The 1,126,592-nt window shown below is 34.4% G+C and overlaps 17 protein-coding genes, 7 long non-coding RNA genes and 19 other non-coding genes across 53 annotated transcripts; 21 read left to right on the forward strand and 22 right to left on the reverse strand.

The window, feature by feature from the left end:
• The first annotated feature begins 112,216 nt into the window (after positions 1 to 112,216).
• On the forward strand, positions 112,217 to 112,961 carry LOC131806122 (uncharacterized). The gene is made up of 3 exons (XR_009343974.1): positions 112,217 to 112,411; positions 112,473 to 112,793; positions 112,873 to 112,961. It is a non-coding gene; the product is annotated as an uncharacterized LOC131806122 (long non-coding RNA).
• On the reverse strand, positions 112,668 to 113,332 carry LOC131806121 (uncharacterized). Of its 2 annotated transcripts, none has more exons than XR_009343972.1 (3): positions 113,160 to 113,332; positions 112,849 to 113,096; positions 112,668 to 112,787 (listed from the first exon to the last, which is right to left on the reverse strand). It is a non-coding gene; the product is annotated as an uncharacterized LOC131806121 (long non-coding RNA). The 2 variants fall into 2 exon arrangements; XR_009343973.1 differs by having other exon boundaries at positions 112,681 to 112,819; positions 112,904 to 113,096.
• A 3,426-nt stretch (positions 113,333 to 116,758) lies between these two features.
• LOC131806124 (uncharacterized) lies at positions 116,759 to 117,545 on the forward strand. The gene is made up of 3 exons (XR_009343977.1): positions 116,759 to 116,995; positions 117,057 to 117,377; positions 117,457 to 117,545. It is a non-coding gene; the product is annotated as an uncharacterized LOC131806124 (long non-coding RNA).
• Positions 117,252 to 117,916, reverse strand: LOC131806123 (uncharacterized). 2 transcript variants are annotated; one of them, XR_009343975.1, is made up of 3 exons: positions 117,744 to 117,916; positions 117,433 to 117,680; positions 117,252 to 117,371 (listed from the first exon to the last, which is right to left on the reverse strand). It is a non-coding gene; the product is annotated as an uncharacterized LOC131806123 (long non-coding RNA). The 2 variants fall into 2 exon arrangements; XR_009343976.1 differs by having other exon boundaries at positions 117,265 to 117,403; positions 117,488 to 117,680.
• A 20,455-nt stretch (positions 117,917 to 138,371) lies between these two features.
• On the reverse strand, positions 138,372 to 138,451 carry TRNAL-UAG (transfer RNA leucine (anticodon UAG)). Its single transcript has one exon. It is a non-coding gene; the product is annotated as a tRNA-Leu (tRNA).
• Positions 138,452 to 147,445: 8,994 nt separating this feature from the next.
• Positions 147,446 to 149,712, reverse strand: LOC101894599 (small ribosomal subunit protein eS8). The gene is made up of 4 exons (XM_005185606.4): positions 149,611 to 149,712; positions 149,200 to 149,306; positions 148,546 to 148,957; positions 147,446 to 147,622 (listed from the first exon to the last, which is right to left on the reverse strand). The coding sequence occupies exons 1-4, from the start codon at positions 149,612 to 149,614 to the stop codon at positions 147,519 to 147,521; spliced, it is 627 nt and encodes a 208-aa protein (XP_005185663.1). The 5' UTR covers positions 149,615 to 149,712; the 3' UTR covers positions 147,446 to 147,518.
• On the reverse strand, positions 147,702 to 147,770 carry LOC131806298 (small nucleolar RNA R442). Its single transcript, XR_009343996.1, has one exon. It is a non-coding gene; the product is annotated as a small nucleolar RNA R442 (small nucleolar RNA).
• A 3,486-nt stretch (positions 149,713 to 153,198) lies between the features above and the next one.
• LOC101894437 (nonsense-mediated mRNA decay factor SMG5) lies at positions 153,199 to 164,298 on the forward strand. The gene is made up of 7 exons (XM_005185605.4): positions 153,199 to 153,367; positions 154,675 to 154,872; positions 156,653 to 158,352; positions 158,634 to 159,937; positions 159,997 to 160,129; positions 160,436 to 160,594; positions 160,669 to 164,298. Exons 2-7 carry the CDS (start codon positions 154,703 to 154,705, stop codon positions 160,908 to 160,910), a joined length of 3,708 nt encoding a protein of 1,235 aa, XP_005185662.1. The 5' UTR covers positions 153,199 to 153,367; positions 154,675 to 154,702; the 3' UTR covers positions 160,911 to 164,298.
• A 10,321-nt stretch (positions 164,299 to 174,619) lies between these two features.
• On the reverse strand, positions 174,620 to 750,154 carry LOC101889035 (centaurin-gamma-1A). Its single transcript, XM_059130016.1, has 9 exons — positions 749,313 to 750,154; positions 195,756 to 195,988; positions 180,158 to 180,434; positions 178,050 to 179,048; positions 177,501 to 177,980; positions 177,258 to 177,375; positions 176,971 to 177,189; positions 176,041 to 176,185; positions 174,620 to 175,960 (listed from the first exon to the last, which is right to left on the reverse strand). The coding sequence occupies exons 1-9, from the start codon at positions 749,833 to 749,835 to the stop codon at positions 175,478 to 175,480; spliced, it is 3,477 nt and encodes a 1,158-aa protein (XP_058985999.1). The 5' UTR covers positions 749,836 to 750,154; the 3' UTR covers positions 174,620 to 175,477.
• Positions 206,470 to 207,524, forward strand: LOC131806104 (uncharacterized). The gene is made up of 3 exons (XR_009343965.1): positions 206,470 to 206,911; positions 206,976 to 207,123; positions 207,206 to 207,524. It is a non-coding gene; the product is annotated as an uncharacterized LOC131806104 (long non-coding RNA).
• On the reverse strand, positions 208,066 to 209,120 carry LOC131806103 (uncharacterized). Its single transcript, XR_009343964.1, has 3 exons — positions 208,679 to 209,120; positions 208,467 to 208,614; positions 208,066 to 208,384 (listed from the first exon to the last, which is right to left on the reverse strand). It is a non-coding gene; the product is annotated as an uncharacterized LOC131806103 (long non-coding RNA).
• LOC101895684 (uncharacterized) lies at positions 441,440 to 442,450 on the reverse strand. Its single transcript, XM_005189936.4, has 2 exons — positions 442,125 to 442,450; positions 441,440 to 442,065 (listed from the first exon to the last, which is right to left on the reverse strand). The coding sequence occupies exons 1-2, from the start codon at positions 442,373 to 442,375 to the stop codon at positions 441,510 to 441,512; spliced, it is 807 nt and encodes a 268-aa protein (XP_005189993.2). The 5' UTR covers positions 442,376 to 442,450; the 3' UTR covers positions 441,440 to 441,509.
• On the reverse strand, positions 446,116 to 447,958 carry LOC101896029 (uncharacterized). The gene is made up of 3 exons (XM_005189938.3): positions 447,708 to 447,958; positions 447,479 to 447,632; positions 446,116 to 446,821 (listed from the first exon to the last, which is right to left on the reverse strand). The coding sequence occupies exons 1-3, from the start codon at positions 447,877 to 447,879 to the stop codon at positions 446,227 to 446,229; spliced, it is 921 nt and encodes a 306-aa protein (XP_005189995.1). The 5' UTR covers positions 447,880 to 447,958; the 3' UTR covers positions 446,116 to 446,226.
• On the reverse strand, positions 449,365 to 454,845 carry LOC101896308 (uncharacterized). Its single transcript, XM_005189940.4, has 3 exons — positions 454,658 to 454,845; positions 450,069 to 450,234; positions 449,365 to 450,000 (listed from the first exon to the last, which is right to left on the reverse strand). Exons 1-3 carry the CDS (start codon positions 454,758 to 454,760, stop codon positions 449,430 to 449,432), a joined length of 840 nt encoding a protein of 279 aa, XP_005189997.2. The 5' UTR covers positions 454,761 to 454,845; the 3' UTR covers positions 449,365 to 449,429.
• LOC101896484 (uncharacterized) lies at positions 472,435 to 477,766 on the forward strand. The gene is made up of 2 exons (XM_005189941.4): positions 472,435 to 472,596; positions 476,968 to 477,766. The coding sequence occupies exons 1-2, from the start codon at positions 472,527 to 472,529 to the stop codon at positions 477,669 to 477,671; spliced, it is 774 nt and encodes a 257-aa protein (XP_005189998.1). The 5' UTR covers positions 472,435 to 472,526; the 3' UTR covers positions 477,672 to 477,766.
• On the forward strand, positions 485,397 to 487,718 carry LOC101896665 (uncharacterized). Its single transcript, XM_005189942.4, has 2 exons — positions 485,397 to 485,545; positions 486,927 to 487,718. The coding sequence occupies exons 1-2, from the start codon at positions 485,467 to 485,469 to the stop codon at positions 487,649 to 487,651; spliced, it is 804 nt and encodes a 267-aa protein (XP_005189999.1). The 5' UTR covers positions 485,397 to 485,466; the 3' UTR covers positions 487,652 to 487,718.
• TRNAL-CAA (transfer RNA leucine (anticodon CAA)) lies at positions 548,835 to 548,962 on the reverse strand. Its single transcript has 2 exons — positions 548,925 to 548,962; positions 548,835 to 548,879 (listed from the first exon to the last, which is right to left on the reverse strand). It is a non-coding gene; the product is annotated as a tRNA-Leu (tRNA).
• Positions 552,875 to 553,001, reverse strand: TRNAL-CAA (transfer RNA leucine (anticodon CAA)). The gene is made up of 2 exons: positions 552,964 to 553,001; positions 552,875 to 552,919 (listed from the first exon to the last, which is right to left on the reverse strand). It is a non-coding gene; the product is annotated as a tRNA-Leu (tRNA).
• TRNAL-CAA (transfer RNA leucine (anticodon CAA)) lies at positions 553,704 to 553,829 on the reverse strand. The gene is made up of 2 exons: positions 553,792 to 553,829; positions 553,704 to 553,748 (listed from the first exon to the last, which is right to left on the reverse strand). It is a non-coding gene; the product is annotated as a tRNA-Leu (tRNA).
• TRNAL-CAA (transfer RNA leucine (anticodon CAA)) lies at positions 554,987 to 555,112 on the reverse strand. Its single transcript has 2 exons — positions 555,075 to 555,112; positions 554,987 to 555,031 (listed from the first exon to the last, which is right to left on the reverse strand). It is a non-coding gene; the product is annotated as a tRNA-Leu (tRNA).
• TRNAL-CAA (transfer RNA leucine (anticodon CAA)) lies at positions 560,417 to 560,542 on the forward strand. The gene is made up of 2 exons: positions 560,417 to 560,454; positions 560,498 to 560,542. It is a non-coding gene; the product is annotated as a tRNA-Leu (tRNA).
• On the forward strand, positions 561,043 to 561,168 carry TRNAL-CAA (transfer RNA leucine (anticodon CAA)). The gene is made up of 2 exons: positions 561,043 to 561,080; positions 561,124 to 561,168. It is a non-coding gene; the product is annotated as a tRNA-Leu (tRNA).
• On the forward strand, positions 561,416 to 561,543 carry TRNAL-CAA (transfer RNA leucine (anticodon CAA)). Its single transcript has 2 exons — positions 561,416 to 561,453; positions 561,499 to 561,543. It is a non-coding gene; the product is annotated as a tRNA-Leu (tRNA).
• Positions 562,003 to 562,128, forward strand: TRNAL-CAA (transfer RNA leucine (anticodon CAA)). The gene is made up of 2 exons: positions 562,003 to 562,040; positions 562,084 to 562,128. It is a non-coding gene; the product is annotated as a tRNA-Leu (tRNA).
• Positions 564,947 to 565,073, forward strand: TRNAL-CAA (transfer RNA leucine (anticodon CAA)). The gene is made up of 2 exons: positions 564,947 to 564,984; positions 565,029 to 565,073. It is a non-coding gene; the product is annotated as a tRNA-Leu (tRNA).
• Positions 636,815 to 637,595, forward strand: LOC101896019 (uncharacterized). The gene is made up of 3 exons (XM_005184864.4): positions 636,815 to 636,967; positions 637,036 to 637,302; positions 637,365 to 637,595. The coding sequence occupies exons 1-3, from the start codon at positions 636,902 to 636,904 to the stop codon at positions 637,587 to 637,589; spliced, it is 558 nt and encodes a 185-aa protein (XP_005184921.1). The 5' UTR covers positions 636,815 to 636,901; the 3' UTR covers positions 637,590 to 637,595.
• TRNAL-CAA (transfer RNA leucine (anticodon CAA)) lies at positions 700,974 to 701,099 on the forward strand. The gene is made up of 2 exons: positions 700,974 to 701,011; positions 701,055 to 701,099. It is a non-coding gene; the product is annotated as a tRNA-Leu (tRNA).
• TRNAL-CAA (transfer RNA leucine (anticodon CAA)) lies at positions 702,144 to 702,269 on the forward strand. The gene is made up of 2 exons: positions 702,144 to 702,181; positions 702,225 to 702,269. It is a non-coding gene; the product is annotated as a tRNA-Leu (tRNA).
• TRNAL-CAA (transfer RNA leucine (anticodon CAA)) lies at positions 702,519 to 702,645 on the forward strand. Its single transcript has 2 exons — positions 702,519 to 702,556; positions 702,601 to 702,645. It is a non-coding gene; the product is annotated as a tRNA-Leu (tRNA).
• TRNAL-CAA (transfer RNA leucine (anticodon CAA)) lies at positions 702,910 to 703,036 on the forward strand. The gene is made up of 2 exons: positions 702,910 to 702,947; positions 702,992 to 703,036. It is a non-coding gene; the product is annotated as a tRNA-Leu (tRNA).
• On the forward strand, positions 703,214 to 703,340 carry TRNAL-CAA (transfer RNA leucine (anticodon CAA)). The gene is made up of 2 exons: positions 703,214 to 703,251; positions 703,296 to 703,340. It is a non-coding gene; the product is annotated as a tRNA-Leu (tRNA).
• Positions 704,198 to 704,324, reverse strand: TRNAL-CAA (transfer RNA leucine (anticodon CAA)). Its single transcript has 2 exons — positions 704,287 to 704,324; positions 704,198 to 704,242 (listed from the first exon to the last, which is right to left on the reverse strand). It is a non-coding gene; the product is annotated as a tRNA-Leu (tRNA).
• Positions 704,827 to 704,953, reverse strand: TRNAL-CAA (transfer RNA leucine (anticodon CAA)). The gene is made up of 2 exons: positions 704,916 to 704,953; positions 704,827 to 704,871 (listed from the first exon to the last, which is right to left on the reverse strand). It is a non-coding gene; the product is annotated as a tRNA-Leu (tRNA).
• On the reverse strand, positions 708,317 to 708,442 carry TRNAL-CAA (transfer RNA leucine (anticodon CAA)). The gene is made up of 2 exons: positions 708,405 to 708,442; positions 708,317 to 708,361 (listed from the first exon to the last, which is right to left on the reverse strand). It is a non-coding gene; the product is annotated as a tRNA-Leu (tRNA).
• Positions 750,155 to 755,627: 5,473 nt separating the features above from the next.
• Positions 755,628 to 778,026, reverse strand: LOC101895625 (transcription factor grauzone). Of its 7 annotated transcripts, none has more exons than XM_005189291.4 (5): positions 759,219 to 759,375; positions 758,540 to 758,772; positions 757,430 to 758,475; positions 756,115 to 756,496; positions 755,628 to 756,045 (listed from the first exon to the last, which is right to left on the reverse strand). In XM_005189291.4, the coding sequence occupies exons 2-5, from the start codon at positions 758,660 to 758,662 to the stop codon at positions 755,845 to 755,847; spliced, it is 1,752 nt and encodes a 583-aa protein (XP_005189348.2). In that variant the 5' UTR covers positions 758,663 to 758,772; positions 759,219 to 759,375; the 3' UTR covers positions 755,628 to 755,844. The 7 variants fall into 7 exon arrangements, with proteins under 7 accessions (XP_005189348.2, XP_058986081.1, XP_011294915.2 ...); XM_059130098.1 differs by having other exon boundaries at positions 758,540 to 758,906; positions 759,219 to 759,363; XM_011296613.3 differs by having other exon boundaries at positions 759,163 to 759,345.
• Positions 761,747 to 764,630, reverse strand: LOC101895799 (transcription factor grauzone). Of its 2 annotated transcripts, XM_059130097.1 has the most exons (6): positions 764,486 to 764,630; positions 764,390 to 764,427; positions 764,081 to 764,322; positions 762,969 to 764,017; positions 762,119 to 762,500; positions 761,747 to 762,053 (listed from the first exon to the last, which is right to left on the reverse strand). In XM_059130097.1, the coding sequence occupies exons 3-6, from the start codon at positions 764,201 to 764,203 to the stop codon at positions 761,805 to 761,807; spliced, it is 1,803 nt and encodes a 600-aa protein (XP_058986080.1). In that variant the 5' UTR covers positions 764,204 to 764,322; positions 764,390 to 764,427; positions 764,486 to 764,630; the 3' UTR covers positions 761,747 to 761,804. The 2 variants fall into 2 exon arrangements, with proteins under 2 accessions (XP_058986080.1, XP_005189353.2); XM_005189296.4 differs by having other exon boundaries at positions 764,081 to 764,427.
• LOC101895445 (uncharacterized) lies at positions 769,620 to 776,593 on the forward strand. Its single transcript, XM_005189294.4, has 6 exons — positions 769,620 to 769,830; positions 771,989 to 773,157; positions 775,331 to 775,426; positions 775,485 to 775,926; positions 776,002 to 776,146; positions 776,206 to 776,593. Exons 1-6 carry the CDS (start codon positions 769,702 to 769,704, stop codon positions 776,586 to 776,588), a joined length of 2,364 nt encoding a protein of 787 aa, XP_005189351.2. The 5' UTR covers positions 769,620 to 769,701; the 3' UTR covers positions 776,589 to 776,593.
• An 11,075-nt stretch (positions 778,027 to 789,101) lies between the features above and the next one.
• LOC101894775 (immunoglobulin-binding protein 1) lies at positions 789,102 to 791,139 on the reverse strand. The gene is made up of 3 exons (XM_005189290.4): positions 790,904 to 791,139; positions 790,618 to 790,826; positions 789,102 to 790,150 (listed from the first exon to the last, which is right to left on the reverse strand). Exons 1-3 carry the CDS (start codon positions 791,027 to 791,029, stop codon positions 789,316 to 789,318), a joined length of 1,170 nt encoding a protein of 389 aa, XP_005189347.2. The 5' UTR covers positions 791,030 to 791,139; the 3' UTR covers positions 789,102 to 789,315.
• Positions 791,140 to 791,983: 844 nt separating this feature from the next.
• LOC101894348 (ankyrin repeat domain-containing protein 49) lies at positions 791,984 to 793,080 on the forward strand. Its single transcript, XM_005189288.4, has 2 exons — positions 791,984 to 792,236; positions 792,480 to 793,080. Exons 1-2 carry the CDS (start codon positions 792,101 to 792,103, stop codon positions 792,989 to 792,991), a joined length of 648 nt encoding a protein of 215 aa, XP_005189345.1. The 5' UTR covers positions 791,984 to 792,100; the 3' UTR covers positions 792,992 to 793,080.
• A 26-nt stretch (positions 793,081 to 793,106) lies between these two features.
• Positions 793,107 to 793,962, reverse strand: LOC101894616 (dynactin subunit 5). Its single transcript, XM_005189289.4, has 3 exons — positions 793,787 to 793,962; positions 793,391 to 793,690; positions 793,107 to 793,326 (listed from the first exon to the last, which is right to left on the reverse strand). Exons 1-3 carry the CDS (start codon positions 793,832 to 793,834, stop codon positions 793,108 to 793,110), a joined length of 567 nt encoding a protein of 188 aa, XP_005189346.1. The 5' UTR covers positions 793,835 to 793,962; the 3' UTR covers position 793,107.
• A 33,279-nt stretch (positions 793,963 to 827,241) lies between these two features.
• LOC101895274 (uncharacterized) lies at positions 827,242 to 828,039 on the forward strand. The gene has a single exon (XM_005189293.2). The coding sequence runs from the start codon at positions 827,242 to 827,244 to the stop codon at positions 828,037 to 828,039; it is 798 nt and encodes a 265-aa protein (XP_005189350.2).
• A 123,281-nt stretch (positions 828,040 to 951,320) lies between these two features.
• LOC101890139 (dual oxidase maturation factor 1) lies at positions 951,321 to 1,096,059 on the forward strand. 2 transcript variants are annotated; one of them, XM_059129998.1, is made up of 8 exons: positions 951,321 to 951,715; positions 1,005,669 to 1,006,178; positions 1,029,763 to 1,029,947; positions 1,040,760 to 1,040,817; positions 1,045,766 to 1,045,900; positions 1,090,436 to 1,090,867; positions 1,093,778 to 1,094,354; positions 1,094,413 to 1,096,059. In XM_059129998.1, exons 3-8 carry the CDS (start codon positions 1,029,783 to 1,029,785, stop codon positions 1,094,453 to 1,094,455), a joined length of 1,410 nt encoding a protein of 469 aa, XP_058985981.1. In that variant the 5' UTR covers positions 951,321 to 951,715; positions 1,005,669 to 1,006,178; positions 1,029,763 to 1,029,782; the 3' UTR covers positions 1,094,456 to 1,096,059. The 2 variants fall into 2 exon arrangements, with proteins under 2 accessions (XP_058985981.1, XP_058985982.1); XM_059129999.1 differs by having other exon boundaries at positions 951,324 to 951,454.
• LOC131806090 (uncharacterized) lies at positions 993,287 to 994,183 on the reverse strand. The gene is made up of 4 exons (XR_009343955.1): positions 993,888 to 994,183; positions 993,646 to 993,777; positions 993,431 to 993,580; positions 993,287 to 993,364 (listed from the first exon to the last, which is right to left on the reverse strand). It is a non-coding gene; the product is annotated as an uncharacterized LOC131806090 (long non-coding RNA).
• Positions 1,096,060 to 1,126,592: the final 30,533 nt, after the last annotated feature.

Below are 1,126,592 nucleotides of genomic sequence, written 5' to 3' on the forward strand. Positions count from 1 at the left end.
TCAAGGACATTCAGAGCTATAATCGTGGATTTTTTTAACAATATTTGTCAAGACTATTAGAACTATAATCGTGGACTTTTAAAACAATATTTTTCAAGGACTATCGGAGCTGTAATTGTGGACTTTCCAAACAATATTTTCCAAGGTATATTATAGCTATAATCGTGGACTTTTTAAACAACATATTTCCTGGACTATCAGAGCTATTATCGTGGATTTATTAAACAATATTTTTCAAGGACTTTCAGAGCTGTAATCGTGGACTTTTTAAACAATATTTTTCAAGGACTACCAGAGCTATAATCGTGGACTTTTTAAACAATATTTTTCAAGGACTTCCAGAGCTATAATCGTGGACTTTTTAAACAATATTTTCAAGGACATTCAAAACTACAACCGTGGACTTTTTAACAATATTTTTCAAGACTATTAGAGATATAATCGGGGACTTTTTAACAACATTTTTCAAGACTATTAGAGTTATAGTAGTGGTCTTTTTTAACAACATTTTTCAAGACTATTAGAGTTATAGTAGTGGACTTTTTTAGAAATATTTTTCAAGACTATAATCTTGGATTTTTTAACAATATTTTTCAAGACTATTAGAGCTATAATCGTGGATTTTTTTAACAATATTTTCAGAAACATTCAGGGCTATAATCGTGGACTTTTTAAACCATACTTTCGAGGACATTCAGAGCTATAATAGTGGAATTTTTGAACAATATTTCAAACACATTCAGAGCTATAATCGTGGACCTTTTAAATAATATTTTCAAGGACATTCAGAGCAATAATCGTGGACTTTTGAAACAATATTTCCAAGGACATTCAGAGGTATATCCGTGGACTTTTTAAACAATATTTTCAAGGACATTCAGAGGTATAATCGTGGACTTTTTAAACAATATTTTTCAAGGACTATCATCGTGGAATATAATCGTGGACTGTGTGACCAATATTTCTTCAAGACTAGCAGAGCTATAATCGTGGACTTTTAGAATAACGTTTTTCAAAGGATACCAGAGCTACTGCAGAGGGCTTTTTATAATCTTTTAAACAATATTTTCTAAAGATTATCAAAGTTTTCATCGTGGACTTCTTTTAACCTGATTACGCAAAGTATTTTTGAGTGGGAGAAATACCCAGTTTCCCGGTTATTCGACAAGAAAGTTTGGGTATAAAATCAGGGTTTTATCTGGTTCTACAAAACTGATATGTTAATGTGGATAATTTGGGAGCTTATAGGAATACCTATCCAACAAGTCATCATGGGATTGTTTGAACAGATTCCGAAGCATTACAAGAAAATTGGTATTTTTGTACCGGAACTGTTTAAAAAATCCCTAAAAAGTTGAAATTATTGGGTATTATAACCTAACCCTAACAAAGCTGTAAGTTCGGCCGGGCCGAACTTTGAATACCCTCCACCATTTGGAACGAATTTGGAAATTTTCAAAAAATAAAGTCCTTAAAAAATTCTGTTAAAGTTTTAAAAATACCGAATATAGCCGTTATATTGGGGTCTATACGGCATGGACCTACATAGGCCTTGTTTCTCATAAGCCATTACCATATTGAAATTCGAAACTTGAAATAAATGTGGATAATAAAGCTAAAAACATTAAAAATGTCGTATATAGGGAGGTTCCGTTATATCGGAGCTGTGCGAAGACCTGGACCAGCATTTTCTGTCACAGGCTATAGCATCCATTACGAACGTCAAATACGAAATCTCAAAAAATTTCGGTGGGTATTGTACCTACCGAATATAGGGAGGTACTGATATATGGGGCCTATACGAAGACCTGTTCCTGCATATACGAAGACGTGGACCTGCACAGACAATTTTCTGTCATAGGCTGTAGTATCCATTACGAATCTCAAATACCAAATTTGAAACAAATCCGGTGAATAATGTCGCTTAAATCATCAAAATACCGAATTTTGGGAGGTACCGTTATGTGGGGGCTATACGAAGACGTGGACCTGCACAGACAATTTTCTGTCTTAGGTAGTAGTATCCATTTCGAACATCAAATACCAAATTTGATTCAATTCCGATGAATTATGTCGCTAAAATCATCAAAATACCGAATATCGGGAGGTACTTATATATGGGGCCATTTACGAACTTAACCTGCTTACTGGAAAAATAAACACATGTGCAAAATTTTAGCCTTCTATCTCAATTCGTTCGAAAGATAGCGTGATTACAACAGACAGACAGAGGGACAGACAGACGGACAGACGGACATGGCTAAATCGATTTAGAATTTTACCCTGATCAAGACATGAGTATTTCGAGGAGGTATAAAAACGACTAACTAACTATCGCATGTAGGCAGAAGTTTTCAAAGACCACAAGGGAGAAGCAGACCCACCATCTACACCGTTATAGTACATGATTACATACCATAATAATAGTAATACATAATAATAACAATAATAATAATAATAATAATAATAATAATAATAATAATAATAATAATAATAATAATAATAATAATAATAATAATAATAATAATAATAATAATAATAATAATAATAATAATAATAATAATAATAATAATAATAATAATAATAATAATAATAATAATAATAATAATAATAATAATAATAAAACAAGTACACAAGGCTATAGCCGTGCGGGACGACCATGTGATACCGTACAACACTACAATATGTTAGAAGTCCCCTTATGTCCAAATCCATTTTGGAAGATTTCGCTTTTGATAACCCTTACATTTTTGACCACTGACATTTGCCCAATATTTACGCAATCCGTTGGTTGCTGTTGGTTTTTATGGCCCATTTTACAGCTAAAAGTAATCCAATGGCCATCCAATTTGCAACACTTCTTCCCTGTCGTTAAGTCTCTTCTCATGCAAAATTCCGTATCGATTGGTTTCAATTTTGGTTCATTTGCATCATTCATTCATTCATTTGATCATCTCCAAAAACAAGATACCCCTCTGTATCTCCAAATTTAGAATCATCTATATGATTTGCTTGTCTACGATATTTGGCTATATTCGTCAACGCAATCAGCATAAACAGCCAGCGATTTACATTCTACTCTAAAAATGTAGAATGGAAATATTGGTATTTTACGCCAAGAGGATATAATTGATCAAAATGGGTCTAGCCATTCTTGAGATATAAGCATTCTAGCTAACACCTTTGTATATATACATTGTATATATTTCGCTATATATATCCGATATATTTACTATCGGCATCTACGTAACGGTCAGAATTGTTCCTCTATTTGTGATTTCGCTGGGACTAAAAATATTTGCCGTTTAATGGAAAATTTGACTTTTATTTAACACACTAAATATTACCCGATGACAATCCAAATTGGAAGGTTTCTGCCCAGGCCTAAGCTCTTGCCCATGCTAATTTCCGCGTCGATTGGGCAAAATCATGAAATTTTGCAGTTTTTAGTCCATTTTAACCCCTAAATATTTTGCGATAATTTCCAAAAGAAATAGGGTTCTATTCTGACCTTAACTCCAATTCCATTTACAATTTCGCGAGGATCGGTTCATAATTGCGATTTCTGTGACGAATTTTGCCCCAAGTATATCCCAGACAAGACTTCCGTAAGAAAGGTTGGCTAAACCGCAGCTCTATTGACGTGATACGAGTTGTGCACCAGTGACTAGTCAAGGTTCGTTCTTATATCCAGATCTATCAGTCTGGATATAAGAAGAGTTAGTATCAGCTCGCCTATAGAACTAAGCATCATCTCCTTCCTTCAGCTCCTATGTAGAGGAGACGACTCAATTCAGCTCGTCTACAGAGGAAACCCCCTTCTGCTAGCCTAAAGAATATAGGAGACTTCCTTCAGTTCGTCTATAAAATAGAGGAGAGTTCCTTCAACCTCCCCTGAGCTCGCCTGTAGAATAGCAGAGACACCGTTCAACTCGAATATAGAATAGAGAAGGAGACTCGATTTAGCGCGGCTATAGAATGGAGGAGAATTGATTCAGATCGCCTATAGTATAGAGGAGGAAACTCGATTCAGCTAGAATGGAGGAGGATACTCGCCTATAGAATAGAGGAGACCTTTCCTTTTGTATACGGAGACTCCTCTTAGATCTTCTAAAATGTATCCTTTATATTTTCAATTCGTTTTTTTTTTTCTTAAACGAACATTTCGCTCTCACTTAAGTTTTCAATACTTATTCATTGATCCATTACTTGCGAAAATAAACTTCCATCAATTTTCAAAATATCTGGGACATGTTCCAGAAAAAATAACATTTCCAGACAATTTGCTTGTTCGAAAGCAAGAGAAAAAGTTACGTACGTGTCCGTGCCCCTACGAAATGCTAAACTTTAATTTCAACACCAAATTAAATTCGCTTTAACTGGCAAAAATGTGCGAGAGCGACATTCATCACACGAACGAATAGAGGAGAGGAAGAGGACAGAAAATACGTTGAATGAATTGCGTCCTTGGTCACAATCATCGAATTGAAGAAATTCAGCTTCATTGCCAGAGCCATTTTAGATGACATTTCACACAAAAACCAAAACGAGTGCATCAAAGCAACGGCATCACGGCAAACATACATGTTTTGGGTTACAGGACAAGTAACTTCCGTTTCCGTTAGGAATGCATGGATCAATGGACGGACCACTGGCACTGCAGTGAGCACTTTGGCATGGGAGGGAGGGGGATGAGGGTAGCTGGCTGGGAGATTGGTCACATTTGCAATGCAATTTCGTGATGTTGTTTTTCTTTTTCATTTCTCGGGAAATTATATTGAAGCATTTCCCACACATACGCAATGCAATTCCCACACAAGAGTTATACATGACGTCCTTTGTGTGTGTGTGTGCCAGTGACGGTGACGCTGAAGCGTGCTCACATGTCCTGCTTTTTTGCACACATACACACCGAAGTCATACATGATTTTTCTCACGGAATTTCAAGCTGCAACCTTACTCATGCACTTGTTGGCCAACTCAGTCACCCACTCACCAGCTCACTCGCTCATTCATTCATTCAACAACAGTTGTAGTTTTTGTTTCCCTTTTTTCTTCTTGTTCCTTGTCCTTTCTTCTTGTCATCTCCCAAGAAAATGTCCAGAATTGTTACAAGCCAGCCAGCCAAATCCAAAATAACAACAAAGGAGGCACGGAAACAGAATGTTTGTCCTTTTGGCCCCTTATGGCTGGAATTCGTCGTGGCTGCTGGTGTGGGTTATTGAAAATTTCATGATGACATGCACGTGCTGGCATTAAACAACAAAAGTCATTTTTGCCAGGACTCACATGAGAAATCGAAGAAGAAGAAGAAGTAAAAATTCTCGATTCAAAAAAATGACGAAAAAAGTCACTGTGAACGAAAAACCCTGAATTCTGGCCATGAAGTCAGTCGTCGTCCATCGCTGAACGCTGCTATGCCACAGAAAGCGAATTACAATGAAATTTTCTTTAAAAAAAAGAAGCTACGGGGAAATAGTTGAAGGATAAGAGAATTGCATATTAAAGTCGCTGAAGGCAATGAAAGATACATGGAAAAATCTGCCAAATTAACCAGAGGGCCAAAAGATCCCGGAGGTAAGGAGACCTTGACAGGAACTCTACAATGAGAGGGACTATGTAGATTTATTTGTTGTACTATATGTATGTATTGCTGGTGTTCTGTAGATAGAAGGTCTTTAAAAACTTAGCAGACCTATTGAAGTTTAGTTTTCAAGAGAGAATAATGGACGTAAAAAAGCAGACTCTAACAAGCCTTAGCAGTCTCCTACTCACATTGGGATTATTCTGCTAAATGTAAAGTATAATCCCAATTCAACTAAATCCGGCCAGATATATAAAAGAATTGCAACAACAAAGAATTCCAAAATTTATTTTAATGAAAGCAAAAAATGTCGGCAATAACATCTAATTTTAGAATAAGTTTAGATTTGTTCGAATTGGTCACCTTTGGCACGATTTTTGGCCTTCAAACGGCCAATGAAATCGTCACACGCTACCCGAATGTTGCTCTGCGGTATTTCGGCCCATTCCCGGCGGAGCGCTGGCTTGAGGTGATCGACACTTTGGTATTTGTTAGTGCCAACCTTGATTTCCAAAATACTCCGGAGATTTTGGTAGCCACTGTGCACTGGAAATGAAGAGAGGAACCTCATTTTGTAACCATTCTTGGGTGTCGCGTGCTGAGTGTGATGGTGCTGAGTCCTATTGAAATGTCCAAGGTCTGCTGCCAAAATGTTTGCGTGCCCAAGGCTTAAATACACCCTCCAGAATATTTTCGCTATAATATTCGGCTTTTATTCTGATACCAAGATCGATTAATACCAGCAGAGAGCGACTATCGACTGTTATGGCGACCCACACCATCACCATAGCCGGCGCTTGAGTTCTGGAGGCCAACCGAAGGTTCACATTTTCAGCTGACCCCTTTGGCAAGAAAACACGAGCATTTTGTTTGTTTTCAAACGGCTGGACAACGAATGTTTTCTCATCGGAGAACACCAAATTCGGCAGTTTCAGCCAAGCGAAGCTACTCTTTAGTTCTTTTAAGTCTATTTTCTTTCTGTTGCGGTGTAAGTTCTTGCACTTTTCGGAATTTCAATGGCTTTACCCCGAGGTCATTTTTCAATATTTGCCGAATGGAATATTGCGATATGTTCAGCTCACGAGCCATTTTTGGGGCGGTGCCGCGGGTTTCGATCAAGTCGTTTCTTTACTTTTCGAACCATTTCTGCTGATGTTGCTGTTTTCTTCCGTCCACTTCCTTGACGCCGGGCTACACTACAAGTATCACGGTAACAAGCGATGGTACGAGACACACAAGATTTATTCAAAAGATTTATAGCCACTTGTTGTTTTCCAGCCAAATATAAAGATATCACACTATCACGCTTGAATTCCATCACGAATAACATTTTCTCTGAAAATTTTTCAATATTTCATCTTACAATATATATTGATCTTCCTATCTCTCTCTGAGTTGACCGTCCGTCTGTCCACGTTAATTTTTAAGCCTCCACTGGTTACATTATAACCCGATCCTCACGAAATTTTGCATTGGGTTAAGATTTGGATCCAAAAAAAGCCTATGGTTTTTAAAGAAATTCACAAATTATCTAAGGGTTGAAATGAACCTAAATCAGACTTTTTTCTTGATTTTGCAGTTCGGGCGAAATCAAACATGCAGAAAAACGACACTTAGCTGAGGAAAGCAAAAAATAACTATGGGGGAAAACCAGCAGTATATGAAAGTAGAGATAAGACACGTGTATCGGCGTAAAATATCCTAAATGGAGAGGACAATATCTCACCCACACTTTTCCACATTTTTCAAAATCTTCGTATTAAGTTTCTTGGGATTCCGTTAATTTTCCGAATAATGAAACCTTCAATCGAGTAGAACCAATGGGATCTTTTTTTCTCCCTTTTCAAAGTATGATTAAAAACTCCCTTTGAACGGGGTCGTAGTAAGACAAAATACTACAATGACTTATTTGTCATAGAATTCTAATATACAGGTCCTGGAGGAAGTCTAAAGTCTGAATCTTACCAAAAAACGCCAGGAATCTAACAAAGAGACTGACATCGCAAAATTGGATTTTTACACTCATCAAGAATACATATATTTTTTTTTGGGGGTCTGACAGGATTATTTCAAGGAGTTACAAACGGAAAAACAAAATTAGTATAATCTCAATAGAATGGTGGATTGTATAAAAACATATTTTAAGGCTAAAACCGTACTTCATGTAAGTCTGTGCAAAAACCTCCAAGACCTACGCAATATCTACAATCAAAGAGTATCTTTATATAAGGGCCATACCAAAAGGTATATTGATAATTTATTCAAAATATCGTTTCTGCACAATAACGACTGAAATTAAATTAAAATCAGTAAAGAAAGTCTTAAAGTCGGGCGGAGCCCTACACCACTTTGCTAATTTAGTAGAGCTCCACATGACAATTAATTGTGTGATATTTCTGATCTGTATTTGATATATGTCCCTGAATATCTTTGTTACGGAGCCCATATTACGGCTGTGGGGTTATATTTGTTCCCCACAGCCGTAATATGGGCTCCGTAACAAAGATATTCAGGGACATATATCAAATACAGATCAGAAATATCACACTATTAATTGTCATGTGAACAATATATATGGGAGCTATAGCTATATCTGAACCGATCATCACGAAATTTGACGTACTAGTTTCTAGACTAAATTCGGTCGTAAGTGCCAAATTCCATCCCATTTGGTCTAATATTACACGTTTGGTGCATAATAAAAGGCAAATCGGACGAAGTTATATATGGGAGCTATATCCAAATCTGTCCCGATCTGGATAAAATTTAACAAAGTTATTTTTGAGCTATAGCTATATCTGAACCGATTTCGAACAAATTTGGCAGACTTATTTTCAGGCCTAATTTGGTTGTATGTGCAGATTCCATACTATTCGGACTTATATTACACGTTTGGTGCACAAAAAAGGCAAATCGGACGAATATATATATGGGAGCCATATCTAAATTTTGACCGATTATCTCCAATTTCAATAGGCTTCGTCCTTGGGCCAAACAAATGATATTTGCAAAATTTCGTGTGGATCGGGCAATAAGTGCGAACTGTACTTTATTTACATAAATACATGAACAGACGGATGGACGGATATGTATAAATCGACTCAGAATGTGATTCTATGCAGATCATCAAAATGAACTATGGGTCTATCTCTCTGGTTTTCTTTTGCCTGTTACAAACAAATGCACAAAGAAATAATGCCCTGGCCACCTTGGAGTAGGGAGTAGGGTATAAAAAGTGTGTAAAAGTCGGTCCAGACCCGGTCCGGGCGGTATTTTATAGATTTTTAACAACTGATGGATTGATGCAAAATTGGGAAATATTTTTTGTGCAAATTTGCAAGTCCTAATTAAGGTGCGAAAATGAACAATATCGGCCCACTCCATCAAGTACCTTCCCCACAATGGGTCAAAATAGGAAATACTTCTAACTCTTACAAAATGTCGAAAAAGAGTTTGATTCTCATCAAATTCGCAAAACTCATTATTTTTATCAAAACAAGATCTGGTGCGAAGATGGGCCACTCCTTGTGGTACCTCCACAACGAGTAAAAAGTTTATTGGTTCTTTGGATTTTCTATACTCACCTTTCGCTTCAAAATCGTCCTGTCTTTTAGTTACCAAAATATTGGCTTTAAGAATTTTTTTTGTAGTTTTCCTTGGTCATCTACAAATTTTCTCTGTATTCTCTGACGTTGTAGGCTACGTCACTTGAGATCTAGTGTCCGAGAACTTTCCACTACCATACTTTGGTCGCAATTGATGCTAACGCAAATGTGATATCGATAAACGAATTTGCATCAGCAATTACAGACGTTGGTGTATTTCCCCTGTTGAGGATAACTAGCTTGACGATGCCTGCCAAGATTTACTTGAATGATTTTAAAATCCATTACACGAAATGTCTTTGACCATATTGTGGTAAATATTTTTTTCCAGCTTTCAGGCAGATTACACATCTGGGTTCAGGTGGTAGATTTGTGTCCGTCGATTTCACATTCTCTACACATTTGCCATATTATACTGTACTACACCACCGAGCTAACCAGAAATCCCTTTCAAACCCATTTCGGGGAATTTCCATTCGAAATTCCCTAAGTCGGTCTACTACACTATGCGATGATGTATGCATACTATTTCAAAAAGCGTCAATTTTATTTAAAACAATTTTGGAGCCCCTAAAAGTATGCTACAAATATGCTTTCGAGTAGTGACTCTCACATGACATGTAAACGGTTTTTTATCCATACTTGACCCCAAAAACATCTCAGTCTTCTTAAAGATTAATATAGGTCTTCGAACCAATCAACTTTTTTTATTTTATCCATTTAAAAAACATAACTCCATTTACCTTAAATTATGCTATATTTTTATTTAAAGTCAACAATTAACGTAAGTAATTAAAGTATTGTCTCCAAGGTCAAATGACATTCAATTATCATTAATTCGCTAAATTCATTATGATTCTAAGAACATTTGCTAATTTTCTCCCCTCGAATCTCTTCTTGTCTTACGCATTTTCCAAAAAAAAAAAAAAGACCAGCCATTAGGCAATGCAATATTTCCAAATGAATTTGCCTACATTTAGGCATGTCAAGTTAAATTGTTATTTTCAATTTGTCCAGCCATTTTTGGCCTCGTCGTCGCTTGTCTTCTCTTCTAATTACCTACACTTTTCATCATTAAGTGTGGCATATTTTGTCCAAGGTTTGTCCATTTCCTTTTAGCGTAGTTCTCCAAATTTGTAATGGCTGGGGATTTTTTACGTTTTGTTTTCCAATTTAACGACAATAAAAATTAATTTAATATAATTTTTTCGTATTATTTAAGTTGAAATGAGATGTACTTTTTTGTGTCTGAATGAGTTTTCTTCGTATTGCCAGCAGTTTTGTTGCTGTTGAGAAAATGTCTTCTCGCTGAGTGTGGTGGTAGCCACAGGCTGTTGTTGGCCTTTGATGTGTCAAAGTGTCATTAAAATGATTTATTTGTTTTTTTGTTGTTGTTGGAAATTTGTGAAGAGGAGAAAATAAAAGTTCACAAAAGTGACATAGATAACTGTAAGGAAAAGAGCGACAAGAAAATGAATGGGTTTTTTATGGCAAGTGAAGCGCCAGGAAAATAATTATTATGTATGCTCATTAATTTCAATGACAAGTTTATTAAATATGGTCATTTCATGTGGCGCCTTGTGGGTATGCAATGATTTTTTTCAATTATATTATTATTAACCTAAAAGTAAGCAATGTCGTATAATTTTTCAAGATATCAAGATATATAATACAGGGTGAAATAGCAACAAAGTCAAACGCCATAATTTTTCAATTTGTTTTCAAATTTTATTGAAAGAAAGCAAACAATGTCGGAAATATCATCAAATTTTAGAATAAGTTTCGATTTGTTCGAATTGGTCACTTTTGGCACGAATTATGGACTTCAAACGGCCAATGAAACCATCACAAGCTGCCCGAATGTTTCTCTGCAGTATTTTGGCCCATACCCGGCGAAGCGCTTGCGCTTGGACATAGACACTTTGGTATTTTTTAGTGCCAACCTTGCTTTCCAAAATACTCCAGACACAATAGTCCAACGGATTGAAATCCGGAGATTTTGGTGACCAATGCGCGCTGCAAATGAAGCGAGGAACCTCATTTTGTAACCATTCTTGGGTGGCGCGTCCTGCGTGCGATGTTGCTGAATCCTGTTGGTATGCCCAAAGTCTGCGGACAAAATGTTTGCATGCCCAAGGCTTTAATACACCCTCCAGAATATTTTTGCGATAATATTCGGCATTTATTCTGATTAATATGAACGGTGAGCTACCATCGGCTGTTATGGCGGCCCACACCATCACCATGGAATGCGCTTGAGTTATGGTGACCAACCGAAGGTGCACATTTTCAGCTGACCTCTTTGGCAAGTAAACACGATCCTTTTGTTTGTTTAGAGAGAAAACCAAATTCGACAGTTCACCACAGATTTATTCACATTTAAATCCTGGAGTGCTCTAACGATAGCCACATGTGGTTTTCCAGCCAAATATAAAGTATTGAATTCCATCGCAAATAACTTTTTTTCTTTTTCAATGGAATAATTTTAACAGCTATCGGACAAATGGCTTAGAAATGACAGCAGTCTGAAGTTGCTTGCAGTTTTTTCATCTCAGCCTGTATATGATTTGGCAAATATACTTACTTTGTTGAAATTGTCATTCCAATAAAGTTTTACCCAGATTTCTTTGATTTTCCGTTTCCCCTGCAATACTAATTGAATACGATTTGCAATCACTTGTACAAATATCATTAATATAATTTCTATCTAATAATTGTGTTTACAAAATTGCCATAAAATTTAAACACCTCTACATTCTCGACATCGACATCCTATTTAATTAATAAATATTTAATTTGCAAACATACCTTTAGGCGCTTTGGTCAGGCAATTAATATAATTTGTTAAGTTAACAAATTGCCCATTTTAGGCTACATCTGGCATCAGGCTTTTGCTCGGTCATATCTTTATTAATTGTATTAACATATTTTATAACATTTGCAATGCATAAAACATATGCTCGAATGGCATATTTGCACTGCATTCTTTTGGGGCATAGTGATGGTAATTTAATAGATTCTTTATGGGGAATGCGAGAGAAATTTATTGACAATGCCCATTGCATTTGACACATGTTCGGACGATAAAGAAAATTTAGTTCTAAATTTAAAATATGTTAAGAAACGTAAAGTAAATATATTTAGTAGCTGTATTTTAAGGTAAGAGCATAATATTCACACCAGCAGATTATTAAAGTAGCTCTAGAATCATAAGATACGAATATCGGAGTTTTGAAAGTTTGCATCGCAAAGTAACCTAAATACAAGGGGCACGTTTCATCCACTTCCACATCTTTGGAAAATTTCGAAATAAGACGGAGTCCTTGTATTTTAGGAATATAGTGTCTTCGGCAATATTGCAGATAAAAAACAAGGACTACACCGTACAACAAAATTCAAATTTCTTTCAATAATTACGAACTTATGAAAGTAGAGATAAAAAATAAGACACATCTATCGGCGTTTTGAAAGTTTACATCAAAAAACAAGTAAAAAAACATTAAGTTCGGCCGGGCCAAACTTTTAATACCCTCCCCCTTAGGGTAAAGAAAACATTAGAAGAAATGTAGCAAAAACCAGTAAAATGCCAAATATCGGGAGGTACCGTTATATGGGGGCTATACCAAATCGTGGACCTACACATGCAACGTTTCGCCAAAGGAGCTAGAACCGATTATGACCTACAAATACCAATTTTCAGACAAATCCGTGAAAAAATGTGGCAAAATCATCAAATTACCGAATATCGGGAGGTATTGTTATATGGGGACTATACAAGAACGTGGGCCGATATATCTCATTTTCAATACCAACCAGCCTAGACACAATACAAATTGCTCTGCTAAATTTTGGCGCTCTACATCAAATAATGTGGGCTGTATCGTGATTTCAACAGACAGACGGACATCGTTTAATCGACTTCGAATTTTATGCTGATTATGAATATATATATTTTATGGGGTCTACGACGAATATTTAAGGATGTTACAAACAGAATGACAATGTTAATATACCCTCCTTTCCAAGGTAGAAGGTATAATAACCTATATACAGGGGCAAGCCTTGGAAGCCATTGCTTTAAAGTATATAGGGTCTTCGGCAAAATTGCAATATTCGATGAATATTCCTCTGAATTTTCTGATAAAGATTCCTCTGAATCCGTGTATTTAAGGCATATAGTGTCCTGGATAATATTGCAAAAAAGAAAAACAGAAGAATTATTTTGGTTGTGAATTTTAACCCCCAAACGAGTCAAACACAAGTAAAAAAAAAAAAACAATAAGTTCGGCCGGGCCGAACTTTGAATACACTCCACCATTTGGAACGAATTAGAAAATTTTCAAAAAAATTAAATCCAATAAAAATTCTTTTAAAATCTTTAAAATATCTAATATAGGAAGGTGCCGATATATGGGGGGATATACGATATTGTGGACCTATAAAGACAAATCTATGTCTGCGTGTAAAGTACTCACACGGAACTCCTTGTATGGATTTTCAGATAATTCCATCGGAAAAAGTGGCTAAAATCATCAAAATACCGAATATAGGGGAGTACCGTTATATGGGGGCTATACGATATTGTGGACCTATATAGATGATTCTCTGCCGAGGTATAAAGAACCCACAAGGAACTCCTTGTGTGGATTTTCAGACAATTCCGTTGAAAAATGTGGGTAAAATCATCAAAATACCGAATATCGGGGGTACCGTTATATGGAGGCTATACGATATTGTGGACTTATACAGATAATTCTCTGCCGAGGTATAAAGTACCCACAAGGAACTCCCTGTGTGGATTTTTAGACAATTCCGTTGAAAAATGTGGGTAAAATCATCAAAATACCGAATATCGGGGGAGGTACCGTTGTATGGGGGATATACGATATCGTGGACCTATATAGACAATTCTTTTTGAGGAGGTAAAATGCCCACAAAGGGACTCCTTTTGTGGAATTTCAGACAATTCCATTGAAAAATGTGGCAAAAATCATCAAAATACCGAATACCGTGGGGGTACCGTTACATGGGGGCTAAACGATATCGTGGACCTGTATGGACAATTCTCTGCCGAGGTATAAAGTACCCACAAGGAACTCCTTGTGTGGATTTTCAGACAATTCTGTTGAAATCATCAAAATACCGAATATCGGGGGTACCGTTACATGGGGGCTATACGATATTGTGGACCTATATAGATAATTCTCTGCCTAGGTATAAAGTACCCACAAGGAACACCTTGTGTGGATTTTCAGACAATTCCGTTGAAAAATGTGGGTAAAATCATCAAAATACCGAATATCGGGGAGTACCGTTATATGGGGGCTATACGATATTGTGGACCTATATAGATAATTCTCTGCCGAGGTATAAAGTACCCACAAGGTACTCCTTGTGTGGATTTTCAGACAATTCCGTTGAAAAATGTGGGTAAAATCATCAAAATACCGAATATCGGGGGGTACCGTTATATGGGGGATGTACGATATCGTGGACCTGTATAGAAAATTCTCTCTCAGAGGGTAAATTACCCACAAGGAACTACTTGTGTGGATTTTCAGACAATTCCATTGAAAAATGTGGCTAACATCATCAAAATACCGAATATCGGGGGTACCGTTATATGGGGCCTATACGATATCGTGAACCGATATAGCCCATCTTCGAACTTGACCTGCCTGCAGACAAAAGAGAGATCTGTGCAAAATTTTAGCTTCCTATCTTAATTCGTTTAGACTGTAGCGTGATTACAACAGACGGACAGACGTACGGACAGGGCTAAATCGTCTTAGAATTTTACGCTGATCAAATATATATATACTTTATTGGGTCTAAAATGATTATTTCGATGAGTTACAAACGGAATGACGAACTTAATATACCCTCCATACCTTTTTTGGTGGAGGGTATAAAAAAGGGGGTCTTTTTGGTGTTTTTTATACCCTCCACCATAAAATGGAGGGTATATTAATTTTTATACCCTCCACCATACATAGTATGGAGGGTATATTAAGTTCGTCATTCCGTTTGCAACTCATCGAAATAATCATTTTAGACCCAATAAAGTATATATATTTTTGATCAGCGTAAAATTCTAAGACGATTTAGCCCTGTCCGTCCGTCTGTTGTAATCACGCTACAGTCTAAACGAATTAAGATAAGAAGCTAAAATTTTGCACAGATCTCTCTTTTGTCTTGAGGCGGGTCAGGTTCGAGGATGTGCTATATCGGTCCACGATATCGTATAGCCCCCATATAACGGTACCCTCCTATATTTGATATTTTGAAGATGTTAGCCACATTTTTCAATGGAATTGTCTGAAAATTCACACAAGTAGTTCCTTGTGAATACTTTACCCCCTGAGAGAGAATTGTCTATATAAGTCCACCATATCGTATATCCCTCATATAACGGTATCCACCGATATTCGGTATTTTGATGATTTTACCCCCATTTTTCAACGGAATTGTCTGAAAATCCACACAAGGTGTTCCTTGTGGGTACTTTATAACTCGGCAGAGAATTATTTATATAGGTCCACGATATCGTATAGCCCCCATATAACGGTACCCCCTATATTCGGTATTTTGATGATTTTAGCTACATTGTAAACAAATTTTTCTTCAAGTTTCGCATTTAAATTTTGTAATAACTTATGACAAAAGTTGCCTATGCAGGTCCATGACGTCGTATATGGATTCGGTATTATTAAGATTTTAACAGAATTTTTAACGGATTTTATTAATTTATTTATTTATTTATTTATTTATTTTTTTTTTTTGAAATTGTCAAATTTGTACCAAATGGTGGAGGGTATTAAAAGTTCGGCACGGCCGAACTTACAGCTTTTTTACTTTTTTTTTTATGAGGTTAAAGCCTTCCTTTAAACGACATCGTAGCGTAGTCAAAATATTCTACAAAATTATTTATCATGAAATTCTAATATAGGCCATATGGTTAGGTATATAGGGTGAGATAAAAGAACTGCAACAAAGTCAAACGCTATTATTTTTATTTATTTTTTTTTTTTTAATTTCATCGAATGAAAGCAGAAAATTCGGAAATAGTATCAAATTTTAGAATTGGTCACCTTTGACACGAATGGGGCGGAGAAAGCCATCGACTGTTATGGTGGCCAACCGAAGGTGCACATTTTCAGCTGACCTCTTTGGTAAGTAAACACGATCATTTTGTTTGTTAACTAGCTTTTGGTCATCGAATGTTTTCTCATCGGAGAAAACCGAATTCGACAGTTCACCACTCTCAGCCAAGCGAAGCAACTCTTTAGCCGTTTTGAATCTATTTTCTTTCGGTTGCGGTGTAAGTTCTTCAACTTTTTGGAATTTCAATAGCTTTACCCCGAGCTCATTTTTCAATATTTGCCGAATGGAGTATTGCGATATGTTCTGCTCACGAGCCATTTTTAGGCCACTGCGACGAAGGTTTCGATTAAGTCGCTTCTTTACTTTTCGAACCATTTCAGCTGACGTTGCTGTTTTCTTCCGTCCACTTCCTTGATGTCGGGCTAAGCTACCAGTATCACGGTTACGAGCGATGGTACGAGACACAACAGATTTATACACATTTAAATGCTGGAGTGCTCTAACGATAGCCACTTGTGGTTTTCCAGCCAAATATAAAGAAATCACACAATCACGCTTGAATTCCATCACGAATAACTTTTTTTCTGGAAAATGCCCATCAAAATGCTTTTGTATGTTTGTAAACAATATAATGAGCTGTCACTGGAATAATTTTAACAGTTGTCGGACGAGTGGCTTGGAAATGACAGCAGTCTGAAGTTGGTTGCAGTTTTTTCATCTCACCCATTTGATACGGCCAAAACATGCCTCATCCAACTAATCATCGGTCTCATCTATCGGTCCACTCCTTCTGGTACATCCCCACAAAAGTTCGAAATTTAAAAAAATATACATTTTACTGCACAGAAAGATAAAGGATTATCTAAATTTGCTCCAACGTTGGAAAGCCTAATATTTGCATCAGTGTTAGGTCAGGTGCGAAAATGGGAAATATCGGAAAATATCATCAAGTATCTCCCCCACAAAGGGTCAACATTTTGAATAATTATAACTCTATAAAATGTGATGTAAATGTCCGATTGTCTTCAAATTACACACATCGCAATAGTTTTGCTAGTCCAAAATCTAATGCAAAGATGGAATATATCGGTCCAAACTTTGTGATACTACCCCACAAAGGAACAAAATTTTGATTATCCATGAAGCTCATAAAATACGAAATTAACATCCGATTTCATTCAGACTTTGCTCATCTCATTATTACTATCAACACAAGATCTGTTATAAAGATGGTAGAGATCGAACCATTCGGTCTGGTACCTCACCCACAAAGGGTCAAAGTTTTGAATAACCAAAACAATTATGAAATCCAAAATAAGTATTCGGTTCTCTTCATATTTCACATATTCCATTATTTCTACTTACACAAGATTTGCTGTGGAGATGGGATACGTCGGTCCAATCCTTCTGGTACCTAATATCAGATACAGTCCAGAAATACATGTGCCAAATTTTATAAAGATCGTTTCAGATTTGTATATAGATGTCATACCAAATGTGTACCAAATGGTAAATATCAGCCCAAATGGAGTGATTTTCGGCAAATGCATCCGAATTCAGCCTAGAAACAAATACTTCAATTTTGGTTAAAATCGATGTGATATGGTTATAGCTCCTATATATGTATCTCATCCGATTTGGTGTTTAAGTCCCTCACATTCGTAACGTGCAGTCCACAACAATTATATTTTGTACCAGATATCAGATACATATGAACTTATCATGTAATCGGCGCCGCCCGACCTACAATCTTTCTTTACTGGTTCATGTTGTCTGCGTTCAAAATACAATTTTATACCAACACAGTTGAAATTGAGATTTTTAATTTATGTTTGGCCGGGCCAAACTTTGAATACCCTCCACCATTTGAAAAGACATTACAAATTAAAAAAAAAGCCTTGAAAAAAATTCTGCTGAATTCCTAAAAATGCCAAACATAACATGTTATATGATGACTAAAAAAATACCTGGACCTGCATATACAGCTTTCTGTCGTATGGGGGCTGTATGCTGAAGTTCCCACTACGAACTTAATATTCAAAATTTTAAACATTTCCGTTACCGAATATCTGAAGGTACATACAACACATGCAGCCAATTTAGCAGAACATTCGGGTTAAAATTGTGACTAAATAACCAAAAAAAACTAAAACCTGTCGGTACAGTTATATGTGGGCTATACCAAAATGTGACATGTATAGCCCATTCAAAAAATTAAAAAATACTTCCTGGGGTCTTCAATATAAATTTTGAGGTATTACAATCAGAATGGCAAACTTAATACACCCTGCATACTATGGGTAAAGAGGGTATAAAAACAACATCAATGTTTGTGTGTGTTTCACCTTTGGATGTTATCAAGGCGACTAATGCCAGAATTTCTTGTGTTTCCAATTGTTTTTTTATTAACAAAAAAAAATATATTGCGATAAGTGTTCTCACACGAGAGCTTGAGATAAGCCTGAATCTTGAAATTAAACGCAACATAAATGTTTTAAAAACCATGTTTATAGGAGGCATTAACCAAGAGCATGTGAAGATAAGAAACAAGAATAGATGCCAGCAGTTACGAGAAGAAATCATTAAATAACCAGTAAAGAAAGTCTTAAAGTCGGGCGGGGCCGACTTTATGATACCCTACACAACACTGATAATTTAGAGAGCTCCGCATAAAATTTCAAAGTGTTTATGGGAGAATTCAATCATTGTTACGTTACATTGTTACATTGTTACGGAGTGCATATTACGGCTGTGGGTAACAAATATAAAAAATCGGATGAACAATATATATGGGAACTATAGCTATATCTGAGCCGATCTTCACCAAATTTTACATACTAGCTTCTAGACTCAATTCGGTCGTAAGTGCCAAATTCCATCCCATTTGGGCAAATAATAGACGTTTGGTACACAATAAAAGGTAAATCGGACGAAGTTGTACATGAACCGATCTCGATAAAATTTAGCAAAGGTATTTCTGAGTTGTATTTGATATATTTCCCCAAATATTGTTGTTACAGAGTGCATATTACGGCTGCTTAGGACAAAAATAACAAAACGGATCAACAATATATATGGGAGCTATAGCTATATCAGAACCGATTTCGATCATATTTGGCATACTTATTTTCAGGCCTAATTTGGTTGTATGTGCAAAATTCCATACTATTCGGGCTTTTTGGTGCTCAATAAAAGGCAAATCGGACGAAGATATATATGGGAGCTATATCTAATTTTTTTACCGATTACCTCCAATTTCAATAGGGTTCGTCCTTCGTTGTTTGGAAAATTTCATCTCAATCTGATAATAAATGCGACCTGCATTTTGTTCACAAGAATACATGCACAGACGGACTGACATGCATAAATAAACTCAGAAAATGATTCTATGGAGATCCTCAAAAGTAACTATGGGTCTATCTCGCTTCCTTCTCCATGTTACAAACAAATGCACAAAGACATAATACCCTTACCACTATGTGGTGTAGGGTATAAATATATTGTGTTGATGGAAATACTGAGACGTATCATGTCTGAATGGAATGGGATTTTAATTTCGCGTTTTAGGAGCTTCAAAGATATTCAAAATTTTGACTCTTTGTGGGGAAGCCACCAGAAGTAGTACCGATATTTTCCATCTTCACACAAGACCTTGGTTTGAGAAAAATAATGTAAAGTATGTAATTTGAAGAGAACCGGATGCTTATTTCGGATTTTATGAACGTTTTAGTTATTCAAAACTTTGACCCTTTTCGGGGGAGGTACCAGAACGAATGGCCCGATTTCTCCCGTTTTTATAATAGATCCTGTGTTGATGAAAATATTCAGGTATGCCAAGTCTGAAAGTAACATAGGCTACATATATTTTAAAAATTCAACTTGGAACTGGAGATATAGCATCAGAATCGGAGGTACCTGCCAAAAATTTAGATTTTTCATGCCCATATATATTGATTGATTACAGTTACAGTCTCAAAATTGTAAATTCGTAACGGAATTTGGAACAAATATATTTGGATATTTGAAATTTGAAGAGAGTTGGATGCTTATTTCGCTTACTTTGAGCGTTTTGTTTTTCCAAATCTTGAACCCTGTGTGGGGGAAGTACCAGAAGAAATGGTCCGATCTCTACCATCCTTGTAACATATCTTGTGTTGATAGAAATATTGACACTTTGCCAAGTCTGGATGGAATCGGATTTTAACGAATATTCAAAATGTTGACTCTTTGTGGGGAAGCTACCAGAAGTAGTACCGATATTTTCCATCTTCACACAAGACCTTGATTTAATAAAAATATTGCGATGTGTTTAATTTGAAGAGAACCGGATGCTTATTTCGGATTTTATGATCGTTTTAGTTGTTCAAAACTTTGACCCTTTGAGAGGGGTGGTGCCAGAAGGAATGGTCCGATCTCTATCATCTTTATAAAATATATTGTGTTGATGAAAATATTCAGGTATGCCAAGTCTATATGGAATCGGATGTTAATTTCGCGTTTAATGAGCTTAGTGGATAATCAAAATTTTGACATATTGTGCGGGGGAGAGGGTCGGTTCCAGAAGGAGTGGACCGATATATACATCTTAACACCAGATCTTGGTCTTATAAAAATATTGCAATGTGTGATATTTGAAGACAATTGGGAAGGCACTTGATGGAGTTGACCGATATTATCCATTTTTGCACTTGACCTAGAACTGACGCAATTATTAGGATTTGTTAACTTGGAGCAAAATTGGATTATTGCTTCTCTTTCTGTGCAAAAAAAAATATATATATTTTTTTTTTTGAAAATTTCGACCTTTTGTGGGGGAGGTACCAAAGGGAGTAAACCGATATAGTTATTGGGATGTGTGAAATTTGAAGACAATAGGACTCCTACATCACATTTTATAAGAGTTGTAATTATTCAAAATTTTGACCCCCTGTGGGGGAGGTAATTGATGTAGTGAACCGATATTGTCCATTTTCGCACCTGACCTAGCACTCACGCAAATATTAGGATTCCCAAAATTGGAGCAAAATCGGATTATCGTTTCTCTTTCTGTGCGGAAAATATATTTTTTGAAAATTTCCAATATTACAATGTACCAAGTTTGGATCAAAACGGATACACCCTTTGAGAGTCAGACAGACAGACGGACGGACGGACATAGGTAAATCGTAATTAAATGTGCTGAAACGGATTTGGTTCAAAGAGACCTAGGGTCTAAAACCGTTATTTCGACTAGGCACGTTTTGACCTATCAAATGATATATACGCTCTCTAGCCATATGGCTGAGGGTATAGGGAATATTTTCGTTTTTTTTTTTTTTTTTTTTTTTTTTTGATATTGAAAATTATGTTACACTTTAAGATATCGTCTCATTAAGATGGAAACAAGGGTGTGATATATAGATTCCAATACCACTTCATATATATCACAATTTTTATGCCCTACACCACAAGGTGGTCAGGGTATTATGCCTTTGTGCATTTGTTTGTAACAGGCAAAAGGAAACGAGATAGACCCATAGTTCCTTTTGATGATCTGCATAGAATCACATTCTGAGTCGATTTATACATGTCCGTCCCTCCGTCTGTCTGTCTGTCCATGTATTTTAGTAAACAAAGTACAGGTCGCATTTATTGCCCGATCCAGATGAAATTTTGCACAGATTATTTGCTTGGTCCAAGGACGAACCCTATTGAAATTGGAGATAATCGGTCAAAATTTAGATATAGCTCCCATATATATCTTCGTCCGATTTGCCTATTATTGTGCACCAAACGTGTAATATCCGCCCGAATTGTATGAAATTTTGCATATACACCCAAATTAAGCCTGAAAATAAGTATGCCAAATTTGATCGAAATCGGTTCAGATATAGCTATAGCTCCCATATATATTGTTCATCCGATTTGTTATTTTTGTCCTTCGCAGACGTAATATGCACTCTGCAACAACAATATTTGGGGAAATATATCAAATACAGCTCAGAAATACATTTGCTAAATTTTATCGAGATCGGTTCAGATTTGGATTTACCTTTTATTGTGCACCAAACGTGTAATATCAGCCAGAATAGTATGGAATAGTATGGAATTTTGCACATACAACCAAGTTAGGCCTGAAAATAAGTATACCAAATTTGATCGAAATCGGTTCAGGTATACCTGTAGCTCCCACATATATTGTTCATCCGATTTGTTATTTTTGTCCTCCGCACCGGTAATATGCAATCCGTAACAACGATATTTAGGGAAATATATCAAATACAGCTCAGAAATATCTTTGCCAAATTTTATCGAGATCGGTTCCGATTTGGATATAGCTCCCATATATATCTATATCCGATTTCAAATTAATTGTGCACCAAATGGGAAATACAAGTCGGAATTTAAAAGATACAAATGCTTCGGCATATTTAGTCCGTTGAACTTTAAATTATAATTATAATCACGGCGTATATGATTGAATTCTCCCATAAAAACTTTTAATTGTTATGCGCAGCTCTACAAAATTAGCAAAGTGGTGTAAGGTATCATAAAGTCGGCCCCACCTGACTTTAAGACTTTCTTTATTGTTTTTTTTTAATTTTATTGAATGAAAGCAAAAACTGTCGGAAATAGAATCAAATTGTAGAATAAGTTTAGATTTATTCGAATTGGTCACCTTTGGCACAAATTATGGCCTTCAAACGGCTAATGAAAGCGTCACAAGCTGCCCGAATGTTGCTCTGTGGTATTTTAGCACATTCGCGGCGAAGCACTTTCTTGAGGTGATCGACTCTTTGGTATTTTTTAGTGCCAACCTTGCTTTCCAAAATAGTCCAGACACAATAGTCCAACGGATAGGTATCCAGAGATTTTGGTGGTCATTGTGCGCTGGAAATGAAGCGAGGAATCTCATTTTGTAACCATTCTTGGGTGGCGCGTGCTGAGTGCGATGGTGCTGAGTTCTGTTGGAATGTCCAAGGTCTGCGGCCAAAATGTTTGCATGCCCAAGGCTTTAATACACCCTCCACGGTCTATTATATGAGCGGAGAGCGACCATCGTCTATTATGGCGACCACACCATCACCACGGCCGCAGCTTGAGTTCTGGTGGCCAACCGAAGTTGCACATTTTCTGCTGACCTCTTTGGCAAGTAAACACGCCCATTTTGTTTACAAACTTCTGGACAACGAATGTTTTCTCCTCGGAGAAACCCAAATTCAACAGTTCACCACTTTCAGCCAAGCGAAGCAACTCTTTAGCTCTTTTGAGTCTATTTTCTTTCTGTTGTGGTGTAAGTTTTTGCACTTTTTGGAATTCCAATGGCTTCACCCCGAGATCGTTTTTCAATATTTGCCGAATGGAATATTGCGATAGATTCAGCTCACGAGCCATTTTTCGGCCATTGCGACGCGGGTTTCGATCAAGTCGCTTCTTTACTTTTCGAACCATTCCTGCTGATGCTGCTGTTTTCTTCCGTCCACTTAACGAGCGTCAGGTAACGAGCGATGGTACGAGACACAAAAGATTATTCACATTTAAATGCTGGAGTGCTCTAACGCTAACCACTTGTGGTTTTCCAGCAAAATATAAGGGAATCACACTATCACGCTTGAGTTCCATCGCTAATAACTTTTTCCTTGAAACCTCTCACCAAAATGCTTTTGTACGCTTGTAAACAATATAATGAGCTGTCACTGAAATAATTTTAACAGTTGTCGAACGAGTGTCTTAGAAATTACAGCAGTCTGAAATTGGTTGCAGTTTTTTCATATCACCCTGTATATGAGACATTTTCTTCATTGCATGGGGAAATTGAAAAATACAAATTGATATCAGCAGTTTTTTTTAATACATTGTATGGTTTTACTTTCAAAGGAAATGTGAGACTTTTTATACCCCACACCATTTGTTTGTAACATGGAGAAGGAAGCGAGATGGACCCATAGTTACTTTTGAGGATTTTCATAGAATCACTTTCCGAATCGATTTATGCATTTCAGTCCGTCCGCCGTCTGTCCATGTATTTTATGTGAACAGAATGCAGGTCGCATTTATCATCCGATTGAGATGACATTTTCTAAACAATATTTTTTTGGCCCAAGGACGAACCCTATTGAAATTGGTGAGAATCGGTTCAAATTTAGATATAGCTCCCATATATATCTTCAACCGATTTCGAGTTAATTGTGCTCCAAATGGCCATTATCAGTCTAAATGATCTGAATTTCGATAAATCTGACCGAATTTAGTCTAGAAGCAAGTAAATCAAATTTGGAGAAAATCGGTTCACATATAGCAATAGCTCTCATTTATATGTTTTATCGGATTTGGGGTTTTAAGTCCCTTACATGCGCAATATGCACTCCACAACATTGATTTTTAGTACCAGACATCAGATACTGCTCGAAAAAAACATCTGCCAAATTTTGTCGAGATCGGTTCAAATTTTTATATAGCTTCGATATTCATCTTCATTCGATTTTACGGTTATTGTCCACCCTACATGTAATATCAGGCCAAATTGGACATATTTTTTCATAATCAAGCGAAATTTTCACTTTTATACCTTCCACAATAGTATGGAGGGTATATTAAGTTAGTCATTCCGTTTGTAACACCTCGAAATATACTTTTTAGACCCCAGAAAGTATAAATATTCTTGATCAGCATAAAATTCTATGTCGATTTAGCAATGTCCGTCCGCCTGTCTGTCTATCCGTCTGTCCGTCTGTGGAAATCACTCTAGCTTCCGAACGAAATGAAGTACGTTGATAAAATTTTACTCAAATGTGTATTATGTCTGCAGGACTTTTGGTATTTAAAACGGGCCATGTAGGTCCACATCTACGCATAGCCCCCACATAACGGTACCACCCGATATTCGGTATTTTGATGATTTTAACGACATTATTTACCGGAATTGTTTCAAATTTGGTATTTGAAGTTCGTAATAGATACTACAGCATAAAACAGAAAATGGGCCATGTAGTTCCATGTCTTCGTATAGCCCCCATATAACGGCACCACCCGATATTAGGTATTTTGATAATTTAAACGACATTATTTACCGGAATTGTTTCAAATTTTGTGTTTAAAGTTCGTAATGGATACTACATCCCAAGACAAAGAATAAATCATGTAGGTCTACGTCTTCGTATAGCCACCATATAAGGGTACCTCCCGATATTGAGTATTTTGATGATTTTAGTGACATTATTTACCGGAACTATTTCAAATTTGGTATTTGAATTTCGTAAGGAATACTGCAGCCTATGACAGAAAATGGTTTGTGCAGGTTCACGTCTTCGTATAGCCCCCATATAACGGTACCCCCCGATATTCGGTATTTTGATGGTTTTAGCGAGGTTATTTACCGGAACTATTTCAAATTTGTTATTTGAATTTCGAAAGGAATACTACAGCTTATGGCAGAAAATTGTCTGTGCAGATCCACGTCTTCGTATAGCCCCCATATAAGGGTACCTCCCGATATTGGGTATTTTGATGATTTTAGCGACATTATTTACCGGAATTGTTTCAAATTCCCCATTTGAAGTTCGTAATGAATACTACAGCCTATGGCAGAAAATTGTCTGTGCAGGTCCACGTCTTCGTATAGCCCTCATATAACGGAATCCCTGATATTCGGTATTTTCATGATTTTGGCGACATTATTTACCTGAATTATTTCAAATTTTGTATTTGAAGTTCGTAATGGATACTACAACCTATGACAAAAATTGTCTGTGCAGGTCCACGTTTTATAACCCCCATGGTATCTCCCTCTAATCGGTATATTGATGATTTTAGTTACATTACAAACAGACTTTTTTTCAAGTTTCGCATTTGAATATTGTAATAGCTTGTGACAAAAGTTGCCTATGCAGGTCCACGTCTTCGTATAGACCCTAATATTCGGTTACATTTGGTATTTTTAAGATTTTAACAGAATTTTCAATGGATTTCATTTTTTGAAAATTGCCAAATTTATACCAAATGGTGGAAGGTATTCAAAGATCGGCCCGGCCGAAATTGAAGCTTTTTTACTTGTTTTTCTTCAAAACAAGTTGAAAAGTATCAGTCGGTTTGCCCACAGATGTATACCCTCAAAAAAAATATTTTAAATTTATATTCAAAGTAACGTAGATTGAAGGCGCAAGTTATTTTCTTCGATAATAGAAACCCTGAAATAGACCTAATTTCCCAGCAGAGGCAGCAGGACTAGCAAATGAGCGAGGTGAGGTTCGTCGTACTAACCCTAATAACTCCATTAAAGACTTGCTCTCTGTCCTCTCACCTCTCTCCCCCTCCCTCCCTCCCTCTCTCTCTCTCTCTCTCTCTCTCTCTCTCTCTTAAATCGCAGTTTAAATTTACTCCGAATTAAATTTATAACTCCTTTAAGTCCCAGTCGCAAGGTCATTTATCAACAAAAGTAGCTCTTTTCCCACTTTCATTTTCGTGGGATGTAGCATTTATTTGCCAGCAAATAAAAATACTTTACTCCGAACTGATGGTCGACCATCTACCCAAAACTCCTTGCCACTATGAACTCTGCTAATAGCTGGCAAAAATTCCATAAATCTAACCAAAACTCAACACAAAGAAACGCTGCTTCACCAGAACAATAACGAGAGATGGAGTAAAACAAGAAAACAAAACTTTGCTTTTCTTGTTGCGGTTTTACCCTTCCTTCGAGCTCTGTGAGATGTGCGTGGCCTTTGGAAAAGAAACGCAAGGACACAAGGAAGTTTGGTTACACTTAACCAAGGGGTTTCCTTTGAAAAATGTTGCACACAATTCATAGAATAAACTGTGAAAATCTATGTGGGAGCCAATGTGGTCATGTTTGTAACACCAGCTGCTGGATAGTCTCAATGAAAACGCCCTCTAGTCCAGCCAGTAGCACCAGTCGCATTGTGTGTTTGTCCCTTTATGTGTTTGCAATGGATGTGCGTTTTGTGTGTGTGTGTGACTCTGTCACTCCCGTCCATATATACCATTAATAGTCATTAATTAAGCACTAATTTATTTAGTAGCCACTTGGGAGTAATTTAATTTTTGACAACAACCAAAGCACCCCGGACACAAACCAAAAACCAATTGCAAAGCGGAAAACAAAATAATAAGACTGGCCACAGCTGAACGTAACAAAAATGTGGTTAAGGGAAATAGAACAAAAAAAAAATATTGCAGATAATTGGTGAAATATGTTTCCTGGCGCACTACTCCTTTTAAGGAGGTCAGCCTCGGAGAAATATGGAGAATGCTTTCCTCAGCAAAAGTGTTTTAGTGGGCAGCGTTAATGGGTTTCATTGGCCGAAATTTATTGGTTTCTAATGACAGCGAAAGTTAAATGATTTGATTTTAAGCATTGTTCCCAAAGGGACAAATTTTTTATTGACTGAAGGAATTTAAGAGGACTTCAATATGCTTAAATCTTTTCAAAGGTAAGACCGTTTAAAGGTATCATTTGGACTGAAGAGCTCTTAAATGTTGTACATGAAAGGAAAATCATCTAAGTGCCTCCAATAGAAATCGTCAGAATTCCCTTAGATGGAAGACCTTTTCAAGGTCTTCTAAACAGAGCACAGATTTGCTCATTTTCACTTGGGAGCGAAACATGCACGCGAGCCGGATTGCTCGAAGAATGGGAGATTTTAACGGAGTCTACTGTTTACGCTTTTGTTTTGTGCGGGATGAGATCTTATACGGAGTACTCATCCATTAAAATACAACAAGAGTATGACAAAAACCATAAGAGTGTTCGGCCCGAGTAGAATCTGCTCAATTTTGAACGAAGGTTGCTCCCACTAAAAACGAGTAAAATATGCTCACCCCTACTTGAGCGACATTTAAAAATTGAGTTTGCGTGATTTTTTTCGATCGAGCGCTCTCGCTCGAATTTGAGTGAGTTTCACTCTATGTACAAATTGGAACGAGTTTTTCGGATGTTCACTAAGGGTAGTGTAACTTCATTCGACCATTTATAGGGATTTCAAAGTTCCACTATGGACAGAAGGCCTACTTTAAAGTGAAGGCCTTTTGAAGGTATCTATGAATATAATCCATTTTGAGATCTCTCTGGACAGCAAATCATGAAAAGTACTTCTATGTACAGAAGATTTTTTGGCAGTGGACAGAGGATCTTTTTAATTCATTCGGTAAGCTTTTGCAAATATCTCATATGGACGGAAGACCTTGTCAAGGCCTTTTATGAGTAGGAGGTATTTCCAAATTATTTTGTGGAGAGAATAGTTTCCAAAGAAAGTTTAAGGGTTTTTGAAAACAGAAGACCTTTGGCAGAAGGTATTGAAGAAACAGATGGTATTTGAAGGTGTTCGTTTGAATGTCTATATTATATTAAATATCCAACGCAAATCTTTTAACCTCCTAGGTCTGCTGTTACGGAAATGTTTTTCTAGTGAGATTCCAGCTTCTTCCTCTGGCGGATTTCTTCTGATTTATGTCAAAGATCACCTGTTTGAACTTCCTTGTCCTCTATCTAGGTAGATTAAAGGCGTGCTAACGAGTACCTCTTTTCCTCCCGCATGGAAATTTTGGGCATTTTAGGTATGAAATCAGGTATTTTAAGAGGTTTCAGCCGGTTCGGAAGATAGATTTTTAATTGTCTCGTATAATATGAATTACTTGGGGTAGTATTTCAGAAGAGGTTCAGCTGTATTCATCACATGGACTGCATCCTGCCTAGGGCCAAACATATCTTCTTCGGATACACTGGAATCTAAAAGATGAAAGTGGTCTTTTACCTTTAAAAGGTTTTCTGGGACCGAAGGACAGACATTTTTTAACAGGTCCCTTGGGACTGAAATGTTAACAGGTCCTCTATGACCAATAGGCCTTTAGTAAGTTTACAGGGCTCAGAGTTTCTACTGTCCTTTCGTGATAACAAAACTTGCAATTGGTCTTCTGAGTCCAGAAGGTCGCAAACATCGCAGTTAACTACTGCAACCAGGTCCTATGGAGCCAAAATAAATTTAACTCGTCCTAGAATGCCTATAGACCTTAAGGGCCTAATATATATATGGATTAAAAGATCTTTGGCAGAACTTCTACCAGAATCTTTGACAAATCCATGCTCAAATAATGCCTTGGGGTTTTCAAAGAATTTTTGAAAAAACCACATTGAAAAAAAGACTCAATGGCTTAGGACGATTTTGGAAAAATCCATATTAAAATAATATCTTTGATTTTTCAATGGAAGTTTGACAAATTCACGTTACACGACGGTCTTGGGTGCTTGCAAGGATCTTTAATAAATCCACGTTACAAGATAGTCTTGGGCTCGTCAACAGGTATTTGATGAGACCACATTCAAATAATGTCTTTGGTACATTAAGAGATCCAAATTCAAATAATGCCTTGTGGCCTTAAAAGATAATAGAAAAATCCCCATTTAAATAATGCCTCGGTACTTTCTAAAGATATTTGAGAAATTCACACTATAATACCTTGGGTCCTTTCCAGGAAAATCATGACTTTAAAAGGACTTATACCCCTTTAAGGATCGACTTTAGTCCTTTATAAATCCACTTACGTTCCTTAAAGAATCTGCGTACAATCTTCATTAACAATAAAACCCCTATGTTAAACTATTGACGTAAATCCTTCAAAGGATGTTCGATAAATTCATTCTAAAATTATAACTTAGGTCCTGCAAACGATATTTGATACATACATGCAAGAACAATGCCGTGGATTCCTTAATTATTCCAAGTTAAAATAATGATTTGGATAGCTCAAAGGATCCTAAATCATTTTAATACCTTGGGTTCTCTAAACGGTCTTCGATAAAACCATGTTATTAAGTTATTATTAAATTGTCCCTTTAGTTCTTCCATTCTAAAGTTATGCCTGGTCCTTTAAAGAATACTTGATTTGTTCACATTCAAATATCTCCACATCAATCCACATTAAAAGTTTACCTTAAGTGCCTGAAAGTATCTTCGATATCGTTAAAATATTGAAGCGAATCCTTCAAGGAATATTTGTTAAATACATGCAAAAGTTATGCCTGGTTTCTTTAAAAGATCTCCAAAAAATCGAAACCTAATAATATATTAGGCCCTTTAAAGATTCTTTGACAAATCCACGTTTAAATTGTACCTTAAATCTTTCAAAAAATCGTTAAAGGAATTTTGAGTTGACTTTAGGTCTTCAAACGATGTTCCATAAATCCATTAAACAACAATGCCTTGGATTCTTCAAAGATCCTTAATTATTCCCTTTGAATAAATAATAGACCTAAATAACAGCTTGAGTCTCTTAAAAAATAAATCCATGTTTAGTTGTTGCCTTGGGTCCTTAGAAGGATCTTGGATATTGGTACGTTTAAATAATGCCTTGAATCAGAGGATTATTGCGAAAATCGAACATCAAATAATACCTTGAACCCTTCAAAGGATGCATAAAAAAATTCACGTTTCATCTTTAAAGAAAATCACCAAATCCACGTTTGGCTCTTGAAAATATATTCTTAACAAAGCAACATTTGATCCTTGAAAATATTCTTAAAAATCAATGTTTGGCCTTTAAAAAAATATTATTAAGATAAACTTAAAAATACACGTTTGGTGCTTGAAAAAAAATATCCTTAAAAATCCACCAAAATATCCTTTAAGAATCCACGTTTTTTCCTTAGAAACATATTCTTAAAATGTCCACGTTTGGTTTTTATACCCTACACCACAAGATGGTCAGGGTATTATGTCTTTGTGCATTTGTTTGTAACAGGCAAAAGGAAACGAGCTAGACCCATAGTTCCTTTTGATGATCTGCATAGAATCACTTTCTGAGTTGATTTATGCATGTCAGTCCGTCTGTCCGTCCGTCTGTCCGTCCGTCCATCTGTCCATGTATTCTTGTGAACAAAATGCAGGTCGCATTTATTACCCGTTTGAGATGGAAATTTGAAAACAACATTTGTTTGGCCCAAGGACGAACTCTATTGAAATTGGAGATAATCGGTAAAAATTTAGATATAGCTCCCATATATATCTTCGTCCGATTTGCCTTTTATTGTGCACCAAACGTGTAATATCAGCCCGAATAGTATGGAATTTTGCACATACAACCAAGTTAGTATGAAAATAAGTATGCCAAATTTTATCGAAATCGGTTCAGATATAGATATAGCTCCCACATATATTGTTCATCCGATTTGTTATTTTTGTCCTCCGCAGCCGCAATATGCACTCTGTAACAACGATATTCAGGGAAATATATCAAATACAGCTTAGAAATATCTTTGATAAATTTTATCGAGATCGGTTCAGATTTGGATATAGTTCCCATATATATTTTTATCCGATTTCAAATTAATTTCGCACCAAATGGGCAATACAAGTCCGAATTTAAAAGATACAAATGCTTCGGCATATTTAGTCCTTTGAATTTTAAATTATAATTATAATCATAGCTTGTATGATTGAATTCTCCCATAAAAAACTTTTAATTATTAAGTGGAGCTCAACTAAATTAGCAAAGTGGTGTAGGGTATCATAAAATCGGCCCCGCCCGACTTTAGGACTTTCTTTACTGGTTTGAAAATATTATCGAGGAGTTCAAGTTTGATTCTTTAAAAAATGTTCTCAAAAAATCCAGGTTGGTCCATGAAAAAGATATTCTCAAAAGACGTTTAGCAGATATTTTAGATATTTTTGACATAAAGACTCTTAGTAGATTTCCTGTTGCCAGAATATCTTTGGCAAATTTTCTGTGGGCGAACACCTTAAAGACACAAGGTGGAAGGCAATTCATAAGGATCTTTTGGGACAGACGTTTTGCAGAAAACCTGCAAAATATTTCCATTGACAACAGATCCTTTAAAGATATTCCACTTATAAGAAAGCTTTAAATGCTTTAGCAGCTTCATCGCCAACAACTTCCTCCTCACTTCCAGCACTCCAACCATTACAACAACGTGCAGCTTATTAATATTATGCTTCGAAAACCATTCCCATCCAATGTACCTCTCTTCTATTTCAATCTCCCAAAAACCCCTAAAAGCTTTAAACATTTTAAATAATTAAACACTTAAATAGTCGCGACCGCAGTGCGGTAAAGAAAATGTCTATCTATTTTTCAAACGTCGTGGCAAAGCGCAAAGCAGATTGTGCCAGGTTTAAATGTGGCAAAGAGAATGGATTTTTTTTTTGGCCAATTGGTTATATTTGCAGATGTAGCCTTTGTGTGTATGTATGTATACGTGTGTGTGTTGGTTGTTACTGTTTTTGTTGTTTTAGAACAAAATTCAACAGCCATTAACACTTGAATGCAATGGCATGTCGATAGTCAAACATGAGTGAACTGTTGCGGCTGTTGCATGTTTGGTTGATGCTGATAACATTTAGCTAAAACAACAGCAACAACAACAACCGGCGGAATAATGATTAAGACTGTGGCTGGCAGGCAGTGTTAGACATACAGTGTTGCCGTTTTCCGGAATTAAATTTTCTGATAAATGAAAAAAAAAGAATAAAATAAAAAAATTGAATTTACAGACAAAGAGGAGGGAGGATTTTTGGTTAAGTCAGTTTGAATAATGCCGTCTAGGGGCAGAAGATCTCTTGCAAGTCGTCAAAATAACTTTTGAGATCTTGTTCATGCCCTGACCATTGATCACGCTGGGCGCTTTGGTTATAAGTTTGGAACTTAAAGCATTTTATCCGCCGGGAGCTTTCCTATAGATAACATTTAGGTTAAAAATTGTAGCTGTCTATTAGCTGGAAGCTAGCCAAGAGCTTGGGTATTACTAAAAGAGATGAAATGATTGTAATTTGTATTTGGACTGCAGCTTGCAATACCGCTGAGAGTGCTCGGTCACGGTTAAAGCTAGAATCTTAAAATTTTGTGGGAGAACCCCTCTTGGTCCAACGGGGGAGGGCTGGGTCTATGGAAATTCGTATTAGCATGGAAGCAGTAGCGCTAGAACTCTTAAATTTGGAATAATGGTCACTGATGGAGTGTATGACGGACATTCAAAAGGAATATTTGGAAATTCGTACTATAAGTGTACGAAAAGTATAAAAAATTACTACATATACCATTTCGTATCATGTGAACGGCTAGAGCTAAAAACTTCCCATTTGGAATGGAAACGAAAAGTACTAAACCGTAGCAAATTTAGTACAATTTGTATTTGGAGGAACGGACGGAGCTGGAATCCTAAAATTAGAAAATAAATTTACTGGCGGAGTGTAGGATTGGAATATGAAAGGAGTTTTTCAAAATTGTAATTTTGTGTAGGAAAAGTAATAAATGGTACTAAATTTGGAACAACTTCGATTTGAGTAAACCGATAGAGCTGGAATTCTGAAATTTTGAAATTCTGGGACTAAGGTATGTAGGTAATTTTTGAAATTCGTACTTATGTGTACTCAAATCGGTACAATTTAAATTTCCAGCGAACCAGTAGGGTTGGAATCCTGAAATTTGCAAATAAGTTTTCTATTGGACTGTAAGATGCAGATACTAATGAAAAATTTTATAAAAGTGCACTTCGGTACAATTTGGATTTGGGTGAACCAATAAAGCTGGTATCCTGAAAATAGGAAATGAGATTACTGTCGCAGTGTAGGATTGGGATATATAGGTAGTTTTGGAAATTTGTATTTATATGTACTAAATTTGGAACAATTTAGATTTATGTTATGCGATAGAGCTGGAATCCTGAAATTTGGAATAAAGATTAATTTTGGAGTATAGGATTGGATGGTATAGGAAGTTTTGGAAATTCTTACTTATGTGTAAAATACGGTACTTAATTTGGTACAATTTGTATTTAGGCGAGCCGATAAGGATGGAATGCAAAAATTTAGAATTGTGATTACTGTAGCAGTGTAGGATTATGGAATGTAGGAAGCTTTTAAAATTCGTACTTATGTGTACTAAATAGTACTTAATTTGGAACATTAAGGATTTGGGTGAACCGATAGGGCTGGAATCCTGATATTGGGAAATACAATTTATCTTGGATTGTATGATGCAGGTTACTATGGAAATGTGTATTTATGTGTTCAAATTGTGCTAAAATTTGTACAAATGGAAATTGTAGTGAACCGATAGAGCTGGACTCCTGAATTTTGGAAATAACATTCCTATGGGATTGTATGATTAGGGTATGGAGGTAGTTTTGTAAATTTGAATTGAAGTATAAAGATATGTAGGAAGTTTTTGAAATACTTTCTTATGTGTACTGTACATTGGTAGAATTTGTCTTTGTGTGAACCAATAGAGCTGTAATCCTAAAAATTGGAATTAAGATTCCTATTGGAGCATAGGTTCGGGGTATATATACTTTTGGAAATTCGTACTTATGTGTACTAAACGGTGCTATATTTAGTATAATTTTATATTGGGTGAACAGATCGTGTTTGAAATCAGGAATTTTGTATTTCTGTGTACTAAAATTTTACGAAAAGCGATATAGATAAAATTCTGGAATTTAATATTTATATAACTCTTGGTATCTGCGGTTAAGATTTTAAGGTGGATAGGAAATACTTACTTTAATTGTTAAAAAAGTACTAATTTGAACTAAATTCGGTATTGGGGTGTGTTTGGATAACTTTTGGTGTCTAGGATTGATGTATCGAATGAGTACTAAAATTGTACGAAAAGCTCTAAATGGTACTAACTTTGTATAACTGTTGGAGTGTACGATGGGCAGATGTAGATGTTTTTTGGATATGCATAATAAATTAAATAAATTTGGTATTGGGCTTGGAAAAGCAAAAAATGTCGGAAATAACATCAAATTTTAGAATAAGCTTAGATTTGTTCGAATTGGTCACCTTTGGCACGAATTAACGGCCAATGAAACCATCACACGCTGCCAGAATATTGTTTTGCGGTATTTTGACTCATTCCCGGCCAAGCGCTTGCTTGAGGTGGTCGACACTTTGGTATTTTTTAGTGCCAACCTTGCTTTCCAAAATACTCCAGACACAATAGTCCAACGAATTGGTATCCGGAGATTTTGGTGGCCATTGTGCGCTGGAAATAAAGCGAGGAACCTCATTTTGTAACCATTCTTGGGTGGCGCGTGCTGAGTGCGATGGTGCTGAGTCCTGTCGGAATGTCCAAGGTCTGCGGCCAAAATGTTTGCGTGCCCAAGGTTTTAATACACCCTCCAGAATATTTTCGCGATAATATTCGGCATTTATTTTGATGCCAAGGTCGATTAATACAAGCGGAGAGCGACCACCGGATGTTATGGCGGCCCACGCCATCACCATGCCCGGCACTTGAGTTCTGGTGGCCAATTGTAGGTGCACATTTTCAGCTGACCTCTTTGGTAAGTAAACACGATCATTTTGTTTGTTTACAAACTGCTGGACGACGAATGTTTTATCATCGGAGAAAACCTAATTCGGCAGTTCACCGCTTTCCGCCAAGCGAAGCATCTTTTTAGGTCTCCTGAGTCTATTTTCTTTCAGTTACGGTGTAAGTTCTTGCACATTTTGGAATTTCAATGATTTTACCCCGAGCTCATTTTTCAATATTTGCCGAATGGAATATTGCGATATGTTCAGCTCACGAGCCATTTTTCGACCATTGCGACGGGTTTTGATCAAGTCGTTTCTTCACTTTTCCTTGACGTCGGGCTACACTACCAGTATCACGATAATGAGCGATGGTACGAGACACAGAAAATTTATTCACATTCAAATGCTGGAGTGCTCTAACGATGGTCACTTATGGTTTTCAGCCAAATATAAAGAAATCGCACTATCACGCTTGAATTCCATCACGAATAACTATTTCTGGAAAATTCTCACCAAAATGGTTTTGTACACTTGTAAACAATATAATGAGCGGTCACTGGAATAATTTTAACAGCTGTCGGACGAGTGGCTTAGAAATGACAGCAGTCTGGGGTTAGTCGCAGTTTCTTCATCTGTGTATGGGCCCGTAGCTATTTCTGAATCCGGATACCAATCCGTTGGACTATTGTGTCTGGAGTATTTTAGGAAGCAAGTTTGGCACCAAAAAATACGATCACCTCAAGTAAGCGCTCCGCCGGAAATGGGCCAAAGTACCGCAGAGCAACATTCGGGCAGCGTGTGACGGTTTCATTGGCCGTTTGAAGGCCATATTTCGTGCCAAAGGTGACCACTTCGAACAAATCTAAACGTCTAAAATTTGATGCTATTCCCGACATTTTTTGCTTTCATTCAATACAATTAAAACAAAAAACAAGTAAAAAAACCGTAAGTTCGGCTGGGGCGAACTTTTAGAACCCTCTACCAGTTGGAACGAATTTAGCAATTCTCAAAAACAGTAAAAACCGTTTAAAATTCTGTTAAAATCCTAAAAATACCGAATGTAGCTGTCATATTAGGGTCTATGCGACGACATGGACCTGTATAAGTAACTTTTGTCATAAGCCATTACAATATTCCTATGCGAAACTTATAAAGAATTCGGAGAATAATGTAGCTAAAAACATAAAAATACAGAATATCGCGAGGTGCCGTTATATGGGGGCTATACGAAGACGTGGACCTGCACAGACAATTGTATGTCTTAGGCTGTAGTATCCATTAAGAACTTCAAATACCAAATTTGAATCGATTCCGGTGAATAATTTCGATAACATTATAAAAATACAAAATACCGTTATATGGTGGCTATTCGAAGTCGTGGACCTGCATGGCTCATTTTCAATACCAAAATCACTGCAGACATAATATACATTTGAGTAAAATTGTATCAATCTACTTCAATTCGTTCGGAAGCTAGAGTGATTTTCACAGACGGACGGGCATCGCTAAATTGACATAGAATTTTATGTTGATCAAGAATATATATACTTTGTGGGTTCCAAAATGTATATTTCAAGGTGTAACAAACGGAATGACAAATTTAATATACCCTGAAGGTGATCGTGTTTACATGCCAAAGAGGTCAGCTGAAAATGTGCACCTACAATTGGCCACCAGAACTCAAGTGCCGGGCATGGTGATGGTGTGGGCCGCCATAACATCCGGTGGTCGCTCTCACCTTCAGTTGGCCACCAGATGTCAAGTGCAGACCATGGTGATGGGCACGCAAATATTTTGATCGCAGACTTTGGACATTCCAACAGGACTCAACACAATCGCACTTAGCACGCGCCACCCAAGAATTGTTACAAAATGAGGTTCCTCGCTTCATTTCCAGCGCACAATGCCCATCACAATCTCCGTATACCAATCCGTTGGACTATTGTGGCTGGAGTATTTTGGAAAGCAAGGTTGGCACTAAAAAATATCAAAGAGTCGACAACCACAAGCAAATGCTTCGCCGGATATGGGCCAAAATACCGCAGAGCAACATTCGAGCAGCGTGTGACAATTTCATTGACCGTTTAAAGGCCATAATTCGTGTCAAAGGTGGCCGATTCGAAAAAATCTAAACTTATTCTAAAATTTGATGAGATTTCCGACATTTTTGCTTTCATTCAAAAGAATTAAAAAAAATATATAAAAATTATGGATTTTGACTTTGTTGTAGAATCGGAGTTTTCATGGTACAGACAGTATTTTCAAGGGCCTATCACGGGAAATACAAAATGACGCAAAAATAATGTATTTTTTACTCCGACTCCAAAGGTTGTAAAATTGCCAGAAATATGCCCAATCGAGGGTTATTCGTTAAGGTTTTGGGCCCTCTCTTAGATTCCGACTTATGGCAACAATATGAAATACCAACAAAATACACTGCTAAAGCTAATCTATGATGTGTATATAACATTGCACTTTGCCACCAAAGCCAATCCCCTACCTTTGCTACCCTTCATCATTGCCTTCCTCATTTTCCATTCCAATCTTTTGGCTTTTCCTTCAGTTTACACATCGTCTGATACACATAAAAATTATGCAAGTTCTGAGTGTGTATGTGTGTGTTCAGGATACAGGATATGAATGAATTCCACACGAATGATGATGATGACGATGCCACTGCCGCTGCCGGCGTTGCTGATGGTAATGGTCGCTGTTCTCATGCTGTTGCATGCCGCATGGCTGTGTGTGCAGGGTGTGCGTGCCCTCACTCACTCACACGTTATTGTTTATGGAAATTCAAATGAAATTTTCCCAATACCACCGACATTCTAACCTTATGTGTGTTGGGTTGCCGTGGTGAATCTGGGTAATTGAAAATGTGGTGCACAAGTATTTGTTTTCAAAAATAAATTGGTTGGAAATTGAGGTAAAGAAATGAAATTTATAATGTGGATTTCCGATACTTCATTAAAAATCCAGACAGACACAAACGTTATGAGATAAATGTAATGGAGAGAGAAAAGAAAGAGAGAAGGGGAGAGGAGAGAAAATGAGTAAAAACAGTGCTTGGAGTTTGATTTCTTAAAATTTCCTTGGAAATTCCTGGAGTTGCTTTCGATTCAAATCCTTTTACTAAACTAAAACTAAACCGCCATCAGAATAGCCCCTATGACACCCCCTTTGTGGTTATGCTCATAATTAGTAGAATGACAGCAAAGGATAATTGCAAATAAATATAAAATGACATATTGTTATTATCCTTTGGGTAAACTCCATAAAGCATCGCTGCTTATAGATGTCGGCTTTATAAAAGAAGACTTAAGAGAAATCTGCAAAAAAACGAAACCTCAACACAGACTCCACACCATGGCCATGGCTTGCAAGGACCCAACTCACAAAACAAAGGCATGGAAAGGAATCAAGTGAGACCAACTTCAATTACTTTTTCCTCAGTTTTTTTTTATACCCTCCACCAAAGTATGGAGGGTATATTAAGTTTGTCATTCCGTTTGTAACACCTCGAAATATACATTTTAGACCCCACAAAGTATAAATATTCTTGATCAGCATAAAATTCTATGGCGATTTAGCAATGTTTGTCCGACTGTCTGTCTGTCCGTCTATCCGTCTGACCGTCTGTGGAAATCCCTTTAGCTTCCGAACGAAATGAAGTAGGTTGATAACATTTCACTGAAATGTGTATTATGTCTACAGGACTTTTGGTATTGAAAATGGGTCATGTAGGTCCACGTCTTCGTATAGCCCCCATATAACACTACCTCCCGATATGCGGTATTTAGATGATTTTAGCTACATTATTTACCGGAATTGTTTCGATATTGATATTTAAAGTTCGTAATAAATACTTCGGCTTAAGACAGAATATGGGCCATGTAGGTCCAAGTCTTCGTATAGCCCCCATATAACGGTACCTCCCGATATTGGGTATTTTGATGATTTTAGAGACACTATTTACCGGAACTATTTCAAAATAGGTATTTTATATTCGTAATGAATACTACAGCCTATGACAGAAAATTGTCTGTGCAGGTCGACGTCTTCGTACAGCCTCTATATAACGGTACCCCCCGATATTCGGTATTTTGATGACTTTAGCGACATTATTTACCGGAACTATTTCAAATTGTGTATTTGAAGTTCGTAATGGATACTACAGCCTATGCCAGAAAATTGTCTGTGCAGATTCACGCTTTATAACCCCCATGGTACCTCTCTATTCGGTATTTTGATTATTTTAGCTACGTTTTAAACAGTTTTTTGTTTTCATGTTTCGCATTTGAATATTGTAATAGCTTGTGGCGAAGGTTGCCTATGAAGGTCCAAGTCGTCGTATAGGCATTCGGTATTTTTAAGATTTTAACAGAATTTTTTACGGATTTTATTATTATTTACTTTTTTTGAAAATTGCCAAATTTGTACCAAATGCTGGAGAGTATTCAAAGTTCGGCTCGGCCGAACTCACAGCTTTTTTACTTGTTTTTCTTTTCTCATGTTGTTGTTGTTGTTGCTCTTTCAAACCATGGCGTTTCAACACGGCCAATACGGCTTAAGACAACAATAACGGACTTAAAGTCATTCGGCCACGTTGAACAGCTGTTGTGCAAACAACCAGCAACAGCATCACCAGTAGCAGCAGCAGCAACATCATCACCAACATTATGGATGAAACGGATGGATGAAAGCGACTAGCATGACTTGTAGAATGGCAAACAAACGAAAGATGAGCAGACAACAACAATAACAACTACAACAAAAACACACGAATCATAATAACAAATAAAATTCTAACATAATTTCAACAAATGCGAATCCGCAAAAGAAAGAAAAAGAACCGAACACAACTTTTAAACGTCATTGAACAGTAGGTGGCTGGCTGGTATAATCATATTATAAGTCTTAAAAGAGATTATAAATTCGCATTTGTAGAGTGCAGAGTGAAATGCGAAAGCGAAGTGAAGAAGAATTTCGTTTTTTTCGTTGCACAAAAGTATGCTTTACTTTAAAACGCACAAAAAATGTATTAAGCCTTAAAGTAGACTTTAAGAAATTACTTTTGCAACAGAGCAAATACAAGGGAAACAAACATAAAGGGAATGTAATCTTTAAAGAGTTTTAAAGCGGATCATGATGTTTTAGGGGGAAATGCATTTGCAGGAGCTGATAGAGTAGCAGATTTCAATGTGAAAAATCTAAGAAACCGAATAAATAGTCAGACTTTTATCTTTAAGAGCCTGACTTCAAATACTTAAAAGATAATTTTCCACTGTTAAAATGACCCGATTTAAAAATTTCCAGTACGCGAACAAAACAAACCAAATGCAGAGTACCGTTTGCTTCCACAAATGACAGAGAAAAGATATAAAAAAGATAGGCCGTGTCTCGGTTAAATCACCACTGTGCCACTTCCTACAGATTCACAGACATTACTCTGAGAAAATCCAACAAAAATGGCTGGACAAAGTGGGTTGCACCATCTCCAAAAACATATGCCCCACACTCTCGGAAAAGAGAACAAAGTCGCTACTGTCGTTGTCGAAAAGTGAGGGCAATGACCTCGAAATGGTAGGATCTGTCAATATGAAAAAGAAATTGAGACAGTCGAACACTTTCTCTGCCACTGCCCAGCACTCATTAACATAAGACACCGGTTGGGGGGGAACTAGTGTCACATGATCTGTCTTCTTTTTCTAACAGAAGATTCAAGTGGATAAGGACGACATGGCAAATTCTTTAGCCGCAGATCACACTCTATAACTCTCTCTTCTATCTTCACTCTCTTCCATCAACCATTCCTTCCTTTTTTACTATTCTTTCTAGGATGAACACAATGGAACAGTAGGTGTCCGAGTGGAGCGGTTACCAAACGGTAACCGCGCGTCCTCTAACCTAACCTAGACCGTGTCGAACTTTCCATCTGTCCTTCTCTCTGGCGCTCTCGAAGGAAGCGGTCCATTCCCTCTGGTACCTCCCCCACAAAGGGTCAACATTTTGAATTATTATATCTCTAATAAATCGCGATTTCCTTCAAATTTCACCCATTCCAATATTTCTACTGACGAAGTATCTGGCTGAAGATGGGATATATCGGTAAACTACTTCCACTCCCGGTACTTCCCCAACGCCGGGTCTTAATTTATATCTTTCACATCATTATTATATATTCGTAAAATGCGAAATAATCATTTAATTTCTTCTAAACTTCATACATTCTAATATTTTTGTAAACACAAGATATGTTGTGAAAATGGAATACATCAGTCCATTCCTTGCGGTACTTCCATCACAAAAGGTGCGAATCAAATCAGCGATTCCTGCTATTCCTTTCAAACATGATGTATTTAAATGTTTCTCTCAAGCAGAGATCTGATGTGAATATCAAATTTATCAGTCCAGTGTACCAAATACCAAATTATATAAATCCGTTGGAAAGTGTGATCAAACACATTAAACGACCTAAAATCGACCGGAACCATGATATGCGGGCTGTATCAAAATGTGGATCGACTTGTAATTTATATACATACCACCGTAAGGAGAAAGGTGTATTTAAAATTGATCATTCCATTTGTAACACGTCCAAATATTCATCAATCATACATTTTTAGCTAATTTAACCATGTTCGTATATATGTTCGTCTATCGGAATTGATGGAACTCTGAAATTAAATATAATCCCCTTGATAGAATAATTAGAAGGGAGAATCAAAATTACAACAAATGCAATTCAGATTTCAATAAAGGTCACAGATCTCACAGGAAATAAACTCTATCTGCAGAACATTTGAAATGAAGGAGTTCTACTTGAAAAATGCTCCCGATTTTCGATTTTTCGAAAAAGTCCGCTAAAATTCCAAATCGAATTGGCGATATCTTTAAACTGGCCACTGGAAACTTTTTCAACGAAAACATTTAACAGCCCTGTACAGTATTTTAACATTTTCTGTCTATTTAAACCCTACAGCACATAGTTGTAAGGGTATTATGGGTATAACTCCACAAGAATGAAGTTTTGTATCTGATAACTAGTGGAGGTCAAAAATACTTTAGTCAAATTTTATGGATATCGTTTCTTATTAGTATATAGCTTCCATATATATCTTTATCCGATATCAGTTTGTGCACCAAATGTCTAATATCATCCCAAAAGAACTGAATTTTGGCACTTCCGACGGAATTCAGCCTAAAAGCAAGTGCTTCATATTTTGGTGAAAATCGGTTCAGATATAGTTATAGCTCACATTTACCTGCCTCATACGATTTGGTGTTAAAGTCACCTCCACAACATTAATCTTTGGTACCAGATATCAGATATAGCTCAGAAATAAGTGCCTAAAATATTTTCAAGATCAGTTCAGATTGATATATAGCTCACATATATATCTTTATCCAATTTCAGGATATTTGGCACTTCCGACGGAATTCAGCCTAAAAGCAAGTGCTTCATATTTTGGTGAAAATCGGTTCAGATATAGTTATAGCTCACATTTACCTGCCTCATACGATTTGGTGTTAAAGTCACCTCCACAACATTAATCTTTGGTACCAGATATCAGATATAGCTCAGAAATAAGTGCCTAAAATATTTTCAAGATCAGTTCAGATTGATATATAGCTCACATATATATCTTTATCCAATTTCAGGTTTATTGTGCACGAAATAGCTAATATCAGCCCAAATAAACTGAATTTTGGCACTTCCAACGGAATTCAGCCCAGAAGCTAGTACTTCAAATGTTGGTGAAAATCGCTTCAGATAAAGCTATAGCTCCCTTATATATGTTTCATCCGATTGGGTATTAAAGTCCCTCATATGCGTAATATGCACTCCACAACAATGATATTTGATACCGGATATCAGATACAGAACGAAAATACTTCTGCCGAATTGTTTCGAAAACGTTTCAGGTGTTTATGCCTCTTCGACATGCTTCTGTATCCGATTGTACGGTAGTTAACCATTTACGATTTCAGGATTGTTCACAAAATACGTAATATCAGTCCAAATTTTATAGATTCTTATATTTAACCGAATTTTTCCATTTGGTGAAACTCGGTCCTGTACATCTATTGCTCCAATAAGTATTTATAAGTTTGGTATTATAAGTTTGATTGAGCCAACAACTATGTAACACCTCGAAATATTGTTCCTCGACATAGGAAACTATATATGGATCTTCCTAACTCGCCGTGCTGAGTCGATTTAGCTATATAAAAACAGAAACATTTCCTGATTTTGTAGTTGCTCTAAAGGTCGCAATTACAGAGTGAGATAAAAAACTGCAACAAAGTCAAACGCCATAATTTTAACATTTTTTTTTTTAATTTTATTGAACAAAAGCAAAAAATGTCGGAAATAGCATCAAATTTTAGAACAAGTTTAGAATTGTTAGTTGAAACCGTCACACACTGCCCGAATGTTGCTCTGTGGTATTTTGGCCCATTCCCAGCGAAGTGCTTGCTTGCGAAGTGCTTTTGTAATTTTTAATTGCTTTCCAAAATACTCCAGACACAATAGTCCAACGGATTGATATCCGGAGATTTTGGTGGCCATTGTGAGCTGGAAATTAAGCGAGGAACCTCATTTTGTAACCATTTTTTGGTGGCGCGTGCTGAGTGCGATGGTGCTAAGTCCTGTTGGAATGTCCAATGTCTGCGGCCAATATGTTTGCGTGCCCAAGGCTTTAATGCACCCTCCAGCATTTATTCTGATTAATACGAGCGAAGAGCGACCGTCGGCTGGCTCTTGAGTTCAGATGGCCAACTGAAGGTGCACATTTTCAGCTGACCTCTTTGGCAAGTAAACGCGATCATATTGTTTACAAAATGCTGGACAACGCATGTTTTCTCATCGGAGAAAACCAAATTCGGCAGTTTACCACTTTCGGCCAAGCGAAGTAACTCTTTAGCTCTTTTGAGTCTATTATCTTTCTGTTGCCATGTAGTTCTTACACATTTTGGAATTTCAATGGCTTTACCCCGAGCTCATTTTTCAGTATTTGCCGAACGCCATTTTTCGGTCAATGCGACGCGGGTTTCGATCAAGTCTCTTCTTTACTTTTCAAACCATTTCTGCTGATGTTGCTGTTTTCTTCCGTCCACTTCCTTGACGTCGGGCTCTGCTACCAGTATCACGGTAACGAGCGATGGTACACGACTCAAAAGATTCATTCACATTTAAATGCTGGAGTGCTCTAACGATAGCCACTTGTGTTTTTCCAGCCTAATGTAAAAAAATTACACTATCACGCTTGAATTCCATCACGAATAACTTTTTTTCTGGAAAATTCCCACCAAATACTTTTGTACGCTTGTAAACAATATAATGAGCTGTCACTGGAATAATTTTAACAGCTGTCGGACAAGTGGTTTAGAAATGGCAGCAGTCTGAAGTTGGCTGCAGTTTTCTTCTTCTCGCCCGGTATATCTCATTCCGTTTATCCTGTACAAAGTATTAAGTTTTTAGTACTTTTTAAGAATTTTTCGTATCCTTTTAGTACGAAACTCCAAAAATTCCAGATTCTAGCTTCAGCCTTTTCGTTTGGGCGTTGATTTTCAGTCAATCAGTTATTTCACTGATCTTTTATATTCTTGTATTATATCTTAGGTAATCCTACTATATTATCCAATATCCTAAAAAATCATTTTAATCTAGTCAAATGGGTTTCAGATCTACCGGAACTGTGTTGACCCTGATCCAAGCTTTTGAACTGAAAAATTAGCTATGAACTAGATCCCCGAACTATAAACGAAAACCTGAACTGGATAGTGATCTATGACCTAGATTCTTAAACTAGTTCAGGCAACAGAGCTGATCTACATGGAGTTACAAATGGCTCTGAACTAGATTTGATAACTCTGTAATATTTATAGTTACTTCCATCCCAATTGCTGGCCAAAGATCTTGAAAGACCGTGTTTTGAATAAGAAATGATCTCTCCGAGTTATGCAGTGCCAAGTACCTAAAATATTGCGATGAAAGTACGTCATTTTACCAACACTCATAACTCTGTGTTTCCCTATCTTAAAATAATTATTAGTGTTTTTCCGATTTTTTACATTTTCCCTTAACAAACTTTTTTTTTCCTTATTTAGTTTCCCATTACTTCTCAACTTTACTGCGCTGCAACAAAATCCTTTAATGGAACTTCAACAATGTTGACATTTAATGCCAATTTTAACCACAAATCTTCCACAGTAAAAAAATAGAATGCAAATAACCAAAAAAACATAAGCTCAAAACATTTATAACTCTCGCAAATATTAACTAATGAAATATTCTCGAGAATTGTATGAGTGTGTGTGTGTATGTGGTGTGGGTGTGCGAGAGTGTGAAATTGTATCTCTCCACCATTAACTGTGAAAGTTACATAAATTACAAATAATGATGATGGCATTGTTATGACTCGTGACAGACAATGTTACGGGTACACACACACACACAGAGTGAGCAAAGGTATTTCACTGGAATATTTGCCAAAAACTCTAAGTATTTTTGCATGCATATGTATGAGTGTGTAAATGCTAAGAGAGGGGGGAAAGCAACTAAATGAACTTAAGTGCTGGCAGGTAGTGAATATGCTTGCCATATTACATTTCGTTTTTGTGACAAGAGTTTCCAGGAAATCGAGAACAAATGGAAAGCCAAGAAGCACGAATTTTTAAAATCGTTGAATATAATTGAACGGGTTCAAGGGTTTGGGTTATTTAATATCGAGGAGGTTGTCTCATATCATTGAACATATTTTGAACTCTTGCCACGATGGAAAATAATTATCTGTTCCGCAAATGATTGATCAATGATTAAATTTAGTGCCCGCATATCCTCAGTGATTTCCATGGTAGAATCGTTGAATATAATTGAACGGATTCAAGGGTTTGTGTTGTTTAATATCGAGGAGGTGGTCTCATATCATTGTACCTATTTCGAACTCTTGCCAAGATAAAAAAAAATTATCGGCTCCGCAAATGATTGGTCAGTGATTGGATTTAGTGCTCGCCTATCCTCAGTGATTTCCTTAGTAGAACTTTGGGAAACTTTAAAGGGAACCTTTAATATAGAGAAAATGAAAAGCTTATCACAGCTAGCTTCAAGGCTGTCAATTACACTGCGCAACAAAATTTATTTTTAAATAATAACAGAAAAAAATCAGCAGATTATAAAAGTAGAGATAGAAATAGAAGAAGTCTGTATCTGCTTTGTAAAAGTTTACATCGCCATGTAACCTATATAGAAAGGGCAAGTTAGCCCCTCTTTAACATATTTTGACATTTTCGGGTTTGGATCTCTTGGAATCCGTTCATATCAGCAATACAATATATTTGGCATTATTATCAAAATATTAATGAAAGAGTAAAGTAATTGACTGACTGACTTAAAGATACATCAACGCCCTGTCGAAAAGGCTGAAGCTAGAATATTGAAATTTGGGTGAGGGTCACTCTTTGTTCGAAGGGGTCAGATAATGGGGTGGGTTTTTGGAAATTTGTACTACAACGGTACGAAAAGTATAAAAAAGTATGTAGAGCTAGAACCCTTAAATTTGAATAAGTGTCACTCATGGAGTGTATGATAGATGTATCAAAAGGGAAATTCGCACTATAGGTATACGAAAAGTACTAAAATGTATTACATTTCCTACGATTTCGTATCATGTAAACGGTTAGAGCCAAAATATTTGGAATGGGAATTAAGGTTGAGGAGTAGAGTCCATGTAAGGAGGTAGTTTCGGAAGTGTGTACTCATGTATACGAAAAGTACTAAACGGTACTAAATTTAATGCAATTTGAATTTGTAGGAACGGATGGAGCTGAAATTTGAAATGAACATTACTGGAGTGTAGGATTGGCATATAGAGGAATTTTTCGAAACATGTACACATGTGTACGAAAAGTTCTAAATGGTACTAAATTCGGTACAACTAAAATTTTGGAAGAACCAATATATCTGGAATCCTGAAATTTTGAAATGGGATTACTTTTGCGCAGTAGGATTAAGATATGTATACAGTTGTGGAAATTCGTACTTATGTGTACCAAAAGGTACTAAATTTGGTACAATTTAAATTTTGAATGAACTGGTAGAGTTGGAGTCCTGAAATTAGAAACTAAGATCTCTATTTGACTGTATGATTTCGATAGTTATGAATATGTATACTTAAGTGTACTAAATGGCACTGAATTTGGTACAATTTTAATTTGGATGAACCAATAGAGCTGGTATCCTGAAAATTGGAAATAAGATTACTGCCGGATTCGGAAATGTGGGTAGTTTTGGAAATTTGAACTTGTGTGTACTAAAACGCGCAAAATAAAGTACAATTTATTTACTATTTGGTATTATATAACCGGATAGAGATAAAAACTTAAACTTTGGAATGTGTATCAAGAATAATATCTGAATGAGGTATTGGAAATGTGTACTAAATGCGCAAACTGTACTAAATAGTAATAAATTTAGAACAGTTTTATTTAGGATGAACTTTTAAGGTTAGAATTGTGAAATTTTGTATTGGAGTCCCAGTTGGTGGTAGATTTGTGAAAAATAGAGATGGTTTTGGTAATGTGTACTACAATTGCAATTTGGTATTGGGAAATCTAAATTGTGGTATAAAGGTCGCTGTTAATGTGCAGCCTGAGCATATGCGTTCACAGTATGTAGGCAATATCTTACATAGAACTGCCCATATAAGTCCACATTTTCGTCCTCACATATTCCGTATTTTAATTAGTTTAGCGACAAGAAAAGTTCTTAAATGGTACTAAACTTCTAAAATGGTAGCATATGGTCTTTTGTGAACGAATAGAACTAAAAATTTAAAAAAAAAATTATGAAAGTCAAGGTTGGAAAGTGGCGAATAGTACCAAATTTGGGACAGTTTTGATTAGGGTGAACGGATAAAGCTGGAATATTACAATTTTGTATCTGTGTTGGTGCTTGGTTTGTGATAAAAAGTGGTTTTTGGAAATTTGTACAACAAGTGTACAGAATGTAATAAATAGTACTATATTTGGTACAATTTGGTATTGGGTGAACTTGAAATCTGAACTTTGTTATATGGGTCGCTGTTTATGTGTAGCCTGGACATATGAAGGTGGTTGCGGAAATGTGTACCATAATTGTACGAAAAGTACTGAATGATACTATATTTGGTATTGGGTGAAGAGATAGAGCTGTAATTCTCAAGTTTGATACTAAATTCTCTGTTGGTATCTTGAATACGATATGTGACGGTTTTGGAAATATGTACTATAATGATACGAAAAGTACTTAAACGTACCGAATTGTGGTACTACTAAATAGTAGTAAATTTGGTATTGGGTAAAGCGATAGTGCAGGAATCGCAAAATTTGATATTATGATTTCCATTGGTATCTGGCATTGATATATGGATGTGGTCTTGGAAATTTGTACTATAATTGTACGAAAATAAAAAAAAGTAATAGTAAATTTGGCATTGGGTGAAGGAATAGTGATAAAATTCTAAAATTTGGTATTTAGATTACTAATGGTATCTGCGTTTTAAGAATTGGCGGTGTTTGGAAATTCGTCCTCTATTCGTACGAAAAGTACCGAATTGTACTATATTTGGTATTGGGTGAAGAGATAGAACTGGAACCCCGAAATTTCGTATTAAGGTCTCTGTTGGTGTCTGTGGCTAATATATGGAGACAGTTTTGAAAAAGAGTACTATAATTGTACGAAAAGTACTAAAAAGTACTAAATAGTGCAATAATGTTGGGTTAAAGAATACAGTTTAAATCCTGAAATTTGATGTCGATATCACTGTTAGTGTCGGTGATTAAGAGAAGTAGCTGGTACTAAATAGGATAATGTGGGATTTTACAGAGTTGCAATTCTGAAATTTGATATTGAGCTCACGGTTGGTTTCTTAGGTAAACATATTGAATCGTTGAAATAGTGTTGGACAGAAAAATTAATTGTGGATTCACCGTGCAAGACTTTTTGGTCAAAAAGCTAAATGTTTTCCTATTATTCTCTCTGAAAAAGAAAAAAGTTTGAATAATATATAAAACCTATTTTAACTAAAAACTCTCATCAAACTGATAAAAATTATTTATTTTGAGTACCAAACAAGTAAAAAAGCTGTAAGTTCGGCCGGGCCGAACATTGAATACCATCCACCATTTTGAACGAATTTGGCAATTCTCAAAAACAAAAAAATCCGTTAAAATTTCTGTTCAAATCTTAAAAATACCGAATGTAGCTATTATATTACGATCTATGCGACGACATGAACCTGCGTAGGTAACATTTGTCATAAGCCATTACAATATTTAAATGCGAAACTTAAAAAAAATCGATAAAATCAAAATACCGAATATCGGGAGCTACCGTTATATGGGGGCTATACGAAGACGTAGACCTGCACAAACAATTTTCTTTCATAGGCTGTATATTCATTACGAACTTCAAATACCAAATTTGAAACAATTTCGGTAAATAATGTCGATAAAATCATCAAAATACCGAATATCGGGTGGTACCGTTTAATGGGGGCTATACAGATAAAACCACAAGGAATATTCAGGCCCAACATTAAACCTTAAGCGAGTCAAAAAAGAGGTAATTTTTCACAATTCTTTAAAATGTTGATAACAACTCTCTTTAAACCTAATCGTAGCAAGCTAAAATATTCCTCACAATTATTTGTGATAACATTCTACTATAGGTCCTAGAAGACACTGACAATCCAAATCTTACCTAATCGCCAGGTATTCATAGATATTAAAAACTTATTTTAGGGTTTAATGTACGTGCTGAATATGAGTTTATGCAAAAATCTCCTACAAAGCAACACTTTAGAAGAACGACCACAAAGACAAAAATAATCCTCATCAAATTTTACTATAAGTTAACAAAGAAAATAAATCTCTATTTTCGCCGGATGACAAATAAATATTTGCATTATTTTTTCCAAAAAAAGAAACCGATAATATTTCCTATTTTTTGATCAATTTTTCCTTGGTCCTTTTTCGAGTTGACACCTGAAAGTAACATAAAATTTAGTTGTAGGTAGAAAGTATCAAATGAGGAAATATTTTGCACTAGATTTCACTATAGATCTCAGAATAAACTATATATCTAGGTACAATAGTTTGTAAGAAAATTACATTCCAAATTTAAGTACTAGAAGTAAAAATTAAAATCAATTAATTCAATTAATTAAAATTAAAATTAATTAAATTGAAATTTACTGCTAATTTAACACGTTTCAAATCCAATTCAAATTCTACCTTTATATTTATTTATTTTTTGTGAGAAAAATGTTAAAAGATGTATTATTCTAGATCTCCAAATCCAACTGGATTTGATAGAATACGTCTGAAGGTCAGAACACCAAAAGAGTTTCGGATTATTAGGCCAAACGTTGATTAGGCATTCATATTGTTTTGACCATATACAAAGGGACTCCCATAGTTTGAGATATATTTGGCAACATTTAGGATAGAGCTTTAAAAATTTATAGTGATTTTTGGATTATATTCAGAATCATTAGTTCATTATTTTGAATTAGTTACTTTTTTAGAATAGCCCCCATGTAAGGATAATACAGATTTTTTCGTTTGATCTCCATTTAAATTCGCCAAAATTTTAGCATTTTGAGTTCTTACTATAAAATGCTATTTACGTCCTCCTTTTAGTGCATCCCTTATTTAAAGATACTCCCTGATTTACTTTTAATTCGGGGACAAAAAACTTATCAAAATACTCCACGCGCCACATAGTCACACTTCAAAATATATCGCTGGCAACTCTGTCTCATAACGCAATTGCATCCATCCATTTAGTGACAGCAGGAGTCTGCTGGTGCTGCTGTTCTACTAGAATTAAATGTGTCTCTATGTTTTCCTTCTCAAAGGTAACTAATTCAAAGATTTTATGCTGAAATGAGCAAAACAACATTGACAACTGCAAACTGCTGTCTGTCACTACATGGCTCCTGTAGGTATGTTTATTTTTTCTTTCCACATAAATGGCATCCTAAATGTATGCTATGAAAACATAAAAAAAACTTAACGAATATCTTTTGAAATATATGTCAACATAATACGGATGGCGGGGTATACAATATATTGAAGTGAGAGTCTGTAGGGCTCACTCAAACACACTCTCTCAAAAAATACAAAAAAAACAGTTGGAAAGCGAATAAAAACACTTTAAACACTACAGGCAGTCTCCTAAGTAATCTACTGAGGCGTAAGGCAATGCCCCATCCTACCGCCATTTTCATACCAACAACTTATTAAATATTTAATATTTTTTTTAAAAAGATGGCATAGGAGGAGAAGCAGCAGGAGAGGGAAAACACGAAAACTCATAAGTTCCATAATTTAATTTCTCCCCCCCAAAGCAGTTCAAGTGTTGCCACTCTTATGTGGCTAAGAAGTTACTCCTGCTTTGCTCGCAGCCATACCATTTCAAATGAGGTTGTAAATAAAAAAGGCGTATAACTTCAAACTCGGCATGATATCATTTTGTGTATGCATGTTTAAGATCACATTAAGTTCGCCAAAAAAAAAGAAAGAAAATAGAAAAAGATGAGGAGAGAGCAAAAAATGAAGTAGGAAGTCACAATATGGTCTAACAAAAGTGTAACGAAGTGTGGGAATCAGTGCAACTGAATGCGATAGCGAAAGTGAAAAGGTGGAGTATCAAATTAAAAACAAAAATAGCTGTAAATTATTTGAGAACAAGAAAAAATGAGCTTAGAAGATTGTGTTAAAATGTTTTCTCTTTGTTGTAGGAGAACAGCAGGTAGAAAAATTGCAAATAATGGGTTATAACGTCAGTCTTATGATTTTGATAAAAGCCAGACCATTCAAGCTCAGGCTCAACATCTAAAGCTGGAATCTTAAAACTTGACATATACAGGGTGAGATGAAAAAACTGCAACCAACTTAAGATAGCTGAGTGACAGCTCATTATATTGTTTACAAGCGTAAAAAGGCATTTTGGTGAGAATTTTTTCAGAAAAAAGTTATTCGTGATGGAATTCAAGCGTGATAATGTCATATCTTTATAATTGGCTGGAAAACCACAAGTGGCTATCCTTGGAGCTCTCCAGCATTTAAATTTGAATAATTGATTGTGTCTCGTACCATCGCTCGTTACCGTGATACTGGTAGCGTAGCCCGGCGTCAAGGAAGTGAACGGAATAAAACAGCAACATCAGCAGAAATGGTTCGAAAAGTAAAGAAACGTCTTGATCGAAACCCGCGTCGCAGTGGCCGAAAAATGGTTCGTGGGCTAAACATATCACAATATTCCATTCGGCAAATATTGAAAAATAAGCTCGGGGTAAAGCCATTGAAATTCCAAAAGGTGGAAGAAATGAGGTTCCTCGCTTAATTTCCAGCGCAAAATGGCCACCATGGATACCAATCCGTTGGACTATAGTGTGTGGAGTATTTTGGAAAGCAAGGTTGGCACTAAAAATGCCAAAGTGTCGATCACCTCAAGCAAGCGCTTCGCTGGGAATGGACCATTTCATTAACCGCTTGAAGACTATAATTCGTGCCAAAGGTGACCAATTCGAACAAATCTAAATTTATTCTAAAATTTGATGCTATTTCCGATATTTTTTGCTTTTGTTCAATAAAATTAAACAAAAATATGTAAAAATTATGGCGTTTGACTTTGTTGCAGTTTTTTTATCTTACCCTGTATATGGGAGCTATATCTTTATCTGATCCGATCTCGATAATATTTGACAGGGGTATTTTTGAGCTCCACAAGTTACCTGGTACCAAATATCATTCTTGTGGAATGCATATTACGCTTACGTGAGAGACTTAAAGACCAAAGCGGATGAAACACATATATGGGATCTATAGCTATATCTGAACCGATTTACTCCAAATTTGACGTACTTGCTTCTAGGCTGAATTCGGTTGCCAAAATTTAGGTCATTTGGACTTATATTGACCATTTGGTGCACAATTAACCCGATATCGGTTGAAGGGAGCTATACCCCGAACCATTCGTCCTTGGGCCAAACAAATATTGTTTGAAAAATTTCATCTCAATCGGATAACAAATGCGACCTGCATTTTGTTCACAAAAATGCATGGACGCACGAACGGACTGACATGCATAAATAGACTCAGAAAGCGATTCTATGAAGATCCTAAAAGTAAGTATGGACCTATCTCGCTTCCAAAGACAAAGACATAATAATCTTACCACTATGTGGAATAGGGTATAAGAAACAGGTAATTTCGGGCGAGCCGATCTTTTTATACTCCATACCATTTGAAAGGAACTTGAAAATTTCAAAAAAAAAAAAAAAAAAAAAAACAAAATCCGTCGAAAAATTCGCCTTAAATGAATGCCGTTATATAGGGGCTATACAAGGACGTGAACCTGTTTATGCGATTTCCCATACTTAAACTTATAGACTTATGTAGACAATTTCCTTCCAGGAGTTGAAGTGCTGAGACGGAAATCCTTGTTTGGAATTTCAGACATTTTCATCAAAAAATGTGGCTAAAATCATCAAAATACCCAATATCGAGGGTACCATACATGGGGGCTATACGATCTCGTGAACCGATATAGCCCATATTCGAACATGACCGGCCTGCAGACAAGAACTAATCTGTGCAAAATTTGATTTAAATATCTAATTTCGTTTTGACTCTATGTGATTACAACCGACGGACGGACGGCCACTGCTAAATCGTATTAGAATTTTACGCTGATCAAGAATGTACAAGGTGGCGCAAAAGTAAACTTCCGATGTTTTTTGGATGTAATTAAATAAATGAAAAACTTTTTCTTGTGGTATATTTTTATTTGGTCTTTTAGTTATTTCTACATCAATCGAGAATATGATGTCATGTAAGTGGCCACCGCCACAGTTTATTGTCATTTGAGCCCTTTTTATGGCACTTTGGCCAAAACTTCCGCCGATAGGTCCTCACATTCTTGACGGATATTGTATTTAAGAGCTGAAAGAGTCTGAGGCTTTTTTTTCATAAAACGAGACTTCAAAAAGCCTCAGAAAAAGAAGTCTGGAGCGGTCAGATCAGGCGATCTTTCTGGCCAGTGCAAATCGCTAAAACGGGAGATTAGGAGCCCGGTAAATGCATTCTTCAGCATACCAATTGTGGCACTTGCAGTATGTGCCTTACACCGTCCTGTTGGAACCACATGTTTTTCAATCTCTACTCAGCAAGATGCGGCAAAAAGAAGTCGTTAATAATTGCGCTCACCATTCACTGTAACCGTTTGGCTCGCCACGTCCGGAGGTCCGATGACACCTCCAGCCAAAAACAGCACACCATACAATGATTTTGAGCGGGTATAATAGCTCTTCGTGGTTTACACGCGGATATTCAGTGTCCCAAAAGATTAAATTTTTCTTATTTACGTACCCGCTAAGATGGAAATCTCCCTCATCACTCATGATTATTTGTTGATTAAAAATCATCTTCTTCTTGTTGGTGATTAAGGATGGCTTAAGCTTATGTTAGACGCGATTGACGGTGAACAGCTAACAGCTAATGCACCATCTGGACTTTGTACGGAAACGCCTTCAAATCTTGTATCCGGTATAAAGACCGTCTACTGATACCCATTTACGTGGCACATCGTCTGGTCGATGCCGCTTCCATGACATCCTCGGCTATAGGGGCAATATTCTCTGCAGAACGGATACTCCGGGGTCTGCAACGCCTGGCAGCATTTTTGTTATTGCCAATCTCTTTGAGGCGAGCGGCTAAACGTCGCAGTGTTTCACCAGTAGGCGTTGGACGGCCAAGAAGCTTGCGATGAAATTCACGTTGTACCAAAGACACCGACCTATTATTGACCATAGTCTCAATATTCCATAGCATAACACAGTATTTCGCATATGTTTAGTAGAAAACAAGTAAAAAAGCAGTAAGTTCGACCGGACCAAACTTTGACTACCCTCCAACATTTGGAACGAATTAGAAAATTTTCAAAAAATAAAATACATTAAAATTTTTTTTTAAATCTTTAAAATATCGGAAGTTGCCGATATATGGCAACCTATATAGACAATTGCCTTTCGGGGGTTAAAGTGCTCGCAAAGAACTCGTTGTGTGGATTTTCAGACAATACCATAGGAAAATATGGCTAAAATAATCAAAATACCGAATATCGGGAGTACCGTTATATGGGGGATATGCGATATTGTTAACCTATATAGAGAATTCTCTGTCAGGGGTAAACTGCTATAGATAATTCTGTTATATAGATATATATATATATATATATATAGATAATTCTGTTCCAAGGGATAAAGTACTCACAATGAACTCCTCGTGTGGAATTTCAGACAATTCCGTTGAAAAGTGTGGGTAAAATGATCAAAATACCGAATATCGGGGGTACCGTTACATGGGGGCTATACGATATCTTGGACCTATATAGATAATTCTCTTCCGAAATACCGAATATCGGGGGGTACCGTTATATGGGGGCTATACGATATCGTGGACCTATATAAACGATTCTCATTAAAGGGGTAAAGTACTCACGAGGAACTCCTTGTGTGGAATTTCAGACAATACCATTGGAAAATGTGGCTAAAACATCAAAATACCGAAAAAAGGGTACCGGGAGATATCGATATTGCCCATCTTCGAACTTGACCTGCCTGTAGACAAAAGACAGATCTGTGCAAGGCTAAATCGTCTTAGAATTTTAGGCTGATCAAGAATATATGCACTTTGTTGGGTCTCAAATTATTATTTTGATGAGTTACAAACGGAATGACGAACTTAATATACCTTCCATACTATGTTTGGTGGAGGGTATAAAAATGTCACAACAGAGCCGACATAAGGCCCCAAACGAAAAATTTATAGCATTTTCTGATATGTTGATTATTTTGCGTAGACCGATATAGCCTATCTTCGAACTTGACTTGCCTGCAGATAAAAGACTGATCTGTGCAAAATTTTAGCTTCCTATTTTAATTCGTTTTGACTCAAACGTAATTGTAACAGATGGAGAGATCGACCGACAGGGCTAAATCGACTTAGAATTTTACATTGATCAAGAATATATATACTTTGTTAGGCCTAAAATTATTATTTCGATGAGTTATAAACGGAAAGACGGACAAAAGAACTAGCCCCTGTGCTCCCTGCTAAAGTGCTATTTTCAGAACTGCACTTTAAGGTCCGCAAAGAAACATTGAGCTTAACCTTTTGTGGGAACAGCCAAACGAAACTCAGTTCTTCAGAATACTTATATTCGAAGTAATACCCCTTTAATTTAAAAACTAAAAGAAGTAAATTATTAAAACGAGCTTTGCAAGAAAAAAGAAGCAAATAAGAAAAGTATCACAATTTTGTTGGCTAGTTTCATTTCAAATTTGCTCACTTCTGGCTTCTCTGCTTTTTTTGTTGTTGTACAAAATGAAGTCATTATTTTGCACTTTTATTAAGTTGAGAGAACACACAGCTAACTGTTTCACTTCGTCATTTCTATTTTTGTGTGTGTGAGTGTGTCTTTTCGGCTTCACTCATTTCATATTCCTTTTTCTTCTTCCGGTTCACATTAATTTCTTCGTTTCGTTTTCTTTTTTGTGCCTGGAATTCGACGGAAAGTGACTCCGGAAAATGAAATTTGAGTATTATGCAGGAAAACAGATGAAATTATATGTGCTTTTGTTGGTGGTGTAGTTTTTCCTCAATTTCGACGAGTTAAAAGCTGTTGCTGTGTCACTGGTGTTTCATGGAAGAAGAGAGGGGAATGAAGAAGGAGTGGGAAAAGGGGGTTTAACACACCAGTCTATTTATACCCTACACCACATAGTGGTAAGGGTATTATGTCTTTGTGCATTTGTTTGTAACATGGAGAAGGAAACGAGATAGACCCATAGTTACTTTTGAGAACCTTCATAGAATCACTTTCTGAGTCGATTTATGCATGTCCGTCCGTCTGTCCGTCCGTCCGTCCGTCCGTCCGTCCGTCCGTCCGTCCGTCCGTCCGTCCGTCTGTCCATGTATTCTTGTGAACAAAATGCAGGTCGCATTTATTATCCGATTGAGATGAAATTTTCCAAACAATATTTTTTTGGCTCAAGGACGAACCCTATTGAAATTGGTGAGAATCGGATCAAATTTAGATATAGCTCCCATATATATCTTCATCCGATTTCGGGTTAAATGAGCACCAAATGTCCACTATCAGTCCAAATTACCTGAATTTTGGCACACCCAACTGAGTTCGGCCTAGAAGCAAGTATATCAAATTTGGAGAAAATCGGTTCAGATATAGCTATAGCTCCCATATATATCTTTCATCCGATTTGATCTTTAAGTCCCTCACATTCCTACTATGCACTCCACAACCGTGATATTTGGTACCAGGTATTAGATGGAGCACAGAAATAGCTGTTTTAAATTTTATCGAAATCGGTTCAGATTTGGATATAGCTCCCATATATATCTTCATCCGATTTCGGGTTAATTGACCACCAAATGGCCAATATCAGCCCAAATGGACTGCATTTTAGTACATCGGACCAAAATCAGCCTAGAAGCAAGTATATCAAATGTAGTGAAAATCGGTTCAGATATAGCTATAGCTCCCATATATATCTTTCATCCGATTTGATCTTTAAGTCCCTCACATTCCTACTATGCACTCCACAACCGTGATATTTGGTACCAGGTATTAGATGGAGCACAGAAATAGCTGTTTTAAATTTTATCGTAATCGGTTCAGATTTGGATATAGCTTCCATATATATCTTCATCCGATTTCGGGTTAATTGACCACCAAATGGCCAATATCAGCCCAAATGGCCCGAATTTTGGCACATGTGACCGAGATTAGCTTTAAGGCAAATACAACATTCGTAATATGCACTCCACACGAATGATATTTGGTGCTAGATATAAGATACAGCCCAGAAATAGCTGTTCGTAATTTGATCGAAATCGGTTCAGATTTGGATATAGCTCCCATATATATCTTCATCCGATTTCGGGTTAATTGTGCACCAAATGGCCGATATAAGTCCAAATGGACTGAATTTTAGTACATCGGACCAAATTCAGCCTAGAAGCAAGTATATCAAATTTAGTGAAAATCGGTTCAGATATAGATATAGCAACCATATATATGTTTCATCCGATTTAGTGTTTTAGTCCCTTACATTCGTAATATTCACTCCACAACCGTGATATTTGGTACCAGGTATTAGATGGAGCACAGGAATAGCTGTTTTAAATTTTATCGAAATCGGTTCAGATTTGGATATAGCTCCCATATATATCTTCATCCGATTTCTAGTGATTGACCACCAAATGGCCGTAATAGCATCAATTTTGGCAAATCCGACAGAAACCAGCTTAGAAGCAAGTACACCAATTTTAGTAAAAATCGGTTCAGATATAGCTATAGCTCCCATATATATCTTTCATCCGATTTGGTCTTTAAGTCCCTCACATTCGTAATATGCAATCCACAGGAATGATATTTGGTACCAGATATCAGATAAAGCCCAAAAATAGTTGATTTTAATTTTATTAAAATCTGTTCCGATTTGGATATGCCTCCCATATATATCTTCATCCGATTTCGTGTTAATTGTGCATCAAATGGCCAATATCAGCCCAAATGGCATGAATTTTCGTACATAAGACCGAATTCAGTCTAGAAGCTTATACGTCAAATTTGGAGAAACCCGGTTCAGAGATAGCTATAGTTCGTAAAATGGACGATAGAATTAGATAGATTTTGATTTTGTACCAAATATCTCATACAGCTCTGAAATGCCCTGTATAAACCTTTTTACGAGAGCTCTCCTAATTATGCATAGTGGTGTAGGGTATCATATAGTCGGCCCCGCCCGACTTTTGAGCTTTCCTTACTGGTTTTTTATTAGATTTGCAACTTTCAAAGAAAATATGTTTTCTGTAGTTTTTTGGTGGCTCTGTTGTTTTTTGTACATCTCAGTGTGGAAACAAAGTTATTACGCCAAGTTTGTTACATAAATGTGTAGCTAAAAAACACAATGTCGGATAATTGTTTTTAGTTGCCATAAATGTTAAATAATATTAATTTTAAAATAAATATTTTTTAAAGGACTATAAGTACAATAGTTGGGGATTTTAAAAAAATTTTGGAGATCCAAAATTTACCATGTGGAAAATTTAAAATAAATTTTTCTTGAAGGGCCATCAGGGATATAATTCTGGACTTTTACAAAAATATAGAGGATTATCAAAGTAAAAATCGTGGGTTTTTATAACCTACACCACATAGTGGTAGGGGTTTAAGTCTGTTTATAACAAGGAGAAGGAAGCGGGATAGTTACTATTGAGTATCTTCATAGAATCACTTTCTGAGTCAATTCGTGTATGTGTGTCAGTCCGTCAGTCTGTTCGTCCGTCCGTCCGTCTTTCCATCTCGCATTTATTATTCGATTAAGATGAAATTTTCCAAACAATAATTGTTTTGAAATTGTTCGATTCCGGGTTGATTGGGCGCCAAATGGCTAATATCAGCCCAAATGAATTGAATCATGGCAATTCCGACTAAATTCATCCTAGAAACAAGTACTTCAAATTTGTTGATAATCGACTCAGATATAGCTTAGCTCCCATATATACAGGGTGAGATAAAAAACAACAACAAAGTCAGACGCCAAATTTTTACATTTTTATACCCTCCACCATACTATGGAGGATATATTAACTTTGTCATTCCATTTGTAACTTCTCGAAATACTCATGTCAGACAAAACAAAGTATATATATTCTTGATCAGCGTAAAATTCTAGCGTTGCCCGTCTGTCTGTCCGTCTGTCTGTTGAAATCACGCTGTCTTTCGAACGAATTGAAATAGAAGACTAAAATTTTGCACACATGTTTATTTTTCCAGTAGGCAGGTTAAGTTCGTAAATGGTCCACGTCTTCGTATGGCTCCCATATAACGGCAACTCCCTATATTCGGTATTTTGACGATTTTAGGTACAATACCCACCGAAATTGTTTCAAATTTGGTATTTGAAGTTCGTAATGGGAACTACAGTCTGTGACAGAAAATTGTCTATGCAGGTCCAGGTCTTCGTATAGGCCCAAATATATCAGTACCTCCCTATATTCGGTATTTTGACGAGTTTAGGTACAAAATCCACCGAAATTGTTTAAGATGTCGTGTTTGAAGTTCGTAATGGATGCTACAGCCTGTGACAGAAAATTGTCTGTGCAGGTCCAGGTCTTCGCACAGCTCCGATATAACGGTACCTCCCTATATACGATATTTTGATGATTTGAGCTACATTATTCGCCGTTTATTTCAAGTTTCTAATTTGAATATGGTAATGGCTTATGACAAACAATACCTATGTAGGTCCACGTCGTATAGACTCCAATATAACGGTTAAATTTGGTATTTTTTAAATTTTTAAAGGATTTTATAACGATTTTACTTTTTGAAAATTTCCAAATTCGTTCCAATAGTCCAACGGATTAGTATTCGGAGATTTTGGTGGTCATTGTGTGCTGGAAATGAAGTGAGGAACCTCATTTTGTAACCATTGTTGGGTGAGCCAGGGCTTGAGTTCTGGTGGCCAACCGAAGGTGCATATTTTCCACTGACCTCTTTGGCAAGTAAACACAACCATTTTGTTTGTTTACAAACTGCTGGACAACGAATGTTTCCTCAACGGAGAAAATCAAATTCGGCAAACGAGAAAACTTTCGGCCATGCGAAGCAACTCTTTAGTTCTCTTGAGTCTATTTTCTTTCTGTTGCGGTGTAAGTTCTTGAATTTTTGGAATTTCATTGGCTTTACCCCGAGCTCATTTTTCAACATTTGCCGAATGGAATATTGCGATATGTTCAGTTCACGAGCCATTTTTCGGCCACTGCGACGCGGGTTTCGATCAAGTCGCTTCTTTACATTTCAAACCATTTCTGCTGATGTTGCTGTTTTCTTCCGTCCACTTTCTTGACGTCGGGCTACGCTACCAGTATCACGGTAACGAGCGATGGTACGAGACCTAAAGATTTATTCACATTTAAATGGTGGAGTTCTCAAACGATAGCCACTTGTGGTTTTCCAGCCAAATACAAAGAAATCACACTATCACGCTTGAATTCCATCACGAATAATTTTTTTTCTGGAAAATTCTCACCAACATGCTTTTGTAAGCTTGTAAACAAAATAATGATCTGTCACTGGAATAATTTTAAAAGCTGTCGGACGAGAGGCTTATAAATGACAGCAGTCTGAATTTGGTTTACAGTTTTTTTCATCCCACCATGTATATGTTTCATCCGAATTGGGGTTTTAAGTGACTCACATGCGTAATATGCACTCCACAGGAACATTATTTGGTAACAGATATCAGATAGAGCCCAAAAATATCTCTGTCAAATTTTATCGAGATCGGATTAGATTTGGATATAGCTTTGATATCAGGTTTATTGGGCGCCAAATAGCTAATATCAGCCCAAATGAATTGAATCATTACAATTCCGAATAAATTCATCCTGGAAACAAGTACTTCAAATTTGGTGCAAATTGATACATATATAACTATAGCTCCCATATATATAGTTCTTCGGATTTGGGGTTTTAAGACCCTCACATGCATAATATGAACTCCACATATCAGATACAGTTCAGAAATAAATTTTTAAAATTTCATCAAGATCGGATCCCATATATATATTTATCCGGGTTTTTTATGCGTCAAATGATTTGAATTTTGGCACTTCCAATGGAATTAAGCCTTAAAGAAAGTGCTTCAAATTCTTGGTGATAATCGGTCCGGATATAGCTATAGCTCCCATGTAAATATTTCATCCGATTTAGTATTACAGTCCATCATCGGGCATCAGATACTGCTCATAAAATACCTCTACCAAGTTTTCGATATATATCGTCATCCGATTTCACGGTTATTGCTCACCATATATTTAATATCAGCCCAAATTGAATAGATGTTTTCATTTTCAACCGAATCCTTACTGTAGTCATATCATGCACTATACAGCTATGTTATTTGGATCATAGTTGGTACAGTGGATCGTACACATGAATTCCCAATATAAACTTTTTTGTTACGGAAGCTCTACTAAATACCTATAATGGTGTAGGGTATCATATAGTCGGACCTGTCCAATTTTTGGCCTTTCCCTACTGGTTAAAATAAATATATATTCAGGATTATGAAAACTATAATATTGGATTGTCCATTACAGTTTTTTTAGGACTAATAGAGCAGAAGTAAAAGATTTATTTTGAAGGACACTCAGAGCTTCCATCTACCATAATTTTTTCTAAACCCTGAATTATATCACACCCTGAATCATTTTATCCTTTTCTTTTATTATTCTTGTTAATTTCCCTTTCGACTCCTTCCACTTATTCTACATAGCCTTCAACTCTTAGTGCAAATTAATTAAGCTAATTATGATGGTGTTAATGACTTATAACATAATTGAATGCTCTTGGCCTTAGGGCTCATTAATGAGCTATGAAATATTGAAAATAAGGACGCAAATGACTTGGTATGGACACGATACAATAAAGTAATGGCATGAAATATTAACACGCTACTACCGAAAAATCCAAATATATATGAAAGAAAGTCATGATGGTTAAACTTTTTTTAGCTCAGGAATGGTTTTATCGTTATGACTGAAGAATTAGTGAGGAGGTTGATTAGAGCCAGGTAATGGCTCCAACTTTAAATTACTAAAAAACTCTTTTTTGGTACCATTTGGGCTGTTCAAGATTGGTAGTAGGGCGATTGATGTAAAGTGTTATTTGTCGACAATTCGAAGGTGATCCTGGGTGACCGTCGAAAGTTGACAAGTGAAGAATACCTGAAATTACGCTGTTTGTATTCGGGCGACGCTGGCGTTCGAGATGCTGACTATTTGTAGTTATTCGGTAACTTGTCGATGGTCATTGATGCGAGAGACCAGAAATTACAATGATTGTGGCGCTGGCGTTCGATATTTTGACAATTAGAAGGTAATAGGTTGGGGACTCGTATATAATGGTTTGGGAAAGGGCCTTCACTCGCGAGAAGATATCCAGTTCGTCTCATATTGATCAAGTTCGGCTGTTCACAATAGGTATGTTTGGGAGCAGATCACTGTGGATATATTCGTGAACAGATTACCAGGCCTTCTATGATGGATCGGACTTCATTCGAATTCTGCAGCTCGATTCGGTTATATTCAGGAGCAGTTTTTCCAGGTCTTCAAAGATGGATCGCTACGCCTTCGCAGATGGATTGGTCACTGTTGATATGTTCGGGGTTAGCTCTTCGGGTAGTCTAAAATGGCTATCCTGGCTAGTACTAGTGTTTATGACTACCAATGTTCGAGACATGATACGGTAAAACGAGCCGAACCTCCTGTGGAACAATAATCCAAAACTCAAGAGGAATAGGGAGAAAAAACTCCTGCGCAAAAACTAGCAGATACTCCTGCGGATCAACGAACCGAATAACCCAACACACTACTTAATGAAAGCCACATCAAAAACAGGTATTTTCAGCTTACGGTTATCTTAGTCGGAGAACTGAAAATCACTAACTACCCTTTGGCAAGCTCCCTGCAGTAGTAAACCTGTCTCTCAAACCTGGCATAATCAAGGGAATGCAGCAAAGTCAAACGCCACAATTTTTACATTTTATTGAATGAAGGCAAAAAATGTCGGAAATAGCATCAAATTTTAGAATAAGTTTAGACTTGTTCGAATTGGTCACCCTTGCTGCGAATTATAGCCTTCAAACCGCCAATGAAACCGCCACACTCTGCCCGAATGTTACTCTGCGGTTTTTTGGCCCATTCCCGGTGAAGCAGTTGCTTGAGGTGATCGACACTTTAGTATTTTTTAGTGCCAACCTTGCTTTCCCAAATACTGCAGACACAATAGTGCAACGGATTGGTAACCGGAGATTTTGGTGGCCATGGTGCTGTGGAAATGAAGACAGGAACCTCATTTTGTAACCATTCTTGGGTGGCGCGTGCTGAGTCCTGTTGGAATGTCCAATGTATGCGGTCGGAATGTTACGCATTTATTTTGATATTTCGCATTTATTCGGCATTAATTCTGATGCCACCGTCGATTAATACGAGCGGAGAGGGACCAACGGCTATTATAGACGCTCACACCAACACCATGGCCGGCTCCTGAGTTCTGGTGGCCAACCGAAGGTGCACATTTTCAGCTGACCTCTTTGGCAAGTATATACGATCACTTTGTTTGTTTACAAACTGCTGGACAACGAATGTTTTCTCATCGGAGAAAACCAAATTCGGCAGTTCACCATATTCGGCCAAGCGAAGTCTATTTTTTGCTGCTGCGGTGTAAGTTCTGCACTTTTTGGAATTTCAATGGCTTTACCCCGAGCTCATGTTTCAATATTTGCCGAATGGAATATTGCGATATGTTCAGCTCACGAGATATGTTCAGCTCACAAGTCGCTTCTTCACTTTTCGAACCATTTCTGCTGATGTTGCTGTTTTCTTCTGTCCACTTCCTTGACGTCGGGCTACGCTATCAGTACCACGGTAACGAGCGATGGTACGAGACACAAAAGATTTATTCATATTTAAATGCTGGAGTGCTCTAACGATAGACATTTGTGGGTTTTCTGCCAAATATAAAGAAAGCACACTATCACGCTTGAATTCCATCACGAATAACTTTTTTTCTGGAAAATTCTCACCAAAATACTTTTGTACGCTTGTAAACTACATAATGAGCTGTCACTGGAAAATGTTTAACAGCTGTCGGACATGTGGCTTAGAAATGACAGCAGTCTGAAATTGATTGCAGTTTTTTATCTCACACTGTAATTGAAAAACATATTCAAATGATTGCCTCGTCTGGCCAAGCAGTAGCCTACACGATCGGTCCATTCTGTATTTCACCAATGGCTTCATGAGTATTGTCCTTTAAAGCTTCCATTGTATTTGGTTTTTTTAAGTAGCACTTATCACTCACCAAATAACAGTCAAACAGTGGTGAACAACCGACATCAGCTCTGCGGCTTTGGCAGGGTAGCACTTACCGCCGTCCTATTAAATCCAAATTCTTGTGAACAAAAATTCTTTCAATATGTTCCGATAGCCTAGGAGCCATTTGTTGGTCATTTTCGAAGAAACCTGGCCAAATTGTCGTTCTATTAGTCCTTGAATAAATATTAAAAAATCGATTTTAATATTGTACTTTGAAACAATATTTCTGTTTGGATTGTTTGGAATATTTGATTTTAAGGGCCAAAAATCATTTCCTTTGGCCCATAAATAAATATTCCACAATTACAGCTACTTTTCATTCTGTTTCTAAGTCTTCTTTGGTCTTGAAATGCATTGCAAATAACGCAATTTCTTAACATTTACAATTATCATTGAATTCATTAGCTTTTGTATTCTCATTAGCCAACCATTGACATAGTTACCATTTATCATGGTTAAATGAAACCGTTAATAGATTACACAGTGAAGCCACTAAAAGAATTATTACCGCCACATAACGCATAGTTTGGCACTCACACGCAAACCCACACACACCTTCACTCATAAGCTACTTCAATACTACCATGCCATTACAACTACATCCATAGAAGGACACATTAATTGAAATTTTGACATATCTTAGGGACGAACCATTCAACCAAACAACATTCGGCGCAAATTACACGAAACAATGAATATTAATTTCAAATTCAATTTTAATTAAGCCAATAAATTTCGTGGGAATTTCAATAATCACAACGATGAAAATTGTGTTCTCCGAAGGCGGACAGGATTGGGTAATGATATATTATGTGAGTGATATGAGAAATTCCTTTACATCTAAACGTGATTTTCTTTATTTTTATAAATAATGTAATTTTTGAACACAAATAGATAGTATTGTAAAATACAAATTGAAATTTTTTACCTTACGGGTCAGGCCGAACTTTGAATTCCCTCCACCATTTGGGAACGAATTTGGACATTTTCAAAAAATAAAATCCTTAAAAAATCTGTTAAAATTTTAAAAATACCGAATATAGTCTTTATATTGGGTCCATACGACGTGGACCTACATAGGCATTGTTTTTCATAAGCCCATTACCATATTCAAATTCGAAAATTGAAATAAATGGTGAAAAATGTAGCTAAAATCTTTAAAATTCCGTATATAGGGAGGTACCATTATGTGCCAAGCTGTGCGAAGACCTTGACCAGCATCGACTTAGAATTGTACGCTGATCAAGTATATATATACTTTGTTGGGTCTGACATGAGTATTTCGAGAATTTACAAACGGAATGAGAAAGTTAATATACCCTCCACAGTATGGTGGAGTCGGTCGGGCCGAACTTTGAATACGTGGAATTACAAAAAGGAATTAGAAAATTTGGAACGAATTTGAAAATTAAAAAAAAAAAATAAAATCCATTGCAAATTCTGTTATAATCTTTAAAATACCTAATATCGGAAGGTGCCGATATATGGGGGATATACGATATTGTGGACCTATATAGACAAATCTATGTCTGGGGGTAAAGTACTCACAAGGAACTCCTTGTGTGGATTTTCAGATAATTCCATTGGGAAATGTGGCTAAAATCATCAAAATACCGAATATCGGGGGATACCGTTATATGGGGGATATACGATATCGTGCACCTATATAGACAATTCTTTTTCAGGGTTAAAGTACCCACAAGAAACTCCTTGTGTGGATTATCAGACAATTCCGTTGAAAAATGTTTCTAAAATCATCAAAATACCGAATATCGGGGGATACCGTTCTATGGGGGCTATACGATATCGTGGACCGATGTAGCCCATCTTCGAACTTGACCTGCCTGCAGACAAAAGAGAGATCTGTGGAAAGTTTTAGCTTCATATCTTTATTTGTTCAGACTGTAGCGTGATTACAACAGACGGACGGACAGGGCTAAATCGTCTTAGAACTTTACGCTGATCAAGAATATATATACTTTGTTGGGTCTAAAATGATTATTTCGATGAGTTACAAACGGAATGACGAACTTAATATACCCTCCATACTATGTATGGTGGAGGTTATAAAAATGGGTATTAAAGTAAAGGTAGTATTGCATCTTTCATCATTGATAAAAAATCAAAAATATATCATATTCCTGCCAAATTTGGTTCAATTTAGTACTTTTCGTACACATTATAGGCATTTTGCAAACCGACCCACTTATATAAAAGCTAGACAGTCACTGTGTTCCTAATGCACACATTTATGTTTCTTGTTATGTTCTTACACTCCCTACCGAATTCAGTACTTTTAGTATACAACACATAGCACGTATTTTCAAAAACTGTCCATTGTCTAACCCATAACAGCAGAATTCATAAGATCAGCTCTATTCCCATACATATATTCAATATCCAATTAAGTAACATTTAGTACTTTTTGTACAGTGTTATATTACGCTACTCAGTCACAGCGATCCCTTTACCAATATCCACAATTCTATTTCTTTTAATACACTCTAAATCAAATTAAGTACCATTTAATATTCCACTTTACAATAGAAATTAAAAACTTAGACTCCCTATCTAATCCCAACGCATTCACAGTTATCATAATACCAAAATTCATAATGCCATTTCTATTCTCCTGCCATATGTAACAGCAAGACCGCAAGAACATTCAACGATAGCAATGAGAATAGCATCAATTGCCCATCCCAGTATTTGTTGGCTCGTAATGGAAAATTCCACTTTCGGCAATATGCCCTTTACCGCATAATGCAATTAATTCTCATTTACATGGTAATTCTGGCCACATATTGTAGAGAATAGTAGAGTTAGGTAGCGATGAGGCTTGATACATCGGGGGACTTGAAAAAAAGAGGCGAAAAGATCGACGCATGTCCTGTGGATATATAATTAAGCCGGTATAGTCCTATTAGGCACTCTAGACTTCAGCTATTGAAACAAGACGTTCCGTAAAAATTTAAATCCGAAATTTGCAAATGCTGGGCATTGACAGAGTAAATGCTCCAACATCTCATAATCTTCCCCTCATGTCTGTCTACCTCTAATCTCCCCATGGCCCGTAACCCATACAATGCGTACTGAGCTGTGTTGAGAATAGTTGTTGATTGAATTTATACATTCGAATACTGTTGTTGATTTTACTGTTTTGGATGTTCTAGCTTTGCCAAAGGATAGTAAGTGATTTCTGAATCATTTTCTGTCCTCCGACTAAAAGAATTGTTAGCTGGGAATACTTTTTTGAACTGACTCTCGCAGGAGGTTAGCTAGAGCTAAATCTCTTTGTTCTACTGACCTTTCGGGTAGTTATTCCACAGGAGTTTCAGCTCGTTGATCCAGAGGAGCTTCGATTCATTGTTCTACTGGGGCTTCGGCTAGTTGAACTGTATAATAGCTTATACATTGTTAATGAATTAGAGGTACTCATAAACCGTAAAGCTAGAACAGTTTTCTAACCATTGTGGGCGATCCAAACAAATAAACCCGAATATACCGACAGTGAACTGCCGAACCTAAACGAGTCCCGATCCATTTGAAAAGGTCTGGACGTCTTCTCCCGAACATATCCGGAGTGAGCAGCACCCGAATAACCAAAGACGACCTAGAAATTTTTTTCCAAGTGAACGGCCGTCCCCGAACGATTATACCAAGAGTCCTCAATCATTTTCCGAACACAAACATCGTAATTCTCGATAACATTTAACCTATCGACAACCAACAACCATAAGTTCCCGATTACCTTCAAATCGTTAACATCCAGAACGCCAGCGTCACCCGAACACAAATATCGTACTTTTTGACCTTTCTCACTTGTCAACATCCGATGGTCACCCTGTAGTACCCAATCACATTCCTCGACTAATCACACCTTACACTAATCACCCGGGTTCCAATCATGAACAACCTGACATCGCTACAGCATAGTCAACGATTGTCCGAGAATTCGTCACCCTCTAAACATCACCACAATTGCCTACGAGACATCGTAAATGTAGAATTCCCGATCATGAATTGAACAACTCTATTTTGAGTTCCCGAGCATCTCCGAAATTAATTCGCCATCCTATATTTTATATTCATCCTATCCAGGAGAAAACCCAACATCAACATTTGAAATCTTAAGTTCCATCCGTTCTTGCTCTACCCCGGTCCAAGTTTACTACATCTCTTACACTGAGAACCCATTTCAAAAATCACCTCATTATTCAGCCTTATCGATAAACTCATTTTAATACCCTCCACCATAGTATGGAGGGTACATTAAGTTTGTCATTGTCACCTCGAAATATACATTTTAGACCCCACAAAGTATATATATTCTTGATCAGCATAAAATTTTATGTCGATTTAGCGAAGTCCATCCGTCTGTGGAAATTACTCTATACTCCGAACGAATTGAAGTAGATTGATAAAATTTTACTCAAATGTATGTTATGTCTGCAGGACTTTTGGTATTGAAAATGGGTCATGTCGGTCCAACTTTTGGTATAACCCCCATATAACGGTACCTCCCGATATTCGGCATTTTGATGATTTTAGCTACATTATTAACCGGAATTGTTTCAAATTTGGTATTTGAAGTTCGTAATGGATATTACAGGCTAAGACAGAAAGTTGTCAATGCAGGTCCACGTCTTCGTATAGCTCCCATATAACGGCACCTCCCGATATTCGGTATTTTAATGATTATATTGACATTTTTCACCGGAATTGTTTCAAATCTGGTATTTGAAGCTCATAATGTATACTACAGCCTAAGAAAGAACATTCTGTGTGCAGGTCCACGTCTTCATATAGCCCCCATATAACGGTACCTCCCGATATTCGGTATTTTGATGATTTTAGCGACATTATTCACCTTTTACCTTCACCTTCATAATGCTTATGACAAACAATGCCTATGTAGGTCCACGTCGTATAGACCCCAATATAACAGCTATATTCCGTATTTTTAAAATTTTACTAGGAGGGTATTCAAAGTTCGGCCCGGCCGAACTTACTGCTTTTTAACTTGTTTTATTTTAGTATAATCCTTCTCGATGTAACACCCCACACTATATAGCAATGTTATTTGGTATAAAACATTAAAATGTCTCCGTCAAATTTTGTGAAAATCGATTCAGAATTGGATATGCTTCCCATATATTAGTTCCCTCTGGAACCAAACTGCTCTATAGTCAAACTTCGAGAGGTGATATGATCTACTTCAAAAAAATTATTTTGTTACGGGAGCTCTGCTAAATATGCATAGTGGTGTAGGGTATCATATAGTCGGACCCGCCCGACTCATGATTTTTCCTTACTGGTTCATATTGAAGACATTTTGTTGAACTATAGATGAATATTTATTTAAGATATGTTCTTAAAGCTGTCCTAAGAATTTCCTTTAAAATTCGTTAAACAGACCTTATATTTTGAAACATTTTATCACCCCCACAACCACAATGTCCACCTATAAAACAGACTTCTCTGTTCATAGAACAATTTGTCCAGACACAAGACAACCAGTATATGGCCAAAAACAACAATTATGTTAAACCCACACACACACAATTGCAGAAACACACATATCTACACATTTCCGAACAGAAAACTTAATTTGAACATAATTATAACAATACTGTCGGAGGAAATTGCATAAATTGTTCTTGGGCAAAAATCATTTTCAAATGAGATTCATTTGAAACTCATACGAAGATAAGCTAAACACATTGTCGGTGCATGGGGAAAAACGCCCAGCATACCGAAATCACACCTGAAAACTGCAGCAGCGGAGGAAAAAACTTGGGTTTATCTAACATTCGATTTGCAACTACATTTGCATTATCCAGGCAGTAATACTAACAATAACAGCAGCACGAACAACAACAGCAAACCTACAATTGAGTTAATGGCAAAATTTATGGCCAAAAATTGTAGAAACCAATGCAAGGCAAACATACACTCACGCATGCATATATGAAATGCCAAACATTCCAAAATTTGCAGAACCGGCCTACAAAGGTGCGCAAGCACACACATTTGCGGAATGGGTATTTTCACACATTTTCATTGCAGTGGGAAATTTGAAATTAAAATATTAGGGATTTCGGGAATCGTAAACTAGATTTCACAATGAAAAAAAATATTTTCTAAATCAAAAAAAAAAACAAGTAAGCAAATGCTACAGTCGAGCGGGCCGACCGTTGAATACCCTACAACACTATAATAAGCAATACAGTTTATATAGGCGAGATACTCGAAAGAACTCCACAAGATATTGTGACAAATAATAAAAGAAAACCATCATATTTCGTTCTCTAATTTTCGGATAATAGCAACTTAAACGAATTTGCTCATTTCCAATTTATTTGTAGATTTCGCTGGAATGGACATTTTCGTATTTAGTCTACAAAAGTTGGCAAACTATTTCACACATTGAATATTTTTGGATGGCCATCCGAAACTGCTTGGCTTTTGCAATGTGCGGAAACCCCCATTCAAATGTGCGTGAGGATCGGGCGATAATTACGACCTGCTGACAATTTGGCAGTTTTTTGGTCCATTTCAACCCCTAAATATATAGCGATCATCTCCAAAAAGAGTAGGCATCTATTCTGACCCTCATCTGATCCTCATGCAAAATTTCGTAAGGATCGGACCACAAATGCGATCTGTATATGATATTCTGATATCTCAACTACTTAGTTTTGTTAGCTGTAGAAATATTACCAAATGTTTAATTCAAAATGAAAATATGCCAAAAATATGACAAAATTGAAAAAATATGAGAAAATTTTAAAAAATCAATATTTTCATCTTTAGAAGGATATTTTTATGCGATTTTTTAGACGATTTTTCTTTCCTGCCAAGAGGCCATTCTGAATTAATGAGAACTGTCGAAATCAGTTCAGCCGTTCTCGACATATAAGAGATCTTTCAAGCATATCTTCTTTGATAGACATATATATCGCACATATTTTGCTATATATCAGATTTGTTGGATGTTAACATCAATGTAAAGGTCAGAAGTAACCTTGTCATGACTTTGTGATTTCGCCGGGATTTAAAAAATTCACGGTTTTATGAAAAATTTTGAATTTTTTCAACACAAAAGACATGGTATATTTTACCCGCTAAATATTGTCCGTTGACCACACAAATTGATAGGCTTCTTCCCAGCCCTAAACTCTAGCTACATGCGAAATTCTGCGTCGATTGGTCTATAATTGCGACCTGTATAGCTACTGCAAAATCCGACATTTTTTCAGTATTTGGTCCATTTCAACCCCTAAATATTATGCGATCATCTCCAAAAGAAATAGGGTTCTATTCTGACCCTATCCCCACCTCCATTCTAAATTTCGTGAAGATCGGGCCATAATTGCGACCTGTAGAGTGATTACAAATTAACATGGACAGACGGACAGACGGACGGACGGACATACATAGCTAGATCGACTCAGCTTGGCGAGCTAGGAAGATCCATATATACTTTCCTATGTGGGAAATCAATATTTCGTGGTGTTAAATAATTTTTGGCTCAATCAAACTTATAATACCCCAACACATAGTGTTGTAGGGTATAAAAACAAAATAAATAAAAAATAATTCCAATTCGGTTTCCAAAACCCTTAAATTTATTCAGGGGAAATTTGATTGATCCAATTCGAAAAACATTTAGCCATATTTAATATTTTCAATATTTTTCAGTAATGGAAAAATGTTTATTATATATAAATATATTTAAATTAAATTTATATTTAATTTCCAATACATTCATATCTTCGTGGCGCCCAAGTGGCCATCTCTACCCTTATTTATATACATTTGTAGAGATTCGTTAAAAACCCCCCATTCCAAAGATCTATGAATGTAATGCGAATAATTGAAACATAACAACATCATATAAATGTACAACAACCTAATTTATTTACACTTAAAGAAAATTCAACAAAGGAAACACTTTATGAAATTAAAAAAAAAATCCGAATTAAATTATTCTTCAGAGCTATAAGGAAAAATGCCTCCTCCCACTCAAAGTAACAACCTTTCTTTTACATTTCAGAAAAATAAAACAAATAATGTTTTCTCCTCTATGTACTCTTGGTATTTACATTATCGGTGTGTTTACATGTATGTGTGCATGTATATGCAACACAACAGCATAATTTATTGCACTCGACACCAATAAGGTTGTAAATCTTCCAACATTATTTGTCCTTCACTACATTGCCAGGATTCGGTACAAATACATGTACGCACACACACACACCAACAGATAGAAAGATACACCACTACGTGCATTTGTATGGTGATCCCATCAACATATTTACATAAATATAAATACAAAAGATTTTTAATAGAGTGCTATGAAGATTTTCAGATATGAGATAAGTTTTTTATGAGAAGTCCACTTCTTTATAAGCAAGGGCTTATGGCTAGTAAATGCCTCGTAGAAATACAAGGATTCAATTTTAAGCTAAATTTAAAGGTCCTATAATGTGGATTTTTATACCCTACACCACATAGTGGTAAGGGTATTATGTCTTTGTGCATTTGTTTGTAACATGGAGAAGGAAAGGAGATAGACCAATAGTTCTTTTTGGTGATCAGCATAAAATCACATTTTGAGTCGATTTATGCATGTCGGTCCGTCCGTCCGCCCGTCTGTAAATGTATTTTTTAAACAAAATGCAGATCGCATTTATTATTCGATTGAGATGAAATTTTGTAAATAACATTTGTTTGGCTCAAGGACGAACCCTATTGAATTTGGTGAGAATCGGTCTAAATTTATATATATATATATATATATATATATATATATATATATATATATATATATATATATATATATATATATATATATATATATATATATATATATATATATATATATATATATATATATATATATATATATATATATATATATATATATATATATATATATATATATATATATATATATATATATATATATTCATCCGATTTTAAGTTTCTTGTGCACAAAATGGCTAATATCAGTCCAAATGGTGTGAATTTTCAGCCTACTTACATGTGCTTCAAATTTGGTGAAAATCTGTTCAGATGTAGCTATAGCTCCCATATATATGTTTCATCCGATTTTGTGTTTAAGTACCTTACATTCGTTATATGCACCCCACAAGACTGATATTTAGCACCAGATATCAGATACAGCCTAGCAATTTATAGATCAAATTTTATCAAGTTCTGTTCAGATTTAGATATAGCTGCCATGTATATGTTCATCCGATTTTAGGTTTCTTGTGCACCAAATGGCTAATATCAGTCCAAATGCTGTGAATTTTGGTATTCCCGACAGAATTTAGTATAAACATAAGTTCTTTAAATTTGATGGAAATCGGTTCAGATATAGCTATAGCTCCCATATATATGTTTCATTATTTCATTCATAAGGCACTTAACCTCACATTCGTAATATACACCCCATAAAAATGATATTTAGTACCAGATATTAGATTCAGCCCAGCAACATATGATTCAAATTTTATAAAGATCGGTTCATATTTGGATATTGCTCCCCTATATATCTTCGTCCGATTTTAGGTTTCTTGTGCACCAAAGTGAGTGAAAAGTTGCACTTTCGAGCGAATTCATTCTAGAAGTTAACATTTAAATCTTGGTTCAGATATAGTTCTAGCTCATATATATGTTTCATCCGATTTGGTGTTTAAATCTCCAACAATGGGAATATGCACTCTACCATAATCATATTTTGTACCAGATATCTCATAGAGTTCAGAAATGCCCAATATAAACCATTCTTTTATGAGAGTTCTACTAAATATGTATAGTGGTGTAGGGTATCATATAGTCGGCCCGCCCGACTTTTGAGCTCTCCTTACTGGTTTAAGATAATTTCTGATTTTGATCTTCACAATAGATCTTGATCTTGAAAAATGATTGTATGTATAAAATTTGAAGAGAGTTGTATGCTTATTTCGCTTTCTTTAAGCATTCTTCTCAAAATCTTGAAATTTATATAGGGCAGGTAGCAAAAGAAATGGCCCGAACTCTACCATCTATATAACAAATCGTGTGTTGATAGAAATATTGAGATGCGCCAAGTCTAAATGGAATTGGATGTTAATTTTTCATGTTATGAGTTTAATGGATATTCAAAATTTTAACCTTTTGTTGGGGAAGTACCAGAAGGAATGGACCGACGTATTCCACATTTACACCAGGCTTTGTGTTAATAAAATTATTTACATGTGTGAAACTTGAAGACAATCGGACACGTACATTACATTTTATAAGAGTTGTAATTATTCAAAATTTTGACCCTTCATGTACCAGAAGGATGTACCAGAAGGAGTGGACCTATATTTTGCATTTTTGCACCTGACATAGCACTGATGCAAATATTAGGATTCGCAAAGTTGGAGCAAATTCGGATTATTGTTTCTTTTTTTGTGCAGATAATATATATATATATATTTTTTTTAAATTTCGACTATTTGTGGGGGAGGTACCAGAAGGAGTGGACCGATATTGTCCATTTTGGCACCTGACCGAAAACTGAGGTAAATATTAGAATTTGCAAAGTTGGAGCAAAATCTCTTTCTGAGCAGAATTTTTTTTTTGAAAATTTCGACTATTTCGTAGTGGATTGATATTGCCCATCTCCGATCTAAGTTTGACAAATATATTACAATGTACAAAGTTTGGACCAAATCGGATACTCCCTTCGAGAGTTATCGTGCGCACCAGCCAGACAGACGGACTGACGGACATCGCTAGATAAACTCCAAAAGTTCTGAAACGGATTTGATCCAATGAGACCTATGGTTCACGACTAGGCACGTGTGTTTGGCCCAAGGCCGAACCCTATTGAAATTAGTGAGAATCGATTCAAAATTATATATAGCTCCCATATATATCCTTAGCCTATTAAGGCACATCCAACCCAATTTATTCTAGAAGCAAGTACATCAAATCAGTTCAGATATAGCTATAACTAACTCCCACATACATGTTTCATCCAATTTGGGCTTATAAGTCATTCATATGCGTAATATGTATTCTACAAAAATAATATTTGGTACCATATAACATATAGAGCTTGAAAATGCCTCTGTCAAATCTAATGAATATCTGACCGGTATTATTCTGCACCAAATGGCTAATATCAGCCCAAATGGACTGAATTTTGACAATTCCGACTGAATTCATCCTTAAATTTAATTTGGTTAAAATATATAACTCCCATATATATGTTTCATCCAATTTGGTATTAAAGCCCTTCACAAGTGTTATATGCACTCCACAACAATGATCTGTGGTACCTGATATCAGATCAAGATCAGTTCAGATTTGGATATACCTCCCATACGTATTTTTATCCGATTTCAGGCTCATTCCTACGGAATTCAGCCTAGAACCAAGTACTTCAAATTTTGATTTGGCGATTTGGCGTTTAAGTGCCTATGCCTTTAATATGCACTCCACAACAATGCTATTTTATACCGCAGCTCAGATGCAGCTCGAAAATAAATCTGCCAAATTTGGTCGAGATCGATTCGGAGTTTTATATACCTTCGATATACATCTTCATCCGATTCTACGGCTATTGTTCTCCATATATGTAATATCGCCAAAAATTGAATTGATTTTTATACCCTACACCATGATCAAATAGTGATTTTGCAATAGTTACTTTTGAGGATCACCATAGAATCACTTTCTGAGTTGATTTATGTCTATGATTCATGTCAATCCATCTGTCCGTCCGTCCGTCTCTCCATGTATTCTTGTAAACAAAATACAGATCGCCTTTATTATCCGATTGAGATGAAATTTTCCAAACAACATTTGGCCCAAGGACAAACCCTATTGAAATTGGAGATAATCGGTAAAAATTTAGATATAGCTCCCATATATATCTTCGTCCGATTTGACTTTTATTGTGCACCAAACGTGTAATATCAGCCCGAATAGTATGGAATTTTGCACATACAACCAAATTAGGCCTAATTATGGCAAATTTTATCGAAATCGGTTCAGATATAGCTATAGCTCCCATTTACATTGTTCATCCGATTTTTTATTATTGTCCTCCGCAGCCGTAATATGCAGCTCAGAAATACCTTTGCTAAATTTTATCGAGATCGGTTTAGATTTGGATATAGCTCCCATATATAACTTCGTCCGATTTACCTTTTATTGTACACCAAACGTCTAATATTTGCCCAAATAGGATGGAATTTCGCACATGCGACCGAATTGAGTCTAGAAACTAGCATGCCAAATTTGGTTCAGTTGTAGGTATAGCTCCCATATATACTGTTCATCCGATTTGTTATATTTGTTACCCACAGCCGTAATATGCACTCCGTAACAACGATATTCAAAGAAATATATCAAATACAGATCAGAAACATCTTTGCCAAATTTATCGAGATCGGTTCCGACTTGGATATAGCTCCCATATATATCTTTATCCGATTTCAAATTAATTGTGAACCAAATGGGCAATGCAAGTCCGAATTTAAAAGATACAAATGCTTCGGCATATTTAGTCCTTTGAACTTTAAATTATAATTATAATCATAGCGTGTATGATAGAATTCTCCCATAAACATTTTTAATTTTTATGCGGAGCTCTACTAAATTAGCAAAGTGGTGTAGGGTATCAAGTCAAGTATCAAGTCGACCCCGCCCGACTTTAAGACTTTCTTTACTGGTTCATGGTATCTAACCCACGAGAGCACACCCTAGTACAAATGACAACACAAAAGAAAATATTAATGGGTTGGTTGGAATTTGTCGGTGGTAATAGCAACCGTCACATTATGCATTTATTCGAACGCACACACACATAATTCATAATTCAAGACTGAAATCTAAGTGTGTGAGGGTGTAAGTAAGTATACGCATACTACACACTTCACACACACATCCTTGTAAATATATCACACACAGTATGAGCATTTGCATGTGTAAGTGTGTGTACGAGTTTGCATTAGTGTATTCTTCTTGATACAATGCTACATGTGCATTGTTATGGTTGCTGTTTATTTATGGCAGGATTTTGCTAAATTCAGCTCTCCCGAATACCCCAACACCAAATACACACATACATATATAGAATTGTATATATGACTGTTATTATTATAATAATAATGTATTTAAACAATTGTAGCTGCGTGCTATTACACATGTATGAGTGTCTGTGTAGATATTTTTCCAAAATTATTTAATGAGCGGCTTGGCCTGTCAACAATAGCTCTGCTGTGATTTACGATGTACAATTTTATTATTTTCGCCTGGTTATTGTCCATGTATTGGTGGTTGTAATTCTTATCTGGGCTTTGGCAATAGTAGTTAGTATTACGCGTGTGCTTTTGTGTGCGTGAGGGTGTGCGTACAAATCCCTTTATTAAATCAATTAAAATTTTTGTTACAACAATAACACACATTACAACAACACGAGTTACAACATATTCATGTCCACCATCCATTGTTTTACAATTTGCCAAAAATTGAATTTCGGCTGGGGGCGAATAATAATAACAATAATGCCATTGATTATGTGGACAATTTGTTTTTATTGGTCAGATTTAGGTTTCAACTATTGCGGAATTATGCGGTTGAGGGCTGGACAGGCCATTTTGTAGTCATCGACTGATAGTAATTAATTTTAAATGTTGTGTGTAAAATCATTAGATATTTTGTGTGGCAGCACACAAATTTTGAAAATAGTTTTTTTTTTTGTTCACAAATCTAAATTGTAGCAGTGGTCTTTTTTTTGGGGATATATTATGCGGTATTATTTATTGATGTAAATTTTTGGTAAATTTATTACTGCGTTTGTGTTACAGAGAAATCAAGGTTATGTGGTAGGAAAAAATGTGAATAGTGAATTTTATTCGAAACTGGAAAATTAAAAATTTATTAAAGATTTTGAGGTAGTTTGAAATACAGGCTTCTAAAGGACTTTTTTAACAATTTTTGAGCTAGCCTCAAAGGCCTTCAGGCGTGGATTTTTAAACAATTTTTGAGCTAAACCCAAAGGCCTTTAGGCATGGATTTTTTACACAATTTTTGAGCTAAAAGGCCTTTAGGTGTGGATTTTTTAAACAATTTTTGAGCTAAACTCAAAGGCCTTTAGGCGTGGATTATTTTTTAAAAAAGCCCTTTAGGCGTAGATTTTTTAAAGAATTTTTCAGCTAAACTCAAAGACCTCTAGGCGTAGATTTTTTAAAGAATTTTTCAGCTAAACTCAAAGACCTCTAGGCGTAGATTTTTTAAAGAATTTTTCAGCTAAACTCAAAGACCTCTAGGCGTAGATTTTTTAAAGAATTTTTCAGCTAAACTCAAAGACCTCTAGGCGTAGATTTTTTAAAGAATTTTTCAGCTAAACTCAAAGACCTCTAGGCGTAGATTATTTAAAGAATTTTTCAGCTAAACTCAAAGACCTCTAGGCGTAGATTTTTTAAAAAATTTTTCAGCTAAACTCAAAGACCTCTAGGCGTAGATTTTTTAAAGAATTTTTCAGCTGAACTCAAAGGCCTTTAGGCGTGGAATTTTTAAACAATTTTTGAGCTAAACTCAAAGGCCTTTAGGCGTGGATTTTTTAAACAATTTTTGAGCTAAACTCAAAGGCCTTTAGGCGTGGATTTTTTAAACAATTTTTGAGCTAAACTCAAAGGCCTTTAGGCGTGGATTTTTTAAACAATTTTTGAGCTAAACTCAAAGGCCTTTAGGCGTGGATTTTTTAAACAATTTTTGAGCTAAACTCAAAGGCCTTTAGGCGTGGATTTTTTAAACAATTTTTGAGCTAAACTCAAAGGCCTTTAGGCGTGGATTTTTTAAACAATTTTTGAGCTAAACTCAAAGGCCTTTAGGCGTGGATTTTTTAAACAATTTTTGAGCTAAACCCAATGGCCTTTAGGCGTGGATTTTTTAAACAATTTTTGAGCTAAACTCAAAGGCCTTTAGGCGTGGATTTTTTAAACAATTTTTGAGCTAAACTCAAAGGCCTTTAGGCGTGGATTTTTTAAACAATTTTTGAGCTAAACTCAAAGGCCTTTAGGCGTGGATTTTTTAAACAATTTTTGAGCTAAACTCAAAGGCCTTTAGGCGTGGATTTTTTAAACAATTTTTGAGCTAAACTCAAAGGCCTTTAGGCGTGGATTTTTTAAACAATTTTTGAGCTAAACTCAAAGGCCTTTAGGCGTGGATTTTTTAAACAATTTTTGAGCTAAACTCAAAGGCCTTTAGGCGTGGATTTTTTAAACAATTTTTGAGCTAAACTCAAAGGCCTTTAGGCGTGGATTTTTTAAACAATTTTTGAGCTAAACTCAAAGGCCTTTAGGCGTGGATTTTTTAAACAATTTTTGAGCTAAACCCAATGGCCTTTAGGCGTGGATTTTTTAAACAATTTTTGAGCTAAACCCAATGGCCTTTAGGCGTGGATTTTTTAAAGAATTGTTCAGCTAAACTCAAAGGCCTTTAGGCGTGGATTTTTTAAACAATTTTTGAGCTAAACTCAAAGGCCTTTAGGCGTGGATTTTTTAAACAATTTTTGAGCTAAACCCAATGGCCTTTAGGCGTGGATTTTTTAAAGAATTGTTCAGCTAAACTCAAAGACCTCTAGGCGTAGATTTTTTAAATAATATTTCAGCTAAACTCAAAGACCTTTAGGCAGGGATTTTTGTAACATTTTTTATAAATTTTAGCCCAAAGGCCTTTATGCATGGATTTTTTTAACATTTTTAACAAATTTTAGCCCAAAGGCCTTTATGCATGGATTTTTTGTAACCTTTTTTAACAAATTTTAGCCCAAAGGCCTTTATGCATAGATTTTTTAACATTTTTGAACCCATTTTAACCCAAAGGCCTTTATGCATGGATTTTTTTAACATGTTTTAACAAATTTTAACCCAAAGGCCTTTAGGCATGACTTTTTTTAACATTTTTTAACTCATTTTAACCCAAAGGCTTTCAGAAGGGAATTTCCGCGCTTAACTAAAAAATAAACGTATAATTTTGGTCAACAAATGGGTATTTTTAAGCCTTTTTATACCCTCCACCACTAAGTGTTAGGAGTGTTATAAATTTAATTGGGCCAAAAAGTTGTAATATCGCGAAATATTAGTCCCAGACCTATCTACAGGTCGGATTTAAAGACCCATCGACACGGGGTTTAGGACATAATAATAATAATTAGCGGGTTAAGCGGACCACAATATTTGAATGATTTTTTGTTTCAATTCCTATCAGCTCAGCAGATGACCAGGGCAATTGCCGCTGATCAAAAATCAAAGGTAACATTTTTTCAGGAGTGTAGGGCATTATTTCGAAAAAATCGACTAAGCTGGTTATGGGCCTAAGGGATTTACCAATACAGGGTGAGATAATAAAAACTGCAACAAGGTCAAACGCCAAAATTTTTATTTTTTTCAGAGTCCAGAGTCCTGGACGTTCCAAATCTGCGGCCATAATGTTTGCGTGCCCAAGTCTTTAATACACCCTCCAAAATATTTTCGCGATAATATTCGGCATTTATTCTGATACCACGGCCGATTAATACGAGCGGAGAGCGACCATCGGCTGTTATGGCGGCCCACACCTTCGCTATGTCCGGCGCTTGAGTTCTCGTGGCCATCCGAAGGTGCACATTTTCAGCTGACCTCGTTGGCAAGTAAACACGATCATTTTGTTTGTTTCCCAACTGCTGGACAACAAATGTTTCGGCCAAGCGAAGCAACTCTTTAGCTCTTTTGAGTCTATTTTCTTCTGGCTGCGGTGTAAGTTCTTGCACTTTTTGGAATTTCAATGGCTTTACCCCGAGCTAATTTTTCAATATTTGCCGAATGGAATATTGCGATATATTCAGCACACGAGCCATTTTTCGGCCACTCCGACGCGGGTTTCGATCAACTCGCTTCTTTACTTTTAGAACCATTTCTGCTGATGTTGCTGTTTTCTTCATCGGGCTCGATACCAGTACCACGGTAACAAGCGATAATACGACACACAAAGCATTTATTCACATTTAAATGCTGGAGTGTTCTAACGATAGCCACTTGTGGTTTTCCAGCCAAATATAAAGAAATCACTATCTCGCTTGACTTCCATCTCGAGTAACTTTTTTTCTGGAAAATGCTTCTGTACGCTTGTAAACAATATAATAAGCTGTCACTGGAGTAATTTTAACAGCTTTCGAACGAGTGCTTTAGAACTAACAGCAGTCTGAAGTTGGTTGCATTCTGAAATGTTTGAGTTTTACCCTTATTACATATCCAGATATTATTGCAGAGAATAAATTTGAATACTGACTCTAACATTCTTAGCACTGCTTCCGCACTAAAAGTGATGGGGTTTTTGGTCACATCGTAGTAGGTTCTGGACTTCTTCGTGTGGTGGGAACGTGACTTCATATGACATGAAAATCGAGTAAGTTAGTAGTGGATTTTTTGTTGAAATCAAAAGTCTTGTCTCCATTTGTGGAGGCGAAAACCGTGAAATTCTTGCCAGTTAGCTCAGAAACCCAGATTATTAAAAGGATGGGGCTCCTAAACCAAGGCGATATCGATATTTGACACCTAGACGGTTAGCTGAAGTTTGGCAGCCGCGACCTTTCTGCTTCTTCGACTTCAATAGAAGGCCACAATTCCGCATGGAATCTCCAATATAGACACGCCGTCAACCTTGCTACCTACCCAAAGTGTTGCAATGCCATTAGTCGTATTTGCAGTTGACTGTGCCTTATCCACCTGTTGTAGCTCGACTGAGTCGGTTTCAATGCTTCCATTTTTTCTTCTCCACCGTACAATAGAGGGTATATAAAAATTGTCATTCAACACCTCGAAACATTCTTCATCATCGTAAATTTTTAAAAAAAATTTGGCGATATCCCTCTATCTGTTGAAATTACGATAGAGTTTACATTATTTAATCTAGAGCTTTGGAATTTGGCATCGAGTATAGCCCCCATATAACAGTACCTTCAGATTTTCGATATTATAAAGGTATATGCAAAAATCTCCAACAAAATAAGCTGAAACTTTACTTTTCGGATTTATGTTGCGAAACATGTTTGAATAAGGTCCACTGATTGATATAGCCCTTCATATAACGGTACCCTCCGATTTTTTGTAGTTTGATGGTTTCTACCACAATTTTTAACTAAATTAGATGAATCTTGACAATTGGGGTTGTCGGTAAGACTGTTCTCACCTTGCAGGTCCACTAATAGACATGGACCCCATATAACGACACCTCCAGATTTTCGGTAGTTTGAAGGTTTCTGCCACAATTTCCAACCATTTGGGTTATTTTTTTATACCCTCCACCATACATTGTATGGCGGGTATATTAAGATCGTCATTCCGTTTGTAACTCATCGAACTAATCATTATACCCTACACCACAAGGTGGTCAGGGTATTATGTCTTTGTGCATTTGTTTGTAACAGGCAGAAGGAAACGAGATAGACCCGTAGTTCATTTTGATCATCTGCATATAATCGCATTCTGAGTCGATTTATGCATGTCCGTCCGTCCGTCTGTCCGTCCGTCCGTCTGTCCATGTAATTTTGTAAACAAAGTACAGGTCGCATTTATTGCCCGATCCAGATGAAATTTTGCAAAGATCTTTTGTTTGGCCCAAGGACGAACCCTATTGAAACTGGAGATAATCGGTCAAAAATTAGATATAGCTCCCATATATATCTTCGGCCGATTTGCCTTTTATTGTGCACCAAACGTGTAATATCAGCCCGAATAGTATGGAATTTTGCATATACACCCAAATTAGGCCTGAAAATATGTACTCCAAATTTGATCGAAATCGGTTCAGATATAGCTATAGCTCCCATATATATTGTTCATCCGATTTGTTATTTTTGTCCACCGCCGCCGTAATATGCACTATGCAACAACAATATTTAGGGAAATATATCAAATACAGCTCAGAAATACATTTGCTAAATTTTATCGAGATCGGTTCAGATTTGGATATAGCTCCCATATATACCTTCGTCCGATTTATCTTTTATTGTGCACCAAACGTCTAATATTTGTCCAAATGGGATGGAATTTGGCACTTACGACCGAATTTAGTCTAGAATCTAGTATGTCAAATTTGGTGAAGATCGGTTAAGATATAGCTATAGCTTCCATATATATTATTCTCCCGATTTGTTATATTTGTTACCCACAGCCGTAATATGCACTCCGTAACAACGATATTCAGGGAAATATATCAAATACAGCTCAGAAATATCTTTGCACAAATTTTATCGAGATCGGTTCAGATTTGGATATAGCTCCCATATATATCTTTATCCGATTTCAAATTAATTGTGCACCAAATGGACAATACAATTCCGAATTTAAAAGATACAAATGCTTCGGCATATTTCGTCCTTTGAACTTTAAATTATAATTATAATCTAGCGTGTATGATTGAATTCTCCCATAAAATTTTTTTATTGTTTTGTGGAGCTCTACTTAATTAGCAAAGTGGTGTAGGGTATCATAAACTCGGCCCGCCCGACTTTAATACTTTCTTTACTGGTTTTAGACATAACAAAGTATATTTATTCTTGATTTAGACCTGTCCGTCCGTCCGTCTGTTGTAATCACGCTACAGTCAAAACGTATAAGATAGGATAGGTAGGAGACTAAATTTTTGCACAGATCAGTCTTTTGTCTGCAAGCAGGTCAAGTTCGAAGATGGGCTATATCGTTTCACGATACCGTATAGCCCCCATACAACGGTACCCCCGATATTTGGTATTTTCATGATTTTAGCCACATTTTCCAAAAGAATTGTCTGAAAATCTACACCAGGACTTCTTTCTGAGTACTGTACCCTCTAGAAGAGAATTGTTTATATAGGACCACGATATCGTATAGCCCCAATACAACGGTAAACCTCCGATATTCGGTATTTTAATGAAATTAGCCACACTTTTCAATGGAATTGTCTATCTACACCAGGACTTCTTTCTGAGTACTGTACCCTCTAGAAGAGAATTGTTTATATAGGTCCACGATATCGTATAGCCCCCTTACAACGGTACACCCGATATTCGGTATTTTGATGATGTTAGCCACATTTTCCAATAGAATTGTCTGAAAATAAACACAATAAGTTCCTTTTGAGTACTTTACCCCCTGGAAGAAAATTGTCTACATAAATCTCTTACAACGGTACACCAGATATTCGGTATTTTTTAATAAAATTGTCTGAAAATCCACATAAGGTTTTCCTTCTAAGTATTTCATCCCCTGGAAGATTATTGTCTATATAGTTCCGTCCATCTAGAAGTTCTTTCCAAGCACTTTACTCCCTGGAAGAGAGATATCTATATAGGTTCAAATATCGTATATAACGGCTATATTCGATATTTTTGAGATTTTAACAGAATTTTTGGTGGATTTTATTTTTTTTTTTTTTTGAAGATTTCCAAATTCGTTCCAAATGGTGGAGGGTATTTAAACGGACATTCTAAATTAACAAATTCTGCTCTTTTGATTATTTCCTTTTACTTTAATAAACATAGTGGTGGATGTTATAGAAAATTCAATCCGCCCGGACTTGAAGCCCTATTTAGTTACCTTGCCTGGGCTTCCCTCCGGTTTTTGAACCTCAGAAGACGTTGGTTTGGTTTCTAGATGGGCTAAGGTTTCCCGTAGTCATTTTTGTTTGGTCCTTGACTGTTCTCTATATATGGGGATCAGCTTATCGGGAGTATCCTTAGTGTTGCATTAAGGTATGTCCTCTTAAACTTCAGATTCGTCCTGATAAGTCGTAGCTCCATATCAGTGAGCTGTAATGGATCCTCATCGACATGTCGACTACATTAAATTACTGCTTTCCGATATGCCTTTTTATTCCTCAGAGACGCCTCCATTATTTTTTTAATGGAGAAGCCGCTTTGTCCTTCTTCTACCTCAATTACCTCCTGCTTTGAGAGCATGGACTTACCGAAGAATTGGTATTGGGACCGTCGGAGCTACTTAGATCCCACATCCAAAATTATCTGCCCGGTTGCTTGCTGCTGTCTTGTCTCTCTGTCGTTAACTAGGTGAAGAGTCGGAGCATTGTCTCCCCTCAAGCTTCTCGTCCACTAGTCCTACTACTAGTGGTAGCAGACGTCCTACTAGTGGTAGCAGACGATCCTAAATCGCTGTCCGATTTTAAGGACATTTTTGTTGAAGTGAAGATAAACTTTGCAATTGTAGCTTTGTTGACTGAGAGTGGCTGGGTCTTAAAAAATGAGTCTTATTGCTAACTTTGTAAAACTTATACCACCAACCCTTCTACTGCCAATAGAGTTCAGTCTCTTTTGGTCTTATGTTTTGAAATATCTCAAATTGAACACAGACCTTACATATTTTGTTGCTTCATCATGTAAAATAATTACAGCAGCAACATATTTGTCCATAATAATCTCCGGCAAATGACATCATTATTTTTCAATAAATCAATAACTGTCGGTTTACAGGCATGTAAACTATGAAAATATGAACATTTACACACAAAACTAGTCTGGGATAATATGATGCGTATATTAGGCCGGCTCCCAGGGGCAAGGAGTTTTGAATATAAAAATTTCAATTTTTTATTTTTAAACATATTAAGGTGGCTTTAAAAGTTAGTGAAATTTGAGCTAAACACAGAAGAAAATGTTTTTCATATCTCTTATAATTTTTTTATTGCAATATATATTTTTTTATGCTCCCCCGGAGGTGGTCTAATATGCCCAATCAATTATTTATTGTACGACAATCGGTAATAGGATTCTGAGAAGTATACAAATTTGTATATGTACGAGTATATATATATTTTCAAATCAATATTTACGGTTATGGCACGCAGTCAGTCTCTATTGGAATTTGAAAATTGTATTATTTTGTTGTGGGACAATTTAAAATGCTATGAATAATTTCTAATTGTGCACAAGTGATTCAATTGCGGAGTTGTTTTAAATTGCGTACAAGTTGAAAACAATCATTTCGAAAATTATGAAATATGTTCGGTTTGGAGCAGCATGTTGCTGCAATGCATTTTTGTGAAATTCAGTTGTCATTTGAATATTAAATATTATTTGTAAATTCCAATTGAAGTGATGGCAGTGAAATATGATACATATTGTAGGGAGTATATTGGTGTATATGAGATCGTATACTTTACGTATGACGTTACTTTTACGACTACATAACTAAGAATTTTTCAATATTTGTAATAGGGTAAGTGCGCCTAAGGTCGGCATGTCCCAGTAGTCTGCAGTTTCGAAATTTAAACTTAAATAACTAAGAATAGAATTTACCAAATAATGAAATAATTGCAAAAAACGTCAACAGTGTTTTCTGCTCCCTTTCTGTAAAAAAACAATGAGCTCCGATCATTTATGACGAGAGAATAACGGTTTTTGTCAGTGAGTGTCTTCCAATGCGTGCGATATTGCTTGCTTGTAAAGAAAAAAATAATGGTTACGTCAACCTTATAATGGATTTAAGTAAATTAAATTTAATACTTTTGGAATGAGAAATATTTTATAATGGTAAATAGCTGTCTAAAGATCATTTTATAACTTAAAAAATTTACAAATCAAACATTTTTCCGTTATATTATTTAATGCCGACATTAGGAACAGAAAAAAAGAGATTTCCCAGTAGTCGGCAGGGGGTGCCGATTACTAGAAAAATATAATTTTTGACCAATTTCACCAAAACTTGAGAAAACTATTAAAAAATTATCCAAAAACTACACAAATAAAAAAATATTTTTTGTCGGCAGTTGCTTTTATTTATTTTGACCAAATTTTCTAAATTAAGTAGGTTTTTTAAATCAGCTATTTGACCTTTCAGATAGCGGTGGCATTTTTGAAAAAAAAAAAATGTTGGCTATCTAAAGGAAAAAAGATCAATTCACAAATTCCAATTATAAGAAAGGTACTTTTTATACCCTCCACCATACTATGGAGGGTATATTAATTTTGTCATTCCGTTTGTAACTCCTCGAAATACTCATGTCAGACCCAACAAAGTATATATATTTTTGATCAGCGTAAAATTCTAAGACGATTTAGCCATGTTCGTCTATCTGTCTGTCTGTCTGTCTGTCTGTCCGTCTGTCTGTCTGTCCGTCTGTCTGTTGTAATCACGCTATCTTTCGAACAAATTGAGATAGAAGGCTAAAATTTTGCACACATGTATATTTGGCCAGTAGGCAGGTTAAGTTCGTAAATGGGCCATGTAGGTCCAAGTTATCATATAGCCCCCATATAACTGTACCTCCCGATATTCAGTATTTTTATGATTTTAGCGACATTATTCGCCGGAATTGTTTCACATTTGGCATTTGAAGTTCGTAATGAATACTACAGCCTAAGACAGAAAATTATCTGTGCAGGTCCATGTCTTCGTGTAGCCCCCATATAACGGTACCCCCCGATATTCGGTATTTTTATGATTTTTGCGACATTGTTTACCGGAATCGTTTCAAATTTGGTATTTGAACTTCGTAATGGATACTACATCCTAAGTCAAAAAATGAGCCAAAAAATGGCTTGTTAAATATCCCCACAAGAAGAAGTCAGGCGGCGTCAAATCGGGTGAACGCGGTGACCAGTCCAAATCACCACTTTTCGATATCAAACGGCCCGAAAACAATTTCTTCAGAAAATCGATTGTTATGCGATTTGTGTGCGAACTGCCTCATACGCTTTCGACGAATAATTGGCATCACAAAATTGGCCATCACGTCGCGATAACGCTCCTGATTGATGGTAACAGCATGGCCATTTTTATTTTGGAAGAAAAACGGCCAAATGACCGTTTTCCCACTAACGCCGCACCAAACTGTGACTTTTTCGTCATGAAGAGGCACTTCCGCACCAAACTGTGACTTTTTCGTCATGACGAGGCACATCTTGAATCTCCTGAGGATTTTCAGTGGCGTAAAAACGGCAATTTTGCTTATTTACGGTCCCATTCAATGTGAAATGGGCTTCATCGGACATGATAATTTTGTTCCAAAATTTCTCGTCATCTTCGGCCATTTCGATTACCCTTTGGGCCCATTCCAATCGACGAGGCTTGTCCGCAGGCAACATTCTTTGCGTCAATTGAATTTTGTACGGTAACAAATGCAAATCAATGCGAATAATCCGTTGTAAAGTGGACCGAGCCATGCCCAACTGTTGAGAACGGCGTTTTTGGGATGTTCTTGGGGACCTCTCAACACTGGCCTTGGTCGACTTTTATATGGCCTCTACGGATTAGAAAGAGCCTTACCAGTCGAAAAATTTTCGTATAAACGCTCAATGGTGTTCTTAGAAGGCGCACTTCTCACATTTTTTAATGTTTTAAAAGCACGTTGAGTTTTCACAATTGACTTCTTCTGTTCAATGTAAATTTCAACTATTTCGCGTGGCGTGTATTGGCTCATGGTAAAAATCTGCTTGGACTGACGCTTCAAACGCGGTATGTCATTAAGCGATGTGACATCTCTGTCAAAAGTTATGGCGTTGCCAGATGGGTCCGTCGAATATGGACAACCCTGTACATGTTTCATCCGATTTTTTGTTACAGTCCCTTATATGCGTAATATGCACTCCACAACAATGATACTTGATACCGGACCTCAGATACAACTCGAAAATACCTTTTCTAAATTTTATCGAGATCGGTTCAGATTTGTAAATACCTTCGATATACATCCTCATCCGATTTTACGATTATTGTTCACCATATATGTAATATCAGCCCAAATTGGATATATTTTTTTCATATTCAACCGAATTTTTCTATTTGAAGAAACCCGGTCCGGTCTATTGCTCCAATAAATATGTTCTAATATAATTCTTATCGAAGTCATATGATGCACTCTACAGCAATGTTATTTGGTACTAGAGGTACAAAAGCCTCCGTCAATTTTGTTGAAAATCGATACGGAGTTGAGTTACTACTCTAAAGTCATGATACGCATTCAAATAAGATTCAAAGTTGGTATGATCTACTCACATAAATTCCCAATATAAACTTTTTTGTTACGGGAGCTCTACTAAATACAAATAGTGGTGTAGGATATCATATAGTCCGACTTTTGACCTTTCCTTACTGGTTTTCCATATTTTTTTATGGATCAATATTTCATTTAATATTAAATTACTTTTTTATGAGGCTTATAGAAGCAAAACTTGGATTTTTATACCCTACAACACTATGTGTTGGGGGTATTATAAGTTTGATTGGGCCAAAAATTATGTAACACCACGAAATATTGATTTCCCATATAGGAAAGTATATATGGATCTTCCTATCTCGCCGAGCTGAGTCGATCTAGCTATGTATGTCCGTCCGTCCGTCTGTCCATGTTAATTTGTAATCACTCTACAGGTCGCAATTATGGCCCGATCTTCACGAAATTTAGAATGGAGGTGGGGCTAGGGTCAGAATAGAACCCTATTTCTTTGGGAGATGATCGCCAAATGTTTAGGGGTTGAAATGGACCAAATACTGAAAAAATGTCGGATTTTGCAGTAGCTATACAGGTCGCAATTATAGACCAATCAACGCGGAATTTCACATGTGGCTAGAGTTTAGGGCGGGGAAGAAGCCTACCAATTTGGGTGGTCATCGGATAATATTTAGCGGGTAAAATAGACCATATCTTTTGTGTTGAAAAAATTCAAATTTTTTCATTAAACCGCGAATATTTTAAATCCCGGCGAAATCACAAAGCCATGACAAGGTTACTTCTGATCTTTACATTGATGTTAAGATCCAAAAAATCGAATATATAGCAAATATATGCGATATATATGTCTTTCAAAGAAGATATGCTTGAAAGATCTCATATATGTCGAGAACGGCTGAACTGATTTCGACAGTTCTCATTAATTCAGAATGGTCTCTTGGCAGGAAAGAAAAAACGTCTAAAAAATTGCATAAAAATATCTCTCTAAAGATGAGAATATTGATTTTGTAAAATTTTCTCATATTTTTTCCATTTTGTCATATTTGTGGCATATTTTCATTTTGAATTAAATATTTGGTAATATTTCTACAGCTAACAAAACTAAGTAGTTAGGATATCCGGATATCATATACAGATCGCATTTATGGCCCAATCCTTACGAAATTTTGCATGGGGATAAGATGAGGGTCAGAATAGAAGCCTACTCTTTTTGGAGATGATCGCCATATATTTAGGGGTTGAAATGGACCAAAAAACTGCAAAATTGTCAGGAGGTCGTAATTATCGCCCGATCTTTACGCACATTTGAATGGGGGTTACCGGACATTGCAAAAGCCAAGCAGTTTTGGATGGCCATCCAAAAATGTTCAATGTGTGAAATAGTTTGCCAACTTTTGTAGACAACATACGAAAATGACCATTCCAGTGACTTTTTGAGAATTCACAAATACAGGAAAGACACACTTCTGACTATTTCGTTAACGCTGATTTCGTTGAAGAATATAGTCAAATGTCTGTATCTCATATAGATGCGTTTTAGTCAAAAACCAAGAATAAATGTTAATCTTTTGCCACTTCTGAGAGATTATAGGTCTTTGCGAAATATTGGTTCCAGATCTAGGAAGACCATTTACGTGCAACATCTACCAATAAATTGGAAATGAGCAAATTAGTTAAAGTTTGCTATTATTCGAAAATTAGAGAACGAAACCTGATGGTTTTCTTTTATTATTTGTCACAATATCTTGTGGAATTCTTTCGAGTATCTCGCCTATATAAACTGTATCGTTTATTATAGTGTTGTAGGGTATTCAACGGCCGGCCCCGCTCGACTGTAGCCTTTGCTTACTTGTTAAAAATATATATTTTCAATACTAGATTGTTTCCTCATACTTTCTTATTTGTTCCCACCCACAGTAGAACTAAATTCAGTAGATGTAAGTCCTTGGCTCTCATTTTCCCATATCCATCCACACAATCCTGTCGTTAGTTTTAATCTCGCCGTGATGATGGCCATTTCGTTTGCTTAGGCAAATAAATGGTGCTGGCGGCGATCACGTCACAAACAAGAAATAGAAAAAAACAAACGGCAAAAACCATGAAATTTTATCTTAATTTCCATGTTTGGTATACAAACATTAAGGCAAATGATGAAATATACGCAGATGTATTTAAGAACTGAATAGCAAAAACAACACGAACAACAATACAAACTTTGAAGAAATAAATTTTCCGTCATTATGGATTTTCCTAAGGCCTTATTTGTTGGAATTAATCACTTTAGCGAGTTAGGCTGCAAAGTGGTTGGAAAGGAAGAGGGGGAGAGCTAGTAAAAACAAGAAGACAATGAAAAGAACACAATTTAACTGATTGCCTCAATGGCTCGAGCTAAGCACTTTGTTACACCCTTCCGACCTTTCCTCCATATGTTTCAATTCAATTCCAGGTTGTTCCACCTGCCATGGCAAAGTTCCATTCGGGGTGTGTGTTTACCTTACGCGCTAGCTGGTCTAATGAAGCCTATTATGTTGCGGCAATGTTTGCTATCTTTAGTTGTTAACTCGTTTTACATATGTTTCGGATAATTACCACAGATTTGGGTTATGTGATTGTTTGTTAAATATCTATGGCCCAAAACGAGCACATGGGCATGGGCTTGAAACTTTAATCGTTATAAACGAATACAATCCGCATGTGGCAGGGAGTAGTTAGTAATGTCTCGGGGCAAAAAATGTGAAATCTACTGGAACATGTTCATGATTCTCCAGCAGAACCAGCAAATATTACATATTTTTAGTTGGCTTAGATTAAAAGGGATTTACCTGCTGATGTTTGTATGTATGATGATGATGTTATTGTTGTTAGATAAAAGTGAAAACTTTCATAAACTTAGTTAATTGTTGTGAATTTCATATTTTTTTTTAAATATTTTTATTTGAAAAGTTTTGGAATAACTTTTGATAGTGAAGAAATCGTGGGAATGAATTTAAGTGCCACAGGGGGCGTATACGTAGCGTTATTACTTATACACACTAGGGGTTCATCAAAGAGAATAAGTTTTTCAAAATTCTCAAATAATGTGATGTTAAATATATTGTTTTAATAGAAATTGCAATTTACAATTTTACAATTTTTTGGAAAGAATAATAGGAAAATATCACCCTTACATCAGAACATATTTAAAATATTTAATTTTGAAGCTTACCGTGGAGGATATTAGTAAAACCATTGCAAAATGGACCCACATGTAATTTTCTGTTCAAAATTTATTCAACATCTCCATATGTAAACTCTAGAAACAACAGTGACCTCAATATCAAAGTTAGTACTATTTAGTACTTTTGGTACAATTATGGTACACATTTCTAAAACCAACTCCATAACTTAATCACAGACACCATCACAGAAACCTTTATCAATTATCAATTATTCAGCTCTATTCCTTAGACCAATACCAAATTTGGTACTTTTCGTACAATTATGCGACATATTTCCGAAACAACCTCCATAACTCAATTCCAGAAACCAATAGAGACCTCAATCTCAAATTTCAGAAATTCATCTCTATCTCTCCGCCTAAGTTGTACAAAATATAGTACTATTTAGTACTTTTCGTTCACTTATAGTACACGTTTCCAAAACCACCTCATTATCACAAACCTAAAAAAAATTTCAAAATTCTAGCTTTATCCGTTCACCCTTAACCAAACTGTTCCAAATTTAGTACCATTTAGTACAGTTCGCACATTTAGTAAACATTTCAAAAACCAACTTCACATATCTAACTTACTTTCCAGCCTTGATTCTCATACCTAATTTTAAAGTTTTTAGCTTTATCCGCCCACATAATACAAAATGGTTCCATTTTAGAAGTTTAGTGCCATTTTAGAACTTTTCGCAGCCGTTAAGTTTGAATTTTCAAAAACGCTTTCGTATAACCATCCGACACTCCATCAGTGATTCTCAATCCAATTTTCAGAATTCTAGCCCATTTCATTTGACCAATAGAATTTATTCAATCTTTAGTATATTTTAGTACTTTTCTTGCCCTTTTAGTACGAATTTAAAAAAAACCCACACGAGCCTCTTTTTTACCCCTAACGGGGTATGAAGTAGATGTGGCATTTTTAAGAGAGTAGCTGTCCGCAACAACCGTAAAATGTAGGGTGGTTTAACCAAGAAGTCACTCTGTGGTAAAGAATCTGCCCTCAGCGGGCTCTGCTGTAGCATATACGTATCAGTATATTGGAAACAGCACTCTTAAGTCATATATCGTATGCAAGTGGCTCTAAGTGCTGACTCACTACCATAAAGACTGAGCTGAGGGCAACTCTCAACGGTAAAACGTCGATCAAGGCTGCTTCTTTACCGCAGAGTGATTTCTTAGTTAAACTACCCTAAATTAGAGGTCATTGAAGGCAGTTTCTTTCTTTAAGAAGCCGTAGTTACTTTATAGTTCTCTGCTTCTTCATAGCAGTTGGTCATATAAGCCAGAATGTTATGTTCCTAATAAAAGAAAAAAGTAGAAGAATTTACAGCATTTCTTTTTTCGGATATCTGACCTCAATATCCTCTATTGAAAATTAGCAGCATAAGAGGCCTTCTCTCATCTCATCTCAGTGTTCTCAACTGTAAATTAGATGGGCTTAGCGCCCTCCATTGAAAAGTAGTAGAAGGAGTCATCTGCTATAGAATTACTATGCTAAGAGGATTATTCTATAAAGTATTTTGGCTCAAAGCAATAAACTTAAAAGTAGAAGAAGAAGAAATATTAAAGCATTTACAACACAGATGCTAGTCAGAGGGGCCTCTATTATGAGCTGAGGATTCTCGGATAGATGGTTTCTGCGACCTCTATTAAAAATTGACAGCATCGGCGAATCTACTGTATATAAATAGCACTCAGTTATACCTAGAGTCCTCCACGGAACTACTGTGAAGTGGCTGGGTATAAGTGGCAACTACTTGAAGGTAGCCGGCTGAATATGCCTCTACTGCGGATTTTGAGAAGCCTTTTCAGGTACCTCTTTTGTAGATTAAGGTAGTAATAGTGTGGAGTAGTTATAGTGTAAATAAGAGTATAATCAGTGAGTTCTGCTTTACAACAGAGACATCTGAAGTCAATTTCGGTCTATATTGTGTCCATTGAGCTAATTTTTTTAATTAGTGGCACGAAAGTTCAGCCACCTTACTGTTGAGACTCCTCGAGACAGCTACTCAACAGTTGATGTCTCTTGGGCCATATACTTTACATTAGAGGCCTTAGAAGCGAATTACTTCAAAATAGAACCCTCTGCCGCAGTCTTCTTTGCGAGGAAAGTCTCTCCTTCTGATAAGAGAAATGGTCCTTGAAAATATATTCTTTAAAAAATCCACGTTTAATAGTCTTTTGGTCCTTGAAAAATATTCTTTAAAAAATCAACGTTTTAAGGTATTTTGGTCCTTGAAAAAATATTATTTAAAAAATCTACATTTATAGGTCTTTTGGTCCTTTAAAACTATTCTTTAAAAAACCCACGGTTAAAAGTCTTTTTGTCCTTGAATTTTTTTTTAATCCACGTTTAAAGGTCTTTTTGTTCTTGAAAAAATATTCTTTAAAAAATCCAAGTTTAAAGGTCTTTAGGTCCTTGAAAAAATATTTTCTTTAAAAAATCCACGTTTAAAGGTCTTTTGGTTCTTGAAAAATTATTCTTTAAAAAATCCACGTTTAAAGCTCTTTGGTCCTTGAAAAAATATTCTTTTAAGAATCTATTTTTTAAAACATCCAAGTTTAAAGCTCTTTGGTCCTTAAAAAAATACTCTTTTAAAAATTTATTTTTTTAAAAATCTACGTTTAAAGCTCTTTGGTCCTTGAAACAATTTTCTTTAAAAATCTATTCTTTAAAAAATCCACATTTAAAGCTCTTAGGTCCTTGAAAAATATTTTTTTTTTTTTAAATCTATTCTTTAAAAAATCCAACTTTTAAGGCCTTTTGGTCCTTGAAAAAATATTCTATAAAAAATCCACGTTTAAAGCTCTTATGATCTTTGAAAAAATATTCTTAAAAAATCCTGGTAAGGTTCTTGAAAAATATTCTTTAAAAAATCCAGGTTTCAAGGTTTTTTGGTCCTTGAAAAAATATTCTTAGAAATAAATTCTGTTTTAAAAATCTTTTGGTCCTTGGAAAACTATTCTTTAAAAAATCTCATTTTTTTGGAAGGTTGGTCTACGAAAAATAATACTTTTAACATTTCAAGCTCAATAGTATATGGTACTTGAAAAAATATCCTTTAAAAACTCATGATCCACGATTATTGGAAAGCATTTCAAAAAAATCGACGACTCCTCATTTCTGCCTTCTGTTATATTTTTTATAACATCATGTCCATCCTCCTGTCAGCCTTTTGATTTTTTGATTTAAAATAAGAAAGAAACAATAAAACAAAATATCCTCAAACATACAAAAAAAGGAACTAACACCATAACAAGCCATCACTTCATCCGTTGTAGGGTCTTCATTGATGTTCCAGAGTTGTTCCTTTTTTTCTGTCGTTTTTCTCATCCAAGAGTTAGACCTCTGTCTGGGCTGGAAACAAAGCTTATTGAGTCATAACAGAGAAGGAAATGCCAGGGGAAGGAAGGATTTAACGCCAAAGGCTATTGGCGGAAATTATTGTGTTATACGGTGAAATGGTGAAAGCCAAGCAAAGGCTGGAGCATCGACGTAGCTCCCAACATTAACGATCCAGAAAAACTTCATTTAGAGAGTGATTTTGTTGCTATTTTGTTTTAGAATCAGCTACTGTGTTTGATTTTTGTTTCTTTGTTTATTATATTTGTTGGCTAACATTTCCTTTTTCGCTGGTTTGTTTTCCGTTGGTCACTTCCTGGCCGATGTTGGTTTTTTGCGTCCATCCTGGCTGATTGAAATGAAACGCTTTTTTCTTTTTTTTCTCGTTTTTCTTATTGTTTTATTTCGTCTGAAGGTTTATTAAAAACAAAATTAATTGCATAGAATAAAACCTTAAATGCTCACACACAAACACCCACCGCCATGCCACCATGGCTTTCTTTGATCAGCGTCAGGTTGTGAAATCTTTGTGGTTGTTTCTTTTTTTGTTGCCACTGTTTCTTCTGCTATACTTCTCTCGTTTTCCTCTTGTTTTCTGGCATTTGCTTTCAGCACAAAGATAAACTCATTTGTAACGTTCATTCTCATTAAGACACATTTCCTCGCCGTTTTTCCAACCACACCTCCCCCCATTTTCCTGGAAAAACGGGCAGATAAACTATAAGAGATTAAATGTAACGCTATGTGAAGAATGTATTTGGATAGATGGAAACAAATATGGGGTAGAATATAAACGACATGAATGGATTTTAATCAGTTCACTTTTTCCCTTCACGCGCGCGCTTCCAACCGAAGCGTGTACAATAAACGCCTACGTTTTTTTAGGTTTGAAAAGGGAAAAAATTGGGACTCTACTATGGGTATTTTAAATTATTTTTTTTTTATTTTGTTTTTTCTTTTAGGAAATCGTCAATATTTAAGAAGTTGTGCTATATTAAAATGGCAAATTCTTCCACTTTAAAAATCTAATTGAAAAAATAAGCAAAAACTCCAAAAATATCAATATTAAGTGAGTTGTTGCCATTTTAAAATATTCTTTTTTCTTCGTTAAAAAGCTGAATGAAAAAATATGCCGAATGCGCCCAAATATCAATATTTAAGGAGTTATGGCCATTTTAAAATAGCCTAGTTTTGCTAATTTTTTTTTTTTTTTCAAAAATCGCCCGAAATTTCAATATTTAAGGAGTTATGGCCATTTTAAAGCAGCCTTTTTCATTAAATATCTAAATGAAGCAATTTGCTGAAAATCCTGAAATGTCAATATTAAAGGAGCTATGGTAATAAAAAGCCTGAAATGTGAATATTTAAGGAGTTATGGCTATTTTTAAATATCCGAATGGAAAACTTTGCTAAACACAACGAAATGTAAATATTTAAGGAGTTATGGCCATTTTGAACTAGCCTATTTTTCTTCGATAAATATCTGAATGAAAAAATGTGCTTATCGTCATTTTTAAGAGTTTGATGAGTTCCTTCTAACTTGGCACATGAAGATTGTAACGGGTGTTCCCTTCTATGACAGAAAATAGATTTTTCAGGTCCATATCAGCGTATAGCCCCAAAATAACACTACCTCCCAATATTCGGCTAAATTAGGTTTTACATATTTTTAAACAGATTTTTTCTACAATTTGCATGTTCTTAACAAATGGTGGAGGTTATTTAAAAAAAAAAAGGTAAAACCTGAACAATAAGCATTCCCATAATTTGTTTTAGTAGGCAGAAACGTCGGTGATCTATAGAAGAAGATGAACGAAGGTAGATGGTTTGTTTCTCGTCTGAGGCTCATGGTAATTATTTTGGTCGAACATTTTAATTTTCGATTGAGTCAACAGAAGGGTTTATGCATGGTACAATGAATTCAAGGTAGGGCTATGACAAAGACCTAAAATGGTAAAGACTAGACAAAATGCATTTTGAGCAAATGGTTTGTGTCTACAATACATAGGGTAACAGCTCATGGCAGAGACATGTTAATATAAAAACCACAGTTACAGAAACGAATAACAAATAAAATTTTGAAAAATTCAAAATTTTGGTTTCGAAATTTTATTCCATAGACCTTTCCAAAAATTTGCATATTTCTTTAGCGGTTTAAATCAGTTAACATTGGTAACTATGTTGTTATGATATCGTAACAACAGAGGTATTTTCACAGGGTTGCCATGTTTTGACTCTGTCTTGTCCTATCTTTACACTTCTATGTCTTTGGCTATGATACCATATGATTTCAATTTTTTTTATTTTCTAGGCTTAATATGTCATCTTTATTTGTTTATGTATGTGTTTTCTTTTCAATAACAAAAAAATTGTTCAGAAACATTCAAATTCGGATGTTTTCCAAATGTTTATTTCATCGTATGCATCGACAAAATCTAGAGTTTTTGTAGCGAAATAATCCTTTAAAGATATACAGAACCTGGTTTTGAAAAGAAGTGTTGACCTTTCATTCAGTTTTCGCGGTTTTCAATTATTTATTCAAAATAAATGCAACAAGTTGTTTGATTTTTTATTGTTTTGATACTAATTCTGACATTACAAGCCAAACAGGTAGACCTCTATACTTGCAATTTTTTCAAAGTTGACCTACCTTCTCTTCATTGTACCATGGGTTTATGATCGATTTTATAAATATAGTTAAAGGGATCGCAGCAAGTTAAATTATTCCAAAAATTACTTGTCATAATTGTCAAAATTCGGGCGGGCCCGACTACATGACACCCCACACCACAATGCGTATTTTACAGAGCTTAATGATGATGTACATCGAAGGTATATACAAATCTGAACCGATCTCGATACAAGTTGATAGAGGTATTTCTTACCACTATAATATATCTGGTACCAAATATCATTGTTGAGGAGTGCGTATTACGCATGTGAGGGACTTTAATACCAAATCGGATGAAACATATATATGGGTTCTATAGCTATATCTGAATCGATTATCACCAAAATTTGAAGTTCTTGCTTCTAGAATAAATTCCTTCAGAAGTGACAAAATTCAGCCCCTTGTGCTGATATTTGGTGCACAATAAACCTGAAATCGGATAAAGATATATATGGGAGCTAGATCCAAATCTGAACGGATCTTGAAAAAATTAAGCTGAGATATTTCTGGGCCGTATCTGATATCTGGTACGAAATATTATTGTTGTCGAATGCATATTACAAATGTGAGGGCCGTAAACACCAAATCGAATGAAACACAGACATCTGTACCGATTTTCAAATTTGATGTACTTGCTCCGAGACTGAATTCGGTCGGATGTACCAAAATGTCATTTGGACTCATACAAGCCTTTTGGTAAAAAATTAACCCGAAATCGGTTGAAGGTATAAATGGGAGCTATATCTAAATTTGAACCGATTCAAATCTTGTTTGGAAAATATCATCTCAATCGAATAATAAATGCGACCTGCATTTTGTTCCAAAAATACATAGACAGAAGGACGGACGGACGGACGGACTGACATGAGTAAATCGACTCAGAAAGTGATTCAATGAAGACCCTCAAAAGTAACTATGGGTCTATCCAATTTTATTTTATTTTTTTTTTTTTTTTTTTGTACATATTTCCAAAACCACCGATCTCGAATTTAGACACTAACAACGACCCCAAAATTACAAGTCCAATCTGTTCACCCAAAACCAAGTTGTACCAAATTTAGTATTATTTAAAGAGTCGTATCTTATGAATCAGCGATTTAAATTTTTCTATTCACCAATTTTTTTCCATTTAAACCTATGTTGCGATCTGGTAAGCATTTGAAAACAAAATGTTTCTAAATCGCTATAGCCGATCACATGCATTTATCACATTATGCATTTATCAGTGAAACACATGTGATTTTGTTGTTAAAATGATTTGAATCGGAAGCATTCCTACATATTTGCAAATATTTCATTCCTTCATTGTGAGGGATATCAAAAGATCGGACTTTTTTTACGTGTTTCAGATGTTGCGGAAACGTGGCTTATGGATTACTGGGCATTTTTACCTAAACCCCCAAAATAATTAAGCCTATCATCCTATTTAATAGGTTTCTTTTTATTTTTGTCATTTGAGCCCATAACATTAAGGACCACATGTAGGACATCGCTACACCTTAACAATACCATTGTATAGTTTTATATTTTTAACCTTCCGCCCATTCATTATTATTATCATTACTATTATTATTTTTGTGAATTCAGTTAGCAGTGTTGTAATCTCATTATCTCCATTATCTTCATTGTTATGCTTGTATGCAGTACTAACATAAACGCACACACACATACACCCATACAAATGCAAGGTATGGGCTTACACATACTTATAAGGATATCCCGCATTTTACCCGGCAACAAGACCAAAACTACCAGCTAAATTTCGCACACAGACAGACAACCAACCCAACCCAAGCCATTCTCTGAAACGCATACCAAACACAAATCCGAAAATGAAAAGCAGTGGGACGAAGAACAGCAACAACAGCACAACCAGAATCCAACAGAATGTAACGCTTAAGGCTAATTACCCAAAATTATTCAAGAGCAACACTAGCAGAAACTTTGTTTGTTTGCGTGTGGGTGTGTGCGAACCGAGAGAACGGGAGAAATGAGAACAGAAAAAAATTGGGAAATGTTATAAAGATAATAAAGAAAATCTTACCCCCAGCACCCCACTCCCAACCCCGCCAAAAACCGACACCAGCACCTAGTTACATCGAAACAAAGCAGAAAATGTGGTCCGTAAAATAACATCAACAACAAAGGCATTCATCCTATCCTCCTCCATTCCCCAAACCTCCACCAAAAACCAGCTCAAAGCACAAAAATGCCAAAGCGAACCGAAATTCTTCTTGTTGTTGTTGCTGCTGCTGAATTTTTTCGCTTCACAACTTATTTTGCGGGAGGTAATTACGCCAGGTTAATGTGCACGGAGGTTATGACAGGATATTAATTTACCACAGGATTTTTTCCCGTTCTGGGCTCGTATTTTTTTCCTTTTGTTGTTGTTTTTGTTTGGTGTTATTTGAAAGTGTGAGTAAATGGGCTATGGTGAAAATATCAGACATTCAGCTTCTGTTACCAGGACAACAATAACAACAACAGCAGCCGCAGCAGCCGAGCTGGTGGAAAAAAAAAACTGAAACTACTAAAGCTGGAATCTTTTGACATTCAACGCCAGCAACAATTAAGTAATTGTGGTTAGTTACCTCTAGTTAACTCATCGTCTGCCTCGTCCCCTCATCCTACCACCCCCCGTTCGGCAGCCACGCCGTTAACAACAAAATTGAAACATTTGAGATAAGGCCATCGTAAGAGAAAAAAAAAACAAGTTAATAAAACAATAAATGGGCCACCGAAAAAAAGTTCCTTTGTTCGGCAATTAAATATAGCAGAAAATGAACGAACGGACAAAAAGGGAGAAAAAAAAAACAGAGTGGTGTTTAATGTTGAAACCCACAATGTGATAGCTGTCTGGATGTTAGTTAAGGGTTCTTCATGAGCGTTGATAAATATAGGTGTTGTCCTATGAATCTGACAGGAATAATTCAAGGATATTTTGAATTTCAACCATGAAAGCTGTCTGGAAGCTATATAGGGTCTCTTTAGATACTCTGTTTTTTTATTTTTTATTTTTTTTTGAGGGAGCAGAGCTGATTACCATCGCTTGGCTCTACTGTGGAAGAAACATTTGATTTTTAGGTGTTACACGACCATGTGCCTATCGGTGTCTAAATTTCCAAGCAGGATACCGACAATATTCTAATAAAATCTCTTTGTCTAGAAAAGAAGCGAGGAACCTCTTTTTGTAACCATTCTTGGGTGGTGCGTGCTGAGTGCGATGGCGCTAATTCCTGTTGGAATGTCCAAGGTCTGCGGCAAAAATGTTTGCGTGCCCAAGGCTTTAATACACACTTCAGAATATTTTCGCGAGAATATTCGGCATTTATTCTGATGTCACGGTCGATTATTACGAGCAGAGAGCGACCATCGGCTGTTATGGCGACCCACACCATCACCATGGCCGGCGATTGAGTTCTGGTGGTCAACCGAAGGTGCACATTTTCAGCTGACCTCTTGGCATTTTTTTGTTTATAAACTGACGGACAACAAACGTTTTCTCATCGGAGAAAACCAAATTCGGTAGTTCACCACTTTTGACCAAGAGAAGCAACTCTTTAGGTCTTTTGGGTCTATTTTCTTTCTGTTGCGGTGTATGTTCTTGCACTTTTTAGAATTTCAATGGCTTTACCCTGAGCTCATTTTCAATTTTTTCCGAATGGAATATTTCGATTTGTTCTGCTCACTACCCATTTTTCGGCCACTGTGACGCGGGTTTCGATCAAGTCGCTTATTTACTTTTCGAACCATTTCTGCTGATGTTGTTGTTTTCTTCCGTCCACTTCCTTGGCGTCGGGCTGGAGTGCTGTAACGGTAGCCACTTGTGGTTTTCCATCCAGATATAAAGAAATCACACCATCACGCTTGAATTCCATCAAATGCTCCTGTACGCTTGTAAACAATATAATGATCTGTCACTGGAATAATTTTAACAGCTGTCGGACGAGTAGCTTAGAAATGACAGCAGTCTGAAGTTGGTTGCAGTTTTTTCATCTCATCCTGTATTTACCACTAATTCTTCTTAAAATACGCCATATTGCGCACCCACCCTAAACATCGTATACCCTCATCCTACCCCCTCGTCAATCCCGACGATTATTCATCAATGTTCCCAATTGCCGTTCAATTGTCAACAATCCCGGATCATACCTTCAAATAGACAACTTTCCGTACACCCACTTCAATGCGAACATCGTAATGTCTGCTTATATGTAATTCGTCGAAAGCAAACGACCATAAATCACGTCGAATCATTGGTAACCTAAACATTATCCCCGGCTAATAACACTTTATCAACCATTCGAGAACGAAATGTGAACAACCTGACATCGCTACATCTTTACTTTCGATTGTCCACAATTCGTTCTACAAAACGAGCACCTCCATTCGTCATTTCGCCATCCTCTATATTATATACATACTATCGATTTGGGCACTGGGATACAGCTGAGCTTACCTCAGCCGACGAGAAAACCACTTTAAACTACGCTGAAACTCCTCAATCTAAGAGTGTAGGAACACTCATACTGAGAAAGAGTCTTTAGACTCTACGGAGATCTTAACTCCAAATTTAAGCCATAGAGCGTTGTCTCAGTAGGCCATCAAGGAGATTGACCCGTTCAGCCCTGAAGGTGCCAACACGTCAAGACTAGCAAAATCATAAGGATTATGCTTTTTAGATAAGGGACTCTGATTGGAGAACGACTGAAGGGGTAATTTGGGCAAATTAATAAGAATTCCAATAGGGTTGGTTTTTGTGAAAATGTCGTCTCAATCGGACAATAAATGCGACCTGTACTTTGTTTCGAAAAATACATGGTCTAGTCCTCATTGGCAAGTAAATGGAAGCTAAGAAAGTGTTTTAGACAGCATCACAGTCAAAGTGTAATTATTTTGGGAGAAACAAACTAAAAAGTATGTATAAGTCAAATAAACAAGTGGTTTGACATATGTTTTATTTTTTGAAAATTTTTGAAAATATCGACTCTTTGTGTGGGTGTTCCGATATTGTCCATTTTTTACTTAATTATCTTTCTTAACCATAGTCGATAACAATTATTAGTCGAAAATACATTTGATTCGATTGGACCATCTATTTCCGCTTTCTCGATTTACAAACCATCATTGTCGGAAGGTATTTAGTTGTTGATTAGTTTCTCGTTCGGAATAATTTCGATTACTAGGAGGAAAATCTCTCAACTGTACCGTGCAAGTTTGCCAGTTTGCTTTTTGTTCCGCCCCTTTTAATTTTAAAAGTCCCTTTAAATTCCCTGGTCGCCAAATGAATAAAGAGAAGAGTGGTCATAACTAAATGTGCAAAAAAAATCTTGAGGTGGTAATTTTTTAATAGGGCTTTTTATATATGGTAACCCTCTGGCTCTACTTAAAAATCGCATTGCTCATATGCAGAAGATTACAATATATTTAAATCCTCTACTCATCGACATTCTTCTTCAATTATTAGTATCTCAAATTTTTGAATTTTCAATTTTGAAATTTAAAATGTGAATGTACTTTATTACTTTCTTTATTCCTGCTTCCTTGCAGATTGGCAACAAATTCCCTTAATTAAAATGTCACAAATAGAATTACAACATAATATGTACTCCCACTCTCTCTCTCTCTCCTGCTGTCTCTCTCTCTCCACTGTTACCATTAATTATTAAAATAAATCCAACAGGAGGGAAAAGGTAGAAAGTTTTTCCAAACATAAAATCACTTCAACAAACAACTGACATGCAACAAACAACAACAACGGCAGCAATAACAAAGTTAGCCATAGAAAACATCGGCGAAGCAAATGATACAGAATATAGCAGTAGCAGAAGTGCAATACATTACAAGGATATAAGGAAGCAACGGTATGTACGTTTAAAATTTAATTTTTTTTTTATAAATGTAGTACCCATTCAAACATGGATAACTACTTGAAACCAATCTAACATTATCATTATACTGCATTTGTAAGAAGTTAGAAAGGTTAGTAAAAACGCATTCACCAATAAAGGACAGGATTGATAAAAAGGAAACTTGAAAGTGGGTCAGGCGATTATTCCTTATTATCCTTTTTTTCTTTTACAAAAGATTATATTACAACATGTTTGGAGTTGCCAGTCTAACCACGGTCTCCCACATCAAACTTGACTGTTCATTAATGAAAAATCTTCAATTTACTACTTTCTGAAATTAAAGCGATTTAATCACATCTTGGGAAAAAGGATATCATAAGAATGATATATTTTCCTCAAAGGATGATAGTCAACCAAAAGGTCTTCTCATAGAATTGAAGAGCAGATGGTCTTCTCATAGAATTGAAGAGCAGATGGTCTTCTCCCATAGAAGAGCAGAAGGTATTCTTCTATAGAAGAGCAGAAGGTCTTCTCCTATAGAAGAGCAGAAGGTCTTCTTCTATAGAAGAGCAGATGGTCTTCTCCTATAGAAGAGCAGATGGTCTTCTCCTATAGAAGAGCAGAAGGTCTTCTTCTATAGAATAGCAGATGGTCTTCTCCTATAGAAGAGCAGATGGTCTTCTCCTATAGAAGTGCAGATGGTCTTCTCCTATAGAAGTGCAGATGGTCTTCTCCTATAGAAGAGCAGATGGTCTTCTCCTATAGAAGAGCAGATGGTCTTCTCCTATAGAAGAGCAGATGGTCTTCTCCTATAGAAGAGCAGATGGTCTTCTCCTATAGAAGAGCAGATGGTCTTCTCCTATAGAAGAGCAGATGGTCTTCTCCTATAGAAGAGCAGATGGTCTTCTCCTATAGAAGAGCAGATGGTCTTCTCCTATAGAAGAGCAGATGGTCTTCTCCTATAGAAGAGCAGATGGTCTTCTCCTATAGAAGAGCATATGGTCTTCTCCTATAGAAGAGCAGATGGTCTTCTCCTATAGAAGAGCAGATGGTCTTCTCCTATAGAAGAGCAGATGGTCTTCTCCTATAGAAGAGCAGATGGTCTTCTCCTATAGAAGAGCAGATGGTCTTCTCCTATAGAAGAGCAGATGGTCTTCTCCTATAGAAGAGCAGATGGTCTTCTCCTATAGAAGAGCAGATGGTCTTCTCCTATAGAAGAGCAGATGGTCTTCTCCTATAGAAGAGCAGATGGTCTTCTCCTATAGAAGAGTAGATGGTCTTCTCCTATAGAAGAGCAGATGGTCTTCTCCTATAGAAGAGCAGAAGGTATTCGTACAGAAGACCAGAAGATCTTCGTATAGAAGATCCGAAGGTCTTCGTATAGAAGACCAGAAGGTCTTCGTATAGAAGACCAGAAGGTCTTCGTATAGAAGACCAGAAGGTCTTCGTATAGAAGACCAGAAGGTCTTCGTATAGAAGACCAGAAGGTCTTCGTATAGAAGACCAGAAGGTCTTCGTATAGAAGACCAGAAGGTCTTCGTTTAGAAGACCAGAAGGTCTTCGTATAGAAGACCAGAAGGTCTTCGTTTAGAAGACCAGAAGGTCTTCGTATAGAAGACCAGAAGGTCTTCGTATAGAAAACCAGAAGGTCTTCGTATAGAAGACCAGAAGGTCTTCGTTTAGAAGACCAGAAGGTCTTCGTATAGAAGACCAGAAGGTCTTCGTATAGAAGACCAGAAGGTCTTCGTTTAGAAGACCAGAAGGTCTTCGTATAGAAGACCAGAAGGTCTTCGTTTAGAAGACCAGAAGGTCTTCGTATAGAAGACCAGAAGGTCTTCGTATAGAAGACCAGAAGGTCTTCGTATAGAAGACCAGAGGGTCTTCGTATAGAAGACCAGAGGGTCTTCGTATAGAAGACCAGAGGGTCTTCGTATAGAAGACCATTAGGTCTTCCTATAGAACACCCTAAGGTCTTCCTATAGAAGACCAGGAGGTCTTCGTCTAGAAGACCAGGAGGTCTTCGTCTAGAAGACCAGGAGGTCTTCGTCTAGAAGACCAGGAGGTCTTCGTCTAGAAGACCAGGAGGTCTTCGTATAGAAGACCAGGAGGTCTTCGTATAGAAGACCAGGAGGTCTTCGTATAGAAGACCAGAAGGTAACAACTCCTAAGGACTTGATATAAAAGTCAATTAAGGACTTTATATAGAAGTCTACCAAGGACTTCTTATGGAAGTCCCCTAAGGACTTCTTATAAAAGTCCTTTAAAGACTTCTTATAGAAGTCCTCAAAGGACTTCTTATAGAAGTCCTCAAAGGACTTCTTATAGAAGTCCTCAAAGGACTTCTTATAGAAGTCCGCTAAGGACTTCTTATAGAAGTCTCCTAAGGACTTCTTATAGAAGTCCACTAAGGAGTTCTTATAGAAGTCCACTAAGGAGTTCTTATAAAAATCCTCTAAAGACTTCTTACAGAAGTCCTTAAGTCCTTACGGACTTCTTATAGAAGTCACCTACGGATTTCTTATAGAAGTCGCCTTTAGACTTCTTACAGAAGTCCCTGTTGGACTTCTTATAGGAGTCGCATTTGGACTTCTTATATATTCTTATAAAAGTCCCCTTGGGACTTCTTATATAAGTCCTCTAAGAGTCCACGAAGGACTTTTTATGGAAGTCCCCTAAAGACCTTCTTATGGAAGTCCTTTAAAGATATTCTTATAGAATTACCCTAAAGGACTTCATATATAAGTTCCTTAAGGACTTCTTATAGAAGTCTGTTAAGGTCTTTTTATAGAATTCCGATAAAGACTTCTTATAGAAGTCCTCTAAGAACCTCTAATAGATTTCCTCTAGAGACTTCTTATAGAATTCCTCCAAGGGGTTTTTTTAGAAGTCCACTAAGGATTTCTTATAGAAGTTCCCTAAATGCTTCTTATAGACGTCCTCTAAGGACTTCTTATAGACGTCCTCCAACGACTTCTTATAGAAGTCCTCTAAAGACTTCTTATTGAATTCCCCTAAGGTCTTCTTATAGAAGTCCTTTAATGACTTCATAAAGAACTCCACTAAGTTAATTTTATAGTGTCCCCTAATGACTTCTTTTAGAAATCCCCTAAGGACTTCTTATAGAAGACCATTATGTCTTTCTTGTGAGACCATAAGGGTCTCGTTCGTTTGTATGCCTGCCATCCACATTTCATTCATTCGAGCAACACCCTCTATCATTAAAACTTCAAATAAGTGACATTTTAAAGTACTTCATCCACTGTTGTGACTGGATGACTGACTGCCACAGCATAATTAACGCACATGTTTCAGTTAATTTGAAATTATTTACACGTTTATGTAGGCAGCCATGTCACATCACTCCATTGGCCGGATCTCTTCAAGCCTATCTGCGTGGATGCAATGAATATGTCCCATAAACATTGCATAGCAATAGAGTTTGGCAGCTGAAGGTTTAGCAGTCACATCAATGTGCGTATACCCACAACTATTGATGTCTATATGTATGGATGATTGTTATATCCGACACACATACATTCCGATATATGTTGATATGCTCATACTCAAACTATGTATGCGAAGTATATATTTGCTTCTAATAAAGTGTACTTCAGTCAAAAGATCTGTGTACACTAACTGAGAGCATACAATTATATTAGCTAGTCATACATACAGATGTGGAAATACATATATATAGACGAATTATGAGGAATGTGAGTAAAATTGGGAATGTGTTTGAAATTCGCCCTCTTCCAAAAAAATGTCCACCTTACTATAAGTTTTTGTATATCCCTATAGAACTACCGATATTTTTGAAAATATGTTATGCCCCCCAAACTAGGGTATAAAATATTTTCAAAAACTTCCCGAATTCACCTCTCTCAATACTAAGCCTATATAAATATATATATGTAAATATGTTTAATGCTACTCCAACATTAGTAAAAGTTATTCAACCTTACCACTACTAAATGCATAAAAGTACTTACCAACTAAGGCACACACACACGTACGCTCAGCAGAAGCATCAGCAGTAGTAGCTACTAATATCCCGGATTCATGGGTATTTGTGTTGAGTCCGCATATTTATGTGTTAGTGTGTCTACATATAAGAGTAGATTATATTAAGTATGTATATATATGAAGGACTTAGTATGGATATTTGTCTTGGTATTTGTATCCACAGCATTTGTACATATTTGTATGAACACATAGATATGAGTGTTTCTATGTGTGAGTGCGAGTAAATTTGCCCAAGTATTTGTATGAGTGTTGATTTGGACATTTCCGAAATACGCCGCAACATATTTTGTAACAGCCACAATTTAGTTGAATTTATAGATATGCTGCTACAACCGGAAACGGATTTGTGGATGCGTATCCGTTTTTCGGTTGGTATTTGCGAAAAGTTTATCTAAGCATTCAATGTATACATGCATGCATACATACATAAATATTTCGCTGTGTGTATCTGTGTGTGCGAGAAGTCATTTGCCACATTAGCTACTTAGGAATAAATCCACAATTTCGCTCACCCCCCTCACGGCGTTTCTGGTCGTCATTTGTTTGGTAATTTGTCCATGTTTGTCGCCAAAATGTCCGCGTTTGTTAATTGGGAAATTTATATGACATTCAGATTTATAAATTACAGGAGAGTGGAATGTGTATACCGGTAATAAGCTAGGTGGTGGGTGGGAGTTTGAATTGTGCTCCATTTGGATGAAGATATTTGTAATTAAAACGAAAGAATGATATGGGATTTAAATATGCAACCTTTAAACTCTGTTGTGTTTCGACGTAATTCTTAGAATAGAATAAACATTATAATGTTAAATCTATTCTCTAAAAATATTTAATTTTATCAACAAAATAAACAAATGTGATGGCCTGATGCAAGTCGGGGATTCGCTTCGTAAACTATCATGGTGGAGAATAAACCACATTGACGGGCGAAAGCTGTCATTTGCTGAATTGATAGACAAAACATCTGGATATGTATTTTGCAAAATAGATGTGGCGCTTAATACCGAATACATTTTTGACAGTTTCAATTGATATATAACCTCTGGACCCATCAGACTGAGGAAATATTAAAAGGAGACTTTCACATTCTGAGCAAAAAGAAAAATATCAAAATTAAATCGACAGTCGAAGTGGTGATAATTTACTTTTCAATGACAAAATTAGATAGGATATCGTAATACATGAATTGAGAAATCTGAAATTTAGCTTTGAAGTGTGAATTTTTAAAACGGCTGATATAAAAAGATTATAAACTGTGGTCTATCGAAGAGTATAAAAATACCAAATGCTATCAAAAACGAATCCAATGAGATAACTTATATTCGTTATAAAAAACGGAACTCGCTAACCTTGGTCACGTCATGAGGAACAATTGCCTACCTCCATTATAGAGTATGTGAAATATCATAATGCAAAGAATCTTCTATTGTTTTAAGAATCTAGTACCATCCATTGAGCAGACTGATGATCCTGCTTCTGTTTTGGTTCCCAAGGTTTCTGCGAAGCATTACAGATAGGATCATCTTTCGTCTTTCCATTAGTGCACTTGCCACTATCCTTCTTTGTCGCCAGCGAAGCATAGGACGTCACCTTTTTAATACCCTCAGTCATATGGCTACAGAGGGTATATATCACTTGTTACGGTCTCTCATCGAAATTTGGTCTCTTTGGACCAAAACCGTTTCAGGACATTTGGAGTCGATCTTGGCGTGTCTGTCCGTCTGTGTGTTTGGCTGGTGCGCACGATAACTCTCGAAGGGAGTATCCGATCGTAATATTATTTTCAAACTCAGATCGAGTTCGGAAGTGGGTAACATGGGTCCACTCCTTCTGGTACTAACCCCACAATATCTTTCCAAAGAAAATCACTTATGTCATAGAATGAGAAAGGATCTTTCGATTTTTTGCAAACCTTGCAAATTGCAATACTTCTATCAGTGTTGGTTCGAAAAAGGACAATATCGGCCCACTCCATCAAGTACCTCCTCCATAAAGGGTGAACATTCGAAATAATTATAACTCTTATAAAATGGGAAATAAAAGTCCGATTATCTTCAAATTTCGCACATCCCAATGTTTCTACCAGCTCAAGATCTGGTGTGAAGGTCGGATATAATTATATCTTTTATAAAATGTGAAATAAGCATCTGATTCTCTTCAAATTTCTCATATCCCAATATCTCTATCATCACAAAACCAGGTATGAAGATGAAATATGCCGCACCACTACTTCTGGGTACCTCTCCCACAACGGGTCAAAAATTTGAATAATTATATCCAGCCACTGAGAGACTGTTTTCTTCGGCGAGATCTTAAGGTGATGATACGACGGCACGGTGGCTTCGACATCCCTTTGTTGTATGGCAATAAATATGCCGAGCCATGTAGTCAAGCTGGTTATGTATCATCATCTTCACACCTGGGGCCTAATGCTCGTACTCGATATAGAGTGAGATTTTGTTCGTAGTTAAATTACGTAGTTACTAATTGAATGATACGACTCGAATGGAATTATTCAAAAATTTATCGATTTTTGTCAAAAAATAATCGAAATACCGACAATCGAAACATATGTTTTTATCCAAAAAGTAAACAAAACAATTGTTTGCCGCTTCATTAAAAGTTGAAAAAAATTATGGATACGTGTTTTTTTGTATTATCCTCTTCGGAAGATGAGGACGGTAATAATATAAATATAATAAGAAGACAAATTCGAGAACGTAGTGACCCCTTATCATTGTCAGAAAATGCGTAAGTATAATATGAAAATGCATGCAAGTGTGGTGTTTATAATTTTTGCAATTCATTGCAGATTCCGTCAACGATTTAGACAGACAAAAGATGCTTTTCGATATGTGTATCTAGACTAGATTTCTCCGGACATATGTCATCGTCCATTCCGGCAGTTCTACAATTGGCATCAACTTTGTCACTCTTGGAAGAAGTGGAAGTTTTCAGCACACTGTGGGTAATGATTTTCTTATAGGAATGAGCCAAAGCGCAACCTGCAGGGTTGCCCAGCGAGTCGCAAAAGAAATGGAACTAAAACTTTGTCCAGAACACATCAACTTTTCACCAGACCAGTCGGCTTTGTGTATGGAACATTTCTGTACAAAGTTTCGGATTCCTGGAGGTAAGAATATATTGACTTTTTCGATTCTAAAATAAAATAATATATGCATTTTTACATTTTTTGGTAATTGGATGTGTAGATGGAACACATTTCGGATTGCAGAAACCCACCGAAAACGAACACATGTTCTTCAACCGAAAGGGATACCATAATTTGGTTGTCAACTGCTCCCACAAACGATTGGATGACGCTCTACCTTCTGGACAATTCGAAATTTTTCCTTTGGCAAGTCCCGGGTGGTCAGACATAAAATCTGCCATAATTGCCTTTTGCTTAAAATTTATTTTGTTGCAATTCGTGCTCCTGTGAAATAAAAGGCTCAATTATATCCATTTTATTTATATAATTACATTTTTTAATACTTACATTTCGTTTTTCTTCTGTTTTGTTTTGGTCTCGACAGGTAGAATGTGGCGGGCAAAAACTCGAATAGTTTTATTCGACATATCGATGAATTTTATTCGATCACGGATACGGTAATCCAAAAATTCAAATTATCTATCGAAACAACTCGATATCGAGTACGAGCATTAGGCCCCTGGTCATTGTAGCCTTATTTTCAGTTAATTCTACTCTTGTAGCGAGTTTGATTGCTAAATCAACTGATGGAGTCGGCTGAGCTGGTTTCAAGGGTTTAGCAGGCATCGATTTTTTATTCTTCCTCGCAGACTTCTTAGTAGTCTGCTGTTCCGTTGATTCAACCTCAGCCTTACTTTCCCTTGCTCTGGAGGTTGGTACATCCGTTTTTGGTACCTCATATGCCTTCTGTGAAGGTTCCTTTGGTTTGGTTTCCTTTGATACCACTTTTCCATAAGGGGACACAACAACAATTTTTTAATTAAGTTCCCTAAGTTTGCGTATACCCTTCCTCATGGCATTAAAACATCCAAATCTGACTCGATCTTGATACATTTGGAAGAGATACTTCTGGGCTGCATCTGATACCAACATAATTTTGTGGGGTGCATATAACGAATGTGGGGGACTTAGACTCCGAATCGGATGTAACCTATATATGGGAGCTATAGCTATATCTGAACCGATATTCTCCGAATTCGATGAACTTGCTTCTAGACTGAATTCGGTCGGATGTACCAAAATTCAGGACTTTGGACTGATATTGACATTTGGTGCACAATTAACCCGAAATCGGTTGAAGATATATATGGGAGCTACATCCAAATCAGAACCGATGTTGACAACATTTGACACACTTATTTCGGAGCTGTATCTGATATCTGGTACCAAATATAATTATTGTGGAGTGCATATTAACCATGTGAGAGACCTCAAACCCCAAATCGGATGAAACATATACATGTAACCTATTTTCTCCAAATTTGATGAACTCGATTCTAGACTAAAATTCGATGGGATGTACCAAAATTCAGGTCATTTGATGTATAGGAGCCATATCTAAACCTGACCCGATTATCACCAATTTCATAGGGTTCGTTCCTGGGCCAAAAAAAAAAATTGCAAAATTTAATCTCAATGGAAAAACTAGTAAAGAAAGTCCTAAAGTCGGGCGAGGCCGACTTTTTGATACCCTACACCACATTGCTAATTTAGTAGAGTTCCACATAACAATTAAAAGTGTTTATAGGAAAATTCAATCATATACGCTATGATTATAATTATAATTTAAAGTTCAAAGGACTAAATATGCCGAATCATTTGTATCTTTTAAATTCGGACTTGTATTGCCCATTTGGTGCTAAATTAATTTAAAATCGGATAAAGATATATAAATATATATATATAACCATATATATAGGAGCTATAGCTATATCTGAACCGGATGCGTATCCGTTTTTCGGTTGGTATTTGCGAAAAGTTTATCTAAGCATTCAATGTATACATGCATGCATACATACATAAATATTTCGCTGTGTGTATCTGTGTGTGCGAGAAGTGATTTGCCACATTAGCTACTTAGGAATAAATCCACAATTTCGCTCACCCCCCTCACGGCGTTTCTGGTCGTCATTTGTTTGGTAATTTGTCCATGTTTGTCGCCAAAATGTCCGCGTTTGTTAATTGGGAAATTTATATGACATTCAGATTTATAAATTACAGGAGAGTGGAATGTGTATACCGGTAATAAGCTAGGTGGTGGGTGGGAGTTTGAATTGTGCTCCATTTGGATGAAGATATTTGTAATTAAAACGAAAGAATGATATGGGATTTAAATATGCAACCTTTAAACTCTGTTGTGTTTCGACGTAATTCTTAGAATAGAATAAACATTATAATGTTAAATCTATTCTCTAAAAATATTTAATTTTATCAACAAAATAAACAAATGTGATGGCCTGATGCAAGTCGGGGATTCGCTTCGTAAACTATCATGGTGGAGAATAAACCACATTGACGGGCGAAAGCTGTCATTTGCTGAATTGATAGACAAAACATCTGGATATGTATTTTGCAAAATAGATGTGGCGCTTAATACCGAATACATTTTTGACAGTTTCAATTGATATATAACCTCTGGACCCATCAGACTGAGGAAATATTAAAAGGAGACTTTCACATTCTGAGCAAAAAGAAAAATATCAAAATTAAATCGACAGTCGAAGTGGTGATAATTTACTTTTCAATGACAAAATTAGATAGGATATCGTAATACATGAATTGAGAAATCTGAAATTTAGCTTTGAAGTGTGAATTTTTAAAACGGCTGATATAAAAAGATTATAAACTGTGGTCTATCGAAGAGTATAAAAATACCAAATGCTATCAAAAACGAATCCAATGAGATAACTTATATTCGTTATAAAAAACGGAACTCGCTAACCTTGGTCACGTCATGAGGAACAATTGCCTACCTCCATTATAGAGTATGTGAAATATCATAATGCAAAGAATCTTCTATTGTTTTAAGAATCTAGTACCATCCATTGAGCAGACTGATGATCCTGCTTCTGTTTTGGTTCCCAAGGTTTCTGCGAAGCATTACAGATAGGATCATCTTTCGTCTTTCCATTAGTGCACTTGCCACTATCCTTCTTTGTCGCCAGCGAAGCATAGGACGTCACCTTTTTAATACCCTCAGTCATATGGCTACAGAGGGTATATATCACTTGTTACGGTCTCTCATCGAAATTTGGTCTCTTTGGACCAAAACCGTTTCAGGACATTTGGAGTCGATCTTGGCGTGTCTGTCCGTCTGTGTGTTTGGCTGGTGCGCACGATAACTCTCGAAGGGAGTATCCGATCGTAATATTATTTTCAAACTCAGATCGAGTTCGGAAATGGGTAACATGGGTCCACTCCTTCTGGTACTAACCCCACAATATCTTTCCAAAGAAAATCACTTATGTCATAGAATGAGAAAGGATCTTTCGATTTTTTGCAAACCTTGCAAATTGCAATACTTCTATCAGTGTTGGTTCGAAAAAGGACAATATCGGCCCACTCCATCAAGTACCTCCTCCACAAAGGGTGAACATTCGAAATAATTATAACTCTTATAAAATGGGAAATAAAAGTCCGATTATCTTCAAATTTCGCACATCCCAATGTTTCTACCAGCTCAAGATCTGGTGTGAAGGTCGGATATAATTATATCTTTTATAAAATGTGAAATAAGCATCTGATTCTCTTCAAATTTCTCATATCCCAATATCTCTATCATCACAAAACCAGGTATGAAGATGAAATATGCCGCACCACTACTTCTGGGTACCTCTCCCACAACGGGTCAAAAATTTGAATAATTATATCCAGCCACTGAGAGACTGTTTTCTTCGGCGAGATCTTAAGGTGATGATACGACGGCACGGTGGCTTCGACATCCCTTTGTTGTATGGCAATAAATATGCCGAGCCATGTAGTCAAGCTGGTTATGTATCATCATCTTCACACCTGGGGCCTAATGCTCGTACTCGATATAGAGTGAGATTTTGTTCGTAGTTAAATTACGTAGTTACTAATTGAATGATACGACTCGAATGGAATTATTCAAAAATTTATCGATTTTTGTCAAAAAATAATCGAAATACCGACAATCGAAACATATGTTTTTATCCAAAAAGTAAACAAAACAATTGTTTGCCGCTTCATTAAAAGTTGAAAAAAATTATGGATACGTGTTTTTTTGTATTATCCTCTTCGGAAGATGAGGACGGTAATAATATAAATATAATAAGAAGACAAATTCGAGAACGTAGTGACCCCTTATCATTGTCAGAAAATGCGTAAGTATAATATGAAAATGCATGCAAGTGTGGTGTTTATAATTTTTGCAATTCATTGCAGATTCCGTCAACGATTTAGACAGACAAAAGATGCTTTTCGATATGTGTATCTAGACTAGATTTCTCCGGACATATGTCATCGTCCATTCCGGCAGTTCTACAATTGGCATCAACTTTGTCACTCTTGGAAGAAGTGGAAGTTTTCAGCACACTGTGGGTAATGATTTTCTTATAGGAATGAGCCAAAGCGCAACCTGCAGGGTTGCCCAGCGAGTCGCAAAAGAAATGGAACTAAAACTTTGTCCAGAACACATCAACTTTTCACCAGACCAGTCGGCTTTGTGTATGGAACATTTCTGTACAAAGTTTCGGATTCCTGGAGGTAAGAATATATTGACTTTTTCGATTCTAAAATAAAATAATATATGCATTTTTACATTTTTTGGTAATTGGATGTGTAGATGGAACACATTTCGGATTGCAGAAACCCACCGAAAACGAACACATGTTCTTCAACCGAAAGGGATACCATAATTTGGTTGTCAACTGCTCCCACAAACGATTGGATGACGCTCTACCTTCTGGACAATTCGAAATTTTTCCTTTGGCAAGTCCCGGGTGGTCAGACATAAAATCTGCCATAATTGCCTTTTGCTTAAAATTTATTTTGTTGCAATTCGTGCTCCTGTGAAATAAAAGGCTCAATTATATCCATTTTATTTATATAATTACATTTTTTAATACTTACATTTCGTTTTTCTTCTGTTTTGTTTTGGTCTCGACAGGTAGAATGTGGCGGGCAAAAACTCGAATAGTTTTATTCGACATATCGATGAATTTTATTCGATCACGGATACGGTAATCCAAAAATTCAAATTATCTATCGAAACAACTCGATATCGAGTACGAGCATTAGGCCCCTGGTCATTGTAGCCTTATTTTCAGTTAATTCTACTCTTGTAGCGAGTTTGATTGCTAAATCAACTGATGGAGTCGGCTGAGCTGGTTTCAAGGGTTTAGCAGGCATCGATTTTTTATTCTTCCTCGCAGACTTCTTAGTAGTCTGCTGTTCCGTTGATTCAACCTCAGCCTTACTTTCCCTTGCTCTGGAGGTTGGTACATCCGTTTTTGGTACCTCATATGCCTTCTGTGAAGGTTCCTTTGGTTTGGTTTCCTTTGATACCACTTTTCCATAAGGGGACACAACAACAATTTTTTAATTAAGTTCCCTAAGTTTGCGTATACCCTTCCTCATGGCATTAAAACATCCAAATCTGACTCGATCTTGATACATTTGGAAGAGATACTTCTGGGCTGCATCTGATACCAACATAATTTTGTGGGGTGCATATAACGAATGTGGGGGACTTAGACTCCGAATCGGATGTAACCTATATATGGGAGCTATAGCTATATCTGAACCGATATTCTCCGAATTCGATGAACTTGCTTCTAGACTGAATTCGGTCGGATGTACCAAAATTCAGGACTTTGGACTGATATTGACATTTGGTGCACAATTAACCCGAAATCGGTTGAAGATATATATGGGAGCTACATCCAAATCAGAACCGATGTTGACAACATTTGACACACTTATTTCGGAGCTGTATCTGATATCTGGTACCAAATATAATTATTGTGGAGTGCATATTAACCATGTGAGAGACCTCAAACCCCAAATCGGATGAAACATATACATGTAACCTATTTTCTCCAAATTTGATGAACTCGATTCTAGACTAAAATTCGATGGGATGTACCAAAATTCAGGTCATTTGATGTATAGGAGCCATATCTAAACCTGACCCGATTATCACCAATTTCATAGGGTTCGTTCCTGGGCCAAAAAAAAAAATGCAAAATTTAATCTCAATGGAAAAACTAGTAAAGAAAGTCCTAAAGTCGGGCGAGGCCGACTTTTTGATACCCTACACCACATTGCTAATTTAGTAGAGTTCCACATAACAATTAAAAGTGTTTATAGGAAAATTCAATCATATACGCTATGATTATAATTATAATTTAAAGTTCAAAGGACTAAATATGCCGAATCATTTGTATCTTTTAAATTCGGACTTGTATTGCCCATTTGGTGCTAAATTAATTTAAAATCGGATAAAGATATATAAATATATATATATAACCATATATATAGGAGCTATAGCTATATCTGAACCGATTTCGATCATATGTGGCATACTTATTTTCAGGCCTAATTTGATATATATCCCTGAATATCGTTGATACGGAGTGCATATTTCGGCTTGGGTAACAAATACTACAAATCGGATGAACAATATATATAGGAGCTATAGCTATATCTGAACCGACCTTCACCAAATTTGACATACTAGCTTCTAGACTCAATTCGGTCCATTCCATTTGGGCAAATATTAGACGTTTGGTGCACAATAAAAGGTAAATCGGACGAAGTTATATATGGGAGCTATATTCAAATCTGAACCGATCTCGATAAAATTTAGCAAAGGTATTTCTGAGCTGTATTTGATATATTTCCTCAAATATTATTGTTACAGAGTGCATATTACGGCTGCGGAGGACAAAAATAACTAATCGGATGAACAATATATATGGAAGCTATAGCTATATCTGAACCGATTTCGATCAAATTTGGCATACTTATTTTAGGCCTAATCTGGTTGTATGTGCAAAATTCTATACTATTCGGACACGTTTGCTGCATAATAAAAGGCAAATCGGACGAAGATGCATATGGGAGCTATATCTAAATTTTGACCGATTATCTCCAATTTCAATAGGGTTTGTCCTTGGGCCAAACAAATGATATGTGCAAAATTTCATCTCAATCGGATAATAAATGCGACCTGCATTTTGTTCACAAGAATACATGGACAGACGGGCAGACGGACTGACATGCATAAATCAACTCAGAAAGTGATTCTATGGAGATCCTCAAAAGTAACTATGGGTCTATCTCGCTTCCTTCTTCATGTTACAAACAAATGCACAAAGACATAATACCCTTACCACTATGTGGTGTAGGGTATAAAAATGCGATCTGCATATTGTTCACAAGACTACATGGACATATGCATAAATCGACTCAGAAAATGATTATCTGAAGTTCCTCGAAAGTGATGATGGTTCTATCTCACTTCCTTCTCCATGTTGCAAACAAATGCACAAATACGTAATACCCTTACCACTATGTGGTGTAGGGTATGAAAATAGCCTTTATTAAAAGATAACCCAAATTTCGAGTCGGAAAGTGGATATTGCAATAATTTAAGAATTTCATAGAAACATAGTTTCCGACTTCGTTACAGTTTTCAACCTCGACCTGGAAGAAGAAATAAACTCCGAAGTTCTGGTTATCGCTGTGCAAAAATATGTTATGATCTGAAATTTCAAGTGGGTGTAATAATATAAAAGTTTTTTGTCATCGAGTCAATCAGCCTTTGTAAGCGCCTAATAAGAAGAAGCTAGGCTGTCAATTTTTTGTTTACCTTTGTGACCATGAAGATACCTACTTGCAAGGTATCATTAATGTCTTCTCTTCTAAAATGTATTTCCTTTGCTGAGCTAATAAATCAAGTTATATACCATTTGACAGCCGTTGAAGAGTTTCTCGACAACATATTTTCGTCAAAATGCTTTTGCCAAGTATGCTTCCTGATTAATTGTATTCAAGTTCAAGGATTGATAAGATCTCTAATTTATATTCGTCATAGCAAAATTGTTGACAAAATACCTTTGATTTTTTCCAAGATTCATTTATTAACAATTTTTGAGGAGATATGGCATGAAGAAGTATAAAATATTGGTATGAAATCGAATAAATATGTATTAATATTAGCACCGAAAAAATTTTCATATTCGTATATTAGGAGTACTAAAATACCGTATTTTTAAAATACACCCCCACACAAAATTATATTTTCAAAAAATCATATTTGCCTCAAACGTTGGTATTTCAAATTCCAAACACAATCCCCAGGCATTTAATTAACCATTGATGTCCGCTACCATCGAATATATACCATGCCCATACCCATGCCCACATATTGTCCCAACAGTATTTACCATTATCGAATACCATTCATTATCATTTGAAGAAAAATTCTTTATCATCGAATTCCCAGAAATTGTATGTTTTTCCTGTTTATGGATGGTATCAATGGAGGATTTCCATTCGGTTCAGTTTGGTTTGGTTGGGATTCTCTTTGGGTTCATACGTTTGTTCGTTTGTTGTTTTGTTTGTGTTTTTTTGGTTTCCCAATATTCTACTTATGCCTCTAATTTATGGCACAAATTTGCCATTTGACAATTGCCAAACGTTTATCAATGACAATAGAATTGAAAAATAATAGAGAGCTGGAGAATCGAGCGTTGCGAATAACAGGAAGAACAGCAGCAACAAAATACCATGAGTGGCTAATGCCATAACGCACTAAACAAACAAACAACAGCGAGAGCAACAACAACATTTTGCTACCCCACAAAACGCATATTTTCTCTAATAGGCCTTTGGAGAACCAAACAAGCCAGGAGGACTTCAACAAATTTACGCACCACACTTTGAGTTTTGGGCGTTTGGGGAGCGAATGACATTCGGTAAAAGCCAGCAACTGGAAAACACACAAAACACTTAAATAGAAATTTATGTTAGAAGGCAGCATAAATATGCTAACCTCTTGGTGATGCTTGTACAAAGCAGTCGACATAAACTATGTTGCGATCCTAAAAGTATGCAGTGGATTTTTGTTAAACAATAATTGCAATTTAATAGAACAGAAATTGAACGAGAAATGTATTTAAAATTGGGAGGATAAAATTAGAAAATATTCAAAAATGTAAAGAAGAATACAAAAAAAATAGATAGGGCCCCTCGAAGGGTATTTTGTAGGCAGAAAACCCATCATAAGTCTTTAATAGGCAGTTAACCTTCAAGAGTTCTTTTATATACATTGGAACATATTTTCTGTAGACAAAAATCCTTCACGCAAAGAATGCCTCTCGAAATGATCCTTTCCTGAAGACTGGAGACAGGAAACCATTCCAAAGACTTTTAAAGGACTCTTCAAAGAGGTTCCTCAAAAATATATTTTATAGACAAATGTTTTAAGGTAAAAGGCATTTTTACGGAAAGGTTTCCATTTTAGATGACGTCTATAGACAGACAACTTTTCAAAAATTGTTTTACAGACAAAATCCTTCCAAAACGCCTTTTTCTGACAGAAGTGCTCTCAAAACAAGTCAACCAATGTTCGATTATTTAAATATATTTTGGCTTTTGTTATAATTATTCAAATTGTTGACCCTCTATGGAGTAGGTTCCGTAGGAATGGGCCAATATTGTCAATTTCGTATCGGACCTCAATAAATATGATATCATCATATCATATCAATATCTTATTGGATTATACTTTGAATACATTCACTTGTTAAATTTCATCCTTAGTAGGTTTTGAATTTTGTTTAATGTAATGAAAATTGTATTTCTGTTTTTCATATTTTATTTTGTTAATAAACTTTAAATCGAACAGAACGGTTTGTCGGCCTTTATAAATTCAATAGGTTATGGGCCTTCTTTTTGTGTAAAGGATAAAGGATCAAGGACATAAAGGATAATTTCAATAAATCTAAAGGATAATCAAAGGATTTCAAGTTGAATTTAAAGAAATCAGGAAATATTTGCACGGATTTCAGGAAGATTTAAAACGGATAACTAAAAGGATACGATGTCGGATTCAAAACCAAATTTCGCAATACTCAATAACGAAAACTATGCAAACTGGAAATTCAAGATGGAATTGTTGTTGCGAAAGAATAATTTATGGAAGCAGGTAATAGAAGGATCTCGTCCCGAACCCAAAAGAAACCAAGGTAATGAAGTTGTGAATCAATCAGAACTTGACGCATGGGATATGAAAGATGACGAGGCACGGGGAACAATTGGATTGCTCGTTATGGATGACCAGCTTGGGCACATCCGAAGTGCGAAAACGGCTAAAGCTACCTGGAGCGCTCTTAAAGACTACCATGAAAAGAACACACTCACCAATAAGGTATATTTGATGAGGTCAATATGTAGTCTAAAACTTCAAGAAGGAGGTAACACAATTAGTCACATAAATGCAATGAACGATTTATTTACTAAACTACGGGATGTCGGCGAAGAAGGTTTGTCAGATAAATGGAGTGCTGCCATGCACTTAAGCAGTCTTCCGGAAGGATATGATGCCTTAATTACATCGCTTGAATCTCGCAAGGAAGAAGAGATTACCTTCGCATTAGTGCAGCAACGTGTAATTGCAGAATTTGAAAGGAAACAACACTCAGTCAATGAGGGAAACGACTCAATTTTAAAAGTGGTGGCTGGGACAAATGGTGTATGTTATTTTTGTAAGAAGTCCGGACATCAAAAGAAGAATTGCACCAAGTACAAATATTGGAAAACAAAGCAAAATTCTGGAAAGAATCCCAATAAAATCAATTCAATCGAAGAAAAGGTAAATGAAGAAAACAAAAGTGAAGATTTTTTATTCAAGATTGGCAATACTAAGAAGTTTTGTTGGCTTGTGGATTCTGGAGCAACACGACATACAGTAAATGAAAGAAAGTTTTTCAAGAATCTCAATCACAATTACAAGAGTTCGATCGAATTAGCAAATGGTCAAACCATTGCTATTGAAGGTATTGGTGAGGGTGAGATTATTACGAATGATGAATTTGGTAACCAACATAAAATAATGTTAAGAGAGGTACTATATGCTCCTTGTTTAGTTGGTAACATTCTCTCGGTAAGGCAACTAACGAAATCTGGCTACAACGTTGCATTTAAAGATAATAATTGCTGCATAAATTCTGGAAATAATAATATCGGAATTGCGGATATTGACGGTGAAATGTATATTTTGCGACAACCAGATTTTGTTCATGCAGTATTGCAGCACAACGAGAATTGCATACATCAATGGCATCGGAGGCTTGGACACCGTGACCCAGAAGCAATTAGAAAAATGTGTAATGAGAAATTGGTTGAAGGTTTAAACATTGTGGGTTGTGGTATAAAGGAAATTTGCGAAAGTTGTGTTAAAGGCAAAATGACTCGCTTGTCATTTCCAAGGCAATCAATGACGAAATCTACAGCTCCCTTGGAATTAATCCATAGTGACGTATGCGGTCCAATGCAAACCACTACACCATCTGGAAAAAGGTTCATAGTGACATTTATAGATGATTTCTCTAGGTTCACTGTAATAAGATTAATATCACAAAAGTCGGAAGTTTTGCAGACATTCAAAGATTTTGTAATGTTGTGTCGTACTAAATTCGGTAAGATTCCTAAGAAAATTCGATCTGATAGAGGTGGAGAATACACAGGAAAAGCATTCGAAGATTATCTCAAGTGTGAGGGTATTGAAAACCAACTCACTGCTCCCTATTCCCCACAACAGAATGGAATGGCGGAACGAAAGAATAGGACTTTAATAGAAATGGCAAGGTGTATGTTATCAGAGGCAGATTTACCATACACATTTTGGGGAGAAGCAGTTGCAACAGCAAATTTTATACAAAACAGAGTTTTAACCAGAACAACCAATGCTACTCCATATGAACTATGGTACGGAATAAAACCAAGTGTAGATAAGTTTCACGTTTTTGGATCTAAATGTTTTGTACATATTCCGACTGAAAAAAGGCGTAAACTTGACAGCAAAGCAACCGAAATGATTTTCCTTGGTTATGATGAGAAGTCAAAGGCTTTTCGTTGTTATGATCAATATGCTAAGAAGGTTGTTATTAGTCGCGATGTGATATTCACAGATTTTATCAAGATAGATGCTGAAAATGTTTCCATTTCTTTAAATCCAAGGATTAAGGAATTATTGATTGAGGAGGAGATACCCGAAAATAATTCAGTAAAAGAAAATACAATCAATATTCCAATTGATGGCCGAAATAATTTACCGGATGAAAATAATATAGAGGAAAATTCAATAAATATTCCAAATGAAGAAAGCACTAACTCAACACAAGACAGCAATATTTGTGAGCAACATATTAGAACATCCAAAAGATGCAACAAAGGTTCTGCACCGAAAAGACTAATTGAAGAAATATGGTCAGCGAATGAAATTAGAGAACCGAAATCATACCACGATGCAATTAACAGTACCGAGCGTGCGCAGTGGTTGGAAGCTATGCAAGATGAACTAGAATCTCTACAGGCAAATCAAACATGGGAACTTGTCAGTTTACCCGAAGGTAGAACAGCAATCGGAAGTAAATGGGTATATAAAGTGAAACGTGATGTTGATGGACAAGTAAATAGATTTAAAGCCCGACTCGTTGCTCAAGGATTTTCTCAAAAATTCGGCGTAGATTACGATGAAGTTTTTGCACCTGTTGCAACACATACCTCGTTTCGAATTCTGCTGTCAATTGCTGGAAAAGAAAAAATGATGGTTAATCATTTTGATGTAAAGACTGCATTTTTAAATGGTAAGCTGTCTGAAACCATTTTTATGCAACAACCTCCAGGATTTCAAGATAACAATGAGCAGGTTTGTCTATTGAAGAAAAGTATATATGGCCTCAAGCAGGCTGCTAGATCATGGAATATGGTTTTACACGAAGCGCTTGAAAAAATGGGTTTCAAACAGTGTATAAATGATTTATGTTTCTACTATGGTAATATTTCTGGGAAATTGAGCTACATTCTTGTTTATGTTGATGACATAATTGTAGCATGCAATACATCGACGCAGATGAATTATATTGGTAATACTTTGTCAAAGAATTTCACTATAGTTAATTTAGGAAAAATTAAACATTATCTGGGAATCGAAATAACACAAGATTACAAAGGAAATTTTCAACTCTTTCAATCTTCGTATATTGGAAAAGTTGTAAACGAATATGGTATGCAGGACTCTAAAAATGTAAAAACGCCAATGGATGTTAGTTACGGAAAATCAGAAGATTCAACACTTCTTGAAACAAATATGAAGTATAGAAAATTAATTGGACAACTTTTATATATTTCTGTCAATTCTCGACCAGACATTTCAGCTGCAGTAAATATATTGGCTCAGAAGGTTGCCAACCCTACAATGGAGGATTGGTCTCAATGTAAAAGGGTTCTGAAATATCTTAAGTCTACTTCACAGTTAAAACTTAATTTGAGCAATGATGAAAATGAACAAAGTCTTGTTGGATATGCTGATGCAAATTGGGCAGAAGAAAGAACCGAAAGGAAATCTAATAGTGGTAGAATTTACTTTTATAATGGAGGTACGATAGGATGGTCTTGCCAGAAACAATCAATTGTGGCAACATCGACATGCGAGGCTGAATTTATTTCATTATCTGAAGCTTCTAAAGACGCAAAGTGGTTAAGGCAACTATTAGAAGAAATTCATTATCCTATTAATGAACCAACTCTTATTTATAATGACAACCAAAGCTGTTTGCGTCTAGTAAATGATGACAAATTTTCTTTTCGAACTAAACACATCGATACAAAATATAAATTAACAAAAGACCTAGTCAAGAAAGGAATAATTAGATGCACATATTGTCCAACGGAGGAGATGATTGCCGATATATTAACGAAACCACTAACAGCACCTAAACATGTAACTTTACGCGAGAAATGCAATTTAAAGTGAATGAGGAGGAGTATTGGATTATACTTTGAATACATTCACTTGTTAAATTTCATCCTTAGTAGGTTTTGAATTTTGTTTAATGTAATGAAAATTGTATTTCTGTTTTTCATATTTTATTCTGTTAATAAACTTTAAATCGAACAGAACGGTTTGTCGGCCTTTATAAATTCAATATATCTGGACACTTTATATGAGAAATGTGATAATTTTTAGAGAATGTTAAAAAGTGCGTGTGGTACCAGATATAGCCAACCGAAAAAATGTTGGTATTGGCAGAATTACAAGAAAATCGAAACCATAAATTCCATATTCATCTCAGGTTTCTAGTTGAGAGAAATATTTAGATATAGCAATTTGTAAAGAATCACTGAGTTCTTTTGCAAGTTATGACAGGTAAAAGTATTAAAAATTGTAACTCTTTGCGGGTGTGGTACCAGAAGAGGTTCGCAGATTTATAGGGTGAGATTTTTAAATTTTATTGAATGAAAGCAAAAAATGTCGGAAATATCATCAGATTTTATAATACCTTTAGATTTGTTCAAATTGATCACCTTTGGCACGAAATATGGCCTTCAAAGGCCAATAAAACCGTCACAGGCTGCCCGAATGTTTCTCTGCGGTATTTTGGCCCATTCCCGGCGAAGCGCTTGCTTAAGTTGATCGACAATTTGGTATTTTTAGTGCCAACCTTGAATTCCAAAATACTCCAGTCGCAATGGTATCCGGAGATTTTGGTGGCCATTGTGCGCTGGAAATGAGAGTGGAAACTCATTTTGCAACCATTCTCGGGTGTCGCGTGCTGAGTGCGATGGTGGTGAGTCCTGTTGGAATGTCTGCGGCCAAAGTGTTTAAATGCTGGAGTGCTCTAACGATAGTCACTTGTGTTTTTCCAAGCAAATATAAAGAAATCACACTATCAAGCTTTAATTCTATCACGAATAACTTTTTTTCTGGAAAATTTTCAGTACAATTCATCCAATACAAAAAAAAAAATATTGATACTGGCAAAATTACAAAACATTCGAACAGTTATATCCAAATTTATGCGAAATCATAAATTCCATATTCATCTCAGGTGCCTGGTTGAGAGAAATATTTCGATACAGCTAGTTGTAACAGATATAAGTGTTGAAAATTGTGACCCTTTGTGGCTGTGGTACCAGAAGGGGTTCGCAGATATATATCATCTTCACAACAGATCTTGCGTTAGCAAAAATGTTTGGATATGTGAAATTTTAAGAGAATTTGGTGCTTATTTCGTTTTCTTTGAGCGTTTTGTTTTTCAAAAACTTCCATCTTTATAACATATCTTGTGTTGATGGAAATATTGAGATGTAAAAATTCTGAATGGAATCGGATGTTAATTTTGCGTTTTATGAGATTCATGGTTATTCAAAATTTCCACCCTTTTGTGGGGGAGGTACCAGAAGGAGTGGACCGATATATTCCATCTTCACAGCAGAAATAATAGGATGTATGAAATAATGGGATTTATGAAATAATGGGTTGAATGAAATATGAAGAGAAACAGATGCTTATTTTTTAATCATTATACCCTACACCACAAGGTGGTCAGGGTATTATGTCTTTGTGAATTTGTTTGTAACAGGCAAAAGTTAGTTCCTTAGTTCCTTTTGATGATCTGCATAGAATCACATTCTGAGTCGATTTATATATGTCCGTCCGTCTGCCCATCTGTCTGTCCATGTATTTTTGTAAACAAAGTACAGTTCGCATTTATTGCACTATCCACATGAAATTTTGCACAAATCATTTGTTTGACTCAAGGACGAACTCTATTGAAATTCGAGATAATCGGTCAAAATTTACATATAGCTTCCATATGTATCTTCGTACGATTTGCCTTTTATTGTGCACCAAACGCGTAATATCATCCCGAATAGTATGGAATTTTGCACATTCAACCAAATTAGGCCTGAAAATAAGTATGCCAAATTTGATCGAAATTGGTTCAGATATAGCTATAGCTCCCATATATATTGTTCATTCGATTATTTATTTTTTTCCTCCGCAGCCGTAATATGCACTCTGAAACAACAATATTTGGGAAAATATATCAAATACAGCTCAGAAATACCTTTGCTAAATTTTATCGAGATCGGTTCAGATTTCGATATAGCTCCCATATATAACTTCGTCCGATTTACTTTTATTGTGCACCAAACGTCTAATATTTGTCCAAAAGGGATGGAATTTGGCACTTACGACCAAATTGAGTGTAGAAGCTAGTATGTCAATTTTGTGAAGATCGGTTCAGATATAGCTATAGCTCCCATATATACTGTTCATCCAATTTGTTATATATGTTACCCACAGCCGTAATATGCACTCCGTAACAACGATATTCAGGGAAATACATGAAATACAGCTTAGAAATGTTTTTGCCAAATTTTATCAAGATCGGTTCAGATTTGGATATAGCTCCCATATATATCAAATAGGCAATATAAGTCCGAACTTAAAAGATACAAATGCTTCGGCATATTTAGTCTTTTGAACTTTAAATTATAATTATAATCATAGCGTGTATGATTGAATTCTCCCATAAAAACTTTTAATTGTTATGCGGAGCTCTACTAAATTAGCAAAGTGGTGTAGGGTACCATAAAGTCGGCCCCGTCCGACTTTAAGACTTTCTTTACTGGTTTTGGTTATAATGGTCCGATCTCTACCATCTTTATACCAGATATTGTGTTGATAGAAATATTGAGGTGATTATCTGAATGGAATTGTTTGTTAATTTCGCGTTTTGTGAGCTTCATGGATATTCAAAATGTTGACCCTTTGTGGGGGGGGAAGGAGTGGACCGATTCTTATATCACATTTTATAAGAGTTATGATTATTCTGACCCTTTGTGGATAAGGTACTTGATGGAGTGGACCGATATTATCCAATTGTGGCCCTGACCTAGAACTGACGCCAATATTGGGATTTGCAAAGTTCGAGCAAAATCGGATTATTGCTTCTCTTTCTGTGCAGAAAAAATATTTTATTATTATTATTATTATTATTATTATTATTATTATTATTATTATTATTATTATTATTATTATTATTATTATTATTATTATTATTATTATTATTTATTTTTATTTTTTTTTTGAAAATTTTGACCTTTTGTCTGCGAGGTACCAGAAGGAGTGAACCTATGTATTCCATGCTAACAATAGATCTTGGGTTCATAAAAATATTAGAGTTGTAATTAGTCAAAATGTTGATCCTCTGTGGGGGTGGTACTTGATGGAGTGGACGGATATTGTCCATTTTCCCACCTGCTCTAGCACTGACACAAATATAAAGATTTGCAAAATTGGAGCAAAATCGAATTATTATTTCTCTCTCTCTCTCTCTCTCTGTGCAGTAATATATTTTCTTTGAAAATTTCGGGGGAGATACCATATGGAGTGCACCGATATTGCCCATATCCGAACTCGATCTAAGTTTGGTAATAATGTTACGATGTATGTTTGAACCAAATTCGATACTCTCTTCGAAAGTTTTCGTGCGCACCAGCTAGCCTAACAGACAGATAGACATCGCTAGATTGACTCCAAATCTAAATATCTAAATTCAGAATATGATCTCTACACGAAATTTTTAAAAAGTATTCTATTTAGGTTATTTTGGGGTGCAAACTTTCAAAACGCATATACAGATGTCTTCTTTTATTATATCTTATTATATCTTATTATTCTTGTATTTTTTTTTTTCGAAAAATATTAGGTCCAATGACCTCCTCGGACCACTATACTCATCAAACAGTTACACGTTGAAGATATGGATGCTTAGGAGTGCGACTGTGGTGCCCATGAGTCAAGTCGTGTTTTGATGGATTTTCGGATCATTTTCATGCATAACTGTAACCATTACGTAAAATTGCAGAACACTGGCTTCAGCTTATTGGATATATTTTTAAGAGCAATATTAATTATATTTTAGTACTTGTTGTACGTTTAGTACTAATCGTTCTGTATTTAGTACTTTTTAGTGTCTAAAAGGACATCCATATCTTACGTGTATAAGTCAACAAAAAAAATAAAATTTACAATTTTCTCTCTTCCCAAGGTATTCTTTGGACCAGAGAGCCTGCTGATAGAAATATCAGCAGAAAATCTTTCCAATTGTCCTTCAAATTTGCTTCCTTACACAGATGGTTCTTTACAAGCAGAAGATACGTTAAACACCTTTCCATATGTCTCATGTACTCCGCATTCCCCCATATCTATATGCAGCCGCCTTCAAATACAATTTCCTCTAAAAGGCAACTTAAAATGTATTCAAATATTGCATACTTTCAGGCGCCAAATAGTATAAGTGCCTTAACTTAAAGCACTTGAAATTTTCGTTACCAAAATAGAGTCTCCATGAAGTAAATAAAATGCATGGATGATATTATGTCCTCATAAATACCATTAACATTGAAAAGATTTTGCAAGGAAGCCATTTTGCATTAGACGTGCATACACAATTGCAGGATACAAAAAAAAGATGAAAATAGCTACTTATAAATTGCGCATAAATAAATATTACATGAAGACGACTACGATAATAACATAAGTGTTCGTACAGACATGCAATCAGACTATGAGGCGTCGAGACATGTCTCTTACTCTTACCTATAACACTTTCAGTGGCCGACCATATTGGAAAGTTAAATAAAACACACTGTTTGTGGTCAAAATACAAAGTACCGGAATGAGTGGTCCCCTTCATTATCATGATGCCAATAATCATGATGATCAATGTGAAATGATTCTATGGTATTCGTTTTGCTTGTCAATTTCTCTCCTTAAGGAATTGCCAAGCATAGTCATGGTTGTGTCATAACAAGAACATCGGCAACAACATTGAGACAAGCTAGATTACAAACATCCTGTCCCCAAATAACAAAGGCACCGCACCACACACCAACTAGCCAATGAAACGAAACTACTCGACATAGGGGTTTAAACGACTGCCATGATAGTACTGATGGTCGTTCGTCCTTTGGTCGCCACAAAGGATTGTTACTGTCACATAGAAGTAGCTTTGCATTTACACAAGTGCATATCTGTGTATGTGTGTGTGTTTGTATATCTTTAGTCATTGCCTATATTATTATCAATTGTAAATCAAACAATTTCTAAAAACTAGCATCAATTTTCTTAAACTCTTGAGACATTTTTTTTTTTCTTTTTGAACTAAAGATATTTTTGCTGGAATCTAGTATCGCAATCCTCTTTTGAAAGTTTAGGTTGATGTAACTGCACACAGACCACTAAATACACAATCGTTGTGGCCACAGGAAAAACTTGTCAATGTTGACATTTGTTTACACTCAAAGAATATATGGAGTAGATATTTATTGGAGCAAAAGATATACCGGGCCGAGTTTCACCAAATGAAAAAAATCGATTGAATAAGAAAAACTCTATCCAATTTGGGCTGATATTACATATGTGGTGGACAATAGCCGTAAAATGGGATGAAGATGTACAGGGTGAGATAAAAAAACTGTAACAAAGTCAAAGCCCATTGTTTAGATTTGTTCGAATTGGTCACCTTTGGCACGAATTATGGCCTTCAAACGGCCAATGAAACCGTCACACGCTGCCCGAATGTTGCTCTGCGGTATTTTGACCCATTCCCGGCGAAGCGCTTGCTTGAGGTGATCGACACTTTAGTATTTTTTAGTGCCAACCTTGCTTTCCAAAATACTCTAGATACAATAGTCCAGATACAATAGCGCTGGAAATTAAGCGAGGAACCTCATTTTGTAAGCATTCTTGGGTGGCGCGTGCTGAGTGCGGTGGTGCTGAGTCCAAGGTCTGCGGCCAAAATATTTGCGTGCCCAAGGCTTTAATACATCCTCCAGATTATTTTCGCGATAATATTCGGCATTTCGGCCGGCGCTTGTGCACATTTTCAGCTGACCTCTTTGGCAAGTAAACACGATCATTTTGTTTGTGTATGAACTGCTGGACAACGAATGTTTTCTCATCGGAGAAAACCAAATTCGGCAGTTCACTACTTTCGGACAAGCGAAGCAACTCTTTAGCTCTTTTGTGTCTATGCGGTGTAACTTTTTGCAGTTTTTGGAATTTCAATGGCTTTACCCCGAGCTCATTTTTAAATATTTGCCTTATGGAATATTGCGATATGTTCAGCTCACGAGCTATTTTTCGGCCACTGCGACGCGGGTTCCGATCAAGTCGCTTCTTTACTTTTCGCTTCTGCTGTTTTCTTCCGTCCGTACGAGACACAAAAGATTTATTTACATTTAGGTGCTGGAGTGCTCTAACGATAGCCACTTGTGGTTTTCCAGTCAAATATAAAGAAATCGCACTATCACGCTTGAATCCCATCACGAATAACTTTTTTTTTCTGGAAAATTCTCACCAAAATGCTTTTGTACGCTTGTAAACAATATAATGAATGTCACGGGAATAATTTTAACAGCTGTCGGACGAGTGGCTTGGAAATGACAGCAGCTGAAGTTGGTTGCAGTTTTTTATCTCACCCTGTATATCGAAGATATATAAAAATCTGAATTTTCAATGTCCGGTATCATTTATTTCTGATGCCCGGTATCAAATATCATTATTGAAGAGTGCATATTACGCATTTGAGGAATTTTAACACCAAATCGGATGAAACATATTTATGGGAGCTATAGCTTCATCAGATCCGATTTTCACCAAGATTTTAAGTACTTGCTTCTGGACTGAATTCGGTCGGATGAACCAAAATTCAGGTCATTTGGACTGATATTGGCCATTTGGTGAACACTTAACCCGAAATCGGTTGAGGATATACATGGGATCTATATCTAAATATGAACCGATTCTCAACAATTTCAATAGGGTTCGTCCTTCAGCTAAATAAATATTGTTTGCAAAATTTCATCTCAATCGGATCATAAATTCGACCTGCATTTTGTTCACAAAAAGACGAACGGACGTACGGAAGGACTGGTATGCATAAATCGACTCTATTAAGATTCTCAAAAGTAACTATGGGTCTAATACGAATTGGCAAAACCACCTGAAGATCTCAAGACCAGATACCAACAGAGACCCCAATATCAAATTTTCATGATTCCAGCTGTGTAAACTCCAGCTCTATACATTCACATTCAAAATGTCACGGTCTCAGCTCTATGCCTTCACCCAATACCAAACTTATTAAGTGTTTTTTTTTTCAATCTCTTCGGAATGATATACCTATCCCTTCACTAAATACTAAATATAGTACCATTCAGTACTTTTCGTACATTTGAAGTACACATTTCCGACACCACCTCCATATGTCCAGGCTACACGTAAACAGCGACCCTCATACGAAATTTCAGATTTCAAGCACTATCTGTTCATATAATACCATATTCTACCAAATATAGTACTATTTAGTACCAAATATATAGCTATTTAGTACTTTTTGTGCACTTGGGGTACTCATTCCAAATCCTCTTTATTACAAACTAGCATTTCAAATTACCAGCTTCTTCCGTTTACCGAAAACGAATTTGTACCAAATTTAGTATCACATTTCCAAAATATATTCCATATGTCAATCCCAGATACCAACAGAGACTTCTATATCAAATTTGAGGATTCTAGCCCTAATCCTCCACCCAATACCAATTTATTACTTTTCGTACAAATATAGCAAGCATTTCTAAACCACCGCCAAAAATCAAAACAGATGCCATCAGTAATCTAAATAGCAAAATTTCAGAATTGTGTCTCTATCCCTTCATGCAATACCAAATATAGTACAATTTAACACTTTTCTTACAATTATAGTACACATTCCCGCAACCACCTCCTTATGTCCACGCTACACAAGAGCAGAGACCCTAATATCATATTTCAGATTTCAAGCAGTATCTGCTCACCCAATACCAAATTGTACCAAATATAGAACTATTTAGTACTTTTCTGGCACTTGTAGTACACATTTCCAAAACCATCACAAAGCTTCCACCAACAGGGACCCTAATACAAAATTTCATAATTCCATCTTCATCCATTCACCCTGAAGCTAATTGCTTCAAATTTAGTACAGTTCACACACCTAGTACATATTTCCAAAGCCACTTTCATACAGGTTGAGATGAAAAACTTTAACTTCAGACTCATTATATTGTTTACAAGCCTACAAAAGCATTTTGGTGAGAATTTTGTAGAAAAAAAGTTATTCGTGATGGAAAACCACAAGTGGCTATCGTTAGAGCACTCCAGCATTTAATTGTGAATAATTTTTTTGTGTCTCGTACCATCGCTCGTTTCCGTGATACTAGTAGCGTAGCCCGGTGTCAAGGAAGGGGATGGAAGAAAACAGCAACATCAACAGAAATGGTTTGAAAAGTAAAGAAGCGATTTGATCGAAACCCGCGTAGCAGTGGCCGAAAAATGGCTCATGAACTGAACATATCGCAATATTCCATTCGGCAAATATTTAAAAATGATCTCGGGTAAAGCCGCAACAGAAAAAACAAGTAACAAGTAAAAAAGCAGTAAGTTCGGCCGGGCCGAACTTTGAATACCCTCCACCATTTGGAACGAATTAGAAAATTTTCAAAAAAAATAAAATCCATTAAAAATTCATTTAAAATCTTTAAAATATCTAATATAGGAAGGTGCCGATATATGGGGGGATATACGATGGGTAGCTACGAGGGGCTAGCCCACAAGGGACTCCTTTTGTGGAATTTCAGACAATTCCATTGAAAAATGTGGGTAACATCATCAAAATACCGAATATCGGGGGGTACCGTTATATGGGGGATATACGATATCGTGGCCTTTACAGACAGTTCTCTCTCAGGGTGTAAAGTACTCACAAGGAACTACATGTGTGGATTTTAAGACAATTCCATTGAAAATGTGGCTAACATCATCAAAATACCGAATATCGACGGACAGACGGACGGACGGACAGGGCTAAATCGTCTTTGAATTTTGCGCTGATCAAGAATGTATATACTTTGTTGGGTCTAAAATAATAATTTCGATGAGTTACAAACGGAATGACGAACTTAATATAACCTCCATACTATGTATGGTGGAGGGTATAAAAAAGACTGAAATGAGCGATAGAGTTGCTCCGCTTGGCCGAAAGTGGTGAACTGCCGAATTTGGTTTGTGGAAAATGTGCACCTTCGGTTGGCCGCCGATGGTGGCTCGTATTAATCGACCGTGGCATCAGAATAAATGCCGAATATTATCGCGAAAACTATTCTGGAGGGCCGCAGACCTTGGACATTCCAACAGGACTCAGCACCATCGCAATCAGCACGCTCCACCCAAGAATGGTTACAAAATGAGGTTTCTCGCTTCGTTTCCAGCGCACAATGGCCATCGGATACCAATTCGTTGGACTTTTGTAGGAGTATTTTGGAAAGCAAGGTTGGCACTAAAAAATACCAAAGTGTCGATCACCTCAAGCAAGCGCTTCGCCCGGAATGGGTCAAAATACCGCAGAGCAATATTCGGGCAGCGTGTGACGGTTTCATTTCTATGTCGATTTAGCGATGTCTATTTGTATATTATGTCTGCAGGACTTTTGGTATTTAAAATGGGTCATGTAAGTCCACGTTTTGGTATAGCGCCCATATAATGGTACCTTCCGATATTCGGTATTTTGATGATTTTAGCGACATTATTCACCGGAATGGTTTCAAATTTGGTATTTGAAGTTCGTAATGGATACTACAGCCTATGAGAGAAGATTGTCTGTGCAGGTTCACATCTTCTTATAGCCCCCATATAACGGTACCTCCCCATATTCAGTATGTTGATGATTTTAGCGACATTAATCACTGGAATTGCTTCAAATTTGGTATTTAAAGTTCGTAATGAATACTACAGCCTATGACTGTAAATTGTCTATGCAGGTCCAGGTCTTCGTATAGCCCCATATAAAGGTACCTCCCGATATTCGGTACTTTATTCACCGGAATGGTTTCAAATTTGCTATTTAAAGATCCTAATTGATACTACAGCCTATGACAGAAATTGTTCTATGCAAGTCCACGTCTTCGTATAGCCCCCAAATAACGGTACCTCTCGATATTCGGTATTTTGATGCTTTTGCCGACATTATTCACCGGAATTGTTTCAAATTTGGTATTTGAGATTCGTAATGGATACTACAGCCTATGACAGAAAATTGTCTGTGTATGTCCACGTCTTCGTATAGCCCCATATAAAGGTACCTCCCGATATTCGGTACTTTGATAAATTTAACGACATTATTCACCGGAATGGTTTCAAATTTGATATTTGGAGTTCGTAGTGGATACTACAGCCTATGATAGAAAATTGTCTATGCAGGTTTACGAATTGGTATAGCCCCCATATAATAGTACCTTACTATATTCGGTATTTTGATGATACAGGCTAATATAACGGCTACATTCGGTATTTTTAAAATTTTAACAGAACGGACGGATTTTATTTATTTGACAGTTGCAAAATTGAAGTTGGACATAATCGGTCAAAATTTAAATTTATATATTCGTCCGATTTGCCTTTTATTGTGCACCAAACGTGTAATATCAGCCCGAATTGTATGGAATTTTGCACAAATTAGGCCAGATATAGCTATAGCTCCCATATATATTGTTCATCCGAATTGTTATTTTTGTCCTCCGCAGCCGTAATGTGCACTCTGTAGTATATGTGCACTCTGTATAATATATCAAATACAGCTCAGAAAGACATTTGATAAATTTTATCGAGGTCGTTTCAGATTCGGATATAGCTCCCATATATAACTTCGCCCGTTTTACCTTTTATTATGCACCAAACGTCTAATATTTGTCCAAATGGGATGGAATTTGGCACTTACGACCGAATTGAGTCTAGAAGCTAGGTTGCCAATTTTGTTGAAGATCGGTTAAGATATAGCTATAGCTCCCATATATACTGTTCATCCGATTTGTTATATTTGTTACCTACAGCCATAAAATGCTTCGGCATATTTAGTCCAGTGAACTTTAAATTATAATTATAATCATAGCGTGTATGATTGAATTCTCCCATAAAAACTTTTAATTGTTATGCGGAGCTCTACTAAATTAGCAGAGTGGTGTAGGGTATCATAAAGTCGGCTCCGTCCGACTTTAAGACTTTCTTTATTGGTTTAATTATATATAATTTATTCTTTATAAATTTGTATATAAATTTGAATGCATATAAAAGCTAAGAGAGTAGCGAAGCGCGCCGGGTTCAGCAAGTTTATGTATAAAGGTTATTAATTATTTTTGCTGTGTTCTTTAAAATATTGTAGGCAATTATGCCTTGAATTCCAATGTTGCCTCTATGGCTTAATGCGTAGTGTATCGAAACTTAAAACGAAAGGTTCCAAGTTCGATTCATCACACTCGAAAGATTTTATTTCATGTAATAATTTACAAAAATGGTTCCGCTACAAAATTAGTAGATCTTTTTACACTGATTAACTAGGAAACATATTTACACTAAAAATTGAACTTCCGCCCTTATGTACGTCGTTCATTTTATCTTTACAATCTTCATAAATGTTTTCAATTTTATCCCCAATTTCGCATACCAATGTGTGCGACATCATAATGTTCTGCCGGTCCAAAATTAATTTCTGTTTTTTTTTTAATGTCAAATAATTAATGTCGTAAATTTATTATATCTAGTTTTAGAAACATTATATAAAAAAGAATGAAAAAAACATGTGACAGCGGTGGGATTCGAACCCACGCCCTTTCGGACTGGTGCCTAAAACCAGCGCCTTAGACCGCTCGGCCACGCTGCCGGTTATGTGTGGTCTGTTTTTAAAGCAAATGATAAATTTAACCAGACATTGCCAGACACACTTGTAATTCAAAGCACACATTTAACGTTTATTTTTTAGGTAGTGCAATCATAATTGAATGCTTTTTAGTTATGACAAAGTTCAGAGTAATTTAAGTTTTCAAAAGATTTCATTATCCATATTGGCGCTGTATTTTTTCTTTGAGTTTACTGGAAATCTTCGTAAGTATGTGTGTGCATAACCTCTATGCTAAAACTCAACTCAACTATTTGTATATTTTATACATTACTACGATTGAAATGTGTTTGCTTTTACAAAAAGATTCTGTCCCATTCCGCCATGCCACTCTCCATGGAATCGATTGAAGAAATTTTAAGTAAAAGTCACAACTTGTGAAAAAAAAACATATTTGTCTTTGTCATGGACAAAACATTTAAGAAGATAGAAAATAAATTCTTTAAACTATTAACACAACTTGAACATATTTTAAATACCTTTCTTCTTTTTTTGTTCGACATATCACTTGGTAGCCTCCGTAGAGTGCTACTACTTTGTGGAAACCCATAAACTTATACCTGTTGTCATTCTTGGAAAACGGAAGAAAAAACATGGAAATATTCTTTAGAGAATTATTTATCTCAACTTATTTTCTTGTACAATATACACCAGTTCTTTGCAACTGTTGGTAAAGGAATCAGAGGAAAAAATATTGAGATTTTTTCCATAAAAAAATACCATTAGAAGAGGTAAGTAAATTACTTTTATACACCAAGCCATGACCTGGTGTTATACAAGTATCATTATCTCTGGACATGGTCATCAATAAACCAATCTGAAATATGGCGTCTACATGACAACGACTAGGTGTGTGATAAGACTGGGTTTTTCGAAATTCGTACAAAAAGTATACGAAAAGCACTAAAATGTACTAAAAATGTAATACTTTGTATTGAGCAAATGGATTGACCTAGATTTCTGAAATTTGGAATGAGAGTCACTAACGGAGTGCAGGATAATTTGATCGGGGGTTATTGAAATTCGAACTTTTATGTTACGAAAAGTTCTAAAATGGGACAAAACTTCTAAAATGGTACCATTTTGTAGTATGTGACCGGGTGGTGCTAAAAACTCGTCATTTGGTATAAGAATCAAGGTTTGAGAGTCACTGATTTGAGAGTGCAGCGTAGATGTACCAATGGATATTTTGGCAAATAGAAATGCAAAGGATTTTTTGGAAATTCAAACTTTAAGTTTACGAAAAGTTCTAAAATAGTACAAAACTTCTAAAATGGTACCATTTGATATTATGTAACCGGATAGAGGTAAAAATTTGAAATTTGATTTGAGAATCAAGATTGGAAAATAAGTTATATATATGAAGATGGTAGTTTAGTAATATGTACTACAAGTGTCCAAAAAGTACTAAATGGTACTAAACTTGTACAATTTAATTTTGGGTAAACGGAAGAAGCTAGAATGTTTAAATTATGGTATTGGGTTTCTGTTGCCGGCAGGTTTGTTATAAAGAGGAGGTTTTGGAAATATGTACTACAAGTGCCAGAAAAGTACTAAATAGTTCTATATTTGGTACAATTGGGTATTGGCTGAACTGATAGGATTTGAAATGTGAAATATGATATTAGGCACGCTGTTCATGTGTAGCCCGGACATATGGAGGTGACATTTGATATTAGAATCGAGTTTGGAAAGTATGTTTGATATACGTATGTGGATTTTAAAGTGTGTACCACAAGTGTCCAAAAATTACTAAATGGTACTAAACTTGTACAATTTCGTTTTGGGTGAATGGAAGAAGCTGGCAATTTGAAATGATGGTATTGGGGTCCCTGTTGATGGTAGGTTTGTGATAAAGAGGTGGTTTTTGACATGTGTACTACAAGTACACGAATAGTACTAAATAGTACTCTGTTTGTCACAATTTGGCATTAGGTGAAATAATAGTGCTTGAAATTAGGGTCGCTGTTCACGTGTAGCCTGGACATAGGCATGTGGTTTCTGAAATGCGTTTCGTTTAACTGTATAAAAGGTGATAAATAGTACTTGGTGTCTAGGGTTAAGATATGGAGGTGGTTTTGGAAATTTGTACAATGATTGTTCGAAAAGTAATGACTGGTACTAAATTTTGATTGGGTGAAGGGATAGGGCTGGAATCCTCAAATTTCATATTCAGGTATCATATTCAGGTTGGTATCTGGAGTTGAGACATGGAGATAGTTTTGCAAATGCATACTATAATTTTTCGAAAAGTACTTAGTGGTACTAAATAAGGTCTTGGGTAAAGCGATTGAATTCGAATCCCGAAATTTGTTATTGAGAGGTCTTTTGGTATCTGAGGCTGAAATATGGAGAATGTCTTAAAAAAGCGTACTTTTACTGTATAAAAAGTTTTAAATAGTACTAAATTTGGACAGTGCTGAAATCTGATATAGATGTAACTATTAGTGTTTGTGGTTTAAGGTTGTGGAACTGTGTCCTATATTTGTACGAAAAGTACCAAATGGTACGAAATTTGGTATTGTGTGAAGGAATAGGGCTGGAATCCGAAATTTGATATAAATTTCTCTGCTGACGTCTGTGGTTAAGATATAGAGGTGGTTTCGCAAATACGAAGAGCACTAAACGGTACTAAATTTGGTATTGTGCGAAGGAATGGGACTGGAATCCACAAATTTGATATAGAGGTCTCTGTTGGTATCTAAATTTGAAATGTTAGTTTGTTGTTTTGTAATAAAGAAGTGGTTTTGGAAATATGTACCCCAAGTGCACGCAAAGTAATAAATATTACTAAATTAAATCAATCTTCGAATTTGACATTGAGGTATCTGTTGGTATCAGATTTGGCGGTGAGCTTGGAACTATATCTATATGAAAATTATTAAATGGTACTAAATTTTGTATTGGGTGATGGGACAGAGCTGAGACCGCGAAATTTGATGTTGCCATAACTGTTGGTGCTTAGAATTGAGATAGGGTACGGTTTTGCAAATAAGTGCTACAATGTAAATGTTACTAAACTTGATATTGAATGAATGTATAGAAATTGGTGGTGGTTTTGGAAATGCGTACAATAATTTTTCGAAAAATACTAAATGGTAATATGGTTGGATCACTGTTGGTGTCTAGGAGAGAGGGAGAAATGAAGATTGTTTTGGATATGTGTACTAATTTGGTGTTGGATAACGGGATAGAGCTGAAATTCGGAAATTTTATATTGAGATCACTGTTTTGGTAAGTAGTTAGTTATAGAATGTGGATCCATTGTGTAATGGTTTTACTAATATCCTCCTCGGTAAACTTCAAAATTAACTATTTTGAAGAGTTTTCTGCGTAAAAGGTACACATTTTCCTATTATTCTTTTCGAAAAAGGAAATACTTGAAAAATGTATAAAACTTTTAAAGTCTGAAAATTCCTTTTTTGTAGCGTTGATGCTAATATTTTCTTGCTATTTGATGGAAATAGAGATTTACTTTCTTTGGTGACTTTTACTGAAATTTGATGAGGAATATTTATATTATATTGTCTTTAAAATCATTCTTCTAAAACCATGTTTTGTAGGAATTTTTTACATAAACTCGAAATTATACGACAACCTAAAATGTGTTTTTCATTCATATATTGAAGTCCTGCCGTTTATGTAAGGTTTAGACTTTTATTGTATTCTGAGACACATAGTAGAATTCGATGAGAAATAATTATGTGGAATATTTTGACATGCTACGATCTTGTTTAAAGGGAGTTTTTTAACAATATTTTCAAAAAAAGAAAAGACCGAAAAGGGCGCTTTTTTGACTCGCTTGAGGGATAAAATGTTCGACCAAAGTAATCCTTTCGTTTTTATCTGCAATACAGCCGAAGACGTCATGTACCTAAAATGTTAGTACTCCAAGGAATCTTGATCCGAAAATTAAAAAAAAAAAGAAAAAATTTGGAAATTTCCAAAAAAAAAATCTTAATAAAAGATTGAATTCGTTATAAATTCTGTTAATATCTTAAAGTACTGTATACAGGGAGTTTCCGATAATTTGGGGTCTATAGGAAGGCGTGGGCCTGTAATTTTCTGTCACAGGCTGTAGTACCCATTACGAAGTGCAAATAAGAAACTTTAACAATTCCGGTGGATATTGTACCTAAAATCATCAAAATATCGAATATAGGGAGGTACCGATAATTAAGGGGCTATTCGAAGACCTGATTAGACAATATTCTGTCATAGACTGCAGTATCTATTAGGAAATTCAAACACAAAATATGAAACAATTCCGATGAATAATATCGCTAAAATGTGCAAAATACCGAGTATAAGGTGGTACCGTAATATGGAGGCTATACGAGGACGTGGACCTGCATAGCAAATTTTCTGTCATAGGCTGTAGTGCCCATTACGAACGAATTTGAAACTATTCCAAAAACATCAAAATACCGAATATAAGGAGGTACAGTTATATGGGGGCTATATCTAAACGTTTTTTTCAATACCAAACGTCCTGCAGACCAAACACACATTTGAGTAAAATTTTATCAACCTATTCAATTCGCTCGGAAGCTAGAGTTACGGACGGACGGCCATCTTTATCATCAAGAAATTTGTGGGGTCTAAAAAGTATATTTCGAGGTGTTACAAACGGAATGACAAACTTAATATACCCTCCATACTATGGTGGAGTCTATAAATGTGTGGATGAAGGTAACTTTGCAATGTAAACTTTCAAAACACGGATACACAGGTCTTCTATTTTTAGGTCTACTTTCAGAATGCAATTATTGAACTGCAATAATTTTGTTGCACAGTTTAAAAAATCTATAAACTCAAAATCGACTACGTGTGGTCAACTTTGCGATTTTAAAGAATCGACAGTTAATGATCAACTTAATTGAAAATGATCAATGATCAACTTTTTATTAAAAAGATTTCATTTTATTTATTATTCAAATTTTCCAAGATGCCCAGAAAAAATGTAAAAATTGTTTAAGCTCATAGTGAATCTATGACCACCAATTAAGTCAATAGAAGAAGCTTTTAATTCTTAATTCGACTTAATTACGTTTTTATTCCGTATTTAGTTCCGTAATGTATGTCACTAAACCCATCCCTGCCATCTCTGACAACATTCTGTGTAACCAATCATCTAGTTTGCCCTCTCAATATTCCAACAATGCATGCTGCTTCCTTTATCACAAAGAGTTGTTACATTTATGACAATATATATACAGTTAAAAGTACTTTTCAATGGATGACAGACAGTCAGCCAGCCAGGCAGGTTGAAATACTTATTTATCAGATGGGTGGGAGTGGAAACGTTGTAGGTTAAAATTTTATAGAAATAGTAGACTTAGTAAAGTATAACACTATAACAACAATATGATAACCAACATCAGTGCCGGCTTTTCAAAGATTCTGTCAGCTGGTATTATTCTCTAGAATGCACTTTGAATTCTATGCAATTTTATACAAAAGTGTCTTCGTTGTTGTTGTTGTCTTCGTTGCTAGTTGTTTCATAATCATAAAATTCCACAAAGGGAATTCCTTTTGAAATACGATTATCGATGATAGAGAATAAAAAACAAATATAAAGAAACCCAATATATTTGAAACAACAGTTGGAAGAGTTAAATGTTTATTGCATCGATATTTAATGTTATTGGAATTGATGTGAAACTGATATGGAGGCAGAGGTTAAATGGAAGTTCAAATTTGGAATCGGGTACGGTTCAATTACTCTGTATTTTATTACGAAGCTTAGCAGCCATAATTGATTTTTGAAAAACGAATCTAACAACTATAATACCGTTCCTCTTGATAATTTACTGCTTTGAAAACTTTGACAGCAAAGTTACTTAATTAGTAATTAAGACTTCGGTTACTTTCCTGCAAAACGTACATCTAAACTACAAAATGTAAACAATTCCTCCGTAGCAAATGCAACGCGTAATATGCAAATCTGTATTGACGTATTTCAACAACCGAACTTTAAATACCCTCCACCATTTGGAGGCAATTAGCAAAATTTTCAAAAAAAAAAATATCTGTTGATAAATACTGTTAAAATAAAAAAAAATGCCGAATATAAGGATGTACCGTTATATGGTGCTATACGAAGACCTGTTGTGGAATTATCTAATTCATTTTTTGAGTTACCGACAAAAGTCGATGCTCATAATTTCGGCAATTAACGAAATTTGTCGGAAAGTTAGCGATGAAATCAAAGTAGTCGCCAAGACCTGCCGATATCAATGTTGTTAACATTAACTTCTTTTTTGTGTCAAAATGTTGGGTTTTAAAGTTGCCGTTTCTTGTCGGTAACTCAAAAAAAAATGGGTTGGAGAATACCACTACTGGACATGCGGTAATTTATATCCAATTTTATGCGAAATAATAAATTCCATATTCATCTCAGGTTTCTGGTTGGAGAAATTTTTAGATATTCCAAGATGCAAGGAATCACTGGCTTCTTTCGCAAGTTATGACGGATAAAGGTATTAGCCCTTTGTGGGTGAGGTACCAGAAAGGGTTCGCAGATATGTTTCATCTTCACAACAGTTCTTGTGTTAGCAACAAGTGAAAAAGCTTTAAGTTCGGCCGGGCCGAACTTTGGTACGAATTTGGCAATTCTCAAAAATAATAAAATCGATTAAAATTTCCGTTAAATCTTAAAAATACCGAATGTAGCTATTATATTAGGGTCTATATGACGAAATGAACCTGTGTAGGTAACATTTGTCATAAGCCATTACAATATTCAAATGCGAAACATAAAAAAAATCGGTCATAATGTAGATAAAATCAAAATACCGAATATCGGGTGGTACAGTTATATGGGGGCCATACGAAGACGTGGACCTGCACACACAATTTTTTGCCTTAGGCTGTAGTATCCATTACGAACTTCAAATACCAAATTTGAAACTATTCCGTCGCTAAAATGTCCATTGGAAATGCTCATAGTTATCCTCTGAGGATCTCTGGCTCTAATGTATATGATTAATCACACTGTGCAACAAAAATAATGTTTTCCTATAATTGCAGGAAATCTCTAATGAATTATGAACGTAGAGCTACAGTTTACATCCCAAAGAACCGTAAATAGAGAAAATTTAGGATTAAATTTTTTTACATATCGGGTATTTATTGTCTTCGGCCATAAAGTGATAACAAAACGAAGATTATTTTGATCAAAACATTTAACACACAGGCGAATCACTAGAGGGATCTCCTTAGACCTTTTCAAATAACAATATTCCACAAAGTTATTTATCATAAACTCCAAATTTAAGATAAACTTCAGGACTTCATAAATAAAAAAATACAGTTTAGGGCTAAAGTCGTGATTTTTTGTTTTAGAAAGATAACCTCAATAAAAAATGTTCTTAATACGTTTTGCTATAAGCCATATGTCTTTATATCGCTATTTTTTATATATTTAGAAGTTATTTGTTTCAATTTTGAGAAAGACGCGAAAACCTTTCCTACTTTTTTCATGGATTTTTTTCCATTGTAAAATTTATCTAAAATCATCAAAGCAATTAATTTTAGGCAATACGCGCGTAAGACCAAAATTTTAGCCATCTAAGTCGATCTTATTAAAAGTCAGAGTGATTACTCCAGATCTTAGATTTTTAGCTGATCCGATTATATAAATTAAATGATTATTTCTATTATTAGTTACAAACGGAATGACAAACTTAATGCACCCTCCATACAATGAGTGGTCGGTATAAAAATTTTGGAGAACCTAAAAGTATGCTATGATAATGCTGAATGTACTTGCTACTTGTTTCGCCAGTTTAAAATATCTGTTTTTAATTGCAGTTTTATTTTTATTGCGGATATTTAATTTAAATATATATTAACATGTCGCCAAAATATTATTTCATTCATTCCCAGGACGCCTCTGTGTATCCAGCAACATTGTTTTTCTGTAAGAGAATACAAATATCGTTAATACCAAGCTTCAGTTCGATTCATAAAAATAGGCATAAAATTCTGTAACTGAACAACCAATTTAAAATACATATATGCATTGTTTGAATCAATCAGAGTAACTATGACAAGCAATATCACACCCTATCGTTTTGCTATAAAACCTAAAACAGGTTTATAACAAGAAAAAGTTGATAGGATCGCTTTGAGATTTTAACATCACTTTGAGTTGTTCAATCACAAACATAACTAAAACAAAAAGCGAATGATTTTACGTACCTTTGGCGAGAAGATTGCGTTGTAAATTGCCCTTAATCCAAGATGCTACTTCAGATGACGGTGAGATTATTTTCCTGAAATAACTATAATAAAAACTATGCCTAAAACAGCCTCATACTGTTTCCTGTATTTTCATCAAATCCAGTCATGTCATTTAGCCCTAAAATGTCTGAAAATATCTCGGCCTAGTCTAAATTCCATTCAAAACTTTCGTTTATAAATTGCTTTACAATTATATAAATATTGATTCAATAGAAACCCTATGCGCAGATTTAATATTTTTAATTTACCTCCTCGATAATAAAATTATATTGCGGCATTGTGGATCAGGAAAATTTGTCCATGTCAAGTAGTTGACTTTTCAAAAGCATTGTGTTTACCCAAATTGAAGCTGATAATGGATTAATGTTGGAATTTTAAATCACTGTTAGTTCAATAAGAGCCTAAATTCTATGTTTTAAATTATAATATGCTTAACATTCATGGACATCTATGGAATTTGGAAATGTTGACAGATACAAAACGTTGATGCTACAACTCCCACGTTTTCTTTAAGTTAAATTAATCCCTCGTCAGTTCCACCAAAAGTTCTCTGTCCTTAAACAAAACTTAGATTTAATAAAAAAAATATCGAAATTATTTTTATCTTTTGTTGTTACTTAAAAACGTAACCCATGTGAGTTTTTATTCCTTTGTCTTGTGCTCGTTTTTTTAACACGGCCAACTCCTCTCGGCATAATAGCGCGCTCTCTAATACAATACGTTTGTTTGTTAAAAAATAGAAGGAGTGTACAATTAAAAATTGTATTTAAAAAATATTGTTTTAATAATAAAACATATAAACGGTTTATTTCTTGGACTTGATTTTCTTAAGATAGAATTCCAATTCTTTGCCTTCCAAAATGTAACCATCGGCACGACCGCATTGGCCGGGACGAGATGAGACACAGGCTGTAAAGAAGAAAGAACAAAGTATTGATTAGTAAGGAATTTGATTAAATATAACTAAATACAGAGAAATGTTTTAACCAATCAGAGTAACTATGACAAGCAATATCACGCCCCATCGGCTTGTTACAAAACCTAAAACAGGCTTGTAACAATATAGGTGATGGGATCGCTTTGAGATGTTAACATCATTTTGGAAATTTGCGAATGTGGTTACAATTTCTGTTAAACAAATGTTTTAGGGATCAAATTATAGAACTGGGTTTTGAATAAGTTGAAGTAATTGAATATTGAATTAAAGTAACCCAGTCCATAGAACGGATTGCATTTCTAATAAATGGTCGTTGGAGGAAAAGTTATCTACTTAGGCAAGCTTAATTTAAACATTGCCTATATCTAGGCTGGAAGTGGAAAAAATGCTTGCATTGGATTTCAGGTATATCGAGGATCTGATACCAGTACTCTCATAAAAAACCTTGTTTATACCCTGTGGAAACCGGCAATTTCATTTAATCTATTTTATGTTTATGGTCATATGAATTCTTGGTATTGTATGCCACTTTCTAATAGACAATATATTTTCACTGCCAATATTTCGAAACGCCATTTTCTAAAAACCTATGCAAAATGTGGACACATGCTTTGATCACTGGCCTTAAACAATAATTGTTTCATTTTTCAAGACCGCCCTACACTTAATCTTCACTATGGACACATTCCATTTATCGCAAATATCCAAAAAATGGAGAATATAACCTAGTACTTGTTACTATTCATGACTCATTATTATAATCTCTCCTTGATGTGACCGTAGGGTTTGATCCATAACGGCGCTTTTCTAAATTAATTTTATAAAAATACATTTTAATTTGATCCCAAAACTCTCAACAAACATATATACACACACAATACAAAACACAACTCACCTAAGAGACGACCAGAAACGAATTGATCTTCCAAAGCTTGTTCAACCTTGGCGTACTTTTGACGTTCCAAGTACTTCTTCATGGTCTTTTCGCTGCGCTTCTTGGTGAGCACATCGTTGTCATCTTCCTTTTGTTGTTGCTTGGGGTTACGTTTACGGCCCAAAGGCAAAACGTAGTGGGATTCATACCATTGACGGAAGGGGGTAGCGTCAATGACAACAATGGTGTTCTTTACCAAAGTCTTGGTACGGACCAATTCGTTGTTGGAGGCATTGTAGACAACATCAGCGATACGGGTCTTGCGGGCAATACCCTCGGAGGCCCAGGCAAAGTTACCGTTTTCAAGACGGAGGGCACGGAGCTTGGTGTTGCCACCGCGGGTGCGTACGGGATGGATGCGGCATCCGCCCAACTAAAAAAGAAAAAACAAAAAAACATTAGCTTTGTTTAGCTTCCTAAACAAAGATCATTGGCACAAACAAAGCTTCCATCAACATAATCAGTAGTCCGAACATAATAACGCTATTCATCAATGGCTAAGTACAGTTCCAAGGAACTGAACTTTGGTTGCAGTTGACACGCGTTATCATCACAGAAGACAGAAGCCAAATTTAAGCCGGTTCACCTCATCTGGGAGAAGACAACAAAACATACCTTGGTGTTGGCAGCGGGACGACCCAACTCGAACTTGCGCTTCTTGCGGAGGGATTTGCGTTTGCCACCAGTGGCGCGGCGCTTGTGAGCACTATCGCGGCTGATACCTGGTCAAAGGATTGCAGGAAGAAATTAGTCAACCATTTTTGTAACAATAGTATTGTATAGCTTTTCCAAGTTTCATATCCATTCAAGAAAATCTCAGAACTCTGCACTGCACTAACCACTTGCGGTTTTTCATTTGTAGTTTTCATAATTTCCAATATAATTTTTCAAGTTTCCACAAATTACATTTTACACATTGTTGGCTTCACATTTGTTGCAGAATTTATTGGTTTTAATTTAATTTATCAATGGATGTTTTAAGATTTTCTTGAATATAATTCACTTTGTCGAAAAAACCGCACTCACCCATCTTGAGTAAAAACAGAGAAGGAAAGGAAGCAAAAAAGAAACGCGATAGCTCGTGTCACACAAACGTCACATGTTGATTGTAATAGATTATACAGTGTTGTATTTGTTTGTCATTTCCCCCATGAGCTGTGTTTAGTTGGTACTAGCAAGCCAGTTTGGTGTCGTTGAGATAGCGCAAAATTAAAATATATTTGTTCTTAAATAAAATAGTATGAAAACACTTTTAAATTAAATAAAAATTATGGTGAAATATAAAGGTATTGTATTTGTTTGCGTACGTCCAACCTCTGTCTGTAGTTTGTTTGTGTTAATTGATATTTAGAGAATATTTAACACAAAGACCGTCAAAAATTACAGTTTTTGCCATTATCATTTTCTTTATCATTATTTCATAAAGAAAGCTCTGAGACATAGATTTTATTTGTTGTGTTATTTGTTTATGTTAAACATGATGGGAAAAATAATAGAAACATTTTTGCAAGTCATTTTTAATAATTCCGTAAGCTGGCGTTTACACGAGATAAATTGCTTTTACGCAAATGACTCAGAGTTGTATTTTACTATCACACACATACTGCGCCGATTATTTTCATTGTCAAGCATTTTTTAAAGACACTAAGAGCAAACAAATTTAGAAGAAAAAAAAACTATGTTAAGAAACAAATCAAAAGAATAAAGTAATAATTAAAAATAAAAATTCATATTATTAATTTGAAATATTTCCTGACCATTTTATGATTGTTAATGCAACTGTCTGAGCAAATATGTCACACTGGTCATTTTTTACAAATAATTCATGTTGCTAAAGATAATAAATGGAAGATTACAAATGTAGATGTGAATAAGGGACAAATAATAAATTGCCGCCAATTATCCTTTATGATATCAAAAAATGCAGAACTTGTAGAATCATGCAGATTTTTGGAACAGAGCAATAGTAAAATGTTTCGTTCGTCTATATTACCATGGTACAATAAGGAGGTAGAACAGCTTCGTTAAACTACAGAAATACAGACCTAAGGCTATATCTGCTTCATACAAAATTGTCAGACTCATACAAAATTATATACAACAAGTTGTTTTCATTTTTTCCATAAATCTCCTCATTTTTAAATAAGTTAAATTGCGCGAAAAATTAATTATATATAATTAAAAAAATTATTTAAAAATTATTTTCTCCAAAAATACAGGCATTTAATTATGGCTAAACTGGTTAATAGCTTTAATGTGCGATCCGCAATATGCGTGTCTTCCAATAATTGGCTTTGAAAATATTTTGTTTTCATTTTTCATGTAATAATAAACAAATACACAAGTCAGGCACACTTAGAAAAAAATGTAACCAGCTGGTAGCTCTACCTTACATTTTTATTGTACCATGGAATGCCATTACCGATTTGGCAAATGAGATTGTTACGTAATCCTGATTGAGTGTTAAAAGTGACCATCCGGCTATTAGCGGTCTCGGGGTCTGGTTCTCAACCGTGAACTTTGTAACACCTCAGGACGAACATGAAATTAGAACTTCACACATTACAAATACTATACTCTACACAAACATAACACCAGCTCAGACAAGGGAGATTTGATGTTCCTACTCCCGAATTTGCCCTCCCTTCCAATGTCTTCGGGGTTCCCTTTTAAATTAATTTTCTGAAGACCCCACCCGACTCAACAATATTACGAGTATGGAAAAAATTACCCTTTTTGCTTTTAAATAAATCTTCAGAGATACACAGAACCATGGTACAATGAATACAAGGTAGGCTAACTTTGAAAAAATAGCAAGTATAGAGGTCTACCTGTTTGGCTTGTAATGTCAGAATTCCTATCAAAACAATAAAAAAGCAAACAACTTGTTGCATTGATTTTGAATAAATAATTTAAAACCGCGAAAACTGAATAAAAGGTCAACATTTCTTTTCAGAATCATGTTCTATATATCTCTTATGGTTAATTTCGCGACAAAAACTGTAGACTTTGTCGATGCATACGTTGCAATAAGCATTTTGAAAACACTCGAATTTGAATATTTTCTGAACAATTTTTTTTATTATTGAAAAGAAGACACACATATAAGCAAATGAAGTTGACATATTAAGCCAGAAAAATAAAAAAAAATTGAAATCATATGGTAGTTCTGCCCTACCTTGAATTCATTGTACCGTGCACAGAACCATGGTACAATGAATTCAAGGTAGGGCAGAACTACCATATGATTTAATTTTTTTTATTTTTCTGGGTTAATATGTCAACTTCATTTGCTTATGTGTGTGTCTTCTTTTCAATATTAAAAAATTGTTCAGAAAATATTCAAATTTGGGTGTTTTCAAAATGCTTATTGCAACGAATGCATCGACAAAATCTACAGTTTTTGTCGCGAAATAAACCATAAGAGATATATAGAACATGATATTGAGAAGAAATTTTGACCATTCATTCAGTTTTCGCGGTTTTAAATTATTTATTCAAAATCAATGCAACAAGTTGTTTGCTTTTTTATTGTTTTGATTGTAATTCTGACATTACAAGCCAAACAGGTAGACCTCTATACTTTTTTCAAAGTTGACCTACCTTCTCTTCATTGTACCATGCACAGAACCACGGTACAATGAATTCAAGGAAGGGCAGAACTACCATATGATTTCAATTTTTTTTTATTTTTCTGGCTTAATATGTCAACTTCATTTGCTTATATGTGTGTCTTCTTTTCAATAATAAAAAAAATTGTTCAGAAAATATTCAAATTCGAGTGTTTTCAAAATGCTTATTGCAACGTATGCATCGACAAAGTCTACAGTTTTTGTCGCGAAATTAACCATAAGAGATATATAGAACATGATTCTGAAAAGAAATGTTGACCTTTTATTCAGTTTTCGCGGTTTTAAATTATTTATTCAAAATCAATGCAACAAATTGTTTGCTTTTTTATTGTTTTGATAGGAATTCTGACATTACAAGCCAAACAGGTAGACCTCTATACTTGCAATTTTTTCAAAGTTAGCCTACCTTGTATTCATTGTACCATGCACAGAACTATGCTTACGGAAAATGCAGAGCTGGGAATGGCAATATGAAATGAGGTTACCTTTATTTAAATTCAATTCAATTATGATTTTTGCAATTGCTGGACGGGTTGCAATAAACATCGTTTGCTTTGTTCCAGAAACTACAAACATTTACCATTATTTGCTTTATAAATTTGAAAAATTTTGCAATTTTTTTCGAATGAGTTCGCGCACATTTTTTACAACTCCCCTAAACACAGCATAAATAATTTATGATTGGAATAGAACAGACTTCCGCCACAAAAAAATCAACTCTGTGTCGGGCGTACGTCGTAAAATAGTGTGTTTTGTTAAAGTCCTATTTTTGAAATGTTCACAATATTTAGCCCATTCAGACGAAGTTTGGATGAATAAAGATTAGTTTATTTATTTTTACTAAGCTTTAAATTTGGAAAAATATAGAAAATCTCGAAGTTTCTCAAATATCATGCGCTACGCTCTCTGTAGAGGAATTAATCGATTTCCACGCATCGATGGGTTTGCCAAACGCGATTAATCGGTTGGTCGAGTGTCGACCTACAAAGCCCTATTGCCAATCAAAACCTGAAAAATAGCAGACGCAATAAAGAAAAAACGCAGCTGGTTTTTTCCATTGAAAAACACCTTTGAAAACATCTAAAAATCGAAAGAAAATACCATAACGAACGAAAAAACATCGCAGCAAACGACGGCAATAAAAATTAAAGGTGTGTAGTGCAAAAATATTGAGTTTTAGCTCGAAATTCCTAACTTCATGATTGAGCAGGAGGGGAAGTCTGCATTTGTGAAATAACGAAAAAAGACGTGTTAACAAATTGTCTTCTTTATTGCAAAATATATACAGATATGAGTAATACAAAGATCGAAAAAGAAAACAGTTAAAATCTACTATATATGTGAAAACAACAACAAAAAACAATGCGAATGCTGTGGCATTATTGATTATTCAACTGAACAACAAAAAATATATACAACAAATCTGGCGATTGTCGCTGTGGAGGTGTTTTAAAAAAATCATCTGTGTCGAAGAAAAGACTTCAAAAATGTGTCAAATCGCTTTGGTTTTGTATTTTTCTTCTAGATGCGATAATTGTTTCGCGTACCCTTTGTCTTCTATGGCTTGCTCTATGCTGCCAATCCTAGTTTTTCGAGCAGCGATTTATCTCGAATGAATACAACCCTGTCTTGGTGTTAGTAAATATGGGACATTACAATCAGCTGAAATGCTTGTTTTTTAAGCCACTGTTTTAAAGTACTTCACATCAGTATGTCCATTTTGGTTTTTGTGTTTTGAGTGTTAAATGAGGAGTACTTCCAATTTCTTAGAATACAATTGTTCTTGCTAGTTAGAGATTGAGTTTCATAGAGTTATCCTATTACAGCAGTCTACATTTCTTAGCATCCTGTCGTAGGTTATTGCTGACTATCTGTAGTAAGATATGCATACCTATGATGCGTCCCTTTGCGCGCGTTATTATCTTACATTCTGTTTTACCCCTTTTTATAAACAAACAAAAGCATTTTATCTATTCAAAATCATTATTATGTGAAATACCCAATTCAAAATATTTTTGTATTCCGTGAGTCACTGCATCCAATTATAATCTAACACACAAATTACATATCACTTGTAAAGTTAGTAAATACTTATTATGTTGCACTAAATGCGTGGTTGTGGACTTTGGAACAGTTGTTGTACATTAACATAATCTGAAGCGTGAATCTTAGAGTACACTAACTTTTATTTAGTAACCGGACACCTCTAGCAGTTTACAGATTGACAAGGACATTTCTAAAATTAGATCAGAGTAAGATTCAACTGTTGCTTGCATTTTTTACTCAATTTGTCTTCGTACAGAATTTTGTATGTTTTACCTTTTTGGGTTCGGCCTTTAACGAAACCTCAAGTCCATATTTCGTGACTAACCCAATTTTCCTTTTCTCGACTTTGAAACTATTACTGCATCCAAACACTTTCTGATCAAAAAATAACTATTTACCTTGTTCTTTACAGGCACAATTATTTTACATCATCTTGAATAATGGACTCAGTTTTGAGTTCCGGAGGTTCTAATTCCTCCGGAGATAGTATTGGAGGCATAAGTAATGGTGGGCGCAATAATGGCAGAAATAACAATAAACTGCAACGTGTTGGTGATTCGACACAAGGATCACATAGTGAGGTTAATGCCGAAGTTAAGAAACTTTATCAGTAAGTATAAATTATTTATATACAGTGGTGGCCATATCATATGCAACTAAGATTCATATACGTTAAAAGGCGATATAAATTTGTAAATTTCACAACGAAGTATATAAAGATGGGTTAATTATAGTCAATACGTTCTTACGATTTCAAATTATTATCAAAATGTGCAGCTTTTGTTTACATCTCTATGTTCACAGGTGTTTTGTTGACAAATATGAAATTTGGTGTGGTCAAAACATATGCAACTTTATATATTTGGTTTAAATAACGGCATTTTTACAATTTCCTTTGTTCTATTGTTCTTCTTATTATTAGCTAGAGACACTGCGTGAAGAGATTTAAAGCTACCTTCACATTTTTATTGCGCTGTTTTTTTCACAAAGCTAAAATAGAGTTTGTTCAAAAATGGCACGCGATAAATTTGGATTTGAGCTCAGACAACGAATTGTGACTGCGTATACTTCTGGATTATCACAGAAATGTATTGCCGAGAAATATACCGTTCATAAAAGCTCCATATCGCGCATCATTAATAATTACAAAAAAAATTCACAAGTCTCTGTTATACACCGTGGTGGTCGAAGTCGAAAAACAAGCGATCGGACGGACAAATTAATAATCAGACACGTGAAAAAAGACCCATTTATATCTTCCTCTAAGATAGTGGAAAGATTTCAGTTGCCAGTTTCTGCTCGCACCATCCGTAGAAGACTTTTACAAGCCTCCCTCTGCGCAAGACGTCCTGCAAAAAAACCACTGATATCGAAGCGAAACCAGAAAAAGCGTTTGGAATTTGCTAAAGCTCATATAAATTGGACAGAGTGTAAATGGAGAACTATATTATTTAGTGATGAGTCCAAATTTAACATCATTGGTAGCGATGGCATGTGCTATGTAAGGCGACCAGAAGGAAAACGACTCGAAGCACGTTACTGTAAAAAAACGGTCAAGCATGGAGGGGGCAATATAATGGTGTGGGGTTGTTTTTCTGGTGCTGGAGTTGGCCCACTGCATAGAATTGTTGGTATTATGGATAGATTTATGTATAAAGACATATTGCAAAGGGTAATGCTCCCATTCGCAGAATATAATATGCCATTGCGGTGGGTCTTTCAACAGGACAATGACCCCAAACACGCTTCGAAGGTGGTCAAATCGTGGTTTGCCGATAATAGAGTTACGGTAATGGAATGGCCAATCCCCAGATTTAAACCCAATAGAGAATCTGTGGGAAATCGTAAACAAAAAAATTGATCGAGAAAATTGTACAAGTTTAGATGTTTTATTTTGCCGGCTGGAAGATGCCTGGAAATCAATCACAAAAAGCGTCATTGACAATCTTATAGCGTCAATGCCTCGAAGATGTCAGGCTGTAATCGACAACAACGGGTTTGCAACAAAATATTAACTTTATTTACACTTTACTGAGCTCGATTTAATTAGTTGCATATGTTTTGGCCACTTCATAATAAGACTGAATATCTTTTTCAATTTTTTTTTTATAAATGAATTCAATATCTATGGAGTATATGTTTTTTTCTTAAACTACAAGAAATAAAAAATAATATTTAAAAAAATAATTGCATAATTTTGTTTTCAGAAAAATTTTTCACGGTTTTTGGTAAAGGTTAGATTTCAGTTGCATATGATATGGCCACCACTGTATATTAACATAATATTTTAATAGATTCATACGTTAAGCCGCTTTTGGATCATACCAATAATATGTTCATCGGTTATAAATAATTAATGCGTCAAATTTTTTCTCTTCTCTTTTTTGCAGACAACTTTATGTTGTAGTAAAACAATTGGACGAGGAAAAGAAACAGATCTCTGGAATATCTGAACTTTTCCAAAATGATTTGGAACAAAAGCGGTCACAAATCGTGCAACTGTGTATACAGATTATCTTCAAGGATTATCAGTCGGTGGGCAAGAGGGCACGTGAAATTATGTGGCGTAAAGGATATTATGAATTTATAGCATATGTCAAGAAGAACTGGGCCAAAGAGCTAAAGGATCAATCACAGCCGGGCGCACAGGAGAACATACAAAAAATTGAACGATTTCTTTGTGCTGGCATTTTGAATTATAAACGTATTGCCGCAAAAATGGAGGAAATCTATGATTTGGATTTGAAATATTTAATTGATTTTACCATCATAAGTGATGCCTACTTGAAGGAGATAAAAGACAAAGATAAACAAGGTGGCGCCAAGGGTGATGGCTGCTGTTTGGATGTTGATGACATCAATAATTATGCGGTTGATAAAAGTTTGGATGCCATATCTTTTGCATTGGATAGCATTCATTCATCTTTGCTAAGTTTGGGTGACTTACATCGTTACTTCCTGGATTTCCGTATCGACACAAAATTGAAAATCACCAAACAATTGGCAGCCAAATACTATTTTGAAGCCTTTAAGCTAAATCCGGCCATTGGTATGGCACAAAACCAACTGGGCACTCTGTATTATGGCCAAAATTATGATTTAGATTCCATTTATCATTATCTGTATTCATTGGTAAGCTTGATACCATTTGAGCTAAGCGAAAACAATGTATGCAAACTATTTGCTGCCCATGCTGACTATCTGACAAAAATGGATCCGGATAAAATTGAATTCAGCTTGCAAGATTTCTATGCCCGTTTCTATTTAATTGTGGACATATTCTTTTTCGACAAGGAAGTTCCCGATTTCAATTCCTTGTGTCATTGTGTTTTGGTGGATTTACGCAAAATTTTGTGTTCGAAAACATTTAATGTCAACGATTCGAGTATATTTAAGATTGTATCAATTCTCTTCTTCTGTTTGTCCAAATTAAAGATGATTAATTCTCAAAAAGTTTATTCATTGAATGCCTTTTTGGTTGCTGTTTGCTCGGATCTAATGGACGCGTGTATTGTTAGTTTGGAACAAACCATATTGGCCAAAACAACGGAAAATGAACAATTCCATGTCATGTATGCCAAGAAATTTGAGGAATTCGATATGATGGTACGCAAATCACGTAATGAATATAAGAACTGGCTGTCTACCATAGGAGAAGCGGAACGCAAAGAAAAGAAACAAAATCAAACGCTATCACAAAAGGATTTCTCTTCGGATTCTAGAGAATCGCAAAGATCCCATGATGACTATATCTGCAAAACGCAAGATAGCAATAAAACTTCAAAGGATGATAATAAAAATGATGGCGAACCGAATTCTACCCGCTCATCGGATGAAGCCAAGGAAAGTGATTTGAAGACACCCCTATCGTGTAAGAGTAAGAAACGTGGCATGAAATTGAGACGACGTCGGCGTAAGATTGCTCAATCGGACGATAGTTCCTGTTATGATACTGAGTCCGATATGGATACGGATTTCTCCACGGACGAGGAGGATTACACTGATTTGAGCTCAAATTTCGACACGGACTTTAGCGATATCGAAGCTGCCGAGCCGGAACCAGAAGCAGAGCCTGAACGTGGTGTGGAAGGTATGTTAAATATTTCAAATATGCTATTACTATATTTAGGGTCTATTCCTGCATTATGGTACCAAAGTGATTGCGAACGAAAAACGCAATTACATAAGAGTTTTTCAATATTTTTTGAAGGAAAATAAAAAAAATTGGAATCATATTTGGAATGGTGTTTTTCGTTATCATTCAGATTTGTGAGGTCATATTGAAATCGGCCTTTAGTGATCTATATGTCATGCTAGACAAACTGAATTTAAGAATTTTAATTTATTTATTTTTGTTGTTTTTTTTTTTAGAAGAAGCAAACACCAAACACAAGCATAATAATTTGTGTCATAGCTCCCGTCATGGCTCCAAGGAAAGTGTCTACACCAATGGCAGCGCTGGTCCCAACTTTTCTGACAATGAAGACATTGTTATTGAGGAAGAAAATATAATCTACCCAGATCAGGAACAAGAAAAGTTAGCACACTTAACTGCTACATCGGCTGCTCGTACTAGCTCCCAAGACATTGATTCCGAAGAACTATTGAAAAGTTTTGAAATACTCCAATTGAATTCAAACAATGCTGTATTGAATTTTACAAATTGTGATCAACACGATGATACTCCCAAAAATTACTCAGGCAATCCGAAACCCAATGAAGAAACTAAAAACACCGAAGAGCCTCCCAAGAAAATGGTCTATCGTAATAAGTACACTAAAATTAATCCCAATATTGTGGTAGATTTTGCCCGCAATGAGCCAACCATACGCGCTTTGAAAATACTCTTCGATTGGTTGCGTATTAATCATGAAATTCTATTCGGTTGTTATCATTCGAATCCCGAGTTTATACATAAAATTATGAAATTGTTAAATTATTGTAATATTGATATATTCACACGTAAAGTGTTCTTTGAAAGAGAGTTCCTTACCACGCCCAATGTGCGTCAATCATTGTGTGATCTGTTTGATGTTAGAGCAAATGTGCCGTTATCTGAAGATTTCGTTTTTAAGAGTTTCGACATTTTCCAATCGACGCAAATAACGCTGGATTGGGAAACAACCATACGCGAAAAAGTCACAACCGAAGAGGAGTGTATATTGCGCATTTTTAAAATGGTCGATTTCGGTTTCTTTATATGCAAACAAAAGAAGTTCAATTATCGCTTCTGTGTAAAGGCTCGACGTTTTACCGAGAATACGAAAAAGAAACGTGAAGAGAAGAAGTCATCATCACGTCGCCGCGAAAGACGTACCGCCAAGAATGCTGCACGTAAACGTACCGAAGGTCGTACCCGACGTTATTCGGATCGTAAGAATGGTATTGTACGTAAAAGTTATACCAGCAATGAGGAGAAAGACACTGTGGAGGAGTGCAAACGTATGCCACGTAAGGGATATTTACGCAATCGTAATACTGAGAAATCGAACAGCAATAATGCTACGGCTGGTGGTGGAGGTACCTCGGCATCGACTACCACAAATAGTGCAATTTGTGAAAAGATTCAATCGAGCAGTGGCGCTGATGAGGAACGCTCCGAAGCCATGTCTAAAAAATGTGAAATTATGGGAAAGTTATGGCTTAAGAATGAAGTTGAAACTTTGGAAGAAGAGGTATGTTTTAGTGAAGATGGTTATTTTGGTTTTGTATAATAAATATTTTGTTTTTCTAGCTGCGCAAAAATCCCATTAACATGATAATGACTCCGTTTTTGGTGGTAGATGCAAAGGCCTTGACTGAATACAATGGCATCGTTAAGAATTTGGTTAAAAGCAAGAAATTTATTGTGCTTATTCCCAATGCTGGTAAGTATTATAGCTGCTATAAATTTCATTGGCCAACCCCTCTATGGGAGGAAAGGACTTTCTCTGTAATGTTTTCATGGGGTCTTCTTTGAAGGAGATCAAGTGATCTTCTATGAAGGGACTAACTGGTCTTCTTAATAAGATCAGCTGGTCTTTTATGAATCTTCTAAAACGCTAAAAATTTGGCAAGTTTAAATGGCAAAAATAATCCTTTTGCAGAATTTTTATATTATTACACATTCTGAGAAAATCTCTGTAGCATCTCCCTTAATATTAAAATTCTAAACAATTTAATTTCTCTTCTAGTTTTTAACGAATTGGATGACTTAAAGAAACGCAGTGAAAATGCTCGTAATGTCATACGCTGGTTGGAGCAAGAATTCAAACATGGCAATCGTCATATGCGTGCCCAGAGGGATAATGAAAACCTGACACTGTCTTTGATTAAAATACCAAGAAAATTGGGTAAGTTATTTTCTTCAAAACAATGATCCTTTGTCAACTGTATAATTTATATTTGTGTTCCCTCTTTTTTTTAGATCGCGATGGCTCTGTATTTTTACAAATTGCCCAATTCTGTAATCATTTGGTGGCCAATCACTCCGATCCCAATGCCACAGAATTCCAATCGAATGTGGTTACCTATCTATCGGGCGATTACTTGCATGAGAAGCAACGTAATCAAAACAATTTCAGTTTTACTGGAATTTTGGATTCGATACCAGTGCGTCATGATCAAATTGCAAATTTCTATGCGAAATTTAAGGCCAACAAAAAATGAATTCAATTAACGACGCAGGATTAACACCTGCATGGAAGAAATGCGCCGTTGTCGTCTTCGTCGTCGCCCTATAGCTGTCGTATCGAGTATAACATACAACACAACAACAAAAACAAATGTCAAATGAACGTTTATGAAAATGTGGGAATAACGTCTATCCCCAAATCAGCAAACAACAACAACAAAATTATCAATCCACAAAAACCTAAAAAAGTCGTCTAAAAACCAACAAACAACATCAAAAACAACAACAATACCACCATGCAAAACATAAATAGAATCGGTAATGGGCTTTAAACAGCAACAAACAACAACCAACAACAGCCATACATAACCCTTGTCGATTTTATAATACAATTATGTACCATGTAAGCTGCTGCTATAGCTTAGCTTGATTTCAAACAATGGAAAATTCTTAAGGATTTCACATCTGTTGAGGATTTTTAAGTTTGTACAGCCGAGGGAATGTAGCAGATGCCTAAAAAAGAAGAACTTGAATTTTGCGTCGTTCCAAAAAAAAAGCAAAAATATCCAAATTTTTGCCAAAAAGTTTTAAAATTTCCAGCTAAACAATTTTAATTTACTAAGCCAAGTTATGGGTATGTGTTTTTGGAGAAAAGAAAAAAAATCATTATCACAATTGAACCACCAGTAGACTTTTCTCATTGCAAAACAGAAATGGATGGATTATAATTGGTTTGTTTTAACTTGCTTAAAATTTTCCATTTTAAACAAGTTAAAAATGAAAACCTACCGGTTTCGTTCCATACATTATTAATACAACAAATAATAGAAACTCCTTAGACATATTCCATAACTTGAGTTTTGTTAAACGGGTAAATTTGAATAACAACAAAAAATGGATATGTTTTTAGACACCCAAGCTTAAGATACATGGAAGTTCTGCTAAAAACATAAAACTTGCCTGCTAAAACAAAATATCTGGTGAAGAAAGCATAAAACGTGTTCGAGTGAAGCGCAAAAAATCAACCAAATAATTTAGAGGGATTCCTTTGAATTTGAGAAGCAGAACTGTTTTAGGCTTTCACCAACACCACCAGTGTAAATCCAGTCAGGTTTAAAGCCGAACGTACAACATTGTTGACGTACGGCTTCTTTTGGAGTTTCATTGTTTATATTTTTTGTATATCAAATTAAAGGAAACTTACCGATATTTCTAACGCAAAGCAAGTAGTAGTTATTGTAAACCAGCAAAAAGGGGAAATAGAAGATATAAAAAATACATATATTCTTAGCAGAAAAAAATGATAACTTTTACTTCTCAACAACAATAGCAACGTTTATTTGTAAAAACAATCAATTTTCATTGAAATTCACTTCATAGTAGTACTAGCAGTAGTATGTTTAGCTTCAATAGTTTCTTTTAGCACACCATTATTTTGCTCTCTTTAAATGTCCTTCAACAATTTCGCAGTGCATTGTGCACCATATTCAAATGAAATTCAAGATGTTTCAATATAGTTTTTTGGATATTTTATCTTTTTTTTTTAATAAATAAATTTAAATTTCAAAATTATTACACTTTTCAAATCACCTAACTAATTTCCAACTACCATTCAATTAATATCAATTTTTGCTTTCAAAAAATATCTATTTTTTAAATTTTACATTTTTTAAATTTATCGTTTAGTTTCAAATTAATTTTTAATCAATTTTTTCTCTTAGTTTTTAATAAAAAATATCTTGAATTACATTTGAAAATGGTGCAGTGTTTATTTTTAACAAAATTTTCAAAATTTTATATTTAATGTCCTAGTTTTTCCATCAGCCACACTCAAAAAAAGTTTTCTATTTTCCCTTATTATTTTATCTTAAATTAATAAATAACACATTATTCTTTTTTTTTTTCAATTTGTAATAATTTTTATTAATAAATATATTCATATTTTAAATATTATTAATTATTAATCTATTATATTACAGAACAAATATTATTTAAAACCCATAACCCCAATCAGCAATATAACACGACAATATGTATTGACATAACAAAATATAATTTGAAAACAATTAATTTACAAGACTCTCCCCCAAACAATAATGAATAGTTTCATCATATTTATGTTTTATTAAACACTAATACGGACTTTGGGCAGAATTCATACTTAAAAGATAGAATATACATATATTGAATACTAATGGAGGAATGCCGGAGAACGCTTTAGAGTTTGAGAATTTTTTTAATCGGCCCAATTACGGTTGTCGTTTCTATAGTCGTCGTCGACGTTATGTGCAAGTCGCCCTCGCCGTCGCTTCGATTAAAAAATGGTTTTACGGTAAGACATAGAAGCGACATCGGCAGTTTAAAATAAAATTTGATAACAACTTAAAAAAAGTTGGCAACACTCCCTTGTTATTGACAAAAAATATAAAACGTTGTTTGTGGAATTATATTTATATTTTCCGGGAATCAAAATACCTACCTCTGGAAATTTTTTTGAAAAAATCGAAGAGTTTTTGCTAGCAAAAATGACTTCAATATTTCCAAGTTATTTTGCTGTTCTTATTTTTTTATGGTCAAATATCAAATACAAAATGTTAAACTATTAACGTCGATTAAAAAATAAAATGTCGTCACAATTTTTTATGGCGACAGATATTCTCTAAAAACGACTTCACGTCGACTGTTGTATCGACAATGATAATAGCAATCATTCATCGCTATCGACAAAAAAAGACAATCCTAATACCGTTATTGTCGCCTCGATTTCATTTTGCGACGACAACGGTCATAGGGCCGATTGTATCTTTATGCAGTTGGCTCTCAGCACCCTTGGGCATAGTCAACATGCTAAATGAGCCAGCCGTCCTACTCGATTTGCAAAACACATTTCATCATTTTAATGAATTGCACCGGATGGATGACATATTTTTCATTCTCAGCATGTCATGTACAACTACATTTTACTATGGAACAGTTTTCAACTGACAAATATGCTAACGTTTTTTTGATATTTTTAACATTTTATGTTTGAGTAACTTCAATATTTTTACTCACATACCTGAAACATCAGCTGAATCAAATTTTTTTGCTGATAAGCGGTAAGAGGTCTTTCCATAGCCCATCTATTCATTAGTCTATGCAATAACTTCAATTCAGTATAGTCTCTCATTAACCAAATTTGAAAATTCCATAAGCTATTAAGCACCTAATTGGCTTGATTTTAGATGTAATCCTTAAAATCGTCAAGCATTGTGTTCTCTCAATCTCCCTTTCTCATGACTAAGGAGCGTTTAAACATTCAATGTATTTTTTATCTTTTAAGTATGAAATCTGCCCAACTATTCAATATTAACATTTTTAATATTCATTTTAAAAATCTTAGTTTTATAAATACTCAAGATATTTAAATATTCATCAGTCAAGACACTAAATAAGAAATGACAATTTTTTAAATTTTTTGATGACAGAGACACAATTTTCTTGAAATGAAATTTGGAAACGAGTTGAAACTATTCATTCTCTCAGATTTCCTTTGAGAAAATTGTTAGAGTCTGACATCGAATATTTGGTTTCGAATTAGTTTGAGATTGACATGACACATAATAATTTTAAATACTATGATAATACATTTTTTTTGAATTGCAAAATATTGGCTTATATTACAAGTGATGGAAATCAAATGTTGGCCAAGTAACAATATGCATTTTAGAAATGAGAAAATAAATCTTTTCATAATATTCACGACATTTTCACAACGTTTTCTAAGGTGAGAATTTGAAATCTTTAAAATGTATGTCAAAATTAATGCCTTTTTAAATCGGATTTTATTTCCAAAAATAGGTTTGTAAAAGAAATAAGTCATCTATATATTATATATTTTGCTCTTGAAATAGATACTGATTTCAAAAAGTTGGGAATCCGATGATATAAATTTTAGTTCTAACTTAGAGTATAATCGAGTATTGTTTCCAATATCAACCATAATACCATGTTTGCACTTCGTCTATAACTAAATTTAATTTTCATTGCGTGCGAGAATGTCTTGATTATGTGCTTTTCAAAAAATTGGAAATGGAACTCATTTGCTAGATTGTGATCTCGCTATTCAATCTTAAAATTCCCCTAAGGCAAATTTTTTCCATGAAGCCAGTATAATTCATTTGCTGATTTATTGAAATGAGAAAAGCATCTCAAGGATTTTTGTTTTAGAGCGAGTTTATGATTTTGTTTTATTATGGTCAGTATTTAAAATCTTTGAAATCTGAGTTAAAATTAATGCCTTTTTTTTAAATAGGATTTAATTTCCATAAAAAGGTTTGTAAAAGAAAGAATAAATATGTTATCAAATTGAAAATCTTTCAAATTTTGGTTATATTCTTGAAATAGATACTGATTCAAAAAAAAAAAAAAAAAAATGGTATTTCAAGGGTATAAACTTAACATCTGACTTAGAACTTAATAGAATATTGTTTCCAATCTTAACTATGTTGACACTTCTTCTATAATCCAAATTTTATTTTCATGGCTTTCGAGAATGATTATGTGCTTTTAAAAGAATTGAATATGAAAATCATTTGCTAGATTGTGATGTTGCTATTCAATCTCAAAATTCCCCCAAGGCAATTTTTTTCCATAAAATTAGTAGCATATATTTGTTCTGGAAGCCATAATTCTATCCAACATTTGTTTAATTAATTACTTAATATGAGAAAAGCACTTGAAGGATTTTCGTTTTAGGGCCGGTTTCCCGAAAGGGAAGGAATGCGAAAGAGTTACACCAGTCATGTGTTTATTTTGCAATTTTTTTAATTAAACAAAAATTAAAAATTTTGAAAATAAATAAATTTGGTGAGTTTCTTTCGCATTCATATGCTGTTGATATGAATACATAAAAATTCCTAAATTTTAATGAATCGTGAACATTTATTCATTTCTAATTTGCTATATAGTCAAAAAATAATCTACACCACAATTATTTTGCCTTGCTTACAAATAATGAGTTGCTGTGGCATAATCAAATTTAGTTGCAAGGAACAGGGCTTATTACGAACAATACCATATCTATAAAACGCTAGATGAACACTATATAAAAGGTGGTAAAATTAATCTCGTGTTCGACCCTGTTCCACTAACCTATTTTTACTTTGCCATATCTCTATGTTCAGAAAAAAAGAGAAACATAAAATTAGAATTCCATCCAATTCAATATCAAAAGTAAAATTAAATGAAATCTGTCTACCGAAATCAAAACACAAAACCACACTATATACTAGACAACAACATTAACACACATACTAACCACAATATATACACAAACACACACACATAATACTAACAAAAAAGATAATTGGGTTTAATGAAAAAATACGTAAAAATGTCTATCGAGTAAGTTTTTATGGAGAGCTACAATGCCATCCTTAAGGAAATTTCCATTTAAGATATAAGAATTATTCCTTATAAATCAAATATCGACAGAAAAGTAACCATACATGTACAATTTATGAAAAAAGTTCCCAGAAAATATTTTGTTTTTTTGGTATTTTATGTATTTTTGGTATTTTTGGTATTTTATGGAAATTGAATCGAATTGATTTGGGGATATCGAAATTATGTATATATAGTTGCTTTTATTTTTAGAATATATACGGATTATTTTCGACTCTTTTTTAACTCAATTACAATTTAAATTAAATATTTTTGTCAAATAATCTAAAATTTATGAAAAAAGTTCCCCGAAATGACTTATTTTTAAAATTCTTCGTATGTTTTGGAAACTGATTCAAATCGATTTTTGAATATCGAAGTTACTTTTACTTTTAGAATTTATACGGATTCTTTGCAAAAATTTAAACTCAATTACAAGTCCAATCAAATGTCAAATAACGAACAAGTTCTTTGTTTTATTAGTTTTTTTTTATAATTGAAGTTATTCTATTTTGACAAATTGTAAATACATAATTTCGATACTTTGCAAATCGAAACGAAATAGTTTTGCTCACATGCCTGTATTTCTACAAATACTGACTAAACATTTAAAAGTTGATTTTAAAACAGTCAATTCCTTGAATTTTTTCCATTAAATATATTGGTTTCAGAATATATTTTAATTTTTAATATAATCCTTCCATTGGCGTTTAAGGTTTCTGCGGGAAACATATATTTAAGGTAAACCATTATATGCTGATAGTCAAAATTATATGAAAACAGCTTGACTTTCATGCCAAAAGACCACACCACTTATCGAATGGAGTTACTAAAATTTCAGATGGTTTTAAAGAAATTCTGTTTTTTTTTTTTGTATTTGATATAAATGTAATGTGTTAATTTTCATAAAAATAAAGCTCGATAGCACCAAAAAAAGTTAAATTGTTCAATCATTTCACTTGGTGGGTAAATGAGGTAAGTATTACACTATAGGTATGTTTGGTTACGTTTTCTTTAAAAATTTGTACAGCAATTTCTTTTTCAGAAAGTAAGGTAGTGGTATTCTCTTTTGTAAGAAAACTTTAAAATCGGAAACATACAGTGTCCTATTGAAAACTTGTATTTTATTATTTTTTTATTTAAATTTGATTTTACCAAGATTTTGTATTTTATTAAAATAGAAAAGAAAATCAAGAAATAAAGGAAGACTTTTCGAATTGGCGATTTACAAAATAAAAATGTTTTTAAATTGCCTACATAAATTAATTTTAAAAATAGCTCATTCAATCTCAAAGAAAGAAGAAAATCTGAAATTTATTGGCGTATACTATGAATATTTAGACAACGGAATGTAATTTTTGTTGTTTTATCCAGGTGGTTCCCAGCACGCTTTTGCATAGTCAACATGCGATTAAGCCAGCCGACCTACTCGTCAACGAAAACACATTTCATCGTTGCATTGTATGCGCATTTTTGGATGCCTTCATATTATACTCAATTGTATTTTATTATGGAAAAGTTTTCAACTGACAAATATCTTACAGTTGTTAATATTTTTACTTTTTAAAATTGAGTGACTTTAATATTTTCAGTCATACCCCTGAAACGACATCTACTGTTCCGATTTTTTTCGATGGGAAGGATTGGAGCATTCCTTGGTTATATATTCATTAGTCTATGTGATTGCAAGAAGAAATGTCGGATACACTGACTTTTTGGATGGCTAATTTGATTTATTTTGGAAAATTGTTAAATAGCTGTACTATTTGGTATAAAGGCAATCGAATTTTACCGGCTTATGCTTCAATGTTTCAGCCACTTTTCAAATAGAATTAAGTAAAGTGTTGAAGTGATAGGCGAAGGCGACTGACGTGTATTATTATTATCTCTTTTTATATTTTCAGCCATATGGCTAGAGAGCGTATATATCATTTGATAAGGACAAAACGTGCCTCATCGACATAACGGTTTTAGACCCTAGTTCTCTTTGGAGTCGATCTAGCGATGTCCGTCGGTCTGTCTGGCTGGTGCGCACGATAACTCTTAAAGGGAGTATCAGATTTGATCCAAACTGGGATTATTATTGTCAAATTTAGATCGAGCTCGGAGATGGGCAATATCGGTCCACACATTCTGGTAACTTCACACAAAAAGTCAACATTTTCCAAGAAAATAATTTAACGAACGAGCGTGGACAATATCGGCCCACTCCATTAAGTACCTCACCCACAAAGTGTCCGTTTGTCTTCAAATTGCACACATCAAAATATATCTGATCAGCCTAAGGTCTTCAGCAAAGATGGAATATATCGGCCCACTCCTTCTGGTACCCTCACCATAAAGGGTCAACATTTCGAATATCCATGAAGCTTATAAAAAACGATATTACCATCCGATTCCATTCAGACTTGGCACATTTCATGATCAACACAACATCTGTTTTGAAGATGGTAGAGATCGGACCCCTATATGGGGTTCAACAATGCTGAAATAATGCAAAATAAGCATCCAACTCTCACGTATTTCTGCTAACACGAGATCTGTTGTGAAGATGATATATATCTGCGAACTCCTTCTGTTATTCTACCCCCAAAGGTCTCAATTTTCAATACTTTTGTCTCTCATAACTTGCGAAACAAGTCAGCGATTCGTTACAACTTGTTATCTCTTAATATATCTCTCAACCAAAAACCTGAGATGAATATGGAATTTATGATTTCGCATAAAATTGGATATAAATGTTCGATTTTCTTGTAATTTTGCCAATACCAACATTTATACCCTACACCACTGGTGGTCAGGGCATTGTGTGTTTGTGCATTTGTTTGTAACACAGGCAAAAGGAAACGAGACAGACCCATAGTTCCTTTTGATGATCTGCATAGAATCACATTCTGAGTCGATTTATGCATGTCCGTCCGTCCGTCTGTCCATGCATTTTTGTAAACAAACACAGGTCGCATTTATTGCCCAATCCAGATGAAATTTTGAACAAGTCATTTGTTTGACCCAAGGGCGAACCCCATTGAACTTGGAAATAATCGGTCAACATTTAGATATAACTCCCATATATATCTTCGTCCGAATTGCCATTTATTGCCCAAATGGCTTGGAATTTTGCACATACGACTAAATTAGCTCTTAAAATAAGTATGCCGCATTTTATCGGGATCGATTCAGATTTGGATAAAGCTCCTATATAGATCTTCGTCAGATTTGCATTTAATTATTAGGCCAAATTGAATGGAATTTGGCACTAATACCAAAATGAGTCTAGAAATAGGGAAGTTCAAATCGGTTCAGATATAGCTATAGCTCCCATATATGTTGTTAATCTGATGTGTTGAATTTGTCTAGCACAGCCCTAATATGCACTTCGTAGTAACGATATTCGGGGAAATATATCAAATACAACTCAGAAATACCTTTGCCAAATTTTATCGAGATCGGTTAAGATTTGGATATAGCTCCCCAATTATCTTTATCAGATTTCAAGTTAATTGTGCACCAAATGGGTAATACAAGCCTGAATTGAAAAGGCATTCAGAGGAGGATATTCCTCTCATATATTAGTTCCTTTTGACTTTAAATTATAATTATAATCATAGTTGGTATGATTTAATTTTCACAAATTCCCCATTAAAACTTATATTTGTTATATGAAGCTCTACTAAATATGCAAAGTGGTGTAGAGTACATATCTCATATAAAGTGAAGGAAGTAACCAATATGATCCAAACTTGGCACGTCGCAGTATTTATATCACATTTAGTTGTTGCAAAATGTAATTCTTTTGGAAAATATTCTAAATTTTACAATGTTTTTTGTCATAGATGTTATTTTTAAATATCCCAGACAAAAAACAAGGGAACTGATGAGGATTGGTGTGGCTCTTTCCGAAACCTAGATATTCCCTGCCTTACTTCCTGGTAAACATTACCATCGTTCTCCACTAATAAACAAAAAAAGGGATTAAGCCTGGCCATTTTGCAACAACAAAATACTATGTCTATACTACTATCTAATATCATATTTATTTAGGTCTGATACGAAATGGACAATATAGGCCTATTTTTTCGGAACCTACTCCACAGAGGTCCAGAAATTTTAATAATTATAATAGAATTCAAAATATATTTAAATAATTAAACCATGGTAGAATTAAGTAGGCAAAGTCATGCGATCATATGTTTACAATTTTTCCAAAATTATTCATTTGACATCATCTCATTGTAAAAAAGTATATTTATGAATTCATTATACATACACAAATCTGGGATGGGAATCTGTTTTCTATGCGGAGAAAATCTGAAAATTACAGAAAATGCAGAGATGGGAATGCTTATTTGAAATGACTTTACTTTCTTATTTTACCATGAATCAAACATTGGCTGAGGGTATAAATCCGTCTCTTTTGTATAATAATAAGAACACAAATGGAATTGCCAAAAAATGTCCAGTACGAGCAATTTTATGTCATTTCCTTTCCCCTTACCACTCTTTCTTCTCTAGTGACTTGCCACAAGTAAACTCGGATATATAAAAATATATTTTTTGTAGGCTATTGACGTGTATTATCATTTTCACTTGTTTTGTAAAGCATTTTTGCTAGGAATTGTTCCATCCAAATCGATAGTCTCGAATAGAAACGTATTGAAATATCTTGATTCGGGTTCCGAATCGTGTACTCTACCAATACCGTTTGTTTGTCTTTCATATCATTGCCTGTCTTGAACATTGACCTCTCCAAAAATCATTGATATTTTTTAATCACGCCACATTGTTTAGTACATGATGAATGGAATCCTCAGCAGAGATGTTTCAAGGAGGTCCAACATTATATAGAAAGGGAGATCCAGTAACAGCATTTATTCGGAGAAGATATGTGGCTACAGCTTGTGAAAATAGATGTATTTCTATATTCGTGGTTGAAGCCAAATTAGTTGGAGCATGTCAATTTAACTACCGCAACAACATATTTACCCATCCATTGAAACAAGAAATAATACACAAAATTGTTCGTAATTTTAATTTTTTTATATATATTTTTTATTTTCAATTAAATTGTTTTTGTAATTTATTTTTATTTTTTTTTTTTGCATTTTTGGTTTTTTAGATTGATTTCATGTTATTTTTGTTTTGGTTTTTTATTCTACTAATAAATTATGCTGCAAATACATTTATACAGTTCATACCGAATTAAATATTGCATTTAAAGAAATTTGTTATTTTTTACGAAATTATACTACAAATTTGATGTTTTCAATTTGTTTGGATGTTTCCTGTTGAAAACAACAATTGCGAAAGGCAATTGCTTTTTGTTTTCCATTGTCATAACATAGCTTCCCTAGCTTTTTTACGTTATTTTAAATTTTGTATTATCTTAATTTTTGTTAATATATATTTATGTATTTATAAATATAATAATTTATATTTTTTGTTTGTTTGTTCTACAATATGCATTTGTAAAATCAAATATTTTTAATTTTTTTGTTGTTCTAAGCGCGCTTCAAGGTTTAAAGAGATTTTGTTGGTTTATGATTGTTTTTCTTCATTTAATTTATTTTTTCTTAATTTCGAGGAAAGCTTTTTTTTGTTAATTATATTTTTAGAAATCATATAAATAATTAATATTGTGTTTTGTATTTAGGTGTTACAGAGTTCTTGATTGAGTTATATTTCAGTTATATACCTGCATGAATCGAAAACATTTTCCTTTCAAATAAGGAACGACTCTCCATTGAAGTCAAAAATTTCCACAAGTGAGAAATACGATGACTCCAAAGAATCTCGATGCGTCGAGAAGGCTTGCATTTTTTCATGAACGAAAAGGTTAGAACTGCGGTCTTACAACACAATTCCTTCCGATGTTTGGATGTTTTGTTTCATTCAAAAATGCTGGATAAGTCTTAATATTTGGAACAATAAAAAACTCAAAACTTTTTTAATTGTATCCTAATTCTTCAATTACTGAATATTTGTAATCAAAAAAAAAAAAAAAATAAACGAAAAAGCAACCGGAAGAGAAGCCTGGTTTGGATTCAACCTTCTAGAAATATTTACATCTCTAAGGTAATAATATCTTGTTACAATGGGAAGTCTCATTTTTCCCCTGCTGATCCTTTACAAAATTAGAAGAACTAGGTTCTTTAATTTGCTTTTTCAAATCCACCACAGTACTTCCCGTGGGTTGTATGCAAATGGTCTGGGTCAGCTTTAATATTTGGAACCATAAGAAATTCAAAACGTTTAAAGTTGTATCCCAAATATTCAATTATGAAATCTTTTCAATTAAAAATAACCGCAAGAAGTGGGTTGTATTGAATCTCTACGAAAGATGGACTGCCAGAATCCAGGACCAAATCTACTTCAAATCCAACTAGAAGACCACAGTACCTCCCGACCTTTAGATAATTGGTTGCATGCAAATGGTCTCGGTAAGTCTTAGTCTTAAGGAACAGTAATCCTGAATCTATAGGATATTTTCAAACAAAAATAACCGCATGTCTGGTTTACATTGAATCCTAAGACGATTCGGCTATTTACACGAGCAGACATCGGGTGCGAAAAATTACCAAAAAAATAAATCTGTAAGTCCAGCGACAACTAAAGCACTCCTCACGCAGAAATTCTAGCAATCCCAAAAGTTGCTTGAGCCTTTAATGATCTCGATGCTAACAATACAGGACCATATAAATGCCGAACACATTCTTGAGAAATTTACAAAACTATGCAAGAAGACTTCGTATGAAAAGTCATATGGCCATACTAAGAAGTTAAAAAGGTTGTCTTTAAAAATTTCGCAAGGTATCAGAGAATAAAGATTCTTTTCATAAAATGGGCAAAAAACCTTCTTACAAAAAGTCAGAGGGTCTTCTTTAAGTGTGCCTTCAAATATGTTTATAAAGACCACAAGGACTTGTTATAGGAGACCGGAAATTTGTCGAACACTTTCTCGTAAGGAAAGTTGGAGTCATCACATTAGAGAACATCGGAGAACAAAGTGTCTTCTTATAAAAGGTCAAAAAATCTTTTCACGGAAAGTCAGAGGGTCCTCTTATAAAAGTACATACATATTTTTTTTATAAATACTAGAAGGTCTGGTCATAGGGGACCAAAAGGTTTGTTCATAGGAGATCAGAAGATCTCCTAATTCAATACTAGAAGGTATTCTTATACAAGGTCAGAAGGTCTCCTTTTGAAGGAATAGAAGATATTCTGTAAAATGGCAAGGAGCCTTTAATGTATTCCAGGTATGCATTTTCAATTCAAAACGACCCAGATTATATGCTGACGAACTGGATTGTGGAAATTGGATTTAGTTATAGGGCAGAGTCTCTTTATAGGAAACCAGAAGGGTATTTCATAAGAGAACGGAAAGTCTCCTAATAGAATACTGGAAGGTTTTCTTTTATAAGTTCAGAAGGCCTTCTTGTGAAAGAGTAGAAGGCATTATGTCAGGAGGCAAGCAGCCTTTAAAGTAATTAAAGCATGATAAATATACAAATATGTGATATGAAGGACATCATTAGAAGGCCTTAATATAAAAGTCTGTAATGTATTATCATCGGAAAACAAAGAGTCTTATTATAAAAGGTCAACAAATCTTGTCACGGAAAGTCAGAGGATCTACTTAAATCAGTCCCTGAAGTATTTTGATAAAACCAGAAGGTCTAGTTAAACGAAGGAAAGGTTTCTCTAAAGGAATCCAGAAGAATTCCAAAGTTCTCCTTGTGAAGAAGTAGAAAGCATTGTGTAAGGGGGCAAGGAGCTTTTAAAGTTATCCCGGTAGGCACTTTAAATTAAAAAAAAAACACGACTATAGAATAGCCCCAGATTGCATACGGACCCAGATGACGAACTGGCTCGTGGGAAATAGTATTCGATGAGCAAGATGGGCAGGCGGTTAAACATTCATTTTTGTGCATCCCTTGTGGAAAACAACAGACATGTTATTTTTGGAATTGCATAAGGCTACAAAGATCATCTGTAACACCTGTAACACCTACTACACAAAAAAGTCGTAGTTTTAAAATTTAAATCAAAAAATGAAAGCTAAGTGAAATGTAAATGTAATTATCGAAAACTATATGTGTTTCTCTTTTTAGATGTTACTATCTTTTTTTTCTTCTTTTAAGCTTATACTAATATAAATTCTATTCATATATTTTCCAAGTCTATCATTTTGTTTTCGGTAGCATCATCGTTTTCAATACTGATTGCACATTGCAATATATAGATAATAACTAAAACATGGCAAACGAAACGATGGAAATCATGTCAGAACAAAAAAAAAAGCAAATGAAATAAAAACACGAAATTTGTTTGTTTTGTTAATATTTTTTGGGGTGGTTTTTTAATTTCAAAAAAATAATAAAACTTAAACATAAAACCTTTTTTGTATAATAAAAAAATATGTCCAATTTTAATACATATATAGATGATATTTACATACACATACAAAAAAGTTGTTATACAGATTTTTTGTTTAATACATTCAATACATTTTTTGTTTTCAAAAAAACATACATATATATTTATAATATATTTTTTATATTATAAAATAAAATAAAAATATAATAAAATTGGTAGAGATTTGCTAAAAAAAACAAGCCTGGTGTAGAGGTGGTGGGGTGGGAGACAAATAATTGTGGAATACATGAGGTAGCAGGTAGGGTTCAGGGAAGGCTAAACAATTAACATGGGACCATAAAAAACGCTGTGCTTAAAAAAGACAACACCTTACTTATTCAAAAAAACTGCAACTAAAAACATTTCTTTTATACAAATAATGAAATTCAAACTTTAACAAAACCCATCTACAGAAGACATAAAACACTTTACAAAATTCCTTAATTACCAAATAAAAACTAAAATGAAAAAAAAACTTTACAAAAATAAAAGAATCAAGAAAACATAAAATGGTTTTGTTTTTTAGATTTCAACTAAAACAGAGATTTTGTTACAAAGAAAAGGAACGAAAATTCTAAACGAAAAAAAAGAAACAAGATTCAAAATAAACTTAAAATATAAAAAACTTAATTTCCGGTTTGTTTGTTTTATAGCATTTTTAAGCTAAGCGTGTTGTTTGTTAAAAACTACCTTCATATTAATGTTCCTATATAAAACCTAAAGACTAATAATATTTTTTTTAATTCTATATATATTTTTGTTATGTTTATATAACACCTGATACAGTTTTCTCATAGGGTGTACCCAAGGTGTCTCTTCGTCGTGGCAATGTACCACTTGCGGTCAAGGGTGCCGATTCGGGGCAACCCAAACCGGTGAGAAGTTCAACCAAGGCGGTGGTTTCCTCGACACTGTAATGCGGTGCCGGAATGCCACCATTTGCTGCTGTTGCAGATGATTGCTGAGATTGTTGTGATGTAGTGGTGTTGTTGCTAGCCGTATTATTTACGGAAGAGGCCATCGATGTGGAATTGGTATTGTTCGAGGTGCTCTGGGATATCGATGAGGACGATGACGAGGTGTTGCTGGCCAAACTTGAAGAATTATTGCTTGCCGAGTTTGCAGCCGCAGCGGCGGCAGCAGCAGCTGCTGCCTTCAATGATTTGGCTGTGGCCAATGATTGGGCTGCCCTGGCATATGCCAAACAGGTTCTACCCTCATGATCGGTGTGTTTGATGTTGGCACCGTTCTGTAATTGGAAAATGAAAGAAAAAATAATTTAGTAAAAATGTAATTGTAACACAGTTGTGGCGTTTTATTTGAACTTACCCATATCAAAAGTTGAGCAATTGCCAAATTTCCAATGGCACAAGCCAATAGTAATGGTGTCCTAACGTCTCTAGGACTAACATTGGCATTGGTTACCTCGGGTGTAGAATTGGCCAATATTAAAACAATCGATTTCATATCAGATCTGAAATAATGAAATTAAAATAAAAATGTTAATAAATATATATATATATAATAAATATTTAAATGTAAAACTAAAATGTGAAGTTATATTCTTTTTTTAAAAATGAGATTCAAAATGTTTTGTGATTCTATTCAAAAATTCTGAATGTACTTCTTGGCTAAGAGATATGCTCCTAAATTTGTTAAAGGAGTTTAGGTGAAAAATTTTTTAAGGGAAAAATAAAAAAAATAATTTTTGCCTTTTTTAAAATTAATTATTTAAATTTTTATTTAAGTTAATAAAATGTATTGTGAGGTACACTAAAGAGAAAGTTTTATGAATTTTTAAAGAACTATAGGAGAACCAAAATAATTTTTTAAAGGAAAAATAAATAGATTAACTTCAGTCTTTTTCAAAATTTAAATAACTAATTTGTTTTCAAAATTTTAATAACTAAATTTAAATTTTTTATTATAATTTTTTAATAATTATAAGGTTTATTCATATTCAAATATGTTTTAATAGATTTTTTTTCTTTAGTTTCTAAGCCATATTTTTTACAGGCTTTTGAGATTTATTGTGGATCACTTGAAAGATTGTTCAAAATTTTTTTTTAAATAATTTTTTCAACATTTTTTGCTGAAGTTATAAAAATGAGCCTTTGAAAAGTTTATACATAACTATAAGATTTAAATCGAATATTTGTTGAGGAGCATTTTTCAAAGAAAGTTTTTTTTTTTAAATTTTCTATTCCAAACTCTTGACCCTAATTTTTGTTATATTTTATTAAAGTCATGTCTTCTTACCTAATCACAGCTTCAATTAATTGCTGACCCGGTGTTGCATTGGTATTTGTATTTGGTGAAGGTAGAAATTCTTTTGCCTCATATTTACTTCTGATCCAGGCCTCTTTCTCTTCGCGTGATGTATTTGGTTTTGGTTTGGTTCTTTGGCGTGTATTTGCTTCCCAAACGGAATTAGCCAAGCTATTGCCGATGGCCAGCATGACACTTAAGTGGCCAGCACTGTGTGAAAAAAACAATATTTATTAATAATCAAATAAAAAAACAAAATTTCTATTCAAAATACTTACGGCCAATCATCCAAACCCAATGAACGAACTTTGGAAATATGTGAACCCAAATTACGATGGACACCCGAGCATTCGATGCACATGAGGACACCCAAATTTAAGCTGGCCCATTCAGGATCTGCAAGGAAAGAAAGGATGTGGGATTAAAAAACTACTCTCCAGCTACTTCCATTTCCACACAACAACTCATGGAACTCAAAGGCAAATAAATAAATAAAAAAAGTAACCGAACATTAAACTCACTTGGTGCATCACAGTCAACGCAATAACCATTACCCGGTACCCTGGTACGTATCGTCACCATCGATGCCAATTCACTGGTTGTGGCCGGTTTCAATTTGGTACTCTCTATGCTCTGTAGACTCTTGAATATCTCCTGCTCAATGGCGGCCACCCATTCGTCGCGTTCCTCGGAATTGGCTGCCTCGAAATGCCATTGCTTCGAGTCCAATGAAACAATATAGAATTCATAGCCATCAGAGTCATCAATTTCATTGGACTTGACGCTACTGCTCTTCATACGTCTATGACGTTTCTTAACATTTGGTGTTTGGGCTTCCAATTTATTGGAGGCATTTACAGCTAATAGTTCACGTTGTGAATTCTCACCGGGTACGGCCAGGAAAGTTTGAGAATTTGAATTGGACATGGCTATGCCCTCATCGCCACTGGTCTGTTGGGATGAGTTTGATTTGACTGCTGACTCCTTAAGGGGTTCGAAAACTGGAGAAAGAAGAGGAACGGATATTAATTAGGAACCCATTACAAAATCTTGTTATTTACTCAACTTACCATTATTTGTGGAGAGCATAGATGTGGTCAAAGCACTATTTGTTATGATGGACTTGGATCCTCTTGGTTTCTGGCCCGGCACCTTAACGGTAACATATTGCAATGGTATCTCCTTGCCGTGCACATCATCCATGTAATCATGCAGCGATGGGTGATAGGTCAAGCGACCATCATCACACAATGTTACATATTTCTTTTTCCATTCCTTGTTCAAGGACTTGCTCGATCGCTTATACAAATAACCCTGTTTAATGGGTATGGAACGGCCACTACCCAGCTCACCATTTTTCATATCCTTCTCACCCTTTTTCGATGAGGAGGGTATGAAGAGATTTGATCTTCTGCGCGACTTACGACTGGCCGTAGGCGTTGAGGTGGGTGTGGGTAAATCTTTGCCGCCTACACCCATATTAGAGTCTTTTTCTCTTAAAGGCACCAATGAGAGGGGAGCCAATTGCTCAGCGGCTGAGGCCGAATCCCGCATACCAATGCCGCCACCTTGGGGATTGTATTTGGTAATATTGTTATTCTCATTAGTTAAAGCATATTCCCTATCACGATTATGATGAGATCTCAATTGGACATGTTGTGAATCCTGCTGCTGGGCATTGTGTTGTTGCCACAATTTTTGTGCCGTCTGGCCGCTGGGTGGTAAACTATGTTGTTGCTGTTCGCTATGTACAAAATCGGCACTCATACGCATGGGTATGTGATGTGTCGAACTGGACAGGACATGATGGCGATGTGGTAATGTCAAATTGCCAGCGGTATTTGATGCAGAAGCGGCCGCAGCAGCACCACCACCACCACTTGTACTTTGCATAGAACTAGCCGAAGAATTTGAATTGGATGAAAAACCATTGGCATTCGTGCTACCATTACTGCTGGCATTGTGATGATAGGATGCAATGCCTAGGCGGGTGCCTTGAGGTGTGGTTGGTCTTGAGGTAACAACTGAAGCGGGTAGGGGTAGACGTTGTGAGAGGATTTTTTGACAAGCTGGAAGAGATGAATGAAATATTATAATCAGAAATTAAAAAAACTACCAAAAAATATACAAATAGCTAATTGGCGCCCAACGTAGGGCAATTGATTTATATGACATAATAGCAGTATTTTTCCAAATTGTGGAGATTCTATAATTTTTATGAATAAAAAAACTACCAAAATTACTATAAAGAAAAAAATGGCGCCCAATGTGGGGCAGAACTCTAATTTTGATGTATTTTAAAAATTTCCAAGATACATTATTTGATGTATTTGACATGTAGAGCAATCCTTCAGCTATTATTAGGAAAAACAAAAAATATTAAAAATGGCGCCCAACGTGGGGCATGTGATTTATATGAAATAATTGCAGTAGATTGATCTATACTTTGAAGCTATTGAGATTCTTTGATTTTTAATAAATAAAAAAAAACTACCAAAAATTATGGAAAGAAAAATGGCGCCCAATGTGGGGCAACTATAGACTATAGAGCAATTTTTCAGCGATTAAAAATAATAAACTTAGGAAGATAATATGTCAGACCTAATTTCTAGAAATTGGCGCCCAATATGGGACTTGAGAACGAAATAATTTTATTTAATTTCTTGATTTAATATATATTAGACATATATTGAAGACATAAGCTAATTCAAAGGATTGAAAAGGGAAAAATACAAAAAAATCAAACATGGATTTGATACTTATGCATTATTTTATTATTTTTAGAACTATTCTAGAAATGAGCAGTCAAGAATTTACTTGAATTAATATTAAAAAATAATCAATCAAATAATCAAAAAAGTGAGTTGGCGCCCAATGTGAGGATGAAGTTTAAACTATTTTTTTAATATTTAGAAGATAACGAGTGAAGAACTCATATACTGGTGCAATTTAGAATAAAAATATAGCTTTAGATGTATATTTGAAAAAAAAAAAACGCAAATATGGCGCCCAACCAGGGTTCGTGGTTTAATTTTTAGTTATTTTATTAAAACAATTTAAAAGTTAAGATTCAATACCACAAGATAAGTTTGAAATAAAATATCTTACTTCTAATTGAAATTAATATAAAGGTAGCGCCCAACGTGGGGGCATTTTTAATTTGGATTTTTTAACTCACCATCTTGAAACACTCTCTCCACATTTAGACCATACGTGGCACATGTCTCATAATATGAACAACGTTTCAAATCATTGGCCAGCTTGCGGGCTCGCGAATCATCTATGACACGGGGATTACGTTCGCTAATTGCATCCTGAGTGCCCACCAAAATCATGGGAATCTCCTGGCCATTGCGGAAATGTGCCATTTTGGTATAATAATTGTAGACTGTATTAAAACTCGATTCGTTTTCTAAACTAAAAACGAAGATGACAGCATCAACCCAGGCAGCAAACTGTGGAAGAAAAAAAAAATAAAACAAATGAATAAAACTTCAAACACACACACACATATATGAATATAACTGAAGCCCTAAGAAATGTGTACATACAACCGGGATAATGAGTTATTTATTTAAAAAAAATGAAAGAATAAGAATAAAAAAGAATGTTGGCTTTTGTCTGGCAAATCCTTGACTTTGTATAATTGCTGTGCTTTAAACTTGACTTAAGGTTAAGGTTTCACGACGATGATGTGAAGAAGAAGAACAAGGACTTTGTTTTGGAACAAAAGGTAAACGGCTATACAATGAGGAAACCAAGGTGTTTGCCATTGAGGGGCGTTTGTTTGTTCTGCTTTTTGATGAAAAGGATATGAATTTAAAGGCAGGGACTAAATTTGGATTAAAAAGGAAATTTAATGGAAGTTTTTTTTTATCTGAAACTTTAAAGAGAACCCAAAAATCAATTGATTTTGTTTTCTGCCAGAGTGAATAGCAGCGGCAGCAAAGAGTTTTTCAATTAACAACAATATACCGGAAGTTCAATGGCTGTGACCGGTAGCCCTGACACCCCATTGAAACTTTCTCAAAGCATACTTTAGGGGGGAATTGTTGGATATTTTGTTAGGGGTTAGCTGATGGCTGCTTGACCATTGGTGCTTATTTAAGCATAAAATTGCAAAAAAGGATAATGAACTTTAGTTTGTTTTAAGAAATATTTACCAATACCAATATGATGTGATGACATAAAAAGAATTGCTTCTACTCAATTTGTTGTTGTTACTGAGAGCAATTTAAGCATAACTCCCCATTTGATTTATTATTTGGTTATCCTGTAAATTGTTGCACACTGCGCAGGTTTGTCAATGGGTAAAGGTAAAAAGGGATGGTTGAAATGCAATGCAGCAATGGCATGGAGAGAATGGAGGGGGTAGGGGGCAAATTATTTTAGAATTTTACCTTTCTCTTTTTTTGGTTATTGCTTTTAAATTTTAATTTTTATATTTAAAAAAAAAATACAACCGTTTTTTTTGTTTTAGAATCTATTAAGGCCTTTGGAATATTTTGTAACACAATTTAAGTTAGCTTTCTTTTATGGACTCTCTTCCTTTTTTGGGGAAAGAAATAACACACAAAACTTCCGCGTGAAAACACAACTCACTCGATTGATGGCTCTCGTTAAACTGTATGGGTAATCGGCCAAGAGACCCCCATGAAGTTAGCACAGCCGGGTTTTCCTACAGGATAACCAAAAACCGAGCGAAATGAATGTTGGGAGCATAACACAGTGGGTGGTTGGTTGGATGGCGGGCCATCCATAGAGAATCCAAACAAGAGAGAGAGAGCCAGCCATGACATACACACACAAAGTGTTAGTCTGTGAAAAATCCACAATTATGTTTGTTTGTATTCCATGGCGGCACATAAGTAATAAAAAAATCACATATTCCAATGGCAAGGAGTCGTCCTATGCTCTCACATTGAAACAGGACTATCAATAGAACATGTAAACACTGTTCTACACATACGCACACACACAACCACATGTATGCATGGAGTTGGAATCGAGCAGGAAGACTGACTGTTTTTGTATTTAATAAAGTTTGGTTGGATGGATGTATGAATGTTTATTGTGGCCATGTCTGAAAATTGTTTGATATTGTCGCCAGAGTGGCGTCCTGGCTGTCTTACAAATCGTCAACAGAATATACCGCAATTTATTCGTTGTGTATGTGTGTGTGTGTATCTCTGTTTGGCTTTATTATGCCATAACTTTGCTTGCCTTGCTCTTGGCTCATAGGAAAAAAGTTATTCAATGTTACAATGTTTTCGTTTTTTTTCCCCCCTCGCACAAAGCCTAAATGTATGCTTTTATTTTATCACAACAATTTGTTGGATATAAAATAATAGAAGAGTTTTATTTTATTTTTTTATTTTTAATTAATTTCAAGTTTCCAATGATTTGAAGGGGAGTTTTAGAGAGAAGATACAAGCGATAGGGAACTTTTGAAACAAAATTAAACAAGAACAGATTTTAGAGCCGATCTCTGGTGGTAAATTGGGTCTGTATAGAAATTTTAAAAGAAGATGAATAAAACTGAAAAAATGCAAAAAGTAACATTTCTGTGACAGATGGGATCTCTAAAAATGCCACAAAATAAGATAAATATTCAGATTTTGAAAATTATAGAAACGACTGTATTCATCTATGGCTACGTCAGTGCCCCGAGCTATGGAGATTTCTAATTTTATACTGACTCTCTAAAATGCCACAAAATGGGATCAAAATTCCGATTTTTTGGAAATTGTTTGAAAATCATAGAAGGAAAAGTTAATATATTCTGAGCTATGGTGATTTCTAAATTCATATTGACTACAGATTTACTTCGAATTATTTAAAATTGGCTGGGGCCTCTATGGATTCAGAACCAGTGACATGAAGCTGAAATCAAGCCGATGCAAAGAATTCGTTCTTTTTAATTTTAAAAAATTCGATTAAGTGAAATACTACCAATCGTACTTAGGAATTTTTTTTATCTGAATCTCTAAAAAACAATTAATTGATTTTTTTTTAAATAAAATTTATATTTTTCAAGGAACGTATTTCATTACTTAACCTGAAAATAGCCTTCAATAAAATATATAAATATTTTTCATGTTTTTTTTTTCTAACCCAGTACGAACATGATTATAATGATTTTCCGCTCAATTCTTTTAATTTTATTCTTTCACAAAAAACTTCAAACGTTTCACAAAAACCCACCTATTATAACTTAGCCTAGAAGTATGCTATTATTCCCAGTCTGCCATGTATAAAATATACAATTATTTCTTGTATTTGTGCAAGCATGTGATAGAGAGGGGGATGGAGTGGCAAGTAGAGGAAGCATAGAGAACTATGGAAGAGCATAAATATTCTTTTCTTTTTGTTGACTTTGAAGAAATACAAAATTGAGAGTTTTTTATCTTCCATAAGAATAATTCTCTTTTTAAGAGAAACTAAGACAGAGAAAGAGATTTACCGGTTGTTAAGTTTGGGAAAAACCTTCAACTTACCCCCTTTTTAAACTGTTGTTACTGTCATTGCTTTACTAATAGGCAATTTGTGAGGGGGAGAGGGGTTTTAGAAAGAAATACACTTTAGAAAATAAGCCTAAAATAACATTTTTAATAAGAATTTTAAAGCATACTTTTAGGCATTTGATAGAGAATAGATTTAATTAAATGTCTCTTTTTTCACAAAAAACCCACCTATTATTAATTATATTTTTTAACATATTTTTTATAATAAAGCGAACTTTGTAGCATACTTTTAGTATTTGTTATAAAAGGTCTTTGAAAAATTCACGGAATTTCTAGATCAATTGTATTTTGAGATACATTAATTTAAGTTGTTATTCTTTGGATATAAAAAGTAAAGCACACTTTTAGGCGTTTTTGAATTTCCAATTTGAACAACTACTTCAGATTCCTCATTTCCATAAAATATTACTATGAACCCATTTATAAATCCCATTTAAATTTAATAGCGTATTTCTAGGAATTGCATATTAGTGTAATAAGTAGCATACTTTTAGGAATTTTTAAATAAATTATTTTTACATAGAATATTTCTTAAAGTTAAAATTTAATGAGCCTTGAAATTTTTCCAAACGAAAAAGTTTTTTTTTCAGAAATTATTTAAAATTTTAGAGCATACTTTTAGGCTTTCAAAAAAAATGGAATTTCTTAGTATTTTTCCCAGTGTAACACTTGAATTTCCCTCAATTATTTCCCACATAAATCAAAATGCATTATAAAAATGATTGTAAACGTAATTGCTGGAAGGACGGCACAACTGTACTGGCACAACCTGGAGCATATTCCTCCTTCATATTCCCAGGCTCATAGAATATTCGACGACTTCAGGCTTAACTGGGAAATACAATGTAAATTGCCATGAAAATATGAAATATTTAATTTGATTTAATGACATAGTTCAAGTGTGTGTGTATGTATTTGTGGCGCGAGAGTAAAAACGGAAACCAACGTCAACGCCAATGTGGAAGGATATGGGAAGTTATGCCCTTTTTTTCTTTGTGCATTTTGTTTGGCAGCTGTATTTGAAGGAAAATAATTGTTCACAAAACGCGAAAATAATGACACGCGTGTCCCATGTTTTCGCCTGTGATTTTTTGGGGGAGTCATTGCCGGAGTTTGTGTTGAGCGCGTTAAGTAAAATGCAATATTACGCTAAGAATGCTGCCTCATCATGTTTGAATGTGAGCGTTGTTTTGCTTTGCATTCAAGTGCCAAAGTCTCAAGAGCACGTGACGTTGTTAACAACCACCATTACAGCTAGACGTTTTCTTATCCTCTTTTTGTATCCTCAAGATGGAATAGAAGCCAGAAATGCAGTAGTTAAATGCGCTTAAGTAAATGTGGCATAACGCCAAGCAAGGGGGATGGTTGCTGGACCTGAGGGGTGGATGGGTGGGTGGCGGTGGTGCGAAGGTAAACATCTTTGTAACACACACAGATGCAGATGACATCCCCTCACAAACCTTCAGAAAAACAAACCATCTCTGGAACTTTTGTAACAAATCAAGGTTGTGCCACAGCCACATCTTAAGGGGCGGGTTAAACACAAATATATAGAAAACCAAAAGCCTTGCATAGAAAATCCTTGAGGACGCGTGCCATGGTGTGTGCTATTTATAGAAGAATGCCAAAAAAAATAACAACAAGGATTATTTCATTTTTTTTCACCCTGGCAAACCCTTTGCCCAACATCCCTGGGACCATGACGATGTTTGTCGATTTTCTATCCCAACTACTCCAATGTTGGGATGTTGTTGTTGCACAACGTATAGATGTTATCATTAGAAATTGTTAGCCAAGTTATGCCTGAAGGTCCTTTGGCTGATGATGTTTCTCTTGTTGGTGCAGCTAGCAAATATGTGTGTATGCATGATGCAATGAAAATTGGAGCCAGAGAGTTGCAAAAAAGAAAAACAAAAAACCAACAACAAACGTGTGTCTCTTTTGTCAACTTAAATATAAAGTGACACAATCGTTTATGGGTTTATCAGGGTTAGTTACTAAGCTCCTGCACACATTCATGTATGAATACGTCATACGTTGGAATAAAGGGAGCTAGACAATTTTGAAAAAAGGGGAGATTTTTTTCTATACTCCTGGAGAAAAAAAAAATAGAGAAATTTAACCTTTGGGAGCTTTATTAATGCTTTAAACGATGTACTTTAAAAAAATCGAGAAATTTTGAGATGCTCAATGGAATGGGATTTTGAACGGGGTTTTGAGGAAATAATTCAATTTCAAATTTGAATTATAATTCCAGGGGCTAGTTGACACATAATATAAGATTTTGAGATATTATAGGGAAATATTGAAATTTCGTATTCAAATAACTTTTCTTGAGTCCTGTGATTGAATTCATGTTCTATGAAAATATGAAATGAAAAATATTTCCTTTTTAAAATTTTTCATTTGACATATTTTTCTTCATAAAGGTTTTCATAGAAAAAAGAATTGCTTTCGACTTTTTATATCATACTTTTAGGCTATACCCACAATTTTTCAACTAAAAAAGAAACGATTTATAGAATTGTTAACCTAAAAATGAAAAAGAAATAATTTTTGCATTTTTGTAGCATACTTTTAGGCGCTCAACTCGAATTTTAACTATAATTTTTAAACACTTCTAGGCGATGACCACAATTCTTAGACTTAAAAGAAACGTTCTACATAATTTTTAAACTAAACGAAGAAAAATGCTATTTTTTAAAATTTTATAGCATACTTTTAGAGCGCATTTTTTATTTTAATTATATTAACTTTAATCAAGTTTAAAAAAATTGATTGAGTGGGATGTTAAAATTTTTATTGAAGAAAATAATCCAATTTCAAATTTAAATAAAAAATCCTGAGCTTAGTTTACACATAACGTAGGACTTTGAAATTTCATGTGGAGATATTAAAATTTAGTGTTGATTTTGTTATTCTTAAGTAAAGTGACTCTTCACATTTATCTTTAGAATTTTTATGGCATACTTTCGGGCGATACCCACAATTTATAATTCAAAACTAAAACGATTTGTAGAATTCTTAACTAAACTACAGACATTTTCGTGTTAAAAAAACAAAGACTCAATAAATTTGAATTTAATTTTAGCATATTTTTAGGCGCTAAACACAATTTTTAACTAAGTTTTTCTGATATTAATGTAAATGTACGTAGACTGCGAACCAAAGAAAATATCACAGCTGTGTCGGGCAGTGTTAATAATGACCATCAATTATCGATTCGTCGTTGTACGCTGTGATTGGGCCTTTGGTACTCAAAACCGTGGGAAATTTTGCAGATGGATTTTGGTGTGGAGCCTTTCAAAAAACAGAATTCAATACAGCCAAGGTCGGGCATTTTTAACCGTTTGAGATTATTATTGCGGGGCTATTTTCAAGCTCATGACCATAAAGACAAGTCCGCTTCAATGGTCGCATTGGAAGACAAACTGAAGTATTTATTTGTGAGATACCGGCCGAAACTCAAAACATTTTTTCCTCTAAAAGAAATATTTGGACCACTTAAATGCCGAATTTTTTGACATTTTGGACGGAAGGAAAAGTTCATATTTTCCTCCCCGAAAACATGAGAACCCTGAGCTATGGACATTTTTGAAATTATATTGTCTACAGATTTACTTCGAAATATTTGAAGTATTTATATGTGAGACACCGGCCGAAACCTTTTTTCCTCTTAAAATATAAGAAATTTTTTCCTTTATCTATTTAAAATTGAAGAGAATACTTTTCATCTTTCAAAAGTGTTTTAAATCCAATATTCATAAAACACCCCTTTTGACAACAAATTGCTCATGCTTGAACACAAAATTGAATAACCTGCAGACAATTATCCTTTTGACTTTATTTGGGATAACTTCTAAAGGGGTCACCCCCTCCCTTTCTTTTGTGCATGACAATGACAACTTTGGATTGGGGTCAAGTATTCATCACCCCCCACATTAAATTCAAAGGGGACAATAACTAACCTACAACATTTTTTTGCAAACGGATTCCACCCCCACCAATTTCGAAGGGGTAAAAAGTTAACCCACAAAAATTCTTAGAATCCATAGGAGTTGTCAACACAAAAGTGAAAACTTAAACTGTTTTGAACTCTTAAAGTCAAAAAATGAAAATAAAGCGGATGGGGTTTGCAAGTCCTCAAAGACGGGACGGGTGGGGGAGGGGTATTGTGTTTTACGCAAAATCGTATTTCGTTTAAATACTGCCTTCCATGGAAGGTTTTGAGCTGCAACTCATATGCCCGGCAATCCGCTTAGGCCATATTTGCATTGTTGTGAAACATTTTACACAGCATAAAGTAGAGAAGAAGAGGAATATAACTCCTAAGGCTTTTGTTCAAAAATCCCGTTTTTGTTTGGGCGGAGAAAGAATGCAGCAACCCTTATAAAACGAAATTTTGCAAAGCCCCATGCCAGGATATGATTTCTATTTTGTTTTCTCTTAGGACTTGCAATACCATAATCGTTAAAGTAAATTTTGAGCAACATATGCACACATACACACGCATACATGCAAGCAGTTAAGAATTTATGCAATTTTGCGTATGAAGGGTATTGTTAGCCCTTCTATCCCCATAGTGCAGCAAAGGTAAGCCCACAATTAAAATGCAAATATGTATATTGGATTTTTTGCAAAACAGCAATTAAAGATGAAAACAAAAACAATTGAAAGAGTATTGATTGCGATATGCGTTTAAAAATAGTTTTCCCCGGTAAAAAAGGAAAACTCCATGCAACATTAGATGTTAGGGGTTAAATGGAAAAACTGCAATGGGTTGGCCTGCTGTCAATCTATGCCATTGTCTGGTTGGTTTGCCAAAAATAATCGACAATGCCCCCGGTTGGATTGTGTTGTAATGTGGTGTTTGCCAACCAACAAACCGTAAAAAGTGTTTAGTTTGAATTAGTTGACGGCACGTGTTTAAAATTCTGATAATGGGCAAAATTTATTTTCCATCAGGCTATCAAAAATTAATAAGTAATCCGTAAGGGATTATTTTTTTTTTTTGATTTGTGAAATGTTTACATTACAGAACATAAATTTTGGCAAAATAGAAGAGATGAGTAAATCAGCTTAAAGGATTACAAGGAATTATAAAATTAGAGAGAAATGTCAAAAAACAGAAAAAAATAAAATAAAATAAAAATAAATAACTACAATAATCACAACATCGATATTTTAAAATAAATTTTAGAGTTGAAATGTATTACACAGTGCTACAAAATTCAATTTTTAAGAATAACGGACAAATGCGGAAGATTGTGAAAATAAAGCTATAAAAGAGGAAACACGTGCATCGGCGTTTTGAAAGTTTACCTCAAAAAAATACCTAAATAAAGGGCGTTAACTCCCCTCCTCTTTCACACTTTTGGAAATTTTCGGATTAAGATAGTTCGGAATCCGTGTATTTTACGTATATCGTGTATTCGGTAATATTGCAAATAAAAATTCGAGGAATATTTTTGTCGAAAAATTTAAGTGAGTCAACAAAGAGGTCTTTTTTGGTCCTATTTTTATAATATGGTTCAAAACTGCCCTTAAGCGAGATCGTAGCAAGTCAAAATATTCTACAAAATTGTTTGTTACAATATTCTACTACAGTTTCTTGAAGACGCCAAAACCCTAAATCTCACCTATACACCAGGAATTAATATATAAAAACACATTTTGGGGTTAAGGCCGTACTTTGTGTGAATTTGTGCCTAAATCTCCAGCAAAGCATAATTTTAGAAGAATGACTTCAAAAGCAAAAATGTTCCTTATAGAATTTCACTATAAGTCACCAAAGAAAGAAAATTTCTATTTCCACTGTAAATTAAAAAAATATTTACATCAATGTTTCCAAAAAACCCCAAAATATTTCCAAAATTTTTTGATCTATTTTTCCCCTGCCTTTTTGAGTTGACGCCTAAAAGTAACATAAAATTGGGTTTAAGGGAGAAGGTGTCAAAACAAGAAATATTCTACACAAAATTTCACTATAAATCTCGAAATAATGCAAATATATAGGAACAATAGTTTTTATGAAAATTACACTCGAAATTTATGTAAAACAAGTGAAAATTATTTCTTCACTTTTTAGTGTTTATTTAATACATATCCAATTCGAGTCAAAATCTCCCTTTATTCTTCATTTTTTGGGAAAAGTGTCAAAGGAAGAATTATTCTACATCAAATTTCACTATAAGTCACCACAGATAGCAAGTCTCTATTTCTACTGCATATCAAAAAAAATATTTGAATAAATATTCCCAAAAAACCGAAAATATTTCTTAATTTTTTTTTAACAAAATTTTCCTCGGACTTTTTTCGAGTTGACGGCTGAAAATGACATAATATTTCGTTTTAGGCAGAATGTATCAAAAGAAGAAATATTCTACACAAAATTTCACAATAAATCTCAGAATAAACCAAATCTCTAGGAACAATAGCTTTTGAGAAAATTGCACTCGAAATTTAGGAATAACAAATGAAAATTATGTGTATACATGTTTTACTTTTAATTTAACACATATCCAATCCAAGTCAATAACTCCCTTTATACGTGATTTTTTGGGGAAAGTATTAAAGGAAGAATTGTTCTACATACAATTTGATTATGAGTCTCTGAACAAAAGAAATTTGTATATGCAATATATACCATAAAAAAATCCATAAAAAAAAAAAAAAAATTTTTTTGATTATTTCTGAAAAAATTAGCATTTTTGTTTTCAAATAAATTTTGCGTTTGAAATAAATAAATTTAAAAAAAAAAATATAAAAAAATTAAGTTTGAAAAACCTTTCCCCTGACATTCTTGATTTTTTCCTGCAATTTTGCACGGAAATAAATTTTTGTTCTATACATTTAGTATTTACAATTCATACCAGCCACTTTATCTTTTGTGTAATAAATATTTGTGTATGTCATCAAACGTGCCAAGAAAATCAGAAAACAAAATAGCAACAGAACAGCAAAAATACGAAAAAAACAATAGCCCATAATGAAAGCTAAACAGCAGAAAGAAAACGTTGGTCGTTCAAAAACAGACCCCAAACAAAAACAACAGAAACAGAAAGACAACAAAACTGTAACAAAAACGTGACATTTAAGCTATGGAATACTCTTGGCAAAAGGGGGGAGGGAGAGGACGAGGGGAGGAGTGTATAGACCCAGAATAAAGCCGCCTATGTGAAACTATGGAATTTTGTAGAATTTTCTCTTTGGAAGGGCAGAGAGAAGCAAAGAAAATTGGCCGGCACTGAAACTGAAGGAGTGGGCTAATTTGGCCTCAAATAGTTTTTAGTTTGGAGATAAGGATTTCTCGACTAAGAGAAAAAAAGTGGTTGGTTTTTTGGCTGCCGGTGGTCTTACGAGCTCTTAATGAAGGTATTTAAATGTTATTTATTTCAAGGAGGTTAATAAATTAACCCAAACTTGTTGCAAGGATCCACAGCTGGCCTCAATTTCGAAAAATGTTGTTGGCCTTTTTAAAGTGCCTTTTTACACATTTACCTTCCTCCCTTCTTGGGGGAAAACTGTAACAATATAGAAACACAAGAAAAGGTAAATACAACTAAAGTGGCCAACATTCTTGGGAATTAGGTCAAATAACCAAGACCGACAGGCATGGCTAAGTTTGGCCCCCAAAACAAGCCAACTACCTTTGGCCACAAGCACACAAACTAATGTCGTCATCCATGACGACTTTATGGCTAAGCTACATTAACAAATCGTGATTTTTTGTGTGGGAGCTTGCGGGGTGGACACACAAAGGGGAGGAAGCATAACAAATCCTGTGTCAGGCAATAAAAGTAACATCTTTCTCCTTGCATTGAGCCACAGGTAGAAAGAGAATAAAAATCCTTGGAAAACTTTTTAATAAGCTTTCCTTGAAGAAAAACTTGTGGATCCTGTAACAACATAATACATAAAATGGACTTCTTAAGTAGTTGCCAGGCAAATAACCAAGGATTTTTACCATATTATGCCATGGGCAACAAGAGAAGGTAAGAGAATCCTTAATGTTTACTTTGCGAGGTTGGTTCGCTCTCTTTTGCCACAAGCTAATAATCTTGTATAAATATTTGAAGGATTTATTTTTATCATTGCGGCTTTTATCTCCTACCTTCTCTCCCCTTTCCCCCATGAAGGTAGCGTATATTATTTCCCATTTTAAGTGGCCTCTTATGTGGCAAATTTTCAAACAGATGAAGTCATAAAATATGTAATAAGCCAATGTAAAAGTACTTTGTCTGTTAATTGTCTGATGGCATTCTGTAATGCTTTTAAACATTTTTCTTCAATTTCCAATGCCAGCTTAATTGGATACCCCCACCTCCCCGCCCCATCACACTCAATACAAGGGTTATGTGCAAAAGAAAGGTTTTAAACACTTTCAAAAGAAATTTATTTTTAATTGGATTTACAAAAGAACAAGCAAGCAAAGCAAGTGGAAGATGGAAGGGGGGGGGACATAAAAGAAAGTGGGGCTAGACGAAATTTTAAGCAATTTGTTTGAGCTATTGAAATTTAATTAAATTCGCTTACAGGCCAATTTCTATAAATAAAAGTGGGAGCGAAAGCTTTTCAAAAAAAAAGCTCACAATTAAATATCGATTTAAATTGTTTGTAGCCAGAGAAATTAAGTATTTAATTTAATTAAGGCATTACAAAATTACGGAATGGTTAGAACGTTACAAAATACATTGATAAAAAATCTTAAGTTTAAATCTTGAGACACATGGTTGAATAAGAAAAAAACAAATATATGATTGTAATGTTCAAGCACATGCTTGAGGGTAATGAAATTTCGAAAATGAGTAATTTTTCCAATAAATTATAATTGCAAATTAAAGCATTTTTTAAATTTTTGGCCACTTTTTCTGATAAGACCATATTTTGAAGGCAATCAAGCATATGCTTGATTAACGAAAACGCTGTAATTTCATTAAAAACACAACATTTTATGTATCGCTTATGTATTTTAGTGTTAAACAATCAAATAATTGCTAGAATTTTTTTCAGATTTAAAATTTTTAAAAATTTCAAGCATATGCTTGAGTCGTATAAATTTGAGAAAATGTAAAAACAAATAACGAAAATATTAAATTTCAAATAACTGATGACTTTTAAGTAAAAACTTGTGAACAAATTTTGAAATGAAGACATTTGTAAGACTTTCAAGCACATGCTTGACCAATGAAAATAGTGCAACTTCATTGCAAACTAGAAATTCTACTTTTTGATTGTGGATATTATGGTTAATCACTAAAAAATTGGTTAAAAATTGCTTCAAACTTTAATTTTTAGTTCACTCAAGCATATGCTTGAATCTGGAATGCAAAAGCAATTTCATAAACGAATAATTTTAATATGTAAATTATTAATGATATATCGGCTAAAATGAATGAGTAAATTTAAAAATGAAGGCATTTGCATGACCATCAAGCACAAGCTTGACCGACGAAAAGACTGACATTTGAGTTGAAACCCAAATATTCATTAGCAATTATTGGCCATAAGTACAATTTAATCAACAATTTTTTTTGAATTGGGTAAAATTCCAATTTTTCAGTTATTCAAGCATATGCATGAATCGAAAAAAATCACGAAAATATAAAAGTTTTTGATGCTCTATAGGCTATTATTACTATTTAATCAACATTATATTCTTAATTAGGTAAAATTTCAATTTTTTAATTACTCAAGCATATGCTTGAATCGAAAAACTTTTAAAATATTAAAAATAAGAACACGAACATATAAAAGTTTCTGATTACACATAATTGTAATAATTAATATCAAGAATTAAATAGTTCTATAGGTTTCAAGCACATGCTTGATAGTGAGAAAATGTTTAGAAAAACTAATTTTAAAAGGGTACTTGGTATGCAGGTGTATTCAACATTCCCTTGAAATTGTGCATTTCTTATTTCAAGTCTTTCAAGCATATGCTTGCAGTGTCAAACATTTGTTTTAAAATAAATGCAAAAATAAAATTCTCAAAAATTTGCCTGTACATTTTCAAAAATTCTAAATTTTCTTAACATTTGATAGTTTATATTTACTCAAGCAAATGCTTGCGTAGCGGAAATTTCGGAAAATTTTAAGAAATTGTGAGAATATTAAGATTTGGAATAACGAATGATGCATGAATTGTAATATTATTATTTTTTAAAAATAAATATACAATTTTTTCACACAAGCATATGCTTGAACAAATAAAAATGCATTAAAAATTTTGAAACAAGTCCAAATTGTCAAAAATGGTTTTATGGGAAAATATTGATTTTATAATTTGCAAGTATCAGCCAATATATATTTTCAAGCATATGCTTGCACATGCAATTTTCTTCGCAATATCAATATTTAAATATAAAAAAATATTTTTTAATTTAAATATATTTTAAAATACCTACAATATTTATTTTCCACCCCTAACCAAAAAAAACTCCCGAATCGTCCACACAATTGATTTATGCACATCCTTCAATTTATGCCCAAACACACAAATCAAGTGTATCGGGACGCCGCGATGACATTCAATTCAGGTGAAAAGCATAACGAATTCTATTCCAATAAACAGTAATAAATCTTTGAATGGTTGAAATTCAATAAAAATTATGGTCGATCGGTTTCAAATCAAATTCTAATTAATGGCCGTGTATTAACAGGCAATTTACCACTGCGAACGTGGTGCCTCGTTAGAGGGTGTGTGCGCACATGCATGGAAAACTGCACGCGCTAACCAGGAAAAAAAACAATATGTGCATGCATTGCATATTCTCCCCCTACCAAGCACCCCTTTTTTCCATGTTGACATAGAACAGGCAATAAAAACCCCGACATAAACCCATTGGTTACACATCATAAATATTGTTTTTGCATAAAACAAACGATTTGCATAATTCAAACGATAAGCAGTGGAGACAAATTATTTGCTGCAACAACAACAACAGCTATACGAAATGACATTGTTAACACCCTTCGAAAAAAAAGAAATATGCAAATTATGTAGATATTTTACAGTTGCAGAATCTAAAACATTTGAATAAAGGAAAAAAATAATATTTGCATGTTTGCAGGCGCCGAAAAAGAAATTTTGAAACAAGTAATTTGCATACTAAATATGCACGGCAGTGGAGGAAAGAAGAATGAAACCCATCACCCATAAAATATTTATTTAAATAACAAAGAATAAGCTTGAGCGCCTAAAAGTATACATTACTTTTTTCCGACATACAACAACTTGAAGGACTACGAAAGCTATGAACAAAGTAGGTGGAGTAAGAAAAGCAATAATCATAAATTGTTTAAATATTCATTAAGCCTTTCAGAGGCAACTTTTTGTAGTTTCATGACTATATAACACCTTAAAGTATGCCTTACATTTGAAAAGAAAATGTTGAAAAATTTATTAGCACAAAAAAAAAGAGAAAAATAAGAACCTTACATTTCTAACTTGAGCCAGCTGTTTCTTAGTTTAATGGAAAATAGCGCCTTAAAGTATGCCTCATATTTGAAAAGAAAAATTTATAAGTATAGCTATCGCTCAAAAGTAAAGAAAAAAACCCCTTAATTTTTTTCTACTCCTGCAATGTTAATGGCCAATATTTTGCCAAGTTATTAATACCTGACTTGCTAGCTGGCTGGCTGGTTGCTTGCCTCCAATATAACCTAGCATTTTTCATTTGCCAACCTATCCCCGCCTCTCTCTCTATCTCTCTTTCATTCTATTAAAAGTTCATTTACCCAGAGTGAGGCCATCTGTGACCAAAACAAAACAAAAACCAAAAACGTTAACATTTTGTGTTAATTTTTATGGGGCTAGGGGTACCATTAACAATAAATTACATATAGTGCAGTATACTTTTAGGGAAAGAGAGTGAGAAAAAAGCAAGACTAGAAAAACATTGCGTGTTTTTAGGTTACCTTGGCTGATAAAGTGTCATTAAAAGAAAATTGTTATAATAATAAAACGAAAGGCAATATTCGAATTATTTAAGAAATACATTAAGAATTTTCTAGAAATGTGGGGAGGAAGAAGTGGGGCAAGGTAGAAAATGGGATGATAAAATTGGCATTAAGAAAATATATTTCCCCCCTTTTTGATGGCAAAGATCTTGAATATTTTTATTCGAAAACAAAAAAAAAAAAAAAAACAATGTCAAGGGCTTGTGTGCTCTTCTTTCTCCTTTTTTTCTCTTATTCTTCACAAAGTCGTTGGTAAAAAAAAATTATATGAATTGCTTTTATAGCACTTACCTGCATTTCTGGTGCACCACCCTCATCTCGTATCAATAACAAATAACTTTGACCATCAATGAACACCTCCTTCTTGAAACGTCCACCCTCCGGGGATTCTTCTTGCATATAGGAACCGGTTAAATAACGATGCACCAAAGCGGATTTGCCGGAATTTAGAGAACCGACAATGCCGAGGCGTAGATCTGGCACCGAGCGTGATATCGTCCATTCTTGACTATTTACAAAGGAATCTGAAAATGAAAACAAAAAAAAGAAGGAGAATTAAAGATTTTGAAAATTGAATTGATTTCGGTTCTAAAAAAATGCAAAAGAAATTATTTTCATGTGTGAAGGGAATATAATGGCGCAAAAGCAGGACATTTATGTGTGGAGCATTATTAAGACGTAAATTCATTATGGTGTCCAATGAAGGGCTTAAAATATACACCTTTTATTATTTTTAATCTTACATAAGGTAAATTACATGAATCGGGCCATGAATTGAGGACTTAAAAAATGGCGCCCAAGTTGGATGGACGAAAAATGTAAAATAGGTGTAAAATAGGATCTAAAAAGGTTAAAACACTTTTGAACTTATTTCCTTGATTTTATTTTCTAACGAAAAAAACAAAACCTAAAAATTTAATGAAGCCAAGGTTTCAATTGAAGTGGCGCCCAAGCTGGGTTAAGCTATTTGTGCGGTGGGGTCAATTAAAGTGTTATTTTACGAATTTTAAGATTGTTTCCATACTTTTAGCTGGGATTTGGAACCTATTCTTGTATGTTGGCATAGTGGCGACCAATCGGAGGTAGCAGGAAGGGGACGGAAGAAGCAAAGAAGTTAGATCAGCAGGGTCAATTAAAGTTTCATAATATGAAAATTTGTTGAATTTTTTTCAATTTAAGTTCCTAAATGAAGACTTTTACTGCATTTCGGCAAAGTGGCGCCCAACGAGGGGCAGCCGGAAAAAGTAAAAAATGAATTAAAAGGAAATCAATACAATAAAATGCTTAATATTCAGCATGATATACAATTTTTGTGTGTTGTGTAAAGTGGCGCCCAAGCTAGGTCAGCAGAAAAAGGAAAGAAATGAAAAATTCCAGTATTTTAACGGACTTTTTTTAAATAGATAAATTTTTTATTATACATAATTTTGTTTTTATTATACATAATATGGCGCGGAAGAAAACAATTCTAACATAAAATGACTCATTCAAGCATTAATACGGCTTTCATTTATGCCAAATTCCGAATTTAAATGTGATCATTATTCAGAATCATGCCTGAAACTTGTCAAAATATTTTCAACAATTTCCCAAAACGGATCTTAAGTCGATATCTGTGTACTATTTACCATGTTGAAATCAAAACATTTGTCAATACTTCTTACCTATGAACATAATTTGCTACCAACAATTTCGTAAATAAAGCGGATTAATTTTGCTACAAATGCTACCAATTTTGGTTTTATGGGCAAAAACAAAAAACTCATTTTTGGAAATTGAAAACCTATCATTAGACAAAATTAAATACTCTCCAACCAAAAAACACAAGCAATACCTCATACTTAACCCACATAAATTGTATTTCAAGAGTCTCCATACGTATTTCGTTTGTTAACAATTATCTTTTAAGCCACAATTAACCAGATTGCGTTGTGTGTGTTAAGCAAAATAACCAAATAAATTTTAAAAACCCAAACCAAACTGATTCATCATTGAGATTAGCGGCGTTGAGCGGTGGTTTATCGGCTCCACTGGCTGTTAATAGCCAAGTTGGCTTGACATTGAATTCGGCATGAACTGCAAAAATAATTATACTACCAGAAAAAAAGCCAAGAAACACTCGCAACTGGTTGTTGTACGAGAGTCCCTTATATGGTCAAAGCCTCTCTAGCTTAAAACAACATAAGCTGGCACGCTTATTCACCGCTTCCATTCATTTCATATTCATATGGCGGTGGGAGTTTGTTTGAAAACTTTAAGTTGTAATTAATAACCATATGTTGTGGGAGGTGAAGAGTGCGCAAAGAAGGGAGCATAAATTGTGTGTTTGGAAAAATTTATTACATGAGATCTAAGATAAGTTAAAAATAAAGATGATGTTATTTGAAGAGAATCAGAAAAAATATTTGTGCCGTTGCCATTTTCATTCATTTGATTGAAAAGATAACGAATTACTCATTGTTTTATAAGTTCCATTAAATATTCATCAGATTTTTAATTTTTGAGTGGCGCCCAAGCTGAAGCTAAGTTTACAACAATCGAATTTATACCTCGGACAACATATTCACAACAATTGCAGTAATATACGCTTCAAATCCCTAAAAATAATTTGATTTGAATGGAAAAATGGCAGATATTAAAAGAATTTCCAATAATGGCGCCCAAGCTGAAATTGACTCTACATAAATTCAAAAATTCCTGGACAAGATATATTTAAGTGAATAATAGTTATTTCTTTTTTTTTAACAAATGATTTAAAAAAATCAAAAACAGAAATTTGCAATATTGGCGCCCAAGCAGGGGTAGACCTAAGTAATAGACAACAGTATATATAATTTTAGATACGATGGTAGTTCACCTTCGTATCATATTTTATATAATTGATGGCACAATTTCGTATAAGACGGTTTGAACATGCCTATTTTTCCACATTGGCGCCCAAATTGGGTTGGGGTAAAATTACCCACCATAGGTCAAATATTTAAAATTTGGAGAACATTTTCTATCTTTTACACCATAGTCAACAAAATTCTCGAAATTTATTTAGAAACAGCAAAGCCGAAAAGCCTTGTTTAATTTGGCGACCAAGCAGGGGTTTTGTATTCAAAAAATAGATTTAACTAAAAAGGAAACCAAGAACATATAAATTCTTAAAGTTTTCTACTCTCCCCAATTGTAAAATATTTTAGAAAAAAATCAGAAATTTTTAATTGCCCCAGTTTGGGCGCCAATCATGAGAAGAGGCGAATTACAGCAGTTGTAATTGAATAATCAATATAGTTGTGACTAAATTAGTTTCTATTGGTATTTTAAGCTACAGGGAAAACATTTTGCCGGTGGTCCAGTTTGGGCGCCATTTTAAAAATTTACTAAGAAAGTAATTTTTAAATCGAAAGGCAAAATATTAGGTGCTGAGGATTTGAAAACTCAAATTAAGGACCCATGTATTGGGCTCCAATTTGAAGAGAACCCACATTAGTATAAAGGGCAACATTTTTAACCACTTTGGGCGCCATTCTTGATAAAAAGTGATTTAATACTTGGTTTTAAACTTAAATTAAATATTGAGGCACTTAGCGCCTGGTCACGATAGGGCGCCACTTTGAAAAATACATAAAAAGCTGTGCTTGCTTGGGCGCCACTTTCAAATTATTAATTAAAAACTATAAAAAAAGGTTGTTGCCCTTGGTTGGGCGCCTCTTTTGCAAAGAAACTAAAAAAAACGTTTGAAATGTTGTTGTCATACTTCCACGTTTTATCTAATAGCTATCTTTTTTGCAATAAAAAAATCGCCAACCAGTCGCTTCCACAATTGTTTTTTGTTGTTGCTATTGCTATTTTTTTTCTTTCTTGTTTTGCGACTGGCTGTCACATGTCATGCACTATAAACTGTCAACTATGTCAAAAAGGCATAATGCCAGCATAAGTTACATGTTACGACACTGACTGCTATCAGCAATGTAAGAGAAGAAAAAAAAAACAAAAACAACTACTAGCCAAACGATGGGGCTGACAAAGAGACAAATGGACGGGCAGGCAATCAGACAAATAAAATGCTTACATATGTTGTGTGTTTTTTCTTGTTGTACCTTGAGATTCATAATAGCCCAGGCAAAAACAACACCAGTAGCGGTAAAAAAACAAGAAAACGGAATGAACAAAGATATGGGCCCCATATTGGGTGGCCATCAAAAATGAGAGAATTTTTTTTGTATAATGGTGTCGTCGACGCCGCCTCTGAGGTACTGGAGTCTGACGTAATAGCAATCCGGCTAAAAAAGGACAAGAAACAAAAAAAAAAAAAATGCACCAGGAAGAGCCAACAGAGAATTATGCCAGAAACTAGTTGCAATTGTTTTGAGTTGCTTTGGCTGAATTAAGGTTGTAGCCCCACCTTGGCGGAAAAAGTTTACATGGGCAACAACATACCAAATAAGGATTTCCCGAAATCAGAAACACAACTAAAATTTGTTGCCAGGTCCTAACGAAAAAAATGCCATGGCATAGGAAATTAGCTATGACAAAGAGCCATTGTATGCCGCAATACCTTGAAGGCAAATAGCCAAGCAGCTCATCAAGTAAAAACAAAAAAGAAGAACAAATAACCCAGCAAACCAACCAACCAGCCAGTTGGGTTAAGGTTAAATGTAACCGGTTTGTTGGAACAAGGACATTTTAATAAAGAAACTTTCAAAAAACAATTAACAATTGTAGATCCTTTTTCTTCCTTGGTGAGTAAGAGAGTTCCTGCTACACTTCCCTGGCACTATGATCTGATTAATAGCCAGATATATTTCTTCAAAGATTTCTTTCAACATTTTGATTGACAGTTGTACCCCGTATGTCCATCACCACAGCAAGTTGTCATGTCAAGCCAGAAGCAGCAGCAACCTTCATGGCAATGACGATGACATACATACATGAACTAGAGTAGTCACAGACAATGGAATTGCAGACCGACCACCTTTTTTTGAATAGAATTCTTAATGAGTTTTTAAAGATATTTGTAGACGTCATATGTTAACATTTTCGTTTTTTGGTGTGCATGAAGTAAACGCTTGAACACTTTGCCGATTTTTGTTTATTTTAAATTTGTTTCACAAAAAAGAAACAAGAATCAATAGGATTCTACATGAAATGAAATCAAGAAGATGAAAGCTTGTGAATCTTCCAGCCAGGCAATGTGTTAATTTTATAAATATTTGACAGGCTGCATGGCTGGCAGACATATGTTTTACAGAAAAATCGCTTTGCAAAAACAAAACAAAAAAGCGAAAAAAAAACTTAGGACCTTGAATGACTGACTATGTGACTGGGATTACGATTTGTGCTACTTCACACATGTTTAACATCCTTCAAAAAGATGAGAGAGAAAGAAGAGGGAGAAAAAAAACTGATCTACTGGGAGATATAAAAAACATAAAAGGAAAATGTCAGCTACTTTCCGTTATGGACAAAAAAATGTGGACATTATTGATTCCGATAATTTCCATGATGTGATTGGGCGCCAATTTTGAAAGAATCTTGAATTCGAGTTTAAAACACTTTTTGAAGATCAAAAATTTGATGGAAAATTAACTATTGAGGTATTTTGAAAAAAACACTTTGAAAAAAATCGAAAAATACATAGCGTTGTCAACCATATCCATGAGGCCCCAATTGACTTATATTCGAGAAATTAAAACGGGCGCCACTTGGAAATAAATTGCTATGTAATATTTCTTTGAATCAAAAAGACACTAATGAATTAAATAGCGTTTAAGCGCCAATAGCCTTAAGTAGGGCGCTAAAGTACCCAAAATCTTCTTGGAACTATTATAGCTTGGGCACCAGTTTTTAACTTTTATGGGGTATTATGCCGACCCACATTCCTGGCATCAAAAAGTGTGGGATCATATATCCCTGCTTGGGCGCCACTTGAACAAAAAAACTTACAATTTATATTTTTTTTATTGTTAGGGATTGAAAAAGACATCGAAAACGTAACTATTGCTCAAGTGACAATGTATTTATTTGAGTGGCAATACAAACCAATTTAAGACATTGACATGGCGCCCAAATGTTCAATATAGGAAACGTTGCATTAAGTCTCAGTTTAAAAGACGTTGGTGATTTTTTGCGGAACTATTTATTGTTGCGGTGGGAATATTTTCTGTGTGGGTATAGAATTTGGCATTTGGCAACATTATAAAATTTATAAGTTCTATAAGTTCCATTTTCGGTTCAATAACAAATATTTTGCAATTTTATTGATAAAAGTCTATTATTATATAAATTTTTTTCAAACTAATAAAATTTAATATCTAAGTTGAAAGTATGCCATGTTGGGCGCCACCTTTCATTTTATTATGCTATATGTGCCCTTCTTCTGGTTTATCTATCTCTTCTTCCTCATACTCTCTCTCTCTCTCTCTCTCTCTCTTTCCTTCCAAAAAAACATTATAGTATGTTTAGTTTGCATTAAAACAAAAATGTCCTTAATTTCCTTTCCTTTACTAACTCTTCCCATTGTTCTCATAACCTCTTTTCTCCTTCCTCCTCAACAATGTAACCCTTTCCTTATTAAATTTAAAAAATTTTCATTTCAAATTATCCCCCCAATTTATCAGACTTAAACAATTTCACACATCGCCATATTCAATTCAAATGCCACGATACAAATTTCTTACATGTCACACGGTTATATCTCTTGACATTTCAACTGTCAAATTAAGACGAATTTGTTGTGGTCTTTAGATGAAAATTACGTTTTTATGTAAAATACCCCCGCTGACAGTGCGCACATGAACATGAACCTTTGGCGGACAGTTTGCTTCTTCTTCTTTATTTTGTTTGTCTATCATTAATCATTGCATCAAATTGCTTAAATTCTGCCTTGAATTTAATCCAAAGGCGTCGACGAGGAACAAAAAAACAACAAAATTGTAACACATTTTGACATTTGTCTACTAATTAATCACTGAATAGTGTAATAATGGCAATGAGAAAGAACAAAAATGAGAAAGAATAAATGAGAACTATAATTAGACTTGGTCTTGGGATTAACGGAATAAAAGTAGAAGAGAAAAACTGGGCTAAGGTTGTGGGCTATTGTTTGTTAGAGAGATGTGGTAAGAGAATGGAGAGAAGGTTACGGTTGCGAAAAATTGGTTAAGATCATAGATGGGCGGCAAAATAACGAAAGAGAAATTATTAGGAGAAATTTGAAAAAACTTTCCTGCGTTGAATTTTATTAATTTAAAAATTTTTAAGCAAAAATTTAATTAAAAAATATTAAAAATTATTTTATAAAAATAATTGTAGAAATTTATTGGTATAAGGCTGTTTTTTATATTTTATTAATGACAGGGAATAAGAGACAGCAACGCGTTCATACTTGCCCATATATGGTTAAGTTATACTTTTTATAACTAGACAAGGATGCGAAATCCTTCTCAAACACTTTTATACCTTTTCATTCCACCAACCCATAAATTGTGAAGGAAGATTTGACCACCAGCCACGAGTTTTTTACAAAATTTCTTATACCTCAGGAAATTTCGGAGAGAGGAGAATAGGTTTGGATCATTTCGACCCCAATCCTTTGGAAACCTTATTCTCCAGGAAATGATTATTTTTCATAATTTCCTACACTTTAGGAAATTTTGAAGGGAAATAGAATATATTCTTCGATATATTGGTCTTTCAGTTATAATCGGAACGATTTTGAAATTATAATGAAAAAATATTATCATTCATGGCTGTAGATCCTCTCTATATTATTTCTCCCTAAGGATCCCTGAATTAATGATGACTCTTTTGGGGAATATTTACAATTCTCCTGGTAATGCATTTCCCTCAGTTTCTCTCTCCTATAAAAAACAGAGAAAATATTCTCTCTCTTTTAAGAATAAAAGCCATCTCCCTCTTTGCACCTTTGTTACAGGGATCGCCAATGGAAAATGTTTTCCCATATAATGTGAAAATGTGGGAATTGTAAGAAGCCATGTGTGTATGTCTTCTGTCGCCAACATTAAGCTCTTCAAATACAGCAAACAAACATTATTAGCTGTGTTTTGTCATTTATCGCATTGACGTTTGATCTTCTCGTTTCGTGGGGAACTTTTCTTGTCTACATTTTCACGTGACTTGTTTACTTTAGCATGACTACTTGACCCTTTTCAAAAGGGTGATTTCATTTTTCCCGCCATAAGGCAAGACAGCCAGCCAGCTAATGATTACACATGTTTTCTTTTCTAGAACTAGTTCTAGTCGTTTTTTTTATTTTAGGGAAATTTTCAATATCTTGTGTTTACATTTTGGGAAGCAAATGTGACAAAGTTTAACCAACACAGGGCTTTGTCTGTTTTCAAGGGCATTCAAAAACAAGAAAACGCTCGATAAAAAAGGGGTTCATAAAAGGGCGCCGTATACTCAGTCTTTACATGTCAATGGCAACTTACACTTCATTAATTTTCTTTACAACCACCCAAAATAAAAAACAACACCCAAACCTGCATGAATGTGTTATCTATTATGGAAAACTCTCAATGCCGGAAGAAAAATAAGCAATAAACATTAAAGAACGGAAAAAGTGTTATAATGAATGGCTTAGGATAAGATAAGTCCCTTAGAATTAAACAAACATTGTTTGCATACGTAATGAATTGCGGCAAAGAGGCGTAACGGCGGCCTTTTCTTACCAAAGGTCGTTTGAGGTTTTTTTTTTCAGTTTTGTAACCGTGAAAATAAGATCATTATCGATCAACCTTAAATTGATAAACGCTTTGGTCGGGGAAAGAAGATCAATTAAGAGAAAATGGCTGTGGTGTGACACACATGTCACTCTCCTTGGTTTGTGGCTTGATGAACTTTGAACTAAGCAATTTGTGGCGGTTGCTTTTGGGTGATTTTAATAGGGAAAAATGTAACGATTTTTTTAAGACACATAATTTATTGGAAAATAATTAATGATATATTCAGGAAAATTTAATTGGGAGGGAAATTCTCATTTTTCAAATCGAATTTGTTACTTAAACATAATTATTGAAAATTGTATAGATAAAAGTAGCCATTGATGCCACGATTTGACTGACTAATTATCAGCGTCTCATTATTTAAGCATAGAGGACCGATACAGATTGTGTTTATTTTAAAATATTTTTTAAAATTCGGGCGTTTTAAAATATAGATTAGAGGTATTTTTTTCGAAACTCATAAGTAAATTATAACTGCGCATTCAGCTCGGGCGCCAGTTTTTATTTGAAGAAAAAACTTCAATTTGTAACACCAAATTTGAAATAATTATCAAGTGTTTCGAGGGAAAATTCCACACATAATCTAATCTCTTATTACCAGGACTTTTTAACTTAAATTTAAGAACAGATAGGTAGGCTACATATTTAAATTAATTATTAAGAGTTTCGATGATGTAATATCTTATGGGCAGAACTTTTTAAGTTTAATTTATGAGGAGATATTGGCGCCCAAGCATTGGGAATGCGAGGGAGAAAAGTAGGCTACAACTTTATGATAGGTTATCCAGTGTTTCTGGGTAAAATTTCACACATTTTATTTTTAAATTGATTTAAAAAGGAGATTTTGGCGCCCAAGCATTTAAAATGGGATGGAGAAAAGCAAGCTATATAAATTAATTTTATTGTAATGGAAAACGGGGAAAATCGAACTTAATTACATTGGACAGACCTCTGTAAGCCACCAAGGAGGGATATAATAAAGAAGATTTCAAAATAACTAGAATGGATTATGTATATGGCCCCTTTAATGTACTGTACTAACAAGGAGATATTGGCGCTCAAGCATTGGGAGTGCTAGGGAGAAAGATGGGCTTCGGGTATGTCTTTTATCGTAAGAAAAAAATTAGGAAAAGAAGAATTCAAGTACATTGGATAGACTTCTGTGAGCGACCAATGCGGGATATTAAAGAGACGATTTCAAAATAATTAGAATGGATAATATTTTCAAATTTTCCCTTCCATGTACTGTGTGAAATATTCTACTGAACCCTTTTCCCCTCTCAACGCCAGCTCTTAACCTCAAAAGTTTTGTATACTACTGCTTTTTCTTTTTCCTTTCTCCTCTCCTGTTTATTAACATTTAATTGAATTTTAAATAAGAAAACATCAAAGGAGCCACAAATGGAAAAACCAGTATCTTGGAAAACCTGTTGGTAGGTATTCAGAGAAATTCAAGCATATCATTTCATATAAAACAAAAGGCAAATGTCCTTCCGTTTTTTTTTTCTTTCTTTCTATTCATAAATGTACATTAAGGAACGTAAAGAAGAAGACAAGAAAAAAGCCCAACCTTCTCAAAATAAAACTCCCCTTTTTCCCAATGCAAACTATGAATTTTATACCTTCATTTCTGGACAAAAAACGCACACATAATACAGTAATTTTCACGTGTCCATTTGATGGCGACAACAATCGTTTTTGGTATGGTGTCCTTTTGCCATAAACAAATTTGTTTCAGATGACCAACCAACCCTCCAGCACCGGGGGGAAAGAAATCCTTGTTTAGAAGCAAAATTATGTATAGAAGGAGGAGTGAGCTAATGTTGTTTTGCTGTTGCCGTTGAATTCAATGTGAAATTGATATGGCTTTTTATTAGTTTTATCATGCTTTTTTCTTCCCCTTCCCCTCTGCTTTATTATTCTTTTTTAATGTGTGTGTTCTTTTGTTTTTATTGTTATTTTAAGAATAAAACAAGTTTATTTTACGTTTTGTCATATTATTTGAGAGAGTGTTGGTATTATTGCTCTATTATTTGGTAATTTGTTATGGTTTCTTTTTGTTTTAATTTGGAAATACTTTTTTATTTTGTTTTTAATAGCAAAAAAAGCTTAAAAGTTGTAGAGCAACATTTAATAAAGAATTAACGCTAAACAGGATGCTTAAAAGTTGTCAAGAAGGAGAAGAAAGAGAGAGCAGAGAACTGATAACATGATATCGATTATTGGCTCCATATCGATCTAGCGGGCTCTAATAAGAGCAGCTACCCAGTGGGAAAATGGAGAATGCATTACATTGATAATGAATAATTTCTTGCATTATATGATTTACATTACAGAATTTGTCTAAAATATTCGAGAAAAGAATGCAATTTGAGCAAAAAATGATTATAACATTATTGTTATGGAATGCATTATATTATTCATCCCAATAGAAGCGAAATGGTAATTTCATTTGACGAAATCTGCAAACTGATTACCGTCTATATTCCAGAATCTATACATGATGGAATGTGTAGTTTCATAGTTTTTTTTCTTGTTTTTTTGTGTCCCGTTATTTTCGGGCGACTTCATGTCGCGTTATTGTTGAAATTTGTAAATTTGTTTAGTTTCGTTTCATTTGTGTGACAGTGAAGACGTAAGTTTATAAAATGTATTGAAAGCGACATTGGAGGCGTTTAATATTAAAAAATTGGGGAAGACTTACCTTCGTTTGTAAGTATTGAATAATATTAAAAAATGCTAATATAGTTATTAACGACAAATTCTTTTTTTCTAGATACCTATCATGGAAAGAATCTTGATTCCTTCTGGAGTTGTAAAAAACTTATGTAGAGTAGAAGAATTAATTATGAACTATAACTTTGAAGGAATAAAAGGAAAAATGGCTTTTAAGTCCTTTGAAAATATAAATAAGTTAATGTATGGTAAGTAAAATTGTTAAAATTTTCTACATTAAATACTTTTAGAATATATTATACATATTAATACATATGTTTTTTATTGCAGAGGTGTCAAAGAGGGAAGGATACGACGAGAAGGAATATAAGAAGGATGTTGAAAAAGGCATTCCATTTGATAAAATTAAGGCAGTTTAAGAAAACACATCTCGCCAAAAAACGTAGCGAGAAATAAGAATTTATTTAAACATAATCCAAAAATGAATTATATTTTATGTTTTTGTATGTATTCACAATGAGTTTGTTTGTTTATGTTTTTGTATTATAAGAATACGTACATATAAATATAAAATGCATATAAACTATGTTTATTATTAATAAATTATTTTATTATATTTCAAAGTAAAAGAACACAATTTTAATGTATTCTGGGGGAATGAATTATAAAACAAATGATAAAGTATTAATTATTTAATGCATTGAGATACATCAATTATATAATGCATACTTAAAAGATTGTCCAAAATGCATTATATAGATTGCATTATATTACGAATCGCTTAGACAAACAAAAGGAATGCATTATTTTCCTAGGACATGGACCGTGTTAACAATAATGAATTCTGGAATGTATAAATCATAGTGTTTATGCATTACCTCTTCGTTTACCATACCTTCCATTTTCCCACTGGGTATTTGATAATCCCAGTGGGAAAATGGAAGGTATGGTAAACGAAGAGGTAATGCATAAACACTATGATTTATACATTCCAGAATTCATTATTGTTAACACGGTCCATGTCCTAGGAAAATAATGCATTCCTTTTGTTTGTCTAAGCGATTCGTAATATAATGCAATCTATATAATGCATTTTGGACAATCTTTTAAGTATGCATTATATAATTGATGTATCTCAATGCATTAAATAATTAATACTTTATCATTTGTTTTATAATTCATTCCCCCAGAATACATTAAAATTGTGTTCTTTTACTTTGAAATATAATAAAATAATTTATTAATAATAAACATAGTTTATATGCATTTTATATTTATATGTACGTATTCTTATAATACAAAAACATAAACAAACAAACTCATTGTGAATACATACAAAAACATAAAATATAATTCATTTTTGGATTATGTTTAAATAAATTCTTATTTCTCGCTACGTTTTTTGGCGAGATGTGTTTTCTTAAACTGCCTTAATTTTATCAAATGGAATGCCTTTTTCAACATCCTTCTTATATTCCTTCTCGTCGTATCCTTCCCTCTTTGACACCTCTGCAATAAAAAACATATGTATTAATATGTATAATATATTCTAAAAGTATTTAATGTAGAAAATTTTAACAATTTTACTTACCATACATTAACTTATTTATATTTTCAAAGGACTTAAAAGCCATTTTTCCTTTTATTCCTTCAAAGTTATAGTTCATAATTAATTCTTCTACTCTACATAAGTTTTTTACAACTCCAGAAGGAATCAAGATTCTTTCCATGATAGGTATCTAGAAAAAAAGAATTTGTCGTTAATAACTATATTAGCATTTTTTAATATTATTCAATACTTACAAACGAAGGTAAGTCTTCCCCAATTTTTTAATATTAAACGCCTCCAATGTCGCTTTCAATACATTTTATAAACTTACGTCTTCACTGTCACACAAATGAAACGAAACTAAACAAATTTACAAATTTCAACAATAACGCGACATGAAGTCGCCCGAAAATAACGGGACACAAAAAAACAAGAAAAAAAACTATGAAACTACACATTCCATCATGTATAGATTCTGGAATATAGACGGTAATCAGTTTGCAGATTTCGTCAAATGAAATTACCATTTCGCTTCTATTGGGATGAATAATATAATGCATTCCATAACAATAATGTTATAATCATTTTTTGCTCAAATTGCATTCTTTTCTCGAATATTTTAGACAAATTCTGTAATGTAAATCATATAATGCAAGAAATTATTCATTATCAATGTAATGCATTCTCCATTTTCCCACTGGGAATGTTTATTTTTTTGTGAAGAGAGAGGTGAGAGAGAGAGGACTTAATATTATCGATTATTGTCACCATATCGATATAAGGAGCCCTAATAATAGCAGCTTTATAAATTAAATTAACAGAGTTTACTTTTTGGGAAAAAGAAAAGGTCCGAGAATTGTATTTTATGTTACCGATAACAAAAACTCAAATTAAGTCTAAATTAAAAAAGTTTGGTGAGAAAGCATAGTTCGTTGTTTGAGATTTCAATGAAAGCTGTTTCGTGTTTCCCTTCTTAGGTTTGGGACTTCTTTAACAAGACAATTCGTTCTTCCTTTTGCTTATTTCAAAGCAGCTGCACTTCAAATCTTTAAAGCCATCACCATGACCCAAACCCAGCCCAAAAGCACACAACAGATGTCCGACTACCAACAGAACAGAAGTCACGGCATGTGAAAGGCAATCTCAAAACAATCTTCACCTGTTCGTTAAGTTTTTTTATTATTTTGCGGTGACAGTGACTGGGAACCAAAACAAATGCCAATTTCAAATACCAAACAGGATCATTAAAATTATAAGCAAGCCTACATCTTCATTAAAAATTTATGATTGTGGTAAAAACTATTTGATTAGATTTTGAAAAGTCGTCTTTGGGGAGACTTTAGTACCCAACAAAAATGTATGCCCATCAATGTGAATTTAGGGACCCTAAATTATCCTGTGATCTTTATGTGTTTTGCATGGGCATGTGTAAGCATGCAATTTTATGATGGTCATAAAATTAAAACCAGTAGCAATGTGCACATACACACACACACACTAACCACAGGTTGTCATGGACTTGGTGGTTAACAGGTAAAACCTCAAATGTCAAAGCTGTGGATTTAAGCAGATGCTACTCTTTCTCTTTTATTTGGGCAAAAGGATAAGCAATTTGATGAATGATTAAGAGGGGTTTTATGAAGTATTTATAACAAGGTGTTGATTGATGATGGTTGGAAGGTTTGAGGAATAATGAGATAGAAGGAGAGCGAAGTAAAGGAAGTTATTCAGCCGAAAAGTGATTAAAGTGGCCATAAAGATTAACTCTTTAAGGAGTTAGAGAAGGTCATAAAATTGTCCTAGTGATGTATGAGTAAAATGTAGGGCAAGGTGTATCTCCTTAACCACGAAGAGGGAGAAATTAATGTTCGAGAGGAGGATTTCTGAAGTATCGGTAGCATGGTCTTGATTGCTGATGTTAGAAGAGTTTAAGGTATAGAGAGAAAGTTCTCAGCCAAAAAGTGGTTATAAAGATTAACTCTTTATGTAGTTTGGAGGTTATAAAATTGTCCTTGTGATTTATGACCCACATGGGCAAGGTGTATCCCCTTAATCGCTAATTATATGCTCTCTCTTATAGTTATTAATATATCCCAATGGAAAATTTTGGCTAAATGGGCTGGCGAAGTTGATGGCATTTTTATGAGCATGTAATCACCCAGATTTAGTGGTTGGATTAAAAAACCCACAACTTGGTTTTGGCCGTTTATGATCCTAAGTATGCTAAGTTTGAATGATATATTAATTACGATTTTATGGTCAAGGTGTTCCTGAAAATATATTAGGCATCTGACAAGTTTAGAGAGAGAGAAAGGGAAACAGGAAAGAAGGACGCAAGTGGGATTTCCAAATGAGGTTGTTTTATCAAAATAGGTCGTCAAGATTAATTATCGATTCTCTTTCCAAAAATGGACACAACAAAATGGCGTCCTTGACTATTTCCTTACAACGGACCCAAACAAATTTCTTTTTAGAGTGACCAAAAGAAACTTAAGTCTGGCCACAGTGGGATTTTCAGACGGGTCTGCTGATTCAAAATAAGCGATCGTTTATATACCGTCAATATTAGAATATTTTATAAGAATGTTAATTTTCCAAATTTTATAAAAAAAGTATATCAGATCAAGGTGTATCTTATATTTAAGTTGAAAATGGGTAAATTGAAAGGTTTGTTAAAAATATAAAGAACAGTTCTGTCATATTAGCATAACTTTTGATTTACTTATCATATTTTATTTAGTATTATATAAAATCTACAAATTTTTAAGTCTGGGCCTTCCTTGGTTCTCTTTTTTGATTTTATTTGTTTCTAGCTATGGAGCACCAATTAAGCACATCTCTCAATTAAATAACTATGGGAGAGAGTGGGAGGGAGAGAGATCATGCTCACGTATCCACTATTTAAAATCAAAAAAAAACCAACAACTTTATTTTACAAAAAATTAGCTCATCAAACCGCTACAAGTTCACGGACATATGTTTTTCTTCCCATCATTTGGAACACCTCCGGAAATGTTCATTTGCTTGTGGTTGTTGTTTTTGTTGTTAGCTAATTATGTCCATATTAGAAATAAATAGAAAAAAATGACATATGTTCTGTCAGTTCGCTTCACTGGTTCATTCATTCATTTATTTGAACAAATAATTTTCCCTTTGACAATAATGGTGATGAGTTAATAAATGTCAGTAGGAGAAGAGTGAAGAAAAGGTTACATGTTTTTTGTTGGCTACCAGACAGCGTGTAAAGTTCGTGTGTGTGTATGCGTGGGAGAAAATAAAATACATGATTAATTAACGTATCGGTAAGGGACATGGGGGGTAATTATTAATTAATATAAGGTATGATACATACGAGAAAATGCCATTGGATGAGACCGGAGAACAAAGTGGGTCAATGGGAGGAAATTGTAAAACAGAGAAGGAGAGAGAAAGAGTGATTTTACATAGAGGGGCAAGTATGCACGCTTGCTGTTGTGTCTCTTATTCTCTGTCATGAGAAAACTATCAAAAGGCGGAAAATATGCATTATTTTGAAGAATTGTTTATATATTATTTTTTGAGCCTATTTTGCATGATATTTTAATTGTACACAATATAATTATTACTGAAAACAAGAGAGTCTCAATAAATCTAAATCTAAAAAATAATATTTTCCCATCAATTTTGAAATACATTTGATTTTTTGATTTCAATGTGTACCCAGTTAGATACATCTCTTCTCTCTGAGATAATAAATATATTTCTGTATTTTATACCAATTTCCAAAATAATTTGAATATTTCCCCCTCATATTTTACACCATCTGCCGATGTTTCACAAAAAAATAAAGTAAATCGCTTTTGGTTTGGCAAATAATTTCACAAAATCCCTTATCTTTTAAGGAACAAGATCTAAAATACAAATCAGTGCTCGAAGCAAGTACAGGATTTCAATTTTTGGCCAAAGAACGACAGCTGCAAAATTTTCTTTTATTCTTTTTTTTGGTTTTTGGCAGAGACAGCGATTTGCGCGCCTTTTTCTTTAGCAGATAATTGTTCATGGGTTCAATGCAGGCCAGAAGGTAGATTAAAGAATCACCAAGTGAATGTTGTGGGCTGTGAATGTTGTGGGCTGCTAAGAGATAGACAACAAAGTGAAATGAAGGTAGTGAAATCTAGTATTGAGACAAAGATTTAGAATCGTAACCAAGTGAAGGCAGGCAGGCAGACGGGGAAGAAAGGCTAAAAGGTAGACAAGTTACAAGTTGTTGGCATTCTGGTGAAATGAAAGGGAATCAAGAGAGCAACAACAACAAAAACCTCAGGCGAAATTCGATTTGAGAATTGTAAGGCATTTCACCAAATGCTGGCTGGTGTGTGTGTGTGTATGTTTGTATCGTGTGTCGGTTTTGAAAAAAAATTGTAATAACAATGGATGATGGAAAATTGATGGTAATCAATGGAAAATGAAGCATTTAATAGTTAGGGCTACACCTTGAAAATTAACAAGGATCTATGGAGTGTGGCATTAAAAAAACAAAGTGAAAACAAATTTTTAGCCTTAAAAAGAAGACCAAGGTTTAAAAATAAAAATTAAAAACAAATATTAATTATTGAATTGAGAGAACTCTATTACTTTTACAACACGTAAACGTAGCGTAAGTCGTTACTTACTAACTGCAATTAGTTCGCAGAAACAAATAGCAACATGTAAATATTAGCAATAAGTTTTTCATTGTTAGCGTCTAAGTTGTGAATTGATCACTCAGTATAAAGAAGCCAAACTGAAAATAAGTTTCTTTTAAATTGGAACATCGGCAAAAATAGAATATACGACAAAAATGACACACACTTTTACTTAAAAAATATTCGTAATTAAATAAATGCAAAAATAAATAAATAATTCCAAAAGACGACATTTAAAGTCTAGCCATTCACAATAGCTTCGTTGTTGTCTTGAAACAACATTGAATTCCATACACATGACTAATGATGACTTCACTCCCTCGATTACCCATCCGAACCAAACCCCTTTTTTTGGAGGCGTCTCTTCGAAATCATAGTAAACTCAAATCAATGCTGCAGAAAACATTTCATGTTCGAATATTCATTTGGAGTAGAGAAACATAGAATGCTAATTAGTATTTAAGGTGGAATTTTGAAAAGAATAAAGGTTTTGTTTTTGTTGTTGTGGGGCCTTTCCCATCGAAGGGGAATGTTAGTGAACTAATCGGTAAGCATGTTTCGTAGCGTGGTAGCGGATAATTTCTTTTCATTTTTGTACAAGACAAAAATTTGCAAAATTGGAATGTTCTAAGAAGATTGTTTTCAAAAAAATCAAAAAAAAAAAAAAAATCGAAATCATAATTAAAGACAGAATGAATAAATCATAGAGGGATTAAAATATTATTTAAAAAAACTAATAATAAAATAGAGGAGGAATGTATGGAGAACTAATAAGAAATTGAGGGATTAAAAAAATATTAAAATGAAAAGAAATTAGCAAGAACCCAATGAATTTCATATTCAAAAATAACAAGAATATATTTCGGTTTAATGCCAACCCGAATTTTCAATATTTTTTACCTAAAATGTATTTGAATTCATAAAACTTGAAAGTAATCCGAAAAAATGTTATTCCAAAATTCAAATACTAAAAATTTCAGTATATTTTCACTTAAAAAGGTGGAGTTTTCACCTCAAAATCGATTTCTATTACTAAATGAAATTTTCGAAAAATAGGAACATCTGTCATTTTTGGGTTTTTCCTTCAACCACAATAGTATTTGGATTTCCACATGCAATTCAAATTTAATTACAGTGAAAAGTTATTTATTGGGAAATTAAAATGAAACATGTTTCAAATAATAATAGGAAAATGAAAAACTGGTGCAAAATTTCAGCAATTTATCATAGAAATTATGATTACTGTGAAAACATAAAACCAAAATTTCATTGTGAAATTTTGCCGTAATTTTCCATGCTTATTAAAATAATGTTTAGAATTTTGGGTTCTTTTGACGTTAATTTGATGTGGAATTTGGAAAAATTTGCCATGGTCATATGAAGAAGAAAAAGTGTCCAGCAAAATGTGGACAAAATAGTTTTCAATAAGTCCTTAAATAGCGTGTGAATATGATGGTGGTCAAATTGCAGCTATGAAAGTTAAAGAGAGTCCTTTTTCGACGAGATGAAGAGCGAAGTGATTTTTCGGCTAGTTAAAGCAGGAAATATTATTGATATGAACTCAGTAAGTCTTGAAAACATTAATCTTTAATAGCCTTTAACAATAGCAGTCCACTGCAGTCTTCCTCTTTTTTGAAAACACTGACAAATGTACTATGAAATGATAACATTATACCTTAGAACTGTTTTCGTCTTGTTCTAATTACATGGAGAGAGAAATGCCATAACAAAAGCAATTAATGAAATAACAACAAAGAGGGAGCAAATGAAACATGCTCAGGGTCTCTATTTTGCCTTTATGAGACGAGTCGTCAATAGATTTCTTTCTTTAAATACATTGATGAATGTACTACGAAATGATAACTGTTATCGTCTTGTTCCAATTACATTGAGAGAAATGCCACTTGCGAATAATAACAAAGGTAATTTATGAAACAACAACAAAGAGAGTGCGAATGAGACTTGCTAACGGTCTCAATTATAGTCTTGAGGAAAAGAGTCGTTAATAGACTAGACAAACTAAAAGAAAGTAGGGATATGTAAACCGACTATCGATTAATGCCAACAGCTTGTCTTTATAGTAGGGATACCTAAATCGACTATTAATTAATATAAAAATCAACTTTTAACCAATAATATAATCGACTTTTGGTATTGAAAAGCCTAAAAACGGAACTCGATTTTGATTGTGTCAAAATTAATGAAGTCTTTGTATTCTATTTATTTAGGAAATCTCTTCAAAAGGTTCCATTTTATCAGCAGTACCATTTTATAGCCCACCTGTTCAGGAAACCATTACCGAAATCAATAATGAGGGTGGTTGAGGAAAAAACAAACCTAACCCCCATCCTGATTAGCCTAATACTAGAGGGTGGTCCTGTGCCACCACCAACCGTACTTTCCTCCCCCAAATAACCCAATATTAATAGCAAATCAATAACTATTAAATGTCATTGACTTTAGTTTAAGTAAATAAATTATATTTCCTGTTTTCGAAAACAAAAGGCGTTTGGAATTCTTATCAGAAAAATGTGACTAGGAATTCTTCAAAGAATGAATTGAAACAAAACCTACCCCTTGTTCCATACAAAAACAACAACAATACAAAATAGATAATAGTTATTAAAGGAAACGCCAGCTATGACGTTGTTCTGATACAAAGCCCAAAGCAGTAGCTGTTACAAAACAATAAAAAATAGGTTAAAAATTCCAGGCTACGCAACAACAAAGCCACACATATACTAGGCCACAAAAGAGAAAATTTCCATTGAACATGCACAAAAGGAAATGCGTAGTTTAACTGGGGAATATAACGGAGAAACAAATTGAAAACAGGAAGAAGTTGTGAAATATAAAAAAAAAACAAATAAAAACTATTACAATTTAAAAAAAATTGGGTCAGGCGGAAATCGATGGGAGTTTTGAAATCTATTAATTTATGGCAAGGTATGTTTTCTGGGAATTTGGAAAAAATAATCAGGAACAGGTTAAGGACGATGAGGGGATGTAGAATGAAGGATAAATGATATACTAAAGGAAATTAAATTAATAAAATATTATTTCGAAATATTTTGGGGTTTTAAGGGAATTGATCGAAAGTCCTTTTAAAGGATATCCAAAAATAAAATTAAAAAAATGTGGGATTTCAAGAACACAAAAAAATATATTTAAAAAATCAAAGAAATTTTTATCGTCAAGGCGTTATAAAGGTTTTAAAAATATTTGAAGCTATTTTGGGGTTTTGAAAAATCTGAAATTTTATCACCAAAAATAAAAAATGTTTATTGCCAAGACATTTTAAATACCATAAGACATTATTGGAGTCTTGATTTACAAACTGAAAACTATCAGATTCACTAGGAACTTTTCATAGCCCATGGATTTCAAGGAATCTTAAACTGAAAATTTGAAATCCAGTGTTCTATGGAAATTTTCGCATGGTAATAATAAATCAAATCAAATGCTGATCAAAGGTCCTTGATAAGAGCCCTTGATTTTCAAAATAATTAAAACAAATTTTTATATCTCATATTTTTCATCTGACAAACCGGATTTCTACTCCCAAAATGGCTACCATATTTTTTATACTTCAAGGTATATCCTTCAATTCTTCATAGCATCCCTACAATCCTAAGCTTCCTTTTGAACAATCTTTCTAACCAATCATATTCCAAAAGATACTGGAGATGCAACAATTTCCAACACTTGGCAACTAAAAGGCGTGTCTTATTGCCTACAACACACACACATCGCAAAAAATCATGTCCTTCAGTCAACAAAACAGATCCTTTCCAACAGAAGAGGTCCTTGCAAGTTTGTATACACAAAAGAAGACGTGTATGTGTTTACAAGTGACTTTATCTTGTAGGTTTTTTTATGTCTCACCAAAAGGGGTTAAAACAGCCGCACAGAATTCAATGATTCAATTTCAACCCCCTCCCATTTGGCCCCCTATCATTTACTTTAATTTAGATAATTTTTGCAGCCTACCTTCTTGAATTGTCCTTTGCCTCTTCTTATTATTAGTATTCTTGGCTGGAGTTATACAATTGTCATAAATGTTTGTAAGATATTATAAGGCAATCCTTTTTCAAGTGCATACACACACACGTACTCAAAAAGGACAACAACATGAACAAACATGTCGTGGAAATGAAATTTATGTTAGTACCTTTTAAATATTTGGCCCTCTTCGTTAAAGTGATGCTTTAAGATATGGGTTGTTGTTTCACTTTAAAGCTGTTATCCTTTTTTGTCCTTGCCTTGATTTACTGTCTTGTACACCCTTTCCTTTATTATTAGATATCTCCATATATTATTCTAATTTTACGAATTATGAGTTTTTAATTTTTGCTGTGTACCTTTTCACGTGACTTGACAGACAACCTGGGTGCTTGCTTGGCATACATGCTCAATTTGCAATTCAAATTAGCTGTGTTATGAATGCCAAGAGGCAGTGGGGAGAGGGAGAGCAGAGCGAGAGAGAACGCATTTTTTGTGACCTTTTGTTTCTGTTTGCATTTTTTAAAGAGTTCAAAAATTTAGTTTAGTTACCCAGTTTTTGGAGAGTTAGTTATTTTTAATGTTGAGAAATGGAGAGAGAAGAGAGAGTGGGGAAATAACAGTACTTACTCAGTTGGGAAAAGAGAATGAGTGAATTTAACGAAATGTTTCAACATACCTGTAAGAATAGTAAGGAAAATAACGAAAATTATTAGAATATTGTTTTGAACAATAATTAAAAAAAAAAAATTAAATAAATTAAATAATTTAATAAATAATAAAAATAAAAAAATGTGTATGAATTTTTTTTGTTTGCATTAATGATGATTTATGTGCTTACCGAGGAGCACTTCCATAATGTAAGATTCCCATATAAAAACCAATCGTTTAATGGTCTTCTAAGCAAGTTGTTACGAATGCCAATATAAATATCCCAAAATCAATTATTTGGTAATGACCAACTAGTTACTTATGTGCTTACCGAGAAATACCTTCGTCTTTTGATATTCCCATACCAAACGATTATTGCTCCCATGAACAAGTTATTCGAAAAAACATAGATACCCTAAAATCGATTTATTTGGTAATAACTAACTGGTTACTCATGTGCTTACAGAGAAGCACTTCCTTCTTTTGACTCTTCCATATTAAAACAATCGACTGTTTGTCAGATGGGCAAGTTGTTACGAGTGCCAAAATAAAAAAAAAAACGAAAAATCGTTTATTTGGTAATGTCCAACTAGTTACCTATGTGCTTACAGAGAAGCACTTCCATATTTTGACTTTTGCCTATTACAACAATTGATAGTGAGTGCTATGAGCGCCACAAGAAAAACCCCAAAATCGTTTACTTGGTAATGACAATGTTTGCTGGGTTAGTAAGTAAAAACCACACAAAAAATGTGCGTGACAAGCCAGCCGTTTTTTTCGCTTTGGGCCTATTAAATTACGTAGTATTTAAAATAATTGAATGAAGAGAGCTTCGTGACAATTGCGTGGCTTTTTTGTATCATAAAAAAATTACCACGTTGCCAAAAAAATTTTCGTTGGGCAATTAAAACCGAAAAATGCTAACCTTGAACTTGTAAAACAACAAACACATAGAAGGGATTGGCAAGTATAAAAAAACAAGTATATACTTTACACTAAGTAATTTTTTGGTATGAACTGACTAACCTTTTTTGAACTTTCCCAGAATTCTAAACTCAAAAAAGAAATTATGAGAAAATATGCCTTCAAGGAAAATTTCATGGTTAAGAACAAACTTAAAAAGATATACCGATTCCAAAGAACGTCAAAACTGTTGTTGTTTGTAATTTGTTTTTTTTTTTATTTATATACCAAACAGGAATTTATATTGTTTATAACCCGAATTGCGTTTTTATGATTCAAAAGAAGAATTGCTTGCAATTTTTTTGTTGATTAACTTTTTTTTTCGTTGATGGCCTGCCTGTCCTTTCAAATAATTTCAGCGAATAACCAGAAAAGCCAACACAGACTGCCAAAAAAAGTTAATTTATTTTTATCTACTATTTCTTTGTGTCTGCAAGAAAAAAAGCATTTGTTTTTGTTAATTTTATTATCTTAGCTGTTGTTTTCACTTTAATTAGGCGAAATTGAATTGTTGTGTTGAACATTTTGATTTACTTGGCAGTTTTGTTTTATTTTTCATTGTTTTTGAGGATGTTGGGGGAAGGGGCAAAGCGAAGGGGGGAATTCGAAATAAATTCAGGTAATATCAATAAAAACAAGTCACTTTGGGTAGGGAGGGGTCATTAACACATTTGGCTAATTGAATTAGGAAATTGGTTTTTGAAAGGTGGAATGTCATTACCAAATAATGAGTTGCATAAAAGAGTTTTGAGCAGTCGTAAATGCTCTCTCTCTCTCTCTCTCTCTCTCTCGCAAAAGACCACCAAACAATAATTTAAAAATTCAGGTGTCAGAGAAAGAATGTGATTCCTCCTTTGGAATACTAAAAAAAATACTGATGTACTTAGAGTACAGGAAATGACCACTTACAGGGTAAGGACTTAAATATAGATTATAAATAAGTAATTTTACGTAAAATTTCTTAGTTTTCTCATATATACTCTGTTTTAAATTTGTTTCACAAAAATGGTTCGAAAAGTACAGAAGCTACTTGATCGAAACCCGCGTCGCAGTGGCCGAAAAATGGATCGTGAGCTGAACATATCGCAATATTCCATTCGGCAAGTACTGAAAAATGAGCTCGGAGTGAAACAGTTGAAATACCAAAAAGTGCAAGAACTTACACCGCAACAGAAAGAAAATAGACTTTAAAGAGCTAAAGAGTTGCTTCTCTTGGCCGATAGTGCTGAACTGGAGAATTTGGGTTTCTCCGATGAGAAAGCACTCGTTGTCCAGCAGTTTGTAAGCAAACAAAATGATCGTGTTTACTTGTCAAAGAGGTCAGCTGAGAATGTGCATCTTCAGTTGGCCACCAGAACTCAAGCTCCGGTGATGGTGTGGGTCGCCATAATAGCCGATGGTCGCTCTCCGCTTGTATTAATCGACCTGGCATCAGAATAAAAGCCGAATATTATCGTGAAAATATTCTGGAGGGTATATTAAAGCCTTGGGCACGCAAACATTTTGGCCGCAGACCTTGGATATTCCATCAGAACTTAGCACGCGTCACCCAAGAATGGTTACAAAATGAGTTTCCTCACTTCATTTTCAGCGCACAATGGCCACCAAAATCTCCGAATTCCAATACGTTGGACTATTGTGTCTGAAGTATTTTGGAAAGCAAGGTTGGCACTAAAAATACCAAAGTGTCGATCAGCTCAAGCAAGCGCTTCGCCAGTAATGGACAAAAATACCGCAGAGCAACATTTGGGCAGCTTGTGACGGTTTATTTGCCATTTGAAGGCCATAATTCGTGCCAATTGTGACCAATTCGAACCAATCTAAACTTATTCTAAAATTTGATGCTATTTCCGACATTTTTTGCTTTCATTCAAAAAAATTTAAAAAAATGTAAAAATTATGGCGTTTGACTTTGTTGCAGTTGTTTTTATCTCACCCTGTATCAGTACCTCCCTATATTCGGTATTTTGCCGATTTTATATAGAATATTAACGGAAATTGTTTTAAATTTGGTACTTGAAGTTCCTATTAGGTACTACAGCCTGTGACAGAAAATTGTCTGTGCAGATCCAGGTTTTATTCGGTATTTTTGACGATTTTAGCTTCGTTATTCCCCGGATTTTTTCTAGTTTCGTTTTTGAATATTGTAATGGCTATGCAGGTCCACGCCTTCGTATAGCCCCAATATAACGGCTATATTTGGTATTTTGAAGATTTTAACAGAATTTTTAACAGACTTTTTTGGTAATTTCCATATTCATTGCAACTGGTAAAGGGTATTTGGCCGGGCCGGACTTATTGATTTTTTTGTTTAAAATTATTTTGTGCAAATATTTTGAGAATTTTAGAATTATTTTTATTCTGAGGAAACTTTGAATAACTTCCCATGGGAATGCAAATCCCTTTCCATTTAAAACTAATTATTTCCCCAATTCGATTTTTCATTTTTTCTATGATTTAATTTAAGTTACATTTAATTGTTGCTGTACAACAACATTGTTGTTGTTGTTATAATTTACAACAATTTTACACCTTGTTATACAATTGCTATGTTTGTTTTTTGTTTTGTTTCTTTCGGTTCATATCACCGTTGAAAAAAATTGTACATCTAATCTGGAATAAATTTATTAGACACACATAGACTCGTGGCTGAAAGACCTCAACACCGCCAAGAGCAAGAAAGAGAGGGAGTGAGCGAGAAAGACAAAGAAATGCTTTTGAAAACTAAACCTTTTTTTTATTGAATTAAATTGACTTAATAATGCCTAAGAGGAGCGTGTGAGTGTTCAGCTATGGCCAGAAGTGGCCGATGTAGACGACACATGCCTTAGGCTGGATACAATTTTGAGCATGAGACGTTTTGGGTTTTAAGGTGTCGGTTTCTAAGTTTAAAGCGAGTTCAATGGCTTATTGACAGAGATAATCGTTTAATAAATTAAACATGAAATGCGGAGAACGAAAAAAAATGGGTGGTCCGAGAGAGGTGTTGTTTCGGTGGAGGGGCATTTGAAAATTTACATAAATATACATAATTTATGATTTACATTTTACGTCCATTTTTTGACAAGCTGGGAAACTTATGGGCCAGGGAAGTTATTATGGAGAGGTTAGAATTATTTTCAAATATGTGGTCACTAGCTATCATGCTAAGCGGATACACTTGTTAGCTGGCTGCTCGAGACCAATGAGGTTTAATATTCAGTACGCATCTGGGAAAATGTGTGAAAAATCAAACGATAATGGATGGCCCAACGGATTTTAAATACAAATACTCAATAAAAATAATATTTTATTTAATTTTCAAAAAAAAAAAAAAAAAAAAACATCCGAAAAAAGGTTTATCAAAATTACATTGTATTAAAAAAAATATTTTTCTTTTCACGAAATTTTTTTAATTTTCCGAAAAAAAAACATCCATCGCAAAATAAGATTTATCAAAATTCCATTTGGATTAAATAAAAAATATTTTTTCTTTTCACAAAAATTTTGCCCAAAACTCCAATCCTCTTTCTTTTGCAAAAACAAGCCACTACTCAATTGTCAATCAATAAACATTGATTTAAGTAGAACAACACTACCACATTTCCCTCTCACCCAAAGAAAACAACGCAATTTTCCTTGGAAAAATAACCGAAAAATAAATGAAAACTCAAAAATATTATTTCACCTAGATGTACTGTGCACTCTATTAAATTTGACAGATTTATGAAGTGTCTGGCAGGATTTTAAGGGTATGTGGTGGCTGACAGGCTACCATCCATTGTCACCACCAACCAACCACACAACACTACGAGTTGTCAAGACCGGCAGCTGCTTGGCTCGAAGTGAGGGCATTGTTATTTCTGGCCAAAAAAAAAAAAAAAAAAATCAAAGATTGCATTGAATAAATGTCAAAAAATTATGATTATCATTTGGGAGGAAAAAGGTCAGTTTTTCATGTCTCAGAATTCGATACAATTGTAATTTTTAAGTTATTAATAGAAGATTTTTGTGTTTCTAGCAAATTCTTTTGTCCTTTTCTAGTCTGAGTTTGAGGTTTCTTAGGAATCCTTATTCTTTAGGGCAAGACATAATGACAATTGAATGGGTATCAAATGAATGAATGATGATGACGATCACATAGACATATTTTGCAATAAAATATTAAGAGAGAGCGAGAGAGAGAAAGAGACGGTTTTTAGGTTTGGTGACTTGACTTAGACACCTATTCCGGGTACTTCAAGCTATGAAAAATATAATTTTAGACTTTCTCATAGATATTATGAGAATATCGTATTTATTTGAAAAAATTAATTGAAAAATTTATTGAAAATGAAAAAATGCATTTATCCGAGGAAGAAGGGATCTATCCAAGTTATTAGCAATTTTATCTTGAATTTCGAAGGTATGACAATTCTTTATCCGTTTTATCCGAAGATATGAAAATATCATATATGAATAATATATGGGAAAGGATAATATATGTTTTTAATATCTTCATGCCAAGAAAATGCCAGGTTTGAATGATAGAAATATTTTATCCGTCTTATCCGCTATATAAAAGTAGGGCATTATCATCATCCAAACAGTTATATTCGTTTTATCCGAGGCATGAATATAGAATTTTACAATTATCCAAGCAAAAAATGTATTATCCGTTTTATCCGGATCATAAGAATTGCACATTTGTTTTATCCGAATAATGTTGTGGTCCTTTCCACATAACGATAATGACTTATCCGTCCGATTCAAGCTATAAAAATGCATTATCCATGTTATCCGCAATATGAAAACACCCCATTCACATCATCCGAGCAATGAATATACATTATCCGTCATTCACGGCAAGAAAATGTCTTAATTTCTTTATCGAAGCAATGAAAATGTGTTATCCAAGCAATAAAAATGCATTATCCATTTTATCCCAATCCTGAGAAAGCCATATCTGCGTTATCCAAGTAAAGAAAACACATTATCCGTTTTATCCGGGTCATAAAAATGTCACAATTTCTTTATCCAAGCTATGACAAGACATTATCCGCCTTATCCGCGTCATGAAAACAGCGAGTTCACGTTATCCAAGCAAAAAAAAATGCATTATCCGTTTTATCCCAGTCCCGAAAATGGCATATCTGCGTTATCCAAGTAATGGAAACACATTATCCGTTTTATCCGGGTCATGAAAATGTCAAAATTTCTTTATCCAAACTATGAAAAGGCATTATCCGTCTTATTCGTGTCATGAAAACAGCGAGTTCACGTTATCCAAGCAATAAAAATGCATTATCCGTTTTATTCGAGTCCCGAAAATTGCATATCTACGTTATCCAAGTAATGGAAACACATTGTCCGTATTATCCGGGTCATGAAAATGTCAAAATTTCTTTATCCAAACTATGAAAAGGCATTATCCGTCTTATCCGCGTCATGAAAATAACATATTTTCGTTATCCCAGCAATGAAAATCCTTTATCCGTTTTATCCGAGGCATGAAAATGTCACAATTTATTTACCCAAGCGATGAAAATGTTTTATCCGCCTTATCCGCGTCATGAAAACAACACATTTTCGTATCCCAGCAATGAAAATCCATTATCCGTTTTATCCGGGTCATGAAAATGTCTCAAATGCTTTATTTAGGTTATAAAAAAAAGAAATACATTATCCGTTGTATCCGAGTCCCGAAAATTGCATATTTGCGTTATGGAAGCGATGAAAACACATTATCCGTTTTATCCGTGTGATAAAAATTTCTCAACTGCCTTATCCAAGCCATAAAAACACATTATCCGTTTTATCCGCGTCATGAAAACAGCAAGTTCACCTCTCAAAACAATGAAAGTGCATTATCCGCCTTATCCGGAACATGATTGGGTTTATCCAAGCATTGAAAATGAATTATCCCTTTTATCCAAGTCATGATAATGACATATTTGTGTTATCTAAGCAATGAAAATGCCTATTCCTTTTTTATCCGGACCGCAAAAATTACATATTTGTGTTATGCAAGAAGCGAAAACACATTATCCATTTTATCCGCGTCGTAAAAATGTACCAATTGCTTTATCCCAGCATTGAAAATTGATTATCCGGATTATCCGAGTTCCGAAAATGACATATTTTCATTAGCTCAGTGACTCGTTTATTTGATGCAAGCAATAAAAACGCATTATCTATTTTATCCGGGTCCCGAAAATTCTGGTTTGTTATAGAGTTAATCCATTATCCACATTATCCATATAATAAAAAATCTTTATCCACGTTATCCAAAAAGCCTTTCAGCGTTACTCCAACAGTGTTAATCCATTATCCACAGTATCCAAATAATAAAAACTCGTTATCCACATTATCCAAAATGTGTCAAAAATTATCCACGTGATCTGAATACGTTGTAAACAAAACAAAAACCCCAATTTTGTTACCTTGATCTTGTTCCATTTGCATTTCTTTGTAACTCCAATTGTTTTTTTTTTTTTTTTTTTGGATCCGAACACAAAATATCAATTGTCTTTGGATATAAGCCACATATTGTATGCATTTAGGCCACAATGTCACATAATTTATCAATGATTTTTATTCAGGCAAATTCTATTGTATTTATGTGTCTTCAGACAATAACTCCCTCCATGCCTTACATCATTGACATTCAAATATGATTATTAAATGATTTTCATATTTATTCGATTCATACGGAGAATGGATGGAAGAGTGATAATAAAAGTGGAAATTTATGAATTTTCATAAATGGGAGACAAGGTGCCAGAGAAGAAGTGTGTGTGTGCGCACGGAAGGTGGTGACGTTTGTTGGCGGTGGTGGTTGCTATTAAATAGAATATTGAAAATTTAATATTTCAGGGGAGAATTTTGGGAAATCTCTATTGTTTCTAGATGTAATGGGCAGTAACCGTTAAGATGATTTTTTTGGTTGGAAGATATTGCCTTGCCTTTGAACAAAACCCCAGTTTTATTAACCATTTCCTGCTCTGGTTAGCCCACAAACAGCATCCAGGGAAAGATAGTAACAGTAATTGAATAAAACAAAGTCAATGACTTTTTCCTCTCTTTTTAGTCATATTGCATCATATATGTTTATATACAAAGATATGTTTGTGTGTATTTTTTTCATAAACAAAAAAAAAAAATAATCTCCGACCAAAGAAAATTATATGGGAAGCTGTAGGAGATCCGAAAAAAAAAACAGATTTACAAATACGATTATTTCTTTTTCTTGCCTTTTTTCTTCCATTTTCATTTTGTTTTTTTTTCGTTTTATCAACCATTGTAGGTTGTTTGCCATCAGACCTGGCTTAAAGGCATTACTGCCACAGTGATAATAACAACAAATCAAGCCTTCACATTTGTTAACTGTGTTTCCTCGTTTTAATGGCCGTAATGCGTGTGTGTGGATGTGTGCGTTTGGTTCCTGTTGCTTAGAGAGTTGGCTGGTAGTTGAGTTTTTTTTTTGTGCTTTGTTTTGTTCACAGTTTTCTTTATGTGATTCTCTTCCTTTTTTGCAAACGTCAATGACTTTTTATGGAACTAGGGAGCAAGGTAAACAAAAAAATATACCACCTGTAGGTGTAGGGATATGGTGACACAGTGGAGGGCATTTTTTCCAAATATTTTTTTACACTCGACCTTAATCGAATTAAAGCATGAAATTGAAGGAAAATAAACATGGATAAAAGGGAATTTAGAGATTTGATATTGAGAACAAGAAAAATACTAAAATACGCTCCAACTTTTCTGAGCCTCTCTTTTCTAATGAAATCGTATCGAAGAGAGTACTTTAGATTAGCCTCCATTATCAGTTCCTCTCTTGATTTTCAAGCCCTGATCTTCACATTTTTGAATAAGGCATTAAGAAAGCCGATTACTTTCAGGACGAAGTGAAAAAACATAAACTATCATCTCCCAAATATTTTCTCTCTTTCAAGCCTCTCTACACGGAACAGAGAGAGAGAGTGCTTCAGATTAAGTCCCATAATAACCTTCTCAATTTCCTTTCAGGAAAATGGGAATTTTTAAGATTTGTTGAACAGGCATCTCCTAAATATTCTCTCCTTTTCGAGCCTCTCTCCGCTATAGAAGTTGCATCAAAGATATTATTTTCAATCCCCATTATTAGCTTCTTGAATTTCTATTTTAAACTCATTATTTCCACTTTTTTCCCGTTAGTCACTCCCAAATACGCTCTATCTCTCTCTTCTTCTAGCCTTCTCCCTATAGAAGTCGTATTACAGATATTATTTTCAATCAATCGCCGTTATTAACTTCTTGAGTTTCTGTTTGAAACCCATCATCTCCACTTTCATTGACTTGTCATCTTCCAAAAATTTCTCTCTTTTTCTAGACTCTCGTCTCTAGAAAACTCGGTTTAAAGAGAGTACTTCAGATTAAAAAAAAATATATTTTTTTTAAGGACGAAGGGAAATATTGAGATTTGATACTGAGGGGAACAAGTGCTTCCTCTCTCTATTCTCTCTTTTTTCGAGCCTCTCTCTTCTGTACAAGTCATATCAAAGAGATTATTTTCATTCAATCTCCGTTATCATTTTCGATTTCCCATCTTCGCATTTTTCCCATAAGTCACCTTCACAATACTCTCTCTTTTTCGAGCCTCTCTTCTCTGTAGAAGTCGTATCAAATAGAACATTTTCAATCAAATCTCGTTAATAGCTTCTTGGGTTTCTATTTTAAGCCCATTATCTCCACTTTTTTCCCATAAGTCGCCAAAGAGAAGAGGGGCTCGAGAAAGAGAGACTATCTTCTTCGAGTCCCACTTCTCTACAGAACTCGGATCAATGAGAGTACTTCAGATTAAGAAAACATACTCAAGGGCGACGGGACATTTTGAGATTTAATACAAAGAGAAACAAATGATCCGATATAACATAAACATGCATCCCCTACACCTTCTCTCTTTTTTCGAGCCGCTCTCCTCTCTCGATCTGGTATCAAAGAGATAATTCTCACACAATCCTCTTTATTATCTTCTTGATTTCGATTACTAGCCCATCATCTCCATTTTTATCCCATTAGTCACCTCCCAAATACTCTCTCTATTCTTCGAGCTTCATTTCTCTTTAGAACTCGGATAAAAGATACCATATTCAATCTATACACATTAGCAGCTTCTCTATTAATTTTTTTTGGCACATTATCATCATTTTTTTCTAATTAACCAATTTATTTTTTGGTCACTTGCTCTTGGCTTGGCCACGAGACCCCCAAGCGTAACAAGTTTAATTTTCTAAACTCGTTTGGATTTTGTGCAAATATTACGGCTAAATATAAACTAATTGTTGGCTTTCGAAAAAAAAAAAAACGAAAAAACACTACTAGTCTTGATTTCTCAACATGAGATATGGCAAACGTTTTTGGTCATAAATCATTGGCTATTAACTTCAAAATGCCATGCTTCCTTGTTGGTAGCAAAAAACGATAGATTCTTAAATTTGCCACTGAAAAGCGAAAAAAAAGTTGGAAAAAATGAAAGCCTGCCATTGCGCTCTACTGTCATTTTCATAGACATCATATTTTATGGCATTTATTTGATGTCGGTTGGAAGCCAATAAAAAATAGCAACAACAACAGCAACAGCACCACCTATAAGCCTTATGTGTAAATGGCGTGTAAAATTGTTATTAACGCTTAGGCTTTTGAGAAATTATGGTAGCTAAAGAAAACAACAACATTAAGAACGGGTATTTTTCCCCCCAAAACTATTTGGATTCAAACAAAAAAGCAGAAAAAACTAAAACCCGAAAAGGTGTTGAATTGGCGCCCAATCGTAAATACAAATTACAAAAAAAAAAAGAAGTTGAAACTACGTTTTCCGTGTTGTAGAAAAGAAAAAGAAAATGAAAATAATGGCACTCCTTAACGCATGTTTTAGCGTCATGAGCGTCTTCTGTGACGTGTGGCGGTATATATGTAAGCATACAACAAGTCACCAAACATCACCATCTTTCCAACCATCACTGTCATTCAATGTTTGTTTTGTCTTCGTTTTGCTTTTTCTGTTACTATGATTTTGCGTTTTATTAATTACCCGCTCCTTAAAAAAATTAAAGTTTTTTTTTCAAGATTTCCCTGCTAATTTACGCCATGTGGGCTTGCCAAACTCAAAAGTTTTCTTTTTTTCTCGTTACATTTGTTTTACTTTGGTTGCGAACGAAGAAGACATTGCTTTTTTGAAATTCTTTGGCTAATTAAAAGTTGGAAAAGCCTACACGACGCCTACTCAAAATAATATAAAATTAGTTTTATTATTATTGTGCGGCAAGATGATACAGACAATTGATGCTCTGAAGAGGAAAAAAAATATGTATGTGGCAAAATGCTGACTAATATGTTGAAGAATTCTGCGGAAACCCATAATTAAAAGTCAAAAGAAAGAAAATTCCAAAAAAACATTAAATTTCAGGCTTTCGGTGCTAAATAAATGTCAGTAATAATTATGCGAAGAATTATGGAGACAAAGTGTGAGTAATTTGCCAATGGAATGGGATAAAATCTATAATTTAAATTTAAATTAAAGAATTCGTAAACAAAGCAAAAAAAGAAAGAAAATTTTAAACTCTCTTCTGGATAAAAATAAATCACAGGAATTATGAATAAAAATATATGACAGCAAAATAACAGAAAAGAAAAAAAAATACATCCCAGCAAACAACTTGATGAATTTTTTTAAGAATTTTTAATAAAAAATATGGTACGGATGTTGGAAAAAAATTACTTATATTGAGGAATTTCTCTTGAGAAGAAATATAAAAATTGTTCCTCTAAAATCAAACTCCCAAGAACCCTTTCGAATTCGAGTAACGAGCAAACTCGCTCGCTCACCACAGACAAAACTAAAATCTCCCCACATAATGGTATTGAAAGGGAGAGAATACACGAGAGAGATAGAGAGAGAGAAAAATACATTATTTTGCTATGCTAAATAGCTATATATTCTCTCATACTCCTCTTCCATCCCACTCTCTGGCAGTAAAAATTAAAATACTTCCAGGGTATGAATAGTGAAAGGGAAATAATAACCAAGAGAGATATAGAAATGTACTTTTTTGCCATGCTAATACATCTATTTCTCTCATACTCCATCTCTCTCCCACTGTCATTTCCAATCTATCGGAGAAAATATTAATAAATGTTCCTCTAAATCCAGACGCCCAAAAACTAGCTCGATAAAGGTAAAAATTCTTCTTAAATCGTAATAAGTTGTGAAAGGGGGGAATAACCGAGAGAGAGAGAGAGGGAGAAATAAAAATGCACTGCTTTGTCATGCTAATTAGCCAATACATCTCTCCCATACTCTACTTCTCACCCACTCTTTGGCAGTGAAAACGAAAATACTTCCACGAAATCAATAGAGAAAGGGAGAGAATATCCACGAGAGAGAGGAAGAGAGAAAGAGAAATATAAATGTACTTTTATTTGATATGCATCTTTATCTCTCATACTTCACTTCTCTCCCACTCTTATTTCAGACACATCGGAAATCAATGCATCTAGGTATGCAACTTGCCATACGAAAATGATAACTTCCGTTTACTTTATTGAGGAAAAGTTTATCCTGAAGTAATTAATTATTTAAAGGTGAATTGAGGAAAGTAAAAATGATTTAAAGTCCTCGGCTTTGCACCACTGAAAAACCATCTCTCTCTCACTCCTCTCTTTATCTTTAACACCCTTTCACAGGCATCGATATTTCTTTTTCATTTATTTTTATTTTCAATTAGTACTGTTACCAAGCCCTTAGAGCCATGAACGGTTCCAAAAACTTCTATAAATCCCAGTAGGCCATTTGGTGAATTGAAATTTAATTAGGACCGGGGAGAGTAGCAAATGAATGGTCTCCCAATTTTGTTACTCTTTGATTACATTACGCTCACTGAATGCACACGTGCATACTATTGTTTGGCCCAGAACTAAACACTCTCACACACACGAACCTTGTGTGAGTAACTCTCTCTCTCGTTTAATATTGGTAAATTGCTGTAAATGTGTGTGTACTCTCACCAAGTGCCCACGGGCGATCATTTTCAAACTTAACCATACGAATTTGCGAGAATTTCTGGGTCTCAAGAACTTGCTTATCATTGCCGATAAGATAGCAATGATTCTCTGAACTTATGTGCAAAACTTTAATTCAGAAAGAATTTCTTAATGTTGAAATGTTTCTCAGGAGAGTATTGCTCCGCTATTGTCATTCTAATATAAATGTATTACAGTTTAAAGCATTTTTTTAAAGAATCGATTAAATTGTATCAATTTCATTCATAGTTTACCTATTGTATCCTCGTTATATCCCCTTCTACCAAAAATTATGTAAATACCGGCAAAAAATAAAACCAATTCAATAATTTCATAAAATTTTCCACAACTTCATAAATTCATTTCAATATTTTTTGCCTTCTACTTCGACAGACTTGAAAAGCAAATCCATTTATGGAAAATTGTCTTACGCAACTTCGGATTACCTTAAAAAATTCCCCTCAAAATATAAATTTAATATTTAATTAAGATAATTATCAAAAAAAAAAAAAAACACAAAAAAATCGAAAGTAATGTTTTACCTTAAATGGCTTAATGTTACAACGAAATAAAAGTATTGTTTTTTTCTTTGGCCGCAGAGGAAGTATTTGTATCAATAATGCCACCAACGCCCACACTACAAAAAATCATGAGGTAATTTATTTCCGGCTTGCCAAGAAAAAGACCTATGCCAATACTGTATGTGACTCTTGAACTTCCTGTTTATGGAAGACCAATATGACACAGATATTTTTTTGGAAATAAAAAATGGTGTGAGATTGAAAATTGGAATCGACAAAAACAAAATTTATTGTTCGATTGGAAAAGTTCGCAAAATTATATTTTGAATAGTAGATCTAGTAGAAGTTGGTTCAATGTCTCTATGACCAACTTCTGTAATTCAGAATATTTGGATTTGAGAAATGTTTTGGAATCACGTTTACCAATACCGATTTCTATAAAAGTATTGGTTTTTTACGACCATTCACCATTTATTAGAACATTTCCATGAAAGAGGTATTTATTTTTCAATCAACAGTATTTTTCACATAGCTGAGAGCATTTTTGCTTTTAAGTGCAAAATTAAAACTACCCTTGTTTTTTCTGCCCCTCTTCGTATTGACTCGAAAATAATTAAGAGGATAGAGTAATGCGACAAACTTAAATTTTTGGATTATTTAAATTTAAACTTCATTTATAGTTAAGTTAAATTAAAGATAGCTGCATTGTTGTGCACTTAAAAAAGTTCAAGCTTCTTGCACAAGGCTTCTGGGTACTTTAAAATCCAATCTGTAATCGTATTGCACTTAAACAACTTTTGAATTTATCTGTCAGTTTCCTAGCAAATTAGTCTTGAAAGATAGGTGATATATTGTGCAGGTAAGTGAGTTCAAATAAGCAGGTAACCAAAAATTGTAATATTATCAAAATTTAGTATTTTTCCTTTAAAATCATTATAAATTGATTAAAAAATTATAGTCAATTATTGAAATGTGAGTAATGGACTTGGTACATCTACTAGACTTCTTCTAGACTTGCCGTAAATAAGTCCAGAAAAGAGGACAATATTTGGTAGCATTTTTTGTTTTAAGTGCAGAGTTTAAAAATAATCTTATTTTATTCACTCTTCAGATTTAATAGAACAAAACGGGGGGAATCTAATAATGCAATAACTCTGAATAATTACAAAATATTCTAATTTTAACATTTTTATAATAAAGCCAAATTAAAGATAATTGCTTTGTGATCAGCTAAGTGATGTTTCGACTTAAAGATAGATAGAGGTGCAGGTAAGGGTGTTTAAAACTCCTGTGCATAGTTGCTTTTGGATTAAATATAACAGGAAATTCAGGAATGCAATGAAGCTTAATAATTGTAATATTTAAATTTTTACTTTTTCCATTTTCATTAAAGATAACTGCTTTGCAGATAAGAGAGATAGAGCTTCTCACACAAGGTTTCTGGCTAATTTCAAATTTAATTTGCAATCACATCACACATACACCACCTGTAATTTTAACAGCCAACTTTATACCGAATGTGCCCTAAATTATTGCTGCCTTGTTGTGCAGGTAAGAGAGTTAAAATGTGCAGCTAAGCAAAAATTCGGAAATATAATCAAACATCATTGTTTTAATCATTTCTGATTACACCTATTTAATATGTGAATTATATTGCCAACAGGCCTTGTGGTGCAGGTAAGAGAGTTTAGAACTCCTGAGCATATCTGTCATTGAATTAAAATTAACAGAAAATTCAGTAATGCAATAAACCTGAATAATTGAAATATTTAAATTTTAAATTTGGTTTTAAATGAGCTACATTAAAGATAACTGCATTGCAGCTAAGTGAGTTAAAGCTTCCCCCACAAGATTTCTCACAATTTTCTAATTTAATCTTTAATCACATAACACATACACCACTTGTAATTTTATCTACCAAATTTATATCGAATTTATATGAAATATTGCTGCCTTGTTGTGCTGGTAAGAGAGTTGAAATGAGCAGCTAAGCCAAAATTCGAAAATATAATCAAATATCATTGTTTTAATCATTTCTGATCACAGCTATTTAACATGTGAATAATTTTGCCAACAGTCTTCGACCTAAAGATAGCTGCCTTGAGGTGCAGATAAGGGAATTTAAATCTCCAGAGCATATATGTTTTTGGATTAAATCGAACAGAAAATTCAGTAATGCAAAAAACCTGAATAATTGGAATATTTAAAATTTATTTTTTTTATAAAAAAAGTAAAATTAAATATAACTGCCTTGCAGGTAAGTGAGTTGAAGCTTTCTGAACAAGATTTCTGCAAATTTTCAAATTGAATTTACCGTACATATAAAACATGTAATTTTGTCCGCCAACTTTATTCCGAATTTACTCTGTAATAAAGCTGCGTTGTTGTGCAGCTAAGTGCATTCAAATGTGCAGTTAAACAAAAAATGTTAATGATATTAAAAATCATTGTTTTAATTAAATAATACCAAAAATCTGAATCGAATATTCTTGATATTTAACCTAACTTTCCAGCTTCCACAACTCTCTGCTTTAAAGATAGCTGCCTTGTGGTGCAGGTAAGCAAGTTTAAGTGTTCTGGGCATATCTTTTGACAATTTCTTGTAATTTCCAAATGTACATCTTTGAAAAAAGATTTGTTTTTTCATTGTTTTAATAGAAGTATGCCAAAAAATGTCGCTCACTTGCACACAAACACATACACAAACTCGTTTCACATGTGAACCAATCTGCCAGCCAGCCAACCACCTACAGACTTGGCATTGTCAATGGTTTGGTGGATTTTGTGTGTTTTTTAATGAAAACTTCCGTTTCAATTAAAGCTACACATATGTCGATGGATGTGCAGTGGCAGTAACAGCAGTAACTGAACTGAAGAAGTCAGTCCGAGGTGGATTTGAAAATCGACAACAATAACAACAAAATATGCACCCTGCTCGCTGGGTTTCAATTGAAAACGGCAAGTGTTGTTAGGAAGGGATTCCAAAACTATTTCATTACCCTCCTAATATTGGCCTAGCCTGCCGCCTGTGGAACCCTCTTCTCCCTCTCTCTTTCTCTCTCTGTCTCTCAAATGAAAACTGAAGAAGCATTTATGCTTGGCTGCATAGACGTGCGGCCGGTCGGTTGGGTTCAGTCATATGGTAAACAAGTGTGCAGCCTAAACCTGCTGCTGCTGCACCAAAAGGGTTGGGCTGCGGCCAATTTAAATAAAACTTTTTTTCCTACTTTGAAATTCCGGTACTTGCTTTCAAAACATACCTATGCATGGCCGGCACGTTACATGATATTATGTTGTTTTTGTTGTTGTTATTAATATTGTCGAGGGTCTTCCATGTAAGCTAACCATTCGTAAGGGCTTCTATGTTCAGGCTTTTAGTCGCTTTTGGCTGGGGAATGTTGAATGAAAAAAATTCAATATTTTTTTGATTCGCCCCTCCTCCCCCCTCGAACACATGTGCGTTTTGCATTTATGTTGTTGTCGTCATTTTTTTATTGAAAATAATTTTTGTTTTGTTGTTGTTGTTGTTGTTGTTTTTTCCTACACATATTGTTTTTTTATTATTATTCCAATGTGGTCGTTACTACTACTCATTTAATTGTTGAAGCATAACATCATCATCATCAACGTCATAATCACAATCACCAGCTACATAAGTATTGCCCTGGTCGTCACAAATATTTGTAGTGAAAAAATATTTCCTCGTCATATCAAAAACCCAGAAACACAAAACGATAACTATACTACCCCCCCACCCCTTCACACTCCATAAACCTCCTCCCACACACACACTCTGGCTACTTTAAAAAAAAATATGCTGTGATGCCAGCAACAAATGGCTCCATGTATGCATGAATTTGTCGCCGGACCCTATATTCCAGCATGTGCTTTGGCTTTAATTTGCTCTTTGACCAACCCCATGGAAGTAGCTCGTTCGCTCGCTTCGCCCATTGTTTATATATTTACATTAATGTTTTCTTTTTTCTATTTATTTGTAAATTTAAATATTTACATGGTTTTATGGCTCAGCAGAATTTTATTTCCTCAACTCTGCATATGGTAGGTTTTCGGGGGAGGGTGGTGCGAAGGGTCAATAATTATGATCCGAAAAGGGCAAAAGTTGGAATTTTTATTTTATTTTTGGAAATTTTGGCACTTCAAATGTAATTGACGTAATTTGGCCTTTTTTGAACTGAACACGGAAGTCGATTTTTTTTTAATTTTAAGGGACAAAAATTGGCATTTTTCTAAAGTCCAATAACCTGAGATACCTTAAAGGGTACATATGTCCAGATAAACAAATAATAACAATATATAAATTTTTTAATAACTAAAAATAATAGTAAAAATTCTTGGCCATAATTGGATATTTTTGAAAATTACGTAGTTTCACATTTTCATTGTGAAAAAGCTTATCTTATCTCACGTTCCCACATCGCTCAATAATTCACCTTTTGCAAACTTTTGTTGTTGTTGCTGTTTTTATCTTGGCGATAATAGACTTTTTGTGCGAAAAAACAATGCAGGGTCATTTACGTTGGGGCTATTTGTTTTTAGAACGCAAAAGTTATCTTATCTTTTGGGGCATGTTTTCATTAAAAAAAACGAATGAAAAGTAGGGGGAGGCGGAACACAGAAAACCTTTCACATTCAAGTCTCTTTTTCTATAATGAAAATTGTTGTGATAAATGGAAAAAAATAATAATAGAAACTCATATATTGATAAAATACATTTTTTTTAAATTAAAACAAGAAATAAAAGCAATGACGCAGAGAGGGTTCCGAACTATCAGCGGAAATCGGGAAAACACTAAAAGGAAATGTTTTAATTTTTTTATTAAAAAAAAAAGAAATTAAATAAATAAATTACGATAAGGGTTTGTTTTGATGCCATAAAACAATGCGTCTTTTCCACAGCCATGATGTTACAGCTATGGAGGCTTGGTATAAAGTTCTGATATCTTCTATAAATAAACTTATTGGATATATCACATTATAGCTAAGCATTTTTTGCGAAATCAATTTTCAAAGTTATGTGCAACAGAAAAAATAATTACAGCGAAAATCCAGCAGATTATGAAAGCAGAGCTAAAAATTCAAGGCACCTGTATTGGCGTTTTGAAAGGTGACATTGCAAAGTATCCTAAAAAGTTTTCCCTCTTTTTTTGGAATATTGAAGTTAAGATTCCTTAAAACCCATTGATTTTTGCTCTATAGTGTCTTTGGCAATATTAAAGCTAACAATACGAGGAATACTTAGTTGAAAAATGATAACCCTGAGACGAGTCAATAAATAGGTCTTTTTAGTCCATTTTTGAAAACATTGTTAAAATTTTCCTTAAACCTGGATTCTAGCAACTCAAAATATTCTACCAAATTATTTGTCATGAAATTCTACTATGGGTCCCAGAAGACGTTCAATGTCTAAATTTTACCCAAACACAATCATATTTATATTAAAACGGCATTTTAGGGTTAAAAGCGTGTCTTGTTTGAGTTTATGCCAAAATCTCCAACAAAGCAGCATTTTAGAAGGTTGACGTTAAAGACAAAAATATTCTTCATAAAATTTCACTCCACTATATATCATAAAAAAAGAAGGAGAAAAAGAAAAAAAAAAACTCGAAAATATTTCCCAATGATTTTGATCCATTTTTTCCGCGGACTTTGTTCGATTTGATGCCTGAAAGTAACCTTGAATTTCATTTTAGGCCAATAGTGTCAAAAGAAGAAATATTCTACACAAAATTTCACCATAAATTTCAGAATAAAAAATATATCTAGGTACAATGGTTTTTATGAAATTTGAAGTCGAAAATTATGCATTACCGATAAACCTGTGTGTTTACGGTTTTCAACTATTTTTAACAAGTTTCCAATTTAAGCCAAAATCTCTGATTATACTACATTTTTTTGGAAAAAGTATCAAAGGAAAAAATATTCTACACAAAATTCCACTATAAATCTCAGAATAAACCATATACCTAGGTGCAATAGTTTTTATGGAAATTACATTCGAAATTTATGTACAAAGAGTGAACATAATGTGTTTGCTATTTTCGCTGTTAAATTAAGACGTGTCCAGTCCGAATCAAAAATCTCCATTATACTACATTTTTTGGGAAAAGTGTCAAAGCAAGAAGTATTCTAAACAAAATTTCACTATAAGTCTCAGAAAAAACCATACAGCTAGGTACAATATTTTATATGGAAATAACGTTCGAAATGTATGTACTAAGAGTAAAAGTTGTGTGTTTCGTTTTTTGACCCTTTATTTAAAACGTTTAAATGCCAAGACAAAATCTCCCATTACACTACACTTTATGGACTATGTGTCAATGGAAGAAATATTCTACACAAAATTTCATTACGAGTCTCTAGACAGAAGAAGTTTGTATATTCAATAGGTACCATGAAAAAATAACATACATTTTTGTTAATAAAAAACTTTAACTTCCAAAGAAATTTAGTACTCGGGAAATTTTTCCCTGGATTTTTTTTGAGTTAGCGGCTAAAAGTAACATAAAATTTTGTTTTAGGCAAAAAGTGTCAAAGGCAGAGATATTCTACACAACATTTCACTATCAATCTCAAAATAATCCCTATTTCTAGGTGCAATAGTTTTTATGGAAATTACATTAGACATTTATGTACTAAATGTAACAATTATGTGTTTGCTTGTATTACTGTTAATCTAATATGTTTGCAAGCCAAGTCAAAATCTCTTTATTAAACTTCATTTTTTGGAAAAAGTGTAAAGGGATGAAATATTCTACACAAAATTCCACTATAAATCTCTGTACAAACCATATGCCTAGGTGCAATAGTTTTTATGGAAATCACGTTAGGAATGTATGTTCTAAAGGCGAAAACTATGTGTTTCCTTTTTTTGTCTCTTAATTTAAAACGTTTCAATGCCAAGACAAAATCTCCCGTTACACTTAATTTTATGGACTATGTGTCAAAGCAAGAAATATTCTACACAAAATTTCACCATAAAGCTCAGAATAAACCATATGTCTAGGTGCAATGGATTTTATGAAAATTACATGTGAAATATATGTATTAATAGTAAATCTTCTGTTTTTGCTTTTTTGACTATTAATTTAACACGCGCCATTCATGCCAAGTCGAAATCTCTCATTGTACTTTATTTTTTGGAAAAAGTACCAAAGAAAGAAGTATTGTAAATCAAATTTCATTGTGAGTCTCTGAACAACAGAAATTTGTTTATTCAATAGGTACCATGAAAAGATAGTAACAATTTTTAATATTTTTTAAAAATTTAGCCTCAGTCTAGGACAATTTTTCCTTGGATTTTTTTCGGCTAAAGGTAACATACAATTTTGTTTTAGGCAAAAAGTGTCAAAGGCAGAGATATTCTACACAAAATTTCACTATCAATCTCAGAATAAACCCTATTTCGAGGTGCAATAGTTTTTATGGAAATTACATTAGACATTTATGTACTAAATGTAACAATTATGTGTTTGCTTGTATTACTGTTAATCTAATATGTTTGCAAGCCAAGACAAAATCTCTTATTAAACTTCATTTTTGGGAAAAGTGTTAAAGGAAGAAATATTCCACACAAAATTTTACCATCAGTTTCAGAATAAAATATATATCTTGGTACAATAGTTTTTATGGTAACTACATCAGAATTTGTGTGTTTAAGAGTGGTAATGATGTGTTTGCTTTTTTCGCTGTTAATTTAAGACGTTTCCAATCCGAGTCAAGATCTTCAATTATACTTCATTTTTCGGAAAAAGTGTCAATGCAAAAAATATTCTACACAAAATTCCACTATAAATCTCAAAATAAACCATATGCCTAGGTGCAATAGTTTTTATGGAAATTACATTCGAAATTTGTGTTCAAAGAGTGAATATATGAGTTTGATTTTTTCGCTGTTAATTTAAGACGTTTCCAATCCGAGTCAAAATCTCCATTTGTACTGCATTTTTTCTAGAAAGTGTCAATGGAAGAAATATTCTACACAAAATTTCACTTTAAATCCCAGAATAAACCCTATGTCTATATATAACAGTTTCTAAAAAGAATACCTTCGAAAATTATGTATTACAAGTGAACATTATGGGTTTACGTTTTGTACTGCTAAACACGTTTTAATTCTAAGTCAAAATCTCCTTTAATACATAGTTTTTTGGGAAAAGTGCCAAAGGAAGAATTAATCTAGATCAAATTTCATAATGAGTCTCTGAACAAAAGAAATTGTTATATTCAATAAGTACCATAATAAAAACCTTGTTTATTTCGTTTCGCTGCAAATCTCAAAAGATCGCCCAACTTGCCACTGAATTAATTAACCATTTTCCTTGAGTGTCTCTTTTGGCCTTTAGAACTCTGTCTCCATATTTTATTTACTTGCCAAAAAATGAGATCATATTTTCGGCGGGGTAGATTAACACATATTTTTTATATTGTTGTTAATTCATTATTATTATTGCTATTATCATTGCTGTGGTATGGCAATAATAAATAATATTGCGAATTTTATTTATATAATAATAAATAAATGCAACAACAACAATAATAAAATTAATAAAACAATGCCAAAAAAATATTGTTCCATTAACACAAAAAAATAAATGGAGAATAAAAACAAACAAGATTTTGCAAATAAAATTTTATTTTGTTTAATTTTTTTCTTCCTCTCTCTGAGATGACAAATTAATTTCGTTTGAGAGTAATTTCAAGAAACTCTGTTCCCCAGAGAATTGAAATGGCCAAATGTAGTCATTGAAGAAAATAATAATACTACTAGTATCATGATCACTTATCAAAATTTGTTGTATGCCTTCCTTTCGGGCTTGATTACCACGTTGTCATCGACGTGAGGCATGCCTCTTGTAACGCCTGCATTAATGATGTCCTCGAGCCGTAGGAGGGCAGGCAGCATTTGAATGGGGACCTCCTGTAATGTTATTAATGAATGTCGCATGATGTTGTTGAAATTTTGAAAGAAAAAATATCGAGTACATATCGAGTCATGTTCCTACGAAGTGTTAATGATGTCTAAATAATGGCTATAAAAATGCAGCAATTTCGTTATTTTGCAGATGAGAATTTATCAACGGGAATTGTTGAGATATTTGAATGGACTTGCAATGATAAATTGTTGGAGATGGCATTCATTTTTTTATCAAGTCATTTTTTCGAAAAGAAAAGGTGAGACATATACGTGTACATGTGTTTTTTTATTACCCGGGGGATTACATGTGTAACACAAGGAGAGAAAATACCCTAAGAAAAATATATATATTTGATATTTGAAAAAAATATTAAAAAAAATAAAAATAATATTGAAATATTAAAAAAATAAACTATTTTAAATATAAAATTTATTTGATTTTTTTTTTTAATTATTATAATTATGAATTAAAAATTAAAAAAAAAAAAACAAATAAATTCAATATTTTAAATTTAGTTTCAATTTTCGAGAACAGAAAGACTTATTATTTCAAAAAAAAAAAAAAATTATTTAAAAAAAAAAAAATAAAAATCAAGCTTAAATTAAGCGGAATTAAAAATTTTATTTTAAATATTAATTTTATTTATTTTTTTTTTTAAATTTTAATTCAGGTTAATTGACTGAATTGATTGATTCAGGTTAATTGACTGAATTAATAATTTAAAAAAAATTAAATAAAATTAATATTTAAAATAAAATTTTTAGTTCCGCTTAATTTAAGCTTAATTTTTATTTTTTTGAAATAATAAGTCTTTCTGTTCTCGAAAATTTAAACTAAATTTAAAATATTGATTTTATTTGATTTTTTTTCAATTTTTAATTCATAATTATAATAATTAAAAAAATCAAATAAATTTCATATTTAAAATAGTTAATTAAAAATTTATTTTTCTAATTATTTTTTTTCAAATAATAAGTATTTTTTCTTTAAAATTTAAACTAAATTTAAAATATTAAATTTATTTGGATTTTTTTTAATTTTTAATTCAGGTTAAATTTAAATTTTGTTTTTTTTTAAATTACTTTATCTTTTTTAATTATTTTATTTTAATAATAAAATAAAATATATATTTTTTTTTAAATTATTTTATTTTTTTCCCGAAAATTTAAAATATTATATTAATTTGGATTTTTATTTAATTATTAATTCATTTCAAATATAAATTTTATTTTTGAATTATTTTTTTTTTCAAGTTTCCTTATAAATATCTTTCCATGCAAATTTTATCCTCCAAAACAAATTTACACTTTGCTGCTGCTAAAAATCCCCAAGCAAACAATATCCAAAGCTTCCAAAATCCCCTCCAAATAAGCAACAGCATTATGAAGATTATTTTATGCAAGAAATTCAATATCCCCCCAGGAGAATTTGTTTGTAATAAAGGAGTGGGGGACGGAGCTTGGGCATGCATACCCAAGAATTCCCAGACAAATTCTATTAGGCAAATATATGGGTATGGAGTTTCCCCCTTTCGAAAATGGCACGTACACAGGCTTTGGCCATAATAAACATAATCCATCAGCTTTATGGCAATTGAACAAGAAGATATAAAATATAACGCAAAACATCCACGCACAGCGAAAAGTGAGAACATTTGTCAGAGCAAAAAAAATAATCGATATGTTAAATGGTGTTGTTGGTTTTTATTGTTTATAAACAACAAGAACGATAGAAAAGTATTTAAATTCCCATAAAAAAAAATAATTCTCGATGCTAACAACCATAAAAGAATTTTTGTACAAAACTTTCGTTAAATGCCTTTTTGCGAGAAAACAAAAAAGAAAATTGCTCATTTATGGCCCACACATAAGGGTCATTAGTCATGAGTGCAAAAAAATTACCCTTCACTTGGGACCCCCATTATTTGAGAAAATACAAAAAAAAATATTAAGAAATTAACATCACTTTTCTTCCCTTGCAATTATTAAATATTTCAACCAAGACCTACGTCTTTGCAGTTATTAAATGCGGGTATTGGTCATCAACAAAACTCACACCTCTTCCTTAAACCCCAAGACTTTTGGCGACACATTTAAGTCGTTAATCTCACCACGACTATCTGAAAATATGTTGGTAAATTTCACACCTTTAGGACTGCCACTCACTGCCATTCATCAGCTGGCTAGCTATGCAGGGTGTGAACTTCCGTAAAATTGTTTGAATAAACAATTTTCACATGTGCCACTTAAAATGGCTATAAAGTGAGAAAATTATTAATAATGTGTTTTCTTTTTGAGAAAAATGAATGAGTATTGAAAAAATTGTTCTAAAAATAAAGTACAAATAATAGAATCTGGCAAATGGAATGATATGCAGAAGTATTTTTATAATTCACGTGGTTTTGTTAAGTAACGAAATCGATGAACCTGAAAATTGCACTACATTTTAAAACGGGCGCTATCTGTACTTCAAAATATCCCATACGGTCATATACTGTCATATGTAAATTCACCCAGTAGACAATCTTGGAAATTCAGGGTAAGGACCAAACAAATCATAATATTTCACTATATTTCAAAACGAGCGCCATCTATATTTCAAACACCAGAAACGAATATGTGGTGAGAGAAACGATTTACTTGCGCTCCCATTCCTTCAATTGTCATTTAGAAGTCAAAACTTAAGTCGTGGTCCTCAAAATTTGTTCAAACTTTGAAAACTTTAGAGTACAGAACATTCTTATTGCACTATATTCAAAGCGAGCGCCATCTATACTTAAAGACACTCAATACTACAACCAGGGGTGAAAAATGTTCCAATATCTAACTGGATGTTGTCAATTGAACCATATGCCACAAAACTTGTCAAAGCCTGGAAATATTCAAAATATCAAAATGTTTAAAAATCATTGCATCGATTTAAAGAAATTGCAGATTCTAAGAGGAATATTTATGGTCCCAGAGAGGTTTACCTGGACAATATTGAATTAATTTCAAAGAAGAACATTTTACCTTTACAATGAATTAATTTCAATGTATATAACTTGCAATGTATTAAAGATATGGCTAAATTAATGCTATTACAACAATCTGTGCATTTTTTTGGCACTTTTGCACACCTGTATTCCAGAGCCCATATCTTCTGAAATAATTGAGTTATTTTTAAAAAATAACTTGATTTAGAAAGTATAGGCATCACTCTTCACAATTATGTATTATTTATAGTAATCTTTAATTAATAGTTCGATAAAACATGGCGAATATTCAAATATCAAAACCGAAAAAAATTCTTTGTGCTTAACTTAGAAATATTTCTATTTAGAGGAATCTATTTTTCATCCTGGCCGGCTTTTCTAAAGAAAGTAACTTAATTTTGATAGAAGAACATCTTAACTTAACATTTATGTAAGATAGGTTGAAATAAATTTCCAAATACCAGAGATATCGCTAAAGGAATACAATTTCAATAAAGTGTCAAATTTTTGCCGCTTTTTGCGCAAATGCTCCAAAGGTCAGAAGTCCTTAAATAATTAAGCAATCTTTATGAAATTTGCTAAAATTAAAAGAAGGGATACTGTTCTTCATAATAAAGTGAAATATTGATTTGATTTGACTTCAGATTTGAATTAAACTTGGAAAAATTTTTGTTTTCAAAATCTTAAAGAAACATTTTGGTAGAACTCACAGACATTTTAGCTTTGAGGACCACATATTTGTTTTGGTTCGATTTTTTAAAATAAATTTCATTAATTCTAATAGAAGAGCATCTCCCATTCACATAGAGGTAAATAGAATGGAAATATCTTGCAAATCAACAAAGATATCGCCAAATGATTGTCGACGCAAAAATGTATCAAAATTTGGCCAATTTTGCGCATACGTATTCCAGAGGCCATAACTCCTAAAATAATTACGATAATTTTATGAAATAACTAGATTTAGGAAGAATGGACATTGGTGTTCATAAAAAAGAACAATATAGCTCAAGTTCGACTGCAAAATTTAAAAAAAATTTGATTGATTTTTGTGTTCAAAATCAAAATCATTTTGGTAGAATTTTAGTTTTGAAGGCCATATTTTGGGTCCTAGAGGGGTTTTCCAAAAAATGGTCGATTTGAATTGATAGAAGAAAGCCTCATCTTTACGTAAAGGTAAATAAATTGGAAAAAGCTTGTAAAATACCAAAGATATAGCCAAATAAAAACCGACGCAAATATGTGTCAAATTTTTGCCTCTTTTGCGCAACAGCGTTCAAGAGGTCATAACTCGGAAAATAATTGGGATATCTTTATGAAATAACTTGATAAGATAACTTGAAAGTACTGTCTTTATTCTTTTTAATAATAATAATAGATGGCGTTAGAATGGAAATGTTTCCTACAAAACAAAAACACCTGAGAAAAAGTTCCTATCGTTTGGTAATAAATTAGGATATTTTGATTAATTTACCTTGAATATCTTAGAGAGAAATTAAGTTCATTATTTAAATATAATTATCTGTTTATTATTTGGTTAAATATAGAGATTTTCACTTAAGTATTGGAGATTGACAAGAAGATGGTGCCTTGCTCATTGCATTCTTCCTTGTGCTCCTAAGAAAAAATGCGGTAAAATTTTGCTGGGCCGAAAAAGCAACCAATTGCCTGATAATAAAAACCATGTCGTGCTTACATGTCTCTTGAAAAATTTATTTCATTCATATTCCGTTTTTTTGTTCTTAAGTAAAAAACAAGGGGGTGGTAAAGCAGAGAAGGGGGAAAAGTCCACACGCTTGGGTTGACTATGATTGATGATTTGTTTCACATTTTTCGTAAAGGCAAAATATACATAATACCCTCTTTGGCCGGGGCTTTTTCTGGTGCTATGTGTTACTTTTGCTCTTCAATGATATATTTTTGTATGCTAAAGATTTTCACTTCAAGATAAAATACTAATCAAACAAAATAAAATATTATGACATTTCTAGATAAAAAAAATAATATTACACATGTTTTTTGAAGAACCTTAACCTAACAATACTTGAATGGGGAATTAAATATTAGTCATTCATACAACGAAAGGGTTTCCAGAAAGTTTGGTATTCTTTGGGGATTTAGATAAAATATTAAGGAAATAAAATAGTAATAAAAATACATGTAATATAATTGCCATATGCAAGGAGTTTAATCTCAAGGGAATACAAAGGGAGGGAGTTACAAATAAAAATTGAATTGAAAAAAATATCAAAGAAACTATTCAAATGTTTGCACAAACTGAATAAGAATTATTTTCATTATTGTGCTTTGAATTTGTGGGAGTATTGTTTGTTCTCAGTGAGCACAAGTCTCTCACATAATAACCAAAACTGGGGGAACACACAAGTTAAGCTCTCTGAGTGCCGCTGACTTAATAGTGTCAACAAACCAGTGTTGAGAGTTTGTCTTACTGAGTGGAACTCTCAAATCCTTTATGCTATTGTTTGACCAAAGACAATGAGAATTAGACAAGTTGTTTGTAAACAAGATTACCACTTTAGCCGACATATTTCATGTAGGTGTAAGCTTTTGACTTGTTTTTCATGATTTTCTTAAATAATAAATATTTTTGAACGATTGAATTGAATTATAATTCTTTATGAATACAACTTTCAATCAAGTGTCTTCTTATCTCTGCATTATCATGGTTCCCTTTATAGTTCACTTGCATTGCCAATTGATAGTTGAATAAACTTTTAATGAGCGAGTACAAAGTATTAAACGGAATATCACTATTTTTTAATTAAAAAAATATTTATGTTTTGTAAAACAGGAAAAAAATATATGTATTTTTTTATAAAACAATGACAGATATATGCCAATCTCTGATGGCTATGAATAAAAAGTCCCGCCGCCGAAGATCATGCCATGATGATTGCGTTTATTTTGAAGCATACGATTGCTGTTTTTTTTTCTATTTTACTGTGTCAGCTGTCTTGATATTCTTGTTATTGTTGTCTGATTGCCATTTTTTTCTGTGCTTAATTTTATTTTTACTAAAAATAAACACATGATAATGTTGTGCAAAAAAAAAAAAATACATTTTTATTGTAGCTGTTTTGCAGAACCAGAACAGGCTAAATAAAATCAAATAGAAATTCAAATAGATTAACAAAATGAATGAGAAGAATAAATGCCAAACATTTTTTGTTTTGTTTTTGGTTTCGAAATTGAAATAGTAACAAAGATTTTGAGATTTTTTTAAATGAAAACAAAAACAAAACAAATATACAGAAATGTCACATGACCGCAATGGTTTCTTACACGGTGAATTGTGTCAAATAGGGAGGGGACCATGAAAGAATTTTTGTAAAACTTATGCGGTCACTGAAAAGGAAATTGAAATATTGGCTGTTTAAGAGAATAAAGAGGAACTATTTTTTGCTACTCAATTTCTTGCCTTTTCAAAGAAGACGATTCTAGTATCCGAATAACAATTTCTAACATCGTAACTTATGTTTGACTGCATCATTCTTTTCTTTTATGTAAATTGCATTTAGCTGCAATATTTTATAGCGGCACTTTTGACACATTTTTCCATTGGATGGTTGTTTGTACAACAGATTACAAAGAAACATATACAAACAATAAAAAATTAAGCTATTATTTTATTAAATTGCATTTAGCTGCATGTTTGATATAGCTGCCTACAAAAACTATTCGTACCAATACATAGTGCAAGTAGTTTAAAATGTTAAATAAAACGTTTATCCAAAAACCAGAAACGAATCATGCAATTTACTTTATTCCATGCATTCCACTTTCAACATTGTTTATACCAGCCAATATTTGCACATAAGTAGTACTTATTGCACATAAATGGTGGTGCAGGTATGAAAAATAAGGTTTCTGCATTTTTTGTCACACATTCTCTAATAACTGTATTAAGGAAGTTGCCTTACCTCTAAGGCTTATGAGTAAAAAGAGAATTTGTCGCGAAAAAAATTTTGTTTGTGGAATTCATGTTATGTTTTATTTTTGCAGGTATTTCGAGGATTTTGGAGGTTATACCCACAAAGAGCACATCATTTTAAAAAGGCAAGGACTTTTCGTTACGTTACTAATAAGTTTTGTTATGAAATATATCTTACATAAAAAGTTATGGCCTCAAATGTAGAGAAGCCCAAAATTGTCTGAGAGACAATTTTTAGGGTAACTAATAACTTGTGCCATTTTGAGGTTATTTTAAATTTCTGTTTTTCTAAATCGGTTGAGTTTATAAAGAACAAGATTAAAACAATGATTTTCAATTAAAATTACAATAAAATTCGACGTATTGAAAAAGTTATGAGCGGTGGAAACATGTGTCCCAAGAAAAAATTGTGTTTGCAGAATTCGGGTTTTTTTTTAAATTTTGTGTCATAGCTCAGGTATTTCGTGGGTTATATCTACAAAGTGCATATAATTAGAAAGAGCAAGAGGTGCTATTCACAAAAGTATCATATTTTGTATAGAAATATTTCGTTATTAAAAACATATGGCCCCTATACGAGAGTTACGCAAAATTTTTTCGAAGACAATTTTTCAGACAATTTAAAATTTTGATTTTTTTTGAGGTTATATTTAAATTGTAGATTTTTTAAATTGATCAGCAATTAAAAGGGCAAGCTTTTAGGATGCATTAAAAATTGAAAAAATCAAGAAAATATGCATTTTTGATGAAGTTATGACCTCTTAGATGACATGACTCGAAATATGTTGAAATTTGGAAAATTTTGGGTTGTGTAGTTTTTCTCCAATATCTCTGGTATTTTGTGGGTTCTTTACACAAACTGCATACCATTTTAAATAGAAGGATGTATTTTTTACAATAAAAATGTATATTATCGATAAATACTTTATATTTTGAAAAATATGGCTTCTGAAAGAAAGTTGTTCAAAAATTTTCGAACACAATTTTTCAGTTAAATCGAAAATTCGAATTTTTTTAGGTTATATTTAAATTTATGATCTATAAAACTAGCTGCCAATTAAAAGGTGAAACTTTCAGCTTGCAACAAATATTTTCTTGTTGAAAAAAAGGTGAATTTTTGTTGCAGATATGACCTCTAGAATGACATTACCCAAAAAATTTAACATTTTATAAAATATGCGTTTTGCAGTTTGTTAATCAATGTTAATCTTTCTATTGACAAGCCAATTGATTTGCTAATACTTTGAATTTATAAAGATATAGTTCCTGACAGAGCAGTACCTAAAATTTCTCTGAAGAAAAATTTTGCGGTATCTTGGAGTTATTTAATTTTATTGGATATATTTGAATTTATGTTTTTCTAAATAGTAATAGTAAAATATGAGTTGTGGAAAAAGTTATGATCCCTACAAAGACATTACCCGGAAATAATACATATTTTGAAAAAATGTTTATGTTTCAATTTTTTCACATATCTCTGGTATTTTAAAAGGTATGGGTAGATACGTTTAATTTTTTAAAGGTTAAGGATTTATTATTGCTGGAAAAGGTCATTTGTTAAGGATACGTTCAAATAAAAGAGGATACAATGAGAAAAATGCCAGACGAGCTGTTACTAAGAGATGTGTGGGCAGGAAAAAATAATCCCAGGTACAAGATCATGGATTAAACGAAAGCATGGATATGTTAATTAATACGTAAGGAAATCTTTGCAAAAATGGTAGCACCAGAAGAAAACTGAACTGTAATATCAAGATTCTGTGAACTGATGGTAAATAAAAAATAAGATAAGATATCGAAACGACGTAATTTTTCCACATATCTCTGATTTTTTGAAAGGTATGGTCAGGAAACGTTTAATATTTTAAAGAACAAGAATTTTTGGTTATTGGAGGAAAAAAGAGCAGACAATAGAAATAGGGCAGACGCGCTGAAACCGAAAGACGTGTGGAAAATGGATAGCAAAGATTATCCCAGAAAGATCATCCCGGATATAAGAGATTGAATTAAATGGGAGCATGGGTGTGTAAATTATAGCCTAACAAAGTCATTGCAAAAATGGTAGCATCAGAAGAAAGCTGGACTGTAATATCTAGATTCTGTGAACAATTTATAAAATATAAGTCGAATAAATACAAGTCAAAATTACATAAAATGATTTGAGTTTTGAAGAAGAGTTCATCTTTTGTAAAAAAACCCACATCCATATTTTTCCATTCAAAATCGTTTTTAATTTTTTACTGTTTTCGCACTTCATTTATTCGTCGTTTGTTTGTAAAACAATCAAAAACTGAACACAAACTAAAATTAAGTAATTTAATGTTTGTTTGTTGGAGTTATTGTGTTTTGAAAATTTTTTTTTTTTGTTGTAATCTTTGTAACGAACATCAGACAGAGGCAGAGTAATTTCGCCGCAGCAGCATCAACATCATTATAAAGTTTATTGTTATTAAAGTTTTGAATGAGTGTGTGTGTTTTTTTTTTTTGCCAAAAAACCAAAACTACATTTATACATCTGTATGCTTGTATATAGCATAAAATTTATTGTTGAATGATTGTGCCAAAGCTCCTACATTTGTGACATTTCAACGACAAAAAGAGTTGTATTGAGTTTGGGAAGTCACAAAAACTCATTGTTGGCTGCTGTAATTTTTTGTTTTCTTATTTTTGTTTGTGGGGTCTTATTATGCCAGAGATGATTTCAAAACTAGGAAAACACGTCATGGTCATTTGATAAATTATTATTATTATTAGGTAACGCTAATAATAACAGCTCTTGCCGAAACTGAAACACATTGAGGAGAGATTGCATGAAAAGTTTTTTGGTTTTATTTTTTTTTTTTGGACAAAAAAGGAAAGAAACACAATAATGAGTGGTAATCACATACAATTGAAAGTGAAATTCCAAAACTGTTGAGATTGACATATTCATTGAGGAGGAAAGAAAATAAGGGGAAACTGTGGTCAGCTAAAATTTTGATAAAAATCAGTATTTTTATGTTATTATTAAAATAAAGCAAAACGAAAAAAAAAAAGAAATCAAAATAATGAAAGCGGAAATGGAGGTGGACATTATAATTCAAAACAATACGTGATTATTTCGAATATATGATGACAAAGAAATTTTGTATGGTTTTTTTTTGGGGGGGAAGAAAAGAAAGATTTGAAATTCTTCAAAAGATATCGAAAAGGTGTACAAAAATTTACGAATTGCAATTTGATTTATTTTTATGATAATGAACCGCAAATATTGATATATTTTTATAAAAAAATTGAATTTTTTATTATAAAAACAATTGTAAAAATTAAATTGAATTTCAGTAAATTTTAAAATCTTGGATCCAATCGAAATTTGGAAATCTAAAATGTGGACAAAAATAATAAAAAATAAAAATAATAATCCGCAAATATTGATATATATTTATAAAAAAAATTGAATTTTATTATAATAAAAATAATTGAAAAAATTTAATTGAATTTCAGTAAATTTTAAAATTTTGGATCCATCGAAATTTGGAAATCGAAAATAACAAAAATTTACGAATTGCAGTTTGATTTATTTTTATGATAATAATCCGCAAATATCGATATTTTTTATAAAAAATTTAATTTTATTGTTATAAAAATTATTAGAAAATTAAATCAAATTTCAGTAAATTTTCAAATTGTGGTTCCAATCGAAATATGGAAATTGAAAATTTGGACATAAAGTTTACGAATTGCAGTTTAATTTATTTTTATGATAATAATCCGCAAATATTGATAATTATTACAAAAATATCGAATTGTATTATTTAAAAAATTATTAGAAAATTAAATTGAATTTTAATAAAATTTAAAATTTTCGATCCAATTTATATATTACCAAAGTCAAAGAAATTAGCGCATAATCTACGGAACAACCCATATGCTCCCCCACTGAATTAAAAAAAAAAAACACATCCCGAACATCTCTCAAGAACATCTCAAAACCAAATCGCCCAGCTTGAAGTCAAAAAGTTGCCAACCGAAAAGTAATTGCAGAGAGAGACTAAATGTCAGATATTTGAAAGTTCACACTCAAACGCACAGGGTACTCATCATCCAACCAAGAAAGCATGCCCACCCCCACCTCTCAATGAACGGATAACTCTGACAATCATATGAATGACCGACAAAGTTCATATCATATAAGATGATGAAGAAGATGCAAAAAAATATTATATATGTGATATGATGTGATGGAGGACAGATATAGATGATAATTGGCTCGATGGCTGGCTTGCTGGCTGACTGTCGTCGGACTGAACAGTTGGGTGAACAAATGGCGTATCATAATATAATTGGGTTTATTTATTAATAAAAAAAAGTGTTTTATAAATTGTCAAGAATTTTTCGAAAAAATACAACAACAACAACAAACTACATTAGACAACAATAACTAATTATATATTTATTAATGTGGGAAATAAGTAGTAATGGGAAGAAAAACGAAAACACGAAAATAAAATCAAATCAAAATTGATTGGATTAGAAACTCATTAGAGAAGAGCAAGGGGGGAGGAGGAGGATGTAAGGGTCACAATTGTATACCGAAAATTAGATGAAAATCTGAAAAACTTAATTATTGAGAATGGAGGTATATTCTCCATATCAATTTTAAATAAACAAAACTATATCGATTTTTCACTTCTAAGAATTATATATGCCGATTTCTTTCGTTTGAGGACCCATAGTGAAATTTGATGCAGAATATTATATTAAATGTATGAACAAATGTTTATTTTATACCCAAGTTTTTAAGTGGATTTTTACTGATTTCTATAAGACCTACATCTTCCACTTCTTTGAAGACCCTTAGTGAAATTTTATACAGAACAATTCTATCTTCAACAACAAGTCCCTAAAAGTAAAAACAGTGGCAGATATTTGTATATATTCATAACACTGCTGTGTGTCTTCTAGCAATATCTCAACAATTTTTGCAATATTCATATCCAACTTTTAAGCGATTTTTCAATGATATCTGTTGGACCTATGACTTCCTTTTGTTCAGTAACTCATAGTGAAATTTGATGGAGAATAATTATTCCATTAACACTAAGTCTCTATATTCAAGTACAGTGGCAGATATTTGCAAAAATTCAGAACACCACAATTTGGATTTCCAAAATAAAATATCAATGAGATATTATTGTAAACAAATTTAAGGCATATTTTCCCAATATCCTTTAGATCCACAGCTTTGGTTTGTTCCGGGACTTATAGTGAAATTTGATGTAGAACATTTTTTTCATTGACAAGAAGCCTCTAAAATTAAGCACAATGGGAGATATTTTCATAAATTTAAGGTAATAAAAATGGGATTTCTAACTAATGCACATTTTGTTATTTTATACCCATATTTGATAGCGGATTTTCTTGATATCTACTGGATATACAGCAAGCTTTGCTTCGGAGACCTTCAGTGAAATTTGATAAAGAATGCATCTTCCTTTAACGCCAAGTCTCTAAACTCAAGTACAGTGGCAGATATTTGCATAGGCTCAGATAATACTAGTGAGATTTCCCAAAAAATTGAAAGAAATATTTTGCAATTCTGATATAATATTTAGAGCAGATTTTTTCCAGATTCTGTTGGAGCTACAATTTTGATGTGTTCGCACACTCATAGTGAAATTTTATGTATAGCAAATCGTCCATTGGCAAGAAGTCTCTAAAATAAAATAAAGTGTGAGATTTTTACAAAAATTGGAAACACAACAAATACGATATCCTAAATATTTCAATAGTTCTTGGATTTTTTAAATCAAGTTTGATAGCAAAATCTTTTGATAACTGATGGACCTACAGCTTCCTTTTGTTCGGTGACTCATAGTGAAATTTGATGTAGAATATTGCTTTCATTGACACCAAGTCTCTAAATTTAATAACAGTGGGAGATAAATGTATAGATTCAAAACTCTACGAAAAGGCTTTCACTAAAATGTCATTGAATAAAATTACATATTTTATAACGAAATTTGAAAGCGGATTTTTCGTCATATCTACTGGATCTACAAATTCCATTTGTTTGGTGACCTAGAGTGAAATTTAGAGGAGAATAATTCTTCAATTGACAGCAAGTCCTTAAACCTAAGCACAGCTGGAGATATTTGCGTATGTTTAGAATACAACAAATGGGATTCCCGAATTCAAGTCTCAATAAAAAAAAGACATTTAAGGCATATTTTTCTTGATATCTATTAGATCAACAGTTTCGATTTGTTTCGGCACTTATAGTGAAATTTGATGTAGAACATTTCTTCCATTGACACCAAGTCGCTAAAATCAAGCACAGTGAGTGGAATTTGCATAAGTTCAGCTATATAATGATTTGAATAGTTCATCCCCTGGTAAACATTACCATCGTTCGCCATTAATAAACAAACGTTGTTTTTATAAAAACAACAATAATGGGAATAAAGGTTTGTATATAGTATGTTTTATTTGAAAATTTATGTATTTTATTTGAAAACCCAAAAATTGTATATTTCTTTGTATTTTTTCCAAAAATTTTTTAAACACTGATTTTTATTTAAAAATTCAAAATTTTCATATTTCATTACATTTTTTTCAATTTTTTTTAACACAGATTTTTTTTAATTTTGTCTTTAATATTTTATTAAAAATTCATTTTGCGTTGTTTACAACACTCTACCTCACCTGATTTCCTTTTCTCCCGATCGGGAACGACTAGACTTTTGGCGCGCTTGACACGCAAAGAACGCCGGCGAATGCTGCGCAAAAACGCTTCCGGCATGCGGGAAAAGCGTTGTGGGGTATCCGGAGCTTTGGTGCGTTCAGGTAAAAAGAAATTCTTAACAGCCAACATGGTGAAATTTTGTTTATGTTTATTAAATTAAATATTAACAAATGTGTTTTATTAAAAAAATATAATGTTGGGAGAGTTTAGGGATTTTAAATTTGACACTTTTTTTGAAAGGGGGATTTCAAAGACTAGTTGGGCGATGATTTTATTTAGAACTTTTTGTTTTTTTTTTTTCTTTTAAGATTTTATCTTGTTTTGAACTTTGGTATTATTTGTTGTTGTTGCATATATATTTGTGACAACTTTGTTATTAAACATTTCTGGTTTTTGCGTTTATTTTATTGCAACAATGTTGTTTCGATTGATTTTTTTTCAGCTTTAAATTTGCATTTTTGTGACTAAGACGACTTGATTAACACTGAATTTTGTGACATCGAGAGTTGGAATTTTTCGTTTCATTAATGAATTTTAATTTTTTATTTTGTTGTTTTTTTTTTCTAGGATTTTGACACTATCACTTGATTTTTTGTGCAAAATTTATCCATTGATTTGAAATGATGATGGAACAATATTTAGATAATAATATCCACGATAAGGTGACATAATGTCATGCAGGTAATTCCCAAGTTGCAACAGCGGGGGGGAAGAGAGATGATATTTTGCAATTTTAATTAAATTATGCACAATTTGTTTGTTTTAACATTTTCCACGTTTATTCACAAGCAGCTTGACTTATAATCCACAATGAGTTTAGTTATTCCCATATTGTTGGTCGCCGTTCTCTTCTGATAATTAGTCGCAGTTTTATTGCTGTTGTTGCGATTGTAATACGTGGTGTTGTTGTTCTTGGCAATTTACGTACATCTAGATAACCCTCGCGAAATTCCGCACTGCTTTAGTGTGATGGCCAAAATACTAACTAATGTGGCTCACACACACACCCGGGGTACACGTAAATTAAAAAACTCGAAGAAATCCCGACAAAATCCCATACAACCGGCCCGCGCACGAACAAGCAACGGTCTCTCCTCTTCTAAAGACAAAATACAACTGAAGGGAAATTTTTCAACGAGCACATAATTAAATGGCCAGACACACAGATACAACGGCAAAACACACAGGCACAGAATAACCCCTAACAGACGGCAAAATAACAGTAAAGCAACAGTGGCCATGTTATTAACAGAGCCATGTAAACACAACTGTTAATAATTCCCCTCACAGCGCCAGGCCGGTTACAAGTAAGTGGTTGTTTTTTGATTCCAGTCAAATACGCAGAGGGAAATTTTAACATTTACATCAACAGAATTCTGTTATGGAACAATGTTATGTTAATTTTAACATTTGTTTTGAAATGTTAAAAAATGGACACAACCAGTTTTCCATGTTTTTCCACATTTTCTTGCCGTTTTTTGTTTTGCTTGGGCTATTCTTAAATGTTGTTGTTGTTTTCGGTTTATTTTCCTAAGGCTGCAGATTTTCTTTGTTTTTCATATTCGCTTCCTCATCATCGATGCCGCAAAAGATGTTTGACATGTTTTGCGGGTGGATTTGTTTTGGTATTGTTTCCGCCGCTAACACCTTCACTTCGGGAAGAGTGAGTGTTATTAAGTGCCTTGCTTTGCGGTAGAGAAGGGGAATGACATATTTGAAGAAATATGTATTTTGAGTAGCGGGTTAGTGGGATGTTTGACAAATCGAATATGTCATTAGATATGAAAAATAGGTAACCTTAAAATTGAAAAAAAAAAAAAGAATTTGTATCGCTTTCAATTTATGAAAATATCCCCAACTTTACATAATTTTAGAGACTTCTTTTTAATGAAACAATTGTTCTACATAAAACTCCACTAAAGGTGCCGGAAAAAATCAAAGCTGATACCAACAGATACGAGGAACAATTAGCATTTAATTTCTGTATTAAAATATTTTTTGCGATTTTTTTTTTTCGAGAATCCCATTTGTAGCATTCAGAATATATGCAAATATCTGTCACTGTACTTGAATTTAGAGACTTGGTATTAATGAAAGAATTATTCACCATCAAATTTCACTACAAGTTCTCAAGCAAAACGTAGCTATAAATCTAATAGCTATCGAGAAAAATCCGCTATTATATATGGGAAGAAAAAAATTGACTGATTTATATATGTGAAAATCCCATTTTATTGCTTTTAATTCATGGTAATATCTCCCACTGTGCTTCAATTTAGAGAATTCTTGTCAACGGAAGAATTATTCTACACACAATTTCAGTACAAGTGCCGGAACAAGTCGAACCTGCAGGTTCAATAGAAATGAGGGAAAATCTACTTTTGATTTGTGTATAAATTATTTTTTTGTTGCGATTTTTTTCGGGAAACCCATTTGTAGCATTCTGAACTGATGCCAATATCTGTCACTGTAATTCACTTTAGAGACTTGGTGTCAGTGGAAGATTTATTCTCCATCAAATTTCATTAAGAGTCCCCGAACAAAAGGTAGCTGTAGGTTCAATAGTATTGAAGAAAAATCCGCCATCAATTATGGGCATAAAATAATAAGATGATTACTACATTGGTTTGAAGACCCATTTTTATAGCTCTAAATTAATAGTAATATCTCCCCCAGTGCTTCAATTTAGAGAATTCTTGTCAACGGGAGAATTATTCTACACACAATTTTAGTACAAGTGTCGGAACAAGTCAAAGCTGCGGGTTCAATAGATATGAGGGAAAATCTGCTTTTGATTTTTGTATAAAATATTTTTTTTGCGTTTTTTTTCGGGAAACCCATTTGTAGCATTCTGAACTGATGCCAATATCTGCCACTGCACTTCACTTTAGAGACTTGATGTCAATGGAAGAATTATTTTCCATCAAATTTCACTAAGAGTCCCCGAACCAAAGGTACCTGTAGGTCCAATAGCTATCAAGAAAAATCCGCCATCAAGTATGGGCATGAAATAATAAAATGATTGCTGCATTGGTTTGAAGTCCCATTTTTTTAGTTTTGAATTCATGGAAATATCTCCCAATGTGCTTAATTTTAGCGACTTCTTTTCAATGAAAGAATTATTCTACCTTCAATTTCACTATAAGTCTCGAAACAAGTCGAAGCTGTAAATCCAAAAGATATCAGGGATAATACTGCTTTAAGTTTGTATATTAAAATTTCAAAGCATTTCATTGAAATTTCTTTGAAGTTCCACTTGAAGTATTCTGAACTGAAGTGGCAATATCTGCCACTGTACTTCACTTTAGAGACTTGGTGTCAATTGAAGAATTATTCTCCATTAAATTTTACTATAAGTCTCCGAACAACAGGTAGCTGTAGATTCAATAGCATTCAAGAAAAATAAGCTATCAAATTTTGATAAAAAGTAACAAAATTATTAACTGCTTATTTTGGATATGGGATATTTAGTGCTTTGAATTTATGGAAGTATCTCCCACAGAGCTTCATTTTAGAGACTTCTTGTCAATGAAAGAGTTGTTCTACGTCAAATTTCACTATGAGCTTCGGAACAAGTGTGGAGCGTAGATCAAAGAGATATTGGGGAAAAATCTGCTTTAAATTTGTGTATTAAGACTGCGAAATATTTATTTTGGAAACCATACTTGCATTGTTCTGAACTTATGCCAACATCTGCCACTGTACTTGAACTTAGAGAATTTGTGTTAATGGAAGAATTGTTCTCCATCAAATTTCACTATAAGTCCCCGAACAAAAGGTAGCTGCAGATTCAATAACTATCCACAAAAATCTGCCATCAAATAAGGGTTTAGATCAACAAAGTTATGTCTATGATCAACTGTGTTGTTTGGAAATCACGTTTTATATTGCATGGAATATATGGAGATAACTCCCATTGTGATTAATTTTAGAGACTTCTTGTCGATGAAAGAATTGTTCTACGTCAAATTTTACTATGACCTTAGGAACAAGTGAAGAGTGTAAGTCCAATAGATATTAGAAAAAAATTGTGCTTCAAATCTGTTTATTGAAATTGCGAAATATTCCATTAAGATTTTTTTTGGGAATCCACTTGAAGTATTCTTAACGTATGTCAATATTTGCCACTGTACTTAAATTTAGAGACTTTGTCTTAAAGGAAGAAAACAGAAACATCAGCAGAAATGGTTCGAAACGTAAAGAAGCGACTTGATCGAAACCCGCGTCTCAGTGGCCGAAAAATGGCTCGTAAGCTGAACATATCGCAATATTTCATACGGCAAATATTGAAAAATGAGCTCGGGGTGATGCCAAAAAGTGCAAGAACTTAAACCGCAATAGAAAGAAAATAGACTCAAAAGAGCTAAAGAGTTGCTTCGTTTGGCCGAAAGTGGTGAACTGTCGAATTTGTTTTTCTCCGATGGGAAAACATTCGTTATCCAGCAGTTTGTAAACAAACAAAATGATCGTGTCGACTTGCCAAAGAGGTCAGCTGAAATTGGGCACCTTCTGTTGGCCACCAGAACTCAAGCGCCGGCCATGGTGTTGGTGTGGGCCGCCATAACAGCCGATGGTCGCTCTCCGCTCGTATTAATCGACCGTGGCATCAGAATAAATGCTGGATATTATCGCGAAAATATTCTGGAGGGTGTATTAAAGCCTTGGATATGCAAATATTTTGGCCGCAGAGTTTGGACATTGCAACAGGACTCAGCACCAGCACGCGCCACCCAAGAATGGTTACAAAGAGGTTTCTTGCTTCATTTCCAGCGCTTAATGGCCACCAAAATCTCCGGATACCAATGCGTTGGACTATTGTGTCTGGAGTATTTTGAAAAGCAAGGTTGGCACTAAAAAATACCAAAGTATCGATCACCTCAAGCAAGCGCTTTTCTGGGAATGGGCCAAAATGGGCAGCAGAGCAACATTCGGACAGCGTGTGACGGTTTCATTGGCCATTTGAAGGCCATAATTCGTGCCACTGGTGACCAATTCGAACAAATCTAAACTTATTCTAAATTTGAATTGTTACAAAATGAGGTTCCTAGCTTCATTTCCAACGCACAATGTCCACCAAAATCTCTGGATACCAATCCGTTGGACTATTCTATCTGGAGTATTTTGGAAAGCAAGGTTGGCACTAAAAATTACCAAAGTATTGATCACCTCAAGCAAGTGCTTTTCTGGGAATGGGCCAAAATGGGCCGCAAAGCGACATTCGGACAGCGCATGACGGTTTCATTGCCCGTTTGAAGGCCATAATTCGTGCCAAAGGTGACCAATTCGAACAAATCTTAACTTATTCTAAAATTTGATGTTATTTCCGATATTTTTGGCTTTCAAAAAAAAAAAAAAAATAAATAAATAAATAAATAAATAAATAAAGTAAAAATGATGGCTTTTGACTTTGTTGAAGTTTTTTATCTCAACCTGTACACATTTCTATTCTTCTATTTTAGTCCTTCTTTCATAATCTGCTCGATTTTTTTTTCTTTATTTTTTTTTTGTATTGCACATTGGTATAATAAATATTGAAATTGTAGTCAGTTTCATTTTTAATTCTGAAGAATTATGTTTTTTTTGGGTTACGTTAATCCCCACTCCGACTTTAGACACGCTATGAGGCTCTGTTTTTATTTGATCCTGAAAGGTATTAAACATATTTATTTTTTGCATCAGAAATGGAATTGATAATTTTGATATCACTCCTCCTAGAAGGTGATACTACAAATACTACTACAAACATATGACACACATTTCGACCACTACCCAACCACAACAAGACTGTCAAACAATAACACCACAATCAAACCTAGGGCAATATAAATAAATATTGATCTAATTTTTTTCTTTTTTTCTTGATTTTATAATAACCATTGTTTATATTATTATTATTTTTCTTATCATTCTTTCAAATATCAGATATTGCACAATGCGTCGCGTCGACCCACACACTCATTTCTTGTTCACATTTCTTTTATTGATATCTGGATTTCTTGGTATGTCGATATGAAGGCATAGAAAAATTAAATCGATTGGTTATCATGGCAAAAGATAACAGAAATACTGCACAAAGTGCAATAGGCATTTCGAAATGTTATGATTTTTGTTGTGTAAAAAAACAATAACAACACTGCATGATAATAAAAAAGGGGCGAATAACGATGAATATTGGTGCCAACAAAAGCTGGTCAGCAAACACAAGAAATTGGTAAAGCAAAACAAAGGCTTAAGTTGCTGTTGACTTTTTTTTTGATTGGAAGATTAACAAAGGAACTATGTCATTGAACTTGAGGGAGAGAAGCTTGAGTCAGTGTGTTTGTTTGAAGTTTGGTTTTCAATTTTTATGGTGGATTATTAATATCTTTCACTTGAATTTGAAGAGGGAGTTTGTGTACCATTCTCCGGAGTTGATATTTTTAAAAAGAGGGTATTAATACTTTTTTATTTATTTATTTTAAATGTTGTCGTTCTGTAAACAGACTACCATTTAAAGGTCATCAAATTCGGAATTAATGGAGAATACTGTAAATATGTAAAGTGTAAGGTAATTGGAAAATGTTAAAAGTTTCGCAATTGTTTTGAGGTCAATGGCCTTTGAATACTCTTCAATAAAAAAAGAAGTAGCTATAAACGGTGAAAATTGTCCCCTGAGCCCATACGCCCATACGACCTTGCAACTGGTTCTTTAAAGTCCCAATAGTTTCAGGACTTATAGAATAATTAGAATTTTTAGAATTTTGAAAGACGAATCACCAGTCATTCAATTTGTATGAATGCCTCATATTGAGGCCCTATAAAAACAGACAGGCCCCAATACCATTTTGCCATTTGGTATCAATTTTTGTAGATTACCAAAATTTGTGGCCATGGTCTACATAAATGAAGTCAGTCTAATTCGGGATAAAGATATTAATGCCTTAGAAGACAATTACAATGTATTCGTGATATCCTCGTTTGTTATTAACAGCGTGACCGAAACATAAGATGTTATAAAGGTATTCTATAGGCTGAAAACCATCAAAATGTATTGTATGGACAGAAGGCCTTAGGAGAAGAATTTGCAAATATCTTTTAGCATTCTTGGTCCTTCTTTCAAAATGACTAAAACTCCATTTTAACGTGATCGTAGCAATTCAAAATATTCCACTAAATTATTTGTTACAAAATTTGCTATAGGTCCTAAAAGACGTAAAAAGTCTAAATCCTACCTAAACGCCAAGAATCCACAAACACTATAAACACTTTTTAGGGTTAAAGCCTTACTTGGTGTGAGTTTGTTCAAAAATCTTCAACAAAGCATTATTTAAGGTAGATGATGGCAAAGGACAAAAATATTCATCATTAAATTTCAATGCGAGGATTATTTTGATCGCAAAATTTTAAACCTCAAAAGAGGCACCAAATGTGTTTTTTATGTCCTTTTTTTAAATATGGTTAAAACTCCTTTTAACGCGATCGTAGCAATTGAAAATATTCTACGAAATAATTTGTCCTACAATTTTACTATAGGTCCTAGAAGACGTCAAAAGTCTAAATCTTATCTAAAAGCCAAGACTCCATGAAGGTTATAAACACTTTTTAGGGTTAAAGCCATACTTGGTGTAAGTTTGCTCAAAAATCTCCAACAAAGCATTATTTTAGGAAGATGATGTCAAAGACAAAAATATTCTTCATTAAATTTCAATGCGAGGATTATTTTGATTGGACATTTTAAACCTCAAGCCAGTCACCAAAAGGGTCTTTTGGGTCCTTTTTTCAAAATATGATTAAAAATTCCTTTTAAAGCGATCGTAGCAATTTAAAATATTTCATAAAATTATTCATCATAGAATTTTAATATAGGTCCTAGAAGACGTCAAAAGTCTCAATCTCAACACCAAGGTATGCTATCAACACTTTTTAGGGTTAAATCCTTACTTTGAGTGAGTTTGTGCAAAATTCTCCAACAAAGCATCATTTTTGAAGGATGGCATCAAAGACAAAAATTTTCTTCATCAAATTTCGCTATAAGTCTCCAATGAAAATAATTCTCGATTTTTATTATATATAAATAAAATATGAACATCATGATTGCCAAAAAAAAAAAAAAAAACCGAAAATGTTTTCTAATTTTTTGATAATTTTTTTCCTTTGCCTTTTTTCAAGTTTATGCATGAAAGTAACATAGATTTTCGTTTTAGACAGAAAGTGTCAAAAGAAAAAGTATTCTACACAAAATTTCATTCACTTTCTCAGAATAAATCGTATTTCTAGATATTATAGTTTTGAAGAAAATTACATTCAAAATGTATGTATTGCAAGAGAAATTTGCGTGTTCACGTTTTTACCGATAATTTAACATATTTCCAATCCAAGTCAAAATCTCCCTCAATACTACATTTTTTTTTTGGAAAATTGTCAAAGGAAGAATTATTCAAGATCAAATTTCATTGTGAGTCTCTGAACCAAGGAACTTTGTACACTTAATAGGTTCTTTACAAAAATATCACAAAATTTTGTTTATAAAAACCTTTTTTTATTTTTGAAAAATTAAGCACTTTTTCCGAATTCGCTACAAATGCTCTTATAATTCCACTGTCCAAAAGCCATTCTGAGGCAAAATAATTCTCGTATTGCTATCAGGGAATATTGCCAAGGAGACTATGTTCCTAATGTGTAAGGATTTAAAAAGAAACATAATCCGAACATTTCAAACATCGTGAGAGAAGGTGAATTTTTTTCCTTTATACTCCCATTTGAAACCGGATTTTTCTTCATAGCTATTGAATCTATAGCTTCAACTTGTTTCGCAACTTATAATGAAATTGGATGTAGAATAATTCTTCCATTAACAACAAGTCTCTAAATTCAAGTACAGTGTCAGATATTGGCATAAATTCAGAACACTACAAGTTGGATACCCAAAAAAATGAAGGAAGCTGTATTTTTCCTGATATCCATTGAACCTACCCTCTTAACTTATTCTGGGACTAATAATGAAATTTGATGTAGAACAATTCTTTCATTGGTAATTATTCTCTAAAATGATGCACAGTGGGAGATATTTTGACAAATTCAAAGCAACATAAATTGTGATTTCTAACCAACGCAGTTAATAACATTGTTGCTTTATACCCATAGCGGATTTTTCTTCAAAGCTATTGTATTTGCAGCTACCTATTGGGGACTTAAAGTAATATTTACTGGGGAATAAATCTTCCATTAACACCAAGTCTCTAAATTCAAGTACAATGGCGAATATTTACTTAAGTCCACAACACTGTGGGTGGGATGTAAAAATAATGCCAATAAAATATTTTTTGATTTTAAAATTCAAATTTAAAACAGATTTTCCCCAATATCTGTTACATTTACAGCTTTGACTTGTTTTGGTATATAAAATGAAATTTTATGAGGAATAATCCCTCCATTAACACCAAGTGTCGAAATTCAAGCACAGTGGCAGATATAGGCATACATTCAGAATGCTATAACCTGGATTCTCAAAAAAAAAAGAAATAGCAGTGAAATATTTTAATACACAAATTTAAATTTGATTTTTCCGCATATATACTGGATCAACAGATTCGACTTGTTTTGGCACTTGGGGTGGAATTGGATGTAGAACAATTCTTTCATTGCAAAGAATTATTTAAAATTAAGCACAAAGGGAGTTATCGTCATAAATTCACAGCAATAAAAATGAAAATGTGATTTTCAAACGACACAGTTAATAATTCTGTACCTTAGACTCACATTTAAAGCATATTTTCCTTAATAGCTATTATATCTAGAGCTACCTTTGGTTCGGAGACTAATAGTGAAATTTGATGGAGAATAATTCTTTCATTGACAGTAAGTCTCTAAAATGATGTACAGTTGCAGATATTTGTATAAGTTCAGAATTCCATATAAATCACATGTTTTTCTTTGGTATTCCATTAGTTGAACGGCTAGACAAATGCATAAATAATTATTAAAATGCTCGTCATACTTCAACTAAGGGGTTTTACGCTCATTTTACATGCCCTTTTTTCCATTTATCTAAAATCGAAAATGGCTACACAAATCGGGTAATACTATTTTTAAATTTCCGAAGTAATCCATTACAATGCAATACACCAAAAAAGTTGCGTTGTGTTAGTCATTGATGTTCTTTGGAATGTGTGAACCGATTTTGTTCCTGCAAACTTCATATGAAAAGTGATGTTAACACCAAGGTTTATGTGTAGAAATAGTATCTGTATGTGTATCGATTCATGAGTTATAGCCATTTTATGGCATTAATTTCGAAACATGTATTTCAGTGAGTGACTGACTGCTTTAATACCCAGGCGAAAAGGCTAAAGCTAGAACACCTTTGTCATCTAGGGGTGAAATAGTTGTGGTAGTATGAAGGAGTGTGATATAGCTGCATTTTTGGAAGTTCGAACTATAAGTGTACCAAAAGGTACTAAAAATTGTATCTATTAAGTAATACGCTTAAACGGATGGAGCTCGAACTCTGAAATTTAGTATAAGGGTGGTTGATGGGGTGTAGGAAGTATCTAAAATTTTTTTGGAAATTTAAACTGTAAGTGTCCTTAAATTGGTACCAAATTCGAACTTTAAGTGTACTGAATTTTGTACCATTTGGTCTAATGTGAAAGAATAGATCCAAAATTTTGACATTTGGTATAATAATTAAGTTGAGGTGGTTTTTAGAAATGCGTATTAACGTGTGTCTAAGAACTGTACTAAATAGTACTAAATTTGGTACAATTTGGGTTTGAGTGAACGGATGAAGCTGCAATTTGGAAATTCTGATATTGAGGTTACAGGAAGTGTGTAGGGTTGAGATATGCAGGTATCTTAGGAAATATTAGGATAGAAGTGGAAATTTGAAATTTGGAATGGAAATTTGAAATTTGGATTTGGAAATTCGAATAATAAGTGTTCCAAAAGTACTAAAATTAACTAAATTTAGTACCATTTGTATTTATGTGAACGGATAGAGGTAAAATCTTGAAATTTGGTAGAGTTGTTATAAGGAGGGGGAGCTACCAAAAGGGGCAGGTACCAAAAGGAGTGCGCCAATTTCAGTCCTAGGGTCTAAAACCGTTATTTCAATGAGCCCCGTTGGCGTATCGAATGACATATACCCTCTGTAGCCATATGACTGAGGGTATAATTAATATACCTCTATCGCATGGGCCTGACTTACATCTTCGTACATTGTACGAAGATTGTACAAAAAGACCACATAAGTACAAAATTTGCTTTTTGATCCAAAAATTTCAAAATTCTGGCACTTCTCTGCAAAATACCTGCCGCGAGGTCTCCTCAGCATAGAATATCGACCTATCTTAACGTTATCCAGGTCTATCCTATTTTTCTTTTTGCAACACATCTTTTTCAATTTATTCTCCGGCATGCAAATTTTATCCCATTTTTCCATAAGCTCAAAAAAAATGGTACAGAATTCATTTCTCCTGGTTAGTTTTCATTTTCAATCAAATTATTCACCGTCAAGTTTGACCCATATTTCGCCACATTTGTTATGCAATATTAAGTAGTTGTACGTTTCGTGTTCAGGACTATAAAATTGTACACATAACAGTTGGTTGTTATTTTTTTTTTCTGCTCTCTCCAATAACTTTCAACATTTTCATGTCGGAGGCATTAAACCTATTTTGTTCCAGATCGTCGTCATCATCATCATCATCATGTTGCATAATGCATAAGCCACATTAGAGCAAATATGGTCATACATATTCCAGGAATCGACATCAGCATCATACCGTGTGCTATACACACACACACTGGCAAGAACACACACACATAGGCAAATTGATATCCTAGTTGTGTGTTTGTTTTTATACCCTCCACCTTGGAAAGGAGGGTATATTAACTTTGTCATTCCGTTTGTAACATCCCTAAATATTCGTTTTAGACCCCATAAAGTATATATATTCACAATCAGCATAAAATTCTAACTCGATTTAACGATGTCCGTCTGTCTGTCTGTCCGTCTGTCTGTCTGTCTGTCTGTTGAAATCACGATACAGCCCACATTATTTGACGTAGAGCTCCAAAATTTAGCAGAGCTATTTGCATTGTGTCTAGGATGGTTGGTATTGAAAATGAGATATATCGGTCCACGTTCTGGTATAGTCCCCATATAACGGTACCTCCCGATATTCGGTATTTTGATGATTTATGCCACATTTTTTCACGGATTTGTCTTAAAATTGGTATTTGTAGGTCATAGCGGGTCCCTGAGCGTGTGGCAAAACATTGCATGTATAGGTCCACGTTGTGGTATAGCCCCCATATAAAGGTACCTCCCGATATTTAGTATTTTAGTTTTTTTTACCACATTTTTTCAACGATTTGTCTAAAAATTGGTATTTGTGGGTCATAATGGTTTCCAGCTCCGGTGGCGGAACATTGCATGTATGGGTCCATAATTTGGTATAGTCCCCATATAACGGTACCTCCCGATATTCGGTATTTTGATGATTTATGCCACATTTTTTCACAGATTTGTCTTAAAATTGGTATTTGTAGGTCATAGCGGGTCCCTGAGCGTGTGGCAAAACATTGCATGTATAGGTCCACGTTGTGGTATAGCCCCCATATAAAGGTACCTCCCGATATTTAGTATTTTATTTTTTTTTTACCACATTTTTTCACGGATTTGTCTGAAAATCGGTATTTGTTGGTCATAATGGGTTCCAGCTCCGGTGGCGAAACATTGTAATTATAGGTCCACGTTTTGGTATAGCCCCCATATAACGGTACCTCCCGATATTCGGTAATTTGATGATTTTTGCCACATTTTTTCAGGGATTTGTTCGAAAATTGGTATTTGTTGGTCATAATTAGTTCCAGCTTCGGTGGCGAAACATTGCACGCATGGGTCCATGATTTGATATAGCCCCCATATAACGGTACCTCCCGATATTCGGTATTTTGATGGTTTTTGCCACATTTTTTCACTGATTTGTCTAAAAATTGGTATTTGTGGGTCATAATGGGTTCCAGCTCCGGTGGCGAAACATTGTAATTATAGGTCCACGTTTTGGTATAGCCCCCATATAACGGTACCTCCCCATAATCGGCATTTTAATGGTTTTTGCCACATTTCTTCTAATGTTTCTTTTACCCTAAGGTGGAGGGTATTAAAAGTTTGGCCCGGCCGAACTTAATGTTTTTTTACTTGTTTTTTTTTGCCATACGCAATACTCTAGAGTGGAGCAGAACAGGGAAACGCTATCATCACATCATGTCGAAGTACCGTAGATAGATTTGTTGTTAATATTGTCTAGTTGCCGTCGTGTTGTTGTTGTTTTTCTTCTTCTTCTTCTTCCTTTTGATTATTGTTATTACTGTTGTACTAGAGTCTCATCTAAAATACTAAAATACTATAGACCGTACACGGAAAACAACTCTCTCTAGGCTGGTTGGCAAAGGGACCGGCACAAAGCTTTGGCATACAAATCATTTTATTCTGGCGAAATGAACGAGGCAAAAAACAGCAGCAAAAGCAAGAACAACAACAGTAACCTCAATACTTGTGCAAATATACGAAACGAACAACAACGGCAACAACAACAGCGGGACACAATACATCCAACAAAGTGCAGCATATTAAAATACAACTGCATCGAAAACACACACACAATACAGGCAGACGCCACATACATATCTGTGTGTGTGTGAGAGAGTGTGTCCTTTTTAAGTCCTGTTGCATAAGATATTGTTTCTGTGTAAGCATTTCTCCGCTGCTATGTGAGAGTGTGTGTGTGTGCTAAGTTTCCCTTTTGTGCAAAAAATTCTGTCTATATTTGTTTGCCTTTTAGCTTAACAGAGATTTAACAGTACATGTTTGCCGGGCATGTGTTGCAATCGAACCTTTCTTTTTTGTTGGTGTATGATGCAATGTAGCAGTTATTAAAGTGAGGATTGCGGATTTCATTTTTTTCTCAGAAAGGAATTTTAGTAACTTCGCTTTAAGAATTCTATGGTTAGGTTAATTGATTTCTAAAGGACAATACGAAAAATAAACTCGGACTGTTAAAAAATATATAATTTAGGAACAATTAGTCGAGAAATATTTTTTGAGGACTTTAGTGACTTTTTAAATATTTTTTTAAGAAATATCAAATATCAAAAAAAATGTTTTTTTAAACATCCTTTAAAGGACTATTAGCCAAAACCAGTATTTTTTTAAAATGTTTTTAAAATTTTTCAAATTGGCTTTGGTTTTTTTACAGTAAGGGCTTTTTTCAAAAAAAAAAAAAAAAAAAAATGGTTTTTTAAAACATCCTTTAAAGGACTATTAGTCAAAAAAAAATAAATAAATAAATATTTTTAATAAATGATTTTAAAATTTTTCCAATTGGTTTTTTTTAACAGTAAGGGGTTTACGGGTTGTCGTTTATTTTCTAAGAGCATATTTCAAGGAGATTGCTTTAAACGAGGATTTTTCAATAACATTTTTAAGGACTATCATCCTTCAGCTTTTCAAATCTAATTAATTTAAGCATATTTAAAAGGACCTTTAATTATTCAAAGGTGGAATTTAATAAAATCAGCCTTAAAAAATAATAATAAAACAAGGTACTAACAAGTGCGCGCTACTTCGTCAAGGAAAAATATAGCTTAAAGTTTTTGATTCATTGCAGTTCAAGTTAGCTCTTTTAAGAGCTCAAAATTCAGTTTGACAATATTTTTTAAACAAAAAGCTTCATACATCGTACTAAATTTTCAGACTTTCAAGATTTTATATGTTGTTTAAGTTTTTCGTTTTCGGAAAGAAAAAGTCTTCAAAATCCACCAAAAAGTCTTCAAAATCTTTCATTTGAAAGTTTATCATAGAGGGTATAACTAAAACCAATCCACGATGGCAACACATCCATTTTTTCTGTTCAAAACTATTTCAGAGTCTCCATATGCAAACGCTAGAAAGCAACAGCGGTGTCAATATAAAATTTCAGGATTCAAGCTGTATCCCCTTACCCAATACCAGATCTGAACGCCACCAACAGAAACCTCAATATCAAATTTCGGAATTCTAGCTCTATCCCTTCACCTAATGCCAAATTTAGTACCATTCAGAACTTTTTGTACATATATATAGGACACATTTCCAATTTCACCTCCATATCTTAACCACAGACACCAACAGTAAAATCCATATAAAATTTGAGAATTTAGGGTCTATTCCTTCTTCTAATACCCAATTTTGTACTATTTATTACATTTGGAACAATTAGCAGCACAAATTTCCAAAATCAACTCCATATCTTGATTCCAGGTACTAAATGATACCTCAATACCAAATTTAGTGCCATTTAGTTCTTTTCGTGCAAATATAGGACGTATTTCCAAACCACCGCCTAATTTCAAATACACATACCATTAGTAATCTAAATTTCGGATTTAAGAATTTTATCTCTATCCCTTCAACAAATAACAAAAATAGCAACATCCAGTATTTTTCGTATAATTATAGTACACAATTCCGAAACCACCTCCACATGCCCAGGCTATACATGAACAGCGACTGTAATACAAATTTTCAGATTTCAAGCACTATCTCCTCACCCAAAATCAAATTGCACCAAACGTAGTACTATACCAACCTCCGTATTTCAATTCCAGACACCAATAGAGTTCCCAATATCAATTTTAAGGATTCCAGCCCTATCCCTTCATTCAATACCAAATTTAGTACCATTCAGTACTTTTCGTACAATTTTTTCGTACATTTATAGTACACATTTCCAAAAACCACCACTTTGTCCCGAACATTCCGCCAACAGGGACCCCTTTACCAACATTTGAAATTACAAGCTTCTTCCGCTTATCCATAACGGATTTGTACCAATTTACCAATTTTTACCAATTTCAATTGTACCAAAGCATTTTAGTGAGAATTTTCCAAAAAAAAAGCTATTCGTGATGGAATTCAAGCGTGATAGCGCGATTTCTTTATATTTGGCTGGAAAACCACAAGTGGAGCACTCCAGCATTTAAATGTGAATAAATCTTTTGTGTCTCGTACCATCGCTCGTTACCGTGATTGGTGACTGGTAGTGTAGCCCGACGTCAAGAAAGTGGACGGTTCGAAAAGTAAAGGAGCGACTTGATCGAAACCCTTGTCGCAGTGGCCGAAAAATGGCTCGTGAGCTGATCAAATCGAAATATTCCATTCGGCAAATATTGAAAAATGAGCTCGGGGTAAAGTCATTGAATTTCGAAAAAGTGCAAGTACTTACACCGCAACAGAAAGGAAATAGACTCAAAAGAGCTAAAGAGTTGCTTTGCTTGGCCGAAAGTGTTGAACAGCCGAATTTGGTTTTCTCCGATGAGAAAACATTCGTTGTCCAGCAGTTTGTAAACAAACAAAATTATGGTGTTTACTTGCCAAAGAGGTCAGCTGAAAATGTGCACCTTTCACCCTATAGAAAGTTGTGACACTTTGTGGGTGAGGTACTAGAAGGGGATCACAGATATATCCCATGTTTACAGCAGATATTGTTTAAGCAAAAAAATGACATAAGTGAAATTTGAAGAGAACCGGATGCTTATTTCGGATTTTAAGATTTTTTTTTTGGTTTTTGGTTATTCAAAATATTGACCCTTTGTGGTGAAGGTACCAAAAGAAATGGTCAGATCCCTACCATCTTTATAACATATCTTGTGTTTTTGGAATATATTAAAGCCATTTTCTTAACGAGAAAAAATTATGGATTTTTTGGTGCAAAATTTGAAGGCATCGGAGCCAAAAATTATAACTTCTTAAAACATGTTTAATTAATCAGCACCATGCGATGACTTTTTGCCAGTCTCTTTTGTATTTTATACTATTTATATAATCAAGAAATTTGGATATTTTTTGGAAAACATAGCAGAAAATGTAGATTTTGAAGCAGATTTTTTCAGGACTATCAGATTTACCATTTTTATTTTTTTTTTCAAGAACCTCACCTAGGTATCATGCATACCTCAAAGTACCATCGTACAAAAAAATAGTGAATACATTTTTATATAGGTACATTTTAGTCCAAAAACTGTAAATTTGTGAAACAATTATTTTACAATTTTTTTTTTGGAAATTTTTCAAATCTTGAACTATTTTCAGATCAGTAATTATGGATTTTGTATGGAATATTTTTTCTTTTGACTTTTGTATTTTTTTTCTAAATATTTTTCGTTTTAACTTATTAAAGCTATTATATGTCCCATCAATATATGTATCCCTTATACTCTCTCTAATTTCGATAAGTAACTTACTTATTTGTGTTAATTTATCTACTTATTAATCACTTTTGCTGGAAACTTTTTTCATTCACTTGCTATCTTTTTCCAAATAAATCTCTTCATGTTCACAACTGTTCACTTCATTTGCTAACAAAGTTCATAAATCATTGGTGAATAGTTCAAAATATAACAGAGAGCAAAAAAACTTTTTCCACAAAGTTACTTCTGCATTTTCTGGGTCACTTGAGTTTTTCCTGCCAACTTACAAATCCTCTCGCCCGAACCTACTTCGACGATGATAGCACAGCTTGGAATAGTTTAATACAAATTAATTTTTGGTGAACTTTCCCTCTCTCTACCTCCCCTCTTCCCCCTCTGTGTTCATATTATAACATATGAGAGGAAAAGTTCATCAATAAGTAATCAAGCTGATTGGATTGGCCATGCTAGAGTTACTACTTGTCGGAAAAAAGTTAAAGGAAGAGGCATTTTCACTATTGATTTTAGTCCAACAAAAAAACCTTAGTTCAACATTTAACGAATTAAAACGGAAATGGCATAAAATTAAAGATAACTAGCCCTGGCAAACGTCGATGCCACCCCTCACCACACCACCATGGCACCAGTGGCCATTGGGTTTTCTATTTCCCGAACACACCCAGCGCAACACCTCTAATTTGGCTTTAGTATGTGGCAGGATTTTGTTATTTTGTCTTAAACCTCTTCCTCCCCCTCTCAAAAAAAGCGGCTCAATTTAGAGACCAGTAATGAGTATTCGATTTCAATAGACCCACTTGCTTGGAATCCAAAATGTAATTACTTCATTAGCATTAGAATGCCATAAAAGACAGCAATTGTAGCGATTTATTTTCCTTTTTCGGAGAAAAAAACGCTTGTCCAACCATCAACCAAAAAGCTGGGGGTGGTTAGGTGAAAGGCTCTGAAATTTTTGGGTGGTGATTTTGCCAGGCAGGAATTTGATAACACCAAATTTTTTACACGTTTTCCCTTTTGACATGTGCTGGCTGGCTGGCTACCCGCCCGCCTGCCACGGTGTCATTCTGATAAATCTCTTGATTATGAAAAGAAAGGCCGTCGCCTGCAAGTGTAACAATGTTGTCGTTGCACAGGGAGGTGTGGCTCATCCTCATGCTTTTAACTTTGATTGTTAGTCCGTGAGTGAGGGTGAAAATGAGGCTTTTATTGTTGCTTTGCACAAAAGGCACCCTTTGGCTGGTAGCTTATGGTACAACCACACTTTCCTTGTGACGCTTCTATTTTGTTGCCAAATAATGGCAATGACTCAAAGTGACTTATCACACCTCAAAAGTATGCAATGCATTCAAACAAAAATTAAGCAACCCCAAAAGTATGCTTTGAATATATGAGGTATATGAGTGGTTTATTGGCTTGGGTTAGATTTTAGTCTAAATGAGCTTTGGCCAAAATTACTTTCATCATTCCCTTGCTGGGCAAATAAATTTCTACTAGAGACCCACACAAGCCAAAAAATCTTTGCGATCTATAAAAATTACTTCTAAAATATCCACTACCAATAATCAGAAATTCCCTTTTTCGTTTCTTCTTATTTTATAGTTCTCGGAGCAGAAAATCCTTAAGAAACGTTACAAAAAATTCCTTGGAAAATATTTTTCAAAATCTGCATTGAAGAGATGGAAGAAATTTTGGGAATTATGTATTCTCAAAAAATCATCATTATTATCCAAAAATTATAATTATTATTGGCATTTTCATGAAAAAGGCCATCGTAATATCTAAAACCCGGGAGTATGGTCGATAAAAAGTCGAAAACGTGGCTAAAAAGAAAGCAGTAAAGAAAGTCTTAAAGTCGGGCGGGGCCGCATTATGATACCCTACACCACTTTGCTAATTTAGTTTAAAAGTTTTTATGGGAGAATTCAATCATATACACTTTGATTATAATTATAATTTAATGTTCAAAGGACTAAATATGTCGAAACATTTGTATCTTTTAAATTCGGACTTGTATTGCCCATTTGGTGCACAATTAATTTGAAATCGAATAAAAATATATATGGGAACTATATCCAAATCGGAACCGATCTTGATAAAATTTGGCAGAGATATTTCTGAGCTGTATTTGATATATTTCCCTGAATATCGTTGTTACGGAGTGCATATTACGGCTGTGGGTAACAAATATAACAAATCGGATGAACAGTATATATGGGAGCTATAGCTATACCTGAACCGATCTGAACCAAATTTGACATACTAGCTTCTAGTGCCAAATTTCATCCCATTTGGGCAAATATTAGACATTTGGTGCACAATCAAAGGTAAATCGGACGAAGTTATATATGGGAGCTATATCCAAATCTGAACCGATCTCGATAAAATTTAGCAAATATATTTCTGAGCTGCATTTGATATATTTCCCCAAATATTGTTGTTACAGAGTGCATATTACGCCTGCGGAGGACAAAAATAACAAATCGGATGAACAATATATATGGGAGCTATAGCTATATCTGAACCGATTTTGATCAAATTTGGCATACTTATTTTCAGGCCTAATTAGGTTGTATATGCAAAATTCCATACTATTCGGGCTGATATTACATGTTTGGTGCACAATAAAAGGCAAATCGGACGAAGATATATATGGGAGCTATATCTAAATTTTGACCGATTATCTCCAATTTCAATAGGGTTCGTCCTTGGGCCAAACAAATGATTTATGCAAAATTTCATCTGGATAGGAAAAGACGGACGGACAGACGAACGGACGGACATGCATAAATCGACTCAGAATGTGATTCTATGCAGGTCATCAAAAGGAACTATGGGTCTATCTCGTTTCCTTTTGCCTTTTACAAACAAATGCACAAAGACATAATATCTTGACCACTTTGTGGTGTAGGGTATAAAAAGTACTTAAAAACGGAGTTATCTATTCCATACTATTCCAAAAAGGGACCGATATGACTCATTTTCTGTGACAATAATTCTGAATATGCGAAATACAGGATGAGATAAAAAAAAACTGCAATAAAGTCAAACGCCATAATTTTTGTATTTTTTTAAATTTTATTGAATGAAAGCAAAAAATGTCGGAAATAGCATCAAATTTTAGAATAACTTTAGATTTAAATAAGTTTAGTTTTAAGGTCAATAAAACCGTCACACGCTGCCCGAATGTTGCTCTACGGTATTTTGGCCCATTCCCGTCGAAGCGCTTGCTTGAGGTGATCGACAATTTAGTGTTTTTTAGTGCCAACCTTGCTTTCCAAAATACTCCAGACACAATAGTCCAATGAATTGGTATCGGGAGATTTTGATGGCCATTGTGCGCTGGAAATGAAGCGAGAAAACTCATTTTGTAACCATTCTTGGGTGGAGCGTGCTGAGTCCGGTTGGAATGTCAAAGGTCTGCGGCCAAAATGTTTGCGTGCCCAAGACTTTAATATACCATCCAGAATATTTTAGTAATAATATTCGGCATTTATTCTGATGCCACGGTCAATTAAAACGAGCGGAGAGCGACCATAGGCTGTTATGGCGGGCCACAATATTACCCTGGCCGGCGACTGACCGAAGACTGACCGCTTTGGCAAGTAAAAACGATCATTACGTTTGTTTACAAACTGCTAGACAACGAATGTTTTCTCATCGGAGAAAACCAAATTCGGCAGTTCACTACTTTCGGCGGCCAAGCGAAGTAACTCTTTAGCTCTTTTGAGTCTATTTTTTTTCTGTTTCGGTGTAAGTTCCTGCACTTTATGGAATTTCAATGGCTTTACCCCGAACTCATTTTTCAATATTTGCCGAATGGAATATTGCGATACGTTCAGCTCACGAGCCATTTTTCGGGCACGGCCACGACGCGGGTTTCCATCAAGTCGCTTCTTTACTTTTCGAACCATTTCTGCTGATGTTGCTGTCTGTTTTCTTCCGTGCACTTCCTTGACGTCGGGCTACGCTACCAGTATCACGGTAACGAGCGATGGTAGCAGACACAAAAGATTTATTCACATTTAAATGCTCATATGAAGAATTCCATCAAGAATTATTTTTTTTCTGGAAAATTCTCACCAAAATGCTTTTGTACGCTTGTAAACAATATAATGAGCTGTCACTGGAATAATTTTAGCAGCTGTCGGGCGAGTGGCTTAGAAATGACAGCAGTCTGAAGTTGGTTGCAGTTGTTTCATCTCATCCTGTATTTTCCTACATTTAAGAAAATGGGTCATATCGGTCCATATTTTAGACTAGCCTCAAGGAAGGATAACTCTGAATTTAGGTAGGGTTAACGTTTTGACCATGTGTCTCCAAATTTTGGCATTTTGAGTTCTTATTAAGTAAAAACTATTTATGAACAACTAAAAAAGCTGTAAGTTCGGCCGATCCGAACTTTTAATACCCCCTACCATTTGGAAAGAATTTAACAATTTTCAAAAAAATAAAATCCGTTAAAAATTCTCTTAAAATCATCAAAATACCGAGTGTGGGGAGGTACTCTTATAAGAGGGCTATACGAAGACCTGAACCTGCACAGACAATTTTCTGTCATAGGCTGTAGAATCCATTACAAACTTCAAACACCAAATTTGAAATAATTCCGGTGAATAATGTCGCTAAAATCATCAAAATGCCGAATATCGGGAGGTACCTTTATATGAGGGCTATATGAAGGCGTGGACCTGCACAGACAATTTTCTGTCATTGGCTGTGGTATCTATTACGAATTTCAAATACTAAATTTGAAACAATTCCGGTGAATTGTGTCGCTAAAATCATAAAAAACCGTATATCGGGAGTGGCGATATGTGGGAGCTATACGAAGACGTGGACCTGCACGGACAATTGTTTGACATGGGCTGTAGTATCCATAACGAATTTCAAATACCAAATTTGAAATATTTCCGGTGAATAATGTCGCTTAAATCATTAAAATACCGAATATCGGGAGGTGTCGTTATATGGGGGCTATACGAAGACGTGGGCCTGCATAGATTTTCTGTCATAGATTGTAATATCCATTCAAAAACTAAATTTGAAACAATTCCTTTGAATAATGTCGCTAAAATCATCAAAATACCGAATATCGGAAGGTACCGTTATATGGAGGCTATACGAAGACGTGGACCTACATGGTCCATTTTCAATACCAAAATTCCTGCAGATATAATATACATTCTGATTAAAATTTTATCAACCCACACAATTTCGTTCGGAAGCTGGAAATTGACGCTAAATCGACATAGAATTTTAAGCTGATCAAAAATATATATATACTTTGTGGGATCTAAAATATATATTTCGAGGTGTTACAAACAGAATAACAAACTTAATATACCCTCCATACTATGGTGGAGGGTATAAAAATTATCAATATCGGGTCACCTTTTGGTACAGCCCTTGGCTATATTTTTCCTTTTTGGCCAATCACTTTTCATAAAAATCACGAATCCCATATCCCTTGGCACAAAAAAACCTGTCTAAAATATTTTCCTTTTGAATCCCTATTAAAAATGTGTTCAAATTTTTAAATTTCAAATATTTGTAATTGAAAAACTTTACCCAACTAAGCACGTCATGCCGATGTCATTCAACACCTTCAGGTGTCACAACTTTGAAATAAACGTAAAATTTAATATCAACAACTTTCAAACATTTCCCTAAACTAAAACAAAAATGACTTCACCCTCTAACCGACAGCACATTAATTGTGCAGTGTGTGCTGAGCTCACCCTTTCAGTATTTTTAATGTGCAAATGTCATAACAATTTCCTCTGGATGAAGTTAACATATTTGACCGCAAACAAAATGTCAACTGACACTTTAGACAACCGAACGAACGAAGGAACAAGCAATCAAGCAACCACCAGGTACCAGCTTTTGTCCAACCACCTACCCACCCACCTAGCAATCCCTAAGGTTGGCTCATATTACTCACCATCCACAGCCATAGCCATAAAGTAGCACTGTGCCACCACCTCAAGCAGCTCGACAGCAAAATTCCATTTTCACTGCTGCCGTATTATAATTTTACAATTAACAAAATTAGCAATTAAAATAAAAACAAACTTCGGGCAGGCGATATAAACATTGAATTAAACCCACGAAACTCTCCACGAATAGTATCAAATTTCAAATAAAATGTTTGTTTTCAAACCACATGACCCTATAATTTAACAAAAGGGAAGGGTGCTGTTGCTGCTGCTGTAATAAGACCACCACCACCATCACCACCCCATTTGCTGCGATGTTCATCATCATGCAAAAGAGCCTGGACTGGTGCTGCAAATCGTTCAGTGTATTCGGGGGTGTTCAATTGAGGCGAACAAGAAATATCCAACAACACACAAAAGAGGTGTACATTATAATTATGTCACTCAAACAAAAACAACAACAACACAATAGCACTCACTTCGTAACGACAAGCCAATTTTATTTCTTTTTGTAATGCAAAGTGCAAAAGTTTATAAATTGCCGAAAAAGCCAACAAAGACAAGCGATTTATAAAGTAGAGCAATTAAAATCCAACACTTTATATAAAAAAGGAATTGTCAACCCCAAATCCCTTCGTTCAAAGTCAACCCCAACAAGTATGCTTTAAAATCCATTTAAATTAAACCCCTTGGTTAACAAGCACATTCTTTGAAAAAAGCCTGTCCAATTGATGTAACCAATTTTTTGCGCTTTATCTATCATGAAAATCTTATCTAAGCTGATACAGCAAAGAGCCAGTCACTTGTCCAACCACCACCCACCGACTTAGTTCGTTCCTGAAGCATACTTTAGGGCAATGATTTGGTGTTATTAAGTAATGCCTGCTTTGGAGGTGTGATAAGTCATTTTGAGTCATGACAATGATTTTTTTGAACAAGAAGAAAATTTGTAGGTAGCTACTTATATTTCAGATCCATTTTAAATCCATCTTAATAATACATTCATGTGGACTATCAGATTTCAAAAACGTGGTTTTTTTTACGAAATTTGTTCGAAGAACTACAGGTCCTCTAAAAATGGATTTTTAAGAATAATTTCTCAAGGACTATTGGATCTATCAAATGCGATTTAAACGTGGAGTTTTTAGACTCAGAATCAGAAATGTGGATTCTTTAAAGAATATTTTCTTAAGGAGTATCAGACTTTTAAACGTAAATTTTGTCAAGAATATCTTTCGCAAGGATTATTGAATCCTTCAACGCGGATTTTTAAAGAATAATTTCATGATTTGAATCTCAGATTCTCATACGTGGATTTTTTAAAAATATTTTATGAAGGACTCTCAGATTCTTAAACCTGGATTTTTTAAGAATATTTTTTGAAGGACTCTCAGATTCTCAAACGTGGATTTTTTAAGAATATTTTATGAAGGACTATCAGATTCTTAAACCTGGATTTTTTAAGAATATTTTATGAAGGACTCTCAGATTCTCAACCGTGGATTTTTTAAGAATATTTTTTGGAAGGACTCTCAGATTCTCAAACGTGGATTTTTTAAGAATACTTTTTGAAAGGACTCTCAGATTCTCAAACGTGTATTTTTTAAGAATATTTTTTGAAAGGACTCTCAGATTCTCAAACGTGGATTTTTTAAGAAAAATTTTTGGAAGGACTCTCAGATTCTCAAACGTGGATTTTTTAAGAATATTTTTTGGAAGGACTCTCAGATTCTCAAACGTGGATTTTTTAAGAATATTTTTCGAAAGGACTCTCAGATTCTCAAACGTTGATTTTTTAAGAAAAATTTTTGGAAGGACTCTCAGATTCTCAAACGTGGATTTTTTAAGAATATCTTTTGGAAGGACTCTCAGATTCTCAAACGTGGATTTTTTAAGAAAAATTTTTGGAAGGACTCTCAGATTCTCAAACGTGGATTTTTTAAGAATATTTTTTGGAAGGACTCTCAGATTCTCAAACGTGGATTTTTTAAGAATATTTTTTGGAAGGACTCTCAGATTCTCAAACGTGGATTTTTTAAGAATATTTTTTGGAAGGACTCTCAGATTCTCAAACGTGGATTTTTTAAGAATATTTTATGAGGGACTTTCAGATTCTTAAACCTGGATTTTTTAAGAATATTTTATGAAAGACTCTCAGATTCTCCAACCTGGAGTTTTTAAGAATATCTTACAAAGGACTTCCAGATTCTTAAACATGGATTGTGAAGAATATTTTATGAAGGACTCTCAGATACTCCAACCTGGAGTTTTTAAGAATATCTTACAAAGGACTTCCAGATTCTTAAACATGGATTGTGAAGAATATTTTATGAAGGACTCTCAGATTCTCAAACATGGATTTTTTAAGAATATTTTATGAAGGACTCTCAGATTCTTAAAACTGGATTTTTTAAGAATATTTTATGAAGGACTCTCAGATTCTCAAACGTGAATTTTTTAAGAATATTTTTTGGAAGGACTCTCAAATACTCAAACGTGGATTTTTTTAAAAATATTTTATGAAGGATTCTCAAACGTGGATTTGTTAAGAATATTTTATGAAGGATTCTCAAACGTGGATTTGTTAAGAATATTTTATGAAGGATTCTCAAACGTGGATTTGTAAAGAATATTTTATGAAGGATTCTCGAACGTATTTTTTTAGAATATTTTATGAAGGACTCTCATATTCACAAACGTTGATTTTTAAAAATATTTTATGAAGGATGAAGGCGATTTTTTTGAGAATATTTTATGAAGGATTCTCAAATGTGGATTTGTTAAGAATATTTTATGATGGATTCTCAAACGTATATTTTTTTTTTGAAAATTTTATGAAGGACTCTCAGATTCACAAACATTGATTTTTAAAAAATATTTTATGACGGATTCTTAAACGTGGATTATTTAACAATATTTTATGAAGTACTCTCAGATTCTCAAACGTGGATTTTTTAAGAATATTTTATGAAGGACTCTCAGATTCTTAAAACTGGATTTTTAAGAATATTTTATGAAGGACTATCAGATTCGCAAACGTGGATTTTTTAAAATATTTTATGAAGGATAATCAGATTCGCAAACGTGGATTTTTAAGAATATATTTTAGAAGGACTCTCAGATTCTCAAACGTGAATTTTTTAAGAATATTTTTTGGAAGGACTCTCAAATACTCAAACGTGGATTTTTTAAGAATATTTTTTGGAAGGACTCTCAGATTCTCAAACGTGGATTTTTTTAAAAATATTTTATGAAGGATTCTCAAACGTGGATTTGTTAAGAATATTTTATGAAGGATTCTCAAACGTGGATTTGTTAAGAATATTTTATGAAGGATTCTCAAACGTGGATTTGTAAAGAATATTTTATGAAGGATTCTCGAACGTATTTTTTTAGAATATTTTATGAAGGACTCTCATATTCACAAACGTTGATATTTAAAAATATTTTATGAAGGATGAAGGCGATTTTTTTGAGAATATTTTATGAAGGATTCTCAAATGTGGATTTGTTAAGAATATTTTATGATGGATTCTCAAACGTATATTTTTTTTTTGAAAATTTTATGAAGGACTCTCAGATTCACAAACATTAATTTTTAAAAAATATTTTATGACGGATTCTTAAACGTGGATTATTTAACAATATTTTATGAAGTACTCTCAGATTGTGAAACGTGGAGTTTTTAAAAATATTTTATGAAGGATTCGTACACGTGGATTTTTTTAAAAATATTTTATGAAGCATTTTCAAACGAGGATTTTTAAAGAATATTTTATAAGAGGTTCTCAGACTCTCAGAAGTGATCAGCATAAAATTCTATGTCGATTTAGCGATTTCAGTCTGTGGAAATCACTCTAATTTCCGAACAAAACGAAGTAGGTTGATAAAATTTTACTCAAATGTATATTATGTCTGCAGGACTTTTGGTATTGAAAATGGGACATGTAGGTCCACTTTTGGTATAGCCTCCATATAATGGTACCTCCCCATATCCAGTATTTTGATGATTTTAGCGACATTATTCACCAGAATTGCTTCAAATTTGGTATTTGAAGTTGGTAATGGATACTACAGCCTGTAACAGAAAATTGTCTAAGTTTGATACAATTTGCTAACAAAAACTTCATAAATGGTACTAAATTTTTGAGACTTTCAAGGATTTCCTTTTTCGGAGAGAATATGGGAAAATGTTTACCTTACTCTTCAAAACTCTTCAAAATCTTTCATTTTGAGTTAGTAGAGGAGAATATTAGCAAAACCATTGCACATGGACCCACATTTAATTTTTCGGTTTAAAACTATTCCAACGTTTCCATATATAAACTCTAGAAAACGACGGCGACTACAAAATTAAATTTCAGGATTTCAGCCTATTATTTTTCTCTATTAACAAATTTAGAACCATTTAGTACATTTAAGTACGAATTTCCAAATGTATTTCATTCTTTTAACTACAGACACCAACCGTTATCGCAAATATAAAATTTCACGGTTTTCTTTAAAGACGACCAAAATTCGTACCATTTAGTACTTTTCGTACAATTGTAATACACACCCCATACCTCAATCCCAGATATTAACAGAGACCCCAGTATCAAATTTCAGGATTTCAGCTCTATCCCTATTTTTCGTAACCTTTAATCTCGAATTTCCAAAATTCCATTGCTGCATCTATGCTGCACTCTATCATTGAATCTTATTCCAAATTTCAGAATTGTGTCTCATTGTCCAATACAAAGTATTAAAATTTTATTATATTTTAGTACTTTTTGTACCCTTTTAGTACGAATTTCCAAACACCCAGCCATATCACCTACGCCTACGCACCGAGACAGACTCCCGTACAAAATTTCAAGATTCAGCAAGGAAGTAGATATATCAGTCAAGGTATATTAGACCTTTAAACCTTGGTTTGTTAAGAATATTTTTGGAGGACTATCAGATCTTCAAACATGAATATTTTCAAAATATTTTCTCAAGGACTTCAAACGTATTTTTTTTAATTTTAATTTTTTAAGAAAAATGTCTCAAGGACCAATTAGGTATTTAAAGAATATATTCTAAAGGTCTATTAGAGCTTCCCTCTATTTTTTGGTAGTATTTTCTCAATGATTTTCAGACACTGGATGTTGATTTTTAAAAATATTTTTTCACTACAACTTCAAACGTGGATTTTTCTAATATTTTCGTATGGACCAATAATCGTGTTTTTTTGAAAATATTTCTACTAATATTTTTCTTGGATTATTTGACCAATTAATGCGGATATTTTTAATATTTGACCAATAATCGTGTTTTTTAGAAATATTTTTTCAAGGACAATCAGACCAACGAATTAATAATATTGTCCGAAAAGAGATTTTTTTCACTCTATACGAAATTTAGAACCACTAAGTACTTTTCAGATAAAAATAGGAAGGATTACCTAAGCCACCTCCATATCTCAATCCCACATACCGACAGAGACCTCAATATCAAATTTCGAGATTCTAGCTTTATCCCTTCACCGAATATCCAATTTAGTATTACTTCGAACTTTTCGAACAATTATACAACCTCCATATTATCAGATCAATAATCGTGGATTTAAAAAAAATCAAGGAGAATCAGAGTGGAAATCTTTAATTTTTTTTAAACTACGATATCTTCAAACTGGGATAAAAGCTTCTCAAAGGAGATTTTTTTTCAAAATTTTTCAAGAGTTAGCCGACCGATAATATGGATATTTAAAGAATATTTTTGGAATATTTTCACACAAAAAATATAACATTTTCAAAAATTTTTTTTAATCATTTTTCAATTTATAGTCATTCATACACTTGGCAGCAAGCTGTGTTTTGCTGGTTGTCTGTAAAATATATAACTATTTAAAAATTTATTAGATCACGTTTAATGTTTAAATCATTTATTATAGCATTTTATTGATGTGGACACACGATATTTATGTACTCTCAACACTTTAAATGGTGAAAAAAAAACGGCCACAAGCATATTGCGATATGAGAACGAAAAAAGAAAAATCCATGCTTAACTGACAATATCTGCCTTCCCCTTTCAACCAGCCATCGCTAGCCTGCTTGCCTTATAACATGGTCGCTGACACCGCACCAGCGGCTAAAAACAGTCAGTCGTCAATGCAATTAAAAAGCCATAAATTTGTTTTGCCATAATTTCATAAAGTCCAACAAGCCCAACCAGCGGCAATCATTTAATAATATCACTCTCTCTATCTCCATCTTTCCTCTCTTTTGTCACCTATAAATGATGGGTTTTTGGGGAGAAGGCAAAATTGTGGTAAAGAGAGAGGGGATTAATTTGCCGGCTTCCATATAAAATGAAATTTGCAACAGTTCCAAAAAATTGTGTCTGCTCTACACTTGTGTCAAACGACGAACACCAACACACACACTTCCTCCTCCACATGTATGTTAGTATGTATGTATGGTTATTCATTTATTCTGTTCATCATCTCAGCACCACAATAAATGACCCGGGGCGTAGCCTTTGGGTGGGTGTTGTCAACATCTATTGCCTTTGCTTGGAATATGCGGTGCAGTGCAGCTCTCTCAATTTGGCTTAAACTCTATTTAAACATGTCAGATTAATTATCACAGAAGCAAACTTGTCATTCATTAGAAGTTGAACATGTACGTCAATGTGACACTAAATATGGCTGCAGGATATTGAGTGGAATGCCTAAAATGCGGATTTTTAGGACAATATTTTGGAATATTTTACGATATGTCAAACATCTAGAATGTTTTATAAAAATCATCAAATATGGATAAAAATTACAACTTACTTGGTTTAAGAACAAAATTCCAGTCATATATTTAAAAAAGTTACATACCTGCAATAAAAAAATATAGATATTTATAAAAAAATTAAATTAAATATAAAAAATTTATAAATCAAAAATAAAAGTAAATTAAAAATAAATATTTAAATTAAAATCTATGATATGCCAAGCTCGTGGGTTATTAAAACTCCAACCCAGGTTTTAATCGACGGATTTTATAAAGGGCGACAACCAGAGATATGGCTGTGGATTTTATAAGGGACCAACTGAGGCCAATAAGAAATAGATTTTCAATGACTTTCAGAACACAATTTTTATAGCGTATGTTTTAAAATGCATTTTAGAGTTATCTCTTCATGACCTTCAAAAGCTATTTTTTTAAAATATTTTTTCAAGGACTATCAGAAATATCAACAGGGATATTTTAAAGAATATTTGTTAAGGACAATCAGAACTCTAGGTGTGGGTTTTTAATAAAAAATGTTTTTCCAAAGAATATCAGAAATACCAACTTTTTTTTTAAGAATTGTTAAGAATATTTTTGAAAGACTATCTTCAGATCTTCAAACAGGGATATTTTCAGAAATATTGTCTCACGGACTTTAAACGTGGATTATTTTTTAATATTTTCCGACGGACTTAGAACGTCAGCCATATGGCTAGAAAAGGGTACATATCATTTGATACGGCCAAAATGTGCCTCATCGAAATAACGGTTTAAGACCCTAGGTCTCTTTGGACCAAATCCGTTTCAGGACATTTGGAGTCGATCTAGCGATGTCCGTCCGTCTGTCTGGCTGGCTGGTGCGCACGATAACTCTCGAAGGGAGTATCCTTCGAACTTATAGCCTTTCTGGTACCTCTCCCACAATAGTTCGAAATTTAAAAAAAAATATTTTACTGCACAGAAAAAGAAAGGATAATCCAGTTTTGCTCCAACTTTTCAAGTCGTAGTATTTTCACCAGCCCTAGGTCATATGTGAAAATGGACAATATCGTTCCACTCCATCAAATATATCCCCCACAAAGGGTCAAAATGTTGAATAATTTTAACTCTTATAAGATGTGAGGTAAGATTCCGATTGTCTCAAAATTACACACATAAAAATATTTTTATTTAACCACGGTTTGGTGTGAGACCTCGGTCCACTCCTTCTGGTGTATCCACCACAAAGGGTCAAAATTTTAAATGTACATGAAATCAACATTCGATTCAGTTCAGACTTGGCACATCTCAATATTTTTCAATCGACACAAGATCTGTTATAAAGATGGTAGAGATCGGACCATTCCTTCTGGTACCTCCCCCACAAAGGGTCAACGTTTTGAATAACTAAAACGATTATAAAAGCCGTAATAAGCATCCGGTTCTTTTCGTATTTCACACATCCCATTTTTATACCCTCCACCAAAGTATGGAGGGTATATTAAGTTTGTCATTCCGTTTGTAACACCTCGAAATATACAGCATAAAATTCTATGTCGATTTAGCAATGTCCGTCCGTCTGTCGGTCTGTGGAAATCACTCTAGCTTCCGAACAAAATGAAATAGGTTGATAAAATTTCACTCAAATGTATATTATGTCTGCAGAACTTTTGGTACTTGAAAATGAGCCATGCGCCCCCATATAATGGTACCTCCCGATATTCGGTACTTTGATGATTTTAGCGGCATTATTCACCGGAAGTGTTTCAAATTTGGTATTTGAAGTTCGTATTGGATACTACAGTCTAAGACAGAAAAATGTCTGTGCTGGTCCACGTCTTCGTATAGCCCCCATATAACAGCATCTCCCGATATTCGATATTTTGATGATTTTACCGACATTATTCACCGGAATTGTTTCAAATTTAGTATTTGAAATTCGTTGTGGATACTACCGCCTATGACAGGAATTTCTCTGCGCAGGTCCACGTGTTGGTGTAACCCTCATTAAATGGTACCTCCATATATTCGGTAGTTTGATGACTTTAGCTACCTTATTCACCGATTTTTTTTATGTTTCGCATATTGAATATTGATATTGAATTTACCCTAAAAAAACGTCTATATTCGGTATTTTTAGGATTTTAACAGAATTTTTAACGGATTTTTTTGAAAATGCTAAATTCGTTCCGAATTGTAGAGGATATTCAAAGTTCTCGTTTTACTTGTTTTTATATATTTTCTTAAGAACAATCAGACCTATCGACTTGGATTGTGATAAAATATTTTCTCAAGGACAATACGCCCAATGTGGGTCTCTAAATATATATTTTTAAGGAAAAACAATCCAATCGACTGGAATGTTCTACAAACATTGTTCGAATGACTATCAAACCTTCAAATGTAGATTTTTTAATCAGACCTTTAATTATATTTTTTTTTCAAAAGTGTGTTTCAAAGGCTATCAGTATTTTATATTTATTTTTAATATTTCTTAACAATTTTTTCGTAAGGACTATCAGATCTTCCAATATTGATTGTATTTACATATCAAGATTCTAGCTTCAGCCGTATCGCATAGGCGTTGATGAATCAGTCAACCAAATTTAGTACATCTTGGTACTATTCGTTCACGTAACAATTCATTTCCCAAAACCACTTCATATCTCAACACTACACACCAATTCTGACACCAACACCAAAATTCGGATATTTTACTCTATCCGTATAATTAAAACTAAATTTTGTACCATTTATTACCTTTTGTACTATTGTAGTACTTATTTCCAAAAATAATTCCAAATTTCAAGACTTCGGCCAAAATATAATTTGTACAAAATTTAGTACCATTTAGTGCACACTAGTACGAATTTCGAAAACTCTCTAAATAGTCCATTTCTACACTTGCACAGTAATCCCAATTCCAAATTTCAGAATACATACATACCACAATCCTACACTCAAAATTTCCAAAACTAGCTCCATATCTCAATCATACAATCCCATAGAAATGTGATTTCCAAAACTCCAGCACTATGGGTTCAACACAATTCTAATTCGTGCCCATTTTAGTACCATTTAGTACACATACGAGCACATTTTCACAACAACCTGCATCATACAATCCAATAGAAATCGTATTTCCCAAAATCAGGAATGTTGCTCTGCTGTATTTTGGCCCATTCCCGGCGAAGCGCTTGCTTAAGGTGATCGACACTTTGGTATTTTTTAGTGCCAACCTTGTCTTCCAAAATACTCCAGACACAATACTCCAACGGATTGCTATCCGGAGATTTTGTTGGACATTGCGCGCTGGAAATGAAGCGAGGAACCTCATTTTGTAACAATTCTTGGGATTCAAGTGATGAGTGCGATGGGGCTGAGTTCTGTTGGAGTGTCCAAGGTTTGCGGCCAAAATGTTTGAGTGCCCAAGGCTTTAATACACCCTCCAGAATAGTTTCGCGAGAATATTCGGCATTTATTCTGATGTCACGGTCGATTAATGCGAGCGTAGAGCGACCATCGGCTGTTATGGCCCACACCATCACCATGGCCGGCGATTGAGTTCTGGTAGCCAACCGAAGGTGCATATTTTCAGCTAACCTCTTTGGCAAGTAAACACGATCATTTCGTTTGTTTACAAACTGCTGGGCAACGAATGTTTTCTCATCGGGGAAACCCACTTTCGGCGAAGCAACTCTTTAGATCTTTTGAGTCTATTTTCTTTCTGTTGCGGTGTAAGTTCTTGCACTTTTTTGAATTTCAATGGCTTTACCCCGAGCACATTTTTTTATATTTGTCGAATGGAATATTGCGATATGTTCAGCTCACGAGCCATTTTTCGGGCACTGCGACGCGGGTTTCGATTAAGTCCCTTCTTTACTTTTTGAACCACTTCTGCTGATGTTGTTGTTTTCTTCCGTCCACTTCCTTGACGTCGGGCTACGCTACCAGTAACGAGCCATGGTCCGAGACATAAACGAGCGATGGTACAAGACATAAAAGATTTATTCACATATAAATGCTGGAGTGCTCTAAAGATAGCCACTTGTGGTTCTTCAGCCAAATATAAAGAAATCTCACTATTAAGCTTGAATTCCATCACGAAGAAAAGTTTTTCTGGAAAATTCTTACCAAAATACTTTTGCTCGTAAAAAAATATAATGAACTGTCACTGGAATAATTTTAACAGCTGTCGGACGAGTGGCTTAGAAATGACAGCAGTCTATAGTTGGTTGCAGTTTTTTCATTTCACCCTGTATAATGGAAATAAATGTATAGTTTATTCTGAGACTTATAGTGAAATTTGGTCCAGAATATTTCCTTTTTTGTCACTTTCTGCCTTAAACGAAGTTTTATGTTACTTTCATATATCGATTCGAAAAAAGAGCGGAGAAAAAAAATTTCATCAAAAATGGGAAATATTTTCAGTTTTTCTTTTTTAAAACAAATTTTCTTGATATATTATGGAAATATGTATATAGTTAATTCGGGAACTTATAGTGAAATTTTGTGTAGAATAATTCCTTTTTTAACACTTTCGGTCTAAAACGAAAGTTTATGTCACTTTCATACATCAATTCGAAAGAAGGGCAGAAAAAAAAAAAACCATCAAAAATAGGAAATATTTTCCCGTTTTCTTTTTTGAAAATATCCGATATATAATGGAAACAAGTATAAATGTTATTCCGAGACTTATGGTGAAAATTGGTGTAAAATATTTCCGTTTTTTGACACTTTTGTCTGAAATGATATTTTATGTTACTTTCCGGCATCAGTTCGAAAAAGGGGCAGAGAAACAAATTTCATCAAAAAATAGGAAATATTTTCGGGTTTTCTTTTTTGAGACAAATATTTTCTTTATATATAATGGAAATAAATATATAGTTTATTACGAAACTTATAGTGAAAATTGGTGTAGAATATTTTCTCTTTTGACACTTTCTGCATTGAACTTAATTTTTTGTCAGTTTCATGCATCTACTCGAAAAACGACCGAGGGCAAATTAATCCAAAATATGGAAATATTTTGAGGTTTTTTGACAGAGATCGTTCATTTCTAAAGTAAAATTTGATGAAGAATATTAATGTATTTGACGATCATCCTTTAAAAATGAAGTCCGACCTGAACCCTAAATTGTTCGCAATTTTTGTACCCACTTGAGAATTACGAAAGAAATCGGTATTAAACCACCCCCCGATACTCTCAATTCAAATACTACGTCACAGTAATACATTTGTAATAACACACAACAACAACGAAAAACATCAACACAATCCATCCATTATTAATAACAACTGCAAAAAAAATAACAACCACGCGAAAAAAATCCATAAAGCAATTAAATGTTACTATTTATAGTTGAAAATACTTGAATATTGTTGTTTTTTTTTTTTTGTTTTCATATTTTTTTGCACGGCATATTGAAATAATTTTTTCGAATTTTAATACGGCCGAACGGCAGGCCGACTTAATGGTTTGGCGTGATAAAAAGGAGATCGAACATTCCTCGATGATGAATATAATTGTGTGTGAGTATGAACACCCTCTCCCAATCCCACCTCCCCCTTTTTATTGGTTGCCGGTGATGATGTTTGGCCATAATTCTGTTTGCACTTTTGGCATAATTATCACAACAGCATTACCACCACCACCAAATCCGGGCCACGTACCATGACGATGACGACGACGACGATGGCGCTGACAATGACGACAGCGACAATGTTGCACACACATGTATTCACATACACATGTTGTGTGTGGTGCTCTTTTTCGTTTATTTTGAAAATATTGAAAAAAGAAGAATAAAAGAGTTTTAAAATATATGTAAATTATTGAAAATTTATTGTTTACACATGTGCGGCAATTGAGGTAGTCATCTTGTTTTGGATGGTGTTGCTGTTGTTGGTGGTTGTGGATGAGTTTGTGGTGGTTTGAATTGCACGACCCATTCATTCAAGAGTTAGTGTGATGCAACACAAAAATAATTTTCAATAATAAATATAGATTTCGGCATCGATTATGAATTATTGGGTGTGAAGGAGATTTTAATTGGTTGCTGTTTTGTAAAGCTGTCCTGACATGTGGTCTGACATTTGGGTCGGAATGGATGGATTTTTTTGGGGTGAAATGGTAGATATGAGCAATGTGATGCAAAAATGTGCCTAACAAGTTGGAATGAGTCAGTGGGTCTCAGCAAATGCCCATATATACATAAAGTTTTGAATTCAGAAAAAAAAATTAATAAAAAGTTGGATTTGAAAATCTGTACTATAAGTGTACGAAAAGTACTATTTAGAATTAAATTTTATATAGATTGTATGAAAAGAGCTACAATTTGCGAACATTTGTAAAGGGATCAACTTGAATGTGTAGTGTTTAGATAAGGAGCTGGATTTGTAAATGCGTAGCATATATTGTACGAAAAGTACTAAATGGTACTAAATTTTGGTATCGGGTTACTGTGAGGGTGAAACCTTACGATATGAAGTTGGAATTGGAAATGCGTACTGTAAAGTGTACGAAAAGTACTAATTTTGTGGGACAAAGTACGATTAGAATTTAAAGCCTTAAGATATGAAGTTGGGATTGGGAATTTGTGCTGTAAAGTGTACGAAAAGTACTACATTATGTAAAAAATGCTGGAAAAGAGTTTGAATTATAAATTTTGGGTATATTTATAGAGCTAGAATCCCGATTATGGGCACATAGGTAGATAAGTGTTTTTTTGGACAGTTATACTAATAGCTGGACAACTGTTGTGCACTTAGAGGACCATAATCTTCAAATTTTATAGGTAGGTAACTTTTGGGTACTTCTTTTGAAGATTCATACTAAAAAGGCCTAATAAAGTACTAAAATAGTGTTTTAAGTTAAAATTCTGTTCTTTTTGAGTTGGAATCTTCAAATTTGGCATGGCAGTAGAGACCTGAAGCAGGATATTTGCAACTGCGATGTTTGTGGAAATTCGTACTAAAAATATTAAAAAATACTAAATGTTTTGCTTTTTTAGTCAGAAATTTCGGTGAATATTGATACCAACAGGGAATTCAATATCAAATTTCGGGATTCCAGCTCAGGTATAGTACCTATTTTCAAATGCTCTAACTCCTTAAATATTGACATTTCGGGGTTCTTAGCATCGTTTTGATTGTAGATATTTGAAGAGGAAAAATAGACTTTTTTAAAGCATATTTTAAAATGCTCATAACTCCTCAAATATAGACATATCGGGGTTTATAGCATCGTTTTGATTGCAGATATTTAAAGAGGAAAAATAGCCTATTTTAAAATGCACATAACTTCTTAAATATTGGTTTTTAGCATCGTTTTTATTGCAGTTTCTTTATCTCAATCTCAAATACATATAGCATCAGTAATCGAAATATCAAATTTCAGTATTTTATCTCTATTCCTCCATCTAATACCAAATTTTGTGATATTTATTGCTTTTCGTACTAATATAGGACACATTTCTAAACCGACTCCACTTCTCAATTCCAGGTACCAACAGGGACCTCAATATCAAATTTCTGGATTTCAGGTGTGTTCCTTCACCCAATGCCAAATTTGGTACTATTTAGTACTTTTCGTATAAAAACAGAACGCATTTCCAAACCACAACCATGTATCCATTCCATATACCAACAGAGACCCTAAATAAAATATCCGGATTTCAGCTCTATCCCATTCGATACTTTTTCGTACAATTATAGCACACATTTCGGCACCAACTCCACATGACCAGGCTATACATAAACAGCGACCGTATCTCCTAATCCAATATCAAATTGTACCAAATACCGTACTATTTAGTACTTTTTGTACAGTTATAGTACACATTTCTAAGACCACCTCAATATCTCGATTCCAGATACCCGCAGAGACCACAATATGAAATTTGAGGGTTCCAGCCCTATACCAAGTTTGGTACCATTTAGTACCTTTCATGCAAATAAAGGATACATTTCAAAACCACTTCCAAATCTTAAACACAGATACCATTAGTAATTTAAATATCAAATTTCAGAATTTTATCTCTATTCCTTCACCCCATACCAAATTTTGTACTATTTAGTACTTTTTGTACAAATATAGGACGAACCACCGCCAAATCTCAAACACAGATGTCATCTGTAATCAAAATTTTAGAATTTCGTCTCTATTCCTTCACCCAATACCAAATATGGTACCATTCAGTACTCTTCGTAAAATATAGTACATATTTCCGGTATCACCTCTTTAACTCAATTATATATACCAACATAGACCTTAATACCAAATTTCGGTATTCCAGCTCTATCTCTTCACCCAATTCCCAGGTTAAGTACCATTTATTACATTTCGTACAAATGTGGAACATATTTCCAAACCATTACCAAATCTTAATCACAGTTCATCATTCAGTATCACAGATACATCATTCTTATCATCATCATACTTTTCGTACAATTATAGCACACATTTCCAAAACCACCTCCATCTCTAAATTCCAGATACCAACGGAAACCTCAAAATGAAATTCTATGATCCCGGCTCTATTCCTTCACCCAATACCACGTTTGGTACTTAGTATCAAATTTCAGAATTTTATCCCTATTCCTTTACCCAATAGCAAATATAGTAACATTTAGTACTTTTCGTACAATTATAGTAAGCATTTGCAAAGCTACCTCCATATCTCAATTCCAGATACCAACAGGGACTTCAATATCATATGTGAGGGTTTCAGCCCTAACCCTTCATCCAATACCAAATTTAGTACCATTAAGTACTTTTCGTATATTATGGTACGCATATCCAAAACCAGTTTCTTCTCCCAACCATAGACATAAACAGTGACATTCATACACAATTTCAGGATTTCAGCCCTATTCCTTCACCCAATACAAAATTTAGTACCATTTAGTACTTTTCGTACTAATATAGGACGCAGTTCAAAAACACAGCCAAATGTCAAACACGGATAGCTTCAATAATCTAAATATCAAATTTTAGAATTTTATCTTTATCCCTTCACCAAATGCCAAATTTAGTACTATTTAGTACTTTTCGTACAATTATGGTACACATTACAAAACCATTTTCATATTTCCAGGCTACACATGAACAGCGACGCTAATACCAAATTTTAGACCTCCAGAACTATCTGTTCATCCAATACCAAATTGTACCAAATATAGTACTATTTAGTACTTTTCGATCACATAAAGTACCCATTTACAAACCACCTCTTTATCACAAACCTGCTATCAAAAGGGACACAAACACAAAACTCCAGTTTCATCCGTTCACCCCAAACCAAAGTGAGCCAAATTTAGTACCATTTAGTACAGTTCGCACACTTAGTGCAGATTTTCTAAAAACCTCCTTCATTTATCAAATTTAGCATTATTCCAACGTTGATTCTCATTACAATTTTCTAGCTCTATCCGTTCACATGATACCAAATGGTACTATTTCAGAAGTTTTGTAACATTTTAGAACTGTTCGTAGCCTTAAAGTTCGAATTACCAAAAACCCGTTGGTACTTCTATCATGCATTCCCTCAGTAACCCTCATTCCAAATTTCAGTATTACAAAGGGAAATGGTACTAAGTTAAGCAAATTTTAGTACTTTTCGTATAGTTATAGTTATTTTCTAGAAAACCTTTGGTACATCCATCATGTACTCCATCAGTGATTCTCATTCCAAATTTAAGAAGCTCATTCAGCTTGTCCAATACATTAAATATACATATTAAACTTTTTGGTACATTTTAGTACTTTTCGTATCCTTTTAGTAAGAGTTTCCAAAAACCCAGCTTCATCACTCGCCAGGGCACCAGGACTGACCCTCGTGCAAAATTTCATGATTCTAGCCTCAACTGGTACGTCTGGGTGTTGATACTCGGTCAGTCACGTATTTCACTACTCTTAGAGCTTATATGAAGATGCCCTCTCTGATTTTGGTTATTTCGATAAAGTACGACCATAGCCCCAAAATCTGTTTTTAATATTTATAAGACCTTTCAAAGGTCTTCTTTCATGGCATTTTATTCCGTGACAAATTCGTTATGACAAGTATTTCACGAAATTCCATTCCACACTATTAGTCACAATTTATAAATATTTACACATTCATTCATTCATCCATCCAACCATTCAGTTCATCTGCGATTTAAGCTTTTGCACTTTCTAATGACCAACCAACCAGTCAGCCAAGTGAATGAGTCAAATGCGAAAAAAAATTATTGCGGCTGTGTGATCACCCCCATTCACACCACCACGGCATTTTATGCCGTAAAATAATTCATTTTTTTTTTTTTGTGAAATTTTGCCAAAAATGATTCTCTCTCTTGTTTATCACAACAACAACGACGACAACGGCAACAAAATCATAGACTAATCAAATATTGTTGGACCTCCACTCGGTCGCTTTGCACTTGTTTTGTGCTTGTTTCGAGTGACAATGTTCGTCTGTCTGGTCCATGTCTAACACCGACACACACACAGTCTATGCGACATAATTATTAAGATTGATGACAGGCAGAGCAGTCAGTACCCGCATTTCCATACAAATGGGCAGAGTGCGGTATGAAGACAGGCAGCCAGTCAGCCAACCAGCCACTTAGCAAAAGAGTGAACATGTCACATAAACATCGCCCAAGATTTCCGTCGTTTTCTTTCATTCAATACACATATTTTTTATCGCACATTTGTTGGGGTTACTTTTTGAATTCTTTCAGAAGATTTCGTCTTTACGTGTTTAATTTTTTTGAATTTTCTAAAATGTAACGAATTATTCAAAGATGTGTCAAAAACAAAGAAGCCTTTTTAACAAAGTATTTCACACATGTTGTGCGAAATTCTTTAAAATAATTTAAAAGAAAAACACCAAAAAAATTGAATAAATAAAAATAAGTTAAAAAGTATCAGTCGGTTTAGCCGACAGATATATACCCTCAGCCAGTGTTCACTTATTTAAATATATTTGACTTCGGTTATGATTATTCAAATAGTTGACCACCTATGGAGTAGGTTCCGAAGGAATGGGTCAATATTGTTCATTTCGTATCGGAAATAAATAAATATAACATAAATATGTAATTCGATGTGCCAGGTTTGGACTATATTGGTTATATCATTCACTTAATATGTGATATGTGATAGCTGTTAAAATGTGAGTGAGGTACAAGATATAGTCGACCGAAATATTCCATTTTCATATTTTATCTAATACAGATAAAAATATTAGTATGTGCAGAATTTGAAGAAAATCGAATATGTACAGGGTGAGATAAAAAAACTGAAACAAAATGAGAGCAAAAAATGTCGGAAATAGCATCAGATTTTAGAATAAGTTTAGATTTGTTCGAATTGGTCACCTTTGACACGCATTATGGCCTTCAAACGGCCAATGAAACCGTCACACGCTGCCCGAATGTTGCTCTGCAGTATTTTGGTCCATTCCCGGCGAAGCGCTTGCTTGATGTGATCGACACTTTGGTATTTTTTAGTGCCAACCTTGCTTCCCAAAATACTCCAGACACAATAGTCCAACGGATTGGTATCCGGAGATTTTGGTAGCCACTGTGAGCTGGAAATAAAGCGAGGAACCTCAATTTGTAACCATTCTCAGGTGGCGTGTGCTGAGTCTTGTTGGAATGTTTGCGTGCTATAATAATATTCGGAATTTATTCTGATACCACGGTAGATTAATACGCGGAGCGGAGAGGGACCACCGGCTGTTATAGCGGCCCACACAATCACCACTGCCGGCGCTTGAATTCTGGCCAAAATATTTGGTCAAAAAAATTTGGATGTTTGAAATTTGAAGAGAGTTAGATGCTTATTTCGTTATCTTTGGGCGTTTTGTTTTTCGAAATCTTGAACCCTTTGTGGGGGAGGAAACGGCCCGATTTCTACCATCTTTATAAAATATGTTATGTTGATAGAAATAGTGAGACGTACCAAGTCTGAATGGAATCGGATGTTAATTTCGCATTTTATGAGCTTCATATTTATTCAAAATGTTAGCCCTTTTGTGGGGGAGGTACCCGAAGGAGTGGACCGATATATCCTACCTTCACAGCAAATCTTGTGTATGTAAAAATAATGGGATGTGTTAAATTTGAAGAGAACCGGATGCTTATTTCGCGTTTTATGACCTTCAAAAATATTCAAAATTTTGACCCTTTGTAGGGGAGGTACCAGAAGGAATGTCCCGATATCTACCGTTCTTATAACAGATCCTGTGTTGATGAAAAAATATTCAGATGTGCCAAGTCTAAATAGAATCGTATGTTTATTTGGCGTTTTATGAGCTTAACGGATATTTAAAATGTCGCCCTTTTTGGGGATGTATCAGAAGGAGTGGACCGATATTGCCATTTCCGAACTCGATCTAATTTCGACAAAAATATTACGATGTACCAAGTTTGGACCAAATCGGATTCAACCTTCGAGAGTTATCGTGCGCACCAGACAGACGGACGGACATGGCGAGGGTATAAAAATAAATGAAACACGTTCGTTCGATTAGGGTGGGGCGATAATACAATAAACGTGGATTTTTTAAAAATATTTTTCCAAAGACTATCAATAAACGTACCAACTGATGTCGATTATTTAAAAAGGACTACCAATTAATGTCGATTTTTTAAAAATATTTTTCCAAGGACTACCAGTTAACGTGGATTTTTTAAAAATATGTTTCCAAGGACTACCAGTTAACTTGAATTTTTTAAAAATATTTTTCCAAGGACTACCAGTTAACTTGGATTTTTTAAAAATATTATTCCAAAGGACTACCAATAAAGAAGGATTTTTAAAAATACTTTTCCAAGGACTATCGATAAATGTGGATTTTTTAAAAATATTTTTCCAAGGACTATCAAAAACGTGGATTTCTTAAAAATATTTTTCCAAGGACTACAAATAAACGTGGATTTTTTAAAAATATTTTTCCAAGGACTACAAATAAACGTGGATTTTTTAAAAATATTTTTCCAAGGACTACAAATAAATGTGGATTTTTTAAAAATATTTTTCCAAGGACTACAAATAAACGTAGATTTTTTTAAAAATATTTTTCCAAGGACTATCGATAAACGTGGATTTTTTAAAAATATTTTTCCAAGGACTATCAATAAACGTGGATTTTTTAAAAATATTTTTCCAAGGACTACTAGTTAACGTGAATTTTTTAAAAATATTTTTCCAAGGACTACTAGTTAACGTGAATTTTTTAAAAATATTTTTCCAAGGACTACTAGTTAACGTGGATTTTTTAAAAATATTTTTCCAAGGACTACTCGTTAACGTGGAGTTTTTTAAAAATATTTTTCCAAGGACTACTTGTCAACATGGATTTTCTTAAAAATATTTTTCCAGAGACTACAAATAAATATGGATTTTTTAAAAATATTTTTAGAAGGACTACAGGTTAACGTGGATTTTATAAAAATATTTTTCCAAGGACTACTTGTCAACATGGATTTTCTTAAAAATATTTTTCCAGAGACTACCAATAAATAGGGATTCTTTAAAAATATTTTTCCAAGGACTACAGGTTAACGTGGATTTTATAAAAATATTTTTCAAGGACTATCAATAACAAGGGTTTTTTAAAAATATTTTTCCAAGGACTATCAATAATCGTGGATTTTTTAAAAATATTTTTCCAAGGACTACCAATAAACGTGGATTTTTTAATAATATTTTTCCAAGGACTACTAGTTAACGTGGATTTTTTAAAAATATTTTTCCAAGGGCTATCGATAAACGTTGATTTTTTAAAAATATTTTTCCAAGGACTATCAATAAACGTGGAATTTTTAAAAATATTTTTCCAATGACTATCGATAAACGTGGATTTTTTAAAAATATTTTTCCAAAGACTGTCGGTAAACGTGGATTTTTTGAAAATATTTTTTGGTAGACAGGTGTAAGTCATAGAAAAATATTACATTCACCCTTTCACTACGCCATTACTAACAAGTAGTCACCACTTTTTTTTTACGACAACATTAAATGTGACACACTATCCACAAAATGACCTCATTATTTAAATTATTATTATTATTATTTCGTCTTAAACAATAGAGAAAGATACAAAACAATTTAACACGATTTTGTTACGTTAAGCAAACACAGTGGGGGGTTACTCATAGTTTGCATTACTTCATGGATTAAATCACCATTTTCTCTCTCTATCTGCATTTTTTCGTGATGAATCTCAAAAAAAAAAAAAAAGTGCATGGCTAACTGTGTCAATAACTCGTGATTTAAGTTTGTAATATTTTTTCTATGTATTTTTTAATTTGCAGAAGAAAAAAATGTTGTAATTCAATTTACTGCGTTGAACTGTGCCTGTGCACCATTAACACCAGTTATGGGCTAACCTTTGTTCTGAGAAATTAAAACAGAAAAACCAAAAATGAAAACAAAACATCAAACATAAATGCTCAAACATGTATGTGGGGCAGGCCCTGAACAACTAGCCGTTGCGACCGATCAATTGATCGTTCGTTGGTCAATGGAAAAATGGCAAATTGCTTGATCAAGTTTTGTGTTGATATATGGCAACGATATTGTTGCTGTTTGGTAGCATTGGACTCTAGCCCCCTATCCATATGTTTGATCGTTGTAAAGTTGAATGATCGCCAGAGAGTTGTGGTTTGAAGATTTATTTTTGTTTCTTGACCATATGATAATAAAATATATAAAAATAGGACAAAGAAATAAAACAAGGCTAAGAATTTATCATAGATTTTATAAGGAAATATGAATAAAAGTATCGACGTTCGAATGCTTATCTGTCATATTTTATAATTATTAAAGGATAAAATAAAATGTTATTATTAAAATTCGGAGTCATGGTAGATTATTCTACAAAAAATTCCAATAAGTTATCAAAGAACATATTTTATTCATTACCAAGTAATGTCATGTTGAACAGAGCCAAATCGAAGCCTTGTGTCAAGCTAAGGGTAACGGTGGCGCACGAAGAGTCTGTGCCACTAAAAAAATCGAATTTGATGTTCTAGGAAATCTCAACAAAAAATCTTATTACCAAGTAATGGATTCAGTAAGTTCTTTCAAAACCACATACTAAACAGCAACTAGGCTCAAATCTTGAAAAAATCAGTTTGCACACATTTCCCATCTTTATATACTCAAAAACAAAAATATTCTTCGAGAACCCAAAAAAGAAATATATTTTTCGATCATTTTAACCCTTAAGTAAGTCACAACAAGGAAGCCTTTTTAAAAAAAACAAGGAAGCCTTTTTAAAAAATGACATAACCATATTCAAATACGAAATTTGAAATAATTCCGAAATAATTATGTCATACAAAAATCAAAATACCGAATATAGGAAGGTACCGTTATATGGGAGCTATACGAAGAAATGGACCTGCATGGGAAAATTTCCGTCACAGGTTGTAGTATCCATTAACAACTTCAAATACGAAATTTGAAACAATTCCGGTGAATAGTGTCGCACAAACATCAAAACCCTTATATGGGTGCTATACGAAGAAATGGACCTGCTTAGGCTATAGTACCTATTAGGACCTTCAAATGCGAAATTTGAAACAAAATGTAGATAAAATCATCAAAATACCGAATATGGGGAGGTACCGTTATAGGGCACCTATACGAAGTCGTTGACCAGCATAGACAATTTTTTCTGACAGGCTGTAGTACCCATTAGGAAATACAAATACGAAAGAGTTCCGGTGGAAAATGGAGCTAAAATCATCAAAATATCGAATATAGGGAGGTACCAATTTATGGGGGCTATACGAAGACGTGGACCTGCACAAACAATTTTCTGTCATAGGCTGTAGTGTTCATTACGAACTTCAAATACCAAATTTAAAATAGTTCCGGCGAATAATGTCTCTAAAATCATCAAAATACCGAATATGGGGAGGTACTGTATAGTGCACCTATAAGAAGACAAGTTTTGGTGACAGGCTGTAGTACCAAAAAGTTTTTGGAAAATGTAGCTAAAATCAACAAAATACGGAACATAGGGAGGTACTGTTATATGGGGTTGCCACAGGTTGTAGGACCCATTAGCAACTTCAAATACTAAGATCATAAAAATACCGAAAATAGGGAGGTACAATTATAGGGGACCTATAGGAAGATGTGGACCTGCAAAAGAAAATTTTCGGTGACAGGTTGTTGTACCTATTGGGGACTTCAGATACGAAATTTGAAAAAATTGCGGTGAATAATGTAGAATAATGTAGGGGACCTATAGGAAGATGTAGACCAGCATAGACAATTTTTGGTGACAGGCTGCAGTGCCCATTAGAAACTTCAAATAGGAAATTTGAAACAATTCTGATGAATAATGTAGCTAAAATCATAAAAATACTGAATATGGGGAGGTACCGTTATAGGGGGGTGATATGAAGACCTGGATCTGCATAGCCAATTTTCTGTCACAAGCTGTAGTACCCATTACGAACCTTGATTACGAAATTTGAAACAATTCCTGCAAAAGACAATTTTTGGTGATAGGTTGTAGCACCCGTTAGCAATTTGAAATAGGAAATTTGAAACAGTTCCGGTGGAAAATGTAGCTAAAATCATCAAAATACCGAATATCAGGAGATACCATTTTAGGGGACCTATATGAATACATTATAGGGGACCTGTCACAGGCTGCAGTACCCATTACGAATTTTCATTATGGAATTTGAAACAATTCCGGTGAACAATGTCGAGAAAATCATCAAAATACCGAATATAAGGAGGTACGGTTATATGGGGGCTATAACTGAACGTGGACCTATATAGCCCATTTTCAATACCATATGCTGCAGGACATTTAAAGCACATAAAGCACACATTTCATTAAAATTATCATAATTAATTATAAATATTAGCCAACTACTACAATTCGTTCGGAAGCAAGAGAGATTTTCACAGACGGACGGTCATCGTTGAATCGACATAGAGTTTTAGGCTGATCAAGAATATATCTACAGGTTTGCCCATATTCGACGGACCTTTGGGCCTATTTCAATCGACGAGGCTTGTCCGCAGACAACATTCTTTGCGTCAATTGAATTTTGTACGGGAACAAATGCAAATCAATGCGAATAATCCGTTGTAAAGTGGACCGAGCCATGCCCAACTGCTGAGAACGACGTTTTTGGGATGTTCTTGGGGACCTCTCAACACTGGCTCGTACGGCAGCGATATTCTCGGCCGATCGCCTTGGTCGACTTTTATATGGCCTCTTCGGATTAGAAAGAGCCTTACCAGTCGAAAATTTTTCGTATAAACGCTTAATGGTGTTCTTAGAAGGCGCACTTCTCACATTTTTTAATGTTTTAAGCACGTCTAGTTTTCACAATTGACTTCAATTGACACAATTGACTATTTCAGAGTGTCGCGTGGCGTGTGGCGTGTAAAATGTATATTTCGAGGTATTACAAACGGAATGACAAACCTAATATGGCCTCCATACTATGGTGGGGGGAGGGAAAAAAATCAGCTTCATCAGTTCACACCAAAGTTCTCACTCTAAGTACACATTTCCAAAACCCCCTTCATGTATCAAACTTAGTTCCATCGGTTCACCCTAAACTAACTTGTTCCGACTTTAGTACCATTTAGTACTGTTCTCACACATAGTACTCATTTCCAAAACCCCCTTCATGTATCAAACTTACTTTCCAACCTCGATTAGTATGTCAGATTTTTAGATCTATCCGCCATTCATATAATATCAAATGGTACTATTTCAGAAGTTTAGTACCATTTTAGATCTTTTCGTACCCTTAAAGTGCGAATTTCCATAAACTCAGCTTTACCACACGCCCTCACGCCTTCAGCCGTTTCATCTGGTTGTTGATTCTCGGTCCGACAGTCGACTTATGCCACTTAACTCAACACATTTTAAAACTGCGATTAGAGCAGGTGAACCAAGAGAGAATTGCCTTGGAATTTCAAAAAATCCATGAGTTACAACCTTAACGAGTTACAATCGTACCTTTTCATGGTTGGGTGGATAGCTCAACAAATTGCCTTTGCTGCTCTGAAAAAATTACAGCTTTGGAATTGCTTTGTGTTTCGATAAACAAATTTGACGTACTTGACATGTCATATTTGACACTCGAGAAACCGCCCAAAACAATATGACAAGTTCAATCAAGTCTTTTTTTTTAAATTGCTGACAGCAGAATAAAACTATGGGCAAATCGTCATGTGGTCATAGCAGGAACATGTGTTGCCACAAATCACAATTACGCAGTTGAACATATTTTCTAATGCGTAATAGGACCTTCAATCAAAAATAAAAAAACACCCCCTTCAGCAATGTTTTTTATTTATCCTTTAATTGAATTCCCCTCCCCCCTCAACATCGAGCCAGAAAAAAACCTTCATTAAAATCCAGCATCTGTGGCCTGTCCCATTGCGCGATTAATTCCACCAGACCATCAGGTTGCCGTATTTTTTTGTCTCTTTTTTTTCTCAATACCACCCTGCATGTCTGTCAGGCCAAGTATGGCTACCGTTCAACGTGTTGACAGATTAGATTGATGCTGATGTGACATTTATTCACAATTCACTGCATATTATAATTACTTTCCGAAAATATTACATTCACATTATGAGGGTTACGGTTTTGTCTCTCACCCACCCCCTCTTGTGGCAGTGACACTCTTTGGCTCTACCTCTCTACGGAGTCCTGTTCGACATCATTATCTCCCTCATTTAATTAAAAATATTTAATAATATTTTTTTTTTCGGTTGGTATGTGTTGCAAATGTTGTTATTAAAGCTGGAACTTGACTTTTCCGTTTCCCAATTTTGGTGAGTCATTCTTCTGGTTGTTGTCGTTTTCGGTCCGTCACTCAAGTCAAGTGTGAAAGCTAACGTTTTCTTATTATGTGTGTGGTATTACGTTAATGACTTTAACTCCTTCAAGGGTGATCCGTTTTTATTTGCATATTAAATTTCGAAAAAGAAGGCATGGAGATTTTTATTGGATTTAAAGGCTTGAGGATTAATGGTTAGGGGATAGATTATTAAAACCATAAGGAATTAAATTCAAAAGGGCATTAAAATGAAATGAACATTTAATGGTGCATATTTTTGGGGCAATGTTGTAATGGGATGTACTTTTAGGCGAAAAAGATTATTTGAAAGTAGAAAGTCGGCATGAAGGACCCAAAAAATTATTCAGAATTGTGTATGTGAGAAATTTGAAGACAGCTGGAAGCTTATTTCGCTTTCTTTGAGCGTTTTGTTTTTCAAAATCTTGAACCCAATGTGTGGGAAGTGTCAGAAGAAATGGTCCGGTCTCTACAATTTTTATAACAGATCTTGTGCTGATAGAAATATTGAGATGTGCCAGGTCTGAATGAAATCGAATGCTAATTTTGCTAACCCCCCCCTTTTGTGGGGGAGGTACCAAAGTGGACCGATATATCCCATCTTCACAGAAAATCTTGTGTTAGCAGATATAATGGGATTTGTGAAATATGAAGAGAACCGGTTGCTTATTTCGGATTTTATAATCCGAAGTTTGAATGGAATCGGATGTTAATTTTGCGTTCTATGAGCTTCACGGATATATTCAAAATTTTTACCCTTTGTGGGGGAGGTACCAGAAAGAGTGGACCGATATATTCCACCTTCTCATAAGATCTTGAGTTGGTAGAAATATTAGGATGTGTGAAATATGAAGAGAACCCGTTGTTTATTTCGGATTTTATAGTCGTTTTGTTTATTCAAAACTGTTACCCTTTGTGGGGGAGGTACCAGAAGAAATGGTCCGATCCTTACCATTTTTAAAACAGATCTTGTGTTGATGGAAATATTGAGATGTGCCAAGTCTGAATGGAATCGAATGTTAATTTTGCGGTTTATGAGCTTCATGGATATTGAAAATGTTGACCCTTTTCTGGGGGAGGTACCAGAAGGAGTGAACCGATATATCCCATCTTAACATCTACTCTTGTGTTAGCAAAATTATTTGGATGTGTGAAATATGAAGAGAACCGGATGCTTATTTCGGATTTTATAATTGTTTTGGTTATTCAAAATTTTGACCCTTTGTGGGGGAGGTACAAGAAGGAATGGTCCGATCTCTACCATCTCTTTAAAAGTTCTTGTGTTAATAGAAATATTGAGATGTACCAAGTCTGAATGGAAAGGAATGTTAACTTCGCATTATATGAGCTGCATGGATATTCAAAATGTTGACACTTTGTGGGGGTGGTACCAGAAGTAGTAGACCGATATATTCCATCTTTACACCAGGTCATGGATGTGTGAAATCGGCCTCTTACATCACATTTTATAAGAGTTGTAACAATTCAAAATTTTGACCCTTTGTGGGGGGAGGCACTTGTTGGAGTGAAACGATATTGCCCATTTGCACACCTGGCGTAGCACTGATGGAAATATTAGGATTTGCAAAGTTGGAGCAAAATAGATTTATCCCTTCTCTTTCTGTGTAGTAATATATATATATTTTTTTTTGAACATTTTGACCTTTTGTGGTGGAGATACCAGAAGGAGTGGACCGATATTGCCCATCTCTGAACTCGATCTAAGTTCGATAATAATATTACAATGTATCAAGCTCGGATCAAATCATATACTGCGTTACCGAGAGTTATAGTGCACACCAGCTAGACAGACAGTTTGGAAGTGGACGGAAGAGAACAGCAACATCAGCAGAAATGTTTCGAAAAGTAAAGAAGCGACATGATCGAAACCCGCGTCGCAGTGGCCGAAAAATGGCTCAGGAGCTGAATATATCGCAATATTCCATTCGACAAATATTGAAAAATGTGCTCGGGGTAAAGGCATTGAAACTCCAAAAATGCTAGAACTTACACCGCAACAGAAAGAAAATAGACTCAAAAGAGCTAATGAGTTGCTTCGCTTTGCCGAAAGTGGTGAGCTGCCGAATTCGGTTCTTTCCTGAAAAAACATTCGATGTCTAGCAGTTTGTAAACAAGCAAAATGATAGTGTTTACTTGCCAAAGAGGTCAGCTGAAAATGTGCACCTTCGGTTGGCCATCAGAACTCAAGCGCTGGACATGGTGATGCTGCGGGCCGCCATAACAGTCGATGGTCGTTCTCCGCCCGTAATAATCGACCTTGCCATCAGAATAAATGCCGAATATTATCGCGAAAATATTCTGGAGGGTGTATTAAAGCCATGGGCACGCAAACATTTTGGCCGCAGTCCTTGGACATTTCAACAGGACTCAGCACCATCGCACACAGCACGTGCCACCCAAGAATGGTTAAAAACTGAGGTTTCTCCTTCATTTCCAGCTCAGAATGGCCACCAAAATCTCCGGATACCGATCCGTTGGACTATTTTGTCTGGAGTATTTTGGAAAGCAAGTTTGGCAGTAAAAAATACCAAAGTGTCGATCACCTCAAGCAAGCGCTTCGCTAGGAATGGACCAAAATACCGCAGAGCATTATTCGGGCAGCGTGTGACGGTTTCATTTACCGTTTGAAGGCCATAATTCGTGCCAAAGGTGACCAATTCGAACAAATCTAAACTTATTCTAAAATTTGATGCTATTTCCGGCATTTTTTGATTTTATTCAATAAAATTTTTAAAAAAAATGTAAAAATTATGGCGTTTGACTTTGTTGCAGTTTTTTATCACACCCTGTAAACCCTCACATATCCACATGGCTGAGGGTATAATTAACTACTTTTAAAATATTTAAAATTTATCCAATAGGCGAAAAATATTATTTGAAAGTATAAGGACTGCATTAAAGACCCAATAAAGTATTCCTAATTATGTCCTGAAACGGATTTGGCCAAAGAGACTTAGGGTCTAAACCCGTTATTTCGATGAGGCACGTTTTGGTCGTATTACCCTCTGTAGCCACATGGCTGAGGGTATAATTAACTTCTTTTAAAATATTTAAAGTATATCCATGCATTTATTTAATGCTGCATATTTTTAGGCTATGATTTCATGAAATATATTCTTAGGCGAAAAAGATTATTTGAAAGTGTAAGGACTGCATTAAGGACCCAATAAAGTATTCCGAATTATGTAATCGATCTATAAGAAAAGGTTTGAATTTTTGAGAGCATATCAAAAAGACCTGTAGCCAGTGGCTATGAACATTTCCCCCTCTCCCACGAATTATAGCTAGTTTTAGGTAATATATTGAAACAATAAGAAGTATATTAAGGCCGCAGATAAGTGTTACCAAAATGAACAAAAAAATTCGAACTATTTTTAAAATATCTGAAAGTTATTTATCCATCCTGAATCATTACCTACAAATATGCACCATTAAATAGCATATTTTTAGGCATTGGTTCAGTGGAATTATATTCTCAGGCGCGCAAAAGTGTTCAGAATTATTTACTCGCTCTATAATTAAAGGTTTGAATTTTTAAGAGCATTTCTAAAGGATCTGTATTGAAATTTCCTCCTCCCCCACGAGAGTTAAAACTATCTTTAGGGCAATGCTCAAATAAAATATACTTTTAGGCGTAAAAGAGATTTTGAAACTATATGCAGAATATACAGGCCGCAAAAATACAAATTACTTACTCTCTCTAAGAATTAAAACAAAAATTGAAATATTTTTAGAAAATTTTAAAATTTTCCACTGGAAACGGGGGAAAATGTGCACCCCAAAACTTATCGATCTCTTAAAAATTGGGCGCCATAAACAATATTAAATATTATTTGTTGAAACCTTTATTATGTCAAAAACTTGACTTGAGAGGGTCCGTATTAAATATTCGAAAGAAGATATGAGAGATGGAGGGAGAGAGTACGATTTTTTTAAGTTATTAACGAAATTGCAAACAATTGATGTATGAAATGTATGGTTGAATGAAAGACTGCAGCGCATATTGTATGTATGTATATATGTATGTACATACTTACATTTGTATGCAAATTCAATTATTCACCAGATGTTATTGTCATCTGTTGTTGGTCGTTGGATGCTTCAGGCTCTGGATGGAGTGAGTGAATGACAGACTGAATAACGACTGAATTAAGTTGAGGGTGACTTCATTTTTTTTACAATAACGTTGTTGTTTGATTTGATTAATGATCGAACAATAAATATATTGATGGCACACATTGCTGCCATTCAAAGTGATTTTGGGGTCGATATATTCGTTTGATGCCAAAAATGTATTTTTTGTTTTTGAGGACAAGTTTGGGCGCCACTTTGGGGGTGGTGACAAATTTTCTCATTTGAGAAAGATGTTTGAATTGAAAATTTAATTTATTTTAATTTAAATTTCTTGAGGGTTTTTGGTATTACAGACTTAGCTAACCAAGATGGTCAAATTATTTAATTAATTAAGAGATGGGGCTCAGAGAAAATACAGCAAGATCCATAATATGGGCAGGTAAATTTTTCTGACTGCTTTGAAATTTTTAGGGTATATAAAAATTACTGATTTGCTCCGCCGGGCCGAACTTTCGATACCCTCCAACATATGGAAGGAACTTGCAAAATGTAAAAAAACCGCTGCAAAAATGCTAAACTCATCAAGATACCTGAATAATATGAGGGCTAAACGAAAGTGTGGCCTGTATTGTATATTATCTGCCAAATAATAAAAATAATTCCACTGAAAATTTGAGGAAAATCAAAAACAATACCGAATATAGGAAGGTACAATTAAATGGGGGTTATACGATGAGGTGGATCTTCATAGATAATTTCAGCAAAGAGCAAATTTTACTCGAAAACGAACAGATTATATTCTTGTCGGGTACTCGTTTAGGTTTTGTCATACCGTTGTTATATTTTTATGTATTTGTATTTTCCTAAGCTACTTTAGTAAACAGCAAAACTCACACAAATTAGCAAAAACAAAAAAAAATATTTCCACCCGATTTCACTCCTCGAGCAAAGATTCACCCTATTTCAAGCGACTACGCTCCCACTCTATTTTTTTAAGCAGGAGTGATTCGTGAGCGCTCTCACACAAAACAAAATAATGAGGAGTAAGTTCCGTATACAACTTAACCTCTTCGAGAAATTTCGGTCTCGAGCAATTTTCACTCCCGTGGGCCCGCATAGTTAATTTTCTATCAGAAAATGTAGTATTTATTGTTACAAAAAAATAAAATCCGTTAAAAATACCGACTGTATCCGTTATATTAGGGTCTATACGACGTCGTGGACCTTCATAGACAACTTTTGTAATAAGCCGTTACAATATTGAAATGCGAAACTTGGAAAAAATTGGGAAATAATGTAGCTAAAATCATCAAAATACCTATATATGGGGATATTCTGAACATAGGCTGTAGTATCCAATACGAACTTCAAATACCAAATGTGAAACAATCATTAAAATATCGAATATAAGGAGGTACCATTATATGGGGGCTACACTAAAACGTGGACCTACTTTGTCCATTTTCAATACCAGAAGTCCTGCAGAATAATATACATTTGAGTAAAATTTTATCAAGCTACTTCGTTTCGTTCGGAAGCTAGAGGGAGAGAAAGCAAAAAATGTCGGAAATAGCATCAAATTTTAGAATAAGTTTATATTTGCTCGAATTGGTCACCTTTGGCACTAATTATGGCCTTCAAATGACCAATGAAACCGCCACACGCTGCCCGAATGTTGCTCTGCGGCATTTTGGTCCATTCCCGGCGAAGCGCTTGCTTGAGGTGATCGCCACTTTGGTATTTTTTATTGCCAACCTTGCTTTCCAAAATACTTCCAGACACAATAGTCCAACGGATTGGTATCCGGAGATATGCGCTGGAAATGAAGCGAGGAAACTCATTTTGTAAGCATTTTTGGGTGCCGCGTGCTGAGTGCGATGGTGCTGAGTCCTGTTTGAGTCCTGTTTGCGTGCCCAAGTCTTAAATACACCCTCCAGAATATTTTCGCGATAATGTTCGGCATTTATTCTGATACCACGGCCGATTAATACGAGCGGAGAGCGACCATCGGCTGTTTTGGCGGCCCACACCTCACCATGGCCGGCGCTTGAGTTCTGGTGGCCAACCGAAGGTGCACATTTGTTTACAAACTGGTGGACAACGAATGTTTTCTCATCGGAGAAAACCAAATTCGGTAATTCATCACTTTCGGTCAAGCGAAGCAACTCATTAGCTCTTTTGAGTCTAGTTTCTTTCTGTCGCAGTATAAGTTCTTGTACTTTTTGAAATTTCAATGGCTTTACCTCGAGCTCATTTTCCAATATTTGCCGAATGGAATATTGCGATATGTTCAGCTCACGAGCCATTTTTCGCCAACTGCGACTCGGGTTTCGATCAAGTCGCTTCTTTACTTTTCGAACCATTTCTGCTGATGTTGCTGTTTCCTTCCTTCCACTTCCTTGACGTCGGGCTACGCTACCAGTATCACGGTAACGAGCGATTGTAGGAAACACAAAAGATTTATTAACATTTAAATGCTGGAGTGCTCTAACGATAGCCACTAGTGGTTTTCCAGCCAAATACAAAGAAATCACACTATAACACTTCAATTCTATCACGAATAACTTTTTTTCTGGAAAATTCTCATCAAAATGCTTTTGTACGCTTGTAAACAATATAATGAGCTGTCACTGTAAAAAATTTAACAGCTGTCGGACGAGTGACGGTCTGAAGTTGGTTGCAGTTTTTTCATCTGACCCTGTATTTACATACACCCTGTATGTGCACCTTCGATTGGCCTTCAGAATTCAAGCGCCGGCCATGGTGATGGTATGGGCCGCCATAACAGCCGATAGTCGCTTTCCGTCGAATTAATCGACCGTGGAATCAGAATAAATAGCGAATTGGAGCCTTGGGCACGCAAACATTTTGGACGCAGACCTGTGACATTCCAACAGCTCAGCACCATCGCACTCAGCACGCGCCACCCAATGTTACAAAATGAGATTCCTCGCTTCAGTTCCAGCGCACAATGGCCACCAAAATCTCCGGATACCAATCCGTTGGACTATTGTGTCTGGAGTATTTTGGAAAGCAAGGTTGGAACTAAAAAATACCAAACTGTTGATCATCTCAAGCAAGCGCTTCGCCGGGAATGGGCCAAAATACCGCAGAGCAACATTCGGGCAGCGTGTGACGGTTTCATTGGTCGTTTGAAGGGCATAACTCGTGCCAAAAGTGACCAATTCGAACAAATCCTAACTTAGTCTAAAATTTGATTCTATTTCCGACATTTTTTGATTTCATTCAGTGAAATTAAAAAAAATATATGTAAAAATTATTTGTTTTTCTCACCTTTTATATCTCATACAACGTGTAGGAAGTTCTTTATATTAGGCTTAGGTCAGATGTGAAATAAACAATATTGGTGTTCTGTAATTGATGATATCTTAAAAAACGCAAAACACAAACAAAAATATATTTTAATAAACAGATTTAGGCTGAGGGTATTCATCTGTCGGCGAAACCTAATGATACTATTTATCTTGTTTAATGTGGATTTAGACGCAATAAATGCCTTGCAAAATAACATCAGATATGCCTCGAAATTTAAAAAAGTTCCTATTATAGATTCAAATTTTTTGGGAGGGGAAACTTTAATCTCCGATTTTTTATCTCCTCTGTTAAGTGAGAGCATCAACGTAGTCCTAAAAACACTTGATACCATAACCACTGGTTATTATCTTCAAGTGGTATGTGCTTTGAAATAATACCCAGAACAAGGCGTTACATCTCACTAATGTAGAAATGTAATTATTAACTATTGCCTTTAAGATTCGTATTTTGTGTCCTGAACTACTACATTTTCAATTCATCAAATCCAGGAGTTGAATTATTAAACTCCCCTTTCCATCAATCGAATTTGATTGAATTCTTATCTCAAAATACGAAATACAAAAAGAATTCCATTAAAGTAAATTAAAAATGTAAATGACATTAAGAAAAAATGTGTTGTCTCCCTTTACAAAAAAATAAGTTGAAGGAAAAGGAAATCAAAAAAAAAAAAAAAAAAAACATTTGACAAATGAAAAGAAAAAAGACGACAAAACTGTTTTATAAATAGATTTTTTCAAAGCTCAAACGAAGTAATTTTGTGGCATATGTTGAGACTATCAATTAAAGTAAAGCAATGTAATTTCATCCGGCAGAACCAAAATTTTAGCAGCATACTTGTAGGTCTAAGAATGCGTTCATTCTCAAACCAAGCCCAATGACAACATTTTGGTTTTATTTCATTTTACACATAATGAAAATTTTGCTGCCTACATTTAGGCTTCATTTTTATTCAATTTTAGTATAGCATTTTCAAGAATTGTAAAACTGATTTTTTTATGTTTCTTTATGAATATTAAATATCAATTCTTGATGAACAAGGAAACATAGTTTATTCGCACGAAGACAGCCATCACCATTCCCACCCAAGACATTTTGTGCACCTTGAGGCGCATTTTATGATGGCAGACAAATTTAATTTACAACATGTCTCATTTCTTGAATGTCATTTGAAGGATAGGAAAAGATATTCGTATAGGCGCTAACTTAAAACCTAAACATAAAATAACAAGAAAAAAAAATAAAGAAAAAAAGAATGAGAAAATCCAGTGCCTACACCAAGGAGCTGAAATATTTCCCAAAAAAAATCTACTGCATACCTTTAAGGCATTCAGTCATTTGCACAAATCACACAGCAGAGGAAAAACTAAAAGAAAGGCAGAAAGATGAGGAAAAAAAACAAGAAATTGCTTTGATTAAAACAATTTCGGCAGCATTTCAGAGGGGAGATGGGGGGAGGGAGGAGTGTTATAAAGAAAGACTGAACGAAAATATAATTGAAAAAATAAAAACTTACTTCCCTAACGCATTCATACACTCTCACACACACACACACTCAATTGAACATTTTCTCTTTGGGGTTTTTTGGCGGTGTGATGAAAACATAACAAAGAATTTCGCCTAAAAGCATACTTCAAATTTTTGTCATTCGTAAGACAAAGCAGCATAAGAATACGATTGTGTCTCCTTGATGTGGTAGAGGGGAAGTTTAGCTGAAAAGCGGAATTTAAATTTACCACTACAAAAATATACGAAAAAGAAAAAACGCTTGCTGAGGGTAGCCCAACAGGTGTTATGTTTAAAATTGAAGAAACGTGATTTAAGTTAAAAAAATATAACAAAATACAAAAATGAAAAATTTAATTCAAAACAGGTTGGAAATCAGTAGTCGGTTTATATCCTCTGGAACCTAAAACGACAAATTGCAAGCAATTGGTTTGAAAAATGTGACTTATAGCTTGAAGCTAGTTCAAATTACAAGCGAATTATGGAATATAAAGGACATTGAAAATATTTGGCAGAAAGGGATTCTCCTATGACAACAGAGGGTATATGTCTTTTGATACGGCTAAAATGTGCTTAGGTCTCTTCTGAAAAAAAAACACCGCTTCAGAGCATTAGGGGCCGATGTAACCATGTCCGTCTTGTTCGTTTATCTGTCTATAGCTCTCGATGGTAGTATCCGATTTGTAATAAATTTGGGGAATAGTATTTTTTTTTACTAAACATAGGTCGAGAACGGAGATTTACAGCTTTGAAAAATTGTAAGGACCTTTGGATTACTTCTACTTGTTCCACTTGTTGGTATAGTTAGGTCTCTATATAACGATTTCAAGTATTTTTTACGCTGTAGCCATTGTTTTCATTTTATTTCGCCAAATTTTTATACCCTAGACCACAAGGTGGTCAGGGTATAATGTCTTTGTGCATTTGTTTGTAGCAGGCAAAAATAAACGAGTTAGCCCATAGTTCCTTTGGAAGATCTGCATAGAATCACAATCTGAGTGGATCTATGCATGTCCGTCGGTCCGTATGTCTATGTATTTTTGTAAACAATACGCAGGTCCCATTTTCTGCCCGACCTACATGAAATTCTGCACAAGTCAGTTGTTTGACCCAAGGACGTAGCCTATTGAAATTCGTCTGATTTGCCTTTTATTCTGCACAAAGCGTGTAATCTTAGTCCAAATGGGATGTAATTTGGCACTTACAACCAAATTGAACCTAGAAACAAGTAGGTTCGAAAAAATAAATTTTATCGATATTTTTTTATACCCTCCACCATAGTATGGAGGGTATATTAAGTTTGTCTGTTCGTTTGTAACACCTCGAAATATACATTTTAGATCCAACAAAGTATATATATTCTTGATCAGCATACAATTCTATATCGATTTAACAATGTCCGTCCGTCGATCCGTCTTTCCGTCTGTGGAAATCACTCCAGCTTCCGAACGAAATGAAGAAAGTTGATAAAAATTTACTCAAATGAGTATTATGTCTGCAGGACTTTTGGTATTGAAAATGGGCCATGTAGGTCTACGTCTTCGTATAGCCCCCATATACCTCCCGATATGCGGTATTTTGATGACATTATTTATCGGAATTGTTTCAAAATTGGTATTTGAAGTCTGTAATGGATACTACAGCCTAGCACAGAAAATGGGACATGTAGGTCCACGTCTTCGTATATCGCCCATACAACGATTCCCCACGATATTCGGCATTTTGATGATTTTAGAGACATTATTTACCGGAACTATTTTAAATTAGTATTTGAAGTTCATAATGAATGCTGCAGCCTATGACAAAAAATTGTCTGTGCAGGTCCAGATCTTCGTATAGCCCCCATATAATGGTAGCCCCCGATATTCGGTATTTTGATGATTTTAGCGACATTATTTACGGGAACTATTATAAATTTAGTATTTGAAGGTCGTAATAGATACTCACAAGATTGTCTGTGCAGGCTTATGACAAAAGTTGAGTATGCAGGTCCACGTCGTCGTATAGACCCTAATATACGGCTACATTCGGTATTTTTAAGATTTTAACAGAATTTTTAATGAATTTTAATTTTTTGATAATTGCCAAATGTGTACCAAACTGTGGAAGGTATTTAAAGTTCGACTCGGCCGAACTTACAGCTTTATTACTTGTTCCTAATAATTTAAATTTTTATTTCGGTTTCGAATATTAATTTCATAGGTCCTCTTCTCACCTCAACATATTCGCCAACAACTTTAAATATATGAAAACTTGACATACAAATTTCCAAAGCATACCATTTCGAGTCAATATTCATTCTAAAGTCTTTCAATTTTTCTCTTTAGCTGTTTCGTCCATATCTCATAAACGGATGGCTTCTTTACTTCTTTTCATGATTCTTTTTCTAGTTTGGTTTTGATATTCTCAACAACATTTCAACATAGTTTGTATTTCGTTTTGATTGAATTGGTCCTCCATTTGTTACAACGAAATGAAATTGCATTACTACTGAGGAGGGGAATGTTATTTGAGAAGTGAAGCAATTACATTAATGAGACTTTATATGTAAAACCAGGGTCTTCCTCCATTCTTGTGTTCTATGAAAATGTGAAATGAAAACAATAATAAAGAAAATAAAATGTCTCATGAAAAAATGTTATAAAGGAAATATTTTGCAACTCATATTGGCATAAATCAAGAATTCAGCTTCAGATGATACATTAAAGAATCCTAAAAGTATGCAATAAAATCAAAGTTCAAATAAAAAATATATAAAGGAAAGAGGTTTTTTTTAATATTTCCATAGAAAAAGAATCTATTCTCCAGATGATGGTCTTTATATACAGGTTGAGAAGAGAACAATGCAACCAACGTCAGACTACTGTCATTTCTAAGATACTCCGACAGCTGTTAAAATTATTCCGGTGACATCTCATTATATTGTTTATAAGCGTACAAAAGAATTTTGGTGAGAATTTTCCAGAAAAAAAGTTATTCGTGATGGAAATCAAGCGTGATAGTGTGATTTCTTTCTATTTGGCTGGAAAACCACAAGTGGCTATTGCTAGAGCAGTCCAGCATTTAAATGTTAATAAATCCTTTGGGTCTCGTACCATCGCTCGTTACCGTGATACTGGTAGCGTAGCCCGACGTCAAGGAAGTGGACGGAAGAAAACAGACAGCAACGTCAGCAGAAATGGTTGGAAAAGTAAAGAAGCGACTTGATCGAAATCCTCGTCACAGTGGCCGAAAAATGGCTCGTGAGCTGAACATATCGCCCATTCGGAAAATATTGAAAAATTAGCTCGGGGTAAAGCCATTTAAATTCCAAAAAGTGCAATAGAAAGAAAATAGACACAAAAAAGCTAAAGAGTTTCTTCGCTTGGCCGAAAGTGGTGAACTGCCGAATTTGATTTTCTCCGATGAGAAAACATTCGTTGTCCTGCAGTTTGTAAACAAACAAAATGATCGTTTTTACTTGCCAAAGAGGTCAGCTGAAAATGTACACCTTCGGTTGGCCACCAGAACTCAAGCGCCGGCCATGGTGATGGTGTGGCCAACATAACAGCCGATGGTCGCTCTCCGCTAGTATTAATCGACCGTGGCATCAGAACAAATGCCGAATATTATCGCGAAAATATTTTGGAGGGTGCATTAACGCATTGGGCACGCAAACATTTTGGCCGCAGACCTTGGAAATTCCAACAGGTTGATCTCCGCTCGTAATAATCAACCGTGGCATTTGAATAAATTCCAAATGTTATCGCGAAAATATCCTGGAGGGGGTATTAAAGCCTTGGGCATGCAAAAATTTTGGCCGCAGACATTGGACATTTTAACTGGACGCGCCATCCAAGAATTGTTACAAAATGAGGTTCCTCGCTTCATTTCCAGCGAAAAATGGCCACCAAAATCTCCGGATACCAATCCGTTGGACTATTGCGTCTGGAGTATTTTGGAAAGCAAATACCAAAGTGTCGATTAAGAAAGCTCTTCGCCAGGAACAAACCTAAACTTATTCTAAAATTTTATGCTATTTCCACTATTTCATTCAATATGTAAGAATTATGGCGTTTGGCGTTGTTGCGGTTTTTTATATCTCACCCTGTATATTCATAGTCCTCATAAAATTCTTCGTCGATTTAACGATGTCCGCCTGTCTGTCTTTCGAAATCACGTTACAGCCCAAATTGTTTGACGCAGAGCTTCAAAATTTGGCAGAACCACTTGTATTGTGTGTAGGATGGTTGGTATTAAAAATGAGATGTATCGGTCCATGTTTTGGTATAGCCGCCATATAACGGTATCTCTCGATATTCGGTATTTTGATGATTTTTGCCACATTTTTTTTACGGATTTGTGTTTAAATTGGTATCTGTAGGTCATAATGGGTCTAAGCTCCGGTGGCCAAACATTGTATGTATAGGACCACGTTTTTGTATAGCCCCCATACGGTACCTCCCTATATTGGGTATTTTGATGATTTTTGATATATTTTTTCACGAATTTCTCTGAAAATTTGTAGTTGTAGGTTATAGTGGGTCCCAGTTTGTGTGGCAAATCATTGTAATTATAGGTCCACGTTTTGGTATAGCCCCCATATAACGGTACCTTCCGATATTCGGTATTTTGATAATTTTCGCCACATTTTTTTACGGATTTGTCTAAAAGTTGGTATTTGTAGGTCCTAATGGGTCTTATCTCCGGTGGCGAAACATTGTATGTATAGGTGCATATTTTAATTAGCTCCCATATATGGTACTCCCGATATTCTGCATTTTGATGATGTTTGTCACATTTTTCCTCAGATTTGTCTAAAAATTGGTATTTTTAGGTCATAATGGGTTTTAGCTACGGTGGCGAAACATTATATGTATAGGTCCACGTTTTTGTATAGCCCTCACATACAACGGTACCTCTCGATATTCGGTATTTTGATGATGTTCGCCACATTTTTCACGGATTTGTCTAAAAATTGGTATTTGTAGGTCAAAATGGGTCTTAGCTTCTGTCGCGGAACATAATTTCAGCTTCCGATAGTCGGTGTTTTGATGATTTTTGTCACATTTTCCCACGAATTTTTCTAAAAAATTGGTATTTGTAGTATATAATGGGTTCTAGCTCCGATGTCCATGTTTTTCTATAGCGCACATAAAACGATGCCTACCGATAATCAGTATTTAAATAATCCTAGTCACATTTACCCACGAAATTGTTCCAAATTTGGTATTTAAGAAGATTTGGTAGATGACAATCCTTGAAGTATAAAATTGTCTGTGGAGGTTCCTGTTTTGGTTCCTGTTTTGAACCTATGCAACGGCCTTAAAAACTTTATGGTATTTTGAAAAAAATACCATTCATGCTATAAATATTTTATTTATTTGACAATTGTTGTTACACTACAACTACTACAGCATTACTACTCCACCGCCATTGATAGAAATAAACAAAGTGGAAAAAGTAAAGTATACTTTTAGTTGCAGCCAACTAATGAAAAACTTCGGCATACCTTAGACAAGCAATCTAGGTTTGTGGCTCAAATTGTTACAGCAGTCTTGGCTACTGGAAACTTTTTTTATTATTTCCCTAAGCACTCTCCCTCTCTCTCTCGCACTCTCTCTTAACTTCTTGAGCTATCTACAACATTGACTTTAATCTTTTCCATAACTGGTGCAATGTTTGTTTTCTCGATTTCCTTTTAATTTTCTTTATGAAAAGAGTCTACAAACTTTCCATTCCTTGGCAAACGGCAAATGCGTTTTTCTTCAGGTTTCCCCAAGCAAATTATCTTTAGTCGACTCTTTTAGTTTTGCTTGCTTTCTTTCTTTCTTTTGCAATAAATCAACGGCATGGAAAAGATAAAAAGCTCTTGCCTGGAATAAATTAAAAATAAAACGAAGAATATTGCAGCATATTTTATGGAGTTGTTTTGTGTCGAATAGAATACAAACTACAAGTTTTCAACATTATTATTTCATTGAATTTAAAAAAAAAGGTTCAATTCACTCTGAGTTTCTTACATTTGTTTAGTAGAACGAAGTTCGTTTTCGACGAAAATTTTCCTTTTTTACTGCCCTTTTTTCCTTCCCATTAAAATAATTCAACGTCTTGGAAAAAGTAAAGCATACTTTTAGATGCAATGAAATAATAATAATTTTTTTGCAGCATTCCATGTGGAGTTGCAGGTGATTAAGGAAAATAGGTAAGGGAATGAACACGGAATGCACTTTAGAATAACAACGAGATTATCTTGATATCTTTTTAAATAATTATGTTGAGATTGAAAAAAAAGTAAAATTTAGTTTAATCCGGCTATGGAATACTTTTTAATTTATTAGAAAACAGATAAAGCATTTAGAGGAGCAAAAATAAATTGGATATAATTTAAAATGAGGTAAGGAAAGGATAGAAGCCGGTCGCTGGTGAATGTATGATAGAACTGGGTAACACAAAGGATAATGAGAGGGAAAACTAAGTAAATTATGAAGGTGTGAAGGTATGAAGGGGCTAAACATAGAAGAAACGTGTATTAGCGCAAATTTTCCCACTCTTCAAGATTCCGTAAAAATTTATTAAATTTTAAAATTTTTAGATTAAGATTCGGCAATATTATAGATAACAATGCAAAGTTTCCTATGCTAAAAATGTTAACCCTGAGGGGAGTCACCAAAGGGGTATTTTTGGTCCTTTATGTCATTTATGAATACAGTGTCTCCGGCAATATTATAGATAACAAAGCAAAGTTTACTATGGCTTAAAAATGTTAACCCTCAGGGGAGTCACCAAAGAGGTCTTTTTGGTCATTTTTTTTGAAAATATGGTTAAAAACTCCTTTTGAACGAGATTGTAGCAAGTCAACATATTCTTCAGAATATATTTGTCATGAAATTCTACCATAGTTCTCAAAATATATCAAAAGCCAAATTTTTAGATAAATATACATTCCAGGGTTAAAACCGAACTTTATGTGAGTTTAGGCAAAAATCCTCTTTAAAATGTGATTCTAGAAGGATGATGTCAAAGACAAAAATATTCCTCATCAAATTTCATTAAAAGTTATCAAAGAAAATAAATCTCTACTCCCATTGTGTATAAAAAAATAGCTGCATCAATGTTTCCAAAAAAATCGTAATTTTTTGGATACATTTTTCCTCAGTCTTTTTTCGAGCTGACGCCTAAAAGGCACATAAAATTTTGTTTTAGTGAAAAAAATCGTAACGAAATTTCACTATAAGTCTCAAAATAAATTATATATCTGATTTCATTGAAAATAATGAAAATAATTATAACAATGATGTCACAAAAACGCTTAACTATTTCCTTTGTTTCATGGATTTTTCTTCAGCCATTTCCGAGTTGATGCCTGAAAGTATGATAAAATTTCGTTTTAGGCCGAAGGTGTCAAAAGAAGTAAAATTCTACACAAAATTGTACTAAAAATCTCAGAATAAACCATATATCTAGGAACAATAGTTTTTTTATGGAAATAGCATTCAAAATTTATTTAGTGAAAATGAAAATTATATGTTTGCTTCTTTTTACTCTTAATTTAACACCTATCCAATCCGAGTCAAAATCTCCCTTTATATTTCAATTTTTGGGGAAAGTGTCAAAAAAAAGAATAAAAGAAATGTGTATATTCAATACGTACCATGTAAATGTATCATCAATATTTTATAAAGAGTCTTGTTCATTTTTGAAAATGACAGTCTGGGTTGAGGAAAATACCAAATGGATTTGATGGGTTCTAAGGCCTAATTTTGTTAAGACTTTTATAAAGTCTCTACCATATTCAGAGGGATCCCCATACATTGATACATATTTCGCATTTACATTTAGGATTTAGGATAGAGAAATTTGATAGAGATCTTTTGATAACATCTAGAATAATTGGACAAGAAAATGGCTCATATTGGTCCACATTTTTGTATAGCCTCAATGTAATTAGAACACCGATTTCGTTATTGGTTTTTACGTTTTGACATTATTTGCCATTTAATATTTGAGTTTTTAATACCTGGAAAAGCTATTTACAAGAAAAAAAATATGAAAATAGATCCAACTTATGGTATTGCCTTTATATAAAGATACCCCCTGATTTTAGTTATTGCGTAGACTTTGGTCATATGTTCAAATTGGTTTGACTTAAAAATATATTTTGATTTCGTGGGGCGTCGAAAACCCTCCTACAGAGGAAATTTTGAAGTTTTGACTAATCGAAATAATGGTTTTAGACCGTAGGTCTCATTGGACAAATCCATTTCAGGACATTTGGAGTTGATCTAGCATCTGTCCGTCCGCCAGTCTGGCTGGTGTTCGGAGATGGTCAATATTGGTCTACTCCTTCTGGTATCTGCCACTCAAAGGGTCAAAATTTTCAAAGAAAATATTTTACTGCACAGAGAGAGAAAGGATAATCTGATTTTGCTCCAACTTGCGAATCCTAATATTTTCACTAGTTCTAGGTCGGGTGTGAAAAATAAATAGATCCAACTTATGGTATTGCCTTTATATAAAGATACCCCCTGATTTTAGTTATTGTGGAGACTTTGGTCATATTTTCAAATTGGTTTGACTTAAAAATATATTTTGATTTCATAGGGCGTCGAGAACCCTCCTATAGAGGAAATTTTTAAGTTTTGACTAATCGACGTAATGGTTTTAGACCCTAGGTCTCTTTGGACAAATCCGTTTCAGGACATTTGGAGTTGTTCTAACATCCGTTCGTCCGCCTGTCTGGCTGGTGGGCACGATAACTCTCGGAGGTAGAATTCGATTTGCTCCAAACTTGGTACATCGTAATATTAATATCAAACTTAGATCGAGTTCGGAGATGGTCAATATTGGTCTATTCCTTTTGATATCTGCCCCTCAAAGGTAGAAATTTTCAAAGAAAATATTTTACTGCACAGAGAGAGAGAAAGGATAATCCGATTTTTCTTCAACTTTGCAAATCCTAATATTTGCATCAGTGCTAGGTCAGGTGCGAAAATGGACAATATCGGTCCACTCCATCAAGTACCCCCCACAAAGGGTCCAAATTTGCAATAATTCCAACTCTTATAAAATGTGATGTATGAGTCCGATTGTCTTCAAATTTCACACATCCAAATATTTTTATTAACCCAAGGTATGGTGGTAAGATGGACAATATCGGTCCACTCCTTCTGGTATCTGCCCCTCAAAAGGTCGAAATTTTCAAAGAAAATATTTTACTGCACAGAGAGAGAGAGAGGGATAATTCGATTTTTCTTCAACTTTGCAAATCCTAATATTTGCATCAGTGCTAGGTCAGGTGCGAAAATGGACAATATCGGTCCACTCCATCAAGTACCCCCCCACAAAGGGCCAAAAGTGCAATAATTACAACTCTTATAAAATGCGAAGTTGGAGTCCGATTATCTTAAAATCCCACATTCCAATATTTTTATCAACCAAAGGCCTGGTCTTAAGATAGAATATATCGGTCCACTACTTCTGATACTTCCCCAACAAAATGTCAAAATTTTGAATATTCATTAAGCTTATAAAACGCGAAAATAACATCCGATTCCATTCATATTGTAATATTTCCATCAATACAAGATCTGTTATAAAGATGGTAGAGAACGGACAATTCCTTCTGGTACCTCCCCCCAAAGGGTCAAAATTTTGATTAACCAAAACGATCTTAAAATCGGAAATAAGCATCCTGTTCCCTTCAAATTACACACATCATAAAATTTTTATTTGCCCAAGGTCTGGTGCCCTACAAAGGGTCAAAATTTTGAATATCCATGAAGGTCATAAAACGCGATATTTACATTCGATTCCATTCGGTCTTAGTACATCTCAATATTTCCATCAACACAAGATCTGTTGTATAGATGGTAGAGGTCGGGCCATTTCTTCCTGGTACCTTTCATCATTCTATTATTTGTACTAACACATAATACGTTGCGAAGATGATATATATCTGCCAACCCGTTCTGGTACCTCACCCTAAAGGGTCACAATTTCCAATAATTATATCTGTCATAACTTGCGAAACAAGTCGGCGATTCTGTAGGAGCACAAACTTACACAAAGTTCGACTTTAACCCTAAAATGGGATTTTTAATTGTTATGAATTAATTAATAATTTTGTGGGATATTTTGACTTGTTATGTTTCAGTTTAATGGGATTTTCAACCATATTTTAAAAAGAGGGCCCAAAAGACCCCTGTAGGACTAAAAGAAGGAATAAAGTTAGGTATTATACTATATCAAGAAAATATTAGCATCAATGTTGTAAAAAAGCGAAAATATTTTCTATTAATTTTTTCATGAATTTTCCAGCGGTGTTTTTTCGAGTTGTTGACTGAAAGTAACTTAAAACTTTGTTTTAGACAAAAAGTATCAAAAGGTGAAATATTCTACACCTAATTTCACTATAAGTCTCAGAATAAAATATATTTCTGAGTATGATAGTTTTTAAGAAAATTACATTACAAAATTTATGTATTCCAAGTGGAAATTATTTTTTCATGGGTTTTGCCTGTTTATTGAATAAGTTCCAAGCTGAGTCGGAATTTATCTCAAAATTTAATTTTTTGGGGAAATAGTCAAAGGAATAAATATTTAAGATTAAATTTCAATATAAGTGAATTTATATTTGATCTCAAAATTTTATAAAATTTTTTTAAATTTCCTTCCATTTTTATACTCTTTACCATACTATGGAGGGGAGTCATTCCGTTTGTAACTCTTCGAAATACTCATGTCAGACCCAACAAAGTATATATATTCTTGATCAGCGTAAAATTCTAAGTCGATTTAGCGATGTCCGCCTGTCTGTCTGTCGGTCTGTCTGTTGTAATCACGCTATCTATCGAATGAATTGAGATAGAAGGCTAAAATTTTGCACACATGTTTATTTTTCCAGTAGGCAGGTTAAGTTCGTAAATGGGCCCTGTAGGTCCACATTTTCATATAGCCCCCATATAACGGTACCTTCCGATATTCGGTATTTTGATGATTTTAGCGACATTATTCACCGGAATTGTTTCAAATTTGGCATTTGAAGTTCGTAATGGATACTACTGCTTATGACAGAAATTTGTCTGTGGAGGTCCATGTCTTCGTATAGCCCCCATATAACGGTTCTTCCCGATATTCGGTATTTTGATGATTTTAGCGACATTATTTAACGGAATCGTTCCAAATTACGTATTTGAAGTTCGAAATGGATACTACAGGCTAGAACAAAAAATTGTCTGTGCAGGTCCACGTCTTCGTATAGCCCCCATATAACGGTACCTACCAATATTCGGTATTTTGATGATTTTAGTGTCATTATTCATCAGAATTGTTTCAAATTACGTATTAAGAGTTCGTAATGGGAACTACAGTCTGTGACAGAAAATTGTCTATACAGACCTAGGTCTTCGTATAGGCCCCATACATCAGTACTTCCCTATTTTCGGTATTTTAACGATTTTAGGTACAATACCTACCGAAATTGTTTGAGTTTTTCGTATTTGAAGTTCGTATTGGATGCTACAGCCTGTGACCGAAAATTATCTATGCTGGTCCAGGTCTTCGCACAGCTCCGATATAATGGTACCTCCCTATATACGGTATTTTGAAGATGCTTCATTATATCAGTTTATAATGTGGTAATAACTTATAACAAACAATGCCTATGTAGGTCCACGTCGTATAGACCCCAATATAACGGCTATGTTCGGTATTTTCAACATTTTAATCGAATTTTTAACGGATTTTATTTTTTTTAAATTTCCAAATTCGTTCCAAATGGTGGAGGGTATTCAAGTTCTGCCCGGCCGAACTTACTGCTTTTTACTTGATTAAATTTTAAACCCCTTCAAAGCAATTGCAATCTTCAAATCCTTCTTCTTTCCTCTTCCAAAATGTCCTCTTTAATATTTTATTAAAAACTATTCTCTTGCCGGCAAAATAAAGCAAATATTCCAATTTGCAATGCACATATGTAATACAATTTCAATGCATACATTTAGGCAATACTTCCGTTGCATTGCAATAACAAAGCATAGTTTTAGAAAGTTTTTGGCTCATACTCGAGCATTTGCCATTTGTCTTAGATTGCAAGATGTCGAGCTCATATTGAGAAATTCATTCGTAACAGTTTTTTATCAATTATTTTTTATCATTATTTATTACGATGCTAGAACTTTGTCTACAACAATGAGAGCTTTGCAAAGGGAAGAGGAAGATGACGATGTTGAAATTGCCGCTTCATTTCATAAATATATTATATACATATGTGATTGTTAGATACATGTGTACATAAATTATTCAAAATGAAACTAAGCTAGTTACCAACCCCCACTACTGATGTGGCATAATATTCTCTTAGATTGGTTTGAGAGGTTGGGGTAGTTCTTGAGCCAATTTAGTTGTCTCCACACAATCCAGCTGCCATCATACATCATTGAAATATGTTTGATGATCCAACATCTTCGTCTTGTACATTTAAGTTTGGTTGGCATCAAACCAATCATATGAGCTGTTGGGTTTATGGTTTTTATACATTTTTTCTGCCTTTAAAGGATACGAATAACATGTAATAGAACCAAGTTTAGACAGATATTCAATACTGTTTATCATCCACTTCGTCGTCATCTTCATCATCATCGTTCTGAGTAACAATGAATGTTTTATGACACTTGGCTGGCTACAAGGAAATTTAAGCAATTGCGGCTTTGGAAAATATTTGGAAAATATTTTTTGCCCTTTCTTGTTGTTTTTTTACCCTCATCATTTCATCGTCTACCATTTGAGACTGCAGCATTTTCATTTGTGTCATTTTCCATTTCTTCTCTCACACAACACACACCCCTCCCCCTCAAATTTTTTTTCATCTTCATGTCTATTGAATAATTAAATTGTCTTTATTGATTTAAATTTACAAATTCATATTACACAAATTGAGAATGACGAATAAAGTATTAGAAAAAGGAGATAAAAAATCGTCTGTATTTGCTCCTCTTTTTTCGAATTTTGTTTGAGGGCTATAAAATGCTAGACAGTGTGAAATGCTGTGGGGGATTTTTTATTTCTCCGTGCAAAGTCTTCTAGGCATAGAATATCTGCAAAGGATATGATAAACGTTATTCAAAAATATTACAGATAATCCATTTATTCGACAAAAAATGGGGTAAGGAAACTGGTCTTTAACTTTTAGGCAAGTCATCAAAGTGGTATTTTTAGTATTTTTAATATCCTCCACCCTGAAAAGCCACATTTACCACATTTTTCACGGAATTGTCTAAAAATTGGTATTCGTAGGGATTCAAGCTCCGGTGTCGAAATATTCCATGTATAGGTCCAAGTTTTCATATAGACCCATATAACGGTATTGCCCGATATTCGGTATGTCGATGGTATTAGTCTCTTTTTTTACGGATTTTTCCAAAAAATTTTTAATATCCTCCACCCTAAAAAGCCAAATTTTTCACGGATTTATCTAAAAATTGGTATTTGTAGAGGTTCAAGCTCCGGTGTCGAAATATTCCATGTATAGGTTTAAGTTTTCATTTAGACCCATATAACGGTATTGCCTGATATTCGGTATGTTGTTGGTATTAGTCCATTTTTTTACGGATTTGTCCAAAAAATTGGCATTAGTAGTTCGGAATGGGTTCTAGCTCCGGTGTCAGAACATTGTAAATATATGTCCATGTTTTCGTATAACCCCCATGTAACGGTGCCCTCCCGTATTTGTAGGTCATAATGGGTTCTAGCTCCGGTGGCAGAAAGCTCCATGTTTTATTATAGCGCACATATAACGGCTCGCAATAGATAACACTCTTAATATAACGGCCTCACTATCTTTATGTTTTTTTTGATAAATTTAATTGATTATCCATACGGTCTTACAAGTATACGAAGTTTAAAGTGGAACACGCTTTGCTTTACATCCTTTTATATAAAGTTTTTTTCTTTACCTAAAGGTGGAGGGTACTTATAATGTGTTTGATATGCCCTCAGCCATATAACTACAGAAGATTTATTATTTGATACGGCCAAAACGTGCGAAACTTGGCACATATTAATATTATTGTCAATCTTAGATCGAGTTCGAAGATGGGCAACATCGGTCCACTCCTTCTGATATATCCCCCACAAAGAACGACATTTTTAAAGAAAATATTTTACTGCAAAGAAGTAGAAAGGATGATCCGATTTTGCACCAACTTTGCAAATCCTAATATTTGCATCAGTGCTAGGTCAGGTGTGAAAATGGACCATATTGGTCTACTCCATCAAGTTCCTCCCTCACAAAGTGTCAACATTTTGAATAATTTTATTACCTTCAAATTTCACACATAACAATATTTTTATTAACCCAAGGTATGGTGTGAAGATGGAATATATCGGTATACTGACTCTGGTAACTCATGGCTCTGGTAATCATAAAACGCGAAATAAACATCCGATTCAGACTTGGCACATCTCTATTTTTCTTTCTGGTACCTCCCCCAAAAAGGTCGAAATTTTCAAATATTGTACTGCGCACAAAGAAACAGGATGATACTATTTTGATCAAACTTTGCAAATCCTAATATTTGAATCAGAGGTCAGGTCAAGTACAAAAAAAGACAATATCGGTTCACCCCATCAAGTACCTCTACCACTTAGGGTCAAAATGGTAAATAATTTTATGTCTTATAAAATGGTATATAAGACTCCGATCGTCTTCAAATTTCACACATCCAATTATTTTTACGAACAAAAAATCAGCTGTGAAGTTGGTATATATCACTCCACTTCTTCTGCTATCTCCCCCATAAAAGGGTCAACATTTTGAATATCCATCAATCTCATAAGGCGTGAAATTAACATCCGATTCCATTCAGATTTGGCACATCTCAATATTTCTATCATCAAAAGATATGTTATAAAGGTGGTAGAGATTGGACCATTCCTTCTGGTACTGCCCCCACAAAGGGTCCAAATTTATAACCAAAATGACCATAAACTCCAAAATAAGCTTCCGGTTAACTTCATACTTTAGACATGCCATTATATCTACTAACACAAGAACTGCTGCAAAGATGTGGACATATCGGTTCACTCCTTCTAGTACCTCCCCCACAAAGGGTCAAAATTAAGAATACCCATGAAGCTCATAAAACGCGAAATTAACAACCGATTCCATTCAGACTTGATACATCTCAATATTTCCATCAACATAAGGTCTATTATAAAGATGAAAGAGATCGGGTCATTCCTTTTGGTACCGCCTACAAAAAGGGCTCAACATTTTGAAAAACAAAACGAGCATAAAGTCCGAAATAAGTATCTTGTTTTCTTTATATTTCGCACATCCCATTATTTCTACTAATACAAGATATGCTCTGAAAATGGAATACATCTACGCACTCCTTCCGGTACCTCCCCCCACAAAGGGCTTGAAATTTTGAGAAACAAAACACTCATAAAACGCTAAAATAAGTATCCAAGTCTCTTAAAATTTTACACATCCCAACATTTTTACTTACGCAAGATCTGTTGTAAAGATGATAGATATCTGCCAACCCCTTCTACCACACAGTCACAATTTTTAATACTTTATCTGTCATAATTTGCGAAACAAGTCGATTCTTCACAATTTGCTATATTTAAATATTTCTCTCAACCAGAAACCTGATATGAATTTGGAATTCATCGGAATTTATGATTTCGCATAAGGTTGGATATAAATGTTCGATTCAAGTCCAAACCGGTATTTTTATTTGTATTAAATGTATTAAAGTGTGAAAATGGAATATTTCGACAGCTCACGCATATTTCAACATTTTTTAAAAAATATCACGTATTTTATATAAATTGAAGGAAGTAGTGGATATAGTCCAATACTGGCACTTCGCAATATTTATATAATATTTATCTAGGTCAGATATGAAATGGATAATACTGACCCATTCCTCCGGAATGACCCTGACCTCCATAGAGGATCAATCCTTTGAATAATCATAACAGAAGTCAAAATATATTTGAATAATCGAACATTGGCTGAGGTTATACATCTGTCGCAAAGCCGACTGATTTTTTTCAACACGTTATTGGCAATATTGGTGATGACATTATACACCTAAAATCAGGATTCATAATCCGAAAATTAAGAGGAATCATGATCCGAAAATTTACTCTCCCCTCAAATGCCAATACATTTAACTTCTTCTTTTTACCTCTAATTTCACAATCTCTTTGGTTTTCCCCGTAATTATTGAAAACATTGAATCTTGCCGCACAGTGTAATGATATCCACTTTCCCAGTGGATGATACATTTTATTTTTCCGAAAATATTCTGTACCAGTTTCCTTAGTTTTTTTTTTAAACAAAATATTCCATATCAATATCCAAAAGTTGTATAACAATTGGAATATGTGGAGAATGACAACTTTTTGACATTTTTGATATGCCATGACAAATCAATAACTAGACATATTTTATAGCAATTTTCGTTATATTTTTGATTTTCAAAAAAAAAATCCTCAATTTTCTCACGAAAATGTTCTCAGCCCCTCATAACCGTTTTTTTAAATAACTCATAGAAATTACAGAAATTTTCCACGATTTTCTCTATTAAAAAACTTGCAATTTTTCTAATCAACCGTGAAAGGATTAAATATTGGGCATTAAATTATCGTTGCACATTTTCTTTACAAAAATTCGCAAAGAAAATGTCAAAATCTTACAACATTATTGCAATTGTAAGTAATTGCAAATTTTTACCTAGAATGTGTTTTTGTGCCCTTATTAAGGGTGAAATGTAAGCGTCATAATTTTAACATAGTTCTTATAATTTTAAAATTAATTTTCTGGGCAAATAGATTTGTTTTTTTAGAACCCCTAAAGAAGGGGTTGTTACAGAAAATGTTCTTCTTATTTTTACTGAAAAATTTCAAAATTATTTTGTTTTTAAGGGTCTCTATGTTAGTTGCATTTGTTGGGTGTTAATGAGGGAAATGTTTGAAATATCGTGTGCAATTATGACTAAGGGACAGCGCCCCACATAGGGTCAATATGTGTCTCTCTTTGGTAAATTTTCTTTCTTTACTCGGGTCATTAATTAAGGAATTTTAGAGGAATTTCTATCATTATTTTAAATGTAATTTCAATAAAACTGAGCTTTTCTGTGTGCCAATGTAACACTGTGCATCAAAATTTAACTTTTTTTAACAATTAAAGGAAAATCAAAGACTTTATGACAACAGAGTTGAAAACGGAACCTAGACCCAACCTAGATAGAGGAGGTAAGTTTCACCCTCTTCTACATTATTGACATTTTTGGTTTAAGATTATACTTCTTAAATGATTCTTTGTAGCAGATATTTGCATAAAATCACACAAATTACGGCGATAACCCTGATTTTTAATATACAAGGCAAGATAAAAAAAAAAAACAAAAAAAAAAAAAAAAATTCAACAAAAAACCGACATATTTTTTTTTTAATTTTTATTGAATGAAAGCACAAATTTCGGAAATAGCACCAAAGTCTGCGGCCAAAATGTTTGCGTGCCCAAGGCTTTAATACACCTCCAGAATATTTTCGCAATAATATTCGGCATTTATTCTGATGCCACGGTCGATTGATAGGAGCGAAAATCGGCCATCGGCTGTTATGGCAGCCCACACCATAACCATGGCCGGCACTTCAATTCTGGTGGCCAACCGAAGGTGCACATTTTCAGCTGATCTCTTTGGCAAGTATACACGATCATTTTGTTTGTTTACAAACTGCTGGACAACGAATGTTTTCTCATCGGAGAAATCAAAATTCGGCAGTTCATCAATTTCGGCCAAGCGAAGCAACTCTTTAGCTCTTTTGAGTCTATGTTCTTTCGGTTGCGGTGTAATTTCTTGCACTTTTTGGAATTTCAATGGCTTTACCCCGAGCTCATTTTTCAATATTTGGTGAATGCCATTTTTCGGCCACCGCCACGCGGGTTTCGATCAAGTCTTCTTCTTTTCTCTACCTTTCGAACCATTTTTGCTGATGTTTCTGTTTTTTTCCGTCCACTTCATTGACATCGGGCTACACTACCAGTATCACGGCAGCGATGGTACGAGACACAAAAGATTTATTCACATTTAAATGCTGGAGTACTCTAACGATAGCCACTTGTGGTTTTCCAGCCAAATATAAAGAAATCACACTATCACGCTTGAATTCCACCTCGAATAACTTTTTTTCTGGAATATTCTCACTAAAAATGCTTTTGTACACTTGTAAACAATATAATGACCTGTCATTGGAATAATTTTAACAGCTGTCGGACGAGTGGCTTAGAAATGACAGCAGTCCGAAATTGGTTGTAGGTTCTCCATCTCACCATGTACATTATAGACATTTTTGGTTTAAGATGCATTGCATTTTAGAGATGTGGTATCTTTGTCAATATTAGGGATGAGCATTATTTCGGTGAAATATTTTATACCCCATGAGAGTCACAAAAGGCGACTTTTTTATCCTTATTTCATGATAAATATAGAATCTAAATCGAACTTAAACGCCTGGAATTCATATACATATTAAAAAAACTCTTTTTAGGGTTAAAGACGTACTTTATAAGATTTTATGCATAAACGTCCTACAAAACGACATTTTAGAAGGATTACATCAAGGACAAAAATGTTCTTCAGCAAATTTCACTACAAGTCACCAAAGAAAAGAAATCTCTATTTGCACTGCATATCAAAAAAATATTTGCAGCAATGTTCCAAAAAAAAACTTTTTGATCATTTTTTTCTCGTCCTTTTACGAGTTGACGCCTGAAGGTAACATACAATTTCATTTTAGGCAAACGGTGTCAAAGGAGGAAATGTTCTACACAAAATTTCACTAGGATTCTCAGAATAAACCATTTATATAGGTGTAATAGTTTTTATGGAAATTACATTCGGAATTTTTGTACTAAAAGTGAGAATTCTGTGTTTTTGCTTTTATTGACTGTTAATTTAACACGTTTCCAATTCAAGTCAAAATCTCCTCATTTTTTTGGAGAAAGTGTCAAAGGCAGAGTTATTCTATATCATATTCCATTGTGAGTCTATGAACAAACGAAATTTGTATATTCAATATGTACCACGAAAAAATATCAATTTTTGTTAATAAAAAACATGCTTTTTTTTAACAATTTAACACTCCATCCTAATTCGCTGTAAAGTTTCGTATAATTTCACTGCCCAATAGCCAGCCTGGGTTGTGGAAAATTCCAAATGGATTTGATAATACTCTTTCGTAGATCAAACCCCCCAAAGAGATTCGAGTTCTAAGCCCAAACCACATACAGAGTTCAAAATTTTTCAAAAATCAACAAAGGATTTTTATTAACAAAAAATATGATAGTTTTTCATGCTTCATATTGGGTATACAAATTTCTTATGTTCAAAGACTCACAATGAATTTTGATCTAGAATATTTCTTTCTTTGACACTTTCCCCAGAAAATGAAGCATAAAGGGAGATTTTGACTTGGATTGGAAATATGTTAAATTAAGAGTAAAAAGCAATCACATAATTTTCATATGTATTACACAAATTTCGAATGAAGTTTTCACAAAAAATATTGTCCATATAGGGTAAGTGACCAGTAGTCGGCACTTTTAGCATTTTCGCGTTTTTAATAGCTCACCATTCTGAGTGGAACTTTTCAATTATTACAAATTTAATTTATTCAGACTCGAAATTTTGTATAGTTTTTGAAATAATAAATAAAGTTTTAATAACTTTTTATTAAATTCCATAAATTTGTAGTTTTATTAAAACAACGCTTTTTTGCCAGTAGTCGGCACCACTTGCTAATTGTCGATATGACATGTTCCAACAGTCGGCATACCAATTTTTTGTAAGAATAATTAATAATAATAAATTAATTCATTAAAATATAATATTTTTGTTTAGTTAAACTGATTCGACGTCTTTATTGTACTTTTCTTAAGAATATGGATTGTTGATGACCTTCACAGACAAAAATTTAATCTTAATCTTAGAATAAATCATCTTTTCTTAGCAAAATTGTACACAAAGATAGCTGACAATATATTTGAAGTAAACAAAATACATTTAGTTATAATAGTTTCATTTATTTGGGCTTAAAAATAAAAAGTGCCGACTACTGGGACATGCCGAACTTAAGCACATTTACCCTATATGTAGTTTACTTTCTTTCATTTAGGTAAGATATCGGCTTTGGATGTATTGAATTTAGAATTTTTCGAAAAATAATTTTGTGGAATATTTTGACTTGTTACGATCCAGTTTAATGGGAGTTTTTAGCCATATTTGGAAAGAAGGCCCAAAAAGACTAAATTTAATCTTCGTATTGTTATCTGTAATATTGCCGAAGACACTATATACCTAAATTGCAGGGATTCCAAGAAACCCTAACGTGAACATTTCAAAAAATGTGGAAAAGGGGGAACTCATCCGCTCTACTTAGATTTCCTTGCAATGTAAACTTTAAAAATGACGACTTTCTACTTTCAGCATTACTTTCATAATCTGCTATATTTATCCTGTAATTATTAAAAAATTGAATTTTGTCGGTCAATGTTATTTTTTTCTGTCCATATGCTCCCAAGATTTCTTTAAATTTACTCATTTTTTCCACATTATCATATGATGATCTCATTTTCAGATCATAAAATTATAAAGTGTACAGATGTTCCCATCGAACTAACGACACTTTCGGCACTTGTCTAACAACTGGCCCCATTGAACTCTTGTAACCAATTATAAATTTTTATTTATTACAAATGATTTGAATATCATTTATTTTTAATAATAGATGCCTTGTAATGTTTTGTTTATTATCAAAAGAAACTCTTGACCATAACCTTGAAATGTAAAATTTCTTAATGATGAGTTCTGTTAAATGTGTAGTAGGGGGTTTTCCTCCCCCGCACATTCTTCGGAAATACAAAATCCATCTTAATAGTGAAAAATAGATTTTCATGGAAAAACAAATCATTAAATATCCACATAGTGAAAAATAGACTCCTCCTTCCACCATAGCCTTGTAAACACATGCATTTTTACATGGCCATGCCGTACCGGCATATTTGTTGTTGTAAAAAAATTCCATTGAGAAAAAATAAATAAACACAACAAATTTTTATAACATTTTGCACTTGAAAGAATGAACAAATTTTTATATGGCAATAAATAATTATTTATGCACAAAATGGTTTAAATCAAGCGATCCAATGCAGCGGCTATCAAGGTTTTCTTTTTTCCTATAGCAAGCGGAAAATATAAATAAATAAAACAAATTAACATATTAATCAATTTATGATAATATTGAACTTGAACCAACATCCGGCAAAAAGGGGTTAATGGAATTTATGGAAAATTGCATTGAACTTTTTTTTGGTTTGATATGAAATTATGAGGGATAACAAGAATATGGTTGGTGAAAACTGAAATTATTTTTTTTTTAATTTTCGTAAAAAAATATTTATTTTTTAATACCCCAGAGAAAATAATATGAAATCTTAGTGTTTTTAACGTAATTTTCTATTACATTTCGATTTTTCAATTTAGGATGTTTAAATGCAGAACATAAACTTGGAAACGCTGAATTGATATTTATTTCAATTTTTAACTTGGATTTTTAAAATGAATTTTCGAATCTTTATAACGTGAATCTCGAGTCTTTGTAAACGTGGATTTTTTTAATTAATACCAAACGGAGATTCAAGTTTATAAACGTGGATTTTTAATTTCATTTCAAACTGAGACTCTGAGATTTTTTAAAATTAATTTGCGCGAAGTGATGATTTTTAATAAATTTTTTTGGGCCAAAATTTGACCCTTAAACATGGATTTGGGCCTTAAACATGGACTGTTACTATTTTCGATAAACAATTTTTTAAATAACTTATCAAACGTAAAATCAGACCCATAAATTTGGATATTATGGGGAATCAATTCCATAACCCGAATCTGACCCAAAATGCAGATTTTAAAATTAATGTCCATACCTATAACCTGGCCAAAAATAAATATTTTAAGAGGCAGAATCTGGCTCATTATTGTGGACTATTTTAAATAATTCAAGAATCTAGAAGCCAGCGCATGACACCACATAATAGCATAGGTGTACATTTTAGAAAACTAATTTTTCAGTCGAGAATTTGGTCTATATTCGTAGATTCCACTCTTCACGTGGATTTGAAATGAGCCCTAATTTGGCCTTATTAACAAATTTATAATCTATTCTCTATTCGTGGAATTTCTGACATACAGACTGTTTATGTGTATCGCAAGAAAATTAGTGCGAAAGCAAAACAACAATTCTATGTACAGGGTGAAATGAAAAAAACAGCAACCAACTTTAGACTATTGTCATTTCCGAGCCACTCGTCCGACATCTGTTAGCATTATTCCAGTGACAGATCATTATATTGTTTATATGCGTACAAAAGCATTTTGGTGAGAATTTTCTAGAAAAAACTTATTCGTGATGGAATTCAAGCGTGATAGTGTGATTTTTTTATATTTGGCTGGAAAAACACAAGTTGCTATCGTTAGAGCACTCTAGCATTTAAATGTGAACACATCTTTTGGGTCTCGTACCATCGCTCGTTACCGTGATTGGTGACTGGGAGCGTAGGCCGACTTCAAGGTAGTGTGGACGGGAAAAACAGCAATATCAGCAAAAATGGTTCGAAAAGTAAAGAAGCGACTTGATCGAAACCCGCGTCGCAGTGGTGGAAAAATGGCTTGTGAGCTGAACATATAGCAATTATCCATTCAGCAAATATTGAAAAATGAGCTTGGGGTAAAGCCATTAAAATTCCAAAAAGTGCAAGAACTTACACCGCAACAGAAAGAAAATAGACTCAAAAGAGCTAAAGAGTTGCTTCGCTTGGCCGAAAGTGGTGAACTGCAGAATTTGGGTTTCTCAGATCAGAAAACATTCGTTGTCCAGCAGTTTGTAAACCAAACAAAATGATGGGGTTTTTTTTGTCAAAGAGGTCAGCTGAAAATGTGCAGCTTCGGTTGGCCACCAGAACTCAAGCGCCGATCATGGTGATGGTGTGGGCCGTCATAACAACCAATGGTCGCTTTCCGCTCGTACTAATCGACCGTGGCATTAGAATAAATGCTGAATATTATAGCAAAAATATTCTGGAGGGTGTATTAAAGCTTTGGGCACGCAAACATTTTGGCCGCAGAAATTTGACATTTTAGCCGCAAAACAGGACTCAGCACGCGCCACCCAAGAATGGTTACAAAATGGGGTTCTTCGCTTCATTTCCAGCGCGCAATGACCACCAAAATCTCCGGATACCCATCCGTTGGATTATTGTGTTTGGAGTATTTTGGAAAGCAAGGTTGGCACTAAAAAATACTAAAGTGTCGATCACTTCAAGCAGGCGCTTCGCCGGGAATGGGCCAAAATACCGCAGAGAAACATTCGTGCCAAAGGTGACCAATTTGAAAAAATCTAAACTTATTCTACTTCCGAATTTTTTTGCTTTCATTCAATAAAATTTAAAAAAATGTAAAAATTATGACGTTTTACTTTGTTGCAGTTTTTTATCTCACTCTCTATATTTTTAAGGAATTTCTAACTGTCGTGAATTAGCTTCGATATTTTTTTAAAGAACCGCTAACTTTCGTAGATTTCTTAAAAATAATTTTCAAAGATTTCCGAGTTTCGTGGATTTCCAAATAATAATTTTTAGGGACTTTTATTTGATAAGATTAATTGATCTGTTTAGATATTTTCAAAGAACTTTTTGACAAGATTCGAGGATTTTTTAAACATATTTTTCCTAAATTCGTAGATATTAAAATAAAAATGTACGGAGTTCCAATACTTGTGGATTTCTAAAAAAATATTACTTAAGATATTAGCTGATTGCAATAAAATCAAATTTCAATCAAATCAAGATGTGTGCTTTTTTGAATAACTTCCGAATTCCTTGAATTTTTTTAAAATGTTGAAGTACTTCCAATATTTTTGGTTTTTTAAATATTTTTTTGGATAAGGTTCATTTAAGGACCTTCAGGCCAAGAAAAGTGGAATTTAAAAAAAAAAAAAACATTGTTCAAGGACTGTCAGGACAAATATATAAAAAATCTTTTCCTATGACTTTCTGGCAAAAACGCACAGATTTTAAATTCAACTATTTTTCAAAGACTTTCTAGTCATTTGTAAAGGGTTCCCTATATTTTTCGAGGACAATTGTCGTGGGCTTTGTGTGTGTTTTTTTAAATAGGTTTCTAAGAGAATTGCATTTAAAAAAATGGTTTTTAAGGACCTCATGGCCGAAAACATGTTTTTTTTAGGATTTTTTAAGACACGCATAATTTGTATTAAGGATCTACAGACTAAAAATCCCCTTTGTTATAAGTTGTGTGAATATTTTTTAGAGAACTCCCCGCCAAGAATCGTTGACTTTAAAGAATATTTTTTAAGTTTATGTCCTGAGGATGGATTGATTTTTGAGTTTTTCAAAAATATTTGTAAGGACTTCATTACCAAGCATCGCCGGATTCTTTAAAAATATTGTTGATAAGTTCCTCCAGACGAAAAATCGTGGATTTTTTAAAAAAAAATATTTTGGGATCTCGCGACCGTGAGTTTTTCAAGGATATTTTTAAGGATTTTCACACCAAAAATTTAAAGAAAATATTGGATTTTAAGAATGTTTTTTAAGACCTCCCGATTAGGGACTATTTTTAAGTACCTCCTGACTAAACAAAGATTTAACGATACTTTTTTAATACTTATAGGCTCAAAATCGTGGGTTTTTTCTTAAAAGTCCTCTGACCAGGGAGAATGATTTGTTTAAACATTTTAAGGACCTTCACACCAAAGAATATATTTTTAAGAATGTCCAGATTTCAAAACATGAGATTATATCTCTGTCAGAAAAATGGCTTATACTTTCTTAATTGTAAATATAATTTCCTAGCCTCTTATTTGACCTAAAATCGTGAGCTTTTAATTTTCCAACCAAGACAAATTGTTTCTCAATACTTTTTGCAAATCATTCCAATTGTTTCTAATCTGACATTTAGTCCTTACACACCCCCTCCCGAAGCATACATGATAAAGCAATTTTTCCCAAAAAAAAGGAACAAAAAATGCTCTTTGCATTCTTGTTTGCCATTTAGTTTTGTATGACTTACTGTTCGAACACAACTTTTCAATTCGTGTTACCTACTACCCTCCTCGCCCAAAAAAAAAACTTTTACTTTATTGCCAAAAGGATGTGGCACACAAATGGAGGAAGTAATAGTCAAAACTTGTTCCCCCCGCTATCGCTGTGCCAAACCAACCACCATTGTGTATATGGTAGTGATATTTTTTATTACCCTTAATATTGCATACTATCAGGCTAAAAGCATAACTATTGCATACTTTCCGGCTTCAAGTTTATTTTCAATTTTCCTGAACGTTATGTTTGGGGATATAAAAAAAAATGTTATGACCGAAAATAAGTATGTAGGTCGTTGCATTACTTATGCATGTAAATGTTAACATAATCTACTTTTGTCCTTTCATTCCTTTTTTAGTTACCAGACAGTTTTTTGCATGCTTTTATATTTGAAGAGTTTATAAATATTTAAAAAGGGACATACTTTTTGTCTGACCTATTTATTTTCTTCTTGTGGCTGTCACACAAAATGTCCTTTTTGGAAGGGAATATATTTACACGTAATTTTTTATGAAATTGATGAAGGTTTCTATTATGTATTTTTAAGTAAGACAGGACGATTTTATAAAAGTTTAAATGCTTTTTTGAGGTGGATAACAAAATGTGGAACTAAATTAACAATTTTTGCTTCATAACAATTTTATCGAAAATATTGCAAAATAATTACAGGAAATATCCAGTTGATTATGAAAGTATAGCTAAAAATAGATGATATGTGTTTCGGCTTTTTGAAATTTTACATTGCAAAGTAACCTAAATAGATGGGGAGGTGCCTCCTCCCCACATTTTTTGAAATTTTCAAATTAGGATTCCTTGGAGAGAAAATAGGAGGATTAAAAAGGGGTCTTTTCGGTCCCTTATTAAAAATATTTATGAAAATTCCATTAAAACGGCATCGTAGCAGGTCAAAATATTCTACAAAATTATTTGTCATAAGATTCCCAAAACACGTCAAAAGTCTATATTTTACCTAAACGCCAGGAATACATAAATATTTTAAATTAAATCTGTACGTTGTGTGAGTTTTTGCAATAATCTCCTACAAAGGATGAGAAGGATGATGTCAAAGGCGAAACTGATCTCCACCAAATTTTATTATTGGTCACCAAGGAAAAGATATATATTTTTATTTTATATCAGGAAAATATTTGATGCAAAGTTCTCAAAAAAAAAAAAAAATGCAAAATATTTCTTATTTTTGGGATCAATTTTTCCTCGGACCTTTTCGAGTTGGTGCATAAAATAACAAAAATCATTTTAGGCAGAAGTTGTCAAAAGAAAAAAATATTCTACACAAAATTTCACTATAAATCTCAGAATAAACCATATATCTAGATGCAATAGTTTTTAAGAAAATTACATTCGAAATTTAGGTACTGCATGTAAAATTTATGTGTTGGCTTTTTATACAGTTAATTTAACACGTTTCCAATCCACGTCAAAATCTCCCTGTACACTTCATTTCATTTCATTCATTTGGGAAAAGTATCAAAGGAGAAATTATTCTAATCCAAATTTCATTATGAGTCTCAAAACAAAAGAAATTCGTATATTCAATGTGAACCATGGAAAAAATATCAAAAATTTTTGTTAATAAAACCATTTTAATTTCTGAAAAATTTAGTAATCGAACAATTTTTCCTTGGACTTTTTTCATGTTAATGCATGAAAGTAACATTAAATTTCCTTTTAGGCAGAAAGTGTCAAAGGAAGAAATATTCTACACAAGATTTCAGCATACATCTCAGAATAAACCATACATCTGCGTCCAATAGTTTTTAAGAAAATTTCATTCCAAATCTATGGCATAAAACTAAAAATTATGTGTTTACTTTTTTACTGTTAATTTAAAACTTTTCCAATCCAAGTCAAAATCTCCCTTTATACTTCATTTTTTGAGGACAATATTAAAGGAAGAATTATTCTAAATCAAATTTCATTATGAGTCTCGGAACAAAAGAAATTTTTATGTTTAATATTTAACATGAAAAAATATCATCAATTTTTGTTAATAAAATATTTTTAATATTTGAAAAATTTAGCAATCAAGCAATTTTTCTTCGGACCGTTTTTAATTTGATGTATGAAAGTAACATTAAATTTCCTTTTAGGCAGAAAGTGTCAAAGGAAGAAATATTCTACACAAAATTTCAGTATAAATTTCAGAATAAACAATACATCTGAGTGCGAAGGTTTTTAGGAAAATTTCATTCCGAATCTATGACATAAAACTAAAAATTATGTGTTTACTTTTTTACTGTTAATTTAACACTTTTCCAATCCACGTCAAAATCTCCCTGTACACTTCATTTTTTGGGAAAAGTATCAAAGGAGAAATTATTCTAATCCAAATTTCATTATGAGTCTCAAAACAAAAGAAATTTTTATATTCAATGTGAACCATGGAAAAAATATCAAAAATTTTTGTTAATAAAATTTTTTTAATTTCTGAAAAATTTAGTAATCTGACTATTTTTCTTTGGACCATTTTTGAGTTGATGTATGAAAGTAACATTAAATTTCCTTTTAGGCAGAAAGTGTCAAAGGAAGAAATATTTTACATAAAATTTCAGTATAAATCTCAGAATAAACCATACATCTGGGTGCATTGGTTTTTAAGAAAATTACATTCGAAAGTTATGGCTTAAAAGCAAAAGATTTGTTTACTTGTTTACTGTTAATTTAACACGTTTCCAATCCAAGTCAAAATCTCCCTTTATACTTCATTTTTTCGGGAATGTGTCAAAGGAAGAAATATTCTAAAGTAAATTTCATTGTGTGTCTCTGAATAAAAGAAATTTATAAATTCAATATTTACCATAAAAAATCATCAATTTTTGTTGATTAAAAAATTGTGTTTTTTGAAAATTTTAGCATTTATCGGTGTAAAATTTCTTATAATTTCATATTACAAAAGTCAGTCTGGTTTGCGGAAAATTCCAAGGGGACTTAATAGAACTCGTTGGTAGATCATAACTCCTAAGAAATTTCCAATAAATAGATCAAAACGTTGTTAAATTTTTTTATAGTTTTGACTATATACTAAGGGTCATTTATCCTTCCAAGGGTATACAGAATGAGATAAAATAAACTGCAACAAAGTAAAACGCCATAATCTTTACTTTTCTTTAATTTTATTGAAGGAAAGCAAAAAATGTCGGAAATAGCATCAAATTGTAGGATAAGTTTAGATTTGTTCAAATTGGTCACCATTGGCACGATTTATGGGCTTCAAACGGCCAATGAAACAGTCACACGCTGCCCGAATGTTGCTCTACGGTATTTTGGTCCATTCCCGGCGAAGCACTTGTTTGAGGTGATCCACACTTTTGTATTTTTTAGTGCCAACCTTGCAACCCAAAATACTCTAGACACAATTGTCCAACGGATTGGTATTCGAATATTTTGGTGGCCATTGTGCGCTGGAAATGAAGCGAGGAACCTCATTTTGTAACCATTCTTGGGTGGCGCCTTCTGAGTTCTGTTGGAATGTCCAAGGTCAGCAGCAAACATTTTTGCGTGCCCAAGGCTTTTATACACCTTCCAGAATATTTTCGCGATAATATTCGGCATTTTATTCCGATGCCACGGTCGATTAATACGAGCGGAGAGCGACTATCGGGTGTTATGGCAGTCCACACCATCACCATGGGCGGCGCTTGAGTTCTGGTGGCCAACCAAAGGTGCACATTTTCAGCTGACCTCTTTGGCAAGTAAACATGATCATTTTGTTTGTTTACAAACTGCGGGACAGCGAATGTTTTCTCATCGGAGAAAACCAAATTCGGAAGTTCACCACTTTCGGCCAAGCGAAGCAAGTCTTTAGCTCTTATGAGTCTATTTTCTTTCTGTTGCAGTGTAAATTCTTGCCCTTTTGGAATTTCAGTGGTTCTACCCCGAGCTCATTTTTTCAATATTTGCCGAATGGAATATTACGATATATTCAGCTCAAGAGCCATTTTTTGGCTACTGCGACGCGGGTTTCGATCAAGTCGCTTCTTTACTTTTCGAACCATTTCTGCTGATGTTGATGTTTTCTTCCGTCCACTTTCTTAACGTCGGGTTACGCTACCAGTATCACGGTAACGAGCGATGATACGAGACACAAACGATTTATTCACATTTAAATGCTGGAGTGCTCTAACGATAACCACTTGTGGCTTTCCAGCCAAGTATAAAAAAATCACGCTATCACGCTTGAATTCCATCACGAATAACTTTTTTTCTGGAAAATTCTCACCAACATGCTTTTGTACGCTTGTAAACAATATAATGAGCTGTCGCCGGAATAATTTTAACAGCTGTCGGACGAGTGTCTTAGAAATGACAGCTGTCTGAATGTGGTTGCAGTTTTTTTTTATCTCATCCTTTATACCAAGGGTCCTTTATCCTTCCAAGGGTACCTAAAATATGATATGGATATCGACACCAAAATTTGATTGTTCTAGTTCAACGAAATACTCAGAAAGAGACATGAACTATTGCAAATTCCTATTTTTTCAGATTATTATTAGTTTTTGTTATTTCTCAGACGTTTTATAAACGCTACCTCCCCAGAAAGGACCAAATTTTCGAAAAAGTCATAAATTTTGGAAAATGTCTTCGTCTCCTAGATTTCTTTTCATGGCTCCAAACACTCGTGGATTTTTTTAAGATGTTTTACAAAGGCATCCAGAGTCGCGATTTTTTTAAAATCCTTTTCCAGGAATTCCAATTTTTGTGGATTTTTTTTTTAAATATTTTAAAGACTCCCAAGCGTGGACCAAAATTTTTCTATCTGTCCATATTTTAAAAAAATGGACATAAACAACTTTTCCAAATCCAGAATAAAAATAATTTTTGTATTTTAACCTCCCCTTTCCTTAACTTCATAGAACATTTGCTCTTTTTCAGAATTTTTATAAACGCTGACCCCCAGTAATTCTCCTAAAGATCTACGGGCCGATCTGCATCGACGGTGAATATCGACGTCGAATGAACCACGAGCTATACCATCTATACTCGGACATCGACATAGTCAGACGCATCGAGCTGCAGCGACTACGGTGGCTAGGTCATGTAGTGCGAATGAATGAGGAAGCCCCAGCTCATAAGGTATATAAGAGCGAGCCTACTGATGGTTCACGCAGAAGGGGAAGGCCAAGAATTAGATGGAAAGACCAAGTAGAAGACAATATATCGGAACATGGTCTTTCAAATTGGAAAAACTGCGCACAAGACCGACGCGCCTGGAAATCTTTTCTAAACTCGGCTTATGGAACAAACGTTCTGTCTCGAGCCAGCTAAGTAAGTAAGTAAGTGACCCCCAGTAAAATACCAAGTTTTTTAAAATGTCATAAGTTTTCCAATCTTAAAGAGATACTTTTTAAGACTCCAAACACTCGTGGATTTTTTAAAAGGCCTCCAAAATGCATAGTTTTTATTTTAAATCCTTTTCAAGGATTTCCAATATTTGTGGATTTTTTAAAACATTTTAAAAAGACTCCCAAGCGTGGACCCCGAAATTTCCTATCCATCCAAATTTTAAAAAAATTGACATATAGAGATTTTCAAACCCAAAAGGTCCTTCAATTACCTTTCTAATATTTTTTGCATTTTTTAACCTCCCCTTTCCTCTCTCCACTTCACAGAACAAAATTTACATACACAATAAAACTATTCCATTGATGACAAATTTCATTCCTGGGTCTCCTCGATCAACCAACCAACCAGCCGCTATTATTACAGCCCCACATTTAATACCATACAGAGCATAAAATATTTACTTACTTTTAATACAAGTGGGAAATCATTGAAAAATTTATGGATGATGCCAATGGAAATAAATTTTTCGGATTACCAATTGTAAGCAGATTCGGCTGGGTTTTGTATGGTATACATAAATACAAAATATAAAAACGTAATAAAAATGAAATATATTCAGAGATTATGTGATGGCGGTGTTTTTTTTTTTTTTTTTAATTTTATGTTCGAGAATATCAAAAAGAGATAATAGGGGCGCTTTTGTGTGGTTTCTCTTGATAAAAACGAAAAATATTGTGCTGTTTATTAATATTTTATTGCAAAGGAAAGTAGGAGAAAATGATAATAAAATTTATGTTGTGAAACCAGACAAGCTGTCTCCGAAAAGTATGTGTTTTATTTACTGAGCTCCCAGATGTATGCTACACTTTTAGGAGTAAGTGAAAGTTTATACGTTTTGAAAGTTTATACCGCAAAGTAACCTAAGTAGGAAAAGGGCAAGTTCATCCCCTCTCTAACATTTTTCGACATTTTCGCATCAAGATTCCTTTAAATCCAATGAATTTAGGTATATAGTGTCATGGGAAATCTTAAAGACAACAACACGAGGATTATTTTTCTTCATTTGTTAACCCTGAGCCACCAAAGGGGTCTTTCGGTCCATTTTGAAAATTATGGTTGAAAATTCATTTTAACGGCATCGCAGCAAGTCTAAATATTCTAGGAAATAATTTAAATAAAATATCTCTTCAAGATCCGAATATCTGGGAGACCTAGAAGAGATCGTTTATAAAACCTCCGAAAAATAACTACACGAATGATAATCTGGAAAAATTTAAATTTACAATGGATCATGTTCTGAGCATTTCGTTGAACTAAGACCACCAAGCTTTGTCGTCGATAATCTAATATTATTTTAGATACCCTAGATAGTGGACCCTTTGTACAATGTTAGATGAAAAAAACTGCAACCAACTTCAGACTGCTGTCATTCCCAGGCCACTCGTCCGGCAGCTGTTAAAATTATTACAGTGACAGCTCATGTTATTGTTTACAAGCGTACAAAAGCATTTTGGTGAGACTATTCCAGAAAAAAAGTTATTCGTGATGGAATTCAAGCGTGATAGTGTGATTTCTTTATATTTGGCTGGAAAACCACAATTGGCTATCGCTAGAGCACTCCAGCATTTAAATCTGAATAAATATTTTGTGTCTCGTGTCATCGCTCGTTACCGTGATACTGGTAGCGTAGGCCGACCTCAAGGAAGTGGACCGAAGAAAACAGAAACATCAGCAGAAATGGTTCAAAAATAAAGAAGCGACTTGATAGAAACCTAACGCAGTGGCCAAAAAATGACTCGTGAGCTGAACATATCTCAATATTTTATTTGGCAAATATTGAAAATTGAGCTCGGGATAAAGCCATTAAAATTCCAAAATGTGCAAGAGCTTACACCGCAACAGAAAGAAGATAGACTCAAAAGTGCTAAAGAGTTGCTTCGCTTGGCCGAAAGTTGTGAAGAAAAGAGGTCAGCTGAAAATGTGCACCTTCGGTTGGCCACCAGAACTCAAGCGCCGGCCATGGTGATGGTGTGGGTTGCCATAACAGCCGATGGTCGCTCTCCGCTCGTATTAATCGATCGTGGTATCAGAATAAATGCGGAATATTATCGCTGAAATATTCTGGAGGGTATATTAAAGCCTTGGGCACGCCAAAATTTTGGCCGCAGACCTTGGACATTCCAACAGGACTCAGCTCCATCGCACTCAGTACCCAAGAATGATTACAAAATGAGGTTCCTCGCTTCATTTGCAGCGTCCAATGGCCACTAAAATCTCCGGAAAACAATGCGTTGGACTATTGTGTCTGGAGTATTTTAGAAAGCAAGTTTGGCACTAAAAAGTACCACAGTGTCGATCACCTAAGCAAGCGCTTCGACGGGAATGGGGGAACCGCAGAGCAGTATTTGGACAGAACTCAAGGGCCGGCCATGGTCGCCATAACAGCCGATGGTCGCTCTCCGCTCGTATTAAACGACCGTGACATCAGAATAAATGCCAAATAAAATCAAGAAAATATTCTGGAGGGTTTATTAATGCCTTGGGCACGCAAATATTTTGGCCGCAGACATTGGGTATTCTAACAGGACTCAGCAACATCGCACTCAGCACGCGCCACGCAAGAATGGTTACGAATGAGGTTCCTCGCTTCATTTCCAGCGCATAATGGCCACCAAAATCTCCGGATACCAATCCATTGGACTATTGTGTCTGGAGTATTTTGGAAAGCAAAGTTGCCACTAAAAAATGCCAAAGTGTCGATCACCTCAAGCAAGCGCTTCGCCGGGAATGGTCCAAAATACTGCAGAGCAACATTCGGGCAGCGTGTGACACTTTCATTGGCCGCTTGAAGGCCATAATTCATGCCAAAGTTGACCAATTCGAACAAATCTAAAGTTATTCTAAAATTTGGTGCTATTTCCGACATTTTTTTTTGGTTTCATTCAATAAAATTAAAAAAAAATGTAAAAATGACTTTGTTGCAGTTTTTTTATCTCACTGATTTCAAAAACATTTGACATACTTATTTCCAGGCTTAATTTGGTCCTATGTGCAAAATTCCATACTATTGGGGCTTATATTATAAGTTTGGTGCACAGTACTAGGAAAATCGGACGAAGATATATATGGGAGATGCATCTAAATTTTGACCGATTATATCCAATTTTAATAGGGTTCGTCATTGGGTCAAACAAATGACTTGTGCCAAATTCTATCTGGATCAGGCAATAAATGTGACCTGTACTTTGTTTAAGAAAACACATGAACAGATAAATGGACGGACGGACAGACAGGCGGACATGCATAAATCGACTCAGAATGTGATTCTATGCAGATTATCAAAAGTAAGTATGGGTCTAACTCGTTTCCTTTTGTCTACAACCTTTTGGTGTAGGGTATAAAGAATGTATCTCCAAAATTATTAATTACTTAGAGCTGTGCGGCAGCTGAGTTAATATTGCCTCTACACATTAGGAAAAATTACAAAATGGTTCCATATTGCATTCTGCTTTTCAAATTGGACAATTATTGCCTATCTTTGCTATGCCATCTAGGAGAAACCCCCACATCACTCTTAGGCTCTTGTAAATATTTGACTTTCCCATTTGGATATCTTCGATTCGAAATCAATGAAGGAAAAACAAGCCAAAATTAAATAATTATTTATTTAAAGCGAAGAAAACCATATGCAAATCCATTGGTCAGAGCTGATGTAAACACACGTCAAGTATTGTGAGCATAGATGACTTGAGGATTTCCTTGAGAGACATGGTTGGACAATGGTTTAGGGAGGGTTGCTTATATAGCTAACAACAAATGTTCGAAACAAATATACAATAGAGTCTTGGGCAAAGATTTGTAAATGCTATCCTGTGTAAATATCAACAATTCTGGTCAATAGTCAATGAATAGAAAAACAAATTACAACAACAACATGTCAGAGAATAAAGGAAAATAAATAACAAAACAAAAATCCTAATAAGAAAGCGGATTTTGCAAATATTTTTGCCTTGGCTGCCACAGTAAAAGATTTGCAGATTAGAGCGGCTTAGTTCGTTCGTCCTTCATAGGGAAGACCAAAAAAAAAAAAAAAAAAAAAAATAAGAACACGAATAGATAAAATCGATGGAGGGTAGTATGTCTGGGGGAGAAGGAAAATTTGCATACACCTTTTTTTGATTATGGTTTGGCTGTAAAGAGGGGATTAGACCTATGTCTGGCATTGCCGATTTGTACTGCAAAAGCATTTTGCTAAAGGAAGCAAAAATGTGTTGAAAAATTGGAATTAATTTTTAAAACAGATACCGAGTGTTATAATTAGGCAAAAGGTGGCTTCTGCTATTAATACTTGGTATTAGAGCAGATGTCTTAGCGGCCAGCAGAGGCGATTAAGGGTACAATCATTGGCGGCTCAGAAACTAAAAGAAAATTGTACTGACGGGTCATTATTTCAGCGATTTAGCTCCTGACAACTCATTATCTCCGAGATAAAAGTCCTGAGGTACCTTTATTCCCAAGAAAATGGTCCTGACGGATAATTTTGTATAAAAGTGTAGTGAAATAACGTCCAGACAAAACGTCTAAATCTAGACGTCTAGATCTGGACTTTGTATTGAACAAATGGAATGAGCTGGAATTCTGAAATTTGGAATGAGAGTTGAAAAATATACTAAAATCTGAATACTTTATATTGGGAAATTGGAAAAACCCAAAATTCTAAATGGTACGAAAAGTACTAAAATGTACTAAAAATTGAATACCTTATATTGGGCAAACGGAATAAGTTAGAACTCTGAAATTTGGAATGTGAGTGAATATTAATTTCAAGGCTGGAAAATAAATTTGATATGTGAAAGTGGTTTTGGAAATGTGTACTGTGTGAGTGGACGAACTGTACTAAATGGTACTAAATTTGGAAAAATTTGGTTTAGGGTGAACAGATGCAGCTTTTTTCTATTGGAACCCTGTTGGTATTAGGTTTGTGATACAGATGTGGCCTTGGAAATGTGTACTACAATTGCACGAAAATTACTAAATAGTACTATATTTGGTATAATTTTATATTAGGTGAACATATAGTGTTTGAAATCTGAAATTTTGTATTTAAGCTGTTCATGTACAGTCTGGACATACACTTGACAATAGGGGTTCTCGTTAAGTATCTTCTCTTCTTGCAAAAAAAAAAAAAAAAAAAAAAAATGTCGATTCAGGTCAACTAATTAGAATAACCAAAATATAAAGGTACCCCGATTTTCAGTCGGTCACCTTTCTCAACTTAGAAGAATATAGATAATTTTTGGTAGGTCCATCCTCTCCTTGCAAAAATTTTTCCATTGAACGGAATAACCCGATTTTAAATATTTTAAAGGTTTCTGCAACAATTTCCAATTTCCAAAAAATATATATTCAGGTTCACTGGTTAGTTCAACCTCCACATAAAACGCTAACCTCGATTTTTAGTATTTTGTTTCCAACCAAATTAGATGAGACTCCGTGGGTCTGTTCTTTCTATGCAAAAATTTTTCGATTCAGCTCCAATAATTGGAATAGTTCCATATAACGGTTACTCTCGATTTTCACTATTTTGAAAGTTCCTGAACCAATTGGTATAGCCCCCAAATAATGGTACCTCAAGATGTTCAGCATTTTGGGTGCTGCCACAATTTCCAAACAAATCAGAAATGTGTTCTTTAATTGTACGAAAAGTACTAAATGGTACTAAATTTGGTAATGCGGAAAGGAATAAAGATAAAATTCTGAAATTGGATATTTGGATTACGGATGGTATTATCTGTATTCGTACGAAAAGTACTAATTTGTACTAAATTTGGTATTGGGTGAAGGGATACGGCTGGAATCCTCAAATTTATTATTAGGTGTACAGATAGTGTTTAAAGTGTGAAATTTGGTATTAGGGTCGCAGTTTATGTGCAGTCTGGCCATATGGAGGTGGTTTCGTTAATGTGTACTATAATTGTACGAAAAGTACTGAATGGTACAATTTTTGAAGGGATAGAGATAAAATAATGAAATTTGATATTTCGATTACTGATGGTATTTGTGTTTGAGATTTGGCGGTGGTTTGGAAAGGAGTCCTATGTTTGTACGAAAAGTACTAAATGGTACTAAATTTGGTACTGCGTGAAGAGATAGAGCTGAAAACGTGAAATTTTATATTGTGATTACTGTTGTTGTCTAGGATTGAGATATAGAACTTTTTTTCGAAAATGTGTAATATAATCGTACGAAAATTACTAAATAGTACAAAATTTGGTATTGGGTGAAAAAATGATTTGAAATTCGAAATTTGTTATGTCACTATTGATGTCTGTGGTTAAGATATGGAAATGGTTTTGGAAATGTGTACAATAATTGTACGAAAAGTACTAAGTGGTACTAAATTGGGTATTGAGAGAAGGAATATAGATAAAATTCTGTAATTTGATATTGAGGTCTCTGATGGTATTTAAGATTGCGTTTTTAGAAATAAGAACTATAAATGTGCGAAAAGTACCAAAAAGTACTAAATTTGGTATTGAAAGAAGGAATTGAGCTGGAATGTTAATTGGGTTACCGGCTGGTGTTTTCTCTCCTTGCAAAAAAAAAAAATAGATTCAGGTTCACTGGTTGGTTCAACCTACACATAAAACGCTAACCTCGATTTTTAGTATTTTGTTTCCAACCAAATTAGATGAGACTCCGTGGGTCTGCTCTTTCTATGCAAAAAATTTTCGATTCAGCTCCAACAATTGGAATAGTCCCCATATAACGGTTACTCTCGATTTTTTACTATTTTTAAGGTTCCTGAATCAATTGGTATAGCCCCCAAATAATGGTACCTCAAGATGTTCAGCATTTTTGGATGCTGACACAATTTCCAAACAAATCAGAAATGTGTTCTTTAATTGTACGAAAAGTACTTAATGGTACTAAATTTGGTAAAGGAATGAAGATAAAATTCTGAAATGGGATATTTAGATTACGGATGGTATTATCTGTATTCGTACGAAAAGTACTAAATAGTACTAAATTTGGTATTGGTGAATGGATACGGCTGGAATCCTCAAATTTATTATTGGGTGGACAGATAGTGTTTAAAGTGTGAAATTTGGTATTAGGGTCGCAGTTTATGTGCAGTCTGGCCATATGAAGGTGGTTTTGTTAATGTGTACTATAATTGTACGAAAAGTACTAAATGGTACTAAATTTGATAATGCGGGAAGGAATAAAGATAACATTCTAAAATTGGATACTTAGATTACGGATGGTATTATCTGTATTCGTACGAAAAGTACTAAATAGTACTAAATTTGGTATTGGGTGAATGGATACGGCTGGAATCCTCAAGTTTGTTATTTTGTGGACAGATAGTGTTTAAAGTCTGAAATTTGGTATTAGGGTCGCAGTTTATGTGCAGTCTGGCCATATTGAGATGGTTTTGTTAATGTGTACTATAATTGAACGAAAAGTATCGAATGGTACTATTTTTGAAGGGATAGAGATACAATAATAAAATTTGATATTTAGATTACTGATGTTATTTGTGTTTGAGATTTGGCGGTGGTTTGCAAAAGAGACTAATATTTGTACGAAAAGTACTAAATGGTACTAAATTTGATACTGCGTGAAGAGATAGAGCTGAAACCGTGAAATTTTATATTGTGATTACTGTTGTTGTTTAGGACTGAGATATAGAACTTTTTTTTGGAAATTTATACTATAATTGTACGAAAATAACTAAATAGTACTAAATTTGGTATTGGGTGAAAAAAGATTTGAAATTCGAAATTTGTTATAAATGTCACTATTGATGTCTGTGGTTAAGATATGGAGATGGTTTTGGAAATATGTACAATAATGGTACAAAAAGTACTAGGTAGTACTAAATTTGATATTGAGTGCAGAAATAGAGATACAATTCTGTAATTTAATATTGAGGTCTCTGTAGGTATTTAAGATAGAGTTTTTAGAAATGTGAACTATAATTGTGCGAAAAGTACTAAATAGTACTAAATTTGGGATTTGGAAGATGCAATTGAGCTGGACTCCTAAAATTTTGATATTGACGTCATTGTTGGTGTCTGTGATTAAGATATGGATTTGGTTTTGGAAATGTGTACTATAATTGTTCGAAAAGTACTAAATAGTACAAAATTTGGGATTTGGAAGAAGGAATAGAGCTGGAATCCTAAAATTTTGATATTGACGTCTCTGTTGGTATCTTGAATTTAAATATGGAGGTGGTTTTGAAAATGGGTATTATAAATGTACAAACAGTACTAAATTTGGCATTTGTACAAACAGTACTAAATTTGGTACTAAATTTGGTACTAAATTTGGTATTGAAACTTGATATAGATGTCACTGTTGAAGTCTGTGGTTAAGATATGGTGGCGGTTATGGAAATCTGTACTATAATTGTTCGAAAAGTACTAAGTGGAACTAAGCTGGGTGAAGGAATAGAGCTGGAATCCTAAAATTTCATATTAAGGTATCTGTTGGTAACTTCACTACTATAAGTGTACAAAAAGTAATAAATTTGGGTAAAAGGGATAGAGCTGACATCCTGAAACTTGAGATAGATGTCACTGTGGATGCCTGTAGTTGATAGAAGGTGTTGATTTTGGAAATGCCTGCAATTATTATTCGAAAAATACTAATTATTGTTGAAAAAGTTCTAATTGGTACTAAATTCGGTATTGGGTAAAGGAAAAGATCTAAAATCTTGAAATTTGATATATATCTCACTGTTGGTATCTGAGGTTAAGATATGGAGGTGGTTTTGGAAATTACAGAGCTCAAATCCTGAAATTTGATATTGAGGTCTATGTTGGTCACTGATGCCGGTGGTTTTGAAAATGTGTCCTATAATTGTTCGAAAAGGACAAAGTGGTACTTATTTCGGATCACCGTTGGTATGAGAGGTTACCATATGTAGATTGTTTTGGATATGCGTACTAAATGTTACAAAATTTGTTATTGGGTGAAAGGATAGAGCTAAAATTCGAAGATTTGATCTTGAGTTCATTATTGGTTGCTAGGGCTTACATATGGAGACGTTGAAATAGCTTTGGGCAGTAAAATTTGGATGTGAGGTCATTGTGAAAAAGAAAATCTAGAATCATATATGATAACTTGTCCGAAGTTTCAACATTTTGTACAATGCATGAAGTTTTGATTAAATTTTTTTGTCAAACTGAAAAAATTGTGCACATTGAGTACTAAAAAGACCCTACACGAACTGTTGGAACGAATCTGCAATTTTAAGGTGGACTTTTCACTAACGAAGTAGAGGGCACTTGCTAGTCTCAGCTATAATGATCCAGAATGGTCATTATTTCTCTCAAATAATGGCTCGAGACATTCCCCTAAACGATCAACTCAGGAATTACTGTCCTACAGGATCAGATACGATTCTGCTTAATATAGTTTAAGATTATAGATATTTCTAATTCGCTCCTTTTTCTATTATCACAAAAAAAAGAAATATTTGCCATATCAAAAATAAAATGTTTCATACACCCCTCTCAGAACTTAGACTTTTTATGTTTTTATTTTAAATAAAACTCTTCAGAATTTATGTTCAGGGTTGATTCCGTTTTTTTTTTCAAAAATTACAACAAATTTAAAACAACAGTCATTTAGTTATGGGTTAAAGTTCATTTGTATTGTTTGGAATACCAAATAGAAAACATTATGAATAAACACAAATTTTTAAGTGCAAAAAATCTCTGCAAAATTTCCAAGGGTTGTAAATTCATTTCTATGTCACGAGAGACAGCGAACGACAAGTAGGCAATAAAACAATTTTATTTCCGACAGTTTGGAAAACTGGGTCATCTTAAATAACCCAAATAGCGACTGGGTGTCAGGCTGGTTGGAACGAATATCTTCTAAGTAACTTTATTATATTATTGCCAGCCAGCGTCACTTTTGTGTGTCACTCTTGTCATTCTTAATAATAAACCATGAAAACATTTATTTTTGGGATTTTTGGCAATTGACAGGGAAAAACATGAAATGACAAAGAATTGGTTTGGTGGTGGGTGATTTGTTTTTGGTGGAGTATTGAGAATTTCATAATTTACTGCAATACATTTTCGCTAGGATTTTTCTTTTGAAATAAGTTTATGAATTTAATGTGGTAGTATTCATATATGAAGTTGTAAAAAGCGAATAAACAATATGCAGTAAAATAGGAATCTGGAGAGGAAAATAAAATAAATGTTACGCTATTACAGACAGAAGTAATTAACAAGGTTCTTTTCATTTAAATTAGGTTTGAAAGGGGGCTCTATTGTGGGCAGGGTACATTTTTTTGCCCATTAAAATGTGCCTTCAATACCTTACAGGGTGAGATAAAAAAACTGCAACAAAGTCAAACCCCATGATTTTTACTTTTTTTTAATTTTATTGAATGAAAGCGAAAAACCTCGGAAATAGCATCAAATTTTTGAAAAAGGTTTGATTTGATCGAATTGGTCACCTTTGACACGAATTATGGCCTTCAAACGGCCAATGAAACCGTCACACGCTGCCCGAATGTTGCTCTGCTCCAACCTTGCTTTCCGATATACCCTGGAAATGAAGCGAGGAACCTCATTTTGTAACCATTCTTAGGTGGCGCGTGCTGAGTGCGGTGGAGCTGAGTTCTGTTGGAATGTCCAAGGTCTGCGGCCAAAATTTTCGCGTGTCCAAGACTGTAATATACCCTCCAGAATATTTTCGCGATAACATTCGGCACTTATTCTGATGCCATGGTCGATTAATACGAGCGGAGAGCGACCATCGGCTATTATCGTGGCCCACACCAAAACCATGGCCGGCGCTTGAGTTCTGGTGGCCAACCGAAAGTGCACATTTTCAGATGACCTCTTTGGCAAGCAAATACGATGTTTGTTTACAAACTGCTGTACCACGAATGTTTTCTTATCGGAGAAAACCAAATTCGGCAGTTCATCACTTTCGGCCAAGCGAAGCAACTCTTTAGCTCTTTTGAGTTTATTTTCTTTAAGTTGCGATGTAAGTTCTTGCACTTTTTTGTATGTCAATGGCTTTACCCCGAGCTCATTTTTTTCAACTCACGAACCATTTTTCAGTTACTGCGACGGGGGTTTCGATCAAGTCGCTTCTTTAATTTTCGAACCATTTCTGCTGATGTTGCTGTTTTCCTTCGTACACTTCCTTGACGTCGGGCTACGCTACCAGTATCACGGCAACGAGCGATGGTACGAGACTCAAAAGATTTATTCACATTTAAATTCTGGAGTACTCTAACGGTAGCCACTTGTGGCTGTCCAGCCAAATATAAAGAAATCACACTATCACGCTTGAATTCCATCACGAATAACTTATGTTCTTAATCCGAGAAGTTCAAAAAGTGCCGATGAGGAGATAACTTGCCCCTCTCTGGTAAGTGTGAAGTTTGAAGAGAGATCCGTTGAGGGGAGTTACGAGAAGGAGTGGTCCGATATATTCCATTTTCACACTAGATTTTGTGTTGATAGAAATATTGGGATTTGTCGAGTTTGAAAGGAATTGGATGGCCATATCCCCGTTTTATGATCATTATTGTAATTCAAAATCTTGATACCACCGCAGAAGGGTTGGACGATATATCCGTTCTTCATTATATATCTTGTGCTAATAAAAACATTGGGAGGTGTTGAGAAAGGAAAGAATCGGATGCTTATTTCAAAATGTTGGCCCTTTGTGGAGGAGGTACATGATGGAGTGGGCCTATATTGACCCTTTTTATACCACACACCACTTAGCAGTCAGTGTATTATGGCTTTGTGCATTTGTTTGTAACATGGAAAAGGGAACGAGATAGACCTATAGTTACCTTTGAGGATCCTCAGAGAATCATTTTCTGAGTCGATTTATTCATGTCAATCAGTCCGTACATCCATCCATGTATATTTCTGAAGACAATGCAGATCACATTTATTATCCCATTGAGATGAAAGTTTCCAAACTACATTTGAAATTGGTGAGATTCGGTCCAAATTTAGATATAACTTCCAAATGTATCATCAACCGATTTCTGATGGTTAATATCAATCCAAATTGAGTGAATACTTACACTTCCGACCAAATTCAGCCCGGAAGCATGTACTTAAAGTTTGACAAAAATCGGTATAGCTATAGCTCCTATATATATGTTTAAGCCGATTTGGTCTTTAAATTCCTCACATTCGTAATGTGCACTCCACAGGTATGATATTTTGTACCATATATCAGATACAGCCCAGCAATAACCGTTTCAATTTTTTTCAAGATCGGTTCAGATTTGGATATGGCTTCAATATATATTTTCGAAGGATTTCACGTTTACTGTGCACCAGGTGGTTACTATCAGTGCAAATGGAGTGATTTTTGGCACTTCCGAGCGAATTCAGTCTTCAAATTTGGTGAAAATCGGTTTAGATAAAGCTATAGCTCCCATATATAAATGTTCCTTCCGATCTACATATATATAGAACTGATAAAAATATATCACAATACTTCGGTGACATTTGGTCCTTCAAACATTTTTTTAAACCACATTTCTGTGGTTGGGTCCTTGAAAAATTATTTTTAAAAATCCCAATTTTTGTGTTTTTGGTACTTGAAAAATTATTTTAAAATATTATTTTATTTTAATATATTTGAGTCTTTGGGCCCTTGAGAAATTTGTTGAAGAAAATCCTCGTTTCTGTAACTTGGAGTATTTGAAAAATTATTTTTAAAAATCCTACTTTCTGTGTTTTTGGATACTTAAAACTTTTTTTTTTAAATCAACGTATCTGTGCCTTTGGGTTCTTTAAAACGTATTTTTTAAAAATTCACCTTTCTGTGTTTGAGAAAAAACATGGACTTTGTAAATCCTTGAACAATTGTTTTTGCTTTTTCGTGTCTTTGGGTCCTTAAAACATTATTTTTTAAAATTTAAAAAATTCAAATTTTGTGCTCTGTGAATCCTTAAAAATATTTTATAAAGAATCAATAAAAAATCCACAGATGATGGTAGTTTTGCCTTCAAAAAACTTCTCTATAAAAAGTTTCACAGACGATGATCGTTATGGCTTCAAAAAGTCCTTGAAAAATATTCTTTGACAAATTTACGTTCTTAAGAACTCTTTTTTGGTATTGGCGAAACCCAGGTAGGAAATACCTTACCCCTAGTAAATATTACTATCTTTCCCCCAAACCAAAAAAAAAAAGGTTTTTTATAAAAAAAACTATAATGGGATTAAGAAAATCCTGCGGTTTCTCGAACAATCTTGCCAACACTGTTCTATTCTTATGAAATCCAAGTCTGATGATCGGATTGTGTAAATTTTTTTAATATTCTTTAAAATATCCATGTCTACTGGATGGTGGTTCCTTGAAAAAAAAAGCCTTTGGGTTCTTTAAAACGTATTTTTTAAAAATTCACCTTTCTGTGTTTGAGAAAAAACATGGACTTTGTAAATCCTTGAACAATTGTTTTTGCTTTTTCGTGTCTTTGGGTCCTTAAAACATTATTTTTTAAAATTTAAAAAATTCAAATTTTGTGCTCTGTGAATCCTTAAAAATATTTTATAAAGAATCAATAAAAAATCCACAGATGATGGTAGTTTTGCCTTCAAAAAACTTCTCTATAAAAAGTTTCACAGACGATGATCGTTATGGCTTCAAAAAGTCCTTGAAAAATATTCTTTGACAAATTTACGTTCTTAAGAACTCTTTTTTGGTATTGGCGAAACCCAGGTAGGAAATACCTTACCCCTAGTAAATATTACTATCTTTCCCCCAAACCAAAAAAAAATGGTTTTTTATAAAAAAAACTATAATGGGATTAAGAAAATCCTGCGGTTTCTCGAACAATCTTGCCAACACTGTTCTATTCTTATGAAATCCAAGTCTGATGATCGGATTGTGTAAATTTTTTTAATATTCTTTAAAATATCCATGTCTACTGGATGGTGGTTCCTTGAAAAAAATTCTTAAAAAAAAAAAACAAATCGATCTTGTAATGGTCCTTAAAAAAATGTTCGTGTTAAAAATCCACGTTTATTGGTTGGGGGGGTCCTTGAAAAAAATTCTTTAAAAAATCACGATTTGATTTTAAAATGGTCCTTGAAAAAATATTCGCTAAAAATCTCGAAATATTCGTCCAAATAGAATGTATTTCGCCACATCTCACCGAATTCAGACTAGAAGCAAGTATATCCAATTTGATAAAAATCGGTTCAAGCATCTACTCCTCATAAACTCCCTATATAAAAGTTTATTTATATTGCGGATAGCTCTACTTAAGAAGCACAGTTAACACAAAGTCGGCCCCGTCCGACTTTTGACTTTTTATTGGTTGCGCTTGGCCTAGAACTGATAAAAACAATGGAATTGACAAAGCATGCACAAAATCGAATGATCTGTGAAGTAAATTATTTTGTTTGAAAATGTTTACCTTTTGTGGGGGAGGTACCAGAAGGAGTGGGCCAATGTTGCCCAACTCCGAACACGATCTAAGCTAAATAATGTACTAATGTTATACCAAATGCGGATGCTTTCTAAGAGAGTTAGATAGCGCACCAGCCAGCCAAAGAGACGGACGGATGTACATCGCTAGATCTACTCCAAATGTCCTGAAACGGATTTGGACCAAAGAGACCTAAGGTTTACAACAGTCATTTCGATGAGGCACGTTTTAGCCATATGGCTGAGGGTAACAAATGTTGATCCTTTGTGGGGGATCTATATAATCTATATAACAAATTTTGTGTTGATGGAAATAATGAGATGTGCCAAGTCTGAATGTTAATTTCGTGTTTTATGGGTCTCAGGGATATTCAAAATTTTGATCCGTACCAGAAGGAGTGGATCCGATATTGCCCATTTCCGAACTCCATTTAAGTTTTATAATAATTTTTCGATGTACCAAGTTTGGACCTAATACTCCCTTCGAGAGTTATCGTGCGCACCAGCCAGCTAAACAGACAAACCGACGCACATCGCCAGATCTATTCGAAATGTTCTAAAACGAAGTTGGCCCAAAGAGATCTAAGGTCTAAACCGTTATTTCTATGAGGCACGTTTAGGCCGTATCAAATATATACCCTCTCTAGCCATATGGCTGAGGGTAAAAAATGTTGAACCTTTGTGGGGAATGTACCAAAAAAGATATTGTCCATTTTCGCACTAGATCTAGAACTAATGCAAACCGTCATTTCGATGACATTCCGTATAAAATTATATACCCTTTGAAAATATAAACACTGTTCCAAACTCCAATTTGTTATTAAACCAAAAACAAAATTGAAAAAAAAACTATTTTGAAATAGTTATGTTTGTTTAACATTCCCTCTCGTATCGTCATAAAAAAAACAGGCGCTTAATATTGATTGATATCCCCAAATTAGCGGTTTGTTCGAACAAATGTGCGAAAATAAAATAACGATTAATAAATGTTATTAAAAATTACCTTAATCCCAGATATCAATTTCATTTACCGTTTGTTTTGCTCCTATGATAAAAAAAATACACAAAAAAAGATCCCATGTATAAAAAAAAATCCGACAAAAAATAACAAATATTCGCTCTATAAAGTTAACCGCCTTACACGAAATCTAATCCCTTAGAGGATACAAAAAAACACAAATTCTTTTCGGCAAGATTAATGTCGATACATTTGTTTCAATCTCAAAGAAAAGAAAACATCGAAAATATAAAAATAACGGAAGGAGTGGAAAAATCCCTAAATGGATAAACAAACTTTACTAACCAAGAAGAAAAAAGGAAGAAATATTGGAGGGACAAACATAAATCCATTTCAACATGACTGATCTACAATTCAGTCATGCAACATGAATTCAAACATTGAGGCATGATCGTGTTACAATAAATTTTCTTTATGAGCAACAATCACCCCAACACCACAGCCGAGCACCACCTTCTTCCTCTACCTCATCTCTGGTGATCGGCAGTATCACACATCTTCGTCATCATCATCACACAAATTGAGGGTGACTTTGGAGATTGGCCTTCATTATTAATTTCTCTCTCTCGCTCTCTCTCTCTGCCATCAATACAGATGCGACGACACAATCGTTTTCTTAATCTTCAAAGACTTTGATTGATTTCCGAGCAAACGCAATTTGTTGCAAAGTATTTAGAACACAAGGCAACAACAACAACAACAAAATGTGAAACGAGAAAAATTCCGACAGCTTGTGTTTTGTGTGTTTCGAAATGATTTATCCCATATCGAGAAAATGTCAGGAAAAATGTGTCCAATTTTAAAGAATTTTTCATCATTTGTTTCCATTTTAGTGAATAACAAATGCCTTCTTTAAATGCCGAATTTGTTTGCCTTGATTAGGGTAATTAATCTCCAAAATCTTAACGGTTTATCTAAATTTCGGGGGCAATTCTTTTCGCTTGTTAACACATATTTTTGCATATTGAAAACTTATTTAATTTTGATTAAATGGTAGACATTTATTTTTAGGAATTTATGGGAAATTGAGAATGATTTAAAATGGGTGGTTTTTTTTGGGAACTCATACTTTTTTTGTATTAATACCTAGACACAAAGCTTGGATAATATTTGATTTAGGGAAATAGTGGGGATGAGGAAAATTGACTCCGTTGACTACCCTCGCAGCAAAAATGATGTGCACATATATCACTTTTGTTCTACCATTAATGGCAACTACATACCTTCTGCATTACTGGTAGGCTAAGAAATAATGAATTTATTCTATAAAAAATAAAAGGCAAAATAACTTACTTCTATCATGCCTAGTAATGGGCAGCGGCTGCAAAGAGTAAGCGCATCCATTACAGAACCAAATGTTGTGGTTCCAACTTTTTTAATGGCTCTTTGTGGCAGTTTAGTAAGTACTTACTTCCCATGTCATGTTCATCATAAAATAAGGGCTTATGAAATAAGGCTTAGTTGTTGGTATCAAAATGTACTTATCAAATCCATTATTTGGTAATGAGATCCGTTATTTGTAGGAAAAATATAAAATTTTCAGAGAAAATATAAAACTGACAGTTGCGTCAAGGTGGACGTGTTTGGCATCAAGGGAAATATAAAGGTCACCAAAAGTAGTACTTTTTTCGACGACTATTGAATATGTAAGTCCATGGCATTAATGGATAATTATTTCAGATGGTGCTGACGGATAATTTCGTGTCGGATTTTTTCTTAAGGGTCATTATTTCAATCAAAGAAAAGGATAAACAGTGGTACTGACAAATAATTATCAGAAATAACGGATCTAACGTCTCATTATTTCAGGGATAATGACACTGGGGTTTGTTTTTTTCGCAGAAACACTTGAAGGATCCTTTTGTCGGAATTTAGGATCTAAAGCATCGGCATCTGAAAGTGCTAATGTGTCTTATGAATCAATTTCATAAAAAGAAGCATTATCTCTACTAACTGATCATTATCTCAGAGATGGATTGTTACCAAAGGGGTAGGGGTTCTTACAGACCACTATGCAGTGCCACAGATGGTGGTCCTGACGGATTATAGAGTGGATTTTTCTAAAGGACCACTATTCAGTACCACAGATGGTGGTCCTCATGTATCGTTGTCTCATAAGCAACGGTCCTAGCTTATTCATATTTTAGACGTAATGACTCTGAAGGACCATTATCCTAGAGATAATCATATTAGTCGAATTATCAAAAATATATTCGTCCGGATGAATTATTCTCTGAGATATAAGGATTATAAACCGATTCTTATCTCAGAGATAATAAACCGTATAAGCCAGGTAATGATAAACATTTTAATTATTCAGATATATTGTTTCAAATGGAGATTGTATGACAAAGAAGAGCTTTTGGTTTTTTTTAATGTGGTTAAAAACTTTTGTAAAGAATCACAGGTTTGTTTCGCAAGTTATGACGGATAAAAGAATTAAAAACTGGTACCCTTTTTGGGTAAGGGGTTGGCAGATTTTTATCATCTTCACATCAGATCTTGGGTTAATAAAAATGATTGTGTGTGTATGACATTTGAAGAGAGTTGGATGCTAATTTCGCTTTCTTTGAACCTTTTGTGTTTCAAAACATTAACCGTATGAGGGGGAGGTACCCGAAGAAATGATCAAAATCTCTTACATCTTTATAACAGATCCTGTGTTGACAGATAAATTGAGATGTACTAAGTCCGAATGGAATCGGATTTTAATTTCACGTTTTATGAGCTTCATGAGTATTCAAAATGTTGACTCTATATGGGGGGAGGTACTGGAAACAGTGGATCTACATATTCCATCCCCACTCTAGGTCTTTTGTTAGTGAAAATATTGTGATATGCGAACATTGAAGAGAATCGAATGCTTATTTCGCATTTTATAAGAATTGTATTTATTCAAAATTTTGACCCTTTGTTTGGGAGGTACATGTGCAGAAAAATATTTTGTTCTTTTTTGGAAAAATTCGTGGTGGAGGTACCAGAAGGAGTGCACGGATATCAAAGACATAGAAGTATAAAGATAGGACAAGACAGAGTCAAAATATGGGAACCCTGTGAAAATACCTCTGTTGCTCTGATATCGTAACACATACTTACCAATGTTAACTGGTTTAAACCTCTAAGGTAATATGCAGTTAATTGGGAAGATCTATGGAAAGAATTTTGAAGCCAAATTTTTAGATAATTCAAACTTTTCTATAATAGTGTTTTTTTATATTAACATACCTCTGTCATGACCTGTCATTCAAGATAGTATAGCCAGAAACCATTTACTCAGAATGCATTTTGTCTAGTCTTTATCAATTTGATTTTTGCCGATATTGCTCATCTCCGAATTCGCTTGATGTTTAATAATAATATTACTTTGTACCAGTTTTGAATAAAGTTGTTGAGCTAGGCACACAGATAGACGGATGGGAGAAAGGACAGCCGTAGATCGACTCCAAATGTCCTGGAACAAATTTGGTCCAAAGGGACCTGGGGTCTTAAATTGTTATTTCGATGAGGTACGCTTTTGTGGTGTCATGATATATACCTTCTTTTACTATATGGCTAGGGGTATAAAATATATTTTTTTAAATCTAAAGCTTGGTTTCACTTGGAAACTTTTTCAAACCGGTGAAACTAAGGTTCAAAATCTTTTAGAATGTTTTGAAAATATGAACACAATTTTCAGATTTACATCCGACACTCATTTATATTCTCTACAACGAGATTGGTATTGCAATAATCAAATATAAAAAATATATACATTCATTCGAGTCGCCATAGAGTCTATATGTAAAAGATCCACAAAATATTCTTGTTTGAAAATCGTGTGTAGCTTCGGCTATGTGGCACGTATCGCCGTTGTGTTGAAAGCAAATGCTCATTTTCGATTACATTTTTGAGAATATTAATTTATGAGAAGCTACGAAATATGGCTCAAAAATGCTCGATGTTGTGTGCAATTGTTTGTAGTTGGCAAAAATACGAAGAGTAACTCTAATAACGACAGTCGAAGAGTGTTAATATATAGAAAAACTGAAATATAAAATAGATTATTTTATTATTCTGACCCAAAGCCGAATCAAGAACAAGTTAAAAAGCAGTAAGTTCGGCCGGGCCGAACTTTCAATAACATTTATCATTTGGAACGAATTTGGAAATTTTCAAAAATTAAATTCCGTTAAAAATTCTGTTAAAATCTTAAAAATACCGAATATAGCCGTTATCTTGGGTTCTATACGACGTGGACCTATATAGGCATTGTTTGTTATAAGCCATTACCATATTAAGAAGACCTGGACCTACATAGACAATTTTCTCTTACAGGCTGTAGCATCCATTACGAACTTCAAATACGACATCTCAAACAATTTCGGTAAGTATTGTACCTAAAATCGCCAAAATACCGAATATACGAAGACCTGGACCTGAATAAAAAAATTGTGTCACAGACTGTAGTTCCCATTACGAACTCTAAATACGTAATTTGAAACTAATTCGGTGAGTTTATACGAAAAATTTTCGACTGGTAAGGCTCTTTCTAATCCGAAGAGGCCATATAAAAGTCGACCAAGGCGATCGGCCGAGAATATCGCTGCCGTACGAGCCAGTGTTGAGAGGTCCCCAAGAACATCCCAAAAACGCCGTTCTCAGCAGTTGGGCATGGCTCGGTCCACTTTACAACGGATTATTCCCATTGATTTGCATTTGTACCCGTATACAATTCAAATGACGCAAAGAATGTTGCCTGCGGACAAGCCTCGTCGATTGGAATGGACCCAAAGGGCCCAAAGGTCCGTCGAATATGGGCAACCCTGTATGTCTAAGAACTCATTGGCATTATTCCAACCAAATTTGTTGAAACAGGCAAGCAAGGATCTCAAAGGATATAATCCCGCAATGCCAACAATTTCAAAGTCGCGCTAGAGTCGTAAATGTCCAAAAAGTCGAGTATGCTCTCTAATGACTCGACTCCATGGTGAATCATTTTCTGATCGAAGAGTTAGTAGTTGTTATTGGCGAGTAAGGATCTCAAAGGATATAATCCCGTCCTGCTGAGAATTTCGGATTTGATCCGAAGCCGGAGTCACATAAAAAAATCGAGTCTGATCCAAAATGACCTGGCTCCACAGTCCAGGTTTTGGTGAATCATTTTCTGATCGAAGAGTTAATAGTCCCGAAGGATCATTCTGTCAGAGATAATTATCCAATTTAGTTGTAATTGGCGAGTAAGGATCTTAAAGGATATAATTCTGTCCTGCCGGGAATTTCGGAGTTGATCTGGAGCCAGGGAGTCTTTAAAAAAATCGAGTCTGATCCAAAATGACTCAACTCCGCAGCCACAGGTTTTGGTGGATCATTTTCTGATCGAAGAGTTAGTAGTCCCGAAGAATCATTCTGTCAGAGATAATTGTCTGTCAGAGATATTGTCCCTATAAAATATGCATTTCAAAACACATGTTTTGGAACGTGTGGCATGTCAAATATTAAAAAAAATCTAAAATTATAACTTACTCTCTCTCTCTCTCTCTTCTGGTAATTCAAAAAGAATACCCAAAAATTACATACCTGCAAAGAAATGAACATCAAAAAAAATTAATATTTCCTATTTAATTCATAATTGTTTAAATGAATAACATAGACAAACCATATAATTATAAATGTTTAATAAAGACATAATATGATTGTTGGTTTTATTTCATTCGACACTAATCGTCATTAATCTTCGGGGGGTTTGAGTTTAAATTAAAGACTTAAACTGTTCGGAAAAAAATGAAATGAAAAAAATACTGACATAATTATATCAAGGAAAAGTGTCAGTGGTGTTGTTGCATGTGGCGGTATTTATCGTGACACACACACATGCAGCAACATCATGCAACCTGTTCTATGAAATCGACCTCCGCTCATACAGGTACATACATGGAGTTTATATCCTCTTAGGAATAGAATTCGAGCAAATGATGTGCCTGCACGCAACAGCAGAGGATGTAGTTGCCTTTTTCCATATAATAGCAACAATTTGACAGGCATAACCATCCATATCACATGCATAGATACATCATTATCATTGCAATGAGAAACAAAAACAACACTTCTAACAACAAGAGGAGAAGCAGAGGAGTGAGGCACCTCCTCAATTTAGTTGTGCTCCTTTTACACCTCATCCACATTATTCTCTACAATTCTTTGAGCACTGCTAGCCAGAATGCGCCAACGGAAACATTAGCGGCAACAACTTCTGATGATGCCACTGCATATTCTTTTGGAATAGTCACACACACGAGTCAACTCCTGTGCCCTCTCTCCGAGCGAGCGGAGAGTGGATGAGTTCATCATTTTCTTTAGTGTGACGACACGAATATAACTGAATATCGAAAAAAATTACACCTGTATGTCGGTCGGGCCATGCCGGCCGTCAGCCAGGCAGACGACAACCTAACCTCCATGACTTGTACATTTCACTTGTACACATCTTTCGTGACTCAATTTAAATGCCTCCTTTTCTGGTTCAAAAATGCGAGTGGCCAATTAACTGCAGTTTATTGGAATGGAAAATATGTTTCCACATTAAATTGCTGTAAAAAATGGCAGCATTAATAATATTTAGCAGAGGACAGTTTTGATGGCACACTTTTGTTGGGCTGTTTAATGACTGGAGGGGAATAGTACCTCAGCAAATACTTGTAGGGGTATAGTATTAGAAAACGAGAAAATTGTTAGGATAGGTTGGCAAGGACTAAAAAAGTAGAAAAGAACTTAACAGGCCGCCATTTGCAGATAGTTTTATTTTAGCGTCATCTATCTATTGGGACTCCAACATGGTAAGCCTAGGGTATTACAAATTGTTCAATAAGGACAGCTATTTACATTCAAGCTTTGTGGAAATTTCATAAGAATATGGACACATTTTTATACCCTACAACACTATGTGTTGGGGGTATTATAAGTTTGATTGGGCCAAAAATTATGTAACACCTCGAAATATTGGTTTCCCACATAGGAAAGTATATATGGATCTTCCTATCTCGCCGAGCTGAGTCGATCTAGCTATGTATGTCCATCCGTCCGTCCGTCTGTCCGTCTGTCCATGTTAATTTGTAAGCACTCTACAGGTCGCAATTATGGCCCGATCTTCACGAAATTTAGTATGAAGGCGGGGTTAAGGTCAGAATAGAACCCTAATTCTGTTGGAGATGATCGCACAATATTTAGAGGTCGAAATGGACCAAAAAATGAAAAAATCATTCTTTTGCAGTTGCTCTACAGGTCGCAATAATGGACCAATCGACGCGGAAATTAGCATGGGGCTAGAGCTTAAGGCTTAAACTGAAAAAATCCTGCTTTTGCAGTTGCTCTACAGGCAATGACCAATCGACGCGGAAATTAGCACGGGGCTAGAGCATAAGGCTGGGCAGAAGCCTTCCAATTTTGATGGTCATCGGTCAATATTTAGTGGGTGAAATAGACCATAACATTTGTTGAATTAATAACGAAAATTTTCACAAGGGTGGGGTAAGGCTCAGAAGGGATAGACCTATTGGTTTTAAAGATGTCCGCAATATATTTGGAGGTTGAAGTGGACCAACAACTAAAAATGTTTCTGATTTTTCAGCCGCTAGAAAGGTCACAAATTGAAACCAAAGGACACAAAATCTCGCATGAAGTTCGAAATTAGGACAGCGAGTAGAATGGACCACTACTTTTGTGTGAAAAAATACCAGCATTACTTGCAGGCGATATCCGAAATACACAAAAGGCGAACTTCTGGCTTTTTTATGCTGATTTCGTTGTTGGGCAAATATCCCTGGTCAGGTCAGTGCTCCGTGACATAATTTCAAAAGAGAAATCTTCCAAAATCGATCTGAATATAAGGGGGCTTCTAACATATAGTGTTGTAGGGTAACACATGGTCGGCCCCGCACTACTATAGCCTTTGCTTACTTGTTCATATATTTCCAAGGACAGGAAATAGTGTACTAAGTTGCAAGAAGAACGGTTCCAAAAATTTTATCTTAAAAATTGAAAAAAAAAAAAATTGAAAAAATGTCCCTCAACAATTGAAAACGCCCACGTCCTTCTAAAGACGCCCATATGATTACACGCGCTGTTTTGGTATATTTTTATAGCCTCAGCCTTACCCGTCAAAATACTGCTTCAGACCCTATGTCTCTTTGGAAATCTGGACATTTAGAGGCGATCTAGCGCTGTCGATATGTCCGTCTGTCTGAGTGACTGATTGATTCATCTAAATCAGAATCTTGAAACTTTGCATGTGGGTTAATGTTGGTGTGTAGGGCTGAGTTAAGGCTAAGGCGGAAATCTTTGCGGACAAAAAGGCCACAGACCTGCTGGTCACTGAGGTTAGCGGTCCGGTGACTATATATGTCGATAGTCAGGCAGCACTGAAGGCCTTAAATTCCTCCTTGCGCTGTTTTGAACTGCAGAAAAGCCTTGGGAAACACTGGGTTGTCCATCAAGTTCTGTTGGGTTCCTGGTCACTATAACAACCCAGGTAACGAGACTGCAGACGAATTGGCCAGGCTAGGATCCGAATCAACTACCATTGAAGTAGATAAGGTGAGGGCAATGACCTCGAAATGGGATAGCGACGACATTGACTACTGTAGAATTTGTCGAGATGAAGAAGAAATTGAGACAGTCGAACACTTGCTCTGCCACTGTCCAGCACTCATTAATGTGAAACACAGGCTGGTGGGTGAACTAGTGTCACATGATCTGTCTTCTTTTTCTAGCACTTCAATTAGCCAGAAGATTCAAGTGGCTGAAGACGACATGGCAAATTCCTTAGCCGTAGATCACACTCTATAACTCTATCTTCACCCCATTCTATCAACCTCTCCTTCTTTTATCTTACTATTCTTCTAGGATGAACACAATGGACCTACAGGTCTCCGAGTGGAGCGATTACTAAATGGTAATTGCGAGTCCTTTAACCTAACCTAGGTGGGTATCGTTATATATGCGCTATAGGAAAACATGGACCTAAATATTCAATTCTCTACCACCGGAGCTACAAGCCATTATGAACTACAAATACTAATTTCTAGACAAATCCGTGGAAAAATGTGGCAAAAATATTCAAAATACGGAATATCCGGAGGTACCATTATATGGGGGCTATGCGAAAACATGGAGCTATACATGCTATGTTCCGCCGCAGTACCTAGAACCCATCATGAACTACAAATACCAATTTCTGAATAAATCCGTAGAAAAATGGCAAAAATCATTGAAATACCGAATATCGGGATGTACCGTTATATGGGGGCCATACCAAAACGTGGACCTATTTATACTATGTTCTGCCACCGGAACCCATTCCGAACTACAAGTATACATTTTTAGACAAATTCGTGAAAAAATGCGGCGAAAATCATCAAAATATCGAATATATCCTATATATATCATTTTCAATACCAACCATCCTAGACACAATACAAATTGTTCTGCCAAATGTTGTCAAATAAAATCTCTACGTCAAATAATGTGGGCTGTATCGTGATTTCAACAGACGTGACGGACAGACAGACTGACATCGTTAAATCGATTTACTCATAATACTGACTCTATGAAGGTACTTGATGGAGTGGGCAATTTTCGAACCTGATAAAAAATATTAGGATTGACAAAGCTTGCACAATTTTTTCTTTTCTTGTTCTATAAGGTAAGTTATTGTCTGTTAAGAAATTTTGCCTTTTTGAGGAAGCGGACCAAGAAGGAGGGGGCCAATGTTGCTCATCTCCAAATTCGATCTAAGTTTGATAATAATATTACGATGTACCAAGTTTAGATGAAATCGAATACTGCCTTCAAGAGTATCCTGGAATGTTACAAGGACAAAAAAGGACCATCTGATATAAATTGGGAATTTTTATTCTACCTGCATTGTCTTTCTGGACAAAAAATCGTGGATATTTAGCAAAAAACTTTTCAAGGAACTCCTGAAAAATTGGGTATTTTAAACAATATTTTGAACATTGTCTTCCAGAACAAGAAAACATGCTCAAGGACAACCTGTCAAAAATAGTAGATTTTTAAGAAAATAATAATCAACAAGTAAAAAAGCTGTAAGTTCGGCCGGCCTAACTTTGAATACCCTCCATCATTTGGAACGAATTTGACAATTCCCAAAAACAATAAAAAAATCTGTTAGAATCTTAAAACTACCGAATGTAACTGTTATATTAGGGTCTATACGACGACATGTACCTGCATAGGTAACATTTGTCCTAAGCCATTACAATATTCAAATGCGAAACTTATAAAAATCAGTAATAATGTAGCTAAAATCATCAAAATACCGGATATCGGCAAGTACCGTTATATGGGGGCTATACGAAGACGTGGACCTGCATAGACAATTTTCTGTCTTAGGCTGTAGTATCCATTACAAACTTCAAATACCAAATTTGAAACAATTCCGGTGAATAAAATCAGCAAAATATGGGAGCTGCACGAACACATGGACCTGCACTGACAATTTTCTGTCTAAGGCTGTAGTATCTATTACGAACTTCAAATACCCAATTTGAAAGAATTCCGGTGAATAATGTGGCTAAAATCATCAAAATACCAAATATCGGGAGGTACCGTTACATGGGGGCTATACCAAAACGTGGACCTACATGACCCATTTTCAATAGTAAAAGTCCTGCAGACATAATATACATTTGAGTAAAATTTTATCATTCTCCCTAAATTTGTTCGGACGGGCATCGCTAAATCGACATTGAATTTTATGCTGATCAAAAATATATTTACTTTATGGAGTCTAAAATGTATATTTCGAGGTGTTACAAACGGAATGACAAACTTAATATGCCCTCCATACTATGGTGGAGGGTATAAAAATTTAAAAAATCGTGGATTTGTAGCAAAAACACTTGACGGACCTCCTGACAAAAATTGAGCATTTTTTTTAAATATTTTTAACAATGTCTTCCAGGACGAGCAAAAATGCTCAAATGCTCAGCCTGAAATTTTTTTTTTCGCAAAAAGACAAAGTGCTAAAGTACCTTCTGAGAAACCGTCGAATTTTCAGAATACTTTTTACTTTGTCTGGATTAAAAATCGTGGATTTAGCAAAACATTTTGAAGGCCGACCAGGAGGGGAAAATATTAGATATTTTTCCAAGTACATCTAGGCCAAGTATCATGGATATTTTATGTAGTAGTTTTCGTAATGATTTTCGGGCTTCGTTGTGATTCTGATATTTTACAACAACTTCCAGTTCAATACTTTCCCTTTAGTCACATATTTAAATATGTATATTTTAAGCCCTGTATAGCAAGTAGTATATTTCATATTGAAATTTAGTCGATTTTAGTAATAATTGTATGCTTTAGCAACGATGGAAAAAAAAGCCTAGCCTTGTTTTTAACGTGTCACCAAAGTGACACTCATGCTAAATCTGATATTTTCTGCTCCGTCCGTTTTCCAAACATAAATCTTTAGAAAATTTTAAAAGATTTGTATTTTTATGTTAGATTTTCTAAAATTTTCATCGTAAATATAAGTAAGACTAAACCCAAATATATGTATGAATGAATTTCTGGGGTTTAAAAGACTTTAGCTGTCTCCTAGATAATTTTATAGAATATTTTGACTCGTTACGATCCCTTTTAAGGGAAGTTTTTAACCAAAGTTAGATTTTGACACGTTTGACAGTTATTTTTTTTTAATCTTACGCTTGGCTTTTTGAGATTCCTTGCTGTGAGCTTCTTCAACATCCACTTGGCATTTAAATGAGAGTTCACTAAAATCGAGATAAGCTTTCCGCCGACATACGTTTTTTACAGTCAGTGGTTAAATTCCATTAGGTACTTCGGTCAGATACTCCTCTATTAACTGGCATTTTTTTTTCTTTTTTCTATGAATATGAATTCACTGCTGATTAACAGCTGCTTGTTTTTCCGTTTGTCCAAACAATGAACAAATTTCCACATATTTTTTTTTTGGAATGTGCTACTGGAAAACCTCATTAAAAATACCACTATTGTGGACCTCAAAAGTAAATTGGTATGGATGCTGGTCAAAGGCACGAGAACTGAACTTCATTACAAAATATCCCATTAGAGATTTTTTTGAAACCAAACAAAAAACAGATCGCTAACTGGATAAATATTTTTATTTTATTTTCTTTTTTTGTTTTGCTTTGCTTTGCATTCTAGCATAACAGCTAAGTCGATCGTCAGCGAACCCCATTGGAATGCCAAGCTTATTTGGATGGCCTATTTAGCTTAAACGGCAAACGTATTATGCGTATAGAATATGTAATTTGTTTTAAATAAACATTGCTGGGCCATTTCAATATCTCTCTCTCTCGAAGCACAACCCTTTGAAAGGATAACAAAGGGTTATGCAGGACAATCTGGAAATCAGCCTCCCCTTTTTTGTGGACAAACACACTAGTGATAGCCACGTATACACACACACACACACCATTAGCTCACAACACATCAACCACACAGCAAAGCAACCAGCCGACCATCCATCCTTTTATTGTCCATCAACCTCAAATGCCAACCAGTCGACCAACTGTCCCATATCCAACAAAAGGTCATAGGTTAACCCCTTTCTTTTTTGTTGCTGCTGCTGCTCTTCGTTATCGTTCGCTGTGATATGTTTATTTAAGCTTGTAGCTTAGCTCATTTTTAATAGTGTCCACGTTCCATGCTTCCACATCACTCTCCGAACCCTTTTGCCTCCTTAATGATGGACATTTGATGAAATGTCCTAAATCACCAGATGCCAGTTGATGGTTGTTTTTTTTTTGGTTATCTCTTTAAATATTTGAAAACTAAAAGTAGGCCTATTATGTATTCAAAATTTAATTTGAATGGTGGTGTTTTTTGTTCCGATTTTTTTGGTGATTTGTAAACTCATTTTTGATCTTGTTAGTTAGAACAATTTTTCCGGGCAAAAAATGTGATTAATTTGGAAAAACATATTCAAATTGATAGGTATTTAACATTTTAATCCGAAATGTGATGTGAAAACTGGAATATTTTTTCCGACAACATTTTTAAATCCCAATGAGGCTCTGTTTTTTAGGGAAAAATTAGTTTTTATAGAAGAAGTTTTTAATCTTCCCAGAGGGTAGAAAATCGCTCCTCTAATCAAACTTTTTTTTTAATTTTAATAGATTTTTTGGCAAACAATTCTATTAAATTGTTTAAACCTTCAATAGCCTTTTAAATGGTTTTAAATGATTTTTTCTAATAGGATTTTTTTTGCACCAAAATTCATTTTTGAATATAAAAAATAAATAAAAAAAAAATTTTGAATATTAAAAAATTTTAAAATTATTTTTTAACATTCGAGTTAAAATTCGATTTTTGATCTAATTGAAATATTGAAACTTCAATATCCTAATGTCCTATGGAAGACACCAAAAGATCCCCTGATTGAGTTGCTTGTGGCTTAAACCTTCATCCTCTTTTTGGGATCTGTATTATGGTCGAAGTCAGTGTATTCTTATACAGCAAGACTTAGAGATAAGAGTAAGCGGAATTGTTACAAAACTTGTAAATGGTAAATATCGGCCACCCATTTCATATAGAACCGTGCTTCAGGCCCACACGCTATATTGATGCCAAATTTTTTTGATACATAATTGAAATCAAGATTTCAAGATCTCTTGTCGTTGGCGACTTACTTTTGTCTATAACGTCATCTTTCTGAAGTGATGCCTTGTAAGAGAATTTTGCATAAACTCACATATTAGAAAGGCTTCATCTTAAAATTCTGGATTCATTCCAACAGTTCGTGTTAAGCCTTTTTAGCTCTAAAAATGCACAATTAGTACCATTTGACAACATTTTTTAATAAAAACCTCATGCATCGTTCTAAATTTTCAGACTTTCAAGGTTTTATATATTATTCCTTTTTTCGAAAGGAATTATAGGACACTGTTTACGTTTTACTCCAAAGAGTAATCTAACATTTTGAAGTTTACCGAGGAAAATATTGGTAAAACACATGCACCATGGAACCACATCCAATTTTTAGGTCTAAAACTATTTCAACGTCAACCCTAGAAACCAATAGTGACCCCAATATCTAATTCCAGAATTTCCGATCTATACCTTCGACCAATACCAAATTTAATGCCTATCCAAAACAATGTATATCCCTCCATCCTAGATACAAACCATGTTGCAAAATTAGTACCCATCTACTTTTCGAACAATTATAGTACTCATTTACAAAATCACCTCCATATATCAATTCCAGATACCAACAGGGACCTGAAAATCAAATTTCAGGATTTTTCGTTCATCCACGAAAAAGTTAGTACTATATATTACCTATCGTACAATTATAGTACACCCACCTCTAAATCTTTATTCAAGATGCCAATAGAAATAGCAATATCTCTATACCTTCACCCAATATCAAATATAGTGCAATTTCAGTACTTTTCGTCCAATTATAAAAGACATTTTCGAAACCACCTCCATATGTCCAGGCTACGTAAAAATAACGACCGTTGCGTACAATTATACATTTCCAAAACCGTCTCCACATCTTAGTCCCACAGACTAGCAGATACCTCAATATGACATTACGGGATTCCAGCTCTATACCGTCATCCAATACCAAATTTAGTACCATTTAGTACATTTCGTACAACTATAGTAAACATATCCAAAACCAGCTCCTTAGCTTAATCCCAGAAACCAAGAGAGACCTCAAAATCGAATTTCGGGATTTGAGCTCTATCCATTCACTAAACGGCAAATTTAATAACATCTAGTACTTTTCGAACAATAATGGTACGCAATTGCAATTGCTACTGTCCCATCTCTACTTCAGATACCAATAGTGATCTTAATATCAAATTTCATGATTTCAGCTATTTACTTTCCCCAAATACCAAATTTAGTACAATTATTGCACGCATATCCAAAACCACCCCCATATCTCATTTCCTGATACCAACAGAGATCTCAACATCAAATTCCAGCATTCCAGCTCTATCCCTTCACTCAATATTAAATTTTAGTACTTTTCGCAATTTTAGTACTTAAGAATTATGGTACACATTTCTGAAACCACCTCCATAAGTCTAGGTTACACATGAAATCAACGCTAATACTCAAACACGGATACCATCAGTAACCTAAGTATCATATTTTAAAATCTTTTCCCTATCCCTGCACTCAATTTCAAATAAAGTACCATTCAGTACTACTTTTCGTACTATTATAGAACACATTTCCAAAACAACCTCCATATCTAAGTTCCAGATAGTAACAGAGATTTAGTAGTACTTTTCGTGCGATTACAGTACGCATTTTTGGACCCCCCTCTAAATTTCAAATTCAGATACCAAGAGAGACCTATATTTTAAAATCAAAATTGAGAATTCAAGCCCAATCCCTTCACCCAGTATCGAATTTAGGACGATATAGTACTTTTCGTACAAATATAGAACCAATTTCAAAACCACCGCTATATCTCAAACACAGATACCATCAGTAATCTAATTATCAAATTTTAGAAATGTATCTGTATCCCTTCACCCGTTACCAAATATAGTACCATTTAGTACTTTTCGTGCAATTATAGTATACATTTCCGAAACCACCTCCATAAGTCCAGGTTACTCGCGAACAACGACCTTAGTATCAAATTTCAGATATCAAGCACTATCTGTACACATTTGTAAACCCATTTCCATATCTCAATTCCAAAAACTATCAAATTTGAGGATTACAGCTCTATCCCTTCACCGAATATCGAATTTAGTACGATTTAGTAATTTTCGTACAAATTTAGGACTCATTTCAAAACCACAAAAAATCGCAAACAGATATACCAACAGCAATCTAAATAGGATATTTTAGACTTATTTTAGACCCTATCCCTTCACTCATTACTAAAATACAGTACGATTTAGTACATTTCGTACAATTATAGTACACATTTCCGAAACCACCCCCAAATGCCCAGTCAGGCACATGCACAGCGATACTAATTCCAAATTGCAGCTTTCAAGCATTATCTGCACACATTTCCAAATCCGGCTCTATCGCTTCGATATCGAATTTAGTACGATTTAGTACTTTTCGTTCAAATATAGACCCAATTTCAAAATGACCGCCATATCTCAAGCACAAATACCATCAGAAATGTTAATATCAAATTTTAGAATTTTATCTCTATTTCTTCATCAAGGACCAAATTTAGTATTATTTAGTACTTTTCATATAATTATAGTACACTTTTCCAAAACCACCTCCATATGTCCAGGCTACTCATGAACACCGGCCTTAATACCAAATTTCAGATTTTAAGCACTTTCTGATCTCTCAATACCAATTTGTACTAAATTTAGTACCATTTAGTACCTTTCGTACAAATAGAGAAGGCATTTTCAAACCACCTCTAAATCTCAACCTACGATACATACAGTTATCTTAATATCAAATTTCAGAATTTTATATACATTCCTTCACCCAAAACCAAATGGTACTATTCAGTACTTTTCGTACAGTTATTATTATACATATCCGAAACTACCTCCATACGTCCAGGCTACACATGAACAGCGACCCTAACATCAAATTTTTTATTTTAAGTACTATCTGTTCACTCAATACTAAATTATACCAAATATAGTAGTATTTAGTACTTTTCGTACAAATATAGGACGCATTTTCAAACCACATCTAAATCTCAACCTACGATACACAAAGTTATCTTAATATCAAATTTCAACATTTTATATACATTCCTTCACCCAAAACCAAATGGTACTATTCAGTACTTTTCGTACAGTTATTACTATACATATCCGTAACTACCTCCATACATCCAGGCTACATATGAACAGCGACCCTAACGTCAAATTTCTGATTTTAAGCACTATTTGTTCACTCAGTATTAAATTGTACCAAATATAGTAGTATTTAGTACTTTTCGTAGAAATATGGGACGTATTTTCAATCCATCTCTAAATCTCAGCCTACGATACACACCGTTATCTTAATATCAAAATTCAGAATTTTATATCTATTTCTTCACCCAATACCAAATAGTACTATTCAATACTTTTCGTATAATTATAGTATACATTTCCAAAACCACATCCATATGTCCAGGCTACACATGAACAGCGACCCTAACATCAAATTTCTGATTTTAATTCTGTTCACTCAGTACTAATTTGTACCAAATATAGTAGTACTTTTCGTACGCATTTTCAAACCATTTCCAAATCTCAACTTATGCTACAAAAAGTTATCTAAATAATTAATTTCAAAATTACTTCTCAATTCATTTACTCAATATCAAATACAGTGCGATTTAGTACTTTTTGTCGAGGGTACACAACCCGAATACCAAATTTCAGATTTTAAGCACTTTCTGTTCACTCAATACCAATTTGTACCAAATATAGTACTATTTAGTAATTTTCGTGCACTTCCAGTACTCAGTTCCAATAACACCTCTATATAACAAACTTACCATCAACAGGGACCCCAATACAAACATTTTAATTTACCAGCTTTTTCCCTTTACCCAAAACGGAATTGTACCAAATTTAGTACCATTTAGTACAGTTCTTACACTTAGTACACATTCCAAAAGCACCTTTAAACATCAACCCCATAATTTTTTATTCATAATTCCAAACGGTACCATATTTAGTGAATTTTAGTACTTTTGGTACACACATTGTTAGAATATCGAAAAATCCTTTAGTTCGCTATCCTACACAACATCAAAGAGTCTCACAACAAATTTTAGATTTACAGCTCTATTAATTGCCCAAAACCAAAGTTAATACTATTTAGTACTTTCCGTACTATTTAGTATGTCTTCCCCAATTCCCCGCCATGTATTCGCAAAAACGAATAAAAGGTGATCCTAATGCCGTATTTTAGACTTCCTTACCAAACTACTAAATTTGGTACCATTTAGTGCTTTTTAGTACGTATTTTTCCAAACTCAGCTTTAAATCTCAACCCAACACACGAACAGTGATCCTATTGCCAAATTTAAGATTTCAATCAGTTTCCTTTCACGCAATTTCAAATTTAGTACCTTTCGTACGCTTGCTGTATGCATTTTCAGAACCAACTCTTTATCTCAGCCCTATCCATCAGCAGAGACCCCAATACCAATATTTTAAATTTCCGGATCAATCTGTTCAATCAAAACCGAATCGTATCGAATTAAGTACCATTTAGTGCAGTTCTTACACTTAGTAAAAATTTTCAAAAAAAAAAAAAAAAAACTACTTATATCAACACTAATTCCCTAATTTTTACCAAATTTTAAGATTTTACCTGTATCCGTTGACAAAATAGCAAAAGGTACGAATTTTCAAAAAACCAACCTTATCTCACCCGTACCCACTAACATTGACCCATGTACAAAATTTCAAGATTCTAGACTCTTGATGTCTTGAAGGACCCATAGCAGAATTTTGTGACACATAACTTTGTAGAATTTTCAGACTTCCTACGATCCACTGGATACTACTCTTGTTGTTATCAGTAATATGGCCAAAGACACTTTGTACCTAAAATTCAAGCAATCCAAGGAATCTCGCCCTGACTTGTAGCTACGCCTTGAGCTATTCGTTGACAGCATGTTTCAAACTAATTTTCCATCATTTCACACTATTTTATATTCTGGACACACCTCTTCCGTTCGTTTCATTGATTGAAACGCTTAACACCTCTTTGTTATTTTACCAATCGTCCCGTCGGCATTTCTACACCAAATCATGTCCTACGCATTTCCTAAACCAAAAAAAAAAAAAAAAAAACAATGCAGTTTTAAGGCGATGTCCTAATTGTGTGTATGTGTGTGTGTGTTTATGGCGAGGCGGACATAAAGGGAACATGTCATGCTTGTTATGCAACGCTACAAGTCACTTCCTTCCTCGGACACGCTGTCCGCAAAACATACAATCAGTCCATCAAACAAAACGAAACGAATGCGTCCAAAAATCAACAGAAACATCACCTAAACCTCGTATTTGCCATGGACGAGCGACGGCGGTTGGTCATCATCATGATACGAATGCAGCACAAAAAGGACTCAAGCAAAAACACAAAGAAACAGGACACGCGTCATATTTTAATTATGACAGACGTCAAATGACGACATCAAATATTGTCTCATTGTCTGGCGATTCTTTTGTGCTGGACAAAGGGGAGTGGGTCCCTACGCTTGTTTTTTTTTGTTTTGAATTTTTTATGAAAGGACATTCTATTGCATCACAGGACAATTTCATATTAAAGGCTACCGTGAAAATTGTCGCATATTTGATCTGTTGTTTTAGGGATTTCCACCAAATCCCGGGGAAAGTGTGAAACATGTGGTGTTACATTACACATGCGAACTGTATCATTTTCATGTCAACAGGCAGTGAAAGTGAGAGTTTTTCAATTTTGTAGGAGAGTCTATCCCAAAAAACCCTAACAACCCCTTTCCCTTTTACAAAAAGAATTATATTTCCTAATTATGGCTGCATAAAAAATTGATGACCAAAAAAAAAAAAAAGAACAATGAAGTTATGTTGCACGGCAACGGCAGTGGTCAGTTTGATGAACTGCCCGTGGCCATAATGATGCGTGAAGTAGCCTCCGTTGCGTTAAAGGACATGCTGAGTTTTTATGTAATTATTGCTTAATCATCTGTTTGCTGGCTGTCAATGAAATGGCCAGATGTCCAAGAATGTTTTTTGTTTTTAATTTTGAGTTTATCACCGAAGATACCGACCCTTGCGAAACCTTAGAGTTTCATAAAAGATCCCTATGTTTCAGCTTAATGACGTCAGAGCGATGTGATTTCCTAGCACAAGATGGACTTATAGATCCAGTTTTTTTAGCCAAGTTTAAATTCTTTTGGAAAACCAAAAGTCACTTTTTTATGGCAACGCAGAAGACCAAGAATTGTTTTAATAGAAGACCACCACTGCCCTCCTATAGAAAACCAATGAATTTTCTTGCCAAAGTGATTTTTCAAAATGTGGTTAAAAAATTCCTTATGCTATTCTACAAAACAAGTCAAATAGTATCAGTCGGTTTTGCCGACAGATTTATACCCCCAGCCTTGGGTTATGATTTTTCAAACTGTTGACCCTATATGGGGGAGATTCCGAAGCAGTTGGCCAATATTGATCAATTCGTATCTGACCTAAGACTGATAAAAATATTACAACTTGTCAGATTTGAACTATATCCCCAATTTCCTTCACTTTATGTGAGATATGTGCAAAATTTTGCAAAATCTGGAAATATGCGTGAGGTAACAGATATAGCCGACCAAAGTTTTCCATTTTCATACTTTATCTAATACAGATAATCTTCTAGAAAGTCTGCAGAGCTAACAGTTATTTTGGACTTTGCTAAAGACGAAGATGATTGCGTAGACTGGAAAGCAGCCATCCCTAAATCTAGCAAAGACAGTAGAGGACTTACGAACTGCATATTAAATGGTTTTTCTATAGAAAAAAAAACTTAGACCAGAGGTCCGGACGACGATTTTTTTTTCGGTGTCATGGTGTCTAATTTTCACGATGGACCTCCATAGAAAAAAAAACTTGGTCCTCCATAGAAAAAAAACTTGGTCCTGGCGTCGAATTTTTTTCTATAGAAAAAAACTTGGTCCTGGCGTCGAATTTTTGTCTATAGAAAAAAACTTGGTCCTGGCGTCGAATTTTTTTCTATATAAAAAAAACTTGGTCCTGGCGTCGAATTTTTTTCTATATAAAAAAAACTTGGTCCTGGCGTCGATTTTTTTTCTATAGAAAAAAACTTGGTCCTGGCGTCGAATTTTTTCTATAGAAAAAAACTTGGTCCTGGCGTCGAATTTTTTCTTTAGAAACAAACTTGGTCCTGGCGTCGAGTTTTTTTCTATGGAAAAAACTTGGTCCTGACGTCGAATTTTTTGGTCCAATTTAATAGAAAACAAAGAGCAAAGTGTGAACGAAATCAAATAGTCCCTTACTTTTTCAAGGTAAATTATTTTTTTTTGAAAATAATGGTTTTTTCACCATTCCTCAGGGTTTGGACAAACGGACATGAAATGATCGAATCCAAATATCCTGAAACGTATTTCGTCCAAAGAAACCAGAGGCACCTTGAGGCCATATGGCAGAGGTTATAATAAAACAAGTAAAAAAGCTGTAAGTTCGGCCGGGCCGAACTTTAAATACCCTCCACCATTTGGTACAAATTTGGCAATTTCCAAAAAAAAAAAATTAAATCCATTAAAAATTCTGTTAAAATCTTAAAAATACCAAATGCTTATACGACGACGTGGGCCTGCACAGGCAACTTTTGTCATAAGTTATTACAATATTTAAATGCGAAACTTGAAGAAAAATCTGTTTATAATGTAGCTAAAATCATCAAAATACCGAATATGGAGGGTACCGTTATATGGGTACCCCCTGGCATGGGCTGAAGTATCCATTACGAACTTCACATGCTAAATTTGAAACAATCCTGGTAAATAATGTCGCTAAAATCATCAAAATACCGAATATCGCGGGGGGTAAGGTAAATGGGGGCTATACGAAGACGTGGACCTACATGGCCCATTTTCTGTCTTATGCTGCAGTATCTATTACGAACTTCAAATACCAAATTTGGAACGATTCCGTTAAATAATGTCGCTAAAATCTGCAAAATACCTAATATCGGGGGGTACCGTTATATGGGGGCTATAATAAGACGTGGACCTACATGACTCATTTTTTGACTTAGGATGTAGTAGTAACTATTACGAACTTCAAATACCAAATTTGAAACGATTCCGGTGAATAATGTCGCTAAAATCATCAAAATACCGAATATCAGGAGGTACCGTTATATGCGGGCTATATGATAACTTGGACCTACATGACCCATTTACGAACATAACCTGTCTACTGACAAAATATACATGTGTGCAAAATTTTAGCCTCCTATCTCAATTTGTTCGAAAGATAGCGTGATTACAACAGACAGACAGACAGACCGACAGACAGACACACAGACAGACAGACGGACATGGCTAAGTCGTCTTAGAATTTTACGCTGATCAAGAATATATATACTTTGTTGGGTCTGACATGAGTATTTCGAGGAGTTACAAACGGAATGACAAAATTAATACACCCTCCATAGTATGGTGGAGGGTATAACAACATAGCAAAACTGAAAGAGTACTCTGCAAAGGTAGAATCTGCTCGATGTTGAACTTATAAGATTTTATTTGATTTTTTTCAAATCCAAAGAATACTTCTTACAATGGTTGTCAGCAACTCAATTTTTTAATCTGCTCTGGAAATTTTAATTTTGATCATTACTATTAGTGTTTATTTGTATGATTACAATCTCTAAAATCCGGCAATACAATTTATATTTTGACCAACTAATCCTCTGCTAATAAACCAAAATATTTATACCTAAATCAACCCAAACGTAATGCACCCCAACTAGTCATCATCGGTCAATTTCTCGCTCTCCCTCTCTCTCTCGCTCTCTGAAAGTCATAAACTTGAGATTTTTATTTGACATTTATGTCATTGAATTGTCCGGGAATTGTCATGGCTATAAAACTCTGGGTCATAATACGCTTAATAATCGCCCAGGAAAAGGGATCCAAATAAATAAACCAACAAATATAGCATTTGTTGGCTGAATAGTAGTGGTGATGGTGGGGTGGCGGTGTTAGTGTATTTAAGGGGATGCAGCAGTACACACAAACAAATCGGACATACACATGAACAAATTTACACATGTGATATACAAATTAAAAAGGATTTGCTCTAATTTGCAACGGTCTTTGGATTTTTATGATGGACATTTGTTTTCGTTACATATTTGGTGTTGCATGCAACAACAACCATGGGGATGGATGCATGCAATCACACAATGACGAGTGGCTGGCGGGCTGACTGGCAGGCTATTTGGTCAGTGTGAATATTTACTTAACTTGCAAGTCATACAAACAAAGGAACTATAATAGGATTTGCTCGAGTTCTGAGTTTGGCAAAATATTATTGAAATTATCCGCTAAGCCTAATGTTTGAACACGTTCCGCCTGAGTGGTCCCCCATGTAATGACATTCAGGAACAATAACTGTTAATAATAATATTGGCGAACTAGAAATTAACAAATGAGATTTGGTTTTTATTCTGCAAAAGGTCGTAAAGTTCAACATCAGCTGGGTGTGTGTGTGTATATGGCCAGAAGGTTGCAGGGTGGTGGTTGCATGTTGGAGTTGCAAAAATATTTGCAACGATTTTTATGATTATACGGGATAATCATTACCGTATTATTTCTCGCTTCATAAAATATTTTTCTTTAAAAAAACATGAGGGTATACCTCAAACAAGAAATGGAAATGAAAATTTTGTCCATTCGCCGGCCACTTGGCCTTGGCCTGCGACTTGTTCTGGTCATATTAATTGTGGCACATGTCCTGCTGTGACTTAATATCATTTATCATAAATGTGCAAGCTGCAGCTCAAAATTTTTTCCTTCGCTCCTTTTTTTTTGAAGTGCAATTTTCCGAGCGTTATTTTTTAATGTTTTCGAATGGTCAGTTTGTTTTTTTTTTCCGGAACGGGGTTGATTTGCTGTTGAACTTGTGCTGCATAATCATGGCAAGTCATATTGTTCTTTTGCCTGTTTGGTTACACACTGTACCTTACATTGGTCGCGTGCTATAATGTAAGACAAAGCGCAACAACAACAACAGCAATTTACATATTTTTATTACATGCGCGCATGCGCAACTACTTAACGCTTGCTGCTGCTGCCATCAGCTTTTGTACGTTACATTAAATTTTTTCAAATTGCGATCTGGACATTATTGAGATTCTTTTTGTGAAGCGTGTTAGGTTGAATATAAAATGTGCAGGCAGACACTTAATTTTTTTTAAGCCTTGTTAAGTGGTCACTTGGCGGTCTTCCTGATAAATGCGAGAACATGAAAAAAGGGGCGAAATTATTAAAACACTTCAAATGAGGGCAGTTTTAATTCCTCAAAAATGTATCGAAACGAATGATACTTTTCTATGAAATTCATTACAAATGGGAAACAAGGAGTTATTTTTCCTCCAAAAAGCCCAATAAATCTGAAATTAAATGCAAGTATGATTATTTGAGAAAGTGTGGTTTTATAATATTACTGGAGTATCCTTTGGGTCTTACTCAGATTATGATTCAAAGAACCTTGTTTATTTGCGAAAAATATAGAACTTTTTCCCAATTTTCCCAAATCGCTGCAAATTTCCTTATAATAGCACTACACAATAGCCAGTCTGTTTTTGGGGAAAACGCAAAGTGGAGTTGATAGCACTTGTTTTTAGATCAAAACCCAAAAGAGGTTTCGGGTTTTCTAGGCCAAAGACACTTATATAGCTTCGATTATGTATGAAGGGACCTCTATATTTACAGATATTTATTTTACAATATTTAGGATAGGCATTTGACTGTGAATCTTGAATTACATTCGGAATCATTGGCACAAAAAATGGGTCATATTGGTTCACTTTTGAAAAATTCTGATTTCCACCATAGTATGGAGGGTATATTAAGTTTGTCGCCCCGTTTGTAACGCCTCGAAATAGACATTTTAGACCACACAAAGTATATATATTCTTGATCAGCATAAAATTCTATGTGGATTTAGCAATGACCGTCCGTCTGTCCGTCTGTGGAATTCACTCTAGCTTCCGAACGAAATGAAGTAAGTTGATAAAATTTTACACAAATGTGTATTATGTCTGCTGGACTTTTGGTATTGAAAATGGGCCATGTAGGTCCACGTCTTCGTATAGCCCCCATATAATGGAACATCCCGATATTCGGTATTTTGATGATTTTAGCGACATTATTTACCGGAATTGTTTCAAATTTCCCATTTGAAGTTCGTAATGGATACTACAGCCAATGACAAAAAATTGTGTGTGCTGGTTCACGTCTTCGTGTAGTCCCCTTATAACGGTACCTCCCGATATGCGGTATTTTGATGATTTTAGCGACATTATTTACCGGAATTGTTTCAAATTTCCCATTTGAAGTTCGTAATGGATACTACTGCCTATGACAGACAATTGTCTGTGCGGGTCCACGTCTTCGTATAGCCCCCATATAAAGTTACCTACCGATATTCGGTATTTTGATTATTTTGCGACATTTTACAAATTTTGTATTTGAAGTTCGTAATGGATACTACAGCCTACGCCAGAAAATTGTCCGTACAGGTCCACGTTTTATAACCCCATGGTATCTCCCTATATTCGGTATTTTGATGATTTCAGCTACATTAAGAACAGAGTTTTTTTTTAAGTTTCGCAATTGAATATTGTAATAGCTTATGACAAAAGTTGCCTATGCAGGTGGCTACTTTCGGTATTTTTAAGATTTTAACAGAATTTTTTTGAAAATTGCCATACTTGTACCAAATGGTGGAGGGTATTCAAAGTTCGGCCCGGCCGAACTTACGGCTTTTTAACTTATTTCCAATTAATTTTGACAAATTTTTGGCATTTTGAATTCTTATTATGTAGAAACAAAAATTATCAATGCAGGGCCACCTTTTGGTACAGCTCTCAAATAGAGACACCTTCTGATATAAATGTATTTCAGGACCTTGGCCACATATTTAATCGATTTGGCTTTAACAAGGTTTATTTAAGTGTATAAACTATTTAATACCCTGGTCCTTAATTTTTTTTTGGTCCTTTTTGAAAATAAGGTCCTTTATTTTATCATCTGTCCAAAAAATTCTAAAATTCTAACTTTCTGCCAAATATTTCGAAATATATCTTAAATTATGGAGGGACCCTTTGTATATTATAAAAACTATATAAAATTTTGCCTAAGAACCGCGAATTCCTTTGGGGTATCGATCTATGAAAGAGTGCCATCAGGTCAACTTGGCATTTTCCATAAACTCAGAGAGGCTTGAAAGTATAAGAAAAATTGATGCAAATGGGACAAAAGTAGTACATTTTTCAGAAATATCTAAAATACCTCCTCCCGTTGTGGGACAGGTACCAGAATTAGTAGTCCGATATATCCCATCCTAACATCAAATCTTGCATTGATAGAAATATTGTGATTTGCCGATTTTAAAAGAAATCGTATGCTTAATTTGCGTTTTATGAGATTCACGGTTATTTAAAATTTTGACCCGGAGCTTTATACCATATATTGTGTTCTAGAAATATTAAGATGTGCGAAATTTAAGACTATCGGACTCATATTTCACATTTTGTAACACTTATAATTGTTTCAAAATTTGACCCTTTTTGGGGGAAGGTACCAGAAGAAGTGAGCCGGCTGGTACATCGCACTTTCGCACCAAATCTTGTGTTAGAAAATATCTTCGGTTTTGTGTAATTTTATGAGAATTTAATGGTTATTTCGTGCTTCATAAGATGTATAAGTATTCAAAATTTTGCCCCGTTGTGGGGCAGGTACCAGAAGCGTCGGATGTTCCTCTCTTGTTCTGTGAGGTAAATTATTTTCTTTCAAAATTCTGAACTTTTGTGGGGACCGATATTGCAATATTACGATGTGCCAAATTTGGCTACTCCCTTCGAGAGTTATAGTGCGCACCAGCCAGCCAAACGGACGTACATCGCTAGATCGACTCCAAATGTCCTTAACGGATTTGGTACCAAGATGTGATGTGTATAATTTAAAGACAATCGGACTTTTACATCACAATTTATAAGTTATAATTATTCAAAAGTTTCACCCTTTGTGGGGGAGGTACTTGATGGAGTGGACCGTTATTGTCCATCCACACCTGACCTAGCACTGATGGAAATATTAGGGTTTGCAAAGTTGAAGCCCATGTGATTATCCTTTCTCTTTCTGTGCAGTAAATTATTTATGTTGAAAATTTCGACCGTTGGGAGACTTACCAGAAGGGGTGGACCAAAATTGCGCATCTCCGAACTCGATCTAAGTTTGATAATAATATTACGATGCGCCAATTTGGATGGTTAGGACCCGACCTATCACTGATGCAAAATTTTAGGATTTGCAAAGTTGAAGCAAAATCGGATCATCCTTTCTTGTTCTGTGAGGTAAATTATTTTTTTTTTTTTCAAAATTCTGAACAGAAGGAGGTGACCGATATCCATCTCCGAACCCGATGTAACTTTGACAATAAAATTACGATGTACCAACTTTGCAATCGCATACTTCCTTCGAGAGTTATGGAGCCCACCAGCCTAACAGACGTACAGACATCGCTAGATCGACTCCAAATGTCCTGAAACGGATTTGCTTCAAAGAGACCTAGGGTCTTAAACCGTTATTTCGATAAGGCACATTTTGGCCTTATCAAATGATATATAGCCACTCTCCAAGTGTCCTGTAATGGATTGTGCCCAAAGAGACCTACGGTCTAAAATAGTTATTTCGATGAGGCACGTTTTGGCCGCATCAAATGATGTAATCACTCTTTAGCCGTAGGACTGAGGGTATAAAAATATTATTCAGAAAATATTAGATGGAGTTCCTCAGAGACAAGGAATGGCCTTGGGTTTTAGTTGTCCTTTTTTTAATTTTTATCATATCCTTGCTCGGAAAAACATGTAGTTAACCATATTTCCCTCACTTTTCCTAGCCGACTTTTCTGTAATATGCCTTCCCAGATTGTTTCGGGCAATGCCTGATTTTTTTGTTGTGTTTTTCCTTTTGATTTTCTTTAATATTTTTCTCGCTCCCTCTCACTCTCTCGCTCGCAGAAAACCTTCAAAATCTGCACTTTTTGTCACTGCCATTCAAACCCTTTTTGTCATTTCAATTATCGATAAATGTTTACATTTCTCAATTTCTGATTTGTCGAAAAACGTTGGGTCAATTCGCACGCAATTGTTGTTACAATTTTAAACGAACCGTTTATTTCGAACCCCTTGGGGTCTTTTGTGCGCTCTTAATTAAATTTATTTGGTCTTTCTTCGCACGCCGAGCGAGAGGAGGAGGAGGAAGAGGGAGAAATTAACAACTTCTTTGACATAAATATCCCGTTGCGTTTAAGGAATAGAAAAAGACGAAGAAGCTGAAGCATAAAATGAACCCTTAAGGATTATGCTGATTATTAGCACTTATGTGAAGGGAAAAAGTTCCACACGGTTGCCAAAAATGGTGAAAAGGCGATGAATAGAAGAGAACGAAAATTATCACAACATAAGGCTCCTGGCTTCCGATTGCCCTCCTCCCAAAGTGTTGGTCTGTCTGCCTGCCCTGCCAGGCGGACTAGCTGTGCTACAAGTGTCGATGACATTTACGAACGGCTACTGTGAGCTGGCAAATTGAAAATAAAATTCCGACAACGGCAACAAAGTCAGTTAACTTGCAAGGAAACCGGAAAACATGGCTGCTGCCTGCAGAAGAAGCATCGTTAGGTAGGCAAGCGAGCGAGCAAGCACATATTAGTGACACTTAGCAACCCTTTTGCCACATTCACACATCCTCTCATCAAGCCAAACGGAAGAGCGCAAGGGTTCCAAAGCAATGGACAGGCCAAAAGGATACAAAAACAACAACAGCACATCACCGTCTTTAAGAAAGATATCCTGTGAAGAACACTTTAGCGCAAAAAAGTCAAACTCAACAGCAGCAGCAGCAACAAAACAAAAACAATTTTCTAAAACAATATTCCTTTTTGGGAGAAGATTGTCCTGGGGTCCTTGATGGCTAGGATTTTGTGCAATGTCCTTTTAAGCCTGGGGGCTTGTGTATGTGACCATGGATTTGTTTGATGCCTTGTCATGAAAGGATTTCATATCTTCGTTATTCCTTTTTTTCCTTTTCTTCTTCTTGCGTGTTTACTTCCTGTTCCTGCCTCAAGCAGGAATTGTTGTCATGCAATTTTTTTTGTCCTCATCGATATGTGACAATTGTTTGTGATACACTGTCATACCCAAGCATAGATCCCAGGAAGGATTGCAAACTCAACAGATTTTGATTGTTTATCAATCTAGGGAAAAAAAAAAACTCCTAGAATTGTTTTATTTATTTAAAATTCCGCATTGTTGGGAGAGAAGAAGGATTCATTTTGTTTATCAATGGCCTCGAGCGGTTTTTCTTCATTAACAAAGACAAGAAAAATGTGACACTGGAATTTATATCCCTGCTACCTGCCATTGCCTTCAAGGTCTTCTTTTTCGGCTTTCTATCATCCATTTTCTAATCCATTTTCATGCCCTGAATTCTTTTCTGGCCCGATGGACATCAATGAAAACGAAAACCAGAAAATGGGATTTGGTAGCTTAAATTGTGGGCCCATAACCATCCTTTGTGTGGGAATGTCCTGACTTCGGCCGCTGTTGTTTTTGTTCTTTGTTTATCACTTGCATGTGATTTTATGCTTAGTTTCGGCTGAGTGGAATCATTAAAGATGTCACCACAATGTCGATCATTGTTGTTGAGAATGTTACTGCAAGGATTAATACCGTTTGAAGGCCAAGTTGCAACCAAACACCTGTGTTGGTTTAAATCATTAACATGTTGTAGTTGGTTTTATTTGGTAACAAAAACAAAACCATTTAGGATTAGCAGTCAAGGACAAAAAAGCGGGATTGATGGCAGAACCACAATATGTATGGCATTTTCAGAATTCTCTCCGTTGATATTTGGAAATTTGCCTCTGTGATATAAAACCAAACGACGGGATTTCGATAGTTCATCATTTACAATTTTATTCATATTTCAAAACTGAAGTTTAAAAATTGCCTCAATTTTGGAACGTTTCTGTGATACTGCAAAATTTTAAATCGAAATTACTTTGGTTTAAAAAATACAACTCTAAAATAATCTATGGGATTTGCTATGTAATAACCTCAATCCCAGACTTTTTCTAATTTTTAAGGCAGAGGTTCAATTCATCTGAAATTTTGCTAAGGTAGACCGAGAATTATTCGGGAAAACAAGTCTGATTTTTTTCGAAACTCAAAATTTAAAATTTGTTTGCTTTCATTCAATAAAATTTAAAAAAAAAATTATGGCGTTTGACTCTGTTTCAGTTTTTTATCTCACCCTGTATATAGCTTAAAAACTCTAATGTTTCTGGCTATGTCGGTGAACCAATATTATACAATTATTTTCGGAAGAGATTTCACATATCTCTTCTGAAATGCGTTCTGAATGTGGCAAAAACATTCACAATGAGTCTCAAGTGGTAGAATTATATGAGGGCTATATCTAAAATGGTATTGATATGCCTTCTGATTCATGATTCCAAGGTACGGGAAGATGGGAAAAGTGTAGTTGTAATGGCATACGATTGCAGATAATTCAATCGAATTTGTAGATTATAATGTTCTTAAAAAAGTATATGGTCCTTATTGCCCAATAATCGGCCGATTTCCCATTTTTTTGGCAGGAGTTTCAGTACAGTATCGGTACGAAAATATAATTTTATAGAACAGTGTTGGTTTGTTTGTTCGGGATACCGTAGTATTTTGTTGTTGCAAAATGGTCAGACTTAATCCCTTTATTGTTGTTTTTTTTTATAATAACAACGTTTGTTTATTAGTGGAGAACGATGGTAATGTTTACCAAGGGGTAAGGCAGGGAATAACTAGGTTTCGGAAAGAGCCTCCAATCCTCATCAGTTCCCTTGTTTTTTGTCTGGGATATTCTCCCCAGAAGTTATTTTAAAAATAACTTCTATGACAAAAAAGATTTTCCAAAAGAATTTTAGTTTTATGTAATTCTTCCTATTCTATTGAGCTTACGATCTCGTCACTTGGGTAAAAATAGTTTTTATTTTTGTCATAGAACATACCTAAACGGAATTTAGGCCTGCATATACGTTTAGGCAAATACTATATTGATTTTGAGACTAGTTACTAGATTAATCATAAAATTACATCTGAACCTTCAAAACAGCTATAAGCGGTCGAAATCGATATATCAGGCTTATACGGACGATTGAGTCTAGCGAGAAATGAAGCGAGGAACCTCATTTTTTTGAGTGTTTTTTTCATTCTGTTGCAGTGTAAGTTCTGGCACTTTTTGGAATTTTTCGGCCACTGCGACGCGGGTTGCTTCTTTACTTTTCGTACCATTTCTGCTGATGTTGCTGTTTTCTTCCTTCCAACTCCTTGAAGCCGGGCTACGCTACCAGTATAACGATAACGAGCGATGGTTCGAGACACAAAAGATTTATTCAAATTTAAATGCTGGGGTGCTCTAACGATAGTCACTTGTGGTTTTCAAGCCAAATATAAAGAAATCACACTATCACGCTTGAATTCCATCACGAATAACTTTTTTTCTGGAAAATTCTCATAAATATGCTTTTGTACGCTTGTAAACAGTATAGTGAGCTGTCACTGGAATATTTTTAACAGCTGTCGTATGAGTGGCTTAGAAATGACAGCAGTCTGAAGTTGGTTACAGTTTTTTCATCTCGCCCTGTACATATAATATTCAGGAAGTTCTACCCAAAATGGAAATTCATCTTAACTTTAGAGTTTTCCCAAGCGTATGGGGCTTTTGGTGAATATTTCGGGCTGTTGCAGCAGACATGCAAAGTACTATTAAAAGAAGACTCATATAGACTTCATGTCGTTGAAGAAATACCTTCTAGACTTTTAAACATTGGTTTCCAAATCTCTTATACTTACACATGTAATATATTTTTCAAAGTTTCATACCTGGAAATAAAAGTAAAATATATTTCAATTATTATTTATTCATAACAATATTTAACAAATAAATGTTGAGAAGAAAGAGAAAGCATCAGAACCTAGTGATTTTTCTGGTGCCTCCCCCACAAAATGTCAAAATTTTCAAATAAGATAATTTATTGTACAGAAAGAGAAAGGATAATCCGATTTTGCAAATTTAATATTTCCATCAGCACTACCTCAGGTGAGAAAATGGACAATATAGGTTCACTCCATCAAGTACATCCCCTCAAAGGGCCAAAATTTTGAATAATTATAATTCTTATAAAATGTTATGTAAGAGTCAGATTGTCTTCAAGGCCTGGTGTGAAGATGGAATATATCGGTCCACTTCTTCTGATACCTCCCCTACAAAGGGTAAAAATTTTGAATATTCTTGAAACTCATAAAACGCGAAATTAATAGCCAACTCCATTTAGACTTAGCACATCTCAATAGTTTCTTAAACACAAGATCTGTTCTAAAAATTGTAGCGATCGAACTATTTCTACTGGCATCTCCCCCACAAAGAGTCAAACTTTTGAATAACCAAAACGATCATAAAATGTGAAATAAGCTCCCGGTTCTCTTTATATTTCACACATCCCATTATTTCTACTAACGCAATATATGCTGTGAAGATGGGAAATATCGATCCACTCCATCATCAAGTACCTCTCACACAAAACGCGAAATTAACATCCGATTTTATTCAGACTTGGCACATTTCAATGTTTCCATCAAGACAAGATCTGTTATAAAGATGGGAAGGATCGGTCCATTTCTTAAGGTACCTCCCCCACATGGGGATCAAGATTAAAAAAAAAACGTTCAAAGGAAGCGATATAAACATCTAACACTCTTCAAATTTTACACATCCAAATATTTTTGCTAACAAAAGATATTTAGTGAAGAGGATACAAATCTGCGAGCCCCTTCTGGCACCTCATCCACAAAGGGTCACAATTTTCCATACTTTTATCTGTCATAACTTGCGAAACATGTCAGCGATTCTTTACAACTTGTTATATCTAAACATGTCTCTCAACCAGAAACCTGAGATGAATGTGTAATTTATCGGAATTTATTATTTCGCATAAAATTGGATATAAAAGTCGTATATCCTTCAAATTTTGCACATACCAATATTTTTAGCTGTATTAGACGAAGTATGAAAACGGAATACTTCGGTCCACTATATCTATTACCGCTCGCGTATTTCCATATTTTCCAAAAATTTGCACATATCTCATATAAAGTACAGGAAATAGTCGACATAGTCCAAATCTGTAATATTTATACCAGTCTTAGATAAGATACGAATTGGTCAAAAATGGCCAACTGCTTCGGAACCTCTCCCATAAAAAATCAAGAGTTTCAATAATCATAAGTCAAGGCTGGGGGTATACAAAACAAAAAGCCGGCAAAACCAACTGATACTATTTGATTTGTTTACATTTCCAAAAACAACAAGTTAAGCAGCAGTAAATTTGTCCGGTCCGAACTTTGGATATCCATCACCATTTGGAAGAAATTGGGAAATTAAAAAAATAATAAATAAATAAAAAATATGATTTTTTAACAATAATCTTAAAAATATTGAATATAGGGAGTTACCGCTATTTTTGGGTCTATACGAAGATACATGGGTAGGCAATTTTCTGTCACAGGCTGTAGTACTCATTAGGAAGTGCCAATACGAAATTTGAAACAATTCCGCAGAATAATATGGCTAAAATCATCAAAATACCGAATATAGGGAGGTACTGAAATATGGGGGCTATACGAAGACGTAGACCTGCACAGACAATTTTCTGTCACAGGCTGTAGTACCTATTAGGAACTTCAAATACGAAATTTGAAACATTTCCGGTGAATAATGTCGCTTAAAACAACAAAATACAAAAAATAAGGAGACCCATTTTCAATACCAAAAGTCCTGCAGACATAATATACATTTGAGTAAAATTTCATCAATCTTCTTTATTTCGTTTGGAACGCGTCACCCAAAAATTTTTACCAAATGAGGTTCCTCGCTTCATTTCCAACGCACAATCCCTTGGACTATTGTGTCTGGAGTATTTTGGAAAGCAAGGTTGGCACTAAAAAATACCAAAGTGTCGAGCACCTCAAACAAGCGCTTCGCCGGGAATGGGCCAAAATACCGCAGAACATCATTCGGGCAGCGTGTGACGTGGTTTCATTGGCCGTTCGAAGGCCATAATTCGTTCCAAAGGTGACAATTCGAACAAATCTAAACTTATTCTAAAATTTTGATGCTTTTTCCGATTTTTTTTTTGCTTCCAATCAATAACATTAAAAAAATTAAAATAAAAAAATCATGGCGTATGACTTTGTTGCATTTTTTTATCTCACCCGGTATGTGCTCTGATTTCAAGCCTTAGGAAAATTGGTCAGATTGGAACATTTTATGTACATTTCCAATAATGACAAGTTGCTCTGATTTCAAGCATTAGGAAATTGTTCAGATTGGAATATTTCCTTTGCATTTCCAAGAACAACAAGTTAAGAAGCAATAAATTCTGGCGTTCCGAACTCCCCAACTCCCCATGAATTTGGATATAAAAAAATAAATAGATAAAATAAAAAATTAAATTCGTTTAAAATTCCGATAAAATCTTAAAAATACCCAATATAGGGAGTTATCGAGAAGATGTGGTCCTGCAAAGGCAGTTTTCTGTCACAGGTTATGGTACCCCTTACGAAGTGCAAATACGAAATATGAAATCAAAATAGAGAGTTACCGCTATATGGGAGCTATACGAAGACCCGGACTTGAATAGACAAATGTTTTTCTTGGGAACTTTAAATATGAAATTTGAAACCATTCCGCAGAATAATACGACTAAAAAAATTTATCAAAATACCGAATATAGGGAGGGACAGATATATGGGGGCTTTTACTAAACCTGAACAAATATAGTCCATTTCCAAAGGTTCTGTAGGCTGTGGTACCCCTTACGAACTGCAAATACGAAATATGAAATCAAAATACAGATGTACCGATATATGGGAGCTATACGAAGACCTGGACTTGAATAGACAATTTTTTTCTTAAGAACTTCAAATATGAAATTTCAAACAATTCCACAGAATAATACGACTAAAAAAAATCATCAAAATACCGAATATAGGGAGGGCACAGATATATGTGGGCTTTAACTAAACATGAACAAATATAGTCCATTTCCAAAGGTTCTGTAGAAGAAACACACACTTGAGTAAAATTTTATAAACCTATTTAAATTTGTTCGAAAGCTATTTCGATTCGGTGATATCGGACAGATGGACGGCTATACTTAAATAGACATAGAATCTTATGCTGAACAAGAATATGTATACTTTGTGGGGTCTAAAATGTATATTTCGAGGTGTTACAAACAGAATGAAAATTAATATAACCTCCATACTACATACATGGTGGAGGGTATAAAAAAAATGATTAGAAAAAAATAGCTGTCAGGTAATTTAATTGAGCCGATGTTGAAAAAAAAATCGGTTACATTTCCTGCAATAAAATACTGAAAAAATCTGACATCAAGTAAACCTCCTTCATTACAGTACTAAATCAAATCAATGACATGAAATTATCGGATTTAATGTCTCACTTAAGAAGCTGTAAAACGATGTCATGAATCTTCTTCATTTCACTCCTCTGTCAAAATTTCCACCAAAAAAAGCATAAGAAAAAATCCACTCATTTGTTACAAAGCCCGGGCAATTAGTCAAACTATTACAACATTAGTTGTATCAAACAATAGAAGATCTCCTCGAGGAACAAAAAATAAAAAGAAAAAAATTTCATAAAAAAGTTAAGATCGGAACACGCTCCATTACACCGCAAACGATCACAGCGATAAAAATCTTCATTCATGGAAAATGTCAGTTGCCAAAAAACAAAGACAAAGAAAATCAAAGACAATGGCACTTTGGAAACTTTACAATGTTTATAACTTCTTCTCCTTCAATTAAAGAAAAAAGAACAGAACCATTAGCCAAAGGAAAAAAAAGAAATAAAATAGAAATGTCATCAAATTACGATCAATTACATTGTGTGCGGAGATTTAATCGAGGGAGGGCAGCATGAAATGAAAAGAAACAAAAAATACCCCCAAAAGACTTTAGATAGGCTGCAACATGCCGCATGCTTGTGGGGAAGCCACAACATGCAGCACGCACACATTCAGTTCCTCCTCCTTCTCCATCTCCTCCCGAGATCACTTACCAAAAGGCTCTTCAGCTAAGAATTCATGTTTGATATCATCAATCATTTTTATGGCCACTCGGATCTATTGTTCTACGACACAGAGCGGAGAAGAAGATGAGTTAGAACGTTTCAATGGCAACAAACAATTATGTCAAGAACAATGACAATGACGTAGTTTTTGTGTCTCTCTCTCCTTGGTCTCCATGACAAGAAACATGATCAGTCATTGAGTATTACAAAATGTTACAATTGAGGAGTATCATGAGGTTACCTTTCTTTTTCGGAATCGATAAGATCGCAATGTTGAATGCGATGACAAATGAGTTTTCTAAATGAAAGATATAAATCATATTTTTTTGGTTTGCTGGGTTACGGTTAGTTTGTAAGGGACTGCTACTGTTTTTATGTTGATAGTATTAATGTAGGGTCCGGTCCTTTTTGGTGGTAAAGGACCTAATTAGATTTGTGGTCAATTCATTCAGTATGCATGGGAAACAAATTGCATTAATCACCATGAGGGACATTCAAATATGGAGAGAAACAGGAAAAACGCATTTTTATAGATCTGATAGTCCTTAAAAAATATTTTTTTAAAAATCCACGATCGACCTTTGATAAAATCTCGGAAAATCCTTTATCTAAGAAAAAAATTCTTTGAAAATCCATTGTGCTTATAAAAAGACTTTAAAAATCCATGATCCTTGAAAAGATTCCTTCAAAAATCCATGATCCTTAAAAAATATTATTTCAAATTTACGATTTTTGAAAAATATCTTTAAAAAACCCACGGATTCTGGAAAACATCTAAAAATTTAAACGATCTTTGAAAAACGTTTTTTTTTATTTTTTTACAAATTCAAGATCCTTGAAAATTTTTTCTTTAAAAATCCACGAACCTTAAAAAATCCTTTAAACTTCACAACCTTTGAAATTTTATTCTTTGAAAATCATTGAAAATATATTCTTTAATATTTCACGATTCTTGAAAATATTCTTAACAAGTTGAACAATATCAGTCGGTTTTTTCGACAGATGTATACCCCCAGCTATGGGTGAGGGCCAGAAGGAGTTGGCAGATATCTGACATCTTCACAACAGATTTTGCGACAGATTTGAACCCTTTGTGGGGAAAGTGCCCGAAGGAGTGCGCCGATATAATCTTTTTTCACAGCAGATCTTTTTTTAGAGAACTAATTGCTTATTTCGGATTTTATGATCGTTAGCTTATTCAAAATTTAGACCCATCGGTGGGAGGTACTAGAAGAAGTGGACCGATATTGCCCATCTCTGAACTCGATCTAAGTTTGACAGTAATTTTACCTTTGAGAGTTATTGTGCGCACCAGCAAGACAGACCGGCGGACGGGCGGATATCGCTAGATCGACTCCGAATGTTCTGAAAAAACAAAGAGACCTAGGGTCTCGAACCGTTTCAAATGATTTATAGAGAGGCCATATGGCTGAGTGAATAAAAATGCTATAATAATCCTTGAGCGAGAATAAACGTCCACGCAAAACGGCTGAAGCTAGAATCTTGAATCTTGCTCGAGGGTCAGTCTTGCTACGGAAGTGTGTGACTAGGCATAGGGACTAGTTTTTTGGGAATTCATGCTAAAAGGATACGAAAAGTACTAAAATGTACTAAAAATTTAATACTTTATATTGGACAAACTGAATGAGTTAGAAATCTAAAATTTGGAATGAGACTCAATGATGGAGTGCAGGATAGATGCACCAAAATTCCAACTTAGGTAATGAAAAAGTTCTAAACATCTAAAATGGCACCTTTTGTGCAAAGAATACTTGGTATGGGAATGTCCTATATCAAGGAAGGTGGTCAAGGAAATGTGTATTTCAAGTGTACGAAAATTACCAATTGTACCATATGCTATATTTGACACAATTTGGTATTGGGTGAACAGATAGTGTTTGAAATCTCAAATTTGGTTTCACGATCGCGGTTCATGTGTAGCCTGGATATATGGTGGTTGTTTCGAAAATGTGCACTTTAATTGTACGAAAAGTACTTAATGGTACTATATTTGGTATTGGGTAAAGGAGTAGAGATAAAATTCTGAAATTTGATATTTAGATTTCTGATGGTATATTTGTCTGAGATTTGGCGGTGGTATGGAAAAGCGTCCTATATCTGTACGAAAAGTACTAAACAGTACTAAACTTGGTATTGGGTGAAGAGATAAATCGGAAATCATCAAATTTGATATGGGTGTCACTGTTGGTGTTCGTGGTTAAGATATAAAGGTGGATTCCGAAATGTGTACTATATTTGTACGAAAAGTACTAAGTGGTACTATGTTGGGTATTGGGTTAAGGGATAGAGCTGGAATCGCGGAATTTGATAATGGGTATTGGGTTAAGGGATAGAGCTGTTGCCTGTGTTTGAGATTTGGAGGTGGTTTGAAAATGCGTATTATATTTCTACGAAAAGTAGTATATAGTACTAAATTTGGTATTGGGTTAAGGAATAGAGCCGGAATCCTTAAATTTGATATTAAGGTCTCTGTTTTCGTACCTGAAATTGAGATAGGGAGGGGGTTTTTGAAGTGTGTATTCTAATTGTAAGAAAAGTACTAAATGGTACTAAATTGAGGTCTCTGTTGGCATCTGAAATTGAGATATGGAAGTTGTTTTGAAAATGCGTACGTTAACTATACGAACAGAACAAAATACTAGTAAACTTGATATTGGGTAGAGAGATAGAGCTGAAATCCTCAAATTGGATATCGAACTCACTGCTCGTGTCTGTAGTTGAAAGTAGGTGGTGATTTTGGAAATGCGTACTATCAACGTACGAGAAGTACTGAATTTAACTAAATTAACTAAATGCATGGATTTCGAGAAATCTTATATTGAAAATGTCCAAATGTATGGATGAGAAGGTAATTTGACTACTCTACTTTGGTTAATTTTCGATGTCAACTTTTAAAACGTCGATACTGGTGTCTTCCTTTTTTTAACTCTATTTTCATAATCTGCAGAATTTTTTCGTAATTATTGAAAAAATTACATTTTGAAGCACAGTGCAATATATCTGATAGATCTTCTTTAAAAACCCAGGGTTAGTGTTCTGACAGTCCTTAAAATAATATTCTATTAATAATTCAATAATTCTGTCCTGATAGGTTTTCAAGAAAAAATTCTTCAAATTTTTCGATTATTGATCCCATAAAACTTTCGAAAAAAAATTCCTAAATAATCCCGGATTATTGGTCCGGCTGTCACAGAAAAAATATTTTTTTAAATTCCAGGATTATTGGTCTGGCAATCCTAGAAACAATATTCTTTTTCAAGTAACCGTTATACGTCTGATAATCCTTGAAAATATACTCTTCAAAAATTCAAGATTATATATCTAATGGTCTATAAAAATCCAAGTTTACAGATCTGATGGTCCTTAAAAGAATATTCTTTTAAAATCAATGTTCAGTGGCCTCTTGGTCTTTGAAAAAATATTGTTAAAAAATCCACGTCTGTTGGTCCTTGAAATAATATTCTTTGAAAATCCATGTTTGGTGGTCTGTTCGTCCTTGAAAAAATATTCTTTAAAAATCCTCGTCTGTTGGTCCTTGAAATAATATTCTTTGAAAATCCAAGTTTGGTGGTCTGTTGGTCCTTGAAAAAATAATCTTTAAAAATCCAAGTTTGGTGGTCTGTTCGTCCTTGAAAAAATATTCTTTAAAAATCCACGTCTATTGGTCCTTGAAAAAATATTCTTTAAAAATCCAAGTTTATTGGTCCTTGAAAAAATATTCTTTAAAAATCGACGTTTATTGGTCCTTGAAAAAATATTCTTTAAAAATCCACATCTATTGGTCCTTGAAAAAATATTCTTTAAAAATCCACGTCTATTGATCCATGAAAAAATATTCTTTAAAAATTCACGTCTATTGGTCCTTGAAAAAATATTCTTTAAAAATCCACGTCTGTTAACTCCACGATTAATAGCAATAAAAAAATTAATGTATAACCTTTCCCAATGTATTAAAGCGCTTATCTTTTTTCACATTTAGTCCTTAATAAAAAATTCCATTATATCCTTATTAATAATTTACATATGCCTGCAGTTTCATTTTCTAAGAGAGTCTATGGTCTCTTAGGTTTAAATGGTTAATTTCAACACTCCATACAGATAATCGTTATTTTACAAAGAAATAAAAGAATTCCTTGACCACCAACAAGAATACGTTACTAAATTGCTGTCCATAGTAAGTCGACTTAAATGTCCTTTTTAATATCCTTTTTACCTCAATTCCATCATGACCAAATAACCTGGTTAGCTGAGCAAGCAACCTCAAAGAAATCCACTTTCAATTTCATTTCATTGAATGGCCAGCCACCACACCCAACATGTCCTGGACAAAATGTCCTTTTTTGCTTTCTAAGTGTGCTTGTTTGTTTATTCTGCAAAGTGTGTCATAGTAAGAGCAAGCGTTTTTTTCTCTTTATATCTCTTCCGGAGAAAGGAGCCGTAAATTTTGTTTGATTAAGAATTGAAGTTGTGTGGGAGTTTGTTTTCACTTCATTTCGTTTTGATATTTTGGCCTCGGGGACATTATTGCTGTTTGAATGAAATTGTGTCACTTACGGGCCAAGGGGTATTTGAGGATGGCTGAAATGTGGGTATTTGAAAATTGTCTAAGTGTTTTTCAAAGAGAGTTTTTTTGGGGAAAAAATGTGCTGGAATTTCGAATTACTTGTTTAAAAATTGAAATACCGAAGACATATGGCTTCTAAAGTTTTTTTTATGTCAGCTCGAATATTTTTTATTCAAAATTGTGATTCCCATTTTAAAGGACTTTTTATTAGAATATTAACATAATTTTCCTTTTAACTCGGAAATTATGTCAAATCATTGTTAAAAAAATCATGATTTAATGAACATATTTTTCACCCCAAAGTACGAAAAGCATTCAACTCTCTTCGAAAGACTCATCAAAATGTTCTACAAAAACAAAGACGTTTTTGGAACGTTACAATTTCAAAGAAAATTGACTGCCGTTTATTTCATCCTGTAATGAACGATGCAGCAGTAGCAACAATAACAATCACATGAATGAGTTGCAAGGATAACAAACAGTTCATCAAGGCAGCCAGGCAGTCTGTTTGGAAGGTTGGTTGGCGCAGATGGTACTTCAAACTCAAGAAAAGAAATCAAAAATTAAAATATGAAGCAAACATGACATGACATGCAAGTGACATGTTTTCATTGAAGCGAGCTATTGTTTCATTAATTTGTTGTTGTTGTAGTTGCTACTCCATTTCTTTGAGAAGCTGATTTGCATTTTTAATCTCATAAGGATACAGATGATCATGCCGATCTTGTCACACACAAATCACACCATGGATTGTAATGGGATTTTTTTCCATGGGATTGCGTTTTTTCTCTTCTCGGTGGCTGTAATGAAAATGACTGGGCGTTTTGGGAGGGTCCTTGTTTGGTGCCTTGGATGTTGTTGTGTTGTGTCTTTGAGGTTTTGCGCTGTGAGATTTTTTTGTTGATGTTTTTGATGTGACTAATCAAATGTTGGGAAAATACATTTTAAGATTAAACGTAATTTCTACAAAGATGTTGTAATATACCATAAGAACAATATTTGTCGAGTAAGGGAAATGATATGATCCTGTCAGTCATGGTTGGAATATTAAAAAACCATTCAGCATCAAAAAAAAAAAAATGATTGTGAATTCTAAAAATTTTTCCTCAAGGACTACATTGCTAATCAGACCTACAAATGTGGATTTTTAAGGAATATTTTCTGAAGGACCAATGGACGTGGATTTTTAACGAATATTTTTTCAAGGACCAATAGATGTGGATTTTTAAAGAATATTTTTTCAAGGACCAATAGACGTGGATTTTTAAATAAAATTTTCAAAGACCAAAAGGATCGAGGATTTTGTAAAGAATATTTTTTCAAGGACCAAAAGGATCGAGGATTTTTTAAAGAATATTTTTTCAAGGACCAAAAGGATCGAGGATTTTTTCAAGAATATTTTTTCAAGGACCAAAAGGATCGAGGATTTTATAAAGAATATTTTATCAAGGACCAAAAGGATCAAGGGTTTTTTAAAGAATATTTCTTCAAGGATTTTTTTTTTAAAAATATTTTTTCAAGAACCAAAGGATCAAGGACTTTTTAAAAGAATATTTTTTCAAGCACCAAAGGAATCGAGGATTTTTTAAAGAATTTTTTTCAAGGTCCAACAGACGTGAACTTTTTAAAGAATTTTTTTCAAGGACCAATAGACGTGGATTTTTAAAGAATATTTTTTCAAGGACCAATAGACGTGGATTTTTAAAGAATATTTTTTCAAGGACCAATAGACGTGGATTTTTAAAAAATATTTTTTCAAGGACCAATAGACGTGGATTTTTAAAGAATATTTTTTCAAGGACCAATAGACGTGGATTTTTAAAGAATATTTGCTTCAAGGACCAATAGGCGTGGATTTTCAAAGAATATTTTTTCAAGGACCAATAGACGTGGATTTTTAAAGAATATTTTTCCAAAGGACCAATAGACGTGGATTTTTAAAGAATATTTTTTCAAAGACCAACAAACGTAGATTTTTAAAGAATATTTTTTCAAGGACCAAAAGGATCAAGGATTTTCTAAAGATTTTTTTTTCAAGGACCAAAACGATCGAGGATTTCTAAAAAAATATTTTTTCAAGGACCAAAACGATCGAGGATTTTTTAATAAATATTTTTCAAAGACCAAAAGGATCGATGATTTTTTAAAGAATTTTTTTCAAGGACCAATTCTTAAAACATATTTTTTCAAGGACGAACAGACATTGATTTTTAAAGAATATTTTTTCAAAGACCAACAAACGTAGATTTTTAATGAATATTTTTTCAAAGACCAACAAACGTAGATTTTTAAAGAATATTTTTTCAAAGACCAACAAACGTAGATTTTTAAAGAGTATTTTTTCAAGGACCAAAAGGATCGAGGATTTTTTAAAGATTTTTTTTTCAAGGACCAAAACGATCGAGGATTTCTAAAAAAATATTTTTTCAAGGACCAAAACGATCGAGGATTTTTTAAAAAATATTTTTTCAAAGACCAAAAGGATCGATGATATTTTAAAGAATTTTTTTCAAGGACCAAATAACGTGGATTCTTAAAACATATTTTTTCAAGGACGAACAGACATTGATTTTTAAAGAATATTTTTTCAAAGACCAACAAACGTAGATTTTTAATGAATATTTTTTCAAAGACCAACAAATGGTAGATTTTTAAAGAATATTTTTTCAAAGACCAACAAACGTAGATTTTTAAAGAGTATTTTTTCAAGGACCCAAAGGATCGAGGATTTTTTAAAGATTTTTTTTAAGGACCAAGACGATCGAGGATTTCTAAAAAAATATTTTTTCAAGGACCAAAACGATCGAGGATTTTTTAAAAAATATTTTTTCAAAGACCAAAAGGATCGATGATATTTTAAAGAATTGTTTTCAAGGACCAAATAACGTGGATTCTTAAAACATATTTTTTCAAGGACGAACAGACATTGATTTTTAAAGAATATTTTTTCAAAGACCAACAAACGTAGATTTTTAAAGAATATTTTTTCAAATACCAACAAACGTAGATTTTTAGAGAATATTTTTTCAAAGACCAACAAACGTAGATTTTTAAAGAATATTTTTTCAAGGACCAAAAGGATCGAGGATTTTTTAAAGATTTTTTTTTTCAAGGACCAAAACGATCGAGGATTTTTAAAGAATATTTTTTCAAGGACCAAAAGGATCGAGGATTTTTTAAAGATTTTTTTTTTCAAGGACCAAAACGATCGAGGATTTTTAAAGAATATTTTTTCAAGGACCAATTGACGTGGATTTTTAAAGAATATTTTTTCAAGGACCAATTGACGTGGATTTTTAAAGAATATTTTTTCAAGGACCAATTGACGTGGATTTTTAAAGAATATTTTTTCAAGGACCAAGTGACGTGGATTTTTAAAGAATATTTTTTCAAGGACCAATTGACGTGGATTTTTAAAGAATATTTTTTCAAGGACCAATTGACGTGGATTTTTAGAGAATATTTTTTCAAGGACCAATTGACGTGGATTTTTAAAGAATATTTTTTCAAGGACCAATTGACGTGGATTTTTAAAGAATATTTTTTCAAGGACCAATTGACGTGGATTTTTAAAGAATATTTTTTCAAGGACCAATTGACGTGGATTTTTAAAGAATATTTTTTCAAGGACCAATTGACGTGGATTTTTAAAGAATATTTTTTCAAGGACCAATTGACGTGGATTTTTAAAGAATATTTTTTCAAGGACCAATTGACGTGGATTTTTAAAGAATATTTTTTCAAGGACCAATTGACGTGGATTTTTAAAGAATATTTTTTCAAGGACCAATTGACGTGGATTTTTAAAGAATATTTTTTCAAGGACCAATTGACGTGGATTTTTAAAGAATATTTTTTCAAGGACCAAAAGTACCCTAAACGTGGATTTTTAAAGATTTTTTTTTTTTCAATTCACGTTTACTGCCGGGTATCCTTTAATTTTTATTTCCTCTACCTTCCTTCCTTCCTTTAGTATGGCCTTATCTCTCAGCCATTGTCATGCCACACTAATTGAGATCATATCGAAAAACCACATATGCGTTCAATACCTCTCCAACGCCTCGGAGACAGTGTGAAATGTATGGCAATAAAAAGTATCTCAGTGATGGCTTGTTACAACAATGCCACCACAATTACAATCAGAAAAAAACATCAAAACGCCCCTCTCCACTTCCCACACACACACAAAGAGGAGGAGCAAGCACCTTGTGACTGCCACTTTACATGTGATCCTATTGTAAATACCACAACCACTCATGGCGAAGTTGCTTTAGTGTGCAGGGCAAAGGACTCTGTCAATAGCGTTCGTTTGTCATGTAAACGTCCTGTCAGTTTTCCTTCCTATTTCGTTGGAATTTCCAGCTCCAGTGACATGATTTTTTCCTTCGTGTTTTTATATCTCCTTTCAATCAAGATAAGAAGTCCTACTTAGTGTCTGGTTATTATTTAGATTCAACAAAAGGCAAAGGACCTTTAGCTGAAGGAATCCCTAACACATTGACATTTTATCAAAGATTTATATCAATGAGAACAATTTCATATCCTTGTTGTGGGGGTGGGTGGGGGTAAAATGTTCAATATTTAAATAGAATGGAAAAGTGTTTATATTGTCTCGTCTCTTAATACCACCAGTGAGTGGTGGTGGTGTTTGTTTTCAGATATTGTCGTGTTAAGGAGACACAGGTTGTTGGAAACAGACCTTTTCATGTGTATCCCTCTCTCACAACCTCATTGATGTTTTTTCGGAATCGAGTAGGGGAATTTTCCGAAAGAACTAAAATCAATGTAGTAAAAAGAAACGTTCATGTTGACATACTGATAAAAAGTGCGTTATATTTGAGAAGTATTTGAGGAGGTGCGAAAAACATGAGAAATTGCTTTGAAATTTGAAGGGGGTCTTCCGAAAACTTTTTTGTATATTAATGTGTGTAAACATATGATAACAAGCTAAGCTGTTGCAGTGGAAAAAAATTGCCCTTATAATGAACATATTTTATGGGTGAAAATATGTTTTATTTTAATATTGCCGAATGGCGCCCAAGTTCCCAAGTTAAAAAGCGAGGGATTTTTAATATTCAAATATTTTTAAAGAAACATTTTTTGACGGCAGTACAGAATTATAAGTGTACTCTTAAGAAAATATTTTTTGAAGGACAGTAAAAGCTTAAACGAGGATTTTTAAAGATTGTCTTTGAAGGACCGCCAGAGAAATAATCGTGAATTTTTAAAGAATATTTTTGATGGACCATCAGAGAAATAATCGCAATTTACTTAGAAGGTCTTGTCATATATCGAGAGACTGTAGGAGATATACTCGGGCATTTTTATACCCTCAGCCATACAGAGTGACATAAAAAACTGGAACAAAGTCAAACGCCATAATTTTCACATTTGGAATGTCCAAGATCTGGGGCCAAAACGTTTGCGTGCCCAAGGCTTTAATACACCCTCCAGAATATTTTCGCGATAATATTCGGCATTTATGTAAACATATGATAACAAGCTAAGCCGTCGCACTGAAGAAATTGTCTTTATAATAAACATATTTTATGGCTGTAATATATGTGATATTATTTTTGTATTGTCTAATGGCGCCCAAACTCACAGGGAGATCTTTGAAAAAAGAGGGATTTTTGATATTCAAATATTTTTAAAGAATTTCATTTTTTGACGGCAGTTCAGAGCTATAAGTGTCCTCTTAAACAATATTCTTTGAAGGACCATTAGAGCTATGAACGAGGATTTTTTTTAAGATTGTCTTTAAAGGACCGCAAGACAAATAATTGTGAATTTTCAAAAAATATTTTTTGAAGGACCATTAGGAAAATAATGGCGGATTTGTTTTTTAAGGTCTTGTCATATATTTTCGAAAGACTGTAGGAGCTATAATCGTGCATTTATTTTTTGAAGCACAGGAAAATCATGCATTTTTTGAAGGACTATTAATAGAGGAAAATTTGTTGGATTTTGTTGAAGGAGCATAAAAAAATTAATGTTTGTAGAATGCTTTTTGATGGGTCAACATAATTTTTTCCAAAATAGCGGATTTCTAGTTTAAGAATTCTTGTGGGATAGTTTTCGAATTCGACAGTCAGGTAGGTAGGATGTTTTAGGATAAGTCAGTGGCATTAGAAATTATATATTTTATATCCTCCATGTTATGGTTTGTCATTTCGTTTGTATCTTGTCGAAGTTCTTATTTTAGACCCAACAAAGTATACAGGGTGAGATAAAATAATTGCAACAAAGTCAAACCCCATATTTTTTATTATTTTTTTTTTAATTTTATTGAATGAAAGCAAATAATGTCGGAAATATCATCAAATTTTAAAATAAATTTAGGTTTGTTCGAATTGGTTACCTTTAGCACGAATTATGGACCTCAAATGGCCAATGAAACCGTCGCACGCAGCCTGAATGATGCTCTTCTGTATTTTGGCCCATTCCCGGCAAAGCGCGTGCTTGAGGTGATTGACACTTTGGTATACTTTAGTGCCAACCTAGCTTTTTAAAATACTCCAGACTCAATAGTCCAACGGATTGGTATCCGGAGATTTTGGTGGCCATTGTGTGCTGGAAATGAAGCGTGGAACCTCATTTTATAACCATTCCTGGGCGCGCGTTGAGAGCGATGTTGCTGAGTCCTGTTGGAATGTCTAAGGTCTGCGGCCAAAATGTTTGTTGCCCAAGGCTTTAATACACCCTCCAGAATATTTTCGCGATAATATTCGGCATTTATTCTGCGATAATATTCGGCATTTATTCTGCGACCATCGACTGTTATGGCGGCCCACACCATCACTATGGCCGGCGTTTGTGTTCTGGTGGCCAACTGAAGGTGCACATTTTCAGCTGACCTCTTTGGCAAGTAAACACGATAATTTTGTTTGTTACAAACTGCTGGACAACGAATGTTTTCTCATCGGAGAAACCCAAATTCGGCAGTTCACCACTTTCGGCCAAGCGAAGCAACTCTTTAGCTTTTTTGAGAATATTTTCTTTCTGTAGCGGTGTAACTTCTTGCACTTTTTGGAATTTAATTTTATTTCCGAGCTCATTTTTCAATATTTGCCAAATAGAATATTGCGATATGTTCAGCTCAGGAGCCATTTTTCGGCCACTTCGACATGGGTTTCGATCAAGTCGCTTCTTAACTTTTCGAACCATTTCTGCTCATGTTGCTGTTTATTATCCGTCCACTTCCTTGACGTGGGACAACGCTACGAGTATCGCGGTAACGAGCGATGGTACGAGACACAAAAGATTTATTCACTTTTAAAAGCAACGATAGCCACTTGTGGTTTTCCAGCCAAATATAAAGGAATCACATTATCACGCTTGAATACCATCTCGAATAACTTTTTTTCTTGAAAATTCTCACCAAAATGCTTTTGTACGCTTGTGAACAATATAATGAGCTATCACTGGAATAATTTTAAAAGCTATCGGACGAGTGGCTTCGAAATGACATTGGTCTGAAATTGGGTGCAGTTTTATTATCTATACTTGTATTCCAAATCTGGCACGTTTTAATATTTATATCAGTCTTAGGGCAGATATTGGTCGATATTGGCCAACTTCGGAACCTCCCCCGTAAAGGGTCGACAGTTTAAATAATCATTACTCAAGGGTTGCCCATATTCGACAGACCCATCTGGCAACGCCATAACTTTTGACAGAGGTGTCACATCGCTTAATGACATACCGCGTTTGAAGCGTCAGTCTAAGCAGATTTTTAGCATGAACCAATACACGCAACGCGAAATAGTTGAAATTTACATTCAACAGAAGAAGTCAATTGTGAAAACTCAACGTGCTTTTAAAACATTAAAAAATGTGAGAAGTGCGCCTTCTAAGAACACCATTAAGCGTTTATACAAAAGATTTTCGACTGGTAAGGCTCTTTCCAATCCGAAGAGGCCATATAAAAGTCGACCAAGGCGATCGGCCGAGAATATCGCTGCCGTACGAGCCAGTGTTGGGAGGTCCCCAAGAACATCCCAAAAACGCCGTTCTCAGCAGTTGGACATGGCTCGGTCCACTTTACAACGGATTATTCGCATTGATTTGCATTTGTTCCCGTACAAAATTCAATTGACGCAAAGAATGTTGCCTGCGGACAAGCCTCGTCGATTGGTCCGTCGAATATGGGCAACCCTGTATATCTGTCGGCAATCGACTGATACTATTTTACTTATTTACTGTTAATTTAACACATTTCCAATCCGAGTCAAAATCTCCCTTTAAACTTCATTTTTTGGTGAAAATGTCAAAGTAAAAATTGTTCTTGATTGAATTTCGTTTTGAGTCTCTGAAGAAAAGAAATATGTACATTTAAAATGTGCCATGAAAAATAGCATACATTTTTGATAATAAAAAACCCAGCTATCAAAATGCAACAATTAATTTAACACCCAAGTAATATGTCTTAATTTTACAATACCTCTCTTATAGACACATTTACTCACCATTTCATTTACAAAGAGAATCCCATGTCTTGATTTTCCCTAAAAGCAATAATGTTATTCTCTATTCGACATTTTATTAAAACCTCCTAAAGGCCCATATGTTCATCCTTTATTATTTTCTTAAAACAAATCGAACTAGCTTTGTTTCGATTATAATTTGTAACAGCAGCATCTATTCTCTCTCATACTCTCATCTCTAACAAAATGTTTGCGCCTTTGTTTTCCAATGCAATTTTGACATTTCTTGTATTTGGTTACTTCTTTTCTTTCTCGAAATTTGGCATTTTGTCTTCTTTCTCTATAAGAAGACAGCCAGCCAGCCAGCCAACCAGACAGACTGTCTGTCTGGCACATTAGTTTGTTGCTGTCTGACCCCTTTTTGGGCAGTTACCCCTTTGCCTTCTAATTTGTCCTTTTGTATCCTTACAAATGACCCTTGAAGGCATGAATCTCATACATTGTTTGCTGATACTGCTGTCTCTTGGAGACATAATGAGGGCAGTTGTTTTCCATCTCAGCGAAAAATGTCTGAGAATAAGAGTTCATTTAGATTTGTCTGTCCGTCTACCCATCTGCTTATTTGCCAGCCTCTCAATGTCTAATTAGTTGTATTTGTTTGTCGCATTCATATCTATTTGTTTTTTTTTTCTGTTGCCTGTTACTCCAAAGGGGGTATCTAAGTATCTCGTGAGCACATATTTGTTTATGTCTCATCTGTTTTTGGTTTTAAGTTACCTCCTCCCTCCCTCCCGCCTCTTCGTTTCTGTTGAGATTTTAAGTGTTTATTTAAATGCATTTTTATTTGTTTGAAAACACTCGGTGTTGTAAAATGCAATGTTATGCAACATTGTTTATGACTCACATTATGTCTTTAAAATGTCATTAAAATTTTAATGGGTTTTCGCACCATCTGATGGTATTTTAGAAACATTCTGGTGATTTTATTGTATTTTTTTTTTTTTTTACAAAAACAAGAGGAATTATATAAATACTTGAAATTTTTGAGGAAGAAAGAGAAAATATAAAAGAAAATTAAAGTTAGTGATGCAAGGGAATTAGAGTGGAAGGTTTCCAGAATTCGACTCTTCCTTTTTGCCATTACTAATACTCAACGAAATCAACCAAACAAATTATATCAAAATATATTTAGAGCTCTGGGCGTGTCATGACCCTAAAATTTGACAAATATTTATAAGTTTCTTACTTCAGAGAGGTAAACCAATAAGTTTAGACAATTTTGCCTCTTTGAATAGACTTTTGTGTTTAAAAACTTGCCAAAAAATGAATTTCTTTAAAATACCGCGAAATATTTTAAATGCTGCGGCAACTAATCCTGAATTTGGAATTGATATGTCTTTTTTACTTTTCCTGCAAAAAATGAATTCTCATAGAGCCTTTACCGGAGATACTTCAATAAATGTAAGCAAAGTATTCAGGAGAGATATAAAGGTGTATATGGACTAAAAATTTAACTCTGAGCAATCTTTCTATGAAGAAATAAGAAACAAATGGGAGCAGTCGGGAAGACGCCAAAAGTTCCAATCCACTTACATATGACTGTTGTCTTAAATACATTGCCAGATAGGGTAAGTGTACCAGTAGTCGGCACTTTTAGAATTTTCAATGTTTCAATCTTTCAACATTCTGAGTGAAATCTTTCAATTGCAGAAAAATAAAGTTGTTTAGATTCCAAATTTTGTTTAGTTTTAGAAATAATAAACAACAATTGAATTTGTTTTTATTAAATTGGCAAAATTTGAAATTTTACTAAAATAGTAGTTTTTTGCCAGTAGTCGGCACGATTTTCCAATCCTCGGCATGTCTATTTGCCAGTTGTCGGCATATAGTATTTCAGTAAAAAAAATATTATTTTGTATTTTTTTAAATCTAATAGTATAAAACAATGCTATATACAGTTCAATTAATTAATTTCGTTTTTAAATAGTGTTTTATTTAATTATCATTCTAAACCAAATATAGGTAGAAAATCAAGAATAGTATGGTTACCTTCAGTAACGTATGGATTTTCAATTAAAATAAAAATTAAATTAAATAAAAAGAAACAAGTACCTTTCTTATATTTGGAATTTGTGAATTGATCTATTTCCTTTCTTCAAAAATGCCACCGCTATCTAAAACGTCAAATAGCTGATTTAAATAACCTACTTAATTTATAAAAGTTGGTCAAAAATCACAAATAAAAACAACTGCCGATACAAAAATATTTTTTTATTTGTGTAGTTTTTGTATAATATTTTAGTAGTTTTCTCAAGTTTTGGTGAAATGGGTCAAAAATTATATTTTTCTAGTAATCGGCACCCCCTGCCGACTACTGGCAAATCTCTTTTTTTCTGTTCCTATTGTCGGCATTAAATAATATAACAGAAAAATGCTTGATTTGTAAATTTTTTAAGTTATAAAATGATCTTTAGACTGTTATTTACTTTAATAAAATATTTCTGATTCCAAAAGTATTAAATTTAATTTACTTAAATCGATTATTAAGTTGACGCCACCACTAATTTTTTCTTTACAAACAAGCACTATTGCACGCGTTGGGAGACACTCACTGACGAAAACCGTTATTCTCTCGTAAAAAATGATCGGAGCTCATTGTTTTTTTTTTACAGAAAGAGAGCAGAGAACACTGTTGACGTTTTTTGCAATTATTTCATTATTTGGTCAATTATATTCTTAGTTATTTAAGTTTAAATTTCAAAACTGCCGACTACTGGGGCATGCCGACCTTAGGCGCACTTACCCTATAACAAGTAAAAAAACAGTAAGTTCGGCCGCGCCGAACTTTGAATACCCTCCACCATTTGGAACGAATTAGAAAAAATTAAAAAAATAAAATCCATTGAAAATTCTGTTAAAATCTTTGAAATACCTAATATCGGAAGGTGCCGATATATACGGCACGGGGATATACGCTATTGTGGACCTATATAGACAAATCTATGTCTGGGGGTAAAGTACTCACAAGGAACTCATTGTGTGGATTTTCAGATAATTCCATTGGGAAATGTGGCTAAAATCATCAAAATCCCGAATATCGGGGGTACCGTTATATGGGGGATATACGATATTGTGGACCTATATAGACAAATACCTTTCAGGGGTTAAAGTGTTCACAAAGAAATCCTTGTGTGGATTTTCAGAGAATACCATTGGAATATATAGCTAAAATCATCAAAATACCGAATAACGGGTATACTATACGATGGCTATACGATATCGTTAACCTATATAGAGAACTCTATGTCAGGGGGTAAAGTGCTCACAAAGAACCCCTTGTGTGGAATTTCAGACAATTCCGTTGAAAAATGTGGCTGAAATCATCAAAATACTGAATATCAGAGGGTACCGTTATATGGGGGATATACGATATCGTGGACCGATATACCCCATCTTGGAACTTGACCTGCCTGCAGACAAAATTTTAGCTTCCTATCTTAATTCGTTTAGGCTGTAGCGTGATTACAACAGACGGACAGACGGACGGACAGGGCTAAATCGTCTTAGAATTTTAAGCTGATCAAGAATATATATACTTTGCTAGGTCTAAAATGATTATTTCGATGAGTTACAAACGGAATGACAAACTTAATATACCCTCCATACTTTTTTGGTGGAGGGTATAAAAAACGAACAAATATTCGACGACATGCCTAGCTGGTAAATAAAAAATCGAACACAACAAAAATTATTGTTTGATCAGGAAAATTGGATTGTAAAGCACCATGCGATGTACAAGTGGCCATGTCGTATGTTGCTTCTGGGTTCGATTTTTTGTCCCAACTTCAATAGAAAATTGATGTACAACACAAAAACATATTGCATATCCAGCAAATTTTTAAAGTATTCCCGGCGAAGCTTGAGGTGATCGACACATTGGTATTTTTTAAGTACCAACCTTGTTTTCTAAAATACTCCAGACACAAAGTCCAACGGATTGGTATCCGGAGATTTTGGTGGCCATTGTTCACTGGAAATGAAGCGAGGAATCTCATTTTGTAACCATTATTGGGTGGTGCGTGCTGAGTGCAATGGTGCTGAGTCCTGGTGGAATGTCCAAGGTCTGCAACCAAAATGTTTGCATGCCAAAGGCTTTAATACCCTCCAGAATATTTTTGCGATAATATTCGGCATTTATTCTGATCGATTAATACGAGTGGAGAGCGACAATCGGCTGTTATGGCGGTCACACCATCATTATGGCCGGCGCTTGAATTCTAGTGGCTAACCGTAGGTACACATTTTCAGCTAACCTCTTTGGCAAGGAAACACGATAATTTTGTTTGTTTACAAAATGCTGGACAACGAAAACCAAATTCGGCAGTTCACCACTTTCGTCCAAGCGAAGCAACTCTTTAGCTCTTTTGAGCCTATTTTCTTTCAGTTTCGGTGTAAGTTCTTGCACTTTTTGGAATTTCAATGGCTTTACCCCGAGCTCATTTTTCAATATTTGCGGAATGGAATATTGCGATATGTTCAGCTCAGGAGCCATTTTCGGCCACTGCGGGGTTCGATCAAGTCGTTTTTTTTTACTATTCCAACCTTTGAAGAATTTTGAAAAATTTAAAAAAAACTTGAAAAGTTTTGTTAAAATCATAAAAATACCGAATATGGGATGTTACCGTTAAATTGAGGTCTATATGAAGACATGGACCTGCATAGGCAACTTTTTTCATAAGCCATTACAACATTCAAATACGAAACTTGAAAACAATTTCGGTGAATATTGTACCTAAGATCGTCGAAAAACCGAACATACGGAGGTAATAATATACGGGACCTATACGAAGACCTGGTCCTGCATAGACAATTTTCTGTCTTAGACTTTAGTTTCCACTACAAACTCTAAATACGAAATTTGAAACAAATCCGGTGAGTAGGGGGTACCGTATGTAGGGAGGGACCGTTATATGGGGGCTATACGAAAACCTGGACCTGCATAGACAATTTTCGGTGACAGGCTGTGTTACCCATTAGGAGCTTTAAATACGAAATTTGAAATAATCCGGTGAATAATGTCCCTAAAATCATCAAAATACCGAATGTAGGGAGGTACTGATATATGGGGCCTATACGAAGACCGATGACAAGCTGTGGTACACATTAGGAGCTTCAAATACGAAATTGGAAATATTTCCGTTGAATAATAATCATAAAAATTCCGTATATTGGGATGCACGGTTATATGGAGGCTATTCGAAGACGTGGGCCTGCATTCGCATTTCTTTGTCATAGGCTTTAGTACCTATTGCGAATTCTAAATACAATTTTGAAACAACAAAATTATGAAAATACCGAATATGGGGAGGTGCAGTTATATAGGGGCTATATAAGGACGTGGGCCTGCATAAGCATTTTTTGGCATAGGCTGTAGTACGAATTCTAAATACGAAATTTGAAACAACTCCGGTAAATAATGTCGCTAAAATCATCAAAATACCAAATATTGGGAAGTACAGTTACATGGGGGTTATACCTAAATGTGGGTCTATATAACCCAGTTTCAATACCAAAAGTTCTGCAGACAAGATACACGTCTGAGTAAAATTTTATCAACCTAATTCATTTCGTTTGGTAGCTAGAGTGATTTCCACATATAGAAAGTAGGACTGACATCGTTAAATCGTCATAGAATTTTATACTGATCAAGAATATATATACTTTGTGGGTTTTAAAATGTATATTTCGAGGTGTTACGAACCCAATGACAATCTTAATATATCCTCCATAAAGGGATAAGGGATAAAAATCCGATACACTTGTCTTTTATGTTTAACTCCACTTTTATGATCTACTGTGTTTGACTTGTATTTATTTTTTGTGTAGCACAGTGTAATCGGCAACAGACGACCTGAAAGGATTCTTTCGGCCAGCGAAAGCTGAAGGACTAACATCGGCCATAGAAGACCAATAGGGTTTCCATCGGTAATTTTACATGTGAATGGCTGGAATGGGATTCTAGTGGTCATAGAACACCTGAAGGGCTTCTAACGTTCATAGAAGTCATTAATGGCAACTATAAACATACAAGAGCTTCAGGGCTTCTATCGTAGAATTTTAATCGAAAACTAGTATCCATTTAAAACATATAAAAAATGTAAAAAGACGTATGTAAGAGGTTCGATCCAAATGCCGTTATTACTTCTTCTTTGCCTAAAAACCGTGGTAAATCTCATTTCAATATTTTTTGAATATTCAATATTGATTGATTGGATGCCAAAAAATCCTCAATATATGCATGCTGGAATAACGGTTACAGTACATCCATTTTCCCATAAAGGTTAGCTAGTAAAAAAAAACTTTTGCTAAAATTTGCATAAATTCATAATTAAATGAATTGGCAAAAATCAATTATTAATTAATTTCAAAAATATAAATGACTATGCAAAATTTTACCCAAACCCATACATGTCTGCTCACACATTTGCAAAAGTAAATAATTGCCATGGAAAACCGCCAAACCATAGACAACACAAACACTCACACACCCGACATTTGTTTGCCAAAGACTGCGTATCCAGAAAACCTCAAATCCCATGCTTAGGTATGCAAATTAAAATTCCATTGAAATTGATGGACCAAAAGGCAAAAAAAAAGGGAAAGGAGTTGAGGTTGGATACAAGTATACATGTATGTGTATGCATATATTCGAAACTAATCAATCAATCATTCAATATCAAAAAAAAAGTATTGACTTTAGTTTAGTTTTAGGGGCTGATCTAATGACTGTGGTCTTAAAAAGCCATCCTCATTTGAAAAAATAAATCATTGAGAGGGGGGATGCGTTGCCGGCAAGCAGCAAATGGGTTACAGCCAATGGAATGTTTTCCACATTTGATTGACAGCTGTCAAAGGTTAATCAGTCATATTATTCACTTTCGGAAAATGTAGAACTTAGTCAATAGACAATGTCGTTTTCTATGATGTTAGAAATAACCATTTGGCTTGCTTTTTTTGAAAAAAAAAGGGTTAAATTAGTCGGCTTTAAATTAGCATAATGACAGCTATTTGTACTATGTCCTTAAAAAGAACTAAAACATAATATTGGCACGGTAATACTGTTTAGAAGCGATTTAAGCAAGAATTTAAGTAATTGGAACTTGGTATCACAAAGTGTGTCTGTAAGTAAAAAACATTAAGTTCGGCCGGGCCATACTTTTAATACCCTCCACCTTGGGGTAAAGGAAACATTAGAGCCCATTATGACCCACATATACCAATTTTTAGACATATTCATGGGAAAATGTGGCAAAAATCATAAAAATACCGAATATCGGGAGGTACCATTATATGGGGGCTATACCAAAACGTGGGCCTATACATGACATGTTTTGCCACACGCACAGGGACCCTTTATGACCTAGAAATACCAATTTTCAGACAAATCCGTGAAAAAATGTGGCATAAATCATCAAAATGCCGAATATCGGGAGGTACCGTTATATGGGGACTATAGCAGAACGTGGACCGATATATCTCATTTTCAATACCAATTATCCTAGACACAAAACAAATTGCTCTGCTAAATTTTGGCGCTCTACGTCAAATAATGTGGGCTGCATCGTGATTTCAATAGACAGACAGACGGACTGACGGACAGACAGACGGACATCGTTATATCGACTTAGAATTTTATGCTGATTATGAACATATATACTTTATGGGGTCTACGACGAATATTTAAGGATGTTACAAACGGAATGTTAATATACCCTCCTTCCGGAACAAAGTTAATATACCCTCCTTTCCAAGGTGGGGGGTATAATTATGAAAACACAAAAGGTACTAAATTGTGTACCGTAACATTTAGCTACCAAACAAAGTTCGAAATTTGGTACTTTGTAACTCACAGTGTGCATTTTTTGTGCATTTTTTGAAATTTGTACCAAAAAAAGTACGGAAAGGCCAAAAAGGTACTAAATTGTATACCATAATATTTATCTAGCAAAAAAAATTCGAAATCTTAAATTTGAAATGTAGGTTGGTGTAACAATGAATGAACTCGAATTTTTTGGAAATTCCAACTAAACACTTACTAAAAGTACCAAAAAGTACTAAGTATTGTTCCATAATATTTAGCTATCAGGTAAGAACTAATTTTTTAAAAGCAAACGGACAAAGGTAGAGGACTGACATAATAATATAGGCCAATGTTGGTGTGAAGTTCTGAAATTTGTTGCATTTTTGGAAAGTTTTACTAGAAAGTTACGAAAAGTACCAAAATGTACTAAATGTTGTACCTAGATATTTACCTATGGCAAAGTGTGTCTGAATTTTTCCTATTTGGTACAAAAAATTACGACAATACCTAAGGTACGAAGTTGTGTACCGTAATATTTTGCTATCAAATAAAGTTTAAAATTTGGAACTTTGTAACTCAAAGTGTTCATGTGTGTGCATTTTTCGAAATTTGTACAAAAACGTACGAAAAGACAAAATTTGCGAAATGTATACCACAAATAATGTTCGAAACCTAAAATTTTGAACGAAGGTTACTGTAGCAATGAAATAACTCAATTTAGTACAAAGTCACGAAAAGTACCAAAAGGTACTAAATATCCAGTATATTTAGCAATCATATAAAACCAAAATTCATTTAGCGAACGGATAAAGGTAGAACTCTGATATTTAAAATGTAGGCCACTGTTGGTGTAAAGGTTACATTTTCGGAAAGTGGAACTGAAAAAGTTACGAAAAGTGCCAAAAGGTTCAAAATATAGTGCCATAATATTTAGCAACGGGCTAAAGCAAACCTTGAAATATTTAAATGTGAATCAATTTTAATGTGCAGGAGTGAGATGCGACTGCATTTAGGAAAATTTCCGCTACGTGGTACTAAAAGTACAATACGGTACTTAATGCTATGGCATGGCATTTAGTGACCGGGTAGGGCTAGAATTCTGTTATATATATTTCAGTTACTTTACAGATCTTTTGTATATATATTATAAAGAGCTGTTAAGTAACTGACTGGCTGACTGAGAATCAGCACACAGGTAACATGGCTGGAGTTAAAGTCTTGACATTTTACACGAGGGTCAGTCCTGGTGCGTAAACGTGTGATAAGGATGGGTTTTCGGAAATTCATACCAAAAAGATACAAAAAGTACTACAAAAAATGTACAACAAATTAATACTTCGTATTGAACCAACATCTAGAATTTTTAAATTCGGAATGAGTGTCACTAACGGAGTGCAGGATAGATGTACCTAAGGATTTTTGGAAATCCGTGCTTTAAGGTTACGAAAAGTTCTAAAATGGTACCATTTGGTATTTTAATTATAATATAAATAATTATAAATTTTGAAATTTGGTATGAAAATAAAGGTTGGAAAATCAATGTTGATATATGAAGGCGGTATTGGTAACGTCTACTAAGTGTGCCAACTGTACTAATTGGTACTAACGTTGGAATTGTTTGGTTTAGGGTGAACGGAAGAAGCGGGAATTTGTAAATTTTGTATTGGGGCCTTTCTTGGTAGTTGGTTTGTGATAAAGCTGTGTTTTTGGAAATCGGTACTACAAGTGCACGTACTAGTACTATTATGCACGTACATAATAGTACTATATTTGGTATAAGTTTGTATTGGATTCTGGAAATCTGAATTTGTATTGGTTCATGTTTAGACTGGACATATAGATGTGGTTTCGGAAATGTGTAATTGTATAAATAGTAAGTAATAAGTGAAGGGGTAGTGATAAAATTCTGAAATTCGGTATTTAGATTACTGATGGCAGCTGAGTTTGATATCTGGCGGTGGCTTGGAAATACGTCGTTTATTTGTACAAAAAGGCTAAATGTTACTAAATTTGGTGTTGGGTAATGGCAGTGAGATGAAATTTGATATTGAGCTCTTTGTTGGTATAGAGATTTGGCGGTGCTTTGGAAATGCATTATATAATTGTACGAAAAGAACTAAGTGGTACTAAATTTAGTGTTGGGCGACGGAGTTGGAATCCCGAAATTTGATATTGACGTCTCTGTCGGTATCTGGAATTGAGATATGAAGGTGGTTTTGGAAAAGTGTACTATAATTGTACGAAAAGTAGTAAATAGTACCAAATTTGATATTAGATGAACTTCAGACTGCAGTCATTTCTAAGGCACTCGTCCGACAGCTGTTAAAATTATTCCAGTGATAGTTCCAGTGAAAACTTATTCGTAATCGAATTCAAGCGTGATAGTGTGATTTCTTTATATCTGGCTGGAAAACCACAAGTGGCTATCGTTAGAGCACTCCAGCATTTAAATGTGAATAAATCTTTTGTGTCTCGTCGCTCGTTACCGTGGTACTTGTAGCGTAGCCCGACGTCAAGAAAGTGGACGGAAGAAAACAGCAACATCAGCAGAAATGATTCGAAAAGTAGAGAAAGCGAATTGATCGAAACCCGTGTCGCAGTGGGAAAATATTTTGGAGTGTGTATTAATGCCTTGGGCACGCAAACATTTTGGCCGCAGACCTTGCACATTCCAACTGGACTCAGCACCATCGCATTCAGCACGCGCCACCTAAAAAAAATTCCAGCGAACAATGGCCACCAAAATCTTCTGATACCAATCCGTTGGACTATTTTGTCTGGAGTATTTTGAAAAGCAAGGTTGTCCCTACAAAATACCGAAGTGTCGATCATCTCAAGCAAGCGCTTCGCCGGGAATGGGCCGAAATACCGCAGAGCAACATTCGGGCAGCGTGTGACGGTTCCATTGGCCGTTTGAAGGCCATAATTCGTGCCAAAGGTGACCAATTCGACCAAATCTAAACTTTTTTTATTTCACTCTGTATATTATTAACGCATTTTAAGGTTTAAAGCCATAGTTTGTGCACAAATTTCCTACGAAACATCATTTTAGAAGGATGACGTCAAAGACAAAATTATTCCTCATCAAATTTCACTATAAGTCACCAAAGAAAGAAGATCTTTATTTCCAGTTTGCATTAAAAGAATATTTGCATCAACGTTCAAAAAAAAAAAAAACCTTTAATATTTCCTAATTTTTCGATAAATTTGTTCTCGGACTTTTTTCGAGATGACGCCTGAAAGTAACATAAGATTTCATTTCAGACAGAGGATGTCAAAAGAAGAAATATTCTACACAAAATTTCACTATAAATCTCAGAATAAACCATATATCTAGGTTCAATAGTTTCTATGAAAATTATAATCAACATTTATGTACTAAAAGTGAAAGTTTTTTGCTCTTAATTTAACATTTATCCATTCCGAGACAAAATCTGCCTTAATACTTAATTTTTGGGATAAGTGTCAAAGTAAGAATTATTCTACATCAAATTTCGTTGTGAGTCTCTGAACAAAAGAAATATTTATATTTAATATTTGCCATAAAAATTACATTATTTTTTTTAAATAAAAACCTTTTTTATTTTTGTAAAATTTAGAATTTTTCCTTAATTTGCTGCAAATTTTGTTATAATTGCACTGCACAATATCTAATCAGGGAGTTATGGGTTCTTAGATCAAATGTTGTTAAGGCCCTAATATAGCATACCCTCAATTTTTGGTCAATTTTTTGTCGTACTTTTCTCGAAATGATGTCTAAGAGTAGCATAAAATTTGGTTTGAACATTAGCCGAACAAACTTTCAGCCTCGTTCTAGTAAAATCACACCCAACATCCCAGCCCTACTTGTTTCATATTCAGAACCAAATTTTCCAACAATATTTTCGAAACACTTTCCCCTTCAATAGTCATTTTAAAATCTCCAGCTGTGCGTTTACTTTTTCCGACCTAAATCATATCTGGAGTACCCCCGTTGCTATTTGACATAAACCCGCATTTTTTTCTATAAAATATTGCATTTTCCCAACAAAAACGCAGTGCAATTTTCCCCCAAAAATGCTCTCAATATTGCAAAAACAAACAATAGTGGCAACAACAAATACTGACCCAATTTATTGCGAAAAAAACTACGAATAGCACTTTTCCCAAACAATAACCTTTTGAGAAACGCTAATGACACCGCCATCGCCACCACCATCACTGCGAGTGACAAAGGTTAAGTGCGACAAGCTACAAACACACGCACAACCAGCTACCTTACCAAATGGTTATAATACAAACTAACCCCCTCCACCCTGGGTCGGTATTCGACACTCTACTAATGAGCTGGAGGGTACTATAGTACGCACATGATTGCCATTAATTGTAGGAGACATAATGACACAGCGACACACAACCAAAATCCAACTGAGTCAAAAATGTCACCTCTGATGGTTTTGCAGAAGGAGACTTTGACGGGTGGAGGATACCACAACTGCTGGGTTGTGTCATTGTTGTCGTTTTTGTTAATATTCCTGCTGGAAAGTGATTGACATGGTAAAGCAGAGAATTTATGCTGCTGCTGGTGGTAATGGTGTGTCAACTTTTTGTTGTTGTTGCTGTTGTTTGTTCGCCAAAAATCCATTTTTCGCTAATGACATCCCCCTTTGGTCCCAAAAACTTTATTGCCATTATTTGTACTCATTTAGAGCCAATTTGAGTGTGTGTGCGTTAGTGTGTGTATGTGTGTTTTTATGACTAGAGGGTTATAGAATTTAATTCTGTTTTTCTGCCGATCGGATTTCATTCTGACCGTTTATCAGTTTTAATTGTTTTGGCTTTTATTTTGATATCATTAATCATTTCGTCATTATCGACAGCCAGAGTTGGATTATAAAAATTCTATCACTCGTGTTTAGAAAACAATTACGACACTTGGGTAAAATTTGAATGTAGGAGACACGTGGGGATCGGCGGTTAATCATTTGGATAATGTGTTCGATGAAATGTCATTAATAAAGATTGGAATATATGGTTGCCAATTTTGATCAATACTAAGTCGACGTTCATGAAAATTTTCGAAAAAAAAATTTTTTTGAAGTCCACGACTATAAACATCTATGAAAAGCTGAAAATTATATTTGATGAATTTAACAATGAGGTGTTTATATTTGATTTTCAAAAAGCTTGTATGCAAGGGTCCCATGTATTGACCACATGTGGTTGTAGAGTGAAGGGATACCACTTTGGCAGGATACCTAATGAAAACATAATAATAATTCTTAGAAAGTGAAAGGCCTTGAAAAAAGTCTTCAAGGATAGTATAGTATTCTTTAAAATTCCAAAATCAGTTATTAGTTCCTTTGATTAGTGGTCTGTTAGTCATTAAAAAGATTAAAAAAAATCGAGTATTTCTACTTGAAAAGATATTCTTTAAAAATTTACGATTCAGATCTGCTTATACTCGAAAATATATCACTTAAAAATTTAAGTTTAGTGGTTTTTTGGTCCTTGAAAAACTAATCTTTAAGAATCCGCGTTTAGTGGTTGTTGGTCCTTGAAAAAATATTTTTTTAAAGTCCACGTTTCTTGGTCTAAATCCACGTTTCTTGATCTAAGCGTTCTTGAAGAAATATTCTTAAAAAATCCACATTTCTGGGTCTAAGGGTCCTTAAAGAAATTTTCTTTAAAAATCCACGTTTCTTGGTGTAAGGGTCCATGAAGAAATATTCTTAAAAAATCCACGTTTGAAAAAATATTTTTTTTAAATCCATGTTCCTTGGTCTAGGGGTCCTTGGAAAAATATTCTTTAAAAATCCACGTTTCTTGGTCTAGGGGTCCTTGGAAAAATATTCTTTAAAAATCCACGTTTCATGGTCTAGGGGTCCTTGGAAAAATATTCTTTAAAAATCCACGTTTCTTGGTCTAGGGGTCCTTGGAAAAATATTCTTTAAAAATCCACGTTTCATGGTCTAGGGGTCCTTGGAAAAATATTCTTTAAAAATCCACGTTTCTTGGTCTAGGGGTCCTTGGAAAAATATTCTTTAAAAATCCACGTTTCATGGTCTAGGGGTCCTTGGAAAAATATTCTTTAAAAATCCACGTTTCTTGGTCTAGGGGTCCTTGGAAAAATATTCTTTAAAAATCCACGTTTCATGGTCTAGGGGTCCTTGGAAAAATATTCTTTAAAAATCCACGTTTCATGGTCTAGGGGTCCTTGGAAAAATATTCTTTAAAAATCCACGTTTCTTGGTCTAGGGGTCCTTGGAAAAATATTCTTTAAAAATCCACGTTTCATGGTCTAGGGGTCCTTGGAAAAATATTCTTTAAAAATCCACGTTTCTTGGTCTAGGGGTCCTTGGAAAAATATTCTTTAAAAATCCACGTTTCATGGTCTAGGGGTCCTTGGAAAAATATTCTTTAAAAATCCACGTTTCATGGTCTAGGGGTCCTTGGAAAAATATTCTTTAAAAATCCACGTTTCTTGGTCTAGGGGTCCTTGGAAAAATATTCTTTAAAAATCCACGTTTCATGGTCTAGGGGTCCTTGGAAAAATATTCTTTAAAAATCCACGTTTCATGGTCTAGGGGTCCTTGGAAAAATATTCTTTAAAAATCCACGTTTCTTGGTCTAGGGGTCCTTGGAAAAATATTCTTTAAAAGTCCACGTTTCTTGGTCTAGGGGTCCTTGGAAAAATATTCTTTAAAAATCCACGTTTAGTGGTCGGTTGGTACTTGGAAAAATATTCTTTAAAAATCCACGTTTCTTGGTCTAGGGGTCCTTGGAAAAATATTCTTTAAAAATCCACGTTTCTTGGTCTAGGGGTCCTTGGAAAAATATTCTTTAAAAATCCACGTTTCTTGGTCTAGGGGTCCTTGGAAAAATATTCTTTAAAAATCCACGTTTAGTGGTCGGTTGGTACTTGGAAAAATATTCTTTAAAAATCCACGTTTAGTAGTCGGTTGGTCCTTGGAAAAATATTCTTTAAAAATCCACGTTTAGTAGTCGGTTGGTCCTTGGAAAAATATTCTTTAAAAATCCACGTTTCTTGATCTAGGGGTCCTTGAAAAAATATTCTTTAAAAATCCACGTTTCTTGATCTAGGGGTCCTTGAAAAAATATTCTTTAAAAATCCACGTCTGTTGGTCCTTGAAAAAATATTGTTTAAAAATCCACGTCTGTTGGTCCTTGAAAAAATATTCTTTAAAAATCCACGTCTGTTGGTCCTTGAAAAAAAATATTGTTTAAAAATCCACGTCTGTTGGTCCTTGAAAAAAATATTCTTTAAAAATCCACGTCTGTTGGTCCTTGAAAAAATATTGTTTAAAAATCCACGTCTGTTGGTCCTTGAAAAAATATTCTTTAAAAATCCACGTATGTGGGTCCTTGAAAAAATATTCTTTAAAAATCCACGTCTGTTGGTCCTTGAAAAAATATTCTTTAAAAATCCACGTCTGTTGGTCCTTGAAAAAATATTGTTTAAAAATCCACGTATGTTGGTCCTTGAAAAAATATTCTTTAAAAATCCACGTCTGTTGGTCCTTGAAAAAATATTGTTTAAAAATCCACGTCTGTTGGTCCTTGAAAAAATATTCTTTAAAAATCCACGTCTGTTGGTCCTTGAAAAAATATTCTTTAAAAATCCACGTCTGTTGGTCCTTGAAAAAATATTCTTTAAAAATCCACGTCTGTTGGTCCTTGAAAAAATATTCTTTAAAAATCCACGTATGTTGGTCCTTGAAAAAATATTCTTTAAAAATCCACGTCTGTTGGTCCTTGAAAAAATATTGTTTAAAAATCCACGTCTGTTGGTCCTTGAAAAAATATTCTTTAAAAATCCACGTCTGTTGGTCCTTGAAAAAAAATATTGTTTAAAAATCCACGTCTGTTGGTCCTTGAAAAAAAATATTCTTTAAAAATCCACGTCTGTTGGTCCTTGAAAAAATATTGTTTAAAAATCCACGTCTGTTGGTCCTTGAAAAAATATTCTTTAAAAATCCACGTATGTTGGTCCTTGAAAAAATATTCTTTAAAAATCCACGTCTGTTGGTCCTTGAAAAAATATTCTTTAAAAATCCACGTCTGTTGGTCCTTGAAAAAATATTCTTTAAAAATCCACGTATGTTGGTCCTTGAAAAAATATTCTTTAAAAATCCACGTCTGTTGGTCCTTGAAAAAATATTCTTTAAAAATCCACGTCTGTTGGTCCTTGAAAAAATATTCTTTAAAAATCCACGTCTGTTGGTCCTTGAAAAAATATTCTTTAAAAATCCACGTTTAGAGGTCTGTGGGTCCTTAAAAAAATATTATTTAAAAAATCCTCGACCCTTTGGTCCTTAAAAAAATGTTTTTTAAAAAAATCCTCGGATCTTTTGGTCCTTGAAAAAATATTCATTAAAATACACGTCTGTTGGTCCTCGAAAAAATATTCTTTAAAAATCAAAGTCTGTTGGTCCTTGAGAAAATATTCTTTAACAATCCCTGATTTTTTTTCAACATTTATTAATGATTGTCGTTCCTTAATTTGAAAATGAAAACATTTTCAAGCTGAAACTAAAACAGCCGAGTCCTAACATATCCATTCACATTATTTCTCTAGTCCCATGTAAATTAAACCACTTTCACCTTTAGTTGGGGCGGGTCATACCTAAATAAATGGAAGTAGAAGGACTCAGTTTGATGGACTATTACAACAACAGTGACAGAATGTGGGGTGGTTTGTGTGATTCCAAACCAAACCGACTCTTATACAAAATGCAAATGTAACGTTAAATGCAAAGGCGGACAGAGAGAATATTCGAAAAATATTTATGAAGACATTGATGATGTCATAAATTTCATTGGAAAACAATTAAATTCTAAAGAAATTTTTATGGACTATTTTGAATACCGGACCACATACAATCATTATTTGTGGGTCATATGAAAGAAATATTCACGATTTTGCATTGAAACATACGTGAATATGAAATTAATAATACAAAGAAATCAATGGCATTGATGGCAACCACATAATATGTCCTGGCAGCCAAGAATCCAAAATCTTTGTTTGAATTTTATTTTAAAACAAAATTGCATTTCTGTTTCTCAAAGGTGCTGAGAAAGTCATAAAAATGTATGAAAACCGCCATTAATGTCTCATAAAAATTCTTCAAACAATTCAAACAATATAATGTCCTTGAAGCCGATACCCAATGTGGTGGCCAAATTATTAAAAGAAAAAATCTCATAAAATTGTTCGCAATTTGAATAGAGGACTCAGTTTCATACACAATAGCCATAGATAACTGTACACTTTCCCATAGTCTGCAATCTCTTGTTACGACCCGCATTTCATAATAAAGTACTTGTCGTGGAAGTTTTGACACTTCATAAAATTCACAATGTCAACAAAGGAACTGAAAATCGCCGCAGGACATCATCAGAATCCAAAGAACAAAAACACTCACACCAACTACCATATTTTCTCGGTAGTTTTCATAATTTCTCCCATAACAATTGCAGCAAGGTGTACTTGCATAACATAATTCCATCTAGGATTGCTCATAAATTGCAAAAGAAATGAGCCAAAACGAATCCTTTTAATTTCTGGAATTTCAGATTTTTACAAAACACAGACCTCCTGCAAATTTCTGTCCTTTCACTTGGATTTTAGTCAAAGGAACAATGGCCAGATAATACAGATGCCATCTTGTAGTTGAGTCTTGTTATAATTTTAAAATGTGATTTTTCGTTGCCAATAATCACAATTGTTGATCAATGAATAGGTGAATGGACAGGCAGCAAAATGTCCTGTAAGAATGCCAGTGGGTTGAGTGGACGTCGGTCGGTTGTGTTTCCATAGAAGTGTACAGAAATTTATTGATCATAATTTAGTTAGGCTTTTGGTTTTGGGGGGTTTCTCTTTTATTTCGATTTCTTTGAAGAAATTTCGGAAATTTGTGTTGGGAATAGAGTCGTCATGTCTGTGAGGTCTTCAATTATTAAGGGATTGGTGATAAGATTATAAATATAAAAACAAAGCAGAATAGTTGTGTGCTCCATTAATATGAATATGGATAATTATTAAATCGGTTGAATATTTGCAAAAGAAATACTAATTTGTAGTCACAACTATTTCCTTTGGAGAAATAATCCAAACTAGGAACCTGAGGATATTAAAGACATGGTTCATCTGTGAAAAATTGGATTTAAGAAACCTTCTATTGAGAAAGGCTATACTTGAAGCTTGAAAAATCAGATGAAAATTTAATTTTCACTTTTCAATGAAGATGATCACATTTATCAATCACTCAAGTAGATGAAGCCTAAATAAATAAGTTTAAAATGAAAGAAGAAATTCCCAACTCCAAAATATTGACTAATTCTACATGTGAAGGAAAAACAGTCCTTAATGTTGCATGTCTTAAGATTATACTCACAAGCGTCCCAGCGGGGTTTTTTCTAAGAATAGAAGGCATTTACTTCAAAAGACTCAAAAAAACTTGATTTGAATTCCTTTTTGTTACTTATCAGTTTCGCAGTGCTTAAAAAACTTTTTCAAAAAAAAATTGTCTATCAAATTTAGCTATTTTTTGCCCTCTTGATTTTGATTAGAAGACCACCATAGAGACCTGTGAGAATATCAAATTTAGGCAGTGATGACCATTCGGAGCCCCTTCATAAGATAGGCTATCAAATAATAAATTCCAATTATTTTAGAAATAATTTATTCGACTCATTGGGAAATCTATTTCCCGAACTTGACAATAATTTCTGTTTAACTGCATTATTTTTAGCTGCAATTTGACTTTAGCTACCAAAGAAATTTTTAAGACAAATTTTTCTGATTTTCTTATAATTCATATTTATGTGTAAGCAAATTGTATTTTAAATAACAATTCAGCTGTAACAAAACAAATACTATTATTCAAGATCCCCACGTCGGGCGCCATTTAGTTGACAAGGTCGATATTGTTGTATTTTCTTTATTGCATAGACAAATAATGAATGAATCCCGACTCGTGTTGGACACCAGTTGAATAAAGCCCCGGCTAGGAAGTCATGAAAAAAAGTATTTTATGTCTTTTTCTAGAATAAATCGACGATGATGCAGAAAGTCTAATATTGGGAACCATGGATCATTTGAATCATGCTAGGCAAACATAATAAAGAATACGCAACTTTTTCGTAAATTTTGGATAAGCTATTTATGTTTGTAACAAATTTCAGAACTATAACGTGGGTATTGAGAAATCACGCGCCAAATATTCAAACACATTTATTAAAGGCTATACATATACAAGGTGAGATGAAAAAACTGCAACCAACTTCAGACTGTTGTCATTTCTAAGCCACTCGTCCGAGAGCTGTTAAAATTATTCCAGTGAAAGCTCATTATATTGTTTACAAGCGTACAAAAGCATTTTGGTGAGAATTTTCTAGAAAAAAAGTTATTCTTGATTGAATTCAAGCGTGATAGTGTGATTTCTTTATATTTGGCTGGAAAACTACAAGTGGCTATCCTTAGAGCATTCCAGTATTTAAATGTGAATAAATTTTTTGTGTCTCGTACCATCGCTCGTTACCGTGATACTGGTGGCGTAGCCTGAGGTCAAGGAAGTGGACGGAAGAAAACAGCAACATCAGCAGAAATGGTACGAAAAGTAAAGAAGCAACTTGATCGAAACCCGCGTCGCAGTGGCTGAAAATGGCTCGTGAGCTGAAGATATCGCAGTATTCCATTCGGCAAATATTGAAAAATGAGCTCGTGGTAAACCCATTGAAATTCCAAAAAGTGCAAAAACTTACACCGCAACAGAAAGAAAATAAACTCAAAAGAGCTAAATAGTTGCTTCACTTGGCCGCCGAAATTGGTGAACTGCTGAATTTGGTTTTCTCCGATGAGAAAAATTTCGTTGTCCAGTAGTTTGTAAACAAACAAAATAATCGTGTTTACTTGCTAAAGAGGTTAGCTGAAAATGTGCACCTTCCGTTGGGCATCAGAACTCAAGCGCAGGCCATGGTGATGCTGTGGATCGCCATAAAAGCCGATGGTCGCTCTCCGCTCGTATTAATCGACCGTGGCATCAGTATAAATGTCGAATAGTATCGCAAAAATATTCTGGAGGGAATATTAAAGCCTTGGACATGCAAACATTTCGTCCGCATACCTTGGACTTTCCAACAGGACTCAGCACCATCGCACTCAACACGCGCCACCCAAGAATGGTTACAAAATGAGTTTCCTCGCTTCATTTCTAGCGCGCAATGACCTCCAAAATCTCCGGATACCAATCTGTTGAACTATTGTGTCTGGAGTATTTGGGAAAGCAAGGTTGGCAATAAAAAATTCCAAAGTGTCGATCACCTCAAGCAAGCGCTTCGCCGGGAATGGGCCAAAATACCGCAGAGCAATATTCGGGCAGCGTGTGACGTGGTTACATTGGCCGTTTGAATGCCATAATTCGTGCCAAAAGTGACCAATTCGAAGAAATCTTAACTTATTCTAAAATTTGATGCTATTTCCGACATTTTTTGCTTTCATTCAATTAAATTAAAAAAAATGCAAAATTTATGGCGTTTGACTTTGTTGCAGGTTTTTTCATCTCACCCTGTATATGTATTCTTGATCAGCATAAAATTCTATGTCGATTTAGCGATACGTCCGTCTGTGAAATCACTCTAGCTTCCACTCTAGCTAGCTTGTCTGTGCAGGTCCACGTTTTGGTATAGCCCCCATATAAGAGTATCTCCCTATGTTCGGTGTTTTGATGATTTTAGCGACATTATTAACCGGAATTGTTTCAAATTTGGCATTTGAAGTTCGTAATGGATACTACGGCCTATGGCAGAAAATTGTCTGTGCAGGTCCACATTTTGGTATAGCCCCCATATAAAAGTACCTCCCTATATTCGGTATTTTGATGATTCTAGGTACGTTATTCACCGGAATTGTTTAAAAACTGGTATTTGAAGTTCGTAATAGATACTCCAGCCTATGACAGAAATTTTGTCTGTGCAGATCCACGTCTTCGTAGAGGCCCCATATAACGATATCTCCCGATATTCGGTTTTCTGATGATTTTAGCTATTTTATTCACCGAATTTTTTTTTCAAGTTTGAATATTGTAATGTCTTATGACAAAAGTTGCCTATGCAAGTCCACGTCGTCGAATAAACTCTAATATAACTGCTATATTCGCCATTTTTAAGATTTATTTTATTTTTTTTTTTTTGTTTTGAAAATTGCCAAATTCGTTCCAAATGGTGGAGGGGGTTCAAAGTTCGGCCCGGCCGAAGTTTTAGTTTTTTTTTACTTTTTTATAAAATATTAGAATTTATGCAAGAGAATGTATTTATCTCCTTTCCAATAAAAAATAATAGGTTAAGGGATGTCTCCCTGATTGAAAATCATTTTTTTTTGCGAAGAATAATTTTCCTTGGAAAGAATCCTCTACCTAGAGACAATACTGACTTTCCCATCAATACTTTAATTTATAACAAATTTTAAAATTCAAGAACAACTTTACCGAATTGAAGTCCTTTTTCCAAATTTTGCACTATCCTTTCAAAAAGGATGCTTTATATAAATTGAATTTCCCACCAATGTCATAAATTGATAACAAATTTGCTAGCCATGTCACAAGCCATTTCTTAAATATTTAATAATTTGTCATGGCTCTCTGAATTTTCCCGGACAATAAATTCCATTGCAAACCGTTAATAATTATTTTGGCAATTTCATAAATTTTTGGGGCGACAACATGATTTTTTAATTAGCGTGCAATTTTTTGCAATAAAAACTGTATGTTTGCCAAACAAAAATTATTTCATGTCGATATAAAAAAAATATGACTGGCCATAAAAAGTGGGAAATGGGTTTTGCGAATTCTTAGGTAGATATGAGGTATGTAGGTAGTATGGAAAGGGGTAATTTTTGGGGTGTGAGTTTGTCCGAGAGTGCAAAAAAAGAAAAACATAATATGATAATAGCCGCGAAAATATAAATCACATATTTATGACAAGAAAATATACTGGGGAGAAAAGTTATGCTGTGGTTTGTGTTTTATGAATGGTCACCCGGAGTTTGCATGGAAGGATAATGTGTTAAACATGAAATTTAACACAGATTACATAGGTATTTAACAAAGGACAACAAAAGGATAATAAAATAGCATATTATTAAGGATATGTGAAGAAATTTCTCACAATATCCGAAATGTTTGCAAAACAAATGCCGTGTGTCATAAATCATAACGGAGGAATGAGTGCCCTAAGGACTATTGGAATCCTTTAAAATTTTTTTTTGCATTTTTTTTTTCAAAATTCTATTGCAAAGGCAAAATGAGAACAAATTATTACATGCCTCAATGATTTTAATTTACAAAAGAAACAAATTCGAAGTCCTTTTTTATAATTACAAATATTTGTAACAAAATAGGACCCCATGTAAGGATTATGCCTTTTCATGCCAGCCGACCGACTAGTCCACATTTGACACTATTGCCTTCTTTAGTACAACTTAATAAAGGATATTTTTTAGTTATCCTTTATCACTCAACCTAAACGCTAATCATTTTTGACAGTTTTCTTAAGACGCTGTAAAAAACGAAGATGTTGCTACCTTTAAAGAAGCGAAAAACGATTTCCCCCCCTCAACCCCTCATCAAATGAACAATCAGGCAACAGTTTTCACAATTTCTTTTTTCTCTTCACTTTGACATGATTGCCTGCGATTGCCTTAAGAAAGCCATCCAGCCAGCCAGCCGCCTGACAAAAAGGATATATGAAGTGATGCGTAATTTTCTTCTGCTGTTCAGATCCTCTTCTTCTTTTTCCCATTTACATTCAACAGCATATTTTTTTGCGTTGTCTTAATATCGTAACATATGCGTCGTTTTGCTGTTGTTATTGTCTTCGGAAAGGTTTACTGCGAAATAAGTTGAGACTGTGCCATTCACAGCTCAGTGATGCAAAACAATTGCGCCATTTACAAGAAATCGGGCAATGAAAGAATGAATGAATGAAAGAAAAGAGCAATTCTTATAAATCAGGTCAGTAAACAAATGTGGAGAAAACTTAGAATTCGTGTGTGTGAAGAAAAGGCAAATGAAAAATGAAATGTGGAGGGAAAATTACATATTTGTAGTCTTCAGGGAATATTGCAAAATTTTGGCGAAATATTGCATTTTTAGATAAGTCATCGAGAAAATGTGGCTAGGAACTTAAAATCAAAATAAAAAATATTTTACAAAAATTCAGAGGTATGGATATTCTAGAAAATATGTCAGCTCAATATGTAACCCATACATTGAAAAGCCAATGCACCCACAATTAGTCACCGTTTTTTACGGATTTTGGTTCAGAGGGCCATTTTTCTCTGAAAATGAGCAACGAGTGGATGTTACTTTATCGGACCATGTTGAACGAATTTTTGTTCTTAAAAATTATCTTTGTGGAACATTACAAAATTTTTGGCGAAATTTTGAATTTTCGATGAGTCATCAGAAAAATATGGCCAGGACCTTGAAATCCAAATAAAAAATACTTAATAAAAGTCCAGAGGTATGGGTAGTCCAGAAAATCACTCAGCTCCATATGTAACCCATACTTTGAAAATTCAATGCACCCAAAACGAATCACCGTTTTTGGGCGGATTTTGGTGCAGAGGGCGATTGTTCTTTGGTAATGAGCAACGAGTGGACGTTACCTTATCGGAAAATGTTGAACGAATTTTTGTTCTTAAAAATTAAAAATTGAATTTGCAAACATTTGGTTTCAACGGAACGGCGCTACGTACCACATACAGCCGAAGCTATGCTCAATTTTCAAAAATAAAGCAAGTAAAAAAGCTGTAAGCCCGGCTGGGCCAAACTTTGAATACCCTTCACCGTTTGAAACGAATTTGGCAATTTTCAAAGAAAAACAAATCGGTAAAAAATCTGTTAATCTGTTAAAACCTTAAAAATACCGAATGTAGCCGTTATATTAGGGTCTATACGACGATATGGACCTGCATAGGCAACTTTTGTCATAAGCCATTATAATATTCAAATGCGAAACTTGAAAAAAAATCGGTGAATAATGTAGCTAAAATCGTAAAAATACCGAATATAGGATAGGTGTCATTATATGGGGGCTACACCAAAACGTGGACCTGCACAGAGAATTTTCTGTCACAGGCTGCAGTATCCATTACGAACTTCAAATACCAGTTTTGAAACAATTCCGCTAAATAATGTACCTAAAATCATCAAAATACTGAATATAGGAAGGTGTCATTATATGGGGGCTATACCAGAAAGTGGACCTGCACATACAATTTTCTGTCATAGGCTGTAGTATCCATTACGAACTTCAATACCAAATTTGAAACAATTCCGCAGAATAATGTCGCTAAAATCATCAAAATACCGAATATAGGGAGGTACCGTTATATGGGGGCTATACGAAGACGTGGACCTGCACAGACAATTTTCTGTCATAGACTGTAGAATGCATTACGAACTTCAAATACGAAATTTACGGTGAATAATGTGGCTAAAATCATCAAAATACCGAATATCGGGAGGTACCGTTATATAGGGGGCTATACCAAAACGTTGAGCTACATGGACCATTTTCAATACCAAAAGTCTTGCAGACATAATATACATTTGAGGAAAATTTTATCAACCTACTTCATTTCGTTTGGAAGCTAGGGAGATTCCCACAGACGGAGTGACGGACGGACATCGTTAAATCGACATAGAATTTTATGCTGATAAAGAATAAATATACTTTGTGGAGTCTAAAATGTACAGGGTGAGATAAAAAACTGCAACAAAGTCAAACGCCACAATTTTTCATTTTTTTTAATTTTATTGAATGAAAGCAAATAGTGTCGGAAATAGCATCAGATTTTAGAACAAGTTTAGATTTGTTTGAATTGGTCACCTTTGGCACGAATTATGGCCTTTAAACGGCTCATGAAACCGTCGCACGTTGCCCGAATGTTGCTAAGCAGTATTTTGGCTCGTTCCCGGCGAAGCGCTTGCTTGAGGTGATCAACACTTTGATATTTTTTAGTGCAAACCTTGCTTTCCAAAATACTCCAGACACAATTGTCCAACGGATTGGTATCCGGAAACTTTGCTGGCCATTGTGCGCTGGAAATGAAGCGAGGAACCTCGTTTTGTAACCATTCTTGGGTGGCGCGTGCTGAGTGAGATGGTGCTGAGTCCCGTTTGAATGTCCAAGGTCTGCAGCCAAAATATTCAAGGCTTCAATACACCCTCCAGAATATTTTCGCGAAAATATTCGGCATTTATTCTGATGCCACGGTCGATTAATACAAACGGAGAGCGACGATTGGCTGTTAAGGCAGCCCACACCAACACCATGGCCGGCGCTTGAGTTCTGGTGGCCAACCGAATGTGCACATTTTCAGCTGACCTCATTGGCAAGTAAACACGATCATTTTATTTGTTTACAAACTGCTGGACAACGAATTTTTTTTCATCGGAGAAAACCAAATTCGGCAGTTCACCACTTTTGGCCAAGCGAAGCAACTCTTTAGCTCTTTTAAGTCTATTTCCTTTCCGTTGCGGTTTAAGTTTTTGCACTTTTTGGAATTTCAATGGCTTTACCCCGATCTCATTTTTTCAATATATGCCGAACGGAATATTGGGATAGGTTCAGCCCACGAGCCATTTTTCGGCCACTGTGACGCGGGTTTCAATCAAGACGCTTTTTTACTTTTCGAACCATTCCTGCTGATGTTGCTGTTTTTTTCGTCCACTTCCGTGACGTTGGGCTACGCTACCAGTATCACGGTAACGAGCGATGGTACGAGACACAAAAGATTTATTCACCTTTAAATGCTGAAGTTCTCTAACGATAGCCACTTGTGGTTTTCCAGCCAAATATAAAGAAATCACACTATAACACTCTTGAATTTCATCACGAATAACTGGAAAATTCTCAACAAAATGCTTTTGTACGCATGTATACAATATAATGAGCTGTCACTGGAATAATTTTAACAGCTGTCGGACGAGTGGCTTATAAATGACAGCAGTCTGAAGTTGGTTGCAGTTTTTTCATCTCACCCTGCATATGCATAGCCTTGAAAAAAGGTCTTCGAATATTTGAGGACGTTATGGTTCTGAAATTTCTTACAAACAGAAATAGTTGATCCCAAAAGTAACGAAAAGTTGCGTATCCTGTATTGTGTTTGTCTTGCATGATTCATATGATCCATGGCGCCCAATATAAGGCTTTCTGCATCATCATCGTTTTTTTTTTTTTTTCTAGAAAAAGACATGAAATTCTTTTTTATGACTTCATAGCCGGGGCTTTATTCAACTAGTGTCCAACACGAGTCGGGATTCTTTCATTGTTTGTCTATGTAATAAAGATATTGCCAACTAAATGGCGCCCAACGTGGAATTCTTGAATAATTGCCTTGCTTTGTTATGGCTGATTTTTTATTTAAAATACAATTTCCTTACACATAAATATGAATTATAAGAAAATCAGAAAAAGTTTTCTTAAAAATTTCTTTAGCATCTTAAGGCAAATTTTCGGCTAAAAATAATGCAGTTAAATAGAAATTATTGTCAAGCTCTGAGAAATAGATTTCCCAATGAATTAAAATAAATTATTACTAAAATAATTGGAATTTATTACTGATAGCCTATCTTATGAAAGGGTACAGAATGGTCATCACTGCCTTAAATTTGATATTCCTCACTGGTCTCTATGGTGGCCCTCTAATCAAAATCAAAAGGTGGTGGCCCTCTAATCAAAATCAAAAAATAGCTAAATCTGATAGCCAATATTTTTCTGAGACAGTTATTTAAGCACTGCGAAACTGATAAATACCAGATAGGAATTAAAATCAAGTTTCTTGCCTCTTTTGAAATAATTGCCTTGTATTCTTAGAAGAAAAAAATCCGCTTGGCTGCTTGAGGGCATAATCTTAAGATATACAACATCAAGGACTCTTTTTTCTTTAAATGTAGAGTTAGTGAATATTTTAAGTTCGGAATTTCTTCTTTCATTTTAAACTGATTTATTTAGGCTTCAACTCCTTGAGTGATTGATAAATGTGATCATCTTCATTGAGAAGTGAAAATTAATTTTTCATCTAAGTTTTCAAGCTCCAAGTATAGCCTTTCTCAATAGAAAGGGTCCTTAAATCTAATGTTCCAAAGACGAGCTATGTCTTTAACTTCCTCAGCTTCCCAGTTCGAATTATTTCTTCAAAGGAAGTAGTTGGGATTAAAAATTATTATTTCTTTTGAAATTATTCTACCGATTTAGAATAAATTTTCTTATTCATATTAATGGAGCACCCAACTATTCTGAAATGTTTTTATGTATATAATCTTATCACCAATCCCTTAATAATTGAAGACCTCACAGACATGACGACTCTATTCCCAAAACAAATTTCCGAAATTTCTTCAAAGAAATCGAAATGAAAGACGAACCTCCCAAAACAAAAAGCCCAACTAAATTATGATCAATAAATTTCAGTGCACTTCTATGGAAACACAACCGACCGACGACCACTCAATTCAATGGCATTCTTACAGGACATTTTGCTGCCTGTCTATTCACCTATTCATTGATTAACAATTGTGATTATTGCCAACGAAAAATCACATTTTAAAATTATAACAAGACTCAACTACAAGATGGCATCTGTACTATCTGGCCATTGTTACTTTGACAAAAATCCAAGTGAAAGGACAGAAATTTGCAGGAGGTCTGTGTTTTGTAAAAATCAAAAATTCCAAGGAAATCAAAAGGATTCGTTTTGGCTCATTTCATTTGCAATTTATGAGCAATCCTAGATGAAATTATTTTATGCAAGTACACCTTGCTAAAATTGTTATGGGAGAAATTATGAAATCGACAGAGAAAATATGGTAGTTGATGTGAGAGTTCTTATTCTTTGGTTTCTGATGATGTCCTGCGGCGATTTTCAGTTCCTTTGTTGACATTGTGAATTTTATGAAGTGCCAAAAACGGCTACGACAAGTACTTTATTATGAAATTCTGCGGGTCGTAGCAAAAGATTGCAGACCATGGGAAAGTGTACAGTTATCTATGGCTATTGTGTGGAAACTGAGTCCTCTATTCAAATTGCGGCAAATTTTATGAGATTTTTTCTTTTAATAATTTGGCTACCACATTGGGTATCGGCTTCAAGGACATTATATTGTTTGTATTGTAACGAATTTTTATGAGACATTAATGGCGGTTTTCATAAATTTTTACGACTTTCTCAGCACCTCTGGGAAAAATAAATGCAATTTTGTTTTAAAATAAAATTCAAACAAAGATTTTGGATTCTTGGCTGCCAGGACATCTTATGTGGTTGTGAGCAATGCCATTGATTTCTTTGTATTATTAATTTCATATTCATGTATACTTCAATGCAAAATTATGAATATTCCTTTCCTATGACCCACAAATAATGATTGTATGTGGTCCTGTATTCAAAATAGTCCATAAAAATATCCTTAGAATTTAATTCTTTTCCAATGAAATTTATGACATCATGAATGTCTTCATAAATAGTTTTCGAATACTCTCTTGGTCCGCCTTTGCATTTAACGTTACATTTGCATTTTGTATAGGAGTCGGTTTGGGTTGGAATCACACAAACCACCCCACATTCTGTCACTAGTGCTGTAATATCACATCAAACTGAGTCCTTCTTCTGCCATTCAGTTGGATATGACCCGCTTGACTTAACCTCAATTTTAACACCCTTTTCTTTACTTCTTGTAAGTTGTCTGTTAATAAAAAAATGTTTCTTACAAAATTGTCTAGATGTAGGATGGAGTAATTAGCATTTTTTTGTAAAGATAAAAAAAGGACGAAAACAAAAAAGTCATTGAATGATGTCATATAAATATTTACAAAACAATTTCTAAAGATGTTGCCTTACATGGTGTTGGGATATTGGGCCAACTAAAGGTGAAAGTGGTCTAATTCACATGAGAGTAGAGGAATGATGTGAATGAAGATGTTAGGACGAGGCTGCCCTAGTTTCAGTTTGAAAATGTTTTCATTTTTAAATTAAGGAGCAACATTTAATAATAAATACTAAAAAAATCAGGGATTCGTAAAGAATATTTTTTTCAAGGACCAAAATACGTGGATTTTTTAAAGAATATTTTTTCAAGGACCAACAGACGTGGATTTTTAAAGAATATTTCTTCAAGGACCAAGAGACGTGGATTTTTAAAGAATATTTTTTCAAGGACAAACAGATCGAAGATTTTTTAAAGAATATTTTTTCAAGGACCAACAGACGTGGATTTTTAAAGGATATTTTTTCAAGGACCACTAAACGTGACCACTAAAATTTTTCAGGGGCCAAAAGGATCGAGGATTTTTTAAAGAATAATTTTGTAAGGACCAAAAGGATCGAGGATTTTTTAAAGAATAGTTTTTTAAGGACAAAAAGGATCGAGGATTTTTTAAAGAATATTTTTTCAAGGACCAAAATGATCGAGGACTTTTTAAAAAATATTTTTTTCAAGACCAAAAGGATCGAGGATTTTTTAAAGAATAATTTTTTAAGCACCAACCGACGTGGATTTTTAAAGAATGTTTTTTCAAGGGCCACCAGACGTGGATTTTGTAAGAATATTTTTTTAAGGACCAAAAGAATAGAGGATTGTTTAAAGAATATTTTTTTAAGGACCACTAAACGTGGATTTTTGAAGAATATTTTTTCAAGGATCATAGACGTGGATTTTTAAAGAATATTTTTTCAAGGATCAATAGACGTGGATTTTTAAAGAATATTTTTTCAAGGACCAAAAAGATAGAGGATTGTTTAAAGAATATTTTTTCAAGGACCAATAGACGTGGATTTTTAAAGAATATTTTTTCAAGGACCAATAGACGTGGATTTCTTAAAGAATATTTCTTCAAGGACCAATAGACGTGGATTTCTTAAAGAATATTTTTTCAAGGACCAATAGACGTGGATTTCTTAAAGAATATTTCTTCAAGGACCAATAGACGTGGATTTCTTAAAGAATATTTTTTCAAGGACCAATAGACGTGGATTTCTTAAAGAATATTTCTTCAAGGACCAATAGACGTGGATTTCTTAAAGAATATTTTTTCAAGGACCAATAGAAAGAATATTTTTTCAAGGACCAATAGACCAATAGAAAGAATATTTTTTCAAGGACCAATAGACCAATAGAAAGAATATTTTTTCAAGGACCAATAGACCAATAGAAAGAATATTTTTTCAAGGACCAATAGACGTGGATTTCTTAAAGAATATTTCTTCAAGGACCAATGGACGTGGATTTCTTAAAGAATATTTTTTCAAGGACCAATAGACGTGGATTTCTTAAAGAATATTTTTTCAAAGACCAAAAGGATCGAGGATTTTTTAAAGAATATTTTTTCAAGGACCGAAAGGATCGAGGATTTTTTAAAGAATATTTTTTCAAGGACCAAAAGGATCGAGGCTTTTTTAAGGAATATTTTTTCAAGGACCAAAAGGATCGAGGCTCTTTTAAAGAATTTTTTTTTAAAATTCAAATGGATCGAGGTTTTTTTAAATAATATTTTTTCAATGATTTTTAAAAAATATCTTCCAAGGACTCTCAGCTTTCTTGAGGACAATAAGGTTTCTTATAGCCCTTTCTTTTTCAAGGCCTTTCACTTTCTAAGAATTATCATTATTTTTTCATTAGCTACTCTGACAGAGGTACCCAGGATATCCCTTCACTTCACTACCACATGTGGTCAATATATGAGACCCTTGCATACAAGCCTTTTGAAAATCACACATTAACACTTCATTATCAAATGCTTCAAAAAAAAAAAAAAAATGCAGCAACAAAATAAAAATTGTCATCCTCTCTCCCTCTCTCGTCCTTTTCAGACAGTAAAGGATTAACCTGGACTGGACTGATTGGCTCGCAATAGGTGACAAAAATCCGGAGTAGAAGAAATTTGCCAAACAATGTGTGTAACTAACTAATGTCCAGCCAGGCCTTGCAGTAGAAGCCAGTAACAGATGTCTCAGAAAAGAAGAAAAGCAAAAAAAATATTGCACAAAAGGTTTGAGCTGAGAGGGTATTAGGGTTTCAAATCTTTCTGGTGCAGTAAAACATTTTTTTTGAATCCTGCGATTCCGTGGCAGACAATGCAGGACACAAAACAACAACAGCATCTAATATTTGAAAAGATTCCTTGTGGCTGGTTATAGGGCCATGGACATTGGAAAACACCAACAATTGTTTTGCCAAAGCGACAGGACATTCAGAGCATTGCGAGTGTCAAATGTGGACATAATCATAGCAGACTGTCACACAAATCTGTCACAGCACCACCACCACCACCAGTGTCAGTCGTCCTTAGTCCAGGCTCTTGTTGGGTAGACAATTTGGATGGATGATGATGATGACTGCAGACCACCCGGAGATGTCCTGCTGTGCATAAAAAGGGCTCGTGTTGGAGTTTAACATAAAGGACAATGGCATCACAACAGAAGTATCCTGCCGGCAGAGACGTGCCTCTATTGATTGTGATTGAACGACTAAAATCCTCAATGTGTGTGTGTGTGTGCGGCTTTGATTATGAATTGCAATTTATGTGTGTGTAGGCATGTGCGTGTGTGTGTGTTTAGGACCATATCTAGAATTATTAACTCTAAACCAAAAAGCCGATATTAAGAATGACTAGTAAGTGTCAATGTTTGTTTTTGTTCTTTGTGTGGATTCTGGTCCTGTTTCATACTCCTGTTGTTTGTCTTTAACATTCAAGAGTGTTAAAATTAAGATGTCCTGCTGCCTGTCAGTCCGTCCGCCTTTGATGCTCTCACCCAATAATTGTGTTGTCTTGGGTGCGTGTGTCAGCATGTGCAGTTTTCTAAGCCAAGATTTTTTGTGTCGTCCACAAAATCACCCAGCCAGCCATACAGAATGGGTAGACAACACAATGTTAGAGGAAAAAAATAGAAAATCAAAAAAATCCGTATTCCATCGCTCACAGTCTGCATTAAGCCGATTAAATCTTTTTAATTATGATTTATGATGTATTTCGTTTTTTTTTCGTCCAGACCACTGGGTGAGATGAATGGTCTGGGCTTGAGCCAGGAAGCAGAGATTTTGTAAACGGTAATGGTAACCGCTAGGATCAGGGATTTTGTTGTGATTGTTTTTCTTTTTCCTTTTTTTTTTCGACTCATCATCAATTGGTATAAAAATATTTTGATAGATTTGGTTGGCCAAAGTCAATCGAATGCGAAATTATGGGAGCGGGGAATGTGATAAATTTTTTTGTACTTACAGGAGAGAGGAGTAGATTTTTTTTTTTATAAAATCGGAAATACATACCTGAAAGAGAAAAGAAATGGAAAATGTTATTATTAAAATATTAAAAAACATGTAAAATAAATTAACATTTAAGAAAATGAATCAGGACAAAGATAAGGACAAAAAAGTCCTATAAACGTGAATTTTTAAAAAAAATTTTGGATTTTTAAAGAATATTTTTCAAAGGACCAAAAGACCTTTAAACGTGGATTTTTAAAGAATATTTTTCAAAGGACCAAAAGACCTTTAAACGTGGATTTTTAAAGAATATTTTTCCAAGGACCAAAAGACCTTTTAATGTGGATTTTTAAAGAATATTTTTCCAAGGACCAAAAGACCTATAAACGTGGGTTTTTAAAGAATATTTTTCCAAGGACCAGAAGAACTCTAAACGTGGATTTTTAAAGAATATTTCTTCAAGGACAAGAAGACCTCTAAACGTGGATTTTAAGACAATTTTTTCAAGGACAAAAATACCTTCAAACGTGGATTTTTAAGGAATATTTCTTCAAGGACAAGAAGACCTCTAAACGTGGATTTTTAAAGAATATTTCTTCAAGGACAAGAAGACCTCTAAACGTGGATTTTAAGACAATTTTTTCAAGGACAAAAATACCTTCAAACGTGGATTTTTAAGGAATATTTCTTCAAGGACAAGAAGACCTCTAAACGTGGATTTTTAAGACAATTTTTCAAGGACCAAAAGACCTTTGACCAAAAGACCTTTACACGTGGATTTTTAAAGAATATTTTTCCAAGGACCAAAAGGCCTTTAAACGTGGATTTTTAAGGATATTTTTCCAAGGACCAAAAGACCTTTAAACGTGGATTTTTAAAGAATATTTTTCCAAGGACCAAAAGACCTTTCAATGTGGATTTTTAAAGAATATTTGTCCAAATACCAAAGGACTTTTCAATGTGGATTTTTAAAGAATATTTGTCCAAGGACAAACGGACCTATAAACGTGGATTTTTAAAGAATATTTGTCCAAGGACAAACGGACCTATAAATGTGGATTTTTAAAGAATATTTGTCCAAATACCAAAAGACCTTTCAATGTGGAATATTTGTCCAAATACCAAAAGTCCTTTCAATGTGGATTTTTAAAGAATATTTGTCCAAGGACAAACGGACCTATAAACTTGGATTTTTAAAGAATATATGCCCAAGGACCAAAAGATCTTTAAACGTGGGCTTTTAATGATTATTTTTTCAAGGACCTGTAGAACGTGGATTTTTAAAGAATATTTTTGCAAAGACTTGTAGATCAAAGAACATGGATTTTTAAAGAATATTTTTGCAAGGACCTGCAGATCTAAGAACGTGGATTTTTAAAGAATATTTTTGCAAGGACCTGTAGATCTAAGAACGTGGATTTTTAAAGAATATTTTTGCAAGGACCTGTAGATCTAAGAACGTGGATTTTTAAAGAATATTTTTGCAAGGACCTGTTTATCCAAGAACGTGGATTTTCAAAAAGAATATTTTTGCAAGGACCTGTTTATCCAAGAACGTGGATTTTCAAAAAGAATATTTTTGCAAGGGCCTGTTTATCCAAGAACGTGGATTTTCAAAAAGAATATTTTTGCAAGGACCTGTTTATCCAAGAACGTGGATTTTCAAAAAGAATATTTTTGCAAGGACCTGTTTATCCAAGAACGTGGATTTTCAAAAAGAATATTTTTGCAAGGACCTGTTTATCCAAGAACGTGGATTTTCAAAAAGAATATTTTTGCAAGGACCTGTTTATCCAAGAACGTGGATTTTCAAAAAGAATATTTTTGCAAGGACCTGTTTATCCAAGAACGTGGATTTTCAAAAAGAATATTTTTTCAGGTACCAAAAGACCACCAATCGTGGATATATTTCTTCAAGGACCAATAATCATGGACTTTCAACACTTCAACAATAGACCACTAATGGAATATCTTTTAAGTGCCAGCGGACCTATAAACGTGGATTTTTTAAAGAATATTTTTCAAGGATCAACAGCATTCCAAGGGACAAGCATTCCACTAATCGAGGATTTTTCTAGGACTCTCAGTGTTAATTTTCAAAGATCAGCAAACAGCGAATCGTGGAGTTTTAAAGAATTATTTTCTCAGGGACCAAACTAATCGTAGATTTTTAAAGAACATCTCTTCAAGGATCATCGTGGATTTTCAAAGGATATGTCTTCAAGAATCGGCAGACCTCTAGTCGCAGACTTGTAAAAAAATATTTCTTCAAGGACCGGCAGACGAAAATTCCAAAAAAACACGAATTTTTAAAAAATATTTCTTCGAGGACCAACTGATATTTAGAGACTTTTTATCAAAAGTTTTTAAAAGAATATTTCGAGGATTTCAAAGAGTATTTTTCTAGGATTCTTAGAATTATTTTTTCAAGGACCAACCGATCTATAATTATGGATTTTTAAAGAATATTTTTCGAAGGTCCTAAACACCACTAAACGTGGATTTTTAGATAATATTTTTTCAAGGAAAAAGAGACCACAACACAGCTCGTGGATTTGTCAAGAATATTTCTTCAAGGACCAACAAACCAATAATAGTGGATTTTTTAGGGAGATTTCTTTAAGTAAAAGTGGAGTTTTGCGGAATAATGTCATACAAAATTGTGTCCCCTTGTGTGGGAGGTACCAAAGAGAGTCGGTAGATAAATTCCATATTCACACCAGAACTCTGGTTGGGAAAAATATTTAAATATGCAGGTTTGAAGAGAATCACTGACTTGTTTCGCATGTCATTTGGTTTATAATCATTCAAAATTTTGACTCACACAGAGGTACCAGGAAGAAGTGGGTCGATTTTCTCCATTCTCGAGCCTGACCTGATACGAATGTAAGTCGCCTCTACTAAAGAACAAAATTATTAAAAATTGAAATCCATTTTTTATACTTCTTTATTGATCTACACAAACCAAAAATAAAACATATAAATTTACCAACTCAACAAATAGGATCCGTGGGTACAACATCCTGGGCCAAACCCGTAATCAGGGCAATCAATTCCACCAAAGAAATATTTTTCAATGCAGCATCCAAAGGTGGCACCACCAAATTTTCAACAAAAGCACTTACAGCCTCCGAGTTGTCCTCCTCAAAGGTCAAATTAATGAACTCCTCAATCCATGAATTGAAAAGTTTGTTGTAAATCAATTTACCGCCCATAATCCCAGTAGTCTTTGATTTCGAAGATTCCAGCTCAAGTTTTGCATTGAAGCCCTTGACCATGAGGCCACCAGATAAATTGGGACGCAATTTGAAACTGCCACGGGCTCGAAGATTTATCAGTTCCAAACTAAAGACACCATCACCATGGAACCCAGTAGCTGGACCAAACATACTTGTGACGGCGTTTAACTTATATGACTCGCTACGGGCCCAGATAGAGGGGAATTTAAAATCAAAAGTGATTTTTGCCAAGACATTATTCCAATGCAGTTCAACAATGTCGAACTCGTTGAGACCGGTTATCACCAGATTTGTTAAATTGCCTTTTAAACTAAAACAAAACATTAAATTAAAATATTTTCATTTTAAATTTATTCATTCTAAACCCACCTCCAACCACCACCTTGTAGATCAAACTTAGCAAAATCCTGCTGATATGGTGCCAGGGGTGGCACACCAGCCTGTTCGTAGCCACATTGCATTTGTAGTTTCACAAATTCCATAAATTCTCTCAAATCATCATCGAACTTGGTCCTACCCTCAGGTTGCAGCCTTCCATCGAATAATTTATAAGATTGAGAGGTTTGTAGAAAAATTCCCAAAATTATGGCAATTTTTATAACTTGCGTTAATTTCAACATTTATTTATGAGTAATAGAACGACGACGATGACAAATCGAACTGTTCTCTGATTCTGAAGAAAATCAAACATTTTAGCCAAGTTGAACAAGTGTTTTGTTATATTTATGGTGATTAGATTTAATATATTTGCCCATTAGATAAGGATTAGTTTAATAAAGTCTGCAGCAATGGTTGTCAAACTATTTAAAGGAAATTGATGAACGCCTTAAAGTAGGCAACACTTTTGAAGTGCCTTTTCTGATAATTCTTATTGCTTGGAAGTTTTTATGGATAGTTTCATTGGATTCTTATTGGTATTAAAACAATTCTCATTCAAGGGCAATTTGTGTGGATGATTCTGTTGGAATCTAATTGGAATTACAATGTGACATGATTACATGAATGACATTGGAAGCTTCAAGTAGAGGTGATAGCATTCTCAGGCCAAACTTTTCTAGGGCCCAATATATAGCCTTAACCATATACAAACAAAAATAGAATTTTGATATATGCCTATGGGTTATATGGAGAATCATTTATACAAAATATGAGTCATGACGGTTCACTTTTGGGTATAGATCTGACATACGGGTATACCCCGATTTCAAGTATTTTTTTTTTACATTTCAGCCATATTTTATACCCTCCATCAAAAAACTGCAACCCAGTCAAACGCTATAATTTTTACAATTTTTTTTTTTTTAAATTTTATTGAATGAAATCAAAAAATGTCGGAAATAGCATCAGATTTTAGAATAAGTTTAGATTTCTTCGAATTGGCCACCTTTGGCACGAGTTATTGCCTTCAAACGGCCAATGAAACCATCACACGCTGCCCAAATTTTGCTCTGCGGTATTTTGGCCCATTTCCGGCGTAGCGCTTGCTTGAGGTGATTGACACTTTGGTATTTTTTTAAGTGTCAACCTTGCTTTCCAAAATACTCCAGACACAATAGTCCAATGGATTGGTACCAGGAGGTTTTGGTGGCCATTGTGCGCTGGAAATGAAGCGAGGAACCTCATTTTGTAACCATTCTTGGGTGGCGCGTGTTGAGTCCAGTTGGAATGTCCAAGGTCTGTGGCCAAAATGACTGGGTGCCCAAGGCTTTAATACACCCTCCAGAATATTTTCGCGAAAATATTCGGCATTTCTTCTGATGCCACGGTCGATTAATACGAGCGGAGAGCCACCATCGGCTGTTATGGCGACCCACACTATCACCATGGCCGGCGCTTGAGTTCTGCTGGCCAACCGAAGGCGCACATTTTCAGCTAAGCTCTTTGGCAAGTAAACACGATCATTGGAAAAAACCAAATTCGGCAGTTCACCACTTTCGGCCAAACGAAGCAACTCTTTAGCTCTTTTGAGTTTATTTTCTTTATGTTGCGGTGTAGGCTCTTGAACTTTTTGAAATTTCAATGGCTTTACCCCGAGCTCATTTTTCAATATTTGCCGAATGGAATATTGCGATATGTTCAGCTCACGAGCCTTTTTCCGGACGAGTGGCTTAGAAATGACAGAAGTCTGAAGATGGTTGCAGTTTTTTCATCTCACCCTATATATCATCTTCAAAATGATGCTTATTTCACGTTTTGCTTTAAAAATATTAAACCCTATGTGGAGGAACTATTAGAAGAAATGGTCCCGTTTCCATCATCTTTACAACAGATTTTGTTTTGATAGAAATACTGAGATGTGCCAAGTCTGAATGGAATCGGTTGTTAATTTCGTGTTTTTTGAGCTTCATGGAGATTCAAAATTTTGCGCCAAAAGGAGTGGACCGATATGTCGCATCTTCACAACAGATCTTAAGATAATGGAAATAATGGGATGTGTGCAATATAAAGAGAACCTAATGTTTATTTTTGGTTATTCAAAACTTTTACCCTTTGTGGGGGAGGTACCAGAAGAAATGGTCCCATCTCTACCGTTTTTATAACAGGTCCTGTGTTGGTAGAAATATTCAAATGTGCCAAGTCTAAATGGAATCGGATATTAATTTCACGTTTTATGAGCTTAATGGATATTCCAAATTTCGACCTTTTGTGGGGGAGGTACCAGAGGGAGTGTACCGAGATATTCCATCTTCACACCAGACCTTGGGTTAAAAAAAATATTGTGATATGTGTAATTTGCAGACATAATTATTCAAAATGTTGACCCTATGTGGGAGAGGTACTTGATAGAGTGGACCGATATTCTCCATTTTCGCACCTGACCTAGAGCTGACGTAAATATAAGGATTTGCAAAGTTAGAGCAAAATTTGATTATTGCTTCCTTTTCTGTGCAACAAAAAAATTAAAAAATTGACCCTTTGTGGGGGAGGTACCAGAAGGATTGTACCGATATATTCCATCTTCACCCCGGACCATGAGTTAATAAAATTATTGAGATATGTAAAATTTGAAGACAATCAGACTCTTACATAACATTTTATAAGAGTTATAATTATTAAAAATGTTGACCCTATGTGGGAGAGGTACTTGATAGAGTGGACCGATATTCTCCATTTTCGCACCTGACCTAGCACTGATGTAAATATTTGGATTTGCAAAATCGGCTTCTCTTCCTGTGCAGAAAATACATATATTTTTTTGAAAATTTCAACCATTTGTGGGGTACTCGACCATCACCGAACTCGATTTAAGTTTGATAATAATATTACGCTGTACCAAATTTGGATCAAATCGGATACTTTTTTCGAGAGTTATCGTGCGCACCACCCAGTCGGACAGACGGACGGACGGACATCGCTAGATCGACTCCAAATGTCCTGAAGCGGATTTCCTCGAAAGAGACCACCGTTGCTTCGATGAGGCACGTTTTGTCAGTAGCCATATGGCAACACTGATGGCAATAATTTTTTGGTATAAACTGGAATTCAAGACTTCGTTTCTGTGGCGGCGTATATGAAATTCGATGAAGAATATTTTTATACCTTACACCACAAGGTGGTCGGTGTATTATGTCTTTGTGCATTTGTTTGTAATAGGCAAAGGGAAAGGAGATAGACCTATAGTTCCTTTTGATGTATTTATGCATTTATTTCCCGATCCAGATGAAATTTTGCACAAATCATTTGTTTGACCCAAGGACGAACCCTGTTGGAATTGGAGATAATCGGTTAAATTTTAGATATAGCTCCCATATATGCCTTCGTCCGATTTGCTTTTTATTGCATGTAATTTAGTACATACGACCAAATTAGGCCTTAGGAAAATAAGTATGACAAATTTGATCGAAATCGGTTCAGATACAGCTATAGCTACCATGTATATTGTTCATCCGATTTGTTATTTTTTTCCTCCGCAGTCGTAAAATGCACTCTGTAACAACGATATTTGGGGAAATGTATCGAATACAGCTCGGAAATACATTTGCTAAATTTTATCGAGATCGGTTCTGATTTGGATATCGTCCGATTTGCCTTTTTTGGTGCACCATATGTGTAATACTAGCCCAAATGGGATGGAATTTGGTATATACTACCAGAAAACTGATAGAAACAAGTATGTCAAATTTGGTTAAAATCGGTTCAGATATAGGTATTGTAAAAAGACCTACTTCTGATAAAAATTTAAGAATAATTCAACCATTTTTCGAAAATTGAATTAGAACGAAAATTCTACCTAGGTCCCATTGATAGTTTTGACATCCAATTCTACCTTCTGGCCCAGAAATTGTTATTATATCCACCAATTATTATTATTATTATAAAAATACTTTCAACCAAATTTCCCGCAAAAAAAATTTCAACATTTTTAGTTTTCATTAATACTGGACTCTATATTTCATTTCATTGTCATTCCTTTTCCAAAACAATCAGGAAAAAGACGACCACAATTCACTAAAACAATTATTTTCCAAACTTAAGCCCAGGGATCGGCAGGAGCAACACAGTTGACAACAATGGGATCATCTTCACTTTCACCTTCCGAGCTGGAGAAGATCATATCGATGAGAGTCCAGAAATCGTTACCCTTCAACATTTTGTTGACCTTGGGCACCAAGTTGTCTTCAATCAAATCGGAGATTTCATTTTGGTTATTGTTAATTCCCATTTCGACAAAGTTCTCAATTTGGCGATTGATCATGCGGTTGATGGCACCATTGCCCATGAAACCGGTGATTTCCGAGGTGCAAGAGCCCAAGGAGACTTGAGTCTTCATCGAGGTGATTTTGATGGAACCCCACAAGATGGGAATTTTGTATTTGATGGTACCGGCAATGCGCAAATTCTTCAAGCCAAAGTTCAAGGTACCCTCACCTTCGTACTGGACGGACAAGCCCAATTGACGCATGGCATCCAAAATGGTGTTGGTATCGTATTGGGAAGCGGAGGCAACAATGTTCTTGAAGAGGAAATCGAAGGTGATCTTAGAGGTGAGCATGTTCAGCTTGAATTTTTGGATTTTGAAATCATCCAAACCGTCAACGCGGAATTTGAAGACCTTGTCGATGGTTCTGTGAGGTGGGGAGGAGGGGAGAGTGGAGGAAAATAATTTATTAAAAACAGGTTGAAATAATTCAAGAAATAAAAAAATAAACGTTTGAAAAGCTTTAGAGAAAAACGAAAAATCCAGTTAATTAAAAAGCTTTTTTATCCAAAGCTTTGTCTATGGAGTTTCCCGAGCTAGAGCTTTGCAAAAATTTAATCTTCCACAGAGCTTTTATATATTAAAATCTTCTGTTCATTTCCGTCAAACGTTATAAAAGCTCAATGAATAAAAGAGCTTTCGAAAAGTTTTATCTAAGCTTTACTTAGCTCAAAGTCATAAATTAGAAATGGAGGAAAGAAAATATTTAAAAGCTCGTATAAATAAAAGCTTTAGAAGCTTTTATGAATAAAAACTTAAAAGCTTTTACGAATGCGAAACATTTAAGTAAATAAAAAAGCTTTTCTTCAAAGCATGGAGTCTTAACATTTTCTCGTCCATAGAGCTTTTGAAGAATATTGATCTTTGCAGAGCTTTTAAAAAACAAATTTAAAGTTTCCTTTAATATATCCGGAAATGCTTTGCCCGAAATTTAAGTCAAAACATTTTTGAAAGCTCTTTACACCCAGAATTGTTCCTCATTCTTTTTTCTTAGCCTCTCTAAAGCTTGGTTTTTAATACTCACTCCAAGATACCCTTTTTCAAGGAGATTTCAGCTTCGCGAACCTTCAAGGGAGCCAGTGGGGGGATGCCATATTGAGGCCAGCCGCAGGGCATTTGCTTTTGGAGCTTGCGGATCATGCGACGTACTTGCCAGGACAAAATGAATTGGGGAGCAACTAAAATTCACCACAGGACAAAAAACATAATAAAAAAATGCAAAAAAAAAATCCACCTCTCTCTTCTCAACTTACCACCCATGGTACCATCTTCATTGTCGACCACAATTTCAATTTCACCATCATTTTCAACCAAGTCGGCAACATATTCATCGATTTTCTGGCTCATGGGACGGAGCCCGGTGTGGGGCAATACGGTGCCGGCAAAGGCAACGCTGGCAAAAGCCAAAACCAACAAGAAACGCATTGTGAGAGGAAACTTTTCTTTTATTTTCTAACAGTAACTTTTCCTATGAAATGCTACCTGAGAACTGTTTTCTCAATGCCAAGGCATTGGCTTTTATAGAAGTCCAATATTTGTTGTTTTTGTCAAAGGTGGTCAAATCTCCGATAAGATTTCAATCTGTTAAGGTTTTAGCAAAAAGTTTTGATTTTTTTTTCTTTTCTACTTCGCAAATCATATTGGAGGGTTGCTAATAAATTATCAAGTTGTTGGTAACGATATAGGAGAGCTTATCTCTTTGTATTGGCCATTCAGTGGCAATATTCGAAATTGACGAAAGAAATGCGTTGAATTGGTTTCTTATCTTGGGAATACATTTGAATACAATGGTCTGATTTTCGGAATTAGGAGCTACAAGTGACAGGTGAAGTTTACTCAAATATAACTATTCGTAACAGACGGAAAAATACGTTCGTAACAGGACATTTCTAAACGGAAAAAGTCCGTTCGTAACAGGACTTAAAAGACCGTTCATACTTTTTCAAAACGGAAGAAGTCCGTTCGTAACAAAACTTTTTCTAAACGGAAACAGTTCGTTCGTAACAGAACTTTTTCTAAACGGAAAAAGTTCGTTCGTAACAAGACTTTTTCTAAACGGAAAAAGTTCGTTCGTAACAAGACTTTTTCTAAACCGAAAAAGTCCGTTCGTAACATGATGTTACCTAAACGGAAAAAATCTGTTCGTAACAGACCCTTTCTATACGAGAAAAAGTCCGTTCGTAACAGGACTTAAAAGACCGTTCATACTTTTTCAAAACGGAAGAAGCCCGTTCGTAGCAAGACTTTTTCTAAACAAAAAAGTACGTTCGTAACAAGACTTTTTTTCCAAACGAAAAAAAGTCCGTTCGAAACTGAACTTTTTTTAAGCGAAAAAGTTCGTTCGTAACAATACTTTTTCTAAACGGAAAAAGTCCGTTCGTAACAATACTTTTTCTAAACGGAAAAAGTTCGTTCGTAACAAGACTTTTTCTAAACGGAAAAAAGTCCGTTCGTAACAGGATTTTTTTAAACGGAATAAGTCCGTTCGTAACACGACTTTTCTAAAGGGAAAAAGTTTGTTCGTAACAAGACTTTTTCTAAACGGAAAACGTCCGTTCGTAACAAGACTTTTTCTAAACGGAAAAAGTCCCTTTGTAACAAGACCGTTCGTAAATGAACAGACTTTTTCTTTACGGAAAAAAGTCCATTCGAAAGGAACTTTTTCTAATAATCGGAAAAAGTCCGTTCGTTCGTTCGGAACGAACTTTTTACAAATGGAAAAAGTCCTTTCGGAACGAACTTTTTCTTATAATCGGAAAAAGTCCGTTCGTAACAAAAGACTTTTCTAAAACAGAATTTTCTAAACGAATATGCGGAAAAAGTCCGTTCGATAGCAGACTTTTTTTTTTGATGCGGAATAGTCTGCTTCCGTTCAACAACAAACCCCAACCCCTCAAAATTTAGCAAAAGTTTTTCTATAATTTTTTCTCAACCATTTTTATTTATTAATTTTAAATATTTCGTTCCATAACAATTTATTCCAAGAATGGGGCTGGGGTGGGAACACACTTCTTGTTGCTGCTGCCCAACATACCCAACATGCTCCAGATTTTCTTGCCCTTCATCATGGCATTGACACGTGGCACAATCACTTGTTCAATGGTATCGCTGATCTTCTTTTGGTTGCCGTTAATCAAAGCGGGGATCAAGTAGTCGATTTCATCGTTGATCATCTCGTTGATTTTGCCATTGCCCAAGATGCCACCAATGTTGGAACGGACACCACCCAAAGTGACGACACATTCGAATTTGTAGATTTTAATGGAACCGAAAATGAAGGGCATCTTGTATTTGAATTGACCTTGGAGGGACAAGTTTTCCAAAGAGAATTCCATGGGTCCGGAACCTTCATAGCGAACGGACAAGCCCAATTCTTTCATCAAATCGACAAAGGTATCGGTGTTCAGGACAGAGGCGGTGGCCTTCAATTGCTTGAAGTTGAAGTGGAATTTGACCTTCTTGTTGAAGGTGTAGGAGACCTTCAATTTCTTGATTTCCATATCTTCCAAACCGTCAAAACGGAATTTGATGGCTTGAACGATGGCACTAAGGGGGAGAGGAAAAGAAAAATTATTATAATTCTATATTTTAGAAAAGAGCTATGTTCAACTTACTCAACGAAAGACTTGGCCAAATGAACTTCCAAATCGGGATTGGTATAGGGAGCCAATGGGGGAATACCATATTCGGGCCAGCCGCAGGGCATTTGGTCAACGAAGTTCCTAACGGCCTTCTTGGCTTGAGAGTTCAAGATCAAACCTCTGGTTTCGGGATCAATGGCTATATGGGTATATTTTAACTTTAGTTTGGGTTCAAGGGAATTTAACTTTAGAAGCGGAGAATATTGTCAAAATAATCCACAAGGAACCTTGGAACATGTTTTTATTTTATTTAAAAATTGGCCTAATAGGGCCGAGTCAAAATATTATCCTCCAAACGAAAACGAATAAAAATCATAAATTTCGATAAATTACATATTCATATCAGATTTCTGGTTGAGAGAAATATGTGGGAAATTTTAGAAGATTGAAGGATGGATTTAGATGCTTATTTCGCTTTATTTGAGCGTTTTGTTTTTCAAAATCTTGAACCCTATGTAGGCGAGGTACCAGAAGAAATGGTGCGATGTCTACCATCTTTATAACAGATCTGGTGTTGATGGAAATATGAAGATGTATTGAGTCTTAATGGAATCGGATGATAATTTCGTGATTTATACGCTACGCCCTTTGTGGGCGAGGTACCAGAAGGGGTGGACCGACATATTCCATTTTCACAACAGACCTTGGGATAATAAAAATATTGTAATTTGAAGAGAGTCAGATGGTTATTTCGGATGTTTTGGCTATTCAAAATATTAACCCTTTTTGGAGGAGGTACCAGAAGGAATGGTCATATTTATAACAGATCATATCATATTTATAACGGATCTTGTATTGATAGAAAAATTGAGATGTACCAAGTCTGAATGAAATCGGATGTTAATTTCGAGTTCTATGAGCTTCATGAATATTCAAAATGTTGACCCTTTGTGGTGGAGGTACCCGAAAGGATGGACATATTCCATTTTCACAACAGGCCTTGGGTTAGTAAAAATATTGTGCTGTGTGTTATTTGAAAAGAATCGGACTCTAACTTCACATGTTATAAGAGTTATAATTATCCCAAACTTTTACCTTTTGTGGGGGAGGTACTAGATGGAGTTGATCGACATTGTCCATTTTCGCACCTGACCTAGTGCTGATGCAAATAATGGGATATGCAAAGTTGGAGCAAAACCCGATTATCCTTTCTCTTTCTGTGCAGTTAATTATATTCTTTGAAAATGTTGACTTTTTCTGGGGGAGGTACAAGAAGGAGTTTACCGATATTGTCCCTTCTCTGAACTTGATCTAAGTTTGATAATAATATTACGATATTTGGACCAAATCTGATACTCCTTTCGAGAGTTATCGTGCGCACCAGCCAGCCTGAGAGACGGACGGACGGACATCGACTCCAAATGTCCTGAAAAGGATTTGGTGCAAAGAGAAGCCTTGTTTAAAACCGTTATTTCGATGACTCAAGTTTCGGCGTATCAAATGATATATACCCTCTGTAGCCATATGGCTGAGGGTATTATAAGATGTCCAATAAAAACAATGACTTTTCTTTAAGGAACTGAAAACCAAAATCGTTTTCAGTAATAACAGATTCACATGCGAAATACCCGAGATTTCTTGGACAATCCCACCTACAGATCTGAACCACATAAGCGGAAATAATCTAATGTTAAGGAAATGTAATTTTATTTTTATATCGAGACCCTCTCTCTCTCTCTTCTGGATTAAGCATTGGTGAAAAAGGGTATCAATGTTTTTCCAATGATTCTTCATTAATCAAAAGAGCGCACGTGGTAAATTGTGCTCTCTTAAACTACTACACTATCTGTGTAGCCAAAAAATCAGCGAACTGGTGTTAGCTTCTCAATATAAATAAACTTTAAGGGACCATATATTTTCGGATTTAGGATTTACACCATAAAAACCACTTCCAGCAATCTCCATTTCTTATAAATCAGAAAAAAACTCATTGAAAACCGTTTTCTGATATTTTAAAGGGGACTATCTGAGGACTTTTAATGAAATTTAAAACGGATACTCAGGACTAAAAATCATGAATTTTAGGATTCTTGTGGATGGCAGCACAACTAAAAGAATTTATCTAAAAAATTTGTTTAAGACATTCAGACATTAATTTTTGAAAACCTTTTTTTTTTTTTTGAGAAATCCGTTTTGCAAATATCAATTTCTTCTCGAAAGTATTTAAAAATAGCTTGAACTTAGATTTTTTATAATTTTTTGTTTTAAGACTCCAACAAAACTAGATATTTCTTGCAAAGGGCTCTCAAATATTATTTTTTGAGGATGTTTGAGACACATTTATTTGAAAAAATTACCATGTTTTAGGAAGTAGTCACTGAGATGTTTTTTTTTGGTCCTATGAAGTATTTGACATGTTAACAAGATTTTATAGAAAGTAGTTTTAAACCAAGTCATTAAATATTACTGTTATTTAGGACTTGAAGTGAAAATTTTGAAAGGATACTCAAAAATAAACCCGTAAATTTTGTAGCAATTCTTTATATGAGAGAAGACCAATAAATTTGTTTTCAAAGTCTTCTTAAGGCTTATTTTAGGCATAGAGAAATTAATATCTCTGAGGCTGTTTTACATTTTTGTTCTAAGTGTTTTATTTATTTTTTTAATATTTTGAATTATACCTGAAGGATTACCGAAATTTAAATGGACAATCTAAACTAAAATCTAAATTTTAGATTTCTTTCATGCATTAACAAAGCTATTATAGTTCTTCAAATACTTTTTGAAAGCCAATTTTAGCCATTATATCCTTTCTCAGCACTGAATTTTTCAAGAATATTTAATTCAAAAATAAATAATATTTTTACAAATAAATAATATTTTTAAAAATAAATAATATTTTTATGAGTTACGACTTTTTGTCCTCAGAGGCAAATTTTTTTGGGGACATAGGGTATTGTTGAAAAAATTGTAAATATTTTTTAAAGAGGTAATTTCAAAAAAAGTAATAAAAATAGATAAATGAAAAATAATACAATTTAAAATTATATTTTCGAGGATTTGCTGAGAAAATTTTGAATTGGTACTCAGAACAAAAAAAGTGAATATTTAGCAATTGTTTTATATTTTAACCGAACAGACATTTGTTCCCAAAGACATTTTGAAGGTTATTTAGGGACAATAATTCCGATTGTTAGTGATTAATTTTTGAAGGATATGTTCAAAAAAAAAAAGGTTTGTAAAAAAACTTTTTGAAGGATTTTTATAGAATTTTTTTTTGGTTATTCAGAGCTTATTCTAGAAAGGATATTTGGAGCTATTGATCTATACCAATAAAAAAACGAACAAAAAACGTCGTATACTTTTCAATGCCATTTCCTTAGGTCATTAATAGCTCAACTCGAATGAGGAAATTATGAAATATCCAACAACAAATGAACTTGGAATTTACAAGGCAAAAATTAAAAACAAACAATATTGTTTGGAAATCAATCGTAAAATTGTTTTAATTTTTTTTTCTTGAATTTTGCTATTTTTTCTAAAGACTCTTTAAGAGAATGACATTTAGAGCGATTATTTCGGTTTAGTTAGAGATTAATGTTTTTGGACAAAAAAGTTGCCAACCTGCCATCTGACAAATCGGCAATAATTTCGAAGAATAATAATATTAAAAATTCTTAAGAGAGAGGACTATCAGAATATTTCTTCAAGGACTATCAGATCTATAAATGTAGATTTTTAAAGTATAATTTTTTAAGGACTATCAGAATATTTTTAAAAAGACAATCAGACCGATAAACTGGGATGTTTAAAGATTCTTTCTATAAGGACTCTCTGAATAATAATCGTGAATTTTTAAAGTTTATTTCTCCAAAAACTATCAGACCTGTAAACGGGTCTTTTCTTAAAGGATATTTTTTAAGACAACCAGGTCTATAAATGTAGATTTGTAAGGAATATTTTTTCAAGGACTATCAGGACCACTTAACGTGGATTTTTTACAAATATTTCTTCAAGGACTATCGGACCTATAAACGAGGATTTTTAAATAATATTTTTCCAAGGACTTTCAGACCTTTAAACGTAAATTTTAAAAGAATATTCCTTCAAGGACTAACAGACCTATAAAAGTGGATCTTGGACCACTAGTCTTGGATTTTTAAGAAATATTTCTTCAAAAACTATCAGACCTGTAAACGTAGACTTTTAAAGAATATTTTTTGAGGATCCATTAATCTTGACAAATCGCTACTAAAAATAATATAAAAATTCTTAAGAGAGCACCTAGCTTTTATTCATAAAGCGAAATATTCAGCAAGGAATTCGTTCGAATATCTAAGACCCATTTTGTTTCCTCTTCTCCATTTAATATTCAAAAAAAAAAATCAACACTCCAAAATCTTTCAAATTAGTTCCCACAACATATTTTTTATGTAAATCTCAAAATTGTTATCGCCAATTGCAACAACAAAAGGCCCTCAATCAAACAATTTATTACCCCACTAGGATTTTCAAGTATCGCCACACATGGTGTTTGACGTTTTAATAATTAAAATGGAAAACAAATTTTGACAATATCTTCGATCACAAATCTAAAAGGTGAGTGTGTTTGTCGTACTTACTTTGGTCGTTCATGAAGTTATCCCATTGTTCTTCGGTCAAGAGTTCCACTTCGTAGGCGGCAACGCAGGCCAACAAGGCCACAAACACCACAAAAAATTTCATTTTTTGCAAAAATAATAAAGGATTACTTTGTAGATGTGCGCACCAAAAAATTACAATTTTGATAGCTGTCAAATAGGTTGCGCTTCATGGTTTATATACCCGGCAGAATATTGAACGAATTGCCCACACCTAACCCCCCGCCAAGTTTGTGTCTTTCCATAAGGGGTATAAATTAATTTTACATTTTATTTGTTAACAAATCGTTTTTTTTTTTTTTTTTTTTTTTTTTGATTAAATGATTTATTTTCAACTTGTTGACTTGTGTTCTACAACTAACAAACAGTCTTATCGCTCAACAGCCATAATCGCAGCAGAGCAGAGAGAGATAATCATCTACAAATCCCATAAAGGATTTGCAATGGCGCACGTACATAAATTTTCATTAGCTGATAAAATGCATTTCCAGTGGAAAAAACAATCAGTTTGTTTTTCAAAAACAAAAATACCTGCTTGTTAATTTTAGCTCAAGTGGCAATCATCCGCATACGCAGAGTACTGCACTTACTAAGGATCATAAATTTTTCGACTTAAATTTAGATTTAACCAGTCACGGCAATAGACAGATATAGATTTGTGGCCAATATCTGGCCACTTAGACTGTTCTTAAACTTTGTCACATCACGCAGGCCGCATGTTCCAGAAGAGAATGAAAGTTCGAAATATTTGAATATTGGTAATTAATATTTTGTTTATTAATTATTTCAAGTTTGCTAATATTGACGTAATAATAATGGGTTTAAAAATTCGTAATAAGGCGATAGTAAGGATAAGGGATTTTCTTAAGAATATTCTTTCAAGGTAGATTTTTAAGAAAAAAAAACTGCAAGGATATTTTCAAGGACTATAGACTTTAAAATAATATTTTTTCAAGGACTATTAGACCTATATTTGTGGATTTTTAAACAGACCATTAATCGTGAATTCAAGGAAATTTCTTCAAGTACCAACAGATCACTAATCTGGATTTTTTAAGAATATTTCTTCAGGGACTATCAGACCTATAGACCTGTATTTTTAAGAATATTTCCTCTAGGACCATTAGGCCAGTAAACGTGGATTTTTAGAGAATATTTTTTCAATGGACTGTTAGACCTGTAAGCATGGATTTTTAAAAAATTTTTTTTCAAGGACTCTGAGACCTGTAAGTGTGGATTTTTCAAAAAAAATTTTTTCAAAAACTCTGAGACCTGTAAGCTTGGATTTTTAAAAATATTTTTTCAAGAACTCTGAGACCTGTAAGCGTGGATTTTTACAAATATTTTTTTCAAAAACTCTGAGACCTGTAAGCTTGGATTTTTAAAAATATTTTTTCAAGAACTCTGAGACCTGTAAGCGTGGATTTTTACAAATATTTTTTCAAAAACTCTGAGACCTGTAAGCGTGGATTTTTACAAATATTTTTTCAAGGACCCTCAGGCTAACAATCGAGGACTTTTAGAATATTTCTTCTTCCTATTCAAGGACCATTAATGTGGATTTTTTAAGAATATTTCTTCAAGATCAAAAAAACCTATAAACGTGGGTTTTTAAAAAAAATATTTTTCAAGAACCCTCAGACTAAAAATCGAGGATTTTTAGAATATTTCTTCTTTCTATTCCAGGACCATTAATGTGGATTTTTTAAGAATATTTCTTCAAGATCAAAAAAACCTATAAACTTGTTTTTAGTAAAAAATATTTCTTCAAGGACTATCAGACTCACAAAAATGGATTTTTAAAGAATATTTCCTCGAGGACCAATAGACCAGTAAACGTGGATTTTTAAAAAATATATCTTCAAGGACCAATAGACCAGTAAAAGTGGATTTTTAAAAAATATTTCCTCAAGGACCAATAGACCAGTAAACGTGGATTTTTAAAGAATATTTCTACAAGTCCAACCTGGCACATCGCAACATTTATGTCATATTTATTTAAGTTGAATATGAAATAAAAAATATTGGCCCATTCTTTTGGAACCTACTCCATATAGGGTCAACAATTTGAATAATCATAACAGAAGTCTAAATATATTTAAAAAACCCCAACATTGGCTGAGGGAATACATCTGTTGGCAAAACTGACTGATGCTTTTTAACTAGTTTAAATACAATTTTGGATTTGTACACACATATAATTGTGAGTTATTTCCGAATATTTCTCTAAGGGCTTTGAGACCATTATTTATTATTTCTTAAAAGATTTTTATGATATATTTCTGTGGAACCACTTTTTTTATACCCTCCAAGGTATATTAACTTCGTTATCTTCTCGAAATATTCATAATATACTCTACAGAGCATATATATTCTGGATTAGCGTAAAATTCTAAGACGATCTGATCTCAGGTTAAGTTCGTAAATGGGCAATATCGGTCCACGTTTTCGTATAGCCCCCATATAACGGTACCTTCCGGTATTCGGTATTTTCATGATTTTAGCGAAATTATTCACCGGAATTATTTCAAAGTTTGTATTTGAAGGTCGTAATGGGTACTGCAGCCCATGCAGGTCTAAGTCTTCGTATAGCCCCCATATAACAGTACCGCCCCATAGTCGGTATTTTGACGATTTCACAAACATAATTCGGCGGAATCGTTTCAAATTTCATATTGAACGATCTTAATGGGTACTACAACTTATGGCCACCTCTTCGCATAGCCCCCATATGACTGTTTTCATTTAAGTGGTAGTTTTCGATTTTTTTTTTTAATTTTTTTTGAAAATATTTCCTGAAGGATTATAAAGCAAAAATTTCGATTTTTTAAGGCTTTCTCTTGAAGGTCTCTGTGGCCTGTAAAATCGATTTTATTACGAACTTTTTGAAGCACCATCAGATCAATAATTGTGAATTTTGACGGATTTTCCTTGGGCGGCTAAAACAATTGTGGAGTTTTCGGCATTTTCTTCAAGGACTATGAGACCAAAAAAAGATTGACATTTTTATATATGAGTCCAGCATTTGTGAATTTATATTTTGAAAGATTCTTTTTTAAATATTTCTTAAGAGAGTTTTGAGAAATTTTCTTGAAGGACTGTGAGACGTACCATCATGGATTTTTAAATAATATTTTTTCAATAACTATTTTTTTATGGATCTTCATTTTAATCATGGATTGTTCACAAATACTTACCAAACAATAAAATTAGGATGAAACTTCTAATAAACATTATAAGAACTATAAAACTATATCATTAAACTATACAACTTGAACTAGCGTTAAAAGGTTTAATATTAAAAATATTTAAAATATATAACAGAAAAGTGTAATAATAACCCGACATTCCGTAAAACCTAGATAAATAATGTTCTTCCTAATAAATGAGGGCTTTATGTATATAATTATAAATTGGAATACAATACCATAATTATTTATAGTTCCTACTTCCTGACAGGAAATTCTTGTTTTAATTAAATTCAAATTAAATGAATTTCTAGTTTTGAGATGGTACTCTAAAAAATCAGTTTTATATATTAAAATGACTTTCCAACCTTGATTCTCACACCAAATTTCAATTTTTTAGCTCTTTCCGATCACAAAGTACCAAATGGTACCATTTTAGAGTTTTAGTATCATTATTGAACTTTTGGCAGCCTTAAAGTTCGAATTTCCAAAAATCCTTTTTTTCCTTTTTTTCTCATTCCAAATTTCAGAATTCTACCTTGACCCTTTTGTCCAATATTACTTTCTGTTCAATTTTTAGTACATTTTAGGCTTTTTTCCAAACAAACCCGGCCTTATCACAATCCAGCCTTAGTCTTTTCGTCTGATCATTGATTCTCAGTCAGTCAGTTATTCCACAACTCTTTTATGTATAGAGATATCAACGATCATGGCTTTCTATTTCCCTCTTTCTCGCTCTCAATCTCTCTCTCTCTTTCCCTTTGGAACTAATTTAATGTACCAATGAAACAATTTGCATAACATTCCAAATTTCCAGCCGGCTAAGTACTGACTCCATTTGAATAAATCTAAAATAGTCTACCCTCATCCAGATATCTACCATAAGACCACTTTCAAATCGAAATACTAGACACTCCAGGAGTCCACAACAAATGTACTCGTAGATTGTTCGACAATGTTTTTTAATTAATCCTATCGCTGGCCATACATTTGCCTTATCAAATATTCATCACGCGAAAAAAAAAAACACTTGCCAAATACAAGTATCCTCTTCATAACTTGACAAATATTTTATATTTTACTAATTGTTTAAAGATAATTTGTTTTTCTTTTTATAAAAACATATGGTATTGAGTTCGAGCATAGATAAGATTTTTTTTTCTGTTATACGTAAGAAATGGTCATGTTACAAATAAATTTTGACAATAACAAAGTTGTGAGAAGTTCTAAAAATATAAAATTAATTTAAATTGGCAACTAAAAGTGGTATTTCTAAACCATATCGAAATGGATAATCTGGGAAGATATTGACTCTATTGGTATTATTAATTTTGTAGAGCGCTACAAAAAATGTTTGTGAATGGCGACTAATGGCAGGATAGAGGCCGATCAGGTAATACTCTATGACTAGTTTAGAAGATGTCGAAATGAGGACTTATTAGGTCATTCCTTACGTTTCCACTAGCTATTAGTGGATATCCTATGGGAAGAGGGTGTCATAGTATTTTATAGAAAGTGAAAATGTGAGTCTACTGTGATAAGTTCTTATAGGTAAATTTTCTCAGAACTAGAAGTTCTGCCATGTGTCCTCAAGTTTAAAAATGTTCCTATGTCATGCCTAAGTAAACGCTGAAGGGAATGTGTTGGGAAAATATCATTAAAAAAAACATTAAAAACTTCGAGGAAACAAAAATCGTAGATTCCGAGAGAAACTTTTGGAAGTCTATGATACCAAAATATAGTGGATTATTCAGGATTTAACTGAAGGGCACTGGTCAGAACTTAAAACAAAAAAAATGTTTTTAATGAACTATGGGATAAATAATGGTGGATTTTCCTTTAAGAACTATGAGACATTGGTCTGAATATAAAAAAAATTAATGGAATTTTTGACAAACAATCGTGGATTTTCCTCCAAGGACTATGAGACACTGATCAGAATTTTTAAAATAAATATTTTCTTAATGGACTGTTTGAGAAATAATCGTAGATTTTCATCCAATCACTACGAGATGAATATTTAAAAAAAATACTATGAGACGCTGATCTGAATATTAAATAAAAAATACGTTTTAAATGAAATGTTTGACAAATGATCGTCGATTTTCCTACAAGTTCTATGAGACACTGATCTGAATATGTAAAAAAATTTTAAATTAAAAAAAAAATTAAATTAAAAAAAAAACAAGTAAAAAAGCCAAACTTTGATTTTAGAACGAATTTGGAAATTTTCAAAAAAAAAAATCGTTTAAAATCTTAAAAATACCGAATATAGGATCTATACGACGATGTGGACCTGCATAGGCAACCTTTGTCATAATCCATAACAATATTCAAACGGAAAGCTTGAAAAAAAGTGCGGTGAATAGATAAAATGATCAAAATACCGAATATAGGTAGGTACCATTAATTGGGGGCTATACGAAGACGTGGATCTGCACAGACAATTTTCTGTCTTATGCTGTAGTATTCATTACGAACTTCAAATACAAAAATTGAAACATTTCCGGTGAATAACAAAATACCAAAAATGGGGGCTATACCAAAACGTGAACCTACATGGCCCAAAAGTCCTGCAGACATAATATACATTTGAGTAAAATTTTATCAACCTACTTCATTTTGTTCGGAAGCTAGAGTGATCTCCACAAACGGACGGACAACGCTCAATCGACATAGAATTTTATGCTGATCAAGAATATATATGCTTTGTGGTGTCTAAAATACATATTTCGAGGTGTTACAAACGGAATGACAAACTTAATATACCCTCCCTATAAAAAGACAAACGAATTAAAAAGTATCAGTCGGTTTAGCCGACAGATGTATACCCTCAGCCAATGTTCGATTATTTAAATATATTTTGACTTCTGTTATGATTATTCAAATTCTTGACCCTCTATGGAGTTGGTTCCGAAGGAATGGGCCAGTATTGTCCATTTCGTATAGGACATAAATAAATATTATATAAATATTGCGATGTGCCAGGTTTGGACTATATCGACACTTCCTTAACTTTTTATGAGATATGTGATAATTTTTAGAAAATCTTAAAATGTGCATGGGGTACCAAATATAGTCGACCGAAGTATTCTGAAGTAGACAGATATCCATCATTTTCATAACAGAACTTGTGTTAGCAAAAATGTTTGTGTGTGCGAAATTTGAAGAGAGTTGGACGCTTATTTCGCTTGCTTTGAGTGTTTTGTTTTTTTAAAATATTGGAACCTTTGTGGGGGAGATACCAGAAGAAATGATCCGATCTCTACAATCCTTAAAACAAATCTTGTGTTGATTGAAATATTGAGATGTACCAAGTCAGAATGAAATAGGATGTTGATTTTGCGCTTTATGAGCTTCAAGGATTTTCAACATTTTGAACCTTTGTAGAGAGACACCAGAAGGAGTGCGCCGATGTATCACAACTTCACACCAGATCTTGTGGTAGTGGAAACAATGGGATTTGTGAAATTTGAAGAGAACCGGATGTTTATTCGGGATTTTAAAACAGTTTTGGTTACTTAAAATTTTGAAACTTTTTGGGGGAGGTACCAGAAGAAAGGGCCCGATTTTTACCATGTTTATAACACATCTTCTGTTGTCCTTTTTCGCACATGACCTAGCACTGACGCAAATATTAGGATTTGAAGGAAAACCGGATTATCCTCTCTCTTTCTATGCAGTAAAATATTTATTTTTGAAAATGTCGACTTTTTGTGGTGGAGTTACCTGAAGGAGTGGACCGATATTGCCCATCTTCGAACTCGATCTAAATTTGACATTAATATTACCAAGTTTGGAAAAAATCGGATACTACCTCGAAAAAACACTTCCTTGACGTCGGGCTATGCTACCAGAACCACGGCAACGAGCGAATCACCAAAATGTACGCTTGTAAACAATATAATGAGCTGTCACTGGAATAATTTTAACAGCTGTCGGGCGAGTGGCTAAAAAATGATAGCAGTTTCAAAAATAATGGATTTTTAAAAAAAACTCCTTCGATGTAAATCCTGAAAAACCACTATTATTAGTCTCATAATAGTAAATTTTTCATGATTCTATCTGAAGGACCTTGAAACCAGTAATTGCCGAAAATTTAAAAAGAAAAAATTTAGTGGACTATGAGTTCAATAATCATTGATTTTCTAAGATGAAAAACTACCATTGGAGGTAACGTTAGAGTGAAAATTTTACAAGAATATCAAAAAAACTCTGAGGAAGCCTATATCGTACGGTGAAGGCCGAAATGTTGAAATTTTATAATCCTTTAAAAAAAGTCTCCCTACACAGTTTTGAAAAAAGTATAAGTTTTGTCAAATTGTATTCAAAACTATAAATGTCATTGCCGGTGAAGTAGAGTGTCTCAAATCCAAACCATTTTCATTTTATGTTGTCACGCCCATTTTTCTTTGTATTATCTCATGATATATTTATTTTTGTAAAATACACCTGCATTTTTTAAATACAAAAAATCGTTCGATATTTTTTCCAATATAAATGTAACACGTGCTGATATTCCATACACTTGAAAAAGTTCTAGACATTTAATATTGTCCAGGTGTTCAAAATGAGATAAAATCGCATTTGGATTAAAAAAATATATATTTCGAAATAACCTCTAATTATTGATAAAGACTTTTTTCACAGGTCAATTGAGTTTTGTAACCTCTGGGAGAAATCTTATCAGTTTTACAAAATTGTGGGACAGCTTTGTGTAATGTAGATTCTGAAGCATGCATGAAATATTGGAATAATTTGTTGAAATAAGTCGCATAAATTTCGAAACGAAATCAGAAATTCGGAATATGATTCAAATAATGTAAGATGGGGAGCATTTTAAATAATATATGTATTGGAGCAGCCATATGGCTAGGGAGGGTATATATCATTTGATACGGCCAAAACGTGCTCATAGAAATAACGATTTTAGACCTTAGGTCTCTTTGGACCAAATCAGTTTCAGGACATTTGGAGTCGATCTAGCGATGTCCGTCTGTCTGTCTGGCTGGTGCGCACGATAACTCTCGAAGGCACTATCCGATTTGGTCTAAACTTGGTTCATCGGAATATTATTATTAAACTTACATCGAGTTTGGAAATGGGCAAAATCGGACCACTTCTTCTGGTCCCTCTCCCTCAAAATGGCAGAGTTTTCCAAAAAATATTTTGCTGCACAGAAAGAGAAAGGTTCCAATTTTGCTCCAACTTTTGAAATCTTAGTATTTGCATCAGTGTTAGATCAGGTGCGAAAATTATAACAGAAATCAAAATATATTTTAATAATCGAACATTAGGCGTGGTTATATATATCTGTCGGCAAAATCGACAGATAATTTTTAACTTGTTTTTTTTTTTTTCAAAACGCAACTGGTGATCTCTCCCATTGTCAAGATTTCATACCAGCGAAAATAAAGGTCACTTGTTTTTTTCCACGTTTAGATATGACAACCAGGTGAAAAAATACACCTGCATTTAAGAAGTTTTAAAAAATCTTTCGATATTCCTATGATTAATATATATTATAAATATTCCTAATGTTATATTATAGTTAAAAAAAATACTCGAAATTGTCCAGGTTTTCCAAAGAAACAGATAAAATCGTAAATCGAAATATTGGATTAGCGGAAAACTTCTGAACAACGGCTACTTGTTGATAAAGAACATTTTTTATTGACCAATAAAGTTTTGTAAACCTCTTGAAAACTTGAAACGTCTTATCAATTTTACAATTTGGTGTAACGGTTTCGAATTACAGCGAGCAATAAGGAGACTATACTATATATTATTTTTGGTATTTGTTAACAATGGAATAAAAATCTTAACTTTGAATCTTGAGTGAATATTACAAAGATATATTCGAAAATCCAAAATATTATAGTAGTCTTTTAAATCTCAAAAATTTGAAAATACCGTAGATTTCTTCTAGTTATTATTCCAATAATACGATTAATGAAAATAAGAAAATTGAATAGGATTTTGAAAAAATCATTCCTAAACCTGAATCTATATTCTATTCAATTTCGTATTAAGGAGATTTCGGCTATAAATACCTCAAGTCGTTGGTTAACGCTATACCGACTTGTATCAAATATCATCCCATTTAGAACAATTTTCGTAGGTCAAATATGTTTTTAATAAGCACCAAAATTGATAAATTTCAATATATTCTTTTAAAAATTGAAATTGAAAACTTCAAAGTAACGAATATCAGAAGGAACCCATATCTGGGTGCAAAACCACCAAATGAACATATTCTGTAAGAAGGGTACACATACTCTTAAAATCTTGTTAGAACTAATGATTTGACATCCGAAGGAGACCTTACATTGGTGTTATACCAAATACTGGATCCAAGCTGAATATATTATGCAGGAGAAGAGTTTTAATACGGAGGACCAAAATTGTCAAATTGCAACTTTAAAATTTGGCTGGAACAAGAGGCACCCAAACGTAAGCAGATATAGCCAATACACAATGGCAAACATCCTAGACACAAAAACAACTTTTTTTCAAAATTTCCAATCTCTACATTAATAATGTTACAATAATGACGGACACACCAAATCGTCATAGAATTTTATGCTGACCAAAAATGTATGTTCCTTATGGAATCTTAGACGAATATTTTCCCATTCATATTCAGACAAAAATCTTCACATTTTAGAGAAAAGTAAAAAAAAAAGAGAATAATTTCGCATTTTAAGGAAGCAATGATTTTTAAAAACGATAATCCTTTGTGAGAAAGATGCCAAAAGCAGTGATCTGATATCTCCATGCGAGATTTAATACTGTCTAATTGGAATGTGCAAAGTTTGAAAAAAAAATCAAAAGAGGATTTCAAATTTTAGGAGAAATTTTTCCCACAATCGCTTCTCAGCTAAGTTCAAAATAAATATTATTACAGATCAAGTTTGGCCTGAATTAGGTATTCCGTTCGTTTTTATACCCTTAGCCATATGGCTAGAGAGGGTATATATCATTCGATACGTCCAAAACATATCTCATCGAAATAACGGTTTTAGACCCTAGGTCTCTTTGGACCAAATCCGTTTCAGGACATTTGGAAACGATCTAGCGGTGTCCGTCCGTCGGTCTGTCTGGCTGGCTGGCTGGTTCGCACGATAACTCTCGATTGCACTTAATATTATTATCAATATCGGTCCACTTTTTCCAGTACCTCCCCCACAAAAGGTCCAAATTTTCATAAAAATATTTTACTGCACAGAAAGAGAAAGGATAATCCGATTTTTCTCCAACTTTGCAAATCCAAATATTTGCATCATGCTAAGTCAGGTGAGAAAATGGACAATATCTTTCCTCTTCATCAAGTACCTCTCCCACAAAGAGTCAACATTCTGAATAATTATAACTCTTATAAAATGTGATGCAAGAGTCCGCTTGCCTTCAAATTACACACATCACAATATTATTATTAACCGAAGGTCTGGTGTGAAAATGGAATACATAGGTTCACTCCTTCTGGTACTTCCCCCACAAAAAGTCAACATTTTGAATACTCTTATAACTCATAAAACGTGAAATTAACATCCGATTCCATTCAGACTTGGTACTTCGCAATATTTCCATCAACACAAGATCTGTTTTAAAAATGGTGGAAATCGAAGCATTCCTCCTGGTACCTCCCCCACAAAGGGTCGAAGCATTGAATTACCAAAACGATTATAAAAAACGATATAAGTATTCGATTCTCTTCATACTTCTTTCATCCCATTATTTCTACTAACACATGATCTGCTATGAATATGGGATATATCGGTCCACTCCTTCTGGTACCTCCCCCACAAAGGGTCAACATTTTGAACATCCATAAAGCACATAGAACATTTTGCATTTGATTCCATTCAGACTTGGTACATCGCAATATTTCCATCAACACAAGAAATGTTATAAATATGCTAGAGATCGGACCATTTCTTCTGGTACATCCCCCACATGGGGTTCAAGATTTTTAAAAACAAACCAGATACCAGTTAAAAAATCACGCTTTACATAGAAAATTTTCTGCTACAGGAATTTGAAACAATTCCATGTGAAATCATTAAAATACCGAATATACAAAAATGAATTTCTGTCATTGAAGGTGGTACCCATTGCAAACTCCAATTCCGTTAAAAAAGTAACAGAAATTCTGTACGTCCTCTTTAATCAAATTTTGGTATTATCCTCTTCTTCACTTTTTGTAAATAAGCAAGCATGTAAGCAGTTAATTTCGGCCATGACGAACTTTTAATTACCTTCACCATGAAGGGACTTGAAAAATTTCAAAAAAAAAAAAAAAAAAACAGTAAAGAAAGTCTTCAAGTCGGGCGGGGCCGACTTTATGATACCCTACACCACTTTGCTAATTAAGTAGAGCTCCACATAACAATTAAAAGTTTTTATGGGAGAATTCAATCATACACGCTATGATTATAATTATAATTTAAAGTTCAAAGGACTAAATATGCCGAAGCATTTGTATCTTTTAAATTCGGACTTGTATTGCCCATTTGGAGCACAATTAATTTGAAATCGGATGAAGATATATATGGTAGCTATATCCAAATCGGAACCGATCTCGATAACATTTGGCAAAGATATTTCTGAGCTGTATTTGATATATTTCCCTGAATATCGTTGTTACGGAGTGCATATACGGTTGTGGGTAACAAATATAACACATCGGATGAATAATATATATGGAGGCTATAGCGATATCTGAACCGATCTTCACCAAATTTGACATACTAGCTTCTAGACTCAATTCGGTCGTAAGTGCCAAATTCCATCCCATTTGGACAAATATTAGACGTTTGGTGCACAATAAAAGGTAAATCGGACAAAGTTATATATGGGAGCTATATCCAAATCTTAACCGATCTCGATAAAATTTAGCAAAGGTATTTCTGAGCTGCATGTGATATATTTCCCCAAATATTGTTGTTACAGAGTGCATATTACGGCGGCGGTGGACAAAAATAAAAAATCGGATGAAAAATATATATGGGAGCTATAGCTATATCTGAACCGATTTCGATCAAATTTGGCACACATATTTTCAGGCCTAATTTGGGTGTATATGCAAAATTCCATACAATTCGGGCTGATATTACACGATTGGTGCACAATAAAAGGTAAATCGGACGAAGATATATATGAGAGCTATATCTAATTTTTGACCGATTATCTCCAAATTCGTCCTTGGGCCAAGCAAAAGATCTTTGCAAAATTTCATCTGGATCGGGCAATAAATGCGACCTGTACTTTGTTTACAAAAATACGTGGACAGACGGACGGACGGACGGACATGCATAAATCGACTCAGAATGTGATTCTATGCAGATCATCAAAAGGAACTATGGGTCTATCTCGTTTCCTTCTGCCTGTTACAAACAAATGCACAAAGACATAATACCCTGACCACCTTGTAGGGTATAAAAATCCGAAAACTACCTCTTAAATGAAACACGTTATATGGGGAATATACGAAGACGTGGACCTATATACAAAAATTTTTGTCATAGGCTGTAGTACCCATTACGAACTTCAAATACGAAATTTTAAATAATTTTGGTATATAATGTTGCTAAAATCATTAAAATACCGAATATCTGGAGGTACCGCTATATGGGGGCTATACGAAGGCGTAGACCTGCATACAAAAAAATTTGTCATAGGCTGTAGAATACATAACGAACTTTAAATACGAAATTTTGAAACGATTCCAATGAATAATGTTGCTGAAATCATTAAAATACCGAATATCGGGAGGTACTGTTATATGGGGGCTATGCGAAGGCGTGGACCTGCATACGAAATTTTTTGCCATAGGTTGTAGTACCCATTAAGATCTTCCAAGACCAAATACGAAATTTGAAACAATTCCGGTGAATAATGTTGCTGAAATCATTAAAATACCGAATATCGGAAAGTGCCGTTATAGAGGAGCTATACGAAGACGTGGACATGCACAGACAATTTTCTGTCATAGGCTGTCAAATACCAAACAATTCCGATAAATAATGTTCCGAATATCGGGAAGTACCGTTATAGAGGGACATCAGGTATCCATCAAGAACACCGAATGTAAAATTTCAATCCATTTCATAAAAATTCCCCCAAAATCATGTGCCTAAACGAGGACCAATCTTCACAATTTTATGATTACGTTATATTTTACTCTGTATGAAGCTACTCTAAAAATAAGATCGATTAGTTGTATAGAAACATATTTGTCACACCTTCCCATACATGTGGAACCACTGTGCAATGGGGCTGTGCAATATGGGCTGGTGGCATCATTGAACCGCACTTCTTATCTGAACTCAAGATTTTTTTTTTTTTTTGAAAAACTCCCCTATAGCTCCTAAATATCACGATTTACTTTCTAATAACTTCGCCCTGACATATTCATTCAAGATGGTTAATCATTGATCGTCTTACAAACTGAATTGCTTACATATGTTACATTTTTTGGATATTAATAACTCTCTTATGAGGCGAAATTATTTTCCGATTTTCTTAAAACTTTAGAAATTTAAATATTTCAACAATTAAAATTTTTGATTGCCTTCCATAAAATAAGGCATAAAAAATATTTCGTAAAAATCAAAGGAAGTATTTGATTTAAAATAGATTCACGATTTCTCTTGAACTTTGCTCTATGCTCTTGCCACCAACAAGAGTGAAGTTGGACTATATCGGTTCACTTTTTTTGGTACCTCCACCACAAACGATTAAACACTCCTTGGGTCAAAATTTTCAATATTTTTGATGCTCATAAAAGGCGAAATTAACATCAGATCCATTCAAATTTGGTACATCTCAATATTTCCATCAGCACAACATCTCTTATAAAATGGTGAAGATCGAACCATTCATTCTGGTACCTCCCACACAAAGGGCCAAAGTATTGAATAACCAAAACGATTATAAAAAACTGAAATAAGCATTCGATTATCTTCACACTTCTTTCATCCCATTATTTCTACTAACACAAGTTCTGCTGTGAATATGGGATATATCGGTCCACTCCTTCTGGTACCTCCCCCACAAAGGGTTAAAATTTTGAATATCCATGGAGCTCATAAAACGCGAAATTTAAACCCAATTCCATTCAGACTTGGTACATCGCAATATTTCTATCATCGCAAGAAATACAACGGAAATTCTGAATACAGACATCATGTCTTTGTATAGCCACCATATAATGGTACCTCTCCCTATATTCGGGATTTTGATGATTTCTGTCACATAAATCAAAATACAAAATATGGGTTGCAGTTATATAGGGACTATACATTAACTTGGTTCTACTTAGACAGTATTTTGCAAAAATGTTTCATACACCCGGGAACAGATTGACAATTTGATTCGAAAAAAGGTGGTTCAAATATTTATGAGGGCGATGTCGAAAGGTGGTCATTCATGACCGATTTTCAATGCCAGCACTTCTACGGCCCTAAAATATATCTGAGCAAAATGTTTTTAATTTATTTTATTTTTGTTCGAAAGCTAGAATGATTTCCACAGGCGAAAAGAGAGGCGGACGGACTTTGACATATAATTTTATACTGGTCAAGGATATAAAGGTTTGACACATCTTGAAATTTTGAAAATTTTCTGACTATAGCTCCAAATTATGGTGATATCATCATTTTCACTTTTTGTAAATAAGCAAGCCGGGCCGAACTTTTAATTACCTCCACCATTTGGAAGGAATTAAAAAAAACGGAAAACTGAAAACTGAAAACTACCATTTAAATGAAAACCGTTATATGGGGAATATACGAAGACGTGGACCTGCATACACAAATTATAGTCATAGGCTGTAGTACCCATTAAGGTCTTCCAATACGAATTTTGAAACGAATGAGGTGAATAATATTGGTGAAAGCATCAAAATACCGAATATTGGGAGGTACCCTTATATCGACATTTTTCCCATAGGTTAAAATAATTCCGATAAATAATGTCGCTAAAATCTTAAAAAAAAACCGCATATCGGGAGGTACCCTTATATCGGGGTTATACGAAGACGTGGACCTGCATACGAAAATTTTTTCCCATAGGTTGTAGAATCCATTTCGAACTTCAAATACGAAATTTGAAATACTGCCGGTAAATAATGTCGCTAAAATCACGAAAATACCGAATATCGGGAGGTACAGTCATATGGGGGGCTATACGAAGGCGTGGACCTGCTTACGAAATTTTTTGCCATAGGTTGTAGTACCCATTGCTGAAATCATCAAAATACCGAATATCTGGAGGTACCGTTATATGGGGGCTATACGAAGATGTGGACCTGCACAGACAATTTTCTGTCATAGGATGTAGAATCCATTACGAACTTCAAATACGAAATTTGAAATAATTCCGGTAAATAATGTCGCTAAAATCATGAACATATCGAATATAGGGAGGTACCGTTATATGGGGGTTATACGAAGGCGTGGATCTGCGTACGAATTTTTTTGCCATAGGTTGTAGTACCCATTAAGATCTTCCAAGACCAAATTTGAAACGATTCCGATGAATAATGGTGCTGAAATCATCAAAATATCGAATATCGAGAGGTATCGGTATATAGCGGCAATGCGAAGGCGTGGACCTGCATACGCATTTTTTTTTTTGCCATAGGTTGTAGTACCCATTAAGGTCTTCCAATACGAAATTTGAAACGATTCCGGTGAAAAATGTTGCTGAAATCATCAAAATACCGAATATCGGGAAGTACCGTTTTATGGGGGCTATACGAAAACGTGGGCCTGCATACAAAAAGTTTTGTCACAGGCTGTAGAATCCATTACGAACTTCAAATACGAAATTTGAAACAATTCCGGTAAATAATGTCGCTAAAATCATCAAAATACCGAATATCCGAAATTTGAAATACTGCCGGTAAATAATGTCGCTAAAATCACGAAAATACCGAATATCGGGAGGTACAGTCATATGGGGGGCTATACGAAAACGTGGACCTGCACATACAATTTTCTCTCATAGGCTGTAGTATCCATTTTGAACTTCAAATGCCATATTTGAAACAATTCCGGTAAATAATGTTGCTAAAATCATCAAAATACCGAATACCGGCAGGTACCGTTATATGGGGGCTATACGAAGACGTGGACCGACATGGCCCATTTTCAATACCAAAAGTCCTGCAGACATAATATACATTTAAGTAAAATTTTATCGATCTACTTCATTTCGTTCGGAAGCTAGAGCGATTTCTACAGACGGACGGACATACCTAAATCGACATAGAATTTTATGCTGATCAATAATATAAATACTTCTGGGTCTAAAATGTATATTTCTGAACGAAATATTATCAACCTACTTCATTTCGTTCGGAAACTAGAGAGATTTCCATAGACGGGAAAACAGACAGGCGGACGGGTCTTGACATAGGATTTTTGGTGATTTGGGGCCTGTCAAAAATTTTCCTTTTTGTTTTCTTCTTTTTTTTTTGTTTAGGATCGGGTATAGATTAGGCTTTGTCGCACGTAACGCTGTCCTGTTGAAACCAAATATTGGAAACATCTTCTTCTTCAATTTTTGTAAACAACAAAATTTGTCCAAAGTAGTGCGATAACGTAACGGAAACCTTTGCTCATTTTCCAAAAAAAAATGGGCCAACTATGACTTTGGAACAAAATCCGCACCAAATATATTTAATATATCAGATATGAACTAAGTGTTGCTAATACGGATCCATACATTGTGGAAGCTAAAATGATTTTTTTTCCAGGATTTACAAACGTGGGGTGTGTAAAATAAGGCTATCCCAATAATGTCGCTGTCCAATAAAATGCACCCTAGATATTGTGTCGTTATTATTAGTTTAAACCAACCAAAATTTCAGTTCTCCCATTAACGCCAAATACGTCAATGTCATCAAATGTTTGTTATATATTTTCAAAATAAATCATAACACCTGAAAATATTTGAAGGGTAGGGTTTTGAAATCAAAAATATGCTCAATGAGTCTGAATATGCGTCAAAGCGATTAGACGTCCAACAAACATTTTAGTCTACAAACAAAAATAACAACAAATGCCCTGCATTTTCCAGCGATCGCAGTAAAATTGTCAAGTGTAGAATTTCTTTTGCCCAAAATCTCAACACAATGAGGGGGTCCAATAAAATGGCCAATACCAACAACCAACAACAAAAAAATCATCGCCAAACGTCGTCATATAATCAAAATACCCCCCACTTGAGAAGCAACTTGCTGTCCCTCTTATGATATACGACACGACGATACACTTTGAATTGGTAAATATAAAGCAATTAATGATTCTATCGCTGGAAAATAACAATCGATCGATGATATAGTGCCGGCTACCGGTGGGTAAATCGTATTTAAAATAACAAAATCAAAAAAAGGTTGAAAAAAAATAACAATAGAATGAAGATAAGATGGAAGCGATCGCGAAGTGAACTCTTTGAATTATTCTTTTTTTGGTCAAATGTGCAAAAATTTTCTTTATGGTTTGAGTCCTTATCTAAACTCTTTTTGTTGTGTGTATGTGTATTTTTGATGACATTCTATAAAAGCCCCACAGTTAGCGGCTAATAAAGCAGTATTCTAACTGTTAGTTTAACGAGCAGTTCATACAAATCAAAGAAACTCCGCTTCCATTTCAAAAATGAAAACCGCTGTTGCTCTCTTGGCCTTAGTTGCCTTTGCCGCTGCCGCTCAAGTGGCCGATCCCTTCGGTAAGTGAGAAAACAAGACATACATTTAGGAAATAAATTTTTTTGCGGAGAATATGTTGGGCGTTTTTTTCGGTGGAAAATGAAAAGAAAATCGGTGTTTTTGGGAATCTTTCCCGGGGGAATTTTATCAACAGACAGAATTTAAAAACTGAGGAAATGTAAAAAAAGAACTATATATTTTTTAGGGAGTACAAAAAGAATTAAAAAAAGAGAATACGATTATTTGTGTATTGTCCGCATATTTTTCCCGGGGATTTTTTAAAAATTCCCTGTAGATGACAGTGGGGAATATGGTAGAGGAATAGAGATGCGGAGACAACAAAAAGTCATAAAGATAATGATTTTTATGTTTGTATATTTTGCCGCATATTTTTTCCGGGAGATTTTTGAAAATTCCCTTTAGCTGAAAGTGGGGAAGAAGAAGCAAGAAGAAATAGAACAATTTTTGGCAGAAAAATAATTGTAATTGAGTTAATAGACAATGGAAAGAAACATAAAAAAATATTTGTGATTTTCCCCGAAATTATTCCGGGAGACTTTTGAAAATTCCCTGTAGCGGAAAACGGGGAAGTAAAATAGTGGAGAAATAGAAGTATTTTTAGGACCAATATAAATAGAATAAAGTTTATAGAAAATATAAATAGATTCTAAAAATAGTTTGTGAATATCCCCAAAATTATTCCAGGAGATTTTTGAAAATTCCCTGTAACTGAAAGTGGGGAAGTAGAATCATGGTGAAATATAAAAATTGAATGTCACAAAAAGAATTGGACTCTAGTTAAAAGAAATCACAAATATTTCCTTAAAAATAATTTTCTAATATCTCCGTGAGATTTTTAAAATTCCCTGTGGCTAAAAGTGGGGAAGTAGAATCATGCATAAATAGAAGAATTTGTTGACACACAAATAATTGCAATTGAGCTAACAGACAAAAGAACGAAACTTAAAATATTTTTGATCATCCCATCATTTCATATTAATCCGGAAGATTTTTAAAATTTCTGTACCCTGAAAGTGCGGAAGTAGAATCATGGAGAAATATAAGAATTTTTGGCACAAAAATAATGAGATTTGAGTTGATAGAAAGTTTAATGAGATTCTAAAATTGTTTCTGAACCTCCCAGTTATTATTCCGGGAGATTTTTGAAAATACCCTGTAGCTGAAAGTGGGGAAGTGGAATCATGGAGAAACTGAAGAATTGTTTGGCAGAAAAGCAATTTTAATTGAGTTGATAGACAATGGGAAGAAACTTAAACAAATTTTTGATATTCCCCGATATTATACCGGGAGATTTCATAAAATTCCCTGTAGCTGAAAGTGGGGAAAAAGAATCATGGAGAAATGGAATAAATTTTTAGCACACAGATAATTGTAATTGAATTGATAGACAATGTAAAGAAACTTGAAAAAATATTTGTGATTATCCCCGCATATTTTTCCACAGGGATTTTTGAAAATTCCCTGTAAGTGATAGTGGGGAAGTATAATCATGGAGAATTATAAGAATTTTTAGGCACAGAAATGATTGTAATTGAGTTCAGAGACAATGGGAAGACAGTTAAAAGGATATGTGTAATTTTCCAGGATATTATTCCAGGAGATTTTTGAAAATACCCTGTAGCTGAAAGTGGGGAAGTGGTATCTTGGAGAAATTGAAGATTTTTTTTTTTTTTGGCACAAAAATTGAATTTGACTTGATAGAAGTTATAAAGGTATTCCAAAAATAGTTTTTGTACCTCCCCGTTATTATTCCGGGAGATTTTTGAAAATTCCCTGTAACTGGAAGTGGGGAAGAAAAATTTGGAGAAATCGGAAAATTTTTGGCACACAAATAATTGGAATTGAGTTGACAAAAATTATAAAAATATTCTAGAGAAAGTTTGTGAATATCGCCCATTATTATTGGGGAAATTTTTAACGGGGAAGTAGAGACATGGTAAAATAGAAGAATTTTTGGTACACAAATAATTGGAATAGAGTTGATGGAATATAAAGATATTCTAATAACAGTTTATCAATCCCCGGTAACATTCTGGGAGATTTTTTAAAGTTCCCTTTAGCTGAAAGTGGGGAAGTATCAATCATGGAGCCAAAAGAAGCAGAATAGGAGTAAACCGATATTGTCCATGTCTGAACTCGACTTTCGAGAGCAATTGTGCCCACCAGATTTGGTCCAAAGAGACCTAGGGTCCAGAACCACTATTTTGATGAGGCACGTTGTGACCGCATTTACTGATGTATACCCTCTGTAGCCATATTCTGACTCTCCTAAAAAGTCAAATTTTAAATGGATGATAATAAAACAATTTCAATATTCTGTTTGTAAATTTTCCCCGCTACCATTCCAGGAGATTTTTTAAAATTCCCTCAAGAGATTGTAATTGAAAAAAATAAATTAAAATTTTAAAATTTATTTGAGGAAAAGCATTATAGTAAACCAACCCTGTTTGTGCATTAGCCCGAAATAATTCTATGGAGATTTTGAAAAATTCACTGTGGAGATTTTGGTGAGGAAATCTGAAGAAATACAAATCAACGAAATTCAAATGGGATTTTGCTCAGAGAAAAGTTACATTTCGGTGGTAGATATTTGAAATAAAAGCAATATTCTGTTTTTGAAATTTTCCCCGCTACTATTCCAGGAGATTTTTAGAAGTTCCAAGGAGAGATTTAAGAGATGAAAATTGGGGATATTTAAGTATTATTTGGCTCCCTTAAAATATTAATTTTAGTTGGTAGAAAGTGGAAACAAAAATAGAAGCTATTTCAAGCTCAACAAAAAAGAAGTTTAATAGAAAGTAGAAAGGGAATCAATGTCTCGTTTTGTAGATTTTCAAAAAAAAAAAAATCCGGGAATTTTTGAGAAATTCCCTGTATATATTTTAGTGGGGAAACCTAAAAAAACACATCAAGAAACTAGAAACAATTTTAAGTGCTGGAAAAAATGGAAATTTTTTTGGTACGGAATGGAAACAAGCCCCATATACGGTTTATACATTTCTCCGCACAATTCCTGGGAATTTTTAAAAATTCCCTGAAGAGATTTTAGTGATGAAAATGGGGATAACAAAAAGTAAAATTTTAAGGATATGAAAAATGGAAAAAACTTGGTAGAACATACAAGTAAATCCAACTCTTGAAATGAAATCATCTGTCAATTTATTACTTTTCTCCCTACCATTCCGAGAGATTTTTAAAATTCCCACAGAAATTTTATGTGAAGAAAAATGAAAAAAGAGTGGGATCTAATTATTAGAGAATATAATGTGAATTAATGTTTGTAAATGTGTCAAATATTATTCTCGCAGATCTTTGAAAATTTCCTATAGATATTTCAATGGGGAAACCGGGGAAAATTCCCTGTTGGGATTTTAGTGGGGAAACCTAAAGAAATATTGGTCAAGAAATTGTAGAGATTTTTTTTTATCAGAAAATGGTTGAATTTTTGTAGGTAGCGAATAAAAACAAAGCCAATAATGTCTTTCCCTGCCAGATTTCCACGAGAGATTTTTTCAAATTCCCTCATTTGGTAGGGGAAACTCTTAAAAAGGATAACAAGCTATTTTTACGTAAGAAAATAAATTTAGAAAGTTATTGTCAGAAAATCAAACAAAAAGTACATATCTTATCAAAAATGATATTTTTATGATTTTTTAAAGTTTCCCAGATTCCTAAAAATTTTCAAAATTCCCTTGGGAATTTTCGATAAATCCCTTAGGAATACTTGAAAATTCTGCAAATGATATTTGGTTTAGATTTTTGTTCTAAAAACTAAAATCATGTCAAAATCGCAGATATCCCCGGGGAATTTTTAAAATTCCCATATATAATTCCCCTAGGGAATTCTTGAAAAATTTGCAAAAGAGGTTTGGTTAAGATTTTTGAAAAATTTTAAAGCGTATTGTTAAAAAAACTATTTAAAATATAAAACTCGGGATATTCAAGATTCCTGGGGAATTTTCAGAATTCCCTTAGGAATCCCTAAAAATTGTACAAATTTTTCACCATTTTGTGAAAAAAAAACTTATTAGCAAGCATTTCATACACTCGTGAATGATTTGGAAAACATGAAAAAATATTAGCTCAATTTTTTAAAATTTCCAAAATTTCCGGGAAATTTCCGAAATTCCCTCATCCTTAAACTTTTGGAAAGAAGAAAAAATGTGACGAGCTAGTTTGTATTAAGAGTAAAGCTACAGTAAATAATAAAAAGTCAAAGGTATCGCAAAATATTCCCTCCAAAATTATTAAAAAAAAATCTGGGGAAAAAAGTGGGGAAGTTGAAAATCTCTTTTGATTTGATAAAATTTTTATGAAACTTTGAACACTGATTGATCGTTTTTTATGTTTTTATTCTCCTCCCTTTCTAGCCGATCGTTCTATTTCCAGCACCGTTGTCGATGTCATCGAAGGCATTCGCGATCAAATGCCTTGCGGTTTCCCCAGCTTGGGCATCCCTCCATTGGCTCCCTTGAAAATCAAACACCAAGATGTCAACATTGATACCCCCGCTCTCCGTTTGGTCGGTTCCGTCGACAACTTCCGTTTGAATGGCTTAAACGATTTCGATATTGCCGAAATGAAAGTCAATGCCATCACCAGCAAGGTCACCTTCCGTTTCATCTTCAACAACGTCAATGTTGATACCTTGTACGACTTCTCCGTTATGTTGAAGAAATTCGGTTTCACCATCAACATGGTCGGTGCTGGCCCAGCCAAATTCGCCATCAAGGATATGCAAATCTGGGGTACCATGAAATACTCTTTGGGCGTCTTGTCCGGCAAATTGAAGTTGAAGACCTTGGAAGTCCGCACCCACATCGGTGATGTTGAGTCCGATATTGAAGGTGTTTTGGGTGAGGGTGTTGTCAACCACAAGATGAACGACATTTTGGCCGAAGCCGTTGAATTGGCTGTCAACGAAAACGAAGACATGATCACCGAGACCATTGAAGCTGTTGCCTTGCCCATGGTTAACGAAGTTTTGGATGAATTCAAATTGACCGATTTGGTTGGCGGCATTGGTGGTGAAGGTGGTGAAAAGGTCGAATGTGTCCCCACTCCCGAAGATTAAATTGTGTTTTGTTAAATGTTAGAAAAAAAACCTTTTTCATATTTCATAAAGAAATAATGGGAAATGAATAAAGAAATGTTAGAAAAAAATAATAATCGAAAGAAAACTTTTGGAAAGAAAAAGGGGGGTTGCATTTTTATTGTACGTCTTAAAAAAACTTGAGATCTCCATATACATATACATGCAATTTTAGAAATTGACTTCCTCAAAAATGGCCAGATTGAACAAAATTTGAATTCAAAAATCTGCAAATCAGCATGAAAATTAGTGTAGCTGTGGTTAACAATTTGCACAGACAATTTTCTGTCATAGGCTGTAATATCCATTACGAACTTCAAATTTGAAACAATTCCGGTGAATAATGTCGCTAATATTATAAAAATTCCGAATATCGGGAGGTACCGTTTTATGGAGGTTTTACGAAGACGTGGACCTGCACAGACAATTTTCTGCACAGACAATTTTCTGTCACAGGCTGTAGTACCTATTAGGAACTTCAAATACGAAATTTGAATAATGTTCCGGTGAAGAATGTCGCTTAAAACAACAAATACCCAAAAATAGGGAGATACGATTATATGGAGACTATACCAAAACAAGGACCTACATGGCCCATTTTCAATACCAAAATTCCTGCAGACATTTTATACATTTGAGTAAAATTTTATCAACCTACTTCATTTTGTTCGGAAGCTAGAGTAACTACGGAAAAAATCCAGCAAATAATGAAATTAGAGCTTAAAATATTGATTGCTTGGCTGACCAGACGAAACGGCTAGAGCTAAAATCTTAAAAATTTTGGGTGAGGGTACCTCTTGGTCCAAATGGGTCAGATAAGGCTGGGTTTTTGGAAATTCGTACAAGAGCGTCGGTTAGAGCTAAAAAGTAGAAAAATTTGGAATGAAAATCAATGTTGAGGATAAGAGTTCGTTTTGGAAGTGTATACTCATGTATACGAAAAATACTAAAAGGTACTAAATTTAGTACAATTTGAATTTGAAGGAATGGAGGGTGGAACTGGAATCCTGAAATACACTGACGGGGCGTTGGATTGGGATATGGAGGAAGGTTTCGAAATTATTACTTATGTGCACGAATTGTACTGCATGCTACCAAACATGGGTACTAAATTTGGCACAATTTCGATTAGAAATATGATTACTATTGCATTCTAGGAAGTTTTAAAAATTTCTACTTATCTGTACTAAATGGTACTAAATTTTCAAAATTTGTACCTTTGTGCACGGAAGTTACTAAATGCTACTAAATTTGGTACAATTTCGATTTGGGTACTAAATTTGGCACAATATCAATTACAAATAAAATTGCCATTGCTTTCATGGGCTGAGGAATGTAGGATGTTTTAGAAATGCATACTTGTGTTTACTAAATGATACTATATTTTCGAAATTTGTACTTATGTGTACCGAAATTAAAAAATTTTGTACAATTTCGATTTGGGTACTAAATTTGGTACAAATTCGATTAGAAATAAAATTACCTATTGCATTCTAGAACTGAGGAATGTAGGAAGTTTTGTGCACGAAAGGTACTGAATGCTACTAAATTTGGTACAATTTCAATAAGAAATAGGATTGCATATTGCATTCTAGAACTGTGGAACTAAGTACTAAATGGTACCCAATTTTCGAAATTTGTACTTATGTGCACGGAAGTTACAATATGCTACTAAATGTGGTACAATTTCGATTTGTTTACTAAATTTGGTAAAATTTCGATTAGCAATAAGATTACCTATTCCTTTATAGGAATGCTACTGAAGAATGTGGGAAGTTTTGGAAATTTGTACTTAAAATTTTCGAAATTTGTGCTACACGAAAGTGCTGAATGCTACCAAATTTGTTACGATTTCGATTTGGGTACTAAATTTGGTACAATTTCGATTAGAAATTGATTGTATTCTAGGACTGAGGAAAGTAGGAATTTTTTGGAAATTTGTACTTATGTGTACTAAATGGTACTAAATTTGGTACAATTCAAATTTTGGCTCAAGCGGTTGAGTTGGAATCTTGAAATTTGAAAATTAAATTTCAAGTGTACTGTAGGTAGTTATGATGTAAGTAGTTATGAAAATTTGTACTAAAGTGTATTAAATTTGGTACAATTTTAGCTGGTACCCTGAAAATGGGAAATAAGATTACTGAATAGATAGAGGCATTCCGAATTTGAATAATGAGGTCTCTGTTGGCATCTAGTTGTAGTTTTGCACATACGTACTCTAATTGTTCGAAAAGTACTAAATGCTACAGAAATTTAATATTTTGGTCGCTGTAGATTTCTAGGGTTTATATATGCAGATTTTGAAATAGTTTTGGACAGAAAAATTGGATGTTCGTCCGTCCGTCTGTATGTCTTTGGAAATCACTCTAGCTTCCGAACGAAATAAAGTAGGTTGACGAAATATTACTGAAATGTACATACATTTAGTATTGGGCCGAAGAATAGAGCTGAAATCCTGAAATTTGATATTCAGGTCATTGTTGGTTTCTAGCGTTTACATATGCAGATTTTGAAATAGTTTTGGACAGAAATATTGGATGTTTGGGGTATGTAGGTAGCTTTGGAAATTCGTACTAATGTGCACTAAATGGTACTACATTTTATAAAAAATGGATTTGGGTGATTTGGAGATAGAGGTTGAATCCTGAAATTCAGAATCCCCAATTTGAATAATGATGTCTCTGTTGGCATCTGGTTCTGGTCTTGCAAATCATATGGGTACGATAATTCTTCGAAAAGTACTAAATGCTACAGAAATTTAATATTTTAGTCACTGTAGGTTTCTAGGGTTTACATATGAATATTTTGAAATAGTTTTGGACAGAAAAATTGGATGTTCGTCTGTTCGTCTGTGGAAATCACCCTAGCTTCAGAAGGAAATGAAGTAGGTTGATGAAATGTGACTCAAATGTACATACATTTGGTATTGGGCGGAGGGATAGAGCTGAAATTTGATATTTTGGTCACTGTTGGATTCCGTGATTTACATATGCAGATTTTGAAATAGTTTTGGGCAGAAAAATTGTGTAATGGTTTTACTAATAACCTCGTCGGTAATCTTTAAAATGAAAGGTTATAGAGAATAAAATTGCTGAATTGGATTGTGCATTTAGACTGATAACAAGTAAAAAAGCAATAAGTTCGGTCGGGTCCAACTTTGAATACCCTGGAACGAATTTGGCAATTTTCAAAAAATAAAATCCGTTAAAATGCTGTTCAAATGTATATTTCGAGGTGTTACAAACGGAATGACTAACTTAATATATATTCCATACTATGATGGAGGGTATAAAAATCCCAACACAAATTGTTAGAACGAATCAACAATTTTAAGGTGAGCTTTTAGCTGACGAAGTAGCGGGCACATGCTTATTCTTAAATAAACAGTCGAAAATTCATGACAACAAGGTTGGTCCACTGTACCTCCTTCATAGAAAGAATGAGAAATAATTAACCTCCCTCCATAGAGGGAATTTGATATTATTAACAAACTTCGCCAATTTGCGGATGTCCACCAATATTAGGTCAAGAGTGAATGTGGTCTACACTAGCCTTCTTCTTCTGGTACCTCCACCACAAAAGGCCAATATTTTGAATAGTAAACGCTCTAAAAAATGTGCAATTATTTTCCGATTTTTTCACACGTTGCACATCTCAATATTTTCACCAATATATCACATAGTTTGGAAATCGTACATATCGGAACATTTCTTGTGATACGGTTATATTTGAATCACAAATACGGCAGGTCTGAAAATGGATAGTCATTTCTCTTCATATTTCTCCTTCTTCTCACACTTCCTTAGTCGCTTACGAACAGTGTTGCCGTTTTGGGCGTTTCCGTCCAAATTTGGGCGGAAAAAAGATACATTTTGTGGTTTGGGCGGATTTTTTCTATATTGGGTACAAATTTTGTTTTTCATTGTTTATTTTCACGTAATTTAATTTTTTTTATTACTAACTGAAATTTATATTTTTTTAATTCATCTCAAAATCGTTATTTATTTTATAGATTTTTGTTAAGTTTTTTTTTTAATAATATATATAATACATTAGGCTATAGTCGTGCGGGGCCGACCATGTGATACCCTACAACACTACAATATGTTAGAAGCCCCCTCATGTCCAAATCCATTTTGGAAGAAACTAGCTTTTGAAATTATGTCACGGAGCACTGCCCAGATATTACCCTTAGCATTTTGACCAGGGACATTTTCCCAATATTTATGCACTCCGTCGTGTTGTTAGTTTTTGTGGTCCATTTTACGGCTAAATATATTCCAATGGTCATCCAAAATGCCAGAATTCTTCCCTGTGCTTACCTATATTCTCAGGCGTGTCGATTGGCTTCAATTGTGTGATCAGGAAAATTTTTTCTGTTTTTGGTTCATTTAAACCCCTAAATATTTTGCGATCATCTCCAAAAGCAAGAGGCCCCTCTGTGTCTTCAAATTTAGACTCATCTATATGATTTGCTTGTCTACGATATTTGGCTATATTCGTCAACGAAATCAGCATAAAAAAGCCAGAAGTTCGCCTATTGTATATCGCCTGTAAGTAATGTTGGTATTTTTTACACAAAAGTAGTGGTCCATTCTATCCGCTGTCCTAAGCTCTAACTTAATGCGAGATTTCGTGTCCTTAGGTTTATATTTGGGACCTTTATAACGGCTGCAAAATCAGTAACATTTTGAGTTGCTGGTCCATTTCAACCCCTAAATATATTGCGGACATCTTTGAAAACAATAGGCTAAACCCTTCTGAGCCTAACCCTACCTTTGTGAAAAATTTCGTGAGGATCGAACGATAATTGCAATCTGTATATAAATAATAACCCTAACCTATGTTGTAAAGTGAAAAAGTATTACAAAACAACTACTTCAATATTATAAGTCAATTTAAAAAAAACTCGCATGCGATAAAAAAATATGAAAAAATAAAAAAAACGTCACAAAATACTACAAAATCTATATGAACATCATTATTGGTATCTTTTTATGCGATGCCACAAGGGCATTCTAAATTGACAAAATTTGTCAAAATCGCTCCAGCCATTCTGAAGATATAAGCATTCTAGCTGACATCCCCTTCCTTTGTATATATACATTATATATATTTCTCTATATATATCCGATATTTTTACTATCGGCATCTACGTAACGGTCAGAATTGACCTGTTCGTCTATTTGTGATTTCGCTGGCAGTAAAAATATTCCCGGATTAATGGAAAAATCGACTTTTATTTATCGCAAATGCTATGGTCTACTAAACCACTAAATATTACCGATGACCATCAAAATTGGAAGGCTTCTGCCCAGTCCAAAGCTCTAGCCCCATGCTAAATTTCGCTTCGATTGGTCTATAATTGTAGAGCAACTGCAAAATAATTGCGACCTGTAGAGTGATTACAAATTAACATGGACTGACGGAAGGAAGGACACACATAGCATAGCGACTCAGCTCGGCGAGATAGGAAGATCTATATATACTTTCCTATGTGGGAAACCAATATTTCGTGGTGTTACATAATTTTTGACCCAATCAAAATTATAATACCCCCAACACATAGTGTTGTAGGGTATAAATGTATTAATACATTAAATGTAATAAAACTTGAGTACCTTTTTATGTATAGTGTAAAATTTTTAATAAAATTTACTTGAATACAAACTACATATAAATTATTCAACTTTTTACAGTTTGGGCGGATATGGTCGATTTTGGGCGGTTTTTAGAAAAAATTTGGGCTGAAATAAAAATTTCAAACGGCAACACTGCTTACGAAAGAAAAATAAAATGGAAAAACAACCATTGCTAACCAATAAAAGAGTACATGTTTGAGGGAATTACATTGATAAACATAGTGCATACTTTTAGGCAGTTATTTATAAGGATTTCGATTTTATGAGTCTTTTATACCCTCCACCACAGTATGGAGGGTATATTTAGTATGTCATTACGTTTGTAACAACTCGAAATATACATTTTAGTATAAAGTACATATATTTTTGATCAGCATAAAATTCAATGTCGATTTGGCGATGTCCGACCATCTGTCCGTCTGTGGAAATCACTCTAGCATCCAGACAAAATGAAATAGGTTGATAAAATTTTACTCAAATGTATATTATGCCTGCAGGACTTTTGGTATTGAAAATGGACCATGTAGGTCCACGTTTTGGTATAGCCCCCATATAATGGAACCTCCCTATTTTCGGTATTGTGGTGATTTACCCAACATTATTCACCGGAATTGTTTCAAATTTGAAATTTGAAGTTCGTAATGGATACTACAAACTATGAAAGAAAATTGTCTGTGCAGGTCTACGTCTTCGTATAGCCCCCATATAACGGTACCTCCCGATATTCGGTATTTTGATGATTTTAGCGATATTATTCACCGGAATTGTTTCAAATTTGATATTTGAAGTTCGTAATGAATACTACAGCCTATGACAAAAAATTGTCTGTGCAGGTCCATGCCTTCGTATAGCCCCCATATAACGGTACCTCCCGATATTCGGTATTTTGATGATTTTTGCGAAATTATTCACCGGAATTTTTTCAAATTTGGTATTTAAAGTTCGTAATGGATTCTACAGCATATGACAGAAAATTGTTCGTGCAGGTCCACGCTTTTGTATAGCCCCCATATAGCAGCACCTCCCGATATTCAGCATTTTGATGATTTTAGCGACATTATTCACCAGTATTGTTTCAAATTTGGTATTTGAAGTTCGTAACGCATACTACAGCCTATGACAGAAAATTGTCTGTACAGGTCCGCATCTTCGTATAGCCCCCATATAATGGTACCTCCCTATTTTCGGTATTTTGGTGATTTTAGCGACATTATTCACCGGAATTGTTTCAAATTTGGTATTTGAAGTTCAAAATAGGTACTACATCCTACGCCAGAAAATTGTTTGTGCAGATCCACGCCTTCGTATAGCCCCCATATAACGGCATTTCCAGATATTCGGTATTTTGACGATTTTAGCGACTTTATTCACCGGAAATGTTTCAAATTTGGTATTTGAAGTTCGTAATGGATACTAAAGCCAATGACAGAAAATTGTCTGTGCAGGTCCAGGTTTTGGTAAAGCCCCCATATAGCGGCACCTCCCGATATTCGGTATTTTGACGATTTTGGCGACATTATACACCGAATGTTTTTCAAGTTTCGTATTTGAGTATTGTAGTGGCTTATGACAAAAGTTGTCTATGCAGGCCCACGTCATAGACCCTAATATAACGACTACATTCGGTATTTCTAAGTTTTTAACAGAATTTGGAACGGTTTTAATTTTTTTTTTTTTTTTTGAAAAGTGCCAAATTCGTTGCAAATGGTGGAAGGTACTCAAAGTTCGGTTAGGCCGAACTTACAGCTTTTTTACTTGTTATCCATTAATTTTTACTAAAATAGCGTTTTTCAACACCATTTTCTAGTCATTTTATTCAAAACATATAAGAGAAAAAGAAATCATGTATAAGAGAAGAATAAAAGCGTCTTCTATTAAATATTTTTATTGTTGCAAATTTTAATCTAATCACTCTGAACACAAAAATTCACTGGTTATCATTCGCATGATTATCGACACTATTATATTCGAAACATTCTGATTATTTATAGAGACTTCTTGCTAATCCCACAAATCGATTTTGAACATTTTTTTAGCAAATATTATAAAATCATAGGCAAAATTATTATTCTTGTTTAGTTTATCTACTCAACTCGTGTTGGAAACACTTACGGGGAGTAAAACAAAGAAACATGAAATATCTGTTGGTTCTATTGGCTTTAATGCCCCTGGCATGGGCCCATCAAGAAGTTTTGGCCAATGCTTTGGCTGGTAAGTGTGGATGTTGTTATTGGAATTATTAAAAAAGTGAGGGAGTGTGATTTTAATAAAATTAAGAAAAGAGGAAATGGAGAGAAATGTCGTATTCGTAAGGTCTTCTTCTTGGGTCTTCTATTTGCCAAAGGAGAGCTCAAAGTCTTCAAGAAGAGCTCAAGGTCTTCTATTTGCCTTAGAAGAGCTCAAGGTCTTCTATTTCCAATGGAAGAGCCTGAGGTCTACTATTTTCAATAGAAAATTCTGAGTTCTTCTATTTTCAATAGAAGAGACTGAGGTCTTCTATTTGCCATAGAAGAGCCTGAGGTCTTCTATTTGCCAGCTCTTCTATGGACAATAGAAGACCTACAGCTCTTCTATGGACAATAGAAGACCTACAGCTCTTCTATGGCAAAAAGAAGACCTACAGCGCTTCTATGGCAAATAGAAGACCTGCAGCTCTTCTATGGCCAATAGAAGACCTGCAGCTCTTCTATGGCCAATAGAAGACCTGCAGCTCTTCTATGGCCAATAGAAGACCTGCAGCTCTTCTATGGCCAATAGAAGACCTGCAGCTCTTCTATGGCCAATAGAAGACATACAGCTCTTCTATGGCCAATAGAAGACCTACAGCTCTTCTATGGCCAATAGAAGACCTACAGCTATTCTATGGCCAATAGAAGACCTACAGCTCTTCTATGGCCAATAGAAGACCTACAGCTCTTCTATGGCCAATAGAAGACCTACAGCTCTTCTATGGCCAATAGAAGACCTACAGCTCTTCTATGGCCAATAGAAGACCTACAGCTCTTCTATGGCCAATAGAAGACCTACAGCTCTTCTATGGCCAATAGAAGACCTGCTGCTCTTCTATGGCCAATAGAAGACCTGCTGCTCTTCTCTGGCCAATAGAAGACCTACAGCTCTTCTCTGGCCAATAGAAGACCTACAGCTCTTCTCTGGCCAATAGAAGACCTACAGCTCTTCTCTGGCCAATAGAAGACCTACAGCTCTTCTATGGCAAATAGAAGACCTACAGCTCTTCTATGGCAAATAGAAGACCTACAGCTCTTCTATGGCAAATAGAAGACCTACAGCTCTTCTATGGCAAATAGAAGACCTACAGCTATTCTATGGCAAATAGAAGACCTACAGCTCTTCTATGGCAAATAGAAGACCTACAGCTATTCTATGGCAAATAGAAGACCTTCAGCTCTTCTATGGCAAATAGAAGACCTTCAGCTCTTCTATGGACAATAGAAGACCTACAGCTCCTTTTTGAAACATTGAAGACCTGCCGTTTTTCTATGGAGAATATAAGACCAGTTCTGCTCTAGTACATAATTTTCTTTGTGATTAAAAAAACCTAATTAGAATATTTTCCCTAATTCTCTTCCAGCCCAAGATCGCTCGATTTCCAGCCAAATTGTTGATGCCATCGAAGCAGCCAAAGAACAAATGCCATGTGGTTTCCCTGGTCTGGGTATTCCCCCATTGGCCCCCTTGAAAATTGCCCACAAAGAAATCAATATCGATTCGGATGCCTTGTTGGCCATTGGTGAAATCGATAATTTCCGTTTGTATGGCTTGAATGATTTCGATATTGTGCAATTCCGCATTCAAGCTATATTGCGTAAGGGTACCTTCGAATTCAACTGGAATCATGTGTATTTGGATACCGATTATGCCATGACCACCCGTGTGAGTGGCGTTAAAATGCACCGTGAGGGACATGCCAAATTCGCCCTGAAAAATCTCCGTGTCTGGGGTAACTTCAAATATTCCATGGGTATTTTGGGTGGCTCCATCAAACTGAACAATTTCGATTTGTACGTTTCTGTGGGTGAGGTCAAGTCGGAAATTGGCGGTCTCTCCAAGTATAGTATTATCAATAAGAAATTGAATCAAATCATTGAGGAATGGGTTTCGCTGGCCATCAATGATAATACGAACAATATTCCATTGCTTACCAATGGCTATTTGGTACCAGCCGTTAATGCAATGATTGGTGACTTGAGTTTGTCGGATATTTTGGGCATGATTGGTGGCGGCAGCGGTGGCGGTAATGGTGAAACCGGTGAACCCGTTGAAAAGGTGCCATGTATTCCACCAGAGGAGGATTAGATCATTTGCGTATGTTAAGTTAAAAATAGAAGAAAAAAAGTGACCAAATGGTGTTTTAATAAATCAATTTGCTTATCTGCCGATTACTGCTGGTGAACACAAATTTGCGTGGCAAATAATCTCAAGATAATGCCTGTGGGGTGGTATCACCCCACCAACAAACCAACACATGGGGGAAATAATAAAATAAACATTTATTCAAGAAGTCGATGTCAATCATGAGATAAGTTAGTAATCAATGATAGGAACATTTTACGATAATTGTGGATTATTTAAATATGGACTTTAATTTTTTATGACTTCTGGATTTTTAAAAGTATTAAAGAGAATATTAAAAAACAAGTTAAAAAGCTGTACGCTTGGCCGGGCCGAACTTTGAACACCCTCCACCATTTGGATCGAATTTGGCAATTCTCAAAAACAATAAAATCCCTTAAAAATTCTCTTAAAATCTTAAAAACACCGAATGTGGCTGTTATATCAGGGTCTATACGTCGACATGGACCTGCATAGGTAAAATTTGTCATAAGCCATTACAATATTCAAATGCGAAACTAAACAAAAAATCGGTGAATAATGTAGCTAAAATCATCAAAATACCGAATATCGGGCGGTAAGGTTATATGGGGGCTATACGAAGACGTGGACGAACATACACAATTTTCTGTCTTAGTTTGCAGTATCCATTACGAACTTCAAATACCAAATTTGAAACAATTCTGGTGAAGAATGTCACTAAAATCATCAAAATACCAAATATCAGGAGCTACCGTTATATGGGGGCTATACCAAAACCGTTATATGGGGGCTATACCTGCACAAACAATTTTCTGTCATAGGCTGAAGAATCCATTACCAACTTCAAATACTTTATTGGGGCTATACGAAGATGTGGACCTGCACAAACAATTTTCTGTCTTAGGCTGTAGTATATATTACGAACTTCAAATGCCAAATTTGAAACAATTCCGATGAATATTGTCGCTAAAATCATCAAAGTACCGAATATCGGAAGGTACCGTTATATGGGGGCTATACGAAGACGTGGACCTTCAGAGACAATTTTCTGTATTAGGCTGTAGTATTCATTACGACCTTCAAATACCAAATTTGAAAGAATTCCCGTAAATAATGATGCTAAAATCATTAAAACACCGAATATCGGGAGGTGCCGTTATATAGAGGCTATGCGAAGACGTGGACCTGCACAAACAATTTTCTGTCTTAGGTTGAAGTATCCATTACGAACTTCAAATACCAAATTTTAAACAATTCCGGTAAATAATGTCGCCAAAATCATCAAAATACCGAATATCGGGAGGTAATGTTATATGGGGGCTATAACAAAACGTGGACCTGCACAGACAATTTTGTGTCTTAGGCTGTAGTATTCACTACGAACTTCAAATACCAAATTTGAAACATTTCTGGTGAATAATGTCGCTTAAATCATCAAAATGCCGAATATCGGGAGGTATCGTTATATGGAGGCTATACGAAGACGTGGACCTGCACAGACAATTTTCTGTATTAGGCCGTAGTATTCATTACGACCTTCAATTACCAAATTTGAAACCATTCCGGTGAATAATATCGCTATAATCATCAAAGCGCGGAATATCGGAAGGTACCGTTATATGGGGGCTATACGAAACGTGGACCTTCATAGACAATTTTCTGTCATAGGCTGTATTATCCATTACGAACTTCAAATACCCAATTTAAAGCAATTCCGTTGAATAACGTCGCTAAAATCATGAAAATACAGAATATCGGGAGGTACCGTTATATGGAGGCTATACGAAGACGTGGACCTGCACAGACAAATTTCTTTCTTAGGCTGTAGTATCCGTTTCGAACTTCAAATACCAAATTTGAAACAATTCCGGTGAACAATGTCGCTAAAATCATTAAAGTGCGGAATATCGGGAGGTACCGTGATATTGGGGCTATACCAAAACGTGGACCTACATGACCCATTTTCAATACCAAAAGTCCTGCAGGTACAATATACATTTGAGTCAAATTTTCTCAACCTACCTCATTTCGTTCGGAAGCTAGAGTGATTTCCACTGACGGATTGAGGGACAGACGGACATCTCTAAATCGACATAGAATTATATGCTGATCAAGAATATATATATTTACTTTGTGTTTACGTAATGACAAGCTTAATATACCCTCCATACTACTGTGGAGGGTACATAAATTGTAGACACTAACGTTTTAAAGGCTACAACTGGGGATATTTAATTTTTCAAAAAAAAAAAAAAAAAAAAAATAGTACAAATAAATAAATAATACAAACCAATTATATATTGCAAGGCGATATTCGATTGTGCTGCCATCTACATAATGAAAGTTAGACTAAAGATTGTTTCGTCACCCTGTTGTATTGTAGTGTGTGGAACGGGATTTTATTCTATTCACAGCGTGTAACCGCAGAAATGACCCACAAAAATCCCATCCAAACACAAGGTGTGACTCAAAATTTAATTTAATAAATTTGAGCTATTAGAGACAGGAACCTTTAAGCCAAGACACTTTATATTGAATACACAGGGTACACTTGATGAGTTACCATAACTATATGATTTCAAAAATTAGGTCGATTTACAGTAAACTCCATTTTCCTGCCATTTGTTTCACTAGAAAATGCGAATAAGACACAATGAATCAATTTTTCCATAAATACAGTAAGTTTTCCATAAAAAGTAAAGCTAAAAATAGAAGACACGTAAGTCGGCGTTTTGATAGCAGAGTAACCCACTCTATAACAATTTTTGTATTTATATTCCTTGAAATCCTTGCAGTATGCGTATACAGGGAGATGAAAAAACAACACTCCAGCATTTAAATGTGAATAAATCTTTTGTGTCTCGTGCCATCGCTCGTTACCGTGATACTGGTAGCGTAGCCCGACGTCACGGAATTGCACGGAAGGAACAGCAACATCAACAGAAATGTTTCAAAAAGTAAAGAAGCGACTTGATCGAAACCCGCGTCGAAGTGATCGAAAAATGGCTCGTGAGCTGAACATATCGCAATATTCCATTCAGCAAATATTGAACAATGAGCTCGGGGTAAAGCCATTGAAATTCCAAAAAGTGCAAGAACTTACACCGCAAAAGAGAGATAATAGACTCAAAAGAGCTAAAGAGTTGCTTCGCTTGGCCGAAAGTGGTGAACTGCCGAATTCGGTTTTCTCTCTCTCTCTCTCTCTCTCTCTCTCTCAGATGAGAAAACATTAATAGTTTAGCAGTTTGTAAACAAACAAAATGATCGTCTATTTGACTTGCCAAAGAGGTCAGCTAAAAAATGTGCACCTTAGGTTGGCCACCAGAACACAAGCGCCCGCCATGGCGATGGTGTGAGTCGCCATAACAGCCGATGGTCGCTCTCCGCTCGTATTAATTGACCGTGGCATCAGAATAAATGCCGAATATTATCGCGAAAATATTCTGGATGGTGTATTAAAGCCTTGGGCACGCAAACATTTTGGCCGCAGACCTTGGACATTGGACAGACAACAGGACTCAGCACCATCGCACTAAGCACGCGCCACCCAAGAATGGTTACAAAACGAGGTTCCTCGCTTCATTTCCAGCGCACAATGGCCACCAAAATCACCGGATACCAATCCGTTGAACTATTGTGTCTGAAGTATTTTAGAAAGCAGTGTCGAAGTGTCGATCACCTTAAGCAAACTCTTCCCCGGGAATGGGTCAAAATACCGCCGAGCAACATTTGGGAAGCGTGTGAGACATATACTGCCTACAATGTAATTTTATGTTACTATCATACAGCAACTCAAAAAAAAAAAAAAAACGCGGATCCGATCCATTTTACGGATCCGAAAATTAGGAAATATTTTTGCATTTTTTTAATAATTTTTATTGATTGAAATATTGTTAAATATATAAGTGAAAATCGATATTGACTTTTTTGGCTACTTATAATAAAATTTGATGAAGAATATTTTTGCCTTTCACATCATTCTTCTAAATTTATGCTTTGTAGGGGATTTTTGCATAAATTCACATAAAGTAGGGCGTTTACTCTAAAATGTGTTTTCAATACATAAGAATTCCTGCCGTTACGGTGAGGTTTACACTTTTGATATCTTACGCGACCTATGGTATAATTTTAAGAGAAAAACAATTGTGGAATACTTTGACTTCCTACGATCCCATTTAGATGGAGTTTTTAGCCATATTTTGAAAAAAAGGATAAAAGAATTGTTTGCCAAAATGATCCTACTATTGGTATTTGTTATATTTTTCTAAAATGTAAGAATTGCAAGGAATCTAAATCCGAAATTTTGAAAAAAGGTTGAAGAGGTGAGGATATATAATGATATATTTTTAATTTTTTTCCTTACCGAATAAATTTTTCGTTTCATTTCATTTCGTTCTTTTTTTTTTTTTGAAAATATTTTATATATCCTTAAAAATCACTCCTTATTTAGAAATTCACAATAATTTTTGGTTGACAACGCCCCTTAAAAATGTCCCATATATTGTTTCATAGTTAAGATGAACAATACCCACAAAAATCCCGTCGAAACACAGGGTGCATCACACTCTTCAATTAAAAATTTCCCACTGAAGCACAGGGTGCTTCACTGTTATCGATGACATGAACCAATAGTTGGTTCTGTTTTTATGGATTCTAATTTACAAAATATTGTTGGAAGGAATTTTGATGTTGCCACATTTTCAAATATTTTCATACTACTTACCACATTTTTGGAAGCTTTAACTATTTCTTTTTTTTAAGTTTGTACATACCTGAAAATTGTAATAAAAAAAATTAAAATTAACCTCGGAAAATTTTGTAAGAATTTAGATTATTAATAATAATAAAAATTTAAAATTAGTTTCGTAAATTTTTGTAAGGATTTTGATTATATTTACACAACCGAATATTGGATGTACAGATATATGGGGGATATACGAAGGTGTGGACCTTTTCTTAGATAATTTTCTGTCACATAAAGTAGCACCCATTACGAACTCCAAATACCAAACTTGAAACAATTGCACCGCAAAATGTGGCATAAATCATTAATAAAATACCGAACATTGTTAGGTACAGTTATATGGGGGCTATGCAAAGCCATGGACTTGTATAGACTGGCAATTTTCTGTTAGAAGAAGTTTTACCTTTTGCGAACTCCAAATTCTAAATTGGAAACAATTCAATTGAAAACTGTGACTGCAATAGTGAAAATACTAAAAAGCGTGAGGTACCGATATATGGGGGACTATACCGAAACTTGAACCCATATGACCCATTTTGTTATACCAAAAATTCTGCAGATCTAAAATAAATTTGAAACAATTCCGGTGAACAATGTGGCTAAAATCGTGAAAATTATGAAAATTGTATGGCACAGTCATATGAGCGGTCTTTACCAAAACTTGGACCTATATGCCCTATTTTTAAAATCAAAAATTCTGCATATCTAAAATAAATTCGAAACAATTCCGTTGAACAATTTGGCTAAAATTGTGAACATTTTGAAAATCGGGAGGTAGAGTTATATGGGAGTCTTTACCAAAACATGTACCTATGTGGCCCATTTTTAATACCAAAAATGCAGAAGATCTGAAAGAAATTTGAACCATTTTGTTATACCAAAAATCCTGCAGATCTAAATTAAATTTGAAACAATTCCGGTAAACAATTTGGTTAAAATCATGGAAAGTCTTATAATCGGGAGGTACAGTTATATGGGCGGCTATATTAAAACGTGTACCTATGTGGCCCATTTTTAGTACCAAAAATCCTGCAGATCTAAAATAAATTTGAAACAATTCCGTTGAAAAATTTGACTTACATCGTGAGAATTATACAAATCGAGAGGGAGAGTTATATGGGGGTCTTTAACAAAACTTGGACCTATGTGGCCCATTTTTAATACCAAAAAATCCAAAAGATCTAAAAGAAATTTGAAACAATTCCGGAGAACAATTTGGCTGAAATCGTGAGAATTCTGAAAATCGATAGGTAGTGTTATATGGGGGCTATACCAAAACTTGTACCTTTATGGCCCATTTTCATTACCAAAAATCTAGCAGACCTAAAATAAAATTGAAGGGTCCAAAATGTGTATTTCGAGGTATGACAAAGGGAATGACAACCTTAATATAACTTTCACACTCTGTATGGTGAAGACTATAAAAATTGTGAAAAATGCTTTGCGTGGCGTATACGTGTTGTCATAACTTATACGCCCACTGTTACATATATTTAAATATTCAATTTGTTATGTTTCTTCTGTAGTATTGTTCCCTTGACCCTTGATTGTTATTCTTATTATTTTTTTTTTTTGCTAACTAAAATTAGAACATCTATCAACTATAAACATTTTCCAGATAACAATTGTAATAAGCAACAAAAAAGTGATACTTTGCCAAAAAAGCAAGAACACATCCAGAGCAAAGGAACTCGTCAACCGAACAATGAATGCAATAACAAAGGTGTATATTAGGGTGGATCGAAAGTCTTTCATGGGAGCGTTGGGTTTTTTATTCCTGGGGTTGTGCTGAGCAAAAAAAAAAAACACTAAATCATATGTCCATGGAGAAAATTGAGTCACAAATTTAAATATCAATTGTTCTTTTTTAATTTTTAATAATATTAACATTTTCTTGGACTCATGTTTCGTAAAATATTTGAAATTGTGACTTTCTTTCAAAAGAAAAGTTGTAGTTGTTTCTCTGGACATATTGCTTCGAAACAAACATGATTTTCATGGTAAAAAAGACAAAAATATAGAAAATTTAAAATTCAACTGTTCAACATACTTCCAAAGGAGATTGTTTCGCAATTGTCCCAGACTACATTTTTTTTACTTAGAAAAAAAATTACTTTCATTGTCAAAAAGTCAAAAAATTAGAAAATTCGAAATTTTTTATACCCTCAGTCATATGGCTTGAGAGGGTATATAACATTTGATACAGCCAAAGCGTGCCTCATCGAAATAACGGTTTTAGACCCTTCGTCTCTTTGGACCAAATCCGTTTCAGGACGTTTCGAGTAGATCTATCGATGTCCGTCCATCTTTCTGCTGACTGGTGCGCACGATAATATCCGATTTGATTCAAACTTGGTACATCGTAATAATATGAGCAATACCGGTCCACACCTTCTGGTACCTTCCCCACAAAATGTCGAAATTTTCAAAGAAAATATTTTATTGCACAGAAAGCGAAACGATAATCCGATTTAGCTTTAATATTTGCGTTACTGCTAGTCCAGGTGCGAAAATGGAAAATATCGGCCCATTCCACCAAGTAGCTCTCAAAATTTGGAAGAATTATAACTCTTATAAAATGTTATGTAAAAGTCCGTTTGTAAAATGTGCCTGATTGTCTTTAAATTGCACGCATTTAAATATTTTTATTAATCCAAGGTCTGGCGTTAAAATGGAATATATCGGTCCACTCTTCCTGGTACTTCCAGCACAAGAGGTCGACATTTAAAAAAAAAAATATTTTCTGCGCTGAAAGAGAAACGATAATCCGATTTTTCTGCAACTTAGTAAATCCTAATATTTGCATCAGTGCTAGCTTAGGTGCGAAAATGGACAATATCGGTCCACTCCTATCAAGTACTTCCCCCACAAAGGGGTAAACATTTTGAATAATTACAACTCTTATAAAATGTGATGTAAGAGTCCGATTATCTCCAAATTTCACACATCCAAATAAATTTATTAGCCCATGGTCTGGTGTGAAGACGGAATATATCGGTCCTCTCCTTCTGATACCTTCCTCACAAAGGGTCAACATTTTGTATAACCAAAACGATCATAAAATCCGAAATAATCATCCTGTTCTCTTCATATTTCACACATCCCATTATTGCAACAAACACGAGATCTGCTAAGAAGATGGGACAGATCGGCCCATTCCTATGTTACCTCCCCCACAAAAGGTTAACATTTTCAATACCCATAAAGTTCATGAAACGCGAAATCAACATCTGATTCCATTCAAACTTGGTACATTTCAATGTTTCCATCAGCTCAAGATCTGTTATAGAGCTGTTTGAGATCGGACCATTTCTTTCGGTACCTCTCCCACATAGGGGTAAGATTTTGAAAAACAACGCTCGAAGAAAACTAAATAAGCATCCAACTCTGGTACGTTGCAATATATATATGATATTTATTTAGGTCCGATACGAAATGGTCTATATAGATCCATTACTTCGGAACCCATGCCATAAAAGGTCAATAATTTAAATAATCGTAACAGAAGCCAAAATATATTGAAAACATCGAACTTTGGCTGAGTGTATACATCTGTCGGAAAAAAAAAACACCAACTGACACTCTTTAAATAGTTTTCTCTTTTCTTAGATGTTTTGGCTTATAACAGCCAAACCATTGAAATTTGCTTTCCAATATCCAGAGAAGAATTGTAGCCAAGGCAATAGTTAAGAACTCTCTGAAACATTTCAAAAGAATTGGAATACTCATTCTGGTAGTTCAGGCCTTGTAAAAGTGCAAATTCTTGCTTTGAAAGTAAGTCAATGTTTTAAACAGTTTACGAGATATGAATCCAAGAAAATTTTCATCTTTTCGATATGGGTGGGGCGATTTGAAAATATGAAAGTTTTCATGGGCTCATATTTTGTAAAATATTTTAAATATCGACTTATTCCCAAAAGAAAATTTGTGGCAATATTATGGTCTTTACCATCCAAACCACTGAAATTTTCCATTCTATCCAGACAAAAATTGTATCCAAGACAATAGTTAAGAAGTCTCTAAAATATTGTTAAAGCACTGGAATACTGATTCTGGTAGTTCATGCCTTGTGAAGCTGCACATTCTCCCTTGGAAAGCAAGTCAATGTTTCAAATAGTTTACGAAAAAATGTTCATATTTTCCAAAAAAAAAAATTGAAATTCGAATTTTCTATATTTTCGACTTTCAGGAAAATTGTAGCCCGGTACAAAAGCTTCTCTTCTTTTAACAGTAAGTCAAATTATTAAACGGTTTAAGCCAAAAAAAATGTTTTCTAAAACAAAATAAGGTCTGAGAAAAAATTTCTAGTCTAAAATTACTGGGCTCAATTTCCACCGTAGACAGGTCTAGTGAAAATTTTTACTCAGTACAATCCCCCGAAATCAGAAAATCGACTTTGCCCATTAACATTTCTTTCCTTCCATACAAATCGCCCCAGCCTAATATTCATGCAAAGAAAAAAAAGACAAGTTATTTGTGAATGTTCAATCAAGCATAATATTATTTTACAAAAATATCATTAAAATAAAGGACGAAGGAATAAATCGAAGAATTTTCTTGGAAACTTGCGATTATTTTTATTTCAAATCAACATTGGGAATTGGAAGGAATTAGAAGGAATTTTCAGAGAAATATTCCATTTTTTTATTCGAAATGAACTTGGGCATGGAGTGGTTGTTAGTTGCTAGAAAAATGATATGATGCACTTGTTCTTCCTTTTTTTACTACTGTAAAGTACATTCTAATAAACTCACATTGTGCCAGCATCCTTGACAAAAAATATATTAAATATAAGGATAATGCTTCCCTTATTCCTCATAAACAACCTCTAATAAAATTGCAGTTTTAATCTGCAGTTATTCAGTTATGTTTTGGTCCTGTAGGAGTTCTTCAAACATAATTAAATATGAAATCCTTATAAAATTTTATTATGTCACAAGGAGAACAGGTGCCAGAATTCTTTTAATGAAACTCTTGAATGTTGCCTAGTTTAATGTGTAAACGACGAGGATATGTTGTCATGGAAAATTATAATGATAGTTGACATAACATACTTTAAGGCAAAACTAACTATGGCAGGAAAGTAATCATTAAGGAAGAACGGGTAAACAGAGAAGGAACTTGAGTAGGCGTTCTGAACGAATCGTAATCGTACGACAGTATAATATTTTTCAAAATATTCGAAATATCATATCATGAATACTTGGGAATGGAATCCTATCATTTTAAAAACGGATATGGAAAATATGTCCTTTGTAAAATTATTCCTTTGGCTTCAGTTTCCTCCAAAAGCAAAACTAATTTTCAAAGAACAAGAACTGAGTCAACAAGAGTTACATGGAAAATTCAGCAGATTATTAAAGTTGAGCTAAAAAAACGAAGACACATGTATTGGAGTTTTGAAAGTTTGCATCGTTAAGCAACCTAAATGAGGGGAACATTCCCACTTCTTCCATACTTTTGGAAAGATTTCGGATTAAGATTCCTCAGAATCAGTGCGCTATAGGTATATTGTGTCTTCCAAAATATTGCAGATAAAAATACGATGAATATATTTGAAGCCACATGCGAGGGGGTCAAGTAGGTCTCTTTGGTCCTTTTTTTCAAAATTTGGTTAAAAACTGTCTTTAAACGATACATTTTACAATATCATTTGTCATAAAATTCTACTAAAGATTCCAGAAGAAAACGTCAGGAATTCATAGATATAAAAAACACATTTTAGGACTGTAGCCGTACTTTATGTAAGTTTATCAAAAATCTCCAACAAAGCATCATTTTAGAAGAATGCCGTCAAGGACAAAAATATTATTCATCAATTTTTACTATCGGTCAACAAGGAAAATAGGTCTATATTTCTGTTATATGTCAAGAAAATATTCACCTAAATTTTGTCAAAAAAATGCGAAATTAATTCCATGTTTTTTGAGTTCATATGTGTCTACGCAAAAATCTCCAACAAAATATCATTTTAGTAGGATGACGTCAAAGATCAAATTTTTCTTCATCAAATACATATAAGTTTCAAACAAAGTTATGGCTATTTCCCGCGCATATAAGAAAATAAAATAATTAAATAAAAAACACCACTTTTGTTAAATTTTTTCTCGAATTTTCTCTTTCATAGATGAATAGAAGGTCATCTTTCATAGATGACCAAAAGGTCATCTTTCATAGATGGCCAATGACCAGAAGGTCATCTTTCATAGTTGGCCAATGACCAGAAGGTCATCTTTCAGAGATGGGCAATGACCAGAAAGACAGCTTTCATAGATGACCAATGACCAGAAGGTCATCTTTTATAGATGGCCAATGATCAGAAGGTCATCTTTCATAGATGGCCAATGACCAGAAGGTCATCATTCGTAGGTGGCCAATGACCAGATGGTCATCTTTCATAGATTGCCAATGACCAGAAGTTCATCTTTGATAGATGGCCAATGACCAGAAGGTCATCTTTCATAGATGGCCAATGACCAGAAGGTCATCTTCCATAGATGGCCAATGATCAGCCTTCATAGATGGCCAATGACCAGAAGGTCATCTTTCATAGTTGGCCAATGACCAGAAGGTCATCTTTCAGAGATGGGCAATGACCAGAAGGACAGCTTTCATAGATGACCAATGACCAGAAGGTCATCTTTTATAGATGGCCAATGATCAGAAGGTCATCTTTCATAGATGGCCAATGACCAGAAGGTCATCATTCGTAGGTGGCCAATGACCAGATGGTCATCTTTCATAGATTGCCAATGACCAGAAGTTCATCTTTGATAGATGGCCAATGACCAGAAGGTCATCTTTCATAGATGGCCAATGACCAGAAGGTCATCTTCCATAGATGGCCAATGATCAGCCTTCATAGATGGCCAATGACCAGAAGGTCATCTTTCATAGTTGGCCAATGACCAGAAGGTCATCTTTCAGAGATGGGCAATGACCAGAAGGACAGCTTTCATAGATGACCAATGACCAGAAGGTCATCTTTTATAGATGGCCAATGATCAGAAGGTCATCTTTCATAGATGGCCAATGACCAGAAGGTCATCATTCATAGGTGGCCAATGACCAGATGGTCATCTTTCATAGATTGCCAATGACCAGAAGTTCATCTTTGATAGATGGCCAATGACCAGAAGGTCATCTTTCATAGATGGCCAATGACCAGAAGGTCATCTTCCATAGATGACCAGAAGTATCATCTTCAATAGATGACCAGAAGTATCATCTTCCATAGATGACCAGATGGTTTATTTCCCATAGATGACCCGAAGAGTCATTTTCCATAGATGACAAGAAGGATCATCTTCCATAGATGACCAGAAGGGTCATCTTCCATAAATGACCAGAAGGGTCATCTTCCATCGATGACCAGAAGGGTCATCTTCCATAGATGAGCAGAAGGTCAGAAAACCTCTGGGTCCTCCTCCACAGAAAATCAGTTGGTCTTCCATACATGAGCAGAAGGTCATCTGCCTGAAGCCCACCTTCTGTAGTTGATCAGAAGGGGTATCTGCTTTAGTTGACCAGGATGGTCATCTTCTCTAGATGACCAGAAGCGTCATCGGCTCTAGATGTACCTCGAAATCGTACCATAAATGTATAAATGTGTGGACGATAATGGTTGCACAAAAAAGCTACAATATTGATAATAGGTATGGAGAGCAGGTTGTATAAAAAATGCATACTGTTATTGTGAAAGATATACCAAATGGTACCAAATTTGGTACCTGTAGTATCGACCAAAGAACAGAGCTAAAAGTTGAAGTCAGTATTTGAAGATTATTGTTGATGACTTAAAATGAGATAACAGGTTGTTTAAAAAATACGCAACGTGTACGTAATGTTACTAAATGTGGTACCGCTAGTAGTATTGGAATAAAAAGATCCAGAACTTCGAAATATTAGAGTACCAAAAGTAGTAAATCAAATAAATGGTATACGGTTACTTCTGTTGTATAAGTTTGTAATAAGAAATGGGTTTGGGAAATGGTATTAAAAGTGTTCCAAAAATTAATTTTTGGTACTACTTGGGTACACATTTCTTTTAGAGTCCTTATCAAATATTGCCAAAAATCTTCGTTCTTTGATTGTCCTTAAAAATATTTTTAAAAAGTTCCCGTTCCCTGAGAGCCTTTGAGAAATGTATTTAAAAAATCCATAAATTTTAGGATCTTTTGTCCTCAGGAGTACGCCACGCCAACACCTTCAAATGCTTTCAGCCAAATTTTTGGCTACCTTAGTTGTGGTATGTTTGCTATTGAATCCCAGGAATGTTTTGGTCAATTGAGGCCTAAGCCTCATTGTGGACTTCATAACGGTTAACTTAATTGAAAATTTCCATTATATTCTTTCATTATCCTTTACACCACATATTCCATTAAAATTAACAATATCCCTGCATACATCCTTATAATATTGAATGGCCTGCCTCTTATGATTTTATCATTTTAATTGAATTGAATACACATTTTCTAATGACAGCCTACCGAGAACCACTACCAAACCTCTATCCACCTTCATACACTTCATTCAAGCTGCACTCATATTCAGAATATTCCATAAATTAATTAAATACAATTTGAAAAATTAATTGAATGAAACGATGGATGGAGAGGGGTAGGAGTAGGGAGGGTATGTGGTTGAATATCATATCGCCAAGTAGAATTAATGATTTATATTCGATGTGGTGACACTGGGGCGTATGAATTGCCATTCGGGCAAATTCAATTGCTGGCGTATGAGTAATATTATTAATAATTATTGTTACGAGTACATTTGATAAATTGCATCTGACAATGATATATTTCAATTAATGTCATTCAATCGTATGCCGAATGAATGATGAGATGTGATATTAATAGCTGATGAGGCATTGTTCTCAGGGGGGAGGGGAAGAGGGATAATTTTTGTCAATGGCGGTTAAAAACCCCTAAGGAAAGGTAAGGGGGAAGAAAGGTAGAATATTATTGGTAAAAGTGGAGTGGTGGGGCGACTTCCTGGAATTCTTAAAATAAAGACCTTCCGCTCTTCAATTGAGAAATGCCTTCATTTCTATAATGGAAGATCTCAAAATCTTTACTTCCATAGAGTAGGACCTACAGTTTCAATAAAAAAAATCAAGTTTAAACTTCCAAAAACGAGGTCCTTTTGATACATGGCGAGATGGAGACTTCCAGATTCTATAAAATAATTTAATTTATTCTCTTTTATATAAAAATGTCTTTACTTCCAATTGAAGAGTACCTCCAGTTTCTAAAAAGAAGCCTAGCCGCTCTTCCTAAAAAAGAGGTCCTTCTGATATAATGCAAGCTCCTTCAGGCCTTCTATAGTAGCAGACCTTCTACAACCGGTTCCGTCCACCGTTTTTTTTTTTCATTTTCCCTTTTCCCGAAAAAAAAATCATTTACTTTCTTTAATCTTTAATATTCATGTCCTTGAAGTGTTTTACCCTCTTCGAACTGGAATATCATTTATTTTTATTTCCTGTTTTGTGTTAGAAATGGAAATTCTTGTTTTCATTTTCTTCCACCGTTAGCCTTGTTAACTTCAATTGGCCATGTCATGCTGTAATGGGGAACGAGGATAGTAATGGTGTGTGCACGGCTGCTTTTTCAATATCCGGCCTATATAAATTTCCGTTACTGCCCATCCGCCAAATGCTAACCGGTTGTGGGTGGAAGTGCGTGCATTTGTTGGATTTGCCTTGTTAGTTAGTTAGTTGTTGTCTTACGATAATGCTAATCAGAAATCCAATTGAATTTCATTGTAATGGTCACTCACACGCTGGGTGGCTCAGTTGGGGTGGTGGATGGAAATGGGAAATGGCAAAATAATCTTGAATGGTGGCAAAAGAAATGGAGACTTTGTGCACACGAATAAAACAAGCTTAATTTAAATTTAAGATTCAGTATTGGATAAAGGACCAGGGGACGTATAATTCTGGATTTAATTTAAAAATAATTCTGGATTTTTTAATAAAACATTTTTTCAGGACATCTATAAACGAGGATTTTTTAAAAATATTTTTCCAAGGACTATCAATAAACGTATATTTTTTTAAAAATATTTTTCCAAGGACCATCAATATACGCGGATTTTTTAAAAATATTTTTAAAACATTTTTGGATTTTTTAGAAACATTTTTCCAAGGACTATCGATAAACGTGGATTTTTTAAAAATATTTTTCCAAGGACTATCAATAAACGTGGATGTTTTAAAAATATTTTTTCAAGGACTATCAACAAACGTGAATTTTTTAAAAATATTTTTCCAAGGACTGTCAATAAACGTGGAATTTTTAAAAATAGTGTTCAAGGATAAACTATAAACGTGGATTTTTTTAAATATATTTTTCCAAGGACTATCAATAAACGTGGATTTTTAAACAATATTTTTCTAAGGACCATCACTAAACGTGGATTTTTTAAAAATATTTTTCCAAGGACTATTAATAAACATGGATTTTTTTAAAAATTAATAAACGTGGATTTTTTAAAAATATTTTTCCAAGACCTATTAATAAACGTGGATTTTTTAAAAATATTTTTCCAAGACCTAATAATAAATGTGGATTTTTTAAAAATATTTTTCCAAGACCTATTAATAAACGTGGATTTTTTAAAAATATTTTTCCAAGACCTATTAATAAACGTGGATTTTTTAAAAATATTTTTCCAAGACCTATTAATAAACGTGGATTTTTTAAAAATATTTTTCCAAGACCTATTAATAAACGTGGATTTTTTAAAAATATTTTTCCAAGACCTATTAATAAACGTGGATTTTTTAAAAATATTTTTCCAAGACCTATTAATAAACGTGGATTTTTTAAAAATATTTTTCCAAGACCTATTAATAAACGTGGATTTTTTAAAAATATTTTTCCAAGACCTATTAATAAACGTGGATTTTTTAAAAATATTTCTCCAAGACCTATTAATAAACGTGGATTTTTTAAAAATATTTTTCCAAGACTTATTAATAAACGTGGATTTTTTAAAAATATTTTTCCAAGACCTATTAATAAACGTGGATTTTTTAAAAATATTTTTCCAAGACCTATTAATAAACGTGGATTTTTTAAAAATATTTTTCCAAGACCTATTAATAAACGTGGATTTTTTAAAAATATTTTTCCAAGACCTATTAATAAACGTGGATTTTTTAAAAATATTTTTCCAAGACCTATTAATAAACGTGGATTTTTTAAAAATATTTTTCCAAGACCTATTAATAAACGTGGATTTTTTAAAAATATTTTTCCAAGACCTATTAATAAACGTGGATTTTTTAAAAATATTTTTCCAAGACCTATTAATAAACGTGGATTTTTTAAAAATATTTTTCCAAGACCTATTAATAAACGTGGATTTTTTAAAAATATTTTTCCAAGACCTATTAATAAACGTGGATTTTTTAAAAATATTTTTCCAAGACCTATTAATAAACGTGGATTTTTTAAAAATATTTTTCCAAGACCTATTAATAAACGTGGATTTTTTAAAAATATTTTTCCAAGACCTATTAATAAACGTGGATTTTTTAAAAATATTTTTCCAAGACCTATTAATAAACGTGGATTTTTTAAAAATATTTTTCCAAGACCTATTAATAAACGTGGATTTTTTAAAAATATTTTTCCAAGACCTATTAATAAACGTGGATTTTTTAAAAATATTTTCCAAGACCTATTAATAAACGTGGATTTTTTAAAAATATTTTTCCAAGACCTATTAATAAACGTGGATTTTTTAAAAATATTTTTCCAAGACCTATTAATAAACGTGGATTTTTTAAAAATATTTTTCCAAGACCTATTAATAAACGTGGATTTTTTAAAAATATTTTTCCAAGACCTATTAATAAACGTGGATTTTTTAAAAATATTTTTCCAAGACCTATTAATAAACGTGGATTTTTTAAAAATATTTTCCAAGACCTATTAATAAACGTGGATTTTTTAAAAATAGTTTTCCAAGACCTATTAATAAACGTGGATTTTTTAAAAATATTTTTCCAAGACCTATTAATAAACGTGGATTTTTTAAAAATATTTTTCCAAGACCTATTAATAAACGTGGATTTTTTAAAAATATTTTTCCAAGACCTATTAATAAACGTGGATTTTTTAAAAATATTTTTCCAAGACCTATTAATAAACGTGGATTTTTTAAAAATATTTTTCCAAGACCTATTAATAAACGTGGATTTTTTAAAAATATTTTTCCAAGACCTATTAATAAACGTGGATTTTTTAAAAATATTTTTCCAAGACCTATTAATAAACGTGGATTTTTTAAAAATATTTTCCAAGACCTATTAATAAACGTGGATTTTTTAAAAATATTTTTCCAAGACCTATTAATAAACGTGGATTTTTTAAAAATATTTTTCCAAGACCTATTAATAAACGTGGATTTTTTAAAAATATTTTTCCAAGACCTATTAATAAACGTGGATTTTTTAAAAATATTTTTCCAAGACCTATTAATAAACGTGGATTTTTTAAAAATATTTTTCCAAGACCTATTAATAAACGTGGATTTTTTAAAAATATTTTTCCAAGACCTATTAATAAACGTGGATTTTTTAAAAATATTTTTCCAAGACCTATTAATAAACGTGGATTTTTTAAAAATATTTTTCCAAGACCTATTAATAAACGTGGATTTTTTAAAAATATTTTTCCAAGACCTATTAATAAACGTGGATTTTTTAAAAATATTTTTCCAAGACCTATTAATAAACGTGGATTTTTTAAAAATATTTTTCCAAGACCTATTAATAAACGTGGATTTTTTTACAAATATCAAGGACTATCAGTAAACGTGGATTTTTTTTTAAATATTTTTCTAAGGACTATCAGTAAACGTGATTTTTTTAAATATTTTTCAAAGGACTATCAATAAACGTGGATTTTTTTTAAATATTTTTCAAAGGACTATCAATAAACGTGGATTTTTTTTTAAATATTTTTCAAAGGACTATCAATAAACGTGGATTTTTTTTTAAATATTTTTCAAAGGACTATCAATAAACGTAGATTTTTTTAAATATTTTTCCAAGGACTATCAATTAATGTGGATTTTCTAAAAATATTTTTCCAAGGACTATCAATAAACGTGGATTTTTTAAAAATATTTTTCCAAGGACTATCAATAAACGTTGATTTTTTATAAATATTTTTCCATGGAATATAAATAAACGTGGATTTTTTAAAAACATTTTCCTAGGCCTATTAATAAAGGTTGTTTTTTTTTAAATATTTTTCCAAGGCCTATTAATAAAGGTGGATTTTTTAAAAAAATTTTTCCTAGACCTATTAATAAAGGTTCATTTTTTAAAAATATTTCTCCAAGGCTTACCAATAAACGTTGATTTTTTAAAAATATTTTTCCAAGGACTATCAATAAACGCGTATTTTTTAACAATATTTTTCCAAGGCCTATCAATAAATGTTGATTTTGTAAAAATATTTTTTCAAGGACTATCAATAAACGTAGGTTTTAAAAAAGGACTATCAATAAACCTGCATTTTTTAAAAATATTTTTCCAAAGGCTATCAATAAACGTGGATTTAAAAAAAAGGACTATCAATAAACGTGTATTTTTTAAAAATATTTTTCCAAGGACTATCAATAAAAGTGGATTTTTTAAAAAATATTTTTCCAAGAACTGTCAATAAACGTGGAATTTTTAAAAATATCAAGGGCTATCAATAAATGTGGATCTTTTAAAAATATCAAGGACTATCAGTAAACGTGGATTTTTTGAAGCTATTTTTCAAAAGACTATCAATAAACGTGGATTTTTAAAAAAGTATTTATCCTAGGACTATCAATAAATGTGGATTAATTAAAAATATTTCTCCAAGGACTATCAATAAATGTGGATTAATTAAAAATATTTCTCCAAGGAATATCAATAAACGTGGATTTTTTAAAAATATTTTTCCAAGGACTATTTACAAACGTGGATTTTTTAAAAACATTTTTCCAAGGACTATCAATAAACGTGGATTTTTTAAAAATGTTTTTCCAAGGACTATCAAACAAACGTGGATTTTTAAAAATTATTTTTCCAAGGACTATCAATAAACGTTGATTTTTTAAAAATAATTTTCCAAGGACTATCAATAAACGTGGATTATTTTAAAAATATTTTTCCAAGGACTATCAATAAACGTGGATTTTTTATAAATATTTTTCCAGGGACTATCAAAAAAACGTGGATTTTTTAAAAATACATTTCCAATGACTATCAATAAACGTTGATTTTTTAAAAATACATTTCCAATGACTATCAATAAACGTGGATTTTTTTAAAATATTTTTCCAAGTACTATCAATTAACGTGGATTTTTTAAAAATATTTTTCCAAGGACTATCAATAAACGTGGATTTTTTTAAAATATTTTTCCAAGGACTATCAATAAACGTGGATTTTTTAAAAATATTTTTCCAAGGACTATCAATAAACGTGGACTTTTTAAAAACATTTTTCCAAGACCTATTAATAAACGTGAATTTTTTCAAAATAATTTTCCAAGACCTATCAATAAATGTGGATTTTTTAAAAATATTTTTCCAAGGGCTATCAATAAACGTGGATTTTTTAAAAATATATTTCCAAGGACTATTAATAAACGTGGATGTTTTAAAAATATTTTTCCAAAGACTATCAATAAACGTGAATTCTTTAAAAATATTTTTCAAAGGACTATCATTAAAAGTGGATGTTTTCAAAAATGTTTTTAAAAGAACTTTCAATAAGAGCGGATTTTTCAAAATATTCTTCCAAAGATTATCAATAAACGTGGATTTTTTAAAAATATTTTTCCAAGACTTACTAATAAACGTGGATTTTTTAAAAATATTTTTCAAAGACCTAACGTGGATTTTTTAAAAATATTTTTCAAAGACCTAACGTGGATTTTTTAAAAATATTTTTCAAAGACCTAACGTGGATTTTTTAAAAATATTTTTCAAAGACCTAACGTGGATTTTTTAAAAATATTTTGCAAATACCTAACGTGGATTTTTTAAAAATATTTTTCAAATACCTAACGTGGATTTTTTAAAAATATTTTTCAAAGACCTAACGTGGATTTTTTAAAAATATTTTTCAAAGACCTAACGTGGATTTTTTAAAAATATTTTTCAAAGGCCTAACGTGGATTTTTTAAAAATATTTTTCAAAGACCTAACGTGGATTTTTTAAAAATATTTTTCAAAGACCTAACGTGGATTTTTTAAAAATATTTTTCCAAGACCTATTAATAAACGTGGATTTTTTAAAAATATTTTTCCAAGACCTATTAATAAACGTGCATTTTTTAAAAATATTTTTCCAAGACCTATTAATAAACGTGGATTTTTTTAAAATATTTTTCCAAGACCTATTAATAAACGTGGATTTTTTAAAAATATTTTTCCAAGACCTATTAATAAACGTGGATTTTTTAAAAATATTTTTCCAAGACCTATTAATAAACGTGGATTTTTTAAAAATATTTTTCCAAGACCTATTAATAAACGTGGATTTTTTAAAAATATTTTTCCAAGACCTATTAATAAACGTGGATTTTTTAAAAATATTTTTCCAAGACCTATTAATAAACGTGGATTTTTTAAAAATATTTTTCCAAGACCTATTAATAAACGTGGATTTTTTAAAAATTGTTTTCCAAGACCTATTAATAAACGTGGATTTTTTAAAAATATTTTTCCAAGACCTATTAATAAACGTGGATTTTTTAAAAATATTTTTCCAAGACCTATTAATAAACGTGGATTTTTTTTTTAAATATTTTTCTAAGGACTATCAATAAACGTGGATTTTTTTAAATATTTTTCAAAGGACTATCAATAAACGTGGATTTTTTTAAATATTTTTCAAAGGACTATCAATAAACGTGGATTTTTTTTAAATATTTTTCAAAGGACTATCAATAAACACGGATTTTTTTTTAAATATTTTTCAAATGACTATCAATAAACGTAGATTTTTTTTAAATATTTTTCCAAGGACTATCAATTAATGTGGATTTTCTAAAAATATTTTTCCAAGGACTATCAATAAACGTGGATTTTTTAAAAATATTTTTCCAAGGACTATCAATAAACGTGGATTTTTTATAAATATTTTTCCATGGAATATAAATAAACGTGGATTTTTTAAAAACATTTTCCTAGGCCTATTAATAAAGGTTGTTTTTTTTTAAATATTTTTCCAAGGCCTATTAATAAAGGTGGATTTTTTAAAAAAAATTTTCCAAGACCTATTAATAAAGGTTCATTTTTTAAAAATATTTCTTCAAGGCATACCAATAAACGTAGATTTTTTAAAAATATTTTTCCAAGGACTATCAATAAACGCGTATTTTTTAAAATTAAAAATATTTTTCCAAGGCCTATCAATAAATGTTGATTTTGTAAAAATATTTTTTCAAGGACTATCAATAAACGTGGGTTTTAAAAAAGGACTATCAATAAACCTGAATTTTTTAAAAATATTTTTCCAAAGGCTATCAATAAACGTGGATTTAAAAAAAGGACTATCAATAAACGTGTATTTTTTAAAAATATTTTTCCAAGGACTATCAATAAAAGTGGATTTTTTAAAAATATTTTTCCAAGGACTGTCAATAAACGTGGAATTTTTAAAAATATCAAGGGCTATCAATAAATGTGGATCTTTTAAAAATATCAAGGACTATCAGTAAACGTGGATTTTTTGAAGCTATTTTTCAAAAGACTATCAATAAACGTGGATTTTTAAAAAAGTATTTATCCTAGGACTATCAATAAATGTGGATTAATTAAAAATATTTCTCCAAGGACTATCAATAAATGTGGATTAATTAAAAATATTTCTCCAAGGACTATCAATAAACGTGGATTTTTTAAAAATATTTTTCCAAGGACTATTTACAAACGTGGATTTTTTAAAAACATTTTTCCAAGGACTATCAATAAACGTGGATTTTTTAAAAATGTTTTTCCAAGGACTATCAAACAAACGTGGATTTTTAAAAATTATTTTTCCAAGGACTATCAATAAACGTTGATTTTTTAAAAATAATTTTCCAAGGACTATCAATAAACGTGGATTATTTTAAAAATATTTTTCCAAGGACTATCAATAAACGTGGATTTTTTTATAAATATTTTTCCAGGGACTATCAAAAAAACGTGGATTTTTTAAAAATACATTTCCAATGACTATCAATAAACGTTGATTTTTCAAAAATACATTTCCAATGACTATCAATAAACGTGGATTTTTTTAAAATATTTTTCCAAGTACTATCAATTAACGTGGATTTTTTAAAAATATTTTTCCAAGGACTATCAATAAACGTGGATTTTTTTAAAATATTTTTCCAAGGACTATCAATAAACGTGGATTTTTTAAAAATATTTTTCCAAGGATTATCAATAAACGTGGACTTTTTAAAAATATTTTTCCAAGACCTATTAATAAACGTGAATTTTTTCAAAATAATTTTCCAAGACCTATCAATAAATGTGGATTTTTTAAAAATATTTTTCCAAGGGCTATCAATAAACGTGGATTTTTTAAAAATATATTTCCAAGGACTATTAATAAACGTGGATTTTTTAAAAATATTTTTCCAAAGACTATCAATAAACGTGAATTCTTTAAAAATATTTTTCAAAGGACTATCATTAAAAGTGGATGTTTTCAAAAATGTTTTTAAAAGAACTTTCAATAAGAGCGGATTTTTCAAAATATTCTTCCAAAGATTATCAATAAACGTGGATTTTTTAAAAATATTTTTCCAAGACTTACTAATAAACGTGGATTTTTTAAAAATATTTTTCAAAGACCTAACGTGGAGTTTTTAAAAATATTTTTCAAAGACCTAACGTGGATTTTTTAAAAATATTTTTCAAAGACCTAACGTGGATTTTTTAAAAATATTTTGCAAATACCTAACGTGGATTTTTTAAAAATATTTTTCAAAGACCTAACGTGGATTTTTTAAAAATATTTTTCAAAGACCTAACGTGGATTTTTTAAAAATATTTTTCAAAGACCTAACGTGGATTTTTTAAAAATATTTTTCAAAGACCTAACGTGGATTTTTAAAAATATTTTTCAAAGACCTAACGTGGATTTTTTAAAAATATTTTTCAAAGACCTAACGTGGATTTTTTAAAAATATTTTTCACAGACCTAACGTGGATTTTTTAAAAATATTTTTCACAGACCTAACGTGGATTTTTTAAAAATATTTTTCACAGACCTAACGTGGATTTTTTAAAAATATTTTTCCAAGGACCAGGGGCTGTAAACGCGGATTTTTTAAAAATATTTTTCCAAGACCTATTAATAAAGGTGGATTTTTTAAAAATATTTTTCAAAGACCTACTAATAAACGTGGATTTTTTAAAAATATTTTTCAAAGGACCAGGGGCTGTAAACGCGGATTTTTTAAAAATATTTTTCCAAGGGCCAAGGGCAGTAAACGTGAATTTTTTTTAAATATTTTTCCAAGGACCAAGGGCTGTAAACATGGATTTTTTAAAAATATTTTTCCAAGGACCAAGGGCTGTAAACGTGGATTTTTTAAAAATATATTTCCAAGGACTATCAATAAACCTGGATTTTTCAAAAAAATTTTTTCCGAGGACTATCAATAAACCTGAATTTTTTAAAAATATGTTTCCAAGGACTATCAATAAACATAGATTTTTTAAAAATATTTTTCCAAGGACTATTAACAATATTTTTTCCAGGAAATGGAATTGAAATTTGCTCTAGAATAATTCTTATTTTCACCCTACTTCAGTTTATTCTCCAGCACCTCTCTACAGCAGTTGTCACAATCACCTATTTGCCATTCCAACCACCATTAAAACCAGTTAGGCAATTTAGCACGTTTTTGCCATATTATTATAGTACCTTGTTGGCTTCCTGGCTACCAAGATGGGTCTTTTATAATTCAGTTCATGCTCTTTTCTCTTATATTTACCTCTAACAAGTAAACGCTACGAATCAAGTTGATTGAATAACAACGTTTTCTGTGTTCCTGCTGACATTGAGATCCTTAAGTGCCATGTCTATAACCAAAGAACAAATTCCTTTTTTACAGCTTACATTATGCATTAAACATTTTTTTACAGTTGGTAGTTGGTAAGTGAATTTTCTATTAGCCATTCTGTTTTATTAACTTCGAAAGAAAAGGTAGCATCAATGAATTTGAAATTATAAATTCAAAGAAGCTCCTCAAAAAGAAACCGGCTGTCAGTGAAGTGCATTGAGGCGTATGAGTGTTGTTAGTGGTTGTTTGTGTAAGGAATTGATATTGTAATTGCTCTCTTCGGAAATTTGATGGAAAAGGGAGACTTATTCTATAAAAGAGGGTAATCCAATAAAAACGCACCAAAATGGAAGAAATTCAAAATATCCTATTTTCAAGCACCCTATAACTGTGGACTTTTAAGGGATTTTTTACAAGACCACCAAAGCTATAATCGTGGATTTTAAGAGATTTTTTAAAAACTGCCATAACTATGACGTGGATTTTTAAAGGATTACTTAAAATTACCACCAGAGCTATAATCGTAGTTTTTTAAGGGATTTTTTAAAAGGCCCACCAGAGCTATAATAGTGGATTTAAAAAAGATTTTCCAAAAGATAACCACAACAATAATCGTGGATTTATATTTATAAAGACAAGCAGAGCTATAGTCTTGATTTTAAAAGGAACAAACAGAGCTGTAATCCTGGATTTATAAAGAATTTTTTTTTTCAAAGGACTACCGGAGCTATAATCGTGGATTTTTAAAGGTCAATCACAGCTATAATCGTGCATTTTTAAAGGACAATCAAAGCTTTTTAAAAGGACACCTAGTGCTAAAATCGTGAATTTTTAAAGCAACAGCCAGAGCTATAATTCTGATTTTTTAAGATTTTTTTTAAAAGGACACCTAGAGCTAAAATCTTGGATTTTTGAAGCAATAACCAAAGCTATAATCTTGTTTTTTAAAGGATTTTTTTTTTAAAGGACACCTGGAGCTAAAATCGTTTTAAAGCAACAACCGGAGCTTTAAACCTAGATTTTTAAAGGACAACTAAAGACATAAAAGTGTGGACTTTTCAAAAATTTTTAATAGGACCACCAGAGCCATTGTCTTGTATTTTTAAAGAACTTTTTAAAAGGACAACCAGAGATATAATCGTGGACTTTTAAAAGGACAATCACAATTATAATCGTGGATTTTTTAAAAGGACAACCACAGCTATAATCGTTGATTTTTTTAACGGACAACCACTCCTATAATCGTGGATTTTTTTAGGGCTCCCAGAGCTATAATCGTGAATTTTATAAAAAGTCAACCATAGCTGTTGTAGTGGATTTTTAAAGGATTTTTCAAAGGAACAGCCAGAGCTATAATCGTGGATTTTAAGGATTTTTTAAAGGACAACCAGAGCTATTATTGTCGACTTTCAAAGGATTTTTTTAAAGGACAACCAGAGCTATAATAGTGGATTTTTTAAAAGGATTTTTTAAAATTACAACCAGAGCTTTAATCATGGATTTTTTAAAAGGATTTTTTAAAAAGGAAACCCGGAGCTATAATCGGGAATTTTTAAAGGATTTTTTAAAAGGACAAACAGAGCTAGAATCTTGAAAAGACAAAGCCATAATCGTAGATTTTTGAAGGACAGTCAGAGCAATAATCGTGGATTTTTAAAGGACTGTCAGATCAATAATCGTGCATTTTTTAGAGGAACAACCTGAGCAATAATCGCAAATTTTTTTAGAGGAACAACCAGAGCAATAATCGTGGATTTTTTAGAGAAACAACCAGAGCAATAATCGTGGATTTTTAAATGACTGTCAGAGCAATAATCGTGGATTTTTAAAGGACATTCAGAGCAATAATCGTGGATTTTTAAAGTACATTCAGAGCAATAATCGTGGATTTTTGAGGACATTCAGAGCAATAATCGTGGATTTTTGAGGACATTCAGAGCAATAATCGTGGATTTTTGAGGAAATTCAGAGTAATAATAGTGGAATTTAAGGGATTTCTGAATGGACAGCCAGAGCAATAATCGCGGATTTTTTTAGAGAAAGAGTCAGAGCTAAAATCGTGGATTTTTACACGATTTTATAAAGTGCAACCACATCTATAATCGTTAGTTTTTAAAAGGCTATAAGCAGAGTGCAGGATAGACGTACCAAAGGGTTTTTGGAAATTCGAACTTAAACGTTACGAAATGTTGGAAAAAGTTTCTAAACTTCTAAAAAGTTACCATTTGTTATATTGAGAAAGGAAAGAGCTATAGACTTGAAGTTTGACATGAGAAGGTGCTTGATATATGAAGGTGCTTTTGGAAATGTGTACTAAGTGTGCGAACTGTACTAAATGGTACTAGATTTGGTACAGTTCCCTTTTTTTGGGTGAACGGATGAAGCTAGAAATTTGAAATTTTATATTGGGTTCCCTGTTGGTGGGAGATTTCTGCTGTATTTGAGATTTGGGGATGGTTTGGAATTGTATCCAATATTTGTACGAAAAGTACTAAATGGTACTAAATTTAGAATTGGGTGAAGACATAGAGCTGAAATCCTTAAATTTGATATTGAGGTCTCTGTTGGTATCTGAAGACGGTTTTGGCAAATCTGTACTAGAATTGTATAATATATTGTAGAATTGTGTTTAGTACCATATGGTACTAAATTTGGCATTGGCCGAAGGGATAGAGATACAATTTTGAAATTTAATATTAAGATTACTGTTTTTGAAATTTGGCAGTGGTTTGGAAATACTAAATGGTACTAAGCTTGGTATTGGGTGAATGGATAGAGATAGAATTTGTTATTTTGATTACTGAAGGGTATCTGTGTTTGAGATTTAACGGTAGTTTGAATATTGTACGAAAAGTACTAAATGTGGTCCTGGGTGAATGGATTAGACTGGAACACCCAAATGTAATATTGTGGTCTCTGTTGGTATCTGGAATTGAGATATGGAGTTGGTGTTTAAATGTGTACTATATTTGTACGAAAAGTACTAAATGGTGCTTAATTTGGTATTCGGTGAATGGATAGGAATAGAAACCAATTTCCAAAATTTGATATTGAAGTCTCTGTTGGCATCTGGGATTATGTACTAAAAGTACTATATTTCTAAGTACTATATTTATACTATATTTACAACTGGGTGAAGGAATAGAGATACAATTCTGAAATTTGATGTTTACACAACTGATGGTAGCTGTGTCGGAGATTTGGCGGTGGTTTAAAAATGCCTACTACATGTGTACCAAAAATACTAAATGGTACTAAATATGGTATTGGGTGAATGGATTTGGCTGGAATCTTAAAATATGATATTGAGGACCCTGTTGGTATCTGGAATTGAGATATGGAGGTTGTTTTGGAAGTATGTACTATAATTGTTCGAATAGTACAAAATTTGGATCACTGATGGGGTCTAGGCTGGAGGGATGTAAATTGTTTTGGATATGCGTACTACATGTTACTAAATTAGGTATTGGGTGGAAAGATAGAGCTGAAATTCTGAAATTTGATATTGAGGTCACTGTTGGTTTCTAGGGTTTACATGTAGAGGCGTTGAAATAGTTTTTGACAGAAATATTGGATGTGGGTCCATTGTGCAATGGTTTTACTATTTTCCTCCTCGGTAAACATCAAAATGAAGGATTTTAAAGACTTTTTGGAGTAAAAGGTAAACATTTTCCTATTATTCATTCCGAAAAGAGGAAAAAATCGAATACTACACAAAATCTTGAAAGTCTAAAGATGATTTAGAATCACTTAGGTCGTATGATGTATGTCACAACGTATACGTTGTGATTAAATGCAAAAAAAAAGTGTGGCTATTTAATCACATCCTTTGTAATTTGCATACTTTTGTATTAGTGCCTGGAATTTTTATTCGGCATATCAATATAAAATCTATAAAAAATTAAAATCAATGAATATTTGTTATAAAAAATAGCTATGCAGTTCTCAAACACCTTTTACATTTTCTAAGAAATTATATGTGGCGTAAGTATTTTGAGTGGCGTAATTATTTGCAACAACAAAATGAAAATAATTTATTATTGCCCAAGCTAATTAATTTCAATTAATGGAAATACTTTAGAAAGGGCATCTAATTTAAGTTTTAGATTATTTTCGTCCACAAAGTAGAGCCATTGTTTCTTCTTTGCTTTCCTATGTCTTATGTCTACTTATCTCATTTGCCACCTTAATTTCAGTTGCCTAAATTTAACAATTCGAGAGAAAATAGAGAAAAAGAAAAGGGGGGCCACCAGACCAATTGAAGAGGCCCCAAATTGAATTGCCAGCTTTGTTTTTTTTTCTCCCTCCAAAAACGAAAAAAAGACCTGACCAAGTCACAAATCATTTGACAAACTTTAAGAAACAAACAAAATAAGAAAGAATCTCCAAAAACTATATGCCAAAATAAGCAAACTACACTCGAACGAACGTCCCTCTCTCTCTCTCGATAAAACTTCAAAAAATATATTATCTGCAACTACCTTGGCGCACACGAAAAAAGTAATAAATTTTAAGATGTAATAAAAAAATCCAACTTAAGGCAATTTTTATGTTTGTTTCTTATTATGGGCGTAGAAGAGCGAACCGGTAAAAAGTCGAAAAAAAACTGGCAAAGTGTAGAGGAGAACAAAAAACCCCGACGGAGTAGCAATCCATTGAGTCTCAACATATCCCATTAGGGGATATAACTTTTCTTAAGAGTTGCACTTGACTTTGTCGAGTCAAGGAAATACGGTAATAAATTTTCAAATGAGAACAAAAAAATTGAAAAAAGTATAAATCGAAAGATATTTGACCTTTGACATTTGGCGTAGAGAAAAATGTATGGTCTGATGTAAAGTGAAATATTTGATAGAAGTTGAAGTGGGGAGAAATTTATGAGAAGAGTATAAACAATGTAATACACTGGACATCCAAATATTACAGGGTGAGATAACAAAAACTGCAAAAAAAATCAAAAGCCATAATTTTTACATTTATTTTAAAATTTTATTGAATGAAAGCAAAAAATGTCGGAATTAGCGTCAAATTTTAGAATAAGTTTAGATTTGTTCGAATTGGTCACCTTTGACATGAATTATGGCCTTCAAACGACCAATGAGGCCGTCACACGCTGCCCGAATGTTGCTCTGCGATATTTTGGCCCATTCCAGTGCCAACCTAGCTTTCCAAAATACTCCAGACACAATAGTCCAACGGATTGGTATCCAGGGATTTTGGTGGCCATTGTGCGCTGGAAATGAAGCGAGGAACCTCATTTTGTAATTATTCTTGGGTGGCGTCTGATGAGTGCGATGGTGCTGAGTCCTGTTGGAATGTCGAAGGTCTGCGGCCAAAATGTTTGCGTGCCCAAGGCTTTAATACACCCTTCAGAATATTTTCGCGATAATATTCGGCATTTATTCTGATGCCACGGTCGATTAATACGATCGGAGAGCGACCATCGGCTGTTATGGAGGCCCTCACCATCACCATGGCCGGCGCTTGAGTTCTGGTGGCCAACCGAAGGTGCACATTTTCAGCTGACCTCTTTGGCAAGTAAACACGATCATTTTGTTTGTTTAGAAACTGCTGGACAACAAATGTTTTCTCATCGGAGAAAACCAAATTCGACAGCTCACCACTTTCGGCCAAACGAAGCAACTCTTTAGATCTTTTGACTGTATTTTCTTTCTGTTGCGGTGTAAGTTCTTGCATTTTTTGGAATTTCAATGGCTTTACCCCGAGCTCATTTTTCAATATTTGCCGAATGGAATATTGCGATATGTTCAAATCACGAGCCATTTTTCAGCTACTGCGACACTCATGTTTCGATTAAGTCGCTTCTTTACTTTTCGAACCATTTCTGCTGATGTTGCTACTTTCTTGACGTCGGGCTACGCTACCAGGATCACGGTAACGGGCGATGGTACGAGACCCAAAAGATTTATTCACATTTAAATGCTGGAGCGCTCTAACCATAGCCACTTGTGGTTTTCCAGCCAAATATAAAGAAACCACACTATCAGGCTTAAATTCCACCACGAATAACTTTTTTAACGCTTGTAAACAATATAATGAGCTGTCACTGGAATAATTTTAACAGCTGTCGGACGAGTGACTTAGAAATGACAGCAGTCCGAAATTGGTTGCAGTTTTTTCATTTCACCTTTTAGTGGCCCCGATATGAAATTGTAGAGTATTTTTTGAAAAGCAAAATTTCGTAAAAATCCGGAATGTTTCCTATTGAGCATTGAGAAGAGAATTTCATATCAATAAAAATCCGTCTTCCCCAATATTATTTAGTTGAAATAAATGAATTTCCTTTAATATCAAATATTTAAAAAATGTTCCCTCCAAACCAAAATTGATATCAGACAACAATCCCTACCAAGGTTTGAAATATAATCCCTTGGCATTATAACAAAGAAAAAGGAAAATAGTAATAATATGGAAAGCAAAATAAAAAACGGAGACAACAATCTGGAACACATCTCCCACTCATATCGTTCTTTTGCTTGCCTTGGAAACGTTGGAAAAATAAGTAGATTTTCCCCAACTAAATTTATTTATTTTTAACATTCATATATTTCACTTTTTCTTGGCCTCAATGTCGCAGTTTGCAGGAATATGGCTTTATTTCCTCCCCTCCCTTTCACCTCGTTAACAGCAAAAAAATAAAGAAGCAACACAAAAATTACGATTATTTTCATTTACAAATCGGGAGCAAAGAGGAAAAGATTTTGTTACAGACCATGTGAATGAATGTCTGTACCCCCAAAAAAAAAGGAGAAAACCAAAAAAAAAACAGCAAGGACTCGACATGTGTATGAGTCAGACAGATTTCCGGCGCTTAAAATTGTCTACTTCAAGGATATATAAGTTGGAGGACAATGCGCGCAGAACAACCGAAACGAGGAGAGAGACAAAAGTTGTTATACAATTGAAATAGTCTGGTTGGTTCTTTGGTGGCGGCGGCGTCAGCGTCGGCCCAGGAGTTGAAGTTTTCAGCGATATTGTGTATAAAATGAATATTTATATCCTGATGCCAGCTATATCATCCCCATTCTTCCTCCAAAAAAAAAAAAAAATAAAATACAATGCGAACTAAAATCCAAAGACTGCCTTGACTTTTCGCACAAACTTTTCCTCCATCACATCATCATTGGTGTGTTAGGCCACGAGGCCATAGTTAAAGTTATGTCGTGGCCTCGACGATGATATATAAATTAAAATTTATGGCTCGCAAGAAGATTTCTAGACTCAGTCAGAGGCGAATGGAACGTTCTCTCTTCCTTTTTTAATCATAATTACAAGCTGTAGGATTAAGATGAGCTGCAGGATGATGGTGTTCAGGGGGAAGGAAGGACTAGCGGGATTTTTGCCTTAAATAAACAAGGTTAGGTGTTCTTACAATTTTAGACCACGAAATTTTGATTCCTACAGGACTTCCTGATCTAAAATAGAAGGCCTTTAAACCATAATTTCTGAAGGATTATTTGAAATCACGGTCTATTACATAATTTTCTTTGAAGGACTTTTTTAAAAGACTAACTATTTTCTGGAGCATCAGTTGAAATCGTGGTCTTTTGCAGAATATCCTTTGAAGGACTTTTTGTAAAGCTGCCTGATCCCCAATCTTGGGCACTTGAAGACTATTAAATTAATGACTATCTAACCAATAATCATATCCTTTTTGAACACTATTTTTGGAAGGTCTACCTCATTTTGATGCGAATATCGTACTTTTTTTTGAATTTAAGGACTACTTTCTAGAATTATGTTATCTGAAACCAAAGAGTTTTTAGGATCAATTTTTGGAAGGACTATCTGAGTTATGAATGTGGGACTCTTGAGGATAATTTTGCACAATTTATCCGATCTTTAATCGCAGATTTTTTGAGAAAATTTTCAAATGATTCTCGATAAGGACTTTATCATCTATAATAGAAGAACTTCCTTGCCAATAATTGTGATCTGATCTGCATAATGTATGATCTATATATATCGTGGATTTTTCTATGCATTTTTAAGGATATTAAACAAGGATCTGCTGGTTCAGAATCGTATTCTATTTCTGAGGGATACTTTAATAAAATTTTTGAAGTGCTAACTCATATTTATAACTGTCTTTATCTAAATCAAAGGACCACTTAAAAGTATCATGAAATCTGAAAAGGACTATCTGATTTGTATATATAGGGCTCTTAAGGATAATTTTCCACTAATTATCCAATCTATAACCGTAGATTGTTTAAGAAGATTTTTATAGGGCTCTCGGAAAGTACTTTGTCATCTACATCCGCAGGACTATCCAGCCTACAATCGTGGATTTTTAAGATATTTTTACGGCCTCTCTGAAAGGAATGTATGGAGAACTTGTCAGAACTTTCTATAATCGTGGACTTTTCTACAATTGGTTTTAAGGGCATGAAACCAGGACCATCTATTCCAGAGTCGTATTTTTTAAGACTATTTTCGGGAGGCCTACTTCCTTTTTATTGGAGGTATTTCCAAAAAGTTTTTGAAGAACCATTTGAAATGTATAGAGGACATTTTCTAAATTTAAGGGCTGCTCAAAGGGATTATATAATCAGCAAAAGCGGACTCCTTCAAAAATATTTTAAAAGGAGTGACTGGCCCATAATCGGTCCACTCCATCAAGTACCTCCCCCACAAATGGTCAAAATTTTGAATAATTACAACTCTCATAAAATGTTATGTAAGAGTCCGACTGTCTTCAAATTTCACACATCCCAATATTTATATTAACCCAAGGTCTTGTGTTACGATGAACAATATCGGCCCACTCCTTCTGGTACCTCCCCCACAAAAGGTCGAAATTTTCAAAAAAAAAAAAAACAAATTTTTTGCACAGAAAGAGAAAGGCTAATCCGAATTTGCTCCGACTTTGCAAATCCTAAAATTTGCGTCAGTGCTAGGACAGGTGTGAAAATGGACAATATCGGTCCACTCCATCAAGTACCTCCCCCACAAAATATTGAAATTTTGAGTACCCATGAAGCTCATAAATCGCAAAATTAACATCCGATTCCATTTAGGCTTGGCACATCTGTCGAAACATTTATATCATATTTTGGGTCCGATAGGAAATGGGCAATATTGGCCCATTCCTTCGGGATCTGCTCCATAGAGGGTCAAACGTTTGAATAACCTTAACACTAGTCAAAATATATTTAGATAATCGAACATAGGCTGAGGGTATATCTCTGGCGGCAATACCGACTGATACTTTTTAACTTGTTTTTTAAGAGCTTTCCGATCTACAATCTAGTTAATGTTATAATCTATAATCTCGGACTTTTTTAAGGACATGAAGCGAGGACCAGTTAGTCTAGAATAGTACTCTTTTTTATACTATTTTTGGAAGGTCTTCTTCATATTTATTGAATGATTATTTAATAACATTTTTGAAGTACTGTGTAGTGGAATTTTCTGAATTAGAGGACTACATAAAAGGTTTATGTAATCTCCAGCCAAAGAGCTTTCAGGATGAATTTTGAAAGAACTATCTGATCTGATGGGACTTTTGACGGTAATTTTCCACGAACTATTCGATCTATAATCGTAAATTGTTTAAAATGAATTTTAAAAAACTATCGGAAAGGACTTTGTCATATTTAATACCTTTGTTATAATCGTGGACTTTTAAAGACTTTTTTACGTCCTATCTGAATGGAATATCTGGAGAATTTTCTCGGAGGACTTTCTGATCTACAATCTGAATCTTATGATGTTATGATCTTCAATCGTGGACTTTTCTATAAATTATTTAAGGACATGAAACAAGGACCACCTACTCCAGAATCGAAATCTTTTTAAGACTTTTTTGAGAGACTTACCTCATTTTTATTGGAGGTATTTCCAAAAACATTTTTGAAGAACTATTACAAGGATCATGTAAAACTGGAGCCAAAGGAGTTTTTTGATTAATTTTGCAGTTACTTCTTCCAAAACACAAGTCTATAAATAGGGGGCTCTTGAGGATAATTTTCCACGAACTATCCGATCTATAAGCGTAAATTGTTAAAAATGAATTTTAAAAAGAATTTTAAGAAGTATCGGAAAGGACTTTGTCATCTATAATCGAAGGACTTTTTTAAAACAATTTTACGGTCTTTGTGAAGAGAATATCTGGAGGATTTTCTTAAAGTGCTTTCTGATCTAAAATCTTATAATGTTATGATCTATAATCGTGTACTTTTCTATGTACAGAATAGTATTTTACAGAATAGTATTTTTTTCAAGACTATTTTGGAGGACTCTTTAAGTGAAGAACTATAAGATATGTATAGTGGAACTTTTCTGATCTAATGGACTACCTAAAAGGATAATGTAATCTGGAACCAAAAAGTTCTTAAGATCAATTTTGGAAGGACTATGCGATCTATAAATATTGGTATTTTGAGTATCAATAGATTATTTAAGAGGATTTTAAAGGAGTCTCGGAAAGAACTTTGAAATCTTTAATGGGAGGACTACCTTGCCTATAATCGTGGTTTTTTAAATTTCTCACGACCTATTTGAAACAATTTCTGGAGAATTTTCTTGAAGGACTTTTTGATCTACAATCTGGATATTATCTTGATAATATTATTATTATCTATAATCGTAAAGTTTTCTATGAATCTTTTTAAGGACATGAAATAAAAACCGAATATTCCAGAACATCTTTTAAGACTGTTTTTCAAAGGCCTACCTGAAATTTTTTGGAGGGCTCATTAAGAAAGTTTTTAAAGGATTTTCGGAAAGGACTTTGTCATCTACAATCGATGGAATAACTTGCCTGTGATCGATGAACTTATTGAAAGCCTATCTGAAAGAAATATATGGAGAATTTCTCAGAACTTTCTGATGACTGCCTTTCTGATCTTCAATCTGAACCTTCTCCGGATAATATTATGACCAATAATCTTGGACATTTCTATAAATCTTTTTAAGAGCCTGAAGCCTGATAGTCCAGAATTGCATTCTTTTTAAGACTATTTTTGGAAGGTAATCTCATATTTATTGGAGAACTGTCTGATATGGATATGACCCCCAATATCCGATATATTTTCTTGAATATTTTATGTGTCTATTAAAAATTACTATTCGATATATAATCTAAGATTTTTAAAACCTGATCGAGTATTCTTGAAGAACTTCTAAAATCGTGGAGGTTTTCAGAATAAATTATGCAGAACCATCTGATCTACACTTGTGATCTTTATATCAATAAGTTATGAAGGACTTTTAGATCTATAAGAACTATCGGATCTGAAGAATTGGATTTTTTTGAAAAAAATTTTGAAGGTTATGAGATATAATGCCAGATTTTTTTAAAATATTTTTTAAAGACTGTCCAACCTTTAATCGTGAATATTTCACGAAGGACTATCTGAATTATACTTGGACTTTTGGACTTTTTAACGGTGGACTTATTTGGAATATTTTGGAAGGATTATATACTCAATAATCGTATCCTTTTTAAGAATAAAATCTTTATATATCAAACATACTTCCCAACCTTGAATCTCATACCAAACGTCACGTTTCTAACTCTATCCGTTTACATAATACCACATGGTACCATTTTAAATATTTAGTTTTAGAGCTTTTCGTAACCTTATAGTTCAAATTTCCAAAAATCCAGCTTTATCAATTCCCAAGAATGGCCCTTGCTCAAAATTTTAAGATTATAGTTTCAGCTGCTTCGTCTGGTCATTGGTTCTATATCAGTCAGTAAGTTTTTTCACTACTCTTTTATGAATAAGAATAGGAAGGAATATTAATCCTAAAATTACAAAAAAATGTGGAAGATGGGGAGCTTGTACCTATTTTTGGGTTATTTATGATGCAAGCTTTCAATGATCCGATACACGTGTATTTTATTTTTAGATTTTCTTTCATAATCTGTTGGATATTTCCTATAATTTTTTTTTTTTTTTTTTTTTTGTTGCACAATGTTATTAACGGTTTACCTTCCTTTTAATTATGAAATAAAAATCTGATCATTTATCTCAAAATATTATTTATTTATTTTATTATTATTAGTTTTTTATTTATTATTTGTTTATTTATTTATTTATTTATTTATTTATTTTATTTTATTTTTTGAATACCAAAATAACTTCTTTTAATCGAAACCCCTTAACATCAATTCGAATTTTAGATGGAAGCCATGAAAAATGGACTTTTCATCACATATTCCTATAACTTCCAATAGATAGATAACATTTTCTCACTTCTCTGCCTACTCTCTTTACATGCATAAACCCCACAAAAAAAATATATATAACCCTTTACAGTGGCATAAAATATCCAATCATTCAAATCTCTCAGAAAAATATACTGCTAAGGTAACGAAACAGTATCAATAAAACATACCCATTGATGGATGGTATTATCTCGCACATTTTACGTTTCATGTTAAACGAATTTTTGAGAAAAAATTCCATGTCAATTCGCATTTTTGTTTGCCCAAGGAAAAACGTTTTTCACCAATTAAGCCGAAAATGGCTTTGCTTTTAGTGCACGAATATTTTGCACGCGTTTTAGCAAATCCCACCTTTTTTATATTGGCCCGACAAACTTTTTAGCTCAGCTTGTTAAACTAAACAAACAAAAAACTGTTGCCTGCTTTCTGGCACTTTGCATGAGCTAGCCTTATCTATCACACAATATAGCATGCTTTTAGGCTTTTCCATGGCAGAACCAAAACACATGTTGGCAAATGGTTAGCATTCACCGTAACCCGCTCCACCCATCACTCCCGAAGAATAATAAAATCTAAGCCTTCCATGTTCGCAACAAGTTTGCAAACAAATGCCAGGTTGTCTCACCCCAACCACCAATTACAAGGACCCAACAACTATAATATACCAAATAGTTAAAGGATGTAGTAGTTCTGCCCAAAATATAATTTTTGGGCTTTTAAATTTCTATTCAAACATTCCACTTTTGCATATTCCGCATACAATTTCGGCCAGGCTATTTGGCCTTTGTTAATTTGATATTCATTTTAGTTTTAGTTGGCTTCCATCCAAAAAGGGCAAATTTACAATTAACCCGTTGAGCAGATTGTTGCCTACATTTAGGTGTTAACTTTTTTGCTTGTTAATTGTAACAAATTTTCTACACGTCATGGATATTTAGTTGGGATCTTGAACACTCAGGTCAGGCAGGTAATGGCTTTTCAACAAATTTTGGATTTCATGGGAAAGCAAAGACAAAATGGGGAAAAGAAAGAGCGGAGGAAACCAGCCTGAAAGTAGGTCATAAAATTTTTTAAATAAGAATCTATTTAAATTTCCAGAATTTCGAATTTTTCCATAATTAAAGATAAACAGTAGAGAGCAGGAGTAAAAATAGAAGAGACATGTATTGGCGTTTAGAATAGAGGGGAAAAGTCTCCCTCTTCAATATTATGTGGAATTTCATATTAAAATTCCTCGGAATTCGATGATTGTAGGTAGATAGTGTTCTTGGCAATATTGCAAATAAAAATACGGGGCTTATTTTGGTCAACAATTTTAATCCTGAAACAAGTTAACAAAGGGACCATTTTGGTGTCTTTAAAAAAAATGTGTAAAAATAGTCAATATAAACGGGATAATAGCAAGTCAAAATATTCTACAAAATTATTTGTCATAAAATTCTATTATAGATCGCAGAAGATATCAAAAAACTGAATCTTATCTAAAGGCCGGGAATCTCTTAACATTAAAAACACATTTTTTTTTGATACAGCCTTACGTGATATGATTTTATGCAAAATTCTCGTACGAAGCATCCTTTTAGAAGGATGAAGTCAATGGCAAAAATGTTCCTCATAAAATTTTACTAGAAGTCATCAAGGAAAAGAAATCTCCATGACCATTTTATATTAAGAAAATATTTGCTTCCCATCAGCCTTATGGTTGTCAAAATAATGGTTTTAGACCCTATGTCTCTTTGGACCAAATACGTTTCAGGACATTTGGAGTCAATCCAAAGGCGTCCGTCCGCCCGTCTGTCTATCTGGCATGCTGGCTAGTGTGTACGATAACTCTCGAAGGGAGTATCCGATTTGCTCCATACTTGTAACATCGTAATATTGTTACCAAATTTAGATCGAGTCCGGAGATGGGTAATATCGGTCTACTCCTTCTGATACATCCCCCACAAAGGGTCGAAATTTTCAAAAAAAAAAAAAAAAAAATTTTACTGCACAAAATAGAAAGAATAATTCGATATGGCTCCAACTTTGCAAATCCGACGATGTATATCAGTGCTAGGTCAGGTGCGAAAATGGACAACATCGGTCCACTCCCTCAAGTATCTCCCTCACAAAAGGTCAATATTTTGAATAATTACAACTCATATAAAATGTTATGTAATGAGTCTTCAAATTTCACACATTCAAATATTTTTATAAACTCGGGACCTGATGTTAAAAGGCGAAATTAACATCCGATTCCACTTAGACTTGTCACATCTGAATATATCTATCAACGCAGGGTCTGTTATAAAAACGGTAGAGATCGGACCATTCCTTCTAGTACCTCCCCCACAAAGGGTCAAAATTTTGAATAACCAAAACGTTAATAAAATACGAAATAAGCATCAGGTTCCCCTTCACGCATACCATTATTTCTACTCACCCATTTTAAAAAAATTTAAATATCCATGAAGCTCATAAAAATCGAAATCAACATCCGATTCCCTTCCAGACTTCGTATACCTCAATATTTTCATCAACAAAAGATCTGTTATATAGATGATAGAGATTGGACCATTTTTCTGGTACCTCCCCATAGAGGGCTCAAGATGTTGAAAAACAAATAAAAAGCAAAATAAGCATCCAACTCTCTACAAATTTCACCATACAATGATTTTTGCTTACACTAGATCTGTTGTGAAGATGATATATATCGGCGAATCCATTCTGGGGTCACAATTTTCTATACTTTTATCTGTCATAAATTGCGAAACAATTCAGCGATTCTTTCAACTTGCTATATCTAAATATATGTCTCTCAGCCAGAAACCTGAGATGAATGTGGAATTTATGATTTCGCATAAAATTGGATTGGATGGATTTGGGTTGCTTATGCCAGTTTATTTGTATTAGATGAAACATGACAATATACTCCATTTTCGGTCGAATATATCTGGTACCTCACGCACATATTAAATTATCAGATATGTCATGTATAGAGAAGGAAATTACCACTATAGTCCAAACCTATCCCGTCACAATATTTATATCGTATTTCTTTAGATCCTATACGAAATGGACAATATTGACTCATTCCTTCAGAACCTACTCCATAGATGGCTAAGAGTTTGAATTATTATAACAGATGAAAAAATATTTTTAAACAATCGAACATTGGCAGAGGGTATACAGGCTGAGTTACAAAAAAAAACCGCAACAAAGTCAAACGCCAAAACTTTTATATTTTTTTTTAAATTTTATTGAATGAAAGCAAAAAAAAATGTCGGAAATAGCATCAAATTTTCGAATAAGTTTAGATTTGTTCGAATTGGTCACCTTTGGCAGGAGTTATGACCTTCAAACGGCCAATGAAACCGTCACACGCAGTCTGAATGTTGCTCTGCTGTGTTTTGGCCCATTCCCGACGAAGCGCTTGCTTGAGGTGATCGACACTTTGGTATTTTTTAGTGCCAACCTTGCTTTCCAAAATACTCGCGACACATTAGTCCAACGGATTGGTATCCGGAGATTTTGGTGGCCATTGTGCGCTGGAAATGAAGCGAGAAACATCATTTTGTAACCATTCTTGGGTGGCGTGTGCTGAGTGCGATGGTGCTGAGTCCTGTTGGAATGTCCAAGGTCTGCGGCATCAGCCAGAATATTTTCGCAATAATATTCGGCGTTTTTGTTCTGATGCCACGGTCGATTAATACGAGCGAAGAGGGACCATTGCTGTTATGGCGGCCCACACCATCACCTTGGCCGGCGCTTGAGTTCTAGTGGCCAACCGAAGGTGTACATTTTCAGCTGACCTCTTTGGCAAGTAACACGATAATTTTGTTTGTTTATAAACTGCTGGACGACGAATGTTTTCTCATCGGAGAAACCCGAATTCGGCAGTTCACCACTTTCGGTGGCCAAGCGAAGCAACTCTTTAGCTCTTTTGAGTCTATTTTCTTTCTGCTGCGGTGTAAGTTCTTGCACTTTTTGGAATGTCAATTTACCCCGAGCTCATTTTTCAATATTTTTCGAATGGAATATTTCGAGTCATTTTTCGGCCACTGCGACGTGGGTTTCGATGAAGCCGCTTCTTTGCTTTTCGAACCATTTCTGCTGATGTTGCTGTTTTCTTCCGTCCACTTCCTTGACGTCGGGCTACGCTACCAGTATCACGGTAACGAGCGATGGATGGTACGAGACACAAAAGATTTATTCACATTTAAATGCTGGAGTACTCTAACTTGTGATTTTCCAGCCAAATATAAAGAAATCACACTATCACGCTTGAATTCCATCACTAATACATTTTTTTCTGGAAAATTCTCACAAAAATGCTTTTGTACGCTTGTAAACAAAATAGTGAGCTTTCACTGGAATAATTTAAACAGCTGTCGGACGAGTGGCTTAGAAATGACAGCAGTATGAAGTTGGTTGAAGTTTTTTTTTTATATCACCCTGTACATTTGTCGGCAAAACCGACCGACACTTTTTTACTTGTTATTTTGAATAATTTTGGATAACGCCTAATAGTATGCCATAAAAATTTATTTAATTTATATGATTAAAAAAACTAGGCTTAAATATTAAAAAAAGCTATGTGACGTATGAGTGTGATCATCACTCATACGCCTCCGTTCATCTGACACAACTTCATTTTACATATAAAATAAATAATATTGTCATCTTCCATCAAATCCACTGCATATTTTCATTTATAACTTTTCATAAAATACACATCAACTTCATTATGTTTCAGTTTCCCTGTCTCGAGATCGTTTATAAAATACCAAAGACTTGGCATCTTCATATGCTGAAGACAGGGCATCCTTGTAAGACATGCCATCTTCTCATGTTGCAAGCAACTCAAAAATCCTCTTAATATCCATCAATATTGTAAGAGTTCTTTTTTTATTTTCTTCTTTTATATAAAAAAACGAACCATGGAACAAATCTGACAAAATGAACATTATATTATCCTTTGCCAGGGATTATAATGTCTCCGGCGTTGTATCATGTCGATGTCGATGCACCAAAAAAAAAATCCGAGCAAGAGAACAATGTTAAATGGAAAATCGTTGAATACACTTAAGCAAATAAATTTGTGTCGATATGTGGGTGTGTGTGAGAGTAATAGTCAATAACAGTTTACGTGCTTTAACGTTGCTTTCCATCATCAGTATGTGTAAAGAGCCATGCTGCCGTAAAGTATGCAGCACACATATATCACAGTCATAAGGTACTCACACACATACACACTCACCACCATCACCATTACCGCAATCAAAGTGCAAATCCTTGCTCATCTCATGGCCATTTGTCAGGATTGTTCATCATTTTGATTCCATTGAACAGAAATTGAACAATTGTTGCTTGTGTGGTCCCTGGAGAAGGGACAGAGTTTTAAGGGACTAGACTAACACACACGTATAATATCGTATGCTATCTACTACATCATGTGTGTATATTAGTGAGAGCATTAACCAAATGAGTTTTATGCATACGTTCGATTGACATGTTGGTATGGGTTTTATTTCATTTTGTATTCGTCTCTAGTTCTTATAAAAATTAAATGTTTAATAAAGTATTCACACTGGATGGAGATATTGCAATGACCTTGTATATTTTATATATTATATTTCGAATAAAATTCACTTAATTTCACTAATGGATTAGCAATTACCATGGCAATGCATCCATGTTTATTGGTCTGATAATAAACGTTTGAAGAATATTTCTGAAGAACTACCCACTTTTTCCCAATTCGCTGCAAATTTTCTTAGAAGTTCACTTTAAAAAATATCCGCCGAAATTTCCGACAGAAAGATTAGCAAAAATGTTGTATGGTCAGAAATGGTCCGATATCTACCACCATTATAACAGATCTTGTGTTGATGGAAATATTGAGATGTACTAAGTCTGGAATGGAATCGGATGTTAATTTCGCTTTTTATGCGCTTCATGGATATTCAAAATTTTGAACGTTTGTAGGGGTACCAGAAGAAGTGGACCGATATATGCGTCTTCAAGCCACAACTTGGGTTAATAAAAGTATTGTGACGTGTGTAATATGAGGACAACCGAATGCTTTTTTCGGATTTTGTGATCGTTTTCGTTATTCAAAATGTTGACCATTTGTGGGTGAGCTACCAGAAGGAATGGTCCGATCTCTACCATCTTTACAAAAGATCTTGTATTGATAGAATATGGAGATGTACCAAATGTGAATGGAATCTGATGTTAATTTTGCGTTTTATTATCTTCACGGATATTTTAAATTTTGAGCCTTTTTGGGAGAGGTACCAGAAGGAGAGGACCGATATGTTCTATCTTCACACCAGACCTTGAGTAAATAAAAGTATTGCGATTTGTGTAATTTGAAGAGAATCGGACTCATACACCACAATTTATAATTATTCAAAATTTTGACATTTGAGAGGCTAAAAACTTTAACAGGAAACTTGTATCCCTCTACGATATCGCAGAGCGAGAGTATCACTCACAAAGTTAAACTTAAAGGCAGTCTGGAGATTCAAGAAGAATTGTCTACGATTGGTTTCGGTCTATTAAGCTTTGGAATCTAAGACGAATGTACAGTCTTCATTATATACCACCGTAAATGGAGGAAGGTCAATGGATAAACCACACCCGGAAGACAAGAAACCTTAATAATTTCGGTTTCCACGCTAAACACCGAACATACGGATTCATCGACCAGAAGGACGAGGCCTGACGGGACACTCATGCTTTCAAGACGTCCAAGTCTTAATCGAATCACATGCTTAACACCAGGGAATCGGGAAAGCTACGGAGTCGAGTCAATTTTTTGCCAGACTTCGATTCCAGACCATCTTTATCAGTAGTGGATGCCGATATCAACAGCCACTTTATAAATAAACCTCGACTCCGTAACCGTGGTACAAACACCTCCTTTCTCATAGACAACCGATTTAGGGATAATCAACATTCAATGGGTCCTGGTGGTTGGACATCGTCTTCTCGGAGTGGATATCGAGAGAATATCGACAGTACCATCCTTTCCCCTGTCACCATCTTCTGAAGAAGGGATTCTATGAAATAAGTGAGCTGCTCAAACCTTGTCTAGGAGATTCTAACGTTTCCCTTCTAGCCAAGTCCTTGGCCGCGAGTATTTCTAAGCTTTTAACCTTCTAAACCGAAATTTCTGTAGATATAATTTTTCTAATGAAAAAGACCAGCTCAGCTTTTGATAGGTTCTACCCTCGACAATTTTCATATGCCACACCAAGATATCCTAAAAACAACACCCTCCGGAGTGGATATCGGAGGGAATATTGACAGTACCGTCCTTTTCCCCATCACCATCTGCTGAAGAAGGGATTCTATGAAATAAGTGAGCTGCTCAGAACTTGTCTAGGAGATTATAATGTTTCCCTTCCATCCAAGTTCTTGGCGCTTTTAACCTCCTAAACCGAAATTTCTGTAGATATATTTTTTCTAATGAAAAGGGCCAGTTCAGCTTTAGATAGGTTCTACCCTCGACACTCTTCATTTGCCACACCAAAATAGCCTAAAAAATGGCACCCCGAATTAGGTCTGAGATTAGGAATTTTCCGCCCTTTATTTTATGCCATCATTTTATGTAAAATTTTTGAATAACTCATCATGAGCTGCACCTGGAGCCAAATCAATGGTGGGCATTGTTTTGTAATGCCTTGTCGCCTAAAAATATGCTTTAATTTTTTAATAAAACGCATTTTCATTGATATTTGACTTTCTTCCGTCTAAATAGTTTCCTAAACTTTTCTAAACAAAGAAATTATAAAATTTTACCTCAAAATTGACCAGATGAAAGATTAAGTTTTTCCAGGGGGAACATACCTGTAACGAAACAAAAAAGAAAAACAAATAAAATCAGTTTCAATTTTCCACACTTAAGAACTATTCAAGCAAGAAACAATAATACCGCTCAAAACAAAGTTAAATCAAAATAAGTTTTGGGAAAACTTTTGCCAAAAGAACTTTCTCCCAAAATGACAAAGACTTGCAACTCCTTCCTACCCTCTCACCCCTCTAATGTGTTTTATGGAAATTTTCCTCAAGAGATGATTGTAGGCTACAGCTTGGAAAACAATCAGCAGCCAACATAAAAGTGGCATTGCATTATGGAAATCTCTGAGCAGATCCCCTTAGTTGCGTAAAGTTCTCTAAGACCAAACGATTTATTTCCATTGTCATCCCTACCAGTCGTCATCACCTCTTGGCTCCGGCCATCATTCCTAATGTCATAAAGTTTCAATTGTTTTCGCTCCGCAATGGGCTTTTCATTTCGGCTGGGCGGCCTTTGTTCGGGTATTTCATATCCTCTTTGTCTTTCTTTGGTTGTCCAGCAGTGCCAGGCAACATTATGGTTTATGTCAAATTGTCGGTTCTCTTATATTTTCATCTCTTGCCATGGAAACTATTTTACACATATCTTGGGGAAAAACGCAACCAGAAAATACCAGATGTAATATAACGGATACACGGTGACAGTTGTGAAAGCAAAAAACACCAGCTAGCCAGGGTGTCATAACAATGGCATATGTCTCGGTTTGGTCACACAATGGAGGAGCACAATAATTGGATTATTACAAAAGGAAAGGAAAGAAAAAAGGCGAAAAGAAAAATGGCCAATTCAACGTCAAATGAATCCCTTTTCATGCACAATGGTCACACACACACATGTGAACACACGACTAATCTAACACATGACAAACAACATATTGACATGTAAGCACATTCATATGACATGAATTGGAGGGCAAAAAGGGTTGAGGTGAAAACGCTGAAAAAGCCTAGAGAAAAGTTGACGCTTTGATGGATGGAAGGTAGATTTTGATAGTTGCGAAAGTCATGAAAATTGATTTCACTTTGTTGGTCGGACATGTCATGTCAAAAGATTTAATTCGTTTTTGGCACAAACTTGAAGGAAACAAAAACAGAGGAAGAAAAAAATTTTTTGGGGCGATCTTAAAAAAGTCCCAAGAAGCAGTAAAGGACCAAATCTTTTTAAAAAGGACCATCAATAAACGTGGATTTTTAAAAAAAAATATTTTTCCCAGGACCATCTATAAACGTGGATTTTTTAAAAATATTTTTCCAAGGACTATCAATAAACGTGGATTTTTTTTAAAAATATTTTTCCAAGGACTATCAATAAACGTGGATTTTTTTAAAAATATTTTTCCAAGGACTATGAATAAACGTGGATTTTTTTTAAAAATATTTTTCTAACGTGGATTTTATAAAAATATTTTTCCAAGGACTATCCATAAACGTGCATTTTATAAAAATATTTTTCCAAGGACTATCAATAAACGTGGATTTTTTAAAAATATTTTTCCAAGGACTATCAATGAACGCCAATTTTTTAAAATTTTTTTTTCAAGGACCATAAATAAACGTGGATTTTTTTAAAATATTTTTCCAAGGACTATGTAGAAAACTTCAATTTTTTAAAAATATTTTCAAGGGCTATTTAGAAAACTTGGATTTTTTAAAAATATTTCTCCATTGATCAACAATAAATTTGAATTTTTAAAAATATTTCTCCATTGATCAACAATAAACGTGGATTTTTTAAAAATATTTTTTCAAGGAATATCAATAAACGTAAATTTTTTAAAAATATTTTTCCAAAGACTAACAATAAACGTGGATTTTTTCAAAAATATTTTTCCAAGGACTATCAATAAACGTGGATTTTTTAAAAATATTTTTGCAAGGACTATTAATAAACGTGGATTTTTTAAAAATATTTTTCCAAGGACTATCAATAAACGTGGATTTTTTAAAAATATTTTTCCAAGGACTATCAATAAACGTGGATTTTTTAAAAATATTTTTCCAAGGACTATCAACAAACGTGGATTTTTTAAAAATATTTTTCCAAGGACTATCAACAAACGTGGATTTTTTAAAAATATTTTTCCAAGGACTATCAACAAACGTGGATTTTTTAAAAATATTTTTTCATGGACTATTAATAAACGTGGATTTCTTAAAAATATTTTTCCAAGGACTATCAATAAACATGGATTTTTTAAAAATATTTTTCAAAGGACTATCAGTTAACGTGGATTTCTTAAAAATATTTTTTCGAGGACTATCAATAAACGTGGATTTTTTAAAAATATTTTTTCAACGACTATTAATAAAAGTGGATTTTTTTAAAAATATTTTTCCAAGGACTATCAGTCAACCTGGATTTAAAAATATTTTTCTAACGACTATTAATAAACGTGGATTTTTTTAAAAATATTTTTCCATGGACTATCAGTCAACGTGGATTTTTTTAATAATATTTTTCCATGGACTATCAGTCAAACTGGATTTTTTGAAAATATTTTTCCAACGACTATTAATAAACGTGGATTTTTTTTTTAAGTATTTTTTGTAGACTATAGATTTCTCAGTCTTTCTATGCTTTCGAATCTAAGATATTTGAAATCGTGGTCAAAATTTGAATTATACATATCTCTCTTCTTGTCACGCTCAAGTTTTAATTTTTGTTTCAGCAAATAAATACTATTCCAATTAAATCCATTAAATCATTAATTCACAAATTTTCAAGGTCGAGGTCTTTATTTGGATAGTCGAATAAAAAACATTCAAAATTGTCGTTGTTTGTTATCATTCTGTCAAAAACAGTGAAACGCCAATCATGTCACTTTTTTCGTGGAACAATTCAAAGTGACGTCAGTTTTTCTGTTGTTAATTTTATTAATTGATAAATTGCGTTGTGATGAATTGATGAAAAAGGGCAGCAGCCACAACAAAAACTACTGATGATCATCTACTGTCATCAGCAGATAAACATTAACAGATGATGATGATCATTACACACCCACCTTAAATTGTAATGTTAAACTATACAAACACCTATAGTATGGAATTCGTAATCGCGTTGTGGGTGGCAACCTAGTGTGAGAAAAATTTGTAATGTAAATATTTGTCGCAAATCTTATAAATGTATAAAAATGGTGTAAAAATTCATAATAATTCATTAATTGAAATCAGTTGGAGCGATTTGACTTTCGCTATCAAAAATCCTTTTGTTCTTTAAAGTCTTCCTTTAAAGTTTTTGGGAAAGTATTGTAAAAAAATTCACATTTTCTAATAGTCCTTCGAAAATATTTAATTTTTTTCATAGCCCTTGAGAAAATATTTTTAAAAAAATCCACGTCCAAAAAAACAAAGTTTATTGATAGTCTTTGAAATAAATATTTTTAAAAAATCCTCGATATCCTATGACCATTGGAAAAATATTTTATTAAAAAAATAACAATTTTGATGTCCACTGGAAAAATATTTTATTAAAAAATAAAACTTTTGATGGCCATTGGAAAAATATTTTATTAAAAAAATAACAATTTTGATGTCCACTGGAAAAATATTTTATTAAAAAATAAAACTTTTAATGGCCATTGGAAAAATATTTTATTAAAAAAATAAAAATTTTGATGGCTATTGGAAAAATATTTTATTGAAAAAATAACAATTTTGATGACCATTGGAAAAACATTTTATTAAAGAAATAACAATTTTGATGGCCATTGGAAAAATATTTTTAAAAAATCCACGTTTATTGACAGTCCATGGAAAAATATTTTAAAAAAAAAATCCACGTTAATTGATAGTCCATGGAAATATATTTATAAAAAAATCCACGTTTGTTAATAATCCTTAGAAAAATATTTTTAAAAAATTCACGTTTGTTAATAATCCTTAGAAAAATATTTTTAAAAAATCCACGTTTGTTAATAATCCTTAGAAAAATATTTCTAAAAAAATGCACGTTTATTGATAGTCCTTGGAAAAATATTTTTAAAAAATCCACGTTTATTAATAGTCCTTGGAAAATGTTTTTAAAAAATCCACGTTTATTAATAGTCCTTGGAAAATGTTTTTAAAAAGTCCCCATTTATTCTTAGTCCTTGAAAAAATATTGTTAAAAAATTCACGTTTAGTGATAGTCCTTGGAAAAATATTTTTAAAAAATCCACATTTATTAATAGTCCCTGGAAAAATATTTTTAAAAATCTACTCTCATTGATAGTCCTTTAAAAAAATTTTTTGAAAATATCCACGTTTATTGACAGTCTTTGGAAAAATATTTTTTTAAATCCACGTTTATTTATAGTCCTTGGAAAACATTTTTAAAAATCCTCGTTTATGATAGTCATTAGACAAATATTTTGAAAAAATCCACCTTTATTATACCAAATTTAGACTCCACCTACTTGTACCTTCCCCCTTTTTCCAAAGAAAATCACAAGCAAAAAAGGATGTAAAGCATTTATTTTCCTTGTCATCCTCCCGTTCGCTTCATGTATTACATCATTTGTCATTGTTTTTGTTGTTGTCTTCTAGCTTTCCTCTCCATTTTGCCATAGTGTTGTTGTGGCCTGCTTTCATTTATATTTTTTGCTGTTGTTTCTTTTGTTTTTTGACATCATTAGTTGAAACCTAATGACGTTGCATGCATCCTAGAGTATGCAGAGGAAAAAAACACTCTTTGCTCGTTAAGTCTTCGAGGAGCCTCTTTACAAGACATTGCCAACAATAGAGAAGCCACCTTCATTTGATAATGCGATTGTCCTTAAGCCACGTAGTGATGCCACCAGCCAAAGTGACAATAGCAATAATTTTCCAAATGAGTTGCAGAAGGGGAAGGGGGGTGGGAGGGGGTATGGCTATGTAGGCCACCCCTTTATGGCCACGTACGGCATGGTATGGTTGTTCTCTGAAGGAGAGCTCTTTCTTGTCATATATGTTTCCTCATTTGCCAGATCCATTGTCGTTGTTGTGCTGACGTCCCCATTAAATTTAACCTTAAGACATAGGGAAGGCAAACTAGAACCAACATCACAACAACAACAAGAGAACAAAACAAATGCAAAAGGAAGAAATTACATTTCAACTATCTATGGCAACATTATTGTCTATTGTATTGCCACATTTAGAGGATTCTCCGGAAGCTGGTAAATCCTCTTCACAAGGTATTAGACAGAAATATCATCGTTGGACGATGATGGTGTTGAAGATAATGGTCATACGTAACCATTCAGAATGATAGCATTTTTCCAAAAGATTTATTTCCACAATAAATGGTGGGGTCATGATGACAGGATATAAGGCTTCTTTACTTGAGATATTACAGCCTTCTCTACTTTAGATATTGCAGACATATTTCATAAAAGAAGCCTTAATCACCAGAGAAAATGTAAAGAAATAAGTCTTTATGGAATAGTATTTTTCATAGAAAACTATTCATAAGGATAATGGGGAAATGGTATCATGTATTTTTTATATGCCAAGGATATTCAGAAGAGTATAATGAAAGGGAGTGTTAAGTAGTATATAACGAAAGAACTATTCAAAAACCCTTTACTGGTAGAGATTACTGAAGATTTAATAGAAGAGCGATCTAGGGAGAGCTAGGAGGGAGGAGAAGATAGAACCCATGTTTTTTGAATATTTTTAAATAATCAACGATAATTGATAGTCATTGGAAAAATATCTTTAAAAAATCCACGTTTATTGATAGTCCTTGGAAAAATATTTTTAAAAAATCCACGTTTATTGATAGTCCTTGGAAAAATATTTTTAAAAAATCCACGTTTATTGATAGTCCTTGGAAAAATATTTTTAAAAAATCCACGTTTATTGATAGTCCTTGGAAAAATATTTTTAAAAAATCCACATTTATTGATAGTCCTTGGAAAAATATTTTTAAAAAATCCACGTTTATTGATAGACCTTGGAAAAATATTTTTAAAAAATCCACGTTTATTGATAGTTAAATATTTTTAAAAACTCTACATTTCTTGATAGTCCTTGGAAAAATATCTTTAAAAAATCCACGTTTTTTGATAGTCCTTGGAAAAATTATTTTTAAAAATCCACGTTTATTGTTAGCATTTGGAGAAATATTTTTAAAAAATCCACGTTTATTGATAGTCCTTGGGAACATATTTAAAAAAAAAATCCACGTTTATTGATAGTCCTTGGAAAAATATTTTTAAAAAATCCACGTTTATTAATAGTCCTTGGAAAAATATTTTTAAAAAATCCACGTTTATTGATAGTCCTTGGAAAAATATTTTTAAAAAATCCACGTTTATTGATAGTCCTTGGAAAAATATTTTTAAAAAATCCACGCTTATTGATAGTCATTTTAAAAATATTTTAAAAAATCCACGTTTATTAAAAGTCCTTGGAAAAATAATTTTAAAAAATCCAAGTTTATTGATAGTCTTTGGGAAAATGTTTTTAAAAAAATTTAAAAAATTATTGATAGTCTTTGGGAAAATGGTTTTAAAAAAATCCACGTTTATTGATAGTCCTTGGAAAAATATTTTTAAAAAATCCACGTTTATTGATAGTCCTTGGAAAAATATTTTAAAAAAATCCACGTTTATTGATAGTCCTTGGAAAAATATTTTTAAAAAATCCACATTTATTGATAGTCCTTGGAAAAATTTGTTAAAAAATTGACGTTTATTGTTAGCACTTGGAAAAATATTTTTAAAAAATCCACATTTATTGATAGTCTTTGAAAAAATATTTTTACAAATCCAAGTTTATTGATAGCCTTTGGAAAAATATTTTTAAAAAATCCACGTTTATTGATAGTCCTTGGAAAAATATTTTTAAAAAATCTACGTTTATTGATAGTCCTTGGAAAAATATTTTTAAAAAATCCACGTTTATTGATAGTCCTTGGGAAAATATTTTTAAAAAATTCACGTTTATTTATAAGCCTTGGAAAAATATTTTTAAAAAAATCCACGTTTATTGATAGTCCTTGGAAAAATATTTTTAAAAAATCCACGTTTATTGATAGTCCTTGGAAAAATATTTTTAAAAAATCCACGTTTATTGATAGTCCTTGGAAAAATATTTTTAAAAAATCCACGTTTATTGATAGTCTTTGGAAAAATATGTTCAAAAAAACCCACGTTTATTGATAGTCCTTGGAAAAATATTTTTAAAAAATCCACGTTTATTGATAGTCCTTGGAAAAATATTTTTAAAAAATCCACGTTTATTGATAGTCCTTGGAAAAATATTTTTAAAAAATCCACGTTTATTGATAATCCTTGGAAAAATATTTTAAAAAAATCCACGTCTGATGATAGTCCTTAGAAAAATATTTTTAAAAAATCCACGTTTATTGATAGTACTTGGAAAAATATTTTTAAAAAATCCACGTTTATTGATAGTCCTTGGAAAAATATTTTTAAAAAATCCACGTTTATTGATAGTCCTTGGAAAAATATTTTTAAAAAATCTACGTTTATTGATAGTCCTTGGAAAAATATTTTTAAAAAATCCACGTTTATTGATAGTCCTTGGAAAAATATTTTTAAAAAATCCACGTTTATTGATAGTCCTTGGAAAAATATTTTTAAAAAAATCCACGTTTATTAATAGTCCTTGGAAAAATATTTTTAAAAAATCCACGTTTATTAATAGTCCTTGGGAAATATTTTTAAAAAATCCACGTTTGATGATAGTCCTTAAAAAAATATTTTTAAAAAGTCCACGTCTGATGATAGTCCTTAGAAAAATATTTTTAAAAAATCCACGTTTGATTATAGTCCTTAGAAAAATATTTTTAAAAAATCCGCTTTTGATGATAGTCCTTAGAAAAATATTTTTAAAAAATCCACGTTTGATGATAGTCCTTAGAAAAATATTTTTAAAAAATCCACGTTTGATGATAGTCCTTGGAAAAATATGTTAAAAAAAGTCCGATCTGTCTTGGAATTACATTGTAACAGTCACTTATTTTTCGAGTGTACCAAATCGATCAATAAATGACTTGTCTTAATCTCATTAGGCCCCCTAAGTATTTTCGCATGTCTTTACCATCTATGGATAATGTCTTGTCTTGTTATTGTTGTTTCGATTTTTTTTTTTCATTTTATTACAAATTAATTGGGTTTTCAGTGGCTTTAAACTGAAATACATGTTCGAAACACAAAACAGATGTTGGAAAAATTACGATAGCAAATGGAATTGTCGATAATTACAAAGTTCTTACAAGTTGATGTCAAGTGTTTTGGTGGACAGACAGGCAGATATTAAGGTCAGAGGAAAATTTGCTGGCCAAAAGAAAACTAGGTTTGATGTCATTAGAAAAAAACTATGAGAAGAAAAAAATCAATTAAATGGATAACATAAATTAGAAGAAGATTTTTGGCACATCCACTGTCCTGCTTCTCTTGTCTGACATAGAAATAAAAACCCTTTAGGGTGCTCCACATAAAAACGCTATTCTACATGTGAGGTATGGATAGAAAGTTCGTCTTATAACACCCAACCACTTTACCAGCTTTACACCAATTATTTAACTTCAAGAGGCCCATAACCGCTGAAAAAATGCAATTTTGAAATGAAATCCTTTATTTTTATTTATTTTTTTTTTTTTTTTTGCTTTTCTGATATTATTTTCAATATCTGTTTGCCTTATTCGAAAAGAGTTGAATCATTCGCCTACAATGTCAAGTTCAATGACAGGTTTATTTACCCTCTCTTGCTACGTTTTTGTTGGTGTTTGCTTCAACCACCACATGCTGGTTAAGCAGCTTTTTTTAACAATTTATTATGAGAAAAAAAATAAATCGCAACTGAGCAGTATTTTGGTAAAGAATTATCAATATTTAGTTAGTAGCAACAACAAGTAAAGCAAATGTTTTTTTTTAAATTTATTTTAAACAACAATAACAACAAGCACTCTTATCAAATAAATATAAATAAACAAAGAATGGAATTGAGTGACAATCGGAAATAAATGGCTGAAAGTTCCCAAAAAATAAACGAAACATGAAAATAAATATTAATTCGGGAGCTTAAAGAGTCTTTTCTCCATAGAAAACCACCTAAGGGGGAATATTTTTCCAAACCTTTACAATTTTATATTTTTGGAAATTTATTCAAAGCCTATCCAAAGTTGGGTAAATTTTTAAAATAATTAATAATTTTTCACTCCTATCTGGGCGTCAAATTCTAAAAATGTCTTTTCAAGACATAATCAAGATTCATGTTGACTAACAGTCGATATTTATTTAAGGTGTATCCAAGCGTGGATGTTTTAAAATATTTTTGAAGGCCTACTGAGGCGAGAATTTTTTGTTTTTATGGACTATAAGAGAAGTGGATTTTTTTTGAATACATAGCCAACATCTGTAAGAAGACCTTTATTTTATATTTTTTTTTTTTTTCGAAGGACTATAAGGGGGCGTAAATATACCCTCAGGCATATGTCTAGAGATGGTATATATCATTTGCTACCCTCAGACCCTATAAAGGTTATATATCATTTGATACGGCCAAAACTTGCTTTATCGAAATAGCAGTTTAAAACCCTATTTCTCTTTCTCTTTTGACCAAATCCGTTTCAGGACATTTTAGAATAGATCCAGCGATGTACGACTGTCTGTCTGGCTGGTGCGTACGATAACTCTCGAAGGGAGTATCCGATTTGATCCAAACTAATATTGTAATATTATTGTCCATTTTCGCACCTGACGTAGAACTGACACAAACATCAGGATTTGCAAAGTTGGAGCAGAATAGGATTATCGTTTTTCTTTAAGTACAGAAAACATATTTTTGGAAAATTTCGAAGGTTTCCAAGGTCTGGTACCAAGATGGAATACTTCGGTCTACTCCTTCTGGTACAAACCCCACAAAAGTTCGAAATAAAAAAAAAAAAACAAAAAACAGAAAATATTTTCTGCACAGAAAGAGAAATGATAATCCAATTTTGCTCGAACTTTGCAAATCCAAATATTTATATCAATGCTAGGTCAGGTGAAAAAATGGATCATATCGGTCCACTCCATCAAGTACCTCCCCCACAAAGGGTCAACATTTTGAATATTCTACTCCTTCGGGTACCTTCCCCCACAAAAGGTCCAAATTTTCTCCAACCTTGCAAATCCTAATATTTGTGTCAGTTCTTAGTCAGCTGCGAAAATGGACAATATCGGTGCACTACGTTAAGTACCTCCCCCACAAAGGGTAAAAATTTTGAATAATTATAACTCTCATAAAATATGATGTAAGCGTCCGATTGCCTTAAAATTTCACACATCACAATATTTTTTTTATTAATCCAAGATCCGGTGTAAAGATGGAATGTATCGGTCCATTCCTTCTGGTACCTTCCCCTACAAAAGGTCGAAATTTTTAACAAAAATATTTTACTAAACAGAAAGAGAAATGATAATCCTATTTTGCTCGAACTTTGCAAATCCAAATATTTGTATCAGTGCTAGGTCAGGTGCAAAAATTCATCATATTGGTCCTCTCCATAAAGTACCTCCCCCACAAAGCGTCAAAATTTTGCATAATTATAACTCTTATAAAAAGTGATGTAAGAGTCCAAATTACACACGTCACAATACTTTTATTAACCCTAGGTCCGGTGTGAAATGGGATATATTGGCCCACTCCTTCCGGTACCTCCCCCACAAAGGGTCAACATTTTTAGTATCCGTGAAGCTCATAAACGCGAAACTAACATCCGATTCCATTTAGACTTGAAACATCTCAATATGTCAATCAACACAAAATCTTTTATAAAAATTATAAAGATCGGACAATTCCTTCTGGTACCGCCCACACAAATAGTCAAAGTTTTGAACTACCGCAACAATTATAAAATCCGAAATAAGCATCTGGTGCTCCTCAAACTACACACATCGAAATGTTTTTATTAACCCAAGGTCTGGTGTGAAAATGGGATATATCGGTCCACTCATTCTGCTACATCCCCCACAAAGGGTCTAAATTTCGAATATCTATAAAGATCAAACAGGCGAAATTAATATCCGATTCTTCTCAGACTTGGCACATCTCAATATTTCTATCAACACAAGATATTTTATAAGGATGATAAAAATCTGACCGTTCCTTCATAGGGTACAAGATTTTTGAAAACAAAACGTTCAAAGAGGTAATGATCCAACTCTCTTCAAACTTCACATACACAAAAAGTTTTGCTAACACAAGCCTGCCAACCCTTTCTGGTACCTCACCCATAAAGGATCACAATTTTCAATACTGTCTGTCGGTCGTAACTTGCGAAAGAAGTCAGCGATTCTTTACAACTTGCTATGTCTAAATATTTCTCTCAACCAGAATCCTGAGGTGAATATGGAAAATATCCGCATAAAATTTGTTGTGAATGTTCGTTGTTCTTGTGATTTTCCCATACCAATATTTTTATCTGTATAAGATTAAGTATAAAAATGGAATACTTCGATCGACTATATATTGTACCTCACGCACATTTTAACATTGTCTAAAAATTATCAAATATCACATATAAACTGAGTCCGAGCCTGGCACATCGCAATATTTATATCATATTTTTTAAGGTCCGATATGAAATGGACAATATTGGCCCATTCCTTCGGAAACTACTCCATAGGGGGTCAACAATTTGAATAATCATAACAGAAGTCAAAATATATTTAAATAATCGAACATTGGATGAGTATATGCATCTGTCGGTAAAACCGATTAATACTTTTTAAATTGTTTTTTTATTGTTTTCCAAGGATGTCTAGGAGAGGCATAATTATATCACCCTTGGAAAAACATGTACCTATAGAAGAAACTCTACCAATACATCTCATCTGTCAATAAAATACCTCCATATTTCCCCTGGAGCAATCTTACCCACTGTACAGCATAAATTGTCACAATTTAATTCACCAAGTGAAATATATATTCAGCAACTTGTAAAATGAATGCACCGCTGTCATTTATCAGAAACACACCTCACAGAAGTGTGTTTTTTTGGGTGATATTTATTTCGTTTTGTTAAAAAAATACGACACTTAAGTTGACTTTATTTGGTAATTTGGACAATATGTGCAGCGGCAAACAAAAAATAGCAAAAACAACAACAACAGCAATATAAACCTACCTACGTACAAACATTCATTCAGGCGCACAAGTTATTCATTCAAAAATTCGTGTTTCGTATTGCCGCTGTTTTCAATGCTGAATTATTTGTGTGGGTACGCTACTGGAGACCAGGGAGGTATATTTGGTTTGTAAGATCGCTTGGAATTTCGATTTTCTTTTTTCGAATTTCACGAATCTTTAAACAACCAAGAATCTTTAAACAAAACATAATTTTTTGAAAGCTATTCTATAGCCACTTAGTGTCATAATCTGGTCTCTAAATGTGGATTTTTAAAGAAATTTTTAAGGCCATCATCTGGCCTCTAAACGTGGATTTCTTAAAGATTTTTTAAACACCATCATGTGGCCTCTAAACGTGGATTTTTTTTCAAGAATTTTTAAAGCCCATCATCTGGTCTCCAAACGTGGATTTTTTAAAGAATTTTTAAAGGCCATTATTAGGTCTCCAGGCGTGGATTTTTTAAAGACTTTTTAAAGGCCATAATCTGGTCTCCAAACGTGGATTTTTTAAAGAATTTTTAAAAGCCAATCATCTGGTCTCCCAACGTGGATTTTTTAAAGTCTTTTTAAAGGCCATCATCTGGTCTCCAAACGTGGATTTTTTAAAGAATTTTAAAAGCCAATCATCTGGTCTCCCACCATGGATTTTTGATAGTATTTTTAAACGCAATTTCCAGGTCTCCAAACATGGATTTTTTAAATAATTTTTAAAACCCATCATCAGGGCTCCATACGTGGATTTTTTATAGTATTTTTAAACGCAATTTCCAGGTCTCCAAACATGGATTTTTTAAATAATTTTTAATGGCCATTATTAGGTTAATTTTTGAATGAATTCGTAAAGGCTATTATCAGGTCTCCAAACGTGGATTTTTAAAGATTTTTTAAAGGTCATCCTTTGACCCTTAAGCGTGTATTTTTTTAAAGAATTTTTAAAGTTCATCCTCTGACCCTTAAACGGGGATTTTGTTAAAGATTTTTAAAGTTCATCCTCTGACCCTTAAACGTGAATTTTTTAAAGAATTTTTAAAGAAAATCCTCTGGCCCCTAAACGTGGATTTTTTAAGGAATTTTTAAAGTTCATCCTCTGGCCCTTAAACGTTGATTTTTTAAAGAATTTTTAAAGCCCATCATCTGGTCTCCAAACGTGGATTTTTTAAAGAATTTTTAAAGGCCATTATCAGGTCTCCAAACGTGGATTTTTTAAAGAATTTTTAAAGCCCATTATCAGGTCTCCAAACGTGGATTTTTTAAAGAATTTTTAAAGGCCATTATCAGGTCTCCAAACGTGGATTTTTTAAAGAATTTTTAAAGCCCATCATCAGGTCTCCAAACGTGGATTTTTAAAGAATTTTTAAAGGCCATCATCAGGTCTCCAAACGTGGATTTTTTAAATAATTTTGAAAGCCCATTATCTGGACTCCAAACGTGGATTTTTTAAAGAATTTTTAAAGCCCATCATCAGGTTTCCAAACGTGGATTTTTTAAAGAATTTTTAAAGCCCATCATCAGGTCTCCAAACGTGGATTTTTTTAAAGAATTTTTAAAGCCCATCATCAGGTCTCCAAACGTGGATTTTTTAAAGAATTTTCAAAGCCCATCATCAGGTCTCCAAACGTGGATTTTTTTAAAGAATTTTCAAAGCCCATCATCTGGTCTACAAACGTGGATTTTTTAAAGAATTTTTAAAGGCCATTATCAGGACTCCAAGCGTGGATTTTTTAAAGAATTTTTAAAGCCCATCATCTGGTCTCCAAACGTGGATTTTTAAAAAAAAAAATTTAAAGCCCATCATCTGGTCTCCAAACGTGGATTTTTTTAAAGAATTTTCAAAGCCCATCATCTGGTCTACAAACGTGGATTTTTTAAAGAATTTTTAAAGGCCATTATCAGGACTCCAAGCGTGGATTTTTTAAAGAATTTTTAAAGCCCATCATCTGGTCTCCAAACGTGGATTTAAAAAAAAAAAAATTAAAGCCCATCATCTGGTCTCCAAACGTGGATTTTTTAAATAATTTTTAAAGGCCATTATCAAGTCTCCAAAGGTCTCCAAGAAAATATTCATGAAATTTTGAAAATTTCCATTTAAATGTAGGGTACTAACCCAGCCGACTTTTATGGCCCATTAACTTGTTTATTGAATTTTTATTTTGGGACAACAATTTTTCGCCGTTTTCTGTTTTTGTTTGACTCTTTCTGTCGTCATTCATCATCTGCAGTTGCAGCAATGCGTTTTTTTTTTTCGTTTATAGTTTTCGTTGTTGTTGTTGCCATTTGACATTGCATTGTTGTTGATTACGGCTGTCATGTTAACACTTTGTCCAACTGGCTGGCTGTCTGTCTTTCCGTCTGTCTCTCCATGAAACAGATGTGTGTATTTCACTACAACGATGTTATTTCTTGGGAGTTATCTTTACTACCAGCCCCAAGAGGTGTGCTATTATTTTGTATGTGACTGTATTTTTACAGCTGATTTTGCATTGTAAAATGAGAAGAAAACGAAAAAAAACGAAACGAGACAGTGATACTCGTTTTACATTTTAAAGTTTATTGGGTTAATAAACTTTTCGCAAAGTTATTTATAGCCATAAATAAAGTTGTCATTTGCCTTTTGTGTTGTCGTCGTTGTTGTTGTTGTTGTCATTGTCTTAATTAATTCGCTGAGAATGAAGGCGAAACTATATAAGAGGCGATTAAATTAAATTATTCATTGACTGAATGAGCACAAATCAATGAAAGGGGTACATTTAATATTTAAATGAATCAAAAAAAGTCTTCATTAATGGAAGAAAAAAATTGGATTGGATCTTCAAAACGGATTCATATATAGAACAACTTTTATATATGAAATTATAGAAAAATTTGCAGTAAATTCGGAAAATTTTCTAAATTTTGCCATAAAAAGTATTTTTATAAACCAAAATTAATGAATTTTTTTATGGTAAATATTAAGTATATCACTTTCTTTTGCTCAGAAACTGACAATGAAATTTGACTTAGAATATTTCTCCCTTTGATACGTTCTCCAAAAACTAAAGTTTTAAGGGAGATTTTAACTCGGAATGGAATAAAAATTTAGAACATAATTTTCCACTTTTAATCTAAAATTTTCGAATACAATTTTCTTAAAAAATATTGTATTTAGGTATACACTTTATTCTGAGATTTATAGTGAAATGTTGCGTAGAATATTATTTCTATTGACACTTTTTACCTAAAACGAAATTTTATGTCACTTTTTGGCGTCAACTCCAAAAAAAGTCCGAGGAAATTTTAAACCAAAAAAATAGAAATTATTTTCGGCTTATCTTGGCAAACTTTAAAGAAAATTTTTCTTGACATATAATGAACATAGAGATTTATTTTCTTTGGTGACTTATAGTAAAATTTGGTGAGGAACAATCTTGCCATTGGTGTCATCCTTCCAAACTAATTTTTGGGCGAGAATTTTACATAAATTTATGTAAACTACGACTTTAACCCCAAACTGTGTTTACAATAGGCTTCTTTATTATATCAAATATATCATATATTTTTATGGTATATATTAAGTATACAACATTCATTTGTTCATAGACTCACAATGAAATTCGATCCAGAATATTTCTTCCTTTAACCTCTTCCCAAAAAACTAAATATTATTGTTGATTTTTGACTTAAAATGGAAACATATTACATTTGCAAGCAAAACACGCAGACACCTAATTACACCGCTATTATCTTTAAAACTATAATACCTAAATATATAGTTTGTTCTGAAATTTATAGTGAAATTTTGTGTAGAATATTTCTTCTCTTGACACTTTTTGCCTACAACGAAATTTGATGTTACTTCTATGCATGAACTCGAAAAATGGCCGAGGATTTCTTTAGAATAAATTAGAAAATATTCGGTTTTTTGTCAATATTTCTGAACTTCCGAAGTTTAGGTAAGATTTAGACTTTTGATGTCTTCTGGGACATATAACAGAATTTTATGACAAATAATTTTATAGAATATATTGACTTGGTATGATGCCGTCTATAGGGATATTTTTAAAGGCTTTCATCTGTCCTCTCAAAACGTGATATTTTAAGGCTATCATTTGTTCTCTCTAAACCTGTTTTTAAAGTAATTTTAAAGGGCATGCGTATGAATTTTTTGAAGAATAATTATTTGAAGCCATCATCTGGCCTCTAAATGTGGATTTTTAATGGTGTGCCATTCATCTGGATTGTGTTGAAGAATTTTTAAAGGCCATCATGTGACCTCTTAACGTGAATTTTTTAAAGAATTGTTAAAGGCCATAATCTAGATTATAAATTTGAATTTTTAAAAGCCATTATCTGCCCTATAAACCTGGATTTTTAAAATGCCGCCATCTGGCCTCTATACCTAGATTTTTTAAAGAATTTTTGAAAGCTTTTATCTGCTCTCAAAACTTAATTTTTTTAAAAGAAATTTCTAAAGGCCTTAATTGGATTTTTTGATGAATTTTTATATGGCCTCTAAACGTGGATTTTTTAAGAATTATTAAAGGCCATAATCAGATTTCTAAACTTGTTTTTAAAGAAATTTAAAAGCCATAAACTGGGTTCTAAATTTGCATTTTTTTTTAAAATTTTAAAAGACTATTATCTGCCCTCTAAAACTGGATTTTTAAATCATCTGGCATCTAAACCAAGTTTTTTTCAATGGATTTTTTAAAGACCATCATCTGTCATCTAAGGGACAAATTTTTAACGACCATCACTTGGCATCTAAAGGAGATTTTTTTAAATTAAATTTTTAAATTTTTTTCTTTTGATAGAAGGCTATTTAAGGTTCACCATTCATAGAAGACCCTTTAATGCTCCTCTGTTGACAGAAGACCACTCATACGACTTTTTTGATCAAATAAATCTTCAACGGCATTCAATCGAAAGAACAGGAAAAATAAGTTAAAATATTTAATAATTCTTAAATGATCTTCTACAGATAGACACCCTTCAACGGCTTTGTTTTAATAGTAGACTATTGAGCCACTGCTGATAGAGACCCGTCAAATGTCTTTTATTGACATAAAAAATGTCAAGGGTCTTCAATCGAAAGAAGATAAAAAAAACGCCATTTATTGACGAATTAAGACTTCTCGTAGAAAAAATGATATAGAGTAAGGGAGGTATCCCCACCATATTTTCCAAAAAAAAAAAAATAAAATAAAATAAAATAAAAATTTTTGTCAGGAGTGGGATTTGAACCCACGCCCTCAGAGAGGACCAGAAGTCTCATATCGCACAAATTCTGTTGGAACAGAACAAGTTGTTACACTTGAGTCTGGCGCCTTAGACCGCTCGGCCATCCTGACCTGTGGGCTATCACCGATAACTACAGCAAATGAGTTGAGCTTGATAAAACTTATCGCAGTGTTTACACCATACGTTTTGTGATAAGCCTTAATTTATCATGAAAATGTGATTTAGTTAAAATAAAGAAGTGCCTATTATTTTGTTGCTGTTGGCATTTCCCACCTCAATTTGTTTGCTTTTTTGATTATGATTTTCAGCTAGATTTTTTTTTATTTTATTATTCATGTCGACATTGCCACTCTGGTTGTTGGTGGTATTAGTTACTGCAATTATACATAAATTAGTGTGTTCGTTTTTCACATTGTTGCCATAATGAACAATAAAAAAATCATTACTTAACCGAATAAGACTTGGTTTTAGCAATGAATTACAAAATTTTCTTTGGCTTTTTCATGACTCTACTCTTGGTGTGTAATTTTTCAGCAGATAAAAAATATGTTGCAAATAAATAACAAACATTAATATTTATTTATTTAATTTTTTTTTTGCTTCATAAAAGGCGCGGTTGCGTGACTTTGTTAGGCGTAAAAGAAGAAGAAGAAGAAGTTTTTCGTTGGAGGCCAATCATAAATCAAATTAATTGAAAAATTGTTTTGTAAACAATCTGTAGTCAGGCGAAAGAAATTTGTGGAGTATGGAATTACCAACGAAGAAAAAAAAAAGAATTGGAAATTTCATTTCCTGATAAACCATGGAATTTTGTAATATGATACACAATTATCGTCGGGAAATTAAATTCGAAATTATTTTAGCAAAGACATGAACCACTTGAAATTCTAAGTAAAGTCAATATTAAACTCCACATCTAAAATATCAAAAATTCGAAGCAATAGATGCGGATTTTGAAAGTTATAATTATTAAACAGAAAAGAAAGTCTTAAAGTCGGGTGGGCCCGACCACCACTTTGCATATTTAGCAGAGGCCGAGGCATTTGTGTCTTTTTTTCAATTCGGTCTTGTATTAACCATTTGGTGCAGAATTTACTTGAAATCAGATAAAGATATATATGAGAGCTACATCCAAATCTGAACCGATCTACACCAAATTTGGCAAATCTATTTCTGAGCAATATTTGATAAAATTCCCCTAACATTTTTGTTACGAAGTGCATATTACGGCTACGTAGGACAAAAATATCAAATCTGGTAAATAATATCCATAGGAGCTATAACTATATCTTAACCGATTTCGATCAAATTTGGCATATTTATTTTCAGGCCTAGTTTTGTTGTATGTGCAAAATTCAATACTATTTGGGCTGATATTACACGTTTGGTGCACAATAAAAGACAAATCGGACGAATATATATATATATATATGGGAGCTATATCTAAATTTTGACCGATTATCTCCAATTTCAATAGAGTTCGTCATTTGGTCAAAAAAATGATTGGTGCAAAATTTCATCTGGATCGGACAATAAATGTGACCTGTACTGTATTTTGACGGATTATCTCCAATTTCAATAAAGCTCGTCCCTGGTTAAAAAAAAAAAAATATTGGCGCAAAATTTCATCTGGATCGGGCAATAAATGTGAACTGTACTTTGTTCTCAAAAATTCATGGACAGACGGACGGACATGCATAAATCGACTCAGAACGTGATTCTATGCAGATCATCAAAAGGAACCAGGGATCACTTCCATGAGCACAAATATATAATACCCTGACCGAAATATGGTGTAGGCATAAAAATGTTGAGCCTTTGTGGAAGAGGAGAGAAGGGGTGGAGGAAAGAAGGAGTGGAGGAGAGAATGAGTGAACCGCCATATCATGATGTGAGATCTAATGGTATCCTATTGGGAGATGTAAAGCTTGAAAAAAGTAGACAGTACACATTTCAATAGGATTGCTTCCAATTCAAAATTTTGAACTTGTGGTGGGAAGGTATGAGGTCTCCTAAAATTAGGCCTAATTAAAATTCTTTTAAAAATCATTTATTAATTTCCTCAAAAATCCATTTATATTGATATTCTTAAAGCCTTCTATAATCTCTTGGAAATCAACAATTATTGTAATGCTTGTCCGAGGATTCCCTTAAAATCCACGTTTATTCAGATTATTGAGGTCTTCTAGAATTTCATGGAAAATCTTCCAAATAATGTAGCTACAATCATCAAAATACCGATTATAGAGAGATACTATTATATGGGGGCTATACCAAAACGTGGACCTGCACAGACAACTTTCTGTCATAAGCTGTAGTATCCATTACGAACTTCCAAGTTACCGAATGTAGGGAAGTAACATTTTATGGAGGATATACCAAAACGTGGACCTACATGGCCCATTTTCAATACCTAAAGTCCTTCAGAAATAATATACATTTGAGTAAAATTTTATCAATCTACTTCATTTCGTTCGGAAATGACATCGCTAAATCGACATAGAATTTTATGCTGATCAAGAACATATATACTTTGTGGGGTCTAAAATGTACATTTCGAGGTGTTACAAGCTTAATATACCCTCCATGCTTAGGTGGAGGGTATACAAAATGTTGACCCGTTGTGAAGGAGTAGAGCGATATTCTCCATCTTCATGACACATCTTGTGTTGATAGAAGTATTGGGATGTGCCAAGTTTGAAAGTGATCGGATGCTCATTTCGCGTTTTTTGTGCTTAATGGTTATTCCAAATTTTGTCCCATTTTTGGGGGAGGTACTTGAAGGAGTAATCCGTTCCTCTTACCAGACCTTGTGTTAGTGGAAATATTGAAATGTGCGAAATTTGAAGATAATCGGAATCTTAGTTCAAATTTTATAAACGCTATATCTATTCAAAATGTTGACGCTTTATGGGGGAGGTACCAGAAGAAGTGGTCCGATATCTACCATCTTCACACCAGATCTTACTTAAGTAAAAGTATCGTGTTGTATGACATTTGAAAAGAATAGGATACACGTTTCGCGTTTTACGAGTTTCATGGTTATTCAAAATGTTGACCCTTTGTGGGGAAGGTACCAGAAGGAGTGGACCGATATATTCCATGTTCACACCAGACCTTGGACTAATAAAGATATTGTGATGTTTGTAATTTGAAGACAATCAGCAATCTTACATCATATTTTATAAGTGTTATAATTATTAAAAATTTTTAACCTTTGTGGGGGAGGTGCCTTTCGAACAATATTACGATGTACCAAGTTTGGACCAAATCGGATACTTTCTTCGAGAGTTATCGTTCGCAACAGCCAGACAGACAGACGTGCGGATATCGCTAGATCGACTCCAAATGTCCTGAAACGGATTTGGTCCAAAGAGACCTAGGGTCTAAAACTGTAATTTCTATAAGGCACGGTTTGGCCATATCAAATTATATATACCCTCTGTAGTCATATGCCTGAGGGTATAATAAAACAAACTCAAGAAATGTCATTGGAATCGGACATACATGTCGTGTTTGGTGCATCAGATATGTGAAATCGGTCGAAAATATATATGGTAGCTATATACAAATCTAAACCGATTTTAATATAATTAACATAATGATTATTGCTCCAAATTCCGTAACGCATTCCAAATTCGACAATATCTGTAATCGATCAATAAATATGTACATATAAAATCCAAATTTTTGGGAGGTACCTCCGATTCTGATGCTATATCTCCATTTCACAGTGGAATTTCAAAAATTTATATAGCCTATGTTACTGTCAGGCGATGCTATAATATGTCTTGAAATTTTCAGAAAAATCTGTTTAGCGGGCTTTGTGTCTATAAATTACAAACAAACATACAATGAAACGTACAAACATTTTCCTCTTTTATAGATATAGATTGAGGCCTTCAAAAATGCCATTGAAAATTCACTTTTCGGAGGTGATTGATCGATTCGACAGACATTTTTTTTCGTCATCTTCTGAAATTTCCTTATTATGGGAAGAAAGTAAAAAAAAAATACTATTTTGTCAGGAGTGGGATTTGAACCCACGCCCTCAGAGAGGACCAGAAATCTCGCTTTTACAAATTCTGTTTGAACAGAACAAGTTGTTACACTTGAGTCTGGCGCCTTAGACCGCTCGGCCATCCTGACATGCTGCACATTATGAATTTTTTGTTTTCTATGTAGAAATAATTCCGACATTGAAATTTTCGTACAAACTCCTTCTCTCAATATATTCCTCTAAAGGACAGTTCTAACATTTCCAAAATTTCAAAATTTATTGAAAATTTTATTTTCCGGTTTCGATTTGCACTAAAAGTTATTTTTATATGGGACAGACTAGGACATAGTAACAAAAAATGTTTTATATCTCAAAACCAATTTCCTCGAGAGATTAGTCCTTAATTAACAACTGAAGCAGAAAGTCTAAAAATTAAACAGAACAGTGTGGCTTGTTGTTCGGGATTTTTATAAAAACAACAATAAAGGGATAAGTCTGACCATTTTGCAACAAAATTAAACCTAATGTAGGGAATTTTTAAGGTTGAGGTGGAGCAGGTCAATTTTATCAGAATTTAATTACAGGAAATTTATAAATGAACACAATGTAAAGACTACGAGGTTCTCTTAAAAAAACAATTGGGGGTATTTATAAACGAGCTCAACGAGGATGCCTTTGTGGACGAAAAGAGGGAAACACAAGAGATAGCCAAAACAAAGTCTATAATTAAAGTAAGAAAATAGAAGAAAGAGGAAGAAACATTAATAGACAACTTTTTGCTTTTTTCATCTAAATCTAGTCTTATAAATAAATACCTCCAACATCTACACAGCAACCTTCAAAAAAGTCTTTGTCAGGAGTGGGATTTGAACCCACGCCCTCCGAGAGGACCAGAAGTCTCGCATTTCCATATTCTGTTGAACAGAACAAGTTGTTACACTTGAGTCTGCCGCCTTAGACCGCTCGGCCATCCTGACACATGGATAGAGAGTGACTAATGGCAAACTGTCTCCAAGTTTAAATATTTTTAAAATGCATACACAATTATTTTTGCAACTCTGTAACATTAGAGAGAATACGCTATGTTAATGATACGAAAATTACAGAAGCGACTTGATCGAAACCCGCGTTGCAGTGGCTGAAAAATGGCTCTTGAGCTGAACATATCGCAATATTCTATTTGGCAAATATTGAAAAATGAGCTCGAAGTAAATTCCAAAAAGTGCAAGAACTTACACCACAACAGAAAGAAAATAGACTCAAAAGAGCTAAAGAGTTGCTTCGCTTGGCCGAAAGTGGTGGAGTGCCGAATTTGGCTATCTCCGATGAGAAAATATTCGTTGTCCAGCACTTTGTAAACAAACAAAATGATCGTCTACTTGACTTGCCAAAGAGGTCAGCTGAAAATATGCACCTTCGATTGGCCACCAGAACTCAAGCACCGGCCATGGAGATGGTGTGGGCCGCCATAACAACCGATGGTCGCTCTCCGCTCCTATTAATCGACCGTGCCATCAGAATAAATGCCGAACATTATCGCGAAAATATTCTGGAGGGTGTATTAAAGCCTTTGGCACGCAAACATTTTGGCCGCAGACCTTGGACATTCCAACAGGACTCAGCATCATCGCACTCAGCACGCGCCACCCAAGAATGGTTACAAAATGATGTTCCTCACTTCATTTCCAGTGCACAATGGCCACCAAAAACCTCCGGATACCAATCCGTTGGACTATTGAGTATATTGGAAAGTAAGGTCGGCAATAAAAAATACTCAAGTGTCGATCACCTCAAGCAAGCGCTTCGCCGGGAATGGGCAAAAATACCGCAGACCAGCATTCGAGCAGCCTGTGACGGTTTCATTGGTCGTTTGAAGGCCATAATTCGTGACCAATTCGAACAAATCTAAACTTATTCTAACATTTGAATTTGATACTATATACGACCGACATTTTTTGCTTTCATTCAATGAAATTAAAAAAAAAGTAAAATTAAAGCTTTTGAAGTTGTTGCAGTTTTTTTTATCTCTCCCTGTATTTAATTTTTATATATGTATTATTCAACATTTTTAATCTATTATTTTTATTTATTTTTTATTAATTTACAACCATTTTTTATCCCGCCAAAAATAGTTTGTCAGGAGTGGGATTTGAACCCACGCCCTCAGAGAGGACCAGAAATCTCGCATTTCCATATTCTGTTGAACAGAACAAGTTGTTACACTTGAGTCTGGCGCCTTAGACCGCTCGGCCATCCTGACCTTTTGGAATTGCTGTCAAAATTGAATTTTATGAATAAATCGATTTAAACACTGAGAGAAAAAACGGGGCAATGAAATAAATTACTAATGTTTAACTTTAAAACAAAAAATCGAGGTAATTTTTTCAAATTATTACAAATTGCGGTAATTTGCACTTTGCTGTTCTCTTTTTTTTATTTCAGCTTTTTTGTTACCAAATAATCTCTGCAAATTCCTAGCATTCTTCGGTCGCTGTCAGTTCGATAATTGTCCATTCGATGGCCGTCACTATCTGACCACAGATGAGAGTTTGTGGTGGTTTAGCCAATGGATTGACTGTGTTTCGCAGCCACCAACCACTCCAATCCAGCCCAACGACCATCAAACGCCATCGAACAGCCATCGATAAATCAAGTAACGCAGAAAAAAAAACTCACTCACAAACCTAGTCAGTAACTAGAGTCAAGTTAATTTCGATAATTTAAACTTCAAACGCAAATGAAGAATGTATTTTAGATGGAGTATTTTTTGTTTTAGTTATTGTATAAGCTAGCTTGTTAAGACGTTAAACAAATAACTTAAAATCGTGATATAATTTAGACGCGGCAAATTTACAAAATTGCTTTTGGAAAATTGGTCGAAAAAGTCAAGGAGAGAAGGAGGGGGGAGAGAGGGGGATTGAAGTATGGGAAAAGGAGTTCATCATATTATAGTGAGGAGAAACACAGTTTACAACGAAATAATTTGTTCAAGATTGAATTTTTTAAAAAAGAAAATTATCGATAATTTCAAAAATTCCAGATAGTCAATATTTAATTGAAAGTTTATGTAATTTTCAAAAAAAAAAATTATAATAATAATAAATAAATAAATAAAATAAAAACAAGTTAAAAAGGAGTAAGTTCGGCCGGGCCGAACCAGTTGCAACGAATTTAGAAATTTTAAAAAATTAAATTCTGTTAAAATTTTAAAAATACCGAATATAGCCGTTATATTGGGGTCTATACGACGTGGGCCTACATAGGCATTGTTTGTCATAAGCCATTACCATATCCAAATTCGAAACTTGAAATAAACGGTGAATAATGTAGATAAAATCAACAAAATATTGTTTATAAGGAGGTACCGTTATATCGGAACTGTGCTAAGACCTGGACCAGCAAAGACAATTTTCTGTCACAGGCTATAGCATCCATTACGAACGCCAAATACGATATCTCAAACAATTTCGGTGCGTATTGTACCTAAACTCGTCAAAATACCGAATATAGGGAGGTACCGTTATATGGCGCCTATACGAAGACCTGAACCTGAATAGACAATTTACTGTTACAGACGGTAGTTCCCATTACGAACTCTAAATACGTAATTTGAAACAATTCCGGTGAATAATGACGCTAAAATCATCAAAATACCAAATTTTGGGAGGTACCGTTGTATGGTGGCCATGCGAAGACGTGGACCTGCACAGATAATTTTATGTCATAGGATGTAGTATCCATTTCGAATCTTAAATACCAAATTTGAAACAATTCCGGTGAATAGTGTCGCTAAAATCATCAAAATACAGAATATCGGGAGGTACCGTTAAATGGGGGCTATACGAAGACGTGGGCCTGCACAGATAATTTTATGTCATAGGATGTAGTATCCATTTCGAACTTCAAATACCAAATTTGAAACAATTTCGGTGATTAATGTCGCTAAAATCATCTAAATACCGAATATCGGGAGGTATCTTTATATGGGCGCTAAATGAAAACGTGGACCTACATGGCCCATTTACGAACTTATCTGGAAAAATAAACATATGTGCAAATTTTTAGCCTTCTATCTCAATTCGTTCGAAAGATAGCGTGATTACAACAGACGGACATCGCTAAATCGACTAAGAACTTTAGGCTGATCAAGAATATATATACTTTGTCGGGTCTGAAATGAGTATTTCGAGGAGTTACAAACGGAATGACAAAGTTAATATACCGCCATAGTATGGTGGAGTGTATAAAAACTAAATAACAAGGCGGAAGTTACAGATGTCTGAGGCGAGGTTAAGTTTAATATGTTATGGTATAAAAAGTTTTGAGTATTGGGGCAATTTAGAATCAATACAAAATTTTTTGTCCCGATGTATTTGACACGCGCTCTTTTGTTCCAGAACCTGTAAGAATGTACTAATTTTGCAATTTATTATATCCTCCACCATACATAGTATGTCAAAACGAATAAAGATAGGAAGCTAAAATTTTGCACAGATCAGTATTTTGTCTGCATGCAGGTCAAGTTCAAAGACGGGCTATATCGATCCACGATATCTTATAGCCCCCATAAAAAGGTACCCACCGATATTCGATATTTTAATGATTGAAGCCAAATTTTTCAATGAAATTGTCTGAAAATCCACAAAAGGTGTTTATTCTGAATACTTTACGCCCTGGAAGAGTATTGTCTATATAGGTCCACGATATCGTGTGTCCTCCATATAAAGGTACCTCCCAAAATTCGGTATTTGAGCTACATTTGAGCTACTTGGAATTGTCTAAAAGTCCGTACTAAAAGTTCTTTCTGAGTAGTTATAACAAAAGATGCCTATGCAGGTTCACGTCGTCGTACCCCAAAACCTACCTACCCCACTATAACGGCGACTTCCTATATTCTGTATTTTTTTAAGATTTTAACATAATTTTTAATGGATTTTAGATTTTTGAACATTTTCAAATTCGTTCCAAATTGTGGAGGGTATGCTGCTTTTTTGCTTGTTTCGATATCAAAAAGGGAAAATCGGATATAGAAGTAAAAAATTTTTGCATTCTTGCAGTTCTGCAACAGAGCAAGGGTAAGGCCACAAATTCTCTTCTTTTGGTGTCAAAAGAAAATGTATTTCAATTTGGACAGAATGATATGTTTACAACGTGAAAATTCAAAGTTTGCAAAACATTTTAAAGTGATTTCTTCTATTTTAATTGATCCAAAATAATTTTAGCAGTGTAACGATCCAAAATCCAATCGTCTTTTCTGAGGTATAATAGCGGGCCCCTGGATCTGTCACAGAAAGTTGTAAAGTGAACGTGACTAAAAACGCAAATCGTTTGGTTTTTAAGCTAACAATTTTTGTTTAGGGGTCTTGACAATAATTTTTGTTTAAGTGGTCGTCGAAAGAGTCCATAGTTACTACTGGTACGGGAGGATTAGTTGTCGTGGCAGACCAAAAGAAAAATAAAACGAAGACTTGATGAACACCTCAAGGGGTTAAAATCCGAAGATCCCAAGGACTCTAAACACCAAAAACCCTAAGGCTTAGACACCTCAAGGGGTTATTAACGAAGAACCACCCAAGGCCTAAATACCTCAAGGATTCAAATAGCGAAATAGAGAAACCAAGGGCTTACATACCTCAAGAAATAAATAATAAAGTACCAAAGGGCTTAACACGTCAAGAATGCTAATAGCTGATAAACCAGGGGTTTACATACCTCAAAGGGTTAAAAAGAAAGAACTGAAATGCTTAGACTCCTCATGGAGTTGAATTACAGAGAACCCCAAGGGCATAGACACATCAAGAAGTTGAATTACGACGAACCTAAGGGCTTAGAAACCTCAAGGGGTTAATAACGATGAACCCAAGGACTTAACACCACAAGGATTTAAATAGCGGAGTCACCAAGGGCTCAAGGGGGAAATAAACGAAGAAACCCCGAGGACCTTAACGTCTCAAGGGTTTTGATCACGAAGAACCCATGGGCTTTCGACACCTCAAAGGGACAATTCCCGAAGAAACCAAGAACCTTCGACACTTCAAGGGTTAACATCTAAAAATAAGAGTTTCCGAAGAGCTCTGAACACCTCTACAAGTCTTTTATTTAATCCACCACTCTGACTTACCTATCTCCTTGCCTCTTGTCCACAGCAAGAGCAAAGATCTGCATTCGCCTTCGTGACCTAGACTTTGTGTTTTGTGGCAACAAAAAACTGAACATTTGTATCTGTATCTCATTTTCAAAATCTCTGAGCTCATAGAAAATGTGAGATTTTCTTTTTGTCATTGAAATTATATAACCATTCTATGGAGGGTATATTAGCTTAGTCATTCCGTTTGTAACTCTTCGAAATATTAATGATAGACCCTACAAAGTATATATATTCTGGATCAGCGTAAAATTGTAAGGCGATTTAGCGATGTCTGTTTGCTGTCAGTCTATCTGTTGTAATAACGCTACCTTGAGATAGACGGCTAAAATCGTGCGCACATGTGTATATTACCAGTAGGCAGGTTAAGTTCGTAATTGGGCCTTGAGTTTGGGACCATTATTCACCCGAGTTGTTTCAAATTTCGTATTCGAAGTTTGTAATGGGTACTACAACCTGTCTGTGCAGGTCCACGTCTTTTTTTCTTATTCGCCGATTTTTTAGGTTTCGCATTTGAATATTGTAATGGCTTATGACAAAAGTTACCTATGCAGGTCCATGTCGTCGCATAGACCCTAATATAACAGCAACATTCGGTATTTTTAAGATTTTAACAGAATTTTTAACGGATTTTATTGTTTTTGAGAGTTGCCAAATTCGTTCCAAATGCTGGAGGGTATTCAAAGTGCGGCCCGGCCGAACTTATAGCTTTTTTACTTGTTTTTATATATATTTAATTTATTTTATTTAGTTTTTTTTTTTTTAAGAGATCTATGTAGTAACAACAACATTTTATTGGTAAAAAATATTATTTTATTGTTTATATATATTTTTTTTAAATTTAATAAATTAAAAAAAAAACTTGGGAAATTATTCTGTCATTCAAAGTAAACTTCCCGACTAAAAAAAAACAAATTAGGCGAAATTAAGAGGCAAATACTAAATTTTATCTGACTCCCTATAAAATTTAATGCGATCAAAGTCCAATTATTTAATATGAATTTCGAAAAAAATTTAAGTAAAATAATCTATGTGTCAATTTATCTATTATTTATTTCATTTATCAATCTATTATTTTATTAATTTATTTATCAATCATTTATTTACCAATTTATGTATTTATTATCTAAGTGGCAATTACCACATCAAACCCACACACTTCGCCACAAATAAAACGATTTGTTGCTTTACTTAATCCCCTTTAAATTCTTTAAGCAAATAAAAAATACACAAGCCAAATGACAACAAATAAATGCCAACGTTTCTAAATTGCCAGACATTGTGGCGTAACATGGGTTGAGCACTTCAGTATTCTATTTTTAGCTACGCCGTAAAAAAGAAAACGAAACTTTCTTTCTTTTAGTTTGCTTTGATCGTCATTCGTTGTGTGCTCATCACTAAACGAGGCAGCAAACACAAGTCAGGATGGCCGAGCGGTCTAAGGCGCCAGACTCAAGTGTAATAACTTGTTCTGTTCAAACAGAATTTGTACGATGAGCGTTCTGGTCCTCTCTGAGGGCGTGGGTTCAAATCCCACTCCTGACAAACTGTTTTTTGGGGCAAAAATGTTTGAAAATTAAACAAAATAAGATATGATATAAAAAATAAATCAATTTAGAAATTATATAAATTAAACAAATACAAAAAAAAAATAATAAATATAAAAATTAAACGAAATAAATATACAATAATGGAAGATGATAAAAAAATATAATATTATAAGATATATACAATTATATGTAAAATAAGCATAAAATTTAAATTTATATAAATTATTTAAAATAAATCATTAAAAAGACTTAATTTAGAAATTCTATAAATTAAACAAATATTTTATTATAAAAAAATATATACAAAAATTAAATGAAATGAACATACAAATATGGGCAATAAATAAAAAATATATATAAAAAGAGTATAAAATGTAAATATAATAAAAATATAAATAAAATTTAAAATTTATTTAATAATTCAAAAATTAAATCATAAATCTCAAATTAAATATTAAAATTTAAAAAAAGAGTTTCGAACACCTATTTTCGCATGTCAGGATGGCCGAGCGGTCTAAGGCGCCAGACTCAAGTGTAATAACTTGTTCTGTTCAACAGAATATGAGAATGCGAGACTTCTGGTCCTCTCTGAGGGCGTGGGTTCAAATCCCACTCCTGACAAACTATTTTTTGGAATAAGAATTAATTGAACATTTATTTAAATTAAATAAATTATATAAAAGGAAAATATTAAAAAATGTTGAAAATTATATAAATAAAATTAATTATGGAAAAAATATAGACATATATAAAATAAATACCGAAAATATCGAATTCTTTTGTTTCAGAGTTGCAAAATAATTTTGTATGAATTTTAAAAATATTAAAACTTAAAGACAGTTTGTCACTTGTCACACGCTGTCCATGTGTCAGGATGGCCGAGCGGTCTAAGGCGCCAGACTCAAGTGTAACAACTTGTTCTGTCCAAAACAGAATTTGTAAAAGCGAGACTTCTGGTCCTCTCTGAGGGCGTGGGTTCAAATCCCACTCCTGACAAAGTATTTTTTGTATTGAAGAATGATGGAAAAATCTTTAAAATAAAATAAATTTATATATCATCGATTTAAAAATTATGTAAAAAAATAAAAAGATTAAATAAAAAAATAAATAAAAAAAATAAATAAAAAAATAAAAAATAACTAAAATATGTACAAAAAATATATAAAATAAATACTTTACTATATAGAATAAATAATAAAATTTAATAAAATAAGTTTTAAATTATGGAAAATAAGCATTAAAATATTATTAAAAAAATAGTAATTATACAAAAAATAATTATACTGAATATATATATATATATAAGAATTATGCACCATAAATAATTATAAAATAATTTAAATTATTACTATTATAATTTTTTTAATGAAAGTAGCCAAATTTTAATTTATTAATTCAAATTAAAAAACAAGTTTTCAAATAAGAGTCTACGATTAAGAACACCTTCATTCTAATGTCAGGATGGCCGAGCGGTCTAAGGCGCCAGACTCAAGTATAACAACTTGTTCTGTTCAACAGAATATGAAAATGCGAGACTTCTGGTCCTCTCTGAGGGCGTGGGTTCAAATCCCACTCCTGACAAATAATATTTTCTCAAAGCGCATTTTTGGGAAAATAATACATTTGATATAATAGGATGATATAATTTGACCCTTGAAGGGTCTTCCCTTTAAAACGGAAGAAAATATGACATTTTTCAGAATAAACGAAAGAATCACAATGTGAAAAAGAATGGCGATGGTGAATATTATTGGCAAAATATTGAAACCAAACTTTATAGTATTCCGAATTTAATATCTAAACAAGTTAACAATTATAGGTAGGTTTTGCCGAGAGATGTACAGCTCCAGCCAATGTTCGATTATTTAAATATATTTTGACTTCTGTTATGACTATTCAAATTGTTGACCCTCCATGGCGTAGGTTCCGTAGGCCAATATCGTCCTTTTCCTATCGGACCTAAATAAATATGATATAAATATTGCGGCGTGCCAGGTTTGGACTTTATAGACTACTTCCTTCATTTTATATGAGAAATGTGATAATTTTTAGACATTTTTTAAATGTGCGTGAGGTACCAGATTTAATCGAACGAAGTACTCTATTTCCATATTTCATCCAAAAAAGATAAAAATATTGGAATGGGCAAAATTACAAGAAAATCGAACATTTATATCCAATTTTATGCGAAACCATAAATTCCATATTTATGGTTGAGAGAAATATTAAGATATAGCAAATTGTAAAGAATCGCTGATATGTTTCGCATTTTATGATAGATTAAATCATTGTAAATTGCGACCCCATGTGGGTGAGGTACCAGAAGGGGCTCGCAGAGACAAATCATCTTCACAATAGATCTTGTGTTAGCAAAAATGAAAAGAGTTGTATGCTTATTTCTCTGTTTTGAGCGTTTTGTTTTTCAAAATCATGAACCCCATGTGGGGGCACCAGAAGCGGTGGACCGATATATCTCATCTTCATAGCAGATCCCCTTTGTCGGGGAGGTACAAGAAGGAGTGGACCGATATATTCCATCTTTACACTAGGCCTTGGGTTGATAAAAATATTGTGATGTGTGAAATATGAAGAGAACCTGATGCTTATTTCGGATTTTTTGATCGTTTCGGTTATGTTGGTGCATTGTGGGGGAGTTACCAGAAGGAGTGGTCTGATCCCAACCATCTTTATTAGAGATCCTGTGTTGATAAAAATATTGTGTTGTACCAAGTCTGAATGAAATCGGATGTTAATTTCGCGTTTTATGAGCTTCATAGATATTCAAAATTTTGACCCTTAGTGAGGGAGGTACCAGAAAGAGTAGACCGATATATCTCGCCTGTCCGTCTGTGGAAATCCCTCTAGCTTCCGAAGGAAATGAAGTAGGTTGATAAAATTTTACTCAAATGTATATTATGTCTGCAGGACTTTTGGTATTGAAAATGGGCCATGTAAGTCCACGTTTCGGTATAGCCCCCATATAACGGCATCTTCCGATATTCGGTACTTTAATGATTTTAGCGACAGTATTCACCGGAATTGTTTGAAATTTGGTATTTAAAGTTCCTAATGAATACTACAGTCTATGACAGAAGATTGTATGTGCAGGTCCACGTCTCTCATAGCCCCCTTATAACGGTACCTACCCATATTCGGTATTTTGACGATTTTAGCGACATTATCCACTAGAATTGTTTCAAATTTGGTATTTGAAGTTCGTAATAGATATTACAGCCTATGCCTGAAAATTGTCTGTGCAGATCCATGTCTTCGTACAGCCCCCTTATAACGGTACCTCCCCATATTCGGTGTTTTGATGATTTTAGGGACATTATTCACTAGAATTGTTTCAAATTTTGGTATTTGAAGTTGGTAATAGATAGTAGAGCATATACCTGAAAATTGTCTGTGCAGATCCACGTCTTCGCATAGCCCCCATAATACGGTACCTCCCGGTATTCGGTATTTTGATGAATTTAGCGACATTATTCACCGGAATTATTTCAAATTTGGTATTAGAAGTTCGTAATGGATACTATAGCCCAGGACAGGGAATTGTTTGTGCAGGGCCATGTCTTCGTATAACCCCCATATAGCGGTACATCCCGATATCCGGTATTTTGATGATTTCAGCGATATTATTCACCGGAATTATTTCAAATTTGGTATTTGAAGTTCGTAATGGATACTACTGGCTATGACAGAAAATTGTCTGTACGGCCCCTATATAATAATACCTCCCTATATTTGGTATTTTTAGGCTTAGGCTGTAGTATCTATACAGCCTAAGCCTGAAAATTGTCTGTGCGGGTTCACGTTTTGTATAGCCCCCATATAACGGTACCTCCCCATATTCGGTATTTTGATGATTTTAGCGACATTATTCAGCGGAATTGTTTTAAATTTGATATTAGTAGTTCGTAATGGATACTACAGATTAGGACAGATAATTGTCTGTGCAGGTCTACGTTTTGGTATAGCCCCAATATAACGATACCTCCCTATATTCGGTATTTTCATGATTTTACCCACATTATTTGCCGGAATTGTTTCAAATTTGGTATTTGAAGATCGTAATGGATACTACAGCTACAAAGGCCCTAATATAACATTCGGGATTTTTAAGATTTTAAGAGAATTTTTAATGGATTTTAATTTTGTGAAAATTTGCCAAATTCATTCTAATTTGTGGTCGGTATTCAAAGATCGGCCCGGCCGAACTTGCAGCTATTTTTTTTAATGAGACGCTTTTTGAGCGTATGACCATATGACTGAGGGTGTAAAAAGGAGAAAACTTAACAAAATTCTATATGGAGTTAGTTTTCAAAATATTGTTTATAAATGAAAAATTATTTCTGGTAAAAAAAGAAAATTAATTTACTTCGCAGGCCTACCCTATGTCAGGATGGCCGAGCGGTCTAAGGCGCCAGACTCAAGTGTAACAACTTGTTCTGTTCAAACAGAATTTGTGAAAGCGAGACTTCTGGTCCTCTCTGAGGGCGTGGGTTCAAATCCCACTCCTGACAAACAATTTTAGCTTCATTTTTTTATTTTATTTAAAAAAAAAGATAAAAATATATTCCCGAACTTCTCGAAATTGGTCCCTAAAATTTTGAAATAAATTTTTAGAAATATTTCTGTTTTTTTTTTCGATAACCCAAAGTATCAGATATTTATGGTACTCTACCCATAAGCTCTCCAACATACATTTTTCCTCTTTTTCAAAATACCCATTAGTAATACCCACTAATATCTGACGCTTATATGATATTTTGTTGCCGGCTTATAATTTGTTCGGTACCTGAAGTAATCTTGTCATTAGACTGCGGCAAGGTGTCAATGTTCGTTTACAATGATACCCTCCATAACCACAAGACGACATACAAATGAAATTGGCAGAAAAAAAAACAAAAATTACAAAAACAAATGACATAAAAACCTCTTAAGAGACAACTTAAGCTAAAAGGGAATGAAAAAGCACCGAGACCGCGACAATTAAATGAAAACACAAACAGCGAACGAAACGAAATAAATTGTAAATATCATGACATAAAAGCCAAAGCAAATATTTAGAGTCAAAACAAATGGCATTTAATAGATTTTATGAAAATCATCAAAAATTATGAAAATAATCGCAGTTTTGAAATGTAAACAATGGTAGGAAAAAATTAAAATGTTTTTTGATGTCGTTGTTTACATTTGGTCTTGGGTTAGAGTAGGTTAGGAATTAGTGTCAGAGCAAAATGTGGATAAATAGGAAACAAGGTGGGATTTACAAAATATTACACTGTACAACACAAAAAAATAGTTACGGGAAAATTCAGCAGATTATGAAAGTAGAGGTAAAAATATAAGACACGTGTGTCGGAGTTTTGAAAGTTGACATCGCAAAGTAACCTAAACAGGGCAATGGCAAGTTCACCCCTCATCCACACTTTTGGAAATTTTCGGATTCAGATTTCTCGGAATCAGCGCAGTTAAGGCATATAGGGTCTTCGGCAATATTACAGATAACTATACGAGGCATATTTTGGTTGACAATTTTAACCCTCCAGCGAGTCAAAAAATAGTCTTTTTGGTCTTTTTCTTCAAAAAGGGGTTAAAAACTGCCTTTAAACGGCATCGCATCAAGTCAAAATATCCTACAAAATTATTTTTCATAAAATTCTACTATATGTCTTAGAAGTCGTCAAGAGTCTAAATCTTGACTAAACGCCAAGAGTTCATAAATACTAAAAACACATTTAAGGATTAAAGCCGTAGGATGGGGGAGGTATTGCAAAAATCCGGAACAAAACATAATTTTAAAAGGATGACGTCAAAGACAACAATGTTTTTCCTCCAATTTTACTTTATGTCACCAAGCGAAAAAAATTTTCAATTTTATTTTATATCAAAAAAAAAAAAAAAATAAATAAATAAATAAAATAAGTATCCCCAAAAAGTTTCCTAATTTTTTGATAATTTTCTCCTCGCAATTTTCGAGTTAACGCCTGAAAGTAACATAAAATTTCATTTTAGTCGGAAGGAGTTAAAGAAAGAAATATTCTACACAAAATTTCACCATAAATCTCAGAACAGACCATATATCTAGGTACAATAGTTTTTAGGAAAATTGCATTCAAACTGAAAGTACTATAAGTGAAAATTATGTGTTTTTACACCCTCAGTCATATAGCTACAGAGGGTGTAAATAATTTGATACGGCCAAAACGTGCCTCATCGAAGTAACGGTTTTAGACCCTAGGTCTCTTTAGATCAAATCCGTTTCAGGACATTTGGAGTCGATCTAGCGATGTTCGTCCGTCTGGCTGGCTGGTGCTCACGATAACTCTCGAAGGGAGTATCCGATTTGGTCCAAACTTGGTACATCGTAATATTCTTATCAAACTTAGATCGAGTTCAGTTCACTCCTCACTCAGTCCTCCACAAAAGGTCGCAATTCTCAAAAAAATATATTTTCTGCACAGAAAATGAAACGATGATGCTCCAAATTTGCAAATCCTAATATTTGCATAAGTGCTAGTTCAGGTGCAGAAATAGACAATAATGGTCTACTCCATCAAGTAACTCCCCCGATTGCCTTCAAATTACATACATTACAATATTTTTATTTTTTATCTGGTGTGAACAACGAATGGAATGGTCCACTCCGTCTGGTATCTCCCCCACAAAGGGTCAAAATTTTGAATATCCATGAAGTTCATAAAACGCGAAATTAACATCCGATCCCATTCAGACTTAGCAAATCTCAATATTTGTATCAACACAAGATCTATTACAAAGATGGTAGAAATCGCACCATTTCTTGTGGTACATACCGCAGAAAGGGTCAACGTTTTGAATAACCAAAACGATTATAAAATCCGAAAAAAGCATCCGTTTTTTCTTCATATTTCACACATCCCATTATTTCTACCAACACAAGATCTGCTGTGGAGATGGGATATATCGGTCAACTCCTTCTGGTACCTTCCACACCCCCTCCCCTAAAAAGGTCGAGAGTTTGAATATACATTATGCTCATAAGACGCGAAATTAGCATCCGCTCCATTTTAACTTGGCACATCTGAATATTTCTATCAACACAGGATCTGTTACAAAGGCTACCGCCGAGAACGATTATAAAATCCGAAATAAGCATCCGGTTCGCTTCAAATTTCATACATCCCATTACTTCTACTAACACAAGATCTGCTTTGAAAATGGTAGAGATCGGACCATTTCTTCTGTTAGCTCCCCCACAAAGTGTCAACGTTTTGAATGACTAACAAGTAAAAAAGCTGTAAGTTTGGCCGGGCCGAACTTTGAATACCCTCCACCATTTGGAACGAATTAGGTAATTCTCAAAAACAATAAAATTCGTTAAAAATGCTGTTAAAATCTTAAAAATACCGAATCTAGCAGTTAATTAGGGTCTATACGACGACGTGGACCTGCATAGGCAATTTTTGTCATCAACCATTACAATATCCAAATGCAAAACTTGTAAATAATCGGTGAATAATGTAGTTAAAATCATTAGAATACCGAATATCGGGAGTTACCGTTATATGGGGTCTATACGAAGACGTGGACCTGCAGAAACAATTTTCTGTCATAGGCTGTAGTATCCCTTACGAACTTCAAATGCTAAATTCGAAACAATTCCCGTGAACAATGTCGCTTAAATTACCGCAGTATCGAAAAAAATCTGATATGAATATGTAATTTGTCGGAATTTAAGATTTCGTATAAAATTGGACTCCGACTTCCTTTCAATTTTGCACACACCAGTATTTTCATCTATTTTAGATGAAGTGGAACATTTTGGTCCGCTATATCTGGTACATCACGCACATCCCCCATAAAAATTTAGAATAATCATAACTCAGGGCTGGGGGTATACATTTATTTAACCTGTTTTGATAAATTTTTGCTCGGCCATTTTTTGAGTAGACGTCCGAAATTAGCATAAGCGTTTTAGAAGGAAAGAGTAAGAAGAAGATATATTCTATGCAACATTTAACTATAAATAACCATATATCCAAATACAATAATATTTATGAAAATTACATTCGAAATTTAGGTATATATATTGTTTACAGCTATATTGGACGCTGAACGGTCCAAATATCCCTTAATACTTCATTTTTAGAGGAAAGGATTATAGAAGGAAATATTCTAGATCACATTTCAATGTGGGTCTCTGAACAAAAGGAACAGGTATTCCTAACATGAACCATAAAAAATATAAAGAAAATATTATCAAAAAATGCGACAATATTTCCTAAATTTGTGATCAAAATTTCCTCGGCCTTTTTTCGAGCTGATGCATGAAAGTAACTTAAATTTTCGTTTTAGAACGAAAGTATCAGAAGAAGATATATTCTACACAAAATTTCACTATGAATCTCAGAATAAACCAGATTTCTAGATATAATAGTTTTTTTTTTTGAAAATGTCATTCAAAACTTAAGTACTTAATGTGAAAATTAGGTGTTTCCTTTTTTCACTGCTAATTTAAGATGTATTCATTCTACGTTTAAATCTACCTTAAAACTTTATTTTTTGAGGGGAGTATCAAAGCAAGAAATATTCTATATTACATTTCAATATGAGTCTCGGAACAAGCGAAATTTGAATACTTAATAGGTACGATAAAAATATTAAAAAAAAAAATTAAAAATGGCGAAAATATTTCCTAAATTTGTGATCAAAATTTCCTCGGCCGTTTTTCGAGCTGATGCATGAAAGTAACTTAAATTTTCGTTTTAGAACGAAAGTATCAGAAGAAGATATATTCTACACAAAATTTCACTATGAATCTCAGAATAAACCAGATTTCTAGATATAATATTTTTTTTTAGAAAATATTATTCAAAACTTATGTACTTAATGTGAAAATTAGGTGTTTGCTTTTTTCACTGCTAATTTAAGACGTTTTCGTTCTACGTACAAATCTCCCTTAAAACTTTATTTTCTGAGGAAAGCGTCAAAGAAAGAAATATTCTACAACAGATTTCAAAGTTAGGATCGGAACAAGAGAAATTTTAATTCTTAATAGGAAAATTATTAGGAAAAAATTAAAAAAGCGAAAATACTTCCAAATTTTTTGATCAATTTTTACTCGATCTTTTTTCGAACTGATGCATGAAATAAATATAAAATTTCATCTTAGACCAAAAGTGTCAAAAGAAGAAATATTCTACACAAAATTTCACAATGTATTTCAAAATAAACCAGTTGTCTAGGTATAATAATTTTCATGAAAACTACATTCGAAATTAAAATATTACAAGAGAAAATAATTATGTTTATGTGTAAAAAACATAGCTAATTTCAGATGTTTCCATTTGACGTCCAAATTTCCCATAATACCTTTAAGGGATGTGTCGAAGAAGGAAATATTCTAGATCAAATTTCAATTTGAGTCTCTTAACAAACGAAGTTTGTATTTTAGGTATAATAATTTTTTTCAAATATGTCACTTATATACGTTTTTTACTGCTAGTTTAAGACGTTTTCATTCAACGTCCAAATCGCGCTTAATACTTCATTTTTTGAGGGAATCGTTAAAGAAAAAAATATTCTAGATTACATTTCAAGGTGAGTCTCCGAGCAAGTGAAATTTGTATTCTTACTATGCACCCTACAAAATATGAAGTTAATATTTACCTCAATTTTTGCCAAAAATTCAAAAATATTTTCTAATTTTTGATCAATTTTCCATCGATCTTTTTTCAATTTGATGCCTGAAATTAACATAAAACTTAATTTTAGGCGGAAAGAGTCAAACGAAGATATATTCTACACAAAATTTCACCAAGAATTTCAGAGTAAACCAATGGTCCAGGTTTAATAATTTGCAAGAAGACTAGATTCGAAATTTGTATATTACGTTATTAAATTAGCAGTAAAATTTAATACGTTTCCATTCTACGTCCAAATCTCCCTTAATAATTTATTTTTTGAAAGAAGTGTCAAAGGATAAAATATTCTAGATCAAATTTCAATGTGAGTCTCTGAACAAAAAAATGTATATTCACAATATGTACCTTAAAAAAAAAAGAAAATATTTCTATTAATTTTGTCAAAAAAATGCGAAAATAACCTAATTTTCGAAACATAACCTAAGTAACCTAAATTTTCGTTTTAGATGAAAAGAGTCAAAAGAGAATATATTCTACACAAAATTTCACTATAAATCTCAGAATAAACCAGATTGATAGATTTAAGAAATTAACTTCAACATTTTTCCTCCAATAGAACGGTGTTGCTCTACGACCAATCAAATCATATAAGAATTTCTGTAAAATTTCTCGCTTAAATCTAACCTTCTACAATGGACCAAGTACTGATGAAAATTGCTTCAACATCAAATTTCATTTGTGGCATTCCCATGTGAAATCTTTCCGTGAATGTCAAAATCATAGCAATAAACTAATTTTATTACAAAGAAAATGACAGAAGTGAAACATGGCAAAAATGCTTTCAAAATGATTAATGTGGGACATAGCGCCATGGAGCGCTGAGAAATATGAACCAATGGTAATGATTATAACAATGATGACAATAACACGACACAGCTACATGATGTTGGAGATAAGTACGATGGAATCCAGATGAGGAGGAGGAGAAGAAGAAAAAAAAAATAAAAAATATGTGGACAAAGAAGACGCTGCACAAATAGATGAGGTCATATATCAGAAATGGGGTCATATTTGTCAGAGGGAAATTCAGATATTTTTTTCTATGATATTTTATCTCTTCATATTTTGTCACAGTTACAGCAATGAAGGGAAGGAAAATAGCAAAATTTAGTACTTACAAAAAAAAATCTCTAAATAATCCCGAATACTGCTGCATTGTAGCTGCAATGTCTTAATTTATTGATTCTACTATTCTATTCAGTTTCCCCATCATTTTGTTCAGATTGAACAATAGCAGCGAGTGCACAACAATGAGAACAATGACCTTTTTTATGTCTCTCTCTCTGTTCTAAGCTTTACATGAATAAGATATGGCAAAAATACAAAACAACAAAAAAATCAGAGAAAACAATCATCAACCTCCACACAAATGACAGGCAGCGCCAGTGTGTTCTACTTTTTTCGGTTATGTACTGAATTGGTGTTGTCGTTTTTTTTTACCCTGTGCTCTTGACTGAAAATGAACAAAACCTTTGGTTTGCTGAACCAATTAGTGTAAAAAGGGGGGTATAATGCTAGTCACTCGGCTAGGAAAAAATTAAAATATAGGAATTATCTTCTGCCTAAGGAAGGTGTGTCGAAGGTCATTTTCTAAAAGAATATCCAAAATGGGATCCATTTTCAATCTATAGAAGAACTTTTCAGTATGTAGGAAACCTATCGAAGGGCTTTTGTTTGTAGATTATCTGAAAAGCGGGTTCTGTGTAAAGAAGGCCTGTCAATGGTATTAGAATTTCGCATTTTCTAGGGTTATGATTTCAACAAAATTTTGATATTTTGTGGCAGCGATAGCAGAAGGTGTGGACCCGAACATGTTCCTGAAGATCTGATGGTATCTAAAGAATCATGAAGAAAATTGGACACTCAATACCCATTTTTTAGAGTTTCCGTACGAGAAGCAGTGGGCAAATATGTTCCATGTTCCATCCTACCCAAGTTTGAAATTTTTCAGATACGCGATTCTTTTTACACAATTTTTTGAAAATTTAAAATTTTGTGGGGGAGGTACCAGAAAGAGTGAAGAGCATACAATTCATATTAATGCTAATGTTAAGATTTTCAAAACTATTAGGATGTGTTATCATTAGAGTTATCATTTTTCAAAATGTTGACCTTTTGTGGGGGAGTACATACAGGGTGAGATAAAAAAACGGCAACAAAGTCAAACGCCATAATTTTTACATTTTTTACCCTCCACCATAGCATGGAGGGTATATTAAGTTTGGCATTCTGTTTGTAACACCTCAAAATACACATTTTAGACCCCACAAAGTATATATATTCTTGATCAGCATAAAATTTTATGTCGACTTAGCAATGTCCGTCCGTCTGTCCATCCACAGATCTAGCTTCCAAACGAAATGAAGTAAGTTGATAAAAATGTACTCAAATGTGTATTATGTCTGCAGGACAAGTTGATAAAAATGTACTCAAATATGTATTATGTCTGCAGGACTTTTGGTATTGCAAATGGGCCATGTAGGTCCACGTCTTCGTATAGTCCCCATAAAATGGTACCTCCCGATATTCAGTATTGTGATGATTTAAGCGACATTATTTACCAGAATTGGTTAAAATGTAGTATTTAAAGTTCGTAATGGATACTACAGCATAAGGCAGAAAATGGGTCATGTGGAAATGTGAAAATGCGTCTTCGTATAGCCCACGGTACCTCCCGATATTGGGTATTTTGATTATTTTAGCGACATTATTTACCGGAACTATTGCAAATTTGGGATTTGCAGTTCGTAATGGATACCACAGCCTATGACAAAAAAATTTCTGTGCAAGTCCACGTTCTATAACCCCCATGGTATCTCCCTATATTCGGTATTTTGATGATTTTAGCTACATTATAAAAAGATCTTTTTCAAGTTTCGCATTTGAATATTGTAATAGCTTATGATTATAAAGTTGCCTATGCAGGTCCACGTTGTCCTTAATACCCTAATATACGGCTCCTTTCGGTATTTTTAAGATTGAAACAGAATTTTTAACGGATTTTATTTTTCTGAAAATTGGCAAATTTGTACCAAATGGTGGAGGGTATCAAGGTTTGGCCCGGTCGAACTTACAACTTTTTTACTTGGTTGTTTTTTTAAATTTTAATGAAAGAAAGCAAAAAATGTGGGAAACAGCATCAAATATTAGAATAAGTGTAGATTTGTTCGAATTGGTCACCTTTGGCACGAATTATGACCTTCAAACGGCCAATGAAACCGACATAAGCTGCCCGAATGTTGCTCTACGGTATTTTGGCCCATTCCTGACGAAGCGCTTGCTTGAGATGATCGACACTTTGGTATTTTTTAGTGCCAACCTTGCTTTCCAAAATACTTCAGACACAGTAGTCCAACGGATTGGTATCCGGAGATTTTGGTGATTTGGGTGGCGCGTGCTAAGTGCAATGGCGCTGAGTCCTGTTGGAATGTCCAAGGTCTGCGGCCAAAATGTTTGCGTGCCCAAGGCTTTAATACACCCTGCAGAATGTTTTCGCGATAATACTCGGCATTTATTCTGATGCCACGGTCGATTAATACGAGAGGAGTGCGACTATCGGCTTTTATGGCGGCCCACACCATCGCCGGCGCTTGAGTTCTGGTGGCCAACCGAAGGTGCATATTTTCAGCTGACCTCTTTGGCAAGTAAACACGATCATTTTGTTTGTTTACAAACTGCTGAACAACGAATGTTTTCTCATCGGAGAAAATCAAATTCGCCAGTTCTCCACTTTCGGCCAAGCGAAGCAACTCTTTTGGTCTTTTGAGTCTATTTTCTTTTTCTTGCGGTGTAAGTTCTTGCACTTTTTGGAATTTTAATGGGTTTTCCCCGAGCTCATTATTCAATATTTGCCGAATGGAATATTGCGATGTGTTCAGCTCACGAGCAATTTTTCTGCCACTGCTACGCAGGTTTCGATCAAGTCGCTTCTTTACTTTTCGCAGCATTTCTGCAGATGTAGCTGTTTTCTTCCGCCCACTTCCTTGACGTGGGGCTACGCTACAAGTATCACTGTAACGAGCGATGGTACGAGACACAAAAGATTAATTCATATTTAAATGCTGGAGTGCTCTAACGATAGCTACTTGTGGTTTTCCAGCCAAATATAAAGAAATCACAGTATCACGCTTGAATTCCATCACGAATAACTTTTTTTCTGGAAAATTCTCACCAAAATGCTTTTGTACGCTTGTAAACAATATAATGAGCTGTCACTGGAATAATTTTAACAGCTGTCAGACGAGTGGCTTAGAAATGACAGCAGTCTGAAGTTGGTTCCAGTTTTTCCATCTCACCCTGTATATTTGTATACCCTTCACCATTCTATATATTAACTTTGTCATTTCGTTTGTAACTCCTCGAAATATTCATAATATACCCTACAAAGTATTCTGCATCAGCGTAAAATTCTAAGTCGGTCTGTCTGTTTTAATCACGCTATCTTTCGAATGAATTGAGATAGAAGGCTAAAATTTTGTATACATGCATGGTTTACCAGTAGGCAGGTTAAGTTCGTAAATGGGCCATGTCAGCCCCCCTATAACGATACATCTCGATATTCGGTATTTTGATGATTTTAGCAACATTATTCACCGGAATCATTTCAAATTTCGTACTTGAAGTTCGTAATGGGTACTATAGCTTATGACAAAAATCTTGCATGCAGGTCCAAGTCCCCGTATAGCCCCCATATAACGGTACCTCCAATTATTCGGTATTTTGATGATTTCAGCAACATTTTTTACTGGAATCATTTCAAATTTCGTACTGGAAGATCCAAATGGGTACTACAACCTAGAACAGAAAATTGTCCGTGCAGGTCCACATCTTTGGTACCTTCCGATACTCCGTATTTTCATGATTTTTGTGACATTATTCACCGTAATTGTAACAAATTTCGTATTTGAAGTTCGTAATGGGCACTACAGCCTATGACAAAAAATTTCGTATACAAGTCCACGTCTTCGTATAGTCCCCATATAACGGTCTTCATTTAAGTGGTAGTTTTCGGATTTTTTTTGCAATTTTTTAATTTTCTTCGAAATGGTGGAGGGTATTAAAAGTTCGTCCCGGCCGAACTTAGCTTCCTTTTTTTACGTGTTAATTTAAAAATTCAAAATATGGGTCATATACCACAAAAAGTACAAACAACCCAACTATCTCCACCTGTAGCTGTACATCGTACGGAATGTAGGTTTTTAACTTATGTAATGTAATCGGCAATTAAATCAATTAAAATTCCATTTAAATGTAGATTTGTTTTTGTTTAGTTTCCACGTGTTTTGTTTTCAATTATCTTTTGTTTTAATTTATGAAATATGTAAATAATGTTGTGTTTAATTAAATTAGTAAAACAAGTAGATGAAAAAAAAAACAATTGAATTCGATTTTTGTGGGTAGTAATAACACACTACAAGAGCAACTGTAGGGGGAGGGTAGGAAATATAAAGGGAGAAAAGAGCAATATGAGGCAAAATCCGAAAATGGATCAAAGGAGTTTATCAAACCTATGTTACACCAACTTAAGCGAAGACGATGGGTCCCAAATATTTAGCAGCATGACCCACTATTTTCTTTTTATACCCTACACCACAAGGTGGGCGGGGTAGTATGTCTTAGTGCATTTTTTTTTTTGTAACAGGCAAAAGGAAACGAGATAGACCCATAGTTCATTTTGATGATCTGCATAGAATCACATTCTGGGTCGATTTATGTGTATCTGTCCGTCCGTCCGTCTGTCCATGTATTTTTGTATACAAAGTACAGATCGCATTTATTGCTAAAATCATTTGTTTGATGCAAGGATGAACCCTATTGAAATTGGAGATAATCGGTCAAAATTTGGATATAGCTCCCATTTATATCTTCGTCCGATTTGCCTTTTCTTGTGCACCAAACTATCACTAAACTAATGTCAGCCCGAATAGTATGGAATTTTGCATATACACCCAAATTAGGAGTGAAAATAAGTATGCCAAATTTGATCGAAATAGGATCAGATATAGTTATAGCTTCCATATATTATGTTCATCCGATTTGTTATGTTGATCCTCCGCAGCCGTAATATGCACGCTGTAACGATGATTTTTGGGGAATTACATTAAATACAGCTCAGAAATGCCTTTGCTAAAATTTTATCGAGATCGGTTCGGATTTGGATATATCTCCCATACATAACTTCGTCCGATTTACATTTTATTGTGCACCAAACGTCTAATACTTGCCCAAATTGGATGAAATTTGGCACTTGCGACCGAATTGAGTCTAGAAGCTAGTATGTCAAATTTGGTGAAGATCGGTTCAGATATAGCTATAGCTCCCACATATATTGTTTACCCGATTTGTTATATTTGTTCTCCAGAGCCGTAATATGCACTCCGTAACAACGATATTCAGGGAAATATATGAAATACAGCTCAGAAATATCTTTGCCAAATTTTATCAAGATCGTTTTAGATTTGGATATAGCTCCCATATATATCTTTATTAATTCTAAGTTAATTGTGCTCCAAATGGGTAATACAAGCCCGAATTGAAAAGACACAAATGCCCGGCAAATTTAGTCCTTTGGACTTTAACTTTAACTAACTATAATTATAGTTGGTATGATTTAATTCTCACAAATTACCCAGAAAACTTTTATTTTTCCTTACTAAATATGTAAAGTGGTGTAGGGTATCCTACAGTCGGCCCTGCCCGACTATAAGACTTTCTTTACTGGTTATTATATATTTTTTTGCTTTCTACTTAAAAATATAACAAGTAAAAAAGTTGTAAGTTCGGCCGAGCCATATTAGGGTATAAACGTAGGCAAACTTTTGTCATAAGCCATTACAATATTCAAATGCGAAAAATAAAAAAAAAACGGTGAATAATGTAGCTAAAATCAGACGTGGACCTGCCCAGACAATTTTCTGTCATAGGCTGTAGCATCCATTACGAACATCAAATACCAAATTTAAAACAATTCCTGTAAATAATGTCGCAAAAATCATCAAAATACCGAATATCGGGAGGTAACGTTATATGGGGGCTATACGAAGGGGTGGACCTGCACAGACAATTTTCTGTCTTAGGCTGTAATATCCCTTACGAATTTCAAATACCAAATTTGAAACAATTCCGCTGAATAATGTCGTCAAAATCACCACAATACCGAAAATAGGAAGGTACCGTTATAGGGGGGCTATATGAAGACGTGGACCTGCGCAGACAATTTTCTGTATTAGGATGAAGTATTCATTGCGAACTTCAAATACCAAATTTGAAACAATTCCGGTGAATAATGTCGCTAAAATCATCAAAATACCGAATATAGGGAGGTACAGTTATAAGGGGGCTATACGAAGACGTGGACTTGCAAAGACAATTTTCTGTCTCAGGCTGTAGTATCCATTTCGAACTTCAAATGCCAAATTTGAAACAATTCCGATGAATAATTTCACAAAAATCATCAAAATACCGAAAATAGGGAGATACCGTTATATGGGGGCTATACGAAGACGTGAACCTGCTCAGACAATTTTTTGTCATAGGCTGCTGTATCCATTACGAACTTCAAATACCAAATTTGAAACAATTCGGCTGAATAATGTCACCAAAATAATCAAAATACCGAATAGCGGGAGGTACCGTTAAATGGGGGCTATACCAAAACGTAGGCCTACATGGCCCATTTTCAATATCAAAAGTCCTGCAGACATAATATACATTTGAGTAAAATTTTATCAATCTACTTCATTTCGTTCAGAAGCTAGAGTGATTTCCACAGACGGACGGACATCGCTAAATCGACATAGAATTTTATGCCGATCAAATGAAAATGTATATTTCGAGATGTTACAAAGGGAATGACAAGCTAAATATACCCTCCATACATTTTTATTAAAAATAGCAAATCTAGTAAACGCAAGATTTATGAAAACAAATCTGACCATTTTTTTCGTTTGCTTACCAAAAACGAAACTATTTATATAAACATTCCAAACATGATCCCCCAAATCAAGCTGTTGGTGTGGGAGGCCTATGAAAAGTTCATAATTTTCATGTAACTAATTACTTTGAGAAAATTTAACAAAAAATGATTTAGTTCTTTTTTGTTTCTCAATGCCTATTCGCCGTAGGCCAGAAAATGCTGATATGCCCCTCATGTTGTGAAAATTGTCGAGACAGTTTTATCAGTCACCATCAGCCTACAATCTCTTTTATTTTCCAAATTAAAAGTTAAATGTAAAGTAATTAAATTGTAATTAGACATAATTACATGAACTCATAGCAACAATTATGCTAAATTATGGCAAAGTGGAGATAAGCAGCAATAGCCAAATGAAGTGAAAAAATGAAGAAAGGGATAGTAATGCTCGATGTAATGACCGTAAGGTTGGGTAGTATTTTGTTATTTTATTTTGTCGACTGACTCTATTTATTAAAACCCTATGCAGATAGATAAACTTTCAAGTTATCTCCATAAATAATAGTCTCCCAAACGTCTCTTGAAGACCCCTTCAAATTATGCAACTGAAAAGAACATTAAATGACATAGCTTCTGAATATTTTCAAAAAAAAAAGTAAAGGAAAGGAAAGGTAGAAGCAGAAGACCCCATTTGGAGATAAAAATAAAGCCATTTTTTTGGAAATAAATTGTCATGTAATACAATTTTTTTAAAATTCTATATAGTTTGCTAAGTTCGTCCATAAAAAAGTATTAATAAATCAGAACTCTTTGCCTTCGAAAAATATGGTTCAAAAAACACTCATTAATAATGAGGAGTTCTCGAAATATATATTTTTTTTAAATCGACGATGGTGACCATGGTAGTCCTCGAAATATATTTTTTAAAAAATTCTCAAATTAAACACTAAGAGTCCTTGAGTCATCAAAAATCTACAATGAATTGCCTGTTGGTCCTTGATAAAAATAATCCCTAAAAATCACAGTTTGTCCTTAAAAATATATTAATCCATGTTTATATTGTCCATCTATCTCTAGGCCTTTTCAGATGTCTAGAGGACATTTAAAGGGACTTATATTCATGGAATATTCGGTGCAGCTGTTAAAATTGTTTCGGTGACGGCTCATTATATTGTTTAAAAACGTACAAAAGCATTTTGGTGAGAACATTCCAGAAAAAAAGTTATTTGTGATGGCATTTGGCTTGAAAACCACAAGAGGCTATCGTTAGAGCTCTCCAGCATTTAAATGTGAATAAATCTTTTGTGTCTCGTACCATTACTCGTTACCGTGATACTGGTAGCGTAGCTCGACGTTAATGAAGTGGACGGAAGAAAACAGCAACATCAGCTTAAATGGTTCGAAAAGTAAAGAAGCGACTTGATCGAAACCCGCACTCGAAAAATGGCTCGTGAGCTGAACATATCGCAACATACCATTCGGCAAATATTAAAGGAAAGTTAAGACTGAATCGGAAAACTGTGTAAAATATTTCGTATCTATAGAAGAACTGTAAAATGTTGTCTATCTAAAAAAGACCTGAATAAGCTATTCTGTCCATAGACGACCTGAAAAGGGTCTCCCAGATCTGTCAAATAACTTATATTTAGAAAAGGAGTATAGAATGTTTGTACAATATTGTCTATCAAATATCTGCAAAAGGTCGTTGATACATAGAAACATAGATAAGTTGATTTGGCAAAAATTTACCCGTTCTTCGCACAGTGGGTCCTTTATAATTTCCTCACTTATAACATATTACTACATACAAGAAAAAAAATTTTTTTTTAATATTTTATTAATTTCTTAAGAATGCTTATATGTATAATTTGCAAAGCAAACGCCTATATCCTTGAACAATTTTTAGCTTCCTCATTAGGTTATATTTTTCGTTTCAGTACAGCCATCAGAGGTACAGATCGGCGTAAATGTCCTTCAACATATTCGGTTTGCATCTGATGATTGCGAAAATATCAATACTTAGAAATAAAACAACAGTATGACAAAACCTTGACGGAGTACAGCCTGCTCGATTTCGAGAGTTTTTCACTCTCACTTTAAAATGAGAAAAGTCTATTCGCTCTTATTCGAGTGGCATTGAAAAATAGAGCATACTAGATTAATTTCTAATTTTCTTTTGCAGGAGTACTACCGCTTGAATTCGAGCTAGTTTCACTTTAAACTCGAACTCGGCACCAATTCCTATAACAGAATATTGTGTATATGGGTGTACGTTCCCGTAAGGATTTCATTTCTTAATGGTAGGGTGTATAAAACATTTGACCCCTCAGAACATAACAGCCTACATCTCTTCAGTTTTGTCACTGTCTCATAAGTCTCATATTTTTTGTACCCTCAGCCAAATGACTAGAGAGGGCATATATCATTTGATACGGCTAAAACGTGTCTCATGGAAAAACGGTTTTAGACCCTAGGTGTCTCTGGACATTTGGAGTCCATCTAACGATTTCCATCCGTTCCTCCGTCTGGCTGGCTGGTACACACGATTTGGTCCAAACTCAGAACATCGTAATATTGTTTTCAATCTTATATCGATTTCGGTGATGGGCAATATCGGTCCACCCCTTCTGGTACCTACCCCCACAAAAGTTCGAAATTTGCAAAAAAAAAAAAAAAAAAAAACAACAAAAATATTTTACTGCACGGAAAGAGAAAGGATAATCCGATTTTGCTCCAACTTTGCAAATCCTAATATCAGAGCTAGGTCAGGTGCACACCATCAAATACCTCCCCCACAAAGACTCAAAATTTTGAATATTTAAAACTTTTACAAAATGTGATGAAAGAATCCGATTGCCTCCAAATTACACAGATCACAATATTTTTACTAACCCAAGATCTGCTGTAAAGATGGAATAAATCGGTCCACTCCTTCTGGTATCTCCCCCACAAAGGATTTTAAATATCCATGAAGCACATAAAACGTGAAATTAATATCCGATTCCAGTCAGACTTAGCACATCTCAATATTTCGAATCATTTCTTATGGTACCTCCCCCACAAAGGGTCAAAGTTTCAAATAACATAAACGATCATAAAATCAGAAATAAGTATCCGGTTCTCTTTAAATTTCACACATGATATTATTTCTACTAACACAGGATATGCTTTGAAGATCGGATATATCAAGCAAACAGTTTATTCTATTGAGAAAACTAAAGAAATTCCGACAGGGAGATAATATAGATTATGAAAAATCTGCCAAGAATGGAAATTTTGATAGGTCAACATTTTGAATACCTCCCCACAAAGGGTCCAAGTTTTGAATATCCATGAAACTCATAAAACACGAAATTAATATTTGATTTTATTCAGACTTGACACATCTCAATATTTCCATCAACGCAAGACACATCTCAATATTTACACAAGATCTGTTATAAAAATGGTAGAGATCAGACCACTCCTTCTGGTACCTCCCCCACAAAGGGCCAATGTGTTAAATAACCAAAACGACTATAAAATCCGAAATAAGCATACGGTTCTCTTCATATTTCACACATCTCATTATTTCTACCAACCCAAGGTCTGGTGTGAAGATGGAATATATCGGTCCACTCCTTCTGGCACCTCTCCCACAAAGAGTCAACATTTTGAATATCCATGAAACACATTTTGAATATCTATGAAGCTACGTGCTATACGGCGAACGCAACCATCGACTTATTGAAATCAAAATTTGGCGATAACTTGATTTCGAGAAGTGGACCTGTCAATTGGCCTCCAAGGTCGTGCTATTTGACACCTCTCGATTATTTCATGTGGTGATACATGAAGTCACTGGTTTATACTGATAAACCAGCAATAATTGACGCCTTCGTGACATATGGCCAGCAGTGCTCGAAAAAGTGGCCAAAAGTTGGACGTCCAGAATGCACTTCGTCAATAACAGCCGCGGTGCCCATATGCCCGAAATCATTTTCAAATGTTAATGTCACGTATTGATCTTTCAAATAAAAAAAAATTGATTAAAATATAATTTTTTGTGTTATTTTTTACAATTTCAAGTTCTATCGGGCTTAAAAAAAACACCCTTTATGATGAAAAATCTCTATGTATGCCTACTTTTTCGTGTACTCCCACAACATGGGAGTGTCCTCCGATATTCAGTATTTTACAGAGTGTAATTAGAATTTTCAATGGAATTATCTGGAAGGTAAGCATCTCAGTAGGTATAAATTACTTTGAAAGGAAATGGGGATCCAGGTCCACGTTTGCGTATAGTCCCTTTAATACAGTACCTCCCAATATTTCTGTATTTTGAACATTTATAAAGATCGAAAACCACGTAAAAAATTATTTGTTTTCCAAATGGATGAGAATATCGAAAGTCCGATTTCTCTGAAGTTAAGTTTATTTGAGAATACTTATTCCATATTTCTAGATAACAATTTTAGGATAACTTTAGGAAACACTTGCATTTATTCGAACCTATCAAAATGTCCATTCTTGGCAGATTTTTCATAATATTTTCCCCCTGTCGGAATTTTTTTAGTTTCCTTAACAGAATACACTGTTTGCTTTAAAAAAATATTGTTTTTAAACTTCACTCCAATATCCTGTAATTACTTCAAAAGGAAAAAAACCGATTTAAACATAACCCCAATTAACATGAATATTATTAATAACCAATCATCGGGGATAAAGTCATATTAACAATAAATATGTATGGATTACCCTTATGAATAAATTATTTCATAATTATTTCAAGTTATTTGCATATAAAGTTGCATTGTTTTTTTTTTTTTTTTGCTTTTTTTGCTCGAATATTTAAATTGTACCTGTATGACATACAAAAACACAAAAAACAGAATAAAAACGAGCACGAACTATAACTCGACAATGCAACAAAAAATGCATGTAATTAAAGCAAAAAGAATGCAAACAAAAACAGCGACGACGACGACGACGTCGAAAAAACGGAATGATGTACTACTCGTAGTATTAGTACTACGACTACTACTGAGCACAACAAAAAATGGCAACAACAAAACCTGACATATAAAAATGAACAATTGCATATTAAAATGTGTATTACAACGACAATATGAACAATAACAAATAACAACAACAACAAAAACCGCTCAGTAACACAGTTGTATTTTACATACAGTGGATGACAGAGGAATGTTAGCCACCAAATGAAATTGCAAGGGCTTGAGTGACTGGGAATGTAGGGCTGGGTTTTTGAAAACTAAGAGGGCCTTTTAATGAGAAATTAAATGATACAAAAGAAACTAGTGGTTTTATTCTTGTCAAGTCGTCAATAAGTTAAAGCGGAGAAAATATACCAGAAGGTCGGTTATTTTAGCGGATCAACAATTTATCACACATATGTGTTGCTCCCGTGACAGATCTAATAAAGGGTAATTTTTAGAGCTATAGAAAAGTTTAAAAGCGCTGAAGTTATTTTTTTTTTTTTTTTTGATTTCAAGCTTTTAATTTTTTTCAAAGCGTCAATTGTCTATGGCGTGTTGGTGAAACACTTGTCTTTGACGGTACCCCTCAAATAATAGTCACACGTTATCAAATCGCTGCTCTGAAGCGGCCAACCGAAATCAACTCTGCGGCTGAGAATGCGATCTTCAAAAACTGGGTGCAAAACATCAAGTATAGCTTCGGATGCATGGCATGTAGCTCCATCCTGTTTACATCAAATATTTTTAAATATCCTACTCTTCATTTTTTGGGGACACAAATTTGTTCAATATGGCCCGAAAACGTAAAGTCCCCTCCTTGCTCGTGTTCGAAGAAAAATGGTAACCTTTTATACCTCTGGTCCAAAATCTGCACAAAATAGTGACTCGTTTTGGGGGCATCGGCTTCTCAATCTGTGCGTGCGGATTTTCTATGCCCCAAAAATTTTTCTTGATTACATACGGGGCTGATGGTGCTTCTCCTCTTCCAAAATCCGTAAATCCGCAACATTACCATGATTTTCGAAATAATGAAAAAAAAAAATTGGCTTCGATCAGAAACCTCAGCATCAGTTATGTAAATTCCGAAAGGGGCCATCTTGATTACATACGGGGCTGATGGTGCTTCTCCTCTTCCAAAATCCGTAAATCCGCAACATTACCATGATTTTCGAAATAATGAAAAAAATTGGCTTCGATCAGAAACCTCAGCATCAGTTATGTAAATTCCGAAAGTGGCCATCGCACTTTCTTTGCCTGATGTGTTTGCCTTGAGGTTTAACAAGGAGACGACTATTTAATTCTGATTGGGTTTGAAAAAATCTCTTCGTTGTTGAATTTCACAAATTATTCCTTTTCTTTCCCTCAGGGTGAGATTTGTCCATCCCAAAGGAGTTCGGTGTACAATATTTAGAAGAACTTATTTTTCGTGCTCTTTTGAACATATCTTTTGACCTATACGTTTTTATTGGCTCTGGTTATCTGGCTATGGAGACTTTATGACTTCTAGTAGGGAAAGAGAAGACTTATGACATAGAAATCTGGCTTAGGTGAAGGCTTTTGATGCCTTCATATTTCCAGAGCCACAAACCATCTCTTATCTTCCTTTCAAGGTGAGTTTTGTACAGTCCAAAGGGGGTCAGTCAGTGTAGAATTTTTGAAAGTATTTACTTTCTCAGCTCTTCTGACCTTCTGAAGCTGTCATCTGGATCAACTAATGTGGACGATGGAGACATTAAGGCTGGTACCAAGGCCATAGAAAACTTGTGCTATGGAAATCTGTTTTACTAAAATGTTCTTGGTGCCTGGCCTGGGTGCAGAAATTTCAGTATCCCTTCGGAAAAGTAAGATTTGAGAGTTATACACAAATAAAAATCAGGTATTTCCATTGAACATTTCAGGATCACAAAGAGGCCACATTTATATTCCAAATAAATGTTGGGAAATCTAGAGAAAATAATATGTCCGTGAAAATAAATTGTAAATTTGTAGTAGAAAGAAACAAACCTCTTGTAATTTGTGTTGGTGCACAAGGGGTTAGTTGAATAATAGACTCTTACAATTTTAATGGTTTTCAGAAAATTGATAAATTTACGTATCTCAAAAAATTGAGACTAGAAAGGTTGTCCTAACTAATTATTTTTCAAAAAAGAAGTAAAAAAAGTTGTAAGTTCGGTCTGGCCGAACTTTGAATACCCTTCACCATTTAAAAAGAATTTGGCAATTTTCAAAAGAATAAAATGCGTTAAAATTCTGCTAAAATCTTAAAAATACCGAATGTAGCCATATGTATACGACGACGTGGATCTGCATAGGCAACTTTTGTTATAAGCCATTAAAATAAACAAATCCGAGACTTGAAAAAAAATTCGGTGAATAATGTCGCTAAAATCATAAAAATACCGAATATCGGGATGTATGTTGATCAAGAATATGGGGTCTAAAATGTATGTAACGAGGTGTTACAAACTATGGTGGAGGGTATACTTCTGGGAAATCCCCCAAAACTCATAGGGGGCCCACATACCCACATGTGGAATTCTCCGGGTTATACACGATCTATAAAAAGTGTTTCGTCCTATCTATGTTAAATCTGTGGGAGAACTTCCACCTACAGGAAATCTTTGAGGGTCTTCTTTCTTTGGAAGGCTGTGAGATGGCTTATATATATAAATGACACGCAAGTGTCCTTCTATCTCCATGCCGCATTTAAAAGATCTTCTATTTGGGAAGAATTTACATCTTTATCCAATTCAGGGCTGTGGTCAGAAGTGAGGTGCGTATTATACTAAACGTTATGGCAGCTAGTTTTACAAAATTTCTTGTACACTATACCCAGCTACGAAATACTTTCTCGAATTGGAGAAGAGAGCGGAACCGGCTAAATTTCGAGCGGGAGTACTACTGCGAGCAGAAAAGAAAGATTCGGGTATACTCCATTCTATTACGTCTATCGAGGTTTTAGGCAAATAGGTTTTACATATTTTCGAGTGCGAGTAAATATGTAAGAGAAGATTCTACTCTTGCCAAATGCTCATTCAGTTCGGATGTCTTTCTTTTCTTGGCCTCTAGGTGTGCCCAGATGGTCTTCGATCAGAAATCTTAGTATCAAGTTTGTCAATTTCGAAAGTGCCCAGCGCACTATCTTTGCCTACACACTTGGTCTTAATGTTTTGATATGGAGGCTTCCACCATTTGGTTCAGATTAGGCTTCAGAAAATTTTGATACCGGTTGAATTTCTGCCATCAGCGGAAAACCTTATCTTCACTTCAGTATAATCATCGCACTTTAATTAGATTTCAGTAAAATCTGGTCGGTGTTGAATTTCTGCTACCTGCAACCACAAACTATACCCTGTCTTTCTCTCAAGGTGAGGTTTGTCCATTCTAAAGAGGGTCAGTCATCATACAATTTTTGGAGTGTCTGTGGCTTACGTCTGGCTCAAATTTTCTGGGCGATGAACACTTTATGTCTGGGCTAGTGAAGCATATATTTCCATATCCCTTTGGAAAACTAAGGTTTTAGAGTGATCCACAAAAAATTTGGTATAGAAATCTGTTTTGCTGAAAGGTCATTAACCTCTGCATTTGGTGCAGAAATATCAAAACCCCCTTTGGATTCAGAAGTCATCCACAAAAAGTTATGGATTTTGGAAACTTCAGGAGATTCACCCGGTGTCATTTTCAACACATAAAATAAGTATTCGGAAATCTAGTGTAAATAATAATATTTTATGTCATATCGATCTCCTATACAAAAATTAAGACTTTTAGAATTCGTCCATGGCCTTTGAAATTTCTGAACCATCTCAGCGATGCCATAGCGTTACAAAAATTTACCATTAAATTTGTAGTTGTAGAGCAGAGTTTTTATAATTATTTATTATAAATATTTGTTACAGTTCGTGTTTTTTTTTCTTCTGTTACCCCGGCCGCTAATGGCCCACTAAAAGTGGCAGCATGGCAGATTGATATCAGGCACCCGGCCTGTGGCCCAGTCTGCCAGTAGAAGCACCAACACACCATATACAAGTGACTTGTCACGTCTTCTGACAACTTGATGTTGCAGATTATGAGAGGCAAAGTACTTGCCGATGCAAATGCAGATGACGACGATGGTTGATGGCGATGATGGTGCACTGATGATTACGACCAAGATGGGAATGTGTCAGATGCGATAAAGAAAAATCATCAGCAGCGACAACGACACTAACAACAACAATGACTTAAATATTGCACTATTAACTGTTATGTATATGGGGGTATTTTTTTTTTTGCATATTTTTTATATAATTTACAATGTTATGTATATATACATACATACATGTGTGTATATGCATGTATGTACTCCAAATGTATGACATTTACATTACACAATGGCAAAATAAATAAGACATGACGTTTGAGTTTTTTATGTAATTTTATGCGTTTTTTTCACTCTCTCGTTTTCCTTGCCATATATGGGGGAAATTTGTGACATCGACCAGCATGCATACATAAGTTTGCAAAGAAAAATACTGAAAATGAAGTCAACTTAATCTTTGCAAAGATTTTCATCATTAACATCTTCATCGTCATCGTCAACATCATCGTCATCATTATCATCACCGCCACCATCGTTGTGATGCAAGTTGCTCTACAATTGCAATAATTGGGTCATTTGTATAAAATGTAGTCTCTTCCATAAGCGCTAGAGAGCTGTCATCTTTAGATCTTTAAGTCACAAATCTTCACTTACCAAAACGAGCTCAAATTATCTTTAATGTCTGAAAAAACGTACCTAGAAAGAAAAAAATAAAAAATATTAGAATGTGATATATATAATTGAAAAAAAAAAATTAAAATTGGATTTTTTGTGAAATAGTAACAGTTTGCAACACAAAAAAAATAATTACAGGGAACATCCAGCAGATTATGAAAGTAGAACTAACAAGTAAAAAACATTAAGTTCGGCCGGGCCAAACTTTTAATACCCTCCACCTTAGGGTAAAAGAAACATTAGAAGAAATGTGGCAAAAACCATTAAATTACTGAATATCGGGAGGTACCGTTATATGGGGGCTATACCAAAACGTGGACCTATAATTGCGATGTTTCGCTACACGAACTAGGACCCATTATGACCCACAAATACCCATTTTTAGACAAATCAGTGAAAAAAATGTGGCAAAAACCATAAAAATACCGAATATCGGGATGTACCGTTATATGGGGGCTATATCAAATCATGGACCCATGCATGCAATGTTTCGCCACCGGAGCTAGAACCTATTATGACCAACAAATACCAATTTTCAGACAAATCCGTGAAAAAATGTGGCAAAAAAAAACTAAAATACCGAATATCGGGAGGTACCTTTATATGGGGGCTATACCACAACGTGGACCTATACATGCAATGTTTTGCCACACGCTCAGGGACCCGTTATGACCTACAAATAATAATTTCCAGACAAATCCGTGAAAAAATGTGGCATAAATCATCAAAATACCGAATATCGGGAGGTACCGTTATATGGGGATTAAACCAGAACGTGGACCGATATATCTCATTTTCAATACCAACCATCCTAGGCACAATGCAAATAGCTCTGCTAAATTTTGGCGCTCTACGTCAAATAATGTGGGCTGTATCGTGATTTCAACAGACAGACAGACGGACCTCGTTGAATCGACTTAGAATTTTATGCTGATTATGAATATATATACTTTATGGGGTCTAAGACGAATATTTAAGGATGTTACAAACGGAATGACAAAGTTAATATACCCTCCTTTCCAAGATGGAGGGTATAAAAATAGAAGACCCATATATCGGCGTTTTGAAAGCTTACATCACAAATTAACCTAAATAGAGAGGGCAAATTCGACCCCACTGAACACCTTTGGAAAATTTCAGATAAGATTCAATGGAATCTTAATGTTTTAGGTATATACAGGGTGAGATGAAAAAACTGCACCAAACTTCAGACTGCTGTCATTTTTAAGCAACTTGTCCGACAGTTATTAAAATTATTCCAGTGACAGCTCATTATATTGTTTACAAGCGTACAAAAGCATTTTGGTGAGAATTTTCCAGAAAAAAAAAAGTTATTCGTGATGGACTTCCAGCGGGATAGTGTGATTTTTTTATATTTGGCTGGAAAACCACAAGTGGCTATCGTTAGAGCACTTCAGCATTTAAATGTGAATAAATGTTTTGTGTCTCGCACCATCACTCGTTACCGTGATACTGGTAGCGTAGCCCGACGTCAAGGAAGTGGACGGACGAACAGAAACAACAGCAGAACTGGTTCGAAAAGTAAAGAAGCGACTTGATCAAAACCCGTGTCGCAGTTGCCGAAAAATGGCTCGTGAGCTGAACATATCGCTATATTTCATTCGGCAAATATAGAAAAATGAGCTCGGGGTAAAGCCATTGAAATTCCAAAAAGTGCAAGAACTTACACCGCAACAGAAAGACTCAGACATAGACTCAAAAGAGCTAAAGAGTTGCTTCGCTTGGTCGAAAGTGGTAAACTGCCGAATTTGGTTTGCTCCGTCTCCGATGAGAAAAAATTCGTTGTCCAGCAGTTTGTAAACAAACAAAATGATCGTGTTTACTTGCCAAAGAGGTCAGCTGAAAATGTGCACCTTCGGTTGGTCACCAGAACTCAAGCGCCGGCCATGGTAATGGTGTGGACCGCCATAACAGCCGATGGTCGCTCTCTGCTCGTATTAATTGACCGTGGCATCAGAATAAATGCCGAATATTTTCGCGAAAATATTCTGGAGGGTATATTAAAGCCTTGGGCACGCAAACATTTTGGCCGCAGACCTTGGGCATTCAAACAGAACTCAGCACCATTGCACTCAGCACGCGCCAGCCAAGGCTGGTTACAAAATGAGGTTTCTCGCTTCATTTCCAGCGCACAATGGCCACAAAAATCTCCGGATACCAATCCGTTGGACTATTGTGTCTGGATTATTTTGGAAAGCAAGGTTGGCGCTAAAAAATATCAAAGTGTCGATCACCTCAAGCAAGCACTTCGCCGGGCCAAAATACTGCAGAGCAACATTCGGGCAGCATTTAACGTTTTAATTGGCATCGATCTGGAAATGAAGCGAGGAACCTCATTTTGAAACCATTCTTGGGTGGCGCGTGATGAGTGCGATGGTGCTGAGTCCTGTTGGAATGTCCAAGGACTGCGGCCAAAATATTTGCGTGATGCCACGGTCGAGTAATACGAGGGGAGAATGACCATCGGCCATCAAAAAAATGTTTCATAAAAAAAAATAAATTAGAAAATATTTCCTAATTTTATTAATCAATTTTTCATCCGACTTTTTTCGAGTTGATGCCTGAAAGTAACATAAAATTTCATTCTAGGCAAAAATGTTTAAAAGAAGAAATATTCTACACTAATTTTCACCATTAGTCTCAGAATAAACCATATATCTGGGTATAACAATCTTTAAGAAAACTACATTCCAAATGTTTACACATAACAGGAAAAAATTATGTATTCATGGTTATTACTTCCATCACTTCAGTTCAAGTCAAAATCTCCCTTAAAACTTAACTTTTTCGCAAAAATAAAATGGTAGAAATATTCTATATGAAAAATCTTTTTAAAAATCCACGTTTATTGATAGTCGTTGGAATTATGTTTTTAAATATATTCACGTTTTTTTTTTTGTTGTCCTTGGAAAAGCACTTTTCAAAAATCCACGTTCATTGATATTTCTTGGAAAAATATTTTAAAAAAATCCACGTTTATTGATAGTCGTTGGAAAAATATTTTAAAAAAGTTCACGTTCACGTCCGAGAAAAAATATTTTTAAAAATATCCACGTTTGATGATAGTCCTTGGAAATATATTAAAAAAAACACGTTTATTGAAAGTTATCAGAAAAATATTTTTTTTAAATCCACGTTTAATGATAGTCCTTGGAAAAATATTTTTAAAAATATCCACGTTTTTGGGATCGTTCTTGAAAAATATTTTTAAAAATATTCAGGTTTTTTGATAGTCCTTGGAAAAATATTTTTAAAAATATTCAGGTTTTTTGATAGTCCTTGGAAAAATATTTTTAAAAATATCCACGTTTTTAGGATCGTCCTTGGAAAAATATTTTTAAAAAATCCACGATTTTTGATAGTCCTAGAAAAAATATTTTTAAAAATATTCAGGTTTTTTGATAGTCCTTGAAAAATATTTTTAAAAATATCCACGTTTATTGATAGTCATTGGAAAAATATTTTTAAAAAATCCACGTTTATTGATAGTCGTTGGAAAATTATTTTTAAAAAAATCAGCGTTTACTAATAGTCCTTGGGAAAATATTTAAAAAAAATCAGCGTTTACTGATAGTGCCTGGAAAAATATTTAAAGAAAAAATCGACATTTATAATTAGGTTTTGGAAAAATGTTTCTAAAAGTATCCATGTCATTGGTAGTCTTTGGAAAAATATTAAAAAAATAAATCCACGTTTATTGATAGTCCTTGGAAAAATATTTTTAAAAAATCCCCGTTTATTGATAGTCGTTGGAAAATTATTTTTAAAAAAATCAGCGTTTACTAATAGACCTTGGGAAAATATTTAAAAAAATCAGCGTTTACTGATAGTTCTTGGGAAAATACTTAAAGAAAAAATCGATATTTATAATTAGGTTTTGGATAAATGTTTCTAAAAATATCCATGTCATTGGTTGTCTTTGGAAAAATATTAAAAAAATCCACGTTTATTGATAGTCCTTGGAAAAATATTTTATTTACTGAAAAATACTTGAAGAAATAATCTTAAAACAGTTTTCTATCTCTTTTTAAAAGACCTCACTTCCTCCATTAAACTTGTTGTTGAATCTCAGTAAAAAAGGCTGACACAAGTTAATTTTCTTGTGATTATAATTAATTCCCAAAACAATCACACTCTTACCTGTCATTGGTCTTTTAATATTGTTATTGCCTAAAAGTATGCTTTACGATGTTATTTCGATGCTGATATTTTTAATGCTTTTATCTCGAATTTCCCCACGGATATTCTAACTTATCTCAAAAAAGATAAAAGAATAAATAAAACACAACACGTGTTTTCTGGATCTCAAGAACCTTTTTGAATGAATACGTACAGCCTTAAAGTAGGCAATGTTTTATTGTTTTCCTTTTAAATTTTGTTTTAAATTTCTTTCTCAAGGTACTTGAAAATATTTAAAATGTGCAACACTCAACGTTGGGATGTTTGCTTTTTTCTTAAGAATTTTATTTCAAAGTAATCCCAAACTAATTTTTGGTCCTTAAAATTTATTACAATTTGAGAAAAAATTAAAAAAAAAACAAATGGGTATTATTTGGTTTTGAGTACGAAACATTTCAGTCCTTGTATTTTAATAAATTGCTTTATCATCATCTGATTAACAATAAATCCCTTGAGATTTCGTCAGCTGTCATTATCTTTTCATGTCGACACACCTCAAAGTATGCCTCATTATTATTAATATTTTTTATATTTTTCATATCTCCTTTCATCCGTTCGAAAATTCGCTTCTTTGGAAAAAGAAGGACCAAGAATTTTTTTTCATAATTTAAAGTGTATTTCCGTCATACACACAATAGGCTGCCTAAATGTAGGCAATAAATTTGTTTACTTTATTTACTTTTCTTAAAGCATTTAAACATTCGCAAAAAGTGCTGTATATGTGTTAGGCCGACGAGAGACAGGTGTTTGAATAGACGTTCTAGATTTGTTTTCTTAAAGCAAAATATTATCCTAATTTTCGAAATAAGTTTTGGTCTTTCAATTTTTTTTTAGATTCGAAAAAATTAAAAAAAAAATTCAAGTGTGCCTAGTTTGATTTTGGTCCGTGTTCTTCATCTTATTAATAATTAATCCCTTGAGATTTATTCAGCTGACATTACACCATAATGTTGACATGCCTAAAAGTATGCGTCATTATTAACTTCTTTGTGGTGTTCTTAAAATTTTCCGATCTCCTTTCATACGTTGGAAATGTAGCTTCCTGGGAAAAGGAGGACTAAGTATGTTTTTCATAATTTCAAGGATTTTTATATACCATGCAGCCTAAATATAGGCAAAATTTTTTGTTTTCCTTTTATTTTTGTTTTAAATTTCTTTCTCAAAGTATTTGAACACATTTGAAATGTGCGACTCTCAGCGTTGGGCTATTGTTGAGACAATTGTTTGGTTTTTCCTTAAAAGTTTTATTTCCAAGTAAAATTTTTGCAAATCCCAAACTAATTTTTAGTCCTTAAAATTTGAGGAAAAAAAATTAAAACAAAAACAAGCGTGTTTTTGCTCTTAATAAATTGCTCTGACTTCATCTTATTAATAATTAATCCGTTGAGATTTCGTCACCTGTAATTATATTGTTATGTCGACACACCTAAAAGTATGCCTCATTATTACCATCTTTGTGGTATTCTTCATATTTTCCTATCTCCTTTCATCTGTTGGCAATGTAGCTTTCTAGGAAAAAGAAGGACTTGGTATCTCTTTCATAATTTCAAATACATTTTTTTCATAACCCAACAAACTGCCTAAATGTAGGCAATAATTTTTATACCCTCCACCATACTATGGAGGGTATATTAACTCTGCCAATCCGTTTGTAACTCCTCGAAGTACTCATGTCAGACCCAACAAAGTATATGTATATTCTTGATCAGCGTAAAAATCTAAGTCGATTTAGGGATGTCTGTCTCTCCGTCTGTCTGTTGTAATCACGCTATCTTTCGAGCGAATTGAGATAGAAGGCTAACATTTTGCACACATGTTTATTTTTCCAGTAGGCAGGTTAAGTTCGATAATGAGCCACGTTTTCATATAGCCCCCATATAACGGTACCTCCCGATATTCGGTATTTTGATGATTTTAGCGACATTATTCAACGGAATTGTTTCAAATTTGGTATTTGAAGTTCGTAATAAATACTACAGCCTATGACAGAAAATTGTCTGTGCGTGGACCTGCACAGCCCCATATAACAGTACCTCCCTATATTCGGTATTTTGATGATTTTAGCATAATTATTCACCAGAATTGTTTCAAATTACGTATTGAGAGTTCGTAATGGGAACTACAGTCTGTGACAGGAAATTGTCTGTGCAGGCCCACGTCCTCGTATAGCCCCATATAACAGTACCTCCCTATATTCGCTATTTTGATGATTTTAGCATCATTATTCACCAAAATTGTTTCAAATTACGTATTTAGAGTTCGTAATGGGAACTTCAGTCTGTGACAGAAAATTGTCTATGTAGGTTCAGGTCTTCGTATAGGCCCCATATATCAGTACCTCCCTATATTCGGTATTTTGACGATTTTAGGTACAATACTCACCGAAATTGTTTGAGATGTATTTGAAGCCTGTGACAAAAATTGTCTAAGCTGGACCAGGTCTTCGCACAGCTCCGATATAACAGTACCTCTCTTTATAAAATATTTTAATGAGTCTAGCTACATTATTCACCGTTTATATCAAGTTTCGAATTTGAATATGGTAGTGGCTTATGACAAAAAAAAATGCCTATGTAGGTCCACGTCATATAGACCCCAAAATAACGGCTATATTCGGTACTTTTAAAATTTTAACAGAATTTTTAAGGATTTTATTTTTTGAAATTTTCCAAATTCATTCCATATGGTGGAGGGTATTCAAAGTTCAGCCCGGCCGAACTTACTGCTTTTTAACTTGTTTCCTTTTTATTTTTTGTTTTCTATTTTTTTTCTCAATGCTGTTGAATATATTTAAAATATGTGACTCTCAATGTTGGGATGTTGTTGAGACAGGTGTTCGATTTGTTGTCTTTTGTGTGAATTTTATTTCCAAACAAAATATTGTCCCAAATCACATCCTGTTTTCTCTGATTATCCTTGGGTATAATTTTCATCATTCTTATCTGTCGATTGTTTACCAGACCTCAGTTAAAGTATCGTATTACAGTATTAGATAACATATGTTGGGCTTGTTGATATACCAATGTCCTGTCCCGTTTTTTTCGTTTAAGGGTAGAAGGTTTGTTCCCTTAATTCCTTGTGGTTATTGCTGTTGGTAATCATTATAAAGGTATGCGGCAAATTTTAAATAACCATTTGTTGTCTTCCCTCGTTTTGTGCCCTAAACCACATAGACCATCGATCCATGCAAGTAGTTATTGAAAAATACCATAGAGCTCTGAGTTTTGTGTGTCAAATGCCCCACAAATGCCTTGTTTTGACAAAAATCACACACACACTCTCTCAGACACACACATGACAGCAGTAAAATTATCCTTTTGTTTTTATGGCGTATGAACTGAAAACACAAATTCCAAAAACAAACTGGCTGAAGGAGGGGGAATATGGATATCCTTTTTTGGTCCTTCATACCACAAAGCCACTGGACTATTGAAAGTTTAGAAATTTCGTAGAAGGGAAAGGGTAAGGAGGGAGAAATACAGTATTATCCAACAAGGAATGTCGCTCTTTTTTTTTTTTGAAGTCCAAGAAACTAGTTTCTTGTCATTGTTAGAATTTGTTTTTTTTTTTGGTGTGTTTTTTTCTGAGTTCTCCTCTCGTTTTGCTTTGTGCTACAACAAGCATGTTGCAGAGACAACTAGAAATTTAATATGCCACTTTAAAAATTAGGATAATGGATACTTATAAGCCCTTATTCAAGGATTTTCGTCAAGCATAATCTTTCAGCCATGTGTTAATTTTTAAATGGGAATAATTTTAAAAGCCTTATTTTTATTATTCCTCGATTTTTTGTTAAAACTGGTAAATATCTTAGGGCTGCTGGTAATTCAACCAACCATTCAGATATGTCCTGCTCCTCACAGAAGATCAAATGTAAATATTTCCCCTCCTAAAAATATCTCTACACCCCGCAGATGGCAAATTCACCTTGAAAATTGTTTACCTGAAACATAAACAAAATAAAACATTGCCTACTTTAAGGCTGTACGTGTTCATTCGCAAATGTCCTTGAAATTCAGCAAACACGTGTTGGGTTTTGTTTATTCTTTTTTTATTATTTAAGATAAGCTAGAATGCCCGTGGGGAAATTCGAGATGAAACCATTACAAATATCAACACAGCACAATAACATGGTGAAGCATACTTTTAGGCAATAACAATATTAAAAGCCCAATGACAGCTATGTGTGTGTGCTTGTTTTGGGAATTAATTATAAACACAAGAAAATTAACTTGTGTCAGCATTTTTTCATGGGACTTAGCAGATGATATCATGGGACTTTAATGGAGGAATTTAGGTATTTAAAAGGGAGATAGACGATTTTTAATAAAAAAACCTAGATTTTTAAAAATTATTTGCTAAGGACTATCAATAAACGGGGTTCTTTTAAAATAATTTTCTAAAGACTATCAATAAACGTGTTTTAAAAATATTTTTCCAAGGAGTATCAATAAATGAGGATTTTTTAAAAATATTTTTCAAGGACTATCAATAACAGTGGATTTTGTAAAAATATTTTTCCAAGGACTATCAATAAAAGTGGATTTTTTAAAAATATTTTTCCAAGGACTATCAAAATACGTGGATTTTTTAAAAATATTTTTCCAAGGACTATCAATAAACGCGGATTTTTTCAAGTCCAAGGACTATCAAAAAAATGTGGATTTTTTAAAAATATTTTTCTAAGGACTGTCAATAAACGTCGATTTTTAAAAATATTTTTCCAAGGACTATCACTAAACGTGGATTTTTTAAAAATAATTTTCCATGGACTATCAATAAACGTGAATTTTTTAAAAATATTTTTCCAAGGACTATCAATAAACGTGGATTTTTTAAAAATATTTTTCCAAGGACTATCAATAAACGTGGATTTTTTAAAAATATTTTTCCAAGGACTATCAATGAACGTGGATTTTTTAAAAATATGTTTCCAAGGACTATCAATAAACGTGGATTTTTTAAAAATATTTTTCGTAGGACAATCAATAAATATGGATTTTTTGAAAACATTTTTCCAAGGACTATCAATAAACGTGGATTTTTTAAAAATATTTTTCCAAGGACTATCAATAAACGTGGATTTTTTTAAAAATATTTTTCCAAGGACTATCAATAAACGTGGATTTTTTAAAAATATTTTTCCAAGGACTATCAATAACAGTGGATTTTGTAAAAATATTTTTCCAAGGACTTCCAATAAACGTGGATTTTTTAAAAATATTTTTCCAGGGACTATCAATAACAGTGGATTTTGTAAAAATATTTTTCCAAGGACTTCCAATAAACGTGGATTTTTTAAAAATATTTTTCCAGGGACTATTAACAAACGTGGATATTTTTAAAATATTTTTCCAAGGACCATCAATAAATCTAGATTTTTAAAAACATTTTTCCAAGGACTATCAATAAACGTGATATTTTTGAAAATATTTTTCCAAGGACTATCAATAAACGTGGATTTTTTAAAAATATTTTTCCAAGGACTATAAATAAACGTGGATTTTTTAAAAATATTTTTCCAAGGACTATCAATAAACGTGGATTTTTTAAAAACATTTTTCAAAAGACTATCAATAAACGTGGATTTTTTAAAAATATTTTTCCAAGGACTATCAATAAACGTGGATTTTTTAAAAATATTTTTCCAAGGACTATCAATAAACGCGGATTTTTTAAAAATATTTTTCCAAGGACTATCAATAAACGCGGATTTTTTAAAAATATTTTTTCAGGGACTATCAATAAATGTGGATTATTTTAATTTATTTTTTTCGAACGAATTCCGATTTGCGGTTTCAACGTTTAACCTTTATTCTCCTTAAAGTTCCATTTCATTTTCATTTTCCCCATCTTCTATCCTACTTTTCTCATTCATTAATAACTCAAAACTACTGCATACCTTAGGGAGCAAAGTAAACTCATTATCTTAAGCTAGCGATAAATAAATTGTGTATTTTTGCCAGAGAAAGAAAAACTTTTTAATCAAAATTACATACTAAGAAGCGAAACAAACCCAAAACAAATCCCCCACAGAATGCCAAAACTTTGTCGCAAATAACTATTTTATCGGTTAGATGTTTATCGCATTCGTTAATAAAACTTTTGCTGTTTATCGCCGCCATCATCGTCAACATGACATAGAACAAACAACAAATGTTCGACGCTTCCCCCTCCGAGGATGCAGAGTAAATATTTTGTCTCCCAGAAAAAAATGAAAAAAAAAAACAGCTGAAAACTTTTGTTTTCACTTACATCTACCTGGTAGACAACAAGTTGTCTCGCAAAAGAGCTGCTACTTTCTGCCGCTAAACTTTCTCCGAAAAAAGGGAAACAAAATTATTAACTCCTTGGAGCAATGCAAAAAATATGAAATGCTAGCTTTTAAGGAAACGAAAGATAAACTTAGTTTTGATAAGGAATTTTCTCGTCATTTTAGCTGGAAGTAAACGAAGAAACAAATAAAGTTTGTTGTTTACTTAACACGACGTTCTAAGCGTCGCAGAGGAGCGAGCGTTTCGCTTGCTCTTTTTTACGGTGGCTTTGTTTTGCCACCAAAAGACAAGCTACTGACACTATTCCTATTCTACTCATAGTGGAATTATTTTATTTCTTGTAAAAAAACCTAAGAAAATTAGGATGAAAATTTGCTCTTACTGCTGCCATACTTGCCAGCTAATAAAATGCACAACTTAAGGCGCACACAACCCCCTTTTCATCGCCCGCCCATAAATATAACCAAAAGTTTATCTAACTTAAATGAGCTCATAAATTTTCCGGGCTGTGCGAAGCAGACAAGAATACGAAACTGTGAAAATTTTGTAATTTATATAAAGGAAAATTGCCTGCCTAAAAGTAGGCAATTTAGATGCCATAAAGGTCATATTATGAGCCTAAAAGTATATTTTAGGGATCTGCTGCAAATATCCATGAAGACAATTTATACAGGAAAGGAAGACGAGATGGTATAGAAACTGTTACCGACAACAACATTTTCTAAAGAAACTGTTACAGATAAAAACATTTTCTATAGAAACTGTTACCGATAACAACATTTTCTATAGAAACTGCTACCGATAACAACATTTTCTATAGAAACTGCTACCGATAACAACATTTTCTATAGAAACTGTTACCGATAACAACATTTTCTATAGAAACTGCTACCGATAACAACATTTTCTATAGAAACTGCTACCGATAACAACATTTTCTATAGGAAAAGTGATCGATAACAAAATTTTCTATAGGAAAAGTTGTCGATAACAACATTTTCCATAGAAACTGTTACTGATAACAACATTTTCTATAAGAAAAGTGGAAACTGTTACCGATAACATTTTCTATAGAACATGTTACCGATACCAATATTATCTACAGAAAATATTACCGATAACAATATTTTCTATAGAGAAAATATTACCGATAACAATATTTTGTATAGAGAAAATATTACCGATAACAATATTTTGTATAGAGAAAATATTACCGATAAAAATATTTTCTATAGAGAAAATATTACCGATAACAATATTTTCTATAGAGAAAATATTACCGATAACAATATTTTCTATAGAGAAAATATTACCGATAGCAATATTTTCTATGGAAAATATTACCGATAACAATATTTGCTATAGAAAATATTACCGATAACAATATTTTCTATAGAAAATATTACCGATAACAGTCTTTTTATGGAAAATATTATTGATACCAACGTTTTCTATAGAAAATACTACCGATAACAATGTTTTCTTTAGAAAAAATTACCGATAACAATATTTTCTATAGAAAACATTACCGATAACAATATTTTCTATAGAAAAAATTTTTCGATAACAATAATTTCTATAGAATAAATTTTCGATAATAGTTTCTATAGAAAAAATGTTCGATAATAGTTTCTATAGAAAAAATTTTCGATAACAATATTTTCTATAGAAAAAAATTCCGACTACAATATTTTCTATAGAAAAAATTTTCGATAACAATATTTTCTATATACGATGTTGTCGATAACAATTTCTATATGAAAATGTTGTCGATAATAACAATTTCCACATAGAAAAATTGTCGATAACAATATTTTCTATTGAAAAAATCGTCGATAACAACATTTTCTATAGAAAAAATCGTCGATAACAACATTTTCTATAGAAAAAATCGTCGAAAACAACATTTTCTATAGAAAAAATTGTCGATAACAATATTTTCTATAGAAGCAATTGTCGATAACAATATTTTCTATAGAAACAATTGTCGATAGCACTATTTTCTATAGAAAAAATTGTCGATAGCACTATTTTCTATAGAAAAAATGTCGATTACAATATTTTCTATAGACGATGTTGTCGATAACAACAATTTACATATATAAAATACTGTCGATAACAACAATTTTTATATAGAAAATATTATCGATGACACAAAATTTAAATGGAAATGTTGTCAATAACAACTCTTCTCTCTCTCACTTCTATGAAAACCGCAACCTATTTCCAAATCAAAACCACACTTCATCAATCGAAATACATGTTGTAGACACAAATATCAGCGTTCTTCGTGTTTATAATCCCCTTTTATAATGACACTTTAATTATAAGCAATGTATTACAAATTGACCGCAAAAATCCCAATCCACCACCAGAAACAGAAGACCACGACCAAAGCATCTTGTCATTCAAAACATCACCATACTCTTCCTATTTTTACACGACCACTTTTAAGTGGAATGACCTAAGTGAAGAATGGGACTTTGTTGACTCACTCACTCACTGTTTGGTGAAATATGTCTAGTAAATAATGTCAACCCTTTTCTAATAATTTTGAACACAACAAAAATTAATTGTATTCAGATGCCCCACCGCACGCCACAACACCTTGCAACACATTTGTCCACACGGTTGATTACAATCAACGAATATGACATTTTAATTTGTTTTTATTAAATCGACAGACATTATGAAATTACTTTAAAGAAGAGTTTCGGAGGTCACTGAGGTTCACACAAAAAAAACTCTTGTCTATGGTGTCAGGGAGAGGTTTAGAAGAATACAATGTGGAATGACCCATTTAATATTAGAGAGATCAAACAACTCAGGTTTCAAGCAAATATCTGAAATGTGGTAGAATAGAACAGTGTGGCTTGTTTGTTCGGGATACCGTAGTATTTTGTTGTTGTAAAATGGTCAGGCTTTATCCCTTTATTGTTGTTTTTATAAAAACAACGTTTGTTTATTAGTGGAGAACGATGGTAATGTTTACCGGGGGTAAGGCAGGGAATACCTAGGTTTCGGAAAGAGCCACCAATCCTCATCAGTTCCCTTGTTTTTTGCCTGGGATATTCTCCCCAGAAGTTATTTTAAAAATAACTTCTATGACAAAAAACATTTTTTACCCAAGTGACGAGAACGTAAGCTCAATAGAAGAGGAACCAAAGAATTAAATAAAACTAAAATTCTTTTGGAAAGTCTTCTAAATCTTACAACCGCACTTATATCGCGGTTATATAATGTTTGTCTTGAAGTCACCTAAACAACAAGTGTTATCGATAACAATATATTTTAGAAATTATAAATATTTTCTATGGGAATTACTATCGATAACAATATTTTCTTTGACCAATATTATTGATAACAATATTTTCTTCAGAAAATATTATCGATAACAATATTTTCTATAGAAAATATTATCGATAACAATATTTTCTTCAGAAAATATTATCGATAACAATATTTTCTTCAGAAAAAATTATCAATTACAATATTTTCTAGAGATAACAATATTTTCTATAGAACATATCGTCGATTACATTATTTTCTATGGAAAATAACAATATTTTCTATGGAAAATAACAATATTTTCTATGGAAAATAACAATATTTTCTATAGAAAAAATTATATTCTATAGAAAATATTATATTCTCTAGAAAATATTATCGATAACAATATTTTTTATGGAAAATATTATTGATAACAATATTTTGTGCAGAAAATATTATCGATAACAATATTTTCTATATTAAATATTATCGATAACAATATTTTCTATAGAAAATATTATTGATAACAATATTTTCTATAGACAATATTATCGATAACAAAATTTTTTATGGAAAATATTATCGATAACAAAATTTTTAATGGAAAATATTATCGATATCAATATTTTTTATGGAAAATATTATCGATAACAAAATTTTTAATGGAAAATACTATCGGTAACAATATTTTCTATACAAAAAATTATCGATAACAATTTTTTCTATAGAAAATATTACCGATAACAATCTTTTTTATGGAAAATATTATTGATACCAACATTTTCTATAGAAAATACTACCGATAACAATATTTTCCTTAAAAGTTTCCTATGGACAATTTTACCGATAACAATATTTTCCATAGAAAATATTATCGGTAAAAATATTTTTATAGAAACTTTTATTAATAACAACATTTTCATTTTGATGTTTCTGGATGGACCTCGTTATGCCACATCTTTTTTCCCGTATGTGTGCGTGTGTAAATGCCAATATAAATTTTAATTGCGGCAATTTTCATAATTAAATGTAGGCTTAGAGTTGGAGTACTGCAGAAAAATCTGATGGTTGAGATTTTTTTAATCACTTTATTTATTGTCGTCATACATAATGCATGTGTGTATGTCTGTCTGTCTGTGCTTCAATCCTTGAGGCCATTCGTCTCCTTGCCTGTCTAGTCGAAGAAATTTATGTTTTGTAATTCTATAATCTTTTAATGGAAATTATGTAATTTATTTAATTGCCATTTTCTAATGGTCGATCAAACGAACGGCTGGCCTTTCTTCTTCGTTCATTGATAAAATGCCTCTGCCATACCATTCGATCTAAAGACGTTCGGATAAACTCCTTTGAATTTGCATTTTACTATGCAGGGCACATCAAGCCAGCCAAGCAGGCAGGCAGGTAGGAGGAAAGAATGCAAAGCTGCAGGCGATAAAATATTGGAATTTAATAGGATTTGTGTAAATATTTTCGTAGATAGGTTTAATGTTTGAAATAATTATAAGCTTATGCAAATATGCCTCAATGCAGAGATAAAATATTTGTAATTGTGTTATAATTTATTCAACGATAATTATCTGGGATTTATCGAAAGGAATTTCAAAAGAATTTTAATGGAAATGAAGAGGCATTTGTAGGTGATATCCTTTTTGTAGATGGAAATGAGTTTAAGGTTGAAGAAGAATCAAAAGTCGCATGGAAGCAAAAGAAAAAATAATAACAAACTCAAACTACACTCAAAACGTTTTTTTTTTTATCGAAAATGATGCAGTTTGTATCTATAGAAAATGTATTTCTCAAGTAAATTTTTTGTTAACGAAAAAATTGTTATAGGAAATATTGTTATAGAAAAAAAATTTATAGGAAATATTGTTATCGAAAATTTTTTCTATAGAAAATATTGTAAACGGCAAAATTTTCTACATAATCGACATTTTTTTCTATAGAAAATATTGTTATCGACATTTTTCTTCTATAGAAAATATTGTTATCGACATTTTTTTTCTATAGAAAATATTGTTATTGACAACTTTTTTTCTATAGAAAATATTGTTATTGACAATTTTTTCTATAGAAATTATTGTTATTGACAATTTTTTCTATAGAAATTATTGTTATCGACAATTTTTTCTATAGAAATTATTGTTATCGACATTTGTCTATATAAATTATTGTTATCGACAATCTTTTTCTATAGAAAATATTGTTATCGACAATCTTTTTCTATAGAAAATATTGTTATTGCCAATTTTTTCTATAGAAAATGTTGTTATCGACAAAATTTTCTATATAAAATATTGTTATCGAAAATTTTTGTCTATAGAAAATATTGTTATCGACAAAATTTTCTATATAAAATATTGTTATCGACAAAATTTTGTAGAGAAAATATTGTTATCGACAATTTTTTCTATAAAAAATCATTTTCTATAGAAAACATTTTTGTCCATAAAATTTTCTACAGAAAAGATTGTTATCCACAAAATGTCCTATAGAATATAGTGTGATCAAAAAAATTTTCTATAGATTATATTGTTATCGAAAAAATTTTCTATAGAATATATTGTTATCGACAAAATTTGCTACAGAATATATTGTTCTCGACAAAATTTGCTACAGAAAATATTGCTATCGACAACATTTTCTATAAAAAATATTGTTATCGACAAGTTTTTCTATAGAAAATATTGTTATCGACAAGATTTTCTATAGAAAATATTGTTATCGACAAGTTTTTCTATAGAAAATATTGTTATCGACAACATTTTCTATAGAAAATATTGTTATCGACAACATTTTCTATAGAAAATATTGTTATCGACAACATTTTCTATAGAAAATATTGTTATCGACAACATTTTCTGTAGAAAATATTGTTATCGACTACAGTTTCTATAGAAAATATTGTTATCGACTACAGTTTCTATAGAAAATATTGTTATCGATAACATTTTCTATAGAAAATATTGTTATCGAGAAAATTTTCTATAGAAAATATTGTTATCGACAGCATTTTCTATAGAAAATATTGTTATCGACAGCATTTTCTATAGAATATATTGTTATCGACAGCATTTTCTATAGAAAATATTGTTATCGACAGCATTTTCTATAGAAAATATTATTATCGACAGCATTTTCTATAGAAAATATTGTTATCGACTATATTTTCTATAGAAAATATTGTTATCGACCAGATTTCCTATAGAAAATATAGTTATCGATAAAATTTTCAATAGAAAGTATTGTTATCGACAAACATTTTCTATAGAAAATATTGTTATCGACTACATTTTTTATAGAAAATATTGTTATCGACAATTTTTTTCTATAAAAAATATTGTTATTGCCAATTTTTTCTATAGAAAATATTGTTATCGACAATTTTTTCTATAGAAAATATTGTTATCGACAATTTTTTCTATAGAAAATATTGTTATCGACAATTTTTTCTATAGAAAATATTGTTATCGACAATTTTTTCTATAGAAAATATTGTTATCGATAACATTTTCTGCAGAAAATATTGTTATCGACAATTTTTTCTATAGAAAATATTGTTATCGACAATTTTTTCTATAGAAAATATTATTATCGACAATTTTTTCTATAGAAAATATTATTATCGACAATTTTTTCTATAGAAAATATTATTATCGACAATTTTTTCTATAGAAAATATTATTATCGACAACATTTCCTATAAAGAAATTGTTGTTATCGACATTTCCTCTACAGAAATTGTTGTTATCTACTTTTATTAACCCAATTCTGACCCCAATGCAAGAGAATTTCCTCAATTTTGTTATAATTTCGTAGCGACATTCTTTTGATTAAATTCTTAAACTCAATTCAACATTGAATTGAGAGACACGTACTTTCTGATATTGTATTTCTCTTTGTTGGCATTTTTGCCATTTTTTTATTGAAAAGTAGGTCAAAAAAGTACAGAATGAGAAGGAAAAGTATTAAAATAGAGAGGAAAAAATGAAAAATTGACGCAACAATCCAACATTTCTACATCAAAGGGAATGTTGCCTATTTTTAGGCTGAATGAGTTGTTATTGGCCTTCTTTGCCAATAAATAGTTTTTCTGCGAATAAAGTTTCTCTTTTTGCCCACAACCAAAAAAACCTTTTACATTCCCTTAGTTATCCGAAGATATTTTCCGAAGGAGGAGGAGGCGGCAAGATTTGAGGCAAGGGCTTAAGGTCTTATGTTGTACATTTTTATTAACTAAATGAAGCCTATTTATGTAAATTCCTGGAAATAGTTTGTTCAATCCCTAATTAAGGGTTACAAAAGTTAACTGGTCAACATTCATTGCCTACTTTTGGGATGTTATGTAAATTAACAATATTGTTTGATCTTAAATTTTTTAAACAAAACTTGGATACTTTCTTTCCGTTTCCCTCCAACCCCCCAAATCTTTGACCTTGAAAATAACTTTGTCTATTTGGGGGCCACGGATTTTCGTTTTGAACTTTTGACACCCGAACTTTTCACAAAAACCGACTTATGTCGAGATGGCTACAGATTCTGGGAACTGTGATCGATTGAGTCCATTAATCATGAGGTTGTAGACCTCATGAATAACAATCTTCATTTGCTGTGGTTGTTGTCACTCTGGCGGCTATGTTTAACCAAAAACCCCAATGAAATGATAAGTTAAGTTAAAAACAAAATGAGAGAATTATAAAAAGGAAACAAAGCCTTGCGGTTTTTATTTCGGTCTGTTCAGGCTTATCCAAAGCATAATAAAATCATGATGTTCGCAGGCTGTTGTTGTTTTATACATATACTTGAGGCCATACAGTCAATTATGTCGTTTAATCGTTGAGAGGCATACAAAATCCAAATCCAATGGGAGGAAAGGACATGTCGTCATCGTCACAGACAGACGGCATTCCCTTTTAAAGGACTATCCAAATACAAAAACAAAGAATGACAATTGTGAGACAAAAAGCTGAGGCCAGAGCTTCATACTCACACACGCACAACCATACCCAACTCAAACACAAGCCCTATACTTGAAAAGTTCTACACTGAATTCATCTGATTTCGATACAATGGTGGGGGTACGGGAAGACATTGCTTTAATTTTGAATGTCTGTCGTTGTCACAATACTGGTGGTGCCGGTGTGACATAATAAGTCCTTATTGTGTGCAAGTGAGTGTTGTTATCAGATGACGGCTTGTTAAAAACACCACACCATAATGCGAGTTGCCCAGAACTGTGTTTGGGGGCAAGGGGGGTTGAGGTTCAAACTCCATGACATAAAAATGTTAATTACAGAGAGACAGTCAGGAAAAGGAGGTTTTTAAGTCTTACGGAAAGCGGGAGTGAGGTCAAGTGGAAGCTAAGTGGGGGTCAGGGAGAGAAAGTAAGGTCATGCTTAAACGAAGAGATTTTATTTGACATCGACTGTGGTGGTATGTCGTTATGAGATAGACAATTAAAGATAAAGCCTCCAAGAAATGCACAATTGAGCCTAACAGTATGCAGGAAATATTGACAGAATAAATGCCCACGGATAAAATATGTAAATATTGAGAGAAGATGTCAAAGGTTAATGATAACTATTTCAAAGGGAATATACTTTTTCTGTTGTTGGTTATCGGTAGCAATTTCTATAGAAATTGAAAAACCTGTTATCGGTAATATTTTCTATGGAAAATATTGTTATCGGTAATATTTTCTATAGAAAATACTGTTATCGACAATATTTTTTATAGAAAATAGTGTATCGGAAAAATTTCGTATAGAAAATATTGTTATCGTTATCGCTAATATTTTCTATAGAAAATATTGATATCGGTAATATTTTCTATAGAAAATATTGTTATCGGTAATATTTTCTATAGAAAATATTGTTATCGGTAATATTTTCTATAGAAAATATCGTTATCGGTAATATTTTCTATAGAAAATATTCTTGTCGACAACATTTTCTATAGAAAATATTCTTATCGACAACATTTTCTATAGAAAATATTGTTATCGGTAATATTTTCTATAGAAAATATTGTTATCGGTAATATTTTCTATAGAAAATATTGTTATCGGTAATATTTTCTATAGAAAATATTGTTATCGGTAATATTTTCTATAGAAAATATTGTTATCGGTAATATTTTCTATAGAAAATATTGTTATCGGTAATATTTTCTATAGAAAATATTGTTATAGGTAGTATTTTCTATAGAAAATATTAACGGTACTATTTTCTATAGAAAACTGTTGTTATCGGTAATATTTTCTGTAGAAAATATTGTTATCGGTAATATTTTCTATAGAAAATATTGTTGTCGGTAATATATTCCATTGAAAATATTGTTATCGGTAATATTTTCTATGGAAAATGTTGTTATCGGCAATATTTTCTATAGAAAACATTGTTATAGGTAATATTTTCTAAAGAAAACATTGTTATCGGTAATATTTTCCATAGAAAATATTGTTATCGGTAGTATTTTCTATAGAAAACATTATTATCGTTTCTATTTTCTATAGAAAACATTATTATCGTTAATATTTTATATTTTATCTATAGAAAATATTGTTATCAATAATATTTTCTATAGCAAATATTGTTATCGATAATATTTTCTATAGCAAATATTGTTATCGGTAATATTTTCCATAGAAAATATTGTTATCGGTAATATTTTCTATGGCAAATATTGTTATCGGTAATATTTTCTACGGAAAACAGTGTTATCGGTAATATTTTCTGTGGAAAATATTGTTATCGGTAATATTTCCTATAGAAAATATTGTTATCGGTAATATTTCCTATAGAAAATATTGTTATCGGTACTATTTTCTATAGAAAATATTGTTATCGGTAATATTTTCTATAGAAAATATTACTATCGGTAATATTTTCTATAGAAAATATTGTTATCGGTAATTTTTTCTATAGAAATCATTGTTATCGGTAATATTTTCTATGGAAATCATTGTTATCGGTAATATTTTCTATAGAAAATATTGTTATCGATGATATTTTATATAGAAAATATTGTTATCGGTAATATTTTCATTAGAAAATATTGTTATCGGTAATATTTTCATTTTCCAAACATTTTCCATAGAAGTTGTCGTTATCGACAACATTTTCTTCAGAAATTGTTGCCAACAACATCTGTTAAATCTTAATTTTCTCTAATTTATATTAGTCTTCGTAGAGTTTGTCTTCTTAATTCAAAACAAATCCCCAGGCATCAACTTTCACCAAACTCTTGTGTAGAACAATTGCCTCAACAAGTTTTTAAGCACTCTGATGTAAGAAGTTTTAATATCTTTTTAATTAATTTCCAAGGCTGATTTTTCATAAAAACTTTCACACAATCAAAAGTTCCCACAACAAAACGCGGTCGTCATGGTCTTCTCCTGTCTTGAGAGAAAACCTATGAATGGGAATTTCTTACTCGGGATCCTAACAATATGCAATGATTTTTTGTGTGTTATGTTTAGCACATATGTTCCCTTTAGAACAGGCCGCCGCCAAGCTCCCGATTGTTGTATAAAAATAAAAGGCTGTCAGGTATGGAGTGAATTTGAATTGTGAATAAAAAGGAAGTGTTGGAAAGTGGTTGTGAACAACATATTGTTCTCAAGGAATAATAAATTGTTCAACAGCAGCAACTTTCTTTTTAGAAATAAATATATAAAGGGTGAATGAGTTCCACATTATGCCGAACATTGAGCAGAGCATGGCAGAATGCGTGTGTGTGTGCCAAGGTACACATTTGCATATGAATGTGCGGTTCTCCACAACCATGAATAATGAAGAAATGTTATATGGAAAAGGGAACGAGGAAAACTGAAGTGCCTAAATGTATGCTATAGAAATTGAAATGTGTGAGCACCTAAATGTATGCACCGAAACATGTAAACGTCTATGTTTGTTTTCTCAGTAATAAATTATAAATAAATAATGGGGCTCTTAACAATAACAACAACGAAGAAAAGAGTTACAATGTTAAGGAATTTCTTTTTTCCCGCCTAGCCTTCAACTTAACATGATTTTCTTGTTAGCTATTCTGTGTCACAAAACTCTCCCACCATCTCCTCTTCCTCCTAATGTCGCATTTCATTCACCATTAAAAGGTGTTGGCATTTTGATCAGTGAACGGCACGCGATTTGAATTAGAATAATTTATGACAATGTTAAGTTAATTGAAAATGAATTATATATAACGGAAACAGAAGGTTATTCGATAAAAAAGAAATGGTCGAAGGCACGCTTACGGTGGCTACGGACAGAAAACACTGCCTATGCCGTCACTGTAAGCGTCCTTCCAGCACACAAATACTAAGAGTTTGTGACCCCAACGTTGGCACGCATTGTCTCCATAAAGTTTACTTAAATAAATAACAAGGCTAAAGGAGGAAATGACATTTTTAGGGTAAATTAAAGTGGAAATTAAGTATCGGAACGTGAGGAAATTTGGGGCAATAAAAGGATGCACAAGTACGTTTCTGGTTTAGAAAATAGGAATACAAAAGACATTGGGGATTACACTTCACACAAGAAATGGCGCCGATAACAACATTTTCTAAAGACATTGTTACCGATAACAACATTTTCATTAAAAATTGTTACCGATAACAACATTTTCTATAGAAATTGTTATCGATAACAATTTTTTCTTTAGAAATCGTTACCGATAACAACACTTTCTATAGAAATTGCTACCGATAACAATATTTTCTACAGAAAATATTACCGATAACAATATTTTCTATAGAAAATATTACCGATAAAAATATTTTCTATAGAAAATATTACCGATAAAAATATTTTCTATAGAAAATATTACCGATAACAATGTTTACTATAGAAAATATTACAGATAACAATATTTTCTATAGAAAACATTACCGATAACAATATTTTCTATAGAAAATATTACCGATAACAATATTTTCTATAGAAAATATTACCGATAACAATATTTTCTATAGAAAATATTACCGATAACAATATTTTTTATAAAAAATATTACCGATAACAAAATTTTTTACAGAAAACATTAGCGATAACAATATTTCCTATAGAAAACATTACCGATAACAATTTTTCTATAGAAAATATTACCGATAACAATATTTTCCAGAGAATATATTACCGATAACAACATTTTCTATAGAAAATATTACCGATAACAATATTTTCTACAGAAAATATTACCGATAACAATATTTTCTAGAGAATATATTACCGATAACAACGTTTTCTATAGAAAATATTACCGATAACAATATTTTTTATAGAAAATACCAGCGGTAACAATATTTGCTATAGAAAATATTACCGATAATAACATTTTCTATAGAAAATATTACCGATAACAATGTTTTCTATAGAAAATAGTACCGATAACAATGTTTTCTATAGAAAATAGTACCGATAACAATGTTTTCTACAGAAAATATTACCGATAACAATGTTTTCTACAGAAAATATTACCGATAACAATATTTTCTATAGAAAATATTACCGATAACAATAATTTCTATAGAAAATATTACCGATACCAATATTTGCTATAGAAAATGTTACCGATAACAATAGTTTCTATAGAAAATATTACCGATAACAATAGTTTCTATAGAAAATATTACCGATAACAATAGTTTCTATAGAAAATATTACCGATAACAATAGTTTCTATAGAAAATATTACCGATAACAATAGTTTCTATAGAAAATATTACCGATAACAACATTTTCTATACAAAATATTACCGATAAAAATATTTTCAATAAAAAATTTTACCGATAACAATATTTTCTATAGAAAATATTACCTATAACAATATTTTCTATAGAAAATATTACCTATAACAATATTTTCTATAGAAAATACTAGCGGTAACAATATTTTCTACAAAAACTATTACCGATAACAATATTTCCTATAAAAAATATTACCGATAGCAATATTTCCCTTAGAAAATATTACCGATAACAATATTTTCCAGAGAATATACTACAGATAACATCATTTTCTATAGAAAATATTACCGATAAAAATATTTTCTTTAAATAATATTACTGATAGCAATCTTTCCATTAGAAAATATTACCGATAACAATATTTTCCAGAGAATATATTACCGATAACAACGTTCTCTCTAGAAAATATTACCGATAACAATGTTTTCTATAGAAAATATTACCGATAACAATGTTTTCTATTGAAAATATTACCGATAACATTGTTTTCCATAGAAAATATAACCGATAACAATAGTTTCTATTGAAAATATAACCTATAAAAATATTTTCTACAGAAAATATTACCGATAACAATTTTTTCTATAGAAAATATGACCGTTAACAATATTTTCTATAGAAAATATGACCGTTAACAATATTTTCTATAGAAAATATGACCGATAACAATATTTTCTATAGAAAATATTACCGATAACAATGTTTCTATAGAAAATATAACCTATAAAAATATTTTCTACAGAAAATATTACCGATAACAATGTTTTCTTTAAAAAATATTACCGATAACAATATTTTCTATAGAAAATATTACCGATAACAATTTTTTCTATAGAAAATATTGCCGATAACAATATTTTCTATAGAAAATATTACCGATAACAATTTTTTCTATAGAAAATATTGCCGATAACAATATATTCTATAGAAAATATTACCGATAACAATATTTTCTTCAGAAAATATTACCGATAACAATATTTTCTACAGAAAATATTACCGCTAACAATATTTTCTATAGAAAATATTACCGATAACAATGTTTTTTTAGAAAATATTACCGATAACAATATTTTCTTTAGAAAGTATTACCGAAAACAATATTCGGCATAAAACATATTACCGATAACCATATTTTCTATAGAAAATATTACCGATAACAATATTTCCTATGGAAAATATTACCGATAAAAATATTTTTTATCGAAAATAGTACCGATAACAATATTTTCTATAGAAATTGTTACCGATAACAAGAATTTCTTGTCGTAAACGATAATTTCTTTAGTAAATGTTGTCGATAACAACCATTTCCATACAGAAAATTTTGTCGATAACTACATTTGGGAAACATTCATCAATTAAACACGTATTGTAAAATCTCTCCACATACAAAAATATATACCATACTTTTAGGAAAATCCCAACCAAGTTATCTGAAGGTATTTCCTTTCGTTACAAAAAAGCCCAAATCCCATTTCTAAGTCTAAAACAAATTTGCAAATTCTTAGCCTATTTTATTGTGTTTGTAAATGACATAAATAACAAAGCATACTTTTAGGATCTATTTTTACAGCATTTTACAATGCAGACCCAAGAAGAGAGAAAGAATACAACAAAACAATCCTATTAGGAGCCAATGAATATTGAATGAGTGCATAACAAGTGACAGCCTAGCAAAGCTGCCAAGGATACTCTATGAACATCCTTGGCATGTGCCTTCTTTTGAGGAGGAAACCTTTTAAAACGTGTATATATTCAATACTAGGTAATAATGCACCTATAGACAACGACCTAAAGTAAACCCAGAGTTGGAGACGCAAAAACCAAGTGGCCATGCCAACAATCCTAAGGATACCACAACAGGAATGCGGTATCCGGTGGACATGCAATAATACAACACAACAGCATTACAACAATCACCACCTAATCATCCTCGTCACCGGATTGCTGCAGCCAAGGACGACAATACATATAAACAAGCCATTCATTCCTGCAGACCGCATACAATCATCGAACACATTTGTGCAATTTCCCAGCATTCAACTCCCAATGCTAAACATTTTAGATAACCACCACCAACACCCGGCCTCCTCTGGCCATCCAGAAACAACACAGCCTAATGGTAACTTTATCCCTGACAGGATGCTGGACGAGCATACTGTTCCGACTGGCAGACTGACTGACTGGCTGCCAGGAGAGGCTTAAATATCAAGGACATCTGGGAGATGTTCCGACACCCCATATTGTCGCATAACAATATAAGGACCACTGATGGCATTGCTATTGAAAAAGGCCGGAAAACGGAAGTACATGGGAAAAATTATATGAGCACAATAGTCCCGACGCCGCCACAACAACATCGGTGACAACATGATGGTGCACCATAGCCGATAGACTAACTGAGAAAACAACTGGCAAGGCTGGGCGAGTGAGTACATATTTTTCATATTTAAGTGATACTCTCCACAAAATGAAAGGATAACTGTAAACATGGACAATATTTGAACAACTAAATAGCCAGGCAAAAAAGTCATGGAAAAAAGTGGGAATCACTCATGACCACAATACTGGGAGGTATGATAATTTGAGGGGAAATAAATCGAATTTGGAAAAATTTAAAAAAAAAAAACTTGGTCGTTTGGTTTGAGAAAAGAAAATTATTGAGGGGTCAAAGGATAGGCAAATTAAAAATGTCGAAGGTTACATTGCCGATTTCTCTTACTGAAAACTTACCTAAATAGAGGAGAAACTTCCCCCCATCCTTGACATGTTCTAAAATTTTCGGATTAAGATGCCTCGGAATCTTCGCTTTTTAGGTATAGAGGTTGGGATAAAAAAAAAAAACAGCAACAAAGTCAAACGCCATAATTTTTACATTTTTTTTTTAATTTTACTGAACGGAAATAACATCAAATTCTAGAATAAGTTTAGATTTGTTCGAATTTGTCAGCTTTGACACGAATTATGGCCTTTAAACGGCCAATGAAACAGTCACACGCTGCCCGAATGTTGCTCTGCGGTATTTTGGCCCATTCCCGGCGAAGCGCTTGCTTGAGGTGATCGACTCTTTGGTATTTCTTAGTGCCAACCTTGCTTTCGAAAATACTCCAGACACAATAGTCCAACGGATTGGTATACCGAGATTTTGGTGGCCTTTTTGGAAATGAAGCGAGGAATCTAATTTGCTAACCCTTCTTGGTTGGTGCGTGCTGAGTGCGATGGTGCTGAGACTTGTTGGAATGTCCATGGTCTGCGGCAAAATGTTTGCGTGCCCAAGGCCTTAATACATCCTCCAAAATATTTTCGCGACAATATTTGGCATTTATTCTGATGCAACGGTCGATTAATACGAGCGGAGAGCGACTACCGGCTGTTCTGGCGGCCACACAATCATCATGGCCAGCGCTTGAGTTCTGGTGACCAACTGAAGGTTCACATTTTCAGCTGACCTATGACAAACTACTGGACAACGGAGAAAACCAAATTTGGCAGTTCACCACTTTCGTCCAAGCGAAGCAACTCTTTAACTCTTTTGGGTGTATTTTCTTTCTGTTGTGGTGTAAGTTCTTGCACTGTTTGGAATTTCAATGGCTGTACCCCGAGCTTATTTTTCAATATTTGCCGAATGGAATATTGCGATATGTTCAGCTCACGAGCCATTTTTCGGCCACTGCGACGCGGGTTTCGATCAATTCGTTTCTTGACATTTCGAACCATTTCTGCTGACGTTGCTGTTTTCTTCCGTCCACTTTCACTTCCTTGACGTCGGGCTACGCTACCAGTACCCGGTAACGAGTGATGGTACGAGACATAAAAGATTTATTCACATTTAAATGCTGAAGTGCTCTAACGATAGAGTGATATAAAGAAATCACTCTATCACGCTTGAATTCCGTCACGAATAACTTTATTTCTGGAAAATTCTCACCAAATGCTTTTGTACGCTTGTAAACTATATAATGAGCTGTCACTGGAAAAATTGTAATAGCTGTCGGACGACAGCAGTCTGAACTTGGTTGCATCTCACCCAGTATAATTTCTCTGGCAATATTGCAAATACAAATACGGAGATTATTTTGGTCAAAAACAGTATACCCACAAAAGTGTCTTTTTGGCCCTTTTTTTCAAAATTCGCATATAAAACTCCCTATAATCCGACTCATAGCAATTCGAACTACGCTACAAATTGATTTGTCATAAAATTCTGCTATGGGTCCTAGAGGACGTCAAGAGTCAAAATTTAACCTAAACGCCAAACATTTTAGGGATAAAGGCGTACTTTGGGCAAAAATCACAAACAGAACAAGATTTAAGAAGCAAGTCTTCAAAGTCAAAAATATTCTCCACTAAATTTCACTACAAGTCACCAAAGCAAGGACAAATCTATCTCCATTATATCTCAAGAAAAGATTTGCAATGTTGCCAATCAAACTCGAAAATATTTTCTAAATTTTTAATCAATTTTTCCTAGGACTTTTTTCGAGGTAACGCCAGAAAGTAGCATAAAATTACGTTTTAGGCAGAATTTGTCAGAAGAAGAAAGATTGTACACAAAATTTCACTATTAATCTCAGAATTAATGATTTACCTATTTTGAATAGTTTTTAAGAAAATTTCATTCGAAATGCAAAGGCAAATTACGAATTAACGATTTTTTCTGCTAATTAAATACATTTTTATTCCGAGGCAAAATCTCCCTAAATATTTAATTTTTTTGAGCAAAGTGTCAAAAGAGGAAATATTCTGCACATAATTCCACTACAAATCTCAGGATAAACCATTTTACCTAGGTTTAATATTTTTTAAGAAAATGTAATTTCAAATTTATATTTTACAAGTGCAAATTATAAGTCTACGTTTTTATGGCTAATTCAACACGTATTCATTCTAAGTGAAAATCTCCATGAATACTAAGTTTCTTGAGCCATGTGTCAAAGGAAGAAATATTCTACATCAAATTTCATTGTGAGTCTCTGAACAAAAGAAATTTGTATACCCAATATGTACCATAGAAAAATATCATACATTTTGGTTTATAAAAAAAATAACTCTTTTTTTTACAAATTTCGATTTTTTTGAAATACACTGCACATTTTTGTATAATTACACATTACGTAATATTGCTAAAAACTGCCTCAAAAAGGCATCGTATCAAGTTAATATATTTCTCAAAATTATTTGTTATAAAATTCTACTGTGGGTCCCAGTCTACCGCAAGAGTCTAAATCGTGCCTAAATTCAGATATTAGGGATAGAGCCAAACTTTATGTGAGTTTATGCAAATACTTCCACAACGCATGATTTCAGAAGGATGTCTTCAGAGACAAAAATATTATCCATCAAATTTTGCTACAAGTCGCCAAAGAAACCGAATCTATATCTCCATTATATGTCATGAAAATTATTGCATCAGTGTTGCCAATAAAACGCAAAAATACAAGGTGAGATGAAAAAAACAACCAACTTCAGACTGCTGTCATTTCTAAGCCACTCGTCCGACAGCTGTTAAAATTATTCCAGTGATAGCTCATTATATGGTTTACAAGTGTACAAAAGCGTTTTGGTGAGAATTTTTCAGGAAAATAAGTTATTCGTGATGGAATTCAAGCGTGGTAGTGTGATTTCTTTATATTTGGCGAGAAAGCCGCAAGTGGCTATCGTTAGGGCACTGCAGCATTTAAATGTGAATAAATCTTTTGTGTCTCGTACCTTCGCTCGTTACCGTGACATCAAGGAGCTGGGTGGAAGAAAACAGCAACATCAGCAGAAATGGTTCGAAAATAAAAAAAGGCTACTTGATCGAAACCGGCATCGCAGTGGCCAAAAAATGGCTCGTGAGCTGAACATATCGCAATATTCCATTCGGCAAATATCGAAAAATGAGCTCAGCCTAAAGCCATTGAAATTCCTAAAAGTGCAAGAACTTACACCGCAAGAGATCGAAAATAGACTCAAAAGAGCTAACGAGTTGCTTCGCTTGGCCGAAAGTGGTGAACTGCCGAATTTGGTTTACTCCGTTGAGAAAACATTCGTTGTCCAGCAGTTTGTAAACAAACAAAATTATCGTGTTTACTTGCCAAAGAGAACAGCAGAAAATGTGCAGCTTCGGTTGGCCACCAGAATTCATGCGTCGGCCAGGGTGATGGTGTGGGCCGCAATAACAGCCGATGGTCGCTCTCCGTTCGTATTAATCAACCGTGGCATCAGATAAATGCCGTATATTATCGCGAAAATATTCTCGAGGAAGTATTAAGGCCTTGGGCACGCAAACATTTGGGCCGCAGGCCTTGGATATTCCAACAGGACTCAGCACCATCACACTCAGCACGTGCCACCCAAGAATGGTGATTAAATGAGGTTCCTCGCTTCATTTCCAGCTCAAAATGGCCACTAAAATATCCGGATACCAGTCCGTTGGACTATTGTGTCGGGAGTATTTTGAAAAGCAAGGTTGGCACTAAAAAATACCAAAGTGTCGATCACCTCAAGCAAGCGCTTCGCCGGGAATGGGCCAAAATACCACAGATGAATATTCGGGCAGCGTGTGACGATTACATTGGCCGTTTGAAGGCCATAATTCATGTCAAAGGTGACCAATTCGAAAAAATCTAAACTTATTCTAAAATTTAATGGTATTTCCGACATTTTTTGCTTTCATTCAATAAAATTAAAAAAAAAAAATGTAAAAATTATGGCGCTCCTTCCATGGTGGAGGCGAAGGAATTAATGGACCAATATTGTCAATTTTTGATCGTGACCTATGCCTATGCCCATGTTAATATTATCGCTTATTACATTATATGTTACTACTTTTAATGGAAAATTTTGGCGAATTGAACTTTTGTAGGGGTGGTAAAGCAAGCCGATATACATTTCATTTTCACATTTGCTCTAATTTAGGTCAAAATGTTGGGTATGAAAAAAATCGGACATTTATTTCCATCTTTATTATTTTTTCTCTGGCCTTTTGGTCTAATATTGTCCATTTTAGCACCCGACCTTTTCCAACCTTTCGCTAAATAAGAGTTTCTATTTCTACACCAATTGCGGAACTTTTTTGGGAGAGGTACCAGCAATGTGGGCCGATGTTATCTATCTCCAAACTCAATGTAATTTTTTAGTAAAAATATGAGGCTTACAAAGTTTGGAAAAATCGGATAAGCCTCTGAGATATCCCTAGATCAACTCCAAAAGACCTGAAACGGATTTGGTCCAAAGAGACTTAGATCCTAAACCTGTTATTTCGACGAGGCTCATTTTGGCCGTATCATATAACTAAACGATTCCAAATCGATTTGTGGAATTTTCGGCAATTTGCAACATTTTTTCAGGCGTATTGACTGGAATTTTTATACCCAGTCCGTCCGTCTGTCTGTCCGTCTGTCCGTCTGTCAGTCTGTCTGTTGAAATCACGATGCATCACGATGACGTAGAGCGTCAAAATTTAGCAGAACAATTGAAAATGAGATATATCGGTCCACGTTTTGGTATAGCTCCCATATAACGGTACCTCCCGATATTCGATATTTTGATGATTTTTGCCACATTTCTTCGCGTATTTGTCTAAAACTTGGTATTTGTGGGTCCTAATGGGTTCTAGCTCCGTTGACGAAGCATTGTATGCATAGGTCTACGTTTATGTACAGCCCCATGTAGCGGTGCCTCTCGATATTCGGTATTTTGATGATTTTAGCTCCCATATAACGGTACCTCCCGATATTCGGTATTTTGATGATTTTTGCCACATTACTTCGCTAAAAATTTGTATTTGATGGTCAAAAAGGTTCTAATGTTTCCTTTACCCTAAGGTGGTGGATATAAAAGTTTAATTTTTGTTTTAATTTGTGGTTATTTAATGAAAATACCAAAAATCTCAACATGGTTCTATGGTTTGGTGTAGCCCCTTTTAAATTTCGCAAGTCAAAGTTTTATAGTGATTTTTTGTCGTTTATTAAAAGCAATAATTCAACTTGTAATCAGTAATAGTTTCCGAGAATTTGTTATTTCTTTCTTCGGAAAAAAAAAAACTCGGAAAAAAAAAAACTTCTCATAATTTTAGCTTTAAATGCAGTCTATTTTTAGCAGCAATGTTTTGTGAAATAAAACCCAAATAACCCACCTTATAGCTATAAATCATAAAATATTACATTTCAAAATGCTATTTATAAAATCATAGCATACTTTCAGGAATAGTTAAGTTAATTTAAACAAACTCATTTGTATACTTTTAGGCTTTGCATAGTAAAATATCCTATTTTAACGTTCTGCGTTGTTAAGCTTCAAAACAGCTCACAAAAACACATTTCAATTTACTGGAAAACAAACAACACGAAAATCCCCAAGAATGCCATGACTCAAGCTACCCTTTTTCCAGTGAAAACTTTAAGAAAAATGTAACAAATCATGGTGGGTGGATGGTTGGTAGGTTAGTGGTAAGGACAGCGGACAAAAGCCAAGGGTGCTTTAATAAAAATAAACAAAAGAAACTTTGAAAGAAGGCCTAAAGACTTAGAAAAGAACAACTGTTGCCCACTGCTACTACTGCTACCACTAATGCTAGGATACAGTGTGGACTAAAAAGTATGCAAAGTTAAACAAAAGAAAAAAATGCTGCATATCCTAAGGCGGGCAATGAAAAGCACAATCACAACAATTTAAGAGAGGTTTATACACATTTTTTTCTAAGGAAGATATATTGTTTAAAGGATTAATTTATTTATTTATTTATTTTTTTTTTTTTTTGTATAGATTTAATGAAAGCAGTGACCTAAAAAATCCTTGGTAAAGACGATAAGAATAGACAATGAAAAAAAAAAAACATTTTGGGTTTTCAAAATTAGTGGAATTATAAAAATATATCAAAATACTGGTTAAAGATCTATAAAACATAAAAAAAAACTGCAATTAATGCAATTTAAAACCAGTAAAGAAAGTCCTAAAGTCGGGCGGGGCCGACTTTATAATACCCTACACCACTTTGCTAATTTAGTTGAGCTCCACATAACAAGTCAAAGTTTTTATGGGAGAATTCAATCATACACCCTATGATTATAACTATAATTTAAAATTTAAAGGACTAAATACGCCGAAGCATTTGTATCTTTTAAATTCGGAAAGATATATATGGGAGCTAAATCCAAATCTGAACCGATCTCGATAAAATTTGGCAAAGATATTCCTGAGCTGTATTTGATATATTTCCCTGAATATCGTTGTTACGGAGTGCATATTACGGCTGTGGGTAACAAATACAACAAATCGGATGAACAATATATATGGGAGTTATAGCTATATCTGAACCGATCTTCACCAAATTTTGCATACTACCTTCTAGACTCAATTCGGTCGTATGTGCCAAATTCCATCCCATTTGGGCAAACTTTAGACGTTTGGTGCACAATAAAATGTAAATCGGACGAAGTTATATATGGGAGCTATATCCAAATCTGAACCGATCTCGATAAAATTTAGCAAAGGTATTTCTGAGCTGCATTTGATATATTTCCCCAAATATTGTTGTTACAGAGTGCATATTACGGCTGCGGAGGACAAAAATAACAAATCGGATGAACAATATATATGGGAGCTATAGCTATATCTGAACCGATTTCGATCAAATTTGGCATGCTTATTTTTAGGCCTAAGTTGGTTGCATGTGCAAAATTCCATACTATTCGTTTGGTGCACAATAAAAGACAAATCGGACGAAGTTATATATGGAAGCTATATCTAAATTTTGACCGATTATCTCCAATTTCAATAGGGTTCGTCCTTGTGCCAAACAAATGTTGTTTGGAAAATTTCATCTCAATCGGATAATAAATGCGCCCTGCATTTTGTTCACAAAAATACATGGACAGACGGACGGATGGACAGACGGACTGACATGCATAAATCAACTCAGAAAGTGATTCTATGCAGATCATCAAAAGGAACTATGGGTCTATCTCGTTTCCTTTTGCCTGTTACAAACAAATGCACAAAGACATAATACCCTGACCACCTTGTGGTGTAGGGTATAAAAAGTGAGTTTGGTTTGGTTTTTTAAAATTGTGAACCCTATGTGGAGGAGGTACAAGAATAAATGGTCCCATGGAAAATATTGAGACGTGGAAATATTTAGATTTCCCACGTCTAAATTGAATCGGATGTTAATTTCGCGTTTTTTTAAACGTCATTGATATTCAAAATTTCGACCCTATGTTTGGAAGGCACAGGAAGAAATGGTCCGATCCCTCCCATCTTTATAACAGATCTTGTGCTGATGGGAATATATGAATTGAATCGGATTTTAATTTCGCATTTATGAGCCTCATGAATATCCAAAATTTTGGTTCTTTGTGGGAGATGTACCAGAGGGAATAGACTGATATATATCATCTTAAGAGCATATCTTGTGAAAATAGAAATAATAGGTTGTGTGAAATATGAAGAGAGCCGGATGCTTATTTCGGATCATAAAATACGAAATTTGGTTATTCAAAATTTTTACCCTTGGTAGGTTAGGGACCAAATGGAGTGGGCCAACATATTCCATCTTCACAGCAGACCTTGGGTTATTAAAAATATTGTGATGTGTATAATTTGAATACAATCGGACTCTTACATCACATTTTATTAGAGTTAAAATTATTTCAAATTTTGACCCTTTGTGGGGAGATACTTGATGGAGTGGACAAATATTGTTAATTTTCCCACCTGACCTAGCACTGATGCAAATATTAGGATTTAAAAATTTAGAGCAAATCGGATAATGCTTTCCACCACTTTTTGTGGTGGGGATACCGGAAGAAGTATACTGATATATTGCTTATTTCCGAGCTCGATCTAAGTTTGAGAAAAATGTTACGATGTACCAAGTTTGGATTAAATCGGATACTCCCTTCGAGAGTTATGGTGCGCACCAGACAGACAGACAGACAGACGGGCGGACATCGCTAAATCGACTCCAAATGTCCTGAAACGGATTTGGTCCAAAGAGACCGAGGGTCTAAAACCGTTATTTCGATGATGCACGTTTTACGGTATCAAATGATCTCTAGCCATGTGGCACGAACATTTTGTTTGTTTACCAACTACTGGACCACGAATGTTTTCTCATCGGAGAAAACAAAATTCGGTAGTTCACCACTTTCGGAAAATGGAATATTGCGATATAGTTAGCTCACGAGCCATTTTTTGGCCACTATGACGCGGATTTCGATCAAGTCGCTTCTTTACTTTACGAACCATTTCCGCTGATTTTGATGTTTTCTTCCGTCCACTTCCTTGACGTCGGGCTACGCTAGCAGTATCACGGTAACGAACGATGGTACGAGACACAAAAGATTTATTTACGTTTAAATGCTGAAGTGCTCTAACGGTAGCCCCAGCCAAATATAAAGAATCGGCAATATTGCCGAAGTCATTATATATAAAATGCACGGATTCCGAGGAACCTTCATCCGAAAATATCAAAAAATATGACAGGACGGGAAAAATGCCTCCTCTATGGTGGTTACTTTGCAATGTAAACTTTCAAAACGCTGATATATGTGTATTCTCCATTTTTCTTCTGAATTTTCCATGTAATTTTTTTTGTGTTGCACTGTGTAAGTACTAGATGGGAACACCTTTTTGAACTAATAATACAGAGGTGCTAATAATTTATTTTATTCACGCAAGGACTTCGGCTCATTGTTCCACAGCAGCAACTGCAGTTCTAACCTTCTTGCCATTAGCGACGTAAATCCTGATTATCTAATTTTCGATTTTTTTTTTCAAAATTAGTTGTTAAAATAATTCCAATTCCAGTGAATTTTTATACCTCCAAATAAGCTTCCCGGATCGCTACAAGAGTGTCCTTCATAAATTTGCAAAGGTTACATGGCTTCCCATGACAATTTACTCGCCAATTTCGTAATGCAATCTAAACAATATTCCGCCGCTCATAACTTCACCGTACATCCAACAAATTGTAATTTACACCCTTTTGGAAATATGTAAATCCGACATCCCCTTTCCCCTACCTTATAATCCAAACATTTTACATTAAATGTATGAAATGAACTCGAGTACCTTTGGGAGTTTACCACTCATAAAATAGACCTCTAACAGGACCATAACAAATTTGTGTGGAATTATTTTACAAACATTCAGGAGGTTAGGACCATTTGGACCTGCAAACAACATAAAAGGACAATGTAAAAAAAACATTATCTGTCAATGTATGGCTGGAAGGAAATATGAGTAATGGTATGTATGTGTGTGGTCAAATAGTGGTCATACACGTAATATTAAAAACAACAAACACAGCAAATGTAAAGGATTCACTGCACATAGAAAAATATAATTTGCTCCCCATGGATGGATGGATGGATGGATGGCTGGATGAATGTGTGGCTGGACGCAGTACCCTATGTGTGCCCAGCCATATTTTCCATGTAATGGTTTTAGGCAATTGATATTTATTGAAACGTAACGACGGGTACCTCCAACCAAAAAATGCCATGTCTCTCTGTTGGACATGTAGAAAGAATGAGAGAGCGATGGGAGAGAGAGAGGGAGCGAGAGTGGTAAAATGTAGATTGCAATTTTCGAAATGAATTTTCATGGTTTCCATGTTTTCACCAGACATGTCTGAAACGTTTGGTTTGTTTCTTCTTCTCCAACCCGGTTATATGGACGAAAGGCAGGGGGGGTTTTAAATGGGAAAATTTATGTTTTCACAAATAATGACAATTAAATTAATGAATTGTTGGGATTTGTTTGCGGTATGTTGTGCCATTTGAAATTATGTTGAATGCCTGTGACAACAAAATAGTAATTTATTTTGTCAAAAATGTAACCAAATCAAATTAACAACATAAACTTACATCAGGACGTTTAATACAAGGATAAGGGGAAATATATTATTACCTGAAAAGAGAGAAGAAAGAAAGGATATTATTAAATTTTTATAAAAGATTAATGGAATTACTAGAAGTCTTATTCTAAAGAAGGCCTCAGGTGTTTTTCAACTCGAAGGTCTGCACTTAAAGTGGTAACTTTCCAAAAGACCACAGAAGATGCAGATCTCTTATACTTTGCATAAAATAGCAAAAGGACTTTTTTCACAGAGGGGCAGAGGATCTTCCTCACATAAGAGTCGTAGGTCTTTTCTTAGAAAAGAGTGGAAAGTCTTCTTTCAGAAAAGAGCAGAAGATTTTCTGTGGGAGAAGAGCAGAAGGTCTACCCGCAGAGGAGCTAAATGACTTTTCTCAGAGAAAAGCAGATCAGAAGATCTTCTCTTAAAGAAAATTATGAAAGAGCAAAAGGTCCTCTATACGAGAAAAGTAGAAGGTCAAATCTCGGAAAAAAATAGAAGCACTTCTACCAGAAAAACTGAGGATTTTCCCTCAGAGAAGAGCAGAAGGACTGCTCTCAGAAAAGAGAAGAGCAAGGGACTTTCCTTCATGATGTTTTTCTCTCCGAGAAAAACACAAGGTCTTCCCTCAGGGAAAAGCAGAAGATCTCCTTTCAGAGATGAACGAAAAAATATCTTCTCCAGAAGGTGGTCTTCTTCTTCTACATGAGACCAGCATGTCTTCTAATTCAATAGAAGACAATCAAGTCTTGTTCTTCAATAGCAGACCAGCAGGTCTTCTTCTTCTTCATTAGAAAACCAGCAGGACTTCTTCTTCAATAGAAGAAGAACAGCAGGTCTCTTTCTTCAATAGAAGACCAGCAGGGCTTCTTCAATTGAAGGCTGGAAGCGCTCATTCTATAAAAGACCAGCAGGTCTTCTTCTATAGAAGGCCAACAGGGCTTCTTCTAAAGAAGGTCAGCAGGGTTTTTTCTATATAAGACCAGTTGGTCTTCTTTTAGAGAAGACAACCAGGTCTTCTTTTATAAAATACAACAAGTTCTTCTTCTATAGAAGACCACAAGGTCTTCTTCTATAGAAGACCACAAGGTCTTCTTCTATAGAAGACCACAAGGTCTTCGTCTATAGGTCTTCTTCTGTAGAAGACCATAAGGTCTTCTTCAGTAGAAGACCATAAGGTCTTCTTCTGTAGAAGACCATAAGGTCTTCTTCTGTAGAAGACCATAAGGTCTTTTTCTGTAGAAGACCATAAGCTCTTCTTCTGTAGAAGACCATAAGGTCTTCTTCTGTAGAAGACCATAAGGTCTTCTTCTGTAGAAGACCATAAGATCTTCTTCTGTAGAAGACCATAAGGTCTTCTTCTGTAGAAGACCATAAGGTCTTCTTCTGTAGAAGACCATAAGGTCTTCTTCTGTAGAAGACCATAAGGTCTTCTTCTGTAGAAGACCATAAGGTCTTCTTCTGTAGAAGACCATAAGGTCTTCTTCTGTGGAAGACCATAAGGTCTTCTTCTGTGGAAGACCATAAGGTCTTCTTCTGTAGAAGACCATAAGGTCTTCTTCCGTAGAAGACCATAAGGTCTTCTTCTGCAGAAGACCATAAGGTCTTCTTCTGTAGAAGACCATAGGGTCTTCTTCTGTAGAAGACCATAAGGTGGTCTTCTTCCATAGAAGACCACAAGGTCTTCTTCTATAGAAGACCACAAGGTCTTCTTCTATGGAAGACCACAAGGTCTTCTTCTATAGAAGACCACAAGGTCTTCTTCTGTAGAAGACCATAAGGTCTTCTTCTGTAGAAGACCATAAGGTCTTCTTCTGTAGAAGACCATAAGGTCTTCTTCTGTGGAAGACCATAAGGTCTTCTTCTGTGGAAGACCATAAGGTCTTCTTCTGTAGAAGACCATAAGGTCTTCTTCCGTAGAAGACCATAAGGTCTTCTTCTGCAGAAGACCATAAGGTCTTCTTCTGTAGAAGACCATAGGGTCTTCTTCTGTAGAAGACCATAAGCTGGTCATCTTCCATTGAAGACCACTAGGTCTTCTTCTATAGAAGACCACAAGGTCTTCTTCTATGGAAGACCACAAGGTCTTCTTCTATAGAAGACCACAAGGTCTTCTTCTGTAGAAGACCATAAGGTCTTCTTCTGTAGAAGACCATAAGGTCTTGTTCTGTAGAAGACCATAAGGTCTTCTTCCATAGAAGACCACAAGGTGGTCTTCTTCCCTAGAAGCAGGCCTTCTTCTATAGAAGACCAGAAGACCAGGAGGTGGTCTTCTTCCGTAGAAGACCAGAAGGTTGTCTTCTACCGCAGAAGACCAGATGGTGGTCTTCTTCCGTAGAAGACCAGATGGTGGTCTTCTTCCGTAGAAGACCAGAAGGTGATCTTCTCCCATAGAAGACCACAAGGTGGTCTTCTCCCATAGAAGACCACAAGGTGGTCTTCTCCCATAGAAGAACACAAGGTGGTCTTCTCCCATAGAAGACCACAAGGTGGTCTTCTCCCATAGAAGACCAGAGGGTGGTCTTCTCCCGTAGAATACCACAAGGTCTCCAGGTATAGAAGACCACTAGGTCTTCTTCTATAGACGACCGACATGTCTTTTTTTAATATCCCTAAAAATATGCTTTACATTTTGCTAATTTCACAACATCAAAATTCCCGCTCTCTAAATGCCCATGATTCACTTAAAACGAGGCTGATTAAAGTTTGCCATAAAGTTGAATCACTTTTCCTGCCGCTACCAGCAACATCCACGACCGCATAAACATTTATTACAGTTGTGCGAACAAGACGAGAAACTCATTTAGCAACTGGGCCACGTTGTAGAACAACTTCACCACATCATGTGTGTGTGGATAGATAGACACCACCATGTGAATACAAATAAGTAGAGATGTTGATGAGAGCACAAACTAGGAATTATTATTTTTCTGTTTCCAGCCAGCGAACCAGTAAACTAACCAACATGAACATGAAAAGTTTTTGCAACCAAACACAAAAACGGTATTTAAGCCTAAAAGTATGCTTTTAAGCACTTGCTACTTACAAGCGTGTGGGTAGAGGGGGAGAGAGAGAGATGTGATGGGAAACAAATGTTCCAACGCATAATCATGTGTAATGTGATGGGGGGAGGGGTGGAGAGATGCATTTATCTCTAATATATGGGGAGGATGATGGCGTTGGAAAAGTTTTTCTTTGAAAGCCCACAGACAACATCCTGAATGTCTGAAACACAGTTCCACTGTACGTAGACGCCGTTAGAGGAAACCTTTCCTTTAAACACACACAGCAACTGGGTACTTCCATCTAAACCGCCAGTCATAATGTGGTAACATTTAATGACACTATTACCAAAAATCATGGGGAAATGTTGTAAATAAACGTCAGGCATGCCTGAGCATACCCTGCAGCAATCCTGCCGATTATAATCGCCCAAAAGTATGGGGTATTTGTACTGCATCGAAAACTTGCAAAAACGACTCCAGACGACAGCATTTGTTAAATTTTATTTCGTCGTTATTGCACTTTTTAAATTTTTAATGTCAAGCCGTGAGCCGGCAAATGTCGCCGCCGCCGTCATTGATGGCAGTTTAATGGCACCCCTTGAAGTTATGCAACAACATATTTTCTGTAAAGTGCTCGTAGGATTTTCTGTGATAATCAGAAAATCCGTTTATGTTTCAACCGAATTCAATATGCATTGAATGGGCATTTGCAGCGAAATGTAATTTCTGAAGAAGTGACTGGGTATTGCATATTTACAGGGTATTGCATATATCCCATATTTTGTGTTTCATGTTTTTCTGTTGTTGTTTTTTTATGTGCCCCCTACCTCGAGGCTACTTTTTTCTGCAGGTAATTCCCAACGATTATGGTCATGTTACTGAAACTGCATACATATACAATGCCAACAGACTTTCAACACATACATGCACCTAGATTAAGGCGAAAAATGTTTGCATATTTTTAGGGGCATGGCAATTTTTTTTTCCTACGAAGCAAATCTGTTTGAAAAAATTAAAATATCTGCGACAAATTATTAATAGATTATGGATTTGTTATAATTGCATCTGTTAAAAGCTTTAAGTGAATATTTTATTTTTTTCAGGAATTTTTTTGTTATGAAATTTAGGCCCGTAAATCAATAAATATTTTTCGAAAATCCCAAAAATATTAGATAAATTTAATGAAGTCAAATGACTAGCTTTCCTAGAAATAAAACACAAATTTTGTAAAAATGTGCCAATGACTGGGTCATTTATTGCATAATGACCATATCAAAAAAAAAACTCAGATTCCTAATTCTCATAAGATTTCAATTGAATCGGATGCCTAACTTAAAAATTGTACCCACGATACTCGAATTATGCCAACATTTTTGACAACATGTTCTTAAGTTGTACAGGGTCCGATGTATGCTGGCGGCGACTTAGGGACACCAGCGAACTGATTGAGGTAACTAGACGGTTTCTGTGACACAGCGGACGAATAGTTTGGCGGCCTTGGCAATACGTTAGCCCGAGTGTTGATGGAAACCCAGATGGTCCCCTTCCACAGAAATCCAGAAGTGGACCTGACAAGAAGACCAGGAAGTTGTCTAGTATAAAATAAAAGATTGTATTTTGAAAAGAAAAAGCTACAACCTGCTGGCATAGAAGAAGACAGGACGAACTTTTGCCACAGAAAATTAGAAGCCTTTTGGCCCAGACGATCTTCGGCTATAGAAAGCCAGATTGCTTTCTACTATGAGAGGCCAAATTGCCTTCTATTTTAGAAGGCCATATTCTCTTTCCTCAGGCATGGAAGAACAGACCACCTCCTGGCACAGAAGATCACACGATTTTCTGGCATAAGAGAACAGACTGTCTTCTGATATTGATGTCCAAAAAGGACTCTGACATAAAAGTAAAGACAAGATTATCCCCAGCCATAGAAGACCAGACGATCTTACGGCACAGAGGATGAGAAGGACTTCTGGCATAGGACAGAAGATTGTCCTCTGGCATAGAAGACAAATTATTTCCATTCATAAAAAATCAGGTGATATTCAGGCGTAAAGCACGATAAAGAATTTTATCATAGAAGATAAGAAGGTATTCTGATTTAGAAGGCTAGAAGGTAGAACAATAGAGCGCCAGATGGTCCTCTGGTATAAAATACAATCTTCCAGATGATATGCTGGCAACGAAGTCTAGACGATCTCCTCGCTTGAAATACATAATTATATTCTTTGATAAAAGTCTAGGTCTTCTGAAATAGAAGATCGGAAGGTCTTCTGATATAGGAGTCTAGAAGGACATCTGGCATAAGAGACCGGACAACATTGTCCTCAGGCATTAAGGATCAGTTGATCTTCTGGCAAAGAAAATTACACAGTCTTCTGGCATAGTACACCATAAGGTCTCATGACATAGAGGATCAGAAGGACTTCTGACATAGAAAACTAGACGGGTTTCTCAGTCGTAGAAGATCATATCGTCTGATGGTCTGGCATATAACACTAGAAAGACTTCTGGCATGAAAGGCCACAAGATATTCTCGCATGGAAGACCAGAAAGTTTATTGCTCTAGAATACCAGAGGATCTCCGGGCATAGGAGAGAAAATTACACTGTGGGACAAAATTCGATTTTTTTCAATAATTGCAGAGAAAATCCAGCAGATTATGATAGTAGAGCTAAAAATCAAGACCAGCGGATCGGTGTTTTGAAAGTTTACATCGCTAAGTAATCCAAATAGAGGGAGCAACTTCCCTTCTCTTCTACACTCATAGAAATTTCCTTGAACGGGATCTTAGTAAGTCGAAATATTCAAGAAAAAAATAAAATTTTACTATATATCCCCGAATAAATCAAAAGCCAGGAACTCATAAATACCTCAAACAAATTTTTGGCTTAAAGTCGCACTTTATATTAGTTTATTCAAAACTCTTCTACAAAACATCTTTTTAGAAGGAAAACGTCAAGGATAAAAATATTCTTCATCAATTTTAACTATAAGTCATCACTGAAAAGCGATCTATTTTTGCCGGAAAAAACACTTGAAAATATTGCCTTATTTCCCCCTCGATTAATTAATTAATTTATTTATTTTTTTTTTGAGTTAATGTTGGTTTTCGGCTGGTACATCTTTCTGCTCCAATGGCTTACTGGCTCCACGAAGGCTGCTTTACTGCTGGTTGGCTGGCTGCTTGTAATACTTCGGCGGAGTCTCGTTAAGAAGAAGTGTGGCTCAGCTTCAGGCCCACGACGGCTCCCCGAAAATTTAGTTTGAAAAACTTTTTTGTTGAAGATCCATTACAGCTATTTAAATAAGACGGAAATTTAGATTTTATCGGTACAGTGTTCGAAACCCATGACGGCTCTTCAAATCGTTGCAATTATATCGTTTTAGTCTCAAAGGCCCACGACCGCATTTCGATTCAAGAAAGAAATAAAGGTCTATTATTTTTTTAAGATCAAAGACTCACGACGGCTCTTTGATCCGACTTCAATATCGACATTTCTCACTTGTAATATCGAAGGCCTACGACGGCACTACGATTCAAAGCATAATAAGTTATGATAATTCAAACTATTGACCCTTTATAGGGGGAGGTTTAATTTTCTTTAGAAATTGTGACCCTTTGTGGGTGAGGTGAGGTTCCAGAAGGGGTTGACACATATATACCATTTTCACAACAAATCTTGCGTTAGCAGAATTATTTGGATGTGTGAACTTTGAAATGAGTTGGATGCTTATTTCGATTTCCTTGACCATTTTGTTTTTCAAAATCGAGAACCATATGTGGGAGAGGTACCAGAAGAAATTGTCAGATCTCTATCATCTTTATAACAATTCTTATGTTGATAGAAACATTGAGATGTGCCAAGATGTGCCGATTTTGGGAGGTACGAGAAGGAGTGGACCGATACATTCCATCTTCACTCCAGACTTTGGGTTAATTAAAATATTGTGATGAGTGTAATTTGAAGAGAACCGGATGCTTATTTCCGATTTTATGATCGTTTTTGTTAATCAATACCTTGTCCCTGTGTGGCAAAGTAACATCTCTGTAACAGATCCTGTGTTGATGAAAATATTTCGATGTACCAAGTCTGAATGGTATCGGATTTTAATTTCGCGTTTTATGGACTTGATGGGTATTCAAAATGTTGACCCTTTGTGGGGGAGGTACCAAAAGGTTCCATCTTCACAACATTTGAAGAGAACCGGATGCTTATTTCAGATTTTATGATCGTTTTGGATATTCAAAATGTTGACCCTTTGTGGGGGAGGTACCAGAAGGAGTGGACAGATATATTCCATCTTCACACCAGACCGTGGGTTACATTTTGTTAAATTAACAAATAAATAAAAACATTTTCTAGTGTTTTATATTTAATCTTCCACCGGCGGGCACCTCCTTTCAATGGACAAATTTCGGTCGACCGTCGCTGTCCACTACGGGGAGGTTTTACAGTAAATGCTGGACGACTCTTTTTCACAATTAGCACACATGACTTTTAAAGCCTCATTGTCTTCATTCTGAAAATGAATTGGAGTTATAAAATCTAATTGTACACTCAAACGCGAGAGGGAAATGGTGAAGATTACAGCTCCAGTGAATATAACACCTATTAACCAGACTTCGATGGTTGCAAGACCTATCTAATATGGTTTAGTTGATATTGATCCTTTTTAAGTCCTTATTCGATAAAAAATGTATAAAAAGGACTTCAATGGACACTAACCCTTTAAAACCCTTTTCTAGATAGAAGTCATATTCACAGGCCTTCTCACGTCCAATAGACAGAACAATTTGTAATTTAGTATGATACACTTTTATAACTTGCATATTAAGTTTTTTTTTTTTCAAAGCAATCAAGTGTAAACATACGTCTCTTGAGTCAGTTAAAAGACCTCTTATCTGTTTTCTCTGAGGAAAACGCGTGCAAGTGCACTGTTGTAATCAAAACAAGAAAAATAAGCAATTGTCCGCTGCGTACGAGGTGTGATTATCGGGCCACTAATATATATATTTAAAAACATAATTTAAAAATAAACACAAAACTGTTTTCGTTTTCTAACCAATTATCAACATGTTTGACTTAGCGAATAAACTCTTATCAAGGCTCAGGGAAGTCAATATTTGCATATCTTTAAAATATTTTCATTCCTAGTTTTTTTATTGAATTTGAAAAAAAGTATATTGCTTCAAATCTCAACTCTTTCCCACAAAAATCCACCCGATTCAGACCCCAACACAAAAAATTCTCAAATGTGTCAATTCCAAAAAAAACGTAAACAAAAACAAACCTGTACCCCTTCTCAGACCCAAATCCCGTGCAAAAATATGTAAATATCAGCAGACACTCTAATTTCGGAAATAATTTGAAAAATCAACAAACAATAAAAATACAACGTAAAAAATTGCCGAAAAAAAAAACAATAATTCCAGACAGTTGCTTGATTTTGAGGTTAAAAGTTCAAATCGCTATGTTTTGCCCAAAAAAAAAACAAAAAAAAATCATGTGTGGTGGGCATCATCACCACATCATTATCAGAAGCATTCGCGAAATTATCAATTGAAATATTGTCACTTTTCATTTCTTTTCAAATGTTTATATAATTTGTTTAGCTATTGTTGTTGGTGTTGCTATTGTTGTTGTCCACATTAATGCAAGTAATAGAATTGACCTTCCACTGACTGATAACGTTCTGCCCAGGCAGCCTAGGCAGACGCCACCATCACTACCAGCACCAACATCGCAGCACATGGGAGACATTTGCGCGATTATTCTGCCACAGATAGATGTAATGGATGGGAGAAAAAAATAGCGGAATAATAACACCGATTTTTAATCAGCTGTAACGAATTTGAGGAATCACTACAGACGGGATAGTACTAAACTAGGTTTACATAGATAGGAGCTTATTGAAGAGGTTTCGATAAATAAAAGGCCTCTCTAAAGGTGATCGACAGAAAGAAACAAAATAGTTTTACAGGGACTATCAATAAACGTGGATTTTTACAAAATATTTTTACAGGGACTATCAAGAAACGTGGATTTTTTACAAAATATTTTTTCAGGGACCATCAATAAACGTGGATTTTTTACAAAATATTTTTTCAGGGACCATCAATAAACGTGGATTTTTTACAAAATATTTTTACAAGGACTATCAACAAACGTGGATTTTTTACAAAATATTTTTACAAGGACTGTCAATAAACGTGGATTTTTTTACAAAATATTTTTACAGGCAATATCAATAAAGGTGGATTTTTTAAAATATTTTTACAGGGATTATCAATAAACGTGGATTTTTTAAAATATTTTTAAAGGGACTATCAATAAGCGTGGATTTTTTTAAAAATATTTTTCCAAAGAGATTAACAAACGTGGATTTTTTAAAAATATTTTTCCAAAGAGATTAACAAACGTGGATTTTTTAAAAATATTTTTCCAAAGAGATTAACAAACGTGGATTTTTTAAAAATATTTTTCCAAAGAGATTAACAAACGTGGATTTTTTAAAAATATTTTTCCAAAGAGATTAACAAACGTGGATTTTTTAAAATTTTTTTTTCCACAGACTTGATTGAACGTAGATTTTTTAAAAATATTTTTCCAAGAACTATTTATAAACGTGGATTTTTTAAAAATATTTTTCCAAAGAGATTAACAAACGTGGATTTTTTAAATTTTTTTTTCCACAGACTTTTTAAAAATATTTTTCCAAGGACTATCAATAAGCGTTGATTTTTTAAAAATATTTTTCCAAAGAGATTAATAAACGTGGATTTTTTAAATTTTTTTTCCACAGACTTGATTGAACGTAGATTTTTTAAAAATATTTTTCCAAGAACTATTTATAAACGTGGATTTTTTAAAAATGTTTTTCCAAGGACTATCAATAAGCGTGGATTTTTTAAAAATATTTTTCCAAAGACTTTAATAAACGTGGATTTTTTAAAAAAATATTTTTCCAAGGACTATCAATAAGCGTGGACTTTTTAAAATATTTTTCCAAAGACTTGAATAAACGTCGATTTTTTAAAAAAAATTTTCCACAGACTTGATTAAACGTAGATTTTTTAAGAAATATTTTTCCAAGGACTATCAAAAAACGGGTATTTTTTTAAAAATATTTTTCAAAGGACTTTAAAAAACGTGGAATTTTTAAATTTTTTTTTCCACAGACTTGATTAAACGTAGATTTTTTAAGAAATTTTTTCCACAGACTTGATTAAACGTAGATTTTTTAAGAAATATTTTTCCAAGGACTAACGTGTATTTTTTTAAAAATATTTTTCCAAGGACTATCAATAAACGTGGATTTTTTAAAAATATTTTTCCCTAGTCTTTCAAAGAACGTCGATTTTTTTAAATTATTTTCCAAGGCCAATCAATAAACTTGGATTTTTTAAAAATACTTTCCAAGGTTTATCAATAAACGTGGATTTTTTTTAAATATTGTCCAAGGCCTATCAATAAACGTGGATTTTTAAAAAATATTGTCCAAGGCCTATCAATAAACGTGGATTTTTAAAAAAATATTCTACCAAGGTCTATCAATAAACGTGGATTTTTCAAAAATATTTTTCCAAGGGCTATCAATAAAAGAGGAATTAAAAAAAAATCTAAGGACTATCAATAAACGTGGAGTTTTAAAAATATTTTTCCAAGGACTATCAATAAAAGAGGAATTAAAAAAATTCCAAGGACTATCAATAAACGTGGATTTTTAAAAATATATTTCCAAGGACGATCAATAAATGTGGACTTTTTAAAAATATTTTCCAATAAACGTGGACTTTTTAAAATATTTTTCCAAGGACTATCAATAAACGTGGACTTTTTCCAATAAACGTGGATTTTTTAAAAATATTTTTACAAGGACTATCAATAAACGTGGACTTTTTAAAAATATTTTTCCAAGGACTATCAATAATCGTGGACTTTTTAAAATATTTTTCCAAGGACTATCAATAAACGTGGACTTTTTTAAATATTTTTCCAAGGACTATCAATGAACGTGGACTTTTTAAAAATATTTTCCAAGAAACGCAGATTTTTTAAAAATATTTTCCAAGGCTTATCAATAAGCGTGCACTTTTCTACAAATATATGCCATTTTAGCAAGAATTTCTATCTTCGTCTCCAGAAATTCTCTCTCAATAGGAAATTCTCTCTCTATAGAGAGCTATAGAGAAAAACCTTCCGAGAGAGGTTTGCATAGAAACGCTATCTATAGATAGAAAACCCTCTCAAGAGGGTTTCTTTAGAGAGAAGTCGTTTCACGGGATGTTGTATAGATAGAAACAGCCTTATCAAGAATTTCATCAAAGATAATTCTATTTGTCATGGTCTCTCATGAGACTAAATTTAGCTAGGAGTTCTCCCCATAGGCGCTCTGCAGAGAAAAGCCCTCTGAAGAGATCTTCTTTGATAGAAGCTCTCTCAAGATTCGTTCTGTGTATGAAGGTCTTTCAATGCAACATCAGTGAATGAAAATCATGTCAAGGATGTCTACAGATTTAAATCATCTCGAAAGCATTTTAGAAGCTTGTGTATAAATAGAATGATTTCTATGAATAGAATCTCCCTAAAGACGTTATCCAAACTTGAAGCTCTCTAAGAACTCCTCTCAGGTTGATAAATATAGAAGCCTTTACAGATAGAAGTCCCACCAAAAGCTTTTCTCTCTGTAAATGTTTCTATAAATAGAACTCTCAAGATGAATGTTATCCAAAGTTGAAGTCCTCTCAAGAGCTTTTTTATTGATAAAATCTAAAATCCATCTCAGACGTTATTCGGTGAAGAGAAGCTCTCTCATGAGACATTTTATGGGTACATGTTCAAGAGATCATCTGCTAATAAAAGACCCATCAGAGAGATAAAGATAAAAACCCTTTTACAGACAAAAGCTTTTTATGTGTATAAGAAGCACCTAAAAAGTTTAAATATGTAAACCTAAGACGAAGCTTTCAATAGAGCTTTTATATTAAAAAACCCTCTGGAGTTTTTCTATCACATTTTATGGGAAGATGCCCTATTAGGACGTCATATAAAAGTTATAAGCCTTCTCTGGAACTATTCTATGTAGATAACCTCTCTTATGAGGCATTTTGTGGGTAGATGCCCTATAAGGACGTCATCAATTAATAGAAGCCCTTTCATCGAGATAAAGATAGGAGTTTTCAACATTTAGAAGTCCTCTCCAAAGCTTGTGAGGAAATTATCTCTAGAAAGATTTCATTAGAAAGAATCGGCCTCACGAGACAAAATCGGTCTCAGAGCTATTTTATGGAGAAAAGCTCTCTCATGAGGTTTCCTATGGATAAGTGTCGTTTCAAGAGAACATATATTATTATCAGTCATCTAAGAGAGATAAGCATCCCATATTTTTCGTTCTGTTACAAACGTAATAAAACACTGAGCTTGCCACCCTTTTCCCACAAATGGACCCCCTCTATTAATTGCCTTTCATTCAAGATGAATGAATGGGAGAATCCAACAAAAAATGATAATAAATTCTACATTTGTATGAGTTTAAAATCTAGTACAGAAGCTTTTTAATTCCAGCCATAATTGCAAAGCTAGAAATGAAAGTGATGATTAGTTTAAGCTAGAAGCTCTAATAGTTCGGACTAGAAAATAAATCTCAGAAATACAAAAACAAAAAATGTTCAAGACAAAATTAAATTTTTTAACAATAAGCTGTGTTTGCCTGACATTTTGTATAATACAAGTGAGTTGTAGGACAGCTGATGTCATGATGAAAATAATTTTAAAATATTTTTCCTTGGCACCCCCTAGTTGGCTCAAAGTGGTGTGGTCAAGTCGCCGGTAATAAGTGAAGATGTCAAGCAGGATTTTGAGCGAGAGGCCCGCCTGGAAACCGAGGAATTTTTAAATGCCATTTTCACAGCACAAATTGACTTTTTTAACAAACTGAAACAATCACTGAAACCGGATACCAAACGTTACAAGGATATTGAGGTTTTCGTACAGAGACTAGAACAGGCCAAGGAGGAGAAGGAGTTGGAGAAGAAGGATGTCATGTATTGGGAAACTTTCCAGCAGGTAAACAATTTCGGAGGGAGATATAAGAGTTATAGAGAAATAATTTTCTTATTATTTAACAGTTCAACAAATCTCCATTGCTGTTAAATGATGCCGCCGAAACCGGCATGACCGATGAGGCCTACCAAAAGGCCCTGACCGACAATGGCTTCAAGGAGCTGCTCAAGAATTTCTTTGCCGATGTTGCTGTGTATTTTTGGAAAATGGCAAAGGCCAGTGGCAAAGTTGTTGAAACCACAATGGATGAGTATTTGGAACAAATGCAAAGTTCCAAGAAATTATTTTAGGTAGAACTCTAGAAAACTGTGAGCAGTGAATGAATGAGTGGTATTAAAAGTTTTTATAAGTGAATAGGTTTTAAGTACAAATGCAAGGATATATTTCAGATAAAATAAATGTAGATATAAAGAAAAATATTCATATTTTTGTTAAAAGAATAGCAGAGCTAAAATAGTCGGTTCTTCATGTCCAACAATAAACGTGGACTTTTTAAAAATATTTTCCAAGGATTTTCAAAGAACGTGGATTTTTTAAAATTATTTTTCCAATGACCATCACCAAACGCCGATATTTTGAAAATAACTTTCCAAGGACTATCCACAAACGTGGACTTTTTAAACATATTTTTCCAAGGACTATCAGTAAACGTGGATTTTTTAAAAATAATTTTTAATAAAAATTTCAAGGACTATCAGTAAACGTGGATTTTTTAAAAATATTTTTCCAAGGACTATCAGCAAACGTGGATTTTTAAAAATATTTTTCCAAGGACTATCAGCTAACGTGGATTTTTTAAAACTATTTTTCCAAGGACTACCAGTAAACGCGGATTTTTTCCAAGGACTATCAGTTAACGTGGATTTTTTAAAAATATTTTTTCAAAGACTATTAATAAACGTGGATTTTTTAAAAATATTTTTCCAAGGACTATCAGCAAACGTGGATTTTTTAAAAATATTTTTCCAAGGACTATCAGCAAACGGGGATTTTTTAAAAAATATTTTCCCAAGCGATTTCGAAGAACGTGGATTTTTTAAAAATATTTTTCCAAGCGATTTCAAAGAACGTGGATTTTAAAAAATATTTTTCCAAGGACCATCAGTTAACGTGGATTTTTTAAAAATATTTTTCCAAGGACTATCAGTAAACGCGGATTTTTTAAAAATATTTTTCCAAGGACTATCAGTAAACGTGGATTTTTAAAAATATTTTTCCAATGACTATCAGTAAACGTGGATTTTTAAAAATATTTTTCCAAGGACTATCAGTAAACGTGGATTTTTTAAAAATATTTTTCCCAAGGACTATCAGTAAACGTGGATTTTTAAAAATATTTTTCCAAGGACTATAAATAAACGTGGATTTTTTAAAAATAGTTTTCCAAGCACTATCCATAAACGTGGATTTTTTAAAAATAGTTTTCCAAGCACTATCCATAAACGTGAATTTTTTAAAAATAGTTTTCCAAGCACTATCCATAAAAGTGGATTTTTTAAAAATAGTTTTCCAAGCACTATCCATAAACGTGGATTTTTTAAAAATAGTTTTCCAAGCACTATCCATAAACGTGGATTTTTTAAAAATAGTTTTCCAAGCACTAACCATAAAAGTGGATTTTTTAAAAATAGTTTTCCAAGCACTATCCATAAACGTGGATTTTTTAAAAATAGTTTTCCAAGGACTAGCAATAAACGTGGATTTTTTAAAAAATATTTTTCCAAGGACTAGCAATAAACGTGGATTTTTTAAAAAATATTTTTCCAACGACTATTTATTTTTTAAAAATATTTTCCAAGGACTATCAATAAACGTAGATTTTTTAAAAATATTTTTCCAAGGACAAGCAATGAACGTGGATTTTTTAAAAATATTTTTCCACGGACTAGCAATAAAAGTGGATTTTTTAAAAATATTTTTCCAAGGACCTTCCAAAAACGTGGATTTTTTACAATTATTTTTCCAAGGACTATCCATAAACGCGGATTTTTTAAAAATATTTTTCCCAGGACTTTCAAAGAATGGGGACGTCGTAAAAATATTTTCCCAGGTTGTTGATTATTTAAAAATATTTTTCCAAGGACTTTCAGAAGTGGGGATATTTAAAAAATATTTTTCCCAGAACTTTCAAAGAATGTTGATCATTTAAAAACATTTTTCCAAGGACTTTCAGAGAAGGGGGATATTTAAAAAATATTTTTCCCAGGACTTTCAAAGAACATAGATTTTTAAAAAATATTTTCCCAGGACTTTTAAACGATGGAGATTTCTTGAAAATATTTTTCCAAGGGCTTTCAAAGAATGGGGATTTTTTTAACATATTAATTCCCAGGACTTCCAGAGAATAGGGATTTTTTAAAAATATTTTTCCCAAGACTTCCAAAGAATAGGGATTTAAAAAAAAATATTTTTCCCAGGACTTTCAAAGAATGGGGATTTTTTGAAAATATTTTTCCCACGACTATCAATAAACGTGGATTTGTAAAAAATATTTTTCCCAGGTTCTTCAGAGAACGTGGATTTTTTTAAAATATATTTTCCCAGGTTCTTCAGAGAACGTGGATTTTTTAAAAGTAGTTTTCCCACGACTATCAATAAATGTGGATTTGTAAAATATATTTTTCCCAGGTTCTTCAGAGAACGTGGATTTTTTAAAAATATTTTTCCCAGGAATTTAATAGAATGGGGATTTTTTGAAAATATTTTTTCGAGGACTTTCAAAGAATAGGAACTTTTTGAAAATATTTTCCAAGGACTTTCAAGGAATAGGGATTTTTTAAAAATATTTTTCCCAGGACTTTCAAAGCACATGGATTTTTTAAAAATATTTTTTCCAGGACCTTCAAAGAGGGATTTTTTTTAATATTTTTCCCAGGACTTTCAAAGAAAGTATATTTTTTTTTAAATATTTTTCCCAGGACTTTTAAAAAAAAGTAATTTTTTTAAAAATATGTTATATAAAAATACAGTTTTCCAAGGGCACTTTCTCCAAAAAAAAAAACTTCAAACTTAAATTTAAAAATTGTAACAAAATGTACCTGCTCCTTCATCCCCTCTAGAAACCACAACATTTTTATACCCATTGCTAATGGATTTAGTCATTTTTCTCCTCTCTTCCTCTCTTAAAACAAAACGCCCAAACCTGGCACATAAATTTATGCACATTTTATAGCCTTTTTATCAAATTTTCAATGTACCATAAATATATAACAACAACAACAGCAGCGGAAACATATATAACTTGGGGCAAAATAAAAACTATACAAACATATTTTATGGCTTTGCAGTCAATGACAGCAGAAAATGGAAAAATGCAGCCCCTTGCGGCCAGCCGCTAGAAAAGGTGTTGGAGGAAAGGTGAAGGTAGAAAGAAAGAAAAAACAACATTTTCTACACTCCAGATGATAGTTTGCACACACACACACAAAGATGCATGAATAAATAAAGATGCTCCTGGCGGCTCATGGCCTTGGGGGAGGAGAGGGAGGTCGTTGAGTTGGCAAAGAAGTGAAATATGAAATTTCAAAAGGACCTCCAAACGAAAGCCCAACACAAACTAACCACAATCTGCTGGTGGTTCGGTGTGGAGTTCTTTATTTATGCCGTATAACTTTTATGTTTTCATTGGATTCATTGAAATATGTTTTCAGAAATATTAACACAAATGCATAGGTATAGGTGTGTGTGAGTGTGACTAGATGACTAATATATATGTACACACATACAAATTATGCTATGAAAGCAATCAATGTAATTGAAACTGAATACCACATCGGGGGAGACGCAGAAAGAGGTTGCGCTCAATAAAAAAATAAGCAAAAAATATATTTTTAAAATAGAATATGAATTTATTTTTTGTATGTAAATTGAATTTTTGCTAAATTAATGGAGGAGAAACGAGATGGAAATGGAGAGTATTTGAATAGATGAATGTGAAATCCAGAAAAAAATTTGAATTAATTTAGTGGAAAATTGAATTGGTTGTTAATGGTTTATCAAAAGCCAATTAAAAGCAGAATATTGGGCTTTTGATTTGCGCCATAAGGTTATACATTGAAATACCCACAAAATTGGAGCCCCAAAGTATGCTTTAAAAAGTGTTTCTATTGAAAACAGCTAGAAATGTTTTCTCCACATAGAAGGTTTGTTGAGAGGACTTCTATTTGCAGAAACTGGCTTCAAAGATATGTTATCGAAAAATTATGATTAAAATTGTAAAAGGAAGAGCATACTTTTAGGAAACAATTTTTTATAAATAACCGAGCATACTTTTAGGCTAAACATTTTAAAAATTTTAAACTTAAATCTAGTTTTTCAAATATATATTATTTTCAACACCAAAATAACATCAACTCCACTACAGACCACCTTCTCTTTCTCCCCTCTTCTTCATTGACATTCTGTCTACTTTGAAGCAATAAAATTCCCCAGTTGACAATAATTTTGCATACGGAAATTGAGTGAAAAGAGGTCTGAACATAGAATGGCAATGGCACCGCAATGCTCAACAGTCTTAAATCGTGGCCAATACAACACATTCGCCACCAGAACTTCGAGTTCGAGAACATGTTGTGTATGCAGCAGTCAAATCCTTTAGGAGATTCACACATTTCCCGCATAGGAATCAAGGTAAGTAATGGCGGTACGTACCTCGATTCCTACAACAAAATGACAATCGATATTGATGTATGTGATGTTGGAGTTATTTCGAATCGAAACATTGAAAAGGAGGTGTTTTGCTGGGGTTGATTTTAAATTTTTTACGGCCAACGGTGTACTATGAGGTGTGGAATTTTCTTTCTTTTCTGTTGGGAGAAGGAAATTTATGGTCCTATAAAACCAAAAAAAAAAAAAAAAATGACGAAAAGACATAAACAAAGAATAGAGAGATCATATCAATTGTAGATATCTTCGGATAACATTTACGCTGCAGTAGATATCCTACAAGGGATTCTAACCTACAAAGCATGTCTTCTGAGGACATCTACTCCAGCGTCGATGCCTCCTCCTAAGGACATCTACAATAATGAATACGTCTCCTGAGAACATCTACGCTACCGTAGATGTCTCCTAAAAATAGCTACGCTGCCTAAGATGTCTCCTAAAGATACCTAAGTTAACGAAGATATCTCCTAAGTGCAGCTACTCTACCGATCATGTTTCCCAAGGACAACTAAGTTACTGTAGATATTCCTAGACACCGTAGATGTCTATTGATGTAAAAGACTTCTGTGGACATCTACGCTACTGTAAATGTCTCCTAAAGAAATCTACGCTATTTTAATTGTCTCATGAGGACTTCTACGCTAATGTAAACGATTTCTGACGACATTCTAACGTAGGTGTATCCTTAGGACATCTACGTTACCTTAGATGTTTCCTAAGGGCATCTACGCTACTGTAGATGTATTCTGAGGACACCTATGCTACTGTAGGTGACGCTACCGCAGATGTCTCCTGAGGACATCTACGCTCCATAGATGTGTCCTCAGGATTTCTACTCTACAGTAGATGTCCTCACAGGACTTCTACTATACAGTAGATGTCCTCCCACGACTACTACACTACAGTAGATGTCCTCCCAGGACTTCTACTCTACAGTAGATGTCCTCCTAGGACTTCTACTCTACAGTAGATGTCCTCCCAAGACTTCTACTCTACAGTAGATGTCCTCCCAGGACTTCTACTCTACAGTAGATGTCCTCCCAGGACTTCTACTCTACAGTAGATGTCCTCCCAGGACTTCTACTCTACAGTAGATGTCCTCCCAGGACTTCTACTCTACAGTAGATGTCCTCCCATGACTTCTACTCTACAGTAGATGTCCTCCCATGACTTCTACTCTACAGTAGATGTCCTCCCAGGACTTCTACTCTACAGTAGATGTCCTCCCATGACCTCTACTCTACAGTAGATGTCCTCCCATGACTTCTACTCTACAGTAGATGTCCTCCCAGGGCTTCTACTCTACAGTAGATATCCCCCCTGGACTTCTAATCTACAGTAGATGTCCTCCCTGGATTTCTACTCTACAGTAGATGTCCTCCCAGCACTTCTACTCTACAGTAAATGTCCTCCCAGGGCTTCTACTCTACAGTAGATATTCCCCCTGGACTTCTAATCTACAGGTGATGTCCTCCCTGGACTTCTACTCTACAGTAGATGTCCTCCCTGGACTTGTACTCTACAGTAGATGTCCTCCCTGGACTTCTACTCTACAGTAGATGTCCTCCCTGGACTTCTACTCTACAGTAGATGTCCTCCCTGGACTTCTACTCTACAGTAGATGTCCTCCCTGGACTTCTACTCTACAGTAGATGTCCTCCCAGGACTTCTACTCTACAGTAGATGTCCTCCCAGGACTTCTACTCTACAGTAGATGTCCTCCCAGGGCTTCTACTCTACAGTAGATATCCCCCCTGGACTTCTAATCTACAGTAGATGTCCTCCCTGGATTTCTACTCTACAGTAGATGTCCTCCCAGCACTTCTACTCTACAGTAGATGTCCTCCCAGGGCTTCTACTCTACAGTGGATATTCCCCCTGGACTTCTAATCTACAGTAGATGTCCTCCCTGGACTTCTACTCTACAGTAGATGTCCTTCCTGGACTTCTACTCTACAGTAGATGTCCTCCCTGGACTTCTATTCTACAGTAGATGTCCTCCCTGGACTTCTACTCTACAGTAGATGTCCTCCCAGGACTTCTACACTACAGTAGATGTCCTCACAGGGCTTCTACTCTACAGTAGATATTCCCCCTGGACTTCTAATCTACAGTAGATGTCCTCCCTGGACTTCTACTCTACAGTAGATGTCTTCCCTGGACTTCTACTCTACAGTAGATGTCCTCCCTGGACTTCTATTCTACAGTAGATGTCCTCCCTGGACTTCTACTCTACAGTAGATGTCCTCCCAGGACTTCTACCCTACAGTAGATGTCCTCCCAGGACTTCTACTCTACAGTAGATGTCCTTCCAGGACTTCTACTCTACAGTAGATGTCCTCCCAGGACTTCTACTCTAAAGTAGATGTCTTCCGACGACATCTACTGTACAGTAGAGTTCCTCCAACGACATTTACTCTATGGTAGATGTGTACCGACGACGTCTACTCTATGGTAGATGCCTACCGAGGACATCTACTCAATGGTAGATGTCTTCCGGCGACATCTACTCAATGGTAGATGTCTTCCGACGACATCTACTCAATGGTAGATGTCTTCCGACGACATCTACTCTATCGTAGATGTCTTCCGACGACATCTACTGTATCGTAGATGCCTTCCGACGACATCTACTGTATCGTAGATGCCTTCCGACGACATCTACTGTATCGTAGATGCCTTCCGACGACATCTACTCTACGGTAGTTGTCTTCCGAGGACATCTACTCTGCGGTTGATGTCTTCCGAGGACATCTACTCTACGGTAGATGTCTTCCGAGGACAACTACTCTACGGTAGATGTCTTCCGAGGACATCTACTCTACGGTAGATGTCTTCCGAGGACATCTACTCTACAGTAGATGTCTTCCGAGGACATCTACTCTACAGTAGATGTCTTCCGAGGACATCTACTCTACAGTAGATGTCTTCCGAGGACATCTACTCTACGGTAGATGTCTTCCGAGGACATCTACTCTATAGTAGATGTCTTCCGACGACATCTACTTTACGCTAGGTGTCTTCCGACCACATTTTCTCTACGGTAGATGTGTTCCAACTACATGTACTCTACAGTAGATGCCCTCCAAGGACCTGTAATCCACGGTAGATGTTTTTCGACGACTTTTACTCTGTAGTAAAGGTTTTCCGAAGTCATTTTTTCTACAGTAGTCTTTTCCGTCCACCCATCTGCCAGTTGGGAGCATTTAAATATTATGTATTTAAGACCTTTATTTCAAAATTTCATTAAAAACAAATTGTGCTACACATTAAATACTCGCAACTTATGTCTTCATTTCAAAACTATTTACCCAGCGGGTATCATTCTCCCTCCGTTGAAGCGTAGATGAAAATGAAACATTTTGGTGGTCGGGCTCTTTGTTAAATCTCTTAAGTCGTTAGACACCAACAGCAGCATGAGTTCTGTAAGTAACTTAACCATAGCACATGTCTATGTTTTCTTAAGAATAAAATTCCTCCTTTTGGCCTTTGCCCATATGGGGAGTAGAAGAAGGGAACTGCCATGTCGTCTGTGGTGGATTCAAAGTAAACTACGACGAGGAAAAAACGGAATCTTTACAATTTCATATGAGTTTGGTATTTATACGGAACGTGATGGCTGACTTCCTGGTAACGCTGCAGGAGAAAAGCCACTGTTATGATGATTACGGAATGGCAGCTGGGATAGGTGGTGGCAAAGAGAATAAGGGCAAGGGGAACATCGTTAAGAAACAATTTTTAAGGTTGTTTATTTGGAAATAGTTACAGATTTATAGACGAGAAATTATCCATAATAAATGTGTGTTTAAAAAATCCAAAAAAAAAAAACAAGTATACTTTTAGGTGTCATTTTTTATCAATTCTTCAAAAATATTGCATAATTTTAGACGTAATTTTAGTGATTCTTCGAAATTATTGCATACTTTAAGGTGCCATTGTTACTCATTCTTCTAAATTATTAATATTTTAGGTGTCATTTTACTCCTCTAAATTATTGCATACTTTTTGGCGTAAAGTTTATTAGTTCCTCGAAATTATTGAATGTTTTTAAGGCGTCATATTTTATCAATTCCTCAAAATTTTTGCATACTTTAAGGGGTCATTTTTATTAATTCCTCAAAATTATGGCATACTTTCAGTCGTCAATTTTATTAATTCTTAAAAATTATTGCATACTTTTAGGTGTCATTTTTTTTTATTGATTCCTCAAAATTATTGCATACTTTTAGGCGTCATTTTTGATTCATCTAAATTATTGCGTATTTTTAGGCGTAATGTTTATTAGTTCCTCGAATCGAATGATCGAATACTTTTGGGCGTCATTTTTTATTAATTCCTCAAAACTATTGCATACTTTTAGGCGTCATTTTTTTATTAATTTCTCAAAATTATTGCATACTTATAGGCGTCATTTTTATTAATTCCTCAAAATTATCGCATACTTATAGGCGTCATTTTTATTAATTCCTCAAAATTATTGCATACTTATAGGCGTCATTTTTTATTAATTCCTCAAAATTATTGCATACTTATAGGCGTCATTTTTATTATCTCCTTAAAATTAATTTTAATTCCTGAAACTTACATTTCATAGAGCTCTTTACACTTTAAGACCTTAAGCATTTCAGCTAAATTATTTGGATGCCAACTTTCGAATGTTGGTGTTGACGATAATCTGCAACCCCAAAGGGGTATTTAAAAATAAACCACATAGTCATAGAGAGAAACCATACTAAGCAAGCCATACAAAAGAGATGAAGAAAACTACAAAATGTAATCGCATTTTCTTGAAAAAGGGATTGGAAGAAAATGCAGCACGTGGCCGAGGGAGGAAAATTAAAGAAAATAAACACTCATAAGTTTTGTGGAAAGAAAATAAACTATGTTTTTAAATAGAGAGGAAAGTTGCTTCAACTTTCAAGTTTCCCACATTTCATTAACTTAACTAAATTGTTTTTATTTGTTGAAAAGTTGGAAATATTTGATTTCTACGGCCACTAAGGAATTCAAAACAAAATATTCAACATTTAACATTTCAATTCAGGAATCGAAATCAATTGAGAAAAGTTCCATAACACGAAGTTGGGGGAGATCCAGACTCTTTGGTTTTGCTGATAAAGCCATTCATTATCAAATAAAACAACTTGGCAGAACGCAAACTTACAAATACAAGCACTTGGAAATTAAACAAATAAACCCCCAAAAAATCTTAGCAAAATAAACAAAAACATAAAGGGATAAGAGCGGGGCAACATTTTATCCCACATCAGCCACATCAACAGTTTTGAAAGGGTAAGCATTTGAAATCAACTATTTTTTTTTATTTTTTTCTTCCTCTTGTCGATCCCGCACCACCTCTCCCCACTCCCAACCAAACAAAACACCATTCATGAATATTTGCCATTCGCCAAAGATAACAACCGGCGAAAGGTTAAAGGTTATTAACCATTGGAAAATAAGGGTTGATTTTTCGAGCATACAACCGGATATTACAATAACGGGAAGTTATGATTTGTATTTAGGTAGCTGGAGATTTGTTCAGGAGATGGAAGTGAAAGATAAGAGAGCAGTCATAAGATTTATCAAAATTAGAAAAAAATGGAAAGTGTGTTAACCTCAATTTAGGGTAAGAAATTAACATACCAAAAGTATGCAGTGAAAATTATTAACTTGCTGGACAATTAAGCGGCTTAGAAAATAATGAGCTTAATATTATTAAATTTTAAGGGAAAACGGTAATATTTTGTCAAGATTTCGGTTATGAAAAGTAAGTCTACTTTACTATGTCAGCAAATTTGTTGGCAAGTATGGTGGTGAGGGTTTAAGATCAAAGACGAAATTCCGTTAAGGACCAGCAAAAAGCTAGATAGATAAACCACTAATTCTTTAAAATATATAAAATTATCCCGGTTTTTTATAAGCAAGGTTTTACATAGAAGACCTTCTACGGACTCACCATAGTCCTTTTAAAGATAGTCGACCCCCATATTTTTTTCATGGATGTTCACTCCTCTTAAGCACTTCTTCAATAAGAAGAAATCCAAAAATCTTGCACCTGTTTTTTCATACGTAGACTACTTTCCAGAAAACGGCGATATAAAACTTGCGTATGTTTTTAAAGACAGAAGACCTAGACGAACATAGTTCTCTGGTGAATCCTTAAAATATTTTAAAAGTTCATGTGGACAAATAGTGTTGTTGTAGCAGCTCGTACTGCTGTGTTGTGATATCTTCTCTAATCTTGTTCTGCTTCTAATCTTCTTCACATTTAACAAGTAAAAAAGCTGTAAGTTCGGGCCGAACTTTTAATACCCTCCACCATTTGGTACAAATTTGACAATTTTCAAAAAGTAAAATCCGTTAAAAATTCTGTTAAAATCTTAAAAATACCGAATGCCTATACGACGACGTGGTCCTGCATAGGCAACTTTTGTCATAAGTTATTACAATATTTAAATGCGAAACTTGAAGCAAAATCTGTTTATAATGTAGCTAAAATCATCAAAATACCGAATATAGGGGGTACTGTTATATGGGGGCTATACGAAGACGTGGGCCTGCACAGACAATTTTCTGGCATGCGCTGAAGTATCCATTTCGAAATACACATGCGAAATTTGAAACGATCCCGGTTAATAATGTCGCTAAAATCATCAAAATATCGAATATCGGGGGGTGCGGTATATGAGGACTATACGAAGACGTGGACCTACATTTCCAATTTTCTGTTTTATGCTGTAGTATCTATTACAAACTTCAAATACCAAATTTGGAACGATTCCGTTAAATAATGTCGCTAAAATCATCAAAATACCGAATATCGGGGGTTACCGTTAACGGGGGGCTATACAAAGACGTGGACCTGCACAGATATTTTCTGTCTTAGGTTGTAGTATCTATTAGGAACTGCCAAATTTGAAACAATTCCGGTGAATAACGTCGTTAAAATCATCAAAATACCGAATATCGGGATGTACCGTTATATGGGGGCTATATGATAACTTGACCTACATGGCCCATTTACGAACTTAACCTGCCTACTGGCAAAATATACATGTGTGCAAAATTGGTGGAGGGTATAAAAAGAAAGCAAATAGTTCTTCGGCAGGAGACCTGGATAAGTACTGGACACACGAGGCAGAAGCTGGGGGTCGGTATAACAGGATTCGGGGTGGTTTATGCAAGATTACTGGATGGATTTCATGCGGCAGACCTGGATAAATACTCGAGCACATCCTATTGGGAGTACAAGGCTACGTCTACAAGAGACTCAATATACAATACCACATGGATATCCAAACTACGGCTACAAGCGGCCATAATAAGTACTGCAACAATATCTACAAAAATACACGAAAATACGGATGCAAGAGACCTACGTCTACGAGAGACCTAAGTCTACGAGAGACCTTACTATATATACTCAAGTTTGATCTGCAAAAATATGGGAAAATACGGTTGCCAGAGACATTAACAAGTACTTAAGCAATTCTTCCAAAGTATGAAGGGCTACGTCCGCGAGAGCCCTTAATAAAAACTCAAGTAATTTTACAAGAATATGCTCGGCTAGGTCTGCGAAAGAACTTAATAAGTACACAAGCAGTTATACAAGGATATGCAAGGATGTTTAGTTTGATACTCAAGCAATTCTTTCAGAATTGTCTGCTTCTGCGAGAGATCTTAATAAGATCTCAAGCAACTCTACAAGTATATGCAAGGATACGTCTGGGAGAGACCTTAATACATACTCAAGCAATCCTACCAGAATATGCAAGTTTACGTCTACAAGAGATCTTAGTAAGTACTTAAGTTTAATCTACAAGGATATGCGATTCTACGGATGCAAGACATATTATTAAGTACTTAAGCAATTCTACCAGAATATGCAAGTCTACGTTTGCGAGAGACCTTAATAAGTGCACAAGAAAAAGCAGATTCTACCAGGTTTCAAAAAAAAAAAAAAAACATCAGGGATTTGAGGACTTTAAGACGGGATAAGTACTCTAAGGAAGGACGTCCAAGGTTAATTTTACTTTATACACTTACCGTAGATCGATGTTCACTGTTTGTCTGTTTTTCATTGTTTTTTATACCCTAAGCCATAGGGCTGGAGAGGGTCTATATCATTTTATGCGAGCTAAAACGAGCCAAATAACGGCTTTAGACCCTAGGACTCTTTGGACCAAATCCGTTTCAGAAAATTTGGAGTCGATCTAGCGCTGTCCGTCCGTCTGTCTGGCTGGTGCGCACTATAACTCTCGAGGGGAAATCCGATTTGGTCCTAACTTAGTACACCGTAATATTTATCAAACTTAGATCGAGTTTGTAGATGGGCAATATCGGTCCACTACTTCTTGTATTCCCCCACAAAAGGTCGAAATTTAAAAAAAAAAAAAAAAAAAAAAAAAAAAAAAAAAAACAAGAGATACTACACAGAACAAGAAAGGATAATCCGATTTTGCTGCAAATTTGCAAATTCTAATATTACAGTTATTGCTTGGTCATGTGAGAAAATGGACAATGTCGGTCCAGTCCATCAAGTACCACCCCACTCCTTCTGGTGCGTCCCCCATAGAGGGTCAAAATTTTGAAAATTTTCCATGAAACTCCTTAAAAACGAAATAAGCAAGCGATAAATTCAGATTTGGTACTTCTCAATATTTCCATCTACCCAATATTCGTTATAAAAATGGTAAAGACCGCTCCATTTCTTCTGAAAAACAAAACGCTCACAGAAGGCAAAATAAGTATCCAAATCCACCCCTCCATCTCCTCAAATTTCCCACACACAAATATTTTTGCTAACACGAGATCTGTTGATGATATACATCTGCCAACCCCATCTGGTACCTCATCCACAAAGGGTCACAACTTCCAATACTCATGTCTGTCATAACTTGCGAAACAAGTCGGCGATTCTTTACTAAATATTCCTCTTCCTCAGAAATCTGATATGAATATGTAATTTATCGGAATTTTTGATTTCGCATAAAATTGGATATAGATGTTCGATTTCCTTCAAGTTTTGCTCATACCAATATTTTTATCTGTATATAGAACACTTCAGTCCACTATATCTGGCACCTCACGCATATTTCCAAATTTTCCAAAAATGTGCACAAAGTATAGGAAATAGCCGATATAGTCTAAATCTGACACGATCAGTCTTAGGTCAGATACGAATTGATCAATATTGGCCAACTGCTTGGAACTTCATTCATTGTACAGGGTTGCCCATATTCGACGGACCCATGTTTTTTTTTAATCAAAGAAAAAAATAAAAATTTGGCGGTTGGCAATGTTAATCATTTAATTTGTTCCAAGTAGATTTGTTTACATCAATTTTGGAATATGATATCTCTCAAAAGGCCGCCTCTGGCGTTGATGACGTATTGTGCCCTTTTTGCTGCATTTTCCATCGTTTTTGCCAACACTTCGGCCGGAATAGCGGCTATTTCTTCACGAATGTTGTCCTTGAGCTTTTCTACGGTCCTTGGCTTGTTAACGTAAACCTTTGACTTCAAATATCCCCACAAGAAGAAGTCAGGCGGCGTCAAATCGGGCGAACGCGGTGGCCAGTCCAAATCACCACTTTTCGACATCAAACGGCCCGGAAACAAATTCTTCAGAAAATCGATTTTTGTGGAGCGCCGTCTTGTTGAAACCAGAACTGCCTCATACGCTTTCAACGCTTTCTCTGTCAAAAGTTATGGCGTTGCCAGATGGGTCCGTCGAATATGGGCAACCCTGAACTCTCTCTGTTATTTTTTTAATTTCTGTGACTTATTTTGGTCCCTTAAAGCTTTTCTCTGGAGGGAACTTGTCATAAAAGACTTATGGAGAGTCGAATTGTATTGATAACCGTAATTTTATGTTTGTGAGAGCGATGAGAGCTTAACCAGAGACCCTCGTGATTTAAAAGAGTCTGTCCGTGAGTATATCGTATTTACATATCTTATTTCCAAAACATTCTCCCTCTTTTCCAGGCATTTAACTATTTCGGCTACATTCATGTTTCCCTTCCAATTGTATTCGGAAAACAATTTCAACAATTTAAGCAAAGACGACACAGAAAAACTCAAAAACAAAATCCCAAGGAGTAATTTTGCAATCTGTTAAATGTCACTGGCACATGGTGGAAGTTCTGCACAGAGACGAGACTATAGAGACGCACCGCAGTGCTGACTGGCATTCCTGAACATATATATTTATGGGGAACGTGCAAAATTCATGCGTCATGAAGTGGAAAACATTTTATTTTTCGGTTGCCCTCTACTTCCCCCGGATTTTAGATGTTCTGCGATTGTAGTTTGCAGCAAATTTTAGGTGCATCCGTTCATCTTCTAGCCATCTGTCGTTGCGTTTGGTGCGTTTCTGTTATTCTGGCCGTTCTGTTTGTCTGTTTTACATGCTATTTTAAGCAAATTACAAAACAAACAACCGGCAAAGTAAAAACAACCGCTTTAATTATTTAGATCAGAAACGGAAAAAAAGCGGACGACGAAACGGACCAAAAAAAAGAGAAAATGTTGGAAAACTGACTGGCTGGCACGCACAATGCAGTCGGCCAGTCAGGCAGCTAGTCAGCCCCTGGCCAAAGAAGATGCAAAAGATTTTTGCTCAATGAACCACCGAACACCAAATATGTAAGTGCGGATATGTTGTTAGCTAGCCAGGCAGCTATGGCAGCTCAACGTTTAGCGAACGCAACTATTTTTGGCCAATGAAGTTATAAATAAGCAGCCAGTTGCCGTTTGGAAAATTGAATATCTCTTTTTAATAGATTTTCTTGCGTTCGTTATCTATCAACCAAAAAAGGGGGAGGAAAAAACAGAAACTTCGCAACCTACAGCAAATTTCAATTTAAGTTTTTTTCTTTTCGAATTTAAATTCGCATTTAATTGAGTCACGTGATCGGAACGTAAATATTTTATAACCAACCAAGCAGTATTACTGCCAGTTCAATAAACGCCCCCAAACCATATTAGGGCTATGCCGATTGCCGTTATGTGTGGCACCCTTAAGGGCAAGACAAATGTATATGGTGAGAACCAAACAAAAAAATCGCCGGAGGAATGGCTTACCTATTGTTGGCCATTTTTCCCAAATGGCACCTTGTTCTTTTTTCTTTGCTTCGTCGACGGGTTCCCAAAAAATTTTTTGGCAATGTCACGTAGCCGGCAAACCAAAAAAAGGGAAATATAATTTTTTCGACATTTTTCAGCGGGTCTTGTGTCTTTTGGTGTCTATGTCACAAATATGTTTAAATTGATTGTTTATAACCACTGCATGATATGACAGACAAAAGACGGCGGACGGGGTTTCTTTTTTTTTTGTCTGGCATTAACAGAGACATTTCTGGTACGTCATATTCGTTGTTTTTTTTTTTTTTTTTGTGGTTGATATTTTTTTTTTCGAGTGCGCCAAAAAAAACCACAATGTCGTAATATTTGCATATTCTTGGCGGGCAGAAACACAGACACATAATTTTTAATAACTGGTTTTCCGTTATTTCGGTTTTTTATTTTCTGACCGCAAGTAACAATTCGGGGTGAGATTTGGGGACATTGGGTTGGAGTTCGAGATTATAAATCAAAAAACAAAGATTAGAGCCCAAAAGAAGCCCGAAATGTAACTATATACAGTGATTTGTGTTTACCTGCATTACTTATAGCTGCAGATTTTGGGTTTTTTTTGGATTTTCGCGATAATTTAAGGTAGGGAGGGAATTTAGGAGAAAGACATTTAAATACTAAAAACGCTCAAGGATGGACTCTTTAAATCACAGGCCTTCTGTGACAAAACTGGGTCTCTTCAGATAAATGGCAATCTGTTGCGGTTCTAAGGACGGCGTTCTGGTAGGTCTGAATATTTTTCCACTACGTACCTTTACCGTTGGTGGACCACATGGGAGCCGCCTAGTTTACCACCGCCCTATTGCATTGTATTGTGTTTTTATCTCGACATCGCCTAGAGGGCATAGAATGCCAGAATGTTAATAGTTAAACAGTTCCGGAGATATCACCCCCACTTAGGGAAACTCCCATTTTCACTCTTTCACATTGAATCAGAGCCATGTACGACTGGCGTCAACAAAATGTAGTGCAGACGATCCAACATTTCAAACTTGGCCGGAGGACGGTGTGTTCGTTAGTTTAGTTTAGCTAGCGGTGGCCAGGGTTCGTCACAGAATTTTATTTCTGTCCATGAGTGAAGCAAAAAATGCGATGGTTGTAGTTTATCTGGGGTTACCCCGATTTATATTTAGCGTATAATGTACAGGGTTACCCAATATTCGACGGACCCATCTGGCAACGCCATAACTTTTGACAGAGATGTCACATCGCTTAATGACATACCGCGTTTGAAGCGTCAGTCCAAGCAGATTTTTACCATGAACAAATACACGCCACGCGTGCGCTCTGAAATTTACATTCAACAGAAGAGAAGTGTGAGAAGTGCGCCTTCTAAGAACACCATTAAGCGTTTATACGAAAAATTTTCGACTGGTAAGGCTCTTTCTAATCCGAAGAGGCCATATAAAAGTCGACCAAGTCGATCGGCCGAGAATATCGCTGCCGTACGAGCCAGTGTTGAGAGGTCCCCAAGAAAATCCCAAAAACGCCGTTCTCAGCAGTTGGGCATGGCTCGGTCCACTTTACAACGGATTATTCGCATTGATTTGCATTTGTTTCCGTACAAAATTCAATTGACGCAAAGAATGTTGCCTGAGGACAAGCCACGTCGATTGGAATGGGCCCAAAGGTCCGTCGAATATGGGCAACCCTATACATGGCGGGTATTGATGTCTGGACCCAAATCGACACCCGTTGGATGTCTGAGAGAATCCGTCACCAAAAGCTGCTCCAATCTCCGTTGGCTTTTGGAAACTCACCAGATTTGGTTAAGGTACCGTCGAGTGGCTTTTCTCAACTCGTTCCTTTTCCTGGTAGATTGTAACAACTCACCGGGTCAGCTTACTTTTGGACGCCATACCTCAGTTTTCAAGGGCTTCGTATAACTCACTGCCCGGGTTTCTTTCTTTTCGACGTTCCGTTTCTTGGTCTGTTAATTAGAGCACTATGCTAAATCTACTCCCCTGTCAGAGGGTAAGTTATTGCAGCTTACCCTTACTTAACTTACCCTTCACCAACAGCTGCAACGTTCGTTGGCTTTTGGAAACTCACCAGACTCGGTCAAGGTAACGTCGAGTGGATTTCCTAAATTCGTTCCTTTTCCTAGTGGTTTAAAACAACTCACCGGGTCAGCTTTTTTATGTTTACAATTCCTCACTTTTCAGAGGCTTCGTATAATTCACTGCCCAGGTTTCTTTCTCTTCGACGTTCCGTCTTTTGGTGCGTTGTTTAAAGTACTTTGAACGCTTTTTTCACGTGATAATTCCAATTCAACAGCCATTGAAAATCCAAAAAAGTGCAAGAACTTACACCGCAACAGAAGGAAACTAGACTTAAATCATCGTATCCGATGAGAAAAGTTTCGTTGTCCAGCAGTTTGTAAACAAACAAAATGATCGTGTTTACTTGCTAAAGAGGTCAGCTGAAAATGTGCACCTTCAGTTGGCCACCAGAACTCAAGCGCCGGTCATGGTGATGGTGTGGGCTGTCATAACAGCCGTTGGTCGCTCTCCGCTCGTATTAATCGACCGTGGCATCAGAATAAATATCGAATATTATCGCGAAAATATTCTTGAGGGTGTATTAAAGCCTTGGGCACGCAAACATTTTGGTCGCAGACCTTGGACATTCCAACAGGACTCAGCACCATTGCACTCAGCACGCGCCACCCAAGAATGGTTACAAAATGAGGTTCCTCGCTTAATTTCCAGGGAACAATGGCCACAAAAATCTCCGGATACCAATCCGTTGGACTATTGTGTCTGGAGTATTTTGGAAAGCAAGGTTGGCATTAAAAATACCAAGAAAGCGCTTCGCCGGGAATGAGCCAAAATATCGCAGAGTAACATTCGGGCAGCGTGTGAAGGTTTCATTTGCCGTTTGAAGGACATAATTCGTGCCAAAGGTGACCTATTCGAACAAATCTAAACTTAGTCTAAAATTTGAAGCGATTGTCTTGAAATTACACACATCACAATATTTTTATTATCCTAAGGTATGGTGTAAGGATGAATGTATCGGTCCACTCCGAGTGGTTCGATATTGTAAATTTTCGCACCTGACCTAGCACTAAAGCAAATATATGATTTGCAATATTGGCAAAAAAGCGGATTATCCTTTTACTTTCTGTGCAGTAAAATATTTTTTTTTTTAATTTTCGACCTTTTGTATGGGAGGTACCAGAAGAAGTGGACCGATATTGCCCATCTCCGAACTCTAGCTAAGTTTGACAATAATATTAGGATGTTTGAATCAAATCGTATGCTCCCTTCGAGAGTTATCGTGCACACCAGCCAGACAGACAGATGGACGGACAGACAGACATCACTAGACCGACTCCAAATGTCCTGAAACGGATTTGGTCCAAAGAGACCTAGGGTCTAAACCCGTTATTTCGAGGAGGCACGTTTTGGGCGTATCAAATGATATCTCCCTTCTGTAGCCATATGGCTGGCTGATAAAAATATGTTCACTGCTTATAATATAACCCAATTGTGGTTCCACTTTGGGCGCCATTTTAAGTTCACATCTCAAGCATTATAATTATGTTTCAAAGTTGCATTCAATTTCGTTTCTGTTGCTCCTTAACATGTATTTTTGATGAAAGCTGTGAGTAATATCTCACCAAGTAATGGTTTTCCTACGTTGGGCGCCACTCAATCATCCCTACTGCGACATCATCATTTATTTTCAAATGGTTTTATAATTAGTAGAACTATTACAATTTTATAATTGGTAGAACAATTTCTATTACTTGTACAACATAAATCACACTATTTTACACCAAGGTATGAAGTGCTACATTTAAAATAAAGTTTTCACAAATTGGCGCCCAACGTGGAGAAAACTATTTTTTTATTTAAGAAATCCTTTTCGTTTCATAATATCTTATAAATTTCTCCGGTAACAAAAAAATTTTGATTTCTAATTATGTCCCCGAATTATATCCCCACGTTGGGCGCCATTTGTGGTTCATAACTTTCTTTCTTTCTTTCCTTCTTATTTTGTTTCAAAATTTAAATTACTTTTATTTTACTACTTTGCTCAACATACATTTTCGACGGTGGCTGCAAGTAATATCATAACGAGTAATGATATCCCCACGTTGGGCGCCATTTAATAACCCCAACTGCAACATTTTCTTCTTTTCTGTTCAAAATTTAAATTACTTTCACTTTTATTCCCAATTCAAATGACACTGTTTCACATCTGGCCATGAAGTGTGCAGTAAAAGTAAAATATTTTCACAAAAATATGATTCTTCTCCATTTGCAAGCCACGTTTTCATGAACACTACGAACATACATGACACACACACACACACATATGTCAAGTCAAGTGTAGAATTTTATTAAATAAAAATTATTATGTCTCTTTCGATTATGTTCTGTCGCTTTTCATGCACGATGCCCTAGCTTACTCTATCCTCCTCTAGTGTTTTCCCCATGGAGTGTCATGTCATAGATGTTAGTTATTTTCGACGACTCCTTTGTGTCGTGTTCTATGGAGTTGTGTAGCTGAGTTGAGATTTGCTTTCTGTTTCAATTTCATTTCGTTTATGACATGTTTTGACTGTATTTAATTTATGGCATCGCATTATACTTAAAATAAAAACTTGTTCCCGGGCTGGATTTTGTGTCAGGCTGCAGGGTGTTAAATAAATGCACATGTGTGTGTGTGAGTGTGAGTTTGTGTTTGTCTGACTGTTAAGCATTTGTTCTGTCTATCTTCATTGAAATTGAGTTGGACATGTCTTCTCGTCCCCCACTTCCTTGGAGTTGCCCCGGTCACATGTGTGAATGTAAACATCTGAATGCGTGAATGAATGAAGGCCATCGGAACATGTGCGAAAAGTTGCCAGTTCGGAAAATTCAATTGAAGGTGACAAATGCTTTAAGTGTTGTTGACGCTATTTGTGTTGTGGGGTTGTAAACTTGGGAATGTTAAGAAACGCCGTACAAAGAAATCAATACTAGGGAAAGAGTTGAAAATCCTTAGGCTTACAAAAAACAAACAAAAAATACGGTTTAGGATTTTTATACCCTCAGCCATATACAGGGTATACATCATTTGATACGGCCAAAACGTGCCTCATCGAAATAACGGTTGTAGACCCTAGGTCTCCTTGCACGAAATCCGTTTCAGGACATTTGGAGTCAATCTAGCGATGTCCGTCCGTATGTATGTCTGGCTGCTGCGCACGATAACTCCCGAACACCTTCTGGTACCCCCCACACAAAATGTTAATATTTTCAAAGAAAATAATTTACTGTACAGAAAGAGAAGGATAGGATAGGCCGATTTTGTTTCCACTTTGGGAATCTCAATATTTGCATCAGTGCTAGGTCAGGTGCGAAAATGGACAATATCGGAACAATAAATCAAGTATCCCTTATAAAATGTGATGTAGGAGTCCGATTATTTTTACACACATGGCAATATTTTTATTAACCCATGGTCTGGTGTGAAGATTGAATATATCGGTCCAATCCTTCTGGTACCTCTCCCACAAAAAGTAGAAATTTTCAAAAAATATTTTACTGAACAAAAAGCAAAAGAATAATTCTATTTTCGCTCCAGCTTTGCGAAACCTAATATTTGCATCAGTGCCAGGCTAGATGCGAAAATGAACAATATCGGTCCACTCCCTCGGTTACCTAGACCACAAAGTGTCAACATTCTGGATATCCATGAAACTTATAAATCGCGAAATTAACATCCGATGCCATTCAAACTTGGCACATCTCAATATTATTATCAATATAAGATCTGATGTTAAGATGGTTCCTCTCCCACAAAGGGTCACATTTTTGGATAACAAAAACGATTATAAAATCCGAAATAAGGATATGATTCTTTTCATATTTCACACATCTCATTATTTCTACTAACTCAAGATCTGCTGTGAAGATGGTCGAAATGTTGAATATCCGCGAATCTCCTAAAACACGAAATTAACATTTGATTCCATTGAAACTTAGTACATCTCAATATTTCCATCAACACACAAACAGTTATAAAGATAGTAGAGATCGGTCCATTCCTTCTGGTACCTCCCCCACAAAGCGAAAAATGTTTGAATATCCGCATTCGATTCTATTGAGACTTGGTAAATCTCAATATTTCTATCAACACAAAATCTGTTATAAAGATGGTAGAGATCGGAACATTTCTTCTGGTACATCCCCTACATAGGGTTCCAGATCACCAGAATTCAAGCGCCGGCCATGGTCATGGTGTGGGTCGCTCTCCGCTCGTATTAATCGACCGTGGCATCAGAATAAATGCTAAATATTATCGCGAAAATATTCTGGAGGGTGTATTAAAGCCTTGGGGACGCAAAAATTTTGGCCGCAGACCTTGGACATTCCAACAGGACTCAGCACCATCGCACTCACCACGCGCCACTCAAGAATGGTTACAAAATTAGGTTCCTCGCTTCATTTCCAGCGCACAATGATCACCAAAATCGCCGGATACCTATCCGTTGGACTATTGTGTCTGGAGTATTTGGAAAGCAAGTGTTGATCGCTTCAAACCAAAGTGTCGATCACCTCAAACCAAAGTGTCGATCACTTAAAGCAAGCGCTTCGCCGGAAATGGGCCAAAATACCGCAGAGTAACATTCGGGCAGCGCGTGGCGGTTTCATTGGCCAATTCGAACAAATCTAAACTTATTCAAAAATTTGATGCTATTTCCGACATTATTTGCATTCATTCACTAACATTTAAAAAAAAAATGTAAAAAATATGGCATTTGACTTTCTTGCAGTTTTTTATCTCACCCTGTACTCGCTTTTATTTAAGTTCTGTGAATATTTCGAAGGTCTGCATTAAATAGACAAACGTTTGGCGACCACTGTGGGTCTATTAATATCTTATTAAAAGAGACAGATCTCCGAGGCACCCCTGACTGTGGTCAGGTGTTTTTTAAAGGTAAAAATCTTGGGGTTTAAATAGACTAATTTCGAGCGTTAATCGTAGGTTTTTTAATAGACAATCTCTGGTGGAAATACAGGTATTTTCTAACGGACAAATCCTGGCTTAAAGGGTATCATTCAACAGGCAATGTTAAATGATACCCAACGTGGGTAATTTAATACCTAAAGACTGGCGCGAGATCGCAAGGCCTTATAAAAATACATAGATCCCGGCTTTTTTCAAATAAAAATTCCGACGCCCAATCGTGGGCCTTTTTAATAGGTTAATAGCCAATAGTGGATATTTTAATAGGCAAACGCTGGCTCCAATCCTGGCGTTTTTAATGAACAAACTGTGGGTTTTTTATTAGACAAATTCTGGCGGCGAATCGTATCAATCGTGGGGGATTTTTATAATAAAATTAAAATTCTGGAACATAGTTATGGGCCTTCTATTAGACATATTTCTAATACCAAATGAAGGTTTTTTAAAAGCGCAAATTGTCGGACGTTTTGCTGGTGTCCAATCGTGGTTCTTTTAGTTGAAAAACATTTGTTCCTATCGTTTGGGCCCCAATCCTGCCTCTTTTTAGACAAATATAAGAGAATAAAATATTTTGGCGTCTAAGCAAGATTTATTATTGACCGGCAAATGCATCCTGGCTTATTTAATTGACCAATGAATGATACTCAATCTTGGATCAATTTATAGAAAAATGCTGGTTCCAGTCATGTGCTTTTTATAAAATCGTACATATTTTAAATGACAAACCCTGGCACCGATCATAGGTCCTTGATTAGACAAACCTGGCACCGATCGTAGGTATTTTAATTAATAAACGCTGGCGTTAATCGTGAAATTTTTATTAGACAAAAGTTGGCGTCCAATCGTGGCTTTTGTTAGAGCAACGTTGACGTCAATCGTAGGTCTTTTAAAATACAAACCCAGGGTTCCCATAATGTGTCCTTAATTGGGAGCCAATTCTGAGTCTTTTAATGGATAACTTTGGCCCAAACATGGGTTTTCAAACAGACCATTGTCTAAGATAAATCGAGGCTGAATTTGCTTATCAAATTCGTTGGATTTTTAAAGACAAATTCTTCAGACATATTGTGGAAAATTTTCCCCTCCTCGTTAGACCTCTCGCATTCCTACACATCCCAAAAATATGAGAATTTTAAACCATAAAAGAAATGTCGCATTTGATTCTTTCCGACAAAGCCAAAAACTCTTCACTTCCTTTTTCTTGTAGCATTCTTAGAGCGAATGTGAAACAGACAAATGTTGGCGCCCAATCGAGGCTTTTGGTAGAGCAATGTTGTCGTCAATCGTAGGTCTTTTAAAAGACAAATCCAGGGCGCCCATTACTTGTCCTTTATTAGACTAACCTGGCGCCGATTCCGAGCCCTTTAGTGGACAACTTTGACAAAAAAAAAAACTGGGTTTAGAAATGACGGTTGTCTAAGACAAGAGGCTGAATTTCAAATTCGTTCTATTTTTAAAGACAACTTCTTCAGACATATTGTGGGAGAGTTTTCCTCCTCATTAGACCCCTCGCATTTCTACGAATCCTACAAATATGGCAAATCTGAACTATGGAACACATGTCGCATTTGTTTCTTTCCGACAAAGACAAGAATTCTTCACTTTCTTTTTCTTGCAGCTTTCTTAGAGCGAATGTGAAACACATATGAAATATGATACGGAATATGGAATAAAATGATGAAACCATTTGGGGAATGAAGTTGAAACTTGTGTTAACTTCAAAGGAAAAGTAATGGAAATAAAGTTGTCGTTGTAACATTATGCCGTAAGTGTTTCAATATTATGGGCTGACAGCATCGCATGACAATGGCAATGACAGCTGGCGTAAAACGATTTCCTAGTTGGTGACCTCCAGGGAAAACCCCGAAAAAAGAAAAGTTGAAAGTGTTTGGTGGAGAGCAAAATAAAAGCTTTATATGACAGGTCTCTTAAATGGTTATAATTTTTGGGGGAGAATTGTTGGAAATTGTTTTTAGATTTTGGAACAAAAATTGTTTTGTTTTTGGAAATTCAATATCAATTTCATTGTTATTTAATAACTTCCACAAAAATATATCTGAAATCGTGTTTGTTTTCATTTCTGAATTTTATTTTTTCCGAAATATTTTCCTTAGGATCTTTGGAGTTTCACATTGCGAGTTTTGGAAACCCATATCCATTTCATAGTTATTTAATAAATTTCATAAAAAAAATCGGAAACATTTTCCTGTCATTTATTTTAAGTGCCCGAAACAAATATTGCTGCATTTTATTTTTGTTGGTTTTTTAAGTTTGTTGTCTCCTTGCTTCTGGGTTCTTCTGTGCAAAGCCATAAAAATGTAATTCTTTTTTAAATGTTTGAGGGTGTTGGTGGTGGTGAGGGTGTCACATTTGTTTGTGTCGTCGTTACGTTTTATTTTTATATTTCTGCAGAAAAAAAACGATTTTCTCCCTCTTTAAAAATACAACAAACAAGACTTTCTAAATTATGGTTATTTCGTTAGGGGTTGGCCCAGTCACCAAAGGGTATTGTCGACTAATTGGCGGCAATAAAAAAAATACAACCATGAGATGGTTGTTTGCCTTTGCTTTGTTTCAAAAGCAAATTATTTGTGTAAAGCAATTATTGGCAATGATTAATGATGATTGAAGGTATAATTGAAACCCAAAGGAGAAACAACAAGAATGGTTGAAGTTGAATGTCCTTGTCGAACTTTGCTGCAAGGATTGCAGTTTTTCGTACACAATGAGTTGTTGAAATGTTTAATTATCAAGTATAACTTACGCAAATTAAAGAGGATTTTGAGAAACATACCTAAAAATAAATAAAAAGATTTATAAATATTTGATAAGGATAATAACATCTCATGGGGATTACAAGGCATGTTAATGGTAAGTAAAATAAAAATGAAATAACAAATATTGGTAACACCCCATGTTAAGCGCCACTTTAGACAATGAAAAATCACAAATTATCACTAAGTTTTATATGCAATCCATGAAATAAAGAGATAACTATAAAACAAGTACACGTTGGGCGCCATTTCATTTCATAAGGAAAAAACCTTTTTAGAAAAAAAAATTATCAGTCGCGGATTTTATTAAGGATTAGCATTACATTTCCATATATTTATAGATTAAGTTATTCCCCCAGAAATACTTGCGTTGGGCGCCATTTCATCTATACAATGAGAAGCCTTTTAAGCTTCGATGCTTTAAATCAAAAAAATTATTGTTAATACATTGGCAAAGCCAAGGTTAGGCTAGGTTAGGTTAGATGATGCGAAGTTGCGCAGAAATTTACATTTTCCAGCACTTCAGAAACAACATATATTTGATGGTGGATGAATTTAACGCTTTTAGGGCCGCTTGACTATCGACATATACAAAGTGAGATGAAAAAACTGCATCCAATCTCAGACTGCTGCTTAACCACTCGTCTGACAGCTGTTAAAATTATTTCAGTGACAGCTCATTATATTGTTTATATTGTTTACAAAAGCATTTTGGTGAGAATTTTACAAAAGAAAAAGTTATTCGTGATGCAATTCAAGCGTGATAGTGTGATTTCTTTATATTAGGCTGGAAAACCACAAGTGACTATCGTTAGCGCACTTCAGCATTTAAATGTGAATAAATCTTTTGTGTCTCGTACCATCGCTCGTTACCGTGATACTGATAACGTAGCCCGGCGTTAAGGAAGTGGGCGGAAGAAAACACCAACATCAGCAGAAATAGAAATTGGAGAAGTAAAGAAGCGACTTGATCGAAACCCGTGCAAAGTGTCCGAAAAATGGCTCGTGAGCTGAACATATCGCAAAATTCCATTTGGCAAATATTGAAAAATGAGCTCGGGGTAAAACCATTGAAACCCCAAAAGGTGAAAGAAAGAAGAAAAGAAAGAAAATAGACTCAAAAGAGCTAAAGAGTTGCTTCGCTTGGCCGAAAGTGGTGAACTGACGAATTAGGGTTGCTCCGATGAGAAAACATTCGTTGTCCAGCAGTTTGTAAACAAACAAAATGATCGTCTATTTGACTTACCAAAGAGGTCAGCTGAAAATGTGCACCTTCGGCACTAAAGCGCCAGCCATGGTGATGGTGTGGGCCGCCATAACAGCCGATGGTCACTCTCTGCTCGTATTAATCGACCGTGGAATCAGAATATATGCCGAATATTATCGCGAAAATATTCTGGAGGGTGTATTAAAGCCTTGGGTACGCAAACATTTGGACATTCCAACAGGAACACCTTGGACATTTCAACAGGACTCAGCACCATCGCACTCAGCAAGCGCCACCCAAGAATGGTTACAAAATGAGCTTCCTCGTTTCATTTCCAGCGCACAATGGCCACCAAAATCTCCGGATACCAATCCATTATGTCTGGAGTATTTTGGAAAGCAAGGTTGACACTAAAAATACCAAAGTGTCGATCACCTCAGGCAGGCGCTTCGTCGGGAATGGGCCAAAATACAGCAGGCCAACATTCGGGCAACGTTTTACGGTTTCATTGGCCGTTTGAAGGCCATAATTCGTGCAAAAGTGACCAATTCGTACAAAGTTAGACAAGGGTGACTTCACCGATCTCTCAATCTCTAGTTGACTCGGCACCACTTCTTGACTCGGCACCACTTCTTACCAATTCATCTGCAGCTTCATTGCCAGAGATGTAACTGTGACCAAGAACCCAGCAAAGCTTAATAAAGGACTTCACTTTTTCCAGAGCTCCAGGATTACCATAGATTTGATGGTGGATGAATTTAGCGCTTTTAGGACCGCTTGACTAATTAAGCTTTGTTCTCCGGTCCATTCACTCCAACTGTTCGATCGAATGTCCGAATATTTCCCTGCTTGTTCCTCTACAAATAGACTTAAGAGTTTCAAGTCGAGTAGGGTGTCCAAGGCGGACTGAGGTGTTCTCCTCAGTGCGCCTGTAATCAATAGTGATTCTACTCTTTGACGTTGTCAATGTTTTTACTGAAGGAAGCCTTCCCCAGAGAATGGTGGCACCAACATAAGTAAAAATCAGACGGACAATTGACTCATATAACCATTTGATGATATACGATGTCAGTCCCCAGCTCTTTCCTGTGGAGTTGTTGCAGGAGTAGAGTGCTATTAAGCCTCGTTTAGCGCGTTCCTTTATGTTTCTGTTCCAATTCAGGCGCTGGTCGAGGATGGTACCGGGGTACTTGCCTTCAGCATGACACCATCCAGCGATGCTGGTAAAAATTCTGGGAGTTTCCACTTCCTCGTAAAAAGAACAACCTATGTTTTAGATGTGTTGACACCAAGCCTATTGCCTCGTGCCCATCTTGATAGTTTCACAAGAGCTCCTTGCATTAGGTCTGAAATAGTTTGCAAAAAATTTCCCAGCAATCAACAAAACCACATAGTCAGCGCAAGCCACGACTTTAGTTTGGCTGTTTATAATGCCAAAAATACAACCCTATAGGTTCGTATCTAGACTATGATGATAGCATAGATGACAAAAATAAAACCATGTAGGTTCGTATCTAGACTATAAAGATTAGCATAGCTGGTTTAGCTGTAAGCGACAATACATAGAACTATTTTAGTGACTATTGTCTGCTACGCCATAATTATCCTATTTAGGTTCTATGGAAGCCTAGGAAGCGTTATTATGTTTTTTGAAGTCCATACTAGGAGTTGGGCCAATAGAAAATCTTTGAATATCTCAAGCCTAAAGTTACAAGTGAAACAACCTTAAACACATCAAATAAATTAACCAGAAGGTGGGTCAACAAAAAGTTTGGGTATTAACATCCCAAACCTATGGGTTTGGGTCTAAACTTAAATTGAAACTAATTCAATGGCTATTTTTCTGTAACGCCATATCGAGCCTATTAAAATTCAGTGAAGAGTTTTTATTAAAAAAAGACAAATAATATTTCGAAAAAATATTGAGTCATCAATTGCCTAAGGAAAATGAATAGGAATCTAGCGAAGTTAGCAAAACCGTCACGAAGATAAGCGACAATAAGCTTTTGTCTTCCCCGCCATATTTACGCTACTAAGATTCTGGGAAAGTGTTTTATTTCTAGAAAGCCTAAGAAAGCTTAGAAATGCATTTTACCTTTATAAATTCTGTTGGGTCTTTAGGAGATCTGTCTTGACTGAAAAGGTTGTGGCTTCTGTCTGCGACCCCATAATCGTACTACTAAGATTGTGTGAAACCCTTTATGTTTAAAGATTCCAAAAGATTGTAACTTCTGTCTACGCCGCCATTATTACCCCACTAAGATATTGTGGCTTCTGTCCGCACCACCATTATTGCCGTACTAAGTTTAAATGATAATTATTTTATCAATAAAAGACCTGCCAAACCTTGGATATGCATTTTACTTTTAGAAACCCCCTACTAAGATTCTATGGTTTCAGTTTGCGTCGCCATTATTGTCCTGATAGGATTCTGTGAAAAGTATTTGATCTATAAAAAAAAAACCTATCAAACTATGGTCATATATTTTATCTAAAGAAGTCTGTCTACTCCGCCATAATTTCCGTACTACCATACTTTGACTATTGTCTACGTCCCCATTTTATGAAAAGTATTTTATCTATAAAAACCATTCCAACCTTGAACATGCATTTTATATTTAGAAATCCCAAAAAGGTTGTGGTTTTGTCCGCGCCGCCATAATTATCCTACTAAGATTCCTGTCTGTGCCCCCATAATTACCCTACTAATTTTATGTGGCTTCTGTCTGTTCCCCTATAATTTCTATACTAATATTCGGTGAGAATTATTTTATCTTTAAAAGACATATCAAACCTTGTATATGTATTTTATATTTAGAAGCCCCAAAAGGTTGCGGTTTTGTCTGCACCGCCATAATTACCCTACTAAGATTCTGTGGCTTCTGTCTGCTATACCAAAATTACCTTAATAAGATTCTGTGAAAAGTATGTTATCTATAGAAGACTTATCAAACCTTGCATATGTATTTTATCTCCACAAATCCTAAAAGGTTGTGGCTTCTGTCTGCGCCGCCATAATTACCTTACTACGATTTTACCTTACTAAGATTCTGTGAAAAGTGTTTTATCTATAACAAGCATTCTCATCTTGAATATGCATTTTATATTTAGAAATCCCAAAAGGTTGTGGTATTATTATATTTACCCTGCTAAGATTCGGTGGCTTCTGTCTGTGCTCCCATAATTACCCTACTAAGATTGGGTAAGAAGTACTGTATCTTTAAAAGACCTATCAAACCTTGGATATGTTTTTTATATTTTAGAAATCCCAAAAGGTTTTGTCTGGCCCCCATAATTATCCTAATAAGTTTATGTGGCTTCTGTCTGGCCCGCCATTATTACCCTACTAAGATTTTGTGAAAAATATTTTATCTGTAATAGACCTACCAAACATCGGAAATTTATTTTATTTTTAGAAATTCCAAAAGGTTTTGGTCTTCTGTCAGAGCCGTCAATATTATCCTACTAAGATTCTGTGTTTTCTGTCTGCACCACCATTATCACCCTACTGCACGACACTTTTATAATGCCTAAAATACAACTTTGTGGGTTTGTGTATGGACTAAGAGGTTTGCCACGGAGATATGCGAAACGTCGTGAAACTATTTCCGTGGATTCTGTCTTCGCTAACATAATTACCCTATTAAGTTTCGGTGAAGTATTTTATCCTAAGAAGTCTTTTATCTTAAGAAGACATATGAAACCTTCTATTTTTGAAGTTAATGTACCTACAGACGATCTATGGCAAATCTTTTATGTAGAGGTATATCCTATGTCTTTTTTGTTGTACATTTTTTTTAATTTATTGTCATAATCATTACTTTTGTCACAAAAATAAGTGAATTGTGCAAATTTATCTTCTGGAATGCTGCAATTAAAGCCATATTTCCAAATCGCCATTAGAACATTTGATTCCATTTGATGTGCTCATTAATTACCATTTCGTTGTGTCACAGGCAGCCAGTCAAGCCAAGCCAACCAAGCCTTTATGACAAAGTATATCCTTAAGGAGCATACGCCCTCGTCGTCGTCGGTGTCCATTCTAAATGGATTTCCTGAAGTGTACTTGTCTTCATTCTCTACCAGCCATTGTTTCATTATCTTACCAATTTGTCTTTGCCCCAGTGGCATAATGTCACATAATTGAGACAGTTTCTCTCTCTCTCGCCGTTTCTCCCAGCATTTCGTTCATCCATCTACTTCAGAAAATTTTCAAGTTGTAATTACTTCAGTGATTTTTATTAATTTGTCCATCTATCTATTCAGGCGTTTTCGTTTGTTTGACTTTGCGAAATGGTCGGACGGGGGAAATGGAAATCTTTGCAAAACTGAAACTCAGACAAATGGCGCCGTTCCTGCTTTTTATGTATTTATGTCTAGCAATGTAAACTTTTTGATAACTTTATTATTTGTCATCGTTTCGTTTGCTGAAGGACAGATTTTACTGGCAGCCATGAGATGTGTCATCCAACATTTGATCAGCCCCCTATAAAGTTATATTATTATCCATTAAATCTCGTTCATTTTCTGTTTTTATTGGCTCTATGATAATCTGGCCTGATGTCCTGTATAAACTCACTTCGTCCTCAAATCTCGTGCTTATCTTCAACAGATTTCCATAAAGACAAGAGGGGGTTCTCAAATCATATCATATCACATCACATCAACAATGTATGGAATAATTTCCCACTAAATACTCGAAAGCAAGAAAAAACTGTTATAAAATAAATAGAAAATTCCTCTAATTCAGCAAAGCATCAGCTCAGTGGCACTCAGGCATGACCCCTCCCTCATGTGTAGAATATTTTCTGTCATAGTAGGCTTCATCCTCATTATCGACATCATCATCATCCTCTTCGTCATTGTCGTACGCACTTTCAAACAAGAAAACCTCTCCACCTCATTTTTATAGGCAAGACCCACAAATCATGTCCAAAACTCCCCCAACCCACCTCCACATGTGTATCTCCCAACCACATGCATGTTCTCCACGATTCCACATTGGAAAAGTGAGTAGAAAATAAAAAAACAACAACACAAAACTTCTCAACATTATCGTCATTAGAATTAGTTAAGCTCTAATAAACATTAAGAATTTCCAACACATTTAGTTGTTGTTGTTATTGTAGCTTGATATTTGTGTGCTGACGTTAGAATTTAATTCCGTATTTGGATTTTTTTTTTTTGCTTTGTATCTCCTCCTACAAGTTTAGTTGCAACACGGTGAGAAAAAAGTTGAACTGAGTTAAGTTAGAACGAAAAATATTCAAGTACAAATTTATTATTTTTGAAGAAATCAGAATTTAGGATAGTACAATTAAGCCCAAAATATTTAATTTACCATGAGATGTAAACAAGGTCCTGCTGGTCATGTCCGTCAAGATAAATTTAAATTTAATTAGCAAAGACATAAACCAAGGTGATTTTTTCTCCGGTTCACAAAGGGTTAATAAAGAGAGAGAGAGAGATAGAGAGGGAGTAGTAAACCAGAGAAAAATTGAAGGTAAATTAAGTTATATTAGTTTTGATCAAATTTCAAAACTTTCCGTACAAATTTCAAATTTACAATGAAATCGCTAAATAAAAACATTATTAAAAATGTACGCTGAAAAAATTTGAAGTTCTTAACTTTATATTTAAATCCAGAAAAAAAATTTTAAAAATTAAGCGGTGTCGAGGCTGGGCACAAATGAAAAGTCTCGAGGAGTACTTTCCGAATATATGGACCTTATAAACAAAAAGAATTTCAGACTTAGTAATTTTTTGAATTTTCTCAAGAATTATCGCTCAATTTTAGGAAAATTGCAGATAAAAGAGTCCACAGAACAGAAACTAAGAATGAAGCGGTGTCGAGGCTGGGCACAAATGAAAGGTCTCGAGGAGTACTTTTCAAATATATGGACCTTATCATAATTCTTCAGAAAATTCAAAAAATTCCTAAGTCTGAAATTCTTTTTGACTATAAAGTCCATATATTCGGAAATTACTCCTCGAGACCTTTCATTTGTGTCCAGCCTCAACACCGCTTCATTTTTGGTTTTTGTCCTTTAACGAGAAAATAAAAGGCGAATGAAGCTTGACAGGGCATCAGTCTGCGGTGAATCAGGAACATTGACCGATTTTACCAACTGAGTGAAAAGGGAAAGGAAAAACAAGCCAGAGTGTACCGCCGTGGGTCATAGAAAAAAATTCAGGACAAGCAGTAGAGGAGCGACTTTGGTAAGACCTTGGGAAGCAACCTAGAACTCTCTACCGAGGGCATATAGAACAGATAAAGCTTGATTAAAGATCAGTCTGTGGTAAAACGTGAGTGCATCAGAAACATCAATCGATTTTACGAGGTGAGTGGAAAGAGAAAAGGCAAGATAAGTCAGAGTGTACCGCCGTAGGTCATGGTAAAAAAATGCAGGCACAAGCATCGTGGTCGACTCAGCAGACGTTGGGAAGGAAGGCATAAAGGGCAGACGAAGCTTTACTGGGGATCAGTCTGTGGTGAATCGGTTAAAACGGTTACAGGAACATCGAAGAATATTACCAGGTAAGTGAAAAGAGAAAATGCATCATAAGCCAGAGTGCACCGCCGTGAGTATTTGTAAAAAATTAAGCCACAAGCCTCGTGGTCGACTCAGCAAAGAGGACCAACGTTGAGAAGGCCATTGGAAGTAACTTGGAATTCTCTGCCGAGGGCATAAAGGACAGACGAAGCTTGACTGGGGATCAGTCGGTTGTGAACCGGTAAAAAAGAAGGTAAAACGTGAGTGCAATCAGGAACATTGATCGATTTTGACAGGTGAGTAAAAAAGGACAGGCAAGACAAGGCAGAGTGTACCGCAGTGGGTCATGGTAAGAAAATCAGTCACAAGCTTCGTGGTCGACTCACCAGCAGAGGACCGACTTTGGAAAGGCCATGGGAAGTAGCCTAGAATTCCCTACAGAGGGCGCAGAGGGCAGACGAAGCTTAACTGAGGATCAGTCTGTTGTGAACCAGTGAAAGGGAAGGTAAAATGTGAGTGCAATCAGGAATATTGATTGATTTTGCCAGGTGAGTAGAAAAGGACAGGCAAGACAAGCCACAGTGTACCGCCGTGGATCATGGTAAGAAAATCAAGAACTCTCTACCGAGAGCAGAAGTGGCAGACGAGGCTTGACTGAAGATCAGTCTGTGGTGAACCGATGAAAGAGAAGGTTAAACGTGAATGCAATCCAGAACATCGATCGAATTTACCAGCTGAGTGAAAAGAGAAAAGGCAACACAACCCTGTGGGTCACGGTGCAACATTGAGTCACAAGCTTCGTGGTCGACTCAGCAGACGTGGGGAAGGCCATGGGAAGGGACCTAAAACTCTCTATCGAGAGCATAAATTACAGGCGAAGCTTGACTGAGGATACGTCTGTGATAAAGCGGTGAACCAGAGTAAACCCTCGTAGATCACGGTAAAAAATTTGAGTAAAACGTAGATTTCTCGTCGAATCCTGTTGTCGCCGTGGATGAGTCTGGGTGGAAAAGTGGAAAGGGAATTAAAATGAAAGTATTACCAAAGTGCCATCTTTGGCCTTTAATACTAAAGGTAAGATATTTAATATTAAAACGGAATAAAACCTAAGTTGAAGTGAAAATCAAGTTTCGTGGGCCTTGGATATTAAAAGTGACAAAGTTGCTAATTAAATCGGAATCAAAGTGTCGTTGTGGGCTTCCGATATTAAAAACTAGTAAAACCTTAATTCGAATCGAAGAGCCGACATGAGCCATTGATGTAAGCAGTACGAAAACGATCGAAGCTGAATCAGAGTTCCGTCATAGGGATTTGAAAAAAAAATTAAATTAAAGGACTAAGAAAGTGCCGTCTTGGTGGTGGTAAAAAAGTTCTGAATTTAATCGGGATCAAAGTGCCATCGTGGTCTTTTAATATTAAAATGGAATAAAAATTAAGTTGAAGTGAAAACCAAGTTTCGTGGGTCATGGATATTAAAAGTTCCTAAATAACTCGGAATCAAACTCCAGCAATTCTGAACATATGTCTTATTCAAAGAGTCGTCGTGAACTAGATGGAGAGCTCTGATATTTCATCCCACCGGATGAAAAATTCGCCACCAATCTTAATATATCCCAAGAAGCTTTTAGTTGCAGACATCTGTTGAAACAGTTGAAAAGTGTATCAGTTCAGTCTTCTCAGAGGAACTGGGCTACCAAATCGAGGAATAATCCTTCTTTAGGTTATCCAGGACTATCGCTGTTGAAAAACTTACAAAAGACTGCCGAGACTTGTTGCTGATGGACCCGTCTTCTTTGAATCCGGTGCCAACTTTAACTGAGGGTGTGTGATTTCCAATTCATTTCACTGGACCAGTTTACGAAAGGTATAGTCTTAGGAGGTTTCCCCGTAGTCTCTCTAAGAATCTGAGGAAGTTAGGTGGAAGATTTTCAAGATAACAGCTCCCAGCTTCATTAGTTTTTGATGTCCTATCTAAATACGGAGATCAGGCCGTTTACACAAGCAGTCAATGGAAAGAATGTTTTTCTGCATTCCATTCTTTATCTGACCTCTATATCGGCAAATTCTTGTTCTATTGAAGCCATAGAACATATCTTCAGCAGTTCTTTGTATATCATCAATAAGCATGCTCATCTGAACTTTTGAACTTGCGTTATTAATGGTCCATCGAAATCCAGAATAAGCCCAGGTGTTCTCAAAAAATATTCTATGTAGGATCCTGCTCGCTGATTAGGTTTGGTTGGCTCCAGCATGGGACACGGACCATGGTTTGGATAGCTATTAAGAAAAGAGTGTAGGTAATATCCTTTCAGTCTTGATATTTCAAATAATTATCTATCAATTTATTTTTGCCTTTCGGCCGCAGTACCAGTATTGTTTTGGATGGACTTTTCGCAAGATCTTTTATAAATATTTAAGTGGTATTCCGTTTACCCATTGATCAAAGTCCTCTAATATCTGAAATAATTCTGAAGATCAACCAATAAAATAGTCACTGAAGAATAATTTGTGCATAAGAGGAACTTTGAAAGAGAACTCTATTGATAACTTTTAGAAAGAGTACAAGAGAACTTCTGGTAGAACTGTAGAAAACCTCTTGAAGTTCCGGTGAAAGATCTTGCAGCAACGGTTTTGTCTAAAGTAATTCTCTTTTTAAGGCTCCACCTATTGGATTTGTTCAATAATTTTTGTAAAGTAGCACAAAGACATTTCAATTTATTTTTTGCCTCACGTTTATTTTTCCCAGTGTACTGCACATCCCACTCAAATGCATTGGGCTTTAAGTGGTTGAAACTCATCTCAACATTGTTTAATTTGTCTGTTATTTTTTTTTTCATTGTGCGCTCAGAATCATTAAAAAAGTTTAATGAAATGAGAGATAATTCCAACATCTGTTAATAAAATTAAGTTTATTTTTTTTTCAATTTGATATCATCCGACAATTACTGTTCGCATTCACATTTAGCAAAGTTGTCACTGGTCTTTAATTTGGTTTTAAAAATAATGCATTTAATTGAAGTGGGAGTGAAGAAGGGGGAGGAGAAGTAAACTGTTTAATTTTAATTTATATACTTTTAACAGATAATATAAGTGAATAAATGAGGCAAAGTAGGAGAGTGGGAAAAGTCGGGAATAGTTATTGATTCGAAGAATATATTATGAGGTTTTGCTATTTATAGAAGCAATGACTGACAACGATAAATAATTCGATCTTCCTGGCAAAAAGTCCAGACTTGTCATTACCAAATATGCTTAAGCTAAGGTTTATAAAACTTTCACTGATTTAGTATATTTCAGTTAAATTCAGATCAAGGAGTTATCTTAGAAAAATGATAGCAGAGTGTGAATTCTTTCGGTCCATATATATTTTTGAACCTGCTCTGACTGCTTTTGATAAGCACTTTGATTGTGGCGCCCAACGTACAAAATATAAATTTTTCCAAAAAAAAAAGTGAAAAAATCATTTTATTTGCCCACTCTTTACGCTTGTGTATAGATGTAAGGGATTTCCGGGCTTATTTTTTCAGAGTCTCATCTTATAAAAAGAAATATTGAGCGGATAATCCAAGTGGCGCCCAACGTGCAAATTATGCATTTTATCATAAAAAGTTCAAACGAGGCGTAATAGACGTCCACTGCCTATACCGGTGTATAAGAGAAAAGCATTCATTGTTCAGAACTTATTTAACAGGGTCTCAGTTTCTCAGACCAAAGTTTGAGATGTGTAAAACTGACATTATAGACGCCGATTTTCTGCACAGATGTATTGAAATAAGGTGTTCGGAACTTATTTTGAAGAGTCTCATCTTCAATTAAGGCTTCTTGAGTGCTTCATCAAGGTGGCGCCCAACGGAAAATATATGATTTTTATAAAAGGAGCAAAAACGGCATAATAAGCTCTCACTGTCTATGCTGGTGTAGAGAAGTAAGGATTCATTATTCACAACTTATTTAGCATGGGCTTATCTTCTAAGAAGGAATTTTGAGTGATTGTTTAAAGTGGCGCCCAACGTACATAATAAGTATTTTTCCATAAGAGATGTAAAAATGACATGACACGGGAGTATTGAAGTAAGGTGTTCAGAACTTATTTTGGAGAATTTCATCTTTTATGAAGACATTTTGAGAGGTTTATGAAAGTGGCGCCCAACGTACTAAATATGTGTTTTTAATAAAATAATCAAAAGGAGTGTTTTAGATGCCCACTGTATATGCTGGTGTATAGAGGTAAGGTATTATGTGTTCGGAACTTATTTTACAGAGTACCATTTTCTAAGAATGTGTTTTGACTGATTTCTTAAAGTGGCGCCCAACGTAGAAAATATGAATTTTTCAATAAAATGTTCAAAGAAGACGTTTTAGCTTCTCACTATCTATGCCGGTGTAAGGACGTAGGTTTTTCTATGTTCCAAACTTTTTTTTGTGGTGTCTCATCTTTTAAGAAGACATTTTGAGTGGTTTATTAAATTGGCACCCAATGTAGAAAATAAGCATTATTCCATAAAAAATACAAAAAAAAAACAGAATAGTACCACAATATCTACGTCGGTGTTTAAAGTAATGTATTCTATATTCAGAACTTACTTAGAGACTCTGATCTCATTTTCAAAGACAACATTTGAAGTGGTTTGTCAAAGTGGCGCCCAACGCGCAAAAAATGCATTTTTGCAATAAATTTGCGAAGAAAGATAAAATAGGCGTCCATTGTCTAGACCGGTGCTTAGGAGTAAGGTATTCTATGTTCAGAACTTATCCCGCAGAATCTCATCATCTAATAGCGGTTTTGTAGTGGTGTATAAAAGTGGCGCCAAAAGTAGAAATTATGAATCTTTCCATAAAACGTGCAAAAAAGGCAAAAAGATGTCTATTGTCTGTGTCGGGGTATAGAACTAAGATATTTAATAATCAGATATTTTACAGTCTCATCTCATAACGAAGAAAATATTTTGTGGTTAATCAAAGTGGCGCCCAATGTATAAAATGTGAATTTTCGCATAAAATATGCAAAACGGACGAAATATACGACCACTGCCCATGTATGGATGTGGGCTATTCTATGCCCAAAAGTTATTTCGCAGTGTCTCATTTTCTAAGGAGGCATTTCAGGTCGTTTATCAAAGTGGCGCCCAACGTAAATATTAAGAATCTTTCCATAAAATATGTAAAAAATGCCAAATAGATGTCTATTGTCTGTGTCGGTGTATAGAACTAAGGTATTTAATAATCAGATCTTATTTTACAGTCTCATCTCATCACGAAGAAAATGTTTTGTGGTTTATCAAAGTGGCGCCCAATATTTAAAATTTGAATTTTCCCATAAAAGGTGCAAAACGGACAAAATAGACGACCATAGCCTACGTCGAAGTATTGATGTAGGGTATTCTATGTCAAAAACTTATTTTGCAGAGTCTCATGCTCTGAGAAGGTATTTCAGTTGGTTTATCAAAGTGGCGCCCAACGTACAAAATATAATCTTTCCAAAAAAGGTGTAAAACGGAAAAATATACGACTACTTCCTACGCCTATGTTTGAAAGTAGGGTATTCTATGTTCAAAACTTATTTTTCATAATCTTATCTTCAAAGAAGGCATTTGGAGTGGCGCCCAACGTACAAAATATACTTTTTTCCACAAGAAGTGCAAAAATTACATAATAGACGTCCAATTTCTGTACTGGCGTAAGAATGAAGGTATTCTATGTTCAGAACTTCTTTTGCAGAGTGGCGCCCAACGTACAAAATATACTTTTTTCCACAAGAAGTGCAAAAATTACATAATAGACGTCCAATTTCTGTACTGGCGTAAGAATGAAGGTATTCTATGTTCAGAACTTCTTTTACAGAGTCTCATTTATCAAGGAGGCATTTCGGTGATTTATCAAAGCGACACCCAGAGTAAAAAATGGGATTTTTCCATAAAAGGTGTAAAAAATACTTTTTAGAAGTCAGATGTCAGAACTTCTATTTCAGAGTCTCATTGTTCAAGATAGAAATTGTGAGTAGTTTATCAAAGTGGCGCCCAACGTACAAAATATGAATATCTTCATTAAAGGTGCTAAAGTCCAAATAGAGACCAACTGTCTACGCCGGTGTATAAAAATGGTGTATTCTACGTGACTTAAACTTCTTTTGCAAAGTCTTATTTTTCTAACACTATATTTAGAGTGGATTATCAAAGTGGCGCCCAACGTAAGAAATATCTAATTTGCCATAAAATGAGTAAAAAAACATAATAGACATCCCCATATCTATGCCGGTGTCTATATTCTACGTTCATAACTGATTTTGCAGAGATTTATATTTTAGAAAGGTATTTTCAGTTGATTACTAAAGTGGCGCCCAACGTACAAAATTCGACATTTCCCACAAAAGGACCAAAAAGACATATAAACTTCCATTATCTATGCCGATGTAAACAATTAAGGCATTTGATGTTCAGAACTTATTTTGCCGGTGTCACATTCTATGAAGGCATTTTGAGAGGTTTATCCAAGTGGCGCCCAACGTAAAAAATATGTTTTTTTTATGAAAAGTGCAAAAAGATAACATAGGCGCCCATTGTCTACAAGACTCCAACTGTATAGAAGTAAGGTATTCTACACTCCGAACTTATTTTGCAAAGTCTCAGCTTCTAAGGAGGCAGTTTGTGTCGTAGCTCAAAGTGGCGCCCAAGGTACAATATAATTTTTTTTTCATAAAATGTACAAAAAATCAATATAGACGCCTAATGAACAGAACTCATTTTTAGAACGTATTTTGCAGGGTCTCATCTTCTAAGAAGTGGTTTATCAAAAAAAAAAATACGTTGACCAACACTTTTGAAATTTAAAGGACAGCCTTTAAATGAGAAGCATTTCGTAAGCCTAATTTTTTTGAGAGGATGTCAATTTTGAGAAGACATTTTATGTAAATTTTCCTCTCATACCTCATTAGAAGTAACTCAATCGGACCATATCATCAAGAGCTACACTTGTCGTTCCCGAAATGTCTGCATGAATACCTTCAAAAGGGGGGAGGTTTTCTTTATTTAAATATCCACACATAAAAACATGTCGTTTAAATAATTGTCATTAGTAGCAGCAAACAGAAAGGGTTAATGCAATAAATTTTGATTCTCATTCATGCCTGTCATCCCTCCCCTTTTTTTATATTCAAATATTGCATAAGCATTCGATCCCATTCTCTTTGACATAATTTATCGAATCGGAAATACACACCTCTGGAGCGGAGACAATAATCATCATCAACATCAAAGAGATAAAAATGTGATGTAATTAAATAAATAAAAGCAAATCCGGGTGGGGTATCTGTTAACAGAGAGGGGAGTGGTGGTTTTAAAAGCGATTCTGAATTTTATATTTAAATACAATCGCACACGAAATTTATTGTTCTTAATTTGAATTAATTTTATTTGAAATAAAATAAAACAAGCTCATTTATCCGCAATAACAGATGTCTTGTCGTGTCATGAAGTGGGATGCCCGCCTGGGCCATAAAGGAGGGAGAGAGAGAATTCCAGCCACGTTTTTCTGTCGTGAAACAAGCAGTACTAGTACTCTGGTCATGGCAAGTGCCAGCGGGGATATACTTCATTTCATCACAATTTCCATTTTGTTAGAAATAATATTATTTCAATTCGTCTTAACAGGAAAATTATTTGATGATATCATAAAAATGAAAAGTCAACAATGTCTAGTCGCAGCGAAGATTATGCCGAAGGACTTCAATTTCATCCCTTTGGAGGCCAAGAGAAATTTCAGAACTAATTTTTTAAGCTGTGGAAATTCATAAGAAGAAATTATGAATTCCTCATAAAAGCTCTTCTACTCAAATGAGGACATAACATATCTGGAAAATTTTGAGCGGTTTAACAAAGTGACACCCAACGTGCAAAATATGTATTTTTCCCATAAAAGGTCTAAAAAAGATGGGAGACCATTGCCCACACCGGCGTATAGAAGTAAGGTATTGTATATTCAGGACTTATTTTGCAGAATCTCATCATCTAATAGGGCATTCGCAGTGGTTTATCGAAATTGCGCCCAAAGGGGTAATATGATTTTTTCAATGGACGGTTCAAAGAAGACGTTTTAGCTGCCCATTGCCTATGCCGGTGTACAGAACTAGGGTATTTCATGTTCAGGTCTTAGTTTGCCGGTCTGATCTTCTTTGAAGACACTTTGAGTGGTTTTAAAAGTGGCGCCCAACGTACCAAATTTAATTTATTCGATAAAAGGCGACTATAATAAAATATAGGCTCACTGTCTACGCCAATGTAAAGAGGTAAGGTTTTCTGGTGGTGTGTCAAAGGTACAAAAAAATAATAAAATAGTAAAGCAATATCTCGCCAATGTGTTCTATTTCCAGAAGTTATTCTTCAGAGTCTCGTCTTCTAAAAACGGATTTCGTTTGGTATATCCTAAAAAACAAGGATCAAAACCTTCGATAAGAGACGGTTCCTGAAGCATTCCTATACCTATTCTTAAATTTAAAAATGTCCTGCACAAATAAATGTCACGATATTCGATATTTTTAATTACTCAGTGCACACACAGAACATAATTGCAGGGTTAACTCAGAAGATTATGAAAGTAGAGCTAAAAATAGAAGAAGATATTTTGAAAGTTCACATCGCATAGTGAACAAAATAGAGAGGGAGCTCCCCTTCTGCGCACATTTTTTATACCCTCAGCCATATGGCTAGAGAGGTTATATATCATTCGAAACGCCCATTCGATATGTTTCAGGACATTTGGAGTCGATCTAGGTATGTCTGTCCGTCCGCCCGTCTATATGGCTTCCTGGTGGCCACGATAACTCTCGAAGGGAGTATTCGATTTTGTCCAAACTTGGTACATCGTAATATTATTATCAAACTTAGATGGAGTTCAGAGATGGGCAATATAGGCCCACGCCTTCTAGTACATCCCCCACAAAAGGTCGACATTTTCAAAAAATATATTTTGAAAGATTACATCGCAAATTGAGGAAAATAGAGAGAGCTTCCCCTTTGCGCACATTTTTGTATACCCTCAGCCATATGACTAGAGAGGTTATATATCATTCGAAACGCCCATTCAATATGTTTCAGGACATTTGGAGTCGATCTAGCTATGTCTGTCCGTCCGCTTGTCTATATGGCTTCCTGGTGGCCACGATAACTCTCGAAGGGAGTATTCGATTTTGTCCAAACTTGGTACATCTTAATATTATTATCAAACTTAGATCGAGTTCAGAGATGGGCAATATCGGTTCACTTCCTCTGGTACATCGCCCACAAAAGATAGAAATATTCAAAAAATAAATTTTCTGCACAGAAAAATAAACAATATTCCGAATTTGCCCCAACTTTGCAAATCGTAATATTTGCATCAGTTCTAGGTCAGGTGCGAAAACGGACAAGTACCTCCCCCACAAAGGGCAACATGTAAAAAATCCAACGCAAAAAAAAAATACTGCACAGAAAGATAATCCAACTTTCCAACTTTGCGAATCCTAATATTTGCATCAGTGCTAGGTCAGGTGCAAAAATGGACAATATCGGTGCAATCCTTGTGGTACCTCCCCCACAAAGGGTCAACATTTTTAGCGTAATATTTCACACATCTCATTACTTCTACTAAATTAAGATCTGATGTAAAGATGGAACATTTCGGTCCACTTCTTCTTGTACCTTCCCATAAAGGGTCAAAATTTGTAGTATCCATGAAGCTCATAAAACGCGAAATCATCTCAATATTTTCATTAACACAAGATCCGTGATAAAGATGGTAGAGACCGGACCATTTCTTCTGGTATCTACCCCACAAAGGGTCAAATTTTTGAATAACAAAAACGATTATAAAGTCCGGAGTATGCATGCAGTTTTCTTCATATTTCAAACATCTCATTATTTCAAAGAATTCAAGATCTGCTGTGAAGATGGAATATACTGGTACCTGGTCTGGTACCTCCTCCACAAAAGCTCGAATTTTTGAGTATCCATGACATTAACATTAACATCCGATTTCATTAAGACTTGGAACATCTCAATATTCCCATCAACACAAGATCTGTTATGGTACCTCCCCCAGAAGAAATCAAGGTTATTATAGACCAAAGCGATTATAAAATCCGAAATAAGCATCCCGTTCTCTTCATATTTCGCACATTTCATTATTTCTACTAACACAAGATCTGCTGTGATGACGGGATGTATCGATCCACTCCTTCTGGTACCTTCCCCACAGAGAGTTAAATCGCGAAATTAACATCCGATTCCATTTAGACTGGGTACATCTCAGTATTTCCATCAACACAAGATCTGTGATGAAGATGATAGAGATCGGACCATTTCTTCTGGTACCTCCAAAAGGGTCAAAGTTTTAAATAACCAAAACGATTATAAAACCCTAAAAATATACATTCGATTCTGTTCGTATTTTATACAGTGGATCGATACATCCCATCTTCACAGCAGATCTTGAGTTAGTATAAATAATGTAACTAACTCAAGAGCTGCCGTGAATATTGGATGTATAGGTCCACTCCTGCTGGTACCTGATATAAGTATGGGAATCCCTTCTGATACCTCATCCACAAAGGGTCACACTTGTCACAACTTGTGAAACAATTCAGCGGTTCTTTACAACTTGCTATTGCCCAAATATTTCTCTCAACCAGAAACCTGAGATGAATATGGAATTTAAGACTTCGTATAATATTGGATAAAAATGTTCGTAAAAAATATTGAGACATATTCTTCAAATTTATTAAATAGGTGTTAATTAATAATTAATGACCGAAAGATAAACCATTTTTCCGATTATATCCTCTTTATTAAACTATATATATGTCCTCCCAGAAAAAAATAAGTCAAACACATAACTCATATCCAAGAACACATGCAGAGATTTTGTGGGATTACCACCATCTGTGCCACAAAGCTCGTCGGAATATATAAAATGAAATGAATGTCCAAACAATGTTGGTAAACAAAATGACGCATAAAATCAAAATGTCCAACATTTTTATGAGGTTCAAAGGTCGTAAACATAAAAACCAAATATTACAGAGCATAAAAGAAGGATCAAGTCGCCAGGACATCAGGCAGATTCAAAGATAGTTTTTTTTTTATTTTTGCACATTTGAGTTGCTGCCACCCTATTTGCCGGGTGAATGATGCGGGTGTATGTGTGGGTGTGAGTGTGTTGCCACAATATGTTGTTGCGACAAATGTCAAGTCAAGAGTGTAAAAATTGTATCCCACCATTTTCATCCTCCACCCCCATTCTCTGCAGTTATGTGTTAATTTGTTTTTTAGAGTTTCCATCTTTCGCTTCACACACATGGACCAATGTATGTTGGGGTAAATGTGTGTGGCCCTCAAAAGAATATGTGAATGTTGGAGAAGGCCATTAGGTTTTCCTTATGGTCTTCTCCACCCAGCGTATCCTGGGTTAAATGCAATAACTGTCTGTTAATTTTGCTTTGCTATGTCATTTAAGTTATTTTAGAATTTTTTCCTCGCGGTCCTTTGGTTTTCCATCTCTATTTTGGTATATTTTCGTTCATTTTTTTAAATGCCACATTTTGTGGCATCTGCGATATTTTCGACCCGCAAAATTCGTTGTAAAACAAATTGGATGACATCGGTGTTTATTTTATTCCAATCTGTCTAATCTCTGACATTTTATTGAGAAAAAGTATTCAAAAAATAAGATAGTATTGGGAAAGGGAAATTCAGTGGCGTTTAATTAGTTGGGTCGTTTCTTTTCGGTAATTGTTGAAGTTGAAAAAAACTAAACGACAGATAAAAATATTCACAGGTCTTTAGAGTTCGGATGATATTCAAAAAATCTTTCTGCGTAATATCCCATTACTAAATAATGGGTTTATATAGCAGTTTCAGCAGCCATAACTACTTACAAGTTAATTACTCATTATTCTTACAAGGACTTCCGGTCGATAAACCTAGAACTTATGTAGTGAACCAACAACTTGGTTTGCGAAGAGGCTGTAATCTTTACAGCCGCAATTAGTATATTAAATATACGACGATCTTTGTGTGTTTGTCCAACTGGAGATCGTCCATGATCCGAATAGTCTGACATTAAATTACACCCTTGCCCATATACCGGAATTTGTTGAGGTGTTTGAGTGTCCGGTGGGCAGTCCCATGAGTCCGATTACGAAGTGTAAAACGTTTTAGAAAAGGGAACATAACCTAGAGGAGACAAGCACATGGAAACGAGAAGTAGTGAAGGTTTAAAAATGTACATTATGGGATCACAGCCACCGGAGGGAGGGATAGGTAGTATCGCCCAATTTTGGGCCTCTGCTAACCATTCGACATGGCATTCCATGGAAACCCTTCGTTTTAGATATATCATTATCTTGGCAATATTTCATACCACAATGTGGAGAATATTTTTGCAAAATAACTTAATCCTCACGTAACTCTCTAAAGGGATCGCATTGGTTCGCTTTTCCCAAAGAGAATCAAAACTCATGAACTATGATATCTTGACAAGTCAAGCCATGTTATACAAAATTGTTCGCCATAGATTGAAATAGAAAGGGGTCTTGGAATAACCCAAAATTCGAATCCGCCCCCGAACCTCTAAAATCTGCAATATTCCTCCATTTAGGTGGGTGGAAATTTTACGGAATGGGATTTCACAGGTAAATAGTAACTTTGACATCATTACTGATAAAATAAAAAAACGTGTTATAAAGAATTAACTACGGCCGGGCCGAACTTTGAATACCCTCCACCATTTGAAACGAATATGAAAATTTTCGAAAAATAAAATCCGTTATAAATTAATGTTAAAATCTTGAAAATACCGAATATAGGCGTTATATTGACGTTATACGACGTGGACCTACATAGCCATTGTTTATCATAAGCCATTCAACCATATTCAAATTCGAAACTTGAAATAAACTGTGAATAATGTAGCTGAAATCATCAAAATACCTTATATAGGAGAGGTACCGTTATATCGGAGCTATAGAAAGACCTGGACCAGCATAAACAATTTTCTGTCATAGGCTGTAACATCCATTACGAGCTTCAAATACGACATCTGAAACAATTTCGGTGAGTATTGTACCTAAAATCGTCAAAATACCGAATATAGAGAGGTACTGATACATAGGGCCTATACGAAGACCTGGACCTGCATAGACAATTTTCTGTCACAGACTATAATTCCCATTACGAACTCTAAATAAGTAATTTAAAACTACTCCGGTGAATAATGGCGGTTAAATCATAAAAATAACGAATATCGGGAGGTACCGTTACGAAGACGTGGACCTGCATAAATAGTTTTGTGCCTTAGGCTGTAGTATTCATTACGCACTTCAAACAGCACTTTTTGAACAATTCCGGTGAATATTGTCGCTAAAATCATCAAAATACCGAATATCGGGAGGTACCGTTATATGGGGGCTATACGAAGACGTGGACCTGCACAGACAATCTCCTGTCATAGGCTGTAGCACCCATTACGAACTTCAAATACCAACTTTAAAAGAATTCTGATGAATATTGTCGCTAAAATCATCAAAATACCGAATATCGGGACGTACCGTTATATGGGCGCTATACCAAAACGTGGACCTACATGGCCCATTTTCAATACCAAAAGTCCTGCAGACATAATATACATTTGAGTAAAATTTTATCAATCTACTTCAATTCGTTCGGAAGCTAGAGTGATTTCCAAAGACAGATAGACGGACGGACATCGCTAAATCGGCATAGAATTTTATGCTGATCAAGAATATATATACTTTATGGGGCCTAAACTGTATATTTCGACGTGTTACAAACGAAATGACAAACTTAATATACCCTCCATACTATGGTGGAGGGTACAAAAATGTGACTCTTCGTGGGGATGGTACCAAACAGGAGTTGGCAGATTTGTGTCATTCATTAGTAAAACAAGAAAATTGGAGTGTGTTTTCGCATTTTATAGTATGAGATAAATTATTTACTATAAAAATTTTGACCTTTTGCAGGTCAGAAGGATTGGACCGATATTACCTATCTCCGAACTCGATCTAAGTTTGACAATAATATTACAACGTACCAAGTTTGGATCAATTCGGATATTCCCTTTGAGAGTTATCGTGCGCACCAGCGGGAGGTAAAGCCATTGAAATTCCAAAGAGTGCAAGAACTTACACCGCAACCGAAAGAAAATATACTCAAAAGAGCTAAAGAGTTGCTTCGCTTGGCAGAAAGTGGTGAACTACCAAATTTGGTTTTCTCCGATGAGAAAACATTGGTTGTCCAACAGTTTGTAAACAAACAAAATGATGGTGTTTACTTGGCAAAGAGGTCAGCTGAAAATGTGCACCTTCGGTTGGCCACCAAAACTCAAGCGCCAGCCAAGGTGATGGTGTGGGCCACCAAGGTGATGGTGTGGGCCAACAGCCGATGGTGGCTTTCCGCTCGTATTATTCGACCGTGGCATCGGAATAAATGTCGAATATTATCGCCAAAATATTCTGGAGGGTGTATTAAAGCTTTGGGCACATTTTGGCGCAGATCTTGGACATTCCAACAGCACTCAGCACGCGCCACCCAAGAATGGTTACATGGCCAAAATACCGCAGAGCAACATTCGGGTAGCGTGTGACGGTTTCATTGGCCTTTTGAAGGCCATAATTCGTGGCAAAGTCGACCAATTCGAACAAATCTAAACTTATTCTAAAATTTGAAGCTACTTCCGACATTTTTTGCTTTCATTCAATAAAATTAAAAAAAAAAAAAAATAAAAATTATGGCGTTTGACTTTGTTGCAGTTTTTTTATCTCGCATCGGTACTTTGTGGGGTCTAATGCGTATATTTTAAGGTGTTACAAAAGGAATTACAAACTTAATACACCCTCCATGGAGAATATATTTGCTGAAATTTTAACCGCCATGTGTATCTCTTTGGGGATCACTTTTTGTCCCCGGCAACCAAAAAAATTCATAAATCTCTAACTCTTGAAAGTCCGTGAGGTCATACTTAAATTGTAGCAAAGACACGAACCAAATGAATTTTACTCGGGTTCGTAAAGGGTTAATAAAAACAGTGAGATAGATAGGTAGATAGGTAGATAGATAGGCAGATAGATAGATTGAAAGAGAGAGTGTGTGTGTGAGAGAGAAGGGAGAAAAGAGAGAGAAAATGGAAGGCAAATTTAAGGCATTTTAAAATAATTTTCTTTCTTTTCTCTCTCTCTCTCTCTCTCCCTCTCACTCTCTATTAACTCCCTTTGAACTCGCGAAAAATTCGCACGGTTTGTGCCTTTGTTAGAAAAATATAAATTTATCTTCACGAACATAAATAGACGATTCTGAATCACTTAGCGATGACCATAAGCTCAAACGAGCAATTTCTACAATCTGAACAGTCAAGAGGCCCAAAAATAAATTTGGACCTGTGAAAACCTTAAAAAAAAATATTTTCGAATTTTTTGTCATTGCCAGGATGCATGACAAGGGTATGGTGGTTATACATTTGAAAACTAGCATTTCCAACTTCGTAACTTCCTTTCTTTCCCTGTTCTTTTTTTTTTTGTTACATGTGTAGCACGGAACATGTCGAGGAAAACTCCTTAAATACTTGTAACAACAACTTCCTCTTGTAATGACAAATTTTCCAATAAAAATTCTGCTTCCTTCCACTTCCATTTCAAAAATAAAATAATAAAAAACCGGAGGAAACAATTCACATAAATTCTCTTCACTTAAAATTTAATTTTTTTAAACAGAAATTGCAATGAACGAACAGTGACAGAGCGAACAATTTCAAAATTTGCAAAGTTTGCAAATTAAATTTAAAATATTACCAGCAGAGGAGGAAGAAGGAATTCATTCAAGGAATATTTGTGATCCTTGAAAACACATGTTTGCCTTTGGATGTGTGTGTGTGGGACGTCAAAGATTGCCAGCAGGGTTGGCTTGAATGTCTGTCTCGAGTTTTTTTTTTTTGTGAAATTTTCGAAACAATTCTGTCGTTATGTATTTTGTGGTTGAAGTGTGTGAGTGTGCGTGCGTGTGTATGTCTCTCGGTGAGTGTCTTTCAAGTGTTTGGGTAATGTGAAACCCTTTTTGTTTCCGGTTTATTTATGCTTGGTAAAAGTAATTTGTAAATCATTCAAACTTAATGCTTTTGTGTGTGTGTGTGTGTTTCCATTGTAAACTGAGAGATGGCGGACGGACGCACAGACCCGCCCAAGTGCTGGTGTTGGTGGTGGGTATGTGGCGGCATTTCATCGTGCGGTTTTAAGTTGTCTGGAGTATTGTTGTGGAATTTTTTGTTTTTCCATTTTACAATGAAAGCAATTTAATCGAATATTTTTTGCAAGAGGAGGTTGGCCTCCACCATTCCTTTATGTCGTGTCGTTCGTTAGTCATTACCACAATTACACCTGATGGAAATATTTATTTACATTTGATACCTTCAGCATGCCAATAAAAAGCTCCAAATTCCAATACCCTGCTGCTGCATTGGCAATGAAATAAACTTTTAAGTGGCATAATTAAAGAGGCTTTAAATAATAAAGTGAAGGAGTATAAAACAGATGGAGGAATAAAAGGATTGGCGGATTAATGAATTTGTCGACAGGATGTGGAGGAAAGGACAAGGTATGGATATTTGTTCTATGGAAAAAAAGATTTTTATCTATAGTAAAAAATTCCTCAGTCAACAGTGAGGACTCATTTTTATACCCTCCACTAAAGTATGGAGGGTATATTAAGATTGTAACACCTTGAAATATACATTTTAGACCCCACAAGGTATATATATTCTTGATCAGCATAAAAACCTATGCCGATTTAGCGACGTCCGCCAGTATGTCCGTCTGTGGAATCACTCTAGCTTCCGAAGTAGGTTGATAAAATTGTACTCAAATGTATATTATGTCGGCAAGACTTTTGAAAATGGGCCATTTAGGTCCACGTCTTCGTATAGCCCTCATATAACGGCACCTCCCTATTTTCGGTTTTTTATAGATTTAAGCGACATTATTTACCGGAAATGCTTCAAATTTGGCATTTGAAGTTTGTAATCGATATTACAGCCAACGACAAAAAATTGTCTGTGCAGTTCGTATAGCCCCCATATAACCGATATTCGGTAGTTTGGAGATTTAAGTGACATTATTCACCGGAAATGATTCAAATTTGAAGTTCGTAAAGGATACTACAGCCTATGACAGAAAATTGTCTGTGCAGTTCCACGTTTTCGTATAGCCTCCATATAATAGTACCTCCCGATATTCGGTATTTTGATGATTCTAGCGACATTATTTTACGGAATTGTTTCAAATTTGGTATTTAAAGTTCATAATGGATACTACAGCCTATGACAGAAAATTGGCTGTGAAGGTCTACGTTTTGGTATAGCCCCCATATAATGGTACCTCCTTATATTCGGTATTTTGATGATATCAGGGACATTTTTCAGCGGAATTTTTTCAAATTTGGTATTTGAAATCCGAAATGGATGCTACAGCCTAAGACAGAAAATTGTACCTGCAGTTCTACGTCTGTGTATAGCCCCCATATAATGGTACCTCCCTATTTTCGGTATTTTGGTGATCTAAGCGACATTATTTACCGGAATTGTCTCAAATTTGATATTTGAAGTACGTAAGGGATACTACAGCCTATGGCAGATAATTGTCTGTGCAGGTCCACGTTTTGGTATAGTGCGCATATAATGGCACCTCCCTATATTCGGTATTTTGATAATATTTTTTTCATGTTTCGTATTCGAGTATTGTAATGGTATTCGGTATTTTTAAGAAGGAGGGTATTCAAAGTTCGGCCATTACTTTACAATTTTTTTATAAAAATAATCCTAAGTCTCCATTGAAAATCGAAGAAAAAGTATCTCAGTCTCTACGGAAAATAATTCCTCTGTCCCCACTGAGGATCGATTTTTTTTCTTTCGAAAAAAATACTTCAATCCCGATTGAGAATCAAAATGTTTCTATAAAAAATGCTTCGGAGAAAAAATGTCTAGTCCCGCCGCAGGACTAGAATTTTTTTTATAAAGAACGCATCCGTTCCCGCCGATCTCCCTCCATTTCTAACCCAATTGTTACTCCTGACAAAACCGAAAATTTTATACAAAATAATTCATTTCATGTTTCTTATTTTTCCTGGAGTCCCCAGGCACAAACGGCTACAACGACTGCACACATTTTTATATCTTTGGCAACTAAATTAACTGCTAGACCTGTCAAGTACACAAACAGATGCCCAAAAAATAAATACAATCATCTACTAGTTTCTCGTTACAGAATAGTTACAATGATGAACTATCTCAGCTCAAAGCTATGATGAGATGTCAGGATGGATGACGAATGTACCTAGTTGGGGTTAGTTAGTCAGACAAAAATACCACAAAGACATGTTGACAAGTCATATCAACTAAATAAAAAATCTACTACAAGAGTAACTGAAAATGACTTGAAGGTAGATGAAAAGATCCACAAGGGAGGCGTAATAAATATTTAAAATAATATTAAAAAAACATATATATGATATTTGTATAATGTTTTTATTAGATTTGTTTAAAGAGAATAACATGGATGTCACTCTTGTTTCGAAGGGGTCAGATAAGGTTGGGTTTTTGGAAATTCGTACTAGAACGGTACGAAAAGTATTAAAATATGGTAGCCTTATCTATTTCAGTACAGCTAGAACTCTTAAATTTTGAGTTGGGTGGATATTTTGGTTGGCCAAATGATGCTGTGAAAAAATTCCCTTTTCTAGGTACCTGATTTGTTTTGCTCGGATCATTAGAAGGTAGAAGCTCAAGAGAAGGCAAGAAGATTTGATTCTCTTTGAAACTTATGAACAATTAACAACTAAAAAAGCAGTAAGTTCGGCAGGGCCTAACTTTGAATACCATCCACTATTTGTAACGAATTTGGAAATTCAAAAAAAAAAAAAATAAATAAATCCGTTAAAAATTCTGTTAATATCTTAAAAATACCGAATAAAGCCATTGTATTGAGGTCTATACAAAGACATGGACCAGCGTAGGCAATTTTTGCCATAAGCCATTAAAATATTCAAATATGGAACTGGTGGAAAAGTAGATCTGGTGAATATTGTAGCTAAAATCGTCAAAATAACGAATATATAGAGAGGTACTGATATATGCAACCTATACGAAGACCTGGACCTGCATAAACAACTGCATTGTCACAAATACAAAATTTGAAACAATTTCGGTGAATATTGTAGCTACTATCGTAAAAATACCGTATACAGAAAGGTACTGATATATGGAACCTATACGAAGACATGGACCTGCATAGACAATTTTCTGTCATAGACTGTAGTTCACATTACGAACTCAAAATACGAAATTTGAAAAAAATGTTAATGAATAATGTCGCTAAATTCAGCAAAATACCCAATATAGAGAAGTACCGTTATATCTGGGCTATACGAAGACCTAGACCTGCATAGACAATTTTCTGTCACATTCTGTAGTACCTATTTGGAACTGCAAATACGAAATTTAGGTGAATATTGTAGCTCAAATCATCAAAATTCCAAATGTAGGGAGGTACCGATACGAAGGCGTGTGCCTGTACAGACAATCTTCTGTCATAGGATGTAGTATACGAAGACCTGGACCTCTATAGACATTTCTCTGTCACATGCTTAGCACCTTTTCATAGACTGTAGTTCCCATTACGAATTCTAAATACAAAATTTGAAACAACTCTGGTGAATAATGTCGCGAAAATCTTCAAAATATCGAATATCGGAGGTTGTATATGGGGTTTACGATATCCTGGATCTATGTAGACATTTCTTTTCTAGGGGATAAAGTGCTTAGAAAGAACATCTAGTATGGATTTGTAGATAACTTCATTGAAAAATGTAGCTAAAACCATCAAAATACCGGATATAGGTAGGTAACATTAATGGGGGATATATGATATCGTGGATCTATATAGACAATACTCTTCCAAAGGGTAAAGTATTCAGAAGCAACTTCTTTTGTGAATTTTCCGACAATTTCATTAAAAAATTTGGCTATAACTAGCAAAATACCGAATATCTGGGGGGTACCGTTATATGGGGGCTAGAACCCATTACGAACTACAAATACTTTTTTAGACAAATCCGTGAAAAAATGTGGCGAAAATCATCCAAATACCGAATATCGGGAGGTTCCATTATAGGGAGGCTATACCAAAGCCTGGACCTATACATACAATGTTTCGCCAACCGAACTAGGACCCATTATGACCTAAAAATACCAATTTTCAGACAAATCCGTGAAAAATGTGGCGAAAATCATCCAAATACCGAATATCGGGAGGTTCCATTATAGGGAGGCTATACCAAAGCCTGGCACTATACATACAATGTTTCGCCACACGAACTTGGAACCATTATAACCTACAAATACCAATTTTCAGACAAATCCGTGAAAAAATGTGGCGAAAATCATCCAAATACCGAATATCGGGAGGTTCCATTATAGGGAGGCTATACCAAAGCCTGGCAATATACATACAATGTTTCGCCACACGAACTTGGACCCATTATAACCTACAAATACCAATTTTCAGACAAATCCGTAAAAAAATGTGGTAAAAATCATCAAAATACCGAATATCGGGAGGTACCGTTATATGGGGGCTATACCAAAACGTGGGCCTATACTTACAATGTTTCGTCACACGAACTAGGACCCATTATGACAAATACCAATTTTTAGACAAATCCATAAAAAAATGTGGCAAAAATCTTCAAAATACCGAATATCGGGAGGTACCGTTATAGGGGGGCTATAACAAAACGGCAAAGTTTCGCCACCGGGGCTAGAACCCATTATGACCATAAAAAAATGTGGCAAAAATCATCAAAATACGGAATGTCGGGAGGTACTGTTATATGGGGACTATATTTACAACGGACCTAGAGCCACTAGAGCTAGAACTCATAACGAACTATCAAAACCAATTTTCAAACAAAATGATGGAAATATTTGGCTAAAACTATAAAAATACCGAATTTCGGGCGATACCTGTATGTGTGGGCTATATTGGCTTACCATTTGCCGCCTGAGTGAATGGTAGGTAAATGAATGACAATCGTGCTGCACCATACTTTTTTACATAACCCATTTCAACATAGTAGATATTATTTTGGAACTACACCGGCAGATTTCTAAAACAGCTTGACCACGCTGTTTCTCTCTTCCAATCAATCCGTCAAAGACACGTTTAAATTACAACAGATAAGTAAGAACATTCTTAGTCTATACAGTTCGCGTGCTGTAGGAGTCTACCAACTTCATCGGCCCTAACCCAACTTTTATAGCTCCCCGTAACGTTTCTGCTGATTAAATTTACTTTTTAGCTATGCTAACATCATCCATAACAGAAGTGCCATTGCGGCCACATAGAACACAACACCCACATAACGTTTAGCCAAATTAAGAAAAGAAAAAAAAAACAGCTCGAACGAACGAATAAAACCGAAAACATGCCAAGTAAGGCAACCCAACCACTGACCATCATCTAACAACACAAATCTCATTAATCATTTAACGCACAGCACAAAACTGGGCAACTTTTACATTATCTAAGCTTGTTGCTGCTGCCGTTGCGTTGCTGGGACACACACACATAATCAGTCTTAGCAGCTTAATGCTTTCAACGCAACACTTGGACACTGGGGTGTTGTTATAATGAACTTGGATGTTGGCGGTCAGTGCTGCTTTTTTCTACAACACGCTGCAGCAACATTGACACGTAACAGAGCGCCACAAAGAAGAATCCAGAGAGTCAGAAAGCGAACGAACGAACGGGCGAGCGTGTCAAAGTGAAGGGTGATGACCACACATGCATTGCATTATGCCAAATATGTCACTGACACGTGACACTTATCACTGGTGGTTATATTATCCGAACACACACAAACGAGAGTATGGATTTATCAAAGATATGGGGAGACGGACATAAATTGCGGCACTGCGAAGAAGGCAGTGAATAATGAATTAGTACAAGTGCGAGGACTAAATGGATTGTTTAACGTTTTTTCTTATGGGAAAACATGGCCAATATGTGTGTGGTCTTTGATAGGGGGGCAATCACGTAAGGAATTTCAAATATGCCTTGGAGATATATCCTGGGAAGGATATTATTAATTAACTTAATTAAGAAGAGAGGCTGTGTTGACTTTGTGGTAATTAGACGAAGCATATTAATGAGTGGTGAAATTGCAGTTTTTGGCTTGAAATTTGCTAAAGGATTTTTTTAGTGTTTCGTGAAGGATTCTATAAAGAGAAGGTATTTAAATGTCAAATTTTTGCTGCTAAAAATCCATTGCAGTTTAGAAATACAGTGACGGATTCAAATATTCACACAGTGCCAATTTGAATGTAATGTTGTAATTGTTTTATAACTTCTAAACGAAAGTTGTTAGCTAATTAAAAAAAATATTCAGGGCTGTCATAGAAACCAATTTTGTCACTATTGGTTTTAAAAACGACAAGAAAAAAGCTTTGGTGTCATGAAAATCAATGTTATCGGTTTTATTTTCGAATTAGAATTTTATCGGATTTGGTTGTCATAGAAGCCAATGTTATTGGTTTTGTTATTGGAAATAAACCAAGTTACTTAGAGCTGTCACTTTTCATTTGCTTTGGATTTTTTAAAGAATTTTTAAAGGATATTCAAAGGACTAAAAATGTGGATTTTTTAAACAATTTTTAAAAAATATTCAAAGGACTAAAAATGTGGATTTTTTAAACAATTTTTAAAGGATATTTAAAAAAATTTAAACGTTTAAAGAATTTTTAAAGGACTATAAACGTGGATTTTTTTTTAAGAATTTTTAAAGGATATTTAAAGGACCATAAGCGTGGATTTTTTAAGGATTTTTTAAAGGACTATAAACGTGGATTTTTTTTTAAGAATTTTTAAAGATTTTTTAAAGGACTATAAACGTGGATTTTTTTAAGAATTTTTAAAGGATATTTAAAGGACCATAAACGTGTATTTTTTAAAGATTTTTTAAAGGACTATAAACGTGGATTTTTTTTAAGAATTTTTAAAGATTTTTTAAAGGACTATAAACGTGGATTTTTTTTTTAAGAATTTTTAAAGGATATTTAAAGGACCATAAACGTGGATTTTTTAAAGATTTTTTAAAGGACTATAAACGTGGATTTTTTTAAGAATTTTTAAAGATTTTTTAAAGGACTATAAACGTGGATTTTTTTTAAGAATTTTTAAAGGATATTTAAAGGACCATAAACGTGGATTTTTTAAAGATTTTTTAAAGGACTATAAACGTGGATTTTTTTAAGAATTTTTAAAGGATATTTAAAGGACCATAAACGTGGATTTTTTAAAGATTTTTAAAGGATATTTAAAGGACCATAAACGTGGATTTTTTAAAGATTTTTAAAGGATATTTAAAGGACCATAAACGTGGATTTTTTAAAGATTTTTAAAGGATATTTAAAGGACCATAAACGTGGATTTTTTAAAGATTTTTAAAGGACTATAAACGTAGATTTTAAGGATTTTTAAAGGACCTTAAACGTGGATTTTTAAGGATTTTTTAAAGATTTTTTAAAGGACCATAAACGTGGATTTTTTAAGGATATTTTAAAGAATTTTTAAAGGACCATAAACCATAAATCTGCAAAGCAGCTTTATGAGTAAGTTCACAATAAAAAAATTTACTCCGGCAACTCCAGTGGGTTGCTGAAATCTCTAAGAGCTTTTCTCGTCACCTTTTCTGAGCGTTCTTCATCCAACAACACAAAAACTACCACTGCTGATACCATCTTACTTTATTTATAGCGACTTATTCCTTTTTTTATTTACTTTACTTTTACTGATATTTCAATGACAAATAAACAAACAACAGCTGTTTTGAACATTGGTTTTATTTACATTCGAAATTGACAAAACCAACTTGGTTTCATGACACCAAATGAAACCAACATTGGTTTACAAAAACGACAATAAGCAAAACCGACATGGTTTCTGTGACAGCCCTGATTATTTAATTTACAGTAGCTCCAAGCAAAACTCGTACAGCTAGGGAATTTTTTTTATTTTTCGTATATGTTCCAAAAGTCAACATTTACAAAAAATGTTTTTTTTTTTTTTTTTTTTTTTGTATTTTATTTGTACACTATATAAGCAATTGCAAAAGCAAAAAATCTTAACATTTTAATTCATTTAAAACAAAAAAAAATAATATTAAAAAAGATCATATTTCAATGCCAAACTCGTACACTTCGTATAATTTAAAGTATTTCTAGACATTAATATTTTGTATGCATTCCTTTACTTTTTTACCATTTGTGGCCTATTTGGCATACTTTTAACAAGTTTTTCGCAAAAGCTAGGTTCAATTTTTTGCCATTCTTCCAATAAATTTTTCTTCAATTCTTCTCTGCTAGATATGGTATGCTGGCGGATTTTTCCAACGAGATAGCTCCATAAATTCTCTATGGGGTTAATGTCTGGGCTCTGGGCTGGTGTATCTATGACGTGGGGACAATTATATAGCCGGCATGACCGCACCCTAAAGGTTTTGTGTTTCGGAGCATTGTCTTGATAAAAATAATAATCTTCGCTAAGGCCGACTTTTTCCTTACAGAGTGGCAAACTTTCTTCCAAAATGTTAAGGAACGTATTCTGATCCATAATACCCTCAATAAAATGCAATACACAAGGTCCACAGGCTGAAAATGAACCCCACACCATTACTGACCCACCACCGTGCCTCACTGTAGGCTTCATATTTTTGGTAGGGAGCGCTCTATTCGCCTTTCTCCATACATTAGGTCTGCAATCTGAACCAAAAAGGTTGAATTTGCTCGCATCCGTGAACAGCACATTCTTCCAAAATGAAAAAATCTTTTGATATGTGCTCCTTGGCAAATCGTAATCTTACTTCTTGATTTCGCTTGCTGATTAGAGGTTTATGTCTAGCTCTTCTTCCATTGTAATTCGACGCATGCAGTACATTTCTTATTGTTTGGGAGCAACATACTTTGCCCAAAACCTTTTCAGCAATTTTTGTGAGCTGATGCACTCAAAAAATGGATCCTTTTTGATCTTCCGTAAAATATACTTCAAGGTAAATATTTTATTATTTGCCGCTTTTGACTTATTTTCTGCACATCCATCTGTTTATGATGTACTGAACTGTAGATCGGCTTCTATTAACAATCTGAGATATCTAACCTAGCGATTTATGGTTTTTGTAATGTTTAATTACTAAAGTTCTCACTTCAACATCCTCGATGTAGTACAGAACAATCGCGTAAGAAATTTGAAATATGCGATATTCATATTCCTTAATGCCCTCGTTGGTAGATTGCGCCTTAAATTCAATGTAGGGAATTAAAGTGCTAGGGCCTTCCTTAAATAATAATTCCAGGATAATCTAACCTAATCTAAGGTGGCATCAGCCGGTTCTGAAGATAGGTTTGGAGAAGGTTTTTGTCTCGGGAATGATGAAATACTTGAGTGTAGTATTTTAGAGGTTTCCACTGTATGTATTATATAGACAACGTCCTGTCTAAGGCTAAAAGTCTGTATTTTGGATAGAGCGAAATCTTGAAAATGAAGAGTGACCTTTCCCAAGATGTTAAGCTCTTGATCATCCGGCAATTATTTTGGCCTATTGCCGCTTATTCCTTCCCTGTCCGGTTTGACATTCTCATTCTCATCAGATAAAAAGTCTACGGTTATGGGAAAGAAAAATGCTCTCCACTTTCCTCGACCACTGTGTCATCCCTAGAGCAGACGGCGCCTATAAATCTCACTACTGTATGTCAATGTACGATAGATCGTAAAAAGACAGAATATAAATCTTATAACAGATCTGTTCTGACCTTTTTGGACAAAAACAACAATAATTTTATGATGTTCCAACCTGTTTCAAAGATAGGTTCAGATGAGGTTCGGCAGAATGTAATAGTAGTTTTTCGGGAGATTTTCAAAAGGTGGTGGTGCTGATAGACTGTTGATTTATCAGCAGTATATGCCTTTCCTGCCTGGCTTGACATTTCGTTGCATCAGATGGAAAACTAAGGTTATTGGAAGAGAAACATTCTCCTTCTGTCTGTACCTCCGTACCATCCGTAGGGCAGACGATCCTTACAGATCTCACTCCTATAGATCAAACTATTAAAGGTCGAAGAATAAAGAATATACGTCTTAATGCCAAGAACTGATCTGGCCTTCATAGGTAGATTCCAGTACATATAGATAATAGCATTGTTGAAGGTTTAACTTGATGCTTTGAGGATGCGGACCAGCTACGAAATCGGAAGCAATTGTCACTGGCTGAACGAGCTGGGTTCGCTGCGTTATACCATAGAATATTGTTAGACTCGAATTGGAGCGACCTGGTTAACAGCACAGAACAGCTTAATTAAGTTGGGTTTAAGAAGTTGTAACGGGTATTTCTTACATCTACATGATCATGATTTAGTTTGTTAATTTTCATAGTTCGTGTAAGCTCAAGCTGGATCAATTTTTCTACAAGCGATGCAGGAAGCAGCCGTTTCCTCTCCCCTGAAGCCAAATATTTAGGAACACTTTTGAACTGTCAATTTAAAAGGAATAAAAATGTTGCGGAAATAGTATGGAAAGGATTTTTTGAACTCTCTCCTTACAAGAACTCAATTTGAATATGATTGGGAACTCTCATAAAGCTCTAGTTTGGCCCATCTTTCCTATGGAAGTCTGATCCGGTGACACCCTTTAAAATATAAGGTAAATAACTCGAAACTCCCTACCGAACAGAGATTAGTTTCAATTCTAATGAGGGACGCATGAAAAATACACCGCAAGCAACCTTAAATGTTATGCTAAACCTCGTTAGAACTTGGGTATAAGAACTGAATATGCTGTATGGTATATTGTCAGTGTTACGCGACAGTTTGCCTGAGATTTTAAGAGCTTCATTCAAAAATGAGATACTGATTTCAAACATGGATAAAGGGAATGGAGTCAATATGTGTCTAATCAGTTAGTCCATTAATACCGACGGATCAAAAATAGAAGACACGGGGGCAGGCCTTTTCTGTGTGGCCTATGCAACAAGTTGGTAGGAAACTCCAAGGGTTTTAAGTCAGAGATTTTTGCTTTGATGAACGCAATAGAACTGATTAAATTTCTGGAAGATGACCCAACTGAACCGGTGTGGTTAGTCATACGGATCTTATAGTTATTGACTGGTCCATAATTGAATCTGAAATGATCCTGAAGTGTATATTGGCATTGGAAAATCTTAAGAGTACCTCGGCACCTGGCCATTGTAATATTGAAGGAAATGAGAATGTTGATGAACTAGTAAGAAAGGGCTCTGGCGCCGGAATTACACAAGACTCTCTCCTATGTCTTTCCAGATCTCTTCTTCGAAGCTCTAAAAATTTTCGGTTTTTATGATTCTATCAACTTTCCTTGTTTCGACGCAGGTTCATCACAATGATCCAAAGAAGTCTCCGAGTAAGGTAGGTACAAGTTCAATTGTAGCTACACATCTGATACATGCTGTGTCCATAGGAATGTTGTAACACTTTAAGTTAACGAAATGTAGACCATTGAATATTTAATACATTGATTAAACCTTTTAACCTATGTGATCAACTGTTTTACTTGTTATTATTAGACGAAGCATATTAATGCATGGTAAAATTGTAGTATCTGGTTTGATATAACATAGGATTTATGTATTGCGATAGTTTATAGCTGGACAAGATATTCTAAAATGTATTCAGAGGCAGGAAAATAAATGCAAATTACTTCTATTACTACAACTACATTTAATTACTAAAAACCTTAACTAAATCTACTTTATAACTAGCCTATTACCAAAAATCTACAGTTATGTAGAAACTTTTTACCCACCTGCATTCACGCTCTTTTCCCCTTATAGCCTCTTACAACCATTTTCATTGCTTAATGACATATTTCATAAAAATAAATGAACGATACTGCAATTGCATATTAATGACGATTGTCTTTTTTTTCTTCTTCTTCTAAAAGATTTCTCCTTTCATTTCGTATTGGTTTTGTATTGTCTTCTCTGTTGCATTTTCTAATGCTGCAAAGTCAATGGAGTTATTTGAAATCTGCTAAAAAATATCCATATAAATCAAAAACAGATTTTTCATTTTCATCTCTGGCAGTGGCCAAAGAAGAAAAAAGAGTTGAAGAAAATACAATTTTTATGATCGTTTTCCTGTAGTGACGACCACGTCTCATTTTTTTGGTTTTTCTTCGTCTTCTTTATTTCATTATTGACTTGGATAGCAATGTCAGTACCAGAAGCCATGGTACCGCATACATGACGAACGACAATGGTCATTACCATGGATGTGGTGGCTCGGTTGACTATTCACAGATTTGATTTTGTGTAGCCGTAAGATGTGTCGCGACAGTGTTGCCGTTTAAATGTAATTTTACCGGCCACGTGATGACCAATTTTGACGAAAGCATTTTAATTTTTGGGACCCAAATATCCTAAAGTTATACTTATACTACGATAAAACCATGAAAAAAGAAACCTCTAGGCCTTTGACTTTCAAATGAAACTTTTAGAGTGATTACAATTTCTTCTATTTCCTAATGCGACAGAGTACCTGAAAAAATCAGTTATACTGCGCAAAACACCAATCCCGTGTAGAGACTCGTGGACCAATGAATAACTAGCGAAGGTGCCATCCAGAAGCCGCTGTTCAACCGACGACTCAAAGTTAGGGGAGAGAGACGGCCTGGGCTTCTTTGCAGAAAATCTAGAGACCGAAATGTCTCTCCGCCTAAGGTTCTCCTGGCGGATATTCAAGCAATTACAGAAGCTCTGAACTGGTTTACTGTTAACTGCAATACAGTCAAGTCCTGTATAACGACGATCAACAACTATTCTCAACGAGTATCAGTAGGCATCATACCAGGATACCAGGCCACAAAAGGGATTAGTAGCAAAATATGCCAGAAGTTTAAGGGACATAAAAAAATCGGAATGTGCTAAACCATTTGTAGGACTAGATTTTAAGGTTTGGTGGCAAAATGCCCACAAACTCCTATGGAATAACGAGAGCTTAGAACCTATGGGGGGAAACAAATGAGGAGTAACTGAAAGAGAAGGATGTAATCGTCGAATATCTGGGTTTTTATGCGGGCTCTAATACTTGCAGGGCATGCCGGAAGAATGCAACTTTAGAACATTTTCCTTGCCACAGCCAATCTTTTAGAAACTTGCGATTCGAGTTTTTAAGGAGGGGAACACTTTCAGAATTGCGATTCATCAGAGGAATAGACCTTAACAACATTAGGGGTTTTGTTCTCCACACTTTTATACCAATGGAACCCACAAAAGCTCTAATTTCAGGCTTATGTGTATGTCCATAGTGAAACGGGAGGTGTGAAAGATTTCAAACTAAACAACGACTGCAGCGTTTTTCAGTCAGAAATCTTTGCTGTCAGGCAGACCATAGAGCTGCTCGCAAACAGAATCAATGAGCTGGATGAACCGGTGACTATATATGACGACAGGGCCGCTTGCCTGATGGCTATAAATTCTTTTACAATTAAATTTATGGCAGTTCTGTATTGCAGGAATGCTCTGGAAAAGGTTAAGTCGTTGGTCATACTCGGTTGAGTCCCTGGACACTGCAACATATCTGACAACGAAACGACTGATGAATTGGCCAGACGCGGATATGAGTCAGTAGATCTAGAGATTGAAATCTCAGTGAAGCCATCTTTATGGCACTTCTTCCAATTACTACATAAACATTATCTTGGGAGATTTTAACAGAACTGGCGAACTGAAAAGGGATGAAATGTCCCCAAAATGATTTGGCCGGTGAACTTCGAAAGGAGATCAAGATCACTCATATCCATGACGAAATCGGACTTGAAGCTTGTGGAGGGCCTAGTTACAGGACACTGCAACATGACTTCAAAGTGAGAGGGTGACGATAATGAATACTGCAGGCTTTGTCAGGACGAGGAGGAAACTGAGACAGTGCAGCACTGACTCTGTCACTGCCCAACTCTTATCGGAGTGAGACAGATGCTACTGGGTAAGCAAATTCTGCCCGACTTGTCCTCCCTCTCCGAAACCGAGCCAGCGGTCATTCTTCAGTTCACCAGAGGACTAGAATGGGTAAGGACGACACGGTGGATATAAACCTACTATCTTCCTATCTATATTCACTCTTCTTCACTATTCGTTTCCTTCCCTTTTATTATTTTATTCTTCTTGTACTCTAAATAGGATGAATCTCAATGGACAAAGTACAACCACGCATCCTTTAACATAACCTATGTGCATAAAAATTTGTGGCGACTCAGGGTCTCTCCTCTTTTCAACATATCCTCAATGGTTACCAACGTCATTGAGAATTACTATCACATGTCAGGATGGCCGAGCGGTCTAAGACGCCAGACTCAAGTGTAACAACTTGTTCTGTTCCAACAGAATTTGTGCGATGAGCGTTCTGGTCCTCTCTGAGGGCGTGGGTTCAAATCCCACTCCTGACAAATAAATTTTTGTAGAGAAAATAAGTTTTCAATTCATTCTTATTCATATATTATCCTCGGAAGAGAAATGTGGGGCCAATTATTCTCTCCGACCTCTATTTAATTGGAAAATCCCAAAGTGGCAACTCGTATCGTCTTAGCTAACCATAATAATGACTATGTTTTTGTATGACGCTTATAATAATCTGCCATCATTGAAAAAACAAGAAAAAGGAAAAATGAAAAGAATTAAAGAAAGGAGATGATGATAGTGATATTTGTTGTTCACTGATTTGTTAAGCGGCGAACGTGTTGAATACTCAAATAAGGTTGAAGCTTTACAATAGGCACAACTATTTTTGAAAATCCACATATCCAACAGATGTTCGGTTTTATTGGCCATTTTTGCAAAGCGAACAACAATGAGTGAATACCAGAAGCAGTTACATGAAGCCATTAAATGGCAAAATGCAGTATAAAAACCAGCTTCAATGGTTTTGGGAACATCAAGATATGGGTCAAACTGGCTGTACATATATATGCAAAGACGAGCAAGAGAGCAAGGCCATAAAATCTAGCTACGAGCAGTGCCTGGCTTTTTTTATAAAATCTGAAAAAAAGAAAGGGTCCTAATAGAAAAAGAAAAATAAATAAATTTGCTATTCATAATGATGGAGAAGAAAAAAACTGTTCCTGCTACCTTTCAATTGTCAATGGTCGTCTATCAACTTGACTAGCCATTCAATCATCTATGCCATTGCCAATAACTCATAACCATTCACTAAACGCTCGTTCAGAGTCAAGTTTTCCTCATTACATATTCGGAGCACATCCTTTAAAATATTTTATGAATATTAAAATTTTATATGAATGCCTGCGTTCGATGCATATTAAATAGCCTAATAATAATCATCATCATCATAGTCATGAAATATGAGAATATTTATGCGAATTTGACAATTGGGAATTTGGCTGGCGAATATAGAAATGGTGAGAGGGGAAAGGGAAGAGAGTTAAAGAAAGAGAAAGGAAAGTGGTTGAATTACGGTAGCTAGTTTAATGCAAGTCAGGATGGCCGAGCGGTCTAAGGCGCCAGACTCAAGTGTAACAACTTGTTCTGTTCCAACAGAATTTGTGCGATGAGCGTTCTGGTCCTCTCTGAGGGCGTGGGTTCAAATCCCACTCCTGACAAACTTTTTATTTAATGGAGGCAGAAGTAACAATTCTTTCCAACAATAAATGCTCTAGTAACCAACACTCGATGCTACAATATTTAACTTGTAATTTTTTCAGCTTCACAGGTATAAAATCCTAATAAATAATAACAACGTTTTGAATCGGAATAAATATTGCATAAATTTTAATATCTACCTTGTTTTAAAATTTTATTTTCAATTTATAAAATTATTTAACTGAACATAATGAGAATTACAATCTCATGTCAGGATGGCCGAGCGGTCTAAGGCGCCAGACTCAAGTGTAACAACTTGTTCTGTTCAAGCAGAATATGTAAAAGCGAGATTTCTGGTCCTCTCTGAGGGCGTGGGTTCAAATCCCACTCCTGACAAATGTATTTTTTTTTTGTTAGGAGGCAATTGTTGTTCAATATTTATTTATGCTCAGAATAAACTGGATTTTGTATTCCAAAAAAATGCATATTTTAAATTATATGTTTCATTTGAAACTCCAAATAAGTGAGAACCTAAAGGGGAGTTAAATAAACTCATGTTTATTTATAAATAGTTAATTTTAAACCATTTAACCTATGTTATTATTAAGATTTGTATAGAATAGAATAGAAGAGTAAAAAATATTATGGTGATTGTCCCATGTCAGGATGGCCGAGCGGTCTAAGGCGCCAGACTCAAGTGTAACAACTTGTTCTGTTCCAACAGAATTTGTAAAAGCGAGATTTCTGGTCCTCTCTGAGGGCGTGGGTTCAAATCCCACTCCTGACAAATATTTTCTTAAAAACGAATTTCCCTATTATCCTAAAAAGTGATTTATATGTTATCCCAAAATTAATTTGTATAATTAATGTCTAAATGGAATTTCTTATAACAATTAAGCTCCTAACTTTTAAGTTAGCATATGTAGGAAAAATTTACCAAACTTATTGAGAATTACTGTCCCATGTCAGGATGGCCGAGCGGTCTAAGGCGCCAGACTCAAGTGTAACAACTTGTTCTGTTTCAACAGAATTTGTAAAAGTGAGACTTCTGGTCCTCTCTGAGGGCGTGGGTTCAAATCCCACTCCTGACAAATGTTTTTTTGTTAGGTCGCAATTCTTGTTCAATATTATATTATATATTCTAATAAAAATGTATGTTTTAAATTTTATGTTCCATTTGTAACTCCAATTTATTAAGAACCTAAATTTGAACTGAATAAATGCATGTTTATTTATAGAATAGTTTATTTTAAACCATTTAACCTATGTTAACAATAAGATTTAAATTAATAATTAATTAAATGGAATATTGAATATAATAATTTTTTCACATGTCAGGATGGCCGAGTGGTATATTTTTTTATTTTAGAATTTTTAAATATTTTTATAAACACTTAAGGATTTTTTCCTTATTTTAGACAATTATTTTCCCTTTCAAATTTCATTAAAAGTTTGCCCACCTTAAAGCACAAAAACTCAAAAATGTCCAATTAATTTTATGCGGCTTTTAAGCCATTAAAAATTAAATTTTTTAATGGTAGATTAATGAAATCTCCGATTAGTTTAATCGAATGCCGGCTGGCGAATGGTGTTTGAAGTAATCATCAGGAGGATGATAAGTTCAAAGATACCAACAGAAAATTAATGGGAGAAAGCTGTAATAGATGAATTAGCCAATTAAAAGCAAACGGCATGCCGCAATGGCAACCACCTTGCCAGTCAAAGCTTGTTAAATAACGTTAGGTGTAGATTTTCTGGATTTTGCAGGACAAAATATGAAGTTAATGACTATCAATATTAGGCATTTAATAAACCATTTGTGGGTATGTTTAGTTACGATTTTAGTGGACATGGAATTAAATTTTGTATTTTCATATTAATATTACAATATTTTTATCTGCTTCAAATCAATCTCTGGAAAAAATTTCCTACTCATAAAAAATATTTTTGTCAGGAGTGGGATTTGAACCCACGCCCTCAGAGAGGACCAGAAGTCTCGCTTTTACAAATTCTGTTGAAACAGAACAAGTTGTTACACTTGAGTCTGGCGCCTTAGACCGCTCGGCCATCCAGACATGAGAATGTAATTCTCATTAAGTTGAAGTTATTATTGCCATATATTTCAAAATAAAAGCTGTAAGCTAGATTGAAAATAAATTTTGAAGTTCCAATATATTTTGATTTTAAATTATTTAATTCAATGTTTAATAAAGAAAATAAAACATTAGAGAATGTGAAATTATTAAGTAATTTCATTATTTAATATAAAATCTCCATTAATTTTTTGTTTAGAACTCAATGAAAGCTATTAATCGAGGCGAAAAAAAACCGTGTCTACTTATAAAGGGAAAAAAATGCCCCAAGACAGGAGGTAAACATTCTCAAAGGAAGCATGAAGGTAGCCACTCGCAGAGGAAGTAGGTCCCACGCGGTGGTTCGTTGCTATAACACAGTTTATTTCTATTGCAAGAAATATCTTAAACCTGTCTCCAAGAAATAAAATAGAAATATTCTTCGTGACCATAAAAAATAATTTTATATAAAATAGAAATATTCTTTGTGAACTTAAAAAACATTTGTCAGGAGTGGGATTTGAACCCACGCCCTCAGAGAGGACCAGAAGTCTCGCTTTTACAAATTCTGTTGGAACAGAACAAGTTGTTACACTTGAGTCTGGCGCCTTAGACCGCTCGGCCATCCTGACACATGGCTAGAGAGTGACTAATGACAAACTGTCTCTGAGTTAAAATATTTTTAAAATACATACAAAATGTTAAATGCAACTCTGAATTAGATGATATATGGATTTTGTAAAACAGGGATACCTTTTAATACAGAACACATTTAATAAGATAAGAATACGGAGGTCAGCAAACTTTGGAGTCATTAGAAATATATAAGATTACATTTTCCACTTGCTACATTTGGTATATTTGAGTTAGATTTACGGGATGTAAACTAGACTGCAAACTGAGAAGTATGTGTGGAATATTTGCTTGCCTCGTATGAAATAACAATGCGTGTCCTCTCAATAAGATTTTTCGCGGTATGTTGCATAGTCATTTGTACATTTGGTATCTCTTTTTATACCCTCAACCACGTGTCTAATCGAAATAACGGTTTTAGACCCTAGGTCTTTTTGGACCAAATCCGTTTCAGTACTTTTTGAGTCGATCTAGCGATAGACGTTCGTTCGTCCTTCCGTTTGTCTGGTTGGCTGGTGCGCACGTTAACTCTCGAAGGGATTTGGTACATCGTAATAATATTATCAAACTTAGATCGAGTTCGGAGATGAAGATTGTTCCAACTTTGCAAATCCTAATAGGGTGAGATAAAAAAAACTGCACCAAAGTCAAACGCCATAATTTTTACATATTTTTTTTTTAAATTTTTTGAATGAAAGCAAAAAATGTCGGAAATAGCATCAAATCTTATAATAAGTTTAGATTTGTTCGAAATGGTCACCTTTGGCACGAATTATGACCCTCAAACTGCCAATGAAACCGTCACACGCTGCCCGTATGTTGCTCTGCGGTATTTTGGCCCATTCCCGGCGAAGCGCTCGCTTGAGGTGGTCCAACGGATTAGTATCCGGAGATTTTGGTGGCCATTCTGCTCTGGAAATGAAGCAAGAAAAACCATTTTGTTACCATACTTGTGTGGCGCGAGCTGAGTGCGATGGAGCTGAGTCTTGTTGGAATGTCCAAGGTCTGCGACCAAAATGTTTGCGTGACCCAGGCTTTAATACACCCTCCAGAATATTTTCGCGTTAATATTCGGCATTTATTCTGATACCACTGTCGATTGATACGAGCATAGAGCGACCATCGGGTGTTATGGCGGCCCACAGCATCACCAGGCCGGCGCTTGAGTTCTGGTGGCTAACCGAAGGTGCACATTTTCAATTGATCTCTTTTGCAAGTAAACACGATCATTTTATATATTTATAAACTGTTGGACAACGAATGTTTTCTCATCGGAGAAAACCAAATTCGGCAGTTCACCACTTTCGGCCAAGCAAAGCAACTCTTTAGCTCTCTTGAGTCTATTTTCATTCTGTTGCAGTGTACAGGGTTGCCCATATTCGACGGGCCCATCTGGCAACGCCATAACTTTTGACAGAGATGTCGCATCGCTTAATGACATACCGCGTTTGAAGCGTCAGTCCATGCAGATTTTTACCATGAACCAACACACGCCACGAGAGCGCTCTGAAATAGTTGAAATTTACATTCAACAGAAGAAGTCAATTTTGAAAACCCAACGTGCTTTTAAAACATTAAAAAATGTGAGAAGTGCGCCTTCTAAGAACACAATTAAGCGTTTATACGAAAAATGTTCGACTGGTAAGGCTCTTTCTAATCCGAAGAGGCCATATAAAAGTCGACCAAGGCGATCGGCCGAGAATATCGCTGCCGTACGAGCCAATGTTGAGAGGTCCCCAAAAACATCCCAAAAACGCCGTTCTCAGCAGTTGGGCATGGCTCGGTCCACTTTACAACGGATTTTTCGCATTGATTTACATTTGTTCCCGTACAAAATTCAACTGACGCAAAGAATGTTGCCTGCGGACAAGCCTCGTCGATTGGAATGGGCCCAAAGGTCCGTCGAACAGTGCACTTTTTGGAATTTCAATAGATTTTCATTTCATTTTTCAGTTTTTGCCGAATGGAATATTGCGATATGCTCAGCTCACGAGCCATTTGTCGGTCACTGCTACGCGGATTTCGATCAAGTCGCTTCTTTACTTTTCGAACCATTTCTGCTGGTGCTGCTGTTTTCTTCCGTCCACTTCCTTGACGTCGGGCCACGCTACCAGTATCACGGTAACGAGCGATGGTAAGAGACACAAAAGATTTATTCACATTTAAATGTTGGATTGCTCTAACAATAGCCACACTATCACGCTTGAATTCCATCACGAATAACTTTTTTCTGGATAATTCTACCAAACTGCCTTTGTACGCTTGTAAACAATATAATGAGCTGTCACTGGAATATTTGTAACAGCTGTCGGACGAGTGGCTTAGAAATGACAGCTGTCTGAAGTTGGTTGCAGTTTTTTCATCTCACCCTGTAGTCCAAACATGGCACGTTGCAATATTTATATCACATTTTTTTAAGTCCGACAATATTGCTTCAATGGCTAATATTGGTCCATTTTTTCTGAATCTACGCCATAGAGGGTCGACAATTTGAATAATCATAACAAATATATATTATATATCCAAATATATTTAAATAATCGAACATTGTCTGAGGGTATACATCTGTCGGCAAAACCAACTGATATTTTTTAACTTCTGTTATCAACAATCTGGTGTGAAGATGAGATATATTGGTATACTACTTCTGGTACCTCCCCCACAACAGATCAAAATATTAAATAACCATGAAGCTCGCAAAACGCGAAGGGAGCTTCAGATTCTTTTCGAATTTCACACATCCCAATACTTTTTCTTAAGCAAGAAGTTTTGTGAAGATGGACAGTTTCAGACCACTCCATCTAAGACCTCCTCCACATCGGTTCAAAATTTCAAATGCTTATAACTCTCCTAGATGAAATATGAAAATGGCATACTTCGATCGACTATATCAGGTACACCTCAGGCAAATTTTAACATTTTCTAAAAATTATCGCATACCTCATAGAAAGTGAAGCAAGTAGTCGATATAGACCAAACCTGGAACGCCGCAATATTTATACCATAATTTTTAGGTCCGATACGAAATGGACAATATTGACCCATTCCTCCTTAACCTACTCCATAGAGGGTCAACAATTTGAATAATCATAACAGAAGTCCAAATATATTTAAATAATCGAACATTGGCTGAGGGTATACATCTGCCGGCAAAACCGACCGATACTTTTTTCATTTGTTAATAAAAATTTTAGTGTCTTGTAACCACTCAAGAAAGACGTGTTGTCTTTATGAAAATATAGATTCCAGTTTACATCTATTATAATAATTATTTCAAAATATTTTCAAAATTTTCAATCCATCTTTACATACACATAAAAGCATAAAAACAATTCAATTATAAAACCAAAAAAAAAATAATTTGTCAGGAGTGGGATTTGAACCCACGCCCTCAGAGAGGACCAGAACGCTCATCGCACAAATTCTGTTGAAACAGAACAAGTTGTTACACTTGAGTCTGGCGCCTTAGACCGCTCGGCCATCCTGACCTGTGTCGATAGTGTGTCGCAATGTAGGCACAACCAACAAATACCCGAGAATTTGTTGGTATTTTTAGAATTCTAAAAATAAATATTTATTTGACGACGATCAAACGAACGAAACGAAAGTCGCAATGTGTGTGGGCACACAGCCAACACAATCGTGCCCTCATCGACAGCACACAACAAACAAACAAACATACATACATAAATCTATCCAACCATCCATCCATTCAAATTAGTATTTTGTTGACATACCGACAATGTGTGTTGGTAATTTGATAAGATATTCTGACGAAGGTGGGGAATATTGAAGGGGTACTACGTATGAGTGCGTCAAAGGCAAGCCGGCCGGCTTGCCGTTCAGTGAGTGCATGGCATAAATCACAGCCAATTTTTTTACGATTTGTTTATGAACTCTCTTATCGTTGTTGTACTTGAAAATAATGTATTATTAATAATTATTATTTGACTTTCTCAAAATCAGTCTATTTAGAATTCAATAAATTTTTATGACAAATTAGGTATTGAAAAAAAAATTATTGATGGTTTGTTGGGCTACTGATATGGTAGCAGACCCCCAAAAAGAGTGAATGGGTCAATTAATTTGTTGTTACTTACACATTTGATGTATAATTATTATAATTGATGGACATACCTGAAAAGTGAATAAAAATAGATTTTATTAGGAATTTGGTTAGTAAACATTTTCTGAAAAAAATTTGAATTTTGGATTTTTTTTTTAAATATTGAGTAGTAGATTTGTCTATCCATCATTTGATGGAAGAACTATATCATGGCTTTTCAAGAGAAAAAAATATTTGTATACCCTCCACCATAGTTGGAGGATATATTAAGTTTGTCATTCCGTTTGTAACACCTCGAAATATATCAGCATAAAATTCTATGTCGATTTAGCGATGTCCGTCCGTTTGTGGAAATCACTCTAGCTTCCGAACGAATTGATGTAGATTGATAAAATTTTACTCAAATGTATATTATGTCTGCAGGACTTTTGATATTGAAAATGTATGCCCACGTTTTGTTATAGCGCCCATATAACATTACCTCCCGATATTCTGTATTTTGATGATTTTAGGGACTTTATTCACCGGAATTGTTTCAAATTTGATATTTGAAGTTCGAAATTAATACTACAGCTTAAGACAGAAATTTGTCTGTGCATGTCCACGTCTTCGTATAGCCCCCATATAATGATACCTCCCTATTTTCGGTATTTTGAAGATTTTGGCGACATTATTCACCGAAATTATTCAAAAATTTGGTAGTTGGAGTTCGTAATGGATACTACAGCCTAAGACAGAAAATTGTCTGTGCAGGACCATATCTTCGTATAGCACCCATATAACGGTACCTCCCCATATAACGGTACCTTTGATGGTTTTAGCTACATTATTCAGCGATTTTTTTTTTTTCAAGTTTCGCATTTGAATATTGTAATGGCTTATAGAGGTCCTATGCAGGTCCATGTCGTCGTTTAGACCCTAATACGACGGCTACATTCGGTATTTTTAAGATTTTAGCAAAAGTTTTAATGGATATTATTAAAACTTTGGACTATATCGGCTACTTCCTTCACTTCACTATGACATATGTGATAATTTTCAGAAAATCTTAAAATATTCGTAAGGTACCAGATATAGTCGACCGAGATATTCCATTTTCATACTTCATCTAATAAAGATAAAAATATTGATATTTGCCCCTGTCAAGATTTTTATCTGTATTAGAAAATGGAATATCTCGGTAGACTATATTTGGTACCTTACGCATATTTTACGATTTTACAAGAAAATCGAATATTTACATCCTATTCTGTGCGAAATCATAAATTCCACACTCATCGCTGGTTTCTGGTTGAGAGCAACATTTAAAAATAGGAAGTTATAAAAAATCACTGACTTGTTTCTCAAGTTTTGACAGATAAAAGTATTGAAAATTGTGACCCTTTGTGAGTGAGGTACCAGAAGGGGTTCGGAGATATATATCAACAAGAGAATAGACCTTGTACTAACAAAAATGTTTGTATGTGTGAATTTTGAAGAGAGTTGGATGCTTTTGAGCCTTTTGGAGCCTTTGGCTTGATTGATTGATTTCGCGTTTTATGAGCTTTTAAAAATTTAGCCCTTTGTGGGGGAAGTACCTAACACCAGACCTTGGGTTAATAAAAATATTTAGATGTGTGAAATTTGAAAAAATCCGGATGTTTATTTCGGATTTTATAATCGCTTTGGTTATTCAAAACTGGGAGCCTTTTTGGGGGAGGTACCGGAAGGAATGGTCCGATATCTACCTTCGTTATATTCCATTTTTACAGCAGATCCTGTGTTAGTAGAAATTATTGGATGTGTGAAATATGAATAGAACTGGATGCTTATTTGGGATTTTATAAACGTTTTGGTTATTCAAAACTTTGACCCTTTGTTTGGGAGGTACCAGAAGAAATGGTCCGATCTCTACCATCTTTAAAACATCTCGTGCTGATGGAAATATCGAGATACATCAAGTCTGAATGAAATCGAACGTTATTTTCGCGTTTTATGAGCTGGTAATGGTAACTCAAAAAGTTGACCCTTTGTGGGGAGCTACGAGAAGGAGTGGACCGATATATTTCATCTTCACAGCAGAACTCGGTTTAATAAAATTATTGCGATGTGTGTAATTCAAAGACAATCGGACACTTACAACACATTTTATATGATTTATAATTATTCAAAATCTTGACCCTTTGTGGGGGAGGTACTTGATGAAGTGGACCGACATTGTTCATTTTCGCACCTGACCTAGAACTGATGCAAATATTACGATTTGCAAAGTTGGAGCTAAATCGGATTATCCTTCCTCTTTCTGTGCAGTAAATTATTTTCTTTGAAAATGTCGACATTTTGTGGGGGAGGTGCCAGAAGGAGTGGGCCGATCTTGCCCATCTCCGAACTCGATCTAAGTTTGAAAATAATATTAGGATGTACCAAGTTTTTGATCAAATCGGATACTCCCTTCGAGAGCTATCGTGCGAACCAGCCAGACAGAGAGATGGGCGGACCGACATCACTAGATCGACTCCAAATGTCCTGAAACGGAGACTAAAGTTCTAAAACCGTTAATTCGATGTGGCATGTTTTGACCGTATCAAATGATACACAGGGCGAGATAAAAAAAACTGCAACCAACTTCAGACTGCTGTCATTTTCAAGCCACTCGTCCGACAGCTGTTAAAATTTTGCCAGTGACAGCTCATTATATTTTTTACAAGCCTTCAAAAGCATGTTGGTGAGAATTTTCCAGAAAAAGATATTCCTGATGGAATTCAAGCGTGATAGTGTGATTTGGCTGGAACATCACAAGTGGCTATCGTTAGAGAACACCGACATTTAAATTTGAATAAATCTTTTGTGTGTCACACCATCGCTCGATACCGTGATCCTGGTAGCGTAGCCCGACGTCAATGAAGTGAACGAAAGAAAACAGCAACATCAGCAGAAATATCATTCGAAAAGTAAAGAAGCGACTAGATCGAAATCCGCGTCGCAGTGGCCGAAAAAATGGCTCGTGAGCTGAATATATCGCAATATTCCATTCGGCGAATATTGAAAAATGAGCTCGGGTTAAAACCATTGAAACTCCAAAAAGTGCTAGAACTTACATCGCAACAGCAAGAAAATAAACTCAAAAGAGCTAAAGAGTTGCTTGGCCAAAAGTGGTGAATTGCCATGGCCAGATCATTAAAAATACTTTTATTCAGACCCAACTGTCTGTGCAGAATCTCTGCACCAAATATCTCCCCCGAGACTATGATTTTTTTTCCTTTTTTTTCTGCGGCTTTCATATATTGTTATTGTTGTTATTTTTATTTACGCTGCTACTGTCACCCTTGTTTATTGTATTTTGAGTGAAATTTGAACTTTTTTTATTTTTTGTCTTTCGTTCTACTCCTCATCATCGTGGTTTCATGTTCTGTGATGAGTAGGTAGTCCAATGTTGGCAATGCTACCTCCAAATTTTGTTGGTATCTTTCTTTCTTTTTGAGTTTTGTTTTTATTCTTGTTTTACTAAATTTCGAGACCAAAACACATCAGCTCAACAGCATCCATGCTTGTCGCGGCAGAACTGCCGAGTCAGGCGTTAACATTCATTCCGAACTTTTACAACATTGTTGTATTCATTGCTGTTTTTTTCTGTTGCTGCTGCTGCTTTGAGGAAACCTTTTTTTTTTTTTGAAGACCAAAAAAAAAATCCAAAAACCGGTTTCGGCACTTTGTCGTCGGTATTGTCTGGAAAAAAGAATACCAAACTTCAAAAATTATATAGGCTGTTTGCTGTACTCCTCTCTCGCTGCCAGATTGTTTGTTTCGTTAACTCGTTCCTGTTTTATTCTTTTGAAAAAAAAAAGAAGTGACAACAACAACACTAGTAGTAGTAGAACAACAACAGCAAAATCGAAAGGTAAACAAAAAAAGAAGAACATAACACCAGTCTTTTTTCTGGTTCGATGGCTGACTGACTGGCTAGCGAGCGAGCATTCAGCATCATGTACCATGGAAAAATGCCAATAAAGTTAACTGGAAAAAAGGTTTTTGTTTTGATTTTCGTTCGTGTTTTTTTGTGTGCACTCTCATCCTCGCATCCATCCACGTTTTTGAGTTGTTTTCATAGTTTTTGTTTATTTTTCGCCACACAGAGAAATGTAAATAAACAATGACTTTTTACAAAAATATTCAAAAATTTTTGAAGAGGAAATCGAATTTCTGAATAGAAGCAAAATGTTGAATGGAAATTTTGGGTCAGTCTCAGTTTGGGGAGAAAAAAAAATTTTGAACCATGGGTCAATCCTGGTTTGAATAGAGGCAAATATAAAATCTTGAATACCCAAAACATGAAGTGGATTTTTTTAAATATTTTTTGAAAACAAAAAATTTCACTCTGCGACAAAATTCAGTTTTCTCAATAATTTCAAGGGAAATCCAGCAGATTATGAAAGTAGAACCCAAAAGTAAACAAGTAAAAAAGCAGTAAGTTCGGCCGGGCCTAACTTTGAATACCCTCCTTAGAAAATTTTCAAAAAAATTAAATCCAATAAAAACTCTTTTAAAATATTTAAAATATCTAATATAGGAAGGTGCCGATATATGGGGGGATATACGATATTGTGGATCTATAGAGACAAATCTATGTCTGCGTGTAAAGTACTCACAAGGAACTCCTTGTATGGATTTTCAGATAATTCCATTGGAAAAAGTGGTTAAAATCATCAAAATACCGAATATAGGGGAGTACCTTTATATGGGGGCTATACGATATTGTGGACCTATATAGACAATTCTTTTTGAGGAGGTAAAATGCCCACAAGGGACTCCTTTTGTGGATTTTCAGACAATTCCGTTGAAAAATGTAGGTAAAATCATCAAAATACCGAATATCGGGGGGTACCGTTATATGGGGGCTATACGATATTGTGAACCTATAAAGATAATTCTCTGCCGAGGTATAAAGTACCCACAAGGTACTCCTTGTGTGGATTTTCAGACAATTCCGTTGAAACATGTGGGTAAAATCATCAAAATACCGAATATGGGGGGGTACCGTTATATGGGGGATGTACGATATCGTGGACCTGTATAGAAAATTCTCTCTCAGGGGGTAAATTACTCGCAAGGAACTACTTGTGTGGATTTTAAGACAATTCCATTGAAAAATATGGCTAAAATCATCAAAATGCCGAATACCGGGGGGTACCGTTATATGGATGCTATACGATATTGTGGACCGATATAGCCCATCTTCGAACTTGACCTGCCTGCAGACAAAAGAGAGATCTGTGCAAAGTTTTAGCTTCCTATCTTAATTCGTTTAGACTGTAGCGTGATTACAACAAACGGACAGACGGACGGACGGACAGGGCTAAATCGTATTAGAATTTTACGCTGATCAAGAATATATATACCTTGTTGGGTCTAAAATGATTATTTCGATGAGTTACAAACGGAATGACGAACTTAATATACCCTCCATACCTTTTTTGGTGGAGGGTATAAAAAGTAGCTACACTTTTTACAAAATATTCAGAATTTTTTGGAGTGTAAGCTGAATTTCTAAATAGAAGCAAAATGTTGAATGGAATTTTTGGGTCAGTCTAAATTTGGAGGAAAAATTTGAACCCTGGGTCAATCCTGGTTTGAATAGAGATGGATATAAAATCTTGGATATCAAAAACGTGAAGTGGAACGAATTTGGAAATTCTCAAAAACAATAAAAATCGTTAAAAATTCTGTTACAATCTTAAAAATACCGAATGTGGCTGTTATATTAGGGTCTATACGACGACATGAACCTCCTGCATAGGCAACTTTTGTCATAAGCCATTGCAAAATTCAAATGGGAAACTTAAAAAAAATCGGCGAATAATGTAGCTAAAATCGTCAAAATACCAAATATCGGGAGGTACCGTTATATGGGGGCTATACGATGACGTGGACCGATAATTTTCTGTCTTAGGCTGTATTACCCATTTCGAGCTTGAAATACCAATTTTTATAATACCAAAAGTTCTGCAGCTCTACTAAATTAACAAAGTGGTGTAGGGTATCATAAAGTCGGCCCCGCCCGACTTTAAGACTTTCTTTATTGGTTCAATATTTTCCGAACGGAATATTGCGATATGTTCAGTTCACCAGCCATTTTTCGACCACTGCGTCCGTCCAGTTCCTTGACGTCGGGCTACGCTACCAGTATCACGGTAACGAGCGATGGTACGAGACACTAAAGATTTATTCACATTTAAATGCTGGAGTGCTCTTACGAAAGCCACTTGTGATTTTCCAGCCAAATATAAAGAAATCACACTATCACGCTTGAATTCCATCACAAAAAACTTTGTTTCTGGATAATTCTCACCAAAATGCTTTTGTACGCTTGTTAACAATATAATGAGCTGTCACTGGAATAATTTTAACAGCTGTCGGACCGGTGCCTTTGGAATTACAGCAGTCAGAAGTTGGTTTCAGTTTTTTCATCTCACCCTGTACTTTTTTCAAGCAATAAATTTAGTCATTGATTTCTCAAAAAAATGCTTTAAATGACTATAATTATTTGAGGAATTTTTTTAAATATTTTTTCAAGAACCATCAATAGGCGAAGATTTTTTAAAAATATTTTAAGGCAAAAAGTAAAAGTAAAAATAAGTTTCGTAGATTTTTAAAATAATTTTCGTATATTTTTTAAAAATATTTTTTCATAGACTGTAAATCATCGTGGACTTTTAAGAACATTTTTCAAGAACTACAATTTTCGGATGATTTTTTTTTTTTTTTTTTTTTTTGAATATTTCAAATTGATATCAATAGTCGTGGTTTAAAAAAAATATTTTTTTCAGCGAAGACTAACTGTGAATTTCTTGAAAAAAAAATGTTTTCAAAAATAAAAAAAATGCAAATAATCATGTCACTTATTGAGACCCCACTGTCCTGTTGGGAATAGTCCTCCACATGAAAGTATGAAACTAGTTTTTCGCTGCCACATAAAAAACGGCAGCTCCAATCAGATATATTGTGTGACACAAAGAAAAACAGCACACACAAAAGCAACAATAACAACAACAACAGTAACAAATAACATTGATTATATCAGATACCCTTCAATATAATACAACATTGACAGTTGGCTAATTATTGTTGCTGTTGTTGGCATTTGGGGCAAAATGACAAAATCAATGAATGGTTGGTAAACGATTTGCGACATGAAGGTGGCAAGGGAGAGGGGGAATTTATGGAAAGGTCAATATCATGGGATTAAATATTTTTGGGTGATTTTGTAGCAGAACAAGGGACTCTAAAAGGGAGGACTATGAATTTATAAAGGAGGACTTTTGGGGAGAATATTTTTCCGAGGACTATTAATAAACGCAGATTTTATAAAAATATTTTGCCAATACTATTGTCCTTGGAAAAATATTTTAAAAAAAGTCCACGTTTATAGACAGTTCTTGGATTTTTTTTTAATCAACAAACGTGGATTTTTTAAAAATATTATTCCAAAGTCTATTAATAAACGTGGATTTTTAAAAATATTTTTCCAAGGACTACCATTAAACGTGGATTTAAAAAAAAAATCCAAGAACTGTCTATAAACGTGGACTTTTTTAAAATATTTTACCAAGGACTACCATTAAACGAGGATTTTTAAAAAAACATTCCAAGAACTGTCTATAAACGTGGACTTTTTTAAAATATTTTTCCAAGGACTATCAATAAACGTGGATTTTTTAAAAATATTTTATACGGTTTATCAACAAATGTGGATTTTTTAAAAATATTTTTATACGGATTATCAACAAACGTGTATAATTTTAAAAATATTTTCCAAGGACTATCAATAAACGTGGATTTTTTAAAAATATTTTTCCAAAGATTATCAATAAACGTGAATTTTTAAAAATACTTTTCCAAGGACTATCAATAAACGTGGATTTTTTAAAAATATTTTTATACGGATTATCAACAAACGTGTATAATTTTAAAAATATTTTCCAAGGACTATCAATAAACGTGGATTTTTTAAAAATATTTTTCCAAGGACTATCAATAAACGTGAATTTTTAAAAATACTTTTCCAAGGACTATCAATAAACGTGGATTTTTTAAAAATATTTTTCCAAGGACTATCAATAAACGTGCATTTTTTAAAAATATTTTTCCAAGGATTATTAATAAAAGTGGATTTTTTAAAAATACTTTAAACAAGGACGTGGATTTAAAAAAAAAATGTTTTTGCAAAAGCGATCAATAAATGGGTTTTTAAAGGAGAATATTTTTGCATTGATTTGAAATAGTCTTTAGATTCTCAAATAGTTGTTTTGACTAGAAATATCCTTCAAAGCTCACAACATAACTAATTTTAATATTTCCCAATTCGGATTTCCAATACCACCTTAAGTCATCCTTTCTTTTCAACTTATACAAAATCCAAAGAGAAAATGAGGAAGTAAAGTAGAAGATTAAGTCGAAGACTTTCTTTATTGGTTCAATATTTTCCGAACGGAATATTGCGATATGTTCAGTTCACCAGCCATTTTTCGACCACTGCGTCCGTTCCTTGACGTCGGGCTACGCTACCAGTATCACGGTAACGAGCGATGGTACGAGACACTAAAGATTTATTCACATTTAAATGCTGGAGTGCTCTTACGAAAGCCACTTGTGATTTTCCAGCCAAATATAAAGAAATCACACTATCACGCTTGAATTCCATCACAAAAAACTTTGTTTCTGGATAATTCTCACCAAAATGCTTTTGTACGCTTGTTAACAATATAATGAGCTGTCACTGGAATAATTTTAACAGCTGTCGGACCGGTGCCTTTGGATTTACAGCAGTCAGAAGTTGGTTTCAGTTTTTTCATCTCACCCTGTACTTTTTTCAAGCAATAAATTTAGTCATTGATTTCTCAAAAAAATGCTTTAAATGACTATAATTATTTGAGGAATTTTTTTAAATATTTTTTCAAGAACCATCAATAGGCGAAGATTTTTTAAAAATATTTTAAGGCAAAAAGTAAAAGTAAAAATAAGTTTCGTAGATTTTTAAAATAATTTTCGTATATTTTTTAAAAATATTTTTTCATAGACTGTAAATCATCGTGGACTTTTAAGAACATTTTTCAAGAACTACAATTTTCGGATGATTTTTTTTTTTTTTTTTTTTTGAATATTTCAAATTGATATCAATAGTCGTGGTTTAAAAAAAATATTTTTTTCAGCGAAGACTAACTGTGAATTTCTTGAAAAAAAAATGTTTTCAAAAATAAAAAAAATGCAAATAATCATGTCACTTATTGAGACCCCACTGTCCTGTTGGGAATAGTCCTCCACATGAAAGTATGAAACTAGTTTTTCGCTGCCACATAAAAAACGGCAGCTCCAATCAGATATATTGTGTGACACAAAGAAAAACAGCACACACAAAAGCAACAATAACAACAACAACAGTAACAAATAACATTGATTATATCAGATACCCTTCAATATAATACAACATTGACAGTTGGCTAATTATTGTTGCTGTTGTTGGCATTTGGGGCAAAATGACAAAATCAATGAATGGTTGGTAAACGATTTGCGACATGAAGGTGGCAAGGGAGAGGGGGAATTTATGGAAAGGTCAATATCATGGGATTAAATATTTTTGGGTGATTTTGTAGCAGAACAAGGGACTCTAAAAGGGAGGACTATGAATTTATAAAGGAGGACTTTTGGGGAGAATATTTTTCCGAGGACTATTAATAAACGCAGATTTTATAAAAATATTTTGCCAATACTATTGTCCTTGGAAAAATATTTTAAAAAAAGTCCACGTTTATAGACAGTTCTTGGATTTTTTTTTAATCAACAAACGTGGATTTTTTAAAAATATTATTCCAAAGTCTATTAATAAACGTGGATTTTTAAAAATATTTTTCCAAGGACTACCATTAAACGTGGATTTAAAAAAAAATCCAAGAACTGTCTATAAACGTGGACTTTTTTAAAATATTTTACCAAGGACTACCATTAAACGAGGATTTTTAAAAAAACATTCCAAGAACTGTCTATAAACGTGGACTTTTTTAAAATATTTTTCCAAGGACTATCAATAAACGTGGATTTTTTAAAAATATTTTATACGGTTTATCAACAAATGTGGATTTTTTAAAAATATTTTTATACGGATTATCAACAAACGTGTATAATTTTAAAAATATTTTCCAAGGACTATCAATAAACGTGGATTTTTTAAAAATATTTTTCCAAAGATTATCAATAAACGTGAATTTTTAAAAATACTTTTCCAAGGACTATCAATAAACGTGGATTTTTTAAAAATATTTTTATACGGATTATCAACAAACGTGTATAATTTTAAAAATATTTTCCAAGGACTATCAATAAACGTGGATTTTTTAAAAATATTTTTCCAAGGACTATCAATAAACGTGAATTTTTAAAAATACTTTTCCAAGGACTATCAATAAACGTGGATTTTTTAAAAATATTTTTCCAAGGACTATCAATAAACGTGCATTTTTTAAAAATATTTTTCCAAGGATTATTAATAAAAGTGGATTTTTTAAAAATACTTTAAACAAGGACGTGGATTTAAAAAAAAAATGTTTTTGCAAAAGCGATCAATAAATGGGTTTTTAAAGGAGAATATTTTTGCATTGATTTGAAATAGTCTTTAGATTCTCAAATAGTTGTTTTGACTAGAAATATCCTTCAAAGCTCACAACATAACTAATTTTAATATTTCCCAATTCGGATTTCCAATACCACCTTAAGTCATCCTTTCTTTTCAACTTATACAAAATCCAAAGAGAAAATGAGGAAGTAAAGTAGAAGATTAAGTCGAAGACAATAGCTCCTCAAAAATCCAAAGGATTAACATGTCATTATCAAAGCTCCCAAGACAAAGAAACTTAATCATTAACAAGCTATTGTTTGAAAATTGGTTTGTTTTTCAGCACCCAAGGTAAAAAGGATCCTTATAAAATACGTCATATATCAAATTTAGTGGCAGAGTCAACAAGTTCTCCTCCGGCTGCCCATGTTTAAGGGAATACATTTTTGAATAAATTTCCCTTGTCTGTCTAATTTCCATTTGTTAATGCAAATCCTATTGTTTGAGGATAACCATTATTTTGTTATAAAAATGACATGTGAGGAAAGGATTCATTGAACAACAAACAAAAAGTGTCTCAAGGAAAATCGTGAGACAGACAAGCTCTTAAAATGCTCACAATAAAAGACGCCACAAATAACTCAATTCAAAAAAACTGTCACCTAACCACAAAAGATATTTAAATCTCATTTAAATAAGGATTACAAGGATGATACGCAAGACACAATAAAACAAAAACAAAGAAACATATATTGGATTGTTTTTTAAAAATTTTGAAAGATAGTCGTGGGATTCATTAAGAACATTTTTCCAAGGACTATCAATAAAAGTGAATTTCTTAAAGATAATTTACAAATGACTGCCACAAACGTGGATTTTTTAAAAATAATTTACCAAAGGACTTTCAAAGAATGGGGATTTTTTAAAACTATTTTTCCCAGGACTTTCAAACAGTGGGAAATATTATAAAAATATTTTCCAAGGACTAGAGATAAACGTGGATTTTTTAAAAATATTTTCCCAAGGACTATCAATAAACGTGGATTTTTTAAAAATATTTTTCTATGGACTTAAAAAAATGTGGATTTTTTAAAAATATTTTTCCAAGGACTATCAATAAACGTAGATATTTTAAAAATATTTTTCCAAGGACTATCAATAAACTTTGATTTTTTAAAAATATTTTTCTAAGGACTATCAAAAATAGTGGCTTTTTTAAAAATATTTTTTCAAGGACTTGGATTTTTAAAAAATATTTTTTCAAGGACTATTAATAAACGTGAAATTTTTGAAAACATTTATCCAAGGACTATCAATAAACGTGGATTTTTTAAAAATATTTTTCCAAGGACTATCAGTCGTGGATTTTTAAAAATATTTTTCCATGGACTATCAGTCGTGGATTTTTAAAAATATTTATCCGAGACTATCAATAAACTTGGATTTTTTAAAAATATTTTTCCAAGGACTATCAGTCGTGGATTTTTAAAAATATTTATCCGAGACTATCAATAAACGTGGATTTTTTAAAAATATTTTTCCAAGGTCTATCAATAAACGTGGAAGTTTTAAAAATATTTTTCCAAGGAGTCCCGATTAACGTGAATTTTTTAAAAATATTTTTCCGAGGAATATCAATAAACGTGCATTTTTTAAAAATATTTTTCCAAGGACTATCAATAAACGTGGATATTTTAAAAAAATTTTTCCAAGAACTAAAAATAAACGTGGATATTTTAAAAATATTTTTCCAAGAACTAAAAATAAACGTGGATTTTTTAAAAATATTTTCCCATAACTATCAATAAACGTGGATTTTTAAAAATATTTTCCCATAACTATCAATAAACGTGGATTTTTAAAAATATTTTTTCCCAGGAATATCAATTAACGGGGATTTTTATAAAAATATTTCCCAAGGACTACCAATATGCGTGGATTTTTTAATAATATTTTTCCAAGAAGTACCCATTAACGTGGATTTTGTAAAAATATATTTCCAAAGACTACCAATAAACGTGGATTTTTTAAAAAAATATTTTTCCAAGAAGCACCGATTAACGTGGATTTTAAAAAAAAAAATCCAAGGAGTACCGATGAACGTGAATTTTTTAAAAATATTTTCTCAAGGGTTATGAATAAACGTGGATTTTTAAAAAATATTTTTCCAAGGAGTACCGATGAACGTGAATTTTTTAAAAATATTTTCTAAAGGGTTATCTATAAACGTGGATTTTTTAAAAATATTTTCCAAAGGGCTATCAGACTTGTTTTTCAAAAACTTTTAAACGTGGAATTTTTTTATTTTATTTTTCTAAAGACTATCAATAAACGTGGATCTTTTAAAAATATTTTCCAAAGGGCTATCAGACTTGTTTTTTTTTTTAAAAACTTTTAAACGTGGAATTTTTTTATTTTATTTTTCTAAAGACTATCAATAAACGTGGATCTTTTAAAACTATTTTTCCAAGGACTATCTATAAACGTGGACTCTATTAAAATATATTTCTAATGACTATCAATAATACTGGATTTTTTAAAAATATTTTTCCAAAGACTTCCAATTAACGTGGACTTTTTAAAAATATTCTTCCAAGGACTACCAATAAACGTGGATTTTTTTAAAAATAGTTTTCCAAGGACTATCATTTAACGTGGATTTTTATTTTTTTAAGGACTACCAATGAACGTGTTTTTTTAAATATTTTAAAAATATTAAATATTTTAAAATATTAAAAATATTTTTCCAAGGACTACCTATAAACGTGGTGTTTATAAAAAATATTTTTCCAAGGACTACCAATAAGCGTGGATTTTTTAAAAATATGTTTCCAAGGCCTATCTATAAACGTGATTTTTTTAAAAATATTTTTTCAAAGACATTCAATAAACGTGGATTTTTTTTAATTTTTTGTCCAAGTACTAGCAATAAACGTGGATTTTTTAAAAATATTTTTACAAGGACCAAAAAAATTTGGAAGTTTTAAAAATATATAAATAAAAAAGTTCTCAATATTTAAAAAAAAATGAAATCTAGAAAAATCCACTTCCTTTATCCTTACATTGTGTTATAATTTTTGTTTGTTCCTGTCTTCCTTTTTCCAATCCTGTTTCCCACTCTCTGGAGGAACAAATATTCATCATTAACAACAATACGGAAATGACACGTATGACAATCTGTTTTTTTGGTTTGTTACTCTGTAAATAGCAATTCTGAAAACTCAATAATGAAAGAAACTAGACCATACCGTACACCTATACCTCGATTTACACAAAAACTAAAGAAGAGAATGTGATTTCATGAATCTTCGCAGATCTCTATTTAAAATATTAGAACTTTCCTTGTAAATCCAGACCTCAATGTATCTCATTGATATGATTTCATTATTTATTTTTTTTTATTCTGTTAAAATTCATCTCACCGGGAAATGACCAGTGACAGACAGTGGCAAATTGTTGAAATTCTGTCCCCATGGCCATTGCCTGTGGCATTTCCCTACATCCAATCCATGTAAAGTGAAGTAGTAACAGGATATGCTGAAACTCCTGTCAGGCATTATCTCTCACTGCTGGTGCCGATGATAATGATGTTGATGGAGTTGTTATCTTTGGTTTGCTCGAAAAAGGTTTGCATTTAATCAAGTTTGGATGTGAGAGCTTGGCCAGGTTGGCTATGAGTGCAAAAGGATATTTGATTGGATGCAACATTTGACCAGTCGGTTGGTTTGTTTGATTGTTTAAATCGATTTGAAGGAAGATAAAAACACATGCGTTAAAATTGCACTTGTATTACACATTACCCAGTGGGAGAGGATGTGGGGTTGGGGGAGAGAGGTTGGTTGGATGTTGCTGTTTTTCAATCTATTGACAAATAAAAAATGATGATGTTGAAATGAGTAATACGTGCCAACAGTTCAGACATTGATTGAATTGTTAGTTGCTGGCAGTTATGTGTTGATGGTGTGGACAAGGAAAATGAAAACCCATCTACGGAAGGCACTTCTCGCCCAACTCTCGGCAAAGAGGAAAGGCATTACATATTTTATGGGTTGAATTTGTCTGGGTTTGCTACAATGGGGCTACCGCAACAATAATTCTAAGCCACTTGTCCGACAGCTGTTAAAATTATTCCAGTGACAGCTTTGTATCTCGTACCATCGCTCGTTACCGTGATACTGGTAGCGTAGCCCAACGTCAAGGAAGTGGATAGAAGAAAACAGCAACATCAGCAGAAATGGTTCGAAAAGTAAAGAAGCGACTTGATCGAAACCCGCATCGCAGTGGCCGAAAAATGGCTCGTGAGCTGAACATATCGCAACATTCCATTCGGCAAATATTGAAAAATGAGCTCGAGGTAAAGCCATTGAAATTCCAAAAAGTGCAAGAGCTTACACGCCAACAGAAAGAAAATAGACTCAAAAGCGCTAAAGAGTTGCTTCGCTTCGCTGAAAGTGGTGCAATGCCGAATTTGGTTTTCTCCGATGAGAAAACATTCGTTGTCCAGCAGTTTGTAAACCAACAAAATGATTCTGTTTACTTGCCAAAGAGGTCAGCTGCAAAATGTGCACCTTCGGTTGGCCACCAGAACTCAAGCGCCGGCCATGGTGATGGTGTGGGCCGCCATAACAGCCGATGGTCGTTCCCCGCTCGTATTAATCGACCGTGGCATTAGAGTAAATGCCGAACATTATCGCGAAAATATTCTGGAGGATGTATTAAAGCCTTGGGCACGCAAGTTATAACAGATAAAAGTATTGGCGACCCTTTATAAGTTAGGTACCAGAAGGTGTTCGCAGATATATATCATCTTGAGAACAGATCTTGTGATATCAAAAATGTTTGTGTGTGTGAAATTTGAAGAGAGTTGGATGCTTATTCCGTTTTCTTTTAGTGTTTTGTTTTTCATAATCATGACTCCCTTGTGTGGGAGGTACACAAAGACATGGTCCGACTTTTACCATCTTTATAACAGATCTTGTGACGATGAAAACATTGAGATGTACCAGTGTGAATAGAATCGGATATTAATTCGGCGTTTTATGAGCTTCATGGATATTCAAAATTTTGACCCTTTGTGGGGGAGGTACCAGAAAGAGTGGAGCGATGCATTCCATCTTCGCGCCAGATCTAGTGTTGGTAGAAGTAATGGGATGTGTCAAAATATAAAGAGAACCGAATGCTTATTTCGGATTTTATAATCGTTTTGGTTTTTCAAACCATTGACTCTTTGTGGGGGAGGTACCAGAAGAAATGGTCCGACCTCTACCATCTTTATAACAGATCTTGTGTTGATGGAAATATTGAGATGTACTAAGTCTGAATAGAATCGGATATTAATTCGGCGTTTTATGAGCTTCATGGATATTCAAAAGTTTGACCCTTTGTGGGGGAGGTACTTGAAGGAGTGGACCGATACACTCCATCTTCACACCAGTCCGTGGGTTAATAAAAATATTGTGATGTGTGTAATTTGAAGAAATCCAGGTGCGAATTTCGAATTTAATGATTGTTTTTTTTTATAAAACTTCGACCCTTTGTAGGGGAGGTACTAAAAGGAATTATCCGATCTCTATCATTTTTAAAACAGATCTTGTGTCTTTGGAAATATTGAGATGTGTCAAGTCTGAATGGAATCGCATATTAATTTCGTGTTTTATGAACTTCATGAATATTCAAAATGTTGAACCTCTGTGGGAGAGGTACCAGATGGAGTGGAGGTACCAGAAGGCGTGGACCGATATATTCCATCTTCACACCAGACCTTGGGTTAATTAAAATATTGTGATATGTGGAATTTGAAGATAATCAGACTTAAGCCACATTTATGGGCGTTATAATTTTTCAAAGTTTTAACCCTTTGTGGGGGAGGTATTTGTTGGAGTGGACACATATTGTCCATTATCGCACTTGAAATAGCACTAGCGCAAATATTAGGATTTCCTTTCTCTTTCTATGCAGAAAATATATTTTTTTCTTTTTTTTTTTTTGAAAATTTCGACCTTTTCTGGGGGAGGTATTAAAAGGACTGGACCGATATTGTCCATATCGGAACTCGATCTAAGTTTGACAATAATATTACGATGTACCCAGTTTGGACCAAATCGGATATTCCCTTCGAGAGTTATCGTACGCACCGTAGATCGACTCCAAATGTCCTAAAACGGATTTGGTCCAAAGACACCTAGGGTCTAAAACCATTATTTCGATTAGGCATGTTTTAGCCGTATCTCTAGCCATGTGGCTTGAAAAATGTTTTAAATTTTAAATTGTCTGGAGATGTTCTTATACTCCATGTGTTAATTGCTTTTTGCTCAGGATATTCCAAGCTCTAAATTTAAAACCTGTTATTAATTTGCACTCAAAACCATTTAAACAAACCCCAACATTTTTGCTTCAAATATGGAAAACCCAATAACTACAGTTTTAATACCTTAAATCCTAAAAAAATGGGAAATGGGGTGGAATGGAAAAACTCACCCCTTTGCAGGGGAAGATGACACAAATTTCAACATTTCACTTTTTCCCAAAACCAAACATCCTACCCCAATTTAGAATCGAGAAAAATAACATTCAAGCCCACAATTTGTTTGCCAAAATAACAAAGAAGAGGAAACTAAATTTTCACTAATGAGAGTAGTATCCCAGAGTGTGAAATACCCAATCTCTGGGGACTTTTTAAAGAAAGAAAAAAGGGAAAGACTGGTGCCAAAAAATGAAACTTTACCATTAGGATGCATGATAATGACATGTACTTTTTGCGCCTGCAAATATCTATCCTCCAGATGGGAGAGATAAACATTTTTCCTACTAATTGACAGCTGAGCCGAATCGAACTTTAAATTTTCTTTAAATGATTGATGATGCCAAAGAAAATGACGAGTATGATTCCCTGGATGATTTAAGAAGATTTTGTGTAAACAATTGGATTACACTTGGCGTTGTTTACAATCTTGTAAAGGAAGGAGGTCAAATATGGAATACTTGGTCATTAATATGACTTAACTGCTTCACATGGATGACTTATCTCCTTGGCTAAATTGCGAAAAAGTGTCAGATTTTATTTTCTGATAAAATGTTTGATTGATTGATGAAGGGGTTCAAAAAATATTGCTTTGAATTTAAAAAGAGGATTTTGAAACACAACTTAAACACTATAGATATAAAAATCAGAAACCTCTCAGACGCAGAAACCTCTCAGATAAAAAATAAATAAGGTTTTTATAAAAAAAATCGATGATATTTTTTTTTATTGGTATATACTGAATATACGAACTTCTTCTGTTCGGAGACCTATATTGACATTTAATACCGAAAATTTGTTGCTTTAACACTTTCCCCAAAACAAGAAGTAGAATTGGAGGTTTTGACTTTAAATGGAAATGTATTAATTTTAAAGTAAACAATTAAGAAAGCAGTAAGTTCGGCCGGGCCGAACTTTGAATACCCTCCACCATTTGGTACAAATTTGGTAATTTTCAACAAATTAAAATCCATTAAAAATTCTGTTAAAATCTTAAAAATACCGAATGTAGCCGTATATTAGGTTCTATACGACGACGTGGACTTGCATACGTAACTTTTGTCATAAGCCTGCACATACAATTTTCTGGCATAGGCTGTAGTATCCATTACGAACTTCAAATACAAAATTTGAAATAATTCGGATAAATAATGTCGCTAAAATCATCAAAATACCGAATATCGGGGGGAACCGTTATATGGGGGCTATGCGAAGACGTGGACCTGCACGGACAATTTTCTGTCTTGGGCTGTAGTATCCATTACGAACTTCAAGTACCAAATTTGAAACAATTCCGGTGATTAATGTCGCTAAAATCAAACTTAATATCCATACTATGGCGGAGGGTTTAAAAATTCACGTCTGGCAGTCCTTGGAAAAATATTTATAAAAAAATCTTGGAAAAATGTTTTTAAAAAATCCACGTTTATTGATAGTCCGTGGAAAAATATTTTTAAAAAATCCACGTTTATTGATAGTCCGTGGAAAAATATTTTTAAAAAATCCACGTCTATTGATAGTCCGTGGAAAAATATTTTTAAAAAATCCACGTTTATTGATAGTCCGTGGAAAAATATTTTTAAAAAATCCACGTTTATTGATAGTCCGTGGAAAAATATTTTTAAAAAATCCACGTTTATTGATAGTCCATGGAAAACTATTTTTAAAAAATCCACGTTTATTGATAGTCCGTGGAAAACTATTTTTAAAAAATCCACGTTTATTGATAGTCCGTGGAAAAATATTTTTAAAAAATCCACGTTTATTGATAGTCCGTGGAAAAATATTTTTAAAAAATCCACGTTTATTGATAGTCCGTGGAAAAATATTTTTAAAAAATCCACGTTTATTGATAGTCCGTGGAAAAATATTTTTAAAAAATCCACGTTTATTGATAGTCCGTGGAAAAATATTTTTAAAAAATCCACGTTTATTGATAGTCCATGGAAAACTATTTTTAAAAAATCCACGTTTATTGATAGTCCGTGGAAAACTATTTTTAAAAAATCCACGTTTATTGATAGTCCGTGGAAAAATATTTTTAAAAAATCCACGTTTATTGATAGTCCGTGGAAAAATATTTTTAAAAAATCCACGTTTATTGATAGTCCGTGGAAAAATATTTTTAAAAAATCCACGTTTATTGATAGTCCGTGGAAAAATATTTTTAAAAAATCCACGTTTATTGATAGTCCGTGGAAAAATATTTTTAAAAAATCCACGTTTATTGATAGTCCATGGAAAACTATTTTTAAAAAATCCACGTTTATTGATAGTCCGTGGAAAACTATTTTTAAAAAATCCACGTTTATTGATAGTCCGTGGAAAAATATTTTTAAAAAATCCACGTTTATTGATAGTCCGTGGAAAAATATTTTTAAAAAATCCACGTTTATTGATAGTCCGTGGAAAAATATTTTTAAAAAATCCACGTTTATTGATAGTCCGTGGAAAAATATTTTTAAAAAATCCACGTTTATTGATAGTCCGTGGAAAAATATTTTTAAAAAATCCACGTTTATTGATAGTCCATGGAAAACTATTTTTAAAAAATCCACGTTTATTGATAGTCCGTGGAAAACTATTTTAAAAAATCCACGTTTATTGATAGTCCGTGGAAAAATATTTTTAAAAAATCCACGTTTATTGATAGTCCGTGGAAAAATATTTTTAAAAAATCCACGTTTATTGATAGTCCGTGGAAAAATATTTTTAAAAAATCCACGTTTATTGATAGTCCGTGGAAAAATATTTTTAAAAAATCCACGTTTATTGATAGTCCGTGGAAAAATATTTTTAAAAAATCCACGTTTATTGATAGTCCGTGGAAAAATATTTTTAAAAAATCCACGTTTATTGATAGTCCGTGGAAAAATATTTTTAAAAAATCCACGTTTATTGATAGTCCGTGGAAAAATATTTTTAAAAAATCCACGTTTATTGATAGTCCGTGGAAAAATATTTTTAAAAAATCCACGTTTATTGATAGTCCGTGGAAAAATATTTTTAAAAAATCCACGTTTATTGATAGTCCGTGGAAAAATATTTTTAAAAAATCCACGTTTATTGATAGTGCGTGGAAAAATATTTTTAAAAAATCCACGTTTATTGATAGTCCGTGGAAAAATATTTTTAAAAAATCCACGTTTATTGATAGTCCGTGGAAAAATATTTTTAAAAAATCCACGTTTGTTGATAGTCCTTGAAAAAATATTTTTAAAAAAACACGTTTATTGATAGTCCTTGAAAAAATATTTTTAAAAAATTCACGTTTATTGATGGTCCTTGGAAAAATACTTTAAAAAAATCCACGTCAATCCTTGGTGTTTAAATTATGAAACCTTTGACAGCATATGCAAGGATTAAGTTCTCCGAATTATTATTATTTGACAAATAAGTGAACGACATTTTATACAGTAAATAAAATGCAGGCCTCAATAACCACATATCCTTTTAATGAGATGTATTCAAATTCAACGAAAAGTGGACTAAAGGAATGTTGCAATATTGCGTGAAAACAAACAAGGCAACAAAACAAAGGAGCTCTCTCTCATTTCACCAGAACAACAACTCAAACGGGACTAAACAACCAACTCTTCATCCAATGCATCAGTATGCATCAATTCCAAAGGACATGCACACAATGCACGAGCCAAACAACAACAAGAGGATGGCCAAGGAAAGGACTCATGGAAGGGTGTTGTTGTTGCTGTCGTTGTTGTTTACTGCTGCACGTTTTAATGCAATAAAACCAAACAAACAAAGACAAAAAGAAACACCACTGCAATTGTCCTTGTTGGCTGCTGCAATGCTGTCGAACAACAACCAACAGAAAACGAAAGGATAATCATCCATATATAGTGGTTGGATAAATACCTTGTGATACTTGTTTTCAGAATCCTTTTCACATGTTTGGAAATTTATTGTTTGATGTGTGTTTTGTTGTTGTTGTTGCTTTTTCAATTCTACCCAGATGAAGTGTTAATGTTACGATGTTAACGAGATATAAACTCAAAAAGGATGAGTCAGGAATACGCTAAGGATAATTGCAAAATTGACAAGGACTACCAGAGCTTTAAAACAGAATTTTTGAAGACTATTTTTAAGGGACTACGAGAGCTAGAAACGTGGATTTTTAAAGAATATTTTTTCGAGGACTATCAGCTCCATAAACGTGGATTTGTAAAGAATATTTTTTCGAGGACTATCAGCACCATAAACGTGGATTTTTAAAGAATATTTTTTTCGAGGACTATCTATAAACGTGGATTTTTAAAGAATAGTTTTTCAAGGACTATCTATAAACGTGAATTTTTAAAGAATATTTTTTTTCGAGGACTATCAGCTCCATAAACGTGGATTTTTAAAGAATAGTTTTTCAAGGACTATCAGCCCTATTAACGTGAATGTTTTAAAGAATATTATTTCAAGGACTATCAGCCCTATTAACGTGGATTTTTAAAGAATATTTTCTCAAGGACTATCAGCCCTATTAACGTGAATGTTTTAAAGAATATTATTTCAAGGACTATCAGCCCTATTAACGTGGATTTTTAAAGAATATTATTTCAAGGACTATCAGCCCTATTAACGTGGATTTTTAAAGAATATTTTTTTTTGAGGACTATCAGCTCCGTAAACGTGGATTTTTAAAGAATATTTTTTCGAGGACTATCAGCTCCATAAACGTGGATTTTAAAGAATATTTTTTCGAGGACTATCAGCTCCATAAACGTGGATTTTAAAGAATATTTTTTCGAGGACTATCATCGCCATAAACGTGGATTTTTAAAGAATATTTTTTCAAGGACTATCTATAAACGTGGATTTTTAAAGAATATTTTTTCAAGGACTATCTATAAACGTGGATTTTTAAAGAATATTTTTTCAAGGACTATCTATAAACGTGGATTTTTAAAGAATATTTTTTCAAGGACTATCTATAAACGTGGATTTTTAAAGAATATTTTTCAAGGACTATCTATAAACGTGGATTTTAAAGAATATTTTTTCAAGGACTATCTATAAACGTGGATTTTTAAAGAATATTTTTTCAAGGACTATCTATAAACGTGGATTTTTAAAGAATATTTTTTCAAGGACTATCTATAAACGTGGATTTTTAAAGAATATTTTTTCAAGGACTATCTATAAACGTGGATTTTTAAAGAATATTTTTTCAAGGACTATCTATAAACGTGGATTTTTAAAGAATATTTTTTCAAGGACTATCTATAAACGTGGATTTTTAAAGAATATTTTTTCAAGGACTATCTATAAACGTGGATTTTTAAAGAATATTTTTTCAAGGACTATCTATAAACGTGGATTTTTAAAGAATATTTTTTCAAGGACTATCTATAAACGTGGATTTTTAAAGAATATTTTTTCAAGGACTATCTATAAACGTGGATTTTTAAAGAATATTTTTTCAAGGACTATATATAAACGTGGATTTTTAAAGAATATTTTTTCAAGGACTATCTATAAACGTGGATTTTTAAAGAATATTTTTTCAAGGACTATCTATAAACGTGGATTTTTAAAGAATATTTTTTCAAGGACTATCTATAAACGTGGATTTTTAAAGAATATTTTTTCAAGGACTATCTATAAACGTGGATTTTTAAAGAATATTTTTTCAAGGATATTCAAGCCTATAAACGTGGATTTTTAAAGAATATTTTTTCAAGAACTATCTATAAACGTGGATTTTTAAAGAATATTTTTTCAAGGACTATCTATAAACGTGGATTTTTAAAGAATATTTTTTCAAGGACTATCTATAAACGTGGATTTTTAAAGAATATTTTTTCAAGGACTATCTATAAACGTGGATTTTTAAAGAATATTTTTTCAAGGACTATCTATAAACGTGGATTTTTAAAGAATATTTTTTCAAGGACTATCTATAAACGTGGATTTTTAAAGAATATTTTTTCAAGGACTATCTATAAACGTGGATTTTTAAAGAATATTTTTTCAAGGACTATCTATAAACGTGGATTTTTAAAGAATATTTTTTCAAGGACTATCTATAAACGTGGATTTTTAAAGAATATTTTTTCAAGGACTATCTATAAACGTGGATTTTTAAAGAATATTTTCTCAAGGACTATCAGCTCCATAAACTTGGATTTTTAAAAAATATTTTCTCGAGGACTATCATCTCCGTAAACGTGGATTTTTAAAGAATATTTTCTCAAGGACTATCAGCTCCATAAACTTGGATTTTTAAAGAATATTTTCTCGAGGACTATCATCTCCATAAACGTGGATTTTTAAAGAATATTTTTTCAAGGACTATCTATAAACGTGGATTTTTAAAGAATATTTTCTCAAGGACTATCAGCTCCATAAACTTGGATTTTTAAAAAATATTTTCTCGAGGACTATCATCTCCGTAAACGTGGATTTTTAAAGAATATTTTCTCAAGGACTATCAGCTCCATAAACTTGGATTTTTAAAGAATATTTTCTCGAGGACTATCATCTCCATAAACGTGGATTTTTAAAGAATATTTTCTCAAGGACTGAAGGTTTTGGGCATTCCTCCAAGTGATGCATTTCAAAATATTCTGACATGCCTCTGCCGCATCTTCAATACCCTTTTTCACTCTGCGGGGTGAGAGTAACATAAATCTTCTGTCCATCTACCGTAGTGGCTGATTTGAATCTGCATGCATCATGGATGATGATGCCACCACACTGGTTTCATGTTGCATCCACTTTCCCCCATATTTCCAGTCATTGCTGTTTACCCAGCAACCTACCTACCTATCTATGGACCAACCACCTATTTACCCATCTACCGACCGACAATTGCAATTTGTATTTGTCAGCAGATATCATTCCGATTGCCAGCCACTTCGTTGATGTTGTTGGTCATGTTTCGCTCTGTGTGTCTGTGCTTTCCTCCCGGTTTTTCTCGTTGAGATTTTTATATATTTATATATTTACAAGCGTTTTGGTGACATCACAGCTCTTTGTGACTCGTGCAGCGGCACCCAATACTCCTAACTGCTGATGCCGCTGCTGTTCCGGCTACTGTATTGCAATTTGTTAAGAGTAATGGTCATTAGCTTTGCTGCCTGCCATTCGTTTGGGGGTTTTTCGGTTTGGTTTGATTTTGGTTTGTACCTTTTTGTTTGTTGTTGGCTGTTGCATTGGAAGCAATTTAATGCCAAAATAAGTTGTGTCTACCCGCCACCTCACCTCAGCACACCACTTAGAGTTCCACTTTGATTTTTGTTTTATCCTCATTTTTGTTTTGAAACAGTTGCCAAAGGTAGTGGTGGTATGGTATCTGTACTTTGCATTTTATATGTAAATTAAGGGTTGTCAGCGGTTGAATTGAATTACTCCTTCAAAAAAAAGAACATTCTTTTCTTGCTATGTTTGCAAATGAAATGTGTAAATGGCATTTTGTTAGGGCAATTAAAAGATATTGGATTTTGGGTTTTAAAGGTATTGTTAAAAAGGGAAATAAGAAAAACATTTCAATCTATATCAGCTGTATAAACGTGTATGATTTTAAAAAAGATTTTATCAAGGACTTTTTAAGAAAAAAATTTCTAGGACAATAAGCTCCATAAAGGTGTATTTTTTAAAAAAAGATTTTATCAACGATTATCAGATTTATAAGCGAGGATTTTTGAAAGGATTTTATCAAGGACTATCCGCTCCATAAACTTGTTTTTTTTTAAGAATATTTTTTCAAGGACTATCAGCTCCATAAACGTCGATTTTTAAAGAATATTTTTCAAGGAATATCAGCTCCATAAACGTGGAATTTTAAAGAATATTCTTCAAGGACTATCAGATTCATAAACGTGGATTTTCAAGGACAATTAGCTCCATAAACGTAGATTTTCAAGAGAATATTTTTTTCAAGGGCTATAAGCTCCATAAACGTGGATTTTTAAAGAAGATTTTTTCAAGGACAATAAGCTCCATAAACGTGGATTTTTAAAGAAGATTTTTTTTTCAAGGACAATACGCTCCATAAACGTGGATTTTTAAAGAAAAATTTCTCAAGGAATATCACCTCCATAAACGTGGATTTTTAAAGAAAAATTTCTCAAGGAATATCACCTCCATAAACGTGGATTTTTAAAGAAAAATTTCTCAAGGAATATCACCTCCATAAACGTGGATTTTTAAAGAAAAATTTCTCAAGGAATATCACCTCCATAAACGTGGATTTTTAAAGAAAAATTTCTCAAGGAATATCACTTCCATAAACGTGGATTTTTAAAGAAAAATTTCTCAAGGAATATTACCTCCATAAACGTGGATTTTTAAATAATATTTTTTTTTTCAAGGAATATCAGCTCCAAAGACGTGGATTTTTAAAGAATATTTTTTTTTTAAGGCATATCAGCTCCAAAAACGTGGATTTTTAAATAATATTTTTTTTCAAGGAATATCAGCTCCAAAGACGTGGATTTTTAAAGAATATTTTTTTTTAAGGCATATCAGCTCCAAAAACGTGGATTTTTAAAGAATATTCTTTCAAGGAATATCAGCTCCAAAGACGTGGATTTTTAAAGAATATTTTTTTTTAAGGCATATCAGCTCCAAAAACGTGGATTTTTAAAGAATATTCTTTCAAGGAATATCAGCTCCAAAAACGCGGATATTTCTAAGAACTATAAGGTCCATAAACGTGAATTTTTAAAGAATATTTTTTTTCAAGGACTATCAGCGCCATAAACGTGAATTTTTAAAAATTATTTTTCAAGGACTATCAGCTCCATAAACGTGGATTTTAAAGAATATTTTCTCAAGGAATATCAGCTCCATAAACGTGGATTTTAAAGAATATTTTCTCAAGGAATATCAGCTCCAAAAACGTGGATATTTCCAAGAACTATAAGCTCCATAAACAATATTTTTTCAAGAACTGTTCGCTCTATAAACGTGGAAAAAATATAAGGATATGTGAAATATGAAGTGATTCGGCTGCTTATTTTGCATTTTATGAACAGTTTCGTTATTCAAAATGTTGACCCCTTTGTGGGGGAGGTAATAGCCATATCCATATCTTGTGTTTATAGTTAGTTATAGTTATCGTATCGTAGTTATATAAACTGTTAACCCCTTTGAGGGGGAGGTGCCAGAGCAAGTGGGCAGATATATCCTATCTTCACAACAAATCTTGTTTTGATAGGAATATTGGCATGTGCGAAAGGCTCTGACAATAAGGCTCTTATTTCCTGTTTTTTTAACATTGTGATAATTTAGAATTTCGACCCCTTTGTGGTGAAGGTACCAGAAGGAGAAATAAATCGGATCGAAACACATATTGTATTAATAAAAATATTGGGATGTGTGAAATTTGAAGCGAATCGGCTGCCTATTTTGAATTTTATGAGCGTTTCGGTTATTGAAAATTCTAATTCCTTTGTGGGAGAGGTACCAGCAGCAGTTGTCCGATCCCTACGATCTTTATATCAGATCTTGTGTTAGTGAAAATATTAGGATGTAAGAAATTTGAAAAGAATCGGATGCTTATTTCGCATTTTATGAGTGTTGTAATTATTCTAAATTTTAACCCATTTGTGGGGAAGGTACCTGAAGGGGTGGACCGATATCTACCATCTTCACAACAGATATTGTGTTTGTAAAAATATTGATATGTGCGAAATTTGAATACAATCGGCTTATTATTTCACATTTTATAAGAGTTATTATTTTTCAAAATGTTGATCCTTTGTGGGGGAGATACTTGAGGGATTTGGCCGAAATTGTCCATTTTCACGCCTGACCTAGCACTGATAAAAATATTAGAATTTGCAATGTTATGTAAAAATTGGATGATTCCTTCTTGTTCTAAAAAGTAAAGTTTTTTCTATGGAAATATTGACATTTGGGTGGGAGATACCTGAAGGAGCGGACCGATATTGCCCATCTCCGAACTCGATATTAGTTTGATAATAATATTACGATATACCAAGTTTGGACCAAATCGGATACTCCCTTCGAGAGTTATCGTGCCAGGCAGCAATAAAGACAGACGGACGGATGAACGGGCACCCCATCAAAATCGACTCAAAATGTCCTAACAGATTTGGTTCAAAGCGGCCTAAGGTTTAAAACCTTTATTTCATAGGCTGTAGTACCCATTACGAACTCTGAATACAAAATTCAAAACAAGTCCGCTAGAAAATGTCGTTAAAATCATACAAATAGAGAATATAGGGGGATACCATAGTATGGGGGCTATACGATATCGTGGACCTATATAGACAATTCTCTTCCAGAGGGTAAATTAATCAGAAAGAGCGGCTTGTGTTGATTTTCAAACATTTCCATTGAAAAATGTGATCAAAATCATTAAAATACCCAATATCGGGATTACCGTTATATGGGGGATATACGATATCGTGGATCGATATAGGCAAGTCTCTTCCAGGTGTTAAAGTACTCACAAATAACTCCTTGTGTAGAATTTCAGCCAATTCCATTGAAATACCGAATATCGGGGGGTACTGTTAAAGGGGACTATACGATATCGTGGACCGCTATAGCCCATTTTTCAAACTTGACCTTCCGGCACACAAAAGACTGATCTGTGCAAAATTTTAGCTTCCTATCTTAATTCGTTTTTGGACGAACGGACAGGTCTAAATCGTCTTAGAATTCTCTGCTGATCAAGAATATATGTACTTTGAAAATTATTATTTCAAAGAGTTATTATTTCATGACGAACTTAATATATCCTCCATACTATGTATGGTGGAGGGTATAAAAATGTATCTGTTATCATGCTTTAATTCACTGCTAACAAGTTAACAATTAATCATTTCATTTTTTGCATTAACAAATTATTACCCATCAATTCTAATCAGAACATAAACATTCAAAGAGTTTTTCATCCAAACAATTCATACAAAAAAAAAACAGAAGTCGGACATAACAAATCAAAGATACCAGAACACGATTATTAACATCATCATCATCATTATTTCTATAAAAAGATCAGAGCTAATAAAGAACTGTGATGAGTGAGTGTGTGTATGCGTCTGACCACCATTTGATGGAACATCATTAACACATTTCACAGACACACAACAGACAATGGGATATCCAGACGAAAAAGAAAACCCACTCCACAGACACTAAAAATTCATTTTCTGGATATTCTGGTCTGGATTCACAAGACGCCATGGCATAAAGCTGTGGCACCACTCTATCACATCACCATTGGAGGAAAACCAAAAAAACAAAATAACCCGTCAAATGAATTTAATTCTCATCGATTCATCATCATCATCGGATACCTAACATGTGGAAACTGCAGTTCGTAGAAAATCAAATAGAATCATCGAAAGAAAATAGTCATAAAAATCCTCCAAGAATAGACTGGAACGAATTGTGCGGTATTAGTTTTACACTAACTGACTGACTGACGGGGTGAGAATGACGATTTGATGGTAAAATTGTCTTCCACTTCGACTTCATTTTTCCGTCTTTCAGAGTCTGATTGATAATTACAGGGCAAAACATTTAGAGGCAAAACGTTTGTTTTTCTTTTTTGGACAACCGTGCATTGTTTGTGTCTCAGATGTATGGTCTGTAATTCCTTTCGTTTTATGCGGTATTGTGGGCGTACTCTCGCCTTTGTATTATTTTGGGGGTGTTTTCCTCTGTTTTCCGAATTGTAACAATTATTTGCTTAGTTTGTAATGGTTGTATTTTTGTAATTATGTCTGTGTGTTTACAATACAAATGCTTTATTGATTTTTGTCTATTCTTTGATGTGAGTCTGTTCGAATTCTGTAAATAGTTAATTGAATAAAATATTTATAGGGTCTTGGAGACAGCAGAACGAGTCTTATTATACCCTCAGCCATATGGCTACAGAGGGTATATATTATTTGATACGGCCAACACATGCCTCATCAAAATAACGGTTTTAGACCCTAGGTCTCTTTGGACCAAATCTGTTTCAGGACATTTGGAGTCGATGTAGCGATGTCCATCCGTCTGCCTGTTTGCTGGCTGTGCTGACGATAACCCACGAAAGGAGTATCCGATTAGGTACGAACTTGGTACGTGGTAATATTATTGACAAACTTAGAGTTCGGAGATGGGCAATATCGGTCCACTCCTTCTGGTACCTTGCCCACAAAAGGTCAGGCGCCGGTTTGGGCCGCTATAACAGCCGAATGTAGCTCTACGCTTGTATTAATCGACCGTGGCATCAGAATAAATGCAATAAACTTGGATTTTTTAAAAATATTTTTCCAAGGACTACCAATAAACGTGGATTTTTTTAAAATATTTTTCCAAGGACTATCATTAAACGTGGATTTTTTTAAATATTTTTCCAAGGACCATCATAAAAAGGGATTTCTTAATAATATTTATCCAATGACCATCAATAAACGTGGATTTTTTAAAAATATATTTCCAAGGACCATCATAAAATGGGATTTTTTTAAATATTTTTCCAAGGACCATCATAAAAGGGGATTTCTTAATAATATTTATCCAATGACCATCAATAAACGTGGATTTTTTAAAAATATTTTTCCAAGGACTATCAATAACAAAAATATTGTTTTAATCATGTTTTTTAACTTCTTCAAAACTTCCTAACTAAAAACTCCCTAACATTATTTCTGTGCACTTGTTTTACACAGGTCTTTACCCCGTCCTCTCCCCACCCTCAGGTAGTATAAGTGCCTGTTATCCGGGCCAACAACACATGGTGGTAATCTTTCGCATGCAACACCTGACATTTTGTTGTCTTTCTTTTTTTGGACTTTTGTACCATTGCCAAGAGGAACTCTTGAGGTTGTCATTTTGTCTTCTTCCATACCCTCCATTTCAGTTGTTTTTGTTGTTCCCAAGAAGCCCCCATAAAGTGTTTTTTATTGACACTCGTTCTGTTTTTTGCTAAAAATTTCTGGGACTTTTTGTTTTGCTCTTTTTGTTTTCTATCCTCAACTGGTGTGTAATTTTCTTTACTACGTTCTTTATCAATCTATTGTTTTGTGTAACTACCTCTACGGCTGCTTCTAGGTTCGCCGTTGTTATCTGGTAAATGTTTTCGACCCCTTCCATTTTTTGGTGATTTTTTCACCGCCTCTATTCATTGCCGGCCAAACGACGGCAGCCACCACCATTACCTTTCTGTTGGTGGCAGTCATTTCATTTGCCCCAATGCCTCCGAGGCCTATTGCAAATTTAATGCATTATTGATGTCAATGACTCCCATATATGTACGACGACTGCTTGTAAATGACGTTTTAAATATCATGTTGACGAGTTGGTTGGTGGAGTGTGACATGTAGGATATGAGGGGGTGTGTGTTTTTCTGATTGCTGGGTGCTTGAGGTGTTTCTTGCAGTTTTCTTTTTTATGTCCAATTTTTTTCTGGTGGAACAGAAGTTGCTGTCTTTTTTTGATTTTATGGTAGCAGACATTTCTTGTCACAAACTGTTCAAACTAAACTGAACCCAAGGGGAAACTATACATATTAAAGTGGCATTAATTATTGACTGTTTGGGAATTGCATAAATTTTTAGAAGTATTGTTTAAAGGACTCTCTGACCAATAAACGTGCATTTTTTAAAAATATTTTACCGAGGACTACCAATAAACGTGGATTTTTTAAAAATATTTTTCCAAGGACTACCAATAAACGTGGAGTTTTTAAAAATATTTTTCCAAGGACTACCAATAAACGTGGATTTTTTAAACATATTTTTCCAAGGACTACCAATAAACGTGGATTTTTTAAAAATATTTTTCCAAGGACTACCAATAAACGTGGATTTTTTAAACATATTTTTCCAAGGACTACCAATAAACGTGGATTTTTTAAAAATATTTTTCCAAGGACTATCAATAAACGTATATTGTCAAAAAATATTTTTCCAAGGACTATCAATAAACGTATATTGTTAAAAAATATTTTTCCAAGGACTATCAATAAACGTATATTGTTAAAAAATATTTTTCCAAGGACTATCAATAAACGTATATTGTTAAAAAATATTTTTCCAAGAACTACAAATAAACGTGGATTTTTTAAAAATATTTTTCCAAGGACCATCAATAGACTTTTTTTTTTTTAAAAATAAACGTGGATTTTTTAAAAATATTTTTCCAAGGACTACCAAGGACGTGGATTTTTTAAAAATATTTTTCCAAGGACCATCAATAGACGTTGATTTTTTAAAAATAAACGTGGATTTTTTAAAAATATTTTTCCAAGGACTACCAAGGACGTGGATTTTTTAAAAATATTTTTCCAAGGACTATCAATAAACGTATATTGTTAAAAAATATTTTTCCAAGGACTACCAATAAACGTGGATTTTTTAAAAATATTTTTCCAAGGACTATCAATAAACGTGGATTTTTTAAAAATGTTTTTCCAAGGACTACAAATAAGCGTGGATTTTTTAAAAATATTTTCCAAGGACTACAAATAAACGTGGATTTTTTAAAAATATTTTTCCAAGGACTACAAATAAGCGTGGATTTTTTAAAAATATTTTTCCAAGGACTATCAGTAAACGTGAATTTAAAAAAAAAATTTCCAAGGGCCATCACTAGACGTGGATTTTTTAAAAATATTTTTCCAAGGACTACAAATAAACGTGGATTTTTTAAAATTATTTTTCCAAGGACTTTCAGTAAACGTGGATTTAAAAAAAAAATTTCCAAGAACCATCAATAGACGTTGATTTTTTAAAAATAATTTTCCAAGGATCATTAATAGACGTGGATTTTTTAAAAAAATTCTTGTCCAAGGACCGTCAATAGACGTGGATTTTTTAAAAATATTTTTCCAAGGACTAGCAAAAAACGTGGATTTTTTAAAAATATTTTTCCAAGGACTAGCAAAAAACGTGGATTTTTTAAAAATATTTTTCCAAGGACTAGCAAAAAACGTGGATTTTTTAAAAATATTTTTCCAAGGACTACCAATAAAATTTTAAAAATATTTTTCCAAAGACTATCAGTAGACGTGGATTTTTTCAAAATATTTTTCCAAAGACATTCAATAATCGTGGATTTTTAAAAAATATTTTTCCACGGACTATCAATAAACGTGGATTTTTAAAAAATATTTTTCCAAAGACATTCAGTAAACGTGGATTTTTAAAAAATATTTTTCCAAGGACTTTCGATTAACGTGGATTTTTTAAAAATAGTTTTCCAAGGACTACCAATAAACGTGGATTTTTTAAAAATATTTTTCCAAGGACTACAAATAAACGTGGATTTCTTAAAAATATTTTTCCAAGGACTACAAATAAACGTGGATTTTTTAAAAGTATTTTTTCAAGGACTACCAATAAACGTGGATTTTTTAAAAATATGTTTCCAAGGACTAGCAATGAACGTGGATTTTTTAAAAATATGTTTCCAAGGACTAGCAATGAACGTGGATTTTTTAAAAATATGTTCGCAAGGCCTATAGGTTCCCTTATCGTGGATTTTTTTTAAAAATATGTTCGCAAGGCCTATAGGTTCCCTTATCGTGGATTTTTTTTAAAAATATTTTGCCAAGAACTATCGTTTCCCTAACCATGGACCCTTTGTTCAACATTTACATTTGTATTGAAGTGATTTCCCACCTTTGCACACACCTGCTGCTCCACTCTATCAATCACTGTAAAGAGGAAATGCGCCTTGCAGAATTTCAAATTTGTTTCCAGCAGCGGCGATAAGCCGCTTTCAAGTGACATTGAATCAATACGTTTTCATTTTTTGTACTTGGTATCTCGATTGACTGACTAGGAAAAAAAACGGAAGTAGACTTTGCTAACACACCTTTAAACGCAAAATGTCACGTCCATTTGGATTTCATTTTGGCAGAGATGGGCTGGCATTCAATATTTAATTTAAACTTTATGGCACTAAAATAGGAGAAGAAGAAATACCTTAGCTAAATATTGCGCCCTTAACCAAATAAAGTAGGCAGTTGCTCATTCATTCCCCAACATCATCATCACTATCGTCATGATGGAGCACCACACACGCCAGCAGAGAATACCGACCGGAGTCATCCCATATAGAATGCCATTCATTATCAATGTCAAAGCCTGTTTTTTCCTCTCTTCTTGTACACTTTTCTATTTTTATTTGATAAATAAGCACTGCAAGGGGTTGTCAGTGAGGGCGGGGTGAGGGGGGAGTCACTAAGTCGGCAGCCAGGGAAAATGCAAACAAGACTCTACATATTGAATGCACAAACGACGAGAAAAAGTAAAAGCTTCTTTCATTTATTTATCGTGAGCGCGAATGAATGAATGACTGAGGGACTGGCTGACTGAGTGATTGCATGAATGAATATTCAAGAGTCGTCTAAACGGGGGAATGTCATAGATTTTAGCCGCCCGTGATTAATTCCAGAGGCATAATAAATAGATTAACGATTGAAATATTTATTTATTATGCTCTACACTTAAGTCAAGTATTTGCAAAATATTAGCGAAGGGGAGTGAGGGGCTAATGAAAATGTAATATAAAAAAAGTTGATAATTCATTTTTTTAATTTATAAATTTTAAAGTACCTATTAGCGTGAATTTTTGTTATATATCTTTAAATGAAAAAAAGAAAAAGAAAAAAACACAACCAAACTAGGATTTTTTAAAAATATATTTCCAAGAACAACCATAAAAATTGATTTCAATTAAAGAAAAATTTTTAAAAATATTTTTCAAGATTTTTTTTCCGTTTTTTTTTTCATTTATTTTTTAAAAATATAAAAAAATAGTTTGCAAGAATTTTTCTTTAATTTAAATAAAGGTGGATTTTTCAAATGACTACTAAACCAATAAACATGGATTTTTTAACAAAACAAAAATTCCCGAGGACTATAGGAGCAATAAAGTGGAATTTTTAAAACTATTTTTCAAAAAAAAAAATTAATTAACATTTTTTCCAAGGATTTTTTTTTTTAATTTTTTTCTAAGTTTTTTTAATATAAAAAACTTGCAAAGGAAGGCAAAGGACTTGCAAACATGGATTTGTTAACAAAAAATATTTCCCGAGGACTATAAGAGCAGTAAAGTGGAATTTTTAAAAATATTTTTCAATTTTGTTGTTTGTAATTGAATTTTTTTCCAAAGCTTTTTTTAATTTTTTCTAATTTTTTTTTTATATAAAAAACTTGGATTATTGGAAAATAATTTTTCAAGGATTGCTCTTAAATATATATAACTGTGGATATTTCAAAAAGAATCCAAAAAAAAAAAAAACACAACAAAACTCATATTTTTTTACAAATATATTTCCAAAGACTATAAGACCAAAAAAGTTGATTGTTTAAAATAAAACTTTTAAAATATTGTTTTTAATTTAAATAAATACATTTTTGTATTTTTTCCCAACGTTATTTTCCCAATGTTTTTCCAAGTTATTTTCTGAAAATTTAAAAACTTTGGATTATTTAAATACATTTTTCAAGGATTTTTCTTAAATATAAATAAAAGAAAATAAAATAAAAAAAAACCTTTCTGATTTTTAGTTATTAAACTACATTAGAATAGATGTATACCCTCAGCCTTGAGTTATGATTAGGAGAGGTAAGTATTACAACGTGTCTTATTTGGACTATATCGTCTACTTCCTACACTTTATGTGTGGTATGTTCCTATACTTTATAGGGAAATGTGGAAATATGCGTGAGATAACAGATATATAAACATGGGGGAAAGATCTTGTATTAAGTAGAAATAATGAGATGTGTGAAATATGAAGAAAACCGGATTCTTATTACGGATTTTATAATCGATTTGGTTACTCAAAACTTTGAACCTTTGTGGGGGAGGTACAAGAAGAAATGGTCCAATCTTTACCATCTTTATAACAGATCTTGTGTTGATAGAAATATTGAGGTATGCCAAGTTTGAATGAAATCGCATGTTAATTTCGCGTCTTATGATTTTCATAGATATTCAAAGTGTTTGGCCCTTTGTGGGGGAGGTACCAGAATGAGTGTACCGATGTGTTCCATCTTAACACCAGACCTTGGGTTAATAAAATTATTGGCATGAGTGAAATTCAATCAACAATCGGACTCTTATATCACCTTTTATAGGAGTTGTAATTATTCAAAATTTTGACCCTTTGTGGGGGAGGTGCTTGATGGAGTGGACTGATATTGTCCAATTTCGCACCTGGCCTAGAACTGACACAAATATTAGGATTTGCAAAGTTAAAGCTAAATCGGATTATTATTTCTCTTTCTGTGCAGAAAATATATTTTTTTGAAAATTTCGATCTTTTGTGGGTAAGGAACTAAAAGGAATGGATTGATATTGCTCAACGCTGAACTCGATCTAAGTTTGACAAAAATATTACGATGTACCAAGTTTGGACCAAATCGGGTACTCGAGAGTTATCGTGCGCAACAGCAAGCCAGCCAGACAGACAGACGGACGGACGGGCATCGCTAGGATGACTCCAAATGTCCTGAAATGGATTTGGTCTAAAGAGACCTAGAGTCTAAAACCCTTATTTCGACTAGGCACGTTTTGACCGTATCAAAGGATATATATCCCCTGTAGCTATATAGCTGAGGGTATACAAAAAAATATTTTTGCGAGGACAATAAGACCAACAAAAAAAAAATAATCGAGGGTTTAAAAAAATAAGTATTTTAAATATATAAAAATATGGATTTAAAGATTTTTTAAAAAATATTTCTTTAAGGATTTTAAAAATATAAAAAGGTGCATTTTTAGATCTTTTTTAAAACATTTCTTCAAGGATTTTTAAAAATATTTCTTCAAGGATTTTTAACAATTTTTTAAGGATGTTTTAAAAAATAAAAACGTGGATTTTTAATAATTTTATATTTATATTTCTCTAAGAATTTTTAAAAATATAAAACTTGGATTTTTGAAATCTTTTAAAAATATTTCTTTAAGGATTTCTAAAAATTTAAAAACGTGGATTTTTAAGAATTCTTTAAAAATATTTCTTTAAGGATTTTTAAAAATATAAAAAATTGTTTTTTTTTGTGAAGTTTTTAAAAAATTTTACTTAAGGATTCTAAAAATGTGAATTTTTGGATTTTATAAAAATATAAAAATATATTATTTAACGTGGATTTTTAAGAATTTTTTAAAAATATTTCTTTAAGGATTTTTAAAAATAAAAAAACTTGTTTTTTTTGAAAAGTTTCTAATAATATTTATTTAAGGATTATAAAAATATAAAAGTGTGTATTTTTGGATTTTTCTAAAAATAGTTAAAAAATATTTTTAGAAAAATCCAAAATTTTTTAAAATTATTTTCTTAAGGATATATACTATGCTCTGAATATCCTGAGCCGATTTTGTAGAGCGTTATCTGAATGAATTTGTTGAACAAGGAAACTTTGGAAGAAAATTTTACTGGTTATTGCGATGCAGATTGGGCTGGAAATTTGGACGACCGATCAGCAGCAATATCCTGGTCCACAAAAATTGCAAAAAACTGTGGCATTATCTTCAACAGAAGCTGAGTTCATGACAAAGCAACAGCAATACATGAGTCTGTTTGGTTGAAACTACTTGGGATGGAAATTTATGAGAAGACAACAATAAAATGTATTTGAAATATCTTTTAACAATAGATTTTTGCTCACCACAAAAATTGCAATATTTTAAAATTGATTAACTTTCAATTTGATTTTGTTGTAATTAATAATTATAATCATAAGTATATCATATAATCAAGATTTTATTAAAAAAAAACAACAAAAAAATGAAGAATATTTTTTAAATACTCTCGATTTGTATTTCACTTTTAAATGGCCATCAAAATTATCTGGAGTTCCTTAAAAAAAATTAAAAAAAAAATAAAATTATTTTTTTTGAAAGCTTCTCGATTTGCAAATCACTTCTAATTGTCCATCAAACCAATGCGGAGTTCCACAGATTTCCAAGGCATTGTCTTCATTAATTTAGATATTCTGACTTAAAAAACTTTACCTTCGAATCAAGACAATATCCTGCCATTGCCAGTTTTTGGGAAAATCGTTTTACTCCCCAAAAAAATCAACTTGAAAAACAAACTAAAAATATATTTATTTTGAATGTCTTCTTTCCTTGAAACAACAAAACAGAACAAAAATTGCTACTAGGAAAATGTAAACACAAAAAGTTGTGAGTTTTAGTTTTTGTTGTTTTTGGGGGCCAAATTCGGCAGCCATCATCCGGCGGCACAAGTCAATGTGGCGCTATGAAAAACTTTAGCTGCTGATTCCCGGCAAAATTGTTTGTTTGCCGAGGCGATGTCGATGCCGACGCGACGCTTGTGTGGGGAATTAAATGGAGTCTTAACGTTGCAAAGGCAAAAAGAGATTTATCAACAACATACATTAGAAGTCAAGTCGACGACGAAAGCAAAAACTGCAACGCAATAATATCTACTACAAAACAAACTACGCTGACGACTGAGACGAAGGCGTCGAAGAATAATATTGGCTTCTGAAATTTATGCGTTGAAGATGAAAAAAAAACCCAACAGAAACTGCGCCAAAGTGAATGAATGATGCCTCCGATACTGTTTTCGAGATGTAGACGATAATTATAAAGTCAAACACAAAAATGTATGCGGAATTTCAAATGGGAATGAGACGAGGAGGAGGAAGAAGTCACATAAAGGAAATATTTGCAAAAGCATAATTGCTGCAAGGTCATTAAAAATTTACACAGGGCGAGGGAAGTAAACATTAAATGAATTGGCAAAATACTTTCAAATTTAAAGAGAGAGAGAGATAGAGAGAGAGAGAGAGAATTTTGTGAATAAAACAATTGAGAAGTAGGAATCAGGTCTAATGTTGCTGATTATTAGGAAGGTTTTCCCCAAAAAAATATCTGAGTCTTTCAAAAAGTCGAATCTGATAGCCCGCCTCTTCGCAAGCTGCTGGAGGTGGATATATGCGAATTTAAATAACCTTTCGCGAATCGAATTGCCAGCCAGAATTGCCAGCAAGAATGTAGTTGTTCAATCTTAAAGAAAGGAATTTAACATCGAAATAATGAAGAAGTAAAAAATCTGGGCTAGTATACCGGAGTCTTAAAAAGGTTTCCAAAAAATCTCAACGTTGCAGCAAGAGGGCAAGACTGATTTCTCACCCCTTTACAAGTTGCGAAAGGTAGAAGGTCTAATGGTTTTTGTTGATAAATGCAAATTTAAAATCAAAAAATTTGGTTAGTAGTTCGATACAAGAGCCTGTGATCTTTCAATCCAGTCCAGGTGCTGGTCTCTTAACTTAAGCAGGTCCATATAACGACACAGTTGCCCACAGTCCCTTCAAAAACTTATGACGACAGCTTTATTGATGGAAACCATGGATAAGGAACAATTTTTAATCACAGGATCACCAGAGGTTTTGAATGGGAACTACTGGTGCTGATTATAATTGACGACAAGTTATCCAAACATCTAAGGAACCTCTCCAGCCTACATAAAAAAGTTCTACCTGAAAAGAGCATTCCAACTTTCGGTTAGGTTAGGCTAGGCTACAGAATGTACACCTACACTGAAGTCGGCAGCTGCTTCATCCTAGAATGAATTGGTGATAAAGATGAATTAGCCTGCCAATGGCTGCGAATTGGATTTAGTCGCATTTGGAGCCGCTTCTTTCTTCGCATAGGGTTGTTATCCCTCAGTTGACCTCATCCTCCCTTCTCCACCGCCACTGGCTTTGAAGTGGATTTAGTCGCCTTTAGAGCCGCTTGCTTTGATGAAGTTGGCTCTTCTGTACACGGCTCGTTTTTCTCCTGCACTTCGGTTTCTTCACCTTAAACATTGTTGAGGTAGGAGAAGATGGCGCAGACACAGCTGGGCTCGGTAGAAACGGTTGGAAGCACATAGAGGCAGACTTGACGAAGTTGGCTCTTCCGTAGACGGTTCGTTTTTCTGCCTGCACGTGGTGACCACCTTCTTGGCAAACTTTACCCTGCACTTCGGTTTCTTCAACTTCAACACTGTAACGGTAGAAGAGATTGGCGAAGTCACTGCTGGGCGCGGTAAAGCCGGTTTGAACCATTCAGAGGCTGACTTCGATTGTTCTTCTTTCTCGCAGATTTTTTTAGAATTCGTCGTAGCCTAGCCTTCCCCAGAATTGGAGGATGGTATCTCCGGATCTGAAGCCATAGCAGCCTTCTTAGTAGTCTGCATAGCTTCTGCCCCGTTGGAAGCCACATGCCAAAATAAAAGCGGCGAAGTCACTGCTGGGCGCAGTAAAGCCGGTTTGAAGCACTTAGAGGCTGACTTCAATATGGTATTTTTTTCCGCAAATTTTTTCAGGCTTCGTCGTGGCATAGCCTTTCACACAATTGGCGGGTGGTATCTCCGGATCGGAAGCATAATATTGCTAAAATCATCAAAATACCGAATATATTGGGGCTATACGAAAGCGTGGACCTGCACAGATAATTATCTGTCATAGGCTGTAGTATCCATCGCGAACTTTCTGTCTTAGGCTATAGTATCCATTACAAACTTCAAATACCAAATTTGAAATAATTCAGGTGAATAATGTCGCTAAAAAATCGGGCATTCCGACTTCCTCAAAATTTGATATCAGAAAACCAGAAGTGAAACAATCTCCTTGGATAGATAGTTTTTCAAAAAAAGTAGAATAATTTGTCCATTGACACACCGTTGGTACCTTTTCTGCTGATGAGGTCTTCATTTAAGGAGACAAATATTACAGACGACAAGGCTGTTAAATCCAAGGCATCTTAATGCGACTTCTCTAAAAGTTGGTGCCAGAAAATTAATAATGAAGTTATATCCTTGGATATTTTGTTTTTAAAGGAAAAGGAAATAGAACTTTTCCACTGACCAATTGTTGGTACAATTGCTACTGCTACGAAAGTAACACCCGAGTCTTGCTGATGCCTTGGATCGCCTTAATTGCTTTTAAATGTAAATATTCCCAACTTTTCTTGAGCCCCCCATCAACAATTGCTGTTGTCTGTCTGTATTGCGGGGGCGTAATGAAATCCACATTGTCATTTAATAACCTGTACCTGGCTATCAATAACACATTAGACACATTAGAGAAAAATGGCTAATCAAATTAAAACCACACATTCAAATGGTGTTATGCCACCATTATTGGCTGGCAGCAACAACAATAACTATAAAAACGAAAACAAATGAAAACAATTACAAGCATTCATACACATATACATATATTTAAGCTACTTACTCACCTTCAATGCAAACAACATGATCCCTTATTTGTTGAGCGATCTGGGCATCCGTTATGGGTAGCAAATCGATTAAGTCGTAGATGGCATAGATCGATGGATGAACACTTTCGAAACGTTGAATTTCTTGACGTATTGCCAAAGAGTTACTAATTAAAGGTTGTGGTGGGGCTGGTGGTGCCGATACTGGCACAGATGGCAGCGGCTGATGAGCATGAGAATGATGAAGCGCCTGCGGTTGATGATGGTGTTGTTGAAGATGTTGCTGTGGTGTTAGATGAGTTGTTGCCACGGCTGTTGGTGGCAGTGGTACTGATGCTGCTGGTTGCTGGTGATGTGGATGATGATGCACCACCACCGATGCCGCATTGGCAGGTGTGGTAAAATGATGCTGTTGCACCACAGCCGTCGTTGAGGTCGCTGCCGCCGCCACCGATGACGATGAGAAATGATGATTGTTGTGGTGTTGCTGCTGATGATGGTTTCTCAACACCGCTGGTGGTGTTTGATTTTGATAATTATTCATGTTTGGGAAATTTTATGTGACTTTTATTTTTTAGCTTTTTTTACAATTTTATTACAACAAAACAACACTTCAGGCAACGCACAACGATATGACTTTTTTCGAAAAACTTTTTATTGACAGACTTGCTTCTTTTTTTCAAAACACACAACTGGTAATTTTCTTCACTTTCGTTACTCTTTTTCTTATTCGCCTATTTTTATTTCAAACATAGAAACACACAAAACATTAAAATGATAAAATTTGGAGACACCATTTCTTTGGTTTAGACTTGACACACAATTTGGAACGCCTACAGCATCTTTTTATTTTTGGTAAAAACCTGAAATGAGAAAAAAATGCGGAGAAAATTAATGATCTGCCAGAGAAAGGGGGGAAATATGAGAAATAATAAAACGTGAATTCATTTTGCAAATGAAATTTTTGGAAGTTATGATTTTGATGATGATCATGAGATACTACAATAATAAACCAGTAAGGAAAAGTCAAAAGTCGGGCGGAGCCGTCTATATAATACCCACCACCACTATGCATATTTATTAGAGCTACCGTAACAAAAGAATTTATTTGAAGTAGATCATACCCCTATCAACGTTTGGCTTTAGATCAGTTATAGTTTGGTTTCACAGGAAACTAACATATGGGAGGCATATCCAATTCTGAATCGATTTTCACTAAATTTGACGGAGACATTTTTATCTTCTATACTAAATAGCATTGGTATAAAGAGCTTCGAGAAGGATTTTTTAAAAAAAATTTATATCGGAGTTGAGTGACAGACTTAAACACCAAATCGGATGAGATATATGTATATGAGCTATACCTATATCTGAACCGATTTTCTCCAAATTTTTGACAGATATTGGCCATTTGGTGTACAATTAACCCGAAATCGGTGGGGAAATATATATGGGAGCTATATCCAAATCTGAACCAATCTGGATAAAATTTTAAAGAGGTATTTTCGAGCAGTATCTGATGACCGGTACCAATTATCATTGCTGTGGAATGCACATTACGAATGTGAGAGACTTAAACACCAAATCGGATGAAACATATATATGGGAGCTATAGCTATATCTGAACCGATCTTCTCCATTTTTCGGATGTATTAAAATTCAGGACTCTTTGAAAGATATTGGTCATTTGGTGCAGAATTAACCCGAAATCGGTTGAAGATATATATGAGAACTATAAATTTGACAGAGGTATATTCGAACAGTATCTGATGCCCGGCACCAATTATCATTCTTGTGGAGTGCATATGAGAGAGTGCAAGTGAGAGACTTTAAACCCCAAATTGGATGAAACATATATATGGGGGCTATAGCTACATCTGAAGCGATTTTCTCCCAGTACCTGCTTCTAGAATGAATTCAGTGGGATCAGGCCTACTTAAAATTCAGGTCATTTGGACTTTTATTGGCCATTTGGTGCACAATTAACCCGAAATCGGTTAAAGATATATGGGAGCTATATCTAAATCTGATCCGATTATCACCAATTTCAATTGGGTTCGTCCTTATGCCAAACAAACATTGTTTGGAAATTTTCATCAGAATTGGACAATAAATGCGACCTGCATTTTGTTCACAAGAATACATGGACAGACTGACTGACATGCATAAACCGCTCATCTTCTGCGATGGAATTGAATGAAGCTGCATGGTGGGCTGCGCAGCAGGGAATGGTTTTAGCAAACTTATAGATGATGATGGTATCTACGTCTGAACAGTTGCCAAATAGCCTGTGTATCAAGGTGGATAGCATGGAACATCTTCATAGTAGATGTTCTATCGTCTTGAAGTTTCGTCACATAATATATGGTAGCCAGGAACACTGTTATCACTTCCAGAAGTCACATATCAGATACTGTAGTGGTCAATCAATATACCTAGATCAGACCTACTTAATAATAACTGGGAGCTTGTTCTTCTTATCAATATTACCGACGAGAAAAAGCAAGGAAGGGTTTATTGGGAGAAGTATAGTTAGCAATGTGGGAAAGGCAGGGAATGCTTTTCGCAAACTTGTAGATGATTGTCTGGATACTTGTCAAATAGTCTATGTCTTTTGTTGGATAGCATGAGACATCCCCATAGTAGGTGTTCAATCGTGTCTCATCTTCACATAGTCTACAGTAGTCCGGAACAATTTTATCCCATTTTGTGATCAGATACCTAATATTGCAGTGGTCAATAAATATGCTTACCGCGATTGTTAGATCAGATATACGAAATTATAGAAGGAAGCTTATTGTTCTTCTCGAGATTATCGGTCAGGTGACCTCAGATATTCTGCAACCGGTTTCCGAACAGCTGGCATAATAGCTTATCGATAGATCAATCCATTGGCAACCCCCTCGAGCTAATTCATCAGTCACTTCATTTCCCACTATGTTGCTATGCCCTGGAATCCAAACTCTATAACAATTTTAAGGAAGACTTTAAGTGTGAATTCTTTCAAAATGCAGGTGGTGGAGGAATTGAAGCCGAACGAACGAAGATGATAGTGAATGAGCCCCTGGAAAGTTATCTGAAGATCAACCTCTTTAAACGAAAAATTTGTTTTCAGCGACGAAACTCATTTATAGCCCAATTGGTACTAAAATAGGTAGAATTGTCGATTTTACAGTAAGGATCAGTCAACGTTTTGTGTAGTTTATGGGCTGATAGCATTATTGAGCCGTACTTTTTTAGAGATGCACAATTGTGAGAAGGTATTCAAATTTTTGTTGCCCAAAATGCAAGTGCTTGTCTTGCATGACATGTCGTTCAACAAGATGGAGACACATGCAACGCGGAACTATGGAATTATTGAGAAGCAAGTTCGGTGAATATTTTATTTCACGTTCGAGATCGGTTAATTGGCAGCCTAGATCGTGCTATTTAACGCCTTTTTTGTGAGGATATGTTGAAGCTCATGTTTACATAGACATTGAAGTATTTATTCTTGAGATATAGGCCGAAATGTTGTATAGATTATGTCAAAATTTGAAATGAAAGACTATTCTGAAGCTCTTACGCTCTCACTATGCTTTTGCTTTACTTTTCTATCATCAAATTTTAAACTGGTCCCCAAAACAACTTGTTAAAGGCCTACTCTATTCAACGTTGCGGTATGGAATCTATGAGAATAGGTCTGACCAGAGTTTAAAACTTGAATTGCCAGAATCCAGTCAAGGAAATGTTTTTGATAACTGGAATGCTCTCCTGAGAGCAATAGCTTTTTTGCTTTCTTCAACAGATCTTGTAACTGGCATGTAACCCCTTTCTTTCAGGTAGTTTTGCTGAAACCTGCAGGATTTATGTTTATACATCACTCGGAAGAAGTGGCTCAATTCGTCTGGTGATTCATTACCAAAGATGTTCCAATTGCCTGGAATCCCTCTAAGCTTAATGGGCGACTTAGCTCCGTTTAATGTAGATGTTACTCCAACCATCATGTTACGTTTGTAAAATTAGCTTTATCACATAACATTTTGCATCATCAAGTTCTGACTAAAATTATGTCTACCAAGTTGTTATACCAAATCTTACATCTGGACTTGTCTTAGACTTTCATAAATTGTTTGGTACATTTTCAATACATTTGAAGATTCTGGGCTATTTTAGAAGTTACAGAAACAACTTTAGTATAGTAAAAACTCTTCGATTTTTTTTCGAAATTTTTTTCTAGAGGTAGGTACTTTTACCCTGATTCCGGGAAACTATTTATTTGGGGAGAAGGACCCCAGATTTTTGACCGAAAGTCCGGGTTTAACAAATTATGCGTAAAAAAATTATGCGTAAAGAGAAACTTCAACTGTCACAGTAAATTCCAATTAGACCAATTCATCCAACATTTTTTTTTTTTTTTTGATTTTTTTGCTCTGTTTTTTGCACAGGTTATTCATATTAAATTATATTCCTTCTCATGATCACTAAGAAGTCAAATGCCACTGTGCGGCGCTGTAATACTTGTTTCTCCATTGGAATTTAATTGAATCACAATTAACGTTATGTACCGAAAATAATTTGCATAATAAACAAACAGCATAGCTCAGAAAAAAGAAAATTCTTTCAAGAGAGAGGGAGATACATTAAAATATTTATAAATAATTACATGCATTTCATCTGTTAAAATAAATGGAAAAATTGGATGGTTTTTGCCACCGTTTCTTCTACACAACAAGAATTTTGATTGATGATGACACAGTAAACAACCAAACAGTGCACATACATACAAACACTCGCACACACAAAACAAAAGGGAGCAATCACCACAAGATTACAACATTTGGCACTTGTAACATTCACCAACCTCTCACTCTCTCTCTCCCTCTTACACTTGCTCGTATCATCAACAACAACTCATATTAACATTTTTCGGGCTTTGCGCTTTTTCTTATTTTTTTTTTTGTTTATGTTTTCCACACGTTTTGTTTATGTTTTGTAATTTTATATTCTATGATGCTTGAAAACTGAACCTTTGACAGGTTATTTTTATGGCCGGCGTTTTACGCGGGGAGAAAGCCCTTTATTGACATTGTTGTGTCAAATAAATTAATCATTGATTTTTGTTTCACAATTCTTTCCGTTGTTAGCTTATTAATTTTGATGAAAACATGCTTTTTGCTTACTTTTTTGCAGCCTATTCGTTGTTTGTTTTGTTTTTGTTGCCTAATTTACAACACAAATACAATCACGCAGCACACACTAAAAACACACACGATAGAATTCGCACATTCTTTAAAATACGTTTTACACACAAATTTTTAATTATACAAATGCAAAGCCTTCTTTTTCATAGACAATAAATTGCTATTTTTTTGTTTATTTATTTGGAAATTGTTGACGCCGCCTGCCGCACGGTTGCTAGCCTTTGAACGAGCACAACAAATAAAAACAAAAATCACATAAACTCCGCCGTTTAACCGTTTGCTACGTTTGATGTCAAATCGCGACTGACATGACATAGGGATACGTAAGTCGACTTTAGATTATTCGATTAATCGATTTTTGGTGTTGAAAAATTCGTCGCCTGTGGTGAAAATCGTAAAGTAGTTTTCTCGTTATCGATTACTTTTCCAGTAAGATTTACTTAGATATGATTTACACCAGGGGATTTTCTGATCGCTCTTTTATGTTCATGCATAAGTTTAGAAAATATAGCAAAATATAGTGCGTTCCATGGCAGTAGAATACAGGTAGATGCATCAACACTTGGGAGCATTGATATGTCAAAAAAATTTAAATGTTCTTTTAAATATAAGTAGAATTTTATATGTTTTCTTCTTCTGCTTGGTTTACCAATATTTGTCGGCGAACCAAAAATGTAACCATAGAGCCCATGGTAGAAGAATATAGGTTGATGCATCAACGCTTCGGAACATTGATATGTCAAATATAAGTAGATTTTTTTATGTTTTATATACGATGTCAATCGAAGGTAATTATAATATGCCTTTTCAGCTATTTTTACAAATTAGAATAATTTTTTGATTGGTTGGTTTGACAGTTAATTGTCCCATCAACTGTGTTGATGCGTCTACCTGTATTCTTCTTCTTAAAAATCGCAATTGAAAAATCCTCGAAACTCGAAATTTTGTAGACATTGGATGCATTTGGATAAGACGAGTCTTATTGGATGACCTATTAGATAGGCCTTGGGGATACCTATGGTACAATTATTGGGTAAGAAGTTACTGAGAAGAAAAACTATATATTCTCTCTTCCGAGAGAGAAAGAATTGCAAAAAAACGAACAGCATCTTGCAAAACATTTGTAAGATAACAGCTGATCCATCAAAACATCTTTGGTGCAAATCTTAACAGCAGAAATAAATTAATGCAATTTATTTGTTTTTACATTTTGTTAAAAGAAAACTTGACTTAGAAAAATAAAGCCTTACAAAATAACAGTATCGAAGATTATGACAAATTTCTCTTAAAAATACGAATATCCATTGAATCTTTATGAGGACTATACAGAGAAGTGGGCTCCCACCCAAGGTTCTATGGAAGAATTACTATTACTGGCTATCGACGGAGGTTGTTGTTGGTCTTCTATAATTAGGCGGTAAATTTCCAGAATACTTTTTGCGTTGCGCCTCCTCCCATTCAACAGGATGAGCTTTTTTACGATGTTGATGCATATTACCATTAGAATTGAACTCTTTGGGACACCAGGGACATCGATGCAGAGGCTTTCCAGTATGCATTGCCATATGGGACTGAAAAGAGGAAATAACAAACAATAAGCACTTCAATTCCATTTTAAATAACACACACCAAATACTAACCTTAAAATTATCAGATCTTTTGAATTCCTTTTCACAAATTGTACACTTGAAACGATAACCCATTTCATGGGTTTCATGTATGTGTTTCTTGAGTGCACGCAGATTAGGCGAAACTTTAGAACAGATATGGCAGTTATATTCACGCTTCTCCGGCGGATGTTTTTCTTCTTTGTGCAGCTTTAACGTTTGATGGTTGGTAAGTATTAGACCACATATATCACACGTAGCTGTTTTAACCTGTACTATGCCATCGTGCTTTTCCATGTGCCTTTTAAAGTATTGCGAATCAGGCAATGTTTCACCACATATTTCACACACTTTAGCATATACATTGAGATGAACGGCTTTTTGATGTTGATTAAGCATATATTCGTTGGCATAACTTGAAAAGGGAAGATATGCGGATAGGAGAAGAATATATTAATTAAACATTTTATATATGATTGCAATATTATTTTGGGTCAATTTTTTCATGATATTCATTAAGGGATTATCGGTGAAAATACATATAATTCAATAACATTGTTAGAAGATTTTTCAGAAAAAAGTTTGAGGAGCTGTAAGAGCAATAATCGTTAATTTCTAAGCATAAATTATGAGGGTCTATCAGTACTTTGAGGAACAAGCATTTATTGAACAATATTTAAGGAACTATCAAAGCAATAATGACAATATTTCTGAGTGGCATTCAGAGCAATAATCGTAGTTTTTGTAAACCAAATTCTTGAGTTATTTTTAAACCAGTAGTCATGCATTTCCTAAGCAGAAATTTTAAGAGGCTATCGTTTAAGTAATGTGGGTTTTCTAATCAATGTTTTTTAGAGACTATCAGCTAGCGTTAAAACTGCAATTTAAGGAAAAAAATCCATTTTAAGAAAATGGTTGACGGACATTATTTAGAAAACGAGCTCGTGATGTTAATAGTAAAAATACATTTGTAGAGTAGAATGACAAAGGTTTTGAATAAAAAAAATATTTTTCAAAATAGGCATTCTAAATTAATTGCGAATTACTTAAGCCAATGCCTACATAAGATCAGCCAAAAAGCCCATCTGACAGTCAAAAACACAATTGTGATTTGAAATTGAACGAGAGTCAAATCACATTAGTGCAAAAACTTCCAAGTGTATTGTTAAATCGTTGTTGAAAGTAGTCTTCCTGGACGACCTTATGTAGGCCTCGACTTATGCATTTAAAATCTCTTAGCATTGGTCTCAACGTTGTTACAATATCATAACCAATTAGAGCTATAGACTTATACTTTAAGAAACATTGTTTTATAGACTAAGTAACAATAACAACAAATAACACATACAATTTACCACAATCATTGCAGGGGAACTTCTTCTCCGACTCCGGTAGATGTGTTAACTTATGTTTGTCCAGCATATATTTTAACACGAATTTCCTATCGCATTCATCACAAGCAAATTTCTTCTCTTTATGCATTTTCATATGACTAATGAGGAATATGCGTTTGGTTAGAACTTTCCCACACAGATTGCACTTAAAATATTCCGGATCAAGGTGATAATTGATGTGATCTACCAAAAGATGGCGATTAAAGAATTTCGTGTCACAACACATAACATAACCCTGTTCGTTGTGCTCCTGGCTAAAATGTTGGCAAAGCAAACGAAAACGTTCAAATGTTTTCTGACATTTGTCACATGTTATCTTAAAGTGTTCCTCTAGGAATTTATCATATTCTGCACAATTCATTTTTGGAAGTGTGGAAGTTTTTTTATTTGTCGAAAGATTGGCACGTAAGGTGCTCTGTGGGGAGGAACTAGATGCTATTTTCTTTCGCTTTTTGTCATTGTCCTCATTATCTTCATAATCATCGTTGTTAATATTTTTCGTTTTATTGCTTTTCCTCGATCGTTTTTTGCTTTGTTGATTTTTAATTTTTTGTATCAATGGTAAATCATCATCGCTATCTGTCCGGTCATCTTCTTCATCATTATAATCGCTTAAATTGGAATCACTGTTATTATCAGTAAATTCCATAGGATCTTGTTCATTTTTAAAAATACTGCAAGAATTTTCTGATATATCATTTTTGATTTCCACATCTTCACTATCATCATTGCTTTCTAACATGTCTGCAATGGGTTCATCATATTCCTGTTTAATTTTAATGGGCTCATCTAAATTTTGGCCAATAACAATTTCTGGCTCTTGCAGACCTTTCATTAATACATCTTTCGGCTTCGTCTCATCTGGTAGAGGATCAGTTTCAAATTTTATTACTATTCTGTTGTCATAATGTGTTTGTTCTATGCGTATGTAGAATTTGTGGAAATCATAGAGTTCCTTCCAGCATGTACCGCAAACACATGACGCCGGTAAAGGACAATCCTTAAATTAAAGATATATTAAACATCTTATTACCCTTCACGGTTTTAGAACAAAAATTACTTACTATGGGCCAGAGATGTTTATCGATTAGGTTCTTGGTATTCAATTCTTCCCATTGGCTTGAACCAACTATAATAGAATTTGATTCGTTTTCCCGTTTCGTTTCCAAACACAGTAGACAATCCATGTTGAATTGTGTTTCAACTGATCTTCTTCATATAGTCGGTAGGTAAAAATTGCTTCCAATTTTGTGTATTTCTTCCAGGTTTTGTAGGAATTACTAGCTTCCGCTCACCTCTGGAAGTGACAGATAATGATAATTCTTTAATCTTATCCTTCTTAGGAAACTGGCCTTAAATACTCCATTGTAATTAAATTTCTTGCAATTTTGTTAATTGTTAAATAGTCGCTTGTCCCAATGGGCTAGGTATCTGTATATATTGAAAAATAAAATGATCAAAATACCGAGTATTGGGAAGTTATTTTGAAATGGGGCTTTAGGAAACGCCAATCAGCATAGATACACTGCAAACTATTGGGCCAAATTTACAGGTGGGTAGTGAGACGGAGGGACAGCGCTAAAATTTGATTTGTATTTTCCTAAAATTATAGCTCTAGCATCATTTGTGACGATTTTTATTTTATTTTAATGAATCCAAAGCGGCTTTTCTCAGTTTATTGCCTTACAATGGGTATAAGGTGGAAGGTTTTTCAATTCCAAAACGATAATTTTTTTTGTTTACATTTTTTCAATTGTTGACGTCCCCCGTAGCTTCCATTTGAACGAGCACAACAAATTAAAACAAAAATCACATAAACTCCACCACTTCACCGTTTACTACGTTTGATGTCAAATCGCGACTGGCATGACATAGGGATACGTAAGTCGACTTAAGATCAATCGATTAATCGACTTTTGGTGTTGAAACTCATTTGTCTGTGGTGAAAATGATAAAGTTGTCTTTTCGTTATCTACTTTCGATTAGGTATGCCGTTTTACATTTCCAGTAGTAGCATGTTTCCATTGGAAACCGAACAAAGTTGTTCGCTCTCAGAATTAGGTACACGAATTAACCCGTTCATACGGCACGATTCGTAATTCATAGTAAAACAATTTCCTTTTTCAAAAATTTTGTTTGTAGATTTTAATGGGAATTTATACGAAAATACATGAAATTCCCACTAATATGAATAGAAGAAATTATTGCTTTCCTCCCAAAGATTTATTATATCAATAATTTTACAATTTTCATTCACGTTTTCAACTTTTTATGCAAATGTTGACATTTTGAACATATTTTTGTGTTTTTCCATTTTTAAATTCTGCTGGAGAGACACTTGTCAAATATTTTTTCTGCCGATAGAAATATTTTGAAAATATTGCCTCTTTTGTTTGCAGTTTTCTGTGGAGAGAAAACAAAACTTACTTTCGTTTGAATGTACATACGCCATTCAACATTGTAGTTTTCATTCATAATTTTCAGTCTTCCCAAAAATTTTTAAAATTTCATTAAATTTTTCTATTTTTAATTTTAAAATGTCATAATTTATTTTTTCGATAAATGCTCTCATTTGTTAGGGATGGGACATATTTTTTCGTTGTTCCATGGTAGAAAAATACAGGTAGATGCATCAACGCTTGGGAACATTGATATGTCAAAATTGTTTAAATTTGTCTATTTTTACCACACAACGCCAATCGGAGGTTGTTATAATATGCATTTTTTTAATAATTTTTACAAATTTGAGTAATTTTTCATTCAAAAATATCGATTCCAAAATTGGTTTGACAGTTCATTGTCCCAGCAGCTGTGTCGAAGCGGGTACCTATATTCTTCTACCATACGTTGTTCTGAGAGTGATTTGATTTGAACAACGTAAAAATAGGAGTGTTCGCTCAGAAAGATTTGTGTGAAGAATTAAGTAGTTATTTCATAATTAAGGGTTAAACAACGAATAGAGAGCGAATCAAGTGCAGTGGAAACGCCACATAAGATTTAGTTTGAAGGTACATAAGAAGCTTGAAGTCATGGCTAGGCATATTTTGTGACATTCATAAAGGAATTACAGAGCGGCCCTAAAATCCTGCCGTCGTTTTCCATTGTAAATTGACATTAATATGCCTAGACATGACTTCAAGTTTTTTATGTACTTGCACCTTTACTTCGACATGTTTTACCCGCGGCATGGTAGAAAAATACATGTTGTAGCATCGACACAGATGCTGGGACAATGAGCAGTAAAACTAATTTTGAAATTGAAAATGTTGAATTAAAAATTATTGAAAATTGTAAAAATTGTTGAAAAATGCATATTATAAAAACTTCCGGTTTGCGTCGTATAAGGAAACATTTAAAAATCTATTTATTTTTTATAAAACATTTTAAAAAATTTGACATATCAATGTTCCCAAGAGTGGATGAATCTACCTATATTCTTCTACCATGCGTTGATGCATCTATCTGTATTCTTCTACCATGACCTGCGGTAACTACATAAAATCAATCGTGGTCCCAGAACCTGCAGTTTTCCAATTTTCTTCGATATCGGTTATCGTACTGCAACAAAGCAAGGGTGTAAATACCTACATCAGGAAAAAATCTGAGAGTTTTTACTAAACTAGAGTTAAGTCAAATAATGGCAATGTTTAATAAGGAATCATGCATTATATAGATAACCGATTTTAATTAAATCAGTGATATCGAAAAAAGTTGCAAAAATACTAGATTCTTCCAGGTTCTGGACCAGAGCAATGATATCGAAGAAAATGGGAAAACTAGTAGATTCTTGCAGGTACTGGAACAGACCAATAGAAACGAAAAAGCTAAGGTACTGGAACAGAGCAATAGTCTCTTAAAATATCACTTCAAAAAGTATTTTTTTTTTTTCAATCCACCTCTCTATGACCGGATAAATTTGATAGCCCATAAGAAATTTCTGTTTTGTTGACCTTGGAAAATCTTTAGAGGTGTAAAACTCCTTCAATTTGGGATTTTCTAAATATCTACACCTGCGGATCCGATAATACTTAAAAACATAGTCAATTGGTCTGTTCCAGAACTGTAAGATTGTAAAAGTTTACACGAATTTAATTTAAAAAGGCAAATATCTTTGGAGAATGCGTTTAAATCTTTCAAAACACCGAGTAGTGGTAGATATCCTTTTATGGGGACTATACAGAAAGTGGGCCTATTTCCCAGTTTCACTGATTTTTATATTGTCTGATGGTCAACACCACAACTCGTCTTTCAAAGCGAAAAATGTTTGTCAATATTTTTTTAATATTTATTTTCTCTATATTACCATAAATTATCAACTAACAATTAAAATTATGATGGTGCTTGATTTACTGTGGCTGGTAATACGGAATTATTGTTACTATTGCTGACTGTCGCCGCGGGTGTTGGTCTTTTATAATTAGGCGGTAAATTTCCGGAATATTTCTTGCGTTGTGCCTCCTCCCATTCAACAGGGTGGGCTTTTTTGCGATGTTGATGCATATTGCCATTAGAATTAAACTCTTTAGGACACCAAGGACATCGATGCAGAGGCTTGCCAGTATGTATAGCCATGTGGGACTGAAAAACAGAAGTAATAAAAATAAGTATTTCAATTACATATTTGAATACGATTTAATGTTTACCTTAAAATTATCAGCTCTTTTGAATTCCTTTTCACAAATTGTACACTTAAAACGATAGCCCATTTCATGGGTTTCATGTATGTGTTTCTTGAGTGCACGCATATTAGGTGAAACCTTAGAACAGATATGACAGTTATATTCACGCCTCTCCGGCGGATGTTTCAGTTCTTTGTGCAGCTTTAACGTGTGATGACTAGTGAGTATTAGACCACATATATCACACTTGGCTGTTTTAACCGGCACAATGCCTTCGTGCTTTTCCATGTGCCTTTTGAAGTTATGCGAATCGGGTAATGTTTCGCCACATATTTCACACACTTTAGCATATATATTGAGATGAACGGCCTTTTGATGTTGATTAAGTATATATTCGTTGGCGTAACTGGAAAAAAGAAGAGATGCATTTTATTCCTTTAATCAATGATTGAAAATTTGTATATATGGTTTTAATGACTATTAGAACAGTAATGTTTTTTTTTTTTTAATATTTTTCAGGGACTTTTAGAGTAATAATTGAAGATTTTCTAAACAATATTCTGGAGGGATTTAAAGAGTAATAATTGTCGATTTTTTACCATATTTTTGAAGACTATTGTAGCAATAATTTAAGGTTTTTTAAACATACTAGAGGGACTATCTGAGCAGTAATAGTGGATTTCTAGACAATTCTTTTGATAGACAATATTTTTGAGGGACTATCAGAGCAGTGATCCTGGATTTTTTAACAATATTCTTGAAGCAATTCTAGACAATCTTCTTGAAGGACTATTATAGCAGTAATTTAGGGAGCAAACAGAGTATTAGAAAATATTTAACAAGATTTTGTAACAATAAAGAAAGTTACACATACAATTTACCACAATCATTGCAGGGGAACTTCTTCTCCGACTCCGGCAGATGTGTTAACTTATGTTTGTCTAGCTTATGTTTTAGTACGAATTTCTTATCGCACTTATCACAAGCAAATTTCTTTTCTTCATGCATTTTCATATGACCAATAAGACATATGCGTTTGGTTAGAACTTTCCCACAGAGATTGCACTTAAAATACTCCGGATCAAGGTGATAATTGATGTGATCCACCAAAAGACGTCGATTAAAGAATTTCGTTGCACAACACATGACATAGCCCTGTTCGTTGTGCTCTTGGCTAAAATGTTGGCAAAGCAAACGGAAACGTTCAAATGTTTTCTGACATTTGTCACATGTCATCTTAAAGTGTTCCTGTAGGAATTTATCATATTCTACACGATTGATTTTTGGAAGTGTGGAAGTTTGACGATTTGTGGATCGTTTGGAGCACGAAGTGTTCTTTTTTGTGGATTTTGCCGATCTTTTCTTTCGCTTTCTGCCATTGTCTTCGAGCTTTTCTTCATGATCATCATTGTCAACATCTTTTGTTTTATTGTTTTTCTTTGATGATTTTTTGCTTTGCTGGATTTTTACTTTGTGTATTAAAGGTAAATCATCATCACTATCTGTGTGGTCATCCTCTTCACCATCATTATCGCTAAAATTGGAATCACTGTTGTTATCAATAAATTCCATTGGATCCTGTTCATTTTCAAAAATATCGCCAGAATTTTCTGAAATATCTTGTTTGTTTTCCACATCCCCAACATCATCATTGCGTTTCAAAATGACCGCAATAGGTTCATCATGCTCCTGTTTAATTTCAATGGGTTCATCTAAATGTTGACCAATAACTATTTCTGGTTCTAGCAGACTTTTCAATAAGACATCTTTTGGCTTCGACTCATCTTGTAAGGGATCAGCTTCGGCTTTCAGTACTAGTCTATTGTCATTATGTGTTTGTTCTATGCGTATGTAGAATTTGTGGAAATCATAAAGTTCTTCCCAGCATGTGTCGCAAACGCAGGATGTCGGTAAAAGGGATTCCTTTAAATAAAGATATATTAAGCTCTTATGACCCTTCGCGGTTATAGAACAAAAACTACTTACTATGGGCCAGAGATGTTTATCGATTAGGTTCTTGATATTCAATTCTTCCCATTGACTTGAATCAACTTTAATATATCTCGATTCGTTCTCCTGTTTCGTTTCCAAACACAATAAACACTCCATATTAAATTGTATTCCAAATGATCTCCTTCAGACAGTCGATATGTGAAAACGGCTCCCAGGTTTTGTAGGACTTACTAGCATCCGCTTAACTCCGGAGGAAACTATTACAGCTGCTTTCCCTAAATTATAGTTCTTTAATACTATTCTTTTTAGAAAATTGGTCTAAAATAGTCCATTGTAACTAACTTCCTTTGAGCATTGTTATTTGTCAAAGAGCCGCATCCCTAAAAGGAAAGTAATATAAATTAGTTAGGATTTCCTTTTAATTGGTCGTATACTCACGTTGTTCCATTTTCAATGTTAAGCGTATAGTTCTGAAGTTAATTGTAGTGCATTTTCTTTCAATAAACCGTATTAAAGCTCCTAATGCTAACAATGTAACTTTTCAATGAAAATAAACAATTTGCTAAGCCATTTGACAGATGTGTGTGGATGTCAACAACAGAGTACACTTCTAGTTGGAAATTATTTCTGTACCTTAATGCCAGCGTATAACGTATCGATTTAATATCGCATAGGTGGATATTAAGGTGGGAATACATAAAACGCTTTTCGACTGGCTTAAGTCATCGGCGGACTTCTTCGTAGAGGAACAAATGAGTTTTAGGTTAACTTAGATCGATTTTGGCGCTACGTTCATTTTTCTTTTCCGATAAAGCCAGCCGATGACTTAAGCCATCCAAAAAAGAGTTTTATGTATTTTCACCTTAACCCAGCTGATCGTTTATATTAACTATCCGAACACTTACTGTTACTAGAACTCATGGTAGAAGAATACAGGTAGTCGCATCGACACAGCTGCTGGGACAATGAACTGTCAAACCGATTTTGATATTGAAAATCGTGAATGAAAAATTATTGAAATTTGTAAAAATTGTTGAAAAATACATATCATTACAATCTCCGATTTGCGTCGTATAAGAAAACATATAAAAATCGACTTATTTTTTACAAAGCACTTAAAAAATTTTCACATATCAAGCGTTGATGCATCTTATATTCTTCTACCATGGTAGAACTATACTACGAAAGTTAATCAAAGAGTAAGCAAAACGTAAACACATTTTGACATTAAGTATGATAGATACCCAAGGCCTATAAAATATTATATTTGGAAAATCCTCATATTCATGGCCCAATTATAAGATCCCCCTTCAAAGGCAGCAAGGCATGACATATACAGGGTGAGATGAAAAAAACTGCAACCAACTTCATACAGCTGTTTTTTCTAAGCTACTCGTCCGACAGCTGTTAACATTATTCCAGTGACTGCTTATTATATTGTTTACAAGCGTACAAAAGCATTTTGGTGAGAATTTTCCAGAAAAAAAGTTATTCGTGATGGAATTCAAGCGTGATTTCTTTATATTTGGCTGCAAAACTACAAGTGGCTATCGTTAGAGCACTCCAGTATTTAAATGAGAATAAATCTTTTGTGTCTTGAACCATCGCTCGTTACCGTGATACTGGTAGCGTAGCCCGACGTCAAGGAAGTGGATGGAAAAAATAGCAACATCAGCAGGTCAGCAACGCAGTGGCCGAAAAATGGCTCATGAGCTGAACATAGCGCAATATTCCATTCGTCAAATATTGAAAAAATGAGCTCGGGGTAAAGCCATTGAAAGTGCAGGAACTTACACCGCATTAGAAAGAAAATAGACTCAAAAGAGCTAATGAGTTGCATCGCTTGGCCGAAAGAGGTGAACTGCCGAATTTGGTTTTCTTCGATGAGAAAACATTCGTTGTTCAAAATTAAAAAAAAAAAATGTACAAATAATGGCGTCTGACTTTTTGAAGTTTTTTCATCTCATCCTGTATAATGTCGGCCATTAAACCCATGTGACAACTGATGGCCTGTTCCAGAACCTGCAAGAATCTAAAAGTTATGCAATTTGCTCCGATATCCTCTATGATATCGAAGAAAATTTCAAAACTAGTAGATTCTTGCAGGTAACCAAAAAAACGGCTAGAGAATCCAACTACAGTAGCGTGCTTAAATAGATGAAATTGAGTAATTTCATTGCGTTTACATGAATGGAGACTTCCTGGATTTCTGGTTTAACAAATATACAATGGTCTGGAAAGTTGAAATCCTTGGCATATCATGGACTTCTTAAAAGTTTATTGGGATTCTACATTTTCAAGTTACCGACGAAATTAATACGCAGAAATATGAATGAAAAGTCTAAATGAAAGAAACATTTAATATCGGCAGAACTTAGCGATTACTTCATTTTAGTCGCTAACTTGCCGAGAAATTTCGTTAATTACCGAAACTATAAGCATTTTCATTTCAGTGAATGTTGTTGCTAATAGCAATACAGAACTATAAACATGTATTTTGTACATATTTTAAAGGGACCATCAACGTTATAATAGATTATGTTTTACTATATGACGAAAACTATTAAAATGTCGAATAGCCCTTTTTAAAGGGTCTATACCGTTATGTGTGCCCACACCCCTGGCCCTTAGTAAGGAGGTTTAAATAACATATAAATGCTCAAGTTTTTATTATTGTTTGATAGTCAGTACAACATGACTCTCTTTTTGTAAGCGAAACTGGTTTTTTCTCTGTGGAATGCATTAGATTATAGAGAACTTTATTTCTCCCATTATATTTATTTTCTGAATAATTATTTGGAATTATGTTGGTGCTTGATTTGCTGTGGCTGATAATGCAGAGTTATTACTGTTGCTGGCTGGTGTTTCTCCTTTATAGTTTGGCGGTAAATTTCCTGAATACCTTTTACGTTGAGCTTCCTCCCATTCCTCGGGATGAGCTTTCTTGCGGTGTATATACATATTACCATTAGAATTGAACTTTTTGGGACACCAAGAACATTGATACATAGGCTTGCCGGTATGTCGAGCCATGTGGCACTGAAAAGCAAAAGTAACAAACAATAAGCATTTCTATTACATTTTTGAATTTCACATTTACCTTAAAATGATCTGCTCTTTTGAATTCCTTTTCGCAAATTGTACACTTAAAACGATAGTCCAGTTTATGGGTTTCATATATGTGTCTCTTAACGGCACGCATATTTGTACAAACCTTAGAACAGATATGACAGTTATATTCACGCCTCTCCGTTGGATGTTTCGCTTCTTTGTGCAGTTTTAGCGAATGACGGCTGATGAGCATGAGGCCACATATATCACATTTGGATCTTTTAACTCGTCCAATGCCTTCATGTTTTTCCATGTGTCTATTAAAGTTACGCGAATCGGGAAATTTTCTACCGCATATTTCACATACTCTGTAATAAATACGGAGATGTGCGGTTTTGTAATGTTGATTACGTATGACTTCGTTGGCATAGCTGGAAAAAGATGATAAGCATTTTACTAATTTAATTAATAATTGAAAAAGGAAGTGTGGAATATTTAACAATTCTTGTCGAGGGATGGACTATCAGAGCTATAAGTGTGAATATTTGCAAACTTTTTTTCACATTATACAGGAAAAAGCGGTTATCGAAGAATCATTATTACACTTTTGCAATTTCTTGGATTTTTAAAGTTGTTAGAGGAATTATCATAACAATAATTGTGGATTGTTAAAAAGTAGTTTTGGGGGGACTATTAGTGATTCAGTATGGGATTTTATATAATTATTTTTGAGGCACTATATTCGTGTATTTAAACAAAAATTTTAACAATAGTTTTGAGGGACTATTAAACCAGCAAACTTCTCTGTGAGAATATTAGTTATGTAGACATTAATTTTTTAAGTAATATTTTTTATGGAAACTACCAAAACCATAAAGTTAACTTTTTAACAATATTTTTTGAGGGTATAACATAGATAAATTCCTTTTTTTTTGCGTAATATTTTCCTTAAGGCTATGCGAAAATAACAAAGAATTACACATACAATTTACCACACTCATTGCAGGGGAACTTCTTCTCCGACTCCGGTAGATGTGTCAACTTATGGTTGTCCAGTTTGCGTTTTTCCGCGAATTTCCAATCGCATTTATCACAAGCGAATTTCTTCTCTTCATGCATTTTCATATGATGATGTAGATATTTGCGTTTAGCAAAAACTTTACCGCACACTTTGCACTTTAAATATTCCGGATCAAGATGATAATTAATGTGATCCACCAGAAGACTGCGATTAAAGAATTTCGTATTGCAACACATGGCATAACCCTGTTCGTTGTGTTCCTGGCTAAAATGCTGGCAGAGCAAACGAAAGCGGTTAAATGGCTTCTGACATTTATCACATGTCAGCTTAAAGTGTTCAAATAGGAATTTGTCATTGCTACTTGCGAATCGTTTACTACATGATCTGATTTTTTGGGAGGCATTTGAGGAGCTATTCTTTCGCTTTTTGTCATTGCCTTTATCTTCATTATCATCATTGTTTGCCTCTTTTGTTGTATTACTATTCGATGTTATTTCTTCGGAATGTTGATTGTTTGTTTCATGTATTAGAGATGAATGATCTTCATCACTATCTGTTTGATCATCTTCTTCATTGTCATTATCACTAGAATTGGATTCACTTGAATAGTAAATAAGTTCCAATGGATGCGGTTCATTTTCGTTGTCCTCATCTTCATCATACTCTCTATTGTCTACCACGACCACAAAGGGTTCATCATGCTCCTGTTTAATTTCGAAGGATTCATTTAAATGTTGACTAATAACATTTGCTGGCTCTAGCAGGCTTTTCAATAAAACTTCTTTTGACTTCGACACATTTGGTAGATGCTCTGCTTCCAATTTTATTACTATTCTGTTGTCATTATGTGTTTGTTCTAAGCGTACATAGAATTTATGGAATTCATAGAGTTCTTCCCAGCAGCTGCCGCAGACACATGATTCCGGTAAAAGGGATTCCTAAAAAGGGGTAATGTTTTATGTTAATACTCTTCACAATTACAGAACAAACACCACTTACTATGGGCCAGAGATGTTTATCGATTAAGTTCTTGATATTTAACTCTTCCCATTGCCACGAACCAACTTTAATGCACCTTGATTCATTCTCCAGTTTCGTTTCCAAACACAGTAAACAATCCATATTGAATCACAAATCAAATGATTTGTAAAGGATGGTTGGAAGGATGACTCCAATGTTTATTCCTTGTTAGTGAAATAGTGCTGTCAAAATATCGATGTTACTATCGATAATTTTAGGTTAAAACATGTTCACATATGCGATTTTTCATCCACTTGATTTGCAAGCGATATTGTATCGAAAAAAATGCATAATTTTGTATATTCTTGCAGGTTCTGCAAGGGAACAATTATCTGGTCTGGTATTTTTAGTATAGTTAATCATAAGTGTTAGGTTGAGGATTATTTCCTTGGCGATCTTTTGTCATCCATAAATGACCGTGGACCAAGCGTAAAATTTGATTGTCGATTGCAATATATTTATAATCGAAACCAACTCCATAAAACAGTTATCGACAGTCATTTACAAAAACGATTCCACTGCAACCATTTCACTGCAGAACAATTAAATAAATTTTGTAAACATGGTAAATATGATGTGTTTGCTGTGCCTGAAGACACTGGAAGACAAAAACAGATGTATTGAAATAAATTCTAGCCCGTGGCTGGAATTCGAAATTGAAATGTTAATCGATAAACATCTATGGTCAATGGTAAGTAATACGTTCTACTAGACCATATGTATGACTATATTCTGGACATTACCGTACGGTGCTATTTTCCACTATGATTAAATAAATATATATGCAAATATATTTGCTCTGTTCCAGAACCTGCAAGAATCTACCACTTTTGCCATTTTATTCGATATCATAAAGGGAAAATAGATTATCGTAGTAAACATGTTTACATTCCTGCAGTTCTGGGACAGACCAACTATTGGGAGGGATTTTACGATACTGACAATTTGGAATACCTTTAAATGTTGTTTAGTTGGGGGACAGAACTTAAGACAAATACAGTTAACAGTGTTTAGTATATGTTGGAAACAAGTCAAATATGTTGCACATGTATCCCTTGGGGTCCTGTTTACAATCAAGTAAGATATTACAAATGTACCTAGGTTTGGTCCTCATGGCTACATCGTTTATCACCAAAATGTGAAGTTGCGTTATGGTGGACCATATATTGCACATTTTTTGAGAAAAACAGGTCGGTCCACGAAAAAAACCAAATATCACATTACAGCTGATTTGGTTGAAAAACGTGGCCCAAGCATTTAAGATGCCGGGGCTATACCAAAAAGTAGGTCTGCATTATATATATATATTGTGAGGAGAAAACCTAACCACAGAATGTAGTCTTAGCTCCATAGAATTCTTGCAGAAGTAAAGTGCGACAAGCAGCCTCGCAGATACTTCTATCCCATTGTGAGCCAATGACGAAAACTAGGGCTCCTGTTTGATGTCATAATTTGTACAATTTACCTGGAAATGATTTCGAAATGCATTGCTATGTGCGTCGCTGATTTGAGCTGTTGGTCGAGATTATCATCGAGGTACCTGGTTCTAGAATGATTAACCAGCTTGGCCAACAAAAACTGTGATTCTCTCTTTGTTTGTGGTTTGTACAGTGTGAGAGGAAAAACTGCAACAAAGTTAAACGGCATAATTTTTACATTTTTTTAAATTTTATTGAATAAAAGCAAAAATGTCGGAAATACAATCAGATTTTAGAATAAGTTTAGGTTTGTTCGAATTGGTCACCTTTGACACGAATTATGGCCCTCAAACGCCCAATGAAACCGTCACACGCTGTCCGTATGTTGCTCTGCGGTATTTTGGACCATTCCCGGCGAAACGCTTGCGTACCAACCTTGCTTTCCAAAGTACTCTAAACACAATAGCCCAACGGATGGGTATCCGGAGATTTTGGTAGCAATTGTGCGCTGGAAATAAAGCGAGGAACTTCATTTTGTAACCATTCTTGGGTGGCGCGTGCTGAGTGCGATGGTGCTGAGTTCTCTTGGAATGTCCAAAATGCGTCCAAAATGTTTGCGTGCCCAAGGCTTTATTTAATACACCCTCCAGAATATTTTCGCGATAGTATTCAACATTTATTCTGATGCCACGGTCGGTTAATATGAGCGGAGAGCGTCCATCGGCTGTTATGGCGGCCCACACCATCACCATTGCCGACGCTTGAGTTCTGGTGGCCAACCGAAGATGCACATTTTTAGCAGAACTTTTTGGCAAGTAAACACAATAATTTTGTTTGTTTACAAACTGCTGGACTACCAATGTTTTCTCATCGGAGAAAACAAAATCGGCAGTTCAACACTTTCAGCCAAGCGAAAGTCTGCGGCGGTGTATGGTCTTGCACATTTTGGAATTTCAATGGCTTTACCCCGATCTCATATTTTAATATTTGCCGAATGGAATATTGTGATATATTCAGATCACGAGCCATTTTTCGGCCACTGGGACGCGGGTTTCGATCAAGTCGCTTCATTATTTTTCGGACCATTTCTGCTGATGTTGCTATTTTCTTCCGTCCACTTCCTTGACGAGTGGTTTAGAAATGACAGCAGTCTGAAGTTGGTAGTAGTTTTTTCATCTCACCCTGTGGAAAGATTGTGTGGATCTGATAAGGCCTGTAGTAGTTACCAAATAAGTCTCTGGGAATTTACGTGACAACTCGAATTTTTGGATTATATTCTTTAATTAATGGCAACAATTCTTCAAGAAAGAGCTCTTGCAATTCTTACTTCTCGTCAATATATTCTTTTTTTGCACCTTTGAATATAAGAGCAGTCAAAGTTTTTAAAAGAGGATATATATAAATAATTATTATTTTTTTATTTATTTAAAGGGACCACTCTTAACGACAGCTTCATGTATTTGTTCCAATTGCTGGGATAAGCTGTATGATTTTCACAAGTTTTACAAACACATAGAGGGAACACATGAACTATTAATAAAAACGGAACAATGCTACGATTCAGATGATAGTTTGCCGAAAACCTTGGATGACAATGGAAATACAAATGATCAACATTCAGAAAGTTCCATTGAAATTAAACAAGAACCATCAGAGCTTCTTGTTGCCTTGACAAGAACAAATAGCATTGATTCCTATAACATGGAGAATGACTTTGAAAACGAAGAAGACTTTTTGGGATTTTCGGATGAGAGCAATAATCCATTCGATGGCGGTAGGATGATAATAAAAACCGAACCATACTGTATGCATATGTACGATTATGAAATTGTTGGTGAACAAGACTCTACAGATTCCATCATCAGACCTCAAGAAAATCAAGAGCCTATGGAAGTCTTGGCAAATAATGAAAGTACGCCAAGTACGGAAGATGAAGATGATTCATTGGAATATAGCTACTCTAGCGACAAATCCAAAGACAACGATTCAATTCATACTGACAGTGACGACGACTCACCACCACTGGTATTGAAAACTCCAAAGGAATGCCAGGCAAATCCTGCCAAGAATGTAAACAAACAATTTAAACTAAATAAAGACGAAGACAGAATCACAGTTAATAAGGTAATAAGTCCGACAAATAAGCGACAAAAAATGGATGAAGGCGAGGACGCGAAAAGATCCAAGACGCGAGCAAGATCTAATGAAGAATGGGATGAATTACTTCATAAATACTTTAACATCAAATGCCATAAATGTGATACAATTTTCGCCAACTTTGACTTGCTTCGCACACACTTCAGTCAAAAACACAACGAATTATGCTATATAATGTGCTGCTCTACCAAATTCTTTAAGCGGAGTGAACTGATAGATCATGTAAATATTCACCTCGATGCGGAATATTTTAAGTGCAATGTTTGTTCGGAAATTTTTGACGATCGTCAAAAATTAAATGTCCACAAAAAAATACACGGGAAAACATTCGTGTGGTCTTGTGATATATGTCATGAGAAATTCCCCTCAAAACGAAGTCGAAAGGTCCACGAGCAGATGCATGTTCAGGAACAATTTCATGGCTGTCATGATTGTGGTAAAATGTATGTATTGTGCTTTTATCTAACAACTTTTGATTTGTATATCTCATTGTGCTTTTATACGTGGGCTTGTAAGGGGCACAAGGACTTTTGGATAATGAGCACATTACACTCAAACTTGGTACAACGTAATATTATTGTCAAACTTAGATCGAGTCTGCAGATGGGCCATATCAGTCCACTCCTGTTACCTCCCACAGAAAATGTCAAAATTTTCAAAGAAAATAATTATCTGCATACAGAGAAAAGAGATAATCTGATTTTGCTTAAACTTTGCAAATCCTAATATTTGCATCAGTGCTCCATCCAGTACCTCCCCTATAAAGGGTGAACATTTTTAATAATTTTTACTCTAATAAAATGTGATATAAGTGTCGAATTGTCTGAAAATAACACACATCACAATATTGTACAGGGTGAGATAAAAAAAACTGTAACAAAGTCAAGCGTCATATTTTTACATTTTTAAGTTTGAGGATAAGTTTAGATTTGTTCGAATTGGTCACCTTTGGCACGAATATTGGCCTTCAAACGGTCAATGAAACCGTCACACGCTGCCCGAATGTTGCTCTACGGTATTTTAGCCCATTCCCGGCGAAGCGCTTGCTTGAGGTGATCGGCACTTTGGTATTTTTTAGTGCCAACTCTGCTTTCCAAAATACTCCAGACACAATACTCTAACGGATTTATATCCGGAGATACGCTGGAAATGAAGCGAGGAACCTTATTTTGTAACCATTCTTCGGTGGCGCGTGCTGAATGTCCAAAGTCAGCGACCAAAAAAAAAAAAAAAATATGCGGCATTTATTCTGATGCCACCGTCGATTAATATGAGCGGAGAGCGAGCATCGACAGTTATGGCTGCGCACACCATCACCATGGCAGACCCTTGAGTTCTGGTGGCCAACTGAAGGTGCACATTTTAAGCTGACCTCTTTGGCAAGTAAACTCGATATTTTTGTTTGTTTACAAACTGCTGGACAATGAATGGTTTCTGATCGTAGACGAAGAAACCCAAATTCGGCAGTTCACCACTTTCGGCCAAGCGAAGTAACTATTTAGCTCTTTCGAGTCTATTTTCTTTCAGTGTCAGTGTAAGTTCTTGCACATTTTGGAATTTCAACTGAAGGTGCACATTTTAAGCTGACCTCTTTGGCAAGTAAACTCGATATTTTTGTTTGTTTACAAACTGCTGGACAATGAATGATTTCTCATCGGAGAAAACCAAATACGGCAGTTCACCACTTTCGCCCAAGCGAAGTAACTATTTAGCTCTTTCGAGTCTATTTTCTTTCAGTTGCGGTGTAAGTTCTTGCATTTTTTGGAATTTCAATGGCTTTATCCCGAGTTCATTTTTCAATATTTACCGAATGGAATATAGCGATATGTTCAGCTCACGAGCCAATTTTCGGCCCCTACGACCCGGGTTTCGATCCAGTCGCTTCTTTACTTTTCGAACAATTTCTGCTTATGTTGCCGTTTTTTGCCGTCCACTTCCTTGAAGTCGGGCTACACTACCAGTATCACGGTAACGAGCGATGGTACAAGACACAAAAGATTTATTCACATTAAAATGCTGGAGTGCTCTAACGATAGCCACTTGTGGTTTTCCAGCCACATATAAATAAATCACACCATCACGCTTGAATTCCATCACTAATAACTTTTTTTCTGGAAAATTCTCACCAAAATGCTTTTGTACGCTTGTAAACAATAAATGAACTTGCACTGGAATAATTTTAACAGCTGTCGGGGCTATGAAATGACAGCAGTCTGAAGTTGGTTGCAGTTTCTTCGCCTCACCCTGTATTTAGGTCCGATACAAAATGGACAATATTGACCCATTTTTCGGAGGATCAACAATTTCAGAAATCACAACAAAAATCAAAATATATTAAAATAATCGAACATTGGCTGAGGGTATACATCTGTGGGAAAACCGGCTGATACTTTTTAACTTGTTATTTACAATATCGTAAAATTTTCAAAACTAGTATTTTACTTCATTTTCTAGAACTGATCATTTATTTTAATATGATAGCAAATGAATACTTTCAGTATTCTGCATAAACTCAATTATGAAAAGTCCATCCATATCATTTTTGAAAAACACTTTTAAAAAATATGTACTTGTATTTATTTCTTTAATTATTGGAAATGTTTTTTCTGATTCAAGGGATGGAAATTATAAAAAGAAACAAAAAGAAACAGAAATAAACAAAAGAAAAATGATTCGCTATAACACTGATGTCATGAATCTACCGGACAAAGAGTAAGTTGAAAATAGTAGCATACATTTTGTCAAGCCAGTTAAATTGTTCTCCTTCAAGGTTTGAGAAATATTTCCGCCTAACAAAAAAAGCTTTCACTTATGTGCTGGAAGCAATTTCTCCTGAGTTCAAAATTGCGTACAGGTCAAGTGGTGTGTCTAATAAACTAAAGTTGGCTGCCACTTTATTGTTTTTGGGACAAGGATCGTATCAGCTCGGAGTCGGTAGTGACTTCAACCTAGGATTGTCGCAGCCGACTGTAAGTAAAGTTCTGGCGGAGACTCTGAGTGCGTTAGAAAAGACCATTTGTCCAATTTGGATCAAACTTCAAATGAGCGAAAAAGAAAAAATGAAGGCAAAAGAACATTTCTTTGAAAATCATGGATTTCCTGGGGTGATTGGTTGTGTGGGTGGAACGTACATTAAAATTAAAGCTCCTGCCAAAGAGGTGCGGCATATGTACAACAATCGTAAGGGCGTTGCTAGTTTGAATGCTATGGTTGTAAGTATTTTTTTTTTTATTTTTGTAAAATAAGATAAATTTAAACATATTTTTATAAAAATTATCTTAAATCAGATATGCGATCATAATATGCATATACGCTTTTTGGATGCTCGGCATGGTGGCGCTACCCCCCACCACTTAATTTGGAGTTCAAGTAAAGCAAACACATTTTTTAAGGAACTTTATGATACAGAACACCGCAACTATTGGCTTTTAGGTAAAAAATGCATATGAAACATGCCTATAGTTATAGAATATTATCTATTTGCTCTACAGGAGGTTCGGAGTATCCTCTCGAACCATATCTAATGATTCCATTTGCTCGTGCTGAGGATGGCAGCGCAGAGGCCATATACAACACAAAACATTCAAAAGCCAGACACATTATGGAACGCACAATCGGAGTGCTTAAGAACCGATTTCGGTGTCTTTTTGGTATACGTCCGCTTTATTATGAGCCCAATAAAGCCCAGCAAATTGTAAATGTATGCGCAGCGCTACATAATATCTGCATACAATATGGCTCGAACCCCCTTAACGACGAGGATATGGTATCATTGGAAAAAAATGATGAAAATTTAGAACAAACCATTTTAGATAGTTCTATAAATGAAGAAGCATCAGCAATACGGGAAAAAATAAAGCTAAGTTTCTTGTAATTCAATTTTTTTTTTTTATTTTATTTTTTTTTCGTTTAATTAAATTTAAACAATTGAATTTATTGGTTTGGTTTGGTCTAAGGGCGTCGACCACTTTTTCACTCGGAGAAAAGGTTGAGTTTAAAGATATAAGTATAGTTAGCTGGGTGGTTTGTCTTTGCTTTTAGCAAACTTTTAAAATATGTAAAATATGTGGGATATACTATATCGTGCACCTACAGGGTGAGATGAAAAAACTGCAACCAACTTCAGACTGTTGTCATTTCTAAGCCACTCGTCCGATAGATGTTAAAAGCATTCCAGTGACAGCTCATTATATTGCTAACAATCGTACAAAATCATTTTGAGAGCATGGTCCGCTGTCCGCTCGTATAAATCGACCGTGGCATCAGAATAAATGCCGAATTAAATAAAGCCGAATTAAATAAAGCCTTAGGCACGCAAACATTTTGGCCGGATACCTTGGACATTGCAACAGTTCTCAGCACCATCGCACTCAGCACGCGCCACCCAAGAATGGTTACAATCACCTCAAGCAAGCGCTTCGCCGAGGGCAGCGGGTGACGGTTCCACTGGCCGTTTGAAGTCCACAATTCGTGCCAAAGGTGACCAATTCGAACATATCTAAACTTATTCTAAAATTTAATGCTAATTCCGAAATTTTTTGGTTCATTCAGTAAAATTAAAAAAAAAAAATGTAAAAATTATTATATTTTCAAAATCAATGTTTGGAAGCGTACATTGCAGGGCGAGTTTTAAATATATTAACCGGAATTACAAGATTGTACACTGTGGATCGTATTTATGAAAGAATATCTAGCCATCTCATTTTTCTCTTATCCTCTTAAAATTAAAAAAAAAAACATATCAAATAAATGAAAACAATTTGTTCCATACACCCTACACCACAAGGTGGTGAGGATATTATGTCTTTGTGCATTTGTTTGTAACAGGCAAAAGGAAACGAGAGAGAGAGACATAGTTCCCCTGGATGATCTGCATAGAATCACATTCTGAGTCGATTTATGCATGTCCGTCCGTCTGTCTGTCCATGTATTTTGGTAAACAAAGTACAGGTCGCATTTATTGTCCGATCGAAACGAAATTTTGCATAAATCATTTGTTTGACCAAAGGACGAACCCTATCGAAATACAGCTCAGAAATACCTTTGCCAAATTTTATCGAGATCGGTTCAGATTTGGATATAGCTCCCATATATATTTTCGTCGATTTGTTTTTTTTTTTTTTTGGTCACAAACGTGTAATATTAGCCCAAATGGGATGAAATTTAGCACTTACTTGTTGAATTTGTCCTGCACCGCCGTAATAGTAACGATATTCTGGGAAATATATCAAATTCAGTTTAGAAATATCCTTGTCAAATCTTATAGAGATCGGTTCATATTTGGATATATCTCTCATATATATCTTTATCCGATTTCACGTTTATTAGGATATATTTTGATAAATATCGGTTGAGACACAAATGTCTACCTCAAAATTTAGTTGAATACGACGAAACCCTGCTGTTTTTAACTTTACCTTTAACCTTTTTGTATAATTTATTGGATATTTAATTGTAATTTTATTTCATGTGTTGTTTTATTGGTATTCAATTCTTTGTTGTTTGTGTGTATGTACAATTGTTTCATTCGTTTAATGTATAATTTTTGTTTGTTGTAAATTGATTTGTCTAATTTAGAATTTATTTTATGTTAATTATGTACAATTTTGTAATTCAATTTGTTTGGTGTTTGTACAATGTTAATGTTGTTTTTTTTTATAATGTAATGTTGTGTAATGTAATTTTAAAAAATAAACTAAAATGTCACTTCTTTTTTCACTGGGCACTTGTCGATGATTTTCGCGGGCACTTGTCGCTTCACGGGGCACTCGATGATTTTTATGTTGTCGCTCTAAAGATGGTTGACGAACTGACCGGGAATATTCTGGCTTTGGGCTGCCAGAGCTGTTGAATATTCCAGGATTTATTGGAAAGTGCTTGGCTAGCGGCAGCACGTATGCATGTATTTGTTAATATGCACCAATGTACATATTGTGTACCGCTAGCCGAAAAATTTAAAATTCAAACGCACAGTAGCGACCAAAAGTATGGTCACTGACCATACATTCTCCGCCCCCATGACTCCGTGCTAATATGCGTCTTTTTACATCGATGGCATGTTCCTAATTGGTCCAGCGAAGACATATCCCAGGTTAGTGTTGTACGCCTGAACATCACCCACTCCAGCCGCGGTACATCCATCTTTTCTTATGGCAGAATACGTGTCTGCGCCTAATTCCAAGTCTATGGGTACATTGCTTCTAGGGTCTGGGTCCGCAAGTGCTTGCTCAGTAAAATATGAGGTTGGGTCATCTAGTATGGGGTCTGAATAAATTCGTCTCGGCAGCTCATCTGTCACAAGAGCATTGACCTTCAGCGCCCATGTTGAATTAGATCGCCGGCTCATTATTTTGAAGGTCGTAAATCGACGATCTTGGTATAAAAATGACCTCAGACCCATCCGTTGGAAGGTAGAGTACCCTATGCGGGACATTACAGCTGACTTACTCAGCAACGCCCGTATCGTATAGTGGGTGTCTATATCTTCGGTGGTAACTCGCAGCATGACAGTGGGTACAAAGACGAGATCCCACGAAAAAGGCGGCTCGTTTATTTGAGCGGGCTGTAGGCTATCCTCGAGTTGTGGCGCCCCATGTAGCATGGTGTGGTGTCGATAATCGCATCGTCGGCAACCCGTAATGCATGGACAATCGGGGGCCAAATGCGATCGTGCCAGACAGTTTCGACAGTATCCCCGCCGCTCAGTGGTTTCGTATCTCTGATACGGAGTTTGGTCTTTAAACCGCTGGCACGAGCTCAGAGCATGGTCCTGCTGACACAGTCCGCAGGAGTACTGCCAATGGCCTGGCCGTGCTCCTCTAGCTCTGGGGGCTGGTCTATTTTCAGAACGGCTACGGTGACTGCGATCAGGACTCCAAATCGTTAGGATCTTCGCTAGCTGGACTCAAGGGTCTAGAGTTAAGACATGCCTCTATGCGGGTTAAAATTGTAGTGAATTCTTCGAAAGTAAAGTTCATTTTTGGCATGCTTTTTCTTAAATGATTTTTAAAGGATTTAACCCCGGCCTCCCACAAGCCACCCATGTGCGGAGCGCCAGGCGGGATAAATTTCCAACTAATATTTTGATGAAAATTGTTTTGAACTGTACTATTTTGTATATTTTTCATGAAGGCTAGTCGATCCCTCTTTAACAGATCAACTGCTCCCACAAAATTGGTCCCGTTATCGGAGTAGATACACGACGGACAGCCCCGTCGGCTAATAAATCTAGAAAAAGCGGCAAGAAAGGCATATGTCGACAAGTCACTTGTGGGTTCCAAATGAATGGCTTTGGTAGCGAAGCAAACAAACAAACAGACATAACCTCTCGTAATGAAGCAGGCTCTGCCAGAATAACTTTTAATATTGAAGGGTCCCGCAAAATCTACGCCTGTATTCATAAAGGGTCTTGCCAAGAGAGTTCGTTCAGGAGGTAGTGATGCCATTATTTGATTCTGTGTGCGTTTCTTGTAAATTAAGCATATTTTGCAATTACGTATTGTTTGTTTAACCAACGATTTTAGTCCGAATATCCAGAACTCGGACCTTAATAATCTGGTCACCAACTGATTACCGCCGTGCAATGTGATCTTGTGAGCAAAATCTACTAATAGTTTGCTTAATATTGCTCCATGTGGGAGTATTATTGGATGCCGTTCATTGTAAGTTAGCGCAGGCGATTGTACTAATCGGCCATTAGATCTCATGATCCCTTTTGAGTCCAAAAAAGGATTGAGTGTCAGTAATGAACTAGAAGACGATATTCGAACTTTCCTTTCAAGTGATTCATAGTCGGCTGCGTAAAAGAATTTCTGGGTATGAATTATGCAAGCACGTTTACCATCCTGAATTTCTTCAGCGGTGAGTTCCATTGAAGAGGTTCTAAGATTTCGTCTATTTATTCCAGTGTTTTTCCAAAATCTTAACGCATATGCATATGATCTGTAAACCCTTGTTAAAAATGAGTAATTTTTTAGAGGGTCACTTTCTTCTTCGAATAGAGTCAGTGCTTTTAGTGTTTTTGCTTCTAAGTTTGTATCATCGGGAATTATATGTGCTGGCCAACGAACTTTAGGTATTTTGAGCCATTGCGGTCCATGCCACCAGAGTGTGTTGTTTATAAGTTCGCTGGGTGGGCATCCGCGACTGGCAATGTCTGCGGGGTTATCCTCAGAGTCTACGTGATTCCATTGTTCGGCTCCACTATTTTCTAAGATATCAGATGTACGATTTCCCACAAAGGCTGACCAATGGCAAGGTGGTTTTTTCAACCAAGCCAGCACGATTGTTGAGTCTGTCCAGTAATGAACCGAAAAGTTTGATATCTGGAGATTGTTCAATATTGTTGATGCTAACTTCGCCAATAGGACGGCTCCACAAAGTTCTAATCTGGGAAGTGAAATTTTTTTGATTGGAGCAACTCTTGTTTTTGCAGTAAGCAAAGACGTTTTGATTTCGTTGTCTTCATTCTGTAGTCGGATATATAATGCTGCTGCATATGCTTTTTCCGAGGCATCGCAGAATCCATGAATTTCTACAACACTATTTTTGGAGTAATTTATCCACCTTGGGACTTTTAAATGCTTAATATCTGCGCTATGTTTAACAAAGTTTTGCCAGTTCAGAAGTGTCATTGTTTTCAGAGTGTCATCCCAGTTTATCTTATCAAGCCAAATTTGTTGCATAACTAGTTTGGCGGTTACTACAACGGGAGCAAGCCACCCACATGGGTCGAATAATTTGGCAATTGTTGAGAGAACTTCCCTTTTTGTATAAGCTCTTTTAATGTCCATTGAGGGTGGAGTGAAATTGAAAAAGTCTCCAGCAATGTTCCAACGTATTCCAAGTGTTTTTGTCGAGGCGTCATCGGAAATATCCAGAGAATTCACTGGGCTAAGCTTTTCTTTGGGCAGGTCATTTATTAATTTTGGATCATTAGCAGACCACTTCATTAGCTCAAATCCAGCGGATTCCATAGCAGCTGCTAATTCCTTGCGAGATTTTATGGTCTCTTCGATCGAATGACCTCCCGCTAAGACGTCATCAACATAAAGGTTTTCCAAAATTACTTTCGATGCTAGTGGATAAGTGTCTTTTATGTCTTCAGCTAATTGAATGAGAGTTCGAAGAGCCAGGAAAGGTGCACAATTAACCCCAAATGTTACCGTTAACAATTCATAATCTTGTATAGGGTCAGACGAAGATTTTCTGAATAATATTCGTTGAAACTTTGTTTGACTAGGGTCCAATAAAATTTGCCTGTACATCTTTGTAACGTCAGCATTATAAACGTGTCTGAAAAATCTCCACTTTAGTACTTGTAATACAATATCTTGCTGTAAAACCGGACCTGCATATAGGTTGTCATTGAGACTTCGCTTGTTTGACGTTGGACTTGATGCATTGAAAACAACTCGTAATTTTGATGTAATCTTTTCAGGTCTTATGACTGCGTGGTGTGGCAGATAATAGTTTGGAGTCTTGTTTATGTCATTTGAAGATATTTTTCTCATATGCCCGAGTTCTAGATATTCAAGGATCGTGCTATCGTATAATTCCTTTATCTCCGGACTTTTCATAAGCTTTCTTTCCATTCTATAAAATTGGGCTAAAGCTATATTTCTTGATTCTCCAATTTCTTCGCATTTTTTGAATGGGAGGGTCACAATATATCGCCCTTCCGAATTCCTTTTGGTAGTTTTCAAGTAATTTTGTTCACATAATACGTCTTCATCTGATCTCAAAACCTGTTTTGGGGACTCTTCCACCTCCCAAAAACGTGTTAATATTTTTTCCATCGATGTAGTATTGCAAAGTGATATTTGTCTCTTCTTTTGTGATTCATCCTGTAAGGGTCCGCCAATTATCCATCCAAACACAGTTTTTTGAGCTAATAAGGTACCAATCGATTTCATAGGTGTTCCAACTGTAAAGATGAGTGGGCCTATGTCCATCCCTATTAGGAGATCAACTGGTTGGCTGATGTAGAACTTCGGGTCGGCTAATTCCAAGTTCGTAGCGTCATGCATCTGTGTTCTTTCAAGGGTATATGATGGCAAGTTTGACGGAAGTGATTTCAAAACAGGTGCCCAAACTTCTAACTTGAAATTTGGGTCAAGTCTGGAACGTAATTTAAATACGCAAGCTTTAGCCGAAGTTTCAGAAATGAGTCGATTAATTCCTGTAACATGCACTAGGTTTCGTTTAGTGGGCAACCTTAAACGATTCTTTAATTTCTCAGTAACAAAGGTAGATTGTGATCCAGAGTCGATTATAGCTCGTGCGTCGTAATAATGACCATTCGCTTCGATTTGAACCATGGCTGTAAAAAGTAGGGTGTCTCCTGGACGAGGATTAACTTTACCGTCATCCTGTAGTGTCAAAGTTGTTATATTCGCTGTTTCTTCATTTGATGTGGACTGTATTAGTGTTGTGAGAGCGGCAGCACTGGTGCTAGGGCGTGCTTCCTCTTGTGCTGTAGTTCCCTTATGTAACATAGTATGGTGCTTCAAATTACATGTTCTGCATCCAAAACGACTTTTGCAATCTTTCACGCCATGGTTAGACGATAAACAATTGTAGCACAGGTGTGCCATTTTGACCACATGAATCCGGTCATTTACGTTTTTAGCGATAAATTGTGGACAATCTCGTATGAAATGATTAGATTTGCAAATTTGGCACGTATTTTGGTACTGAGTCTGGGATTGCTGCTGAATGTTTGCATTTTTACCCTTGTAATTTTGGGCTTTCTGGTTAATATTTGCTTGAAAACTGCTTGTAAATCTCATTTTCTTTGTATAATCGTTTCTGCTCTGAGTCTGCTGATTTGGTTTTGACAAGTTTGGTTTTATGTTCCCTACTGATTCAAGCGTTTTGAATTTGTGGGTCAAAAAATTGTTAAAAGCTTTCCACGATGGTAGAGTCTTGCAATCTTCTATAGTATTTTCGAATTCTTCTAAAAAAGTTCTTGGAAGTTTGCTGGAACAAAGATATATTAATATAGGATCCCAGCCTGCTACTTCAACATTTTGTGTCTCCAAAATTTGAATGCAGCTATTTACTGTTCGCTGTAATTTCTGTATGCTGTAACTCGAATCAGTTGAAACGTTTGGTAAATTAAATAGTATTTTTAATTGCTCGTTCACCTGCATTCTCTTATTCTCGTATCTGTCGGTTAAATTCCTCCAGGCTAACTCAAATCCCTCGTTTGTTAGAGGAACATGGCTTATAACTTCTCTAGCTTCACCAGTTGTTTTCTGAGTCAAATGAAAAAGTTTTTCAACATTGCTCAATTTGGAGTTCTGGATGTAAATGGCGGTAAATAAATCCCGAAAAGTTGGCCAAGTATTGTAACTTCCTTCGAAAGTATCCGTGTCGCAGGGTGGTAATCTCGAAGGTGGGGTAAATTCAGTTTCCTTTTGAGAAAATTGGGTCTCGATTCTGAGTTTTTCCTTTGCTTCATTTTCTTTGAGATTTTGGATTTGTCCATTGATTATTCCTATCGCCTTTTTGTAAGTGTCGATTGCCTCTAAGTAGTGGGTCCTCAGTTTAGTTTTATCAACCGGTTTTTCTCCTTCCTCTGGAATAAAATCTCGGCATTCTAAATACGCCTTTTTTACTTGGTCATAAAATGAATTTAGCTCCACTCTCGATGCCTCCAATGTGTGTATGTCGTCATCTGTGCCTGCGATGCTCACAATTGATGCGTAATCCTTCAGATCATTCACGCAATTTGCAAATTTCTCACGGTTGAGTTTAGACATCTTTGTTGTATCAAGGGCCAGACTTTAGAACAAATTTTTGTATGACAAGAATTTGACAAAATTGGCCGATTAAGGACAGATCTTTCTTGTATTTGGATACAAACAAATCAATGATTTTTCTTGGCAAAACCTTGAATGTTACTTTCCAAATATAATTTTAACGACAAGTGATTTTTAATGGGGAATCGCGCTTTCGAATGCGGAAATTTTACAATACTTGCTAGCAAATACGTTTCAAGAGGTCAGAAGAATATTAAAAATTTCGACGAAATAAATTGAGAATCCAAGTTCGGCAAATCAATAAGCATTTATATTATTATTTCTGAAAATAGCAAGTATTGCGTAGAAGGGTCAGTCAAATCGACGATATAATGGCCAGATTCAAACAAAATATCCGTTTTTACTATTTAAGAATTTTCAAAAAATAATCGCAGAAAAGATGTGTGCTGGGTTGCCACGAAAAAGTACCAATTTTCAAAGAGAAAAATCAAAAAATTTACAATAAAATCGCTGAATTCCAATTCTAGGAAGATTTTATTGTGTAGAAACAAATTTTTTTTTAATAAAAGAGTTAACCAAAAAAAATTTACATGTATTGGAGTTTCCCAGCAAACTGTTTGACAACAAAAAAAATTTGGGTCAAAAAATTTAATTTTTTTTGCAAGCGAGGGTTCACTTTTTCAGCAAATTCAATGGGAAATTATCCAAATATAAAAAACTTTTGAATATTTGTCTGAGTCAACAAATACTCTATAAACGCTAGATTTGGATAAATAATTTTTTTGGCAATTTCTTCTTCCAAGTTTCTTCAAAAATTGTAATTCCACAGAATTGTGATATATTTAGTAATTTATGCGGCAAATAGGTTTCCAAATTGTTTAAAATTTTAGATATATTTTTTCTTTCATAAAAAGAAATATTGTGGGTCGCAGATTAGATTATCGCAGCACCGATTTTTTAGAATATTATAGAGAATCAGCAAATATTTTTGGGTCAAGTGCCAGCCGTTCACCAGAATAAAAATTCCAAAACGTTTCCAAAAATATTTAAAAAATTGTTTAAAAAATATATTTTTTGAGACTTCGACAAAAATGACTTATTCGTAAAAACTGTTGAGTCAGAAATCGTATCTTAAGTTTTCAAATTTGTTCATTCAATCAAAATTCCAAAAAGTAGATAATTTTGTCGAAAATCCAAAAAAAAAAATACGCATAAATGTAAAAGTGTCTCTCCAGAAATTTTTCTATGTACCCCAAGATGAAATGTATGATTTAAAAGTGATAAGGATTTTTTTTTTTTTCCAAAAATTTTGAGAAAAAATACCAGAAAAGATAAGACGATGTATTCACAGCCTCATAAGTAATTATGTTCATATGTAAGATTAAAAAATTTGACTTTGCAATTTTTAAGGTTAGTTAACCTTAAAAATGTTGGTGCTTTTCCGCCAAAAGAAGTTTATGATAACTTCTTGTATGTTTAAAAGACAGGTCTTATTTCCAAGAATTCCCAAAATAACTTTTTCTCAAAATGGCGTTTATAATTATTTAGTGATATTCCGATGTGTCTGTGTTGATGCAAAATATTTCTTGTGGATGTATGTATGTGTCAGGGGGTAACCAGCAATTTTTCAAAAGAAAATTTCCACACAAAATATGTACGACAGCAAGGTTATTTGTATAGGTAAATTATGACGCCAAAAAATTGCGCCATAATATTCCACGTAGATTTCGTGTTGTTTTTGGTATGTAAAATATTTAGCAAAATGTCTGATAATTTTTCTAAGTTGTTGTACCGCAATTATGACGCCATAATTTGCGCCAAAATTGATTTCCAAGAACGCAAGTTAAATGTAAATGGATTATTCCACAAAACGAGAGGGCAAGTTTCCAAAAACAAGCATTGATTTTTCCAAAACATGTAAATAAATAAGTTTTTTTTTTTTTTTTTCAAAATGGCACCAAAATTTTATATTTAATAAGGGTGTGTTGATTTGTCAAAGGTCCCACTGTAAACGGACAGACAAATAAGTTTCAAAAGAGAGTCTTAACTTTCCAGCTTTCCACAAAACGACGGAGAGAAATTCCAAATTTTCCATAAAATGTTCTCAATTTAACAATTTACGGGTTAGTTTCCATAATTTGGAAACTATTTTCCACAATTTCCAACTATTTTTTGAGAGAAATCTAGATGTTTGTGTGTATGTGTAAATAAGGACGTATTTGTGTATTCCCCAGGTCTAAATAAAGGGTCAACATCAGTCCAAGATCCCAAATAACGTTGAGTTTGGGTCAATTGTGTCAATGGGTGTCAAATTATATGTAGAAAACAGCGTTTCTATCATCTAAAGGCACAGTGTCGGTGTCAAATTTAGCCGCACACTGCAATCCTTTCTCGATTCCACGCTCAAAAGCACAAAAAAATGTCATTCGTACTCACTTTGCCTCTCTTTGTAAAGTTGGGAATGTGTTGTGTTACCCCTCGGTTCTTCTTCTTCCTTCTGTTGAGTCTGGGTTGTTTTGTTGGTTTTTGTTTGTTATACCCGAACCGTTGTGTCTTTTTAATTGTCGTTTTGCTTGCTGCTTGTTATTTTTCTGTGGATATAATAAATTTATTATTCACTATTTTTATTATTATTATTATTTTTTAATTATAAAATTAATAAATTTTATATATTTTTTCTGTTTGGACCCACTGTGGTTTATTTATTTTTTTTTTTTAATTTTTCCACTGGTCTCTCATTCGTACATTGTTGCTTTATCACTATTGCTTTCCACTGATCACTGTTCTGTATTCGTATGCATGTGTGTGTGTTTTGCCAGGGTCTACTGTTTTGTTGAAACACTTATTTTTTGTTCTTTTTTGGATGTCTTTTTTTTCCACTTTGTTTTTTGTTATAACACTTTTGTTGAATGTATTTTCATTTTTTGATTTATTGTTCACTCACTGTTTGCTTTGGTTTCTTTTTGTTGTTCAATTTTTATTGTTCACTTATGAGTACCGTTCACTTATGAGTCAGTTCACTTATTATGAAATTTTTATATTGTATTTTAATTTCACTTCACTTGCACTTTTTTTAATTTATTTATTAAAAAACACAATCTGGCTCGTCAAGGACCAAATGTTTTTAACTTTACCTTTAACCTTTTTGTATAATTTATTGGATATTTAATTGTAATTTTATTTCATGTGTTGTTTTATTGGTATTCAATTCTTTGTTGTTTGTGTGTATGTACAATTGTTTCATTCGTTTAATGTATAATTTTTGTTTGTTGTAAATTGATTTGTCTAATTTAGAATTTATTTTATGTTAATTATGTACAATTTTGTAATTCAATTTGTTTGGTGTTTGTACAATGTTAATGTTGTTTTTTTTTATAATGTAATGTTGTGTAATGTAATTTTAAAAAATAAACTAAAATGTCACTTCTTTTTTCACTGGGCACTTGTCGATGATTTTCGCGGGCACTTGTCGCTTCACGGGGCACTCGATGATTTTTATGTTGTCGCTCTAAAGATGGTTGACGAACTGACCGGGAATATTCTGGCTTTGGGCTGCCAGAGCTGTTGAATATTCCAGGATTTATTGGAAAGTGCTTGGCTAGCGGCAGCACGTATGCATGTATTTGTTAATATGCACCAATGTACATATTGTGTACCGCTAGCCGAAAAATTTAAAATTCAAACGCACAGTAGCGACCAAAAGTATGGTCACTGACCATACACCTGCAATATAATAGTTCCTTTCGGGTTTAAATTATATCTGCTTTATGTTTTGATTCTCATAAATTCCCATAAAAACATATATTTGTTTAATGTAGCCCTATATTTTATATGCACAGTGGTGCAGGTTATTATAAAGTCGGTCCAGCGCGACTTTGGGTTTTCTTTACTGGTTTTGAATAAAACTGACAGAAAGCGGGCATGGCCATGCCAAATTGGTCCAACTGCATACTTGGTGTTTAATCGCCTTTAGCTCATCTTCACATATTCTATAGCATGGTACAATTGTTAGCAGCTGGTAGTTTTACCTTACCTTTTTTTTGTACCATGGTCTACAGTAGTCAGTAGTCAAATATCTGATATTGCAGTGTCCAGTCAGTATGCTTACCCCAGTTAAAAAGAGCTGTACTCTTATTTTTAAAAGTAGTCACTTGATTTTTTCGGATAATGGTGTTGCAGCTTTTGCCGATTCTATGATGTTGAAACTGGTCATGATCATTAAAATGTTACAAGGGTACAGAAGACAATTTAATGGCTAGATTGAAAGCAAGAACTCAATGTTCTCATCCTTTCGGATAAATTTGTTTTTGGAACTGTGGAATGAATGTTTGCAATAGTTCCTTCTAGTGAGCTTAACGTTATGTATTTATGCTGTGGGACACCCGTTGCCTTCATCGCATATGTTTGTTAACCCAATATCAAGTAATTAAAAGCGAAATTAAAAATATTTCAACATTTGAGGAACTGGGAGTTTGCGAATTTTTACTGGGAAAATTTCCCCTCTAATGAAAATGCAAAAAAAAAAAAAATAAATAATTGTATACATTTATGTAGCTGTATAAAAAACTTTTTAACAATCCAACATAAAATCAAAAATAAGAAAACAAAAACAGAAATCTACATCAGTACTAAACGCAATAGGTTTATTGTTCGTTTTAAAGTTTTATAAACTTGTTAATTTAGAACTCCATACATTGAGCGGCGTTGTATATTAAGAAAAAGGCTTGAGAAACAAACTCTTAACCTTGATGTTTAAAATGTGTGTGGGTGCTATTTGGCTTATCTTCCATAATTTTAATTTTATTGTGATGAGATAATGTGTTCTCTATTTAAGATTTAACTGCGATTGTGACGATTGCCATCACCGCGTCTAACCACATCCCGATATTCGTCCATGCGACGCATACGTTCCAAATTCTCGGGATCATCATTTTCAATTTTCTCCTCCATGGCGGCTTTTTCTTCCTCCTCCTTTTCTTCGGGATCTTGGGCGGCGGCCAAGGCTTTTTCGGCATTGATACGAGCCATTTTTTCTTCATCGGGAAATATACCCTCATGTACACGTTGTTGGTAGAACTCATCAACCGACATGACTGGCAAACTGGGATAGCCCATACCGAAGACCGCCTTTTGTGTGGCATCTTTAGTGATAATAAATGGTTGCATGGGTTTAGGTTTGGGAGCTGCACCATGATGATGATGATGATGTGGATGCCCATTCCCATGACTATGTGAATGTCCGCTGGGGCCACCGATTGCGGGTACACCGGGACCAGCTACACTACCCGGTGGCAGAATACAATCATCCATGCGTGTGGTGCCGAATTCAGCCATCCGTTGTTTTCTCATCTCAACAACGCCCTTTTCCAATTTGATATCTTGCAATTCTTCGTTCGCCTCAATAATACTCTTTTGCAAGAAGTTGAGAAAGAAATTACGTTTGATTTCATCATCGACCGATTCACTGCGTACAGCAACACGCATCTTTTTTATTTGTTCTTCAAGTTCTTTCTTGCGTCTAAACTGGGCAATTTTATTGTTACGCGCTACGGCGGAAGCTATCAGCTGCTGGGTTGTATCTATACAACCACTTGTTTGAGAACTCTCCTCATCCGTATTCTTTTTCGGACCATCACATAATTCATAATTTTGACAACGCTGTAGAAAATCCCTGCAAGGAAAGAAAAAAGGATTAGAATCAGTGAGATTAGGGACTTCATAGTATTTTGTCAATTTAAAGACATTCTCTTCATGGAATTTTGGTACATTGAGCTATAAATACATCGAATATGATATTTTCAATGGCAATAGTTTGTTCTTGTCAGAAAGTTGACGCTTTATTTTGAAGAGTATTTAGCAATCACCTTAGGGCCCTTTTGCATTATCTGAAATGATAATAATGCCTTGGTGATTCAGAGGAATTAAGTACTATTTTGCATGTGTAAACATTTAGTTGTCGAATCTCTTTTTAAGATATCTAGATTATCTTCAGGGCCAAGTTATCAAATCAATTATAAACAAACAAAAAAAAAATAATAATAATAATTATATCATTAAAAAAATAACTACAAATAAACTGATATCAATTATGCACATAAGATAAGGATGCACCGCTTATTTTCCCAAGTTATTACTTACTTGAAATACACTTCAGCTTTTCTCAGAACATCCAAACGTTCTTCTTTGTGACACTTTAAAGTCAGCTTGCCCAGGAAAAATGGTAACAACAAATACTGCAAAGACTCGGTTGGCACCTCATCTATGAATTCGTTTGCACTAAACATATTAACTTGGCTAACAATGGTGGTAGCCAATTCAAAATTTTTAATGCCATCTTTTACTTTGTTCTACAAATTAATAAAAAAAACAATAACAAAGTATTAAATTTCAATTAATCGCAAAGAATATTCCGGCAAAATCTTACCTGATATTCACTGCTATTTGTATCAATGGTTGTTTCATCCAAGAATTCATATTGATCCCAAGCTTCTAGAAAAATATCTTGTAATTTGCGATTTTCATCGATGGCTGTATTATTTTCGTCACCCATTTTGATACTGTAACTAGTTAAATTTGTTTTGTTTGTTTTTATTTTTATTTATTTAATTTTGCAGTGTTGTGTTGAATCGAACTGATTTAGCAGAATTATTTAATAAAAGGAACTTATAGAACTAGATACCGTTTGTTCATTCATTCATGTAGTTCCTTTAATTCCCTTTTTTGGTCTTCATTTACAGTACCAAGTTTGACTCATTGAAAGGTGAGAAAATAGGAAAGAAATGGAGAAAAGTAAGTTGAATGAGGTTGATATCACTCTTTCTCAGGAATTTTCCTGCAGGAATTGTCCAGCAACTTCTTTCTGAGAGAGTAAGGTAGTTTTATTCTCTTTTGCAAGAAAACTGTGCTTGCAAAAACTTGCAAGCAATTAGCTGGTTTGTCAAAACAAAGCAATATGTGCGTCTTAAACAAAGATTAATCATGCAGAAATTAAAAATGAGGCGATTAAAACAGAACAATTACGCTTGCGATTTCCAATATAAAGATGTTTTTTAATTGCTTGTCCAAATATAAATCACTAAAAAGAGAAGAAGAAGAGTTGCAAGTGATTTGTTCTCTCAAATCGCTCTATTTTTAACAACTTGTAAAAATTGTTACAACTTTTAGGGTAACCAGACACACCTAGTTCACCTTTCTTTGCGGAAAACTTTGTAGGCATAAATAGGGACCACAAATCATAGAGTTTAAAGATAATTAACATTTTAATTTTTAATTCAACCCACAAGTTATAATTTTCAATTTCTTACCGTGTTTCAGTTCAGTTTCTTATAATTTCGTTTTTACGTCACATAACGGTTTTGCCATATTTATCTCATGAATTTACTCATGTTTGATCCTGATAATGCCGCAAAACGTTTAAATTCAAACGCTAGAAGCCGTTGTTGTGTTTTTTCTTCAACAACGCCAATGATGGAAATTTCTCGATGACGGAAGGTAAACACACACCATTGTGAATTGTCATTATTGTATTTTACCACAGCAGAATCAAACTTTTTTGTTTAAAACATTTAGTAAATATTTATTATTATTTTTGGAATTTATTAAATTAAATATACTTTATAAAATGGGTGACTATGACTCCGACGAGGAACAATCGCAATTGGACAAATTAAGGTACGCCAAGGTACCGAAAGGAATGCACGTCAGTGGTTGGGATGACGATGCCGATGAATTGATTGAAGAAGACAAAAATCCAGAAGGTATAAAAATATTAAAATACACAAGGTCAAATATTTAGTTTAGGTGTTGCAAATCCAACGTTCTGACTAGGGTTTTAGTGTTCTGACCGCAGCCAAAATATTACTTATTTATTATTTAAAGCATGCAAATACATGTGAAACAGGGCCAGAACACTAAACGATTTGGCAGATTATCTATGTTGGATTTGATTCCAATTTTATTGTAAATGTCTTTAATTTAATATTCTTCTTATTCTCATCTAGCCACCTTGGAACGCATGATTTTGTGGGCTGTAAATGAAAAGAAGCATGACGAAATACGGGAAATTCTAAGACTTGATCCAGAAACGGTGTCTGCGGTAGATGATGATGGCTATACACCATTGCATCGAGCGGCATATAATAACTTTACCGATATTGCAAAACTCTTACTTCAATACAACGCAAATCCTAATGCCAAAACTAAGTTAGGTTGGACTCCATTACATTCGGCGTGCAAATGGAGTCATGCCGAAAGCGTTGCCCTGCTATTGCAACATGGTGCCGATGTTAATGCCCAATCCGATGGACAACAGACACCATTACATGTGGCCGCTACAGTTTCAAATTGCCGCAATACAGCCACAACACTGCTAATGGATCCCAACATTAATCCCAGATCATTAAATAATTCCGAAGAAACAGCAGAAGAGATTGCAAGGAGGACGGGTTTATCGGCACCCCTCTTCGAAATGGGTCATGCAGCTTATGAAGTAGAAACGGGAATAATTGATTAATTTAGGCTTTTATTAAGTAGTGAGTGGGAGGGTATGTATTAAATACAAATAAATTATTGAAATAAAGAAAAATATAAATACATTATTCATTTTGTGTGGAAATGTGTTTCGTTGCGTTAACATGCCGCTGGAGCTCGAACAAAATGTTCATAGAATGATTTGGTATAGTCTATCATTTGATCCTGCATTGCGGTTGGCACGAAATTCGGATTGCCTTGACCACCCTCAATGGTGCCTTTGGCTGTGAAACGCATATAACTACCCACAGTGGTCTCCGGTGGCAGGACAGCACCATCTTCGATGATACAGCAGTCTTTAAGGACACAACGTCGGCCCTGGGGTGAAAAAAGAATTAATTCACTATAACTTATCGAAGATTCTTTGCTTTGTTGTACTTACAATAATTGCATTCTTTCCAATGTACACAAACGAACCAATAACTGCCGCCGACACCACAGCATCTTCCCCTATAAACACATGATCACCAATGTGCATGGGAAAGAAGGCAATACCTTTGCTAAATTGTTTACATGGTGGTCTTATGACTGCATTTTTGCTAATAACACAATACCGCCCTGTCCGTACATTGGCCAAATCGCCACGTATAATGGAACCACTTTGAACAATAACCTTGCCATTGAGCACGATATTCTGTGAGCCACATAATACAGTTTGACGGCTTACTTTATTGCCCGATGCCTGGAAAGGAAGAGTTTTAGTAGCGGCGTGTCTTATTTATGATGAGGTCATCTATGTATGTGCCTGAAAGCCCAACGTTGACCAAGTTCTACTCACCGTCTCCACATATTCATCTTTACTGTAATAGGTATTGGCTATTTCCATGTTTGTCTTTCTTTTTTGCTTGGGAATTTAGTTAATTCTTCTTAAATGTTGTTACTTCCAGAGTAAGCTTGCTGTTGTTTCCCCTCCCTTAAGAGAAACCAATTTTGTTTATATCAGCTGTTCCGTGATGATTAAGACAAGTCATTCACAATAGCTAACGGAGAGTAAGGTTATTGTGAACTATCCCTATTCATTGTAATAAATTAATGCTATGCAAAAACAGATGGCGCTGCAAATAATTGGTTTGGCCTCAGATTTTAAAGATATTTACAATAATCTGAACTTTATGAGTAGAATTATGATATGTTTAGAAAAGTATTTATTGGCTTATTGTTTGAGAAATATAAATGTATTGAAAAAACTATCAGAATTAATTATTATCGTGATTTTTAAAGAGTTTTTTGGTTGTTTTATAATAAAGTTTTTTTCGAAAGTGAATGATTGAAAAGCTCATTCTCAGGTCATTAAAGGAAAATGTATGAATATTTAAGTACATTAATGTCTACAAATCTGTCAGAGATATCCTCACGGGTATTTGTTTAACAAATTTCCTAATACTTCGCTGTTTTACAATTGAGATTCCTTTCAGTTCAATCAAACAACAAATTTTATTACAAGGCCCAAACATTCAAAAAGTCTAACCAATGCCTCTCAAATGACCTCTAAATAATCAAATTTGAAGTCCTATTATATGTTCGGACATTCTAATATCAAATTGCTGGTGTTGTGTAATCTTCAATTGATCTTGTTCCAAATATTTCATATATATCCGATTGATTAATATTTCAAAGTTAAACAGCCAATTAAAGCAAAAACAAAAAACATTGACTACCATCGTACTAATCACACTTTCCGTCTAGTTCCGTACATTATTTGGCCAAGAAACATGGAATATATCAAATGCAGTGAACAAATACTAACTGACAACAAAATACATATTTATATAAATAAATTATTTGGTAGTGTTGTAAAATTGAAAGCAGCAAGAATTTGAAGTCACATTGGGTTCGGTCAAAGTGGAATTTGTTATGCCCTTCTTTAGTGAAGAAATGGAACGATTTAAGTGGAATCGAGAATATGTGAAGGAAAGCCATTTTTCATGTGGGATATTGAAAGAAATATGTGCTACCAGAACCTGCAAGAATTTACTATGGTCTGTTCCACAACTGCAGTAATGTAAACGTTTTTACTACGGTATCCGATTTTACCCTATGATATCGAATAAAATTGCAAAATTAGTAGATTCCTGCAGGTTTTGGAACATACCACTAGTTTCGCCACTTTTTCCGGTATAATAAGGGAAAAATCGGTTTTTGTAGCAAAAACTTTTAGATTCTAGCAGTTCTGGAGCATACCAATTAATAGGTTATTTGAAAAAATCATTGACAGTACCATTGAACAATAAAAAGGATAGTGAAAGTTTTAAAATGAGTTATCGGCAATATCAAAATTTTCGACTTACAAGAAATATACTAATCCTTCAATACTGATATCCAATTGTAACAAATGGAACAACAAACCCAGTATATCATACATTCAACCAAAATATATTCTCCGACGTGCCTAATTTCAAATTTGCTCAACCATGAACAACAACTAAAAACTCACACACACTCTATTACATATGAAAATGCTGATCGAGCGGTAGCAGCGGCTGGTTGCCCTAAGTCGTTGGGTCCTTGATTTTCATATCGCTTTACTCGTCGAATACAATGCGAATAAATCAACAAGTGTTGAAAACTTATTACTTTGTAAGTTAATATTGAAAACAAATGCGAAATTCTTACATACATATGTTGACCTACACAAGCACATGAAAGGCAACAGCAACAACATCAAAAAACAACGGAGAAGGAAAACCCAATGTGTTTTTGTTTGTTTTGAAATTGGAGAATAAAACGGTTTTAAGAGTTGAGCGCGAGAGAGGAGAGATGCCAGATTGGAAAACATTTTAGTTAATCAATGAACATTATTACAGTTTTTAAAGAGCTTCTAAGCTGTAAATGTGGACTTTTAAAAACATTTCTTTGAAGGATTATAAAAATTTTAATTGTGATTTTTTCATGAGTTATTATTAAAGCCATAATATAGGATTTTTGAAACAAAAGTTTAAGGGATTACCAAGGCGGTTAACATGATTTTTATTTAAACAAAAATAAGTATGAAAGCTTTAATCGTGAATATTTTTGAATATTTTTTATAGGGATTATCACAAGAATATATGTGAATTTTTAAACAATTTTGGAGACTACCAGAGCAAAAATTTTGGATTTTTAAACAATTTTGGGTATTATCAGATTGTGGATTTTTTAATCAATATTTTCTCAAGGGAAGTCAGAACTAAAATATAGATTACGTTGAGCAACACAACAAATAATTATAGTGTAAATCAAGCAGATTATGAAAGTAGAACTAAAAAATTTAAAAAAAAAGTTTGTAAACAAACAAAATGATCGTGTTTACTTGATTATACCTTCAGCCATATAGCTAGAGAGGGTATTCATCACTTGATACGGCTAAAAAAATAAAAATAGACCCTAGGTCTCTTTGGACCAAATCCGTTTCAGGGCATGTGATATAAGTGTCCGATAGTATTCAAACTACACACATCACAATATTTTTATCAACCCAAGGTCTGGTGTGAAGATGGAATATATCACTCCTTCTGGTACCACCCCCACAAAGGGTCAACATTTTGAACATTCATGAGGCTTATAACCCACAAAATTAGCATTCGATTCCATTCAGACTTGGCACATCTCAATATTTTCATCAACACAAGTTCTGTTATAAAGATGGTAGAAATTGGACCATTCCAAAAATTTTGAGTATCTATGAAAATCATACAACGGGAAAATAATATCCGATTCCATTTAGACTTGGCAAATCTAAATTTTTCTATAAACACAAGATCTGTTATAAAGATGGTAGAGATCGAAACGTTTCTTCTGGTATCTAACCCACATAGGGTTCAAGATTCGCGGGTATACACTGTCGGCAACACCGACTGATACTATTTTACTTCATTAATATAGACTTATATCGAAGGTAGTCTACTTGCCAGACTTTATATAGGCCTTGGTTTTATTTGCGCATTCACTTTCGTATCAAAATACAGAAACAGGGCTTAAAACTGAAACTCTGCTCCCAGACCTGCAACTATTTGTTTCATTTATTTTTATAAACTGGGGCTCCCATAGATGTGTGCGATTGTAACACGGTAGAGGAATACATGTAGATGCATCAACGCTTGGGAACATTGACATGTCAAATATTATAAAATGTTTTTCAAGAAATAGTAGATTTTTATATGTTTTTTGTTGTGATACATTTTTTAAAAAATTTAACAAATTTTAATAATTTTTCATTCAACACATGGTACAATGAAATAAAGGTAACCTCATTTCATATTAACATTCCCAACTTATGACAATGAGATTTTGTCAAATATATAAATTTGAAAAAATAGTAAACATATGATTACATGACTTCACCTTCTTACATGGTAGAAGAATATAGGTAGACGCATCGAAACAGCTGCTGATACATGTAGATGCATCAACGCTTGGGAACATTGACATGTCAAATATTATAAAATGTTTTTCAAGAAATAGTAGATTTTTATATGTTTTTTGTTGTGATACATTTTTTAAAAAAATTAACCAATTTTAATAATTTTTCATTCAACACATGGTACAATGAAATAAAGGTAACCTCATTTCATATTAACATTCCCAACTTATGACAATGAGATTTTGTCAAATATATAAATTTAAAAAAATAGTAAACATATGATTACATGACTTCACCTTCTTACATGGTAGAAGAATATAGGTAGACGCATCGAAACAGCTGCTGATACAATGAACTCAAACCAATTTTTGTATTTGAAATGTTGAATGAAAAATTATTTAAATTTGCCTCCGAATGACGTAGTATAAGAAGACATATAAAAATCTGCTTATATTTAAAAAATCATTTAAATTTTTTGACATATCAATGCTCCCAAGCGTTGATGCATCTACCTGTAAAAAAATCTCTATTTCCGTGGTATATCAAAAAATATGTATTTGCAACAATGTTCCCAAAAAGTATGGAGGGTAAATTAAGTTTATAATTTCTTTTATAACACTTCGAAGTATATATTTTAGACCTAATAAAGTATTCACATTCATGATCAGCATAAAATTCTATGTAGATTTAGCGATATACGTCTGTCTGTGGAAATCACTGCTTCCGAACGAAATGAAGTAGGTTGATAAAATTTTACTCAAATGTATATTATGTCTGCAGGACTTTTGGTATTGAAAATGGGCAATGTAGGTCCACTTTTGGCAGAGACCCCATATAATGGTACCTCCCTATTTTCGGTATGTTGGTGATTTTAGCGACATTATTCAATGGAAATGTTTTAAATTTTGTGTTTGAAGTTCCTAATGGATATTAGAGCCTATGACAGAAAATTGTCTGTGCAGCTCCAAGTCTTCGTGTAGCCCTCATATAACGGTACCACTCGATATTCGCTATTTTGATGATTTTAGCGACATTATTCACCGGAATTGTTTTTTTTTTAATATCCTTTTTGAAGCTCGTAATGAGTACTGCTACTACAACCTATGAGGGAAAAGTGTCATGTAGGGCCACGTCTTCATATAGCTCACATATAATGGCATCTCCCTTTATTCCGTATTTTGGTTATAATAGCGACATTATTAACCGGAATTGTTTCAAATTTCGTATTTGAAGATCATAATGAGTACTACCTTTAAACGGTATTTTTCTATGGACTTTTTGGATATTTTTCCTTGAAAATGGTGGAGGGTATTAAAAAATCGGCCCGGCCGAACCTAGTTGCTTTTTTACTTGTTAGTACTAAATAGACACACTTTATTAAGTATTTAATCCAAACCCTATTCATGGTAACCCCTTATTGTATCGGTAATAAATTTTCAGACTTTCAGTGTTTTATATATAAGTTTTTCCTTATTCTGGAAAGCACCAAAAAGCCTTAAAAATCTTACATTTTGAAGTTTCCTGAGGTAATATTAGTGACATCCAATTTATTTTGTATCGAAAACTCCATATGTAATATAAAATTTCAGAATTTCAGCTCTATCCCTTCATCCATTATCAAAATTTATTAACATTTTAAAACCACAACCAGTTCTCAACGCCAGATACCAACGGAGACTTCAATATCAAATTTCGGGTTTCCAGTTCTTCACCCAATACCCAATGTAGTACCACAATTATAGTACACATTTCGAAAACCACCTCCATATATAAATTTAAGATACCAACAGCACCTCAATATTAAAATTTGAGGATTTTAAGCCCTATTCCTTCATCCAATGTCAAATTTTGTACTATTTAGTACTTTTCCTACAAATATAGGCTGCATTTCCAAAACCACCTCCATATCTCAATATCAGATACCAATAGAGTCCTCAGTATTAAATTTGAGGATTCCAGCCCTATTACTTCTTTCAATGCCAAATTAAGTACCATTTAGTACTTTTCGCACAAATATAGAAGGCATTTCCAAAACCACACCCATATCTTAACACAGGCACCGTCAGAGACACCAACGTCAAATTGTAGGATTTCAACTCCATTCCTTTACCCAATACTAAATTTAGTACTTTTTTACAATTATAATACACCTTTGTACCATACCATCTAAATTTCAGAATTCCAGCTCTATCGGTTCACCCAAAATTTAAATTGTACGAATATTAATAGCATTACATAAGTACGAATTTCCAAAACTACCTACATACCTTAGTCCCAGAACGTAATAGTAATCTTATTTCAAAATTGCATAATTCCAGCTCTATCGGTTCACCTAACTCCAAATTTTACCAAATTCAGTACCATTTAGTACTTTTCCTTCACATAAGTACAATTTTCAAAAACTTCTTCCATATACCAATCCTACACTCGGCCAGTAATATTCATTTCAAATTTCAGGATTCCGCCTTCATTCGTTTCTCCAAATTGAAATTGTACTAAATTTAGTACCGTTTAGTATTTTTCGTATTCATGAGTACACACTGCCCAAAGTACCTCCTTACATCGATTCTAATCCTCAACCTTGATTCCCATTCCAATTTTAGCTTTAAGCGTCCACATGATTCGAAAAAATACCAAATTTAGTACATTTTAGAACTTTTCGTACACTTACGAATTTCCGGTACCGTACCGTACTAGTAAGAATTTTCAAAAGCCTAGCCTGATCTGACCCCTAAGGACCGAAATGACCCTCAACTAAAATTTCAAGATTTTAGCTTCCCTCCTCTCTCTCCTCCCAGACCTGCTGACTATCTGTAACTATTTATTTCAATGTAATGTCATTCTTTATATACTCTGAGACCCCCCCTATATGCAACCCATGTATGTATGCGATAGTAACATGCTAGACGATTACAGGTAGAAGAATCAACGGTTGGGACCATTGATATGTCAAAAATTTTATTTTTTTTTAAAGTAGTAGTTTTTATATATTTTCTTATACGACGCCAATCGGAGGTTGTTGTGATATGAATTTTTCAGCAATTTTAACGAATTTGAACAATTTTTTATTTAACATTGGTTTGACAGTTCATTGTACCAGCAGCTGTGTCGATGCCACTTCGACCATAGATAACAATCAGTTTGGCTTCCCAAAAAACTATCTGGCAACACTGTTCCTTAACAGTATTTCCATAAACAAAAAAAAAAGAAACACGTTTAATTTTTGTTTGTTTCTGAATTTTACGTTTCAAAGGTTTCCAATTTCAAACACATACCACAGGTACATATACACTACCTGTGTTAGTGTGAGCGAACGCCTTGTAGTTAGTGGCACTGTTAATATTTCCAGCCTTTGTTGCATTCATCGTGGCTTTGGCAAATCTTACCCACTAACAAACTGACTCACTGACATCGTTTTTTTAGTCGTTTGTGCATTGTCCATCAGACCCTAGTGGCAGCGCTTAACTAACATCAAATGCGATATAATTCGCGCTTCACTGAGTTTATGTTACTGACAGGCCACCGCAACAGGCCTTGCTTGTTGAACTTTTGACGATATAATTTGATAATAATTAAGTTTTTTTGTTTGAAAAAAAAAAAATGAAGGTAGAATTAATCAAAATTAGTTAAAATTAAATGGGATTGGTAGGAGAAAGGTATTGTAATTAATACAGGGTGAGTCAAAAAAAACTACATCAAATTTTAGAATTAGTTTAAATTTGTTCGAATTGGTCACCTTTGGCACCAATTATGACCTTCAAACGGCCAATGAAACCGTCACACGCTGCCCAAATGTTGCTCTACGGTAATTTGGCACATTCCCGGCGTCTGCCGCCAAAATTTTTATGTTTCCAAGGCTTTAATACACCCTCCAGAATATTTTCGCAATAATATTCGAAGGTGCACATGTTCAGCTGACCTCTTTGGCAAGTAAACACGATAATTTTGTTTGTTTACAAACTGCTGGACAACGAATGTTTCCTCATCGGAGACGGATAAACCCAAATTCGGCAGTTCACCACTTTCGGCCAAGCGAAGCAACTCTTTGGCTCTTTTGAGTCTATTTTCTTTCTGTTGCGGTGTAAGTTTTTGCACTTTTTGGAATTTCAATGGCTTTACCCCGAGCTCATTTTTCAATATTAGCCGAATGGATTATTGCGATAAGTTCAGCTCACGGGACAACGATACGCGGGTATCGACTAAAATCGCTTCTTTACTTTTCGAACCATTTCTGCTGATGTAGCTGTTTTTTTTTTTTCGTTCACTTCCTTGACGTCGGGCTACGATAGTAGATTCTTACTGGTTCTGGAACAGAGCAATTATTTCACAATGTCTACCATTGGATATGTCCCCAATTAAATCTATGACTTCACTTTCCTTGCCTACATTCCACCATAATTTAATCCCTTCTAATTCATAAGGTTAATTCCATGGCAATATAGATTAGCACTTCGGCTGCCTCTAAACAAACGTCATCTCAGATAACACACATTGTAGAGGTGAACACATAACACATAAAAACCAAACCAATGACCCTGTCCTACAGTTATATTTCATTTCTATTACGAATAATTCTCAATATGAAATTGTGCGGAAATTCAATTGAAAAAGCAAATTGTGTCATTAATGTTACAAAAATAATTAAAAAAAAAAAACGATTAGACAAGTGTCACTTATTCATTTGGTCGTTGTGGAGTAGTTCACTTGACAAAACTTGTTACTTTTAAACTTGACCTTCTAATGGTTTGATGTTTTTGTTTCGATTCAAGTCGAAGTGCGTTCAATTGATTCGTATGGCAACACCATTAGTGCGTGCCTGACATTCTGTTCGGTGAGCTGGTTTGTTGTTATGCCACATGTGTCGTTATTCATAACATTTAGAACCATAACTGTCATTATGACTCTAACAACAACAGTGGGAGATATTTGGGAGAAAGTTTTAATATCTCAGTAAGGAAAATTGAGAGTACATTACCTAGATAATCAATAATTTCGTTCGTTATTATATTTGAGCTATAGATTTTAGCAAGTGTAGTCGAGAAAGGTCTCTATATTGAGAAAAATATTATACAATTTTTAGCATCGTACTTGCATCTATGGCAAAATTACAGAAGGTAGAACAAACATACCCCCTAAATAAAATTTTTCTCTTTTGGCTGCCCTGTGTATTATTTTGAATTAAAAAGAAAATAATTTGAAATTACTTAAAGTTTCGATGCAACAAAAATGCATATTTTCCACGTTATATTCAATATTGTGGAGAATTAAATAAACAATAAACAAAATAATAAATAAATAAACAAAACAATTGTTGCATGTTTAAAAAAATATTTGACACTATAAGACTCCGGTACAGAGTTGTATTTTTCTTGTTTCTTCGAAACTCTGAATTCTTAATTGAATAACTTTGTACTGTTTTGGATAGTTTTCTACCGTAACTAATTTTTATGCTTTTTGGATTTTTCAAAGTAAAATTTCATTCTGTGAATTGTTTTTGAAAGTGAAAGTTATGTAATTAAACAAGTTAAAAAACTGTAATTACGGCCGGGGCGAACTTTGAATACTCTCCACCATATGGAACGAGTTTGGCAATTTTCAAAAAAATAAAATTCTTTAAAAATTATTTTAAAATCTGAAAAATACCGAATATAGCCGTTACAATTGTCCATAGACAACTTTTGACATAAGCCATTACAATATTCAAATGCGAAACTTGAAAAAAAAAAATCGGTGAATAATGTAGCTAAAATCATCAAAATACCGAATATTGGGAGGTACGGTTATGTGGAGGCTATACGAAGACGTGGACCTGCACAAACAATTTTCTGTCTTAGGCTGTAGTATACATAACGAACTTCAACTATGAAAATATGGAGGTACCATTGTACGGGGGTTAAACCAAAACCAAAAATCCTGAGACAACATACATTCGAGTAAAATTTTATCAACATACTTCACTTCGTTCAGAAGCTAGAGTGATTTCTACAGATGGATAGACAGACGGACATCGCTAAATCAACATAGAATTTTATGTTGATCAAGAATATATATATACAGGGTGAGATAAAAAAATGCAACCAACTTCATATTGCTGTCATTTCTAAGCCACTCGGCCGACAGCTGTTAAAATTATTCCAGTGATAGCTCATTATATCGTTAATAAGCTTACAAAAGCATTTTGGTGAGAATTTTCCAGAAATAAAAGTTATTCGTGATGGAATTCAAGCGTGATAGTGTGATTTTGTATATTTGGCTGGAAAACCACAAGTGGCTATCGTTAGAGCACTCCAGCATTAAAATGTGAATAAATCTTTTGTGTCTCGTACCATCGCTCATTACCGTGATACTGGTAGCCCGACGTCAAGAAAATGGGCGGAAGAAAACAGCAACATCAGCAGAAATGATTCGAAAAGTAAAGAAGCAACTTGATCGAACCCCACGTCGCAGTGGCCCAAAAATGGCTCGTGAGCTGAACATATCGCAATATTCCATTCGGCACATATTGAAAAATGAGCTTGGGGTGAAGCCATTGAAATTCGCAAAAGTGCAAGAATTTAAACCGCAATAGAAAGAAAATAGACTCAAAAGAGCTAAAGAGTTGCTTCGCTTGGCCAAAAGTGGTGAACTGCCACATTTGGTTTTCTCCGTCTCCGATGAGAAAGCATTCGTTGTCCAGCAGTTTGTAAACAAACAAAATGATCGTGTTTACTTGCCAAATAGGTCAGCTGAAAATGTGCACCTTCGGTTGGCCACCAGAACTCAAGCGCCGGCCTTGGTGATGGTGTGGGCCGCCCTAACAGCCGATGATCGCTCTCCGCTCGTATTTATCGACCGTGGCATCAGAATAAATGCCGAATATTATTGCGAAAATATTCTGGAGGGTGTATTAAAGCCTTGGGCACGCAAACATTTTGGCCGCAGCCCTTGGATATTCAGCACCATCGGACTCAGCACGCGCCACCCAAGGATGGTTACAAAACGAGGTTCCTCGCTTCATATTCAGCGCACAATGGCTGGCGACTGTGTCTGGAGTATTTTGTAAAGCAGGGTTGGCACTTAAAAGATACTAAAGTGTCGATCATCTCAAGCAAGCGCAGGCGCCAAAATACCGCAGAGCAACATTCGGGCAGCGTGTGACGGTTTCATTGGCCTTTTGAAGGCCATAATTCGTGTCAAAGGTGACCGATTCGAACAAATCTAAATTTATTCTAAATTTTGATGCAATTTCCGGCCTTTCTGAAAAATTGAATTGAAAAAGGGTTAGGGTCAGAATATAACCTTATTGTTTTTGGAGAATATAACCCTATTGTTTTTGGAGATGATAATATTTAGGGGTTAAAATGGACCAAAAACTGACAAATTTCCTGATTTTGCAGTTGCAATTATAGACCAATCGACGTGAAAGTTAGCATGGGGCTAGAGCTTAGGGCTGGGCAGAAGCCTTCCAATTTTTCATCGGCAATTATGGTCATCGGCTAATATTTAGTGAGTGTGAGTCAAATTTTGTATTAAACCGCGAATATTTTTAATTTCAGTGAAATCACAAATAGATGAACAGGTCAATAGTAGATAGTAAATATATCGGATATATATAGCGAAATATATACAAAGTTTATATACAAAGGAAGGGGATGTTAGCTAGAATGCTATATCTCAAGAATGGCTTGACCGATTTTGACAAATTGTGTCAATTCAGAATGCCCTCTTGGCATAAAATTATAAAATCTAAAAAAATCGCATAAAAAGATGCCAATAATGATGTTAAAATAGATTTTGTAGCATTTTGTGCCTTTTTTTTAATTCTTTCATATTTTTTATCGCATTTTTCCATTTGACTTATAATATTGAAGTATATATTTTGTAATATTTTTTTTACCTTACAACACAGGTTGGGGTTATTATATACAGATTGCAATTATCGTCCGATCCTCACGGCCTATTGTTTTCAAAGATGTCCGCAATATACATAGGGGTTGCAAATGTTCCTGATTTTGCAGCCGTTTTAAAGGTCACAAATAGAAACCACAGGACACGGAATCTCGCATGAAGTTAGAGTAAAGGACAGCGGGGAGACTGGACCACTACTTTTGTGTGAAAAAATACCAACATTACTTACAGACGATATCCGAAATAAACAAAAGCCGAACTTCTGGCGTTTTTATGCTGATTTCGTTGACAAATATAGCCAAATATCTTAGACAAGCAAGATAGGCCTCTTACTTTTGGAGATGTTATTTAGGGGTTCAAGTGAACCAAAAACAGAAAAAAATTAAGAACAGGGAAGAATTCTAGCATTTCTGATGACCATTGGATTATATTTAACTGTAAAATGAACCACAACAACCAACAGCACGACGGAGTGCGTAAATATTTGGCATATGGTCATGGTCAAAATGCTAAGGGTAATATCTGGGCAGTGGTACGTGACATAATTTTAAAAGCGAAATCTTCCATGATGGATTCGGACATGAGGGGCCTTCTAACATATTGTATGTTAATGAAAATTCCCAGATCTGTCCAAAAAAGCCATTTAAAAAGTATCTCTCCCATATCAATTTTTAAGTACAATTATATTTCAAACATCCCGCTTAAAACCGCCCACTGTGCGTCGTAACGCAAGTTAATGCATTGCGAACCAACAGTAGCCAACAACTGTAACACACCACAGCTGGTCGGTCGGTCGCCTTATTTTCATTGCCAAGGTGACTACAAATATTTCAAGTCGAATAAGTGAAATTTATAACGAAAAATAAAATTGGAATTTGTTAAGTGTTTACAGTTTTTTTCAAGTTTCTGTGTAGGTATTATGTTTTCGATAGTGTTGTTGTTTTTTTTTTTGTTAGAGTACAAAATATGCTGTGTGTAATTGCGTTGCTGTGCGGGGTATTCGATAAAATAGCCCGGTTTTTTCTGAATTAACGCATATCAAAACAATGTCACTATTAATGAATGTTCAACGAACTTGGGCCGCCAATAACATATCGAATAGGAATTGTTTGGACACTTTGAGACAGGCAATAAGGTTAGATGGTAAAAAAAATGTATTTGAATAAAAGTTATTCTAAGGTTATTGAATTGAAAAGTGAAATGGAACGGTAGGAAGTTAATATTTCTGGGGGCTATTCTTTCTTTTCATATAAAAAACATAGGGTGATTGTTTAAATGCTATAAAACAGTTTAGCAGAAACAAGTAAAAAAGCTGTAAGTTCGGCCGGGCCGAACTTTGAATACCATCCACAATTTTGAACGAATTTGGCAATTTTCAAAAAAAAAAAAAAAAATTCCGTTAAAAAATCTGTTAAAATCTTAAAAATAACAAATGTAGACGTTATAGTGATTTCCACAGACGTACAGATGGACGGACACCGCTAAATCGACATAGAATTTTATGCAGATCAAGAATATATACAGGGTGAGATTAAAAAGATGCAACAAAGTCAAACGCCATAATTTGATTGAATGAAAGCAAAAAATGTCGGAAATAGCATCAATTTTTAGGATAAGTTTAGATTTGTTCGAATTGGTCACCTTTGACACGAATTATGAAACTGCACTCGCTGCCCGAATGTTGATCTGCGCTATTTTGGCCGCGATGGTGCTGAGTCCTCCATTATATTTTCAGGATAATATTCGGCATTTATTCTGATGCCACGGTCGATTTATACGAGCGGACAGCGGACCATCGGTTGTTATGGTGTCCCACACCATCACCATGGCCGGCGCTTAAGTTCTAGTGGCCAACAGAAGATGCACATTTTCAGCTAACCTCTTTGGCAAGTAAACACGATAATTTTGTTTGTTTACAAACTGCTGGACAACGAATGTTTTCTGATAGGAAAAAACCAAATTGGGAAGTTCACCACTTTCTGCCAAGCGAAACAACTCTTTAGCTCTTTTGAATCTATTTTCTTTCTGTTGCGGTGTAAGTTCTTGCACTTTTTGGAATATTGCGATATGTTCAGCTCACGAGCCATTTTTCGATTGAATTCCATTGCTAATAAGTTTTTTTATACCCTCAGCAATATGACTACAGAGGGTATATATCATTTGATACGGTCAATACGTGCCTAGTCGAAATAATGGTTTTAGACCCTAGGTCTCTTTGGACCAAATCCGTTTCAGAACATTTGGAGTCGATCTACCGATGTCCGTCCGTCCGTCCGTCTGTCTGTCTGGCTGATGCGCACGATAACTCTCGAAGGGAGTATCCGATTTGATCCAAACTTGGTACATCGTAATATTCTTGTCAAACTTAGATCGAGTTCGGAGATGGACAATATCGGTCCACTCCTTCTGGTACCTCCCACACTAAATGTCAAAATTTTCAAAGAAAATAATTTATTGCACAGAAAGAGAAAAGATAATCCGATTTTGCTCGAACTTTGCGAATCCTAATATTTTCATCAGTGCCAGGTCAGGTGCGAAAATGGACAATATCGGTCCACTCCATCAAGTACCTCCCCCACAAAGGGTCAAAATTTTGAATAATTACAACTCCTATAAAATGTGATGTAAGTGTCCGATTGTCTTCAAATTTCACACATTCCAATAATTTTATTAGCCCAAGGTCTGGTGTGAAAATGGAATGTATCGGTCCACTTCTTCGGGTAACTCCCCCACAAAAGGTCGAAATTTTCAAAAACAAAAAAATATATATTTTTTTCTGCACATAAAAGAAGCAATAATCCGATTTTGCTCAAACTTTGCAAATCCTTATATTTGCATCAGTTCTAGGTCAAGTGCGAAAATGGACAATATCGGTCCACTCCATCAAGTACCTCCCCCACAAAGGTTCAAAATTTTGAATAATTACAACTCTTATAAAATGTGATGTAAGAGTCCGATTGTCTTCAAATTTTACATATCACAATATTTTTATTAACCCAAGGTCTGGTGTTAAGAGGGAATACATCGGTCCACTCCTTTTGGTACCTCCCCACAAAAGGTCAAAATTTATATATATAAAATATATTTTTTGCACAGAAAGAGAAATGGTTACCCGATTTTGCTCTAACTTTGCAAATCCTAATATATGCGTCAGTGCTAAGTCATGTGCTAAAATGGACAGTATCGGTCAACTCCATCAAGTACCTCCCCCACAAAGGGTCAACATTTTGAATAATTATAACTCTTATAAAATGTGATGTAAGGATCCGAACGTCTTCAAATTTCACACATTCCAATATTTTTATAAATCCAGGATCTGCTGTTAACATGGAATATATCGGTCCACTCCTTCTGGCACCTCCCCCACAAAATGTCGAAATTTTGAATACCCATGAAGCTCATAAAACGCCACATTAAGATCCGATTCCATTTAGACTTGGCACATCTCAATATTTCTATCAACACAAGATCTGTTATAAAGGTGGTATAGATCGAACCATTTCTTCTGGTACCTCCCCCATACTCAGGGTTCTAGATTTTGAAAAACAAAACGCTCAAATAAAGCGAAATAAGCATCCAAATCTTTTCAAATTTCACACATAAAAATTTGTTTGCTAACACAAAATTTGTTATGAAGTTGATATATATCTGCGAACCCCTTCTGGTACCTCACCCACAAAGGGTCACTATTTTCAATAATTTTATCTGTCATAACTTTCGAAACAATTTAGCAATTCTTTACTACTTGCTATGCTCAAATATTTCGCTCAATAAGAAGCATGATATAAATATGACATTTATCGGAATTTATGATTTCGCATATGGTACATCACGCACATTTTGACATATTTTTGGGTCTGATACAAAATGGACAATATTGGTCCATTCCTTCGGAACCGGCTCCATAGAGGGTCAAACGTTTGAACAACTGTAACACTAGTCAAATATATTTCGATTATTTATTTGAACATAGGCTGAGGGTATATATCTATCGGCAATACCGACTGATACTTTTTAACTTGTTTTCTGGAACATTCTCACCAAAGTGCTTTTGTACGCTTGTAAACAATATAATGAGCTGTAACTGGAATAATTTTAACAGCTGTCGGACGAGTGGCTTAGAAAAGACATATGTCTGATGTTGGTTGCAGTTTTTTCCTCTTACCCTGTAAGGCTTTCAAACTGAAATATCGTTTGCTCAGGAACTAAAATATCATTAACCAGTAAAATAGCAGCTAAGTTCGACCGGGCCGAACTTTTAATACCCGCCACCATTTGGAAGGAACTTGAAAAGTTTCAAAGAAACTCCGAAAACTACTTAAATGAAAACCGTTATATAGGGACTTACCGAAGACGATTTTTTTGTCATAGACTGTAGTACCCATTACGAATTTCCAATACGAAACTTGAAACAGTTCAAGTGAAAAATGTCTCTAAAATAATTAAAATATCGAATATCGGGAGGTCCCGTTATATGGGGAATATACGAAAACGTGAACCCGCATACGAAATTGTTTGCCATAGGTTGAAATACTCATTAAGATCTTCCAATGCGAAATTTGAATAATTCCGGTGAATAACGTTGCTAAACTCATCAAAATACCGAGTATAGGGAGGTACCCTTATATCGGGACCTATACGAAGACGTGGATCTGCATACAAAAAGTTTTGTCATAGACCCATTACGAACTTTAAATATGAAATTTGAAATTATTCCGGTAAATAATATCGCTAAAATCATGAAAATACTGAATATAGGGAGGTATCGTTATATGGGGGCTATACGAAGACGTGAACCTGCACAGACAATTTTCTGTCCTAGGCATTTCGAACTTCAATTACCAAAATTTGAAACAATTCCGGTGAATAATGTCGCTAAAATCATGAAAATACCGAATATCGGGAGGTACTGTTATATGGGGGCTATATGAAAACGTGGACCTATATGGCCCATTTACGAATTTAACCTGCCTATTGGTAAACTATGAATGTATCAAAAATTGTAGCCTTCTATCTCAATTCGTTCGAAAGATAGCATGATTACAACAGACAGAGGGACAGACGCACAGACAGACATGCGGACATAGGTAAATCGACTTCGAATTTTACGTTGATCAAGAATATATATACTTTGTTGGGCCTGACATAAGTATTTCGAGGAGTTACAAACTGAATGACAAAGTTAATATGATATGTGGAGGGTATAAAAAGCGGACCGGGTCAGCTAGTTAAATATCAATTTCTTAAAAGTCCGTAAAAGAGAAAATAGAGAGAGAGAAACTCAATTATTGTTTAGTTACCAAAAATTTATAATATTTTTTGTCTTGATCCGCCTCGGCTGTCCATGTGAATAATGTGATATCCTTGAATTTCTATCATGTCATCCAATACCTCATAGTTATAGGACATATATTACAAAATCAAAAAACTTAAGAAACGAACTTGATTTTTATATAGACGTTACAAATTATATACAAAGCATTGTGGAAGGTGGAAAATGATTTCTATTGAGTATTGAGAACATGAAGCGACATTTTCGTAAGTCATTCTTTCGACTCAAGGCATGAGACATTTTTTGGCAGAAGAATCAGAAGGTATGGACACGAGAGATTTTATTGATTTATGTAAGAAAGGTCGAACACAATTTGTAATTATTCGTATAACATAAATCCAGGATCGAGAATGCTCTACATATTTTACAAAAAGAAAAAACGCTTTAAAAGTATCAACTTTTATTTTGCAAGTGTAAAGTTTATTGCTTGCCATTATAAAGGTGCACTAATTCGCTTTTATTCTCATATATCGAGGCCGCAATTTTGCGCCAATGATTATGCATTTAAAAATCGACCATTCCCAACACAAATACTTTATTTCGTTAAATGCTTCAATGTTTTTAAAATGTATGCGAAGTTGTCATAAAACACCAACAGGTGAACGTCTCTTTTCAATATTAAAACGATTTAAGACATAAGACGCGTACGAAATTATTTTTATTCCGTTTTTTTTGTTTTAATTATAAGTAGTTTTGTTGGTGGATAATCATTTTAGCACTTAAAACGGTAGTGATTAGAAACTTTAGTTATGTTTTTGTTGGCATTTTGCAGAAACCAATTATAAATTTCATAGCTATGTGTGTGTGAGCGTATGAGTGTCTGTGTTTGTCAAATCAACAGCCGGATAAGTAGCTCTGAATTACGCACCTACAACTATGACAAACAACATGTCAGAGCATGATGGCAGCAATTCATCAACAGCATCATTATCTCATTCACTCGAACCGACTGCAGGGTAAAAACATGACCATTTAGTTTGAAATTTATTATTTTAAACATAATTTTGTTTGGTACTTGGTCAAGCTTGTTAGAAGCTGCAAACAGGTTTGGTAGACATAATTTAGATTCTTCGGTAAGATTTGATGGGAAAATATGTTTCACCACATGGGCTTAAAATGCAAAGCAATGTCAAAAATTGGTTTGAAATTAAGCCACAAATATTCAGGAGCAAGCGTCTGCTACTTCGTCAGCGAAAAGTCCACCTTAAAATTTTAGTTTCGTTCCAACTGTTCGTATTAGGAATGTTTATACCATTTATTTTTAAATTTATGACCGGAGGGTTAAAATTTATGACCAAAATATTCATCGTACAGTTAAATGTAATAATGTCGAAGACATTATGTACGCAAAATTTAATAATTCCTATGAATCTTAATCCGAAAATATTCCAAAATGAAAATATCTATTTTGGTTATTTTGAAATATAAACTTTCAAAATTATTTCTAGCACAATTTTCATAATCTGCTGGAGTTTTCTTAAAATTATTGAAAAAATTGATTTTGTCGCAAAATTTTATTATTTCCCCATCTGAAGGGGTCTTATGTTTTCAATTTTTTTTTTCAAAAATCTTCTTTGCAATATCCCTATCCATACAAGGCCTTTTGAGAGGCCTGTTATCCCAAAAAGGTCTGTGGAGAGGCTTTTTGATTGGATTTCTATTCATTTTATAGAAAATGGCGTGGAAGTTATTTTATCGACATCAATTATCTTAAGAGATCTCTTAATTATTAATATTCAATTTTGAAAGATATCTTTTCTATTGGGGGTTTCTTGAAATGACTTCTATATGAACAAATAAGAAAACAGCTAAGTTAGCCAGGGCCATAATTTTAATACCCTCCACCATTTTAAAGGAACTTGAAAAAAAAAATTAAAAAAACTCTCGAAAATGCCGTTATATACGGGCGAAGACGTGGACCTGCATAAGTAATTTTTTGTCATAGGCTACAGTACCTATTACGAACTTAAAATAAAAAATTCCGGTAAAGAATATTGCTGATATCATCAAACTTGAATCATATACAATTTTCCGTCATAAGTTGTAGTATGTCAAATATCCCTAAAATCATCATCATATGGGGGCTATACGAAGACATGGAACTGCATACGCAATTTTTTGTCGTAGGCTGTAGTACCCATGACGAACTTCAAATATGCCATTTGAAACAATTTTGATTAATAATGTCGCTGAAATCATCGAAATACCGAATATGGGGAGTACCGTTGTATGGGGGCTATACAAAATCGTGGGGAATTCTCTTTCAGGGTAAAGTACTCATAAAAAACTTATTGTGTAGAATTTCACACAATTCCATTGAAAAGTCATCTAAATACCGAATATCGGGGGTACCGTTATGTGGGGGGCTATATCGTGGGCCGATATTGCCCATCTTCGAATTTGACCTACCTGCAGCAAAAAATTTAGCTTCCTATCTTAGTTCGGTTTGACTCAAGCCTGATTACAATAGACGGACAGACAACGAAAGGACGGTGCTAAATCGAAGAATCAAGAATATATACGCTTTGTTAGGTCTAAAATTGTTATTTCGGTGAGATACAAACGGAATGGCGAACTTAATGTACCCTCCATACTATGCAAGGTAAAGGGTATAAAAATTAATTTGAAACATGTGCTGATTTGCAAGGCCACTTACCTCGTTTTATTTTCTCTGATAAAAACCGCTTAAATAACCTTTACCAAGGAATTGCTCATGAAGATCTTGAATCTCCCTCAAAATATATTCTATCTATTGAAGCCCCAATCAAGGATCCCATATCTATTGAGGGTTTTTTGTCCACCGAATATCACTAGGAGGTCTTCCGTCTATATTAAATATTTTTAAGTCCTCTATCTTTGGGAAGAATCTTTGAATATTTTCTATCCTTATATAGTTTATAGGTGCAAGGATATTTAAAAAATTATGGATATTATTTAAAATAATAAACAAAACGATGATAACTTCTGAGAAATGTGCGAAAAATGTTGAAGTGGCTAAACGCGACTTTTTACATGTTTACGAGGTCTTCTATTTTTTATAACTTTTTACAGGTATACCTGGATCTTATTATGAGTTATTACAGGTATTTGGGGTTTTCAATTTTAATGACCTTTTTTAACTTTTATAAGCATAAAAAAGTGCCTGGAAGAAATTTTTATTGCAGGTGTACCTGACGAAGGCCATAAAAAGATGTTGGGTGTTACAAAACCAATTTTTTTGTGGTTTTATTTAGAGCAGCTAGTAAAAAGCCCTTGTGGTTCAATTTCTTCTGGAATTTTTTCATCTCTAAATTAGTGTTTCGATAATTAAAAATACTCCTTACATTCAAAGAAAAGGTGTTGGGTGCTGTAAAACCATTTTTTTGTGGTTTTATTTACATCACGCTGTACAAAATCCTTGTGGTTTAACTTAACTAGGCAAGTAGTATACCCTTTTTCTGGAATTTCTTCATCTCTAAATTGGCCGAGGCAATAATGCCTTGTTGGGATACTTGGAAATAAGAAAAATTCTTACACTGACTGCCGAACATTATATATTCTCCCTAAAAGAATCTCTAGAATGAAACTCCATTTTTTCATGGATAGCTCTTCTTTAGAATTGTGCTTAGAATTGAAAATAGAAAACAATAGAACTTAAAACCTCCCCAAACAACAACAAAACTAAGGCCACAAGAAAAATTCAACAAAAATAGCCATACACACACAATTGAAGGTCAAACACTGGGGTTAATGCAAAGGTTAACAAACTGTACTGCCACCACTACTCATTGCTAACATAATCATCCGCTGCGAAGAAACCAAAAAAAAAAAAAAAAAAAAATAAGTTTCTCCAAATGCTAATTAAATCAACACAAAACGTTAAACATTTATTAAGTGACCAACCAAATTATAGGGGTTTCAGTTGCCTCTACTGTGAGTATGAGTTTTTCTATTACGTCTAACATGCTATTGCCACTGAACAGCGCGTTAGCCTCGTTATGAATAATGTTCTATGCGCGGAGAAACTCAAACAAATTATTCAATGGATTTTATTTTCTTTGTAATGGAATGGGCAGAAAAAGAAACACAGTACAAAGAAAAAAAAACAAAGAAGAATTACGCTGAAAAGCTACGATTTTAATTAGATAAAAAGGAGGGTGGTGTGATAAGGAAGGGGAATCAAAAAAGTTATTTTTTTGATTTTATAAAACTTTTAGTGAACATTTTTTCCAAAGATCATAACAAAAAGAAATTATGTTAAAAATCTTAATTTTTTTCGATAAAAAGAAGGTTGGTGTGACAAGAAAAGGATCAAAAATGTAATTTTAGTAGAGGTAATTTCTATAGACATAAATAAAAATGAATTATATTGAAAAGCTAGAATTTTAATAAGATAACAATTAAAACAAGTTAAAAAGCAGTAAGTTCGGCAGGGCCGAACTTTGAATACCCTCCACCATTTGGAACGAATTTGGAAATTTTCAAAAAATAAAATCCTTAAAACATTCTGTTAAAATTTTAAAAATACCGAATATAGCCGTTATATTGGGGTCAATCCGACGTGGACCTACATAGGCATTGTTTGCCATTAGCCATTCCCATATGCAAATTCGAAACTTGAAATAAACGGTGAATAATGTAGTTAAAATCATCAAAATATCGTATATAGGGAGGTACCGTTATATCGGAGCTGTGCGAAGACCTGGCCCAGCATAGACAATTTTCTGTCACAGGCTATAGCATCCATTACTAACGTCAAATACGATATCTCAAACAATTTCGGTGGGTATTGTACATAAACTCGTCAAAATACCGAATATAGGGAGGTACTGATATATGCGGCCTATACGACGACCTGGACCTGCACAGATAATTTTCTGTCATAGGCTGTAGTATCCATTGCGAATCTCAAATATCAAATTTGAAACAATTCCGGTAAATAATGTCGCTAAAATCATCAAAATACCGAATATAGGAAGGTACCGTTATATAGGGGCTATACGAAGACGTGGACCTGCACCGACAAATTTTTGCTTTATGTTGTAGTATTTATTACGAACATCAAATACCAAGTTTAAAACAATTCCGGTGAATAATGTCGCTAAAATCATCGCAATACCGAATATCGGGAGGTACCGTTATATGGGGGCTATACGAAGGCGAATTTTACGCTGATCAAGAATATATATACTTTGTTGGGTCTGATATGAGTTTTTCGAGGAGTTACAAACGGAATGACAAAGTTAATATACCCTCCACAGTATGGTGGAGGGTATAAAAACAGCTAAGTTCCGCCGGTCGAGGAAGGAAGGAACTTGAAAATTAAAAACAAGTAAAAAAACTGTAAGTTCGGCCGGGCCGAACTTTTAATACCCTCCACCATTTGGTACAAATTTGGCAATTTTCAAAAAAAAAATCTGTTAAAATCTTAAAAATGCCGAATGGCTATACGACGACGTGGACCTGCATAGTCAAATTTTGTCATAAGTTATTACAATATTTAAATGCGAAACTTGAAGAAAAATCTGTTTAAAATATAGCTAAAATCATCAAAATGGTGAATATAGGGGGTACCGTTATATGGGGGCCATACGATGACGTGGACCTGCACAGACAATTTTCTGGGATGGGCTGAAGTATCCATTACGAACTTCACATGCGAAATTTAAAACAATCCCGGTAAATAATGCCGCTAAAATCATCAAAATACCGAATATCGGGGGGTACGGTATATGGTGGCTATACGAAGGCGGGGACCTACATGGCCCATTTTCTGTTTTATGCTGCAGTATGTATTACGAACTTCAAGCACCAAATTTGGAACGATTCCGTTAAATAATGTCGCTAAAATTATCAAAATACCGAATATCGGGGGGTACCGTTATATGGGGGCTATACCAAGACGTGGACCTACATGGCCCATTTTCTTTCTTATGCTGCAGTATGTATTACGAACTTCAAACACCAAATTTGGAACGATTCCTTTAAATAATGTCGCTAAAATCATCAAAATACCGAATATCGGGGGGTACCGTTATATGGGGGCTATACGAAGACGTGAACCTACATGGCCCATTTTCTTTTTTATGCTGCAGTATGTATTACGAACTTCAAACACCAAATTTGGAACGATTCCTTTAAATAATGTCGCTAAAATCATCAAAATACCGAATAACGGGAGGTACCGTTATATGGGGGCTACATGAAAACGTGGACCTATACATATAATGTTACCCCACTGGAGCTAGAATCCATTACGACTTACAGAGGTCAATTTTTAGACAAATCCGTGGAAAAATGTGGCAAAAATAATCAAAATACCGAATATCGGGAGGTACCGTTATATGGGGGCTATACCAAAACGTGGACCGATATATCCCATTTCCAATACCAACCATCCTAGGGACAATACACACACTTGTGCCAAATTTCAAAGGTCTACGTCAAATAATGTGGGCTCTATCGTGATTTCAACAGACAGACAGACGGACAGACAGACAGACAGACAGACGGACAGACAGACGGACATCGCTAAATCGTCTTAGAATTTTATGCTGATTATGAATATATATACTTTATGGGGTCTACGACGAATATTTAGAGGTGTTACAAACGGAATGACAAAGTTAATATACCCTCCTACCCATGGTGGAGGGTATAAAAATATCAAAAGTATCAGCCAACAGATGTATACCCTCACCCTTGTAAATTGAAATTTGAAGAGAGTTGGGTGCTTATTTCGCTTTCTTTGAGAGTTTTGTTTTCAAAATCTTGAACCCTATGTGGGAGAGGTACCTGAAGAAATGGTTCGATCTGTACCATCTTTATAAGAGATCTTGGTTTGATGGAAATATTGAGATGCAACCATTCAAACATAATTGGAATCGGATGTTAATTTCGATGTTAATTTCGTTTTATGAGCTTCATGGATATTCAAAATTTTTACCCTTTGTGGGAGAGGTTCCACAAGGAGTGGACCGATATATTCCATCTTCACACCAGACATTGGATTAAGAATAGTATTGTGATGTGTGTAATTTGAAGAGAACCAAATGCTTATTTCGGATATTATGATTTGGGTATTCGAAACTTCGACTCTTTGTGAGGGATCTCTACTATCTTTATAACAGATCTTGTTTTGATGGAAATATTGAGATGTATGTGATGTTATGAGCTGTATGTGTGATGTTATGAGCTTCGTGGATATTCGAAATATTGACCTTTTGTGGGGGAGGTACCAGAAGGCGTGGACCAATGTATCCTATCTTTACATCATATCTTGTTTTAGTAGAAATAGTGGGATGTTTGAAATATAAAGAGAACCTGATGCTTATTTCGGATTTTATAAACGTTTTGGTTATTCAAAACTTTGACCCTTTGTGGGGGAGCTACCAGAGTGAATGGTCTGATATCTACCATCTTTATAATAGATCTTGTGTTAATATAAATATTCGGGTGTTAATTTCGTCTTTTAGGAGCTTCATGGGTATTTACAATATAGACTCTTTTTGGGAGAGGTACCAGAAGGAGTGGACCGATATATTCCATTTTCATACCAAACTTTGGGTAATTAAAAATATTGTAATGTGTATAATTTGAAGATAATCGGACTCTGACATCACATTTTATAGAAGTTGTAATCATTCAAAATTTTGACCCTTTGTGGGGGAAATACTTGATGGAGTGGGCCGATTTTGCCCATTTTCACACCTGACCTAGCACTGACGCAAATATTATTATTTGCAAAGTTGGAGCAAAATCGGATTATCGTTTCTCTTTCTGTGCAAAATATATATATTTTAGAAAATTTCGACCTTTTGTGGGGGAGGTACCAGAAGAAGTGGACCGATTATGTCCAACTCCGAACTCGATCTAAGTCTGACAATAATATCACAATGTACCAAGTTTGGATCAAATCGGATATTCCCTTCGAGAGTTATCGTGTCAACAACCAGCCAGACGGATGTACGGGCGGACATCGTTAGATCGACTTCAAATGTCCTGAAACGGATTTGGTTCAAAGAAACCTATGGTCTAAAACCGATATTTCGATGAGGCACGTTTTGACCGTATCCAAATGATATATACCCTCTCTGGCCATGAGGCTGAGGGTGTAAAAATGAATTATATTGAAAAACTAAAATTTTATTTAGATAACAAGTTCGGCAGGGCCGAACTGTTAATACATTCCATCATTTTGAAGGAACTTAAAAAAAAATTCCGTAGAAAAATACCTCTAAAATGATACCCCTCAAATGGAGGCTATAGGAAGATGTGTTTCTTCATAAATAATCTTTTATCATAGGCTATGGAGCCCTTTATACCGCTAAAATCATCAAAAAACCGAATTTAGGGAGGTATCGTTGTATGGGGGTTATATGAAGACCATCGGACATGCGATTTGAAACAAAACGAAATGTGAAACAATTCCGCTGAATAACGTCCCTAAAATCATCAAAATACCGAATATTGGGAGATATCGTTATATGGGGGTTATACGAAGACGTCGACCTGCATTGTAGTACCCATTACGAACTTTAAATACGAAGTTTTTGAACAATTTCGGTAAAAAAAAAATGTCGCTATAATTATCAAAAAACCAAATATCGGGGATACCGCTATATGGGAGCTATTCAACATCGTGGACCCATACAGAAAATTCTCTTCCTGGGGTTAATGTACTCAGAAGGAACTGCGTTTGGGGATTTTGAGACAACCCCATTGAGAAATGTGGCTAAAATCATCGAAATATCGAGAGGTACTCTTATATGGTGGATATATGATATCGTGGACTTATATAGACAATTCTATTCCAGGGGGTGGAGGACTCACAAGGAAATCCTTGTGTGGATTTTCATACAATTTCCATTGAAAAATTTGGCTACAATCATCAAAATTCCGAATATCGGGAGGTAACGAAGTCGTGGACCTATATAGACAATTCTCTTCCAGGGGATGGAGTATTCAAAAGGAACTCCTTGTGTGGATTTTAAGACAAAACCCATTGAAAAATGTGACTAAAATAATCAAAATACCGTTATAGGGGGGATATACGATATCATGGACCTATAAAGATATTTCTCTTCCACGGGGCAAATTACTCAGAAGGAACTCCTTGTGTGGATTTGCAGATAATTTCCATTGAAAAAGTTGGCTACAATCATCAAAATACCGAATATCGGAAGGTGCCGTTATATGGGAGATATACGATATCGTAGACCTATATAGACAATTCTTTTTCAGGGGGTAAAGTAGTCACGAAGGCCTCCTTGTGTAGAATTTCAGTCCATTCCATTGAAAAATGTGGTTAAAATCATCAAAATACCAAATATCGGGAGGTACCGTTATATGGGGGATATTCGATATCGTGTACCGATATAGTCCATCTTCGAACTTGACTTACCTGCAGACAAAAGACTGATCTGTGCAAAATTTTAGATTCCTATTTTAATTTGTTTCGACTCAAACGTGATTGTCACAGACGGACAGATGGTCGGATGGACGGACAGGGACAGATTGTCTTAGAATTTTACTGTAATCAAAAATATATATACTTTGTTAGATCTAAAATTAGTATTTCGATAAGTTACAAATGAAATGACGAACTTAATATACCCTACATACTATTTATGGTGGAGGATATAAAAACTGGGGGTGGTGTAAAGAAAGGGAAATAAAAAATTTGATTTCTTGACTTTTAAAAAATTATTAAAAATAATCCTTAAAGGCCTTGATATTTGGTATACAAAATAATTCTAATTAATTTTCCTCTCAAAATTAATTTCCGACCCTCGTCATAATTATAGCCACAATATCACATTATGTTCGACACACATCAGCGCCGCAAAATGTTTGTAATTTGTTACATGGATAAATGCCTATATTGTTTTAAAGGTCATGTACATATCACATTTAGACACTCACAGACACACACACAAATACATACACTCACTCACAAACTATGAAATACGACCGTGCGATCACTTAAAGATGAACATGACACCCAAAAGCAGTAATCACATAGTAATTCTTTATGCCAGCATTCAATAACTACACACACACACACAAACTGACAATATTATAGACGAAGAAAAACAGACTGACAGACCGACAAATAGACAGACACCAAATAATAATCATAAACAAATTATAATTGTTTTGTAGATTTACATAAATGTTCATAGTTTCGGACGTGTCTTCAAAATAAATTTGTAAAAAGTTCGAATATGCACAATTTACGTAGTTGTTGTTTTTTTATTTGCTTTTAAAAATAATAGTAATTATATTATTAATTAGATGCAATAAGCATAACGCCACAGAAGTGAGAAAAAAACTGTAATTATTCTGAAACAAACAGATAAAGTAATTTTCGGCATTGAATGCCAAAAAAAACAAAAGACTTAGGAAGCATACGCGATTTGTATTAATACATTAAGTAATCAAACAAAAGACTTAGGAAACGAACATGCAGTTGGTGAAAAAATGAGTAACACCTTGTTTTTAAGGAACCTACGGCCTTCATAACACTGTGCAACAAAATTGAATTTTTCAATAATTACGAGGGAAATCCAGCAGCTTATACAGAAGTAAAGCTGGAAAAGGAATACACATATATCGGAAAGTTTACATCGAAAAGTAACCAAAATAGGGGGGCAAGTTCCCTCCGCTTCCACACGTTTGAAAATTTTCGGATTAAGATCCCTCGAAATCCATGCATTTTAGGTATAAAGAGTCTTAGCCAATTTTACAGATAAGAATACGAGGAATATTGTGGTCGAAATTCTTAACCCTCAAGCAAGTTAAAAAAGTGGTAATTTTGGTTCTTTTTCAAAAATATGGTTAAAAACTCTCCTTAAATGGGATCGTAGCTAGTCCAAATATTCTACAAACTGATTTGTCATAAAATTCCACTACAGGTCTTAGTAGACGCCAAGAGTATAAATCTTACATAAAAGCAAAGAATTTATATATAATAAAAATACATTTTAGGGTCAAAGTCGCACTTTGCGTGAGTTTGTACACACATCTCAGAAATATTCTACATTAAATATATAATACTCTTAAGAAAATAAATCTCTAATAATAAATCTCTAAGTCGCACTTTGCGTGAGTTTGTACACACATCTCAGAAATATTCTACATTAAATATATAATACTCTTAAGAAAATAAATCTCTAATTGTATTGTATATTAAAAAAGGTATTTTGATAATACCTGAAGGTATTATTAAATTTTGTTTTAGTCGAAAGTTACCAAAGGCAGAAATGTTCTACACAAATTTTCACAATAAATCTCAGAATAAACCATTTATCTAGGTACAATAGTTTTTATAAAAATTACATTTGAAATTGATGTTCTTTCATTCATTTTTAATTAAGAAAATCTTGTTTTTCCCGAAAATTTTAATTTTTTAATTTTCCCGTACTTTGTGTGAATTTGTGCAAAAATCTCTAACAAAGCATAATTTTAGAGGAATGACTTTAAAGAAAAAAAAATTATCCATAAAATTTCACTATAAGTCACTAAAGAAAATAAATCTCCAATTTAAATGTATATTTAAAAAATATTAGCAACAATGTTCCAAAAAAAATCGAATATATCCCTAATTTTTTTTGATCAATTTTTTCTTGGACTTTTTTCGAGTTGACCCCCGAAAGAATTAAAAAATTTTATCTTAGACTGAAGTTGTCTATAGAGGAAATATTCTACACAAATTTTCACTATAAATCTCAGAATAAACTATTTATCTGGTTACAATAGTTTTTATGAAAATTACATTCGAAATTTATGTTCTATAAATGAAAATTTAGACATTTATTTTAGACATTTACAATCCAAGCCAAAATCATTTACAATCCAAGCCAAAATCTCCCTTTATTCAACATTGTTTGGGGAAAGTGTCAAAGGAAGATTTTTTCTAGATCAAATTTCGTTGTGAGTCTCTGAACAAAAGAAATTTGTGTACTTAATATGTTCCATAAAAAATTGCATTTATTTTTGTTAAAAAAATCCTGTTGATTTCTGAAAAATGTTGCATTTTTACCCAAAGTAAAGCCGTACTTTATGTGAGTTTGTGCAAAAATCTCAAAAAATCATTATTTTAGAAGGATGCCTTTAAAGACAAAAATATTCGTCATCAAATTTCAATATAAGCCACTAAAGAACGGAATTCCTTAATTTTATTGTAGATTTAAAATTGTTAGCATCATAGTTAAAAAATAAATAAATAAATAAATAAATAAATATTATTTTTTTATCAATTTTTCCTTGGATTTTTTTCGAGTTGACACTTGAAAGTATCATAAAATTTAATTTTAGGAGGAATAATCCAAAGAATACATCACTTATCTAGGTACAATAGTTTTCATTAAAATTAAATTCGAATTTTATATACAACAAGTGAAAATTATGTGTTTGGTAATAATATCAAAGTACGAATTATTCTAAATCAAATTTTATTGTGAGTCTTTGAAAAATAGAAATATATATTACATCTTCACATCAGACCTTGTGTTAGTGGAAATATTGGAATTTGTTAAGATTAGAATAAATCGGATGCATATGTCGCTTTTTTGAGAGTTTGGATTACTGCAAACGTTGATCCGTTGTGAAATAAGTGCCAGAAGGAATGTTCCTATATATTCCATCTTCACACCAGGTATTGTTTTAAGAGAAATATTGTGATTTGTGACATTTGAAGAGAATTTGATGCTAAATTAGGAATTTATGATAGGGCTTGTGTTAATAAATATATTGGGACCAGTTAATTTTAAACAAAATTAAATGCTTACTTCGCATTTTATGAGCATTGTGTTATTGAAAATTTTGACTCCTTTGAAGAGATGTACCTATCTTTACACTAATTCTTGTGTTAAGAAAAACATTGGTATGTGTGAAATTTGAATTCTTTGTATTATATAAATGTTAAAAGTAAATTTTGATTCTTTGTGTAGGAGGTACATGATGGTGTGGACCGATATTGTCCATTTTTGCACCTGATATAGCACTGATACAAATATTGGAATTTTTAAAGCTTACACAGAATTGGATGGATCTCACGCGTTTTTACAAATTGTTTTCTGTAAAAATGTTGACTTTTTGTGGAGGATAGAGCGCACCAATGTTGCCCATCTCTGAACTCGATCTAAGTTTGACAATAATATTACGATGTACGAAGTTTGCATCCAATCAGATACCCCCTTCGAGAGTCTTCGTGCGCATCAGCCAGTTAGACAGACAGACGGACTTCTAATCATAGTTTGACTCCAAATGTCCTGAAATGAAACCGTTATTTCGATGAGGCAACTTTGAAAAAAAGAAATCGTTGAAAATTACCGGCAAAATGAAAAACGTTATATGGGGGATATACGAAGACGAGGACCTTCATAAGTAATTTTTTGTCATTGGCTGTAGTACCGGTTTTGAATTTCAAATACGAAATTTTAAACAATTCCAATTAAAAATGTCGCTAATATCATCGAAATACAGAATAAATGGAGGTGCCATTATATGTGGGCTATACAAGTCGTAGACCTAGAAGACATGGGCCAGCATAACTTTTTTTTTATCATTTGAAGACTCATAGCGAAATTTGATGAATAATATTTTTGTTTTTGACGTCATCCTTCTAAAATGATTCTTTGTAGGAAAATTTTGCATAAACTCACTAAAAGTACGGCTTTTGCCCTAAAATGTGTTTTTATACCCCCCACCTTGAAATGGAGTGTATATTAACTTTGTCATTCCGTTTCTAACATTCCTAAATTTTCGCCGTAGACCCCATAAAGTATATATCCACAATCAGCATAAAATTATAAGTCCTGTCTGCTGAAATCACGATACAGCCCACATTGTTTGACGTACAGCTTCAAAATTTGACAGAACAATTTGTATTGTGTCTAGGATGGTTGATATAGAGAATGAGATATATCGGTCCACGATATTCGGTATTTTGATGATTTTCGCAATTTTTTCTTTAATGATTTGTCTAAAAATAGGCATTTGTAAGTTAAGAAGCTAGCACGTCAAATTTAGTCAAAATGTATGAATCCCATATCTATGTTTCAACAGTACATCTATGTCCTCACATCCTATATCTTCATACCAATGATATTGGGTGCAAAAAGTCAGATACAGGCCATGTTCCGCCACAGGAGCATAGTATATATAGGTACGCGTTTGTATTGCTCACGATAATAGGTATTTTGATAATTTTTTACTACACTTTTTTACGGATTTGTCTGAAAATTAATATTTGTAGGTTATAATGGGTCCTAGTTCGTGTGGCAAAACATTGCATTTATAGATCCACGTTTTTGTATAGCCCCCATAAGACGATACCTCCCAAAATTCGGTATTTTGTTGATTTTTGCCCTATTTTTTCACGGATTTGTGGGTAATAATGGGTTCTAATGTTTTCTTCACCCTAAGGTGGAGGGTATTCAAAGTTCGGCCCGTCCGAACTAAATGTTTTTTTTACTTGTTTTATCTCACCCTATATGTTTCATCTGATTTGGTGTTTAAGTCCCCACATTCGTAATATGCACTCCACAAGAATGATATGTGGTGCCAAAAGACTTATGGAGCTCAATAAGACCTCTGTCAAATTTTATCTAGATGGGATCAGATTAGGATATAGCTCCCATATATGTCTTTATCCGATATCTGGTTTGTTGTGCAACAAGTGGCTAATATCAGCCCAAATTTACTGAATTTTGTCAATTTCGACTGAATTCATTCTAAAAAAATCGGTTCAGATATAACTATAGCTCCCATATATATGTTTTTTCCGATTTGGTGTTAAAGTCCTTCACAAAAATATTTGTTACCGGACTGTTCGAATATACCTCTGCCAAATGTTCAGATCTTTAGATCAAATTCAAACAGATCTTAGATTTTTATATAGCCTCGATATACATCTTCATCCGATTTTACGGTTATTGCTCACCATATATAATATCAGGCTAAATTAATTATATTTTTTCACATTCAACCGAGATTTACCATTTGGTGAAACTCGGTCCAGTATATCTATTGCACGAATAAATATTTTTGACATAATTCTTATCGAAGTCACATTATGCACTATATAGAACTGTTATTTGGTTCACAGTTTGTACGATATACTTCACATAAATTCCCAATATAAAACTTTTCGTACGGGAGCTCTACTAAATACACATAGTGGTGTAGGGTATCATATACTTGGTGCCGCCCGACTTTTGACCATTCCTTACTGGTTTTATTTTGAGCTCTACTTTCATAATCTGCTGGACTTTCCCTATAATTGTTTTTTTTTGTCGAACGGTGTAAAAAGTTCGATTTTGTCTACAAGTTAAGATAATTTGGGATGAGTAGAATAGTAGAAATGCTAATGAGTCAATTACATGCCGCTAAAGACAAATTAGAGCAACTTTCCCTTTAGACTCATTAAACTCTACTACCCATACGCCTCCTACTCCTCTCATCTTGATCGCACACATACACAGAGAACCTTGACCTCATCACAAACATATAATCCCGTCAATAACATGATTACAATTGTCCAGCGTCCGACTAAACGATACGACTCATTTCACCTTCCGCTTAGGGATAATCCAGCCAGCGTTTTGCTCGCCCGTTAATCAATTACACATGTTAGCGGCGGAGGAACGGGACAATTTGAAATAAATCACAAACTGTCACGTCTGGGGAAAAATCGCGAGACATACTCATGTGTCGCACATATTTTTGGGCATTTATGGGAATTGTGTCGAAAAATCTGAGACTTGTCATCATCCATATGGAGGCGCATGTGCATTAAGGCGATGAACCTACCGGCTGGCCACACTAATGGACAGACAAATTGGAAAATCATGAAACAGTGGACAGTGTGACAATTGTAAAGTGATCACAAAAGTGACACAGATGTGTGTTATCTTTTGGAAGCGAGAGAGAAAGAGAGGGTGAGCATGTCCTTTGAAGTCAAGTGAAAAGAAGCACCGAACCTGGTTTATTTGCCAGCCATCTGACTAGGATGTGTGGCGCATTGGAAAAACATTTGAAAATTGTCTGTGGGTCACGTCGTCACTGTCTGTGGAATCACACCTAAAGTGACACGTGTCGCAAAAAGTCCAGTCTGAGGTGTGCGGGTGTGTGTGTGAGTATAGACGGTGTGTTTGTCTGTCTATTTGTTTTTTGATCATGTTGTTGTTGTTTCCCTAGCCCTCTTGCACCGTTTGCACAATCACCGCACATTTGTCGCCTTAGCCAAGTCTAATATGATTATCCTTCACAGTTATGTCCTTAGATGTTTGGAAAATTTCCTAGAAACTGTCGACTAGTCTCCTGCAAACCACAGGTGGGAAATAACCTCGTTATAAAATGCGGTTGAGTACCTGCTCCGAAGAGCCTCAGAACTTTAAATATTCTAACTGTCGCAAGTGAGAACCATGAGATTGCCAGGTAGTCAGTTCTCCTTAGGATGCTAGGTAAAGGTTTAGATTCCTATTAATTCTTATATGACAACCATCAATTGTTGGCGTCTCCCACGACGAAATGATAGAACGAAAGGTGAAAGTGGGTTGAACCTTTACAAATTTGGTATTTAATGTGGACAGAGAGTTGGAAACAGCATCAGTTTTGCATTAACTCCTTTAAGGATAACAACGACGTTTAACGTTCTGAGGCAAACGCAAAGAATTCCCATCGAAAAAATATGAGTGAAATATACGATTATGTTTACGGCCATACAATGGCTCCTGCTCCACAACAGCAGCAGAGCTCCAATGAAAGTGGGGAAGAAACACTTAAGGCCACCACCACCCTCACAACAACAATCTCACAGGATGACTCCTCAAATTCGGAGAGTGAAATAGATGTCTCACAATTTTCTTCAAATGATTTGCAGATCTTTGTGGATAGCCTGGAGACGATTGCTCGTCTGGAAAGGGCGAAGCATAACAGAAAACTCCGTCACAAACACCGAAGAACACACAAGAAACGTCAAGTGACCTGTTTGGATTCCTCAACCTGTAGCAGCATACACGAAGAGGATTTGGAGAGTGGCAGTGATGAGTACTCCTCGGATGAAGATCTTTTCGATGATCATTATCTTCAACTTCCTGTGCAAGGACAGAGTACAGCCCTCTATAGCAACTTAAACGTGGATAGCAGTATCACCTCTGATTCCGAAGATTCTGGGGTATTTGTTATCGAACGCAGCCGAATTGAGAATCATGTCTATGAAAACATTCCACCACTGGGTCTCTACCCCACCAACACTACCTCAAATTCCAAAAGTAAATCATTGAAAATGCGTTTATACTCCCTCATCAAACGGAAACATGAATCCCAAAAGCCATCTGTTGAGATTTTGTCATCCACAAAAATTGGAGAACTATCAGCCCTAAATGCAGATCCCAAAAAGAAATCGAAGAAATCAAAATTGAGAAGCTTATCACTGAAATCGGATAATAAGCTTCTGGAAAAAGCCATGCGTCTGCTGACACTGTAAGGCGTATCCGTCTTTGTATCCATCAGAAGAACAACGGCCCAGAGATCTCATTTGTAAACAAATGCCACGGGATCAAAGTGATATTGAAATAATGACTTAATTTAAGAACACAGTTGCAAAAATATGTCAAACATTAAATTGTATCTGAAAATTGTTTTGAATTTTAGTAAAAAAAATATATTTATTTTCGAAATATTTAAATTATAAAAACTGTCTTTTAATCTCAGAAGAGTATGGGCACCGAATACAACAGTATCATATAAGGGGTGATTTTTTACAATATTTTACAATTTTACAAAAACAAAAAAAAAAAAAAAAAAATACACATTAAATTAAAAAAAAAGAAACAAGTAAAAAAGCAGCTAAGCTCGGCCGGGCCGAAATTGTAATACCCTCTACCATTTGGAAGGAACATGAACAATTTTTGTCATAGGCTGTAGTACGCATTATGATCTTCAAATACAAATTTCGAAGCAATTGCGACAAATAATGCGCTAAAATCATCAAAATACCAAATATCGGGAGGTACCGTTATATGGCGGCTATACGAAGACCTGGTCCCGCATACTAAATTCTTAGGCATAGGCTGTATTAATCATTACAAACTTCGAATAAAAATTTGAAAACAATTCGGGTGAATAATGTAGTTAAAATCATCAAAATACCGAATATCGGGAGGTAACGGTATATGGGGGCTATAGATATGGACCTGCACTCGAACGTGAAATAAATTTTTTTTATCAAACTCGTCGTTCTATAGGGTAATTGTTATGCGTGCTGAGGTTTTTTTTGGAAAAAAATAAAAATGGATATCATCTCACGTTGGCGCTCAACATTCTCAGTTGCCTTACGATTCACAGCATCTTTGAAGAAGTACGGTCCAATGATGCCACCATCCCATAAGCCGCAGATAACTGTGACTTGTTCTGGATGCATTGGTAGCTTTTGCAATGCTTCTGACTGATTTTCACTTCAAAATCGAAAACCTGGACTGCAATACCCATTACAAACTTACAGTACAAAATTTGACATAATTTCGGTCTCTATAATCATCAAATTATAGATTATAGAGAGGTGACGTTATATGGGAGCTATACAAATACGTGGACCTGCATGAGCAATTTTCTGTCATAGGGTGAAGTACCCATTACGAACTCAAAATACCAAATTTTAAACAATTCCGACCAAAAATGTTTCACAGATCATCAAAAATATGGAAACCATACTAAAACTTGGACCTACAGGGTGAGATGAAAAAACTGCAACCAACTTCAGACTGCTGTCCTTTCTAAGCCACTCGTCCGACAGCTGTTAAAATTTTTCCAGTGACAGCTCATTATATTTTTTACCGTAGAAAAGCATTTTGAAGAGAATTTTCGAAAAAAAAGAGTATTCGTGATGGAATTCGAGCGTGACAGTGTGATTTCTTTATATTTGGCTGGAAAACCACAAGTGACTATAGCCACTAGAGCACTCCAGCATTTAAATGTAAATACAGCTTTTGTGTCTCGTACCATCGCTCGTTACCGTGATACTGGTAGTGTAGCCCGACGTCAAGGAAGTAAATGAAAGAAAACAGCAACATACTTTTATTTGCGGAAAAAACTTTGACTAAAAAAAAGACGTTTGGTGTGGTTTGGAATTATAACTTGCTTTCTTTATTTTTCACTGGCTTATATACTAAAATTCTGTTTATTGCTGCATTTTCGTTGTCGGAAATGCAGCAGAAAAGAAAATACAGTTTTAGGCTAATATTAATATTTAAGTAAACAATTCTTTGGAAATTTGTCTGGAATAAAATGTTGAATTGCATATCAATATTTTAATAAACAATTCTTACAAATAAAGTATTAATGAATATTTATTCTTTGGAAATTTATTTTATAAAAATGCTGGATTTGCATATTAATATTTTGGTAAACAATTCTTTGGAATAATAAAATGTGGAACGATTCTCATTAAGGGAATAACGGGAGACACTATCGTTGAGGGGAATTAGTAGTTGATACTATAACACCCCCACCCTTAGTTTGAGGCTCCGACGAAATTATATTATCTTTGCCGGATTGTTTATAATAGTTTGGTTTTTTAATTGTACATTTGGAACATAGGTTTGTTTATTCTTAAAGAGATATATAAATATAATTAAGATACATATTGATGTACCGATTAAAATATCTATACTATAGCCAATTATTTTTGAGTTTTTATCTGTATATAGTACTTGTTTCAGTGTTTCCTCGTATTCTATTTGTTTTAGATATAAATTTTCAAGTTTTATGTCTGCAAGTGTTGTGTTACTGGTATCTTTAATTTTTGTTATAAGGTTAGGTAGGATAAACTTGTCTTGTATTTTTATTTTAAAATTCGTAAAGGTTTTGTTTAACGTGTTTACTTCACAATTTTCGAATTTGATTAAGTAATTTCCTGAAATTTTTAATTTATCTTTGTTACAATTATGTGATATCGTACTGTTAAAGTGTTTAAGGATTAATACTCCTGGAATTATTTCGCTAATTTCTTGTGTATTTAATGTTTGCGTTTTGCAATTAGCTTCTTCAAAGTTTAGTATATTGTTCAAACAATTATCATTAATTTTTATAAGATTTCTTTTGAGGTCTTATATGTGCTTTGTAATATTTATGCCCTGTTTTTGTGTTTTCAATATGATCTTCATCGACTTTCTTAGATTCTATCTTTCTGTACCTCCTATGATTTTTACCCCCTCGAATTTCTCTTATATAGTTTGTACCTTCTTCTATCACTATATCGGTTCTATTTTTGTTAAGTTTATTAATATAGTTATTTTTCTTCTTTAATATTAGATCATGTATTTCGGGATATTTATCCTCATGTACTTTGCCATTTATAAAGTCTATAGGTTTGATTTGTGTGGTGCTATGAATAGTATTATTATAAAATCCAATGATACGTGATATTTTTTCCTCTGTCGTTTCGTCTTTGGATTGTTCGTCATGTCGTAGTAATCTTAAGTGTTCGTTCAATGTATTGTGAAGTCGTTCGATATCTGCGTTGGATGTATGGTTACTGTTTGATGTGTAGTGTATATTAATGTTCTCTTTCCTTAAATATTCTTGAATCGGAATGGCTTTAAATCCTAACTCATTGTCAACAACAATTTTTTCTATTCTTCCAAATGTGCTGGTATATTGCATTAATTTTGATTTAAACTCTATCCATGATCTTCCATTAATTTTGTATGCTGTGGCGTGTTTTGAAAATTTGTCAATTATAGTTAAGTAAAGTTGTTTCTCTAGTGTATAGAAAACGTCTAAGTGTAATATTTCTCTGGGTTTTGTGGGTGTTTCCGTTAGTTTGTAAGGTAGTCTAGGTGGTCTTCTGTCATACTTTTCCAATGTGCATATTTCGCAATTGTTAATGAACTGGGTTATCCTTAATTTAAGTTTGGGGTTATAAATTTTTGTTTTTAGTTCCTCGAACACTACCTGAATTCCTCTGTGATTTTTGCTTAGATGTTCTTCCTCAATTATGTTTGTTAGTTGGAGTTCGTCTTCTATATCGTCTAGTTTCTTAAAAGTCCTGATTAATTTGAATCCGTTATTATTTGAAAAGAATTCCCTACAAGTGTCTCTGAAAGTGTCGTAAAATTCATTGTCTATCAGAACTGCATTTATTTGTGTTGGGTGACAGTGGGTTTTTAAAATCATAATTGCATACTCTTTATCTAGTTCTTTTATTGTTACAGTTTTTCTAATATTCTGAAAGATGTTTTCGGTTTTTATCCTTGCTGATCCGGAATGAATTTTTTTTACGATGAGTTGGTTTTTAAATAAATTTATAGGTGAATCGCTCTCTTTAAGAATGGGTTGGATGTTTTCTAATGAATTGATCTCAACAATTTTATTTTCGATCCTTGATAATGCATCTGCATTACTGTTTTTTGTTCCCTTTTTATACCCTCCACCAAAAAAGGTATGGAGGGTATATTAACTTTGTCATTCCGTTTGTAACTCATCGAAATAATCATTTTAGACCCAACAAAGTATATATATTCTTGATCAGCGTAAAATTCTAAGACGATTTAGCCCTGTCCGTCCGTCTGTCCGTCTGTCCGTCTGTCCGTCTGTCCGTCTGTCCGTCTGTTGTAATCACGCTACAGTCTAAACGAATTAAGATAGGAAGCTAAAAATTTGCACAGATCTCTCTTTTGTCTGCAGGCAGGTCAAGTTCGAAGATGGGCTATATCGGTCCACGATATCGTATAGCCCCCATATAACGGTACCCCCCGATATTCGGTATTTTGATGATTTTACCCACATTTTTGAACGGAATTGTCTGAAAATCCACAAAAGGAGTTCCTTGTGGGTACTTTATACCTCAGCAGAGAATTATCTATATAGGTTCACAATATCGTATAGCCCCCATATAACGGTACCCCCCGATATTAGGTATTTTGATGATTTTACCCACATTTTTCAACGGAATTGTCTGAAAATCCACACAAGGAGTTCCTTGTGGGTACTTTATACCTCGACATAGAATTATCTATATAGGTCTACGATATCGTGTAGCCCCCATGTAACGGTACCCCCCGATATTCGGTATTTTGATGATTTTACCCACATTTTTCAACGGAATTGTCTGAAAATCCACACAAGGAGTTGCTTGTGGGTACTTTATACCTCGGCGTAGAATTATCTATATAGGTCCACAATATCGTATAGCCCCCATATAACGGTACCCCCCGATATTCGGTATTTTGATGATTTTACCCACATTTTTCAACGGAATTGTCTGAAAATCCACACAAGGAGTTCCTTGTGGGTACTTTATACCTCGGCATAGAATTATCTATATAGGTCCACAATATCGTATAGCCCCTATATAACGGTACCCCCCGATATTCGGTATTTTGATGATTGTAGCCACATTTTTGAACGGAATTATCTGAAAATCCACACAAGGAGTTCCTTGTGCGTACTTTATACCTCGGCAGAGAATTGTCCATATAGGTCCACGATATCGTATAGCCCCCATGTAACGGTACCCCCCGATATTCGGTATTTTGATGATTGTACCCACATTTTTCAACGGAATTGTCTGAAAATCCACACAAGGAGTTCCTTGTGCGTACTTTATACCTCGGCAGAGAATTGTCCATATAGGTCCACAATATCGTATAGCCCCCATATAACGGTACCCCCCGATGTTCGGTATTTTGATGATTTTACCCACATTTTTGAACGGAATTGTCTGAAAATCCACACAAAGAGTTCCTTGTGGGTACTTTATACCTCGGCAGAGAATTATCTATATAGGTCCACAATATCGTATAGCCCCCATATAACGGTACCCGCCGATATTCGGTATTTTGATGATTTTACCCACATTTTTCAACGGAATTGTCTGAAAATCCACACAAGGAGTTCCTTGTGGGTACTTTAGACCTCGGCAGAGAATTATCTATATAGGTCCACAATATCGTATAGCCCCCATATAACGGTACCCCCACGGTATTCGGTATTTTCATGATTTTAGCCACATTTTTCAACGGAATTGTCTGAAAATCCACAAAAGGAGTCCCTTGTGGGCATTTTACCTCCTCAAAATGAAGTGTCTATGTAGGTCCACGATATCGTATATCCCCCATATAACTGTAACCTCCGATATTCGGTATTTTGATGATGTTAGCCACGCTTTTCGATGGAATTGTCTTAAAATCAACACAAGTAGTTCCTTGTGAGTACTTCACCCCCTGAGAGAGAATTTTCTATACAGGTCCACGATATCGTATATCCCCCATATAACTGTACCTCCCGATATTCGGTATTTTATGATTTGACCCACATTTTTCATCGGAATTGTCTGAAAATCCACACAAGGAGTTCCTTGTGGGTACTTTATACCTCGGCAGAGAATTATCTATATAGATCCACGATATTGTATAGCCCTCATATAACGGTACCCCCGATATTCAGTATTTTGATGTTTTTAGCCATATGTTTCAACGGAATGGTCACAAGGGGTTCTTTGTACACAAGGGGTTCTTTGTGAGCACTTTACCCACCGACAGAGAATTCTCTATATAGGTTAACGATAACGTATAGCTCCCATATAATGGTACCCCGCGATATTCGGTATTTTGATGATTTTAGCCACATTTTCCAATCGTATTGTCTGAAAATCCACACACGAAGTTCCTTGTGAGTACTTTACACGCAGACATAGATTTGTCTTTATAGGTCCGCAATATCGTATATACCCCCATATATCGAATTTTTATTGGATTTTATTTTTTTTGAAAAATTTCTAATTCATTCCAAATGGTGGAGGGTATTCAAAGTTCGGCGCGGCCGAACATACTGCTTTTTTACTTGTTGTATTTAATCTCATAATCGAATTCTGACAACTTGAGCCTCCATCTGACTAGTTTTGAGTTGGGTTCTTTAATCGAAAAGAGCCATGTTAGCGGTTTGTGATCTGTCTCGATTATGAACTTGCGTCCGAAAAGGTATGGGCGAAAGTATTTTGTGGCCCAAATAATTGCTAGAAGTTCTTTTTCTATCGTACTGTAATTGATCTCGTGATCATTTAGGGTACGACTAGCATAGCAAATCGGGTGGTTATCTTGAGATAGTATCGCTCCAAGGGCAAAATTACTAGCGTCTGTTGTTAGGGTGAATTTCTTAGTAAAGTCGGGGTAAGCGAGGATTGGGTCGTGTATTAGTAAGTTTCTTAGCGTATTAAAGCTTTCCTGATATTCTGGATTGGATATGTTTATTTTGGCATCCTTTTTAAGACACTTTGTCATGGGTTTAGCTATTAGCGAATAATCTTTTATAAATTTTCGATAATAACCAGTTAACCCTAGGAACTGTTTAATTTGTTTGGGTGATTTGGGGATGGGGAAGTTAACTATGCACTCGATTTTTTTTGGGTTAGGTTTTATACCTTCTAATGTCACGACATGGCCAAGGAATTCAGTTTCCTTTTTTAAAAATTCCGACTTGTCCAATTGGACCTTGAGGTTGGCTTCTTGCAAACGGTTAAAAACAAGTTTTAATGAATTTATGTGTTCCTGCAGTGAGGTGGAAAATATTATCACATCGTCTAGATAAACCAGACAGATTTTGTTGATATAGTCTCTAAGGACGTAGTTCATCAACCTTTGGAATGTCGCTGGGGCTGTCTTTAGCCCAAACGGCATTCGTAAAAACTCGTAATGGCCTCCTTCTACACTGAAGGCAGTTTTATGGATGTCCTCCTCTTCGATTTCAATCTGATGAAATCCTTTTGCGAGGTCAAGTGTTGTAAAATACTGGCATCTTCCCAGTTTGTCGAGTATTTCGTCAATGTTAGGTATGGGGTACTTATCATCGATTGTAACTTCATTTAATTTACGGTAATCAATGACAAGTCTCCATTTGTTCTTCCCACTTGCATCGGCTTTTTTTGGCACAATCCAAATAGGGGCAGAATAAGGCGAATTGCTATGCCTTATTATATTATTTTGCAACATTTCTTGTATCTGTCCTTCGACTTCTCTTTTATGTATGTAAGGATATCTATAGGATTTACTAATTATTGGAACATTGTTTGTTGTCCGAATTTTATGCTTTATAACGTTGGTAAAACTCAATCGAGTATTTTCTTGGAAGAAGATTGAAGAGTATTTTTTTATTAGCTGTAAGAGACATCTTTTCTCTTCAGAATTAAGGTGTTGTGTCCTAATTTGTTGTTCCAAGCTATGATATTGCTTCATATCCCTGGTATCATCGCCTACCTTCTGCGTGGGCATGATTTTACTTAAGTTTTTGTTATATTGTTCTTCAAAAAATATTGGTTTGTCATTTGTTTCTTCTCTATTTTCGCTATTTTTATTGTCAAAAAGTATTGGCATGTCTTGTCCGTTTATTTGTATGGAATTGTTTTTATAATTTATGCAAGTATTGTATGTTTTAAGTATATCGTTGCCTAGTAATCCATCATAGTGATTGTGAAATTTTAAAACATAAAACTCTAACGCATTATTAGTTATATTAAATTCCTGAAATGCTGGAATTACTGCCTTTTCTGTTATGGTAACTTGGTGTTGGAGAGTTTTAATAACAAGAGGTTTTATTTGGTGTATCCATTTCGGATGACAAATTCCTGGATTAATAATTGAATTAGTGGCTCCAGTATCCACTATCAGTCTCAAATGACCTAACTTGGTTTTTACCATTATATATGGTAATTGCCTGTCGAGGCTCTGTCCCGAAAATTTTCGGCTGTGCCTATTTCCATGGGTTCAGGCTGATTTCTAGTGTTTTGTCTGTTTGCATGGAAAGGGTTTTGGAAATTTCCTTCGTGGTTTGGGAATGGTTGTTGGTAATTTCTTCCTTGGTTTATGAATTGTGGTTGGTGATTTCTTCCTTGATTTGCGAATGGTGGTTGGTGATTTCTTCCTTGGTTTGGGAATGGTTGTTGGTAATTTCTTCCTTGGTTTGGGAATGGTTGTTGGTAATTTCTTCCTTGGTTTGGGAATGGTTGTTGGTAATTTCTTCCTTGGTTTACGAATGGTTGTTGGTAATTTCTTCGTTTACTAGATTGTGCATTGGTCTGTGCTCTATTTTCATTGTTTCCGGTGTATGCGTAGCCGGCTTGAAATAATATGTCCATGGCCTGTTCCAAGTCTCCTGGGTTCCTACAGAGCAGGATGGATTTCATAGGCTCTGGAATTTTGCTTTTAAAAATGTTTAAAGCGGTGCGTTTATTATTAATCGCACTTTGCCTAGTTGCTTCACCTTCTCCTAGTATAACTACCAGTTTGTTGTTTAGTCTGTGCAATTTGTCCTTTACGTCATTATAGAAGTCTAGTGTGTTCGTCCTGAAAGTCACACTCCTTAGTTCGTCGAAAAGTTCTTCACTAGAACGTCTGTCCCCAAAATTGTTTTGCAACATGTTTTTTATGTCAGTCCATGAAATCGCGTGGCAGTTTATCTCAATTGCCTGACTAGCTTTTCCTTTGAGTTTGGACTTTATAATGTCGGAGAAAAGTAATTGGGACAATTCGTCGTATGTGCGTAAGTGTGGGTAAATTCGGTCAACGAGGGTAGTAAAAGTCTGTAAGTTTTTTGAATCCCCATAGAACTCCGGTAAGTTGTTTAAGTATTTTAGCGGGTCTATGATTAGTCTATTAACCTGATTTTCGGCCTGTTCTGCCATTTTAGTTATTTATTTTCCTTTATATTTTGGGTTATAGTCCTGTTTAGTTTTTTTTTTTTATACCCTCCACCAAAAAAGGTATGGAGGGTATATTAACTTTGTCATTCCGTTTGTAACTCATCGAAATAATCATTTTAGACCCAACAAAGTATATATATTCTTGATCAGCGTAAAATTCTAAGACGATTTAGCCCTGTCCGTCCGTCTGTCCGTCTGTCCGTCTGTCCGTCTGTCCGTCTGTCCGTCTGTTGTAATCACGCTACAGTCTAAACGAATTAAGATAGGAAGCTAAAAATTTGCACAGATCTCTCTTTTGTCTGCAGGCAGGTCAAGTTCGAAGATGGGCTATATCGGTCCACGATATCGTATAGCCCCCATATAACGGTACCCCCCGATATTCGGTATTTTGATGATTTTACCCACATTTTTGAACGGAATTGTCTGAAAATCCACAAAAGGAGTTCCTTGTGGGTACTTTATACCTCAGCAGAGAATTATCTATATAGGTTCACAATATCGTATAGCCCCCATATAACGGTACCCCCCGATATTAGGTATTTTGATGATTTTACCCACATTTTTCAACGGAATTGTCTGAAAATCCACACAAGGAGTTCCTTGTGGGTACTTTATACCTCGACATAGAATTATCTATATAGGTCTACGATATCGTGTAGCCCCCATGTAACGGTACCCCCCGATATTCGGTATTTTGATGATTTTACCCACATTTTTCAACGGAATTGTCTGAAAATCCACACAAGGAGTTGCTTGTGGGTACTTTATACCTCGGCGTAGAATTATCTATATAGGTCCACAATATCGTATAGCCCCCATATAACGGTACCCCCCGATATTCGGTATTTTGATGATTTTACCCACATTTTTCAACGGAATTGTCTGAAAATCCACACAAGGAGTTCCTTGTGGGTACTTTATACCTCGGCATAGAATTATCTATATAGGTCCACAATATCGTATAGCCCCTATATAACGGTACCCCCCGATATTCGGTATTTTGATGATTGTAGCCACATTTTTGAACGGAATTATCTGAAAATCCACACAAGGAGTTCCTTGTGCGTACTTTATACCTCGGCAGAGAATTGTCCATATAGGTCCACGATATCGTATAGCCCCCATGTAACGGTACCCCCCGATATTCGGTATTTTGATGATTGTACCCACATTTTTCAACGGAATTGTCTGAAAATCCACACAAGGAGTTCCTTGTGCGTACTTTATACCTCGGCAGAGAATTGTCCATATAGGTCCACAATATCGTATAGCCCCCATATAACGGTACCCCCCGATGTTCGGTATTTTGATGATTTTACCCACATTTTTGAACGGAATTGTCTGAAAATCCACACAAAGAGTTCCTTGTGGGTACTTTATACCTCGGCAGAGAATTATCTATATAGGTCCACAATATCGTATAGCCCCCATATAACGGTACCCGCCGATATTCGGTATTTTGATGATTTTACCCACATTTTTCAACGGAATTGTCTGAAAATCCACACAAGGAGTTCCTTGTGGGTACTTTAGACCTCGGCAGAGAATTATCTATATAGGTCCACAATATCGTATAGCCCCCATATAACGGTACCCCCACGGTATTCGGTATTTTCATGATTTTAGCCACATTTTTCAACGGAATTGTCTGAAAATCCACAAAAGGAGTCCCTTGTGGGCATTTTACCTCCTCAAAATGAAGTGTCTATGTAGGTCCACGATATCGTATATCCCCCATATAACTGTAACCTCCGATATTCGGTATTTTGATGATGTTAGCCACGCTTTTCGATGGAATTGTCTTAAAATCAACACAAGTAGTTCCTTGTGAGTACTTCACCCCCTGAGAGAGAATTTTCTATACAGGTCCACGATATCGTATATCCCCCATATAACTGTACCTCCCGATATTCGGTATTTTATGATTTGACCCACATTTTTCATCGGAATTGTCTGAAAATCCACACAAGGAGTTCCTTGTGGGTACTTTATACCTCGGCAGAGAATTATCTATATAGATCCACGATATTGTATAGCCCTCATATAACGGTACCCCCGATATTCAGTATTTTGATGTTTTTAGCCATATGTTTCAACGGAATGGTCACAAGGGGTTCTTTGTACACAAGGGGTTCTTTGTGAGCACTTTACCCACCGACAGAGAATTCTCTATATAGGTTAACGATAACGTATAGCTCCCATATAATGGTACCCCGCGATATTCGGTATTTTGATGATTTTAGCCACATTTTCCAATCGTATTGTCTGAAAATCCACACACGAAGTTCCTTGTGAGTACTTTACACGCAGACATAGATTTGTCTTTATAGGTCCGCAATATCGTATATACCCCCATATATCGAATTTTTATTGGATTTTATTTTTTTTGAAAAATTTCTAATTCATTCCAAATGGTGGAGGGTATTCAAAGTTCGGCCCGGCCGAACTTACTGCTTTTTTACTTGTTTTTTTTTTTTTTTTTGTTTATCTACGTCTAAAATATTGTCTGAGTTTCTTTCTAAAAATGCGTCTGTTTCTGCTACTTCTTATGTCACGAATGTAATGTTCTGTTCTTTCGTCAGTCAGGTATCCATCATTCGATTCAATCCCTGAGTCAAGTTCTAATGCTGTCGACCCGTTATTAGAGTTTCTTGGTATGTATTCAAAGTCTGATGGGTACTCTGATAATGAGTCACTATCGCTCATTGAAATGGGAAAGAGGGAGGAGAGGAAAAAAAAATTTTCAACAATTGCTTGTAGGGAATTATTTTCCTACACGATTTTTCACAAAGGTATGTTAAATATTTTCTTATAAAATATACAAGTTATTCTTAATTATAGATTTCTAGAGATAGTCTTACTTTGTAATTTGGTTGTTGGTGCTAAGGATTGCAGGTTTACTTTCTTCTTAGTAGTAGGGTCTTCCACGGTGCAGTTCTCGGCATGAACTGTTCTTTATTGGTTTGTTGGTAATGTTATTTCTTTACAATATTGCTCCAATAGTTGCTGTTGTTTTATTACTTCTCCTTGTTGTTGTTTGCTTGTATTTTAAATTTTATTTTGTTTTGTTGTTGTATTGGTTATTTTTTCTTGTTTTTGTTTAATATAGTTTTAATCAGTCTTTATATTATGGTTGTTGTTTTTTGAAGTTTATAATCCACTGAAGGAATATCCTTTTTTTTTTCACTAGGTTTCCTTCTGACACAAGGATGTTCACCAAAAGGATAGATCTTTATATCCTTTCTGGTTCCACTAATGTTTTTTTAGTCACAGGGATATTTCTTAATATCCTTTTTTTTTCACTAGGTTTCCTTCTGACACAAGGATGTTCACCAAAAGGATAGATCTTTATATCCTTTCTGGTTCCACTAATATTTTTTTAGTCACAGGGATATTTCTTAATATCCTTTTTACTTTTTTTCCTTCATAAAATTTGTGTATCCTTTAATCTTATAGAGGATATTTCGAATACCGCACTAAGGATTAAAATCCTAGTTCTATCGCGCACAATAAAATCTGTTTTATTATTTTTATACGTTGGATAGGACTTTGCGGTATCCTACCGACTGCGCCACTTTTATTTGCGGAAAAAACTTTGACTAAAAAAAAGACGTTTGGTGTGGTTTGGAATTATAACTTGCTTTCTTTATTTTTCACTGGCTTATATACTAAAATTCTGTTTATTGCTGCATTTTCGTTGTCGGAAATGCAGCAGAAAAGAAAATACAGTTTTAGGCTAATATTAATATTTAAGTAAACAATTCTTTGGAAATTTGTCTGGAATAAAATGTTGAATTGCATATCAATATTTTAATAAACAATTCTTACAAATAAAGTATTAATGAATATTTATTCTTTGGAAATTTATTTTATAAAAATGCTGGATTTGCATATTAATATTTTGGTAAACAATTCTTTGGAATAATAAAATGTGGAACGATTCTCATTAAGGGAATAACGGGAGACACTATCGTTGAGGGGAATTAGTAGTTGATACTATAACACAACATCAGCAGAAATGGTTCGAAAAGTAAAAAAGCGACTTGATCGAAACCCGCGACGCAGTGGCCGAAAAATGGCTCGTGAGCTGAATATTCCATTCAGCAAATATTAAAAAATGAGTTTACTCCCTCCCCCCATTGAAATTCCGAAAAGGGCAAGAACTTACACCGGAACTGAAAGAAAATAGACTTAAAAGAGCTAAAGAGTTGCTTCGTTGGCCGAAAGTGGTGAACTGTCGAATTTGGTTTTTTTCCGATGTCCAGCAGTTTGTAAACAAACAAAATTATCGTGTTTACTTGCAAAAGAGGTCAGCTGAAAAGGTGCACCTTCGGTTGGCCACCAGAACTCAAGCACCGGACATGGTAATAGTGTAATAAATGGCCGCCATAACAGCCGATGGTCGCTCTCCGCTCGTATTAATCGACCGTGGCATCACAATAAATGCCGAATATTATCGCGAAAATAATTTGGAGGGTGTATTAAAGCCTTGGGCACGCAAACATTTTGGCCGCAGACCTTGGACAATCCAACAGGACTCAGAACTATCGCAATCAGCACGCGCCATCCAAGAATGGTTACAAAATGAAGTTCCTCGCTTTATTTCCAGCGCACAATGGCCACCAAAATCTCCGGATACCAATCCCGTGGACTATTGTGTCTGGAGTATTTTGGAAATCAAGGCTGGCACTAAAAAATACCAAAGTGTCGATCCCCTCAAGCAAGCGCTTCGCCGGGAATGGGCCAAAATATCGCAGGGCAACAATCGGTTAATGTGTGACGGTTTCATTGGTCTCTTGAAGGCCGTAATTAGTGCCAAAGGTAACCAATTCGAACAAATCTAAACTTATTCTAAAATTTGATGCTATTTCTTTTCATTCAATTTTTTTTCATTCAATAAAATTAAAAAAAAAAGTAAAAATGATGGCGTTTGACTTTGTTGCAGTTTTTTATCTCACCCTGTATAGTGAGAATTTCCAGCCTTGTATCAGTCAATTACTCTGTCTCTTAGGCCTTGGAAAAATATTTATTAATATTTATTTATTTTATTCAATTGTTTTATTATTAATATGTATCTGAGTGTCTTCAAGAAATATTATTAAAGATCAGATTGCCTTCCAAGATACCTTTTTAAAAACTACTTTTATGCCCACCATCATACATAGTATGGAGGGTATATTAAGTTTGTCATTCGGTTTGTAACTCATGGAAATAATAATTTTTGACCTAACAAAGTATATATATTCTTGATCAGCGTAAGATGCTGAGACAATGTAGCCTTTTTCATCTGTCCGTCTGAAAAATAGGAAGCTAAAAATTTGCACAGAACAGTCTTTTGTCTGCAGGCAGGTCAAGTTCGAAGATGGGCTATATCGGTCCACGATAGCGTATATGCCCATATAATGTTACCTCCCGATATTCGGTATTTTGATGATTGTGGCCAAATTTTTGAATGGAATTGTCTGCAAATTCACATAGGGAGTCCCTTCTGAGTACTTTACCCCCAGGAAGAGAACTGTCTATACAGGTCCACGATATCGTATATCCCCCATATAACGGTACCTCCCCATATTGGGTATTTTGATTATTTTAAGCACATTTTTCTGCCTGAAATTGTCTTTACCCCCTGGAAGAGTATTGTCTATATAGGTCCACCATAACGTATAGCCCCATATAAAGGTACCCCCCGATATTCGGTATTTTGGTGATTTTAGCGACATTTTTGAACAGAATTGTTTAAAATTTCGTATTTAAAGTTTGAAGGTCGTAATGAGTACTACAACCGATGACGGAAGATTGTCTATGCAGGTCCATGTCTTCGTATAGCCCACATATAAAGGTGCCTATCTTTATTCGGTATTTTGATGATAACAGTAACATGATTCAGGGGAATTGTTCTAAATTTGATCATATTAGCGACATTACTCAACTTCAAACTTGAAGTTCGGAATCGGTACAGCTTTTGACAAGAAAATACTTATGCAGTCCCACGTCTTCCTGTATCCCCCACATAACGGATTTCATTTAAGTAGTATTTTTCGACGTTTTTTTGTGAAAATTTTTAAGATTTTTCAAAATGGTGGAGGGTACTAAAAGTTCGGTGCGGTCGAACTTAGCTTCTTTTTACTTGTTTTCTCTAATCTCCACATTTTTGATCAGTTGTTCGTTTAAACTTTTATTAAAAAAGTTAGAGAGTAGTTCATTAAAAAATATTATTTTTAAAAACTTTATATTTGTAGATTTCATAGTCATTCAAAAATAGGTTCTGTGTTTTCTAAAAATCCACGATAATTGATTAGATGTTACAAGACTATGCCATGAAATCCTTTATTACACATATTAAGAAGTCCACAAAAAATATTCTAAAAAATATCCCTAAAGTAAGACTAACTTGTAGACGAAATTATCCTTGAAACATATTCTCGACAACTTTCCCAGTCCGCAAATACTTCATCACCATATCACCGAGTCGTATTAACATTCGATTACCATACTGAGACAGGTCTTTCTAATTGTCCTAAATATTTTCATAATTTGTCGCACGCATTTCCATATTTATCACACAGCATAACTGTACAGATTCTATATTTTCCGAATTCCCTCAATGTCCACAGACGTCATTAGATTAAGGCGAAATGGGTAAAAAATTCAAATTGGCCAGCAGCAGACACTTGACAATAAGCGAAAGCAGAATGCGATCAGTTAACAATTCAAATGTAGTTAAGAGACGAAGAATATCCACTTTTAAGCTGCAATTATTGCAAACACATTTAGAGGACATGCCGCAAAACTCATTCAGATCTCATGGAAAAACATCTTCATTAGTTTGCTGGATTTTGGCGAGACATCATTTTCCGTTTATCCTCCGTCAGAGGGAGAGAGAGGGAGGTGGAAATTGCAATAAACTGGGAAATGACATTACGGAAGTACCTGCTTCCGTTTGAGTAAATCACTCACTAAGTATTCTAATTAGAGTGCCTAAAAAGCATCAAGTGCGAAAGAGATGGAAATAGTGTGAGAGAACGAGAGAGCAGTGGAAATGGAAGTAGATGTCTACAAATTAGCCATGGATTTTAATGTTTTAGAGGAAATGTGGGTAATTACCTGGTTTAGTGGCTGGGCTATAAATAGCAAAGGAAGACGGAAGTAAGTCATCAGTTTTGTGAAACTCCTTTAAGGATAACAACGTCTAACGTTTTAAGAGAGAAATACTTATTTTTTTAAATAATAAAAAATAATTTTCAAAAATGAGTGATATTTACGATTACGTTTATGCCCACATCAACACCCCCGCCATGCGACCAGTGTTCCATAATGGCCCGACATATTATAATACCTCACCAAAAACAATGGATTTTAATGGGGATAATTCTCAAGACTTTAGCCAAAAGGATTTGAGCTTGGAAACCATTAACCGTTCGGAACAAAAGAAAAAATACCGCATCTCAAGGAAACGTCAAGTAACCTGTTTGGATGCCTCAACCTGTGGCAGTTTACACGAAGATGAATATGAAGTCATCACATCCTCATCGAATGAAACACTCTATGAAGCAACATATTACACCTCATCATCATCGTCGGTATCTTCAAATGGAAAAAATACTGCCTTTTATCACAACTCCTCGTCGGATAGCAACGACAGCTCAGATTCCGAAGATTCGGGTATATTTGTCAATGAATACTCCAGCCCCATTCATCTCTATGAGAATTTACATGCCCTCGCCTTGCCGAAACAGGAAGAAGAAATTAAAGAAAATTCAACAACTCATGATGCCCCTGAGCAATCCAAAAACCCTACCCAAAATGACGAATTGAAACAAGCGAAAAAATCAAAGAAGAAATTTTTGGGATCCAAATCGTTGCATAAATTCTTTAGCCAAGCCAAGAAGTTTTTGTCTCTATAAGAAATTAATTATGGCAATATGTTTTGAAATTAGATCTCATTTCTAAAATGGCAAAGGATCGAATGTGATGTTTGGAATAATTCCATAGTTTTAAGAACGGGCAGTTGTAATACATAATTATTAAGTATATAGTCTATAATTGTAATATTTGTAATCATAAGATAGATTCTGTAAGAAAAGAGATTTGAAATCTATAAAAGAAAAAAATATTTAAAATCAAATAAAATTGTTTTTAATTTTCTTGGTTTTATGTGGGAGAACACAGGATTTCATAAAGCACACGCAATGTTTCATCGGGATGTTTTTGGCAAGTGTCTTCCCAGCTCTCACTGACTCTAGCGACACTTTTCCAGAAATCACTTTAAACTTTCCTTCGGGTTGAATTTCGTTGGGTTAGTAATTCGAATTATACTCGACCAATTTTATCATTGAATGCTCGAATTATTCCCCCTTTCCTATATTTTCCTTAATGACATTGTTGAAGGAAATGATCCAAACTTGGTACATCGAAAATTATTGTCAAACTTAGATTGAGTTCGGTGAGATGGGCAATATCGGTCCACTACTTCTGGTTCTTCCTCCAAAAACTTTAAATATTTTTAAAGAAAATAATTTAATGCACAGAAAGAGGAATGATAATCTGATGTTGCTCCAACTTTGCAAAACCTGATATTTGCATCAGTGCTAGGTCAGGTGAACAATATCGGTCCACTCCATCCAGTACTTCCCCCACAAAGGGTCAAAACTAAATAACTTATTAAAATTTCCATCAACACAAGATATGCAATAAAGATGGTGGAGATCGGACTATTTCTTCTGGTACATCCCTCACATAGGGTTTAAGATTTTGAAAAACAAAATGAACCTCTTCTGGTACCTCACCCACAAAGAGACACCATTTAGAATAACCATTGTACTCATAGAACGCGAAATAAGCATCCGATTACTTTTAATATCGCATATCCTAATGTTTTGGTCAATGCAAGATTAGCTGTGAATATGGAATATATGTATAGGACCACTCCTTTTGGTACCTCCCCCACAAGGGACCGAAATATGGAATGATTATATTTCTAATAAAATTTAAATAATCAACCAATTCTTTTTAAATTAGACACATCCCAATATTTTTACTAACACAAGATTTGTTGGGAAAAGGGTAGATATCGAATCACTCCTTCTGGTACCTCCCCCACAAAGGGTCAAAATTTGGAATAAATATTAGTCTTACAAAATGTGATATAAGAGTCTGATTATTTTCAAATTCCACACATTTCAATATTTCCACTAACACAATATCTGGTAGGAAGAACGGGTAGAACAGACCACTCTTTCTAGTACCTCCCCCACAACAGGTCAAAATTTAGAATAACCATTAAGCTCAGTATCCGATTCCGTCCGTTCCGTTTCCACCAATAAAATATTTTCCGTGAAGATGGGATATATTGGAGAACTCCTTGTGGTACCTCCTCCACAAAGGATCAACATTTTGAATAACCAAAATGATCATAAAATGCGAATTGAGCATCCAGTTCTCTTCAAATTTCTCACATCGTAATATTTATACTCAAGTAAGATGTGTTGTAAATATGGTGGAAAGCGGACCACTATTTCTGGTACCACAAAAGAGTTAACATTTTTTAATAACGCTTCAACGCTTTCAGATTTATGTCAGATACGATATGGAAACTATTGGCCAATTCCTTCAGAGCCTCTCCTATGAAGGGTCAACCGTTTCAATAATAATAACGTAAGTCGAAATATATTCAAATAACCATATAATAAATATATTTAAATTACCTAGGAGGATATTAGAAAAACCCACATCCAATTTTTCTGTCCTAAACTATTTCAACGTCTCCATATGTAAGTCCTTGAAACCAACAATGACATTAATATCGAATTTCAGACCTATCCCTTAAAAAAATCTTCGTCGATCCATTTTAGCAGTACTGCTCAAAACCCTTTCCTTGCACATGAGTCCATTAAGTTCGTCATTCCGTTTGTAACTCATCGAAATAATCATTTTAGACCCAACAAATTATATATATTCTTGATCAGCGTAAAATTCTAAGACGATTTAGCCCTGTCCGACCGTCTGTCCGTCTGTTGTAATCACGCTACAGTCTAAACGAATTAAGATAGGAAGCTAATTTTGCACAGATCTCTCTTTTGTCTGCAGGCAGGTCATGTTCGAAGATGGGCTATATCGGTCCACGATATCGTATAGCCCCCATATAACGCTACACCCGATATTCGGTATTTTGATGATGTTAGCCACATTTTTCAATGGAATTGTCTGAAAATCCACACAAGTAGTTCCTTGTGGGTACTTTATACCTCGGCAGAGAATTATCTATATAGGTCCACAATATCGTATAGCCTCCATATAACGGTACCCCCCGGTATTCGGCATTTTGATGATTTTTTCAATGGAATTGTCTTAAAATCCACACAAGTAGTTCCTTGCGAGTAATTTACCCCCTGAGAGAGAAATTTCTATACAGGTCCACGATATCGTACATCCCCCATATAACGGTACCCCCCGATATTCGGTATTTTGATGATTTTACCCACATTTTTCAACGAAATTGTCTGAAAATCCACCAAAGGAGTACCTTGTGGGTACTTTATACCTCGGCAGAGAATTATCTATATAGGTCCACAATATCGTATAGCCCCCATATAACGGTGCCCCCGATATTCGGTATTTTGATGATTTTACCCACATTTTTCAACGGAATTGTCTGAAAATCCACACAAGGAGTTCCTTGTGGGTACTTTACACGCAAAAATATATTTGACTTTATAGGTCCACAATATCGTATATCCCCCCATATATCGGCACCTTCCTATATTAGATATTTTAAAGATTTTAAAAGAATTTTTATTGGATTTAATTTTTTTTGAAAATTTTCTAATTCGTTCCAAATGGTGGAGGGTATTCAAAGTTCGGCCGGCCGAACTTACTGCTTTTTTACTTGTTAAATATGAAGTTGGTCCAAAAGTGTTAATAAAGCTGATAATAACAATAAAGAAATAAATAATAATTTAACACTGATTTGTTGGTTATTTTAAAAAGCTAAGAGGAATGGATAGATGTTTGGGCACTCGCTTTTGAGTATGACTGATTCCAGACATCAACAGTGGTTCAAAAATTAGCACTATTTAAAATTTTTTGAATAATTATAGTGAACATTTGCAAAACCGCCTCCAGATACAAACAGACCTCAACATCAAATTTGGGAATTCATCAAATTACAGGCATTTACAAGACCACCACCAGATCTCAATACCAGATACAAACAGAGGCCTCAACATCAAATTTCAGGAATTCAGCGCTATTACTTCACGCAATACCAATTTTATAACATTTAGTTGTAGTCCCAGCTCTATTCTTTCCCCAAAGAACAAAGTTAATAATCTTTTTACTTTCGTAGTTTTTTAGTACGTATTTCTAAATCTCCCGCTATGTATCAACCAAACTGCATGATAAGTGATCCCAATGCTGATTTGAAGACTTTCAACTGATTCTCATGGTAGAATTAAGAAGGTAAAGTCATGCAATCATATGTTTACAACTTTATTCAAAATTATTCATTTGATAACATCTCATTGTCAAAATTTATTTTTATAAATCTATTGTATACACATAAATCAGAGATGGGTGTGTGCAATGCCAAATTTCAAGCAGTATCCGTTCACGCAATTCCAAATGTAGTACTGTTTATTACCTTTCGTACGCTTGCTAACCCAACCCACCGGCAAAGACCCCAATACTAACATTTAAAATTTCTTGACCAATCCGGCACCGGCAAAGACCCCAATACTAACATTTAAAATTTCTTGACCAATCCGTTCAAATTAAGAACCAATCCAAATTGTACCGTTTTTTGTACATTTGTTACAACACTAATTAGCAAACTTAATTTTTATACAAAATTTTATAAATACCAAAAGTTACGAAATTTAGTAATTTTAAATTGTATCCGGTTTAAGGGGGGATATACGAAGACTAGAACTTGCACAGACAATTTTCTGTCATAAGCTGCAACATCCGTTACGAACGTCAAATGTCAAATTTGAAACAATTCCTGTGAATAATGTCGCTAAAATCAACAAAATACCGAATATCGGGAGGTACCGTTATATGGGGGCTATACGAAGACGTAGACCTGCACAGATAATTTTCTGTCACAGGCTGTAGTACCCATTACGAACTAAAAATACCAAATTTTAAACATTTCCGATGAATAATGTGTAAAATCACCAAAATACCGAAAAAAGTGAGGTACCATCATATGCGGCCTATAAAAAAACTTGGACATTCATCCAAGTCCTGTAGACATAGTACACATCATTTCGTTCGAAAACTAGAGTGATTTCCACAGACGGATGGTATAAAAACACGATTCTTGCCAGGTAGTACTTTAAAGCATTCAAACTTAGGTATAGCTGCTCTTATATCTTCCTCCCATTTCAAATGCATCGCGCACGCACGCCATGTTTGTAATACTAGCTCAAATAAGTTAAGATGTTGACACATAAGACTGGCCATATCGCAATATTCCATTCGGCAAATATTGAAAAATGAGTTCGGGGTAAAGCCACTGAAATTCCAAAAAGTGCAAGAAGTTACACCGAAACAGAAAGAAAATTGACTTAAAAGAGCTAAAGAGTTGCTTCGCTTGGCCATGGTGATGGTGTGGGCCGCCATAACAGCCGATGGTCGCTCTCCGCTCGTATTAACTGACCATGGCATCAGAATAAATGCCGAATATTATCGCGAAAAATTTTGTATTAAAGTCTTAGCCGCAGATCTTGGTTATTCCAACAGGAATCAGCACGCGCCACCCAAGAATGGTTAGAAAATGAGGTTCCTCGCTTCATTTCCAGCGCACAATGGCCACCAAAATCACCGGATACCAATCCGTTGGACTATTGTATCTGGAGTATTTTGGAAAACAAGGTTGGCACTTAAAAACATCAAGTGTCGATCACCTCAAGCAAGCGCTTCACGGGGAATGGGCCAAAATACCGCAGAGCAACATTCGGCCAGCGTGTGACGGTTTCATTGGCCGTTTGAAGGCCATAATTCGTGCCAAAGGTGACCAATTCGAATAAAATAAGCTAATTCTAAAATTTGATGCTATTTCGGACCATTTTTGATTTCATTCAATAAATTTAAAAAAAAAAAATAAAATTATGGCGTTTGACTTTGTTGCAGTTTTTTTATCTCACCGTGTACAAAGTTTGAAGAAAATCGGGTACTGACTTAAATTGCCTTTTGGTATTCGATAAAACCTTTATAATACGTTTTGAAAATATTGAAATATACCATTGAGAAATATTCACGGCATACTCCAATTGAAGTTCGGATTCTATCAAAGAAAATTCCAATTCAAATTTCTTCCATAACTCAGATATGAGTCCAAACTTAGTTAAGCTCTATGCACACAGCGTACATAGCGCCAGATATATGTATACACACTTATAAGCCTAAGCAGTCGAAAATTTTCTATAATTCTTCATATTGATCTAATTCGCACATAATCAAGAGCTAATCCACACACATTTTGTAATAATCCTCGACGCACCCTCACATAGTGCCATTCAGTAAATGTTTGTGGGAGAGTATTACAAAACGATACTTGTTCGATCCTCGATAACACATATGCCCATTTACCTGTCCGACACATGTCCAAACACCTTTATGGCGCAAGCTGTTGACAAATTTCGCGATCACATGTTTACTTCATTCCTATTGCGCCGAAGATTGCGATTGAGAATTTCCCATCATTAAGAAAATGAAAATTGGCGAAACTAATCTGAATGAAAAATTACCTGTTCTGTGTTTGACAATCGGTATGGTCGACTCCGTATTGTTGCTCTAATAAAACAATGCAAACACCCACCCACTTTCCTGTGGGAAAATGTTGTTTTTCTTGAGGTGGGCATATGCATGTGGTTTATTCTAACAGGTGTGGCATACGATTGGAAAATGAGGCATGCTCGATCATGATCGGGACATATATATATGTAAATTTGCCTGATGGAATGTTCCGGCCATGGGAAAATAGATTATTACCATGATCAATTTCAATGAAAGGTTTTTAAGTTGAAAATTTTCAAAAATGAAGAGGGTGAATAGCGAGGATCAAAACAGGTGTCTCTGTTTAATCTTTTTATTTGTCAATATTGTTTTGAAGATGCGAATTTTTAGGAGCTAACAGAAGCATTGATATTCTCTTGAAAAATAGAAATTGGTTAGTCCTTTATTCCTGGAGAAGGAGCAAAAAAGGATCAATACCATGAAGTGGCAACAATGTGAGAAAGAAAGAGGCTAAATTCCAGTCAAAATGTTTTCGAATACATTGACGTGTAAATGTTTCTGATTCAAAGGGAAATATGTAGCCGACACACCTGTCTAGCAATAAAGAGCTCTTTGGCTCAATTTCAAGTTAGAAACGAGTAAAAAATTAGTAAGTAAAAAAAGTCCGAAACCTCCACCATTTGGAACGAATTTGAAATTTTTCAAAAAAAAAAAAAAAAAAAAAATAAAAATAATAATAAATAAATAAATAAAAATAAAATAAAATCCTTTAAAAATTCTGTTAAAATCTTTAAAATAACGAATAAAGCCGTTATATTGGGGTCTATACGAAGATGTTGACCTGCATAGACAACTTCGGTCATAGGCCATTACATTATTCAAATACGAAACATGAAAAAATCCGGTGAATAATGTAGTTAAAATCATCAAAAAGATACCGAGATACCGATATATGGGGGCTATACGAGGACCTGGACCTGCTTAGACAATTTTCTGTCATAGACTGTAGTACCCATTAAGAACTTCAAATACGATTTATGAAACAATTCTGGTGAATAATGTCACTAAAATTATCCAAATTTCGAATATGGTGAGGTGCCGTTATATGCCGGCTATACGAAGACCTGTACCTGCATAGACAATTTGCTGTGCTGTAATACCCATTAGAAACTTCTGTGGCTACCATTGTATGTGGGCTATACGATATCGTGGGCCTATATAGACATTTTACTTCCAGGGGTTGAAGTGCTTAGAAGGAACTCCTTTTGTGGATTTTCAGACAACTTCATTGCAAAATTTGGCTACAATCATCAACATACCGAATATCGGGGAGTACTGTTACATGGGGGCTATACGATATCGTGGACCGATATAGTCCATCTTCGAACTTGACCTTAATGCAGACAGAAGACTGATCTGTGCATAATTTTACCTTCCTATCTTTATTCGTCTTGATTCTAGCGTGATTACAGCAGACGGACGGAGGGACGGACAGGGCTAATCGGAATGACGAACTTAAAATACCCTATAATATATGGTGGAGGGTATAAAAATACCACAATATATTACAAAAAATATTAACATTTTTATACCCTCAGCCATATGGCTGCAGAGGGTATATACAATTTGATACGGTCAAATCGTGCCTAGTCGAAATAAAGGTTTTAGACCATAGGTCTCCTTGGACCAAATCCGTTTCAGGACATTTGGAGTCGATCTAGCGATGTCCGTCCGTCCATCTGACTGTGTGTCTGGCTGGCTGGTGCGCACGATAACTCTCGAAACTGGGTACATCGTCATATTTTTGTCAAACTTAGATCGAGTTCGAAGATGAGCAATATCGGTCCACTACTCCCCCACAAAAGGTCGATATTTTCAAAAAAAATATTTTTTGCACAGAAAGAGAATGGATAGTCCGATTTTGCTCCAACTTTGCAGATCCTAATATTTGCGTCAGTGCTAGGTGAGGTGTGAAAATGGAAAATATCGGTTCACTCCATCATGTCCCTCCCTTATAAATGGTCAAAATTTTGAATAATTACAACTCTCATAAAATGTGATGTAAGAGTCCGATTGTCTTCATATTTCACACATCCCAATAATTATATTTACCCAAGGTCTGGTGTTATGATGGACAATATCGGTCTACTCCTTTTGGTACCTCCCCCACAAAAGGTCGAAATTTTCAAAAAATATTTTTTTGCGCAGAAAGAGAAAGTGTAATCCGATTTTGCTCCAACTTTGCATATCCTAATATTTGCGTCAGTTCTAGGTCTAGTGCCAAAATGGATAATATTGGTCCACTCCATCAAGTGCCTCCCCACAAATGGTCGAAATTTGCAAAAAAAAAAAAATATATATATATATTTTCTGCACAGAAAGAGAAGCAATAATCCGATTTTGTTCCAACTTTGCAAATCCTAATATCTGCGTCAACTCTCGGTCAGGTACAAAAATTGATAATATCGGTCTACTCCATCAGGTGCCTCCCCCACAAAGCATCAACATTTTCAACAATTATAACTCTTATAAAATATCATGTAAGGTTCCGAACGTCTTCACACATCCCAATATTTTTATAAACCCAAGATCTGGTGTTAAGATGGACTATATTGGACCACTGTTTCTGGTACCTCACCCACAAAAGGTAGAAATTTTGAATAGCCATTGAGCCCATAAAACGCGAAATTAACATCCGATTCCATGTAGACTTGGCACATATGAATATTTCTATGAACACAGGATCTGTTATCAAAACGGTAGAGGTCGGACCATTTCTTCTGGTACCTTCCTCACAAATGATCAATATTTGGATAACCAAAACGTATTAGATTCTCTTTATATTTCATACATCCCATTATTTCCATAAATAAAAGATCTGTTGTGAAGATGGGATATATCGGTCCACTCCTTCTGGTACCTCCCCCACAAAGGGTTAATAAATTGAATATCCATGGAGCTCATAAAACGCGAAATTAACATCCGATTTCATGCAGACTTAGCACAAGTCAATATTTCCATTAGCACAAGATCTTCTATAAAGATGGTAGAGATGTGACCATTTCTTCTGGGTCCTTTCCCCATAGGGTTCAAAATTATGAGAAACCAAACGCTCAAAATAAGTCAAATAAGCATTCAACTGTCTTCAAATTTCACACATACAAACATTTTTTCTAACACAACCTCTTCTGGTACCTCACTCACAAAGGGTCACCATTTTCAACACTTTTATCTGTCAGAACTTGCGAATCAAGTCAGAGATTTTTTCAAACTTACTATATCTATATATATCTCTCTTTGCCAGAAAACTGAGATGAATATGGAATTTATGATTTCACATGAAATTAGATGTAAATGTTGGATTTTCTTGTAATTTAGCCTACGCCAATATTTTTATCTGTATTAGATGAAAGATGAAAATGGAATACTTCGGTCGGCTATATCTCGTACCTCAAACACATTTTAACATTTTCTAAAAATTATCACATATCTCATATAAAGTGATGGAAGTAGTCCAAACCTAGCACGTCGCAATATTTATATCATATTTATTCAGGTCCGATACGAAATGGACAATATTGACCCATTCCTTCGGAACCTATATATTCTTTCAAAATATATTGAAATTATGGCTGAGGGTATCCATCTGTTGGCAAAACCGACTGATACTGTTTAACTTGTTATATATTTATACCCTACACCACATAGTGGTAAGGGTATTACGTTTCTGTGCATTTGTTTGTAACATGGAGAAGGAAGCGAGATAGACCCATAGTTACTTTTGAGGATCTCCATAGAATCACTTTCTGAGTTGATTTATGCATGTCAGTCCGTCTGTCGGTCCGTCTGTCCATGTATTCTTATGGACAAAATGCAGGTCGCATTTACTATCCGATTGAGATGAAATTTTGCGAACCCTTTTGAAATTGGAGATAATCGGTAAAAATTTAGATATAGCTCCCATATATGTCTTCCTCCGATTTGACTTTTATTGTGCACCAAACGTGTAATAGCAGCCGGAATAATATGGAATTTTGCACATACAACCAAATTATGCCTGAAAATAAGAATGCCAAATTTGATCGAAATTGGTTCAGATATAGCTATATCTCCCATATATATTGTTCATCCGATTTGTTATTTTTGTCCTCCGCAGCCGTAATATGCACTCTGTAACAACAATATTTGGAGAAATATATCAAATGTAGCTCAGAAATATCTTTGCCAAATTTTATCGAGATCGGTTTAGATTTGGATTTAGCTCCCATATATAACTTTGTTCGATTTACTTTTAATTGTGCACCAAACGTCTAATATTTGCCTAAATGGGATGGAATTTGACACATACGACCGAATGGAGTTTAGAAGCTAGTATGCCAAATTTGGTGAAGATCGGTTCAGATATAGCTATAGCTCCCATATATATTGTTTATCCGATTTGTTATGTTACCCACAGCCGTAATATGCACTCCCTAACAACCATATTCAGGAAAATATATCAAATACAGCTCAGAAATATCTTTGCCAAATTTATCTTTATCTGATTTCAAATTAATTTTGCGAATTTAAAAGATACAAATGCTTCGGCATATTTAGTCCTTTGAACTTTAAATTATAATTATAATCATAGCGTGTATGATTGAATTCTCCCATAAAAACTTTTAATTGTTATGTGGAGCTCTACTAAATTAGCAAAGTGGTGTAGGGTATCATAAAATCGGCCCGCCCGACTTTAGGACTTTCTTTACTGTTTTTTTTTTTAGATGCGGAGGAACGGCAAAGCCAAAACGCTAAAATCGATGATGTGAACCTCTGTTGATATGTGTAGGAGAACAACAGGGGTCCACATTCACGAACTTAGACTTTTAGCTGTATATGTTACAAAGATACCATGACGCAACGCTTTGTGATTTTAGTGCCCTTTTAGTTTAAATTTTTCCAAGCCAACGTTATATCTCCCCTAAGCATGTTCAATATATCAAGGTTCTACCTTCATATATTGAGCTTCGATATTTTTAATATTTAGCAATTAGTTTCAAATTTTTAGGCATGTCTACATATGTATGTATCTCACATGTATGTAGATGTTTTGAATATATGTTTCAAAAATAGGCCAGAAAGATTATCAAATTCACAGTTAAAGCAGAATTCATTAAAATTTGACGCCTTAGTTTTAATGTTGTTGTTGTAATTTTGAATACATGTCAATGTGTCAGTAGTGTCCAACTGTCATAATTTGAGTTAAAAAAAACATTGCCATAACATAACATTAATGTCTACACATATCAAGCAAATTCAATCATTTTGTGACACACATAATACATACACACATACACATACATACATATATACATTTGACTTGAATCACCCAACCATAAATAACCGAACGCAAGGTGAACACTCATCCGAATATTCGCACATACTAACAGTTTTTTGTTTATATGTAATAAAAATTAATTTATTACTCTTAGGCTTACAAGTCTCTTAGACACATACATATACACATACAGAAACATATATATTTCAGAGAGGCAGACAGAGTTAGAAAAAAAAAACCTCACCATAATAATGAAATAATTTGTTCCACATTTTTGCTGCCGCTATTAATTGCATCCATTATAAGTTTTATGTAAAGTCCAGTTTCAAGGACATTTTGTGCGACATCATGTTGGAGTGTCGTTCGGTTTTGTTGTTGCTTAGATAGGTTGTGTTTTTTTTTTATTTTGTTGCTATTGAAATTGGACATTGACTCAAACGGAAGTACAAGTAGCTCTCCGAATGAGTGTCACTTGAAAAAAACGACAAAATAAAAAAAAGAGACAAAACGACGAGTAGCAGTGACAGGCCACATATATGGACATGGTCGGTCATATACAGTAATTACACAGTGGTTATCGAAGTCACTGTTATCGACATTATATTAAATATCGCTATCGGCAATATTTTCTATACAAAATATCGCTATCTATAACTTTTTCTATAGAAAATATTACTATCGAAAATATTTCCTATAGAAAATATGACTGTTGAAAATATTTTCTATAGAAAATTACACTGTCGATAATATTTTCTATAGAAAATATCACTATCCACAGTATTTTCTATAGAAAATATCACTATCGACAATATTTTCTATAGAAAATAACACTATCGAAAATATTTTCTAAAGAACATATCACTATCGGCAATATTTTCTATAGAAATATAGAAATTGTTGTTATCGACCACAGTTTCTGTAGAAATTCTTGTTATCGACCAAAATTTCTATAGAAAATGTTATTATCGGTCAAAGTTTCTACAGAAATTGTTGCTATCACTATCGACAAATTTTCTATAGAAAATATCACATATAACATCACTATCGACAATATTTTCTATAGAAAATTTTATTATCGACAATATTTTCTATAGAAATATCACTATCGACAATATTTTCTAAAGAAATATAGAAATTGTTGTTATCGACAACAGTTTCTATAGAAATTGTTGTTATCGATCAAAGTTTCTACAAAAATTTTTGTAATCGACCACAGTTTCTATTTCTATAGGGTGTTATCGACCAAAATTGTTATCGACAACATTTTCTATATAGAGACTGTTGTTATCGACAACATTTTCTATATAGAAACTTTTGTTACTGGCAACATTTTCTATACAGAAACTGCAGATATCGACAACATTTCTTATATAGAAATTGTTGTTATCGACAACATTTTTTTTACAGAAATTGTCTATACAAATTGTTGTTATCGGCAACTTTTTCTATAGAAATAGTTGTTATCGGCAACTTTTTCTATAGAAATAGTTGTTATCGACAACTTTTTCTATAGAAATAGTTGTTATCGACAAATTTTTCTATAGAAATTCTTGTTATCGACAACTTTTTCTATCGAAATTGTTGTTATCGACAACTTTTTCTAAAGAAATTGTTGTTATCGACAACATTTTCTATAGAAATTGTTGTTATCGACAACATTTTCTATAGAAATTGTTGTTATCGACAACATTTTCTATCAAAATTGTTGTTATCGAAAACATTTTCTATCAAAATTGTTGTTATCGATAACATTTTCTATCAAAATTGTTGTTATCGACAACATTTTCTATATATATTGTTGTTATTGACAACTTTTTCGATAGAAATTGTTGTTATCGACAACATTTTCTTTAGAAATTGTTGTTATCGATCAAAGTTTCTACAAAAATTGTTGTTATCGACAACATTTTCTATATAGAAACTTTTGTTACTGGCTACATTTCTTATATAGAAATTGTTGTTATCGACAACTTTTTTATACAGAAATTGTTGTTATCGACAACATTTTTTTTACAGAAATTGTCTATACAAATTGTTGTTATCGGCAACTTTTTCTATAGAAATAGTTGTTATCGACAAATTTTTCTATAGAAATTCTTGTTATCGACAAATTTTTCTATAGAAATTCTTGTTATCGACAACTTTTTCTATAGAAATTGTTGTTATCGACAACTTTTCTATAGAAATTGTTGTTATCGACAAAATTTTCTATCAAAATTGTTGTTATCGACAACATTTTCTATATATATTGTTATTATTGACAACTTTTTCGATAGAAATTGTTGTTATCGACAACATTTTCTTTAGAAATTGTTGTTATCGACAACATCTTCTATAAAAATTGTTGTTATCGACAACATTTTCTATCGAAATTGTTGTTATCGACAACATTTTCTATAGAAATTGTTGTTATCGACAATATTTTCTATATATATTGTTGTTATCGACAACTTTTTCGATAGAAATTGTTATAATTATTGTCATCGACCACGTTTTCTAGAGAAATTGTTGTTATCGACAACTTTTTCTATAGAAGTTGTTGTCATCGACATCTCTTTCTATAGAAATTTTTGTCATCCACAACTTTTCTTATAGAAATTATTGTTATCGACAACGTTTTCTATAGAAATTGTTGTTATCGACAGCATTTTCTATATAGAAATTGTTGTTATCGACTGCATTTTCTATATAGAAATTGTTAATATCGACAACTGTTTCTATAGAAATTGTTGTTATCGACATTTGTTTCTTTAGAAAATTTTGTTATCGACAACTGTTTCTATAGAAATTGTTGTTATCGAAGAAATTGAAATTGTTAGAAATTTTGAAAAATTGAAATTGTTGTTGTCGACAACATTTTCTATATAGAAATTGTTGTTATCGACAACTTTTCTTATAGAAATTATTGTTATCGACAACGTTTTCTATAGAAATTGTTGTTATCGACATTTGTTTCTATAGGAAATTTTGTTATCGACAACTGTTTCTATAGAGATTGTTGTTATCGAAGAAATTGAAATTGTTAGAAATTTTGAAAAATTGAAATTGTTCTTGTCGACAACATTTTCTATATAGAAATTGTTGTTATCGACAATTTTTTCTATAGAAATTGTTGTTATCGAAAATTGTTTCTATAGAAATTGTTGTTATCGACATTTGTTTCTATAGAAATTGTTGTTATCGACAAATGTTTCTATCGAAATTGTTGTTATCGACAAATGTTTCTATCGAAATTGTTGTTACCGAAAATATTGTTATCGTCAACTTTTTTATAGAAATTGTTGTTATCGGCAACATAGAAAACTATAATTGGTAATTATGATTCTTGTCGGAAATTTTTACGAGACAATAGATTTAACCTTTCACATCAATGTACTTTTGACCATTGAATTGTCCCTTGCAAGGGTCAATGATTTTATCGCTCATTTTTAAGGCTTTTAGTTAGCTTTGTTTGCTTGTCAAGCACGTGCTGTCTAAATCCACTTACTGCCCACTCATTTGCCAATTTTGAGCTACCATTTGTTTAAAAGTACAAACCTAAAAAAATATTTTGGACGAACATGATTCAAATATAGGTTTATTTGTTGTTTTTGTATTTTGCATTGAGTTTTTTTTTGTTAAAATCGAGGAAAAAATCCATACACTCCATGTTGTTGTATATGTATATATTTCGTAGGCATACAACGCATTTCAGGTAGTAGTAGGTTTGGTCGTATGTTTGGAATTCTGGTTAACATTGACATTGAATGCGGTGGCGGTCACTGATCGTTGCTACTGGTTCACCGCGTCCGCTGTTCGTTAGCTGTCCAGTGTTATTTTTTAATTGCCACAAAAAGTGATCGAGCGATCGACTTGAATAGTGCCATTATGTTGCGTACGTGTGCTATGCGGCTGCTATGATTTACTATCGAATTTTAATTAAGCATTTTTGATATTGCGTATCTAGGTTTTTTTGCTGTGGAGTTGTTGAATGTTTTGGTTTTTGGCGGACAATGTCAATGTGATATTGTAATAAAATATTCACTTCCACATTTGGTGTAAGTCGTGAGGGCACTGTTGTAATTTCCGGTAACGGGGAAGTAAAAAAATAGATTTTGCATAAAAATGATTGTTATTATCGATAAGTGATATCATGGAAAATGTTGGCATAGTCAACTGCTTCTATAGAAATTGTTGTTATCGACAACAGCTTCTATAGAAATTGTTGTTATCGACGACTGTTTCTATAGAAATTGTTGTTATCGACGACTGTTTCTATAGAAATTGTTGTTATCGACGACTGTTTCTATAGAAATTGTTGTTATCAACCACAGTTTCTATAGAAATTGTTGTTATCGACCACAGTTTCTATAGAAATTGTTGTTATCGACCACAGTTTCTATAGAAATTGTTGTTATCGACCACAGTTTCTATAGAAATTGTTGTTATCGACCACAGTTTCTATAGAAATTGTTGTTATCGACCACAGTTTCTATAGAAATTGTTGTTATCGACCACAGTTTCTATAGAAATTGTTGTTATCGACCACAGTTTCTATAGAAATTGTTGTTATCGACCACAGTTTCTATAGAAATTGTAGTTATCGACCACAGTTTCTATAGAAATTGTTGTTATCGACCACAGTTTCTATAGAAATTGTTGTTATCGACCGCAGTTTCTATAGAAATTGTTGTTATCGACCACAGTTTCTATAGAAATTGTTGTTATCGACCACAGTTTCTATAGAAATTGTTGTTATCGACCACAGTTTCTATAGAAATTGTTGTTATCGACCACAGTTTCTATAGAAATTGTTGTTATCGACCACAGTTTCTATAAAAATTGTTGTTATCGACCACAATTTCTATAGAAATTGTTGTGTTATCGAAAACATTTTCTATAGAAATTGTTGTGTTATCGACCACAGTTTCTATAGAAATTGTTGTTATCGACCACAGTTTCTATAGAAATTGCTAATATCGACCACAGTTTCTATAGAAATTGTTGTGTTATCGACCACAGTTTCTATAGAAATTGTTGTGTTATCGACCACAGTTTCTATAGAAATTGTTGTGTTATCGACCACAGTTTCTATAGAAATTGTTGTGTTATCGACCACAGTTTCTATAGAAATTGTTGTGTTATCGACCACAGTTTCTATAGAAATTGTTGTGTTATCGACCACAGTTTCTATAGAAATTGTTGTGTTATCGACCACAGTTTCTATAGAAATTGTTGTGTTATCGACCACAGTTTCTATAGAAATTGTTGTTATCGACCACAGTTTCTATAGAAATTGTTGTTATCGACCACAGTTGCTATAGAAATTGTTGTTATCGACCACAGTTTCTATAGAAATTGTTGTTATCGACCACAGTTTCTATAGAAATTGTTGTTATCGACCACAGTTTCTATAGAAATTGTTGTTATCGACCACAGTTTCTATAGAAATTGTTGTTATCGACCACAGTTTCTATAGAAATTGTTGTTATCGACCACAGTTTCTATAGAAATTGTTGTTATCGACAACTGTTTCTATAGAAATAATTGTTATCGACTAATGTTTCTATAAAAATAGTTATCGATAACATTTTCTATAGAAGTTTTGTGTTATCGACAACATTTTCTATAAAAGTTATAATTGTTATCGACAACATTTTCTATAGAAATTGTTGTTTTATCGACAACATTCTCTATATAAATCGTTGTGTTATCGACAACATTTTCTATAGAAATTTTGTGTTATCGACAGCATTTTCTATAGAAATTGTTGTGTTATCGACAGCATTTTCTATAGAAATTGTTGTGTTATCGACAGCATTTTCTATAGAAATTGTTGTGTTATCGACAACATTTTCTATAGAAATTGTTGTGTTATCGAAAACATTTTCTATAGAAATTGTTGTGGTATCGACAACATTTTCTATAGAAATTGTTGTTATCGACAACATTTTATATAGAAATTGTTGTTATCGACAACATTTTATATAGAAATTTTTGTTATCGACAACATTTTCTATAGAAATTTTAATTATCGACCACAGTTTCTATAGAAATTGTAGTTATCGACCACAGTTTCTATAGAAATTGTAGTTATCGACAACTTTTTCTATAGAAATTGTAGTTATCGACAACTTTTTCTATGGAAATTGTTGTTATCAAAAACATTTTCTATAGGAATTTTTATTATCGACCACAGTTTTTACTGAAATATTTGTTATCGACTACATTTTCTCTGTAAAATGTAGTTATCGAGAACGTTTTCTTTAAAAATTGTTGTTATCAACTATTGAAAGTGTATTCTGTCACGTTCGCCGTAATTTCCATTGATATTTGGGACCTTCCCTCCCAACTTATTCAAATTCTGGCCTCAACTCTTGCCTTATCTCCCAACTAGATGTGTGTTCTATAAAATTGTTGGCCAACAAATTAATTTAACCCATAACTGACCTTTGCTACAATAAATTGTTTTCAGCATTGCCAGTTTGTACTTAACACATTTTTTTGGCGCATTGAACAAAAAAACCAAAAACTCAAAACAATATCGAATGTTCAATCATTCTTAAGCTTTACTTAAAAAAAACAACAACAACAAAATTATTTAAATGGAACTTGTTCTATGCAGGCAGGTGGTCAAACGGTCAGCTGGTTGGTTGCTTATAGTGGCATGTCATATTTTATGGTTGACTGGCTAAGCGCATAAAAAAAACCTAGTAGCAATTGTCTTATACGTTGCTGATGTTTTTTGTTGTTATCACAACACGTCCGATCAATCACACGGGCGAAACTCTAAATGCTAGTGTGTGCAGCAAGCACATTTGTTCGAACAATAGATTTTGAATTTGAAAAAAAAAATTATGAGGTTATCGAAAGAACATAGAAGGCAATTTTGGATAACAGATGCAGAGAACACACGCAAACGAAATACCGGACTATGGTTTAATGGATCGGTGATATGAATAAGAAGCAAAAAAGTATTAAATGTATATTATGTCTGGAGTGATCGATGAATTTCGAAATTGTTTTTGACAATAAGTAAGGGTACAAAAAATACGGAGAATGATTGGATGTGAAATTTTAGAAAGATGGATTGCTTCGTTTGGAATTTTTAAGTTTCTCATTTTTCAATTTTTAAAAGTTCCAAATAATTTTGGTTTATAGAAGTCCTTAAGGGAGGCCCTCTAATATAGAAAACCTCAAGGGAGGTCCTCTTTTATAGAAGACCTCAAGGGAGGCCTTGTTTTATAGGAAAACTCAAGTGTTTTTTTTTTTATAGAAGACCACTAGGGCTGGCCTCAAAGGAGGTCTCCTTTCATAGAAGACCTCAAGCGAGTGAGGTCTTCTTTTATAGATGACCTCAAGGGAGGTCCCCTTCCATAGGGAGGTCTTCTACCATAGAAGACCACAAGGGGGTCTTCTACCATAGATGACCCCAGGGGGGTCTTCTTCCATCGAAGACCTCAAGGTAGGTCTTCTTGCATAGAATACCTCAAGGGAGGTCTTCTTGCATAGAATATCTCAAGGGAGGTCTTCTTGGATAGAATACCTCAAGGGGGGTCTTCTTGCAAAGAATACCTCAAGGGGGGTCTTCTTTCATAGAAGACCTCAAGGGGGATCTTCTTCCATAGACGACCTCAGGGGAAGTCTTCTTCCATAGAAGACCTCAGGGGAGGTCTCCTTCCATAGAAGACCTCAAGGGAGGTCTCCTTCCATAGAAGACCTCAAGGGAGTTCTTCTACCATAGAAGACCCCAGGGGGTCTTCTTCCATAGAAGACCTCAAGGGAGGTCTTCATCCATAGAAAACCTCAAGGGAGGTCTTCATCCATAGAAAACCTCAAGGGAAGTCTTTTTTATAGAAGGCTAAGGGGAGGTCTTCCTCCATAGAAGATCTTAAGGGAGGTTTTCTTCCATAGGAGACCTCAAGGGAGGCCTTCTTCCATAGAAGACCTCAAGGCCTTCTTCCATGGAAGACCTCAAGGCCTTTTTCCATGGAAGACCTCGAGGGAGGCCTTCTTCCATGGAAGACCTGAAGGGAGATCTTCTTTTATAGAAGACTTCAAGGGAGATCTTCTTTTATAGAAGATCTCAAGGTAGGTCTTCTTTTATAGAAGATCTCAAGCTAGGTCTTCTTTTATAGAAGATATCAAGGTAGGTCTTCTTTTATAGAAGATATCAAAGTAGGTCTTCTTTTATAGAAGACCCCAAGGGAGGTCTTCTTCCATAGAAGACCTCATGGGAGGTCTTCTTCCATAGAAGACTTCACCGGAGGTCTTCTTCTGTAGTAGACCCTAAGGGAGGTCTTCTTCTATAGACGACCTCAAGGGAGGTCTTCTTCTATAGACGACCTCAAGGGAGGCCTTTTTCTATAGACGGCGTCAAGGGAGGTCTTTTTCTATAGACGACCTCAAGGGGTGTCTTCTTGTATAGAATACCACAAGAGAGGTTTTCTTTTATTGAAGACCTCAAAGGAGGTTTTCTTTTATTGAAGATCACAAGGGCGGTCTTTCTTTATAGAAGACATCAATTCTGATATAAAGCGCCTCAAAACATTTCAAAATTTCAAAAACCGTTCCCATAAAGCAGCAGAAAGAAGTATTTAAAAAATCGCTCTCTTCAACCAGTACTTGAACAAATTGCCAACTAAATATAGACAATAAATAATTCTGCCAAGCAAAAGAATGAGAAAAACAACTACTTCGCTCTAGCCAATTGCCAAATTCAACAGAAGATTGACGGCATCAGATATCTGCTTACAACAGATCATCAAACACGATTTACATGCTATGCGGAGTTCAATGTTACAGTGGCAAATGTTTTTCGTTTTTTTTTTTTTTTGCCCAAAACGATTTTCACATAAATCTTGGCTGTGAAACATGTTTTCGTTACAACGAAGTTGTTTAATTCAATACTCAGATATTGATGAAGAAATATGCTGTGGAGGTGCTGGGGTGCTATTGAAGGTGCTAATACCCTACACCCATATATGGGCAGTCTGTTAGAAAATGTTACTGAACCATTCATGATATTCCATAGAGTACAGACTCACCATTGGTGGTAGAATGTTTCGTATTCCCCAGAGCCAATCTACGTCGTCGTCGCCGACATCGTCATCATCGTAAATCTCAAGAGCGCCAATGTAATTCCCACATAACTTGAATCATAAATAATCTGCGAAGATCAGATTAGTAGCTTAAATAAAACGCTTAAATACCAATAAACATATATTATTTTGAGAATATTTCATGTAAATATATATATGTACAAAAATAAATATGTTATTTGTAAAATTTGTCATCTTCAGTTGTGATATTATCGTATATTTATTTTGTTTACGATTCTTGTAAGTGATATTAATTTAATACACTTATGCATCGGTAGTCCATAAAAATTTACCATAAAGATTTTGAAAAAATTTTCCAGAGAGAGCAGTGTTAATAGATCAGAGCTCAGCTCTTCAAATACATTAAAAACAAGTGAAAAAGCAGTAAGTTCGGCCGGGCCGAACTTTTAATACCCTCCACCATTTGCAACGAATTTGTAAATTTTCAAAAAATAAAATCCTTAAAAAAATCTGTTAGAATTTTAAAAATACCGAATATAGCCGTTATATTGGGGTCTATACGACGTGGACATACATAGGCATTGTTTGTCATTAGCCATTATCATATTCAAATTCGAAACTTGAAATAAACGGGGAATAATGTAGCTAATATCATGAAAATGTCGTATATAGGGAGGTACCGTTATATCGGAGCTGTGGGAAGACCTGGACCAGCATAGACAATTTTCTGTCACAGGCTATAGCATCCATTACGATTGTCAAATACTCTCAAACAATTTCGGTGGGTTTGTACCTAAACTCGTCAAAATACCTAATATAGTGAGGTACTGATATATGGGGCCTATACGAAGACCTGGACCTGCATAGACAACTTTCTGCCACAGCCTGAAGTTCCCGTTACGAACACTAAATACGTAATTTGAAACTACTCCGGTGAGTAATCACGCTAAAATCATCAAAATACCGAATTTTGGAAGGTACCGTTATATGGGGGCTATACGAACACGTGGACCTGCACAGACAGTTTTCTGTCTTAGGCTGTAGTATCCATTTCGAACTTCAAATACCACATTTGAAACAATTCCGGTGAATAATGTCGCTAAAATCATCAAAATACCGAATATCGGGAGGAACCGTTATATGGAGGCTATATGAAGACCTGAACCTCTCACAGGCTGTAGCATTCATTACGAACTTCAAATACGACATCTCAAACAATTTCGGTGAGTATTGTACCTAAAGTCGTCAAAATATCGAATATGGGGAGGTACTGATATATGGGGCCTATACGAAGACCTGGACCTGCATAGACAATTTTCTGCCACAGCCTGAAGTTCCCATTACGAACTCTAAATACGTAATTTGAGACTACTCCGGTGAGTAATCACGATAAAATCATCAAAATACCGAAAAGTGGGAGGTGCCGTTATAGGGGGGGGGAGGTGGGGGTCTATACGAAGACGTGGACCTGCACAGACAATTTTTTGTCTAAGGCTGTAGTATCCATTTCGAACTTCAAATACCGAATTTGAAGCAATTCCGGTCAATAGTGTCGCTAAAATCATCAAAATACCGAATATCGGGAGGTACCGTTATATGGGGGCTATATGAAAACGTGAACCTACATGGCCCATTTACGAACTTAACCTGCCTACTGGAAAAATAAACACGTGTGCAAAATTTTAGCCTTCTATCTCTATTCGTTTGAAAGATAGCGTGATTACAGCAGACAGACAGACAGACAGATGGGCATGGCTAAATCGAATTAGAATTTTACGCTGATCAAGAATATATATACTTTGTTGGGTCTGACATGAGTATTTCGAGGAGTTACAAACCTCCATAGTGTGGTGGAGTGTAAAAGACAAATTTTCCAAAATCGTTTAAAATGTCCAAGCTATGGTTTGGTTTGAGATCTGACCACATTGTGTGACAAAATTTGATTGTTGCAATAATTTTGGGGAAACTCCAGCAGATTATGAAAGTGGAGCTAAAACAAGCAAACACGTGTTTCGGCGTTTTGAAATATTAAATCGAAAAGTAACCAAATAGAGGGGCAATTATTTTATGTCTTTGTGTATTTGTTTCTAACATGGAGAAGGAAGTGAGATAGACTCATGATCACTTTTGAAGATCTTCATAGAATCATTTTCTGAGTCGATTTATGCACATGTATTTTTGTGAACAAAATGCAGGTCACATTTATTATTCGATTGAGATTAAATTTTCCAAACCATATTTGTTTAACTTAAGGACGGACCCTATTGAAATTGATGAGGACCGGTTTAAATTTAGATATAGCACCCATATACATCTTTAACCGATTTTTGACTAATTGTGCAACAAATGACCAATATGAGTCAAAATTACCTGAATTTTGGCACATTGAGCCAATTAAGTCTAGAAGCAAGTACATAAAATTTGCTTAATATCAGTTTTGATATAGCTATAGCTCTCATATATATGTTTCGTCCGATTTGGTGTTGAAGTCCCTCAAATTGTACAATAATGATCTTTGGTATCACCTATCAAATATAGCTATAAAATAAGTGTATTAAATTTTGTCAACATCGGTTCAGATTTGGATATAGCTCCCATTTATATATTCATCTGATTTCGGGTTGATTGTGCACTAAATGGCCAATATCAGTCCAAAAGTTCTGAATTTTGGTACATCCAACCAAATTCAGTCTATAAGCAAGTACATCGAATTCGAAGAAAATCCGTTCAGATATAGCTAAAGCTCCCATATATATGTTACATCCGATTTGGTGTTTAAGTCCCTCAATTTCGTAATATGCATTCGACAACAATGATATTATAGAGCTCGGTAATACCCCTGCTAAATGTTACCAAGAACGATTCAGATTTGGATATAGGCTCCATACATATCTTCAACCGATTTCGGGTTGATTGTGCACCAAATGGCCAATATCTGTCAAAAGTCCTGAATTTTGGTACATCCGACCGAATATAGTCTAGAAACAAGTACATCAAATTTGGAGAAAATTGGTTCAGATATAGCTATAGCTCTCATATACGGGGTGAGATGAAAAAACTGCAACCAACTTCAGACTGCTGTCATTTCTAAGTCATAAAATTAAAAAAAAAACAAGTAAGCAAAAGCTATAGCCGTGCGGGGCCGACTATGTGATACCCTACAACACTACAATATGTTCGAAGTCCCCTTATATCCAAATCCATTTTGGAAGATTTCGTTTTTGAAATAACGTCAAAGAGCCTCGCCCAGAGGTTACCCTTTTTTTGACACGGAGAATTTGGCCAATATTTACGCACTCCGTAGTGTTGTTAAGTATTCAAAAAAAAAACACACGAAAGTTGTGGTCTATTTTACAGCTAAATATAATCCAATGGTCATCCAAAATGCTAGACTCCTTCCCTGTCCTTAAATCTCTTCTGATACGAAATTCCGTGTCGAGCAATTAGGAAAAATTACGTTTTTTTAGTCCAGGCTTTAATTCTGACCCTAACCCTACCCTCATGCAAAATTTCGTGAGGATCGGACGATAATTGCGATATGCATATAATACCCTTAAAACAGTGTTGGGGGTGTAAAAATTTAGAAAATTTACAATTCAAAATTGTAAGTCAAATTAAAAAAAAAAAATCGCATGCGATAAAAATATGACAAAAATTGAAAAAAAAATCGACAACAAATATTCACTTCTTTATTGGTATATTTTTCCGCGATTTTCTTAGATTTTATCGTTGTCTGGCAATAGACCATTCCGAATTGATGGGAATTGTGACAATTGGCCCAGCGGTTCTTGATTTATAAGCAGAATAAATTAGATCAATTCTTTTACATATATATTGTACCTATCTTGCCATATATCCGATTTCTTGGCTATTAGCATCACTGTAATGGCTAGAAGTGATCTTTCAATGTATTTGTGATTTGGCTGGGATTGAAAATGTTCACGGTTTAGTGGAAATTTTCCTATTTTCTTACATGAACGTTAGGGTCTATTTTACCCGCTAATTATTGTCCGATGGCCGCCCAAATTAGTAGGTTTCTGACCACTCCTAAACTCTAACTCCATGAAAATTTTTCTGTTTTTCGCCTTTTAACCCCTAAATATCGTGCGATCATCTCCAAAAACTATTCTGACCATAACCCCACCTTCATTTTCAATTTCGTGAGGATCGGTTCATAATTGCGACCTGTAGCTTGATTACAAATTAATATGGACAGACGGACATACATAGGTAGATCGACTCATCTCGGCGAGATAGGAAGATCCATATATACTTTCCTATGTAGGAAACCAATATTTCGAGGTGTTACATAATTTTTGGTCCAATCAAGCGTTTGCCTTTGTTGCAGTTTTTTTTTATCTCACCCTGTAAATCAAGTTATAGCAAGCGCCATCTACATCTCAGAGTATATTGCTATACCCTCCACCCTAAAAAGGAGGGTATATTAAATTTGTCATTCCGACTGTAACAACTGTAAATATATTTTTCATAGACCCCATAAAGTATATATATTCTTAATCAACATAAAATTCTGAATCGATTCAACGATGTCCGTCTGTCTGTTGAAATCACGATGCAGTCCACATTAATTGACGTAGAACTTTAAAATGGCGCAGTAGTTTGTATTGTGTCTAGAATAGTTGGTATTGGAAATGAGATATATCGGACCACGTGTTCGTATAGCCGCCATATGACGGTACCTCGCGATATCCAGTATTTTGATGATTTTTGCAGATTTTTTCACGGGTTTGTCTAAAAAATGGTATTTGTTGTTAGTAATGGGTTCTAAATCCGGTGGCGGAACATTGTATTTATTGGTCCACATTTTCATATAGTTCCCATATGAGAGCACCTCTACGGATTTGTCCAAAAATTGGTATTTGTAGTTCGCAATGGGTTCCAGCTCTGTGGCAGAACATGGTGTATATAGGTCCACGTTTTGGTATATCCCCGATATAACGGTAACTCCCGATGGTCTGTATTTTAATGATTTCTGCCACATTTTGCCACGGATTTGTCTAAAAATTGGTATTTGTAGTTCGCAATGTGTTCCAGCTCCTGTGGCGGAACATTGTATGTATAGGTCCAAGTTTTCACATAGCGCACATTGATAATCCAATTTACCCAAGAATTTGTTTCAAATTTGGTATTTAAGGAGATTTGATAGATGACAATCCTTGAAGTAAAATATATAAGGGCTCGCCCACTTTATGTTTTTTTTGAACCTAATGTTTTGTACTTGTTTTATTCTCTCTTTATGGAGGCCTTAGTGGAACATGGGCCCAATGGAGCGAATAGTCCTTGTCATCTCATAGGTATATAGGTAAGTTATTTGTCCGCATAAGTCATCTGGCCCTAGTCTCCACACATTTTACAACTCCTCTTCTAATCAGAGTTTATTACTCCTCGTTGAGCACAGAACTTGAGACATTACGATTATAAATATTGCCCCCTTCGATTAGCCCTAACCATAATTGTTCTATTTATTTTGATTCGTTTAAAAGTTTTGAACAATAAAAATATTCTAAAGTACTTCCATAACATTCCAGTAGGTACTTTCTTTTTCAGCCTTTGCTTCTAATCTTTATTTACATTGAGATTTTGTAATTGTTCAAGTACTTTACAACATATTAGCCCAACTAAGTACTCAGCTTGCAGCATCGGCAGCAGCAGCTAACAGCTCGAAGAAGCAGAAGAAAAAAACTCCAATAAAGAGGATGTATTGCACAATTTCCCTGTCCAGTTAAGACAGCCAATAACCACCATTTGTGGAGGAAAAAATGTTGCCTGCAAGCCTGCCCACCATCCAGATTGTTTTCCATATTCGTTGAGGCGGCCAGTCAACGATACTCAATCCGGGCAAACACAATCAGGAAATGTATCAGGAGGCAGTCAATGGCGTTAGTGGCATATTTCTCCTGTTTTATTTTGTTTCGCTACTCTGGCCATAGTTACTGGAGATTTTTGTTTTCTAGTGGTTGTTTCACTGTTGTTGTTGTGGTTGTTGCCGCTGGAATTATTTTAAGTGGCGGCAAGTGTTGCTTTATTGTTCGTTGGGTTCGTTCGGGTTTAACTTTTGTTTTGTTTGGTAAGTTGTAACGTTTGGATTATGTTGTATTTGTAAAGGATTGCAATAGACGACGATGAATAATAAAAAAACTAAAAGCATTCGAACTCAGCGGAATGCTGTAGGTGCGAGGGGTAAGTGGTGAGTCAATGGGAGATTTTGCAAAAACTTTGTTCGCTTGAAATCGCTCTAGCTTTCGAATGAAATGAAGTTAATAGACAAAATTTTACCCAAATGTATTTTAGGTCCGTAAATAGTGCCATGAGGTATATTCCCCATGGTTTAAGGTTGCCGAATTCGTCAACTGCTTCATTAGGAGATCTTTGGTCAATTGCGTTCAACCTCTGATATTCGTGTCGATGCTTCCTGAGCGGAAATGATGGGTGTTTGTGTCACATCCAAAGATATTGTCGTTTGCACTGCCCTTTTCCTTAATAGGCCCATTACATTTTTGTGTGGTAGTTCCGGATCTTCGTAGGACATGTATATTAAGGTTAACAGTGGTGGTTTACGTCTACTACCTCCATTCAGCCTTACGGTACCCATGTCTCTTTTACTTGTCTCAATTTGTTAAGGTAAAAACCACACAGTTCTTGTCATTTATTATGGAATAGGTCTCCTAGAGCCAGGTGTAACCGATATTAGACGAAGAGAGGGTTAGGTGGAGTTCGACAGCTGCATCCTTGCGGGGAGGCATATTAATCTGCACCAGGCAGACTCCTTATCCACTACTACTTAGTTTGTGGGCAACGAAAGTGAATCCTTCGCAACCCAAAGCTTAACAGTCCACCCTCGGATTTTAGGGAAGGCCTTACTGGCCTTGTCTGTTGTTACCTAGAGAACCATACCGCTCTTCTAAGTAAAGGAATTTTGAACACGTCAATTTCCAGTGCTAAGACCAGCATTCTACTTCTCAATAAAACTCCATTGGAATCCATTGTTCCGTATGGGATCTCTGAGACAGGCACCGCGGCGATCTTGCTCCTGTGGGAAGCGCAAGTGAATCCTTCGCAAACCAAATCTTAGCGTTCACCCTCGGATTCTAAAGAATGTCTTGCCGGCCTTGTCTGTTGTGCTAAGACCCGCATTCTTCCTCTTAACAAGCTTCAGGATCTTTGTCAACTCCCTTCTAGGAGACGGAATCTACACTGAAGCCATCGTTCTGCATGGGATATTCGAGACAGTCTCCGCTGCGACCTTGCTTCTGTGGGAAGCGCAAGTGAATCCTTCGCAAAACAATGCTCGGCTTCTACAAAAAACATTGCCGGCCTTGTCTGTGGCTATCTTAAGAACCATCATGCTGATCTTCCACTCCATTTGACAGTGCTAAGACCAACATTCTGCTTTTCAATAAGCTTCAGAATCTCCTTCAGCTCTATTTCAGGAGGTAGAATCTACACTGAAAACCACCGTTCCGTATGGGATCTCCGAGAAAGGCACCGCAGCGACCTTGATGCTGCGGAAAGTGCTAGTGAATCCTTCACAAACCAAAGCTTAGCGTTCACCATCGGCCTTGTCTGTTATGCTAAGATCATCATTCTGCTTCTCAACAAGCTTCAGGATATCCTTCAAATCCATCATAGGAGATGGAATCTTAACTGAAGCCACCGTTCTGCATGGAATATCCTAGACAGACACGGCGGGGGTTTAAGGAAATCTATCGATTCCTTATTTAGGCAGGTAATGACTGACTTTCCTGTAGAGTGAAGCTCGGCCAATCCGTGCATTTTGCAGTTCGATCTCATCCGATGTCTTCTTCTCATCGATCAACAGCCAATGAAGCATTACCGACGGGAACGGCTTTCGCCTGCCTATTAGTGTGCTTTCCACTATCCTTCTTTGTCATCACCGAAGCGTAACACACGGGCTGTTATATCGTCTGCGTCGTTACTATTATTTCGCCCTGGGTTGTTCCAACTCAATTGACCCCATCCTCTTCATAGCCACTGGCTGGGTGGGGGACTTGTTCGTCTTTGATTTTTTGCGGCCTGTTCTGCATATCGGAAGTTGCGTTATTGTTGCGTTGGATACGTCTTCTTGAACTTCCTAACGAACTTTAGGTTTGACTTGTTGAGCTGCAGCTCCAACACACCTATCTGTGGTTTAATGTGAGCACCTGCCTTTCGGCATATTTCACTGTGATCTTAGCACCGGGTGAATATAATGTGCCTTCTAACGCCCCACAAATGTCACCTCCTTGGAGGAGGAGGTCAGGCACCTGGTTGATAACGCAACCCCACTTTAGAGCAAAACACTCTCCCTGCGATTTGGGTTTAAATCACAGCAATGCTTCCACAAGAAGAACAACACTACTGACAAGTAAAATCCGAGGTTCTAAGGACATATGGAAGTCCAAAGAGTGCCCTGTACCGCCTAATATCACCATCTACCAGATCAGAAGGCCTGAGCCAGTCTTCATTCTCACCCAGATGCAAACCGCGCTAAAGCTTGTACAGAATATACCTACTTATTACTTACAGGTAAAGAGGCACGGTTTCAAGCATCACCTGCAGTGCATCACTGTATACAGTTCTGCACACAGGCAAACGGCTAACATGACTACCCGATTTATTGCAGCAGCTTTTACCACCCAACAAAGACACACCGGCTTTTTACCACGCAGGTGCACCATAAGTTGCACAAAGAACAAACAGGCCATCATATATGCCTTGCACAGAAAACTCACTCAAGGCCTAATCAGTCGCACAACTCTTGTTAGCTTATCCTTATCCTAGTCTGCTTTTCGCAACCTAAACGCCAATTTAATCACTTTACATTTGAACTATACGCATTACCTACTCACCTGGAGTCTCCAGCTCGAGACGAGTCTCAACTTCAACCGTAATGAGCAAGTCATCCGCTTAGGCACAAACCTTCAAGAACGCCAAGAGCTCCCGCATCCATCCAATCACTAACAGCTTTGTAAGTTCGCTATCCCATAAAAGGAAATCAAATGCATTGATCATCTCAGGCTATTCTTAGGTTTTACCAAGGGCAGGAGTTCTGTAGACGAGTGGATGTCCACAATACTTCTACCCTTGCTAAAACCGAACAGATACGATGGTGTATCTTCTCCTTAAGCCTAAACATCATAACCCCCTCTAGTATTTTTCTAAGAAGTGGAAGAAGGCTAATGTCACGATAGGAGCGAGGATCAATTTTTAACATATCTGGCGAGAGATTCGAACATTATATCCATTTTATGGGACATCATGAATTCCATATTCATCTCAGGATTCTGGATGAGAGACATATATTAGATATAGCAATTTATGACAGATAAAAATATTGACAATTTTTTCTCTTCGTGGGTGAGGTACCAGAAGGGCTTCGCAGATATATAGCATGTTCACAACAGATCTTGTGTTTGTATGTGTGAAATTTGAGAAGAGTTGGATTCTTATTTTGGTTTCTTTGAGCGTTATGTTTTTCAAAATTTTGAACCCTATGTGGGGCAGGTAGCAAAAAAATGGTCCAATCTCTACCATCTTTATAAAAGATCTTCTTTTGATCGAAATATTGAGATGTATTGCCTGAAATGGAATCGGATATTGATTTAGATTTTATGAACTTCATGGATATTCAAAACTTTGAGCGTTTGCGGGGGAGGTACCAGAAAAAGTGGACAGATATATTTCGTCTTACTACCAGATCTTGGGTTTATAAAAATAGTAGGATGTGTGAAATTTGAAGGCAATCGGAACTTTACATCATATTTTTTAAGAGTTTTAATTATTCACAATTTTGACCTTTTGTGTGAGAGGCACTTGATGAGTTGTCCAATATTATCCTTTTTGGCACAAGACCTAGAACTGATGCAAATATTAGGATTTGCAAAATTAGGTTATTGTTTCCCTTTCTGTGCAGAAAATAATTTTTTGCGCAAATATTAGGATATGCAAAGTTGGAGCAAAATCGTATTATCCTTTCTCTTTCTGTGCAAAAAATATATCTTTTGAAGATTTCGACTTTTTGTGGGGGAGGCACCAGAAGGAGTCAACCGATATTGTCCATCTTACCACCAGACCTTGGGATAATATAAATATTGGGATGTGTGAAATTTGAAGACAATTGAACTCTTACATCACATTTTATGAGAGTTGTAATTATTCAAAATTTTGACAATTTGTGGGGGAGATACTTGATAGAGTGGACCGATATTGTCCATTTTCATACCTAGCACTGACGCAGATACTAGGATTTGTAAAGTTGGAGCAAAATCGGATTATCCTTTCACTGTCTGTGCAAAAATATATTTTTTGAAAATTTCGGACGGACGGATATCACTAGATCGACTCTAAATGTTCTGAAACTGATTTGGTCCAAAGAGACCTAGGGTCTAAAGCCGTTATTTCGACTAGGCAGATTGTATATACCCTCTGTAGCCATATGGCTGAGGGTACAAAAACATTTTTCCTCACTAAACTCATCAAACTTAACCAAATCGCAGACACACAATAATTCCAATATTGAACGGAGAACATTGCAGGGTTGCATCTCCCTCTCGTTTCATTCATGTTGTCGTGGCTACCAACCGAACGCATCGATGTCTACGTGTTATAAGTACTGTCCATTTGTTGTTCAGTTTTTTTCTTCGAGAGTTTTAATCAATTGAGATGCCTTCTTGATATCAAGGATTTCTGCCTGAAAAACAGTGGACTTTACATTCAAATTGTAGGAATAGGCCATTCTAAGTTGCTCACAGAAGACTTTAGGTTTTGTGCCTACTTCTTCTTTCCTTTATTCATGAGTATTGGTGGGCAGAACGAATATAAGTAAATTTGCTCCATTCCGATAAACCCTGTTTGGAATCAGTATCTCATTTTTGCCAATATTCACAATTGCAAGGCATATAGTCAACTTCTTTGGAAGTTTCTCCTCTATAGTTTTAGCTTTGCTCTCTTTTTACGAATTACTCAAAACTCCCATCCAAACTCTCGCATAACATAAATTGCATGAGTTTTTTTGCTTTTCTTGCTGCCTGCCTTTTGTTTATTTAAACTATATTTGGACTGCCACTTATGGGTTACTTCAAGCCATTACAACAATTGTACTACAGCAGCAACAACAACAGCAACATACAATCCAGTTAAATGACTTTTTAAAATGTCGAACTTTGCCAAAGTATTTTATTAGAGGAATAGGAGGTTTGCTAAAAATATGCTGGGTGACTGACTGGCTGGCTGGCCGGCTAGGCTAGGCTAGCTAGTTGGTTGGGTGGATGTTTTTGTTCATTACTCAGTTAGGTCGTAGCTAGGTTTGAGTAATGCGAAATGCAGGGCACAATTGTTGGGTGTTCGTTTTTTTTGCAGACTCGCCCAAGTGCCCCTCACTACTAAGTGCAAATATCAGAAATTATGGCCAACGGAAACCCCCGTGCCTTAAAGGCAAGATGCGATGACGCAGGGAGCCGGTTAATGTAACATTTGTAAATATTTTTGTTAGATTTGGTTTTCTGCTTTGTTTTGTTATTTATTTTTGGAATTATCCAAAGTAATAGTGCCTTTTATTATTAGTTGTTGTATTTGTCAATTTGCCGCAACTTTTCTATGAAAAGTTTGAAAAAAATATATAACTTATGAAAAATACAATACAAAATAAATGCAACAATAAAACCGTATAAATGTGGGTTAATTGTATCATATTTTTGTTCGAGGCAGTAGTGGGTCTTATGTGGGTCACACTTTTATTTGTGCTCCATTATTTGCAATTGCTATTTTTTTTACAGGCAATTGCCATCTACTCAAGTCATAAAGATAGACAGGTGATGGTGAAGGTGGCATGAGTCATTGGGAGATTAAAATAAGGGGTAAACAAACTATGTGCCTCGCAGTGAGGAAACTACGTTTATGAAAATGTTGTGATTGAACTATTCAATCAGGGAGGCACTTGTATTAGACTAATCCTATTTCTCATACCGTGGATGGACGGTTCATCCATCTTGAATGGAGCGAAAACTGGTAGTATCGACTAAAAAATGGATAATTCTCGGCTGAAAAAAAGGAATGTCTTAGAAACCTATATGGCAAGCTCAACAAAGCTACTCTACTCTCACAACTTGGCTAGTTATCTGAGGATAAGACCAATACTGGGATCGGACCTTTGGATATCGACATGCGATGACATTTTTAAAATAGGAATGCCAGATGATACCTTTCTTGCAGCAGTAAATAAAACTACTGAAGAAGCGCAGCGGAAATTGCGACGTACAATGATCCATACAAAGTCCTGACTAGAAACCCACGTCCTTGAATTGGCGATGCAAAAACCGAAGTTCTATTCCTGACAGGACAACATAGAAGTCCCTATAGGCGACTTAGTCATCCCCCGAAACCATGCATTATGGCGATGATTTTAATCTGTTATGACAAAGATTCCAGACGAAACTGCATCAGGACAAGTGGAAATACACCAGAGGTTAAAGAAGAGATACAGTTAGAGCAGAACATTGCAGGAAAATTTTTGAATGATATAAACAAGAGCCCCTGGGACCTCGGATACAAGATCGTCATGTAAGGATCAATCCTGAGATAGAACCTTTTGGATGCGAGATTCGATTAAATTCTAAAGATACATACAGGGTGAGATAAAAATACTGCAACAAAGTCAAACGCCATAATTTTTCACTTTTTTTAAATGTTATTAAATGAAAGCAAAAAATGTCGGAAATAGCATCAAATTATAGAATAAGTTTAGATTTGTTCGCATTGGTCACAAAAAGACCTCCCTTAAGGTCTACTAGGAAAGAAGACGTCCCTTGAGGTCTTCTATAAAGGAAGACCTCCTTTGAGGTCTTTTATAAAAAAAAGACCTCCTTTGAATTCTTCTTTAAAGAAGATCTCCCTTTAAGGTTGTCTTTAAAAGACGACTTTTCTGAGGTCTTCTATTGAATAGGGCATTTCTGAGATTTTCTATATTGTGGAGGCCTTGAGGGCTTCTGCAAACCAAAACTATTTGGCACGAATTATGACCTTCAAACGGCCAATGAAACCGTCAGACGCTGCCCGAATGTTGCTCTGCGGTATTTTGGCCCATTCCCGGTGAAGTGTTTGCTTGAGGTGATCTACACTTTGGTATTTTTTAGTGCCAACCTTGTTTCTAAAATACTTCAGACACAATAGTCCAACGGATTGGTATCCGGAGATTTTGGTGGCCATTGTGCGCTGGAAATGAAGGGAAGAACCTCATTTTGCAACCATTCTTGGGTGGCGCGTGCTGAGTGCAATGGTGCTGAGTCCTGTTTGAATGTCCAATGTCTGCGGCCAAAATGTTTGCGTGCCCAAGGCTTTAATACACCCTCAAGAATATTTTCACGGTTGATTAATACGGTTCAAGGGACCGCAGTACTTCAAGTGACATCAGCATACCGCACAGTATCCACAGATGCGATTCTTGTTATAGCTGGAATAGTCCCTGCAGATTTGCAGGCTTGTGAGTAAAGAAAGGCTTTCGACGCGAGGGATCGAATTTCAACCCAATCGGAGTAGAATTCTGAAATAAAATTAGAAACCATTGAGAGTTGGTAACGTCGGTGAATAATGAACACAAAAGAGAGACGGGAGCACAAGCTGATTCCAGATACCAAGATAAGGTGCAAACGAACAGAACGTAAGTAAATTACTACCTGACACCGATACTCTCTTAACTCGGCTATTTTCGTTAATACATTTACCAAATAGGGACACAGCGTATTGCATATGCGAGGATACGGAAGCTATGGGAAACGCAGAACACACTTTGTTTTATTGTGGACGCTGGGCAAATAGGTGCGGAGTTAAATATGGACCCGTTAAAGTGCGGAAATCCCATTCAAAGAGTAGTGAAGAGTGAGAGAATCTGGGAGACGATTGTAGTTATTGTGACAGCTTCACATGTTTTATTCGAATTTTGTTAATTCAGTTTTAACTCTGAGTCAAAAAAGTTCGGCTATTTATCCCGGCGATAACCAGAAATCTTCTGTATGTTTGGCAGGCAATTAAAGTGGTGCAGCGTGTTGTGCGGGCCTGTATCACACGCCGGGCAGACGTTTCACACATCTTATGTTCGTGCCAAATACATATTCAGACGACATCACCAACCTGAACATAATTACGCAGACCACGTTTGGGTTGTATGGCTGACCACAGACCAATCTAGCACCTAGTTCCTACTTCCCATTTTGTCGCAGATAGCTGTGGCTTGCGCGGAGGACTTGAACTTGCTGTCGAATGTGAGCCCTAGGATTTTTGGGTGGTACGTGGTCGGTATTATATTTCCCTGAACTCGCACATTCAGTTCTGTTCTCATCTCTCCGGTGGAGAATATTTTTATATTCTTCGCGTGGAAGTATGCGGTAAGTTCCGAGAGTCAGGTGTTTAACCTTACGTATATGACAGCAACGCCGGGGCCCAACGCCATGATCGTACAATCATCCGCATCCGTTATGGTCTCTCTACCATCTGAAGGGCGAGGAAATCCGAACAAAGTAGATGTTAAACAGTTCTGGAGATGTCACACCACCTTGGAAACTCTCCGTTTCACTTCAAGGATTTTAAACTTCTTGTTCCGGAATTCTAAGTACAACTAGCTCCAACACATATAGGTGATTATCCAATGTTTCAAACATGGCCTGAAGGTAGTTCTCTCTACATCCTCAAAAAGTGTGGTGTGGTTGACTGTATCAAATGCCTTTGATTGGTAAAAGGCTACCAGCACTCTTCTATGATCCGGCTAGTTCTGGTTTAATCATCGACTGATATGTGTGGATAAGGCGTGTAATACTGTTGTGGTACTATATTGTGGATGGAATCCGTGTTGATGACTTGCAACTGGATAACTTTCTCTGATGCTGAGGAGGAGTAAAGCCTCAATAGTTCTTGTATGATTTACCAATGCCGGCATCCTTACCTGGCTTTAGTAGCGGGACCGCTTATTTTTCAGGCTTCGGGAACAATGTGGGTGGATAGCGACAGGTTAAGAACTTTTGTCAGAAATGAAACAACGCTTTGGATGACTTAGCGTTTCTGATGATATTTGCAACATCACCCATTGTAATCTGTCGTTCTGCCTCCTAGGTGGAAAGAGATCTGATACAACGTAGTACTCTTTGTTTCGCCCTAATGCTCTCGACGAATTGTCGGTTATAATATCCAGATCAACTCTTCGGATCAGTCACCGTTACGTCATTTGAAGTAACTGAGGTCCTATCATTCTTTTTCCCAGTGTTTAAGAACTATTTAGCCGTTACCTAGAGCTTGCGCATATGGTCTAGCCACATTTTATGCTCCGATACCATTTCCACTGTCAATTCACTGATTCTGCGAACAGTAGTCATCGTTACGTCGTCGGTCCTACAATCCATTTTTGGCAGTGTTCGAGAGCGGTATAACGGTTACCTACAGCTTACTCAAATCGGTTCCAACGTTGCAAAACTTCAGATGGTAAAGCCACTTTTTCCTCTTATGCTAAGGTACCAACCGGTTGACATCCACTGTCACTTCACTGATTCGAGTATCAGTAGTCACCGTTATGTCATTAGAAGTGATAGAGGTTCTATCATCCTTTTTTCCCAGTTTTCGAGAGCGATTTAACCGTTACCCGCAGCGTACTAATATCGGTTCCAATGTTGCAACACTTCAGATGGTCCAGCCACTTTTTCCTCTTATGCTAAGGTACCAAACGGTTGACTTCCATTGACAATTCACTGATTCTGGGATCAGTACTCACCGTTACCTCGTCAAAAGTGACAGGGGTCCCATCATCTTTTTTTCCCAGTGTTCGAGAACGATTTAGCCGCTACCTACAGTTTATTCACATCGATTCCAATGTTGCGACCACTCAGATGAGCTAATCACTTTTCACCTTATTCTCCGGTACGGTACTTCAACGGGGATCAGAAGAGTTGGACCGACGGAGATTTCCACGCTCATTTGCTAGTCTCGCTGCCACTGTTGGGAAATTTGGCCTTTTTCGGATATTCGACCAGCAGGTATATAGCGACCGACTTCAGCTTTCAGCAGTGGACTTTCCCGTGGCTAAGAAAATTGTGACGTTGAGAGGTTATGAAATCGAGTGATCTGCTTTTGGAGGCGATTATCGGAATACGGTAAAATTCTTTGTTGAAGGTGAGCTAAAAGCCAAGAAGATAGACTTGACGCAACTATATAAGACGAAATGACGGAGCCTACACTATATACACTGCTTTATATAGTGAATTACATAAAACAAGGGAACCATATCGAAGTAATGCGAAAGCGGTGACGAGGTGGAGGTCATCCCGGGGGAATGTGGTGGAGTCCGGTATAGCGAATTTGTGACAACACCCTTTAATACCGGCCCATCCCAACCCGCGCCATTGAGGCTTAGTTAGGTTTGTTCTTTATGACAACATATGTGTAAAATATATCAGAATATGTCAATATCTATCAAATTGAGCTTCTCCCCTCAACCTAGTTCTTCAATCCATAGAAGACTTCATGGAAGATTCTATATTCACTTTCAGTGATATATTTTATTACAAATACAGCTGTCTTGTACTCCTCAAACCGCTAACCTCTTATTTGACATGCGATGAAACTATTTAAATATATTTGTTTAACTTGTTTGATTTGAAATAACCTACATCAAACACTTTGACATGTTTAGCCTCGTTGTTGATATTAATAATGCCTATTTGTGCCACTTGTCTGGTTGTGGCAACAAGTGTGCCACCACGAACGATTAGGAGATATTATCATCGTCAACATCATCATCATGGCTATAATCATCAGTAGAAGCATTAGAGTTGTACTACACACCGTATAATCTTCTTTATAATCAACATGTAAGCGAGAGAGTTCAACACAAATGAGGTCTATCGTTTCACATGATGACCATGAACTTTTGATTTCTGCGAAAATTGTTTTCGAAAAAACGAAAAAAAAAAAAAAAATAACAAACATTACAACTTTGCTTCGCATACAACAAGCGACGACCCACCAGGTACGTGTAGTTCATGTTGTATTTCATGTCAGTAGACATGTCTACTGTCAACCAGTCATCCAGCCCGTCAGTCAATCAGTTTGCATGTTAGGTGATGTCTGATCTGTAAGTTCGAGTTAGAATGCCGTGTACGCTATAGTTGGATGTTGTAGACATTGGGAGAAAGGGTTGTTGATGTCAATACTCGACAGGTCATGAGACACCTGGCATCGACGATTGGTTGGGAAGCAATGTGTTGTAGAGACAAATGTTGTCTAAAAACTTCTTTGCTGAAATTTCAAGTTGTGTGTGCATTCCTAATTTCATTGAGTTCCACAGTTGTAATTATTAGTATTAAAAGAGTATATGAGATCATCATGAAGTTAGCTGGAATAAAATATTAAAAAAAGAGGGTACATATAAATCCCAAAATACAGATTTGGGATATTAATTATTAATTGAAAAAATATTGAATTAATTAGTTTCCTTATTTAATTCTTTGCAGGATTATTCCATCTAGAACATGGATTAAATCCCATCCACCTCGCGTTCACAGGTTGAGAGATATCTCTATTGAGGGGGAAGTCCAACATACACAGGGTGAGATAAAAAAACTGCAACAAATTCAAACGCCATAATTTTACATTTTTTTTATTTTTATTGAATGAAAGCAAAAAATGTCGGAAATAGCATCAAATTTTAGAATAAGTTTAGATTTGTTCGAATTGGTCACCTTTGGCACGAATTATGGCCTTCAAACGGCCAATGAAACAGTCACACGCTGCCCGAATGTTGTTCTGCGGTATTTTGGCCCATTCTCGGCGAAGCGCTTTCTTGAGGTTATCGACTTTTAGTATTTTTTAGTGCCAACCTTGCTTTTTAAAATACTACAGACACAGTAGTCCAATGGGTTGGTATCCGGAGATTTGGTGAACGTGCTGAGTGCGATGGTGCTGAGTCCTGTTGGAATGGAAAAAGTTTGCATGCCCAGGCCTTTAATACATCCTTCGGAATATTTTCGCGATAATATTTGGCATTTATTCTGATGCCACGGCCGATTAATACGAGCGGTGTACAAAATACTTGGTACTTACTTTTGAGTGCGGTTGAGGCGCTGGGAAAATCAACAATAAATAATAAATATTCTATAAATACATATTTCCATAAAATATCACTTGCGAACAATTCGGTGATCTTGTGCGCTGACGCATACGATAATTTGTGAGATAATAAAGGTTATGACCCACACGCACAGATATTGATGCGCTCAGTAGATGTACAAGACCACTTGAATGAAATGTCAAGCAGCCCTGCAATGTTACCCATTCAATATTTGAATAGATAAGAATGATTGTGTGGTTGCGATTAGGTTAAGTTAGATTACTTTCAGTAGTACTTAAGACACATATTTTTCAATAAAAACTAGTATTTAATCAACAGCCCAACCATTCGGTTGGTTTTCTTTTCTCATTTTCTTCATTGATCCTCCGAGCAGGATCCGAATAGAGAAAAAGTTGAAAATCAAAGAGGGAGATTGGACTCTATTCTTACGACAAGCGGAGCGGCTGTTATGGCTGCTGTTGCGGTGTAAGTTCTTGCATTTTTGGAATTGTTCACATGTGTTATTTTATGGAATTTTCCGAATGGAATTTTGCGATATGTTCAGCTCACGAGCCATTTTTTGGCCACCGCGATGGGCTTCTATCAAGTCGCTTATTTACTTTTCGAACCATTACTGTAAATTCTCACCAAAATGCTTTTGTACGCTTGTAAACAATATAATGAGCTGTCACTGGAATAATTTTAAGAGCTGTCCGACGAATGGCTTAGAAATGACACCAGTCTGAAGTTGGTTGCAGTTTTTTCATCCCACACTGTATATATTAGATAACTTCAAAATAAATAAGCAGGCGCGAATAGACTGATTGTTAATGATCCCTAGACTGACTAGCCGATCTTTAAGCGCTCGTTAATTATCCAAACCTCTCCACTGGTCCCCACATAAAGAGGAGCCATTTAATGCTGGGGTGTTATTCTACCTCGTGCCTATCGATCTTTCAATCTTTAAAGTTCCCGACTATATTCTAATGGAGCTTCATTGATGCCTGGGCGCCACAACGACGGGATGGATCTCGTAATAAGTATCCAAGTACCAATGATCCTTAGATTGACGAGACGATGTTGTAGCACCCCTAAATTACCCAATTCTTTGTGATGGTCTCTATATAAAGACGACCATCAGTATTTGAGGCTTACAGTCAGTTTTCCGATTGTGTTCTACCGAATCTTCGTTAATACCTGGACTAAAATACAATTTACGTTCTGCTGATACTGTTGTGGACTCCTTAGTACCCACAGTCAAAAAAAAAAAGAAAAATACAAATGCGAAGTATTCCAATCCTTACATCACCATTAGAACGGACAATGACTCTGCTTTTTCTGCTACAACAAGCAGAACAATATGGACACTCAGGACAATACCCTTATTTTAGACATGATTAACGAGAGTGTTTTAATTCAGCAGCAGGCAATCCGACATATTATTGTGGATAACAACACCCCCAACGCTGATCCCCTCCGGGATCAAGCTGGGTCCGTTAATCTGAAGAGTTCTGATGATCCCACCACTACAACGTTGGCCAGTACCGATAACTCTTTGTTCGTTTGGCAAGATACGCTTGAGAAATTTGGTCTTATTTCGGGTATTCGATCAGCAGGTATATAGCGAGCGGCTGCAGCTTTAATGATGTCTCGGAAAACCCTTTTTGCTATCCGAACATCAGAAGGGTTGGTCAGTTTTCTGGAGCGACGGTTGGTGAACTCTCTGAATTTTGGCCAGTGAACGTTCCCGTGGTTAAGGAAATTGTGGCGTTCAGAGGTTATGAAATCAAGCGAAGAAGAGATCGGTAACCGCACTGAAAAATGGAGGTGTCGCTAGCAAAAGGCATATCGGAGAGCAGTTAATTACTGCAGTTGTTATGTTAATTGGGATACATCCAAACTCACGTATAAGGGGTTGCAGCTTATCGAAACGAGCCTGAAGTTTGATTGGAAGTTCGGGAGGAAGGAAAGGGCCGATAAGCAGGAAACCGATGTATTGTGGAGCAGAAAGAGAGGAATCCATCAAATTATTGCGGATATGCGACCACATAGACTAAGCCAGTAGAGCATTCCCGTTGATTTCTGGGAGACCCATTTGACATCCATGCTCGACCTCCAGTCAAGGGTTGACTTTGCCGAAAGCTGTAGTTGACCTGAAGACTTTGAGTAATTCCATCACTACACTGTCGGCAAGTATCGATAATCTCAAGTTCTCTGGGCAGAAGGCCCTTGAGGCAGAGGGAGAATAGAGTGGCACCGTCAGTGAACAAATTGGCGGTATCACTAACTTCTTTGGACGCCAAAAGTGTCAAATCAAAAGATGTATGAAACGAAAAGGCACATCGGCGAGCAGTCATTTACAGCAGTCGTTATGTTGATGGAGATCCATCCAAACTCACTGATAATGAGTTACAGTTTATCAGCACGATCCTGAAGTTTGTTAGGAAGTTCGAGGGGAACTATAACGTCGCAATTTAAGGGGTCTTTCGTTAAGCAGTATACCCGCTCAAAGAGCAGCAATGAAACCTGTCGAGGAGGCTTCGATCACAAATCGTACATTGGATGTACGTCGCAGAGGTCTTGCCTGGTTCGACCTAAGGTATGCCCAGGCCTTGGGTGATGGTATGCGATCAAGTCCAGGTCGCTCAAGCCCAAATTAACCACAGACATTGGGTCTATTGGCTCAGTTTCAAACACTATGGGAAACAGCAGATTGACACTTTTCGTCTATGAATCCTGGACCTACGTACTTGTCAGAGTATCTTAGAAGATGGTGATAAAATAAGTGAATACATGACCACCTTTTCCGACATCAACTCCATTGACGTAACGGTAACGGGCTGGTGTGTGAGCCTGCTCTGGACGGTTTGGTCATACACTCTGTGTTCCCACATGGGTGAAGGCAGCGGTGCTTGCTTATTCTGCCTAAATCGAATCAATTTTAACTTAATGACAATTGTAGCTCTTTCAGGCGGAGATTCTTGCAATCAAGAGCACAGTTGAAATGGTAAGAGAACTATGGTACAGCATAACAAGACCAGTTACTTTATATGCTGATAGATAGGCCCTAAAAGCTATCAACTCGAGTGTCATTAGTCAGCAGTCAGTTTTGGCTGTAAAAGAGGCCTTCTTGAAATACGTGAATTCATTGGGCTTTATTGGGTCCCAGGACATAGAAATATAGTGAGGAATGAAATGGGTGACAAGCTAGCTTGAGGTGGCTCAGAGTCGATTGATCAACGGAGAGATGAGATTGTCGAACCTTCTATCAGCCGATTTAAAAAGGCTCTCAACGAAAAAGTTCGTAGAATATGGCACTTGGAAAATGGGTTTCAGGTATCTTGGCCGACTGGCCGGCAATCTCGAGAAAAATAACCTACTCCGGCCACTGTAGTATCAGGTATAAAGATAGGATAAGTCTGATCCTGTAGACCATGTAAGGACGTAGAAGAGATGTTAACGATGGAATGCCTACTAGGCAGTTGTCCAATGCTGTCAAGAAGAGACATATACTATTCAGTAGGAGCTCTACCATTTTAGTCTTTAATATATAAATTATAATAAAAAAGAATAAGGAGATAGGTCCCCTTTTTCTATTCGTTTTTTTTTAAGTTTTAGGTTTTTAAGTTTTAGGTCTTTAAGATTTAATTGTCTATGGAACTTAGATCCGGAGAGCGCAACCAAGAAAGAAAAACGTCTCAGAGTGTAGCTGCGCATAATGTATCTTAACCCTAATCCCTTCCTGTTTGCTCTCTTACTTCAATTACGATTTCCCGTTGTGGAGTGTACGCACAACATTCGGTTTAACTGTGCGCAAAATTTGCCATCTACTTGACATCATATTAAGGTGTTAATTTTATAGTATGAGCGATATCAAAGTTATGCAATAACAGCTAAGTAAATTTTAAACCAAACATAATACTCTTTTCACCTAGATCTTAGTAGATCGACGCTCATACATATCACACAATTACGTCTCTCAGTGTTAGCTTAGCTTGTTCAATATAATGATTTCACTTTTAACATTTGACTTGGCCGTGCGATGGGGTTTTCGCTTGGTCAAATGTTCAGTCGGTCGGCCAGTCGTTCATTTGTTCAGCTACTGTTTTGACTGTTTGCAGTTTAGTCACGAGCAATGTTTTCCATCTTAGTTTATTTGTTTAATATTTTTGAAACAAATTTATAACAACTTTAATTGAGCTAAGATTAAGTGGCTACAGGCGAACGTGGATATAATGGACAAGGAAAACTTTTGTGTTTTAATATAGATAAGACAATAAATGTAACTAATTAATAATTTTTTTAAAGCAAGTTATTTAATGTTACCAAAAATACAAAGCCAGTGTGTTTGAGTTAAAAAAAATATTGAATAATTGGAGAAACCAACATCAGCTCATTTTTGATTTTATGCATACCTCTGGTTCAGGTTCAGGCAATTGAAAAAAAAATTAAAAAAAAGTATTCCAAAACTATCAGTTTTTCAGCTGCTATAAAATAGCATATCAGCGTAAAATTCTAAGACGATTTAGCCATGTCCGTCTGTCTGTCTGCCTGTGTGTCTGTCCGTCAGTCTGTCTGTTGTTCGGTATTTTAATGATTTTACCGACATTGTTTACCGTAATCGTTTCAAATTTGGTATTTGAAAATCGTAATGGATACTACATCCTAAGTCAAAAAATGAGCCATATAGGTCCGTCTTTATATAGCCCCCATATAATGGTACCCCCGATATTCGGTATTTTAATGATTTTAGCGACATTATTTAACGAAATCGTTCCAAATTTGGTATTTGAAGTTCGTAATAGATACTGCAGCATTAAACAGAAAATGGGCCGTGTAGGTCCACGTCTTCGTATGTCCCCATTTTGATTTTAGCGACTTTATTTAGCGGGATTTTTCAAATTTCGCATGCGAAGTTCGTAATGGATACTTCAGTCCATGCCAGAAAATTGTCTGTGCAGGTCCACGTCTTCGTATAGCCCCCATATAACGGTACCCCCCAATATTCGGTATTTTGATGATTTTAGCTACATTATAAACAGATTTTTCTTCAAGTTTCGCATTTAAATATTGTAATAACTTATGACAAGAGTTGCCTATGCAGGTCCACGTCGTCATATAAGCATTCGGTATTTTTAAGATTTTAACAGAGTTTTTAACGGATTTTATTGTTTTTTTTTTTTTTTGGAATTTGCTAAGTTTGTACAGAATGGTGGAGGGTATTAAAAGTTCGGTCCGGCCGAACTTACAGCTCTTTTACTTATTTAAATTTTATTGAATAAAAGCAAAAAAATGTCGGAAATAGCAACAAATTTTAGAATAAGTTTAGAGTTGTTCGAATTTGTCAACTTTGGCACAAATTATGGCCTTCAAACGGTCAATGAAACCGTCACACGCTACCGGAATGTTGCTCTGCAGTATTTTGTCATATGTTCAGATCACGAGCCCTTTTCGGCCACTGCGACGCGGATTTCGATCAAGTCGCTCCTTTACTTTTCGAACCATTTCTGCTGATGTTGCTGTTTTTCTCCGTCGATTTCCTTGACGTCGGGCTACGCAGCCAGTATCACGGTAACGAGCGCTGGTACGAGACAGAAAAGATTTATTTACTTTTAAATGTTGGGGAGCTCTAACCATAGTCACTTGTGGTTTTCCAGCCAAATATAAATAAATCACACTATCACGCTTGAATTCCATCACGAATAACTTTGTTTCTCATTCTCACCGAATTGCTTTTGTACGCTTGTAAATAATATAATGGGCTGTCACTGGAATAATTTTAAAAGCTGTCGGTCGAGTGGCTAAGAAATGACAGCAATCGGAAGTTGGTTGCAGCTCTTTAATCTCATCCTGTATATGGTTCATCCGATTTGGGGTTTTAAGTCCCTCACATTCGTAATATGTATCCCACAAGATTGATATATGTTACCAGATATCATATACTGTCCAGAAATACCTCTGCCAAATTTTATGGAAATCGTTTCAGATTTGGATATAGCTCCCATATATAGCTCCATCCGATTTTACGGTTATTTTCCATCATATATGTAATATCAGCTCAAATTAGATAGATTTTTTCATATTCAATATTTGGTTAAACTCGGTCTGGAAATTCTCATCAAAGTCATATCATGTACTCTATAGCAATGTTATTGGTACTAGAGCTGCAAAAGTCTCCGTCGAAATTATTAAAGATCGATTCAGAGTTGGATATAGTTCTCAAATTTAACTACTCTAAAGTCATGATACACATAAACATACACATAAACACCAAATATACAATTGTTTGTTACGGAAACTCTACTAAATACGGATAGTGGTGTAGGGTATTATATACACACGTTTTTCTGTGTGTATATACCTGTTAGTATTAGGAATTACAGTGGAATAGTTAATAAGTCGTATTTTGTTTATTTTTATTGTAGAACATTTCCCTGAAAATGAAATTTCGAAATATTGAAAATTTAAAAATTTCAACAACAAAGGCTTTAAGCTCGACATTTGGAAAACATAAACTGATCCCTACAAAAACTAAAAATATATATGCATAATTGTGTGGCTGCGATTTGGTTAAGTTAGATTAGTTTTTGTACTAATTAAAGAAAATATTATTAAATAAAAACTGGAATCGAATCAACAATCAATCCACGCCATTGTCTTTTCATTTACAATACATGAACTTGATTTTATCATGGGTTGTGAAAATAACTTATTCTATGAACTATCCGAATTTCTCGAGTTCCACTGTCTTTGCAAAATATTAGCCATTATTTATTTGAAAATTGCTATAATTATATATTTATTTTAAATAATAGCTGTGAATGCGAAGCTACTGGAAGTCTTACTCAAATATTGATAATTTTAAAGTGTGAATCAAATGGTAGATGATGTGTTTTTGTTTATTAGCACATAAATTCGTACTATGCTAAAATTGTATCGTACTAAAATAATATTATGAAATTGTACTATAAATAAATTCCCTCAAACTAGGTCACGAAATTTCAAGTTCGCTCTATAAATCGTGATAAATCTGTCTTCTCTTCATTTCATAGAAGTTTTCTTAGATTTTAAATGAATTATTATTTTTACTATGAAGCCGTTCTTCTTCGAGCCATGCTCACAATGCTATTGACCAATCAGTAAGACCTGTCATTTGGCGTGAGGACCAATTTTGGTTGAGATAAGGTGGTAACAATTGAAAGTAGTATGAGATTACAAATACCTGGCATGCCTAAAATGAAGTTTACAAATCATATACAGGGTGAGATGAAAAAAATGCAACCAACTTCAGACTGCTGTTGTTTCTAAGTCAATCTTTCGACATCTGTTAAAATTATTCTAGTGACAGCCCATTATATTGTTTACAAGCGTACAAAAGTTTTTTGGTGAGAATTTTCCAGAAAAGAAGTTACTCGTGATGGAATTCAAGCGTGATAGTGTGATTTCTTTATATTTTTCTGGAAAACCACAAGTGGCTATCGTTAGAGCACTCCAGCATTTAAGTGTGAATAAATCTTTTGTGTCTCGTACCATCGCTCGTTACCGTGATACTGGTAGCGTAGCCCGACGTCAAGCCCGACAGTAACATCAGCAGAAATGGTTCGAAAAGTAAAGTAGCGACTTGATTTAGGCCCGCGTTGCAGTGGCTGGAAAATGGTTCGTGAGCTGATCATATCACAATATTCCATTCGGCAAATATGGAAAATGAGCTCGGGGTAAAGCCAATGAAATTTCAAAAAGTACAAGAACTTACACCGCAACGGAAAGAAAATAGACTCAAAAGAGCTAAAGAGTTGCTTCGCTTGACCGAAAGTGGTGAACTGCCGAATTTGGTTTTCTCCGTCTCCGATGAGAAAACATTCCTTGTCCAGCAGTTTGTAAACAAACAAAATGGTCGAGTTTACTTGCAAAGAGGTCAGCTGAAAATGTACACTTTCGGTTAGCCACCAGAACTCAAGCGCCGGCCATGGTGGTGTTGTTGACCGTGGCATCAGAATAAATCGCGAACATATTCTGGAGGGTGTATTAAAGCCTTTGGCCGCAGACCTTGGACATTCCAACAGGGCTCAGCGCCATAGCACTTTGCAGTTTTTTTTGTCTCTCCCTGTACACACCGAAAATAGTCAAACCAAATGTGCTATATCCATTTGTATGGGGATATGGACACTTTGATGAGGTCGATCAGCGGCAACGCTTCTGTTTAGTTCATAGGGGTTCAGCCGATGGGAGTGAAAAACCAAATGCGTGGAGCAGTGGACCTTAGGTTTATATAAAATAATAAAAAAAAAAACAAGTAAAAAAGTAACAGTCGGTGCTGCCGACAGATGTATGCCCTCAGCCAATGTTCAATAATTTAAATATATTTTGCCTTCTGTTATGATTATTCAAACTGTTGACCCTCTATGGGTCAACAGTCATTTCTTATCGGACCCTTATAAATATGATATAACGTGTCAGGCTTGGACAATATTGGTTACTTCCTTTCTAATTTTTAGAAAATTTTAAAATGTGCTAGAGGTATCAGATATAGTCGACCGAATTATTCTATTTTCATACTTCATCTAATACAGATACAAATATTGGTATTGGCAAAATTACAAGAAAATAGAATATTTATATCCATTTTTTTTCGAAATCATAAATTCCATGTGCATCTCAGGTTCTTTTTTGAGAGAAATATTTAGATATACAAGGTGTATAGAATCGCAAGTTATGACATATAAAAGTATTGAAAATCGTGACCCTTTGTGTGTGAGTTACCAGAAGGGGGTTCGCAGATATATACCATATTCACAAACAGATCTTGCATTAGCAAAAATGTTTGTATGTCTGAAATTTGAAGAGAGTTGGATGCTTATTTCGCTTTCTTCGAGCGTTTTGTTACACCTCGAAATATACATTTTAAATCCCACAATGTCTAGCTTCCGAATAAAATGAAGTCTGCAGGACTTTTGGTATTGAAAAAGGGCCATGTTGGTCCACGTTTTGGTATAGCTCCCATATACCGGTACCCCGCGATATTCGGTATTTTGATGATTTTAATGATTTTAAGTTCGTAATAGATACTACAGCCTTTGACATAAAATTTTCTGTGCGGATCCACGTCTTCGTATAGCCCCCATGAAACGTAACCCCGATATTCGGCATTTTGATGATTTTAGCGGGATTGTTTCAAATTTGGTATTTGATGTTCGTAACTGATACTACAGCCTATGGCAGAAAATTGTCTATGCAGGTCCACATCTTCGTATAGTATTTTGATGATATTAACTACATGATTTACCGATTTTTTCAAGTTTCTCATCTGAATATTGTAATGGCTGGTGACAAAAGTTGCCTATTTAAGTCTACGTCGTCGTATAGACCCTAATATAACGGCTACATTCGGTATTTTTAAGATTTTAATAGAATTTTTAACGGATTTTATTTTCTGGAAAATTGCCAATTTCGTTCCAAATGGTGGGGTGTATTCAAAGATCAGCCCGGCTGAACTTACATCTTACAGCTGTAGCCATATGACTACACAGGGTATATATCATTTGATACGGTCAAAACGTGCCTAGTCGAAATAACGGTTTTAGACCCTAGGTCCCTTTGGACCAAATGCGTTTCACAACATTTGGAGTCGATCTAGATCTAGCGATGTCCGTCCATTCGTCTGTCTGGGTGGTGCGCACGATATATTTTTTCTCAGAAAGAGTAAGGATAATCCGATTTTGCTCCAACTTTACAAATCCTAATATTTGCGTCAGTACTATGTCAGGTGTAAAAATAGACAATATCGGTCCACTCCATCAAGTACCTCCCCCACAAATAGTCGAAATTTTCAAAAAATATATTTTTTGCACAAAAAGAAAAAGGATAATCCGATTTTGCTCCAACTCCCCAACAAATGGTCAAAATAATTACAACTCTCATAACATATGATGTAAGAGCCCGATTGTTTTCAAATTTCACACATCCTACTATTTTTATGATCCCAAGATCGGGTAATAAGACTAAATATATCGCTCAACTCCTTCTGGTACCTCCTCCACAAACGCTCAAAATTTTGAATATCCATGAAGTTCATAAAAAGCGGATGTTGATTTCATCCGATTCCATTCCAGACATGGTACATCTCAATATTTCCATCAACACAAGATCACACAACACAACTTGCTATATCTGAGTCTAATTATATAGGTCTTTAAAAATTCTTTAAAAACCCACTCAACAGATGGTCAAGAGGGCTGAGGGTATACATACGACTGATACTTTTTTACTTTTTTTTTTTGATTTTCGACCTTTTGTAAGGAGTTGACCGATATTGCCCATTACTATGTACCAGGTTTGGATCAAATCGGATACTCCCTTCGAAAGTTATCGTATCTGGTGCAGCCAGCCAGCCAACAGACAGACAGATGGACAAACATCGCTAGATCGACTCCAAATGTTCTGAAACGGATTTGGTCCAAAGAGACCTAGGGCCTAAAACAGCTATTTCGATGAGGCACATTTTGGCCGTATCAAAAGATGTATACCCTCTCTAGCCATATGGCTGAGGGTCATAAATAAACGTGAATGATGGGAAACTTGTCCTCCTCTATTTAGTTTGCTTTGCGGTATAAGCTTTCAAAACGTCTATACATGTGTCTTCCGTTTTTAGTTCTATTTACTTGGATAATACAATATATCCCGACTTTAAATTCGCACGAAAAAGTTTCCAATATTTTCAGATTCTCTGTAAAACAGTTAAGCATAGTCTTCCAAAAAAGCCAAGTTCATTACCCCAACCCAATAGGAAAATAATTAGAAACACGCATTCTTAATTCCTTATTATTAATAGAAATTAAAATTAAGTAAGAATTTAAAAATGAAATACTAAGATACACGTGTCATAAATTGGGGGAACAAAAAATTCAGATATTTCATTGTCTAAAAACGAATTAAAACTCTTTCAATGTAACGAATGGTTTGGAAGGGGTCCACCCCCAACACACAACAAAGGAGCTAATAATCAAGAATGACTGGCAATTCCGTCAAACTAATTTTAAGTCTATAAAGTTATAATTAAACTTTTTTTTAACTCAGACATGAATTTTAGTTACGTCATGATAAAATAAAAAAGTAAATAAATCCATATTTAGAAATTTCTTTAGATTTAAGGGATGATAACGATGACACAATGATTCTTTATAAAAACTTTTTGTGTCTTTGAATTGCTTTTTAAACTTGCGTCATAAATAATTTTCTATTTTAAACAGTGAGAGAGTAGATTTCTTCTCTGCGAAAATTTTCCAATTACATTTCCTATTTTTTCATTAATATTTTCTATTTGCCTTGTATATAGAGTCATCACCATCATCGTCGAATCTTATCAACAACATTTATTGACTTTTAACATAATTTTGAAAATATGTTGTTTAAATTCTCTGCTATTAGTTTTGTGTTTATCTTTAACTTGAGAATGTTGTGTTAAAGTTCATCACTGATTAGAGGGAGTAAATATTGTGCAAATATAATTATTGCAAAGTTAAAATAGTAATCTAAAATTGCCTAAAGCAATTCACTTGAGATTTTATTGTTTTGGCATCGGTGGTACGAGAAATACACTCGAAGAAATGTGGTCAGTAAATTTGGTAATATGAGTAAGGTAAAGTAATCGGGAATGTATTAGATATGCTTCGAAGGTAGAGTGCCAGTGGTGAGTCCATGATTAAAATTGTTTTTATATAGAATTTGGGGAAATTCAGAAGGGGAGGAAGGGGAAAACTTAGATGCAGAGGCAAGTTGCTTATGTAGCACTGATATAAGATATCAATAAGTAAAAAAGCTGCAAGTTCGGTCGGGTCGGAAGGTACCGTTATGTGAGGACTATACCAAAACGTGGACCGATATATCTCATTTTCAATACCAACCATCCTAGACACAATACAAATTGCTCTACTAAATTTTGGCGCTCTACGTCAAATAATGTGGGCTGTATCGTCGGACAGACGGACAGACAGACGGACATCGTTAAATCGACTTAGAATTTTATGCTGATTATGAATATATATATATATATACTTTATGGGGTCTACGACGAATATTTAAGGATGTTACAAACGGAAGGACAAAGTTAATATTCCCTCCTTTCCAAGGTGGAGGGTATAAAAATACCAAATTTAGCCGTATATTAGGGTCTATACGGCGATGTGGACCTGCATAGGCAATTTTGTCACAAGCTATTACAATATTCAAATGCGAAACTTGAAAACATTTTTTGTCATAGGCTGTAGTATCCATTACGAACTTTAAATGTGAAATTTGAAGTAGCTTCGGTAAAAAATGTCGCTAAAATCATCAAAAAACCGAATATCGGGGATACCATTATATGGGAAAAAAAAGAAAATTTTCTGTCATAGGCTGTAGTATCCATTACGAACTTCAAATGCGAAATTTGAAATAGTCCTGTAAGTAATGTCGCTGAAATCATCAAAATACCGAATATTGGGAGGTATCGTTATATGGAGGCTATACGACGACGTGGACCCGCACAGACAATTTTCTGTCATAGGCTATAGTAATCATTACGAACTTCAAATACAAAATTTGAAATAGTTCCGGTAAATAATGTCGCTAAAATCATCAAAAAACCGAATATCGGGGATACCATTATATGGGGGCTATACGAAGGGATGGACCTGCACAGACAATTTCCTGTCATAGGCTGTAGTATCCATTACGAACTTCAAATGCGAAATTTGAAATATTCCTGTAAGTAATGTCGCTAAAATCATCAAAATACCGAATATTGGGAGGTATCGTTATATGGAGGCTATACGACGACGTGGACCCGCACAGACAATTTTCTGTTATAGGCTATAGTAATCATTACGAACTTCAAATACTAAATTTGAAATAGTTCCGGTAAATAATGTCGCTAAAATCATCAAAATACCGAATATCGGAGAGTACCGTTATATTGGGGCTATACGAAGACGTGGACCTACACAGACAATTTTCTGTCATAGGCTGTAGTATTCATTACGAATTTCAAATACTAAATTTAAAATAGTTCCGGTGAATAATGTCTCTAAAATCATCAAAATACCCAATATCGGGGGGTACCGTTATATGAGGGCTATACGAAGACGTGGACCTACATGGCTAATTTTCAGTCTTGGAATGTAATATACATTACGAACTTCAAATGCGAAATTCGAAACAATTCCGGTATATAATGTCGCTAAAATAATCAAAATACCGAATGTCGGGGGGTACCGTTATATGAGGGCTATACGAAGACGTGGACCTACATGACTCATTTTCTGTCTTAGGATATAGTATCCATTACAAACATCAAATACCAAATTTGAAACTATTCCGGTGAATAATGTCGCTAAAATCATCAAAATACCGAATATCGGGTGGTACCATTATATGGGGGCTATACGAAGACGTGGACCTACATAGCCCATTTTCAATACCTAAAGTCCTGCAGAATTAATACACATTTGAGTAAATTTTTATCAACTAACTTTATTTCGTTCCGAAGCTAGAGTGTTTTCCACAGACGGACGGACATTGATAAATCGACATAGAATTTTATGGTCTAAAATGCATATTTCGAGGTGTTACAAACGGAATGACAAACTTAATATACCCTTCATACTATGGTGGAGGGTATAAAAATAATAATGAAAAGATTCAGCAGATTATAAAAATAGAGGTAATAAAAGAAGACATGTGTATCGGCGTTTTGAAAGTTTACCTCGCAAAGTAACCTAAACAGATAGCCAAGTTCTCCCTCCTCCACTTTTTTGGATATTTTCGTGTTAAGATTCCTTGGAATCCATTATTTTTAAGGTATACAGGGTCTTTGGCAATATTGCAGATATTTTTTTAAATGGTTGAAAACTCCCTTTAAACGGAATCGTACTACTATAGGTCTTCAAATATGCTAAAAATCGAAATCTTACCTACAAGAGGGTTAAAGTCGTACTTTGTGTGAGTTTATGCAAAAACCTTTAACAAAACATCGTTTTAGAAGAATGACGTCATAGACAAAAATATTCTTCATCAAATTTGTTCCGTAAGTTACTAAAGAAAAGAAATCTTGGTTAGTAAAAAAAACGAAAATATTCCTTAATTTTTGATTAATTTTTCCTCGGACTTTCTTCGATTGTTTGATTGGGCCAAACATTATGTAACACCTCAAAATATTGGTTTCCCTCATAGGAAAGTACGTATGGATCTTCCTATCTCGCCGAGCTGAGTCGATCTAGCTATGTATGTCCGTCTGTCCATGTTAATCTGTAATCACGCTACAGATCGCAATCCAATACCAACATTTCCATTCTACCGAAAAGCTGAAAATAACTTACAGACGAAATCCAAAATACACAAAAGCCGAACTTCTGGCTTTCTTATGGCGATTTCCTTGACGCATATAGCCAAATATCAGAGACAAGTAAATCATATAGATAAGCCTGAATTTGGATTTACAGAGGGGACTCTTGCTTTTGTAGATGATCGCACAAGATTTAGGGGTTCAAATAAACCAAAAACAGAAAAATTTTCCTGATTACACAATTGAAACCAATCGACCGAAATAACTAACAGCCCGACGGAGTGCGTAAATATTTCCCTGCTCAAAAAGCTAAGGTAAGTATCTGGGCAGTGCTCTATGACATAATTTCGAAAGCGAAATCTTCAAAAATGTATTTGAACATAAGGGGCCTTCTAACATAATGTAGCGTTGTAGTGTATCACATGGTCGGTCCACCACGACAGGTAGACGTACGGACAGTGCTAAATCGTCTTAGAATTTTACGCCGATCAAAATTATACCTTGTCAAGTCTATAATTATTATTTCGATGAGTTATAAAGGGAATTACCTTTTAGTACCCTTAGTACGCACTTCGTCTCTCATTATAACCTACACCACACAGTGGTAAGAGTACTATGTCTTTGTGCATTTGTTTGTAACATGGAGAAGGAAGCGAGATATACCCATAGTTACTTCTGATGATCTTCATAGAATTACTTTCTGAGTCGATTTATGCATGTCAGTCCGTTTGCAGTCTGACCACGTATTTTTGTGAACACAATGCAGGTTGCATTTATTATCCGATTGAAATAAAATTATCCTAACAATGTTTGTTTGGCCCAAGGTCAAACTCTATTGAAATTTGTGACAATCGGTTCAAATTTAGATATAGCCTTCATATATATATTCAACCGATTTCGTGTTAATTGCGTATCAAATGGCCAATATCAATCCAAATTACCTGAATCTAGATCTAGAAGTTAGTACATAAAATCGGTTCATATATAGCTATAGCTTCCATATGTATGCTTCATCCGATTTGTGCCACAAATGGCTAATATCAGCCCAAATGGATAAAATTTTGACACTTCTGACGGAATTCAGTCTAAAGGCAAGTGCTTCAAATTTTGGTGAAAATCGGTTCATATACAAGGTGAGATAAAAAACTGCAACAAAGTCAAACTCCATCTTTTTACATTTTTTTTTTTAACTTTTATTGAAAGAAAGCAAAAAAAGTCGGAAATAGCATCAAATTTTAGAATAAGTTTAGATTTGTTCGAATCGGTCACCTTTGGCACGAATTATGGCCTTCAAACGTTCAATGAAACCGTCACACGCTGCCCGAATGTTGCTCTGCCATAATTTCTATTTTTTTTAAATTCTATTGAATTAAAGCAACTGATGTCGGAAATAGCATCAAATTTTAGAATACGTTTTGATTTGTTGGAATTGGTCACCTTTTGCACGAATTATGGCCTTCAAATAGCCAATGAAACCGTCAAACGCTGCCCGAATGTTGCCCTGCGGTATTTTGACCCATTCCAGGCGAAACACTTGCTTGAGGTGATCGACACTTTGGTAGTTTTTAGCGCCAACCTTGCTTTCCAAAATACTCCAGACACAATAGTCCAACGGACTGGTATCCGAAGATTTTGGTGGCCATTGTGCGCTTTAAATGAAACGAGGAGCCACATTTTGTAACCATTTTTTGGTAGCGTGTGATGGGTGCGATGATGCCGAGTTCCGTTGGAATGCCCAAGGTCTGCGGCCAAAATGTTTGTGTGCCCCAGTCTTTAATACACCCTCCAGAATATTTTCGCGATAATATTCGGCATTTATTCTGATGCCACGGTCGATTAATATGAGCGGATAGCGACCATTGGCTGTTATGGCGGCCCACACCATTACCAAGGCCGGCGCTTGTGTTCTTGTGGCCAACCGAAGGTGCACATTTTCAGCTGACCTCTTTGGCAATTAAACACGATCATTCTGTTTGTTTACAAACTACTGGACAACAAATGTTTTCTCACGGGAGAAAACCAAATTCGGCAGTTCACAATTTTCGGTCAAGTGAAGCAACTTTTTAGCTCTTTTGAGTCTATTTTCTTTCCGTTGCGGTGTAAGTTCTTGCACTTTTTGGAATTTCAATGGCTTTACCCCGAGCTCATTTTTCAATATTTGCCGATTGGAATACGAACCATTTTTCGGCAACTGCGACGCGGTTTTCGATCAAGTCGCTTCTTTACTTTTCGACCTATTTCTGATGATGTTTCAGTTTTCTTCCGTCCATTTCCTTGACGTCGGGCTACGCTACCGTACGAGAGACAAAAGATTTATTCACATTTAAATGTTGGAGCGCTCTAACAATAGTCACTTGTGGTTTTCCCGCCAAATATTAAGAAATCACACTATCACGCTTGAATTCCACGACGAATATTTTTTTTCTGAAAATTTCTCACCAAAATGCTTTTGTACGCTTGTAAACAATATAATGAGCTGTCACTGGAATAATTTTAATAGCTGTCGGACAAGTGGTTTAGAAATGACAGCAGTCTGAATTTGGTTCCAGTTTTTTAATCTCACCCTGTATATACAATGTGTATATGCATTGAAATAAATATTAGGTAGAATTTTTATATCTGAAGAATGGCTGAACCGATTTTGACAAATTTTATGCCCTATTGGCATAAAAAAATAAAGTCTTAAAAAAATTGCATGAAAAGATGATGATGTTATGAGTTAATATTGATTTTGTGATTTTTTATTTTTTTCATATTTTTATCGCATGCGATTTTTTCAATTTGACTTAAAAAATTGAAGTGTATATTTTGTAATATTTTTTCACCTATCAACTTAGGTTAGGGTCACGAAAATGTTCATAAGGTTAGGATCAGGCTCAGAAAGATGTCCGTAGTATTATTCGTACAATTTGGTATTGGGTGAAGTGTATATTTTGTAATATTTTTTCACCTATCAACTTAGGTTAGGGTCACGAAAATGTTCATAAGGTTAGGATCAGGCTCAGAAAGATGTCCGTAGTATTATTCGTACAATTTGGTATTGGTTGAACTAATAGTTCTTGACATCTGAAATTTGGTTTAAGGGTCGCTGTTTATGTGCAGCCTGGACAAATGGCGGTGGTTTCGGAAATGAGTACTATAATTGTACGAAAAGTACTGAATGGTTCTATATTTGGTATTGGGTAAAGGGATGGAGAAAATAATATGCCATTTTTATATTTACCGATGGTATCTGGTTTTAAGATTTGAGGGTGGCTTGAAAAAGCGTATTATATTTGTTCAAAAAGTAGTAAATGATACTAAATTTGGTATTGGGTCAACAGATAGGGCTTGCAGTTTAAATTTTTATATTAGGGTCGCTGTTTAAGTGTAGCCTTTACATATGGAGGTGGTTTTGGAAGTTTGTATTATAATTGTACGAAAAGTAATACTATACTAATACTAAATTTGGTCTTGGTTGAAGGGATAGAGATAAAATTCTGGAATTTGATATTTGGAGAACTTTGAGGTTCAGATTTGGAGGTTAGTACAGCAATGGGTACTATAGTTAGGAAAAGTATTAAATAGTACTAATTTTGGACCACTCTTGTTGTCTAGGACGGTGAGAATATATGTCGGCGTGCGTTATAGTTATTCGAAGTGTTGACCCCTTTATGGGGAAAGGTTCCGTAACAGTGGACTAATATTATCAATTTCGTATCTGACATAAGTCGCATTTTAAGAGCGATTTTATTCAAAAATTTGATCCCTTTATAAGTGAAGGTTCTAGAAGGAGTGGACTAATGTATCCCGTCTTCACGTCAGATTTTGTGTATTGAAATGGGCCGAGTATGAAAGAAATCGAATGCTCATTTCTCGTTTTATGAGCTTCATGATTAATCAAAATTTCGACCTTTTGTGGGGAAGTACCAGAAAAGTGGACCGAAATATTCCATCTTTACACTTGATTTTGTTTGGGTAGAAATATTGGGATGTGTGAAGTTTGAAGAGAATCTGTTACTGATTTCGCATTTTATGAGCGATAAGATTTAAGAAACTTGACGCTTTGGAAGGAGGGGCCAGATATAGTGGGGCGATACACACCAGATCTAGTTTTGGTAGAAAACTTGGTTCCTTTTAGTACCTACACAGCAAAAACAACTTATTGGTCTCCTACTAAGTGCCTGTCTTCGTATATATCCGAAATTTTTCTCCGAGTGTATACCTTACACACTTTGTATGATCTATGCGTGCCGTTCGTTAACAAGTGAAACGGTAGTGATTTGATATCTCAAAAACGTGCATAGCCAACAACTCAACTACAACCTACAATCTAAGACAACGGCCGTACACACAGCCTTCCTTTAATCCATCAAAGTGTCGGGTGTTGCCAAGATAGACAACGAAAGCCACCGAAAAACTAAGTGTTTCGAGCAGACAAAAAAAAATCGAAACCGAAACAATTCGCCAGCATTCCTCGAGAAAAAAACAGAAACATGCAGATCAAATAAAGGTGGCAATCAAAATGTCTCAATTTTTTGCGTTTCTCATTTATTTCTATGGCTGTGGCTGTGAGGTTATCTATCTGTGGTTGGGGAGTATGTCGGCATGTATGTTGGCAACATACATATCTTGACAGGTATGTTGTTGGCTCGTTGGTTGGTGTTGGGGTGTTCACGATTTAGTTGCGTTTCCATGTCAACGCCATGTATTGTTACAATTTAAAGCTGGTGCTCTGTTTTGAGGATTATATGGGTGGTCGATTGTCGATGCGTGGGGGCTTTGGAGGATAATTGTTTTTGTTTGATCTCTAATAAATTCAAATTACATATTCTTTTGTTTTTTTCTTCATTTTTTTCTCAGCGGTTTTGCTAATTTGAAATATGCTGTCTCTTGTGCGTTTATTTTTGGCTTTTGTTTGCCACCGTTTTTTGCCAGGTTTGCCTTTTTTCAATTTAAATTGAAAGCAATTGTTTGTTCGATCGATGGATCGAACGACCCACCAACCACTGGCAAGGTTGTCACAGTTTTTTTAGCGCTTTTTTGTGATTGTTTTTTTTTTTTGTTTGCTCCAATTATAATTCAGCACTGGATTGTATTGAACGATTAGCGCAGACAATAGAAATGCGGAAATCAAATAAAAACCTTTCAATTGTGGCGATTTTGGAGGTAGCTGCTCATAAGCGCATGATAATGTGTCATTTAAGTGGTAGCCCGTTTCAGGTAGAAAGTGTTGAAATTGATTAAAAATTAATTAAAAAATTTTATCTTTGGCAATTTTGCGGAATTTTATAGTTCACAGCTGGAAATGCGGAAATAATAGAAACACCTCAGAAAAAAAAATAATGTGGGAACAAATGTGTTTCCATTACGGATAACTGACCACCAATATTTATCTCGTTTGGGGAGAATTAGTTCTACTTAAATTATTTAAGAAAATAATAATGATCGATGGAGCGGCTGAGTGTGGAAGCAAAGGTTATCGTTAAGTTCAAGGTTAGATATAAAGTCACTGCTTTGGACCAAAAAAAATTTTGTTTAGATTACCGGGAGTATGAGCAAAAAGAACCGCTTTTGTTGTTATTGGACATAATATTTCTAAAGAATGTTGGAAAAAATTTCGTTATTTTACCATTGATTGGATAAAAGTCATTCTAAGTGTTTCACAGGGCAGACCATTTTGGTCTTGTTACCAAGACCCTGACCCTGCCTAGAAGGTTAGTGGACGTTTCATGGAAGACGAGTTGAACTTTTTGTACCCTAAGCCATATGGCCAGAGAGAGTATATATCATTTTATACGGCCAAAACGTGCCTAATCGAAATAACGGTTTTAGACCGTATGTTCCTTTGGACCAAATAAGTTTCAGGACATTTGGAGTCAATCTAGCAATGTCCGTCCGTCTGGCTGGGGAGTATCCGATTTTATCTAAACTTGGTGCATCGCAATATTTTTGTCAATCATAGATCCAGTTCGGAGATGAGCAATATCTGTCCACTCCTTCTGCTACCTCCCTCACAAAATGTCAACATTTTCAAAGAAAACCAGTAAAGAAAGTTCTAAAGTCGGGCGGGGCCGATTTTATGATACCCTACACCACTTTACTAATTTAGTAGAGCTGCGCATAACAATTAAAAGCTTTTTATGGGAGAATTCAATCATACACGCTATGATTATAATTATAATTTAAAATTCAAAAGACTAAATATGCCGAAGCATTTGTATCTTTTAAATTCGGACTTGTATTGCCCATTTGGTGCATAATTAATTTGAAATCAGATAAAGATATATATATATATATATATATATATATATATGGGAGATATATCCAAATCTGAACCGATCTCGATAAAATTTAGTAAAGATATTTCTGAGCTGTATTTGATTTATTTCCCTGAATATCGTTGTTACGGAGTGCATATTACGGCTGTGGGTAACAAATACAATAAATCGGATGAACAATATATATGGGAGCTATAGATATATCTGAACCGATTTCGATAAAATTTGGCACACTTATTTTCATGCCTAATTTGGTTGTATGTGCAAAATTCCATACTATTCGGGCTGATATTACACGTTTGGTGCACAATAAAAGGCAAATCGGACGAAGATATATATGGGAGCTATATCTAAATTTTTACCGATTATCTCCAATTTCAATAGGGTTCGTCCTTGGGCCAAACAAAAGATCTTTGCAAAATTTCATCTGGATCGGCAAAAAATGCGACCTGTACTTTGTTTACAAAAATACATGGACAGACGGACGGACAGACGGACATGCATAAAACGACTTAGAATGTGATTCAATGCAGATCATCAAAAGGAACTATGGGTCTATCTTGTTTCCTTCTGCCTGTTACAAACAAATGCACAAAGACATAATACCCTGACCACCTTGTGGTGCAGGGTATAAAAACATCCGATTCTGTTAAAAAATCACACATATTCCAATATTTCTATACATACAAAAGATTTGATGTGAAGATAACGATCCACTTTTTCTCGTATCTCCTCAATAAAGTGGAAAATTTTTTAAATAATTTTATCCCCCATAACTTGCGGAAAAGTCAACGATTCTTTTCAAACTTTGTATGAATATGGAATTTATCGACTAACTCCATTTGGGGAAGTCCCCACAAAATTCAAAATCTTCATTTTTCAAAAAAAAAAAAAAAAAATGGAAATTAATGTTCGATTTATAATTCTGGCACGTTCTGATATTTATATTAGACTTAGATCTAATACGAAATTGACAATATTGGTTCGGTTCTTCGGAAGGCGCATTTTATGATTGCTATAATTATTGAAAATGTGGGCCCATTGTGCCGGAGGTATCAGAAATAATTGTCCGTCATACCAGTTTTTGGTAAAAGTATAGGAATGTGCCAAGATTGAAAAAAATCGAATGCTTATTGCCCATTTTATAAACGCTACAGTTACACAAAATGTTTACTCGTAGTGGGAGAGGTAACAGTTGGAGTGGTCCGTTCTATTATGTCTTCACATCAACTCTTGAGTTGGTAATAATATTACGAAGTGCGGAATTTGAAGATAATTGGACTCCAGTTTCACATGCTGTAAAAGTTATGATTATTCGAAAATTTGGACGATATCGATCATTTTCCCACCCAACCTGGGCCTGATCAAAATATGTCGATGTTTCAAGCTTGAAGGAATTCGGATTCTTCTTTCGCTCCCTCCCGGATTCGCATAAATTTTTCCATATCAAATAATATATACACTTTGTAGTCATATGGTTGTGGGTGTAAAGATAGGAGGGAGGTCAAATATAAACTTAGTTTAGCAATTCTCCTTTCTCTACAAAATCCCTTAACATTGTTTCGCTCAGTCCCAGCCAGAATGGTCATCGTCCTTATCTAGCTTTCTAATTCCTCAACATATACCCTTCCCGTTAGTTAGACGAAGATTCCCGTTTTTAATTCCTAAGAAATTGCTGCAGACTTTTGTGAATAAAGAAGAAAGCCCACTGTTTCTTCGAATCTCTATTCCAAAATTTGTGAAAATAATGGTCCAATCGTGTTTTAAATCTTTATTTCCAATTATAGATAAGAAACTTTGTATTTATTTTCCATGTATAAGCAATTAAAAATAGATTATATTTTTTTTTTGGAAATTCCACAGATATTATAAATCACGATGTTTAAAGCTACTATAAAGCTATTAACAAACACTTAATGTGTCATTCGAACAAGTAGTTAAATTGTTTATCAGCTTCATATCTCCAGGGAATGGATTCTGAATTAAATTATAATTAAATTTAATTTGAAAACAAGCAGCGAATAATAAAATATATAAAAATTAAATGAAATTAGAAAGGGCGAGAATTTTGACTAATGCTACTCCGTATCTACTATACATTTTGTTGGATCTGAAATCATATTTTTGAGATGCGATGTGTTTCTTTACTGATGAGGGAACCTAATCTGCTATAGTAGTTACTGACAATGGAATTGACTTTACAATTGTTGCAATTACAAGAAGAAGGACTGTATTTGAGTTATATAAATTGGTACTACTCCTTGTAAATAATCTTCCGGATTTAAAACATAAAAATTTGTAAATGAGTTATCAATAAATTTTGTATTGAAAGCAAGCCAAGAACTATGAAGATTCATGGCTTTGGCGGTTTGACAATCATCGGTATAATCCCAACAGACCTTTCACCTTTATACTTGGATGGACCTACGGACAACAGCCAGCAACATTCCAAGAGGTTTTTATACCTTCCACCAAACGTAGTATGAAGGGTATATTAAGTTCATCATTCCGTTTGTAACTCATTGAAATAATAAATTAAGACCTAACAAAGTATATATATTCTTGATCAGCGTAAAATTCTAAGACGATTTAGCCCTGTCCGTCCGTCTGTTGTAATCACGCTAGAGTCAAAACAAATTATATCTAAAATTAGGAAATATAGAAATCTAAAATTTTGCACATACCAGCCTTTTGTCTGCAGGCAGGTCAAGTTCGAAGATGGGCTATATCGGTCCACGATATGAGTACTTTAACGTCTGGAAGAGGATTGTCTATATAGGTCCACGATATCGTATATTCTCCAAATGACGATACTTCCCGGTATTCGGTATTTTGATGATTTTATCCACATTTTTCAATGCAATGGTCTGAAATTATAGACAAAGAGTTCCTTCTGAATACGTTATCCCCACGGTATCAAATAGCCTCCACACAACGGTACGCCCCCGATATTCGTTATTTTGATAATTATAGCGATATTTTTTACAGACATTGCTTCAATTTTCGAATTTAATGTAATGTAAAGAAAACATTGCGGTACACGTCTCGTATAGCCCCCATAAAACGATGCCTCCTGATTTTCGCTATTTTGATGATTTTAGGGACAATATTCTCAGGAATTATTTCAAATCGCGTATGTGAAGCTCGTAATGGGTGCTACAGCCTATAGCGGAAAATTGTCTATTTAGGTTCACGTCTTCTTATAGGCCACATATAATGGCAACACATATAAAGTTTAAGAAATTGTATATTCCCCATATAACGGTACCTCCCGATATTCCCTATTTGGATGATTTTAGTGACACTTTTTACCGGAATTGCTTAAAATTTTCTATTTAAAGTTGGTAAAAAAATCCTATATGCAGGACCATGTATTCGTATAGCCCCCATACTACGGTTTTCTTCGGAGCGGTAATTTTTGAAGAATTTTTTTGGAAACTTTTCAAGTTCCTTCAAAATGATGGAGGGTATTAAAAGTTCAACCCGGCTGAACTTAGCTGATTTTTTACTTTAGAAGGAAGCGAGTTAGAGCCATAGTTACTTTTGAGGATCATAATAGAATCACATTCTGAGTCGATTTACGCATGTCAGTCCGTCTGTCCATGTATTTTTGTGAATAAAATGCAGGTCATATTTATTATCCGATTGAGATGAAATTTTCCAACCAATATTTGTTTGGCCCAGGGACGAAACCTATTGAACTTGGTGAATGAGTAAGAATAATATTTGTTCGAATTGGTCACCTTTGACACGAATTATGGCCTTCAAACGGCCAATGAAACCGTTACAGGCTGCCCGAATGTTGCTCTGCGGTATTCTGGCCCATTCTCGGTGAAACGCTTGCTTAAGGTGATCGGCACTTTGGTATTTTTTAGTGCCAACCTTGCTTTCCAAAATACTCCAGACACAATAGTGCAACGGATTGGAATCCGGAAATTTTGGTAGCCATTGTGCGCTGGAAATGAAGCGAGGAACCTCATTTTGTAACCATTCTTGGGTGGCGCGTTCTGAGTGCGATGGTGTTGAGTCCTGTTGGAATGTCCAAGGTCTGTAGCCAAAATGTTTGCGTGCCCAAGGCACCCTCCAGAATATTTTCGCGATAATATTCGTCACTTATTCAGATGCCACGGTTGATTAATTCGAGTGGAGACCGACCACCGGCTGTTTTGGCAGCCCACACCAACACCGGCGCTTGAGTTCTGGTGGCCAACCGAAGGTGCACATTTTCAGCTGACCTCTTTGGCAGGTAAACACGATCATTTTGTTCGTTTAAAAACTGCTCGACAACAAATGTTTTCTCATCGGAGACGGAGAAAATCAAATTCGGCAGTTCACCACTTTCGCCGAGGCGAAGCAACACTTTAGCTCTTTTGAGTCTATTTTCTTTCTGTTGCCGTGTAAGTTCTTGAACTTTTTGGAATTTTAATGGCTTTACCCCAAGCTCATTTTTTCAATATTTGCCGAATTGCGATAAATTCAGCTCACGAGCTATTTTTGGCCACTGCGACGCTGGTTTCGATCAAGTCGCTTCTTTACTTTTCGAACCATTTCTGCTGATGTTGCTGTTTTCTTCCGTCCACTTCCTTGATGTCGGACTACGCTACCAATATCACAGTAACGAGCAATGGTACAAGACACAAAACATTTATTCACATTCAAATGCTGGACTGCTCTAACGATAGCCACTTGTGGTTTTCCAGCCAAATATCAAAAAATCACACTATCACGCTTGAGTGCCATAACGAATATTTTTTTCTGGAAAATGCTCACCAAAATGCTTTGGTACGCTTGTAAATAATATAATGAGCTGTCACTGGAATAATTTTAATAGCTGTCGGACGAGTGGCTTAGAAATGACAGCAGTCTGAAGTTTGTTGCAGTTTTTTAATCCCACCCTGAGCTATAGCTCCCCCGATTTGGTGTTAAAGTCCCTTACATTCGTGACATGCTCTCCATATGAAAGATATTTGGCACAAGATATTAGATACAGTCCAGAAATATTACTTTCAAATTTTATCGAGATCAGATCAGATATGGACGTAGCTCCCATATATATCTTTTTATACTTTTATACTGTGGACCAAATGATTAATATCAACACAAATGAGTAAACTTTTGAACATACGACTGAATTGAGCCTTGAAGCAAATACTTCAAAGTTTGGTGAAAATCGGTTAAGATATAGCTATAGCTTCCATAGCTCACAACAATGATATTTGCTACTAGATATCAGATTGAGCAAAGAAATACCTCCGCCAAATGTTATCGATTTCGATTCGAATTTTTTAAACGATTTTGCGGTTATTGTCCACCTTATATTTAAAATCAGCCCAAATTGGATAGATTTTTTCATATTCAACCGATTTTTCCAATTTGGTGAAACTCGGTGCGACATATCTATTGATGTAATAAATATTTTTAAATATATTTCTTATCGAAGTCATAGCCTGCATTATACAGCAATGTTATTTGGTATTAGAGGTACAAAAGCCTTCATAAAGTTTGTTGAAAATCGATTCAGAGTTGCATATAGTTCCCAAATTTTGACTACTCTAAAGCCGGGATACTCATTCAAATAAGGCTCATGGTCGGTGTGATCTACTTCACATAAATACCCAATATAAACTTCTTTTGTTACGGAAGCTCTGCTAAATTTGCATAGTGGTGTAGGATATCATAAAGTCGGGCCGTCCGACTTTGGGCCATTCTTTACTGGTTTCGAATATTTCAGGTTCTCTTGGTACAAACCTTTGTGTTAGATTGATGATTTAAGATTGGTATGAATGTATTCTGTAAGACCTCCCTTTATAGGAGACCTATAAATTAAACTCCATCTATAGAAGACACATAAAAGGCCTTCAGTCGTAAGATCAATTAATTCGACGTGAGAACTAATTTGTTACACATATCTCTAAATGATTCCCATACAAATCACACTGTGAATCAACCCTTTTATTAATATTCTACAAATCCGACACACATGTGTACGCATTTCATTGCCAAGTTCATTTCTCGGTCTTTGCCACAATTCATGGGGGTTATTCACCACTGCTCAACAGCAAATAACCAATTATTTTCACGTCTCATAATTGAACTACTGTTCACCGCAAATCAAATGAGGAAGCAAAACCACCACAACCAGGTAGGCAGGCAGGTAGAGATATTCTAGGCTAATGGAACAACATTCATGGGCATGTAGAACAAAACAACTACTGAATTATTATTGTTATTGTCGTTGTTAATTTGAGTCATTCAAAATGTAATTTTACTCGAAAGACACTGCGATATACGATGTACAACACATTCAATGTCATGGCTTGACAATGAACCTGACATGTTGTTATTGCCAAGGATTTTCCTACCGTCCGTACTTCTATTTTTGTAATAAAATTAAATATTAAATTTACACTTCTCCCACGCACGCACGTAATGAAATGAAGCGGATTTAAGTGCTCTATATACAATCGAAGGCATAAATCTTAATTGATTTCAATTTTTTGGTCACATTAATTTTCAAAGCGAAATATGACATGAAAATGTTTTCAAAATATTTGACATATGTTCGTTACTAATCAAAAATTAGTAAACACGCAATATTTGGTGGCATATTAATATATATTCGTATATTAGACGGGGTCGAAAAAGTATGAAGTGACTCCTGGTTAAAACAGGTGATTATGATATTGTGAATGGATAGATTCGGCATAGTGAAATGACTAGCAGGTCTAAATTCTTGACATTAGCACCAAATTATAAATTAAAGAAGGCATTAAGTTCGGTCGGACCGAACTTTGAATACCCTCTACCATTTAAACGAATTTGGAAACTAAAAAAAAACAAACAAATAAATAAAATCTGTTAAAAATTCTTTTAAAATCTTAAAAATATCGAATATATTGAGTTACCGTACCATTACCAAGAACAAATGCGAAATTTGAAACAATTCCGGTGAAGAACGCAACTAACATCATCAAAATACCGGATATAGCGAAGTATCAATATTTAGGGGCTTTACCTGCATGGGATCTTGACCTGCATGGACAATTTTCTGTCATAGGCTGTAGTACCCATTAGGAACTTCAAATATGAAATTTGAAATAATTCCGTTGAACAATGTTGCCAAAATCATCAAAATACCGAATATAGGTAGGTACCGATATATGGGGTCTATACCAAGATCTGCATATACAATTTTTTTTGTCATAGACTGTAACACATATTAGGAACTTCAAATACGAAATTTGTAAGAATTCCGGTGAGTAATGCATCATTAAAATGCCGAATATCTAGGATGTACCCTTATATATACGAAGATCTGAAGCTGTATATGCAATTTTCGGTCACATGCTGTAGCATCCATTATGAACTATAAGAATAAGAAATTTGAAGAAATCCGATGAAAAAAGTGGGTAAAATCATCAAAATACCAAATATAAGGAAGGTGCCGAAGACCTGGACCAGAGTCGACAATTTTCTGTCATAGACTGTAGTACATATTAGGAACTTCAAATACGAAATTTGAAAGAGTTTCTGTGATTTAATATCACCAAAATACCTAATATAGCGAGGTACCCTTATATGGGGCTATACAAAGACGTGGACCTGCATAGCCAATTTATTGTCACAGGCTGTAGTACCTATTACGAACTATCATTACGGAATTTGAAACAATTCCGCTGAACAATGTCACTAAAATCATCAAAATAACGAATATAGGGAGGCGCAGTTATATGGGGGCTATACCTAAACGTGGATCTATTTTTCAATACCAAAAGTCCTGCAGACGGAACACACATTTAAGTAAAATCTTATCAACTTACTTAAATTCGTTTGAAAGATTGAGTACTTTCCGTAGACAGACGGACAGTCATCGTAAAATCTAGTTAGAATTTTATGGTGATCTAGAATATGAATACCTAATATACCCTCCATACAATGGTGGAGTGTATAAAAATGGCCAAGTGCCTCGAAATAACTAAAATAAGGGGATATCGTTACACAAGGTGGCACAAAAATAATCTTCCGTTTTTTTGCTGTAATTAAAAAAAAGAAAAACTTTGATTCTTTTTTTGGATTATTATACCCTACAACATTATGTTGTTTGATTGGGCCAAAAATTATGTAACACATCAAAATATTGGTTTCCCACATAGGAAACTATATATGGATCTTCCTATTTTGTTGAGTTGAACTGGACCAAAAACAGAAAGAATTCTTGATTTTGTTGTTGCTCTACAGGCTACAATTATAGACCTATCGACGCGGAATTTTGCATGGAGTTAGAGTTTAGGGCTGGGCAGAAGCCTACCAACTTTGGTCATCGGACTATATTTAGCGGGTAAAATAGACCACAACTCTTATGTAAGATATACGAAAAATTCCAATAAACCGCGAATATTTTTAATCCTGGCGAAATCAAAAATACATTAAAATGTCACTTCTGACCGTTACAGTGATACTGATAACCAAAATATCGGGTACATAGCAAAATAGATAAAATCTATATGTACAAGAAAGATGTTAGTTATTCCGCTTATGACTCAAGAATCGCTGGACGGCTTTTGACAATTCTCATCAATACGTAATGGTCCCTTGCCAGAAAAGGATAAAATCTAAGAAAATCTCGAAAAAATATGCAAATAACAAAGTGAATATTTTTGTCAAATTTTTTTATCGGGCCGCAACTATCGTTCGATCTCCACAAAGTTTTGCTTGGAGGTAGGTTTAGGGTAAATGTACATGTTCAAACGGGCCAAAAAATTATTTTTGTTCTGATTTTGCAGTTACTCTTCAGGTTACAATTAAAAACTAAACAACACAATAATTTTCATGAGGAGAGAGTTAAGGACAGGGTAGAAGTCTAGCATTTTGGATGACCATTGTGTGATATTTAGCGGGTAAAATTGACCATAGCTTTTATGTGAAATTGTTTTGAATACAAATCAGCACAACAAATATAGGGCAAATGCCCGACCAAAGTTAGCATTTGTGCAGGACTGTGTGGCAATATTGAAAAAACCAACTTAAATGGGTTTGGACCAAAGGAGATGTTCCCTTATATTATAGGGTATTACATGGTCGGCCCAGCACGACCATAGCCTTTGCTTACTTGCTTTTATTTGGTCTTTTACATCAAGTCGAGAATATGCTTTCATATAAATGGCCGCCGCCACAGTTTATTGTCATTTGGGCTGTCATTAAAGGCTATACCCAAACGTTGACCTATATGGATAATTTGTAAACGAAATAAAATGAAACCCAGTAACAAAAGATCAAAAGTCGGGCGGGACGACTATATGATACCCTACACCACTATGTGTATTTAGTAGAGCTTCCGTAACAAAAAAGTTTTAATTGGGAATTTAAGCGAAGTAGATCATTCGAACAGTAAACCCTATCTCTTTTGTGCTCGTTACCGTGATGCTGGTAGCGTAGCGTCAAGGAAGTGGACGGAAGAAAACAGCAACATAAGCAGAAATGGTTCGAAAAGTAAAGAAGCGACTTGATTGACACCCGCGTCGCAGTGGGCGAAAAATGGCTCGTAAGCTGAACATATCGCAATATTCCCGCAACATTCGGCAAATATTGAAAAATGAGCTCGGGGTAAAGCCATTGATATTCCAAAAAGTTCAAGAACTTACACCGCAACAGAAAGAAAATAGACCCAAAACAGCTAAAGAGTTGCTTCGCATGGACGAAAGTTTTGAATTGCCGAATTTGGTTTTCTCCGATGAGAAAACATTTGTTGTCCAGCAGTTTGTAAACAAACAAAATGATCGTGTTTACTTTCCAAAGAAGTCAGCTGAAAATATGCACCCTCGGTTGGCCAACGGAACTCAAGCGTCGGCCATGGTGATGGTGTGGGCCCCCATAACAGCCGATGGTCGCTCTCCGCTCGTTTTAATCAACTGTGGCATCAGAACAAATGCCGAATTTTATCGCGAAAATATTCTGGAGGGTTTATTAAAGCCTTGGGCACGCAAACATTTTGGCCGCAGACCTTGGACATTCCAACAGGACTCAGCACCATCGCACTCAGCACGCGCCACCCAAGAATAGTTACAACATGAGGTTCCTCGCTTAATTTCCAGCGCACAATGGCTACCAAAATCTCTGAATACCAATCCGTTGAACTATTGTGTCTGGAGTGTTTTGGAAGCCAAGTTTGGCACTAAAAAATACCAAAGTGTCGACCAACTCAAGCAAGCGCTTCGCCGGGAATGGGCCAAAATACCGCAGAGCAACATTCGGGCAGCGTGTGACGGTTTCACTGGTCGTTTATAGGCCATAATTAGTGCCAAAGGTGCGATTTTCTTCAAATTTGATTTACTTGCTGAATTCGGTGGGATGTACCAAAGTACAGGTCATTTGGACTTGTAATAACCATTAGGTGCGCAATTTACCCGAAATCGGTTGAATATATATGGGAGACATATCTAAATTTAAACCGATAATCACCAATTTCAATAGGGTTCGTCTTTGAGTCAAACAAATATTGTTTGCGAAATTTCGTCTAAATCGGATAATAAATGCGACCTGCATTTTGTTTACAATAATACATGGGCGGACGAACGGATGTCATGCATAAATCGACTCAAAAAGTGATTCTATAAAGATTCTCAAAAGTTACTATAGGTCTATCTCGCCTCCTAAGCAAACATGTAAGGATAGATATCTGAAGAAAATTGGAAAACAAATATTTTGGTTATTTTTTCAGAATTACAACAAATCTCTTATTTGGCATTTAGTGTGAAATTTGATAAAGAACTATTTATACCCTACACCACATAGTGGTAAGGGTATTATGTCTTTGTGCATTTGTTTGTAACATGGAGAAGGAAACGAGATAGACCTGTATTCAGATTTTGAGTCGATTTATGCATGTCCGTCCGTCCGTCCTTCTGTGGGTCTGTCCGTCCTTCTGCCCATGTATTTTTGTAAGCAAAATCCAGGTCGCATTTATTAATCGATTGAGATGAAATTTTGCACAAGTCATTTGTTTGGCCCAAGGACGAACCCTATCGTCCGATTTGCCTTTTTTGTGCACCAAACGTGTAATATCAGCCCAACAAGGAATTTTGCACGTACCATCAAATTAGGCCTGAAAATAAGTATGTCAAATTTGATCGAAATCGGTTCAGATATAGCTATAACTCCCTTATATATTGTTAAACTGATTTTTTATTTTTGGCCTCCGCAGCCGTAATATGCACTCTTAAACAACGATATTCAGGGAAATATATCAAATACAGCTCAGAAATACATTTGCTAAATTTTATCCAGATCGGAACAGGTTTGGATATAGCTACCATATATAACTTCGTCCGATTTGCCTTTTACTGTGCACCAAACATGTAATATCAGACCAAATGGGATGAAATTTGGCACTTACGACCAAATTGAGTCTAGAAGGTAGTACGTCAAATTTTGTGAAGATTGGTTCATAAGTACTAATTTACAAAACTACTTACATCATACAATCGAATAGAAATCTTACTTTCAAATTTCAAGCTTCCAAATTTATCGGTTCACCCAAAATTTAAATTATACCAAATTTAGTACCATTTAGTACACATAAGTCCAAATTTCCAAAACCATCTACATACCTCAGCCTTACAATGCAATGGTAATCTTTGTTCCAAATTTCAGGAATCCAACCCTATTGGTTTTCCCAAAATTTAAATTGAATTTAATTTAGTACCATATAGTACACATAAGTACGAATTTACAAAACTACCTACACTTCTCAGTCCTAGAATGCAATTTAAATCTTATTTTCAAGTTTCAGAATTCTTCCTCTGTCGGTTCTCCAAAAATTTTAAATTGTGCAAGTTTGGTACCATTTTGTACATATAAGTACAAATTTCCAAACCTATCTACATGCCCTATTCCTACAATGCAAAGGAATCTTATTTCCAAATTTTTAGGATTCCAGGTCTATCGGTTCACCCAAATCCAAATTGTACCACATTTTGTAGCATTTTGTACCATTCCTGCACATAAGTACAAATTTTGGAAATTACGTAATGTTAATTTCCAATTTAAGGACTCCAGCTCCATCCGTTCCTCCAAATTGCAATTATACCAAATTTAGTATCGTTTAGTACTTTTCATATTAATGAGTTCACACTCCCAAAACTATCTCCTTACATCGACCCTACTCCTCAACCTCCCATTCCGAATTTCAAGTTTTTAGCTCTAACCGTACCAAAATGTAGTCCATTGTTGTACTTTTCCTACACTTGTGAGACGTCAATCACGCACTCCATCAGTGACCCTAACTCCAAATTTCAGAGTTCTAGCTCTACTGCTTAGTACCTTTTATACTTTTCCTACCGTTCTAGTACGAATTTTCAAAAACCCAGCCTTATCTGAACCCTTCGGACCAAGAGTGACCCCAAAATTTCAAGATTTTAGCTTCAGCCGTTTTATCTGGGCGTTGATGAATCAATCAGTCAGTCAATTACTTTGCTCTTTTATTAATATAGATGATGTGGAAGAGGCGGGAATTTGCCACCTCTATTTAGGTTACGTTAGGATATGAACTTTAAAACGCTGATACACGTGTCTTCTAGTATTATTCCTACTTTCATAATCTTCTGAAGTTTTCATGTAATTATGAAAATCATTGAAATTTGGTACCATTTCGTACATCAATATCAATTGTATTTTTTTTTTAATTTTTAAAACGTTTTACAAAAATATTAGTATTCCACTTACAAAACTTGTACTTCAATGTCACACCAATTGTTATTCTAGAACTGCCCATCACATTGATCTTATCACAGATAAGTAGGCTTGTGGGATAATATTCCCAGCAATGACTAACAATGACCCCATGAAGGCTATGGAATTACACTTTATAATTAACAAAGATGCTTCTATTTTACAAAACATTACAAAATTTACAACAAAAAATGTTAATTTCAAGCAGAGGGTAAAGAATATGCCATTACAGTGTCTTTTCTTTCTGATTATAAAATTCAAAAAAGCTCCGCCTAACAAAACCAAAACAAAGCAAAAAAAACTTCCACTCAAAACAAAGGCGAAAACATAAAGTTCAATTCAATAAAATTAAGATAAAATTTATGTTTATATCCGAAAAAACAGAAACAAAAAATAGCAAGAGATTCGAAACAAAAATAAAAAGCCATGACTACCACAACATTTAATGACCACTAACACACAGAGAGAGAGACGGGGAGGCAGACCAACTGACCGACAGCAGCATAGCAGCAGAACAAAGCATTACTAATTTTAATGGTGTTGCTGTTGTGGTTGTTATTTTGCGCTTGATTTGAATTCAGGTGTTAACCTATTCAATGTCTTTGTTGTTTATTGTGATTCTTGGCTGTTTTTTTTCTTTTTTTTTCTTGGTTTCTTTAAATAAGCCCCAAGAAACGCCTCACTCACAATAAAGGCCTCATAATTATCAGCGAACAATGAATGGCTGGAGTGGTAGAACGAACACTGCCATTGCATAGGAAATAGTAGCAAACAACTTCCATATACCAGGCATGTATGAACGAACGAACAACATTGACAGCCAGCGCAACATGTTCTGAAAGACAAAGGGAACAGAATCAGAAATAAAACCAAATAAAACCAAAACATTGAAATGTTTTGAAACGTTGTGCGGAATTACTCAACAATGTTTTTGGACACTGTCAGAGTTGGTTTTTGGAAAAGATATTCTGATTTTTTGAAGTAGGGGCTTCACATTAATGGTATCTCATACACAAATTTCTATTGTTCAGATACTCACAGAAAAATTTGATCTAGAATAATTCTTTATTTGAGACTTTCCCCAAAAAATGGAGTATAAAGCGAGATTTTGACTCGGATTGGATAACACGTATCAATTAACAATCAAAACCAGCAAGGAAAGGTCAAAAATCGGCCGACAATGTGATACCCTACACCACTATGCGTATTTAGAGAGCTCCCGTAACAAAAGAAGATTATATTAGGAATTTATCTGAAGTAGATCATACCTACTATGAACCTTATTTGAATGCGTATCATGGCTTCGGAGTAGGCACAATTTGGGAACTGAAACGATTTTCAACAAAGTTGACGAAGATTTTTGTACATCTAGTACCAAATAATATTGCTGTATAGTGCATGATATGACCTCGATTCGAATTATATTAAAACCAGTAAAGAAAGTCTTAAAGTCGGGCGGGTCCGACTTTATGATACCCTACACCACTAATTTAGTAGAGGTCCACATAACAATTAAAAGTTTTTATGAGAGAATTTAATCATACGCGCTATGATTATAATTATTATTTAAAGTTGAAAGGACTAAATATGCCTTTTGTATCTTTTAAATTCGGACTAGTATTACCCATTTGGTGCACAATTAACTTGAAATGGGATAAAGATATATATGGGAGCTATATCCAAATCGGAACCGATCTCGATTAAATTTGGCAAATATATTTCTGAGCTGTATTTGATATATTTCCCTGAAAATCTTCGTTACGGAGTGCATATTACAGCTGTGGGTAACAAATATAACAAATCGGATGAAGAGTATATATGGGAGCTATACCTATATCTGAACCGATCTTCACCAAATTTGGCATACTACCTTCTAGACTAAATTCGTATGTGCCAAATTCCATACCATTTGGACAAATATTAGACGTTTGGTGCACAATAAAAGGTAAATCGGACGAAGTTATATATAGGAGCTATATCCAAATCTGAACCGATCTCGATAAAATTTAGCAAATGTATTTCTGAGTTGTATTTGTTATATTTCCCAAAATATTGTCGTTACAGAGTGCATATTACGGCTGCGGAGGACTAAAATCGTATGAACAATATATATGGGAGCTATAGCTATATCTGAACCGATTTCGATCAAATTTGGCATATTTATTTTCAGGCCTAATTTGGGTGTATACGCAAAATTCCATACCATTCGACCTAATATTAGACGTTTGGTGCACAATCAAAAGTAAATCGGACGAAGATATATATGGGAGCTATATCTAAGTTTTGACCGATTATCTCCAATTTCAATAGGGTTCGTCCTTGGACCAAACAATTGATTTGTGCAAAATTTCATCTGGATAGGACAATAAATGCGAACTGTATTTTGTTTACAAAAATACATGGACAGACGGACAGACGGACGGACGGACATGCATAAATCGACTCAGAATGTGATTCTATGCAGATCAACAAAACGAACTATGGGTCTATATCGTTTCCTTTTGCCTGTTACATACAAATGCACAAAGACATAATACCCTGACCACCTTGTGGTATAGGGTATAAAATATTTATTGGAGCAAAAGATATACCGAACCGAGTTTCACTAAATGGAAAAATTCGGTTGGATATGAAAAAATCAGATAACGTGTATATAGAAAGTATATAACATTCTGAACCAATCTCGATAAAATTGGAGGATAGGGTAAAACATATATATGGGATCTGTTGCTATATCTGAACCGATTTTCACCAAATTTGAAGTACTTGTTTCTAGGACGAATTCAGTAGAAATTGTCAAAGTTCAGTAAATTTGGGCTGGTATTAGTCATTTGGTGCACAATACACTTGAAATCGGATATAGATATATATTCAATCTATATACAAATCTGATTCGATCTTCGTACAATTTGCAGATGTATTTGTGGGCTGTATTTGATATCTGGTACCAAATATTATTCTTGTAGAGTGCATATTACGAATGTGAGGGTCTTAAAACCAAGTCGAATGAAAGATATATATTGAATTTGTAGCTATATCTGAACCAATTTTCTCTAAATTTGATTTACTTGCTTATAGACTTCGGGGATGTACCAAAGTTCACGTTATTTTGACTGATATTAGCCAATTTCAATAGGGTTCGTCCTAGGGCTAAACAAATTTTGTTTGGAAAAATTCTCAAAAGTATCTATGGGTCTATCCCGCTTCCTTCTCCATGTTATAAAAAAAATGCACAAATACATATAGCCTGTTCAGCAAACTTTTTTTTCTACCATTTGCAAGTCAAATGGCAGACAAATAGAATATTTGGTATTTGTACATAAGTAAACAAATTCAGAAAAATCTCTTGTTGGTCAATTTCAAGCTCTAAAGATTTTTATTCTGACCCTAACCCTGACACAACGCAAAATGTGGCGGACACACATAGCTAAATCGATTCAGCTCGGCGTGATAGGTAGATATATATGTAAACTCGTCGGTCTGGAACCAATATATCGAGGCGTGTGACATCAGCTAACCTTTGGCTGATTATGTTGATATTTCAGCCACCCCAATTTATTCTATTATTTAAAATGGAATATCTAAAACCGGCGCCCGGACAAATCCCCACGGTCATACTCACCATCGAAATTACTTACAAAAATTATCAAGTGTAGTAAACTTGGGTTCGCGTTAGCCGGTGCCGGACATACCCAGGAGAGAAAGTCTATGTCCATTATTATGGGGGTTATGTCCGCTACTTTCCGGGGTTTATGACCGCTTTTTTTCTTGGACATAATCTCCATTCCTATATGAGGTGCGGTCACGATCCCCAGGAAGTTGCGGACATAATCCCAATAATAATGGGTATGCCCAAAACGAATGGGTGTGTCCTGGGTATGTCCTTCACCTAAATTTCATAATTTTGGTCAGTAGACGGCCTTTGACCGGGGCTTGAGATTTTCTCCTCGGAGAATGTCCCGCACCGGCTACCTTGAATCAAAGATTTTTAAAATTATTTATTTTTGTAAGTAGTCCACACAGCAAACGGTCATACTCCCCACGGGAATTGTGTCCGTTTTGGAAACGGTTATGGCCAAAAACAAACCGGACTAATCCCCATAATTGCAATGGGGATTATGTCCGGGCAACCAACGGACGCAATCGTTTTTAAAAAATAAACAAATTTTCTTTTTGAAAAAATCAATAAATTTTTGATAAATAGGTGAAATGAGCTTTTAATCCCTGACGAAAAATGTAAATGAATTAAAATAAAAACTTGAATGTCTGGGTAGCAATTGCTTGTCTGCCTTAAACAAAAGTCCTGTGAACAGGCTATTAATAATTGTTTCAGTCCAAGAATGTTATATTAATTAATTAGTCTGCCATATTTAAGTATAAATTCCCAACAATTCGTTCTATACCCTATTTAGTTTATCACTGACAAATGTACTTCCTCTCTTCTCGACCACTTAATAACTATAGTAGCATATTTAGTACCATTTAGTACGTTTTTAAATTTAATACGAATTCCTTTCAGTTTCTTCTCTATGAACAACAACAAAAACTTGAATTCTACAAGCTACTTTTTTACATGCATGATAGCACCATATCTAGTACCGTTTAGTAATCCCTGAGTCTTAAGTACGAATTTTCAAGAACCAAAAGTCATTAAGTATTATTATACCCTCCACCATACATATCATGGAGGGTATATATTCAGTTCGTCATTCCGTTTGTAACTCATCGAAATCAGCCTAAAATTCTAAGACAGTTAAGGCTTGACTGTCCGTTCGTCTGTTGTAATCACGCTAGAGTCAAAACGAATAAATATAGGAAGCTAAAATTTTGCACAGACCAGTCTTTTGTCTGCAGGTAGGTCAAGTTCAACGGTACCACCCGATATTTGGTATTTTGATGATTTTAGCCACATTTTGCAATGGAATTTTCTGGAAATCCGCCAAAGAAGTTATTTTTGTGTACTTTACCCTTTGGAAGATAATTGTTTATATAGGTCCACGATATCGTATAGCCCCGAAACAACCATACCCCCGAAGTTCGGTATTTTTATGATTTTTGTCACAAGGAAAATAAACACAAGGAATTCTTTGCGAGTACTTTACGCCTTGGAAGAGAATTGTCTATAAAAGTCTACGATATCGTATAGCCCCCTTACAACGGTACTCCCGATATTCGGTATTTTGATGATTGTAGCCAAATTTTTCATTGAAATTATATGAAAATACACATAAGGATTTCCTTCTGAGAACTCCATGATAGCGTTTATCCCCAATATAACGGTACCTCCCTATATTCGGTATTAGCAACATTTTTCAATGGAATTGTCTAGAAATCTATACTAGAAGTTCTTTTCCAAGCACTTTACTCCCTGGAAGATAAATATATATATATATATATATATATATATATATATATATATATATATATATATATATATATATATATATATATATATATATTGGTTCAAGATATCGTATAGCCCACATACAACGGCCCTACCGAACTTACTGCTTTTTTACTTGTTTATAGACACAGTCTCACAGAAATTAGGGATTCATCCCTTCCTGACCGCCCAATGGTACAGTATTTACCATTTTTTAGCATTTTTTTGGTATTTTATACGATTTTTTCATAAAACCAATTATTATACCAAGCTACATACAAATAGATATATTTCTACAAGTTTATCCCTTACATGAAATTAGTTTTTAGACTTAAAGGTAAATTTGCTTTTCACTGGGCTAAAAATTATAATTCATTTTTAGAACTTTTTGTAACTTTTGGAACCTTTGGAAAAATCCATCTGTTATAAAAGTTTGGAAGTTTTGAAGTCGGATTTTTGAAAATGTCATTATCTATTCCATTCCGGGATTTTATCCTTCATTTTCAATATTTCCCTTGAGCCCCGTTTCTATATGTTTTTTTTTAAGCCCGATAGAACTTGAAATTTTAAAAAATAACACAAAAAAATAAATTTTATTCAATTTTTTTTATTTGAAAGATCAATACGTGACATTAACATTTGAAAATGATTTCGGACATATGGGCACCGCGGCTGTTCTTGACGAAGTGCATTCTGGACGTCCAATTTTTGACCACTTTATCGAGCACTTCTGGCCGTATGTCGCGAATAACACGAACAATTCTGGTATCCAAAGCGTCAATTGTTGCTGGTTTATCAGCAAAAACCAGTGACTTCACGTGGTCCCACAGGAAATAATCGAGAGTTGTCAAATCGCACGACCTTGGTATTGGTCTCACTCCATATGCGTCAATTTTGCTTATTAACAAACCCGTTAAGCCAAAAATGCGCCTCATCGCTGAACACAATTTTGCGATAAAACAACGGGTCATTTGCCAACTGCTCTAGACCCTGATTTTCAAAGTAAATTTGGATAATTTCGTAGCGTTGTTCAAGCGTGAGTCTATTCATGATGATTTGTCAGAGTATACTGAAACAAATAAAAAAAAAGTTTCATCAAAATTTAATTTTTTGTGTTACTTTTTACAATTTAAAGTTCTATCTAACATAAAAAATATATATACTTTCTTATACTTTCAATAACCAAATACATCATACATCCCTCTTTGCCAAAAAACTGACCACATCTCTCAAATGCATTGTACCCCAGAAACACACACACTCACACACATGCTGACACTAATTGTTAATCAACGAATAATTTATTGTTAACAAACGATCTTTTAAAGCAAAAATTTGTTGACTATCGGCACGTTAGCCCATAAGACAGGCGGTTCTCATTAATTTTTATGTGTTGTATGCTATGCCATGCTGTTGTTGTTGTTTTCACTCTTTTCTTGCTACAAAAATTAAAGTTTATTTATTATTAAAGCGCTACCGTTAATTTAACTACAATTGTTTCGTAATTATGTAGTTGGTCTGTCATAGCTGACCACAAAGTTCAATTGCGTTCTGATTAGACCGCAAAATAAAAGAGGTAGAAAAAAAAAACAAATAAATAAACACTCCGCAAATGAACAACAGACAAACGAAATCGAAATCCTTGATATTTGAACTGATGTATGCTGCCGCCGTAAAGGGTCAAAAGAGCAATTAACAAGCCACAAAGCTTGATAGATGGATGGATGGATGGTTGGTTGGCTAGATTGTTAGTCGGCTGTGGTGGTGGTTAGTAGACAATCGATTGATCGATGATGATAAGAAAAGTATGAAAAAAATACATATTTTTCTATAGACAAATTTAATTGTAAGTAAAAAAATAGAAACTCTACAAGTGGCAGTCGGCATAAGTAGAGTTTGGTCCGAAGCAGACCTAGGTTTTCCTAGAAAACACTGGAGTATTACCCAAAATTAGAGAAAAAAGTGGCCTTAATTCTTAAAATATATGAAATTTCACTGGTTCTCACTCAAAAAATTCATGGGATTGAAAATGGGAACAACGGTTCTCATTTTAGTATAGTTCCCATGCAAGGTAACTCCTCAATTTCATATATTTTGAAGTTGTTTCATAACATTTGTCAATGGGAGTAGCTATTAGTTTTTATTTTTGAATCTCTTTGAGTTAAGCTCTCATGCAGCAGATCCGCCCAATTTTTTTGTCTTTTCAAAATTTCCATTGGAATTGGTTATAATTTGGTCTTTGGAGGTTTATTTGAGAACATGGAATGCCCGATTAAACGTTCCGCCTATTTGCATTTCTATCCAACTAACCAGGTCAAACCTATCATATTTATACCCTACACCACACTGTGGTCATGGTATTATGTTCTTCTGGATTTATTTGTAACATGGAGAAGGAGTCGAGATTAACCCACAGTATAGGATATAGTTTAGGTATAACTCCCATACATATTTCCGTCCGATTTAAATTTTATTGTGCGCCAGATTTGCAATATTCGTCCAAATAGAATGGATTTCGGCACTTCTGACAGAATTCAGCCCAGAAACAATTATTTCAAATATTGGTGAACATCGGTTCAGATATAGCTATAGCTCCCATATATATGTTTTATCCTATTTGGGTTCTTAAGTCCCTCACATGCTTAATATGCACTCCACAATAATGATATTTGATATCGGATACAGCTCAAAAATAAATCCCTAAAATTTTGTCAAGATCGGTTCAGATTTTAATATAGCTCCCATGTATTTTATTATCCGATTTCAAGTCCCTCACATTCGTAATATGCACACCAAAAATGGTATTTGGTACCAAATATCAGCTCAGAAATACATTTGCCAAATGTTATCGATATCTGTTAACATCTGAATAGAGCTTCCATATATATTTTAAAAAATTGAATTGAATTTCGAACAAATATTGGGAGGTCCTTTCATGGGAACTATACATAAACGTGAATCTGTATTGACAAATTTTTGTTATAGGTTAGGTTAGGTTAGGTTGGCGAAACAATCGCCACATGTCCTGGTGGACATAGACTTAAGCCAGTATACGAGTAGGCCTGTTGTGCGCTCTAGACTAAAAAAGTTGTTGCAAAAAGAACTGCAGTTTACAGTCCATTACATTTGGAATTCAGTTATATATTTTACCATGATCTGATTAAGGTCTGGTATGGAGTAGTTCCCTAAAAATTGCAAACGCTGGGCATTGGAAGAGAAAATGTTTTGACATCTTCTACTCATGCCCAGCATATGCGGTTATCTACATCCTATCTTATACAGATGAGCTTGTAGGCCCAGACGCTCCGTAAGGATGCCTGCTACCCCACAAATCTCTTTATTTCCTAGTAATAAAAGACTTATGTCAACATATGGGAGATATAGCTGAATCTAAATTTTGAAATACTTTTTGGAATTTCCATTAGACAGAGGGCGTAAGTATATGGCAATGGTAAGTAACGTAGGCTATATGCATTTTGGAACTGGAGATATGCATCAGAATCGGTAGTACCTCCAAAAAATGTATTCTTTGTATGCACATATCTATTGATCGTTTACGGATATAGTCTTCAAATTTGGAGAGCGTAACGGAATTTGGAACAAACATTTTGTCAAATTTTATTGAAATCGGTTCAGAATTGGATATAGCTCTCATATATATATTCGGCAGATTTCACATATTTGATGCACCAAACACGATATGTCTGATTCCAATGAAGTTTGGAATAAGTAAGAGATTTTTGCATCGCAACTGAGTTGATCCGTTATGGTGACCGATAACGTTGTGGTGACAGTTAGTAATAAAAATTCCTAGGGCAATTCTGATAAACATAGTTCGTATTCTTTGAATCTACTTCACCATATGGGAAACAAACATATAAGAATTCCGGCAATATTGCACCTAACAGAATTTTTGCTATTTCGGAAATTTCAAATGGAAACATTACTTTTACATATTTTGCATTCTTATTACCATTTTGTATCTAAGTCTACCAATTCCTCCTGATTTGTGTTTTTTCTCGAAATCTCAAACGATTTTTTGGGGTAAAAAATACCAAATAAATTTTTTTGTATCATTTGTAGAATTTCTATAGTAACTAAAGTTTGTTGCTTAAGTCTTTTGTTTTGATTTTTGAAATATTGAAAAATTTTTGGGTATTGTTTGGTTTGGTTTTGTTTTATTTATTCGTTGTATTTTTTCGACTGTGATCAATTGTTGTGTCAAAAGCCCGGTAGATGAAGTGATGAATTGAGATATGAAAATCGTGTTGGTATTTTCTTTTTTGTGAGCAAAATTTGGTATTTTTTTGGGTGCAAATAATGATTGTATTTTTGTTTGAAATGTGGGAAATAATTTATCATTATTTTTTGTGTGTCTATTTGTGCATGTGTGTATGTTCTAAGATTATGATCAAAACAAAGGACATATTTTATAGGTTATACAGTCTAAAATTTCATTGGCAATTATAAATAGAAAATTGTATCACCAACAATCCATTGCAGAAGGAAACAAATGCGTAGATTTTTCTGAATTAATCACTATGTGATAAAAATGTATTCGAGGCTTAGAACCTCTTAAAAATATCCAAAGTGGTATTGGGTGGGCACTATACAACTTGGACTGTCCTTCACTAAAAGAGTAGTGAAATAAGTGTCAGTTTTGAAATTTTAAACGAGGGTAAATTTTGATGAGTAGGTGTATGATAATCCTGTTTTTTTTTTGAAATTTGATATAAAAGTGTACAAAAAGTACTAAAATGTATTAACAACTGAATGCTTTGTATTGGATAAACGGAATGACCTAGAATTCTGAAATTTGAAATGAGAGTCACTGATGGAGTAAAGGATAGATGTACCAAAGGGAAATTTGAAGGTACTATTTGGTATCAGTGAACGACTAACTTGAAATTGATATATAAATCAAGGTTGGAGTGTACGTTTTTCGAAATGTGTACTACAAGTGCACGAAAAGTACTAAAGCACTATATTTGGTACAATTTAGTATCAGGTGAATATATAGTACATGAAACCTGAAATTTGGTATTCGGGTCGCAGTGCACGTTTAGCTTCGACATATGGAGATGGTTTCGAAAATGTGTACTATAATTGTACAAAAGTACTAAATGGTACTATAATTGGTATTGGGTGAAGTGAAAGGGCTGGTATCCTCAAATAAATTGAGATGTGGATGTGGCTTCAGAAATGTGTGCTACAATTGTACGAAAAGTATTAAATCGTACTTTATTTGGTATTAGGTGAAGGCATGGAAGTAGAATCCCGAAATTTCACATTGGGATATATATTGGTTTTTGGAATTGAGATATAGAGGTGGTTTCGGGAATGTGTAATACAAGTGTACAAAAAGTACCAAAATGTTGAGATCCGATGGTGCGTGCTACAATTGTGCGAAAGGTACAAAAATGTACTAATTTTGGGTCACTGTAGGGGTCTAGGTCTAGGTCTACAGTTGTAGATTGTTTGGAACTTTGTGAAGGGGTAGACCTGAAATTATGAAATTTGATATTGAGGTCACTATTGGTTATTGAAGGTTTAAATATGGAGACGTTGGTAGAGTTTTGGACAGAGAAATTTGCAATGGTTTTACTAAGATCCTCCTCGGTAAACTTCAAAATGAAAGATTTTGAAGTATTTCTGGGGTTAAACGTTAACATTTTCCAATTTTTCTTGCGGAAAAGTAAAGGTAAATTTAGTACGATGTAAGAAGTTTTGATTTCCCAATTTTGTCAAACTGAACAAATTGTGCATTTTTAGTACAAACCAGTAAGGAAAATTCAGGAGTTGGGCGGTACCGACTATATGATACCCTACACCACTATGCATATTTATAAGAGCTACCATAACAAAATAATTTATATTAGGAATTTATTTGAAGTAGATCATACCACCTATCAACATGTGGCTTTACAGCAGTTATAATTTGGTTTCAGAGGGAACTAATTTACAGGAGGCATATCCAATTCTGGATCGATTTTCATTACATTTGACGGAGACATTTTTATCTTTTATACAAAATAACATTGCTAGAGAATATATGATATCATTTCGAGGAGGATTATATTAAAAACAAGTAAAAAAGCAGTAAGTTCGGCCGGGCCGAACTTTGAATACCCTCCACCATTTGGAACGAATTAGAAAATTTTCAAAAAAATAAAATCCAATAAAAATTCTTTTAGAATCTTTAAAATATCTAATATAGGAAGGTGCCGATATATGGGGGGATATACGATATTGTGGACCTATAAAGACAAATCTATGTCTGCGTGTAAAGTACTCACAAGGAACTCAGTGTGTGGATTTTCAGACAATACGATTGGAAAATGTGGCTAAAATCATCAAAATACCGAATATCGCGGGGTACCGTTAAATGGGAGCTATACGTTATCGTTAACCTATATAGAGAATTCTCTGTCGGTGGGTAAAGTGCTCACAAAGAACCCCTTGTGTACAAAGAACCCCTTGTGACCATTCCGTTGAAAAATATGGCTAAAAACATCAAAATACCGAAAATCGGGGGTACCGTTATATGAGGGCTATACAATATCGTGGATCTATATAGATAATTCTCTGCCGAGGTATAAAGTACCCACAAGGAACTCCTTGTGTGGATTTTCAGACAATTCCGATGAAAAATGTGGGTCAAATCATAAAATACCGAATATCGGGAGGTACCGTTATATGGGGGATATACGATATCGTGGACCTGTATAGACAATTCTCTCTCACAAGAAAGTACTCACAAGGAACTACTTGTGTTGATCATCATCAAAATACCGAATATCGGAGGTTACAGTTATATGGGGAAATACGATATCGTGGACCTATATAGACACTTCATTTTGAGGAGGTAAAATGCCCACAAGGGATTCCTTTTGTGGATTTTCAGACAATTCCGTTAAAAAATGTGGGTAAAATCATGAAAATACCGAATATCGGGGGGTACCGTTATATGGGGGCTATACGATATTGTGGACCTATATAGATAATTCTCTGCCGAGGTATAAAGTACCCACAAGGAACTCCTTGTGTGGATTTTCAGACAATTCCGTTGAAAAATGTGGGTAAAATCATCAAAATACCGAATATCGGGGGGTACCGTTATATGGGGGCTATACGATATCGTGGACCGATATAGCCCATCTTCGAACTTGACCTGCCTGCAGACAAAAGAGAGATCTGTGCAAAATTTTAGCTTCCTATCTTAATTCGTTTAGACTGTAGCGTGATTACAACAGACGGACAGACGGACGGACAGGGCTAATTCGATGAGTTACAAACGGAATGACAAAGTTAATATACCCTCCATACCTTTTTTGGTGGAGGGTATAAAAATACCGAATATAGCCGTTATATTGGGGTCTATACGACGTAGACCTACATATTCATTGTTTGTCATAAGCAATTACCATATTCAAATTCGAAACATGAAATAAAATTATATCGGAGCTCTGCGAAGACCTGGACCGGCATAGACAATTTTCTGTCACAGGCTGTAGCATCCAATACGAACTTCACATACGACAACCCAAACAATTTCGGTGGTTATTGTACCTAAAATCGTCAAAATACCGAATATGGGGAGATACTGATGTATGGGGTCTATCCGAAGACCTGGACCTGTATAGGCAATGTTTTGTCACTGACTGTAGTTCCCATTACGAACTCTAAATACGTAATTTGAAACAATTCTTTTGAATAATGACGCTAAAATCATCAAAATTCCGAATATTGGGAGGTACCGTTATATGGGTGCTATATGAAAACGTGGACCTACATGGCTCATTTACGAACTTAACCTGTCTACTGAAAAAGTAAACATGTGTGCAAAATTTTAGCCTTCGATCTCAATTCGTTCGAAAGATAGCGTAATTACAACAGACAGGCGGACAGACAAATCGATTTAGAATTTTACGCTGATCAAGACATGAGTCTGACATGAGTATTTCGGAATCAACAACGGAATGGCAAAGTTAATATACCCTCCATAGTATGGTGGAGGGTATAAAAAATAATCTACTTCCCATGAAACCAATTCGAAACGTCATCAATTGAATTCGCTTCACAAAATATTGCGCCTCACTTAAAGCAGCTACCAACAATTTTCGACAAAAATTTGAAATCATCAAAACTAAAATGCATTTGTCAACAGCTGAGATTTATGATGGTTTATTTTGTTCATCTTGAGTTATGGCCATTAATTTCATTTAGCCAAAAAAAAAAAGAAGAACTAAACCGTGTTTAAGCCATCTGTACACCCTTAGGCTGCGCTGACTAGATTTTAATGGTGGTGGCGATGTTGTTTATTTTCCGTTTGTGTTGTTGTTTTTATTTTTAAGTCAATGATTGGAGTTTAATTTTAAGTAAAATATAAACTTATCGAGTCTTGTTGTTGTTGTTGCTTCTTTATGAGGTTTTTTGTTTTGGTAGTCAGTGGTGATCAGAAGACGTGTGCGTGTTTTGGAACATCCATCTAGTTAGTTGTAGGTAGATAGGGGCTTGTATGTTTTTGTTGTTGTTTTTTTTTTTTTTTTTTGTATTTTTGGATTGTACATACATCCAGTTTTACTTTAGTTTTAGTATTCTTAACTTGCTAGTAGTTCAACAAAAATATTTCTTGGTTTTGTTATGTTTTTATTTTTTTTGGACCTGATTTTGGATTGGTTGTTGTTTTGGTTTTTGGTTATATTTTTTTTGCTAAAAACAGAATACCACAGCCAAGTTTAATGACCGTCCTCGGAAACTTTTAGCGGTTAATCGTCCATATGTCGTAGTTTGTTATTGTTTCGTTTGGGTTGTTGTCTTGGTCATAAAGAAACCTAAAACTGTGTAAAACCAAAAAAAAAATCGACTGAACTAAAACAGATCACTGGCCTGTTTTGTAGTAGCCCCCAAAGAACACGAAGATGTTGTTCTACTTTGGTTTCGCATTCCATTCCGAGTGAATTAACATTCGGTCAAATTATATTCCTTTATAGTTTTATTATCATTCCCCCCACTCCCGCCATTGATGATCAATGTTCTTTCAGCGTAATTACGGAATAAAATTCCCTATAAATCAATCGCCTGCAATTAAATTAATGCCAATTTAGGTGTGAAGGCATTGCAGATTCGTTACCATTATTATTTTTTTTTTATTTTTGTTCTTTCATCTGAATATGCCGCCAAATAAATATTTTGTTTATGATTCCATATTTTTATTTCATTTGGTATTGTAATTATATGTTCATTTACCCAATAACCTTGAGATAGCTAGCAGTGATTTTCTTCTTCTTTTTTTTTTTTGGCTGGTTAATGGTGATGATTTGTTTGAGTTCCCCTGTTTGTATTTTTTCATATTAACAATTTGTTCTAATTATCTCAAATCAATCAATGAAAATTTAATAAAGAATATTCTTTCATGTGAAGCCGCTAATATTTAATAATTTTCTGTGGGTAAACAATGATAGCATTTGTTTCTTAAGTCTTTTGAATGAATATTGGGGTTTTAAGGTAACACTAGACAACAAATTTGAAATAGTTTCCAAATTTAAGGCATCTGCATTTTTAAATTGAACTAAAAATGGAAGATGGTTGGGCGATTTTGTCCATATACCAGTAAACAGCAGCAGACACTCCTGGAGGACACACATAGGCAGCTAAACCATTATTCCACATACATAAAAGAGTAGTGAAAAACTGGTTGGCTGACCGAGATCAACGCCCACATAAAACGGCAGAGGCTATGTAGGTGTGTGATAATGGTAGGTTTATGGAAATTTCTACTAAAAAGGTACGAAAATTACTAAAATGTACTAAAAATGTAATATTTTGTATTTAACAAACGGAATGAGCTAGAATTCTGTAATTTAAGACTAAAGTCTCAGATAGAGTGCAGGATAGAGATACCAAAGGGTTTTGGAAATTCGAATTTAAGGGTAAGGAAAGGTTTAACAAGTTAAAAAGCAGTAAGTTCGGCCGGACCGAACTTTGAATACCCTTCATCATTTGGAACGAATTTGGAAGTAAAATCCTTAAAAGATTCTGTTAAAATTTTAAAAATGCCGAATATAGCCGTTATATTGGTGTCCATACGATGTGGATCTACATAGGCATTGTGTGTCATAAGTCATTACCAAATTCAAATTTGAAACTTGAAATAAACTGTGAATAATGTAGCTAAAATCATCAAATTATCGTATATAGGGAGGTACCGTTATGTCGGAGCTGTGCGAAGACCTGGACCCGCATAGACAATTTTCTGTCACAGGCTATAGCATCCATTATGAACTTCAAATATGACATCTCAAACAATTTCGGTGGGTATTGTAACTAAACTCGTCAAAATACCGAATATAGGGAGGTACCGGTATATGGGGCCTATACGAAGACCTAGACCTGCATAGACAATTTTCTGTCACACATTGTAGTTCCCATCACGAACTCTAAATACGTAATTTGAAACAATTACGGTGAATAATGACGTTAAAATCATCAAAATACCGAATATAGGGAGGTACCGTTATATGGGGACTATACGAAGACGTGCACCTGCACAGACAATTTTCTGTCTTAGGGTGTAGCATCCATTTCGAACTTCAAATACCAAATTTGAAACAATTCCTGTGAATAATGCAGCTAAAATTATCAAAATACTTAATATCGGGAGGTATCATTATGTGGGGACTATACGAAGGCGTGGCGAAGGCGACAATTTTCTTTAATAGACTGAAATATCCATTACGAAATTCGAATACCAAATTTGAAACATGTCCGGTAAATAATGCCGCTAAAATTACCAAAATATCGAATATTGACAGTAACATTATATGGGGGCTATACCAAAATGTGGATCTACATGGGATAAAAAAAAAACTACAACAAAGTAAAACGCTATAATTTTTACACTTTTTTTAAATTTTATTGAATGAAAGCAGAAAATATCGAAAATAGCATCATATTTTAGAATAAGTTTAGATTTGTTCGAATTGGTCACCTTTGGCACGAATTATGGCCTTTAAACGACCAATGAAACCGCTACACGCTGCCCACACCATCACCATGGCCGGCTCTGGAGTTCTGGTGGCCAACCGAAGGTGCACATTTTTAGCTGACCTCTTTGGCAAGTAAACATGAACGTTTTGTTTGTTTACAAACTGCTGGACAATGAGTGTTGTCTCACCGCAAAAAAAACACATTCGGCATTTCACCACCTCTTTTGAGTCTATTTTCTTCCTCTTGCGGTGTAAGTTCTTGCACTTTTTATACACTTCACGACAAAGTATATATATTCTTGATCAGCATAAAATTCTATGTCGATTTAGCGATGTCCGTCCGTCTATCCGTCTGTGGAAATCATTCTAGCTTCCGAACGAAATGCCGTAGTTTGATAAAATTTTACTGAATTATATTATGTCTGCAGGACTTTTGGTATTGAAAATGGGCCGTGTAGGTCCACGTTTTGGTGTAGCCCCCATCTAAAGGTACCTCCATATATTTCAGAATTGTTTCAAATTTGGTTTCAAATTTGAAGTTCGTAATATATACTGCAGCCTAAGGCAGAAAATTGTCTGTACAGGTCCACATTTTGGTATAGTCCCAAAAAATAGTACCTCCCTATATTAATGATTTTAGCTACATTATTCATCGATTTTTTTTTTAAATTCGCCTTTGAATATTGTGATGGCTTATGACAAAATTTGCCTAATATTACGGCTACATTTGGTATTTTTAAAATTATAAGAGAATTTTTATAGGATTTTATTTTTTGAAAATTGCCAAATTCGTTCCAAATTGTGGAGGGTACTCAGAGTTCGGCCCTGCCGAACTTACAGCATTTTTACTTGTTGGAATTTCAATGGCTTTACCTCGAGCTTATTTTTCAATATTTCCCGAATGGAATATTGCGATATGTTCAGCTCAGGGGGCATTTTCGGCCACTGCGACGGTCTGGTTTTCGAACTATTTCTGCTGATGTTGCTTTTTTCTTCCGTCTACTTCCTTGACGTCGGACTACGCTACCAGTATCACGGTAATGAGCGATGGTACGAGACACAAAAGATTTATTCACATTTAAATACTGGAGTGCTCTAACCATAGCCACTTGTGGTTTTCCAGCGAAATATAAAGAATCACTCTATCAATTAAATTGAATTGAATTCCATCACGAATAACTTTTTTTTCTGGAAAATTCTCTTCAAAATGCCTTTGTACGCTTGTAAACAATATAATAAGCTGGAAATGGAATAATTTTAACAGCTTTCGGACGAGTGGCTTAGTAAGTCCGAAATTGGTTGCAGTTTTTTCATCTCACCCTGTATTTGTACAATAAACCTAAAATCCGATAAAGGATATATTTGGGAGCTATATCCAAATCTGATCCAATCTTGATAAAATTTGGCAGAGGTATTTCCGAGCTGTATAAGATATCTGGTACCAAATATCATTTTTGTCGATTGCATATTACGAATATGAGGGACTTTAAAACCAAATCGTATAAAACATATATATGGGAGCTATAGCTCTGAATCATTTTTCACCAAATTTGGTGTACTTGCATCTAGACTGAATTCGGTCGGATGTGCTACAATTCAGGTAATTTGGACTGATATTGGCCATTTGGTGGACAATTAACCCGAAATCGGTTGTAGATATATATGGGAGCTACATCGAAATCTAAACCGATCTTGATCTAATTTGGCAGAGGTATTTCTGGGATTAACTGACATTTGGTACCGAATCACATTCTTTTGGAGTGCATATTACGAATGTGAAAGACATAAGCACCAAATCGAATGAAACATATACATGGGAGCTATAGCTTTATCTGAACCGTTTTTAATAAAATTTGATGTACTTGCTACTAGACTGACTTCGGTCGGATGTGCCAAAATTCAGGCCAATTGGACTGATATTGGTCATTTAGTGCACAATAAACGTGAAATCGAATATATATATATATATCAAAATTTGAACCGATTCTCACCAATTTCAAAAGGGTTCGTCCTTGGGCCAAACAAATATTGTTTGCAAAATTTAATCTCAATCGGATAATAAATGCGACCTGCATTTTGTCCACAAAAATATATGGACGGACGGACTGGCATGCATAAATTGAGTCAGAAAGTGATTCTATGAATATTCTGAAAAGTAACTATGGGTCTATCTCGCTTCATTCTCCCTGTTACAAACAAATTGTAAATTCCATAGACATTTTAAGGAAATCTGGAATTCGAGAAGCTCTTTTGGTTGATACTAATACGATTGATACTTTCAAAATTGCAAAGATTTTTTTCATTTGATTTTTTATCCCGAGATTGATTTATTTTCTAAAAACTATTGCTCGAGTGAAAAACATTCATTGTGCACTAAAATGACAATCACAAAATTACCCATACACAATTATTATGCTACCTGTTCCCATAAAACAAAAGACTTAAGCAACAAACTTCCTTAATCACCTGAATCGCCGAGAACTAGAATTTTAAACATTTATCACAATTTTCTCTATAATGATAATTATCCCCCCCTTTTTATGGTCATCTAGATGTCATCAACGCTTATCGACGATTCGCCGGTGTGCCATTTAGATACATTCTCACTCGCCGCCGCTGAATGCCAAATTACGCTTAATGATATCCAATGTTCTAGTCATTAGACAAAATGACAAATGACCATTAACATTTTTTTTGCGCAAAAATATTAAAATTTACAACTTAATAACGAGAATATAACCAGCTGGTATGGTCCACCCAACCCCCCTGCACTTTTGTGGTTGAAATATAGGAAAAAATAGCATTTCATTTCATTGCTGTCATGTTTCAATCATAGAAAAAAAAAACACAACTGATCATGATTTATAAAAATATTCTACACTTGTTTCTAAGCTCGCTATTGTAACATTGAACAACAAGCTGGTTCGGTGGCCATCTGTTTGGCCGGCTGTTGCTGTCTGCACATTTTTTTGTTTGTATGTATGTGTTTGTCATTTGAACACAAATGTGCAGTGTCCACGTCAAAAAATGTGACTGCTAATAAAATAATTGCATGTGGAGTGCAAATATGACTTTATGACTATTCGTCATGTAATCACTGACGATGACGACGACGACGACGACGACGATATTGACACTCTAAACAATGGCATTCCAAAAATAAGTAGGCGAAATTGATAATGTTGTTCGGACACAGCCATGTGAATGCATGCTACACAAGCCAGGTGAATTGAGTGAAGGGGGTTTTCGAGAATAAGTAAAAAGTGCACAAAAACTTGAAATATGTCTCTTTTTAGTTAACGAGTTGCGGAAGTCCTGCAGGAATGAATTATTACATTCCAGGGATATATTTTGTTTCACGCCCAGATTTAAAATTCCCTAATCCTGAATCTTGTTTAAATCTTTCAAAACTTTTTAGGTCTTGAAAGTTCTCTGTATGATAATTTTCTGAAAAGTTCGAGGTTATTATGGGATATGGAATACTACCACGTCCTTTACCAGGGGTGTAGGATAAATGTTACACATTTTTTTTTTTTTTTTGGAAACCTGAATTATGATTTAACACAAAGCATTAAAAACAATAGATTTATTATTACATAAGATCTTAACATGTGGTATGAGAATGAAATTTTTAAAGTAAAGTTGGTATAAGGACGTGATTTTGCGGAAAAACTGTACTCAATGGTATTAAATTTTGTACAATTTGAGTTTTAGCTTAACGGATGGAACTGGAAATTTGAAACGTTTGTATTGAAGTCATATTGTTTGGTAGGTTTGAAATAAAGATGTAGTTGAACGTACAAAAAAGTACGAAAAGTCCCAAACGCTACTAAATTTTGTATTTTCGGAAAGGGTAGAAAATTTGGTAATTCGATCACGAAACTTACCAAGTAGTACTAAATTCGGTACTTGGGAAAGAGATGGAGTAGGAAATCCACATTTGGTATTACTACCCCACAGTAAGTTTTTATGTACAAATAGCTGGCCCAGTTCGCGTTGCTGGCCGGGTCAAAGTCAAATCGATTGAAAATATAATCAAAACCCTCGAAATAGGTAAAATCAGGAGGTACTTTTATATGAGCGCAACTCCGAAAAATTGACATTGAACAATTTCCGCGAAGAGGTCTTCTACCAGAAGCTAGATGCCAAATAAGGGCAAAATCAATTGAAAAATGTGACCAAGACCCTGGTAATAGCTAAAATCACCGGATACCTACACATAAGAGTTATAATGAATCATTGTCCTATACTTATAATTATTTGAAAGAGTTTGTTCTTCTTTCTAAAATCTCAAATTACCAACATTTAAGGAATTTGAAAGGGGCTATATCATTTGAAACTCATTGGATGGATTATTTTGAGTTCTCATTGGATGGATATTTATATTACAGCATGTATAGAAAATATACAAACATTCTCGATTTTTTCGCGTTTTTTTCAATAAGAATTTTCAATTCCAAAAGGCATTCTGAAACAATTCTACATAAAATTTCATATCATAATAGAACTGTCCTTTCAGTTTCTTTCATGACAACGTTTCCACTGTAATTACAAATAACCAAAAGAAAATTTAAGTTAAATCGGCCCAGCTGTTCTCAACTGATGTGTTACTATACTTTTTCAAATTTTTTACACATAAATTTAAAGAAGTAGGTGTGGTTAGTTTCTCCGGCCCCAAACAGATACCTAGGGTTGGAGAGAGAGTCAAGATTACACAGAATACTAACTGTGGAACAGATATCTTCATGATTTTGACATATAATAGGATTTTAGATAAATCTAATAAATGGGCGCAAATTTGCATAAAAACTTAGGACTAACATTTAAAAAAATAAATATACAAATAGATTCAGCCTGTCTCATTTGATTCAATTACCAATGAACAACAATTGGTTTGTATATAGATTAAAAATTAGACGTGGTCAGTTCCTCAGCCCAAAAAAAAATACTTAGGATTGAAGGGAAAGTCAACAGTATGTCGTGTAATAATTTTAAAACCGATATCTTCATTATTTGGCAAATATAAGGATTTTAGGTAAATCGAAATAGTGGGCGTAAAAGTAGGCGTGGTCAATATTTTTTTCTTTAAAAACCTAACTCGGGGTATGACGAACGTTTGTTCAAAAAAATTATGCAAATCGGTTCAGCCGTTCTCAACTGATTCCATTACCAATGAACAACAATTGATTTTTATATATATAGATTTAGTACTTTACGAACAATTATAGTACACATTTTAAAACAATCTCCATTTCAACCTCAGACGCCAACAGTGACCCTTATATCAAATTTCAGGATTTCAGATCTATAAGTTCCCCTATTACCAAGTTCCTTTACTCAAATTTAAGGATTTGACCTTTATTCCTTTACCCAATACCAAACATAGTACTATTTTGTACTTTTCGTACAATTATGTACACATTTCCAAAACCGCCTCCATATCTTAATTTCAGATACTAACAGAGAGCTTAACACCAAACTTCGGGATATTTTGGCGATTCAAACCCTAGCCATTCACCGAATACTAAGTTTAGTATCATTTAGTACTTTTCGTACAAATGAAGGACACATTTCCAAACCACCGCCAAATCTCAAACACAGGTACCACCAGTAATCTTAATATCAAATTTCAGAATGTTATCTCTATCCAATCACGCAATACCAATTTCAGTACTTTTTCGCCCAATTATAGTACACATTTTCGAAGCCACCTCCATATATCCCCACTACACTTGAAGAGCGACCCAAATACCAAATTTAAGATTTCAACCATTATCTGTTCACCCAATGCCAAATTGTACCAAAAAGAGTAATATTTAGTACTTTTCCTTCACTTGTAGCACACAGTTTTAAAAACACCTATTTATATCAAATCTACCACCAACTTGGATCCCATCCGTTCCAGTTCCAGCTGCATCCGTTTACCCTAAATCAAATTATTTCAAATTTAGTACCATTTATTATAGTCCGCAAATTGAGTACACACATTTCCAAAATCACCTTAATAAAACAAACTTACTTCCCAACCTTGATTCTCATGCAAAATTTCAAATTCTTTAACTATATCCATATTAGAAAATTTGTACCATATTATAGCTTTTCGTAACCTTTAAGTTCCAATTTCTAAAACCCCTATGGTATATCTCTTCTCTACTCCATCAGTGACTCTAATTCCAAGGAATTAAAAATCATTAAATGTTTAGTACATATAAGTACTTTTCGTAACTTTTAATTTCGTATCTAACCAAGTCCAATATAAATATTACAACGTGCAAAATTTGGACTATCGAACAATTCCTTGAGTTTATATTAAATGTGTGATAATTTTTGAAATATGTGTGAGGTATCAGACATAGTGGACCGAAGAATTGAGATGTTGTACTAAATAGGCATAGCGGTGTAGGGTATCATATGGTCGGTCCCGCCCGACTTTTGACAGTTTATTACTGATTTTTGTTGTAAACACATTGTACATTTTATATGGCTCCTCGTTGATGTGCCAAACCTTAAGTTTTGAACACACCTAATAAGTTTAATATAATAGTTTTATTGGCGCCCAGCAACACCATCATCTCTGACGGCAACCTTTAATAAATTACGTGCATTTTCTACGGACCTTTTTCGCTCTCTCTGCCATGAGTTCTAATTGGAGAACGAAAATATCTCTCTCTCTCTGTCTGTCCTGAGTTCTCAATAAAACCCGAGATATATTTCTAGGGTACCCCTAATTCGTTCTTACCATAAATCGTGTAGTGCATTTGAATATATCTAAGTTTATGTCTATTTCAATATTTTTACTGCTTGATTTTATGTGGTAGTTTTTTTCTTTCCACTTTACATGTTTGCAAATCAAGTTTAGCTGCTAATTGAATTACTACATACTTAGATATTTACTTAGATGCAGTAACGACGAAAAAACCTACCTTAGCATATAATTAATATTTAATTAACCAAGCCATACCAAGCCAGGCATTGCAATGACTTTGGCTAAAATTCTCAATTGTTGGGGTACTTCAATTGTCAATTGAACTGTCAATACAGCAATTTTGCTCTTGGGTACGCCGGGGCAGTGGCATCGTCTGCGGCTATAACCCATGGCAAACGTTGGGCTTTTGGCACCTATTGATTGTGGTTAATCAAGAGATATGAAAAAAACTAGGGACGTGGTTAAAAGAAGGAGTTTGGAGGTGTTTTAATCTTACAGAGAAAAAAGTATGGAGTCATTACCGTTTTTATAATCTCCACCATAGTATGGAGGGTATATTAAGTTTGTCATTCCGTTTGTAACACCTAGAAATATAAATTATAGACCGCACAAAGTATATACATTCTTGATCAGTATAAAATTCTATGTCGATTTAGCGATGTCCGTCCTTCTATCCGTCTGTTCGTCTATCCGTTTTGGTATGGCCCCAATATAACAGTACCTCCCTTTTTTCGGTATTTTGGTAATTTAAGCGACATTATCCACCGGAATTGTTTCACATTTGGTATTTGAAGTTCGTAATGGGTACTACAGCCTAAGACAGAAAATTGTCTTCGCAGGTCTAGGTCTTCGTATATCCTCCATATAACGGTTCCTTTCGATATTCGGTATTTTGATGTCTTTTGCGGCATTATTCACCGGAATTGTTTCAAATTTGGCATTTGAAGTTCGTAATGGATACTGCAGCCTAAGACATATACGTCTTCGTATATCAACCATGTAACGATACCTTCCGATATTCGATATTTTGATGATTTTAGCGACATTATTCACCAGAATTGTTTCAAATTTGGTATTTGAAGTTCGTAATGGATACTGCAGCCTATGACAGAAAATTGTCTGTGCTGGTCCACGTCTTCATATAGCCCACATATAACTGTACCTCCCGATATTCGGTATTTTGATGATTTTTGCGACATTATTCGCCGGAATTTTTTCAAGTTTGGTATTTGAGATTCGTAATGGATACTACAGCCTATGACAGAAAATTGTCTGTGCAGGTCCACGTCTTCGTATATCCACCATATAACGGTACCTGCCGATATTCGGTGTTTTGATGTTTTTTGCGGCATTAATCACCGAAATTGTTTCAAATTTGTTGTTTAAAGTTCGTAATGGATACTACAGCCTATGACAGAAAATTGTCTGTGCAGGTTCAGGTATATCCCCAATATAACGGTACCTCCGGATAGTCGGTATTTTGATGATTTTAGCTACATTATTTACCAATTTTTTTATTCAAGTTTCGCATTTGAGTTTTGTAATGGTTTATGACAACAGTTGCCTTTGCAGGTCATCGTATAGACCCTAATATAACGGCTACATTGGGTATTTTTAAGATTTTAACAGAATTTTTTATTTTTGGAAAATTGCCAAAATCGTTCCAAATGGTGGAGAGTATTCAAAGATCCGCCTGGCCAAACTTACAGCTTTTTTACTTGTTCTAGCAAAGTTTGAGACCAAGTCGGAGTCTGTATCTTCCACTGAAGTGGAAGATACCGAAACTCTGAATAAAAATAAATTCCATCTCCAGTATGAGTCGCAGATCTTAATATTACTTTGAAAACACTGTGCATTAATTTCCCATCGTTTCAATTACTAGCTGCATTGCTTGGCAACAATCTCAATTGCTCACTAACAAACACAAAACGCCAAGTTCGAACGTCATTGAGAACTCAAGAAATCTTTGCCACACAAATTGCTGCTGCATATCTGTCACTTGCCAGTTTTCTTCTTCTACTTCTACTTCATCTGCAAACAAGTTATCGAGAGCGTATTTGCCTTATTAATTTGCATAAAATAATTTGCGTACTAATTGCCTCTTTAAAAAAGCAACGAACGCCGGAATATTTGTACTGCAGTGCAATGTTTGTGCATCGATACAAAATGCATATTTTGTTTACACCTTGTTTTCTACCGAGTTACGTTTTGAATACGGGGAGTTGCATATATCGAACATATCAATTACTGTCGAATGTGTGGTCTATTATTAGGAACACCTTTTTGAGGGAAAAACTAAATTTTTTATGTCAGGTTTACAAAGAATGGGAAAGAGAGCCACACTTGAATTTAAATCGATCCAACAAAAATTTCTTTTTTCTTCAAGGGTGGTAGAAAATGCATTGGGAAAAGTTGACCCTAGGATTGTCTAAAAACCCCACTATTTTATTTTCAAATCTAACAATTCTTATTCTGGCAGCCTATTTGATACTAAATATTCCACCGCCGATCAAAATTTACTACATACCGAGAAATAAGTAAATACACTACGCAAGTGTAGTAAGAAAGGTTTTTGAAAGGTAGGGCTATGGATTTGAATGGTCCATACATGTACAGAAATTAAGATGAAAGTCTATACCAGTTAAAAAGTACCTAGGATTATAAACCAATGAAAGTGTTGTTTATACCCTCTACCATAGTATGGAGGCTATAAAAAACTATTATTCCATTTGTACACTTCGAAATATAAATTTTAGACTCCACAAATATTTATATTCATGATTAGAGGTCTACCTTTTCGTCCTTCTGCCAGGCTGGCTGGTTGGCATGAAAACTCTCCAAATGAGTGCCCGATAAACATCTTAATATTTTTACCAAGTTAAGATCGAGCTCGGAGATGGACAATATCGGTCCAATTCTTCTAGTACCTCTCTCATAAAAGGAAAACATTGTTATATAAAACAAGTAAAAAAGCAGTAAGTTCGGCCGGGCCAAACTTTGAATACCCTCCACCATTTGGAACGAATTAGAAAATATTCAAAAAAATAAAATCCATTGAAAATTCTGTTAAAATCTTTAAAATACTTAATATCGGAAGGTGCCGATATATGGGGGGATAAACGCTATTGTGGACATATATAGACAAATCTATGTCTGGGAACTCCTTGTGTGGATTTTCAGATAATTCCATTGGGAAATTTGGCAAAAATCATCAAAATGCCGAATATCGGGGGTACCGTTATATGGGGGGTATACGATATCGTGGACCTATATAGATAATTCTCTGCCGAGGTATAAAGTACCCACAAGGAACTCCTTGTGTGGATTTTCAGAAAATTCCGTTGAAAAATGTGGCTAAAATCATCAAAATGCGGAATCACGGGGGGTACCGTTATATGGAGGCTATACGATATTGTGGACCTATATAGATAATTCTCTGCCGAGGTATAAAGTACCCACAAGGAACTCCTTGTGTGAATTTTCAGACAATTCCATTGAAAAATGTGGCTAACATCATCAAAATACCGAATATCGTGGGTACCCTTATATGGGGGCTATACGATATCGTGGACCGATATACCCCATCTTCGAACTTGATCTGCCTGCAAGAGAGATCTGTGCAAAATTTTAGCTTCCTATCTTAATTCGTTTAGGCTGTAGCGTGATTACAACAGACGGACAGACGGACGGACGGACGGACAGACGGACGGACAGGGCTAAATCGTCTTAGAATTTTACGCTGATCAAGAATATATAAAGTATATATAGTTGGGTCTAAAATGATTATTTCGATGAGTTACAAACGGAATGACGAACTTAATATACCCTCCATACTTTTTTTGGTGGAGGGTATACAAATTTAGGTCATAGAACAAGAAACGCTTCTGTGATTTTTGTGCACAAAAAATTTGGAACAGCTTGATTTAGGGTGATCAGATGAAGCTGAAATTTGGAAATTTTTTACTGGGGGGCCCTGTTGGTAGTAGGTTCGTGATAAAGAGATGGTTTGGAAAGGACTTCTACAAGTTCACGAAAAGTATTACATTTCTTATAATTTGATATTGGGGGAACAAATAGTTCTTGAAATCGGAAATTTGAAATTAGGCTCGTTTTTCATGTGTAGCTTGGACATATAGAGGTGGTTTTGGAAATGAATACTATATGTAATTGTACGAAAAGTACTGAATAGTACTGTATTTGCTATTGGATGAAAGAATAGATCTCATATCCTATTATGGCATCTGTTTTTGAGATTTGGCGTTTATTTGTAAATACGCCTTATATATCTACAAAAAGTATTAAATGGTACTAAAATTAGTATTAGGTTAAGGTACAGGGTGACATGAAAACACTGCTACCAACTTCAGACTGCTGTCATTTCTAAGCCACTCATCCGACACCTGTTAATATAGCCCGGCGTCAAGAAAGTGGATGGAAGACAACAGCAACATTAGCAGAAATGGTTTGGAAAGCAAAGAGGCGACTTGATCGAAACACGCGTCGCTGTAGCCGAAAAATGGCTCGTGAGCTGAACATATCGCAATATTCTATTCGGCATATACTGAAAAAATGAGTTCGGTGTAAAGCCATTGAAATTCAAGAAAGAAAATAGACTCAAAAGAGCTAAAGAGTTGCTTCGCTTGACCGAAAGTGGTGAACTGTCGAATTTGGTTTTCTCCGATGAGAAAACATCCTGTTTATTTGCCAAAGAAAATGTGGCGTGTTGGCCAGCATAATTCAAGCGCTGGCCATGGTGATGGTGTTGGCAGCCCTAACAGCCGTATTAATCGACCATGGCATCAGAATAAATGCCGAGTATTATCGCGAAATTCGCGAAAATATTCTGGAGGGTTTATTGAAGCCTTGGACACGCAAACATTTTCGCCGCAGACCTTAGACATTCGAACAGGACCATCGCACTCAGTACGCGCCACCAAAGAATGGTTACAAGATGAGGTTCCTCGCTTCATTTCCAGCGCAATCCGTTGGACTATTTTGAGTTTAGAGTATTTTTTAAAGCAAGGTTGGCACTAAAAAATACCAAAGTTCATCCGTCCGTCTGTTTATGTTAATTTGTAATCACTCTACGAAATTTAGAACGGAGGTGAGTCTAGGGCCAGAATAGAAGCCAATTGCTTTTGGAGATGATCGCATAATATTAAGGGGTTGAAATGGACCAATAACTGAAAAATTTCCGGATTTTGCAGTTGTTCTACAGGTCGCAATTATAGACCAATCGACGCGGAAGTTAGCATGGGGCTATAGCTTAGAGCTGGGCAGAAGCCTTCAAAGTTTGATAAAATCTAAAAAAAAAATCGATCGACAGAAGGGTTATTGGGTTTATTGTTTTCAAAGATGTTCGCAATATATTTAGGGGTTAAAATGAATCAACAACTAATAATATTCCTGATTTTGAAGCCGTTTTAAAGGTCACAAATAGAAACCAAAGGACACGAAATCTAGCATGAAGTTAACGTTTAGGACGGCGAGTATAATGGATCACTACTTTTGTGTGAAAAAATACCTGGTTAAGAAGCTAAGGGTAATATCTGGGCAGAGCTCCGTGACATAATTTCAAAAGCGAAATCTTTTAAACTGGATTTGGACATAAGGGGGCTTCTAACATATTTTAGTGTTGTAGGGTATCGCATGATCTGCCCTGCATGACTATAGCCTACGCTAACTTGTTTTTAAATATTTTTGTCCCGAAATAATGAGAAATACAGTGCCCCCATCAGTTTTAGATTCACACGAAGTTCCGGTCACTTGCTGGTATTTATATAAACTTAATAATTACTCATTCTGTTTACTTCCTATCCCATTAAGATCTGGAACTTTGTACGCAAAAAACACACTAAAATAATCCCATTATTCCGAATACGGAAATATTTATTTGGAAGAAATAATTCTGCCGAATGAATTTATACATAATTACAATAAAATTATGTTTTCAACGAAATATTAAATCAAAACAAAGAACAAACAAATTCTCAAAGAAAACAACACTTAAACAAAAATCAAAACAACAACAACCACCATAACACCAAAGCATAACAACACCACTAGTAATAACAACATCAAAATAAAATAAAATTAATAATACACCTTCGAGCCGAATACAACATTGTATGGAAAACATGGTGCGAATTATGTAGTATGGACGAATATATGTATGTGTGTCAGTATGTGGTCATGGTGGGTATATTTATTGGTCGGTTGGCGGGCCTGGTAAGACACTTAGCCGAATAAACTATGACGCCAACTGTGCGGAAAATAATGACGACAACAACCATGACGATGTTGACGATGACGGCAACGAATGTGTTGCTGTTTTTTGGCATTTTTATTGCTGCTGCTCTTTGGTTGGGAGGTATACGAGATCACTTGCACGCAGAAATGAAATTGAAAACAAACTGAGACACAATTTCAAGTCTCCAAAGTACAAAAACAAAACTCAAACAATATTTTCGTTTGTTTTTCGCCCTCACTCACTTAAGTTTTGTATTCAAAAGAGCGGGAAGTGGTTTTTTGGTCAAAATAAAATGGCTAAAGTTAAGGAAATGCAAATGGACACCAAAAAAGAGCTCACAATGCAATATATAACAAAATGTTCGGGTAGAGTTGCCATTTCAAGGGCCAAGATGCCTAAAATAATACTTTTTTCATAGGTCTCGAAGAAAATGAATCTTAAGTTACTCATTTGCCTTTGTGGAATGGATACACAATTTTTGTCAACATATTGGCGGATCATACCTAAGTATCCAACTCCATTTCTTTGTTTTAAGAAAAAAATTATATTAGTGGCTGTTAGAAAAAACAAGTAAAAACGTTCGGCCGGGCCGAACTTTAGAAGAAACTTAAAAATTGGCAAAAAAAAAATAATTTCGCAAAAATCATGAAAATACCGAATATCTGGGGGTACTGTTATATGGGCGCGTTACTGAAACGTGGATCTATTTAGACAATTCTCTTCTAGGAGGTAAATTACTCAGAAGGAACAACTTATGTAGATTTTAAGATAACTCCATAAAAATGTTGGCTGAAATCATCAAAATACCGAATATCGGGGCGATAACGGTACCCCCCTATATAGGGGCTATAGGATATCGCGCACCTATATAGATAATTCTCATTCAGGGGGTAAAGTACTCACAAAGAACTCCTTGTGTTTCAGACAATTCCATTATATGGGGATTATACCATGTCATGGACCGATATAGCCCATCTTCGTACTTGATCTGCCTGCAGACAAAAGACAGACCTGTGCGAAATTTTAGCACTGAAGCGTGATTAAAACAGATTGACGGACGGACAGGGCTAAATCGTCTCAGAATATATAATATTAGATCTAAAATTGTTATTTCCATGAGTTACAAACGGAATGTCGAACTTAATATACCCGCCATACTATGTATGGCGGAGGCTATAAAAACAAGCAAAGAAACAGTTAAGTTCTGCCGGCCCGAACTTTTTATACCCTCCACAATTTGAAAATTAGCTCATATAAAACCGTCTGTAAATGTCGAAAATCCAGTATTGGAGGGTATGCGTCACTTGTGTTATTAGGAACATCCAATTGAAAATTCAAACAATTCTGAAAAAAGTTGGCTTCATTCATCAAATACAGAATATCGGCAGGATAGGGGCTATAAAAAAATTTGACTCATATAGAAATTTTTCAATATATGCAGAAGAACCTATTACGGAATACACAAAATGAATTTTAAGTTACTCCGCTAGAAAATCTGGCTTAGGTTGTCAAAAAACGAATATTGGAATGTACAATATATGGGCGCTATAGGAAAACGTGGACATATAAAAACAATGATCTGCCACAGAAGGTTGAACATATATATACATATAAATACCGAGTTTTAAACTATTTTGTTAGAAAGGGTGTATAAAATAACAATCACAAATTTCCACTGAACTGATAATTATTTTAATCCCGGGGGAAATCATAATAACGTTAAAAGGTATCTTCTGACCATTACGGCAATGCTGAAAGCTAAGATATCGGATATATACATATATGTAAAAGAAATAGATTTGAGTTTTTTTCACCTATAAGCCGTTGGACTGATTTTCACAAATTTCATCAATTCAGAATAGTCTCTTGGCAGAAAAGGATAAAATCTAAGAATCATATTTTTTATCGCATGCGATTTTTTCAATTTGACTTACAATGCAGGGTATTACATATAGGTTGCAATTGTCGTCCGATCCTCACGAAATTTTGCACTGAGGTAGATGCAGGGTCAGAATTAAAGCCTATTGTTTTTGAAGATGTACATTTAGGTTTTTCAATGGACAGAAAATGTTACTGATTTTTTAGGTACTCTAGAGGTCTCAAATAAAGACCTCCACCTTGGAAAGGGGGGTATATTAACTTTGTCATTCCATTTGAAACATCACTAAATATTCGTCGTAGACCAAATAAATTAGATATATTCATAAATAGCAAAAATTACGATACACCCCACATTATTTGACGTAGAGCTTAAAAATTTAGCAGAACAATTTATATTGTATCCATGATGGTTGGTATTTAAAATAAGATATATCGGACCACGTTTTGGTATAGCAGCCATATAGCAGTACCTCTGGATATTCGGTATTTTGATGATTTTCGCCACATTATCCCACAGATGTGTCTAAAAATTGGTATTTGTAGGTCATAATGGGTTCTAGCTCCGACTGTGAAACATTGTATGTATAGGTCCACGTTTTTGTATAGCCCCCATATAACGGTACCTCCAGATATTCGGAATTTTGATTTTTTTGTTGCCACATTATTACACGGATTTGTCTAAAAATTGGTATTTGTAGTTTTTAATGGGCTCTAGCTTCTGTAGTAGGTCCACATTTGCGTATAGTCCCCACATAATGGTACCTCCGGCTATTCAGTATTTTCAAGATTTTTGCCACATTTTTCCACGGATTTGTTTAAAAACTGGTATTTGTAGTTCGTAATGGGCTCTAGCTTCTGTACTGGAACATAGTATGTATAGGTCCACGTTTGCGTATAGCCTCCACATAATGGTACCTCCAGGTATTCAGTATTTTGATGATTTTTGTATCATTTTTCCACGGATTTGTCTAAAAATTGTCATTTGTAGTTCAAAATGGGTTCTAGATCCTGTGACAGAAAATTGAATATTAGGTCCACGTTTTCCCTTAGCGCACATATAATGATACCCACCAATATTCGGTATTTTCGTAATCCTAGTCACATGTATCCATGAAATTGTTTCAAATTTGGTATTTAAGAAAATTTGGTAGATGAGAATCCTTGAAGTATAATATTTTCTATGGAAGCTCCCGTTTTGGTATGGATCTCAAACGAAGGCCTCCACCACATTATGGTTTTTTGAAGTTTAATAGCATTATCCGAACGGTCTTACTGGCTTTTGTAGTTTGAAGTGGAACATGTTTGAATTCAGAAACTTCAATATAAAAAAGTTTTCTTTGCCCAATGGTGGAGGGTATTAAAAGCTTGTCCCGGCCGAACTTAACATTTTTAGTTTTCGAGAATGTAAAGTCAAGTAAATATCCGCCGCTGAAAAAGTCTGAGGTTTGTTGACACAAGCCCGCGACTTCAAAAAGCCCCACAAAAAGAACTCTGGCGCGGCCAAAACAACGAGAGATTAGGATTTTTCGCCATATCGATTGTGGCACGTGCAGTGTGTGCCGTTGCACCAACCTGTCGGAACCACATGTTTTCCAATTCCAACACATCAATTTGCGGCAAAGAGAAGTCATTGATCATTGCGTTGTAAGGATCACCGTTTGGTCCGCGATCTCTGCGAAGAAAAAATGCCCGATGTCTCCTCCAGCGAAAACAGCACACCATATTGTGACTTTGAGCGGGTGTAATGGTTTTTCGTTGTTTACGCGAGGATTTTTCAGAAGCGTACCCGCTAACACAGAAATTGGCTACATCACTCAGGATTATTTTTGAAGAAAAATCTGATGATTGAGGATGGCTTGAACGTATGTTAGACGCGATTGGCGGTCAGCAGCTAACAGCTGATGCTCCATGTTGGCTTTCTACGAAAACATCTTCAAATTCTGTGCCAAAATTCGAAGCATTGATAAAACCGCGCCGTTATTTGAATACTTGTGCATTTCGGAGTACACCTCAAGCACCATTGGACACCCTACTTCACTTAAATCCTTTAAGTATGTTTGGAACAGTTTGGGACAGACATACGTCCTTACACCCAGAGAAGTAAAAAAATGGCGTTACTTATCTTTTAAAAATTTTACAATTTTTGAGGCTAATTGGAACATATAGGGGGTGAGGTCGAAACCAGTGATTATATATTACCAGATCTGACCTAAAACATGTGGTAAAAATTATTACAGGCTGACGATACAGCAACTTAAGGCTCTGTCAAGGTGAGGAGCCATGGGATTATGAAAAGCAAATTATACACGATATATCCTCACTCTCCGAAACAGAACTAGCAGTTCTTCTTCAGCCATTCAGATGATTAAAGTGGCTAAATACCATGCGATAAACTTTCATACGGGAACTGTTTTCCTTTTTTCGCTTCCTTTTCTATTTAGATGATCACAATGGACCAGTAGATTTTTAAGTCCGAACATAAACTTGATCTATAATGGGGTCTTCTTTCGCTTAACAAGAGATTTATTTTTATATTTTTAACTTTTGTGGGGAACGTGTCTGGGGACCAATATTGCATATCTCAAAACTCGATCTTAGTTAGACCAAGTAGGACACAGTAGTCGTAGAACTGAGATTGTAAAAATATAAATAATTTGAAAGTTTATTATTATAAATTTATTTAGCTACCAATTTCTGTTTATATTTATTTTATACAGCGGCAACCCTGGAGCTCTGCAGCATAAAAATCCACAAGGGTGAGTGGAGAAAATCACACACAAAGAGATACAACACAAAATTTACGATCATTTATTGATTGTTTTTTTTTTTTTCTTTTGGGGGAGATCAATACGATATTATCGTAAATCGAGCAAAAGAGAGAGGGAGTTTATTTGCTAATGGGGAGCAAAAGCTTTTTTAAACAAACAATAAGGGGAGCAAAAGCTCTGGGTTTTTTGTACTTTCAAAACTCACAATGAGAGCGAGAGAGAGTGAGAGTGCCCCAATGTGGGGAGTTTTGAGATGTGTGTTCCATTGTTGTTGTTGCTGTTAATGTTTTATACTTAAATCAAACAAAAACAACAAATGAATTAATTTTCAAACATTTGCGCACGCTCATTTATTTCGGTATTGTTTGGTTGGGGTTTCCAGCCATATTACCAACCGATGATATTCAATGGATGGTGGAATAGATTATGAAGAGCAACAAAAAACGGCAAAGGCAAGTGGTGGAGAGTCTGAAACAGACACACACACACGTGGGGATACATACATACCCATGGAATATGTATATTTTGTTGTGTTTTGTTTTTTTTTATTTTGAGTTCGAAAACGAAACGAGTAAAATATTAAAAGAGATCGTCAAAATATGTTTAGTTAATTCATGACAATTGTAAACGTCGGACGTGTTTCGGTTATTGAAAACCAAAGTTAAATTTGTTTCGAAATTTTTGTTAAAGATTTTTCGTCGATCTGTTTGAAGATTTTTGTCATTCTGGTTAGTGTTTTTAAAGTGATGTTTTAAAATTGAAATTTTTATTGGAAATTCTTGCTAAATATAGCCGGGAATAGAGAAGAAGAAGAAAAGGAAAATATTGATGAAGTTGAAGAAGTTGTGTGAGAGAGATCGAAAACGTGTTTGAAATTGATGATGATAATGATGATCGAAAAGAAAGAGTAGTAACAACAAAAATATTTTTTTGGGAATTTCAATCTCTGTCTGTTGGCAGCTACGACGACGATTCGAAAATTTAAAACGGTAATAACGGTTTTATCAATAGCCTCCCCTATTCTCTGGTTAGAGCTAAGTTATCAGTTTGTAGTATTTGATTGAATTTGGTGCTAATTTTGTTGGGCTGACAAAAAAATGTATTTTAAATGTTGCCTTTGTGTGAGAATTTTGAATTTAGTGGAGACAAAGAAAACATAAAATGAATGCAAAATAACAAAAATAAAATCTCAGCATCATACAACAATAGAAAACACAAAACACAAAATTTGAAGGAATAAAAAAATATCAACAAAAAAAAAAAAAATGGAAAACGCAATGAAGTATCAAAGTGGATAAAATAAAATAATGAAAAAACAACAAGTGAATAAAATCTAGCTTCTCCTTAGCCAGCTGAATGTTCGATTATGTGGGTGTTGTTATTTTGGAATACAAAAAATTTAAATTCAGTGCTGCAGCAAAAAAATTGTCCCACAAAAAACCGCAGGCCCACCAAAAACTTAATGATTTCCAGTGAGAGAGTGAATTTGGTTTTTGTGTGTAAATGATCATCAGTTTTGTGAATTTCCATAATTTATTGATCACGTTTCGACAAATCGTCTGTAGTGAATGCCCTCAATAACACACAAAACAAATATGTAACCAAAAATAAAAAAAAAAAAACGAAAAACAATAACAAGGGAGAATTTGCCAAAAAAGAGAGCAATGAGAAAATTTAAAAAAAAAATTAAAAAAAAAGAAAACAAAAACAAAAAAGTAAAAAAAGAAATTAAAAATCAAAACAAAAAGGGAAAAAACTGTTAAATCTTTTTCACTTTCAAAGGTTTGGTGGATGCGTTCAAAAGAACAATAAAATTAGAAAAAAAACAATTAAATTAAACATTTTTCATATTCCTTATAAGGAGATTATTCCGAAAAGTGAACCGATATGACCCATTTTCTGTACCAACGATTCTGTGTGTAACCCAGAGATCTCTATGAATTCTCAAAGCTCTATATTAAATATTGGGAAACATATTTCAAACTACAGGGGACCGTTACATATATGGTCCAAACTATATAAGGACCTTAACAATATTTGACCTAAGAACCCAAAACTATTTTGAGGTTTTAACCTAAAAACGAATACCATAAAGTCCGCTTGCCAATTTCCATAACCAAGACTGAACATTGTACAGTGAAATTATACTAAAATTTTCATCGAATCGGAAAAAAGTGCTATATTTTTAGAATATAAACAAGTTTTTTTTTTTATCAACAAAAATTTATACTATTTTTATAGGTTATATATTTAGTCTACAAATTTCTTTTATTCAGAGACTCACAATGAAATTCGATGTAGAATAATTCTCACGTTGACACTTTCCGCAAAAAATGAAGTATAAAGGGAGATTTTGACTCGGATTGTTACCGTGTTGCATTTACTTAGGGAATATTTTCGGGAACAATGATGCAAGTATTTTTATACCCAACACCACATAGTGGTAAGGGTATTATGTCTTTGTGCATTGGTATGTAACATGGAGAAGAAAGGGAGAGTTACTTTTGGGGATCTTCATAGAATCACTTTATGAGTCGATTTATGCATGTCAATCCGTCTGTCCGCCCATGTATTCTTGTGAAGAAAATGCAGGTCGCATTTATTAACCGATTGAGATGAAATTTTGCAAACAATATCTGTATGGCCCAAGGACGAACCCTATTGAAATTGATGATAATCGGATCAGATTTAGATATAGCTCCCATCCGATCTTCAACCGACTTTGGGTTAATTGTGCACCAAATGGCTAATATAAGTCCAAATGACCTGAATTATGGTATATCCGACCAAATTCAGACTAGAAGTAAGTACATCAAATTTGCAGAAAATCGGTTCAGATATACATAGTTATAGCTCGCATATTTAGGTTTCATTCGATTTCGTAATATGTACTCCAGAAGAATGATATTTGGTACCGGACAACAGATACTACTCGAAAATACCTCTGTCAAATTTTATCGATATCGGTTTAGATTAGGATATAGCTGCCATATACATATAGCTTTATTCGATATCAGGTTGTCCACTAAATGGCCAATATCTGTCAAAAATTCCTAAATTTTGATGCATCCGACCGAATTCAGTCTAGAAGCAAGTACATCAAATTTGGTGAAAATCGGTTCAGATATAGCTATAGCTTCCATATATATGTTTTATCCGATTTGGTGTTTTGGTGTCCCTCACATTCGTAATATGCATTCGACAACAATCATATTTGGTACCAGATATAGTATAAAGCGCGAAAATACCTTTGCCAAATTTTATCAAGATCGGAGAAGTTCTGAATTTTATAACATCCAACAGAATTCAGTCTAGAAGCATGTGCATCCGATTTGGGGTTTAAAGTCCCTCACAAGCGAAATATGCATTCGACAACAATGATATTTGTTACCAGATATCTTATAAAGCTTTGCCAAAAGCAATATACCTTTGCCAAATTTTATCGAGAACGGCTAAGATTTGGATATAGCTCCCATATATATCCTTAACCCGATTTAAGGTTTATTGTACAAATAATGGCTAATATCAGCCCAAATGCAGTGAGTTTCGGGATGTACGTTTTCATTTTGTGTAACTTGACTCCGATATTTATTATACCCTACACCACATAGTGGTAAGGGTATTATGTCTTTGTGCATTTGTTTGTAACATGGAGAAGGAAACGAGGTAGACCCATAGTTACTTTTGAGAACCTTCATAGAATCACTTTCTGAGTCGATTTATGCATGTCAGTCCGTCTGTCCGTCCGTCTGTCCATGTATTCTTGTGAACAAAATGCAGGTCGCATTTATTATCTGATTGAGATGAAATTTTCCAAACAATATTTTTTTGGCCCAAGGACGAAGCCTATTGAAATTGGTGAGAATCGGATCAAATTTAGATATAGCTCCCATATATATCTTCATCCGATTTCGGGTTAAATGTGCACCAAATATCCACTATCAGTCCAAATTACCTGAATTTTGGCACACCCAACCGAGTTCGGCCTAGAAGCAAGTATATCAAATTTGGAGAAAATCGGTTCAGATATAGCTATAGCTCCCATATATATCTTTCATCCGATTTGATCTTTAAGTCCCTCACATTTCTACTATGCACTCCACAACCGTGATATTTGGTACCAGGTATTAGATGGAGCACAGAAATAGCTGTTTTAAATTTTATCGAAATCGGTTCAGATTTGGATATAGCTCCCATATATATCTTCATCCGATTTCGGGTTAACTGACCATCAAATGGCCAATATCAGCCCAAATGGCCCGAATTTTGGCACATGTGACCGAGATTAGCCTTAAAGCAAATGCAACAAACTGTTCAGAAACAGCTATAGCTCCCATATATATCTTCATCCGATTTCGGGTTAAATGTGCACCAAATGTCCACTATCAGTCCAAATTACCTGAATTTTGGCACACCCGTCCGAGTTCGGCCTAGAAGCAAGTATATCAAATTTGGAGAAAATCGGTTCAGATATAGCTATAGCTCCCATATATATCTTTCATCCAATTTGGTGTTTAAGCCTCTCACATTCGTAATATGCACTCCACAAGAATGATATTTGGTACCAGGTATAAGATACAGCCCAGAAATAGCTGTTTGTAATTTAACGAAATCGGTTCAGATTTGGATATAGCTCCCATATATATCTTCATCCGATTTCGGGTTAATTGTGCACCAAATGGCCGATATAAGTCCAAATGGACTGAATTTTAGTACATCGGACCAAATTCAGCCTAGAAGCAAGTATATCAAATTTAGTGAAAATCGGTTCAGATATAGATATAGCAACCATATATATGTTTCATCCGATTTAGAGTTTTAGTCCCATACATTCGTAGTATTCACTCCACAACCGTGATATTTGGTACCAGGTATTAGATGGAGCACAGGAATAGCTGTTTTAAATTTTATCGAAATCGGTTCAGATTTGGATATAGCTCTCATATATATCTTCATCCGATTTCGGGTTAAATGTGCACTAAATGGTCAATATCAGCCCAAATCACCAGTCTAGAAGCTAATACGTAAACTTTGGAGAAACCCGGTTCAGAGATAGCTATAGTTCGTAAAATGCACGATAGAATTAGATAGATTTTGATTTTGTACCAAATATCTCATAGAGCTCTGAAATGCCCTGTATAAACCTTTTTACGAGAGCTCTACTAAATATGCATAGTGGTGTAGGGTATCATATAGTCGGCCCCGCCCGACTTTTGAGCTTTCCTTACTGGTTTTTTAATATAATCCTTCTCCAAGTAATTTCATACACTCTAAAAGGTACAAAAGATTAAAATGTCTCCGTCAAATTTAGTGAAAATCGATTCAGAATTGGATATGCCTTCCATATATATTAGTTCCCTTTGAAACCAATCTATATCTGCTCTATAGCCAAATGTTGATAAGTGGCATGATCTACTTCAAATAAATTATTTTGTTACTACTAAATATGCATAGTTGTGTAGGGTATCATATAGTCGGCCCCGCCCAAACTTTTGACTTTTCCTTACTGGTTATGACATGCTATGGTAATAGAAATTTCTTTTCTTTTGTGACTTATAGTAAATTTCGGTGAAGAAAATGTTTGTCTTTGACGTCATATTTCTAAAATGCAGCTTTGACTCGGACTAGATACTTGATAAATTAACAGTAAAAACAAACAAAAAAAAAATTACATAAATTTCGAATGCAATTTTCATGACAACTGTGGTACCTATATTTATGGTTAATTCTGAGATTTACAGTGAACTTTTGTGTAGAATATTTTATGTTTTGACATCTTTCACCAAAAATGAAGTTTTATATTACTTCAGGCGTTAAAAAATTCCGGGGAAAAATTTATCAAAGGCATTAGGGAATATTTTGTTTTTTTTTTTTTTTTTTTGGAAGATGGATGGAATTATTTTTTGATATGCTATGGAAATAGAGATTTCCTTTCTATTGTCACTTTTGTAGAATATTTAACCTTGCTGCGATCCCGTTTAGGGGTAGTTTTTAATAAGAATTAAAAAAGGGCCGAAAAGTCCCCTTTTTACTAGCTTGAGGGTCAACAATTTCCACTTAAACATTCCTCGTATTTGTATCTACAATATTGCCGAAGAAATTATATACCTAAAATACGCGGATTCCGAGGAATCCGAATTCAAAAATTAGCAAAAATGAAGAAGAGGGGGGAATTTCCCCTTTTTAATTTAGGGTACTTTGCGATGTAAACTTTCAAAACGCCGATACATGTGTTTTCTATTTTTAGCTCTTCTAATCTGTTTGATTTTCCGCGTATTTAGTTCTTGTATTGCACAGTGTTATTTTTCGGTAAAAGAGAAACAAAACAATAAATTTAAAAATTACAACATAGTAATATCTTTACAAAAATGCAAAATTTTTATTGTCAACTAACATTTAAAATTCTCAAATTAAAACAAATTTTTGGTAATGTCGAAAAATATTTTTTCCCTCTCTCTCTTTCTCTTTCGAATAAAAACAAATCATATTTTATTGATTTTCAAAAAATTTTCTCTCTTTCTCTCTCTCTCTCTCTCTCTCTCTCTCTCACCAAATAATACATTATTGAAAATCTCATACCACTTCCGAATTAACAGCTGATCCCCCAAAACAAATTCTTATTTTTTTGCCAATCATATGTTGTGCAGGCAACTTTCTAAAATTGCTATTTGAATATCACAAAAAAAAAAAAAAAAACAATAGAAATAATAACACCGAGTCCAATTTGTTATGTGTTTTTTTAAGAATTGCATTTTAAAAGACTTTTTGACAAATTATTTGTGCCTTTCAACGATTTGCAATTCTATTTTAAAATCCAGTTCGTTTTGCTTTTGGAAAAAAAAAACCGCTAATGGCCGTATCTTAAATTGTGCAAGGAGATTCAAAGTGAAGTGAAAGAATGGTGGATTAGATGGGTTTTAAAAATTCTTAATTTCAAGGGATGTCTTAGAACCTTGTAGCAAAAATTAAAAGTCATTGCAAAAAAGTGATTCGCAAGGGGTGCGTGGGCATGGCTGCTCCTAAAGACGACTATTTTTCTTTTTACCATCTACCAAAATACGCAGTGTTTGTTAAGTTTGTCATCCCTTTTGAACTAGAAATATATATCTTAGACCCTACAGAATTCATATATTCTTGATCAGCATAAAATTCTATGTTGATTTACTAATCTCCGTTCGTCATTCTGTGCCTCTGTGGAAATCACTCTAGTTTCCGAAATGGAGGAGGTTGATAAAATTTTACTTAAATGTGTCTGACGTCTGCCTGACTTTTGGTATTGAAAATAGGATACATAGGTTCTCGTTTGGACACTGACCCAATAGCTGTACTGGCAGATTTATGGTTTTTTAGGTATTTTAGTCACAATTTCACACCAAATTTGCAGAAAACTGTACATAGTATAGATTCCGTTCCTTCAGATATTCGGTATGTTGATGATATTTATGACGTTATTCAATCGAATGGTTTCAAATAAGTTCGTAAGTTAAGTTCGTAATGTAATAAATGAACATATCTTCGTATAGCCTTACAATTTCCGGTATTTTGACTATTTGTCTCACATTTTTGATCGGAATTGTTTCAATTTATTTGTGATGGGCACTGCTTTCTATGAGAGAAAATTACCTATTGCGGTCTATTCGTATATTTGGGTATATATACCTTCAGAGGGTACCTTCTGTTATTCGGTATTTTGATGATTTTATTTTTCAATATAATTATCTCAAACATGGTGTTTGGAGTTCGCTAGCAAAGTTTCACCCATTCTTATGGCGCCATATAATTTATCGCCCCATATAACACCAGAATTTTTAAATTTTAGCGGCATTTTACAACGGCCAAATGATGGAGGGTATAAAAAGTCATTAGCTGCTTTTTTACTTGTTTATTGACAATTATACCCTCAGACTTATGCTCACGGGGGGTATATATGATTTGATACGGCCAAAACGTGCCTTATCGAAATAATGATTTTAGACTCTATTTCTCTTCGGACTAAATCCGTTTGAGGACGTTTGGGAGTCGATCTAGGGGTGTCCGTCCGTCCGTCTGCCTGGCTGCTGTTCACGATAACTCTCGAAGGTAGTGTCGATTCGGTCCAAAATTGGTACATGGTAATATTATTATCAAACTTCGTTTGAGTTCAGTACGGCACAATAATGGTCCACTCCTTCTAGTGCCTCCCACACAAAAAGTAAAATTTTTCACACAAAATATTTTTCCTCATACAAAGAGAAAAGATCAACCGATTTTGTTCAAACTTTGAAAATCTTATTATTTATATCAGTGCTATGTCAGGTGTAATAACCTGTGCACTACTTCTAGTTCCTTCCCACTAAAGGACCAAAACTTTGAATAAATGTTAAATAAAATTCTTAATATATGTGAAATAAGATTCCTATTATGTTCAAGCAAAACATCTGATATACACACATATATAACAGACCACTTCTTCTGGTATCTCCACACAACTGTTCAAATTTTTTGAATAAGCATGACACATGACACTAAAAGCGAAATGAACATCTGGTTCATTTCAAACGCAATATTTCTACCACCACAAGACATGGTGTGGAGGTGGGATATATAGATGTAGTCCATCTGGTATATGCCCCGACAGAGGGTCAAGATATTCAATAATTATAACTCTCCAAAAATGCGAACAAAGTCATTGATTTAATTCTGACTGTTTATGTCACAATATAAGATAATGGAACATGTAGGCCCATTCCTTCTGGAACAATTCCCACAAGGAATCAAAATTGTGATTAATTATGACTTAGACATGCAAAGAAAGTTAGGGATTTACTTTAAACATCGTGTATCTCAATATTTCTATCAACCATTGATCTAATATAAATATACGGTAGGTCGATCCACTCTTTCTGGTACCTGTCCCACAAATATTTAAAATTTTAATTAACAATTCATCAATGCATCAAATGCTATGCCATTTTCTAAAGCTTTATAAATCCCAACATTTCTATCAGTATCAGATGAAGTGTAGCGATTTCCAAAAAAAAAGTAAATAAATAAATAAATAAAAAAATAAGAAGGTAACAAGTAACAAGTTAAAAAGCAGTAAGTTCGGCCGGGCCGAACTTTGAACACCCTCCACCATTTGGAACGAATTTAAAAATTTTCAACAAATAAAATCCTTAAAATATTTTTTTAATATTTTAAAAATACTGAATATAGCCGTTATATTGGGGTCTATACGACGTAAACCTACATAGGCCTTGTTTGTCATAAGCCATTACAATATTCAAACTCGAAATTTGAAATAAACGGTTAATAATGTAGCTAAAACCGTCAAAATATGGTATATAGGTAGGTACCGTTATATCGGAGCTGTGCGATGACCTGGACCAGCATAGAAAATTTTCTGTCACAGGCTATAACATCCATTACGAACTTCAAATACTACATCTCAAACAATTTCGGTGGGTATTGTACCTAAACTCGTCACAATACCGAATATAGGGAGGTACTGATATATGGGGCCTATACGAAGACCTGGACCTGCATAGACAATTTTCTGTCACAGACTGTAGTTCCCACTACGAACTCTAAATACGTAATTTGAAACAATTCCGGTAAATAATGACGCTAAAATCATAAAAATACCGAATTTTAGGAGGTACCGTTATATGGGGGCTATACGCAGACGTGGACCTGCACAGCCAATTTTATGACAAAAGTTGCCTATGCAGGTCCACGTCGTCGTTTAGACCCTAATATGTTGGCTACATTTGGTATTTTTAAGATTTGAACAGAATTTTTAACGGATTTAATTTTTTTTTTTTTTTGAAAATTACCAAATTCGTTCCAAATGGTATTCAAAGATTGGTCCGGCCGAACTTACAGCTTTTTTATACCCTCAACCATACTATGGAGGGTATATTAACTTTTTTTAGCAACATTATTCACCGGAATTGTTTCAAATTTGGTATTTGAAGTTCGAAATGGATACTACGACCTAAGACAGAAAATTGTCTGTGCAGGTCCACGTCTTCGTATAGCCCCCATACAACGGTACCTCCCGATATTCAGTATTCTGATGATTTTAGCGACATTATTCACCGGAATTTTTTTTAAATTTGGTATTTGAGATTCGTAATGGATTCTACAGCCTATGACAGAAAATTGGCTGTGCAGGTCCACGTCTGCGTATAGCCGCCATATAACGGTACCTCCTAAAATTCGGTATTTTTATGATTTTAGCGTCATTATTTACCGGAATTGTTTCAAATTACGTATTTAGAGTTCGTAGTGGGAACTACAGTCTGTGACAGAAAATTGTCTATGCAGGTCCAGGTCTTCGTATAGGCCCCATATATCAGTACCTCCCTATATTCGGTATTGTGACGAGTTTAGGTACAATACCCACCGAAATTGTTTGAGATGTCGTATTTGAAGATCGTAATAGATGCTATAGCCTGTGACAGAAAATTGCCTATGCTGGTCCAGGTCTTCGCACAGCTCCGATATAACGGTATCTACCTATATACGATATTTTGATGGTTTTAGCTACATTATTCACCGCTTATTTCAAGTTTCGAGTTTGAGTATGGTAATGGCTTATGACAAAAAAGGCCTATGTAGATCCACGTCGTATAGACCCCAATATAACGGCTATATTCGGTATTTTTAAAATGTTAACAGAATTTTTTAAGGATTTTATTTTTTGAAAATATAGTAGTGGCTTATAAGCCACTACTATATTTAAATGCGAAACTTACTTTGTATAAAACTTACAATATAAGGAGGTACTATAATATGGGGGCTATACCAAAATGTGGAGCTGTAAGACCATTTTCAGCCTTAGGCTGCAGTATCCATTACGAACTTCAAATACCAAATTTGTAACAATTCCGATGAATAATGTCGCGAAAATCGTCAAAATACTGAATACGTGAACCTGCAAACGATTTTTTCCATAGGTTGTAGTAACCTTTACGAACTTTAGATAAGAAATTTGAAATAACACCACTACATACTGTTGCTAAAATCATCAAAATACCAAATATCGGGAGGTACCGTTATATGGGGGCTATACGAAAACATGGACCGACATGGCCCATTTACGATCTTAACCTGCCTACTGGAAAAATAAATATGTGTGCAAAATGTTAGCCTTCTACCTCAATTTGTTCGAAAGATAGCGTGATTACAACAGACAGACGGACATGGCTAAATGGTCTTAGAATTTTACACTGATCAAGAATATATATACTTTGTTGGGTCTGACATGAGTATTTCGAGGAGTTACCAACGGAATGACAAAATTAATATATCTTCCATAGTATGGTGGAGGGTATAAAAAAGCTGTAAGTTCGGCCGGACCGATCTTTGAATACCCCCCACCATTTGGAACGAATTCAGCAATTTTCAAAAAAAAAAATTAAATCCGTTAAAAATTCTGTTCAATTCTTAAAAATACCAAATGTAGCCGTCATTGGGTCTAAACGACGACGTGGACCTGCATAGGCAACTTTTGTCATAAGCCATTACAATATTCCAATGCGAAACTTACTTTGTGTAAAACTTACAATATAAGGCGGTACCGTTACCGCACAGACAATTTTCAGCCTTAGGCTGCAGTATCCATTACGAACTTCAAATACCAAATTTGTAACAATTCCGATGAATAATGTCGCTAAAATCATCAAAATACCGAATATCGAGAGCTATACGAAGACGTGGACCGAAATTTTTTTCCATAGGTTGTTGTAACCATTATGAAATTTAGATAAGAAATTTGAAATAACTCCGGTACATACTGTCGCTAAAATTATCAAGATACCGAATATCGGGAGGTACCGTTATATGGGGGCTATATGAAATCGTGGACCGACATGGCCCATTTACTAACCTAACCTGCCTACTGGTAATCTATGGACGTATGCAAAATTTTAGCATTCTATCTCAATTCGTTCGAAAGATAGCATGATTACAACAGTCAGAAAGACAGACGGACATAAATAAATTCCAAATTCATCTCAGGTTTTTGGTTGAGAGAAATATTTAGATAGAACAAGTTGTAAAGAATCGCTGACTTGTTTCGCAAGTTATGACAGATAAAAGTATTGAAAATTGTGATCCTTTGAGGGTGAGGTACAAGAAGGGGTTCGATGATAGATATCATCTTGACAACAGATCTCTTGTTAGAAGAAATGTTTGTATGTGGGAAATTTAAAAAGAGTTGTATGCTTATTTTACTTTCTTTGAGCGTTTGGTTTTTAAAATCTTGAACCCTATGTGGGGAAGGTACCAAAAGACATGGTCCAATCTTTACCATTTTTATAACAGATCTTGTGTTATGGAAATATTGAGATGTGAAAATTCTGCATGGAATCGGACATTAATTTCGCGTTTTATGGGCTTCATGGATATTCCAAATTTTGACGCTTTATGGGAGAGGTACCAAAATATTCCATCTTCACACCAGACTTTGTGATGTGTGAAATTTGAAGACAATCGAACTCTTACATATCATTTTATATAAGTTATAATTATTCAAAACTTTGACCTTTTGTGGGGAGGTTCTTGATGGAGTGGGCCGATATTGTCCATTTTCACACCTGACTTTGCACTGATGCAAATATTAGGATTCGCAAAGTTAGAGCAAAATCGAATATCCTTTATCTTTCTGTGCAGTGATATTTTTTTAAATGTTTACCTTTTTGGGGGATGTACCAAAAGGAGTGGGCCGATATTGCCCATTTCCGAACACTAAGCTTGATAATAATATGACGATGTACTAAGTTTGGACCAAATCGTATACTAAACTCTAGAGCTATTTAAACCTGTTGAAACCAGTATGAATGGCTTCATTTGCCATAGAAGTTGTAGCTGTTAGTGGGTATGGTGCCAGAATGGGCATTCCGATACATCCTATGCTTTAGCTTGATCTAATTTTTAGGACTATCATACATGTATTAATTGTATTACCTACCCTTTTCGAGAAGGAAACTCCATTGATATGGCCATTGACCTTATTAACGGTTTCACACATTCAGCCTCATCATCTTATCTTTTTTTTCAAATTTTTTGGGAAATTTTCTTCATTAATCACATCTACATTCTTGTCGCTTAGCGTCACCCAATCATTCACAAAACAAAAATTATTTGCTGATGAGTAATACCCGTATAAGGTTAAGTTGGGACTACCGAAACGATTAACATTTAAAAAAAAATTGACATTTTAATATTCTTGGCGAAACACAAAAATTTCCAAAAACAAAAAAAAAAAAAAAAAAACTTAACGCCCATATCTAGTGGCTGAAAAACTTTGTATTAGGCGAAGATTATTGACTGAAAAAAAATTGTTTCAGGCAAAGTTTATTGAGGATATTCTAAGTAAAATTTTGCAACAAAAAGTTTTTCAAAGCATAAAACTGTTTTTTTTTTTGCTGATTAATCTTGGCTTGGATGACATTTTGTTTATGGGATGTGTGTGTGTGTGTGTAAGTGTTGGTTCATCTCATTAACATTGTTGTTGTTTTCTAAAGTTTTTTTTCCTCGGCATCATATCTTAACTCAATTTGACCAATAACCTTTAGATTTACGACACTAATCTGACATTTGATAGGTTGGGTGCTGTTAAAAAATCCGTATGCAGCTACCTGTAGTGTGAAGCTTGCTGGAGTCTTTTTTTGTGTTTTGGTTTTGTTTTTTTAATTGAAAACATAAACACTGGCCTGCAAATAATTGTTTATTTAATTATGTTAATTGCCTTGCTTATATGGTGGATGATAGAAATAAAAATTCAGGGAAATATGATATGACTAAGGAGATTTTTATTTTGAATTGAAGTTAATTGTTTTTTGGAAAGGGGTTTCGTGATTTATAGGCAAGATAAGTTGATGATATGATAGACCATTTGTTTGATTTAGACTATTAAGACTATCTGTATTTGGAGAATCATCGTAACAACTAACAGATATGGCTGATGAGCTAATGGGTCATTAAAATTATATAGGTATCCTTTACTTACTACTATTTTTACGTGCTTATAATCATTTTAGAAAAATCCACGGATTTTAAAGACTAACAGCTACTAAAATTAAAAATATTAATACTTCAAGGCATATATATTTGAAAATTTCAAAAGAAATAATGAACGAGGCCCATCTAATATTTGATAAAATAATTACGTTGTCATTAAAATAAATTAACTCTTCTACCAATAGCTAGCGTATATCCGAATTCTGCCAATTTGTAGGAGAATTTTTTCCTTTATGTAATTTTTTTTTTGTCTTGGTAACATTTGCATACATATTTTCGATGAAATAAATTCGTAAATGTTGTCGGGCCGTCGGGGGAAAAACATGTTTGCCAATTAGTGTTAAAAGACAGATCGCATCCGAAATCGAAAGTTTTTTCAGAATTTCGGTTCGAACTTGAAATTATTTTGGGCTTCTCTGTGTGAGTGTGGATACTTCCACTTTTACAAAATATAAGACCTGTCATGACTAAACATGGAGCTTGAACTCAACGATACTATTTCCTTAAATAATAGCCCTGATTCGGACAAATACAGGGTGAGATAAAAAACTGCAACAAAGTCAAACGCCATAATTTTTAATTTTTTTTTTTAATTTAATTGTATGAAATCAAAAAATGTTGGAAATAGTATCAAATTTTATTACAAATTATGGCTTTCAAAGGGCAATGAAACCGTCACACGCTGCCCGAATGTTGCTTTGCGGTATTTTGGCCCATTCCCGGCGAAGCGCTTGCTTGAGGTGATCGACACTTTGGTATATTTTAGTGACAATCTTGCTTTCCAAAATACTCCAGACACAATAGTCCAACGGATTGGTATCCGGAGATTTTGGTGGCCATTGTGCGCTGGAAATGAAGCGAGGAACCACATTTTGTAACAATTCTTGGGTGGCGTGTGCTAAGTGCGATGCTGCTGAGTCCTGTTGGAATGTCCAGGGTCTGCTGCCAAAATGTTTGCATGCCCAAGGCTTTAAGGAATTTAAGGCTTTTTGGAATGTCAATGGCTTTACCCCGAGCTCATTTTTCAATATTTGGCGAATGGAATATTGCGATATGTTCAGCTCACGAGACATTGTTCGGCCACTGCGACGCGGGTTTCGCTCAAGTCGGTTCTTTACATATCGAACCATTTCTGCTACTTCCTTGACGTCGGGCTACGCTACTAGTACCAGCGATGGTATGAGACACAAAATATTTATTCACATTTATATGCTGGAGTGCTCTAACGATAGCCACTTGTGGTTTTCCAGCCAAATATAAAGAAATCACACTATCACGCTTGAATTCCATCCCGAATAACTTTTTTTCTGGAAAATTCTCACCAAAATGCTTTTGTACGTTTGTAAACAATGTAATGAGCTGTCACTCAAATAATTTTAACAGCTGTCGAACGAGTGGCTTAGAAATTACAGCAGTCTGAAGTTTGTTGCAGTTTTTTCATCTCTCCCTGTATATGGGAGCTGTAACCTAATCTGATCCGATATCGATTAAATTTTGCAGAGGTATTTTTGAGTTGAGTTGACTTAAACACCAAATCGGATGAATCCTATATATGGGAGATATAGCCACATCTGAACCGATTTTCACCAAATTTTATGTAGTTTGCTTCTAGACTGAATTTGGTTGGATGTGCCAAAATTCAGGACTTTTGGACTGATATTGGCCATTTGGTGCACAATTAACCCGAAATCGGTTGAAGATACTCATACTCATACACTCACCGTTACTCATCAATTTCATACGGTACGTCCTTGGGCCAAACAAATATTGTTTGGAAAATTTTATCTCAATCGGATAATAAATGCGACCTGCATTTTGTACTCAAAAATACATGGACTGGTAGACGGACGGACTGACATTCATAAATCGACTCAGAAAGTAATTTTATGATGTTCTACAAAAGTAACTATGTGTCTATCTTGCTTCTTCCCCATGTTACAAACAAATGTACAAAGACATAATACCCTTACCACCCTTAAAAAGGTGTCCGATATATTGCCAAATTCGGGATTTTCGATGTCCTGGCAAAAGATGCCTAGGTTTGGACACTTTGGGAATATAACTTTTAAGAATTAAAACTTATATTAAAATATAAAATCCTCTGATGAGGATTGGTGGCTCTTTCTGAAACCTAGGTATTCCCTGCCTTACCCCCTGGTAAACATTACCATCGTTCTCCACTAATAAACAAACGTTGTATTTATAAAAACAACAATAAAGGGATAAAGCCTGACAATATTGCAACAAAAAAAAAAAAAAAAATAATAATAATACTACGGTATCCCGAACAAACAAGCCAACACTGTTTTCTTCCGTTTTTTTTTTCAAAGCGGAATACAGCATATCCTAAAGCTCATACTGACGCTGCGTCATCCTGGTATTGTTTAAAGCTATTCTGGTTTATTAAAGCAGCCGATATCCTTCAGCTACAATGGATGGGAGTGGTCTCCGAGAACGATAGACTACTTAATCTACATAGATGTTCTCTCTTATACGATGGACCTTTAGAGTCTAACCTTGCACTCCATTTTGTTAAGCCTTACAAACTTTTAATTCCCTCCACCCTTGAGTAAAGAAAATATTTTTATATATTTATATCAAATTACCCAAGTATTGTATTAAATGGGCCTGGTGTCGCCAGTTTGAAATCTAACACATTAGGCCTAAAGGTGAAAATACATAAAACACTTATTTGACTGGCTTAAGTCAAATCACTACTATATGTTCGAAGTCCCCATATGTCCAAATCCATTTTGGAAGATTTCGTTTTTGAAATAATGTCAAAGAGCCCTGCCCAGATGTTACCCTTAGGTTTTTGAACGGAGAATTTGTCTAATATTTACGCACTACGTCGTGTAGTTAGGTATTCAAAACAATTTCACACAAAAGTCGTGGTCCACTTTACAGCTAAATATAATCCAATGGTCATCCAAAATTGTAGACTTCTTCCCTGTCCTTATCTCTCTTCTTCTGAAATTCCGCGTCGATTTCTTTCCAATTGTGAATTATAGACCGACTACAAAATTTTATTTTTGTTGATCCATTTGAGAATAATAATAGGCTTTAAATCTGATCCTAACCCCACCCCAATACAATATGTCGAGAAGATTGGACGATAATTGCGATATGCTTATAATACCCTCAAAACGTAGTGTTGCGGAGTGTAAAATTTAGAAAATTTACAATTCAAAATTGTAAGTCAAATTGAAAAAAAAACCCATGTGATAAAAAAATATGACAAAAATTGAAAAAAAAAATCCGCGATTTTCTTAGATTTTATCTTTGTCTGGCAGAAGGCCGTTCCGATAAATAAGATCTATTTCTTTTACATATATATTTGGTACCAATTTTGCTATACATCGGATTTCTTGGCTATCAGCATCACTTCAATGGTCAGAAGTTATCTTTTAATGTAGTTGTGATTTGGCTGAGATTAAAAATGTACACGGTTCAGTGGAAATTTTTATATTTTCTTACATAAAAGTTAGGATCTAGTTTACCCGCTAAATATTGTCCAATGACCTCCCAAATTGGTAGGCTTCTGCCCAGTCCTAAACTCTAACTCCTTGCTAAATTCTGCTGATCGGTATATAATTGTGGCCTGTAGAGCACCAGAAAAATCAAGAATTTTTTCTGTTTTTGGTCCATTTCAACCCCTAAATATTTTGCGATCATCACCAAAAATAATAATAGGGTTCTATTCTGGCCCTAACACCACCAACATTTTCAATTTCGTGAGGATCGGGCCAAAATTGCGACCTGTAGCATGATTACAAGTTAACATGGATCGACTCAGCTCAGCGATATAGGAAGATCCATATATACTTTCCTATGTGGGAAACCAATATTTCAAGGTGTTACATAATTTTTGGCCCAATCAAACTTATAATACCCCCAACACATAGTGTTGTAGGGTATAAAGATCGTTTGTATTTATATTATATCAACGAAAAAAAGCAAAATATCCTCTACCTCTTTTTGTAACCTAGTGTTACTTCCACTATTCTCATGAATGAATAAATTGTTCTGACAACATGTTTCCGTAAGCAGATTTATTATTTTTTTCATAAGCACTTTTTTCAAAACTAAATTTTTTTAAAATTTATTGTGACTGGAATTCGTTTGTTTCACTACATTCCGAAAAAAAATGCAGCATGATAACATGTCACGATTGTCGTGGGGTGGGGGAAGTTTACACACAGCATCAGCAAAGTAACGACCTTTTTCATGAGACGACGGCCTGATGAGCTACTTCAATCTCAGTGTCAACTAAAAAACAAACGATTGTCGATTCTCCAATCAATAACTCGAAAAATGGTAATCGTTAAGAGCGTGTGTCGCGATTAAATCCATATCTAAAGGAAATCACAATGAATTGACAACAAACATTTCTGGCCAGAAACCCAGCCAGCCAGTCAGTCAGTCAATATTTTTTTATTATTGTTTGATTGTTAATTAATTCAACTTTCAATAGCAACAAAGGCAACAAAAAATTGGATATTTGATTATTACTCATAAGTATTGCCCGGATACGGATTCTATAAAAAGCCAAATGGCAATAAAACGCTCAACAGCAAACGAATGAACGAACGAACGCTCAATCACAAGAAAAGAACAAAATAACACAAAAATGCCACAGCACCAGCGAAACGAAATGAATCTCTTGAAATTCTTTTGTACAAATAATTTATTGTTTAAAATAGCTCTTCAAAATGAGTAGTTAATTTTTTTCCTCTTCTTCATCGTCTTCAGGCTAGCTATGTGTCTGATTTTTTTTTTCAAAACTAAGATTTGAAGGGGAAGAGCAAACAAACAATTCATTCGCGCTTCGCTGTAAAACGTGTTTGAAAAATCAAACAGAGACACACACACACACGCACAACAAATTTACATTTTTCATGGCAAAAATCCATGATTGTATGCATATGTGTGTGTGTGTGTGTGTGAGTTTGGCGTCTTCGCCATCAATGTTTGACGTGACTATTCTCCCCCCTTGAGATTATCTATTGTTTTATTCGTTTGGCGTCGGCGGTGTTATTTCATATGCTGCGCTGGTATCAAGTGACGAAAGCGTTTCTATCGTTTCGCATCATTATTTGTTTTTTTTTTCTTTGTATCCACTTTTCGCGTTAGATTGCTCGTCTTTTAGTTGCTTGTTTGTTGGCTTCTTGAAGTTTTTGTCTCCAACATTATTTTTATTGTGAAGAAGTGATGCTGTATTAGGAATGAATTAATAAAGACAATATATCATTGAATGTCCCTCTGGTGCAAAGAACTAATAAGGGCGAATGGAAAAAGGGTCTGAAAAAATCTTACTAGTTCCTCAAAAGGTTAGGTTGGAAAGAGGGGCGAAATATCGCCACATGTCCTGGCGGTCATACATTTATGCCAATATTGGACCGTTTGTGCGCTCCATATTAAAGTTATTAACAGAAGACGGGCAGTTTATATTTTATTATATCAGGAATCCACTTGCCTTAACAATATTCCTTTCCCTTACCATAATCAGATTAATATCTGGTATGCAGTCGTTACGGTGGACAAGGACAGAGAAAATGCTCCAACATTTTATTATCTTCCTCTCATGCCCTGCATATAATATTAGCTGAACATCCTATTTTGTAACAATGAGCTTGTGGGCCCAGGTGACCCTTAAGGATACCTGTTATCCCATCAATCTCTTTCTTACCTAGTAATGAAAGTTTCTTCGTTTTTACCACATTACGGCCATCTCCATTCGATTTTTGTGGGTTTCCCTATGTCTTCATTGTTTCAAAGGGGTATGTTAGTCTTTTTATATTCTACACCATAAGGTGGTCAGGGTATTATGTCTTTGTGCATTCCTTTGTTATTGGTAAAAGGAAACGAGATAGACCCATAGTTCTTTTTGATGAATCAAATGTTGAGTCTATAAATGCATGTCCGTCTGTCCATGTATTTATGTAGACAGAGTACAGGTCGCATTTGATGCCTGATACAAATTTTGCACGAGTCATTTGTTTGGCCCAAGGACGAACCCTATTGGATAGGAGATAATCATAGGAGATAATTGGTCAAAATTTAGATATAGCTTCTATTTATATCTTCGTCCGATTTGCCTTTTATTGTGCACCAAATGCGTAATATCAGCCAAAATAGGGTGAAATTTTGCATACATGATCAAATTAAGCCTGGAAATAAGTATGTCAAATTTGATCGAAATCGGTTCAGAAATAACTATAGCTCCCATATGTATTGTCCATCCGATTTGACATTTTTGTCCTCCGCAGCCGTAAAATACACTCTGTAATAAAGATATTTGGGGAAATGTATCAAATGCAGCACAGAAATATCTTTCCCAAATTTTATCGAGATCGGTTCAGATTTGGATATAGCTCCCATATATATCTTCGTCTGATTTGCCTTTTATTGTACAACAAACAGGTAATTTTAGCCGAAATGGGATGGAATTTGGCACATATGACCAAATTGAGCCTAGCAACAACAAGTATGTCAATCTTGGTAAAAATCGGTTCAGATATAGCTATATATTGTTCATCCGATTTGTTATATTTATTATTATTTATTGGTTATGTAAAGCTCTACTAAATATGCAAAGGGGTGTAGGATATCATAAAGTCGTCCCCGCCCGACTTTTAGACTTTCTTTACTGGTTTTGCCCATGGCTTTAACAATAGACGTGACGCATTTAGCGACTTTGGAATTACTAAATTTGCTGTTGTAATTCTCTACCTTTTTTGAGAGAGAGTTCATTATCTCGTTCGCTCTAATACCCATATGATCTGGTGCCCATATAATGGGTACTGAGCCGTGTTGAGAACAGTTGTTGATCGAATTTATAAATTCCAATACTATTTTTGAAGTTACTGTTTTGAATGTTATTGATTTTATTTCGATCTTACTGTCCGTTAGGACGTTTACAATAGCCGGTCTCGTGTTGGCATTAAGCCAGTTCAGACGCTCTGCAATCCCCTGACCTCCTGGCTTATTGTATTACGATCGGGCAACCGGAAGGAGATTACGGTATATGGTTCTTCAATAAAAAGTTCCAACTCTGATCTCCTCCCTAGCAACCGAACCGTCTGTGTGAAGGAGAGAATAAATAAAACGCTTTTTGACTGTCTTAAGTCATCGGCTGGCTTCTTCGTAAAAGCCAGTGTGTCATATTTGCTGTAAAGACATATCGCTGTTTTTCCCGGGTTAACGTTTAGGTCTCTTGGTCTAGCCCAGTTGTATTCAAGTAGACTAGGTTTTTAAGTAAATTTTCGCAAATTTTGTATAGAATTCCAAGATACCAAACTCTGTTAAAGGCTTGGAAAATGTCTATAAATAACGCGGAACAATGTTCCTTCCTATCAAATGCCAATCTAATGTTTGAGACTACGCGCTCAATGGTACTGTGGTTTTTATGTCAGCCGAATTGGTGGTCGGGAATAATGTTACTAGATGTAATATGGGGAGTTCAGTTTCTCAGTACTGTTGTTTCGAACAACTATGAGAGTAAAGATAGAATACTGATGGGTCCATACGATTGGACCTCCGTTGGATCTTTTTCTGGATTCGGTATCATTACTATTTCAGATTCTTCCTTTGCAGATGGGAAGTACCCTACTCGAAGAATGCTGTTCAATATGAATAGCTATAGTTTAACGGCCGTAGTTGGTAATTTCTTGAGCATGATTGGAGTAATTCGATCTTTTCCAGGTTTTTTTAGTTTCGCTGAGCCTATAGAACTTTCAATTTTTTTTCAGAAAATCGTATTGGTTTCGGAACATTGCCGTCAATAAGAGGTTGAACAACTGACAATGGTCCGGTATTTGGTGTAAATATAGGTACAAGGTGCTTGGCAAATGCGTTTAGTATTTCTTCTGCAGTTTTCGCCCAGGTCCTATTTTCTAGACGAATTGGAGATTCGTTGACTATAGGTCTTCCCAAATTTTTTTGTTACTCTAATTAATTCTCTGGGGGTTCTAGGTTATTTAGGAATTTTTGTTAAGTTTCGCTCTTCGTTAAATCTGAGTGCTCGTTTTAGTAGTTTGTCCGAAACTTAGGGGAGTGGTGCTTCAGCCATTCTCTTCTGGCCTCCCTCTAATGAGGATATTTATTGATTTAAGAACCTTGGAAGACTTTCTCCTTAAATTCATGATAACTATCGGCTATTTCGATATTTTGTCAAGTATTTCATTAGTAAGTGCATGCAAGTCGTCACTTTCTTTATTAGCGTGTTGTGCATATATTTGTATGTATTTTAGTCGTCCATTGATAGATGCGAACAATGTGTTATTTTTTGCAATACTCTTTTCTTGCGGCTGTTGTTGTAATGGAGGAAAAATTTCATTCATATGGAAAAAACAGTATTCACACTTTGCATAAAAGATAAAAACGTGTGCGTATGTATGTAAGTAGATCAATGTTAGCGAAGAATTTTTCATATGAAATTTACGTTTTCTCTTCGTTTGCATTGTGGTGTAAATGTGATGATCATGAGGTGGGAAAATTGTCGCTGTTTAATATTTTCAAAAGTACTGGGATCTTTTTTTTTAACAAAATTTAATTGGATAGTGTTTTCTTTACTTACTTTGCTGGCTATGGCATTTGAAAAAATCCCAATTCACTTAAATAAGCGTTGGCATTTAATTATTCTAAGCTTACCTTTTAATGTCTACTAACTATTCTCTTTTACTCACAGTTGAGTAAAACGAAAGCTCTCTGTCGATATAATATTCTCTACATACGCAGTTTTGTCTAGGAAACCAAAAGAGCCAGCCATTACACTGTTCTGATTGCGGTCACATGAAGCCGGTCACTGAAGGTCAATCTGGAGCGAAAAATCTATTAGCCGACACTAATTTAGGTGCCTGAAGTTCAGCGCAATATTGCATATTTTTATACCCTCAGCCATATGACAAGATATATCCTCTCTTTCATTCATTTATCATTTGATGCGGCCGAAACGTGCCTCATCGAAATAACGATTTTAGATTCTAGGTCTATTTGGACCAAATCCGTTTCAGGATATTTGGAGTCGATCTAGCGATGCCCGCCCGTCTGTCTTTCTGGCTAGCGCACGATAATATCCGATTTGGTCCATACTTGATACATCTTAATATCATTTTCAATTTTAGATCGAGTTCGGAGATGGGCAATATCGGTCAACTTATTTTGGTACCTCCCACACAAAACATCGACAGTTTTCAAAAAAATATTTTACTGCTCAGAAAGAGAAAGGATAATCCAATTTTGTTCCAACTTTGCAAATCTTAATATTTCCAAAAGTGCTACGCCAGACGAGAAAATGGAGAATATCGGTTTACTCCTTCAAGTAAAATGGTCAAAATTTGGAATAATTATAACTCTTATTGATGTGATGTAAGAGTCCGATTGTATTCAAATTACACACATCACAATATTTTTATTAACCCAAAGTATTTCTATTAGCCCACTACTTATGGTACCTCCCCCACAAAGGGTCAAAATTTTGAATATCCATGAAACTTATAAAACGCGAAATATATATCCAATTCCATTCAGACTTGGTACATATCAATAGTTCGATCAGCACAAGATTTGTTATAAATATGGTGGAGATCGAACCATTACTTCTGGTACCTCTCCCACAAAGGGTCAACGTTTTAAATAACCAAAACGGTTATAAAATCCGAAATGAGCATCCGGTTCTTTTCATATTTCACACTTTCCATTATTTCTACTAAAACAAGATCTGCTGTGAAGATGGGGTATACCGGCCCACTCCTTCTGGTACCTCCCCCACAAAAGGGTCAACATTTTGAATATGAACCATGAACCTTATAAAACGCGAAATAAATATCCGATCTCATTCAGACTTGGTATATCTCAATATTTCATTCAACGCAAGATATGTTAAAAAGATGGTAGAGATCGGACCATTCCTTCTGGTACTTCCCCCACAAAGGGTCAAAGTTTTGAAGAACCAAAACGGTTATAAAATTCGAAATAAGCATTCGGTTCTCTTCATATTTCACACATCTCATTTTTTCTACTAACAAAAGATCTGCTGTAAAGATGGAATATATCGATCCATTCCTTTTGATACCTCCCCCACAAAAGGACAAAATTTTGAATATCCATGGAGCTCATAAAACGCGAAATAAATATTCGATCCCATTCAGATTTGATACATCTCAATATTTAAATCAATATTTCAATTCAAAACAAAACCTTTGAAGAAAACGACATAAGCATCCAAATCTCTTTAAATTTTACACATAAAAACATTCTTGCTAACTAAAGATCTGTTGTGAAGATGATATATATCTACGAAATTGTCAATACTTTTAGCTGTCATAACTTGCGATTCTTCACAACTTGCTATATCTAAATAATTCTCTCCACCGAGATGAATATAAAATTCAATATTTCGCATTAAATTGGATATAAATGTTCGATTTTCTTGTAATTTGGCCTATAACAATATTTTTATCAGTATTAGATGGAGTATGAACATGGAAAACTTCGGTCGACGATATCTTGTAACTCACGCACATGTTAACATTTTCTAAAAATTATCAATTATTTCATATAAAGTCAAGGTAGTAGTCGATATAATCCAAAACTGGCACGTCCCAATATTTGTTTTTTAATATTGACATATTCCTTCGGAACCTACTTCATAGAGGGTCACCAGTTTGAATAATCATAGCAGCAGTCAAAATATATTTAAATAATCGAACATTGGCTGAAGGTATACATTTTTTTTGGAAAAACAGACTAATCCTTTTTACTCATTTAATTGGTCTTAAGCCTGCACCTTATAAATGGCTTTGCGATTTTCCATAGACGAGATTGTAACTGTTATACAAATCTTCGATGATAGAAGAGAAGTTTCTCTCTCTCTTCGTTTTCAACGTCCTTCGTCGGCATGAGGCATTGGACAAATGTTAGAAGTGTAATAATAAAGACATTACCTGGCTTTCTTTTGTTAAAAAAATTCAAAATACATATTTGTTCCTTTAATAGCTTGAGTCATATTTCCAATTACAACTACGATGACGATGATGACAAGATGATGGATAACGTTGAGAAGAAAAAAAAATTACCACATTAATTGTAGATTGCCAGTGGCAAAAAATTTGAAAATAATGACAACATTTATGTTTTTATACCCTCCACCATACTATGGAGGGTATATTAACTTTGTCATTCCGTTTGTAACTCCTCGAAATACTCATATCAGACCCAACAAAGTATATATATTCTTGATCAGCGTAAAATTCTAAGTCGATTTAGCGATGTCCGTCTGTCTGTCTGTCTGTCTGTCTGTCCGTCTGTCTGTCTGTCTGTCTGTCTGTCTGTCCGTCTGTCCGTCTGTCTGTCTGTTGTAATCACGCTATCTTTCGAATGAATTGAGATAGGTGGCTAAAATTTTGCACACATGTTTATTTTTCCAGTAGGCAGGTTAAGTTCGTAAATGGGCTATGTAGGTCCACGTTTTCATATAGCCCCCATATAACGGTACCACCCTATATTCGGTATTTTGATGATTTTAGCGACATTATTCACGGGAATTGTTTCAAATTTAGTATTTGAAGTTCAAAATGGATACTACAACCTAAGACGGAAAATTATCCGTGCAGGTCCACGTCTTCGTATAGCCCCCATATAACGGTACCTCCCGATATTCGGTATTTTGATGATTTTAGCGACATTATTCACCGGAATTGTTTTAAAATTGGTATTTGATGTTCGTTATGGGAACTACAGTCTGTGACAGAAAATTGTCTGTGCGGGGCCAGGTCTTCGGATAGCCCCCATATAACGGTACCTCCCTATATTCGGTATTTTGATGATTTTAGCTACATTATTCACCGTTTATTTCAAGTTTCGAATTTGAATATGGTAATGGCTTATGAGAAACAATGCCTATGTATGCCCACGTCGTATAGACCCCAAAATAACGGCTATATTCGGTATTTTTAAAATTTTACCAGCATTTTTTAAGGATTTTATTTTTTGAAAATTTCCAAATTCGTTGCAAATGGTGGAGGGTATTAAAAGTTCGGCCCGGCCGAACTTACTGCTTTTTAACTTGTTCTTTCTTTCTTATTATACCCTACACCACATAGTGGTAAGGGTATTATGTCTTTGTGCATTTGTTTGTAACATGGAGAAGGAAACGAGATAGACCCATAGTTACTTTTGAGAACCTTCATAGAATCACTTTCTGAGTCGATTTACGCATGTCAGTCCGTCTGTCCGTCCGTCCGTCTGTCCATGTATTCTTGTGAACAAAATGCAGGTCGCATTTATTATCCGATTGAGATGAAATTTTCCAAACAATATTTTTTTGGCCCAACGACGAACCCTATTGAAATTGGTGAGAATCGATTCAGATTTGGATATAGCTCCCATATATATCTTCTTCCGATTTCGGGTTAAATGTGCACCAAATGTCCACTATCAGTCCAAATTACCCGAATTTTGGCACACCCAACGGAGTTCGGCCTAGAAGCAAGTATATCAAATTTGGAGAAAATCGGTTCAGATATAGCTATAGCTCCCATATATATCTTTCATCCGATTTGATCTTTAAGTCCCTCACATTCCTACTATGCACTCCACAACCGTGATATTTGGTACAAGGTATTAGATGGAGCACAGAAATAGCTGTTTCAAATTTTATCGAAATCGGTTCAGATTTGGATATAGCTCCCATATATATCTTCATCCGATTTCGCGTTAATTGAGCACCAAATGGCCAATATCAGCCCAAATGGCCCGAATTTTGGCACATGTGACCGAGATTAGCCTTAAAGCAAATACAACAAATTTGGAGAAAATCGGTTCAGAAACAGCTATAGCTCCCATATATATGTTTTATCCGATTTGGTGTTTAAGTCTCTCACATTCGTAATATGCACTCCACAAGAATGATATTTGGTACCAGATATAAGATACAGCCCAGAAAAAGCTGTTTGTAATTTTATCGAAATCGGTTCAGATTTGGATATAGCTCCCATATATATCTTCATCCGATTACGGGTTAATTGTGGACCAAATGACCGATAAAAGTCCAAATGGACTGAATTTTAGTACATCGGACCAAATTCAGCCTAGAAGCAAGTATATCAAATTTAGTGAAAATCGGTTCAGATATAGCAACCATATATATGTTTCATCCGATTTAGTGTTTTAGTCCCTTACATTCGTAAAATTCACTCCACAACCGTGATATTTGGTACCAGGTATTAGATGGAGCACAGGAATAGCTGTTTTAAATTTTATCGAAATTCAGATTTGGATATTGCTCCCATATATATCTTCATCCGATTTCGGGTTAAATGTGCACTAAATGGTCAATGTCAGCCCAAATCACCTGAATTTTCGTACATAAGACCGAATTCAGTCTAAAAGCTAATACGTAAAATTTGGAGAAACCCTGTTCAGAGATAGCTATAGTTCGTAAAATGCACGATAGAATTAGATAGATTTTGATTTTGAACCAAATATCTCATAGAGCTCAGAAATGCCCTGTATAAACCTTTTTACGAGAGCTCTACTAAATATGCATTGTGGTGTAGGGTATCATATAGTCGGCCCCGCCCGACTTTTGAGCTTTCCTTACTGGTTTTTTATAGTCATTTTGTTATTTCTTACTTAATCTCTTCCCCGTCTGACTTGATGTTTGATGTCACTATTTAATTCCTTCTTTTTTTAGTATTTTTGTTATGAGTGTACATGTGCTCATGTTTAAGAGTTAACATAAAAATATTTTAGTACTGCGCATGCGCAACTTCAACCATTTGATTTATGGTCTGTTGAATGTGCGTTCGTTCATTGGGAGGAGGAAGATGATGATGATGTTTAACAATAAAAACAAATTAAAATAATTTAATAATACTTAGCTGTGACATATTAGACAAATAAGCGATGCATAAAATTCAGTTGAATTATGGAGAATAGGAAACGCTATATACATTCCTCTTGAATTAATACTCCAGACTTTATTAAAAACGTGGTTACGAGTCTCCAATGTTTTGAACTCCATATTGACTGACTGAACGTATTTTGTAGTGGACTGTCTTAGTGACACATTTTCTAGTCAATGCAAGTTAGAAAGGCATTAAGAAAGAATTGGCGAATACCCAGCGGATCTTGTGGGAGGGTCTACGCTCAAAAGATCGAGAGCAAATAAGTACCCGATTTTCTACACTTATGGAATTGCCGTACTCCGAGCCAAAACTGGATCGGAGTGGCTCCCTCAAACAGGCAGCATGTATATCTACAGCGCAAGTTGGATCAATTGATTTTAGAAGTGCTCTTTTGCAGAAATGGCGATTTTTACGGCAAAAAATAAATTTATTAACTTTAAATTTTAAAGTTTTCTAATATTATTAAATACTCCACATATTTGGTGTGTTCCAGAATTGCAAAAATGTTAAAGTTTTTAATACGATAACCGAATTTTATACCCTTCACTGTTTGGAACACCTCACAAAGTATTTATAAAGGTACAAGTAAAAAATCTGTAATTTCGACCGGGCTGAACTTTGAATACCCTCCACCATTTGGAACGAGTTTGGCTATTTTCAAAAAAAAAAAAAAAAAAAATCCGACAAAATTTTTGTTAAAATCTTAAAAATTCCGAATTCCATTCAATTTATTAACTTTAAATTTTAAAGTTTTTTGATACTATTTTTGAACAGCATAAAATTCTACGTCGACTTAGCAATGTCCGTCCGTCTATCCGTCTGTCGGAGGAAATCACACTAGCTTCCGAACGAAATGAAGTAGGTTGATAAAATTTTACGCCAATATATATTATGTCTGCAGGTCTTTTGGTATTGAAAATGGGCCATGTAGGTTCACACTTTGGTATAGCCCCCATATAACGGTACCTCCCGAAATTCGGTATTTTCATGATTTTAGCGACATTATTCACCGAAATTGTTTCAAATTTGGTATTTAAAGTTCGTAATTGATATTGCAGCCTATGACAGAAGATTGCCTGTGCTTATAGCCCCCATATAACGGTACCTCCCGATAATCGGAATTTTGATGATTTTTGCGACATTATTCACCGGATTTGTTTTAAATTTGGTATTTATAGTTCGTAATGGATACTACAGCTTATGACAGAATTCTGTCTGTCCACGTCGTCGTATATACCCTAATATAACGGCTGAATTCGATATTTTAAATATTTTAACAGAATTTTTATCGGATTTTTTTTTCGAAAATAGCCGAACTTGTTCCAAATGGTGGAGGGTGTTCAAAGTTCAGCCCGGCCGAAATTACAGATTTTTTACTAGTACCTTTATAAAATCGAAAAAAAAAACCAAAACTAGTAGATTCTGGCAGGTTCTGGAACAGAGAATTTGAAAGGAAAAAAAAAAAAAATAAAAAAGCATTGGCAAATCTCTTTACGCAGAAACATGTGTTAATGTTTACGTAAATTCTACTACATTCGAACATGAGCTATATCGATCCACTATATCGTGTATTCCCCATACAACGTGACACCCAATATTCGGTATTTTTATTTCAATTACATTTTTTAACGAAATTGTCTAAAAATCCACACATGGAGTTCCTTCTGAGTACTTTACCCCCTGGAAGAGAATTGTCTATATAGGTCAACGATATCAAATAGCCCCCATGCAACTGTATATTCCGATATTAGGTATTTTGATGATTTTTGCAACATTTTTTCACGAATTTGTCTAAAAATTGGTATTTGAAGGTTATAATGCGTTCTAGCTCGCATTGCGAAACATTGTATGTATAGATCCACATTTCGGTATAGCCTCCATATAACGGTAGCTCCCTATATATGGTGTTTTGATGATTTTTGCACATTTTTAAACGGTTATGTCTAGCAATTGGTATTTGTAGTTCGTAATGGGTTATAGCTCCTGTTGCGAAACATTGTGTGTGTAGGTCCAAATTTTGTTATAGCCCCCATATAACGGTACCTCCCGATATTCGTTATTTGGATGATTTCAGCGAAATTTTGTGCCGGAATTGTTCCAAATTTGATATTTAAAGTTCGCAATGGGTACTACAACCTATGACAAAAAATGCGTATGCAGGTCCACATCTTCGTGTAGCCTCCATATAACGATACCTCCTGATATTCCGTGTTTTGACGATTTAAAGAACATTTCAAATATCGTATTTAAGGTTCTTATATACATATTACAAGCGGCCAGATTTGGAATATAGCGACAAACATTTTTTGTCATAGGCTGTAGTATCCTTCACAAAGTGTAAGTACGAAATTTGAAACAATTTAGGTGAATAATGTCGCTAAAAGCATCAAAATATCCAATATAGAGAGGTACCGTTATATGGGGGCTATACGAAGATGTGGATGCACACGATTTGTTTTTTGCTATATGTTATAGTACCCATTAGGATTTTTCAACATGATATTGGATACGATTCCGGAGAATAATGTTACTGAAATCATCAAAATACCGAATATCGGGAGCTACCGTAATATGGGGGCTATACGTCCTGCCAGATTTGGAATATATCGACAACAATTTTCTGTCATAGGCTGTGGTATCCATTACGAACTTTTAATACGAAATTTCTAAAAATGTCGGTGAATAATGTTTCTGAAAGCATCAAAATACCAAAAATCGGAAGGTACCGTTATATGGAAATTATTTTCCATAGGTTGTAGTAACTATTAAGATTTCCCAATACGAAATGTGAAATGATTCTGCTGAATAATGTTGCTGAAATAATCAAAATACCGAATATCGGGAGCTACCGTTATATGGGGGCTATACGAAGATGTGAACCTGCACACGAAATTATTTTCCATAGATTGTAGTAACCATTAAGATTTCCCAATACGAAATTTGAAATGATTCCGCTGAATAATGTTTCTGAAATCATCAAAATACCGAATTCCGTATGGGGGCTATACGAGGACGTGGACCTGCATACAAAAATGTTTTTCATAGGCTGTAGTACCCATTACGAATTTCAAATATGAAATTTGTTATAATTCCAGTAAATACTGTCGCTAAAATCATGCAAATACCGAATATCGGGAGGTACCATTATATAGGAGCTATACGAAAACGTGGACCGACACGGCCCTTTTACGAACTAAACCTGCCTACTGGTAAACTATGCATGTATGCAAAATTTTAGCCTTCTATCTCAATTTCTTCGATTGCGTGATTACAACAGGCAGACAGACGGACATCGCTAGATCGTCTTAGAATTTTATGCTGATCCAGAATATCTAAAATTTTGGGGGGCTATTATAAATATTTCGATTGCGTGATTACAACAGACAGACAAACGGACATCGCTAGATCGTCTTAGAATTTTACGCTGATCCAGGATATCTATATTTGGTAGGGCCTATTATAAATATTTCGAGGAGTTACAAACGGAATGACAAAGTTAATATACCCTACATAGAATGACAAAATCGGATACTTCCTTCGAGAGTTATCGTCAGATATGCGGATGGACATGTCTAGATCAATTTCAAATATTCTGAAACGGATTTGTTCCAAAAAGACCTTGGGTCTAAAACTGTTATTTCGATAAGGCAAGTTATGGTTGTATTAAATGATTTATGCCCTCTGTAGCCATATGGCTGAGTGTTTAAGAAGCCTATATAGGTTCTGAGAATATTGACTCTTTTCGATGTCTATCCCAACATCATCATCGAAGCTTTCTACCTGAGTCTCATATTGCAAAATTTCGATTGTACCACTTCCAAGATGTAGTAAATTTGGGTACTTATATCATTTTAATCTCAAGCAAATATCTATTCCGAAACTTGAATGTCGAATATCTAGTTTTCAAAAATAAACAGAAACATAAACATTTTTTTACCGTAACCGGCGATATACCCATATTTTTGTTGTTGTACATCTTAGGTGGCATAACATTATTAAGCATCCGAATATAATATTGTTTATTACCTTTTAATATCAATATCTATGCAAGCCATCAAACGAATATCTACGCAAATTTGTTCCCAATTTGTGTAATAAAATTTCAATTTCTGGGTCAATGTATCACCTATCGACCGACCAACCTAACACCACCACCAATCAGCATCATGGTACTAAATTTGACTTGTTTGAATTTAATTAAATGTTCTTTCAACTCTTGACACCGTCGGCAATTTATTACAAAATTGCAACAATGAACAATTCGAGTCGAGCCAGACTGAATATCCGATAACCCAAAGAACCGAAACACAGCGAACAATCGCAAAATCACTAACATAATCCGTTATAAATCCAAAAATTTAATTTGTTGTCGTTAAAAAAAGCAAAACAAAAAAAAAAAAAAACAACAACAAATAATGGCTGCGGTAGAAAATTTATAAACATATTTTGTGTTAAGGTTCAGAAGCCGGTTAAGCCTTCTTTCAGTTGTTTTTTTCTTGGTTTTGTTTTTGCATGACGTCTTTGGGGAATAATATAGGCCCCCTCTATCCATTGAGGACAGGCAGGCAGGCAGACAGACAGATTTCTTATTACAACACCCAGGCGGAACACACCTTAGCGCCAAACAATGAGCAGAAAAAATTGGCAAGCTGCTCCTATATATATACACATTTAAGGTACTCACACCAGCAATGGAAAAGTTTCACTACGCTGAGCTGTGCGGTGTGTTTTTATTTTTGTTTTCTGCCAAAAATAAATGCAGAAAAAATACTGAAAAAAAAATAAAAAAAACCGGGCAACTGTTAAACAAGTATCAATGGATGAATGAATGTGATAAACGGTCAAAGGCGACAATGTTATACCACTCCATGGAATGTTGTTGTTTTTGCTGTTATTGTACTCCGATCGCTTTAGATTGTCTTATTGGATTGGACGGATCAGTGGTGGTTAGTTTTGTGGTAGTCTACCACAACGGCGATGTCGATGACGATCACCGCCGCCGTCGACATGTGTGTGGGCGAGTTATTTGATAGTCAATTCACGTTATGGTATGATTCAACTTGTTTTTCGGTGTTGTATCAAACCATGGTAGAACCAGCGTATGGGTCAAAGGTGAACATATTTTTTTGAAATTGTTGTTGTCTTTACATGATGTTTTAACAATTATATCAAGATTTGTATTTGAGAAAAGGTGTTGTTTAAATAAAAAGAATTTTAATAGAATTTCGATAATGACTTTATTCAAAATAGGAAATAAAAAACACAGAGCGACCCTAGCAATTATTTGGGGAAAAAGCCCCCAAATCTCCTTTATTTTTAAATAACTCCTGGCTAGAGTATTCGAAAACTGACCGTAATAGAATGTATTCTTCTAATTACCTAAAATCGACGTTTTACACCATAACCATATTCATATTATGTTTATACCCTTCACCCTACCATGGAGGGTATATTAACTTTGTCATTCCGTTTGTAACTCCTAGAAATTCCCATAACTTTGTCCCGATATCCCGATATTCGGTATTTTCATGGTTTTAGCGACATTATTCACCGGAATTGTTTCAAATTTTGTATTTGAAGTTTGAATGGGTACTACAGATTATGACTAAAAATTGCCAATAGAGCTTCATGTCTTCTCCATATAACAATACATCCTGATGTTCGGCATTTTGATGATTTTAGCGGCAATATTTACCGGAGTTGTTTCAAATTCGTATTAAAACCTCGGAATCGATTCTTCACCCAATGACAAAAAATTACTTATGATGGACCACGCGTTCGTACATCCCCTATATAAGGCGTTTCATTTGAGAGGTATTTCTCTACGGATTTTTTTTTTTGAAAAATTTCAAGTTCCTTCAAAAAGTTGGATGGTATTAAAAGTTCAGCCCGGCCTAACTTAGTTAATTTTTAAATGGGTTTTTAAATAATGGCATACAAACTTTTAACATTTGGTACCTGATATGTTTGTCTTTCTAGTAAATAATCTAAGTTTAATATCCCCTCATTACTTCCGGTTAAAACCAGGCCTCTTATCGAAAATCTATTATCATAGAATAGGTTGTAATGTGGGCTATACGAAAACATGGACCTTTACAACCTATTATCTGCCAGAAAACAAATTGTGATAATTATCTTAAATAATATAACCAAGACACAGCAAAATAAATATAGGGAGGTACCGTTGTATGGGGGCTTTACGAATATGTGGGTCTTTAAAAATAATTTTGGTGCCGTAGAAAGTTGGACGTATTACAAAGTCCAAATTCCACATTATAAATAATTCCGGTGAAAAGTGAAAAAAATACTAATATAGGCAAGTACCGTTATATGAGGCTTGCATATGCAATTTTCTGTCATAGACTGCACTACCCATATGGATGGTCATTGGACCATATTTTGGAGAAAAATAGATTATAACTTTTATGTAAAATATACGAAAATTTCCCCTTATCAAAAATTTTGCACAAAAAATTTGTTACGCCCCGAGAAAACCCCTACTGAAATTGGAGATAAAATGTCAAAATTTAGATAAAGCTCGCATATATGTCTTCCTCTGATTTACCTTTTATTGTTCACAAAATTTGTCATATTAGTCCGATTACTAGGGAATTTGGTATATACAACAAAATTAATCCCAGAAATATGTCTGTTAAATTTGGTGGAAATCGGTGCAAATATAACTATGGCTCTTAAATATATGTTTAATCCGATTTGGTCTTTAAGTCCCTCACATTCGTAATATGCCATGCACAACAATGATATTTGGTGCCAGATAAGTTATGGAGCTCAGAAATACGGCTGTCGAATTTTATCGAGATCGCTTTCGATTTGGATAAAACTTCCATATATATCTTCGTCCTATTCCAGGTTTATTGTGCACCTTATGGACGTACGTCTCCATATGGTGGAATTCGGCTTAAATATATATTTTTTAATGTAATCCTAATCTGTAGCAATGTTATTTAGTACGAAAGGTAAAAATGCCTCTGTCAAATTTGGTGAAATTCGGTTCAAAATTGGATATACCTTTCATTTATTACTTCCCTCTGAAACCAAATTATAACTGACTTTAAAGGCATGATACTAGTTAAAAAAAAAAATATATATATATATATATATATATATATATATATATATATATATATATATATATATATATATATATATATATATATATATATATATATATATATATATATTTTTTTTTTTTTTTTTTTGTTACGGGAGCTCTACTACATATACATGTTGGTGTAAAGAAAATTCCTTCCAAATGGTTGAGGGTATTCAAAGTTCGGGCCGGCCGAATTTACTGCCTTTTCATTTGTAAAATTTCAAAATGTTTACCATTCGTGGGGGAAGAAGCAGTGGGTTAATTCTATCACCTGATCTAAGTCTTATCTAAATATTACAATGCGCCATATTTGAACTATATTGGGTATTACCATCGTTCAATATTAGATTTGTGTTTTTTCGCAACATATTGAAATTTTGTAGGAGACACATTAGAAAGAGCGGTCCATATCCGAGCTCGATCTAAGGTAAAAATATTAAGATGAACCATGTTTAGACCAATCAAAAAGTCGTACTAGATCAACAACAAATGTCCTAATACTTATTTCGCAAAAAAAAAACAAGGGCCTAAAACTGTTATATTGATGAGACACATTTGGCCCAGAATTATAGCATATATGTTTGATGTACTCCTATTATGTTTGATATTGTAAATGGGCTGCATTGGTAGGTATAGCCCCCCATATAACAGTACATTTTACCGTTTTTTATTTGGAAGTTTTGGTTCCAAAATCCAACAATTTCACCTTCAATTTGGTACTTAGGGTTGGTAGTTCAGCTAAAAAATAAAATTAAATTAAATAAATAAAAAAATGAAAAATAAAAAAACTATTTAAAAAACAGTTAAGCTGGGCTGGGCCGGGCCTAACTTTTTATACCTTACACCATTTTGAAGAAAATTGAAAAATTAAAAAAAAAAACAAGTAAAAAAAGCCGGGCCGAACTGCTATTTGGTACCAATTTGGTAATTTTCAAAAAATAAAATCCGTTAAAAATCCTGTTATAGTCTTAAAAATACCGAATGTAGCCGTATATTAGGGTCTATACGACGACGTGGACCTACTTTGAATACCCTCCGCTCTTTGGTACAAATTTAACAATTTTCAAAAAAATAAAATCCGTTAAAAATCCTTTTATAGTCTTAAAAATACCGAATGTAGCCGTATATTAGGGTCTATACGACGACGTGGATCTACATAGGCAACAAATGCGAAACTTGAAAAAAATCTGTATATAGGGAAAATCTGTATATATATATAGGGAAGTACAATGGGGGTTATAAAACGTGGACCTGCACAGACAATTTTCTGGCATAGGCTGTAGTAACCATTACGAACTTCAAATAACAAATTTGAAACGATTCCGGTGAAAAATGTCCCTATAATCATTAAAATACCGAATATCGGGAGGTACCATTATATGGGGGCTATACAAAGACGTGGACCTGCGCAGACAATTTTCTGTCATAGGATGAAGTATCCATTACGAAACGAAGTATCCATTACGATTGAAACAATTCCGGTAAATAATTTCGCTAAAGTCATCAAAATATCGAATAATTCGGGAGGGGGGGGGATGGTTTACCGTTATATGGGGGCTATACGAAGACGTGGACCTGCACCGACAATTTTCTGCCTTAGGATGTAGTATCCATTACGAACTTCAAATACCAAAATTGAAACAATTCCGGTAAATAATGTCGCTAAAATCATCAAAATACCGAATATCGGGGGGTACCGTTATATTGGGGCTATACGAAGACGTGGACCTGTACAAATAATTTTCCGTCATAGGCTGTAGTATTCATTACGAAATTCAAATTCAAAACTGCGTCGAAATGTACCTCTCAAATTAAAACCGTTATATGGGGGCTATACGAGGACGTGGTCCTGCAGAAGTAATTTCTGTCCTACGCTATATTAACGGTTCCGTACTTTATATGTGAAATTTGAAACAATTCCGGGGAATAATGTCGCAAAAATCATGATAATACCGAATATCTGGAGGTACCGTTATATAGGCGCTATAATGAAACGTGGACCTATTTAATCAGTTCTCTTCTAGGGGGTATAGTACTCAGAACGAACTCCTTTTGTTGATTTTTAGACATTTCCATTAACAAATTTGGTTAAAATCATAAATATGCCGAATACCGAGGGGAACCGTTATATGGAGGTTATATATATATATATATATATATATATATATATATATATATATATATATATATATATATATATATATATATATATATATATATATATATATATATATATATATATATATATATATATATATATATATATATATATATATATATATATATATATATATATAATTCTCTTTCAGGGGATAAAGAACTTACAAGGAACTGCTTGCATGGATTCCCTTGGAAAATCTTGCTTAAATTATCAAAATACCGAATATCGAGAGGTGTCGTTATATGGGGGCTATACGATATTGTGGACCGTATAGACCATCTTAGAACTTGACCTGCCTGCACACAGACTACAGATTTGTGCAAAATTTTAACTTCCTATCTTAATTCGTTTTGAGTGTATGACAAACTTAATATACCCCCATGCTATGTACGATAGAGGGTATTTAAAAATTATATTAACCCTTTCAAAAAAATTGTAGTATAGTTATTGAGGAATTCCAAAATTTTATGAATTTTAAGTAAAGACAATTTCAAGTTTTCAAATGATGGGAGTATAAAAAGTTCGACCCAGCTGTACTTCTTACTTTTTTATATCAATGTTATATTGGATTTTTTATTTACTAAAAACTTAAAAATTTCTTCTATCCCTTAAATCGACTTAAATTTTTATAAATCCCTTTCAGGGGACTGTTTTAAATGTTCGACTTTTTTAAATCTATCATTTGAAACGAATTTATAAAACTGTAATTTGCAATTATCAGTTTCAAAAAAAATGCTCACAATTACATCATATCCTCATATTTGCCATAACATCTAAATATACCCATCTATGGGCGGTTACAAGCCTTAAACGAAAAGTGAAAAAGCGGCGATTATCTTAAAATGCTGTCATGACAGAAGCAACAAAAAAAGCAAAACTCAATCCCGCATTTATGACAATTTCAAATAAAGTAAAAAAAAAACGAAACACTTGCTACAGGCACAAAGTTGATCGACTGGCAACAGATCCGCACCGGGGGAATAAACACATCAGCTGTATTTTTAAGCGCGATTGCCCGCTCCCCAAAGCAACATACTTTGTCCATTTTCGTTTCGTTGCGGTCGTTTTCATTCAAACAACAGTTTTCTACATATGAGGAATAGTTAGTTGTCCAGTTTGTATTTATTTGTCTTTTTTTCATTTTTATTTTTTTGAGCAAAAACATGTTGTAAAAAAATGCAAACATTTCCGTCTTTGCATTTTTATGGTAATACCACTTTGTCTCTTGGCTTCTCTCCCTCTCCTCATCTGCGCTCACTGAGCAGTGACTTGTTCGATTGGCTTTGCGTCATGAAAACAATTTCACTTTCTTTTGGTCTTGAAATGCAGACACAACAACCCAAACCCCAATGCCATCCTCTTTGCGCACAGCGACAACAACACCGCCGTCATTCATAAAACTGGTACACCATCCATAATAACAGCAACATCCACACTTTGGGAGGGAGGTACACTCGAAGTAGAAGCAAAGAAGTTGATAACACATAACCATACGACGGATCGCGTAATAACTGCATTTGATCTTCACCATCTCAGAGAGAGAGAGTACAGTGGCACTGAAAGTGAGTTTTCCTCTTTTTCTCTTTCTTCTTTGACTTCCCCCCATACCTCGAAATGAGGTAGGTGGTCACTTGTCTCCTCCCGGCCTTTTCTCTCACCATACACGAGGTTTCCCGCTTTATCGTTCACACTGTGATGTGAAATCAGGTTTAGATGTTGTTTTCATTTTTATGTTTGCACTCTCAGCTGACGACGACGATGAGACCGGGTTTTGTTTGTTTGTTTGGTTTTACCCAGTTTGATGCCATGGTTGAATTGTTTTTGCATTAATACCGTACCGTACCGCAAACATTGGGGAATTGGTGTCAAGTGTTGCCGTTTTCTATGACAGAGTTTTCATGGAATAAAAGCTAAAACTGAAAATATATAAAGAACCCGAAAAGAAAGGTCAAAATTTAGGCATATTTAGTAGAACTACCCTAACAAGGCCTAAAAAAAACGTTTATATTGGGAATTTATGTGAAGTAGATCATACCAACCATGATCTTATTTGAATGCGTATTATTGCTTTAGAGTATCTATAAATTCATAGCGAACAGAAGTAATATATGAGAAGTATATCCTACTCTAAGTCGATTTCCTCTAAATTTAACGGAGGCATTTGTATCTCTCGATTTTGAGAGCGTTTGAATATAAACATATATTTCGGAGCTCTAGCTATATCTGATCCGATTGTAGGCAAAATTCATCCTATTTGAACGAAACCGGATGAAGAAATGTATTGGAGATATATCAAAATCTTAACCGATCTCAATAAAATTTATCAGAGGGATTTTTATGTTATATCTGATAGCTGGCATTAAATATCGTTGCTGTGCATTGTATGGGTGTTAGGATCTTAAATACAAAATCGGATGGAACATATCGTTCTTCCAGGCTGGATACGAAGAGAATACATACATATTTACTCAATACTTGTTGGTTTGCTGTGTATTTATTGATTCTGTGGTTGTGGTCTTTTCGACTCCTCTTTTTGTAGAGGATTTTTTTAAAAATAATTTTTAATAACCGACAAATTTCCTCGGACATGAGGAAAAGGGGAAGTTCTTCGGACTCTAACACAACCGATCCTACATAACCCAAAATTCTTTTAATTCATTGGCTAGCTATGTTAACATTTACTGAGCTGACTTGAAGGACCACTTGTTTTAGGAATATTTGCTGCTGATTCGGACGATATTCAGACAAACACAATATTTTTGGAAAACAAAGAAACAACTTAAGTTTAGTAAACGCTCTTGACTTTTTTAAATTTTTTCCAGAGTTGGGTATTCTTGGGGGACGTACCCGGATATTTGATCCGAATGTAAGGTCCAAGACCCGAATGTAAGGTCCAAGACCCGGACCTACATACTATCGATATCATACTTAAGGTTGAATTATTTAAGACGATTCGGAAGTTATACTCAATTATCGATTTTTTGGATCCGACCAAGACAAAACTTTAGCTACAGCTTTTCCAAAATGCTGCAATTAGTGCTTCTATATTTTGTGGCTCCAGAGATATGGGTCTTTCAATCTGAAATTAATTCTGTTTTAGGGTTTTCTAAAATTGATGCTGAAATTTTCTCCTCTGAGTATGTCCACAACCGGCTACGCAAAACAGAGACATTCCAATTTTGACACGATCTTCGGCCGTGGCTTAAGATCTTCTCTTCTGGGTATCTCCAACACCGGCTTCGCGAACCAAATTTTTACTAAATTTAGTACATATTTTTAGTAGCCGTTTTTCGCCGGGGTACTAAATCGAATTAGGTCGACTGGGTGCAAAGGCCTATAACTCTGGATCGATATTGAAGAATTTTGGAAGGGTTATAGTGTCAACTATTTTCTCATCTGGGTATGTCCAACAACGGCTACGCAAACTACAGATTTTCCAATTTTGACATGATCTTTGGCCGTGGCTTAAGATTTTCATCTCTGGATATGTCCAATACCGGCTTCGCGATCCAAATTTTTACTAAATCTAGTACATTTTTTTAAGTAGCCGGTTTTCGATTGGGGTACTATTAGGTCGACTGGGTTCAAAGGTCCGATATATATACCTCTGGATCGATATTGTAGCATTTTGGAAGGGTTCTAGTGTCAACTATAATTTAGTGGACTCCAAAAAAGATTCCACAATTTGATAATTTTTACACACTCCAAGTCGGTTAAAACAACCCCGTTATGCGACTACTTTTTGGATAGTTATTTTTATTAGCTTTCATATTGCTCATATCGGGTAAGTACATTCGAGTCTAACTCTGGTCTTGAAAATGGGCTTTCCGGTCAAATAACCGGGTATTCGGGTACGTCCCCCAAGTAGAAAATACTTTCTCGGAATTGGGGTACAAATAACTGCCCCTACCTCTGGAAAAAATCAAAGAAATCTGAGAGTTTTTACTAAAGTAGATTTACGCCTTTGTATCCATTCATCAACACCCTTATTTTGTGATTTTTCCGACATTTCTCACTCGAAAAAGGCCACAATGGCAACTCTGTCTTTGTTTTATTCCATTGAGGAGTTTTGTTTTGATTTTTTTCTTTATACCATACGTGTGTATATATTTTTCCATTTGACCGTTAATAAATCGTCACAGTATTCCGAAGTCTTGATTTCTGACGGGTGTTCTGGCTTAGCGTGATGTACTTCTTATTCAAAATAAAGTAAAAATCCACCATAAAATTGTTTAAAAACTGTCACTTTTTGGAGCTCCATTTGGTAAATTGATCGCCGATTTGGTAAATTAATATTGGAGCTGATGTGAGCAAACTCGGAAGAAGTCGGTAGAGCCTCTGATAGAGAACATTAATAGAGAAATGAGACAACTGTGAGCTGTTTTAATATCGTCCCGAGTCCTGAACCGGGTATTCGGGTACGTCCCCCAAGTAGAAAATACTTTCTCGGAATTGGGGTACAAATAACTGCCCCTACCTCTGGAAAAAATCAAAGAAATCTGAGAGTTTTTACTAAAGTAGATTTACGCCTTTGTATCCATTAATCAACACCCTTATTTTGTGATTTTTCCGACATTTCTCACTCGAAAAAGGCCACAATGGTAACTCTGTCTTTGTTTTATTCCATTGAGGAGTTTTGTTTTGAGTTTTCTTATTTACACCATACGTATGTGTATATTTTTCCATTTGACCGTTAATAAATCGTCACAGTATTCCAAAGTCTTGATTTCGACGGGTGTTCTGGTTTTGCGTGATGTGCTTCTCTTTCAAAATAAAGTAAAAATCCATTCTAAAATTTTATTAAAAACAGTCACTTTTTGGAGCTCCATTTGGTAAATTGATCGCCGATTTGGTAAATTAATATTGGAGCTGATGTGAGCAAACTCGGAAGAAGTCGGTAGAGCCTCTGATAGAGAACATTAATAGAGAAATGAGACAACTGTGAGCTGGGTTCCACTTAAGACCCCTCACAGTGCAAACAACTGTAAACTTTAACATGGGGATGTCATACGAAGTAACCAATTGGCTCCCTTTGCATTACCTGTAGATGGTACTTTACTAGTTCCAGATTTACAGTCATATACCACTGACAAAAGACTAACCCTTACCAAGTTCCAAGTACACAGCCACAGACTAGTGTCAGCAGACTGCCTTTTAACTAGTTCTGTGTATACAGTTATGTACTAGTGTCATTAGACTATTCCTTATCTAGTACAAGCAGACCAATTTTAAACTGGTTTCCCATGCGCTAGTTCAGTACCAATTATTGTTAGTGAAATTCTAATTTTTAGTTCATTTTTTTATTACAAACAAATGAATACAAATATACCTTACTCTATAGAACTTGAACAAAAATAAATTTAATTAATTATTTATAAAAGCACTTGTATTGCTTTTCGCAGTTGTGTTTTAGGGGTGTCCGAATATTCTGTAACTGGTATTGAATCTGCAAAAAATAATGTTTAATGTATGAAAATGTAGAATATAAAAATAATGTTTATATACACCTTACCTAAAATAACGCTGTATATATTACTTAGGGACTTCAAACTTTTTTCCATGGTTTCCCTCAATATTATACTCGTAGTAATATTTGAACCGATAACATTTTTAAACATTTCGATGTTTCCTCTCCTTTTATAATTGATGCTATAATCTTTACCTAAAAATTAACAAAAATTGTATATAATCTATGTTTGTTCAGCAATACATTTAAAAAATACTTACATATATGTATTGATTCTCAATATTTTTCATAAGTGATGGGGAACCTATTCGATAATGGTATCTCATCACTTTGAGATCGTAGCACCATCACCTTCAACTCAGCTAAAGCATCAGCTAAAATTTTGATTTGACCTATAGTGAAAGCAAACAAATTAATAATTTGTAACAATTCAGAGAAGAATGCTATAATTTTACCTTGAATTACTTTTATTACTATTATTCCTTTTACTACTCATTCTTACCTTTTTATTTGTTATTTTCAACACTTTATAACTTATTTGCACAGAAAAATGATACTTCACTTCACAACGATCATAATAAGTATGCTTTTTCCAAACAAAACGCACTTGCATTCCTCAAGAATAACGGTGCATTGTTTTTTTATTGGTAATCTAAAAAAAAACTATTCAAAGTGGTTCTTGTTCGTAGAGATCTCATTCAAATGTTCGTCTGGTTTTTTCGTTGTGGTTTTTATTTATGCACAACTGTCGCTTCTTTGCATTACTTGGGGACGAAAAGGTGTCAATTGGTTACCTTTGCATTACTTGGGGACACATTTAGTACTAGTCCGGCTTATATCTTGTATAGGACTGGTGAAATTGAGTTAAATGGAATTTTCATTGCCAGCGGGAAGAATTTACTCTAAGAGTGAAATTGAGTGTTTGTGGTAGTAGCAAAGAGGGTTTGAGGTAGATCGTGGGAATTCACATCATTTTCAAAAAAAAAAAAAAAAACAACAAGTAAAAAAGCTGTAATTTCAGCCGGCCGAACTTTGAATACCCTCCACCATTTGGAATGTATTTGACAATTTTCAAAAAAAAAAATAAAAATAATAATAATAATAAAATAAAATCCGTTAAAATCTTAAATATACAGGATGTAGCCGTTATATTAGGGTCTATACGACGACGTGGACCTGCATAGGCCACTTTCGTTATAACCCATTAAAATATTCAAATGAGAAACTTGATTAAAAAAATTGTTTAATAATGTAGCTAAAATCATCATAATACAGAATATCAGAAGGTAACGTTATATGAGGGCTATACGAAGACGTGGATCTGCAAAGACAATTTTGTGTCATAGGCTGTAGTATCCGTTACGAACTTCAAATATCAAATTTGAAACATTTCCGGTGAACAATGTAGCTAAAATCATCAAAACACCGAATATCGGGAGGTACCGTTTATGAGGGCTATGCGAAGATGTGGTCCTGCACAGACAATTTTCCGTAATAGGCTGTAGTATCCGTTATGAACTTCAAATATCAAATTTAAAACATTTCCGGTGAATAATATCGCTAAAATCACCAAGATACCAAAAATAAGGAGGTACCATATGGGGGCTATACCAAAACGTGGACCTTCACCCACAATTTTCTGTCAAAGGCTGTAATATTCACTTTGAACTCCAAATACCAAATTTGAAACATTTCCGGTGAATAATGTTGCTAAAATCATCAAAATACCCAATGTAGGGAGGTGCCGTTACAGGGGACCTACGCGAAGACGTAGAGCTGCATTCATAATTTTCGGTGACAGGCTGTAGTACCAAGTAGGAACTTAAAATATGTCATCAAAATACCGAATGTACTTTAAATTGGGGCTATACGACCTGCATAGCCAATTTTCCGTCACAGGCTGTAGAACTCATTACGATTTTTTTTAACAAATTTACAATTCCGGTGAACAATGTCACTTAAATCAACTCACCTCTCAACACTGGCTCGTACGGCAGCGATATTCTCGTCCGATCGCCTTGGTCGACTTTTATATGGCCTCTTTGGAAAGAAAGAGCTTACCAGTCGAAAATTTTTCGTATAAACGATTAATGGTGGTCTTAGAAGGCGCACTTCTCACATTTTTTAATGTTTTAAAAGCACGTTGAGTTTTCACAATTGACTTCTTCTGTTGAATATGAATTTCAACTATTTCAGAGCGCTTGCGTGGCGTGTATTGGTTCATGGTAAAAATCTGCTTGGACTGACGCTTCAAACGCGGTATGTCATTAAGCGATGTGACATCTCTGTCAAAAGTTATGGCGTTGCGAGATGGGTCCGTCGAATATGGGCAACCCTGTACTTCTTTCAGCTAAACCGACTGATACTTTTAAACTTGTTTAGTTTACATTTCCAAAACTCATATAAATCTCGCTCCGATGGACAAAGATGGACTATATTCGAAATCTCTGATTTGTTGTTTTATCTATTCTCAAAAGACCATGTTACATGTTTTTGGTACCTTTTAGTACATTTTGTACCCTTAAGTTCGAATTTCCACAAAAACAATTCAATTTTGGGGTTCCAGCGTGAGCGGTACGAATTTTGCTATTTAATCCATAAATTGCTGAGAAAATCCCAACTCGAAATACTGTGCCACGCAATTTCTTGGTTTGCATTTCTTTCTGGTTTTTTTTTTGGTGGGTAAAGTGTTCGATTGATCACATGTAAGATTGTTTTTTGCACCATTGTTTTGTTGTTGTCATTATCACGAAATAGTTAATAAGTTGTCAGTCATTGCTGCGGCTCCTCCTCAGCGACTTCACCACATGTTTTTTAGCTCTTTTCTTTTCATATTTTCGCTTTTTCCTTCCTACAATTCCGTGTTTGGTCTTTGGTCATTGATGTGAGATATTTACACTGCTCTTCTCGGCATGCATGCGGTAGATGAATGGCGGAATGGATGGAGGTAAAGTGAGATCGTCTGACAAACCGGCAAAGCAGCTGGCAGTGCTGCCAGTGAGATGGTCATAGCATAAGTCCCGGTATTACGACGTTGTGTAACGTAATAGCTAACGATGTAATATTGATGTGTTTTGTCTTTGAATGTTTTGTTGTTTTTTTTTTTAATTATTTTATCACTTTTCACAGGGGAGTGTGTGTGTACGTCTGTCTTTTTGTTGTATATTTCATGTTTTCATTTGTCGTATTTATTGTTGTAATTTGTGGCATTTGTTGGAGCAGCTACTTATGTACACACGCTCAAATGTAATAGTGGAGTTGTTGTTGCTGTCTTTGGGGTGTAATGATTTTCTTTTGTTTTTCAATTTTTCTTTTTTTTTCAACAACAACAACTTTTCAAGTTTGATCGGTGGTGTAATTGTTTGGCATTGTGGGCACCAAAGTGAGCTTAGAGTTGTTTTTGATTGTGCCGATTGTGTGTTTTGGTTGTTGTTGTTATTGTTGTTGGTTTTTTGTTTTGTTTTGTCATTATGCCAAGTCCAATGATCAATGGTGGAGATTATGCGGTTATTACATTGCTTACAAAAGCAATGTTCGTGCGTTCAATTTTTTTTTTTATCTAACATTGGACGTTATGGCTGAGGGAGTTTTTGGGAATTTGTTTTAAGAAATTGGAAAATGCAAAAAGTGGAGGTGAATAGATGAATAAATCACCCATTAGAATATTTCAAAGTCGTAGGTGGTAATAGTAACACAAAAAAATTGGGACATCTTTTCATTTTTTTTTTAAATTTTCTCAATAGGTCTACTCAACGATAAATGGTATAATTTGAAAGCTTCTGAAAACGATTATTAAACAAGTGGTCACAAGGGGTCATTTAATCCCGTCTCGGTGGCGATGTCAAAAAACATTTTTTTGGGCCGGGCTTTTTTTTATAAAACCACCCAAGAGTCGAAAAGGTTATATTATAAGGTTATATTATAGGACATTATTTTAGGAAGCTTTGAATGTCAGTTATAATTTGGCATATATTTCGTGGACCCATATAATAGACTCTTTTTCGACGGTTTTATAAATATGTCAGGGTCCAAAAATATTAATCCTTGAATACGATTTTATTTAAAACAAGTAAAAAAGCAAATAAGATCGGCCGGGCCAAACCCTTAATACCCTTCACCATTTTAAAGGCACTTCAAATTAAAAAAAAAGATCCGTAGAAAAATACCTTCAAACGACCGTTATAGGCTGTAGTATCCACTTCGAACATCAAATGCGAAAATTTAAACCAATCCGGTAAAAAGTTTCGCTAAAATCATCAAAAGTCCGAATGTAGGGAGATACCGATATATGGGGATATTCTTCGAATGCGAGCTCCGAAACGATTCCGGTTAATAATGTCGCTAAAATCATCGAAATATCGAATGTCGGTAGGTGCCGTTATATGGGGGATATACGAAGGCTGTAGTATCCATTATGAGCTTCAAATACCAAATTTGAAACAATTCCGGTGAATAATGTCGCTAAAATCATCAAAATATCGAATATCGGGAGGTACCGTTATAAGGGGGCTTTACCAAAACGTGGACCTACATGGCCCATTTTTAATACCAAAAGTCCTGCAGATCTAATATACTTTTCATTAATATTTTATCAACATTCTTCGCTTCGTTTGGAAGCTAGAGAGATTTCCACATACAGATAGACGGAACTTCGCTAAATCGACATAGAATTTTATGCGGACCAAGAATATATATACTTTGTGGGGTCTTAAATGAATATTTCGAGGTGTTACAAACGGAATGACAAACTTAATATACCTTCCATACTATGGTGGAGATTTTTGCTAAGCCAGAATGAAGTCAATGTTTATACCCCACGCCACATAGTGGTAAAGGTATTATGTCTTTGTGCATTTATTTGTAACATGGGCAAGGAAGCGAGATAGACCCATAGTTGATTTTGAGGATCTCCATAGAATCACTTCTTGAGTCGATTTATGCTTGTCAGTCCGTCTGCCCGCCCGTCCATGTATTCTTGTGAATAAAATGCAGGTCGCATTTATTACCCGATTGAGATGAAATTTTCCAAACAATATTTGTTTGGCCCAAGAACGAACCCTATTGAAATTGGAGAGAATCAAATTTAGATATAGCTCGCATATATATCTTCAACTGATTTCGGGTCAATTGTTCACCAAATGGTCAGTATCAGTATAAATGACCTGAATTTTGGCACATCTGACTGAATTCAGTCTAGAAGCAAGTACATGAAATTTGGTGAAAATCGTTTCAGATATAGCTATAGTTCCCACATATATGTGTCATCCGATTTGGGGTCTTAAGTCCCTCACATGTGTAATATTCATTCCACAAGAATGATCTATGGTACCAAATATCAGATACAGCCCAGAAATACATCTGACAAATTTTATAAAGATCGGCTCAGATTTGGATATAGGTCCCATATCTGATCTTCAACTGATTTCGGGTTAATTGTGCACCAATGGCCAATATCTGTCAAAAAGTTTTGAATTTTTGTACATCCGACCGAATTTAATCTAGAAACAGATACATCAAATTCGGAGAAAATCGGTTCAGATATAGCTATAGCTCCAATATATATGTTTCATCCGATTTGGTGTTTATGTTCCTCAAATTCCTAAAATGCACTCCACAAGAATGTTTTTTGGTACCAGATATCAGATACAGCCCAGAAATACCTCTGCCAATTTTTTTTTAAGATCGGTTTAGATTTGGATATAGGTCCCTAATATATTTAATTTAACCGATCTAAGGTTAATTGTGCACCAAATGGCCAATATCTTTCAAAAAGTCCTGAATTTTGGTACATCAGGCCGTATTTAGTCAAGAAGCAAGTGCATCAAATTTACTGAAAATCGGTTCAGATATAGCCTCCATATATATGTATCATCCGATTTGGTTTTTAAGTCCCTCACATCTTATAGAGCTCGAAAATACCTCTGCCAAATTTTGTCAAGGTTGAATCAGATTTGGATATAGCTCCCATATATCTCTTCAACCGATTTCGGGTTAATTGCCAATATCTGTCAAAAAATTACTAAATTTTGGTACATCCGGCCGAATTTAGTCAAGAAGCAAGTACATCAAAATTTGAGAAAATCGGTTCAGATATAGCTATAGAAGAAGGTCAGAAATATGTGCCTAAAAAATGCAAGTTTTTCGTGCATCAAATGGCAAATATTAGTCCAAATGGACTGAAATGTGGCACATCCGACGGAATTCAGCCTAGAAGCAGGTACTTCAAATTTTGGTGAAAATCAGTTCAGATATAGCTATAGTTTCCATTTATATGCTTCATTCGATTTTGTGTTAAAGTCTCTCACATGCGTAGTCCGCAACAATGATATTTAACATCGGACCTCAGATACAGCTCGAGAATGCCTCTACCAAGTTTTGTTGAGATAGGTTCAGATTTTTTATAGCTTCGATATTCGTATTCAAACGATTTTTTCCATTCGGAGAAACCTGGCCCGGTATTCTATTTCCCTATTAAATAGTTTTTAATGTCATATCGTGCACTATACAGCACTACTACAGGTACAAAAGCCTCCCACAATTTTGTTGAAAATTAATTCAGAGTTGGATATAGTTTCCAAATTGTGGCTTCTCTAAAACCACCATACCCATGCAAATAAGGTTCATAGTTAGTATGATCTACATCACATAAATTCCTAATACAAATTTTTTTTTGTTACCGGAGCTCTACTAAATACGCGTAATGGTGTAGAATATTATATAGTCGGCTATGTCCGACTTTTGACCTCTAAAATTGGAAAGTTTTTACTAAACTAGAATTAAACCGACATTTTTAACTTATAGGGCATCTCTTATGCTTTTAGACTATCTATAATAATTGAGATTCCAAAAAGTATATATTTTTGCAAAAGTTCGAATACGATGCTATGACCAATAAACATCTTTTAAAATTAATTTGATACATTCGTAAAATCCTATTTTTTATGATTAAATTTTTTCATATATATATGAGTGGTATGGAGGAGTGGTATGCGGAAAAATTTAACCACTCTCTCATCCATTTACTGAGCGCAAACATTACTTTTGTGTAATATTTGTTGTCAAACCATAAACAATTTTTTAACTATCCACATTTGATTGTTTATGCAAACGATAATTAAAAAGTAAACATTTCACAAACCACAAAATTTAATAACTTTTTTTTTTTGTAAAATTTCAAATATGATGCGATGAGAGTTGTCTAGACAAAGTAATGAAATGGGAGGCGGACATTAATGTTTACAATGATTAAATATCAGAAAATAAACAATTAAAAAAGCAGTAAGTTCGGCCGGGCCCAACTTTTAATACCCTCCACCATTTGGTACAAATTTGGCAATTTCCAAAAAAAAAAAAAAAATAAATAAATAAATAAAATAAAATAAAATCCGTTAAAAATTCTGCTAAAATTTTAAAAATACCGAATGCTTATACGACGACTTGGACCTGCATAGGCAAATTTTGTCATAAGTTATTACAATATTTAAATGCGAAACTTGAAGAAAAATCTGTTTATAATGTAGCTAAAATCATCAAATTACCGAATATGAGGGGTACCGTTATATGGGGGCTATACGAAAACGTGGACCTGCACAGACAATTTTCTGGCATGGGCTGAAGTATCCAATACGAACTTCACATGCGAAATTTGAAACAATCCCGGTAAATAATGTCGCTAAAATCATCAAAATACCGAATATCGGGGGGTGCGGTATATGGTATAAGACGTGGACCTACATGACCCATTTTCTGTTTTATGCTGCAGTATCTATTACGAACTTCAAATACCAAATTTGGAACGATTCCGTTAAATAATGTCGCCAAAATCATCAAAATACCGAATATCGGGGGGTATTGTTATATGGGACCTATACGAAGACGTGGACCTACATGGCCCATTTTCTGTTTCATGCTGCAGTATCTATTACGAACTTCAAATACCAAATTTGGAACGATTTCGTAAAATAATGTCGCTAAAATCATCAAAATACCGAATATCGTGGGGTATTGTTATATAGGGGCTATATGAAGACGTGGACCTACATGGCTCATTTTTTGACTTAGGATGTAATATCCAAATTTGAAACAATTCCGGTGAATAATGTCGGTATTTACGAACTTAACCTGCCTACTGGCAATATATACTTGTGTGCAAAATTTTAGCCTTCTATCTTAATTTGTTCGAAAGATAGATAGATTTCAACAGACAGACGGACAGACAGACAGACACACAGACAGACAGACGGACATGGCCAAATCGTCTTAGAATTTTACGCTGATCAAGAATATATATACTTTGTTGGGTCTGACATGAGTATTTCGAAAAGTTACAAACGGAATGACAAAATTAATATACCCTCCATAGTATGGTGGAGGGTATAAAAAAATGGAAATATGAATGATATATATATTAATATATTAATATATACTATAAGTATAGTATAATAATTGTACTATAATTAATATATCCTGGAAAGGTTCTTTAATCCTTGAAGTTTAAAATTTTAGAAATTTAACTGAAATCAATTAGATTTAAGATATGGTCTTAATATTTGAAAGAAATAATTGCTGCATATTTGCTATTGAAAAATTTTCAGGCCCGATGTAATGTAGCATCTGTATCCCCAATGACCCTTAACACAATTATATATCCCTTGGACATGCTTCAAAAATCGTAGATAAATTTCATATTTGATTTTAAAACAAACTTAAAATTATTTCCAAATGGTCCTTATATATTATCGGCGAAAAAAAAATCTAAAATAATTGCATTCTTCATAAAAATCGTTTTTAAAATTTTCGATACATGTATGTATTGGATAGATATGGTTTTATAATATACCAAATTTCCAAAAAATCTTTAAAAAAAATTAAAAAAAAAACAAGTAAAAAGCTGTAAGTTCGGCCGGGACGAACTTTAAATACCCTCAACCATTTCGAACGAATTTGACAATTATCAAAAAATTCTTTTAGTCTTAAAAATACCAAATATAGCCGTCATATTAGGGTCTAAACGACGACGTGGACCTGCATATGCAATTTTTGTCATAATATTCAAATGCGAAACTTGAAAAAAAAAGGTGAATAGTGTAGCTAAAATCATCAATATAGGGAGGTACTATTAGGGAGGTACTATTATTATATATTTGGGGCTATACCAAAATTTGGAGCTGCTGAGAAAAATTTCTGCCTTAGGCTGCAGTATCCATTACAAACTTCAAATAACAAATTTCAAACAATTCCCATGAATAATGTCGCTAAAATCATTAAAATACCGAATATAGGAAGGTACCGTTATTTGGGAGCTATACCATAATGTGGACCTATATGGCCCATTTTCAATACCAAAAGTCCTGCAGACATAATATATATTTGAGTAATATTTTATCAATCTATTTGATTTCGTTCGGAATCTAGAGTGATTTCCACAGACGGACGGACATCGCTAAATCGACATAGTATTTTATGCTGATCTAGAATACATCTATTTTGTGGGGTCTAAAAAGTATATTTCGAGGTGTTACAAAAGAAATGACAAACTTAATATACACTCCATACTATGTTGGAGGGTATAACAAGTTTAAAGTATCAGTCTGTTCTGCCGACGGACATATACCCTCAGCCAATGTCCGATTATTAAAATATATTTGGACTTCTGTTATGATTATTCAAATGGTTGACCCTATATGGAGTGGGTTCTGAAGGAATGAGCCAACACTGTCCATTTCATATCGCACCTAAATAAATACTATATAAATATTGCGACGTGCCAGGTTTGGTGTATATTAGTAACTTCATCATAAGATCCACATTCATCCGAAGTTTCTGGTTTTTGTTTTTATGTGTGAAATTTGAAGAGAATTGAATGCTTATTACTTCGAGCGTTTGGTTTCTCCAAATCTTTAACCCTATGTGGGGGAGGTACCAGAAGAAATGGTTCGATCTCTACCATCTTTAAAACATATCTTATGTTGATGGAAATATTGAGATGTGCCAAGTCTGAATGGAATCTGATGTTAATTTCGCGTTTTGTAAGCTCCATGGATATCCAATATTTTAAACCTTCGTGGGGGAGGTACTGGAAGGAGAGTACTGATATATCCCATCATCACACCAGACTTTGGGATAATAAAAATATTCTGATGTGTGAAATTTAAAGCATGTCGGACTCTTACATCACATTTTGTAGGAGTTGTAATTATTCAAAATGTTGACCCTTTGTGGGGGAGGTACCAGAAGGAGTGGACCGATATATCACATCGTGATAACAGATCTTGTGTTAGTAGAAATAACGGGATGTCTGAAATATAAAGAGAACCTGATGCTTATTTCGGATTTTATTAACGTGTTGATTATTCATAACTTTGACCCTTTATGGGTGAGGTACCAGAAGGCATGGTCTTACCGATTTTATAACAGATTTTGTGTTGATAGAAATATTCAGATAATGGATATTCAAAATGTTGATCCCTTTGTGGCGGAGGTATCAAAAGGAGTTAACCGATATATTCCATCTTAACACCTGATCTTGGGTTAGTAAAAATATTTGGATGTGTGAAATTTGAATGAAATCGGACTCTTATATCACATAGAATTAGAATTGTAATTATTCAAAATGTTGACCCTTTGTGGGGGAGGTACTAGATGGAGTGGACCGACATTGTCCATTTTCGCACCTGACCTAGCACTGACGCAAATATTAGGATTTACAAAGTTGGAGGAAAATCGGATTATTGTTTCTCTTTCTGTGCAGAAAATATATTTTTTTGAAAATGTTGACTTTTTTTGGGGGAGGTACCAAAAGGAGTGGACCGATATTGCCTATCTCCGAACTCGATCTAAGTTTGACAAAAATATTACGATGTAACAAGTTTGGACCCCCTTCGAGAGTTATAGTGCACACCAGCCAGCCAGTCAGACGGACGGATGGACATCGCTAGATCGACTCAAAATGTTCTGAAACGGATTTGGTCTAAAGAGACTTAGGGTCAACAACCGTTATTTCGACTAAGCAAGTTTTGACCTATCAGATCAGATATATCCTCTCTAGCCATATGACTGTGGGTATAAAAATCCAGGATTGCAATCTGTTGTATTTTCGTATAGTATTCAATAGTCTTAGAAATCTACAATATTTGCATTGGGGTTTGAAGAGTATCCTTGTCAAATACAAGATATTTGCATTGATCCTTGAAGAAAAATTTTAGAAAAATTTAGATATAGCTCCCATACATATCTTCGTCCGATTTGCGTTTTATTGGCCACCAAACGTGTAATATCAGCTCGAATAGTATGGAATTTTGCACATACAACCAAATTAGGCCTGAAAATAAGTATGCCAAATTTTATCGAAATCGGTTTAGAAATAGGTATAGCTCCCATATATATTGTTCATTCGATTTGTTATTTTTGTCCCCCCGCAGCCGTAATAGGTACTCTGTAAGAACAATATTTGGGGAAATATATCAAACACAGCTCTATAATTCATTTGCTAAATTTTATCGAGATCGGTTCAGATTTGGATATAGCTCCCATATATATCAAATGGGCAATACAAGTCCGAATTTAAAAGATATTAATGCTTCGGCATATTTAGTCTTTTGAACTTTAAATTATAATTATAATCATAGCGTGTATGATTGAATTCTGTCATAAAAATTTTTTATTGTTATTTGGAGCTCTACTAAAGTGGTGCAGGGTATCATAAAATCGGTCTCGGCTGAATTTAAGACTTTATTTATTGGTTTTTAATTGCCATAAATCTTCTGTTTGGTCTATAATTTAACTGACTCAATGGATTCTAACGTGGTTTTCTTGTCGGCTGAGGTAAGCTCAGCTGTATCCTGGGTCTCCATAAGGACCCACTAAACCTTATGGAAAAAGATGAGTAGAATTTTCCCTTTCTTTTTGGAGCTGTAAATCACATGTTTTATTGATTTAAATACTAAATTAAAATATACTAGTGTTCAAATACGATAAGATGGATATGGAATGTAGGATGGCGAGTGGACTTCGGTGGTGTTCGGGAATCCGATATTTTCGATGTCTCGTAGGGAAAAGGGTGAACGTCTTGTGGACAAAAGTGAACTAAGCTGATTGGTACCCAATTTATAATCTAATCACTTGTAATTTAATATTTTAAGTTCTCATGAGGTAGTTTTAAAATTCGCCAAAAAAATACCCAATATTTAGTATTCATATGGTTACGGCTCCCATATTCATATTTATTTTCATATTTTATATATTACACTTTAAATAACAATTATGTTTTTCTTTCTCGTTTCAGAAAATTTAAAATAATATATATTTACGAGTAAATATTTTGGTGGCGAAATTTTAACAATAACAACAACTACCCACAAAAAAGAGAAGTGCTAATGATAACAAATATCCAGCTAATTATGAAGTGCCAATTGGACAAAGCGTTGAAACAAAAAACCAAATCAAATTAAATTTGTGAAAAGTTGTCGCTGAAAAAAAAAAAAAAAAAACCAAACGTGAAAAATATTTGGAAATAAAGTTAACATCTCAATTAGTATTACTGTTGACAAATTCATACAAAAGTGCCACCACATAATAACAACGCCAGCAGCAACAAAAACAACAACAAAACATATTTGCACAACTAAAAATCAAATAATTAAATTTGATTAATACCGGATTACCCGTTGACTGCACATTTTTCGTTTTTCATACGGCGAGCGAGCGAGCGACCGAGTATTGGTCGGTTTGGATTGGACGTCCTGTTTTGGTTTTACACACACATTTTTTATACATATATATGTTGACAAGTTTGGTAAGTCAAATAAATAATTAAAATTAAAACAGCATAATGATAATAACAATAAACGATAAATATAATTGACAAATCCATAAAATTGTGATGACAAATTTGAGAGTAACCCCACAACACAACGTAGTTTCGATTGACCTTGGAAATACCTATTTCGTTGTGAGATGAGATGACAAATTTTTGTTGGTGGTATTACGATTAATGTCATCATCGTGGTGATAATGTCAAAACATATATTGAAAATATTGTTTAGCAGGAAAAAGAGAAATGGAAAAGTCATATAACTTGGTATGGGTAGAGTAACATGCCAAGGATGTATGAGTCAACCAGTAAAGGAAGTCTTAAAGTCAGGCGGGGCCGACTTTATGATACCCTACATCACTTTGCTAATTTAGTAGAGCTCCCCATAACAATTAAAAGTTTTTATGGGAGAATTCAATCATACACGCTATGATTATAATTCAAATTTAAACTTCAAAAGACTAAATATGCCGAAGCATTTGTATCTTTTAAATTCGGACTTGTATTGGCCATTTGATGTATGTATATGGGAGCTACATCCAAATCTGAACCGATCTTGATAAAATTTGGCAAAGGTAAGTTATTTCTGAGCTATATTTCATATATTTCCCTGAATATCGTTATTACGGAGTGCATATTACGGCTGTGGAGAAGAAATATAACAAATCGGATGAACAATATATATGGAAGCTATAGCTATATCTGAACCAATCTTCACCAAATCTGACATACTAGCTTCTAGACTCAATTCGGTGGTATGTGTAAAATTTCGTTTGGTGCACAATAAAAGGTAAATCGGACGAAGTTATATATGGGAGATATCTCCAAATCCGAACCGATCTCGATAAAATTTGGCAAAGCTATTTCAGAGCTGTATTTCATATATTTCGCCAAAATATTGTTGTTACAGAGTGAATATTACGGCTGCGGAGGACTAAAATAACAAATAGGATGAACAATATATATTGAAGCTATAGCTATATCTGAACCGATTTCGATCAAATTTGGCGTACTTATGTTCAGGCCTACTTTGGTTGTATGTGCAAAATTCCATACTATTCGAACTGATATTACACGTTTGGTGCACAATAAAAGGCAAATCGGACGAAGATATATGTATATGAGAGCTATATCTTAATCTTTACCGATTATCTCCAATTTCAATAGGATTCGTTCTTGGGCCAAACAAATGATTTGTTCAAAATTTCATCTGGATTGGGTAATTAATGCGAACTGTACTTTGTTCACAAAAATAAATGGACAGACGGACGGACGGACATACGGACGGACATGCATAAATCGACTCAGTATGTGATTCTATGCAGATCTCGTTTCCTTTTGCCTGTTACAAACAAATGCACAAAGACATAACGCCCTGACCACAGTGTTGTGTAGAGTATAAAAATGGCTTAAAAACATGATTTATGGGAAATATATTTACAATACATAAAATGGAATTTGAGAGAGGATTGATGTCAAATTTATTAAAGTAGGCTACAATATTTTCAAATTTTAAATATTTGAAGTGCTTTATTATAGTTTTTAATTTGATTAGAAAAATTCTTGAAAAAACATACGAATAATTTCATCGGTTTACAAATCCTGCAAAGGTACTGGGTGAGATGAAAAAACTGCAATCAACTTCAGAATGATGTTACTGCTAAGCCACTCGTCCGACAACTGTTAACATTATTCCAGTGACAGCTAATTATATTTTTTACAAGCGTACAAAAGCATGTTGGTTAGAATTTTCCAGAAAAAAATTTATTCGGAATTAAATTGTGATAGTGTGATTTCTTTATATTTGGCTGGAGAACCACAAGGGGCTAGCATTAGAACACTCCAGCATTTAAATGTAAATAAATCTTTTGTGTCTCGTATCATCGCTTGTTACCGTGATACTGGTAGCGTAGCTCGACGTCAAGCAAGTGGACGTGGATACCCTCCACGATTTTGAACGAATCTGGAAACAAACAAAAAAAAAAAAAATCCGTTAAAAATTCTGTTAAAATCTTAAAAATACCGAATACAGCCGTTATGTTAGGGTCTAACGACGTGGACCTACACAGGCTTATAAGCCGTTACCATATTCAAATTCGAAACTTGAAATCGTACACATACCGTATATAGGCTGGTACGGTTATAGCAGAGCTATACGAAGACATTGACCTGCATAGACAATTTTCTGCCACAGGCTGTAGCTTCCATTACGAACTTCAAATACGACAATTTCGGTGAGTATTGTACCTAAACTTGTCAAAATACCAAATATAGGAAGGTACTGTTATATGTGGGCTACATCACAACGCGGACCTGCACAGACTGTTTTCTGTCATGGGCTGGAGTATCTTTTACGAACTTCACATACCAAATTTGAAACAATTCCGGTGAATAATACCGAATATAGGCAGGTACCGTTATATGGGGGCTATACGAAAACGTGGACCTGCATAGACAATTTCAATTCGTTCGAAAGATAGCGTGATTACAACAGACAGACGAACATCGCTAAATGGTCTTAGAATTTTACGCTGCTCACGAATATATATACTTTGTTTGGTCTGACATGAGTATTTCGAGGAGGGTATAAAAAGCGACTTGATCGAAAACCCGCGTCGAAGTGGCCGAAAAATGACTCATGTTCAGCTGAACATATCGCAATATTCCATTCGGCAAATATTGAAAAATAATCTCGGGGTCAAGCCATTGAAATGTAAAAAAGTGCAAGAACTTACACCGCAACAGAAAGAAAATATACTCAAAAGAGCTAAAGAGTTGCTTCGCTTGGCCGAATTTGGTTTTCTCCGATGAGAAAACTTTCGTTGTCCAGCTGTTTGTAAACAAACAAAATTATCGTCTTTATTTGCCAAAGAGGTCAGGTGAAAATGTGCACCTTTCGGTTGGCTACCAGAACTCGAGCACCGGCCATGGTGATGGCGTGGGCCGCCATTACAGGCGATTGTCTCCCTCTGCTCGTATTAATCGACCGTGGCATCAGAATAAATGCCGAATATTATCGCGAAAATATTCTGGAGGGTGTATTAAAGCCTTAGGCACGCAAACATTTTGCCACAGACCTTTGACATTCCAATAGGACTCAGCACCATCGCTCTCAGCACGCGCCACCCAAGAATGGTTACAAAATGAGATTCTTCGCCTGATTTCCAGTGCACAATGGTTTTCCGTATACCAATCCTGTGGACTATTGTGTCTGGAGTATTTTGGAAAGCGAGGTTGGCACTAAAAAATACCAAAGTGTCGATCACCTCAAGCAAGGGCTTGGCCGGGAATGGGCCAAAATACCGCAGGGCAACATTCGGGTAGAATCTGACGGTTTCATTGGCCGTTTGAAGGCCAAAATTCGTGCCAAAGGTGACCAATTCGAGCAAATCTAAACTTATTCTAAAATTTTAAGCTATTTCCGACATTTTTTGCCTTCATTCAATAAAATTTTTAAAGAGAAAATGTAAAAATCATGGCGTTTGACTTTGTTGTTATTGGCACCTACGTCAATATTGACCGGCCTGTTCGTCTATTTGTGATTTCGCCGGGTTAATAGAAAATTTGACCTTTATTTAACACAAATGTCATGGTCTATTTCACCCGTTAAATATTACCCGATAACCATCCAAATTGGAATGCTTCTGCTCAGCTCTAAGCTCTAGCCCCATACTAACTTTCGCTACGATTGGTCTATAATTGCGACCTGTGGAGTAATTGTAAAATATGGTAATTTTTCAGTTTTTGGTCCATTTCAACCTCTAATTATTATGCGATCATCTCCAAAAGCAATAGGCTTCTTTTCTGGCAGTACCCACACCTCCATTCTAAATTTCGTGAAGATCGTATGATTTATGGGAAAGATATTTGCAACACATAAAATGGTATTCGAGAAAGGATATTTTTTAAATTTATAGAAGTAGACTCCTATATTTCAATATTGAAATATTTATAAGGGGTTTATTATAGTTTTTAATTAAATACAAATATTCGAATAATTCCATCGGTTTATAAATCCTGCAAAAGTATAACCATTGCAAAACAACCACCAGTTGCGATATGTTTTAAAAATTCCCCCCACTTCCCCTACCATCCGTTTTTTCCGTCCTCAATGCAACAGTTCACTAATAGAATTTACTAATATTAATAAATTTAATTATACACATATATGTATCTGCATCGCTATTTGCTAATTGAAAATATTTACTTCAATAATGAAAATAGCCAAATGCCACGTATCGATGCTAAAACAATTATTTATTCGGAAATTATAATTTTTTTTATGAAAATTTAATAATATTTAATTAATGTAAACAGCATAGTGTTATGAACAATTAAATGTAAATATTCCACTGACATGGATGGCATGCAAAAATATTGAATTTTTCAAAATGAATATGTAAAATTTAACTCACATTTTAAATAAATTAAAATTTTGAAAAATTTTGTGAAAAGAGTAAAATAATTGACTTGCTGACTAACTTCCCAAAGTACAGGTTATGAAATGAAAAGTTCGACAAATAAAGGTTTGAAAAGTACGGCATCGAAAGAATCTTAAAGAAGTAAAATAGTATCAGTCGATTTTGTCGACAGATGTATACCCCCAGCCTTGAGTTATGATTATTCAAACTGTTGACCCTTTATGGGGGAGATTCCGAAGCCGCTCCTATTCGTATCTGTGACACATCACACCAGACCTGGGGTTAATAAAAATATTGTGTTGTGTGTAATTTCAAGAGAACTTGGTTATTCAAAAGTTTGACCCTGTGGGGGAGGTACCAGAAGGAATGGTCCGATATGTATCATCCTTATAACTGATCTTGTGCTTATAGAAATATTGAGATGGGTCAAGTCTGAATAAAATCGGGAGTTAATTTCGTGTTTCATGAGCTTCATGAATATTCAAAATGTTGACCCTTTTTTGGATTTACCAGAAGACCGATACATTCCATCATTACACCAGACCTTGAGTTATTGAAATTATTGGGATGTGTGAAATTAGAAGACAATTCGACACTTACATCACATTTGCAGAAAACAGCATATGCAGGGCATGTGGGGAAGATGACGAAACATTGGAACATTTTCTCCGTCAATGCCCAGCGTTTGCAAATTTCAGATCCCAATTCTTAGGGAACGACTCCATACAAGACCTTAATCAGACCATGGTAAATGATATAAGACAATTAAGAAATTTCATAAAGGCAACTGAATTTCAAATGTAACAGTCTGTAAACTGCCTGCCTTCTTCTAAAAACCCTTAGTCTAGAGCGCACAACAGGCCTATACTGGCTTAAGTGTATGCCCAACAGGGCTTCGCCCCTCTATTCAACCTAACCTAACCTACATCACATTTTATAAGAGTTCTAATTATTCAAAATGTTGACCCTTTGTGGGGAGGTACTTGATGGAGTGGACCGATAATGTTCATTTTCGCACCTGACTAGAACTGATGCAAATATTAGGATTTGCAAAGTTGGAGAAAAAGCGAATTATCGTTCCTCTTTCTGTGCAGGAAATATATTTTTTGAAAATTTTGACCTCTCGTATGTGAGGTACCAGAAGGAGTGGACCGATGTCGCCCATCTCCTCGATCTAAGTTTGAGAAAAATATTGAGATGTACCAAGTGTGGATGCCCTCTTCGAGAGTTATCGTCTACGCCAGACTGTTGCAAAATGGTTAGGCGTAATCCCATTATTGTTGTTTTTATAAAAACAACGTTTGTTTATTAGTGGAGAACGATTGTAATGTTTACCAGGGAAGAGCCATCAACCCTCGTCGGTTCCCTTGTTTTTTGTCCGGAATATTCTCCCTAGAAGTTATTTTAAAAATGACTTCTATGACAATAAACTTTTTTTTTAACCAAGTGACGAGATCGTAAGCTCAATAGAAGAAGAACAAAAGAATTACATAAAACTAAAATTCTTTTGGAAAATCTTCTAAATCTTATAACCGCACTTATAAACATAACAACAAGTGTGCAACAATTTTTTTTTATACCCTTCAACATAGATTATAGTTAGATTGTCACACCGAAATTATTTCTTATTTTGTACTTGGAGTTCGTAATGGGTACTACTTCCTATGACAGAACATTTCCTGCAAAAATCCACGCCTTTGTATAACCCCCATATAACAGTACCTCCCTATATTCGGCATTTTGACGATTTTAGATTTAGATTTTTCAACAGAATGACCTCAAACTTTGGAGCTCTAATAGGCACCACATGCTATTTCAGGTAGTAGGCTGTAGAGGTACACGTTTTCGTGTAGCCCCAAATAAATTTTACAACAGAAATTTTCGTAACCCTGAAGTTCGAATCTCCAAAGAAAAAAACATCTAACCAGCTCACCATCAGTGACCCTTATTCAAAATTTCAATTTTTAGTACATTTAAGTACTTTCGTACTCTTTTAGTATACATTTTTAAACCCCCAGCCTTATAACACGCCTGCGCACCAAGACTGACCCTCTTACAAAATTTTAGCCTCAGCCGTTTCTTTTGGGCGTTGATTTTCTCTCAACCAATCAGTTATTTCACTACTAGTTTATATACCGACTAGCAAATTCCCGCTACTTCGTCAGCGAAAAATACACCTAAGAAATGTTGGATTCATTCAAACAGTTCGCGTTAGGTCTTTTTAGTACTCAAAATTCACTGTGTGTTAAATTTTCAGATTTTAATGGTTGAATTTACTATTTACCTTTTTCAGAAAGAATAAAAGGAAAATGATAACCTTGTACTTTAAAAATTCTTCAAAATCTTTCATTTTGAGGTTTACCGAGAAGGATATTGCGAAAAATATTTCAACGTTTCTATATGTAAACCCTAGGAACCAAAAGTGACCTCAATATCAAATTTTAGAATATCAGATCTGTCTCCAATACCAAATTTAGTACTTTCGTGCAATTATAGCACCTATTTTCAAAACCACTAACAGATTTTAGTATAAGGTTTCAATAGGGATCTCAATATTTCGGCATTCCACCTCTATCCCTTTATCCAAAACCTAATATCGTACCAGTTAGTACTTTTCGAACAACTATAGTACACTTTTGCAAATCCATCTACATATCCTAACCACAAATACCAATATTGGTATTTATAACAAATTTCAGGATTTCATCTCCATTCCTTCATCCAATACCAATTTACAATTTATGCGAAATTTCGCTGCTTAGAAAATGGCTCTTATATATTCGTTCATTCATTCTTTTTATACCCTCCACCAAAAAAGGTATGGAGGGTATATTAAGTTCGTCATTCCGTTTGTAACTCATCGAAATAAACATTTTAGACCCAACAAAGTATATATATTCTTGATCAGCGTAAAATTCTAAGACGATTTAGCCCTGTCCGTCCGTCTGTCCTTCTGTTGTAATCACGCTACAGTCTAAACGAATTAAGATAGGAAGCTAAAACTTTGCACAGATCTCTCTTTTGTCTGCAGGCAGGTCAAGTTCGAAGATGGGCTATATCGGTCAACGATATCGTATAGCCCCCATATAACGGTACCCCCGATATTCGGTATATTGATGATGTTAGCCACATTTTTCAATGGAATTGTCTGAAAATCCACACAAGTAGTTCCTTGTGGGTACTTTATACCTCGGCAGAGAATTATCTATATAGGTGCACAATATCGTATAGCCTCCATATAACGGTACCTCCCGGTATTCGGCATTTTGATGATTTAAGCCATATTTTTCAATGGAATTGTCTTAAAATCCACACAAGTAGTTCCTTGCGAGTAATTTACCCCCTGAGAGAGAATTTTCTATACAGGTCCACGATATCGTACATCCCCCATATAACGGTACCCCCCGATATTCAGTATTTTGATGATTTTACCCACATTTTTCAACGGAATTGTCTGATAATCCGCACAAGGAGTACCTTGTGGGTACTTTATACCTCAGCGGAGAATCATCTATATAGGTCCACAATATCATATAGCCCCCATATAACGGTACTCCCCTATATTCGGTATTTTGATGATTTTAGCCACTTTTTCCAATGGAATTATCTGAAAATCCATACAGGGAGTTCCTTGTGAGTACTTTACACCCAGACATATATTTGTCTTTATAGGTCCACAATATCATATATCCCCCCATATATCGGCAGCTACCTATATTAGATATTTTAAAGATTTTAAAAGAATTTGTATTGGATTTAATTTTTTTGAAAATTTTCTAATTCGTTCCAAATGGTGGTGGTATTCAAAGTTCGGCCCGGCCGAACTTACTGCTTTTTTACTTGTTTAATTTAAATTTCGTTAAATTCCTTCAATAAGCCTAAACTGTCTGTCAAGTCAAACAATTTTCCTTTTCTGTTTCTAATTTCTTTACTGCAGACCAAGGTTTTTGTTGGTATTTGCATTATGTGGTGGCGAATTTTTACTGTTTATTACGACTATTGTTTGTTTGTTTATCTTTTGTTTGGTCTAAGTTAATTTTCATTTCACGTGGGAAGTAACTTGGGTTCTGTCTAAGGCAAAACGGACAAAAAACGAAGATGCCAGATTCATTATAAATATGGCGGAGGTACGGAATGTAGGGATTCAATGCCGAAAATGATCTAGGTTAATGACTACTGTTCGGAGGATTGATGCGGCTGACACTGCTATTTATGGTAGACTAAATATGGATCGAGCATATTTCTTTATCAATATGCCTCATATCGTCAATTCAAGTAAATCGTGCGTGACTTGCCACAATCCTCATTTCTTATTTAAAACCCTCGTATTTATAGGTCCTTGTCTATAAATGGACGTTACAGGAATCGTAATCCAGGCAACTTGGCCCATTCGTAAATACACATTCAGAAACAAACGAATGCATATAAACAACAAATTAATAGTTATTATAAAGAGTTATTATGAGAGAAAAAAATAATACCGTTATATGGGGAGACGTGGATTTACACAGACAATTTTCTGTCATAGGCTTTAGTTCCCATTGCGAACTTCAAATACCTAATTTGAAACAATTCCGGTGAAAACTGTGGCTAAAATCATCAAAATACCGAATATCGGGAGGTACCGTTATATGGGGGCTATACGAAGACGTGAACCTGCACAGACAATTTTCTGTCTGAGGCTGTAGTATTCATTACGAAGTTCAAAAAAGGGAGGTACCATTATATGTGGGCTATACCAAAACGTGGATCTTCATGACCCATTTTCAATGCCAAAAGTCCTGCAGATATAATGCACTTTTGAGTAGAATTCGGAAGCTATAGTGATTTCCATAGACGGATAGACGGACGGACATTACTAAATCGACATAGAATTTTATGCTGATCAAGAATATATATACTTTGTGGGGTATAGAATGTATATTTCGATGTGTTACAAACGGAAGGACAAACTTAATATACCCTCCATACTATTGTGGAGGGTATAAAAAACATGAAAAGTAGTGACAAACAATGTCAGTTGGAATGTGGAGAGTTCTAAATAAAGGCAAATGTGTACCGCCACAGCGCCCCAAATGGTTCATCCGCTATGTTACATTTTTTCAACAAACATTTCGGATGGTATCCTACGATTAAATGTTTCAATGTTGTCTCCCAATGTGTAAATTGTAGTAGTTTCGTCAGTATAGACTGTAACGCCAGGATTTCTCTCCTTGGGCAGGTATGGATCGTCGGGGTCCAGCAGTACGTACAGAAATGTGTTTTAGAATTTGTGGGAGAAAAAGAGAAGGGCCAGTATGTAATGACTAAGAGATTAGATTGTATATTTGCAAAACTTAATTTACTAAGTTTCTACGGAAGTTAAATTGGTCCACTTAGACTGATGGTCCGTTGTTCACAGGTTTTTAGACGTTCTCACTGGGATTCGCCTAGATACGAGACATTTATCCAGGTCTCATATCTAGACGAATCCCAGTGAGCCCTCCTAAAAACCTGTCTAAGTAGACCGATTTAGTCTATGTGAAACTCGTAGCCTTGGGAGGGAAGGCTAGTGTTTGTAGGATAAAGGCCTGGATAAGTACTCTACGGGTTCCCAAGGATTCTAGGAAGGTTCTTCAGAGCTACTTGCCGTTGGACTATGGGTACTAGGGGGATAAAAGGCAATGTAAGTCTATGTTGCGAGAGAATTTAATAAGTACTCAAGCAGAATATAAGAATATTCAAGACTATGTTTGCAAGAGACCTTAATAAGTACTCAAGTAGATTACAGGGATATTCGAGGCTCCGATTGCAAGAGACCATAATAAGTGCTGAGATAGACTACAATCATAATAGAATGACTCACACAGGATGTCTCAGGACTCCTACAGGGCCTCTGTGTTGACTCTGTCGAATCGTCCTAATTTGTTATGAGCATGTGCATCCGTAGATGTAGAATTTTCTATTCTCTCTATCATTTTTAAAAAGGAATCCGGCATTTAACCGTTCTCCTACGTCTTACAAACAAGGCCAATTCCATTTGTCCATTAACAATACCCACCAGATCTAATTCGAAATTGTCATGTTCCCCCTATAAAAAAAACGGAAAGCCTTCTCTTCATCTAATCAATCATTTAATTCTTAATCTGTGAACTTCTAGCGATTTTTTTAAACATCACTTGACCATTAAATATTTAAGTGGTAACACCGATATTCCATATTCCGCCGATACGGCCAAAACAATGGAATGAACTCCATCCGGCTACGACCGGCGGCAGATATTCTCATTCGCCATTTGTTTTTGTTGCTGCGAATGTTTGCTTTGGGATTTTTGTGGTAGTAATGGATGAATGAATGAATGCCGGGTGTCTGGTGGCCAAATAAGAAACAGAACAAAAAACTCTGGATTGAACGTTTTTTACGCGGATATTTGGTATTTGTTTGGTTGGAATTGTTTTAGTGGCATGTTTTTTTGTTTTTCTTTTTTGGGGAACCCGCTCTCCATTTCTTTTGTGATTTGTTGTTTTTTGTTTTCTCCTTTTTTTGGCGGGGGAATTTCAATTCTTATTTTGTTTCGCTTTTTTCTTATTTCAAATTTGGATATGTGGAGTTGTAGTTTACTTCTTTTATTTGTCGGATGTGGTTGAAATGGGATTTTTAGTGGCTGTTGATGGATGGATGGACAGACGGAGGAATGGATGGAGATAGATAAAATTCTGATTCTGAAATTTTTTTGCAATAAGAGTTTTGTTCTGCCCACTTACCACTTCCATGACATGGATGTGTTGGCTTTTGCCTCATTTATTCTATTAAACCGGAGATGATTTTTTTTTCAATTTGGGTTAATGATTTGTCAGAAAGTATTTGTAGAATATGGAAATTCCTAAATGTTTAATTTTTGACCTGGGGCATATAAGTTGTGTTCCAGTACTTTTTTAGTAGTAAAACTAGCAGAAGAGAGAACTGTTCGAAATATCATTCTCATTTAGGTTTGCTCAAAAAATAAGGGAACGGAAAATTAGCAGAAATGCGATAAAATGTCAAAATTCAAAATTCCAAAAGTAAACAGTCTAAATCGGACTGGTGAAACCTTACTGAAAAGAGCGCCAACATTTAAAAAATGAGTATTGAAGACGATATGTTAAAATTAATAATTTATAATAATAATTAATAATCTGATTCCTCATTCAGCCAGTCCTCTTCACTGCTGGAGTCATCCAAAAGTGAATACATCAGTTGCTACATATTTTCTCTTTCTGTTTTTTGCACGACAAATATTAGTTTTTCCTTTAGTTTTCAAGTTGATCATTTTCTTTATTGAAATGTATCAATACATTTTTCAACCTTGTTAGCCCTGCCAATTAAATGTCAAATTTACAATATGCACATTTCTGCTCGGCCAAATTCATGTAGCTAAAACAAGCAGAAATGTGCACCACTCAGCGCCATTTTTTTCTCGAGAGAGCGGCAAGTTTTGCTAGTTTTTGGAGTACGGGAACGCGTTGTAGCAGAATTAGTGCTAATTAATACTAATTTGCAGGTTCTGGAACACAACTATAATTACGTAAACAGTTTTGTAAATCACTTTTTTGGGGAACTAATTATTATATATTTTTTTAGAAATTTGATTAATTGTTATTTTTTGCATGGGTCATGATAAAAATAGAGTGATTTACAGAAATTATGGATCTAAGCGGAGTCGAGGCGACTCCAACTGCGAAGTCTTTTTGTGAATGATAGAAGCATTTCATATAGAAGACTTTTAGAATTTTATTTGTCTTAGATCTATGGAATTATTTATGAAAACGTTGAAAGAGTTAAAACTGAGCGGAACTATAATATGGGGTCTATATTAAAAATACAGGGTGAGATGGCTCGTGAGCTGAACATATCGCAATATTCCATTCGGCAAATTTTGAAAATTGTGCCCGAGTAAAATAATTGAAATTCCAAAAAGTGAAAGAACTTACACCGCAACAGAAACAAAATAGACTCAAAAGAGGTGAAGAGTTGCTTATCTTGGTCTGAAGTGGTGAACTGCCGAATTTGGTTTTCTCCGATGAAAAAACATTTGTTGTTCAGCAGTTTGTAAAAAAACAAAAGGTCAGTTGAAAGAGGTCAGCTGAAAATATGCACCTTCAGCGTAAATAAACAAATATCTCGGTCTACAAACGGGTGAACATGACAGGAACAGCTGACCATGAGAAAAGCAGGAACATGCCAAATTTATTCCGGAATCGGGTTTTTTCTTCGGATTTATTAATTTTATAGCAAGTGCCAAGCGTGCAGGAAACTGCAATCTTTTGAAGTTTAGTGGCATTTCTGTTGCAATTAGAGAATTCGAGGCAGCAACATATTTCCCCGTAATAATCGTATCCTCAATGAAATTGTTATGTAGTTGGTAATGGTAAGCCTAATACCATTGCAAAGGCGTTGTGTATCGCTGCTTTGTTACCAGATATCGTCTTTCTGTCCGAATTTCATTGGAATCGGACATATATATAGCGTTGGATGCATCAAATATATAAAATCAGCCCAAAATATATAAGGGAGATATATCCTAATCTGCACCGATTTCAATATAATTTGGCAAATTTATTTGTGTCCCAAATTTAGTCACTCTTGCGATTTTCATTGGAATGGGACATACATATCGTGTTTGGTGCATCAAATATGTGAAATTTGCCGAAAATGTATATGGGAGCTATATCCAAATCTGTACCGATTTTAATATATCATTTATTTTCTGATCAAAATCCCGTCACCCATTCAAAATTTTATTAAAAATCGGACATAAATATCGTGTTTGGTGCATCAACAAACGAAATCGGTCAAAAATATATAGCGGAGCTATATACAAATCTGAACCGATGTCAATATAATTTGATAAATGTATACTCGTTTTCAATTACGTTACACAGTCCAAATTTCATTGAACTTAGAGATACATAGCGTGTTTGGTACATCAAATATGGGAGCTACATCCAAATCTGAACCGATTTCACTATAATTAAGCAAAAAATTTGTTAGACAAATTCCATTACAAATTCCTAATTTCACTAAAATGTGATGGCGGCCGAAAATATATATGGGAGCTATATCCAATTCTGAACCGATTTTAAAATAATTTGGCAAATTTATTTTTGTTTCTAATTCCGTCACGCATTCCAAATTTGGAGAATGTATCTGCAATCGATCAATAGATATGTTCATATAAAATTTAAATTTTTCGGAGGTAACTCCGATTCTGATGCTATGTCTCCAGTTTCAAGTGTAATTTCAAAAATTTCTATAGCCTTTGTTACTTTTAGGCGTTGTTGTAGTAAAATCCGAAATTTACAGGAAAATCTGTTCAGCGGTTTTCGAGTTCTTAAATTACAAACAAACAGTTTCCTCTTTTATAAATATAGATAAAACAATACAGGGTGAGATAAAAAACTGCAACAAAGTCAAATCCAATACTTTTTACATTTTTTATAAATTTTATTGAATGGAAGCAAAAAATGTCTGAAATAGCATAAAATTTTAGAATAAGTGTAGAAATTTTTCGAATTGGTCACCTTTGGCACGAATTATGGATTCAAACGGCCAATGAAACCGTCACACGCTGCCCGAATGTTGCTCTGCGGTGTTTTGGCCCATTCGCGGCGAAGCGCTTGCTTGAGTAGATAGACACTTTGTTATTTTTTAGTGCCAACCTTTACCCCGAGTTCATTTTTCAATATATGCCGAATGGAATATTGCGATTTGTTCAGCTCACTAGTTATTTTTCGGCCACTGTTGCTGTTTTCTGCCGTCCAGTTCCTTGACGTCGGGCTACGCTACCAGTATCGCGGTAACGAGCGATGGTACGAAACAAAAGATTTATTCACATTAAAATGCTGTCATTTAACATTTTTTTATGGAAAATTAGTTTTTTATGGAAAAATTTCACCAAAATGCTTTTGTACGCTTCTGAACAACATAATGAGCTGTCACTGGATTTATTTTAATATAATATTTTTAAAATATTAATTTTTAAATGAATATTTTGACTTGATACGACCCCTTTAAAGGGAGTTCTTAAACATATTGTAAAAAAGGACCAAACCGACCCCGCTGGTGTCTTGTGTGAGAGTTAACATTTAACACTAACTTAATCCTTGCATGGTTATCAGTAATATTTCCGAAATGTAAGGATATCATGAAATTTAAATCTGAAAATTGCAAGAAATGTGCTTTCTGTTTTGAGTTCTATATTCATAATATTTTGAGTTTTTCCTATAAAGGTTTAGTAAAAACTAATCAAAGAAATTGTTGAAATCCCTTACATTTGAAACCTTTCAGATGTATATCGTTACATGGGATTTATACTGCCTTGTTTCCATAAATTATCTGCAAAGGATCTCTTATCAGAGAAGACTTGTAATTGGTATTCTCTCCATATGCTATCTAAAGAGGTATTTTTAACCCAAGACCTTCTTTAGGATACCATAATACTACTCTAGCTACAGGAACTCATTGGAAAATCTTATATTTAGAGAATATATGCAAATGGCTTTAATCCAAAAATCTTTTAAATAAAGATTACCTATAAGTGTTCTTTATCGATTCAAGAGCTTCTATCCATAAAAAGCCTGTAAAAGTTCTTCTATTCCATTACTACTTGTGTAAGTTCTATAGAATGAATGTAAGAAGTAAACAGATAATATTGCCTTAAGTGTTTTGTAATTTGCCTACAAATATTTTTTAAGATTTCCGTTTATGGTGTAAAATTCAAATATGCTTGGTACAACTTTGTTCCATGACACAATACAATTATGTGGTGTCAAATTTCTAGAATTCTTTACGATCGAAAGCCTACCACTTGAAAATTGAAGCATTAAAGTTAAGAAGCTGACTTAATACTTAACGCTTCTTTTGATGTTTACTACTGTAAATTTTGAATTGTAAGTACGAGATGTGAAATGTAAATCAACTTTTGGTTCTCCAAGTTTTAATTTCACTTTCAAATTATTTGGATGTGTGGGCGTTCTAAGAGCACGATTTCTTCTTTGAAATATTGTAAAAGAAATGGTCTGTTTTGTTCTTTAAATTGTATTTTTACATCTACTGCAGCATCTATAAACTTACCTATTTTGAACTTCAAATATGAAATTTGAATATTGTTCCCAATGACGGTGAATTTTGTACCTAACATATGCAGATAACGAGTATCGGGGGTGCCGTTGTACGTTGTAGCTAAAATCGTAAAAATACCGAATATAAAGACATACCGTTATATGGGGGCTATACGAAGACCTTTACCTTCACAAGCAATTTTTTTCATCGGCTGTAGTACCCATTACGAACTCTAAATACGAAATTTGAAACAATTCCGGTGAAAATGTTCCTAAAAACATCAAAATACCGAATATCGAGGGGTACCGTTATATGGGGGCTATACGACATCTTGGGCCTATATAGACAATTCTTTTTCGGAGGGTAATATACTTAGAAGGAATTTTTGTATGTATTTCCATACAATTTCATTGAAAAATGTATCTAAAATCATAAAAATACTGAATATTGGGCCCAATATAGCCAATCCTCGAACTTGACCTGCCTGCAGACAAAATACTGATCTGTGCAAAATCTTAGCTTCCTATCACTCGTCCGACAGCTTTTAAAATTATTCCGGTGACAGCTCATCATATTGTTTAGAAGCGTACAAAAGCATTTTGGTGAGAATTTTCTAGAAAAAAACTGATTCCTGATGGAATTCAAGCGCGACAGTGTGATTTCTTTATATTTGGCTGGCTATCGTCAGAGCACTCCAGCATTTAAATGTGAATAAATTTTTTGTGTCTCGTACCGTGATACTGTAGCGGTAGCGTAGCCAGACGTCAAGGAAGTGGACGGAAGAAAAGAGCAACATCAGCAGAAATGGTTCAAAAAGTAAAGAAGCGACTTGATCGAAACCCGCGTCGCAGTTGATGAAAAATGGCTCGTGAGCTGAACACCGCAACAGAAAGAAAGTAGACTCTAAAGAGTTGATTCGCTTGGCCGAAAGTGGGGAATTGTCGAATTTGGTTTTCTCCGTCTCCGATGAGAAAACATTCGTTGTCCAGTAGTTTGTAGGGAAAAAAATAATCGTGTTTACTAGCCAAGAGGTCAGCTGAAAATGTGCAACTTCGGTTGGCCACCATTGTCGCTCTACGCTCGTATTAATCGACCGTGGCTTCAGAATAAATGCCGAACATAATCGCGAAAATATTCTGAAGGGTGTATTAGCAAACATTTTGACCGCAGACTTTGGACATTCCAACAGGTCTCAGCACAATCGTACTCAGCAAGCGCCACCCAAGAAATGTTACAAAATGAGGTTCCTCGCTTCATTTCCAACGCATAATGGCCACCAAAATCTCCGGATACAAATCCGTTGGACTATTGTGTCTGGAGCAAGCAAGGTTGGCACTAAAAAATACCAACGTGTCGATCACCTCAAGAAAGCGCTTCGCCGGGAATGGGCCAAAATACCGGAGAGCAACATTCGGGCAGCGTGCGACGGTTTCATTGGGCGTTTGATGGCCATAATTCGTGCCAAAGGTAACCATTTCGAACAAATCTAAACTTATTCTAAAATTTGATGCTGTTTCCGACATTTTTTGCTTTCATTCAATAAAATTTGACATAAAAACAAGTAAAAAAAGCAGTAAGTCCGGCCGAACTTTGAATACCCTCCACCATTTGGAACGAATTAGGACATTTTCAAAAAATGAAAATAAAATCCATAAAAACTTCTGTTAAAATCTCGGAAGGTGCCGATATATGAGTGGATAAACGATAATGTGGACCTATATAGACAAATCCATGTCTAGGGATAAAGTACTCACAAATAACTCCTTGTATAGAATTTAAGACAATTCCGTTGAAAAATTGTGGCTAAAATCATCAAAATCCCGTATATCGGGGGATACCGTTATATGGGGTTTATACGATATTTTGGGCCTATATAGACAATTCAATTTCAGGGGGTAAAGTGCTTACAAGAAACCCTTTGTGTAGAATTTTAGACAATGTGGCTAAAATCATCGAAATACCGAATATCGGGGGTACCGTTATATGGGGGATGTACGATATCGTAGACCTATATAGACAATTCTCTTTCAGGGGGTAAATTGCCCACAAAGAACTGCTCGTGTGGATTTTCAGACTATTCTATTAGAAAATGTGACTAAAATCATCAAAATACCGAATATCGGGAGGTACCGTTATATGTGGGATATACGATATCGTGAACCTATATGGATAATTCTATTTCAGGGTATAAAGTGCCCATAAAGAAATCCTCGTGTGGATTTTCATACAATTCCATTGAAAAATGTGGCTAAAATCGTCAAAATACCGGATATGGGGCGGTACCGTTATATGTGGGCTATACGATATCGTGGACCTATATAGATAATTCTCAGCTAAGGGATAAAGTACTCAAAAAGAACTCCTTGTGTAGAATTTCAGACAATTATATTGAAAATGTGACTAAAATCATCAAAATACCGAATATCGGGAGGTACCGTTATATGGGGTATATACGAAATCGTGAACCTATATGGATAATTCTATTTCAGGGGGTAAAGTGCCCATAAAGAACTCCTCGAGTGGATTTTCATACAATTCCATTGAAAAATGTGGCTAAAATCGTCAAAATACCGGATATGGGGCGGTACCTTTATATGGGGGCTATACGATATCGTGGACCGATACAGGGATATTCAAAGCTACGGTTGCAAGAGACCTTAATAAGTACTCAAGAAGACTACAGGGATATTCAAGGATACGTTTGCGAGAGACCTTAATAAGTACCCAAGTTGACTTTCAGGATGCGATTGACAATGAAAGCACATACAGGATTTACAAAGGATGTCGAAAGACTTCCATATGATTCTTCAAGGAATTCTACAGGATATGCCAGGATGTCTGCAGGATCCGGAAAGTTGCACTAGAATGCTCAAGGTTTGACTGGGAGTTGTATCCTTAACTGAGGACGATGTTGCTACTTCAATTGTCTAGTGTTGACATTCTCCATTTTGCCGCCGTCCGCCCTTTTATATCCGACTGCACCACGTGATCGCAGTGGAGTAACGGGCACTGCTTACCAAAATTTGTTATTACAACAATATTACGTGTGCTGCACGTCGATCTCTGGACTTAGAGTGGATAATTACGGGGTCAAGTAATGGCCATATCACAATAACACTTCAGGGTGTATTATTTGAAATAGAAAAAGAGAAGAGATTTTTTTGAAACATTTGATACTTTTTTCATTAAATAAAAGAGATTCATTCTTCGCCTAACCCTTTGGAATGATGACGAGTTGAACCGGTTCGATGAAGGAATATAAATCTTTTGACGAAGGTGCATAGAATTACTTAAGCCCCCCCATGACATAGTCGATCGCCTTTCTTTAATTGAAATTTTATATTTTATCAATGCTTTTATCTATCGGAACCAGTTTCCGGCTAAGAAGAATATGAATAGATATTTCTAGTACATAACAAGCACCACCTGGTACATTCTTATTAAAAAATAATTCTTAATCAAATATATTTTCGTACCGCATTTCTTCAGATCGATCTATAAGATAAGAGACCAACAATTTAATAGGTGTCTAAAATAAAATCGCATTGGACATTTTAAGCAAAAGATTCCAGTCTGTCTACGAAAATCGTTTTATATCTTTCACTTTGGGATACGTGACATTTTTACAATCCTATTTTGTCGTTTATTCTTTGACAAAACCGAAAAATTCCGGTATTTTGAAAATGATATAATAATTATTTCTCTCTATCATTCCCTAATTATTTTTGCAAGGGTCTTTATGCCCAATTGGGGTATCTATTTCGAAGACAATAATAATTATTAAAAATAGAACCGGTTAATTGTTGCTATTTAGTCACGAAAACAATTCATTTATTTCATTTCGTTGACAACAACACATAATTATTAAAGAAATTTCAATAAAATAATGAATTAACCAATCAAACCAGTGCAAAAAACACACACAGAAAGAACAAGCCATGTAAATTTCGATAATAAATCTTCATAATACTTTGCAAATCTAATTGAATTGAATTTTGTTATTAATAGAAAAAAGTGCTTATAATTGCTTGTTTTGAACATATGAATGAACCATAAAATTGCGATAATGAAAACATCATTAATAATCAAGACCAAAAAAAGAACATAGCGAACATAAACAATTCAGAATGGAATAGAAAAAAACTTCTCAGAAAAAAAGTATAAAAAATTAAAAAAAACTTTAATTAAGTTCAAAATACAAACCAATTGCGATATTTATCAATTAATTGAATTAAAATGTGAAATACTTTTTTTAATTTAAAATTTACAAGATGAGCATTTCATGTGGTGCGCACATGTTTATTTATCACAGATTAATAACAAAATATTAAACAAAATAAATCTGGATTTTTTAAAGAATTTTTATTCAAAACCCAAAAGGACCAGAAACGTGGATTTTTAAAAGAATTTTTATTCAAAACCCAAAAGGCCCAGAAACGTGGATTTTTTAAAGAATTTTTATTCAAAACCCAAAAGGCCCAGAAACGTGGATTTTTAAAAGAATTTTTATTCAAAACCCAAAAGGCCCAGAAACGTGGATTTTTAAAAGATTTTTTATAGAAATCCAAAAGACCCAGAAACGTGGATTTTGAAGAGAATTGTTATTCAAAACCCAATAGGCCCAGAAACGGGGTTTTTAAAAGAATTTTTATTCAAAACCCAAAAATGCCCAGAAACGTGGATTTTTAAAATAATTTTTATTCAAAAACCAAAAAACCCAGAAACGTGGATTTTGAAAAGAATTTTTATTCAAAACCCAAAAGGCCCAGAAACGTGGATTTTTAAAAGAATTTTTATTCAAAACCCAAAAGGCCCAGAAACGGGGATTTTTAAAAGAATTTTTATTCAAAACCAAAAAGGCCCAGAAACGGGGATTTTTAAAAGAATTTTTATTCAAAACCCAAAGGCCCAGAAACGTGGATTTTTAAAAGAGTTTTTATTCAAAACCCAAAAGGCCCAGAAACGTGGATTTTAAAAGAATTTTATTCAAAATCCCAAAGGCCCAGAAACGTGGATTTTTAAATGAATTTTTATTCAAAGGCCCAGAAACGTGGATTTTTAAATGAATTTTTATTCAAAGGCCCAGAAACGTGGATCTTTAAAAGAATTTTTATTCAAAATCCCAAAGGCCCAGAAACGTGGATTTTTACAAGAATTTTTATTCAAAATCCCAAAGGCCCAGAAACGTGGATTTTTAAAAGAATTTTTATTCAAAGGCCCAGAAACGTGGATTTTTAAAAGAATTTTTATTCAAAGGCCCAAAGGCCCAGAAACGTGGATTTTTGAATGATTTTTTATTCAAAATCCCAAAGGCCCAGTAACGTGGATTTTTAAATGAATTTTTATTCAAAATCCCAAAGGCCCAGAAACGTGGATTTTTAAATGAATTTTTATTCAAAATCCCAGAGGCCCAGAAACGTGGATTTTAAATGAATTTTTATTCAAAATCCCAGAGGCCCAGAAACGTGGATTTTTAAAAGAATTTTTATTCAAAATCCCAAAGGCCCAGTAACGTGGATTTTTAAAAGAATTTTTATTCAAAATCCCAGAGGCCCAGAAACGTGGATTTTTAAAAGAATTTTTATTCAAAATCCCAGAGGCCCAGAAACGTGGATTTTTAAAAGAATTTTTATTCAAAATCCCAGAGGCCCAGAAACGTGGATTTTTAAAAGAATTTTTATTCAAAATCCCAGAGGCCCAGAAACGTGGATTTTTAAAAGAATTTTTATTCAAAATCCCAGAGGCCCAGAAACGTGGATTTTTAAAAGAATTTTTATTCAAAATCCCAGAGGCCCAGAAACGTGGATTTTTAAAAGAATTTTTATTCAAAAGGCCCAGAAACGTGGATTTTGAAGAGAATTTTTATTCAAAACCCAATAGGCCCAGAAACGTGGATTTTTAAAAGAATTTTTATTCAAAACCCAAAAGGCCCAGAAAAGTGGATTTTTAAAAGGATTTTTATTCAAAACCCGAAAGGCCAGAAATGTGGATTTTTAAAAGAATTTTTATTCAAACCCCAAAAAGCCCAGAAACGTGGATTTTTAAAAGAATTTTTAATCAAAACCCAAAAGGCCCAGAAATGTGGATTTTTAAACGAATTTTTATTCAAAACCCAAAAGGCCCAGAAACGTGGATTTTTAAAAGAATTTTTATTCAAAACCCTAAAGGCCCAGAAACGTGGATTTTTAAAAGAATTTTTATTCAAAACCCAAAAGGCCCAGAAACGTGGATTTTTAAAAGAATTTTTATTCAAACCCCAAAAAGCCCAGAAACGTGGACTTTTAAAAGAATTTTTATTCAAAACCCAAAAGGCCCAGAAACGTGGATTTTTAAAAGAATTTTATTCAAAACCCAAAAGGCCCAGAAACGTGGATTTTTAAAAGAATTTTTATTCAAAACCCTAAAGGCCCAGAAACGTGGATTTTTAAAAGAATTTTTATTCAAAACCCAAAAGGCCCAGAAACGTGGATTTTTAAAAGAATTTTTATTCAAAACCCAAAAGGCCCAGAAACGTGGATTTTTAAAAGAATTTTTATTCAAAACCCAAAAGGCCCAGAAACGTGGATTTTTAAAAGAATTTTATTCAAAACCCAAAAGGCCCAGAAACATGGATTTTTAAAAGAATTTTTATTCAAAACCCAAAAGGCCCAGAAACGTGGATTTTTAAAAGAATTTTTATTCAAAACCCAAAAGGCCCAGAAACGTGGATTTTTAAAAGAATTTTTATTCAAAACCCAAAAGGCCCAGAAACGTGGATTTTTAAAAGAATTTTTATTTAAAACCCAAAAGGCCCAGAAACGTGGATTTTTAAAAGAATCTTTATTCAAAACCCAAAAGGCCCAGAAAAGTGGATTTTTAAAAGAATCTTTATTCAAAACCCAAAAGGCCCAGAAAAGTGGATTTTTAAAAAAAAATTTATTCAAAACCCAAAAAGCCCAGAAAAGTGGATTTTTAAAAGAATTTTTATTTAAAACCCAAAAGGCCCAGAAACGTGGATTTTTATAAGAATTTTTATTCAAAACCCAAAAGGCCCAGCAACGTGGATATTTAAGAGAATTTTTATTCAAACCCCAAAAGGCCTAGCAACGTGGATTTTTAAAAGAACTTTTATTAAAAACCCAAAAGGCCCAGCAACGTGGATATTTAAGAGAATTTTTATTCAAACCCCAAAAAGCCTAGCAACGTGGACTTTTAAAAGAATTTTTATTCAAAACCCAAAGGCCCAGAAACGTGGATTTTTAAAAGAATTTTTATTCAAAACTCAAAAGGCCCAGAAACGTGGATTTTTATAAGAATTTTTATTCAAAACCCAAAAGGCCCAGAAAAGTGGATTTTTAAAAGAATTTTTATTCAAAACCCAAAAGGCCCAGAAACGTGGATTTTTAAAAGAATTTTTATTCAAAACCCAAAAGGCCCAGAAAAGTGGATTTTTAAAAGAATTTTTATTCAAAACCCAAAAGGCCCAGAAACGTGGATTTTTAAAAGAATTTTTATTCAAAACCCAAAAAGTACAGAAACGTGAATTTTCAAAAGAATTTTTATTCAAAACCCAAAAGGCCCAGAAACTTGGATTTTTAAAAGAATTTTTATTCAAAACCCAAAAGGCCCAGAAACTTGGATTTTTAAAATAATTTTTATTCAAAACACAAAAGGCCAAGAAACTTGGATTTTTAAAAGAATTTTTATAGGAATTTTCATAGAAACCTAAAAGACCCAGAAACGTGGATTTTTAAGAGAATTTTTATAGAAACCCAAAAGAACCCGAATCGTGGATTTTTAAAAGGAATTTTCATAGAAATTTTCATAGAAACCCAAAAGACACAGAAACTTAGATTTTTAAAAGAATATTTATAGAAATTTTCATAGAAAACCAAAAGACCCAGAAACGTAGATTTTTAAAATATATTTGTAGGAATTTTTATAGAGACCCAAAAAGTCTAGAAACGTGGATTTTAAAATTAATTCTATTTGGATTTTTATATTAATTTTCTTTCCGAATAAAACTTTTTTTTGAAGATTTTTAAACAAATTATTTTTCTCTCTTTCTGTCGCTCTCTCTTTTCCAGCATTATAACGTCTGCAAAGCATGAAGGGTTGGTTTGATGCATTTCGAGACGATGGTGGGCCCACACTATATTCATTCTCGAATCGTACCCCCGTAACGGGCGATGTATCGATAGTAGCCGTATCTGTATTATTTGCAACATTCTATGTTGCATTCTTAGTTATATTTCCAGGTGTAAGAAAACAGGTGAGTGTTGTTTTTGTTTTGCTTTAAATGTCATTAGACCTAACTAATGTTAGTATGTAAATTAGCCTCAGTATTTTTTTTGAAAATCAAATGCAAATTTTTTCTGTTCATTTCCACCAAAAAAAAAAAAAAAAAAAAAAAAAAACGATAACAATGAACTTTGTTATTGATTTGCATTACAATGCAATGGATGGATCACGATGATTTTGAAAACGTGATTTCAATAAATAGGTTGCTGTTTAATTCTGCTAAAAGCGGAACATTTGTGAGCAGGTGTTTTGCTGTGAAAGGTTAGTTTATTTTTTCGGAAAGCAAAAAATATAAAAATACTATTGTAGTTCAAGGTTAACTTCGATTCGGAATACAGACATTACAAACAGAGCCTTAATTGTGTGGCATTGAAAAAGGTTTAGGTATCCTGATTCTACTGATCCCTCTCAAAAACCCCACACATGGATGGGTCTTCCTTAGGTTTTCCTGAAGTTAAAATTTCTTTTAAATCTGTGTCCATTTTCTTTTTCCTAAAATAAAAATTTGTCTCCAGTGGCCCCCTCCTGCCATGATTTTTAGCGATTGTTGGTGATATTTATGTTCCTCTGAAATTCAACTTCCAAATCGATTATTCTTCTAATTAAATATGACATTAAAATTGATTTTGCATTCGACTGAACACTGACATCCATGGGAACCCTGAACTGAGCTGTGCCGAGCCGTATGCGCCAGACAATATTTAATTGAACTTGAGCTCGGCAATGCATTTATTATTTGCCAGGCTAACGCAAATGGCAAAAATTAGAGGCAGTACTGCAACCTCTGCTACCACAGCTTCAATACGACTCTAAAAAAAAAGAAAAAAAAAAATTGAAATCAAAACCCCACCAAAAATTGTTTGTTGTCGCATATGCACAAATATGGTAATTTTCAATAACTATTATTTTGTCAGTTGTTGTTTTCGGAATATGCGACATCTAGTCACAATTATGCACACACAGACACCCTCATAGATATCCTCACACATGCCCACCATAAAAATACTAAAATGAATTTTAATCGACAAATTTTTTCTTCATTCTAAAAGCCATGACACTATAATGACTTTAACTAACTCTGAATGTGAATGTGAGTGTGTGACTGCCCCTTTTATTCAATTAATTTACAATTTTCTAATCATTTGTGGTCGGTCAAGCTGCACCAACGAACCAACCAACTAACCAGGCAGCTAACCAACCATCGCACCACTTTGAATATTATTTTGAGAGAGTCAAAAATTGGTTACTGCCGTTGTTGGTTAGCCGGTGTCATATTCGAATTGAATTCATTTCGTTTGTGATTTCAATGAATATCCAAATTCATTTGATATTAGAGATTTCGATGGGAGTAGAGTTTAAAAAAAATACAGAGGAGTCAGAGACTACGAATTTTAATATGGAGACATTTGAATAACCCCCAATCTAGAAATATTCTCAATGAAAACATATTAAATAATTTTTAATGGTCTCCAAACGTAGGAGGTTTTAAACAGGATATTGTTAACCCCACTTAGACCTGGAAATGGGAAATAAATGTTAGTGACCTCAAAAAAGTCGGGAAAGAATTGTTATTACCCGCAATTTAGCCTACATTGATAGATTTTTAAAAGAATTTTCTTGACCCCAAGGAGATCTAGAAAGGAGGATTTCATTGATTCCAAAGTGGTCCGGAAACGTGTTTTTAAAATATTTTTATTAGGCCTAAAAGATGAAGTTTTCAAAATTTCTTGCCAGCCCCATACTCAGAATTTTAACACAATTTTTATTAACCCCAAAAAGATTCAGAAAATGTAACTTTAAAAATTGGACCTAGGGATTATTAAACAAAATTTTATTGGTCGCAGACAGCCCTAGAAATTTGAGCATTTAAAATAATTTTACTGGCCCAAATAAGACTTAGAAAATGGGCTTTGAAAAAAAAAATTGGTTCAAAGAGGTCTAAGAACTGGAGTTCTTAAAACATTTTTTTAATTAAAAATTAAGTTTTCAAAAGTGTATTTATAGGTCGCAAGTAGGTCTAAATACGTGGATTTTTATAAGAATTTTCATTAGTTCCATAAAGGTCTAAAACCGAGAATTATTAACAGATTTTTTACAAGCCTCAAAAAGGTCTATAAAAGGGGGGTTTTAAAAAGAATTTTTACTATCCAATTAGATCTAGAAACGTGGATATTTTTATTTACCCCAAATAGGCCTAGAAACGTGGATTTTTAAAAGAATTTTTATTCGCCCCAAATAGGCCTAGAAACTTGGTCTTTTTAAAGAATTTTTATGAGATCCCAAGAGCTCAGGAAACTTGGATTTGTAAACGAATTTTTATTTAACCCAAACAGGCCTAGAAATGTGAATTTTTAAAAGACATTTTATGGGCCCCAAGGAATTACAGAAACAGAGATTTTAAAAAGAATCTGTTATTCACCCCAAATAGACCTAAAAACGTTGATTTAAAAAATTATAGGCCCCAGTAGGCCTTGATACATTGATTTTTAAAAGATTTTTTATAGGAACGAAAAAGGCACAGAAACTTGGATTTATAAAAGAAATTCGATGCAAATTTACCGAGGCCCAAATTCCTGCTAACAATCAAGGATTTTTTAAAGTTTAATGTTTCTACAGACTCCGGTCTACAGATGACCAGATTTCGGCCTATAATGAAAAAAAAAAAATGGTTTTTTGTCCTACAGTGGCCCAGATTCTGGCCTTAATTCAAGAATTAAAAAATGGTCGGATTCTGGCATAGAAACAAGTTTTCTACTGGTTCTCCAGATATTGACCTAGAATCAAGGACTTTTACAAAAACTATTTACGTCCAGAATCCGGTCTAGAATCAAGGATTTTAAAAAATAGTTACTGGTCCTATGGGGGCCCAGATTCCGACCTAAAATCAAGAATTTAAAAAAAAATTGTATGGCCCTACAGAGGCCAAGATTTCGACCTAAAATCAAAGATTTTTGAATCAAAAATTAAAAAACAATGTTTTCTGTCCCTACAGAGCCCCATGTTCCGCTATAGAACCAAGGATTTTGAAGTGAGTTTTATTGATCTTAAAGAGGCTTAAGAGGCGTTTTGCTCCTAAGGAGACCTAGAATCAATGATGTTTAAAATAATTTTATTGGTTTCAAGGAAAAGGACATAAAAGGTTAACATTTCATAAGATAAGTTAAGAAGTTTAGTAGGTTTTGACGACTGATTTATATCATCAGCTTCTGTCCGTTTTTTTTAAATATTTTGAATTCAACATAATGTATTTTTCAAGTTTTTCCTTTTTGAAAATAATAATAGGATAAAATATTTACCTTTTACTTCAACTATAGCACAAATTTCAAAATCACCATCAGATCTCAATACCAGATACCAACAGGGGACTTAATATACATTTCGAGATTCCAGCTCAAAATCCAATTGAGTACCACTTAGTACTTTTTGAAGAATGTACTACTTTCCATGCCACCTTATCTTAACACCAACGGGGACCTACATCCCTTCATATAATTTAGTACAATTTAGAGCTTTTCATATAATCATAGTATATATTTCAATTCTCAATTCCAGATGCTGACAGATACCTCAATATCTTCACCCTTCCCCCAATACCAAATTTAGTTCCATTTAATACTTTTGTACAATTATAAAACACATTTTGAAAACCTCCAACATACATCTCAACTGAAGATACCAACAGAGACCTCAATTTCAAATTTTAGGATTCCGACTCTATCCCTTCACCCAATTCCCGATTCAGTATCATTAAATATTTTTCGGACAATTCATTTCCAAACCACTGCCAAATCTCAAACACAGATACCATCTGTAATCTAAATATATAATTTCAGATTTGTATCCGTATCCATTCACCCAGTACCAAAAATAGCACCATTCAGTACCTTTCGTACAATTATAGTACAAATTTCCAAAACCACTTCTAGATGTAAAGGCTTTACATGAACAGCGACCCTAATACCAAATATCAAATCAAAATTAGTACCAAAACTAACCTGTAATAAATAAATAGGACCCAAGCAAGTCTGGAATGTGGTTTTTAAAAAGATTTTATTCTGACTCAACAGTGTCTAGAAATGTTGATTTTTAAAAATATAGCTTTTGGCCTCTGGAGGTCTAGAATCTGGGATTAAAAAAATTATTGGCACGAAAGAAGCCTAAAATCAGGGATTTGTAAAAGAAATCTATAAACCTGGGTCTTAAAACAATTTTATTTGCCGCCAAATAGGTCTTTAAAAATTATTTTTTAAGCCTCTTAGGCCTGGATTTTAAACGAAGGCTATAATAAGTAGACTTTTCACAGAGCATTTTAGTTAGTTCAATCCCCACCCATCCAGGTGTGCCTTTGATATTCATATCTTCATACATAGAAATCTCTCTTAATGCCGCAGGTGTTACTTCTTAAGCAGATGATTAAACAGTCATTGAATCGAGCCCTATCGTATATGATATACATATAAGGGGCATACTGCTCTGATCAACCTACACAAAAATTTTCCACATAATATTAATTTATTGAATAACCGAGTTATCTACCTTGCCCAATGCCCAATCTTCCTTTTCAATTTCTATTCCTCATCGATTTCTCCCTCCTGTAAACCCAAAAATGTCTCCTTCGACATCCCTATTTTTATTCATACATACAATTACCCCATGTACATATATTTGCATGGAAGTAATTGTTGGATACCATTGTAGCGTTTTTGGGGTTTCAGCATCATTTTTAATTCACACTTCTATGCACAATGCATCTGCAGCAACACCAACAACACCAAAAATATATTTGGCGTTCATTCTAATTGAAAGGGGCGAGCTTTTGCTCACTTGGGGAGTATCAACATGATTTTTCCCAGCCAAATGTATGCAAATGAATTATAAATGGTATGGCAACAATTTACTTAATTCCAATATAATGGCTAACTATAGATAATAATATTTTAACATTTATAAAGCCTTATTTGCCCATGGGCTAAAATGTATGTACATAAATACATACATACGAGTGTGTATGGGACAATACATGTAAAGTGAGAAAAAGAGGGTTTTAAGATAGACTGAAAACAAATTCAATAAATTTTTAAAATTGAGCTTGACGGCGTTGTAAAAGTCTACAGCCCATCTGAAAATTGATGGTTAAGGTATCGTAGTCCTTGCATTTTATATATATTGTGACTTTGGCTATATTAATAAAAATAATACGAGGATTATTGCGGTCAATTTTAATCCTGAAGTGGTCATCGAATTGATCTTTTTGCTCTTTTTTGCTAAACAATTTGAAGAACTCAATTTAAATGGGATAGTAGTGCGAATATTTCACAAAATTAGACTGCTCAGCAAAAAAATATATTAACAAGCAAGTAGAGCAAGTTCCTTCCTTTACCACATTTTTTGCAATATTTGGATAAGGATTCCCTGTAAACCATTGACTTTAGGTGTATAGTGTCTTTAGAAATTTTGCAGATAAAAATATGAAGATTATTTTGGTCACATATTTTAACCCTCAAGCGAGTCATCAAAGGGGTCTTTTTGGTCCTTTTTTGAATATATGGTTAAAAAATACCTTAAAGTGGGATCGAAGCAAGTCAAAATATCATATATAATTATTTTTTATACAATTCTACTATACGTCTCAGAAGACATCATAGGTAGAGTAGAAACACATTTATGGGTTTAAATCGTACCTTATGTGAGTTTATGCAAAAATCTCCTAAAAGGCATTATTTCAGAAAGATGACGTCAAAGACACAAATATTCTTCACAAATTTAATTATATCTCAAAGAAAACGAACCTCTATTTTCATTGTATTTTAGAAAAATATTTGCATCAATGTTCCAAAAAAAAAAAAGGAAATAAATAGAAAAATCCGAAAATATTTCCTAATGCTTTGATCAATTTTTCCAGAGACTTTTTCGTTAGAAGCCTGAAAATAATATAAAATTTAATTTTTGTCGGAAGATTTCAAATGATGAAATATTCTACACAAATTTTTCACTACAAATCTCAGAATTAATATACAGAGTGGATAAAAAAAACTGCAACAAAGTCAAACGCCATAATTTAAATTTTTTTTCAAATTTTATTGAATGAAAGCAAAAATGTCGGAAATATCATCAAATTTTAGAATAAGTTTAGATCTGTTCGAATTGGTCACCTTTGGCACGAATTATAGCCTTCAAACCGCCAATGAAACCGTCACACGCTGCCCATGGTATTTTGGTCCATTCCCGGCACAGCGCTTGCTTGAGGTGATTGACACTTTGATATGTTTTAGTGCCAACCTTGCTTTCCAAAATATTCCAGACACAATAGTCCAACGGATTGATATCCGGAGATTTTGGTGGCCATTGTGCGCTTTGTAACCATTTCTTGGGTGGCTCGTGCTGAGTGCGATCGTGCTGACTCCTATTGGAATGTCCAAGGTCTGCGGCCAAAATGTTAGAGTGTCAAGGCTTTAATACACCCTCCAGAAAATTTTTTCTCGATAATATTCGGCATTTATTCTAATGCCACGGTCGATTAATACGAGCGAAGAGCGACCATCGGCTGTTATTGCGGCCCACACCATCACCATGGCCAGGGCTTGAGTTCTGGTGGCCAACCGAATTTGAATTTTTTTAAACCATTTTGTTTCTTTACAAACTGATGGACAACGAATGTTTTCTCATCGGAGACGGAGAAAACCAAATTCGGCTGTTCACCGCTTTCGGCCAAGCGAGGCAACTCTTTAGCTCTTTTGAGTCTATTTTCTTTCTGTTGCGGTGTAAGTTCTTGCACTTTTTGGAATTTCAATGGCTTTACACCGAGTTCATTTTTCAATATTTGCCGAATGGTATATTGCGATATGTTCAGTTCTCGAGCCATTTTTCGGCTACTGCGACGCGGGTTCGACCAAGTCGCTTTTTTTACTTTTCGAACCATTTCTGCTGATGTTGCTGTTTTTTTCAGTTTTGCAGAAGTTGATTGCAGTTTTTTCATCTCACCCTGTATAGGATTCAAGATTTTGAAAAACAAAACGCCAAAAAAAGAGAAATAAACATCCAACTCTCTTCAAAGCTCAGACATACTATAAGCATTTACCAAAAATTCTACATTGCGGTAGGTAGTTCGGCTTTAACTCTTGCAGTGAAATTTCTTAAAAGGGCACGAATTTTGACAAAAAAAAAAAAAAAAAAAAAAAAAAAAAAAAAAAAAACAATGGTTTACAAGCGTTTTTTGTTTGTTAGACTTAGATTCATGGATACTTTTAGACCAAACTGAAGATTTTTGACAGCGAAACAATACACGAAGCCATGTTTTAGCCATTTAAACCAAAGAGATAATAGTTAAAAAATCACCCTTTATTTGTCGCACATTCTCTTCAAAATAATTGGTTAATTTTAAATTAATTGCTTACCTTTCGGACGTGTCTGTGTACTAACTCATATATAAGTACATCTGTATGTATGCTTGTATTATGCATAAATTCATGTACATTTATTATTAATAATATCTAAGTATTTGCATTGTTGTTGGCGTGTCAATTAAGTTTGTTTTACGCTTGGCAGACATTTTCGTGAATGCATAGTAATTTTGGTGAGCAGGGTGAGTGTTGGTTGGTCGGTAGGTTGGTTGGTTGTTATCCAAAACATGTGTTTATAATTATAGATTGTTAAATTAATTAAAAATTATGTTTTTAAGATATACTCAGACGACAGTGTTATGACACATTTTCATAATAAGTATATTTACTTAGCATGAGAATTTTTGTGTCTAAACCACTTATCCATTTGGAGATAATCAGGAAAAATGTCTACGTGTGTGTGTGTGTGTGTGTTGTATTCAATTAACAAGAAGCATTAGAGGGATGTCAGGATGTATATTACATGTTTATGTGCAAATTTACGAATTTTTGCGAAGTTTTTGTAGTGTGCACCAAATTTCCAATATCAGTCCAAATGACTTGAATTTTGGCACATCCCACAGGATTCAGTCTAGAAGCAAGCACATCAAATTAAGAAAGAAATCGATTCAGAAATACCTATAGCTCCCATATATATGATTCATCCGACTTGGAGTTTTAATTCCCACACATGCGTAACATGGACTCCACAAGAATGATATTTTGTACCAGATAAATTATTGAGCTCAAAAATACCTCTAACAAATGTTTATTGCTGAATTCATCCTAGAAATTAGTACATAAAATTTGGTGTAAATCGGTTCAGATAGAGCAATAGCTCCCATATATATGTATTATCCGGTTTAATTTAAAAGTCCCTTACATGTATACTGTGCACTCCACAACAAAAATAGTTGGCACTGGATATCAAATAAAGCTTAGAAATGTGTATTTACAATTTTGTCAAGATCGGTTTAGACTTGGATATAGCTCCCATACATACCTTTATCGGATTTCAGGTTTTTTTTGTGCACCAAGTGGTTAATATCAGCCCAAATAGACTGAATTTCCGACGGAACTCAGCCGAAAAGCACGTGTATCAAGTGAAAATGGTGAAAATCGGTTCAGATATAGCTTTAGCTTCATATATACAAGGTGAGATAAAAAACTGCAACAAAGTCAAACATCATAATTCTTACATTTTTTTATAATTTTATTGAATGAAAGCGAAAAATGTCGGAAATAGGATGAGATTTTAGAATAAGTTTAGATTTATTCGAATTGGTCACCTTTGGCACCAATTATGGCCTTCAAACGGCCAATGAAAACGTCACACGCTGCTCGAATGTTGATCTGTGGTATTGGGCCCGTTCCCAGCGAAGCGCTTGCTTGAGGTGATCGACACTTTGGTATTTTTTAGTGCCAACCTTGCTTTCCAAAATACTCCAAACACAATAGTCTAACGGATTGGTATCCGGAGTTTTTGATTTTGAATGAAGCGAGGAGCCTCATTTTTTACCATTCTTGGGCGGCGTGTGCTGATTGCGATGGTGCTGAGTCCTGTTGGAATGTCCAAGGTCTGTGGACAAAATGGTTGAGTGCCCAAGGCTTTAATAAACCCTCCAGAATATTTTCGCGATAATATTCGGCATTTATTCCGATGCCACGGTCGATTAATACGAGCGGAGAGCGACCATTGGCTGCCAACACCATCACCATGGCCGGTGCTTGAACTCTTTGGCAAGTAAACACGATGATATTTTTTTGTTTACAAACTGCTGGACAACGAATGTTTCCCATCGGAGGGAGAGAAAACAAAATTCGGCAGTTTACCACTTTCGGCCAAGCGAAGCAACTCTTTAGCTCTTTTGAGTCTATTTTCTTTCTGTTGCAGTGAATTTCTTGCACTTTTTGGAATTTCAATGGCTGTACTCCGAGCTAATTTTTCAATATTTGCCGAACGGAAAATTGCGATATGTTCAGCTCACGAGCCATTTTTCGGCCACTGCGGCGCGGTTTTCGACAATGGGCCATGTCTCTCCTGCTCCTATACAATGGTATCTCTTAATATTTGAAATTGATTCACACTTCGTGTTTAAAGTTCGTAATGGATACTTCAACCTACGACAAAAAATTGTCTTGCAGATCTTAGTCTTCGTATACTCCACATATAGCGGTATTTTAATGATATTAGTGACATTATTGAATGTAATTGTTTTAAATTTCGCGTAGTTTTAGGTTCTTGTTTACTTGTAATACCCTACAACACTAGGTGTTGGGGGTATTATAAGTTTAATTAGGCCAAAAATTATGTAAGACCTCGAAATATAGGTTTCCCACATATGGATCTTCCTATCTCACCGAGCTGAGTCGATCTAGCTATGTATGTCCGTCCGTCCGTCTCTCCATTTTAATTTGTACTCACTCTACAGGTCTCAATTATGGCCGGCTCTTCACGAAATTTAGAATGGAGGTGGGGCTAGGGCCAGAGTAGAATCCTATTGCATTTGGAGATGATCGCTTGAAGCTCAGCGGTTGAAATGGACCAAGAACTGAAAACTGTCCTAATTTTACAGTTGCTCTACAGGTCGCAATTATAGACCAATCGAAGCGAAAGTTAGCATGGGGCTAGAGCTTAGGACTGGACTGAAGCCTTCCAATTTTGATGGTCATCGGGTCATATTTAGTGGGTGTGTTAAATAAAATTCAAATTTTCCATTAAACCGCGAATATTTTTAATCCCGGTGAAATCACAAATAGATGAACAGGTCAGTTCTGACCGTTACATAGCTGCCGATAATAATTATATCCGATATTTATGGCGAAATATACCAATCGACACGGAATTTTGCAGGAGAAGAGAGTTAAGGACAGGGAAGAAGTCTAGCATTTTGAATGACAATTAGATTATATTTAGTTGTAAAATGGATCACAACAACTACTAGCGTGATGGAGTGCGCAAATATTGGGCAAATGTCCTTCGCCAAAAAGATAAGGGTAATATTTTGGCAGTTTTCTATGACATAATATCAAAAACAAAATCTTCCAAAATAAATTAGACATAGGGGGCTTCAAAAATATTTCCAACATTGCAATTCATTTATTTCAGAACAAAGAGTATATATTTTATTTAAAATCCCCAATGGCTTATTAAAATCCATTTTCCACATATGAAATTTCATATTCGCTTTCGATTAGTATCATTTGATCATTGATTTTAATTTTTTTTTCGTCTTTAGCCAGCACACAAAATCTTGCATACATATATCGTATACGTATATATTGTCCATCTAAACTTTTTTCCATATTCACTTCTTCTTCTTTAATTTAAATTCTACATAATTAAAAAAGAAATATTTATTTACGTCACACGAATAATAATTTGAATCTCTCTTTAATTTCAGAAATTCACAACATTCTCAACTGTCACATTAAGTCTTTTCGTGGGACTAGTCATTTTAAGTGAGTATTTTATATAATGAATGCAAAAATTATAATACTAAAGTTCTCCAATATTTTAAGCTAGACCAGTTGATTACTTCAACTTTTTGGAAATAGGCGGAGAATATTGCTTCAAATTTCTGTATTGGCCTTATGTAGCCAAAAATGTCCTAAGAGGAAAAGGGGATCATGTTGGTTTGAGGTTGTACAAAAAAACATTCAAATGTTATTAAATACTGTACTACCTAGTTTAAAATACACAATAAGGATATCAATCCGCATTTTGGTGTAGCCCACATTTAAAGTCTCGATTTATTATTGTTAACCATTTTAATTGCCACTATAGCTTATAATTTCATTGATAGAAATATGGAGGAATACATAAAACCAATTCAGATCTTAATTGTTTAAAATATTGTCTTACACATATTACTGCGTATATCTGTATATCTTCTACTAAGATTACTGATTATAACATTTAAGCTTCGACAAATGTGATCCAAAATGGCCCAAGTCATAAATAATTAACGTTTGTAAAATTCCTCTCTCATAATAAGTTTCTTTTTTTATACAAGTTGACGCAAAAGTAATCCTCCTATTAGAAAATGCTATAAAATTTACGATTGACCCCTAATGTCTTAATTACATTGGATGTTAACATTTGCACCACCTTGTACATGCATATTTACTTGACAGACATTTCGATATTATTTTGCTTTAATTAAGACATTAGGGTCTAATCGTTCCATTTATAGAATTTTCTGATAAGAGGATTACTTTTGCGCCACCTTGTAGAAGCATTGCATTAAGGAGATACCATCAATGGCAGTGGTACCCTTAAACTGCTACGACTTATCTCTAGAAAAATATGATAAATACGGAAAAATTAATTAGAAATGAACTTAAATCTTATACAAATAAAAACATGTAAAAAAGCAGCTAAGTTAGAGCTGCCGAACTTTTAATATATCTCAACAATTTTGAAGGAATTTAAAAAAAATTCAAAAAAATGTCGAAAAAATACCGTTTAAATGAAAACCGTTATAGGTTGTAGTACCAATAAGAACTTTAAACACAACATTTGAAAAAATTCCGGTGCAAAATATTGCTAAAATCATAAAAATACCGAGTATTGGGAGGTACCGCTATATGGGGGCTATACGAAAACGTGGGTCAACATGGTCTATTTAGGAACGTGCCTACTAGCAAAACACATAAGAAATTATATCCTTTGCAAATTTGCAATGAAGGTCTCTAATGGTGTGCAGGATAGATGCAGTTTTGTTTGAAATTCGAACTGAAAGTTTTTAAAAACACTATATATACCATTTGGTGTTATGTAAACGAATGGAGATAAAATGAGGACATTTAGTATTTGGAAGTAAGGTTGCTATAAGGAGATGGTTTCTGAAATGTTTTCTAAATGTACGAACTGTACTAAATGGTATTAAATTTTGTACAATTTGGATTCAATGGAAATGTGAAATATTTAGATTGGGCCTACTGTTGGGTGTAGGGTTGAGTTTTAAAGGCGTTTTTGGAAAAGTACTAAATCGTACTAAATTTTGGCATATGAGAAAGACATACATTAGATATATTTTTTGAATACGTACCAAAATTTGATAAGTTGGCATAAAGCTTGAAATCTGAATTTTAGAATGCGGGTCTTTTATACATATCGTGTAGGACTGATGAACCAAAGATTTTGAGGAGGTGGTTTCGGAAATATGTATCAAGTTAAATATCTGTAATAAGTTGGTACACATTTGGTACAACTTTGTTTAGGGTGAATAGAAAAAGTGGTAATGTAAAAATGATTTGTAAAAAGAGAGAAACAAATGATCGAAAATTACTAAATGATACTAAATCTAGCCTATAGCATGGCAAAAGAAGTGGTGTTATGAATTTTGGTATTAAGAGAACTGTGAATGCAATACATTTAGAATTATGAATTTCCCACTGTAACTTGTATGAAATGTTGTATAGGAACTAAATTTAATATAGGATATAGAAAATGAACTTAGCTTGTGAACAATGGTTAAGATGTCAGTAGTGGAGTATTTAGATAAGGAGGAGAATTTAAAGAAACGTAAACGAAATGTACTAAATTATATTAAATTTGATATATGTGTAAGAATAAAGCTAAATTTATAAACTTTGGTAACGTGGAACATTTTCTGGAAATGCGTGATATACAGGGTGAGATGAAAAAAGTGCAACCAACTTCCTGTCATTTCTAATCCACTCGTCCGACAGCTGTTAAAATTATTCCAGTGACAGCTCATTATATTGTTTACAAGCGTACAAAAGCATTTTGGTGAGAATTTTCCAGAAAAAAAGTTATTCGTGATTGAATTCAAACTCGATTTCTTTATATTTGGCTGGAAAACCACATGTGGTTATCGTTAGAACACTCCAGCATTTAAATGTGAATAGATCTTTTGTGTCTCGTTCCATCGCTCGTTACCGTGATAGTGGTAGCGTAGCCCGACGTCAAGGAAGTGGACGGAAGAAAACAGTATTATCTGCCGAAGCGACTTGATCGAAACCCGCGTTTTAGTGGCCGAATGAGTCGTGAGCAGAACATATCGCAATATTCCATTTGGCAAATATTGAAAAATGAGCTCGGGGTAAAACCATTGAAATTCCAAAAAGTGGAAGAACTTACACCAACACAGAAAGAAAATAGACTCAAAAGAGCTAAAAAGTTGCTTCGCTTGGCCGAAAGTGGTGAACTGCCGAATTTGGTTTTCTTTGTCCAGCAGTTTGTAAAGAAACAAAATGATCGTGTTTACTTGCCAAAGAGGTCAGCTGAAAATTTGCACCTTCAACTCAGCACCATCGCAGTCAGCACGCGCCACCCAAGAATGGTTACAAAATGAGGTTTCTGGTTTCATTTCCAGCGCACAATGGCCACCAAAATCTCCGGATACCAATCCGTTGGACTATTGTGTCAGGAGTATTTTGGAATGCAAGGTTGGCACTAACAAATACCAAAGGGTCGATCACCTCAAGCAAGCACTTCGCCGTGAATGAACCAAAATACCGCAGAGCAACATTCGGGCAGCGTGTGACGGTTTCATTGGCCGTTTGATGGTCATAATTCGTGCCAAAGGTGACCAATTGGAACAAATCTAAACTTATTCTAAAATTTGATGCTATATTCGACTTTTTATGCTTTCATTCAATTAAATTAAAAAAAGTAAAAAATATGGCGTTTGAATTTGTTACAGTTTTTTTTTATCTCACATTGTATATGTTTCATGCGATTTGACCTTTAAGACAGTGAAAGCCGTTATATGTACATTGTACCAATCATATTGGTATGTATATCAGATATAGCTTAAAAATGCCTCTCCGAAAAATTGCAGAAATTGCATCAGATTTATATATATCTCATAATTCCCTATAATTTTATAATCATTGGTAGGCTTGCTTCACACAAATTCCCACAGCCTGTCACATAAAATTATTTATGCAGGTCCAGGTCTTCGTGTAGCCCTGGTAACTCCCTATATTGTATTTTGATGATTTTAGCTACATTATTCACCGGACTTTTTTGTATTGGAATATTTCGTATTTCAATATTTTAATGGATTATAACAAATGTTGCCTATGCGGCTCCACGTCTTCGTATAGAACTCAATATACAGTTATATTCGGTATTTTTAAGATTTTAACAGAATTATTAGCGGTTTTTTTAAGTATCCAAATTCGTTCCAAATGGTGGAGGGTATTCGGCTGGGCCGAACTTAGTGCTTTTTTACTTGTTTCTTGTGAAAATTACCATGCGCCCTCGGTTAGCGCTACACATTTGTTATTACATATTTAACATTATTTTAATGTCGTATTTAATTTAGAATTAAAAAAATGTCGTTTCCGATATTAATATTAAAAATTTGGATTAAATTTAGATCGGGTGCAAAAATTAAATACATTGTTCCAGTTCTGCTGCTATTGAATGATGAAATTTCGTCCCAAAATTAACTTAATATTTTTTACTTGTTACACCAACCATGTACCCTCCGTTGGGCGCCATTAATTTTTTTATTTTTATATAATTATTTGTATGTCGTATTTATTTGATAAGTCGAAAAGAATATCGGGTTTGAAACAAACTTCGAATACTTAAAATTTGGATAATATTTAGATCGGGTGTTAAATTTTAATACTTTGGTTCAGTTCTGCTGCTATAGAATATTGAAATTTCGTCACAAAATTAAATTAATTAATACACTAACCATACGCCCGCCGTTGGGCGCCACACATTTGTTATTAAATGTATATAATTTTTTGTATGCCGTATTAATTTGAGAAGTCAAATTTTGATCAGGTGTCAAAATTCAATACATTGGCCCAATTCTGCTGCTATCTTCCTCAAAAATTGCCAAATTTTGAGGAATGTAAAGAATATTGCAAGATTCTCTCTCTCTAGGCGCATAGCTTTTGGAACATTTCCATAAATGGTGGATTTTTGACGGATGTCGAAAAATCTGTCCAAATTTTCAAACATCGATTCTTCCCTCAGAAATGCCAAAATTCGTTAGAAATCTATTGAAAACAGGATTTTTTAGTATCAAGGCTTGTTAGTGTATCAAGGCTTGAATTTGAATTTCAATGCTTGCGAAACATAGTCTAAGGATATATTCATTTCGCTAAGCTAACTGATACTTTTTAAAGTTCTTCTGTTGAAAATATCCTTGCAATAAAATGTGAACAATTTTTTGTTTTAAAATGGGGGTATAACCCCCATGTAACGATCTATCCGTTATGTATTTTGTTTAACATAATACCCGGCAATTGTATACCGAAATTATTATGCATTTATTAGAATATGTCAAATTAAAGCTACATAACTAACCACTGGTTTTTCTCTTATTATTTTTTTCTTCTCTTTTTCCATGCATGAATTTCCCCATACACGCCATACTTTCGACGGTGATGTGCTGGACGGCGACACATACAACAGTCACAAGACTTGGTTCAGCATGGCATGTTGCCCATACGACAATTATAGCGCCATACAAAGCATTTTCGCGTGAGAAAGTGCCGGCGCGCATTGGAACCCACATTGGTCTGATGCATGTCAATGTGACGTTGACAGGTAAGTTTGATACCATGAAAGAAAAAAAAAAAAAAAAAACAAAAAAAAGACAACCTATAACACCTACCAGCTGGACTGGAGAGATGGAAGTCTGAAAAAAATTAAATCAGGCTAAAGAAACCTCAGTGCAGAGGCTTCCAATGACTACAACTCTGATGTCCAGTTTCAATTTTCTATTTTTGTTGTTGTTGTCGTTGCTTTGGTTTGATGCCTGCCTTAAAGGTATCGGTTTGCTTGGTTATTTTGGTCACGGTGTTCGTTTTAATGATACTTGTGTTGGACAGTTTTTGGTATAATCAAACATACAACTAGTGACCGAACCAACCGACAGCTTAAAATAATTTCAGACTATTTTAAATTTCATGTGGCATTTTGGGGCGAAGAAGTCAAATTATTTTAAATTGATTTTAAGCCAACTTAATAATGGCTAAACATGATTTGTTGCTACTACTACTGAATGGTTGGCTGCATGTCTGCCTTCAGCAGAAGAAAAACATTCATGTTTATTGAAAATTTAAGATTCATGAGAGGAGGTGTTTGCCAAAATCGCACTTGGCATGTAATTTATTTTTTTGGAGTTTTTATTATTTTCTTATTTAATTTTTTGAAGATTTAAAGCAATTTTTTTGGATTCAATTGTTTAAAGCAAAAAATAGTCAAATTTGGATCATGAAATTTATGTTTTGGAATATTGTTCTTTTTTTTTCTTTATTTTTTAAGGATTTGAAGTAATATTTGGATTCAATTGCTAGAACCAAGGTATTTAATTTTTATACCCTCAGCCATATGTCTATATGCCCTCTATATCATTTGATACGGTCAAAACGTGCTTCATCGAAATAACGGTGTTCAGGTCTCTTTGGATCAAATCCATTTCATGACTTTTGGGGTCGATCTAGCGATGTTCGTCCGTCTGTCTGTCTGGCTGGCAGGTGCGCACGATAACACTCCAATGAAATCACCGTAATTTTATTATAAAACTTAGATCGAGTTCGGAGATGAACAATATCGGTCCACATCTTCTGGTACCTCCCCCAGAAAATGTCGAACTTTTCAAACAAAACATATTTACTGCACAGAAAGAGAAAAAGGATTATCCGATTTTGCTCCAACTTTGCAAATCCTAATATTTGCATCAGTGCTAGTTCAGGTGAGAAAATTGACAACATCGGTCCACTCCATCAAATATCTCCCCCACAAAGTGTCAAAATTTTGAATAATTATAACTCTTATAAAACGTGATGTAAGAGTCCGATTGTCTCCAATTCAAATATTTTTATTAACCCAAGGTCTAGTGTGAAGATGGAATAAATCGGCCCACTCCTTCTGATACCTTCCCCACAAAGCGTCAAAATGTTGATTAACCAAAACGATCATAAAATCCGAAATATGCATCCGGTTCTCTTCAAATTACACATATCACAATACTTTTACTAACCCAAGGTTTGGTGTGAAGATGGGATATATATGTCCCTTCCTTCGGGTACCTCCTCCACAAAGTCTCAATATTTTGAATGTCCATGAAGCGCATAAAACGTGGAATTAAAATCCATTTCTATTCAGACTTTTTACATCTGAATATTTCCATCAGCACAAGATCTGTTATAAAGATGGTAGAGATCTGAACATTTCTTCTGGTACCTCCCTCCACATAAGGTTCAAAACGCATAAAGAAATTGAAATAAGCTCCAACTCTCACTTTAAATTTCACACATACAAATATTTTTGCTTATACAGATCTGTTCTGAAGATGATATATATCTGCGAACCCCTTCTGGTGCCTCACCTACAAAAGGTCACAATTTTTAGGAAAGCGAGGCTTATTTACTTCTATAGAGATAAAATCCTCAGTAAATCCTCTTTCTCAGAGATCGGAGGCTGTGTTTTTCCAAAGCAAAAAAAAAAAATCCTCTGAGTTCTGAGGCTGATTGTTTTCTATAGAGAAAAATCCTTAGAGAACTAAGGCTGATTTTTTTCTACGGAGAAAAAATCCTCTGAGAACTGAGGCCGATTTTTTTCTATAGAGAAAAAAATCCTCAGAGAACTGAGGCTGATTTTTTTCTATAGAGAAAAAATCCTTAGAGAACTGAGGCTGATTTTTTTCTATAGAGAAAAAATCGTCAGAGAACTGAGGCTGATTTTTTTCTATAGAGAAAAAATCCTCAGAGAACTGAGGCTGATTTGTTTCTATAGAGAAAAAAATCCTCAGAGAACTGAGGCTGATTTTTTTCTATAGAGAAAAAAATCCTCAGAGAACTGAGGCTGATTTTTTTTCTATAGAGAAAAAATCCTCAGAGAACTGAGGTTGATTTTTTTCTATAGAGAAAAAATCCTCAGAGAACTGAGGCTGATTTTTTTTCTATAGAGAAAAAATCCTCAGAGAACTGAGGCTGATTTTTTTTCTATAGAGAAAAAATCCTCAGAGAACTGAGGCTGATTTTTTTTCTATAGAGAAAAAATCCTCAGAGAACTGAGGCTGATTTTTTTTCTATAGAGAAAAAAATCCTCAGAGAACTGAGGCTGATTTTTTTTCTATAGAGAAAAAATCCTCAGAGAACTGAGGTTGATTTTTTTCTATAGAGAAAAAATCCTCAGAGAACTGAGGTTGATTTTTTTTCTATAGAGAAAAAATCCTCAGAGAACTGAGGCTGATTTTTTTTCTATAGAGAAAAAATCCTCAGAGAACTGAGGCTGATTTTTTTTCTATAGAGAAAAAATCCTCAGAGAACTGAGGCTGATTTTTTTTCTATAGAGAAAAAATCCTCAGAGAACTGAGGCTGATTTTTTTTCTATAGAGAAAAAAATCCTCAGAGAACTGAGGCTGATTTTTTTTCTATAGAGAAAAAAATCCTCAGAGAACTGAGGCTGATTTTTTTTCTATAGAGAAAAAAATCCTCAGAGAACTGAGGCTGATTTTTTTTCTATAGAGAAAAAATCCTCAGAGAACTGAGGCTGATTTTTTTTCTATAGAGAAAAAATCCTCAGAGAACTGAGGCTGATTTTTTTTCTATAGAGAAAAAATCCTCAGAGAACTGAGGCTGATTTTTTTTCTATAGAGAAAAAATCCTCAGAGAACTGAGGCTGATTTTTTTTCTATAGAGAAAAAATCCTCAGAGAACTGAGGCTGATTTTTTTTCTATAGAGAAAAAATCCTCAGAAACTGAGGCTGATTTTTTTTCTATAGAGAAAAAATCCTCAGAGAACTGAGGCTGATTTTTTTTCTATAGAGAAAAAATCCTCAGAGAACTGAGGCTGATTTTTTTTCTATAGAGAAAAAATCCTCAGAGAACTGAGGCTGATTTTTTTTCTATAGAGAAAAAATCCTCAGAGAACTGAGGCTGATTTTTTTTCTATAGAGAAAAAAATCCTCAGAGAACTGAGGCTGATTTTTTTTCTATAGAGAAAAAATCCTCAGAGAACTGAGGTTGATTTTTTTCTATAGAGAAAAAATCCTCAGAGAACTGAGGTTGATTTTTTTTCTATAGAGAAAAAATCCTCAGAGAACTGAGGCTGATTTTTTTTCTATAGAGAAAAAATCCTCAGAGAACTGAGGCTGATTTTTTTTCTATAGAGAAAAAATCCTCAGAGAACTGAGGCTGATTTTTTTCTATAGAGAAAAAATCCTCAGAGAACTGAGGCTGATTTTTTTTCTATAGAGAAAAAAATCCTCAGAGAACTGAGGCTGATTTTTTTTCTATAGAGAAAAAAATCCTCAGAGAACTGAGGCTGATTTTTTTTCTATAGAGAAAAAAATCCTCAGAGAACTGAGTCTGATTTTTTTTCTATAGAGAAAAAATCCTCAGAGAACTGAGGCTGATTTTTTTTCTATAGAGAAAAAATCCTCAGAGAACTGAGGCTGATTTTTTTTCTATAGAGAAAAAATCCTCAGAGAACTGAGGCTGATTTTTTTTCTATAGAGAAAAAATCCTCAGAGAACTGAGGCTGATTTTTTTTCTATAGAGAAAAAATCCTCAGAGAACTGAGGCTGATTTTTTTCTATAGAGAAAAAATCCTCAGAAAACTGAGGCTGATTTTTTTTCTATAGAGAAAAAATCCTCAGAGAACTGAGGCTGATTTTTTTTCTATAGAGAAAAAATCCTCAGAGAACTGAGGCTGATTTTTTTTCTATAGAGAAAAAATCCTCAGAGAACTGAGGCTGATGAGGCTATAGAGAAAAAATTCTCAGAGAACTGAGGCTGATTTTTTTCTATAGAGAAAAAAAAATTGATTTTTTTCTATAGAGAAAAAATTCTCAGAGATCTGGGGCTGATTTTTTCTACAGAGAAAAAAATTATCAGAGAACTGAGGCTGAATTTTTTTATAGAGAAAAAAATCTCAGTGAACTGAGGCTGATTTTTTTCTACAGAAAGATCTGTTGTGAAGATCATACATATCTGCGAAACCCTTCTGGCACCTAAAAGATCATAATTTTCAATACTTTTATCTGTCATAACTTGCGGAACAAGTCAGCGGTTCCTTACAACTTCCTATATCTAAATATTTCTCTCCACCAGAAACCTGAGATGAATATGAAATATATGATTTCGCATAAAATTGAATGTAAATGTTCGGTTTTTTTTTCGTAATTTTGCGCATACCTATATTTTACCTGTATTGGATGAAGTATGACAATGGAATACTTCGGTCACATATCTCATATAAAGTGAACGAATTAAGCAATATAGCCCAAAGCTGCATGGCGCAATATTTATATCATATTTACTTGGGTCCGATACGAAGTAGACAATATTGGTCCATTCCTTCGGAACCCACACCATAAAGGGTCAACAATTTGAATATTCGTCACAGAAGTCAGAAGTCAAAATATATTTCAATAATCGAACATTGGCTGAGGATATACATCTGTCGGCACAACCGACTGATACTTTTTAACTTGATTTGATGATTATTAAAAAAATATATAGAAAATCTTCAAAACTCCATAATACTATTAAAGTAGTTTAATTTACAATTTTCAAAATTTTGCAATTTTTTTTGCTTAACTTTACCTCCTTTTCAATTTTAAAAGGGAAGTGATTTATTTAAATTTACACAACAATTATATTCGAATTTCTTGTCAACATCTCTGAATCTCATCACCGTAGTTTTTCCTGTTTCACTCACTCGATGTATTTGCTGAACAATAAAGCCCATTGTTTTTTCGGTCTACCATTATTATTATTATTATTATTATTATGTTGTTGTTGTTGTTATTTTTCTTATATTGTTCACTTTATTGGCTTCCGTATCCATATGATTATTATTGTTATTGTTATTATGATCGGATTTTTTGTTGTTGGCCATTATGACTCTACTATTATTAAAACTGTTTGTCATATAGCGAAATCGTGAATTTTTGGCATCATTCACAAAATAAGCAAACGAACAAACAAAAAAGCGACTTTTATTGATGGCTATCAGAAAAATCCAACATCTGAGGTAGTTGCTACAACAATATTGAAAATAATATTGTATCACTTCATTATAAGGCTTTGGCAAAAGTTTTATAAATCCACTACATGTCATGTTTGTGTCAACGACGACGCCGATGATGTTGATGAAGAAGTTGATGATGACGTCGATGGATAGACAGATACGTTTTTTTTGGATAGACAGACAAGGAATATTGAAATTCAAATTCGGTAATAGCCAAGATCTTGTTTCGCTCGCAAGACAGTGATTTCGAATAAAATAACAATTATTGAAAATAGAATAAGTCTTGGGATAATTTAATGGCTTTGAGAAAAATATGAAGGAGCGTCGAACACTTTTTTAAAAAATATGACATATTTTGACTAGCTTGAGAGGACTACAATAGGATTTTATGAGGAAATGTTATTGCGCTGATTCGTAGGTACTCAGCTCAGAATCCTTTTGGTCCACAGTGGTCGTACTCTCAAAGGTAAAGCTGGATATATAATAAAGAAAGGCAAAGGCGACAAAGATAAAGTGGAATAAAATAGCAACTGATTCTGAGTGAATCAGAGTCTATTCAGGAGTCTATGACTTTAGGATATATGTTTAAGGAATCCAAGATAAAAGTCAGTCTATATATATCAATCAAATGTAGTCTTTTAATAAAAATAAGTAAAAAAGCAGTAGGTTCGGCTGGGCCGAACTTTGAATACCCTCCACCATTTGGAACGAATTAGAAAATTTTCAAAAAAAATAAAATCCATTGAAAATTCTGTTAAAATCTTTAAAATACCTAATATTGGAAGGTGTCGATATATGGGAGATATATGATAGTGTGGACCTATATAAACAAATCTATGTCTGGGGTAAAAAACTCCTTGTATGGATTTTCAGATAATTCCATTGTGGCTAAAATCATCAAAATACCGAATATCGGGGGTACCGTTATTTGGGGGCTATACGATATCGTTAACCTATATAGAGAACTCTCTTTCAGGGAGTAAAGTACTCCCAAAGAACTCTTTGTGTGGATTATCAGACAATTCCGTTGAAAAATGTGGCTAAAATCGTCAAAATACCGAATATCGGGGGGTACCGTTATATGGGGGATATACGATATCGTGGACCTATATAGACAATTCTCTTTCAGGGGGTGACCTATATAAATTATTCTCTTCCGAGGTATAAAGTACCTACAAGGAACTCCTTGTGTGGATTTTCAGACAATTCCGTTGAAAAATGTGGGTAAAATTATCAAAATACCGAATATCGAGGGGTACCGTTATATGGGGGCTATACGATATCGTGGACCGATATAGCCCATCTTCGAACTTGACCTCCCTCTAGTCAAAAGGGAGATCTGTGCAACAGTTTAGCTTCCTATCGTAATTCGTTTAGACTGTAGCGTGTTGTAATCACGGACAGACGGACGTACGAACAGACGGACAATTCTACAGTATATATAATCTTGATCAGCGTAAAATTCTAAGACGATTTAGCCTTGTCCGTCTGTCCGTCCGTCTGCTGTAATCATGCTATCTTTCGAAAGAATTGAGATAGAAGGATACAATTTTGCACACATGTTCATTTTGCCAGTAGACAGGTTAAGTTCGTAAATGGGCCATGTAGGTACACGCTTTCATATAACCCCCATAAAACGGTACCTCCCGATATTCGGTATTTTGATGATTTTGGCGACATTATTCACCGGAATTGTTTCAAATATGGCATTTGAACTTCCAAATGGATACTACAGCCTGTGACAGAAAATTGTCTATGCAGGTCGAGGTATAGGCCTCATATATCAGTACCTCCCTATATTCGGTATTTTGACGATTTTAGGTACAATACTCACCGAAATTGTTTGAGATGTCAAATTTGAAGTTGATATTAGAAGCTACAGCCTGTGACAAAAAATCGTCTATGCAGGTCCAGGTCTTCGCACAGCTCCGATATAACGGTACCTCTTTATATACCATATTTTGATGATTTTAGCTTCACCGTTTATTTCAAGTTTCGAATTTAAATACGGTAATGACTTATGACAAAGGTCCACATCGTATAGACCCCAATATAAGGGCTATATTCGGTATTTTTACAATTTTAGCAGAATTTTTAAGGATTTTATTTTTTTTAAATTTCCAAATTTGTTCCAAATGTTGGAGGGTATTCAAAATTCGGCCAGGCCGAACTTATTGCTTTTTAATTTGTTTCTATGCTCAATTTTGTCGTAAGTGCTGAATTCCACCTCCTTTTGGGTCATATTACACGTTTGGTGCACATAAAAAGGCCAGTCGGACGAATATATATATGGGAGCTATATCCAAATCTGAGCCGATCTCGATAAAGGGTATTTCTTATTTCCCCAAATATAGTTGTTACAGAGTGCATATTACGGCCACGGAGGACAAAAATATCAAATTGGATGAAAGATATATATGAGAGATATATCTATATCTGAACCGTTTTCGATCAAATTTGGCATATTTAATTGGTCGCATATGCAAAATTCCATACGATTCGGGCTGATATTACCCGTTTGGAGGCAAATCGGACGAATATACATATGGGAGCTATATCAAAATTTTGACAATTTCAATAAGGTTCGTCCTTGGGTCAAACAAATGACTTGTGCAAAATTCCATCTGGATCGGGGAATAAATGCGACCCATTCTTAGTATACAAAAAAATACATGGATATACAGACGGACGGACATGTATAAATCGACTTAAAATGTTATTCTATGCAGATCATCAAAAGGAACTATGGGTCTATCTCATTTCCTTTTGCCTGTTACAAGCACATGCACAAATACATAATACCCTGACCACCTTGTGGTGTAGGGTATAAAAATTGTATCAATCTACTTCATTCTGGACGGAAGCTCTAGTGTTTTTTACAAGCGGACTGGCAGAAAGTCGGATGGACATGGCTAAATCGTCATGGAATTTTATGTGGGCACTGAAATGCTTATTTCGAGGAGTGTAAAACGGAATTACTAACTTCATAGAGCCTCCATTGAATTGTGGAGGGTATAATCCAATTTTTCAAAATATCGGGAATATATCTACTGAAAATTTTAGAAAAATGTTTATATTTTAGAGATTTTCCATTTTATTCCAAATAGCTTTCTTAAATATTTATTCCTAAATTTACAGTGTAAACTTCAGATAGTCTGAATCCCATTATTAAAGTAGTTCTGCAATACTTTGACCCACTGTCCAATCATCAAAATTTGGCGAACGATTGCTTGGCTATGCAACAGCGGATATTCAAAATGCTCCGACGATTGGTGTACTTCATATCATTTTTATAAAATCTTTCAATTATGTTCCATTCAAATTCGAACAAATTTTGAGAGCTGCAATTCAAGCTATTTGCAAAATTACTTGTTCACTTTGAGAGGCGTTTTGTGTTGCGGCTGGTTTTTTTGGGCATAGATACACATGAATGTATGTAATTTGCAGCTAGCTAGAATCTGAGGTTGCCGTCAAACTCCATTAGGTTGTCTATTCAAGTGTCACTCGAATATTGTTTGAATGGCTGGTTGGTTGGATGGCTGACTGGTTGATTGTTTGGCTGGCTGATTATATTTTGGTAGTCTCATTCGGTGGGCCATAAAGAAGCCATACATCAAAATAGATATTTTGGATGGTGAAGAGGGTGGAAAGAGGGAATCATATTTCCTATGCTCATAGAAGTGCCACATAGAATGCTAACAAAACAATGCTATTGAATGAATTGGTGAATGTGCATCGGAAGAACGCTTTGAAAATGTTTTGAACACCAAATGCATTTTCATGGAAATAGAATATTGGCTTTATGAAAATATTAAATATCCATTACTTGAAGCCATTCATTTTGGTATCCATCTGTAGCCAGCCACATCATTAAATATTTGACAGGTATTGCAGTTGTTGCTTCTCTTCATTTTCAATTGTTTACCGTCGAGCATTGTTCATCATCATCACCATCTTAAAGATGTCTCTTATGTAAGAACCACGTGTCTCACTCAGATGTGCAACCAGATGTGAATGGGGGGGGGGGGGGGACTGAAAATCTGAAATCTTTGTTATCGAACCCCCTGTTTCACTTTGCCACATTATACATATGAATACAATTTCAATCCATTTTCTTATTGGTTTTTCATCAATTCAATTGAATTTCATTGAGTCAACATGGGTGACTCCCACACACACACACACATATCCTTGGAAGACTAAAAACAATATGTGTCTCATTGCGACAGCACGTGATATGGTTGTTTAGAAATCTTAAGACAATATCTTGGTTAGGTTGTATTCATGAAATTACTCACATACATATGTATGTATATATGTACATGTTTGCATATGATGATGAATGCTCTAATCCATTATCTAAATTAAAATACTGAAAGATAGGCAAAATCTTAATAATATGGAGATATTTTTTTTAATAAGGAAAAAAAGTAAAATGTGTGTTAGTGAGGGAATATTTTCGAAGGACATTTTAAATCAGGACGAACAACGTTGAAAAATAAAAAGGAAATTTGTTAATGAAAATGTATAAAAAAAACAAGTTAAAAAGTATCAGACAATTTATTCTAGGAATGGTACTGATGGTGTTGACCAATATTGTCCATTTCTCATCAGACGAAATGGTATTGAAGTAACTGACTGACTGGCTGAGAATCAACGCACAGATGAAACGGCTGCAGCTAGAATCTTGAAATTTTGTACGAGAGTCAGTCTTAGTGCGTAGACGTGTGATAAGGCTCGTACTAAAATGATACGAAATGTAATAAAACGTACTCAAATTTCTATACTTTGTATTTGTTTGGACAAACGGAATGTTCTAAAAATTTGAAATATGGAATTAGAGTCAGTTGGAAGGTTTTGAAAATTCGAATTTTAAGGTTACGAAAAGTTCAAAAATGGGACTGTTCTTTTAAAATGGTACCATTTGGTATTATTTGAACGGATGAAGCTAAAAGCTTGAAATTTGGTATGGAAGTAAGATTAATATATGAGGGCGTTTTTCAAAACAGTATACTAAGTGTGCGAACTGTACCAAATGTTACTAAAATTGGAACAGGTTTTTTTTTTTGTGGGAGGGGGTGGTTTCGAATGAAGATGAAATTTTTAATTTTTTATTTTTATTTTATATATACATTGTGTATATTTCGCTATATATGTCCGATATATTTATTATCGGTATTTACGTAACGGTCAGGATTGACCTGTTCGTCTATTTGTGATTTCGCCAGGATTAAAAATATTCGCGGTTTAATGGAAAATTTGACTTTTATTTAACACAAATGTTTTGGTCTATTTCACCCACTAAATATTACCCGATGGCCACCAAAATTGGAAGACTTCTGCCCAGTCCTAAGCTCTAGCTTTATATCAAATACCGATCATCTCCAAAAGTAATAGGGTTCTAATCTGGTTCTAGCCCCACCTCCATTCTAAATTTCCTGAAGATCGGGCCATAATTGCGACCTGTAGAGTGATTACAAATTAACATGGACAGTCGGACGGACGGACTTACATAGCTAGATCGACTCAGCTCGGCGAGATAGGAGGATCCATATATACTTTCCTATGTGGGAAACCAATATTTCGAGGTGTTACATAATTTTTGGCCCAACCAAACTTATAACACTCCCGACACATAGTGTTGTAGGGTATAAATATACGAAAAGTACTAAATAGTACTACATTGGGTTTTGGTGAAGGTATAGAAATGGATTTTCGAAATTTGATATTAAAGTCTCACTTGGTATGTGGGATTGAGATATGGAGGTGGTTTTGAAAATGTGTACTATAATTATACGAGAAGTACCAAAAAAATATGCTATATTTTGTATTGGATGAAGGGATGGAGATTTGAAATTCTGAAATTCGATATTGAAGTCACTGTTGGTATCTAGTATTGAAATATTGAACGGCTTTTCAAATGAGTTTTAAAATTACACGAAAAGTTTTAAATGTTACTAAATTTGGCCTGGAGTGAATGCATGTAGCTAGAACCACGAAATATGATATTAAGGTCTTTGTTTGTATTTGGGTTTGAGATATGTGTACTATAATTGTACGAAAAGTACTAAATAGTACTATATTTGCTACAATTTAATATTGGATGTGCCGATAGTGCTTGTAATCTTAATTTTGGCATTTGGGCATAGCCTGGCGTATGGAGGTGATTTCGGAAATATTTACTATAATTGTACAAAAAGTACTAAATGATACTATATTTGGTATTGAGGTAAAGATAAAATTCTGAAATTTCATATTTAGATTACTGATAATATCTGTGTTTGAGATAAGGAGATGGTTTTGAAAATGCGTACGATATTTTTATAAAAAAAGTAATTTTGGTACAAAATGTGATATTGTGTTAAGATGTAGGACTGGAATCCCGAAATTTGATATTGAGGTCTCTGTTGGTATCTGAGATTAAGAAATGGAGGTGGTTTCGAATATGTGTATTATAATTGTACGAAAAGTACTTAATGGTATTATATGGTATGGTATTGCGTAAAGGAAAACTGATTGAATGAAAGAATGAAGTTGGAATCTCGAAATTTTAATCTCTGTTGGCCACTGGTGGTGGTTTTGCATATGCGTACTATAATTGTATGAAATGTACTAAATAGTATTAATTTTGTTACACTGTTGGTGTCTAACGACATATATTGTTTAAGATATGCACACTAAATGTTACTCAATTTGGTATTGGGTGAAGGGATAGAGCTGAGCTTCTGAAATATTGAGGTCACTGTTGGTTTCTAGGGTTTACATATGCGTTGAAATTGGTTTGGACAGAAAAAAACTAGATGTGGATCCGTTGTGCAATGGTTTTATTAATATCCTCCTCATTCCGAAAAAAGGAAAATCTTAAATTATATAAAAAACTTTGAAAATCTGAAAACTTTGTACGACGTATGAAGTTTTGTTTAAAAGAAAAAAATCGTCAAACTGGACAGATTGTCTATTTAAGTTCTAAAAAAGCCTAAACAAGCTGATAGGTGTACTCTTTGGTGACGAGGTAGCGGGAACTTGAGAGCCTGATATAAATATTGCCAAGCGACTTCTTTTACTTTGCATGAGATATGAGGATCTTGTATTGATAGGAATATTGCGATGTGCGAAAATTTAAAACAGGTCGTGTAAGTCAAGCTCTTTCACCATTCACAGTTACTTTACGATTCGCTGCATCTTCGAAGAAGATCGGCCCAATGATACCATCAGCCCATAAATCGCATTTTTCTTAATGCAGTGGTAGCTTTTTCCATGTTTCTATCTGATCTTCGCTCTAAATTTGCCAATTCTGTTGATTTACGTACCCATTGAGCCATAACTGAGCTTCGTCGCTGAACACAATTTTCTATTAAAAAAACTGGATCTCGGTCAGCTTTCCATAAGCTCATTCAACAAAAGTTCTGCGTTGCGGCAGGCCATTCGGCATTAATTCTTGTATCAGCTGTATTTTGAAGACTTCTCAACTAGATCCTTCGACAAAATTTTCAACATAGTTTTTGGTAACTGAGGCTCACTTTTAGATGGCCAGCTCTATCTCTACCCCAAATACCAAACTAGTACCATTTGGTATTTTTCATCCCAAATATTTTTAATGCACCTCCACCAAATCCTCAGCCACTCTAAACCTACACACTATAAAAAATTAAAAATGAAAATATCAAAAAATTAAAAATGTCCGCTAGATCCGTTCACCGAAACCCAAATTGAATCAAATCTAAACTACCTTTGCTCACGCCTACACACAAAAATTGACCCACTTGATAAATAAGTCAGTTACTCATCATTTTACTCTTCCATATAGGGTCCGCCAAATATATGTATATATTTTTTTGAAAATCGGATGTAACTTCGACTGTGAGGCAACTGGCGCCGTCTGTTGAAACCAAATGTTGGCAATAACCTCCTCTTCATATTTTGTGAACTAAAATTCGTTCACCATGGCCATAGTCACTCTATGCTCATTTTTGAAGCAAAATGGCGCCCAATTATGCCTCTAGACTAAAATTCGAACCAATGAGTTATTCTTTTCGGGTGCATCGATGAATTTTTCTTGTTCACATAAGGAGCTGACTACGCTTCTCTTCTTCCAAAATCCGAACGCGATTTTTGCAACGTTATCGTGATTTTCAAAACGTTTTTCAAGCGCATATACAATTATATTATTTCAGTAGAGGGATAAGACTAATTATCTTTCAAATCAGACATGAATGGCGAAAAAGTTAAATTGCGGACCCTTAGCTATTGAAATGTTTATGTTGTGACTGGAAGTCTGCGTGTTTATGTGGATATCTCGAAAATTAGAGCAGATGTGAGAAACTGGCAAAAAGAAGAAGCGTATCAAAAAACCATGGAAATCATAAATGTCTCAAACCAACAATTTTTCTATTGGATACGAACCCAAATTATTAAATTAAAGCCAATTTTGTTGAAAAACGGGATAAGAACTTTTAAAATATCGCGGAGTTTCATAACATAGGGGATACTTCAAAACCTGCATGTAAATTAATTAATTTTGGCAAGGATGTGTTAGATTAAAGCAAGTCCGATGCTATGATAAAAGGCAATGTATAAAAATATACCCCTCATTTAAGTGAATTTTAATTCTTTATAGGTATTTATTTCACGCCTTCAAGTAGTCATTTTTTCCACAAAACCTTTCCCATTAATAGCCATCGCTTTTGAGCACAACCTCTGCAATTACCTCTGCCAATCGTTTTTAAAACTTGAAATCCTCCTTCGCCATTTTTTTCCATTTTATTGTCACTTTGATCTTTGTCGTGTTCCTGTTTTGCATTAAGAACGGTGGCGGTGATTGTTGCTGTTAATCTTTTGTTCAATCTTTTGCAGCCAAGCAATAATGGTGGTGGCATTTCAATTGTGTGGGAGGTGTGTCAATCAGTGTGGTATGCACAGAAAAAATCCAAGAAAAAAAAAATCCAACACATTACTTTGGATCACCGTCAGACCAACATGACGGTTAAGAAGTCTTAATAAAAATGCCATCGATGGCTATGACAATGATTACCTCTCATGGCACTTGCATGATACTTGTGTTTTTTGCGCTAAAAACTCTGAGCAGACACATTAAGAGTTATAAAGACAGAGAGACAGACAGACAAACCGAAAGGCGGATGGCTAGATAGATGGAATCCATGTTGTTTATGTGTTCTTTGTCTTGTGCACTCCCGTTGTCGATGCGATTTTTCGATTTTTCGAAGATGATGTTTTTTTTCTGTTATGTCAATTGAATGAGTGGCACTTATTGTAGTGTGGCACTTAAATGCAACACAAAACATCCTAGGCGCTGTGTATGAGTATGGCTAGGATTTATGTATATAGTTCAATATAATGTACTCCATTAGATTCATTTATAGGTGGAAGGAAGTGTGCTTCGTTTTTTTTTTTTTTTTTTGAGAACGTATTGCTCTATTTCTTTGGCGTTCCGATTCCAGCGACCTAAAGTGTTGACAAAACCGTAACAAGAGAAAAATAAAACAAGATCGAGATGGTTAAGCCATGTTGTACAAAATACGATTTTTCATATAAATTATTGTCGATAACAAGATTTTCTATAGAAAATCATGTCGATAACAAGACTTTCTATAGACAATCATGTCGATGACAAGATTTTCTATAGAAAATCATGTCGATAACAAGATTTGCTATAGAATATTAAGTCGATAACAAGATTTGATGTAGAAAATCAAGTCGATAACAAGATTTTCTATAGAAAATATTGTCGATAACAAGATTTTCTATAGAAAATATTGTCCATAATAAGATTTTCTACAGAAAATCATGTCGATAACAAGATTTTCTATAGAAAATCATGTCGATAACAAGATTTTCTATAGAAAATATTGTCGATAACAAAATTTTCTATACAGAAAATGTTGTCGATAACAAGATTTTCTATACAGAAAATGTTGTCGATAACAAGATTTTCTATACAGAAATTGTTGTCGATAACAAGATTTTCTATAGAAAATATTGTCGATAACAAGATTTTCTATAGAAAATATTGTCGATAACAAGATTTTCTATAGAAAATATTGTCGATAACAAGATTTTCTATAGAAAATATTGTCGATAACAAGATTTTCTATAGAAAATCATGTCGATAAGAAGATTTTCTATAGAAAATCATGTCGATAAGAAGATTTTCTATAGAAAATCATGTCGATAAGAAGATTTTCTATAGAAAATCATGTCGATAAGAAGATTTTTTATAGAAAATCATGTCGATAACAAGATTTTCTATAGAAAATCATGTCGATAACAAGATTTTCTATAGAAAATCATGTCGATAACAAGATTTTCTATAGAAAATAGAAAAAAATTGTAGATAACAAGATTTTCTATAGAAAATATTGTCGATAACAATATTTTCTATAGAAAATATTGTCGATAACAAGATTTTCTATGGGAAATATTGTCGATAACAATATTTTCTATATAGAAAATGTTGTCGATAACAATATTTTCTATAAAAATTTCTGTCGATAAAAATATTTTTTATAGAAAATCTTGTCGATAACAATATTTTCAACAGAAAAACTTCCCGATAAGGATATTTTCTAAGGAAAATCTTATCGATAACATTATTTTCTATACATATTCTTATTGATAACATATACAGAAAAAGTTGTCGATAAGAGTATTTTTAATGGAAAATCTTATCGATAACAATATTTCCCGTTGAAAATGTTGTCGATAACAAGATTTTTTCTGTAGAAAATCTTGTCGGTAACAAGATCAAGATAAAAAATATTGTCGATAACAAGGTTTTCTATAGAAAATATTGTCGATAAGAAGATTTTATATAGAAAATATTGTCGATAACAATATTTTCTATAGAAAATCAGTAGATAACAAAATTTTCTATAGAAAATCTTGTCGATAACAATATTATCTATGGAAAATTTTGTCGATAACAAGATTTTCAATGGGAAATATGGTCGATAACAATATTTTCTATATAGAAAATGTTGTCGATAACAAGATTTTCTATAAAAATTTCTGTCTATAAAAATATTTTTTATAGAAAATCTTGTCGATAAAAGCATTTTTATAGAAAATCTTGTCGATAACAATATTTTCAACAGAAAAACTTCCCGATAAGGATATTTTCTAAGGAAAATCTTATCAATAACATTATTTTCTATACATATTCTTATCGATAACATTATTTTCTTTAGGAAATATTGTCGATAACAATATTTTGTTTAGAAAATCTTATCGATAACAATATTTTGTATGGAAAATCTCAAAAATCAATATTTTCTATAGAAAATCTGATCGATGACAACTTTTTGCCGCAAATCATGTTAATTGTCCAACAGATTTTATTGCTTCCTCCAACCACCTCTTCTATTGGCATTTGCCAATGTTCGATAACAATTTACTACAATCACATTAGCGTGGCGTAGACTCCAATAATAAAGACTTAATAAAATGTTAAAGTGTTCTTCAATACTGAAGATTCTACTTAAACACATAGCCATCCACAAAAGCAGCGAAGAGAAGAGTATTGAGTGCTGCTACCATTTCGTGTCATGACATCGTTTAAAAGGAAAACCTAAAAAAAAAAAAACTATAATACCTTCCTTGGAGTGTTTTGGTGTTTTTGCTTCCATGACAAAGGTGCTAGTGTTGTTATTGTTGTAATAGTAGGTATTAGCCTTTAGTATTTTTCCTACTTCTGCTGCTTTGTTCTGTTATGGTGGAGGTTAATCGTACAATATAATCGCTCGGCATAAGTAGAATGATAGCATGTGACTAATCAAGTTAGTTTCTTTTTAATACCCAGCAAATGGAGCGCTGTCAGCCATGAATGAGGAGGCCAGGAATGCCTTCCAACGAACATTCTCAAAGGTTAAAGTTGACTCAGTGAACATTGGACGACTGTGTGTCGTGTGGTTTTGCGTTTTATGATGCATTTCGATAAATTGTGTTTAACAAACTTTTATTACTGTATTTCTTTTGTTGGAATTAATTTGTTATGGTTTGGGATTTAATTTCAGTTTCGTTATAAATATCAGGGTATTTATATACAATACAAGTGGTATTAAGATATACAATTAGCGATTTATTTATGGAAATAATATTGTTTACATTTCAAGTACTTCAATTTGAGAACATATGTTAATTTTCATTTCGATAACTTATATCGCCTAAAAATATTCTTATATTAATTCAGTTGATAAAACGTAAACTTTAAGTAAGTGCGTTTTTTTATAGAAGCAAGTGAAAATTAGGCTCTTAACTGATACCTACAAGCCCCAATAACCATTTATCGAAAATTATGGAAATGAAGAAAATATCGAAAGGTCGTAAATGATATAAAAAACCTTCTCAACAAAATAATTTTATGGGGAAATATTTTTTGATTCTGTATAGCATTATACCATTATCAGAATTGCAAATCATCGTATCTGTGATTTCGATAACATTCGATAAATGTTACATTTTTAAAAAAATTTAATGACTCATACCAATTTTCAAAAAGGCTAAAACATATCAATATATTACACACCATTTAAAGCGACTCGTTACCCCAAAAGTAGAAAAACCACGAAATATACCAGTTATCGAAATAAGAGTTACGCGTTTTCGCATTTTTCTTGACAGTCTTTTGTCATTATAATTGAAAAATTTATATCAATTTTTTTCCAGTAGCAAGTGTAACGATTAATTTTAAACTCATATATTTCTTGTTATTGTTTGTGATTTTGCAAATTTAACAAAATGAATTTATAATTAATTTAATAAGTCAACACAATTTTGTTTTATTTAAATGCTCACAAAACGTTAAACCGCATTTAGGTCAAATTTAATTGCAAATCACATTTTTATAAAATATACATATTTTTCCACCATCCCTGAAAATAATTTTCAACTACACATTGATGATTTGACTTTGTTATTGACAGACTTCCGTACATCCGCATAGGCAACAACTAACTCATCATCACTTATCGAAATATGCAGCCGGTTTGGCATATGGCCGATAGACAGTAATTGAACTGGATAACAAAACAAACGTGACTTAGGTTATATCTGAGCGCAAAAAAATTACGAAAAAATGCATTGTCATAATAATAATTGTATTGACATTGTTTCGATTGATATTATGCTAAGGCTTAGGAGGACACAGTGGCAAAAGAAGAACAAAATATATAGCTTAAAATAAAAATCGATAATAAACTTAAATTGTCAAAGGAAAAATATGTCGATAACAAAATTTTCTGTGGAAAATTTCGTCGATAACAATATTTTCTGTAGAAAATTTTGTCGATAACAATATTTTCTTTAGAAGATATTGTCGATAACAATATTTTCTATAGAAGCTATTGTCGATAGTAATATTTTTTTATAGAAAATGTTGTCGATAGTAATATTTTTATAGAAAATGTTGTCGATACCAATATTTTCTACAGCAAAGGCTGTCGATAACAATATTTTCTATAGAATATATCGTCGATAACAAGATTTTCTATAGAAAATATTGTCGAGAACAAGATTTTCTATAGAAAATATTGTCGAGAACAAGATTTTCTATAGAAAATATTGTCGAGAACAAGATTTTCTATAGAAAATATTGTCGAAAACAAAATTTTCTATAGAAAATATTGTCGATAACAAGATTTTATGTAGAAAATTATGTCGATAACAAGATTTTCTATAGAAAATATTGTCGATAACAAGATTTTCTATAGAAAATATTGTCGATAACAAGATTTTCTATAGAAAATATTGTCCATAACAAGATTTTCTATAGAAAATATTGTCGATAACAAGATTTTCTATAGAAAATATTGTCGATAAAAATGTTTTCTATAGAAAATATTGTCGATAGCAAGATTTTCTGTAGAAAATACTGTCGATAACAATATTTTCTGTAGAAAATATAGTCGATAACAATATAAAAACATTTTTTATAGAAAATATTGTCAATAACAATATTTTCTACAGAAAACATTGTCGATAACAATATTTTCTACAGAAAACATTGTCGATAACAATATTTTCTACAGAAAACATTGTCGATAAACATATTTTCTATAGAAAGTACTGTCATGAACCATATTGCCCGCAGAAACTTTTAATAGATTGCAATATTTTCAATAGAAAATACTGCCGATAACAAAATGTTGTCGATAACAACAATTTATATAGAAAATATTGTCGATAACAACAATTTCTATAGAAAATCTTGTCGATAATAACAATTTCTGTAGATAATGTTGTCGATATCAACAATTTTTATAGAAAATATTGTCGATGACAACAATTTCCGTAGAATATCTTGTCGATGACAACAATTTCTATAGAAAATGTTGTCGATAACAACAATTTCTATAGAAAATGTTGTCGATAACAACAATTTCTATAGAAAATGTTGTCGATAACAACAATTTCTATAGAAAATGTTGTCGATAACAACAATTCCTATAAAAAATGTTGTCGATAACAACAATTTCTATAGAAAATGTTGTCGATAACAACAATTTCTATAGAAAATGTTGTCGATAACAACAATTTCTATAGAAAATGTTGTCAATAACAACAATTTCTATAGAAAATGTTGTCGATAACAACAATTCCTATAGAAAATGTTGTCGATAACAACAATTTCTATAGAAAATGTTGTCGATAACAACAATTTCTATAGAAAATCCTGTCGATAACAACAATTTCCGTAGAATATCTTGTAGATGACAACAATTTCTATAGAAAATGTTGTCGATAACAACAATTTCTATAGAAAATGTTGTCGATAACAACAATTTCTATAGAAAATGTTGTCGATAACAACAATTTCTATAGAAAATGTTGTCGATAACAACAATTTCTATAGAAAATGTTGTCGATAACAACAATTCCTATAGAAAATTTTGTCGATAACAACAATTTCTATAGAAAATGTTGTCGATAACAACAATTTCTATAGAAAATGTTGTCGATAACAACAATTTCTATAGAAAATGTTGTCAATAACAACAATTTCTATAGAAAATATTGTTGATAACAACAATTTCTAGAGGAAATGTTGTGGATAACTACAATTTCTATAGAAAATGCTGTCGATAATTACAATTTCTATGGTAAATGTTGTCGATAACAACACTTTCTATATAAAAATGTTGTCGACAACAAGATTTTCTATAGAAATTGTCGATAACAATATTTTCTAAGAGAATGTTGTCGATAACAATATTTTCTATAGAAAATGTTATCGATAAAAATATTTTGTATAGTAAATGTTGTTTATGGCAATATTTTCTATATTTTCAACTGAAATGATCATTGATAAGATGAGTGGTTATACACTACTGTGCACTCGCTAAAACTTGCTAATATACTGTCCACACAATAAGCGTAATACATCTGATGAGTTGGGAAGATGAGATTTTTTTCTTGCCAATCATCAATTACTTAAGCAAATTTTTATGAAATTAATGATATTTGCTTTGTGTGTGGAGGTGGTAGCAACAGTGAACAGCCGCTGTGCATTTCGGATGAAATCATAATAATATCAATTCGAATATTTCACACTTTACACGAACAACCGGGTGGCGACTATGGCTTACATTATTCCTCCTAAACAATAGAATCAAAAAAAAAAAAAAATCTTAGAAAAAAGAAGTCGAAAAAATAATTGAAGTGATGATTTGACAGAAAAGAGAAAAAAAAAACTGAACAACAATCGTTTCTCTACATTTCCGTACTATTTTCAAGTGTACTCAAGTGAGGAACAAAAGCCACAACGAAAGCCATCACAATTTCCTTAAGAAGCCTTATCATCACCGACATCCCCATCATAATGATGGCGGCGATGATAGTGGTTGTAAAAATGATAGATTCTTAGCAGGAATCGTTAAACTGAAGTAGAGCTTTGTTTCCATACAAAAGAAAAAACCAACTTGAGGCCAAGTGAATGGTATTCATTTCGCACCACTTTTGTAATACAAAATCAAGCTGTGCTATTAACGTATTTTTAGTTGAACTTTGTGACTCCACAAAAATGGTACAACCACTTTTGGGGATTATATAGGTCTTATGCTGTCTATCGGCGAATAGCACGTGCGGAACACACTTCAACACATTAAGGTCTAATCAGTCACTTTAATTGTTAAAAGTATTGTAAAGCCATTGTTGTGTTATTGCTTGTGTCATATTTTTGATTATCGGAAAAAATAAAGGGTCTGCTTTTTCAATATATAAAAGAACATGTTTTGTGGCTGACGTCATTGACAGATGTCTATCAGTTGGTGGGGTGACGAATTGAAAGCTATTAAGAGTTTCTAGAAAAAATGCATTCTAGCGAAGAAAATACAGAAATAGAAATATATTTTTTGAAAAAATTGCTATCGACAAATTTTTCTATAGAAAACATTGTTATCGAAAAAATTTTCAATAGAAAATATTGTTATCGAAAATTTTTTTTACAAAAAATATTGTAATCGAAAAGTTTTTCTATGGAAAATTTGATTATCGACTATATGTTCTATAGAAAATCTGGTTATCGACAATATTTTCTATAGAAAATCTTGTTGTCGACAATAGTTTCTATGGAAAATATTGGTGTCGATAACATTTTCTATAGAAAATATCGTTATCGATAACATTTTCTACAGAAAATATCGTTATCGCCAACATTTTCTATAGAAAATATTGTTATCGACAAGATTTTCTGAAGAAGATATTGTTATCAACAAGATTTTCTGAAGAAAATATTTTTATCGACAAGATTTTCTGAAGAAAATATTGTTATCGACAAGATTTTCTATAGAAAATATTTTTATCGACATGATTTTCTATAGAAAATATTGTTATCGAAAATAATTTCTGTAGAAAATCTTGTCATCGCCATAATTTTCTATAGAAATTATTGTAATCGATGAGATTTTTTATAGAAAATATCTTTATTGACCGATTTTATATAGAAAATATAGTTATCGACAACATTTTCTATAGCAAAATATTGTTACAGACAAGATTTTCCATATAAAATACTGTTATCGTCAGGATTTTCCATATAAAATATTGTTATCGACAACATTTGCCATTGAAAATATTGTTATCGACATGATTTTCCATAAAAATTTTTTTTATCTCCAAGATTTGACATAGAAAATATTGTTATCGATATGATTTTCCATAGAAAATACAATTATTGACATGATTTTCCGTAGAAAATCTTGTTGTCGACAAGATTTTCCATAGAAAATCTTGTTATCGATACTATTTTCTATAGAAAATATTGTTATCGACAAGATTTTCTATAGAAAAAATATTATCGACCAGATTTTCTATAGAAAATCTTTTTATTGACAATAATTTCAATAGGAAATCTTGTTACCGACAACAATTTCTATAGAAAATACTGTTATCGACAATAATTTCTATAGAAAATTTTATTATCGATACTATGTTCTATAGAGAATATTGTTATCGACATTACTTTCTATAGAAAATCTTGTTATCGACAACAATTTCTATAGAAAATCTTGTTATCGACAACAATTTCTACAGAACATCTTGTTATCGACAATAATTTCTATAGAAAATCTTGTTATCGACAATAATTTCTATAGAAAATCTTGTTATCGACAATAATTTCTGTAGAAAATCTTGCTATCGACTATATTTTCTACAGAAAATATTGTTATCGACAATAATTTCTATAGAAAATCTTTTTATCGACAATAATTTCTATAGAAAATCTTGTTATCGACAATAATTTTTATAGAAAATCTTGTTATCGACTATAATTTCTATAGAAAATCTTGTTATCGACAATAATTTCTATAGAAAATCTTGTTATCGACAATAATTTCTATAGGAAATCTTGTTATCGACAATAATTTCTATAGGAAATCTTGTTATCGACAACAATTTCTATAGAAAATCTTGTTATCGACAACAACTTCTATAGAAAATCTTGTTATCGACAGTAATTTCTATAAAAAATCTTCTTATCGACCACAATTTATATGGAAAATCTTGTTATCGACAATGTTTTCTATAGAAAATATTGTTATCGACAATGTTTTCTATAGAAAATATTGTTATCGACAATGTTTACTATAGAAAATATTGTTACCGACAATGTTTTCTATAGAAAATATTGTTATAGGATTGATTTTCTATGGAAAAGATAGTTAGCGACAATGTTTTTTATGGAAAATATTGTTATCGGATTGATTTTCTATGGAAAAGATAGTTATCGACATGATTTTCCATAGAAAATATTGTTATCGACAGAATTTTCTCTAGGAAATATTGTTATCGACAATATTTTCTCAACAACATTTTCTAATACTTAATTGCATTGCCACAGTGAAGATAGATCATGAACGACAATTTTATGAAAACACGTTTCCATAAAAAATTACGCCCAGTGTTCTACAAACGCATAAATACATATGTACAACGTTGGCGTCTGACATTGACATTGAAAATCAAATACGCATGTTCGTTTGTAGTTCTTGTTCACATTTTCTATAAGAATTTTACTTGTCTACAATAAAACACAAATGACTCACCTAAATTAGTCAACAATTAAAACAAAAATCAATAACAACAACATCATCACAACAAGTTATGGTTAACAAAAATGCGTTTTGGAGCAGGTGACTGCTATTAGCCACGCTGTTGATGGCAACGACATTGCTTGGAATGCACACCGACCGATAACAACAGTCGCATAGACGCATAAATGGTCTGGGCATTAACACCATACGCAGTATGAAGTGTCTACATGAATTTATTATGGCGTTTGCTGGCCATAAATATGTATGTGCAAGCAAGCCAGCCAGCCTGCCTTTGGATCAGCTGGATAAATGGTGGGCATAGACACCGACCACGAACGTCAGCAGAACGTGAAAATATGACTTGGTGTTTAGTATTGAAGGAAAAATAAAAGCAAAACATTTTATTTTGTTTCCGATTTCTTGTTTACACCGGCAACCTTGCCTTTGACTGAAGGCCGTTCATTGTCACAAGAAATGAGAGACGGACAGATAGGCCAGCTAGTTTTGTTTTTCTTTCGTACACCTTGAAGCCGCAACGCATTAATAGTGCGTGCCGGAACGACTAGCACCACGTGAATATGCCAACACGTTAATGCCATTTTATTAGTGGGGTTTCTCTTCCGATTGTGTCGTGTCGTGTCTGTCGGTCGATTCGTGGTGTGGTATTGACCACCATAAATTAATATAGGAATTTTCCTCGACACCACAGACGTGGTGGTGGTAGTGTTAGTGTTTGTGTTTTTCTTTCTTATTCTCGAGGAAAATAGGAAAAGTAAACATGGGCGTAAATAACTCTATTTATTAACGATTTATCAGCACGCACCATACGCCAGGTCACAAACAAAGGGACGTACACGAAACCCTTTCCCACTTTCGCAGAAAGATAAACATATTCATAGTCAACAATGTTTATCACAACAAATTGAGTAATTAATTAGTGTCCTAATTAAATCCTGATCCCCTTTCTCCATACTCACAAGGCATATCAAAGCAATCGTTTAAACGTTCGCGGAAATATATAAATAGTTTTTAAGTTACGTTTGGGAAATTTAGTCATATTTCGATAGCAAGAAATTTTCTATAGAAAATATTGTCGATAACAAGATTTTCTACAGAAAATACTGTCGATAGCACGATTTTATATAGCAAATGTTGTCAATAGCAAGATTTTCTTAGAAAATGTTGTCAATAACAAGATTTTCTATAAAAAATATTGTGATACAGTCGATAACAACAAATTCAATAAAAAAAATTGTCGATAACAACATTTTCTATAGAAAATGTTGTCGATAACAACAATTTCTATAGATAACAACAATTTCTGTAGAAAATATTGTCGATAGCAATTTTTTTTTTAAAACACAATTTTCTATAGAATATATTTTATTTCAATAGAAAATATTGTCGATAACAAGATTTTCTGTAGAAAATATTATCAATAAGAAGATTTTCTATAGAAAATATTATCGATAAGTAGATTTTCTATAGAAAATATTATCGATATGAAGATTTTCTATAGAAAATATTATCGATAAGAAGATTTTCTATAGAAAATATTATTGATAAAAAGATTTTCTATAGAAAATATTATCGATAAGAAGATTTTCTATAGAAAATATTATCGATAAGAAGATTTTCTATAGAAAATATTATCGATAAGAAGATTTTCTATAGAAAATATTATCGATAAGGAGATTTTCTATAGAAAATATTATCGATAAGAAGATTTTCTATAGAAAATATTATCGATAAGAAGATTTTCTATAGAAAATATTATCGATAAGAAGATTTTCTATAGAAAATATTATCGATAAGAAGATTTTCTATAGAAAATGTTATCGATAAGAAGATTTTCTATAGAAAATATTATCGATAAGAAGATTTTCTATAGAAAATGTTATCGATAAGAAGATTTTCTATAGAAAATGTTATCGATAAGAAGATTTTCTATAGAAAATGTTATCGATAAGAAGATTTTCTATAGAAAATATTTTCGATAAGAAGATTTTCTATAGAAAATGTTATCGATAAGAAGATTTTCTATAGAAAATGTTATCGATAAGAAGATTTTCTATAGAAAATGTTATCGATAAGAAGATTTTCTATAGAAAATGTTATCGATAAGAAGATTTTCTATAGAAAATGTTATCGATAAGAAGATTTTCTATAGAAAATGTTATCGATAAGAAGATTTTCTATAGAAAATGTTATCGATAAGAAAGATTTTCTATAGAAAATATTGTCGATAACACGATTTTCCATAAAAAAATATTGTCGATAACAAGATTTTCTATAAAAAAAGAATTATTGTCGATAACTAGATTTTCCATGGTCGATAAGAAAGATTTTCTATAGAAAATATTGTCGATAACAAGATTTCCTAATGAAAATATTGTCGATAACTAGATTTTCTATGGAACATATTTTCGATACCTAGATTTTTTATAGAAAATTTTGTTTTTTGTTTCTATAGCAAATGTTATCGAAAGCAAGATTTTCCATAGAAAATATTGTTGATATCTATATTTTCTATAGAAACTGTTGTCGATAGCAATATTTTCCATTGAAGATGTTGTCAGATTTTTTGCTAATACTTTTACATACCCACATCGATTATAGCAAACCAATCACTGAGGAGAAATTTGAGTGCGTTTTAGGTGCCTTGAATTTCACTTCAATATCCCCCAAATACAAATCAGTTGCAATCAATCCTTGCCGTTAATTGCACAGCAAAGGCAATATTTAGCATCCGAATAAGGTAGTCGTCAGCGAGGCGAGTCAGTGGCTAATAACGCAGGCAATTGACTGTGACAGTGGCAGTAAGAGGCGTTACGATTTTACCGGTCTCTATTTATTATAAAATCTTTGCAACTTGGCCGACAAGGTAGTTGGCTTAGACGCCAACTATTTGTTATATCAATGAAATGTTGAATTTTTTGGTTTAATTAATAGGGTTATGAAATCGAAAAAATTTTACAAAGTAAGTATTAGTTAAAATAAATAAAAATATATCGGTGATATTTTCTACAGAAAATATCGTTATCGGTAAAAATTTCTATGGAAAATATTGTTATCGGTAAAAATTTCTATAGAAAATATCGTTATCGATATTTTTTTTGTAGAAAATATCCTTATCGATAATATTTTCTATAGGAAATAACATTATAGATTAATATTTTCTATATAAAACATCGTTATCGGTAATATTTTCTATAGAAAATATCGTTATCGGTAGTATTTTCTATAGATAATATTGTTATCGATATTATTTTCTATAGAAAAATATCGTTATCGATAATATTTTCTATAGAAAATATTGCTATCGGTAATATTTCCTATAGAAAATATTGTTATCGGTAATATTTTCTGTAGAAATTATCGTTATCGATAATATTTTCTATAGAAATTATCGTTATCGATAATATTTTCTATAGAAAATATTGTTGTCGATAATATTTTCCATAGAAAATGTCGTATCGATAATAGTTTCTATAGAAAATATTTTTATCGATAATATTTTCCATAGAAAATATCGTTATCGGCGATATTTTCTATATAATATATAGTTAACGATAATATTTTCCATAGAAAATATCGTTATCGGCGATATTTTCTATACAATATATCGTTATCGATAATATTTTCTATAGAAAATATTTCTATAGAAAATATTATTATCGATAGCATTTTCTATAGAAAATATTGTTATCAATAGTAATTTCTATAGAAAATATTGTTATCGATACTATTTCCGATAGAAAATATTGCTATCGGTAATATTTTCTATAGAAAATATCGTTATCGATAATATTTTCTATAGAAAATATTGTTATCGATAGTATTTTCCGTAGAAAATATTGTTATCGTTAGTATTTTCTATAGAAAATATCGTTATCCGATAGTATTTTCTATAGAAAATATCGTTATCAATAGTATTTTCTATAGAAAATATCGTTATCGATAGTATTTTCTATAAAAAATTGTTATCGATAATATTTTCTATAGAAAATATCGTTATCGATAATATTTTCTATAGAAAATATCGTTATCGATAATATTTTCTATAGAAAATATCGTTATCGATAATATTTTCTATAGAGAATATCGTTATCGATAATATTTTCAATAGAAAATATTGTTATCGATAATATTTTCTATAGAAAATATTGTTATCGATAATATTTTCTATAGAAAATATTGTTATCGGTAATATTTTCTATAGAAAATATTGTTATCGGTAATATTTTCTATAAAAAATCTCGTTATCGATAGTATTTTCTATAGACAATCTCGTTATCGATAGTATTTTCTATAGAAAATCTCGTTATCGATAGTATTTTTTATAGAAAATATCGTTATCCGATAGTATTTTCTATAGAAAATATCGTTATCCGATAGTATTTTCTATAGAAAATATCGTTATCCGATAGTATTTTCTATAGAAAATATCGTTATCCGATAGTATTTTCTATAGAAAATATCGTTATCGATAGTATTTTCTAAAAAAAATCTCGTTATCGATAGTATTTTCTATAGAAAATATCGTTATCGATAGTATTTTCTATAGAAAATATCGTTATCGATAGTATTTTCTAAAGAAAATATCGTTATCGATAGTATTTTCTATAGAAAATATCGTTATCGATAGTATTTTCTATAGAAAATATCGTTATCGATAGTATTTTCTATAGAAAATATCGTTATCGGTGGTATTTTCTATAGAAAATATCGTTATCGGTGGTATTTTCTATAGAAAATATGTTTATCGGTAATATTTTCTATAGAAAATAATACTATCGATAATATATGTATCGACAATATTTTGTAACGGCAACATTTTCAATATCGTTGTCAATGAAATTTTCCACAAAAATTATTCATCAACAAAATATTATAGTCCTCCCTAATACCCCTTTCTTAGTCGCATCGAACACCCCAAACGAATGTTTGACGTTGATATGTTGCAGTCCCACCTGACTAATGTTTAACGACGATTGATTTTTCCACTGTACTTGAGTAAGTGTATGAGTGAGTGAGCGCGTGGTAATGCCGATGCTTGTAAACCGGTGTTGTTATTTGGCCATTGCCAACATAACCTAAATGCATGTATGTAGCTATTTCGTTGTTGTTGTTGCTAGTTGTTTTGTTAACAACTTTTTGGTGTATAAAATTGTTTTTTATTTGCATTACAACAACAACCACAAGTGGCTAGTTAAAGTTGCTTGTGCCTCTGGCGTTGCTGTTGTTGTTGTTGTATGCATTTGTAACAACTTGTAAGAAGTTTAGTTCCGCATTTTTTACATAACTAATTCAATACGTTTTTTTTTTGAGTGTGTGTGCGTGGGTATGTGCACATGCGTAACAGAGTGATTTATTTATTTCAGTATTTGGGGCTAGCTGACGGAATAAGAGGAACAAATTTGTTATTTCCCATAATTGTTTTTTGGTTTGCAACGAATGTATAAATTAATCAGTACGGACTGAAAAGTCTTGGGTCTTTAATAGCATATGTGGTTTAGATAACACTGGAGGTCAATTTTTGGAACACAATGTACAGGTGGCATTTATTGTATTTTTAAATTATATATTTTCCCTCAGAAGGGCTTCTAAATTTACAAATATTTAATACCATATGAAATTATAAGACTACTAAAGTATTTAATTCCCGTTACCTTCGATGTTTGTATCAGAAATATGCTTGAATGAACCTAATTAAGTTTTTCCTAAAATTTGGCCCATTATATTACGATAAACTCTTAAAGTACAAATCACGTGAAAACTATTTTTAAACGAATTGGATAGTTGCATGGGGCTAGAATTTAGAGTTAATGGCCACGACTTTGTTTGGTCATCGGACAATATTTAGCGGGTAAATTTACGAAAATGCCCACTAAGCAGCCAAATTTTTTATTTTTAACATTGATGCTGATATCTAAGATTTCGCATATATAGCAAAATGCATACAATCTTATATATCAAAAAAAGGATGTTAGTTATATCGCAAATAACTATAGAACTGCTGGGCAGATTTTGACAAAACCATATTTTCCGTAGAAAATTTTATCAAAAACAGTATTTTCCATAGAAAATGTTATCGATAACAATATTTTCTTTAAAAAATATTTTCGAAAATTTTATTTTCTATAGAAAATCTTCTCGATACCTATATTTTCAAAAGAACATCTTGTCATCAACAATACTTTCTATCAAAAATCGTATCTTATCAATCTATAGAACATGTTGTCAATAACAATATTTTCCATAGAATATGTTGTCGATAACAAGATTTTGAATATATAATATTGTCGATAACAAGATTTTGAATATATAATATTGTCGATAACAGAATTTTCCATAAAAAATGTTGTTGGTACCAGTATTTTCCATAGAAGATATTGTCGATAACAGCTTTATTTCATAGAAAATGTTGTCAACGACGTTTTCTTATTTTTTAAGAAAACGTCGAAAGCTATTGATCTGTTCTAGAAACTGCAAGAATCTAATAGTTTTGATTTTTTGATCGATATCATAAAGGAAAAAGTGTTTTGGTTCATTTGAACCCCTAAATATTTTGCGATCATCTCCAAATGTAAGAGGCGCCTCTGTACCTCCAAATTTAGACTCATCTATATGATTTGCTTGTCTACGATATTTGGCTATATTCGTCAACGAAATCGGCATAAACAAGCCAGAAGTTCGCCTTTTGTGTATGTTGGATTTCGCCAGTATGTTATTTTCAGAGTTTCGGTAGAATGGAATGGTAGTGGTTCATTCTACCCGTTGTCGTATACCCTAACTTCATATGAGATTTCGTGTTTTTTTGTTTCTATTTGTGACCTTTATGTCTGCTACACAATTAGGAACACTTTTAGTAGTTGGTCCATTTCAATAATAGGCCTAGCCCTATTGAGCCTAACCCTACCCATATGAACATTTTCGTGAAGATCGGACGATAACTGTAATCTTCTTATAATAACCCCAACCTGTGTTATAAGGTGTAAAAATGTTACAAAATGTCCACTTCAATATTATATGTCAAATTGAAAAAATCGATAAAAAATATGAAGACATTAAAAAAAAGTCACAAAATACTACAAGTCTATATTAGCATTATTATTGACATCTTTTTATGCGATTCTATTTAGATTTTATTATTTTTTTTTTGCCAAGAGGGCATTCAAAATCAGGAACAAAAAATAAACAATATCACAAAATACTTTATTCTTTTATGCCAAGAGGCCATTCTGAATTGGCAAAATTTGTCAAAATAGGTCCAACCATCCTTGAGATATAGCTAACATCCCCTTCCTTTGTATATACACATTGAATATATTTCGCTATATTTCCAATATATTTACTATCGGCATCTACGTAATGGCCAAAATCGACATTTTCGTCTACTTGTGTTTTTGCCGGGACTAAAAATATTCACGGTTTAATGGAAAATTTGACTATTATTTAACACAAATATTATGGTCTATATCACTCACTTAATATTACCCGATGACCATCCATCTGCCCAGTTCTAAGCTCTAGCCCCACGCTAAATTCCGCGTCGATGGTTCTATAATTTGACCTTTTTATACTTTCATATGTGGGAATTTCGAAGTGTTACATACATTTTAGCCCAATCAATCTTATAATATCCCCAACACATAGTGTTGCAGGGTTTAAAAACGTATTTATATATAGCATTATTTTTTGGCATTATAATTTTTTTTGGCATATTTTAGAATTATCTTTATGCTTTTTAGCTTCAAAAATATTTTAGATCTGGTCTCACTGCCAGAAGCAGCAGGCTTCTATTTGTATCGTAACCCCAGCTCCATGCAAAATTTCGTGAGGATCGGGCCATAAATGCGGCATGTTCGGTGAGATAGGAAGGTCCATATATAGTTGCCTATGTGAGAAACTAATATTTCGTGGTGTTACATAATTGTTTGCCCAATCAAACTTATAATGCCCCCATAGCATAGTGTTGTAGGGTATAAAAATCGGAAATACTTTCGTACTTTTAGAATGGAAATACAGGCTTCTTATTTTTGGTGACTTAAATGGATTTTTATGTAAAATTCATCTATTTTTAACATCTTCCTTTTAACCGTAACATAACATAACCATGTTTTCGAATTGCTAACGTTTAGGTAAAATTTAGACTTTTTGTATATATAACATTTGGAGGGCGTTTTAAACATATTTTGAAAATAAATAACCCCTTTGGTGACTACCTTGAGATTTAAAATTTCAGATCAAAATAATCCGCATGATGTTATTTGTAATATTGCCTGGGACACCATGTACCTAAAATGCAAGAACTCAAAGGAAACTTAATCTGAATTTGGGAAAATGTGGGAGATGGGGAATTACCCCTCTATATGTGTAACTTTGGTATCCAATAAATATTTTTTATTTATTATATTTAGTCCTTCTTAAAGTCATGTCATGCATTCTACAGCAATGTTATTTCGTACGAGAGTTACAAATGGTGTCGTCAAATTTGGTGGAAATCGATTCAGAATTGGATATACCTCTCATATATTAGTTCCCTCCCATTCCAAATCATAACTGCTCTAAAGCCATAATACACATTCAAAATAGATTCATGTCGGTACGATCTGTTTCTTGTTGGTATACATTTTTCCAATTTCTTTATTTTTGTAATTATATGGGAAATTATATTGATAGCATTAAATATTAAATAGCCAACCTAGAAATGCAGCACCCTATACATCTTAACAAATTATAGAAATCATTGGATTGGAATTGATTTATATGTTCCTCGTGGTTAGAGCGCCATTAACAATTTTGCCCAAAATCCTACAATCCCTTTATCCTCCTTGAATAATAACAAAACTCTAGTATTAATTTCTGAAGTTTTTATATTGCCTGCTTCATAATATTATTGGCATAAAAGCTATAAAAGCAACTAGTACAAATTAATGACTCGTCCTTCTCCCTCTTCTTCTAAACACACATCACCGACGATTTGTATTATGCCAATGTATTATGTAACGGCATACAACCACCTACATATACAGAGAACATTTGTAACAATTGTTAACTGATTCCATATGTAATTATGTTCAAACTTCGAAATGTATTCGTCGCCGCCTTATAGGCAATAATCTGGGCAATTACATTGAAGAGTTACCCAGTGAAGACTTTTGTTGCGAAGTTTAAGAAAATTTTTTAGAAGGGTTTTGTGAAAACTTTTTTGAATAAAATTAATAAAAACCAGTAAAAAAGTCCAAAAGTCGGGCGGGGCCGACTTAATGATACCCTACACCACTTTGCTTATTTAGTAGAGCTCCACATAACAATTGAAAGTTGTTATGGGAGAATTCAATCATACACGCAATGATTATAATTACAATTTAAAGTTCAAAAGAAAAAATATGCCGAAGCATTTGTATCTTCAAAATTAGGACTTGTATTTCCCATTTGATATATAGGGGAGCTATATCCAAATCTAAACCGATCTTGATAACATTTGACAATGATATTTCTGAGCTGTATTTCCTATATTTCCCGGAATATCGTTGTTACGGAGGGCATATTACGGCTGTGGGTAACAAATATAACAAATCGGATGAACAATATATATGGGAGCTAGAGCTATATCTGAACCGATCTTCACCAAATTTGACTAGACTCAATTCGGTGGTAAGAGCCAAATTCTATTTGGGCAAATATTAGACGTTTGGTGCACAATAAAATGTAAATCGGAAGAAGTTATATATGGGAGATATATCCAAATACGAACCTATTTCGATAAAATTTAACAAATGTATTTCTGAGCTGTATTTAATGTATTTCCCCAAATATTGTTGTTACAGAGTGCATATTACGGCTGCGGAGGACTAAAACAACAAATCGGATGAATAATATATATGGGAGCTATTGCTATATCTTAACCGATTTCGATAAAATTTGGCATATTTATTTTCAGGCCTAACACGTTTGGTGCACAATAAAAGGCAAATCGGATGAAGATATATAGAGGAGCTATATCTACATTTTTAACGATTATGAACAATATATATGGGAGCTAGAGCTATATCTGAACCGATCTTCACCAAATCTGACATACTAGCTTCTAGACTCAATTCGGTCGTAATTGTCAATGCCCATTTGGGCAAATATTAGGCGTTTGGTGCACAATAAAATGTAAATCGGAAGAAGTTATATATGGGAGATATATCCAAATCCGAACCGATTTCGATAACATTTAGCAAAGGTATTTCTGAGCTGTATTTAATGTATTTGCCCAAATATTGTTGTTACAGAGTGCATTACGGCCTAAAACAACAAATCGGATGAATACTATATATGGGAGCTATTGCTATATCTGAACCGATTTCGATCAAATTTGACATATTTATTTTCAGGCCTAATTTGGTTATATGTGCAAAATTCCATACTGTTCGGGTTGATATTACACGTTTGATGCACACTAAAAGGCAAATCGGATGAAGATATATAGGGGAGCTATATCTAATTTTTTTCCGATTATCTCCAATTTCAATAGGGTTCGTCCTTGATCCAGTTTGAAGTCGTGCCATTAATTTTTTAAGAGATTTGACAATTTTTCTTCTCCATTTAGACCAAAATTCGGTCAATAATTATGGTATAAATGGAAAATATCATAATTGAGAATAATCTTAAGGAACTCTGTATATCCTAGACAAATTTTTGTGTCCAATACAACTTAAGATACATTTTTGCATTTAACCAATTTTTTTTTGTATTTAAAAGTTATTAGCTTGGATTTAAGAAACAATTTCAAATCTCTCTCACTCTCTCTCTCTTTCTCACTGCGTACACAACTCCTTCTATATCTTTTATTTAATAATAAACATTGTGTTTCATGTTTCCTGGGTATTGTCAAAATGGTTCTGAAATCACAACTTCAAATAATTTCCGAAACAATGATAAAAGCTGATTTCGAATAAACAACTTAAGGTATGTTAATGTGGGTGTGTATGCGCTCTCTCACACATTATCGCATTTCCGGAGTCATAAGTCTCTCCTAAAGTAAGAGCACTTAAGTGTTACCAAAATACAAATTGTTGCATTAAATTAAATTCCGAAATTTTATAACTTCTAATTGTTGATGGTATTTATCTAATGCCGTTTCATACAATACAATTCTTGGCAATAACCGTAAAGCTATTGCAAAGCCCCCACATAAGCTGGAGAAAATATGTTACTTTGAAACTTATTGGAGATATTCGGAAAATATTTGAGAGTGTGTGTCTGGCGTGTTGTATTAAAGGATATTCGGAATGTCGAGTAAATGAAACTCTAGCTGGGAGAAATTAACATTAAGAAAATATTATAAAATTAATTCCAATTTTCAAAGTTCATGGGACCATCTTTAAGAGGCAACAAATTGCACTAGGCAACACAAAAATAATTACGGATGAAATCCAGCAGATTGTGAAAGTGGGATTAAAAAAGAAGACACGTATATCGGCGTTTTGAAAGTTTACATCATAAAGCAATCTGAATAAAGGGGGGGCAAGCTTCGCCCCTCTTCCACACTTTTGGAACATTTCGGATTAAGATTCCTCGGAGTTCGTGCATTTGAGGTACATAATGTCATCGGCGAATGTTGCAGATAAAAATATGAGGATTACTTTGGTAAAAGCGTTTACATCTCAAGTGAGTCAACACGTTGATCTTTTTGGTCCTTTTTTAAATATGGCTAAAAACTCTCTTTAAACGGAATCATAGCAAATGAAGATATTCTACAAAATCTTTTGTCATCAAATTCATTTCCCATGTTCTCAAAAAGTCCTAATTTTTGCAGTTTTTTACCCTACACCACATAATGGTAAGGGTATTATGTCTTTATGCATCTGTTTGTAACATGGAGAAGGAAGCGTGATAGATCCATGGTTACATTTCAGGATCTCTACAGAATCACTTTCTGAGTCGATTTATGCATGTCAGTCCGTCCGACCGTCCGTCCATGCTTTTTTGTGAACAAAATTCCGGTCGCATTTATTATCCGATTATGATGAAATTTTGCAAACAATACTTGCTTGACTCAAGGACGAATCCTATTGAAGTTGGTGATAATCGGATATGATTTAGATATAGCTCCCATATATCTTCAACTGATTTCAGGATAATTCTGCACCAAATGACTAATATAAGTCCACATGTATTTTGACACATCCCACCGAATTCAGTCTAGAAGCAAGTACATGCAATTTGGAGAAAATCGGTTCAGATATAGCCATAGCTCCCATATGAATGTTTCATCCGATTTGGGGTTTTAAGTACCTCACATGCGTAGTATGCATTGCACAACAATGATATTTGTTACCGGACATCAGACACTGCTTGAAAGTACTTCTGTCAAATTTTATCGAGATCGGTTCAGATTAGGATACAGCTCCCATATATATCCTCAACCGATTTCGGGTTAATTGTGCACCAAATAGCCAATATCAGTCCCAATGACCTGCATTTTCGCAATTACGACTGAATTCATCCTATAAACCAGTACATGAAATTTGGAGTAAATCTGTTCAGATATAGCTATAGCTCCCATATATATGTTCTATCCGATTTGAGGTTTAAAGTCCTCCACAAGCGCAATATGCATTTCACAACAATGATCTTTGGTACCGGATATCAGATATAGCTCTGAAATAAGTGTAGCAAATTTTATCAGGGTCGGTTCAGATATAGCTCCCTTATATATCCTCAACCGATTTCGGGTTAATTGTGCGCCAAATGGCTAATATAAGTACAAATGACCTGAGTTTTGGCATATCCGACAGAATTCAGTTTAGAAGCAAATACATTAAATTTGGTGAAAGTCCGTTCAAATATAGCTATAGCACCCATATATATGCTTCATCCGATTTGCTATTTAAGTCCCTCAAATTTGTAACATGCATTCGACAACAATGATATTCGGTATCAGATATCTTGTAAAGCTCGGAAGTACATTTGTCAAATTTTTTCGAAAATGGCTAAGATTTGGATATAGCTACCATTTATCCTTATTCCGATTTCAGGTTTATTGTGCCAATAATGGCTAATATCCTCCCAAATAAAGAGAATTTCGGGGAGTGTGTTTCCATTTTATGAAACTAGGCACCGATATATATTTTTTATACCCTCCACCATACTATGGAGGGTATATAAACTTTGTCATTCCGTTTGTAACTCCTCGAAATACTCATGTCAGACCCAACAAAGTGTATATATTCTTGATCAGCGTAAAATTCTAAGTCGATTTAGCGATGTCCGTCTGTCCCATATAACGGTGCCTCCTGATATTCGGTATTTTAATGATTTTCGCGACATTATTCACCGGAATTGTCTCAAAGTACGTATTTAGAGTTCGTAATGGATACTACAGCCGAAGACTGAAATTTGTCTGTTCAGGTCCACGTCTTCGTATAGCCTTCATATAACGGTGCCTTCCTATATTCGGTATTTTGATGATTTTAGCGACATTATTAAACGGAATTATTATACCCTACAACACTATGTGTTGGGGGTATTATAAGTTTGATTGGGCCAAAAATTATGTAACACCACGAAATATTTATTTCCCACATAGGAAAGTATATATGGATCTTCCTATCTCGCCGAGCTGAGTCGATCTAGCTATGTATGTCCGTCCGTCCGTCCGTCCGTCCGTCCGTCCGTCCGTCCGTCCGTCCGTCCGTCTGTCCGTCTGTCCATGTTAATTTGTAATCACTCTACAGGTCGCAATTATGGTCCGATCTTCACGAAATTTAAAATTGAGGTGGGGCTAGGGTCAGAATAGAACCCTATTTCTTTTGGTGATGATCGCATAATATTTAGGGGTTGAAATGGACCAAAAACTGAAAAAATTCCTGATTTTCCACTTGCTCTACAGGTCGCAATTATAGACCAATCGACGCGGAATTTCGCATGTAGCTAAAGTTTAGGGCGGGGAAGAAGCCTACCAATTTAGGTGGTCATCGGATAATATTTAGCGGGTAAAATAGACCATATCTTTTCTGTTGAAAAAAAATCAACATTTTTCATTAAACCGCGAATATTTTAAATCCCGGCGAAATCACAAAGCCATGACAAGGTTACTTCTGATCTTTACATTGATGTTAAAATCCAACAAAACGGATATATAGCAAAATATGTGCGATATATATGTTTATCCAAGAAGATATGCTTGAAAAATCTCTTATATGTCGAGAACGGCTGAACTGATTTCGACAGTTCTCATTAATTCAGAATGGCCTCTTGGCAGGAAAGAAAAAACGTATAAAAAAATCGCATAAAAATATCTCTCTAAAGATGAAAATGTGGATTTTTTAAAATTTTCTCATATTTTTTTCAATTTTGTCATATTTTTGGCATATTTTCATTTTGAATTAAACATTTGGTAATATTTCTACAGCTAACATAACTAAGTAGTTAGGATATCAGGATATCATATACAGATCGCATTTATGGCCCGATGCTTACGAAATTTTGCATGGAGATAAGATGAGGGTCAGAATAGATGCCTATTCTATTTGGAGATGATCGCCATATATTTAGGGGTTGAAATGGACCAAAAAACTGCAAAATTGTCAGCTGGTCGTAATTATCGCCCGATCCTCACGCACATTTGAATGGGGGTTACCGGACATTGCAAAAGCCAAGCAGTTTTGGATGACCATCCAAAAATATTCAATGTGTGAAGGAATTTGCCAACTTTTGTAGACAAAATACGAAAATGTCCATTCCAGTGACTTTTTGGAGAATACACTTCTGACTATTTCGTTAACGCTGATTTCGTTGAAGAATATAGTCAAATGTCTGTATCTCATATAGATCCGTTTCAGTCGAAAACCAATAATAAATGTTAATCATTTGCCACTTCTGAGAGATTATAGGTCTTTGGAAAATATTGGTTCCAGGTCTAGGGAGACCATTTAAGTACAACATCTACCAATAAATTGGAAATGAGCAAATTAGTTTAAGTTGCTATTATTCGAAAGTTAGAGAACGAAACCTGATGGTTTTCTTTTATTATTTGTCACAATATCTTGTGGAATTCTTTCGAGTATCTCGCCAATATAAACTGTATCGTTTATTTTAGTGTTGTAGGGTATTCAACGGTCGGCCCCGCTCGACTGTAGCCTTTGCTTACTTGTTTAAAATTTGATATTTGAAGTTTGTAATAAATATTACAGCCTATGACAAAAAATTGTTTGTGCAGGTCCACGTCTTCGTATAGCCCCCCTATAACGGTACCACCCAATATTCGGTATTTTGGTGATTTAGCTTCATTATTCACCCGAATTGTTTCAAATTACGTATTTAGAGTTCGTAATGGGAACTATATACAAATACCAGTACCTCCCTATATTCGGTATTATGACCTGTTTAGGTACAATATCCAATGTTCGACCCGGCCGAACTCACTGCTCTAATTCCAAATGTTGATAGGTGGTATGATCTACTTAAAATAAATTATTTTCTTACTGGAGCTCTACTAAATATGCATAGTGGTGTAGAGTATCATCTTTTTTGTCGAGTTCGAATTTTCATAAAGTTAAGAAAATCACAAAAATCACTTCCAAAAATGCTTAAGATTAATTTCAAATTACGAAATTTTCTCTGGTAAAGCCCTTGTCACCCATTGATGGAATGGTGTTTATGCGCTCACGCTGGGAAATTCCACATACGTACGTTTTGACCACATGCATCAACAAAAAATATATCCACATTAGCAATTGCATCATATATTGACCAAATAAATCATGTCATAGACTTGCGAGAGAGCAATTTCCTTAATGTCAATAATATGTGGAACCCGGATGAAGGTAATGCCGGTTGGCTGTAACAACAAACCGCAACGAGCATTGAACAAATTCACAGTTTTTGAATGTTGTTAGACCAGTTGGTTGGTTGGCCAGTCAATGCTAAGAGCAATTGTTACAACACAAACAATGAAACACATTATTACAGGAATAAGGTAAATGAATGCACGTAGAGGTGATATGGACTGCAGTAATAATGCATAGCAACTTGGCTATGGCGGAGGTGACAAATTAGATGGAATTTACGTTTATTTTAATATACATAAATTATCAGATTTAAAATATTAAGAATTGGGTAAATACATTGGGAATATCCAAATGCAAATTTTGAGGAATTGCCAAGAAATATGTGTCCCAACTAAGGTAAATAAAAACATTTGCGATTTTTTTCTATGGACGATGCAGAGACAGCTGGTTGGGTCCATGGGGATTTGAAGGCCTGACAAACAGACTTTGCCCGATTGTTGAATAGTCGTTGTTTCCACTTGATGCACGGATGACGTTATATTAATAATTATTGCCCAATGAGCAGAGATAGAGCTATTGTAAATCTGGACCTCTTTCAGATGATTGTGAAGATTTCTGGTCATGATCCTTATTTACAAGAAAGTAAGACGTGTTAGTGAAGGATACTTAGAGCTGAAGATATTTGCTTATTTATGTAAGGTAACCTGTTGTAGTTCGAGAAGCCAAATTTTTGGCAGGTTTGAAATTTTTTTCAGGACATGAGTACTCATTAGCGGACCTTACCAGCACATAACAATTAAGAATTCGATTTTTCTGCCTAAAATCAAAAATTTTTATCATTATCGATTTATTAAATAGTAAGCATATTAAAACTAACGAAGCCAAAAAAAAAAAAATTGGGTTCACATATTTTGAGGTGGTGAATGCTCTAAAAACAACAGTTTTTTGTTATTTAAAAAAAAAAAATTCTGCAAAAAATATACAGCCATTTATTGCACACTATTATAGATAATAATTTTCTGTTGGTTAGTTAGAATTATTTCAAAAGTCAGGGGGTTTCTTTGTATAAGTGATGTACCAAAAGGGGGCCAATATTGAAAAATTTTGAAAATATCAATTCAACATAATAAGAAATTAAAAGGCAAAAAATTTGACGAAATTTAACGGAAACCAGAAAGGAAAGGTCAAAAGTCAGGCGGGTCCAACTATATAATACCCTACACCACCATGCGTTTTTTATAGAGCTCCCCTAACGAAAAAAGTTTATATTGGGTATATATGTGAAGTAGATCACACCAATTATGAACCTTATTTGAATGCGTATCATGGGTTGAGAGTATTCACAATTTAGGAACTACAGGGTGAGATAAAAAAACTGGAACCAATTTCAGACTGCTGTCATTACTAAACCAGTTGTCCGACAGCTGTTAAAATTATTCCAGTGACATCTCATTATATTGTTTACAAGCGTACAAAAGCATTTGGGTGAGAATTTTCCAGAAAAAAAGTTATTCGTGATGGAATTCAAGCGTGATAGTGTTATTTCTTTATATTTGGCTGGAAAACCACAAGGGACTATCGTTAGAGCTCTCGAGCATTTAAATGTGAATAAATCTTTTGTGTCCCGTACCATCGCTCGTTACCGTGATACTGGTAGCGTAGTCCGACGTCATGGAAGTGGACGAAAGAAAACAACAACATCAGCAGAAATGGTTCGAAAAGTAAAGAAGCGACTTGATCGAAGCCCGTGTCGCAGGGGGCGAAAAATGGCTCGTGAGCTGAACATATCTCAATATCCCATTCGGCAAATATTGAAAAATGAGCTCGGGATAAAGACAGTCCGAAAAGTCCAAGAACTTACACCGTAACATGAAGAAAATAGACTAAAGAGTTGCTTCGCTTGGCCGAAAGTGGTGAACTGTCGAATTTGGTTTTCCCCGATGAGAAAACATTCGTTGTCCAGCAGTTTGTAAACAAACAAAATGATCGTATTTACTTGCCGAAGAGGTTAGCTGAAAATGTGCACCTTCGGTTGGTCACCAGAACTCAAGCGCAGGCCATGATAATGGTTTTGGCAGCCATAACAGCCGATGGTCGTTCTTCCTATCATATCTTTATAGTAGTCACAATTTGGGAAATATATTCAACTCTGAACCGATGTTCAACAAATTTGACTTAAGCTTTTGTACCCTTAGACTAAATAACATTGCCGTATAGTGCATGATATGACTTCGATAAGAATTATATTAAAAAAATTTTATTGCAGCAATAGGACTGAGTTTCACCAAATTGAAAAATTCGGTTGAATATGAAAAAATTATCCAAATTGCTAAATTTTATCGAGATCAGTTCAGATTTTTATATAACTTTGACATCTTTGTCCGATTTTACGACTATTGTGAACAATATATGTAATAAATACAATATGTAATAAATATATATGTAATAAATATATTGTTCACAATAGTCGTAAAATCGGACAAAGATGTATATCGAAGTTATATAAAAATCTGAACTGATCGCGGTAAAATTTGGCAGAGGTATTTTCGAGCTGCATCCGATGCCAGGTGTCAAATACCACTGTTGTGGAGTACATATTAAACATGTGAGAGGCTTTAAACCCCAAATCGGATAAAACATATATATGGGAGCCATAGCTATATCAGAACCGATTTACACCAAATTTGAAATTACACTAGTCTGTAGGATGATTTCAGTCGTAATTGCCAAATTCAGTCCATTTAGGCTGATATTAGCCATTTGGTGCACGATAAACCTGATATTGGAAAAGCAATATACAAATCTTAACCGATCTCGATAAAATTTGACAGATATATTTTCGAACAGTATCTGATGTCCAGTATCAAATATTATTCTTCTGGAGTGCATATTACACATGTGAGGGACTTAAAACCGCAAATTGGATGAAATTTATATGGGAGCTATAGCTATATCTGAACCGATTTTCTCAAAATTTGATTTACTTGCTTTTAGATTGAATTCGCTGGGATGTACCAAAATACAGGTCATTTGGACTTATATTAGCCATTTGGTGCAAAATTAATCCGAAACCGCTTAAAGATATATATTGAAGCTATATTCAAATCTTAACCGATCTTAACTAAATTTGATACACTTATTTCAGAGCTCTATCTAATAATTGGTACCAAAGATCATTGTTGTGGAATACATATTACGCTTGTGGGGGACTTTAAATCCCAAATCCGATAAAACATATATATGGGAGCTATAGTTATATCTGAACCGATTTACACTAACTTGGGAATACTGGTTAATAGAATGAATTCAGTCGAGATTTCCAAAATTCAGTCAATTTGGGCTGATATTTGCCTTTTGGTGCCGCGATATCGGATAAAGATATTTATGGGAGCTGTATCCAAATCTGAACCGATACCGATAAAATTTGATAGAGATATTTTCGAGCAGTATCTTATGTCCGGTATCAAATATCATTCTTGTGGAGTGCATATCACGCCAAAATCACCCCAAATTGGATGAAATTTATATGGGACCTATAGCTATACCTGAACCGATTTTCTCCAAATTCGATTTACTTGCTTCTAGAACCGCTTTAGGTTTAAAATAAAAAAATATTCCCCATATATTTGTCTACAATATTATCGAAGAGACTATATACCTAAAATGCGCGGATTCCGAGGAATCTTAATGCGAAAATTTTCGAAATATGGGAAATGCAAGCTTTCAAAATATCTCTGAAATTACATCTGAAGTAGTTGGAAAAGGTCTACCACTTATCAGCACCATTACGTTATCGGCATCTGTCTTTATTCGAATTTGGTCGAAAGTATCTAATTGATCACCAGAGGTTAGAGAACTCCTCTTGCTGTGTCCTCCGTCGAGAGTTTGTCAATGGAACTGTCTCACAAGGTTGAATTGTAAATTCTGCCTTTTAGCATTCTTTCAATCCATTCAATCAGGATTGGGGAAATACCTAAGGCATATAGGTATGGTTATGGATAGACTCCAGTTTCACAATGTTAAAATCTGTCTCTAAATCGAAAAAAAAAGCTGCCAATGTAAAATTGAGGTTGACCATCAACTTAACTCATCAACATCATTATATATTTTGAATTTTAAACTTTAAAGTCCACTGCAAAAATTTCCAATTAAATTTCCATTCAATTCACACCTGTCTGAACATTGATTTTTTAATATTTTCTCCAGACCTCTTCAATTATTGCTCTGCAAATAAATAAAGCATTTTTCATTTAATTAATGGTTATCAATTTTTATTTTTAAGTCAGAATAAACAGAGAAAACCAAAAAAAGAAAAAAAAAACGAACAGCCAGACTTATAGACAGTTTAAATGTAAACAAATACCTCGAATGTAAACAAAGCCACAAAGCAGAGAAATATCATTGCAAAGGCTTTTGAGCAGGGCAGACAATTCTCGGTGACTGTGTCTGAAGATTATTCTTTCGGTAGGGTAAAGTGAAAAATTTATGGTCCCGAACATCATATGAGCAAATAACCAAATCAAACCGAAAGCGAATAGCAACAACGATGACAATAACCAAATATTAACAACTGCAGCATGGTCAAGGACCCGCAGCACATTCTTCCCTTTGCCATTTCCCACTTGCCACAGTTTCGCAATAACCAAACATTGCCATTGAAATGAAAAATTAATGTTTGTTTTTATGCTTACTTCTTTGTGTGTGTGCGTACATGTGTATGTTTGTTTGTTTCAATTTCCGTTTGTTCTTCTACTTCTATTTTACAGCCATACCCGTCGGCAATTGGACACCACCGGACATCGATTATAATGAACGTTTCACCTGGGAGGGTGCCACCGACATGAGTACCAATTATCGTGAGGCACTGAAGCGTGGCCTACCCTATCCCATCTTAACCGTTGCCGAGTATTTCAGTCTCGGTCGTGAAGGTTTCTCATGGGGCGGCCAGTATCGTGCCGCCGGCTATTTTGCCAGCATTTTGCTGTGGGCCTCCCTAGCCTCGTGGCTGATGATGAATTTGTTACTTATCGCTGTGCCACGTTACGGTGCGTACATGAAGGCCCTAACCGGTGCACTTTTGATATGCACCAATATTGGCTATTATTGTCAATTGCCAAAAAGACCACTGACCATATACATGGAGGGCGGCCGTTTGGAATTTCATCTGGGCTGGTGTTATTGGTTGCTATTGGTAGCAGGTAAGTGCAAGAAAAACTAAAATTGGGCATTTGCGATATCTCGTAGGTTTTTGGTAAGCTTTCCACGTGGGGGGAGGAGGTAAGTCGTATTTGTGGTGGATGTGTGCGTGTAGCATAAATGCTTGGTAGGCAGAGGACTGAGGACGAGAGATAGGAGTACCGAATAAATCAAGGATTTCTTAAAACTTTTTCAAGGATTTTGCAAGACTTTAAATACTTTTGTTGCCGTTGATTCTGAAAAAAAATAATAAAATATTAAATCAATGACAACATCGGCAACGGCGTTAAATTGTTATACCCAAAAGCACTATATGTCGGGGGTATTATAAGTTTGATTGGTCCAAAAATTATGTAACTTCTCGAAATATTTTTCCACGATATAGAAAACTATATATGGATCTTCCTATCTCGCCGAGCTGAGTCCATCTAGCTATATATGTCTGTTCGTCCGTCAGTCTATGTAAATTTGAAATTGAAAATGGAGGTGGGAAGACTAGAAGCCAATTGAATTAGGAAATTATCGCAAAATATTTAGGAATTGAAATAGACCAAGACAGAAAAAATACTGATTTTGTTGTTGCTCTACAGGTTACAATTATAAACCAGTCGACGCGGAATTTGCATTTTAGGGCTATGCAGAAGCTAACCAATTTGTATGGCCATCCGACAATATTTAGCGGGTAAAAAATACAAATTTTATGTCAAAATATACGAAAATTTCCACTAAACCGCGAATATTTTTAATCCCGACCAACTTCCAAATATAGGGTGAGATAAAAATCTGCAACAAAGTCAAACGCCATAACTTTTACATTTTTTTCTAAATTTTATTGAATGAAAGAAAAAAAGGTCGGAATAGCATCAAATTGTAGAATAAGTTATGGTCTTCAAACGGACAATGAAACCGTCACCCGCTGCCCCAATGATGCTCTGAGGTATTTTGGCCACAGCAAAGCGCTTGCTTGAGGTGATCGACACTTTGGTACTTTTTAGTGCCAACCTTGCTTTCCAAAATATATATATATATATATATATATATATATATATATATATATATATATATATATATATATATATATATATATGTATATATATATATATATATATATATATATATATATATATATATATATATATATATATATATATATATATCTATATATATATATATATATATATATATATATATATATATATATATATATATATATATATATATATATATATATATATATATATATATATATATATACATATCCATGATATTCGGTACAAGATATCAGATAAAGCTCAAAAATATCCCTGTCCAATCGGCTGTTATGGCGGCCAACACCATCACCATGGCTGGTGCTTGAGTTCTGGTGGCAAGAAGACACGATCATTTTGAACTGCTGGAATGTTTTCTCATCGGAGACGGAGAAAACCAAATTCGACAGTTCACCACTATTGGCCAAACGAAGCAACTCGTTAGCTCTTTGGAGTCTATTTTCTTTCTGTTGCGGTGTAAGTTCTTGCAATTTTTGGAATTTCAATGACTTTACCCCGAGCTCATTTTTTAATATTTGCCGTATGGAATATTGCGATTTGTTCAGCTCACGAACCATTCTTCGGCCACTGCGACGCGGGTTTCGATCAAGTCGTGTCTTAACTTTTCGAACCATTTCTGCTGATATTGCTGTTTTCTTCCGTTCACTTCCTGACGTCGGGATACACTACTAGTATCACGGTAACGAGCGATGGTACAAGACACAATAGATTTATTCACATTTAAATGCTGGAGTGCTCTAACGATAGCCACTTGCGGTTTTCCAGAAAGAAATCACACTATCACGCTTGAATTCCATCACGAATAAATTTTTTATCTGCAAAATTCCGACCAAAATGCTTTTATGAGCTTGTAAACAATATAATGAGCTGTCACTGGAATATTTTTAACATCTGTCGGACGAGTGGCTTATAAATGACAGCAGTCTGAAGTTGATTGCAGTTTTTTCATCTGACCCTGTAGAATTACTTTCTAAGTCGATTTATGCATGTCAATCCGTCTGTCTAAGTATTTTTGTGAACAAAATGCAGGGTGTATTTATTATCCGATTGAAATGAAATTTTCTGAACAATATTTGCTTGACCCAAGGACGAGAATCGGTTCATATTTAGATATAGCTCCTATATCAACCGATTTCTGGTTAATTATGCATTAATATCAGGTCAAATAGCTTAAATTTTGGCACATCCGACTGAATTCTGTCTAGAAGTAAGTACATCAAGTTTGGTGAAAATCGGTTTATATATAGCTATAGCTCTCATATATATGTTTTACCCGATTTGGGGTTAAAATCCCTCACTTTCGTAATATGCATTCGACAAAAATGATATTTGGTACCAGATATCTTATAAAGCTCGGAAATACATTTGCCAATTTTTTTCGGGAACTCAAAGATTTGGATATATCTTCTATATGTATCCTTAATCCGATTTCAGGTTTATTGTGCAAATAATGGCTAATATCAGCCCAAATGGAGTGAATTTCGGGACATACGTTTCTATGTTGTGCAACTCGGCTCCGATATATATTTTTTCAATATAATCCTCCTCCAAGTGATATCATGCTTTCTGTAGAAAACTATAACTGCTCTAAAGCCAAATGTTGATAGATGGTATGATCTACTTGAAATAAATTCTTTAGTTACGGGAGCTCTACTAAATATGCATAGTTATGTAGGGTATCATATAGTCGGCCCCGCCTGACTTTTGACTTTTCCTTACTGGTTCTAATTTATTTATTTTTCTATAATTTAGTTTTGTCCCTATATATCCATCGTTTTTATTTATTTATTTAATAATCCATAACTTCAATTATTTATAGTCCTTTACGAATCATTTCAAAATCCCCAATTTTTCTCTTTCCAGGCATTCTATGTTTTGTGGCGGGTGTTCTCATCTCCATCATCGACTTGGTGTGGCCTCACACATTCTCCACCGTTCTCGAAGTGTACTATGGCACACCGTATGATCGTCATGTCATCCTAGAAGAATCAAGTGATGTGCGCTATCGCAAACGTACCAGTCGTAGTCTAGAAGATCCCCCCGGGTTGGGTTCACGCATCCTGAGAAGACTCTCCTCAAAGGCCCGTGATAATTCAATGCCACAGACACATCGTGGTAGTGCGAGTAGTGCTATGGCACATCATGGGCCCAATAGTAGTGGTGGCGGTGGACATCATCAGGTGACACATATACCACATGGTCACCATTCGTCGTCGGGTAGTGGAGGTGGTGGTGGTGGCGGTGTGGATAATAAAGCCTATCAGAGTGATGTGCCAAAGAGTCCATGGCGCTATCCGTTCCGTAGGGCGCAACAAATACAGTCCCATCCCATGCATATGCAGAGGACAATGTCACAGGACTCCAGCTCGTCGATAGCATCGGCGGCCGCCATGCAGCAGATATCACCGCTACACAAACATGCCTTGTCAAGAATGTTACCGTATGTATTGAGGACAAATGAGTGATATATTATATTTATATATTTTTTTATTTTTCAGAAATCCTCCCATAAATCGCATAAGGGACCTAGAGCACTGGTGACCAACTTGAAGGCTATAACTACAGTTTCATGAAGCTCAATTGGCAAGAGTCTTGTTTTCATTAATGCAAACAAAAATAATGTGTTACTCTTTCAATATTTTCACTCTCACTCTCTCTCTCCCTTCTTCTCTTCTCTTAAATTTCCCCATAGATTGATGATGTCTTCAACATGTATTGACAAATATTTCAAAGGACACAAATTACATTGTGATAAAAACAAAAACTAAAATTATATTTAAATTGACAAAAAAGAAAAAAAAAATGTGGACGCTTAAATAGACCGATTTGACGAACGAAAATTAGTTTGTAAGTTAAAATTGACATATAAATAATTTAAGGTTATGTTTTAAGTACAATTCACCTATGATGGCAGCCATGTTATTTTTTCTCTCTCTCTCTAAGATAGACAAAGGAATACCCAGTGTTTGACAATGATTTTTAAGTCTGTTGTAGTAGAAGAGAAATAAAATGAAAAGAAAAAAGAAAATTATTATAAAACTAATTTTAAGTGATGATATCATTGTGATAAACCCCAATTAATTTGTTAAAATAAGATTTGAAAAAAATTAAAATAGTAAAAAAATGTGAGTAACTGTAAGAAAAATTTAAGCAGGGTGGAAGAAAAGAGACTTTGATGGAAAAAATACTAATATTTAATTTTAATGAATTTAAAATTATATTTTAATTTTTTTTTTAATCTATGTTCCCATTTCCATTTTTTATCTTAAGATCACAAAAAGGCACATAATTTATGTTGACCTCCAAAAATTTTAATCAATTTTTTTTTTATTTAAAAATTCGAATCTCAAACTAAAAATTCTAACATTTTAGTTTTTCAAAAAAAAAAAAAAAAAAAAAAAAAACCTCATTTGAGTTTAAGAGAGGAAACAGCCTCTTTATAGACAGAATAGAGGCAGAACCTTTGTCAATCTTCGAAATTTACTTTTGTGATTTTTGTAGTAACAATAACCATTGTCATTGATTCTGAACTAGATTTTCGATATAGAAATTCAATTTTATTTCAAAATACAAAAATGAAATTTTCTCTCCTCCCTCCCTGCTTTAGTTTTACCACCCAGAACTCACTTCCAATAATGTTCTATTTTAAGGTTTTATAAACAATGTATTTCCCAGTTTTGTATTTTAACAATAATTAGCTATAATCATTTAATAATACTTGCATAGACACCATCACATTTATGAAAATTTTAATTTAAATTTTATATAGGAAAACTCAACAAAAAACGCAAATCCCAATTGGCTTCTATTCCCTAGCTCATAAAGAAATACAATTTAGTGAATTTTTATTTTATCCTTACAAAATTATTTATTTGTTTATTATTATAATTATTATTTTATATTTAGTTATTATTTTCTAATTTATTATAACAAAAAGTTTGACAGAAACGTGTAATAGTTCTTAGGCAGCGAGCGAGAAAAACGATATTATTGCATGATTATGTGTTCTAAGAGATATAGGCTAAAACAAAAGAAATTATTAAAAAAAAAAACAAATATCAATGATCGTGTATCTAATTTATAACATTTTTAAGAAATTATGAAAACAAAAAAAAGTTATTAATAAAAAATTAAAATGTTGAAAATATTGTTTTTTTACTGTGTGGCCATTAGTGAGAATTAGTCAAGTTTGCTATTTATACCCTACACCACAAGGTGGTCAGGGTATTATGTCTTTGTGCATTTGTTTGTAACAGGCAAAAGGAAACGAGATAGACCCATAGTTCCTTTTGATGATCTGCATAGAACCACTTTCTGAGTTGATTTATGCATGTCAGTCCGTCTGTCCGTCCGTCCGTCCGTCTGTCCATGTATTCTTGTGAACAAAATGCAGGTCGCATTTATTATCCGATTGAGATGAAACTTTGCAAACAACATTTGTTTGGTCCAAGGACGAACCCTGTTGAAATTGGAGATAATCGGTACAAATTTAGATATAGCTCCCATATATATCTTCTTCCGATTTGCCTTTTATTGTGCACCAAACGTGTAATATCAGCCCGAATAGTATGAAATTTTGCACATACAACCAAATTAGGCCTGAAAATAAGTATGCCAAATTTGATCGAAATCGGTTCAGATATAGCTATAGCTCCCATATATATTGTTCATTCGATGTGTTATTTTTGTCATCCGCAGCCGTAATATGCACTCTGCATCAACAATATTTGGGGAAATATATCAAAGGGTGTATATCATATTATTCGGCCAAAACGTGCCTCATCGAAATAATGGTTTTAGGCCCTAGGTTTCTTTGGACCGAATCCGTCTCAGGACATTTGAAGTCAATCTAGTTGTGTCCGTCCATCTGTCTAGCTAGCTGGTGGGCACGATAACTCTCTCAGGAAGTATCCGATTTGTTTATTATTAATTATTGTCAAACTTAGATCGAGTTCGAAGATGCGCAATATCGCTCCATTCCATCAAGTACCTCAACCACAAAGGGGAAACATTTAAATAATTCTAACTCTTATAGCGTGTGATGTGAGAGTCTGATTGTATTCAAATTATATACATATTAACCCAAGATCTGGTATGAAGATGTAATATATTGGTTAACTCCTTCCGGTACCTCCCCCACAAAGGCTCAACGTTTTTAATATCTATGAAGCTCATAAGACGGGAAATTTACATGTGATTCCATTCAGACTTGCCACAGCTCAATATTTTTATCAAAACAAGATCTGCTGTAAAGATGGGACGTATCGTTCCATTACTTCAGGTACCTTCCCCACAAAGGGTCAAAATTTTGAATATCCATGAATCTCCTATAACGCAAAATTAACGTCCGATTCCATTCAGACATCTCAATATTTCTATCAACACAAGATCTCTCATAAAGACGGTAGAGATCGGAGAGATCTTCAGGTACCTCCCCCACATAGGGTTCAAGATTTCGAAAAACAAAACGCACATAAAACGCGAAATAAGCATCCAGTTTGCTTCAAATTTCACACAAGCTTTTGTTTTTACTAACACAAGATCTGAAATGGGATATATCGGCGCACTCTTGCTGGTACTTCCCCGACAAATCGTTCAAAAAACAAAATTCTCATAAAACGCGATATAAGCATCCAACTCTTAAATCTCACACATCCAAACATTTTTGCTAACGCAAAATTTGTTATGAAGATAATAGACTTATGCCAACCCGTTCTGGTACCTCAACCACAGACTCACAATTTCCAATACTTATATATGTCATAAGTGCGAGACAAGTCGGCGATTCTATACAACTTGCACATCATAATATTTTCCTTAGCCAGAAATCTGATATAAATACGTAATTTATCGGAGTTTATGATTTCGTATAAAATTGGATATAAATGTTCGATTCTTTTCTGTATTAGTGGAATATTTCGGTACGCTTTATCTGGTAACTCACGCATATTTGCACATTTTCCAAAAAAAAAAAAAAAGATATAGTCCAAATATGGCATCTCATATATAGTATAAGAAGTAGTCTATATAATTAAAATCTGGCACGTTGAATATTTATATCAGACATAGGTCAGACACGATTTGGACAATATTGGCCAACTGCTTCGAAACCTCCCCCACAAAGGGTCAACAGTTAGAATAATTATAGCTCAGAGCTGGGCGTATACCTCTGTCGGCAAAACTGACTGATACTATTTAACTTGTTTATCTTAATTTAAACGTATTGATATTCTGAAATAACATATTCTACTCTCTTCATTATTTCAATTTAATTTGATAAAGATAGTGGTGAATAGTGTAAAACAAATTTGTATTTGTATTTTTACCCATCTCAGGCTCCTAAAAATTTTTGAAAAATGTAAAAGCGAGCGGAACTTTCATTCCTAATTTTGATTACCTTCCTATGTAAACTTCTCAAACGACAATACACAGATTTCAGATTTCTGTACTGCACTCATTATGTTCTCTGGTTTTTCCGCAACTTTTTAAAATTTGAATGTAATTGCACATGGTTTCTGGTAGTTATTTTGTGTGTTGCACAGTGTTATCCTATAATTTATTCTTATTTCTATGTCATATTATCGTATTGCAAATTTCAATGAATCTACTGCCCATCAGTGCGTATACGTTTTCAAAATATAATATTTTTCATACGTCCAAACTACCTTATTTACTGCTAAAAAATATAAGCCTTCAACTGTCATCCTTCTTCTTCTATATCTCCCTTAAAAAAGAAAATCTCAACAAAACTTGTCTATATTTTCCCTCAACAAATCATATCAATTTTCCTTAACAAATAAAGTTAGGTTTAAGTCTATTTGAGAATACTTTGTATTGTTTTCCGATTATATTGATGTCTATTATTTCTGTTTGTCTGTATTGGTGCTTCTGCAGATAACTCAAACAGCCGGAGATAAAAATCTAGTTGCAATTGTTGTTGTTATGGCTAGTATTGATGGTATTTTGTTGTTTCTTTGATGCTATCATTCGTTTTTATTTATTTTGTTCTTTGGGGTTTTCAATGGCTTACGTTTTTTTCTGTTCTTCTTTTTCTACTTCTGATGTTGTTGGATTTCTTATTGCTATTGTTGTTGCTGTTGAAAAACGTGCTATCAATTTGCATCGATCAATATCAAAATAAAAAGATTTCAATTTAATAGCATCAATGACAACTAGAACAATGACAGCATCCGTAAGAGTAATACACTAGCAACAGCAACAACGACATCAGGAAGTTTAACAATACAGGCAATAGTTGCTTTGAGTATGTGTGCCTGTGTGTGTGAGAGAGTGTGTGGTTTGTTGTATAAGTGGAGCAGGAATATAACAAGCCAAACGACAGGAACTAAACAAACGAAAATGGATGAGATTCTCGGTAAATATTTGCAACAAAGTAAATGTTATTGCAATAACAGCAACTACAACACCTACCAAGAGCATTGCTAGGAAGAAGAAGAATGCTGATGTCAGCAGCTTTGGCTGCTATATTCATAACAACAGCAACTACAAAACACTATTCACTTTAATGTACATCAAGTGTGGAATATGCTGTAACCCACTCTCTCTCTCACCGCCTCTCTCTACATGACTGCTACGCACTATTTACTCCCGCTCCATCATCATTGTTGTAGCTGTTTTTCGTGTGTTTGTTTGATGGTTATTGTGATTGTTCCTTGTATTAGAAATAGTTTTTGTATGTTTCGGTGCATGTCTCCGTGTCGACGAAGAATTTCTTTGTTATTGAGAGAGTTTTTTTTTTTTTGTGGGACGATGGTAGTGGTGGTAGTGAAAAGGGAAATGGATAATATTTGAGTGAGTGGTTATAAAAAATACTTTTAGCAAATATGTTAAAATAACAGACATGGGAAGATGGTTTTTTGTTTGTTTTTTCTTGGGCATTTATACCCTACAATCTTCGAAAGCCGATTAAGTTTGTAACCGAGAATTCACAGCGGAAAAATTTAGAATGTTAAAATGCCGGTAAGTCTATATTGTCAGTACATCTTATACGTATAGAAATGTACGATTATGAGTGAGTTTTTGACTGAGTCAACCTCAGGCGAAACTGCTGAAGCTAGAATCATGAAACTTTGCAATATTAGTGCGTAGGATGCAATAAGGCGGGGTTTTTGTAAATTCCTAATGTAAATAAAATTTAATGTAATAAAAATTTAAAGCTTTATATTTGACAAACTAGAATTCTGAAATATAGAATGAGAGTAAGTGAGTGAGTGCAGAATATGTGTACCAAAGTGTTTTTGGAAAAGCGAACTCTAAGGTTACGGTTGAAATGACACTAAACTATTTCAAATGTAAGTTTACTAAAATTGAGCTCGGGGTTTTTGTTGTTTTTTAAATGTTTTGTATTTATTATTTTCGATATTTCGTCCTCCGACGGAAGACATCATCAGGAACCATATTTAAACATACAGGGTGAGATGAAATAACTACAACCTATTTCAGACTGCTGTCATTTCTAAGCCCCTTGTCTGACAGCTGGTAAAATTATTTCGGTGACAGCTCATTATATTGCTTACAAGCACACAAAAGCATTTTGGTGAGAATTTTCCAGAAAAAATGGAATTCAAGCGTGATAGTGTGATTTCTTTATATTTGGCTGGAAACCACAAGTGGCTGTCGTTAAAGCATTACAGAATTTAAACGTAAATAAATCTATTGTGTCTCGTACCATCGCTCTTTACCGTGATACTGGTAGCGTAGCTCGACGTCAAGGAAGTGGACGGAAGAAAACAGCAACATCAGCAGAAATGGTTCGAAAAGTAAAGAAGCGAATTGCTCGCAGTGGCCTAAAAATGGCTGGTGAGCTGAACATATCGCAATATTCCATTCGGCAAATATTAGAAAATGAGCTCGGGGTAAAGCCAATGAAATTCCAAAAAATGCTAGAACTTACACCGCAACAGAAAGAAAATAGACTCAATAGAGCTAAAGAGTTGATTCGCGAAAGTGGTGAACTACTGAATTTGGTTTTCTTCGATGAGAAAACATTCGTTGTCCAGCTATTTGTAAACAAACAAAATTATCGTGCCGAAGAGGTTAGTTGAAAATGTGTACCTTCGGAAATATTCTGGAGGACTTGGACATTCCATTATCTGTCACCTGTTTTGTCACAGATGACAGCGACACAAAGACCTGAACATAAAGAAATATATATAAATAAAAAAGGTCGAATAACATAACTAAAAATCAAACAATGGAAATAAACTTTTAAAAAGGTACCATTTGTTACTTAGCGAACAGATAGAGCTAAAGACCTGGAATTTCGTATGAGAATCAAGGTCGTAAAGTAAATTTTTTATATATGAAGGTGGTTTTAGAAATGTGTACTAAGTGTGCGCACTATCATGGTACCATGTGCTATCATGTGAACGGATAGAGCTGATATCTTGGCATTTGGTATAAGACTTATGATGGGGAAATAGGCCTAATATAAGGAGGTTGTTTTTAAAATGTGTGCCAAGTGTAAGAACTGTGACACTAAATTTGGTACGATTTGGGTGATCGGATGGAGATGGAATTTCGAAATGTTTATATTGGGGTTACTGTTAGCATGTAGAGCTGAGATGTGAAGGTGGTTTTGTATAAATGTATTAAAGAATTACGAAAAGTACCAAATTGTACTGAATTTGGAATATGAGTTGAAAAAGGCAAGATAAAAAGTATCAGTCAGTTTTGCCCACAGATGTACACCCTCAGCCAATGTTCGATTATTTAAATAGATTTTGACTTCTGTTGCGATTATTCAAATTGTTAACCCTATATGGAGTAGGTTTCGAAGTAATAGGCCCATATTGTCCATTTCGTATCGGACCTATATTGATATAAAAATTGTGACGTGCCAGGTTTGGAATATATTGGTTACTTCCTTCACTTTATATGAGATATGTGATAATTTTAAGAAAATGTTAAAATATTAGTGAGTCATCAGATATAGTCGAACGAAGTATTTTATTTTCATACTTCACCTAATAGAGATAAAAACATTTGTATAGGCAAAATTACAAGAAAATCAAACATTTATATTAAACTAGCTGGCCCGGTCCGCGTTGCCGGCCAGTTGTTTTAGTTTTTAATGCAAATTTTGTATAGCATAATATTTCACAAATCTAGCTCATTAAGGTGAACAAATTTTAATATAAATATTCATCCGATTAAATAGAAATAAATACCTATGGAAGGAGGGCAAAATAATTTCTGAATAGTCAAAGTTAATTACGCTTTTACACCCATTACCATAACACCTCAAATTCCGCATTAGAGTGCCAAAAAAAGTCTATGTTCTTGTTCATAGTATTTCATTCAATGACGATTAATCAATGCCCGTGTTGTTGTCCGCCAATCGGTAAAAATCACTATAGATCGGCGGCCCTGGGGACTATATGGAACTGTACCGAAATATTTACGTATGTTGACATTTTTCTGTAAAATGGTTCTCTACTCACAAAGTAGCCTAAATACAACAAAATCAATTTGAAAATGTGGTCAAGACCCTCGAAATAGAAAAGCCAAGATGCCAAATCAGTGGAAAGACGTGGCCAAGACCACGGTCATAGCTGAAACCAGAGATACATTCATATGAGGGTTATACCAAAACGTGGCCCTACCAATATTCTCTTGGGGGTTACAAATCCAATAGAATACAAAATTTTCTTTTCTGACCACACATTAGATGTGAAAGTGGACTTGGGGATACTCCAATGTGGGGACTTTACTTAAATAAATTCCTATGTGGCAATTATCTGTATGGTGGTTCCCTACCCCAGGGTAGCATAAATACAATTTTTAGCCAAATCAATTGATGAATGTGGTCAAGACCAAAATGAGCCCTACTCTGAAAATTTCAAATTTTATGCGAAGAGGTTCTCTACCCCCTTAGAAATAAATATGCCTAATAAGGATTGATGGCAATCGAAGTGCAGGTCGGATGGGTAGATGATATTCGCCTTTTCATATTTGGCTCTGTTGTCGGGTGCTGCCACTCAGTTATTGGAGTCGTGCTGTGGTGTCGTTAGAATAATGGTATTCGGCTAAGTAGTTGAGGCTAGCTGGGCTCTTCGGTATACTCAGCCTGAAACGGGAAGAAACAATAATTTAAGGCGAGGAAAGAAAGAAACGCCAGAAGCGAATGAATCGCAGAGAGCGCCGGTTTTGTTGGGTACCAGGTGGACAGCGGACACTGCTACAAGTCAACTTCGTACATACTCGGTCTAACACCAGCACTTCACAATGTCTGGAGTGTCATGAATTAGAATTAGAATTAGAATTAGAGTTATTTCCCACAACTGGGAGATAATTCATATTGAAATACAGCAACTCTAGAAGTGAGTTTTTTCATGTGACCAATGGTGATGGCGTTATTAGCAGAAATATGTTTATCAACGGGGTTACCTAAAATTCGACACAGCGTACACAAGTATTGAACATCCCCATTATGTATAGTATGGTATGGTAAAACATTTTGTAAGATTACATATCTTCAAATCTACCAACAAAAATGTTGTAAAAATTTATCATTTTCAATATTCTCTTGATTTTTATGTTGATCTGATACGATCACATTTTAATGTGGGTTTTGAAGAAAGAACCTACAAACCCCTTTAATGACTCGACTGTGGCTTAATTTGTTTTACAAAAATATTTTCCGGATTTTAGTAATATTGTCGGGTTTTAATATATTTATTTTTTTGTCGCACGGTCTAGTTGCAATGCTTCATTTCATTTTTAGAATTTTAAAAATTGTCACTACTGGCAGAAAACTTTTGATCAAAAATTAGCCGATCATATTTAACAACTTTTGGTGAGAAGAATTTCCTAGAAAGGATTTGCAAATTCTCAAGATATATCTCTCCACTCACTCTCATTTTCTGAATTTTTGGATAATCTGACAACATACAAAAATTGTAACAAATTATTGAGATGTTTGAAGGGTCACAAAATTTTCAAAATTTTAATCCCTTCAAGACTAAGTCGTCAAGAATAATATTTATTTTTCTTAAAAATAAACTTCGTAGGAGATTTTCAAAATCCGGATATGACCTTCCGAAAACACTTTCCATACAATACAAATAACTATTTTTTTCACTCTATTTTATAATATTTCCAATGAATTCTTCAACTCATTTTTTGTTGTTCTTCGTTTTCTAATATTCCCATACACATCATCCTCAGCGATTTGTGAGAATATTTTGTTTTTGTTTCTTGATTGGATTGTATTTATTTTATTATATAGAAAAACGAATAACACTACTTGTCACATAAGTAAGTTTTTTTGTTGAAGACACAGCAGCAGCAACCCCACCATCCCCAGCAAATCTTGATGGGTCGAATGGAGGAGGACCAGCAGCTGCAGCTGGCTGATGTCCTTGTTGCAAAAAATGTAGCACTTTGCTTTTACCGTGACAGTGACAATAAAAATATTGCAACATTCCTTGGCATGAAGTCGTACATCATGCTCTGATGTTCTGCTGTTGTATCCCAGGGTCCGGGTTCCGACTTTAACATTGTCGTTCATGTCGTCTTCGTCTGAAATGCAACTTGGATTCTTTTTTGTTGTTATTCTTATTGAATGGTATTTAGTGTTTTTTTTTGCTTTCGATTTATTTTTGTTGTTTGTGTGATTTGAGATTTATTAGGATAAAGTGCACTATTTAATAAAGAAGCTGAATGAATGAATGAATGGAAATGGAAGACCCATGAAAATGGAATGTTTGCAACTGTTAGAACTAACTGTGATGAATGTGCAGCATTGCGTGAGAGTTTTCCAATGGAAATTCATTCTTCGTTTTCTTCTTCGTTGGGGTTTTTCTTACGTTGTCATCAATTGCCAATAAAAGTATTATTTGTATTTATATAAAATAGTATACATTTGTGGGGGACGAGAGGGGACTTTATTGTTATTATGTTTTTTTTCTCTCTCTTCTATGTTGACTGGTTGAAGGAATAAACAAATTGTTGTTACGATGCGATAACAATTCAACAAATGATTAATAATAACAAATGCTAGAAGTAGTAGAAAATTTATTTTGTGATTTGAAGTAAAAAAAAATAAATTCTATTTGACATGGGGTGGATATTCAATGGAGTTTTTATGGATGCTTGCATTTGTGATGGAGTTGGGGTTTCTATACGGGGAATAGGGGGCTATAAAAGGGGAATAGGTGAAATTGTCACAAACGTAATATGAACTGAGGGAAATCAGAGAAGCAGGAGTGCATCACTAACTACATAGGGTATGTACTCCCCTTGTCCGACGAGGTTGTCAACATGGGAAATATGGTAGTATATACCTTTACAACCCTAGTTTGCTTAGTACCGGTGTGCCCTAGATCCTAAGGCGCACTTGACAATACAGGGATATATAATCAAAACCAGTAAAGAAAGTCCTAATGTCGGGCGGACTTTATGATACCCTACACCACATTGCTAATTTAGTAGAGCTCCACATAACAATTAAAATTTTTTATGGGAGAATTCAATCTTACAAGCTATAATTATAATTATAATTATAATTATAATTTAAAGTTCAAAGGACTAAATATGCCGAAGCATTTTTATCATTTAAATTCGGACTTGTATTGCCCATTTGTTGCAAAATTAATTTGAAATCAGATAAAGATATATATGGGAGCTATATTCAAATCTGAACCGATCTCGATAAAATTTCTGAGTTGCATTTGATATATTTCCCTGAATACCGCTGTTACGGAGTGTGTATTACGGCTGTTGTTAATAAATCGGATGAACAATATATATGGGAGCTATAGCTATATCTGAACCGATCTTCACCAAATTCGGCATACTAGCTTCTAGACTCAATTCGGTCCTATATGCCGAATTTCATCCCATTTGGGTAAGCATTAAACGTTTGGTGCACAACAAAAAGTAAATCGGACGAAGTTATATATGGGAGCTATATCCAAATCTGAACCGATCTCGATAAAATTTTGCAAAGGTATTTCTGAGCTGCATTTGATATATTTCCCCAAATATTGTTGTTACAGAGTGCATATTACGGCTGCGGAGGACAAAAATAACAAATCGGATGAACAATATATATATGGGAGCTATATCTATATCTGAACCGATTTCGATCAAATTTGGCATTTTAATTTTCAGGCCTAATTTGGTTGTATGTGCAAAATTTCTAGTTCTAGTTGCATTTGAGTTCTCAAAACTCCGAGAATGACCAACAAACCTTAAGTACGAATAATATGTGAAGAATATGGGGTGATTTAGATGTTGATTGATACGTATGCAGGGGGTTTCTGCCGATTCGGAGTTATCTTGGTCGTTTTTCGGCGGGTCAGTTTTCGTGAGGTTGTTGGTTCGGAGTATTTAGGTTCTCTGAAGTTGTCGTAAGTATTCGGGTTGATGTCGGCTTGAAAGTATCCGTTGATGCTAACTCGGGAGTTGTCGGATTGCTGTCGGCTCGTGGGTGGGGCTCGGGCTCTCTGAAGTTTTCGGGTTGCTGTCGGAGAAAATTTGATTAGTGGGAGCGACAAAGCGCTAGGAGCATGCTAAGAGCGTGGAGCTTGCTAAGAGCGTGCTAACGTGTACCAGTTTCCGAGACCGCAGACGAGCCACACGTCTATTTAACTTGTATTTTTCGGCGGAATTCGATGATTTTGGTCCATTCCCGCCTCGGCGATGAAAACTAAACTATGAATCCGGGTTATGCAGTTAAGTAAATGAAAATTTTTTATTGTATGAGTTTAAAAACTACTTGTTTATTTAGAAGATGCAGGGTAAATTAAAACGGACACGTTACAAAGTTTCTGAGGAACTATTTGAATATGGCATTTATTAAAATTCTTATAATCAGGATTCCCTTGACAAAAACATTGTCATCCCCCGTAGTTCTAACGGCCGAAATTATTTCGATTTTTGTTGTTCGTTTTACATTAATTGTATTTCTATACCGTCCACCATTGTACGGGGGGTAATTTAAGTTTGTCATTCCGTTTGTAACACTTCGAAATAAAAAAAATAAATAAAAAGTATATACAGGGTGAGATAAAAAATAGGAACAAAGTCAAAGCCATAATTTTTAATTTTTTTAAATTTTATTGAATGAAAGCAAGAAATGTCTCAAATAGCATCAAATAAGTCTAGATTTGTTCGAATTGGTCACCTTTGGCACGAATTATGGCCTTCAAACGGCCAATGAAACCGTCACACGCTGCCCGAATGTTGCTCTGCGGTATTTTGGCCCATTCCCGCCCGACGAAGCGCTTGCTTGATGTGATCGACACTTTAGTATTTTTCAGTGCCAACCTTGCTTTCCAAAATACTCCAGACACAATAGTTCAACGGATTGGTATCCAGAGATTTTGGTGGACAGTGTGCGCTGGAAATGAAGTGAGGAACCTCATTTTGTAACCATTCTTGGGTAGCACGTGCTGAGTGCGATGGTGCTGAGTTCTGAATAATGAGCTGTCACTGGAATAATTTTAACAGCTTTCGGACGAGTGGCTTAGAAATGATAGCAGTCTGAAGTTGGTTGCAGTTTTTTTTTATCTCACCCTGTATATTCTTGATCAGCATAAAATTCTATGTCGATTTAGAGATGTTCCGTATGTCCGTCTGTGGAAAACACGTTGGATTTCGAACGAAATGAAGTAGGTTGATAAAATTTTACTCAAATGTATATTATATCTGCAAGACTTTTAGTATTTAAAATGGGCCATGTAGGTCCACGTTTTGGTATATCTCCCATATAATGGTACCGTCCTATTTTCGCTATTTTGATGATTTTAGCTACATTTTTCAATGGCATTGTCTGAAAATATGCACAAGGAGTTCTGTGTGAGTACTTTGCCCTCTGGAAGAGAATTGTTTATATAAGTCCACGATATAACGGTACCCCCGATATTCGGTATTTCCATGATTTTGTGTTCAATTTCTTATTTGAAGTTCGGAATCGTTACTATAGCCTATGACAAAAAAATTACTTATGCAGCACGTCTTCGTTTAGCCCCCATATAAACGTTTTCATTTGAAAATTGAAAGTTTTTTCCGAATGGTCGAGGGTCGGCTCGGCCTGGCCGAACTTAGCTTCTTTTTTACTTATTGATATTTCATTGAAATACTGAAATTCTTGCCTTAATGCTAATTGTGGTGTTTTGCAGTAGAATCCTTGTGGATCCCAGTGCGACTCCTAGTATATGCTCATTAAGAGTTCTTGCAATGGTATCATTGCCTATCCATGTCGATCCTTGCCTTGTTATTTATTAAGATCCTTCTCTGTAAGGTATCCAGTGAAAAAATATCCTTATACTTCTGAGGCCCTTTGTATTTCGAAAAGTATCTGTCCCCGTAATCTTAGTGCGTATTCAGGTCTCAAGTAGCATGAACGTTCTTAGTCAAAACGAAACTATTTCCAAACAGACAACAATCCGAATGTTTGCAGGCTGAGAGCGAAACACTGGTCAACGTTCGAGCCGAGGTCAAACCGGATATCTACAAATCAAGCGTAATTGACCCAACCTCCTCAATTAATAGCTTTCACTATATTCCAACGTTTGCTTCCACAAACCTTGTCACGTCGGCGAGTAATAACCTTAGTTTCCAAGCCCTTATAATGGGGAGAAAGCTGTACCATTCCGGACCTCACTCTGGCCCATATAGTAAAGTAGATCAAATAAAATCAAACCGAAAACAAGACACTATCAATCTTGATGATTTCAGGCAATGATGAGGACAACTTCTGGCAATGAAGAAGGACAAACTACCTCTTCCAATATTCTGGACCAAGACAGATATATGTCTTTAAGTATTACAATTATGACTTGAAAGGGGAGTCATTGAGATGACTTCGACAGTCTCAAGGAGAACATTTTCTATGTTGTTTGGGAAGCTCCCTCTTGTTACATAAGTAATGTATCTATCCCATACCCAGAATTACGGATTCGTCATCAACTCAAAATTTCAGATTGGTCTTTTCCCATGTGATTTGGACATCACTTGGCAGTTTGGACTTCCATTGATTAGAAAACGTAGCTGAAAAAAGTTTAATAATGGGATCTCTACCAAACTTACATCCATTGCCATTTTAAATTTCATCTTTAAAAATTCAAAACGTTAAATATTTTAAGTTTTAGTATTCAAAACTTAAATTATCCAACAAATGCACAACTCTAGTAGCACAAATAACAATAACTACAATGGAATACCACATCTGTTCCATGGGTTTTGGAGTTAATAATATCCACAAAGAGAATCACATAACGAAAATAAAAGAAAACAAAGGGGGAAGGGAAGAATTGTTTGACAAACAATGCCAATATACAAATGCATGTGTGTGTACATATGTATGTGTGTATATGTGAAAGGAATTTTATTAAAACAATTCAATGAAATAACAGTAAGTGGTATAACTTCGAAAGCGTGTGAGTCAATGCATATATAATTGTCTACAAAGAAGATAAATTTAAGGAAGTTAGGATCTGCATATTAGGACTTTTTAAGAAAAATTGAGCTGATGTTTTTCTTGGGATATTTAACCTCCTCAAAATTGCAGTATTTCGGAGATTTTTTTTATTTCAAAGCAAATAAGTTGAAATTAAAAATTTCAGGTTTTCTGTTGGTAAATTTACTTTTTTCAGCAAATTTTTCCATCTCCTGCTGGGGTATACTCGTAATTATAATAAAGCAAAAAAGAGGAATAAAGGAAAATCAGATGTTTGGTTTACAAATTCAAGTTGTCTTTTTTTAGTGTATAATTTGATGTATTCTTATTTGCTGCTTATTGGTGCACCTGAGCTCTTCGACCAGTTCTGACCACCGGACGTCCGACGATATCGAACCGATACTGGGTACAATGATCAGTATTTCCCTGCTCCTCTGCCGTTTATTCCAGAAGAACGATCGACTAACTGTAACGTATGGATGCGACGAGAGACCTTTCGGCCCCATTGGTGACGAAAACTACAGATGTGAGACCACACCATCCTCACATTGATATAAACTTGTGTTCTAGAGATCTTTCAACTAAAAAAAAAAAAAAAATAACTAAATAAATAAATATATAAATAAAATAGTTAAAAAGTATCGGTATTTTTGTTGCTATTAGAGGGATTCGAAGTAACAATGCATATGACACTACATACATCCCCGTAACAGTCGTAGCCTCAATGAAATTGTTGTATAGTTTTTTTACTGATAGCCTAGTATAATTGCATAGGCGTGGTGGGTTAATGTTCTTTAATAAAATAAAATTTGAATATGAACAATATAAATTTACAAAATTTAATTTAAGATCAACCAATTTCCTTTACGCATTCCAAATTTCATTGAAATTGAATTGGATTCACTAAAAATTTATTTTTGTTCCAAATTCCGTTGCCTGTTTCAAATTTCATTGGAATCGGATATACATATCGTATTTGGTGCATTATATACATATGAAATCTGTCGAAAAAATATATGGAAGCTATTCGGAATCGGAATCCGATTTTAATATAATAACTGATTATTAGATATGAGCATACAAAATCTAAAATTTTCGGAGGTACCTCCCGATCTGATGCTATATCTCCAGTTCTAAGTGGAATTTCAAACATTTATATAGCATACAAATCAAACGTAAAAACATTTTCCTTCTCCTTTGCGGGGAAGGTACCAGAAGGAGTGAAACTACAAATCTCATCATCACACTAGATCTTTCATTTGAGAAATATTAGAATGTGTGAAATTTATAGAGAATTTATTTTTTGTTATTCAAAATTTTGACTTCTTTGTGGGGAGGAACTAGAAGGAATGGGTCGATCGATATATTTTATCTTCACAACAGATCTTATTATAGTAGAAATATTGGAATGTGTGAAGTTTTGAATCAGATGCTCATTTCGGATTTTATGAGAGACATAATTATTCAAAATATTGACCCGTTGTGGGGGAGGTACCGGAAGAAGTGAACCGATATGTTCTATCTCCGACCAAGATATTTTGTAAGTATATTTGGGTAGTGTGAAATTTGAAGAGAATCGGATGCTTCCTTCACCTTTCTTGAGAGATATATTTATTCAATATTTTGACCGGTGTCTGGGGAGTAGCCGAAGGAGTGGTCACTCCTGACCTAGTATTTACAAAAATTTTGAAATTTGCAAATTTTAAACGAAATTGAATGGTCCTTTCTTTTTCTATTGGGTACTTTATTTTCTATGAAAATGTTGTCTTTTTATAGGGTAGGTACCAAATGAAGTGGACCGATATTACCCACCTCCGAAGTCGATATAAGTTTGACAATAATATTACAATGTACCATGACGAGAGGTTCGTGCGCATCGTCCAGCTAGCCCAGCTAGCTAGGGACGGACATCGCTAGCTTGACTCCAAATATCATGAAACGGATTTGGTCTAAAGAGCCCTAGAGCCCAAACAATTTATATCGATGCGGCACATTTGGACTGCATCAAATCTATAGTCATATAACTGAGGGTACAAAAACTCCGGAGAACTTCCAGACCTCTCGATTGTTGAATATCCTAAAGCTTGTGTTCGGGCGACCGTTTGGCCGTCTTGATGGGTTTTTGCTCTAAAACTTATGCTCGTAGGTCTTTTCGGTCTACCCCTTAATTGTACAATATACGATCTCGATCTCAAAATTCTGTAACTCAACCTCTCAGCCTTATCGGTGGAAAAGTTCGATACATCTCAGGTTTCGGCTCTCTCGATGGCTTAGTACTCTAAATCTTATGTTCGAGAGACCTTTCGGCCCTCTCAATCTTTAAATTATTATAATCTCAGTCATATGGCTACAGCTAAATCGTGCCTCATCGACATGAACGTTTTAGACCCTAGGTCTGACCAAATCGGTTTCAGGACATTTGGAGTCGATCTAGCGATGTTCGTCCGTCTGTCTGTCTGACTGGTGCGCACGATAACTTTCGAAGGGAGTATCCGATTTGGTCCAAACTTGCTACATCATAAAATTATTTTTTAACTTAGATCGAGTTCGGAGATGGGCAATACCAGTTCACTCCTTCTGATACCTCCCCCAAAAAAGGTCGAAATTTCCAAAAAAAAAAAAACACACATATATATATTCTACTCTACATATTTGAAGATACATATTATGATTTCTCATAAAATTGGATATAATAAATGTTCGATTTTTTTATAATTTTTCCGTACCAATTTTTTTATCTGTATTAGATAAAGTATGAAAATGGAACACAGCGGCCGGCTATATCTGCTACATCAGACACATTTTATCAAAAATACCGCAGAGCAACATTCGGGTAGCGTGTAACGGTTTCATTGGCCGTTCAAAGGCCATAATTTGTGCCAAAGGTGCCCAATTCGAACAAATCTAAACTTATTCTAAAATTTGATGCTATTTCCGACATTTTTTGCTTTCATTCAATAAAAGTAAAACAAAAAAACAGTGAAGAAAGTCTTAATGTCGATCTAGCGATGTTCGTCCGTCTGTCTGTCTGACTGGTGCGCACGATAACTTTCGAAGGGAGTATCCGATTTGGTCCAAACTTGCTACATCATAAAATTATTTTTTAACTTAGATCGAGTTCGGAGATGGGCAATACCAGTTCACTCCTTCTGATACCTCCCCCAAAAAAGGTCGAAATTTCCAAAAAAAAAAACACACATATATATATTCTACTCTACATATTTGAAGATACATATTATGATTTCTCATAAAATTGGATATAATAAATGTTCGATTTTTTTTATAATTTTTCCGTACCAATTTTTTTATCTGTATTAGATAAAGTATGAAAATGGAACACAGCGGCCGGCTATATCTGCTACATCAGACACATTTTATCATTTTCCAAAAATTATCACATATGACATATAGACATGACACACTTCTCTAAATTTTTAACCAATCGCAAAGTTGCCCTGTGTGACTCCTGATCATTCAGAAGTAAGGTCCGCATATCCTTAAGGCTTGTCTTTTGTAGCGACGAATTGGTGGCGTCACTGTAGGCTTATTTGTTTACCGACTATGGTTTGTGGCTTTTAAACCTAACCCATCCTAAAACCACTCTAACATCGAATTTATTACTTTAAACTGTTATAAATTAAATTTAGATTACTCACACAAATCTTGAAATAACTCATACGTTAGTGTTTGACTACTTCCCCCTTTAAAACGAATGCATACTTGAAAACAAAAGACAGGGATATAAAAAAAAACGACATTTTTTTGTGAAGACAGAAACATACACCCACCGTCGTCAGCCATGCAATAGAATTCGAAGATTCGAGAATAAAAGAAAAGTTTTCTAGGGGATGCTGCCACCAATCAGAACCAACAAGATCAAGGCAAAACAATATCAGAAGAAAATCTTATTTTTAAAACAGATACAACTATGGTGCAACTGAATAAAAATTAATTCAATTGAAACAAATATATGAAAATACTTCTGGTGGCTTGTTATGGTTTGTCTTTTTTTAAGTTCGAATCTGAAACTTGAAGGAGGCTGGCTGATAAGTTGTGGCCCTGGGGCATAAAATTATATTACCCCAAACAATGAGGAGACCATGGTAGAGCTAAGATTGTAAGCTATCGCAATCATATGTTTACAATTTATTTTTTAAATTCAAATATTTGACAACATCTCATTGTCGAAATGTGTATTCATAAAACAGGGAACCGGTTGTATATGCAGTTAAATTTGGCAGTATAAATTACAAAAAGAGCAGAGCGGGTATTGCTTATATGAAATGAGGTTACGTTCTTCATTATACCATAGTGGAATCATAATAAGTTCGACCCAGCCCACCATTAGGAACGAATTTGGCACATTAAAAACCAGTAAGGAAAAGTCAAAAGCTGGGCGGGCTCGACTATATGTTATGCATATTTAGTAGAGCTCCCGTAACAAAAGAAATTATTTCAAGTAGATCACACAACCTATCAACATGTGGCTTTAGTTCAGAAAATCAGATTAAGGATATGTATGGGAGCTATATCCAAACCTTAGCCGTTCTCGAAAAAAATTGGTAAAGGTATTTCCGAGCTTTATAAGATATCTGGTACCAAATATCATTGTTGTTGAATGTATATTGCGAATGTGAGGGACTTAAACACCAAATCGGATGAAACATATATGTGGGAGCTATAGCTATAGCCCTGAACCAAGTTTTAATACATTTTAAGTACTGAATTCGGTCGGATGGACCAAAATTTAGGACTTTTGGACTGATATTGGCCTGATATTGGACAATTAACCCAAAATCGGTTGAAGATATATAGGGGACCTATATTCAAACCTGAACAAATCTTGATAACATTTGGCAGAGGTATTTCTGGGCTTTATCTGATAACTGGTACCAAATATCATTGTTGTCGAATACATATTACGAATGTGAGGGACATAAACACCAAATAAGATGAAACATACTTACAGGGTGAGATTAAAAAAAATGCAAAAAAAATCGGACTGCTGTCATTTCTAAGCCACTCGTCCGAGAGCTGTTAAAATTATTCCAGAGACAGCTCATTATATTGTTTACAAGCGCACAAAAGCATTTTGGTAAGAATTTTCCAGAAAAAAAGTTATTCGTGATGGAATTTAAACGTGATAGTGAGATTTCTATATATTTGCCTGGAAAACCACAAGTGGCTATCGTTAGAGCACTCCAGCATTTAAATGTGAATAAATCTTATGTGACTCGTACCATCGCTCGTTATCGTGACTCTGGAGGCGTAGCCAAGGAAATGGACGAAAGAAACAGCAACATCAGCCCAAATGGTTCGAAAAGTAAAGAAGCGACTTGATCGAAACCCTCGTCGCAGTTGCCGAAAAATGGCTCGTGAGCTGAACATAACGCAATATTCCATTCGGTAAATATTGAAAAATGAGCTCGGGTTAAAGCCATTGAAATTCCAAAAAAGTGCAAGAACATTTCCGCAACAGAAGGAAAATAGACTCTAAAGAGCTAAAGAGTTGCTTCGCTTGGCAGAAAGTGGTGAACTGCCCAATTTAGTTTTCTCCGATGAAAAAAAAATTCGTTGTCCAGTACTTGCCAAAGAGCTCAGCTGAAAACGTGCACCTTCGGTTGGCCACCAAAACTAAAGCGCCGGCAATGGTGTTGGTGTGGGCCGCCATAACAGCCGATGGTCGCTCTCCGCTCGTATTAATCGACCGTGGCATCAAAATAAATGTCGAATTTTATCGCGAAAATATTCTGGAGGGTGTATAAAAGCCTTGGGTAAAAAAACATTTTGGCCGCAGACCTCAGCACCATCGCACTCATAACGCGCCAACCAAAAATGGTTCATTTCCAGGGCACAATGGCCACTAAAATCTCTGGATACCAATCCGTTTGTCTATTGTGTCTGGAATATTTTGGAAAACAAGGTTGGCACTAAAACATAACATAACATAAGTGTTGATCACCTGAAGCAAGCCCTTCGCCGGGAATGGGCCAAAATACCGCAGAGCAACATTCGGGTAGCGTGTAACGGTTTCATTGGCCGTTCAAAGGCCATAATTTGTGCCAAAGGTGCCCAATTCGAACAAATCTAAACTTATTCTAAAATTTGATGCTATTTCCGACATTTTTTGCTTTCATTCAATAAAAGTAAAACAAAAAAACAGTAAAGAAAGTCTTAATGTCGGGCGGGGCCGACTTTATTATACCCTACACCACTTTGCTAATTTAGTAAACCTCCGAATAACAATTAAAAGTTTTTATGGGAGAATTCAATTATATTCGCTATGATTATAATTAAAAGTTAAAGTTCAAAGGACTAAATATGCCGAAGCATTTGTATCTTTTAAATTCGGACTCGTATTGCCCATTTGGTGCACAATTAATTTGAAATCGGATAAAAATATATATGGGAGCTATATCCAAATCGGAACCGATCTTGATAAAATTTGGCAAATATATTTCGGAGCTGTATTTGCTATATTTCTCTGAATATCGTTGTTACGGAGTGCATATTACGGCTGTGGGTAGCAAATATTACAAGTCGAATGAACAGTATATACGGGAGCTATAGCTATATCTGAACCGATCTTCGTCGAATTTGACATACTAGCTTCCAGACTCAATTCGGTCGTAAGTGCCAAATTTCATCCAATTGGGGCAAATATTAGACGTTTGGTGCACAATCAAAGGTAAATCGGACGAAGTTATATATGGGAGCTATATCTAAATCTGAACCGATCTCGATAAAATTTAGCAAAGGTATTTCTGAGCTGTATTTGATATACTTCCCCAAATATTGTTGTTACAGAATGCATATTACCGCTGTGGAGGACTAAAATAAAAATCGGATAAACAATATATATGGGAGCTACAGCTTTATCTGAACCGATTTCGATCAAATTTGGCATACTTATTTTCAGGCCTAATTTGGTTGTATGTACAAAATTCCATACTATTCGGGCTGATATTACATGTTTGGTGCACAATAAAAAGCAAATCGGGCGAAGATATATATGGAAGCTATATCTAAATTTTGACCGATTATCTCTAATTTCCATAGAGTTTGTCCTTGGGCCAAACAAACTGTTTGTGCAAAATTTCATCTGGATCGGGCAATAAATGCGAACTGTACTTTGTTTACAAAAATACATGGACAGACGGACGGACGGACATGCATAAATCGACTCAGAATGTGATTCAATGCAGATCATCAAAATTAACTAAGGGTCTATCTCGTTTCCTTTTGCCTGTTACAAACAAATGCACAAAGACATAATACCCTGAACACCTTGTGGTGTAGGGTATTAAAATGTAAAAATTATTGCGTTTGACTTTGTTTCAGTTTTTATACCCTACACCACAAGGTGGTCAGGGTATTATGTCTTTGTGCATTTGTTTGTAACAGGCAGAAGGAAACGAGATAGACCCATAGTTCCTTTTGATGATCTGCATAGAATCACATTCTGAGTCGATTTATGCATGTCCGTCCGTCCGTCTGTCCGTCCGTCCGTCCATGTACTTTGGAAACAAAGTACAGGTCGCATTTATTGCCCGATCCAGATGAAATTTTGCAAAGATCTTTTGCTTGGCCCAAGGACGAACCCTATTGAAATTGGAGATAATCGGTCAAAATTTAGATATAGCTCCCATATATATCTTCGTCCGATTTACCTTTTATTGTGCACCAATCGTGTAATATCAGCCCGAATTGTATGGAATTTTGCATATACACCCAAATTAGGCCTGAAAATATGTGTGCCAAATTTGATCGAAATCGGTTCAGATATAGCTATAGCTCCCATATATATTTTTCATCCGATTTTTTATTTTTGTCCACCGCCGCCGTAATATGCACTCTGTAACAACAATATTTGGGGAAATATATCACATGCAGCTCAGAAATACCTTTGCTAAATTTTATCGAGATCGGTTCAGATTTGGATATAGCTCCCATATATAACTTCGTCCGATTTACCTTTTATTGTGCACCAAACGTCTAATATTTGTCCAAATGGGATGGAATTTGGCACTTACGACCGAATTGAGTCTAGAAGCTAGTATGTCAAATTTGGTGAAGATCGGTTCAGATATCGCTATAGCCTCCATATATATTATTCATCCGATGTGTTATATTTGTTACCCACAACCGTATATTCACTCCGTAACAACGATATTCAGGGAAATATATCAAATACAGCTCAGAAATATCTTTGCCAAATTTTATCGAGATCGGTTCCGATTTGGATATAGCTACCATATATATCTTCATCCGATTTCAAATTAATTGTGCTCCAAATGGGCAATACAAGTCCGAATTTAAAAGATACAAATGCTTCGGCATATTTAGTCCTTTGAACTTTAAATTATAATTATAATCATAGCGTGTATGATTGAATTCTCCCATAAAAACTTTTAATTGTTATGTGGAGCTCTACTTAATTAGCAAAGTGGTGTAGGGTATCATAAAGTCGGCCCCGCCCGACTTGAAGACTTTCTTTACTGGTTTTTATCTCACCCTGTGTATACATTGTAGGATTTGAAATATATATTTCGAGGTGTTGCGAACGGAGGGACAAACTTAATATACCCTTCATACTATGGTGGAGGATATAATAATATTAGAAAATAAAAAACATCCGGACTTCTGGTCTTGTATTGGTGTAGTGTAGGATTTTTGGTCCATATTTATAGGTTTTTATTTTGAAGAAGTGCCTAAGATGTATTATCTAATATAGTTCTGAAATTTCCATCCTCTCCGTCGACTGTGATTCTTGTTTGTTGCTTTCTTTCTCTGTATTATTTCCATATATTCCCCATGTATGTATATGTGTATGCATGCTTCTGAAAAAGACTTCTTCGACCATTATGAGTGCCAATGATGGTATGTCTTTTGTTGTTGTTGTTATTTTTGCTATTATTATATTTTCACTACTAACAAAAATAAGGAAACATAAAAACGTAAAAATATCAAAATCATAATAAAGGCGAAAGAAATAAACTCTTTATTCTGATACCGATATTCTCGTGCAAATGTTTCTCTGTACCCCATTCTTTTAGAAAGAATTGAAAAAAAAAAACGGAACAAAACCGAGACAAACACCATTTGTAGATGGCGAGTCCATTGTTCCAATCTATGGGGTTGTTTTTTATTAACAGAAAAAATAAAATAAATTGGATTTTTCTGTGAATATAATGGAGTAGAAAATAAAAGAAGAAGCAAATCGGAACAGTTTTCAAATTTAAGTGGAATTTAAAGTGCAATATTTAGAGTCATCGAATTATATGACGTTAATGTGCAATAATCTTGAAATTGAGAAAATCAGGTATATAAACGTGGATTTCTATGGACTTTTTCATGATGCTCTGATGATAGTTTCAATATCGCCATTCAGTATGAAACTAAATTAAAGCAGGAAAAAAAGAGATATGTTCAAAATAATTATAACACTCTGCAACACAAAAGATATAATTACAGAAAAAAACTCAGCTGATAATGCAGCAAAGCTAAAAATAGAAAATTATATTTATACAAGGCCTACGCCAAAACTTGGTTCAATATTGACAATTATTTATTGGTAGCGTTTATACGTAGTAAAAATTCAAAATACAGAATAAGGTGGAAAATACGACTAAAACGTAACAATTAATTGACAGCGGGGCTTACCCTTTTAGAGGTACTATAGAAAATGGCAGACCGGCATGGCTCACCAATGATTTCTGAAATAGTCCAAAGCTCACTGTAAATTTTGAATGATCCAGGGGGTCTCCTTGCGTATATGTTTAAGACTATTTACAGAACGTAAAGTAGTTTGGCCTAAGAACCCAAAACTCTGCTGACTACAATAAAATCCACTTCGAAATTTCCACAAACCAAACTGAAAGTAAAATTATAGGAATATTTGCAGAAAATTTGGAAAAAGCGCTAAATTTAACGAACAACAAGTAAAACGCAGGCCTGTACCATTTTGAAGGAACTTGAAAATATGCCAAAAAAAGCCGTCGAAAAATACAGCTTAAATGAAAACCGTCATGTGGGGGCTTTATAAAGGCGTGTTCCTGAATAAGCAATTTTTTGTCATTGGGTGTTGTAACGATTCCGAACTTGAAATACGAAATTTTAAAATCAAAGAACTCAGAAGGAAATCCTTGTGTGGATTTTCAGACAATTCAAAAATTTGGCTACAATCATCAAAATGCCGAATATTTTTTTGACATAGGCCGTAGTACCCAACTTCAAATACGAAATGTAAAATAATTCAGGTAAAAATGTCGTTAAAATTATCCAAATACCGAATATCGGTGGGGACCATTGTATGAGAGCTATCGTGGTCTACCTGTATGGACAATTCTCTTCCCGAGGGTAAACTACTCAGAAGGAACTTCTTGTGTGAAGACAAGTGCATTGAAAAATATGGCTAAAATCATCAAAATACCGAATGTTGGGAGGAACCGTTAAATGGGAAATAAACATTTTCATGGACCTTATATGAAGATGTGGACCTACACACACAATTAGTAATAGTACCCATTACGAGCTTCAAATACCAAATTTGAAACAATTCTGGTGAATATTGTCTCTAAAATTATCAAAATTCCGAATTTCGGGATGTATTGTTAAATGGGGGCTATACGAAGACGTGAACCGTCATACGCAATTTTTGTCATAGGCTGTAGTACCCATTACCCATTGGAGCTACTCATTATCTTGGTCCTATTCTCTTCTATGGGGTAAAGTACTCAGAAGGAACTGCTTGAATGAATTTTTAAACAATTCAATTGAACATGTTGGCTACAATCATCCAAATACCGAATAACCCGAGGTACCGTTATATTTGGGCTATCCGATATCGTGGACCTATATTTACGTACAATTCTTTTTCAGGTGGTAAAGTACTCGGAAAATTTTGGATGAAATCATCAAATTAACGATTGTAAGGGTGGGAGGGGGGTGGGGTGGTTGTGTTTGTACTGTTATATGGTAAGCTATACCTATGTAGTCAATGCTCCTTGTGTAGAAATTAAGAAAATTCCATTGAAAAATGTAGGTAAGATCATCAAAATACCGAATATGTGGTGTTACGATGGGGGAGGCTATACGATTTCGTGGACCAATATAGCCCATGTTTGAATTTGACCTGCCTGCAGACGAAAGATTGAACTGTGCAAAATTCTACCTTCCTGTCTTAATTCGTTTACAACAGACAAAGGGAATTTTTCGCTGATCAAGTATATATACATTGTTAGGTCTATAATTATTATTTCGATGAGTTACAAATGGAATGACGAACTTAATATACCCACCAAGGTGGAGGGTATACATTTTTTTTGTAAAACAAAATTCATGATATTTTTTTGTGATACATTTTAAGGATACAATTTTTTTTGCTTTAGAAACCCAGAATCCAGAATATAACTTTTAGAAATTTGATACTTTCTCCAAAGTTTTGAAGGCGTTTATATAGAGGCGTTAAAAACTGAATTATGAATTTAATATACCCTCTTCTTCTATGGCATTACCAGGAAATATTTTCCTTTTTTCTTGATGCAAAATTTGAATATTTCTTAATATATAATGGAAATAATAATTTCTATTCTTTGATAACTTATGATGAATTTTATTGATGGATAATTGTGTCCTTGGCGTAATACTTTTAAAATTATGCTTTTTAGGAGTATTTCGTGTAAATTTTCGTATAAAAATATATTTTACGGTTAAAACCGTACTCTATGGTTTTAATCCTAATATATATTTATACCCTACACCACAAAGTGGTCAGGGTATTATGTCTTTGTGCATTTGTTTGTAACAGACAAATGGAAACGAGATAGACCCATAGTTCCTTTTGATGATCTGCATAGAATCACATTCTGAGTCGATTTATGCATGTCCGTCTGTCCATGTACTTTTGTAAACAAAGTACAGGTCGCATTTACTGCCCGATCTAGATGAAATTTTGCACATATTATTTGTTGTTTGGCAAGGACGAACCCTATTGAAATTGGAGATAATCGGTCAAAATTTAGATATAGCTCCCACATATATCTTCGTCCAATTTGCAATTTATTGTGCACCAAACGTGTAATATCAGCCCGAATTGTATGGAATTTTGCATATGCACCCAAATTAGGCCTGAAAATAAGTATGCCAAATTTGATCGAAATCGGTTTAGATATAGCTATAGCTCCCACATATATTGTTCATCCAATTTGTCATCTTTGTCCTCCGCAGCCGTAATATGCACTCTGTAACAACAATATATATGGTAATATATCAAATGCAGCTCAGAAATACATTTACTAAATTTTATCGAGATCGGTTCAGATTTGGATATGGCTCCCATATATAATTTCGTCCGATTTACCTTTTATTGTGCACCAAACGTCTAATATTTCTCTAAATGGGATGGAATTTGGCACTTACGACCGAATTGAGTCTAGAAGGTATGTCAGTTTGGTGAAGATCGGTTCAGATATAACTATAGCTCCCATATATATTGTTCATCCGATTTGTTGTATTTGTTACCCACAGCCGTAATATGCACTCCGTAACAACGATATTCAGGGAAACATACCAAATACAGCTCAGAAATACCTTTGCTAAATTTTATCGAGATCGGTTCAGATTTGGATATAGCTCCCATATATATCTTTATCCGAATTTAAAAGATACAAATGCTTCGGCATATTTAGTCCTTTGAACTTTAAATTATAATTATAATCATAGCGTGTACGATTAAATTCTCCCATAAAAAAATTAATTGTTATGTGGATCTCTACTAAATTAACAAAGTGGTGTAGGGTATTATAAAGTCGGCCCGCCCGTCTTTAGGACTTTCTTTGCTCGTTTTTATTTGAAATATTAGTATTGGATATGACAATTTTAGTCCAACCCATATATTTAATTAACCACTTTATATGTAAACGTACTGTAAGTTTGTGTAAAACACATGGTAGAAGAATATAGGTAGATGCATCAACGTTTGGGAACATTGATATGTCAACATTTTTAAATATTATTTTAAAACATGAGTAGATTTTTGTACGGTTTCTCATACGACGCAAATCGGATGCTGCTATAAAATGCATTTTTAAATAATTTTGACAAATTTCAATAATTTTCCATTCAATATTTTCAATTCCCTAATCGATTTGACAGTTCATTGTCCCAGCAGCTGTGTCGATGCGACTACTTGTATTCTTCTACCATGGTAAAACATCAGAATGTCGACAATAAAGTGTTTTTTCTTATTTATTTCAATGATTTTATTTGTTAATAATATTAGATAATATTAATTATTCAAAAAGATAAAAAACAAACAGATTATTAAAAATATAAAAATAACAAGAAAATTTAAATTTCCTCACTTCTGACATACACCCACCACATTTGTTTATTGTTTTTCGACGAATTTTTGTTAAATTTATATATTAGTTTAAAAGTGTTATACACATGAAGCTTTACATTTCCCCGTATTTTCAATGTAACAGTTTGGTTAAACTTAACATTAAGCTTTGCTGTTTTGAAGCTCACTGCGTAACCTTTAACTTTCGCCAAAGCTTTTTGTGTGTTAAATTAAAATGTTATATACATATAAACTGAAATCTGTAAATGGTAAGCAGTTACACTTTCGAATAAATTGTTTTTTTTTATAACCACAACAATTATGATCCAAAGTTGGGAATTTAAAAAATATTTATAAGGACTTGTCGGCTATATTAATCGTATGTTGCTTAGACATATTTTATGAGGACTTCGCGGATGGATATAAATCGTGGATTTTTAAAAGTATTTTCTTTCAATAACTTTTTAACTAGGAATTACTTACCTATTAAAATATTTGTTACATTTATAAATCGTGAATGTTTTTAATAATTATTTCAAATTGATGGCCATCTGCTTAATTATTTTTTCAAAGGACATCCTAAACAAAAACAGGTGCATTTTGAAAAATACTTGTTACAAGCATCTCTAAGTCGAAAGTCGTAGATTCTCTTGAAAAAATTTTTTATGAAATTTCTGCCTACAAAAGTCATGGTGTGCTGGAAAATATTTTCAAGAGCTTCCCAACTAAATTTAAAGCACGCGTTTTAAGGATACTGACTATGAATAGAAATTTTTATAACCTTAGCCATATGGATACATAGGGCCAAAAATCGATACAGCCAAAATGTGACTCATTGTAATAACGGTTTGAGAACCCACGTCTCTTTGGACCAAATCCGTTTCAGGAAAATTCTAACGATGTCCGTCTGTCTGGCTGGCTGATACGCACTATAACTCTCGAAGGGAGTATGCGATTTGATCCAAACTTGATACATCGTAATATTGTTGTCAAACTTAGATCGAGTTCGGAGATGGGCACTATCGGTGCACTCCTTCTGGTACCTCCCACACAAAATGTCAACATTTTCAGAGAAAATAATTTATTGCAAGGTAAGATAAGAGTAATCCGATTTTGCTCCAACTTTGCAAATCCTAATATTTGCGTCAGTTATAGGTCTGGTGCAAAAATGGACAATATCGGTCCACTCCGTCAAGTATCTCCCCACAAAGAGTCAAAATTTTTAATAATTATAACTCTTATAAAATATGATGTAGGAATCCGATTGTGTGTGATTGTCTTAAAATTTCTCAAATCCAAATATTTTTAACAACCCAAGGTCTGGTGTTAAGATGGAATATCTCAGTCCGCCCTTTCAGGTACCTCTCCCACAAAAAGTCGAAATTTTCAAAAAATATATTTTCTGCGCAGAAAGGGAAAGGATAATCCGATTTTGCTCCAACTTTGCAATAATCCGATCCAGAAAGAGAAACAATAATCCGATTTTGCTTCAACTTTGCAAATCCTAATATTTGTCTCAGTTCTCGGTTAGGTGCAAAAATGGATAATATTGGTCCACTCCATCAAGTACTTCCATCACAAAGAGTCAAAATTTTGAATAATTATAATTTTTATAAAATATGATGTAAGAATCCGATTGTCTTAAATTTTCTCACATCCCAATATTTTTGTAAACTCAATATCTGGTGTTAGGATGGAATATATCGGTTCACTCCTTATCGTGCCTCTCCAACAAAGGAACAAAACTTTGAGTACCCATGAAGCTCATAAAGCGCGAAATTAAAATCCGATTCCATTCAGACTTGGTGCACCTCAATATTTCCCTCATTATAAAGATGATTAAGTTCGGACCATTTCTTCTGGTAGATCTCAGGGTTGAAGATTTTGAAAAACATAACGTTCAAAGAAAGAGAAATAAGCATCCAACTCCCTTCAAATTTCAGACACTCAAACATTTTTGCTAACACAAGATCTGTTGTGAAGATGATATATATCTGCGAACCCTTTTGGTACCTCACATACAAAGGTCACAATTTTCAGTACAGTCAGCGATTCTTTATTTCTCTCATCCAGAAACCTGAGATGAATATGGAAATTATGATTTCGCATAAAAATGGACATAAATATTCGATTTTCTTGTAACTTTGTCCATATCAATATTTTTATCTGTCTTAGATGAAGTATGAATATGGAGTACCCATTTTTCTTTTTTAACATTTTCTAAAAATGATCACATATCGTATATTTGAAGGAAGTAATCAATATAGTCCAAACCTGGCACGTCGCAATATTTTTAACATATATATTTAGGTTAGATATTTGCCCATTCCATCGGAACCTACTCCATAGAGGGTCAACAATTTAAATAATCAAGTCAAAATATGTTGTAATAATCCAACACTGGCTGAGGCTATACATCTGTCGGCTAAGCTGACTTGGTCTTGTTCACATTTTCCAAATGATTTGTTGAAAACCTGTACAGAATTTTTTTAATATAAATATAATATAAACGGTTCTCAGCATTAACATATATTTAAATAATAAATCTGGGAATTAAAAACTCTTTTGGAGCGTTGCTTTTTTATCATATACCAAGAACTCCTCTAAAACTTTGCCACAAACCATACCAAGCCGAAACAGAAGGTTGAAGTCAAATTGATTGGAAAATGTGACCAAGACCCTCACAAAAGCTTATATGTCAAAAGGTGAACTCATGTTGATAATATTTGTAAGTAGCATTTCTCAAAATACCAGAAGTTATCTTAATTTCTCAATAAAATCGAATTTATCTTAATGTAGAGCTATAAAAAAGTGGATCCATATGAGTCTCTGCAACTATTATTTTGTATGAAGTTCTAAGATCTTTTTATCAAATTACAAAGTTCTATCCTAAAAGTTGGGAAGTAAAACTCAAACTATAGAGGTCAATTTGTAATAAATACAAGCAATCCTGTTTGGTAACGTATGCTTTGTGGGTACATGTGTCATAGGATAAGCACAAATTCCTGTTTAAACCTTTTTCAGTCTATCGATATGAAATTGAAATAAGAATGATACAAATATTTCGAAATTTTGGATTTTTCTTAAGTTTCTGCCATGGGATATCCTTGTTTATATGTACCTGCCCAGGATACTAGATAATAATTCTTGGCATTACGTTTTTCATCTGTACTATTTTAAAGTGTTACACATATTACAATTTCCATCCCTTTAAAATGCCTTACATGTCTTAGGTCATCATTAATTACCCCCATCAAAAAAGAAAAGAAACTAAGTCAACAAATTAAACGATGTAATGGCATTGTTGTTCTATATTACACATTCGTCCTTTTTTGGTGGAAATTTTCCATACGAAACTGAAGGAATTTACAAAACGTGTTGAAATTATCGCTTAATATGTTCATGCAACAAATTGTTTAATGGCCGCATGGCCGCTGCATGCTTATGAATATCGAGGAGCATTGGGAAATCAAAGGCCAAAGGAATGAAAGGAAAAACATGCCAAACACCTCAAGGGGGAAGAGAATTTGAAGCATGTAAATGTTTTTATTCCCATTTTTGTTAAGCATGCAGCAATTATTGGCAACATCATTTGGGCAAAGTAAAAATACTTGCCCCTTAGAAAAAGCGTTTTTGGAAATATTTCACAAAAAACCTGGTTTTGTTTTGAGGCTATTAAGTTAACGTTTAATAACTTTGTTATGATGAGGGTTTTTTGGTGTTTTATCTAACGTACTTGTGGGAAAAACACAAAATCTATGGAAAATAATAACATCACAATGAGAGAGAGAGAGAGAGAGGAGAGAAAGCTTTCAAATTTACTCTCACTCTCTTTGCACTATTTTCTCAATGTGTGTAGAGAAGAAAAGTTCATGTGACTTGAGTTGTTTGCTTGCAATTCAGCTATT

The sequence above is a fragment of the Musca domestica genome, unplaced genomic scaffold, assembly GCF_030504385.1.
Source record: "Musca domestica strain aabys unplaced genomic scaffold, Musca_domestica.polishedcontigs.V.1.1 7, whole genome shotgun sequence".
Classification (NCBI taxonomy): domain Eukaryota; kingdom Metazoa; phylum Arthropoda; class Insecta; order Diptera; family Muscidae; genus Musca; species Musca domestica.

Coding starts and splice junctions, on each gene's coding strand:
- LOC101895799 (XM_059130097.1), bottom strand. CDS start 764,203: ATGGAGTGTTTATTGTGTTTGGAAACGAAACAGGAGAACGAATCGAGA. Junction 762,501..762,968: donor TGCAATGATTGTGGTAAATT/GTATGTGTAACT, acceptor TCTTTTTTCCAG/TTACGCCAACGAATATATAC. Junction 762,054..762,118: donor AAAGAGCTGATAATTTTAAG/GTAAACATTAAA, acceptor TCTGTTTTTCAG/TCCCACATGGCTATACATAC.
- LOC101894348 (XM_005189288.4), top strand. CDS start 792,101: ATGGGTGACTATGACTCCGACGAGGAACAATCGCAATTGGACAAATTA. Junction 792,237..792,479: donor AGAAGACAAAAATCCAGAAG/GTATAAAAATAT, acceptor ATTCTCATCTAG/CCACCTTGGAACGCATGATT.
- LOC101896308 (XM_005189940.4), bottom strand. CDS start 454,760: ATGAAATTTTTTGTGGTGTTTGTGGCCTTGTTGGCCTGCGTTGCCGCC. Junction 450,235..454,657: donor TAACTTCATGAACGACCAAA/GTAAGTACGACA, acceptor ATACCCATATAG/CCATTGATCCCGAAACCAGA. Junction 450,001..450,068: donor TTGGCCAAGTCTTTCGTTGA/GTAAGTTGAACA, acceptor TCTCCCCCTTAG/TGCCATCGTTCAAGCCATCA.
- LOC101894775 (XM_005189290.4), bottom strand. CDS start 791,029: ATGGGTGACGAAAATAATACAGCCATCGATGAAAATCGCAAATTACAA. Junction 790,827..790,903: donor CAAATAGCAGTGAATATCAG/GTAAGATTTTGC, acceptor ATTAATTTGTAG/AACAAAGTAAAAGATGGCAT. Junction 790,151..790,617: donor AAAGCTGAAGTGTATTTCAA/GTAAGTAATAAC, acceptor CTTTCCTTGCAG/GGATTTTCTACAGCGTTGTC.
- LOC101895274 (XM_005189293.2), top strand. CDS start 827,242: ATGAGTGAAATATACGATTATGTTTACGGCCATACAATGGCTCCTGCT.
- LOC101896665 (XM_005189942.4), top strand. CDS start 485,467: ATGAAATATCTGTTGGTTCTATTGGCTTTAATGCCCCTGGCATGGGCC. Junction 485,546..486,926: donor TTTGGCCAATGCTTTGGCTG/GTAAGTGTGGAT, acceptor ATTCTCTTCCAG/CCCAAGATCGCTCGATTTCC.
- LOC101894437 (XM_005185605.4), top strand. CDS start 154,703: ATGGACTCAGTTTTGAGTTCCGGAGGTTCTAATTCCTCCGGAGATAGT. Junction 160,130..160,435: donor TGTGCTTATTCCCAATGCTG/GTAAGTATTATA, acceptor TTTCTCTTCTAG/TTTTTAACGAATTGGATGAC. Junction 160,595..160,668: donor TAAAATACCAAGAAAATTGG/GTAAGTTATTTT, acceptor TCTTTTTTTTAG/ATCGCGATGGCTCTGTATTT.
- LOC101894599 (XM_005185606.4), bottom strand. Junction 148,958..149,199: donor GTCCCGCTGCCAACACCAAG/GTATGTTTTGTT, acceptor TTTCTTTTTTAG/TTGGGCGGATGCCGCATCCA. Junction 147,623..148,545: donor CGTTTCTGGTCGTCTCTTAG/GTGAGTTGTGTT, acceptor TCTTCTTTACAG/CCTGTGTCTCATCTCGTCCC.
- LOC101895625 (XM_005189291.4), bottom strand. CDS start 758,662: ATGGATTGTCTACTGTGTTTGGAAACGAAACGGGAAAACGAATCAAAT. Junction 758,476..758,539: donor ATAAACATCTCTGGCCCATA/GTAAGTAATTTT, acceptor CTTTAATTTAAG/GATTGTCCTTTACCGGCGTC. Junction 756,046..756,114: donor AAAGATCTGATAATTTTAAG/GTTAGTATTTGG, acceptor TCCTCTTTTCAG/TCCCATATGGCAATGCATAC.
- LOC101895684 (XM_005189936.4), bottom strand. CDS start 442,375: ATGTTGAAATTAACGCAAGTTATAAAAATTGCCATAATTTTGGGAATT. Junction 442,066..442,124: donor CTACAAGGTGGTGGTTGGAG/GTGGGTTTAGAA, acceptor GTTTTGTTTTAG/TTTAAAAGGCAATTTAACAA.
- LOC101896029 (XM_005189938.3), bottom strand. CDS start 447,879: ATGCGTTTCTTGTTGGTTTTGGCTTTTGCCAGCGTTGCCTTTGCCGGC. Junction 447,633..447,707: donor TGAAGATGGTACCATGGGTG/GTAAGTTGAGAA, acceptor GGTGAATTTTAG/TTGCTCCCCAATTCATTTTG. Junction 446,822..447,478: donor TTGAAAAAGGGTATCTTGGA/GTGAGTATTAAA, acceptor CCCACCTCACAG/AACCATCGACAAGGTCTTCA.
- LOC101894616 (XM_005189289.4), bottom strand. CDS start 793,834: ATGGAAATAGCCAATACCTATTACAGTAAAGATGAATATGTGGAGACG. Junction 793,691..793,786: donor AAGATGAATATGTGGAGACG/GTGAGTAGAACT, acceptor CTTCCTTTCCAG/GCATCGGGCAATAAAGTAAG. Junction 793,327..793,390: donor TTGGAAAGAATGCAATTATT/GTAAGTACAACA, acceptor TTTTCACCCCAG/GGCCGACGTTGTGTCCTTAA.
- LOC101896019 (XM_005184864.4), top strand. CDS start 636,902: ATGTTCAAGACAAAATTAAATTTTTTAACAATAAGCTGTGTTTGCCTG. Junction 636,968..637,035: donor TGACATTTTGTATAATACAA/GTGAGTTGTAGG, acceptor GGCACCCCCTAG/TTGGCTCAAAGTGGTGTGGT. Junction 637,303..637,364: donor ATTGGGAAACTTTCCAGCAG/GTAAACAATTTC, acceptor ATTATTTAACAG/TTCAACAAATCTCCATTGCT.
- LOC101889035 (XM_059130016.1), bottom strand. CDS start 749,835: ATGAATAATTATCAAAATCAAACACCACCAGCGGTGTTGAGAAACCAT. Junction 195,989..749,312: donor TCATGTTGTTTGCATTGAAG/GTGAGTAAGTAG, acceptor TTTCATTTTCAG/ATTCCTTTGTAAATAGTCAA. Junction 177,190..177,257: donor TTGGGTTTGGATGATTGGCC/GTAAGTATTTTG, acceptor TTTTTCACACAG/TGCTGGCCACTTAAGTGTCA.
- LOC101895445 (XM_005189294.4), top strand. CDS start 769,702: ATGGTAAATATGATGTGTTTGCTGTGCCTGAAGACACTGGAAGACAAA. Junction 773,158..775,330: donor TGTCATGATTGTGGTAAAAT/GTATGTATTGTG, acceptor TTCTGATTCAAG/GGATGGAAATTATAAAAAGA. Junction 776,147..776,205: donor CCGCAACTATTGGCTTTTAG/GTAAAAAATGCA, acceptor TTTGCTCTACAG/GAGGTTCGGAGTATCCTCTC.
- LOC101896484 (XM_005189941.4), top strand. CDS start 472,527: ATGAAAACCGCTGTTGCTCTCTTGGCCTTAGTTGCCTTTGCCGCTGCC. Junction 472,597..476,967: donor TCAAGTGGCCGATCCCTTCG/GTAAGTGAGAAA, acceptor CTCCCTTTCTAG/CCGATCGTTCTATTTCCAGC.
- LOC101890139 (XM_059129998.1), top strand. CDS start 1,029,783: ATGAAGGGTTGGTTTGATGCATTTCGAGACGATGGTGGGCCCACACTA. Junction 1,090,868..1,093,777: donor TTGGTTGCTATTGGTAGCAG/GTAAGTGCAAGA, acceptor TTCTCTTTCCAG/GCATTCTATGTTTTGTGGCG. Junction 1,094,355..1,094,412: donor GCCTTGTCAAGAATGTTACC/GTATGTATTGAG, acceptor TTTATTTTTCAG/AAATCCTCCCATAAATCGCA.